Source organism: Oryctolagus cuniculus, chromosome 16 (assembly GCF_051225735.1).
Source record: "Oryctolagus cuniculus isolate XC-2025 breed Fujian yellow rabbit chromosome 16, ASM5122573v1, whole genome shotgun sequence".
Lineage (NCBI taxonomy): Eukaryota > Metazoa > Chordata > Mammalia > Lagomorpha > Leporidae > Oryctolagus > Oryctolagus cuniculus.
This window is the reverse complement of record NC_142882.1, coordinates 29955271-31108703: the sequence shown is the minus strand read 5'-3', so window position 1 is coordinate 31108703 and position 1153433 is coordinate 29955271. Positions and strand designations below refer to the sequence as shown.

The window sequence follows — 1153433 nt, the reverse complement described above, 5'->3', positions numbered from 1 at the left end:
TGCCAGCCTCAAAACCAAAGCTCACACCAGAAAATTCATTACAAACCATGATAAATAAGAAAGATGAGAAAAAAGCCAAAGAAATGCAAGAATCCATAATGATATTGGGCTTGATTTAGTCGCAAGGAAATCGGCTGTTCCCAGATTCATCCACAGCTCCAGCTGACTGCCTGTGGAATTCCGACTGAATTTATCAGAAAATCGCAGTGAAACTCAGTTTGGAGGCAATTAATATCTGTCACCTCAGCCAAAGTGTTCCATATTATTTTCCAAAACAAAAAAAATCATATTGGCGTTTTAGCAGAAGATTTATAATCTGTAAATGTCTATTTGTTGCATTGTGTCAGAATACAAAATTTGGGAAGGAATAAGGCAAAACTAACTCAGACCCAGAAAACATTTAGTAAATTACCACTCAAGTAACCACAAATCGGCTGAAGCACCCAAAACAATGACAGCAAGCCAGAATTGGAGCAAGCCAACAGCTGTGCCCTGATTGAAAAAGAACCATCCTCTTGTGCCCTGAACTCAATATGCCAACCTCAAAAACAAAGCGCACATCAGAAAATTCATTACAAACCATCATACATAACAAAAATGAGAAAAAAGCCAAAGAAATGCAAGAATCCATAATGATACTGGGATTGATTTGGTCGTAAGGAATCCGGCTATTCCTGGATTCGTCCACCCCTCGAGGTGACTGCCTGTGCAATTCTCACTGAATTAACCTGAAAATCACGGGGAAACTCAGTTTGGAGGCAATTAATATATGTCACCTGAGCCAAAGTGTTCCATTTTATTTTCCAAAACACAAAAACTCACCTTGGTCGTGTTACCTGTAGATTTCTAAGCTTCAAACGCCTATTTGTTGTGTTTTTTATTTCATAATGGCTACTCTGTCCAAACTCTTGTTTGTATTGAGTCAGAATAAAAAAATTTGGGAATAAGAAGAAAAAACCGTGTCAGACCCAGAAAACATTTAGGAAATTGCCACTCAAGAAACCTCAAATTTGCTGAGGCACCCAAAACAATGACAGCAAGCCACAATTAGAGCAAGCCAACAGCTGTGCCCTGATTGAAAAAGAACATTTCTCTTGTGCCTGGAAGTTCTTATTGCAGCCTCAAATCCAAAGCTCACATCAAAAATTCATTACCAACCATGATAAATAAGAAAAAAGAGAAAAAAGCCAAAGAAATGCAAGAATCCATAATGATATTGGGCTTGATTTAGTCGTAAGAAATCCGGCTAGTCCTGGATTCATCCATCCCTCCAGGTGACTGCCTGTGCAATTCTCACTGAATTAACCTGAAAATCACAGTGAAACTCAGTTTGGAGACCATTAATATCTGTCACCTCAGCCAAAGTGTTCCATTTTATTTTCCAAAACACAAAAACTCACCTTGGTCGTGTTACCTGTAGATTTCTAAGCTTCAAACGCCTATGTGTTGTGTTTTTTATTTCATAATGGCTACTCTGTCCAAACTCTAGTTTATATTGCGTCAGAATACAAAATTTGGGAAGGAAGAAGGCAAAACCAACTCCGACCAAGAAAACATTTAGGAAATTGCCGCTCAAGAAACCAAAAGTCAGCTGAGGCACCCAAAACAATGACAGCAAGCCAGAAGTGGAGCAAGCCAACAGCTGTGCCCTGATTGAAAAAGAACCTTCCTCTTGTGCCCTGAACTCCATATGCCAGCCTCAAAACCAAAGCTCACATCAGAAAATTCATTACAAACCATGATAAATAAGAAAAATGAGAAAAAAGCCAAAGAAATGCAGGAGTTCTTAGTGATATTGGGCTTCATTTATTCCCATGTAAACTGTTGTTTCCAGATTCTTCCACACCTCCCAGCTGAGTGAATGTGTATTCTGACTGAATTAATCTGGAAATCGCAGTGAAACTTACTTTGGAGGGAATTAGAAATTGTCCCCTCAGCAGAAGTGTTCCATGACACTTTCTAAAACACAAAAACTCACCTTGGTCGTGTTACCTATCGATTTCTAAGCTTCAAATGCGTAACGTTGTGTTTTTAATTTCATAATGGCTACTCTGTCCAAACTCTTGTTTGTATTGCGTCAGAAAATTTGGGAAGGAAGAAGGCAAAACCAACTCAGACCCAGAAAACATTCAGAATATGTGGATCAAAAAAGAACAACGCTGAGGCACCCAAAACCTTTAAAGCAAGACAGAATTGTAGCAAACCAATAGCTGTGCCCTGATTGAAAAAGAACCTTCCTCTTGTGCCCTGAACCCAATATGCCAGCATCAAAACCAAAGCTCACATCAGAAAATTCATTACAAACCATGATAAAAAGAAAAATGAGAAAATAGCCAAGGAAATGCAAGAATCCATAATGATATTGGGCTTGATTCAGTCACAACGAAACCGGCTGTTCCCAGATCCATCCACCCTTCCAGCTGACTGCCTGTGGACTTCTGAATGAATTAACCTGAAAATCGCAGTGAAACTCAGTTTGGAGACTATTAATATCTGTCACCTCAGCCAAAGTGTTCCATTTTATTTTCCAAAACACAAAAACTCACCTTAGTCGTGTTACCTGTAGATTTCTAAGCTTCCAACGCCTATTTGTTGTGCTTTTAATTTCATAATGGCTACTCTGTCTAAACTCTTGTTTATATTTCTTCAGAATACAAAATTTGGGAAGGAAGAAGGCAAAACCAACTCAGACCCAGAAAACATTTAGGAAATTGCCGCTCAAGTAACCAAAAGTCACCTGAGGCACCCAAAACAAGGACAGCAAGCCAGAATTGGAGCAAGCCAACAGCTGTGCCCTGATTGAAAAAGAACCTTCCTTTTGTGCCCTGAACTCAATATGCCAGCCTCAAAACTAAAGCTCACATCAGAAATTTCATTACAAACCATGATAAATAAGGGAAATGTGAAAAAGCCAAAGAAATGCAAGAGTCCTTTGTGATATTTGGCTGGATTTAGATAGAAGGAAACTGGCTGTTTAAAGATTCATCCCCCCCTTCCACAGACTGAGTTTGGAATTCTGACTCAATTCACCTCAAAATCGCACTCACACTCAATTTGGAGGGAATTAGAATCTGTCCCCTCAGCAGAAGGGTTCCATGTCATTTTCCAAAACACAGAAACTCATCTTGCTCATGTTGCCTGTAGATTTCTAATCCTGAAAGGGTAGTTTGGTGTGTTTTTTTTTTCTTTCATAATGGCTACTCTGTCCAAAATCTTGCTTGTATTGCATCACAATACAAAATTTGGGAATAAGAAGGCAAAACCAACTCAGAACCAGAAAACATTTAGGAAATTGCTGCTCAAGAAACCTCAAATCGGCTGGGGCACCTAAACCAATGACAGCAAGCCAGAATTGGAGCAAGCCAACAGCTGTGCCCTGATTGAAAAAGAACCATTCTCTTGTGCACTGAACTCCATATTGCAGCCTCAAAACCAAAGCTCACATCAGAAAATTCATTATTCTGTCCAAACTCTTGTTTGTATTGCGTCAGAATACAAAATTTGGGAAGGAAGAAGGCAAAACCAACTCAGACCCAGAAAACATTTAGAAAATTGCCTCTCAGGAAACCAAACACCGCTGAGGCACCCAAAAACTTAAAACAAGACAGAATTGGAACAAGCCAACAGCTGTGCCCTGATTGAAAAAGAACCTTCCTCTTGTGCCCTGAACTCAATATGCCAGACTCAAAACCAAAGCTCACATCAGAAAATTCATTACAAACCATGATAAATAAGAAAAAAGAGAAAAAAGGCAAAGAAATGCAGGAGTTCTTAGTAATATTGGGCTTGATTTATTGCCATGTAAACGGCTGTTTCCAGATTCATCCGCACCTCCCAGCTGAGTATCTGTGGTTTCTGACTGAATTAACCTGAATATCGCAGTGAAACTCGGTTTGGAGGCAATTAATATCTGTCACCTCAGCCAAAGTGTTCCATTTTATCTTCCAAAACTCAAAAACTCACCTTAGTCTTCTTACCTGTAGATTTCAAAACTTCAAATGCCTATTTGTTTTGTTTTTTATTTCATAATGGCTACTCTGCCCAAGCTCTTGTTTGTATTGCGTCAGAATACAAAATTTGGCAAGGAAGAAGGCAAAACCGACTCAGACCCAGAAAACATTTAGGAAATTGCCACTCAAGAATCCAAAAGTCAGCGGAGGAACCTACAACAATGACAGCAAGCCAGAATTGGAGCAAGCCAACAGCTGTGCCCTGATTGAAAAAGAACCTTCCTCTTGTGCCCTGAGCTCAATATAGCAGATTCAAAACCAAAGCTCATATCAGAAAATTCATTACAAACCATGATAAATAAGAAAAATGAGAAAAAAGCCAAAGAAATGCAGGAGTTCTTAGTAATATTGGGCTTGATTTATTGCCATGTAAACGGCTGTTTCCAGATTCATCCACACCTCCCAGCTGAGTGTCTGTGGTTTCTGACTGAATTAACCTGAAAATCGCAGTGAAACTCGGTTTGGAGGCAATTAATATCTGTCACCTCAGCCAAAGTGTTCCATTTTATTTTCCAAAACTCAAAAACTCACCTTAGTCTTCTTACCTGTAGATTTCTAAGCTTCAAATGCCTATTTGTTGTGTTTTTTATTTCATCATTGCTACTCTGTCCAAACTCTTGTTTGTATTGCGTCAGAATACAAAATTTGGGAATAAGAAGGAAAAACCGTGTCAGACCCAGAAAACATTTAGGAAATTGCCGCTCAAGAAACCAAAAGTCAGCTGAGGAACCCACAACAATGACAGCAAGCCAGAATTGGAGAAAGCCAACAGCTGTGCCCTGATTGAAAAAGAACCTTCCTCTTGTGCCCTGAACTCAATATGCCAGCCTCAAAAGCAAAGCTCACATCAGAAAATTCATTACAAACCATGATAAAGAAGAAAAATGAGAAAAAAGCCAAAGAAATGCAGGAGTTCTTAGGGATATTGGGCTTGAATTATGGCCATGTAAACGGCTGTTTCCAGATTCATCCACATCTCCCAACTGAGTGTCTTTGGTTTCTGAATGAATTAACAAAAAAATCGCAGTGAAACTCGGTTTTGGAGGCAATTAATATCTGTCACCTCAGCCAGGGTGTTCAATTTTATTTTCATAAACACAAAAACTTACCTTGCTCGTGTTACCTGTACATATATAAGCTTCAAACGCATATTTGTTGTGTTTTTTATTTCATAATGGCTACTCTGTCCAAACTCTTGTTTGTATTACGTCAGAATAGAAAATTTGGAAAGGAAGAAGGCAAAACCAACTCAGACCCAGAAAACATGTAGGAAATTGCCGCTAAAGAAACCAAAAACAGCTGAGGCACGCAAAACAATGACAGCAAGCCAGAATTGCAACAAGCCAACAGCTGTGTCCTGTTTGAAAAAGACCATTGATCCGGTGCCCTGAACTCAATATGCCAGCCTCAAAACCAAAGCTCACATCAGAAAATTCATTACAAACCATGATAAATCAGAAAAATGAGACAAAAGCCAAAGAAATGCACGAGTTCTTAGTGATATTTGGCTGGATTTAGACACAAGGAAACTGGCTGTTTAAAGATTCATCCCCCCCTTCCACTGACTGACTTTGGAATTCTGATTGATTTCACCTCAAAATTGCACTCACACTCAATTTGGAGGGAATTAGAATCTGTCCCCTCAGCAGAAGGGTTCCATGTCATTTTCCAAAACACAGAAACTAATCTTGATCACGTTGCCAGTAGATTTCTAATCCTGAAAGGGCAATTTCTGTGTTTTTTTTTTTTTCTTTCATAATGGCTACTCGGTCCAAATCTTGCTTGTATTGCATCAGAATACAAAATATGGGAATAAGAAGGCAAAACCGACTCAGACCCAGAAAACATTAAGGAAATTGCCGCTCAAGAAACCACAAATCGGCTGAGGCACCCAAAACAATGACAGCAAGCCAGAATTGGAGCAAGCCAACAGCTGTGCCCTGATTGAAAAAGAACCTCCCTCTTGTGCCCTGAACTCAATATGCCAGACTCAAAACCAAAGCTCACATCAGAAAATTCATTACAAACCATGATAAATAAGAAAAAAGAGAAAAAAGGCAAAGAAATGCAGGAGTTCTTAGTAATATTGGGCTTGATTTATTGCCATGTAAACGGCTGTTTCCAGATTCATCCGCACCTCCCAGCTGAGTATCTGTGGTTTCTGACTGAATTAACCTGAATATCGCAGTGAAACTCGGTTTGGAGGCAATTAATATCTGTCACCTCAGCCAAAGTGTTCCATTTTATCTTCCAAAACTCAAAAACTCACCTTAGTCTTCTTACCTGTAGATTTCAAAACTTCAAATGCCTATTTGTTTTGTTTTTTATTTCATAATGGCTACTCTGCCCAAGCTCTTGTTTGTATTGCGTCAGAATACAAAATTTGGCAAGGAAGAAGGCAAAACCGACTCAGACCCAGAAAACATTTAGGAAATTGCCACTCAAGAATCCAAAAGTCAGCGGAGGAACCTACAACAATGACAGCAAGCCAGAATTGGAGCAAGCCAACAGCTGTGCCCTGATTGAAAAAGAACCTTCCTCTTGTGCCCTGAGCTCAATATAGCAGATTCAAAACCAAAGCTCATATCAGAAAATTCATTACAAACCATGATAAATAAGAAAAATGAGAAAAAAGCCAAAGAAATGCAGGAGTTCTTAGTAATATTGGGCTTGATTTATTGCCATGTAAACGGCTGTTTCCAGATTCATCCACACCTCCCAGCTGAGTGTCTGTGGTTTCTGACTGAATTAACCTGAAAATCGCAGTGAAACTCGGTTTGGAGGCAATTAATATCTGTCACCTCAGCCAAAGTGTTCCATTTTATTTTCCAAAACTCAAAAACTCACCTTAGTCTTCTTACCTGTAGATTTCTAAGCTTCAAATGCCTATTTGTTGTGTTTTTTATTTCATCATTGCTACTCTGTCCAAACTCTTGTTTGTATTGCGTCAGAATACAAAATTTGGGAATAAGAAGGAAAAACCGTGTCAGACCCAGAAAACATTTAGGAAATTGCCGCTCAAGAAACCAAAAGTCAGCTGAGGAACCCACAACAATGACAGCAAGCCAGAATTGGAGAAAGCCAACAGCTGTGTCCTGTTTGAAAAAGACCATTGATCCGGTGCCCTGAACTCAATATGCCAGCCTCAAAACCAAAGCTCACATCAGAAAATTCATTACAAACCATGATAAATCAGAAAAATGAGACAAAAGCCAAAGAAATGCACGAGTTCTTAGTGATATTTGGCTGGATTTAGACACAAGGAAACTGGCTGTTTAAAGATTCATCCCCCCCTTCCACTGACTGACTTTGGAATTCTGATTGATTTCACCTCAAAATTGCACTCACACTCAATTTGGAGGGAATTAGAATCTGTCCCCTCAGCAGAAGGGTTCCATGTCATTTTCCAAAACACAGAAACTAATCTTGATCACGTTGCCAGTAGATTTCTAATCCTGAAAGGGCAATTTCTGTGTTTTTTTTTTTTCTTTCATTATGGCTACTCTGTCCAAATCTTGCTTGTATTGCATCAGAATACAAAATATGGGAATAAGAAGGCAAAACCGACTCAGACCCAGAAAACATTAAGGAAATTGCCGCTCAAGAAACCACAAATCGGCTGAGGTTCCCAAAACAATGACAGCAAGCCAGAATTGGAGCAAGCCAACAGCTGTGCCCTGATTGAAAAAGAACCTTCCTCTTGTGCCCTGAACTCAATATGCCAGCCTCAAAACCAAAGCTCACATCAGAAAATTCATTACAAACCATGATAAATAAGAAAAAAGAGAAAAAAGCCAAAGAAATGCAAGAGTCCTTTGTGATATTTGGCCGGATTTAGACACAAAGAAACTGGCTGTTTCCAGATTCATCCCCCCCTTCCACAGACTGACTTTGGAATTCTGATTGAATTCACCTCAAGATCGCTCTCACACTCCATTTGGAGGGAATTAGAATCTGTCACCTCAGCAGAAGCATTCCATGTCATTTTCCAAAACACAGAATCTCATCTTGGTCGTGTTGCCTATAGATTTCTAATCCTGAAAGGGCAATTTGCTGTGTTTTTTTTTCTTTCATAATGGCTACTCTGTCTAAATCTTGCTTATGTTGCATCAGAATACAAAATTTGGGAATAAGAAGGCAAATCCGACTCAGACCTAGAAAACATTTCGGAAACTGCAACACAAGAATCCACAAATCAGCTGAGGCACCCAAAACAATGACAGCAAGCAGAATTGCAGCAAAACAACAGCTGTGCCCTGATTGAAAAAGAACCTCCCTCTTGTGCACAAAAATTCAATATGCCAGCCTCAAAACCAAAGCTCACATCAGAAAATTCATTACAAACCATGATAAATAAGGGAAATCTGAGAAAGCCAAAGAAATTCAAGAGTCCTTTGTGGTATTTGGCTGGATTTAGACACAAAGAAACTGGTTGTTTAAAGATTCATCCCCCCCTTCCACAGACAGACTTTGGAATTCTGATTGAATTCACCTCAAAATCGCACTCACACTCAATTTGGAGGGAATTAGAACCTGTCCCCTCAGCAGAAGTGTTCCATGTCATTTTCCAAAACACAGAAACTCATCTTGGTCGAGTTGCCTGTAGATTTCTAATCCTGAAAGGGCAATTTCTGTGTTTTTTTTTTTCTTTTATAATGGCTACTCTGCCAAAATCTTGCTTGTATTGCATCAGAATACAAAATATGGGAATAAGAAGGCAAAACCGACTCAGACCCAGAAAACATTTAGGAAATTGCCGCTCAAGAAACCACAAATCGGCTGAGGCACCCAAAACAATGACAGCAAGACAGAATTGCAGCAAGCCAACAGCTGTGCCCTGATTGAAAAAGAACCTTCCTCTTGTGCCCTGAGCTCAATATACCAGCCTCAAAACCAAAGCTCACATCAGAAAATTCATTACAAACCATGATAAAGAAGAAAAATGAGAAAAAAGCCAAAGAAATGCAGGAGTTCTTAGTAATATTGGGCTTGATTTATTGCCATGTAAACGGCTGTTTCCAGATTCATCCACACCTCCCAGCTGAGTATCTGTGGTTTCTGACTGAATTAACCTGAATATCGCAGTGAAACTCGGTTTGGAGGCAATTAATATCTGTCACCTCAGCCAAAGTGTTCCATTTTATCTTCCAAAACTCAAAAACTCACCTTAGTCTTCTTACCTGTAGATTTCAAAACTTCAAATGCCTATTTGTTTTGTTTTTTTTTTTTTCATAATTGCTACTCTGTCCAAACTCTTGTTTGTATTGCGTCAGAATACAAAATTTGGCAAGGAAGAAGGCAAAACCAACTCAGACCCAGAAAACATTTAGGAAATTGCCACTGAAGAATCCAAAAGTCAGCGGAGGAACCTACAACAATGACAGTAAGCCAGAATTGGAGCAAGCCAACAGCTGTGCCCTGATTGAAAAAGAACCTTCCTCTTGTGCCCTGAGCTCAATATACCAGTCTCAAAACCAAAGCTCACATCAGAAAATTCATTACAAACCATGATAAATAAGAAAAATGAGAAAAAAGCCAAAGAAATGCAGGAGTTCTTAGTAATATTGGGCTTGATTTATTGCCATGTAAACGGCTGTTTCCAGATTCATCCACACCTCCCAGCTGAGTGTCTGTGGTTTCTGACTGAATTAACCTGAAAATCGCAGTGAAACTCGGTTTGGAGGCAATTAATATCTGTCACCTCAGCCAAAGTGTTCCATTTTATTTTCCAAAACTCAAAAACTCACCTTAGTCTTCTTACCTGTAGATTTCTAAGCTTCAAATGCCTATTTGTTTTGTTTTTTATTTCATCATTGCTAGTCTGTCCAAACTCTTGTTTGTATTGCGTCAGAATAGAAAATTTGGGATTAAGAAGGAAAAACCGTGTCAGACCCAGAAAACATTTAGGAAATTGCCACTCAAGAAACCAAAAGTCAGCTGAGGAACCCACAACAATGACAGCAAGCCAGAATTGGAGAAAGCCAACAGCTGTGCCCTGATTGAAAAAGAACCTTCCTCTTGTGCCCTGAACTCAATATGCCAGCCTCAAAAGCAAAGCTCACATCGGAAAATTCATTACAAACCATGATAAAGAAGAAAAATGAGAAAAAAGCCAAAGAAATGCAGGAGTTCTTAGGGATATTGGGCTTGAATTATGGCCATGTAAACGGCTGTTTCCAGATTCATCCACACCTCCCAACTGAGTGTCTTTGGTTTCTGAATGAATTAACAAAAAAATCGCAGTGAAACTCGGTTTTGGAGGCAATTAATATCTGTCACCTCAGCCAGAGTGTTCAATTTTACTTTCGAAAACACAAAAACTTACCTTGCTCGTGTTACCTGTACATATATAAGCTTCAAACGCATATTTGTTGTGTTTTTTATTTCATAATGGCTACTCTGTCCAAACTCTTGTTTGTATTACGTCAGTATACAAAATTTGGGAAGGAAGAAGGCAAAACCAACTCAGACCCAGAAAACATGTAGGAAATTGCCACTAAAGAAACCAAAAACAGCTGAGGCACGCAAAACAATGACAGCAAGCCAGAATTGCAACAAGCCAACAGCTGTGTCCTGTTTGAAAAAGACCATTGATCCGGTGCCCTGAACTCAATATGCCAGCCTCAAAACCAAAGCTCACATCAGAAAATTCATTACAAACCATGATAAATCAGAAAAATGAGACAAAAGCCAAAGAAATGCACGAGTTCTTAGTGATATTTGGCTGGATTTAGACACAAGGAAACTGGCTGTTTAAAGATTCATCCCCCCCTTCCACTGACTGACTTTGGAATTCTGATTGATTTCACCTCAAAATTGCACTCACACTCAATTTGGAGGGAATTAGAATCTGTCCCCTCAGCAGAAGGGTTCCATGTCATTTTCCAAAACACAGAAACTAATGTTGATCATGTTGCCAGCAGATTTCTAATCCTGAAAGGGCAATTTCTGTGTTTTTTTTTTTCTTTCATAATGGCTACTCTGTCCAAATCTTGCTTGTATTGCATCAGAATACAAAATATGGGAATAAGAAGGCAAAACCGACTCAGACCCAGAAAACATTAAGGAAATTGCCGCTCAAGAAACGACAAATCGGCTGAGGCACCCAAAACAATGACAGGAAGCCAGAATTGGAGCAAGCCAACAGCTGTGCCCTGATTGAAAAAGAACCTCCCTCTTGTGCCCTGAACTTAATATTGCAGCCTCAAAACCAAAGCTCACATCAGAAAATTCATTAGAAACCATGATAAATAAGAAAATGGAGAAAAAGCCAAAGAAATACAAGAATCCATAATGATAGTGGGCTTGATTTAGTTGCAAGGAAACCGGCTGTTCCCAGATTCATCCACAGCTCCAGCTGACTGCCTGTGGAATTCCGACTGAATTAACCTGAAAATCGCAGTAAGACTCAGTTTGGAGGCAATAATATCAGTCACCTCAGCCAAAGTGTTCCATTTTATTTTCCAAATCACAAAAACTCACCTTGGTCATGTTACCCTTAGATTTATAAGCTTCAAACGCTAATTTGTTGTTTTTTTTTTTTTTATTTCATAATGGCTACTCTGTCAAAACTCTTGTTTGTATTGCGTCAGAATACAAAATGTGGGAAGGAAGAAGGGAAAACCAACTCAGACCCAGAAAACATTTAGGAAATTGCTGCTCAAGAAACCACAAATCGGCTGAGGCACCCAAAACCTTGAAAGCAAGACAGAATTGGAGCAAGCCAACAGCTGTGCCCTGATTGAACAAGACCATTAATCCAGTGCCCTGAACTCCATATTCCATCCTCAAAACCAAAGCTCACATCAGAAAATTCATTAGAAACCATGATAAATAAGGGAAATCTGAGAAAGCCAAAGAAATTCAAGAGTCCTTTGTGGTATTTGGCTGGATTTAGACAGAAGGAAACTGGCTGTTTCCGGATTCATCCCCCCCTTCCACAGACAGACTTTGGAATTCTGATTGAATTCACCTCAAAATCGCACTCACACTCAATTTGGAGGGAATTAGAATCTGTCCCCTCAGCAGAAGGGTTCCATGTCATTTTCCAAAACACAGAAACTCATCTTGGTCGTGTTGCCTATAGATTTCTAATCCTGAAAGGGCAATTTGCTGTGTTTTTTTTTTCTTTCATAATGGCTACTCTGTACAAAATCTTGCTTATGTTGCATCAGAATACAAAATTTGGGAATAAGAAGGCAAATCCGACTCAGACCCAGAAAACATTTAGGAAACTGCAATACAAGAATCCACAAATCAGCTGAGGCACCCAAAACAACGACAGCAAGCAGAATTGCAGCAAGACAACAGCTGTGCCCTGATTGAAAAAGAACCTCCCTCTTGTGCCCTGAACTCCATATTGCAGCCTCAAAACCAAAGCTCACATCAGAAAATTCATTACAAACAATGATAAATAAGAAAAATCAGAAAAAAAGCCAAAGAAATGCAAGAATCCATAATGATATTGGGCTTGATTTAGTCGCAAGGAAGCCAGCAGTTCCCAGATTCATCCACGCCTAAAGCTGACTGCCTGTGGAATTCTCACAGAATGACCCCGAAAATCACAGTGAAACTCCGTTTGGAGGCAATTAATATCTGTCACCTCAGCCAAAGTTTTCCATTTTATTTTCCAAAACAAAAAAACTCACTTTGGTCGTGTTACCTGTAGATTTAAAATCTTGAAACGCCTATTTGTTGTATTGTTTATTTCATAATGGCTACTCTGTACAAACTCTTCTTTGCATTGCATCAGAATACTAAATTTGGGAAGGAAGAAGGCAAAACCAACTCAGACCCAGAAAACATTTAGGAAATTGCCGCTCAAGAAACCACAAATCAGCTGAGGCACCCAAAACCTTGAAAGCAAGACAGAATTGGAGCAAGCCAACAGCTGTGCCCTGATTGAACAAGACCATTAATCCAGTGCCCAGAACTCCATATTGCAGCCTCAAAACCAAAGCTCCCATCAGAAAATTCATTACAAACCATGATAAATAAGGGAAATCTGAGAAAGCCAAAGAAATTCAAGAGTCCTTTGTGGTATTTGGCTGGATTTAGACAGAAGGAAACTGGCTGTTTCCAGATTCATCCCCCCCTTCCACAGACAGACTTTGGAATTCTGATTGAATTCACCTCAATATCGCACTCACACTCAATTTGGAGGGAATTAGAATCTGTCCCCTCAGCAGAAGTGTTCCATGTCATTTTCCAAAACACAGAAACTCATCATGGTCGCGTTGCCTGTAGATTTCTAATCCTGAAAGGGCAATTTGCTGTGTTTTTTTTTTTTTTCTTTTATAATGGCTACTCTGCCAAAATCTTGCTTGAATTGCATCAGAATACAAAATTTGGGAATAAGAAGGCCAAACCGACTCAGACCCAGAAAACATTTAGGAAATTGCCGCTCAAGAAACCACATATCGGCTGAGGCACCCAAAACAATGACAGCAAGCCAGAATTGGAGCAAGCCAACAGCTGTGCCCTGATTGAAAAAGAACCTTCCTCTTGTGCCCTGAACTCAATATACCAGCCTCAAAACCAAAGCTCACATCAGAAAATTCATTACAAACCATGATAAATAAGAAAAATGAGAAAAAAGCCAAAGAAATGCAGGAGTTCTTAGTAATATTGGGCTTGATTTTTTGCCATGTAAACGGCTGTTTCCAGATTCATCCACATCTCCCAGCTGAATGTCTGTGGTTTCTGACTGAATTAACCTGAAAATCGCAGTGAAACTCGGTTTGGAGGCAATTAATATCTGTCACCTCAGCCAAAGTGTTCCATTTTTTCTTCCAAAACTCAAAAACTCACCTTAGTATTCTTACCTGTAGATTTCAAAACTTCAAATGCCTATTTGTTTTGTTTTGTTTTTTTTTCATAATTGCTACTCTGTCCAAACTCTTGTTTGTATTGCGTCAGAATACAAAATTTGGGAAGGAAGAAGGCAAAACCAACTCAGACCCAGAAAACATTTAGGAAATTGCCACTCAAGAAACCAAAAGTCAGCTGAAGAACCCACAACAATGACAGCAAGCCAGAATTGGAGAAAGCCAACAGCTGTGCCCTGATTGAAAAAGAACCTTCCTCTTGTGCCCTGAACTCAATATGCCAGCCTCAAAACCAAAGCTCACATCAGAAAATTCATTACAAACCATGATAAATAAGAAAAATGAGAAAAAACCAAAGAAATGCAGGAGTTCTTAGGGATATTGGGCTTGAATTATGGCCATGTAAACGGCTGTTACCAGATTCATCCACACCTCGCAACTGAGTGTCTTTGGTTTCTGAATGAATTAACAAAAAATTCGCAGTGAAACTCGGTTTTGGAGGCAATTAATATCTGTCACCTCAGCCAGAGTGTTCAATTTTACTTTCGAAAACACAAAAACTTACCTTGCTCGTGTTACCTGTACATATATGAGCTTCAAACGCATATTTGTTGTGTTTTTTTATTTCATAATGGCTACTCTGTCCAAACTCTTGTTTGTATTACGTCAGAATACAAAATTTGGAAAGGAACAAGGCAAAACCAACTCAAACCCAGAAAACATTTAGGAAATTGCCGCTCAAGAAACCACAAATCAGCTGAGGCACCCAAAACCTTGAAAGCAAGACAGAATTGGAGCAAGCCAACAGCTGTGCCCTGTTTGAAAAAGACCATTCCTGCGGTGCCCTGAACTCCATATTGCAGCCTCAAAACCAAAGCTCCCATCAGAAAATTCATTACAAACCACGATAAATAAGGGAAATCTGAGAAAGCCAAAGAAATTCAAGAGTCCTTTGTGGTATTTGGCTGGATTTAGACACAAAGAAACTGGCTGTTTCCAGATTCATCCCCCTCTTCCACAGACAGACCTTGGAATTCTGATTGAATTCACCTCAAAATCGCACTCACACTCAATTTGGAGGGAATTAGAATCTGTCCCCTCAGCAGAAGGGTTCCATGTCATTTTCCAAAACACAGAAACTCATCTTGGTCGAGTTGCCTGTAGATTTCTAATCCTGAAAGGGCAATTTGCTGTGTATTTTTTTTTTCTTTCGTAATGGCTACTCTGCCAAAATTTTGCTTGTATTGCATCAGAATACAAAATTTGGGAATAAGAAGGCCAAACCGACTCAGACCCAGAAAACATTTAGGAAATTGCCGCTCAAGAAACCACAAATCGGCTGAGGCACCCAAAACAATGACAGCAAGCCAGAATTGGAGCAAGCCAACAGCTGTGCCCTGATTGAAAAAGAACCTTCCTCTTGTGCCCTGAGCTCAATATACCAGCCTCAAAACCAAAGCTCACATCAGAAAATTCATTACAAACCATGATAAAGAAGAAAAATGAGAAAAAAGCCAAAGAAATGCAGGAGTTCTTAGTAATATTGGGCTTGATTTTTTGCCATGTAAACGGCTGTTTCCAGATTCATCCACACCTCCCAACTGAGTGTCTTTGGTTTCTGAATGAATTAACAAAAAAATCGCAGTGAAACTCGGTTTGGAGGCAATTAATATCTGTCACCTCAGCCAAAGTGTTCCATTTTATCTTCCAAAGCCCAAAAACTCACCTTAGTCTTCTTACCTGTAGATTTCAAAACTTCAAATGCCTATTTGTTTTGTTTTTTATTTCATAATTGCTACTCTGTCCAAACTCTTGTTTGTATTGCGTCAGAATACAAAATTTGGGAAGGAAGAAGGCAAAACCAACTCAGACCCAGAAAACATTTAGGAAATTGCCACTCAAGAAACCAAAAGTCAGCTGAGGAACCCACAACAATGACAGCAAGCCAGAATTGGAGAAAGACAACAGCTGTGCCCTGATTGAAAAAGAACCTTCCTCTTGTGCCCTGAACTCAATATGCCAGCCTCAAAACCAAAGCTCACATCAGAAAATTCATTACAAACCATGATAAATAAGGAAAATGAGAAAAAAGCCAAAGAAATGCAGGAGTTCTTAGGGATATTGGGCTTGAATTATGGCCATGTAAACGGCTGTTTCCAGATTCATCCACACCTCCCAACTGAGTGTCTTTGGTTTCTGAATGAATTAACAAAAAAATTACAGTGAAACTCGGTTTTGGAGGCAATTAATATCTGTTACCTCAGCCAGAGTGTTCAATTTTACTTTCGAAAACACAAAAACTTACCTTGCTCGTGTTACCTGTACATATATAAGCTTCAAACGCATATTTGTTGTGTTTTTTATTTCATAATGGCTACTCTGTCCAAACTCTTGTTTGTATTACGTCAGAATAGAAAATTTGGAAAGGAAGAAGGCAAAAACCAACTCAGACCCAGAAAACATGTAGGAAATTGCCGCTAAAGAAACCAAAAACAGCTGAGGCACGCAAAGCAATGACAGCAAGCCAGAATTGCAACAAGCCAACAGCTGTGTCCTGTTTGAAAAAGACCATTGATCCGGTGCCCTGAACTCAATATGCCAGCCTCAAAACCAAAGCTCACATCAGAAAATTCATTACAAACCATGATAAATCAGAAAAATGAGACAAAAGCCAAAGAAATGCACGAGTTCTTAGTGATATTTGGCTGGATTTAGACACAAGGAAACTGGCTGTTTAAAGATTCATCCCCCCTTCAACTGACTGACTTTGGAATTCTGATTGATTTCACCTCAAAATCGCACTCACACTCAATTTGGAGGGAATTAGAATCTGTCCCCTCAGCAGAAGGGTTCCATGTCATTTTCCAAAACACAGAAACTAATCTTGATCACGTTGCCAGTAGATTTCTAATCCTGAAAGGGCAATTTCTGTGTTTTTTTTTTCTTTCATAATGGCTACTCTGTCCAAATCTTGCTTGTATTGCATCAGAATACAAAATATGGGAATAAGAAGGCAAAACCGACTCAGACCCAGAAAACATTAAGGAAATTGCCGCTCAAGAATCCACAAATCAGCTGAGGCACCCAAAACAATGACAGCAAGCCAGAATTGGAGCAAGCCAACAGCTGTGCCCTGATTGAAAAAGAACCTTCCTCTAGTGCCCTGAATTCAATATGCCAGCCTCCAAACCAAAGCTCACATCAGAAAATTCATTACAAACCATGATAAATAAGAAAAAAGAGAAAAAAGCCAAAGAAATGCAAGAATCCATAATGATATTGGGCTTGATTTAGTCGCAAGGAAACCGGCTGTCCCCAGATTCATCCATACCTCCAGCTGTCTGCCTGTGGAATTCTGACTGAATTACCCTGAAAATCGCAGTGAAACTCAGTTTGGAGTCAATTAATATCTGTGACCTCAGCCAAAGTGTAACATTTTTTTTTCCAAAACACAAAAACTCACCTTGGTCATGTAACCTGTAGATTTTTAAGCTTCAAATGCCCATTTGTTGTGTTTTGTATTTCATAATCGGTACTCTGCCCAAACTCATGTTTGTATGGCGTCAGAATACAAAATTTGGGAAGGAAGAAGGCAAAACCAACTCAGACCAAGAAAACATTTAGGAAATTGCCGCTCAACAAACCAAAATTGAGCTGAGGCACCCAAAACAATGACAGCAAGCCAGAATTGGAGCAAGCCAACAGCTGTGCCCTGTTTGAAAAAGACCATTCCTCCAGTACCCTGAAGTCCATATTCCAGCCTCAAAACCAAAGCTCACATCAGAAAATTCATTACAAACCATGATAAATAAGGGAAATGAGAAAAAGCCAAAGAAATGCAAGCCTGTGGAATCCTAACTGAATTAACTGAATTAATCTGAAAATCGCAGTGAAACTCGGTTTTGGAGGCAATTAATATCTGTCACCTCAGCCAGAGTGTTCAATTTTAATTTCGAAAACAAAAAATCATACCTTGGTCTTGTGACCAGTACATATATAAGCTTCAAACGCATATTTGTTGTGTTTTTTATTTCATAATGGCTACTCTGTCCAAACTCTTGTTTGTATTACGCCAGAATACAAAATTTGGGAAGGAAGAAGGCAAAACCTACTCAGAGCCAGAAAACATGTAGGAAATTGCCGCTCAAGAAACCACAAATGGGCTGAGGCACCCAAAACCTTGAAAGCAAGACAGAATTGGAGCAAGCCAACAGCTGTGCCCTGATTGAACTAGACCATTAATCCAGTGCCCTGAACTCCATATTCCAGCCTCAAAACCAAAGCTCACAAAAAAAATCATTACAAACAATGATAAATAAGGGAAATCTGAGAAAGCCAAAGTAATTCAAGAGTCCTTTGTGGTATTTGGCTGGATTTAGACAGAAGGAAACAGGCTGTTTCCGGATTCATCCCCCCCTTCCACAGACTGACTTTGGAATTCTGACTCAATTCACCTCAAAATCGCACTCACACTCAATTTGGAGGGAATTAGTATTTGTCCCCTCAGCAGAAGTGTTCCATGTCATTTTCCAAAACACAAAAACTCATCTTAGTCGTGTTGCCTGTAGACTTCTAATCCTGAAAGGGCAATTTACTGTGTTTTTTTTTTTTTTCTTTCATAATGGCTACTCTGTCCAAAATCTTGCTTGTATTGCGTCAGAATACAAAATTTGGGAATAAGAAGGCAAATCCGACTCAGACCCAGAAAACATTTAGGAAACTGCAGAAAAAGAATCCACAAATCAGCTAAGGAATCCAAAACAATGACAGCAAGCAGAACTGGAGCACACCAACAGCTGTGCCCTGATTGAAAAAGAACCTTCCTCTTGTGCCCTAAACTCAATATGCCAGCCACAAAACCAAAGCTCACATCATAAAATTCATTTCAAACCATGATAAATAGGAAAAATCAGAAAAAAGCCAAAGAAATGCAAGTTTTCTTAGTGATATTGGGCTTGATTTATTCCTAAGTAAACAGCTGTTTCCAGATTCATCCACAACTCCCAGCTGAGTGAATAGGGATTCTGACTGAATTCACCTCAAAATGGCAGTGAAATTCGGTTTGGAGACAATTAATATCTGTCACCTCAGCCAAAGTGTTCCATTTTATTTTCCCAAACAAAAAAACTCACTTTGGTCATGTTTCCTATAGATTTCAAAGCGTCAAACGCCTATTTGTTGTGTTTTTTATTTCATAATGGCTACTCTGTCCAAAATCTTGCTTGTATTGCATCAACATACAAAATTTCGGAAGGTAGAAGGCAAAGCCAACTCAGACAAAGAAAACATTTAGGAAATTGCCGCTCAAGAAGCCAAAAGTCAGCTGAGGCTCCCAAAACCATGACAGCAAGCCAGAATTGGAGCAGGCAATCAGCTGAGTCCTGATTGAAAAAGGCCATTCTTCCGGTACCCTGAACTCCATATTCCAGCCTCAAAACCAAAGCTCACATCAGGAAATTCATTACAAACCACGATACATAAGAAAAATGAGAAAAAAGCCAAGAAATGCAAGAAACCATAATGATATTGAGCTGGATTTAGTTGCAAGGAAACCGGCTGTTCCCGGATTCATCCAACACTCCAGCTGACTGCGTGTGGAATTCTGACTGAATTAACCTGAAAATTGCAGTGAACCTCAGTTTGGAGGCAATTAATATCTGTCACCTCAGCCAAAGAGTTCCATTTTATTTTCCAAAACACAAAAACTCACCTTGGTCTTGTTACCTGTAGATTTCCAAGCTTCAAATGCCTATTTGTTGTGTTGTTTATTTCATAATGGCTACTCTGTCCAAACTCTTCTTTGCATTGCATCAGAATACAAAATTTGGGAATAAGAAGGCAAATCCAACTCAGACACAGAAAACATTTATGAAATTGCCACTCAAGAAACCACGAATCTTCTGAGGCATCCAAAACAATGACAGCAAGCCGGAATTGGAGCAAATCAACAACTGTGCCCTGATTGAAACAGAACCATCCTCTTGTGCCCTGAACTCAATATGCCAGCCTCAAAACCAAAGCTCACATCAGAAAATTCATTACAAACCATTACAAATAAGAAAAATGAGAAAAAAGCCAAAGAAATGCAAGAATCCATAATGATATTGGACTTGATTTAGTCCCAAGGAAACCGGATGTTCCCGCATTCATCCACCCCTACAGCTGACTGCCTGTGGAATTCTGACTGAATTAACCTGAAAAATGCAGTGAAACTCAGTTTGAAGGCAATTAATATCTGTCACCTCAGCCAAAGTGTTCCATTTGATTTTTCAAAACTCAAAAACTCACCTTGGTCATGATACCTGTAGAATCATAACCTTCAAACGCCTATTTGTTGTGTTTTTTATTTCATAATCGGTACTCTGTCTGAACACATGTTTGTATTGCGTCACAATACAAAATTTGGGAAGGAAGAAGGGAAAAACCTCTCAGACACAGAAAACATTTAGGAAATTGCCGCTCAAGAAACCAAAAGTCAGCTAAGGCACCCAAAACAATGACAGCAAGGCAGAATTGGAGCAAGTCAACAGCTGTGCCCTTTTTGAAAAATAACCTTCCTCTTGTGCCCTGAACTCCATATTGCAGCCTCAAAACCAAAGCTCACATCAGAAAATTCATTACAAACCATGATAAATAAGAAAAATGAGAAAAAAGCCAAAGAAATGCTAGAATCCATAATGATATTGGGCTTGATTTAGTCGCAAGGAAATTGGCTGTTCCCAGATTCATCCACCCCTCCAGCTGACTGCCTGTGGAATTCTGACTGAATTAACCTGAAAATCGCAGTGAAACTCAGTTTGGAGGCTATTAATATCTGTCACCTCAACAAAGTGTTCCATTTTATTTGCCAAAACACAAAACCTCATCTTGTCCTGTTACCTGTAGATTTCTGAGCTTCAAACGCCTATTTATAGTGTTTTTTATTTCATAATGGCTACTTTAAACAAACTCTTGTTTGTATTGCGTCAGAATACAAAATTTGGGAAGGAAGAAGGCAAAACCAACTCAGACCCAGAAAACATTTAGGAAATTGCTGCTCAAGAAACCACAAATCGGCTGAGGCACTCAAAACAATGACAGCAAGCCAGAATTGGAGAAGGCCAACAGCTGTGCCCTGTTTGAAAAAGACCATTCCTCCGGTGCCCTGAACTCCATATTGCAGCCTCAAAACCAAAGCTGACATCAGAAAATTCATTACAAACCATGATAAATAAGAAAAATGAAAAAAAGGCAAAGAAATGCAAGAATCCATAATGATATTGGTATGGTTCAGTCACAAGGAAACCGGCTGTTCCCGGATTCATCCACCCCTCCAGCTGACTGCCTGTGGAATTCTGACTGAATTAACCTGAATATCGCAGTGAAACTCCGTTTGGAGGCAGTAAATAACTGTCACCTCAGCCAAAGTGTTCCATTTGATTTTCCAAAACACAAAAACTCCCCTTGGTCATGTTACCTGTAGATTTCTAAGCTTCAAAAGCCTATTTGTTGTGTTTTTTATTTCATAATAGCTACTCTGCCCAAACTCTTGTTTGTATTGTGTCAGAATACAACATTTGGGAAGGAAGAAGGCAAAACCAACTCAGACCCAGAAAACATTTTGGAAATTGCCGCTCAAGAAACCAAAAACAGCTGAGGCACGCAAAACAATGACAGCAAGCCAGAATTGCAACAAGCCAACAGCTGTGTCCTGTTTGAAAAAGACCATTGATCCGGTGCCCTGAACTCAATATGCCAGCCTCAAAACCAAAGCTCACATCAGAAAATTCATTACAAACCATGATAAATAAGAAAACGGAGAAAAAAGCCAAAAAATGCAAGAATCCATAATGATATTGGGCTTGAGATAGTCGCAAGGAAACCGGCTGTTCCCGGATTCATCCACCCCTTCAGTGGACTGCCTGTGGAATTCTGACTGAATTAACCTGAATATCGCAGTGAAACTCAGTTTGGAGGCAATTAATATCTGTCACCTAGCCAAAGTGTTCCATTGTATTTTCCAAAACACAAAAACTCCCCTTGGTCGTGTTACCTGTAGATTTCTAAGCTTAAAATGCCTATTTGTAGTGTTTTTTATTTCATAATGGCTACTTTAAACAAACTCTTGTTTGTATTGCGTCAGAATACAAAATTTGGGAAGGAAGAAGGCAAAACCAACTCAGACCCAGAAAACATTTAAGAAATTGCAACTCAAAAAACCACAAATCGGCTGAGGCACTCAAAACAATGACAGCAAGGCAGAATTGGAGCAGGCCAACAGCTGTACCCTGTTTCAAAAAGACCATTCCTCCGGTGCCCTGAACTCCATATTGCAGCCTCAAAACCAAAGCTCACATCAGAAAATTCATTTAAACCATGATAAATAAGAAAGATGAGAAAAAAGCCAAAGAAATGCAAGAATGCATAATGATATTGGGCTTGATTTAGTCTCAAGGAAACCGGCTGTTCCCGGATTCATCAACCCCTCCAGCTGACTGCCTGTGGAATTCTGACTGAATTTACCTGAAAATCGCAGTGAAACTCAGTTTGGAGGCAATTAATATCTGTCACCTCAGCCAAAGTGTTCCATTTGATTTTCCAAAACACAAAAACTCACCTTGGTCGTGTTACCTGTAGATTTCTAAGGTTCAAAAGACTATTTGTTGTGTTTTGTATTTCACACTGGCTACTCGCCCCAAACTCTTGTTTGTATGGCGTCAGAATAAAACATTTGGGAAGGAAAAAGGCAAAACCAACTCAGACTCAGAAAACATGTAGGAAATTGCAGCTCAAGAAACCAAAAGTCAGCTGAGGCACTCAAAACAATAACAGCAAGCCAGAATTGGAGCAGGCCAAAAGCTGTGCCCTGTTTGAAAAAGACCATTCCTCCGGTGCCCTGGACTCCATATTGCAGCCTCAAAACCAAAGCTCACATCAGGAAATTCATTACAAACCATGAAAAATAAGGAAAATGAGAAAAAAGCCAAAGAATTCCAAGAATGCATAATGATATTGGGCTTGATTTAGTCTCAAGGAAACCGGCTGTTCCAGGATTCATCGACCACTGCAGCTGACTGCCTGTGGAATTCTGAATGAATTCAGCTGAAAATCGCAGTGAAACTCAGATTGGAGGCAATTAATATCTCTCACCTCAGCCAAAGTGTTCCATTTGATTTTACAAAACACAAAAACTCACCTTGGTCGTGTTACCTGTAGAGTTCTAAGCTTTAAATGACTATTTGTTGTGTTTTTTATTTCATAATGGCTACTTTAACCAAACTCTTGTTTGTATTGCATCAGAATACAACATTTGGGAAGGAAGAAGGCAAAACCAACTCACACCCAGAAATCATTTAGGAAATTGCCGCTCAAGAAACCAAAAGTCAGCAGAGGTACCCAAAGCAATGACATTAAACCAGATTGGAGCAAGCAAAGAGGTGTGCCCTGATTGAAAAAGAACCATTCTCTTCTGCACTGAAGTCTATATTGCAGCCTCAAAACCAAAGCTGATATCAGAAAATTCATTACAAACCATGATAAATAAGAAAAATGAGAAAAAAGCCAAAGAAATGCAAGAATCCATAATGATATTGGGCTTGGTTCAGTCGCAAAGGAAACCGGCTGTTCCCGGATTCATCCACCCCTCCAGCTGACTGCCTGTGGAATTCTGACTGAATTAACCTGAATATCGCAGTGAAACTCCGTTTGGAGGCAGTAAATAACTGTCACCTCAGCCAAAGTGTTCCATTTGATTTTCCAAAACACAAAAACTCCCCTTGGTCGTGTTACCTGTAGATTTCTAAGCTTCAAAAGCCTATTTGTTGTGTTTTTTATTTCATAATAGCTACTCTGCCCAAACTCTTGTTTGTATTGTGTCAGAATACAACATTTGGGAAGGAAGAAGGCAAAACCATCTCAGACCCAGAAAACATTTTGGAAATTGCCGCTCAAGAAACCACTAATCGGCTGAGGCACTCAAAACAATGACAGCAAGCCAGAATTGGAGCAGGCCAACAGCTGTGCCATGTTTGAAAAAGACCATTGCCCCGGTGCTCTGAACTCCATATTGCAGCCTCAAAACCAAAGCTGACATCAGAAAATGCATTACAAACCATGATAAATAAGAAAGATGAGAAAAAAGCCAAACAAATGCAAGAATCTATAATGATATTGGGCTTGATTTAGTCTCAAGGAAACCGGCTGTTCCCGGATTCATCAACCCCTCCAGCTGACTGCCTGTAGAATTCTGACTGAATTTACCTGAAAATCGCAGTGAAACTCAGTTTGGAGGCAATTAATATCTGTCACCTCAGCCAAAGTGTTCCATTTGATTTTCCAAAACACAAAAACTCACCTTGGTCGTGTTACCTGTAGATTTCTAAGGTTCAAAAGACTATTTGTTGTGTTTTGTATTTCACACTGGCTACTCGCCCCAAACTCTTGTTTGTATGGCGTCAGAATAAAACATTTGGGAAGGAAAAAGGCAAAACCAACTCAGACTCAGAAAACATGTAGGAAATTGCAGCTCAAGAAACCAAAAGTCAGCTGAGGCACTCAAAACAATAACAGCAAGCCAGAATTGGAGCAGGCCAAAAGCTGTGCCCTGTTTGAAAAAGACCATTCCTCCGGTGCCCTGGACTCCATATTGCAGCCTCAAAACCAAAGCTCACATCAGGAAATTCATTACAAACCATGAAAAATAAGGAAAATGAGAAAAAAGCCAAAGAATTCCAAGAATGCATAATGATATTGGGCTTGATTTAGTCTCAAGGAAACCGGCTGTTCCAGGATTCATCGACCACTGCAGCTGACTGCCTGTGGAATTCTGAATGAATTCAGCTGAAAATCGCAGTGAAACTCAGATTGGAGGCAATTAATATCTCTCACCTCAGCCAAAGTGTTCCATTTGATTTTACAAAACACAAAAACTCACCTTGGTCGTGTTACCTGTAGAGTTCTAAGCTTTAAATGACTATTTGTTGTGTTTTTTATTTCATAATGGCTACTTTAACCAAACTCTTGTTTGTATTGCATCAGAATACAACATTTGGGAAGGAAGAAGGCAAAACCAACTCACACCCAGAAATCATTTAGGAAATTGCCGCTCAAGAAACCAAAAGTCAGCAGAGGTACCCAAAGCAATGACATTAAACCAGATTGGAGCAAGCAAAGAGGTGTGCCCTGATTGAAAAAGAACCATTCTCTTCTGCACTGAAGTCTATATTGCAGCCTCAAAACCAAAGCTGATACCAGAAAATTCATTACAAACCATGATAAATAAGAAAAATGAGAAAAAAGCCAAAGAAATGCAAGAATCCATAATGATATTGGGCTTGGTTCAGTCGCAAAGGAAACCGGCTGTTCCTGGATTCATCCACCCCTCCAGCTGACTGCCTGTGGAATTCTGACTGAATTAACCTGAATATCGCAGTGAAACTCCGTTTGGAGGCAGTAAATAACTGTCACCTCAGCCAAAGTGTTCCATTTGATTTTCCAAAACACAAAAACTCCCCTTGGTCGTGTTACCTGTAGATTTCTAAGCTTCAAAAGCCTATTTGTTGTGTTTTTTATTTCATAATAGCTACTCTGCCCAAACTCTTGTTTGTATTGTGTCAGAATACAACATTTGGGAAGGAAGAAGGCAAAACCATCTCAGACCCAGAAAACATTTTGGAAATTGCCGCTCAAGAAACCACTAATCGGCTGAGGCACTCAAAACAATGACAGCAAGCCAGAATTGGAGCAGGCCAACAGCTGTGCCATGTTTGAAAAAGACCATTGCCCCGGTGCTCTGAACTCCATATTGCAGCCTCAAAACCAAAGCTCACATCAGAAAATTCATTTAAACCATGATAAATAAGAAAGATGAGAAAAAAGCCAAAGAAATGCAAGAATGCATAATGATATTGGGCTTGATTTAGTCTCAAGGAAACCGGCTGTTCCCGGATTCATCAACCCCTCCAGCTGACTGCCTGTAGAATTCTGACTGAATTTACCTGAAAATCGCAGTGAAACTCAGTTTGGAGGCAATTAATATCTGTCACCTCAGCCAAAGTGTTCCATTTGATTTTCCAAAACACAAAAACTCACCTTGGTCGTGTTACCTGTAGATTTCTAAGGTTCAAAAGACTATTTGTTGTGTTTTGTATTTCACACTGGCTACTCGCCCCAAACTCTTGTTTGTATGGCGTCAGAATAAAACATTTGGGAAGGAAAAAGGCAAAACCAACTCAGACTCAGAAAACATGTAGGAAATTGCAGCTCAAGAAACCAAAAGTCAGCTGAGGCACTCAAAACAATAACAGCAAGCCAGAATTGGAGCAGGCCAAAAGCTGTGCCCTGTTTGAAAAAGACCATTCCTCCGGTGCCCTGGACTCCATATTGCAGCCTCAAAACCAAAGCTCACATCAGGAAATTCATTACAAACCATGAAAAATAAGGAAAATGAGAAAAAAGCCAAAGAATTCCAAGAATGCATAATGATATTGGGCTTGATTTAGTCTCAAGGAAACCGGCTGTTCCAGGATTCATCGACCACTGCAGCTGACTGCCTGTGGAATTCTGACTGAATTCAGCTGAAAATCGCAGTGAAACTCAGATTGGAGGCAATTAATATCTCTCACCTCAGCCAAAGTGTTCCATTTGATTTTACAAAACACAAAAACTCACCTTGGTCGTGTTACCTGTAGAGTTCTAAGCTTTAAATGACTATTTGTTGTGTTTTTTATTTCATAATGGCTACTTTAACCAAACTCTTGTTTGTATTGCATCAGAATACAACATTTGGGAAGGAAGAAGGCAAAACCAACTCACACCCAGAAATCATTTAGGAAATTGCCGCTCAAGAAACCAAAAGTCAGCAGAGGTACCCAAAGCAATGACATTAAACCAGATTGGAGCAAGCAAAGAGGTGTGCCCTGATTGAAAAAGAACCATTCTCTTCTGCACTGAAGTCTATATTGCAGCCTCAAAACCAAAGCTGATATCAGAAAATTCATTACAAACCATGATAAATAAGAAAAATGAGAAAAAAGCCAAAGAAATGCAAGAATCCATAATGATATTGGGCTTGGTTCAGTCGCAAAGGAAACCGGCTGTTCCCGGATTCATCCACCCCTCCAGCTGACTGCCTGTGGAATTCTGACTGAATTAACCTGAATATCGCAGTGAAACTCCGTTTGGAGGCAGTAAATAACTGTCACCTCAGCCAAAGTGTTCCATTTGATTTTCCAAAACACAAAAACTCCCCTTGGTCGTGTTACCTGTAGATTTCTAAGCTTCAAAAGCCTATTTGTTGTGTTTTTTATTTCATAATAGCTACTCTGCCCAAACTCTTGTTTGTATTGTGTCAGAATACAACATTTGGGAAGGAAGAAGGCAAAACCATCTCAGACCCAGAAAACATTTTGGAAATTGCCGCTCAAGAAACCACTAATCGGCTGAGGCACTCAAAACAATGACAGCAAGCCAGAATTGGAGCAGGCCAACAGCTGTGCCATGTTTGAAAAAGACCATTGCCCCGGTGCTCTGAACTCCATATTGCAGCCTCAAAACCAAAGCTGACATCAGAAAATGCATTACAAACCATGATAAATAAGAAAGATGAGAAAAAAGCCAAACAAATGCAAGAATCTATAATGATATTGGGCTTGATTTAGTCTCAAGGAAACCGGCTGTTCCCGGATTCATCAACCCCTCCAGCTGACTGCCTGTAGAATTCTGACTGAATTTACCTGAAAATCGCAGTGAAACTCAGTTTGGAGGCAATTAATATCTGTCACCTCAGCCAAAGTGTTCCATTTGATTTTCCAAAACACAAAAACTCACCTTGGTCGTGTTACCTGTAGATTTCTAAGGTTCAAAAGACTATTTGTTGTGTTTTGTATTTCACACTGGCTACTCGCCCCAAACTCTTGTTTGTATGGCGTCAGAATAAAACATTTGGGAAGGAAAAAGGCAAAACCAACTCAGACTCAGAAAACATGTAGGAAATTGCAGCTCAAGAAACCAAAAGTCAGCTGAGGCACTCAAAACAATAACAGCAAGCCAGAATTGGAGCAGGCCAAAAGCTGTGCCCTGTTTGAAAAAGACCATTCCTCCGGTGCCCTGGACTCCATATTGCAGCCTCAAAACCAAAGCTCACATCAGGAAATTCATTACAAACCATGAAAAATAAGGAAAATGAGAAAAAAGCCAAAGAATTCCAAGAATGCATAATGATATTGGGCTTGATTTAGTCTCAAGGAAACCGGCTGTTCCAGGATTCATCGACCACTGCAGCTGACTGCCTGTGGAATTCTGACTGAATTCAGCTGAAAATCGCAGTGAAACTCAGATTGGAGGCAATTAATATCTCTCACCTCAGCCAAAGTGTTCCATTTGATTTTACAAAACACAAAAACTCACCTTGGTCGTGTTACCTGTAGAGTTCTAAGCTTTAAATGACTATTTGTTGTGTTTTTTATTTCATAATGGCTACTTTAACCAAACTCTTGTTTGTATTGCATCAGAATACAACATTTGGGAAGGAAGAAGGCAAAACCAACTCACACCCAGAAATCATTTAGGAAATTGCCGCTCAAGAAACCAAAAGTCAGCAGAGGTACCCAAAGCAATGACATTAAACCAGATTGGAGCAAGCAAAGAGGTGTGCCCTGATTGAAAAAGAACCATTCTCTTCTGCACTGAAGTCTATATTGCAGCCTCAAAACCAAAGCTGATACCAGAAAATTCATTACAAACCATGATAAATAAGAAAAATGAGAAAAAAGCCAAAGAAATGCAAGAATCCATAATGATATTGGGCTTGGTTCAGTCGCAAAGGAAACCGGCTGTTCCTGGATTCATCCACCCCTCCAGCTGACTGCCTGTGGAATTCTGACTGAATTAACCTGAATATCGCAGTGAAACTCCGTTTGGAGGCAGTAAATAACTGTCACCTCAGCCAAAGTGTTCCATTTGATTTTCCAAAACACAAAAACTCCCCTTGGTCGTGTTACCTGTAGATTTCTAAGCTTCAAAAGCCTATTTGTTGTGTTTTTTATTTCATAATAGCTACTCTGCCCAAACTCTTGTTTGTATTGTGTCAGAATACAACATTTGGGAAGGAAGAAGGCAAAACCATCTCAGACCCAGAAAACATTTTGGAAATTGCCGCTCAAGAAACCACTAATCGGCTGAGGCACTCAAAACAATGACAGCAAGCCAGAATTGGAGCAGGCCAACAGCTGTGCCATGTTTGAAAAAGACCATTGCCCCGGTGCTCTGAACTCCATATTGCAGCCTCAAAACCAAAGCTGACATCAGAAAATGCATTACAAACCATGATAAATAAGAAAGATGAGAAAAAAGCCAAACAAATGAAAGAATCTATAATGATATTGGGCTTGATTTAGTCTCAAGGAAACCGGCTGTTCCCGGATTCATCAACCCCTCCAGCTGACTGCCTGTGGAATTCTGACTGAATTTACCTGAAAATCGCAGTGAAACTCAGTTTGGAGGCAATTAATATCTGTCACCTCAGCCAAAGTGTTCCATTTGATTTTCCAAAACACAAAAACTCACCTTGGTCGTGTTACCTGTAGATTTCTAAGGTTCAAAAGACTATTTGTTGTGTTTTGTATTTCACACTGGCTACTCGCCCCAAACTCTTGTTTGTATGGCGTCAGAATAAAACATTTGGGAAGGAAAAAGGCAAAACCAACTCAGACTCAGAAAACATGTAGGAAATTGCAGCTCAAGAAACCAAAAGTCAGCTGAGGCACTCAAAACAATAACAGCAAGCCAGAATTGGAGCAGGCCAAAAGCTGTGCCCTGTTTGAAAAAGACCATTCCTCCGGTGCCCTGGACTCCATATTGCAGCCTCAAAACCAAAGCTCACATCAGGAAATTCATTACAAACCATGAAAAATAAGGAAAATGAGAAAAAAGCCAAAGAATTCCAAGAATGCATAATGATATTGGGCTTGATTTAGTCTCAAGGAAACCGGCTGTTCCAGGATTCATCGACCACTGCAGCTGACTGCCTGTGGAATTCTGACTGAATTCAGCTGAAAATCGCAGTGAAACTCAGATTGGAGGCAATTAATATCTCTCACCTCAGCCAAAGTGTTCCATTTGATTTTACAAAACACAAAAACTCACCTTGGTCGTGTTACCTGTAGAGTTCTAAGCTTTAAATGACTATTTGTTGTGTTTTTTATTTCATAATGGCTACTTTAACCAAACTCTTGTTTGTATTGCATCAGAATACAACATTTGGGAAGGAAGAAGGCAAAACCAACTCACACCCAGAAATCATTTAGGAAATTGCCGCTCAAGAAACCAAAAGTCAGCAGAGGTACCCAAAGCAATGACATTAAACCAGATTGGAGCAAGCAAAGAGGTGTGCCCTGATTGAAAAAGAACCATTCTCTTCTGCACTGAAGTCTATATTGCAGCCTCAAAACCAAAGCTGATATCAGAAAATTCATTACAAACCATGATAAATAAGAAAGATGAGAAAAAAGCCAAAGAAATGCAAGAATCCATAATGATATTGGGCTTGGTTCAGTCGCAAAGGAAACCGGCTGTTCCTGGATTCATCCACCCCTCCAGCTGACTGCCTGTGGAATTCTGACTGAATTAACCTGAATATCGCAGTGAAACTCCGTTTGGAGGCAGTAAATAACTGTCACCTCAGCCAAAGTGTTCCATTTGATTTTCCAAAACACAAAAACTCCCCTTGGTCGTGTTACCTGTAGATTTCTAAGCTTCAAAAGCCTATTTGTTGTGTTTTTTATTTCATAATAGCTACTCTGCCCAAACTCTTGTTTGTATTGTGTCAGAATACAACATTTGGGAAGGAAGAAGGCAAAACCATCTCAGACCCAGAAAACATTTTGGAAATTGCCGCTCAAGAAACCACTAATCGGCTGAGGCACTCAAAACAATGACAGCAAGCCAGAATTGGAGCAGGCCAACAGCTGTGCCATGTTTGAAAAAGACCATTGCCCCGGTGCTCTGAACTCCATATTGCAGCCTCAAAACCAAAGCTGACATCAGAAAATGCATTACAAACCATGATAAATAAGAAAAATGAGAAAAAAGCCAAACAAATGCAAGAATCTATAATGATATTGGGCTTGATTTAGTCGCAAGGAAACCGGCTGTTCCTGGATTCATCCACCGCTCCAGCTGACTGCCTGTGGAATTCTGACTGAATTAACCTGAAAATCGCAGTGAAACTCAGTTTGGGGGCAATTAATATCTGTCACCTCAGACCATTTTATTATCCAAAACACAAAAACTCCCCTTGGTCGTGTTACCTGTAGATTTCTAAGATTCAAATGCCTATTAGTTGTATTTTTTATTTCATAATGGCTACTCTGTCCAGAAAACATTTAAAATTTCCACTCAAGGAGCCACAAATCGGCTGAGGTACTTAAAACAATGACAGCAAGCCAGAATTGGAGCAGGCCAACAGCTGTGCCCTTTTTGAAAAAGACCATTCCTCCGGTGCCCTGAACTCAATATGCCAGCCTCAAAACCAAAGCTCACATCAGAAAATTCATTACAAACCATGATAAATAAGAAAACAGAGAAAAAAGCCAAAAAATGCAAGAATCCATAATGATATTGGGCTTGAGTTAGTCGCAAGGAAACCGGCTGTTCCCGGATTCATCCACCCCTTCAGCGGACTGCCTGTGGAATTCTGACTGAATTAACCTGAATATCGCAGTGAAACTCAGTTTGGAGGCAATTAATATCTGTCACCTAGCCAAAGTGTTCCATTGTATTTTCCAAAACACAAAAACTCCCCTTGGTCGTGTTACCTGTAGATTTCTAAACTTCAAAAGCCTATTTGTTGTGTTTTTTATTTCATAATAGCTACTCTGCCCAAACTCTTGTTTGTATTGCGTCAGAATACAACATTTGGGAAGGAAGAAGGCAAAACCAACTCAGACCCAGAAAACATTTTGGAAATTGCCGCTCAAGAAAGCACTAATCGGCTGAGGCACTCAAAACAATGACAGCAAGCCAGAATTGGAGCAGGCCAACAGCTGTGCCGTGTTTGAAAAAGACCATTGCCCCGGTGCCCTGAACTCCATATTGCAGCCTCAAAACCAAAGCTGACATCAGAAAATGCATTACAAACCATGATAAATAAGAAAAATGAGAAAAAAGCCAAACAAATGCAAGAATCCATAATGATATTGGGCTTGATTTAGTCGCAAGGAAACCGGCTTTTCCTGGATTCATCCACACCTCCAGCTGACTGCCTGTGGAATTCTGACTGAATTAACCTGAAAATCGCAGTGAAACTCAGTTTGGGGGCAATTAATATCTGTCACCTCAGACCATTTTATTATCCAAAACACAAAAACTCCCCTTGGTCATGTTACCTGTAGATTTCTAAGATTCAAACGCCTATTAGTTGTATTTTTTATTTCATAATGGCTACTCTGTCCAGAAAACATTTAAAATTTCCGCTCAAGAAGCCACAAATCGGCTGAGGTACTTAAAACAATGACAGCAAGCCAGAATTGGAGCAGGCCAACAGCTGTGCCCTTTTTGAAAAAGACCATTCCTCCGGTGCCCTGAACTCAATATGCCAGCCTCAAAACCAAAGCTCACATCAGAAAATTCATTACAAACCATGATAAATAAGAAAACGGAGAACAATTCCAAAAAATGCAAGAATCCATAATGATATTGGGCTTGAGTTAGTCGCAAGGAAACCGGCTGTTCCCGGGTTCATCCACCCCTTCAGTGGACTGCCTGTGGAATTCTGACTGAATTAACCTGAATATCGCAGTGAAACTCAGTTTGGAGGCAATTAATATCTGTCACCTAGCCAAAGTGTTCCATTGTATTTTCCAAAACACAAAAACTCCCCTTGGTCGTGTTACCTGTAGATTTCTAAGCTTAAAACGCATATTTGTAGTGTTTTTTTATTTCATAATGGCTACTTTAAACAAACTCTTGTTTGTATTGCATCAGAATACAAAATTTGGGAAGGAAGAAGGCAAAACCAACTCAGACCCAGAAAACCTTTAGGAAATTGCCGCTCAAGAAACCACAAATCGGCTGAGGCACTCAAAACAATGACAGCAAGCCAGAATTGGAGCAGCACAACAGCTGTGCCCTGTTTGAAAAAGACCATACCTCTGGTGCCCTGAACGCCATATTACAGCCTCAAAACCAAAGCTGACATCACAAAATTCATTACAAACCATGATAAATAAGAAAAATGAGAAAAAAGCCAAAGAAACGCAAGATCCATAATGACATTCGGCTTGATTTAGTCGCAAGGAAACCAGGTGTTCCTGGATTCATCCACCCCTCCAGCTGACTGCCTGTGGAATTCTGACTGAATTAACCTGAAAATCGCAGTGAAACTCAGTTTGGAGGCCATTAATATCTGTCACCTCAGCCAAAGTGTTCCATTTCATTTTCCAAAACACAAAAACTCACCTTGGTCGTGTTACCTGTAGATTTCTAAGCTTCTAACACCTATTTGTTGTGTTTTTTATTTCATAATGGCTGCTCTGTCCAAACTCTTGTTTGTAATGCGACAGAATACAAAATTTGGGAAGGAAGAAGGCAAAACCAACTCAGACCCAGAAAACATTTAGGAAATTGCCACTCAACAAACCAAAATTGAGCTGAGGCATGCAAAACAAGGACAGGAAGCCAGAATTGGAGCAAGCCAAGAGCTGTGCCCTGTTTAAAAAAAAAAACCTTCCTCTTGTGCCCTAAACTCCATATTGCAGCCTCAAAACCAAATCTCACATCAGAAAATTCATTACAAAGCAGGATAAATCAAAAAATGAGAAAAATGCCAAAGAAATACAGGAGACCTTTCTGATATTGGGCTGGATTTAGTCACAAGGAAACCGGCTGCTCCCAGATTCATCCACCCCTCCTGCTGACTGCCTGTGGAATTCTCACTGAATTAACCTGAAAATCGCAGTCAAACTCAGTTTGGAGGCCATTAATATCTGTGACCTCAACAAAGTGTTCCATTTTATTTTCCAAAACACAAATACTCACCTTGGTCGTGTTTCGAGTAGACTTATAAGCTTCAAACGCCTATTTGTTGTGTTTTTTATTTCATAATGACTGCTCTGTCCAAACTCTTGTTTGTATTCCATCAGAATACAAAATTTGGGAAGGAAGAAGGCAAAACCAACTCAGACCCTGAAAACATTTAGGACATTGTGGCTCAAGAAACCACAAATCGGCTGAGGCACCCAAAACAATGACAGCAAGCCAGAATTGGAGCAAGCCAACATCTGTACCCTGTTTGAAAAAGGCCATTCCTCCGGTGCCCTGAACGCCATATTGCCGCCTCAAAACCAAAGCTCACATCAGAAAATTTATTACAAACCATGATAAATAAGAAAAAGGAGAAAAAAGCCAAAGAAATGCAAGAATCCTTAATGATATTGGGCTTGATTTAGTCGCAAGGAAACCAGCTGTTCCCGGATTCATCCACCCCTCCAGCTGACTGCCTGTGGAATTATGTCTGAATTAACCTGAAAATCGCAGTGAAACTCAGTTTGGAGGCAATTAATATCTGTCACCTCAGCCAAAGTGTTCCATTTGATTTTCCAAAACACAAAACTTCACTTTGGTCGTGTTACCTGTAGATTTCTAAGCTTCAAACGCCTTTTTGTTGTGTTTTTTATTTCCTAATGGCTACTCTGCTGAAACTCTTGTTTGTATTGCGTCAGAATACAAATTTGGGAAGGAAGAAGGCAAAACCAACTCAGACCCAGAAAACCTTTAGGAAATTGCCGCTCAAGAAACCACAAATCGGCTGAGGCACTCATAACAATGACAGCAAGCCAGAATTGGAGCAGCACAACAGCTGTGCCCTGTTTGAAAAAGACCATACCTCTGGTGCCCTGAACTCCATATTGCAGACTCAAAACCAAAGCTGACATCAGAAAATTCATTACAAACCATGATAAATAAGAAAAATGAGAAAAAAGCCAAAGAAATGCAAGAATCCATAATGACATTGGGCTTGATTCAGTCGCAAGGAAACGGGCTGTTCCCGGATTCATCCACCCCTCCAGCTGACTGCCTGTGGAATTCTGACTGAATTCACCTGAAAATCGCAGTGAAACTCAGTTTGGAGGCAATTAATATCTGTCACCTCAGCCAAAGTGTTCCATTTGATTTTCCAAAACACAAAAACTCACCTTGGTCGTGTTACCTGTAGATTTCTAAGCTTCAAACGCCTATTTGTTGTGTTTTTTATTTCATACTGGCTACTCTGCCCAAACTTTTGTTTCTATTGCGTCAGATTACAAAATTTGGGAAGGAAGAAGGCAAAACCAACTCAGACCCAGAAAACATTTAGGAAATTGCCGCTCAAGCAACAAAGGGCCGCTGAGGAACCCAAAACTTTGAAAGCAAGACAGAATTGGAGCAAGCCAACAGCTGTGCCCTGATTGAAAAAGACCATTCCTCCGGTGTCCTGAACTCGATATTGCAACCTCAAAACCAAACCTCAGATCAGAAAATTCATTACAAACCATGATAAATAAGAAAAATCAGAAAAAATCCAAAGAAATGCAGGAGTTCTTAGTGATATTGGGCTTGATTTATTCCCTTGTTAATGGCTGTTTCCAGATTCTTCTATACCTCCCAACTGAGTGTCTGTGGTTTCTGCTGAATTAAAATGAAATTCGCTGTGAAACTCGGTTTGGAGGCAATTAATATCTGTCACCTCAGCAAAAGTGTTCCATGTCTTTTTACAAAACACAAAATCTCACCTTGGTCGTGTTACCTGTAGCTTTCAAAAGCCTATTTGATGTGTTTTTTATTTCATAATGTCTATTCTGTCCAAACTCTTGTTTGTATTGCGTCACAATACAAAATTTGGGAAGTAAGAGGACAAAACCATCTGAGACTCAGAAAACGTTTAGGAAATTGCCACTCAAGAAACCTCAAATCGGCGGAGGCACCCAAAACAATGACAGCAAGCCAGAATTGGAGCAAGCCAGCAGCTGTGCCCTGATTGAAAAAGACCATTCCTCCGGTGCCCTGATCTCCATATTGCAGCCTCAAAACCAAAGCTCACATCAGAAAATTCATTACAAACCTTCATACATAAGAAAAATGAGAAAATACCCAAAAATGCAAGAATCCAGAATGATATTGGGCTGGATTTGTTCGCAAGGAAACCGGCTGTTCCCAGATTCATCCAACCCTGCAGCTGACTGCCTGTGGAATTCTGACTGAATTAACCTGAAAATCGCAGTGAAACTCAGTTTGGAAGAAATTAATAACTGTCACCTCAGCTAAAGTGTTCCACTTTATTTTCTAAAACACAAAAACTCACCTCGGTCGTGTTACCTGTAGATTTCTAAGCTTCAAACGCCTATTTGTTGTGTTTTTTGTTTCATAATGGCTACTCTGCCCAAACTCCTGTTTGTATTTGGGCAGAATACAAATATTGGGAAGGAAGAAAGCAAAACCAACTCAGACCCAGAAAACATTTAGGAAATTGCCGCTCAAGCAACAAAGGGCCGCTGAGGAACCCAAATCTTTGAAAGCAAGACAGAATTGGAGCAAGCCAACAGCTGTTCCCTGATTGAAAAAGACCATTCCTCCGGTGTCCTGAACTCGATATTGCAACCTCAAAACCAAACCTCAGATCAGAAAATTCATTACAAACCATGATAAAAAAGAAAAATCAGAAAAAATCCAAAGAAATGCAGGAGTTCTTAGTGATATTGGGCTTGATTTATTCCCTTGTTAATGGCTGTTTCCAGATTCTTCTACACCTCCCAGCTGAGTGTCTGTGGTTTCTGACTGAATTAAAATGAAATTCGCTGTGAAACTCGGTTTGGAGGCAATTAATATCTGTCACCTCAGCAAAAGTGTTCCATGTCTTTTTACAAAACACAAAATCTCACCTTGGTCGTGTTACCTGTAGCTTTCAAAAGCCTATTTGATGTGTTTTTTATTTCATAATGTCTACTCTGTCCAAAGTCTTGTTTGTATGCCATCAGAAAAGAAAATTTGGGAAGGAAGAAGTTAAAACCAACTCAGACCCAGAAAACATTTAGGAAATTGCCACTCAAGAAACCGAAAGTCAGCTGAGGCACCCAAATAAATGGCAGCAAGCCAGAATTGGAGCAGGCCAACAGCTGTGACCTGTTTGAAAAAGACCATTCCTCCGGTGCCCTGAACTCCATATTGCAGCCTCAAAACCAAAGATCACATCAGAAAATTCATTACAAACCATGATAAATAAGAAAAATGAGAAAAAAGCCAAAGAAATGCAAGAATCCATAATGATATTGGGCTTGATTTAGTCGCAAGGAAACCGGCTGTTCCCGGATTCATCCACCCCTCCAGCTGACAGCTTGTGGAATTCTGACTGAATTAACCTGAAAATCGCAGTGAAACTCAATTTGGAGGCAATTAATATCTGTCACCTCAGCCAAAGTGTTCCATTTGATTTTCCAAAACACAAAAACTCACCTTGGTTGTGTTACCTGTAGATTTCTAAGCTTCAAACGCCTATTTGTTGTGTTTTTTATTTCATAATGGCTACTCTGTCCAAACTCTTCTTTGTATTGCGTCAGAATACAAAATTTGGGAAGGAAGAAGGCAAAACCAACTCAGACCCAGAAAACATTTAGGAAATTGCCGCTCAAGAAACAAAGGGCCGCTGAGGAAGCCAAAACCTTGATAGCAAGACAGAATTGGAGCAAGCCAACAGCTGTGCCCTGATTGAAAAAGACCATTCCTCCGGTGTCCTGAACTCGATATTGCAACCTCAAAACCAAACCTCAGATCAGAAAATTCATTACAAACCATGATAAATAAGAAAAATCAGAAAAAATCCAAAGAAATGCAGGAGTTCTTAGTGATATTGGGCTTGATTTATTCCCTTGTTAATGGCTGTTTCCAGATTCTTCTATACCTCCCAGCTGAGTGTCTGTGGTTTCTGACTGCATTAAAATGAAATTCGCTGTGAAACTCGGTTTGGAGGCAATTAATATCTGTCACCTCAGCAAAAGTGTTCCATATCTTTTTCCAAAACACAAAATCTCACCTTGGTCGTGTTACCTGTAGCTTTCAAAAGCCTATTTGATGTGTTTTTTATTTCATAATGTCAATTCTGTCCAAAATCTTGCTTGTATTACGTCAGAATACAAAATTTGGGAAGGAAGAGGACAAAAACAACTGAGACTCAGAAAACGTTTAGGAAATTGCCACTCAAGAAACCTCAAATCGGCGGAGGCACCCAAAACAATGACAGCAAGCCAGAATTGGAGCAAGCCAGCTACTGTGCCCTGATTGAAAAAGACCATTCCTCCGGTGCCCTGAACTCCATATTGCAGCCTCAAAACCAAAGCTCACATCAGAAAATTCATTACAAACCATGATAAATAAGAAATATCAGAATAAAGCCAAAGAAATGCAAGAATCCATAATGATATTGGGCTTCATTTAGTTGCAATGAAACCGGCTATTCCCGGATTCATCCACCCATCCAGCTGACTGCCTGTGGAATTCTGACTGAATTAACCTGAACGGAGGCAGTTAATATCTGTCACCACAGCCAACTTGTTCCATTTGATTTTCCAAAACACACAATCTCACCTTGGTCGTGTTACCTGTATCTTCAAAAGCCTATTTGTTGTGTTTTTTATTTCCTAATGGCTACTCTGTCCAAACTCTTGTTTGTATTGTGTCAGAATACAAAATTTGGGAAGGAAGAAGGAAAACCAACTCAGACCAAGAAAACATTTAGGATATTGATGCTCAAGAAACTTCAAATCGGCGGAGGCACCCAAAACAATGACAGCAAGCCAGAATTGGAGCAAGCCAACAGCTGTGACCTGATTGAATAAGAACCTTCCTCTTGTGCCCTGAACTCCATATGCCAGCCTCAAAACCAAAGCTCACATCAGAAAATTCATTACAAACCACTAAAATTAAGAAAAATGAGAAAAAGGCCAAAGAAATTCATGAATTCATAATGATATTGGGCTTGATTTAGTCGCAAGGAAACCGTATATTCCCAGATTCATCCACCTCTCCAGCTGATGCCTGAGGAATATTGACTGAATTAACCTGAACGGAGGCAGTTAATATCTGTCACCACAGCCAAAGTGTTCCATTTCATTTTCCAAAACAAAATCTCACCTTGTTCGTGTTACCTGTAGCTTTCAAAAGCCTATTTGATGTGTTTTTTTATTTCATAATGGCTATTCTGTCCAAACTCTTGTTTCTGTTGCGTCAGAATACAAAATTTGGGAAGGAAGAGGACAAAACCAACTGAGTCTCAGAAAACGTTTAGGAAATTGCCACTCAAGAAACCTCAAATCGGCGGAGGCACCCAAAACAATGACAGGAAGCCAGAATTGGAGCAGGCCAACAGCTGTGCCCTGATTGAAAAAGACCATTCCTCCATTACTCTGAACTCCATATTGCAGCCTCAAAACCAAAACTCACAGCAGAAAATTCATTAGAAACGATGATAAATAAGAAAAATGAGAAAATAGACAAAGAAATGCAAGAATCAAGAATGATATTAGGCTGGATTTAGTTGCAAGGAAACCGGCTGTTCCCAGATTCATCCACCCATCCAGCTGACTGCCTGTGGAATTCTGACTGAATTAACCTGAACGGAGGCAGTTAATATCTGTCACCACAGCCAAAGTGTTCCATTTTATTTTCCAAAACACAAAATCTCACCTTGGTCGTGTTACCTGTATCTTCAAAAGCCTATTTGTTGTGTTTTTTATTTCCTAATGGCTACTCTGTCCAAACTCTTGTTTGTATTGTGTCAGAATACAAAATTTGGGAAGGAAGAAGGAAAACCAACTCAGACCCCGAAAACATTTAGGAAATTGCCACTCAAGAAACCACAAATCGGCTGAGGCACCCAAAACAATGACAGCAAGCCAGAATTGGAGCAAGCCAACAGCTGTGCCCTGATTGAAAAAGAACCTTCCTCTTGTGCCCTGAACTCAATATGCCAGCCTCAAAACCAAAGCTCACATCAGAAAATTCATTACAAATCATGATAAATAAGAAAAATGAGAAAATAAGTCAAAGAAATGCAAGAATCCAGAATGATATTGGCCTTGATACTGTCGCAAGGAAACCGGCTGTTCCCAGATTCATCCACCCCTCCAGCTGACAGCCTGTGGAATTCTGACTGAATTAACCTGAACGAAGGCAGTTAATATCTGTCACCACAGCCTAAGTGTTCCATTTTATTTTTTCAAAACACAAAATCTCACCTTGGTCGTGTTACCTGTGGCTTAAAACACCTATTTGATGTGTTTTTTATTTCATAATGGCTACTCTGTCCAAACTCTTGTTTGTATTGCGTCAGAATACAAAATTTGGGAAGGAAGAAGGCAAAACCATCTCAGACCCAGAAAACTTTTAGGAAATTGCCATTCAAAAATCCAAATTCAGCTGAGGCACCCAAAACAATGACAGCAAACCAGAATTGGAGCAGGCCAACAGCTGTGCCCTGTTTGGAAAAGACCATTCCCCCGGTGGCCTGAACTCCATATTACAGCCTCAAAACCAAAGCTCACATCAGAAAATTCATTACAAATCATGATAAATAACAAAAATGAGAAAAAAGGCAAAGAAATGCAAGAATCCATAATGATATTGGGCTTGATTCAGTTGCAAGGAAACTGGCTGTTCCCGGATTCATCCACCCCTCCATCTGACTGCCTGTGGAATTCTGACTGAATTAACCTGAATATCGCAGTGAAACTCAGTTTGGAGGCAATTAATATTTGTCAACTCAGCCAAAGTGTTCCATTTTATTTTCTAAAACACAAAAGCTCACCTTGGTCGTGTTACCTGTAGATGTCTAAGCTTCAAACGCCTATGTGTTGTGTTTTTTATTTCATAATGGCTACTCTACCCAAACTCTTCTTTCTATGGCGTCAGAATACAAAATTTGGGAAGGAAGGGGGCAAAACCAACTCAGACCCAGAAAACATGTAGGAAATTGCCGCTCAAGAATCCACAAATCGGCTGAGGCACTCAAAAGAATGACAGCAAGCCAGAATTGGAGCAGGCCAACAGCTGTGCCCTGTTTGAAAAAGACCATTCCTCCATTACTCTGAACTCCATATTGCAGCCTCAAAACCAAAACTCACAGCAGAAAATTCATTAGAAACGATGATAAATATGAAAACGAAGAAAAAAGCCAAAGAAATGCAAGAATCCATAATGCTATTGGGCTTGATTGAGTCGCAAAGAAACCGGTTGTTCCGGGATTCATCCACCCCTCCAGCTGACTGCCTGTGGAATTCTGACTGAATTAACCTGAAAATCGCATTGAAACTCTTTTTGGAGGCAATTAATATCTGTCACCTCAGCCAAAGTGTTCCATTTGATTTTCCAAAACACAAAAACTCACCTTGGTCGTGTTACCTGTAGATTTCTAAGCTTCAAATGCCTATTTGTTGTGTTTTTTATTTCATAATGGCTACTCTGTCCAACCTCTTGTTTGTATGGCGTCAGAATACAAAATTTGGGAAGGAAGAAGGCAAAACCAACTCTGACCCAGAAAACATTTAGGAAATTGACACTCAACACACCAAAAATCAGCTGAGGCACCCAAAACAATGACAGCAAGCCAGAATTGGAGCAAGCAAATGGCTGTGCCCTGTTTGAAAAAGAACCTTCCTCTTGTGCCCTGAACTCCGTATTGCAGACTCAAAACCAAAGCTCACATCAGAAAATTCACTACAAACCATGATACATAAGAAAAATGAGAAAAAAGCCAAAGAAATGCAAGAATCCATAATGATATTGGGCTTGATTTAGTCGCAAGGAAATCAGCTCTTCCCAGATTCATCCCCCCCTCCAGCTGACTACCTGTGGAATTTTGACTGCATTAACCTGAAAATCACAGTGAAACTCAGTTTGGAAGCAATGAATATCTGTCACCTCAGCCAAAGTGTTCCATTTGATTTTCCAAAACACAAAAACTTACCATGGTCAAGTTACCTGTAGATTTCTAAGCTTCAAAAGCATATTTGTTGTGGTTTTTATTTCATAATGGCTACTTTAACCAAACTCTTTTTTGTATTGCGTCAGAATACAAAATTTGACAAGGAAGAAGGCAAAACCAACTCAGACCCAGAAAACATTTAGGAAATTGCCGCTCAAGAAACCAAAATCAGCAGAGGTACCCAAACCAATTACATTAAACCAGAATTGGAGCAAGCAAAGAGCTGTGCCCTGATTGAAAAAGAACCATCCTCTTCTGCCCTGAACTCCATCTTCCAGACTCAAAACCAAAGCTCACATCAGAAAATTCATTACACACCATGATAAATAAGAAAAATGAGAATAAATCCAAAGAAATGCAAGATTCCATAATGATATTAGGTTTGATTTAGTTGCAAGGAAACCGGTTGTTCCCAGATTCATCCACCCCTCCAGCTGACTGCCTGTGGAATTCTGACTGAATTAACCTGAAAATCACAGTGAAACTCAGTTTGGAGGCAATTAATATCTGTCACCACAGCCATAGTGTTCCATTTTATATTCCAAAACACAAAAACTCACCTTGGTCATGTTACCAGTAGATGTCTAAGCTTCAAACGCCTATTTGTTGTGTTTTTTATTTCATAATGGCTACTCTGTCTAAACTCTTGTTTGTATTGCGTCAGAAGCAACATTTGAAGGAAGAAGGCAAAACCAACTCAGACCCAGAAAACATTTAGGAACTTGCCGCTCAAGAAAGCAAACTCAGCTGAGGCACCCAAACCAATGACAGTAAGCCAGAATTGGAGCAAGCAAAGGTCTGTGCCCTGATTGAATATGGCCATTCCTCCGGTGCCCTGAACTCCATCTTGCAGACTCAAAACCAAAGCTCACATGAGAAAATTCATTACAAACCATCATGAATAAGAAAAATGAGAAAAAAGCCAAAGAAATGCAAGAAACATAATGATATTGGGCTTGATTCAGTCGCAAGGAAACCGGCTGTTCCCAGATTCATCCACCCCTCCATCTGGCTACCTGTGGAATTCGACTGAATTAACCTGAACATCGCAGTGAAACTCAGTTTGGAGGCAATTAATATCTGTCACCTCAGTCAAAGTGTTCCATTTGATTTTCCAAAACACAAAAACTCACCTTTGTCGTGTTTTCTGTACATGTATAACCTTGAAATGCTTGTTTGTTGTGTTTTTTATTTCATAATGGCTACTCTGCCGAAACTCTTGTTTGTATTGCATCAGAATACAAAATTTGGGAAGGAAGAAGGAAAAACCAACTCAGACCCAGAAAACATTTAGGAAAATGCCGCTCAAGAAACCACAAATCGGCTGAGGCACCCAAAACAATGACAGCAAGCCAGAATTGGAGCAAGCCAACAGCTATGCCCTGACTGAAAATGACCATTCCTCTTGTGCCCTGAACTCCATATGCCAGCCTAAAAACCAAAGCGCACATCAGAAAATTCATTACAAACCATGATAAATAAGAAAAATAAGAGCCAAAGAAATGCAAGAATCCATAATGATATTGGGCTTGATTTAGTCGCAAGGAAACCGGCTGTTCCCGGATTCATCTACCCCTCCAGGTGACTGCCTGTGGAATTCTGACTGAATTAACCTGAATATCGCAGTGAAACTCAGTTTGGAGGCAATTAATATCTGTCACCTAGCCAAAGTGTTCCATTTGACTTTCCAAAACACAAAAACTCACCTTGGTCGTGTTACCTGTAGATTTCTAAGCTTCAAACGCCTATTTGTTGTGTTTTTCATTCCATAATGGCTACTCTGTCCAAACTCTTGTTTGTATGCCGTCAGAATACAAAATTTGGGAAGGAAGAAGGCAAAACCAACTCAGACCCAGAAAACATTTAGGAAATTGCCACTCAAGAAACCAAAAGTCAGCTGAGGCTCCCAAAATAATGACAGCAAGCCAGAATTGGAGCAAGCCAACAGCTGTGCCCTGATGGAAAAAGGCCATTCCTCCGGTGCCCTGAACTCCATATTGCAGCTTCAAAACCAAAGCTGACATCAGAAAATTCATTACAAACCATGATAAATAAGACAAATGAGAAAAAAGACAAAGAAATGCAAGAATCCATAATGATATTGGGCTGAATTTATTCGCAAGGATACCGGTTGTTCCCAGTTCATCCACCCCTCCAGCTGATAAATTGACACACTAGAATCCACAAATTTGCTGAAGCACTCAAAACATTGACAGCAAGCCAGAATTGGAGGAGGCCAACAGCTGTGCCCTGATTGAAAAGAACCATCCTCTTGTTCCCTGAACCCAATATGCCAGCCTTAAAACCAGAGCTCACATCAGAAAATTTATTACAAACCATGATACATAAGAGAAATGAGAAAAAGCCAAGAAACTGCTCAAGAAACCAAAAGTAAGCTGAGGCATGCAGAACAATGACAGCAAGACAGAATTGGAGCAAGCCAACAGCTGTGCCCTGATTGAAAAAGAACCTTCCTCTTGTGCACTGAACTCAATATGCCAGCCTCAAAACCAAAGCTCACATCAGAAAATTCATTACAAACCACGATAAATAAGGGAAATCTGAGAAAGCCAAAGAAATTCAAGAGTCCTTTGTGGTATTTGGCTGGATTTAGACACAAGGAAACTGGCTGTTTCAGGATTCATCCCACCATTAAACAGACTGACTTTGGAATTCTGATTGAATTCACCTCAAAATTGCACTCACACTCAATTTGGAGGAAATTAGTATCTGTCCCCTCAGCAGAAGGGGTCCATGTCACTTTCCAAAACACAGAAACTCATCTTGATTGTGTTGCCTGTACAGTTCTAATCCTGAAAGGCCAATTTGCTTTGTTTTTTTTTTTTCTTTCATAATGGCTACTCTGTAAAAATCTTGCTTGTATTGCATCAGAATACAAAATTTGGGAATAAGAAGGCAAAAGTAACTCAGACCCAGAAAATATTTAGGATATTGCCACTCAAGAATCCACAAATCAGCTGAGGCACCCAAAACAATGACAGCAAGCCAGAATTGGAGCAAGCCAACAGCTGTGCCCTGATTGAAAAACAACCCTCCTCTTGTGCCCTGAACTCAATATGCCAGCTTAAAACCACAGCTCACATCAGAAAATTCATTACAAACCATGATAAATAAGAAAAATGAGAAAAAGCCAAAGAAATGCAAGAATCCATAATGATATTGGGCTTGATTTAGTCGCATGGAAATCGGCTCGTCAAAGATTCATCCCCCCCTCCAGCTGACTGCCTGTGGAATTCTGACTGAATTAACCTGAAAATCGCAGTGACAATCAGTTTGGAGGCAATTACTATCTGTCACCTCAGCCAAAGTGTTCCACTTTATTTTCCAAAACACAAAAACTCACTTGGTCTTGTTACCTGTAGATGTATAAGCTTCAAACGCCTATTTGTTGTGTTTTTTATTTCATAATGGCTACTCTGTCAAAACTCTTGTTTGTATTGCCTCAGAATACAAAATTTGGGAAGGAAGAAGGCAAAACCAACTCAGACCCATAAAACATTTAGGAAATTGCCGCTCAAGAATCCAAAATCAGCTGAGGCACCCAAAACAATGACAGCAAGCCAGAATTGGAGCAAGCCAACAGCTGTGCCCTGTTTGAAATAGAACCATCCTCTTGTGCCCTGAACTCAATATGCCAGCCTCAAAACCAAAGCTCACATCAGAAAATTCATTACAAACCGTGATACAAAAGAAAAATGAGAAAAATCCAAAGCAACGCAAGAATCCATAATGATATTGGGCTTGATTTAGTCACAAGGAAACCAGATGTTCCCGGATGCATCCACCCCTCCAGCTGACTGCCTGTGGAATTCCGACTGAATTAACCTGAAAATTGCAGTGAAACTCAGTTTGGAGGCAATTACTATCTGTCACCTCAGCCAAAGTGTTCCATTTGATTTTCCAAAACACAAAATCTCACCTTGGTCGTGTTACCTGTAGCTTCAAATGCCTATTTGATGTGTTTTTTATTTCATAATATCTACTCTGTCCAAACTCTTGTTTGTATTGCGTCAGAATACAAAATTTGGGAAGGAAGAAGGCAAAACCAACTGAGACCCAGAAAACATTTAGGAAATTGCCACACAAGAAACCACAAATCGGCTGAGGCATCCAAAACAATGACAGCAAGCCAGAATTGGAGCAAGCCAACAGCTGTGCCCTGATTGAAAAAGAACCTTCCTCTTGTGCCCTGAACTCAATATGCCAGCCTCAAAACCAAAGCTCACATCAGAAAATTCATTACAAACCATGATAAATAAGAAAAAAGAGAAAAAAGCCAAAGAAATGCAAGAGTCCTTTGTGATATTTGGCAGGATTTAGACACAAAGAAAGTGGCTGTTTCCAGATTCATCCCCCCCTTCCACAGACTGACTTTGGAATTCTGACTGAATTCACCTCAAGATCGCTCTCACACTCCATTTGGAGGGAATTAGAATCTGTCACCTCAGCAGAAGCGTTCCATGTCATTTTCCAAAACACAGAATCTCATCTTGGTTGTGTTGCCTATGGATTTCTAATCCTGAAAGGTCAATTTGCTGTGTTTTTTTTTTTTTTCTTTCATAATGGCTACTCTGTCCAAAATTTTGCTTGTATTGCATCAGAATACAAAATTTGGGAAGGAAGAAGACAAAACCAACTCAGACCCCGAAAACATTTAGTAAATTACCACACAAGAAACCACAAATCAGCTGAGGCACCCAAAACAATGACAGCAAGCCAGAAGTGGAGCAAGCCAACAGCTGTGCCCTGATTGAAAAAGAACCTTCCTCTTGTGCCCTGAACTCAATATGCCAGCCTCAAAACCAAAGCTCACATCAGAAAATTCATTACAAACCATGATAAATAAGAAAAAAGAGAAAAAAGCCAAAAAAATGCAAGAATCCATAATGATATAAGGCTTGATTTAGTTGCTAGGAAACCGGCTATTCCCAGATTCATCCACCCCTCCAGCTGACTGCCTGTGGAATTCTGACTGAATTAACCTGAAAATCCCAGTGAAACTCAGTTTGGAGGCCATTAATATCTGTCACCTCAGCCAAAGTGTTCCATTTTATTTTCATAAACACAAAAACTCACCTTGGTCATGTTACCTGTAGATTTCTAAGCTTCAAACGCCTATTTGTTGTGTTTTTTCTTTCATAATGGCTATTCTGTACAAACTCTTCTTTACATTGCATCAGAATACAAAATTTGGGAAGGAAGAAGGCAAAGCCAACTCAGACCCTGAAAACATTTGGGAAATTTCCACACAAGAAACCACAAATCGGCTGAGGCACTCAAAACAATGACAGCAAGCCAGAAGTGGAGCAAGCCAACAGCTGTGCCCTGATTGAAAAAGAACCATCCTCTTGTGCCCTGAACTCAATATTGCAGCCTCAAAACCAAAGCTCACATCAGAAAATTCATTACAAACCATGATAAATAAGAAAAAAGAGAAAAAAGCCAAAAAAATGCAAGAATCCATAATGATATAGGGCTTGATTTAGTTGCAAGGAAACCGGCTGTTCCCAGATTCATCCACCACTAAAGCTGACTGCCTGTGGAATTCTGACTGAATTAACCTGACAATCGCAGTGAAACTCAAGAAACCAAATTTCAGCTGAGGCACCCAAAACAAAGACAATAGCCAGAATTGGAGCACGCCAACAGCTGTGCCCTGTTTGAAAAAGACCATTCCTCAGGTGCCCTGAACTCTATATTGCAGCCTCAAAACCAAAGGTCACATCAGAAAATTCATTACAAACCATGATAAATAAGGGAAATGTGAAAAAGCCAAAGAAATGCAAGAGTCCTTTGTGATATTTGGCTGGATTTAGACACAAAGAAACTGGCTGTTTCCAGATTCATCCCCCCCTTCCACAGACTGACTTTGGAATTCTGATTGAATTCACCTCAAAATCGCTCTCACACTCATTTGGGAGGGAATTAGAATCTGTCCCCTCAGCAGAAGCGTTCTATGTCATTTTCCAAAACACAGAAACTCATCTTGGTTGTGTTGCCTGTAGATTTCTAATCCTGAAAGGGCAATGCGCTTTTTTTTTTTTTCTTTCATAATGGCTACTCTCCAAAATCTTGCTTGTATTGCATCAGAATACAAAATTTGGGAATAAGAAGGCAAAACCGACTCAGACCCAGAAAACATTTAGGAAATTGGCACTCAAGAAACCACAAATCGGCTGAGGAACCCAAAACAATGACAGCAAGCCAGAATTGGAGCAAGCCAACAGCTGTGCCCTGATTGAAAAAGAACCTTCCTCTTGTGCCCTGAACTCAATTTGCAAGCCTCAAAACCAAAGCTCACATCAGAAAATTCATTACAAACCATGATAAATAAGGGAAATGTGAAAAAGCCAAAGAAATGCAAGAGTCCTTTGTGATATTTGGCAGGATTTAGACACAAAGAAACTGGCGGTTTCCAGATTCATCCCCCCCTTCCACAGACTGACTTTGGAATTCTGATTGAATTCACCTCAAGATCGCTCTCACACTCCATTTGGAGGGCATTAGAATCTGTCCCCTCAGCATTAGCGTTCCATGTCATTTTCCAAAACACAGAATCTCATCTTGGTTGTGTTGCCTATGGATTTCTAATCCTGAAAGGTCAATTTGCTGTGTTTTTTTTTTTCTTTCATAATGGCTACTCTGTCCAAAAGCTTGCTTGTATTGCATCAGAATACAAAATTTGTGAAGGAAGAAGACAAAACCAACTCAGACCCCGAAAACATTTAGTAAATTACCACACAAGAAACCACAAATCAGCTGAGGCACCCAAAACAATGACAGCAAGCCAGAAGTGGAGCAAGCCAACAGCTGTGCCCTGATTGAAAAAGAACCTTCCTCTTGTGCCCTGAACTCAATATGCCAGCCTCAAAACCAAAGCTCACATCAGAAAATTCATTACAAACCATGATAAATAAGAAAAAAGAGAAAAAAGCCAAAAAAATGCAAGAATCCATAATGATATAGGGCTTGATTTAGTCGCTAGGAAACCGGCTGTTCCCGGATTCATCCACCCCTCCAGCTGACTGCCTGTGGAATTCTGACTGAATTAACCTGAAAATCACAGTGAAACTCAGTTTGGAGGCAATTAATATTTGTCTCCTCAGAAAAAGTATTCCATTTTATTTTCATAAACACAAAAACTCACCTTGGTCATGTTACCTGTAGATTTCTAAGCTTCAAACACCTATTTTTTGTGTTTTTTATTTCATAATGGCTATTCTGTGCAAACTCTTCTTTGCATTGCATCAGAATACAAAATTTGGGAATAAGAAGGCAAAACCGACTCAGACCCAGAAAACATTTAGGAAATTGCCGCTCAAGAAACCAGAAATCGGCTGAGGCATCCAAAACAATGACAGCAAGCCAGAATTGGAGCAAGCCAACAGCTGTGCCCTGATTGAAAAAGAACCTTCCTCTTGTGCCCTGAACTCAATATGCCAGCCTCAAAACCAAAGCTCACATCAGAAAATTCATTACAAACCATGATAAATAAGGGAAATGTGAAAAAGCCAAAGAAATGCAAGAGTTCTTTGTGATATTTGGCAGGATTTAGACACAAAGAAACTGGCTGTTTCCAGATTCATCCCCCCCTTCCACAGACTGACTCTGGAATTCTGATTGAATTCACCTCAAAATCGCTCTCACACTCCATTTGGAGGGAATTAGAATCTGTCCGCTCAGCAGAAGCGTTCCATGGCATTTTCCAAAACACAGAATCTCACCTTGGTTGTGTTGCCTATGGATTTCTAATCCTGAAAGGTCAATTTGCTGTGTTTTTTTTTTTTTTCTTTCATAATGGCTACTCTGTCCAAAATCTTGCTTGTATTGCATCAGAATACAAAATTTGGGAAGGAAGAAGGCAAAACCAACTCAGACCCCGAAAACATTTAGGAAATTGCCACACAAGAAACCACAAATCAGCTGAGGCACCCAAAACAATGACAGCAAGCCAGAAGTGGAGCAAGCCAACAGCTGTGCCCTGATTGAAAAAGAACCTTCCTCTTGTGCCCTGAACTCAATACGCCAGCCTCAAAACCAAAGCTCACATCAGAAAATTCATTACAAACCATGATAAATAAGAAAAAAGGGAAAAAAGCCAAAAAATGCAAGAATCCATAATGATATTGGGCTTGATTTAGTCGCTAGGAAACCGGCTGTTCCCAGATTCATCCACCCCTCCAGCTGACTGCCTGTGGAATTCTGACTGAATTAACCTGAAAATCACAGTGAAACTCAGTTTGGAGGCAATTAATATCTGTCACCTCAGCCAAAGTGTTCCATTTTATTTTCATAAACACAAAAACTCACCTTGGTCATGTTACCTGTAGATTTCTAAGTTTCAAACGCCTATTTGTTGTGTTTTTTTTATTTCATAATGGCTATTCTGTACAAACTCTTCTTTGCATTGCATCAGAATACAAAATTTGGGATGGAAGAAGGCAAAGCCAACACAGACCCTGAAAACATTTGGGAAATTGCCACACAAGAAACCAGAAATCGGCTGAGGCATCCAAAACAATGACAGCAAGCCAGAATTGGAGCAAGCCAACAGCTGTGCCCTGATTGAAAAAGAACCATCCTCTTGTGCCCTGAACTCAATATGCCAGCCTCAAAACCAAAGCTCACATCAGAAAATTCATTACAAACCATTATAAATAAGAAAAAAGAGAAAAAAGCCAAAAAAATGCAAGAATCCATAATGATATTGGGTTTGATTTAGTTGTAAGGAAACCGGCTGTTCCCAGATTCATCCACCACTAAAGCTGACTGCCTGTGGAATTCTGACTGAATTAACCTGACAATCCCAGTGAAACTCAAGAAACCAAATTTCAGCTGAGGCACCCAAAACAAAGACAATAGCCAGAATTGGAGCAAACCAACAGCTGTGCCCTGTTTGAAAAAGACCATTCCTCAGGTGCCCTGAAATCTATATTGCAGTCTCAAAACCAAAGCTCACATCAGAAAATTCATTACAAACCGTGATAAATTAGGGAAATGTGAAAAAGCCAAAAAAATGCAAGAATTCATAATGATATAGGGCTTGATTTAGTCGCTAGGAAACCGGCTGTTCCCAGATACATCCACCCCTCCAGCTGACAGCCTGTGGAATTCTGACTGAATTAACCTGAAAATCACAGTGAAACTCAGTTTGGAGGCAATTAATATCTGTCACCTCAGCCAAAGTGATCCATTTTATTTTCCAAAACACAAAAACTCACCTTGGTCATGTTACCTGTAGATTTCTAAGCTTCTAACGCCTATTTGTTGTGTTTTTTCTTTCATAATGGCTATTCTGTACAAACTCTTCTTTACATTGCATCAGAATACAAAATTTGGGAAGGAAGAAGGCAAAGCCAACTCAGACCCTGAAAACATTTGGGAAATTGCCACACAAGAAACCAGAAATCGGCTGAGGCACTCAAAACAATGACAGCAAGCCAGAAGTGGAGCAAGCCAACAGCTGTGCCCTGATTGAAAAAGAACCATCCTCTTGTGCCCTGAACTCCAGATTGCAGCCTCAACCAAAGCTCACATCAGAAAATTCATTACAAACCATGATAAATAAGAAAAAAGAGAAAAAAGCCAAAAAAATCTAAGAATCCATAATGATATTGGGTTTGATTTAGTTGCAAGGAAACCGGCTGTTCCCAGATTCATCCACCACTAAAGCTGACTGCCTGTGGAATTCTGACTGAATTAACCTGACAATCCCAGTGAAACTCAAGAAACCAAATTTCAGCTGAGGCACCCAAAACAAAGACAATAGCCAGAATTGGAGCACACCAACAGCTGTGCCCTGTTTGAAAAACACCATTCCTCTGGTGCCCTGAACTCTACATTGCAGCCTCAAAACCAAAGGTCACATCAGAAAATTCATTACAAACCATGATAAATAAGGGAAATGTGAAAAAGACAAAGAAATGCAAGAGTCCTTTTTGATATTTGGCTGGATTTAGACACAAAGAAACTGGCTGTTTCCAGATTCATCCCCCCCTTCCACAGACTGACTCTGGAATTCTGATTGAATTCACCTCAAAATCACACTCACACTCATTTGGGAGGGAATTAGAATCTGTCCCCTCAGCAGAAGCGTTCTATGTCATTTTCCAAAACACAGAAACTCACCTTGGTCGTGTTGCCTGTAGATTTCTAATCCTGAAAGGGCAATGCGCTGTGTTTTTTTTTTTTTTTCTTTCATAATGGCTACTCTCCAAAATCTTGCTTGTATTGCATCAGAATACAAAATTTGGGAATAAGAAGGGAAAATCACTCAGACCCAGAAAACATTTAGGAAATTGGCACTCAAGAAACCACAAATCAGCTGAGGCACCCAAAACAATGACAGCAAGCCAGAATTGGAGCAAGCCAACAGCTGTGCCCTGATTGAAAAAGAACCTTCCTCTTGTGCCCTGAACTCAATTTGCAAGCCTCAAAACCAAAGCTCACATCAGAAAATTCATTACAAACCATGATAAATAAGGGAAATGTGAAAAAGCCAAAGAAATGCAAGAGTCCTTTGTGATATTTGGCAGGATTTAGACACAAAGAAACTGGCGGTTTCCAGATTCATCCCCCCCTTCCACAGACTGACTTTGGAATTCTGATTGAATTCACTTCAAAATCGCTCTCACACTCCATTTGGAGGGAATTAGAATCTGTCACCTCAGCAGAAGCGTTCCATGTCATTTTCCAAAACACAGAATCTCATCTTGGTTGTGTTGCCTATGGATTTCTAATCCTGAAAGGTCAATTTGCTGTGTTTTTTTTTTTTCTTTCATAATGGCTACTCTGTCCAAAATCTTGCTTGTATTGCATCAGAATACAAAATTTGGGAAGGAAGAAGGCAAAACCAACTCAGACCCCGAAAACATTTAGGAAATTGCCACACAAGAAACCACAAATCAGCTGAGGCACCCAAAACAATGACAGCAAGCCAGAAGTGGAGCAAGCCAACAGCTGTGCCCTGATTGAAAAAGAACCTTCCTCTTGTGCCCTGAACTCAATACGCCAGCCTCAAAACCAAAGCTCACATCAGAAAATTCATTACAAACCATGATAAATAAGAAAAAAGAGAAAAAAGCCAAAGAAATGCAAGAATCCATAATTATATAGGGCTTGATTTAGTCGCTTGGCAACCAGCTGTTCCCGGATTCATCCACCCCTCCAGCTGACTGCCTGTGGAATTCTGACTGAATTAACCTGAATATCGCAGTGAAACTCAGTTTGGAGGCAGTTAATATCTGTCACCTCAGCCAAAGTGTTCCATTTTTTTTTCCAAAACACAAAAACTCACCTTGGTCATGTTACCTGAAGATTTCTAAGCTTCAAATGCCTATTTGTTGTGTTTTTTATTTCATAATGGCTACTCTATACAAACTCTTCTTTGCATTGCATCAGAATACAAAATTTGGGAAGGAAGAAGGCAAAGCCAACTCAGACCCTGAAAACATTTGGGAAATTGCCACACAAGAAACCACAAATCGGCTGAGGCACTCAAAACAATGACAGCAAGCCAGAAGTGGAGCAAGCCAACAGCTGTGCCCTTATTGAAAAAGAATCATCCTCTTGTGCCCTGAACTCCATATTGCAGCCTCAAAACCAAAGCTCACATCAGAAAATTCATTACAAACCATGATAAATAAGAAAAAAGTGAAAAAGCCAAAGAAATGCAAGAATCCATAATGATATTGGGTTTGATTTAGTTGCAAGGAAACTGGCTGTTCCCAGATTCATCCACCACTAAAGCTGACTGCCTGTGGAATTCTGACTGAATTAACCTGACAATCCCAGTGAAACTCAAGAAACCAAATTTCAGCTGAGGCACCCAAAACAAAGACAATAGCCAGAATTGGAGCAAACCAACAGCTGTGTCCTGTTTGAAAAAGACCATTCCTCCGATGCCCTGAACTCTATATTGCAGCCTCAAAACCAAAGGTCACATCAGAAAATTCATTACAAACCATGATAAATAAGGGAAATGTGAAAAAGACAAAGAAATGCAAGAGTCCTTTGTGATATTAGGCTGGATTTAGACACAAAGAAACTGGCTGTTTCCAGATTCATCCCCCCCTTCCACAGACTGACTCTGGAATTCTGATTGAATTCACCTCAATATCGCACTCACACTCATTTTGGAGGGAATTAGAATCTGTCCCCTCAGCAGAAGCGTTCTATGTCATTTTCCAAAACACAGAAACTCATCTTGGTTGTGTTGCCTGTAGATTTCTAATCCTGAAATGGCAATGCGCTGTGTTTTTTTTTTTTTTCTTTCATAATGGCTACTCTCCAAAACATGCTTGTATTGCATCAGAATACAAAATTTGGGAATAGGAAGGCAAAACCGACTCAGACCCAGAAAACAGTTAGGAAATTGGCACTCAAGAAACCACAAATCGGCTGAGGCACCCAAAACAATGACAGCAAGCCAGAATTGGAGCAAGCCAACAGCTGTGCCCTGGTTGAAAAAGAACCTTCCTCTTGTGCCCTGAACTCAATATGCCAGCCTCAAAACCAAAGCTCACATCAGAAAATTCATTACAAACCATGATAAATAAGAAAAAAGAGAAAAAAGCCAAAAAAATGCAAGAATCCATGATGATATTGGACTTGATTTAGTCTCAAGAAAACCGAATTTTCCCGGATTCATCCACACCTCCAGCTGATGCCTGTGGAATTCTGTCTGAATTAACCTGAAAATCACAGTGAAACTCATTTTGGAGGCAATTAATATCTGTCACCTCAGCCAAAGTGTTCCATTTGATTTTCCAAAACACAAAAACTCACCTTGGTCGTGTTACCTGTAGATTTATATTCTTCAAATGCCCATTTGTAATGTTTTTTATTTCATAATGGCTACTCTGTCCAAACTCTTGTTTGTGTTGCGTCAGAATACAGAATTTGGGAATGAAGAAGGCAAAGCCAACTCAGACCCAGAAAACATTTAGGAAATTGCCACACAAGAAACCACAAATCGGCTGAGGCACCCAAAACAATGACAGCAAGCCAGAATTGAAGCAGGCCAACAGCTATGCCCTGTTTGAAAAAGACCATTCCTCCTGTGCACTGAACTCTATATTGCTGCCTCAAAACCAAAGCTCACATCAGAAAATTCATTACAAACCATGATAAAAAGAAAAAAGAGAAAGAAGCCAAAGAAATGCAAGAGTCCTTTGTGATATTGGGCTTGATTTAGTTGCAAGGAAACCAGCTGTTCCCGGATTCATCCACCCCTCCTAGCTGACTGGCTGTGGAATTCTGATTGAATTCACCTGAAAATCGCACTCACTCTCGATTTGGAGGAAATTAATATCTGCCCCTCAGTGGAAGGGTTCTATGTCATTTTCCAAAACCCAAAAACTCATCTTGGTCATGTTGCCTATGATTTCTAATCATGAAAACCCAATATGTTCTGTTTTTCAATTTCCTGATGGATCCTCGTTCTAAACCCTTGTTTGTATTGCATCAGAATACACAATTTGAAAAGGAAAAAGGCAAAACCAACTCAGACCAACAAAGCATTTAGGAAAAAGTCGCTCAAAATGAAAAATTGCCTGAGGCACCCAAAGCAATTACAGAAAGCCAGAATTGGAGAGAAACAACAGCTGTGCCCTAATTGAAAAAGACCATTCCTCTGGTTCCCTGAACTCCTTAAGCCAGCCTCAAAACCACAACCCACATCAGAAAATTTATTACAAACCATGATAAATAAGAAAATGTGAAAAATGCAAAAAAGAAAAAGAAATGCAAGAGTCCTTCGTGATATGGCGCTTGTTTTAGTACAAGGAAACCAGCTGTTTCCGGATTCATCCACCCCTCCCAGCTGACTGACTGTGGAATTCTGATTGTATTCACCTGAAAAGAGAGAACATTTATAAGTATATTGGGACTGTGGAACCTGTCATTTACCAATCACATGTTAGACTGAATCATAGACCAAATATAGGGAAGAAATCCTATGCATGTAAACCTTGTGGGAATTCATTCAGTATTAAATACCCTCCATCACAGCACTCATATTGTGGAAAACCCTCATGTGTGTAATGATTGTGTGGAAACCACTCACCAGAAGTCAGATCTCATTAGACATCAGAGAATTCACACAGGGTTGAAATCTTACAAATCTAATGACTGTGGGAAGTTCTTTGGCCAGAAGAAACACCTCATAAATCATCAGAGAATTCACACAGGTGAGAAACCTTTTGAATGTAATGACTGTGGAAAATCCTTTGGCCAGAAGGCAAACCTCCTAAATCATCAGAGAATTCACACAGGTGAGAAACCTTATGAATGCAATTACTATGGAAAATCCTTTGGCCAGAAGGCAAACCTCATAAATCATCAGAGAATTCACAGAGGGGAGAAACCTTATGAATGCAATCATTGTGGAAAAGCCTTTGCTGAGAAATCAAAGCTCACAAAGCATCAGACAATTTGTACTGGGGGAAACCTTATGATTGCAATGACTGTGGAAAAACCTTTGCTGAGAAGTCAAACCTCAGAAAGTATCAGAGCCTTCACACCATGGAGAAAGCTTATAAATGAAATGACTGTGGAAAAGCCTTTGGTCCCATCCTTGCATACCAAGGATAAATCCCACTTGGTCTGGGTGGATGATCTTTCTGATGCATTGTTGGATTCAATTGGCCAGAATTCTGTTGCAGATCTTTGCATGTATGTTCATCAGGGAAATTGGTCTATAATTACTTTCTTTGTTGCACTTTTTTCAAGTTTAGGAATGAAGGTGATGTTGGCTTCATAGAAAGAATTTGGGAGAATCGCCTCTCTCTCAATTGTTTTGAATAACTTGAGAAGAATTGCAGTTAGTGCTTTAAATGTCTGTTAGAATTCAGCAGTGAAGCCTTCCAGTTTTGGGGTTTTCTTGGTAGTGATGGTCTTTATTACTGGTATCATTTCCATCTGGTTATGTGTGTGTTTAGGTTTTCTATATCTTTGTTGCTCAATTTAGGTAGGTTTTATGGATGGAAGGATGGTGGAAAGCCTCTTTGCTGTACTTCATAACTCATAAGATATCAGAGTATCCACACAGGGAATTTTCTACTTGACCTTTTTGTGCAAGTTATATCTCATGAAATATTAGAGAATTCACCAAGGGGAGAAATGCATGAATATAATACATGTGAATAGCCTTTGTGGTGCAAATCAGACCTCATCAAACATAAAAGAATTCTCATGGGGAGCAATTTTATGAATGTAATGACTCAGAGCCTTTTACCATAATTCAGCCCTCATTGTACATCATCAAATTCATATAGGGAAAAACTCCTTTGAAAGTAAAATCCCTTTAATTAGAAGCCATACCTCATAAGACAACAGGGAATTCACGTGGGAGAGAAACCTTATGGGTGTAATGAGTGTTGGAAAGCTCTGCCCAAATCTCTCCTTATATCAGAATGCACAACATATATATCTAATGAATGAAATAAATGTGAGAAAGTCATTTCACATAGGTAATGCCTCATAATCCATCATGGAATTTGAACAAGGGAGAGACCTTAACAATATAATGAATGTGGAAGAGCTTTTCTCCAAAATTCATGTAAGTATTGTGACAAAACCTTTTGCTGGAAATCACATCCTATCCAACAGAGACTCATCTAAAGGAGAAAGCTTATAAATATTATTAGAGTCAGAAGTCAATGGTACATCAGAGAATTGACACAGGTGGTTTCTTAGGCGTATACTGATTGTGCAAAAACATTTTCTTTATTTCAGGCTTGTATAGACACAGAATTCACAAAAGGTGATAGTGTTTGCATGCTGTAAATACAATAAAACCTTTAGCCAGAAATTAGACATCAACAGACTTCAGAGAATTCATAAGGAACAAAAGTCTATGCAATGAATTTGGAAAATGTATTTCTGTTATAAATCAGTCTTCAATTCCCATGAATAGACTCACAAATGAGAAAACATGCATGCATAGAAAAGTTTTGTACCATAAATTATCTCTAGATGGTAAACTAATATATCACACAAAAGAAAAATCATGAGTGTAATGGAATTGGGAAACCCTTTGCTATAAGGCAGATTTCCAGAAAGCTTAGCAAGATTACAGAAAAGTCTCTGAAAATGTAACATGTCTGAAAGATTTGTTGGCATCACAAACTGGAGGATAGCTCAAGTGCATGTGTTTTTGTGCCTGGCATCCAAATTGATATCTCTTTTTCTTTGATGAATTCCTTGTTTATTTATTTAGCAGATTTAGAGACAAAGGATTCCTGTCCATTGATTTACTACTATATGCCCACAATTGCCATGGTAAAGTATATGGCAAAAACTGAGTGCTGGGGGCTGTGAATCTGATTCATCACTGATAACATTGAAGACATTGGTTCCTGGTTCTTATGCTGCTATGCATGGAAATGTTTCTCTAATTTCATTTTCAAATAGTTCATTGTTAATATAAAGAAATGCTTCTAATTTTTAAAATTTCATTGAAATAATTTGTGATTAATGTGTCCTAGTCATGCATTATTACAGGGTGTAGTGCAATATTTGCACACATTTATGCAGTAAAAAGTGATCAAGCTAAGCAACTACAGTTTTATTAAGTTTTTAAAGAGTTATTTATTTGAAAGACAGAGTTACAGAGAGAAGTAGCAGCAGAGAGAGAGAGAGGTCTTCCTCTGCCGGTTCACTCCCCAGATGGCCACAATGGCCGGAGCTCTGCCAATCTGATTCCAGGAACCAGGAGCTTCTTCCAGATCTCCCACTTGGGTGCAGGGACCCAAGGACTTGGGCCATCTTCTACTGCTTTCCCAGGCCATAGCAGAGAGTTGGATCAGAAGAGGAGCAGCCAGGACTAGAACTGGTACCCACAGGGGATGCTGGTGCTTCAGGCCAGGGTGTTAGCCCACTGTGCCACAATGCTGGCCCCCAAGCAACTACAGTTTCTAATTCTTCTCCATGATTTGAGACTACCAGCTCCTCTCCTTCAGTTCTTTACACAGAACCTAATATGGTTGAATGTAGTCATCTCATTATATTATGGAACACCAGAAGTTCTTTCTGCCTCTTTGATTTTTGATACCTATTATCCAATCCCCCTCTATCCCTAGCTGCTTCCCTTCTCAGCCTCTAGTAATCACAGTTCTGTGTTCAGATCCATTATTTTCTTTCACTTCCACATGCGACAAGGACCAGGTGACATTTGTGTTCCTGCTTCTGGCTTATTTCAATTAATTTAATAATATTTTGTTCTTTTTTTGTATCTAAAAGAGGTTGCCCTGTCCATTGTTTTTCACTGATGGACAGCTAGATTGGTTTCACATCCTGGCTGCAGTGAACTGTGTTATAGTGGCTGTGTTATGGGAAAATTGCTGTATCTTTGATATGCTCTCCTCCTTTCCTTCTAATAAAATTTCCTTATTCTATATAGCCAAGAGCAAGATAACTCTCACATGGTAGGTCAATTTTTATCTTAGTTTAATTTTTGTTATTTATTTGAAAGAGTTACAATAGAGGTAGAGACACAGAGAGGTCCTCCATTAGCTGGTTCGCTCTACAGATGACTACAAAGGCCAGAGTTATGCCATTCTGAAACCTGGAGACAGGAGCTTCCTCTGGGTCTCCCTCATGGGTGCATGGGCCCAAGGACTTGGGCCATCTTCTACTGCTATCCCAGGAGATAGCAGAGAGCTGTATTGGAAGAAGAGCAGCTGGAACTAGAACTGGCACCCAAATGGGATGCTGGCCCTTCAGGCCAGGGCTTTAACTCACTGCACAACAGCGCCAGCCCCAATTTTTATCCTTTTTAAGGAATGACCATACTGTTCTGCATAACATCTGTACTAACTTGTGTTTTCACCTACCATATATGGTGGTTTTCTTTTCCCATGTGCTCTCTAGCATTTGTTATTTTTTATCAGTTTGGCATAAAAATGATATAGTATTGTTCATGTTTTTGTGTATTTTGAAATCAGTTAATTTGTTTATTAAATCTTTATTATTTGAAAGGTGGATTTAGAGAGAGAGGGAAAGACATAGATAGCTTTCATCTGCTGGCTCACACCCCAGAGAGTTTCAACAGTTGAGCCTGGGGCATGCTGGAGTCAGGAGCTTCATCCAAGTCTCCCACATGAGTGGCAAGGACCTGAGTCCTTCGTCCATCTTCTGCTGGTTTCCCAGGTGTTTAGCAGTGAGCTAAATTGGAAGTGGAGATTCCTAAACTCAAAGTGGAACTCAGATGTTATGCTGGCCTCACAGATTGCAGCTTTCCCCACTTGGCCACAATGCCAGCCCCTCTATCAATTTAATTCCTCAAAAATAGCTCAGTAATGTTGGCATCTATCTCATTTTGTTTTTTCTCTGTTATTATTCAACTTATTGATGTCTTATTTTTGTTCACATTATTCCTCTCAATTGCTCTACCTGAGGTGAGTAGGGCTGCTGTGTTGCTTAAATGAAGTGTATGCTTTAGATTACTCATTTAATGAGTGCATGTCATTCACATAGCACTTCACTGAAGTTCTACTATGTCCCAAATCCTCTTCTAGGCACAGAATTTAGACCACTTTTCTCTTAGGCCCAGATCTTGCCTTTAACATACTACTTGGAATTTAGTAGCTCATGAAATCTGCAGACTGCATAAATGAATGAATATTTTGAGGGCTGTGCTTTTGTGGAGGAACTTCATAGGAGACCGAAGGAATAAAATAAATCAAAAGTATCCACAGTATATAGAATGTATACTATTTTACAAGTCACAGAGAAGAAGAAGAAGAAGGAAAGTAGTAAGACTAGAAAGTTTGTGGCAAGACTAACAGGCGCTGGTCAAGAACTTAATAAGCACATTAGGAAAGCAGTAAGGTTTCTTTTTTTTTTTTTTTTTGAGGAAAAGTTTTTATTTCTAGTGATGAAATTGGCTACAGAACATTATGAAAGTTTAAAAATACAAAGAGAAATTGTCTATAATTAATAGATTCAAAATTTGACAATCAGTGAATATCATTATTAGTCATTACCAACAACAGTTATTGATTTGAAAGGCAGAGTGACAGGAAGAGGGAACCACTGCTTCACTCCCCAGACACTTGCAATAGCCAAAGCTTGACCAAGCCAAAACCAGGAACTGGGAATTCATTCTGGATGTCCCATTTGGGTGCAGGGACCCAAGCACTTCTGCCATCCTCCGTCTCCTCCCAGGGTGCACACTAGCAGAAACTTGCCTCAAAGCAGAGAAGCTACCACTCAAGCCAGACATTTGTATATGGGATGTGGGTGTGTGGTGGTGATAGCAAGCCCTCATAGATAAAAAAAAAAAAAAAGACAAAGTTATTTCTATGCCAAGGAAATTACTCTGTAGTCTTTCTCTTATAAACTACGTATTGCTGAACCTAGATAATTTTTCCTTTATTTAACAATGACATGAAAATGTCAGTTGAGTTGGCTTTCCTGAAGACCTTGTTTCTTGAATATTAGTGGCTAGTTGAGATAAATTCTTTTCATCTCTTTCTCGCTTCGGCAGCACATGTGCTCGCTTCGGCAGCACATATACTAAAATTGGAACGATACAGAGAAGATTAGCATGCCCCTGCGCAGTAAGGTTTCTTTACCTCCCTGTAGACTCTGCTCTCCAGAGGTGAACAGGGTCCTCTAAACCCACTTGCTGCACACACAAACACCTGAGTGTTGTATTCTCCCACAGGTGTTGGAGACTGATATGGTGTTCTGATTTATATTTACATAATGGCTAGTGACATCGGGCATATTCACATGTTTTGACCATTTACATTTCTTCTGAGAAATGTCTATTCAGATCCTTGCCTGTTTCTTCACTGTATTTTTTGGAGTTTTTCCAATTCATGTAAATGTTCTGGAAATCTGTAAACATTCAGAGTTTTAATTTTTCCTGCCATCTGTTCATTGTATCTACACTCTGATGTTTACTTTGTTGTGAAGAAGTATCTTAGTTGGATATACTCAAATGTCTCTGTTTTTATTTTTGTGACTATTGCTATTGGAATCTTACCCAAAAGCTATTGTGTGTTGACAATATTTAGAGTTTCCCTATGTTTACTTGGGTTTGGGTCTTATGATTACATTTTAATTCACTGTGAGTTCACTTTCACATAGTGTAAGAGATGTTGGAGTCTCTTTTCAGGCTTCTACATATGGATAATCAAGTTCCTCTGCACCACTTGTGAAAGAGATTCTTCTTTCTCCAGTTCATTTTAGTTCCTTTGTTAAATATGAGTTGCTGGTAGAAATTTGGGTTTATTTCTATGCTACCAAGTCTTTTCCATTGAACTATGTGTCTGTTATTATATCAGTGCTAACACTTCTTCTTTTTTTTTTTTGCAGTATATTTATTTGAAAGGCAGAGTTACAGAGAGGTAGAGGCAGAGAGAGAGAGAGGTCTTCCATCCACTGGTTTACTCCCCAAATGGCCACAATGGCCGGAGCTCTGTTGATCTGAATCCAAGTGTCAGGAGCTTCTTCCAGGTCTCTATGCAGGTGCAGGGGCCCAAAGACTTTGGCCATTTTCTACTTTTTTCTCAGGCTATACCAGAGAGGGGTATAAGAAGTGGAGCAGCTGGGAAACATACTGGCACCCATATGAGATGCCAGCACTGCAGACGGTGACTTTACCTGCTTTGTCATAGTGCTGACCCCTGTAATATGTCTTAAAATATGGTGTGATGTCTCCAGCTTTTTTTTGCTTTATAATATTGCTTTAGATGTTAAGCATCTCTCATGTTTCTATGTGAATTTTAGCATCATTTTTTCTAGCTCTGAGAACATCGTTGGTATGTTGATTGGGATTGCATTGAATTTGCAAATTGCTTTTGGTAGTATGGATATTTTGGTATTATTCTTCCCATTCACAAACATAAGTTTTCTGTGAGACTGTCAAAAAGCCTTGACAAAAATTGGACTTTATTACACAAAAATTCATCACTTTTTGGGATCATTTAAATCCATAATTTTGCACTAATATTTGATAAATAATTAAAGACTTTGAGCATTTTAGTAGGAGAAATTAAAATATTTATCAATTTATTCAAATATTGTTTAGATGTGATATTCAAATATTGTTTAGAGCCATTGTCTGTATTCCCTCTAAATTACGATCTTTTTGCTTTTTGCCTGTTAAACTTGTCCCTTGATTCAACAACCGTTTTTAATGTAATGTAAACTGAAAATGTCATTTCATAAGCTAAAAAAAATGACAAAGAAGGAAAAAGAAGGGAGGGAGGTTGAGTATATAATTATGTTCTCCGAATTTTTTCTATAAAACATATTGAATCATTTAAAAGCTAATTAAAATTAAACTCAAAATTGGACCATTATGACCAATATTTAAAACAAGTGATTAAAAACTGTAGATGTCTTCAATTTTGATTATCATTCTTCTTTAGAATACCTGAAAGAAATCCAGTTTCTCACTTTAAAATATACCAGTGTGTTAGAATTTAGTATTAAATGACTTTGTTTAAAAGTGTTATTTAATCTATTGCTTTAAGTAGTAATACTATGGCCATTGTAAAACAAAATCCTTATCATTTTTCATAAAACAGGAAGGGCCTTTAAAACATCATCACTAAAAATATTAAGAGACCTAAAATATAACATTCTTAAAACCCAAGTGATACCATTCAAAATTTTCAAATATGCAGGGATAGTTCATGTCAAGTAACTAAATAATTGTTAAGTGTATATATGGAATAGCTTCTATAAATTCTTTTGGCAAGGGCTGGCACTGTGGCATAGTGGGTGAGGCTGCCACCTGCAGTGCTGGTATTCCATAGGGGCATCAGTTCAAGACCTGGCTGCTCCACTTCCTATCCAGCTCTCTGCTATGGCCTGGGAAACACTATAAAATGGTACAAGTCCTTGGGCCCCTGCAACTGCATAGGAGACCAGGAAGAGGCTCCTGGTTCCTGCCTTCCAGTCAGCACAGCTCCAGCCATGGAGGCCAACTGTGGAGTGAACCAGTGAATGGAAGACCACTCTCTCTGCCTCTCCTTCTCTCTCTGTGTAATTCTGACTTTCAAATAATATAAATAAATCTTTAAAAAATTCTTTTGGCAAATAGATGAAGCTATTTGTTATACATTTCAAATAAATAGCAAACATACTAGAAAAATATATTGAATAAAATTTAAGCAACTCATAGCTATACACAGAAATTTCTCACCATAACAACATAGCAACCACTAAATTTCCAAATTCAATTTTCCACAACTTAGAATCTTTAACTCCAGAAGGAGTACAAAATTGACAGAACAGTGGCCTATGTATCAGGATACCTAATGCTAATACAGAATTATCCCTGCCACAACTTACCTATGTGACCTTGAACAATTCACTTTACTTCTCTGGGCTTGGCATTTAGCATCCTCATGTGATAAAGGAGGCTTGGATAAGATCAGTTGTACTCTATCTTGAGACTTCAATGATCTCTCAGTTTCCAAACAGGCACCTTAAGGGAAAGTAAACCTTTAGATCAAAGCTTACATTTTTAAATCTAAATATATTTTAAACTCTTTCTACAACTAGTACAAAACAACACATTCAAATGTGTACCATGCCACTTTTCAATATTTGGGAATAATTAATGCATCATTTTAGAGCATTGTCTTGAGGCCAGTGCTGTGGTGTAGCTAGTAAAGCCACTGCATGCAGTGGGGGCATCCCATATGGAGGCCGGTTCAAGTCCAGGCTGCTCCATTTTCCATTCAGCTGTCTGCTATAGCCTGGGAGAGCAGTAGGAAGTTGGCCCAAGTCCTTGGGCCCCTGAATCTGCATGGGAGACCCTGAAGAGGTCCTGGCTCCTGGTTTCAGATTGGCATATCTCTGACCTTTTAGGTCATCTGGGGAGTGAAAAAGCAGATGGAGGAACTCTCTCTCTTCCTCTTGTTCACTATCTGTGTAACTCGGACTTCCAAATAAATAAATAAATAAATCTTTTAAAAAATCAAAAGAATATTGTCTGGCACACAGTGAACCACTAAGTACAAGATATTATTAGTAATATTAGATTGAAATATTGAAATAAACTAGGCAATAAGCCTTAAGATGCAAATTAATACCAAGAAATATAATCTCAAATTTCTGTGTTCAACAAGGTAGTCTCTTTTCACTACTAACTTTATACTAAATAAGATATTTTGATATTTTGTTAAGAGTAAATTTATCGGGGGCCAGCGCCGTGGCTCACTCGGTTAATTCTCCACCTGTGGTGCTGGTATCCCTTATGGGCAAAGTGTTCTAGTCCTGGTTGCTCCTCTTTCAGTCCAGCTTTCTGCTATGGCCCGGGAAGGCAGTAGAGGATGGCCCAAGTGCTTGGGCCCTGCACCCGAATGGGAGACCAGGAGAAAGCACCTGACTCCTGGCTTTGGATGGGCACAGCTCCAACTGTGGCAGCCATCTGGGGACTGAACCAATGGAAGGAAGGCCTTTCTGATTTCTCACTGTATATAACTCTACCTGTCAAATAAAAAAAATTATTAGTTTTTCATAAAAACTGCAGTATTGAAAAAGTTCTAAAATCCCTCTAATTCTAAATGTCTGTGACTGCTAACTCATTAGCACATATTGCATTCTTTACATCTGGGTAATCATGACAATTCACTTTTAAATGATTAACAGATCTGCTGTTATATATAAATACATGCTTTTCCGAAAATCATACAATAAGCAGGCTACATACTTTACTTCAAGTAGAACTGCCATATCCAGTCCTACAATTGTAAATAAGACAGTTTCAATTGTTCAGCATTATCAATTATAAATTCCAATCGTGTAGCAATACTCATAAGAATTTAGGGGGCCGATGCTGTGGAGTAGCAAGTAGAGCTGTGGCTTGCAGTGCTGACATTCCAATTGGGTGCCAGTTCAAGTCCTGGCTACTCAAATTACTATCCATCTTTTTAGGCAAGTAAGACTTACTATCCAGCAGTAGAGGATGGCCCAGGCCCTTGGGCTCCTGCACCTGCATAGGAGACCCAAAAGAAGCTGCTGGCTCCTGGCTTTGGATTGGCAGAGCTCCAGCCATTGTGGCCAAATGGGGAGTGAACCAGCGGTTGGAAGACTGCTCTCTCTCTCTCCTTCTCTGTGTAACTCTGATTTTCAAGTAAAATAAATGAATTTTTTTTAAAAAAGGATGAAATAAAAAGGAAGATGAAGATTACAAAATTGTTTAATTTTTTTAATAAATATAAATTTCCAAAGTACAGCTTTTGGATTACAGTGGCTTCCCCTCCCCCAAAACATCCCTCCCACCCATAATCCTCCTATTTCCTGCTTCCTCTCCCATCCCAGAAGATTACAAAATTGTATGAAGGACATTTGTACAGTAAACAAATATACTGATTTCCAATGCAATATTTGAATACTTGAAGCAGGAAGGCTAAGTACTTCTTTGCCAAAATAACATGTTTTCTCCAGTGTAAAACCCATTTGCCATCCCAATACACAAAGGGATTTGGGGCAAGAAGGAAAACAGAAGTCCACACATGCAGAAATGTTAAGCAAAACAAAATAGAGAATGTATTTAGTTTCATGTAAATCACATGAGAATTAATAGTATTCTACCAATTTGCAACAAATATTTTTAACTTTAATGAATGAATGAACTTTCAGTTACATAGCAGGAAACTTCTACCCTCTCCCATAAAACTGAAAGAGAAACTTTTTAAAAGTAAAAACTGATGAAAGAATTCTGCAATACATGTTAATGTTAAGTAGCCCAGCAGAGTTTATTTAGAAATACAAACACACACACAGAAAATAAATACATTAAAATCTTACTGAATAGGTCAGTAATAGTTCAGGATCCAATATGTGTGCAAAAGATTCTGGATTTCCCAGTCACTTTGTATAGGAAATGATGTGCTTTGCTATGTAGCATGTAACTTTAGATTCCTGAACACCTCCACTTTGCTTCTTACCCTGAATCCCAGCAAATACAGGAACACAGCTGTTGAGTCATTCATTTTCTGGATTTGAGAATATCAAAGAATTAATGAGTATAGAAAGTTGTACAGCAGAGACCAAGAATGTCCAAGGGAGGTCACGTAAATCAATTGAACAAGTCAAACTACTATGAATGTATACTGAATGCTCTGTTTTTAATATGTCTTACTTACCTAAAAAGACATGAGGGCTATTGCTCTCTCTCTTAATACAACTAAGGAGAAGATATCACCAATGCTCAAGAAAAATGAATACACAGCAGAGCTAATACAAAATCCCCAAATTCCAAAATAGAAAAACTGGATATGCACTCCTTACACACACCCTGAAGTGGCAATGAAGTAGAACAAATCTAAAATTAGAAAAAAATCTTTTTTTAAAAGATTTATTTATTTATTTGAAAGTCAGAGTTGCACAGAGAGAGGCAGAGAAGAGAGAGGGGTCTTCCATCCACTGGTTCTCTCCCCAGTTGGCTGCAATGGCCAGAGTTGTGCCAATCCAAAGCCAGGAGCAAGGAGCTTCTTCCAGGTCTCCCACATGGGTGCAGGGGCCCAGGACTTGGGCCATCTTCTACTGCTTTCCCAGGCTATAGCAGAGATCTGGATCCATATGAGATGCCAGCACTGCAAGTGGTGGCTCTACCCACTATGCCACACCACTGGCCCTGAAAATTCTTGTCAAATTAAGAACATTTAACCTTTGTTTAGAGTGCATTATTAAAATATCTAAACTGGGGGAATACATAATTTCTTTCTTTAGAAATCAGAAGAGAAAAAGAACACTTCAAGCCTACTGTGACACCACACAGAAGGAATGGAGAATCATGATCTCAATTAGCCTAGGGACAGAATAAAAGGGAGGGAAATAGGAACAACAGAATTAAGATGAATAAGCTTTGACAGCTGAGGGAATCTGAATGTAAAGAAAAGGCATGCAGTTAACTGAAACAATAGAGATAATTCTGAGAGGAAAAAACATTGTTAAGTCATATTAATGGGGCCAGAGCTGTGACTTAGTAAAGTAAAAAAAAAAATCTAAAATTTGTTTTTAAATTATATAATTAAAAAAGATAAAAAAGATGTTCAATCTTAAGTCTCTACAGCATAAGATATACATCAATTTTCCCAGGTTCTATTTGCATTTATTAACAAAGTTTCATGGGTGTAATCACTAAAGTGGCTCCAATAAGTCTTTTTATAAAAATTATTTTTTATTTTGACAGGCAGAGTGGACAGTGAGAGAGACAGAGAGAAAGGTCTTCCTTTTTCTGTTGGTTTACCCCCTAGTGACCGCTGCGGCCAGTGTGCTGCAGCTGGCACATGGCACTGATCCAAAGCCAGGAGCCAAGTGCTTCCTCCTGGTCTCCCATGCAGGTACGGGGCCCAAGCACTTTGGCCATCCTCCATTGCACTCCTGGGCCATAGCAGAGAGCTGGACTGGAAGTGGAGCAACTGGGACAGAATCTGGCTCTCCCAGCAGGACTAGAACTTGGTGTGCCTGCACCACAGGTGGAGGATTAGCTTATTGAGCCATGGAGCCTGCCTCCAATAAGTCTTAACCTGGGATGCAACTAAATTTAACAAGGATACTCAATAGGAATTTTAGAAGAATTCCAAAATATGTATCAGAATAAAAATAAATACTTTACTTGGTACATCTCATTTTAACTATACTATTGTCTAAATTTCCAAATATCAGATGTACTAAAAAAATCCCCAAAGCAGCAGAGTTGGTCCGACATGATGAGGAATAAAATAAAGAAAATGAGAATTCGCAGATCCCAGATTAAAATAACCAAGAAGGCCCAATAAAAGAAAACTCAATGTCTTCATACACTAACATTTATTACCTCAGATTTATTTAACAAAAAGGTGATTATTCCAGCTACATCCCATTAGGTAGCCCAATTTTACCTGCTAAATCCATTTAAAAAAAGCACCTCATGATATATTACTAAAATCATATTGCTATATGCCATCCACCATGTCCACTGTACCTTATACCTAATGTTAACAGATCTGATGAAAATCAGTAGATAAATGATGTGTCTTAACCACGTGTGGGAAATGTCTTTTGTTCAACGTTTTTCCAAAAACCCCTCAGTCTCAGTTTGCCTTCACCTTGAAAAGACACTTCTGAGGTTTACTAATCAGTCCAGCTTCTTTGGGCCTCCCTCCAATGAAAGGGGCTAAAATCCATCAAAATAAACTCTAGGCACTGTCCTTGTGCTCCCAGTGACTTTTTCACTCTAGGGGCTCACAAACCTTCTAAATTCTTTAGATCACCTGTGATGTCCATTAGTTCTCAAAGACTATGATGCAAGTAATTTCCCCTCTTGGAACCTTGTTATTAACTGTGCTGTATGAGAAATGAAGTCTCCTACACACCTTGTGCTTACGATTCTCCAAACCATGTTGCCTGCTAGGACTTTGGCCATGAATATAGGACAGCAATACCTGAACATGATTACTGAGATCTCCTTAATAAAGGATAGACTGGGGCCAGCACTGTGGTGCAGTGGTGTAATCCTTTACCTGCAGTGCTGGCACCCCATATGAGCACCAGTTCTAGTCCCCATTTCTCCTTTTCCCATCCAGCTCTCTGCAATAGCCTGGGAAAGCAGTAGAAGCTGTTCCAAGTGCTTTGGTCCCTGCCAAAATGTGGGAGACCTGGAAGCTCCTAGCTCAGATTGGCCCAGCTGCAGACATTGCAGTCATTAGGGGAGTAAATGAGCATATGGAAGACCTTTCTCTCTGTCTCTTCCTCTCACTGTCTGTAAGTACACCTGTCAAATACGTAAATAAATTCTATATATATATATATTTACATTTATTTATATATATTTATGTATATAAATATATTCATATATAAAATATATTATGCTTTATCATATATTATATAATATATAATAATTATAAACAGATAATATTATATAATTTATTATAACTATTATATATATCATATATATATATTATTGAGATGACTTCAACAGCCAGAGTGTGGCCAGGTTGAAGCCAGGAGCTCCTCCTCCAATGTGTGTGGCAGCAACCCAGGCACTTGGACCATCTTTCACTGGTTTTTCAATCCATTGGTATGGAGCTGGATCAGAAATAATTATATATTTATATATAAATAAATTCATATATAATATTTATATATAATTATATATTATATATTTATGATAATTACATGTAATTCTATATTATGTATAGAAATATATAATATATATTATAATATATAAATATATATATGATGGATCAAAATGCGGCATTCTCCATTTGGCAGAAGAGACAGGCTCCAATATCTACTGTCTATGTCAGTATGTCAGTATAATGCAGGAGGTAACCCCTCTACCAAATAAGAAAAGCTATTTCAGTTCAGCTGGACATCATTCTGCTGACTGTTGACCTTATTAGTGTTAGTCTGGATGCTTTCATTGGTTGCAATCCAGAGACCCAATTTTCCCATAGATATAAACATCAGCAAACATGAAAATTTGGTAAGAAAAGCTTAAACTGAGAGTTATGATTAATAACTATTTTAACAAAATTTCTCAGAACCCATCTAATCCAAACCTTGGACAATTGGGAGCTGTTGTACTTGGCCCACCCATAATTGAAATGGATTCTAAATCCTTCAACTGCAAGGAGAGTATCATAGACATTAATGCTCCAAACGGATCCAGTTCCCTGCTAATGTGTCTGGAAAAGCAGCACAGGGTGACTCAAATATTGGGGCTCCTGCACCCATGTGAGAGACCTGGAAGAAGCCCCTGGCTCCTGATATCAGTCTGGCCTAGCCACAGTCACTGCAGCCATTTGAGGAGCGAACAAACCAGGAGGAAGATCCATCTCTCCCACTCTCTCTTTCTAGTGCTGCCTTTCAAATTCATAAATAGACCTTTAAGAAAGTCGATCACTTCAATAAATTTGTCATTGCTCAGTCATGATTACTTTTACTACCTTAAATTCTTTTTCAAAAGATTTATTTATTGGAAAGGCAGAAAGAGGAGCTGGTGGTTGTGGTGCAGTGGACAAAGTTGCTATCTGTTACATTGGCATCCTCTACGTGCACCAGTTCAAGTACCAGCTATTCCATTTCTGATCCAGCTCCTTACCAATGGACTGAAAAAGCAGGGAAAGTTGGCCCAAGTGGCTGGGATGCTGCCACGCACATCGGAGGAAAAGCTCCTGGCTTCAACCTGGCCACACTCTGGCTATTAAAGTCATCTCAAAAATGAATTAGGTGGTGGAAGATTTCTGTCTCTCCCTCTCTCTGTAACTCTTTCAAATAAGTAATTAAATATTTTAATATCATAAAAAATGGCAGAGAGACACAGAGACAAAGAGAGAAGGAAAGAGAAGCAGAGAGATCTCCCATCTGCTGGTTCACTTTCTATATGGCTACCACTGTGCAAGACCAGGTTTCAAGTCCCCATTGAGGTTACAGTTCTCCAAATTAGATGACAAGAAGGAAAGAATTTGAGCTATTATCCATTGCTTCCCAGGGATATTAACATGAAACTGATTTGGAAGTGGAGTACCCAAAACTCAGATTAGCACTGCAATATATGATGCGGGCATCTGTTGTGATGGTTAACAAATTGGAAAACCTAGAGGAAAAATCAACAGATTCCTGGACATACACAATATACCTAAATTGAGTCATGAAGACACATAGAAAAGCTAAACAAATCAAAAACCAAGACAGAGATTGGATGAGTAATAAAGACCCTCCCAACAAGGAAAAGTCCAGGATCAGACAGCCTCACTATTGAATTCTACAAGTCTTTTAAAGAACTAATGCTTCTCAAACTATTCAACACATTTGAAAGAGAGACAATCCTCTCAAACTCCTTCTATTAATCTGACAATGACTCATTCTATCATTTATTTATACATAATGTTGAGAAAATCAGAAGTATTTGTTAGGACTTCTGCTAAAATGCACTAGATTTATAATTTTTAAATACATCTTTCCTAGATGTAATGCAGTCCTTTGCTACTTTAGAGTATCAGAAATTTAAAATGTTGGACTGGTGCTGTGGTGGAGCAGGTTAACACCCTCGCCTGAAGCTCCAGCATCCCATATGGGGGCCGGTTCAATACTCAGCTGCTCCACTTCTGATCCTGCTCTCTGCTATGGCCTGGCAAAGTAGTAGAAGATGACCCAAGTCCTTGGGCCCCTGTACCGATCTGGGAGACCTGGAACTAGCTCCTGGCTCCTGGCATCGGATCAGCACAGCTATGGCAGTTGCAATCAATTAGGGAGTGAACATCAGATGGAAGACCTCTCTCTTTCTCTCTGGTTCTCCTCTCTGTCTGTAACTCGACTTGTAAATAAATAAATAAATAAATCTTTAAAACAATTAAGAAATTTAAAAAGGGAAAAGTTTTTAAAAAATGTATTTCTTTATTGTGAGGCAGAGTGACAGATATAGAGAGGAAGAGAAAGAGAGGTCTGCTATCCACTGGTTCACCCCTAAATGGCCAGAATGGCTGGAGCTGGGCCGATCTGAAGCCAGGTGCCAGAAGCCAGGAGTCAGCAGCTTCCTCCAGGTCTCTCACATGGGTGCAGGGGCCCAAGCACTCAGGGCATATTCCACTGCATTCCTAGGCCATTAGCAAAGAGCTGGATTGGAAGTGCAGGAGCAGGGACTCAAACTGGTGCCCATGTGGGATGTTGGTGCTGCAGGTGGATGCTTAATCTACTATGCCACAGAGTGGGCCCAGGGAAAGGTTTTAGGAAGACATCTTTCATGTAGACTAGGCTGCAATATTGCAAGGTAAGGTTTAGCTTTTATTTCCACACATCAGTATTCATCTTTTAGCAACTATAAATACTGAATATCATACATATAGACATAAATATAGGTAACTGCAGATTTTGTTGTCATTCTTTCTAATTCTCTTTTAATGTCTGCTAATAGGCCATCTTATGGATTATTATATTGATGTTATCTGTACACAACCATCAGGCATTTCCACTGTTGAATGTGTTTATGTGTACAGGTAGTTTTGTTTGTGTGTACATGAATGCACATTAGATGGAGATAGCACTGACAGTAATAATGTGAGAAATCCTAATGCTGATTTCAAACTTTCTATCCTCCGCAGAGATGGCTGTCATTGAAGTAGACCACAGGGCCCCTTTGCTGTTGTGGACTAAAATGTGCCTCCCTAAAACTCAAACACTGAAGTGCTAACTACCAACATAACTCTACCTGAAGAAAGTGCTTTTAAGCAGATCAAATGATAGATGTGTCTGTCACATCAGAGAAGGGCTTCTGGAAAAATCAAGCCTATTAGCACCTTGATCTGATATTTTCAAGCTCTACAACTCTGAGAAGTAAAATTCCATGATTTAAATCATATTCTCTGTGGTATTTTCTTAGCAAATTAATATATCCTCATTTCTGCTAGCATTTTCTGCTGTCATCTAGAAGGTCCTCGTGATTAACAGAGAAATATAGAAAGTAAAAACTATGATTTTAGATTACCAAGCACCTACTAACATAAAAAAGATATCCCAGAAGCAACCTACTACCATCCTCCAGGACCCAGAAAAAAAAAAAAATACAGGAATGAGTCAAGTTGTGGGGCAGTAGAAAAGTGAATAATGAAAGATCACAGCAGAAGTAAATAAGGAAGGGTTTGATGCTGTGGTGTAGTAGGTTAATGCCTTGTCCTGCTGTGCATGTATCCCATATGTTGTTGCTCGAAGACCAGGTTCTCCACTTCCAATCCAGCTCCCTACTAATGCACCTGGGAAATTGGTGGAAGATGGACCATGTTCTTGGGTGCTGGCACCCACATGAGAGACTTGGAAGAAGCATCTGGCCTTTCAAATAAAGAAATCTTAAAAAAAATAGAAGCAGTGTTAGCACTGTTGGAAAAACAGACACATAGTTCAATGGAAAAAATAGGCAGCTGAAATAAACTGACTTTTCTACAGCCAACCCCTATTTAATTAAGGAAAGAAAACAAACAGGAGAAAGAAGAATCCCCTTAGCAAATGGTTTAAAGGAAAGTGATTATCCATATGTAGAAGCCTGAAAAGATACCCCAACACCTCATACACTATATAAAAGCAACTCAAGGTTAATTAAAAGTCTAAATATAAAACCAAAACCTTGAGAGCTTGTTTTGAGGTTCTAGCAGGGGAGCGCAGCTACTCGTATACCCTTGACCGAAGACCGGTCCTCCTCTAGCGGGGAAGGTCGTCCTCTTCGACCCAGCACGCAGCTTCAGGAGGGACGCACATGGAGTGGTGAGGGAGGAAGGGGACACCCGCCTAGCCAGCCAGATCAGCCGAATCAACCCTGGCGATCAATGGGGTGACAGATGTCGCAGCCAGATCGCCCTCACATCCTGAGTTCATGCCGGAGCTGAGGGAAGGAAGCAATACCGTCAGATCTGGCCGCTCTGCGGGAGTCTGAGGAACAACTCACACCAGGTGGCCGCCGTTCCGTCGTCATGGGTAAAGGAGACCCCAACAAGCCAAGGGGCAAAATGTCCTCCTATGCCTTCTTCGTGCAGACGTGCCGGGAAGAGCACAAGAAGAAACACCCTGACTCTTCGGTCAATTTCGCAGAATTCTCTAAGAAATGCTCGGAGAGATGGAAGACCATGTCTGCAAAGGAAAAGTCCAAGTTTGAAGATATGGCAAAAAGTGAAAAAGCTCGTTATGACAGGGAGATGAAAAATTACGTTCCTCCCAAGGGTGATAAGAAGGGAAAGAAAAAGGATCCCAATGCTCCTAAAAGACCACCATCTGCCTTCTTTCTCTTTTGCTCTGAACATCGCCCAAAGATCAAAAGTGAACACCCTGGCCTGTCCATTGGGGACACTGCAAAAAAATTGGGTGAGATGCGGTCTGAACACTCAGCCAAAGATAAACAACCATATGAACAGAAAGCAGCTAAGCTAAAGGAGAAATATGAAAAGGATATTGCTGCATACCGTGCCAAGGGCAAAAGTGAAGCGGGAAAGAAGGGCCCTGGTAGGCCCACAGGCTCAAACAAGAAGAATGAACCTGAAGATGTGGAGGAAGAAGAGGAAGAAGAAGAAGATGAAGATGATGAGGAAGAGGATGAAGATGAAGAATAAATGGCTATCCTGTAATGATGAGTGTGGAGTGTGCGTGTGTGCTCAGGCAGTTGTTTTGCTAAGAATGTGAATTCAAGTGCAGCTCAATATTAGCTTCAGTATAAAAAAACTGTACAGATTTTTGTATAGCTGATAAGATTCTTTGTAGAGAAAATACTTTTTTTAAAAAATGCAGGTTGTAGCTTTTTGAGGGGCTACTACATACAGTTAGATTTTAAAGCTTCTGATGTTGAATGTTCCTAAATATTTAATGGTTTCTTTAATTTCTTGACTTGTGTATGGTAGCGCAGCAAAGTTGTAGGAATTAGTATCATTTGTAAATTTGGATTTTTTGTTAGGATGTTGCATTCTGTGTTGTTTTTTTAAAAAAAATTTTGTAATAAAATTATGTATGTTAAAAAAAAAACCCAAAACCTAAGTAAACATATGAGAAACTGTAAAACATTAGCAGAGACAACAGTTTGCATAAGATTCCAAAAGCACAAGTAACAAAAATAAAATATACAAATTTGAGCATATCAAATTAAGATACATCTTCACAACAAAGTAATCAACAGAGTGAAGATACAATGGACGGAATGGCAGGAAACATTGAAAACTCTGACTATGACAAAAGATTGATAGGCAGAACATACATATATAGAACTGGAAAAACTCCAAACAAGAAGCAAAATGTACACGTAAGAAATGGGCAATGATCAGAATAGATGTTTCTCAGAAGAAGAAATCTCAATTGTCAAGACATAGATGAACATGCCCAATATCACTAGCCATTAGGGAAATGTAAATCAAAACCAATAGCAGACTCCATCTGTGGGAGAAGACAATGCTTGGGTTTTCATTTGTGCAACAAGTGGGTTTAGAGGACCCTGTTCACCATTAGAGGGCAGAGTCTACATGGAAGTAAAGAATCCTTAATACTTTCCTAATGGGAGAAGAGGAAGCCTGAGACCTCGCAAGCGGGAAGTGGTCCAGAAACTGCTCAGGTGTGGGTGTAGGTGGCTGAGCAACAGGCAGTCCTGCCTTGATTCCCCACAAAGATACAGGGGAAACCCTTCTGGATGGAGCAGGCGTGAATCGGAGGACCTACTGGGAGAACAAGGTCGCCCACCGCGCGGAAGCCAAGTCGCGGGACCCAGACGCAGAAGCCCCAGGGTCTGCGCGACAGTGCTCCAAGGGGAGTGCATGCCACACAGACAACAGCGGGGAGACTTGGGACGCTCAGGGCTCCGAGTCCACACATCGGCGCTGGAAGGGGAGGTGAGCTCAATAACCCGAGACATTGGTGGGGAAACGGGGGTCAGAATCTAGAGGGGGGCCGGAAAGTGCAGCAAACTCACTACTGGAAAGAAGGAAAAAAAAAAAGCTTTGGGGTTTCTCTTCCCCCTAACCTTGCAAAGGTTACAAGGCTGCAAGGCTTGAAGAATTCCCAAGAGACAAAGAGCAGGCCTCCTCTTTGGATTTACATATCAATGGGGGAGAGTTAAGGAACTGAGTCACTACAATTCAGTAGCCTAGGCAACCCAGTGGGAGTCCAGAGGAGCCAAAGACTGGAAGCTAAATACCATCAATTCTGCACAGCCCTGCCCTGCGGTGTTACTTACCCCCTGAATAAATAAAATAAATAAATAAATAAAAAGAGAGAGATTTACCACGCATAACCTGAGGGTGTCACCTTTGCACACCCTTAACCAGGAAGAACCAGGCAGAGCTCTCAGGCCGCACCCATCTCAAGCCTCCAAGGCTCCTCCAACAGCAGGCAGTCCACTTAACACGGACACAGTATAAAAAAAAAAAAAAAAGAAAAAAAAAACGCACAGTGACGCAAGAAGAATTAACTATGCCGAGTAACAAACACAGAAATAGAGGGAGCAAGATCAACGATGACACTATGATGCCTCCAAATAAGCAAAACACCCCAAGCCAAGAGTATGAAGATGATGAGATAGAAGAAATGCAAGATACGGATTTCAAAAAATTTATGATAAGAACATTTAGAAGTTTTCAAAAGCAAATCCTTGAACTACAGAAATCCTTAATGGACAAGATTGAAAATCTCTCTCGTGAAAATGAAATTTTAAGGAAGAGTCAAAATGAAACTCAGAAACTAGTAGAACAGGAAAGTGTAATAGTCAAGAGAAATCAAAATGAAATGAAGAGCTCAATAGATCAAATGACAAACACATTAGAAAGCCTTAAAAACAGAATGGGTGAAGCAGAAGAGAGAATATCGGACTTAGAAGATAGAGCACAGGAAAACATACAGTCAAACCAAAGAAAAGAAGAGGAAATTAGAAACCTAAAAAATATTGTTGGGAATCTACAGGATACTATTAAAAAAACCAACATTCGAGTTCTAGGAGTTCCTGAAGGCATGGAGAGAGAGAAAGGATTGGAAGGCCTTTTTAGTGAGATACTAGCAGAGAACTTTCCAGGTTTGGAGAAGGACAGAGATATCCTAGTACAGGAAGCTCATAGAACCCCCAATAAACATGACCAAAAGAGATCCTCACCACGACACGTGGTAATTAAACTTACCACAGTGAAACATAAAGAAAAGATCCTAAAATGTGCAAGAGAGAAACGTCAGATTACTCTCAGAGGATCTCCAATCAGACTCACAGCTGACTTCTCATCAGAAACCCTACAAGCTAGGAGGGAATGGCGAGACATAGCATAGGTGCTAAGAGAGAAAAATTGCCAGCCCAGAATATTATATCCTACCAAGCTCTCATTTGTGAATGAAGGTGAAATAAAGACCTTTCATAGCAAACAGAAATTGAAAGACTTTGTGGCCACTCGTCCGGCCCTGCAAAAGATACTTAAAGATGTGCTACACTCAGAAACACAGAAACACGGCCATCAATATGAAAGAAGGGAAAGGAAGAACACCTACCAGTAAAAGAGCATGGGAAGCTCAAAGCATAGACTAGAAAATATTTCCGGGAAAATGGCAGGGCAAAGTCACTACGTATCAATTGTCACATTGAACATTAACGGTCTGAATTCTTCAGTTAAAAGACACCGTTTGGCTGACTGGCTCACAGAACACAACCCAACTATTTGTTGCCTACAAGAAACACATCTCTCTAACAAAGAGGCATGCAGACTGAAAGTGAAAGGTTGGAAAAAGATATTCCATGCCAACAGAAACCAAAAAAAAAGCAGGTGTAGCCCTATTAATATCAGACAAAATAAACTTTAATACAAAAACTGTTAAGAGAGACAAAGAGGGACACTATATAATGATTAAGGGTTCAATTCAACAGGAAGATGTAACTATTATAAATGTATATGCACCTAATTACAGGGCACCGGTCTATTTAAAAGATATGTTAAGGGACTTAAAGGGAGATTTAGATTCCAATACAATAGTACTGGGGGACTTCAATACTCCACTCTCAGAAATAGACAGATCATCTGGACAGAAGATCAACAAGGAAACAGCAGATTTAATTGACACTATTGTCCAAATGGATCTAACAGATATCTACAGAACTTTCAACCCTACATCTACAGACTTCACATTCTTCTCAGCAGCGCATGGAACCTTCTCTAAGATTGATCACATACTAGGCCATAAAGCAAGTCTCAGCAAATTTAAAAGAATTAGTATCATACCATGCAGCTTCTCAGACCACAGTGGGATGAAGCTGGAAATTAGCAACTCAGGAAACCCCAGAAAGTATGCAAACACATGGAGACTGAACAACATGCTCCTGAATGAACACTGGGTCATTCAAGAAATCAAAAGAGAAATCAAAAACTTTCTGGAAGTAAATGAAGACAACAACACAACATATCAAAACTTATGGGATACAGCAAAAGCAGTATTGAGAGGCAAATTTATAGCAATAGGTGCCTACATCAAGAAATTGGAAAGGTACCAAATAAATGAGCTTTCAGCGCACCTCAAGGACCTAGAAAAACTGCAGCAAACCAAACCCAAATCTAGAAGGAGAAGAGAAATAATTAAAACCAGAGAAGAAATTAACAGGATTGAATCCAAAAAAACATTACAAAAAATCAGCCAAGCGAGAAGCTGGTTTTTTGAAAAAATAAACAAAATTGACACCCCATTGGCCCAACTAACTAAAAAAAAGAAGAGAAAAGACCCAAATCAATAAAATCAGAGATGAAAAAGGAAACGTAACAACAGACACCACAGAAATAAAAAAGAATCATCAGAAATTACTACAAGGACCTGTATGCCAGCAAACAGGAAAACCTATCAGAAATGGATAGATTCCTGGACACATGCAATCTACCAAAATTGAACCATGAAGACATCGAAAACCTAAATAGACCCATAACTGAAACAGAAATTGAAACAGTAATAAAGGCCCTCCCAACAAAGAAAAGCCCAGGACCAGATGGATTCACTGCTGAATTCTACCAGACATTTAAAGAAGAACTAATCCCATTTCTTCTCAAACTATTCAGAACAATCGAAGAAGAGGGAATCCTCCCAAATTCTTTCTATGAAGCCAGCATCACCTTAATCCCTAAGGCAGAGAAAGATGCAGCACTGAAAGAGAATTACAGACCAATATCCCTGATGAACATAGATGCAAAAATCCTCAATAAAATTCTGGCCAATAGAATACAACACATCAGGAAAATCATCCACCCAGACCAAGTGGGATTCATCCCTGGCATGCAGGGATGGTTCAACATTCGCAAATCAATCAATGTGATTCACCACATTAACAGACTGCAGAAGAAAAACCATATGGTTATCTCAATTGATGCAGAGAAAGCATTTGATAAAATTCAACACCCTTTCATGATGAAAACTCTAATCAAATTGGGTATAGAAGGAACATTCCTCAATATAATCAAAGCAATTTATAAAAAACCCACAGCCAGCATCCTATTGAATGGGGAAAAGTTGGAAGCATTTCCACTGAAATCTGGCACCAGGCAGGGATGCCCACTCTCACCACTGCTATTTAACATAGTTCTGGAAGTTTTAGCCAGAGCCATCAGACAAGAAAAAGAAATCAAAGGAATACAAATCAAGAAGGAAGAAGTCAAACTATCCCTCTTTGCAGACAACATGATTCTGTACTTAAAGGATCCAAAGAACTCTACTAAGAGACTATTGGAACTCATAGAGGAGTTTGGCAAAGTGGCAGGATATAAAATCAATGCACAAAAATCAACAGCCTTTGTATACACAAGTAATGCCATGACTGAGAAAGGACTGCTAAGATCAATCCCATTCACAATAGCTACAAAAACAATCAAATACCTTGGAATAAACTTAACCAAGGACGTTAAAGATCTCTACGATGAAAATTACAAAACCTTAAAGAAAGAAATAGAAGAGGATACCAAAAAATGGAAAAATCTTCCATGCTCATGGATTGGAAGAATCAACATCATCAAAATGTCCATTCTCCCAAAAGCAATTTATACATTCAATGCAATCCCAATCAAGATACCAAAGACATTCTTCGCAGATCTAGAAAAAATGATGCTGAAATTCATATGGAGGCACAAGAGACCTCAAATAGCTAAAGCAATCTTGTACAACAAAAACAAAGCCGGAGGCATCACAATACCAGACTTCAGGACATACTACAGGGCAGTTGTAATCAAAACAGCATGGTACTGGTACAGAAACAGATGGATAGACCAATGGAACAGAATTGAAACACCAGAAATCAATCCAAACACCTACAGCCAACTTATATTTGATCAAGGATCTAAAACTAATTCCTGGAGCAAGGACAGTCTATTCAATAAATGGTGCTGGGAAAACTGGATTTCCACGTGCAGAAGCATGAAGCAAGACCCCTACCTTACACCTTACACAAAAATCCACTCAACATGGATTAAAGACCTAAATCTACGACCTGACACCATCAAGTTACTAGAGAACATTGGAGAAACCCTTCAAGATATTGGCACAGGCAAAGAGTTTCTGGAAAAGACCCGGGAGGCACAGGCAGTCAAAGCCAAAATTAACTATTGGGATTGCATCAAATTGAGAAGTTTCTGTACTGCAAAAGAAACAGTCAGGAGAGTGAAGAGACAACCGACAGAATGGGAAAAAATATTTGCAAACTATGCAACAGATAAAGGGTTAATAACCAGAATCTACAAAGAGATCAAGAAACTCCACAAAAACAAAACCAACAACCCACTTAAGAGATGGGCCAAGAACCTCAATAGACATTTTTCAAAAGAGGAAATCCAAATGGCCAACAGGCACATGAAAAAATGTTCAAGGTCACTAGCAATCAGGGAAATGCAAATCAAAACCACAATGAGGTTTCACCTCACCCCGGTTAGAATGGCTCACATACAGAAATCTACCAACAACAGATGCTGGCGAGGATGTGGGGAAAAAGGGACACTAACCCACTGTTGGTGGGAATGCAAACTGGTCAAGCCACAATGGAAATCAGTCTGGAGATTCCTCAGAAACCGTTCGACCCAGCCATCCCACTCCTTGGAATTTACCCAAAGGAGTTTAAATTGATAAACAAAAAAGCGGTCTGCACCCTAATGTTTATTGCAGCACAATTCACAATAGCCAAGACCTGGAACCAACCTAAATGCCCATCAATGGTAGACTGGATAAAGAAATTATGGGATATGTATTCTTTAGAATACTATACCGCAGTAAGAAACAACGAAATCCAGTCATTTGCAACAAAATGGAGGAATCTGGAACACATCATGCTGAGTGAAGTAAGCCAGTCTCAAAGGGACAAATACCATATGTTCTCCCTGATCAGTGACAACTGACTGAACACCAAAAAGGAAACCTCCTGAAGTGAAATGGACACTATGAGAAATGGTGACTTGATCAGCATAGCCCTGACTGCTAATGGACAACTTAATACATTATCCCTCATAGTATTTTTTTTTGTCTGTTCTACTTAATATGACTGGTTTAATTCTGTAATTATCACACAGTTATTCTTAAGTGTTGAAAATTAACTGAAATGTGATCCCTGTTAAACATAAGAGTGGGAATAAGAGAGGGAAGAGATGTATAATTTGGGGCATGCTCGGGCTGACTTGCCCCAATTGGTAGAGTTGGAAACATACCAGGGGATTCCAATTCAATCCCATTGAGGTGGCATGTGCCAATGCCATCTCACTATTCCAAGTGATCAATTTCAGTTCACAATTGATCATAATGAAAGGACTAAGAGTCAAAGGGAGCACATAAACAAGTCTAGTATCTGCTAACACTAACCGATAGAATAAATAAAGGGGAGAGTGATCTAACATGGGAAGTGAGATACTCAGCAGACTCATAGAATGGCGATGTCCTAAATAGCACTCTGGCCTCAGAATCAGCCCTAAAGGCACTCGCATCTGGCTGAAAAGCCCATGAGAGTATTTCAGGCATGGAAAGCCAAGACACTCTGGCAAAAAGATCTCTGTGAGTGAGATCCCAGTGGAAAGAACAGGTCTTCAAAGAGGGAGGTGCCTTTCTCTGAAGGGAGGAGAGAACCTCCACTTTGACTATGACCTTGTCTTGTCTAAACAAGATAAGAGTCGGAGAACTCAAGGGGCTTCCATAACCTTGGAAACTCATGACTGGTGCAAAGGGAGATTACTGATGCCATAAACAGGAGTGTCAATTTGTAAAGTCAACAACAGGAGTCACTGTGCACTTACTCCTCATGTAGGATCTCTGTCCTTAATGTGCTGTACACTGAGGCTTAATGCTATAACGACTACTCAAACAGTATATTTCACTTTGTGTTTCTATGGGGGTGCAAACGATTGAAATCTTTACTTAATGTACACTAAACTGATCTTCTGTAAAAAAAAAAAAAAAAGAAATTATCAATTCCCAACTTGACTCTCACTGGGATTAAACATGACAATAGGTCTGATCTGATTTCATCATCATTTAAAAAAAAATCATCTATTATTTTTCACTTTATGTTTCTGTGTGGGAACAAACTGTTGAAATCCTTACTTAAGGTATACTAAGCTGATCTTCTGTATATTAAGATAATCAAAAATGAATCTTGATGTGAATGGAAGGGGAGAGGGAGTGGGAAAGGGGAGGGTTGTGGGTGGGAGGGACGGTATGGGGGGGAAAGCCATTGTAACCCATGAGTCGTACTTTGGAAATTTATATTCATTAAATAAAAGATAAAAAAAAGAAAATAAAAAAAATAAAAAAAATACTTTCCTAATGGGCTTGTTGAATTCTTGACCAATGCCTATTACTTTTGCCACAAACTTTCCAGTCTCACTACTTTCCTGCTTCTTCCTCTTCGCTGTGGCTTGCAAAAACAGTATACCTTCTATATACGGAGGATACTTTTGTTTTGTTTTATTCCTTCTGTCTCATGATGTTCCTCTAAGAAATCACAACCCTCCAAGTATTCATTCATTTATGCAGTCTGCAGTTTTCATGGGCTACTACATGGCAAAGTACTAGGTTAAAGGAAAGGTATAGGTCAGGAACTGAGCAAAGTTCACAATGATGTAGTATTATCTGGGGAAATGAACCTGATGGAAGACATATCTCTCTCTCTCTCTCTCTCTCTCTCTCTCTCTCTCTGTCTCTCCTTCTCTCTCTGTGTAGCTCTGATTTTCAAATAAATAAATAAATCTTTAAAAACTAACTAAATAAATATACTAATAACCTGGTGGCAACACCTTTCTATAAGAACATGTGAAGCACTCAAACACAGTTTGTCCCAGAAAGTCAGCCATAGTTTTCAAGGGCACATCTTCTACTCCATCTGTGGACATCTCTGAGTGGAGTAAGGGGCACTTATTTCTTCCCCTCTTCTTTCTTACCACTCTCACAGTTATAACTTCTATTGATGCTTCCACAGAGCAGTCTTTATGAAATTGTAGAACTAATATCCTCCCATTTTAAAAATGTCATGGGTTTAACCACAGAACCCAAAATAAGACAATTAACTGACCTTCTTAATTACACAGTGTGGAATGTAAGATTCTCAGTGGATCACTGGGTAACTGTAAAGTACTGGGCAGAGAAAAAGATGTTACTTATCTGTATTTATGATGTTGTAATTCTCCACTTTATGCAAACTCAGATTAAAAGGGCTCCAGTTAGTGGGCAACACTGTTGCATAGTGGGTAAAGCTACTGCCTGCAGTGTCAGCATCCTATATGGGTGCTGGTTGGGATCCTGGCTGCTGCACTTCCCATCCAGCTCTCTGCTGTGGCCTGGGAAAACAGTAGAAGATGGCCCAAATCCCTCATCTCCTGCACCCACCTATGAGACCTGGACAAAGCTCCTGGCTTCTGGTTTTGGATCCAAACAGCTCCAACCATTGATTTCTGTTTCTACCACTCTGTAACTCTGCCTTTCAAATAAATAAATAATTATTTTAAAAAACAGCTTCATCCCAGAAGAAGCTCCTGGCTTCAGACTGGCACAGCTCCAGCTGTTGCTGCCAATTGGGGAGTGAACCATCGGACAGAAGACGTCTCTCTCTCTTTCTCTCTCTCTCCTCTCTCTGTGTAACTCTTTCAAATGAATAAATAAATCTTTAAAAAAGTAGCTCCAGTTATTGACAACACAGTAGACTTGCATTAATTTTAGTTCCCTTCTCACTTTGCAAAGGGATCAGCGTCAGGTCAAAACAGTTGACAGCCTTGCTAACAGGAGAAGAAATAGCTGAAGACAGAAAATGAAAAGCAGCCAAATAAATCATCAAAGAAAGAGAAGTGGACCACATCCAACACAAACCTTTAAAAGTGGATGCTCACAATTAACGAGTGAAACAGCTGCCCACTGAAATCTTATCTAGGGAGGGAAGATGTCCTAAGTTCTGCTTCTGTAAACTCCAGTCATAAATCTATCCTAATAAATCTGTCCCCGGCATCTCTTTTACAAACATACTGGACCCACTGACCATTGGAAATGTGGACCTAAGTCATGAAGGCTGCCATTTAAACCCACCAATGCTGTAACAGCTAAGAAACTTGAATTTGATGCACAATTCTCAGGAAATCATTCCAGCTGAGCCTAGGGCCATTAATAGAAACTCCTTGGATCCTCCACTGTCTCTGTGCCTGTTTGAAAGAAGGGAGTTTTCCCACCCCATGTTTCTGGAACAGCTTCAAATTCCACATTGGAAAAGTCTGATAATTAATACTTGAGAGGGATCAATGCACACTTCACACTGCTCCCCACCAGGAAGATGAGGTGCAGGATGAGAGCAGTGGGGCAGAACCTAGTCAGATCCTCCTGCCCACCCCTCTGCTGCCCCAGGCTCCCTGCTGAAGGCCACCCAGACCCACCCTGCAGGAACCAGTCCAGTAAACATCAAGAGGCCTGGCCAGACTGCATTCTGAGACCACCCACAGTGGGAACCCAGCTTATTTAACTTTGGAGAGCTGGAGTCTTTCTGCCTTCCTTCCTTGCGTGTGCATGTTCCCAGAATGCTGCCCCCTCTCTCCTGTAACCACTAAATAAAGCGCATTAGGGACAGTTTGGGTGAGGTCCTGCAGGAGAGATTCCAGGCACTGGGAGTCTGGGAAGTGGAGGTGGGAGACAGAACAGCCCGGGTCCCAGTCCTGACCTCGGGGGAAGCTGCCATGATCTATGGCTCCCTGGCACCCACCCTTCTCCCACACATGTCCTGCCCCTTCCTGCATGCCAAACCTGCAGCAGAAAGTCCCTGGAGGAGGTACCCTTTCTTCTGGACACACGGGGAGCGATTTGGGGAGTGGCGGGAAGAGACTCCCTGGTAAGTGGGACCCACAGGTGAATGATGAAGAGGGAAGATGCAGCAGGAGGCAGGCTCGGGGTGAGCACTTGGAAACTCCCTGGGATCGCACGTGCAGAGCAGGAGATGCAGTAAATGCCAGAGAAGGAGAAGCACAGCCCCCAGGGCTGACCCTGATCAGGGAATGAACTCCCTCTGTTCCAACTCAGGTCCCAGGGAATGGCAGCAGCATGCACATGTGCACAGGCATTCAGAAGGCATAATACATCTGAGCTCCTGGGAACTCTGGGAAATGGAGTCCAGGCTGCAGCATCCCTAGAGACACCAGCTGGCCCTCCCAAAGGCTGTAGTCAGGGGTGGGTGCCCACAACCAGAGGGCCTTTGCTTTTATTCAGTCCCTCCTTCCTTTCCTTCCCCCCACCAAAATCTCAGGGATCAGTTGCTTTCTTCCTTTCCTGAATCAAATCTGAAAGAGTGACACTCACTGCTGCTAACTGACCCCAAATCCTGGCTCCCTCATAACCTCTGTCTCTTCCAGAAAAATCTTATTTACTACTTTGGCCCTAGAAATCATAAATGACTATGATAGAATGTAGCTTTTAACAGAGGTGTAGAAGGCATGGTTTAATATTCAGTTTTGAGAATACAATTTTCATTTGTGTTTTATTGATGTTTATAGTTCTTTTAAGATTTATTGATTTATTTGGAAGTCAGAGTTACAGAGAAGGAGAGGCAGAGACAGAGAGAGAGAGAGAGGTTTACCATCTGCTGGTTCACTCCCCAATTGGCAGCAGCAGCACAGCACCGACCCCTTATAGTTCTTTTCAAATCATTTTAAACTGTCTTTTTATTCATCTAGTACAGAGACAGAAGAATGGACACAGAGCTAACATAGCTGCGTATTCAAAGAGACAGGTTAAGGGTTTAAATGCCTTATATCATAGCATTTATACCTTAGATTAATTCTGGGGACAGTATTATCTGGAGTTTACAAAATAGAAACTGAATGGAAAGAGCTTAGAGAAGCATGGTGTTTTTTAATATCATAAAAAAGTCTAAGTTAAAGGCCAATCAAGGGGCCAGCACTGTGGCATAGCATGTAAAGCATTGACATTCCATATGGGTGGAGGTTGAACCCGGCTACTCTGCTTTCGATCCAACTCTCTGCTATGGCCAGGGAAAGCGGTGGAAGATGGCCCAAGTCCTTGGGCAGCTGCATCTGTGTGGGAGACCCAGAAGAAGCTCCTGACTGCTGGCATTGGAGCTGTACAGCTCCAGCCATTGTGACCAATTGGTGAGTGAACCAAAAGATGGAAGATGCTTCTCTCTCTCTCTCTCTCTCCCCTTCCTCTCTGTGTAACTGTGACTTTCAAATAAATAAATAACTGTTTTTTAGAATGTCAATCAATATATAATACTAGCTTAAAGATATTTCTTTTGTCTTGTGTCTCAGTTTTTAAAATCTGATTTATCAAATGGAAAAATGTGAGAGAGATGAAGAGTACCTACAAAAATAATTTACTGTAATTATTTACTGTAATAATTTACTGTAATGATGTACTGTAATTTATGGTAATAATGTACTGTAAAGAACCACATAGGATTATAACTTGTCTAGAAAACAAAGGAGATTCAAAGTTGCTATTTTTCATGGTTATTTGTTCTTATTTTTAATATCAAGATAGTATATAAATATTATGCACTCCTAGGTATTTGTGTGTTGTTTGATATGTTTTATTTTTTAATCAGAAATTCAAAGAGATAACTGGGTAACATGGAGTTCTGTGTTTCTGATTACTTCTCTCAATTAGAGATCATGGGATTAGAGTTAGTGCTAGATTAAGAATGCTTCAATCTTTATCCACTGACTTCACCCCAGCATTTACTATGTTAAACAATATTCTTTGGGTAGATGGCTCTTTCTTGCCAGACTGTAAACTTCATGGGGTCTAGAAACATATTTGCTTTGACACTAAAACTCAGCATCTTGACAGTCAGTCTTTTAGTTGAATAAATACATGATATACAAAATAAATATTTCTGCCCCTCAAGAACTGCCTAAGAGAGAAGAAAATAGAAATCAATTTGATGACTCTCAGTATTAGGTGAATATATAATTTGTCATTCTGACATAAGCCTTGTCATAAAAAGGGCATATGAATAATCACACAGAGTTGAAGTGTATGAACACCTAGGGCCAAGTGGATTAAAAGTTCAGCCTAGCTATGTAAGGCATTCCATGTCAATAGGAGAGGAAGGAGGAAGAGGGGAGGGAGTGTAGGTGGGAAGGTGGTTACGGTGGGAAGAATCACCATGCTCATTACTTAGCAGCAAAGAGAGAATCTGTGATCATTTGTTGCTTAAGAAAGGGTGATAGGCATTATTTAATTATAATGCAGGCATCAGTGTTCTTCTGTCTCTGAAATAGGAAGTCTATAACCCAGAATTCCTTGCTGTTTCATCAAAAACAATTCAAAACAAAAACCTAATTAAGCATAAGTGGAAGTTACGCATTAGAAGTCTATTCCAATCTCTAGGAGGTTCAGGGGTTGGAAAATTCATCTAAAATCTTGCTGAAAAATGTCCCACACATTTTCCATGAACACTACCCTTAAGCATAAGCTTTTTTTAAAAAAAAAAGATTTATTTATTTGAAAGTCAGAATTACAGAGAGAGGAGAGGCAGAGAGAGAGAGAGAGAGAGAGAGAGAGAGAGAGAATCGTCCATCTGCTGGTTTACTCCCCAATTGGATGCAATGGCCAGAGCAGAGCTGATCCAAAGCCAGGAGCTAGGAGCTTCTTCCAGGTCTCCCATGTGGGTTCAGGGGTCCAAGGACATGGGCCATTTTCTACTGCTTTCTCAGGCCACAGCACACCTGGATTGGAAGTGGAGCAGGCTGGACTCCAACCGGTGACCATATGGGATGCTGGCACTGCAGGAGGCAGCCTCACCTGCTATACCACAGCACCAGCCCCCATAAGCCCTATCTTCTGCAGAACCAGCACCCCAGACACCAGCCACCACATGGCATCCCATGGCACATTCAACCCTGGCAATGTTCTGCAGCTCTTGCTCCTCTCCACTTTCACTGGAAGAATCTGCAACTCCTTGTTTTCATGCAAGTAATTCTGATTCAGATGATGCCCCTGACACAATTGGCTGGCAAGTGCCATGGCATGTGTCCACGGCCTAGCTAAATGCAAACCTGGAACATTTCACTGCCATGGTGAGACACGGACTCCATCTAATGAAGTAGGGGATTTTTCAGGGAGTCTAGAGAATCAAATATGACAAAATGACAAATCTTAACCAAAGAGTGCCGTGGTACAGATGAAGAGAACCCAAAACGTATTTTTCTATCTTTTCTTTTCTGAGTTAAGTGCCTAAAAACAAAGCCAATGAGGGTTAAACAGACCCATTCTGAAAATTCCTTAACATCTTCATTTTCATCCAAATTAATATATTACTTGAAGGAAATAAATTTTACATAAATGAAAATGCAGCACCACAGACAATTGTACAGAACATAGCCCTTCAGTTAGCTTCAAACCATCTGGGTGCATTAATGTGTTCTTCCAGAACCCAAGCTGCAGTACAATAGAACCACAGCCTCTGACATTCCTCCTCCACCCTGATGGATCTTGGGTTTTCCTCCCACCACCCCTCTCCTGTGAATACATCAGTAGCAGGACAAATGGAATCCAAAGATACGATGATGTTATTTAACATGGAATAAACATAGTGTTTTAGTCAGTACAATCCTCAATACTACAATAATAATTCCGAGTTCACTGATTATGAAAGTAAGTATATGAAATCTATTCCTAAGTAATCACACCATCGAGAGCTGAATGTAGACTTTCAGAGGGAAAGAAACAGAGAATTGTGTAGAGATGTGTATCTCTATAATACAGATCTACCGCTGTACTTTATAGACAGTACACCATGTTTGTATTTTCTTGTTTTTTGTGGGTTTTTTTTTTTGCAGTCTGGAATAGTTTATTACATCCAGCTTGTCACTTTGGAAATTTTATGATTAGACACTAATATACAACAAATTTTGAATCCTTACAGACAATATAGAGCACCCTAGGCCCTCCCAAGGGCAGAAAACAGACCAAGAGCTCATAGACTAGCTGCAACTGCAAGAAGCAGATGAAGATAACGTCAGAAAGATACATATTCCTGCAGTGTGGCTGCTGAGCAGTTCTGCCCTTATGGATCTCATCTCTGTTTCAGATCATTAAAGAAAGTTACATGCTTTCTGACATTTCTAAAGATTTCAATAATGAGAATCTAATATATGTTCACTATGCTAAGAGCTTCAGAACAGCTCAAAGATGTGGGCCATCTATTGCTTTCCCAGGCCATAGCAGAGAGCTGGATCAGAAGAGGAGCAGCTGGGACTAGAACCGGAGCCCATATGGGATGCTGGCACTTGAGACCAGTGCTTTAACCTGCTGTGCCACAGCACTGGCCACAACGTAGTATTTCTAATAGAAGAGATGGTTAAGTCATTAACTCCTCTAAAATACAAGTTAAGTATTAGTTTTGAAACTCTGATTCATTCATGAGAAAAACAAAAGGTTAATTTTCACTCTTTGCTTCTGGGTATGTAAATTTTCTTCTAAGAAATTAATCATGACTTTTACATTTCAGACCCTATTATGAGTAAGTAGAGAATATTGTGGGGTCATACGCTCATTCTATCAAAGGAACATTTCTCCAATTAAAGAAAACATTATGGGCATCCCATATGGGCACTGGTTTGAGTCCTTGCTGCTCCACTTCTGATCTAGCTCCTGGCTATGTCCTGAGAAAGCAGTAGAAAATGTCCCAAGTGCTTGGGCCCATGCACATGCATGGGAGAACTTGAAGCTTTTAGCTCCTGGCTTCAGATCAGCGCAGCTCCAGCCATTGCAACCAGCTGGGGAGTAAACCATCAGATGGAAGACCTCTCTCTCTCTCTCTCTCTGTGTGTGTGTGTGTGTGTGGGTGGGTGTTTGTAACTCTTTCAAATAAATAAACAAATCTTTAAAAAAAAAAGCCAGGGGTCAGGGAAATTTCATCGAGGTCTCTCGCTTGGGTGCAAGACTCAAGGATTTCTACCATATTCTACTGTTTTCCCAGTATGTTTTCAGAGACCTGCATCAGAAGTAGAACATGCAATGGTGCCCATAGAGGATGCTAGTGCTGCAGGTGTTGCTATAACCCATTTTGCCACAGTGCTGGCCCTGTAACAATTTTTAATTCCTAGGAATTAACAGGGAAGAAAGAAGTATGGCAGGATACCTTTTTTAAAAAAAATATTTTATTCATTTGAAAAAGTTATATGGAGAGGTAGAGAGTGAGCTGATCAGAAGCCAGGAGCCAGGAGCTTTTTCTGGGTCTCCACATGAGCAAAAGGGCCCAAGGACTTGGGCCATCCTATAATGTTTTCCCAGGTGCATTAGCAGGAGGCTGGACTGGAAGTGGAGCAGCTGGGACTCTACCAGCACTCATATGGGATGCCTGTATTTCAGGCCAGGGCTTTAACCTGATGTGCCATAGTGCTAGCTCCAACAGGTGACCTTTTACGCTCAATAATCTCTTCTTGGTATTGGCAGCAGTTTGTAATTTTTTGTTTATTTGCCTTCTTCTTAATCTATATTTTTAAAAAAATTACAAAAAGTTCCAGCACCCTGAGAACCTCCATCACAAGGGCATACAATCAGATGTTTGTCCAGAAAAGGGTGGTGTAGATGCAACGTGGAAAATGCAAGGTGAGTTGATTCATCTTTCTCAGGCTGTGGTTTCCATGGGCAACTTTTACAACCAACTGCCTTATTTGTTCCTCTTCCACAGAGTGGAAAACACGTTAAGTCATCCTATTTAGCCAAAAGCCAGTGGCAGCACTTCAATATGTCATCAATCCAGGGCCAGCGTTGTGGCACAAAGGAGTAAGTTGCCAACTGCAACAGCAGCATGCCTTATGGCACTGCTTTGAGACTCACCTCCTTCACTTCTCGTCCAGCTCTTTGCTTGGGAAAACAGCAAAGATTGCCCAAGTGTTTGGGTTCCTGCACCACCATGGGGGACTGGAGCAGACTTCCAGGGTCCTGGCTTTGGCCTGGCTCAGCCCCAGCTTTTGTGGCCATCTGGAAGTGAGCCAGCAGATGAAAGATAGATCTCTCTCTCTCTCTCTCTCTCTCTCTTCCTTTTACCTAAACATACATTACATACATAAATGAAGATGCATCAATGTAGCAACTTTTTGAGGAAAAGTCTTCTGATTATTGCAGGTACTGTCTCAATGCATAAAAATATTCAGACACAAAAATTATAAACTGATTTATATTTATATTTCTCAACCACATACTTTTCAGAAAAAATTGTCTGCCACTCAGCATCAGGTATCAGTCTGAAAGCATTCATTAAAAAATCAAGTAATTTAACTAAACACAAAAACCTCTAGTATAGGCTGCATATAAACCAGTGGCTTCCATGGGTATACACAGATTGATTTTTGTTAATTTACAGGGATCACTGCACTTCCCTGGCACGGAGCTGTCTGAAGAGTTTAAACACTGATGGGTGTGGCATTATTTCTGATATTTGCTTATTATCCAGAGTGCATTTATTCAATATCTATCATGAACTCCACACTCTATATATAAATCTATTTCAAATATGTTGATATTTAATGGTACTTACACACTTAAAAACTGAGCTAATCCTCCTAACTTCTCTCTGGAATAGCTATGCCTTTGACATTGCCTTTTTTCACACATATGGAAATGCATATATGCTTCTGTATGGTACTTCAGAATTTATAAAAGGCTTTTCAGGTAAAATTTACATAACATCATGTGAAAGTGGCCAAAGGACACAGTCTTCTCATTACAGAGGGGAGAGGTATGAAGTCACTCTCTGAACAGTTACTCAGATTCTGTCAGTCAGGTTCAGAATCTTATTAGGTATCAGATACACATCTAGATTTTTTCCCTACTGTCTCTTTGTCAGAATTCCCAGCTTATGAGTGAACTTCAGTCTGAATGAATGCTAATATTCAAGGTTCTAAGTGAAAAAATTACTGAGGTTTGTATTGGTGAGGAAAGCATGTATCTAAATGTTACTTGTATTTAATAATAAGTATTGAATCATGAAACTGAATATAAGATTATGCAAATTTTTAAGATGAAGAGCATATATTTAAAACCACATTCTTACATTTTGCAAACGTGTTGAAACAGCTTACTGGAGCATGTGTTTGGCATAGTGGTAAAGCCTTCCACATCCCAGTCAGAATTCTCAGGGCTCAAGCCCTAGCCCTGCTTCTGCTTCTGGCTTCCTGCTAACAGAACCCTGGGAGGCAGCAGCTGATGGCTCAAGTACTTGAGTCCCTGCCACCTGTGTGGGAGACCCACACTGAGTTCCTGGCTTCAGCCTGACCCAGCTCTGGTTGGTGCAGACATTTGAGGAATGAGCAATAAATGGAAGGGCTCTCTCTGCCTTGCAAATAAACAAAAATAACTATACAGACATTTCCTTAAGGTGTCTTGCTCACTTTTAAATGATTTCCCTTTTCACAGTAAAATGCCTTACTGTCCTCTTTAGTTACAATGCATGTTTTGCTCTCCATGTCCACTCCTGAGCTCCAAGTACTGGCAGCTCACCCTAGCATGCTGACTGGTTCCAATGTTCAAGTACTCATCTCCCATTCTCTTTTGGTGGGTCTACTGGAAAGAAAGGAGAGTATCTACAGTAGTTAATATCTTACTGTTGCTCTTGCTGTCCACCTGCAGGCCTGAAGGATGATCAGCTGAATACACACTGTGATGTTCTGGACGTAGTTTCCAAACTTCAGTCACTTTGCAGTGGAGGGACTCTGTCCTCGTCAATCACCTGAAAGCCTGCAGGAGTAGGGAGAAGCTGTGTTTGAAGAATTCACAAATACAGTGCATTGAAGCCAACCACTACCACCCCCACCACACCCCTACTTCAGGTTCTGGAAAATCCCAAACCAGGAGTTTGGGACCAGCAGTGGTTCAGGAGGTGACCTCAACTCCTTACTCTGAACAGCTCCAAAGAGCCTGGTGCACCCAGCGGGAGCTCAGCGCCTCGACCTCCCACCCTCCTGCCCTTGCCACCAGGACGCCCAGCTCCCAGAGCCTCCAGGAGGCCTGCAGCAGACCAGCAGGTCCAGGCGCGCTGGGTTGTGCATCCAGAGCAAACCCAAAATACAGGCCCAGCTCAAGTGTCACCTCCCCACAAAGTCTCTGTATCCTACTCCCTCCCGGAAGGCTGCGGGCCAGCACTCAGAACTGGGAGTCGCGGCATTTGGGGTTCACCCATGCTCCCATGAAGGAAGATGCCCCCATGGGAACCCCGCTCCACCTGTGGGCAGGGCTGGGGAAGGAGGGCTGAGTAAGCCTCCACCCTAGGACTGCAGCCTGGGAAAGTCCAGGGCCCCAGCGCCCTTGCCGGGCATGGGGTCTCACTAAGTGTGCTCTGAGCCAGGGCCTCAGCCATCAGCAGCTCTCTTGCTTCCAGAATCTGCTGCAGGACAGCTCAGGCTCCACCCAGCGGGGAACCTCGGGCCAATCCTTCCTGCCCTGGGGCAGGACCAGTGCTGCCAGACCCGCCCCATGTAGGCTGGCTATAAAGGCGGTGGTCATTGTTGGGCAGCTGGTAGTTGCCACCTCTCCCGCTGGCCCTGCTGGCTGAGGCTTGCAGCACGTGCTGCGCTTGGGGAAGTAATGAAGGCCAAGTCTCATCAGGAAAACCAAGTGCGCGGTGCTGATTTACTCACTGACACAGCATCTGTGTGGTCTGTATGGGCAGACAGGGGGAAGGGTTTCGTAGGAGGGCGCTGTTGGCACACTGGGCCTCATGCAGCTGCCTGCTATAGGCATCCAGGGCAGCAGAGTCCTGCAGGGTCCCTAGAGTCCTGGCCATGCTGTGCCTTCCATCATCCACCCTCCTGCACTGATGCTGGGGGAAGTGCTTCTGCGGTTGATATCTCATTTGAATCCATGGTCATTTTCTCATGATGGGCTGATCTCACACAGTGACAATCATGGGACAAATCACTGTTCTGCAGCATCTTCCTACCAGGAGCATTGCAGGTAGACAGGGGGCCACGGGTGACCAATGGCACCTCCTGTGCATGGTCTCTGGCCCATCCAGGACTAAAGGTGGAAAGGGAAGGAGAGGAGTAGGCTCAAGGCAGTACTGCTGCAGGTTCCATCAGGTGCAAAATGTCTCCCAATTGTGATTAACCTTGCAGGGAAACTGTCTCCTTTTGTGGGCCAGAGACAGCATCTGCCTTATTAGCTGTGCAGTGTATTGATAATTAAAATTTGGGCAGTCCTATCTTTAGTGCTCACAGCATAGTTACATTCTGAGGAACTGATGAAACTGCTTAGTACTTCGGGGCTGAGTGTAATATTAGGTGGGTAAGCCTGTTGTTGGCTTTTGGTTTATAGCTATTGGGCGACTTTATTTGGTAAAAATGCTTTCAGGCTCAGTAGTGTATTCAAGGATGACGACTTAGTGAATTGTCTTTTTTTTTTTTTTTTTGTAAGAATAAGAGTACTGAAGACCGGGTTGAGCTACCTATGGCAAAACTCCACCATTCCTGGGAAGGCCACAATTGGCAAGAAAAGCAGGTAGCAAGCTTTCACCAAGTAAGTTGAGATTCCTGTGTTTGCAATCTGAAGAGCTCACTGCTGAGCTGGGAGGGGAACTGCTCTGAGCACAACTCATTAGAGAACTGCTCTTGCAGACCTTCCCCGAAGGAAGCACTGTTGTGGTCAGAAGCATTCCAGGAGCTGCTGGCCAGCAATTGTGAATTAGGCTTGAATTGAATCCATTGCAAGTATCACAAGAGTGCAGAAAGGCTGTGTCCTCAAATCAGCAGCTCAACAGGGAGAATTTGACTTAACCTAGAAGGTCTGTTTATCTCCGCTTATTTTGCAGCATATTCACACCAGGTGGGGAAGATAAATCACCCTTCAGCTCTGCAATGGCAGTGCTCTTGGTTGAGGCTGAGGATGCTTTTCATTGCATGCAGTATTTGCAAGAGACTTAGTTCCCTGAGGATTTATGCCTCTCCTGTAAATACATTTTTGGCACTAAAACAAACTGAAGTATTTCTGTTTTAGTAGTATGGAACCAATGAAGTATTTTGCCTACTGGCATCTTTGTCTTTAAAGAGCTAAATCCGCAGGATTACAGGATTGAGTAAAAACGAGAATAGCTAATCCTAGTACTAGAAAAGTACAAGGGATTATTTGATCATTAGCTTCCTCATATTCCTCATGTTTCTTTTTATTTTTCTGCCTGCTCTTCCCTACATACAGATGGTCTGGCTGTATTGGAGGCTTTTCTAAAAACTGAATTCTGTGAAGAAAATATAGGCTACTGGCTGGCTTGTGAAAACTTCCAAGAAAGATCCACCCACCCCAGAAGCCATCCTTATATGCAAGAAAAATATATACACTCTTCTTAGAAAAAGGCCCAAAAGAGGTAAGACACAATTCCTCATTTCAGCATAAAGAGTACACTCTTGACATCAAGATGCAACAAAAGAAGTAAAGACATAAGACTAAAGCAAGGGCCAGGGAATCTGAAAAGCTTCCTCTCCTGGTATCCTGTCTTTCAAATAAGTCTCCCCAGACCTGGCAGGTGGAGCTCATCACACATTACCGCTTCTAATTTTCACTTTCAAAGAGCAGAGCCCCCTTCTCTAACAAAGGATAATGAGTGATCTTTGTCTCAGATGAACATGCTTTCAAACCAGAACTCTTATTATCCAAAATATAAAAGAAGCTATGACTCCCAGCTTTACAACTGCCTGGAAAAGGGTGTATTACTTGATGGAGAATAACTTTTTGAAGTTGTATTTATTGGCAAGGCAGAGTTACAGAGAGAAAAAGAGAGGGAAAGACAGCGGTCCATCTGCTGGCTCACTCCCTAAATGGCCACAATGGCCAGGGCTGGGCCAGGCTGAAGCCAGCAGCTTCCTCCAGGTCTCCCATGTGGGGGCAGAGGACCAAGTGCTTGGGACATTCTCTGCTGCTTTACCCAGCAAGGAGCTAGGGAAGAAGTAGAGCAGCTGGGAGTCAAACTGGCATCCATGTGGGATGTTAGTGCTGCAGGCAGCAGTGTAACTTGCTATGCCACAACACCAGCCCCCAGAAAGAACTCTTATCCCTGGTCTTTCTTTTGAGTCAGAATGCTACCAGGATTTGTGTTGAAAACCACAGATCACCACAGAACCCCATGAGAAGAAAAAGGAGCCCCAGAGTAGAGGACATGTTCTGTTTCCTAAGGCAGAAGTTTTTGACTGCCAGAGACGAACATTCAGTTCAGCCTGGGTGTTTGGGAAACATCCCTCACAACTGTTGATTCCAGTTCAGGTAGTAAATCAGGAAGCTGGTGACTATCCAGGAGATGCCTGTATCAGAACAGCTTCCACCACCGTGAAGACACAGGCAGGAAATACATGGTCTGAGTGGGGTGGGTCTCACTGGAAAAGCAGGACTCTGAGATGGAAGATAATGCAATGGAATGCTGTTGTTCCAGACTCACTTAAAATCAATAGGTCTGGGATTCTGTGGTCTTAGCTACCTAGCTCTACATCTTTCCTTAAATCCATCCATATTACCACATGGTTTTAGTTCTAGGTTTTAAGTCCAAACTAATGTAACATGTTTATTATGTAGAATCATCCATTCTATTGTTGTGTATTGCTGAAGCTGAAGTGATGTTTGAATTGTTAAATGGTATATAAAATAGTGAGTGCTCATGTGTAGAAAACCACAGTGGCTGTTCCAAGTGCCAAACACTCTTGAAGGCAGTTAAGCTTTGAAGTGGTCTTTGAATATTTGAATACATTTATTTTGATAACTAATGTCATTGAATACTCAGAGTCCAGGTGTGAGTTGATTTGATTTTTGTAACTGGAAATATGACCAACATAAGATCTTTGTAGTAGAGAAGAAGCATGCATTACTGAATCTGTTCAGGGATCACAAAGTGACCTGAATTGACCAGTTTGGGGAGGAAATACCTGAGGCACCACTGGAGCCTGGGCCGGGCTGCTGTGGGTGGGGCAGAAGGAGAGGGGAGATGCCTGGGACCTGCGGGCCAAGGCTGCAGGTGTTCCTATTGGCCCCTGGTCACCCGTGGGGCCTCAGACCCTCTCACAATGGAACCGCACATGCACCTCAGATCGTTTTTACCCCTAATTCCACTTTAAAGAAGTTTATCAAGGCTGGCACCATGGTTTGGGGGTGCAACCAGAACTGCAAGGCCTGCATCACAGTTGCTGATTCAAATCCCTGCCGCCCAAATTCCTGTCCCACTCCAGCCAACAGGTGCAGTGGTGATGGACAGGTGCTTGGACCCCACACCACATGGGAGAACTGGAAGGGGGCTCATCGGCCTTCAGCCTCACCCAAACATTGGGGGATCAAACCAGCAGATGGAAGACCCCTGTCTCTATGCCTTTCAAATAAATCTCTTAAAATAAATAAAAAAGAAATGCAAAAATAAAAAAGAACCAGCTAAATAGAAGTGAACTGTATGGAGACAAACACCAATATTACATTACTCAACTCTCCACTGCTCCAATGAACAAAGAAGACAAATAAGAGGGATATAGGCCTCCCCTTTTTTGTTATGCTTCCCTTGGTTCTAACTAGCATGGGCTTCCAGAAAATGCACAAGGAATCCATTCTCTTCTGTGGTCAATACATGATCTCAGAATTTCCCTTATTCATTTGCCTAACAGATTTTGATTATGTTACTCTAAGGAAAGGGAAGGCAACAAAACTGCCCTTTTCCCCCATTTTAAAAATCTATTATTTATTTGAAAGGCAGAGTTACAAAGAAGTGGTAGAGACAGATCTTCCATCTGCTGGTTCACTTCCCAAATTGGCCTCAGCTGAGCCAATCTAAAGCCAGGTGCTTCTTGCAGGCCTCCCACATGAATGCAGTAGTTCAAGCACTTGGGCCACCTTCTGATGCTTTCCCAGGCACATTAGCAGGGAGCTAGATTGTAGGTGGAGCAGCTGGGACTTGAATCAGCACCCATATGGGATGCTGGCACAGCAGGCCATGGCTTTACCCACTGTGTTGGTACTGTGTGTGTTTGTGTGTGTGTATGTATTTTTATTTCAAAGACTCATTTATTTATTTGAAAGGCAAGGTTAGAGAGGGAGATACATAAGAAAAGAGATCTTTCAACCTCTGGTTCACTCCCCAAATGTCCACAACAGCAGAGGCTGGGCCAAGCCAAAGCCTGGAGGCTGAACAGCAGATAATCTTTAGTTATTAATTTAAAATGAATAGGCTGTAGCTGGTACTGTGGCATATAAGCTGAAGCCACCACCTGCAGTGCTGGCATCCCCTATGGGCACTGGTTCATATCCCAGCTGCTCTGCTTCTAATCTAGCTCCCTGCTAATGTGCCTGGGAAAGCAGCAGGAGATGGCCCAAATACTTGGGCCCCTGAATCCATGTGGGAGAACTGGAAGAAGCACCTGGCTTTGGATTAGCCCAGCTCCAGCTGCTTGCAGCCACGTGGGGAGTAAAACAGCAGACAGAACATCTCTGTCTATTTCTGTGTCTCTCTCTATAATTCTGTCTTTCAAATTAATAAATAAATCTTTAAAAAGGGTTTATTAACATATACTATAATCCAATCCAGGAACAGTAAGAGAAGCATTAAATATTGCTACCTATATTTTTATTTATTTTTTTATTTTTAAATTTTTTAAACTTTTATTTAGTAAATATAATTTTCCAAAGTACAGTTTATGGATTACAAAGGCTTCCCCCCCATAACTTCCCTCCCAACAGCACCCCTCCCATCTCCCACTCCCTCTCCCATTCCATTCATATCAAGATTAATTTTCAATTATCTTTATACACAGAAGATCGATTTAGTTTATATTCAGTTAAGATTTCATCAGTTTGCAGAACACAGAACATAAAGTGTAAAATACTGTTTGAGTACTAGTTATAGCATTACTTCACATTGGACAACACATTAAGGACAGAGATCCCACATAAGGAGTAAGCACGCAGTTATTCCTGTTGTTGACTTAACAATCTGACACTCTTGTTTATGGCATCCGAAATCTCCCTGGGCTCTAGTCATGAGTTGCCAAGGCTATGGAAGCCTCTTGAGTTCACTGAGTTCGATCTTACTTAGACAAGGTCATAGTCAAAGTGGAAGTTCTCTCCTCCCTTCAGAGAAAGGTACCTCCTTCTTTGATGGCCTGTTCTTTCTACTGGGATCTCACTCACAGAGATCTTTTATTTAGGTCCTTTTTTTTTTCTTTTTTGCCAGAGTGGCTTTCTGCTGCTCCTCCGCACGCGGAGGAGCCACACCGGACCGGACGCTTGTTGTTCCCTTTTTTTACAAGTCCTTTCTATAGTAAAGTAAGAATAAGTAAACAGCAAACTCCCAAAGCAAGAATGAGTAGAGAGAAGTGAGAAAGAATGAAGTAACGAACTTCCCCGCGAACTCTCCAATGCACTCTCCAACCAACCCACACCACCATGCCATCTCTCTCCTCCTATATAGTCCTCTCCACCAATCCGTGCCCTGCTACCCACACGCCGAGCGCGCCGCTCTCCTCCAATCAGGAGCGGCTCTTGCAGCTTATCAAGTTGGTAAGGGGCAGCTGGGTAGAAGCTGTACGCTCCTCTCCCAGCACCACATTGTGGGAGAGCAGATGCATAGAATAAGTCTTAATTCCAGTAACAGTATAGTCCGAGTTGCTCCCCACAGATCCCCCTTTCTTTTTAATTTTTCGGCGTTGATACGCGCCTGTGTAAAGTTCAGCGTGATCTTCATGCTATTGACTGTCTTGTTTGTCATGCTACTTCAGAGTTCCTTGAAAAATGTCCCATATTCAAGATCCCAGGGATTGGTTATTCATTGTTTTTCTTCCTCAAATAGAGTTTTTTTCTTCTAGCTCTTCTGCTGGTAGGTTTACCAACCGAATTCTTCTCTCAGGGGTCCATATTGGTTGTGCCGCACCCTGTGGAAAAAAACAAACGGCGCCTCGTATTCTTCTGAGTAAGGGGAACGGGCCTTTCCATTGGTTGTCCTGTAAATCCTTCCACATTATCCACTGTATTGATTCCTTATCAGCTGATTGAGCATGCATTTCTGCAGGTGTTTTACCGTTCTTTTTCTTGTTCAAAAAATTAATTGTATAAAGAGCTAGGGCCAAGGCATCCTTGTTGGATGTGGCCATTTCCCCTATTCCCCCTTTTTGTTTAATTATTAAATTTTTTAAATATAAGTGAGTGCGTTCTACCACAGCTTGCCCTTGTGGATTGTATGGAATACTGGTAATATGGGAGATTCCGAATTCTTTCAAAAATGCAGCAAAACGAGTTGATGTATACGCTGGGCCGTTATCCATTTTGATCACATGAGGAACTCCCCAGGCTGCAAAAGCCTGCAAGCAGTGTTGGATTACTTGTTGTACTCCTTCTTTATTCATGGCTGTGGCCATAACTACACCTGAATATGTATCTACAGTGACGTGAACACAGCTTTGTCGCCCAAAAGAGGGGATATGTGTAACGTCCATCTGCCAGATATGTCCTGGTTTAAGGCCACGGGGATTGGCTCCCGCAGGAATCTTTGGAACTATGGTAACAACGCACTTTTCACAGGATCTAATAATATCTTCTGCTTGCTTGCAGGGAATATTAAATTTAAAACTTAAAGTGTGGGTGTTAACATGCCATTTAGAGTGATATTCTTTAGCTTGTTCCAAAGCGGTGCATGCAAGCAAGAATCTTGAATAATGATCTGCCATCATGTTTCCTCGAGTAAGTGGGCCAGGTAAATTAGAATGAGCTCTTATGTGGCCTATGTAAATAGCATGCTCTCTTTGATTTAATAACCCCTGAATTTCACTTAAATAAGAATAGACTGAGGAGGATTTAAGAATAAGGCACTGTGTAGCAAGCATCTGAACTGCATTCACCACATATGCACTATCAGACAAAATATTCATGGGTGCGCTCTCTCTGCGTAATACTGTTGCGATAATAGCTAATTCTGCATGTTGTGGAGAAGGGGATGCTGTTAAGACAAAATATCGTTGATTGTTAAATATAGCTGTTCCTGTTCCGCCTTTAGCTCCATCCGTAAATATGGTAACTGCCCCTTGAATTGGATCCCTTCGCACCTTCTGCACCCGTTTTATTGAAACCTGTGTGCAGAAGTTAACAAATGGATGGCGAGGGTAGTGATTGTCAATCTCTATTTGTAGAATGAGAACTATGTATGCCCATTGCCAGCATTCCCTTGTAAAGGCTTCTACTGCCTCTTGAGCAAAGGGAACTACACATCGCTTTGGAGTCTTCCCCGCCATTTCTGTCACCTTTTTTATTGCTGTTAATATCAAATCAGCCACTGCTATGCCTTGGGTGTATAGTACACGCGGTGCATGTGAATGTGGGTATACAAACAACAAGGGTTCTCCTTGCCAAATGACTGCGAAGGGATACAGCTGTTCCATAAAAATTAATATTTCTAGGGCTTGTTGTGGATCACATCTTTCCATCTGCATTGCTTTAATTTGTTTTTCGATTTTCTGTAACGCCAAGCGGGCTTCTTTTGTCAATCTACGAGGGGAATCAAGCTGGGCATCTCCTTCTAAAATATTGAATAATGGCATCATATCTTCGGTGGTTAATTTACAATAGGGCCTCAACCAATTTAAATTGCCACATAATTTTTGGAAGTCATTAAGGGTCTGCAACCCATCTATTGCAATTTCAAATTCTAATGGGGTCACCTTTTCAGAAGTTACTTTAAGCCCTAAGTACTGTACTACTTCCCCTTTTTGTATCTTCTCTGGCGCTACTTGTAACCCAACTTTTTCCAAATATAATAGCAGCAGCTTATATGCTTCCATAAGGTGACTTTCACTTTCAGCCGTTATTAACAAGTCATCCATGTAGTGTAAAATTTGTACTTTTGGGCACTGTTGTCGAACCGGCTCTACTGCCTGGTCAACATATAGCTGGCATATGGCAGGACTGTTAGTCATTCCTTGGGGAAGCACCTTCCATTCATATCTTTTGTCGGGACCTTGATGATTAATGGAAGGTACGGTGAAAGCAAACCTCTGAATGTCTTGTTCATGTAGAGGTATGCTAAAAAAGCAGTCCTTCAGATCGAGTACTATTAATGGCCAATGCTTTGGGATCATAGTAGGAACCGGGAGTCCAGGTTGTAATGCCCCCATGGGTTGCATCTGCTGATTAACAGCCCGTAAATCATGCAACAACTGGTATTTCCCCGATTTTTTCTTTATCACGAATACTGGCGTATTCCATGGGGAGGTTGATGGTTGCAAATGGCCTGCCTCTAATTGTTGTAACACTATATCATTTACCGCAGCCAACTTTTCCTGGGTAAGGGGCCACTGTGGTATCCACTTTGGCTTGTTGTCCAGCCATGACAATGGTAGCGGCTGCATCTCAGTGGCCCCCACGAAAAACCCGTGTCCTGTCTTTTAAAATCGCCTTTGGGCTGGGCTAGGTCCCTTCTGCCTTCTCTGGAGCCTAATCCTCTCTCCTGATATCCCTTTTTATACATAATACGCCGTCCTGTAGAACTCTCCAATTGGTCCTCATTTGTTAATGTCAGTCCCAATTGTTATAAAATGTCTCTTCCCCATAATGTGATGGGGAGTGCACTAACATAAGGTTGCACATTTCCCTTGTTCCCTTCTTGATCCTGCCAATGAAGCACCTGAGCACTTCTTGATGGTGTCATGGCCGCACCTAGGCCTACTAAAGTATTATCTCCTGGCTGAAGGGGCCATGACTTCGGCCAATCATTTTCTGAAATTATACTTACATCTGCACCTGTATCTAGCAGGCCCTGAATCGACTTTCCTCTAATGGTTAAGGTCCACAGAGGTCGATCTGCTAAAGATAGGGACAAGGCTGTAAATTTCTCCCCTTGGGGTCCATGAACATCCTGCGCTCCAATCATGATCAGCATTTGAGCCACAGGTTCTTCTGGCTTGATTTGAATAATACCCTTTGTAGATTGTATTAGCACTTTTAACTTATCAAAAGGTAATTGAATGACTCCGGTAATGACCATTAGGCCTCTTAAAGCATTTGTTTCTTTTCCTATGATTATTCCAAGTCCCTTATGCTCCACTGAAATTGTTTCTGCCCTCACCTCTATGGCTTGTGGCCCCATTTGAGGTGTTAGTACCGAATATTCGGTGGCTCGTAACTCTGCGCAGTAAATATTTGGTTTTTGTATTGTTGGGACCGTGGCACCCACCAATTGTTTTGGCCCCAGGGTGCAGGGGCCCACATTCCATTTTTTTGCTGCTGTCCATATACACCTGATCTTCTTATGGGGCCCGGCTCATTTGGCATCCTCAGGGGATTGCCTGCGCTATTCATTTTAAAGTAACATTCACTGACCCAATGATTCCCTCTTCTACAGCGTGGGCAAAGGCCTGGTCTTCTCGAGTTCTCTATGCCCTGCCGATCTCGGGCTGGAAATTTCACCCTACATTCCCTCATTAGATGCCCTTCTCAACCACATCTAAAGCATATTCGTCCCCTCATGTTCTGTCTAAATTGTCGGGTTACAGCTACTGCAGCATGTGATCCAGAAGCTACATCATCCATGACATCCCTACAGATTTTCAAAAAGGTAGGGATGTCTTTATGCTGCCATGGTCTAAGAGCTTCACGACATGTTTTATTGGCCTGTTCATACGCCAATCTTCTGACTAAGGGCATTGCTTCTTCCACAGTTTCAAAAATGTTTCCTGCTGCTTCCATTAATCTGTTCACGAAGTCAGCGTAAGGTTCAGTAGGGCCCTGTACTATCTTAGTTAGGCTGTGTCTTATTTCTCCTTTTCTGGGTATCACCTTCCAGGCTCTTCTTGCTATCTCTCTCACTTGTAAGAGGACAGCTGTTGGTAATCGGGCCTGCTCATCAGGATTGGCAAATCGCCCTTCTCCATTTAACATTTCCTCATCCCATGCTTGATTCCCTGCTTGATAGTTCTGCTTTGAATATTCTCGCGCGAATTCTTTATAAGCAGCTAACCATAAGAGGAAGTCACCCCCACCCAACACCGCCTTTACTAAGTTTCTCCAATCCTCGGGTATTAGGCCTTGCTGCCCAATGTTATCAAGGATTGCCTGAGTGTAACTTGCATGGGGCCCATACAATTGTACTGATTGTTGCAACTCTTTAAGTAATTTATGGTCAAGAGGTGTCCAACCCCTGTTTTCCTGTTGATCCTGAATTACAGGAAACACCTGGCCTGGTTCCTGGTACTGCTCCCAAGCAGGTTTTCTATAAACAGCTCCCCTTTGCTTGCTTTCGGTTCTCGGCCTTTCTATCTCCTCCTGCATACCTACTCCCTCCATCACTCCTTTTTCCTCCTCCCACTCTTCTTCAATCTCATGTGGAAAAAAGGGGCTTTTCTTTACAGGAGGAAACTTTGGTAGTACTAATGGGCGATACCGGGGTGGTGATTCATCCTTTATGGTTGAATTTGCCAGCCTTGTAGGGCCAGGATATATTCTTGGCATCTCTCTCGGGGGCGAGGTTCCCTCTTCAGCTTCCTTCTCCCCCACGTAAGCTTCCTGGCTCTCTAAATCCTTCTTTGATTTTCTTCTCACCTGTTCATTACAATAGCTGCTCTCCTGGCTGCCCTGCCATAATTCTTCCTGCAATTCACTCCCCTCATTAAGCAACAACTCGATCCCTTCCGTGGGGTCCTGAAGCACCTGATCAACGAGTTGCCACAGCTTCAGCACTTCTATCGATTCCCCAGCCTCGCGTAATTTCCATCCCACCTGCCTCCACTGCTGTAGAAACCAGGGGGACATCTCCACGACTGCTCTTACGAAAGCATGAATTTTCCTCCCCCCTCGTTTCCCTCGCTTAGAAGAAAAGCTGCGAGGAGGTGGGGAGTAGGAAGAGAGAGAAACCACATTCAGCCCACAATGGATGATCTTTAGGGAGAAATAGAGAATGGTGCCTAGCAGGAGGAAGAGGTAGCCAGTGGGCAAAGAGTAGCCAAAGAACTCCATTGTCTGTACCGTCTGTGACATGTTGGAGCGGTGGGCGTAATGGAAGACTGAGTCTCCCAGACGTTCCCAGTTAATACCTCTTTCCTAGCTTCTAATTTTCTTCCCCCACGGCTTTTTTCCTGGGTTCTAACTAGCTTTTCACCGGCACTCTTTCCGTCTGGCCTTCCCCTAGGCTCTTTGCTAGTCTCTCTCTCCGGTAATTTCCCACTTCTTCCCGTTTTTTCCCTCCTAGGTTTCCTATCTGAGTCACGGCACCATTTGCTGCTCCTCCGCATGCGGAGGAGCCACACCGGACCGGACGCTTGTTGTTCCCTTTTTTAACAAGTCCTTTCTATAGTAAAGTAAGAATAAGTAAACAGCAAACTCCCAAAGCAAGAATGAGTAGAGAGAAGTGAGAAAGAATGAAGTAACGAACTTCCCCGCGAACTCTCCAACGCACTCTCCAACCAACCCACACCACCATGCCATCTCTCTCCTCCTATATAGTCCTCTCCACCAATCTGTGCTCTGCTACTCACATGCTGAGCCCGCCGCTCTCCTCCAATCAGGAGCGGCTCTTGCAGCTTATCAAGTTGGTAAGGGGCAGCTGGGTAGAAGCTGTACGCTCCTCTCCCAGCGCCACATTGTGGGAGAGCAGATGCATAGAATAAGTCTTAATTCCAGTAACAGTATAGTCCGAGTTGCTCCCCACAGCTTTCCATACCTAAAATACTCTCATGGGCTCTTCAGCCAGATCTGAGTGCCTTAAGGGCTGATTCTGAGGCCAGAGTGCTGTTTAGGACATCTGCTATTCTACGAGACTGCTGTGTATCGCACTTCCCATGCTACCTATATTTTATATAGTCTAAGTATTGTATAAACTAAAATATACAACACTAGGAGTATGCTATCAGTAATTACACTGCCAATCTCAGTGATTATAAATAAGAATGTTAGCAACTATACTGATTCTGAACAGTGATTCAATGTTTCTGTTTTTAAATTTAAAAATGCCCATGAACTTGAATGTTTCTGTGTAGCTCCTCATAGAACTACAAGCCTTAGAAGTTCTATGCTGTTTAACATTTCATCTTCAGTGCCAACTTGATTATTACACTGCCAGTTTATAAAACACTTCACAGTCATGTGAACCTTACCATAAGATAGGACTGTGTAGAATAAATCCTTTAACTACAAAGACAATCTTATCTCACAAGGGAGGAAGATCCAGAGGGGTCAAATGACTTGCTAATGTCACTTAGCTCTGTTGGCACAGAAACAAGGAAAGCTCTCAGCTTCCTGCCACCTCCCCTTACACCACCTGCCTCAACTAGACGAGCCTGTAATTTTAAGGATGCTCAGGTCCCATGAGTTTAAATGAATTTTTCAAGGTTACATGACAAGTACCAAAGCCAGAAGCAAAAATTATTGCTTCCATCTTTCTCTTCCTTGTCCACAATGGAAGTTTGATGTACACTTATGCATTATTCAAATATCATTTACAACCAAGAAGCATTATTTTTCCCCAAAAATAACAATGACACTACTTTTTCCATTGAGGAAGTTATTTTAATGGATGATGCAAACATACTTGTTTTGTTTTTTTACTTTGAGATGCAAAGAAATGAACAAGTAGACAGAGAAGTGGTATTCACCCTCTAGTTAACTGCTGAAATGTCCACAGCGGTCAGGGCTGGCCCAGGAGCAGGGAACCTAATCATCTGAACCATCACTTGCTAGCTACCAGGGTCTACATTATCTGAAAGTTGGAGTCAGGGGCTGGAACCGGGAATCAAACCCAAAAACTCCAATGTGGGACACAGACATCTGAACCATAAGGCTGCACCCTGGCTTCCAGACTTGTTTTTTCACCAGTCCTCTGAAAAGGAAAGTTAATTACAACCTGAAATCCAAGACTCTGGAGTCCTCAGGTGTGTGTGTCTATGCATGAGAGTTAGTTGGGTAGATCAAGAGTCTGCAGTTTAGAGAGAACAGAAGAGTGAAACATGTGTCAGAGGATGTCAGCATTGGAGAGGTGGCTGTGCTCTAGTCAGAGGCTGAGGAGGACAAGTCCACAGAGAGCAGCAGCACCAAGGGAGAATGCTATACTAGCAAGTAAGGAGAAAAAATGTTGAAAAATAAATATGTGAAAAGGATTTATTTATCTGGAAGATGGAGTTATAAAGAAGGAGAGACAGGGAGGGGGAGAGAGAGATCTTCCATCTGCAGGTCAACCCACCAAATGGACACAATGTCTGGGACTGGGTCAGATCAAAGCCAGGATCTGGAACTCCACCCAAGTCTCCCTCATGGGTGGCAGGGACTCAAGAACTTGGGTTGTCTGCTGCTTTCTCAGATGCATTGCCAGAGAGCTGGATGGGAAGTACAGCAGCTGAGACACAAACAGTGGCCATATGGGATGCCAGCATCAGTGGCAACAGATTATCCTAATGCATCACAACACTGGCTCCAACAAATGAACTTAGGTAAACAAGTCCAAATGCCAGGGAAACATCAGATAAAATGCCAAGGATGAGCATTGTGGTGCAGCAGGGTAAACCACTACTTAGGAGGCATACCTCATTCTTAAGTATGAGGATGTCTTTTAACCACTTTTGTACAAGAGAGTACAAGCCAGAACACCATAGCATCTTCCAGATTCGGCACTGCCTGTTCTCAGGGGGCCCCCCACAAACTCCTGTGCTTCCCCTGGGCAGTTTGTTTTGGCTGAAGCCAGCCAGAACCCTGGGGTCATTGGAGTAGGAAATGGGATTAAAGGATTTCATGCTGCAAAACTGCTCCAAGCCAGTTTTTTCACTGAGAGACAGAGACCCAGAATGACCTCCCCGGAGCTCACAAGACCATGCCTGGACACCTGCCAGGGAAAAAGTTGGAAAAAAAAATCCAGATTCTGGAATCTTCTGGAACATTCTAGAATATTCTAGAATTTTCCCAGAATGTCCTAGAGATTTTGTAGGATGTTCCAGAATGTTCCAAAATGCCACCTAGTTATCCTAGGGGGATTCTGGGATGCAGGTCTGAGTGGAAATTCCCCAGCCAGGTGCAGCGGGTGTCCTGGTGCTGTGCCCAGCCCGGCTGACATTTACACAGCGCACATAGCCTAAGCACCTGCACACATGGGAGGGGAGTCAAGGGGGTGTGGCCACTCCAGGACATCCTGTGCTGATCTCTGGGGGCCGTAGTAATTTCCAGCCCATCAGAAGAGGTTCTCGGCCCCCCAAGATGGTCACCGGGCAATCTGGAATGTTCTAGGACATTCTACAAAAATCTAGAAATACTGAGAACATTCTAAAAAATTCCAGGACCCCCAAAGACTTTCACTGCATGTTCTGGGAACATTCTAGAAAATTCTGAGAATATTCACCATTGTTTCTAGAACATTTCTAAAACCCCAATGATGCCTACCTGGTGTTCAGGAAAAATTCCAAGAACATTCTGGAAACATTCTGGAAAAATTTCTGAGAGCATTCTTGAAAATTCTGAGTGTATTCTAGAACGTTTTAGTAAATTCTATGACCCCCGAAGACACTCAGCAGGTATTCTAGAAAAAGTTCTAAGAACATTCTAGAAAGTTCTAAAAAAAAACTCCATAAAATTCTAGAATATTCTAAGACCTGAGAAACACTCGCCTAGTGTCCTTGAAACATTCTAGAAAATTCTGGAAAATCCCTAGCCCCAGAGAATCCATAATGGAAGCTCATGGAAGCTCCTGGAACATTCTGGAATGCCCCGGGACCTCATCCCATCCCAGTGCCACCTGGATGTTTGCACAACCTCAGCCCTGCCCACTTCTCCCAAGCCCTGGCTATAAAGAGATGCCTGGTAGCAGCCGGTTCCAGACGACGAAAAGACGATGATGATGAAGGCTCTCATTCTTGCCCTTGTGGTGGGCGTGGCCTGTGCCCAGGTATCAATTACTCGCATCATTTGTGCAATGTTCCATAATGTCCTAGAATGTTCCAGAATGTTCCAGATCATTGCAATAGACTCTCTAGCAGGCCCTACGGGAGCAACTGGAATGTTCCAGAATATTCCAGGATGTTCTAGAACACATCCAGACAATTCCACAATGTTCTAGAATGTTCCAGAATCTTTCCAATTTTGTTTCTAACAATTCTAGGATGTTCTGGAATGTTCTAGAATCTCTCCCCCAGAATATTACAGAACATTCTGGAATGTTACAGACAGTCCCAGTAGACTCTAGCAGGCCCTAGGGAAGCATCCAGAGTGTTCCAGAAAAATTCCATAATGTTCTAGAATGTTCCAGAATGTTCTAGAAAATGCCTCTGGAACGTCCCAGCATGCCCCAGGATGTCCCAGCATGCTCCACAATGCCCTGAAACATTCCACCATGTTCCAGCATGCCCTGGCACACCCTGAATGCCCACCTCTCCCCCTGAAGTTGAAGGCCAGAACTACTTCAAGTTCCTGGTGCAGGAGAATGGCCACATCTTCTTTCTCAATCAGAATGTGGGCACCGATGGCACTGCCACCTGCGTCACCCTTACTGCTGGTGAGCCCCCTGCACACACATGTGGATACAGCCAGCACCTGCTAGAAAGAGAGTCTGACCCTGACTGTATACACAGACCCTGAGTGTATGCAACCAGTCCAGAGCTTGACCCTGACTGTATACATGGATCCTGAGTGTATACAGTCGGCTCCTACTAGGGACACACATTGCAACCTGAAAGCCTGACCCTGCTGTATACAGTTAGCACCCACTAGAGAGAGATACATTCTGACCGTGACCGTATACAATCAGTGCCTACTATGCAGAATAACTTTGACCCTGGTGCATCCTAGAGGGGCTTGGCCAGCTGTATACTGGTGGCACACACTAGAGAGAGAGCCTGACCCTGGCTGTGTTCAGGCAGCACCTACTAAATACAAGATCCTCAACCCCAGCACACCCTAGAGGGGGGCTCGGCCAGCTGTATACAGTCAGTGCATACTAAGTAGATCCCATCCTGTCCGGGGTGGGCTTGGCTGACTGTATACAGTCAGCACCCACTAGATGGGGCAAGCACATACAGTCAGCACCTACTAGATATCTGGGGCAGGTTTTGCTGAATGTATACAGTCAGTGCTTACTGAACAGAACCATCCCAGCCCCATCCTATCCTGGGTGATTTTGGTTGACTGTATACAGTCAGCACACACTAGAAGGAGCCATCCTGACTGTGACTGTATACAGTTGGTGCAGACCCAGTGGTAGTTAGTGGGCACCCTCTAGACAGAGGCACCCTCGGTGTACACAGCATGGAGCCCATGCTGCCTGAGGTGCGTCTGGCTGGCTGTATACAGTCAGCGCCCACTAGACAGGGCAAGTGTATACAGCTGGCGCCACCCACAGCCCAGGACCAGGAGCTGAGCGATAAGCACCTGGCACAGTTCTTGGTGTTAATGAAGGAGAACGGGATCCCCGGGAGAACATGGAGTGTGTGGCCAGCATGGGTGAGCTGGGGGTGTGGCCAGTGTGGAGGGTTCATGGCCAGGATGGGCATGGCTGTCACGAGTGAGCCAGGGGTGTGGCCAGGGTGGAGGCATGGCTGTGAGCTGGGGGCATGGCTGACATGGATGAGAATCAGGTGTGGTCTGGGTGGAGGGGAATGAACTGGTGGGTGTGGCCTGGGTGGAACATTCCAGGGGGTTCCAGAAAAATCTAGAAAACTCTAGAACGTTCCATGGAGCCACCAGGCCATCCCATGCTGACTCAGCCAATTTCTCCTCCCTGACAGACACCTGTCCCCAGTGATGATGCTGACGCCCAGGTGAGCAGTGTGGTGCCAGCCAGTCCTCACACCTTCCCAGGGGAACATTCTAGAGTGTTTCCGAAATATCCCAGAATGTTCTAGATGTTCAGGCAACAGGAATATTCTGGAACATTCCAGAGCATTCTGCGACATTTCCAGAATGCTCCACATTTTTTTTCTCCTCCCCAACAGGTAAAAAGCCAACGTCTCCCTGCCCCTCACTTGCAATCTCTGCTGGAAGCTTCTGGAATGTTCTGGGATGTTTTCAGAATGTTCCAGAATGTTCTGGAATGTCCCATAAGCCTCTGTCCCCAGCTCGCTCTCAGTTTCTTTCTCATTGATGTCATAAACTGATTGCACACGACTGTGGATTCTGTGGTCTCTCTGGAATGCTCCCACATCTGGCTCCCAGAGGCCCTTGGGGCCCCCATGTCTGGCTCAGAATCCCCTGGGAGAAACCACGCCCTCACTTCTGGCTCCCAGAAACCCCTAGGTCCCCTACTCCAGCGCCATCTTCCCCACCACCCACACCTTGTGGGAACATGGGGTTGGGGATCAGGACTATCAATCACCATAGCCCTGCCCATTTCCAGGCCCCAAGCCTGCACCAGGGGCTGCATTGGTATCTCTAAAGCTCCATACAGGTCTCCATCTGGGTCTCAAAGGCTCCATATGGGTCCCCAGGGGCCCCATACGGGTCTCTAGGGCTTCATCCGGGTCTCCAGAGCTCTATCCAAGTCCCCATGGCTCCATCCATATCTCCAGGGGCTCCATCCAGATCTCTAAGGCTCCATCCAGGTCTCTAGCAGGTGCATGGGCCCACCAGGAGCTCCATCCAGGTCTCTAGGGCTCCATCTGGGTCTCGGGGGCTACAACCAGTTCTCTAACAGGTGCACAGGGCTCCATCCGGGTCCCCATGGCTCCATCCATATCTCTAGAGGCTCCATCTGAGTCTCTAGCAGGTGCCTGGGGCTCCCAGGAGCCCCATCTGGGTCTTTAGGGCTCCATCTGGGTCTCCAGGGGCTGCATCTGGGTCTCTAACAAGTGCACAGGGGCTCCATCTGAGTCTTTAGGGGCTCCATCTGGGTCTCCAGGGATCCATCCAGGTCTCTAAGGCTCCATCTGGGTCCCCAAGGCTCTACCCATATCTCTAGGGGCTCGATCTGGGTCTCTAGGGGCTCCATCCAAATCTCTAACAGGTGCATTGGGCCCCAAGGAACTCCATCCAGGTCTCTAGGGCTCCATCTGGGTCTCTAGCAAGTGCCTGGGGCTCCCAGGAGCTCCATCCAGGTCTTTAAGGCTCCATCCGAGTCTGCAGGAGCTCCATCTGGGTCTCCAGGGATTCATCCAGGTCTCTAAGGCTCCATCTGGGTCCCCAAGGCTCTACCCATATCTCTAGGGGCTCCATCTGGGTCTCTAGAGGCTCCATCTGGGTCTCTAGCAGGTGCCGGGGGCTCCCAGGAGCTCCTTCCAGGTCTTTAGGGCTCCATCCAGGTCTCCAGGGGCTCCATCTGGGTATCTAGGGGCTCCATACAGGTCTCCAGGGCTCCATTGGGTCTCCAGGGGTTGCATCCAGGTCTCTAGCAAGTGCACCGGGCCTCCATCTGGGTCCCCAGGGCTTCATCCAGGTCCCCAGCAGGTGCCCAGGGCCCCCAGGAGCTCCATTTCCAGTCCAGCTGGAACCCTCCCCCCAAAGCTGGGGACCCCCAAGGCCCCTGGGCCAGAACCGTGGAAAATGCAGAGACTGTGGGAACATGGCTAGGCAACTCCATGAAGGCATCCTCCACGCCTCTGGCTTTCTCTCGTTGCTACGCAACCCCGTGCAGGCTTGCCCGGGGCTGCGGGGCTTAACCCAGTTGCTAGGCAATCCCTCAAAGGTGCGTTCAGGGCCTCTGGCTTAAGCAAGTTGCTAGGCAATCCCACTCATGCACACTAATTATTTAATTATTTTTAAATTAATTTTAAAAGAATTTTAATGAATTTTTTTTTTATTTTTTGACAGGCAGAGTGGGCAGCGAGAGAGTGAGACAGAGAGAAAGGTCTTCCTTTGCCATTGGTTCACCCTCCAATGGCTGCTGCCGCCAGCGCGCTGCGGCCAGTGCACCACGCTGATCCGATGGCAGGCGCCAGGTACTTCTCCTGGTCTCCCATGGGGTGCAGGGCCCAAGCACTTGGGCCATCCTCCACTGCACTCCTGGGCCACAGCAGAGAGATGGACTGGAAGAGGGGCAACTGGGACAGAATCCGGTGCCCCGACTGGGACTAGAACCCGGTGTGCTGGTGCTGAAAGGCGGAGGATCAGCCTAGTGTGCCGCGGCGCCGGCCAATTTTAATGAATTTTTAAATGGAATTTGAATGTCTTTTTACATTTTTAATTTTTACTTAATTTTTAATTTTTAATGAATTTTTAAATGAAATTTTTAAGAAATGTATTTTTAGATTTTCTGATGACAGCCATATTGGAGTCTGGCAAATTCTCGTTCTGACATCAGCAGCAGAATGTTGGATCCTGGCAAATTCTCATTATGACAGGAATGACAGGCATCTTGGAGGCTGGCAAATTTTTCTGACAGGAGTGGCAGCCATGTTGGAGTCTGGCAGTGTGTTTTCTGATGTCAGTGGTGGCCATCTTGGATTCTGGCAATTGTTTTGACAGGAGCTATAGCCATATTGGATCCTGACAAAATTTCTCTGACAAAAACTCAAGGGAGTCCCTGTAAGAAAAGGTGTCTTTCGGACCCAGGACCAATTTGCTGAGAGAAACTTGTATGAGAATTAAAATGTTTTTCCTGAGTGACAGGTCTATTCTGAGTGATGGACAGGTTTCTGAGTGATGGACAAGGGTGACTGGGTGATGGACAGGTGTCCCCGCCAAGAGCCCTGGGACCCCCAGAGACCCTCAGAGACCCCCAGAGATGCTGAAAGACCCTGAGAGAACCCCAGAGACAACTGGGACCCACAGAGACCCCCAGGGACCAACAGAGACCCTCTGGGAAGTGACTATAAGAACCTGGAAGTACACCAGAAGTACCCAAAAATGGGTATAAACAGAACCAAAGTGACTGAAAATGGGTATACAATGGCCGGAAGTGGACCGGAAGTGACTTAGGAACCCAGAAGTAGACTAAAGTGAGTCTGAGAACCCTGAAGTGACATAAATTAGCTGGAAGTTAGTGACTGTAGGAATCGGGAAGTTGACTGGAATTGACTCTGGGAATGCAGAAGTGGACTGGAAGTGGGTCTAGAATGACCAGAAGTGGGTTTAGGAAATTGAAAGTGGACCAGAAATGAATGCAAAGAGGGGAGGGAAGGAAGGAAGGGATGAGTCATGCTGAGACTCCTGCTGAGTCATCAGGAAATTCTGCTGAATCATCACTAGCACACACCTTGTGAGCCATCATTATACACACCCACTTAATCCTCATTATCCCAGACCTGGTGAGTCATTGAGAAACTTCTGCTGAGTCACCATTTTATACCTGCTGAGTCATTATTACCTACCAGGCATCCTTACCCACAAAGGTAGACAACTACACCTGCCAAGTCATACTCTTAGGCCAGTGAGTCGCACTTCTAAAATTGCTGAATCATGCTTCCAGACCTCCTGAGTTGTGCTTCTAAACTTGGTGAGTCATGCTTCAAACATGAACCCTAACCCAAATCCCATCCCCACCCTAACCTTGACATCAAACCTAACCTGCTGAGTCATGGCACCAGGCCAGCTGAGTCATGCTTCTACCCCTAAATCTAACCCAAGGTTGCAACGAAGGAAGGAGGGGCCCCTTGCACCTGCTGGGACTGGATGGAGGTCCTGAGCACCCCATGCACCTGCTGGAAACCAGGATGGAGCCCCTGGGGACCCAAATTGAGCTCTGGAGACCCAGATGGAGCACTGAAGAACCAGATGGAGCCATGGAAACCCAGATGAGGCTCCTAGAGACTGTATGGATCCCTGTGCACCTGCTAGAGACCCAGATGGAGCCCTAGAGACCTGGACGGAGGCCCCGGCACTTGGATGGAGGACCTGGGGACTTGGCTGGTGGCCTGGAGACCCGGATGGAGACCAGGAGATCTGTATGAAGGCCCTAGAGACTGAATGGAGCCCTGGGGACCCAGATGGGGCAATGTATACCTGCTAGAGACTAGGATGGAGCTGCTGGGGACCACCCTATCTCTCAGGACCCCTTGACAGGGCTCAGGTCTCTAAAGAGAACATGTGGGGACCAGGGAGGTGGTAATGATGAGTCAGCAGAAATTTCATGATGACTCAGAAGGTATGGTAATGATGACCCAGCAGAAATTTCATGATGACTCAGCATAAATGGATGGTGCTGACTCAGGAGCGAGGAAATGGATGGACAGGAGGAAGTGGTGGCCCTTTGTGAACTTCTGGCTGTGGGAGACCCTGAGGAAGTGTGCTCCCAGCACTGAAGGATGCAGGATCTCTGTACTTGCGAACTCCAGATAGCTGGGTCTGGGGAGAGTGCAGGGGTGACCTGCGCAGGCCCTGCTGCAGCCACCCTGGGACCTTGAGGCCAACCCATGGGTGCCACAGGGCCCCTCAGGGTCTCTCCCAGCCAGTGCTGTGCCAATCCTCCCTTCTTATCTCTGGCTCTCAACTGATTCTGGGATTTTTCCAACCCGGAGGTGGGGGCACCAGACCAGAGGTCAGGGAATGGTGGGGGGTGAGGGCCACCAGGTGCCCCGTGCACCCTGTGGGAGCCAACCCATGACCCCACCACATGGCTGTGGAGGAAGGCTGGCTGCAGGGTTTCTGGAGGCCCCAGGGCTGGGAGTGAACCCTGGTACACATGACTGCTAGAGGGCACAGAGAATGCAGCTACTCCCCCTCAGTGTGGGGTGACCCTGGCACTTCCCTGCCAAGGGTGGAAGCAGATGCTGAGCTAGTCTTAGAGCACTGCTCTCTCCAGTCCTGTTATCCATGGGTTCTCAGTCTGGGAAGACAGGTTTCAAAGTGTTTTCAGAAGACTTGGCATCCTAAGAACTGCTGGAAACTCACAGTCACAGTCAGTGTCATTCTAGAGCAAAGGTGCATTCGATGTGAATAACCAGGTTTGTGTTTTGAGTCTGCAATCCTTTCAGTCTATATGTTAGGTCCCTATGTTGTTACCTGTTTCCAAGTGATTGCAAGACATTGCTGTGAAAATTAAAAAAAAAAAAAGAAGTGATAGGAAATAAATTGAGATATTAAATTTTGTGTTTTTTATTTTTATTTTTTGGCAAAGTTAGACAGTGAGAGACAGAAAGATCTTCCTTCCATTGGTTCACCCCCCAAATGGCTGCTACGGCCAGTGTGCAGCACTGATCCAAATCCAGCTGCCAGATACCTCCTCATGGTCTCTCATATGGGTGCAGGGCCCAGGCAGTTCGGCCATCTTCCACTGCCTTCCCAGGCCACAGCAGAGAGCTGGACTGCAAGAGGAGCAGCCAGGACTAGAACCCAGTGCCCATATAAGATGCTGGCACTACATGTGGAGGATTAACCAAGTGAGCCACGGCACTGGCCCCAATTTTGTGTTTTTCCACACCCCCTGGTCCCTCAGTCTTCCAGAGGCAGTCACAGATTTTGTTATGATTATCTGTACTTCTTACTTCTAAAGTAGGCTTTACGGACACATATTAGCCTCAGAGACAAGGAGTCTGTCACGTGGCATCTTTAAATGGTGGTTGCTCAAAGGGAGGCTTTATCATGACAAACAGACAGTGGAGAAGTAGAATTCTGATGCATGAATGGCCTCCCTAGACACAGTCTTATTCCATGTGCCTTCATAAGTCTCCATCCCCTGTGTCTCCAGCACCTCTTTTTAAAAAAGATTTATTTGAAAATTACATAGAGGGCCAGTGCCATGGCTCACTAGGCTAATCCTCTGGCTGTGGCACTGGCACTCTAGGTTCTAGTCTTGGTTGCTCCACTTCCAGTCCAGTTCTCTGCTGTGGCCCGGGAAGGCAGTGGAGGATGGCTCAACTTACTTGGACCCTGCACCCGCATGGAGACCAGGAGGGAACACCTGGCTCCTGGCTTTGGATTGCCACTATGCACTGGCCGTGGCAACCATTTGGGGTGTGAATCAATGGAAGGAAGATCTTTATCTCTCTCTCGCTGCCTAACTCTGTCCAAAAAAACCCCATGAAATTTAATATCTCAAGTTATTTCCTTATCACATAGAGGGAGAGACAGAGGCATAGAGAGACAGAAAGAGCTTCCATCCTCTGGCTCACTCCCCAATTGGTTGCAATGGCCAGGGTTGGGCCCGTCTGAAGCCAGGAGTCAGGCCTTTGGAGCTTCTTCTGGGTCTCCTACGTGGGTGGCAGAGGACAAAACAGTAAGGCCATCTTCCACTGCTTTCCCAGGTCTTTGGCAGGGAGCTGGATCTGAACGGGAACAGCCAGCATACAAACCAGCACCCATATGGAATGCCAACATTATAGGTAGTGGTGTAACCCACTGCACCACAATGCCAGACCCTCCATCACATCTTTCCTTGAGTGTCCATCTGTGCCTGCATCCCAAGCCAGCTGTCAGGTCCTCCAGCCCCTCTGCATGAAGCTGTGATCTCCCATCAGTTATCTGCATCTCTACTCCAGAGTATTATCCTACTACCCTGGAGTGACTTCATAGCCTGAGCCTTCAGCTCATGGCAGCCTTCAGATACCTCTCTGCCCTTTGCTTGAAGTCATTGTCTTCCTTGGGCTTCTAGATCCCCTATGACTTCAGCCTCGGCTTTTTTCTTGTGTCCCCATGCTAAATGCCTGCACCCTAAACATCTCATGTGTCTTCATCTCCTGTTCTCTTCCCAGGGTCTCCACGCACTTTGAAGGTTTGGTTATGTGGTTAACTGTTGAGGAACAATGTGGTTTTCTATGAGCTTTAGCCATTGTGAATAAAGCTGCTATATATATTTTCATGTCAGCTTTTATCAAGGCATACGTTTTCACACCAGCTCTGTAAATATATTAGAACATGTATGGTGTATGACACGGTATTGGATTCCTAATAACATGCCAAGATGTCTGATAAAGCATCTACCCCATGATGCATTCTCACCAGGAATGAATGAGATGTCATGCTACTCTATCCTTGAAAGCATTTGTAATGTGTGTTTTTAAGTGTAACCATCCTGATACACAGTGTATCCATCTTGTTGCTGTCTAAATGTGCTCTTCCTTTATGTACAGTACATTTCTTTTTCTCAGAATTCTCTAATATTCAGATTGGTTTATATGCTTTTTTATTTATTTGACAGATAGAGTTAGACAGTGAGAAAGAAAGAGACAGAGAGAAAGGTCTTCCTTCCATTGGTGCATCCCCCAATGGCCACTATGGCTGGAACTATGCTGATCCGAAGCCAGGAGCCAGGTGCTTCCTCCTGGTCTCTGATGTGGGTGCAGAGCCCAAGCACTTGGGCCATCCTCCACTGCACTCCCAGGCCACAACAGAGAGCTGGACTGGAAGAGGAGCAACTGGGACTAGAACCCTGTGCCCATATGGGATGCCAGCACTACAAGTGGAGGATTAACCAAGTGAGCCATGGTGCCAGCCCCATATATGTTTATTTTATTATGCATTTTACGTGTGTCTCTATGTATTCTGGCAGTATTTAAATTTGAAGGCATTTATTTTCCTGTTACTGAGTTCTCCAAGTTTTTGTTAAATTTGCATACAATTCCTTCAAGTGTGTATTTTTCTTTTTTATACGATTAATTTATTTATTTGAAAGGAACAGTTACAAAGAGGGAGACACATAGTGAGACAGAGAGACAGATCTTTCATCACTGGTTCACTCTAAAAATGACCACAATGGCTAGTTCTGTGCCAGACTGAAGCCAGAAGCCTGGAACTCCATCTGGGTCTCCCATGTGGATGACAGGGGCCCAAGCACTTGGGTCACCTTCTGCTGCTTCCCCAGACACATTAGCAGGGAGCTGGATGGGATGTGGAGTTGAACTAGTGCTCATATGGGATGCCAGTGTCACAGAGCATGGCTTAACCTGCTGTGTGACAATACCAGCCACTGTTTTGCCTTTGATAATAGGCATTCTAACTGGAGTAACTTGGTGTCTAATTGTGGTTTTGATTTGTATTTGTATTTCCCTGTTAATTAGTGATGCTGAACATTTTTCATGTACTTCTTGGCCATTTGTATGCCTTTCTTTGACAAATGAGCATTTAGATCTAATGCCAATTTTAAAATCTGTTCATTTTTCATTGAGTTTTTAAAATGTCTTAAAGGGTGTATACACCTTAATAGGTGTATATTTTCTAAATATTTTCTCCAATTTCATATTGTCTCTTTGTTATGTTTATTATTTTGTTTGCTTTGCAGAAGTTTTTTAATTTGGTAAAATTCCAGGGCCAGTGCCGTGGCTCACTTGCTGCAGTGCCGGCATTCCATATGGGCACTGGGTTCTAGTCCCAGTTGCTCCTCTTCCAGTCCAGCTCTCTGCTGCATCCCAGAATGGCAGTGGAGGATGGCCCAAGTGCTTGGGCCCTGCACCCATATGGGAGACCACAAGGAAGCACCTTGCTCCTGGCTTTGCTCCTGGCACAGCGCCAGCCATAGTGGCCATTTGGGGAGTGAACCAAAGGAAGGAAGATCTTTCTCTTTGTCTCTGTCTCTCACTGTCTATAACTCTACCTGTTAAATAAATAAAAAAGTGCATTTGACTATTTTTGCTTTTTTCTTCTAGTGCTTTGTTGTCGTATCCTTCAAATACTTACTCAATCCAATGTCCTGAAGCATTTTTTTCCTACTACTTTCAGATCTTACATTTAGGTCTTTAAATAATTTTGAATTGAGTGTAAAATTATTTATTTGAGAGCAGATAAACAAAAAGAGAGAGCTCTCATGTTGATTGACTCCACAAATGCCCACAAAGGACAGGACTGGGCCAAACAGAAGCCAATAGTGTGGAATTCAACCCAGCTTTCCTGCATGGTGGAAGGAACCCAGTACTTGAGTTATCCCTACTCCCTCCCAGTATCTGCATTAGCAGGAAACTAGAGTCAGGAGTCAGAGCTGGGTATCTACTAGGTACTTTGATATGAGACACTAGCATCTTAACTGACATCTTAATGCCTAGGGTAAATGAACACCTTTGAGTTCAGTTTTGTATATGATGAGAGATAAAGTTTAAATCTTCTATGTGTGAATATTCAATATTCAAAGCACCATTCATTGAAAAGACTGTCCTTTCTGCAGTGAATATTCTTAGCATTTCTGCTGAAGATCAGCTCGTAGGAGATGTTTACCTTTAGGCTCTCCAAAATTTTTTATTAATATAAAGAGAACAGATATCATGTATTTTATAAATACAATGCTAAGAAGATATCCATAGTCCCCTCACTCCCTCCATCAATCCCCACTCACCTTTCCTTTTTCTCTATAAGTTTTGCAAAAACATAAATTCAAAAAAACATGATTTCACAATTTTCTTTTGAACCTTGGGTTTAGTGCACCACTAACCATACTATTCAACAAATAAAAAAAAAATCCAAAACCACAGTTTGACTAGAGTATTCACAAGGGCTAAAAACAATAATCAAATCATAAATCTATTTCATTCTTATTTATTCTTGTATCCTATATTAATCAGAACTTATCAGGGAAGAAATGACATTCATCTTTCTTGAATTGCTCATTTCAATAAGCATAATGGTTTGCAGTTGCATTCATGTATTGCAAAGACAGGGTTTCATTCTTTTTTATGACTGAGCAGTATTCCATACTACTCATTTTCTTTTTCCAGACATCAGTTAATGGGAATCTGATTTGATTGCTTATCTTAATTATTGCCAATTGAGGTGCAGTAAACATGGGGGTTATAAATAACTCTTCCAAAGCCTGATTTCATCTAGTTTGGGTAAATTCCCATGGGTGGGATTGCTGGGTCATATAGTAGATCTATTTTCAGATTTCTGAGGAATATCCTTACTGTCTTCCATAATGGTTGTACTACTTTACATTCCTATGAACAGTGTATAAGTGTGCCTTTTCTCCAACATCCTTACCAGCATTTATTATTTTTTTTCATTTTTGGGTGATAGACATTCTAACTGGGATGAGATGAAACTTTATGGTGTTTTTGCATTTCCCTGATGGTTAGTGATGCTGAGTATCTTTTCATGTGTCTGTAGGCCATTTGTATTGATTGCATCCTTTGAAAATTTTCTGTGCATGTCCTTTGCCCATTTCTTAACTGCATTATTTTATTGAAGTTGAGTCTCTTAAGATCTTTATGAACATCAGATTGTTGTACCTGAGTGAGTGCAAACAAAAGAGCTCCACAGATTGATAAAATTTGGTGGTCCTTTATTGCGGGTGGTGGAGAGTGGGCTCATGCCCTAAAGAACTCTCGACCCTGAAGCCCAAAGCAACAGGGTTTACAAAGGCAAAAACCACAAAATCGGGAGGGGAATTCATGCTTGCTAGGAATAGGGGGGAATACATGGTTACTGGTTACTGACCTAAAACCTATGTGAAACTAGTATCAATTATAATCTAGTATCAATAAGCTAGTATCAATAAGCTAGTATCAATTATATTGACAACACCAGTTACAATCTTAACAATTCCAATTATAATCTTGACATTAATCCAGGTATTGGTTTTAATCATACGTAGGACTTAGACAAATTACAGTTTTTATCATTAACCCAGGTGTAGTCTATCCACTTCCAAGCTTGAGCGATCATGCTAGGGGGTTTCTGTGCTCTGCCAAGTGAGATGTAGTGGACTGCTATTATTCAACTGTTTTAGATCATAGTCTCAGACCAGAGTCTCATGGTGTGGGGGGGGCACCTTCCCAGAATGGAGTCTCAAGTGCTCCAAAATGGAGTCCCTACTGTCAAGGTGTTACGTCAAGATATTAACCCTTTATCAGTTATATAGTTTGCAAATATTTTCTACCACTCTTCACTTTGCTTAGTGTTTCCTTTGCAGCACAAATCTTCTAAGCTTGATGTAATCCCTTTTGTCTCTTTCTGCTTTCATTGCCTGTGCTTCTGGGGTCTTTACCAAGAAGTCTTTCCTATGCTAATATCTTGCAGTTTTCCCAATATTTTCCTCTAGTAATTTGTTGATATCAGGCCATAGATTTAGAGTCATGATCAGTTGTGAGTTGATTTTTGTATGGGTGTAAGTACAGGTTTTGTTTCATATGTCTGCATGTTGAGATCCAATTTTCCCAACACTATTTGTTGAAGAGACTGTCCTTTCTCCAGGGATTGATTTTAGCTCATTTGTCAAAGACTAGTTGGTTGTAGCTGCATGGATTAATTTTTTTGGTTTATATTTTGTTTCATTGGTATACATGTCTTTTTCTGTTCCAGTCCCAGGCTGTTTTGTTTGTAACTGCCCTGTAGTATGTCTTGAAATCTGGTCTTCTGATACTTCCAACTTTTTCTTGTTTAATGTTGCTTTAGTTATTTGGGGGTCTCTTGTGTTTCTACACAAATTTAAGCATTCTTTTTTTCTAGATCTGAGAAGAATGTTCTTGGAGTTTTGATTGGGGTCTCATTGAATCTATAAATCGCTTTGGGTAGTATGAACATTTTGATGATATTATTTTTTCCAGTGCACAAACATGAAATATTTTTCCATTTTTGTGTGTGTTCTTCTATTTCTTCCTTTAATGTTTTTCAATTTTCATTGTGAAGATCTTTCAAATTCTTAGTTAAATTTATTCCAAGGTATTTAATTTTTTAGTAGGTATTATGGTTGGTATTGTACTTACAAGTTCTCAGCCTGAATTCATCAAATACAAATATATTTAGCTTATCCAATTCCCAAAGGATTCAAAGTTCACTTTTTTGGTACATTATAAAAATTGTATAAGGAGTTGTTAATTATCCATCCCAGATAATAATTCCTGTCAGATCCTTCATAGAAAGATACAATTATAAATGTGGATGTTAGTTATAAGTGTAGGTGTTGATGAATCTGCCATAGTTTACTGTGGTATTTTTGGTTAAATTTTAAGTCATTCCTGATTACAAACTGATGAGTATCATAACATTTGTGGCAGTGAAGTGTGCTCATAACTTAACATTCCTACTTTCTCTGAATTCTGAATGGTTCAAGCTGGACATGGAAAGAAGTCAAAATGTAAGCTTTCTAGCCCACAGAGTTGTTGGTCTTGGTGCTTAGCAACAAAGATTCCTTTCCATTGCCCTAGTACATTACATTGCATCCTTACCTAGTCACTTACAGAGCACAGGTTTTTTGCTAAATTTACAGTATAAAAAAGGGCAGACAAGAACCCATGTTCTCATAGGCATCCTAGAAAAGTGCTAAATAAAGAAAAAGGGGGGTGGTAGCTCATTGCCTCTTTCATCTCTCCATTCATGCAAGTCATTCATAAATCCCACATAGAGGAACAAGTGAGCAGGGGTCAGGAGCAGTGCTCTAATGTTTAGGCATTTTACTTTGTGGAGGGGGTTGTATCCTTGTCAGCCTACATTCAAAAAAGATACTCTGTCCCAGGAAAACAAGAAGACTAGGAAAGTCAGCATACCCAAATTGTTTCTTTTAATTTTAAAGACTCTCTTGTGTCCAACTGTGGTCACTATGTTAAAAGGAATATTTAGAAGACTGTGAACATTTTGAATGTTGAGCAAGGAGTTGCTCTCCTATGACATGGGTGAATCTATTGTAAGAACAACATGCATGAGTACATTCTTATAGAATATTTCTGCAGTGGTTTTTGAGTTCTTACAGATTTGAGTTTTATAAAATGATGCCAAATCATTATATTTACTTGTTTACTCAAGAGACACAAATATTTTTCTTTAAAGTGAAGAAACAAATTGTAAATGTTGAGAAGCAATTAATTTTGGGATGTGTTAATTTGGAATAACCAGTAAGGATGGCTAATATATATATATATATACATATATATATGTACAAATTTAAAATGCAAACCAAGAAGTGAAAAATGTTTTTGTTACTTTAAAAATGAACGTTATAAATTCTCTCCTTAAACTATATTTCACCAGGTACGTGGCTCACAAGGCTAATCCTCCGCCTGCAGTGCTGGCACCCCAGGTTCTAGTCCCGGTTGCTCCTCTTCCAGTCCATCTCTCTGCTGTGGCCCAGGAGAGCAATGGAGGATGGCCCAAGTGCTTGGGCCCTGCACCCACATGGGAGATCAGGAGGCCATAGTGGCCATTTGGTGGGTGAACCAATGGAAGGAAGACCTTTCTCTCTGTCTCTCTCACTGTCTAACTCTGCCTGGCAAAAAATAAATAAATAAATAAATAAATAAATTTTGCCTTGTACACTCTCAGTTCTTATTCTGAAGATGTTAAAGTGTATCACATTTTTATTGAGAAGCAAAGAAAAATGTTCCACTTTAGAATATTAAAAACATACAATTTAAATTTTGCTGAACAGCTTGTAATAGTTGAATTTGTATTTTTAGGCATAAATGTGTTTTCTTCTTGATGTATTATGACAGATATATTATTTTCATGGTAGTGGAATGTATGAGGTAAATGATCCAACAGATTTGTTTTCATTAGATCAAACTTTCCATGGGGTACCTAAACTTAGAATGAGTTTGATATCACAACACTATTTACATTCTCTGTAAGAAAAATAAAGGACATTTGTCCCTAGATTTCAAATCACAGAATGAGATAGTCCAATTTATTTTTGGTTTTCCGTGATGTATTGCTGTGTTTTATAATACCATACATTCATGAAAAATAGATTTTTATTCAAAAGTTCACATTTGTGCCACTTTTTTTTCTGTAGGTCTAAAATTTTTCTAAAGGTCAATCTTTCTATAAAAAAGTTCATATGTGCTGCCTGATGTAATCAATTTCTTTTTTTCTAGATTTATTTTTATTTATTTGAAAGACAGAGTTATATAGAGAGGTAGAGACAGAGAGAAAAGTCTTCAATCTGCTGGTTCACTTCCCAATTGGCTGCAAAAGCCGGAGCTGAGCTGATCTGAAGCCCGGAGCCAGGAGCTTTTCTCAGGTCTCCCACACGGGTGCAGGGGCCCAAGGACTTGAGCCATCCTCTGATGCTTTCCCAGGTGCATTAGCAAGGAGCCAGATCAGAAGTGGAGCAACTGGAACTCAAACCAGCACCCATATGGGATGCTGGCACCCTAGGTTGGGGTTTTAACATGCTGTGCCCTGTAATCAATTTCTAAAGTGTATACACTGACAAGAAGAATTACACAAAGTACACTCATCTAACAAGGCATATCTTTGCTAAATTTAAAGACAATGGCTTTACCTGCTACACGTAATGCTAGCCTCAAGTATTTGCTTTGGAGCAATACTCATCTGCAGTTTTCATAGGTTTTATCAGAAAGTATCATTTGATAGTAAATCCTTTTAGTGAATATATGAAATAGATCAAACATTGAATTTGTGAAAAAAAATGGCTGCCATTCAGATCATGCCAAGTCTAAGGCTTTGCCACTTCATGATTATATATCCTTGGGCAAACCAGTTACTTACCTCTTCATGCCTCAGTTGCATTTTCTTTAAAGTTAAAATAACAGGAGCTACCTCCATTTTTCTGGAAACATAAAATTCAGGAAACATCACCTGGTATAAAATAAATGTTAGCAATTATTATTATTATCTATTCACATTTTCCTAAATAAAGGTATTTAAATATCTGTGCCTTTATGCTTAATGTTGTAGTGTACACATTTAGATACAACTCAAAATTTATTTGAAATTATATACATTCAAGTTTTGTAAAACTTCATATTTTGCTTGACATGGTAACTCAAACTAGATTCAATTCCTTTTAATTTGATGAGTGAGCCATTTCTTATCTAATTCCCTGGATAATGTAACTTATTCACTCATTTGTGCTTTGTGATGATACCTGCCTCTTTGTCAAAACAGTAACTAAACTGCATCCTTTTTGGTCAAAAATAAATCAATAGAGTAAATTGGTATTTAAAGAAAGGGACTATTCTTTGGCAGTAATCTTAAACTAGCACATTGATGCACTTTGGTAAGTGCATTGGAGACTTGCTGATTGTGTATGTACATTTGTGAATGTATGTATGGTACATGGGTGTGTGTGTGTGTGTGTGTGTGTGTGCTCAATTTAAAGCTACAATAAAATTGTAGCATTATCCAAAGAAATAATTCTAGAAAATCATAGTTTGCAATGATTTTTGCTCTTTGGAGATTATGATGTTTAGATGATGCCTAAAGTTTCTGTGAATTTTTTTCAGAATTCTAGTAATATACAACACTGAAATTCATAAAGAAGGGGAAAATAGTTGGGTTCAAAGATATCATTAGACTACAGAACCAATCAGCCATAATTCAGGCCTCCAAATTAAACTACTTGTATGAGAAAATTTAAGTAGTTGTACTGATGTCACATATTGTTTGCAAACAAATGTATCTTTTTAAAAATTATTTATCTATTTACTTATTTATTTGAAAGCCAGAGTTACACAGAGAGAGAAGAAGAGGCAGAAAGAAGAGAGATAGGTCTTCCATCTGCTGGTTCACTCCCCAATTGGCTGCAATGACTAGAGCTGCACTGACCCAAAGCCAGGAGCCAGGAGCATCTTCTGGGTCCCCCATGCGAGTTCTGGGGCTCATGGACTTAGACCATCTTGCATTGCTTTCCCAGGCCTTAGCAGAGAGCTGGCTCAGAAATGGAGCAGCCGGGACTCAAACCGGCATCCATTTGGGATGCTAGCACTGCCAGGCTGCAGCTTTACCCGCTATGCCACAGTGCCAACCCCAAATGTATATTAATATTACTGTATTTGGTAAACACATAACATTAGTGTTAAAAGAATAAATAATTATAAACCTCAGTGAAGGCAATTTGTCATTAGGTAACAAAACCATGCAATGCATTCAATTGATTTCTAGTCTAGATATTTTTTCATAAAGAAATTTTAAACAAAATTATATTGATGCCAAAATATTCACAATAGAATGATTCTCTGAAGTGCAAACATATGGTAATCATTTACATTGGATGATTGCTTGATAAAATACATCGATAAATTTCATGTAGTCTATCATTTAATAAATCCTTTAAATTAATTGAATTAGTTTGAGGATATGCTTTGAAGAGCGTCTATAAAATGTGTAGGGCAATAATTTATACTGACAATCATAACTTCCCCCACCCACCCATAACCCTCCTATTTCCTGCTCCCTCTCCCATCCCAGAAGATTACAAAATTGTATGAAGGACATTTGTACAGTAAACAAATATACTGATTTCCAATGCAATATTTGAATACTTGAAGCAGGAAAGCTAAGTACTTCTTTGCCAAAATAACATGTTTTGTCCAGTGTAAAACCCATTTGCCATCCCAATACACAAAGGGATTTGGGGCAAGAAGGAAAAAAGAAGTCCACACATGCGGAAATTTTAAGCAAAACAAAATAGAGAATGTATTTAGTTTCATGAAAATCACACAAGAATTAATAGTATTCCACCCATTTCCAACAAATATTTTTAACTTTAATGAATGAATGAATTTTCAGTTACATAGCAGAAAGCTTCTACCCTCTCCCATAAAACTGAAAGAGAAATTTTTTAAAAGTAAAAACTGATTAAAGAATTCTGCAATACATGTTAATGTTAAGTAGCCCAGCAGAGTTTATTTAGAAATACAAACACACACACAGAAAATAAATACATTAAAATCTTACTGAATAGTCCAGTAATAATTCAGGATCCAATATGTGTGCAAAAGATTCTGGATTTCCCACTCACTTTGTATAGGAAATGATGTGCTTTGCTATGTAGCATGTACCTGTAGATTCCTGAACACCTCCACTTTGCTTCTTACCCTGAGTCCCAGCAAATACAGGAACACAGCTGTTGAGTCATTCATTTTCTGGATTTGAGAATATCAAAGAATTAATGAGTATAGAAAGTTGTACAGCAGAGACCAAGAATGTCCAAGGGAGGTCACGTAAATCAATTGAACAAGTCAAACTACTATGAATGTATACTGAATGCTCTGTTTTTAATATGTCTTACTTACCTAAAAAAGACATGAGGGCTATTGCTCTCTCTCTTAATACAACTAAGGAGAAGATATCACCAATGCTCGAGAAAAATGAATACACAGCAGAGCTAATACAAAATCCCAAAAATCCAAAATAGAAAAAACTGGATATGCACTCTTTACACACACCCTGAAGTGACAATGAAGTAGAACAAATCTAAAATTAGAAAAAAATCTTTTTTTAAAGATTTATTTATTTATTTTAAAGTCATAATTACACAGAGAGAGGCAGAGAAGAGAGAGGGGTCTTCCATCCACTGGTTCACTCCCCAGTTGGCTGCAATGGCCAGAGTTGTGCCAATCCAAAGCCAGGAGCAAGGAGCTTCTTCCAGGACTCCCACATGGGTGCAGGGGCCAAGGACTTGGGCCATCTTCTACTGCTTTCCCAGGCTATAGCAGAGATCTGGATCCATATGAGCTGCCAGCACTACAAGTGGTGGCTCTACCCACTATGCTACACCACTGGCCCCTAAAATTCTTGTCAAATTAAGAATATTTAACCTTTGTTTTAGAATGAATAATTAAAATATCTAAACTGGGGGAATACATCATTTCTTTCTTTAGAAATCAGAAGAGAAAAAGAACACCTCAAGGCTACTCTGACACCACACAGAAGGGATGGAGAATCATGACCTCAATTAGCCTAGGGACAGAATAAAAGGGAGGGAAATAGGAACAACAGAATTAAGATGAATAAGCTTTGACAGCTGAGAGAATCTGAATGTAAAGAAAAGGCATCCAGTTAACTGAAACAATAGAGATAAGTCTGAGAGGAAAAAACATTGTTAAGGCATATTAATGGGGCCAGAGCTGTGGCTTAGTAAAGTAAAAAAAAATCTAAAATTTGTTTTTAAATTATATAATTAAAAAAGATAAAAAAGATGTTCAATCTTAAGTCTCTACAGCATAAGATATACATCAATTTTCCCAGGTTCTATTTGCATTAATTAACAAAGTTTCATGGGTATAATCACTAGAGTGGCTCCAATAAGTCTTTTTTATAAAAATTATTTTTTAGTTTGGCAGGCAGAGTGGACAGTGAGAGAGAGACAGAGAGAAAGGTCTTCCTTATTCTGTTGGTTTACCCCCCCAGTGGCCACTGCGGCCAGTGTGCTGTGGCTGGCACACTGCGCTGATCCAAAATCAGGAGCCAGGTGCTTCCTCCTGATCTCCCATACAGGTGCAGGGCCCAAGCACTTGTGCATCCTCCACTGCACTCCTGGGCCATAGCAGAGAGCTGGACTGGAAGAGGAGCAACTGGGACAGAATCTGGCTCTCCCAGCAGGACCAGAACTCAGTGTGCCTGCGCTGCAGGTGGAGGATTAGCCTATTGAGCCATGGCACCTGTCTCCAATAAGTCTTAACCTGGGATGCAAGTAAATTTAACAAGGATACTCAATAGGAATTTTAGAAGAATTCCAAAATATGTATCTGAATAAAAATAAGTACTTTATTTGGTACATCTCATATTAACTATACTATTGTCTAAATTTCCAATTGTCAGATGTACTAAAAAAATCCCAGAAGCAGCAGAGTTGGTCCAACATGATGAAGAATAAAATAAAATTTTTCAGTTAAAACTTGCCTAGAGAAAATGAGAATTCACAAATCCCAGATTAAAATAACCAAGAAGGCCCAATAAAAGAAAACTCAATGTCATCATACACTAACATTTATTACCTCAGATTTATTTAGTAAAAAGGTGATTATTCCAGCTATATCCCATTAGGTAGCCCAATTTTACCTGCTAAATCCATTAAAAGAAAAAGCACCTCATGATATATTACTAAAATCATATTGCTATATGCCATCCACCATGTCCCCTGTACCTTATACTTAATGTTAACAGATCTGATGAAATCAATAAATAAATGATGTGTCTTAACCAAGTGTGGGAAATGCATTTTGCTCCAAGTTTTTCCAAAAACCCCTCAGTCTCAGTTTGCCTTCACCTTGAAAAGACACTTCTGAGGTTTACAAATCAGTCCAGCTTCATTGGGCCTCCCTCCAATGAAAGGGGCTAAAATCCATCAAAATAAACTCTAGGCACTGTCCTTGTGCTCCCAGCAGTCATTAGGGGAGTAAATGAGCATATGGAAGACCTTTCTCTGTCTCTTCCTCTCACAGTCTGTAAGTACACCTGTAAAATACATAAATAAATAATTTATATATATGCATTTATTTATATATTTATGTATATAAATATATTCAATATAAAATATATTATAGTTTAACATACAATATATTATATAATATATAATAATTATAAACGGATATTATATAATTTATTATTAATATTATATATAATATACATATATATTATTGAGATGACTTCAAAAACCAGCGTGTGTCCAGTTTGAAACCAGGAGCTTCTCCTCCGCTCTGTGTCGCAGCAACCCAGGCACTTGAACCATCTTTCACGGCTTTTTCAATCCATTGGTAAGGAGCTGGATCAGAAATAATTATATATTTATATATAAATAATAAATTCATATATAATTATATATTTATAATAATTATATGTAATTCTATATTATGTATAGAAATATATAATATAATATATATTATAATATATAAATATATATATGATGGACCAAAATGTAGTATTCTCCATTTGGCAGAAGGGACAGGCTCCAACATCTACTGTCTATGTCAGTATGTCAGCATAATGCAGGAGGTAACCCCTCTACCAAATAAGAAAAGCTATTTCAGTTCAGCTGGACATCATTCTGCTGACTGTTGACCTTATTACTGTTAGTCTGGATGCTTTCATTGGTTGCAATCCAGAGACCCAATTTTCCCATAGATATAAACATCAGCAAACAAGAAAATTGGGTAAGAAAAGCTTAAGCTCAGAGTTATGATTAATAACTATTTTAACAAAATTTCTCAGATCCCATCTAATCCAAACCTTGGACAATTGGAAGCTGTTGTACTTGGCCCACCCATAATTGAAACGGATTCTAAATCCTTCAACTGCAAGGAGAGTATCATAGACATTAATGCTCCAAATGGATCCAGTTCCCTGCTAATGTGTCTGGAAAAGCAGCACAGGGTGACTCAAATATTGGGGCTCCTGCACCCATGTGAGAGACCTGGAAGAAGCCCCCAGCTCCTGATATCAGTCTGGCCTAGCCACAGTCACTGCAGCCATTTGAGGAGTGAACAAACCAGGAGGAAGATCCATCTCTCCCACTCTCTCTTTCTAGTGCTGCCTTTCAAATTCATAAATAGATCTTTAAGAAAATAGATCACTTCAATAAATTTGCCATTGCTCAGTCATGATGACTTTTACTACCTTCAGTTCTTTTTCAAAAGATTTATTTATTGGAAAGACAGAAAGAGGAGCTGGTGGTTGTGGTGCAGTGGACAAAGTTGCTATCTGTTACATTGGCATCCTGTATGTGCACCAGTTCAAGTACCAGCTATTCCATTTCTGATCCAGCTCCTTACCAATGGACTGAAAAAGCAGGGAAAGATGGCCCAAGTGCCTGGGATGCTGCCACACATCAGAGGAAAAGCTCCTGGCTTCAACCTGGCCACACTCTGGCTATTAAAGTCATCTCAAAAATGAATTAGGTGGTGGAAGATTTCTGTCTCTCCCTCTCTCTGTAACTCTTTCAAATAAGTAATTAAATATTTTAACATGATAAAAAAGGCAGAGAGACACAGAGAAAAAGAGAGAAGGAAAGAGAAGCAGAGAGGTCTCCCACCTGCTGGTTCACTTTCTATATGGCTACAACTGTGCAAGACCAGGTTCTCAAGTCCCCATTGAGGTTACAGTTCTCCAAATTAGATGACAGGAAGGAAAGTATTTGATCTATTATCCGTTGCTTCCTAGGGGTATTAACATGAAGCTGATTTGGAAGTGTAGTACCCAAAACTCAGATTAGCACTGCAATATAGGATGTGGGCATCTGTTGTGACTGCTAACAAATTGGAAAACCTAGAGGAAAAATCAACAGATTCCTGGACATATACAATATACCAAAATTGAGTCATGAAGACACATAGAAAAGCTAAACAAACCAAAAACCAAGACAGAGATTGGATGAGTAATAAAGACCCTCCCAACAAGGAAAAGTCCAGGATCAGACAGCCTCACTATTGAATTCTACAGGACTTTTAAAGAGCTAATGCTTCTCAAACTATTCAACTCAATTGAAAGAGAGACAATCCTCTCAAACTCCTTCTATTAATCCTGCATCACCTTAATTCTTCAACTAGAAAAAGATACAGTGGAGAGAGAGTACTATAGAAAAATATCCCTGATGGGGGCCAGTGCCATGGCACACTGGGTTGATCCTCCACCCGTGGAGCCAGCATCCCCTATGGGTGCCAGTTCTGGTCCCGGTTGCTCCTCTTCCAGTCCAGCTTTCTGCTCTGGACTGGGAGGGCAGTGGAGGATGGCCCAAGTGCCTGGGTCCCTGCACCCACTTGGGTGACCAGGCAGATGCTCCTAACTCTGGCTTCCGATTGGGCCAGCACCACCTGTTGTGCCATATGGAGAATAAACAAGCAGATAAAATACTTATGTCTCTCTGCCTCTGCCTCTGCCTCTCCCTATAAGTAACTCTACCTTTCAAATAAATAATTCTTTGGAAAAAGTCAACAAACAATAAAGGATGGTGGAGAGGGAGAGAAAAAGGTACCCTAACCCACTGTTGGTGGGAATGAAGCTAGTACAGCCATTATGGAAGGCAGTATCAAAGTTCCTCAGAAATCTGAAAACAAACATACCATATGATCCTGCCATCTGACTCCTAGGAATTTATCCACATGAAATGAAATAGAATATGCATAGGCATGAGTTATCTGTACCTCATGTTTATTACAATTCAATTCACAATAGCTAACATGGAATCAACCCAGAAGTCCATCAACTGGTGACTGGAAAAAGAATATGAGCTATAAATACAGTGTAAAATACTATTCAGCCATAATTGTGAATGAAATCCTATCTTTTGTAACTAAATGGATGAACTGGAAAAAAGTATGCTTCATGAAAGAAGCCAGTCCCCAAAAGACAAATACCATATGTTTTCTCTGACTGGTGGTAATTAATATATAGACAACGAAAAGTAGCATATGAGTTAATATGACATTTTGAGATTTGAGTATTGTCCATAGCACTTTTCTGTACTCTTTGATAGAGTACACAACATATACTCATTGATATTTCTGCTACTACTTGCTGAATTCTTTACTTTGTAGAGGGTTAAAGCTTGTGATTCTAAAATAAAATCAAAGCATGCAGCTGTCAAAATTAAAAGAAAATAAAACGAGAAGGAGGGAGTTGGAAATATGAGACCAAGGGAAGATAGGATAGGATGTTATCAGTTTGCTCTTCAAACTGTATATATAAATTACATGAAATTTGTTCACTTAATATGCATTTAAAAATATAAACTTAACACTGGAAGAAAAAACCTGGGATCTGTGTTTTCTGGATCACCACTAATAAATTTTAGTCTTCATTTATGTCTGACCATATTTAATTTCTTATTTATTTATTTTATAAGAAAATTAACATCACCATTCCTAACAAGTCCATCCTGCTTCATCCATATCTATCAGTTCCCACTATGCTAATAATTTCTCATGAACTTAAATCCATATCATCTTAAAGTGATGTAATGTGGGGCTGGTGCTGTGGCATAGCAGATAAAGTTGCTGCCTGCAGTGCTGGCAAGCCATATGGGTGCCAGTTCAAGTCGTGGCTGCTCCACTTCTGAACCAGCTCTCTGCTATGGCCTGGGAAAGCATTAGAAGGTGGCCCAAGTCCTTGGGGCCTTGCACACATGAGAGATCCGGAAGTAGCTCCTGGCTTCGGATTGACACAGACCAGCCATTGCGGCCAACTGGGAGTAAACCAGCAGATGGAAGACCTCTCTGTCTCTGTCTGTCTGTCTGTCTGTCTCTTTCTCTACCTCTCCTCTATTTGTGCAGCACTTTCAAATAAATAAATAAATCTTTAAGAAAAAAACCTGATTCATGTTATTATTTATGTGTTTTAGAGGCTTTCCAGATGTTGATTACATGTGCCATGGAAACCCATTAAAATGCAAATCCTATAAGAGGCAACCCTTATAGGTAAAATCCAGTGGATGTGTTGAGAAAAACACACTAGCAATACATTTCAAAAAGCTGTAAAATGTTATAAGTTGCTGTCAAAAGCTAAAAATCTGACAATGACTCATTATGTCATTTAGTACATAATGCTGAGAAAATCAGAAGTATTTGTTAAAACTTCTGCTAAAATGCACTAGATTTATAATTTTTAAATGCATCTTTCCTAGATATAATGCAGTCCTGTACTACTTTAGAGTATCAGAAATTTAAAATGTTGGACTGGTGCTGTGGTGGAGCAGGTTAACACCCTGGACTGAAGTGCCAGCATCCCATATGGGGGCCGGTTCAATACTCAGCTGCTCCACTTCTGATCCTGCTCTCTGCTATGGCCTGGCAAAGTAGTAGAAGATGACCCAAGTCCTTGGGCCCCTGTACCCATCTGGGAGACCTGGAACTAGCTCCTGGCTCCTGGCTTCAGATCAGCACAGCTCTGGCAGTTGCAATCAATTAGGGAGTGAACATCAGATGGAAGACCTCTCTCTTTCTCTCTGGCTCTCCTCTCTGTCTGTAACTCAACTTGTAAATAAATAAATAAATGAATCTTTAAAACAATTAAGAAATTTAAAAAGGGAAAAGTTTTTAAAAAATGTATTTCTTTATTGTGAGGCAGAGTTACAGATATAGAGAGGAAGAGAAAGAGAGGTCTTCTATCGACTGGTTCACCCCTAAATGGCCAGAATGGCTGGAGCTGGGCCGTTTGGAAGCCAGGTGCCAGAAGCCAGGAGCCAGCAGCTTCCTCCAGGTCTCTCACATGGGTGCAGGGGCCCAAGCACTCAGGGCATATTCCAGAGCTTTCCTAGGCCATTAGTAAAGAGCTGGATTGGAAGTGCAGGAGCAGGGACTCAAACTGGTGCCCATGTGGGATGCTGGTGCTGCAGGTGGATGCTTAATCTACTATGCCACAGAGTGGGCCCAGGGAAAGGTTTTAGGAAGACATCTTTCATGTAGACTAGGCTGCAATATTGCAAGGTAAGGTTTAGCTTTTATTTCCACACATCAGTATTCATCTTTTAGCAACTATAAATACTGAATATCATACATATAGCCATAAATATAGGTAATTGCAGATTTTGTTGTCATTCTTTCTAATTCTTTTTTTAATGTCTCCTAATAGGCCATCTTATGGATTATTATATTGATGTTACCTGTACACAACCATCAGGCATTTCCACTGTTGAATGTGTTTATGTGTACAGGTAATTTTGTTTGTGTGTACATGAATGCACATTTGATGGAGATAGCAGACAGTAATACTGTGAGAATTCCTAACGCTGATTTTAAACTTTCTGTCCTCCGCAGAGATGGCTGTCATTGAAGTAGACCACAGGGCCCCTTTTGCTGTTGTGAACTGAAATGTAGATTAAATGATAGATGTGTCTGTCACATCGGAGAAATACTTCTGAAAAAATCGAGCCTATTTAAGCACCTTGATCTACATTTTCAACCTCCACAACTCTGAGAAGTAAAATTCCATGATTTACATCATATTTTCTGTGGTATTTTCTTAACAAATTTATATATCCTCATTTCTGCCAGCATTTTCTGCTGTCATCTAGAAGGTCCTTGTGAGTAGCAGAGAAATATAGAAACTAAAAACTGTGATTTTAGATTACCAAGTATCTACTAACACAAAAAAGATATCCCAGAAGCAACCTACTACCATCCTCCAGGACCCAGAAAAAAAAAAAAAGGAATGAGTTAAGATGCAGGGCAGTAGAAAAAAGTGAATAATGAAAGATCACATCAGAAGTAAATAAGGAAGGGTTTGATGCTGTGGTGTAGTGGGTTAAAGCCTTGACCTGCTGTGCATGCATCCCATATGTTGCTGTTAGGAGACCAGGTGCTCCACTTCCAATCCAGCTCCCTACTAATGCACCTGGGAAATTGGTGGAAGATGGACCGTGTTCTTGGGTGCTGGCACCCACATGAGAGACTTGGAAGAAGCATCTGGCTTTTCCAATAAATAAATAAATCTTAAAAAAATAGAAGCAGTGTTAGCACTGTTGGAAAAACAGACACATAGTTCAATGGAAAAGAATAGGCAGCTGAAATTTACCGACTTTTCTACAGGCAACTCCTATTTAACAAAGGAAAGAAAACAAACAGGAGAAAGAAGAATCCCTTTCGCAAATGGTTTAAAGGAAAGTGATTATCCATATGTAGAAACCTGAAAAGATACCCCAACACCTTATACACTATGTAAAAGCAACTCAAGGTGAATTAAAAGTCTAAATATAAAACCAAAAACTAAGTAAACATATGAGAAGCTGTAAAACATTAGCATAGACAACAGTTTTGGGTCAGATTCCAAAAGCACAAGTAACAAAATAAAATATACAAATTTGAGCATATCAAATTAAGATACATCTTCACAACAAAGTAATCAACAGAGTGAAGATACAATGGACAGAATGGCAGGAAACATTGAAAACTCTGACTATGACAAAAGATTGATAGCCAAAACATACTTATATAGAACTGGAAAAACTCCAAACAAGAAGCAAAATGTACAGTTCAGAAATGGAGAATGATCTGAATAGATGTTTCTCAGAAGAAGAAATCTCAATGGTCAAGACATAGATGAACATGCCCAATATCACTAGCCATTAGGGAAATGTAAATCAAAACCAATAGCAGACTCCATCTGTGGGAGAAGACAATGCTTGGGCTTTCATTTGTGCAACAAGTGGGTTTAGAGGACCCTGTTCACCATTAGAGGGCAGAGTCTACATGGAAGTAAGGAAACCTTAATGTTTTCCTAATGGGCTTGTTAACTTCTTGACCAATGCCTATTACTTTTGCCACAAACTTTCCAGTCTCACTACTTTCCTGCTTCTTCCTCTTCGCTGTGGCTTGCAAAAACAGTATACCTTCTATATACGGAGGATACTTTTGTTTTGTTTTATTCCTTCTGTCTCATGATGTTCCTCTAAGAAATCACAACCCTCCAAGTATTCATTCATTTATGCAGTCTGCAGTTTTCATGGGCTACTACATGGCAAAGTACTAGGTTAAAGGAAAGGTATAGGTCAGGAACTGAGCAAAGTTCACAATGATGAAGCCATTGGGGAAATGAACCTGATGGAAGACCTCTCTCTCTCTCTCTCTCTCTCTCTGCCTCTCCTTCTCTCTCTGTGTAACTTTGATTTTCAAATAAATAAATAAATAAATCTTTAAAAACTAACTAAATATACTAATAACTTGGTGGCAACACCTTTCTATCAGAACATGTGAAGCACTCAAACACAGTTTGTCCCAGAAAGTCAGCCATAGTTTTCAAGGGCATGTCTTCTACTCCATTTGTGGACACCTCTGTGTGGCGTAAGGGCACTTATTTCTTCCCTTCTTCTTTCTTACCACTCTCACAGTTATAACTTCTATCGATGCTTCCACAGACCAGTCTCTATGAAATTGTAGAACTAATATCCTCCCATGTCAAAAATGTCATGGGTTTAAACACAGAACCCAAAATAAGACAAGTAACTGACCTTCTTATTTACACAGTGTGGAAAGTAAGATTCTCAGTGGATCACTGGGTAACTGTAAAGTACTGCGCAGAGAAAAACTGTAACTTATCTGTATTTATGATGCTGTAATTCTCCACTTTATGCATACTCAGATTAAATGAGCTCCCGTTAGTGGGCAGCACTGTTGCATAGTGGGTAAAGCTACTGCCTGCAGTGTCAGCATCCTATATGGGTGCCGGTTATGATCCTGGCTGCTGCACTTCCAATCCAGCTCTCTGCTGTGGCCTGGGAAAACAGTAGAAGATGGCCCAAATCCCTCATCTCCTGCACCCACCTATGAGACCTGGACAAAGCTCCTGGCTTCTGGTTGTGGATCCAAACAGCTCCAGCCATTGATCTCTGTTTCTGCCACTCTGTAACTCTGCCTTTCAAATAAATAAATAATTATTTAAAAAAACAGCTTCATCCCAGAAGAAGTTCCTGGCTACTGGCTTCAGACTGGCACAGCTCCAGCTGTTGCTACCAATTGGGGAGGGAACCATCGGATGGAAGATGTCTCTCTCTTTCTCTCTCTCTCTCCTCTCTCTGTGTAACTCTTTCAAATGAATAAATAAATCTTTAAAAAAGTAGCTCCAGTTATTGACAACACAGTAGACTTGCATTAATTTTAATTCCCTTCTCACTTTGCAAAGGGATCAGTGGCAGGTCAAAACAGTTGAGAGCCTTGCTAACAGGAGAAGAAATAGCTGAAGACAGAAAATGAAAAGCAGCCAAATACATCATCAAAGAAAGAGAAGTGGACCTCATCCAACACAAACCTTTAAAAGTGGATGCTCACAATTAACGAGTGAAACAGCTGCCCACTGAAATCTTATCTAGGGAGGGAAGATGTCCTAAGTTCTGCTTCTGTAAACTTCAGTCATAAATCTGTCCTAATAAATCTGTCCCCGGCATCTCTTTTACAATCATACTGGACCCACTGACCATTGGAAATGTGGTCCTAAGTCATGTAGGCTGCCATTTAAACCCACCAATGCTGTAACAGCTAAGAAACTTGAATTTGATGCTCAGTTCTCAGGAAATCATTCCAACTGAGCCTAGGGCCATTAATAGAAACTCCTTGGATCCTCCACTGTCTCTGTGCCTGTTTGAAAGAAGAGAGTTTTCCCACCCCAGGTTTCTGGAATTCAAATTCCACATTGGAAAAATCTGATAACTAATATGAGAGGGATCAACACACAAAGCAGCTATTCATGCTTCACACTGCTCCCCACCAGGAAGATGAGATGCAGGATGAGAGCAGTGGGGCAGATCCTAGTCAGATCCTTCTTCCCACCCCTCTGCTGCCCCAGGCTCCCTGCTGAAGGCCATCCTGCCCCACCCTGCAGAAACCAGCCCAGGAAACATCAAGAGGCCCAGCCCAACTGTATTCTAAGACCACCCACAGTGGGAACCCAGCTTATTTAACTGTGGAGAGCCAGAGTCTTTCCGCCTTCCTTCTCTGCGTGTGCAGGTTTCCAGAACGCTGCCCTCTCTCTCCTGTAACCACTAAATTAAGCACATTAGGGACAGTTTGGGTGAGGTTCTGCAGGAGAGAGTCCAGGCACTGGGAGCCTGAGAAGCAGAGGTGGGAGACAGAACAGCCCAGGTCCCAGCCCTGACCTCGGGGGAAACTGCCAGGATCTCTGGTGCCCTGGCACCCACCCTTCTCCCACACATGTCCCCACCCCATCCTGCACACCAAACCTGCAGCAGAAAGTCCCCGAGCAGGTAAGCTTTCTTCCAGAAACACGGGGAGCAAAGCAGGGAGTGTGGGGAACAGAGTCCCTGGTAACTGGGACCCACAGGTGGACAATGAAGAGGGAAGAAGCAGCAGGAGGCAGGCTCAGGTGAGCACTTGGAAACTGCCTGGGATTGCACGTGCAGAGCAGGTGATGCAGTAAATGAGAGAGAAGGAGCACCACAGCCCCCAGGGCTGACCCTGATCAGGGAATGAACTCCCTCTGGTCCAACTCAGACCCCCAGGGACTGGCAGTTTTACACACATGTGCACAGGCATTCGGGAAGCAGAATATGTTGGAGCTCCTGGGAACTCTGGGAAATGGAGTCCAGTCCGCAGCATCCATAGAGACACCAGCTGGCCCTCCCCAAAGGCTGCAGTCGGGGGTGGGTGCCCACAACCAGAGGGCATTTCCTTTTGTTCAGTCCCTCCTTCCTTTCCTTCCCAACCCAAAATCTCAGGGATCAGTTGCTGTTCTTCCTTTCCTGAATCAAATCTGAAAGAGTGACACTCACTGCTGCTAACTGACCCCAAATCCTGGCTCCCTCATAACCTCTGTCTCTTCCAGAAAAATCTTATTTACTACTTTGGCCCTAGAAATCATAAATGACTATGATAGAATGTAACTTTTAACAGAAGTGAGGAAGGCATGGTTTAATATCCAGTTTTGAGAATACAATTTTCATTTGTGTTTTATTGATGTTTATAGTTCTTTTAAGATTTGTTGATTTATTTGGAAGTCAGAGTTACAGAGAAGGAGAGGCAGAGAGAGAGAGAGAGAGAGAGAGAGGTGTTTTCCATCTGCTGGTTCACTCCCCAATTGGCAGCAGCACCACAGCGCTGACCCCTTATAGTTCTTTTCAAATCATTTTACACTTTCTTTTTATTCATCTAGTACAGAGACAGAAGAATGGACACAGAGCTAACATAGCTGAGTATTCAAGGAGACAGGTTAAGGGGTTAAATGCCTCATATCATATTATTTATACCTTAGATTAATTCTGGGGACAGTATTATCTGGAATTTACAAAGTAGAAACTGAATGGAAAGAGCTTAGAAAAATACGGTGTTTTTTAATATCATTAAAAAGTCTAAGATAAAGGCTAATCAAGGGGCCAGCACTGTGAAATAGCAGGTAAAGCTACTGCCAGCATGGACATTCCATATGAGTGGAGGTTGAGCCCGGCTAGTCTGCTTTCAATCCAACTCTCTGCTATGGCCAGGGAAAGTGGTGGAAGATGGCCGAAGTCCTTGGGCAGCTGCACCTGTGTGGGAGACCCAGAAGAAGCTCCTGGCTGCTGGCATTGCAGCAGTACAGCTCCAGCCATTGTGACCAACTGCTGAGTGATCCAAAAGATGGAAGATGTCTCTCTCTCTCTCTCTCGCCTTCTACTCTGTGTAACTCTGACTTTCAAATAAATAAATAAATCTTTTTTAGAGAGCCAATCAACATATAACACTAGCATAAAAATCTTTCTTTTGTCTTGGGTCTCAGTTTTTATAATCTGATTTCTCAAATGGAAAAATGTGAGAGAGATGAAGTGTACCTACAAAAATAATTTACTATAGTTATTTACTGTAATAATTTACTGTAATGATGTACTGTAATTTACTGTAATAATTTACTGTAAAGAACCACATAGGATTATAACTTGTCTAGAAAACAAAGGAGATTCAAAGTTGCTATTATTTAATGGTTATTTTTTCTTATTTTTAATATCAAGATAGTATATAAATATTATGCACTCCTGGGTATTTCTGTGTTGTTTGATATGTTTTATTTTTAAGCAGAAATTCAAAGAGATAACTGGGTAACATGGAGTTCTGTGTTTCTGATTACTTCTCTCAATTAGAGATCATGGGATTAGAGTTGGTGCTAGATTAAGAATGCTTCAATCTTTATCCACTGGCTTCACACCAGCATTTACTATGTTAAAAAATAGTCTTTGGGTAGATTGCTCTTTCTTGCCAGACTGTAAACTTCATGGGGTCTAGAAACATATTTGCTTTGACACTAAAACTCAGCATCTTGACAGTCAGTCTTTTAGTTGAATAAATACATGATATACAAAATAAATATTTCTGCCCCTCAAGAACTGCCTAAGAGAGAAGAAAATAGAAATCAATTTGATGACTCTCAGTATTAGGTGAATATATAATTTGTCGTTCTGACATAAGCTTGGTCATAAAAAGGGAATATGAATAATTACACACAGTTGAAGTGTATGAACACCTAGGGCCAGCGGGTTAAATGTTCACCCTAGCAATGTAAGGCATTCCATGTCAATAGGAGAGGAAGGAGGAAGAGGGGAGGGGGTGTAGGTGGGAAGGTGGTTACGGAGGGAAGAATCACCATGCTCATTACTTAGCAGCAAAGAGAGAATCTGTGATCATTTGTTGCTTAAGAAAGGGTGATAGGCATTATTTAATTATAATGCAGGCATCAGTGTTTTCCTGTCTCTGAAATAGGAAGTCTATAACTCAGAATTCCTTGCTGTTTCATCAAAAACAATTCAAAACAAAAACCTAATTAAGCATAAGAGGAAGTTACGCATTAGAAGTCTATTCTAATCTCTAGGAGGTTCAGGGGTTGGAAAATTCATCCAAAATCTTGCTGCCAAATGTCCCATACATTTTCCATGACCACTACCCATCAGCATAAGCTCTTTTAAAAAAAAGAAAGATTTATTTATTTGAAAGTCAGAGTTACACAGAGAGAAGAGAGGCAGAGAGAGAGAGAGAGAGAGAGAGAGAGAGAGAGAATCTTCCATCTGCTGGTTTACTCCCCAATTGGATGCAATGGCCAGAGCTGAGCTGATCCAAAGCCAGGAGTTAGGAGCTTCTTCCAGGTCTCCCATGTGGGTTCAGGAGTCCAAGGATGTGGGCAATATTCTAATGCTGTCTCAGGCCATAGTAGAGCTGGATCAGAAATGGAGCAGCGGGACTTGAACCAGTGACCATATGGGATGCTGGCACTGCAGGCGGCAGACTTACCTGCTACACCACAGCACCAGCCCCCATAAGCCCTATCTTCTGCAGAACCAGCACCCCAGACACCAGCCACCACATGGCATCCCATGGCACACTCACCCCTGGCAATGTGCTGCAGCTCCTGCTCCTCTCCACTTTCACTGGAAGAATCTGCAACTCCTTTTTTTCATGCAAGTAATTCTGATTCAGATGATGACCCTGACACAATTGGCTGGCAAGTGCCATGGCATGTGTCCATGGCCTAGCTAAATGCAAAGCTGGAACATTTTAAACTTTTCACTGCCATGGTGAGACACGGACTCCATCTAATGAAGTAGGGGATTTTTCAGGGAGTCTAGAGAATCAAATATGACAAAATGACAAATCTTAACCAAAGAGTGCCGTGGTACAGATGAAGAGAACCCAAAATGTATTTTTCTATCTTTTCTTTTCTGAGTTAAGTGCCTAAAAACAAAGCCAATGAGGGTTAAACAGACCCATTCTGAAAATTCCTTAACATCTTCATTTTCATCCAAATTAATATATTGCTTGAAGAAAATAAATTTTACATAAATGAAAATGCAGTACCACAGACAAGTGTACAGAACATAGGCCCTCAGTTAGCTTCAAACCATCTGGGTCCATTAATGTGTTCTTCCAGAATCAAAGCTGCAGTACAATAGAACCACAGCCTCTGACATTCCTCCTCCACCCCAATGGATCTTGGGTTTTCCTCCCACTTCCCCTCTCCTGTGAATACATCAGTAGCAGAACAAATGGAATCCAAAGATACGATGATGTTATTTAACATGGAATAAACACAGTGTTTTAGTCAGTATAATCCTCAATACTACACTAATAATTCCGAGTTCACTGATTATGAAAGTAAGTATAAGAAATCTCTTCCTAAGTAATCATAACATCGAGAGCTGAATGTAGACTTTCAAAGTGAAAGAGAGAATAGTGTAGAGATGTGTATCTCTATAATAGAGATTTACCGCTGTAATTTATAGACAGTACACCATGTTTGTATTTTTTTTGTAGTCCTGCATATTTTATTACATGCAGCTTGTCACTTTGGAAATTTTATGATTAGACACTAATATGCAACAAATTTTGAATCCTTACAGATAATATAGAGCACCCTAGGCCCTCCCAAGGGCAGAAAACAGACCAAGAGCTCATAGACTGGCTGCAACTGCAAGAAGCAGATGAAGATATCGTCAGAAAGATACATATTCCTGCAGTGTGGCTGCTGAGCAGTTCTGCCCTTATGGATCTCATCTCTGTTTCAGATCGTTAAAGAAAGTTACATGCTTTCTGACATTTCTAAAGATTTCACTAATGAGAATCTAAGATATCTTCACTACGCTAAGAGCCTCAGAACAGCCCAAAGACTTGGGCCATCTTCTACTGCTTTCCCAGGCCATAGCAGAGAGCTGGATCAGAAGAGTAGCAGCCGGGACTAGAACCGGAGCCCATATGGGATGCTGGCATTCAGGCCAGTGCTTTAACCTACTGTGCCACAGCACTGGCCACAACATAGTATTTCTAATAGAAGAGATGGTTAAGTCATTAACTCCTCTAAAATACAAGTTAAGTATTAGTTTTGAAACTCTGATTCATTCATGAGAAAAACAAAAGGTTAATTTTCTCTCTTTGCTTCTGGGTATGTAAATTTTCTTCTAAGAAATTAATCATGACTTTTACATCTCAGACCCTATTATGAGTAAGTAGAGAATATTGTGGGGTCATACGCTCATTCTATCAAAAGAACATTTCTCCAATTAAAGAAAACATTATGGGAATCCCATATGGGAACTGGTTTGAGTCCTTGCTCCTTGCTGCTCCACTTCTGATCCAGCTACTTGCTATGGCCTGGGAAAGCAGTAGAAAATGGCCCAAGTGCTTGGGCCCATGCACATGCATGGGAGGCCAGAGCTATGGCCCAGCAGATTAACACCCTGGCCTGAAGCACTGTCATCCCATAAGGGCACTGGTTCAAGACCGGGCTGCTCAACTTCTGATCAAGCTTTTAGCTTATGGCCTGGGAAAGCAGTAGGAGAAGGCCCAAGTCCTTGGGCCCAAGCCTAAGTGGGAGACATGGAAGAAGTTCCTCGTTCCTGGCTTCAGATCAGTACAGCTCCAGCCATTACAACCAGTTGGGGAGTAAACCATCAGATGGAAGACTTCCCTCCCTCTCTCTCTCTTTCTCTCTCTCTCTCTCTCTCTGTGTGTGTAACTCTTTCAAATAAATAAACAAATCTTTAAAAAAAAAAGCCAGGAGTCAGGGAAATTTCATCCAGGTCCCTTGCTTGGGTGCAGGATCCAAGGATTTACCATATTCTGCTGCTTTCCCAGGTATGTTAGCAGGGAGCTGGATCAGAAGTAGAACATGCAATTGGTGCCCATAGAGGATGCTAGTGCTGCAGTTGTTGGTATAACCCATTTTGCCACAGTGCTGGCCCCATAACAATTTATAATTCCTAGTAATTAACAGGGAAGAAAGAAGTATGGCAGGATACCTTTTTTTTAGAAAAATTATTTTATTTATTTGAAAAAGTTATATAGATAGGGAGAGAGAGAGAGAGAGAGAGAGAGAGAGAATCTTCTGTCTGCTGGTTCACTGCCCAAATGGCTACAATGGACAGAGCTGAGCTGAACTGAAGCCAGGAGCAAGGAGTTTCTTCTGGGTCTCCCACATGTGCAAAAGGTCTCAAGGACTTGGGCCATCCTCTACTGCTTTCCCAGGTGCATTAGCAGAAGGCTGGACTGGAGGTGGAGCAGCCGGAACTCTACCAGCACTCATATGGGATGCCTGTATTTCAGGCCAGGGCTTTAACCTGATGTGCCACAGTGCTGGCTCCAACAGGTGACCTTTTACTCTCAATAATCTCCTCTTGGTATTGGCAGCAGTTTGTAATTTTTTGTTTATTTGCCTTCTTCTTAATCTATATTTTTAAAAAATTACAAAATGTTCCAGCACCCTGAGAACCTCCATCACAAGGGCATACCATCAGATGTTTGTCCAGAAAAGGGTGGTGTAGATGCAAGGTGGAAAATGCAAGGTGAGTTGATTCATCTTTCTCAGGCTGTGGTTTCCATGGGCAACTTTTACAACCAACTGCCTTATTTGTTCCTCTTCCACAGAGTGGAACACATGTTAAGTCATCCTATTTAGCCAAAAGCCAGTGGCAGCACTTCAATATGTCATCAATCCAGGGACAGCATTGTGGTACAAAGAGGTAAGTTGCCAACTGCAACAGCAGCATGCCTTATGGCACTGCTTTGAGACTCACCACCTTCACTTCTCATTCAGCTCTTTGCTTGGGAAAGCAACAAAGATTGCCCAAGAGTTTGGGTTCCTGCACCCCCATGGGGGACTGGGACAGAGTTCCAGGGTCCTGGCTTCAGCCTGGCTCAGCCCCAGCTATTGTGGCCATCTGGAAGTGAGCCAGCAGATGGAAGATAGAGATCTCTCTCTCTATTACTTTTACCTAAGCATACATTACATACATAAATGAAGATGCATCAATATAGCAACTTGTTGAGGAAAAGTCTTCTGATTATTGCAGGTTTTGTTTCAATGCAGAAAAATCTTCAGACACAAAAATTATAAACTGATTTATATTTATATTTCTCAACCACATACTTTTCAGAAAAAATTGTCTGCCACTCAGCATCAGGTATCAGTCTGAAAGCATTCATTAAAAAATCAAGTAATTTTACTAAGCACAAAAACCTCTAGTATAGACTGCATATAAACCAGTGGCTTCCATGGGTATACACAGATTGATTTTTGTTAATTTACGGGGATCACTGCACTTCCCTGGCATGGAGCTGTCTGAAGAGTTTAAACACTGATGGATGTGGCATTATTTCTGATATTTGCTTATTATCCAGAGTGCATTTATTAAATATCTATCTTGAACTCCACACTCTATAAATCTATTTCAAATATGTAGATATTTAATGGTACTTACACATTTACAAACTGAGCTAATCCTCCTAACTTCTCTCTGGAATAGCTATGCCTTTGACATTGCCTTTTTTCACACATATGGAAATGCATAATATGCTTCTGTATGGTACTTCAGAATTTATAAAAGGCTTTTCAGGTAAGATTTACATAACATCATGTGAAAGTGGCCAAAGGACACAGTCTTCTCATTACAGAGGGGAGAGGTATGAAGTCACTCTCTGAACAGTTACTCAGATTCTATCAGTCAGGTTCAGAATCTTATTAGGTATCAGATACACATCTAGATTTTTTTCCCTACTGTCTCTTTGTCAGAATTCCCAGCCTATGAGTGAACTTCATCTGAATGAATGCTAATATTCAAGGTTCTAAGTGAAAAAATTACTGAGGTTTGTATTGGTGAGGAAAGCATGTGTCTAAATGTTACTTGTATTTAATAATAAGTATTGAATCATATGAAACTGAATATAAGATTATGCAAATTTTTAAGATGAAGAGCATATATTTAAAACCACATTCTTACATTTTGCAAACGTGTTGAAACAGCTTACTGGAGCATGTGTTTGGCATAGTGGTAAAGCCTTCCACATCCCAGTCAGAATGCTCAGGGCTCAAGCCCTAGCCCTGCTTCTGCTTCTGGCTTCCTGCTAACAGAACCCTGGGAGGCAGCAGCTGATGGCTCAAGTACTTGAGTCCCTGCCACCTGTGTGGGAGACCCACACTGAGTTCCTCGCTTCAGCCTGACCCAGCTCTGGTTGGTGCAGACATTTGAGGAATGAGCAGGAAATGGAAGGGCTCTCTCTGCCTTTCAAATAAACAAAAATAACTATACAGACCTTTTCTTAAGGTGTCTTGTTCACATCTAAATGATTTCCCTTTTCACAGTAAAATGCCTAACTGTCCTCTTTAGTAACAATGCATGTTTTGCTCTCCATGTCCACTCCTGAGCTCCAAGTACTGGCAGCTCACCCTAGCAAACTGACTGGTTCCAATGTTCAAGTACTCATCTCCCATTCTCTTTTGGTGGGTCTACCGGAAAGAAAGGAGAGTATCTACAGTAATTAATATCTTACTGTGGCTCTTGCTGTCCACCTGCAGGCCTGAAGGATGACCACCTGAATACACACTGTGATGTTCTGGACGTAGTTTTCAAACTTCAGTCACTTTGCAGCTGAGGGACTCTGTCCTCGTCAATCACTTGAAAGCCTGCAGGAGTAGGGAGAAGCTGTGTTTGAAGAATTCACAAATACAGTGCATTGAAGCCAACCACTACCACCCCCACCACACCCCTACTTCAGGGTTCTGGCAAATCCCAAACCAGGAGTTTGGGACCAGCAGTGGTTCAGGAGGTGACCTCAACTCCTTACTCTGAACAGCTCCAAAGAGCCTGGTGCGCCCAGTGGGAGCTCAGCACCTCGAACTCCCACCCTCCTGCCCTTGCCACCAGGATGCCCGGCTCCCAGAGCCTCCAGGAGGCCTGCAGCAGACCCGCAGGTCCAGGTGCACTGGGATGTGCGTCCAGAACTAACCCAAAATACAGGCCCAGCTTAAGTGTCACCTCCCCACAAAGTCACTGTCACCTACTCCCTCCCGGAAGGCTGCAGGCCAGCACCCGGCACCGGGTGTCATGGCATTTGGGGTTCACCCGCTCTCCCTCAAAGGAAGATGCCCCCGTGGGAACCCCGCTCCACCTGCGGCAGGGCTGGGGGTGGAAGGGCCGAGCCAGCCTCCACCCTAGGACTGCAGCCTGGGAAAGTCCAGGGCCCCAGTGCCCTTGCCAGGCATAGGGTCTCTCTAAGTGTACTCTGAGCCAGGGCCTCAGCCATCAGCAGCTCTCTTGCTTCCAGAATCTGCTGCAGGGCAGTTCAGGCTCAGTCCAGCAGGGGGCCTCAGGACAATCGTTGCTGCCCTGAGGCAGGACCAGTGCTGCAAGACCCGCCCCATGCTAGGCTGGCTATAGAGGCGGTGGACATTGGTGGGCAGCTGGTAGTTGCAGTGTGTGCGCATGACATGGGTGGTGTTAGGTTCTTGGCTGTCCCGTTTCGTGCCTTGGGGCTAAAATGCCGGTGGTGGCCCCTGAGTCAGGAGGGGCAGGAGAAGAAGAGACAGACCTGGTGAGTGTGACTGCCCACCTCTCCTGCCAGCCCTGCTGGCTGAGGCTTGCAGCACGTGCTGCACTTGGGGAAGCAATGAAGGCCAAGTCTCAGCAGGAAAACCAAGTGCGCGGTGCTGATTTACTCACTGACACAGCATCTGTGTGGTCTGCATGGGCAGACAGGGGGAAGGGTTTGGTAGAAGGGTGCTGGAGGCGCACTGGGCCTTTGTGCTGCTGCCTGCTGTAGGCATCCAGGGCAGCAGAGTCCTGCGGGGTCCCTAGAGATCCTGGCCATGCTGTGCCTTCCATCATCCACCCTCCTGCACTGATGCTGGGGGAAGTGCTTCTGTGGTTGATATCTCATTGGAATCCATGGTCATTTTCTCATGATGGGCTGATCTCACACAGTGACAATCATGGAACAAATCACTGTTCTGTGGCATCTGCCTCCCAGGAGCATTGCAGGTGGACAGGGGGAAACGGGTGACTGGTGGCACCTCCTGTGCATGGTCTCTGTCCCATCCTGGACCGAAGGTGGAAAGGGAAGGAGAGGAGCTGGCTCAAAGCAGTCCCGCTGCGGGTTCCATTAGGTGCAAAATGTCTCCCGATTGCGGTTAACCTTGCAGAGAAACTGTCTCCTTTTGTGGGCAAGTGACAGCATCTGCTTTATTAGCTGTGCAGTGTATTGATAATTAAAATTTGGGCATCCCTATCTATAGTCCTCACAGCATAGTTACATTCTGAGGAAGTGATGAAACTGCTCAGTACTTCGGGGCTGAGTGTAATATTAGGTGGGCAAGCCTGTTGTTGGCTTTTGGTTTATAGCTATTGGGCGACTTTATTTGGTAAAAATGCATTCAGGCTCAGTAGTGTATTCAAGGATGACCACTTAGTGAATTGTCTTTTTTTTTTTTTTTTTTTGTAAGAATAAGAGTATTGAAGACTGGGTTGAGCTACCTATGGCAAAACTCCACCATTCCTGGGAAGGCCACAATTGGCAAGAAAAGCAGGTAGCAAGCTTTCACCAAGTAAGTTGAGATTCCTGTGTTTGCAATCTGAAGAGCTCACTGCTGAGCTGGGAGGGGAACTGCTCTGAGCACAACTCATTAGAGAACTGTTCTTGCAGACCTTCCCCGAAGGAAGCACTATTGTGGTCAGAAGCATTCCAGGAGCTGCTGGCCAGCAATTGTGAATTAGGCTTGAATTGAATCCACTGCAAGTATCACAAGAGTGCAGAAAGGCTGTGTCCTCAAATCAGCAGCTCACCAAGGAGAATTTGACTTAACCTAGAAGGTCTGTTTATCTCCGCTTATTTCTCAACATATTCACACCAGGTGGGGAAGATAAATCACCCTTCAGCTCTGCAATGGCAGTGCTCTTGGTTGAGGCTGAGGATGCTTTTCATTGCATGCAGTGTTTGCAAGAGACTTAGTTCCCTGAGGATTTATGCCTCTCCTGTAAATACATTTTTGGCATTAAAACAAACTGAAGTATTTCTGTTTTAGTAGTATGGAACCAACTTAAGTATATTGCCTACTGGCATCTTTGTCTTTAAAGAGCTAAATCCACAGGATTACAGGATTGAGTAAAAACAAGAGAATAGCTAATCCTAGTACTAGAAAAGCACAAGGGAATGTTTGATCATTAGCTTCCTTATATTCCTCATGTTTCTTTTTATTTTTCTGCCTGCTCTTCCCTACCTACAGATGGTCTGGCTGTATTGGAAGCTTTTTTAAAAACTGAATTCTGTGAAGAAAATATAGGCTACTGGCTAGCTTGTGAAAACTTCCAAAAAAATCCACCCACCCCAGAAGCTATCCTTATATGCAAGAAAAATATATACACTCTGCTTAGAAAAAGGCCCAAAAGAGGTTAGACACAATTCCTCATTTCAGCATAAAGTGTACACTCTTGACATCAAGATGCAACAAAAGAAGTAAAGACATAAGACTAAAGCAAGGGCCAGGGAATCTGAAAAGCTTCCTCTCCTGGTATCCTGTCTTTCAAATAAGTCTCCCCAGACCTGGCAGGTGGAGCTCATCACACATTACAGCTTCTGATTTCCACTTTCAAAGAGCAGAGCCCCCTTTTCTAACAAAGGATAATGAGTGATCTTTGTTTCAGATGAACATGCTTTCAAACCAAAACTCTTATTATCCAAAATATAAGAGAAGCTATGACTCCCAGCTTTACAACTGCCTCGAAAAGGGTGTATTGCTTGATGGAGAATAACTTTCTGAAGTTGTATTTATTGGCAAGGCAGAGTTACAGAGAGAAAAAGAGAGGGAAAGACAGCGGTCCATCTGCTGGCTCACTCCCTAAATGGCCACAATGGCCAGGGCTGGGCCAGGCTGAAGCCAGCAGCTTCCTCCAGGTCTCCCATGTGGGGGCAGAGGACCAAGCGCTTGGGCCATTCTCTGCTGCTTTACCCAGCAAGGAGTTGTGGAAGAAGTAGAGCAGCTGGGAGTCAAACTGGCATCCATGTGGGTTGTTAGTGCTGCAGGCAGCTGTGTAACTTGCTATGCCACAACACCAGCCCCCAGAAAGAACTCTTATCCCTGGTCTTTCTTTTGAGTCAGAATGCTCCCAGGACTTGTGTTGAAAACCACAGATCACCACAGAACCCCATGAGAAGAAAAAGGAGCCCCAGAGTAGAGGACATGTTCTGTTTCCTACGGCAGAAGTTTTTGACTGCCAGAGACGAACATTCAATTCAGCCTGGGTGTTTGGGAAATATACCTCGCAACTGGGGATTCCAGTTCAGGTAGTAAATCAGGAAGCTGGTGACTGTCCAGGAGATGCCTGTATCAGAACAGCTTCCACCACCGTGAAGACACAGGCAGGAAATACGTGGTCTGAGTGGGGTGGGTCTCACTGGAAAAGCAGGACTCTGAGATGGAAGATAATGCAATGGAATGCTGTTGTTCCAGACTCACTTAAAATCAATAGGTCTGGGATTCTGTAGCCTTAGCTACCTAGCTCTACATCTTTCCTTAAATCCATCCATATTACCACATGGTTTTAATTCTAGGTTTTAAGTCCAAACTAATGTAACATGTTTATTATGTAGAATCATCCATTCTATTGTTGTGTATTGCTGAAGCTGAAGTGATGTTTGAATTGTTAAATGTTATATAAAATAGTGAGTGCTCATGTGTAGAAAACCACAGTGGCTGTTCCAAGTGCCAAACACTCTTGAAGGCAGTTAAGCTTTGAAGTGGTCTTTGAATATTTGAATACATTTATTTTGATAACTAATGTCATTGAATACTCAGAGTCCAGGTGTGAGTTGATTTGATTTTTGTAACTGGAAATATGACCAACATAAGATCTTTGTAGTAGAGAAGAAGCATGCATTACTGAATCTGTGCAGGGAGAACTGACAGCCCCCAGAGCTGAGATGAGGGTGGCAAGGAAGATGCTCTTTTCTAAACCTAAGTCACAGCACATCTTTAGAACGACCCAGGGTTAAAATTACTAACAGAATCTTTAATTAAACATTAAGGTATTTGATGAGAATAGAACATTGACCTAAATCCCTTCTTGAGGATTAAGAACCAGCTAAATAGGAGGCTGCGGCGGTGACCTCAAAGGGGTTGGAGCCTGGGGTCAGGGGTCGTGGGTCCCAATGGCTGGTCCAGAATCATCACGGGCTACCTGGGTCGTGGGCCAGCACCATGGCTCGGGGCTCCAGAGGTCGGGGGAAGCCTGCTGGGCCCCTTCTTGCTTCCTTCTTTGGGCAGAAGTCAGGCATCACAAAGTGACCTAAAGTGACCAGTTTGGTGCCGAAATCCCTGAGGCACCACTGGAGCCCGGGGCCAGGCCTGCAGGCAGGGCAGAAGCAGAGGGGAGACACCGGGACCTGGGGGCCAAGGCTTCAGGTGTTTCTGTTGGCCCCCAGGCACCCACGGGGCCTCAGCCTCTCTCACAACAGAAATGTGCATGCACCTCAGACCATTTTTACCCTTAATTCCACTTTGAAGAAAGGTTCATCGAGGATGGACTCATGGCATGGGGGTGCAACCACAGCCTGCATGGCCCACATCATGGGCACCAGTTCCATTCCCTGACGCCCTACTTCCTCTCCAACTCCAGCCAACGAGTGCAGTAGTGATGGACAGGTGCTTGGACCCCACACCACATGGAGATGGGAGGGGGCTCATGGGCCTTCAGCCTCACCCAAACATTGGGGAATCAAACCAGCAGATCGAAGACCCCTGTCTCTATGCCTTTCAAATAAATCTCTTAAAATAAATAAAAAAGAAATGCAAATAAAAAGAACCAGCTAAATAGACATGAACTGTATGGAGACAAACACCAATATTACATTACTCAACTCTCCACTGCTCCAATGAACAAAGAAGACAAATAAGAGGGATATAGGCCTCCCCTTTTTTGTTATCCTTCCCTTGGTTCCAACTAGCATGGGCTTCCAGAAAATGCGCAAGGAATCCATTCTCTTCTATGGTCAATACATGATCTCAGAATTTCCCTTATTCATTTGCCTAACAGATTTTGATTATGTCACTCTAGGTAAAGGGAAGGCAAGAAAACTGCCCTTTTCCCCCATTTTTAAAATCTATTATTTATTTGAAAGGCAGAGTTATAGAGAAGGGGTAGAGACAGATCTTCCATCTGCTGGTTCACTTCCCAAATTGGCCTCAGCTGAGCCAATCTAAAGTCAGGCGCTTCTGCCAGGCCTCCCACATGAATGCAGTGGTTCAAGCACTTGGGCCACCTTCTGATGCTTTCCCAGGCACATTAGCAGGGAGCTAGATTGGAAGTGGAGCAGCTGGGACTTGAATCAGCACCCATATGGGATGCTGGCACAGCAGGCCATGGCTTTACCCACTGTGTTGGTACCGTGTGTTTGTGTGTGTGTATGTGTGTGTGTGTATGTATGCATGTATTTTTATTTCAAAGACTCATTTATTTATTTGAAAGGCAAGGTTAGAGAGGGAGAGACATAAGAAGAGAGATCTTTCAACCTCTGGTTCACTCCCCAAATGTCCACAACAGCAGAGGCTGGGCCAAGCCAAAGCCTGGAGGCTGAAAAGCAGATAATCTTTAGTTATTAATTTAAAATGAATAGGCTGTAGCTGGTACTGTGGCATATAAGGTAAAGCCACCACCTGCAGTGCTGGCATTCCCTATGGGCACTGGTTCATGTCCCAGCTGCTCTGCTTCTAATCTAGCTCCCTGCTAATGTGCCTGGGAAAGCAGCAGGAGATGGCCCAAATACTTGGGTGCCTGAATCCATGTGAGAGAGCTGGAAGAATCACCAGGCTTTGGATTAGCCCAGCTCCAGCTGCTTGCAGCCACATGGGGATTAAAACAGCAGACAGATCATCTCTATTTATGTGTCACTCTTTATAATGCTGTCTTTCAAATAAATAAATAAATAAACCTTTAAAAAAGGTTTATTAATGTATGCTATAATCCAATCCAGGAACAGTAAGAGAAGCATTAAATATTGCTACCTATATTTTTATTTTTTATTTTTTTTAAACTTTTATTTAGTGAATATAATTTTCCAAAGTACAGTGTATGGATTACAAAGGCTTCCCCCCATAACTCCCCTCCCACCAGCACCCCGCCCATCTCCCACTCCCTCTCCCATTCCATTTACATCAAGATTCTTTTCCAATCATCTTTATACAAAGAAGATCGATTTAGTTTATATTAAGTTTCATCAGTTTGCAGCACACAGAACACAAAGTGTAAAATACTGTTTGAGTACTAGTTATAGCATTACTTCACATTGGACAACACATTAAGGACAGAGATCCCACATAAGGAGTAAGCACACAGTGATTCCTGTTGTTGACTTAACAATCTGACACTCTTGTTTATGGCATCAGAAATCTCCCTGGGCTCTAGTCATGAGTTGCCAAGGCTATGGAAGCCTCTTGAGTTCACTGACTTCGATCTTATTTAGACAAGGTCATAGTCAAAGTGGAAGTTCTCTCCTCCCTTCAGAGAAAGGTACCTCCTTCTTTGATGGCCCGTTCTTTCTACTGGGATCTCACTCACAGAGATCTTTTATTTAGGTCCTTTTCTTTTCTTTTTTTCTTTTTTTGCCAGAGTTTCTTTCCATACCTAAAATACTCTCATAGGCTCTTCAGCTAGATCTGAGTGCCTTAAGGGCTGATTCTGAGGCCAGAGTGCTGTTTAGGACATCTGCCATTCTACAAGACTGCTGTGTATCGCACTTCCCATGCTACCTATATTTTATATAGTCTGAGTATTGTATAAACTAAAATATACAACACTAGGAGTATGCTATCAGTAATTACACTGCCAATCTCAGTGATTATAAATAAGAATGTTAGCAACTATACTGATTCTGAACAGTGATTCAATGATTCTGTTTTTAAATTTAAAAATGCCCATGAACTTGAATGTTTCTGTGTAGCTCCTCATAGAACTACAAGCTTTAGAATTTCTATGCTGTTTAGCATTTCATCTTCAGTGCCAACTTGATTATTACACTGCCAGTTTATAAAACACTTCACAGTCATGTGAGCCTAACCATAAGATAGGACTGTGTAGAATAAATCCTTTAACTATAAAGACAATCTTATCTCACAAGGGAGGAAGATCCAGAGGGGTCAAATGACTTGCTAATGTCACTTAGCTCTGTCAGCACAGAAACAAGGAAAGCTCTCAGCTTCCTGCCACCTCCCCTTACACCACCTGCCTCAACTAGATGAACCTGTAATTTTAAGGACACTCAGGCACCATGAGTTTAAATGAATTTTTCAAGGTTACATGACAAGTACCAAAGCCAGAAGCAAAAATTATTGCTTCCATCTTTCTCTTCCTTGTCCACAATGGAAGTCCGATGTACAGTTATGCATTATTCTAATATCACAACCAAGAAGCATTATTTTTCCCCAATTTAACAATGAAACTTTTTTTCCATTGAGGAAGTTATTTTAATGGATGATACAAACATACTTTTTTGTTTTTTAATTGGAGATGCAAAGAAATGAACAAGTAGACAGAGAAGTAGTATTCACCCTCTAGTTCACTGCTGAAATGTCCCCAGTGGCCAGGGCTGTCCCAGGAGTAGGGAACCCAATCATCTGAGCCATTTCTTGCTAGCTCCCAGGGTCTACATTATCAGGAATTTGGAGGCAGGTACTGGAACCAGGAATCAAACCAAGAAACTCCAATATGAGACATAGGCATTTGAACCACAAGGCTACACCCTGGCTTCCAGACTTGTTTTTTCACCAGTCCTCTGAAAAGGAAAGTTAATTACAACCTGAAATCCAAGACTCTGGAGTCCTCAGGTGTGTGCTTCTATGCAAGTTGATGCATTAGAGTTACATATGTTGCCCAAGAGTCTGCAGTTTAGAGAGAACAGAAGAGTGAAACATGTGTCAGAGGATGTCAGCATTGGAGAGGTGGCTGTGCTCTAGTCAGAGGCTGAGGAGGACAAGTCCACAGGGAGCAGCAGCTTGATTTAGTCACAAGGAAACCGGCTGTTTCTGGATTCATCCACCCCTCCCAGCTGACTGGCTGTGGAATTCTGATTGAATTCACCTGAAAATCCCACTCCCACTCGATTTGGAGGGAATTAATATCTGTCCCCTAAGTAAAAGGGTTCCATTTCTTTTTCCAAACCACAAAAATCATGTTGGTTGCGTTGCCTGTAAATTTCTAAGCATGAAACACCATTTTTTTTTTTTAATTTCATAATAGCTACTCTGTCTGAACTCTTGTTTGTATTGCATCAGAATACAAAATCTTGGGAGGAAGAAGGCAAAACCAACTCAGACCCAGAAAACATTTAGAAAATTGCTGCTTAAGTACCAAAATTAGCAGAGGCACACAAAACAGTGACAGAAAGCCAGAATTGGAGCAAGCCAACAGCTATGCCCTGATTCAAAAAGACGGTTCCTGCTGTACCCTGAACTCCTTATTCCAGCCTCCAAACCAAAGCTAACATCAGAAAATTCATTACAAACCATGATAAATAAGAAAACTGTGAAAAAAGCCAAAGAAATGCAAGAGTCCTTAGTGATATTGGGCTTGATTTAGTCACAAGGAAACCGGCTGTTTCTGGATACATCCACCCCTCCCAGCTGACTTGCTGTGGAATTCTGATTGAATTAACCTGAAAATCACAGTCAAACTCGATTTGGAGGAAATTAATATCTGTCCCCACAGCAAATTGGTTCCATTTCATTTTCCAAAACACAAAAATTCATCTTAGTTATCCTGCCTGTAGATTTCTAAGCCTGAAAAGCCAATTTATTATGTTTTTTATTTCATAATGGATCCTCTGTCTAACTTCTTGTTTGTACTGCATCAGAATACAAAATTTGGGATGGAAGAAGGCAAAAGAAACTCAGACCAAGAAAACATTTAGAAAATTGCTGCTCAAAACCAAAAATTGGCTGAGGCACCCAAAACAATGACAGCAAGCCAGAATTGGAGCAAGCCAACATCTGTGCCCTGATTGAAAAAGACCATTCCTCCCGTGCCCTGGACTCCATATTCCAGTCTGAAAACTAAAGCTCACATCAGAAAATTCATTACAAATCATGATAAATAAGACAAATGTGAAAAAAGCCAAAGAAATGCAAGAGTCCTTTGTGATATTAGGCTTGATTTAGTCCCATGTAAACTGGCTGTTTCTGGATTCATCCACCCCTCCCAGCTGAATGGCTGTGGAATTCTGATTGAATTCACCTGAAAATCGCACTCACACCTGATTTGGTGGGAATTAATATCTGGTGCTGGTTCTGCGGGCTGGGGCTTTAACCCACTGTGCGATAGCACTGGCCCCTGTAAGTGGTTTTCTTAATTATTCCCAGCTTTCTGTCTGTTTTGTTTTTAGATTTATAATAATTTCTTAATGAAAATGGATGTAGGAAGGTAAATTTTATTCTCAGGGAATATATAGAAACAAGATGTATGATGAATTTGTCATGACTATCAATCATTGCATTTATCCAAGAAAAGGCAATGTCATCTCTCATTTTCTGTTGCCATAGCAAAATATATATTTGTTATATGATTTCAATTGAAGTCAAGGATAATATTCTAAATTTTGGGGTCATAATGTCCAACACATTCTTTAGTGTTATACAGATGATGTAGTGGGCAGTGTTTTAGTTCCACCCTGGAAATAAACACTTAGCATTCTGCAAGAGAATTACTTACCTAGGGCTAAACCACAAATCAGTGACATTTATTATTTTTTTTGACAGGCAGAGTGGACAGTGAGAGAGAGAGAGACAGAGAGAAAGGTCTTCCTTTGCCGTTGGTTCACCCTCCAATGGCCACCATGGCCAGTGCACAGCAGCCGGCCCACTGTGCTGATCTGATGGCAGGAACCAGGTACTTATCCTGGTCTCCCATGGGATGCAGGGCCCAAGGACTTGGGCCATCCTCCACTGCACTCCCTGGTCACAGCAGAGAGCTGGCCTGGAAGAGGGGCAACTGGGACAGAATCTGGCACCCCGACTGGGACTAGAATGAAGTGTGCCAGCGCCACAAGGTGGAGGATTAGCCTAGTGAGCCGCGGCGCTGGCTGCATTTATTTTTTTTAATTGTTAGAGTAATGCAGTCCTTAATAGTTTGAGGAGATGAACTTGATTCCCAGCTAGAGTAAGAACACTGTGGGGAAAATAATCTACTGCATGTTCTTTCACGTTTTAAGATTGTATTTAACAATTTATTTATTTATTTAAAAGAGTTACACAGAGAGAGGAGAGGCAGAGAGAAAGAGACAGAGGAGAGATCTTTCATTCAACATTTCACTCTCCAATTGGCTGCACTGGCCGGGCTGCACCCATCTAAAGCCAGGAGCCAGGAGAATTTTCTGGGTATCCCACACGGCTTCAAAGGCCCAAATCCTTGGGCCTTCTTCTACTGCTTTCCCAGGTCATAGCAGAGAGCTGGATCAAAACTAGAGCAGCTGGGTCTTGAAACGGTGCCCATATGGGATGCTGGTGCTTTAGGCCAGGGCATTAACCCACTGTGCCACAGTGCCAGCCCCAAGGTTTATTTATTAACTTATTTGAAAGGCAGAGTAATAGAGATAGGGAGAGATGGGTAGTGAGAAAGAGATATCTTCCATCTGCTGGTTCATTCAACAAATGGCCACAATGGTTGGCCAGGCCAAAGCCAGGAGTCTGGAACTCTATCTGGGTCTCCCATATTTGTGGAATTGGCCCAAATACTCAGGCCATCTTTCACTGCTCTTTCAGCCACTTTAGCAGGGAACTCAATTGGAAGTGGAGCACCAAGGACTCAAATTGTCTGTCCACATGGGATGCCTGAATTGCAGGTGGAGATCTACCTGCTGTACCACAATGCTGGTGCCTACTGCAGGTTCTCAAAGCTCTCTGTATTTCCCTCAGTCACAAATGCAGATTATAGTACAGAATTTCTCAGGTTCTGTTCTTGGGTAAATAACTCCATAGCTTTTACTTTAATTTGTTATCATGTTATTTCAGTTCTTTAAATGTTTATGAGTAGAATAATTATAGAAAAAGCAAAAGCTACTTTCTATTCTTTCTTGAATCTCCTCCCTTACTTAAAATATTTATGAGCCTGATAGAGAAAGAAATTGATGGAGTGAGAGAAAGCTAGAAAGCTCCCATGCACTTCTTCACTGCCTAAATAAAAATATCAAACAGAGGTGGGGCACAACTGAAGCCAAGAGTCAGGAATGGAATCTAGGCCTCCCTCTTGGTTGGCATCACCATTGCTTCCCCTGGTCTGCATTAGCTGGGAGCTGGAAACTGGAGCTGGCACTGAAATCCAACTTTGGAAATTTGATGCAGAGAGAGAGTATCTGAGCTGGCATCATAAACACTAAGTTAAATGCCTACTGTCTCTTTTAAAAATTTTTTTCTCTGCCATAATTGCATTGACTGTGTATAGTGTTTTTCTGGAAATTCTTCATTGTTCAATCCCTTCATAACTTCCCTGATGGTTTCTTGTCTTTTTTCCTGAATACTTCTACATTCTTCTGAACACTGCTCATTCCAGAGTGACTCTTGTCCCCCTTTCAGCCTACTGTGCAATTGCCCTTGACATAGTCTGGCCTTTGTGAACAGAAATTCCTGTTTCCCTCCAGCTTGGGCAATTTTCACAGCCTTTATACCATAGGTTTGATCCCCTGTGGAATGCTTCTGTGTGGCTGCCCAAATGCTCATAAATCTGAAATGAAATGGCATTCTTGCTTCTTCATCCATACCCATGTAGAAGATATACAACTGCCATTGTTTGTTAGGTGACAGAGTTGACATGTTGACCAGGAGTGTTCTGTCACAGGGGATGATAGCATTTGAAGACCTGGCTGTGTACTTTACCTGGGAGGAATGGCAGAACATGAACCAAGCTCAGAAAATCCTGTACAGGGATGTGATGCTGGAGACCTACAGCAGCCTGTTCTCCCTGGGTGAGTGACACTCATCACATGCCCAATGGTAACATTTTCTTGCTATTTGACAACTAAGTGAGCACTATTCATAAAGTTGAATGAGGGACAGGTATAGAATTTGAGTCCATGAAGAATCTGAATATCTATCACCTGGGAAGGATTTCACATTGGAACATTTGTTGCATAGCTCCTGGACCAAGCTGTACTCCTTTCATTAACCCAAGATAGTGATTTCACAAAGTCTATATTGTTTCCATTAGTAGGGCACTGCAGGACCAAACCTGACTTGATCTTCAAGTTGGAGCAAGGAGCAGAGCCATGGATGGGGGAAGAATGCCTACATCAGAGCCTTCCATATCAGTGTGTACATAACGGGCAGGGAGGCCAAAGCAGAAGCAGTGCAACAGATATTGACTGGTGTTCTTTCCACGAGTTTTTCCCAAGTCTTACTCCTGAAGACAGCTGGTCCTGTGATTCAGACACAGACATTCTACAGTATCTATGTAGATCAGTATCTCTGGTAAAGGCAAAGGAAATGAAGTTTTCTGTGAAAATCAACAAACCTCCAGAAACTCAAATTATCACAGAGGAGTGTTTATAGAAAGAAACAAGAGGAGGCAACCAGGGCTGATTTCTTCACAATGAGTTAGAAATCAATTTTCAATAATTGAGCAGACTCTGGGTTGCAGGAATAAATTATTTCAACTGGTGGGAATGTATAGCCAAGGTGGTATATTGGAACTTTCTGTAACTGTTGTAGTTATTAGAAGATTAGGATGTCAGGTTTCCTTAGAAATATGGGGAAACTATAATAGTGCAGATAAAACAGAGATTTTCATTAGAAAAATCCCACAAATGCTGTTTGCCTGGGAAGACAGAACACAAGACAACCACATATTCAAATCTTGTCCCATGAATGTGATCCTGCTTAGAGTATAGACACATTTCACTCTTTACCTTCAAGGAAATGATCTAGTAAAACTTCCCCATATTTATGGTTGAAATATCACAGAAGTACAAAACCCACAATTTTTCTAAAAATGAATTGAAAAAGGGGCTGGCACCGTGGCTCACATGGTTAATCCTCCCCCTGCAGCACCAGCATCCCATATGGGCCCCGGGTTCTAGTCCTGGTTGCTCCTCTTCCAGTCCAGCTCTCTGCTGTGGCCCGGGAGGGCAGTGGAGGATGGCCCAAATGCTTGGGCCCCTGCACCTACAATGGAGATAAGGAGGAAGCACCTGGCTCCTGGATTTGGATTGGCATAGATCCAAATGTATTTGCCATTTGAGGGGTGAGCCAATGGAAGGAAGATCTTTGTCTCTGTCTCTCACAGTCTAACTCTCACAAATAAAGAAATAAAAATACATTAAAAAATGAACTGAAGAAATGGACAGGGAAAAATTGGTTTCTAGATTACAGGTGAATATATTTATTAAATATTAGTCCATTCTGTGAAGTCTTATTCATTTTTGTGAAAGTAGAAAGTGAGAGAGAAACAGTGAGGAATAGATTTTCTATTAACTCTCTCCCCAAATACTATCAACAGTTATGACTAATCTGAAGCCAGAAGCCTGGAATTTCACCTACTCATCTCTATCACAGGGTCCCAAGCACATGAACCATTATCTGCTGCTTTCCAGTATCTATTATCTCAGAGCTGTATTGGAAGCAGAGTAGCCTCGGCTTAAACTGGCACTGTTTTGAGATACAGGCATCCCAAGCAGTGATTTAAGACATCTTACCACAAAAACCATTCAATCATACTTGGAAAAAATTCTGGTAGTAAACAGGATCATGGATGAACATTGGAAAATCTATGGATACAATTTAATATATTAATGTATAATGGAGAAAACCTGTATATTCATAAATATGTATCTTCTAATCATTTTTTGAAAATCTTATGATGGAATGAGGATATAAGCCTGAGCCATTCTCCCTCATTGCCCAAAGTAGATAAACTTTGGAATGTATTCCTTGCCCTTGAAACTCAATTGGGTCTCACAGCCTATTGCCTTCATACCCCACCCTGCATTATTTTCCAGGTTCCTAAGGCCCCCACCCAGTTCCTGGAATTCCCCTCCACTGCTGCCCCCTACCCTCATGCCCAGCCTTAGCCCTCCTCAAAAAGGTCTGGCCCCTGGGAATTGGGGCCTTCATGCTCCATCTTGTACAGGCAGTTGGTCACCCACCTCTGTGGATTAATTTTCTCTGAATAAATTCTGTCTGGCTGTAAATTCATACACTTTCTCCTCTATTCTACAACTCTTTTCCTAACATTTTGGTGCCCTGTGTGAGGAGGCACAAATGCAGAACTTTTCCTAACATCTTATCCCTCTTAAATACAAGTAACTTCATTCCTTTTACACGAGTATGCTAGAAGAAACAATTATATTTGATGTAGTGACATCATTTTTTTCTCACTTCAGTTGCCATGAAACTGGATGAACTGATTAAGACCAACCAGAAAAGTCTGGAGAAAAATCTGCATCAGGATGTTATGACAAATAATAAGACATTAACTCCCAAGGGAGTTGAATTCAGAAAAACACTTAATTTAAGTATAAGCCATATTCCAAAACTGAGTATCAAAAAGAGAAACTATTCAGGAATAAAACCTGAAGAATGCAGTATATGTCACAATATGTGTCCCCATTGTGGGCCTGATCAACTACAAGCTGGAGAGAAATTTTGTGCTACTAAGGTACCTGGGAACACTCTCCAGTTCTGTGAACCTCTTAATCAACAGCACAATATTCAGATCAAGGAGCAGGCACTTGAACAAATTGGACAAGGGAAAGTCTTCAAAAGCAAGAATATATTCTGTGAATCTGAGAAGCTTTTTATGGTAGAAACCTGTAATAAGTCAATTGCCACTATTGGCAAGACAACTCAAATAGTACAAGATTTCCATAAGAATTCTAACCTCAGTATACATCAACAAAGTCCCAAAAGAGAGAACGTTTATAAGTATATTGGGCCTGTGGAACCTGTTATTTACCAATCACATGTTAGACTGAATCATAGACCAAATATAGGGAAGAAATCCTATGCATGTAAACCTTGTGGGAAGTCATTCAGTATTAAATTCTGCCATACCCTCCATCACAGCACTCATATAAGTGGAAAACCCTCATGTGTGTAATGATTGTGGAGAAACCACTCACCAGAAGTCAGATCTCATTAGACATCAGAGAATTCACACAGGGTTGAAATCTTATAAATGTAATGACTGTGGGAAGTTCTTTGGCCAGAAGAAACACCTCATAAATCATCAGAGAATTCACACAGGTGAGAAACCTTATGAATGTAATGACTGTGGAAAATCCTTTGGCCAGAAGGCAAACCTCCTAAATCATCAGAGAATTCACACAGGGGAGAAACCTTATGAATGTAATCATTGTGGAAAAGCTTTTGGCCAGAAATCAACACTCACAAATCATCAGAGAAGTCACACAGGGGAGAAACCTTATGAATGCAATGACTGTGGAAAAACCTTGGGCCAGAAGTCAAACCTCATAAATCATCAGAGAAGTCACACAGGGGATAAGCGTTTATGAGTGCAATGACTATGGAAAACTCTTTGGCCAGAAGCCACACCTCATAAATCATCAGAGAATTCACACAGGGGATACGCCTTATGAATGCAGTGACTGCAGAAAAGCCTTTGGCCAGAAGGCAAACCTCAGAAAGCATCAGAGAATTCACACAGGGGAGAAACCTTATGAATGCAATTACTGTGGAAAAACCTTAGGCCAGAATTCAAACCTCAGAAAGCATCAGAGAATTCACACAGAAGACAAGCATTATGAATGCAATGCCTGCGGAAAAAGCTTTGGCCAGAAATCACAACTCAAAATGCATCAGAGAAGTCACACAGGGGAGAAACCTTATGAATGCAATAATTGTGGAAAAGCCTTTGCTGAGAAGTCAAAGCTCACAAAGCATCAGACAATTTGTACTGGGGGAAACCTTATGAGTGCAATGACTGTGGAAAAACCTTTGCTGAGAAGTCAAACCTCAGAAAGTATCAGAGCCTTCACACCATGGAGAAAGCTTATAAATGAAATGACTGTGGAAAAGCCTTTGGTCCCATCCTTGCATACCAAGGATAAATCCCACTTGGTCTGGGTGGATGATCTTTCTGATGCATTGTTGGATTCAATTGGCCAGAATTCTGTTGCAGATCTTTGCATGTATGTTCATCAGGGAAGTTGGTCTATAATTACTTTCTTTGTTGCACTTTTTTCAGGTTTAGGAATGAAGGTGATGCTGGCTTCATAGAAAGAATTTGGGAGAATCACCTCTCTCTCAATTGTTTTGAATAACTTGAGAAGAATTGCAGTTAGTGCTTTAAATGTCTGTTAGAATTCAGCAGTGAAGCCATCCAGTCCTGGGGTTTTCTTGGCGGCGAGGATCTTTATTACTGATATCATTTCCATCCAGTTATGTGTGTGTTTACGTTTTCTATATCTTTGTTGCTCAATTTAGGTAGGTTTTATGGATGGAAGGATGGTGGAAAGCCTCTTTGCTGTACTTCATAACTCATAAGATATCAGAGAATCCACACAAGGAATTTTCTACATGACCTTTTTGTGCAAGTTATATCTCATGAAATATTAGAGAATTCACCAAGGGGAGAAATGCATGAATGTAATACATGTGAATAAGCCTTTGTGGTGCAAATCAGACCTCATCAAACATAAAAGAATTCTCATGGGGAGCAATTTTATGAATGTAATGACTCAGAGCCTTTTACCATAATTCAGCCCTCATTGTACATCATCAAATTCATATAGGGAAAAACTCCTTTGAAAGTAAAATCCCTTTAATTAGAAGCCATACCTCATAAGACAACAGGGAATGCACATGGGAGAGAAACCTTATGGGTGTAATGAGTGTTGGAAAGCTCTGCCCAAATCTCTCCTTATATCAGAATGCACAACATATATATCTAATGAATGAAATAAATGTGAGAAAGTCATTTCACATAGGTAATGCCTCATAATCCATCATGGAATTTGAACAAGGGAGAGACCTTAACAATATAATGAATGTGGAAGAGCTTTTCTCCAAAATTCATGTAAGTATTGTGACAAAACCTTTTGCTGGAAATCACATCCTATCCAACAGAGACTCATGTAAAGGAGAAAGCTTATAAATATTATTAGTGTGAAAAGGTTGTTTGTCAGAAGTCAATGGTACATCAGAGAATTGACACAGGTGGTTTCTTAGGAGTATACCGATTGTGTAAAAACATTTTCTTTATTTCAGGCTTGTATAGATACAGAATTCACAAAAGGTGATAGTCTTTGCATGCTGTAAATACGATAAAACCTTTAGCCAGAAATTAGACATCAACAGACTTCAGAGAATTCATAAGGAACAAAAGTCTATGCAATGAATTTGGAAAAAGTATTTCTGCTATAAATCAGTCTTCAATTCCCATGAATAGACTCACAAATGAGAAAACATGCATGCATACAAAAGTTTTGTACCATAAATTATCTCTAGATGGTAAACTAATATATCACACAAAAGAAATATCATGAGTATAATGGAATAGGGAATCGCTTTGCTATAAGGCAGAGTTCCAGAAAGCTTAGCAAGATTACAGAAAAGTCTCTGAAAATGTAACATGTCTGAAAGATTTGTTGGCATCACAAACTGGAGGATAGCTCAAGTGCATGTGTTTTTGTGACCTGGCATCCAAATTGATATCTCTTTTTCTTTGATGAATTCCTTGTTTATTTATTTAGCAGATTTAGAGACAAAGGATTCCTGTCCATTGATTTACTACTATATGCCCACAATTGCCATGGTAAGGTCTATGGCAAAAACTGAGTGCTGGGGGCTGTGAATCTGATTCATCACTGATAACATTGAAGACATTGGTTCCTGGTTCTTATGCTGCTATGCATGGAAATGTTTCTCTAATTTCATTTTCAAATAGTTCATTGTTAATATAAAGAAATGCTTCTAATTTTTAAAATTTCATTGAAATAATTTGTGATTAATGTGTCCTAGTCATGCATTATTACAGGGTGTAGTGCAATATTTGCACACATTTATGCAGTAAAAAGTGATCAAGCTAAGCAACTACAGTTTTATTAATTTTTAAAGAGTTATTTATTTGAAAGACAGAGTTACAGAGAGAAGTAGCAGCAGAGAGAGAGAGAGGTCTTCCTCTGCCGGTTCACTCCCCAGGTGGCCCAATGGCCGGAGCTCTGCCAATCTGATGCCAGGAACCAGGAGCTTCTTCCAGATCTCCCACTTGGGTGCAGGGACCCAAGGACTTGGGCCATCTTCTACTGCTTTCCCAGGCCATAGCAGAGAGTTGGATCAGAAGAGGAGCAGCCAGGACTAGAACTGGTACCCACAGGGGATGCTGGTGCTTCAGGCCAGGGTGTTAGCCCACTGTGCCATAATGCTGGCCCCCAAGCAACTACAGTTTCTAATTCTTCTCCATGATTTGAGACTACCAGTTCCTCTCTTTCAGTTCTTTACACAGAACCTAATATGGTTGAATGTAGTCATCTCATTATATTATGGGGCACCAGAAGTTCTTTCTGCCTCTTTGTATTTTGTTACCTATTATCCAATCCCCCTCTATCCCTAGCTGCTTCCCTTCTCAGCCTCTAGTAATCACAGTTCTGTGTTCAGATCCATTATTTTCTTTCACTTCCACATGTGACAAGGACCAGGTGACATTTGTGTTCCTGCTTCTGGCTTATTTCAATTAATTTAATAATATTTGGTCTTTTTTGAATCTAAATGAAGTTCCCCTGTCCATTTTTTTTCATTGATGGATAGCTAGATTGGTTTCAAATTCTGGCTGCAGTGAACTGTGTTATAGTGGCTGTGTTATGGGAAAATTGCTGTATCTTTGATATGCTCTTCTCCTTTCCTTCTAATAAAAGTTCCTTATTCTATATAGCCAAGAGCAAGATAACTCTCACATGGTAGGTCAATTTTTATCTTAGTTTAAATTTTTGTTATTTATTTGAAAGAGTTACAATAGAGATAGGGACACAGAGAGGTCCTCCATTAGCTGGTTCGCTCTACAGATGACTACAAAGGCCAGAGTTATGCCATTCTGAAACCTGGAGACAGGAGCTTCCTCTGGGTCTCCCACATGGGTGCATGGGCCCAAGGACTTGGGCCATCTTCTACTGCTATCCCAGGAGATAGCAGAGAGCTGGATTGGAAGAAGAGCAGCTGGAACTAGAACTGGCACCCAAATGGGATGCTGGCCCCTCAGGCGCTGCACAACAGCACCGGCCCAATTTTTATCCTTTTTAAGGAATGGCCATACTGTTCTGCATAACATCTGTACTAACTTGTGTTTTCATCCACCATATATGATGGTTTTCTTTTCCCATGTGCTCTCTAGCATTTGTTATTTTTTATCAGTTTGGCATCAAGATGATATAGTATTGTTCATGTTTTTGTGTATTTTGAAATCAGTTAATTTGTTTATTAAATCTTTGTTTATTTGAAAAGTGGATTTAGAGAGAGGAGGAAAGACAGAGATAGCTTTCATCTGCTGGCTCACACCCCAGAGAGTTTCAAAGTTGAGCCTGGGGCATGCTGAAGTCAGGAGCTTCATCCAAGTCTCCCACATCAGTGGCAAGGACCCAAGTCCTTCGTCCATCTTCTGCTGGTTTCCCAGGTGTTTAGCAGTGAGCTAAATTGGAAGTGGAGATTCCTAAGCTCAAAGTGGAACTCACATGATATGCTGGCCTCACAGATTGCAGCTTACCCCACTTAGCCACAATGCCAGCCCCTCTATCAATTTAATTCCTCAAAAATAGGTCAGTAATGTTGGCATCTATCTCATTTTGTTTTTTCTCTGTTATTATTCAACTTATTGATGTCTTATTTTTGTTCACATTATTCCTCTCAATTGCTCTACCTGAGGTGAGTAGGGCTGCTGTGTTGCTTGAATGCAGTGTATGCTTTAGATTACTCATTTACTGAGTGCATGTCATCCACATAGCACTTCACCGAAATTCTACTATGTCCCAAATCCTCTTCTAGGCACAGAATTCAGACCACTTTTCTCTTAGGCCTAGATCTTGCCTTTAACATACTATTTGGAATTTAGTAGCTCATGAAATCTGCAGACTGCATAAATGAATGAATATTTTGAGGGCTGTGTTTTTGTGGAGGAACTTCATAGGAGACCGAAGGAATAAAATAAATCTAAAGTATCCACAGTATACAGAATGTATACTATTTTACAAGCCACAGAGAAGAGGAAGAAGAAGGAAAGTAGTGAGACTAGAAAGTTTGTGGCAAGACTAACAGGCACTGGTCAAGAACTTAATAAGCCCATTAGGAAAGCAGTAAGGTTTCTTTGTCTCCCCGTAGACTCTGCTCTCCATTGGTGAACAGGGTCCTCTAAACCCACTTGCTGCACACACAAACACCTGAGTGTTGTATTCTCCCACAGGTGTTGGAGACTGATATGGTGTTCTGATTTATATTTACATAATGGCTAGTGACATCGGGCATATTCACATGTTTTGACCATTTACATTTCTTCTGAGAAATGTCTATTCAGATCCTTGCCTGTATTTTTTGGAGTTTTTCCAATTCATGTAAATGTTCTGGAAATCTGTAAACATTCAGAGTTTTAATTTTTCCTGCCATCTGTTCATTGTATCTACACTCTGATGTTTACTTTGTTGTGAAGAAGTATCTTAGTTGGATATACTCAAATGTCTCTGTTTTTATTTTTGTGACTATTGCTATTGGAATCTTACCCAAAAGCTATTGTGTGTTGACAATATTTAGAGTTTCCCTATGTTTACTTGGGTTTGGGTCTTATGATTAGATTTTTCATTCACTGTGAGTTCACTTTCACATAGTGTAAGAGATGTTGGAGTCTATTTTCAGGCTTCTACATTTGGATCATCAAGTTCCTCTGCACCACTTGTGAAAGAGATTCTTCTTTCTCCAGTTCATTTTAGTTCCTTTGTTAAATATGAGTTGCTGGTAGAAATTTGGGTTTATTTCTATGCTACCTAGTTTTTTCCATTGAACTATGTGTCTGTTATTATATCAGTGCTAACACTTCTTCTTTTTGTGTTTTTTTTTTTTTGCAGTTTATTTATTTATTTGAAAGGCAGAGTCACAGAGAGGTAGAGGCAGAGAGAGAGAGAGGTCTTCCATCCACTGGTTTACTCCCCAAATGGCCACAATGGCCGGAGCTCTGTTGATCTGAATCCAAGTGTCAGGAGCTTCTTCCAGGTCTCTATGCAGGTGCAGGGGCCCAAAGACTTTGGCCATTTTCTACTTTTTTCTCAGGCTATACCAGAGAGGGGTATACGAAGTGGAGCAGCTGGGAAACATACTGGCACCCATATGAGATACCGGCACTGCAGACGGTGACTTTACCTGCTTTGTCATAGTGCTGACCCCTGTAATATGTCTTAAAATATGGTGTGATGTCTCCAGCTTTTTGTTGCTTTATAATATTTCTTTAGATGTTAAGCATCTCTCATGTTTCTATATGAATTTTAGCATCATTTTTTCTAGCTCTGAGAACATCGTTGGTATGTTGATTGGGATTGCATTGAATTTGCAAATTGCTTTTGGTAGTATGGACATTTTGATATTATTCTTCCCATTCACAAACATAAGTTTTCTGTGAGACTGTTAAAAAGCCTTGACAAAAATTGGACTTTATTACACAAAAATTCATCACTTTTTGGGATCATTTAAATCCATAATTTTGCACTAATATTTGATAAATAATGAAAGACTTTCTCTGAGCATTTTAGTAGGAGAAATTAAAATATTTATTTTATCAATTTCTTCAAATATTGTTTAGATGTGATATTCAAATATTGTTTAGAGCCATTGTCTGTATTCCCTCTAAATTACGATCTTTCTGCTTTTTCCCTGTTAAACTTGTCCCTTGATTCAACAACCCTTTTTAATGTAATGTAAATGGAAAATGTCATTTCATAAGCTAAAAAAAATGACAAAGAAGGAAAAAGAAGGGAGGGAGGTTGAATATATAATTATGTTCTCTTAATTTTTTCTATGAACCGTACTGAATCTTTTAAAAGCTAATGAAAATTAAAACTCTAAATTGGACCATTATGACCAATATTTAAAACAAGTGATTAAAAACTGTAGATGTCTTCAATTTTGATTATCATTCTTATTTAGAATATCTGAAAGAAATCCGGCTTCTCACTTAAAATATACCAGTGTTTTAGAATTCAGTATTAAATGACTTTGTTTAAAAGTGTTATTTAATCTATTGCTTTAAGTGGTAATACTATGGCCATTGTAAAACAAAATCCTTATCATTTTCCATAAAACAGAAAGGGCCTTTAAAACATCATCACTAAAAATATTAAGAGACCTAAAATATAACATTCTTAAAACCCAAGTGATACCATTCAAAATTTTCAAATATGCAGGGATAGTTCATGTCAAGTAACTAAATAATTGTGAAGTGTATATATGGAATAGCTTCTATAAATTCTTTTGGCAAGGGCTGGCACTGTGGCATAGTGGGTGAGGCTGCCACCTGCAGTGCTGGTATTCCATAGGGGCATCAGTTCAAGACCTGGCTGCTCCACTTCCTATCCAGCTCTCTGCTATGGCCTGGGAAAGCATTATAAAATGGTGCAAGTCCTTGGGCCCCTGCACCTGCATAGGAGACCAGGAAGAGGCTCCTGGCTCCTGCCTTCCAGTTGGCACAGCTCCAGCCATGGAGGCCAACTGTGGAGTGAACCAGTGAATGGAAGACCACTCTCTCTGCCTCTCCTTCTCTGTCTGTGTAATTCTGACTTTCAAATAATATAAATAAATCTTTAAAAAATTCTTTTGGCAAATAGATGAAGCTACTTGTTGTACATTTAAAATAAATAGCAAACATACTAGAAAAATATATTGAATAAAATTTAAGCAACTCATAGCTATACACAGAAATTTCTCACCATAACAACATAGCAACCACTAAATTTCCAAACTTAATTTTCCACAACTTAGAATCTTTAACTCCAGAAGGAGTATGAAATTGACAGAACAGTGGCCTATGTATCAGGATACCTAATGCTAATACAGAATTATCCCTGCTACAACTTACCTGTGTGACCTTGAACAATTCACTTTACTTCTCTGGGCCTTGGCATTTAGCATCCTCATGTGATAAAGGAGGCTTGGATAAGATCAGTTGTACTCTATCTTGAGACTTCAACGATCTCTCAGTTTCGAACAGGCACCTTAAGGGAAAGTAAACCTTTAGATCAAAGCTTACATTTTTAAATATAAATATATTTTAAACTCTTTCTACAACTAGTACAAAACAACACATTCAAATGTGTACCATGCCACTTTTCAATATTTGGGAATAATTAATGCATCATTTTAGAGCATTGTCTTGAGGCCAGTGCTGTGGTGTAGCCAGTAAAGCCACTGCATGCAGTGGGGGCATCCCATATGGAGGCTGGTTCAAGTCCCAGCTGCTCCACTTTCCATCCAGCTGTCTGCTATAGCCTGGGAGAGCAGTAGGAAGTTGGCCCAAGTCCTTGGGCCCCTGAATCTGCATGGGAGACCCTGAAGAGGTCCTGGCTCCTGGCTTCAGATTGGCATATCTCTGACCTTTTAGGCCATCTGGGGAGTGAACCAGCAGATGGAGGACCTCTCTCTCTCTTTTCCTCTTGTTCACTATCTGTGTAACTCTGACTTCCAAATAAATAAATAAATCCTTTAAAAAATCAAAAGAATATTGTCTGGCACACAGTGAACCACTAAGTACAAGATATTATTAGTAATATTAGATTGAAATGTTGAAATAAACTAGGCAATAAGCCTTAAGATGCAAATTAATACCAAGAAATATAATCTCAAATTTCTGTGTTCAACAAGGTAGTCTCTTTTTCACTACTAACTTTATACTGAATAAGATATTTTGATATTATGTTAAAAGTAAATTTATCGGAGGCCAGCGCCATGGCTTACTTGGTTAATTCTCTGCCTGTAGTGCGGGTATCCCATATGGGCAAAGGGTTCTAGTCGTGGTTGCTCCTCTTTCAGTCCAGCTCTCTGCTATGGCCCAGGAAGGCAGTGGAGGATGGCCCAAGTGCTTGGGCCCTGCACCCAGATGGGAGACCAGGAGTAAGCACCTGACTCCTGGCTTTGGATGGGCACAGCTCCAACTGTGGCAGCCATTTGGGGAGTGAACCAACGGAAGGAAGACCTTTCTGTCTTTCTGTCTATAACTCTACCTGTCAAATAAAAAAAATTATTAGTTTTTCATAAAAACTGCAGTATTGAAAAGGTTCTAAAATCCCTCTAATTCTAAATGTCTGTGACTGCTAACTCATTAGCACATATTGCATTCTTTACATCTGGGTAATCATGATAATTCACTTTTAAATGATTAACAGATCTGCTGTTATATATAAATACATGCTTTTCCAAAAATCATACAATAAGCAGGCTACATAATTTACTTCAAGTAAAATTGCCATATCCAGTCCTACAATTGTAAATAAGACAGTTTCAATTGTTCAGCATTATCAATTATAAATTCCAATAGCGTAGCAATAGTCATAAAAATAAAGGATCCGATGCTGTGGTGTAGCAAGTAAAGCTGTGGCTTGCAGTGCTGACATCCCACATGGGTGCCAGTTCAAGTCCTGGCTACTCAAATTACTATCCATCTTTTTAGGCAAGTAAGACTTACTATCCAGCAGTAGAGGATGGCCCAGGCCCTTGGGCTCCTGCACCTGCATAGGAGACCCAAAAGATGCTGCTAGCTCCTGGCTATGGATCGGCACAGCTCCAGCCATTGTGGCCAAATGGGGAGTGAACTAGCGGTTGGAAGACTGCTCTCTCTCTCTCTCTCTCTCCTTCTCTGTGTGTGTGTAACACTGAATTTCAAGTAAAATAAATGAATCTTTTTTTAAAAAGGACGAAATAAAAAGGAAGATGAATATTATAAAATTGTTTAACTTTTATTTAATAAATATAAATTTCCAAAGTACAGCTTTTGGATTACAGTGGGTTCCCCTACCCCATAACTTCCCTCCCACCCATAACCCTCCTATTTCCTGCTCCCTCTCATATCCCAGAATATTACAAAATTGTATAAAAGACATTTGTACAGTAAACAAATATACTGATTTCTAATGTAATATTTGAATACTTGAAGCAGCAAGGCTAAGTACTTCTTAGCCAAAATAACATGTTTTGTCCAGTGTAAAACCCATTTACCATCCCAATACACAAAGGGATTTGGGGCAATAAGGAAAAAAAGAAGTCCACACATGCAGAAATTTTAAGCAAAACAAAATAGAGAATGTATTTAGTTTCATGAAAATCACACGAGAATTAATAGTATTCCACTCATTTCCAATAAATATTTTTAAGTTTAATGAATGAATGAATTTTCAGTTACATAGCAGAAAGCTTCTACCCTCTCCCATAAAACTGAAAAAGAAACTTTTTAAAAGTAAAAACTGATGAAAGAATTCTGCAATACATGTTAATGTTAAGTAGCGCAGCAGAGTTTATTTAGAAATACAAACACACACACAGAAAATAAATACATTAAAATCTTACTGAATAGGTCAGTAATAGTTCAGGATCCAATATAGTGTGCAAAAGATTCTGGATTTCCCAGTCACTTTGTATAGGAAATGATGTGCTTTGCTATGTAGCATGTACCTGTAGATTCCTGAACACCTCCACTTTGCTTCTTACCCTGAGTCCTAGCAAATACAGGAACACAGCTGTTGAATCATTCATTTTCTGGATTTGGGAATATCAAAGAATTAATCAGTATAGAAAATTGTACAGCAGAGACCAAATATCCAAGGAAGTTCAGGAAAATGAATTGAACAAGTCAAACTACTATGAATGTATACTGAATGCTCTGTTTTAATATGTCTTACTTACCTAAAAAGACATGAGGGCTATTGCTCTCTCTCTCTTAATACAACTAAGGAGAAGATATCACCAATGCTCAAGAAAAATGAATAGACAGCAGAGCTAATACAAAATCCCAAAAATCTAAAATAGAAAAACTGGATATGCACTCTTTACACATACAATGAAGTGACAATGAAGTAGAACAAATCTAAAATTAGAAAAACTTCTTTTTTTAAAGATTTATTTATTTATTTGAAAGTCAGAGTTACACAGAGAGGCAGAGAAGAGAGAGGGGTCTTCCATTCACTGGTTTACTGCCCAGTTGGCTGCAATGGCCAGAGTTGCTCCGATCCAAAGCCAGGAGCAAGGAGCTTCTTCCAGGTCTCCCACATGGGTGCAGGGGCCAAGGACTTGGGCCATCTTCTACTGCTTTCCCAGGCTATAGCAGAGATCTGGATCCATATGAGATGCCAGCACTGCAAGTGGTGGCTCTACCCACTACGCCACACCGCTGGCCCCAAAAATTCTTGTCAAATTAAGAACATTTAACCTTTGTTTTAGAGTGCATTATTAAAATATCTAAACTGGGGGAATACATAATTTCTTTCTTTAGAAATCAGAAGAGAAAAAGAACACTTCAAGGCTACTGTGACACCACACAGAAGGAATGGAGAATCATGACCTCAATTAGCCTAGGGACAGAATAAAAGGGAGGGAAACAGGAACAACAGAATTAAGATGAATAAGCTTTGACAGCTGAGGGAATCTGAATGTAAAGAAAAGGCATCCAGTTAACTGAACCAATAGAGATAAGTCTGAGAGGAAAAAACATTGTTAAGACATATTAATGGGGCCAGAGCTGTGGCTTAGTAAAGTCAAAAAAAATCAAAAATTTGTCGTTAAATTATATAATTAAAAAAGATAAAAAAAGATATTCAATCTTAAGTCTCTATAGCATAAGATATACATCAATTTTCCCAGGTTCTATTTGCATTTATTAACAAAGTTACATGGGTATAATCACTACAGTGACTCCAATAAGTCTTTTTATAAAAATTATTTTTTATTTTGACAGGCAGAATGGATAGTGAGAGAGACAGAGAGAAAGGTCTTCCTTTTTTTCTGTTGGATTACCCCCCAGTGGCTGCTGCAGCCAGTTTGCTGGACTTGAAGAGGAGCAACTGGGACAGAATCTGGCACTCCCAGCAGGACTAGAACTCGGTGTGCCTGTGCTGCAGGTGGAGGATTAGCCTATTGAGCCATGGCACCAGCCTCCAATAACTCTTAACCTGAGATGCAACTAAACTTAACAAGGATACTCAATAGGAATTTTAGAAGAATTCCAAAATATGTATCAGAATAAAAATAAATACTTTTCTTGGTACATCTCTTTTTAACTATACTATTGTCCAAATTTCCAATTGTCAGAATTACAAAAAAAATCCCAGAAGCAGCAGAGTTGGTCCAACATGATGAGGAATACAATTAAGTTTTTCAGTTACAACTTACCTAGAGAAAATGAGAATTCTCAGATCCCAGATTAAAATAACCAAGAAGGCCCAATAAAAGAAAACTCAATGTCTTCATACACTAACATTTATTACCTCAGATGTGTTTAACAAAAAGGTGATTATTCCAGCTATATCCCATTAGGTAACCCAATTTTAGCTGCTAAATCCAATTAAAAAAAAAGCACCTCATGATATATTACTAAAATCATATTGCTATATACCATCCACAATGTCCACTGAACCTTATACCTAATGTTAACAGATCTGATGAAAATCAATAGATAAATGATGTGTCTTAACCAAGTGTGGCAAATGCGTTTTGTTCAAAGTTTTTCCAAAAATCCTGAGTCTCAGTTTGCCTTCACCTTGAAAAGACACTTCTGAGGTTTACTAATCAGTCTAGCTTCTTTGGGCCTCACTCCAATGCAAGGGGCTAAAATCCATCAAAATAAACTCTAGGCACTGTCCTTGTGCTCCCAGTGACTTTTTCACTCTAGGGGCTCACAAACCTTCTAAATTCTTTAGATCACCTGTGATGTCCATTAGTTCTCAAAGACTACGATGCAAGTAATTTCCCCTCTTGGAACCTTGTTATTAACTGTGCTGTATGAGAAATGAAGTCTCCTACACACCTTGTGCTTACGATTCTCCAAACCATGTTGTCTGCTAGGACTTTGGCCATGAATATAGGACAGCAATACCTGAACATGATTACTGAGATCTCCTTAATAAAGGATAGACTGGGGCCAGCACTGTGGTGCAGTGGTGTAATCCTTTACTTGCAATGCTGGCACCCCATATGAGCACCAGTTCTAGTCCCCATTTCTCCTTTTCCCATCCAGCTCTCTGCAATAGCCTGGGAAAGCAGTAGAAGCTGTTCCAAGTGCTTTGGTCCCTGCCAAAATATGGGAGACCTGGAAACTGCTAGCTCAGATTGGCCCAGCTGCAGACATTGCAGTCATTGGCGGAGTAAATGAGCATATGGAAGACCTTTCTCTCTGTCTCTTCCTCTCACTGTCTGTAAGTAAACCTGTCAAATACATAAATAAATTCTTTATATATATATTTACATTTATTTATATATATTTATGTATATAAATATATTCATATATAAAATATATTATAATTTAGCATATAATATCTTATATGTGTTAATTAAAAATAGATAATATTATATAATTTATTATAAGTATTATATATAATATATATTTTTTAATAACTACTTTAACAAAATTTCTCAGAACCCATCTAATCCAAACCTAGGACAATTGGGAGCTGTTGTACTTGGCCCACCCATAATTGAAATGGATTCTAAATCCTTCAACTGCAAGGAGAGTATCATAGACATTAATGCTCCAAACGGATCCAGTTCCCTGCTAATGTGTCTGGAAAAGCAGCACAGGGTGACTCAAATATTGGGGCTCCTGCACCCTTGTGAGAGACCTGGAAGAAGCCCCTGGCTCCTGATATCAGTCTGGCCTAGCCGCAGTCATTGCAGCCATTTGAGGAGTGAACAAACCAGGAGGAAGATCAATCTCTCCCATTCTCTCCATCTAGTGCTGCCTTTCAAATTCATAAAAGGATCTTTAAGAAAATAGATCACTTCAATAAATTTGCCATTGCTCAGTCATGATGACTTTTACTACCTTCAGTTCTTTTTCAAAAGATTTATTTATTGGAAAGGCAGATAGAGGAGCTGGTGGTTGTGGTGCAGTGGACAAAGCTGCTATCTGTTACATTGCCATCCTCTCTGTGCACCAGTTCAAGTACCAGCTATTCCATTTCTGATCCAGCTCCTTACCAATGGACTGAAAAAGCAGGGAAAGATGGCCCAAGTGCCTGGGATGCTGCCACACACATCAGAGGAAAAGCTCCTGGCTTCAACCTGGCCACACTCTGGCTATTAAAGTCATCTCAAAAATGAATTAGGTGGTGGAAGATTTCTGTCACTCCCTCTCTCTGTAACTCTTTCAAATAAGTAATTAAATATTTTAATATGATTAACAAAAAGGCAGAGAGACACATAGATAAAAAAGAAGGAAAGAGAAGCAGAGAGATCTCCCATCTTCTGGTTCACTTTCTATATGGCTACAACTGTGCAAGACCAGGTTTCAAATCCCCATTGAGGTTACAGTTCTCCAAATTAGATGACAGGAAGGAAACAATTTGAGCTATTATCCGTTGCTTCCTAGGGGTATTAACATGAAATTGGTTTGGAAGTGGAGTACCCAAAACTCAGATTAGCACTGCAATATAGGATGTGGGCATCTGTTGTGACTGCTAACAAATTGGAAATCCTAGAGGAAAAATCAACAGATTCCTGGACATATACAATATACCAAAATTGAGTCATGAAGACACATAGAAAAGCTCAACAAACCAAAACCAAGACAGAGATTGGATGAGTAATAAAGACCCTCCCAACAAGGAAAAGTCCAGGATCAGACAGCCTCACTATTGAATTCTACAGGACTTTTAAAGAACTAATCATTCTCAAATTATTCAACAAAATTGAAAGAGAGACAATCCTCTCAAACTCCTTCTATTAATCCTGCATCACCCTAATTCTTCAACTAGAAAAAGATACAGTTGAGAGAGAGTACTATAGAAAAATATCCCTGATGGGGGCCAGTGCCATAGCACACTGGGTTGATCCTCCACCCGTGGAGACAGCATCCCCTATGGGTGCCAGTTCTGGTCCCGGTTGCTGCTATTCCAGTCCAGCTTTCTGCTCTGGACTGGGAGGGCAGTGGAGGATGGCCCAAGTGCCTGGGTCCCTGCACCCGCATGGGTGACCAGGGAGATGCTCCTAACTCTGGCTTCCGATTGAACCAGCACCACCTGTTGTGCCATATGGAGCATAAACAAGCAGATAAAATACTTCTGTCTCTCTGCCTCTGCCTCTCCCTATAATTAACTACACCTTTCAAATAAATAATTCTTTTGAAAAAGTCAACAAACAATAAAGGCTGGTGGAGAGGGAGAGAAAAAGGTACCCTAACCCACTGTTGGTGGGAATGAAGCCATTATGGAAGGCAGTATCAAAGTTCCTCAGAAATCTGAAAACAAACATACCATATGATCCTGCCATCTGACTCCTAGGAATTTATCCACATGAAATGAAATAGAATATGCATAGGCATGAGTTATCTGTACCCTCATGTTTATTACAGCTCAATTCATAATAGCTAACATGGAATCAACCCAGAAGTCCATCAACTGGTGACTGGAAAAAGAATATGAGCTATATATACAGTGTAAAATACTATTCAGCCATAATTGTGAATGAAATCCTATCTTTTGTAACTAAATGGATGAACTGGAAAAAAGTATGCTTCATGAAAGAAGCCAGCCCCCAAAAGACAAATACCATATGTTTTCTCTGACTGGTGGTAATTAATATATAGACAACGAAAAGTAGCATATGAGTTAAATTGATATTTTGAGATTTGAGTATTGTTCATAGCACTTTTCTGAACTCTTTGATAGAGTAAACAACATATACTCATTGATATTTCTGCTACTACTTGCTGAATTCTTTATTTTGTAGAGGGTTAAAGCTTGTGATTCTAAAATAAAATCAAAGCATGCAGCTGTCAAAATTAAAAGAAAATAAAACGAGAAGGAGGGAGTTGGAAATATGAGAACAAGGGAAGATAGGGTAGGATGTTATCAGTTTGCTCTTCAATCTGTATATATAAATTACATGAAGTTTGTTCACTTAATATGCATTTAAAAATATAAACTTAACACTGGAAAAAAAAGACCTGAGATCAGTGTTTTCTGGATCACCATTAAAAAAATTTAGTCTTCATTTATGTCTGACCATATTTAATTTCTTATTTATTTATTTTATAAGAAAATTAACATCACCATTCCTAACAAGTCCATCCTGCTTCATCCATATCTATCAGTTCCCACTATGCTAATAATTTCTCATGAACTTAAATCCATATCATCTTAAAGTGATGTAATGTGGGGCAGGCGCTGTGGCATACCAGATAAAGTTGCTTCCTGCAATGCTGGCAAGCCATGTGGGTGCCAGTTCAAGACGTGGCTGCTCCACTTCTGAACCAGCTCTCTGCTATGGCCTTGGAAAGCAGTAGAAGGTGGCCCAAGTCCTTGGGGCCTTGCACACATGAGAGATCCGGAAGTAGCTCCTGGCTTCGGATTGACACAGACCAGCCATTGCGGCCAACTGGGAGTAAACCAGCAGATGGAAGACCTCTATGTTTCTGTCTGTCTGTCTCTCTCTCTACCTCTCCCCTATTTGTGCAACTCTTTCAAATAAATAAATCTTTAAGAAAAAAGCCAGAATCATGTCATTATTTATGTGTTTTAGAGGCTTTGCAGATGTTGATTACATGTGCCATGAAAACCCATCAAAATGCAAATCCTATAAGAGGCAACTCCATGTGCACTAAACTGGTAAAATCCAGTGCATGTGTTGAGAAAAACACACTAGCAATACATTTCAAAAAGCTGTGAAATATTATAAGTGGCTGTCAAAAGCTAAAAATCTGACAATGACTCATTATGTCATTTATTTATACATAATGCTGAGAAAATCAGAAGTATTTGTTAGGACTTCTGCTAAAATGCACTAGATTTATAATTTTTAAATGCATCATTCCTAGATGTAATGCAGTCCTGTGCTACTTTAGAGTATCAGAAATTTAAAATGCTGGACTTGTGCTGTGTTGGAGCAGGTTAACTCCCTGGCCTGAAGCACCAGCATCCCATATGGGGGCCGGTTCAATACTCAGCTGCTCCACTTCTGATCCTGCTCTCTGCTATGGACTGGGAAAGTAGTAGAAGGTGGCCCAAGTCCTTGGGCCCCTGTACCCATCTGGGAGACCTGGAACTAGCTCCTGGCTCCTGGCATCGGATCAGCACAGCTCTGGCAGTTGCAATCAATTAGGGAGTGAACATCAGATGGAAGACCTCTCTCTTTCTCTCTGGCTCTTCTCTCTGTCTGTAACTCAACTTGTAAACTGAACACCAAGAGGGAAACCTGTTGGAGTGAGGTGGACACTATGGGAAATGGTGGCTTGATCAGCATAGCCCTGACTGTTAATGAACAACTTAATACATTATCCCTCTTAGTAGTTTTTTTTATCTGTTCTACTTAATATGACTGGTTTAGATCTGTAATTGATGCACAGTTATTCTTAAGTGTTGAAAATTAACTGAAATGTGATCCCTGTTGAACATGGTGGTGGGAATGGGAGAGGGAAGAGATGTATAATTTGGGACATGCTCAGGCTGACTTGCCCCAAGTGGTGGAGTTGGAAGCATACCAGGGGATTCCAATTCAATCCCATCGAGGTGGCATGTACCAATGCCATCTCACTGTTCCAGGTGATCAGTTTCAGTTCACAGTTGGTCATGGTGAAGGGACTGGGAGTCAAAGGGAACACATAGACAAGTCTAGTACCTGCTAACGCTAACCGATGGAGTAAATAAAGGGGAGAGTGATCCAACATGGGAAGTGAGATACTCAGCAGACTCATAGAATGGCAGATGTCCTAAATAGCACTCTGGCCTCAGAATCAGCCCTAAAGGCATTCGGAGCTGGCTGAAAAGCTCATGAGAGTATTTCAGGCATGGAAAGCCAAGACACTCTGGCAAAAGATCTCTGCGAGCGAGATCCCAGTGGAAAGAACAGGTCATCAAAGAAGGAGGTACCTTTCTCTGAAGGGAGGAGAGAACCTCCACTTTGACTATGACCTTGTCTAAACAAGATAAGAGTCGGAGAACTCAGAGGGCTTCCATAGCCTTGGGAACTCATGACTGGAGCATAGGGAGATTACTGATGCCATAGACAGTAGTGTCAATTGGTAAAGTCAACAACAGGAGTCACTGTGCACTTACTCCTCATGTAGGATCTCTATCCTTAATGTGCTGTACATTGAGATTTAATGCTATAACGAGTACTCAAACAGTATATTTCACTTTGTGTTTCTATGGGGGTGCAAACTGTTGAAATCCTTACTTAATGCATACTAAACTGATCCTCTGTAAAAAAAAAAAAAAAAAAAAAAAAAGAAAAAAAAAAAGAAATTATCAATTCCCAACTTGACTCTCACTGGGATTAAACATGACAATAGGTCTGCTCTGATTTCATCATCATTTAAAAAAATCATCTATTATTTTTCACTTTATGTTTCTGTGTGGGAGCAAACTGTTGAAATCCATACTTAATGTATACTAAGCTGATCTTCTGTATATCGAGATAATCGAAAATGAATCATGATGTGAATGGAAGGGGAGAGGGAGTGGGAAAGGGGAGGGTTGTGGGTGGGAGGGACGGTATGGGGGGGAAGCCATTGTAATCCATAAGTCGTACTTTGGAAAATTATATGCATTAAATAAAAGTTTAAAAAAAAATAAATAAATAAATAAATAAATCTTTAAAACAATTAAGAAATTTAAAAAGGGAAAGGTTTTTAAAAATGTATTTATTTATTGTGAGGCAGAATTACAGATATAGAGAGGAAGAGAAGGAGAGGTCTTCTATCGACTGGTTCCCCCCTAAATGGCCAGAATGGCTGGAGCTGGGCCGATCTGAAGCCACGTGCCAGAAGCCAGGAGCCAGCAGCTTCCTCCAGGTCTCTCACATGGGTGCAGGGGCCCAAGCACTCAGGGCATATTGCACTGCTTTCCTAGGCCATTAGTAAAGAGCTGGATTGGAAGTGCAGGAGCAGGGACTCAAACTGGTGCCCATGTGGGATGCTGGTGCTGCAGGTGGATGCTTAATCTACTATTCCACAAAGTGGGCCCAGGGAAAGGTTTTAGGAAGACATCTTTCATGTAGACTAGGCTGCAATATTGCAAGGTAAGGTTTAGCTTTTATTCCCACACATCAGTATTCATCTTTTAGCAACTATAAATACTGAATATCATACATATAGACATAAATATAGGTAATTGCAGATTTTTTTGTCATTCTTTCTAATTCTCTTTTTAATGTCTGCTAATAGGCCATCTTATGGATTATTATATTGATGTTACCCATACACAACCATCAGGCATTTCCACTGTTGAATGTGTTTATGTGTACAGGTAGTTTTGTTTGTGTGTACATGAATGCACATTTGATGGAGATAGCACTGACAGTAATACTGTGAGAATTCCTAACGCTGATTTCAAACTTTCTGTCCTCCGCAGAGATGGCTGTCATTGAAGTAGACCACAGGGCCCCTTTTGCTGTTGTGAACTGAAATGTGCCTCCCTAAAACTCAAACACTGAAGTGCTAATCACCAACATGACTTTACCTGAGGAAAGTAGTTTTAAGCAGATCAAATGATAGATGTGTCTGTCACATCGGAGAAAGGCTTCTGGAAAACTCGAGCCTATTAGCACCTTGATCTGATATTTTCTACCTCTACAACTCTGAGAAGTAAAATTCTATGATGTAAATCATATTCTCTGTGGTATTTTCTTAGCAAATTAATATATCCTCATTTCTGCCAGCATTTTCTGCTGTCATCTAGAAGGTCCTCGTGATTAGCAGAGAAATATAGAAACTAATAACTATGATTTTTGATTACCAATTATCTACTAACACAAAAAAGATATCCCAGAAGCAACCTACTACCATCCTCCAGGACCCAGAAAAAAAAAAAAAAAGGAATGAGTCAAGATGCAGGGCAGTAGAAAAAAGTGAATAATGAAAGATCACAGCAGAAGTAAATAAGGAAGGGTTTGATGCTGTGGTGTAGTGGGTTAAAGCCTTGACCTGCTGTGCATGCATCCCATATGTTGCTGCTAGGAGACCAGGTGCTCCACTTCCAATCCAGCTCCCTACTAATGCACCTGGGAAATTGGTGGAAGATGGACCGTGTTCTACAGTTCTGGCACCCACATGAGAGACTTGGAAGAAGCATCTGGCCTTTCAAATAAATAAATAAATCTTAAAAAAAATAGAAGCAGTGTTAGCACTATTGGAAAACAGACAAATAGTTCAATGGAAAAGAATAGGCAGCTGAAATTTACCGACTTTTCTACAGGCAACTCCTATTTAACAAAGGAAAGAAAACAAACAGGAAAAAGAAGAATCCCTTTAGCATATGGTTTAAAGGAAAGTGATTATCCATATGTAGAAGCCTGAAAATATACCCAACACCTCATACACTATGTAAAAGCAACTCATGGTGAATTAAAAGTCTAAATATAAAACCAAAAACTAAGTAAACATATGAGAAACTATAAAACATAAGCATAGACAACAGTTTTGGGTAAGATTCCAAAAGCACAAGTAACAAAATAAAATATACAAATTTGAGCATATCAAATTAAGATACATCTTCACAACAAAGTATTCAACAGAATGAACATACAATGGACAGAATGGCAGGAAACATTGAAAACTCTGACTATGACAAAAGATTGATAGCCAGAACATACATATATAGAACTGGAAAAACTCCAAACAAGAAGTAAAATGTACACTTAAGAAATGGGCAATGATCAGAATAGATGTTTCTCAGAAGAGGAAATCTCAATGGTCAAGACATAGATGAACATGCCCAATATCACTAGCCATTAGGGAAATGTAAATCAAAACCAATAGCAGACTCCATCTGTGGGAGAAGACAATGCTTGGGTTTTCATTTGTGCAACAAGTGGGTTTAGAGGACCCTGTTCACCATAAGAGGGCAGAGTCTACATGGAAGTAAGGAAACCTTAATGTTTTCCTAATGGGCTTGTTAAATTCTTGACCAGTGCCTATTACCTTTGCCGCAAACTTTCCAGTCTCACTACTTTCCTGCTTCTTCCTCTTCTCTGTGGCTTGCAAAAACAGTGTACCTTCTATATACGGAGGATACTTTTGTTTTGTTTTATTCCTCCTATCTCATGATGTTCCTCTAAGAAATCACAACCCTCCAAGTATTCATTAATTTATGCAGTCTGCAGTTTTCATGGGCTACTACATGGCAAAGTACTAGGTTAAAGGAAAGGTATAGGTCAGGAACTGAGCAAAGTTCACAATGATGAAGCCATTGGGGAAATGAACCTGATGGAAGACCTCTCTCTCTCTCTCTCTCTCTCTCTCTGCCTCTCCTTCTCTCTCTGTGTAACTCTGATTTTCAAATAAATAAATAAATCTTTAAAAACTAACTAAATAAATATACTAATAACCTGGTGGCAACACCTTTCTATAAGAACATGTGAAGCACTCAAACACAGTTTGTGCCAGAAAGTCAGCCATAGTTTTCAAGGGCACGTCTTCTACTCCATTTGTGGACACCTCTGTGTGGCGTAAGGGACACTTATTTCTTCCCCTCTTCTTTCTTACCACTCTCACAGTTATAACTTCTATCGATGCTTCCACAGACCAGTCTCTATGAAATTGTAGAACTAATATCCTCCCATGTCAAAAATGTCATGGGTTTAAACACAGAACCAAAATAAAACAAGTAACTGGCTTTCTTAATTACACAGTGTGGAAAGTAAGATTCTCAGTGGATCACTGGGTAACTGTAAAGTACTGCGCAGAGAAAAACTGTAACTTATCTGTATTTATGATGCTGTAATTCTCCACTTTATGCATACTCAGATTAAAAGAGCTCCCGTTAGTGTGCAGCACTGTTGCATAGTGAGTAAAGCTACTGCCTTCAGTGTCAGCATCTTATATGGGTGCTGGTTGGGATCCTGGCTGCTGCACTTCCCATCCAGCTCTCTGCTGTGGCCTGGGAAAACAGTAGAAGATGGCCCAAATCCCTCATCTCCTGCACCCACCTATGAGACCTGGACAAAGCTCCTGGCTTCTGGTTGTGGATCCAAACAGCTCCAGCCATCTATCTCTGTTTCTGCCACTCGGTAACTCTGCCTTTCAATTAAATAAATAATTATTTAAAAAAACAGCTTCATCCCAGAAGAAGTTCCTGGCTACAGGCTTCAGACTGGCACAGCTCCAGCTGTTGCTGCCAATTGGGGAGTGAACCATCGGACGGAAGACGTCTCTCTCTCTCTCTCTCTCTGTCTCTCTCCTCTCTCTGTGTAACTCTTTCAAATGAATAAATAAATCTTTAAAAATGTAGCTCCAGTTATTGACAACACAGTAGACTTGCATTAATTTTAGTTCCCTTCTCACTTTGCAAAGGGATCAGTGGCAGGTCAAAACAGTTGAGAGCCTTGCTAACAGGAGAAGAGATAGCTGAAGACAGAAAATGAAAAGCAGCCAAATACATCATCAAAGAAAGAGAAGTGGACCCCATCCAACACAAGCCTTTAAAAGTGGATGCTCACAATTAATGTGTGAAACAGCTGCCCACTGAAATCTTGTCTAGGGAGGGAAGATGTCCTAAGTTCTGCTTCTGTAAACTCCAGTCATAAATCTGTCCTAATAAAGCTGTCCCTGGCATCTCTTTTACAAACACACTGGACCCACTGACCATTGGAAATTGTGGTCCTAAGTCATGTAGGCTGCCATTTAAACCCACCAATGCTGTAACAGCTAAGAAACTTGAATTTGATGCTGAGTTCTCAGGAAATCATTCCAGCTGTGCCTAGGGCCATTAATAGAAACTCCTTGGATCCTCCCCTGTCTCTGTGCCTGTTTGAAAGAAGGGAGTTTTCCCACCCCAGGTTTCTGGAACAGCTTCAAATTCCACATTGGAAAAATCTGATAACTAATACTTGAGAGGGATCAATGCATAAAGCAGCTATTCACGCTTCACACTGCTCCCCACCAGGAAGATGAGGTGCAGGATGAGAGCAGTGGGGCAGATCCTAGTCAGATCCTTCTTCCCACCCCTCTGCTGCCCCAGGCTCCCTGCTGAAGACCATCCAGCCCCACCCTGCAGGAACCAGCCCAGGAAACATCAAGAGACCAGGCCAGACTGCATTCTGAAAACACCCACAGTTGGAACCCAGCTTATTTAACTGTAGAGAGTGGGAGTCTTTCTGCCTTTCTTCCCTGCATATGCAAGTTCCCAGAACGCTGCCCTCTCTCTCCTGTAACCACTAAATAAAGCACATTAGGGACAGTTTGGATGAGGTTCTGCAGGAGAGAGTCCAGCCTGAGAAGCAGAGGTGGGAGACAGAACAGCCCAGGTCCCAGCCCTGACCTCAGGGGAAGTTGCCAGGATCACTGGTGCCCTGGCACCCACCCTTCTCCCACACATGTCCCCACCCCTTACTGCATGTCAAACCTGCAGCAGAAAGTCCCTGGAGCAGGTACGCTTTCTTCCAGAAACATGGGGAGCGAAGCGGGCAGTGTGGGGAAGAGAGTCCCTGGTACATGGGACCCACAGGCAGAAGATGAAGAGGGAAGAAGCAGTAGGAGGCAGGCTCAGGGTGAGCACTTGGAAACTGCCTGGGATTGCACGTGCAGGGCAGGAGTTGCAGTAAATGCCAGAGAAGGAGCAGCACAGCCCCTAGGGCTGACCCTGATCAGGGAATGAACTCCCTCTGGTCCAACTCAGACCCCCAGGGACTGGCTGTTAGCAGGCACATGGGCACAGGCATTTGGAAGGCAGAATAGGTCGGAGCTCCTGGGAACTCTGGGAAATGGAGTCCAGGCTGCAGCATTCATAGAGACACCAGCTGGCCCTCCCCAAAGGCTGCAGTCGGGGGTGGGTGCCCACAACCAGAGGGCATTTCCTTTTGTTCAGTCCCTCCTTCCTTTCCTTCCCCTCCAAAAATCTCAGGGATCAGTTGCTGTTCTTCCTTTCCTGAATCAAATCTGAAAGAGTGACACTCACTGCTGCTAACTGACCCCAAATCCTGGCTCCCTCATAACCTCTGTCTCTTCCAGAAAAATCTTATTTACTACTTTGGCCCTAGAAATCATAAATGACTATGATAGAATGTAACTTTTAACAGAGGTGAGGAAGGCATGGTTTAATATCCAGTTTTGAGAATACAATTTTCATTTGTATTTTATTGATGTTTATAGTTCTTTTAAGATTTATTGATTTATTTGGAAGTCAGAGTTACAGAGAAGGAGAGGCACACAGAGAGAGAGAGAGAGGTGTTTTCCATCTGCTGGTTCACTCCCCAATTGGCAGCAGCACCACAGCACCGACCCCTTATAGTTCTTTTCAAATCATTTTACACTGTCTTTTTATTCATCTAGTACAGAGACAGAAGAATGGACACAGAGCTAACATAGCTGAGTATTCAAGGAGACAGGTTAAGGGGTTAAATGCCTCATATCATATTATTTATACCTTAGATTAATTCTGGGGACAGTATTATCTGGAGTTTACAAAGTAGAAACTGAATGGAAAGAGCTTAGAAAAATACGGTGTTTTTTAATATCATTAAAAAGGCCAATCAAGGGGCCAGCACTGTGAAATAGCAGGTAAAGCTACTGCCAGCATGGACATTCCATATGGGTGGAGGTTGAGCCCGGCTAGTCTGCTTTCAATCCAACTCTCTGCTATGGCCAGGGAAAGCAGTGGAAGATGGCCCAAGTCCTTGGGCAGCTGCACCTGTGTGAGAGATCCAGAAGAACCCCCTGGCTGCTGGCATTGGAGCTGTACAGCTCCAGCCATTGTAACCAATTGGTGGGTGAACCAAAAGATGGAAGATGTCTCTCTCTCTCTCTCTCCCTTTCTACTCTGTGTAACTCTGACTTTCAAATAAATAAATAAATCTTTTTTTAGAGAGCCAATCAACATATAACACTAGCATAAAAATCTTTCTTTTGTCTTGGGTCTCAGTTTTTAAAATCTGATTTCTCAAAGGGAAAAAATGTGAGAGAGATGAAGTATACCGACAAAAATAATTTACTGTAATTATTTACTGTAATTATATATTGTAATGATGTACTGTAATTTACTGTATAGAACCATATAGGATTATAACTTGTCTAGAAAACAAAGGAGATTCAAAGTTGCTATTATTTCATGGTTATTTTTTCTTATTTTTAATATCAAGATAGTATATAAATATTATGCACTCCTAGGTATTTGTGTGTTGTTTGATATGTTTTATTTTTAAGCAGAAATTCAAAGAGATAACTGGCTAACATGGAGTTCTGTGTTTCTGATTACTTCTCTCAATTAGAGATCATGGGATTAGAGTTGGTGCTAGATTAAGAATGCTTCAATTTTTATCCACTGACTTCACACCAGCATTTACTATGTTAAACAATATTCTTGGGGTAGATGGCTCTTTCTTGCCAGACTGTAAACTTCATGGGGTCTAGAAACATATTTGCTTTGACACTAAAACTCAGCATCTTGACAGTCAGTCTTTTAGTTGAATAAATACATGATATACAAAATAAATATTTCTGCCCCTCAAGAACTGCCTAAGAGAGAAGAAAATAGAAATCAATTTGATGATTCTCAGTATTAGGTGAATATATAATTTGTCGTTCTGACATAAGCTTGGTCATAAAAAGGGCATATGAATAATTACACACAGTTGAAGTGTATGAACACCTAGGGCCAAGCGGGATAAATGTTCACCCTAGCTATGTATGGCACTCCATGTCAATAGGAGAGGAAGGAGGAAGAGGGGAGGGAGTGTAGGTGGGGAGGTGGTTACGGAGGGAAGAATCACCATGCTCATTACTTAGCAGCAAAGAGGGAATCTGTGATCATTTGTTGCTTAAGAAACGGTGATAGGCATTATTTAATTATAATGCAGGCATCAGTGTTCTCCTGTCTCTGAAATAGGAAGTCTATAACTCAGAATTCCTTGCTGTTTCATCAAAAACAATTCAAAACAAAAACCTAATTAAGCATAAGAGGAAGTTATGCATTAGAAGTCTATTCTAATCTCTAGGAGGTTCAGGGGTTGGAAAATTCATCCAAAATCTTGCTGCCAAATGTCCCATACATTTTCCATGACCACTATCCATAAGCATAAGCTCTTTAAAAAAAGATTTATTTATTTGAAAGTCAGAGTTACACAGAGAGAGGAGAGGCACAGAGAGAGAGAGAGAGAGAGAGAGAGAGAGAGAGAGAATCTTCCATCTGCTGGTTTACTCCCCAATTGGATGCAATGGCCAGAGCTGAGCTGATCCAAAGCCAGGAGCTAGGAGTTTCTTCCAGGTCTCCCATGTGGGTTCAGGGGTGCAAAGACGTGGGCCATCTTATATTGCTTTCTCAGGCCATAGCACAGCTGGATCATAAGAGGAGCAGCTGGGACTTGAACCAGTGACCATATGGGATGCTGGCACTGCAGGAGGCAGCCTTACCTGCTACACCACAGCACCAGCCCCCATAAGCCCTATTTTCTGCAGAACCAGCACCCCAGACACCAGCCACCACATGGCATCCCATGGCACACTCACCCCTGGCAATGTGCTGCAGCTCCTGCTCCTCTCCACTTTCACTGGAAGAATCTGCAACTCCTTGTTTTCATGCAAGTAATTCTGATTCAGATGATGCCCCTGACACAATTGGCTGGCAAGTGCCATGGCATGTGTCCACGGCCTAGCTAAATGCAAAGCTGGAACATTTTAAACTTTTCACTACCATGGTGAGACACGGACTCCATCTAATGAAGTAGGGGATTTTTCAGGGAGTCTAGAGAATCAAATATGACAAAATGACAAATCTTAACCAAAGAGTGCTGTGGTACAGATGAAGAGAACCCAAAATGTATTTTTCTATCTTTTCTTTTCTGAGTTAAGTGCCTAAAAACAAAGCCAATGAGGGTTAAACAGACCCATTCTGAAAATTCCTTAACATCTTCATTTTCATCCAAATTAATATATTGCTTGAAGAAAATAAATTTTACATAAATGAAAATGCAGTACCACAGACAAGTGTACAGAACATAGGCCCTCGGTTAGCTTCAAACCATCTGGGTCCATTAATGTGTTCTTCCAGAACCCAAGCTGCAGTACAATAGAACCACAGCCTCTGACATTCCTCCTCCACCCCAATGGATCTTGGGTTTTCCTCCCACCTCCCCCTCCTGTGACTACATCAGTAGCAGGACAAATGGAATCCAAAGATACGATGATGTTATTTAACATGGAATAAACATAGTGTTTTAGTCAGTACAATCCTCAATACTACACTAATAATTCCGAGTTCACTGATTATGAAAGTAAGTATAAGAAATCTCTTCCTAAGTAATCATAACATCGAGAGCTGAATGTAGACTTTCAAAGTGAAAGAGAGAATTGTGTAGAGATGTGTATCTCTATAATACAGATTTACCGCTGTACTTTATAGACAGTACACCATGTTTGTATTTTTTTTGGCAGTCTAGCATAGTTTATTATATCCAGCTTGTCAGTTTGGAAATTTTATGATTAGACACTAATATACAACAAATTTTGAACCCTTACAGATAATATAGAGCACCCTAGGTCCTCCCAAGGGCAGAAAACAGACCAAGAGCTCATAGACTGGCTGCAACTGCAAGGAGCAGATGAAGATATCGTCAGAAAGATACATATTCCTGCAGTGTGGCTGCTGAGCAGTTCTGCCCTTATGGATCTCATCTCTGTTTCAGATCATTAAAGAAAGTTGATGCTTTATGAAATTTCTAAAGATTTCACTAATGAGAATCTAAGATATCTTCACTATGCTAAGAGCCTCAGAACAGCCCAAAGACTTGGGCCATCTATTGCTTTCCCAGGCCATAGCAGAGAGCTGGATCAGAAGAGGAGCAGCCGGGACTAGAGCCGGAGCCCATATGGGATGCTGACACTTCAGGCCAGTGCTTTAACCCGCTGTGCCACAGCACTGGCCACAATGTAGTATTTCTAATAGAAGAGATGGTTAAGTCATTAACTCCTCTAAAATACAAGTTAAGTATTAGTTTTTAAACTCTGCTTCATTCATGAGAACAACAAAATTTTCTCTCTTTGCTTCTGGGTATGTAAATTTTCTTCTAAGAAATTAATCATGACTTTTACATCTCAGACCCTATTATGAGTAAGTAGAGAATATTGTGGGGTCATACGCTCATTCTATCAAAGGAACATTTCTCCAATTAAAGAAAACATTATGGGCATCCCATATGGGCACTGGTTGGAGTCCTTGCTGCTCCACTTCTGATCCAGCTCCTTGCTATGGCCTGGGAAAGCAGTAGAAAATGGCCCAAGTGCTTGGGCCCATGCACATGCATGGGAGACCTTGAAGCTCCTGGCTCTTGGCTTCAGATGAGCCCAGCTCCAGCCGTTGCAGCCAACTGGAAAGTGAACCAGCAGATGGAAGACTTCTCTCTCTCTATGCAACTCTGCCTTTCAAATAAATAAATCAATCTTTGGGAAAAAAAAGATGTCCAAGTCTTACATCAGAGTACTGGGCTTCAGTGCCTAGCTCTGGTTCCTAACTCCAGCTTCATGCAAATACTGATCCTATAAGGCAGCACTGATGGCTCAAGTATTCAGGTTTCTGCCCACACATGGGAGATTAAGAATGAGTTCATGGGCTGGCGCCATGGCTCACTTGGTAAATCCTCTGCCTGCAGCACCAGCATTCCATTTGTGTGCCGTGTTCTAGTCCTGGTTATTCTTCTTCCAGTCCAGCTCTCTGCTGTGGCATGGGAGGGCAGTGGAGGATGGCCCAAGTGCTTAGGCTCCTGCACCTTCATGGAAAACCAGGAAGAAGCACCTGGCTACGGGCTTTGAATTGGCATAGTGCCAGCTGTAGTGGCCATTTGGGGAATGAACCAGCAGATGGAAGACCTTTCTTTCTGTTTCTCTCACTGTCTTTATCTCTACCTGTCAAATAATCAAAAAAATTGAGTTCACACTCCTGGCTTCAGCCTGACCCAGTTCTGGCTGTTGCAGGCATTTGGGGGAGTAAAGCAGAGAATCAGAGTGCATTTTCATTCTCTCTCCCTCTGCCTCCTAATTAAGTAAAAAAAAATTAAAGACACTCAAACTGGACTAAAGGAATTAATATAGGTAAGTGTCCCACTTCTTTCATATGACCAACAACTAGGTACTAAAAGTTTTCAGTTTTTCCACTCACCACATCCTTTGCCCATGGCATTTAATTTCCTAGGTTTTAATTTTTCTTTTCCCTAGGTAAAATGTGACCACTTGGTGCCAGTGCTGTAGCATGAGGTAAGACACTGCCTGCAATGCCGGTAACCCATATGGGTGCTATCTGAGTCTCAGCAGCTCCCCTTCCAATCCGGCTTCCTGCTAATGGTCCCAGAAAAGCAACAGAAGATAACTGGGGCCCTGCCACCCACATGGGACACCCAGATGAAGTTCCTGTCTTCAGTCTGGCCCAGCCCAGGCCACTGCAGCCACCTGAGGAGTAAACCAGCAGATAGATAATCTGTCTCTTCCACTCTGCTACATTTTCAAATATATGCATCAATCTTCCTTTAAAAAATAAAAACAAAAACCATTTAAGCTTTCAAAGGTATACAAGAAAGAAGTTTACAGCACTGATAAATTCAGGACCTAAACCATCTTCATGAGTGAAAAAAGCAAAGCAAAGAGCAATATACAGAATGATACTGAGTGGGTTTTTAAAAGCATATATTTTGATCCCTAAATTTCTAAACCATGAACATGATTATTACATAAATATATTTATATATTTTTAAGAATTGTTTTATTTACTTGAGAAAGGTCTTCCATCTGTGGCTTCACTCCCCAAATTACTGAAAACCTGGGGCTGGGCCAGGGCAAAGCCAGGAGTAGGGGCCAATGCTATGGCACAGCAGATTTACAACCTTAGCTTGAAGCACTGGCTCCCATAAGGGTGCTGGTGAAAGACGGGGCTGCTCCACTTCTGATCAAGCTTACAGCTTATGGTCTGGGAAAGCAGTAGGAGATGGCCCAAGTCCTTGGGCCCCTGCACCTAAGTGGGAGACCTGGAAGAAGCTCCTGGTTCCTGGCTTCAGATCAGCACAGCTCCAGCCATTGCAACCAGTTGGGGAGTAAACCATCAGATGGAAGACCTCCCTCTCTCTCTCTCTCTGTGTGTGTGTGTGTGTGTGTGTGTGTGTGTAACTCTTTCAAATAAATAAACAAATCTTTAAAAAAAAAAAGCCAGGAGTCAGGGAAATTTCATCCAGGTCCCTCGCTTGGGTGCAGGACCCAAGGATTTGTACCATATACTTCTGCTTTCCGAGGTATGTTAGCAGGGAGCTGGATCAGAAGTAGAACATGCAATTGGTGCCCATAGAGGATGCTAGTGCTGCAGCTGTTGGTATAACCCATTTTTGCCACAGTGCTGGCCCCGACAATTTTTAATTCCTAGGAATTAACAGGGATGAAAGAAGTATGGCAGGATACCTTTTTATCAGAAAAAATATTTTATTTATTTGAAAATGTTATATAGAGATGTAGAGAGAGAGAGAGAGAGAGAGAGAAAGAGAGAGAGAATCTTCTGTCTGCTGGTTCACTGCCCAAATGGCTACAATGGACAGAGCTGAGCTGATCTGAAGCCAGGAGCAAGGAGCTTTTTCTGGGTCTCCCACATGAGCAAAAGGGCCCAAGGACTTGGGCCATCCTCTACTGCTTTCCCAGGTGCATTAGCAGGAGGCTGGACTGGAAGTGGAGCAGCTGGAACTCTACCAGCTCTCATATGGGATGCCTGTATTTCAGGCCAGGGCTTTAACCTGATGTGCCACAGTGCTGGCTCCAACAGGTGACCTTTTACTCTCAATAATCTCCTCTTGGTATTGGCAGCAGTTTGTAATTTTTTGTTTATTTGCCTTCTTCTTAATCTATATTTTTAAAAAATTACAAAAAGTTCCAGCACCCTGAGAACCTCCATCACAATGGCGTACAATCAGATGTTCATCCACAAAGTGTGGTGTAGATGCAAGGTGGAAAATGCAAGGTGAGTTGATTCATCTTTCTCAGGCTGTGGTTTCCATGGGCAACTTTTACAACCAACTGCCTTATTTGTTCCTCTTCCACAGAGTGGAACACATGTTAAGTCATCCTATTTAGCCAAAAGCCAGTGGCAGCACTTCAATATGTCATCAATCCAGGGCCAGCATTGTGGCACAAAGGAGTAAGTTGCCAACTGCAACAGCAGCATGCCTTATGGCACTGCTTTGAGACTCACCTCCTTCACTTCTCATCCAGCTCTTTGCTTGGAAAAGGAGCAAAGATTGCCCAAGAGTTTGGGTTCCTGCACCCACATGGGGGACTGGGACAGAGTTCCAGGGTCCTGGCTTCAGCCTGGCTAGCCCCAGCTTTTGTGGCCATCTGGAAGTGAGCCAGCAGATGAAAGATAGAGATCTCTCTCTCTCCCTCTCTCTCTCTCTCTTCCTTTTACCTAAGCATACATTACATAAATAAATGAAAATGCATCAATATAGCAACTTTTTGAGGAAAAGTCTTCTGATTATTGCAGGTATTGTCTCAATGCATAAAAATATTCAGACACAAAAATTATAAACTGATTTATATTTATATTTCTCAACCACATACTTTTCAGAAAAAATTGTCTGCCATTCAGCATCAGGTATCAGTCTGAAAGCATTCATTAAAAAATCAAGTTATTTTACTAAACACAAAAACATCTAGTATAGGCTGCATATAAACCAGTGGCTTCCATGGGTATACACAGATTGATTTTTGTTAATTTACAGGGATCACTGCACTTCCCTGGCATGGAGCTGTCTGAAGAGTTTAAACACTGATTGGTGTGGCATTATTTCTGATATTTGCTTATTATCCAGAGTGCATTTATTAAATATCTATCTTGAACTCCACACTCTATAAATCTATTTCAAATATGTAGATATTTAATGGTACTTACACACTTACGAACTGAGCTAATCCTCCTAACTTCTCTCTGGAAAAGCTATGCCTTTGACATTGCTTTTTTTCACTCATATGGAAATGCATAATATGCTTCTGTATGGTACTTCAGAATTTATAAAAGGCTTTTCAGGTAAGATTTACATAACATCATGTGAAAGTGGCCAAAGGACACAGTCTTCTCATTACAGAGGGGAGAGGTATGAAGTCACTCTCTGAACAGTTACTCAGATTCTGTCAGTCAGGTTCAGAATCGTATTAGGTATCAGATACACATCTAGATTTTTTTCCCTACTGTCTCTGTCAGAATTCCCAGCCTATGAGTGAACTTTAGTCTGAATGAATGCTAATATTCAAGGTTCTAAGTGAAAAAATTACTGAGGTTTGTATTGGTGAGTAAAGCATGTGTCTAAACATTACATGTATTTAATAATAAGTATTGAATCACATGAAACTGAATATAAGATTATGCAAATTTTTAAGATAAAGAGCATATATTTAAAACCACATTCTTACATTTTGCAAACGTGTTGAAACAGCTTACTGGAGCATGTGTTTGGCATAGTGGTAAAGCCTTCCACATCCCAGTCAGAATGCCCAGGGCTCAAGCCCTAGCCCTGCTTCTGCTTCTGGCTTCCTGCTAACAGAACCCTGGGAGGCAGCAGCTGATGGCTCAAGTACTTGAGTCCCTGCCACCTGTGTGGGAGACCCACACTGAGTTCCTCGCTTCAGCCTGAACCAGCTCTGGTTGGTGCAGACATTTGAGGAATGAGCAGGAAATGGAAGGGCTCTCTCTGCCTTTCAAATAAACAAAAATAACTATACAGACCTTTTCTTAAGGTGTCTTGCTCACTTCTAAATGATTTCCCTTTTCACAGTAAAATACCTAACTGTCCTCTTTAGTAACAGTGCATGTTTTGCTCTCCATGTCCACTCCTGAGCTCCCAGTACTGGCAGCTCACCCTAGCAAACTGACTGGTTCCAATGTTCAAGTACTCATCTCCCATTCTCTTTTGGTGGGTCTACCGGAAAGAAAGGAGAGTATCTACAGTAATTAATATCTTACTGTTGCTCTTGCTGTCCACCTGCAGACCTGAAGGATGACCAGCTGAATACACACTGTGAAGTTCTGGACGTAGTTTCCAAACTTCAGTCACTTTGCAGCAGAGGGACTCTGTTCTCATCAATCACCTGAAAGCCTGCAGGAGTAGGGAGAAGCTGTGTTTGAAGAATTCACAAATACAGTGCATTGAAGCCAACCACTACCACCCCCACCACACCCCTACTTCAGGGTTCTGGCAAATCCCAAACCAGGAGTTTGGGACCAGCAGTGGTTCAGGAGGTGACCTCAACTCCTTACTCTGAACAGCTCCAAAGTGCCTGGTGCACCCAGCGGGAGCTCAGCGCCTCGACTTCCCGCCCTCCTGCCCTCCCCACCAGGAATTCGGCTCCCAGAGCCTCCAGGAAGCCTGCAACAGACCCGCAGACAGGAATGTGTGTCCAGAGCTAACCCAAAATACAGGCCCAGCTCAAGTGTCACTTCCCCACAAAGTCACTGTCTTCTACTCCCTCCCGGACGGGTGTAGGCCAGCACCCAGCACTCGCAGTTGCAGCATTTGGGGTTCACCCATTCTCCCTTGAGGGATGATGCCCCCGTGGGAACCCTGCTCCACCTGCGGGCAGGGCTGGGGGAAGAAGGGCTGAGCCAGCCTCCACCCTAGGAAAGTCCAGAGCCCCAGCGCCCTTGCCGGTCATGGGTTCTCCCTGAGTGTGCTCTGAGCCAGGGCCACAGCCATCAGCAGCTCTCTTGCTTCCAGAATCTGATGCTGGGCAGCTCAGGCTCAGCCCAGCAGGGGGCATCAGGCCAATCATTGCTGCCCTGGGGCAGGACTAGAGCTGCAAGACCCACCCCATGATAGGCTGGCTATGAAGGCAGTGGTCATTGGTGGGCAGCTAGTAGTTGCGGTGTGTGTGGGTGATGTGGGTGGTGTTAGGTTCTTGGCCGTCCCATTTTGTACCTTGTGGCTAGAATGCAGGTGGTGGCCCGAGAGTCAGGAGGGGCAGGAGAAGAAGAGAGAGACCTTGTGAGTGCAACTGTCCACCTCTCCCACCAGCCCTGCTGGCTGAGGCTTGCAGCATGTGCTGCAGTTGGGGAAGCAATGAAGGCTGAGTCTCAGCAGGAAAACCAAGTGCGTGGTGCTAATTTGCTCGCTGACGCAGCATCTATGTGGTCTGCATGGGCAGACAGGGGGAAGGGTTTGGTAGGAGGGTGCTGGAGGCACACTGGGCCCTTGTGCAGCAGGGGGGTGGTAGCTCATTGCCTCTTTCATCTCTCCATTCATGCAAGTCATTCATAAATCCCACATAGAGGAACAAGTGAGCAGGGGTCAGGAGCAGTGCTCTAATGTTTAGGCATTTTACTTTGTGGAGGGGGTTGTATCCTTGTCAGCCTACATTCAAAAAAGATACTCTGTCCCAGGAAAACAAGAAGACTAGGAAAGTCAGCATACCCAAATTGTTTCTTTTAATTTTAAAGACTCTCTTGTGTCCAACTGTGGTCACTATGTTAAAAGGAATATTTAGAAGACTGTGAACATTTTGAATGTTGAGCAAGGAGTTGCTCTCCTATGACATGGGTGAATCTATTGTAAGAACAACATGCATGAGTACATTCTTATAGAATATTTCTGCAGTGGTTTTTGAGTTCTTACAGATTTGAGTTTTATAAAATGATGCCAAATCATTATATTTACTTGTTTACTCAAGAGACACAAATATTTTTCTTTAAAGTGAAGAAACAAATTGTAAATGTTGAGAAGCAATTAATTTTGGGATGTGGTAATTTGCAATAACCAGTAAGGATGGCTAATATATATATATACATATATATATGTACAAATTTAAAATGCAAACCAAGAAGTGAAAAATGTTTTTGTTACTTTAAAAATGAACGTTATAAATTCTCTCCTTAAACTATATTTCACCGGGTACGTGGCTCACAAGGCTAATCCTCCGCCTGCAGTGCTGGCACCCCAGGTTCTAGTCCCGGTTGCTCCTCTTCCAGTCCATCTCTCTGCTGTGGCCCAGGAGAGCAATGGAGGATGGCCCAAGTGCTTGGGCCCTGCACCCACATGGGAGATCGGGAGGCCATGGTGGCCATTTGGTGGGTGAACCAATGGAAGGAAGACCTTTCTCTCTGTCTCTCTCACTGTCTAACTCTGCATGGCAAAAAATAAATAAATAAATAAATAAATTTTGCCTTGTACACTCTCAGTTCTTATTCTGAAGATGTTAAAGTGTATCACATTTTTATTGAGAAGCAAAGAAAAATGTTCCACTTTAGAATATTAAAAACATACAATTTAAATTTTGCTGAACAGCTTGTAATAGTTGAATTTGTATTTTTAGGCATAAATGTGTTTTCTTCTTGATGTATTATGACAGATATATTATTTTCATGGTAGTGGAATGTATGAGGTAAATGATCCAACAGATTTGTTTTCATTAGATCAAACTTTCCATGGGGTACCTAAACTTAGAATGAGTTTGATATCACAACACTATTTACATTCTCTGTAAGAAAAATAAAGGACATTTGTCCCTAGATTTCAAATCACAGAATGAGATAGTCCAATTTATTTTTGGTTTTCCGTGATGTATTGCTGTGTTTTATAATACCATACATTCATGAAAAATAGATTTTTATTCAAAAGTTCACATTTGTGCCACTTTTTTTTCTGTAGGTCTAAAATTTTTCTAAAGGTCAATCTTTCTATAAAAAAGTTCATATGTGTTGCCTGATGTAATCAATTTCTTTTTTTCTAGATTTATTTTTATTTATTTGAAAGACAGAGTTATATAGAGAGGTAGAGACAGAGAGAAAAGTCTTCAATCTGCTGGTTCACTTCCCAATTGGCTGCAAAAGCCGGAGCTGAGCTGATCTGAAGCCCGGAGCCAGGAGCTTTTCTCAGGTCTCCCACACAGGTGCAGGGGCCCAAGGACTTGAGCCATCCTCTGATGCTTTCCCAGGTGCATTAGCAAGGAGCCAGATCAGAAGTGGAGCAACTGGAACTCAAACCAGCACCCATATGGGATGCTGGCACCCTAGGTTGGGGTTTTAACATGCTGTGCCACAGCACTGGCCCCTGTAATCAATTTCTAAAGTGTATACACTGACAAGAAGAATTACACAAAGTACACTCATCTAACAAGGCATATCTTTGCTAAATTTAAAGACAATGGCTTTACCTGCTACACGTAATGCTAGCCTCAAGTATTTGCTTTGGAGCAATACTCATCTGCAGTTTTCATAGGTTTTATCAGAAAGTATCATTTGATAGTAAATCCTTTTAGTGAATATATGAAATAGATCAAACATTGAATTTGTGAAAAAAAATGGCTGCCATTCAGATCATGCCAAGTCTAAGGCTTTGCCACTTCATGATTATATATCCTTGGGCAAACCAGTTACTTACCTCTTCATGCCTCAGTTGCATTTTCTTTAAAGTTAAAATAACAGGAGCTACCTCCATTTTTCTGGAAACATAAAATTCAGGAAACATCACCTGGTATAAAATAAATGTTAGCAATTATTATTATTATCTATTCACATTTTCCTAAATAAAGGTATTTAAATATCTGTGCCTTTATGCTTAATGTTGTAGTGTACACATTTAGATACAACTCAAAATTTATTTGAAATTATATACATTCAAGTTTTGTAAAACTTCATATTTTGCTTGACATGGTAACTCAAACTAGATTCAATTCCTTTTAATTTGATGAGTGAGCCATTTCTTATCTAATTCCCTGGATAATGTAACTTATTCACTCATTTGTGCTTTGTGATGATACCTGCCTCTTTGTCAAAACAGTAACTAAACTGCATCCTTTTTGGTCAAAAATAAATCAATAGAGTAAATTGGTATTTAAAGAAAGGGACTATTCTTTGGCAGTAATCTTAAACTAGCACATTGATGCACTTTGGTAAGTGCATTGGAGACTTGCTGATTGTGTATGTACATTTGTGAATGTATGTATGGTACATGGGTATGTGTGTGTGTGTGTGTGTGTGTGCTCAATTTAAAGCTACAATAAAATTGTAGCATTATCCAAAGAAATAATTCTAGAAAATCATAGTTTGCAATGATTTTTGCTCTTTGGAGATTATGATGTTTAGATGATGCCTAAAGTTTCTGTGAATTTTTTTCAGAATTCTAGTAATATACAACACTGAAATTCATAAAGAAGGGGAAAATAGTTGGGTTCAAAGATATCATTAGACTACAGAACCAATCAGCCATAATTCAGGCCTCCAAATTAAACTACTTGTATGAGAAAATTTAAGTAGTTGTATTGATGTCACATATTGTTTGCAAACAAATGTATCTTTTTAAAAATTATTTATCTATTTACTTATTTATTTGAAAGCCAGAGTTACACAGAGAGAGAAGAAGAGGCAGAAAGGAGAGAGGGAGGTCTTCCATCTGCTGGTTCACTCCCCAATTGGCTGCAATGACTAGAGCTGCACCGACCCAAAGCCAGGAGCCAGGAGCATCTTCTGGGTCCCCCATGCGAGTTCTGGGGCTCATGGACTTGGACCATCTTCCAGTGCTTTCCCAGGCCTTAGCAGAGAGGTGGCTCAGAAATGGAGCAGCTGGGACTCAAACTGGCATCCATTTGGGATGCTAGCACTGCCAGGCTGCAGCTTTACCCGCTATGCCACAGTGCCAACCCCAAATGTATATTAACATTACTGTATTTGGTAAACACATAACATTAGTGTTGAAAGAATAAATAATTATAAACCTCAGTGAAGGCAATTTGTCATTAGGTAACAAAACCATGCAATGCATTCAACTGAATTCTAGTCCAGATATTTTTTCATAAAGAAATTTTAAACAAAATTATATTGATGCCAAAATATTCACAATAGAATGATTCCCTGAAGTGCAAACATATGGTAATCATTTACATTGGATGATTGCTTGATAAAATACATCGATAAATTTCATGTAGTCTATCATTTAATAAATCCTTTAAATTAATTGAATTAGTTTGAGGATATGCTTTGAAGAGTGTCTATAAAAAGTGTAGGGCAATAATTTATACTGACAATCATAACTTCCCCCACCCACCCATAACCCTCCTATTTCCTGCTCCCTCTCCCATCCCAGAAGATTACAAAATTGTATGAAGGACATTTGTACAGTAAACAAATATACTGATTTCCAATGCAATATTTGAATACTTGAAGCAGGAAGGCTAAGTACTTCTTAGCCAAAATAACATGTTTTGTCCAGTGTAAAACCCATTTGCCATCCCAATACACAAAGGGATTTGGGGCAAGAAGGAAAAAAGAAGTCCACACATGCAGAAATTTTAAGCAAAACAAAATAGAGAATGTATTTAGTTTCATGTAAATCACACGAGAATTAATAGTATTCTACCAATTTCCAACAAATATTTTAACTTTAATGATGAATGAATTTTCAGTTACATAGCAGAAAACTGAAAGAGAAACTTTTTAAAAGTAAAAACTGATGAAAGAATTCTGCAATACATGTTAATGTTAAGTAGCCCAGCAGAGTTTATTTAGAAATACAAACACACACACAGAAAATAAATACATTAAAATCTTACTGAATAGTCCAGTAATAGTTCAGGATCCAATATGTGTGCAAAAGATTCTGGATTTCCCAGTCACTTTGTATAGGAAATGATGTGCTTTGCTATGTAGCATGTAACTTTAGATTCCTGAACACCTCCACTTTGCTTCTTACCCTGAGTCCCAGCAAATACAGGAACACAGCTGTTGAGTCATTTATTTTCTGGATTTGGGAATATCAAAGAATTAATGAGTATAGAAAGTTGTACAGCAAAAACCAAGAATATCCAAGGGAGTTCAGGAAAATCAATTGAACAAGTCAAAATACTATGAATGTATACTGAATGCTCTGTTTTTAATATGCCTTACTTACCTAAAAAGACATGAGGGCTATTGCTCTCTCTCTTAATACAACTAAGGAGAAGATATCACCAATGCTCAAGAAAAATGAATACACAACAGAGCTAATACAAAATCCCAAAAATCCAAAACAGAAAAACTGGATATGCACTCTTTACACATACAATGAAGTGGCAATGAAGTAGAACAAATCTAAAATTAGAAAAAAATCTTTTTTTAAAGATTTATTTATTTATTTTAAAGTCATAATTACACAGAGAGAGGCAGAGAAGAGAGAGGGGTCTTCCATCCACTGGTTCACTCCCCAGTTGGCTGCAATGGCTAGAGTTGCACCGATCCAAAGCCAGTAGCAAGGAGCTTCTTCCAGGTCTCCCACATGGGTGCAGGGGCCAAGGACTTGGGCCATCTTCTACTGCTTTCCCAGGCTATAGCAGAGATCTGGATCCATATGAGCTGCCAGCACTACAAGTGGTGGCTCTACCCACTATGCTACACCACTGGCCCCAAAAATTCTTGTCAAATTAAGAACATTTAACCTTTGTTTTAGAATGAATTATTAAAATATCTAAACTGGGGGAATACATAATTTCTTTCTTTAGAAATCAGAAGAGAAAAAGAACACTTCAAGGCTACTGTGACACCACACAGAAGGAATGGAGAATCATGACCTCAATTAGCCTAGGGACAGAATAAAAGGGAGGGAAATAGGAACAACAGAATTAAGATGAATAAGCTTTGACAGCTGAGAGAATCTGAATGTAAAGAAAAGGCATCCAGTTAACTGAACCAATAGAGATAAGTCTGAGAGGAAAAAACATTGTTAAGACATATTAATGGGGCCAGAGCTGTGGCTTAGTAAAGTCAAAAAAAAATCAAAAATTTGTCGTTAAATTATATAATTAAAAAAGATAAAAAAGATGTTCAATCTTAAGTCTCTACAGCATAAGATATACATCAATTTTCCCAGGTTCTATTTGCATTAATTAACAAAGTTTCATGGGTATAATCACTAGAGTGGCTCCAATAAGTCTTTTTATAAAAATTATTTTTTAGTTTGACAGGCAGAGTGGACAGTGAGAGAGAGAGACAGAGAGGAAGGTCTTCCTTTTTCTGTTGGTTTACCCCCCAGTGGCCGCTGCGGCCAGTGTGCTGCGGCCGGCACACTGCGCTGATCCAAAAGCAGGAGCGGGGTGCTTCCTCCTGATCTCCCATGCAGGTGCAGGGCCCAAGCACTTGGGCCATCCTCCACTGCACTCCTGGGCCATAGCAGAGAGCTGGACTGGAAGAGGAGCAACTGGGACAGAATCTGGTGCTCCCACCAGGACTAGAACTCAGTGTGCCTACACCGCAGGTGGAGGATTAGCCTATTGAGCCATGGCGCCTGTCTCCAATAAGTCTTAACCTGGGATGCAACTAAATTTAACAAGGATACTCAATAGGAATTTTAGAAGAATTCCCAAAATATGTTATCTGAATAAAAATAAGTACTTTACTTGGTACATCTCATATTAACTATACTATTGTCTAAATTTCCAATTGTCAGGTGTACTAAAAAAATCCCAGAAGCAGCACAGTTGGTCCAACATGATGAAGAATAAAATAAAGATTTTCAGTTACAACTTGCCTAGAGAAAATGAGAATTCACAGATCCCAGATTAAAATAGCCAAGAAGGCCCAATAAAAGAAAACTCAATGTATTCATATACTAACATTTATTACCTCAGATTTATTTAACAAAAAGGTGATTATTCCAGCTATATCCCATTAGGTAGCCCAATTTTACCTGCTAAATCCATTAAAAGAAAAAAGCACCTCATGATATGCTACTAAAATCATATTTCTATATGAAATCCACCATGTCCCCTGTACCTTATATTTAATGTTAACAGATCTGATGAAAATCAATAGATAAATGATGTGTCTTAACCAAGTGTGCAAATGCATTTTGCTCCAAGTTTTTCCAAAAACCCCTCAGTTTAAGTTTGCCTTCACCTTGAAAAGACACTTCTGAGGTTTACAAATCAGTCCAGCTTCTTTGGGCCTCCCTCCAATGAAAGGGCTAAAATCCATCAAAATAAACTCTAGGGACTGTCCTTGTGCTCCCAGTGACTTTTTCACTCTAAGGGCTCACAAACCTTCTAAATTCTTTAGATCACCTGTGATGTCCATTAGTTCTCAAAGACTATGATGCAAGTAATTTCCCCTCTTGGAACCTTGTTATTAACTGTGTTGTATGAGAAATGAAGTCTCCTACACACCTTGTGCTTATGATTCTCCAAACCATGTTGCCTGCTAGGACTTTGGCCATGAATATAGGACAGCAATACCTGAACATGATTACTGAGATCTCCTTAATAAAGGATAGACTGGGGCCAGCACTGTGGTGCAGTGGTGTAATCCTTTACCTGCAATGCTGGCACCCCATATGAGCACCAGTTCTAGTCCCCATTTCTCCTTTTCCCAGCCAGCTCTCTGCAATAGCCTGGGAAAGCAGTAGAAGCTGTTCCAAGTGCTTTGGTCCCTGCCAAAATATGGGAGACCTGGAAGCTCCTAGCTCAGATTGGCCCAGCTGCAGACATTGCAGTCATTAGGGGAGTAAATGAGCATATGGAAGACCTTTCTCTCTGTCTCTTCTTCTCACTCTCTGTAAGTAAACCTGTCAACTACATAAATAAATTCCTTATATATATATTTACATTTATTTATATATTTATGTATATAAATATATTCATATATAAAATATATTATAATTTATCATACAATATATTATATAATATATAATTATAAACAGATAATATTATATAATTTATTATATGTATTATATATATATATATATATATATATATTATTGAGATGACTTCAATAGCCAGAGTGTGGCCAGGTTGAAACCAGGAGCTTTTCCTCTGATGTGTGTCCCAGGAACCCAGGTACTCGGAGCATCTTTCACTGCTTTTTCAATCCATTGGTAAGGAGCTGGATCAGAAATAATTATTTATATATAAATAACAAATTCATATATAATAATTATATACAATTATATATTTATAATAATTATATGCAATTCTATATTATGTATAGAAATATATAATATAATATATAATATAATATATATTATAATATATAAATATATATATGATGGACCAAAATATGGTATTCTCCATTTGGCAGAAGGGACAGGCTCCAATATCTACTGTCTATGACAGTATGTCAGCATAATGCAGGAGGTAACCCCTCTACCAAATAAGAAAAGCTATTTCAGTTCAGCTGGACATCATTCTGCTGACTGTTGACCTTATTACTGTTAGTCTGGATGCTTTCATTGGTTGCAATCCAGAGACCCAATTTTCCCATAGATATAAACATCAGCAAACATGAAAATTTGGTAAGAAAAGCTTAAACTGAGAGTTATGATTAATAACTATTTTAACAAAATTTCTCAGAACCCATCTAATCCAAACCTTGGACAATTGGAAGACATTGTACTTGGCCCACCCATAATCAAAATGGATTCTAAATCCTTCAACTGCAAGGAGAGTATCATAGACATTAATGCTCCAAACGGATCCAGTTCTCTGCTAATGTGTCTGGAAAAGCAGCACAGGGTGACTCAAATATTGGGGCTCCTGCACCCTTGTGAGAGACCTGGAAGAAGCCCCTGGCTCCTGATATCAGTCTGGCCTAGCCACAGTCATTGCAGCCATTTGAGGAGTGAACAAACCAGGAGGAAGATCAATCTCTCCCATTCTCTCTATCTAGTGCTGCCTTTCAAATTCATAAAAGGATCTTTAAGAAAATAGATCACTTCAATAAATTTGCCATTGCTCAGTCATGATGACTTTTACTACCTTCAGTTCTTTTTCAAAAGATTTATTTATTGGAAAGGCAGATAGAGGAGCTGGTGGTTGTGGTGCAGTGGACAAAGCTGCTATCTGTTACATTGGCATCCTGTATGTGCACCAGTTCAAGTACCAGCTATTCCATTTCTGATCCAGCTCCTTACCAATGGACTGAAAAAGCAGGGAAAGATGGCCCAAGTGCCTGGGATGCTGCCACGCACATTGCAGGAAAAGCTCCTTGCTGCCATGCACATCGGAGGGAAAGCTCCTGGCTTCAACCTGGCCACACTCTGGCTATTAAAGTCATCTCAAAAATGAATTAGGTGGTGGAAGATTTCTGTCTCTCCCTCTCTCTGTAACTCTTTCAAGTAAGTAATTAAATATTTTAATATGATAAAAAAGGCAGAGACACACAGAGACAAAGAGAGAAGGAAAGAGAAGCAGAGAGATCTCCCATCTGCTGGTTCACTTTCTATATGGCTACCACTGTGCAAGACCAGGTTCTCATGTCCCCATTGAGGTTACAGTTCTCCAATTTGACGACAGGAATGAAAGAATTTGAGCTATTATACATTGCTTCCCAGGGATATTAACATGAAGCTGATTTGGAAGTGTAGTACCCAAAACTCAGATTAGCACTGCAATATAGGCTGTGGGCATCTGTTGTGACTGCTAACAAATTGGAAATCCTAGAGTAAAAATCAACATATTCCTGGACATACACAATATACCAAAATTGAGTCATGAAGACACATAGAAAAGCTAAACAAACCAAAAACCAAGACAGAGATTGGATGAGTAATAAAGACCCTCCCAACAAGGAAAAGTCCAGGATCAGACAGCCTCACTATTGAATTCTACAGGACTTTTAAAGAACTAATGCTTCTCAAACTATTCAACACAATTGAAAGAGAGACAATCCTCTCAAACTCCTTCTATTAATCCTGCATCACCTTAATTCTTTAACTTGAAAAAATACAGTTGAGAGAGAGTACTATAGAAAAATATCCCTGATGGGGGCCAGTGCCATAGCACACTGGGTTGATCCTCCACCCGTGGAGACGGCATCCCATATGGGTGCCAGTTCTGGTCCCGGTTGCTGCTATTCCAGTCCAGCTTTCTGCACTGGACTGGGAGGGCAGTGGAGAATGGCCCAAGTGCCTGGGTCCCTGCACCCGCATGGGTGACCAGGGAGATGCTCCTGACTCTGGCTTCCGATTGGACCAGCACTACCTGTTGGGCCATATGGAGCATAAACAAGCAGATAAAATACTTCTGTCTCTCTGCCTCTGCCTCTCCATCTCTGTAACTCAATCTTTCAAATAAATAATTTTTTTGAAAAGGTCAACAAACAATAAAAGCTGGTGGAGAGGGAGAGAAAAAGGTACCCTAACCCACTGTTGGTGGGAATGAAGCTAGTGCAACCATTATGGAAGGCAGTATCAAAGTTCCTCAGAAATCTGAAAACAAACATACCATGTGATCCTGCCATCTGACTACTGGGAATTTATCTGCATGAAATGAAATAGAATATGCACAGGCATGAGTTATCTGTACCCTCATGTTTATTACAGCTCAATTCACAATAGCTAACATGGAATCAACCCAGATGTCCATCAACTGGTGACTGGAACAAAAATATGAGCTATATATACAGTGTAAAATACTATTCAACCATAATTGAGAATGAAATCCCATCTTCTGTAACTAAATGGATGAACTGGAAACAAGTATGCTTCATGAAAGAAGCCAGTCCCCAAAAGACAAATACCATATGTTTTCTCTGACTGGTGGTAATTAATATATAGACAACAAAAAGCAGCATATGAGTTAAATTGACATTTTGAGATTTGAGTATTGTTCATAGCACTTTTCTGTACTCTTTGATAGAGTACACAACATATACTCATTGATATTTCTGCTACTACTTGCTGAATTCTTTATTTTGTAGAGGGTTAAAGCTTGTGATTCTAAAATAAAATCAAAGCATGCAGCTGTCAAAATTAAAAGAAAATAAAACAAGAAGGAGGGAGTTGGAAATATGAGAACAAGGGAAGATAGGATAGGATGTTATCAGTTTGCTCTTCAATCTGTATATATAAATTACATGAAATTTGTTCACTTAATATGCATTTAAAAATATAAACTTAACACTGGAAGAAAAAGACCTGAGATCAGTGTTTTCTGGATTACCACTAATAAAATTTAGTCTTCATTTATGTCTGACCATATTTAATTTCTTATTTATTTATTTTATAAGAAAATTAACATCACCATTCCTAACAAGTCCATCCTGCTTCATCCATATCTATCAGTTCCCACTACGCTAATAATTTCTCATGAATTTAAATCCATATCATCTTAAAAAGATGCAATGTGGGGCTGGCGCTGTGGCATAGCAGATAAAGTTGTTGCCTGCAGTGCTGGCAAGCCATGTGGGTGCCAGTTCAAGTCGTGGCTGCTCCACTTCTGAACCAGCTCTCTGCTATGGCCTGGGAAAGCATTAGAAGGTGGCCCAAGTCCTTGGGGCCTTGCACACATGTGAAAGACCCTGAAGAAGCTCCTGGCTTCAGATTGACACAGACCAGTCATTGCGGCCAACTGGGAGTAAACCAGCTGATGGAAGACCTCTCTGTCTCTGTCTGTCTCTCTCTCTCTCTCTACCTCTCCTCTATTTGTGCAACTCTTTCAAATAAATAAATTAATATTTAAGAAAAAAGCCTGATTCATGTTATTATTTATGTGTTTTAGAGGCTTTGCAGATGTTGATTACATGTGCCATGAAAACCCATTAAAATGCAAATCCTATAAGAGGCAACTCCATGTGCACTAAACTGGTAAAATCCAGTGCATGTGTTGAGAAAAACACACTAGCAATACATTTCAAAAAGCTGTGAAATATTATAAGTGGCTGTCAAAAGCTAAAAATCTGACAATGACTCATTATGTCATTTATTTATATATAATGCTGAGAAAATCAGAAGTATTTGTTAAAACTTCTGCTAAAATGCACTTGATTTATAATTTTTAAATGCATCTTTCCTAGATGTAATGCAATCCTGTACTACTTTAGAGTATCAGAAATTTAAAATGTTGGACTGGTGCTGTGGTGGAGCAGGTTAACACCCTGGACTGAAGTGCCAGCATCCCATATGGGGGCCGGTTCAATACTCAGCTGCTCCACTTCTGATCCTGCTCTCTGCTATGGCCTGGCAAAGTAGTAGAAGATGGCCCAAGTCTTTGGGCCCCTGTACCCATCTGGGAGACTGGGAACTAGCTCCTGGCTCCTGGCTTCAGATCAGCACAGCTCTGGCAGTTGCAATCAATTAGGGAGTGAACACCAGATGGAAGACCTCTCTCTTTCTCTCTGTCTATCCTCTCTGTCTGTAACTCGACTTGTACATAAATAAATAAATCTTTAAAACAATTAAAAAATTTAACATGTGAAAGGTTTTTAAAAATGTATTTCTTTATTGTGAGGCAGAGTTACAGATATAGAGAGGAAGAGATAGAGAGGTCTTCTATCAACTGGTTCACCCCTAAATGGCCAGAATGGCTGGAGCTGGGCCGATCTGAAGCCAGGTGCCAGAAGCCAGGAGTCAGCAGCTTCCTCCAGGTCTCTCACATGGGTGCAGGGGCCCAAGAACTCAGGGCATATTGCACTGCTTTCCTAGGCCATTAGTAAAGAGCTGGATTGGAAGTGCAGGAGCAGGGACTCAAACTGGTGCCCATGTGGGATGCTGGTGCTGCAGGTGGATGCTTAATCTACTATGCCACAGAGTGGGCCCAGTGAATGGTTTTAGGAAGACATCTTTCATGTAGACTAGGCTGCAATATTGCAAGGTAAGGTTTAGCTTTTATTCCCACACATCAGTATTCATCTTTTAGCAACTATAAATACTGAATATCATACATATAGACATAAATATAGGTAACTGCAGATTTTGTTGTCATTCTTTCTAATTCTCTTTTTAATGTCTGCTAATAGGTCATCTTATGGATTATTATATTGATGTTAGCCATACACAAGCATCAGGCATTTCCACTGTTGAATGTGTTTATGAGTACAGGTAGATTTGTGTGTACATGAATGCACATTTGATGGAGATAGCACTGACAGTAATACTGTGAGAAATCCTAACGCTGATTCCAAACTTTCTGTCCTCCGCAGAGATGGCTGTCATTGAAGTAGACCACAGGGCCCCTTTTGCTGTTATGGACTGAAATGTGCCTCCCTAAAACTCTAACACGGAAGTGCTAACCAGCAACATGACTCTACCTGAAGAAAGTGCTTTTAAGCAGATCAAATGGTAGATGTGTCTGTCACATCGGAGAAAGGCTTCTGGAAAAATCGAGCCTATTTAAGCACCTTGATCTGATATTTTCAAGCTCTACAACTCTGAGAAGTAAAATTCCATGATTTACATCATATTCTCTGTGGTATTTTCTTAGCAAATTAATATATCCTCATTTCTGCCAGCATTTTCTATTGTCATCCAGAAGGTCCTAGTGATTAGCAGAGAAATATAGAAACTAAAAACTGTGATTTTAGATTACCAAGTATCTACTAACACAAAAAGATCCCAGAAGCCACCTACTACCATAGTCCAGGACCCAGAAAAAAAACAGGAAGGAGTCAAGTTGCAGGGCAGTAGAAAAAAGTGAATAATGAAAGATCACAGCAGAAGTAAATAAGGAAGGGTTTGGTGCTGTGGTGTACTGGGTTAAAGCCTTGACCTGCTGTGCATGCATCCCATATGTTGCTGCTAGGAGACCAGGTGCTCCACTTCCAATCCAGCTCCCTACTAATGCACCTGGGAAATTGGTGGAAGATGGACCATGTTCTACGGTGCTGGCACCCACATGAGAGACTTGGAAGAAGCATCTGGCCTTTCCAATAAATAAATAAATCTTAAAAATATAGAAACAGTGTTAGCACTGTTGGAAAACAGACTCATAGTTCAATGTAAAAGTATAGGCAGCTGAAATAAACCGACTTTTCTACAGGCAACTCCTATTTAACAAAGGAAAGAAAACAAACAGGAGAAAGAAGAACCCCTTTAGCATATGGTTTAAAGGAAAGTGATTATCCATATGTAGAAGCCTGAAAATATACCCAAAACCTCATACACTATGTAAAAGCAACTCAAGGTGAATTAAAAGTCTAAATATAAAGCCAGAAACTAAGTAAACATATGAGAAACTATAAAACATAAGCATAGATAACAGTTTTGGGTAAGATTCCAAAAGCACAAGTAACAAAAATAAAATATAGAAATTTGAGCATATCATATTAAGATACATCTTCACAACAAAGTATTCAACAGAGTAAAGATACAATGGACAGAATGGCAGGAAACATTGAAAACTCTGACTATGACAAAAGATTGATAGCCATAACATACATATATTGAACTGGGAAAATCTCCAAATAAGAAGCAAAATGTACAGCTAAGAAATGGGCAAGGATCAGAACAGATGTTTCTCAGAAGAAGAAATCTCAATGGTCAAGACATAGATGAACATGCCCAATATCACTAGCCATTAGGGAAATGTAAATCAAAACCAATAGCAGACTCCATCTGTGGGAGAAGACAATGCTTGGGTTTTCATTTGTGCAACAAGTGGGTTTAGAGGACCCTGCACCATAAGAGGGCAGAGTCTACATGGAAGTAAGGAAACCTTAATGTTTTCCTAATGGGCTTGTTAAATTCTTGACCAGTGCCTATTACCTTTGCCGCAAACTTTCCAGTCTCACTACTTTCCTGCTTCTTCCTCTTCTCTGTGGCTTGCAAAAACAGTGTACCTTCTATACATGGAGGATACTTTTGTTTTGTTTTATTCCTTCTGTCTCATGATGTTCCTCTAAGAAATCACAACCCTCCAAGTATTCATTAATTTATGCAGTCTGCAGTTTTCATGGGCTACTACATGGCAAAGTACTAGGTTAAAGGAAAGGTATAGGTCAGGAACTGAGCAAAGTTCACAATGATGAAGCCATTGGGGAAATGAACCTGATGGAAGACCTCTCTCTCTCTCTCTCTCTGCCTCTCCTTCTCTCTCTGTGTAACTCTGATTTTCAAATAAATAAATAAATCTTTAAAAACTAACAAAATATACTAATAACCTGGTGGCAACACCTTTCTATCAGAACATGTGAAGCACTCAAACACAGTTTGTCCCAGAAAGTCAACCATAGGGCATATCTTCTACTGCACTTGTGGACATCTCTGAGGGGGGTAAGGAGCACTTATTTCTTCCCCTCTTCTTTCTTAGCACTCTCACAGTTATAACTTCTATCGATGCTTCCAAAGACCAGTCTCTATGAAATTGTAGAACTAATATCCTCCTATGTCAAAAGTGTCATGGGTTTAAACACAGAACCCAAAATAAGATAAGTAACTGGCCTTCTTAATTACACAGTGTGGAATGTAAGATTCTCAGTGGAGCACTGGGTAATATAAAGTGCTGGGCAGAGAAAAACTGTTACTTATCTGTATTTATGATGCTGTAATTCTCCTCTTTATGCAAACTCAGATTAAAAGAGCTCCCGTTAGTGGGCAGCACTGTTGCATAGTGGGTAAAGCTACTGCCTGCCTTGTCAGCATCCTATATGGGTGCCGGTTGGGATCCTGGCTGCTGCACTTCCCATCCAGCTCTCTGCTGTGGACTGGGAAAACAGTAGAAGTTGGCCCAAATCCCTCATCTCCTGCACCCACCTATGAGACCTGGACAAAGTTCTGCCTTTCAAATAAATAAATAATTATTTAAAAAATCAGCTTCATCTCAGAAGGAGCTCCTGGCTACTGGCTCCAAATTGGCATACCTCCAGCTATTGCTGCCAATTGGGGAATGAACCATCGGATGGAAGACCTCTCTCTCTTTCTCTCTCTCTCTCCTCTCTCTGTGTAACTCTTTCAAATGAATAAATAAATCTTTAAAAAAGTAGCTCCAGTTATTGACAACACAGTAGACTTGCATTAATTTTGGTTCCCTTCTCACTTTGCAAAGGGATCAGTGGCAGGTCAAAACAGTTGACAGCCTTGCTAACAGGAGAAGAGATAGCTGAAGACAGAAAATGAAAAGCAGCCAAATACATCATCAAAGAAAGAGAAGTGGACCCCATCCAACACAAGCCTTTAAAAGTGTATGCTCACAATTAATGTGTGAAACAGCTGCCCACTGAAATCTTGTCTAGGGAGGGAAGATGTCCTAAGTTCTGCTTTTGTAAACTCCAGTCATAAATCTGTCCTAATAAATCTGTCCCTGGCATCTCTTTTACAAACATACTGGACCCACTGACCATTGGAAATGTGGTTCTAATCATGTAGGCTGCCATTTAAACCCACCAATGCTGTAACAGCTAAGAAACTTGAATTTGATGCTCAATTCTCAGGAAATCATTCCAGCTGAGCCTAGGGCCATTAATAGAAACTCCTTGGATCCTCCACTGTCTCTGTGCCTGTTTGAAAGAAGGGAGATTTCCCACCCCATGTTTCTGGAACAGCTTCAAATTCCACATTGGAAAAATTTGATAATTAATACTTGAGAGGGATCAACACACAAAGCAGCTATTCACGCTTCACACTGCTCCCCACCAGGAAGATGAGGTGCAGGATGAGAGCAGTGGGGCAGATCCTAGACAGATCCTCCTGCCCACCCCTCTGCTGCCCCAGGCTCCCTCCTGAGGGCCATCCAGCCCCACCCTGCAGGAACCAGCCCAGGAAACATCAAGAGACAAGGCAGACTGCATTCTGAGACCACCCACAGTGGGAACCCGGCTTATTTAACTGTGGAGATCAGGAGTCTTTCTGCCTTCCTTCCCTGTGAGTGCAGGTTCCCAGAACGCTGCCCCCTCTCTCCTGTAACCACTAAATAAAGCACATTAGGGACAGTTTAGGTGAGGTACTGCAGGAGAGAGTCCGGGCACTTTGAGCCTGGGAAATAGAGGTGGGAGACAGAGCAGCCCGGGTCCCAGCCCTGACCTCGGGAGAAGCTGCCAGGATCGCTGGCACACTTCTCCCACATGTGTCTCCGCCCCTTCCTGCATGCCAAACCTGCAGCAGAAAGTCCCTGGAGCAGGTACCCTTTCTTCCAGATACACGGGGAGTGAAATTGGGAGTGTGGGGAAGAGAGTCCCTGGCATGTGGGACCCACAGTTGGTGGATGAAGAGGGAAGAAGCAGCAGGAGGCAGGCTCAGGGTGAGCACTCGGAAACTGCCTGGGATCGCACGTGCAGAGCAGGAGTTGCAGTAAATGCCAGAGAAGAAGCAGCATAGCCCCCAGGGTTGACACTGATCAAGGAATGAACTCCCCTGGTCCAACTCTGAGCCCCAGGGACAGGCAGTGGCAGGTGCATGCCCACAGGTATTTGGAAAGCAGAATACCTCGGAGCTACTGGGAACTCTGGGAAATGGAGTCCAGGCTGCAGCATCCCTAGAGACACCAGCTGTTCCTCCAAAAAGCTGCAGTCAGGGGTGGGTGCCCACAACCAGAGGGCATTTGCTTTTGTTAAGTCCCTCCTTCCTTTCCTTCACACACCAAAATCTCAGGGATCAGTTGCTGTTCCTTTCCTGCATCAAATCTGAAAGAGTGACACTCACTTCTGCTAACTGACCCCAAATCCTGGCTCCCTCATAACCTCTGTCTCTTCCAGAAAAATCTTATTTACTACTTTGGCCCTAGAAATCATAAATGACTATGATAGAATGTAACTTTTAACAGAGGTGAGGAAGGCATGGTTTAATATCCAGTTTTGAGAATACAATTTTCATTTGTGTTTTATTGATGTTTATACTTCTTTTAAGATTCATTTTTTTATTTAGAAGTCAGAGTTACAGAGAAGGAGAGGCACAGAGAGAGAGAGAGAGAGAGAGAGGTGTTTTCCATCTGCTGGTTCACTCCCCAATTGGCAGCAGCACCACAGCGTCGACCCCTTATAGTTCTTTTCAAATCATTTTACACTGTCTTTTTATTCATCTAGTACAGAGAGAGAAGAATGGACACAGAGCTAACTCTGTCCAAAATCTTGCTTGTATTGCATCAGAATACAAAATTTGGGAAGGAAGAAGGCAAAACTGACTCACACCCAGAAAACATGTAGGAAACTGCCACTCAAGAAACCAAAAGTCAGCTGAGGCACCCAAAACAAGGACAGCAAGCCAGAATTGGAGCAAGCCAACAGCTGTGTCCTGATTGAAAAAGACCATTCCTCTTGTGCCCTGAACGCAATATTGCCGCCTCAAAACAAAAGCTCACATCAGAAAATTCATTACAAACCATGATACATAAGAAAAAAGAGAAAAAAACCAAAGAAATGCAAGAATCCATAATGATATTGGGCTTGATTTAGTCGCAGGGAAACCGGCCGTTCCCGGATTCATTCACCCCTCCAGCTGACTGCCTGTGGAATTCTGACTGAATTAACCTGAAAATCACAGTGAAACTCAATTTGGAGGCAATTAATATCTGTCACCTCAGCCAAAGTGTTCCATTTGATTTTCCAAAACACAAAAACTCACCTTGGTCATGTTACCTCTAAATTTCTAAGCTTCAAATGCCTATTAGTTGTCTTTTTTAATTCATAATGGCTACTCTGTCCAAACTCTTGTTTGTATGGTGTCAGAATACAAAATTTGGGAAGGAAGAAGGCAAAACCAACTCAGACCCAGAAAACATTTAGGAAATTGCCGCTCAAGAAACCAAAAGTCAGCTGAGGCACCCAAAACAATGACAGCAAGCCAGAAGTGGAGCAAGCCAACAGCTGTGCCCTGTTTGAAAAAGACCATTCCTCCGGTGCCCTGAACTCTATATTGCCGCCTCAAAACCAAAGCTCACATCAGAAAATTCATTACAAACCATGATAAATAAGGGAAATGTGGAAAAACCAAAAAAATGCAAGAGTCCTTTGTAATATTTGACTGGATTTAGACACAAGGAAACTGGCTGTTTCCAGATTCGTCCCCCTTCCACAGACTGACTTTGGAATCTGATTGAATTCATCTCAAAATCGCACTCACACTCAATTTGGAGGGTATTAGTATCTGTCCCCTCAGCAGAAGGGTTCCATTTCATTTTCCAAAACACAGAAACTCATCTTGGTCGTGTTGCCTGTACAGTTCTAATCCTGAAAGGCCAATTTGCTGTGTTTTTTTCTTCTTTCCTAACGGCTACTCTGTCCAAAATCTTGCTTCTATTGCATCAGAATACAAAATTTGGGAATAAGAAGGCAAAACTGACTCAGACCCAGAAAATATGTAGGAAATTGCCACTCAAGAAACCACAAATCAGCTGAGGCACCCAAAACAATGACAGGAAGCCAGAATTGGTGCAAGCCAACAGCTGTGCCCTGTTTGAAAAAGACCATTCCTCTTGTGCCCTGAACTCAATATTGCCACCTCAAAACCAAAGCTCACATCACAAAATTCATTACAAAGTATGATAAATAAGGGAAATGTGAAAAAGCCAAAGAAATGCAAGAGTCCTTTGTGATATTTGGCTGGATTTAGACACAAGGAAACTGGCTGGTTCCAGATTCATTGCCCCCTTCCACAGACTGACTTTGGAATTCTGAGTGAATTGACCTCAAAATGGCACTCACACTCAATTTTTAGGGAGTTAGAATCTGTCCCCTCAGGAAAAGGGTTCCATGTCATTTCCCAAACACAGAAACTCATCTTGGTCGTGTTGCCTGTAGATTTCTACTCCCGAAAGGGCAATTTGCTCTGTTTTTCTTTTTTTTCTTTCCTAATGACTACTCTGTCCAAAATCTTGCTTGTATTACATCAGAATACAAAATTTGAGAATAAGAAGGCAAAACCGATTCAGACCCAGAAAATATTTAGGAAATTGGCACTCAAGAAATCACAAATCAGCTGAGGCACCCAAAACAATGACAGCAAGCCAGAATTGGAGCAAGCCAACAGCTGTGCCCTGTTTGAAAAAGACCAATTCTCTTGTGCCCTGAACTCAAAATAGCAGGCTCAAAACCAAAGGTCACATCAGAAAATTCATTACAAACCATGATACATAAGAAAAATGAGAAAAAAGCCAAAGAAATGCAAGAATCCATAATGATATTGGGCTTGATTTAGTCGCAAGGAAACTGGCCGTTCCCGGATTCATCCACCCCTCCAGCTGACTGCCTGTGGAATTCTGACTGAATTCACCTGAAAATCACAGTGAAACTCAATTTGGAGGCAATTAATATCTGTCACCTCAGCCAAAGTGTTCCATTTGATTTTCCAAAACACAAAAACTCACCTTGGTCGTATTACCTATAGATGTCTAAGTTTCAAAAGCCTATTTGTTGTGTTTTTTTATTTCATAATGGTTACTCTGACAAACTCTTGTTTGTATGGCATCAGAATACAAAATTTGGGAAGATAGACGGCAAACCCAACTCAGACCCAGAAAACATTTAGGAAATTGCCGCTCAAGACACCACAAATCGGCTGAGGCACCCAAAATAATGACAGTAAGCCAGAATTGAAGCAGGCCAACAGCTGTGCCCTGTTTGAAAAAGACCATTCCTCTTGTGCCCTGAACTCAATATGCCAGCCTCAAAACCAAAGCTGACATCAAAAAATTCATGAGAAACCATGATAAATAAGAAAAATGAGAAAAAAGCCAAAGAAATGCAAGGATTCATAATGATATTGGGCTTGATTTAGTCACAAGGAAACCGGCTGTTCCCGGATTCATCCACCCCTCCAGCTGACTGCCTGTGGAATTCTGACTGAATTAACCTGAAAATCACAGTGAAACTCAGTTTGGAGGCAATTAATATCTGTCACCTCAACCAAAGTGTTCCATTTGATTTTGCAAAACACAAAAACTCACCTTGGTCATGTTACCTCTAAATTTCAAAGCTTCAAATGATATTTGTTGTGTTTTTTATTTCATAATGGCTACTATGCCGAAACTCTTGTTTGTATGGCGTCAGAATACAAAATTTGGGAAGGAAGGGGGCAAAACCAACTCAGACCCAGAAAACATTTAGGAAATTGCTGCTCACAAAACCACAAATTGGCTGAGGCACTCAAAACTATGACAGCAAGCCAGAATTGGAGCAAGCCAACAGCTGTGCCCTGATTGAAAAAGAACCTTCCTCTTGTGCCCTGAACTCCATATTGCAACCTCAAAACCAAAGTTCACATCAGAAAACTGATTACAAACCATGATAAATAAGAAAAATGAGAAAAAAGCCAAAGAAATGCAAGAATCCATAATGATATTGGGCTTGATTTAGTCGCAAGGAAACCGGCTGTTCCCAGATACATCCACCCCTCCAGCTGACTGCCTGTGGAATTCTGACTGAATTAACCTGATAATCGCAGTGAAACTCAGTTTGGAGGCTAGTAATATCTGGCACCTCAGCCAAAGTGTTCCATTGTATTTCCCAACACACAAAAACTCACCTTGGTCGTGTTACCTGTAGATTTCTAAGCTTCAAACGCCGATTGGTTGTGTTTTTTATTTAATAATGTCTACTCTGTCCAAACTCTTGTTTGTATGGCGTCAGAATACAACATTGGAGAATGAAGAAGGCAAAACCAACTCAGACCCAGAAAACATGTAGGAAATTGCCACTCAAGAAACCACAAATCGGCTGAGGCACCCAAAAAATGACAGCAAGCCAGAATAGGAGCAAGCCAACAGCTGTGCCCTGTTTGAAAAAGACCATTCCTCCGGTGCCCTGAACTCAATATTGCAACCTCAAAACCAAAGCTCACATCAGAAAATTCATTACAAACCATGATAAATAAGAAAAATGAGAAAAAAGCCAAAGCAATGCAAGAATCCATAATGATATTGGGCTTGATTTAGTTTCAAGGAAAACGGCTGTTCCCGGATTCATCCACCCCTCCAGCTGACTGCCTGTGGAATTCTGACTGAATTAACCTGAAAATCGCAGTGAAACTCAGTTTGGAGGCAATTACTATCTGTCACCTCAGCCAAAGTGTTCCATTTGATTTTCCAAAACACAAAACCTAACCTTGGTTGTGTTACCTGTAGATTTCTATGCTTCAAACGACTATTTGTTGTGTTTTTTATTTCATAATGGCTACTCTGCCGAAACTCTTGTTTGTATGGCATCAGAATACAAAATTTGGGAAGGATGACCGAAAACCCAACTCAGACCCAGAAAACATTTAGCAAATTGCTGCTCAACAAACCAAAAGTCAGCTGAGGCACCCAAAACAATGACAGCAAGCCAGAATTGGAGCAGGCCAACCGCTGTGCCATGTTTGAAAAAGACCATTCCTCTGGTGCCCTGAACTCCATATTGCAGCCTCAAAACAAAAGATCACCTCAGAAAATTCATTAAAATCCATGATAAATAAGAAAACGGAGAAAAAAGCCAAAGCAATGCAAGAATCCATAATGATATTGGGCTTGATTGAATCACAAAGAAACCGGCTGTTCCCGGATTCATTCACCCCTCCAGCTAACTGCCTGTGGAATTCTGACTGAATTAACCTGAATATCGCAGTGAAACTCAGTTTGGAGGCAATTACTATCTTTCACCTCAGCCAAAGTGTTCCATTTGATTTTCCAAAACACAAAAACTCACCTTGGTCATGTTACCTGTACATTTCTAAGCTTCAAACGCCTATTTGTTGTGTTTTTTTTATTTCATAATGGCTACTCTGACAAACTCTTGTTTGTATGGCGTCAGAATACAAAATTTGGGAAGGAAGAAGGCAAAACCAACTCAGACCCCGAAAACATTTAGCAAATTGCTGCTCAAGAAACACACATCAGCTGAGGCACCCAAAACAATGACAGCAAGCCAGACTTGGAGCAGGCCAACAGCTGTGCCCTGTTTGACAAAGAACCTTCCTCTTGCACCCAGAACTCCATATGCCAGCCTCAAAAACAAAGCTCACATCAGAAAATTCATTACAAACCATGATAAATCAGAAAAAGGAGAAAAAAGCCAAAGAAATACAAGAATCCATAATGATATTGGGCTTGATTCAGTCGCAAGGAAACCGGCTGTTCCCAGATTCATCCACCCCTCCAGCTGACTGCCTGTGGAATTCTGACTGAATTCACCTGAAAATCGCAGTGAAACTCACTTTGGAGGCAATTAATATCTGTCACCTCAGCCAAAGTGTTCCATTTGATTTTCCAAAACACAAAAACTCACCTTGGTCATGTTACCTGTACATTTCTAAGCTTCAAACGCCTATTTGTTGTGTTTTTTTTATTTCATAATGGCTACTCTGACAAACTCTTGTTTGTATGGCGTCAGAATACAAAATTTGGGAAGGAAGAAGGCAAAACCAACTCAGACCCCGAAAACATTTAGCAAATTGCTGCTCAAGAAACACACATCAGCTGAGGCACCCAAAACAATGACAGCAAGCCAGACTTGGAGCAGGCCAACAGCTGTGCCCTGTTTGACAAAGAACCTTCCTCTTGCACCCAGAACTCCATATGCCAGCCTCAAAAACAAAGCTCACATCAGAAAATTCATTACAAACCATGATAAATCAGAAAAAGGAGAAAAAAGCCAAAGAAATACAAGAATCCATAATGATATTGGGCTTGATTCAGTCGCAAGGAAACCGGCTGTTCCCAGATTCATCCACCCCTCCAGCTGACTGCCTGTGGAATTCTGACTGAATTCACCTGAAAATCGCAGTGAAACTCACTTTGGAGGCAATTAATATCTGTCACCTCAGCCAAAGTGTTCCATTTGATTTTCCAAAACACAAAAACTCACCTTGGTCGTGTTACCTGTAGATTTCTAAGCATCAAATGCCTATTTGTTGTGTTTTTTTTATTTCATAATGGCTACTCTGCCCAAACTCTTGTTTGTATGGCATCAGAAAAGAAAATTTGGGAAGGAAGAAGGCAAAACCAACTCAGACCCAGAAAACAATTAGGAAATTGCCACTCAACAAACCAAAATTAAGCTGAGGCAACCAAAATAATGACAGCAAGCAAGAATTGGAGCAAACCAACAGCTTTGCCCTTTTTTAAAAAGAACCTTCCTCTAGTGCCCTGAACTCCATATTGCATCCTCAAAACCAAAGCTCACATCAGAAAATTCATTACAAACCCTGAAAAATAAGAAAAATGAGAAAAAAGCCAAAGAAATGCAAGAATCCATAATGATATTGTGCTTGATTTAGTCACAAAGAAACCGGCTGTTCCCGTATGCATCCACCCCTCCACCTGACTGCCTGTGGAATTTTGAGTCAATTAACCAGAAGATCGCAGTGACACTCAGTTTGGAGGCAATTAGTATCTGTCACCTCAGCTAAAGTGTTCCATTTTATTTTCCAAAACACAAAAACTCACCTTGGTCATGTAACCTCTAAATTTCTAAGCTTCAAACGCCTATTTGTAGTGTTTTTTATTTCATAATGGCTACTCTCCCCAAACTCTTGTTTGTATGGCGTCAAAATACAACATTTGGGAAGGAAGAAGGCAAAACCAACCCAGACCCTGAAAATATTTAGGAAATTGCCGCTCAAGAAACCAAAAGTCAACTGAGGCACCCAAAGCAATGACAGCAAGCCAGAATTGGAGCAGGCCAACAGCTGTGCCCTGAATGAAAAAGGACCTTCCTCTTGTGCCGTGAACTCCATATTGCAGCCTCAAAACCAAAGCTCACATCAGAAAATTCATTACAACCATGATATATAAGAAAAATGAGAAAAAAACCAAAGAAATGCAAGAATCCATAATGATATTGGGCTTGATTTAATCACAAGGAAACTGGCTGTTCCTGGTTTCATTCACCCCTCCAGCTGACTGCCTGATGAATTCTGACTGAATTAACCTGAAAATCGCAGTGAAACTCAGTTTGGAGGCAATTACTATCTGTCACCTTAGCCAAACTGTTCCATTTCATTTTCCAAAACAAAAAAACTCACCTTGGTCGTGTTACCTGTACATTTCTAAGCTTCAAACGCCTATTTGTTGTGTTTTTTATTTCATAATGGCTACTCTGCCCAAACTCTTGTTTTCATGGCGTCAGAATACAAAATTTGGGAAGAAAGAAGGCAAAACCAACTCAGACCCAGAAAACATTTGTCAAATTCCCGCTCAAGAAACACACATCAGCACAGGCACCCAAAACAATGACTGCAAGCCAGACTTGGAGCAGGCCAACAGCTGTGCCCTGTTTGAAAAGAACCTTCCTCTTGCACCCTGAACTCCATATTGCAGCCTCAAAACCAAAGCTCACATCAGAAAATTCATTACAAACCATGATAAATAAGAAAAATGAGAAAAAAGCCAAAGAAATGCAAGAATCCATAATGATATTGGGCTTGATTCAGTCAAAAAGAAACCGGCTGTTCCCGGATTCATCCACCCCTCCAGCTGACTACCTGTGGAATTCTGACTGAATTAACCTGAAAATCACAGGGATACTCAGTTTGGAGGCAATTAATATCTGGCACCTCAGCCAAAGTGTTCCATTGTATTTCCCAACACACAAAAACTCACCTTGGTCGTGTTACCTGTAGATTTCTAAGCTTCAAACGCCGATTGGTTGTGTTTTTTATTTAATAATGTCTACTCTGTCCAAACTCTTGTTTGTATGGCAGCAGAAAAGAAAATTTGAGAAGGAAGACGGCAAAACCAACTCAGACCCAGAGAACATTTAGGAAATTGCCGCTCAAGAAACCACAAATCAGCTGATGCACCAAAACAATGAAGGCAAGCCAGAATTGGAGCAAATCAACAGCTGTACCCTGTTTGAAAAAGCCCATTCTTCCAGTGCCGTGAACTCCATATTGCAGCCTCAAAACCAAAGCTCACATCAGAAAATTCATTACAAACCATGATAAATAAGAAAAATGAGAAAAAAGCCAAAGAAATGCAAGAATCCATAATGATATTGGGCTGGATTTAGTCGCAAGGAAACCGGCTGTTCCCGGATTCATCCACCCCTCCAGCTGACTGCCTGTGGAATTCTGACTGAATTAACCTGAAAATCACAGTGAAGCTCAGTTTGGAGGCAATTAATATCTGTCACCTCAGCCAAAGTGTTCCATTTGATTTTCCAAAACACAAAAACTCACTTTGGTCATGTTACCGGTAGATTTATAAGCTTCAAATGCCTATTTGTTGAGTTTTTTGTTTCATAATGGCTACTCTGCCGAAACTCTTGTTTGTATGGCGTCAGAATACAAAATTTGGGAAGGAAGAAGGCAAAACCAACTCAGACCCAGAAAGCATTTAGGAAATTACCACTCGGAATCCACAAATCGGCTGAGGCACCCAAAACAATGACAGGAAGCCAGAATTGAAGCAGGCCAACAGCTGTGCCCTGTTTGAAAAAGATCATTCCTCTGATGCCCTTAACTCCATATTGCAGCCACAAAACCAAAGCTCACATCAGAATATTCATTACAAACCATGATAAATAAGAAAACGGAGAAAAAACCCCAAAAAATGCAAGAATTCATAATGACATTTGGCCTTATTAGTCACAAGGAAACCAGCTGTTCCCAGATTAATCCACCCCTCCAGCTGACAGCCTGTGGAATTCTGACTGAATTCACCTGAAAATCGCAGTGAAACTCAGCTTGGAGGCAATTATTATCTGTCACCTCAGACCATTTTATTTTCCAAAACACAAAAACTCACCTTCGTCGTGTTACCTGCAGGTTTATAAGCTTCAAAACATATTTGTTATGTTTTTTATTTCATAATGGCTACTCTGTCCAAACTCTAGCTTGTAAGGCATCAGAATACAAAATTTGTTAAGAAGAAGGCAAAACGAACTCAGACCCAGAAAACATTTAGGAAGTTGCTGATCAAGAAACCAAAATTCAGCTAGGGACCCAAAACAATGACAGTAAGCCAGAATTGGAGCAGGCCAACAGCTGTGCCCTGTTTGAAAAAACAATTCCCCCAGTGTCCTGAACTCCATATTGCAGCCTCAAAACCAAAGCTCACCTCAGAAAATTCATTACAAACCATGATAAATAAGAAAAATGAGAAAAAAGCCAAAGAAATGCAAGCATCCATAATGATATTGGGCTTGATTTAGTCGCAAGGAAACTGGCTGTTCCTGGATTCATCCACCCCTGCAGCTGACTGCCTGTGGAATTCTGACTGAATTCACCTGAAAATCGCACAGAAACCCATCTTGGTCGAGTTGCCTGTAGATTTCTAATCCTGAAAGGGCAATTTGCTGTGTTTTTTTTTTTTTCTTTCATAATGGCTACTCTGCCAAAATCTTGCTTGTATTGCATCAGAATACAAAATTTGGGAAGGAAGAAGGCAAAACCGACTCAGACCCAGAAAACATTTAGGAAATTGCCGCTCAAGAAACCACAAATCGGCTGAGGCACCCAAAACAATGACAGCAAGCCAGAATTGCAGCAAGCCAACATCTGTGCCCTGATTGAAAAAGAACCTTCCTCTTGTGCCCTGAGCTCAATATACCAGCCTCAAAACCAAAGCTCACATCAGAAAATTCATTACAAACCATGATAAATAAGAAAAATGAGAAAAAAGCCAAAGAAATGCAGGAGTTCTTAGTAATATTGGGCTTGATTTATTGTCATGTAAACGGCTGTTTCCAGATTCATCCACACCTCCCAGCTGAGTGTCTGTGGTTTCTGACTGAATTAACCTGAATATCGCAGTGAAACTCGGTTTGGAGGCAATTAATATCTGTCACCTCAGCCAAAGTGTTCCATTTTATCTTCCAAAACTCAAAAACTCACCTTAGTCTTCTTACCTGTAGATTTCAAAACTTCAAATGCCTATTTGTTTTGTTTTTTATTTCATAATGGCTACTCTGCCCAAGCTCTTGTTTGTATTGCGTCAGAATACAAAATTTGGCAAGGAAGAAGGCAAAACCAACTCAGACCCAGAAAACATTTAGGAAATTACCGCTCAAGAATCCAAAAGTCAGCTGAGGAACCTACAACAATGACAGCAAGCCAGAATTGGAGCAAGCCAACAGCTGTGCCCTGATTGAAAAAGAACCTTCCTCTTGTGCCCTGAGCTCAATATACCAGCCTGAAAACCAAAGCTCACATCAGAAAATTCATTACAAACCATGATAAATAAGAAAAATGAGAAAAAAGCCAAAGAAATGCAGGAGTTCTTAGTAATATTGGGCTTGATTTATTGCCATGTAAACGGCTGTTTCCAGATTCATCCACACCTCCCAGCTGAGTGTCTGTGGTTTCTGACTGAATTAACCTGAAAATCGCAGTGAAACTCGGTTTGGAGGCAATTAATATCTGTCACCTCAGCCAAAGTGTTCCATTTTATTTTCCAAAACTCAAAAACTCACCTTAGTATTCTTACCTGTAGATTTCTAAGCTTCAAATGCCTATTTGTTTTGTTTTTTATTTCATCATTGCTACTCTGTCCAAACTCTTGTTTGTATTGCGTCAGAATACAAAATTTGGGATTAAGAAGGAAAAACCGTGTCAGACCCAGAAAACATTTAGGAAATTGCCACTCAAGAAACCAAAAGTCAGCTGAGGAACCCACAACAATGACAGCAAGCCAGAATTGGAGAAAGCCAACAGCTGTGCCCTGATTGAAAAAGAACCTTCCTCTTGTGCCCTGAACTCCATATGCCAGCCTCAAAAGCAAAGCTCACATCGGAAAATTCATTACAAACCATGATAAATAAGAAAAATGAGAAAAAAGCCAAAGAAATGCAGCAGTTCTTAGGGATATTGGGCTTGAATTATGGCCATGTAAACGGCTGTTTCCAGATACATCCACACCTCCCAACTGAGTGTCTTTGGTTTCTGAATGAATTAACAAAAAAATCGCAGTGAAACTCGGTTTTGGAGGCAATTAATATCTGTCACCTCAGCCAGAGTGTTCAATTTTACTTTCGAAAACACAAAAACTTACCTTGCTCGTGTTACCTCTACATATATAAGCTTCAAACGCATATTTGTTGTGTTTTTTATTTCATAATGGCTACTCTGTCCAAACTCTTGTTTGTATTACGTCAGAATACAAAATTTGGAAAGGAAGAAGGCAAAACCGACTCAGACCCAGAAAACATTTAGGAAATTGCCGCTCAAGAAACCACAAATCAGCTGAGGCACCCAAAACCTTGAAAGCAAGACAGAATTGGAGCAAGCCAACAGCTGTGCCCTGTTTTAAAAAGACCATTCCTCCGGTGCCCTGAACTCAATATGCCAGCCTCAAAACCAAAGCTCACATCAGAAAATTCATTACAAACCATGATAAATCAGAAAAATGAGACAAAAGCCAAAGAAATGCACGAGTTCTTAGTGATATTTGGCTGGATTTAGACACAAGGAAACTGGCTGTTTAAAGATTCATCCCCCCTTCCACTGACTGACTTTGGAATTCTGATTGATTTCACCTCAAAATTGCACTCACACTCAATTTGGAGGGAATTAGAATCTGTCCCCTCAGCAGAAGGGTTCCATGTCATTTTCCAAAACACAGAAACTAATGTTGATCATGTTGCCAGTAGATTTCTAATCCTGAAAGGGCAATTTCTGTGTTTTTTTTTTCTTTCATAATGGCTACTCTGTCCAAATCTTGCTTGTATTGCATCAGAATACAAAATATGGGAATAAGAAGGCAAAACCGACCCAGACCCAGAAAACATTAAGGAAATTGCCGCTCAAGAAACCACAAATCAGCTGAGGCACCCAAAACAATGACAGCAAGCCAGAATTGGAGCAAGCCAACAGCTGTGCCCTGATTCAAAAAGAACCTTCCTCTTGTGCCCTGAATTCAATATGCCAGCCTCAAAACCAAAGCTCACATCAGAAAATTCATTACAAACCATGATAAATAAGAAAAAAGAGAAAAAAGCCAAAGAAATGCAAGAATCCTTAATGATATTGGGCTTGATTTAGTCGCAAGGAAACCGGCTGTCCCCAGATTCATCCATACCTCCAGCTGTCTGCCTCTGGAATTCTGACTGAATTACCCTGAAAATCGCAGTGAAACTCAGTTTGGAGTCAATTAATATCTGTGACCTCAGCCAAAGTGTAACATTTTTTTTTGCAAAACACAAAAACTCACCTTGGTCATGTAACCTGTAGATTTTTAAGCTTCAAATGCCCATTTGTTGTGTTTTGTATTTCATAATCGGTACTCTGCCCAAACTCATGTTTGTATGGCGTCAGAATACAAAATTTGGGAAGGAGGAAGGCAAAACCAAATCAGACCAAGAAAACATTTAGGAAATTGCCGCTCAACAAACCAAAATTGAGCTGAGGCACCCAAAACAATGACAGCAAGCCAGAATTGGAGCAAGCCAACAGCTGTGCCCTGTTTGAAAAAGACCATTCCTCCAGTACCCTGAACTCCATATTCCAGCCTCAAAACCAAAGCTCACATCAGAAAATTCATTACAAACCATGATAAATAAGGGAAATGAGAAAAAGCCAAAGAAATGCAAGCCTGTGGAATCCTAACTGAATTAACTGAATTAATCTGAAAATCGCAGTGAAACTCGGTTTTGGAGGCAATTAATATCTGTCACCTCAGCCAGAGTGTTCAATTTTAACTTCGAAAACAAAAAATCATACCTTGGTCTTGTGACCAGTACATATATAAGCTTCAAACGCATATTTGTTGTGTTTTTTATTTCATAATGGCTACTCTGTCCAAACTCTTGTTTGTATTACGCCAGAATACAAAATTTGGGAAGGAAGAAGGCAAAACCTACTCAGAGCCAGAAAACATGTAGGAAATTGCCGCTCAAGAAACCACAAATGGACTGAGGCACCCAAAACCTTGAAAGCAAGCCAGAATTGGAGCAAGCCAACAGCTGTGCCCTGATTGAACTAGACCATTAATCCAGTGCCCTGAACTCCATATTCCAGCCTCAAAACCAAAGCTCACAAAAAAAAATCATTACAAACAATGATAAATAAGGGAAATCTGAGAAAGCCAAAGTAATTCAAGAGTCCTTTGTGGTATTTGGCTGGATTTAGACAGAAGGAAACAGGCTGTTTCCGGATTCATCCCCCCCTTCCACAGACTGACTTTGGAATTCTGACTCAATTCACCTCAAAATCGCACTCACACTCAATTTGGAGGGAATTAGTATCTGTCCCCTCAGCAGAAGTGTTCCATGTCATTTTCCAAAACACAAAAACTCATCTTAGTAGTGTTGCCTGTAGACTTCTAATCCTGAAAGGGCAATTTATTGTGTTTTTTTTTTTTCTTTCATAATGGCTACTCTGTCCAAAATCTTGCTTGTATTGCGTCAGAATACAAAATTTGGGAATAAGAAGGCAAATCCGACTCAGACCCAGAAAACATTTAGGAAACTGCAGAAAAAGAATCCACAAATCAGCTAAGGAATCCAAAACAATGACAGCAAGCAGAACTGGAGCACGCCAACAGCTGTGCCCTGATTGAAAAAGAACCTTCCTCTTGTGCCAGCCACAAAACCAAAGCTCACATCAGAAAATTCATTTCAAACCATGATAAATAGGAAAAATCTGAAAAAAGCCAAAGAAATGCAAGTTTTCTTAGTGATATTGGGCTTGATTTATTCCTAAGTAAACAGCTGTTTCCAGATTCATCCACAACTCCCAGCTGAGTGAATAGGGATTCTGACTGAATTAACCTCAAAATGGCAGTGAAATTCGGTTTGGAGACAATTAATATCTGTCACCTCAGCCAAAGTGTTCCATTTTATTTTCCAAAACAAAAAAACTCACTTTGGTCATGTTTCCTATAGATTTCAAAGCGTCAAACGCCTATTTGTTGTGTTTTTTATTTCATAATGGCTACTCTGTCCAAAATCTTGCTTGTATTGCATCAACATACAAAATTTCGGAAGGTAGAAGGCAAAGCCAACTCAGACCCAGAAAACATTTAGGAAATTGCCACTCAAGAAACCAAAAGTCAGCTGAGGCTCCCAAAACCATGACAGCAAGCCAGAATTGGAGCAGGCAATCAGCTGAGTCCTGATTGAAAAAGGCCATTCTTCCGGTACCCTGAACTCCATATTCCAGCCTCAAAACCAAAGCTCACATCAGGAAATTCATTACAAACCACGATACATAAGAAAAATGAGAAAAAAGCCAAGAAATGCAAGAAACCATAATGATATTGAGCTGGATTTAGTTGCAAGGAAACCAGCTGTTCCCGGATTCATCCAACACTCCAGCTGACTGCGTGTGGAATTCTGACTGAATTAACCTGAAAATTGCAGTGAAACTCAGTTTGGAGGCAATTAATATCTGTCACCTCAGCCAAAGTGTTCCATTTTATTTTCCAAAACACAAAAACTCACCTTGGTCTTGTTACCTGTAGATTTCCAAGCTTCAAATGCCTATTTGTTGTGTTGTTTATTTCATAATGGCTACTCTGTCCAAACTCTTCTTTGCATTGCATCAGAATACAAAATTTGGGAATAAGAAGGCAAATCCAACTCAGACACAGAAAACATTTATGAAATTGCCACTCAAGAAACCACGAATCTTCTGAAGCATCCAAAACAATGACAGCAAGCCGGAATTGGAGCAAATCAACAACTGTGCCCTGATTGAAACAGAACCATCCTCTTGTGCCCTGAAGTCAATATGCCAGCCTCAAAACCAAAGCTCACATCAGAAAATGCATTACAAACCATTACAAATAAGAAAAATGAGAAAAAAGCCAAAGAAATGCAAGAATCCATAATGATATTGGACTTGATTTAGTCGCAAGGAAACCGGATGTTCCTGCATTCATCCACCCCTCCAGCTGACTGCCTGTGGAAATATGACTGAATTAACCGGAAAATCGCAGTGAACCTCAGTTTGGAGGCAATTAATATCTGTCACCTCAGCCAAAGTGTTCCATTTGATTTTCCAAAACACAAAAACTCACCTTGGTCATGTTTCCTGTAGATTTCTAAGCTTCAAACGCCTATTTGTTGTGTTTTTTATTTCATAATCGGTACTCTGTATGCACTCATGTTTGTATTGCGTCACAATACAAAATTTGGGAAGGAAGAAGGCAAAAACCTCTCAGACACAGAAAACATTTAGGAAATTGCCGCTCAAGAAACCAAATGTCAGCTAAGGCACCCAAAACAATGACAGCAAGGCAGAATTCGAGCAAGCCAACAGCTGTGCCCTTTTTGAAAAATAACCTTCCTCTTGTGCCCTGAACTCCATATTGCAGCCTCAAAACCAAAGCTCACATCAGAAAATTCATTACAAACCATGATAAATAAGAAAAATGAGAAAAAAGCCAAAGAAATGCTAGAATCCATAGTGATATTGGGCTTGATTTAGTCGCAAGGAAATTGGCTGTTCCCAGATTCATCCACCCCTCCAGCTGACTGCCTGTGGAATTCTGACTGAATTAACCTGAAAATCGCAGTGAACCTCAGTTTGGAGGCAATTAATATCTGTCACCTCAGCCAAAGTGTTCCATTTTATTTGCCAAAACACAAAACCTCATCTTGTCCTGTTACCTGTAGATTTCTGAGCTTCGAACGCCTATTTGTAGTGTTTTTTATTTCATAATGGCTACTCTGCCCAAACTCTTGTTTGTATTGTGTCAGAATACAACATTTGGGAAGGAAGAAGGCAAAACCAACTCAGACCCAGAAAACATTTTGGAAATTGCAGCTCAAGAAACCACTAATTGGCTGAGGCACTCAAAACAATGACAGCAAGCCAGAATTGGAGCAGGCCAACAGCTGTGCCGTGTTTGAAAAAGACCATTGCCCCGGTGCCCTGAACTCCATATTGCAGCCTCAAAACCAAAGCTGACATCAGAAAATTCATTACAAACCATGATAAATAAGAAAAATGAGAAAAAAGCCAAAGAAATGCAAGAATCCATAATGATATTGGGCTTGATTTAGTTGCAAGGAAACCGGCTGTTCCCGGATTCATCCACCCCTCCAGCTGCCTGTGGAATTCTGACTGAATTCACCTGAAAATTGCAGTGAAACTCAGTTTGGAGGCAATTAATATCTGTCACCTCAGCCAAAGTTTCCATTTTATTTTCCAAAACACAAAAACTCACCTTGGTCGTGTTACCTGTAGATTTCTAAGCTTCAAACACCTATTTGTTGTGTTTTTTATTTCATAATGGCTACCGTGCCCAAACTCTTGTTTGTATTGTGGCAGAATACAAAATTTGGGAAGGAAGAAGCCAAAACCAACTCAGACCCATAAAACATTTAGGAAATTGCCGCTCAAGAAACCAAAAGTCAGCTGAGGCACCCAAAACAATGACAGCAAGGCAAAATGGGAGCAAGGCGACAACTGTGCCCTGTTTGAAAAAGACCATTCCTCCTGTGCCCTGAACTCCATATTCCAGCCTCAAAACCAAAGCTCACAGCAGAAAATTCATTACAAACCATGATAAATAAGGGAAATGTGAAAAAGCCAAAGAAATGCAGGAGTCCTTTGTGATATTAGGCTGGATTCAGACACAAGGAAACTGGCTGTTCCCAGATTCATACCCCCTTCCACAGACAGACTTTGGAATTCTGATTGAATTCACCTCAAAATCGCACTCACACTCAATTTGGAGGGAATCAGGATCTGTCCCCTCAGCAGAAGGGTATCATGTCATTTTCCAAAACACAGAAACTCATCTTGGTCGAGTTGCCTGTAGATTTCTAATCCTGAAAGGGCAATTTGCTGTGTTATTTTTTCTTTCATAATGGCTACTCTGTCAAAATCTTGCTTGTATTGCATCAGAATACAAAATTTGGGAAGGAAGAAGGTAAAACCGACTCAGACCCAGAAAATATTTAACAAATTACCGCTCAAGAAACCACAAATCGGCTGAGGCACCCAAACCAATGACAGCAAGCCAGAATTGGAGCAAGCCAACAGCTGTGCCCTGATTGAACTAGACCATTAATCCAGTGCCCTGAACTCCATATTCCAGCCTCAAAACCAATGCTCTAATAAAATTATCATTACAAACAATGATAAATAAGGGAAATCTGAGAAAGCCAAAGAAATTCAAGAGTCCTTTGTGGTATTTGGCTGGATTTAGACAGAAGGAAACAGGCTGTTTCTGGATTCATCCCCCCCTTCCACAGACTGACTTTGGAATTCTGACTCAATTCACCTCAAAATCGCACTCACACTCAATTTGGAGGGAATTACTATCTGTCCCCTCAGCAGAAGTGTTCCATGTGAATTTCCAAAACACAGAAACTCATCTTGGTCGTGTTGCCTGTAGATTTCTAATCCTGAAAGGGCAATTTCTGTGTTTTTTTTTTTCTTTCATAATGGCTACTCTGTCCAAAATCTTGCTTGTATTGCGTCAGAATACAAAATTTGGGAATAAGAAGGCAAATCCGATCAGAACCAGAAATCATTTAGGAAACTGCAGAAAAAGAATCCACAAATCAGGTGAGGCACCCAAAACCATGACAGCAAGCCAGAATTGGAGCAAGCCAACAGCTGTGCCCTGATTGAAAAAGAACCTTCCTCTTGTGCCCTAAACTCAATATGCCAGCCACAAAACCAAAGATCACATCAAAAAATTCTTTTCAAACCATGATAAATAGGAAAAATCAGAAAAAAGCCAAAGAAATGCAAGTTTTCTTAGTGATATTGGGCTTGATTTATTCCTAAGTAAACAGCTGTTTCCAGATTCATCCACAACTCCCAGCTGAGTGAATAGGGATTCTGACTGAATTCACCTCAAAATGGTAGTGAAATTCGGTTTGGAGACAATTAATATCTGTCTCCTCAGCCAAAGTGTTCCATTTTATTTTCCAAAACAAAAAAACTCACTTTGGTCATGTTACCTATAGATTTCCAAGCTTCAAACGCCTATTTGTTGTGTTTTTTATTTCATAATGGCTACTCTGTCCAAAATCTTCCTTGTATTGCATCACATACAAAATTTGGGAAGGTAGAAGGCAAAGCCAACTCAGAAACAGAAAACATTTAGGAAATTGCCACTCAAGAAACCAAAAGTCAGCTGAGGCACCCAAAACCATGACAGCAAGCCAGAATTGGAGCAAGCCAATAGCTGTGCCCTGATTGAAAAAGGCCATTCTTCCGGGACCCTGAACTCCATATTCCAGCCTCAAAACCAAAGCTGACATCAGGAAATTCATTACAAATCACGATACATAAGAAAAATGAGGAAAAAGCCAAGAAATGCAAGAATCCATAATGATACTGAGCTGGATTTAGTCGCAAGGAAACGGGCTGTTCCCGGATTCATCCACCCCTCCAGCTGACTGCCTGTGGAATTCTGACTGAATTAACCTGAAAATCGCAGTGAAACTCAGTTTGGAGGCAATTAATATCTGTCACCTCAGCCAAAGTGTTCCATTTGATTTTCCATAACACAAAAACTCACCTTGGTCGTGTTATCTGTAGATTTCTAAGCTTCAAACACCTATGTGTAGTGTTTTTTATTTCATAATGGCTGCTCTGGCCAAACTCTTGTTTGTATTGTGTCAGAATACAAAATTTGGGAAGGAAGAAGGCAAAACCAACTCAGACCCAGAAAACATTTAGGAAATTGCCGCTCAAGAAATCACAAATCAGCTGATGCACCCAAAAAAATGTCAGGATGCCAGAATTGGAACACGCCAACAGCTGTGCCCTGATTGAAAAAGAACCTTCCTCTTGTGTCCTGAACTCAATATGCCAGCCTGAAAACCAAAGCTCACATCAGAAAATTCATTACAAACCATGATAAATAAGAAAAATCAGAAAAAAGCCAAAGAAATGCAGGAGTTCTTAGTAATATTGGGCTTGATTTATTCTCTTATTGCTGGCTGGTTGCAGATTCATCCACACCTCCCAGCTGAGTGTCTGTGGTTTCTGACTGAATTAACATGAAAATCGCAGTGAAACTCGGTTTGGAGGCAATTAATATATGTCACCTCAGCCAAAGTGTTCCACTTTATTTTCCAATACACAAAAACTCACCTTGGTCATGCTACCTGCAGATTTCTAAGCTTCAAACGCAATTTGTTGTGTTGTTTATTTCATAATGGCTACTGTGCCCAAACTCTGGTTTGTATTGTGTCAGAATGGAAAATTTCAAAAGGGAGAAGGCAAAAGCAACTCAGACCCAGAAAACATTTAGGAAATTTTCACTCAAGAAACCAAAAGTCAGCTGAGGCACCCAAAACAATGACAGCAAGCCAGAATTGGAGCACGCCAACAGCTGTGCCCTGATTGAAAAAGAACCTTCCTCTTGTGCCCTGAACTCAATATGCCAGCCTCAAAACCAAAGCTCACATCAGAAAATTCATTACAAACCATGATACATAAGAAAAATGAGAAAAAAGCCAAAGAAATGCAAGAATCCCTAATTATATTGGGCTTGATTTAGTCGCAAGGAAACCGGCTGTTCCCGGATTCATTCGCCCCTCAAGCTGACGGCCTGTGGAATTCTGACTGAATTAACCTGAAAATCGCAGTGAAACTCAGTTTGGAGGCAATTAATATCTGTCACCTCAGCCAAAGTGTTCCATTTGATTTTCCAAAACAGAAAAACTCACCTTGGTTGTTTTACCTGTAGATGTCTAAGTTTCAACATCCTATTTGTTGTGTGTTTTATTTCATAATGGCTACTCTGTCCAAACTCTTGTTTGTATTGCATCAGAATACAAAATTTGGGAAGGAAGAAGGCAACACCAAATTAGACCCAGAAAACATTTAGGAAATTGCCGCTCAAGAAGCCAAAAGTCACTGAGCACCCAAAACAATGACAGCAAGCCAGAAGAGGAGCAAGCCAACAGCTGTGCCCTGATTGAAAAAGAACCTTCCTCTTGTGCCCTGAACTCAATATGCCAGCCTCAAAACCAAAGCTCACATCAGAAAATTCATTACAAACCATGATAAATAAGAAAAAAGAGAAAAAAGCCAAAGAAATGCAAGAATCCATAATGATATAGGGCTTGATTTAGTCGCTAGGAAACCGGCTGTTCCTGGATTCATCTACCCCTCCAGCTGACTGCCTGTGGAATTCTGACTGAATTAACCTGAAAATCACAGTGAAACTCAGTTTGGAGGCAATTAATATCTGTCACCTCAGCCAAAGTGTTCCATTTGATTTTCCAAAACACAAAAACTCACCTTGGTAGTGTTACTTGTAGATTTCTAAGCTTCAAACGCCTATTAGTTGTGTTTTTTATTTCATAATGGCTACTCTGTCGAAAATCTCGCTTGTATTGCATCAGAATACAAAATTTGGGAAGGAAGAAGGCAAAGCCAACTCAGACCCAGAGAACATTTAGGAAATTGCCACACAGGAAACCACAAATTGGCTGAGGAACCCAAAACAATGACAGCAAGCCAGAATTGCAGCAAGCCAACAACTGTACCCTCTTTGAAAAAGACAGGTCCTCCAGTACCCTGAACTCCATATTGCAGCCTCAAAACCAAGCTCACATCAGAAAATTCATTACAAACCATGATAAATCAGGGAAATGTGAAAAAGCCAAAGAAATGCAAGAGTCCTTTGTGATATTTGGCTGGATTCAGATACAAGGAAACTGGCTGTTTCCAGATTCATCCCCCCCTTCCACAGACTGACTTTGGAATTCTGATTGAATTCACCTCAAAATCGCACTCACACTCAATTTGGAGGGAATTAGAATCTGTCCCCTCAGCAGAAGGGTTCCTTGTCATTTTCCAAAACACAGAAACTCATCTTGGTCGTGTAGCCTGTAGATTTCTAATCCTGAAAGGGCAATGCGCTGTGTTTTTTTTTTTTTTTCTTTCATAATGGCTACTCTCCAAAATCTTGCTTGTATTGCATCAGAATACAAAATTTGGGAATAAGTAGGCAAAACCGACTCAGACCCAGAAAACATTTAGGAAATTGGCACTCAAGAAACCACAAATCAGCTGAGACACCCAAAACAATGACAGCAAGGCAGAATTGGAGCAAGCCAACAGCTGTGCCCTGATTGAAAAAGAACCTTCCTCTTGTGCCTGAACTCAATATGCCAGCCTCAAAACCAAAGCTCACATCACAAAATTCATTACAAACCATGATAAATAAGAAAAAAGAGAAAAAAGCCAAAAAAAATGCAAGAATCCATAATGATATAAGGCTTGATTTAGTCACAAGGAAACCGGCTGTTCCCGGATTCATCCATCCCTCCAGCTGACTGCCTGTGGAATTCTGACTGAATTAACCTGAAAATCACAGTGAAACTCAGTTTGGAGGCAGTTAATATCTGTCACCTCAGCCAAAGTGTTCCATTTTATTTTCATAAACACAAAAACTCACCTTGGTTATGTTACCTGTAGATTTCTAAGCTTCAAACGCCTATTTGTTGTGTTTTTTATTTCATAATGGCTATTCTGTAGAAACTCTTCTTGGCATTGCATCAGAATACAAAATTTGGGAAGGAAGAAGGCAAAGCCAACCCAGACCCAGAAAACTTTTAGGAAATTGCAGCTCAAAAAACCAAAAGTCAGCTGAGGCACCCAAAACCATGACAGCAAGCCAGAATTGGAGCAAGCCAACAGCTGTGCCCTGATTGAAAAAGAACCTTCCTCTTGTACCCTGAACTCAATATGCCAGCCTCAAAACCAAAGCTCATATCAGAAAGTTCATTACAAACCATGATAAATAAGAAAAAAGAGAAAAATGCCAAAAAAATGCAAGAATCCATAATGATATAGGGCTTGATTTAGTCGCTAGGAAACCAGCTGTTCACGGATTCATCCACCCCTCCAGCTGCTGCCTGTGGAATTCTGACTGAATTAACCTGAAAATCGCAGTGAAACTCAGTTTGGAGGCAATTAATATCTGTCACCTCAGCCAAAGTGTTCCATTTTATTTTCCAAAACACAAAAACTCACCTTGGTCATGTTACCTGTTGATTTCTAAGCTTCAAACGCCTATTAGTTGTGTTTTTTATTTCATAATGGCTACTCTGTCGAAAATCTCGCTTGTATTGCATCAGAATACAAAATTTGGGAAGGAAGAAGGCAAAGCCAACTCAGACCCAGAAAACATTTGGGAAATTGCCACACAAGAAACCACAAATCGGCTGAGGTACTCAAAATAAGGACAGCAAGCCAGAACTGCAGCCAGCCAACAGCTGTGCCCTGATTGAAAAAAACCATCCTCTTCTGCCCTGAACTCAATATGCCAGCCTCAAAACCAAAGCTCACATCAGAAAATTCATTACAAACCATGATAAATAAGAAAAAAGAGAAAAAAGCCAAAGAAATGCAAGAGTACTTTGTGATATTTGGCTGGATTTAGACACAAGGAAACTGGATGTTTCCAGATTCATCCCCCCCTTCCACAGACTGACTTTGGAATTCTGATTGAATTCACCTCAAAATCGCACTCACACTCATTTGGGAGGGAATTAGAATCTGTCCCCTCAGCAGAAGCGTTCTATGTCATTTTCCAAAACACAGAAACTCATCTTGGTCGTGTTGCCTGTAGATTTCTAATCCTGAAAGGGCAATGCGCTGTGTTTTTTTTTTTTCTTTCTTTCATAATGGCTACTCTCCAAAATCTTGCTTGTATTGCATCAGAATACAAAATTTGGGAATAAGAAGGCAAAACCGACTCAGACCCAGAAAACATTTAGGAAATTGGCACTCAAGAAACCACAAATCGGCTGAGGCACCCAAAACAATGACAGCAAGCCAGAAGTGGAGCAAGCCAACAGCTGTGCCCTGATTGAAAAAGAACCTTCCTCTTGTGCCCTGAACTCAATATGCCAGCCTCAAAACCAAAGCTCACATCAGAAAATTCATTACAAACCATGATAAATAAGGGAAATGTGAAAAAGCCAAAGAAATGCAAGAGTCCTTTGTGATATTTGGCAGGATTTAGACACAAAGAAACTGGCTGTTTCCAGCTTCATCCCCCCCTTTCACAGACCGACTTTGGAATTCTGATTGAATTCACCTCAAAATCGCTCTCACACTCCATTTGGAGGGAATTAGAATCAGTCCCCTCAGCAGAAGCGTTCCATGTCATTTTCCAAAACACAGAATCTCACCTTGGTTGTGTTGCCTATGGATTTCTAATCCTGAAAGGTCAATTTGCTGTGTTTTTTTTTTTCTTTCATAATGGCTACTCTGTCCAAAATCTTGCTTGTATTGCATAAGAATACAAAAATTGGGAAGGAAGAAGGCAAAACCAACTCAGACCCCGAAAACATTTAGGAAATTGCCACACAAGAAACCACAAATCTGCTGAGGCACCCAAAACAATGACAGCAAGCCAGAAGTGGAGCAAGCCAACAGCTGTGCCCTGATTGAAAAAGAACCTTCCTCTTGTGCCCTGAACTCAATATGCCAGCCTCAAAACCAAAGCTCACATCAGAAAATTCATTACAAACCATGATAAATAAGAAAAAAGAGAAAAAAGCCAAAAACATGCAAGAATCCATAATGATATAGGGCTTGATTTAGTCGCTAGGAAACCGGCTGTTCCTGGATTCATCCACCCATCCAGCTGACATCCTGTGGAATTCTGACTGAATTAACCTGAAAATCACAGTGAAACTCAGTTTGGAGGCAATTAATATCTGTCACCTCAGCCAAAGTGTTCCATTTTATTTTCATAAACACAAAAACTCACCTTGGTCATGTTACCTGTAGATTTCTAAGCTTCAAATGCCTATTTGTTGTGTTTTTTCTTTCATAATGGCTATTCTGTACAAACTCTTCTTTGCATTGCATCAGAATACAAAATTTGGGAAGGAAGAAGGCAAAGCCAACTCAGACCCTGAAAACATTTGAGAAATTGCCACACAAGAAACCACAAATCGGCTGAGGCACTCAAAACAATGACAGCAAGCCAGAAGTGGAGCAAGCCAACAGCTGTGCCCTGATTGAAAAAGAACCTTCCTCTTGTGCCCTGAACTCAATATGCCAGCCTCAAAACCAAAGCTCACATCAGAAAATTCATTACAAACCATGATAAATAAGAAAAAAGAGAAAAAAGCCAAAAAAATGCAAGAATCCATAATGATATTGGGTTTGATTTAGTTGCAAGGAAACCGGCTGTTCCCAGATTCATCCACCACTAAAGCTGACTGCCTGTGGAATTCTGACTGAATTAACCTGACAATCGCAGTGAAACTAAAGAAACCAAATTTCAGCTGAGGCACCCAAAACAAAGACAATAGCCAGAATTGGAGCAGGCCAACAGCTGTGCCCTGTTTGAAAAAGACCATTCCTCCGGTGCCCTGAACTCAAAATGCCAGCCTCAAAACCAAAGCTCACATCAGAAAATTCATTACAAACCATGATAAATTAGGGAAATGTGAAAAAGCCAAAGAAATGCAAGAGTCCTTTGTGATATTTGGCTGGAATTAGACACAAAGAAACTGGCTGTTTCCAGATTCATCCCCCCCTTCCACAGACTGACTTTGGAATTCTGATTGAATTCACCTCAAAATCGCACTCACACTCATTTGGGAGGGAATTAGAATCTGTCCCCTCAGCAGAAGCGTTCTATGTCATTTTCCAAAACACAGAAACTCATCTTGGTCGTGTTGCCTGTAGATTTCTAATCCTGAAAGGGCAATGCGCTGTGTTTTTTTTTTTTCTTTCTTTCATAATGGCTACTCTCCAAAATCTTGCTTGTATTGCATCAGAATTCAAAATTTGGGAATAAGAAGGCAAAACCGACTCAGACCCAGAAAACATTTAGGAAATTGGCACTCAAGAAACCACAAATCGGCTGAGGCACCCAAAACAATGACAGCAAGCCAGAAGTGGAGCAAGCCAACAGCTGTGCCCTGATTGAAAAAGAACCTTCCTCTTGTGCCCTGAACTCAATATGCCAGCCTCAAAACCAAAGCTCACATCAGAAAATTCATTACAAACCATGATAAATAAGGGAAATGTGAAAAAGCCAAAGAAATGCAAGAGTCCTTTGTGATATTTGGCAGGATTTAGACACAAAGAAACTGGCTGTTTCCAGATTCATCCCCCCCTTCCACAGACTGACTTTGGAATTCTGATTGAATTCACCTCAAAATCGCTCTCACACTCCATTTGGAGGGAATTAGAATCTGTCCCCTCAGCAGAAGCGTTCCATGTCATTTTCCAAAACACAGAATCTCATCTTGGTTGTGTTGCCTATGGATTTCTAATCCTGAAAGGTCAATTTGCTGTGTTTTTTTTTTTCTTTCATAATGGCTACTCTGTCCAAAATCTTGCTTGTATTGCATCATACAAACCCTTGTTTGTATGGCGTCAGAATACAAAATTTGGGAAGGAAGAAGGCAAAACCAACTCAGGCCCAGAAAACATTTAGGAAATTGCCACTCAAGAAACCAAGTCAGCTGAGGCACCCACAACAATGACAGCAAGCCATAATTGGAGAAAGCCAACAGCTGTACCCTGTTTGAAAAAGAACCTTCCTCTTTTACCCTGAACTCAATATGCCAGCCTCAGAACCAAAGCTCACATCAGAAAATTCATTACAAACCATGATAAATAAGAAAAAGGAGAAAAAAGACAAAGAAATGCAAGAATCCGTAATGATATCGGGCTTGATATAGTCGCAAGGAAACCGGCTGCTCCCGGATTCATCCACCCCTCCAGCTGACTGCCTATGGAATTTTGACTGAATTAACCTCAAAATAGCAGTGAAACTCATTTTGGAGACAATTAATATTTGTCACCTCAGCTAAAGTGTTCCATTTTATTTTGCAAAACACAAAAACTCACCTTGGTCGTGTTACCTGTAGATTTCTAAACTTCAAATGCCTATTTGTTGTGTTTTTTATTTCATAATGGTTATTCTACCCAAACTCTTGTTTGTATGGCGTCAGAATACAAAATTTGGGAAGGAAGAAGGGAAAAACAACTCAGACCCAGAAAACATTTAGCAAATTGCCACTCAAGAAACCACAAATCAGCTGAGGATCCCAAACAATGAAAGCAAGCCAGAATTGAGGCAGGCCAATAGCTGTGCCCTGTTTGAAACAGAACCTTCCTCTTGCTCCCTGAACTCCATTTTGCAGCCTCAAAACCAAAGCTCATATCAGAAAATTCATTACAAACCATGATAAATAAGAAAAAGGAGAAAAAAGCCAAAGAAATGCAAGAATCCGTAATGTTATTGGGCTTGATTTAGTCACATGGAAGCCGGCTGTTCGCGGATTCATTCACCCCTCCAGTTGACTGCCTGTGGAATTCTGACTGAATTAACCTGAAAATCGCAGTGAAACTCAGTTTGGAGGCAATTAATATCTGTCACCTCAGCCAAAGTGTTCCATTTGATTTTGCAAAACACAAATCTCACCTTGGTCGTGTTACCTGTAGATTTCTAAGCTTCAAACGCCTATTTGATGTGTTTTTCTATTTCATAATGGCTACTCTGCCGAAACTCTTGTTTGAATGGCATCAGAATACAAAATTTGGGTAGGAAGAAGGCAAAACCAACTCAGACCCAGAAAACATTTAGGAAATTGCCGCTCACAAACCACATATCGGCTGAGGCACCCACAACAATGACAGCAAGCCAGAATTGGAGCAGGCCAACTGCTGTGCCCTGTTTGAAAAAGACCATTCCCCCGGTGCCCTGAACTCCATATTGCAGCCTCAAAACCAAAGCTCACATCAGAAAATTCATTACAAACCATGATAAATAGGAAATCAGAGAAAAAAGCCACAGAAATGCAAGAATCCATAATGACATTTGGCCTTATTAGTCACAAGGAAACCGGCGGTAGCTGGATTCATCCTCTGCTCCAGCTCACTGCCTGTGGAATTCTGACTGAATTAACCTGAAAATCGCAGTGAAACTCAGTTTGGAGGCAATTAATATCTGTCACCTCAGCCAAAGTGTTCCATTTTATTTTCCAAAACACAAAAAATCACCTTGGTCGTGTTACCTGTAGATTTCTAAGCTTCAAATGCCTATTTGTTGTGTTTTTCATTTCATAATGGCTACTCTGCCCAAACTCTTGTTTGTTTGGCGTCAGAATACAAAATTTGGGAAGGAAGAAGGCAAAACCAACTCAGACCCAGAAAACATTTAGGAAATTGCCACTCAAGAAACCAAGTCAGCTGAGGCATGCAAAACAATGACAGCAAGCCAGAATTGGAGAAAGCCAACAGCTGTGCCCAGTTTGAAAAAGAACCTTCCTCTTCTGCCCAGAACTCAATATGCCAGCCTCAGAACCAAAGCTCACATCAGAACATTCATTACAAACCATGATAAACAAGAAAAAGGAGAAAAAAGCAAAAGAAAAGCAAGAATCCATAATGATATAGGGCTTGATTTAGTCGCTAGGAAACCGGCTGTTCCAGGAATCATCCACCCCTCCAGCTGACTGCCTGTGGAATTCTGACAGAATTATCCTGAAAATTGCAGGGAAACTCAGTTTGGAGGCAATTAATATCTGTCACCTCAGCCAAAGTGTTCCATTTGATTTTGCAAAACACAAATCTCACCTTGGTCGTGTTACCTGTAGATTTCTAAGCTTCAAACCCCTTTTGTTGTGTTTTTCTATTTCATAATGCCTACTCTGCCGAAACTCTTATTTGTATGGCGTCAGCATACAAAATTTGGGAAGGAAGAAGGCAAAACCAACTCAGACCCAGAAAACATTTAGGAAATTGCCACTCACAAACCACATATCGGCTGAGGCACCCAAAACAATGACAGCAAGCCAGAATTGGAGCAGGTCAACAGCTGTGCCCTGTTTGAAAAAGACCATTCCCCCGGTGCCCTAAACTCCATATTGCAGCCACAAAACCAAAGCTCACATCAGAAAATTCATTACAAACCATGATAAATAGGAAATCAGAGAAAAAAGCCAAAGAAATGCAAGAATCCATAATGACATTTGGCCTTATTAGTCACAAGGAAACCGGCGGTAGCTGGATTCATCCTCTGCTCCAGCTCACTGCCTGTGGAATTCTGACTGAATTCACCTGAATATCGCAGTGAAACTCAGTTTGGAGGCAATTACTATCTGTCACCTCAGCCAAAGTGTTCCATTTGATTTTCCAAAACACAAAAACTCACCTTGGTCATGTTACCTGTAGATTTCTAACTTTCAAACGCCTATTTGTTGTGTTTTTTATTTCATAATGGCTACTCTGCCCAAACTGTTGTTTGTATGGCGTCAGAATACAAAATTTGAGAAGGAAGAGGGCAAAACCAACTCAGACCCCGAAAACATTTAGGAAATTGCTGCTCAGAATCCACAAATCGGCTGAGGCACCCAAAACAATGACAGCAAGCCAGAATTGAAGCAGGCCAACAGCTGTGCCCTCTTTGAAAAAGACCATTCCTCTGGTGCCCTGAACTCCATATTGCAGCCTCAAAACCAAAGCTCACATCAGAAAATTCATTACAATCCATGATAAATAAGAAAACATAGAAAAAATCCAAAGAAATGCAAGAATCCATAATGACATTTGGCCTGAATAGTCACAAGGAAACCGGCTGTTCCCGGATTCATCCACACCTCCAGCTGACAGCCTGTGGAATTCTGACTGAATTAACCTGAAAATCGCAGTGAAACTCAGTTTGGAGGCAATTACTATCTGTCACCTCAGCCAAAGTGTTCCATTTGATTTTCCAAAACACAAAAACTCACTTTGGTCATGTTACCTGTAGATTTTGAAGGTTTAAACGCCTATTTGTTGTGTTTTTTATTTCATAGTGGCTACTCTGCTGAAACTCTTGTTTGTATGGCATCAGAATACAAAATTTGGGAAGGAAGAAGGCAAAACCAACTCAGACCCAGAAACATTTAGGAAATTGCCGCTCAGAATACACAAATCGGCTGAGGCACCCAAAACAATGACAGCAACAGAATTGGAGCAGGCCAACTTCTGTGCCCTGTTTGAAAAAGAGCCTTCCTCTTGCACCCTGAACTCCAGATTGCAGCCTCAAAACCAAAGCTCACATCAGAAAATTCATTACAAACCATGATAAAGAAGAAAAATGAGAAAAAGCCAAAGAAATGCAAGAATCCATAATGATATTGGGCTTGATTCAGTCACAAGGAAACCGGCTGTTCCCCGATTCATCCACTCCTCCAGCTGACTGCCTGTGGAATTCTGACTGAATTAACCTGAAAATCGCAGTGAAACTCAGTTTGGAGGCAATTAATATCTGTCACCACAGCCCAAGTGTTCCATTTTATATTCCAAAACACAAAAACTCACCTTGGTCATGTTACCTGTAGATTTCTAAGCTTCAAATGCCTGTTTGTTTTGTGTTTCATTTCATAATGGCTACTCTCCCCAAACTCTTGTTTGTATGCCGTCAGAATACAAAATTTGGGAAGGAGGAAGGCAAAACCAACTCAGACCCAGAAAACATTTAGGAAATTGCCGCACAGAATCCACAAATCGGCTGAGGTACTCAAAACAATGACAGGAAGCCAGAATGGGAGCAGGCCAACAGCTGTGCCCTGATTGAAAAAGACCATTCCTCTGGTGCCCTGAACTCCATATTCAGCCACAAACCAAAGCTCACATCAGAAAATTCATTACAAACCATGATAAATAAGAAAACAGAGAAAAAAGCCAAAGAAATGCAAGAATCCATAGTGACATTTGGCCTTATTAGTCACAAGGAAACCGGCTGTTCCCGGATTCATCCTCTGCTCCAGCTCACTGCCTGTGGAATTCTGACTGAATTCACCTGAAAATCCCAGTGAAACTCAGTTTGGAGCCAATTACTATCTGTCACCTCAGCCGAAGTGTTCCATTTGTTTTTCCAAAACACAAAAACTCACTTTGGTCAAGTTACCAGTAGATTTTGTAGGTTTAAATGCCTATTTCTTGTGTTTTTTATTTCATAATGGCTAATCTGCCCAAACTCTTGTTTGTGTGCCATCAGAATACATAATTTGGGAAGGAAGAAGGCAAAACCAACTCAGACCCCGAAAACATTTAGGAAATTGCCGCTCAAGAAACCAAAAATCAGCTGAGGCACCCAAAACAATGACAGCAAGCCAGAATTGAATCAGGCCAACAGCTGTGCCCTGTTTGAAAAAGACCATTCCTCTGGTGCCCTGAACTCCATATTGCAGCCTCAAAACCAAAGCTCACATCAGAAAATTCATTACAATCCATGATAAATAAGAAAACATAGAAAAAATCCAAAGAAATGCAAGAATCCATAATGACATTTGGCCTGAATAGTCACAAGGAAACCGGCTGTTCCCGGATTCATCCACACCTCCAGCTGACAGCCTGTGGAATTCTGACTGAATTAACCTGAAAATCGCAGTGAAACTCAGTTTGGAGGCAATTACTATCTGTCACCTCAGCCAAAGTGTTCCATTTGATTTTCCAAAACACAAAAACTCACTTTGGTCATGTTACTGGTAGATTTTGAAGGTTTAAACGCCTATTTGTTGTGTTTTTTTATTTCATAGTGGCTACTCTGCTGAAACTATTGTTTCTATGGCATCAGAATACATAATGTGGGAAGGAAGAAGGCAAAACCAACTCAGACCCAGAAAACATTTAGGAAATTGCCACTCAAGAAACCAAAAGTCAGCTGAGGCACCCAAAACAATGATAGCAAGCCAGAATTGGAGAAGCCAACAGCTGTACCCTGATTGAAAAAGAACCTACCTCTTCTGCCTTGAACTCCATATTGCAGCCTCAAAACCAAAGCTCACATCAGAAAATTCATTACAAACCATAAAAAATAAGAAAAATGAGAAAAAAGACAAGGAAATGCAAGAATCCATAATATTGGGCTTGATTCAGTCGCAAGGAAACCGGCTGTTCCCGGATTCATCCAGCCCTCCAGCTGACTGCCTGTGGATTTCTAACTGAATTAACCTGAAAATCACAGTGAAACTCCATTTGGAGGCAATTACTATCTGTCACCTCAGCCAAAGTGTTCCATTTTATTTTCCAAAACACAAAAACTCACCTTGGTCATGTTACCTGTAGATTTCTAAGCTTCAAACGCCCATTTGTTGTGTTTTTTATTTCATAATGGCTATTCTGCCCAAACTCTTGTTTGTATGGCAGCAGAAAAGAAAATTTGGATACGAAGACGGTAAAACCAACTCAGACCCAGAAAACATTTAAAAAATTGCCGCTCAAGAAACCAAAATCAGCTGAGGCAGCCAAAACAATGAAGGCAAGCCAGAATTGGAGCAAGCCACAGCTGTACCCTGTTTAAAATGATCATACTTCCTGTGCCGTGAACTCCATACTGCAGCCTCAAAACCAAAGCTCACATCAGAAAATTCATTACAAACCATGATAAATAAGAAAACATAGAAAAAAGCCAAAGAAATGCAAGAATTCATAATGATATTGGGCTTGATTCAGTCGCAAGGAAACCGGCTGTTCCCGGATTCATCCACCCCTCCAGCTGACTGCCTGTGCAATTCTGACTGAATTAACCTGAAAATCGCAGTGAAACTCAGTTTGGAGGCAATTAATATCTGTCACCTCAGCCAAAGTGTTCCATTTTTTTTTCCAAAACACAAAAACTCCCCTTGGTCATGTTACTTGTAGATTTATAAGCTTCAAAATCCTATTTGCTGTGTTTTTTATGTCATAATGGCTACTCTCCCCAAACTCTTGTTTGTAGAAATCAGAATACAAAATTTGGGAAGGAAGAAGGCAAAACCAACTCAGACGCAGAAAACATGTAGGAAATTGCAGCTCAGGAAACCACAAATCGGCTGAGGCTCAAAACAATGACAGCAAGCCAGAATTGGAGCAGGCCAACAGCTTTGCCCTGTTTAAAAGGTCCATTCCCCCGGTGCCCTGAACTCCATATTTCAGCCTCAAAACCAAAGCTGACATCAGAAAATTCATTACAACCCATGATAAATAAGAAAAAGGAGAAAAAAGCCAAAGAAATGCAAGAATCAATAATGATATTGGGCTTGATTTAGTTGCAAGGAAACTGGCTGTTCCCGGATTCATCCACCCCTCCAGCTGACTGCCTGTGGAATTCTGACTGAATTCACCTGAATATCGCAGTAAAACTCAGTTTGGAGGCAATTAATATCTGTCACCTCAGCCAAAGTGTTCCATTTTTTTTTCCAAAACACAAAAACTCACCTTGGTAATGTTACCTGTAGATTTCTAAGCTTCAAATGCCTATTTGTTGTGGTTTTTATTTCATAATTGCTACTCTGTCCAAACTCTTGTTTGTGTTGCCTCAGAATACAAAATTAGGGAAGGAAGAAGGAAAAACCAACTCAGATGCACAAAACATTTAGGAAATTGCCGCTCAAGAAACCACAAATTAGCTGAGGTATCGAAAACAATGACAGCAAGCCAGAATTGGAGCAAGACAACAGCTGTGCCCTGATTGAAATAGAACCTTCCTCTTGTGCCATGAACTCCATATTGCAGCCTCAAAACCAAAGCTCACATCAGAAAATTCATTACAAACCATAAAAAATAAGAAAAATGATAAAAAAGCCAAAGAAATGGAAGAATCCATAATGATATTGGGCTTGATTTAGTCGCAAGGAAACTGGCTGTTCCCAGATACATCCACCCCTCCAGCTGACAGCCTGTGGTATTCTGACTGAATTAACCTGAAAATCGCAGTGAAACTCAGTTTGGAGGCAATTAATATCTGTCACCTCAGCCAAAGTGTTCCATTTGATTTTCCAAAACACAAAAACTCACCTTGGTCATGTTACCTGTAGATTTCTAAGCTTCAAATGCCTGTTTGTTTTGTGTTTCATTTCATAATGGCTACTCTCCCCAAACTCTTGTTTGTATGCCGTCAGAATACAAAATTTGGGAAGGAGGAAGGCAAAACCAACTCAGACCCAGAAAACATTTAGGAAATTGCCGCACAGAATCCACAAATCGGCTGAGGTACTCAAAACAATGACAGGAAGCCAGAATGGGAGCAGGCCAACAGCTGTGCCCTGATTGAAAAAGACCATTCCTCTGGTGCCCTGAACTCCATATTCAGCCACAAACCAAAGCTCACATCAGAAAATTCATTACAAACCATGATAAATAAGAAAACAGAGAAAAAAGCCAAAGAAATGCAAGAATCCATAGTGACATTTGGCCTTATTAGTCACAAGGAAACCGGCTGTTCCCGGATTCATCCTCTGCTCCAGCTCACTGCCTGTGGAATTCTGACTGAATTCACCTGAAAATCCCAGTGAAACTCAGTTTGGAGCCAATTACTATCTGTCACCTCAGCCGAAGTGTTCCATTTGTTTTTCCAAAACACAAAAACTCACTTTGGTCAAGTTACCAGTAGATTTTGTAGGTTTAAACGCCTATTTCTTGTGTTTTTTATTTCATAATGGCTAATCTGCCCAAACTCTTGTTTGTGTGCCATCAGAATACATAATTTGGGAAGGAAGAAGGCAAAACCAACTCAGACCCCGAAAACATTTAGGAAATTGCCGCTCAAGAAACCAAAAATCAGCTGAGGCACCCAAAACAATGACAGCAAGCCAGAATTGAAGCAGGCCAACAGCTGTGCCCTGTTTGAAAAAGACCATTCCTCTGGTGCCCTGAACTCCATATTGCAGCCTCAAAACCAAAGCTCACATCAGAAAATTCATTACAATCCATGATAAATAAGAAAACATAGAAAAAATCCAAAGAAATGCAAGAATCCATAATGACATTTGGCCTGAATAGTCACAAGGAAACCGGCTGTTCCCGGATTCATCCACACCTCCAGCTGACAGCCTGTGGAATTCTGACTGAATTAACCTGAAAATCGCAGTGAAACTCAGTTTGGAGGCAATTACTATCTGTCACCTCAGCCAAAGTGTTCCATTTGATTTTCCAAAACACAAAAACTCACTTTGGTCATGTTACCTGTAGATTTTGAAGGTTTAAACGCCTATTTGTTGTGTTTTTTATTTCATAGTGGCTACTCTGCTGAAACTATTGTTTCTATGGCATCAGAATACATAATGTGGGAAGGAAGAAGGCAAAACCAACTCAGACCCAGAAAACATTTAGGAAATTGCCACTCAAGAAACCAAAAGTCAGCTGAGGCACCCAAAACAATGATAGCAAGCCAGAATTGGAGAAGCCAACAGCTGTACCCTGATTGAAAAAGAACCTACCTCTTCTGCCTTGAACTCCATATTGCAGCCTCAAAACCAAAGCTCACATCAGAAAATTCATTACAAACCATAAAAAATAAGAAAAATGAGAAAAAAGACAAGGAAATGCAAGAATCCATAATATTGGGCTTGATTCAGTCGCAAGGAAACCGGCTGTTCCCGGATTCATCCAGCCCTCCAGCTGACTGCCTGTGGATTTCTAACTGAATTAACCTGAAAATCACAGTGAAACTCCATTTGGAGGCAATTACTATCTGTCACCTCAGCCAAAGTGTTCCATTTTATTTTCCAAAACACAAAAACTCACCTTGGTCATGTTACCTGTAGATTTCTAAGCTTCAAACGCCTATTTGTTGTGTTTTTTATTTCATAATGGCTATTCTGCCCAAACTCTTGTTTGTATGGCAGCAGAAAAGAAAATTTGGATACGAAGACGGTAAAACCAACTCAGACCCAGAAAACATTTAAAAAATTGCCGCTCAAGAAACCAAAATCAGCTGAGGCAGCCAAAACAATGAAGGCAAGCCAGAATTGGAGCAAGCCACAGCTGTACCCTGTTTAAAATGATCATACTTCCTGTGCCGTGAACTCCATACTGCAGCCTCAAAACCAAAGCTCACATCAGAAAATTCATTACAAACCATGATAAATAAGAAAACATAGAAAAAAGCCAAAGAAATGCAAGAATTCATAATGATATTGGGCTTGATTCAGTCGCAAGGAAACCGGCTGTTCCCGGATTCATCCACCCCTCCAGCTGACTGCCTGTGGAATTCTGACTGAATTAACCTGAAAATCGCAGTGAACCTCAGTTTGGAGGCAATTAATATCTGTCACCTCAGCCAAAGTGTTCCATTTTTTTTTTCCAAAACACAAAAACTCCCCTTGGTCATGTTACTTGTAGATTTATAAGCTTCAAAATCCTATTTGCTGTGTTTTTTATGTCATAATGGCTACTCTCCCCAAACTCTTGTTTGTAGAAATCAGAATACAAAATTTGGGAAGGTAGAAGGCAAAACCAACTCAGACGCAGAAAACATGTAGGAAATTGCAGCTCAGGAAACCACAAATCGGCTGAGGCTCAAAACAATGACAGCAAGCCAGAATTGGAGCAGGCCAACAGCTTTGCCCTGTTTAAAAGGTCCATTCCCCCGGTGCCCTGAACTCCATATTTCAGCCTCAAAACCAAAGCTGACATCAGAAAATTCATTACAACCCATGATAAATAAGAAAAAGGAGAAAAAAGCCAAAGAAATGCAAGAATCCATAATGATATTGGGCTTGATTTAGTTGCAAGGAAACTGGCTGTTCCCGGATTCATCCAGCCCTCCAGCTGACTGCCTGTGGAATTCTGACTGAATTCACCTGAATATCGCAGTGAAACTCAGTTTGGAGGCAATTAATATCTGTCACCTCAGCCAAAGTGTTCCATTTTTTTTTCCAAAACACAAAAACTCACCTTGGTAATGTTACCTGTAGATTTCTAAGCTTCAAATGCCTATTTGTTGTGGTTTTTATTTCATAATTGCTACTCTGTCCAAACTCTTGTTTGTGTTGCCTCAGAATACAAACTTAGGGAAGGAAGAAGGAAAAACCAACTCAGATGCACAAAACATTTAGGAAATTGCCGCTCAAGAAACCACAAATTAGCTGAGGTATCGAAAACAATGACAGCAAGCCAGAATTGGAGCAAGACAACAGCTGTGCCCTGATTGAAATAGAACCTTCCTCTTGTGCCATGAACTCCATATTGCAGCCTCAAAACCAAAGCTCACATCAGAAAATTCATTACAAACCATAAAAAATAAGAAAAATGATAAAAAAGCCAAAGAAATGGAAGAATCCATAATGATATTGGGCTTGATTTAGTCGCAAGGAAACTGGCTGTTCCCAGATACATCCACCCCTCCAGCTGACAGCCTGTGGTATTCTGACTGAATTAACCTGAAAATCGCAGTGAAACTCAGTTTGGAGGCAATTACTATCTGTCACCTCAGCCAAAGTGTTCCATTTGATTTTCCAAAACACAAAACCTCACCTTGGTCGTGTTACCTGTAGATTTCAAAGCTTCAAATGCCTATTTGTTGTGTTTTACTTCATAATGGCTACTCTCCCCAAACTCTTGTTTGTATGGCATCAGAATACAAAATTTGGGAAGGAAGAAGGCAAACCCAATTCAGACCCAGAAAACATTTAGGAAATTGCCGCTCAAGAAACTAAAAGTCAGCTGAGGCACCCAAAACAATGACAGCAAGCCAGAATTGGAGCAGGCCAACAGGTGTGCCCTGTTTGAAAAAGACCATTCCTCCGTTACCCTGAACTCCATATTGCAGCCTCAAAACCAAAGCTCACATCAGAAAATTCATTACAAACCATGATGAATAATGGAAATGTGAAAAAGCCAAAGAAATGCAAGAATCCTTTGTGATACTTGGCGGGATTAGACAAAAGGAACCTGGCTGTTTCTGGATTCATCCCCCCCTTCCACAGACTGACTTTGGACTTCTGATTGAATTCACCTCAAAATCCCACTCACATTCAATTTGGATGAATTAGTATCTCTCCCCTCAGCAGAAGGGTTCCATATCATTTTCCAAACCACAGAAACTCATCTTGGTCATGTTGCCTGTAGATTTCTAATCCTGAAAGGCCAATTTGCTGTGTTTTTTGTTTTCTTTCATAATGGCTACTCTGTCGACAATCTTGCTTGTATTGCATGAGAATACACAATTTGGGTATGAAGAAGGGAAAACCAACTCAGACCCAGAAAATATTCAGCAAACTGACCCTCAAGAAACCAAAAGTCAGCTGAGGCACCCAACAATGACAGCAAGCCAGAATTGGAGCAAGCCAACAACTGTGCCCCAATTGAAAAAGAACCATTCTCTTGTGCCATGAACTCCATATTGCAGCCTCAAAACCAAAGCTCACATCAGAAAATTCATTACAAACCATGATAAATAAGGGAAATGTGAAAAAGCCAAAGAAATGCAAGAGTCCTTTGTGATATTTGGCTGGATTTAGACACAAGGAAACTGGCTGTTTCAGGATTCATCCCACCCTTAAACAGACTGACTTTGGAATTCTGATTGAATTCACCTCAAAATTGCACTCACACTCAATTTGGAGGAAATTAGTATCTGTCCCCTCGGCAGAAGGAGTCCAAGTCATTTTCCAAAACACAGAAACTCATCTTGATTGTGTTACCTGTACAGTTCTAATCCTGAAAGGCCAATTTGCTTTGTTTTTTTTTTTTTCTTTCATAATGGCTACTCTGTCAAAATCTTGCTTGTATTGCATCAGAATACAAAATTTGGGAATAAGAATGCAAAACTAACTCAGACCCAGAAAACATTTAGGATATTGCCACTCAAGAATCCACAAATCAGCTGAGGCACCCAAAACAATGACAGCAAGCCAGAATTGGAGCAGGCCAACAGCTGTGCCTGATTGAAAAACAACCTTCCTCTTGTGCCCTGAACTCAATATGCCAGCTTAAAACCAAAGCTCACATCAGAAAACTCATTACAAACCATGATACATAAGAAAAATGAGAAAAAAAGCGAAAGAAACGCAAGAATCCATAATGATATTGGGCTTGATTTAGTCAAAAGGAAACCGGCTATTCCCAGATTCATCCACCCCTCCAGCTGACTGCCTGTGGAATTCTGGCGGAATTATCCGGAAAATCGCAGGGAAACTCAGTTTGGAGGCAATTAATATCTGTCACCTCAGCCAAAGTGTCCCATTTAATTTTCCAAAACACAAAAACTCACCTTGGTCGTATTACCTGTGGATTTCTAAGCTTCAAACGCCTATTTATTGTGTTTTTTTTTTATGGCAAAATGGCAAGTCTGTCCAAACTCTTTTTTGTATTGGGTCAGAATACAAAATTTTGGAAGGAAGAAGGAAAACCAACTCAGACGAACAAAACATTTAGGAAATTGATGCTCAAGAAACCTCAAATCGGCGGAGGCAACCAAAACAATGACAGCAAGCCAGAATTGGAGCAAGCCAGCAGCTGTGCCCTGATTGAATAAGAACCTTCCTCTTGTGCCCTGAACTCCATATGCCAGCCTCAAAACCGAAGCTCACATCAGAAAATTCATTACAAACCATGATAAATCAGAAAAATGAGACAAAAGCCAAAGAAATGCAAGAATCCATAATGAGATTGGGCTTGATTCAGTCGCAAGGAAATGGGCTGTTCCTGGATTCATCCACCCCTCCAGCTGACTGCCTGTGGAATTCTGACTGAATTAACCGGAAAATCGCAGTGAAACTCAGTTTGGAGGCAATTAATATATGTCACCTCAGCCAAACTGTTCCATTTGATTTTCCAAAACACAAAAACTCACCTTGGTCATGTTACCTCTGGATTTCTAAGCTTCAAAACCTATTTGTTGTGTTTTTTATTTCATAATGGCCACTCTGCCCAAACTCTTGTTTGTATTGCGTCAGAATACTAAATTTGGGAAGGAAGAAGGCAAAACCAACTCAGACCCAGAACACTTTTAAGAAATTGCTGCTCAAAAAACCTCAAATTGGCGGAGGCACCCAAAACAATGACAGCAAGCCAGAATTGGAGCAGGCCAACAGCTGTGCTCTGTTTGAAAAAGACCGTTCCCCCGGTGCCCTGAACTCCATATTACAGCCTCAAAAACAAAGCTCACATCAGAAAATTCATTACAAACCATGATAAATAAGAAAAATGAGAAAAAAGCCAAAGAAATCAAGAATCCATAATGATATTGGGCTTCATTTAGTCGCAAGAAAACGGGCTGTTCCCGGATTCATCCACCCCTCCTGCTGACTGCCTGTGGAATTCTGACTGAATTAACCTGAAAATCGCAGTGAAACTCAGTTTGGAGGCAATTAATATCTGTCACCTCAGCCAAAGTGTTCCATTTTATTTTCCAAAACACAAAAACTCACCTTTGTTGTGTTACCTGTAGATTTCTAAGCTTCAAAAGCCTATTTGTGGTGTTTTTTATTTCATAATGGCTACCCTGCCGAAACTCTTGTTTGCATGGCGTCAGAATACAAAATTTGGGAAGGAAGAAGGCAAAACCAACTCAGACCCAGAAAACATTTAGGAAATTGCCGCTCAAGAAACCACAAATCGGCTGAGGCACTCAAAACAATGACAGCAAGCCAGAATTGGTGCAGGCCAACAGCTGTGCCCTGTTTGAAAAAGACCATTCCTCCGGTGCCCTGAACTCCATATTGCAGCCTCAAAACCAAAGCTCACATCAGAAAATTCATTACAAAGCATGCTATATCAGAAAAAGGAGAAAAAAGCCAAAGAAATGCAAGAATCAAGAATGATATTGGGCTTGATTTAGTCGCAAGGAAACCGGCTGTTCCCGGATTCATCCACACCTCCAGCTGACTGCCTGTGGATCTGACTGAATTAACCGGAAAATCGCAGTGAAACTCAGTTTGGAGGCAATTAATATCTGTCACCTCAGCCAAAGTGTTCCATTTTATTTTCCAAAACACAAAAACTCACCTTGCTCGTGTTACCTATGGATTTATAAGCTTCAAAACCTATTCGTTGTGATTTTATTACATAATGGCTACTCTGCCGAAACTCTTGTTTGTATGGCGTCAGAATACAACATTTGGGAAGGAAGAAGGCAAAACCAACTCAGACCCTGAAAACATGTAGTAAATTGTCGCTCAAAAGACCAATAATCGGCTGAGGCACCCAAAACAATGACAGCAAGGCAGAATAGGAGCAAGTCAACAGCTGTGCACTTTTTGAAAAATAACCTTCCTCCGGTGCCCTGAACTCCATATTACAGCCTCAAAACCAAAGCTCACATCAGAAAATTCATTACAAACCATGATAAATAAGAAAAATGAGACAAAAGCCAAAGAAACGCAAGAATCCATAATGATATTGGGCTTGATTGAGTCGCAAGGAAATTGGCTGTTCCCAGATTCATCCACCCCTCCAGCTGATGCCTGTGGAATTATGACTGAATTAACCGGAAAATCGCAGTGAACCTCAGTTTGGAGGCAATTAATATCTGTCACCTCAGCCAAAGTGTTCCATTTGATTTTTCAAAACACAAAAACTCACCTTGGTCGTGAACCTGTAGATTTCTAAGCTTCAAACGCCTATTTGTTGTGTTTTTTATTTCATAATCGCTACTCTGTCTGAACTCATGTTTGTATTGCGTCACAATACAAAATTTGGGAAGGAAGTAGGTAAAAACCTCTCAGACCCATAAAACATTTAGGAAATTGCCGCTCAAGAAACCAAAAGTCAGCTGAGGCACCCAAAACAATGACAGCAAGGCAGACTTGGAGCAAGTCAACAGCTGTGCCCTTTTTGAAAAATAACCTTCCTCTTGTGCCCTGAACTCCATATTGCAGCCTCAAAACCAAAGCTCACATCAGAAAATTCATTACAAACCATGATAAATAAGAAAAATGAGACAAAAGCCAAAGACATGCTAGAATCCATAATGATATTGGGCTTGATTTAGTCGCAAGGAAATTGGCTGTTCCCAGATTCATCCAACCCTACAGCTGACTGCCTGTGGAATTATGACTGAATTAACCTGAAAATCGCAGTGAACCTCAGTTTGGAGGCAATTAATATCTGTCACCTCAGCCAAAGTGTTCCATTTTATTTTCCAAAATCAAAAACTCACCTTGGTCTCATTACGAGTAGACTTATAAGCTTCAAACGCCTATTTGTTGTGTTTTTTATTTCATAATGACTACTCTGTCCAAACTCTTGTTTGTATTCCATCAGAATACAAAATTTGGGAAGGAAGAAGGCAAAACCAACTCAGACCCAGAAAACATTTAGGACATTGCCGCTCAAGATACCAAAAGTCAGCTGAGGCTCCCAAAACAATGACAGCAAGCCAGAATTGGAGCAAGCCAACAGCTGTACCCTGTTTGAAAAAGACCATTCCTCAGGTGCCCTGAACTCAATATTGCAACCTCAAAACCAAAGCTGACATCAGAAAATTCATTACAAACCATGATAAATAAGAAAAATGAGAAAAAAGCCAAAGAAACGCAAGAATCCATAATGACATTGGGCTTGATTCAGTCGCAAGGAAATGGGCTGTTCCCGGATTCATCCACCCCTCCAGCTGACTGCCTGTGGAATTCTGACTGAATTAACCTGAAAATCACAGTGAAACTCAGTTTGGAGGCAATTAATATCTGTCACCTCAGCCAAAGTGTTCCATTTGATTTTTCAAAACACAAAAACTCACCTTGGTCGTGAACCTGTAGATTTCTAAGCTTCAAACGCCTATTTGTTGTGTTTTTTATTTCATAATCGCTACTCTGTCTGAACTCATGTTTGTATTGCGTCACAATACAAAATTTGGGAAGGAAGTAGGTAAAAACCTCTCAGACCCATAAAACATTTAGGAAATTGCCGCTCAAGAAACCAAAAGTCAGCTGAGGCACCCAAAACAATGACAGCAAGCCAGAATTGGAGCAAGTCAACAGCTGTGCCCTTTTTGAAAAATAACCTTCCTCTTGTGCCCTGAACTCCATATTGCAGCCTCAAAACCAAAGCTCACATCAGAAAATTCATTACAAACCATGATAAATAAGAAAAATGAGACAAAAGCCAAAGAAATGCTAGAATCCATAATGATATTGGGCTTGATTTAGTCGCAAGGAAATTGGCTGTTCCCAGATTCATCCAACCCTCCAGCTGACTGCCTGTGGAATTATGACTGAATTAACCTGAAAATCGCAGTGAACCTCAGTTTGGAGGCAATTAATATCTGTCACCTCAGCCAAAGTGTTCCATTTTATTTTCCAAAATCAAAAACTCACCTTGGTCTCATTACGAGTAGACTTATAAGCTTCAAACGCCTATTTGTTGTGTTTTTTATTTCATAATGACTACTCTGTCCAAACTCTTGTTTGTATTCCATCAGAATACAAAATTTGGGAAGGAAGAAGGCAAAACCAACTCAGACCCAGAAAACATTTAGGACATTGCCGCTCAAGATACCAAAAGTCAGCTGAGGCTCCCAAAACAATGACAGCAAGCCAGAATTGGAGCAAGCCAACAGCTGTACCCTGTTTGAAAAAGACCATTCCTCAGGTGCCCTGAACTCAATATTGCAACCTCAAAACCAAAGCTGACATCAGAAAATTCATTACAAACCATGATAAATAAGAAAAATGAGAAAAAAGCCAAAGAAACGCAAGAATCCATAATGACATTGGGCTTGATTCAGTCGCAAGGAAATGGGCTGTTCCCGGATTCATCCACCCCTCCAGCTGACTGCCTGTGGAATTCTGACTGAATTAACCTGAAAATCACAGTGAAACTCAGTTTGGAGGCAATTAATATCTGTAACCTCAGCCAAAGTGTTCCATTTCATTTTCCAAAACACAAAAACTCAACTTGGTCGTGTTACCTGTAGATTTCTAAGCTTCTAACACCTATTTGTTGTGTTTTTTATTTCATAATGGCTGCTCTGTCCAAACTCTTGTTTGTAATGCGACAGAATACAAAATTTTGGAAGGAAGAAGGCAAAACCAACTCAGACCCAGAAAACATTTAGGAAATTGCCACTCAACAAACCAAAATTGAGCTGAGGCATGCAAAACAATGACAGCAAGCCAGAATTGGAGCAAGCCAAGAGCTGTGCCCTGTTTAAAAAAAAAAAAAACCTTCCTCTTGTGCCCTAAACTCCATATTGCAGCCTCAAAACCAAATCTCACATCAGAAAATTCATTACAAAGCAGGATAAATCAAAAAATGAGAAAAATGCCAAAGAAATACAGGAGACCTTTCTGATATTGGGCTGGATTTAGTCGCAACGAAACCGGCTGCTCCCAGATTCATCCACCCCTCCTGCTGACTGCCTGTGGAATTCTGACTGAATTAACCTGAAAATCGCAGTCAAACTCAGTTTGGAGGCCATTAATATCTGTGACCTCAACAAAGTGTTCCATTTTATTTTCCAAAACACAAATACTCACCTTGGTCGTGTTTCGAGTAGACTTATAAGCTTCAAACGCCTATTTGTTGTGTTTTTTATTTCATAATGACTGCTCTGTCCAAACTCTTGTTTGTATTCCATCAGAATACAAAATTTGGGAAGGAAGAAGGCAAAACCAATTCAGACCCTGAGAACATTTAAGACATTGTGGCTCAAGAAACCACAAATCGGCTGAGGCACCCAAAACAATGACAGCAAGCCAGAATTGGAGCAAGCCAACATCTGTACCCTGTTTGAAAAAGACCATTCCTCCGGTGCCCTGAACGCCATATTGCCGCCTCAAAACCAAAGCTCACATCAGAAAATTTATTACAAACCATGATAAATAAGAAAAAGGAGAAAAAAGCCAAAGAAATGCAAGAATCAAGAATGATATTGGGCTTGATTTAGTCGCAAGGAAACCGGCTGTTCCCGGATTCATCCACACCTCCAGCTGACTGCCTGTGGACTTCTGACTGAATTCACCTGAAAATCGCAGTGAAACTCAGTTTGGAGGCTATTAATATCTGTGACCTCAACAAAGTGTTCCATTTTATTTTCCAAAACACAAAAACTCACCTTGGTCATGTTACCTGTATTTTTCTAAGCTTCAAATGCCTTTTTGTTGTGTTTTTTATTTCATAAATGCTACTCCGCCCAAACTCTTGTTTGTATTGCGTCAGAATACAACATTTGGGAAGGAAGAAGGCAAAACCAACTCAGACCCAGAAAACCTTTAGGAAATTGCCGCTCAAGAAACCACAAATCGGCTGAGGCACTCAAAACAATGACAGCAAGCCAGAATTGGAGCAGCACAACAGCTGTGCCCTGTTTGAAAAAGACCATACCTCTGGTGCCCTGAACTCCATATTGCAGACTCAAAACCAAAGCTGACATCAGAAAATTCATTACAAACCATGATAAATAAGAAAAATGAGAAAAAAGCCAAAGAAATGCAAGAATCCATAATGACATTGGGCTTGATTCAGTCGCAAGGAAACGGGCTGTTCCCGGATTCATCCACCCCTCCAGCTGACTGCCTGTGGAATTCTGACTGAATTAACCTGAAAATCCCAGTGAAACTCAATTTGGAGGCAATTAATATCTGTCACCTCAGCCAAAGTGTTCCATTTGATTTTCCAAAACACAAAAACTCACCTTGGTTGTGTTACCTGTAGATTTCTAAGCTTCAAACGCCTATTTGTTGTGTTTTTTATTTCATAATGGCTACTCTGCCCAAACTTTTGTTTCTATTGCGTCAGATTACAAAATTTGGGAAGGAAGAAGGCAAAACCAACTCAGACCCAGAAAACATTTAGGAAATTGCCGCTCAAGAAACAAAGGGCCGCTGAGGAAGCCAAAACCTTGAAAGCAAGACAGAATTGGAGCAAGCCAACAGCTGTGCCCTGATTGAAAAAGACCATTCCTCCGGTGTCCTGAACTCGATATTGCAACCTCAAAACCAAACCTCAGATCAGAAAATTCATTACAAATCATGATAAATAAGAAAAATCAGAAAAAATCCAAAGAAATGCAGGAGTTCTTAGTGATATTGGGCTTGATTTATTCCCTTGTTAATGGCTGTTTCCAGATTCTTCTATACCTCCCAGCTGAGTGTCTGTGGTTTCTGCTGAATTAAAATGAAATTCGCTGTGAAACTCGGTTTGGAGGCAATTAATATCTGTCACCTCAGCAAAAGTGTTCCATGTCTTTTTCCAAAACACAAAATCTCACCTTGGTTGTGTTACCTGTAGCTTTCAAAAGCCTATTTGATGTGTTTTTTATTTCATAATGTCTATTCTGTCCAAACTCTTGTTTGTATTGTGTCACAATACAAAATTTGGGAAGTAAGAGGACAAAACCATCTGAGACTCAGAAAACGTTTAGGAAATTGCCACTCAAGAAACCTCAAATCGGCGGAGGCACCCAAAACAATGACAGCAAGCCAGAATTGGAGCAAGCCAGCAGCTGTGCCCTGATTGAAAAAGACCATTCCTCCGGTGCCCTGATCTCCATATTGCAGCCTCAAAACCAAAGCTCACATCAGAAAATTCATTACAAACCTTCATACATAAGAAAAATGAGAAAATACCCAAAAATGCAAGAATCCAGAATGATATTGGGCTGGATTTGTTCGCAAGGAAACCGGCTGTTCCCGGATTCATCCAACCCTGCAGCTGACTGCCTGTGGAATTCTGACTGAATTAACCTGAAAATCGCAGTGAAACTCAGTTTGGAAGCAATTAATAACTGTCACCTCAGCTAAAGTGTTCCACTTTATTTTCTAAAACACAAAAACTCACCTCGGTCGTGTTACCTGTAGATTTCTAAGCTTCAAATGCCTATTTGTTGTTTTTTTTTGTTTCATAATGGCTACCCTGCCCAAACTCTTGTTTGTATTTGGGCAGAATACAAATATTGGGAAGGAAGAAAGCAAAACCAACTCAGACCCAGAAAACATTTAGGAAATTGCCGCTCAAGCAACAAAGGGCCGCTGAGGAACCCAAATCTTTGAAAGCAAGACAGCATTGGAGCAAGCCAACAGCTGTGCCCTGATTGAAAAAGACCATTCCTCCGGTGTCCTGAACTCGATATTGCAACCTCAAAACCAAACCTCAGATCAGAAAATTCATTACAAACCATGATAAAAAAGAAAAATCAGAAAAAATCCAAAGAAATGCAGGAGTTCTTAGTGATATTGTGCTTGATTTATTCCCTTGTTAATGGCTGTTTCCAGATTCTTCTACACCTCCCAGCTGAGTGTCTGTGGTTTCTGACTGAATTAAAATGAAATTCGCTGTGAAACTCAGTTTGGAGGCAATTAATATCTGTCACCTCAGCAAAAGTGTTCCATGTCTTTTTACAAAACACAAAATCTCACCTTGGTCGTGTTACCTGTAGCTTTCAAAAGCCTATTTGATGTGTTTTTTATTTCATAATGTCTACTCTGTCCAAAGTCTTGTTTGTATGCCTCAGAAAAGAAAATTTGGGAAGGAAGACGGCAAAACCAACTCAGACCCAGAAAACATTTAGGAAATTGCCACTCAAGAAACAAAGGGCCGCTGAGGAAGCCAAAACCTTGAAAGCAAGACAGAATTGGAGCAAGCCAACAGCTGTGCCCTGATTGAAAAAGACCATTCCTCCGGTGTCCTGAACTCGATATTGCAACCTCAAAACCAAACCTCAGATCAGAAAATTCATTACAAACCATGATAAATAAGAAAAATCAGAAAAAATCCAAAGAAATGCAGGAGTTCTTAGTGATATTGGGCTTGATTTATTCCCTTGTTAATGGCTGTTTCCAGATTCTTCTATACCTCCCAGCTGAGTGTCTGTGGTTTCTGACTGAATTAAAATGAAATTCGCTGTGAAACTCGGTTTGGAGGCAATTAATATCTGTCATCTCAGCAAAAGTGTTCCATATCTTTTTCCAAAACACAAAATCTCACCTTGGTCGTGTTACCTGTAGCTTTCAAAAGCCTATTTGATGTGTTTTTTATTTCATAATGTTTATTCTGTCCAAAATCTTGCTTGTATTACGTCAGAATACAAAATTTGGGAAGGAAGAGGACAAAAACAACTGAGACTCAGAAAACGTTTAGGAAATTGCCACTCAAGAAACCTCAAATCGGCGGAGGCACCCAAAACAATGACAGCAAGCCAGAATTGGAGCAAGCCAACAGCTGTGCCCTGATTGAAAAAGACCATTCCTCCGGTGCCCTGAACTCCATATGCCAGCCTCAAAAGCAAAGCTGACATCAGAAAATTCATTACAAACCATGATAAATAAGAAATATCAGAATAAAGCCAAAGAAATGCAAGAATCAAGAATGATATTGGGCTGGATTTAGTTGCAAGGAAACCGGCTGTTCCCGGATTCATCCACCCCTCCAGCTGACTGCCTGTGGAATTCTGACTGAATTAACCTGAACGGAGGCAGTTAATATCTGTCACCACAGCCAACTTGTTCCATTTGATTTTCCAAAACACAAAATCTCACCTTGGTCGTGTTACCTGTAGCTTCAAAAGCCTATTTGTTGTGTTTTTTATTTCCTAATGGCTACTCTGTCCAAACTCTTGTTTGTATTGTGTCAGAATACAAAATTTGGGAAGGAAGAAGTAAAACCAACTCAGACCAAGAAAACATTTAGGATATTGATGCTCAAGAAACTTCAAATCGGCGGAGGCACCCAAAACAATGACAGCAAGCCAGAATTGGAGCAAGCCAACAGCTGTGCCCTGATTGAAAAAGAACCTTCCTCTTGTGCCCTGAACTCAATATGCCAGCCTCAAAACCAAAGCTCACATCAGAAAATTCATTACAAACCATGATAAATAAGAAAAATGAGAAAAAAAGTCAAAGAAATGCAAGAATCCAGAATGATATTGGCCTTGATACTGTCGCAAGGAAACCGGCTGTTCCCAGATTCATCCACCCCTCCAGCTGACAGCCTGTGGAATTCTGACTGAATTAACCTGAACGAAGGCAGTTAATATCATTCACCACAGCCTAAGTGTTCCATTTTATTTTTTGAAAACACAAAATCTCACCTTGGTCGTTTTATCTGTAGCTTAAAACACCTATTTGATGTGTTTTTTATTTCATAATGGCTACTCTGTCCAAACTCTTGTTTGTATTGCGTCAGAATACAAAATTTGGGAAGGAAGAAGGCAAAACCAACTCAGACCCAGAAAACGTTTAGGAAATTGCCATTCAAAAATCCAAATTCAGCTGAGGCACCCAAAACAATGACAGCAAGCCAGAATTGGAGCTGGCCAACAGCTGTGCCCTGTTTGGAAAAGACCATTCCCCCGGTGGCCTGAACTCCATATTGCAGCCTCAAAACCAAAGCTCACATCAGAAAATTCATTACAAATCATGATAAATAACAAAAATGGGAAAAAAGGCAAAGAAATGCAAGAATCCAGAATGATATTGGGCTTGATTCAGTTGCAAGGAAACTGGCTGTTCCCGGATTCATCCACCCCTCCATCTGACTGCCTGTGGAATTCTGACTGAATTAACCTGAAAATCGCAGTGAAACTCTGTTTGGAGGCAATTAATATCTGTCACCTCGGCCAAAGTGTTCCATTTTATTTTCCAAAACACAAAAGCTCACCTTGGTCGTGTTACCTGTAGATTTCTAAGCTACAAATGCCTATTTGTTGTGTTTTTCATTACAAAATGGCTACTCTGTCCAAACTCTTGTTTCTACTGCGGCAGAATACAAAATTTGGGAAGGAAAAAGGCAAAACCAACACAGACCCAGAAAACTTTCAGGAAAATGCCACACAGGAAACCAAATTTGGAGGGAATTAGAATCTGTCCCCTCAGCAAAAGGGTTCCATGTCATTTTCCAAAACACAGAAACACATCTTGTTCATATTGCCTACATTTCTCATTCTGAAAGGGCAATTTGATGTGTTTTTTTTTTTCTTTCATAATGGCTACTCTGTCCAAAATCTTGCTTGTATTGCATCAGAATACAAAATTTGGGAATAAGAAGGCAAAACCGACTCAGACCCAGAAAACATTTAGGAAATTGGCACTCAAGAAACCACAAATCTCCTGAGGCACCAAAACAATGACAGCAAGCCAGAAGTGGAGCAGGCCAACAGCTGTGACCTGATTGAAAAAGAACCTTCCACTTGTGCCCTGAACTCCATATGCCAGCCTCAAAACCAAAGCTCACACCAGAAAATTCATTACAAACCATGATAAATAAGAAAGATGAGAAAAAAGCCAAAGAAATGCAAGAATCCATAATGATATTGGGCTTGATTTAGTCGCAAGGAAATCGGCTGTTCCCAGATTCATCCACAGCTCCAGCTGACTGCCTGTGGAATTCCGACTGAATTTATCAGAAAATCGCAGTGAAACTCAGTTTGGAGGCAATTAATATCTGTCACCTCAGCCAAAGTGTTCCATTTTATTTTCCAAAAAAAAAAAATCATATTGGCGTGTTACCAGCAGATTTATAATCTGTAAATGTCTATTTGTTACATTGTGTCAGAATACAAAATTTGGGAAGGAATAAGGCAAAACTAACTCAGACCCAGAAAAAATTTAGAAAATTGCCGCTCAAGAAACCAAAAGTCAGCTGAAACCCCAAAACCAATGACAGCAACCCAGAATTGGAGCAAGCTAACAGCTGTGCCCTGTTTTAAAAAGACCATTCTTCCGGTGCCCTGAACTCCATATTGCCGTCTCAAAACCAAAGCTCACATCAGAATATTCATTACAAACCTTGATAATAAGGGATGTGTGAAAAAGTCAAATAAATGCAAGAGTCCTTTGTGATATTTAGCTGGATTTAGACACAAGGAAACTGGCTGTTTCCAGATTCATCAACCCCTTCCACAGACTGACTTTGGAATTCTGATGGAATTCACCTCAAAATCGCACTCACACTCAATTGGAAGGTAATTAGAATCTGTCCCCTCAGCAGAAGTGTTCCAAGTCATTATCCAAAACACAGAAACTCATCTTGGTCTTGTTCCCTGTAGCTTTTGAATCCTGAAAGGGCTTTTTGCCGTATTTTCTTTTTTTTCATAATGGCTACTCTGTCCAAAATCTTGCTTGTATTGCATCAGAATACAAAATTTGGGAAGGAAGAAGGCAAAACCAACTCAGACCCAGAAAGCATTTAGTAAATTACCACTCAAGTAACCACAAATCGGCTGAAGCACCCAAAACAATGACAGCAAGCCAGAATTGGAGCAAGGCAACAGCTGTGCCCTGATTGAAAAAGAACCATCCTCTTGTGCCCTGAACTCAATATGCCAACCTCAAAAACAAAGCGCACACCAGAAAATTCATTACAAATCATCATACATAACAAAAATGAGAAAAAAGCCAAAGAAATGCAAGAATCCATAATGATATTGGGATTGATTTAGTCGTAAGGAATCCGGCTATTCCTGGATTCGTCCACCCCTCGAGGTGACTGCCTGTGCAATTTTCACTGAATTAACCTGAAAATCACAGTGAAACTCAGTTTGGAGGCAATTAATATATGTCACCTGAGCCAAAGTGTTCCATTTTATTTTCCAAAACACAAAAACTCACCTTGGTCGTGTTACCTGTAGATTTCTAAGCTTCAAATGCCTATTTGTTGTGTTTTTTATTTCATAATGGCTACTCTGTCCAAACTCTTGTTTGTATTGAGTCAGAATAAAAAATTTGGGAATAAGAAGAAAAAACCGTGGGAGACCCAGAAAACATTTAGGAAATTGCCACTCAAGAAACCTCAAATTTGCTGAGACACCCAAAACAATGACAGCAAGCCACAATTAGAGCAAGCCAACAGCTGTGCCCTGATTGAAAAAGAACATTTCTCTTGTGCCCGGAAGTTCTTATTGCAGCCTCAAATCCAAAGCTCACATCAAAAATTCATTACCAACCATGATAAATAAGAAAAAAGAGAAAAAAGCCAAAGAAATGCAAGAATCCATAATGATATTGGGCTTGATTTAGTCGTAAGAAATCCGGCTAGTCCTGGATTCATCCACCCCTCCAGGTGACTGCCTGTGCAATTCTCACTGAATTAACCTGAAAATCCCAGTGAAACTCAGTTTGGAGGCAATTAATATCTGTCACCTCAGCCAAAGTGTTCCATTTGATTTTCCAAAACACAAAAACTCACCTTGGTCGTGTTACCTGTAGATTTCTAAGCTTCAAACGCCTATGTGTTGTGTTTTTTATTTCATAATGGCTACTCTGCCCAAACTCTTGTTTGTATTGCGTCAGAATACTAAATTTGGGAAGGAAGAAGGCAAAACCAACTCCGACCAAGAAAACATTTAGGAAATTGCCGCTCAAGAAACCAAATGTCAGCTGAGGCACCCAAAACAAGAACAGCAAGCCAGAATTGGAGCAAGCCAACAGCTGTGCCCTGATTGAAAAAGAACCTTCCACTTGTGCACTGAACTCAATATGCCAGCCTCAAAACCAAAGCTCACATCAGAAAATTCATTACAAACCATGATAAATAAGAAAAATGAGAAAAAAGCCAAAGAAATGCAGGAGTTCTTAGTGATATTCGGCTTCATTTATTCCCATGTAAACTGCTGTTTCCAGATTCTTCCACACCTCCCAGCTGAGTGAATGTGTATTCTGACTGAATTAACCTGGAAATCGCAGTGAAACTCACTTTGGAGGGAATTAGAAATTGTCCCCTCAGCAGAAGTGTTCCATGACACTTTCTAAAACACAAAAACTCACCTTGGTCGTGTTACCTATCGATTTCTAATCTTCAAATGCGTAATGTTGTGTTTTTAATTTCATAATGGCTACTCTGTCCAAACTCTTGTTTGTATTGCGTCAGAAAATTTGGGAAGGAAGAAGGCAAAACCAACTCAGACCCAGAAAACATTCAGAAAATGTGGATCAAAAAAGAACAACGCTGAGGCACCCAAAACCTTTAAAGCAAGACAGAATTGTAGCAAACCAATGGCTGTGCCCTGATTGAAAAAGAACCTACCTCTTGTGCCCTGAACCCAATATGCCAGCATCAAAACCAAAGCTCACATCAGAAAATTCATTACAAACCATGATAAAAAGAAAAATGAGAAAATAGCCAAGGAAATGCAAGAATCCATAATGATATTGGGCTTGATTCAGTCACAACGAAACCGGCTGTTCCCAGATCCATCCACCCTTCCAGCTGACTGCCTGTGGACTTCTGAATGAATTAACCTGAAAATCACAGTGAAACTCAGTTTGGAGACTATGAATATCTGTCACCTCAGCCAAAGTGTTCCATTTTATTTTCCAAAACACAAAAACTCACCTTAGTCGTGTTACCTGTAGATTTCTAAGCTTCAAACGCCTATTTGTTGTGCTTTTAATTTCATAATGGCTACTCTGTCTAAACTCTTGTTTATATTTCTTCAGAATACAAAATTTGGGAAGGAAGAAGGCAAAAGCAACTCAGAACCAGTAAACATTTAGGAAATTGCCACTGAGGAAACGACAAATTGGCTGAGGCACCCAAACCAATGACAGCAAGCCAGAATTGGAGCAAGGCAACAGCTGTGCCCTGATTAAAAAAGACCATTCCTCAGGTTCCCTGAACTCCATATTGCAGCCTCAAAACCAAAGAACACATCAGAAAATTCATTACAAACCATGATAAATAAGAAAAATGAGAAAATAGACAAAGACATGCAAGAATCCATAATGATATTGGGCTAGATTTAGTCGCAAGGAAACCGGCTGTTCCCGGATTCATCCACCCCTCCAGCTGACTGCCTGTGGAATTCTCACTGAATTCACCTGAAAATCACAGTGAAACTCAGTTTGGAGGCAATTAATATCTGTCACCTCAGCCAAAGTCTTCCATTTCATTTTCCAAAACACAAAACCTCACCTTGGTTGAGTTACCTGTAGATTTCCAAGCTTCAAACGCCTATTTGTTGTGTTTTTTATTTCATAATGGCTACTCTGCCCAAACTCTTGTTTGTATGGCGTCAGAATACAAAATTTGGGAAGAAGGCAAAACCAACTCAGACCCAGAAAACATTTAGGAAATTGCCGCTCAAGTAACCAAAATCAGCTGAGGCACCCAAAACAAGGACAGCAAGCCAGAATTGGAGCAAGCCAACAGCTGTGCCCTGATTGAAAAAGAACCTTCCTCTTGTGCCCTGAACTCAATATGCCAGCCTCAAAACTAAAGCTCACATCAGAAATTTCATTACAAACAATGATAAATAAGGGAAATGTGAAAAAGCCAAAGAAATGCAAGAGTCCTTTGTGATATTTGGCTGGATTTAGAAAGAAGGAAACTGGCTGTTTAAAGATTCATCCCCCCCTTCCACAGACTGAGTTTGGAATTCTGACTCAATTCACCTCAAAATCGCACTCACACTCAATTTGGAGGGAATTACTATCTGTCCCCTCAGCAGAAGTGTTCCATGTCATTTTCCAAAACACAGAAACTCATCTTGCTCATGTTGCCGGTAGATTTCTAATCCTGAAAGGGTAATTTGGTGTGTTTTTTTTTTCTTTCATAATGGCTACTCTGTCCAAAATCTTGCTTTTATTGCATCAGAATACAAAATTTGGGAATAAGAAGGCAAAACCAACTCAGACCCAGAAAACATTTAGGAAATTACCACTCAAGAATCCACAAATTGGCTGAGGGACACAAAAAAATGACAGCAAGCCAGAAGTGGAGCAAGCCAACAGCTGAGCCCTGTTTGAAAAAGACCATTCCTCTGGTGCCCTGAACTCAATATGCCAGCCTCAAAACCAAAGATCACACAAGAAAATTCATTACAAACCATGATGAATAAGAAAAATGAGAAAAAAGCCGAAGAAATGCAAGAATCCATAATGATATTGGGCTTGATTTAGTCTCAAGGAAACCGGCTGTTCCCGGATTCATCCAACCCTAAAGCTGACTGCCTGTAGACTTCTGACTAAATTAACCTGAAATTCGCAGTGAAACTCAGTTTGGAGGCAATATATAACTGTCACCTCAGCCAAAGTGTTCCATTTTATTTTCCAAAACACAAAAACTCACCTTGTTCGTGTTACCTGTAGATTTATAAGCTTGAAATGCCTATGTGTTGTGTTTTTTATTTCATAATGGCTACTCCGCCCAAACTCTTGTTTGTATTGCGTCAGAATACAAAATTTGGGGAGGAAGAAGGCAAAACCAACTCAGACCCAGAAAACAGTTAGGAAATTGCTGCTCAAGAAACCTCAAATCGGCTGGGGCACCTAAACCAATGACAGCAAGCCAGAATTGGAGCAAGCCAACAGCTGTGCCCTGATTGAAAAAGAACCATTCTCTTGTGCACTGAACTCCATATTGCAGCCTCAAAACCAAAGCTCACATCAGAAAATTCATTATTCTGTCCAAACTCTTGTTTCTATTGAGTCAGAATACAAAATTTGGGAAGGAAGAAGGCAAAACCAACTCAGACCCAGAAAACATTTAGAAAATTGCCTCTCAAGAAACCAAACACCGCTGAGGCACCCAAAAACTTAAAACAAGACAGAATTGGAACAAGCCAACAGCTGTGCCCTGATTGAAAAAGAACCTTCCTCTAGTGCCCTGAACTCAATATGCCAGAGTCAAAACCAAAGCTCACATCAGAAAATTCATTACAAACCATGATAAATAAGAAAAAAGAGAAAAAAGGCAAAGAAATGCAGGAGTTCTTAGTAATATTGGGCTTGATTTATTGCCATGTAAACGGCTGTTTCCAGATTCATCCACACCTCCCAGCTGAATGTCTGTGGTTTCTGACTGAATTAACCTGAAAATCGCAGTGAAACTCGGTTTGGAGGCAATTAATATCTGTCACCTCAGCCAAAGTGTTCCATTTTATCTTCCAAAACTCAAAAACTCACCTTAGTCTTCTTACCTGTAGATTTCTAAGCTTCAAATGCCTATTTGTTGTGTTTTTTATTTCATCATTGCTACTCTGTCCAAACTCTTGTTTGTATTGCGTCAGAATACAAAATTTGGGAATAAGAAGGAAAAACCGTGTCAGACCCAGAAAACATTTAGGAAATTGCCACTCAAGAAACCAAAAGTCAGCTGAGGAACCCACAACAATGACAGCAAGCCAGAATTGGAGAAAGCCAACAGCTGTGCCCTGATTGAAAGAGAACCTTCCTCTTGTGCCCTGAACTCAATATGCCAGCCTCAAAAGCAAAGCTCACATCAGAAAATTCATTACAAACCATGATAAATAAGAAAAATGAGAAAAAAGCCAAAGAAATGCAGGAGTTCTTAGGGATATTGGGCTTGAATTATGGCCATGTAAACGGCTGTTTCCAGATACATCCACACCTCCCAACTGAGTGTCTTTGGTTTCTGAATGAATTAACAAAAAAATCGCAGTGAAACTCGGTTTTGGAGGCAATTAATATCTGTCACCTCAGCCAGAGTGTTCAATTTTATTTTCATAAACACAAAAACTTACCTTGCTCATGTTACCTATACATATATAAGCTTCAAACGCCTATTTGTTGTGTTTTTTATTTCATAATGGCTACTCTGTCCAAACTCTTGTTTGTATTACGTCAGAATAGAAAATTTGGAAAGGAAGAAGGCAAAACCAACTCAGACCCAGAAAACATGTAGGAAATTGCCGCTAAAGAAACCAAAAACAGCTGAGGCACGCAAAACAATGACAGCAAGCCAGAATTGCAACAAGCCAACAGCTGTGTCCTGTTTGAAAAAGACCATTGATCCGGTGCCCTGAACTCAATATGCCAGCCTCAAAACCAAAGCTCACATCAGAAAATTCATTACAAACCATGATAAATCAGAAAAATGAGACAAAAGCCAAAGAAATGCACGAGTTCTTAGTGATATTTGGCTGGATTTAGACACAAGGAAACTGGCTGTTTAAAGATTCATCCCCCCCTTCCACTGACTGACTTTGGAATTCTGATTGATTTCACCTCAAAATTGCACTCACACTCAATTTGGAGGGAATTAGAATCTGTCCCCTCAGCAGAAGGGTTCCATGTCATTTTCCAAAACACAGAAACTAATCTTGATCACGTTGCCAGTAGATTTCTAATCCTGAAAGGGCAATTTCTGTGTTTTTTTTTTTCTTTCATTATGGCTACTCTGTCCAAATCTTGCTTGTATTGCATCAGAAAACAAAATATGGGAATAAGAAGGCAAAACCGACTCAGACCCAGAAAACATTAAGGAAATTGCCGCTCAAGAAACCACAAATCGGCTGAGGTTCCCAAAACAATGACAGCAAGCCAGAATTGGAGCAAGCCAACAGCTGTGCCCTGATTGAAAAAGAACCTTCCTCTTGTGCCCTGAACTCCATATTGCAGCCTCAAAACCAAAGCTCACATCAGAAAATTCATTACAAATCATCATAAATAAGAAAAAAGAGAAAAAAGCCAAAGAAATGCAAGAATCCATAATCATAGTGGCTTGAATTAGTTGCAAGGAAACCTGCTGTTCCCGGATTCATCCACCCCTCCAGCTGACTGCCTGTGGAATTCTGACTGAATTAACCTGAAAATCGCAGTAAGACTCAGTTTGGAGGCAATAATATCAGTCACCTCAGCCAAAGTGTTCCATTTGATTTTCCAAATCACAAAAACTCACCTTGGTCGTGTTACCCTTAGATTCATAAGCTTCAAACGCTAATTTGTTTTTTTTTTTTTTTTTTTATTTCATGATGGCTACTCTTTCCAAACTCTTGTTTGTATTGCGTCAGAATACAAAATGTGGGAAGGAAGAAGGGAAAACCAACTCAGACCCAGAAAACATTTAGGAAATTGCCGCTCAAGAAACCACAAATCGGCTGAGGCACCCAAAACCTGGAAAGCAAGACAGAATTGGAGCAAGCCAACAGCTGTGCCCTGATTGAACAAGACCATTAATCCAGTGCCCTGAACTCCATATTCCATCCTCAAAACCAAAGCTCACATCAGAAAATTCATTAGAAACCATGATAAATAAGGGAAATCTGAGAAAGCCAAAGAAATTCAAGAGTCCTTTTTGGTATTTGGCTGGATTTAGACACAAAGAAACTGGCTGTTTCCGGATTCATCCCCCCCTTCCACAGACAGACTTTGGAATTCTGATTGAATTCACCTCAAAATCGCACTCACACTCAATTTGGAGGGAATTAGAATCTGTCCCCTCAGCAGAAGGGTTCCATGTCATTTTCCAAAACACAGAAACTCATCTTGGTCGTGTTGCCTATAGATTTCTAATCCTGAAAGGGCAATTTGCTGTGGTTTTTTTTCTTTCATAATGGCTACTCTGTCCAAATCTTGCTTATGTTGCATCAGAATACAAAATTTGGGAATAAGAAGGCAAATCCGGCTCAGACCCAGAAAACATTTAGGAAACTGCAACACAAGAATCCACAAATCAGCTGAGGCACCCAAAACAATGACAGCAAGCAGAATTGCAGCAAGACAACAGCTGTGCCCTGATTGAAAAAGAACCTTCCTCTTGTGCCCTGAACTCAATATACCAGCCTCAAAACCAAAGCTGACATCAGAAAATTCATTACAAACCATGATAAATAAGAAAAATGAGAAAAAAGCCAAAGAAATGCAGGAGTTCTTAGTAATATTGGGCTTGATTTATTGCCATATAAACGGCTGTTTCCAGATTCATCCACACCTCCCAGCTGAGTATCTGTGGTTTCTGACTGAATTAACCTGAATATCACAGTGAAACTCGGTTTGGAGGCAATTAATATCTGTCACCTCAGCCAAAGTGTTCCATTTTATCTTCCAAAACTCAAAAACTCACCTTAGTCTTCTTACCTGTAGATTTCAAAACTTCAAATGCCTATTTGTTTTGTTTTTTATTTCATAATGGCTACTCTGCCCAAGCTCTTGTTTGTATTGCGTCAGAATACAAAATTTGGCAAGGAAGAAGGCAAAACCGACTCAGACCCAGAAAACATTTAGGAAATTGCCACTCAAGAATCCAAAAGTCAGCTGAGGAACCTACAACAATGGCAGCAAGCCAGAATTGGAGCAAGCCAACAGCTGTGCCCTGATTGAAAAAGAACCTTCCTCTTGTGCCCTGAGCTCAATATACCAGCCTCAAAACCAAAGCTCACATCAGAAAATTCATTACAAACCATGATAAATAAGAAAAATGAGAAAATAGACAAAGACATGCAAGAATTCATAATGATATTGGGCTAGATTCAGTCGCAAGGAAACCGGCTGTTCCCGGATTCATCCACCCCTCCAGCTGACTGCCTGTGGAATTCTCACTGAATTCACCTGAAAATCACAGTGAAACTCAGTTTGGAGGCAATTAATATCTGTCACCTCAGCCAAAGTCTTCCATTTCATTTTCCAAAACACAAAACCTCACCTTGGTTGAGTTACCTGTAGATTTCTAAGCTTCCAACGCCTATTTGTTGTGTTTTTTATTTCATAATGGCTACTCTGCCGAAACTCTTGTTTGTATGGCGTCAGAATACAAAATTTGGGAAGAAGGCAAAACCAACTCAGACCCAGAAAACATTTGGGAAATTGCCGCTCAAGTAACCAAAAGTCAGCTGAGGCACCCAAAACAAGGACAGCAAGCTAGAATTGGAGCAAGCCAACAGCTGTGCCCTGATTGAAAAAGAACCTTCCTCTTGTGCCCTGAACTCAATACGCCAGCCTCAAAACTAAAGCTCACATCAGAAAATTCATTACAAACCATGATAAATAAGGGAAATGTGAAAAAGCCAAAGAAATGCAAGAGTCCTTTGTGATATGTGGCTGGATTTAGACAGAAGGAAACTGGCTGTTTCCAGATTCATCCCCCCCTTCCACAGACAGACCTTGGAATTCTGATTGAATTCATCTCAAAATCGCACTCACACTCAATTTGGAGGGAATTACTATCTGTCCCCTCAGCAGAAGTGTTCCATGTCATTTTCCAAAACACAGAAACTCATCTTGCTCATGTTGCCTGTAGATTTCTAATCCTGAAAGGGTAATTTGGTGTGGTTTTTTTTTTCTTTCATAATGGCTACTCTGTCCAAAATCTTGCTTGTATTGCATCAGAATACAAAATTTGGGAATAAGAAGGCAAAACCAACTCAGACCCAGAAAACATTTAGGAAATTACCACTCAAGAATCCACAAATTGGCTGAGGGACACAAAAAAATGACAGCAAGCCAGAAGTGGAGCAAGCCAACAGCTGAGCCCTGTTTGAAAAAGACCATTCCTCTGGTGCCCTGAACTCAATATGCCAGCCTCAAAACCAAAGATCACACAAGAAAATTCATTACAAACCATGATGAATAAGAAAAATGAGAAAAAAGCCGAAGAAATGCAAGAATCCATAATGATATTGGGCTTGATTTAGTCTCAAGGAAACCGGCTGTTCCCGGATTCATCCCACCCTAAAGCTGACTGCCTGTAGACTTCTGACTAAATTAACCTGAAATTCGCAGTGAAACTCAGTTTGGAGGCAATATATAACTGTCACCTCAGCCAAAGTGTTCCATTTTATTTTCCAAAACACAAAAACTCACCTTGTTCGTGTTACCTGTAGATTTATAAGCTTCAAATGCCTATTTGTTGTGTTTTTTATTTCATAATGGTTACTCTGTCCAAACTCTTGTTTGTATTGCGTCAGAATACAAAATTTGGGGAGGAAGAAGGCAAAACCAACTCAGACCCAGAAAACATTTAGGAAATTGCTGCTCAAGAAACCTCAAATCGGCTGGGGCACCTAAACCAATGACAGCAAGCCAGAATTGGAGCAAGCCAACAGCTGTGCCCTGATTGAAAAAGAACCATTCTCTTGTGCACTGAACTCCATATTGCAGCCTCAAAACCAAAGCTCACATCAGAAAATTCATTATTCTGTCCAAACTCTTGTTTGTATTGCGTCAGAATACAAAATTTGGGAAGGAAGAAGGCAAAACCAACTCAGACCCAGAAAACATTTAGAAAATTGCCTCTCAAGAAACCAACACCGCTGAGGCACCCAAAAACTTAAAACAAGACAGAATTGGAACAAGCCAACAGCTGTGCCCTGATTGAAAAAGAACCTTCCTCTAGTGCCCTGAACTCAATATGCCAGAGTCAAAACCAAAGCTCACATCAGAAAATTCATTACAAACCATGATAAATAAGAAAAAACAGAAAAAAGGCAAAGAAATGCAGGAGTTCTTAGTAATATTGGGCTTGATTTATTGCCATGTAAACGGCTGTTTCCAGATTCATCCACACCTCCCAGCTGAATGTCTGTGGTTTCTAACTGAATTAACCTGAAAATCGCAGTGAAACTCGGTTTGGAGGCAATTAATATCTGTCACCTCAGCCAAAGTGTTCCATTTTATCTTCCAAAACTCAAAAACTCACCTTAGTCTTCTTACCTGTAGATTTCAAAACTTCAAATGCCTATTTGTTTTGTTTTTTATTTCATAATGGCTACTCTGCCCAAGCTCTTGTTTGTATTGCGTCAGAATACAAAATTTGGCAAGGAAGAAGGCAAAACCGACTCAGACCCAGAAAACATTTAGGAAATTGCCACTCAAGAATCCAAAAGTCAGCGGAGGAACCTACAACAATGACAGCAAGCCAGAATTGGAGCAAGCCAACAGCTGTGCCCTGATTGAAAAAGAACCTTCCTCTTGTGCCCTGAACTCAATATACCAGCCTCAAAACCAAAGCTCACATCAGAAAATTCATTAAAAACCATTATAAATAAGAAAAAAGAGAAAAAAGGCAAAGAAATGCAGGAGTTCTTAGTAATATTGGGCTTGATTTATTGCCATGTAAACGGCTGTTTCCAGATTCATCCACACCTCCCAGCTGAGTGTCTGTGGTTTCTGACTGAATTAACCTGAAAATTGCAGTGAAACTCGGTTTGGAGGCAATTAATATCTGTCACCTCAGCCAAAGTGTTCCATTTTATTTTCCAAAACTCAAAAACTCACCTTAGTCTTCTTACCTGTAGATTTCTAAGCTTCAAATGCCTATTTGTTGTGTTTTTTATTTCATCATTGCTACTCTGTCCAAACTCTTGTTTGTATTGCGTCAGAATACAAAATTTGGGAATAAGAAGGAAAAACCGTGTCAGACCCAGAAAACATTTAGGAAATTGCCACTCAAGAAACCAAAAGTCAGCTGAGGAACCCACAACAATGACAGCAAGCCAGAATTGGAGAAAGCCAACAGCTGTGCCCTGATTGAAAGAGAACCTTCCTCTTGTGCCCTGAACTCAATATGCCAGCCTCAAAAGCAAAGCTCACATCAGAAAATTCATTACAAACCATGATAAATAAGAAAAATGAGAAAAAAGCCAAAGAAATGCAGGAGTTCTTAGGGATATTGGGCTTGAATTATGGCCATGTAAACGGCTGTTTCCAGATACATCCACACCTCCCAACTGAGTGTCTTTGGTTTCTGAATGAATTAACAAAAAAATCGCAGTGAAACTCGGTTTTGGAGGCAATTAATATCTGTCACCTCAGCCAGAGTGTTCAATTTTATTTTCATAAACACAAAATCTCACCTTGGTCATGTTGCCTGTAGATTTCTAAGCTTCAAACGCCTATTTGTTGTGTTTTTTATTTCATAATGGCTACTCTGTCCAAACTCTTGTTTATATTGTGTCAGAATACAAAATTTGGGAAGAAAGCAGGCAAAACCAACTGAGACTCAGAAAACATTTAGGAAATTGCCGCTCAAGAAACCAAAAGTCAGCTGAGGCACCGAAAACAATGAAAGCAAGCCAGAACTTGAGCAAGCCAACAGCTGTGCCCTGATTGAAAAAGACCATTAATCCAGTGCCCTGAACTCCATATTGCAGTCTCAAAACCAAAGCTCACATCAGAAAATTCATTACAAACCATGATAAATAAGAAAAATGAGAAAAAAGCCAAAGAAATGCAAGAATCAAGAATGATATTGGGCTTGATTTAGTCGTAAGGAAACCGGCTGTTCCCGGATTCATCCACCCCTCCAGCTGACTGCCTGTGGATTTCTGACTGAATTAACCTGAAAATCACAGTGAAACTCAGTTTGGAGGCAATTAATATCTGTCACCTCAGCCAAAGTGTTCCATTGTATTTTCCAAAACACAAAAACTCACCTTGGTCGTGTTACCTGTAGATGTATAAGCTTCAAACGCCTATTTGTTTTGTTGCTTATTTCATAATGCTACTGTAAACAAACCCTTGTTTGTATTGCGTCAGAATACAAAATTTGGGAAGAAAGAAGGCAAAATCAACTCAGACCCAGTAATCATTTAGGAAAATGCCGTTCAAGAAACCAAAAGTCAGCTGAGACACCCAAAACAATGACAGCAAGCCAGAAGTAGAGCAAGCCAACAGCTCTGCCCTGTATGAAAAAGACCATTCCTCCGGTGCCCTGAACTCCATATTGCCGCCTCAAAAGCAAAGCTCACATCAGAAAATTCATTACAAACCAGGATAAATAAGGGAAATTTGAAAAAAACAAAGAAATGCAAGAGTCCTTTGTGATATTTGGCTGGATTTAGACACAAGGAAACCGGCTGTTCCCGGATTCATCCACCACTCCAGCTGACTGCCTGTGGAATTCTGACTGAATTAACCTGAAAATCGCAGTGAAACTCAGTTTGGAGGCAATTAATATCTGTCACCTCAGCCAAAGTGTTTCATTTGATTTTCCAAAACACAAAAACTAACCTTGGTCGTGTTACCTGTAGATTTCTAAGCTTCAAACACATATTTGTTGTGTTTTTTACTTCATAATGGCTACTGTGCCCAAACTCTTGTTTCTATTGCGTAAGAATACAAAATTTGGGAAGGAAGAAGGCAAAACCAACTGAGAATCAGAAAACATTTAGGAAATTGCTACACAATAAACCAAAAGTCAGCTGAGGCACCCAAAACAAGGACAGCAAGCTAGAATTGGAGCAAGCCAACAGCTGTGCCCTGATTGAAAAAGAACCTTCCTCTTGTGCCCTGAACTCAATATGCCAGCCTCAAAACTAAAGCTCACATCAGAAATTTCATTACAAACAATGATAAATAAGGGAAATGTGAAAAAGCCAAAGAAATGCAAGAGTCCTTTGTAATATGTGGCTGGATTTAGACAGAAGGAAACTGGCTGTTTCCAGATTCATCCCCCCCTTCCACAGACAGACCTTGGAATTCTGATTGAATTCATCTCAAAATCGCACTCACACTCAATTTGGAGGGAATTACTATCTGTCCCCTCAGCAGAAGTGTTCCATGTCATTTTCCAAAACACAGAAACTCATCTTGCTCATGTTGCCTGTAGATTTCTAATCCTGAAAGGGTAATTTGGTGTGGTTTTTTTTTTCTTTCATAATGGCTACTCTGTCCAAAATCTTGCTTGTATTGCATCAGAATACAAAATTTGGGAATAAGAAGGCAAAACCAACTCAGACCCAGAAAACATTTAGGAAATTACCACTCAAGAATCCACAAATTGGCTGAGGGACACAAAAAAATGACAGCAAGCCAGAAGTGGAGCAAGCCAACAGCTGAGCCCTGTTTGAAAAAGACCATTCCTCTGGTGCCCTGAACTCAATATGCCAGCCTCAAAACCAAAGATCACACAAGAAAATTCATTACAAACCATGATGAATAAGAAAAATGAGAAAAAAGCCGAAGAAATGCAAGAATCCATAATGATATTGGGCTTGATTTAGTCTCAAGGAAACCGGCTGTTCCCGGATTCATCCCACCCTAAAGCTGACTGCCTGTAGACTTCTGACTAAATTAACCTGAAATTCGCAGTGAAACTCAGTTTGGAGGCAATATATAACTGTCACCTCAGCCAAAGTGTTCCATTTTATTTTCATAAACACAAAAACTCACCTTGTTCGTGTTACCTGTAGATTTATAAGCTTCAAATGCCTATGTGTTGTGTTTTTTATTTCATAATGGTTACTCTGTCCAAACTCTTGTTTGTATTGCGTCAGAATACAAAATTTGGGGAGGAAGAAGGCAAAACCAACTCAGACCCAGAAAACATTTAGGAAATTGCTGCTCAAGAAACCTCAAATCGGCTGGGGCACCTAAACCAATGACAGCAAGCCAGAATTGGAGCAAGCCAACAGCTGTGCCCTGATTGAAAAAGAACCATTCTCTTGTGCACTGAACTCCATATTGCAGCCTCAAAACCAAAGCTCACATCAGAAAATTCATTATTCTGTCCAAACTCTTGTTTGTATTGCGTCAGAATACAAAATTTGGGAAGGAAGAAGGCAAAACCAACTCAGACCCAGAAAACATTTAGAAAATTGCCTCTCAAGAAACCAACACCGCTGAGGCACCCAAAAACTTAAAACAAGACAGAATTGGAACAAGCCAACAGCTGTGCCCTGATTGAAAAAGAACCTTCCTCTAGTGCCCTGAACTCAATATGCCAGAGTCAAAACCAAAGCTCACATCAGAAAATTCATTACAAACCATGATAAATAAGAAAAAACAGAAAAAAGGCAAAGAAATGCAGGAGTTCTTAGTAATATTGGGCTTGATTTATTGCCATGTAAACGGCTGTTTCCAGATTCATCCACACCTCCCAGCTGAATGTCTGTGGTTTCTAACTGAATTAACCTGAAAATCGCAGTGAAACTCGGTTTGGAGGCAATTAATATCTGTCACCTCAGCCAAAGTGTTCCATTTTATCTTCCAAAACTCAAAAACTCACCTTAGTCTTCTTACCTGTAGATTTCAAAACTTCAAATGCCTATTTGTTTTGTTTTTTATTTCATAATGGCTACTCTGCCCAAGCTCTTGTTTGTATTGCGTCAGAATACAAAATTTGGCAAAGGAAGAAGGCAAAACCGACTCAGACCCAGAAAACATTTAGGAAATTGCCACTCAAGAATCCAAAAGTCAGCGGAGGAACCTACAACAATGACAGCAAGCCAGAATTGGAGCAAGCCAACAGCTGTGCCCTGATTGAAAAAGAACCTTCCTCTTGTGCCCTGAACTCAATATACCAGCCTCAAAACCAAAGCTCACATCAGAAAATTCATTAAAAACCATTATAAATCAGAAAAATGAGAAAAAAGCCAAAGAAATGCAGGAGTTCTTAGTAATATTGGGCTTGATTTATTGCCATGTAAACGGCTGTTTCCAGATTCATCCACACCTCCCAGCTGAGTGTCTGTGGTTTCTGACTGAATTAACCTGAAAATCGCAGTGAAACTCGGTTTGGAGGCAATTAATATCTGTCACCTCAGCCAAAGTGTTCCATTTTATTTTCCAAAACTCAAAAACTCACCTTAGTCTTCTTACCTGTAGATTTCTAAGCTTCAAATGCCTATTTGTTGTGTTTTTTATTTCATCATTGCTACTCTGTCCAAACTCTTGTTTGTATTGCGTCAGAATACAAAATTTGGGAATAAGAAGGAAAAACCGTGTCAGACCCAGAAAACATTTAGGAAATTGCCACTCAAGAAACCAAAAGTCAGCTGAGGAACCCACAACAATGACAGCAAGCCAGAATTGGAGAAAGCCAACAGCTGTGCCCTGATTGAAAGAGAACCTTCCTCTTGTGCCCTGAACTCAATATGCCAGCCTCAAAAGCAAAGCTCACATCAGAAAATTCATTACAAACCATGATAAATAAGAAAAATGAGAAAAAAGCCAAAGAAATGCAGGAGTTCTTAGGGATATTGGGCTTGAATTATGGCCATGTAAACGGCTGTTTCCAGATACATCCACACCTCCCAACTGAGTGTCTTTGGTTTCTGAATGAATTAACAAAAAAATCGCAGTGAAACTCGGTTTTGGAGGCAATTAATATCTGTCACCTCAGCCAGAGTGTTCAATTTTATTTTCATAAACACAAAATCTCACCTTGGTCATGTTGCCTGTAGATTTCTAAGCTTCAAACGCCTATTTGTTGTGTTTTTTATTTCATAATGGCTACTCTGTCCAAACTCTTGTTTATATTGTGTCAGAATACAAAATTTGGGAAGAAAGCAGGCAAAACCAACTGAGACTCAGAAAACATTTAGGAAATTGCCGCTCAAGAAACCAAAAGTCAGCTGAGGCACCGAAAACAATGAAAGCAAGCCAGAACTTGAGCAAGCCAACAGCTGTGCCCTGATTGAAAAAGACCATTAATCCAGTGCCCTGAACTCCATATTGCAGTCTCAAAACCAAAGCTCACATCAGAAAATTCATTACAAACCATGATAAATAAGAAAAATGAGAAAAAAGCCAAAGAAATGCAAGAATCAAGAATGATATTGGGCTTGATTTAGTCGTAAGGAAACCGGCTGTTCCCGGATTCATCCACCCCTCCAGCTGACTGCCTGTGGATTTCTGACTGAATTAACCTGAAAATCACAGTGAAACTCAGTTTGGAGGCAATTAATATCTGTCACCTCAGCCAAAGTGTTCCATTGTATTTTCCAAAACACAAAAACTCACCTTGGTCGTGTTACCTGTAGATGTATAAGCTTCAAACGCCTATTTGTTTTGTTGCTTATTTCATAATGCTACTGTAAACAAACCCTTGTTTGTATTGCGTCAGAATACAAAATTTGGGAAGAAAGAAGGCAAAATCAACTCAGACCCAGTAATCATTTAGGAAAATGCCGTTCAAGAAACCAAAAGTCAGCTGAGACACCCAAAACAATGACAGCAAGCCAGAAGTGGAGCAAGCCAACAGCTCTGCCCTGTATGAAAAAGACCATTCCTCCGGTGCCCTGAACTCCATATTGCCGCCTCAAAAGCAAAGCTCACATCAGAAAATTCATTACAAACCAGGATAAATAAGGGAAATTTGAAAAAAACAAAGAAATGCAAGAGTCCTTTGTGATATTTGGCTGGATTTAGACACAAGGAAACCGGCTGTTCCCGGATTCATCCACCACTCCAGCTGACTGCCTGTGGAATTCTGACTGAATTAACCTGAAAATCGCAGTGAAACTCAGTTTGGAGGCAATTAATATCTGTCACCTCAGCCAAAGTGTTTCATTTGATTTTCCAAAACACAAAAACTAACCTTGGTCGTGTTACCTGTTGATTTCTAAGCTTCAAACACATATTTGTTGTGTTTTTTACTTCATAATGGCTACTGTGCCCAAACTCTTGTTTCTATTGCGTAAGAATACAAAATTTGGGAAGGAAGAAGGCAAAACCAACTGAGAATCAGAAAACATTTAGGAAATTGCTACACAATAAACCAAAAGTCAGCTGAGGCACCCAAAACAATGACAGCAAGCCAGAAGTGGAGCAAGCCAACAGCTGTGCCCTGATTGAAAAAGAACCTTCCTCTTGTGCCCTGAACTCAATATGCCAGCCTCAAAACCAAAGCTCACATCAGAAAATTCATTACAAACCATGATAAATCAGGGAAATGTGAAAAAGCCAAAGAAATGCAAGAGTACTTTGTGATAATTATCTGGAATTACACAATAGAAAACTGGCTATTTCCAGATTCATCCCCCCCTTCCAGAGACTGACTTTGGAATTCTGATTGAATTCACCTCAAAATCGCACTCACACTCAATTTGGAGGGAATTAGAATCTGTCCCCTCAGCAGAAGGGTTCCATGTCATTTTCCAAAACACAGAAACTCATCTTGCTCATGTTGCCTGTAGATTTCTAATCCTGAAAGGGTAATTTGCTGTGTTTTTTTTTCTTTCATAATGGCTACTCTGTCCAAAATCTGCTTGAATTGCATCAGAATACAAAATTTGGGAATAAGAAGGCAAAACCAACTGAGACCCAGAAAACATTTAGGAAATTACCACCCAAGAATCCACAAATCGCCTGAGGGACACAAAAAAATGACCGCAAAGCAGAATTGAAGTAAGCCAACAGCTGTGCCCTCATTGAAAAATACCATTCCTCTGGTGCCTTGACCTCAACATGCCAGCCTCAAAACCAAAGGTCACATCAGAAAATTCATTACAAACTATGATAAATAATAAAAATCAGAAAAAAGCCAAAGAAATGCAAGAATCCATAATGATATTGGACTTCATTTAGTCGCAAGGAAACCGGCTGTTCCCGGATTCATCCACCCCTCCATGGGAATGCCTGTGGACTTCTGACTGAATTATCCTGAAAATCGCAGTGAAACTCAGTTTGGAGACTATTAATATCTATCACCTCAGCCAAAGTGTTCCATTTGATTTTCCAAAACACTAAAACTCAACTTGGTCATGTTACCTGTAGCTTCAAATGCCTATTTGTTTTCTTTTTTATTTCATGATGGCTACTCTGTGCAAACTATTGTTTGCATTGTGTCAGAATAAAAAATTTGGGAATAAGAAGGCAAAACCAACGCTGAACCAGTAAACATTTAGGAAATTGCCACTGAAGAAACCAGAAATCGGCTGAGGCACCCAAACCAATGACAGCAAGCCAGAATTGGAGCAAGGCAACAGCTGTTCCCTGATTAAAAAAGAACTGTCCTCTTGCACCCTGAACTCAATATGCCAGCCTGAAAACCAAAGCTCACATCTGAAAATTCATTACAAACCATGATAAATAAGAAAAATGAGAAAAAAAGCCAAAGAAATGCACGAGTTCTTAGTGATATTGTGCTGGATTTAGTCGCAAGGCAACCGGCTGTTCTCGGATTCATCCACCCCTCCAGCTGACTGCCTGTGGAGTTCTGACTGAATTATCCTGAAAATCGCAGTGAAACTCAGTTTGGAGGCAATTAATATCTGTCACCTCAGGCAAAGTTTCCATTGTATTTTCCAAAACAGAAAAACTCACCTTGGTCGTGTTACCTGTAGATTTCTAAGCTACAAACACCTATCTGTTGTGTTTTTTATTTCATAATGGCTACTGTGCCTAAACTCTTGTTTGTATTGTGGCAGAACACAAAATTTGGGAAGGAAGAAGGCAAAACCAACTCAGACCCAGAAAACATTTAGGAAATTGCCGCTCAAGAAACCACAAATTGGCTGAGGCACCAAAACCAATGATAGCAAGTCAGAATTGGAGCAAGCCAACAGCTGTGCCCTGATTGAACAAGACCATTAATCCAGTGCCCTGAACTCCATATTGCAGCCTCAAAACTAAAGCTCACATCAGAAAATTCATTACAAACCATGATAAATCAGAAAAATGAGACAAAAGCCAAAGAAATGCAAGAGTTCTTTGTGATATTTGGCTGGATTAGACACAAGGAAACTGACTGTTTCCAGATTTGTCCCCCCTTCCACAGACTGACTTTGGAATTCTGATTGAATTCACCTCAAAATCGCACTCACACTCAATTTGGAGGGAATTAGAATCTGTCGCCTCAGCAGAAGGGTTCCATGTCACTTTCCAAAACAAAGAAACTCATCTTGATCATGTTGCCTGTAGATTTCTAATCCTGAAAGGGCAATTTGCTGTGTTTTTTTTTTCTTTCATAATGGCTACTCTGTCCAAAATCTTACAAACCTTGATAAATAAGAAAAATGAGAAAAAAGCCGAAGAAATACAAGAAGCTTTGTTGTATTTGGCTGGATTTAGTCGCAAGGAAACCGGCTGTTCCCAGATTCATCCACCCCTCCAGGTGACGGCCTGTGGAATTCTGACCTAACTAACATGAAAATCGCAGTGAAACTCAGTTTGGAGGCAATTAATATCTGTCACCTCAGCCAAAGTGTTCCATTTGATTTTCCAAAACACAAAAGCTCACCTTGGTTGTGTTACCTGTAGATTTCTAAGCTTCAAACGCCTATTTGTTGTGTTTTTTCTTTCATAATGGCTATTCTGTACAAACTCTTCTTTACATTGCATCAGAATACAAAATTTGGGAAGGAAGAAGGCAAAGCCAACTCAGACCCTGAAAACATTTGGGAAATTGCCACACAAGAAACCACAAATCAGCTGAGGCACCCAAAACAATGACAGCAAGCCAGAAGTGGAGCAAGCCAACAGCTGTGCCCTGATTGAAAAAGAACCTTCCTCTTGTGCCCTGAACTCAATATGCCAGCCTCAAATCTAAGCTCACATCAGAAAATTCATACAAACCATGATAAATCAGGGAAATGTGAAAAAGCTGAAGAAATGCAAGCCTGTGGAATCCTAACTGAATTAACTGAATTAACCTGAAAATCGCAGTGAAACTGAGTTTGGAGGCAATTAATATCTGTCACCTCAGCCAAAATGTTCCATTTCATTTTCCAAAACACAAAAACAACTTGGTCATGTTACCTGTAGATTTCCAAGCTTCAAATGCCTATTTGTTGTGTTTTTTATTTCATAATGTCTACTCTGTCCAAACTCTTGTTTGTATTGCATTAGAATACAAAATTTGGGAATAAGAAGGCAAATCCTACTCAGACCCAGAAAACATTTAGGGAATTGCCACTCAAGAAACCACAAATATTCTGAGTCATCCAAAACAATGACAGCAAGCTGGAATTGGAGCAAGCCAACAGCTGTGTCCTGATTGAAAAAGAACCTTCCTCTTGTGCCCTGAACTCAATATGCCAGACTCAAAACCAAAGCTCACATCAGAAAATTCATTACAAACCACGATAAATAAGGGAAATGTGAAAAAGCCAAAGAAATGCAAGAGTCCTTTGTGATATTTGGCAGGATTTAGACACAAAGAAACTGGCTGTTTCCAGATTCATCCCCCCCTTCCACAGACTGACTCTGGAATTCTGATTGAATTCACCTCAAAATCGCTCTCACACTCCATTTGGAGGGCATTAGAATCTGTCCGCTCAGCAGAAGCGTTCCATGGCATTTTCCAAAACACAGAATCTCACCTTGGTTGTGTTGCCTATGGATTTCTAATCCTGAAAGGTCAATTTGCTGTGTTTTTTTTTTTCTTTCATAATGGCTACTCTGTCCAAAATCTTGCTTGTATTGCATCAGAATACAAAATTTGGGAAGGAAGAAGGCAAAACCAACTCAGACCCCGAAAACATTTAGGAAATTGCCACACAAGAAACCACAAATCAGCTGAGGCACCCAAAACAATGACAGCAAGCCAGAAGTGGAGCAAGCCAACAGCTGTGCCCTGATTGAAAAAGAACCTTCCTCTTGTGCCCTGAACTCAATATGCCAGCCTCAAAACCAAAGCTCACATCAGAAAATTCATTACAAACCATGAAAAATAAGAAAAATCCTAAAAAATCCAAAGAAATTCAGGAGTTCTTAGTGATATTGGGCTTGAATCATTCCCTTGTTAATGGCTGTTTCCAGATTCATCCATACCTCCCAGCTGAGTGTCTGTGGTTTCTGACTGAATTAACATGAAAATCGCAGTGAAACTCGGTTTGGAGGCAATTACTATCTGTGACCTCAGCCAAAGTGTTCCATTTGATTTTCCAAAACACAAAAACTCACCTTGGTCATGTTACCTGTAGATTTCTAAGCTTCAAATGCATATTTGTTGTGTTGTTTATTTCATAATGGCTACTCTGTCCAAACTCTTGTTTATATTGCGTCAGAATACAAAATTTGGGAAGGAAGAAGGCAAATCCAACTGAGACTCAGAAAACATTTAGGAAATTGCCGCTCAAGAAACCGAAAGTCAGCTGAGGCACCAAAATCATGACAGCAATCCAGAACTTGAGCAAGCCTACAGCTGTGCCCTGATTGAAAAAGACCATTAATCCAGTGCCTGAACTCCATATTCAAGCCTCAAAACCAAAGCTCACATCAGAAAATTCATTACAAACCATGATAAATAAGAAAAATGAGAAAAAAGCCAAAGAAATGCAAGAGTCCTTTGTGATATTGGGCTTGATTTAGTTGCAAGGAAACCGGCTGTTCCCGGATTCATCCACCCCTCCAGCTGACTGCCTGTGGAATTCTGACTGAATTAACCTGAAAATCACAGTGAAACTCAGTTTGGAGGCCATTAATATCTGTCACCTCAGGCAAAGTTTCCATTTTATTTTCCAAAACACAAAAACTCACCTTGGTCGTGTTACCTGTAGATTTCTAAGCTTCAAACACCTATTTGTTGTGTTTTTTATTTCATAATGGCTACCGTGCCCAAACTCTTGTTTGTATTGTGGCAGAATACAAAATTTGCGAAGGAAGAAGCCAAAACCAACTCAGACCCATAAAACATTTAGGAAATTGCCGCTCAAGAAACCACAAATCAGCTGAGGCACCCAAAACAATGACAGCAAGCCAGAAATGGAGCATGCCAACAGCTGTGCCCTGATTGAAAAAGAAGCTTCCTCTTGTGCCCTGAACTCAATATGCCAGCCTCAAATCTAAGCTCACATCAGAAAATTCATACAAACCATGATAAATCAGGGAAATGTGAAAAAGCTGAAGAAATGCAAGCCTGTGGAATCCTAACTGAATTAATTGAATTAACCTGAAAATCGCAGTGAAACTGAGTTTGGAGGCAATTAATATCTGTCACCTCAGCCAAAATGTTCCATTTCATTTTCCAAAACACAAAAACAACTTGGTCATGTTACCTGTAGATTTGTATGCTTCAAACACCTATTTGTTGTGTTTTTTATTTCATAATGGCTACTCTGTCCAAAATCTTGCTTGTATTGCATCAGAATACAAAATTTGGGAAGGAAGAAGGCAAAGCCAACTCAGACCCAGAGAACATTTAGGAAATTGCCACACAAGAAACCACAAATCAGCTGAGGCACCCAAAACAATGACAGCAAGCCAGAATTGGAGCAAGCCAATAGCTGTGCCCTGATTGAAAAAGAACCTTCCTCTTGTACCCTGAACTCAATATGCCACCCTCAAAACCAAAGCTCACATCAGAAAATTCATTACAAACCATGATAAATAAGAAAAAAGAGAAAAAAGCCAAAAAAATGCAAGAATCCATGAGGATATAGGGCTTGATTTAGTCGCTAGGAAACCAGCTGTTCACGGATTCATCCACCCCTCCAGCTGCTGCCTGTGGAATTCTGAATGAATTAACCTGAAAATCACAGTGAAACTCAGTTTGGAGGCAATTAATATCTGTCACCTCAGCCAAAGTGTTCCATTTTATTTTCCAAAACACAAAAACTCACCTTGGTCATGTTACCTGTTGATTTCTAAGCTTCAAACGCCTATTAGTTGTGTTTTTTATTTCATAATGGCTACTCTGTTGGAAATCTCGCTTGTATTGCATCAGAATACAAAATTTGGGAAGGAAGAAGGCAAAGCCAACTCAGACCCAGAGAACATTTAGGAAATTGCCACACAGGAAACCACAAATTGGCTGAGGAACCCAAAACAATGACAGCAAGCCAGAATTGCAGCAAGCCAACAACTGTACCCTCTTTGAAAAAGACAGGTCCTCCAGTACCCTGAACTCCATATTGCAGCCTCAAAACCAAGCTCACATCAGAAAATTCATTACAAACCATGATAAATCAGGGAAATGTGAAAAAGCCAAAGAAATGCAAGAGTCCTTTTTGATATTTGGCTGGATTCAGATACAAGGAAACTGGCTGTTTCCAGATTCATACCCCCCTTCCACAGACTGACTTTGGAATTCTGATTGAATTCACCTCAAAATCGCACTCACACTCAATTTGGAGGGAATTAGAATCTGTCCCCTCAGCAGAAGGGTTCTATGTCATTTTCCAAAACACAGAAACTCATCTTGGTCATGTAGCCTGTAGATTTATAATCCTGAAAGGGCAATTCGCTGTGTTTTTTTTTTTTTTTCTTTCATAATGGCTACTCTCCAAAATCTTGCTTGTATTGCATCAAAATACAAAATTTGGAAATAATTTGGGAAGGCAAAACCGACTCAGACCCAGAAAACATTTAGGAAATTGGCACTCAAGAAACCACAAATCGGCTGAGGCACCCAAAACAATGACAGCAAGCCAGAAGTGGAGCAAGCCAACAGCTGTGCCCTGATTGAAAAAGACCCTCCTCCGGTTCCCTGAACTGCATATTGCAGCCTCTAAACCAAAGCTCACATCAGAAAATTCATTACAAATCATGATAAATAAGAAAAAAGAGAAAAATCCAAAGAAATGCAAGAATCCATAATGATATTGGGTTTGATTTAGTTGCAAGGAAACTGGCTGTTCCCAGATTCATCCACCACTAAAGCTGACTGCCTGTGGAATTCTGACTGAATTAACCTGACAATCGCAGTGAAACTCAAGAAACCAAATTTCAGCTGAGGCACCCAAAACACTGACAGGAAGCCAGAATTAGAGCACGCAAACAGCTGTGCCCTGTTTGAAAAAGACCATTCCTCCGGTGCCCTGAACTCTATATTGCAGCCTCAAAACCAAAGCTCACATCAGAAAATTCATTACAAACCATGATAAATAAGAAAAAAGAGAAAAAAGCCAAAGAAATGCAAGAGTTCTTTTTGATATTTGGCTGGATTCAGATAAAAGGAAACTTGCTGTTTCCAGATTCATCCCCCCCTTCCACAGACTGACTTTGGAATTCTGATTGAATTCACCTCAAATCGCACTGACACTCAATTTGGAGTGAATTAAAATCTGTCCCCTCAGCAGAAGGGTTCCATGACTTTTTCCAAAACACAGAAACTCATCTTGGGCGTGTTGCCTGTAGATTTCTAATCCTGAAAGGGCAATGCGCTGTGTTTTTTTTTTTTTCTTTCATAATGGCTACTCTCCAAAATCTTGCTTGTATTGCATCAGAATACAAAATTTGGGAATAAGTAGGCAAAACCGACTCAGACCCAGAAAACATTTAGGAAATTGGCACTCAAGAAACCACAAATCAGCTGAGACACCCAAAACAATGACAGCAAGGCAGAATTGGAGCAAGCCAACAGCTGTGCCCTGATTGAAAAAGAACCTTCCTCTTGTGCCTGAACTCAATATGCCAGCCTCAAAACCAAAGCTCACATCAGAAAATTCATTACAAACCATGATAAATACGACAAAAGAGAAAAAAGCCAAAAAAATGCAAGAATCCATAATGATATAAGGCTTGATTTAGTCACAAGGAAACCGGCTGTTCCCGGATTCATCCGCCCCTGCAGCTGACTGCCTGTGGAATTCTGACTGAATTAACCTGAAAATCACAGTGAAACTCAGTTTGGAGGCAATTAATATCTGTCACCTCAGCCAAAGTGTTCCATTTTATTTTCATAAACACAAAAACTCACCTTGGTTATGTTACCTGTAGATTTCTAAGCTTCAAACGCCTATTTGTTGTGTTTTTTCTTTCATAATGGCTATTCTGTACAAACTCTTCTTTGCATTGCATCAGATTACAAAATTTGGGAAGGAAGAAGGCAAAGCCAACTCAGACCCAGAAAACATTTGGGAAATTGCCACACAAGAAACCACAAATCTGCTGAGGTACTCAAAATAAGGACAGCAAGCCAGAACTGCAGCCAGCCAACAGCTGTGCCCTGATTGAAAAAGAACCATCCTCTTCTGCCCTGAACTCAATATGCCAGCCTCAAAACCAAAGCTCACATGAGAAAATTAATTACAAACCATGATAAATAAGAAAAAAGAGAAAAAAGCCAAAGAAATGCAAGAGTACTTTGTGATATTTGGCTGGATTTAGACACAAGGAAACTGGCTGTTTCCAGATTCATCCCCCCCTTCCACAGACTGACTTTGGAATTCTGATTGAATTCACCTCAAAATCGCACTCACACTCATTTGGGAGGGAATTAGAATCTGTCCCCTCAGCAGAAGCGTTCTATGTCATTTTCCAAAACACAGAAACTCATCTTGGTCGTGTTGCCTGTAGATTTCTAATCCGGAAAGGGCAATGCGCTTTTTTTTTTTTTTTTTCATAATGGCTACTCTCCAAAATCTTGCTTGTATTGCATCAGAATACAAAATTTGGGAATAAGAAGGCAAAACCGACTCAGACCCAGAAAACATTTAGGAAATTGGCAATCAAGAAACCACAAATCGGCTGAGGCACCCAAAACAATGACAGCAAGCCAGAATTGGAGCAATCCAACAGCTGTGCCCTGATTGAAAAAGAACCTTCCTCATGTACCCTGAACTCAATATGCCAGCCTCAAAACCAAAGCTCACATAAGAAAATTCATTACAAACCATGATAAATAAGAAAAAAGAGAAAAAAGCCAAAAAAATGCAAGAATCCATGATGATATAGGGCTTGATTTAGTCGCTAGGAAACCAGCTGTTCACGGATTCATCCACCCCTCCAGCTGCTGCCTGTGGAATTCTGAATGAATTAACCTGAAAATCGCAGTGAAACTCAGTTTGGAGGTAATTAATATCTGTCACCTCAGCCAAAGTGTTCCATTTTATTTTCCAAAACACAAAAACTCACCTTGGTCATGTTACCTGTTGATTTCTAAGCTTCAAATGCCTATTGGTTGTGTTTTTTATTTCATAATGGCTACTCTGTCGGAAATCTCGCTTGTATTGCATCAGAATACAAAATTTGGGAAGGAAGAAGGCAAAGCCAACTCAGACCCAGAGAACATTTAGGAAATTGCCACACAGTAAACCACAAATTGGCTGAGGAACCCAAAACAATGACAGCAAGCCAGAATTGCAGCAAGCCAACAACTGTACCCTCTTTGAAAAAGACAGGTCCTCCAGTACCCTGAACTCCATATTGCAGCCTCAAAACCAAGCTCACATCAGAAAATTCATTACAAACCATGATAAATCAGGGAAATGTGAAAAAGCCAAAGAAATGCAAGAGTCCTTTTTGATATTTGGCTGGATTCAGATACAAGGAAACTGGCTGTTTCCAGATTCATACCCCCCTTCCACAGACTGACTTTGGAATTCTGATTGAATTCACCTCAAAATCGCACTCACACTCAATTTGGAGGGAATTAGAATCTGTCCTCTCAGCAGAACGGTTCTATGTCATTTTCCAAAACACAGAAACTCATCTTGGTCGTGTAGCCTGTAGATTTATAATCCTGAAAGGGCAATTCGCTGTGTTTTTTTTTTTTTTCTTTCATAATGGCTACTCTCCAAAATCTTGCTTGTATTGCATCAAAATACAAAATTTGGAAATAATTTGGGAAGGCAAAACCGACTCAGACCCAGAAAACATTTAGGAAATTGGCACTCAAGAAACCACAAATCAGCTGAGGCACCCAAAACAATGACAGCAAGCCAGAATTGGAGCAAGCCAACAGCTGTGCCCTGATTGAAAAAGACCCTCCTCCGGTTCCCTGAACTGCATATTGCAGCCTCTAAACCAAAGCTCACATCAGAAAATTCATTACAAATCATGATAAATAAGAAAAAAGAGAAAAATCCAAAGAAATGCAAGAATCCATAATGATATTGGGTTTGATTTAGTTGCAAGGAAACTGGCTGTTCCCAGATTCATCCACCACTAAAGCTGACTGCCTGTGGAATTCTGACTGAATTAACCTGACAATCGCAGTGAAACTCAAGAAACCAAATTTCAGCTGAGGCACCCAAAACACTGACAGGAAGCCAGAATTAGAGCACGCAAACAGCTGTGCCCTGTTTGAAAAAGACCATTCCTCCGGTGCCCTGAACTCTATATTGCAGCCTCAAAACCAAAGCTCACATCAGAAAATTCATTACAAACCATGATAAATCAGGGAAATGTGAAAAAGCCAAAGAAATGCAAGAGTTCTTTTTGATATTTGGCTGGATTCAGATAAAAGGAAACTGGCTGTTTCCAGATTCATCCCAACCTTCCACAGACTGACTTTGGAATTCTGATTGAATTCACCTCAAAATCGCACTCACACTCAATTTGGAGTGAATTAAAATCTGTCCCCTCAGCAGAAGGGTTCCATGACTTTTTCCAAAACACAGAAACTCATCTTGGGCGTGTTGCCTGTAGATTTCTAATCCTGAAAGGGCAATGCGCTGTGTTTTTTTTTTTTTCTTTCATAATGGCTACTCTCCAAAATCTTGCTTGTATTGCATCAGAATACAAAATTTGGGAATAAGTAGGCAAAACCGACTCAGACCCAGAAAACATTTAGGAAATTGGCACTCAAGAAACCACAAATCAGCTGAGACACCCAAAACAATGACAGCAAGCCAGAAGTGGAGCAAGCCAACAGCTGTGCCCTGATTGAAAAAGAACCTTCCTCTTGTGCCTGAACTCAATATGCCAGCCTCAAAACCAAAGCTCACATCAGAAAATTCATTACAAACCATGATAAATACGACAAAAGAGAAAAAAGCCAAAAAATGCAAGAATCCATAATGATATAAGGCTTGATTTAGTCACAAGGAAACCGGCTGTTCCCGGATTCATCCACCCCTCCAGCTGACTGCCTGTGGAATTCTGACTGAATTAACCTGAAAATCACAGTGAAACTCAGTTTGGAGGCAATTAATATCTGTCACCTCAGCCAAAGTGTTCCATTTTATTTTCATAAACACAAAAACTCACCTTGGTTATGTTACCTGTAGATTTCTAAGCTTCAAACGCCTATTTGTTGTGTTTTTTCTTTCATAATGACTATTCTGTACAAACTCTTCTTTGCATTGCATCAGAATACAAAATTTGGGAAGGAAGAAGGCAAAGCCAACTCAGACCCAGAAAACATTTGGGAAATTGCCACACAAGAAACCACAAATCTGCTGAGGTACTCAAAATAAGGACAGCAAGCCAGAACTGCAGCCAGCCAACAGCTGTGCCCTGATTGAAAAAGAACCATCCTCTTCTGCCCTGAACTCAATATGCCAGCCTCAAAACCAAAGCTCACATGAGAAAATTAATTACAAACCATGATAAATAAGAAAAAAGAGAAAAAAGCCAAAGAAATGCAAGAGTACTTTGTGATATTTGGCTGGATTTAGACACAAGGAAACTGGCGGTTTCCAGATTCATCCCCCCCTTCCACAGACTGACTTTGGAATTCTGATTGAATTCACCTCAAAATCGCACTCACACTCATTTGGGAGGGAATTAGAATCTGTCCCCTCAGCAGAAGCGTTCTATGTCATTTTCCAAAACACAGAAACTCATCTTGGTCGTGTTGCCTGTAGATTTCTAATCCTGAAAGGGCAATGCGCTTTTTTTTTTTTCTTTCATAATGGCTACTCTCCAAAATCTTGCTTGTATTGCATCAGAATACAAAATTTGGGAATAAGAAGGCAAAACCGACTCAGACCCAGAAAACATTTAGGAAATTGGCACTCAAGAAACCACAAATCGGCTGAGGCACCCAAAACAATGACAGCAAGCCAGAATTGGAGCAAGCCAACAGCTGTGCCCTGATTGAAAAAGAACCTTCCTCTTGTGCCCTGAACTCAATATGCCAGCCTCAAAATCAAAGCTCACATCAGAAAATTCATTACAAACCATGATAAATAAGGGAAATGTGAAAAAGCCAAAGAAATGCAAGAGTCCTTTGTGATATTTGGCAGGATATAGACACAAAGAAACTGGCTGTTTCCAGATTCACCCCCCCCTTCCACAGACTGACTTTGGAATTATGATTGAATTCACCTCAAGATCGCTCTCACACTCCATTTGGAGGGAATTAGAATCTGTCACCTCAGCAGAAGCGTTCCATGTCATTTTCCAAAACACAGAATCTCACCTTGGTTGTGTTGCCTATGGATTTCTAATCCTGAATGGTAAATTTGCTGTGTTTTTTTTTCTTTCATAATGGCTACTCTGTCCAAAATCTTGCTTGTATTGCATCAGAATAAAAACATTGGGAAGGAAGAAGGCAAAACCAACTCAGACCCCGAAAACATTTAGGAAATTGCCACACAAGAAACCACAAATCAGCTGAGGCACCCAAAACAATGACAGCAAGCCAGAAGTGGAGCAAGCCAACAGCTGTGCCCTGATTGAAAAAGAACCTTCCTCTTGTGCCCTGAACTCAATATGCCAGCCTCAAAACCAAAGCTCACATCAGAAAATTCATTACAAACCATGATAAATAAGAAAAAAGAGAAAAAAGCCAAAAAAATGCAAGAATCCATAATGATATAGGGCTTGATTTAGTCGCTAGGAAACCGGCTGTTCCCGGATTCATCCACCCCTCCAGCTGACAGCCTGTGGAATTCTGACTGAATTAACCTGAAAATCACAGTGAAACTCAGTTTGGAGGCAATTAATATCTGTCACCTCAGCCAAAGTGTTCCATTTTATTTTCCAAAACACAAAAACTCACATTGGTCATGTTATCTGTAGATTTCTAAGCTTCAAACGCCTATTTGTTGTGTTTTTTCTTTCATAATGGCTATTCTGTACAAACTCTTCTTTGCATTGCATCAGAATACAAAATTTGGGAAGGAAGAAGGCAAAGCCAACTCAGACCCAGAAAACATTTGGGAAATTGCCACACAAGAAACCACAAATCGGCTGAGGCACTCAAAACAATGACAGCAAGCCAGAAGTGGAGCAAGCCAACAGCTGTGCCCTGATTGAAAAAGAACCTTCCTCTTGTGCCCTGAACTCAATATGCCAGCCTCAAAACCAAAGCTCACATGAGAAAATTAATTACAAACCATGATAAATAAGAAAAAAGAGAAAAAAGCCAAAGAAATGCAAGAATCCATAATGATATTCGGTTTGATTTAGTTGCAAGGAAACCGGCTGTTCCCAGATTCATCCACCACTAAAGCTGACTGCCTGTGGAATTCTGACTGAATTAACCTGACAATCGCAGTGAAACTCAAGAAACCAAATTTCAGCTGAGGCACCCAAAACAAAGACAATAGCCAGAATTGGAGCACACCAACAGCTGTGCCCTGTTTGAAAAAGACCATTCCTCAGGTGCCCTGAACTCTATATTGCAGTCTGAAAACCAAAGCTCACATCAGAAAATTCATTACAAACCATGATAAATAAGGGAAATGTGAAAAAGCCAAAGAAATGCAAGAGTCCTTTGTGATATTTGGCAGGATTTAGACACAAAGAAACTGGCTGTTTCCAGATTCATCCCCCCCTTCCACAGACTGACTTTGGAATTCTGATTGAATTCACCTCAAAATCGCTCTCACACTCCATTTGGAGGGAATTACAATCTGTCCCCTCAGCAGAAGCGTTCTATGTCATTTTCTAAAACACAGAAACTCATCTTGGTCGTATTGCCTGTAGATTTCTAATCCTGAAAGGGCAATGCGCTTTTTTTTTTTCTTTCATAATGGCTGCTCTCCAAAATCTTGCTTGTATTGCATCAGAATACAAAATTTGGGAATAAGAAGGCAAAACCGACTCAGACCCAGAAAACATTTAGGAAATTGGCACTCAAGAAACCACAAATCGGCTGAGGCACCCAAAACAATGACAGCAAGCCAGAATTGGAGCAAGCCAACAGCTGTGCCCTGATTGAAAAAGAACCTTCCTCTTGTGCCCTGAACTCAATATGCCAGCCTCAAAACCAAAGCTCACATCAGAAAATTCATTACAAACCATGATAAATAAGGGAAATGTGAAAAAGCCAAAGAAATGCAAGAGTCCTTTGTGATATTTGGCAGGATTTAGACACAAAGAAACTGGCTGTTTCCAGATTCATCCCCCCCTTCCACAGACCGACTTTGGAATTCTGATTGAATTCACCTCAAAATCGCTCTCACACTCCATTTGGAGGGAATTAGAATCTGTCCCCTCAGCAGAAGCGTTAAATGTCATTTTCCAAAACACAGAATCTCACCTTGGTTGTGTTGCCTATGGATTTCTAATCCTGAAAGGTCAATTTGTTGTGTTTTTTTTTTCTTTCATAATGGCTACTCTGTCCAAAATCTTGCTTGTATTGCATCATAATACAAAAATTGGGAAGGCAGAAGGCAAAACCAACTCAGACCCCGAAAACATTGAGGAAATTGCCACACAAGAAACCACAAATCAGCTGAGGCACCCAAAACAATGACAGCAAGCCAGAAGTGGAGCAAGCCAACAGCTGTGCCCTGATTGAAAAAGAACCTTCCTCTTGTGCCCTGAACTCAATATGCCAGCCTCAAAACCAAAGCTCACATCAGAAAATTCATTACAAACCATGATAAATAAGAAAAAAGAGAAAAAAGCCAAAAAAATGCAAGAATCCATAATGATATAGGGCTTGATTTAGTCGCTAGGAAACCGGCTGTTCCCAGATACATCCACCCCTCCAGCTGACAGCCTGTGGAATTCTGACTGAATTAACCTGAAAATCACAGTGAAACTCAGTTTGGAGGCAATTAATATCCGTCACCTCAGCCAAAGTGTTCCATTTTATTTTCATAAACACAAAAACTCACCTTGGTCATGTTACCTGTAGATTTCTAAGCTTCAAACGCCTATTTGTTGTGTTTTTTCTTTCATAATGGCTATTCTGTACAAACTCTTCTTTGCATTGCATCAGAATACAAAATTTGGGAAGGAAGACGGCAAAGCCAACTCAGACCCTGAAAACATTTGGGAAATTGCCACACTAGAAACCACAAATCGGCTGAGGCACTCAAAACAATGACAGCAAGCCAGAAGTGGAGCAAGCCAACAGCTGTGCCCTGATTGAAAAAGAACCTTCCTCTTGTGCCCTGAACTCAATATGCCAGCCTCAAAACCAAAGCTCACATCAGAAAATTCATTACAAACCATGATAAATAAGAAAAAAGAGAAAAAAGCCAAAGAAATGCAAGAATTCATAATGATATTGGGTTTGATTTAGTTGCAAGGAAACCGGCTGTTCCCAGATTCATCCACCACTAAAGCTGACTGCCTGTGGAATTCTGACTGAATTAACCTGACAATCGCAGTGAAACTCAAGAAACCAAATTTCAGCTGAGGCACCCAAAACAAAGACAATAGCCAGAATTGGAGCACACCAACAGCTGTGCCCTGTTTGAAAAAGACCATTCCTCAGGTGCCCTGAACTCTATATTGCAGCCTCAAAACCAAAGCTCACATCAGAAAATTCATTACAAACCATGATAAATAAGGGAAATGTGAAAAAGCCAAAGAAATGCAAGAGTCCTTTGTGATATTTGGCTGGATTTAGACACAAAGAAACTGGCTGTTTCCAGATTCATCCCCCCCTTCCACAGACTGACTTTGGAATTCTGATTGAATTCACCTCAAAATCGCACTCACACTCATTTGGGAGGGAATTAGAATCTGTCCCCTCAGCAGAAGCGTTCCATGTCATTTTCCAAAACACAGAATCTCATCTTGGTTGTGTTGCCTATGGATTTCTAATCCTGAATGGAAAATTTGCTGTGTTTTTTTTTTTTCTTTCATAATGGCTACTCTGTCCAAAATTTTGCTTGTATTGCATCAGAATACAAAATTTGGGAAGGAAGAAGGCAAAACCGACTCAGACCCAGAAAACATTTAGGAAATTGCCACACAAGAAACCACAAATCAGCTGAGGCACCCAAAACAATGACAGCAAGCCAGAAGTGGAGCAAGCCAACAGCTGTGCCCTGATTGAAAAAGAACCTTCCTCTAGTGCCCTGAACTCAATATGCCAGCCTCAAAACCAAAGCTCACATCAGAAAATTCATTACAAACCATGATAAATAAGAAAAAAGAGAAAAAAGCCAAAGAAATGCAAGAGTCCTTTGTGATATTTGGCAGGATTTAGACACAAAGAAACTGGCTGTTTCCAGATTCATCCCCCCCTTCCACAGACTGACTTTGGAATTCTGATTGAATTCACCTCAAGATCGCTCTCACACTCCATTTGGAGGGAATTAGAATCTGTCACCTCAGCAGAAGCGTTCCATGTCATTTTCCAAAACACAGAATCTCATCTTGGTTGTGTTGCCTATGGATTTCTAATCCTGAAAGGTCAATTTGCTGTGTTTTTTTTTTTTCTTTCATAATGGCTACTCTGTCCAAAATCTTCCTTGTATTGCATCAGAATACAAAATTTGGGAAGGAAGTTGGCAAAACCAACTCAGACCCCGAAAACATTTAGGAAATTGCCACACAAGAAACCACAAATCAGCTGAGGCACCCAAAACAATGACAGCAAGCCAGAAGTGGAGCAAGCCAACAGCTGTGCCCTGATTGAAAAAGAACCTTCCTCTTGTGCCCTGAACTCAATATGCCAGCCTCAAAACCAAAGCTCACATCAGAAAATTCATTACAAACCATGATAAATAAGGGAAATGTGAAAAAGCCAAAGAAATGCAAGAGTCCTTTGTGATATTTGGCAGGATTTAGACACAAAGAAAGTGGCTGTTTCCAGATTCATCCCCCCTTCCACAGACTGACTTTGGAATTCTGATTGAATTCACCTCAAGATCGCTCTCACACTCCATTTGGAGGGAATTAGAATCTGTCACCTCAGCAGAAGCGTTCCATGTCATTTTCCAAAACACAGAATCTCATCTTGGTTGTGTTGCCTATGGATTTCTAATCCTGAATGGAAAATTTGCTGTGTTTTTTTTTTTCTTTCATAATGGCTACTCTGTCCAAAATTTTGCTTGTATTGCCTCAGAATACAAAATTTGGGAAGGAAGAAGGCAAAACCGACTCAGACCCAGAAAACATTTAGGAAATTGCCACACAAGAAACCACAAATCAGCTGAGGCACCCAAAACAATGACAGCAAGCCAGAAGTGGAGCAAGCCAACAGCTGTGCCCTGATTGAAAAAGAACCTTCCTCTTGTGCCATGAACTCAATACGCCAGCCTCAAAACCAAAGCTCACATCAGAAAATTCATTACAAACCATGATAAATAAGAAAAAAGAGAAAAAAGCCAAAGAAATGCAAGAGTCCTTTGTGATATTTGGCAGGATTTAGACACAAAGTAAGTGACTGTTTCCAGATTCATCCCCCCTTCCACAGACTGACTTTGGAATTCTGATTGAATTCACCTCAAGATCGCTCTCACACTCCATTTGGAGGGAATTAGAATCTGTCACCTCAGCAGAAGCGTTCCATGTCATTTTCCAAAACACAGAATCTCATCTTGGTTGTGTTGCCTATGGATTTCTAATCCTGAATGGTAAATTTGCTGTGTTTCTTTTTTTCTTTCATAATGGCTACTCTGTCCAAAATTTTGCTTGTATTGCATCAGAATACAAAATTTGGGAAGGAAGAAGGCAAAACCAACTCAGACCCCGAAAACATTTAGTAATTTGCCACACAAGAAACCACAAATCAGCTGAGGCACCCAAAACAATGACAGCAAGCCAGAAGTGGAGCAAGCCAACAGCTGTGCCCTGATTGAAAAAGAACCTTCCTCTTGTGCCCTGAACTCAATACGCCAGCCTCAAAACCAAAGCTCACATCAGAAAATTCATTATAAACCATGATAAATAAGAAAAAAGAGAAAAAAGCCAAAGAAATGCAAGAGTCCTTTGTGATATTTGGCAGGATTTAGACACAAAGAAAGTGGCTGTTTCCAGATTCATCCCCCCTTCCACAGACTGACTTTGGAATTCTGATTGAATTCACCTCAAGATCGCTCTCACACTCCATTTGGAGGGAATTAGAATCTGCCACCTCAGCAGAAGCGTTCCATGTCATTTTCCAAAACACAGAATCTCATCTTGGTTGTGTTGCCTATGGATTTCTAATCCTGAATGGTAAATTTGCTGTGTTTCTTTTTTTCTTTCATAATGGCTACTCTGTCCAAAATTTTGCTTGTATTGCATCAGAATACAAAATTTGGGAAGGAAGAAGGCAAAACCAACTAGACCCCGAAAACATTTAGTAATTTGCCACACAAGAAACCACAAATCAGCTGAGGCACCCAAAACAATGACAGCAAGCCAGAAGTGGAGCAAGCCAACAGCTGTGCCCTGATTGAAAAAGAACCTTCCTCTTGTGCCCTGAACTCAATATGCCAGCCTCAAAACCAAAGCTCACATCAGAAAATTCATTACAAACCATGATAAATAAGGGAAATGTGAAAAAGCCAAAGAAATGCAAGAGTCCTTTGTGATATTTGGCAGGATTTAGACACAAAGAAACTGGCTGTTTCCAGATTCATCCCCCCCTTCCACAGACTGACTTTGGAATTATGATTGAATTCACCTCAAGATCGCTCTCACACTCCATTTGGAGGGAATTAGAATCTGTCTCCTCAGCAGAAGCGTTCCATGTCATTTTCCAAAACACAGAATCTCATCTTGGTTGTGTTGCCTATGGATTTCTAATCCTGAATGGTAAATTTGCTATGTTTTTTTTTTTCTTTCATAATGGCTACTCTGTCCAAAATCTTGCTTGTATTGCATCAGAATACAAAATTTGGGAAGGTAGAAGGCAAAACCAACTCAGACCCCGAAAACATTTAGGAAATTGCCACACAAGAAACCACAAATCAGCTGAGGCACGCAAAACAATGACAGCAAGCCAGAAGTGGAGCAAGACAACAGCTGTGCCCTGATTGAAAAAGAACCTTCCTCTTGTGCCCTGAACTCAATATGCCAGCCTCAAAACCAAAGCTCACATCAGAAAATTCATTACAAACCATGATAAATAAGAAAAAAGAGAAAAAAGCCAAAGAAATGCAAGAGTCCTTTGTGATATTTGGCAGGATTTAGACACAAAGAAACTGGCTGTTTCCAGATTCATCCCCCCTTCCACAGACTGACTTTGGAATTCTGATTGAATTCACCTCAAGATCGCTCTCACACTCCATTTGGAGGGAATTAGAATCTGTCACCTCAGCAGAAGCGTTCCATGTCATTTTCCAAAACACAGAATCTCATCTTGGTTGTGTTGCCTATGGATTTCTAATCCTGAAAGGTCAATTTGCTGTGTTTTTTTTTTTTTCTTTCATAATGGCTACTCTGTCCAAAATCTTGCTTGTATTGCATCAGAATACAAAATTTGGGAAGGAAGAAGACAAAACCAACTCAGACCCCGAAAACATTTAGTAAATTGCCACACAAGAAACCACAAATCAGCTGAGGCACCCAAAACAATGACAGCAAGCCAGAAGTGGAGCAAGCCAACAGCTGTGCCCTGATTGAAAAAGAACCTTCCTCTTGTGCCCTGAACTCAATATGCCAGCCTCAAAACCAAAGCTCACATCAGAAAATTCATTACAAACCATGATAAATAAGGGAAATGTGAAAAAGCCAAAGAAATGCAAGAGTCCTTTGTGATATTTGGCAGGATTTAGACACAAAGAAAGTGGCTGTTTCCGGATTCATCCCCCACTTCCACAGACTGAGTTTGGAATTTTGATTGAATTCACCTCAAAATCGCTCTCACACTCCATTTGGAGGGAATTAGAATCTGTCACCTCAGCAGAAGCGTTCCATGTCATTTTCCAAAACACAGAATCTCACCTTGGTTGTGTTGCCTATGGATTTCTAATCCTGAAAGGTCAATTTGCTGTGTTTTTTTTTTTCTTTCATAATGGCTACTCTGTCCAAAATTTTGATTGTATTGCATCAGAATACAAAATTTGGGAAGGAAGAAGACAAAACCAACTCAGACCCCGAAAACATTTAGGAAATTGCCACACAAGAAACCACAAAATAAGCTGAGGCACCCAAAACAATGACAGCAAGCCAGAAGTGGAGCAAGCCAACAGCTGTGCCCTGATTGAAAAAGAACCATCCTCTTGTGCCCTGAACTCAATATGCCAGCCTCAAAACCAAAGCTCACATCAGAAAATTCATTACAAACCATGATAAATAAGAAAAAAGAGAAAAAAGCCAAAAAAATGCAAGAATTCATAATGATATAGGGCTTGATTTAGTCGCTAGGAAACCGGCTGTTCCCAGATACATCCACCCCTCCAGCTGACAGCCTGTGGAATTCTGACTGAATTAACCTGAAAATCACAGTGAAACTCAGTTTGGAGGCAGTTAATATCTGTCACCTCAGCCAAAGTGTTCCATTTTTTTTTTTCCAAAACACAAAAACTCACCTTGGTCATGTTACCTGTAGATTTCTAAGCTTCAAATGCCTATTTGTTGTGTTTTTTATTTCATACTGGCTACTCTATACAAACTCTTCTTTGCATTGCATCAGAATACAAAATTTGGGAAGGAAGACGGCAAAGCCAACTCAGACCCTGAAAACATTTGGGAAATTGCCACTCAAGAAACCACAAATCGGCTGAGGTACTCAAAACAATGACAGCAAGCCAGAAGTGGAGCAAGCCAACAGCTGTGCCCTGATTGAAAAAGAACCATCCTCTTGTGCCCTGAACTCCATATTGCAGCCTCAAAACCAAAGCTCACATCAGAAAATTCATTACAAACCATGATAAATAAGAAAAAAGTGAAAAAGCCAAAGAAATGCAAGAATCCATAATGATATTGGGTTTGATTTAGTTGCAAGGAAACCGGCTGTTCCCAGATTCATCCACCACTAAAGCTGACTGCCTGTGAAATTCTGACTGAATGAACCTGACAATCGCAGTGAAACTCAAGAAACCAAATTTCAGCTGAGGCACCCAAAACAAAGACAATAGCCAGAATTGGAGCACACCAACAGCTGTGCCCTGTTTGAAAAAGACCATTCCTCAGGTGCCCTGAACTCTAAATTGCAGCCTCAAAACCAAAGCTCACATCAGAAAATTCATTACAAACCATGATAAATAAGGGAAATGTGAAAAAGTCAAAGAAATGCAAGAGTCCTTTTTGATATTTGGCTGGATTTAGACACAAAGAAACTGGCTGTTTCCAGATTCATCCCCCCCTTCCACAGACTGACTCTGGAATTCTGATTGAATTCACCTCAAAATCGCACTCACACTCATTTTGGAGGGAATTAGAATCTGTCCCCTCAGCAGAAGGGTTACATGTCATTTTCCAAAACACAGAAACTCATCTTGGTCATGTTGCCTGTAGATTTCTAATCCTGAAAGGGCAATGCGCAGTGTTTTTTTTTTTTTTTTTCTTTCCTAATGGCTACTCTCCAAAATCTTGCTTGTATTGCATCAGAATACAAAATTTGGGAATAAGAAGGCAAAACCGACTCAGACCCAGAAAACATTTAGGAAATTGGCACTCAAGAAACCACAAATCGGCTGAGGCACCCAAAACAATGACAGCAAGCCAGAAGTGGAGCAAGCCAACAGCTGTGCCCTGATTGAAAAAGAACCTTCCTCTTGTGCCCTGAACTCAATATGCCAGCCTCAAAACCAAAGCTCACATCAGAAAATTCATTACAAACCATGATATATAAGGGAAATGTGAAAAAGCCAAAGAAATGCAAGAGTCCTTTCTGATATTTGGCAGGATTTAGACACAAAGAAACTGGCTGTTTCCAGATTCATCCCCCCCTTCCACAGACTGACTTTGGAATTCTGATTGAATTCACCTCAAAATCGCACTCACACTCCATTTGGAGGGAATTAGAATCTGTCACCTCAGCAGAAGCATTCCATGTCATTTTCCAAAACACAGAATCTCATCTTGGTTGTGTTGCCTATGGATTTCTAATCCTTAAAGGTCAATTTGCTAGGGCTTCCGGCAAGATGGCGGAATAGGAAGGGAGCACACTGATAGTCTCGGGAGAGATAGTTTAATAAAAGTGGAGATACTGCAGGTTCAAGGAAGAGTAGGGGAGGAAACAGCAGAAGAAACTCTTCCGGAACGCGTGACTCACAGTGGACCTGCGTGGAGAGCGTGGGAGCCCACAGTTCGGGACATCAGCGGCAGACTCAACACACCAGCGCTGGAACGCGAGGTGAGCCGAACCTCAATAGCCCGAGACACCGGCAGGCAAGCGGAGAGAGGAGACTAGAGGGAACGACCCCCGGGGGGGGAAGTTCACAAGGCTAACTGGAAGAGAGAGAGAGAGAGAGAAAAAAAAAAAAGGGTGACTAGTACGGACACGGGTTTCTCTCTCTCCGCTCACCTCTCAAGGGCGAGCAAGACAAAGAGCAGGCGCCATCTTGGACATACGTCATAAGCAGAGCGACCTCAGGTCTGCACCGGCCCTGAGCCTAGCAGAAAAACCTGACTCTGGGCGGGGCGAATTAACAGGAGATTAGGAGCTAGTAAATTTGTGGTGCTACTGAACTGAGACTGTGAAAAAAGAGACGGTGGGGGAGAGAACTCACGGAATTCACGTGAGCACTCTCCAGAGACGCTACAATTCCGTAACTTTGGCAACCCAGTGGGAGGCTGAAGGAGAATTTGAGCCCACTCTGAGGGCTGAACAGATTCCCTGTGGGGATCTTGGGAAAGAGCTTCCGATCTCTGGCTCCTGTGGGTATATCATTTGCCTGCTAACTACCTCCAACTTCGTTCAGCTGTGCGGAATTACTTCCCTTTTGAATCAAAAAAAAAAAAAAAGAGAGAGAGAGAGAGAGATTTACCACGCCTAACCTGGGAGTGTCACCTTTGGCACACCAAACAGAGCTCTCAGGCCACACCCATCTCAAGCCCTAAGGCTCCATCAAAAACAGATAGTCCACTTAATCTAGAGTCATAGTATAACAAGAAAAAGCACCACAGTGAAGAAACCAAATATCTCCAATATGCCAAATAACAAACGCAAAAACCGAGGTAATAAAAACAAGGAAGTCACCATGACGCCCTCAAATGAAAAAGACACCCCAATTCAAGATTATGAAGATGATGACATAGAAGTAATGCAAGAAGCAGATCTCAAAAAATTGATAAGAACATTAAGAAGTTCTCAAAAACAAATTCTGGAACTACACAAATCCTTAATGGACAAGATAGAAAATCTCTCTCGTGAAAATGAAATATTAAGGAGGAATCAAAATGAAACAAAACAACTAGTACAACAGGAAACTGTGATAGTGACTGAAGTGAAGAATTCAATAGATCAAATGAAAAACACAATAGAGAGCCTTACAAACAGAATGGGTGAAGCAGAAGAGAGAATATCGGACTTAGAAGACAGAGAACAGGAAAGGATACAGTCAGACCAAAGAAAAGAAGAGGAAATTAGAAATCTGAAACATATTGTCGGGAATCTTCAGGATACTATTAAAAAACCCAACATTCGGGTTCTAGGAGTTCCTGAAGGCATGGAGAGGGAGAAAGGATTAGAAGGCCTTTTTAGTGAGATATTAGCAGAAAATTTCCCAGGTTTGGAGAAGGACAGAGAAATCCTAGTACAGGAAGCCCACAGAACCCCTAATAAACACGACCAAAAGAGATCCTCACCACGACACGTTGTAATTAAACTCTCCACAGTGAAACATAAAGAAAAGATCCTAAAATGTGCAAGAGAGAAACGTCAGATTACTCTCAGAGGATCTCCAATCAGACTCACAGCTGACTTCTCATCAGAAACTCTAAAAGCTAGGAGGGAATGGCGAGATATAGCCCAGGTACTAAGAGAGAACAACTGCCAGCCCAGAATATTATATCCTGCAAAGCTATCATTTGTGAATGAAGGTGAAATAAAGACTTTTCATTGCAAACAGAAATTGAAAGAATTTGTTGCCACTCGTCCAGCCCTGCAAAAGATGCTTAAAGATGTGTTACACACAGAAACACAGAAACACGGTCATCAATATGAAAGAAGGTAAAGGAAGGAAACCAAGGAAGGAAACCTCACAGCAAAAGATCACAGGGAATTCAAAGCATATATTAGAACTTATCTTTGGCAAATGGCAGGGCAAAGTTACCACTTATCATTAGTCACATTGAACGTGAATGGCCTGAACTGTCCAGTTAAAAGACACCGATTGGCTGATTGGGTTAAGGAACAAAACCCATCTATTTGCTGCTTACAAGAAACACATCTTTCCAACAAAGATCCATACAGACTGAAAGTGAAAGGCTGGAAAAAGATATACCATGCCAACAGAAATGAAAAAAGAGCGGGCGTAGCCATCTTAATATCGGACAACATAAACTTTACCACAAAAACTGTTAAGAGAGACAAAGAGGGACACTATATCATGATTAAGGGATCAATTCAACAGGAAGATATAACAATTATCAATGTATATGCACCTAACTACAGGGCACCAGTTTATCTAAAAGATTTATTAACGGACTTAAAGGGAGACTTAGACCCCAATACAGTAGTACTGGGGGACTTCAATACTCCACTCTCAGAAATAGACAGATCATCCGGACAGAAGATCAACAAGGATACAGTAGATTTAAACGACACTATAGCCCAAATGGATCTAACAGATATATACAGAACTTTCAATCCTACAGCTAAAGATTTTACATTCTTCTCAGCAGTACATGGAAGCTTCTCTAGGATTGACCACATACTAGGCCATAAAGCAAGTCTCAGAAAATTCAAAAGAATTAGAATCATACCATGCAGCTTCTCAGACCATAAAGGAATGAAGTTGGAAATTAGTAACTCAGGAATCCCTAGAGCACACGCAAACACATGGAGATTGAACAACATGCTCCTGAATGAACAATGGGTCATAGAAGAAATTAAACGAGAAATCAAAAACTTTCTGGAAGTAAATGAGGATAACAGCACAACATACCAAAACTTATGGGACACAGCAAAAGCAGTGTTAAGAGGAAAATTTATATCAATAGGTGCCTACATCAAGAAATTGGAAAGACACCAAATAGATGAGCTTTCAATTCACCTCAAGGATCTAGAAAACCTACAGCAAATCAGACCCAAATCTAGTAGGAGAAGAGAAATAATTAAAATCAGAGAAGAAATCAACAGGATTGAATCAAGAAAAACATTACAAAAAATCAGCCAAACGAAGAGCTGGTTTTTTGAAAAAATAAACAAAATTGACACCCCATTGGCCCAACTAACTAAAAAAAGAAGAGAAAAGACCCAAATCAATAAAATCAGAGGTGAAAAAGGAAATGTAACAACAGACACCACAGAAATAAAAAGAATCATCAGAAATTACTACAAGGACTTGTATGCCAGCAAACAGGGAAACCTATCAGAAATGGATAGATTCCTGGACACATGCAACCTGCCTAAATTGAACCAGGAAGACATCGAAAACCTAAACAGACCCATAACTGAGACAGAAATTGAAACAGTAATAAAGGCCCTCCCAACAAAGAAAAGCCCAGGACCAGATGGATTCACTGCTGAATTCTACCAGACGTTTAAAGAAGAACTAACTCCAATTCTTCTCAAACTATTCAGAACAATCGAAGAAGAGGGAGTCCTCCCAAATTCTTTCTATGAAGCCAGCATCACCTTAATTCCTAAGCCGGAAAAAGATGCAGCACTGAAAGAGAATTACAGACCAATATCCCTGATGAACATAGATGCAAAAATCCTCAATAAAATTCTCGCCAATAGAATGCAACAACACATCAGAAAGATCATCCACCCAGACCAAGTGGGATTTATCCCTGGTATGCAGGGATGGTTTAATGTGCGCAAGACAATCAATGTGATACACCACATTAACAGACTGCAGAAGAAAAACCATATGATTATCTCAATAGATGCCGAGAAAGCATTTGATAAAATACAACACCCGTTCATGATGAAAACTCTAAGCAAACTGGGTTTGGAAGGAACATTCCTCAATACAATCAAAGCAATCTATGAAAAACCCACAGCCAACATCCTATTGAATGGGGAAAAGTTGGAAGCATTTCCACTGAGATCTGGAACTAGACAGGGATGCCCACTCTCACCACTGCTATTCAATATAGTTCTGGAGGTTCTAGCCAGAGCTATTAGGCAAGAAAAAGAAATTAAAGGGATACAAATTGGGAAGGAAGAACTCAAACTATCCCTCTTTGCAGATGACATGATTCTGTATTTAGGGGACCCAAAGAACTCCACTAAGAGACTATTGGAACTCATAGAAGAGTTTGGCAAAGTAGCAGGGTATAAAATCAATGCACAAAAATCAACAGCCTTTGTATACACAGACAATGCCATGGCTGAGGAAGAACTTCTAAGATCAATCCCATTCACAATAGCTACAAAAACAATCAAATACCTTGGAATAAACTTAACCAAAGACGTTAAAGATCTCTACGATGAAAATTACAAAACCTTAAAGAAAGAAATAGAAGAGGATACCAAGAAATGGAAAAATCTTCCATGCTCATGGATTGGAAGAATCAATATCATCAAAATGTCCATTCTCCCAAAAGCAATTTACAGATTCAATGCAATACCAATCAAGATACCGAAGACCTTCTTCTCAGATCTGGAAAAAATGGTGCTGAAATTTATATGGAGGCACAAGAGACCTCGAATAGCTAAAGCAATCTTGTACAACAAAAACAAAGCCGGAGGCATCACAATACCAGATTTCAGGACATACTACAGGGCAGTTGTAATTAAAACAGCATGGTACTGGTACAGAAACAGATGGATAGACCAATGGAACAGAATTGAAACACCAGAAATCAACCCAAACATCTACAGCCAACTTATATTTGATCAAGGATCTAAAACTAATTCCTGGAGCAAGGACGGTCTATTCAATAAATGGTGCTGGGAAAATTGGATTTCCACGTGCAGAATCATGAAGCAAGACCCCTACCTTACACCTTACACAAAAATCCACTCAACATGGATTAAAGACCTAAATCTACGACCTGACACCATCAAGTTACTAGAGAACATTGGAGAAACCCTTCAAGATATTGGCACAGGCAAAGAATTTCTGGAAAAGACCCGGGAGGAACAGGCAGTCAAAGCCAAAATCAACTATTGGGATTGCATCAAATTGAGAAGTTTCTGTACTGCAAAAGAAACAGTCAGGAGAGTGAAGAGACAACCGACAGAATGGGAAAAAAATATTTGCAAACTATGCAACAGATAAAGGGTTAATAACCAGAATCTACAAAGAGATCAAGAAACTCCACAAAAACAAAACCAACAACCCACTTAAGAGATGGGCCAAGGACCTCAATAGACATTTTTCAAAAGAGGAAATCCAAATGGCCAACAGGCACATGAAAAAATGTTCAAGGTCATTGGCAATCAGGGAAATGCAAATCAAAACCACAATGAGGTTTCACCTCACCCCGGTTAGAATGGCTCACATGCAGAAATCTACCAACAACAGATGCTGGCGAGGATGTGGGGAAAAAGGGACACTAACCCACTGTTGGTGGGAATGCAAACTGGTCAAGCCACTATGGAAGTCAGTCTGGAGATTCCTCAGAAACCTGAAGATAACCCTACCGTTCGACCCAGCCATCCCACTCCTTGGAATTTACCCAAAGGAATTTAAATTGGCAAACAAAAAAGAGGTCTGCACCCTAATGTTTATTGCAGCTCAATTCACAATAGCTAAGACCTGGAACCAACCTAAATGCCCATCAACGATAGACTGGATAAAGAAATTATGGGATATGTACTCTTTAGAATACTATACCGCAGTAAGAAACAACGAAATCCAGTCATTTGCAACAAAATGGAGGAATCTGGAACACATCATGCTGAGTGAAGTAAGCCAGTCCCAAAGGGACAAATACCATATGTTCTCCCTGATCGGTGACGACTGACTGAACACCAAGAGGGAAACCTGTTGGAGTGAGGTGGACACTATGGGAAATGGTGGCTTGATCAGCATGGCCCTGAATGTTAATGAACAACTTAATACATTATCCCTCTTAGTAGTTTTTTTATCTGTTCTACTTAATATGACTGGTTTAGATCTGTAATTGATGCACAGTTATTCTTAAGTGTTGAAAATTAACTGAAATGTGATCCATGTTGAACATGGTGGTGGGAATGGGAGAGGGAAGAGATGTATAATTTGGGACATGCTCAGGCTGACTTGCCCCAAGTGGTGGAGTTGGAAGCATACCAGGGGATTCCAATTCAATCCCATCGAGGTGGCATGTACCAATGCCATCTCACTGTTCCAGGTGATCAGTTTCAGTTCACAGTTGGTCATGGTGAAGGGACTGGGAGTCTAAGGGAGCACACAGACAAGTCTAGTACCTCCTAATGCTAACTGATGGAGTAAATAAAGGGGAGAGTGATCCAACATGGGAAGTGAGATACTCAGCAGACTCATAGAATGGCAGATGTCCTAAATAGCACTCTGGCCTCAGAATCAGCCCTAAAGGCATTCAGAGCTGGCTGAAGAGCTCATGAGAGTATTTCAGGCATGGAAAGCCAAGACACTCTGGCAAAAGATCTCTGCGAGTGAGATCCCAGTGGAAAGAACAGGTCATCAAAGAAGGAGGTAGCTTTCTCTGAAGGGAGGAGAGAACCTCCACTTTGACTATGACCTTGTCTTGTCTAAACAAGATAAGAGTCGGAGAACTCAGAGGGCTTCCATAGCCTTGGAAACTCATGACTGGAGCATAGGGAGATTACTGATGCCATAGACAGGAGTGTCAATTGGTAAAGTCAACAACAGGAGTCACTGTGCACTTACTCCTCATGTAGGATCTCTATCCTTAATGTGCTGTGCATTGAGATTTAATGCTATAACGAGTACTCAAACAATATATTTCACTTTGTGTTTCTATGGGGGTGCAAACTGTTGAAATCTTTACTTAATGCATGCTAAACTGATCTTCTGTAAAAAAAAAAAAAAAAAGAAAAGAAAAAAAGAAATTATCAATTCCCAACTTGACTCTCACTGGGATTAAACATGACAATAGGTCTGCTCTGATTTCATCATCATTTAAAAAAAAATCATCTATTATTTTTCACTTTATGTTTCTGTGTGGGAGCAAACTGTTGAAATCCATACTTAATGTATACTAAGCTGATCTTCTGTATATTAAGATAATCGAAAATGAATCTTGATGTGAATGGAAGGGGAGAGGGAGTGGGAAAAGGGAGGGTTGTGGGTGGGAGGGACGGTATGGGGGGGAAGCCATTGTAATCCATAAGTCGTACTTTGGAAAATTATATACATTAAATAAAAGTTTAAAAAAAAAAAAAAAGGTCAATTTGCTGTTTTTTTTTTTTTCTTTCATAATGGCTACTCTGTACGAAATCTTGCTTGTATTGCATCAGAATACAAAATTGGGGAAGGAAGAAGACAAAACCAACTCAGACCCCGAAAACATTTAGGAAATTGCCACACAAGAAACCGCAAATCAGCTGAGGCACCCAAAACAATGACAGCAAGCCAGAAGTGGAGCAAGCCAACAGCTGTGCCCTGATTGAAAAAGAACCTTCCTCTTGTGCCCTGAACTCAATATGCCAGCCTCAAAACCAAAGCTCACATCAGAAAATTCATTACAAACCATGATAAATAAGAAAAATAGAAAAAAAGCCAAAGAAATGCAAGAATCCATAATGATATAGGGCTTGATTTAGTCGCTAGGCAACCGGCTGTTCCCGGATTCATCCACCCCTCCAGCTGACTGCCTGTGGAATTCTGACTGAATTAACCTGAAAATCACAGTGAAACTCAGTTTGGAGGCAGTTAATATCTGTCACCTCAGCCAAAGTGTTCCATTTTTTTTTCCAAAACACAAAAACTCACCTTGGTCATGTTACCTGTAGATTTCTAAGCTTCAAATGCCTATTTGTTGTGTTTTTTATTTCATACTGGCTACTCTATACAAACTCTTCTTTGCATTGCATCAGAATACAAAATTTGGGAAGGAAGAAGGCAAAGCCAACTCAGACCCTGAAAACATTTGGGAAAATGCCACTCAAGAAACCACAAATCGGCTGAGGCACTCAAAACAATGACAGCAAGCCAGAAGTGGAGCAAGCCAACAGCTGTGCCCTGATTGAAAAAGAACCATCCTCTTGTGCCCTGAACTCCATATTGCAGCCTCAAAACCAAAGCTCACATCAGAAAATTCATTACAAACCATGATAAATAAGAAAAAAGTGAAAAAGCCAAAGAAATGCAAGAATCCATAATGATATTGGGTTTGATTTAGTTGCAAGGAAACCGGCTGTTCCCAGATTCATCCACCACTAAAGCTGACTGCCTGTGGAATTCTGACTGAATGAACCTGACAATCCCAGTGAAACTCAAGAAACCAAATTTCAGCTGAGGCACCCAAAACAAAGACAATAGCCAGAATTGGAGCACACCAACAGCTGTGTCCTGTTTGAAAAAGACCATTCCTCAGGTGCCCTGAACTCTATATTGCAGCCTCAAAACCAAAGCTCACATCAGAAAATTCATTACAAACCATGATAAATAAGGGAAATGTGAAAAAGCCAAAGAAATGCAAGAGTCCTTTGTGATATTTGGCTGGATTTAGACACAAAGAAACTGGCTGTTTCCAGATTCATCCCCCTCTTCCACAGACTGACTCTGGAATTCTGATTGAATTCACCTCAAAATCGCACTCACACTCATTTTGGAGGGAATTAGAATCAGTCCCCTCAGCAGAAGCGTTCTATGTCATTTTCCAAAACACAAGAACTCATCTTGGTTGTGTTGCCTGTAGATTTCTAATCCTGAAAGGTCAATGCGCTGTGTTTTTTTTTTTTTTCTTTCATAATGGCTACTCTCCAAAACATGCTTGTATTGCATCAGAATACAAAATTTGGGAATAAGAAGGCAAAACCGACTCAGACCCAGAAAACATTTAGGAAATTGGCACTCAAGAAACCACAAATCGGCTGAGGCACCCAAAACAATGACAGCAAGCCAGAATTGGAGCAAGCCAACAGCTGTGCCCTGATTGAAAAAGAACCTTCCTCTTGTGCCCTGAACTCAATATGCCAGCCTCAAAACCAAAGCTCACATCAGAAAATTCATTACAAACAATGATAAATAAGAAAAATGAGAAAAAAGCCAAAAAAATGCAAGAATCCATAATGATATTGGACTAGATTTAGTCTCAAGAAAACCGAATGTTCCCGCATTCATCCACCCCTCCAGCTGATGCCTGTGGAATTCTGACTGAATTAACCTGAAAATCGTAGTGAAACTCAGTTTGGAGGGAATTAATATCTGTCACCTCAGCCAAAGTGTTCCATTTTATTTTCCAAAACACAAAAACTCACCTTGGTCGTGTTACCTGTAGATTTATATTCTTCAAATGCCTATTTGTAATGTTTTTTATTTCATAATGGCTACTCTGTCCAAACTCTTGTTTGTGTTGCGTCAGAATTACAAAATTTGGGAAGGAAGAAGGCAAAACCAACTCAGACCCCGAAAACATTTGGGAAATTGCCACACAAGAAACCGCAAATCAGCTGAGGCACCCAAAACAATGACAGCAAGCCAGAAGTGGAGCAAGCCAACAGCTGTGCCCTGATTGAAAAAGAACCTTCCTCTTGTGCCCTGAACTCAATATGCCAGCCTCAAAACCAAAGCTCACATCAGAAAATTCATTACAAACCATGATAAATAAGAAAAATAGAAAAAAAGCCAAAGAAATGCAAGAATCCATAATGATATAGGGCTTGATTTAGTCGCTAGGCAACCGGCTGTTCCCGGATTCATCCACCCCTCCAGCTGACTGCCTGTGGAATTCTGACTGAATTAACCTGAAAATCGCAGTGAAACTCAGTTTGGAGGCAGTTAATATCTGTCACCTCAGCCAAAGTGTTCCATTTTTTTTTTCCAAAACACAAAAACTCACCTTGGTCATGTTACCTGTAGATTTCTAAGCTTCAAATGCCTATTTGTTGTGTTTTTTATTTCATAATGGCTACTCTATACAAACTCTTCTTTGCATTGCATCAGAATACAAAATTTGGGAAGGAAGAAGGCAAAGCCAACTCAGACCCTGAAAACATTTGGGAAATTGCCACTCAAGAAACCACAAATCGGCTGAGGCACTCAAAACAATGACAGCAAGCCAGAAGTGGAGCAAGCCAACAGCTGTGCCCTGATTGAAAAAGAACCATCCTCTTGTGCCCTGAACTCCATATTGCAGCCTCAAAACCAAAGCTCACATCAGAAAATTCATTACAAACCATGATAAATAAGAAAAAAGTGAAAAAGCCAAAGAAATGCAAGAATCCATAATGATATTGGGTTTGATTTAGTTGCAAGGAAACCGGCTGTTCCCAGATTCATCCACCACTAAAGCTGACTGCCTGTGGAATTCTGACTGAATGAACCTGACAATCGCAGTGAAACTCAAGAAACCAAATTTCAGCTGAGGCACCCAAAACAAAGACAATAGCCAGAATTGGAGCACACCAACAGCTGTGCCCTGTTTGAAAAAGACCATTCCTCAGGTGCCCTGAACTCTAAATTGCAGCCTCAAAACCAAAGCTCACATCAGAAAATTCATTACAAACCATGATAAATAAGGGAAATGTGAAAAAGTCAAAGAAATGCAAGAGTCCTTTTTGATATTTGGCTGGATTTAGACACAAAGAAACTGGCTGTTTCCAGATTCATCCCCCCCTTCCACAGACTGACTCTGGAATTCTGATTGAATTCACCTCAAAATCGCACTCACACTCATTTTGGAGGGAATTAGAATCTGTCCCCTCAGCAGAAGGGTTACATGTCATTTTCCAAAACACAGAAACTCATCTTGGTCATGTTGCCTGTAGATTTCTAATCCTGAAAGGGCAATGCGCAGTGTTTTTTTTTTTTTTTTTCTTTCCTAATGGCTACTCTCCAAAATCTTGCTTGTATTGCATCAGAATACAAAATTTGGGAATAAGAAGGCAAAACCGACTCAGACCCAGAAAACATTTAGGAAATTGGCACTCAAGAAACCACAAATCGGCTGAGGCACCCAAAACAATGACAGCAAGCCAGAAGTGGAGCAAGCCAACAGCTGTGCCCTGATTGAAAAAGAACCTTCCTCTTGTGCCCTGAACTCAATATGCCAGCCTCAAAACCAAAGCTCACATCAGAAAATTCATTACAAACCATGATATATAAGGGAAATGTGAAAAAGCCAAAGAAATGCAAGAGTCCTTTCTGATATTTGGCAGGATTTAGACACAAAGAAACTGGCTGTTTCCAGATTCATCCCCCCCTTCCACAGACTGACTTTGGAATTCTGATTGAATTCACCTCAAAATCGCACTCACACTCCATTTGGAGGGAATTAGAATCTGTCACCTCAGCAGAAGCATTCCATGTCATTTTCCAAAACACAGAATCTCATCTTGGTTGTGTTGCCTATGGATTTCTAATCCTTAAAGGTCAATTTGCTAGGGCTTCCGGCAAGATGGCGGAATAGGAAGGGAGCACACTGTTAGTCTGGGGAGAGATAGTTTAATAAAAGTGGAGATACTGCAGGTTCAAGGAAGAGTAGGGGAGGAAACAGCAGAAGAAACTCTTCCGGAACGCGTGACTCACAGCGGACCTGCGTGGAGAGCGTGGGAGCCCACAGTTCGGGACATCAGCGGCAGACTCAACACACCAGCGCTGGAACGCGAGGTGAGCCGAACCTCAATAGCCCGAGACACCGGCAGGCAAGCGGAGAGAGGAGACTAGAGGGAACGACCCCCGGGGGGGGAAGTTCACAAGGCTAACTGGAAGAGAGAGAGAGAGAGAGAAAAAAAAAAAGGGTGACTAGTACGGACACGGGTTTCTCTCTCTCCGCTCACCTCTCAAGGGCGAGCAAGACAAAGAGCAGGCGCCATCTTGGACATACGTCATAAGCAGAGCGACCTCAGGTCTGCACCGGCCCTGAGCCTAGCAGAAAAACCTGACTCTGGGTGGGGCGAATTAACAGGAGATTAGGAGCTAGTAAATTTGTGGTGCTACTGAACTGAGACTGTGAAAAAAGAGACGGTGGGGGAGAGAACTCACGGAATTCACGTGAGCACTCTCCAGAGACGCTACAATTCCGTAACTTTGGCAACCCAGTGGGAGGCTGAAGGAGAATTTGAGCCCACTCTGAGGGCTGAACAGATTCCCTGTGGGGATCTTGGGAAAGAGCTTCCGATCTCTGGCTCCTGTGGGTATATCATTTGCCTGCTAACTACCTCCAACTTCGTTCAGCTGTGCGGAATTACTTCCCTTTTGAATCAAAAAAAAAAAAAAAGAGAGAGAGAGAGAGATTTACCACGCCTAACCTGGGAGTGTCACCTTTGGCACAACAAACAGAGCTCTCAGGCCACACCCATCTCAAGCCCTAAGGCTCCATCAAAAACAGATAGTCCACTTAATCTAGAGTCATAGTATAACAAGAAAAAGCACCACAGTGAAGAAACCAAATATCTCCAATATGCCAAATAACAAACGCAAAAACCGAGGTAATAAAAACAAGGAAGTCACCATGACGCCCTCAAATGAAAAAGACACCCCAATTCAAGATTATGAAGATGATGACATAGAAGTAATGCAAGAAGCAGATCTCAAAAAATTGATAAGAACATTAAGAAGTTCTCAAAAACAAATTCTGGAACTACACAAATCCTTAATGGACAAGATAGAAAATCTCTCTCGTGAAAATGAAATATTAAGGAGGAATCAAAATGAAACAAAACAACTAGTACAACAGGAAACTGTGATAGTGACTGAAGTGAAGAATTCAATAGATCAAATGAAAAACACAATAGAGAGCCTTACAAACAGAATGGGTGAAGCAGAAGAGAGAATATCGGACTTAGAAGACAGAGAACAGGAAAGGATACAGTCAGACCAAAGAAAAGAAGAGGAAATTAGAAATCTGAAACATATTGTCGGGAATCTTCAGGATACTATTAAAAAACCCAACATTCGGGTTCTAGGAGTTCCTGAAGGCATGGAGAGGGAGAAAGGATTAGAAGGCCTTTTTAGTGAGATATTAGCAGAAAATTTCCCAGGTTTGGAGAAGGACAGAGAAATCCTAGTACAGGAAGCCCACAGAACCCCTAATAAACACGACCAAAAGAGATCCTCACCACGACACGTTGTAATTAAACTCTCCACAGTGAAACATAAAGAAAAGATCCTAAAATGTGCAAGAGAGAAACGTCAGATTACTCTCAGAGGATCTCCAATCAGACTCACAGCTGACTTCTCATCAGAAACTCTAAAAGCTAGGAGGGAATGGCGAGATATAGCCCAGGTACTAAGAGAGAACAACTGCCAGCCCAGAATATTATATCCTGCAAAGCTATCATTTGTGAATGAAGGTGAAATAAAGACTTTTCATTGCAAACAGAAATTGAAAGAATTTGTTGCCACTCGTCCAGCCCTGCAAAAGATGCTTAAAGATGTGTTACACACAGAAACACAGAAACACGGTCATCAATATGAAAGAAGGTAAAGGAAGGAAACCAAGGAAGGAAACCTCACAGCAAAAGATCACAGGGAATTCAAAGCATATATTAGAACTTATCTTTGGCAAATGGCAGGGCAAAGTTACCACTTATCATTAGTCACATTGAACGTGAATGGCCTGAACTGTCCAGTTAAAAGACACCGATTGGCTGATTGGGTTAAGGAACAAAACCCATCTATTTGCTGCTTACAAGAAACACATCTTTCCAACAAAGATCCATACAGACTGAAAGTGAAAGGCTGGAAAAAGATATACCATGCCAACAGAAATGAAAAAAGAGCGGGCGTAGCCATCTTAATATCGGACAACATAAACTTTACCACAAAAACTGTTAAGAGAGACAAAGAGGGACACTATATCATGATTAAGGGATCAATTCAACAGGAAGATATAACAATTATCAATGTATATGCACCTAACTACAGGGCACCAGTTTATCTAAAAGATTTATTAACGGACTTAAAGGGAGACTTAGACCCCAATACAGTAGTACTGGGGGACTTCAATACTCCACTCTCAGAAATAGACAGATCATCCGGACAGAAGATCAACAAGGATACAGTAGATTTAAACGACACTATAGCCCAAATGGATCTAACAGATATATACAGAACTTTCAATCCTACAGCTAAAGATTTTACATTCTTCTCAGCAGTACATGGAAGCTTCTCTAGGATTGACCACATACTAGGCCATAAAGCAAGTCTCAGAAAATTCAAAAGAATTAGAATCATACCATGCAGCTTCTCAGACCATAAAGGAATGAAGTTGGAAATTAGTAACTCAGGAATCCCTAGAGCACACGCAAACACATGGAGATTGAACAACATGCTCCTGAATGAACAATGGGTCATAGAAGAAATTAAACGAGAAATCAAAAACTTTCTGGAAGTAAATGAGGATAACAGCACAACATACCAAAACTTATGGGACACAGCAAAAGCAGTGTTAAGAGGAAAATTTATATCAATAGGTGCCTACATCAAGAAATTGGAAAGACACCAAATAGATGAGCTTTCAATTCACCTCAAGGATCTAGAAAACCTACAGCAAATCAGACCCAAATCTAGTAGGAGAAGAGAAATAATTAAAATCAGAGAAGAAATCAACAGGATTGAATCAAGAAAAACATTACAAAAAATCAGCCAAACGAAGAGCTGGTTTTTTGAAAAAATAAACAAAATTGACACCCCATTGGCCCAACTAACTAAAAAAAGAAGAGAAAAGACCCAAATCAATAAAATCAGAGGTGAAAAAGGAAATGTAACAACAGACACCACAGAAATAAAAAGAATCATCAGAAATTACTACAAGGACTTGTATGCCAGCAAACAGGGAAACCTATCAGAAATGGATAGATTCCTGGACACATGCAACCTGCCTAAATTGAACCAGGAAGACATCGAAAACCTAAACAGACCCATAACTGAGACAGAAATTGAAACAGTAATAAAGGCCCTCCCAACAAAGAAAAGCCCAGGACCAGATGGATTCACTGCTGAATTCTACCAGACGTTTAAAGAAGAACTAACTCCAATTCTTCTCAAACTATTCAGAACAATCGAAGAAGAGGGAGTCCTCCCAAATTCTTTCTATGAAGCCAGCATCACCTTAATTCCTAAGCCGGAAAAAGATGCAGCACTGAAAGAGAATTACAGACCAATATCCCTGATGAACATAGATGCAAAAATCCTCAATAAAATTCTCGCCAATAGAATGCAACAACACATCAGAAAGATCATCCACCCAGACCAAGTGGGATTTATCCCTGGTATGCAGGGATGGTTTAATGTGCGCAAGACAATCAATGTGATACACCACATTAACAGACTGCAGAAGAAAAACCATATGATTATCTCAATAGATGCCGAGAAAGCATTTGATAAAATACAACACCCGTTCATGATGAAAACTCTAAGCAAACTGGGTTTGGAAGGAACATTCCTCAATACAATCAAAGCAATCTATGAAAAACCCACAGCCAACATCCTATTGAATGGGGAAAAGTTGGAAGCATTTCCACTGAGATCTGGAACTAGACAGGGATGCCCACTCTCACCACTGCTATTCAATATAGTTCTGGAGGTTCTAGCCAGAGCTATTAGGCAAGAAAAAGAAATTAAAGGGATACAAATTGGGAAGGAAGAACTCAAACTATCCCTCTTTGCAGATGACATGATTCTGTATTTAGGGGACCCAAAGAACTCCACTAAGAGACTATTGGAACTCATAGAAGAGTTTGGCAAAGTAGCAGGGTATAAAATCAATGCACAAAAATCAACAGCCTTTGTATACACAGACAATGCCATGGCTGAGGAAGAACTTCTAAGATCAATCCCATTCACAATAGCTACAAAAACAATCAAATACCTTGGAATAAACTTAACCAAAGACGTTAAAGATCTCTACGATGAAAATTACAAAACCTTAAAGAAAGAAATAGAAGAGGATACCAAGAAATGGAAAAATCTTCCATGCTCATGGATTGGAAGAATCAATATCATCAAAATGTCCATTCTCCCAAAAGCAATTTACAGATTCAATGCAATACCAATCAAGATACCGAAGACCTTCTTCTCAGATCTGGAAAAAATGGTGCTGAAATTTATATGGAGGCACAAGAGACCTCGAATAGCTAAAGCAATCTTGTACAACAAAAACAAAGCCGGAGGCATCACAATACCAGATTTCAGGACATACTACAGGGCAGTTGTAATTAAAACAGCATGGTACTGGTACAGAAACAGATGGATAGACCAATGGAACAGAATTGAAACACCAGAAATCAACCCAAACATCTACAGCCAACTTATATTTGATCAAGGATCTAAAACTAATTCCTGGAGCAAGGACGGTCTATTCAATAAATGGTGCTGGGAAAATTGGATTTCCACGTGCAGAATCATGAAGCAAGACCCCTACCTTACACCTTACACAAAAATCCACTCAACATGGATTAAAGACCTAAATCTACGACCTGACACCATCAAGTTACTAGAGAACATTGGAGAAACCCTTCAAGATATTGGCACAGGCAAAGAATTTCTGGAAAAGACCCGGGAGGCACAGGCAGTCAAAGCCAAAATCAACTATTGGGATTGCATCAAATTGAGAAGTTTCTGTACTGCAAAAGAAACAGTCAGGAGAGTGAAGAGACAACCGACAGAATGGGAAAAAATATTTGCAAACTATGCAACAGATAAAGGGTTAATAACCAGAATCTACAAAGAGATCAAGAAACTCCACAAAAACAAAACCAACAACCCACTTAAGAGATGGGCCAAGGACCTCAATAGACATTTTTCAAAAGAGGAAATCCAAATGGCCAACAGGCACATGAAAAAATGTTCAAGGTCATTGGCAATCAGGGAAATGCAAATCAAAACCACAATGAGGTTTCACCTCACCCCGGTTAGAATGGCTCACATGCAGAAATCTACCAACAACAGATGCTGGCGAGGATGTGGGGAAAAAGGGACACTAACCCACTGTTGGTGGGAATGCAAACTGGTCAAGCCACTATGGAAGTCAGTCTGGAGATTCCTCAGAAACCTGAAGATAACCCTACCGTTCGACCCAGCCATCCCACTCCTTGGAATTTACCCAAAGGAATTTAAATTGGCAAACAAAAAAGAGGTCTGCACCCTAATGTTTATTGCAGCTCAATTCACAATAGCTAAGACCTGGAACCAACCTAAATGCCCATCAACGATAGACTGGATAAAGAAATTATGGGATATGTACTCTTTAGAATACTATACCGCAGTAAGAAACAACGAAATCCAGTCATTTGCAACAAAATGGAGGAATCTGGAACACATCATGCTGAGTGAAGTAAGCCAGTCCCAAAGGGACAAATACCATATGTTCTCCCTGATCGGTGACGACTGACTGAACACCAAGAGGGAAACCTGTTGGAGTGAGGTGGACACTATGGGAAATGGTGGCTTGATCAGCATGGCCCTGAATGTTAATGAACAACTTAATACATTATCCCTCTTAGTAGTTTTTTTATCTGTTCTACTTAATATGACTGGTTTAGATCTGTAATTGATGCACAGTTATTCTTAAGTGTTGAAAATTAACTGAAATGTGATCCATGTTGAACATGGTGGTGGGAATGGGAGAGGGAAGAGATGTATAATTTGGGACATGCTCAGGCTGACTTGCCCCAAGTGGTGGAGTTGGAAGCATACCAGGGGATTCCAATTCAATCCCATCGAGGTGGCATGTACCAATGCCATCTCACTGTTCCAGGTGATCAGTTTCAGTTCACAGTTGGTCATGGTGAAGGGACTGGGAGTCTAAGGGAGCACATAGACAAGTCTAGTACCTCCTAATGCTAACTGATGGAGTAAATAAAGGGGAGAGTGATCCAACATGGGAAGTGAGATACTTAGCAGACTCATAGAATGGCAGATGTCCTAAATAGCACTCTGGCCTCAGAATCAGCCCTAAAGGCATTCAGAGCTGGCTGAAGAGCTCATGAGAGTATTTCAGGCATGGAAAGCCAAGACACTCTGGCAAAAGATCTCTGCGAGTGAGATCCCAGTGGAAAGAACAGGTCATCAAAGAAGGAGGTAGCTTTCTCTGAAGGGAGGAGAGAACCTCCACTTTGACTATGACCTTGTCTTGTCTAAACAAGATAAGAGTCGGAGAACTCAGAGGGCTTCCATAGCCTTGGAAACTCATGACTGGAGCATAGGGAGATTACTGATGCCATAGACAGGAGTGTCAATTGGTAAAGTCAACAACAGGAGTCACTGTGCACTTACTCCTCATGTAGGATCTCTATCCTTAATGTGCTGTGCATTGAGATTTAATGCTATAACGAGTACTCAAACAATATATTTCACTTTGTGTTTCTATGGGGGTGCAAACTGTTGAAATCTTTACTTAATGCATGCTAAACTGATCTTCTGTAAAAAAAAAAAAGAAAAGAAAAAAAGAAATTATCAATTCCCAACTTGACTCTCACTGGGATTAAACATGACAATAGGTCTGCTCTGATTTCATCATCATTTAAAAAAAAATCATCTATTATTTTTCACTTTATGTTTCTGTGTGGGAGCAAACTGTTGAAATCCATACTTAATGTATACTAAGCTGATCTTCTGTATATTAAGATAATCGAAAATGAATCTTGATGTGAATGGAAGGGGAGAGGGAGTGGGAAAGGGGAGGGTTGTGGGTGGGAGGGACGGTATGGGGGGGAAGCCATTGTAATCCATAAGTCGTACTTTGGAAAATTATATACATTAAATAAAAGTTTAAAAAAAAAAAAAAAAGGTCAATTTGCTGTTTTTTTTTTTTTCTTTCATAATGGCTACTCTGTCCAAAATCTTGCTTGTATTGCATCAGAATACAAAATTTGGGAAGGAAGAAGACAAAACCAACTCAGACCCCGAAAACATTTAGGAAATTGCCACACAAGAAACTGCAAATCAGCTGAGGCACCCAAAACAATGACAGCAAGCCAGAAGTGGAGCAAGCCAACAGCTGTGCCCTGATTGAAAAAGAACCTTCCTCTTGTGCCCTGAACTCAATATGCCAGCCTCAAAACCAAAGCTCACATCAGAAAATTCATTACAAACCATGATAAATAAGAAAAATAGAAAAAAAGCCAAAGAAATGCAAGAATCCATAATGATATAGGGCTTGATTTAGTCGCTAGGCAACCGGCTGTTCCCGGATTCATCCACCCCTCCAGCTGACTGCCTGTGGAATTCTGACTGAATTAACCTGAAAATCACAGTGAAACTCAGTTTGGAGGCAGTTAATATCTGTCACCTCAGCCAAAGTGTTCCATTTTTTTTTCCAAAACACAAAAACTCACCTTGGTCATGTTACCTGTAGATTTCTAAGCTTCAAATGCCTATTTGTTGTGTTTTTTATTTCATACTGGCTACTCTATACAAACTCTTCTTTGCATTGCATCAGAATACAAAATTTGGGAAGGAAGAAGGCAAAGCCAACTCAGACCCTGAAAACATTTGGGAAATTGCCACTCAAGAAACCACAAATCGGCTGAGGCACTCAAAACAATGACAGCAAGCCAGAAGTGGAGCAAGCCAACAGCTGTGCCCTGATTGAAAAAGAACCATCCTCTTGTGCCCTGAACTCCATATTGCAGCCTCAAAACCAAAGCTCACATCAGAAAATTCATTACAAACCATGATAAATAAGAAAAAAGTGAAAAAGCCAAAGAAATGCAAGAATCCATAATGATATTGGGTTTGATTTAGTTGCAAGGAAACCGGCTGTTCCCAGATTCATCCACCACTAAAGCTGACTGCCTGTGGAATTCTGACTGAATGAACCTGACAATCCCAGTGAAACTAAAGAAACCAAATTTCAGCTGAGGCACCCAAAACAAAGACAATAGCCAGAATTGGAGCACACCAACAGCTGTGCCCTGTTTGAAAAAGACCATTCCTCAGGTGCCCTGAACTCTATATTGCAGCCTCAAAACCAAAGCTCACATCAGAAAATTCATTACAAACCATGATAAATAAGGGAAATGTGAAAAAGCCAAAGAAATGCAAGAGTCCTTTGTGATATTTGGCTGGATTTAGACACAAAGAAACTGGCTGTTTCCAGATTCATCCCCCTCTTCCACAGACTGACTCTGGAATTCTGATTGAATTCACCTCAAAATCGCACTCACACTCATTTTGGAGGGAATTAGAATCAGTCCCCTCAGCAGAAGCGTTCTATGTCATTTTCCAAAACACAAGAACTCATCTTGGTTGTGTTGCCTGTAGATTTCTAATCCTGAAAGGTCAATGCGCTGTGTTTTTTTTTTTTTTCTTTCATAATGGCTACTCTCCAAAACATGCTTGTATTGCATCAGAATACAAAATTTGGGAATAAGAAGGCAAAACCGACTCAGACCCAGAAAACATTTAGGAAATTGGCACTCAAGAAACCACAAATCGGCTGAGGCACCCAAAACAATGACAGCAAGCCAGAAGTGGAGCAAGCCAACAGCTGTGCCCTGATTGAAAAAGAACCTTCCTCTTGTGCCCTGAACTCAATATGCCAGCCTCAAAACCAAAGCTCACATCAGAAAATTCATTACAAACAATGATAAATAAGAAAAATGAGAAAAAAGCCAAAAAAAATGCAAGAATCCATAATGATATTGGGCTTGATTTAGTCAAAAGGAAACCGGGTATTCCCAGATTCATCCACCCCTCCAGCTGACTTCCTGTGGAATTCTGACGGAATTCACCTGAAAATCGCAGGGAAACTCAGTTTGGAGGCAATTAATATCTGTCACCTCAGCCAAAGTGTCCCATTTTATTTTCCAAAACACAAAAACTCACCTTGGTCGTATTACCTGTGGATTTCTAAGCTTCAAACGCCTATTTATTGTGTTTTTTTTTATGGCAAAATGGCAAGTCTGTCCAAACTCTTGTTTGTATTGGGTCAGAATACAAAATTTTGGAAGGAAGAAGGAAAACCAACTCAGACGAACAAAACATTTAGGAAATTGATGCTCAAGAAACCTCAAATCGGCAGAGGCAACCAAAACAATGACAGTAAACCAGAATTGGAGTAACACAGCAGCTGTGCCCTGATTGAATAAGAACCTTCCTCTTGTGCCCTGAACTCCATATGCCAGCCTCAAAACCGAAGCTCACATCAGAAAATTCATTACAAACCATGATAAATCAGAAAAATGAGACAAAAGCCAAAGAAATGCAAGAATCCATAATGATGTTGGGCTGGATTTAGTTTCAAGGAAACCGGCTGTTCCCAGATTCATCCACCCCTCCAGCTGACTGCCTGTGGAATTCTGACTGAATTAACTGGAAAATCGCAGTGAAACTCAGTTTGGAGGCAATTAATATATGTCACCTCAGCCAAACTGTTCCATTTGATTTTCCAAAACACAAAAACTCACCTTGGTCATGTTGCCTCTGGATTTCTAAGCTTCAAAACCTATTTGTTGTGTTTTTTATTTCATAATGGCCACTCTGCCCAAACTCTTGTTTGTATTGCGTCAGAATACAAAATTTGGGAAGGAAGAAGGCAAAACCAACTCAGACCCAGAAAACTTTTAGGAAATTGCTGCTCAAAAAACCTCAAATTGGCGGAGGCACCCAAAACAATGACAGCAAGCCAGAATTGGAGCAGGCCAACAGCTGTGCTCTGTTTGAAAAAGACCGTTCCCCCGGTGCCCTGAACTCCATATTACAGCCTCAAAACCAAAGCTCACATCAGAAAATTCATTACACAGCATGCTATATCAGAAAAAGGAGAAAAAAGCCAAAGAAATGCAAGAATCAAGAATGATATTGGGCTTGATTTAGTCGCAAGGAAACCGGCTGTTCCCGGATTCATCCACCCCTCCAGCTGACTGCCTGTGGATCTGACTGAATTCACCTGAAAATCGCAGTGAAACTCAGTTTGGAGGCAATTAATATCTGTCACCTCAGCCAAAGTGTTCCATTTGATTTTCCAAAACACAAAAACTCACCTTGCTCGTGTTACCTATGGATTTATAAGCTTCAAAACCTATTTGTTGTGATTTTATTGCATAATGGCTACTCTGCCGAAACTCTTGTTTGTATGGCATCAGAATACAACATTTGGGAAGGAAGAAGGCAAAACCAACTCAGACCCTGAAAACATGTAGTAAATTGTCGCTCAAAAGACCAATAATCGGCTGAGGCACCCAAAACAATGACAGCAAGGCAGAATAGGAGCAAGTCAACAGCTGTGCACTTTTTGAAAAATAACCTTCCTCCGGTGCCCAGAACTCGATATTGCAGCCTCAAAACCAAAGCTCACATCAGAAAATTCATTACAAACCATGGTAAATAAGAAAAATGAGACAAAAGCCAAAGAAATGCAAGAATCCATAATGATATTGGGCTTGATTGAGTCGCAAGGAAATTGGCTGTTCCCAGATTCATCCACCCCTCCAGCTGACTGCCTGTGGAATTCTGACTGAATTAACCTGAAAATCGCAGTGAACCTCAGTTTGGAGGCAATTAATATCTGTCACCTCAGCCAAAGTGTTCCATTTGATTTTTCAAAACACAAAAACTCACCTTGGTCGTGAACCTGTAGATTTCTAAGCTTCAAATGCCTATTTGTTGTGTTTTTTATTTCATAATCGCTACTCTGTCTGAACTCATGTTTGTATTTGGTCACAATACAAAATTTGGGAAGGAAGAAGGTAAAAACCTCTCAGACACAGAAAACATTTAGGAAATTGCCGCTCAAGAAACCAAAAGTCAGCTGAGGCACCCAAAACAATGACAGCAAGGCAGACTTGGAGCAAGTCAATAGCTGTGCCCTTTTTGAAAAATAACCTTCCTCTTGTGCCCTGAACTCCTTATTGCAGCCTCAAAACCAAAGCTCACATCAGAAAATTCATTACAAACCATGATAAATAAGAAAAATGAGACAAAAGCCAAAGAAATGCTAGAATCCATAATGATATTGGGCTTGATTTAGTCGCAAGGAAATTGGCTGTTCCCAGATTCATCCACCCCTCCAGCTGACTGCCTGTGGAATTATGACTGAATTAACCTGAAAATCGCAGTGAACCTCAGTTTGGAGGCAATTAATATCTGTCACCTCAGCCAAAGTGTTCCATTTTATTTTCCAAAATCAAAAACTCACCTTGGTCTCGTTACGAGTAGACTTATAAGCTTCAAACGCCTATTTGTGGTGTTTTTTATTTCATAATGGCTACTCTGCCCAAACTCTTGTTTGTATTCCATCAGAATACAAAATTTGGGAAGGAAGAAGGCAAAACCAACTCAGAACCAGAAAACATTTAGGACATTGCCGCTCAAGATACCAAAAGTCAGCTGAGGCTCTCAAAACAATGACAGCAAGCCAGAATTGGAGCAAGCCAACATCTGTACCCTGTTTGAAAAAGACCATTTCTCAGGTCCCCTGAACTCAATATTGCAACCTAAAAACCAAAGCTCACATCAGAAAATTCATTACAAACCATGATAAATAAGAAAAATGAGAAAAAAGCCAAAGAAGTGCAAGAATCCATAATGATATTGGGCTTGATGTAGTCGCAAGGAAACCGGCTGTTCCCGGATTCATCCACACCTCCATCTGACTGCCTGTGGACTTCTGACTGAATTCACCTGAAATTCGCAGTGAAACTCAGTTTGGAGGCTATTAATATCTGTGACCTCAACAAAGTGTTCCATTTTATTTTCCAAAACACAAAAACTCACCTTGGTCGTGTTACCTGTAGATTTCTAAGCTTCTAACACCTATTTGTTGTGTTTTTTTATTTCATAATGGCTGCTCTGTCCAAACTCTTGTTTGTAATGCGACAGAATACAAAATTTGGGAAGGAAGAAGGCAAAACCAACTCAGACCCAGAAAACATTTAGGAAATTGCCACTCAACAAACCAAAATTGAGCTGAGGCACTCAAAACAATGACAGCAAGCCAGAATTGGAGCAAGCCAAGAGCTGTGCCCTGTTTAAAAAAAAAAACCTTCCTCTTGTGCCGTAAACTCCATATTGCAGCCTCAAAACCAAATCTCACATCAGAAAATTCATTACAAAGCAGGATAAATCAAAAAAATGAGAAAAATGCCAAAGAAATACAGGAGACCTTTCTGATATTGGGCTGGATTTAGTCGCAAGGAAACCGGCTGCTCCCAGATTCATCCACCCCTCCAGCTGACTGCCTGTGGAATTCTCACTGAATTCACCTGAAAATCGCAGTCAAACTCAGTTTGGAGGCCATTAATATCTGTGACCTCAACAAAGTGTTCCATTTTATTTTCCAAAACGCAAATACTCACCTTGGTCGTGTTTCGAGTAGACTTATAAGCTTCAAACGCCTATTTGTTGTGTTTTTTATTTCATAATGACTGCTCTGTCCAAACTCTTGTTTGTATTCCATCAGAATACAAAATTTGGGAAGCAAGAAGGCAAAACCAACTCAGACCCTGAAAACATTTAGGATATTGTGGCTCAAGAAACCACAAATCGGCTGAGGCACCCAAAACAATGACAGCAAGCCAGAATTGGAGCAAGCCAACATCTGTACCCTGTTTGAAAAAGACCATTCCTCCGGTGCCCTGAACACCATATTGCCACCTCAAAACCAAAGCTCACATCAGAAAATTCATTACAAACCATGATAAATAAGAAAAAGGAGAAAAAAGCCAAAGAAATGCAAGAATCCATAATGATATTGGGCTTGATTTAGTCGCAAGGAAACCAGCTGTTCCCGGATTCATCCACCCCACCAGCTGACTGCCTGTGGAATTATGACTGAATTAACCTGAAAATCGCAGGGAAACTCAGTTTGGAGGCAATTAATATCTGTCACCTCAGCCAAAGTGTTCCATTTGATTTTCCAAAACACAAAACTTCACCTTGGTCGTGTTACCTGTAGATTTCTAAGCTTCAAACGCCTTTTTGTTGTGTTTTTTATTTCCTAATGGCTACTCTGCTGAAACTCTTGTTTGTATTGCGTCAGAATACAAATTTGGGAAGGAAGAAGGCAAAACCAACTCAGACCCAGAAAACCTTTAGGAAATTGCCGCTCAAGAAACCACAAATCGGCTGAGGCACTCAAAACAATGACAGCAATCCAGAATTGGAGCAGCACAACAGCTGTGCCCTGTTTGAAAAAGACCATACCTCTGGTGCCCTGAACTCCATATTGCAGACTCAAAACCAAAGCTGACATCAGAAAATTCATTACAAACCATGATAAATAAGAAAAATGAGAAAAAAATCCAAAGAAATGCAAGAATTCATAATGAAATTGGGCTTGATTCAGTCGCAAGGAAACGGGCTGTTCCCGGATTCATCCACCCCTCCAGCTGACTGCCTGTGGAATTCTGACTGAATTAACCTGAAAATCCCAGGATACTCAGTTTGGAGGCAATTAATATCTGTCACCTCAGCCAAAGTGTTCCATTTGATTTTCCAAAACACAAAAACTCACCTTGGTTATGTTACCTGTAGATTTCTAAGCTTCAAACGCCTATTTGTTGTGTTTTTTATTTCATAATGGCTACTCTGCCCAAACTCTTGTTTGTATTGCGTCAGATTACAAAATTTGGGATGGAAGAAGGCAAAACCAACTCAGACCCAGAAAACATTTAGGAAATTGCCGCTCAAGCAACAAAGGGCCGCTGAGGAACCCAAAACTTTGAAAGCAAGACAGAATTGGAGCAAGCCAACAGCTGTGCCCTGATTGAAAAAGACCATTCCTCCGGTGTCCTGAACTCGATATTGCAACCTCAAAACCAAACCTCAGATCAGAAAATTCATTACAAATCATGATAAATAAGAGAAATCAGAAAAAATCCAAAGAAATGCAGGAGTTCTTAGTGATATTGGGCTTGATTTATTCCCTTGTTAATGGCTGTTTCCAGATTCTTCTATACCTCCCAACTGAGTGTCTGTGGTTTCTGCTGAATTAAAATGAAATTCGCTGTGAAACTCGGTTTGGAGGCAATTAGTATCTGTCACCTCAGCAAAAGTGTTCCATGTCTTTTTCCAAAACACGAAATCTCACCTTGGTCGTGTTACCTGTAGCTTTCAAAAGCCTATTTGATGTGTTTTTTATTTCATAATGTCTATTCTGTCCAAAATCTTGCTTGTATTGCGTCAGAATACAAAATTTGGGAAGTAAGAGGACAAAACCATCTGAGACTCAGAAAACGTTTAGGAAATTGCCACTCAAGAAACCTCAAATCGGCGGAGGCACCCAAAACAATGACAGCAAGCCAGAATTGGAGCAAGCCAGCAGCTGTGCCCTGATTGAAAAAGACCATTCCTCCGGTGCCCTGATCTCCATATTGCAGCCTCAAAACCAAAGCTCACATCAGAAAATTCATTACAAACCTTCATACATAAGAAAAATGAGAAAATACCCAAAAATGCAAGAATCCAGAATGATATTGGGCTGGATTTGTTCGCAAGGAAACCGGCTGTTCCCGGATTCATCCACCCCTCCAGCTGACTGCCTGTGGAATTCTGACTGAATTAACCGGAAAATCGCAGTGAAACTCAGTTTGGAAGCAATTAATAACTGTCACCTCAGCTAAAGTGTTCCACTTTATTTTCTAAAACACAAAAACTCACCTCGGTCGTGTTACCTGTAGATTTCTAAGCTTCAAACGCCTATTTGTTGTGTTTTTTGTTTCATAATGGCTACTCTGCCCAAACTCTTGTTTGTATGTGGGCAGAATACAAATATTGGGAAGGAATAAAGCAAAACCAACTCAGACCCAGAAAACATTTAGGAAATTGCCGCTCAAGCAACAAAGGGCCGCTGAGGAACCCAAATCTTTGAAAGCAAGACAGCATTGGAGCAAGCCAACAGCTGTGCCCTGATTGAAAAAGACCATTCCTCCGGTGTCCTGAACTCGATATTGCAACCTCAAAACCAAACCTCAGATCAGAAAATTCATTACAAACCATGATAAAAAAGAAAAATCAGAAAAAATCCAAAGAAATGCAGGAGTTCTTAGTGACATTGGGCTTGATTTATTCCCTTGTTAATGGCTGTTTCCAGATTCTTCTATACCTCCCAGCTGAGTGTCTGTGGTTTCTGACTGAATTAAAATGAAATTCGCTGTGAAACTCGGTTTGGAGGCAATTAATATCTGTCACCTCAGCAAAAGTGTTCCATGTCTTTTTACAAAACACAAAATCTCACCTTGGTCGTGTTACCTGTAGCTTTCAAAAGCCTATTTGATGTGTTTTTTATTTCATAATGTCTACTCTGTCCAAAGTCTTGTTTGTATGCCATCAGAAAAGAAAATTTGGGAAGGAAGACGGCAAAACCAACTCAGACCCAGAAAACATTTAGGAAATTGCCACTCAAGAAACCGAAAGTCAGCTGAGGCACCCAAATAAATGGCAGCAAGCCAGAATTGGAGCAGGCCAACAGCTGTGCCCTGATTGAAAAAGACCATTCCTCCGGTGCCCTGAACTCCATATTGCAGCCTCAAAACCAAAGCTCACATCAGAAAATTCATTACAAACCATGATAAATAAGAAAAATGAGAAAAAAGCCAAAGAAATGCAAGAATCCATAATGATATTGGGCTTGATTTAGTCGCAAGGAAACCGGCTGTTCCCGGATTCACCCACGCCTCCAGCTGACAGCTTGTGGAATTCTGACTGAATTAACCTGAAAATCGCAGTGAAACTCTTTTTGGAGGCAATTAATATCTGTCACCTCAGCCAAAGTGTTCCATTTGATTTTCCAAAACACAAAAGCTCACCTTGGTTGTGTTATCTGTAGATTTCTAAGCTTCAAACGCCTATTTGTTGTGTTTTTTATTTCATAATGGCTACTCTGCCCAAACTTTTGTTTCTATTGCGTCAGATTACAAAATTTGGGAAGGAAGAAGGCAAAACCAACTCAGACCCAGAAAACATTTAGGAAATTGCCGCTCAAGAAACAAACGGCCGCTGAGGAACCCAAAACAATGACAGCAAGCCAGAATTGGAGGAAGCCAACAGCTGTGCCCTGTTTGAAAAAGACCATTCCCCCGGTGGCCTGAACTCCATATTGCAGCCTCAAAACCAAAGCTCACATCAGAAAATTCATTACAAACCATGATAAATAAGAAAAATGAGAAAAAAGCCAAAGAAATGCAGGAGTTCTTAGTAATATTGGGCTTGATTTATTGCCATGAAAACGGCTGTTTCCAGATTCATCCACACCTCCCAGCTGAGTGTCTGTGGTTTCTGACTGAATTAACCTGAAAATCGCAGTGAAACTCGGTTTGGAGGCAATTAATATCTGTCACCTCAGCCAAAGTGTTCCATTTTATCTTCTAAAACCCAAAAACTCAATTTGTCTTCTTACCTGTAGATTTCAAAACTTCAAATGCCTATTTGTTTTGTTTTTTATTTCATGATGGCTACTCTGCCCAAACTCTTGTTTGTATTGCGTCGGAATACAAAATTTGTGAAGGAAGAAGGCAAAACCAACTCAGACCCAGAAAACATTTAGGAAATTGCCACTCAAGAAACCAAAAGTCAGCTGAGGAACCCCCAACAATGACAGCAAGCCAGAATTGGAGAAAGACAACAGCTGTGCCCTGATTGAAAAAGAACCTTCCTCTTGTGCCCTGAACTCCATATGCCAGCCTCAAAACCAAAGCTCATATCAGAAAATTTATTACAAACCATGATAAATAAGAAAAATGAGAAAAAAGCCAAAGAAATGCAGGAGTTCCTAGGGATATTGGGCTTGAATTATGGCCATGTAAACGGCTGTTTCCAGATACATCCACACCTCCCAACTGAGTGTCTTTGGTTTCTGAATGAATTAACAAAAAAATCGCAGTGAAACTCGGTTTTGGAGGCAATTAATATCTGTTACCTCAGCCAGAGTGTTCAATTTTACTTTCGAAAACACAAAAACTTACCTTGCTCGTGTTACCTCTACATATATAAGCTTCAAACGCATATTTGTTGTGTTTTTTATTTCATAATGTCTACTCTGTCCAAACTCTTGTTTGTATTACGTCAGAATAGAAAATTTGGAAAGGAAGAAGGCAAAACCAACTCAGACCCAGAAAACATGTAGGAAATTGCCGCTCAAGAAACCACAAATCAGCTGAGGCACCCAAAACCTTGAAAGCAAGACAGAATTGGAGCAAGCCAAACAGCTGTGCCCTGTTTTAAGAAGACCATTCCTGCGGTGCCCTGAACTCCATATTGCAGCCTCAAAACCAAAGCTCCCATCAGAAAATTCATTACAAACCATGATAAATAAGGGAAATCTGAGAAAGCCAAAGAAATTCAAGAGTCCTTTGTGGTATTTGGCTGGATTTAGACACAAAGAAACTGGCTGTTTCCAGATTCATCCCCCCCTTCCACAGACAGACCTTGGAATTCTGATTGAATTCACCTCAAAAACGCACTCACACTCAATTTGGAGGGAATTAGAATCTGTCCCCTCAGCAGAAGTGTTCCATGTCATTTTCCAAAACACAGAAACTCATCTTGGTCGAGTTGCCTGTAGATTTCTAATCCTGAAAGGGCAATTTGCTGTGTATTTTTTTTTTTTCTTTCGTAATGGCTACTCTGCCAAAATCTTGCTTGTATTGATTCAGAATACAAAATTTGGGAATAAGAAGGCCAAACCGACTCAGACCCAGAAAACATTCAGGAAATTGCAGCTCAAGAAACCACAAATCGGCTGAGGCACCCAAAACAATGACAGCAAGCCAGAATTGGAGCAAGCCAACAGCTGTGCTCTGATTGAAAAAGAACCTTCCTCTTGTGCCCTGAGCTCAATATACCAGCCTCAAAACCAAAGCTCACATCAGAAAATTCATTACAAACCATGATAAATAAGAAAAATGAGAAAAAAGCCAAAGAAATGCAGGAGTTCTTAGTAATATTGGGCTTGATTTATTGCCATGTAAACGGCTGTTTCCAGATTCATCCACACCTCCCAGCTGAGTGTCTGTGGTTTCTGACTGAATTAACCTGAAAATCGCAGTGAAACTCGGTTTGGAGGCAATTAATATCTGTCACCTCAGCCAAAGTGTTCCATTTTATCTTCTAAAACCCAAAAACTCAATTTGTCTTCTTACCTGTAGATTTCAAAACTTCAAATGCCTATTTGTTTTGTTTTTTATTTCATGATGGCTACTCTTTCCAAACTCTTGTTTGTATTGCGACAGAATACAAAATTTGGCAAGGAAGAAGGCAAAACCGACTCAGACCCAGAAAACATTTAGGAAATTGCCACTCAAGAAACCAAAAGTCAGCTGAGGAACCCACAACAATGACAGCAAGCCAGAATTGGAGAAAGACAACAGCTGTGCCCTGATTGAAAAAGAACCTTCCTCTTGTGCCCTGAACTCCATATGCCAGCCTCAAAACCAAAGCTCACATCAGAAAATTCATTACAAACCATGATAAATAAGAAAAATGAGAAAAAAGCCAAAGAAATGCAGGAGTTCCTAGGGATATTGGGCTTGAATTATGGCCATGTAAACGGCTGTTTCCAGATACATCCACACCTCCCAACTGAGTGTCTTTGGTTTCTGAATGAATTAACAAAAAAATTGCAGTGAAACTCGGTTTTGGAGGCAATTAATATCTGTTACCTCAGCCAGAGTGTTCAATTTTACTTTCAAAATCAAAAACTTACCTTGCTCGTGTTACCTCTACATATATAAGCTTCAAACGCATATTTGTTGTGTTTTTTATTTCATAATGGCTACTCTGTCCAAACTCTTGTTTGTATTACGTCAGAATAGAAAATTTGGAAAGGAAGAAGGCAAAACCAACTCAGACCCAGAAAACATGTAGGAAATTGCCGCTAAAGAAACCAAAAACAGCTGAGGCACGCAAAACAATGACAGTAAGCCAGAATTGCAACAAGCCAACAGCTGTGTCCTGTTGGAAAAAGACCGTTGTTCCGGTGCCCTGAACTCAATATGCCAGCCTCAAAACCAAAGCTCACATCAGAAAATTCATTACAAACCATGATAAATCAGAAAAATGAGACAAAAGCCAAAGAAATGCACGAGTTCTTAGTGATATTTGGCTGGATTTAGACACAAGGAAACTGGCTGTTTAAAGATTCATCCCCCTTTCCACTGACTGACTTTGGAATTCTGATTGATTTCACCTCAAAATCGCACTCACACTCAATTTGGAGGGAATTAGAATCTGTCCCCTCAGCAAAAGGGTTCCATGTCATTTTCCAAAACACAGAAACTAATGTTGATCATGTTGCCAGTAGATTTCTAATCCTGAAAGGGCAATTTCTGTGTTTTTTTTTTTCTTTCATAATGGCTACTCTGTCAAAATCTTGCTTGTATTGCATCAGAATACAAAATATGGGAATAAGAAGGCAAAACCAACTCAGACCCAGAAAACATTAAGGAAATTGCCGCTCAAGAAACCACAAATCAGCTGAGGCACCCAAAACAATGACAGCAAGCCAGAATTGGAGCAAGCCAACAGCTGTGCCCTGATTGAAAAAGAACCTTCCTCTTGTGCCCTGAACTCAATATGCCAGCCTCAAAACCAAAGCTCACATCAGAAAATTCATTACAAACCATGATAAATAAGAAAAATAGAAAAAAAGCCAAAGAAATGCAAGAATCCATAATGATATAGGGCTTGATTTAGTCGCTAGGCAACCGGCTGTTCCCGGATTCATCCACCCCTCCAGCTGACTGCCTGTGGAATTCTGACTGAATTAACCTGAAAATCACAGTGAAACTCAGTTTGGAGGCAGTTAATATCTGTCACCTCAGCCAAAGTGTTCCATTTTTTTTTCCAAAACACAAAAACTCACCTTGGTCATGTTACCTGTAGATTTCTAAGCTTCAAATGCCTATTTGTTGTGTTTTTTATTTCATACTGGCTACTCTATACAAACTCTTCTTTGCATTGCATCAGAATACAAAATTTGGGAAGGAAGAAGGCAAAGCCAACTCAGACCCTGAAAACATTTGGGAAATTGCCACTCAAGAAACCACAAATCGGCTGAGGCACTCAAAACAATGACAGCAAGCCAGAAGTGGAGCAAGCCAACAGCTGTGCCCTGATTGAAAAAGAACCATCCTCTTGTGCCCTGAACTCCATATTGCAGCCTCAAAACCAAAGCTCACATCAGAAAATTCATTACAAACCATGATAAATAAGAAAAAAGTGAAAAAGCCAAAGAAATGCAAGAATCCATAATGATATTGGGTTTGATTTAGTTGCAAGGAAACCGGCTGTTCCCAGATTCATCCACCACTAAAGCTGACTGCCTGTGGAATTCTGACTGAATGAACCTGACAATCCCAGTGAAACTAAAGAAACCAAATTTCAGCTGAGGCACCCAAAACAAAGACAATAGCCAGAATTGGAGCACACCAACAGCTGTGTCCTGTTTGAAAAAGACCATTCCTCAGGTGCCCTGAACTCTATATTGCAGCCTCAAAACCAAAGCTCACATCAGAAAATTCATTACAAACCATGATAAATAAGGGAAATGTGAAAAAGCCAAAGAAATGCAAGAGTCCTTTGTGATATTTGGCTGGATTTAGACACAAAGAAACTGGCTGTTTCCAGATTCATCCCCCTCTTCCACAGACTGACTCTGGAATTCTGATTGAATTCACCTCAAAATCGCACTCACACTCATTTTGGAGGGAATTAGAATCAGTCCCCTCAGCAGAAGCGTTCTATGTCATTTTCCAAAACACAAGAACTCATCTTGGTTGTGTTGCCTGTAGATTTCTAATCCTGAAAGGTCAATGCGCTGTGTTTTTTTTTTTTTTCTTTCATAATGGCTACTCTCCAAAACATGCTTGTATTGCATCAGAATACAAAATTTGGGAATAAGAAGGCAAAACCGACTCAGACCCAGAAAACATTAAGGAAATTGGCACTCAAGAAACCACAAATCGGCTGAGGCACCCAAAACAATGACAGCAAGCCAGAATTGGAGCAAGCCAACAGCTGTGCCCTGATTGAAAAAGAACCTTCCTCTTGTGCCCTGAACTCAATATGCCAGCCTCAAAACCAAAGCTCACATCAGAAAATTCATTACAAACAATGATAAATAAGAAAAATGAGAAAAAAGCCAAAAAAAATGCAAGAATCCATAATGATATTGGGCTTGATTTAGTCAAAAGGAAACCGGGTATTCCCAGATTCATCCACCCCTCCAGCTGACTTCCTGTGGAATTCTGACGGAATTCACCTGAAAATCGCAGGGAAACTCAGTTTGGAGGCAATTAATATCTGTCACCTCAGCCAAAGTGTCCCATTTTATTTTCCAAAACACAAAAACTCACCTTGGTCGTATTACCTGTGGATTTCTAAGCTTCAAACGCCTATTTATTGTGTTTTTTTTTATGGCAAAATGGCAAGTCTGTCCAAACTCTTGTTTGTATTGGGTCAGAATACAAAATTTTGGAAGGAAGAAGGAAAACCAACTCAGACGAACAAAACATTTAGGAAATTGATGCTCAAGAAACCTCAAATCGGCAGAGGCAACCAAAACAATGACAGTAAACCAGAATTGGAGTAACACAGCAGCTGTGCCCTGATTGAATAAGAACCTTCCTCTTGTGCCCTGAACTCCATATGCCAGCCTCAAAACCGAAGCTCACATCAGAAAATTCATTACAAACCATGATAAATCAGAAAAATGAGACAAAAGCCAAAGAAATGCAAGAATCCATAATGATGTTGGGCTGGATTTAGTTTCAAGGAAACCGGCTGTTCCCAGATTCATCCACCCCTCCAGCTGACTGCCTGTGGAATTCTGACTGAATTAACTGGAAAATCGCAGTGAAACTCAGTTTGGAGGCAATTAATATATGTCACCTCAGCCAAACTGTTCCATTTGATTTTCCAAAACACAAAAACTCACCTTGGTCATGTTGCCTCTGGATTTCTAAGCTTCAAAACCTATTTGTTGTGTTTTTTATTTCATAATGGCCACTCTGCCCAAACTCTTGTTTGTATTGCGTCAGAATACAAAATTTGGGAAGGAAGAAGGCAAAACCAACTCAGACCCAGAAAACTTTTAGGAAATTGCTGCTCAAAAAACCTCAAATTGGCGGAGGCACCCAAAACAATGACAGCAAGCCAGAATTGGAGCAGGCCAACAGCTGTGCTCTGTTTGAAAAAGACCGTTCCCCCGGTGCCCTGAACTCCATATTACAGCCTCAAAACCAAAGCTCACATCAGAAAATTCATTACACAGCATGCTATATCAGAAAAAGGAGAAAAAAGCCAAAGAAATGCAAGAATCAAGAATGATATTGGGCTTGATTTAGTTGCAAGGAAACCGGCTGTTCCCGGATTCATCCACCCCTCCAGCTGACTGCCTGTGGATCTGACTGAATTCACCTGAAAATCGCAGTGAAACTCAGTTTGGAGGCAATTAATATCTGTCACCTCAGCCAAAGTGTTCCATTTGATTTTCCAAAACACAAAAACTCACCTTGCTCGTGTTACCTATGGATTTATAAGCTTCAAAACCTATTTGTTGTGATTTTATTGCATAATGGCTACTCTGCCGAAACTCTTGTTTGTATGGCATCAGAATACAACATTTGGGAAGGAAGAAGGCAAAACCAACTCAGACCCTGAAAACATGTAGTAAATTGTCGCTCAAAAGACCAATAATCGGCTGAGGCACCCAAAACAATGACAGCAAGGCAGAATAGGAGCAAGTCAACAGCTGTGCACTTTTTGAAAAATAACCTTCCTCCGGTGCCCAGAACTCGATATTGCAGCCTCAAAACCAAAGCTCACATCAGAAAATTCATTACAAACCATGGTAAATAAGAAAAATGAGACAAAAGCCAAAGAAATGCAAGAATCCATAATGATATTGGGCTTGATTGAGTCGCAAGGAAACTGGCTGTTCCCAGATTCATCCACCCCTCCAGCTGACTGCCTGTGGAATTCTGACTGAATTAACCTGAAAATCGCAGTGAACCTCAGTTTGGAGGCAATTAATATCTGTCACCTCAGCCAAAGTGTTCCATTTGATTTTTCAAAACACAAAAACTCACCTTGGTCGTGAACCTGTAGATTTCTAAGCTTCAAATGCCTATTTGTTGTGTTTTTTATTTCATAATCGCTACTCTGTCTGAACTCATGTTTGTATTGCGTCACAATACAAAATTTGGGAAGGAAGAAGGTAAAAACCTCTCAGACACAGAAAACATTTAGGAAATTGCCGCTCAAGAAACCAAAAGTCAGCTGAGGCACCCAAAACAATGACAGCAAGGCAGACTTGGAGCAAGTCAATAGCTGTGCCCTTTTTGAAAAATAACCTTCCTCTTGTGCCCTGAACTCCTTATTGCAGCCTCAAAACCAAAGCTCACATCAGAAAATTCATTACAAACCATGATAAATAAGAAAAATGAGACAAAAGCCAAAGAAATGCTAGAATCCATAATGATATTGGGCTTGATTTAGTCGCAAGGAAATTGGCTGTTCCCAGATTCATCCACCCCTCCAGCTGACTGCCTGTGGAATTATGACTGAATTAACCTGAAAATCGCAGTGAACCTCAGTTTGGAGGCAATTAATATCTGTCACCTCAGCCAAAGTGTTCCATTTTATTTTCCAAAATCAAAAACTCACCTTGGTCTCGTTACGAGTAGACTTATAAGCTTCAAACGCCTATTTGTGGTGTTTTTTATTTCATAATGGCTACTCTGCCCAAACTCTTGTTTGTATTCCATCAGAATACAAAATTTGGGAAGGAAGAAGGCAAAACCAACTCAGAACCAGAAAACATTTAGGACATTGCCGCTCAAGATACCAAAAGTCAGCTGAGGCTCTCAAAACAATGACAGCAAGCCAGAATTGGAGCAAGCCAACATCTGTACCCTGTTTGAAAAAGACCATTTCTCAGGTCCCCTGAACTCAATATTGCAACCTAAAAACCAAAGCTCACATCAGAAAATTCATTACAAACCATGATAAATAAGAAAAATGAGAAAAAAGCCAAAGAAGTGCAAGAATCCATAATGATATTGGGCTTGATGTAGTCGCAAGGAAACCGGCTGTTCCCGGATTCATCCACACCTCCATCTGACTGCCTGTGGACTTCTGACTGAATTCACCTGAAATTCGCAGTGAAACTCAGTTTGGAGGCTATTAATATCTGTGACCTCAACAAAGTGTTCCATTTTATTTTCCAAAACACAAAAACTCACCTTGGTCGTGTTACCTGTAGATTTCTAAGCTTCTAACACCTATTTGTTGTGTTTTTTTATTTCATAATGGCTGCTCTGTCCAAACTCTTGTTTGTAATGCGACAGAATACAAAATTTGGGAAGGAAGAAGGCAAAACCAACTCAGACCCAGAAAACATTTAGGAAATTGCCACTCAACAAACCAAAATTGAGCTGAGGCACTCAAAACAATGACAGCAAGCCAGAATTGGAGCAAGCCAAGAGCTGTGCCCTGTTTAAAAAAAAAAACCTTCCTCTTGTGCCGTAAACTCCATATTGCAGCCTCAAAACCAAATCTCACATCAGAAAATTCATTACAAAGCAGGATAAATCAAAAAATGAGAAAAATGCCAAAGAAATACAGGAGACCTTTCTGATATTGGGCTGGATTTAGTCGCAAGGAAACCGGCTGCTCCCAGATTCATCCACCCCTCCAGCTGACTGCCTGTGGAATTCTCACTGAATTCACCTGAAAATCGCAGTCAAACTCAGTTTGGAGGCCATTAATATCTGTGACTTCAACAAAGTGTTCCATTTTATTTTCCAAAACGCAAATACTCACCTTGGTCGTGTTTCGAGTAGACTTATAAGCTTCAAACGCCTATTTGTTGTGTTTTTTATTTCATAATGACTGCTCTGTCCAAACTCTTGTTTGTATTCCATCAGAATACAAAATTTGGGAAGGAAGAAGGCAAAACCAACTCAGACCCTGAAAACATTTAGGATATTGTGGCTCAAGAAACCACAAATCGGCTGAGGCACCCAAAACAATGACAGCAAGCCAGAATTGGAGCAAGCCAACATCTGTACCCTGTTTGAAAAAGACCATTCCTCCGGTGCCCTGAACACCATATTGCCACCTCAAAACCAAAGCTCACATCAGAAAATTCATTACAAACCATGATAAATAAGAAAAAGGAGAAAAAAGCCAAAGAAATGCAAGAATCCATAATGATATTGGGCTTGATTTAGTCGCAAGGAAACCAGCTGTTCCCGGATTCATCCACCCCACCAGCTGACTGCCTGTGGAATTATGACTGAATTAACCTGAAAATCGCAGGGAAACTCAGTTTGGAGGCAATTAATATCTGTCACCTCAGCCAAAGTGTTCCATTTGATTTTCCAAAACACAAAACTTCACCTTGGTCGTGTTACCTGTAGATTTCTAAGCTTCAAACGCCTTTTTGTTGTGTTTTTTATTTCCTAATGGCTACTCTGCTGAAACTCTTGTTTGTATTGCGTCAGAATACAAATTTGGGAAGGAAGAAGGCAAAACCAACTCAGACCCAGAAAACCTTTAGGAAATTGCCGCTCAAGAAACCACAAATCGGCTGAGGCACTCAAAACAATGACAGCAATCCAGAATTGGAGCAGCACAACAGCTGTGCCCTGTTTGAAAAAGACCATACCTCTGGTGCCCTGAACTCCATATTGCAGACTCAAAACCAAAGCTGACATCAGAAAATTCATTACAAACCATGATAAATAAGAAAAATGAGAAAAAAATCCAAAGAAATGCAAGAATTCATAATGAAATTGGGCTTGATTCAGTCGCAAGGAAATGGGCTGTTCCCGGATTCATCCACCCCTCCAGCTGACTGCCTGTGGAATTCTGACTGAATTAACCTGAAAATCCCAGGATACTCAGTTTGGAGGCAATTAATATCTGTCACCTCAGCCAAAGTGTTCCATTTGATTTTCCAAAACACAAAAACTCACCTTGGTTATGTTACCTGTAGATTTCTAAGCTTCAAACGCCTATTTGTTGTGTTTTTTATTTCATAATGGCTACTCTGCCCAAACTCTTGTTTGTATTGCGTCAGATTACAAAATTTGGGATGGAAGAAGGCAAAACCAACTCAGACCCAGAAAACATTTAGGAAATTGCCGCTCAAGCAACAAAGGGCCGCTGAGGAACCCAAAACTTTGAAAGCAAGACAGAATTGGAGCAAGCCAACAGCTTTGCCCTGATTGAAAAAGACCATTCCTCCGGTGTCCTGAACTCGATATTGCAACCTCAAAACCAAACCTCAGATCAGAAAATTCATTACAAATCATGATAAATAAGAGAAATCAGAAAAAATCCAAAGAAATGCAGGAGTTCTTAGTGATATTGGGCTTGATTTATTCCCTTGTTAATGGCTGTTTCCAGATTCTTCTATACCTCCCAACTGAGTGTCTGTGGTTTCTGCTGAATTAAAATGAAATTCGCTGTGAAACTCGGTTTGGAGGCAATTAGTATCTGTCACCTCAGCAAAAGTGTTCCATGTCTTTTTCCAAAACACAAAATCTCACCTTGGTCGTGTTACCTGTAGCTTTCAAAAGCCTATTTGATGTGTTTTTTATTTCATAATGTCTATTCTGTCCAAAATCTTGCTTGTATTGCGTCAGAATACAAAATTTGGGAAGTAAGAGGACAAAACCATCTGAGACTCAGAAAACGTTTAGGAAATTGCCACTCAAGAAACCTCAAATCGGCGGAGGCACCCAAAACAATGACAGCAAGCCAGAATTGGAGCAAGCCAGCAGCTGTGCCCTGATTAAAAAAGACCATTCCTCCGGTGCCCTGATCTCCATATTGCAGCCTCAAAACCAAAGCTCACATCAGAAAATTCATTACAAACCTTCATACATAAGAAAAATGAGAAAATACCCAAAAATGCAAGAATCCAGAATGATATTGGGCTGGATTTGTTCGCAAGGAAACCGGCTGTTCCCGGATTCATCCACCCCTCCAGCTGACTGCCTGTGGAATTCTGACTGAATTAACCGGAAAATCGCAGTGAAACTCAGTTTGGAAGCAATTAATAACTGTCACCTCAGCTAAAGTGTTCCACTTTATTTTCTAAAACACAAAAACTCACCTCGGTCGTGTTACCTGTAGATTTCTAAGCTTCAAACGCCTATTTGTTGTGTTTTTTGTTTCATAATGGCTACTCTGCCCAAACTCTTGTTTGTATGTGGGCAGAATACAAATATTGGGAAGGAATAAAGCAAAACCAACTCAGACCCAGAAAACATTTAGGAAATTGCCGCTCAAGCAACAAAGGGCCGCTGAGGAACCCAAATCTTTGAAAGCAAGACAGCATTGGAGCAAGCCAACAGCTGTGCCCTGATTGAAAAAGACCATTCCTCCGGTGTCCTGAACTCGATATTGCAACCTCAAAACCAAACCTCAGATCAGAAAATTCATTACAAACCATGATAAAAAAGAAAAATCAGAAAAAATCCAAAGAAATGCAGGAGTTCTTAGTGACATTGGGCTTGATTTATTCCCTTGTTAATGGCTGTTTCCAGATTCTTCTATACCTCCCAGCTGAGTGTCTGTGGTTTCTGACTGAATTAAAATGAAATTCGCTGTGAAACTCGGTTTGGAGGCAATTAATATCTGTCACCTCAGCAAAAGTGTTCCATGTCTTTTTACAAAACACAAAATCTCACCTTGGTCGTGTTACCTGTAGCTTTCAAAAGCCTATTTGATGTGTTTTTTATTTCATAATGTCTACTCTGTCCAAAGTCTTGTTTGTATGCCATCAGAAAAGAAAATTTGGGAAGGAAGACGGCAAAACCAACTCAGACCCAGAAAACATTTAGGAAATTGCCACTCAAGAAACCGAAAGTCAGCTGAGGCACCCAAATAAATGGCAGCAAGCCAGAATTGGAGCAGGCCAACAGCTGTGCCCTGATTGAAAAAGACCATTCCTCCGGTGCCCTGAACTCCATATTGCAGCCTCAAAACCAAAGCTCACATCAGAAAATTCATTACAAACCATGATAAATAAGAAAAATGAGAAAAAAGCCAAAGAAATGCAAGAATCCATAATGATATTGGGCTTGATTTAGTCGCAAGGAAACCGGCTGTTCCCGGATTCATCCACGCCTCCAGCTGACAGCTTGTGGAATTCTGACTGAATTAACCTGAAAATCGCAGTGAAACTCTTTTTGGAGGCAATTAATATCTGTCACCTCAGCCAAAGTGTTCCATTTGATTTTCCAAAACACAAAAGCTCACCTTGGTTGTGTTATCTGTAGATTTCTAAGCTTCAAACGCCTATTTGTTGTGTTTTTTATTTCATAATGGCTACTCTGCCCAAACTTTTGTTTCTATTGCGTCAGATTACAAAATTTGGGAAGGAAGAAGGCAAAACCAACTCAAACCCAGAAAACATTTAGGAAATTGCCGCTCAAGAAACAAACGGCCGCTGAGGAACCCAAAACAATGACAGCAAGCCACAATTGGAGGAAGCCAACAGCTGTGCCCTGTTTGAAAAAGACCATTCCCCCGGTGGCCTGAACTCCATATTGCAGCCTCAAAACCAAAGCTCACATCAGAAAATTCATTACAAACCATGATAAATAAGAAAAATGAGAAAAAAGCCAAAGAAATGCAGGAGTTCTTAGTAATATTGGGCTTGATTTATTGCCATGTAAACGGCTGTTTCCAGATTCATCCACACCTCCCAGCTGAGTGTCTGTGGTTTCTGACTGAATTAACCTGAAAATCGCAGTGAAACTCGGTTTGGAGGCAATTAATATCTGTCACCTCAGCCAAAGTGTTCCATTTTATCTTCTAAAACCCAAAAACTCAATTTGTCTTCTTACCTGTAGATTTCAAAACTTCAAATGCCTATTTGTTTTGTTTTTTATTTCATGATGGCTACTCTGCCCAAACTCTTGTTTGTATTGCGTCGGAATACAAAATTTGTGAAGGAAGAAGGCAAAACCAACTCAGACCCAGAAAACATTTAGGAAATTGCCACTCAAGAAACCAAAAGTCAGCTGAGGAACCCACAACAATGACAGCAAGCCAGAATTGGAGAAAGACAACAGCTGTGCCCTGATTGAAAAAGAACCTTCCTCTTGTGCCCTGAACTCCATATGCCAGCCTCAAAACCAAAGCTCATATCAGAAAATTCATTACAAACCATGATAAATAAGAAAAATGAGAAAAAAGCCAAAGAAATGCAGGAGTTCCTAGGGATATTGGGCTTGAATTATGGCCATGTAAACGGCTGTTTCCAGATACATCCACACCTCCCAACTGAGTGTCTTTGGTTTCTGAATGAATTAACAAAAAAATCGCAGTGAAACTCGGTTTTGGAGGCAATTAATATCTGTTACCTCAGCCAGAGTGTTCAATTTTACTTTCGAAAACACAAAAACTTACCTTGCTCGTGTTACCTCTACATATATAAGCTTCAAACGCATATTTGTTGTGTTTTTTATTTCATAATGTCTACTCTGTCCAAACTCTTGTTTGTATTACGTCAGAATAGAAAATTTGGAAAGGAAGAAGGCAAAACCAACTCAGACCCAGAAAACATGTAGGAAATTGCCGCTCAAGAAACCACAAATCAGCTGAGGCACCCAAAACCTTGAAAGCAAGACAGAATTGGAGCAAGCCAAACAGCTGTGCCCTGTTTTAAGAAGACCATTCCTGCGGTGCCCTGAACTCCATATTGCAGCCTCAAAACCAAAGCTCCCATCAGAAAATTCATTACAAACCATGATAAATAAGGGAAATCTGAGAAAGCCAAAGAAATTCAAGAGTCCTTTGTGGTATTTGGCTGGATTTAGACACAAAGAAACTGGCTGTTTCCAGATTCATCCCCCCCTTCCACAGACAGACCTTGGAATTCTGATTGAATTCACCTCAAAAACGCACTCACACTCAATTTGGAGGGAATTAGAATCTGTCCCCTCAGCAGAAGTGTTCCATGTCATTTTCCAAAACACAGAAACTCATCTTGGTCGAGTTGCCTGTAGATTTCTAATCCTGAAAGGGCAATTTGCTGTGTATTTTTTTTTTCTTTCGTAATGGCTGCTCTGCCAAAATCTTGCTTGTATTGATTCAGAATACAAAATTTGGGAATAAGAAGGCCAAACCGACTCAGACCCAGAAAACATTCAGGAAATTGCCGCTCAAGAAACCACAAATCGGCTGAGGCACCCAAAACAATGACAGCAAGCCAGAATTGGAGCAAGCCAACAGCTGTGCCCTGATTGAAAAAGAACCTTCCTCTTGTGCCCTGAGCTCAATATACCAGCCTCAAAACCAAAGCTCACATCAGAAAATTCATTACAAACCATGATAAATAAGAAAAATGAGAAAAAAGCCAAAGAAATGCAGGAGTTCTTAGTAATATTGGGCTTGATTTATTGCCATGTAAACGGCTGTTTCCAGATTCATCCACACCTCCCAGCTGAGTGTCTGTGGTTTCTGACTGAATTAACCTGAAAATCGCAGTGAAACTCGGTTTGGAGGCAATTAATATCTGTCACCTCAGCCAAAGTGTTCCATTTTATCTTCTAAAACCCAAAAACTCAATTTGTCTTCTTACCTGTAGATTTCAAAACTTCAAATGCCTATTTGTTTTGTTTTTTATTTCATGATGGCTACTCTTTCCAAACTCTTGTTTGTATTGCGACAGAATACAAAATTTGGCAAGGAAGAAGGCAAAACCGACTCAGACCCAGAAAACATTTAGGAAATTGCCACTCAAGAAACCAAAAGTCAGCTGAGGAACCCACAACAATGACAGCAAGCCAGAATTGGAGAAAGACAACAGCTGTGCCCTGATTGAAAAAGAACCTTCCTCTTGTGCCCTGAACTCCATATGCCAGCCTCAAAACCAAAGCTCACATCAGAAAATTCATTACAAACCATGATAAATAAGAAAAATGAGAAAAAAGCCAAAGAAATGCAGGAGTTCTTAGGGATATTGGGCTTGAATTATGGCCATGTAAACGGCTGTTTCCAGATACATCCACACCTCCCAACTGAGTGTCTTTGGTTTCTGAATGAATTAACAAAAAAATTGCAGTGAAACTCGGTTTTGGAGGCAATTAATATCTGTTACCTCAGCCAGAGTGTTCAATTTTACTTTCAAAATCAAAAACTTACCTTGCTCGTGTTACCTCTACATATATAAGCTTCAAACGCATATTTGTTGTGTTTTTTATTTCATAATGGCTACTCTGTCCAAACTCTTGTTTGTATTACGTCAGAATACAAAATTTGGAAAGGAAGAAGGCAAAACCAACTCAGACCCAGAAAACATGTAGGAAATTGCCGCTAAAGAAACCAAAAACAGCTGAGGCACGCAAAACAATGACAGTAAGCCAGAATTGCAACAAGCCAACAGCTGTGTCCTGTTGGAAAAAGACCGTTGTTCCGGTGCCCTGAACTCAATATGCCAGCCTCAAAACCAAAGCTCACATCAGAAAATTCATTACAAACCATGATAAATCAGAAAAATGAGACAAAAGCCAAAGAAATGCACGAGTTCTTAGTGATATTTGGCTGGATTTAGACACAAGGAAACTGGCTGTTTAAAGATTCATCCCCCTTTCCACTGACTGACTTTGGAATTCTGATTGATTTCACCTCAAAATCGCACTCACACTCAATTTGGAGGGAATTAGAATCTGTCCCCTCAGCAAAAGGGTTCCATGTCATTTTCCAAAACACAGAAACTAATGTTGATCATGTTGCCAGTAGATTTCTAATCCTGAAAGGGCAATTTCTGTGTTTTTTTTTTCTTTCATAATGGCTACTCTGTCAAAATCTTGCTTGTATTGCATCAGAATACAAAATATGGGAATAAGAAGGCAAAACCAACTCAGACCCAGAAAACATTAAGGAAATTGCCGCTCAAGAAACCACAAATCAGCTGAGGCACCCAAAACAATGACAGCAAGCCAGAATTGGAGCAAGCCAACAGCTGTGCCCTGATTGAAAAAGAACCTTCCTCTTGGGCCCTGAATTCAATATGCCAGCCTCAAAACCAAAGCTCACATCAGAAAATTCATTACAAACCATGATAAATAAGAAAAAAGAGAAAAAAGCCAAAGAAATGCAAGAATCCTTAATGATATTGGGCTTGATTTAGTCGCAAGGAAACCGGCTGTCCCCAGTTTCATCCATACCTCCAGCTGTCTGCCTGTGGAATTCTGACTGAATTACCCTGAAAATCGCAGTGAAACTCAGTTTGGAGTCAATTAATATCTGTGACCTCAGCCAAAGTGTAACATTTTTTTTTCCAAAACACAAAAACTCACCTTGGTCATGTAACCTGTAGATTTTTAAGCTTCAAATGCCCATTTGTTGTGTTTTGTATTTCATAATCGGTACTCTGCCCAAACTCATGTTTGTATGGCGTCAGAATACAAAATTTGGGAAGGAGGAAGGCAAAACCAAATCAGACCAAGAAAACATTTAGGAAATTGCCGCTCAACAAACCAAAATTGAGCTGAGGCACCCAAAACAATGACAGCAAGCCAGAATTGGAGCAAGCCAACAGCTGTGCCCTGTTTGAAAAAGACCATTCCTCCAGTACCCTGAACTCCATATTCCAGCCTCAAAACCAAAGCTCACATCAGAAAATTCATTACAAACCATGATAAATAAGGGAAATGAGAAAAAGCCAAAGAAATGCAAGCCTGTGGAATCCTAACTGAATTAACTGAATTAATCTGAAAATCGCAGTGAAACTCGGTTTTGGAGGCAATTAATATCTGTCACCTCAGCCAGAGTGTTCAATTTTAATTTCGAAAACAAAAAATTATACCTTGGTCTTGTGACCAGTACATATATAAGCTTCAAACGCATATTTGTTGTGTTTTTTATTTCATAATGACTACTCTGTCCAAACTCTTGTTTGTATTACGCCAGAATACAAAATTTGGGAAGGAAGAAGGCAAAACCTACTCAGAGCCAGAAAACCTTTAGGAAATTGCCACTCAAGAAACCACAAATGCACTGAGGCACCCAAAACCTTGAAAGCAAGCAAGAATTGGAGCAAGCCAACAGCTGTGCCCTGATTGAACTAGACCATTAATCCAGTGCCCTGAACTCCATATTCCAGCCTCAAAACCAAAGCTCACAAAAAAAATCATTACAAACAATGATAAATAAGGGAAATCTGAGAAAGCCAAAGTAATTCAAGAGTCCTTTGTGGTATTTGGCTGGATTTAGACACAAGGAAACTGGCTGTTTCCGGATTCATCCCCCCCTTCCACAGACTGACTTTGGAATTCTGACTCAATTCACCTCAAAATCGCACTCACACTCAATTTGGAGGGAATTAGTATCTGTCCCCTCAGCAGAAGTGTTCCATGTCATTTTCCATAACACAAAAACTCATCTTAGTCATGTTGCCTGTAGACTTCTAATCCTGAAAGGGCAATTTACTGTGTTTTTTTTTTTTTCTTTCATAATGGCTACTCTGTCCAAAATCTTGCTTGTATTGCGTCAGAATACAAAATTTGGGAATAAGAAGGCAAATCCGACTCAGACCCAGAAAACATTTAGGAAACTGCAGAAAAAGAATCCACAAATCAGCTAAGGAATCCATAAAAATGACAGCAAGCAGAACTGGAGCACGCCAACAGCTGTGCCCTGATTGAAAAAGAACCTTCCTCTTGTGCCCTAAACTCAATATGCCAGCCACAAAACCAAAGCTCACATCAGAAAATTCATTTCAAACCATGATAAATAGGAAAAATCTGAAAAAAGCCAGAGAAATGCAAGTTTTCTTAGTGATATTGGGCTTGATTTATTCCTAAGTAAACAGCTGTTTCCAGATTCATCCACAACTCCCAGCTGAGTGAATAGGTATTCTGACTGAATTCACCTCAAAATGGCAGTGAAATTCGGTTTGGAGACAATTAATATCTGTCACCTCAGCCAAAGTGTTCCATTTTATTTTCCAAAACAAAAAAACTCACTTTGGTCATGTTTCCTATAGATTTCAAAGCGTCAAACGCCTATTTGTTGTGTTTTTTATTTCATAATGGCTACTCTGTCCAAAATCTTGCTTGTATTGCATCAACATAAAAAATTTCGGAAGGTAGAAGGCAAAGCCAACTCAGACCCAGAAAACATTTAGGAAATTGCCACTCAAGAAACCAAAAGTCAGCTGAGGCTCCCAAAACCATGACAGCAAGCCAGAATTGGAGCAGGCAATCAGCTGAGTCCTGATTGAAAAAGGCCATTCTTCCGGTACCCTGAACTCCATATTCCAGCCTCAAAACCAAAGCTCACATCAGGAAATTCATTACAAACCACGATACATAAGAAAAATGAGAAAAAAGCCAAGAAATGCAAGAAACCATAATGATATTGAGCTGGATTTAGTTGCAAGGAAACCGGCTGTTCCCGGATTCATCCAACACTCCAGCTGACCGCGTGTGGAATTCTGACTGAATTAACCTGAAAATTGCAGTGAAACTCAGTTTGGAGGCAATTAATATCTGTCACCTCAGCCAAAGTGTTCCATTTTATTTTCCAAAACACAAAAACTCACCTTGGTCTTGTTACCTGTAGATTTCCAAGCTTCAAATGCCTATTTGTTGTGTTGTTTATTTCATAATGGCTACTCTGTCCAAACTCTTCTTTGCATTGCATCAGAATACAAAATTTGGGAATAAGAAGGCAAATCCAACTGAGACACAGAAAACATTTATGAAATTGCCACTCAAGAAACCACGAATCTTCTGAAGCATCCAAAACAATGACAGCAAGCCGGAATTGGAGCAAATCAACAACTGTGCCCTGATTGAAACAGAACCATCCTCTTGTGCCCTGAAGTCAATATGCCAGCCTCAAAACCAAAGCTCACATCAGAAAATGCATTACAAACCATTACAAATAAGAAAAATGAGAAAAAAGCCAAAGAAATGCAAGAATCCATAATGATATTGGACTTGATTTAGTCGCAAGGAAACCGGATGTTCCTGCATTCATCCACCCCTACAGCTGACTGCCTGTGGAATTCTGACTGAATTAACCTGAAAAATGCAGTGAAACTCAGTTTGAAGGCAATTAATATCTGTCACCTCAGCCAAAGTGTTCCATTTGATTTTTCAAAACTCAAAAACTCACCTTGGTCATGATACCTCTAGAATCATAACCTTCAAACGCCTATTTGTTGTGTTTTTTATTTCATAATCGGTACTCTGTCTGAACACATGTTTCTATTGCGTCACAATACAAAATTTGGGAAGGAAGAAGGCAAAAACCTCTCAGACACAGAAAACATTTAGGAAATTGCCGATCAAGAAACCAAAATTCAGCTAAGGCACCCAAAACAATGACAGCAAGGCAGAATTGGAGCAAGTCAACAGCTGTGCCCTGATTGAAAAAGAACCTTCCTCTTGTGCCCTGAACTCCATATTGCAGCCTCAAAACCAAAGCTCACATCAGAAAATTCATTACAAACCATGATAAATAAGAAAAATGAGAAAAAAGCCAAAGAAATGCTAGAATCCATAATGATATTGGGCTTGATTTAGTCGCAAGGAAATTGGCTGTTCCCAGATTCATCCACCCCTCCAGCTGACTGCCTGTGGAATTCTGACTGAATTAACCTGAAAATCGCAGTGAAACTCAGTTTGGAGGCCATTAATATCTGTCACCTCAGCCAAAGTGTTCCATTTTATTTGCCAAAACACAAAACCTCATCTTGTCCTGTTACCTGTAGATTTCTGAGCTTCAAACGCCTATTTGTAGTGTTTTTTATTTCATAATGGCTACTCTGCCCAAACTCTTGTTTGTATTGCGTCAGAATACAAAATTTGGGAAGGAAGAAGGCAAAACCAACTCAGACCCAGAAAACATTTAGGAAATTGCCGCTCAAGAAACCACAAATCGGCTGAGGCACTCAAAACAATGACAGCAAGCCAGAATTGGAGCAGGCCAACAGCTGTGCCCTGTTTGAAAAAGACCATTCCTCCGGTGCCCTGAACTCCATATTGCAGCCTCAAAACCAAAGCTCACATCAGAAAATTCATTACAAACCATGATAAATAAGAAAAAAGAGAAAAAAGCCAAAGAAATGCAAGAATCCATAATGATATTGGGCTTGGTTCAGTCGCAACGAAACCGGCTGTTCCTGGATTCATCCACCCCTCCAGCTGACTGCCTGTGGAATTGTGACTGAATTAACCTGAATATCGCAGTGAAACTCCATTTGGAGGCATTAAATAACTGTCACCTCAGCCAAAGTGTTCCATTTGATTTTCCAAAACACAAAAACTCCCCTTGGTCGTGTTACCTGTAGATTTCTAAGCTTCAAAAGCCTATTTGTTGTGTTTTTTATTTCATAATAGCTACTCTGCCCAAACTCTTGTTTGTATTGTGTCAGAATACAACATTTGGGAAGGAAGAAGGCAAAACCAACTCAGACCCAGAAAACATGTAGTAAATTGCCGCTCAAGAACCACTAATCGGCTGAGGCACTCAAAACAATGACAGCAAGCCAGAATTGGAGCAGGCCAACAGCTATGCCCTGTTTGAAAAAGACCATTCCTCTGTTACCCTGAACTCCATATTGCAGCCTCAAAACCAAAGCTCACATCAGAAAATTCATTACAAACCATGATAGATAAGAAAACGAAGAAAAAAGCCAAAGAAATGCAAGAATCCATAATGATATTGGGCTTGATTTAGTCGCAAGGAAACCGGCTGTTCCCGGATTCATCCACCCGTCCAGCTGACTGCCTGTGGAATTCTGACTGAATTAACTTGAAAATCACAGTGAACCTCAGTTTGGAGGCAATTAATATCTGTCACCTCAGCCAAAGTGTTCCATTTGATTTTCCAAAACACAAAAACTCACCTTGGTCATGTTTCCTGTAGATTTCTAAGCTTCAAACGCCTATTTGTTGTGTTTTTTATTTCATAATCGGTACTCTGTCTGAACTCATGTTTGTAATTGCGTCACAATACAAAATTTGGGAAGGAAGAAGGCAAAAACCTCTCAGACACAGAAAACATTTAGGAAATTGCCGCTCAAGAAACCAAAAGTCAGCCAAGGCACCCAAAACAATGACAGCAAGGCAGAATTGGAGCAAGTCAACAGCTGTGCCCTTTTTGAAAAATAACCTTCCTCTTGTGCCCTGAACTCCATATTGCAGCCTCAAAACCAAAGCTCACATCAGAAAATTCATTACAAACCATGATAAATATGAAAAATGAGAAAAAAGCCAAAGAAATGCTAGAATCCATAATGATATTGGGCTTGATTTAGTCGCAAGGAAATTGGCTGTTCCCAGATTCATCCACCCCTCCAGCTGACTGCCTGTGGAATTCTGACTGAATTAACCTGAAAATCGCAGTGAAACTCAGTTTGGAGGCCATTAATATCTGTCACCTCAGTCAAAGTGTTCCATTTGATTTTCCAAAACACAAAACCTCATCTTGTCCTGTTACCTGTAGATTTCTGAGCTTCGAACGCCTATTTGTAGTGTTTTTTATTTCATAATAGCTACTCTGCCCAAACTCTTGTTTGTATTGTGTCAGAATACAACATTTGGGAAGGAAGAAGGCAAAACCAACTCAGACCCAGAAAACATTTTGGAAATTGCCGCTCAAGAAACCACTAATCGGCTGAGGCACTCAAAACAATGACAGCAAGCCACAATTGGAGCAGGCCAACAGCTGTGCCGTGTTTGAAAAAGACCATTGCCCCGGTGCCCTGATCTCCATATTGCAGCCTCAAAACCAAAGCTGACATCAGAAAATGCATTACAAACCATGATAAATAAGAAAAATGAGAAAAAGCCAAACAAATGCAAGAATGCATAATGATATTGGGCTTGATTTAGTCTCAAGGAAACAGGCTGTTCCTGGATTCATCCACCCCTCCAGCTGACTGCCTGTGGAATTCTGACTGAATTAACCTGAAAATCGCAGTGAAACTCAGTTTGGGGGCAATTAATATCTGTCACCTCAGACCATTTTATTATCCAAAACACAAAAACTCACCTTGCTCGTGTTACCTGTAGATTTCTAAGATTCAAACGCCTATTAGTTGTATTTTTTATTTCATAATGGCTACTCTGTCCAGAAAGCATTTAAAATTTCCGCTCAAGAAGCCACAAATCGGCTGAGGTACTTAAAACAATGACAGCAAGGCAGAATTGGAGCAGGCCAACAGCTGTGCCCTGTTTGAAAAAGACCATTCCTCCGGTGCCCTGAACTCAATTTGCCAGCCTCAAAACCAAAGCTCACATCAGAAAATTCATTACAAACCATGATAAATAAGAAAACGGAGAAAAAAGCCAAAAAATGCAAGAATCCATAATGATATTGGGCTTGAGTTAGTCGCAAGGAAACCGGCTGTTCCCGGATTCATCCACCCCTTCAGTGGACTGCCTGTGGAATTCTGACTGAATTAACCTGAATATCGCAGTGAAACTAAGTTTGGAGGCAATTAATATCTGTCACCTAGCCAAAGTGTTCCATTGTATTTTCCAAAACACAAAAACTCCCCTTGGTCGTGTTACCTGTAGATTTCTAAGCTTAAAACGCCTATTTGTAGTGTTTTTTATTTCATAATGGCTACTTTAAACAAACTCTTGTTTGTATTGCTTCAGAATACAAAATTTTGGAAGGAAGAAGGCAAAATCAATTCAGACCCAGAAAACATGTAGGAAATTGCCGCTCAAGAAACCACAAATCGGCTGAGGCACTCAAAGCAATGACAGCAAGCCAGAATTAGAGCAGACTAACAGCTGTGCCCTGATTGAAAAAGACCATTCCCCCGGTGCCCTGAACTCCATATTGCAGCCTCATAACCAAAGCTGACATCACAAAATTCATTACAAACCATGATAAATAAGAAAAATGCGAAAAATCCAAAGAAATGCAAGAATCCATAATGATATTGGGCTTGATTTAGTCACAAGGAAACGGGCTGTTCCCGGATTCATCCACCCCTCCAGCTGACTGCCTGTGGAATTCTGACTGAATTAACCTGAAAATCGCAGTGAAACTCACTATGGAGGCAATTAATATCTCTCAAATCAGCCAAAGTGTTCCATTTTATTTTCCATAACACAAAAACTCACCTTGGTCGTGTTACCTGTAGATTTCTAAGCTTCAAATGCCTATGTGTTGTGTTTTTTATTTCATAATGGCTACTCTACCCAAACTCTTCTTTCTATGGCGTCAGAATACAAAATTTGGGAAGGAAGGGGGCAAAACCAACTCAGACCTAGAAAACATGTAGGAAATTGCCGCTCAAGAATCCACAAATCGTCTGAGGCACTCAAAAGAATGACAGCAAACCAGAATTGGAGCAGGCCAACAGCTGTGCCCTGTTTGAAAAAGACCATTCCTCCGTTACTCTGAACTCCATATTGCAGCCTCAAAACCAAAACTCACATCAGAAAATTCATTAGAAACGATGATAAATATGAAAACGAAGAAAAAAGCCAAAGAAATGCAAGAATCCATAATGCTATTGGGCTTGATTGAGTCGCAAAGAAACCGGTTGTTCCCGGATTCATCCACCCCTCCAGCTGACAGCCTGTGGAATTCTGACTGAATTAACCTGAAAATCGCAGTGAAACTCTTTTTGGAGGCAATTAATATCTGTCACCTCAGCCAAAGTGTTCCATTTGATTTTCCAAAACACAAAAACTCACCTTGGTCGTGTTACCTGTAGATTTCTAAGCTTCAAACGCCTATTTGTTGTGTTTTTTATTTCATAATGGCTACTCTGCTGAAACTCTTGTTTGTATTGCGTCAGAATACAAAATTTGACAAGGAAGAAGGCAAAAGCAACTCAGACCCAGAAAACATTCAGAAAATTGCCGCTCAAGAAACCACAAATAAGCTGAGGCACCCAAAATAAAATGACAGCAAGACAGAATTGGAGCAGGCCAACAGCTGTGCCCTGTTTGAAAAGGACCATTCCTCCGGTGCCATGAACTCAAAATGCCAGCCTCAAAACCAAAGCTCACATCCGAAAATTCATTACAAACCATGATAAATAAGAAAGATGAGAAAAAAGCCAAAGAAATGCAAGAATCCACAATGATATTGGGCTTGATTTAGTCGCAAGGAAACCATCTTTCCCGGATTCATCCACCCCTCCAGCTGACTGCCTGTGGAATTCTGAGAGAATTAACCTGAAAATCGCAGTGAAACTCAGTTTGGAGGCAATTAATATGTGTCACCTCAGCCAAAGTGTTCCATTTGATTTTCCAAAACACAAAATCTCACCTTGGTCGTGTTACCTGTAGATTTCTAAGCTTCAAACTCCTATTTCTTGTGTTTTTTTTATTTCATAATGGCTACTCTGTCCAACCTCTTGTTTGTATGGCGTCAGAATACAAAATTTGGGAAGGAAGAAGGCAAAACCAACTCTGACCCAGAAAACATTTAGGAAATTGCCACTCAACACACCAAAAATCAGCTGAGGCACCCAAAACAATGACAGCAAGCCAGAACTGGAGCAAGCAAATGGCTGTGCCCTGTTTGAAAAAGAACCTTCCTCTTGTGCCCTGAACTCCATATTGCAGACTCAAAACCAAAGCTCACATCAGAAAATTCACTACAAACCATGATACATAAGAAAAATGAGAAAAAAGCCAAAGAAATGCAAGAATCCATAATGATATTGGGCTTGATTTAGTCTCAAGGAAATCAGCTCTTCCCAGATTCGTCCCCCCCTCCAGCTGACTACCTGTGGAATTCTGACTGAATTAACCTGAAAATCACAGTGAAACTCAGTTTGGAAGCAATTAATATCTGTCACCTCAGCCAAAGTGTTCCATTTGATTTTCCAAAACACAAAAACTCACCATGGTCGTGTTACCTGTAGATTTCTAAGCTTCAAAAGCCTATTTGTTGTGGTTTTTATTTCATAATGGCTACTTTAACCAAACTCTTTTTTGTATTGCGTCAGAATACAAAATTTGACAAGGAAGAAGGCAAAACCAACTCAGACCCAGAAAACATTTAGGAAATTGCCGCTCAAGAAACCAAAAGTCAGCTGAGGTACCCAAACCAATTACATTAAACCAGAATTGGAGCAAGCAAAGAGCTGTGCCCTGATTGAAAAAGAACCATCCTCTTCTGCCCTGAACTCCATCTTCCAGACTCAAAACCAAAGCTCACATCAGAATTCATTACAAACCATCATAAATAAGAAAAATGAGAAAAAAGCCAAAGAAATGTAAGAATCCATAATGATATTGGGCTTGATTCAGTCGCAAGGAAACCGGCTGTTCCCAGATTCATCCACCCCTCCATCTGGCTACCTGTGGAATTCGACTGAATTAACCTGAACATCGCAGTGAAACTCAGTTTGGAGGCAATTAATATCTGTCACCTCAGTCAAAGTGTTCCATTTGATTTTCCAAAACACAAAAACTCACCTTGGTCGTGTTTTCTGTACATGTATAACCTTGAAATGCTTGTTTGTTGTGTTTTTTATTTCATAATGGCTACTTTGTCCAAACTCTTGTTTATATTGCATCAGAATACAAAATTTGGGAAGGAAGAAGGAAAAACCAACTCAGACCCAGAAAACATTTAGGAAAATGCCGCTCAAAAAACCACAAATCGGCTGAGGCACCCAAAACAATGACAGCAAGCCAGAATTGGAGCAAGCCAACACTTATGCCCTGATTGAAAATGCCATTCCTCTTGTGCCCTGAACTCCATATGCCAGCCTAAAAACCAAAGCTCACATCAGAAAATTCATTACAAACCATGATAAATAAGAAAAATAAGAGCCAAAGAAATGTAAGAATCCATAATGATATTGGGCTGGATTTATTCGCAAGGATACCGGCTGTTCCCAATTCATCCACCCCTCCAGCTGACTGCCTGTGGAATTGTGACTGAATTCACCTGAAAATCGCAGTGAAACTCAGTTTGGAGGCAATTTATATCTGTGACCTCAGCCAAAGTGCTACATTATTTTTTCCAAAACACAAAAACTCACCTTGGTCATGTAACCTGTAGATTTTTAAGCTTCAAATGCCCATTTGCTGTGTTTTTCATTACAAAATGGCTGCTCTGCCCAAACTCTTGTTTGTGTGGCGTCAGAATACAAAATTTGGGAAGGAAGAAGGCAAAACCAACTCAGACCCTGAAAACATGCAGGATATTGCTGCTCAAGAAATCAAAAGTCAGCTGAGGCACTTAAAACAATGACAGCAAGCCAGAATTCGAGCAGGCCAACAGCTGTGCCCTGTTTGAAAAAGGCCATTCCTCCGGTGCCCTGAACTGCATATTGCAGCCTCAAAACCAAATCTCACATCAGAAAATTCATTACAAACCTTGATAAATAAAAAATGAGAAAAAAGCCAAAGAAATGCAAGAATCCATAATGATATTAGGCTTGTTTTATTCGCATGGAAACCGGCTGTTCCCAGATTCATCCACCCCTCCAGCTGACTGCCTGTGGAATTCTGACTGAATTAACCTGAAAATCGCAGTGAAACTCAGTTTGGTAGCAATTAATATCTGTCACCTCAGCCAAAGCGTTCCATTTTATGTTCCAAAACACAAAAACTCACCATGGTCGTGCTACCTGTAGATTTCTAAGCTTCCAAATCCTATTTCTTGTGGTTTTTATTTCATAATGGCTAATCTGCCCAAACTCTTGTTTGTATGGCATCAGAAAAGATAATTTGGGAAGGCAGACAGCAAAACCAACTCAGACCCAGAAAACCCATAATGATATTGGGCTGGATTTATTCGCAAGGATACCGGCTGTGCCCAGATTCATCCACCCCTACAGCTGACTGCCTGTGGAATTGTGACTGAATTCACCTGAAGTCAGCCGCGGCACCCAAAACAATGACGGGAAGCAAGAATTGGAGCAGGCCAACAGCTGTGCCCTGTTTGAAAAAGACCATTCCTCTTGTGCCCTGAACTCCATATGCCAGCCTCAAAACCAAAGCTCACATCAGAAAATTCATCACAAACCATGATAAATAAGAAAAAGGAGAAAAAAGCCAAAGAAATGCAAGAATCCATAATGATATTCAGCTTGATTTCGTCACAAGGAAACCGGCTGTTCCCGGATTCATCCACCCCTCCAGCGGACTGCCTGTGGAATTCTGATGTAATTCACCTGAAAATCGCAGTGAAACTCAGTTTGGAGGCAATTACTATCTGTAACCTCAGCCAAAGTGTTCCATTTGATTTTCTAAAACACAAAAACTCACCTTGGTCGTATTACCTATAGATTTCTAAGCTTTAAACGCATATTTGTAGTGTTTTTTATTTCATAATGGCTACTCTGCCGAAACTCTTGTTTGCATGCCATCAGAAAAGAAAATTTGGGAAGGAAGAAGGCAAAACCAACTCAGACCCAGCAAACATTTAGGAAATTGCCGCTCAAGAAACCAAAATTCAGCTGAGGCACCCAAAGAAATGACAGCAAGCCAGATTTGGAGCAGGCCAACAGCTGTGCCCTGTTTGAAAAAGAGTATTCCTCCGGTACCCTGAACTCCATATGCCAGCCTCAAAACCAAAGCTCACATCAGAAAATTCATTACAAACCATGATAAATAAGTAAAATGAGAAAAAAGCCAAATAAATGCAAGAATCCATAATGATATTGGTCTTGATTTAGTCACAAGGAAACCGGCTGTTCCCAGATTCATCCACCACTCCTGCTGACTGCCTGTGGAATTCTGACTGAATTAACCAGAAAATCGCAGTGAAACTCACTTTGGAGGCAATATATATCTGTGACCTCAGCCAAAGTATTCCATTTGATTTTGCAAAACATAAAAACTCACCTTGGTTATGTTACCTGTAGATTTCTAAGCTTCAAAGGCCTATTTGTAATGTTTTTTAATTCATAATGGCAACTCTGTCCAAACTATTGGTTGTATCGTGTCAGAATACAATATTTGGGAAGGAAGAAGGCAAAACCAACTAAGATCCAGAAAACATTTAGTAAATTGCCACTCAAGAAACCAAAAGACAGCTGAGGCACCCAAAACAATGATAGCAAGCCAGAATTGGAGCATGCCAACAGCTGTGCCCTGATTGAAAAAGAACCTTCCTCTGGTGACCTGAACTCAATATGCCAGCCTCAAAACCAAAGCTCACATCAAAAAATTCATTACAAACCATGATAAATAAGAAAAATGAGAAAAAAGCGAAAGAAATGCAAGAATCCATAATGATATTGGGCTGGATTTAGTCGCCAGGAAACCGGCTATTCCCGGATTCATCCACCGCTCCTGCTGATTGCCTGTGGAATTCTGACTGAATTCATCTGAAAATCGCAGTGAAACTCAGTTTGGAGGCAATTAATATCTGTCACCTCAGGCAAAGTGTTCCATTTGATTTTCCAAAACACAAAAACTCACCTTGGTCGTGTTACCTGTAGATTTCTAAGCTTCAAACGCCTATTTGCTGTGTTTTTCATTACAAAATGGCTACTCTGCCCAAACTCTTGTTTGTATTGTGGCAGAATACAAAATTTGGGAAGGAAGAAGGCAAAACCAACTCAGACGCAGAAAACATTTAGGATATTGCCGCTCAAGAAACCACAAATCGTCTGAGGCTCCCAAAACAATGACAGCAAGCCAGAATTGGAGCAGGCCAAGAGCTGTGCCCTGTTTGAAAAAGAGCATTCCCAGCCGGCTCCGCGGCTCATTAAGCTAATCATCCACCTAGCGGCCCCAGCACACCAGGTTCTAGTCCCGGTCTGGGTGCGGATTCTGTCCCGGTTGCCCCTCTTCCAGGCCAGCCCTCTGCTGTGGCCAGGGGGTGCAGTGGAGGATGGCCCAAGTGCTGGGGCACTGCACCCCATGGGAGACCAGGAAAAGCACCTGGCTCCTGGTTCCTGCAATCGGATCAGCGCGGTGCGCCCGCCGCAGCACACTGGCCGCGGCGGCCATTGGAGGGTGAACCAACGGCAAAGGAAGAAATTTCTCCCTGTCTCTCTCTCTCACTGTCCACTCTGCCTGTCAAGAAAAAAAAAAAAAAAGGAAAAAGACCATTCCCCCAGATCCTGAACTCCATATTGCAGCTTCAAAACCAAAGCTCACCTCAGAAAATTCATTACAAACCATGATAAATAAGAAAAATAAGAAAAAGGCCAAAGAAATGCAAGAATCCATTATGATATTGGGCTTGATTCACTCGAAGGAAACAGGCTGTTCCAGGATTCATCCAACCATGCAGCTGACTGCCTGTGGTATTCTGACTGAATTAACCTGAAAATCACAGTGAAACTCAGTTTGGAGGCAATTAATATCTGTCACCTCAGCCAAAGTGTTCCATTTGATTTTCCAAAACACAAAAACTCACCTTGGTCGTGTTACCTGTAGATTTCTAAGCTTCAAACGGCTATTTGTTGTGTTTTTTATTTCATAATACCTACTCTGTCCAAACTCTTGTTTGTATTGCATCAGAATACAAAATTTGGGAAGGAAGAAGGCAAAACCAACACAGACCCAAAAAACATCTAGTAAATTGACACACTAGAATCCACAAATTTGCTGAAGCACTCAAAACATTGACAGCAAGCCAGAATTGGAGGAGGCCAACAGCTGTGCCCTGATTGAAAAGAACCAACCTCTTGTTCCCTGAACCCAATATGCCAGCCTTAAAACCAGAGCTCACATCAGAAAATTTATTACAAACCATGATACATAAGAGAAATGAGAAAAAGCCAAAGAAATGCAAGAATCCATAATGATATTGGGCTTAATTTAGTCGCAAGGAAACCGGCTGTTCCTGGATTCATCCACCCCTGCAGCTGAATGCCTGTGGAATTCTGATGGAATTAACCTGAAAATCGCAGGGAAACTCAGTTTGGAGGCAATTAATATCTGTCACCTCAGCCAAAGTGTTCCATTTTATTTTCCAAAACACAAAAACTCACCTTGGTCGTGTTACCTGTAGATTTCTGAGCTTCAAACGCCTATTTGTTGCACTTTTTATTTCATAATAGCTACTCTGTCCAAACTCTTGTTTGTATTGCATCAGAATACAAAATTTGGGAAGGAAGAAGGCAAAACCAACTCAGACCCAGAAAATATTTAGGAAATTACTGCTAAAGGAACCAAAAGTAACCTGAGGCATGCAGAACAATGACAGCAAGACAGAATTGGAGCAAGCCAACAGCTGTGCCCTGATTGAAAAAGAACCATTCTCTTGTACCCTGAAATCCATTTTGCAGCCTCAAAACCAAAGCTCACATCAGAAAATTCATAACAAACCATGATAAATAAGGGAAATGTGAAAAAGCCAAAGAAATGCAATAGTCCTTTGTGATATTTGGCTGGATTTAGACACAAGGAAACTGGCTGTTTCAGGATTCATCCCACCCTTAAACAGACTGACTTTGGAATTCTGATTGAATTCACCTCAAAATGGCACTCACACTCAATTTGGAGGAAATTAGTATCTGTCCCCTCAGCAGAAGGGGTCCATGTCACTATCCAAAACAAAGAAACTCATCTTGATTGTGTTGCCTGTACAGTTCTAATCCTGAAAGGCCAATTTGCTTTGTTTTTTTTTTTTTCTTTCATAATGGCTACTCTGTAAAAATCTTGCTTGTATTGCATCAGAATACAAAATTTGGGAATAAGAAGCAAAAGTAACTCAGACCCAGAAAACATTTAGGATATTGCCACTCAAGAATCCACAAATCAGCTGAGGCACCCAAAACAATGACAGCAAGCCAGAATTGTAGCAACCCAACAGCTGTGCCCTGATTGAAAAACAACCCTCCTCTTTTGCCCTGAACTCAATATGCCAGCTTAAAACCAAAGCTCACATCAGAAAGTTCATTACAAACCATGATAAAAAAAAAAATGAGAAAAAGCCACAGAAATGCAAGAATCCATAATGATATTGGGCTTGATTTAGTCGCAAGGAAATCGGCTCGTCCAAGATTCATCCCCCCCTCCAACTGACTGCCTGTGGAATTCTGACTGAATTAACCTGAAAATCGCAGTGACAATCAGTTTGGAGGCAATTACTATCTGTCACCTCAGCCAAAGTGTTCCACTTTATTTTCCAAAACACAAAAACTCACTTGGTCTTGTTACCTGTAGATGTATAAGCTTCAAACGCCTATTTGTTGTGTTTTTTATTTCATAATGGCTACTCTGTCAAAACTCTTGTTTGTATTGCCTCAGAATACAAAATTTGGGAAGGAAGAAGCAAAACCAACTCAGACCCAGAAAACATTTAGGAAATTGCCGCTCAAGAAACCAAAATCAGCTGAGGCACCCAAAACAATGACAGCAAGCCAGAATTGGAGCAAGCCAACAGCTGTGCCCTGTTTGAAATAGAACCGTCCTCTTGTGCCCTGAACTCAATATGCCAGCCTCAAAACCAAAGCTCACATCAGAAAATTCATTACAAACCATGATACAAAAGAAAAATGAGAAAAATCCAAAGCAATGCAAGAATCCATAATGATATTGGGCTTGATTTAGTCACAAGGAAACCAGATGTTCCCGGATGCATCCAACCCTCCAGCTGACTGCCTGTGGAATTCCGACTGAATTAACCTGAAAATTGCAGTGAAACTCAGTTTGGAGGCAATTACTATCTGTCACCTCAGCCAAAGTGTTCCATTTGATTTTCCAAAACACAAAATCTCACCTTGGTCGTGTTACCTGCAGCTTCAAATGCCTATTTGTTTTGTTTTTTATTTCATAATGGCTACTCTGTCCAAACTCTTGTTTGTATTGCGTCAGAATACAAAATTTGGGAAGGAAGAAGGCAAAACCAACTGAGACCCAGAAAACATTTAGGAAATTGCCGCTCAAGAAACCACAAATCGGCTGAGGCACCCAAACCAATGACAGCAAGCCAGAATTGGAGCAAGCCAACAGCTGTGCCCTGATTGAAAAAGTTCCTTCCTTTTGTGACCTCAACTCCATATTGCAGCCTCAAAACCAAAGCTCACATCAGAAAATTCATTACAAACCATGATAAATAAGAAAAATGAGAAAAAAGCCAAAGAAATGCAAGAATCCATAATGATATTGGACTTCATTTAGTCACAAGGAAACCGGCTATTACCGGATTCATCCACCCATCCAGCTGACTGACTGTGGAATTCTGACTGAATTAAGCTGAATGGAGGCAGTTAATATCTGTAACCTCAGCCAAAGTGTTCCATTTTATTTTCCAAAACACAAAATCTCACCTTGGTCATGTTGCCTGTAGATTTCTAAGCTTCAAACGCCTATTTGTTGTGTTTTTTATTTCATAATGGCTACTCTGCTGAAACTCTTGTTTGTATTGCGTCAGAATACAAAATTTGGGAAGAAAGCAGGCAAAACCAACTGAGACTCAGAAAACATTTACCGAATTTCCGCTCAAGAAACCAAAAGTCAGCTGAGGCACCGAAAACAATGAAAGCAAGCCAGAACTTGAACAAGCCAACAGCTGTGCCCTGATTGAAAAAGACCATTAATCCAGTGCCCTGAACTCCATATTGCAGTCTCAAAACCAAAGCTCACATCAGAAAATTCATTACAAACCATGATAAAGAAGAAAAATGAGAAAAAAGCCAAAGAATTGCAAGAATCCATAATGATATTGGGATTGATTTAGTCGTAAGGAAACCGGCTGCTCCCGGATTCATCCACCCCTCCAGCTGACTGCCTGTGGATTTCTGACTGAATTAACCTGAAAATCACAGTGAAACTCTGTTTGGAGGCAATTAATATCTGTCACCTCAGCCAAAGTGTTCCATTGTATTTTCCAAAACACAAAAACTCACCTTGGTCGTGTTACCTGTAGATGTATAAGCTTCAAACGCCTATTTGTTTTGTTGCTTATTTCATAATGGCTACTGTAAACAAACTCTTGTTTGTATTGCATCAGAATACAAAATTTGGGAAGAAAGAAGGCAAAATCAACTAAGACCCAGTAATCATTTAGGAAAATGCCGTTCAAGAAACCAAAAGTCAGCTGAGACACCCAAAACAATGACAGCAAGCCAGAAGTGGAGCAAGCCAACAGCTCTGCCCTGTTTGGAAAAGACCATTCCCCCGGTGGCCTGAACTCCATATTGCAGCCTCAAAACCAAAGCTCACATCAGAAAATTCATTACAAATCATGATAAATAACAAAAATGGGAAAAAAGGCAAAGAAATGCAAGAATCCAGAATGATATTGGGCTTGATTCAGTTGCAAGGAAACTGGCTGTTCCCGGATTCATCCACCCCTCCATCTGACTGCCTGTGGAATTCTGACTGAATTAACCTGAAAATCGCAGTGAAACTCAGTTTGGAGGCAATTAATATCTGTCACCTCAGCCAAAGTGTTTCATTTGATTTTCCAAAACACAAAACCTCACCTTGGTCATGTTACCTGTAGATTTCTAAGCTTCAAATGCCTATTTGCTGTGTTGTTTATTTCAAAATGGCTACTCTGTCCAAACTCTTGTTTGTATTGTGTCAGAATACAAAATTTGGGAAGGAAGAAGGCAAAACCAACTGAGATTCAGAAAACATTTAGGAAATTGCCGCTCAAGAAACTGAAGGACACTGAGGCACCCAAAACCTTGAAAGGAAGACAGAATTGGAGTAAGTCAACAGCTGTTACCTGATTGAAAAAGACCATTCCTCTGGTGCCCTGAACTCCATCTTGCAGGTTCAAAACCAAAGCTCACATCAGAAAATTTATTACAAACCATGAAAAATAAGAAAATTCCTAAAAAATCCAAAGAAATTCAGGAGTTCTTAGTGATATTGGTCTTGAATCATTCCCTTGTTAATGGCTGTTTCCAGATTCATCCATACCTCCCAGCTGAGTGTCTGTGGTTTCTGACTGAATTAACATGAAAATCGCAGTGAAACTCGGTTTGGAGGCAATTAGTATCTGTCACCTCAGCCAAAGTTCCATTTGATTTTCCAAAACACAAAAACTCACCTTGGTCGTGTTACTTGTAGATTTCTAAGCTTCAAATGCATATTTGTTGTATTGTTTATTTCATAATGGCTACTCTGTCCAAACTCTTGTTTATATTGCGTCAGAATACAAAATTTGGGAAGGAAGAAGGTAAATCCAACTGAGACTCAGAAAACATTTAGGAAATTGCCGCTCAAGAAACCAAAAGTCAGCTGAGGCACCAAAAAAATGACAGCAATCCAGAACTTGAGCAAGCCAACAGCTGTGCCCTGATTGAAAAAGACCATTATCCAGTGCCTGAAATCCATATTCAAGCCTCAAAACCAAAGCTCACATCAGAACATTCATTACAAACCATGATAAATAAGAAAAATGAGAAAAAAGCCAAAGAAATGCAAGAATCCATAATGATATTGGGCTTGATTTAGTTGCAAGGAAACCGGCTATTCCCGGATTCATCCACCCCTCCAGCTGACTGCCTGTGGAATTCTGACTGAATTCACCTGAAAATTGCAGTGAAACTCAGTTTGGAGGCAATTAATATCTGTCACCTCAGCCAAAGTTACCATTTTATTTTCCAAAACACAAAAACTCACCTTGGTCGTGTTACCTGTAGATTTCTAAGCTTCAAACACCTATTTGTTGTGTTTTTTATTTCATAATGGCTACCGTGCCCAAACTCTTGTTTGTATTGTGGCAGAATACAAAATTTGGGAAGGAAGAAGCCAAAACCAACTCAGACCCATAAAACATTTAGGAAATTGCCGCTCAAGAAACCAAAATTCAGCTGAGGCACCCAAAACAATGATAGCAAGGCAAAATGGGAGCAAGGCCACAACTGTGCCCTGTTTGAAAAAGACCATTCCTCCTGTGCCCTGAACTCCATATTCCAGCCTCAAAACCAAAGCTCACAGCAGAAAATTCATTACAAACCATGATAAATAAGGGAAATGTGAAAAAGCCAAAGAAATGCAGGATTACTTTGTGATATTTGGCTGGATTCAGACACAAGGAAACTGGCTGTTCCTAGATTCATACCCCCTTCCACAGACAGACTTTGGAATTCTGATTGAATTCACCTCAAAATCGCACTCACACTCAATTTGGAGGGAATTAGGATCTGTCCCCTCAGCAGAAGGGTATCATGTCATTTTCCAAAACACAGAAACTCATCTTGGTCGAGTTGCCTGTAGATTTCTAATCCTGAAAGGGCAATTTGCTGTGTTATTTTTTCTTTCATAATGGCTACTCTGTCAAAATCTTGCTTGTATTGCATCAGAATACAAAATTTGGGAAGGAAGAAGGTAAAACCGACTCAGACCCAGAAAATATTTAGCAAATTACCGCTCAAGAAACCACAAATCGGCTGAGGCACCCAAAACAATGACAGCAAGCCAGAATTGGAGCAAGCCAACAGCTGTGCCCTGATTGAACAAAACCATTAATCCAGTGCCCTGAACTCCATATTCCAGCCTCAAAACCAAAGCTCACAAAAAATAATCATTACAAACAATGATAAATAAGGGAAATCTGAGAAAGCCAAAGAAATTCAAGAGTCCTTTGTGGTATTTGGCTGGATTTAGACAGAAGGAAACAGGCTGTTTCTGGATTCATCCCCCCCTTCCACAGACTGACTTTGGAATTCTGACTCAATTCACCTCAAAATCGCACTCACACTCAATTTGGAGGGAATTAGTATCTGTCCCCTCAGCAGAAGTGTTCCATGTGAATTTCCAAAACACAGAAACTCATCTTGGTCGTGTTGCCTGTAGATTTCTAATCCTGAAAGGGCAATTTACTGTGTTTTTTTTTTCTTTCATAATGGCTACTCTGTTCAAAACCTTGCTTGTATTGCGTCAGAATACAAAATTTGGGAATAAGAAGGCAAATCCGATCAGTACCAGAAAACATTTAGGAAACTGTAGAAAAAGAATCCACAAATCAGCTGAGGCACCCAAAACCTGACAGCAAGCCAGAATTGGAGCAAGCCAACAGCTGTGCCCTGATTGAAAAAGAACCTTCCTCTTGTGCCCTAAACTCAATATGCCAGCCACAAAACCAAAGATCACATCAAAAAATTCTTTTCAAACCATGATAAATAGGAAAAATCAGAAAAAAGCCAAAGAAATGCAAGTTTTCTTAGTGATATTGGGCTTGATTTATTCCTAAGTAAACAGCTGTTTCCAGATTCATCCACAACTCCCAGCTGAGTGAATAGGGATTCTGACTAAATTCACCTCAAAATGGTAGTGAAATTCGGTTTGGAGACAATTAATATCTGTCACCTCAGCCAAAGTGTTCCATTTTATTTTCCAAAACAAAAAAACTCACTTTGGTCATGTTACCTATAGATTTCCAAGCTTCAAACGCCTATTTGTTGTGTTTTTTATTTCATAATGGCTACTCTGTCCAAAATCTTCCTTGTATTGCATCACATACAAAATTTGCGAAGGTAGAAGGCAAAGCCAACTCAGACAAAGAAAACATTTAGGAAATTGCCACTCAAGAAACCAAGTCAGCTGAGGCACCCAAAACCATGACAGCAAGCCAGAATTGGAGGAGGCAATCAGCTGAGTCCTGATTGAAAAAGGCCATTCTTCCGGGACCCTGAACTCCATATTCCAGCCTCAAAACCAAAGCTGACATCAGGAAATTCATTACAAACCAGGATACATAAGAAAAATGAGAAAAAAGCCAAGAAATGCAAGAATCCATAATGATATTGAGCTGGATTTAGTCGCAAGGAAACGGGCTGTTCCCGGATTCATCCACCCCTCCAGCTGACTGCCTGTGGAATTCTGAATGAATTAACCTGAAAATCGCAGGGAAATTCAGTTTGGAGGCAATTAATATCTGTCACCTCAGCCAAAGTGTTCCATTTTATTTTCCATAACACAAAAACTCACCTTGGTCGTGTTATCTGTAGATTTCTAAGCTTCAAACACCTATGTGTAGTGTTTTTTATTTCATAATGGCTGCTCTGGCCAAACTCTTGTTTGTATTGTGTCAGAATACAAAATTTGGGAAGGAAGAAGGCAAAACCAACTCAGACCCAGAAAACATTTAGGAAATTGCCGCTCAAGAAATCACAAATCAGCTGAGGCACCCAAAAAAATGTCAGGATGCCAGAATTGGAACACGCCAACAGCTGTGCCCTGATTGAAAAAGAACCTTCCTCTTGTGCCCTGAACTCAATATGCCAGCCTCAAAACCAAAGCTCACATCAGAAAATTCATTACAAACCATGATAAATAAGAAAAATCAGAAAAAAGCCAAAGAAATGCAGGAGTTCTTAGTGATATTGGGCTTGATTTATTCTCTTATTGCTGGCTGGTTGCAGATTCATCCACACCTCCCAGCTGAGTGTCTGTGGTTTCTGACTGAATTAACATGAAAATCGCAGTGAAACTCGGTTTGGAGGCAATTAATATCTGTCACTTCAGCCAAAGTGTTCCATTTTATTTTCCAATACACAAAAACTCACCTTGGTCATGCTACTTGCAGATTTCTAAGCTTCAAACGCAATTTGTTGTGTTGTTTATTTCATAATGGCTACTGTGCCCAAACTCTTGTTTGTATTGTGTCAGAAGCAAAATTTCAAAAGGGAGAAGGCAAAACCAACTCAGACCCAGAAAACATTTAGGAAATTTTCACTCAAGAAACCAAAAGTCAGCTGAGGCACCCAAAACAATGACAGCAAGCCAGAATTGGAGCAAGCCAACAGCTGTGCCCTGATTGAAAAAGAACCTTCCTCTTGTGCCCTGAACTCAATATGCCAGCCTCAAAACCAAAGCTCACATCAGAAAATTCATTACAAACCATGATACATAAGAAAAATGAGAAAAAAGCCAAAGAAATGCAAGAATCCCTAATTATATTGGGCTTGATTTAGTCGCAAGGAAACCGGCTGTTCCCGGATTCATTCGCCCCTCAAGCTGACGGCCTATGGAATTCTGACTGAATTAACCTGAAAATCGCAGTGAAACTCAGTTTGGAGGCAATTAATATCTGTCACCTCAGCCAAAGTGTTCCATTTGATTTTCCAAAACAGAAAAACTCACCTTGGTTGTTTTACCTGTAGATGTCTAAGTTTCAACATCCTATTTCTTGTGTGTTTTATTTCATAATGGCTACTCTGTCCAAACTCTTGTTTGTATTGCATCAGAATACAAAATTTGGGAAGGAAGAAGGCAACACCAAATCAGACCCAGAAAACATTTAGGAAATTGCCGCTCAAGAAGCCAAAAGTCACTGAGGCACCCAAAACAATGACAGCAAGCCAGAAGAGGAGCAAGCCAACAGCTGTGCCCTGATTGAAAAAGAACCATCCTCTTGTGCCCTGAACTCAATATGCCAGCCTCAAAACCAAAGCTCACATCAGAAAATTCATTACAAACCATGATAAATAAGAAAAAAGAGAAAAAAGCCAAAGAAATGCAAGAATCCATAATGATATAGGGCTTGATTTAGTCGCTAGGAAACCGGCTGTTCCTGGATTCATCTACCCCTCCAGCTGACTGCCTGTGGAATTCTGACTGAATTTACCTGAAAATCACAGTGAAACTCAGTTTGGAGGCAATTAATATCTGTCACCTCAGCCAAAGTGTTCCATTTGATTTTCCAAAACACAAAAACTCACCTTGGTAGTGTTACTTGTAGATTTCTAAGCTTCAAACGCCTATTAGTTGTGTTTTTTCTTTCGTAATGGCTATTCTGTACAAACTCTTCTTTGCATTGCATCAGAATACAAAATTTGGGAAGGAAGAAGGCAAAGCCAACTCAGACCCTGAAAACATTTGGGAAATTGCCACACAAGAAACCACAAATCGGCTGAGGCACTCAAAACAATGACACCAAGCCAGAAGTGGAGCAAGCCAACAGCTGTGCCCTGATTGAAAAAGAACCATCCTCTTGTGCCCTGAACTCCATATTGCAGCCTCAAAACCAAAGCTCACATCAGAAAATTCATTACAAACCATGATAAATAAGAAAAAAGAGAAAAAAGCCAAAGAAATGCAAGAATCCATATTGATATTGGGTTTGATTTAGTTGCAAGGAAACCGGCTGTTCCCAGATTCATCCACCACTAAAGCTGACTGCCTGTGGAATTCTGACTGAATTAACGTGACAATCGCAGTGAAACTCAAGAAACCAAATTTCAGCTGAGGCACCCAAAACAAAGAGAATAGCCAGAATTGGAGCAGGCCAACAGCTGTGCCCTGTTTGAAAAAGACCATTCCTCCAGTGCCCTGAACTCAAAATGCCAGCCTCAAAACCAAAGCTCACATCAGAAAATTCATTACAAACCATGATAAATAAGGGAAATGTGAAAAAGCCAAAGAAATGCAAGAGTCCTTTGTGATATTTGGCAGGATTTAGACACAAAGAAAATGGCTGTTTCCAGATTCATCCCCCCTTTCCACAGACTGACTTTGGAATTCTGATTGAATTCACCTCAAAATCGATCTCACACTCCATTTGGAGGGAATTAGAATCTGTCCCCTCAGCAGAAGCGTTCCATGTCATTTTCCAAAACACAGAATCTCATCTTGGTTGTGTTGCCTATGGATTTCTAATCCTGAAAGGTCAATTTGCTGTGTTTTTTTTTTTTCTTTCATAATGGCTACTCTGTCCAAAATCTTGCTTGTATTGCATCAGAATACAAAATTTGGGAAGGAAGAAGGCAAAACCAACTCAGACCCTGAAAACATTTAGGAAATTGCCACACAAGAAACCACAAATCAGCTGAGGCACCCAAAACAATGACAGCAAGCCAGAAGTGGAGCAAGCCAACAGCTGTGCCCTGATTGAAAAAGAACCTTCCTCTTGTGCCCTGAACTCAATATGCCAGCCTCAAAACCAAAGCTCACATCAGAAAATTCATACAAACCATGATAAATAAGGGAAATGTGAAAAAGCTGAAGAAATGCAAGCCTGTGGAATCCTAACTGAATTAACTGAATTAACCTGAAAATCTCAGTGAAACTGAGTTTGGAGGCAATTAATATCTGTCACCTCAGCCAAAATGTTCCATTTCATTTTCCAAAACACAAAAACAGCTTGGTCATGTTACCTGTAGATTTGTATGCTTCAAACACCTATTTGTTGTGTTTTTTATTTCATAATGGCTACTCTGACCAAAATCTTGCTTGTATTGCATCAGAATACAAAATTTGGGAAGGAAGAAGGCAAAGCCAACTCAGACCCAGAAAATTTTTAGGAAATTGCAGCTCAAAAAACCAAAAGTCAGCTGAGGCACCCAAAACCATGACAGCAAGCCAGAATTGGAGCAAGCCAACAGCTGTGCCCTGATTGAAAAAGAACCTTCCTCTTGTACCCTGAACTCAATATGCCAGCCTCAATACCAAAGCTCATATCAGAAAATTCATTACAAACCATGATAAATAAGAAAAAAGAGAAAAAAGCCAAAAAAATGCAAGAATCCATAATGATATAGGGCTTGATTTAGTCGCTAGGAAACCAGCTGCTCACGGATTCATCCACCCCTCCAGCTGACTGTGGAATTCTGACTGAATTAACCTGAAAATCGCAGTGAAACTCAGTTTGGAGGCAATTAATATCTGTCACCTCAGCCAAAGTGTTCCATTTTATTTTCCAAAACACAAAAACTCACCTTGGTCATGTTACCTGTTGATTTCTAAGCTTCAAACGCCTACTAGTTGTGTTTTTTATTTCATAATGGCTACTCTGTCGAAAATCTCGCTTGTATTGCATCAGAATACAAAATTTGGGAAGGAAGAAAGCAAAGCCAACTCAGACCCAGAGAACATTTAGGAAATTGCCACACAGGAAACCACAAATTGGCTGAGGAACCCAAAACAATGACAGCAAGCCAGAATTGCAGCAAGCCAACAACTGTACCCTCTTTGAAAAAGACAGGTCCTCCAGTACGCTGAACTCCATATTGCAGCCTCAAAACCAAGCTCACATCAGAAAATTCATTACAAACCATGATAATTCAGGGAAATGTGAAAAAGCCAAAGAAATGCAAGAGTCCTTTGTGATATTTGGCTGGATTCAGATACAAGGAAACTGGCTGTTTCCAGATTCATCCCCCCCTTCCACAGACTGACTTTGGAATTCTGATTGAATTCACCTCAAAATCGCACTCACACTCAATTTGGAGGGAATTAGAATCTGTCCCCTCAGCAGAAGGGTTCCTTGTCATTTTCCAAAACACAGAAACTCATCTTGGTCGTGTAGCCTGTAGATTTCTAATCCTGAAAGGGCAATGCGCTATGTTTTTTTTTTTTTCTTTCATAATGGCTACTCTCCAAAATCTTGCTTGTATTGCATCAGAATACAAAATTTGGGAATAAGTAGGCAAAACCGACTCATACCCAGAAAACATTTAGGAAATTGGCACTCAAGAAACCACAAATCAGCTGAGACACCCAAAACAATGACAGCAAGGCAGAATTGGAGCAAGCCAACAGCTGTGCCCTGATTGAAAAAGAACCTTCCTCTTGTGCCTGAACTCAATATGCCAGCCTCAAAACCAAAGCTCACATCAGAAAATTCATTACAAACCATGATAAATAAGAAAAAAGAGAAAAAAGCCAAAAAAATGCAACAATCCATAATGATATAAGGCTTGATTTAGTTACAAGGAAACCGGCTGTTCCCGGATTCATCCGCCCCTGCAGCTGACTGCCTGTGGAATTCTGACTGAATTAACCTGAAAATCACAGTGAAACTCAGTTTGGAGGCAGTTAATATCTGTCACCTCAGCCAAAGTGTTCCATTTTATTTTCATAAACACAAAAACTCACCTTGGTTATGTTACCTGTAGATTTCTAAGCTTCAAACGCCTATTTGTTGTGTTTTTTCTTTCATAATGGCTATTCTGTACAAACTCTTCTTTGCATTGCATCAGAATACAAAATTTGGGAAGGAAGAAGGCAAAGCCAACTCAGACCCAGAAAACATTTGGGAAATTGCCACACAAGAAACCACAAATCGGCTGAAGTACTCAAAATAAGGACAGCAAGCCAGAACTGCAGCCAGCCAACAGCTGTGCCCTGATTGAAAAAGAACCATCCTCTTCTGCCCTGAACTCAATATGCCAGCCTCAAAACCAAAGCTCACATCAGAAAATTCATTACAAACCATGATAAATAAGAAAAAAGAGAAAAAAGCCAAAGAAATGCAAGAGTACTTTGTGATATTTGGCTGGATTTAGACACAAGGAAACTGGATGTTTCCAGATTCATCCCCCCCTTCCACAGACTGACTTTGGAATTCTGATTGAATTCACCTCAAAATCGCACTCACAATCATTTGGGAGGGAATTAGAATCTGTCCCCTCAGCAGAAGCGTTCTATGTCATTTTCCAAAACACAGAAACTCATCTTGGTCGTGTTGCCTGTAGATTTCTAATCCTGAAAGGGCAATGCGCTGTGTTTTTTTTTTTTTCTTTCATAATGGCTACTCTCCAAAATCTTGCTTGTATTGCATCAGAATACAAAATTTGGGAATAAGAAGGCAAAACCGATCAGACCCAGAAAACATTTAGGAAATTGGCACTCAAGAAACCAAAAGTCAGCTGAGGCACCCAAAACAATGACAGCAAGCCAGAATTGGAGCAAGCCAACAGCTGTGCCCTGATTGAAAAAGAACCTTCCTCTTGTGCCCTGAACTCAATATGCCAGCCTCAAAACCAAAGCTCACATCAGAAAATTCATTACAAACCATGATAAATAAGGGAAATGTGAAAAAGCCAAAGAAATGCAAGAGTCCTTTGTGATATTTGGCAGGATTTAGACACAAAGAAAATGGCTGTTTCCAGATTCATCCCCCCCTTCCACAGACCGACTTTGGAATTCTGATTGAATTCACCTCAAAATCGCTCTCACACTCCATTTGGAGGGCATTAGAATCTGTCCCCTCAGCAGAAGCGTTCCATGTCATTTTCCAAAACACAGAATCTCACCTTGGATGTGTTGCCTATGGATTTCTAATCCTGAAAGGTCAATTTGCTGTGTTTTTTTTTTTTTCTTTATAATGGCTACTCTGTCCAAAATCTTGCTTGTATTGCATCAGAATACAAAAATTGGGAAGGAAGAAGGCAAAACCAACTCAGACCCTGAAAACATTTAGGAAATTGCCACACAAGAAACCACAAATCTGCTGAGGCACCCAAAACAATGACAGCAAGCCAGAAGTGGAGCAAGCCAACAGCTGTGCCCTGATTGAAAAAGAACCTTCCTCTTGTGCCCTGAACTCAATATGCCAGCCTCAAAACCAAAGCTCACATCAGAAAATTCATTACAAACCATGATAAATAAGAAAAAAGAGAAAAAAGCCAAAAACATGCAAGAATCCATAATGATATAGGGCTTGATTTAGTCGCTAGGAAACCGGCTATTCCCGGATTCATCCACCCCTCCAGCTGACAGCCTGTGGAATTCTGACTGAATTAACCTGAAAATCACAGTGAAACTCAGTTTGGAGGCAATTAATATCTGTCACCTCAGCCAAAGTGTTCCATTTTATTTTCGTAAACACAAAAACTCACCTTGGTCATGTTACCTGTAGATTTCTAAGCTTCAAACGCCTATTTGTTGTGTTTTTTCTTTCATAATGGCTACTCTGTACAAACTCTTCTTTGCATTGCATCAGAATACAAAATTTGGGAAGGAAGAAGGCAAAGCCAACTCAGACCCAGAAAACATTTGGGAAATTGCCACACAAGAAACCACAAATCGGCTGAGGTACTCAAAATAAGGACAGCAAGCCAGAACTGCAGCCAGCCAACAGCTGTGCCCTGATTGAAAAAGAACCATCCTCTTCTGCCCTGAACTCAATATGCCAGCCTCAAAACCAAAGCTCACATCAGAAAATTCATTACAAACCATGATAAATAAGAAAAAAGAGAAAAAAGCCAAAGAAATGCAAGAGTACTTTGTGATATTTGGCTGGATTTAGACACAAGGAAACTGGATGTTTCCAGATTCATCCCCCCCTTCCACAGACTGACTTTGGAATTCTGATTGAATTCACCTCAAAATCGCACTCACAATCATTTGGGAGGGAATTAGAATCTGTCCCCTCAGCAGAAGCGTTCTATGTCATTTTCCAAAACACAGAAACTCATCTTGGTCGTGTTGCCTGTAGGTTTCTAATCCTGAAAGGGCAATGCGCTTTTTTTTTTCTTCTTTCATAATGACTACTCTCCAAAATCTTGCTTGTATTGCATCAGAATACAAAATTTGGGAATAAGAAGGCAAAACCGACTCAGACCCAGAAAACATTTAGGAAATTGCCGCTCAAGAAACCACAAATCGGCTGAGGCACCCAAAACAATGACAGCAAGCCAGAATTGGAGCAAGCCAACAGCTGTGCCCTGATTGAAAAAGAACCTTCCTCTTGTGCCCTGAACTCAATATGCCAGCCTCAAAACCAAAGCTCACATCAGAAAATTCATTACAAACCATGATAAATAAGGGAAATGTGAAAAAGCCAAAGAAATGCAAGAGTCCTTTGTGATATTTGGCAGGATTTAGACACAAAGAAACTGGCTGTTTCCAGATTCATCCCCCCCTTCCACAGACCGACTTTGGAATTCTGATTGAATTCACCTCAAAATCGCTCTCACACTCCATTTGGAGGGCATTAGAATCTGTCCCCTCAGCAGAAGCATTCCATGTCATTTTCCAAAACACAGAATCTCACCTTGGTTGTGTTGCCTATGGATTTCTAATCCTGAAAGGTCAATTTGCTGTGTTTTTTTTTTTTTCTTTCATAATGGCTACTCTGTCCAAAATCTTGCTTGTATTGCATCAGAATACAAAAATTGGGAAGGAAGAAGGCAAAACCAACTCAGACCCAGAAAACATTTAGGAAATTGCCACTCAAGAAACCACAAATCAGCTGAGGCACCCAAAACAATGACAGCAAGCCAGAAGTGGAGCAAGCCAACAGCTGTGCCCTGATTGAAAAAGAACCTTCCTCTTGTGCCCTGAACTCAATATGCCAGCCTCAAAACCAAAGCTCACATCAGAAAATTCATTACAAACCATGATACATTAGGGAAATGTGAAAAAGCCAAAGAAATGCAAGAGTCCTTTGTGATATTTGGCAGGATTTAGACACAAAGAAAATGGCTGTTTCCAGATTCATCCCCCCCTTCCATAGACTGACTTTGGAATTCTGATTGAATTCACCTCAAAATCGCTCTCACACTCCATTTGGAGGGAATTAGAATCTGTCCCCTCAGCAGAAGCGTTCCATGTCATTTTCCAAAACACAGAACCTCATCTTGGTTGTGTTGCCTATGGATTTCTAATCCTGAATGGTAAATTTGCTATGTTTTTTTTTTTCTTTCATAATGGCTACTCTGTCCAAAATCTTGCTTGTATTGCATCAGAATACAAAATTTGGGAAGGTAGAAGGCAAAACCAACTCAGACCCCGAAAACATTTAGGAAATTGCCACACAAGAAACCACAAATCAGCTGAGGCACGCAAAACAATGACAGCAAGCCAGAAGTGGAGCAAGCCAACAGCTGTGCCCTGATTGAAAAAGAACCTTCCTCTTGTGCCCTGAACTCAATATGCCAGCCTCAAAACCAAAGCTCACATCAGAAAATTCATTACAAACCATGATACATTAGGGAAATGTGAAAAAGCCAAAGAAATGCAAGAGTCCTTTGTGATATTTGGCAGGATTTAGACACAAAGAAACTGGCTGTTTCCAGATTCATCCCCCCCTTCCATAGACTGACTTTGGAATTCTGATTGAATTCACCTCAAAATCGCTCTCACACTCCATTTGGAGGGAATTAGAATCTGTCCCCTCAGCAGAAGCGTTCCATGTCATTTTCCAAAACACAGAACCTCATCTTGGTTGTGTTGCCTATGGATTTCTAATCCTGAAAGGTCAATTTGCTGTGTTTTTTTTTTTTTTCTTTATAATGGCTACTCTGTCCAAAATCTTGCTTGTATTGCATCAGAATACAAAATTTGGGAAGGAAGAAGACAAAACCAACTCAGACCCCGAAAACATTTAGGAAATTGCCACACAAGAAACCACAAATCAGCTGAGGCACCCAAAACAATGACAGCAAGCCAGAAGTGGAGCAAGCCAACAGCTGTGCCCTGATTGAAAAAGAACCTTCCTCTTGTGCCCTGAACTCAATATGCCAGTCTCAAAACCAAAGCTCACATCAGAAAATTCATTACAAACCATGATAAATAAGGGAAATGTGAAAAAGCCAAAGAAATGCAAGAGTCCTTTGTGATATTTGGCAGGATTTAGACACAAAGAAACTGGCTGTTTCCAGATTCATCCCCCCTTTCCACAGACCGACTTTGGAATTTTGATTGAATTCACCTCAAAATCGCTCTCACACTCCATTTGGAGGGAATTAGAATCTGTCACCTCAGCAGAAGCGTTCCATATCATTTTCCAAAACACAGAATCTCATCTTGGTTGTGTTGCCTATGGATTTCTAATCCTGAAAGGTCAATTTGCTGTGTTTTTTTTTTTTTTTCTTTCATAATGGCTACTCTGTCCAAAATCTTGCTTGTATTGCATCAGAATACAAAATTTGGGAAGGAAGAAGGCAAAACCAACTCAGGCCCAGAAAACATTTAGGAAATTGCCACTCAAGAAACCAAGTCAGCTGAGGCACCCACAACAATGACAGCAAGCCAGAAGTGGAGCAAGCCAACAGCTGTACCCTGTTTTAAAAAGAACCTTCCTCTTTTACCCTGAACTCAATATGCCAGCCTCAAAACCAAAGCTCACATCAGAAAATTCATTACAAACCATGATAAATAAGGGAAATGTGAAAAAGCCAAAGAAATGCAAGAGTCCTTTGTGATATTTGGCAGGATTTAGACACAAAGAAAATGGCTGTTTCCAGATTCATCCCCCCCTTCCACAGACCGACTTTGGAATTCTGATTGAATTCACCTCAAAATCGCTCTCACACTCCATTTGGAGGGCATTAGAATCTGTCCCCTCAGCAGAAGCGTTCCATGTCATTTTCCAAAACACAGAATCTCACCTTGGATGTGTTGCCTATGGATTTCTAATCCTGAAAGGTCAATTTGCTGTGTTTTTTTTTTTTTTTCTTTATAATGGCTACTCTGTCCAAAATCTTGCTTGTATTGCATCAGAATACAAAAATTGGGAAGGAAGAAGGCAAAACCAACTCAGACCCTGAAAACATTTAGGAAATTGCCACACAAGAAACCACAAATCTGCTGAGGCACCCAAAACAATGACAGCAAGCCAGAAGTGGAGCAAGCCAACAGCTGTGCCCTGATTGAAAAAGAACCTTCCTCTTGTGCCCTGAACTCAATATGCCAGCCTCAAAACCAAAGCTCACATCAGAAAATTCATTACAAACCATGATAAATAAGAAAAAAGAGAAAAAAGCCAAAAACATGCAAGAATCCATAATGATATAGGGCTTGATTTAGTCGCTAGGAAACCGGCTATTCCCGGATTCATCCACCCCTCCAGCTGACAGCCTGTGGAATTCTGACTGAATTAACCTGAAAATCACAGTGAAACTCAGTTTGGAGGCAATTAATATCTGTCACCTCAGCCAAAGTGTTCCATTTTATTTTCGTAAACACAAAAACTCACCTTGGTCATGTTACCTGTAGATTTCTAAGCTTCAAACGCCTATTTGTTGTGTTTTTTCTTTCATAATGGCTATTCTGTACAAACTCTTCTTTGCATTGCATGAGAATACAAAATTTGGGAAGGAAGAAGGCAAAGCCAACTCAGACCCAGAAAACATTTGGGAAATTGCCACACAAGAAACCACAAATCGGCTGAGGTACTCAAAATAAGGACAGCAAGCCAGAACTGCAGCCAGCCAACAGCTGTGCCCTGATTGAAAAAGAACCATCCTCTTCTGCCCTGAACTCAATATGCCAGCCTCAAAACCAAAGCTCACATCAGAAAATTCATTACAAACCATGATAAATAAGAAAAAAGAGAAAAAAGCCAAAGAAATGCAAGAGTACTTTGTGATATTTGGCTGGATTTAGACACAAGGAAACTGGATGTTTCCAGATTCATCCCCCCCTTCCACAGACTGACTTTGGAATTCTGATTGAATTCACCTCAAAATCGCACTCACAATCATTTGGGAGGGAATTAGAATCTGTCCCCTCAGCAGAAGCGTTCTATGTCATTTTCCAAAACACAGAAACTCATCTTGGTCGTGTTGCCTGTAGGTTTCTAATCCTGAAAGGGCAATGCGCTTTTTTTTTTCTTCTTTCATAATGACTACTCTCCAAAATCTTGCTTGTATTGCATCAGAATACAAAATTTGGGAATAAGAAGGCAAAACCGACTCAGACCCAGAAAACATTTAGGAAATTGCCGCTCAAGAAACCACAAATCGGCTGAGGCACCCAAAACAATGACAGCAAGCCAGAATTGGAGCAAGCCAACAGCTGTGCCCTGATTGAAAAAGAACCTTCCTCTTGTGCCCTGAACTCAATATGCCAGCCTCAAAACCAAAGCTCACATCAGAAAATTCATTACAAACCATGATAAATAAGGGAAATGTGAAAAAGCCAAAGAAATGCAAGAGTCCTTTGTGATATTTGGCAGGATTTAGACACAAAGAAACTGGCTGTTTCCAGATTCATCCCCCCCTTCCACAGACCGACTTTGGAATTCTGATTGAATTCACCTCAAAATCGCTCTCACACTCCATTTGGAGGGCATTAGAATCTGTCCCCTCAGCAGAAGCATTCCATGTCATTTTCCAAAACACAGAATCTCACCTTGGTTGTGTTGCCTATGGATTTCTAATCCTGAAAGGTCAATTTGCTGTGTTTTTTTTTTTTTTTCTTTCATAATGGCTACTCTGTCCAAAATCTTGCTTGTATTGCATCAGAATACAAAAATTGGGAAGGAAGAAGGCAAAACCAACTCAGACCCAGAAAACATTTAGGAAATTGCCACTCAAGAAACCACAAATCGGCTGAGGCACCCAAAACAATGACAGCAAGCCAGAAGTGGAGCAAGCCAACAGCTGTGCCCTGATTGAAAAAGAACCTTCCTCTTGTGCCCTGAACTCAATATGCCAGCCTCAAAACCAAAGCTCACATCAGAAAATTCATTACAAACCATGATAAATTAGGGAAATGTGAAAAAGCCAAAGAAATGCAAGAGTCCTTTGTGATATTTGGCAGGATTTAGACACAAAGAAAATGGCTGTTTCCAGATTCATCCCCCCCTTCCATAGACTGACTTTGGAATTCTGATTGAATTCACCTCAAAATCGCTCTCACACTCCATTTGGAGGGAATTAGAATCTGTCCCCTCAGCAGAAGCGTTCCATGTCATTTTCCAAAACACAGAACCTCATCTTGGTTGTGTTGCCTATGGATTTCTAATCCTGAAAGGTCAATTTTCTGTGTTTTTTTTTTTCTTTCATAATGGCTACTCTGTCCAAAATCTTGCTTGTATTGCATCAGAATACAAAATTTGGGAAGGAAGAAGACAAAACCAACTCAGACCCCGAAAACATTTAGGAAATTGCCACACAAGAAACCACAAATCAGCTGAGGCACCCAAAACAATGACAGCAAGCCAGAAGTGGAGCAAGCCAACAGCTGTGCCCTGATTGAAAAAGAACATTCCTCTTGTGCCCTGAACTCAATATGCCAGTCTCAAAACCAAAGCTCACATCAGAAAATTCATTACAAACCATGATAAATAAGGGAAATGTGAAAAAGCCAAAGAAATGCAAGAGTCCTTTGTGATATTTGGCAGGATTTAGACACAAAGAAACTGGCTGTTTCCAGATTCATCCCCCCTTTCCACAGACCGACTTTGGAATTTTGATTGAATTCACCTCAAAATCGCTCTCACACTCCATTTGGAGGGAATTAGAATCTGTCACCTCAGCAGAAGCGTTCCATATCATTTTCCAAAACACAGAATCTCATCTTGGTTGTGTTGCCTATGGATTTCTAATCCTGAAAGGTCAATTTGCTGTGTTTTTTTTTTTTTTTCTTTCATAATGGCTACTCTGTCCAAAATCTTGCTTGTATTGCATCAGAATACAAAATTTGGGAAGGAAGAAGGCAAAACCAACTCAGGCCCAGAAAACATTTAGGAAATTGCCACTCAAGAAACCAAGTCAGCTGAGGCACCCACAACAATGACAGCAAGCCAGAAGTGGAGCAAGCCAACAGCTGTACCCTGTTTTAAAAAGAACCTTCCTCTTTTACCCTGAACTCAATATGCCAGCCTCAGAACCAAAGCTCACATCAGAAAATTCATTACAAACCATGATATATAAGAAAAAGGAGAAAAAAGCCAAAGAAACGCAAGAATCCGTAATGATATCGGGCTTGATATAGTCGCAAGGAAACCGGCTGCTCCCGGATTCATCCACCCCTCCAGCTGACTGCCTATGGAATTTTGACTGAATTAACCTCAAAATAGCAGTGAAACTCATTTTGGAGACAATTAATATTTGTCACCTCAGCTAAAGTGTTCCATTTTATTTTGCAAAACACAAAAACTCACCTTGGTCGTGTTACCTGTAGATTTCTAAACTTCAAATGCCTATTTGTTGTGTTTTTTATTTCATAATGGCTATTCTACCCAAACTCTTGTTTGTATGGCGTCAGAATACAAAATTTGGGAAGGAAGAAGGGAAAAACAACTCAGACCCAGAAAACATTTAGCAAATTGCCACTCAAGAAACCACAAATCAGCTGAGGCACCCAAAACAATGACAGCAAGCCAGAATTGAGGCAGGCCAATAGCTGTGCCCTGTTTGAAACAGAACATTCCTCTTGCTCCCTGAACTCCATTTTGCAGCCTCAAAACCAAAGCTCATATCAGAAAATTCATTACAAACCATGATAAATAAGAAAAAGGAGAAAAAAGCCAAAGAAATGCAAGAATCCGTAATGTTATTGGGCTTAATTTAGTCACATGGAAGCCGGCTGTTCGCGGATTCATTCACCCCTCCAGTTGACTGCCTGTGGAATTCTTACTGAATTAACCTGAAAATCGCAGTGAAACTCAGTTTGGAGGCAATTAATATCTGTCACCTCAGCCAAAGTGTTCCATTTGATTTTGCAAAACACAAATCTCACCTTGGTCGTGTTACCTGTAGATTTCTAAGCTTCAAACGCCTATTTGTTGTGTTTTTCTATTTCATAATGACTACTCTGCCAAAACTCTTGTTTGTATGGCGTCAGAATACAAAATTTGGGTAGGAAGAAGGCAAAAGCAACTCACACCCAGAAAACATTTAGGAAATTGCCGCTCACAAACCACATATCGGCTGAGGCACCCAAAACAATGACAGCAAGCCAGAATTGGAGCAGGCCAACTGCTGTGCCCTGTTTGAAAAAGACCATTCCCCCGGTGCTCTGAACTCCATATTGCAGCCATAAAACCAAAGCTCACATCAGAAAATTCATTACAAACCATGATAAATAGGAAATCAGAGAAAAAAGCCAAAGAAATGCAAGAATCCATAATGACATTTGGCCTTATTAGTCACAAGGAAACCGGCGGTAGCTGAATTCATCCTCTGCTCCAGCTCACTGCCTGTGGAATTCTGACTGAATTAACCTGAAAATCGCAGTGAAACTCAGTTTGGAGGCAATTAATATCTGTCACCTCAGCCAAAGTGTTCCATTTTATTTTCCAAAACACAAAAACTCACCTTGGTCATGTTACCTGTAGATTTCTAAGCTTCAAATGCCTATTTGTTGTGTTTTTTATTTCATATTAGCTACTCTGCCCAAACTCTTGTTTGTATGGCGTCAGAATACAAAATTTGGGAAGGAAGAAGGCAAAACCAACTCAGACCCAGAAAACATTTAGGAAATTGCCACTCAAGAAACCAGAAATCGGCTGAGGCATCCAAAACAATGACAGCAAGCCATAATTGGAGCAAGCCAACAGCGGTACCCTGTTTGAAAAAGAACCTTCCTCTTTTACCCTGAACTCAATATGCCAGCCTCAGAACCAAAGCTCACATCAGAAAATTCATTACAAACCATTATAAATAAGAAAAATGAGAAAAAAGCCAAAGAAATGCAAGAATCTGTAATGATATCGGACTTGATATAGTTGCAAGGAAACCGGCTGTTCCCGGATTCATCCACCCATCCAGCTGAATGCCTATGGAATTCTGACTGAATTAACCTCAAAATAGCAGTGAAACTCATATAGGAGACAATTAATATCTGTCACCTAAGCTAAAGTGTTACATTTTACTTTGCAAAACACAAAAACTCACCTTGGTCGTGTTACCTGTAGATTTCTAAGCTTCAAACGCCTATTTCTTGTGTTTTTTATATCATAATGGCTATTCTACCCAAACTCTTGTTTGTATGGCGTCAGAATACAAAATTTGGGAAGGAAGAAGGCAAAACCAACTCAGACCCAGAAAACATTTCGCAAATTGCCACTCAAGAAACCACAAATCAGCTGAGGATCCCAAAACAATGAAAGCAAGCCAGAATTGGAGCAGCACAACAGCTGTGCCCTGTTTGAAAAAGAACCTTCCTCTTCTGCCCAGAACTCAATATGCCAGCCTCAGAACCAAAGCTCACATCAGAACATTCATTACAAACCATGATAAATAAGAAAAAGGAGAAAAAAGCAAAAGAAAAGCAAGAATCCATAATGATATAGGGCTTGATTTAGTCGCTAGGAAACCGGCTGTTCCAGGAATCATCCACCCCTCCAGCTGACTGCCTGTGGAATTCTGACAGAATTATCCTGAAAATCGCAGGGAAACTCAGTTTGGAGGCAATTAATATCTGTCACCTCAGCCAAAGTGTTCCATTTGATTTTGCAAAACACAAATCTCACCTTGGTCGTGTTACCTGTAGATTTCTAAGCTTCAAACCCCTTTTGTTGAGTTTTTCTATTTCATACTGCCTACTCTGCCGAAACTCTTATTTGTATGGCGTCAGCATACAAAATTTGGGAAGGAAGAAGGCAAAACCAACTCAGACCCAGAAAACATTTAGGAAATTGCCACTCACAAACCACATATCGGCTGAGGCACCCAAAACAATGACAGCAAGCCAGAATTGGAGCAGGTCAACAGCTGTGCCCTGTTTGAAAAAGACCATTCCCCCGGTGCCCTAAACTCCATATTGCAGCCACAAAACCAAAGCTCACATCAGAAAATTCATTACAAACCATGATAAATAGGAAATCAGAGAAAAAAGCCAAAGAAATGCAAGAATCCATAATGACATTTGGCCTTATTAGTCACAAGGAAACCGGCTGTTCCCGGATTCATCCTCTGCTCCAGCTGACTGCCTGTGGAATTCTGACTGAATTAACCTGAAAATCGCAGTGAAACTCAGTTTGGAGGCAATTACTATCTGTCACCTCAGCCAAAGTGTTCCATTTTATTTTCCAAAACACAAAAACTCACCTTGGTCGTGTTACCTGTAGATTTCTAAGCTTCAAACGCCTTTTGTTGTGTTTTTTATTTCATAATGGCTACTCTGCCCAAACTGTTGTTTGTATGGCGTCAGAATACAAAATTTGAGAAGGAAGAGGGCAAAACCAACTCAGACCCCGAAAACATTTAGGAAATTGCTGCTCAGAATCCTCAAATCGGCTGAGGCACCCAAAGCAATGACAGCAAGCCAGAATTGAAGCAGGCCAACAGCTGTGCCCTGTTTGAAAAAGACCATTCCTCTGGTGCCCTGAACTCCATATTGCAGCCTCAAAACCAAAGCTCACATCAGAAAATTCATTACAATCCATGATAAATAAGAAAACATAGAAAAAATCCAAAGAAATGCAAGAATCCATAATGACATTTGGCCTGAATAGTCACAAGGAAACCGGCTGTTCCCGGATTCATCCACACCTCCAGCTGACAGCCTGTGGAATTCTGACTGAATTAACCTGAAAATCGCAGTGAAACTCAGTTTGGAGGCAATTACTATCTGTCACCTCAGCCAAAGTGTTCCATTTTATTTTCCAAAACACAAAAAATCACCTTGGTCATGTTACCTGTAGATTTCTAAGCTTCATACGCCTATTTATTGTGTTTTTTATTTCATAATGGCTACTCTGCCCAAACTCTTGTTTGTTTGGCGTCAGAATACAAAATTTCAGAAGGAAGAAGGCAAAACCAACTCAGACCCAGAAAATATTCAGGAAATTGCCCCTCAAGAAACCAAAAGTTAGCTGAGGCACCCAAAGCAATGACAGCAAGCCAGAATTAGAGCAAGCCAACAGCTGTGCCCTGTTTGAAAAAGAACCTTCCTCTTCTGCCCTGAACTCAATATGCCAGCCTCAGAACCAAAGCTCACATCAGAAAATTCATTACAAACCATGATAAATAAGAAAAAGGAGAAAAAAGAAAAGAAAAGCAAGAATCCATAATGATATTGGGCTTGATTCAGTCGCAAGGAAACCGGCTGTTTCCGGAATCATCCGCCCCTCCAGCTGACTGCCTGTGTAATTCTGACTGAATTAACCTGAAAATCGCAGTGAAACTCAATTTGGAGGCAATTAATATCTGTCACCTCAGCCAAAGTGTTCCATTTGATTTTGCAAAACACAAATCTCACCTTGGTAGTGTTACTTGTAGATTTCTAAGCTTCAAACGCCTATTTGTTGTGTTTTTCTATTTCATAATGGCTACTCTGCCGAAACTCTTGTTTGTATGCCGTCAGAATACAAAATTTGGGAAGGAAGAAGGCAAAACCAACTCAGACCCAGAAAACATTTAGGAAATTGCCGCACAGAATCCACAAATCGGCTGAGGTACTCAAAACAATGACAGGAAGCCAGAATGGGAGCAGGCCAACAGCTGTGCCCTGTTGGAAAAGACCATTCCTCTGGTGCCCTGAACTCCATATTGCAGCCTCAAAACCAAAGCTCACATCAGAAAATTCATTACAATCCATGATAAATAAGAAAACATAGAAAAAATCCAAAGAAATGCAAGAATCCATAATGACATTTGGCCTGAATAGTCACAAGGAAACCGGCTGTTCCCGGATTCATCCACACCTCCAGCTGACAGCCTGTGGAATTCTGACTGAATTAACCTGAAAATCGCAGTGAAACTCAGTTTGGAGGCAATTACTATCTGTCACCTCAGCCAAAGTGTTCCATTTGATTTTCCAAAACACAAAAACTCACTTTGGTCATGTTACTGGTAGATTTTGAAGGTTTAAATGCCTATTTGTTGTGTTTTTTATTTCATAGTGGCTACTCTGCTGAAACTCTTGTTTCTATGGCATCAGAATACATAATTTGGGAAGGAAGAAGGCAAAACCAACTCAGACCCAGAAAACATTTAGGAAATTGCCACTCAAGAAACCAAAAGTCAGCTGAGGCACCCAAAACAATGATAGCAAGCCAGAATTGGAGCAAGCCAACAGCTGTACCCTGATTGAAAAAGAACCTACCTCTTCTGCCCTGAACTCCATATTGCAGCCTCAAAACCAAAGCTCACATCAGAAAATTCATTACAAACCATAAAAAATAAGAAAAATGAGAAAAAAGACAAGGAAATGCAAGAATCCATAATATTGGGCTTGATTCAGTCGCAAGGAAACCGGCTGTTCCCGGATTCATCCAGCCCTCCAGCTGACTGCCTGTGGAATTCTGACTGAATTAACTGGAAAATCGCAGTGAAACTCAGTTTGGAGGCAATTAATATATGTCACCTCAGCCAAACTGTTCCATTTGATTTTCCAAAACACAAATCTCACCTTGGTCGTGTTACCTGTAGATTTCTAAGCTTCAAACGCCTATTTGTTGTGTATTTCTATTTCATAATGACTACTCTGCCAAAACTCTTGTTTGTATGGCGTCAGAATACAAAATTTGGGTAGGAAGAAGGCAAAAGCAACTCACACCCAGAAAACATTTAGGAAATTGCCGCTCACAAACCACATATCGGCTGAGGCACCCAAAACAATGACAGCAAGCCAGAATTGGAGCAGGCCAACTGCTGTGCCCTGTTTGAAAAAGACCATTCCCCCGGTGCTCTGAACTCCATATTGCAGCCATAAAACCAAAGCTCACATCAGAAAATTCATTACAAACCATGATAAATAGGAAATCAGAGAAAAAAGCCAAAGAAATGCAAGAATCCATAATGACATTTGGCCTGAATAGTCACAAGGAAACCGGCTGTTCCCGGATTCATCCACACCTCCAGCTGACAGCCTGTGGAATTCTGACTGAATTAACCTGAAAATCGCAGTGAAACTCAGTTTGGAGGCAATTAATATCTGTCACCTCAGCCAAAGTGTTCCATTTGCTTTTCCAAAACACAAAAACTCACTTTGGTCATGTTACTGGTAGATTTTGAAGGTTTAAATGCCTATTTGTTGTGTTTTTTATTTCATAGTGGCTACTCTGCTGAAACTCTTGTTTCTATGGCATCAGAATACATAATTTGGGAAGGAAGAAGGCAAAACCAACTCAGACCCAGAAAACATTTAGGAAATTGCCACTCAAGAAACCAAAAGTCAGCTGAGGCACCCAAAACAATGATAGCAAGCCAGAATTGGAGCAAGCCAACAGCTGTACCCTGATTGAAAAAGAACCTACCTCTTCTGCCCTGAACTCCATATTGCAGCCTCAAAACCAAAGCTCACATCAGAAAATTCATTACAAACCATAAAAAATAAGAAAAATGAGAAAAAAGACAAGGAAATGCAAGAATCCATAATATTGGGCTTGATTCAGTCGCAAGGAAACCGGCTGTTCCCGGATTCATCCAGCCCTCCAGCTGACTGCCTGTGGAATTCTGACTGAATTAACTGGAAAATCGCAGTGAAACTCAGTTTGGAGGCAATTAATATATGTCACCTCAGCCAAACTGTTCCATTTGATTTTCCAAAACACAAATCTCACCTTGGTCGTGTTACCTGTAGATTTCTAAGCTTCAAACGCCTATTTGTTGTGTTTTTCTATTTCATAATGACTACTCTGCCAAAACTCTTGTTTGTATGGCGTCAGAATACAAAATTTGGGTAGGAAGAAGGCAAAAGCAACTCACACCCAGAAAACATTTAGGAAATTGCCGCTCACAAACCACATATCGGCTGAGGCACCCAAAACAATGACAGCAAGCCAGAATTGGAGCAGGCCAACTGCTGTGCCCTGTTTGAAAAAGACCATTCCCCCGGTGCTCTGAACTCCATATTGCAGCCATAAAACCAAAGCTCACATCAGAAAATTCATTACAAACCATGATAAATAGGAAATCAGAGAAAAAAGCCAAAGAAATGCAAGAATCCATAATGACATTTGGCCTTATTAGTCACAAGGAAACCGGCGGTAGCTGGATTCATCCTCTGCTCCAGCTCACTGCCTGTGGAATTCTGACTGAATTAACCTGAAAATCGCAGTGAAACTCAGTTTGGAGGCAATTAATATCTGTCACCTCAGCCAAAGTGTTCCATTTTATTTTCCAAAACACAAAAACTCACCTTGGTCATGTTACCTGTAGATTTCTAAGCTTCAAATGCCTATTTGTTGTGTTTTTTATTTCATATTAGCTACTCTGCCCAAACTCTTGTTTGTATGGCGTCAGAATACAAAATTTGGGAAGGAAGAAGGCAAAACCAACTCAGACCCAGAAAACATTTAGGAAATTGCCACTCAAGAAACCAGAAATCGGCTGAGGCATCCAAAACAATGACAGCAAGCCATAATTGGAGCAAGCCAACAGCGGTACCCTGTTTGAAAAAGAACCTTCCTCTTTTACCCTGAACTCAATATGCCAGCCTCAGAACCAAAGCTCACATCAGAAAATTCATTACAAACCATTATAAATAAGAAAAATGAGAAAAAAGCCAAAGAAATGCAAGAATCTGTAATGATATCGGACTTGATATAGTTGCAAGGAAACCGGCTGTTCCCGGATTCATCCACCCATCCAGCTGAATGCCTATGGAATTCTGACTGAATTAACCTCAAAATAGCAGTGAAACTCATATAGGAGACAATTAATATCTGTCACCTAAGCTAAAGTGTTACATTTTACTTTGCAAAACACAAAAACTCACCTTGGTCGTGTTACCTGTAGATTTCTAAGCTTCAAACGCCTATTTCTTGTGTTTTTTATATCATAATGGCTATTCTACCCAAACTCTTGCTTGTATGGCGTCAGAATACAAAATTTGGGAAGGAAGAAGGCAAAACCAACTCAGACCCAGAAAACATTTCGCAAATTGCCACTCAAGAAACCACAAATCAGCTGAGGATCCCAAAACAATGAAAGCAAGCCAGAATTGGAGCAGCACAACAGCTGTGCCCTGTTTGAAAAAGAACCTTCCTCTTCTGCCCAGAACTCAATATGCCAGCCTCAGAACCAAAGCTCACATCAGAACATTCATTACAAACCATGATAAATAAGAAAAAGGAGAAAAAAGCAAAAGAAAAGCAAGAATCCATAATGATATAGGGCTTGATTTAGTCGCTAGGAAACCGGCTGTTCCAGGAATCATCCACCCCTCCAGCTGACTGCCTGTGGAATTCTGACAGAATTATCCTGAAAATCGCAGGGAAACTCAGTTTGGAGGCAATTAATATCTGTCACCTCAGCCAAAGTGTTCCATTTGATTTTGCAAAACACAAATCTCACCTTGGTCGTGTTACCTGTAGATTTCTAAGCTTCAAACCCCTTTTGTTGAGTTTTTCTATTTCATACTGCCTACTCTGCCGAAACTCTTATTTGTATGGCGTCAGCATACAAAATTTGGGAAGGAAGAAGGCAAAACCAACTCAGACCCAGAAAACATTTAGGAAATTGCCACTCACAAACCACATATCGGCTGAGGCACCCAAAACAATGACAGCAAGCCAGAATTAGAGCAGGTCAACAGCTGTGCCCTGTTTGAAAAAGACCATTCCCCCGGTGCCCTAAACTCCATATTGCAGCCACAAAACCAAAGCTCACATCAGAAAATTCATTACAAACCATGATAAATAGGAAATCAGAGAAAAAAGCCAAAGAAATGCAAGAATCCATAATGACATTTGGCCTTATTAGTCACAAGGAAACCGGCTGTTCCCGGATTCATCCTCTGCTCCAGCTGACTGCCTGTGGAATTCTGACTGAATTAACCTGAAAATCGCAGTGAAACTCAGTTTGGAGGCAATTACTATCTGTCACCTCAGCCAAAGTGTTCCATTTTATTTTCCAAAACACAAAAACTCACCTTGGTCATGTTACCTGTAGATGTCTAAGCTTCAAACGCCTATTTGTTGTGTTTTTTATTTCATAATGGCTACTCTGCCCAAACTGTTGTTTGTATGGCGTCAGAATACAAAATTTGAGAAGGAAGAGGGCAAAACCAACTCAGACCCCGAAAACATTTAGGAAATTGCTGCTCAGAATCCACAAATCGGCTGAGGCACCCAAAACAATGACAGCAAGCCAGAATTGAAGCAGGCCAACAGCTGTGCCCTGTTTGAAAAAGACCATTCCTCTGGTGCCCTGAACTCCATATTGCAGCCTCAAAACCAAAGCTCACATCAGAAAATTCATTACAATCCATGATAAATAAGAAAACATAGAAAAAATCCAAAGAAATGCAAGAATCCATAATGACATTTGGCCTGAATAGTCACAAGGAAACCGGCTGTTCCCGGATTCATCCACACCTCCAGCTGACAGCCTGTGGAATTCTGACTGAATTAACCTGAAAATCGCAGTGAAACTCAGTTTGGAGGCAATTACTATCTGTCACCTCAGCCAAAGTGTTCCATTTTATTTTCCAAAACACAAAAAATCACCTTGGTCATGTTACCTGTAGATTTCTAAGCTTCAAACGCCTATTTATTGTGTTTTTTATTTCATAATGGCTACTCTGCCCAAACTCTTGTTTGTTTGGCGTCAGAATACAAAATTTCAGAAGGAAGAAGGCAAAACCAACTCAGACCCAGAAAATATTCAGGAAATTGCCCCTCAAGAAACCAAAAGTTAGCTGAGGCACCCAAAGCAATGGCAGCAAGCCAGAATTAGAGCAAGCCAACAGCTGTGCCCTGTTTGAAAAAGAACCTTCCTCTTCTGCCCTGAACTCAATATGCCAGCCTCAGAACCAAAGCTCACATCAGAAAATTCATTACAAACCATGATAAATAAGAAAAAGGAGAAAAAAGAAAAGAAAAGCAAGAATCCATAATGATATTGGGCTTGATTCAGTCGCAAGGAAACCGGCTGTTTCCGGAATCATCCGCCCCTCCAGCTGACTGCCTGTGTAATTCTGACTGAATTAACCTGAAAATCGCAGTGAAACTCAATTTGGAGGCAATTAATATCTGTCACCTCAGCCAAAGTGTTCCATTTGATTTTGCAAAACACAAATCTCACCTTGGTAGTGTTACTTGTAGATTTCTAAGCTTCAAACGCCTATTTGTTGTGTTTTTCTATTTCATAATGGCTACTCTGCCGAAACTCTTGTTTGTATGCCGTCAGAATACAAAATTTGGGAAGGAAGAAGGCAAAACCAACTCAGACCCAGAAAACATTTAGGAAATTGCCGCACAGAATCCACAAATCGGCTGAGGTACTCAAAACAATGACAGGAAGCCAGAATGGGAGCAGGCCAACAGCTGTGCCCTGTTGGAAAAGACCATTCCTCTGGTGCCCTGAACTCCATATTGCAGCCTCAAAACCAAAGCTCACATCAGAAAATTCATTACAATCCATGATAAATAAGAAAACATAGAAAAAATCCAAAGAAATGCAAGAATCCATAATGACATTTGGCCTGAATAGTCACAAGGAAACCGGCTGTTCCCGGATTCATCCACACCTCCAGCTGACAGCCTGTGGAATTCTGACTGAATTAACCTGAAAATCGCAGTGAAACTCAGTTTGGAGGCAATTACTATCTGTCACCTCAGCCAAAGTGTTCCATTTGATTTTCCAAAACACAAAAACTCACTTTGGTCATGTTACTGGTAGATTTTGAAGGTTTAAATGCCTATTTGTTGTGTTTTTTATTTCATAGTGGCTACTCTGCTGAAACTCTTGTTTCTATGGCATCAGAATACATAATTTGGGAAGGAAGAAGGCAAAACCAACTCAGACCCAGAAAACATTTAGGAAATTGCCACTCAAGAAACCAAAAGTCAGCTGAGGCACCCAAAACAATGATAGCAAGCCAGAATTGGAGCAAGCCAACAGCTGTACCCTGATTGAAAAAGAACCTACCTCTTCTGCCCTGAACTCCATATTGCAGCCTCAAAACCAAAGCTCACATCAGAAAATTCATTACAAACCATAAAAAATAAGAAAAATGAGAAAAAAGACAAGGAAATGCAAGAATCCATAATATTGGGCTTGATTCAGTCGCAAGGAAACCGGCTGTTCCCGGATTCATCCAGCCCTCCAGCTGACTGCCTGTGGATTTCTAACTGAATTAACCTGAAAATCGCAGTGAAACTCAATTTGGAGGCAATTACTATCTGTCACCTCAGCCAAAGTGTTCCATTTTATTTTCGTAAACACAAAAACTCACCTTGGTCATGTTACCTGTAGATTTCTAAGCTTCAAACGCCTATTTGTTGTGTTTTTTCTTTCATAATGGCTATTCTGCCCAAACTCTTGTTTGTATGGCAGCAGAAAAGAAAATTTGGATACGAAGACGGTAAAACCAACTCAGACCCAGAAAACATTTAAAAAATTGCCGCTCAAGAAACCAAAATCAGCTGAGGCAGCCAAAACAATGAAGGCAAGCCAGAATTGGAGCAAGCCACAGCTGTACCCTGTTTAAAATGACCATACTTCCAGTGCCGTGAACTCCATACTGCAGCCTCAAAACCAAAGCTCACATCAGAAAATTCATTACAAACCATGATAAATAAGAAAACATAGAAAAAAGCCAAAGAAATGCAAGAATTCATAATGATATTGGGCTTGATTCAGTCGCAAGGAAACCGGCTGTTCCCGGATTCATCCACCCCTCCAGCTGACTGCCTGTGCAATTCTGACTGAATTAACCTGAAAATCGCAGTGAAACTCAGTTTGGAGGCAATTAATATCTGTCACCTCAGCCAAAGTGTTCCATTTTATTTTCCAAAACACAAAAACTCACTTTGGTCATGTTACCTGTAGATTTATAAGCTTCAAAATCCTATTTGCTGTTTTTTTTTTTGTCATAATGGCTACTCTCCCCAAACTCTTGTTTGTAGAAATCAGAATACAAAATTTGGGAAGGTAGAAGGCAAAACCAACTCAGACGCAGAAAACAAGTAGGAAATTGCAGCTCAGGAAACCACAAATCGGCTGAGGCTCAAAACAATGACAGCAAGCCAGAATTGGAGCAGGCCAACAGCTTTGCCCTGTTTAAAAGGTCCATTCCCCCGGTGCCCTGAACTCCATATTTCAGCCTCAAAACCAAAGCTGACATCAGAAAATTCATTACAACCCATGATAAATAAGAAAAAGGAGAAAAAAGCCAAAGAAATGCAAGAATCCATAATGATATTGGGCTTGATTTAGTTGCAAGGAAACTGGCTGTTCCCGGATTCATCCACCCCTCCAGCTGACTGCCTGTGGAATTCTGACTGAATTCACCTGAATATCGCAGTGAAACTCAGTTTGGAGGCAATTAATATCTGTCACCTCAGCCAAAGTGTTCCATTTTTTTTTCCAAAACACAAAAACTCACCTTGGTAATGTTACCTGTAGATTTCTAAGCTTTAAATGCCTATTTGTTGTGGTTTTTATTTCATAATTGCTACTCTGTCCAAACTCTTGTTTGTGTTGCATCAGAATACAACATTTGGGAAGGAAGAAGGCAAACCCAATTCAGACCCAGAAAACATTTAGGAAATTGCCGCTCAAGAAACTAAAAGTCAGCTGAGTCACCCAAAACAATGACAGCAAGCCAGAATTGGAGCAGGCCAACAGGTATGCCCTGTTTGAAAAAGACCATTCCTCCGTTACCCTGAACTCCATATTGCAGCCTCAAAACCAAAGCTCACATCAGAAAATTCATTACAAACCATGATGAATAATGGAAATGTGAAAAAGCCAAAGAAATGCAAGAGTCCTTTGTGATACTTGGCGGGATTAGACAAAAGGAACCTGGCTGTTTCCAGATTCATCCCCCCATCCACAGACTGACTTTGGACTTCTGATTGAATTCACCTCAAAATCCCACTCACATTCAATTTGGATGAATTAGTATCTCTCCCCTCAGCAGAAGGGTTCCATATCATTTTCCAAACCACAGAAACTCATCTTGGTCATGTTGCCTGTAGATTTCTAATCCTGAAAGGCCAATTTGCTGTGTTTTTTGTTTTCTTTCATAATGGCTACTCTGTCGACAATCTTGCTTGTATTGCATGAGAATACACAATTTGGGTATGAAGAAGGGAAAACCAACTCAGACCCAGAAAATATTCAGCAAACTGACCCTCAAGAAACCAAAAGTCAGCTGAGGCACCCAACAATGACAGCAAGCCAGAATTGGAGCAAGCCAACAACTGTGCCCCAATTGAAAAAGAACCATTCTCTTGTGCCATGAACTCCATATTGCAGCCTCAAAACCAAAGCTCACATCATAAAATTCATTACAAACCATGATAAATAAGGGAAATGTGAAAAAGCCAAAGAAATGCAAGAGTCCTTTGTGATATTTGGCTGGATTTAGACACAAGGAAACTGGCTGTTTCAGGATTCATCCCACCCTTAAACAGACTGACTTTGGAATTCTGATTGAATTCACCTCAAAATTGCACTCACACTCAATTTGGAGGAAATTAGTATCTGTCCCCTCGGCAGAAGGAGTCCAAGTCATTTTCCAAAACAAAGAAACTCATCTTGATTGTGTTGCCTGTACAGTTCTAAACATGAAAGGCCAATTTGCTTTGTTTTTTTTTTTTTCTTTCATAATGGCTACTCTGTCAAAATCTTGCCTGTATTGCATCAGAATACAAAATTTGGGAATAAGAAGGCAAAACTAACTCAGACCCAGAAAACATTTAGGATATTGCCACTCAAGAATCCACAAATCAGCTGAGGCACCCAAAACAATGACAGCAAGCCAGAATTGGAGCAGGCCAACAGCTGTGTCCTGATTGAAAAACAACCTTCCTCTGGTGCCCTGAACTGAATATGCCAGCTTAAAACCAAAGCTCACATCAGAAAACTCATTACAAACCATGATACATAAGAAAAATGAGAAAAAAGCCAAAGAAACGCAAGAATCCATAATGATATTGGGCTTGATTTAGTCAAAAGGAAACCGGGTATTCCCAGATTCATCCACCCCTCCAGCTGACTGCCTGTGGAATTCTGACGGAATTATCCGGAAAATCGCAGGGAAACTCAGTTTGGAGGCAATTAATATCTGTCACCTCAGCCAAAGTGTCCCATTTTATTTTCCAAAACACAAAAACTCACCTTGGTCGTATTACCTGTGGATTTCTAAGCTTCAAACGCCTATTTATTGTGTTTTTTTTTATGGCAAAATGGCAAGTCTGTCCAAACTCTTTTTTGTATTGGGTCAGAATACAAAATTTTGGAAGGAAGAAGGAATACCAACTCAGACGAACAAAACATTTAGGAAATTGATGCTCAAGAAACCTCAAATCGGCGGAGGCAACCAAAACAATGACAGTAAGCCAGAATTGGAGTAACCCAGCAGCTGTGCCCTGATTGAATAAGAACCTTCCACTTGTGCCCTGAACTCCATATTCCAGCCTCAAAACCAAAGCTCACATCAGAAAATTCATTACAAACCATGATAAATAAGAAAAATGAGACAAAAGCCAAAGAAATGCAAGAATCCATAATGAGATTGGGCTTGATTCAGTCGCAAGGAAATGGGCTGTTCCTGGATTCATCCACCCCTCCAGCTGACTGCCTGTGGAATTCTGACTGAATTAACCGGAAAATCGCAGTGAAACTCAGTTTGGAGGCAATTAATATATGTCACCTCAGCCAAACTGTTCCATTTGATTTTCCAAAACACAAAAACTCACCTTGGTCATGTTACCTCTGGATTTCTAAGCTTCAAAACCTATTTGTTGTGTTTTTTATTTCATAATGGCCACTCTGCCCAAACTCTTGTTTGTATTGCGTCAGAATACAAAATTTGGGAAGGAAGAAGGCAAAACCAACTCAGACCCAGAAAACTTTTAAGAAATTGCTGCTCAAAAAACGTCAAATTGGCGGAGGCACCCAAAACAAGACAGCAAGCCAGAATTGGAGCAGGCCAACAGCTGTGCTCTGTTTGAAAAAGACCGTTCCCCCGGTGCCCTGAACTCCATATTTCAGCCTCAAAACCAAAGCTCACATCAGAAAATTCATTACAAACCATGATAAATAAGAAAAATGAGAAAAAAGCCAAAGAAATGCAAGAATCCATAATGATATTGGGCTTCATTTAGTCGCAAGAAAACGGGCTGTTCCCGGATTCATCCACCCCTCCTGCTGACTGCCTGTGGAATTCTGACTGAATTAACCTGAAAATCACAGTGAAACTCAGTTTGGAGGCAATTAATATCTGTCACTTCAGCCAAAGTGTTCCATTTTATTTTCCAAAACACAAAAACTCACCTTTGTTGTGTTACCTGTAGATTTCTAAGCTTCAAAGCCTATTTGTGGTGTTTTTTATTTCATAATGGCTACCCTGCCGAAACTCTTGTTTGCATGGCGTCAGAATACAAAATTTGGGAAGGAAGAAGGCAAAACCAACTCAGACCCAGAAAACATTTAGGAAATTGCCGCTCAAGAAACCACAAATCGGCTGAGGCACTCAAAACAATGACAGCAAGCCAGAATTGGTGCAGGCCAACAGCTGTGCCCTGTTTGAAAAAGACCATTCCTCAGGTGCCCTGAACTCCATATTGCAGCCTCAAAACCAAAGCTCACATCAGAAAATTCATTACAACCCATGATAAATAAGAAAAAGGAGAAAAAGCCAAAGAAATGCAAGAATCAATAATGATATTGGGCTTGATTTAGTTGCAAGGAAACTGGCTGTTCCCGGATTCATCCAACCCTCCAGCTGACTGCCTGTGGATCTGACTGAATTCACCTGAAAATCGCAGTGAAACTCAGTTTGGAGGCAATTAATATCTGTCACCTCAGCCAAAGTGTTCCATTTTATTTTCCATAACACAAAAACTCACCTTGCTCTTGTTACCTATGGATTTATAAGCCTCAAACCTATTTGTTGTGATTTTATTGCATAATGGCTACTCTGCCGAAACTCTTGTTTGTATGGCGTCAGAATACAAATTTGGGAAGGAAGAAAGCAAAACCAACTCAGACCCTGAAAACATGTAGTAAATTGTCGCTCAAAAGACCAATAATCGGCTGAGGCACCCAAAACAATGACAGCAAGGCAGAATAGGAGCAAGTCAACAGCTGTGCACTTTTTGAAAAATAACCTTCCTCCGGTGCCCTGAACTCCATATTGCAGCCTCAAAACCAAAGCTCACATCAGAAAATTCATTACAAACCATGATAAATAAGAAAAATGAGACAAAAGCCAAAGAAATGCAAGAATCCATAATGATATTGGGCTTGATTGAGTTGCAAGGAAACCGGCTGTTCCCGGATTCATCAACCCCTCCAGCTGATGCCTGTGGAATTATGACTGAATTCACCTGAAAATCGCAGTGAAACTCAGTTGGGAGGCAATTAATATCTGTCACCTCAGCCAAAGTGTTCCATTTGATTTTTCAAAACACAAAAACTCACCTTGGTCGTGAACCTGTAGATTTCTAAGCTTCAAACGCCTATTTGTTGTGTTTTTTATTTCATAATCGCTACTCTGTCTGAACTCATGTTTGTATTGCGTCACAATACAAAATTTGGGAAGGAAGAAGGTAAAAACCTCTCAGACCCAGAAAACATTTAGGAAATTGCCGCTCAAGAAACCAAAAGTCAGCTGAGGCACCCAAAACAATGACAGCAAGGCAGACTTGGAGCAAGTCAACAGCTGTGCCCTTTTTGAAAAATAACCTTCCTCTTGTGCCCTGAACTCCATATTGCAGCCTCAAAACCAAAGCTCACATCAGAAAATTCATTACAAACCATGATAAATAAGAAAAATGAGAAAAAAGCCAAAGAAATGCTAGAATCCATAATGATATTGGGCTTGATTTAGTCGCAAGGAAATTGGCTGTTCCCAAATTCATCCACCCCTCCAGCTGACTGCCTGTGGAATTATGACTGAATTAACCTGAAAATCGCAGTGAACCTCAGTTTGGAGGCAATTAATATCTGTCACCTCAGCCAAAGTGTTCCATTTTATTTTCCAAAATCAAAAACTCACCTTGGTCTCGTTACGAGTAGACTTATAAGCTTCAAACGCCTATTTGTTGTGTTTTTTATTTCATAATGACTACTCTGTCCAAACTCTTGTTTGTATTCCATCAGAATACAATATTTGGGAAGGAAGAAGGCAAAACCAACTCAGACCCAGAAAACATTTAGGACATTGCCGCTCAAGATACCAAAAGTCAGCTGAGGCTCCCAAAACAATGACAGCAAGCCAGAATTGGAGCAAGCCAACAGCTGTACCCTGTTTGAAAAAGACCATTGCTCAGGTGCCCTGAACTCAATATTGCAACCTCAAAACCAAAGCTCACATCAGAAAATTCATTACAAACCATGATAAATAAGAAAAAGGAGAAAAAAGCCAAAGAAATGCAAGAATCAAGAATGATATTGGGCTTGATTTAGTCGCAAGGAAACTGGCTGTTCCCGGATTCATCCACACCTCCAGCTGACAGCCTGTGGAATTCTGACTGAATTCACCTGAAAATCGCAGTGAAACTCAGTTTGGATGCTATTAATATCTGTGACCTCAACAAAGTGTTCCATTTTATTTTCCAAAACACAAAAACTCACCTTGGTCGTGTTACCTGTATTTTTCTAAGCTTCAAACGCCTTTTTGTTGTGTTTTTTATTTCATAATGGCTACTTTAAACAAACTCTTGTTTGTATTGCGTCAGAATACATATTTGGGAAGGAAGAAGGCAAAACCAACTCAACCCAGAAAACCTTTAGGAAATTGCCGCTCAAGAAACCACAAATCTGCTGAGTCACTCAAAACAATGACAGCAAGCCAGAATTGGAGCAAGCCAACAGCTGTACCCTGTTTGAAAAAGACCATTCCTCAGGTGCCCTGAACTCAATATTGCAACCTCAAATCCAAAGCTCACATCAGAAAATTCATTACAAACCATGATAAATAAGAAAAAGGAGAAAAAAGCCAAAGAAATGCAAGAATCAAGAATGATATTGGGCTTGATTTAGTCGCAAGGAAACTGGCTGTTCCCGGATTCATCCACACCTCCAGCTGACTGCCTGTGGACTTCTGACTGAATTCACCTGAAAATCGCAGTGAAACTCATTTTGGATGCTATTAATATCTGTGACCTCAACAAAGTGTTCCATTTTATTTTCCAAAACACAAAAACTCACCTTGGTCGTGTTACCTGTATTTTTCTAAGCTTCAAACGCCTTTTTGTTGTGTTTTTTATTTCATAATGGCTACTTTAAACAAACTCTTGTTTGTATTGCGTCAGAATACAACATTTGGGAAGGAAGAAGGCAAAACCAACTCAGACCCAGAAAACCTTTAGGAAATTGCCGCTCAAGAAACCACAAATCTGCTGAGGCACTCAAAACAATGACAGCAAGCCAGAATTGGAGCAGCACAACAGCTGTGCCCTGTTTGAAAAAGACCATACCTGTGGTGCCCTGAACGCCATATTACAGCCTCAAAACCAAAGCTGACATCAGAAAATGCATTACAAACCATGATAAATAAGAAAAATGAGAAAAAAGCCAAAGAAACGCAAGAATCCATAATGAGATTGGGCTTGATTCAGTCGCAAGGAAATGGGCTGTTCCCGGATTCATCCACCCCTCCAGCTGACTGCCTGTGGAATTCTGACTGAATTAACCTGAAAATCGCAGTGAACCTCAGTTTGGAGGCAATTGATATCTGTAACCTCAGCCAAAGTGTTCCATTTCATTTTCCAAAACACAAAAACTCACCTTGGTCGTGTTACCTGTAGATTTCTAAGCTTCTAACACCTATTTGTTGTGTTTTTTATTTCATAATGGCTGCTCTGTCCAAACTCTTGTTTGTAATGCGACAGAATACAAAATTTGGGAAGGAAGAAGGCAAAACCAACTCAGACCCAGAAAACATTTAGGAAATTGCCACTCAACAAACCAAAATTGAGCTGAGGCATGCAAAACAATGACAGCAAGCCAGAATTGGAGCAAGCCAAGAGCTGTGCCCTGTTTAAAAAAAAAAGCCTTCCTCTTGTGCCCTAAACTCCATATTGCAGCCTCAAAACCAAATCTCACATCAGAAAATTCATTACAAAGCAGGATAAATCAAAAAATGAGAAAAATGCCAAAGAAATACAGGAGACCTTTCTGATATTGGGCTGGATTTAGTCGCAAGGAAACCGGCTGCTCCCAGATTCATCCACCCCTCCAGCTGACTTCCTGTGGAATTCTCACTGAATTCACCTGAAAATCGCAGTCAAACTCAGTTTGGAGGCCATTAATATCTGTGACCTCAACAAAGTGTTCCATTTTATTTTCCAAAACACAAATACTCACCTTGGTCGTGTTTCGAGTAGACTTATAAGCTTCAAACGCCTATTTGTTGTGTTTTTTATTTCATAATGACTGCTCTGTCCAAACTCTTGTTTGTATTCCATCAGAATACAAAATTTGGGAAGGAAGAAGGCAAAACCAACTCAGACCCAGAAAACATTTAGGACATTGTGGCTCAAGAAACCACAAATCGGCTGAGGCACCCAAAACAATGACAGCAAGCCAGAATTGGAGCAAGCCAACATCTGTACCCTGTTTGAAAAAGACCATTCCTCCGGTGCCCTGAACGCCATATTGCCGCCTCAAAACCAAAGCTCACATCAGAAAATTTATTACAAACCATGATAAATAAGAAAAATGAGAAAAAAGCCAAAGAAATGCAAGAATCAAGAATGATATTGGGCTTGATTTAGTCGCAAGGAAACCGGCTGTTACCGGATTCATCCACACCTCCAGCTGACTGCCTGTGGACTTCTTACTGAATTCACCTGAAAATCGCAGTGAAACTCAGTTTGGAGGCTATTAATATCTGTGACCTCAACAAAGTGTTCCATTTTATTTTCATAAACACAAAAACTCACCTTGGTCGTGTTACCTGTATTTTTCTAAGCTTCAAACGCCTTTTTGTTGTGTTTTTTATTTCATAATGGCTACTCTGCCCAAACTCTTGTTTGTATTGCATCAGAATACAAATTTGGGAAGGAAGAAGGCAAAACCAACTCAGACCCAGAAAACCTTTAGGAAATTGCCGCTCAAGAAACTACAAATCGGCTGAGGCACTCAAAACAATGACAGCAAGCCAGAATTGGAGCAGCACAACAGCTGTGCCCTGTTTGAAAAAGACCATACCTGTGGTGCCCTGAACGCCATATTACAGCCTCAAAACCAAAGCTCACATCAGAAAATTCATTACAAACCATGATAAATAAGAAAAATGAGAAAAAAGCCAAAGAAACGCAAGAATCCATAATGAGATTGGGCTTGATTCAGTCGCAAGGAAATGGGCTGTTCCCGGATTCATCCACCCCTCCAGCTGACTGCCTGTGGAATTCTGACTGAATTAACCTGAAAATCGCAGTGAACCTCAGTTTGGAGGCAATTGATATCTGTAACCTCAGCCAAAGTGTTCCATTTTATTTTCCAAAACACAAAAGCTCACCTTGGTCGTGTTACCTGTAGATTTCTAAGCTACAAATGCCTATTTGTTGTGTTTTTCATTACAAAATGGCTACTCTGTCCAAACTCTTGTTTCTACTGCGGCAGAATACAAAATTTGGGAAGGAAAAAGGCAAAACCAACACAGACCCAGAAAACTTTCAGGAAAATGCCACACAAGAAACCAAATTTGGAGGGAATTAGAATCTGTCCCCTCAGCAAAAGGGTTCCATGTCATTTTCCAAAACACAGAAACACATCTTGTTCATATTGCCTACATTTCTCATTCTGAAAGGGCAATTTGATGTTTTTTTTTTTTCTTTCATAATGGCTACTCTGTCCAAAATCTTGCTTGTATTGCATCAGAATACAAAATTTGGGAATAAGAAGGCAAAACCGACTCAGACCCAGAAAACATTTAGGAAATTGGCACTCAAGAAACCACAAATCTCCTGAGGCACCCAAACAATGACAGCAAGCCAGAATTGGAGCAGGCCAACAGCTGTGACCTGATTGAAAAAGAACCTTCCACTTGTGCCCTGAACTCAATATGCCAGCCTCAAAACCAAAGCTCACACCAGAAAATTCATTACAAACCATGATAAATAAGAAAGATGAGAAAAAAGCCAAAGAAATACAAGAATCCATAATGATATTGTGCTTGATTTAGTCGCAAGGAAATCGGCTGTTCCCAGATTCATCCACAGCTCCAGCTGACTGCCTGTGGAATTCCGACTGAATTTATCAGAAAATCGCAGTGAAACTCAGTTTGGAGGCAATTAATATCTGTCACCTCAGCCAAAGTGTTCCATTTTATTTTCCAAAACAAAAAAAATCATATTGGCGTGTTACCAGCAGATTTATAATCTGTAAATGTCTATTTGTTGCATTGTGTCAGAATACAAAATTTGGGAAGGAATAAGGCAAAACTAACTCAGACCCAGAAAAAATTTAGAAAATTGCCGCTCAAGAAACCAAAAGTCAGCTGAAACCCCAAAACCAATGACAGCAACCCAGAATTGGAGCAAGCTAACAGCTGTGCCCTGTTTTAAAAAGACCATTCTTCCGGTGCCCTGAACTCCATATTGCCGTCTCAAAACCAAAGCTCACATCAGAATATTCATTACAAACCTTGATAATAAGGGAAATGTGAAAAAGTCAAATAAATGCAAGAGTCCTTTGTGATATTTGGCTGGATTTAGACACAAGGAAACTGGCTGTTTCCAGATTCATCAACCCCTTCCACAGACTGACTTTGGAATTCTGATGGAATTCACCTCAAAATCGCACTCACACTCAATTGGAAGGTAATTAGAATCTGTCCCCTCAGCAGAAGTGTTCCAAGTCATTATCCAAAACACAGAAACTCATCTTGGTCTTGTTCCCTGTAGCTTTTGAATCCTGAAAGGGCAATTTGCCGTATTTTCTTTTTTTTCATAATGGCTACTCTGTCCAAAATCTTGCTTGTATTGCATCAGAATACAAAATTTGGGAATAACAAGGCAAAACCAACTCAGACCCAGAAAGCATTTAGTAAATTACCACTCAAGTAACCACAAATCGGCTGAAGCACCCAAAACAATGACAGCAAGCCAGAATTGGAGCAAGCCAACAGCTGTGCCCTGATTGAAAAAGAACCATCCTCTTGTGCCCTGAACTCAATATGCCAACCTCAAAAACAAAGCGCACATCAGAAAATTCATTACAAACCATCATACATAACAAAAATGAGAAAAAAGCCAAAGAAATGCAAGAATCCATAATGATATTGGGATTGATTTAGTTGTAAGGAATCCGGCTATTCCTGGATTCGTCCACCCCTCGAGGTGACTGCCTGTGCAATTCTCACTGAATTAACCTGAAAATCACAGGGAAACTCAGTTTGGAGGCAATTAATATATGTCACCTGAGCCAAAGTGTTCCATTTTATTTTCCAAAACACAAAAACTCACCTTGGTCGTGTTACCTGTAGATTTCTAAGCTTCAAACGCCTATTTGTTGTGTTTTTTATTTCATAATGGCTACTCTGTCCAAACTCTTGTTTGTATTGAGTCAGAATAAAAAATTTGGGAATAAGAAGGAAAAACCGTGTCAGACCCAGAAAACATTTAGGAAATTGCCACTCAAGAAACCAAAAGTCAGCTGAGGAACCCACAACAATGACAGCAAGCCAGAATTGGAGAAAGCCAACAGCTGTACCTGATTGAAAGAGAACCTTCCTCTTGTGCCCTGAACTCAATATGCCAGCCTCAAAAGCAAAGCTCACATCAGAAAATTCATTACAAACCATGATAAATAAGAAAAATGAGAAAAAAGCCAAAGAAATGCAGGAGTTCTTAGGGATATTGGGCTTGAATTATGGCCATGTAAACGGCTGTTTCCAGATACATCCACACCTCCCAACTGAGTGTCTTTGGTTTCTGAATGAATTAACAAAAAAATCGCAGTGAAACTCGGTTTTGGAGGCAATTAATATCTGTCACCTCAGCCAGAGTGTTCAATTTTATTTTCATAAACACAAAAACTTACCTTGCTCGTGTTACCTGTACATATATAAGCTTCAAACGCCTATTTGTTGTGTTTTTTATTTCATAATGGCTACTCTGTCCAAACTCTTGTTTGTATTGCGTCAGAATACAAAATTTGGGAAGGAAGAAGGCAAAACCAACTCAGACCCAGAAAAGGTTTAGGAAATTGCCATTCAAAAATCCAAATTCCGCTGAGGCACCCAAAACAATGACAGCAAGCCAGAATTGGAGCAGGCCAACAGCTGTGCCCTGTTTGGAAAAGACCATTCCCCCGGTGGCCTGAACTCCATATTGCAGCTTCAAAACCAAAGCTCACATCAGAAAATTCATTACAAATCATGATAAATAACAATAATGGGAAAAAAGGCAAAGAAATGCAAGAATCCAGAATGATATTGGGCTTGATTCAGTTGCAAGGAAACTGGCTGTTCCCGGATTCATCCACCCCTCCAGCTGACTGCCTGTGGAATTCTGACTGAATTAACCTGAAAATCGCAGTGAAACTCTGTTTGAAGGCAATTAATATCTGTCACCTCAGCCAAAGTGTTCCATTTTATTTTCCAAAACACAAAAGCTCACCTTGGTCGTGTTACCTGTAGATTTCTAAGCTACAAATGCCTATTTGTTGTGTTTTTCATTACAAAATGGCTACTCTGTCCAAACTCTTGTTTCTACTGCGGCAGAATACAAAATTTGGGAAGGAAAAAGGCAAAACCAACACAGACCCAGAAAACTTTCAGGAAAATGCCACACAAGAAACCAAATTTGGAGGGAATTAGAATCTGTCCCCTCAGCAAAAGGGTTCCATGTCATTTTCCAAAACACAGAAACACATCTTGTTCATATTGCCTACATTTCTCATTCTGAAAGGGCAATTTGATGTTTTTTTTTTTCTTTCATAATGGCTACTCTGTCCAAAATCTTGCTTGTATTGCATCAGAATACAAAATTTGGGAATAAGAAGGCAAAACCGACTCAGACCCAGAAAACATTTAGGAAATTGGCACTCAAGAAACCACAAATCTCCTGAGGCACCCAAACAATGACAGCAAGCCAGAATTGGAGCAGGCCAACAGCTGTGACCTGATTGAAAAAGAACCTTCCACTTGTGCCCTGAACTCAATATGCCAGCCTCAAAACCAAAGCTCACACCAGAAAATTCATTACAAACCATGATAAATAAAAAAGATGAGAAAAAAGCCAAAGAAATACAAGAATCCATAATGATATTGTGCTTGATTTAGTCGCAAGGAAATCGGCTGTTCCCAGATTCATCCACAGCTCCAGCTGACTGCCTGTGGAATTCCGACTGAATTTATCAGAAAATCGCAGTGAAACTCAGTTTGGAGGCAATTAATATCTGTCACCTCAGCCAAAGTGTTCCATTTTATTTTCCAAAACAAAAAAAATCATATTGGCGTGTTACCAGCAGATTTATAATCTGTAAATGTCTATTTGTTGCATTGTGTCAGAATACAAAATTTGGGAAGGAATAAGGCAAAACTAACTCAGACCCAGAAAAAATTTAGAAAATTGCCGCTCAAGAAACCAAAAGTCAGCTGAAACCCCAAAACCAATGACAGCAACCCAGAATTGGAGCAAGCTAACAGCTGTGCCCTGTTTTAAAAAGACCATTCTTCCGGTGCCCTGAACTCCATATTGCCGTCTCAAAACCAAAGCTCACATCAGAATATTCATTACAAACCTTGATAATAAGGGAAATGTGAAAAAGTCAAATAAATGCAAGAGTCCTTTGTGATATTTGGCTGGATTTAGACACAAGGAAACTGGCTGTTTCCAGATTCATCAACCCCTTCCACAGACTGACTTTGGAATTCTGATGGAATTCACCTCAAAATCGCACTCACACTCAATTGGAAGGTAATTAGAATCTGTCCCCTCAGCAGAAGTGTTCCAAGTCATTATCCAAAACACAGAAACTCATCTTGGTCTTGTTCCCTGTAGCTTTTGAATCCTGAAAGGGCAATTTGCCGTATTTTCTTTTTTTTCATAATGGCTACTCTGTCCAAAATCTTGCTTGTATTGCATCAGAATACAAAATTTGGGAATAACAAGGCAAAACCAACTCAGACCCAGAAAGCATTTAGTAAATTACCACTCAAGTAACCACAAATCGGCTGAAGCACCCAAAACAATGACAGCAAGCCAGAATTGGAGCAAGCCAACAGCTGTGCCCTGATTGAAAAAGAACCATCCTCTTGTGCCCTGAACTCAATATGCCAACCTCAAAAACAAAGCGCACATCAGAAAATTCATTACAAACCATCATACATAACAAAAATGAGAAAAAAGCCAAAGAAATGCAAGAATCCATAATGATATTGGGATTGATTTAGTTGTAAGGAATCCGGCTATTCCTGGATTCGTCCACCCCTCGAGGTGACTGCCTGTGCAATTCTCACTGAATTAACCTGAAAATCACAGGGAAACTCAGTTTGGAGGCAATTAATATATGTCACCTGAGCCAAAGTGTTCCATTTTATTTTCCAAAACACAAAAACTCACCTTGGTCGTGTTACCTGTAGATTTCTAAGCTTCAAACGCCTATTTGTTGTGTTTTTTATTTCATAATGGCTACTCTGTCCAAACTCTTGTTTGTATTGAGTCAGAATAAAAAATTTGGGAATAAGAAGGAAAAACCGTGTCAGACCCAGAAAACATTTAGGAAATTGCCACTCAAGAAACCAAAAGTCAGCTGAGGAACCCACAACAATGACAGCAAGCCAGAATTGGAGAAAGCCAACAGCTGTACCTGATTGAAAGAGAACCTTCCTCTTGTGCCCTGAACTCAATATGCCAGCCTCAAAAGCAAAGCTCACATCAGAAAATTCATTACAAACCATGATAAATAAGAAAAATGAGAAAAAAGCCAAAGAAATGCAGGAGTTCTTAGGGATATTGGGCTTGAATTATGGCCATGTAAACGGCTGTTTCCAGATACATCCACACCTCCCAACTGAGTGTCTTTGGTTTCTGAATGAATTAACAAAAAAATCGCAGTGAAACTCGGTTTTGGAGGCAATTAATATCTGTCACCTCAGCCAGAGTGTTCAATTTTATTTTCATAAACACAAAAACTTACCTTGCTCGTGTTACCTGTACATATATAAGCTTCAAACGCCTATTTGTTGTGTTTTTTATTTCATAATGGCTACTCTGTCCAAACTCTTGTTTGTATTGCGTCAGAATACAAAATTTGGGAAGGAAGAAGGCAAAACCAACTCAGACCCAGAAAAGGTTTAGGAAATTGCCATTCAAAAATCCAAATTCCGCTGAGGCACCCAAAACAATGACAGCAAGCCAGAATTGGAGCAGGCCAACAGCTGTGCCCTGTTTGGAAAAGACCATTCCCCCGGTGGCCTGAACTCCATATTGCAGCTTCAAAACCAAAGCTCACATCAGAAAATTCATTACAAATCATGATAAATAACAATAATGGGAAAAAAGGCAAAGAAATGCAAGAATCCAGAATGATATTGGGCTTGATTCAGTTGCAAGGAAACTGGCTGTTCCCGGATTCATCCACCCCTCCAGCTGACTGCCTGTGGAATTCTGACTGAATTAACCTGAAAATCGCAGTGAAACTCTGTTTGAAGGCAATTAATATCTGTCACCTCAGCCAAAGTGTTCCATTTTATTTTCCAAAACACAAAAGCTCACCTTGGTCGTGTTACCTGTAGATTTCTAAGCTACAAATGCCTATTTGTTGTGTTTTTCATTACAAAATGGCTACTCTGTCCAAACTCTTGTTTCTACTGCGGCAGAATACAAAATTTGGGAAGGAAAAAGGCAAAACCAACACAGACCCAGAAAACTTTCAGGAAAATGCCACACAAGAAACCAAATTTGGAGGGAATTAGAATCTGTCCCCTCAGCAAAAGGGTTCCATGTCATTTTCCAAAACACAGAAACACATCTTGTTCATATTGCCTACATTTCTCATTCTGAAAGGGCAATTTGATGTTTTTTTTTTTCTTTCATAATGGCTACTCTGTCCAAAATCTTGCTTGTATTGCATCAGAATACAAAATTTGGGAATAAGAAGGCAAAACCGACTCAGACCCAGAAAACATTTAGGAAATTGGCACTCAAGAAACCACAAATCTCCTGAGGCACCCAAACAATGACAGCAAGCCAGAATTGGAGCAGGCCAACAGCTGTGACCTGATTGAAAAAGAACCTTCCACTTGTGCCCTGAACTCAATATGCCAGCCTCAAAACCAAAGCTCACACCAGAAAATTCATTACAAACCATGATAAATAAGAAAGATGAGAAAAAAGCCAAAGAAATACAAGAATCCATAATGATATTGGGCTTGATTTTGTCGCAAGGAAATCGGCTGTTCCCAGATTCATCCACAGCTCCAGCTGACTGCCTGTGGAATTCCGACTGAATTTATCAGAAAATCGCAGTGAAACTCAGTTTGGAGGCAATTAATATCTGTCACCTCAGCCAAAGTGTTCCATTTTATTTTCCAAAACAAAAAAAATCATATTGGCGTGTTACCAGCAGATTTATAATCTGTAAATGTCTATTTGTTGCATTGTGTCAGAATACAAAATTTGGGAAGGAATAAGGCAAAACTAACTCAGACCCAGAAAAAATTTAGAAAATTGCCGCTCAAGAAACCAAAAGTCAGCTGAAACCCCAAAACCAATGACAGCAACCCAGAATTGGAGCAAGCTAACAGCTGTGCCCTGTTTTAAAAAGACCATTCTTCCGGTGCCCTGAACTCCATATTGCCGTCTCAAAACCAAAGCTCACATCAGAATATTCATTACAAACCTTGATAATAAGGGAAATGTGAAAAAGTCAAATAAATGCAAGAGTCCTTTGTGATATTTGGCTGGATTTAGACACAAGGAAACTGGCTGTTTCCAGATTCATCAACCCCTTCCACAGACTGACTTTGGAATTCTGATGGAATTCACCTCAAAATCGCACTCACACTCAATTGGAAGGTAATTAGAATCTGTCCCCTCAGCAGAAGTGTTCCAAGTCATTATCCAAAACACAGAAACTCATCTTGGTCTTGTTCCCTGTAGCTTTTGAATCCTGAAAGGGCAATTTGCCGTATTTTCTTTTTTTTCATAATGGCTACTCTGTCCAAAATCTTGCTTGTATTGCATCAGAATACAAAATTTGGGAATAACAAGGCAAAACCAACTCAGACCCAGAAAGCATTTAGTAAATTACCACTCAAGTAACCACAAATCGGCTGAAGCACCCAAAACAATGACAGCAAGCCAGAATTGGAGCAAGCCAACAGCTGTGCCCTGATTGAAAAAGAACCATCCTCTTGTGCCCTGAACTCAATATGCCAACCTCAAAAACAAAGCGCACATCAGAAAATTCATTACAAACCATCATACATAACAAAAATGAGAAAAAAGCCAAAGAAATGCAAGAATCCATAATGATATTGGGATTGATTTAGTTGTAAGGAATCCGGCTATTCCTGGATTCGTCCACCCCTCGAGGTGACTGCCTGTGCAATTCTCACTGAATTAACCTGAAAATCACAGGGAAACTCAGTTTGGAGGCAATTAATATATGTCACCTGAGCCAAAGTGTTCCATTTTATTTTCCAAAACACAAAAACTCACCTTGGTCGTGTTACCTGTAGATTTCTAAGCTTCAAACGCCTATTTGTTGTGTTTTTTATTTCATAATGGCTACTCTGTCCAAACTCTTGTTTGTATTGAGTCAGAATAAAAAATTTGGGAATAAGAAGGAAAAACCGTGTCAGACCCAGAAAACATTTAGGAAATTGCCACTCAAGAAACCAAAAGTCAGCTGAGGAACCCACAACAATGACAGCAAGCCAGAATTGGAGAAAGCCAACAGCTGTACCTGATTGAAAGAGAACCTTCCTCTTGTGCCCTGAACTCAATATGCCAGCCTCAAAAGCAAAGCTCACATCAGAAAATTCATTACAAACCATGATAAATAAGAAAAATGAGAAAAAAGCCAAAGAAATGCAGGAGTTCTTAGGGATATTGGGCTTGAATTATGGCCATGTAAACGGCTGTTTCCAGATACATCCACACCTCCCAACTGAGTGTCTTTGGTTTCTGAATGAATTAACAAAAAAATCGCAGTGAAACTCGGTTTTGGAGGCAATTAATATCTGTCACCTCAGCCAGAGTGTTCAATTTTATTTTCATAAACACAAAAACTTACCTTGCTCGTGTTACCTGTACATATATAAGCTTCAAACGCCTATTTGTTGTGTTTTTTATTTCATAATGGCTACTCTGTCCAAACTCTTGTTTGTATTACGTCAGAATAGAAAATTTGGAAAGGAAGAAGGCAAAACCAACTCAGACGCAGAAAACATGTAGGAAATTGCCGCTAAAGAAACCAAAAACAGCTGAGGCACGCAAAACAATGACAGCAAGCCAGAATTGCAACAAGCCAACAGCTGTGTCCTGTTTGAAAAAGACCATTGATCCGGTGCCCTGAACTCAATATGCCAGCCTCAAAACCAAAGCTCACATCAGAAAATTCATTACAAACCATGATAAATCAGAAAAATGAGACAAAAGCCAAAGAAATGCACGAGTTCTTAGTGATATTTGGCTGGATTTAGACACAAGGAAACTGGCTGTTTAAAGATTCATCCTCCCCTTCCACTGACTGACTTTGGAATTCTGATTGATTTCACCTCAAAATTGCACTCACACTCAATTTGGAGGGAATTAGAATCTGTCCCCTCAGCAGAAGGGTTCCATGTCATTTTCCAAAACACAGAAACTAATCTTGATCACATTGCCAGTAGATTTCTAATCCTGAAAGGGCAATTTCTGTGTTTTTTTTTTTCTTTCATTATGGCTACTCTGTCCAAATCTTGCTTGTATTGCATCAGAATACAAAATATGGGAATAAGAAGGCAAAACCGACTCAGACCCAGAAAACATTAAGGAAATTGCCGCTCAAGAAACCACAAATCGGCTGAGGCACCCAAAACAATGACAGCAAGCCAGAATTGGAGCAAGCCAACAGCTGTGCCCTGATTGAAAAAGAACCTTCCTCTTGTGTCCTGAACTCAATATGCCAGCCTCAAAACCAAAGCTCACATCAGAAAATTCATTACAAATCATCATAAATAAGAAAAAAGAGAAAAAAGCCAAAGAAATGCAAGAATCCATAATCATAGTGGCTTGAATTAGTTGCAAGGAAACCGGCTGTTCCCGGATTCATCCACCCCTCCAGCTGACTGCCTGTGGAATTCTGACTGAATTAACCTGACAATCGCAGTGAAACTCAAGAAACCAAATTTCAGCTGAGGCACCCAAAACAAAGACAATAGCCAGAATTGGAGCACACCAACAGCTGTGCCCTGTTTGAAAAAGACCATTCCTCCGGTGCCCTGAACTCTATATTGCAGCCTCAAAACCAAAGCTCACATCAGAAAATTCATTACAAACCATGATAAATTAGGGAAATGTGAAAAAGCCAAAGAAATGCAAGAGTCCTTTGTGATATTTGGCAGGATTTAGACACAAAGAAACTGGCTGTTTCCAGATTCATCCCCCCCTTCCACAGACTGACTTTGGAATTCTGATTGAATTCACCTCAAAATCGCTCTCACACTCCATTTGGAGGGAATTAGAATCTGTCCCCTCAGCAGAAGCGTTCCATGTCATTTTCCAAAACACAGAACCTCATCTTGGTTGTGTTGTCTATGGATTTCTAATCCTGAAAGGTCAATTTGCTGTGTTTTTTTTTTTTTCTTTCATAATGGCTACTCTGTCCAAAATCTTGCTTGTATTGCATCAGAATACAAAATTTGGGAAGGAAGAAGACAAAACCAACTCAGACCCCGAAAACATTTAGGAAATTGCCACACAAGAAACCACAAATCAGCTGAGGCACCCAAAACAATGACAGCAAGGCAGAATTGGAGCAAGCCAACAGCTGTGCCCTGATTGAAAAAGAACCTTCCTCTTGTGCCCTGAACTCAATATGCCAGTCTCAAAACCAAAGCTCACATCAGAAAATTCATTACAAACCATGATAAATAAGGGAAATGTGAAAAAGCCAAAGAAATGCAAGAGTCCTTTGTGATATTTGGCAGGATTTAGACACAAAGAAACTGGCTGTTTCCAGATTCATCCCCCCTTTCAACAGACCGACTTTGGAATTCTGATTGAATTCACCTCAAAATCGCTCTCACACTCCATTTGGAGGGAATTAGAATCTGTCACCTCAGCAGAAGCGTTCCATATCATTTTCCAAAACACAGAATCTCATCTTGGTTGTGTTGCCTATGGATTTCTAATCCTGAAAGGTCAATTTGCTGTGTTTTTTTTTTTTCTTTCATAATGGCTACTCTGTCCAAAATCTTGCTTGTATTGCATCAGAATACAAAATTTGGGAAGGAAGAAGGCAAAACCAACTCAGGCCCAGAAAACATTTAGGAAATTGCCACTCAAGAAACCAAGTCAGCTGAGGCACCCACAACAATGACAGCAAGCCAGAAGTGGAGCAAGCCAACAGATGTACCATGTTTTAAAAAGAACCTTCCTCTTTTACCCTGAACTCAATATGCCAGCCTCAGAACCAAAGCTCACATCAGAAAATTCAGTACAAACCATGATAAATAAGAAAAAGGAGAAAAAAGCCAAAGAAATGCAAGAATCCGTAATGTTATTGGGCTTAATTTAGTCACATGGAAGCCGGCTGTTCGCGGATTCATTCACCCCTCCAGTTGACTGCCTGTGGAATTCTGACTGAATTAACCTGAAAATCGCAGTGAAACTCAGTTTGGAGGCAATTAATATCTGTAACCTCAGCCAAAGTGTTCCATTTGATTTTGCAAAACACAAATCTCACCTTGGTCGTGTTACCTGTAGATTTCTAAGCTTCAAACGCCTATTTGTTGTGTTTTTCTATTTCATAATGACTACTCTGCCGAAACTCTTGTTTGTATGGCGTCAGAATACAAAATTTGGGTAGGAAGAAGGCAAAAGCAACTCACACCCAGAAAACATTTAGGAAATTGCCGCTCACAAACCACATATCGGCTGAGGCACCCAAAACAATGACAGCAAGCCAGAATTGGAGCAGGCCAACTGCTGTGCCCTGTTTGAAAAAGACCATTCCCCCGGTGCTCTGAACTCCATATTGCAGCCATAAAACCAAAGCTCACATCAGAAAATTCATTACAAACCATGATAAATAGGAAATCAGAGAAAAAAGCCAAAGAAATGCAAGAATCCATAATGACATTTGGCCTTATTAGTCACAAGGAAACCGGCTGTAGCTGGATTCATCCTCTGCTCCAGCTCACTGCCTGTGGAATTCTGACTGAATTAACCTGAAAATCGCAGTGAAACTCAGTTTGGAGGCAATTACTATCTGTCACCTCAGCCAAAGTGTTCCATTTTATTTTCCAAAACACAAAAACTCACCTTGGTCATGTTACCTGTAGATTTCTAAGCTTCAAATGCCTATTTGTTGTGTTTTTTATTTCATATTAGCTACTCTGCCCAAACTCTTGTTTGTATGGCGTCAGAATACAAAATTTGGGAAGGAAGAAGGCAAAACCAACTCAGACCCAGAAAACATTTAGGAAATTGCCACTCAAGAAACCAGAAATCGGCTGAGGCATCCAAAACAATGACAGCAAGCCATAATTGGAGCAAGCCAACAGCGGTACCCTGTTTGAAAAAGAACCTTCCTCTTTTACCCTGAACTCAATATGCCAGCCTCAGAACCAAAGCTCACATCAGAAAATTCATTACAAACCATGATAAATAAGAAAAATGAGAAAAAAGCCAAAGAAATGCAAGAATCTGTAATGATATCGGACTTGATATAGTTGCAAGGAAACCGGCTGTTCCCGGATTCATCCACCCATCCAGCTGCATGCCTATGGAATTCTGACTGAATTAACCTCAAAATAGCAGTGAAACTCATATAGGAGACAATTAATATCTGTCACCTAAGCTAAAGTGTTCCATTTTACTTTGCAAAACACAAAAACTCACCTTGGTCGTGTTACCTGTAGATTTCTAAGCTTCAAACGCCTATTTCTTGTGTTTTTTATATCATAATGGCTATTCTACCCAAACTCTTGTTTGTATGGCGTCAGAATACAAAATTTGGGAAGGAAGAAGGCAAAACCAACTCAGACCCAGAAAACATTTCGCAAATTGCCACTCAAGAAACCACAAATCAGCTGAGGATCCCAAAACAATGAAAGCAAGCCAGAATTGGAGCAGCACAACAGCTGTGCCCTGTTTGAAAAAGAACCTTCCTCTTCTGCCCAGAACTCAATATGCCAGCCTCAGAACCAAAGCTCACATCAGAACATTCATTACAAACCATGATAAATAAGAAAAAGGAGAAAAAAGCAAAAGAAAAGCAAGAATCCATAATGATATAGGGCTTGATATAGTCGCTAGGAAACCTGCTGTTCCCGGATTCATCCACCCCTCCAGCTGACTGCCTGTGGAATTCTGACAGAATTATCCTGAAAATCGCAGGGAAACTCAGTTTGGAGGCAATTAATATCTGTCACCTCAGCCAAAGTGTTCCATTTGATTTTGCAAAACACAAATCTCACCTTGGTCGTGTTACCTGTAGATTTCTAAGCTTCAAACCCCTTTTGTTGAGTTTTTCTATTTCATATTGCCTACTCTGCCGAAACTCTTATTTGTATGGCGTCAGCATACAAAATTTGGGAAGGAAGAAGGCAAAACCAACTCAGACCCAGAAAACATTTAGGAAATTGCCACTCACAAACCACATATCGGCTGAGGCACCCAAAACAATGACAGCAAGCCAGAATTGGAGCAGGTCAACAGCTGTGCCCTGTTTGAAAAAGACCATTCCCCCGGTGCCCTAAACTCCATATTGCAGCCACAAAACCAAAGCTCACATCAGAAAATTCATTACAAACCATGATAAATAGGAAATCAGAGAAAAAAGCCAAAGAAATGCAAGAATCCATAATGACATTTGGCCTTATTAGTCACAAGGAAACCGGCTGTTCCCGGATTCATCCTCTGCTCCAGCTGACTGCCTATGGAATTCTGACTGAATTAACCTGAAAATCGCAGTGAAACTCAGTTTGGAGGCAATTACTATCTGTCACCTCAGCCAAAGTGTTCCATTTTATTTTCCAAAACACAAAAACTAACCTTGGTTATGTTACCTGTAGATTTCTAAGCTTCAAACGGCTATTTGTTGTGTTTTTTATTTCATAATGGCTACTCTGCCCAAACTGTTGTTTGTATGGCGTCAGAATACAAAATTTGAGAAGGAAGAGGGCAAAACCAACTCAGACCCCGAAAACATTTAGGAAATTGCTGCTCAGAATCCACAAATCGGCTGAGGTACTCAAAACAATGACAGGAAGCCAGAATTGGAGCAGGCCAACAGCTGTGCCCTGTTGGAAAAGACCATTCCTCTGGTGCCCTGAACTCCATATTCAGCCACAAACCAAAGCTCACATCTGAAAATTCATTACAAACCATGATAAATAAGAAAACAGAGAAAAAAGCCAAAGAAATGCAAGAATCCATAGTGACATTTGGCCTTATTAGTCACAAGGAAACCGGCTGTTCCCGGATTCATCCACACCTCCAGCTGACAGCCTGTGGAATTCTGACTGAATTAACCTGAAAATCGCAGTGAAACTCAGTTTGGAGGCAATTACTATCTGTCACCTCAGCCAAAGTGTTCCATTTGATTTTCCAAAACACAAAAACTCACTTTGGTCATGTTACTGGTAGATTTTGAAGGTTTAAATGCCTATTTGTTGTGTTTTTTATTTCATAGTGGCTACTCTGCTGAAACTCTTGTTTCTATGGCATCAGAATACATAATTTGGGAAGGAAGAAGGCAAAACCAACTCAGACCCAGAAAACATTTAGGAAATTGCCACTCAAGAAACCAAAAGTCAGCTGAGGCACCCAAAACAATGACAGCAAGGCAGACTTGGAGCAAGCCAACAGCTGTACCCTGATTGAAAAAGAACCTACCTCTTCTGCCCTGAACTCCATATTGCAGCCTCAAAACCAAAGCTCACATCAGAAAATTCATTACAAACCATAAAAAATAAGAAAAATGAGAAAAAAGACAAGGAAATGCAAGAATCCATAATATTGGGCTTGATTCAGTCGCAAGGAAACCGGCTGTTCCCGGATTCATCCAGCCCTCCAGCTGACTGCCTGTGGATTTCTAACTGAATTAACCTGAAAATCACAGTGAAACTCCGTTTGGAGGCAATTACTATCTGTCACCTCAGCCAAAGTGTTCCATTTTATTTTCGTAAACACAAAAACTCACCTTGGTCATGTTACCTGTAGATTTCTAAGCTTCAAACGCCTATTTGTTGTGTTTTTTCTTTCATAATGGCTATTCTGCCCAAACTCTTGTTTGTATGGCAGCAGAAAAGAAAATTTGGATACGAAGACGGTAAAACCAACTCAGACCCAGAAAACATTTAAAAAATTGCCGCTCAAGAAACCAAAATCAGCTGAGGCAGCCAAAACAATGAAGGCAAGCCAGAATTGGAGCAAGCCACAGCTGTACCCTGTTTAAAATGACCATACTTCCAGTGCCGTGAACTCCATACTGCAGCCTCAAAACCAAAGCTCACATCAGAAAATTCATTACAAACCATGATAAATAAGAAAACATAGAAAAAAGCCAAAGAAATGCAAGAATTCATAATGATATTGGGCTTGATTCAGTCGCAAGGAAACCGGCTGTTCCCGGATTCATCCACCCCTCCAGCTGACTGCCTGTGCAATTCTGACTGAATTAACCTGAAAATCGCAGTGAAACTCAGTTTGGAGGCAATTAATATCTGTCACCTCAGCCAAAGTGTTCCATTTGATTTTCCAAAACACAAAAACTCCCCTTGGTCATGTTACCTGTAGATTTATAAGCTTCAAAATCCTATTTGCTGTGTTTTTTTTGTCATAATGGCTACTCTCCCCAAACTCTTGTTTGTAGAAATCAGAATACAAAATTTGGGAAGGTAGAAGGCAAAACCAACTCAGACGCAGAAAACATGTAGGAAATTGCAGCTCAGGAAACCACAAATCGGCTGAGGCTCAAAACAATGACAGCAAGCCAGAATTGGAGCAGGCCAACAGCTTTACCCTGTTTAAAAGGTCCATTCCCCCGGTGCCCTGAACTCCATATTTCAGCCTCAAAACCAAAGCTGACATCAGAAAATTCATTACAACCCATGATAAATAAGAAAAAGGAGAAAAAAGCCAAAGAAATGCAAGAATCCATAATGATATTGGGCTTGATTTAGTTGCAAGGAAACTGGCTGTTCCCGGATTCATCCACCCCTCCAGCTGACTGCCTGTGGAATTCTGACTGAATTCACCTGAATATCGCAGTGAAACTCAGTTTGGAGGCAATTAATATCTGTCACCTCAGCCAAAGTGTTCCATTTTTTTTTCCAAAACACAAAAACTCACCTTGGTAATGTTACCTGTAGATTTCTAAGCTTCAAATGCCTATTTGTTGTGGTTTTTATTTCATAATTGCTACTCTGTCCAAACTCTTGTTTGTGTTGCATCAGAATACAAAATTAGGGAAGGAAGAAGGAAAAACCAACTCAGATGCACAAAACATTTAGGAAATTGCCGCTCAAGAAACCACAAATTAGCTGAGGTATCGAAAACAATGACAGCAAGCCAGAATTGGAGCAGGACAACAGCTGTGCCCTGATTGAGATAGAACCTTCCTCTTGTGCCATGAACTCCATATTGCAGCCTCAAAACCAAAGCTCACATCAGAAAATTCATTACAAACCATAAAAAATAAGAAAAATGATAAAAAAGCCAAAGAAATGGAAGAATCCATAATGATATTGGGCTTGATTTAGTCGCAAGGAAAGTGGCTGTTCCCAGATACATCCACCCCTCCAGCTGACAGCCTGTGGAATTCTGAGTGAATTAACCGGAGAAACACAGTGAAACTCAGTTTGGAGGCAATTAATATCTGTCACCTCAGCCAAAGTGTTCCATTTGATTTTCCAAAACACAAAACCTCACCTTGGTCGTGTTACCTGTGGATTTCAAAGCTTCAAATGCCTATTTGTTGTGTTTTTATTTCATAATGGCTACTCTCCCCAAACTCTTGTTTGTATGGCATCAGAATACAACATTTGGGAAGGAAGAAGGCAAACCCAATTCAGACCCAGAAAACATTTAGGAAATTGCCGCTCAAGAAACTAAAAGTCAGCTGAGTCACCCAAAACAATGACAGCAAGCCAGAATTGGAGCAGGCCAACAGGTGTGCCCTGTTTGAAAAAGACCATTCCTCCGTTACCCTGAACTCCATATTGCAGCCTCAAAACCGAAGCTCACATCAGAAAATTCATTACAAACCATGATGAATAATGGAAATGTGAAAAAGCCAAAGAAATGCAAGAGTCCTTTGTGATACTTGGCGGGATTAGACAAAAGGAACCTGGCTGTTTCCAGATTCATCCCCCCATCCACAGACTGACTTTGGACTTCTGATTGAATTCACCTCAAAATCCCACTCACATTCAATTTGGATGAATTAGTATCTCTCCCCTCAGCAGAAGGGTTCCATATCATTTTCCAAACCACAGAAACTCATCTTGGTCATGTTGCCTGTAGATTTCTAATCCTGAAAGGCCAATTTGCTGTGTTTTTTGTTTTCTTTCATAATGGCTACTCTGTCGACAATCTTGCTTGTATTGCATGAGAATACACAATTTGGGTATGAAGAAGGGAAAACCAACTCAGACCCAGAAAATATTCAGCAAACTGACCCTCAAGAAACCAAAAGTCAGCTGAGGCACCCAACAATGACAGCAAGCCAGAATTGGAGCAAGCCAACAACTGTGCCCCAATTGAAAAAGAACCATTCTCTTGTGCCATGAACTCCATATTGCAGCCTCAAAACCAAAGCTCACATCAGAAAATTCATTACGAGCCATGATAAATAAGGGAAATGTGAAAAAGCCAAAGAAATGCAAGAGTCCTTTGTGATATTTGGCTGGATTTAGACACAAGGAAACTGGCTGTTTCAGGATTCATCCCACCCTTAAACAGACTGACTTTGGAATTCTGATTGAATTCACCTCAAAATTGCACTCACACTCAATTTGGAGGAAATTAGTATCTGTCCCCTCGGCAGAAGGAGTCCAAGTCATTTTCCAAAACAAAGAAACTCATCTTTATTGTGTTGCCTGTACAGTTCTAAACTTGAAAGGCCAATTTGCTTTGTTTTTTTTTTTTCTTTCATAATGGCTACTCTGTCAAAATCTTGCCTGTATTGCATCAGAATACAAAATTTGGGAATAAGAAGGCAAAACTAACTCAGACCCAGAAAACATTTAGGATATTGCCACTCAAGAATCCACAAATCAGCTGAGGCACCCAAAACAATGACAGCAAGCCAGAATTGGAGCAGGCCAACAGCTGTGCCCTGATTGAAAAACAACCTTCCTCTGGTGCCCTGAACTGAATATGCCAGCTTAAAACCAAAGCTCACATCAGAAAACTCATTACAAACCATGATACATAAGAAAAATGAGAAAAAAGCCAAAGAAACGCAAGAATCCATAATGATATTGGGCTTGATTTAGTCAAAAGGAAACCGGGTATTCCCAGATTCATCCACCCCTCCAGCTGACTGCCTGTGGAATTCTGACGGAATTATCCGGAAAATCGCAGGGAAACTCAGTTTGGAGGCAATTAATATCTGTCACCTCAGCCAAAGTGTCCCATTTTATTTTCCAAAACACAAAAACTCACCTTGGTCGTATTACCTGTGGATTTCTAAGCTTCAAACGCCTATTTATTGTGTTTTTTTTTTTTTTTTATGGCAAAATGGCAAGTCTGTCCAAACTCTTTTTTGTATTGGGTCAGAATACAAAATTTTGGAAGGAAGAAGGAATACCAACTCAGACGAACAAAACATTTAGGAAATTGATGCTCAAGAAACCTCAAATCGGCGGAGGCAACCAAAACAATGACAGTAAGCCAGAATTGGAGTAACCCAGCAGCTGTGCCCTGATTGAATAAGAACCTTCCTCTTGTGCCCTGAACTCCATATGCCAGCCTCAAAACCGAAGCTCACATCAGAAAATTCATTACAAACCATAATAAATCAGAAAAATGAGACAAAAGCCAAAGAAATGCAAGAATCCATAATGATGTTGGAATGGATTTAGTTTCAAGGAAACCGGCTGTTCCCAGATTCATCCACCCCTCCAGCTGACTGCCTGTGGAATTCTGACTGAATTAACTGGAAAATCGCAGTGAAACTCAGTTTGGAGGCAATTAATATATGTCACCTCAGCCAAACTGTTCCATTTGATTTTCCAAAACACAAAAACTCACCTTGGTCATGTTACCTCTGGATTTCTAAGCTTCAAAACATATTTGTTGTGTTTTTTATTTCATAATGGCCACTCTGCCCAAACTCTTCTTTGTATTGCGTCAGAATACAAAATTTGGGAAGGAAGAAGGCAAAACCAACTCAGACCCAGAAAACTTTTAAGAAATTGCTGCTCAAAAAACGTCAAATTGGCGGAGGCACCCAAAACAATGACAGCAAGCCAGAATTGGAGCTGGCCAACAGCTATGCTCTGTTTGAAAAAGACCGTTCCCCCGGTGCCCTGAACTCCATATTACAGCCTCAAAACCAAAGCTCACATCAGAAAATTCATTACAAACCATGATAAATAAGAAAAATGAGAAAAAAGCCAAAGAAATGCAAGAATCCATAATGATATTGGGCTTCATTTAGTCGCAAGAAAACGGGCTGTTCCCGGATTCATCCACCCCTCCTGCTGACTGCCTGTGGAATTCTGACTGAATTAACCTGAAAATCGCAGTGAAACTCAGTTTGGAGGCAATTAATATCTGTCACCTCAGCCAAAGTGTTCCATTTTATTTTCCAAAACACAAAAACTCACCTTTGTTGTGTTACCTGTAGATTTCTAAGCTTCAAAGCCTATTTGTGGTGTTTTTTATTTCATAATGGCTACCCTGCCGAAACTCTTGTTTGCATGGCATCAGAATACAAAATTTGGGAAGGAAGAAGGCAAAACCAACTCAGAGCCAGAAAACATTTAGGAAATTGCCGCTCAAGAAACCACAAATCGGCTGAGGCACTCAAAACAATGACAGCAAGCCAGAATTGGTGCAGGCCAACAGCTGTGCCCTGTTTGAAAAAGACCATTCCTCAGTTGCCCTGAACTCCATATTGCAGCCTCAAAACCAAAGCTCACATCAGAAAATTCATTACAAAGCATGCTATATCAGAAAAAGGAGAAAAAAGCCAAAGAAATGCAAGAATCAAGAATGATATTGGGCTTGATTTAGTCGCAAGGAAACCGGCTGTTCCCGGATTCATCCACACCTCCAGCTGACTGCCTGTGGATCTGACTGAATTCACCTGAAAATCGCAGTGAAACTCTTTTTGGAGGCAATTAATATCTGTCACCTCAGCCAAAGTGTTCCATTTTATTTTCCAAAACACAAAAACTCACCTTGCTCGTGTTACCTATGGATTTATAAGCTTCAAAACCTATTTGTTGTGATTTTATTGCATAATGGCTACTCTCCCCAAACTCTTGTTTGTATGGCGTCAGAATACAACATTTGGGAAGGAAGAAAGCAAAACCAACTCAGACCCTGAAAACATGTAGTAAATTGTCACTCAAAAGACCAATAATCGGCTGAGGCACCCAAAACAATGACAGCAAGGCAGAATAGGAGCAAGTCAACAGCTGTGCACTTTTTGAAAAATAACCTTCCTCCGGTGCCCTGAACTCCATATTGCAGCCTCAAAACCAAAGCTCACATCAGAAAATTCATTACAAACCATGATAAATAAGAAAAATGAGAAAAAAGCCAAAGAAATGCAAGAATCCATAATGATATTGGGCTTGATTGAGTTGCAAGGAAACCGGCTGTTCCCGGATTCATCAACCCCTCCAGCTGATGCCTGTGGAATTATGACTGAATTAACTGGAAAATCGCAGTGAACCTCAGTTTGGAGGCAATTAATATCTGTCACCTCAGCCAAAGTGTTCCATTTGATTTTTCAAAACACAAAAACTCACCTTGGTCGTGAACCTGTAGATTTCTAAGCTTCAAACGCCTATTTGTTGTGTTTTTTATTTCATAATCGCTACTCTGTCTGAACTCATGTTTGTATTGCGTCACAATACAAAATTTGGGAAGGAAGAAGGTAAAAACCTCTCAGACCCAGAAAACATTTAGGAAATTGCCGCTCAAGAAACCAAAAGTCAGCTGAGGCACCCAAAACAATGACAGCAAGGCAGACTTGGAGCAAGTCAACAGCTGTGCCCTGTTTGAAAAAGAACCTTCCTCTTCTGCCCTGAACTCAATATGCCAGCCTCAGAACCAAAGCTCACATCAGAAAATTCATTACAAACCATGATAAATAAGAAAAATGAGAAAAAAGCCAAAGAAATGCTAGAATCCATAATGATATTGGGCTTGATTTAGTCGCAAGGAAATTGGCTGTTCCCAAATTCATCCACCCCTCCAGCTGACTGCCTGTGGAATTATGACTGAATTAACCTGAAAATCGCAGTGAACCTCAGTTTGGAGGCAATTAATATCTGTCACCTCAGCCAAAGTGTTCCATTTTATTTTCCAAAATCAAAAACTCACCTTGGTCTCGTTACGAGTAGACTTATAAGCTTCAAACGCCTATTTGTTGTGTTTTTTATTTCATAATGACTACTCTGTCCAAACTCTTGTTTGTATTCCATCAGAATACAATATTTGGGAAGGAAGAAGGCAAAACCAACTCAGACCCAGAAAACATTTAGGACATTGCCGCTCAAGATACCAAAAGTCAGCTGAGGCTCCCAAAACAATGACAGCAAGCCAGAATTGGAGCAAGCCAACAGCTGTACCCTGTTTGAAAAAGACCATTCCTCAGGTGCCCTGAACTCAATATTGCAACCTCAAAACCAAAGCTCACATCAGAAAATTCATTACAAACCATGATAAATAAGAAAAAGGAGAAAAAAGCCAAAGAAATGCAAGAATCAAGAATGATATTGGGCTTGATTTAGTCGCAAGGAAACTGGCTGTTCCCGGATTCATCCACACCGCCAGCTGACTGCCTGTGGACTTCTGACTGAATTCACCTGAAAATCGCAGTGAAACTCAGTTTGGATGCTATTAATATCTGTGACCTCAACAAAGTGTTCCATTTTATTTTCCAAAACACAAAAACTCACCTTGGTCGTGTTACCTGTATTTTTCTAAGCTTCAAACGCCTTTTTGTTGTGTTTTTTATTTCATAATGGCTACTTTAAACAAACTCTTGTTTGTATTGCGTCAGAATACAACATTTGGGAAGGAAGAAGGCAAAACCAACTCAGACCCAGAAAACCTTTAGGAAATTGCCGCTCAAGAAACTACAAATCGGCTGAGGCACTCAAAACAATGACAGCAAGCCAGAATTGGAGCAGCACAACAGCTGTGCCCTGTTTGAAAAAGACCATACCTCTGGTGCCCTGAACGCCATATTACAGCCTCAAAACCAAAGCTGACATCAGAAAATTCATTACAAACCATGATAAATAAGAAAAATGAGAAAAAAGCCAAAGAAATGCAAGAATCCATAATGAGATTGGGCTTGATTCAGTCGCAAGGAAATGGGCTGTTCCCGGATTCATCCACCCCTCCAGCTGACTGCCTGTGGAATTCTGACTGAATTAACCTGAAAATCGCAGTGAAACTCAGTTTGGAGGCAATTAATATCTGTCACCTCAGCCAAAGTGTTCCATTTGATTTTCCAAAACACAAAAACTCCCCTTGGTCGTGTTACCTGTAGATTTCTAAGCTTCTAACACCTATTTGTTGTGTTTTTTATTTCATAATGGCTGCTCTGTCCAAACTCTTGTTTGTAATGCGACAGAATACAAAATTTGGGAAGGAAGAAGGCAAAACCAACTCAGACCCAGAAAACATTTAGGAAATTGCCACTCAACAAACCAAAATTGAGCTGAGGCATGCAAAACAATGACAGCAAGCCAGAATTGGAGCAAGCCAAGAGCTGTGCCCTGTTTAAAAAAAAAAAACCTTCCTCTTGTGCCCTAAACTCCATATTGCAGCCTCAAAACCAAATCTCACATCAGAAAATTCATTACAAAGCAGGATAAATCAAAAAATGAGAAAAATGCCAAAGAAATACAGGAGACCTTTCTGATATTGGGCTGGATTTAGTCGCAAGGAAACCGGCTGCTCCCAGATTCATCCACCCCTCCAGCTGACTTCCTGTGGAATTCTCACTGAATTAACCTGAAAATCGCAGGGAAACTCAGTTTGGAGGCCATTAATATCTGTGACCTCAACAAAGTGTTCCATTTTATTTTCCAAAACACAAATACTCACCTTGGTCGTGTTTCGAGTAGACTTATAAGCTTCAAACGCCTATTTGTTGTGTTTTTTATTTCATAATGACTGCTCTGTCCAAACTCTTGTTTGTATTCCATCAGAATACAATATTTGGGAAGGAAGAAGGCAAAACCAACTCAGACCCAGAAAACATTTAGGACATTGTGGCTCAAGAAACCACAAATCGGCTGAGGCACCCAAAACAATGACAGCAAGCCAGAATTGGAGCAAGCCAACAGCTGTACCCTGTTTGAAAAAGACCATTCCTCCGGTGCCCTGAACGCCATATTGCCGCCTCAAAACCAAAGCTCACATCAGAAAATTTATTACAAACCATGATAAATAAGAAAAAGGAGAAAAAAGCCAAAGAAATGCAAGAATCAAGAATGATATTGGGCTTGATTTAGTCGCAAGGAAACCGGCTGTTCCCGGATTCATCCACACCTCCAGCTGACTGCCTGTGGACTTCTGACTGAATTCACCTGAAAATCGCAGTGAAACTCAGTTTGGAGGCTAGTAATATCTGTGACCTCAACAAAGTGTTCCATTTTATTTTCCAAAACACAAAAACTCACCTTGGTCGTGTTACCTGTATTTTTCTAAGCTTCAAACGCCTTTTTGTTGTGTTTTTTATTTCATAATGGCTACTCTGCCCAAACTCTTGTTTGTATTGCGTCAGAATACAACATTTGGGAAGGAAGAAGGCAAAACCAACTCAGACCCAGAAAACCTTTAGGAAATTGCCGCTCAAGAAACCACAAATCGGCTGAGGCACTCAAAACAATGACAGCAAGCCAGAATTGGAGCAGCACAACAGCTGTGCCCTGTTTGAAAAAGACCATACCTCTGGTGCCCTGAACACCATATTACAGCCTCAAAACCAAAGCTGACATCAGAAAATTCATTACAAACCATGATAAATAAGAAAAATGAGAAAAAAGCCAAAGAAACGCAAGAATCCATAATGAGATTGGGCTTGATTCAGTCGCAAGGAAATGGGCTGTTCCCGGATTCATCCACCCCTCCAGCTGACTGCCTGTGGAATTCTGACTGAATTAACCTGAAAATCGCAGGGAAACTCAGTTTGGAGGCAATTAATATCTGTCACCTCAGCCAAAGTGTTCCATTTCATTTTCCAAAACACAAAAACTCACCTTGGTCGTGTTACCTGTAGATTTCTAAGCTTCTAACACCTATTTGTTGTGTTTTTTATTTCATAATGGCTGCGCTGTCCAAACTCTTGTTTGTAATGCGACAGAATACAAAATTTTGGAAGGAAGAAGGCAAAACCAACTCAGACCCAGAAAACATTTAGGAAATTGCCACTCAACAAACCAAAATTGAGCTGAGGCTTGCAAAACAATGACAGCAAGCCAGAATTGGAGCAAGCCAAGAGCTGTGCCATGTTTAAAAAAAAAAAACCTTCCTCTTGTGCCCTAAATTCCATATTGCAGCCTCAAAACCAAATCTCACATCAGAAAATTCATTACAAAGCAGGATAAATCAAAACATGAGAAAAATGCCAAAGAAATACAGGAGACCTTTCTGATATTGGGCTGGATTTAGTCGCAAGGAAACCAGCTGCTCCCAGATTCATCCACCCCTCCTGCTGACTGCCTGTGGAATTCTGACTGAATTAACCTGAAAATCGCAGTCAAACTCAGTTTGGAGGCCATTAATATCTGTGACCTCAACAAAGTGTTCCATTTTATTTTCCAAAACACAAATACTCACCTTGGTCGTGTTTCGAGTAGACTTATAAGCTTCAAACGCCTATTTGTTGTGTTTTTTATTTCATAATGACTGCTCTGTCCAAACTCTTGTTTGTATTCCATCAGAATACAAAATTTGGGAAGGAAGAAGGCAAAACCAACTCAGACCCTGAAAACATTTAGGACATTGTGGCTCAAGAAACCACAAATCGGCTGAGGCACCCAAAACAATGACAGCAAGCCAGAATTGGAGCAAGCCAACATCTGTACCCTGTTTGAAAAAGACCATTCCTCCGGTGCCCTGAACGCCATATTGCCGCCTCAAAACCAAAGCTCACATCAGAAAATTTATTACAAACCATGATAAATAAGAAAAAGGAGAAAAAAGCCAAAGAAATGCAAGAATCAGGAATGATATTGGGCTTGATTTAGTCGCAAGGAAACCAGCTGTTCCCAGATTCATCCACCCCTCCAGCTGACTGCCTGTGGAATTATGACTGAATTAACCTGAAAATCGCAGGGAAACTCAGTTTGGAGGCAATTAATATCTGTCACCTCAGCCAAAGTGTTCCATTTGATTTTCCAAAACACAAAACTTCACCTTGGTCGTGTTACCTGTAGATTTCTAAGCTTCAAACGCCTTTTTGTTTTGTTTTTTATTTCCTAATGGCTACTCTGCTGAAACTCTTGTTTGTATTGCATCAGAATACAAATTTGGGAAGGAAGAAGGCAAAACCAACTCAGACCCAGAAAACCTTTAGGAAATTGCCGCTCAAGAAACCACAAATCGGCTGAGGCACTCAAAACAATGACAGCAAGCCAGAATTGGAGCAGGCCAACAGCTGTGCCCTGTTTGAAAAAGACCATACCTCTGGTGCCCTGAACTCCATATTGCAGACTCAAAACCAAAGCTGACATCAGAAAATTCATTACACAGCATGCTATATCAGAAAAAGGAGAAAAAAGCCAAAGAAATGCAAGAATCCATAATGACATTGGGCTTGATTCAGTCGCAAGGAAACGGGCTGTTCCCGGATTCATCCACCCCTCCAGCTGACTGCCTGTGGAATTCTGACTGAATTAACCTGAAAATCGCAGTGAAACTCAGTTTGGAGGCAATTAATATCTGTCACCTCAGCCAAAGTGTTCCATTTGATTTTCCAAAACACAAAAACTCCCCTTGGTCGTGTTACCTGTAGATTTCTAAGCTTCAAACGCCTATTTGTTGTGTTTTTTATTTCATAATGGCTACTCTGCCCAAACTTTTGTTTCTATTGCGTCAGATTACAAAATTTGGGAAGGAAGAAGGCAAAACCAACTCAGACCCAGAAAACATTTAGGAAATTGCCGCTCAAGAAACAAAGGGCCGCTGAGGAAGCCAAAACCTTGAAAGCAAGACAGAATTGGAGCAAGCCAACAGCTGTGCCCTGATTGAAAAAGACCATTCCTCCGGTATCCTGAACTCGATATTGCAACCTCAAAACCAAACCTCAGATCAGAAAATTCATTACAAATCATGATAAATAAGAAAAATCAAAAAATCCAAAGAAATGCAGGAGTTCTTAGTGATATTGGGCTTGATTTATTCCCTTGTTAATGGCTGTTTCCAGATTCTTCTATACCTCCCAACTGAGTGTCTGTGGTTTCTGCTGAATTAAAATGAAATTCGCTGTGAAACTCGGTTTGGAGGCAATTAATATCTGTCACCTCAGCAAAAGTGTTCCATGTCTTTTTCCAAAACACAAAATCTCACCTTGGTCGTGTTACCTGTAGCTTTCAAAAGCCTATTTGATGTGTTTTTTATTTCATAATGTCTATTCTGTCCAAACTCTTGTTTGTATTGCGTCACAATACAAAATTTGGGAAGTAAGAGGACAAAACCATCTGAGACTCAGAAAACGTTTAGGAAATTGCCACTCAAGAAACCTCAAATCGGCGGAGGCACCCAAAATAATGACAGCAAGCCAGAATTGGAGCAAGCCAGCAGCTGTGCCCTGATTGAAAAAGACCATTCCTCCGGTGCCCTGATCTGCATATTGCAGCCTCAAAACCAAAGCTCACATCAGAAAATTCATTACAAACCTTCATACATAAGAAAAATGAGAAAATACCCAAAAATGCAAGAATCCAGAATGATATTGGGCTGGATTTGTTCGCAAGGAAACCGGCTGTTCCCGGATTCATCCAACCCTGCAGCTGACTGCCTGTGGAATTCTGACTGAATTAACCTGAAAATCGCAGTGAAACTCAGTTTGGAATCAATTAATAACTGTCACCTCAGCTAAAGTGTTCCACTTTATTTTCTAAAACACAAAAACTCACCTCGGTCGTGTTACCTGTAGATTTCTAAGCTTCAAACGCCTATTTGTTGTTTTTTTTGTTTCATAATGGCTACTCTGCCCAAACTCTTGTTTGTATTTGGGCAGAATACAAATATTGGGAAGGAAGAAAGCAAAACCAACTCAGACCCAGAAAACATTTAGGAAATTGCCGCTCAAGCAACAAAGGGCCGCTGAGGAACCCAAATCTTTGAAAGCAAGACAGAATTGGAGCAAGCCAACAGCTGTGCCCTGATTGAAAAAGACCATTCCTCCGGTGTCCTGAACTCGATATTGCAACCTCAAAACCAAACCTCTGATCAGAAAATTCATTACAAACCATGATAAAAAAGAAAAATCAGAAAAAATCCAAAGAAATGCAGGAGTTCTTAGTGATATTGGGCTTGATTTATTCCCTTGTTAATGGCTGTTTCCAGATTCTTCTACACCTCCCAGCTGAGTGTCTGTGGTTTCTGACTGAATTAAAATGAAATTCGCTGTGAAACTCGGTTTGGAGGCAATTAATATCTGTCACCTCAGCAAAAGTGTTCCATGTCTTTTTACAAAACACAAAATCTCACCTTGGTCGTGTTACCTGTAGCTTTCAAAAGCCTATTTGATGTGTTTTTTATTTCATAATGTCTACTCTGTCCAAAGTCTTGTTTGTATGCCTCAGAAAAGAAAATTTGGGAAGGAAGACGGCAAAACCAACTCAGACCCAGAAAACATTTAGGAAATTGCCGCTCAAGAAACCGAAAGTCAGCTGAGGCACCCAAATAAATGGCAGCAAGCCAGAATTGGAGCAGGCCAAAGCTGTGCCCTGTTTGAAAAAGACCATTCCTCCGGTGCCCTGAACTCCATATTGCAGCCTCAAAACCAAAGATCACATCAGAAAATTCATTACAAACCATGATAAATAAGAAAAATGAGAAAAAAGCCAAAGAAATGCAAGAATCCATAATGATATTGGGCTGGATTTAGTCGCAAGGAAACCGGCTGTTCCCGGATTCATCCACCCCTCCAGCTGACAGCTTGTGGAATTCTGACTGAATTAACCTGAAAATCGCAGTGAAACTCAATTTGGAGGCAATTAATATCTGTCACCTCAGCCAAAGTGTTCCATTTGATTTTCCAAAACACAAAAACTCACCTTGGTTGTGTTACCTGTAGATTTCTAAGCTTCAAACGCCTATTTGTTGTGTTTTTTATTTCATAATGGCTACTCTGCCCAAACTTTTGTTTCTATTGCGTCAGATTACAAAATTTGGGAAGGAAGAAGGCAAAACCAACTCAGACCCAGAAAACATTTAGGAAATTGCCGCTCAAGAAACAAAGGGCCGCTGAGGAAGCCAAAACCTTGAAAGCAAGACAGAATTGGAGCAAGCCAACAGCTGTGCCCTGATTGAAAAAGACCATTCCTCCGGTGTCCTGAACTCGATATTGCAACCTCAAAACCAAACCTCAGATCAGAAAATTCATTACAAACCATGATAAATAAGAAAAATCAGAAAAAATCCAAAGAAATGCAGGAGTTCTTAGTGATATTGGGCTTGATTTATTCCCTTGTTAATGGCTGTTTCCAGATTCTTCTATACCTCCCAGCTGAGTGTCTGTGGTTTCTGACTGAATTAAAATGAAATTCGCTGTGAAACTCGGTTTGGAGGCAATTAATATCTGTCACCTCAGCAAAAGTGTTCCATATCTTTTTCCAAAACACAAAATCTCACCTTGGTCGTGTTACCTGTAGCTTTCAAAAGCCTATTTGATGTGTTTTTTATTTCATAATGTCTATTCTGTCCAAAATCTTGCTTGTATTACGTCAGAATACAAAATTTGGGAAGGAAGAGGACAAAAACAACTGAGACTCAGAAAACGTTTAGGAAATTGCCACTCAAGAAACCTCAAATCGGCGGAGGCACCCAAAACAATGACAGCAAGCCAGAATTGGAGCAAGCCAGCAGCTGTGCCCTGATTGAAAAAGACCATTCCTCCGGTGCCCTGAACTCCATATTGCAGCCTCAAAACCAAAGCTCACATCAGAAAATTCATTACAAACCATGATAAATAAGAAATATCAGAATAAAGCCAAAGAAATGCAAGAATCCATAATGATATTGGGCTTCATTTAGTTACAAGGAAACCGGCTATTCCCGGATTCATCCACCCCTCCAGCTGACTGCCTGTGGAATTCTGACTGAATTAACCTGAACGGAGGCAGTTAATATCTGTCACCACAGCCAACTTGTTCCATTTGATTTTCCAAAACACAAAATCTCACCTTGGTCGTGTTACCTGTAGCTTCAAAAGCCTATTTGTTGTGTTTTTTTTTATTTCCTAAAGGCTACTCTGTCCAAACTCTTGTTTGTATTGTGTCAGAATACAAAATTTGGGAAGGAAGAAGGAAAACCAACTCAGACCAAGAAAACATTTAGGATATTGATGCTCAAGAAACCAAAAGTCAGCTGAGGCACCCAAAACAATGACAGCAAGCCAGAATTGGAGCAAGCCAACAGCTGTGACCTGATTGAATAAGAACCTTCCTCTTGTGCCCAGAACTCCATATGCCAGCCTCAAAACCAAAGCTCACATCAGAAAATTCATTACAAACCACTAGAATTAAGAAAAATGAGAAAAAGGCCAAAGAAATTCAAGAATTCATAATGATATTGGGCTTGATTTAGTCGCAAGGAAACCGTATATTCCAAGATTCATCCACCTCTCCAGCTGATGCCTGAGGAATATTGACTGAATTAACCTGAACGGAGGCAGTTAATATCTGTCACCTCAGCCAAAGTGTTCCATTTCATTTTCCAAAAAAAAATCTCACCTTGGTTGTGTTACCTGTAGCTTTCAAAAGCCTATTTGATGTGTTTTTTTATTTCATAATGGCTATTCTGTCCAAACTCTTGTTTCTGTTGCGTCAGAATACAAAATTTGGGAAGGAAGAGGACAAAACCAACTGAGACTCAGAAAACGTTTAGGAAATTGCCACTCAAGAAACCTCAAATCGGCGGAGGCACCCAAAACAATGACAGCAAGCCAGAATTGGAGCAGGCCAACAGCTGTGCCCTGATTGAAAAAGACCATTCCTCCGGTGCCCTGAACTCCATACTGCAGCCTCAAAACCAAAGCTCACATCAGAAAATTCATTACAAACCATGATAAATAAGAAAAATGAGAAAATAGACAAAGAAATGCAAGAATCAAGAATGATATTGGGCTGGATTTAGTTGCAAGGAAACCGGCTGTTCCCGGATTCATCCACCCATCCAGCTGACTGCCTGTGGAATTCTGACTGAATTAACCTGAACGGAGGCAGTTAATATCTGTCACCACAGCCAAAGTGTTCCATTTTATTTTCCAAAACACAAAATCTCACCTTGGTCGTGTTACCTGTATCTTCAAAAGCCTATTTGTTGTGTTTTTTATTTCCTAATGGCTACTCTGTCCAAACTCTTGTTTGTATTGTGTCAGAATGCAAAATTTGGGAAGGAAGAAGGAAAACCAACTCAGACCCAGAAAACATTTAGGAAATTGCCACTCAAGAAACCACAAATCGGCTGAGGCACCCAAAACAATGACAGCAAGCCAGAATTGGAGCAAGCCAACAGCTGTGCCCTGATTGAAAAAGAACCTTCCTCTTGTGCCCTGAACTCAATATGCCAGCCTCAAAACCAAAGCTCACATCAGAAAATTCATTACAAACCATGATAAATAAGAAAAATGAGAAAAAAAGTCAAAGAAATGCAAGAATCCAGAATGATATTGGCCTTGATACTGTCGCAAGGAAACCGGCTGTTCCCAGATTCATCCACCCCTCCAGTTGACAGCCTGTGGAATTCTGACTGAATTAACCTGAACGAAGGCAGTTAATATCTGTCACCACAGCCTAAGTGTTCCATTTTATTTTTTCAAAACACAAAATCTCACCTTGGTCGTGTTATCTGTAGCTTAAAACACCTATTTGATGTGTTTTTTATTTCATAATGGCTACTCTGTCCAAACTCTTGTTTGTATTGCGTCAGAATAAAAATTTGGGAAGGAAGAAGGCAAAACCAACTCAGACCCAGAAAACGTTTAGGAAATTGCCATTCAAAAATCCAAATTCAGCTGAGGCACCCAAAACAATGACAGCAAGCCAGAATTGGAGCAGGCCAACAGCTGTGCCCTGTTTGGAAAAGACCATTCCTCCGGTGGCCTGAACTCCATATTGCAGCCTCAAAACCAAAGCTCACATCAGAAAATTCATTACAAATCATGATAAATAACAATAATGGGAAAAAAGGCAAAGAAATGCAAGAATCCAGAATGATATTGGGCTTGATTCAGTTGCAAGGAAACTGGCTGTTCCCGGATTCATCCACCCCTCCATCTGACTGCCTGTGGAATTCTGACTGAATTAACCTGAAAATCGCAGTGAAACTCTGTTTGGAGGCAATTAATATCTGTCACCTCAGCCAAAGTGTTCCATTTTATTTTCCAAAACACAAAAGCTCACCTTGGTCGTGTTACCTGTAGATTTCTAAGCTACAAATGCCTATTTGTTGTGTTTTTCATTACAAAATGGCTACTCTGTCCAAACTCTTGTTTCTACTGCGGCAGAATACAAAATTTGGGAAGGAAAAAGGCAAAACCTACACAGACCCAGAAAACTTTCAGGAAAATGCCACACAAGAAACCAAATTTGGAGGGAATTAGAATCTGTCCCCTCAGCAAAAGGGTTCCATGTCATTTTCCAAAACACAGAAACACATCTTGTTCATATTGCCTACATTTCTCATTCTGAAAGGGCAATTTGATGTTTTTTTTTTTTCTTTCATAATGGCTACTCTGTCCAAAATCTTGCTTGTATTGCATCAGAATACAAAATTTGGGAATAAGAAGGCAAAACCGACTCAGACCCAGAAAACATTTAGGAAATTTGCACTCAAGAAACCACAAATCTCCTGAGGCACCCAAACAATGACAGCAAGCCAGAATTGGAGCAGGCCAACAGCTGTGACCTGATTGAAAAAGAACCTTCAACTTGTGCCCTGAACTCAATATGCCAGCCTCAAAACCAAAGCTCACACCAGAAAATTCATTACAAACCATGATAAATAAGAAAGATGAGAAAAAAGCCAAAGAAATACAAGAATCCATAATGATATTGTGCTTGATTTAGTCGCAAGGAAATCGGCTGTTCCCAGATTCATCCACAGCTCCAGCTGACTGCCTGTGGAATTCCGACTGAATTTATCAGAAAATCGCAGTGAAACTCAGTTTGGAGGCAATTAATATCTGTCACCTCAGCCAAAGTGTTCCATTTTATTTTCCAAAACAAAAAAAATCATATTGGCGTGTTACCAGCAGATTTATAATCTGTAAATGTCTATTTGTTGCATTGTGTCAGAATACAAAATTTGGGAAGGAATAAGGCAAAACTAACTCAGACCCAGAAAAAATTTAGAAAATTGCCGCTCAAGAAACCAAAAGTCAGCTGAAACCCCAAAACCAATGACAGCAACCCAGAATTGGAGCAAGCTAACAGCTGTGCCCTGTTTTAAAAAGACCATTCTTCCGGTGCCCTGAACTCCATATTGCCGTCTCAAAACCAAAGCTCACATCAGAATATTCATTACAAACCTTGATAATAAGGGAAATGTGAAAAAGTCAAATAAATGCAAGAGTCCTTTGTGATATTTGGCTGGATTTAGACACAAGGAAACTGGCTGTTTCCAGATTCATCAACCCCTTCCACAGACTGACTTTGGAATTCTGATGGAATTCACCTCAAAATCGCACTCACACTCAATTGGAAGGTAATTAGAATCTGTCCCCTCAGCAGAAGTGTTCCAAGTCATTATCCAAAACACAGAAACTCATCTTGGTCTTGTTCCCTGTAGCTTTTGAATCCTGAAAGGGCAATTTGCCGTATTTTCTTTTTTTTCATAATGGCTACTCTGTCCAAAATCTTGCTTGTATTGCATCAGAATACAAAATTTGGGAATAACAAGGCAAAACCAACTCAGACCCAGAAAGCATTTAGTAAATTACCACTCAAGTAACCACAAATCGGCTGAAGCACCCAAAACAATGACAGCAAGCCAGAATTGGAGCAAGCCAACAGCTGTGCCCTGATTGAAAAAGAACCATCCTCTTGTGCCCTGAACTCAATATGCCAACCTCAAAAACAAAGCGCACATCAGAAAATTCATTACAAACCATCATACATAACAAAAATGAGAAAAAAGCCAAAGAAATGCAAGAATCCATAATGATATTGGGATTGATTTAGTTGTAAGGAATCCGGCTATTCCTGGATTCGTCCACCCCTCGAGGTGACTGCCTGTGCAATTCTCACTGAATTAACCTGAAAATCACAGGGAAACTCAGTTTGGAGGCAATTAATATATGTCACCTGAGCCAAAGTGTTCCATTTTATTTTCCAAAACACAAAAACTCACCTTGGTCGTGTTACCTGTAGATTTCTAAGCTTCAAACGCCTATTTGTTGTGTTTTTTATTTCATAAAGGCTACTCTGTCCAAACTCTTGTTTGTATTGAGTCAGAATAAAAAATTTGGGAATAAGAAGGAAAAACCGTGTCAGACCCAGAAAACATTTAGGAAATTGCCACTCAAGAAACCAAAAGTCAGCTGAGGAACCCACAACAATGACAGCAAGCCAGAATTGGAGAAAGCCAACAGCTGTGCCCTGATTGAAAGAGAACCTTCCTCTTGTGCCCTGAACTCAATATGTCAGCCTCAAAAGCAAAGCTCACATCAGAAAATTCATTACAAACCATGATAAATAAGAAAAATGAGAAAAAAGCCAAAGAAATGCAGGAGTTCTTAGGGATATTGGGCTTGAATTATGGCCATGTAAACGGCTGTTTCCAGATACATCCACACCTCCCAACTGAGTGTCTTTGGTTTCTGAATGAATTAACAAAAAAATCGCAGTGAAACTCGGTTTTGGAGGCAATTAATATCTGTCACCTCAGCCAGAGTGTTCAATTTTATTTTCATAAACACAAAAACTTACCTTGCTCGTGTTACCTGTACATATATAAGCTTCAAACGCCTATTTGTTGTGTTTTTTATTTCATAATGGCTACTCTGTCCAAACTCTTGTTTGTATTACGTCAGAATAGAAAATTTGGAAAGGAAGAAGGCAAAACCAACTCAGACGCAGAAAACATGTAGGAAATTGCCGCTAAAGAAACCAAAAACAGCTGAGGCACGCAAAACAATGACAGCAAGCCAGAATTGCAACAAGCCAACAGCTGTGTCCTGTTTGAAAAAGACCATTGATCCGGTGCCCTGAACTCAATATGCCAGCCTCAAAACCAAAGCTCACATCAGAAAATTCATTACAAACCATGATAAATCAGAAAAATGAGACAAAAGCCAAAGAAATGCACGAGTTCTTAGTGATATTTGGCTGGATTTAGACACAAGGAAACTGGCTGTTTAAAGATTCATCCCCCCCTTCCACTGACTGACTTTGGAATTCTGATTGATTTCACCTCAAAATTGCACTCACACTCAATTTGGAGGGAATTAGAATCTGTCCCCTCAGCAGAAGGGTTCCATGTCATTTTCCAAAACACAGAAACTAATCTTGATCACATTGCCAGTAGATTTCTAATCCTGAAAGGGCAATTTCTGTGTTTTTTTTTTTTTCTTTCATTATGGCTACTCTGTCCAAATCTTGCTTGTATTGCATCAGAATACAAAATATGGGAATAAGAAGGCAAAACCGACTCAGACCCAGAAAACATTAAGGAAATTGCCGCTCAAGAAACCACAAATCGGCTGAGGCACCCAAAACAATGACAGCAAGCCAGAATTGGAGCAAGCCAACAGCTGTGCCCTGATTGAAAAAGAACCTTCCTCTTGTGCCCTGAACTCAATATGCCAGCCTCAAAACCAAAGCTCACATCAGAAAATTCATTACAAATCATCATAAATAAGAAAAAAGAGAAAAAAGCCAAAGAAATGCAAGAATCCATAATCATAGTGGCTTGAATTAGTTGCAAGGAAACCGGCTGTTCCCGGATTCATCCACCCCTCCAGCTGACTGCCTGTGGAATTCTGACTGAATTAACCTGAAAATCGCAGTAAGACTCAGTTTGGAGGCAATAATATCAGTCACCTCAGCCAAAGTGTTCCATTTGATTTTCCAAATCACAAAAACTCACCTTGGTCGTGTTACCCTTAGATTCATAAGCTTCAAACGCTAATTTGTTGTTTTTTTTTTTTTATTTCATGATGGCTACTCTGTCCAAACTCTTGTTTGTATTGCGTCAGAATACAAAATGTGGGAAGGAAGAAGGGAAAACCAACTCAGACCCAGAAAACATTCAGCAAACTGACCCTCAAGAAACCACAAATCGGCTGAGGCACCCAAAACCTTGAAAGCAAGACAGAATTGGAGCAAGCCAACAGCTGTGCCCTGATTGAACAAGACCATTAATCCAGTGCCCTGAACTCCATATTCCATCCTCAAAACCAAAGCTCACATCAGAAAATTCATTAGAAACCATGATAAATAAGGGAAATCTGAGAAAGCCAAAGAAATTCAAGAGTCCTTTTTGGTATTTGGCTGGATTTAGACACAAAGAAACTGGCTGTTTCCGGATTCATCCCCCCCTTCCACAGACAGACCTTGGAATTCTGATTGAATTCACCTCAAAATCGCACTCACACTCAATTTGGAGGGAATTAGAATCTGTCCGCTCAGCAGAAGCGTTCCATGTCATTTTCCAAAACACAGAAACTCATCTTGGTCGTGTTGCCTATAGATTTCTAATCCTGAAAGGGCAATTTGCTGTGGTTTTTTTTCTTTCATAATGGCTGCTCTGTCCAAATCTTGCTTATGTTGCATCAGAATACAAAATTTGGGATTAAGAAGGCAAATCCAACTCAGACCTAGAAAACATTTAGGAAACTGCAACACAAGAATCCACAAATCAGCTGAGGCACCCAAAACAATGACAGCAAGCAGAATTGCAGCAAGACAACAGCTGTGCCCTGATTGAAAAAGAACCTTCCTCTTGTGCCCTGAACTCAATATGCCAGCCTCAAAACCAAAGCTCACATCAGAAAATTCATTACAAACAATGATAAATAAGAAAAATCAGAAAAAAAGCCAAAGAAATGCAAGAATGCATAATGATATTGGGCTTGATTTAGTCTCAAGGAAGCCAGCAGTTCCCAGATTCATCCACGCCTAAAGCTGACTGCCTGTGGAATTCTCACAGAATGAACCCGAAAATCACCGTGAAACTCCGTTTGGAGGCAATTAATATCTGTCACCTCAGCCAAAGTTTTCCATTTTATTTTCCAAAACAAAAAAACTCACTTTGGTCGTGTTACCTGCAGATTTAAAATCTTTTTTTTTTTTTTTTTTTTTTTTTTTTTTTTTTTGACAGGCAGAGTGGACAGTGAGAGAGAGAGACAGAGAGAGAAAGGTCTTCCTTTGCCGCTGGTTCACCCTCCAATGGCCGCCGCTGCAGCCGGCGCACCGCGCTGATCCTGGCAGGAGCCAGGAGCCAGGTGCTTTTCCTGGTCTCCCATGGGGTGCAGGGCCCAAGCACCTGGGCCATCCTCCACTGCACTCCCTGGCCATAGCAGAGAGCTGGCCTGGAAGAGGGGCAACCGGGACAGAATCCGGCGCCCCAACCGGGACTAGAACCCGGTGTGCCGGCGCCGCAAGGTGGAGGATTAGCCTATTGAGCCACGGCGCCGGCTCAGATTTAAAATCTTGAAACGCCTATTTGTTGTGTTGTTTATTTCATAATGGCTACTCTGTACAAACTCTTCTTTGCATTGCATCAGAATACTAAATTTGGGAAGGAAGAAGGCAAAACCAACTCAGACCCAGAAAACATTTAGGAAATTGCCGCTCAAGAAACCACAAATCAGCTGAGGCACCCAAAACCTTGAAAGCAAGACAGAATTGGAGCAAGCCAACAGCTGTGCCCTGTTTGAAAAAGACCATTCCTGCGGTGCCCTGAACTCCATATTGCAGCCTCAAAACCAAAGCTCCCATCAGAAAATTCATTACAAACCACGATAAATAAGGGAAATCTGAGAAAGCCAAAGAAATTCAAGAGTCCTTTGTGGTATTTGGCTGGATTTAGACAGAAGGAAACTGGCTGTTTCCAGATTCATCCCCCCCTTCCACAGACAGACCTTGGAATTCTGATTGAATTCACCTCAAAATCGCACTCAAACTCAATTTGGAGGGAATTAGAATCTGTCCCCTCAGCAGAAGTGTTCCATGTCATTTTCCAAAACACAGAAACTCATCTTGGTCGAGTTGCCTGTAGATTTCTAATCCTGAAAGGGCAATTTCCTGTGTATTTTTTTTTCTTTCGTAATGGCTACTCTGCCAAAATCTTGCTTGTATTGATTCAGAATACAAAATTTGGGAATAAGAAGGCAAAACCGACTCAGACCCAGAAAACATTTAGGAAATTGCCGCTCAAGAAACCACAAATCGGCTGAGGCACCCAAAACAATGACAGCAAGCCAGAATTGGAGCAAGCCAACAGCTGTGCCCTGATTGAAAAAGAACCTTCCTCTTGTGCCCTGAGCTCAATATACCAGCCTCAAAACCAAAGCTCACATCAGAAAATTCATTACAAACCATGATAAAGAAGAAAAAGGAGAAAAAAGCCAAAGAAATGTAGGAGTTCTTAGTAATATTGGGCTTGATTTTTTGCCATGTAAACGGCTGTTTCCAGATTCATCCACACCTCCCAACTGAGTGTCTTTGGTTTCTGAATGAATTAACAAAAAAATCGCAGTGAAACTCGGTTTGGAGGCAATTAATATCTGTCACCTCAGCCAAAGTGTTCCATTTTATCTTCCAAAACCCAAAAACTCACCTTAGTCTTCTTACCTGTAGATTTCAAAACTTCAAATGCCTATTTGTTTTGTTTTTTATTTCATAATTGCTATTCTGTCCAAACTCTTGATTGTATTGCGTCAGAATACAAAATTTGGGAAGGAAGAAGGCAAAACCAACTCAGACCCAGAAAACCTTTAGGAAATTGCCACTCAAGAAACCAAAAGTCAGCTGAGGAACCCACAACAATGACAGCAAGCCAGAATTGGAGAAAGACAACAGCTGTGCCCTGATTGAAAAAGAACCTTCCTCTTGTGCCCTGAACTCCATATTCCAGCCTCAAAAGGAAAGCTCACATCAGAAAATTCATTACAAACCATGATAAATAAGAAAAATGAGAAAAAAGCCAAAGAAATGCAGGAGTTCTTAGGGATATTGGGCTTGAATTATGGCCATGTAAAGGGCTGTTTCCAGATTCATCCACACCTCCCAACTGAGTGTCTTTGGTTTCTGAATGAATTAACAAAAAAATTGCAGTGAAACTCGGTTTTGGAGGCAATTAATATCTGTTACCTCAGCCAGAGTGTTCAATTTTATTTTCATAAACAAAAAAACTTACCTTGCTCGTGTTACCTGTACATATATAAGCTTCAAACGCATATTTGTTGTGTTTTTTATTTCATAATGGCTACTCTGTCCAAACTCTTGTTTGTATTACGTCAGAATACAAAATTTGGAAAGGAAGAAGGCAAAACCAACTCAGACCCAGAAAACATGTAGGAAATTGCTGCTAAAGAAACCAAAAACAGCTGAGGCACGCAAAACAATGACAGCAAGCCAGAATTGCTACAAGCCAACAGCTGTGTCCTTTTGAAAAAGACCATTGATCCGGTGCCCTGAACTCAAAATGCCAGCCTCAAAACCAAAGCTCACATCAGAAAATTCATTACAAACCATGATAAATCAGAAAAATGAGACAAAAGCCAAAGAAATGCACGAGTTCTTAGTGATATTTGGCTGGATTTAGACACAAGGAAACTGGCTGTTTAAAGATTCATCCCCCCTTCCACTGACTGACTTTGGAATTCTGATTGATTTCACCTCAAAATCGCACTCACACTCAATTTGGAGGGAATTAGAATCTGTCCCCTCAGCAGAAGGGTTCCATGTCATTTTCCAAAACACAGAAACTAATGTTGATCATGTTGCCAGTAGATTTCTAATCCTGAAAGGGCAATTTCTGTGTTTTTTTTTTCTTTCATAATGGCTACTCTGTCCAAATCTTGCTTGTATTGCATCAGAATACAAAATATGGGAATAAGAAGGCAAAACCGACTCAGACCCAGAAAACATTAAGGAAATTGCCGCTCAAGAATCCACAAATCAGCTGAGGCACCCAAAACAATGACAGCAAGCCAGAATTGGAGCAAGCCAACAGCTGTGCCCTGATTGAAAAAGAACCTTCCTCTTGTGCCCTGAATTCAATATGCCAGCCTCCAAACCAAAGCTCACATCAGAAAATTCATTACAAACCATGATAAATAAGAAAAAAGAGAAAAAAGCCAAAGAAATGCAAGAATCCTTAATGATATTGGGCTTGATTTAGTCAAAAGGAAACCGGCTGTCCCCAGATTCATCCATACCTCCAGCTGTCTGCCTGTGGAATTCTGACTGAATTACCCTGAAAATCGCAGGGAAACTCAGTTTGGAGTCAATTAATATCTGTGACCTCAGCCAAAGTGTAACATTTTTTTTTCCAAAACACAAAAACTCACCTTGGTCATGTAACCTGTAGATTTTTAAGCTTCAAATGCCCATTTGTTGTGTTTTGTATTTCATAATCGGTACTCTGCCCAAACTCATGTTTGTATGGCGTCAGAATACAAAATTTGGGAAGGAGGAAGGCAAAACCAAATCAGACCAAGAAAACATTTAGGAAATTGCTGCTCAACAAACCAAAATTGAGCTGAGGCACCCAAAACAATGACAGCAAGCCAGAATTGGAGCAAGCCAACAGCTGTGCCCTGTTTGAAAAAGACCATTCCTCCAGTACCCTGAACTCCATATTCCAGCCTCAAAACCAAAGCTCACATAGGAAAATTCATTACAAACCATGATAAATAAGGGAAATGAGAAAAAGCCAAAGAAATGCAAGCCTGTGAAATCCTAACTGAATTAACTGAATTAATCTGAAAATCGCAGTGAAACTCGGTTTTGGAGGCAATTAATATCTGTCACCTCAGCCAGAGTGTTCAATTTTAATTTCGAAAACAAAAAATCATACCTTGGTCTTGTGACCAGTACATATATAAGCTTCAAACGCATATTTGTTGTGTTTTTTATTTCATAATGGCTACTCTGTCCAAACTCTTGTTTGTATTACGCCAGAATACAAAATTTGGGAAGGAAGAAGGCAAAACCTACTCAGAGCCAGAAAACATGTAGGAAATTGCCGCTTAAGAAACCACAAATCGGCTGAGGCACCCAAAACCTTGAAAGCAAGCCAGAATTGGAGCAAGCCAACAGCTGTGCACTGATTGAACTAGACCATTAATCCAGTGCCCTGAACTCCATATTCCAGCCTCAAAACCAAAGCTCACAAAAAAAAAATCATTACAAACAATGATAAATAAGGGAAATCTGAGAAAGCCAAAGTAATTCAAGAGTCCTTTGTGGTATTTGGCTGGATTTAGACAGAAGGAAACAGGCTGTTTCCGGATTCATCCCCCCCCTTCCACAGACTGACTTTGGAATTCTGACTCAATTCACCTCAAAATCGCACTCACACTCAATTTGGAGGGAATTAGTATCTGTCCCCTCAGCAGAAGTGTTCCATGTCATTTTCCAAAACACAAAAACTCATCTTAGTCGTGTTGCCTGTAGACTTCTAATCCTGAAAGGTCAATTTGCTGTGTTTTTTTTTTTTTTCTTTCATAATGGCTACTCTGTCCAAAATCTTGCTTGTATTGCGTCAGAATACAAAATTTGGGAATAAGAAGGCAAATCTGACTCAGACCCAGAAAACATTTAGGAAACTGCAACACAAGAATCCACAAATCAGCTAAGGAATCCAAAACAATGACAGCAAGCAGAATTGCAGCAAGACAACAGCTGTGCCCTGATTGAAAAAGAACCTTCCTCTTGTGCCCTAAACTCAATATGCCAGCCACAAAACCAAAGCTCACATCAGAAAATTCATTTCAAACCATGATAAATAGGAAAAATCAGAAAAAAGCCAAAGAAATGCAAGTTTTCTTAGTGATATTGGGCTTGATTTATTCCTAAGTAAACAGCTGTTTCCAGATTCATCCACAACTCCCAGCTGAGTGAATAGGGATTCTGACTGAATTCACCTCAAAATGGCAGTGAAATTCGGTTTGGAGACAATTAATATCTGTCACCTCAGCCAAAGTGTTCCATTTTATTTTCCAAAACAAAAAAACTCACTTTGCTCATGTTTACTATGGATTTCAAAGCGTCAAACGCCTATTTGTTGTGTTTTTTATTTCATAATGGCTACTCTGTCCAAAATCTTGCTTGTATTGCATCAACATACAAAATTTCGGAAGGTAGAAGGCAAAGCCAACTCAGACCCAGAAAACATTTAGGAAATTGCCACTCAAGAAACCAAAAGTCAGCTGAGGCTCCCAAAACCATGACAGCAAGCCAGAATTGGAGCAAGCAATCAGCTGAGTCCTGATTGAAAAAGGCCATTCTTCCGGTACCCTGAACTCCATATTCCAGCCTCAAAACCAAAGCTGACATCAGGAAATTCATTACAAACCACGATACATAAGAAAAATGAGAAAAAAGCCAAGAAATGCAAGAAACCATAATGATATTGAGCTGGATTTAGTTGCAAGGAAACCGGCTGTTCCCGGATTCATCCAACACTCCAGCTGACTGCGTGTGGAATTCTGACGGAATTAACCTGAAAATTGCAGTGAAACTCAGTTTGGAGGCAATTAATATCTGTCACCTCAGCCAAAGTGTTCCATTTTATTTTCCAAAACACAAAAACTCACCTTGGTCTTGTTACCTGTAGATTTCCAAGCTTCAAATGCCTATTTGTTGTTTTGTTTATTTCATAATGGCTACTCTGTCCAAACTCTTCTTTGCATTGCATCAGAATACAAAATTTGGGAATAAGAAGGCAAATCCAACTCAGACACAGAAAACATTTATGAAATTGCCACTCAAGAAACCACGAATCTTCTGAGGCATCCAAAACAATGACAGCAAGCCGGAATTGGAGCAAATCAACAACTGTACCCTGATTGAAACAGAACCATCCTCTTGTGCCCTGAACTCAATATGCCAGCCTCAAAACCAAAGCTCACATCAGAAAATGCATTACAAACCATTACAAATAAGAAAAATGAGAAAAAAGATAAAGAAATGCAAGAATCCATAATGATATTGGACTTGATTTAGTCGCAAGGAAACCGGATGTTCCCGCATTCATCCACCCCTACAGCTGACTGCCTGTGGAATTCTGACTGAATTAACCTGAAAAATGCAGTGAAACTCAGTTTGGAGGCCATTAATATCTGTCACCTCAGCCAAAGTGTTCCATTTGATTTTTCAAAACTCAAAAACTCACCTTGGTCATGATACCTGTAGAATCATAACCTTCAAACGCCTATTTGTTGTGTTTTTTATTTCATAATCGGTACTGTGTCTGAACACATGTTTGTATTGCGTCACAATACAAAATTTGGGAAGGAAGAAGGCAAAAACCTCTCAGACACAGAAAACATTTAGGAAATTGCCGCTCAAGAAACCAAAAGTCAGCTAAGGCACCCAAAACAATGACAGCAAGGCAGAATTGGAGCAAGTCAACAGCTGTGCCCTTTTTGAAAAATAACCTTCCTCTTGTGCCCTGAACTCCATATTGCAGCCTCAAAACCAAAGCTCACATCAGAAAATTCATTACAAACCATGATAAATAAGAAAAATGAGAAAAAAGCCAAAGAAATGCTAGAATCCATAATGATATTGGGCTTGATTTAGTCGCAAGGAGACCGGCTGTTCCCAGATTCATCCACACCTCCAGCTGACTGCCTGTGGAATTCTGACTTAATTAACCTGAAAATCGCAGTGAAACTCAGTTTGGAGGCGATTAATATCTGTCACCTCAGCCAAAGTGTTCCATTTGATTTGCCAAAACACAAAACCTCATCTTGTCCTGTTACCTGTAGATTTCTGAGCTTCAAACGCCTATTTGTAGTGTTTTTTATTTCATAATGGCTACTCTGCCCAAACTCTTGTTTGTATTGCGTCAGAATACAACATTTGGGAAGGAAGAAGGCAAAACCAACTCAGACCCAGAAAACATTTAGGAAATTGCCGCTCAAGAAACCACAAATCGGCTGAGGCACTCAAAACAATGACAGCAAGCCAGAATTGGAGCAGGCCAACAGCTGTGCCCTGTTTGAAAAAGACCATACCTCTGGTGCCCTGAACTCCATATTGCAGCCTCAAAACCAAAGCTGACATCAGAAAATTCATTACAAACCAGGATAAATAAGAAAAATGAGAAAAAAGCCAAAGAAATGCAAGAATCCATAATGATATTGGGCTTGGTTCAGTCACAAGGAAACCGGCTGTTCCCGGATTCATCCACCCCTCCAGCTGACTGCCTGTGGAATTCTGACTGAATTAACCTGAATATCGCAGTGAAACTCCGTTTGGAGGCAGTAAATAACTGTCACCTCAGCCAAAGTGTTCCATTTGATTTTCCAAAACACAAAAACTCCCCTTGGTCGTGTTACCTGTAGATTTCTAAGCTTCAAAAGACTATTTGTTGTGTTTTTTATTTCATAATAGCTACTCTGCCCAAACTCTTGTTTGTATTGTGTCAGAATACAACATTTGGGAAGGAAGAAGGCAAAACCAACTCAGACCCAGAAAACATTTAGGAAATTGCCGCTCAAGAAACCAAAAACAGCTGAGGCATGCAAAACAATGACAGCAAGCCACAATTGCAACAAGCCAACAGCTGTGTCCTGTTTGAAAAAGACCATTGCCCCGGTGCCCTGAACTCTATATTGCAGCCTCAAAACCAAAGCTGACATCAGAAAATGCATTACAAACCATGATAAATAAGAAAAATGAGAAAAAAAACAAAGAAATGCAAGAATCCATAATGATATTGGGCTTGATTTAGTCTAAAGGAAACCGTCTGTTCCTGGATTCATCCACCCCTCCAGCGGACTGCCTGTGGAATTCTGACAGAATTAACCTGAAAATCGCAGTGAAACTCAGTTTGGAGGCAATTAATATCTGTCACCTCAGACCATTTTATTATCTAAAACACAAACACTCACCTTGCTCATGTTACCTGTAGATTTCTAAGGTTCAAACGCCTATTGGTTGTATTTTTTATTTCATAATGGCTACTCTGTCCAGAAAACATTTAAAATTTCCGCTCAAGAAACCACAAATCGGCTGAGGTACTTAAAACAATGACAGCAAGCCAGAATTGGAGCAGGCCAACAGCTGTGCCCTTTTTGAAAAAGACCATTCCTCCGGTGCCCTGAACTCAATATGCCAGCCTCAAAACCAAAGCTCACATCAGAAAATTCATTACAAACCATGATAAATAAGAAAACGGAGAAAAAAGCCAAAAAATGCAAGAATCCATAATGATATTGGGCTTGAGTTAGTCGCAAGGAAACCGGCTGTTCCCGGATTCATCCACCCCTTCAGCGGACTGCCTGTGGAATTCTGACTGAATTAACCTGAATATCGCAGTGAAACTCAGTTTGGAGGCAATTAATATCTGTCACCTAGCCAAAGTGTTCCATTGTATTTTCCAAAACACAAAAACTCCCCTTGGTCGTGTTACCTGTAGATTTCTAAGCTTAAAACGCCTATTTGTAGTGTTTTTTATTTCATAATGGCTACTTTAAACAAACTCTTGTTTGTATTGCGTCAGAATACAAAATTTGGGAAGGAAGAAGGCAAAACCAACTCAGACCCAGAAAACATTTAAGAAATTGCCGCTCAAAAAACCACAAATCGGCTGAGGCACTCAAAACAATGACAGCAAACCAGAATTGGAGCAGGCCAACAGCTGTGCCCTGTTTGAAAAAGACCATTCCTCCGGTGCCCTGAACTCCATATTGCAGCCTAAAAAACAAAGCTCACATCAGAAAATTCATTTAAACCATGATAAATAAGAAAGATGAGAAAAAAGCCAAAGAAATGCAAGAATCCATAATGATATTGGGTTTGATTGAGTTGCAAGGAAACCGGCTGTTCCCGGATTCATCAACCCCTCCAGCTGACTGCCTGTGGAATTCTGACTGAATTTACCTGAAAATCGCAGTGAAACTCTTTTTGGAGGCAGTAAATAACTGTCACCTCAGCCAAAGTGTTCCATTTGATTTTCCAAAACACAAAAACTCCCCTTGGTCGTGTTCCCTGTAGATTTCTAAGGTTCAAAAGACTATTTGTTGTGTTTTGTATTTCACACTGGCTACTCGCCCCAAACTCTTGTTTGTATGGCGTCAGAATACAAAATTTGGGAAGGAAAAAGGCAAAACCAACTCAGACTCAGAAAACATGTAGGAAATTGCAGCTCAAGAAACCAAAATTCAGCTGAGGCACTCAAAACAATAACAGCAAGCCAGAATTGGAGCAGGCCAAAAGCTGTGCCCTGTTTGAAAAAGACCATTCCTCCAGTGCCCTGAACTCCATATTGCAGCCTCAAAACCAAAGCTCACATCAGGAAATTCATTACAAACCATGAAAAATAAGGAAAATGAGAAAAAAGCCAAAGAATTCCAAGAATGCATAATGATATTGGGCTTGATTTAGTCTCAAGGAAACCGGCTGTTCCAGGATTCATCGACCACTGCAGCTGACTGCCTGTGGAATTCTGACTGAATTCAGCTGAAAATCGCAGTGAAACTCAGATTGGAGGCAATTAATATCTGTCACCTCAGCCAAAGTGTTCCATTTGATTTTCCAAAACACAAAAACTCACCTTGGTCGTGTTACCTGTAGAGTTCTAAGCTTTAAACGACTGTTTGTTGTGTTTTTCATTTCATAATGGCTACTCTGCCAAAATTTTGTTTGTATTGCATCAGAATACAACATTTGGGAAGGAAGAAGGCAAAACCAACTCACACCCAGAAATCATTTAGGAAATTGCCGCTCAAGAAACCAAAAGTCAGCAGAGGTACGCAAAGCAATGACATTAAACCAGATTGGAGCAAGCAAAGAGGTGTGCCCTGATTGAAAAAGAACCATTCTCTTCTGCACTGAAGTCTATATTGCAGCCTCAAAATAAAGCTCACATCAGAAAATTCATTACAAACCATGATAAATAAGAAAAATAAGAAAAAAGCCAAAGAAATGCAAGAATCTATAATGATATTGGGCTTGATTCAATCGCAAGGAAACCGGCTATTCCCAGATTCATCCACTCCTCCAGCTGACTGCCTGTGGAATTCTGACTGAATTCACCTGAAAATTGCAGTGAAACTCAGTTTGGAGGCAATTAATATCTGTCACCTCAGCCAAAGTGTTCCATTTTATTTTCCAAAACACAAAAACTCACCTTGCTCGTGTTACCTGTCGATTTCTAAGCTTCAAATGACTATTTGTTGTGTTTTTTATTTCATAATGGCTACTCTGCCGAAACTCTTGTTTGTATTGCGTCAGTACACAAAATTTCGGAAGGAAGAAGGAAAAACCAATTCAGGCCCAGAAAACATGTAGTAAATTGCCGCTCAAAAGACCAATAATCGGCTGAGGCACCCAAAACAATGACAGCAAGCCAGAATTGGAGCAAGCCAACAGCTGTGCCCTGTTTGAAAAAGACCATTCCTCTGTTACCCTGAACTCCATATTGCAGCCTCAAAACCAAAGCTCACATCAGAAAATTCATTACAAACCATGATAAATAAGAAAACGAAGAAAAAAGCCAAAGAAATGCAAGAATCCATAATGATATTGGGCTTGATTGAGTCGCAAGGATACCGGCTGTTCCCAGATTCATCCACCCCTCCAGCTGACTGCCTGTGGAAATATGACTGAATTAACCGGAAAATCGCAGTGAACCTCAGTTTGGAGGCAATTAATATCTGTCACCTCAGCCAAAGTGTTCGATTTGATTTTTCAAAACACAAAAACTCACCTTGGTCATGTTACCTGTAGATTTCTAAGCTTCAAATGCCTATTTGTTGTGTTTTTTATTTTATAATCGGTACTCTGTCTGAACTCATGTTTATATTGCGTCACAATACAAAATTTGGGAAGGAAGAAGGCAAAAACCTCTCAGACACAGAAAACATTTAGGAAATTGCCGCTCAAGAAAACAAAAGTCAGCTAAGGCACCCAAAACAATGACAGCAAGGCAGAATTGGAGCAAGTCAACAGCTGTGCCCTTTTTGAAAAATAACCTTCCTCTTGTGCCCTGAACTCCATATTGCAGCCTCAAAACCAAAGCTCACATCAGAAAATTCATTACAAACCATGATAAATAAGAAAAATGAGAAAAAAGCCAAAGAAATGCAAGAATCCATAATGATATTGGGCTTGATTTAGTCGCAAGGAAATTGGCTGTACCCAGATTCATCCACCCCTCCAGCTGACTGCCTGTGGAATTCTGACTGAATTAACCTGAATATCGCAGTGAAACTCTGTTTGGAGGCAGTAAATAACTGTCACCTCAGCCAAAGTGTTCCATTTGATTTGCCAAAACACAAAAACTCCCCTTGGTCGTGTTACCTGTAGATTTCTAAGCTTCAAAAGCCTATTTGTTGTGTTTTTTATTTCATAATAGCTACTCTGCCCAAACTCTTGTTTGTATTGTGTCAGAATACAACATTTGGGAAGGAAGAAGGCAAAACCATCTCAGACCCAGAAAACATTTTGGAAATTGCCGCTCAAGAAACCACTAATCGGCTGAGGCACTCAAAACAATGACAGCAAGCCAGAATTGGAGCAGGCCAACAGCTGTGCCATGTTTGAAAAAGCCCATTGCCCTGGTGCCCTGAACTCCATATTGCAGCCTCAAAACCAAAGCTGACATCAGAAAATGCATTACAAACCATGATAAATAAGAAAAATGAGAAAAAAGCCAAACAAATGAAAGAATCCATAATGATATTGGGCTTGATTTAGTCGCAAGGAAACCGGCTGTTCCTGGATTCATCCACCCCTCCAGCTGACTGCCTGTGGAATTCTGACTGAATTAACCTGAAAATCGCAGTGAAACTCAGTTTGGGGGCAATTAATATCTGTCACCTCAGACCATTTTATTATCCAAAACACAAAAACTCACCTTGCTCGTGTTACCTGTAGATTTCTAAGATTCAAACACCTATTAGTTGTATTTTTTATTTCATAATGGCTACTCTGTCCAGAAAACATTTAAAATTTCCGCTCAAGAAGCTACAAATCGGCTGAGGTACTTAAAACAATGACAGCAAGCCAGAATTGGAGCAGGCCAACAGCTGTGCCCTGTTTGAAAAAGACCATTCCTCTGGTGCCCTGAACTCCATATTGCAGCCTAAAAACCAAAGCTCACATCAGAAAATTCATTACAAACCATGATAAATAAGAAAACAGAGAAAAAAGCCAAAGAAATGCAAGAATCCATAATGATATTGGGCTTGAGTTAGTCGCAAGGAAACCGGCTGTTCCTGGATTCATCCACCCCTTCAGCGGACTGCCTGTGGAATTCTGACTGAATTAACCTGAATATCGCAGTGAAACTCAGTTTGGAGGCAATTAATATCTGTCACCTAGCCAAAGTGTTCCATTGTATTTTCCAAAACACAAAAACTCCCCTTGGTCGTGTTACCTGTAGATTTCTAAGCTTCAAAAGCCTATTTGTTGTGTTTTTTATTTCATAATAGCTACTCTCCCCAAACTCTTGTTTGTATTGCGTCAGAATGCAAAATTTGGGAAGGAAGAAGGCAAAACCAACTCAGACCCTTAAAACATGTTGGAAATTGCCGCTCAAGAAACCACTAATCGGCTGAGGCACTCAAAACGATGACAGCAAGCCAGAATTGGAGCAGGCCAACAGCTGTGCCGTGTTTGAAAAAGACCATTGCCCCGGTGCCCTGAACTCCATATTGCAGCCTCAAAACCAAAGCTGACATCAGAAAATGCATTACAAACCATGATAAATAAGAAAAATGAGAAAAAAGCCAAAGAAATGCAAGAATGCATAATGATATTGGGCTTGATTTAGTCGCAAGGAAACAGGCTGTTCCTGGATTCATCCACCCCTCCAGCTGACTGCCTGTGGAATTCTGACTGAATTAACCTGAAAATCGCAGTGAAACTCAGTTTGGGGGCAATTAGTATCTGTCACCTCAGACCATTTTATTATCCAAAACACAAAAACTCACCTTGTTCGTGTTACCTGTAGATTTCTAAGATTCAAACGCCTATTAGTTGTATTTTTTATTTCATAATGGCTACTCTGTCCAGAAAACATGTAAAATTTCTGCTCAAGAAGCCACAAATCGGCTGAGGTACTTAAAACAATGACAGCAAGCCAGAATTGGAGCAGGCCAACAGCTGTGCCCTTTTTGAAAAAGACCATTCCTCCGGTGCCCTGAACTCAATATGCCAGCCTCAAAACCAAAGCTCACATCAGAAAATTCATTACAAACCATGATAAATAAGAAAACGGAGAAAAAAGCCAAAAAATGCAAGAATCCATAATGATATTGGGCTTGAGTTAGTCGCAAGGAAACCGGCTGTTCCCGGATTCATCCACCCCTTCAGCGGACTGCCTGTGGAATTCTGACTGAATTAACCTGAATATCGCAGTGAAACTCAGTTTGGAGGCAATTAATATCTGTCACCTAGCCAAAGTGTTCCATTGTATTTTCCAAAACACAAAAACTCCCCTTGGTCGTGTTACCTGTAGATTTCTAAGCTTAAAACGCCTATTTGTAGTGTTTTTTATTTCATAATGGCTACTTTAAACAAACTCTTGTTTGTATTGTGTCAGAATACAAACTTTGGGAAGGAAGAAGGCAAAATCAACTCAGACCCAGAAAACATTTTGGAAATTGCCGCTCAAGAAACCACAAATCGGCTGAGGCACTCAAAGCAATGACAGCAAGCCTGAATTAGAGCAGACTAACAGCTGTGCCCTGATTGAAAAAGACCATTCCCCCGGTGCCCTGAACTCCATATTGCAGCCTCATAACCAAAGCTGACATCACAAAATTCATTACAAACCATGATAAATAAGAAAAATGCGAAAAATCCAAAGAAATGCAAGAATCCATAATGATATTGGGCTTGATTGAGTCGCAAGGAAACCGGTTGTTCCCGGATTCATCCACCCCTCCAGCTGACAGCCTGTGGAATTCTGACTGAATTAACCTGAAAATCGCATTGAAACTCTTTTTGGAGGCAATTAATATCTGTCACCTCAGCCAAAGTGTTCCATTTGATTTTCCAAAACACAAAAACTCACCTTGGTCGTGTTACCTGTAGATTTCTAAGCTTCAAACGCCTATGTGTTGTGTTTTTTATTTCATAATGGCTACTCTACCCAAACTCTTCTTTCTATGGCATCAGAATACAAAATTTGGGAAGGAAGGGGGCAAAACCAACTCAGACCCAGAAAACATGTAGGAAATTGCCACTCAAGAATCCACAAATCGGCTGAGGCACTCAAAAGAATGACAGCAAACCAGAATTGGAGCAGGCCAACAGCTGTGCCCTGTTTGAAAAAGACCATTCCTCTGTTACTCTGAACTCCATATTGCAGCCTCAAAACCAAAACTCACATCAGAAAATTCATTAGAAACGATGATAAATATGAAAACGAAGAAAAAAGCCAAAGAAATGCAAGAATCCATAATGCTATTGGGCTTGATTGAGTCGCAAAGAAACCGGTTGTTCCCGGATTCATCCACCCCTCCAGCAGACAGCCTGTGGAATTCTGACTGAATTAACCTGAATATCGCAGTGAAACTCAATTTGGAGGCAATTAATATCTGTCACCTCAGCCAAAGTGTTCCATTTGATTTTCCAAAACACAAAAACTCACCTTGGTTGTGTTACCTGTAGATTTCTAAGCTTCAAACGCCTATTTGTTGTGTTTTTTATTTCATAATGGCTACTCTGCTGAAACTCTTGTTTGTATTGCATCAGAATACAAAATTTGACAAGGAAGAAGGCAAAAGCAACTCAGACCCAGAAAACATTCAGAAAATTGCCGCTCAAGAAACCACAAATAAGCTGAGGCACCCAAAATAAAATGACAGCAAGCCAGAATTGGAGCAGGCCAACAGCTGTGCCCTGTTTGAAAAGGACCATTCCTCCGGTGCCCTGAACTCAAAATGCCAGCCTCAAAACCAAACCTCAGATCAGAAAATTCATTACAAACCATGATAAATAAGAAAGATGAGAAAAAAGCCAAAGAAATGCAAGAATCCACAATGATATTGGGCTTGATTTAGTCGCAAGGAAACCATCTTTCCCGGATTCATCCACCCCTCCAGCTGACTGCCTGTGGAATTCTGACAGAATTAACCTGAAAATCGCAGTGAAACTCAGTTTGGAGGCAATTAATATGTGTCACCTCAGCCAAAGTGTTCCATTTGATTTTCCAAAACACAAAATCTCACCTTGGTCGTGTTACCTGTAGATTTCTAAGCTTCAAACTCCTATTTCTTGTGTTTTTTTTTATTTCATAATGGCTACTCTGTCCAACCTCTTGTTTGTATGGCGTCAGAATACAAAATTTGGGAAGGAAGAAGGCAAAACCAACTCTGACCCAGAAAACATTTAGGAAATTGCCACTCAACACACCAAAAATCAGCTGAGGCACCCAAAACAATGACAGCAAGCCAGAACTGGAGCAAGCAAATGGCTGTGCCCTGTTTGAAAAAGAACCTTCCTCTTGTGCCCTGAACTCCATATTGCAGACTCAAAACCAAAGCTCACATCAGAAAATTCACTACAAACCATGATACATAAGAAAAATGAGAAAAAAGCCAAAGAAATGCAAGAATCCATAATGATATTGGGCTTGATTTAGTCTCAAGGAAATCAGCTCTTCCCAGATTCATCCCCCCCTCCAGCTGACTACCTGTGGAATTCTGACTGAATTAACCTGAAAATCACAGTGAAACTCAGTTTGGAAGCAATTAATATCTGTCACCTCAGCCAAAGTGTTCCATTTGATTTTCCAAAACACAAAAACTCACCATGGTCGAGTTACCTGTAGATTTCTAAGCTTCAAAAGCATATTTGTTGTGGTTTTTATTTCATAATGGCTACTTTAACCAAACTCTTTTTTGTATTGCGTCAGAATAAAAAATTTGACAAGGAAGAAGGCAAAACCAACTCAGACCCAGAAAACATTTAGGAAATTGCCGCTCAAGAAACCAAAAGTCAGCAGAGGTACCCAAACCAATTACATTAAACCAGAATTGGAGCAAGCAAAGAGCTGTGCCCTGATTGAAAAAGAACCATCCTCTTCTGCCCTGAACTCCATCTTCCAGACTCAAAACCAAAGCTCACATCAGAAAATTCATTACACACCATGATAAATAAGAAAAATGAGAATAAATCCAAAGAAATGCAAGATTCCATAATGATATTAGGTTTGATTTAGTCGCAAGGAAACCGGTTGTTCCCAGATTCATCCACCCCTCCAGCTGACTGCCTGTGGAATTCTGACTGAATTAACCTGAAAATCACAGTGAAACTCAGTTTGGAGGCAATTAATATCTGTCACCACAGCCAAAGTGTTCCATTTTATATTCCAAAACACAAAAACTCACCTTGGTCATGTTACCAGTAGATGTCTAAGCTTCAAACGCCTATTTGTTGTGTTTTTTATTTCATAATGGCTACTCTGTCTAAACTCTTGTTTGTATTGCGTCAGAAGCAACATTTGAAGGAAGAAGGCAAAACCAACTCAGACCCAGAAAACATTTAGGAACTTGCCGCTCAAGAAAGCAAACTCAGCTGAGGCCCCCAAACCAATGACAGTAAGCCAGAATTGGAGCAAGCAAAGGTCTGTGCCCTGATTGAATATGGCCATTCCTCCGGTGCCCTGAACTCCATCTTGCAGACTCAAAACCAAAGCTCACATCAGAAAATTCATTACAAACCATCATAAATAAGAAAAATGAGAAAAAAGCCAAAGAAATGCAAGAATCCATAATGATATTGGGCTTGATTCAGTCGCAAGGAAACCGGCTGTTCCCAGATTCATCCACCCCTCCATCTGGCTACCTGTGGAAATCGACTGAATTAACCTGAACATCGCAGTGAAACTCAGTTTGGAGGCAATTAATATCTGTCACCTCAGTCAAAGTGTTCCATTTGATTTTCCAAAACACAAAAACTCACCTTGGTCGTGTTTTCTGTACATGTATAACCTTGAAATGCTTGTTTGTTGTGTTTTTTATTTCATAATGGCTACTCTGCCGAAACTCTTGTTTGTATTGCATCAGAATACAAAATTTGGGAAGGAAGAAGGAAAAACCAACTCAGACCCAGAAAACATTTAGGAAAATGCCGCTCAAGAAACCACAAATCGGCTGAGGCACCCAAAACAATGACAGCAAGCCAGAATTGGAGCAAGCCAACAGCTATGCCCTGATTGAAAATGACCATTCCTCTTGTGCCCTGAACTCCATATGCCAGCCTAAAAACCAAAGCGCACATCAGAAAATTCATTACAAACCATGATAAATAAGATAAATGAGAAAAAAGCCAAAGAAATGCTAGAATCCATAATGATATTGGGCTTGATTTAGTCGCAAGGAAACCGGCTGTTCCCGGATTCATCTACCCCTCCAGGTGACTGCCTGTGGAATTCTGACTGAATTAACCTGAATATCGCAGTGAAACTCAGTATGGAGGCAATTAATATCTGTCACCTAGCCAAAGTGTTCCATTTGACTTTCCAAAACACAAAAACTCACCTTGGTCGTGTTACCTGTAGATTTCTAAGCTTCAAACGCCTATTGGTTGTGTTTTTCATTCCATAATGGCTACTCTGTCCCAACTCTTGTTTGTATGCCGTCAGAATACAAAATTTGGGAAGGAAGAAGGCAAAACCAACTCAGACCCAGAAAACATTTAGGAAATTTCCACTCAAGAAACCAAAAGTCAGCTGAGGCTCCCAAAATAATGACAGCAAGCCAGAATTGGAGCAAGCCAAGAGCTGTGCACTGATGGAAAAAGGCCATTGCTCCGGTGCCCTGAACTCCATATTGCAGCTTCAAAACAAAAGCTGACATCAGAAAATTCATTACAAACCATGATAAATAAGACAAATGAGAAAAAAGACAAAGAAATGCAAGAATCCATAATGATATTGGGCTGGATTTATTCGCAAGGATACCGGCTGTTCCCAGTTCATCCACCCCTCCAGCTGACTGCCTGTGGAATTGTGAATGAATTCACCTGAAAATCGCAGTGAAACTCAGTTTGGAGGCAATTTATATCTGTCACCTCAGCCAACGTGTTCCATTTGATTTTCCAAAACACAAAACCTCACCTTGGTCATGTTACCTGTAGATTTCTAAGCTTCAAATGCCTATTTGCTGTGTTTTTCATTACAAAATGGCTGCTCTGCCCAAACTCTTGTTTGTATGGCGTCAGAATACAAAATTTGGGAAGGAAGAAGGCAAAAACCTCTCAGACACAGAAAACATTTAGGAAATTGCCGCTGAAGAAAACAAAAGTCAGCTAAGGCACCCAAAACAATGACAGCAAGGCAGAATTGGAGCAAGTCAACAGCTGTGCCCTTTTTGAAAAATAACCTTCCTCTTGTGCCCTGAACTCCATATTGCAGCCGCAAAACCAAAGCTCACATCAGAAAATTCATTACAAACCATGATAAATAAGAAAAATGAGAAAAAAGCTAAAGAAATGCTAGAATCCATAATGATATTGGGCTTGATTTAGTCGCAAGGAAATTTTCTGTACCCAGATTCATCCACACCTCCAGCTGACTGCCTGTGGAATTCTGACTGAATTAACCTGAAAATCGCAGTGAAACTCGGTTTGGAGGCCATTAATATCTGTCACCTCAGCCAAAGTGTTCCATTTTATTTGCCAAAACACAAAACCTCATCTTGTCCTGTTACCTGTAGATTTCTGAGCTTCGAACGCCTATTTGTAGTGTTTTTTATTTCATAATGGCTACTTTAAACAAACTCTTGTTTGTATTGCATCAGAATACAAAATTTGGGAAGGAAGAAGGCAAAACCAACTCAGACCCAGAAAACATTTAGGAAATCGCCGCTCAAGAAACCACAAATCGGCTGAGGCACTCAAAACAATGACAGCAAGCCAGAATTGGAGCAGGCCAACAGCTGTGCCCTGTTTGAAAAAGACTATTCCTCCGGTGCCCTGAACTCCATATTGCAGCCTCAAAACCAAAGCTCACATCAGAAAATTCATTACAAACCATGATAAATAAGAAAAATGAGAAAAAAGCCAAAGAAATGCAAGAATCCATAATGATATTGGGCTTGGTTCAGTCGCAAAGGAAACCGGCTGTTCCCGGATTCATCCACCCCTCCAGCTGACTGCCTGTGGAATTCTGACTGAATTAACCTGAATATCGCAGTGAAACTCCGTTTGGAGGCAGTAAATAACTGTCACCTCAGCCAAAGTGTTCCATTTGATTTTCCAAAACACAAAAACTCCCCTTGGTCGTGTTACCTGTAGATTTCTAAGCTTCAAAAGCCTATTTGTTGTGTTTTTTATTTCATAATAGCTACTCTGCCCAAACTCTTGTTTGTATTGTGTCAGAATACAACATTTGGGAAGGAAGAAGGCAAAACCATCTCACACCCAGAAAACATTTTGGAAATTGCAGCTCAAGAAACCACTAATCGGCTGAGGCACTCAAAACAATGACAGCAAGCCAGAATTGGAGCAGGCCAACAGCTGTGCCATGTTTGAAAAAGACCATTGCCCCGGTGCCCTGAACTCCATATTGCAGCCTCAAAACCAAAGCTGACATCAGAAAATGCATTACAAACCATGATAAATAAGAAAAATGAGAAAAAAGCCAAACAAATGCAAGAATCCATAATGATATTGGGCTTGATTTAGTCGCAAGGAAACCGGCTGTTCCTGGATTCATCCACCCCTCCAGCTGACTGCCTGTGGAATTCTGACAGAATTAACCTGAAAATCGCAGTGAAACTCAGTTTGGAGGCAATTAATATCTGTCACATCAGACCATTTTATTATCCAAAACACAAAAACTCACCTTGCTCGTGTTACCTGTAGATTTCTAAGATTCAAACGCCTATTAGTTGTATTTTTTATTTCATAATGGCTACTCTGTACAGAAAACATTTAAAATTTCCGCTCAAGAAGCCACAAATCGGCTGAGGTACTTAAAACAATGACAGCAAGCCAGAATTGGAGCAGGCCAACAGCTGTGCCCTTTTTGAAAAAGACCATTCCTCCGGTGCCCTGAACTCAATATGCCAGCCTCAAAACCAAAGCTCACATCAGAAAATTCATTACAAACCATGATAAATAAGAAAACGGAGAAAAAAGCCAAAAAATGCAAGAATCCATAATGATATTGGGCTTGAGTTAGTCGCAAGGAAACCGGCTGTTCCCGGATTCATCCACCCCTTCAGCGGACTGCCTGTGGAATTCTGACTGAATTAACCTGAATATCGCAGTGAAACTCAGTTTGGAGGCAATTAATACCTGTCACCTCAGGCAAAGTGTTCCATTGTATTTTCCAAAACACAAAAACTCCCCTTGGTCGTGTTACCTGTAGATTTCTAAGCTTAAAACGCCTATTTGTAGTGTTTTTTATTTCATAATGGCTACTTTAAACAAACTCTTGTTTGTATTGTGTCAGAATACAAACTTTGGGAAGGAAGAAGGCAAAATCAACTCAGACCCAGAAAACATTTTGGAAATTGCCGCTCAAGAAACCACAAATCGGCTGAGGCACTCAAAGCAATGACAGCAAGCCAGAATTAGAGCAGACTAACAGCTGTGCCCTGATTGAAAAAGACCATTCCCCCGGTGCCCTGAACTCCATATTGCAGCCTCATAACCAAAGCTGACATCACAAAATTCATTACAAACCATGATAAATAAGAAAAATGCGAAAAATCCAAAGAAATGCAAGAATCCATAATGATATTGGGCTTGATTGAGTCGCAAGGAAACCGGTTGTTCCCGGATTCATCCTCCCCTCCAGCTGACAGCGTGTGGAATTCTGACTGAATTAACCTGAAAATCGCATTGAAACTCTTTTTGGAGGCAATTAATATCTGTCACCTCAGCCAAAGTGTTCCATTTGATTTTCCAAAACACAAAAACTCACCTTGGTCGTGTTACCTGTAGATTTCTAAGCTTCAAACGCCTATGTGTTGTGTTTTTTATTTCATAATGGCTACTCTACCCAAACTCTTCTTTCTATGGCGTCAGAATACAAAATTTGGGAAGGAAGGGGGCAAAACCAACTCAGACCCAGAAAACATGTAGGAAATTGCCGCTCAAGAATCCACAAATCGGCTGAGGCACTCAAAAGAATGACAGCAAACCAGAATTGGAGCAGGCCAACAGCTGTGCCCTGTTTGAAAAAGACCATTCCTCTGTTACTCTGAACTCCATATTGCAGCCTCAAAACCAAAACTCACATCAGAAAATTCATTAGAAACGATGATAAATATGAAAACGAAGAAAAAAGCCAAAGAAATGCAAGAATCCATAATGCTATTGGGCTTGATTGAGTCGCAAAGAAACCGGTTGTTCCCGGATTCATCCACCCCTCCAGCAGACAGCCTGTGGAATTCTGACTGAATTAACCTGAATATCGCAGTGAAACTCAATTTGGAGGCAATTAATATCTGTCACCTCAGCCAAAGTGTTCCATTTGATTTTCCAAAACACAAAAACTCACCTTGGTTGTGTTACCTGTAGATTTCTAAGCTTCAAACGCCTATTTGTTGTGTTTTTTATTTCATAATGGCTACTCTGCTGAAACTCTTGTTTGTATTGCATCAGAATACAAAATTTGACAAGGAAGAAGGCAAAAGCAACTCAGACCCAGAAAACATTCAGAAAATTGCCGCTCAAGAAACCACAAATAAGCTGAGGCACCCAAAATAAAATGACAGCAAGCCAGAATTGGAGCAGGCCAACAGCTGTGCCCTGTTTGAAAAGGACCATTCCTCCGGTGCCCTGAACTCAAAATGCCAGCCTCAAAACCAAAGCTCACATCCGAAAATTCATTACAAACCATGATAAATAAGAAAGATGAGAAAAAAGCCAAAGAAATGCAAGAATCCACAATGATATTGGGCTTGATTTAGTCGCAAGGAAACCATCTTTCCCGGATTCATCCACCCCTCCAGCTGACTGCCTGTGGAATTCTGACAGAATTAACCTGAAAATCGCAGTGAAACTCAGTTTGGAGGCAATTAATATGTGTCACCTCAGCCAAAGTGTTCCATTTGATTTTCCAAAACACAAAATCTCACCTTGGTCGTGTTACCTGTAGATTTCTAAGCTTCAAACTCCTATTTCTTGTGTTTTTTTTTATTTCATAATGGCTACTCTGTCCAACCTCTTGTTTGTATGGCGTCAGAATACAAAATTTGGGAAGGAAGAAGGCAAAACCAACTCTGACCCAGAAAACATTTAGGAAATTGCCACTCAACACACCAAAAATCAGCTGAGGCACCCAAAACAATGACAGCAAGCCAGAACTGGAGCAAGCAAATGGCTGTGCCCTGTTTGAAAAAGAACCTTCCTCTTGTGCCCTGAACTCCATATTGCAGACTCAAAACCAAAGCTCACATCAGAAAATTCACTACAAACCATGATACATAAGAAAAATGAGAAAAAAGCCAAAGAAATGCAAGAATCCATAATGATATTGGGCTTGATTTAGTCTCAAGGAAATCAGCTCTTCCCAGATTCATCCCCCCCTCCAGCTGACTACCTGTGGAATTCTGACTGAATTAACCTGAAAATCACAGTGAAACTCAGTTTGGAAGCAATTAATATCTGTCACCTCAGCCAAAGTGTTCCATTTGATTTTCCAAAACACAAAAACTCACCATGGTCGAGTTACCTGTAGATTTCTAAGCTTCAAAAGCATATTTGTTGTGGTTTTTATTTCATAATGGCTACTTTAACCAAACTCTTTTTTGTATTGCGTCAGAATAAAAAATTTGACAAGGAAGAAGGCAAAACCAACTCAGACCCAGAAAACATTTAGGAAATTGCCGCTCAAGAAACCAAAAGTCAGCAGAGGTACCCAAACCAATTACATTAAACCAGAATTGGAGCAAGCAAAGAGCTGTGCCCTGATTGAAAAAGAACCATCCTCTTCTGCCCTGAACTCCATCTTCCAGACTCAAAACCAAAGCTCACATCAGAAAATTCATTACACACCATGATAAATAAGAAAAATGAGAATAAATCCAAAGAAATGCAAGATTCCATAATGATATTAGGTTTGATTTAGTCGCAAGGAAACCGGTTGTTCCCAGATTCATCCACCCCTCCAGCTGACTGCCTGTGGAATTCTGACTGAATTAACCTGAAAATCACAGTGAAACTCAGTTTGGAGGCAATTAATATCTGTCACCACAGCCAAAGTGTTCCATTTTATATTCCAAAACACAAAAACTCACCTTGGTCATGTTACCAGTAGATGTCTAAGCTTCAAACGCCTATTTGTTGTGTTTTTTATTTCATAATGGCTACTCTGTCTAAACTCTTGTTTGTATTGCGTCAGAAGCAACATTTGAAGGAAGAAGGCAAAACCAACTCAGACCCAGAAAACATTTAGGAACTTGCCGCTCAAGAAAGCAAACTCAGCTGAGGCCCCCAAACCAATGACAGTAAGCCAGAATTGGAGCAAGCAAAGGTCTGTGCCCTGATTGAATATGGCCATTCCTCCGGTGCCCTGAACTCCATCTTGCAGACTCAAAACCAAAGCTCACATCAGAAAATTCATTACAAACCATCATAAATAAGAAAAATGAGAAAAAAGCCAAAGAAATGCAAGAATCCATAATGATATTGGGCTTGATTCAGTTGCAAGGAAACCGGCTGTTCCCAGATTCATCCACCCCTCCATCTGGCTACCTGTGGAAATCGACTGAATTAACCTGAACATCGCAGTGAAACTCAGTTTGGAGGCAATTAATATCTGTCACCTCAGTCAAAGTGTTCCATTTGATTTTCCAAAACACAAAAACTCACCTTGGTCGTGTTTTCTGTACATGTATAACCTTGAAATGCTTGTTTGTTGTGTTTTTTATTTCATAATGGCTACTCTGCCGAAACTCTTGTTTGTATTGCATCAGAATACAAAATTTGGGAAGGAAGAAGGAAAAACCAACTCAGACCCAGAAAACATTTAGGAAAATGCCGCTCAAGAAACCACAAATCGGCTGAGGCACCCAAAACAATGACAGCAAGCCAGAATTGGAGCAAGCCAACAGCTATGCCCTGATTGAAAATGACCATTCCTCTTGTGCCCTGAACTCCATATGCCAGCCTAAAAACCAAAGCGCACATCAGAAAATTCATTACAAACCATGATAAATAAGAAAAATGAGAAAAAAGCCAAAGAAATGCTAGAATCCATAATGATATTGGGCTTGATTTAGTCGCAAGGAAACCGGCTGTTCCCGGATTCATCTACCCCTCCAGGTGACTGCCTGTGGAATTCTGACTGAATTAACCTGAATATCGCAGTGAAACTCAGTATGGAGGCAATTAATATCTGTCACCTAGCCAAAGTGTTCCATTTGACTTTCCAAAACACAAAAACTCACCTTGGTCGTGTTACCTGTAGATTTCTAAGCTTCAAACGCCTATTGGTTGTGTTTTTCATTCCATAATGGCTACTCTGTCCCAACTCTTGTTTGTATGCCGTCAGAATACAAAATTTGGGAAGGAAGAAGGCAAAACCAACTCAGACCCAGAAAACATTTAGGAAATTTCCACTCAAGAAACCAAAAGTCAGCTGAGGCTCCCAAAATAATGACAGCAAGCCAGAATTGGAGCAAGCCAAGAGCTGTGCCCTGATGGAAAAAGGCCATTGCTCCGGTGCCCTGAACTCCATATTGCAGCTTCAAAACCAAAGCTGACATCAGAAAATTCATTACAAACCATGATAAATAAGACAAATGAGAAAAAAGACAAAGAAATGCAAGAATCCATAATGATATTGGGCTGGATTTATTCGCAAGGATACCGGCTGTTCCCAGTTCATCCACCCCTCCAGCTGACTGCCTGTGGAATTGTGAATGAATTCACCTGAAAATCGCAGTGAAACTCAGTTTGGAGGCAATTTATATCTGTCACCTCAGCCAACGTGTTCCATTTGATTTTCCAAAACACAAAACCTCACCTTGGTCATGTTACCTGTAGATTTCTAAGCTTCAAATGCCTATTTGCTGTGTTTTTCATTACAAAATGGCTGCTCTGCCCAAACTCTTGTTTGTATGGCGTCAGAATACAAAATTTGGGAAGGAAGAAGGCAAAAACCTCTCAGACACAGAAAACATTTAGGAAATTGCCGCTCAAGAAAACAAAAGTCAGCTAAGGCACCCAAAACAATGACAGCAAGGCAGAATTGGAGCAAGTCAACAGCTGTGCCCTTTTTGAAAAATAACCTTCCTCTTGTGCCCTGAACTCCATATTGCAGCCGCAAAACCAAAGCTCACATCAGAAAATTCATTACAAACCATGATAAATAAGAAAAATGAGAAAAAAGACAAAGAAATGCAAGAATCCATAATGATATTGGGCTTGATTCAGTCGCAAGGAAATTGGCTGTACCCAGATTCATCCACACCTCCAGCTGACTGCCTGTGGAATTCTGACTGAATTAACCTGAAAATCGCAGTGAAACTCGGTTTGGAGGCCATTAATATCTGTCACCTCAGCCAAAGTGTTCCATTTGATTTGCCAAAACACAAAACCTCATCTTGTCTTGTTACCTGTAGATTTCTGAGCTTCGAACGCCTATTTGTAGTGTTTTTTATTTCATAATGGCTACTCTGCCCAAACTCTTGTTTGTATTGCGTCAGAATACAAAATTTGGGAAGGAAGAAGGCAAAACCAACTCAGACCCAGAAAACATTTAGGAAATCGCCGCTCAAGAAACCACAAATCGGCTGAGGCACTCAAAACAATGACAGCAAGCCAGAATTGGAGCAGGCCAACAGCTGTGCCCTGTTTGAAAAAGACTATTCCTCCGGTGCCCTGAACTCCATATTGCAGCCTCAAAACCAAAGCTCACATCAGAAAATTCATTACAAACCATGATAAATAAGAAAAATGAGAAAAAAGCCAAAGAAATGCAAGAATCCATAATGATATTGGGCTTGGTTCAGTCGCAAAGGAAACCGGCTGTTCCCGGATTCATCCACCCCTCCAGCTGACTGCCTGTGGAATTCTGACAGAATTAACCTGAAAATCGCAGTGAAACTCAGTTTGGGGGCAATTAATATCTGTCACATCAGACCATTTTATTATCCAAAACACAAAAACTCACCTTGCTCGTGTTACCTGTAGATTTCTAAGATTCAAACGCCTATTAGTTGTATTTTTTATTTCATAATGGCTACTCTGTACAGAAAACATTTAAAATTTCCGCTCAAGAAGCCACAAATCGGCTGAGGTACTTAAAACAATGACAGCAAGCCAGAATTGGAGCAGGCCAACAGCTGTGCCCTTTTTGAAAAAGACCATTCCTCCGGTGCCCTGAACTCAATATGCCAGCCTCAAAACCAAAGCTCACATCAGAAAATTCATTACAAACCATGATAAATAAGAAAACGGAGAAAAAAGCCAAAAAATGCAAGAATCCATAATGATATTGGGCTTGAGTTAGTCGCAAGGAAACCGGCTGTTCCCGGATTCATCCACCCCTTCAGCGGACTGCCTGTGGAATTCTGACTGAATTAACCTGAATATCGCAGTGAAACTCAGTTTGGAGGCAATTAATATCTGTCACCTAGCCAAAGTGTTCCATTGTATTTTCCAAAACACAAAAACTCCCCTTGGTCGTGTTACCTGTAGATTTCTAAGCTTAAAACGCCTATTTGTAGTGTTTTTTATTTCATAATGGCTACTTTAAACAAACTCTTGTTTGTATTGCGTCAGAATACAAAATTTGGGAAGGAAGAAGGCAAAACCAACTCAGACCCAGAAAACATTTTGGAAATTGCCGCTCAAGAAACCACAAATCGGCTGAGGCACTCAAAACAATGACAGCAAGGCAGAATTGGAGCAGGCCAAAAGCTGTGCCGTGTTTGAAAAAGACCATTCCTCCGGTGCCCTGAACTCCATATTGCAGCCTCAAAACCAAAGCTCACATCAGAAAATTCATTACAAACCATGAAAAATAAGGAAAATGAGAAAAAAGCCAAAGAATTCCAAGAATGCATAATGATATTGGGCTTGATTTAGTCTCAAGGAAACCGGCTGTTCCTGGATTCATCGACCACTGCAGCTGACTGCCTGTGGAATTCTGACTGAATTCACCTGAAAATCGCAGTGAAACTCAGTTTGGAGGCAATTAATATCTGTCACCTCAGACCATTTTATTATCCAAAACACATAACCTCACCTTGGTCGTGTTACCTGTAGATTTCTAAGCTTCAAACGCCTATATGCTATGTTTTACATTACAAAATGGCTACTCTGCAAAAACTCTTGTTTGTATTGCGTCAGAATACAAACTTTGGGAAGGAAGAAGGCAAAATCAACTCAGACCCAGAAAACATTTTGGAAATTGCCGCTCAAGAAACCACAAATCGGCTGAGGCACTCAAAGCAATGACAGCAAGCCAGAATTAGAGCAGATTAACAGCTGTGCCCTGATTGAAAAAGACCATTCCCCCGGTGCCCTGAACTCCATATTGCAGCCTCATAACCAAAGCTGACATCACAAAATTCATTACAAACCATGATAAATAAGAAAAATGCGAAAAATCCAAAGAAATGCCAGAATCCAAAGCAATGACAGCAAGCCAGAATTAGAGCAGACTAACAGCTGTACCCTGTTTAAAATGACCATACTTCCAGTGCCGTGAACTCCATACTGCAGCCTCAAAACCAAAGCTCACATCAGAAAATGCATTTAAACCATGATAAATAAGAAAGATGAGAAAAAAGCCAAAGAAATGGAAGAATTCATAATGATATTGGGCTTGATTCAGTCGCAAGGAAACCGGCTGTTCCCGGATGCATCCACCCCTCCAGCTGACTGCCTGTGCAATTCTGACTGAATTAACCTGAAAATCGCAGTGAAACTCAGTTTGGAGGCAATTAATATCTGTCACCTCAGCCAAAGTGTTCCATTTGATTTTCCAAAACACAAAAACTCACCTTGGTCGTGTTACCTGTAGATTTCTAAGCTTCAAATGCCTATGTGTTGTGTTTTTTATTTCATAATGGCTACTCTACCCAAACTCTTCTTTCTATGGCGTCAGAATACAAAATTTGGGAAGGAAGGGGGCAAAACCAACTCAGACCCAGAAAACATGTAGGAAATTGCCGCTCAAGAATCCACAAATCGGCTGAGGCACTCAAAAGAATGACAGCAAACCAGAATTGGAGCAGGCCAACAGCTGTGCCCTGTTTGAAAAAGACCATTCCTCCGTTACTCTGAACTCCATATTGCAGCCTCAAAACCAAAACTCACATCAGAAAATTCATTAGAAACGATGATAAACATGAAAACGAAGAAAAAAGCCAAAGAAATGCAAGAATCCATAATGCTATTGGGCTTGATTGAGTCGCAAAGAAACTGGTTGTTCCCGGATTCATCCACCCCTCCAGCAGACAGCCTGTGGAATTCTGACTGAATTAACCTGAAAATCGCATTGAAACTCTTTTTGGAGGCAATTAATATCTGTCACCTCAGCCAAAGTGTTCCATTTGATTTTCCAAAACACAAAAACTCACCTTGGTCGTGTTACCTGTAGATTTCTAAGCTTCAAACGCCTATGTGTTGTGTTTCTTATTTCATAATGGCTACTCTACCCAAACTCTTCTTTCTATGGCGTCAGAAAACAAAATTTGGGAAGGAAGGGGGCAAAACCAACTCAGACCCAGAAAACATGTAGGAAATTGCCGCTCAAGAATCCACAAATCGGCTGAGGCACTCTAAAGAATGACAGCAAACCAGAATTGGAGCAGGCCAACAGCTGTGCCCTGTTTGAAAAAGACCATTCCTCTGTTACTCTGAACTCCATATTGCAGCCTCAAAACCAAAACTCACATCAGAAAATTCATTAGAAACGATGATAAATATGAAAACGAAGAAAAAAGCCAAAGAAATGCAAGAATCCATAATGCTATTGGGCTTGATTGAGTCGCAAAGAAACCGGTTGTTCCCGGATTCATCCACCCCTCCAGCAGACAGCCTGTGGAATTCTGACTGAATTAACCTGAAAATCGCATTGAAACTCTTTTTGGAGGCAATTAATATCTGTCACCTCAGCCAAAGTGTTCCATTTGATTTTCCAAAACACAAAAACTCACCTTGGTCGTGTTACCTGTAGATTTCTAAGCTTCAAACGCCTATGTGTTGTGTTTCTTATTTCATAATGGCTACTCTACCCAAACTCTTCTTTCTATGGCGTCAGAATACAAAATTTGGGAAGGAAGAAGGCAAAACCAACTCAGACCCAGAAAACATGTAGGAAATTGCCGCTCAAGAATCCACAAATCGGCTGAGGCACTCAAAATAATGACAGCAAACCAGAATTGGAGCAGGCCAACAGCTGTGCCCTGTTTGAAAAAGACCATTCCTCCGTTACTCTGAACTCCATATTGCAGCCTCAAAACCAAAACTCACATCAGAAAATTCATTAGAAACGATGATAAATATGAAAACGAAGAAAAAAGCCAAAGAAATGCAAGAATCCATAATGCTATTGGGCTTGATTGAGTCGCAAAGAAACCGGTTGTTCCCGGATTCATCCACCCCTCCAGCTGACAGCCTGTGGAATTCTGACTGAATTAACCTGAAAATCGCATTGAAACTCTTTTTGGAGGCAATTAATATCTGTCACCTCAGCCAAAGTGTTCCATTTGATTTTCCAAAACACAAAAACTCACCTTGGTCGTGTTACCTGTAGATTTCTAAGCTTCAAATGCCTATTTGTTGTGTTTTTTATTTCATAATGGCTACTCTGCTGAAACTCTTGTTTGTATTGCGTCAGAATACAAAATTTGACAAGGAAGAAGGCAAAAGCAACTCAGACCCAGAAAACATTCAGAAAATTGCTGCTCAAGAAACCACAAATAAGCTGAGGCACCCAAAATAAAATGACAGCAAGCCAGAATTGGAGCAGGCCAACAGCTGTGCCCTGTTTGAAAAGGACCATTCCTCCGGTGCCCTGAACTCAAAATGCCAGCCTCAAAACCAAAGCTCACATCCGAAAATTCATTACAAACCATGATAAATAAGAAAGATGAGAAAAAAGCCAAAGAAATGCAAGAATCCACAAGGATATTGGGCTTGATTTAGTCGCAAGGAAACCATCTTTCCCGGATTCATCCACCCCTCCAGCTGACTGCCTGTGGAATTCTGACAGAATTAACCTGAAAATCGCAGTGAAACTCAGTTTGGAGGCAATTAATATGTGTCACCTCAGCCAAAGTGTTCCATTTGATTTTCCAAAACACAAAATCTCACCTTGGTCGTGTTACCTGTAGATTTCTAAGCTTCAAACTCCTATTTCTTGTGTTTTTTTTTTATTTCATAATGGCTACTCTGTCCAACCTCTTGTTTGTATGGCGTCAGAATACAAAATTTGGGAAGGAAGAAGGCAAAACCAACTCTGACCCAGAAAACATTTAGGAAATTGCCACTCAACACACCAAAAATCAGCTGAGGCACCCAAAACAATGACAGCAAGCCAGAACTGGAGCAAGCAAATGGCTGTGCCCTGTTTGAAAAAGAACCTTCCTCTTGTGCCCTGAACTCCATATTGCAGACTCAAAACCAAAGCTCACATCAGAAAATTCACTACAAACCATGATACATAAGAAAAATGAGAAAAAAGCCAAAGAAATGCAAGAATCCATAATGATATTGGGCTTGATTTAGTCTCAAGGAAATCAGCTCTTCCCAGATTCATCCCCCCCTCCAGCTGACTACCTGTGGAATTCTGACTGAATTAACCTGAAAATCACAGTGAAACTCAGTTTGGAAGCAATTAATATCTGTCACCTCAGCCAAAGTGTTCCATTTGATTTTCCAAAACACAAAAACTCACCATGGTCGAGTTACCTGTAGATTTCTAAGCTTCAAAAGCATATTTGTTGTGGTTTTTATTTCATAATGGCTACTTTAACCAAACTCTTTTTTGTATTACGTCAGAGTAGAAAATTTGACAAGGAAGAAGGCAAAACCAACTCAGACCAAGAAAACATTTAGGAAATTGCCGCTCAAGAAACCAAAAGTCAGCAGAGGTACCCAAACCAATTACATTAAACCAGAATTGGAGCAAGCAAAGAGCTGTGCCTTGATTGAAAAAGATTCATCCTCTTCTGCCCTGAACTCCATCTTCCAGACTGAAAACCAAAGCTCACATCAGAAAATTCATTACACACCATGATAAATAAGAAAAATGAGAATAAATCCAAAGAAATGCAAGATTCCATAATGATATTAGGTTTGATTTAGTCGCAAGGAAACCGGTTGTTCCCAGATTCATCCACCCCTCCAGCTGACTGCCTGTGGAATTCTGACTGAATTAACCTGAAAATCACAGTGAAACTCAGTTTGGAGGCAATTAATATCTGTCACCACAGCCAAAGTGTTCCATTTTATATTCCAAAACACAAAAACTCACCTTGGTCATGTTACCAGTAGATGTCTAAGCTTCAAACGCCTATTTGTTGTGTTTTTTATTTCATAATGGCTACTCTGTCTAAACTCTTGTTTGTATTGCGTCAGAAGCAACATTTGAAGGAAGAAGGCAAAACCAACTCAGACCCAGAAAACATTTAGGAACTTGCCGCTCAAGAAAGCAAACTCAGCTGAGGCCCCCAAACCAATGACTGTAAGCCAGAATTGGAGCAAGCAAAGGTCTGTGCCCTGATTGAATATGGCCATTCCTCCGGTGCCCTGAACTCCATCTTGCAGACTCAAAACCAAAGCTCACATCAGAAAATTCATTACAAACCATCATAAATAAGAAAAATGAGAAAAAAGCCAAAGAAATGCAAGAATCCATAATGATATTGGGCTTGATTCAGTCGCAAGGAAACCGGCTGTTCCCAGATTCATCCACCCCTCCATCTGGCTACCTGTGGAATTCGACTGAATTAACCTGAACATCGCAGTGAAACTCAGTTTGGAGGCAATTAGTATCTGTCACCTCAGTCAAAGTGTTCCATTTGATTTTCCAAAACACAAAAACTCACCTTGGTCGTGTTTTCTGTACATGTATAACCTTGAAATGCTTGTTTGTTGTGTTTTTTATTTCATAATGGCTACTCTGCCGAAACTCTTGTTTGTATTGCATCAGAATACAAAATTTGGGAAGGAAGAAGGAAAAACCAACTCAGACCCAGAAAACATTTAGGAAAATGCCGCTCAAGAAACCACAAATCGGCTGAGGCACCCAAAACAATGACAGCAAGCCAGAATTGGAGCAAGCCAACAGCTATGCCCTGATTGAAAATGACCATTCCTCTTGTGCCCTGAACTCCATATGCCAGCCTAAAAACCAAAGTGCACATCAGAAAATTCATTACAAACCATGATAAATAAGAAAAACAAGAGCCAAAGAAATGCAAGAATCCATAATGATATTGGGCTTGATTTAGTCGCAAGGAAACCGGCTGTTCCCGGATTCATCTACCCCTCCAGGTGACTGCCTGTGGAATTCTGACTGAATTAACCTGAATATCGCAGTGAAACTCAGTTTGGAGGCAATTAATATCTGTCACCTAGCCAAAGTGTTCCATTTGACTTTCCAAAACACAAAAACTCACCTTGGTCGTGTTACCTGTAGATTTCTAAGCTTCAAACGCCTATTGGTTGTGTTTTTCATTCCATAATGGCTACTCTGTCCCAACTCTTGTTTGTATGCCGTCAGAATACAAAATTTGGGAAGGAAGAAGGCAAAACCAACTCAGACCCAGAAAACATTTAGGAAATTTCCACTCAAGAAACCAAAAGTCAGCTGAGGCTCCCAAATAATGACAGCAAGCCAGAATTGGAGCAAGCCAACAGCTGTGCCCTGATGGAAAAAGGCCATTGCTCCGGTGCCCTGAACTCCATATTGCAGCTTCAAAACCAAAGCTGACATCAGAAAATTCATTACAAACCATGATAAATAAGACAAATGAGAAAAAAGACAAAGAAATGCAAGAATCCATAATGATATTGGGCTGGATTTATTCGCAAGGATACCGGCTGTTCCCAGTTCATCCACCCCTCCAGCTGACTGCCCGTGGAATTGTGAATGAATTCACCTGAAAATCGCAGTGAAACTCAGTTTGGAGGCAATTTATATCTGTCACCTCAGCCAACGTGTTCCATTTGATTTTCCAAAACACAAAACCTCACCTTGGTCATGTTACCTGTAGATTTCTAAGCTTCAAATGCCTATTTGCTGTGTTTTTCATTACAAAATGGCTGCTCTGCCCAAACTCTTGTTTGTATGGCGTCAGAATACAAAATTTGGGAAGGAAGAAGGCAAAACCAACTCAGACCCTGAAAACATGCAGGAAATTGCTGCTCAAGAAACCAAAAGTAAGCTGAGGCACTCAAAACAATGACAGCAAGCCAGAATTGGAGCAACCCAACAGCTGTGCCCTGTTTGAAAAAGGCCATTCCTCCGGTTCCCTGAACTGCATATTGCAGCCTCAAAACCAAATCTCACATCAGAAAATTCATTACAAACCTTGATAAATAAAAAATGAGAAAAAAGCCAAAGAAATGCAAGAATCCATAATGATATTAGGCTTGTTTTATTCGCATGGAAACCGGCTGTTCCCAGATTCATCCACCCCTCCAGCTGACTGCCTGTGGAATTGTGACTGAATTCACCTGAAAATCACAGTGAAACTCAGTTTGGAGGCAATTTATATCTGTCACCTCAGCCAACGTGTTCCATTTGATTTTCCAAAACACAAAAACTCACCATGGTCGTGCTACCTGTAGATTTCTAAGCTTCAAAATCCTATTTCTTGTGGTTTTTATTTCATAATGGCTACTCTGCCCAAACTCTTGTTTGTATGGCATCAGAGAAGATAATTTGGGAAGGCAGACAGCAAAACCAACTCAGACCCAGAAAACCCATAATGATATTGGGCTGGATTTATTCGCAAGGATACCGGCTGTGCCCAGATTCATCCACCCCTACAGCTGACTGCCTGTGGAATTGTGACTGAATTCACCTGAAGTCAGCCGCGGCACCCAAAACAATGACGGGAAGCAAGAATTGGAGCAGGCCAACAGCTGTGCCCTGTTTGAAAAAGACCATTCCTCTTGTGCCCTGAACTCCATATGCCAGCCTCAAAACCAAAGCTCACATCAGAAAATTCATCACGAACCATGATAAATAAGAAAAAGGAGAAAAAAGCCAAAGAAATGCAAGAATGCATAATGATATTCAGCTTGATTTCGTCACAAGGAAACTGGCTGTTCCCGGATTCATCCACCAATCCAGCGGACTGCCTGTGGAATTCTGACGGAATTCACCTGAAAATCGCAGTGAAACTCAGTTTGGAGGCAATTACTATCTGTAACCTCAGCCAAAGTGTTCCATTTGATTTTCTAAAACACAAAAACTCACCTTGGTCGTGTTACCTGTAGATTTCTAAGCTTCAAACGCCTATTTGCTGTGTTTTTCATTACAAAATGGCTACTCTGCCGAAACTCTTGTTTGCATGCCATCAGAAAAGAAAATTTGGGAAGGAAGAAGGCAAAACCAACTCAGACCCAGCAAACATTTAGGAAATTGCCGCTCAAGAAACCAAAAGTCAGCTGAGGCACCCAAGGAAATGACAGCAAGCCAGATTTGGAGCAGGCCAACAGCTATGCCCTGTTTGAAAAAGAGTATTCCTCCGGTACCCTGAACTCCATATGCCAGCCTCAAAACCAAAGCTCACATCAGAAAATTCATTACAAACCATGATAAATAAGTAAAATGAGAAAAAAGCCAAAGAAATGCAAGAATCCATAATGATATTGGGCTTGATTTAGTCGCAAGGAAACCGGCTGTTCCCAGATTCATCCACCACTCCTGCTGACTGCCTGTGGAATTCTGACTGAATTAACCAGAAAATCGCAGTGAAACTCACTTTGGAGGCAATATATATCTGTGACCTCAGCCAAAGTATTCCATTTGATTTTCCAAAACATAAAAACTCACCTTGGTCGTGTTACCTGTAGATTTCTAAGCTTCAAACGCCTATTTGCTGTGTTTTTCATTACAAAATGGCTACTCTGCCCAAACTCTTGTTTGTATTGTGGCAGAATACAAAATTTGGGAAGGAAGAAGGCAAAACCAACTCAGACGCAGAAAACATTTAGGATATTGCCGCTCAAGAAACCACAAATCGTCTGAGGCTCCCAAAACAATGACAGCAAGCCAGAATTGGAGCAGGCCAAGAGCTGTGCCCTGTTTGAAAAAGACCATTCCCAGCCGGCTCCGCGGCTCATTAAGCTAATCCTCCACCTAGCGGCCCCAGCACACCAGGTTCTAGTCCTGGTCTGGGTGCGGATTCTGTCCCGGTTGCCCCTCTTCCAGGCCAGCCCTCTGCTGTGGCCAGGGAGTGCAGTGGAGGATGGCCCAAGTGCTGGGGCACTGCACCCCATGGGAGACCAGGAAAAGCACCTGGCTCCTGGTTCCTGCAATCGGATCAGCGCGGTGCGCCCGCCGCAGCACACTGGCCGCGGCGGCCATTGGAGGGTGAACCAACGGCAAAGGAAGAAATTTCTCCCTGTCTCTCTCTCTCACTGTCCACTCTGCCTGTCAAGAAAAAAAAAAAAAGGAAAAAGACCATTCCCCCGGATCCTGAACTCCATATTGCAGCTTCAAAACCAAAGCTCACCTCAGAAAATTCATTACAAACCATGATAAATAAGAAAAATAAGAAAAAGGCCAAAGAAATGCAAGAATCCATTATGATATTGGGCTTGATTCACTCGAAGGAAACAGGCTGTTCCAGGATTCATCCACCCCTGCAGCTGACTGCCTGTGGTATTCTGACTGAATTAACCTGAAAATCACAGTGAAACTCAGTTTGGAGGCAATTAATATCTGTCACCTCAGCCAAAGTGTTCCATTTGATTTTCCAAAACACAAAAACTCACCTTGGTTGTGTTACCTGTAGATTTCTAAGCTTCAAACGGCTATTTGTTGTGTTTTTTATTTCATAATACCTACTCTGTCCAAACTCTTGTTTGTATTGCATCAGAATACAAAATTTGGGAAGGAAGAAGGCAAAACCAACACAGACCCAAAAAACATCTAGTAAATTGACACACTAGAATCCACAAATTTGCTGAAGCACTCAAAACATTGACAGCAAGCCAGAATTGGAGGAGGCCAACAGCTGTGCCCTGATTGAAAAGAACCATCCTCTTGTTCCCTGAACCCAATATGCCAGCCTTAAAACCAGAGATCACATCAGAAAATTTATTACAAACCATGATACATAAGAGAAATGAGAAAAAGCCAAAGAAATGCAAGAATCCATAATGATATTGGGCTTGATTTAGTCGCAAGGAAACCGGCTGCTCCTGGATTCATCCACCCCTGCAGCTGAATGCCTGTGGAATTCTGATGGAATTAACCTGAAAATCGCAGTGAAACTCAGTTTGGAGGCAATTAATATCTGTCACCTCAGCCAAAGTGTTCCATTTTATTTTCCAAAACACAAAAACTCACCTTGGTCGTGTTACCTGTAGATTTCTGAGCTTCAAACGCCTATTTGTTGTACGTTTTATTTCATAATAGCTACTCTGTCCAAACTCTTGTTTGTATTGCATCAGAATACAAAATTTGGGAAGGAAGAAGGCAAAACCAACTCAGACCCAGAAAATATTTAGGAAATTACTGCTCAAGAAACCAAAAGTAAGCTGAGGCATGCAGAACAATGACAGCAAGACAGAATTGGAGCAAGCCAACAGCTGTGCCCTGATTGAAAAAGAACCTTCCTCTTGTGCACTGAACTCAATATGCCAGCCTCAAAACCAAAGCTCACATCAGAAAATTCATTACAAACCACGATAAATAAGGGAAATCTGAGAAAGCCAAAGAAATTCAAGAGTCCTTTGTGGTATTTGGCTGGATTTAGACACAAGGAAACTGGCTGTTTCAGGATTCATCCCACCCTTAAACAGACTGACTTTGGAATTCTGATTGAATTCACCTCAAAATTGCACTCACACTCAATTTGGAGGAAATTAGTATCTGTCCCCTCAGCAGAAGTGTTCCATGTCACTTTCCAAAACACAGAAACTCATCTTGATTGTGTTGCCTGTACAGTTCTAATCCTGAAAGGCCAATTTGCTTTGTTTTTTTTTTTCTTTCATAATGGCTACTCTGTAAAAATCTTGCTTGTATTGCATCAGAATACAAAATTTGGGAATAAGAAGGCAAAAGTAACTCAGACCCAGAAAACATTTAGGATATTGCCACTCAAGAATCCACAAATCAGCTGAGGCACCCAAAACAATGACAGCAAGCCAGAATTGGAGCAACCCAACAGCTGTGCCCTGATTGAAAAACAACCCTCCTCTTGTGCCCTGAACTCAATATGCCAGCTTAAAACCAAAGCTCACATCAGAAAATTCATTACAAACCATGATACATAAGAAAAATGAGAAAAAGCCAAAGAAATGCAAGAATCCATAATGATATAGGATTGATTTAGTCACAAGGAAATCGGCTCGTCCAAGATTCATCCCCCCCTCCAGCTGACTGCCTGTGGAATTCTGACTGAATTACCCTAAAATCGCAGTGACAGTCAGTTTGGAGGCAATTACTATCTGTCACCTCAGCCAAAGTGTTCCACTTTATTTTCCAAAACACAAAAACTCACTTGGTCTTGTTACCTGTAGATGTATAAGCTTCAAACGCCTATTTGTTGTGTTTTTTATTTCATAATGGCTACTCTGTCAAAACTCTTGTTTGTATTGCCTCAGAATACAAAATTTGGGAAGGAAGAAGGCAAAACCAACTCAGACCCATAAAACATTTAGGAAATTGCCGCTCAAGAAACCAAAATCAGCTGTGGAACCCAAAACAATGACAGCAAGCCAGAATTGGAGCAAGCCAACAGCTGTGCCCTGATTGAAATAGAACCATCCTCTTGTGCCCTGAACTCAATATGCCAGCCTCAAAACCAAAGCTCACATCAGAAAATTCATTACAAACCATGATACAAAAGAAAAATGAGAAAAATCCAAAGCAATACAAGAATCCATAATGATATTGGGCTTGATTTAGTCACAAGGAAACCAGATGTTCCCGGATGCATCCACCCCTCCAGCTGACTGCCTGTGGAATTCCGACTGAATTAACCTGAAAATTGCAGTGAAACTCAGTTTGGAGGCAATTACTATCTGTCACCTCAGCCAAAGTGTTCCATTTGATTTTCCAAAACACAAAATCTCACCTTGGTCGTGTTACCTGTAGCTTCAAATGCCTATTTGTTGTGTTTTTTATTTCATAATGGCTACTCTGTCCAAACTCTTGTTTGTATTGCGTCAGAATACAAAATTTGGGAAGGAAGAAGGCAAAACCAACTGAGACCCAGAAAACATTTAGGAAATTGCCGCTCAAGAAACCACAAATCGGCTGAGGCACCCAAAACAATGACAGCAAGCCAGAATTGGAGCAACCCAACAGCTGTGCCCTGATTGAAAAAGTTCCTTCCTTTTGTGACCTCAACTCCATATTGCAGCCTCAAAACCAAAGCTCACATCAGAAAATTCATTACAAACCATGATAAATAAGAAAAATGAGAAAAAAGCCAAAGAAATGCAAGAATCCATAATGATATTGGACTTCATTTAGTCACAAGGAAACCGGCTATTACCGGATTCATCCACCCATCTAGCTGACTGACTGTGGAATTCTGACTGAATTAAGCTGAATGGAGGCAGTTAATATCTGTCACCAGAGCCAAAGTGTTCCATTTTATTTTCCAAAACACAAAATCTCACCTTGGTCATGTTGCCTGTAGATTTCTAAGCTTCAAACGCCTATTTGTTGTGTTTTTTATTTCATAATGGCTACTCTGTCCAAACTCTTGTTTATATTGTGTCAGAATACAAAATTTGGGAAGAAAGCAGGCAAAACCAACTGAGACTCAGAAAACATTTAGGAAATTGCCGCTCAAGAAACCAAAAGTCAGCTGAGGCACCGAAAACAATGAAAGTAAGCCAGAACTTGAGCAAGCCAACAGCTGTGCCCTGATTGAAAAAGACCATTAATCCAGTGCCCTGAACTCCATATTGCAGTCTCAAAACCAAAGCTCACATCAGAAAATTCATTACAAACCATGATAAATAAGAAAAATGAGAAAAAAGCCAAAGAATTGCAAGAATCCATAATGATATTGGGCTTGATTTAGTCGTAAGGAAACCGGCTGTTCCCGGATTCATCCACACCTCCAGCTGACTGCCTGTGGATTTCTGACTGAATTAACCTGAAAATCACAGTGAAACTCAGTTTGGAGGCAATTAATACCTGTCACCTCAGCCAAAGTGTTCCATTGTATTTTCCAAAACACAAAAACTCACCTTGGTCGTGTTACCTGTAGATGTATAAGCTTCAAACGCCTATTTGTTTTGTTGCTTATTTCATAATGCTACTGTAAACAAACCCTTGTTTGTATTGCGTGAGAATACAAAATTTGGGAAGAAAGAAGGCAAAATCAACTCAGACCCAGTAATCATTAAGAAAATGCCGTTCAAGAAACCAAAAGTCAGCTGAGACACCCAAAACAATGACAGCAAGCCAGAAGTGGAGCAAGCCAACAGCTCTGCCCTGATTGAAAAAGACCATTCCTCCGGTGCCCTGAACTCCATATTGCCGCCTCAAAAGCAAAGCTCACATCAGAAAATTCATTACAAACCAGGATAAATAAGGGAAATTTGAAAAAAACAAAGAAATGCAAGAGTCCTTTGTGATATTTGGCTGGATTTAGACACAAGGAAACCGGCTGTTCCCGGATTCATCCACCACTCCAGCTGACTGCCTGTGGAATTCTGACTGAATTAACCTGAAAATCGCAGTGAAACTCAGTTTGGAGGCAATTAATATCTGTCACCTCAGCCAAAGTGTTTCATTTGATTTTCCAAAACACAAAAACTAACCCTGGTCGTGTTATCTGTAGATTTCTAAGCTTCAAACACATATTTGTTGTGTTTTTTACTTCATAATGGCTACTGTGCCCAGACACTTGTTTCTGTTGCGTAAGAATACAAAATTTGGGAAGGAAGAAGGCAAAACCAACTGAGAATCAGAAAACATTTAGGAAATTGCTACACAAGAAACCACAAATCGGCTGAGGCACCCAAAACAATGACAGCAAGCCAGAAGTGGAGCAAGCCAACAGCTGTGCCCTGATTGAAAAAGAACCTTCCTCTTGTGCCCTGAACTCAATATGCCAGCCTCAAAACCAAAGCTCAAACCAGAAAATTCATTACAAACCATGATAAATCAGGGAAATGTGAAAAAGCCAAAGAAATGCAAGAGTCCTTTGTGATAATTATCTGGAATTACAGAATAGAAAACTGGCTATTTCCAGATTCATCCCCCCCTTCCACAGACTGACTTTGGAATTCTGATTGAATTCACCTCAAAATCGCACTCACACTCAATTTGGAGGGCATTAGAATCTGTCCCCTCAGCAGAAGGGTTCCATGTCATTTTCCAAAACACAGAAACTCATCTTGCTCATGTTGCCTGTAGATTTCTAATCCTGAAAGGGTAATTTGCTGTGTTTTTTTTTCTTTCATAATGGCTACTCTGTCCAAAATCAGCTTGAATTGCATCAGAATACAAAATTAGGGAATAAGAAGGCAAAACCAAATGAGACCCAGAAAACATTTAGGAAATTACCACACAAGAAACCACAAATCGCCTGAGGGACACAAAAAAATGACAGCAAAGCAGAATTGAAGTAAACCAACAGCTGTGCCCTCATTGAAAAATACCATTCCTCTGGTGCCTTGACCTCAACATGCCAGCCTCAAAACCAAAGGTCACATCAGAAAATTCATTACAAACTATGATAAATAAGAAAAATCAGAAAAAAGCCAAAGAAATGCAAGAATCCATAATGATATTGGACTTCATTTAGTCGCAAGGAAACCGGCTGTTCCCGGATTCATCCACCCCTCCATGGGAATGCCTGTGGACTTCTGACTGAATTATCCTGAAAATCGCAGTGAAACTCAGTTTGGAGACTATTAATATCTATCACCTCAGCCAAAGTGTTCCATTTGATTTTCCAAAACACTAAAACTCAACTTGGTCATGTTACCTGTAGCTTCAAATGCCTATTTGTTTTCTTTTTTATTTCATTATGGCTACTCTTCCAAACTATTGTTTGCATTGTGTCAGAATAAAAAATTTGGGAATAAGAAGGCAAAACCAACTCTGAACCAGTAAACATTTAGGAAATTGCCACTGAAGAAACCAGAAATCGGCTGAGGCACCCAAACCAATGACAGCAAGCCAGAATTGGAGCAAGGCAACAGCTGTTCCCTGATTAAAAAAGAACTGTCCTCTTGCACCCTGAACTCAATATGCCAGCCTGAAAACCAAAGCTCACATCTGAAAATTCATTACAAACCATAATTAATAAGAAAAATGAGAAAAAAAGCCAAAGAAATGCACGAGTTCTTAGTGATATTGTGCTGGATTTAGTCGCAAGGCAACCGGCTGTTCTCGGATTCATCCACCCCTCCAGCTGACTGCCTGTGGAGTTCTGACTGAATTATCCTGAAAATCGCAGTGAAACTCAGTTTGGAGGCAATTAATATCTGTCACCTCAGCCAAAGTTTCCATTGTATTTTCCAAAACAGAAAAACTCACCTTGGTCGTGTTACCTGTAGATTTCTAAGCTACAAACACCTATCTGTTGTGTTTTTTATTTCATAATGGCTACTGTGCCTAAACTCTTGTTTGTATTGTGGCAGAATACAAAATTTGGGAAGGAAGAAGGCAAAACCAACTCAGACCCAGAAAACATTTAGGAAATTGCCACACAAGAAACCACAAATTGGCTGAGGCACCAAAACAAATGATAGCAAGTCAGAATTGGAGCAAGCCAACAGCTGTGCCCTGATTGAAAAAGAACATCCTCTTGTGCCCTGAACTCAATATGCCAGCCTCAAAACCACAGCTCACATCAGAAAATTCATTACAAACCATGATAAATAAGGAAAATCAGAAAAAAGCCAAAGAAATGCAAGAATCCATAATGATATTGGGCTTGATTCAGTCACAAGGAAACCGGCTGTTCCCAGATGCATCCACCCCTCCAGCTGACTGCCTGTGGAATTCTGAGTGAATTAACCCGAAAATCGCAGTGAAACTCAGTTTGGAGGCAATTAATATCTGTCACCTCAGCCAAAGTGATCCATTTGATTTTCCAAAACACAAGAACTCACCTTGGTCGTGTTATCTGTAGATTTATATGCTTCGAACACCTTTTGTTGTGTTTTTTCTTTCATAATGGCTACTCTGTCGAAACTCTTGTTTGCATTGTGTCAGAATGCAAAATTTGGGAAGGAAGAAGGCAAAACCAATTCAGACCCAGAAAACATTTAGGAAATTGCCACTTAGGAAACCTGAAGTCAGCTGAGGCACCCAAAACAATGACAGCAAGCCAGAATTGGAGCAAGCCAACAGCTGTATACTGTTTGAAAAAGACCATTCCTCCGGTGCCCTGAACTCCATATTGCAGCCTTAAAACCAAAGCTCACATCAGAAATTTCATTTCAAACCTTGATCAATAAGGGAAATGTGAAAGAGCCAAGGAAATGCAAGAGTCCTTTGTGATATTTGGCTGGATTTAGAGAAAAGGAAACTGCCTGTTTCAACATTCATCCCCCCTTCCATAGACTGACTTTGGAATTCTGATTGAATTCACCTCAAAATCTCACTCACACTGTATTTGGAGGGAATTAGAATCTGTCCCCTCAGCAGAACGGTTCCATGTCATTTTCCAAAACACAGAAACTCATATTGGTCGTGTTGCCTGTAGAATTCTAATCCTGAAAGGGCAATATATTGTTTTTTTTTTTTTTCCATAATGGCTACTCTGTCCAAACTCTGCTTGTATTGCATCAGAATACAAAATTTCTGAAGGTAGAAGGCAAAACCAACTCAGACCCAGAAAACATTTAGGAAATTGCTGCTGAAGAAACCAAAAGTCAGCTGAGGCACCCAAACCAATGACAGCAAGCCAATTAGAGCTAGCCAACAGCTGTGCCCTGATTGAAAAAGTTCCTTCCTTTTGTGACCTCAACTCCATATTGCAGCCTCAAAACCAAAGCTCACATCAGAAAATACATTACAAACCATGATAAATAAGAAAAATGAGACAAAAGCCAAAGAAATGCAAGAATCCATAATGATATTGGGCTTTTTTAGTCTCAAGGAAACCGGCTGTTCCCGGATTCTTCCATCCCTCCAGCTGACTGCCTGTGGAATTCTGACTGAATTAACCTGTAAATCGCAGTGAAACTCAGTTTGGAGGCAGTTAATATCTGTCACCTCAGCCAAAGTGTTCCATTTGATTTTCCAAAACACAAAAACTCACCTCGGTCTTGTTACCTGTAGATTTATAAGCTTCAAAGCCCTATTTGCTGTGGTTTTTATTTCATAATGGCTACTCTGTCCAAACTCTTGTTCGTATTGCGTCAGAATACAAAATTTGGGAAGGAAGACGGCAAAAGCAACTCAGACCCAGAAAACATTTAGGAAATTGGCACTCAAGAAACCACAAATTGGCTGAGGCACCCAAAACAATGATAGCAAGAAAGAATTGGAGCAAGCCAACAGCTGTGCCCTGTTTGAAAAAGAACCTTCCTCTTGTGTCCTGAACTCAAATTGCCAGCCTCAAAATCGATGCTGACATCAGAAAATTCATTACAAACCAGGATAAATAAGAAAAATGAGAAATGAGCAAAGAAATGCGCCAGTTCTTAGTGATATTGGGTAGGATTTAGTAACAAGGAAACCGGCTGTTCCCGGATTCATCGAACCCTCCAGGTGACTGCCTGTGGAATTCTGACTGAATTAACCTGATATTCGCAGTGAAACTCAGTTTAGAGTCTATTGAAATCTGTCACCTCAGCCAAAGTGTTCCATTTGATTTTCCCAAACACAAAAACTCACCTTGCTCGTGTTACCTGTAGATTTCTTAGCTTCAAATGCCTATTTGTTTTCTTTTTTATTTCATGATGGCTACTCTGTCCAAACTCTTGTTTGTATTGCCTCAGAATACAAAATTTGGGAAGGAAGAAGGCAAAACCAACTCAGACCCAGAAAACATTTAGGAAATTTCCACTCAATAAACCACACATCTGCTGAGGCACACAAAACCATGAAAGAAAGATAGAATTGGAGCTAGCCAACAGCTGTGCCATGTTTGAAAAAGACCATTAATCCAGTGCCCTGAACTCAATATGCCAGCCTCAAAACCAAAGCTCACATCAGAAAACTCATTACAAACCATGATAAATAAGAAAAATGCAAAAAAAGCCAAGAAATGCAAGAATCCATAATGATATTGGGCTTGATTTAGTTGCAAGGAAACCGTTTGTTTTTGTTGTGTTTTTTATTTCATACTGGCTACTGTGCCCAAACTCTTGTTTGCATTGTGTCAGAATACAAAATGTGGAAAGGAAGAAGACAAAACCAACTCAGACCCAGAAAACATTTATGAAATTGCCGCTTAAGAAACCAAAAGTCAGCTGAGGCACCCAAAGCAATGACAGCAAGCCAGAATTGGAGCAAGCCAACAGCTGTGCCCTGATTGAAAAAGAACCTTCCTCTTGTGCCCTGAACTCCATATTGCAGCCTCAAAACTAAAGCTCACATCAGAAAATTCATTACAAACCATGATAAATAAGGGAAATGTGAAAAAGCCAAAGAAATGCAAGAGTTCTTTGTGATATTTGGCTGGATTAGACACAAGGAAACTGACTGTTTCCAGATTTGTCCCCCCCTTCCACAGACTGACTTTGGAATTCTGATTGAATTTACCTCAAAATCGCACTCACACTCAATTTGGAGGGAATTAGAATCTGTCGCCTCAGCAGAAGGGTTCCATGTCACTTTCCAAAACAAAGAAACTCATCTTGATCATGTTGCCTGTAGATTTCTAATCCTGAAAGCGCAATTTGCTGTGTTTTTTTTTTTTTTCTTTCATAATGGCTACTCTATCCAAAATCTTACAAACCTTGATAAATAAGAAAAATGAGAAAAAAGCCGAAGAAATACAAGAAGCTTTGTGGTATTTGGCTGGATTTAGTCGCAAGGAAACCGGCTGTTCCCAGATTCATCCACCCCTCCAGGTGATGGCCTGTGGAATTCTGACCTAACTAACCTGAAAATCGCAGAGAAACTCAGTTTGGAGGCAATTAATATCTGTCACCTCAGCCAAAGTGTTCCATTTGATTTTCCAAAACACAAAACCTCACCTTGCTCTTGTTACCTGTAGATTTCTAAGCTTCACAAGCCTATTTGTTGTGTTTTTTATTTCATAATGGCTGCTCTCCCCAAAATCTTGTTTGTATTGCGTCAGAATACAAAATTTGGGAAGGAAGAAGGCAAAACCAACTGAGATTCAGAAAACTTTTAGGAAATTGAGGCTCAAAAAGCAAAAGTCAGCTGAGGCATCCAAAACAATGACAGCAAGCCAGAATTGGAGCAAGCCAACAGCTGTGCCCTGATTGAAAAAGAACCTTCTTCTTGTGCCCTGAACTCCATATTGCAGCCTCAAAACCAAAGCTCACATCAGAAAATTCATTACAAACCATGAAAAATAAGGAAAATGAGAAAAAAGCCAAAGAAATGCAAGAATCCATAATGATATTGGGCTTCATTGAGTCGCAAGGAAACCGGCCGTTCCCGGATTCATCAACCCTCAGCTGACTGCCTGTGGAATTCTGACTGTATTATCCTGAAAATCGCAGTGAAACTCAGTTTGGAGGCAATTAATATTTGTCACCTCAGCCAAAGTGTTCCATTCTATTTTGCAAAACACAAAACCTCACCTTGGTCATGTTACCTGTAGATTTCTAAGCTTCACAAGCCTATTTGTTGTGTTTTTTATTTCATAATGGCTGCTCTCCCCAAAATCTTGTTTGTATTGCATCAGAATACAAAATTTGGGAAGGAAGAAGGCAAAACCAACTGAGATTCAGAAAACATTTAGGAAATTGCCGCTCAAGAAACTGAAGGACACTGAGGCACCCAAAACCTTGAAAGGAAGACAGAATTGGAGTAAGCCAACAGCTGTTACCTGATTGAAAAAGACCATTCCTCCGGTGCCCTGAACTCCATCTTGCAGCCTCAAAACCAAAGCTCACATCAGAAAATTCATTACAAACCATGAAAAATAAGAAAAATCCTAAAAAATCCAAAGAAATTCAGGAGTTCTTAGTGATATTGGGCTTGAATCATTCCCTTGTTAATGGCTGTTTCCAGATTCATCCATACCTCCCAGCTGAGTGTCTGTGGTTTCTGACTGAATTAACATGAAAATCGCAGTGAAACTCGGTTTGGAGGCAATTACTATCTGTCACCTCAGCCAAAGTGTTCCATTTGATTTTCAAAAACACAAAAACTCACCTTGGTCGTGTTACCTGTAGATTTCTAAGCTTCAAATGCATATTTGTTGTGTTGTTTATTTCATAATGGCTACTCTGTCCAAACTCTTGTTTATATTGCGTCAGAATACAAAATTTGGGAAGGAAGAAGGCAAATCCAACTGAGACTCAGAAAACATTTAGGAAATTGCCGCTCAAGAAACGTAAAGTCAGCTGAGGCACCAAAAAAATGACAGCAATCCAGAACTTGAGCAAGCCAACAGCTGTGCCCTGATTGAAAAAGACCATTAATCCAGTGCCTGAACTCCATATTCAAGCCTCAAAACCAAAGTTCACATCAGAAAATTCATTACAAACCATGATAAATAAGAAAAATGAGAAAAAAGCCAATGAAATGCAAGAGTCCTTTGTGATATTGGGCTTGATTTAGTTGCAAGGAAACCGGCTGTTCCCGGATTCATCCACCCCTCCAGCTGACAGCCTGTGGAATTCTGACTGAATTAACCTGAAAATCGCAGTGAACCTCAGTTTGGAGGCAATTAATATCTGTCACCTCAGCCAAAGTTTCCATTTTATTTTCCAAAACACAAAAACTCACCTTGGTCGTGTTACCTGTAGATTTCTAAGCTTCCAACACCTATTTGTTGTGTTTTTTATTTCATAATGGCTACCGTGCCCAAACTCTTGTTTATATTGTGGCAGAATACAAAATTTGGGAAGGAAGAAGCCAAAACCAACTCAGACCCATAAAACATTTAGGAAATTGCCGCTCAAGAAACCAAAAGTCAGCTGAGGCACCCAAAACAATGACAGCAAGGCAAAATGGGAGCAAGGCGACAACTGTGCCCTGTTTGAAAAAGACCATTCCTCCTGTGCCCTGAACTCCATATTCCAGCCTCAAAACCAAAGCTCACAGCAGAAAATTCATTACAAACCATGATAAATAAGGGAAATGTGAAAAAGCCAAAGAAATGCAAGAGTCCTTTGTGATATTTGGCTGGATTCAGACACAAGGAAACTGGCTGTTTCTAGATTCATACCCCCTTCCACAGACAGACTTTGGAATTCTGATTGAATTCACCTCAAAATCGCACTCACACTCAATTTGGAGGGAATTAGGATCTGTCCCCTCAGCAGAAGGGTATCATGTCATTTTCCAAAACACAGAAACTCATCTTGGTCGAGTTGCCTGTAGATTTCTAATCCTGAAAGGGCAATTTGCTGTGTTATTTTTTCTTTCATAATGGCTACTCTGTCAAAATCTTGCTTGTATTGCATCAGAATACAAAATTTGGGAAGGAAGAAGGTAAAACCGACTCAGACCCAGAAAATATTTAGCAAATTACCACTCAAGAAACCACAAATCAGCTGAGGCACCCAAAACAATGACAGCAAGCCAGAATTGGAGCAAGCCAACAGCTGTGCCCTGATTGAACGAAACCATTAATCCAGTGCCCTGAACTCCATCTTCCAGCCTCAAAACCAAAGCTCACAAAAAATAATCATTACAAACAATGATAAATAAGGGAAATCTGAGAAAGCCAAAGTAATTCAAGAGTCCTTTGTGGTATTTGGCTGGATTTAGACAGAAGGAAACAGGCTGTTTCTGGATTCATCCCCCCCTTCCACAGACTGACTTTGGAATTCTGACTCAATTCACCTCAAAATCGCACTCACACTCAATTTGGAGGGAATTAGTATCTGTCCCCTCAGCAGAAGTGTTCCATGTGAATTTCCAAGACACAGAAACTCATCTTGGTCGTGTTGCCTGTAGATTTCTAATCCTGAAAGGGCAATTTACTGTGTTTTTTTTTTCTTTCATAATGGCTACTCTGTCCAAAATCTTGCTTGTATTGCGTCAGAATACAAAATTTGGGAATAAGAAGGCAAATCCGATCAGAACCAGAAAACATTTAGGAAACTGCAGAAAAAGAATCCACATATCAGCTGAGGCACCCAAAACAATGACAGCAAGCAGAATTGGAGCACGCCAACAGCTGTGCCCTGATTGAAAAAGAACCTTCCTCTTGTGCCCTGAACTCAATATGCCAGCCTCAAAACCAAAGCTCACATCAGAAAATTCATTACAAACCATGATAAATAAGAAAAATGAGAAAAAAGCCAAAGAAATGCAAGAATCCCTAATTATATTGGGCTTGATTTAGTCGCAAGGAAACCGGCTGTTCCCGGATTCATTCGCCCCTCAAGCTGACTACCTGTGGAATTCTGACTGAATTCACCTGAAAATCGCAGTGAAACTCAGTTTGGAGGCAATTAATATCTGTCACCTCAGCCAAAGTGTTCCATTTTATTTTCCATAACACAAAAACTCACCTTGGTCGTGTTATCTGTAGATTTCTAAGCTTCAAACACCTATGTGTAGTGTTTTTTATTTCATAATGGCTGCACTGGCCAAACTCTTGTTTGTATTGTGTCAGAATACAAAATTTGGGAAGGAAGAAGGCAAAACCAACTCAGACCCAGAAAACATTTAGGAAATTGCCGCTCAAGAAATCACAAATCAGCTGAGGCACCCAAAAAAATGTCAGGATGCCAGAATTAGAACACGCCAACAGCTGTGCCCTGATTGAAAAAGAACCTTCCTCTTGTGCCCTGAACTCAATATGCCAGCCTCAAAACCAAAGCTCACATCAGAAAATTCATTACAAACCATGATAAATAAGAAAAATCAGAAAAAAGCCAAAGAAATGCAGGAGTTCTTAGTGATATTGGGCTTGATTTATTCTCTTATTGCTGGCTGGTTGCAGATTCATCAACAACTCCCAGCTGAGTGTCTGTGGTTTCTGACTGAATTAACATGAAAATCGCAGTGAAACTCGGTTTGGAGGCAATTAATATCTGTCACCTCAGCCAAAGTGTTCCACTTTACTTTCCAATACACAAAAACTCACCTTGGTCATGCTACCTGCAGATTTCTAAGCTTCAAACGCAATTTGTTGTGTTGTTTATTTCATAATGGCTACTGTGCCCAAACTCTTGTTTGTATTGTGTCAGAATGCAAAATTTCAAAAGGGAGAAGGCAAAAGCAACTCTGACCCAGAAAACATTTAGGAAATTTTCACTCAAGAAACCAAAAGTCAGCTGAGGCACCCAAAACAATGACAGCAAGCCAGAATTGGAGCATGCCAACAGCTGTGCCCTGATTGAAAAAGAACCTTCCTCTTGTGCCCTGAACTCAATATGCCAGCCTCAAAACCAAAGCTCACATCAGAAAATTCATTACAAACCATGATACATAAGAAAAAGGAGAAAAATGCCAAAGAAATGCAAGAATCCCTAATTATATTGGGCTTGATTTAGTCGCAAGGAAACCGGCTGTTCCCGGATTCATTCGCCCCTCAAGCTGACGGCCTGTGGAATTCTGACTGAATTAACCTGAAAATCACAGTGAAACTCAGTTTGGAGGCAATTAATATCTGTCACCTCAGCCAAAGTGTTCCATTTGATTTTCCAAAACAGAAAAACTCACCTTGGTTGTTTTACCTGTAGATGTCTAAGATTCAACATCCTATTTCTTGTGTGTTTTATTTCATAATGGCTACTCTGTCCAAACTCTTGTTTGTATTGCATCAGAATACAAAATTTGGGAAGGAAGAAGGCAAAGCCAACTCAGACCCAGAAAACATTTAGGAAATTGCCGCTCAAGAAGCCAAAAGTCACTGAGGCACCCAAAACAATGACAGCAAGCCAGAAGTGGAGCAAGCCAACAGCTGTGCCCTGATTGAAAAAGAACCTTCCTCTTGTGCCCTGAACTCAATATGCCAGCCTTAAAACCAAAGCTCACATCAGAAAATTCATTACAAGCCATGATAAATAAGAAAAAAGAGAAAAAAGCCAAAGAAATGCAAGAATCCATAATGATATAGGGCTTGATTTAGTCGCTAGGAAACCGGCTGTTCCTGGATTCATCTACCCCTCCAGCAGACTGCCTGTGGAATTCTGACTGAATTAACCTGAAAATCACAGTGAAACTCAGTTTGGAGGCAATTAATATCTGTCACCTCAGCCAAAGTGTTCCATTTGATTTTCCAAAACACAAAAACTCACCTTGGTCATGTTACCTGTAGATTTCTAAGCTTCAAACGCCTATTTGTTGTGTTTTTTCTTTCATAATGGCTATTCTGTACAAACTCTTCTTTGCATTGCATCAGAATACAAAATTTGGGAAGGAAGAAGGCAAAGCCAACTCAGACCCTGAAAACATTTGGGAAATTGCCACACAAGAAACCACAAATCGGCTGAGGCACTCAAAACAATGACAGCAAGCCAGAAGTGGAGCAAGCCAACAGCTGTGTCCTGATTGAAAAAGAACCATCCTCTTGTGCCCTGAACTCCATATTGCAGCCTCAAAACCAAAGCTCACATCAGAAAATTCATTACAAACCATGATAAATAAGAAAAAAGAGAAAAAAGCCAAAGAAATGCAAGAATCCATAATGATATTGGGTTTGATTTAGTTGCAAGGAAACCGGCTGTTCCCAGATTCATCCACCACTAAAGCTGACTGCCTGTGGAATTCTGACTGAATTAACCTGACAATCTCAGTGAAACTCAAGAAACCAAATATCAGCTGAGGCACTCAAAACAAAGACAATAGCCAGAATTGGAGCAGGCCAACAGCTGTGCCCTGTTTGAAAAAGACCATTCCTCTGGTGCCCTGAACTCAAAATGCCAGCCTCAAAACCAAAGCTCACATCAGAAAATTCATTACAAACCATGATAAATAAGGGAAATGTGAAAAAGCCAAAGAAATGCAAGAGTCCTTTGTGATATTTGGCAGGATTTAGACACAAAGAAACTGGCTGTTTCCAGATTCATCCCCCCCTTCCACAGACTGACTTTGGAATTCTGATTGAATTCACCTCAAAATCGCTCTCACACTCCATTTGGAGGGAATTAGAATCTGTCACCTCAGCAGAAGCGTTCCATGTCATTTTCCAAAACACAGAATCTCATCTTGGTTGTGTTGCCTATGGATTTCTAATCCTGAAAGGGCAATTTGCTGTGTTTTTTTGTTTTTCTTTCATAATGGCTACTCTCCAAAATCTTGCTTGTATTGCATCAGAATACAAAATTTGGGAAGGAAGAAGGCAAAACCAACTCAGACCCAGAAAACATTTAGGAAATTGCCACACAAGAAACCACAAATCAGCTGAGGCACCCAAAACAATGACAGCAAGCCAGAAGTGGAGCAAGCCAACAGCTGTGCCCTGATTGAAAAAGAACCTTCCTCTTGTGCCCTGAACTCAATATGCCAGCCTCAAATCTAAGCTCACACCAGAAAATTCATTACAAACCATGATAAATAAGGGAAATGTGAAAAAGCTGAAGAAATGCAAGCCTGTGGAATCCTAACTGAATTAACTGAATTAACCTGAAAATCGCAGTGAAACTGAGTTTGGAGGCAATTAATATCTGTCACCTCAGCCAAAATGTTCCATTTCATTTTCCAAAACACAAAAACAACTTGGTCATGTTACCTTTAGATTTGTATGCTTCAAACACCTATTTGTTGTGTTTTTTATTTCATAATGGCTACTCTGTCCAAAATCTTGCTTGTATTGCATCAGAATACAAAATTTGGGAAGGAAGAAGGCAACACCAAATCAGACCCAGAGAACATTTAGGAAATTGCCACACAAGAAACCACAAATCAGCTGAGGCACCCAAAACAATGACAGCAAGCCAGAATTGGAGCAAGCCAACAGCTGTGCCCTGATTGAAAAAGAACCTTCCTCTTGTACCCTGAACTCAATATGCCAGCCTCAAAACCAAAGCTCACATCAGAAAATTCATTACAAACCATGATAAATAAGAAAAAAGAGAAAAAAGCCAAAAAAATGCAAGAATCCATGATGATATAGGGCTTGATTTAGTCGCTAGGAAACCAGCTGTTCACGGATTCATCCACCCCTCCAGCTGCTGCCTGTGGAATTCTGAATGAATTAACCTGAAAATCGCAGTGAAACTCAGTTTGGAGGCAATTAATATCTGTCACCTCAGCCAAAGTGTTCCATTTTATTTTCCAAAACACAAAAACTCACCTTGGTCATGTTACCTGTTTATTTCTAAGCTTCAAACGCCTATTAGTTGTGTTTTTTATTTCATAATGGCTACTCTGTCGGAAATCTCGCTTGCATTGCATTGGAATACAAAATTTGGGAAGGAAGAAGGCAAAGCCAACTCAGACCCAGAGAACATTTAGGAAATTGCCATACAGGAAACCACAAATTGGCTGAGGAACCCAAAACAATGACAGCAAGCCAGAATTGCAGCAAGCCAACAACTGTACCCTCTTTGAAAAAGACAGGTCCTCCAGTACCCTGAACTCCATATTGCAGCCTCAAAACCAAGCTCACATCAGAAAATTCATTACAAACCATGATAAATCAGGGAAATGTGAAAAAGCCAAAGAAATGCAAGAGTCCTTTTTGATATTTGGCTGGATTCAGATACAAGGAAACTGGCTGTTTCCAGATTCATACCCCCCTTCCACAGACTGACTTTGGAATTCTGATTGAATTCACCTCAAAATCGCACTCACACTCAATTTGGAGGGAATTAGAATCTGTCCCCTCAGCAGAAGGGTTCTATGTCATTTTCCAAAACACAGAAACTCATCTTGGTCGTGTAGCCTGTAGATTTATAATCCTGAAAGGGCAATTCGCTGTGTTTTTTTTTTTTTTCTTTCATAATGGCTACTCTCCAAAATCTTGCTTGTATTCCATCAAAATACAAAATTTGGAAATAATTTGGGAAGGCAAAACCGACTCAGACCCAGAAAACATTTAGGAAATTGGCACTCAAGAAACCACAAATCGGCTGAGGCACCCAAAACAATGACAGCAAGCCAGAATTGGAGCAAGCCAACAGCTGTGCCCTGATTGAAAAAGACCCTCCTCCGGTTCCCTGAACTGCATATTGCAGCCTCTAAACCAAAGCTCACATCAGAAAATTCATTACAAACCATGATAAATAAGAAAAAAGAGAAAAAAGCCAAAAAAATGCAAGAATCCATAATGATATTGGGTTTGATTTAGTTGCAAGGAAACCGGCTGTTCCCAGATTCATCCACCACTAAAGCTGACTGCCTGTGGAATTCTGACTGAATTAACCTGACAATCGCAGTGAAACTCAAGAAACCAAATTTCAGCTGAGGCACCCAAAACACTGACAGGAAGCCAGAATTAGAGCACGCAAACAGCTGTGCCCTGTTTGAAAAAGACCATTCCTCCGGTGCCCTGAACTCTATATTGCAGCCTCAAAACCAAAGCTCACATCAGAAAATTCATTACAAACCATGATAAATAAGGGAAATGTTAAAAGCCAAAGAAATGCAAGAGTTCTTTTTGATATTTGGCTGGATTCAGATAAAAGGAAACTGGCTGTTTCCAGATTCATCCCAACCTTCCACAGACTGACTTTGGAATTCTGATTGAATTCACCTCAAAATCGCACTCACACTCAATTTGGAGTGAATTAAAATCTGTCCCCTCAGCAGAAGGGTTCCATGACTTTTTCCAAAACACAGAAACTCATCTTGGGCGTGTTGCCTGTAGATTTCTAATCCTGAAAGGGCAATTTGCTGTGTTTTTTTTTTTTTCTTTCATAATGGCTACTCTCCAAAATCTTGCTTGTATTGCATCAGAATACAAAATTTGGGAATAAGTAGGCAAAACCGACTCAGACCCAGAAAACATTTAGGAAATTGGCACTCAAGAAACCACAAATCAGCTGAGACACCCAAAACAATGACAGCAAGCCAGAATTGGAGCAAGCCAACAGCTGTGCCCTGATTGAAAAAGAACCTTCCTCTTGTGCCCTGAACTCAATATGCCAGACTCAAAACCAAAGCTCACATCAGAAAATTCATTACAAACCATGATAAATACGACAAAAGAGAAAAAAGCCAAAAAAATGCAAGAATCCATAATGATATAAGGCTTGATTTAGTCACAAGGAAACCGGCTGTTCCCGGATTCATCCACCCCTCCAGCTGACTGCCTGTGGAATTCTGACTGAATTAACCTGAAAATCACAGTGAAACTCAGTTTGGAGGCAATTAATATCTGTCACCTCAGCCAAAGTGTTCCATTTTATTTTCATAAACACAAAAACTCACCTTGGTTATGTTACCTGTAGATTTCTAAGCTTCAAACGCCTATTTGTTGTGTTTTTTATTTCATAATGGCTATTCTGTACAAACTCTTCTTTGCATTGCATCAGAATACAAAATTTGGGAAGGAAGAAGGCAAAGCCAACTCAGACCCAGAAAACATTTGGGATATTGCCACACAAGAAACCACAAATCTGCTGAAGTACTCAAAATAAGGACAGCAAGCCAGAACTGCAGCCAGCCAACAGCTGTGCCCTGATTGAAAAAGAACCATCCTCTTCTGCCCTGAACTCAATATGCCAGCCTCAAAACCAAAGCTCACATCAGAAAATTCATTACAAACCATGATAAATCAGAAAAAAGAGAAAAAAGCCAAAGAAATGGAAGAGCACTTTGTGATATTTGGCTGGATTTAGACACAAGGAAACTGGCTGTTTCCAGATTCATCCCCCCCTTCCACAGACTGACTTTGGAATTCTGATTGAATTCACCTCAAAATCGCACTCACACTCATTTGGGAGGGAAGTAGAATCTGTCCCCTCAGCAGAAGCATTCTATGTCATTTTCCAAAACACAGAAACTCATCTTGGTCGTGTTGCCTGTAGATTTCTAATCCTGAAAGGGCAATGTGCTTTTTTTTTTTTCTTTCATAATGGCTACTCTCCAAAATCTTGCTTGTATTGCATCAGAATACAAAATTTGGGAATAAGAAGGCAAAACCGACTCAGACCCAGAAAACATTTAGGAAATTGGCACTCAAGAAACCACAAATCGGCTGAGGCACCCAAAACAATGACAGCAAGCCAGAAGTGGAGCAAGCCAACAGCTGTGCCCTGATTGAAAAAGAACCTTCCTCTTGTGCCCTGAACTCAATATGCCAGACTCAAAACCAAAGCTCACATCAGAAAATTCATTACAAACCATGATAAATAAGGGAAATGTGAAAAAGCCAAAGAAATGCAAGAGTCCTTTGTGATATTTGGCAGGATTTAGACACAAAGAAAATGGCTGTTTCCATATTCATCCCCCCCTTCCACAGACCGACTTTGGAATTCTGATTGAATTCACCTCAAAATCGCTCTCACACTCCATTTGGAGGGCATTAGAATCTGTCCCCTCAGCAGAAGCGTTCCATGTCATTTTCCAAAACACAGAATCTCACCTTGGTTGTGTTGCCTATGGATTTCTAATCCTGAAAGGTCAATTTGCTGTGTTTTTTTTTTTCTTTCATAATGGCTACTCTGTCCAAAATCTTGCTTGTATTGCATCAGAATACAAAAATTGGGAAGGAAGAAGGCAAAACCAACTCAGACCCCGAAAACATTTAGGAAATTGCCACACAAGAAACCACAAATCAGCTGAGGCACCCAAAACAATGACAGCAAGCCAGAAGTGGAGCAAGCCAACAGCTGTGCCCTGATTGAAAAACAACCTTCCTCTTGTGCCCTGAACTCAATATGCCAGCCTCAAAACCAAAGCTCACATCAGAAAATTCATTACAAACCATGATAAATAAGAAAAAAGAGAAAAAAGCCAAAAAAATGCAAGAATCCATAATGATATAGGGCTTGATTTAGTCGCTAGGAAACCGGCTGTTCCCGGATTCATCCACCCCTCCAGCTGACAGCCTGTGGAATTCTGACTGAATTAACCTGAAAATCACAGTGAAACTCAGTTTGGAGGCAATTAATATCTGTCACCTCAGCCAAAGTGTTCCATTTGATTTTCCAAAACACAAAAACTCACCTTGGTCATGTTACCTGTAGATTTCTAAGCTTCAAACGCCTATTTGTTGTGTTTTTTCTTTCATAATGGCTATTCTGTACAAACTCTTCTTTGCATTGCATCAGAATACAAAATTTGGGAAGGAAGAAGGCAAAGCCAACTCAGACCCTGAAAACATTTGGGAAATTGCCACACAAGAAACCACAAATCGGCTGAGGCACTCAAAACAATGACAGCAAGCCAGAAGTGGAGCAAGCCAACAGCTGTGCCCTGATTGAAAAACAACCTTCCTCTTGTGCCCTGAACTCAATATGCCAGCCTCAAAACCAAAGCTCACATCAGAAAATTCATTACAAACCATGATAAATAAGGGAAATGTGAAAAAGCCAAAGAAATGCAAGAGTCCTTTGTGATATTTGGCAGGATTTAGACACAAAGAAAATGGCTGTTTCCATATTCATCCCCCCCTTCCACAGACCGACTTTGGAATTCTGATTGAATTCACCTCAAAATCGCTCTCACACTCCATTTGGAGGGCATTAGAATCTGTCCCCTCAGCAGAAGCGTTCCATGTCATTTTCCAAAACACAGAATCTCACCTTGGTTGTGTTGCCTATGGATTTCTAATCCTGAAAGGTCAATTTGCTGTGTTTTTTTTTTCTTTCATAATGGCTACTCTGTCCAAAATCTTGCTTGTATTGCATCAGAATACAAAAATTGGGAAGGAAGAAGGCAAAACCAACTCAGACCCCGAAAACATTTAGGAAATTGCCACACAAGAAACCACAAATCAGCTGAGGCACCCAAAACAATGACAGCAAGCCAGAAGTGGAGCAAGCCAACAGCTGTGCCCTGATTGAAAAACAACCTTCCTCTTGTGCCCTGAACTCAATATGCCAGCCTCAAAACCAAAGCTCACATCAGAAAATTCATTACAAACCATGATAAATAAGAAAAAAGAGAAAAAAGCCAAAAAAATGCAAGAATCCATAATGATATAGGGCTTGATTTAGTCGCTAGGAAACCGGCTGTTCCCGGATTCATCCACCCCTCCAGCTGACAGCCTGTGGAATTCTGACTGAATTAACCTGAAAATCACAGTGAAACTCAGTTTGGAGGCAATTAATATCTGTCACCTCAGCCAAAGTGTTCCATTTGATTTTCCAAAACACAAAAACTCACCTTGGTCATGTTACCTGTAGATTTCTAAGCTTCAAACGCCTATTTGTTGTGTTTTTTCTTTCATAATGGCTATTCTGTACAAACTCTTCTTTGCATTGCATCAGAATACAAAATTTGGGAAGGAAGAAGGCAAAGCCAACTCAGACCCTGAAAACATTTGGGAAATTGCCACACAAGAAACCACAAATCGGCTGAGGCACTCAAAACAATGACAGCAAGCCAGAAGTGGAGCAAGCCAACAGCTGTGCCCTGATTGAAAAACAACCTTCCTCTTGTGCCCTGAACTCAATATGCCAGCCTCAAAACCAAAGCTCACATCAGAAAATTCATTACAAACCATGATAAATAAGAAAAAAGAGAAAAAAGCCAAAGAAATGCAAGAATCCATAATGATATTGGGTTTGATTTAGTTGCAAGGAAACCGGCTGTTCCCAGATTCATCCACCACTAAAGCTGACTGCCTGTGGAATTCTGACTGAATTAACCTGACAATCGCAGTGAAACTCAAGAAACCAAATTTCAGCTGAGGCATCCAAAACAAAGACAATAGCCAGAAGTGGAGCACACCAACAGCTGTGCCCTGTTTGAAAAAGACCATTCCTCAGGTGCCCTGAACTCTATATTGCAGCCTCAAAACCAAAGCTCACATCAGAAAATTCATTACAAACCATGATAAATTAGGGAAATGTGAAAAAGCCAAAGAAATGCAAGAGTCCTTTGTGATATTTGGCTGGATTTAGACACAAAGAAACTGGCTGTTTCCAGATTCATCCCCCCCTTCCACAAACTGACTTTGGAATTCTGATTGAATTCACCTCAAAATCGCACTCACACTCATTTGGGAGGGAATTAGAATCAGTCCCCTCAGCAGAAGCGTTCTATGTCATTTTCCAAAACACAGAAACTCATCTTGGTCGTGTTTCCTGTAGATTTCTAATCCTGAAAGGGCAATGCGCTGTGTTTTTTTTTTTTTTTCTTTCTTTCATAATGGCTACTCTCCAAAATCTTGCTTGTATTGCATCAGAATACAAAATTTGGGAATAAGAAGGCAAAACCGACTCAGACCCAGAAAACATTTAGGAAATTGGCACTCAAGAAACCACAAATCGGCTGAGGCACCCAAAACAATGACAGCAAGCCAGAAGTGGAGCAAGCCAACAGCTGTGCCCTGATTGAAAAAGAACCTTCCTCTTGTGCCCTGAACTCAATATGCCAGCCTCAAAACCAAAGCTCACATCAGAAAATTCATTACAAACCATGATAAATAAGGGAAATGTGAAAAAGCCAAAGAAATGCAAGAGTCCTTTGTGATATTTGGCAGGATTTAGACACAAAGAAACTGGCTGTTTCCAGATTCATCCCCCCCTTCCACAGACCGACTTTGAATTCTGATTGAATTCACCTCAAAATCGCTCTCACACTCCATTTGGAGGGAATTAGAATCTGTCACCTCAGCAGAAGCGTTCCATGTCATTTTCCAAAACACGGAATCTCATCTTGGTTGTGTTGCCTATGGATTTCTAATCCTGAAAGGTCAGTTTGCTGTGTTTTTTTTTTTTTTTCTTTCACAATGGCTACCCTGCCAAAATCTTGCTTGTATTGCATCAGAATACAAAATTTGGGAAGGAAGAAGACAAATCCAACTCAGACCCCGAAAACATTTAGTAAATTGCCACACAAGAAACCACAAATCAGCTGAGGCACCCAAAACAATGACAGCAAGCCAGAAGTGGAGCAAGCCAACAGCTGTGCCCTGATTGAAAAAGAACCTTCCTCTTGTGCCCTGAACTCAATATGCCAGCCTCAAAACCAAAGCTCACATCAGAAAATTCATTACAAACCATGATGAATAAGAAAAAAGAGAAAAAAGCCAAAGAAATGCAAGAGTCCTTTGTGATATTTGGCAGGATTTAGACACAAAGAAAGTGGCTGTTTCCAGATTCATCTCCCCCTTCCACAGACTGACTTTGGAATTCTGATTGAATTCACCTCAAGTTCGCTCTCACACTCCATTTGGAGGGAATTAGAATCTGTCACCTCAGCAGAAGCGTTCCATGTCATTTTCCAAAACACAGAATCTCACCTTGGTTGTGTTGCCTATGGATTTCTAATCCTGAATGGTAAATTTGCTGTTTTTTTTTTTCTTTCATAATGGCTACTCTGTATAAAATTTTGATTGTATGCATCAGAATACAAAATTTGGGAAGGAAGAAGGCAAAACCAACTCAGACCCAGAAAACATTTAGGAAATTGCCACACAAGAAACCACAAATCAGCTGAGGCACCCAAAACAATGACAGCAAGCCAGAAGTGGAGCAAGCCAACAGCTGTGCCCTGATTGAAAAAGAACCTTCCTCTTGTGCCCTGAACTCAATATGCCAGCCTCAAAACCAAAGCTCACATCAGAAAATTCATTACAAACCATGATAAATAAGAAAAAAAGAAAAAAGCCAAAGAAATGCAAGAGTCCTTTGTGATATTTGGCAGGATTTAGACACAAAGACTGGCTGTTTCCAGATTCATCCCCCCCTTCCACAGACTGACTTTGGAATTCTGATTGAATTCACCTCAAGATCGCTCTCACACTCCATTTGGAGGGCATTAGAATCTGTCACCTCAGCAGAAGCGTTCCATGTCATTTTCCAAAACACAGAATCTCACCTTGGTTGTGTTGCCTATGGATTTCTAATCCTGAAAGGTCAATTTGCTGTGTTTTTTTTTTTTCTTTCATAATGGCTACTCTGTCCAAAATCTTGCTTGTATTGCATCAGAATACAAAAATTGGGAAGGAAGAAGGCAAAACCAACTCAGACCCTGAAAACATTTGGGAAATTGCCACACAAGAAACCACAAATCAGCTGAGGCACGCAAAACAATGACAGCAAGCCAGAAGTGGAGCAAGCCAACAGCTGTGCCCTGATTGAAAAAGAACCTTCCTCTTGTGCCCTGAACTCAATATGCCAGCCTCAAAACCAAAGCTCACATCAGAAAATTCATTACAAACCATGATAAATAAGAAAAAAGAGAAAAAAGCCAAAAAAATGCAAGAATCCATAATGATATAGGGCTTGATTTAGTCGCTAGGAAACCGGCTGTTCCTGGATTCATCCACCCCTCCAGCTGACAGCCTGTGGAATTCTGACTGAATTAACCTGAAAATCACAGTGAAACTCAGTTTGGAGGCAATTAATATCTGTCACCTCAGCCAAAGTGTTCCATTTGATTTTCCAAAACACAAAAACTCACCTTGGTCATGTTACCTGTAGATTTCTAAGCTTCAAATGCCTATTTGTTGTGTTTTTTCTTGCATAATGGCTATTCTGTACAAACTCTTCTTTGCATTGCATCAGAATACAAAATTTGGGAAGGAAGAAGGCAAAGCCAACTCAGACCCTGAAAACATTTGGGAAATTGCCACTCAAGAAACCACAAATCGGCTGAGGCACTCAAAACAATGACAGCAAGCCAGAAGTGGAGCAAGCCAACAGCTGTGCCCTGATTGAAAAACAACCTTCCTCTTGTGCCCTGAACTCAATATGCCAGCCTCAAAACCAAAGCTCACATCAGAAAATTCATTACAAACCATGATAAATAAGAAAAAAGAGAAAAAAGCCAAAGAAATGCAAGAATCCATAATGATATTGGGTTTGATTTAGTTGCAAGGAAACCGGCTGTTCCCAGATTCATCCACCACTAAAGCTGACTGCCTGTGGAATTCTGACTGAATTAACCTGACAATCGCAGTGAAACTCAAGAAACCAAATATCAGCTGAGGCACCCAAAACAAAGACAATAGCCAGAAGTGGAGCAGGCCAACAGCTGTGCTCTGTTTGAAAAAGACCATTCCTCCTGTGCCCTGAACTCCATATTCCAGCCTCAAAACCAAAGCTCACATCAGAAAATTCATTACAAACCATGATAAATAAGGGAAATGTGAAAAAGCCAAAGAAATGCAAGAGTCCTTTGTGATATTTGGCAGGATTTAGACACAAAGAAACTGGCTGTTTCCAGATTCATCCCCCCCTTCCACAGACTGACTTTGGAATTCTGATTGAATTCACCTCAAAATCGCTCTCACACTCCATTTGGAGGGAATTAGAATCTGTCACCTCAGCAGAAGCGTTCCATGTCATTTTCCAAAACACAGAATCTCATCTTGGTTGTGTTGCCTATGCATTTCTAATCCTGAAAGGGCAATTTGCTGTGTTATTTTTTCTTTCATAATGGCTACTCTGTCAAAATCTTGCTTGTATTGCATCAGAATACAAAATTTGGGAAGGAAGAAGGTAAAACCGACTAAGACCCAGAAAATATTTAGCAAATTACCGCTCAAGAAACCACAAATCGGCTGAGGCACCCAAAACAATGACAGCAAGCCAAAATTGGAGCAAGCCAACAGCTGTGCCCTGATTGAACAAAACCATTAATCCAGTGCCCTGAACTCCATCTTCTAGCCTCACAACCAAAGCTCACAAAAAATAATCATTACAAACAATGATAAATAAGGGAAATCTGAGAAAGCCAAAGGAATTCAAGAGTCCTTTGTGGTATTTGGCTGGATTTAGACAGAAGGAAACAGGCTGTTTCTGGATTCATCCCCCCCTTCCACAGACTGACTTTGGAATTCTGACTCAATTCACCTCAAAATCGCACTCACACTCAATTTGGAGGGAATTAGTATCTGTCCCCTCAGCAGAAGTGTTCCATGTGAATTTCCAAGACACAGAAACTCATCTTGGTCGTGTTGCCTGTAGATTTCTAATCCTGAAAGGGCAATTTACTGTGTTTTTTTTTTCTTTCATAATGGCTACTCTGTCCAAAATCTTGCTTGTATTGCGTCAGAATACAAAATTTGGGAATAAGAAGGCAAATCCGATCAGAACCAGAAAACATTTAGGAAACTGCAGAAAAAGAATCCACATATCAGCTGAGGCACCCAAAACAATGACAGCAAGCAGAATTGGAGCACGCCAACAGCTGTGCCCTGATTGAAAAAGAACCTTCCTCTTGTGCCCTAAACTCAATATGCCAGCCACAAAACCAAAGCTCACATCAAAAAATTCTTTTCAAACCATGATAAATAGGAAAAATCAGAAAAAAGCCAAAGAAATGCAAGTTTTCTTAGTGATATTGGGCTTGATTTATTCCTAAGTAAACAGCTGTTTCCAGATTCATCCACAACTCCCAGCTGAGTGAATAGGGATTCTGACTGAATTCACCTCAAAATGGCAGTGAAATTCGGATTGGAGACAATTAATATCTGTCACCTCAGCCAAAGTGTTCCATTTTATTTTCCAAAACAAAAAAACTCACTTTGGTCATGTTACCTATAGATTTCCAAGCTTCAAACGCCTATTTGTTGTGTTTTTTATTTCATAATGGCTACTCTGTCCAAAATCTTCCTTGTATTGCATCACATACAAAATTTGGGAAGGAAGAAGGCAAAGCCAACTCAGACACAGAAAACATTTAGGAAATTGCCACTCAAGAAACCAAAAGTCAGCTGAGGCACCCAAAACCATGACAGCAAGCCAGAATTGGAGGAGGCAATCAGCTGAGTCCTGATTGAAAAAGGCCATTCTTCCGGGACCCTGAACTCCATATTCCAGCCTCAAAACCAAAGCTGACATCAGGAAATTCATTACAAACCACGATACATAAGAAAAATGAGAAAAAAGCCAAGAAATGCAAGAATCCATAATGATATTGAGCTGGATTTTGTCGCAAGGAAACGAGCTGTGCCCGGATTCATCCACCCCTCCAGCTGACTGCCTGTGGAATTCTGACTGAATTAACCGGAAAATCGCAGTGAAACTCAGTTTGGAGGCAATTAATATCTGTCACCTCAGCCAAAGTGTTCCATTTTATTTTCCATAACACAAAAACTCACCTTGGTCGTGTTATCTGTAGATTTCTAAGCTTCAAACACCTATGTGTAGTGTTTTTTATTTCATAATGGCTGCACTGGCCAAACTCTTGTTTGTATTGTGTCAGAATACAAAATTTGGGAAGGAAGAAGGCAAAACCAACTCAGACCCAGAAAACATTTAGGAAATTGCCGCTCAAGAAATCACAAATCAGCTGAGGCACCCAAAAAAATGTCAGGATGCCAGAATTAGAACACGCCAACAGCTGTGCCCTGATTGAAAAAGAACCTTCCTCTTGTGCCCTGAACTCAATATGCCAGCCTCAAAACCAAAGCTCACACCAGAAAATTCATTACAAACCATGATAAATAAGAAAGATGAGAAAAAAGCCAAAGAAATGCAAGAATCCATAATGATATTGGGCTTGATTTAGTCGCAAGGAAATCGGCTGTTCCCAGATTCATCCCCCCCTTCCACAGACTGACTTTGGAATTCTGATTGAATTCACCTCAAAATCGCTCTCACACTCCATTTGGAGGGAATTAGAATCTGTCACCTCAGCAGAAGCGTTCCATGTCATTTTCCAAAACACAGAATCTCATCTTGGTTGTGTTGCCTATGGATTTCTAATCCTGAAAGGTCAATTTGCTGTGTTTTTTTTTTTTTCTTTCATAATGGCTACTCTGTCCAAAATCTTGCTTGTATTGCATCAGAATACAAAATTTGGGAAGGAAGAAGGCAAAACCAACTCAGACCCCGAAAACATTTAGGAAATTGCCACACAAGAAACCACAAATCAGCTGAGGCACCCAAAACAATGACAGCAAGCCAGAAGTGGAGCAAGCCAACAGCTGTGCCCTGATTGAAAAAGAACCTTCCTCTTGTGCCCTGAACTCAATACGCCAGCCTCAAAACCAAAGCTCACATCAGAAAATTCATTACAAACCATGATAAATAAGAAAAAAGAGAAAAAAGCCAAAGAAATGCAAGAATCCATAATGATATAGGGCTTGATTTAGTCGCTAGGCAACCGGCTGTTCCCGGATTCATCCACCCCTCCAGCTAACTGCCTGTGGAATTCTGACTGAATTAACCTGAAAATCACAGTGAAACTCAGTTTGGAGGCAGTTAATATCTGTCACCTCAGCCAAAGTGTTCCATTTTTTTTTCCAAAACACAAAAACTCACCTTGGTCATGTTACCTGTAGATTTCTAAGCTTCAAATGCCTATTTGTTGGGTTTTTTATTTCATAATGGCTACTCTATACAAACTCTTCTTTGCATTGCATCAGAATACAAAATTTGGGAAGGAAGAAGGCAAAGCCAACTCAGACCCTGAAAACATTTGGGAAATTGCCACACAAGAAACCACAAATCGGCTGAGGCACTCAAAACAATGACAGCAAGCCAGAAGTGGAGCAAGCCAACAGCTGTGCCCTGATTGAAAAAGAACCATCCTCTTGTGCCCTGAACTCCATATTGCAGCCTCAAAACCAAAGCTCACATCAGAAAATTCATTACAAACCATGATAAATAAGAAAAAAGTGAAAAAGCCAAAGAAATGCAAGAATCCATAATGATATTGGGTTTGATTTAGTTGCAAGGAAACTGGCTGTTCCTAGATTCATCCACCACTAAAGCTGACTGCCTGTGGAATTCTGACTGAATTAACCTGACAATCCCAGTGAAACTCAAGAAACCAAATTTCAGCTGAGGCACCCAAAACAAAGACAATAGCCAGAATTGGAGCAAACCCACAGCTGTGTCCTGTTTGAAAAAGACCATTCCTCCGGTGCCCTGAACTCTATATTGCAGCCTCAAAACCAAAGCTCACATCAGAAAATTCATTACAAACCATGATAAATAAGGGAAATGTGAAAAAACCAAAGAAATGCAAGAGTCCTTTGTGATATTTGGCTGGATTTAGACACAAAGAAACTGGCTGTTTCCAGATTCATCCCCCCCTTCCACAGACTGACTCTGGAACTCTGATTGAATTCACCTCAATATCGCACTCACACTCATTTGGGAGGGAATTAGAATCTGTCCCCTCAGCAGAAGCGTTCTATGTCATTTTCCAAAACACAGAAACTCATCTTGGTTGTGTTGCCTGTAGATTTCTAATCCTGAAATGGCAATGCGCTGTGTTTTTTTTTTTTCTTTCATAATGGCTACTCTCCAAAACATGCTTGTATTGCATCAGAATACAAAATTTGGGAATAGGAAGGCAAAACCGACTCAGACCCAGAAAACATTTAGGAAATTGGCACTCAAGAAACCACAAATCGGCTGAGGCACCCAAAACAATGACAGCAAGCCAGAATTGGAGCAAGCCAAGAGCTGTGCCCTGGTTGAAAAAGAACCTTCCTCTTGTGCCCTGAACTCAATATGCCAGCCTCAAAACCAAAGCTCACATCAGAAAATTCATTACAAACCATGATAAATAAGAAAAAAGAGAAAAAAGCCAAAAAATGCAAGAATCCATGATGATATTGGACTTGATTTAGTCTCAAGAAAACCGAATGTTCCCGGATTCATCCACACCTCCAGCTGATGCCTGTGGAATTCTGACTGAATTAACCTGAAAATCACAGTGAAACTCAGTTTGGAGGCAATTAATATCTGTCACCTCAGCCAAAGTGTTCCATTTGATTTTCCAAAACACAAAAACTCACCTTGGTCATGTTACCTGTAGATTTATATTCTTCAAATGCTCATTTGTAATGTTTTTTATTTCATAATGGCTACTCTGTCCAAACTCTTGTTTGTGTTGCGTCAGAATACAGAATTTGGGAATGAAGTAGGCAAAGCCAACTCAGACCCAGAAAACATTTAGGAAATTGCCACACAAGAAACCACAATCGGCTGAGGCACTCAAAACAATGACAGCAAGCCAGAATTGAAGCAGGCCAACAGCTATGCCCTGTTTGAAAAAGACCATTCCTCCTGTGCACTGAACTCTATATTGCAGCCTCAAAACCAAAGCTCACATCAGAAAATTCATTACAAACCATGATAAAAAGAAAAAAGAGAAAGAAGCCAAAGAAATGCAAGAGTCCTTTGTGATATTGGGCTTGATTTAGTTGCAAGGAAACCAGCTGTTCCCGGATTCATCCACCCCTCCTAGCTGACTGGCTGTGGAATTCTGATTGAATTCACCTGAAAATCGCACTCACTCTCGATTTGGAGGAAATTAATATCTGCCCCTCAGTGGAAGGGTTCTATGTCATTTTCCAAAACCCAAAAACTCATCTTGGTCATGTTGCCTATGATTTCTAATCATGAAAACCCAATATGTTCTGTTTTTCAATTTCCTAATGGATCCTCGTTCTAAACCCTTGTTTGTATTGCATCAGAATACACAATTTGAAAAGGAAAAAGGCAAAACCAACTCAGACCAACAAAACATTTAGGAAAAAGTCGCTCAAAGTGAAAAATTGCCTGAGGCACCCAAAGCAATTACAGAAAGCCAGAATTGGAGAGAAACAACAGCTGTGCCCTAATTGAAAAAGACCATTCCTCTGGTTCCCTGAACTCCTTAAGCCAGCCTCAAAACCACAACCCACATCAGAAAATTTATTACAAACCATGATAAATAAGAAAATGTGAAAAATGCAAAAAAGAAAAAGAAATGCAAGAGTCCTTCGTGATATGGCGCTTGTTTTAGTACAAGGAAACCAGCTGTTTCCGGATTCATCCACCCCTCCCAGCTGACTGACTGTGGAATTCTGATTGTATTCACCTGAAAAGAGAGAACATTTATAAGTATATTGGGACTGTGGAACCTGTCATTTACCAATCACATGTTAGACTGAATCATAGACCAAATATAGGGAAGAAATCCTATGCATGTAAACCTTGTGGGAATTCATTCAGTATTAAATACCCTCCATCACAGCACTCATATTGTGGAAAACCCTCATGTGTGTAATGATTGTGTGGAAACCACTCACCAGAAGTCAGATCTCATTAGACATCAGAGAATTCACACAGGGTTGAAATCTTACAAATCTAATGACTGTGGGAAGTTCTTTGGCCAGAAGAAACACCTCATAAATCATCAGAGAATTCACACAGGTGAGAAACCTTTTGAATGTAATGACTGTGGAAAATCCTTTGGCCAGAAGGCAAACCTCATAAATCATCAGAGAATTCACACAGGTGAGAAACCTTATGAATGCAATTACTATGGAAAATCCTTTGGCCAGAAGGCAAACCTCATAAATCATCAGAGAATTCACAGAGGGGAGAAACCTTATGAATGCAATCATTGTGGAAAAGCCTTTGCTGAGAAATCAAAGCTCACAAAGCATCAGACAATTTGTACTGGGGGAAACCTTATGATTGCAATGACTGTGGAAAAACCTTTGCTGAGAAGTCAAACCTCAGAAAGTATCAGAGCCTTCACACCATGGAGAAAGCTTATAAATGAAATGACTGTGGAAAAGCCTTTGGTCCCATCCTTGCATACCAAGGATAAATCCCACTTGGTCTGGGTGGATGATCTTTCTGATGCATTGTTGGATTCAATTGGCCAGAATTCTGTTGCAGATCTTTGCATGTATGTTCATCAGGGAAATTGGTCTATAATTACTTTCTTTGTTGCACTTTTTTCAAGTTTAGGAATGAAGGTGATGTTGGCTTCATAGAAAGAATTTGGGAGAATCGCCTCTCTCTCAATTGTTTTGAATAACTTGAGAAGAATTGCAGTTAGTGCTTTAAATGTCTGTTAGAATTCAGCAGTGAAGCCTTCCAGTTTTGGGGTTTTCTTGGTAGTGATGGTCTTTATTACTGGTATCATTTCCATCTGGTTATGTGTGTGTTTAGGTTTTCTATATCTTTGTTGCTCAATTTAGGTAGGTTTTATGGATGGAAGGATGGTGGAAAGCCTCTTTGCTGTACTTCATAACTCATAAGATATCAGAGTATCCACACAGGGAATTTTCTACTTGACCTTTTTGTGCAAGTTATATCTCATGAAATATTAGAGAATTCACCAAGGGGAGAAATGCATGAATATAATACATGTGAATAGCCTTTGTGGTGCAAATCAGACCTCATCAAACATAAAAGAATTCTCATGGGGAGCAATTTTATGAATGTAATGACTCAGAGCCTTTTACCATAATTCAGCCCTCATTGTACATCATCAAATTCATATAGGGAAAAACTCCTTTGAAAGTAAAATCCCTTTAATTAGAAGCCATACCTCATAAGACAACAGGGAATTCACGTGGGAGAGAAACCTTATGGGTGTAATGAGTGTTGGAAAGCTCTGCCCAAATCTCTCCTTATATCAGAATGCACAACATATATATCTAATGAATGAAATAAATGTGAGAAAGTCATTTCACATAGGTAATGCCTCATAATCCATCATGGAATTTGAACAAGGGAGAGACCTTAACAATATAATGAATGTGGAAGAGCTTTTCTCCAAAATTCATGTAAGTATTGTGACAAAACCTTTTGCTGGAAATCACATCCTATCCAACAGAGACTCATGTAAAGGAGAAAGCTTATAAATATTATTAGAGTCAGAAGTCAATGGTACATCAGAGAATTGACACAGGTGGTTTCTTAGGCGTATACTGATTGTGCAAAAACATTTTCTTTATTTCAGGCTTGTATAGACACAGAATTCACAAAAGGTGATAGTCTTTGCATGCTGTAAATACAATAAAACCTTTAGCCAGAAATTAGACATCAACAGACTTCAGAGAATTCATAAGGAACAAAAGTCTATGCAATGAATTTGGAAAATGTATTTCTGTTATAAATCAGTCTTCAATTCCCATGAATAGACTCACAAATGAGAAAACATGCATGCATAGAAAAGTTTTGTACCATAAATTATCTCTAGATGGTAAACTAATATATCACACAAAAGAAATATCATGAGTGTAATGGAATTGGGAAACCCTTTGCTATAAGGCAGATTTCCAGAAAGCTTAGCAAGATTACAGAAAAGTCTCTGAAAATGTAACATGTCTGAAAGATTTGTTGGCATCACAAACTGGAGGATAGCTCAAGTGCATGTGTTTTTGTGCCTGGCATCCAAATTGATATCTCTTTTTCTTTGATGAATTCCTTGTTTATTTATTTAGCAGATTTAGAGACAAAGGATTCCTGTCCATTGATTTACTACTATATGCCCACAATTGCCATGGTAAAGTATATGGCAAAAACTGAGTGCTGGGGGCTGTGAATCTGATTCATCACTGATAACATTGAAGACATTGGTTCCTGGTTCTTATGCTGCTATGCATGGAAATGTTTCTCTAATTTCATTTTCAAATAGTTCATTGTTAATATAAAGAAATGCTTCTAATTTTTAAAATTTCATTGAAATAATTTGTGATTAATGTGTCCTAGTCATGCATTATTACAGGGTGTAGTGCAATATTTGCACACATTTATGCAGTAAAAAGTGATCAAGCTAAGCAACTACAGTTTTATTAAGTTTTTAAAGAGTTATTTATTTGAAAGACAGAGTTACAGAGAGAAGTAGCAGCAGAGAGAGAGAGAGGTCTTCCTCTGCCGGTTCACTCCCCAGATGGCCACAATGGCCGGAGCTCTGCCAATCTGATTCCAGGAACCAGGAGCTTCTTCCAGATCTCCCACTTGGGTGCAGGGACCCAAGGACTTGGGCCATCTTCTACTGCTTTCCCAGGCCATAGCAGAGAGTTGGATCAGAAGAGGAGCAGCCAGGACTAGAACTGGTACCCACAGGGGATGCTGGTGCTTCAGGCCAGGGTGTTAGCCCACTGTGCCACAATGCTGGCCCCCAAGCAACTACAGTTTCTAATTCTTCTCCATGATTTGAGACTACCAGCTCCTCTCCTTCAGTTCTTTACACAGAACCTAATATGGTTGAATGTAGTCATCTCATTATATTATGGAACACCAGAAGTTCTTTCTGCCTCTTTGATTTTTGATACCTATTATCCAATCCCCCTCTATCCCTAGCTGCTTCCCTTCTCAGCCTCTAGTAATCACAGTTCTGTGTTCAGATCCATTATTTTCTTTCACTTCCACATGCGACAAGGACCAGGTGACATTTGTGTTCCTGCTTCTGGCTTATTTCAATTAATTTAATAATATTTTGTTCTTTTTTTGTATCTAAAAGAGGTTGCCCTGTCCATTGTTTTTCATTGATGGACAGCTAGATTGGTTTCACATCCTGGCTGCAGTGAACTGTGTTATAGTGGCTGTGTTATGGGAAAATTGCTGTATCTTTGATATGCTCTCCTCCTTTCCTTCTAATAAAATTTCCTTATTCTATATAGCCAAGAGCAAGATAACTCTCACATGGTAGGTCAATTTTTATCTTAGTTTAATTTTTGTTATTTATTTGAAAGAGTTACAATAGAGGTAGAGACACAGAGAGGTCCTCCATTAGCTGGTTCGCTCTACAGATGACTACAAAGGCCAGAGTTATGCCATTCTGAAACCTGGAGACAGGAGCTTCCTCTGGGTCTCCCTCATGGGTGCATGGGCCCAAGGACTTGGGCCATCTTCTACTGCTATCCCAGGAGATAGCAGAGAGCTGTATTGGAAGAAGAGCAGCTGGAACTAGAACTGGCACCCAAATGGGATGCTGGCCCTTCAGGCCAGGGCTTTAACTCACTGCACAACAGCGCCAGCCCCAATTTTTATCCTTTTTAAGGAATGACCATACTGTTCTGCATAACATCTGTACTAACTTGTGTTTTCACCTACCATATATGGTGGTTTTCTTTTCCCATGTGCTCTCTAGCATTTGTTATTTTTTATCAGTTTGGCATAAAAATGATATAGTATTGTTCATGTTTTTGTGTATTTTGAAATCAGTTAATTTGTTTATTAAATCTTTATTATTTGAAAGGTGGATTTAGAGAGAGAGGGAAAGACATAGATAGCTTTCATCTGCTGGCTCACACCCCAGAGAGTTTCAACAGTTGAGCCTGGGGCATGCTGGAGTCAGGAGCTTCATCCAAGTCTCCCACATGAGTGGCAAGGACCTGAGTCCTTCGTCCATCTTCTGCTGGTTTCCCAGGTGTTTAGCAGTGAGCTAAATTGGAAGTGGAGATTCCTAAACTCAAAGTGGAACTCAGATGTTATGCTGGCCTCACAGATTGCAGCTTTCCCCACTTGGCCACAATGCCAGCCCCTCTATCAATTTAATTCCTCAAAAATAGCTCAGTAATGTTGGCATCTATCTCATTTTGTTTTTTCTCTGTTATTATTCAACTTATTGATGTCTTATTTTTGTTCACATTATTCCTCTCAATTGCTCTACCTGAGGTGAGTAGGGCTGCTGTGTTGCTTAAATGAAGTGTATGCTTTAGATTACTCATTTAATGAGTGCATGTCATTCACATAGCACTTCACTGAAGTTCTACTATGTCCCAAATCCTCTTCTAGGCACAGAATTTAGACCACTTTTCTCTTAGGCCCAGATCTTGCCTTTAACATACTACTTGGAATTTAGTAGCTCATGAAATCTGCAGACTGCATAAATGAATGAATATTTTGAGGGCTGTGCTTTTGTGGAGGAACTTCATAGGAGACCGAAGGAATAAAATAAATCAAAAGTATCCACAGTATATAGAATGTATACTATTTTACAAGTCACAGAGAAGAAGAAGAAGAAGGAAAGTAGTAAGACTAGAAAGTTTGTGGCAAGACTAACAGGCGCTGGTCAAGAACTTAATAAGCACATTAGGAAAGCAGTAAGGTTTCTTTTTTTTTTTTTTTTGAGGAAAAGTTTTTATTTCTAGTGATGAAATTGGCTACAGAACATTATGAAAGTTTAAAAATACAAAGAGAAATTGTCTATAATTAATAGATTCAAAATTTGACAATCAGTGAATATCATTATTAGTCATTACCAACAACAGTTATTGATTTGAAAGGCAGAGTGACAGGAAGAGGGAACCACTGCTTCACTCCCCAGACACTTGCAATAGCCAAAGCTTGACCAAGCCAAAACCAGGAACTGGGAATTCATTCTGGATGTCCCATTTGGGTGCAGGGACCCAAGCACTTCTGCCATCCTCCATCTCCTCCCAGGGTGCACACTAGCAGAAACTTGCCTCAAAGCAGAGAAGCTACCACTCAAGCCAGGCATTTGTATATGGGATGTGGGTGTGTGGTGGTGATAGCAAGCCCTCATGGATAAAAAAAAAAAAAAGAAAAAAAAAAAAAAAACACAAAGTTATTTCTATGCCAAGGAAATTACTCTGTAGTCTTTCTCTTATAAACTACGTATTGCTGAACCTAGATAATTTTTCCTTTATTTAACAATGACATGAAAATGTCAGTTGAGTTGGCTTTCCTGAAGACCTTGTTTCTTGAATATTAGTGGCTAGCTGAGATAAATTCTTTTCATCTCTTTCTCGCTTCGGCAGCACATGTGCTCGCTTCGGCAGCACATATACTAAAATTGGAATGATACAGAGAAGATTAGCATGCCCCTGCGCAGTAAGGTTTCTTTACCTCCCTGTAGGCTCTGCTCTCCAGAGGTGAACAGGGTCCTCTAAACCCACTTGCTGCACACACAAACACCTGAGTGTTGTATTCTCCCACAGGTGTTGGAGACTGATATGGTGTTCTGATTTATATTTACATAATGGCTAGTGACATCGGGCATATTCACATGTTTTGACCATGTACATTTCTTCTGAGAAATGTCTATTCAGATCCTTGCCTGTTTCTTCACTGTATTTTTTGGAGTTTTTCCAATTCATGTAAATGTTCTGGAAATCTGTAAACATTCAGAGTTTTAATTTTTCCTGCCATCTGTTCATTGTATCTACACTCTGATGTTTACTTTGTTGTGAAGAAGTATCTTAGTTGGATATACTCAAATGTCTCTGTTTTTATTTTTGTGACTATTGCTATTGGAATCTTACCCAAAAGCTATTGTGTGTTGACAATATTTAGAGTTTCCCTATGTTTACTTGGGTTTGGGTCTTATGATTACATTTTAATTCACTGTGAGTTCACTTTCACATAGTGTAAGAGATGTTGGAGTCTCTTTTCAGGCTTCTACATATGGATAATCAAGTTCCTCTGCACCACTTGTGAAAGAGATTCTTCTTTCTCCAGTTCATTTTAGTTCCTTTGTTAAATATGAGTTGCTGGTAGAAATTTGGGTTTATTTCTATGCTACCAAGTCTTTTCCATTGAACTATGTGTCTGTTATTATATCAGTGCTAACACTTCTTCTTTTTTTTTTGCAGTATATTTATTTGAAAGGCAGAGTTACAGAGAGGTAGAGGCAGAGAGAGAGAGAGGTCTTCCATCCACTGGTTTACTCCCCAAATGGTCACAATGGCCGGAGCTCTGTTGATCTGAATCCAAGTGTCAGGAGCTTCTTCCAGGTCTCTATGCAGGTGCAGGGGCCCAAAGACTTTGGCCATTTTCTACTTTTTTCTCAGGCTATACCAGAGAGGGGTATAAGAAGTGGAGCAGCTGGGAAACATACTGGCACCCATATGAGATGCCGGCACTGCAGACGGTGACTTTACCTGCTTTGTCATAGTGCTGACCCCTGTAATATGTCTTAAAATATGGTGTGATGTCTCCAGCTTTTTTTTGCTTTATAATATTGCTTTAGATGTTAAGCATCTCTCATGTTTCTATGTGAATTTTAGCATCATTTTTTCTAGCTCTGAGAACATCGTTGGTATGTTGATTGGGATTACATTGAATTTGCAAATTGCTTTTGGTAGTATGGATATTTTGGTATTATTCTTCCCATTCACAAACATAAGTTTTCTGTGAGACTTTCAAAAAGCCTTGACAAAAATTGGACTTTATTACACAAAAATTCATCACTTTTTGGGATCATTTAAATCCATAATTTTGCACTAATATTTGATAAATAATTAAAGACTTTGAGCATTTTAGTAGGAGAAATTAAAATATTTATCAATTTATTCAAATATTGTTTAGATGTGATATTCAAATATTGTTTAGAGCCATTGTCTATATTCCCTCTAAATTACGATCTTTTTGCTTTTTGCCTGTTAAACTTGTCCCTTGATTCAAGAACCCTTTTTAATGTAATGCAAACTGAAAATGTCATTTCATAAGCTAAAAAAAATGACAAAGAAGGAAAAAGAAGGGAGGGAGGTTGAGTATATAATTATGTTCTCCGAATTTTTTCTATAAAACATATTGAATCATTTAAAAGCTAATTAAAATTAAACTCAAAATTGGACCATTATGACCAATATTTAAAACAAGTGATTAAAAACTGTAGATGTCTTCAATTTTGATTATCATTCTTCTTTAGAATATCTGAAAGAAGTCCGGCTTCTCACTTTAAAATATACCAGTGTGTTAGAATTCAGTATTAAATGACTTTGTTTAAAAGTTTTATTTAATCTATTGCTTTAAGTAGTAATACTATGGCCATTGTAAAACAAAATCCTTATCATTTTTCATAAAACAGAAAGGGCCTTTAAAACATCATCACTAAAAATATTAAGAGACCTAAAATATAACATTCTTAAAACCCAAGTGATACCATTCAAAATTTTCAAATATGCAGGGATAGTTCATGTCAAGTAACTAAATAATTGTGAAGTGTATATATGGAATAGCTTCTATAAATTCTTTTGGCAAGGGCTGGCACTGTGGCATAGTGGGTGAGGCTGCCACCTGCAGTGCTGGTATTCCATAGGGGCATCAGTTCAAGACCTGGCTGCTCCACTTCCTATCCAGCTCTCTGCTATGGCCTGGGAAACACTATAAAATGGTGCAAGTCCTTGGGCCCCTGCACCTGCATAGGAGACCAGGAAGAGGCTCCTGGCTCCTGCCTTCCAGTCAGCACAGCTCCAGCCATGGAGGCCAACTGTGGAGTGAACCAGTGAATGGAAGACCACTCTCTCTGCCTGTCCTTCTCTCTCTGTGTAATTCTGACTTTCAAATAATATAAATAAATCTTTAAAAATTCTTTTGGCAAATAGATGAAGCTACTTGTTATACATTTCAAATAAATAGCAAACATACTAGAAAAATATATTGAATAAAATTTAAGCAACTCATAGCTATACACAGAAATTTCTCACCATAACAACATAGCAACCACTAAATTTCCAAATTCAATTTTCCACAACTTAGAATCTTTAACTCCAGAAGGAGTACAAAATTGACAGAACAGTGGCCTATGTATCAGGATACCTAATGCTAATACAGAATTATCCCTGCCACAACTTACCTATGTGACCTTGAACAATTCACTTTACTTCTCTGGGCTTGGCATTTAGCATCCTCATGTGATAAAGGAGGCTTGGATAAGATCAGTTGTACTCTATCTTGAGACTTCAATGATCTCTCAGTTTCCAAACAGGCACCTTAAGGGAAAGTAAACCTTTAGATCAAAGCTTACATTTTTAAATCTAAATATATTTTAAACTGTTTCTACAACTAGTACAAAACAACACATTCAAATGTGTACCATGCCACTTTTCAATATTTGGGAATAATTAATGCATCATTTTAGAGCATTGTCTTGAGGCCAGTGCTGTGGTGTAGCTAGTAAAGCCACTGCATGCAGTGGGGGCATCCCATATGGAGGCCGGTTCAAGTCCAGGCTGCTCCACTTTCCATTCAGCTGTCTGCTATAGCCTGGGAGAGCAGTAGGAAGTTGGCCCAAGTCCTTGGGCCCCTGAATCTGCATGGGAGACCCTGAAGAGGTCCTGGCTCCTGGTTTCAGATTGGCATATCTCTGACCTTTTAGGCCATCTGGGGAGTGAACCAGCAGATGGAGGACCTCTCTCTCTCTCTCTCTTCCTCTTGTTCACTATCTGTGTAACTCTGACTTCCAAATAAATAAATAAATAAATCTTTTAAAAAATCAAAAGAATATTGTCTGGCACACAGTGAACCACTAAGTACAAGATATTATTAGTAATATTAGATTGAAATATTGAAATAAACTAGGCAATAAGCCTTAAGATGCAAATTAATACCAAGAAATATAATCTCAAATTTCTGTGTTCAACAAGGTAGTCTCTTTTCACTACTAACTTTATACTAAATAAGATATTTTGATATTTTGTTAAGAGTAAATTTATCGGGGGCCAGCGCCGTGGCTCACTTGGTTAATTCTCCACCTGTGGTGCTGGTATCCCTTATGGGCAAAGTGTTCTAGTCCTGGTTGCTCCTCTTTCAGTCCAGCTTTCTGCTATGGCCCGGGAAGGCAGTAGAGGATGGCCCAAGTGCTTGGGCCCTGCACCCGGATGGGAGACCAGGAGAAAGCACCTGACTCCTGGCTTTGGATGGGCACAGCTCCAACTGTGGCAGCCATCTGGGGACTGAACCAATGGAAGGAAGGCCTTTCTGATTTCTCACTGTATATAACTCTACCTGTCAAATAAAAAAAATTATTAGTTTTTCATAAAAACTGCAGTATTGAAAAAGTTCTAAAATCCCTCTAATTCTAAATGTCTGTGACTGCTAACTCATTAGCACATATTGCATTCTTTACATCTGGGTAATCATGACAATTCACTTTTAAATGATTAACAGATCTGCTGTTATATATAAATACATGCTTTTCCGAAAATCATACAATAAGCAGGCTACATACTTTACTTCAAGTAGAACTGCCATATCCAGTCCTACAATTGTAAATAAGACAGTTTCAATTGTTCAGCATTATCAATTTTAAATTCCAATCGTGTAGCAATACTCATAAGAATTTAGGGGGCCGATGCTGTGGAGTAGCAAGTAGAGCTGTGGCTTGCAGTGCTGACATTCCAATTGGGTGCCAGTTCAAGTCCTGGCTACTCAAATTACTATCCATCTTTTTAGGCAAGTAAGACTTACTATCCAGCAGTAGAGGATGGCCCAGGCCCTTGGGCTCCTGCACCTGCATAGGAGACCCAAAAGAAGCTGCTGGCTCCTGGCTTTGGATTGGCAGAGCTCCAGCCATTGTGGCCAAATGGGGAGTGAACCAGCGGTTGGAAGACTGCTCTCTCTCTCTCTCTCTCCTTCTCTGTGTAACTCTGATTTTCAAGTAAAATAAATGAATCTTTTTTTAAAAAGGATGAAATAAAAAGGAAGATGAAGATTACAAAATTGTTTAATTTTTTTAATAAATATAAATTTCCAAAGTACAGCTTTTGGATTACAGTGGCTTCCCCTCCCCCAAAACATCCCTCCCACCCATAATCCTCCTATTTCCTGCTTCCTCTCCCATCCCAGAAGATTACAAAATTGTATGAAGGACATTTGTACAGTAAACAAATATACTGATTTCCAATGCAATATTTGAATACTTGAAGCAGGAAGGCTAAGTACTTCTTTGCCAAAATAACATGTTTTCTCCAGTGTAAAACCCATTTGCCATCCCAATACACAAAGGGATTTGGGGCAAGAAGGAAAAAAGAAGTCCACACATGCAGAAATTTTAAGCAAAACAAAATAGAGAATGTATTTAGTTTCATGTAAATCACATGAGAATTAATAGTATTCTACCAATTTGCAACAAATATTTTTAACTTTAATGAATGAATGAACTTTCAGTTACATAGCAGGAAACTTCTACCCTCTCCCATAAAACTGAAAGAGAAACTTTTTAAAAGTAAAAACTGATGAAAGAATTCTGCAATACATGTTAATGTTAAGTAGCCCAGCAGAGTTTATTTAGAAATACAAACACACACACAGAAAATAAATACATTAAAATCTTACTGAATAGTCCAGTAATAGTTCAGGATCCAATATGTGTGCAAAAGATTCTGGATTTCCCAGTCACTTTGTATAGGAAATGATGTGCTTTGCTATGTAGCATGTAACTTTAGATTCCTGAACACCTCCACTTTGCTTCTTACCCTGAGTCCCAGCAAATACAGGAACACAGCTGTTGAGTCATTCATTTTCTGGATTTGGGAATATCAAAGAATTAATGAGTATAGAAAGTTGTACAGCAAAGACCAAGAATATCCAAGGGAGGTCAGGAAAATCAATTGAACAAGTCAAAATACTATGAATGTATACTGAATGCTCTGTTTTTAATATGTCTTACTTACCTAAAAAGACATGAGGGCTATTGCTCTCTCTCTTAATACAACTAAGGAGAAGATATCACCAATGCTCAAGAAAAATGAATACACAGCAGAGCTAATACAAAATCCCCAAATTCCAAAATAGAAAAACTGGATATGCACTCCTTACACACACCCTGAAGTGGCAATGAAGTAGAACAAATCTAAAATTAGAAAAAATCTTTTTTTAAAGATTTATTTATTTATTTTAAAGTCAGAGTTGCACAGAGAGAGGCAGAGAAGAGAGAGGGGTCTTCCATCCACTGGTTCTCTCCCCAGTTGGCTGCAATGGCCAGAGTTGTGCCAATCCAAAGCCAGGAGCAAGGAGCTTCTTCCAGGTCTCCCACATGGGTGCAGGGGCCCAGGACTTGGGCCATCTTCTACTGCTTTCCCAGGCTATAGCAGAGATCTGGATCCATATGAGCTGCCAGCACTGCAAGTGGTGGCTCTACCCACTATGCCACACCACTGGCCCCGAAAATTCTTGTCAAATTAAGAACATTTAACCTTTGTTTTAGAGTGCATTATTAAAATATCTAAACTGGGGGAATACATAATTTCTTTCTTTAGAAATCAGAAGAGAAAAAGAACACTTCAAGCCTACTGTGACACCACACAGAAGGAATGGAGAATCATGATCTCAATTAGCCTAGGGACAGAATAAAAGGGAGGGAAATAGGAACAACAGAATTAAGATGGATAAGCTTTGACAGCTGAGGGAATCTGAATGTAAAGAAAAGGCATGCAGTTAACTGAAACAATAGAGATAATTCTGAGAGGAAAAAACATTGTTAAGTCATATTAATGGGGCCAGAGCTGTGACTTAGTAAAGTAAAAAAAAAAATCTAAAATTTGTTTTTAAATTATATAATTAAAAAAGATTAAAAAAAGATGTTCAATCTTAAGTCTCTACAGCATAAGATATACATCAATTTTCCCAGGTTCTATTTGCATTTATTAACAAAGTTTCATGGGTATAATCACTAAAGTGGCTCCAATAAGTCTTTTTATAAAAATTATTTTTTATTTTGACAGGCAGAGTGGACAGTGAGAGAGACAGAGAGAAAGGTCTTCCTTTTTCTGTTGGTTTACCCCCTAGTGACTGCTGCCGCCAGTGTGCTGTGGCTGGCACATGGCGCTGATCCAAAGCCAGGAGCCAAGTGCTTCCTCCTGGTCTCCCATGCAGGTACGGGGCCCAAGCACTTTGGCCATCCTCCATTGCACTCCTGGGCCATAGCAGAGAGCTGGACTGGAAGTGGAGCAACTGGGACAGAATCTGGCTCTCCCAGCAGGACTAGAACTTGGTGTGCCTGCACCGCAGGTGGAGGATTAGCTTATTGAGCCATGGAGCCTGCCTCCAATAAGTCTTAACCTGGGATGCAACTAAATTTAACAAGGATACTCAATAGGAATTTTAGAATTCCAAAATATGTATCAGAATAAAAATAAATACTTTACTTGGTACATCTCATTTTAACTATACTATTGTCTAAATTTCCAAATGTCAGATGTACTAAAAAAATCCCCAAAGCAGCAGAGTTGGTCCGACATGATGAGGAATAAAATAAAGAAAATGAGAATTCGCAGATCCCAGATTAAAATAACCAAGAAGGCCCAATAAAAGAAAACTCAATGTCTTCATACACTAACATTTATTACCTCAGATTTATTTAACAAAAAGGTGATTATTCCAGCTACATCCCATTAGGTAGCCCAATTTTACCTGCTAAATCCATTTAAAAAAAGCACCTCATGATATATTACTAAAATCATATTGCTATATGCCATCCACCATGTCCACTGTACCTTATACCTAATGTTAACAGATCTGATGAAAATCAGTAGATAAATGATGTGTCTTAACCACGTGTGGGAAATGTCTTTTGTTCAACATTTTTCCAAAAACCCCTCAGTCTCAGTTTGCCTTCACCTTGAAAAGACACTTCTGAGGTTTACTAATCAGTCCAGCTTCTTCGGGCCTCCCTCCAATGAAAGGGGCTAAAATCCATCAAAATAAACTCTAGGCACTGTCCTTGTGCTCCCAGTGACTTTTTCACTCTAGGGGCTCACAAACCTTCTAAATTCTTTAGATCACCTGTGATGTCCATTAGTTCTCAAAGACTATGATGCAAGTAATTTCCCCTCTTGGAACCTTGTTATTAACTGTGCTGTATGAGAAATGAAGTCTCCTACACACCTTGTGCTTACGATTCTCCAAACCATGTTGTCTGCTAGGACTTTGGCCATGAATATAGGACAGCAATACCTGAACATGATTACTGAGATCTCCTTAATAAAGGATAGACTGGGGCCAGCACTGTGGTGCAGTGGTGTAATCCTTTACCTGCAATGCTGGCACCCCATATGAGCACCAGTTCTAGTCCCCATTTCTCCTTTTCCCATCCAGCTCTCTGCAATAGCCTGGGAAAGCAGTAGAAGCTGTTCCAAGTGCTTTGGTCCCTGCCAAAATATGGGAGACCTGGAAGCTCCTAGCTCAGATTGGCCCAGCTGCAGACATTGCAGTCATTAGGGGAGTAAATGAGCATATGGAAGACCTTTCTCTCTGTCTCTTCTTCTCACTCTCTGTAAGTAAACCTGTCAACTACATAAATAAATTCCTTATATATATATTTACATTTATTTATATATTTATGTATATAAATATATTCATATATAAAATATATAATTTATCATACAATATATTATATAATATATAATTATAAACAGATAATATTATATAATTTATTATATGTATTTTATATATATATATATTATTGAGATGACTTCAATAGCCAGAGTGTGGCCAGGTTGAAACCAGGAGCTTTTCCTCTGATGTGTGTCCCAGGAACCCAGGTACTTGGAGCATCTTTCACTGCTTTTTCAATCCATTGGTAAGGAGCTGGATCAGAAATAATTATTTATATATAAATAACAAATTCATATATAATAATTATATACAATTATATATTTATAATAATTATATGCAATTCTATATTATGTATAGAAATATATAGTATAATATATAATATATATTATAATATATAAATATATATATGATGGACCAAAATATGGTATTCTCCATTTGGCAGAAGGGACAGGCTCCAATATCTACTGTCTATGTCAGTATGTCAGCATAATGTAGGAGGTAACCCCTCTACCAAATAAGAAAAGCTATTTCAGTTCAGCTGGACATCATTCTGCTGACTGTTGACCTTATTACTGTTAGTCTGGATGCTTTCATTGGTTGCAATCCAGAGACCCAATTTTCCCATAGATATAAACATCAGCAAACATGAAAATTTGGTAAGAAAAGCTTAAACTGAGAGTTATGATTAATAACTATTTTTTTAATTTTTATTTAATGCATATAAATTTCCAAAGTACGACTTATGGATTACAATGGCTTCCCCCCCATACCGTCCCTCCCACCCACAACCCTCCCCTTTCCCACTCCCTCTCCCCTTCCATTCACATCAAGATTCATTTTTGATTATCTTAATATACAGAAGATCAGCTTAGTATACATCAAGTATGGATTTCAACAGTTTGCTCCCACACAGAAACATAAAGTGAAAAATAATAGATGATTTTTTTTTTAAATGATGATGAAATCAGAGCAGACCTATTGTCATGTTTAATCCCAGTGAGAGTCAAGTTGGGAATTGATAATTTCTTTTTTTTTTTTAACAGAGGATCAGTTTAGTATGCATTAAGTAAGGATTTCAACAGTTTGCACCCCCATAGAAACACAAAGTGAAATATATTGTTTGAGTACTCGTTATAGCATTAAATCTCAATGTACAGCACATTAAGGATAGAGATCCTACATGAGGAGTAAGTGCACAGTGACTCCTGTTGTTGACTTTACCAATTGACACTCCTGTCTATGGCATCAGTAATCTCCCTATGCTCCAGTCATGAGTTTCCAAGGCTATGGAAGCCCTCTGAGTTCTCCGACTCTTATCTTGTTTAGACAAGGTCGTAGATAACCTACGGTTCGACCCAGCCATCCCACTCCTTGGAATTTACCCAAAGGAATTTAAATTGGCAAACAAAAAAGAGGTCTGCACCCTAATGTTTATTGCAGCACAATTCACAATAGCTAAGACCTGGAACCAACCTAAATGCCCATCAACGATAGACTGGATAAAGAAATTATGGGATATGTACTCTTTAGAATACTATACCGCAGTAAGAAACAACGAAATCCAGTCATTTGCAACAAAATGGAGGAATCTGGAACACATCATGCTGAGTGAAATAAGCCAGTCCCAAAGGGACAAATACCATATGTTCTCCCTGATCAGTGACGACTGACTGAACACCAAGAGGGAAACCTGTTGGAGTGAGGTGGACACTATGGGAAACGGTGGCTTGATCAGCATAGCCCTGACTGTTAATGAACAACTTAATACATTATCCCTCTTAGTAGTTTTTTTTATCTGTTCTACTTAATATGACTGGTTTAGATCTGTAATTGATGCACAGTTATTCTTAAGTGTTGAAAATTAACTGAAATGTGATCCCTGTTGAACATGGTGGTGGGAATGGGAGAGGGAAGAGATGTATAATTTGGGACATGCTCAGGCTGACTTGCCCCAAGTGGTGGAGTTGGAAGCATACCAGGGGATTCCAATTCAATCCCATTGAGGTGGCATGTACCAATGCCATCTCACTGTTCCAGGTGATCAGTTTCAGTTCACAGTTGGTCATGGTGGAGGGACTGGGAGTCAAAGGGAGCACATAGACAAGTCTAGTACCTGCTAATGCTAACCGATGGAGTAAATAAAGGGGAGAGTGATCCAACATGGGAAGTGAGATACTCAGCAGACTCATAGAATGGCAGATGTCCTAAATAGCACTCTGGCCTCAGAATCAGCCCTAAAGGCATTCGGAGCTGGCTGAAAAGCTCATGAGAGTATTTCAGGCATGGAAAGCCAAGACACTCTGGCAAAAGATCTCTGCGAGTGAGATCCCAGTGGACAGAACAGGTCATCAAAGAAGGAGGTACCTTTCTCTGAAGGGAGGAGAGAACCTCCACTTTGACTATGACCTTGTCTAAACAAGATTAATAACTATTTTAACAAAATTTCTCAGAACCCATCTAATCCAAACCTTGGACAATTGGAAGACATTGTACTTGGCCCACCCATAATCAAAATGGATTCTAAATCCTTCAACTGCAAGGAGAGTATCATAGACATTAATGCTCCAAACGGATCCAGTTCTCTGCTAATGTGTCTGGAAAAGCAGCACAGGGTGACTCAAATATTGGGGCTCCTGCACCCTTGTGAGAGACCTGGAAGAAGCCCCTGGCTCCTGATATCAGTCTGGCCTAGCCGCAGTCATTGCAGCCATTTGAGGAGTGAACAAACCAGGAGGAAGATCAATCTCTCCCATTCTCTCCATCTAGTGCTGCCTTTCAAATTCATAAAAGGATCTTTAAGAAAATAGATCACTTCAATAAATTTGCCATTGCTCAGTCATGATGACTTTTACTACCTTCAGTTCTTTTTCAAAAGATTTATTTATTGGAAAGGCAGATAGAGGAGCTGGTGGTTGTGGTGCAGTGGACAAAGCTGCTATCTGTTACATTGCCATCCTCTCTGTGCACCAGTTCAAGTACCAGCTATTCCATTTCTGATCCAGCTCCTTACCAATGGACTGAAAAAGCAGGGAAAGATGGCCCAAGTGGCTGGGATGCTGCCACGCACATTGCAGGAAAAGCTCCTTGCTGCCATGCACATCGGAGGGAAAGCTCCTGGCTTCAACCTGGCCACACTCTGGCTATTAAAGTCATCTCAAAAATGAATTAGGTGGTGGAAGATTTCTGTCTCTCCCTCTCTCTGTAACTCTTTCAAGTAAGTAATTAAATATTTTAATATGATAAAAAAGGCAGAGGCACACAGAGACAAAGAGAGAAGGAAAGAGAAGCAGAGAGATCTCCCATCTGCTGGTTCACTTTCTATATGGCTACCACTGTGCAAGACCAGGTTCTCAAGTCCCCATTGAGGTTACAGTTCTCCAATTTGACGACAGGAATGAAAGAATTTGAGCTATTATACATTGCTTCCCAGGGATATTAACATGAAGCTGATTTGGAAGTGTAGTACCCAAAACTCAGATTAGCACTGCAATATAGGATGTGGGCATCTGTTGTGACTGCTAACAAATTGGAAATCCTAGAGTAAAAATCAACAGATTCCTGGACATACACAATATACCAAAATTGAGTCATGAAGACACATAGAAAAGCTAAACAAATCAAAAACCAAGACAGAGATTGGATGAGTAATAAAGACCCTCCCAACAAGCAAAAGTCCAGGATCAGACAGCCTCACTATTGAATTCTACAGGACTTTTAAAGAACTAATGCTTCTCAAACTATTCAACACAATTGAAAGAGAGACAATCCTCTCAAACTCCTTCTATTAATCCTGCATCACCTTAATTCTTCAACTAGAAAAAGATACAGTGGAGAGAGAGTACTATAGAAAAATATCCCTGATGGGGGCCAGTGCCATAGCACACTGGGTTGATCCTCCACCCGTGGAGACGGCATCCCATATGGGTGCCAGTTCTGGTCCCGGTTGCTGCTATTCCAGTCCAGCTTTCTGCACTGGACTGGGAGGGCAGTGGAGGATGGCCCAAGTGCCTGGGTCCCTGCACCCGCATGGGTGACCAGGGAGATGCTCCTGACTCTGGCTTCCGATTGGACCAGCACTACCTGTTGGGCCATATGGAGCATAAACAAGCAGATAAAATACTTCTGTCTCTCTGCCTCTGCCTCTCCATCTCTGTAACTCAATCTTTCAAATAAATAATTCTTTTGAAAAGGTCAACAAACAATAAAGGCTGGTGGAGAGGGAGAGAAAAAGGTACCCTAATCCACTGTTGGTGGGAATGAAGCTAGTGCAACCATTATGGAAGGCAGTATCAAAGTTCCTCAGAAATCTGAAAACAAACATACCATGTGATCCTGCCATCTGACTACTGGGAATTTATCCGCATGAAATGAAATAGAATATGCACAGGCATGAGTTATCTGTACCCTCATGTTTATTACAGCTCAATTCACAATAGCTAACATGGAATCAACCCAGATGTCCATCAACTGGTGACTGGAACAAAAATATGAGCTATATATACAGTGTAAAATACTGTTCAACCATAATTGAGAATGAAATCCCATCTTCTGTAACTAAATGGATGAACTGGAAACAAGTATGCTTCATGAAAGAAGCCAGTCCCCAAAAGACAAATACCATATGTTTTCTCTGACTGGTGGTAATTAATATATAGACAACAAAAAGCAGCATATGAGTTAAATTGACATTTTGAGATTTGAGTATTGTTCATAGCACTTTTCTGTACTCTTTGATAGAGTACACAACATATACTCATTGATATTTCTGCTACTACTTGCTGAATTCTTTATTTTGTAGAGGGTTAAAGCTTGTGATTCTAAAATAAAATCAAAGCATGCAGCTGTCAAAATTAAAAGAAAATAAAACAAGAAGGAGGGAGTTGGAAATATGAGAACAAGGGAAGATAGGATAGGATGTTATCAGTTTGCTCTTCAATCTGTATATATAAATTACATGAAATTTGTTCACTTAATATGCATTTAAAAATATAAACTTAACACTGGAAGAAAAAGACCTGAGATCAGTGTTTTCTGGATTACCACTAATAAAATTTAGTCTTCATTTATGTCTGACCATATTTAATTTCTTATTTATTTATTTTATAAGAAAATTAACATCACCATTCCTAACAAGTCCATCCTGCTTCATGCATATCTATCAGTTCCCACTATGCTAATAATTTCTCATGAACTTAAATCCATATCATCTTAAAAAGATGCAATGTGGGGCTGGCGCTGTGGCATAGCAGATAAAGTTGTTGCCTGCAGTGTTGGCAAGCCATATGGGTGCCAGTTCAAGTCGCGGCTGCTCCACTTCTGAACCAGCTCTCTGCTATATCCTGGGAAAGCATTAGAAGGTGGCCCAAGTCCTTGGGGCCTTGCACACATGTGAAAGACCCTGAAGAAGCTCCTGGCTTCAGATTGACACAGACCAGTCATTGTGGCCAACTGGGAGTAAACCAGCCGATGGAAGACCTCTCTGTCTCTGTCTGTCTGTCTCTCTCTCTCTACCTCTTCTCTATTTGTGCAACTCTTTCAAATAAATAAATTAATATTTAAGAAAAAAGCCTGATTCATGTTATTATTTATGTGTTTTAGAGGCTTTGCAGATGTTGATTACATGTGCCATGAAAACCCATTAAAATGCAAATCCTATAAGAGGCAACTCCATGTGCACTAAACTGGTAAAATCCAGTGCATGTGTTGAGAAAAACACACTAGCAATACATTTCAAAAAGCTGTGAAATATTATAAGTGGCTGTCAAAAGCTAAAAATCTGACAATGACTCATTATGTCATTTATTTATATATAATGCTGAGAAAATCAGAAGTATTTGTTAAAACTTCTGCTAAAATGCACTTGATTTATAATTTTTAAATGCATCTTTCCTAGATGTAATGCAGTCCTGTACTACTTTAGAGTATCAGAAATTTAAAATGTTGGACCGGTGCTGTGGTGGAGCAGGTTAACACCCTGGTCTGAAGCGCCAGCATCCCATATGGGGGCCGGTTCAATACTCAGCTGCTCCACTTCTGATCCTGCTCTCTGCTATGGCCTGGCAAAGTAGTAGAAGATGGCCCAAGTCTTTGGGCCCCTGTACCCATCTGGGAGACCGGGAACTAGCTCCTGGCTCCTGGCTTCAGATCAGCACAGCTCTGGAAGTTGCAATCAATTAGGGAGTGAACACCAGATGGAAGACCTCTCTCTTTCTCTCTGTCTCTCCTCTCTGTCTGTAACTCGACTTGTACATAAATAAATAAATCTTTAAAACAATTAAGAAATTTAACATGTGAAAGGTTTTTAAAAAATGCATTTCTTTATTGTGAGGCAGAGTTACAGATATAGAGAGGAAGAGAAAGAGAGGTCTTCTATCAACTGGTTCACCCCTAAATGGCCAGAATGGCTGGAGCTGGGCCGATCTGAAGCCAGGTGCCAGAAGCCAGGAGTCAGCAGCTTCCTCCAGGTCTCTCACATGGGTGCAGGGGCCCAAGAACTCAGGGCATATTGCACTGCTTTCCTAGGCCATTAGTAAAGAGCTGGATTGGAAGTGCAGGAGCAGGGACTCAAACTGGTGCCCATGTGGGATGCTGGTGCTGCAGGTGGATGCTTAATCTACTATGCCACAGAGTGGGCCCAGTGAATGGTTTTAGGAAGACATCTTTCATGTAGACTAGGCTGCAATATTGCAAGGTAAGGTTTAGCTTTTATTCCCACACATCAGTATTCATCTTTTAGCAACTATAAATACTGAATATCATACATATAGACATAAATATAGGTAACTGAAGATTTTGTTGTCATTCTTTCTAATTCTCTTTTTAATGTCTGCTAATAGGCCATCTTATGGATTATTATATTGATGTTACCCATACACAACCATCAGGCATTTCCACTGTTGAATGTGTTTATGAGTACAGGTAGATTTGTGTGTACATGAATGCACATTTGATGGAGATAGCACTGACAGTAATACTGTGAGAAATCCTAACGCTGATTCCAAACTTTCTGTCCTCCGCAGAGATGGCTGTCATTGAAGTAGACCACAGGGCCCCTTTTGCTGTTATGGACTGAAATGTGCCTCCCTAAAACTCTAACACGGAAGTGCTAACCAGCAACATGACTCTACCTGAAGAAAGTGCTTTTAAGCAGATCAAATGGTAGATGTGTCTGTCACATCGGAGAAAGGCTTCTGGAAAAATCGAGCCTATTTAAGCACCTTGATCTGATATTTTCAAGCTCTACAACTCTGAGAAGTAAAATTCCATGATTTAAATCATATTCTCTGTGGTATTTTCTTAGCAAATTAATATATCCTCATTTCTGCCAGCATTTTCTATTGTCATCCAGAAGGTCCTAGTGATTAGCAGAGAAATATAGAAACTAAAAACTGTGATTTTAGATTACCAAGTATCTACTAACACAAAAAGATCCCAGAAGCCACCTACTACCATCGTCCAGGACCCAGAAAAAAAACAGGAAGGAGTCAAGTTGCAGGGCAGTAGAAAAAAGTGAATAATGAAAGATCACAGCAGAAGTAAATAAGGAAGTGTTTGGTGCTGTGGTGTAGTGGATTAAAGCCTTGACCTGCTGTGCATGCATCCCATATGTTGCTGCTAGGAGACCAGGTGCTCCACTTCCAATCCAGCTCCCTACTAATGCACCTGGGAAATTGGTGGAAGATGGACCGTGTTCTACGGTGCTGGCACCCACATGAGAGACTTGGAAGAAGCATCTGGCCTTTCCAATAAATAAATAAATCTTAAAAATATAGAAACAGTGTTAGCACTGTTGGAAAACAGACTCATAGTTCAGTGTAAAAGTATAGGCAGCTGAAATAAACCGACTTTTCTACAGGCAACTCCTATTTAACAAAGGAAAGAAAACAAACAGGAGAAAGAAGAACCCCTTTAGCATATGGTTTAAAGGAAAGTGATTATCCATATGTAGAAGCCTGAAAATATACCCAAAACCTCATACACTATGTAAAAGCAACTCAAGGTGAATTAAAAGTCTAAATATAAAACCAGAAACTAAGTAAACATATGAGAAACTATAAAACATAAGCATAGATAACAGTTTTGGGTAAGATTCCAAAAGCACAAGTAACAAAAATAAAATATAGAAATTTGAGCATATCATATTAAGATACATCTTCACAACAAAGTAATCAACAGAGTGAACATACAATGGACAGAATGGCAGGAAACATTGAAAACTCTGATTATGACAAAAGATTGATAGCCAGAACATACATATATAGAACTGGGAAAATCTCCAAATAAGAAGCAAAATGTACAGCTAAGAAATGGGCAAGGATCAAAACAGATGTTTCTCAGAAGAAGAAATCTCAATGGTCAAGACATAGATGAACATGCCCAATATCACTAGCCATTAGGGAAATGTAAATCAAAACCAATAGCAGACTCCATCTGTGGGAGAAGACAATGCTTGGGTTTTCATTTGTGCAACAAGTGGGTTTAGAGGACCCTGTTCACCATTAGAGGGCAGAGTCTACATGGAAGTAAGGAAACCTTAATGTTTTCCTAATGGGCTTGTTAAATTCTTGACCAGTGCCTATTACCTTTGCCGCAAACTTTCCAGTCTCACTACTTTCCTGCTTCTTCCTCTTCGCTGTGGCTTGCAAAAACAGTGTACCTTCTATATACGGAGGATACTTTTTTGTTTTATTCCTCCTATCTCATGATGTTCCTCTAAGAAATCACAACCCTCCAAGTATTCATTAATTTATGCAGTCTGCAGTTTTCATGGGCTACTACATGGCAAAGTACTAGGTTAAAGGAAAGGTATAGGTCAGGAACTGAGCAAAGTTCACAATGATGAAGCCATTGGGGAAATGAACCTGATGGAAGACCTCTCTCTCTCTCTCTCTCTCTCTCTGCCTCTCCTTCTCTCTCTGTGTAACTCTGATTTTCAAATAAATAAATAAATCTTTAAAAACTAACAAAATATACTAAAAACCTGGTGGCAACACCTTTCTATCAGAACATGTGAAGCACTCAAACACAGTTTGTCCCAGAAAGTCAACCATAAGGGCATATCGTCTACTGCACTTGTGGACATCTCTGAGGGAGGTAAGGGGCACTTATTTCTTCCCCTCTTCTTTCTTACCACTCTCACAGTTATAACTTCTATCGATGCTTCCAAAGACCAGTCTCTATGAAATTGTAGAACTAATATCCTCCCATGTCAAAAGTGTCATGGGTTTAAACACAGAACCCAAAATAAGATAAGTAACTGGCCTTCTTAATTACACAGTGTGGAATGTAAGATTCTTTTTTTTTTTTTTTTTTTTGACAGGCAGAGTGGACAGTGAGAGAGAGACAGAGAGAGAAAGGTCTTCCTTTGCCGCTGGTTCACCCTCCAATGGCCGCCGCTGCAGCCGGCGCACCGCGCTGATCCTGGCAGGAGCCAGGAGCCAGGTGCTTTTCCTGGTCTCCCATGGGGTGCAGGGCCCAAGCACCTGGGCCATCCTCCACTGCACTCCCTGGCCATAGCAGAGAGCTGGCCTGGAAGAGGGGCAACCGGGACAGAATCCGGCACCCCAACCGGGACTAGAACCCGGTGTGCCGGCGCCGCAAGGTGGAGGATTAGCCTATTGAGCCACGGCGCCGGCTCGGAATGTAAGATTCTCAGTGGAGCACTGGGTAATATAAAGTGCTGGGCAGAGAAAAACTGTTACTTATCTGTATTTATGATGCTGTAATTCTCCTCTTTATGCAAACTCAGATTAAAAGAGCTCCCGTTAGTGGGCAGCACTGTTGCATAGTGGGTAAAGCTACTGCTGCCTTGTCAGCATCCTATATGGGTGCCGGTTGGGATCCTGGCTGCTGCACTTCCCATCCAGCTCTCTGCTGTGGACTGGGAAAACAGTAGAAGTTGGCCCAAATCCCTCATCTCCTGCACCCACCTATGAGACCTGGACAAAGTTCTGCCTTTCAAATAAATAAATAATTATTTAAAAAAACAGCTTCATCTCAGAAGGAGCTCCTGGCTACTGGCTCCAAATTGGCATACCTCCAGCTATTGCTGCTAATTGGGGAATGAACCATCGGATGGAAGACCTCTCTCTCTTTCTCTCTCTCTCTCTCTCCTCTCTGTGTAACTCTTTCAAATGAATAAATAAATCTTTAAAAAAGTAGCTCCAGTTATTGACAACACAGTAGACTTGCATTAATTTTAGTTCCCTTCTCACTTTGCAAAGGGATCAGTGGCAGGTCAAAACAGTTGACAGCCTTGCTAACAGGAGAAGAGATAGCTGAAGACAGAAAATGAAAAGCAGCCAAATACATCATCAAAGAAAGAGAAGTGGACCCCATCCAACACAAACCTTTAAAAGTGGATGCTCACAATTAATGAGTGAAACAGCTGCCCACTGAAATCTTGTCTAGGGAGGGAAGATGTCCTAAGTTCTGCTTTTGTAAACTCCAGTCATAAATCTGTCCTAATAAATCTGTCCCTGGCATCTCTTTTACAAACATACTGGACCCACTGACCATTGGAAATGTGGTTCTAATCATGTAGGCTGCCATTTAAACCCACCAATGCTGTAACAGCTAAGAAACTTGAATTTGATGCTCAATTCTCAGGAAATCATTCCAGCTGAGCCTAGGGCCATTAATAGAAACTCCTTGGATCCTCCACTGTCTCTGTGCCTGTTTGAAAGAAGGGAGATTTCCCACCCCATGTTTCTGGAACAGCTTCAAATTCCACATTGGAAAAATTTGATAATTAATACTTGAGAGGGATCAACACACAAAGCAGCTATTCACGCTTCACACTGCTCCCCACCAGGAAGATGAGGTGCAGGATGAGAGCAGTGGGGCAGATCCTAGACAGATCCTCCTGCCCACCCCTCTGCTGCCCCAGGCTCCCTCCTGAGGGCCATCCAGCCCCACCCTGCAGGAACCAGCCCAGGAAACATCAAGAGACCAGGCCAGACTGCATTCTGAGACCACCCACAGTGGGAACCCGGCTTATTTAACTGTGGAGATCAGGAGTCTTTCTGCCTTCCTTCCCTGTGAGTGCAGGTTCCCAGAACACTGCCCCCTCTCTCCTGTAACCACTAAATAAAGCACATTAGGGACAGTTTAGGTGAGGTACTGCAGGAGAGAGTCCGGGCACTTTGAGCCTGGGAAATAGAGGTGGGAGACAGAGCAGCCCGGGTCCCAGCCCTGACCTCGGGAGAAGCTACCAGGATCGCTGGCACACTTCTCCCACATGTGTCTCCGCCCCTTCCTGCATGCCAAACCTGCAGCAGAAAGTCCCTGGAGCAGGTACCCTTTCTTCCAGATACACGGGGAGTGAAATTGGGAGTGTGGAGAAGAGAGTCCCTGGCATGTGGGACCCACAGTTGGTGGATGAAGAGGGAAGAAGCAGCAGGAGGCAGGCTCAGGGTGAGCACTCGGAAACTGCCTGGGATCGCACGTGCAGAGCAGGAGTTGCAGTAAATGCCAGAGAAGGAGCAGCATAGCCCCCAGGGTTGACACTGATCAAGGAATGAACTCCCCTGGTCCAACTCTGAGCCCCAGGGACTGGCAGTGGCAGGTGCATGCCCACAGGTATTTGGAAAGCAGAATACCTTGGAGCTACTGGGAACTCTGGGAAATGGAGTCCAGGCTGCAGCATCCCTAGAGACACCAGCTGTTCCTCCGAAAAGCTGCAGTCAGGGGTGGGTGCCCACAACCAGAGGGCATTTGCTTTTGTTCAGTCCCTCCTTCCTTTCCTTCACACACCAAAATCTCAGGGATCAGTTGCTGTTCCTTTCCTGCATCAAATCTGAAAGAGTGACACTCACTTCTGCTAACTGACCCCAAATCCTGGCTCTCTCATAACCTCTGTCTCTTCCAGAAAAATCTTATTTACTACTTTGGCCCTAGAAATCATAAATGACTATGATAGAATGTAACTTTTAACAGAGGTGTAGAAGGCATGGTTTAATATCCAGTTTTGAGAATACAATTTTCATTTGTGTTTTATTGATGTTTATACTTCTTTTAAGATTCATTTTTTTATTTAGAAGTCAGAGTAACAGAGAAGGAGAGGCACAGAGAGAGAGAGAGAGAGAGAGGTGTTTTCCATCTCCTGCTTCACTCCTCAATTGGCAGCAGCAGCACAGCGCTGACCCCTTATAGTTCTTTACAAATCATTTTACACTGTCTTTTTATTCATCTAGTAAAGAGACAGAAGAATGGACACAGAGCTAACTCTGTCCAAAATCTTGCTTGTATTGCATCAGAATACAAAATTTGGGAAGGAAGAAGGCAAAACTGACTCAGACCCAGAAAACATGTAGGAAACTGCCACTCAAGAAACCAAAAGTCAGCTGAGGCACCCAAAACAAGGACAGCAAGCCAGAATTGGAGCAAGCCAAGAGCTGTGCCCTGATTGAAAAAGACCATTCCTCTTGTGCCCTGAACTCAATATTGCCGGCTCAAAACAAAAGCTCACATCAGAAAATTCATTACAAACCATGATACATAAGAAAAAAGAGAAAAAAGCCAAAGAAATGCAAAAGTCCATAATGATATTGGGCTTGATTTAGTCGCAGGGAAACCGGCCGTTCCCGGATTCATTCACCCCTCCAGCTGACTGCTTGTGGAATTCTGACTGAATTAACCTGAAAATCACAGTGAAACTCAGTTTGGAGGCAATTAATATCTGTCACCTCAGCCAAAGTGTTCCATTTGATTTTCCAAAACACAAAAACTCACCTTGGTCATGTTGCCTGTAAATTTCTAAGCTTCAAACACCTATTAGTTGTCTTTTTTAATTCATAATGGCTACTCTGTTCAAACTCTTGTTTGTATGGTGTCAGAATACAAAATTTGGGAAGGAAGAAGGCAAAACCAACTCAGACCCAGAAAACATTTAGGAAATTGCCGCTCAAGAAACCAAAAGTCAGCTGAGGAACTCAAAACTACGACAGCAAGCCAGAATTGGAGCAAGCCAACAGCTGTGCCCTGTTTGAAAAAGACCATTCCTCTGTTACCCTGAACTCCATATTGCCGCCTCAAAACCAAAGCTCATATCAGAAAATTCATTACAAACCATGATAAATAAGGGAAATGTGGAAAAACCAAAGAAATGCAAGAGTCCTTTGTAATATTGGACTGGATTTAGACACAAGGAAACTGGCTGTTTCCAGATTCGTCCCCCTTCCACAGACTGACTTTGGAATCTGATTGAATTCATCTCAAAATCGCACTCACACTCAATTTTTAGGGAGTTAGAATCTGTCCCCTCAGGAAAAGGGTTCCATGTCATTTCCCAAACACAGAAACTCATATTGGTCGTGCTGCCTGTAGATTTCTACTCCCGAAAGGGCAATTTTCTGTGTTTTTTTTTTTTCTTTCCTAATGGCCGAGGCACCCAAAACAAGGACAGGAAGCCAGAATTGGAGCAAGCCAACAGCTGTGCCCTGATTGAAAAAGACCATTCCTCTCGTGCCCTGAACTCAATTTGCCAGCCTCAAAACCAAAGCTCACATCAGAAAATTCATTACAAACCATGATAAATAAGAAAAAGGAGAAAAAAGCCAAAGAAATACAAGAATCCATAATGATATCGGAGTTGATATAGTCGCAAGGAAACCGGCTGTTCCCAGATTCATCCACTGCTCCAGCTGACTGCCTGTGGAATTCTGACTAAATTAACCTGAAAATCGCAGGGAAACTCAGTTTGGAGGCAATTAATATCTTTCACCTCAGCCAAACTGTTTCATTTTATTTTGCAAAACACAAAACCTCACCTCGGTCGTGTTACCTGTAGAATATAATCTTCAAACGCCTATTTGTAGTGTTATTTTTATTTCATAATGGCTACTCTGTCCAAACTCTTGTTTGTATTGCGTCAGAATACAACATTTGGGAAGGAAGAAGGCAAAACAAACTCAGACCCAGAAAACATTTAGGAAATTGCCGCTCAAGAAACCACAAATCGGCTGAGGAACTCAAAACTACGACAGCAAGCCAGAATTTGAGCAAGCCAACAGCTGTGCCCTGATTGAAAAAGAACCTTCCTCTTGTGCCCTGAACTCAATATACCAGCCTCAAAACCAAAGCTTACAACAGAAAATTCATTACAAACCATGATAAATAAGAAAAAGGAGAAAAAACCAAAAAAAAAATGCAAGAATCCATAATGATATTGTTCTAGATTAAGTTGCAAGGAAACCAGCTGTTCCCGGGTTCATCCACCCCTCCAGCTGACTGCCTGTGGAATTCTGACTGAATTAACCTGAAAATCGCAGTGAAACTCAGTTTGGAGGCAATTAATATCTGTCACCTCAGCCAAAGTGTTCCATTTTATTTTCCAAAACACAAAAACTCACCTTGGTCATGTTACCTGTAGATTTCTAAGCTTCAAATGCCTATTTGTTGTGTTTTTTATTTCATAATAGCTACTCTGCCCAAACTCTTGTTTGTATGGCGTCAGAATACAAAATTTGGGAAGGAAGAAGGCAAAACCAACTCAGACCCAGAAAACATTTAGGAAATTGCCACTCAAGAAACCAAGTCAGCTGAGGCACCCACAACAATGACAGCAAGCCATAATTGGAGCAAGCCAACAGCGGTACCCTGTTTGAAAAAGAACCTTCCTCTTTTACCCTGAACTCAATATGCCAGCCTCAGAACCGAAGCTCACATCAGAAAATTCATTACAAACCATGATAAATAAGAAAAATGAGAAAAAAGCCAAAGAAATGCAAGAATCTGTAATGATATCGGGCTTGATATAGTCGCAAGGAAACCGGCTGTTCCCGGATTCATCCACCCATCCAGCTGACTGCCTATGGAATTCTGACTGAATTAACCTCAAAATAGCAGTGAAACTCATATAGGAGACAATTAATATCTGTCACCTCAGCTAAAGTGTTCCATTTTATTTTGCAAAACACAAAAACTCACCTTGGTCGTGTTACCTGTAGATTTCTAAGCTTCAAACGCCTATTTGTTTTGTGTTTTTTATTTCATAATGGCTATTCTACCCAAACTCTTGTTTGTATGGCGTCAGAATACAAAATTTGGGAAGGAAGAAGGCAAAACCAACTCAGACCCAGAAAACATTTCGCAAATTGCCACTCAAGAAACCACCAATCAGCTGAGGATCCCAAAACAATGAAAGCAAGCCAGAATTGGGGCAGGCCAATAGCTGTGCCCTATTTGAAACAGATCCTTCCTCTTGCTCCCTGAACTCCATATTGCAGCCTCAACCAAAGCTCACATCAGAAAATTCATTACAAACCATGATAAATAAGAAAAAGGAGAAAAAAGCCAAAGAAATGGAAGAATCCGTAATGTTATTGGGCTTGATTTAGTCACATGGAAGCCGGCTGTTCGCGGATTCATTCACCCCTCCAGTTGACTGCCTGTGGAATTCTGACTGAATTAACCTGAAAATCGCAGTGAAACTCAGTTTGGAGGCAATTAATATCTGTCACCTCAGCCAAAGTGTTCCATTTTATTTTCCAAAACACAAAAACTCACCTTGGTCGTGTTACCTGTAGATTTCTAAGCTTCAAACGCCTATTTGTTGTGTTTTTTATTTCATAATAGCTACTCTGCCCAAACTCTTGTTTGTATGGTGTCAGAATACAAAATGTGGGAAGAAGGCAAAACCAACTCAGACCCAGAAAACATTTAGGAAATTGCCACTCAAGAAACCAAAAGTCAGCTGACGCACCCACAACAATGACAGCAAGCCATAATTGGAGCAAGCCAACAGCGGTACCCTGTTTGAAAAAGAACCTTCCTCTTTTACCCTGAACTCAATATGCCAGCCTCAGAACCAAAGCTCACATCAGAAAATTCATTACAAACCATGATAAATAAGAAAAATGAGAAAAATCCAAAGAAATGCAAGAATCTGTAATGATATCGGGCTTGATATAGTCGCAAGGAAACCGGCTGTTCCCGGATTCATCCACCCATCCAGCTGACTGCCTATGGAATTCTGACTGAATTAACCTCAAAATAGCAGTGAAACTCATATAGGAGACAATTAATATCTGTCACCTCAGCTAAAGTGTTCCATTTTATTTTGCAAAACACAAAAACTCACCTTGGTCGTGTTACCTGTAGATTTCTAAGCTTCAAACGCCTATTTGTTGTGTTTTTTATTTCATAATGGCTACTCTGCCCAAACTCTTGTTTGTTTGGCGTCAGAATACAAAATTTGGGAAGGAAGAAGGAAAAACCAACTCAGACCCAGAAAATATTCAGGAAATTGCCGCTCAAGAAACCAAAAGTTAGCTCAGGCACCCAAAGCAATGACAGCAAGCCAGAATTAGAGCAAGCCAACAGCTGTGCCCTGTTTGAAAAAGAACCTTCCTCTTCTGCCCTGAACTCAATATGCCAGCCTCAGAACCAAAGCTCACATCAGAAAATTCATTACAAACCATGATAAATAAGAAAAAGCAGAAAAAAGAAAAGAAAAGCAAGAATCCATAATGATATTGGGCTTGATTCAGTCGCAAGGAAACCGGCTGTTCCCGGAATCATCCGCACCTCCAGCTGACTGCCTGTGTAATTCTGACTGAATTAACCTGACAATCGCAGTGAAACTCACTTTGGAGGCAATTAATATCTGTCACCTCAGCCAAAGTGTTCCATTTGATTTTGCAAAACACAAATCTCACCTTGGTCGTGTTACCTGTAGATTTCTAAGCTTCAAACGCCTATTTGTTGTGTTTTTCTATTTCATAATGGCTACTCTGCCGAAACTCTTGTTTGTATTGCGTCAGAATACAAAATTTGGGAAGGAAGAAGGCAAAACCAACTCAGACCCAGAAAACATTTAGGAAATTGCCGCTCACAAACCACATATCGGCTGAGGCACCCAAAACAATGACAGCAAGCCAGAATTGGAGCAGGCCAACTGCTGTGCCCTGTTTGAAAAAGACCATTCCCCCGGTGCTCTGAACTCCATATTGCAGCCATAAAACCAAAGCTCACATCAGAAAATTCATTACAAACCATGATAAATAGGAAATCAGAGAAAAAAGCCAAAGAAATGCAAGAATCCATAATGACATTTGGCCTTATTAGTCACAAGGAAACCGGCTGTAGCTGGACTCATCCTCTGCTCCAGCTCACTGCCTGTGGAATTCTGACTGAATTAACCTGAAAATCGCAGTGAAACTCAGTTTGGAGGCAATTAATATCTGTCACCTCAGCCAAAGTGTTCCATTTTATTTTCCAAAACACAAAAACTCACCTTGGTCATGTTACCTGTAGATTTCTAAGCTTCAAATGCCTATTTGTTGTGTTTTTTATTTCATAATAGCTACTCTGCCCAAACTCTTGTTTGTATGGCGTCAGAATACAAAATTTGGGAAGGAAGAAGGCAAAACCAACTCAGACCCAGAAAACATTTAGGAAATTGCCACTCAAGAAACCAAGTCAGCTGAGGCACCCACAACAATGACAGCAAGCCATAATTGGAGCAAGCCAACAGCGGTACCCTGTTTGAAAAAGAACCTTCCTCTTTTACCCTGAACTCAATATGCCAGCCTCAGAACCGAAGCTCACATCAGAAAATTCATTACAAACCATGATAAATAAGAAAAATGAGAAAAAAGCCAAAGAAATGCAAGAATCTGTAATGATATCGGGCTTGATATAGTCGCAAGGAAACCGGCTGTTCCCGGATTCATCCACCCATCCAGCTGACTGCCTATGGAATTCTGACTGAATTAACCTCAAAATAGCAGTGAAACTCATATAGGAGACAATTAATATCTGTCACCTCAGCTAAAGTGTTCCATTTTATTTTGCAAAACACAAAAACTCACCTTGGTCGTGTTACCTGTAGATTTCTAAGCTTCAAACGCCTATTTGTTTTGTGTTTTTTATTTCATAATGGCTATTCTACCCAAACTCTTGTTTGTATGGCGTCAGAATACAAAATTTGGGAAGGAAGAAGGCAAAACCAACTCAGACCCAGAAAACATTTCGCAAATTGCCACTCAAGAAACCACCAATCAGCTGAGGATCCCAAAACAATGAAAGCAAGCCAGAATTGGGGCAGGCCAATAGCTGTGCCCTGTTTGAAACAGATCCTTCCTCTTGCTCCCTGAACTCCATATTGCAGCCTCAACCAAAGCTCACATCAGAAAATTCATTACAAACCATGATAAATAAGAAAAAGGAGAAAAAAGCCAAAGAAATGGAAGAATCCGTAATGTTATTGGGCTTGATTTAGTCACATGGAAGCCGGCTGTTCGCGGATTCATTCACCCCTCCAGTTGACTGCCTGTGGAATTCTGACTGAATTAACCTGAAAATCGCAGTGAAACTCAGTTTGGAGGCAATTAATATCTGTCACCTCAGCCAAAGTGTTCCATTTTATTTTCCAAAACACAAAAACTCACCTTGGTCGTGTTACCTGTAGATTTCTAAGCTTCAAACGCCTATTTGTTGTGTTTTTTATTTCATAATAGCTACTCTGCCCAAACTCTTGTTTGTATGGTGTCAGAATACAAAATGTGGGAAGAAGGCAAAACCAACTCAGACCCAGAAAACATTTAGGAAATTGCCACTCAAGAAACCAAAAGTCAGCTGACGCACCCACAACAATGACAGCAAGCCATAATTGGAGCAAGCCAACAGCGGTACCCTGTTTGAAAAAGAACCTTCCTCTTTTACCCTGAACTCAATATGCCAGCCTCAGAACCAAAGCTCACATCAGAAAATTCATTACAAACCATGATAAATAAGAAAAATGAGAAAAATCCAAAGAAATGCAAGAATCTGTAATGATATCGGGCTTGATATAGTCGCAAGGAAACCGGCTGTTCCCGGATTCATCCACCCATCCAGCTGACTGCCTATGGAATTCTGACTGAATTAACCTCAAAATAGCAGTGAAACTCATATAGGAGACAATTAATATCTGTCACCTCAGCTAAAGTGTTCCATTTTATTTTGCAAAACACAAAAACTCACCTTGGTCGTGTTACCTGTAGATTTCTAAGCTTCAAACGCCTATTTGTTGTGTTTTTTATTTCATAATGGCTACTCTGCCCAAACTCTTGTTTGTTTGGCGTCAGAATACAAAATTTGGGAAGGAAGAAGGGAAAACCAACTCAGACCCAGAAAATATTCAGGAAATTGCCGCTCAAGAAACCAAAAGTTAGCTCAGGCACCCAAAGCAATGACAGCAAGCCAGAATTAGAGCAAGCCAACAGCTGTGCCCTGTTTGAAAAAGAACCTTCCTCTTCTGCCCTGAACTCAATATGCCAGCCTCAGAACCAAAGCTCACATCAGAAAATTCATTACAAACCATGATAAATAAGAAAAAGCAGAAAAAAGAAAAGAAAAGCAAGAATCCATAATGATATTGGGCTTGATTCAGTCGCAAGGAAACCGGCTGTTCCCGGAATCATCCGCACCTCCAGCTGACTGCCTGTGTAATTCTGACTGAATTAACCTGACAATCGCAGTGAAACTCACTTTGGAGGCAATTAATATCTGTCACCTCAGCCAAAGTGTTCCATTTGATTTTGCAAAACACAAATCTCACCTTGGTCGTGTTACCTGTAGATTTCTAAGCTTCAAACGCCTATTTGTTGTGTTTTTCTATTTCATAATGGCTACTCTGCCGAAACTCTTGTTTGTATTGCGTCAGAATACAAAATTTGGGAAGGAAGAAGGCAAAACCAACTCAGACCCAGAAAACATTTAGGAAATTGCCGCTCACAAACCACATATCGGCTGAGGCACCCAAAACAATGACAGCAAGCCAGAATTGGAGCAGGCCAACTGCTGTGCCCTGTTTGAAAAAGACCATTCCCCCGGTGCTCTGAACTCCATATTGCAGCCATAAAACCAAAGCTCACATCAGAAAATTCATTACAAACCATGATAAATAGGAAATCAGAGAAAAAAGCCAAAGAAATGCAAGAATCCATAATGACATTTGGCCTTATTAGTCACAAGGAAACCGGCTGTAGATGGACTCATCCTCTGCTCCAGCTCACTGCCTGTGGAATTCTGACTGAATTAACCTGAAAATCGCAGTGAAACTCAGTTTGGAGGCAATTAATATCTGTCACCTCAGCCAAAGTGTTCCATTTTATTTTCCAAAACACAAAAACTCACCTTGGTCATGTTACCTGTAGATTTCTAAGCTTCAAATGCCTATTTGTTGTGTTTTTTATTTCATAATAGCTACTCTGCCCAAACTCTTGTTTGTATGGCGTCAGAATACAAAATTTGGGAAGGAAGAAGGCAAAACCAACTCAGACCCAGCAAACATTTAGGAAATTGCCACTCAAGAAACCAAGTCAGCTGAGGCACCCACAACAATGACAGCAAGCCATAATTGGAGCAAGCCAACAGCGGTACCCTGTTTGAAAAAGAACCTTCCTCTTTTACCCTGAACTCAATATGCCAGCCTCAGAACCGAAGCTCACATCAGAAAATTCATTACAAACCATGATAAATAAGAAAAATGAGAAAAAAGCCAAAGAAATGCAAGAATCTGTAATGATATCGGGCTTGATATAGTCGCAAGGAAACCGGCTGTTCCCGGATTCATCCACCCATCCAGCTGACTGCCTATGGAATTCTGACTGAATTAACCTCAAAATAGCAGTGAAACTCATATAGGAGACAATTAATATCTGTCACCTCAGCTAAAGTGTTCCATTTTATTTTGCAAAACACAAAAACTCACCTTGGTCGTGTTACCTGTAGATTTCTAAGCTTCAAACGCCTATTTCTTGTGTTTTTTATTTCATAATGGCTATTCTACCCAAACTCTTGTTTGTATGGCGTCAGAATACAAAATTTGGGAAGGAAGAAGGCAAAACCAACTCAGACCCAGAAAACATTTCGCAAATTGCCACTCAAGAAACCACCAATCAGCTGAGGATCCCAAAACAATGAAAGCAAGCCAGAATTGGGGCAGGCCAATAGCTGTGCCCTATTTGAAACAGATCCTTCCTCTTGCTCCCTGAACTCCATATTGCAGCCTCAACCAAAGCTCACATCAGAAAATTCATTACAAACCATGATAAATAAGAAAAAGGAGAAAAAAGCCAAAGAAATGGAAGAATCCGTAATGTTATTGGGCTTGATTTAGTCACATGGAAGCCGGCTGTTCGCGGATTCATTCACCCCTCCAGTTGACTGCCTGTGGAATTCTGACTGAATTAACCTGAAAATCGCAGTGAAACTCAGTTTGGAGGCAATTAATATCTGTCACCTCAGCCAAAGTGTTCCATTTTATTTTCCAAAACACAAAAACTCACCTTGGTCGTGTTACCTGTAGATTTCTAAGCTTCAAACGCCTATTTGTTGTGTTTTTCTATTTCATAATGGCTACTCTGCCGAAACTCTTGTTTGTATTGCGTCAGAATACAAAATGTGGGAAGGAAGAAGGCAAAACCAACTCAGACCCAGAAAACATTTAGGAAATTGCCGCTCACAAACCACATATCGGCTGAGGCACCCAAAACAATGACAGCAAGCCAGAATTGGAGCAGGCCAACTGCTGTGCCCTGTTTGAAAAAGACCATTCCCCCGGTGCTCTGAACTCCATATTGCAGCCATAAAACCAAAGCTCACATCAGAAAATTCATTACAAACCATGATAAATAGGAAATCAGAGAAAAAAGCCAAAGAAATGCAAGAATCCATAATGACATTTGGCCTTATTAGTCACAAGGAAACCGGCTGTAGCTGGACTCATCCTCTGCTCCAGCTCACTGCCTGTGGAATTCTGACTGAATTAACCTGAAAATCGCAGTGAAACTCAGTTTGGAGACAATTAATATCTGTCACCTCAGCCAAAGTGTTCCATTTTATTTTCCAAAACACAAAAACTCACCTTGGTCATGTTACCTGTAGATTTCTAAGCTTCAAATGCCTATTTGTTGTGTTTTTTATTTCATAATAGCTACTCTGCCCAAACTCTTGTTTGTATGGCGTCAGAATACAAAATTTGGGAAGGAAGAAGGCAAAACCAACTCAGACCCAGAAAACATTTAGGAAATTGCCACTCAAGAAACCAAGTCAGCTGAGGCACCCACAACAATGACAGCAAGCCATAATTGGAGCAAGCCAACAGCGGTACCCTGTTTGAAAAAGAACCTTCCTCTTTTACCCTGAACTCAATATGCCAGCCTCAGAACCGAAGCTCACATCAGAAAATTCATTACAAACCATGATAAATAAGAAAAATGAGAAAAAAGCCAAAGAAATGCAAGAATCTGTAATGATATCGGGCTTGATATAGTCGCAAGGAAACCGGCTGTTCCCGGATTCATCCACCCATCCAGCTGACTGCCTATGGAATTCTGACTGAATTAACCTCAAAATAGCAGTGAAACTCATATAGGAGACAATTAATATCTGTCACCTCAGCTAAAGTGTTCCATTTTATTTTGCAAAACACAAAAACTCACCTTGGTCGTGTTACCTGTAGATTTCTAAGCTTCAAACGCCTATTTCTTGTGTTTTTTATTTCATAATGGCTATTCTACCCAAACTCTTGTTTGTATGGCGTCAGAATACAAAATTTGGGAAGGAAGAAGGCAAAACCAACTCAGACCCAGAAAACATTTCGCAAATTGCCACTCAAGAAACCACCAATCAGCTGAGGATCCCAAAACAATGAAAGCAAGCCAGAATTGGGGCAGGCCAATAGCTGTGCCCTATTTGAAACAGATCCTTCCTCTTGCTCCCTGAACTCCATATTGCAGCCTCAACCAAAGCTCACATCAGAAAATTCATTACAAACCATGATAAATAAGAAAAAGGAGAAAAAAGCCAAAGAAATGGAAGAATCCGTAATGTTATTGGGCTTGATTTAGTCACATGGAAGCCGGCTGTTCGCGGATTCATTCACCCCTCCAGTTGACTGCCTGTGGAATTCTGACTGAATTAACCTGAAAATCGCAGTGAAACTCAGTTTGGAGGCAATTAATATCTGTCACCTCAGCCAAAGTGTTCCATTTTATTTTCCAAAACACAAAAACTCACCTTGGTCGTGTTACCTGTAGATTTCTAAGCTTCAAACGCCTATTTGTTGTGTTTTTTATTTCATAATAGCTACTCTGCCCAAACTCATGTTTGTATGGTGTCAGAATACAAAATGTGGGAAGGAAGAAGGCAAAACCAACTCAGACCCAGAAAACATTTAGGAAATTGCCACTCAAGAAACCAAAAGTCAGCTGACGCACCCACAACAATGACAGCAAGCCATAATTGGAGCAAGCCAACAGCGGTACCCTGTTTGAAAAAGAACCTTCCTCTTTTACCCTGAACTCAATATGCCAGCCTCAGAACCAAAGCTCACATCAGAAAATTCATTACAAACCATGATAAATAAGAAAAATGAGAAAAATCCAAAGAAATGCAAGAATCTGTAATGATATCGGGCTTGATATAGTCGCAAGGAAACCGGCTGTTCCCGGATTCATCCACCCATCCAGCTGACTGCCTATGGAATTCTGACTGAATTAACCTCAAAATAGCAGTGAAACTCATATAGGAGACAATTAATATCTGTCACCTCAGCTAAAGTGTTCCATTTTATTTTGCAAAACACAAAAACTCACCTTGGTCGTGTTACCTGTAGATTTCTAAGCTTCAAACGCCTATTTGTTTTGTGTTTTTTATTTCATAATGGCTATTCTACCCAAACTCTTGTTTGTATGGCGTCAGAATACAAAATTTGGGAAGGAAGAAGGCAAAACCAACTCAGACCCAGAAAACATTTCGCAAATTGCCACTCAAGAAACCACCAATCAGCTGAGGCACCCAAAACAATGACAGCAAGCCAGAATTGGAGCAGGCCAATAGCTGTGCCCTGTTTGAAACAGAACCTTCCTCTTGCTCCCTGAACTCCATATTGCAGCCTCAACCAAAGCTCACATCAGAAAATTCATTACAAACCATGATAAATAAGAAAAAGGAGAAAAAAGCCAAAGAAATGCAAGAATCCGTAATGTTATTGGGCTTGATTTAGTCACATGGAAGCCGGCTGTTCGCGGATTCATTCACCCCTCCAGTTGACTGCCTGTGGAATTCTGACTGAATTAACCTGAAAATCGCAGTGAAACTCAGTTTGGAGGCAATTAATATCTGTCACCTCAGCCAAAGTGTTCCATTTTATTTTCCAAAACACAAAAAATCACCTTGGTCGTGTTACCTGTAGATTTCTAAGCTTCAAACGCCTATTTGTTGTGTTTTTTATTTCATAATGGCTACTCTGCCCAAACTCTTGTTTGTTTGGCGTCAGAATACAAAATTTGGGAAGGAAGAAGGAAAAACCAACTCAGACCCAGAAAATATTCAGGAAATTGCCGCTCAAGAAACCAAAAGTTAGCTCAGGCACCCAAAGCAATGACAGCAAGCCAGAATTAGAGCAAGCCAACAGCTGTGCCCTGTTTGAAAAAGAACCTTCCTCTTCTGCCCTGAACTCAATATGCCAGCCTCAGAACCAAAGCTCACATCAGAAAATTCATTACAAACCATGATAAATAAGAAAAAGCAGAAAAAAGAAAAGAAAAGCAAGAATCCATAATGATATTGGGCTTGATTCAGTCGCAAGGAAACCGGCTGTTCCCGGAATCATCCGCACCTCCAGCTGACTGCCTGTGTAATTCTGACTGAATTAACCTGACAATCGCAGTGAAACTCAGTTTGGAGGCAATTAATATCTGTCACCTCAGCCAAAGTGTTCCATTTGATTTTGCAAAACACAAATCTCACCTTGGTCGTGTTACCTGTAGATTTCTAAGCTTCAAACGCCTATTTGTTGTGTTTTTCTATTTCATAATGGCTACTCTGCCGAAACTCTTGTTTGTATTGCGTCAGAATACAAAATTTGGGAAGGAAGAAGGCAAAACCAACTCAGACCCAGAAAACATTTAGGAAATTGCCGCTCACAAACCACATATCGGCTGAGGCACCCAAAACAATGACAGCAAGCCAGAATTGGAGCAGGCCAACTGCTGTGCCCTGTTTGAAAAAGACCATTCCCCCGGTGCTCTGAACTCCATATTGCAGCCATAAAACCAAAGCTCACATCAGAAAATTCATTACAAACCATGATAAATAGGAAATCAGAGAAAAAAGCCAAAGAAATGCAAGAATCCATAATGACATTTGGCCTTATTAGTCACAAGGAAACCGGCTGTAGCTGGATTCATCCTCTGCTCCAGCTCACTGCCTGTGGAATTCTGACTGAATTAACCTGAAAATCGCAGTGAAACTCAGTTTGGAGGCAATTAATATCTGTCACCTCAGCCAAAGTGTTCCATTTTATTTTCCAAAACACAAAAACTCACCTTGGCCATGTTACCTGTAGATTTCTAAGCTTCAAATGCCTATTTGTTGTGTTTTTTATTTCATAATAGCTACTCTGCCCAAACTCTTGTTTGTATGGCGTCAGAATACAAAATTTGGGAAGGAAGAAGGCAAAACCAACTCAGACCCAGCAAACATTTAGGAAATTGCCACTCAAGAAACCAAGTCAGCTGAGGCACCCACAACAATGACAGCAAGCCATAATTGGAGCAAGCCAACAGCGGTACCCTGTTTGAAAAAGAACCTTCCTCTTTTACCCTGAACTCAATATGCCAGCCTCAGAACCAAAGCTCACATCAGAAAATTCATTACAAACCATGATAAATAAGAAAAATGAGAAAAAAGCCAAAGAAATGCAAGAATCTGTAATGATATCGGGCTTGATATAGTCGCAAGGAAACCGGCTGTTCCCGGATTCATCCACCCATCCAGCTGACTGCCTATGGAATTCTGACTGAATTAACCTCAAAATAGCAGTGAAACTCATATAGGAGACAATTAATATCTGTCACCTCAGCTAAAGTGTTCCATTTTATTTTGCAAAACACAAAAACTCACCTTGGTCGTGTTACCTGTAGATTTCTAAGCTTCAAACGCCTATTTCTTGTGTTTTTTATTTCATAATGGCTATTCTACCCAAACTCTTGTTTGTATGGCGTCAGAATACAAAATTTGGGAAGGAAGAAGGCAAAACCAATTCAGACCCAGAAAACATTTAGGAAATTGCCACTCAAGAAACCAAGTCAGCTGAGGCACCCAAAGCAATGACAGCAAGCCAGAATTGGAGCAAGCCAACAGCTGTGCCCTGTTTGAAAAAGAACCTTCCTCTTCTGCCCAGAACTCAATATTCCAGCCTCACAACCAAAGCTCACATCAGAACATTCATTACAAACTATGATAAATAAGAAAAAGGAGAAAAAAGCAAAAGAAAAGCAAGAATCCATAATGATATAGGGCTTGATTTAGTCGCTAGGAAACCGGCTGTTCCAGGAATCATCCACCCCTCCAGCTGACTGCCTGTGGAATTCTGACAGAATTATCCTGAAAATCGCAGGGAAACTCAGTTTGGAGGCAATTAATATCTGTCACCTCAGCCAAAGTGTTCCATTTGATTTTGCAAAACACAAATCTCACCTTGGTCGTGTAACCTGTAGATTACTAAGCTTCAAACCCCTTTTGTTGAGTTTTTCTATTTCATAATGCCTACTCTGCCGAAACTCTTATTTGTATGGCGTCAGCATACAAAATTTGGGAAGGAAGAAGGCAAAACCAACTCAGACCCAGAAAACATTTAGGAAATTGCCACTCACAAACCACATATCGGCTGAGGCACCCAAAACAATGACAGCAAGCCAGAATTGGAGCAGGCCAACTTCTGTGCCCTGTTTGAAAAAGAGCCTTCCTCTTGCACCCTGAACTCCAGATTGCAGCCTCAAAACCAAAGCTCACATCAGAAAATTCATTACAAACCATGATAAATAAGAAAAAGGAGAAAAAAGCCAAAGAAATGCTAGAATCCATAATGATATTGGGCTTGATTCAGTCACAAGGAAACCGGCTGTTCCCGGATTCATGCACCCCTCCAGCTCACTGCCTGTGGAATTCTTACTGAATTCACCTGAAAATCCCAGTGAAACTCAGTTTGGAGCCAATTACTATCTGTCACCTCAGCCAAAGTGTTCCATTTGTTTTTCCAAAACACAAAAACTCACTTTGGTCAAGTTACCAGCAGATTTTGTAGGTTTAAACGCCATTTTCTTGTGTTTTTTATTTCATAATGGTTAATCTGCCCAAACTCTTGTTTGTGTGCCATCAGAATACATAATTTGGGAAGGAAGAAGGCAAAACCAACTCAGACCCCGAAAACATTTAGGAAATTGCCGCTCAAGAAACCAAAAATCAGCTGAGGCACCCAAAACAATGACAGCAAGCCAGAATTGAAGCAGGCCAACAGCTGTGCCCTGTTTGAAAAAGACCATTCCTCTGGTGCCCTGAACTCCATATTGCAGCCTCAAAACCAAAGCTCACATCAGAAAATTCACTACAATCCATGATAAATAAGAAAACATAGAAAAAATCCAAAGAAATGCAAGAATCCATAATGACATTTGGCCTGAATAGTCACAAGGAAACCGGCTGTTCCCGGATTCATCCACACCTCCAGCTGACAGCATGTGGAATTCTGACTGAATTAACCTGAAAATTGCAGTGAAACTCAGTTTGGAGGCAATTACTATCTGTCACCTCAGCCAAAGTGTTCCATTTGATTTTCCAAAACACAAAAACTCACTTTGGTCATGTTACTGGTAGATTTTGAAGGTTTAAATGCCTATTTGTTGTGTTTTTTATTTCATAGTGGCTACTCTGCTGAAACTCTTGTTTCTATGGCATCAGAATACATAATTTGGGTAGGAAGAAGGTAAAACCAACTCAGACCCAGAAAACATTTAGGAAATTGCCACTCAAGAAACCAAAAGTCAGCTGAGGCACCCAAAACAATGATAGCAAGCCAGAATTGGAGCAAGCCAACAGCTGTACCCTGATTGAAAAAGAAACTACCTCTTCTGCCCTGAACTCCATATTGCAGCCTCAAAACCAAAGCTCACATCAGAAAATTCATTACAAACGATAAAAAATAAGAAAAATGAGAAAAAAGACAAGGAAATGCAAGAATCCATAATATTGGGCTTGATTCAGTCGCAAGGAAACCGGCTGTTCCCAGTTCATCCACCCCTCCAGCTGACTGCCTGTGGAATTGTGACTGAATTCACCTGAAAATCACAGTGAAACTCCGTTTGGAGGCAATTACTATCTGTCACCTCAGCCAAAGTGTTCCATTTTATTTTCCAAAACACAAAAACTCACCTTGGCCATGTTACCTGTAGATTTCTAAGCTTCAAACGCCTATTTGTTGTGTTTTTTATTTCATAATGGCTATTCTGCCCAAAATCTTGTTTGTATGGCAGCAGAAAAGAAAATTTGGATACGAAGACGGTAAAACCAACTCAGACCCAGAAAACATTTAAAAAATTGCCGCTCAAGAAACCAAAATCAGCTGAGGCAGCCAAAACAATGAAGGCAAGCCAGAATTGGAGCAAGCCACAGCTCTACCCTGTTTAAAATGACCATACTTCCAGTGCCGTGAACTCCATACTGCAGCCTCAAAACCAAAGCTCACATCAGAAAATTCATTTAAACCATGATAAATAAGAAAGATGAGAAAAAAGCCAAAGAAATGCAAGAATTCATAATGATATTGGGCTTGATTCAGTCGCAAGGAAACCGGCTGTTCCCGGATTCATCCACCCCTCCAGCTGACTGCCTGTGCAATTCTGACTGAATTAACCTGAAAATCGCAGTGAAACTCAGTTTGGAGGCAATTAATATCTGTCACCTCAGCCAAAGTGTTCCATTTGATTTTCCAAAACACAAAAACTCCCCTTGGTCATGTTACCTGTAGATTTATAAGCTTCAATATCCTATTTGCTGTGTTTTTTATGTCATAATGGCTACTCTCCCCAAACTCTTGTTTGTAGAAATCAGAATACAAAATTTGGGAAGGTAGAAGGCATAACCAACTCAGACGCAGAAAACATGTAGGAAATTGCAGCTCAGGAAACCACAAATCGGCTGAGGCTCAAAACAATGACAGCAAGCCAGAATTGGAGCAGGCCAACAGCTTTGCCCTGTTTAAAAGGTCCATTCCCCCGGTGCCCTGAACTCCATATTGCAGCCTCAAAACCAAAGCTGACATCAGAAAATTCATTACAACCCATGATAAATAAGAAAAAGGAGAAAAAAGCCAAAGAAATGCAAGAATCAATAATGATATTGGGCTTGATTTAGTTGCAAGGAAACTGGCTGTTCCCGGATTCATCCACCCCTCCAGCTGACTGCCTGTGGAATTCTGACTGAATTCACCTGAATATCGCAGTGAAACTCAGTTTGGAGGCAATTAATATCTGTCACCTCAGCCAAAGTGTTCCATTTTTTTTTCCAAAACACAAAAACTCACCTTGGTAATGTTACCTGTAGATTTCTAAGCTTCAAATGCCTATTTGTTGTGGTTTTTATTTCATAATTGCTACTCTGTCCAAACTCTTGTTTGTGTTGCATCAGAATACAAAATTAGGGAAGGAAGAAGGAAAAACCAACTCAGATGCACAAAACATTTAGGAAATTGCCGCTCAAGAAACCACAAATTAGCTGAGGTATCGAAAACAATGACAGCAAGCCAGAATTGGAGCAAGACAACAGCTGTGCCCTGATTGAGATAGAACCTTCCTCTTGTGCCATGAACTCCATATTGCAGCCTCAAAACCAAAGCTCACATCAGAAAATTCATTACAAACCATAAAAAATAAGAAAAATGATAAAAAAGCCAAAGAAATGGAAGAATCCATAATGATATTGGGCTTGATTTAGTCGCAAGGAAAGTGGCTGTTCCCAGATACATCCACCCCTCCAGCTGACAGCCTGTGGAATTCTGAGTGAATTAACCGGAGAAACACAGTGAAACTCAGTTTGGAGGCAATTAATATCTGTCACCTCAGCCAAAGTGTTCCATTTGATTTTCCAAAACACAAAACCTCACCTTGGTCGTGTTACCTGTAGATTTCAAAAGCTTCAAATGCCTATTTGTTGTGTTTTTATTTCATAATGGTTACTCTCCCCAAACTCTTGTTTGTATGGCATCAGAGTACAACATTTGGGAAGGAAGAAGGCAAACCCAATTCAGACCCAGAAAACATTTAGGAAATTGCCGCTCAAGAAACTAAAAGTCAGCTGAGGCACCCAAAACAATGACAGCAAGCCAGAATTGGAGCAGGCCAACAGCTGTGCCCTGTTTGAAAAAGACCATTCCTCCGTTACCCTGAACTCCATATTGCAGCCTCAAAACCAAAGCTCACATCAGAAAATTCATTACAAACCATGATGAATAATGGAAATGTGAAAAAGCCAAAGAAATGCAAGAGTCCTTTGTGATACTTGGCTGGATTTAGACACAAGGAAACTGGCTGTTTCAGGATTCATCCCACCCTTAAACAGACTGACTTTGGACTTCTGATTGAATTCACCTCAAAATCCCACTCACATTCAATTTGGATGAATTAGTATCTCTCCCCTCAGCAGAAGGGTTCCATATCATTTTCCAAACCACAGAAACTCATCTTGGTCATGTTGCCTGTAGATTTCTAATCCTGAAAGGCCAATTTGCTGTGTTTTTTGTTTTCTTTCATAATGGCTACTCTGTCGACAATCTTGCTTGTATTGCATGAGAATACACAATTTGGGTATGAAGAAGGGAAAACCAACTCAGACCCAGAAAATATTCAGCAAACTGACCCTCAAGAAACCAAAAGTCAGCTGAGGCACCCAACAATGACAGCAAGCCAGAATTGGAGCAAGCCAACAACTGTGCCCCAATTGAAAAAGAACCATTCTCTTGTGCCATGAACTCCATATTGCAGCCTCAAAACCAAAGCTCACATCAGAAAATTCATTACAAACCATGATAAATAAGGGAAATGTGAAAAAGCCAAAGAAATGCAAGAGTCCTTTGTGATATTTGGCTGGATTTAGACACAAGGAAACTGGCTGTTTCAGGATTCATCCCACCCTTAAACAGACTGACTTTGGAATTCTGATTGAATTCACCTCAAAATTGCACTCACACTCAATTTGGAGGAAATTAGTATCTGTCCCCTCGGCAGAAGGAGTCCAAGTCATTTTCCAAAACACAGAAACTCATCTTGATTGTGTTGCCTGTACAGTTCTAAACATGAAAGGCCAATTTGCTTTGTTTTTTTTTTTTTTCTTTCATAATGGCTACTCTGTCAAAATCTTGCCTGTATTGCATCAGAATACAAAATTTGGGAATAAGAAGGCAAAACTAACTCAGACCCAGAAAACATTTAGGATATTGCCACTCAAGAATCCACAAATCAGCTGAGGCACCCAAAACAATGACAGCAAGCCAGAATTGGAGCAGGCCAACAGCTGTGCCCTGATTGAAAAACAACATACCTCTGGTGCCCTGAACTGAATATGCCAGCTTAAAACCAAAGCTCACATCAGAAAACTCATTACAAACCATGATACATAAGAAAAATGAGAAAAAAGCCAAAGAAACGCAAGAATCCATAATGATATTGGGCTTGATTTAGTCAAAAGGAAACCGGCTATTCCCAGATTCATCCACCCCTCCAGCTGATTGCCTGTGGAATTCTGACGGAATTATCCGGAAAATCGCAGGGAAACTCAGTTTGGAGGCAATTAATATCTGTCACCTCAGCCAAAGTGTTCCATTTTATTTTCCAAAACACAAAAACTCACCTTGGTCGTATTACCTGTGGATTTCTAAGCTTCAAACGCCTATTTATTGTGTTTTTTTTTTTATGGCAAAATGGCAAGTCTGTCCAAACTCTTTTTTGTATTGGGTCAGAATACAAAATTTTGGAAGGAAGAAGGAAAACCAACTCAGACGAACAAAACATTTAGGAAATTGATGCTCAAGAAACCTCAAATCAGCGGAGGCAACCAAAACAATGACAGTAAGCCAGAATTGGAGTAACCCAGCAGCTGTGCCCTGATTGAATAAGAACCTTCCTCTTGTGCCCTGAACTCCATATGCCAGCCTCAACACCGAAGCTCACATCAGAAAATTCATTACATACCATGATAAATCAGAAAAATGAGACAAAAGCCAAAGAAATGCAAGAATCCATAATGATGTTGGGCTGGATTTAGTTTCAAGGAAACCGGCTGTTCCCAGATTCATCCACCCCTCCAGCTGACTGCCTGTGGAATTCTGACTGAATTAACCGGAAAATCGCAGTGAAACTCAGTTTGGAGGCAATTAATATATGTCACCTCAGCCAAACTGTTCCATTTGATTTTCCAAAACACAAAAACTCACCTTGGTCATGTTACCTCTGGATTTATAAGCTTCAAAACCTATTTGTTGTGTTTTTTATTTCATAATGGCCACTCTGCCCAATCTCTTGTTTGTATTGCATCAGAATACAATATTTGGGAAGGAAGAAGGCAAAACCAACTCAGACCCAGAAAACTTTTAAGAAATTGCTGCTCAAAAAACCTCAAATTGGCGGAGGCACCCAAAACAATGACAGCAAGCCAGAATTGGAGCAGGCCAACAGCTGTGCTCTGTTTGAAAAAGACCGTTCCCCCGGTGCCCTGAACTCCATATTACAGCCTCAAAACCAAAGCTCACATCAGAAAATTCATTACAAACCATGATAAATAAGAAAAATGAGAAAAAAGCCAAAGAAATCAAGAATCCATAATGATATTGGGCTTGATTTAGTCGCAAGGAAACCGGCTGTTCCCGAATTCATCCACCCCTCCTGCTGACTGCCTGTGGAATTCTGACTGAATTAACCTGAAAATCCCAGGGAAACTCAGTTTGGAGGCAATTAATATCTGTCACCCCATCAAAGTGTTCCATTTTATTTTCCAAAACACAAAAACTCACCTTTGTTGTGTTACCTGTAGATTTCTAAGCTTCAAAAGCCTACTTGTGGTGTTTTTTATTTCATAATGGCTACCCTGCCGAAACTCTTGTTTGCATGGCGTCAGAATACAAAATTTGGGAAGGAAGAAGGCAAAACCAACTCAGACCCAGAAAACATTTAGGAAATTGCCGCTCAAGAAACCACAAATCGGCTGAGGCACGCAAAACAATGACAGCAAGCCAGAATTGGTACAGGCCAACAGCTGTGCCCTGTTTGAAAAAGACCATTCCTCAGGTGCCCTGAACTCCATATTGCAGCCTCAAAACCAAAGCTCACATCAGAAAATTCATTACAAAGCATGCTATATCAGAAAAAGGAGAAAAAAGCCAAAGAAATGCAAGAATCCATAATGATATTGGGCTTGATTTAGTCGCAAGGAAACCGGCTGTTCCCGGATTCATCCACACCTCCAGCTGACTGCCTGTGGATCTGCCTGAATTCACCTGAAAATCGCAGTGAAACTCAGTTTGGAGGCAATTAATATCTGTCACCTCAGCCAAAGTGTTCCATTTTATTTTCCAAAACACAAAAACTCACCTTGCTCGTGTTACCTATGGATTTATAAGCTTCAAAACCTATTTGTTGTGATTTTATTGCATAATGGCTACTCTGCCGAAACTCTTGTTTGTATGGCGTCAGAATACAAAATTTGGGAAGGAAGAAGGCAAAACCAACTCAGACCCAGAAAGCATTTAGGAAATTGCCAATCAGAATCCACAAATCGGCTGAGGCACTCAAAACAATGACAGCAAGCCAGAATAGGAGCAAGTCAACAGCTGTGCACTTTTTGAAAAATAACCTTCCTCCGGTGCCCTGAACTCCATATTGCAGCCACAAAACCAAAGCTCACATCAGAAAATTCATTACAAACCATGATAAATAAGAAAAATGAGAAAAAGCCAAAGAAATGCAAGAATCCATAATGATATAGGGCTTGATTTAGTCGCAAGGAAATTGGCTGTTCCCAGATTCATCCACCCCTCCAGCTGATGCCTGTGGAATTATGACTGAATTAACAGGAAAATCGCAGTGAACCTCAGTTTGGAGGCAATTAATATCTGTCACCTCAGCCAAAGTGTTCCATTTGATTTTTCAAAACACAAAAACTCACCTTGGTCGTGAACCTGTAGATTTCTAAGCTTCAAACGCCTATTTGTTGTGTTTTTTATTTCATAATCGCTACTCTGTCTGAACTCATGTTTGTATTGCGTCACAATACAAAATTTGGGAAGGAAGAAGGTAAAAACCTCTCAGACCCAGAAAACATTTAGGAAATTGCCGCTCAAGAAACCAAAAGTCAGCTGAGGCACCCAAAACAATGACAGCAAGGCAGACTTGGAGCAAGTCAACAGCTGTGCCCTTTTTGAAAAATAACCTTCCTCTTGTGCCCTGAACTCCATATTGCAGCCTCAAAACCAAAGCTCACATCAGAAAATTCATTACAAACCATGATAAATAAGAAAAATGAGAAAAAAGCCAAAGAAATGCTAGAATCCATAATGATATTGGGCTTGATTTAGTCGCAAGGAAATTGGCTGTTCCCAGATTCATCCACCCCTCCAGCTGACTGCCTGTGGAATTATGACTGAATTAACCTGAAAATCGCAGTGAACCTCAGTTTGGAGGCAATTAATATCTGTCACCTCAGCGAAAGTGTTCCATTTTATTTTCCAAAATCAAAAACTCACCTTGGTCTCGTTACGAGTAGACTTATAAGCTTCAAACGCCTATTTGTTGTGTTTTTTATTTCATAATGACTACTCTGTCCAAACTCTTGTTTGTATTCCATCAGAATACAATATTTGGGAAGGAAGAAGGCAAAACCAACTCAGACACTGAAAACATTTAGGACATTGCCGCTCAAGATACCAAAAGTCAGCTGAGGCTCCCAAAACAATGACAGCAAGCCAATTGGAGCAAGCCAACATCTGTACCCTGTTTGAAAAAGACCATTCCTCAGGTGCCCTGAACTCAATATTGCAACCTCAAAACCAAAGCTGACATCACAAAATTCATTACAAACCATGATAAATAAGAAAAATGAGAAAAAAGCCAAAGAAACGCAAGAATCCATAATGACATTGGGCTTGATTCAGTCGCAAGGAAATGGGCTGTTCCCGGATTCATCCACCCCTCCAGCTGACTGCCTGTGGAATTCTGACTGAATTACCCTGAAAATCGCAGTGAAACTCAGTTTGGAGGCAATTAATATCTGTCACCTCAGCCAAAGTGTTCCATTTCATTTTCCAAAACACAAAAACTCACCTTGGTCGTGTTACCTGTAGATTTCTAAGCTTCTAACACCTATTTGTTGTGTTATTTATTTCAAAATGGCTGCTCTGTCCAAACTCTTCTTTGTAATGCGACAGAATACAAAATTTGGGAAGGAAGAAGGCAAAACCAACTCAGACCCAGAAAACATTTAGGAAATTGCCACTCAACAAACCAAAATTGAGCTGAGGCATGCAAAACAAGGACAGCAAGCCAGAATTGGAGCAAGCCAAGAGCTGTGCCCTGTTTAAAAAAAAAAACCTTCCTCTTGTGCCCTAAACTCCATATTGCAGCCTCAAAACCAAATCTCACATCAGAAAATTCATTACAAAGCAGGATAAATCAAAAAATGAGAAAAATGCCAAAGAAATACAGGAGACCTTTCTGATATTGGGCTGGATTTAGTCGCAAGGAAACCGGCTGCTCCCAGATTCATCCAGCCCTCCTGCTGACTGCCTGTGGAATTTTCACTGAATTCACCTGAAAATCGCAGTCAAACTCAGTTTGGAGGCCATTAATATCTGTGACCTCAACAAAGTGTTCCATTTTATTTTCCAAAACACAAATACTCACCTTGGTCGTGTTTCGAGTAGACTTATAAGCTTCAAATGCCTATTTGTTGTGTTTTTTATTTCATAATGACTGCTCTGTCCAAACTCTTGTTTGTATTCCATCAGAATACAAAATTTGGGAAGGAAGAAGGCAAAACCAACTCAGACCCTGAAAACATTTAGGACATTGTGGCTCAAGAAACCAAAAGTCAGCTGAGGCTCTCAAAACAATGACAGCAAGCCAGAATTGGAGCAAGCCAACATCTGTACCCTGTTTGAAAAAGACCATTCCTCAGGTGCCCTGAACTCAATATTGCAACCTCAAAACCAAAGCTCACATCAGAAAATTCATTACAAACCATGATAAATAAGAAAAAGGAGAAAAAAGCCAAAGAAATGCAAGAATCAAGAATGATATTGGGCTTGATTTAGTCGCAAGGAAACCGGGTATTCCCGGATTCATCCACACCTCCAGCTGACTGCCTGTGGAATTATGACTGAATTCACCTGAAAATCGCAGTGAAACTCAGTTTGGAGGCTATTAATATCTGTGACCACAACAAAGTGTTCCATTTTATTTTCCAAAACACAAAAACTCACCTTGGTCGTGTTACCTGTATTTTTCTAAGCTTCAAACGCCTTTTTGTTGTGTTTTTTATTTCATAATGGCTACTCCGCCCAAACTCTTGTTTGTATTGCGTCAGAATACAACATTTGGGAAGGAAGAAGGCAAAACCAACTGAGACCCAGAAAACCTTTAGGAAATTGCCGCTCAAGAAACCACAAATCGGCTGAGGCACTCAAAACAATGACAGCAAGCCAGAATTGGAGCAGCACAACAGCTGTGCCCTGTTTGAAAAAGACCATACCTCTGGTGCCCTGAACGCCATATTACAGCCTCAAAACCAAAGCTGACATCACAAAATTCATTACAAACCATGATAAATAAGAAAAATGAGAAAAAAGCCAAAGAAACGCAAGAATCCATAATGACATTGGGCTTGATTTAGTTGCAAGGAAACCAGCTGTTCCCGGATTCATCCACCCCTCCAGCTGACTGCCTGTGGAATTCTGACTGAATTAACCTGAAAATCGCAGTGAAACTCAGTTTGGAGGCAATTAATATCTGTCACCTCAGCCAAAGTGTTCCATTTCATTTTCCAAAACACAAAAACTCACCTTGGTCGTGTTACCTGTAGATTTCTAAGCTTCTAACACCTATTTGTTGTGTTTTTTATTTCATAATGGCTGCTCTGTCCAAACTCTTGTTTGTAATGCGACAGAATACAAAATTTGGGAAGGAAGAAGGCAAAACCAACTCAGACCCAGAAAACATTTAGGAAATTGCCACTCAACAAACCAAAATTGAGCTGAGGCATGCAAAACAAGGACAGCAAGCCAGAATTGGAGCAAGCCAAGAGGTGTGCCCTGTTTAAAAAAAAAAAAAAAACCTTCCTCTTGTGCCCTAAACTCCATATTGCAGCCTCAAAACCAAATCTCACATCAGAAAATTCATTACAAAGCAGAATAAATCAAAAAATGAGAAAAATGCCAAAGAAATACAGGAGACCTTTCTGATATTGGGCTGGATTTAGTCGCAAGGAAACCGGCTGCTCCCAGATTCATCCACCCCTCCAGCTGACTTCCTGTGGAATTCTCACTGAATTAACCTGAAAATCGCAGTCAAACTCAGTTTGGAGGCCATTAATATCTGTGACCTCAACAAAGTGTTCCATTTTATTTTCCAAAACACAAATACTCACCTTGGTCGTGTTTCGAGTAGACTTATAAGCTTCAAATGCCTATTTGTTGTGTTTTTTATTTCATAATGACTGCTCTGTCCAAACTCTTGTTTGTATTCCATCAGAATACAAAATTTGGGAAGGAAGAATGCAAAACCAACTCAGACACTGAAAACATTTAGGACATTGTGGCTCAAGAAAACACAAATCGGCTGAGACACCCAAAACAATGACAGCAAGCCAGAATTGGAGCAAGCCAACATCTGTACCCTGTTTGAAAAAGACCATTCCTCCGGTGCCCTGAACGCCATATTGCCGCCTCAAAACCAAAGCTCACATCAGAAAATTTATTACAAACCATGATAAATAAGAAAAAGGAGAAAAAAGCCAAAGAAATGCAAGAATCCATAATGATATTGGGCTTGATTTATTCGCAAGGAAACCAGCTGTTCCCGGATTCATCCACCCCTCCAGCTGACTGCCTGTGGAATTATGACTGAATTAACCTGAAAATCGCAGTGAAACTCAGTTTGGAGGCAATTAATATCTGTCACCTCAGCCAAAGTGTTCCATTTGATTTTCCAAAACACAAAACTTCACTTTGGTCGTGTTACCTGTAGATTTCTAAGCTTCAAACGCCTTTTCGTTGTGTTTTTTATTTCCTAATGGCTACTCTGCTGAAACTCTTGTTTGTATTGCGTCAGAATACAAATTTGGGAAGGAAGAAGGCAAAACCAACTCAGACCCAGAAAACCTTTAGGAAATTGCCGCTCAAGAAACCACAAATCGGCTGAGGCACTCAAAACAATGACAGCAAGCCAGAATTGGAGCAGCACAACAGCTGTGCCCTGTTTGAAAAAGTCCATACCTCTGGTGCCCTGAACTCCATATTCCAGCCTCAAAACCAAAGCTCACATCAGGAAATTCATTACAAACCATGATAAATATGAAAAATGAGAAAAAAGCCAAAGAAATGCAAGAATCCATAATGACATTGGGCTTGATTCAGTCGCAAGGAAACGGGCTGTTCCCGGATTCATCCACCCCTCCAGCTGACTGCCTGTGGAATTCTGACTGAATTCACCTGAAAATCGCAGTGAAACTCAGTTTGGAGGCAATTAATATCTGTCACCTCAGCCAAAGTGTTCCATTTGATTTTCCAAAACACAAAAACTCACCTTGGTCGTGTTACCTGTAGATTTCTAAGCTTCAAACGCCTATTTGTTGTGTTTTTTATTTCATAATGGCTACTCTGCCCAAACTTTTGTTTCTATTGCGTCAGATTACAAAATTTGGGAAGGAAGAAGGCAAAACCAACTCAGACCCAGAAAACATTTAGGAAATTGCCGCTCAAGCAACAAAGGGCCGCTGAGGAACCCAAAACTTTGAAAGCAAGACAGAATTGGAGCAAGCCAACAGCTGTGCCCTGATTGAAAAAGACCATTCCTCCGGTGTCCTGAACTCGATATTGCAACCTCAAAACCAAACCTCAGATCAGAAAATTCATTACAAACCATGATAAATAAGAAAAATCAGAAAAAATCCAAAGAAATGCAGGAGTTCTTAGTGATATTGGGCTTGATTTATTCCCTTGTTAATGGCTGTTTCCAGATTATTCTATACCTCCCAACTGAGTGTCTGTGGTTTCTGCTGAATTAAAATGAAATTCGCTGTGAAACTCGGTTTGGAGGCAATTAATATCTGTCACCTCAGCAAAAGTGTTCCATGTCTTTTTACAAAACACAAAATCTCACCTTGGTCGTGTTACCTGTAGCTTTCAAAAGCCTATTTGATGTGTTTTTTATTTCATAATGTCTATTCTGCCCAAACTCTTGTTTGTATTGCGTCACAATACAAAATTTGGGAAGTAAGAGGACAAAACCATCTGAGACTCAGAAAACGTTTAGGAAATTGCCACTCAAGAAACCTCAAATCGGCGGAGGCACCCAAAACAATGACAGCAAGCCAGAATTGGAGCAAGCCAGCAGCTGTGCCCTGATTGAAAAAGACCATTCCTCCGGTGCCCTGATCTGCATATTGCAGCCTCAAAACCAAAGCTCACATCAGAAAATTCATTACAAACCATGATAAATCAGAAAAATGAGAAAAAAGCCAAAGAAATGCAAGAATCCATAATGACATTGGGCTTGATTCAGTCGCAAGGAAACGGGCTGATCCCAGATTCATCCACCCCTCCAGCTGACTGCCTGTGGAATTCTGACTGAATTAACCTGAAAATCGCAGTGAAACTCAGTTTGGAAGAAATTAATAACTGTCACCTCAGCTAAAGTGTTCCACTTTATTTTCTAAAACACAAAAACTCACCTCGGTCGTGTTACCTGTAGATTTCTAAGCTTCAAACGCCTATTTGTTGTGTTTTTTGTTTCATAATGGCTACTCTGCCCAAACTCCTGTTTGTATTTGGGCAGAATACAAATATTGGGAAGGAAGAAAGCAAAACCAACTCAGACCCAGAAAACATTTAGGAAATTGCCGCTCAAGCAACAAAGGGCCGCTGAGGAACCCAAATCTTTGAAAGCAAGACAGAATTGGAGCAAGCCAACAGCTGTGCCCTGATTGAAAAAGACCATTCCTCCGGTGTCCTGAACTCGATATTGCAACCTCAAAACCAAACCTCAGATCAGAAAATTCATTACAAACCATGATAAATAAGAAAAATCAGAAAAAATCCAAAGAAATGCAGGAGTTCTTAGTGATATTGGGCTTGATTTATTCCCTTGTTAATGGCTGTTTCCAGATTCTTCTATACCTCCCAGCTGAGTGTCTGTGGTTTCTGACTGAATTAAAATGAAATTCGCTGTGAAACTCGGTTTGGAGGCAATTAATATCTGTCACCTCAGCAAAAGTGTTCCATATCTTTTTCCAAAACACAAAATCTCACCTTGGTCGTGTTACCTGTAGCTTTCAAAAGCCTATTTGATGTGTTTTTTATTTCATAATGTCTATTCTGTCCAAAATCTTGCTTGTATTACGTCAGAATACAAAATTTGGGAAGGAAGAGGACAAAAACAACTGAGACTCAGAAAACGTTTAGGAAATTGCCACTCAAGAAACCTCAAATCGGCGGAGGCACCCAAAACAATGACAGCAAGCCAGAATTGGAGCAAGCCAGCAGCTGTGCCCTGATTGAAAAAGACCATTCCTCCGGTGCCCTGAACTCCATATTGCAGCCTCAAAACCAAAGCTCACATCAGAAAATTCATTACAAACCATGATAAATAAGAAATATCAGAATAAAGCCAAAGAAATGCAAGAATCCATAATGATATTGGGCTTCATTTAGTTGCAAGGAAACCGGCTATTCCCGGATTCATCCACCCCTCCAGCTGACTGCCTGTGGAATTCTGACTGAATTAACCTGAACGGAGGCAGTTAATATCTGTCACCACAGCCAACTTTTTCCATTTGATTTTCCAAAACACACAATCTCACCTTGGTCGTGTTACCTGTAGCTTCAAAATCCTATTTGTTGTGTTTTTTATTTCCTAATGGCTACTCTGTCCAAACTCTTGTTTGTATTGTGTCAGAATACAAAATTTGGGAAGGAAGAAGGAAAACCAACTCAGACCAAGAAAACATTTAGGATATTGATGCTCAAGAAACTTCAAATCGGCGGAGGCACCCAAAACAATGACAGCAAGCCAGAATTGGAGCAAGCCAACAGCTGTGACCTGATTGAATAAGAACCTTCCTCTTGTGCCCTGAACTCCATATTGCAGCCTCAAAACCAAAGCTCACATCAGAAAATTCATTATAAACCACTAAAATTAAGAAAAATGAGAAAAAGGCCAAAGAAATTCAAGAATTCATAATGATATTGGGCTTGATTTAGTCGCAAGGAAACCGTATATTCCCAGATTCATCCACCTCTCCAGCTGATGCCTGAGGAATATTGACTGAATTAACATGAACGGAGGCAGTTAATATCTGTCACCACAGCCAAAGTGTTCCATTTCATTTTCCAAAACAAAATCTCACCTTGGTCGTGTTACCTGTAGCTTTCAAAAGCCTATTTGATGTGTTTTTTTTATTTCATAATGGCTATTCTGTCCAAACTCTTGTTTCTGTTGCGTCAGAATACAAAATTTGGGAAGGAAGAGGACAAAACCAACTGAGACTCAGAAAACGTTTAGGAAATTGCCACTCAAGAAACCTCAAATCGGCGGAGGCACCCAAATCAATGACAGCAAGCCAGAATTGGAGCAGGCCAACAGCTGTGCCCTGATTGAAAAAGACCATTCCTCCGGTGCCCTGAACTGCATACTGCAGCCTCAAAACCAAAGCTCACATCAGAAAATTCATTACAAACCATGATAAATAAGAAAAATGAGAAAATAGACAAAGAAATGCAAGAATCAAGAATGATATTGGGCTGGATTTAGTTGCAAGGAAACCGGCTGTTCCCGGATTCATCCACCCATCCAGCTGACTGCCTGTGGAATTCTGACTGAATTAACCTGAACGGAGGCAGTTAATATCTGTCACCACAGCCAACTTTTTCCATTTTATTTTCCAAAACACAAAATCTCACCTTGGTCGTGTTACCTGTATCTTCAAAAGCCTATTTGTTGTGTTTTTTATTTCCTAATGGCTACTCTGTCCAAACTCTTGTTTGTATTGTGTCAGAATACAAAATTTGGGAAGGAAGAAGGAAAACCAACTCAGACCCAGAAAACATTTAGGAAATTGCCACTCAAGAAACCACAAATCGGCTGAGGCACCCAAAACAATGACAGCAAGCCAGAATTGGAGCAAGCCAACAGCTGTGCCCTGATTGAAAAAGAACCTTCCTCTTGTGCCCTGAACTCAATATGCCAGCCTCAAAACCAAAGCTCACATCAGAAAATTCATTACAAATCATGATAAATAAGAAAAATGAGAAAATAAGTCAAAGAAATGCAAGAATCCAGAATGATATTGGCCTTGATACTGTCGCAAGGAAACCGGCTGTTCCCAGATTCATCCACCCCTCCAGCTGACAGCCCGTGGAATTCTGACTGAATTAACCTGAACGAAGGCAGTTAATATCTGTCACCACAGCCTAAGTGTTCCATTTTATTTTTTCAAAACACAAAATCTCACCTTGGTCGTGTTACCTGTAGCTTAAAACACCTATTTGATGTGTTTTTTATTTCATAATGGCTACTCTGTCCAAACTCTTGTTTGTATTGCGTCAGAATACAAAATTTGAAAAGGAAGAAGGCAAAACCAACTCAGACCCAGAAAACTTTTAGGAAATTGCCATTCAAAAATCCAAATTCAGCTGAGGCACCCAAAACAATGACAGCAAACCAGAATTTGAACAGGCCAACAGCTGTGCCCTGTTTGGAAAAGACCATTCCCCCGGTGGCCTGAACTCCATATTGCAGCCTCAAAACCAAAGCTCACATCAGAAAATTCATTACAAATCATGATAAATAACAAAAATGAGAAAAAAGGCAAAGAAATGCAAGAATCTAGAATGATATTGGGCTTGATTCAGTTGCAAGGAAACTGGCTGTTCCCGGATTCATCCACCCCTCCATCTGACTGCCTGTGGAATTCTGACTGAATTAACCTGAAAATCGCAGTGAAACTCTGTTTGGAGGCAATTAATATCTGTCACCTCAGCCAAAGTGTTCCATTTTATTTTCCAAAACACAAAAGCTCACCTTGGTCGTGTTACCTGTAGATTTCTAAGCTACAAATGCCTATTTGTTGTGTTTTTCATTACAAAATGGCTACTCTGTCCAAACTCTTGTTTCTACTGCGGCAGAATACAAAATTTGGGAAGGAAAAAGGCAAAACCAACACAGACCCAGAAAACTTTCAGGAAAATGCCACACAAGAAACCAAATTTGGAGGGAATTAGAATCTGTCCCCTCAGCAAAAGGGTTCCATGTCATTTTCCAAAACACAGAAACACATCTTGTTCATATTGCCTACATTTCTCATTCTGAAAGGGCAATTTGATGTGTTTTTTTTTTTTTCTTTCATAATGGCTACTCTGTCCAAAATCTTGCTTGTATTGCATCAGAATACAAAATTTGGGAATAAGAAGGCAAAACCGACGCAGACCCAGAAAACATTTAGGAAATTGGCACTCAAGAAACCACAAATCAGCTGAGGCACCCAAAACAATGACAGCAAGCCAGAATTGGAGCAGGCCAACAGCTGGGACCTGATTGAAAAAGAACCTTCCACTTGTGCCCTGAACTCAATATGCCAGCCTCAAAACCAAAGCTCACACCAGAAAATTCATTACAAACCATGATAAATAAGAAAGATGAGAAAAAAGCCAAAGAAATGCAAGAATCCATAATGATATTGGGCTTGATTTAGTCGCAAGGAAATCGGCTGTTCCCAGATTCATCCACAGCTCCAGCTGACTGCCTGTGGAATTCCGACTGAATTTATCAGAAAATCGCAGTGAAACTCAGTTTGGAGGCAATTAATATCTGTCACCTCAGCCAAAGTGTTCCATTTTATTTTCCAAAACAAAAAAAATCATATTGGCGTGTTACCAGCAGATTTTTAATCTGTAAATGTCTATTTGTTGCATTGTGTCAGAATACAAAATTTGGGAAGGAATAAGGCAAAACTAACTCAGACCCAGAAAAATTTAGAAAATTGCCGCTCAAGAAACCAAAAGTCAGCTGAAACCCCAAAACCAATGACAGCAACCCAGAATTGGAGCAAGCTAACAGCTGTGCCCTGTTTTAAAAAGACCATTCTTCCGGTGCCCTGAACTCCATATTGCCGTCTCAAAACCAAAGCTCACATCAGAATATTCATTACAAACCTTGATAATAAGGGAAATGTGAAAAAGTCAAATAAATGCAAGAGTCCTTTGTGATATTTGGCTGGATTTAGACACAAGGAAACTGGCTGTTTCCAGATTCATCAACCCCTTCCACAGACTGACTTTGGAATTCTGATGGAATTCACCTCAAAATCGCACTCACACTCAATTGGAAGGTAATTAGAATCTGTCCCCTCAGCAGAAGTGTTCCAAGTCATTATCCAAAACACAGAAACTCATCTTGGTCTTGTTCCCTGTAGCTTTTGAATCCTGAAAGGGCAATTTGCCGTATTTTCTTTTTTTTCATAATGGCTACTCTGTCCAAAATCTTGCTTGTATTGCATCAGAATACAAAATTTGGGAATAACAAGGCAAAACCAACTCAGACCCAGAAAGCATTTAGTAAATTACCACTCAAGTAACCACAAATCGGCTGAAGCACCCAAAACAATGACAGCAAGCCAGAATTGGAGCAAGCCAACAGCTGTGCCCTGATTGAAAAAGAACCATCCTCTTGTGCCCTGAACTCAATATGCCAACCTCAAAAACAAAGCGCACATCAGAAAATTCATTACAAACCATCATACATAACAAAAATGAGAAAAAAGCCAAAGAAATGCAAGAATCCATAATGATATTGGGATTGATTTAGTCCTAAGGAATCCGGCTATTCCTGGATTCGTCCACCCCTCGAGGTGACTGCCTGTGCAATTCTCACTGAATTAACCTGAAAATCACGGGGAAACTCAGTTTGGAGGCAATTAATATATGTCACCTGAGCCAAAGTGTTCCATTTTATTTTCCAAAACACAAAAACTCACCTTGGTCGTGTTACCTGTAGATTTCTAAGCTTCAAACACCTATGTGTTGTGTTTTTTATTTCATAATGGCTACTCTGTCCAAACTCTTGTTTGTATTGAGTCAGAATAAAAAATTTGGGAATAAGAAGAAAAAACCGTGTCAGACCCAGAAAACATTTAGGAAATTGCCACTCAAGAAACCTCAAATTTGCTGAGGCACCCAAAACAATGACAGCAAGCCACAATTAGAGCAAGCCAACAGCTGTGCCCTGATTGAAAAAGAACATTTCTCTTGTGCCCGGAAGTTCTTATTGCAGCCTCAAATCCAAAGCTCACATCAAAAATTCATTACCAACCATGATAAATAAGAAAAAAGAGAAAAAAGCCAAAGAAATGCAAGAATCCATAATGATATTGGGCTTGATTTAGTCGTAAGAAATCCGGCTAGTCCTGGATTCATCCACCCCTCCAGGTGACTGCCTGTGCAATTCTCACTGAATTAACCTGAAAATCCCAGTGAAACTCAGTTTGGAGGCAATTAATATCTGTCACCTCAGCCAAAGTGTTCCATTTGATTTTCCAAAACACAAAAACTCACCTTGGTCGTGTTACCTGTAGATTTCTAAGCTTCAAACACCTATGTGTTGTGTTTTTTATTTCATAATGGCTACTCTGTCCAAACTCTAGTTTATATTGCGTCAGAATACAAAATTTGGGAAGGAAGAAGGCAAAACCAACTCCGACCAAGAAAACATTTAGGAAATTGCCGCTCAAGAAACCAAAAGTCAGCTGAGGCACCCAAAACAAGGACAGCAAGCCAGAATTGGAGCAAGCCAACAGCTGTGCCCTGTTTGAAAAAGAACCTTCCTCTTGTGCCCTGAACTCAATATGCCAGCCTCAAAACCAAAGCTCACATCAGAAAATTCATTACAAACCATGATAAATAAGAAAAATTAGAAAAAAGCCAAAGAAATGCAGGAGTTCTTAGTGATATTGGACTTCATTTATTCCCATGTAAACTGTTGTTTCCAGATTCTTCCACACCTCCCAGCTGAGTGAATGTGTATTCTGACTGAATTAACCTGGAAATCGCAGTGAAACTCACTTTGGAGGGAATTAGAAATTGTCCCCTCAGCAGAAGTGTTCCATGACACTTTCTAAAACACAAAAACTCACCTTGGTCGTGTTACCTATCGATTTCTAAGCTTCAAATGCATAATGTTGTGTTTTTAATTTCATAATGGCTACTCTGTCCAAACTCTTGTTTGTATTGCGTCAGAAAATTTGGGAAGGAAGAAGGCAAAACCAACTCAGACCCAGAAAACATTCAGAAAATGTGGATCAAAAAACAACAACGCTGAGGCACCCAAAACCTTTAAAGCAAGACAGAATTGTAGCAAACCAATAGCTGTGCCCTGATTGAAAAAGAACCTTCCTCTTGTGCCCTGAACCCAATATGCCAGCATCAAAACCAAAGCTCACATCAGAAAATTCATTACAAACCATGATAAAAAGAAAAATGAGAAAATAGCCAAGGAAATGCAAGAATCCATAATGATATTGGGCTTGATTCAGTCACAACGAAACCGGCTGTTCCCAGATCCATCCACCCTTCCAGCTGACTGCCTGTGGACTTCTGAATGAATTAACCTGAAAATCGCAGTGAAACTCAGTTTGGAGACTATTAATATCTGTCACCTCAGCCAAAGTGTTCCATTTTATTTTCCAAAACACAAAAACTCACCTTAGTCGTGTTACCTGTAGATTTCTAAGCTTCCAACGCCTATTTGTTGTGCTTTTAATTTCATAATGGCTACTCTGTCTAAACTCTTGTTTATATTTCTTCAGAATACAAAATTTGGGAAGGAAGAAGGCAAAACCAACTCAAACCCAGAAAACATTTAGGAAATTGCCGCTCAAGTAACCAAAAGTCAGCTGAGGCACCCAAAACAAGGACAGCAAGCCAGAATTGGAGCAAGCCAACAGCTGTGCCCTGATTGAAAAAGAACCTTCCTCTTGTGCCCTGAACTCAATATGCCAGCCTCAAAACTAAAGCTCACATCAGAAATTTCATTACAAACCATGATAAATAAGGGAAATGTGAAAAAGCCAAAGAAATGCAAGAGTCCTTTGTGATATTTGGCTGGATTTAGACAGAAGGAAACTGGCTGTTTAAAGATTCATCCCCCCCTTCCACAGACTGAGTTTGGAATTCTGACTCAATTCACCTCAAAATCGCACTCACACTCAATTTGGAGGGAATTACTATCTGTCCCCTCAGCAGAAGTGTTCCATGTCATTTTCCAAAACACAGAAACTCATCTTGCTCATGTTGCCGGTAGATTTCTAATCCTGAAAGGGTAATTTGGTGTGTTTTTTTTTTTTCTTTCATAATGGCTACTCTGTCCAAAATCTTGCTTGTATTGCATCACAATACAAAATTTGGGAATAAGAAGGCAAAACCGACGCAGACCCAGAAAACATTTAGGAAATTGGCACTCAAGAAACCACAAATCAGCTGAGGCACCCAAAACAATGACAGCAAGCCAGAATTGGAGCAGGCCAACAGCTGTGACCTGATTGAAAAAGAACCTTCCACTTGTGCCCTGAACTCAATATGCCAGCCTCAAAACCAAAGCTCACACCAGAAAATTCATTACAAACCATGATAAATAAGAAAGATGAGAAAAAAGCCAAAGAAATGCAAGAATCCATAATGATATTGGGCTTGATTTAGTCGCAAGGAAATCGGCTGTTCCCAGATTCATCCACAGCTCCAGCTGACTGCCTGTGGAATTCCGACTGAATTTATCAGAAAATCGCAGTGAAACTCAGTTTGGAGGCAATTAATATCTGTCACCTCAGCCAAAGTGTTCCATTTTATTTTCCAAAACAAAAAAAATCATATTGGCGTGTTACCAGCAGATTTATAATCTGTAAATGTCTATTTGTTGCATTGTGTCAGAATACAAAATTTGGGAAGGAATAAGGCAAAACTAACTCAGACCCAGAAAAAATTTAGAAAATTGCCGCTCAAGAAACCAAAAGTCAGCTGAAACCCCAAAACCAATGACAGCAACCCAGAATTGGAGCAAGCTAACAGCTGTGCCCTGTTTTAAAAAGACCATTCTTCCGGTGCCCTGAACTCCATATTGCCGTCTCAAAACCAAAGCTCACATCAGAATATTCATTACAAACCTTGATAATAAGGGAAATGTGAAAAAGTCAAATAAATGCAAGAGTCCTTTGTGATATTTGGCTGGATTTAGACACAAGGAAACTGGCTGTTTCCAGATTCATCAACCCCTTCCACAGACTGACTTTGGAATTCTGATGGAATTCACCTCAAAATCGCACTCACACTCAATTGGAAGGTAATTAGAATCTGTCCCCTCAGCAGAAGTGTTCCAAGTCATTATCCAAAACACAGAAACTCATCTTGGTCTTGTTCCCTGTAGCTTTTGAATCCTGAAAGGGCAATTTGCCGTATTTTCTTTTTTTTCATAATGGCTACTCTGTCCAAAATCTTGCTTGTATTGCATCAGAATACAAAATTTGGGAATAACAAGGCAAAACCAACTCAGACCCAGAAAGCATTTAGTAAATTACCACTCAAGTAACCACAAATCGGCTGAAGCACCCAAAACAATGACAGCAAGCCAGAATTGGAGCAAGCCAACAGCTGTGCCCTGATTGAAAAAGAACCATCCTCTTGTGCCCTGAACTCAATATGCCAACCTCAAAAACAAAGCGCACATCAGAAAATTCATTACAAACCATCATACATAACAAAAATGAGAAAAAAGCCAAAGAAATGCAAGAATCCATAATGATATTGGGATTGATTTAGTCCTAAGGAATCCGGCTATTCCTGGATTCGTCCACCCCTCGAGGTGACTGCCTGTGCAATTCTCACTGAATTAACCTGAAAATCACGGGGAAACTCAGTTTGGAGGCAATTAATATATGTCACCTGAGCCAAAGTGTTCCATTTTATTTTCCAAAACACAAAAACTCACCTTGGTCGTGTTACCTGTAGATTTCTAAGCTTCAAACGCCTATTTGTTGTGTTTTTTATTTCATAATGGCTACTCTGTCCAAACTCTTGTTTGTATTGAGTCAGAATAAAAAATTTGGGAATAAGAAGAAAAAACCGTGTCAGACCCAGAAAACATTTAGGAAATTGCCACTCAAGAAACCTCAAATTTGCTGAGGCACCCAAAACAATGACAGCAAGCCACAATTAGAGCAAGCCAACAGCTGTGCCCTGATTGAAAAAGAACATTTCTCTTGTGCCCGGAAGTTCTTATTGCAGCCTCAAATCCAAAGCTCACATCAAAAATTCATTACCAACCATGATAAATAAGAAAAAAGAGAAAAAAGCCAAAGAAATGCAAGAATCCATAATGATATTGGGCTTGATTTAGTCGTAAGAAATCCGGCTAGTCCTGGATTCATCCACCCCTCCAGGTGACTGCCTGTGCAATTCTCACTGAATTAACCTGAAAATCCCAGTGAAACTCAGTTTGGAGGCAATTAATATCTGTCACCTCAGCCAAAGTGTTCCATTTGATTTTCCAAAACACAAAAACTCACCTTGGTCGTGTTACCTGTAGATTTCTAAGCTTCAAACGCCTATGTGTTGTGTTTTTTATTTCATAATGGCTACTCTGTCCAAACTCTAGTTTATATTGCGTCAGAATACAAAATTTGGGAAGGAAGAAGGCAAAACCAACTCCGACCAAGAAAACATTTAGGAAATTGCCGCTCAAGAAACCAAAAGTCAGCTGAGGCACCCAAAACAAGGACAGCAAGCCAGAACTGGAGCACGCCAACAGCTGTGCCCTGTTTGAAAAAGAACCTTCCTCTTGTGCCCTGAACTCAATATGCCAGCCTCAAAACCAAAGCTCACATCAGAAAATTCATTACAAACCATGATAAATAAGAAAAATTAGAAAAAAGCCAAAGAAATGCAGGAGTTCTTAGTGATATTGGGCTTCATTTATTCCCATGTAAACTGTTGTTTCCAGATTCTTCCACACCTCCCAGCTGAGTGAATGTGTATTCTGACTGAATTAACCTGGAAATCGCAGTGAAACTCACTTTGGAGGGAATTAGAAATTGTCCCCTCAGCAGAAGTGTTCCATGACACTTTCTAAAACACAAAAACTCACCTTGGTCGTGTTACCTATCGATTTCTAAGCTTCAAATGCATAATGTTGTGTTTTTAATTTCATAATGGCTACTCTGTCCAAACTCTTGTTTGTATTGCGTCAGAAAATTTGGGAAGGAAGAAGGCAAAACCAACTCAGACCCAGAAAACATTCAGAAAATGTGGATCAAAAAACAACAACGCTGAGGCACCCAAAACCTTTAAAGCAAGACAGAATTGTAGCAAACCAATAGCTGTGCCCTGATTGAAAAAGAACCTTCCTCTTGTGCCCTGAACCCAATATGCCAGCATCAAAACCAAAGCTCACATCAGAAAATTCATTACAAACCATGATAAAAAGAAAAATGAGAAAATAGCCAAGGAAATGCAAGAATCCATAATGATATTGGGCTTGATTCAGTCACAACGAAACCGGCTGTTCCCAGATCCATCCACCCTTCCAGCTGACTGCCTGTGGACTTCTGAATGAATTAACCTGAAAATCGCAGTGAAACTCAGTTTGGAGACTATTAATATCTGTCACCTCAGCCAAAGTGTTCCATTTTATTTTCCAAAACACAAAAACTCACCTTAGTCGTGTTACCTGTAGATTTCTAAGCTTCCAACGCCTATTTGTTGTGCTTTTAATTTCATAATGGCTACTCTGTCCAAAATCTTGCTTGTATTGCATCACAATACAAAATTTGGGAATAAGAAGGCAAAACCGACGCAGACCCAGAAAACATTTAGGAAATTGGCACTCAAGAAACCACAAATCAGCTGAGGCACCCAAAACAATGACAGCAAGCCAGAATTGGAGCAGGCCAACAGCTGTGACCTGATTGAAAAAGAACCTTCCACTTGTGCCCTGAACTCAATATGCCAGCCTCAAAACCAAAGCTCACACCAGAAAATTCATTACAAACCATGATAAATAAGAAAGATGAGAAAAAAGCCAAAGAAATGCAAGAATCCATAATGATATCGGGCTTGATTTAGTCGCAAGGAAATCGGCTGTTCCCAGATTCATCCACAGCTCCAGCTGACTGCCTGTGGAATTCCGACTGAATTTATCAGAAAATCGCAGTGAAACTCAGTTTGGAGGCAATTAATATCTGTCACCTCAGCCAAAGTGTTCCATTTTATTTTCCAAAACAAAAAAAATCATATTGGCGTGTTACCAGCAGATTTATAATCTGTAAATGTCTATTTGTTGCATTGTGTCAGAATACAAAATTTGGGAAGGAATAAGGCAAAACTAACTCAGACCCAGAAAAAATTTAGAAAATTGCCGCTCAAGAAACCAAAAGTCAGCTGAAACCCCAAAACCAATGACAGCAACCCAGAATTGGAGCAAGCTAACAGCTGTGCCCTGTTTTAAAAAGACCATTCTTCCGGTGCCCTGAACTCCATATTGCCGTCTCAAAACCAAAGCTCACATCAGAATATTCATTACAAACCTTGATAATAAGGGAAATGTGAAAAAGTCAAATAAATGCAAGAGTCCTTTGTGATATTTGGCTGGATTTAGACACAAGGAAACTGGCTGTTTCCAGATTCATCAACCCCTTCCACAGACTGACTTTGGAATTCTGATGGAATTCACCTCAAAATCGCACTCACACTCAATTGGAAGGTAATTAGAATCTGTCCCCTCAGCAGAAGTGTTCCAAGTCATTATCCAAAACACAGAAACTCATCTTGGTCTTGTTCCCTGTAGCTTTTGAATCCTGAAAGGGCAATTTGCCGTATTTTCTTTTTTTTCATAATGGCTACTCTGTCCAAAATCTTGCTTGTATTGCATCAGAATACAAAATTTGGGAATAACAAGGCAAAACCAACTCAGACCCAGAAAGCATTTAGTAAATTACCACTCAAGTAACCACAAATCGGCTGAAGCACCCAAAACAATGACAGCAAGCCAGAATTGGAGCAAGCCAACAGCTGTGCCCTGATTGAAAAAGAACCATCCTCTTGTGCCCTGAACTCAATATGCCAACCTCAAAAACAAAGCGCACATCAGAAAATTCATTACAAACCATCATACATAACAAAAATGAGAAAAAAGCCAAAGAAATGCAAGAATCCATAATGATATTGGGATTGATTTAGTCCTAAGGAATCCGGCTATTCCTGGATTCATCCACCCCTCCAGGTGACTGCCTGTGCAATTCTCACTGAATTAACCTGAAAATCACGGGGAAACTCAGTTTGGAGGCAATTAATATATGTCACCTGAGCCAAAGTGTTCCATTTTATTTTCCAAAACACAAAAACTCACCTTGGTCGTGTTACCTGTAGATTTCTAAGCTTCAAATGCCTATTTGTTGTGTTTTTTATTTCATAATGGCTACTCTGTCCAAACTCTTGTTTGTATTGAGTCAGAATAAAAAATTTGGGAATAAGAAGAAAAAACCGTGTCAGACCCAGAAAACATTTAGGAAATTGCCACTCAAGAAACCTCAAATTTGCTGAGGCACCCAAAACAATGACAGCAAGCCACAATTAGAGCAAGCCAACAGCTGTGCCCTGATTGAAAAAGAACATTTCTCTTGTGCCCGGAAGTTCTTATTGCAGCCTCAAATCCAAAGCTCACATCAAAAATTCATTACCAACCATGATAAATAAGAAAAAAGAGAAAAAAGCCAAAGAAATGCAAGAATCCATAATGATATTGGGCTTGATTTAGTCGTAAGAAATCCGGCTAGTCCTGGATTCATCCACCCCTCCAGGTGACTGCCTGTGCAATTCTCACTGAATTAACCTGAAAATCCCAGTGAAACTCAGTTTGGAGGCAATTAATATCTGTCACCTCAGCCAAAGTGTTCCATTTGATTTTCCAAAACACAAAAACTCACCTTGGTCGTGTTACCTGTAGATTTCTAAGCTTCAAACGCCTATGTGTTGTGTTTTTTATTTCATAATGGCTACTCTGTCCAAACTCTAGTTTATATTGCGTCAGAATACAAAATTTGGGAAGGAAGAAGGCAAAACCAACTCCGACCAAGAAAACATTTAGGAAATTGCCGCTCAAGAAACCAAAAGTCAGCTGAGGCACCCAAAACAAGGACAGCAAGCCAGAATTGGAGCAAGCCAACAGCTGTGCCCTGTTTGAAAAAGAACCTTCCTCTTGTGCCCTGAACTCAATATGCCAGCCTCAAAACCAAAGCTCACATCAGAAAATTCATTACAAACCATGATAAATAAGAAAAATTAGAAAAAAGCCAAAGAAATGCAGGAGTTCTTAGTGATATTGGGCTTCATTTATTCCCATGTAAACTGTTGTTTCCAGATTCTTCCACACCTCCCAGCTGAGTGAATGTGTATTCTGACTGAATTAACCTGGAAATCGCAGTGAAACTCACTTTGGAGGGAATTAGAAATTGTCCCCTCAGCAGAAGTGTTCCATGACACTTTCTAAAACACAAAAACTCACCTTGGTCGTGTTACCTATCGATTTCTAAGCTTCAAATGCGTAATGTTGTGTTTTTAATTTCATAATGGCTACTCTGTCCAAACTCTTGTTTGTATTGCGTCAGAAAATTTGGGAAGGAAGAAGGCAAAACCAACTCAGACCCAGAAAACATTCAGAAAATGTGGATCAAAAAACAACAACGCTGAGGCACCCAAAACCTTTAAAGCAAGACAGAATTGTAGCAAACCAATAGCTGTGCCCTGATTGAAAAAGAACCTTCCTCTTGTGCCCTGAACCCAATATGCCAGCATCAAAACCAAAGCTCACATCAGAAAATTCATTACAAACCATGATAAAAAGAAAAATGAGAAAATAGCCAAGGAAATGCAAGAATCCATAATGATATTGGGCTTGATTCAGTCACAACGAAACCGGCTGTTCCCAGATCCATCCACCCTTCCAGCTGACTGCCTGTGGACTTCTGAATGAATTAACCTGAAAATCGCAGTGAAACTCAGTTTGGAGACTATTAATATCTGTCACCTCAGCCAAAGTGTTCCATTTTATTTTCCAAAACACAAAAACTCACCTTAGTCGTGTTACCTGTAGATTTCTAAGCTTCCAACGCCTATTTGTTGTGCTTTTAATTTCATAATGGCTACTCTGTCTAAACTCTTGTTTATATTTCTTCAGAATACAAAATTTGGGAAGGAAGAAGGCAAAACCAACTCAAACGCAGAAAACATTTAGGAAATTGCCGCTCAAGTAACCAAAAGTCAGCTGAGGCACCCAAAACAAGGACAGCAAGCCAGAATTGGAGCAAGCCAACAGCTGTGCCCTGATTGAAAAAGAACCTTCCTCTTGTGCCCTGAACTCAATATGCCAGCCTCAAAACTAAAGCTCACATCAGAAATTTCATTACAAACCATGATAAATAAGGGAAATGTGAAAAAGCCAAAGAAATGCAAGAGTCCTTTGTGATATTTGGCTGGATTTAGACAGAAGGAAACTGGCTGTTTAAAGATTCATCCCCCCCTTCCACAGACTGAGTTTGGAATTCTGACTCAATTCACCTCAAAATCGCACTCACACTCAATTTGGAGGGAATTACTATCTGTCCCCTCAGCAGAAGTGTTCCATGTCATTTTCCAAAACACAGAAACTCATCTTGCTCATGTTGCCGGTAGATTTCTAATCCTGAAAGGGTAATTTGGTGTGTTTTTTTTTTTTCTTTCATAATGGCTACTCTGTCCAAAATCTTGCTTGTATTGCATCACAATACAAAATTTGGGAATAAGAAGGCAAAACCGACGCAGACCCAGAAAACATTTAGGAAATTGGCACTCAAGAAACCACAAATCAGCTGAGGCACCCAAAACAATGACAGCAAGCCAGAATTGGAGCAGGCCAACAGCTGTGACCTGATTGAAAAAGAACCTTCCACTTGTGCCCTGAACTCAATATGCCAGCCTCAAAACCAAAGCTCACACCAGAAAATTCATTACAAACCATGATAAATAAGAAAGATGAGAAAAAAGCCAAAGAAATGCAAGAATCCATAATGATATTGGGCTTGATTTAGTCGCAAGGAAATCGGCTGTTCCCAGATTCATCCACAGCTCCAGCTGACTGCCTGTGGAATTCCGACTGAATTTATCAGAAAATCGCAGTGAAACTCAGTTTGGAGGCAATTAATATCTGTCACCTCAGCCAAAGTGTTCCATTTTATTTTCCAAAACAAAAAAAATCATATTGGCGTGTTACCAGCAGATTTATAATCTGTAAATGTCTATTTGTTGCATTGTGTCAGAATACAAAATTTGGGAAGGAATAAGGCAAAACTAACTCAGACCCAGAAAAAATTTAGAAAATTGCCGCTCAAGAAACCAAAAGTCAGCTGAAACCCCAAAACCAATGACAGCAACCCAGAATTGGAGCAAGCTAACAGCTGTGCCCTGTTTTAAAAAGACCATTCTTCCGGTGCCCTGAACTCCATATTGCCGTCTCAAAACCAAAGCTCACATCAGAATATTCATTACAAACCTTGATAATAAGGGAAATGTGAAAAAGTCAAATAAATGCAAGAGTCCTTTGTGATATTTGGCTGGATTTAGACACAAGGAAACTGGCTGTTTCCAGATTCATCAACCCCTTCCACAGACTGACTTTGGAATTCTGATGGAATTCACCTCAAAATCGCACTCACACTCAATTGGAAGGTAATTAGAATCTGTCCCCTCAGCAGAAGTGTTCCAAGTCATTATCCAAAACACAGAAACTCATCTTGGTATTGTTCCCTGTAGCTTTTGAATCCTGAAAGGGCAATTTGCCGTATTTTCTTTTTTTTCATAATGGCTACTCTGTCCAAAATCTTGCTTGTATTGCATCAGAATACAAAATTTGGGAATAACAAGGCAAAACCAACTCAGACCCAGAAAGCATTTAGTAAATTACCACTCAAGTAACCACAAATCGGCTGAAGCACCCAAAACAATGACAGCAAGCCAGAATTGGAGCAAGCCAACAGCTGTGCCCTGATTGAAAAAGAACCATCCTCTTGTGCCCTGAACTCAATATGCCAACCTCAAAAACAAAGCGCACATCAGAAAATTCATTACAAACCATCATACATAACAAAAATGAGAAAAAAGCCAAAGAAATGCAAGAATCCATAATGATATTGGGATTGATTTAGTCCTAAGGAATCCGGCTATTCCTGGATTCATCCACCCCTCCAGGTGACTGCCTGTGCAATTCTCACTGAATTAACCTGAAAATCACGGGGAAACTCAGTTTGGAGGCAATTAATATATGTCACCTGAGCCAAAGTGTTCCATTTTATTTTCCAAAACACAAAAACTCACCTTGGTCGTGTTACCTGTAGATTTCTAAGCTTCAAACGCCTATTTGTTGTGTTTTTTATTTCATAATGGCTACTCTGTCCAAACTCTTGTTTGTATTGAGTCAGAATAAAAAATTTGGGAATAAGAAGAAAAAACCGTGTCAGACCCAGAAAACATTTAGGAAATTGCCACTCAAGAAACCTCAAATTTGCTGAGGCACCCAAAACAATGACAGCAAGCCACAATTAGAGCAAGCCAACAGCTGTGCCCTGATTGAAAAAGAACATTTCTCTTGTGCCCGGAAGTTCTTATTGCAGCCTCAAATCCAAAGCTCACATCAAAAATTCATTACCAACCATGATAAATAAGAAAAAAGAGAAAAAAGCCAAAGAAATGCAAGAATCCATAATGATATTGGGCTTGATTTAGTCGTAAGAAATCCGGCTAGTCCTGGATTCATCCACCCCTCCAGGTGACTGCCTGTGCAATTCTCACTGAATTAACCTGAAAATCCCAGTGAAACTCAGTTTGGAGGCAATTAATATCTGTCACCTCAGCCAAAGTGTTCCATTTGATTTTCCAAAACACAAAAACTCACCTTGGTCGTGTTACCTGTAGATTTCTAAGCTTCAAACGCCTATGTGTTGTGTTTTTTATTTCATAATGGCTACTCTGTCCAAACTCTAGTTTATATTGCGTCAGAATACAAAATTTGGGAAGGAAGAAGGCAAAACCAACTCCGACCAAGAAAACATTTAGGAAATTGCCGCTCAAGAAACCAAAAGTCAGCTGAGGCACCCAAAACAAGGACAGCAAGCCAGAATTGGAGCAAGCCAACAGCTGTGCCCTGTTTGAAAAAGAACCTTCCTCTTGTGCCCTGAACTCAATATGCCAGCCTCAAAACCAAAGCTCACATCAGAAAATTCATTACAAACCATGATAAATAAGAAAAATTAGAAAAAAGCCAAAGAAATGCAGGAGTTCTTAGTGATATTGGGCTTCATTTATTCCCATGTAAACTGTTGTTTCCAGATTCTTCCACACCTCCCAGCTGAGTGAATGTGTATTCTGACTGAATTAACCTGGAAATCGCAGTGAAACTCACTTTGGAGGGAATTAGAAATTGTCCCCTCAGCAGAAGTGTTCCATGACACTTTCTAAAACACAAAAACTCACCTTGGTCGTGTTACCTATCGATTTCTAAGCTTCAAATGCGTAATGTTGTGTTTTTAATTTCATAATGGCTACTCTGTCCAAACTCTTGTTTGTATTGCGTCAGAAAATTTGGGAAGGAAGAAGGCAAAACCAACTCAGACCCAGAAAACATTCAGAAAATGTGGATCAAAAAACAACAACGCTGAGGCACCCAAAACCTTTAAAGCAAGACAGAATTGTAGCAAACCAATAGCTGTGCCCTGATTGAAAAAGAACCTTCCTCTTGTGCCCTGAACCCAATATGCCAGCATCAAAACCAAAGCTCACATCAGAAAATTCATTACAAACCATGATAAAAAGAAAAATGAGAAAATAGCCAAGGAAATGCAAGAATCCATAATGATATTGGGCTTGATTCAGTCACAACGAAACCGGCTGTTCCCAGATCCATCCACCCTTCCAGCTGACTGCCTGTGGACTTCTGAATGAATTAACCTGAAAATCGCAGTGAAACTCAGTTTGGAGACTATTAATATCTGTCACCTCAGCCAAAGTGTTCCATTTTATTTTCCAAAACACAAAAACTCACCTTAGTCGTGTTACCTGTAGATTTCTAAGCTTCAAACGCCTATTTGTTGTGCTTTTAATTTCATAATGGCTACTCTGTCTAAACTCTTGTTTATATTTCTTCAGAATACAAAATTTGGGAAGGAAGAAGGCAAAACCAACTCAAACCCAGAAAACATTTAGGAAATTGCCGCTCAAGTAACCAAAAGTCAGCTGAGGCACCCAAAACAAGGACAGCAAGCCAGAATTGGAGCAAGCCAACAGCTGTGCCCTGATTGAAAAAGAACCTTCCTCTTGTGCCCTGAACTCAATATGCCAGCCTCAAAACTAAAGCTCACATCAGAAATTTCATTACAAACCATGATAAATAAGGGAAATGTGAAAAAGCCAAAGAAATGCAAGAGTCCTTTGTGATATTTGGCTGGATTTAGACAGAAGGAAACTGGCTGTTTAAAGATTCATCCCCCCCTTCCACAGACTGAGTTTGGAATTCTGACTCAATTCACCTCAAAATCGCACTCACACTCAATTTGGAGGGAATTACTATCTGTCCCCTCAGCAGAAGTGTTCCATGTCATTTTCCAAAACACAGAAACTCATCTTGCTCATGTTGCCGGTAGATTTCTAATCCTGAAAGGGTAATTTGGTGTGTTTTTTTTTTTCTTTCATAATGGCTACTCTGTCCAAAATCTTGCTTGTATTGCATCACAATACAAAATTTGGGAATAAGAAGGCAAAACCGACGCAGACCCAGAAAACATTTAGGAAATTGGCACTCAAGAAACCACAAATCAGCTGAGGCACCCAAAACAATGACAGCAAGCCAGAATTGGAGCAGGCCAACAGCTGTGACCTGATTGAAAAAGAACCTTCCACTTGTGCCCTGAACTCAATATGCCAGCCTCAAAACCAAAGCTCACACCAGAAAATTCATTACAAACCATGATAAATAAGAAAGATGAGAAAAAAGCCAAAGAAATGCAAGAATCCATAATGATATTGGGCTTGATTTAGTCGCAAGGAAATCGGCTGTTCCCAGATTCATCCACAGCTCCAGCTGACTGCCTGTGGAATTCCGACTGAATTTATCAGAAAATCGCAGTGAAACTCAGTTTGGAGGCAATTAATATCTGTCACCTCAGCCAAAGTGTTCCATTTTATTTTCCAAAACAAAAAAAATCATATTGGCGTGTTACCAGCAGATTTATAATCTGTAAATGTCTATTTGTTGCATTGTGTCAGAATACAAAATTTGGGAAGGAATAAGGCAAAACTAACTCAGACCCAGAAAAAATTTAGAAAATTGCCGCTCAAGAAACCAAAAGTCAGCTGAAACCCCAAAACCAATGACAGCAACCCAGAATTGGAGCAAGCTAACAGCTGTGCCCTGTTTTAAAAAGACCATTCTTCCGGTGCCCTGAACTCCATATTGCCGTCTCAAAACCAAAGCTCACATCAGAATATTCATTACAAACCTTGATAATAAGGGAAATGTGAAAAAGTCAAATAAATGCAAGAGTCCTTTGTGATATTTGGCTGGATTTAGACACAAGGAAACTGGCTGTTTCCAGATTCATCAACCCCTTCCACAGACTGACTTTGGAATTCTGATGGAATTCACCTCAAAATCGCACTCACACTCAATTGGAAGGTAATTAGAATCTGTCCCCTCAGCAGAAGTGTTCCAAGTCATTATCCAAAACACAGAAACTCATCTTGGTCTTGTTCCCTGTAGCTTTTGAATCCTGAAAGGGCAATTTGCCGTATTTTCTTTTTTTTCATAATGGCTACTCTGTCCAAAATCTTGCTTGTATTGCATCAGAATACAAAATTTGGGAATAACAAGGCAAAACCAACTCAGACCCAGAAAGCATTTAGTAAATTACCACTCAAGTAACCACAAATCGGCTGAAGCACCCAAAACAATGACAGCAAGCCAGAATTGGAGCAAGCCAACAGCTGTGCCCTGATTGAAAAAGAACCATCCTCTTGTGCCCTGAACTCAATATGCCAACCTCAAAAACAAAGCGCACATCAGAAAATTCATTACAAACCATCATACATAACAAAAATGAGAAAAAAGCCAAAGAAATGCAAGAATCCATAATGATATTGGGATTGATTTAGTCCTAAGGAATCCGGCTATTCCTGGATTCGTCCACCCCTCGAGGTGACTGCCTGTGCAATTCTCACTGAATTAACCTGAAAATCACGGGGAAACTCAGTTTGGAGGCAATTAATATATGTCACCTGAGCCAAAGTGTTCCATTTTATTTTCCAAAACACAAAAACTCACCTTGGTCGTGTTACCTGTAGATTTCTAAGCTTCAAACGCCTATTTGTTGTGTTTTTTATTTCATAATGGCTACTCTGTCCAAACTCTTGTTTGTATTGAGTCAGAATAAAAAATTTGGGAATAAGAAGAAAAAACCGTGTCAGACCCAGAAAACATTTAGGAAATTGCCACTCAAGAAACCTCAAATTTGCTGAGGCACCCAAAACAATGACAGCAAGCCACAATTAGAGCAAGCCAACAGCTGTGCCCTGATTGAAAAAGAACATTTCTCTTGTGCCCGGAAGTTCTTATTGCAGCCTCAAATCCAAAGCTCACATCAAAAATTCATTACCAACCATGATAAATAAGAAAAAAGAGAAAAAAGCCAAAGAAATGCAAGAATCCATAATGATATTGGGCTTGATTTAGTCGTAAGAAATCCGGCTAGTCCTGGATTCATCCACCCCTCCAGGTGACTGCCTGTGCAATTCTCACTGAATTAACCTGAAAATCCCAGTGAAACTCAGTTTGGAGGCAATTAATATCTGTCACCTCAGCCAAAGTGTTCCATTTGATTTTCCAAAACACAAAAACTCACCTTGGTCGTGTTACCTGTAGATTTCTAAGCTTCAAACGCCTATGTGTTGTGTTTTTTATTTCATAATGGCTACTCTGTCCAAACTCTAGTTTATATTGCGTCAGAATACAAAATTTGGGAAGGAAGAAGGCAAAACCAACTCCGACCAAGAAAACATTTAGGAAATTGCCGCTCAAGAAACCAAAAGTCAGCTGAGGCACCCAAAACAAGGACAGCAAGCAGAACTGGAGCACGCCAACAGCTGTGCCCTGATTGAAAAAGAACCTTCCTCTTGTGCCCTAAACTCAATATGCCAGCCACAAAACCAAAGCTCACATCAAAAAATTCTTTTCAAACCATGATAAATAGGAAAAATCAGAAAAAAGCCAAAGAAATGCAAGTTTTCTTAGTGATATTGGGCTTGATTTATTCCTAAGTAAACAGCTGTTTCCAGATTCATCCACAACTCCCAGCTGAGTGAATAGGGATTCTGACTGAATTCACCTCAAAATGGCAGTGAAATTCGGTTTGGAGACAATTAATATCTGTCACCTCAGCCAAAGTGTTCCATTTTATTTTCCAAAACAAAAAAACTCACTTTGGTCATGTTACCTATAGATTTCCAAGCTTCAAACGCCTATTTGTTGTGTTTTTTATTTCATAATGGCTACTCTGTCCAAACTCTTGTTTGTATTGAGTCAGAATAAAAAATTTGGGAATAAGAAGAAAAAACCGTGTCAGACCCAGAAAACATTTAGGAAATTGCCACTCAAGAAACCTCAAATTTGCTGAGGCACCCAAAACAATGACAGCAAGCCACAATTAGAGCAAGCCAACAGCTGTGCCCTGATTGAAAAAGAACATTTCTCTTGTGCCCGGAAGTTCTTATTGCAGCCTCAAATCCAAAGCTCACATCAAAAATTCATTACCAACCATGATAAATAAGAAAAAAGAGAAAAAAGCCAAAGAAATGCAAGAATCCATAATGATATTGGGCTTGATTTAGTCGTAAGAAATCCGGCTAGTCCTGGATTCATCCACCCCTCCAGGTGACTGCCTGTGCAATTCTCACTGAATTAACCTGAAAATCCCAGTGAAACTCAGTTTGGAGGCAATTAATATCTGTCACCTCAGCCAAAGTGTTCCATTTGATTTTCCAAAACACAAAAACTCACCTTGGTCGTGTTACCTGTAGATTTCTAAGCTTCAAACGCCTATGTGTTGTGTTTTTTATTTCATAATGGCTACTCTGTCCAAACTCTAGTTTATATTGCGTCAGAATACAAAATTTGGGAAGGAAGAAGGCAAAACCAACTCCGACCAAGAAAACATTTAGGAAATTGCCGCTCAAGAAACCAAAAGTCAGCTGAGGCACCCAAAACAAGGACAGCAAGCCAGAATTGGAGCAAGCCAACAGCTGTGCCCTGTTTGAAAAAGAACCTTCCTCTTGTGCCCTGAACTCAATATGCCAGCCTCAAAACCAAAGCTCACATCAGAAAATTCATTACAAACCATGATAAATAAGAAAAATTAGAAAAAAGCCAAAGAAATGCAGGAGTTCTTAGTGATATTGGGCTTCATTTATTCCCATGTAAACTGTTGTTTCCAGATTCTTCCACACCTCCCAGCTGAGTGAATGTGTATTCTGACTGAATTAACCTGGAAATCGCAGTGAAACTCACTTTGGAGGGAATTAGAAATTGTCCCCTCAGCAGAAGTGTTCCATGACACTTTCTAAAACACAAAAACTCACCTTGGTCGTGTTACCTATCGATTTCTAAGCTTCAAATGCGTAATGTTGTGTTTTTAATTTCATAATGGCTACTCTGTCCAAACTCTTGTTTGTATTGCGTCAGAAAATTTGGGAAGGAAGAAGGCAAAACCAACTCAGACCCAGAAAACATTCAGAAAATGTGGATCAAAAAACAACAACGCTGAGGCACCCAAAACCTTTAAAGCAAGACAGAATTGTAGCAAACCAATAGCTGTGCCCTGATTGAAAAAGAACCTTCCTCTTGTGCCCTGAACCCAATATGCCAGCATCAAAACCAAAGCTCACATCAGAAAATTCATTACAAACCATGATAAAAAGAAAAATGAGAAAATAGCCAAGGAAATGCAAGAATCCATAATGATATTGGGCTTGATTCAGTCACAACGAAACCGGCTGTTCCCAGATCCATCCACCCTTCCAGCTGACTGCCTGTGGACTTCTGAATGAATTAACCTGAAAATCGCAGTGAAACTCAGTTTGGAGACTATTAATATCTGTCACCTCAGCCAAAGTCTTCCATTTTATTTTCCAAAACACAAAAACTCACCTTAGTCGTGTTACCTGTAGATTTCTAAGCTTCCAACGCCTATCTGTTGTGCTTTTAATTTCATAATGGCTACTCTGTCTAAACTCTTGTTTATATTTCTTCAGAATACAAAATTTGGGAAGGAAGAAGGCAAAACCAACTCAAACGCAGAAAACATTTAGGAAATTGCCGCTCAAGTAACCAAAAGTCAGCTGAGGCACCCAAAACAAGGACAGCAAGCCAGAATTGGAGCAAGCCAACAGCTGTGCCCTGATTGAAAAAGAACCTTCCTCTTGTGCCCTGAACTCAATATGCCAGCCTCAAAACTAAAGCTCACATCAGAAATTTCATTACAAACCATGATAAATAAGGGAAATGTGAAAAAGCCAAAGAAATGCAAGAGTCCTTTGTGATATTTGGCTGGATTTAGACAGAAGGAAACTGGCTGTTTAAAGATTCATCCCCCCCTTCCACAGACTGAGTTTGGAATTCTGACTCAATTCACCTCAAAATCGCACTCACACTCAATTTGGAGGGAATTACTATCTGTCCCCTCAGCAGAAGTGTTCCATGTCATTTTCCAAAACACAGAAACTCATCTTGCTCATGTTGCCGGTAGATTTCTAATCCTGAAAGGGTAATTTGGTGTGTTTTTTTTTTCTTTCATAATGGCTACTCTGTCCAAAATCTTGCTTGTATTGCATCACAATACAAAATTTGGGAATAAGAAGGCAAAACCGACGCAGACCCAGAAAACATTTAGGAAATTGGCACTCAAGAAACCACAAATCAGCTGAGGCACCCAAAACAATGACAGCAAGCCAGAATTGGAGCAGGCCAACAGCTGTGACCTGATTGAAAAAGAACCTTCCACTTGTGCCCTGAACTCAATATGCCAGCCTCAAAACCAAAGCTCACACCAGAAAATTCATTACAAACCATGATAAATAAGAAAGATGAGAAAAAAGCCAAAGAAATGCAAGAATCCATAATGATATTGGGCTTGATTTAGTCGCAAGGAAATCGGCTGTTCCCAGATTCATCCACAGCTCCAGCTGACTGCCTGTGGAATTCCGACTGAATTTATCAGAAAATCGCAGTGAAACTCAGTTTGGAGGCAATTAATATCTGTCACCTCAGCCAAAGTGTTCCATTTTATTTTCCAAAACAAAAAAAATCATATTGGCGTGTTACCAGCAGATTTATAATCTGTAAATGTCTATTTGTTGCATTGTGTCAGAATACAAAATTTGGGAAGGAATAAGGCAAAACTAACTCAGACCCAGAAAAAATTTAGAAAATTGCCGCTCAAGAAACCAAAAGTCAGCTGAAACCCCAAAACCAATGACAGCAACCCAGAATTGGAGCAAGCTAACAGCTGTGCCCTGTTTTAAAAAGACCATTCTTCCGGTGCCCTGAACTCCATATTGCCGTCTCAAAACCAAAGCTCACATCAGAATATTCATTACAAACCTTGATAATAAGGGAAATGTGAAAAAGTCAAATAAATGCAAGAGTCCTTTGTGATATTTGGCTGGATTTAGACACAAGGAAACTGGCTGTTTCCAGATTCATCAACCCCTTCCACAGACTGACTTTGGAATTCTGATGGAATTCACCTCAAAATCGCACTCACACTCAATTGGAAGGTAATTAGAATCTGTCCCCTCAGCAGAAGTGTTCCAAGTCATTATCCAAAACACAGAAACTCATCTTGGTCTTGTTCCCTGTAGCTTTTGAATCCTGAAAGGGCAATTTGCCGTATTTTCTTTTTTTTCATAATGGCTACTCTGTCCAAAATCTTGCTTGTATTGCATCAGAATACAAAATTTGGGAATAACAAGGCAAAACCAACTCAGACCCAGAAAGCATTTAGTAAATTACCACTCAAGTAACCACAAATCGGCTGAAGCACCCAAAACAATGACAGCAAGCCAGAATTGGAGCAAGCCAACAGCTGTGCCCTGATTGAAAAAGAACCATCCTCTTGTGCCCTGAACTCAATATGCCAACCTCAAAAACAAAGCGCACATCAGAAAATTCATTACAAACCATCATACATAACAAAAATGAGAAAAAAGCCAAAGAAATGCAAGAATCCATAATGATATTGGGATTGATTTAGTCCTAAGGAATCCGGCTATTCCTGGATTCGTCCACCCCTCGAGGTGACTGCCTGTGCAATTCTCACTGAATTAACCTGAAAATCACGGGGAAACTCAGTTTGGAGGCAATTAATATATGTCACCTGAGCCAAAGTGTTCCATTTTATTTTCCAAAACACAAAAACTCACCTTGGTCGTGTTACCTGTAGATTTCTAAGCTTCAAACGCCTATTTGTTGTGTTTTTTATTTCATAATGGCTACTCTGTCCAAACTCTTGTTTGTATTGAGTCAGAATAAAAAATTTGGGAATAAGAAGAAAAAACCGTGTCAGACCCAGAAAACATTTAGGAAATTGCCACTCAAGAAACCTCAAATTTGCTGAGGCACCCAAAACAATGACAGCAAGCCACAATTAGAGCAAGCCAACAGCTGTGCCCTGATTGAAAAAGAACATTTCTCTTGTGCCCGGAAGTTCTTATTGCAGCCTCAAATCCAAAGCTCACATCAAAAATTCATTACCAACCATGATAAATAAGAAAAAAGAGAAAAAAGCCAAAGAAATGCAAGAATCCATAATGATATTGGGCTTGATTTAGTCGTAAGAAATCCGGCTAGTCCTGGATTCATCCACCCCTCCAGGTGACTGCCTGTGCAATTCTCACTGAATTAACCTGAAAATCCCAGTGAAACTCAGTTTGGAGGCAATTAATATCTGTCACCTCAGCCAAAGTGTTCCATTTGATTTTCCAAAACACAAAAACTCACCTTGGTCGTGTTACCTGTAGATTTCTAAGCTTCAAACGCCTATGTGTTGTGTTTTTTATTTCATAATGGCTACTCTGTCCAAACTCTAGTTTATATTGCGTCAGAATACAAAATTTGGGAAGGAAGAAGGCAAAACCAACTCCGACCAAGAAAACATTTAGGAAATTGCCGCTCAAGAAACCAAAAGTCAGCTGAGGCACCCAAAACAAGGACAGCAAGCCAGAATTGGAGCAAGCCAACAGCTGTGCCCTGTTTGAAAAAGAACCTTCCTCTTGTGCCCTGAACTCAATATGCCAGCCTCAAAACCAAAGCTCACATCAGAAAATTCATTACAAACCATGATAAATAAGAAAAATTAGAAAAAAGCCAAAGAAATGCAGGAGTTCTTAGTGATATTGGGCTTCATTTATTCCCATGTAAACTGTTGTTTCCAGATTCTTCCACACCTCCCAGCTGAGTGAATGTGTATTCTGACTGAATTAACCTGGAAATCGCAGTGAAACTCACTTTGGAGGGAATTAGAAATTGTCCCCTCAGCAGAAGTGTTCCATGACACTTTCTAAAACACAAAAACTCACCTTGGTCGTGTTACCTATCGATTTCTAAGCTTCAAATGCGTAATGTTGTGTTTTTAATTTCATAATGGCTACTCTGTCCAAACTCTTGTTTGTATTGTGTCAGAAAATTTGGGAAGGAAGAAGGCAAAACCAACTCAGACCCAGAAAACATTCAGAAAATGTGGATCAAAAAACAACAACGCTGAGGCACCCAAAACCTTTAAAGCAAGACAGAATTGTAGCAAACCAATAGCTGTGCCCTGATTGAAAAAGAACCTTCCTCTTGTGCCCTGAACCCAATATGCCAGCATCAAAACCAAAGCTCACATCAGAAAATTCATTACAAACCATGATAAAAAGAAAAATGAGAAAATAGCCAAGGAAATGCAAGAATCCATAATGATATTGGGCTTGATTCAGTCACAACGAAACCGGCTGTTCCCAGATCCATCCACCCTTCCAGCTGACTGCCTGTGGACTTCTGAATGAATTAACCTGAAAATCGCAGTGAAACTCAGTTTGGAGACTATTAATATCTGTCACCTCAGCCAAAGTCTTCCATTTTATTTTCCAAAACACAAAAACTCACCTTAGTCGTGTTACCTGTAGATTTCTAAGCTTCCAACGCCTATCTGTTGTGCTTTTAATTTCATAATGGCTACTCTGTCTAAACTCTTGTTTATATTTCTTCAGAATACAAAATTTGGGAAGGAAGAAGGCAAAACCAACTCAAACGCAGAAAACATTTAGGAAATTGCCGCTCAAGTAACCAAAAGTCAGCTGAGGCACCCAAAACAAGGACAGCAAGCCAGAATTGGAGCAAGCCAACAGCTGTGCCCTGATTGAAAAAGAACCTTCCTCTTGTGCCCTGAACTCAATATGCCAGCCTCAAAACTAAAGCTCACATCAGAAATTTCATTACAAACCATGATAAATAAGGGAAATGTGAAAAAGCCAAAGAAATGCAAGAGTCCTTTGTGATATTTGGCTGGATTTAGACAGAAGGAAACTGGCTGTTTAAAGATTCATCCCCCCCTTCCACAGACTGAGTTTGGAATTCTGACTCAATTCACCTCAAAATCGCACTCACACTCAATTTGGAGGGAATTACTATCTGTCCCCTCAGCAGAAGTGTTCCATGTCATTTTCCAAAACACAGAAACTCATCTTGCTCATGTTGCCGGTAGATTTCTAATCCTGAAAGGGTAATTTGGTGTGTTTTTTTTTTCTTTCATAATGGCTACTCTGTCCAAAATCTTGCTTGTATTGCATCACAATACAAAATTTGGGAATAAGAAGGCAAAACCGACGCAGACCCAGAAAACATTTAGGAAATTGGCACTCAAGAAACCACAAATCAGCTGAGGCACCCAAAACAATGACAGCAAGCCAGAATTGGAGCAGGCCAACAGCTGTGACCTGATTGAAAAAGAACCTTCCACTTGTGCCCTGAACTCAATATGCCAGCCTCAAAACCAAAGCTCACACCAGAAAATTCATTACAAACCATGATAAATAAGAAAGATGAGAAAAAAGCCAAAGAAATGCAAGAATCCATAATGATATTGGGCTTGATTTAGTCGCAAGGAAATCGGCTGTTCCCAGATTCATCCACAGCTCCAGCTGACTGCCTGTGGAATTCCGACTGAATTTATCAGAAAATCGCAGTGAAACTCAGTTTGGAGGCAATTAATATCTGTCACCTCAGCCAAAGTGTTCCATTTTATTTTCCAAAACAAAAAAAATCATATTGGCGTGTTACCAGCAGATTTATAATCTGTAAATGTCTATTTGTTGCATTGTGTCAGAATACAAAATTTGGGAAGGAATAAGGCAAAACTAACTCAGACCCAGAAAAAATTTAGAAAATTGCCGCTCAAGAAACCAAAAGTCAGCTGAAACCCCAAAACCAATGACAGCAACCCAGAATTGGAGCAAGCTAACAGCTGTGCCCTGTTTTAAAAAGACCATTCTTCCGGTGCCCTGAACTCCATATTGCCGTCTCAAAACCAAAGCTCACATCAGAATATTCATTACAAACCTTGATAATAAGGGAAATGTGAAAAAGTCAAATAAATGCAAGAGTCCTTTGTGATATTTGGCTGGATTTAGACACAAGGAAACTGGCTGTTTCCAGATTCATCAACCCCTTCCACAGACTGACTTTGGAATTCTGATGGAATTCACCTCAAAATCGCACTCACACTCAATTGGAAGGTAATTAGAATCTGTCCCCTCAGCAGAAGTGTTCCAAGTCATTATCCAAAACACAGAAACTCATCTTGGTCTTGTTCCCTGTAGCTTTTGAATCCTGAAAGGGCAATTTGCCGTATTTTCTTTTTTTTCATAATGGCTACTCTGTCCAAAATCTTGCTTGTATTGCATCAGAATACAAAATTTGGGAATAACAAGGCAAAACCAACTCAGACCCAGAAAGCATTTAGTAAATTACCACTCAAGTAACCACAAATCGGCTGAAGCACCCAAAACAATGACAGCAAGCCAGAATTGGAGCAAGCCAACAGCTGTGCCCTGATTGAAAAAGAACCATCCTCTTGTGCCCTGAACTCAATATGCCAACCTCAAAAACAAAGCGCACATCAGAAAATTCATTACAAACCATCATACATAACAAAAATGAGAAAAAAGCCAAAGAAATGCAAGAATCCATAATGATATTGGGATTGATTTAGTCCTAAGGAATCCGGCTATTCCTGGATTCGTCCACCCCTCGAGGTGACTGCCTGTGCAATTCTCACTGAATTAACCTGAAAATCACGGGGAAACTCAGTTTGGAGGCAATTAATATATGTCACCTGAGCCAAAGTGTTCCATTTTATTTTCCAAAACACAAAAACTCACCTTGGTCGTGTTACCTGTAGATTTCTAAGCTTCAAACGCCTATTTGTTGTGTTTTTTATTTCATAATGGCTACTCTGTCCAAACTCTTGTTTGTATTGAGTCAGAATAAAAAATTTGGGAATAAGAAGAAAAAACCGTGTCAGACCCAGAAAACATTTAGGAAATTGCCACTCAAGAAACCTCAAATTTGCTGAGGCACCCAAAACAATGACAGCAAGCCACAATTAGAGCAAGCCAACAGCTGTGCCCTGATTGAAAAAGAACATTTCTCTTGTGCCCGGAAGTTCTTATTGCAGCCTCAAATCCAAAGCTCACATCAAAAATTCATTACCAACCATGATAAATAAGAAAAAAGAGAAAAAAGCCAAAGAAATGCAAGAATCCATAATGATATTGGGCTTGATTTAGTCGTAAGAAATCCGGCTAGTCCTGGATTCATCCACCCCTCCAGGTGACTGCCTGTGCAATTCTCACTGAATTAACCTGAAAATCCCAGTGAAACTCAGTTTGGAGGCAATTAATATCTGTCACCTCAGCCAAAGTGTTCCATTTGATTTTCCAAAACACAAAAACTCACCTTGGTCGTGTTACCTGTAGATTTCTAAGCTTCAAACGCCTATGTGTTGTGTTTTTTATTTCATAATGGCTACTCTGTCCAAACTCTAGTTTATATTGCGTCAGAATACAAAATTTGGGAAGGAAGAAGGCAAAACCAACTCCGACCAAGAAAACATTTAGGAAATTGCCGCTCAAGAAACCAAAAGTCAGCTGAGGCACCCAAAACAAGGACAGCAAGCCAGAATTGGAGCAAGCCAACAGCTGTGCCCTGTTTGAAAAAGAACCTTCCTCTTGTGCCCTGAACTCAATATGCCAGCCTCAAAACCAAAGCTCACATCAGAAAATTCATTACAAACCATGATAAATAAGAAAAATTAGAAAAAAGCCAAAGAAATGCAGGAGTTCTTAGTGATATTGGGCTTCATTTATTCCCATGTAAACTGTTGTTTCCAGATTCTTCCACACCTCCCAGCTGAGTGAATGTGTATTCTGACTGAATTAACCTGGAAATCGCAGTGAAACTCACTTTGGAGGGAATTAGAAATTGTCCCCTCAGCAGAAGTGTTCCATGACACTTTCTAAAACACAAAAACTCACCTTGGTCGTGTTACCTATCGATTTCTAAGCTTCAAATGCGTAATGTTGTGTTTTTAATTTCATAATGGCTACTCTGTCCAAACTCTTGTTTGTATTGTGTCAGAAAATTTGGGAAGGAAGAAGGCAAAACCAACTCAGACCCAGAAAACATTCAGAAAATGTGGATCAAAAAACAACAACGCTGAGGCACCCAAAACCTTTAAAGCAAGACAGAATTGTAGCAAACCAATAGCTGTGCCCTGATTGAAAAAGAACCTTCCTCTTGTGCCCTGAACCCAATATGCCAGCATCAAAACCAAAGCTCACATCAGAAAATTCATTACAAACCATGATAAAAAGAAAAATGAGAAAATAGCCAAGGAAATGCAAGAATCCATAATGATATTGGGCTTGATTCAGTCACAACGAAACCGGCTGTTCCCAGATCCATCCACCCTTCCAGCTGACTGCCTGTGGACTTCTGAATGAATTAACCTGAAAATCGCAGTGAAACTCAGTTTGGAGACTATTAATATCTGTCACCTCAGCCAAAGTCTTCCATTTTATTTTCCAAAACACAAAAACTCACCTTAGTCGTGTTACCTGTAGATTTCTAAGCTTCCAACGCCTATCTGTTGTGCTTTTAATTTCATAATGGCTACTCTGTCTAAACTCTTGTTTATATTTCTTCAGAATACAAAATTTGGGAAGGAAGAAGGCAAAACCAACTCAAACGCAGAAAACATTTAGGAAATTGCCGCTCAAGTAACCAAAAGTCAGCTGAGGCACCCAAAACAAGGACAGCAAGCCAGAATTGGAGCAAGCCAACAGCTGTGCCCTGATTGAAAAAGAACCTTCCTCTTGTGCCCTGAACTCAATATGCCAGCCTCAAAACTAAAGCTCACATCAGAAATTTCATTACAAACCATGATAAATAAGGGAAATGTGAAAAAGCCAAAGAAATGCAAGAGTCCTTTGTGATATTTGGCTGGATTTAGACAGAAGGAAACTGGCTGTTTAAAGATTCATCCCCCCCTTCCACAGACTGAGTTTGGAATTCTGACTCAATTCACCTCAAAATCGCACTCACACTCAATTTGGAGGGAATTACTATCTGTCCCCTCAGCAGAAGTGTTCCATGTCATTTTCCAAAACACAGAAACTCATCTTGCTCATGTTGCCGGTAGATTTCTAATCCTGAAAGGGTAATTTGGTGTGTTTTTTTTTTCTTTCATAATGGCTACTCTGTCCAAAATCTTGCTTGTATTGCATCACAATACAAAATTTGGGAATAAGAAGGCAAAACCGACGCAGACCCAGAAAACATTTAGGAAATTGGCACTCAAGAAACCACAAATCAGCTGAGGCACCCAAAACAATGACAGCAAGCCAGAATTGGAGCAGGCCAACAGCTGTGACCTGATTGAAAAAGAACCTTCCACTTGTGCCCTGAACTCAATATGCCAGCCTCAAAACCAAAGCTCACACCAGAAAATTCATTACAAACCATGATAAATAAGAAAGATGAGAAAAAAGCCAAAGAAATGCAAGAATCCATAATGATATTGGGCTTGATTTAGTCGCAAGGAAATCGGCTGTTCCCAGATTCATCCACAGCTCCAGCTGACTGCCTGTGGAATTCCGACTGAATTTATCAGAAAATCGCAGTGAAACTCAGTTTGGAGGCAATTAATATCTGTCACCTCAGCCAAAGTGTTCCATTTTATTTTCCAAAACAAAAAAAATCATATTGGCGTGTTACCAGCAGATTTATAATCTGTAAATGTCTATTTGTTGCATTGTGTCAGAATACAAAATTTGGGAAGGAATAAGGCAAAACTAACTCAGACCCAGAAAAAATTTAGAAAATTGCCGCTCAAGAAACCAAAAGTCAGCTGAAACCCCAAAACCAATGACAGCAACCCAGAATTGGAGCAAGCTAACAGCTGTGCCCTGTTTTAAAAAGACCATTCTTCCGGTGCCCTGAACTCCATATTGCCGTCTCAAAACCAAAGCTCACATCAGAATATTCATTACAAACCTTGATAATAAGGGAAATGTGAAAAAGTCAAATAAATGCAAGAGTCCTTTGTGATATTTGGCTGGATTTAGACACAAGGAAACTGGCTGTTTCCAGATTCATCAACCCCTTCCACAGACTGACTTTGGAATTCTGATGGAATTCACCTCAAAATCGCACTCACACTCAATTGGAAGGTAATTAGAATCTGTCCCCTCAGCAGAAGTGTTCCAAGTCATTATCCAAAACACAGAAACTCATCTTGGTCTTGTTCCCTGTAGCTTTTGAATCCTGAAAGGGCAATTTGCCGTATTTTCTTTTTTTTCATAATGGCTACTCTGTCCAAAATCTTGCTTGTATTGCATCAGAATACAAAATTTGGGAATAACAAGGCAAAACCAACTCAGACCCAGAAAGCATTTAGTAAATTACCACTCAAGTAACCACAAATCGGCTGAAGCACCCAAAACAATGACAGCAAGCCAGAATTGGAGCAAGCCAACAGCTGTGCCCTGATTGAAAAAGAACCATCCTCTTGTGCCCTGAACTCAATATGCCAACCTCAAAAACAAAGCGCACATCAGAAAATTCATTACAAACCATCATACATAACAAAAATGAGAAAAAAGCCAAAGAAATGCAAGAATCCATAATGATATTGGGATTGATTTAGTCCTAAGGAATCCGGCTATTCCTGGATTCGTCCACCCCTCGAGGTGACTGCCTGTGCAATTCTCACTGAATTAACCTGAAAATCACGGGGAAACTCAGTTTGGAGGCAATTAATATATGTCACCTGAGCCAAAGTGTTCCATTTTATTTTCCAAAACACAAAAACTCACCTTGGTCGTGTTACCTGTAGATTTCTAAGCTTCAAACGCCTATTTGTTGTGTTTTTTATTTCATAATGGCTACTCTGTCCAAACTCTTGTTTGTATTGAGTCAGAATAAAAAATTTGGGAATAAGAAGAAAAAACCGTGTCAGACCCAGAAAACATTTAGGAAATTGCCACTCAAGAAACCTCAAATTTGCTGAGGCACCCAAAACAATGACAGCAAGCCACAATTAGAGCAAGCCAACAGCTGTGCCCTGATTGAAAAAGAACATTTCTCTTGTGCCCGGAAGTTCTTATTGCAGCCTCAAATCCAAAGCTCACATCAAAAATTCATTACCAACCATGATAAATAAGAAAAAAGAGAAAAAAGCCAAAGAAATGCAAGAATCCATAATGATATTGGGCTTGATTTAGTCGTAAGAAATCCGGCTAGTCCTGGATTCATCCACCCCTCCAGGTGACTGCCTGTGCAATTCTCACTGAATTAACCTGAAAATCCCAGTGAAACTCAGTTTGGAGGCAATTAATATCTGTCACCTCAGCCAAAGTGTTCCATTTGATTTTCCAAAACACAAAAACTCACCTTGGTCGTGTTACCTGTAGATTTCTAAGCTTCAAACGCCTATGTGTTGTGTTTTTTATTTCATAATGGCTACTCTGTCCAAACTCTAGTTTATATTGCGTCAGAATACAAAATTTGGGAAGGAAGAAGGCAAAACCAACTCCGACCAAGAAAACATTTAGGAAATTGCCGCTCAAGAAACCAAAAGTCAGCTGAGGCACCCAAAACAAGGACAGCAAGCCAGAATTGGAGCAAGCCAACAGCTGTGCCCTGTTTGAAAAAGAACCTTCCTCTTGTGCCCTGAACTCAATATGCCAGCCTCAAAACCAAAGCTCACATCAGAAAATTCATTACAAACCATGATAAATAAGAAAAATTAGAAAAAAGCCAAAGAAATGCAGGAGTTCTTAGTGATATTGGGCTTCATTTATTCCCATGTAAACTGTTGTTTCCAGATTCTTCCACACCTCCCAGCTGAGTGAATGTGTATTCTGACTGAATTAACCTGGAAATCGCAGTGAAACTCACTTTGGAGGGAATTAGAAATTGTCCCCTCAGCAGAAGTGTTCCATGACACTTTCTAAAACACAAAAACTCACCTTGGTCGTGTTACCTATCGATTTCTAAGCTTCAAATGCGTAATGTTGTGTTTTTAATTTCATAATGGCTACTCTGTCCAAACTCTTGTTTGTATTGCGTCAGAAAATTTGGGAAGGAAGAAGGCAAAACCAACTCAGACCCAGAAAACATTCAGAAAATGTGGATCAAAAAACAACAACGCTGAGGCACCCAAAACCTTTAAAGCAAGACAGAATTGTAGCAAACCAATAGCTGTGCCCTGATTGAAAAAGAACCTTCCTCTTGTGCCCTGAACCCAATATGCCAGCATCAAAACCAAAGCTCACATCAGAAAATTCATTACAAACCATGATAAAAAGAAAAATGAGAAAATAGCCAAGGAAATGCAAGAATCCATAATGATATTGGGCTTGATTCAGTCACAACGAAACCGGCTGTTCCCAGATCCATCCACCCTTCCAGCTGACTGCCTGTGGACTTCTGAATGAATTAACCTGAAAATCGCAGTGAAACTCAGTTTGGAGACTATTAATATCTGTCACCTCAGCCAAAGTGTTCCATTTTATTTTCCAAAACACAAAAACTCACCTTAGTCGTGTTACCTGTAGATTTCTAAGCTTCCAACGCCTATTTGTTGTGCTTTTAATTTCATAATGGCTACTCTGTCTAAACTCTTGTTTATATTTCTTCAGAATACAAAATTTGGGAAGGAAGAAGGCAAAACCAACTCAAACGCAGAAAACATTTAGGAAATTGCCGCTCAAGTAACCAAAAGTCAGCTGAGGCACCCAAAACAAGGACAGCAAGCCAGAATTGGAGCAAGCCAACAGCTGTGCCCTGATTGAAAAAGAACCTTCCTCTTGTGCCCTGAACTCAATATGCCAGCCTCAAAACTAAAGCTCACATCAGAAATTTCATTACAAACCATGATAAATAAGGGAAATGTGAAAAAGCCAAAGAAATGCAAGAGTCCTTTGTGATATTTGGCTGGATTTAGACAGAAGGAAACTGGCTGTTTAAAGATTCATCCCCCCCTTCCACAGACTGAGTTTGGAATTCTGACTCAATTCACCTCAAAATCGCACTCACACTCAATTTGGAGGGAATTACTATCTGTCCCCTCAGCAGAAGTGTTCCATGTCATTTTCCAAAACACAGAAACTCATCTTGCTCATGTTGCCGGTAGATTTCTAATCCTGAAAGGGTAATTTGGTGTGTTTTTTTTTTTTCTTTCATAATGGCTACTCTGTCCAAAATCTTGCTTGTATTGCATCACAATACAAAATTTGGGAATAAGAAGGCAAAACCGACGCAGACCCAGAAAACATTTAGGAAATTGGCACTCAAGAAACCACAAATCAGCTGAGGCACCCAAAACAATGACAGCAAGCCAGAATTGGAGCAGGCCAACAGCTGTGACCTGATTGAAAAAGAACCTTCCACTTGTGCCCTGAACTCAATATGCCAGCCTCAAAACCAAAGCTCACACCAGAAAATTCATTACAAACCATGATAAATAAGAAAGATGAGAAAAAAGCCAAAGAAATGCAAGAATCCATAATGATATTGGGCTTGATTTAGTCGCAAGGAAATCGGCTGTTCCCAGATTCATCCACAGCTCCAGCTGACTGCCTGTGGAATTCCGACTGAATTTATCAGAAAATCGCAGTGAAACTCAGTTTGGAGGCAATTAATATCTGTCACCTCAGCCAAAGTGTTCCATTTTATTTTCCAAAACAAAAAAAATCATATTGGCGTGTTACCAGCAGATTTATAATCTGTAAATGTCTATTTGTTGCATTGTGTCAGAATACAAAATTTGGGAAGGAATAAGGCAAAACTAACTCAGACCCAGAAAAAATTTAGAAAATTGCCGCTCAAGAAACCAAAAGTCAGCTGAAACCCCAAAACCAATGACAGCAACCCAGAATTGGAGCAAGCTAACAGCTGTGCCCTGTTTTAAAAAGACCATTCTTCCGGTGCCCTGAACTCCATATTGCCGTCTCAAAACCAAAGCTCACATCAGAATATTCATTACAAACCTTGATAATAAGGGAAATGTGAAAAAGTCAAATAAATGCAAGAGTCCTTTGTGATATTTGGCTGGATTTAGACACAAGGAAACTGGCTGTTTCCAGATTCATCAACCCCTTCCACAGACTGACTTTGGAATTCTGATGGAATTCACCTCAAAATCGCACTCACACTCAATTGGAAGGTAATTAGAATCTGTCCCCTCAGCAGAAGTGTTCCAAGTCATTATCCAAAACACAGAAACTCATCTTGGTCTTGTTCCCTGTAGCTTTTGAATCCTGAAAGGGCAATTTGCCGTATTTTCTTTTTTTTCATAATGGCTACTCTGTCCAAAATCTTGCTTGTATTGCATCAGAATACAAAATTTGGGAATAACAAGGCAAAACCAACTCAGACCCAGAAAGCATTTAGTAAATTACCACTCAAGTAACCACAAATCGGCTGAAGCACCCAAAACAATGACAGCAAGCCAGAATTGGAGCAAGCCAACAGCTGTGCCCTGATTGAAAAAGAACCATCCTCTTGTGCCCTGAACTCAATATGCCAACCTCAAAAACAAAGCGCACATCAGAAAATTCATTACAAACCATCATACATAACAAAAATGAGAAAAAAGCCAAAGAAATGCAAGAATCCATAATGATATTGGGATTGATTTAGTCCTAAGGAATCCGGCTATTCCTGGATTCGTCCACCCCTCGAGGTGACTGCCTGTGCAATTCTCACTGAATTAACCTGAAAATCACGGGGAAACTCAGTTTGGAGGCAATTAATATATGTCACCTGAGCCAAAGTGTTCCATTTTATTTTCCAAAACACAAAAACTCACCTTGGTCGTGTTACCTGTAGATTTCTAAGCTTCAAACGCCTATTTGTTGTGTTTTTTATTTCATAATGGCTACTCTGTCCAAACTCTTGTTTGTATTGAGTCAGAATAAAAAATTTGGGAATAAGAAGAAAAAACCGTGTCAGACCCAGAAAACATTTAGGAAATTGCCACTCAAGAAACCTCAAATTTGCTGAGGCACCCAAAACAATGACAGCAAGCCACAATTAGAGCAAGCCAACAGCTGTGCCCTGATTGAAAAAGAACATTTCTCTTGTGCCCGGAAGTTCTTATTGCAGCCTCAAATCCAAAGCTCACATCAAAAATTCATTACCAACCATGATAAATAAGAAAAAAGAGAAAAAAGCCAAAGAAATGCAAGAATCCATAATGATATTGGGATTGATTTAGTCGTAAGAAATCCGGCTAGTCCTGGATTCATCCACCCCTCCAGGTGACTGCCTGTGCAATTCTCACTGAATTAACCTGAAAATCCCAGTGAAACTCAGTTTGGAGGCAATTAATATCTGTCACCTCAGCCAAAGTGTTCCATTTGATTTTCCAAAACACAAAAACTCACCTTGGTCGTGTTACCTGTAGATTTCTAAGCTTCAAACGCCTATGTGTTGTGTTTTTTATTTCATAATGGCTACTCTGTCCAAACTCTAGTTTATATTGCGTCAGAATACAAAATTTGGGAAGGAAGAAGGCAAAACCAACTCCGACCAAGAAAACATTTAAGAAATTGCCGCTCAAGAAACCAAAAGTCAGCTGAGGCACCCAAAACAAGGACAGCAAGCCAGAATTGGAGCAAGCCAACAGCTGTGCCCTGTTTGAAAAAGAACCTTCCTCTTGTGCCCTGAACTCAATATGCCAGCCTCAAAACCAAAGCTCACATCAGAAAATTCATTACAAACCATGATAAATAAGAAAAATTAGAAAAAAGCCAAAGAAATGCAGGAGTTCTTAGTGATATTGGGCTTCATTTATTCCCATGTAAACTGTTGTTTCCAGATTCTTCCACACCTCCCAGCTGAGTGAATGTGTATTCTGACTGAATTAACCTGGAAATCGCAGTGAAACTCACTTTGGAGGGAATTAGAAATTGTCCCCTCAGCAGAAGTGTTCCATGACACTTTCTAAAACACAAAAACTCACCTTGGTCGTGTTACCTATCGATTTCTAAGCTTCAAATGCATAATGTTGTGTTTTTAATTTCATAATGGCTACTCTGTCCAAACTCTTGTTTGTATTGCGTCAGAAAATTTGGGAAGGAAGAAGGCAAAACCAACTCAGACCCAGAAAACATTCAGAAAATGTGGATCAAAAAACAACAACGCTGAGGCACCCAAAACCTTTAAAGCAAGACAGAATTGTAGCAAACCAATAGCTGTGCCCTGATTGAAAAAGAACCTTCCTCTTGTGCCCTGAACCCAATATGCCAGCATCAAAACCAAAGCTCACATCAGAAAATTCATTACAAACCATGATAAAAAGAAAAATGAGAAAATAGCCAAGGAAATGCAAGAATCCATAATGATATTGGGCTTGATTCAGTCACAACGAAACCGGCTGTTCCCAGATCCATCCACCCTTCCAGCTGACTGCCTGTGGACTTCTGAATGAATTAACCTGAAAATCGCAGTGAAACTCAGTTTGGAGACTATTAATATCTGTCACCTCAGCCAAAGTGTTCCATTTTATTTTCCAAAACACAAAAACTCACCTTAGTCGTGTTACCTGTAGATTTCTAAGCTTCCAACGCCTATTTGTTGTGCTTTTAATTTCATAATGGCTACTCTGTCTAAACTCTTGTTTATATTTCTTCAGAATACAAAATTTGGGAAGGAAGAAGGCAAAACCAACTCAAACGCAGAAAACATTTAGGAAATTGCCGCTCAAGTAACCAAAAGTCAGCTGAGGCACCCAAAACAAGGACAGCAAGCCAGAATTGGAGCAAGCCAACAGCTGTGCCCTGATTGAAAAAGAACCTTCCTCTTGTGCCCTGAACTCAATATGCCAGCCTCAAAACTAAAGCTCACATCAGAAATTTCATTACAAACCATGATAAATAAGGGAAATGTGAAAAAGCCAAAGAAATGCAAGAGTCCTTTGTGATATTTGGCTGGATTTAGACAGAAGGAAACTGGCTGTTTAAAGATTCATCCCCCCCTTCCACAGACTGAGTTTGGAATTCTGACTCAATTCACCTCAAAATCGCACTCACACTCAATTTGGAGGGAATTACTATCTGTCCCCTCAGCAGAAGTGTTCCATGTCATTTTCCAAAACACAGAAACTCATCTTGCTCATGTTGCCGGTAGATTTCTAATCCTGAAAGGGTAATTTGGTGTGTTTTTTTTTTTCTTTCATAATGGCTACTCTGTCCAAAATCTTGCTTGTATTGCATCACAATACAAAATTTGGGAATAAGAAGGCAAAACCGACGCAGACCCAGAAAACATTTAGGAAATTGGCACTCAAGAAACCACAAATCAGCTGAGGCACCCAAAACAATGACAGCAAGCCAGAATTGGAGCAGGCCAACAGCTGTGACCTGATTGAAAAAGAACCTTCCACTTGTGCCCTGAACTCAATATGCCAGCCTCAAAACCAAAGCTCACACCAGAAAATTCATTACAAACCATGATAAATAAGAAAGATGAGAAAAAAGCCAAAGAAATGCAAGAATCCATAATGATATTGGGCTTGATTTAGTCGCAAGGAAATCGGCTGTTCCCAGATTCATCCACAGCTCCAGCTGACTGCCTGTGGAATTCCGACTGAATTTATCAGAAAATCGCAGTGAAACTCAGTTTGGAGGCAATTAATATCTGTCACCTCAGCCAAAGTGTTCCATTTTATTTTCCAAAACAAAAAAAATCATATTGGCGTGTTACCAGCAGATTTATAATCTGTAAATGTCTATTTGTTGCATTGTGTCAGAATACAAAATTTGGGAAGGAATAAGGCAAAACTAACTCAGACCCAGAAAAAATTTAGAAAATTGCCGCTCAAGAAACCAAAAGTCAGCTGAAACCCCAAAACCAATGACAGCAACCCAGAATTGGAGCAAGCTAACAGCTGTGCCCTGTTTTAAAAAGACCATTCTTCCGGTGCCCTGAACTCCATATTGCCGTCTCAAAACCAAAGCTCACATCAGAATATTCATTACAAACCTTGATAATAAGGGAAATGTGAAAAAGTCAAATAAATGCAAGAGTCCTTTGTGATATTTGGCTGGATTTAGACACAAGGAAACTGGCTGTTTCCAGATTCATCAACCCCTTCCACAGACTGACTTTGGAATTCTGATGGAATTCACCTCAAAATCGCACTCACACTCAATTGGAAGGTAATTAGAATCTGTCCCCTCAGCAGAAGTGTTCCAAGTCATTATCCAAAACACAGAAACTCATCTTGGTCTTGTTCCCTGTAGCTTTTGAATCCTGAAAGGGCAATTTGCCGTATTTTCTTTTTTTTCATAATGGCTACTCTGTCCAAAATCTTGCTTGTATTGCATCAGAATACAAAATTTGGGAATAACAAGGCAAAACCAACTCAGACCCAGAAAGCATTTAGTAAATTACCACTCAAGTAACCACAAATCGGCTGAAGCACCCAAAACAATGACAGCAAGCCAGAATTGGAGCAAGCCAACAGCTGTGCCCTGATTGAAAAAGAACCATCCTCTTGTGCCCTGAACTCAATATGCCAACCTCAAAAACAAAGCGCACATCAGAAAATTCATTACAAACCATCATACATAACAAAAATGAGAAAAAAGCCAAAGAAATGCAAGAATCCATAATGATATTGGGATTGATTTAGTCCTAAGGAATCCGGCTATTCCTGGATTCGTCCACCCCTCGAGGTGACTGCCTGTGCAATTCTCACTGAATTAACCTGAAAATCACGGGGAAACTCAGTTTGGAGGCAATTAATATATGTCACCTGAGCCAAAGTGTTCCATTTTATTTTCCAAAACACAAAAACTCACCTTGGTCGTGTTACCTGTAGATTTCTAAGCTTCAAACGCCTATTTGTTGTGTTTTTTATTTCATAATGGCTACTCTGTCCAAACTCTTGTTTGTATTGAGTCAGAATAAAAAATTTGGGAATAAGAAGAAAAAACCGTGTCAGACCCAGAAAACATTTAGGAAATTGCCACTCAAGAAACCTCAAATTTGCTGAGGCACCCAAAACAATGACAGCAAGCCACAATTAGAGCAAGCCAACAGCTGTGCCCTGATTGAAAAAGAACATTTCTCTTGTGCCCGGAAGTTCTTATTGCAGCCTCAAATCCAAAGCTCACATCAAAAATTCATTACCAACCATGATAAATAAGAAAAAAGAGAAAAAAGCCAAAGAAATGCAAGAATCCATAATGATATTGGGATTGATTTAGTCGTAAGAAATCCGGCTAGTCCTGGATTCATCCACCCCTCCAGGTGACTGCCTGTGCAATTCTCACTGAATTAACCTGAAAATCCCAGTGAAACTCAGTTTGGAGGCAATTAATATCTGTCACCTCAGCCAAAGTGTTCCATTTGATTTTCCAAAACACAAAAACTCACCTTGGTCGTGTTACCTGTAGATTTCTAAGCTTCAAACGCCTATGTGTTGTGTTTTTTATTTCATAATGGCTACTCTGTCCAAACTCTAGTTTATATTGCGTCAGAATACAAAATTTGGGAAGGAAGAAGGCAAAACCAACTCCGACCAAGAAAACATTTAGGAAATTGCCGCTCAAGAAACCAAAAGTCAGCTGAGGCACCCAAAACAAGGACAGCAAGCCAGAATTGGAGCAAGCCAACAGCTGTGCCCTGTTTGAAAAAGAACCTTCCTCTTGTGCCCTGAACTCAATATGCCAGCCTCAAAACCAAAGCTCACATCAGAAAATTCATTACAAACCATGATAAATAAGAAAAATTAGAAAAAAGCCAAAGAAATGCAGGAGTTCTTAGTGATATTGGGCTTCATTTATTCCCATGTAAACTGTTGTTTCCAGATTCTTCCACACCTCCCAGCTGAGTGAATGTGTATTCTGACTGAATTAACATGGAAATCGCAGTGAAACTCACTTTGGAGGGAATTAGAAATTGTCCCCTCAGCAGAAGTGTTCCATGACACTTTCTAAAACACAAAAACTCACCTTGGTCGTGTTACCTATCGATTTCTAAGCTTCAAATGCGTAATGTTGTGTTTTTAATTTCATAATGGCTACTCTGTCCAAACTCTTGTTTGTATTGCGTCAGAAAATTTGGGAAGGAAGAAGGCAAAACCAACTCAGACCCAGAAAACATTCAGAAAATGTGGATCAAAAAACAACAACGCTGAGGCACCCAAAACCTTTAAAGCAAGACAGAATTGTAGCAAACCAATAGCTGTGCCCTGATTGAAAAAGAACCTTCCTCTTGTGCCCTGAACCCAATATGCCAGCATCAAAACCAAAGCTCACATCAGAAAATTCATTACAAACCATGATAAAAAGAAAAATGAGAAAATAGCCAAGGAAATGCAAGAATCCATAATGATATTGGGCTTGATTCAGTCACAACGAAACCGGCTGTTCCCAGATCCATCCACCCTTCCAGCTGACTGCCTGTGGACTTCTGAATGAATTAACCTGAAAATCGCAGTGAAACTCAGTTTGGAGACTATTAATATCTGTCACCTCAGCCAAAGTGTTCCATTTTATTTTCCAAAACACAAAAACTCACCTTAGTCGTGTTACCTGTAGATTTCTAAGCTTCCAACGCCTATTTGTTGTGCTTTTAATTTCATAATGGCTACTCTGTCTAAACTCTTGTTTATATTTCTTCAGAATACAAAATTTGGGAAGGAAGAAGGCAAAACCAACTCAAACGCAGAAAACATTTAGGAAATTGCCGCTCAAGTAACCAAAAGTCAGCTGAGGCACCCAAAACAAGGACAGCAAGCCAGAATTGGAGCAAGCCAACAGCTGTGCCCTGATTGAAAAAGAACCTTCCTCTTGTGCCCTGAACTCAATATGCCAGCCTCAAAACTAAAGCTCACATCAGAAATTTCATTACAAACCATGATAAATAAGGGAAATGTGAAAAAGCCAAAGAAATGCAAGAGTCCTTTGTGATATTTGGCTGGATTTAGACAGAAGGAAACTGGCTGTTTAAAGATTCATCCCCCCCTTCCACAGACTGAGTTTGGAATTCTGACTCAATTCACCTCAAAATCGCACTCACACTCAATTTGGAGGGAATTACTATCTGTCCCCTCAGCAGAAGTGTTCCATGTCATTTTCCAAAACACAGAAACTCATCTTGCTCATGTTGCCGGTAGATTTCTAATCCTGAAAGGGTAATTTGGTGTGTTTTTTTTTTTTCTTTCATAATGGCTACTCTGTCCAAAATCTTGCTTGTATTGCATCACAATACAAAATTTGGGAATAAGAAGGCAAAACCGACGCAGACCCAGAAAACATTTAGGAAATTGGCACTCAAGAAACCACAAATCAGCTGAGGCACCCAAAACAATGACAGCAAGCCAGAATTGGAGCAGGCCAACAGCTGTGACCTGATTGAAAAAGAACCTTCCACTTGTGCCCTGAACTCAATATGCCAGCCTCAAAACCAAAGCTCACACCAGAAAATTCATTACAAACCATGATAAATAAGAAAGATGAGAAAAAAGCCAAAGAAATGCAAGAATCCATAATGATATTGGGCTTGATTTAGTCGCAAGGAAATCGGCTGTTCCCAGATTCATCCACAGCTCCAGCTGACTGCCTGTGGAATTCCGACTGAATTTATCAGAAAATCGCAGTGAAACTCAGTTTGGAGGCAATTAATATCTGTCACCTCAGCCAAAGTGTTCCATTTTATTTTCCAAAACAAAAAAAAATCATATTGGCGTGTTACCAGCAGATTTATAATCTGTAAATGTCTATTTGTTGCATTGTGTCAGAATACAAAATTTGGGAAGGAATAAGGCAAAACTAACTCAGACCCAGAAAAAATTTAGAAAATTGCCGCTCAAGAAACCAAAAGTCAGCTGAAACCCCAAAACCAATGACAGCAACCCAGAATTGGAGCAAGCTAACAGCTGTGCCCTGTTTTAAAAAGACCATTCTTCCGGTGCCCTGAACTCCATATTGCCGTCTCAAAACCAAAGCTCACATCAGAATATTCATTACAAACCTTGATAATAAGGGAAATGTGAAAAAGTCAAATAAATGCAAGAGTCCTTTGTGATATTTGGCTGGATTTAGACACAAGGAAACTGGCTGTTTCCAGATTCATCAACCCCTTCCACAGACTGACTTTGGAATTCTGATGGAATTCACCTCAAAATCGCACTCACACTCAATTGGAAGGTAATTAGAATCTGTCCCCTCAGCAGAAGTGTTCCAAGTCATTATCCAAAACACAGAAACTCATCTTGGTCTTGTTCCCTGTAGCTTTTGAATCCTGAAAGGGCAATTTGCCGTATTTTCTTTTTTTTCATAATGGCTACTCTGTCCAAAATCTTGCTTGTATTGCATCAGAATACAAAATTTGGGAATAACAAGGCAAAACCAACTCAGACCCAGAAAGCATTTAGTAAATTACCACTCAAGTAACCACAAATCGGCTGAAGCACCCAAAACAATGACAGCAAGCCAGAATTGGAGCAAGCCAACAGCTGTGCCCTGATTGAAAAAGAACCATCCTCTTGTGCCCTGAACTCAATATGCCAACCTCAAAAACAAAGCGCACATCAGAAAATTCATTACAAACCATCATACATAACAAAAATGAGAAAAAAAGCCAAAGAAATGCAAGAATCCATAATGATATTGGGATTGATTTAGTCCTAAGGAATCCGGCTATTCCTGGATTCGTCCACCCCTCGAGGTGACTGCCTGTGCAATTCTCACTGAATTAACCTGAAAATCACGGGGAAACTCAGTTTGGAGGCAATTAATATATGTCACCTGAGCCAAAGTGTTCCATTTTATTTTCCAAAACACAAAAACTCACCTTGGTCGTGTTACCTGTAGATTTCTAAGCTTCAAACGCCTATTTGTTGTGTTTTTTATTTCATAATGGCTACTCTGTCCAAACTCTTGTTTGTATTGAGTCAGAATAAAAAATTTGGGAATAAGAAGAAAAAACCGTGTCAGACCCAGAAAACATTTAGGAAATTGCCACTCAAGAAACCTCAAATTTGCTGAGGCACCCAAAACAATGACAGCAAGCCACAATTAGAGCAAGCCAACAGCTGTGCCCTGATTGAAAAAGAACATTTCTCTTGTGCCCGGAAGTTCTTATTGCAGCCTCAAATCCAAAGCTCACATCAAAAATTCATTACCAACCATGATAAATAAGAAAAAAGAGAAAAAAGCCAAAGAAATGCAAGAATCCATAATGATATTGGGCTTGATTTAGTCGTAAGAAATCCGGCTAGTCCTGGATTCATCCACCCCTCCAGGTGACTGCCTGTGCAATTCTCACTGAATTAACCTGAAAATCCCAGTGAAACTCAGTTTGGAGGCAATTAATATCTGTCACCTCAGCCAAAGTGTTCCATTTGATTTTCCAAAACACAAAAACTCACCTTGGTCGTGTTACCTGTAGATTTCTAAGCTTCAAACGCCTATGTGTTGTGTTTTTTATTTCATAATGGCTACTCTGTCCAAACTCTAGTTTATATTGCGTCAGAATACAAAATTTGGGAAGGAAGAAGGCAAAACCAACTCCGACCAAGAAAACATTTAGGAAATTGCCGCTCAAGAAACCAAAAGTCAGCTGAGGCACCCAAAACAAGGACAGCAAGCCAGAATTGGAGCAAGCCAACAGCTGTGCCCTGTTTGAAAAAGAACCTTCCTCTTGTGCCCTGAACTCAATATGCCAGCCTCAAAACCAAAGCTCACATCAGAAAATTCATTACAAACCATGATAAATAAGAAAAATTAGAAAAAAGCCAAAGAAATGCAGGAGTTCTTAGTGATATTGGGCTTCATTTATTCCCATGTAAACTGTTGTTTCCAGATTCTTCCACACCTCCCAGCTGAGTGAATGTGTATTCTGACTGAATTAACCTGGAAATCGCAGTGAAACTCACTTTGGAGGGAATTAGAAATTGTCCCCTCAGCAGAAGTGTTCCATGACACTTTCTAAAACACAAAAACTCACCTTGGTCGTGTTACCTATCGATTTCTAAGCTTCAAATGCGTAATGTTGTGTTTTTAATTTCATAATGGCTACTCTGTCCAAACTCTTGTTTGTATTGCGTCAGAAAATTTGGGAAGGAAGAAGGCAAAACCAACTCAGACCCAGAAAACATTCAGAAAATGTGGATCAAAAAACAACAACGCTGAGGCACCCAAAACCTTTAAAGCAAGACAGAATTGTAGCAAACCAATAGCTGTGCCCTGATTGAAAAAGAACCTTCCTCTTGTGCCCTGAACCCAATATGCCAGCATCAAAACCAAAGCTCACATCAGAAAATTCATTACAAACCATGATAAAAAGAAAAATGAGAAAATAGCCAAGGAAATGCAAGAATCCATAATGATATTGGGCTTGATTCAGTCACAACGAAACCGGCTGTTCCCAGATCCATCCACCCTTCCAGCTGACTGCCTGTGGACTTCTGAATGAATTAACCTGAAAATCGCAGTGAAACTCAGTTTGGAGACTATTAATATCTGTCACCTCAGCCAAAGTGTTCCATTTTATTTTCCAAAACACAAAAACTCACCTTAGTCGTGTTACCTGTAGATTTCTAAGCTTCCAACGCCTATTTGTTGTGCTTTTAATTTCATAATGGCTACTCTGTCTAAACTCTTGTTTATATTTCTTCAGAATACAAAATTTGGGAAGGAAGAAGGCAAAACCAACTCAAACGCAGAAAACATTTAGGAAATTGCCGCTCAAGTAACCAAAAGTCAGCTGAGGCACCCAAAACAAGGACAGCAAGCCAGAATTGGAGCAAGCCAACAGCTGTGCCCTGATTGAAAAAGAACCTTCCTCTTGTGCCCTGAACTCAATATGCCAGCCTCAAAACTAAAGCTCACATCAGAAATTTCATTACAAACCATGATAAATAAGGGAAATGTGAAAAAGCCAAAGAAATGCAAGAGTCCTTTGTGATATTTGGCTGGATTTAGACAGAAGGAAACTGGCTGTTTAAAGATTCATCCCCCCCTTCCACAGACTGAGTTTGGAATTCTGACTCAATTCACCTCAAAATCGCACTCACACTCAATTTGGAGGGAATTACTATCTGTCCCCTCAGCAGAAGTGTTCCATGTCATTTTCCAAAACACAGAAACTCATCTTGCTCATGTTGCCGGTAGATTTCTAATCCTGAAAGGGTAATTTGGTGTGTTTTTTTTTTCTTTCATAATGGCTACTCTGTCCAAAATCTTGCTTGTATTGCATCACAATACAAAATTTGGGAATAAGAAGGCAAAACCGACGCAGACCCAGAAAACATTTAGGAAATTGGCACTCAAGAAACCACAAATCAGCTGAGGCACCCAAAACAATGACAGCAAGCCAGAATTGGAGCAGGCCAACAGCTGTGACCTGATTGAAAAAGAACCTTCCACTTGTGCCCTGAACTCAATATGCCAGCCTCAAAACCAAAGCTCACACCAGAAAATTCATTACAAACCATGATAAATAAGAAAGATGAGAAAAAAGCCAAAGAAATGCAAGAATCCATAATGATATTGGGCTTGATTTAGTCGCAAGGAAATCGGCTGTTCCCAGATTCATCCACAGCTCCAGCTGACTGCCTGTGGAATTCCGACTGAATTTATCAGAAAATCGCAGTGAAACTCAGTTTGGAGGCAATTAATATCTGTCACCTCAGCCAAAGTGTTCCATTTTATTTTCCAAAACAAAAAAAAATCATATTGGCGTGTTACCAGCAGATTTATAATCTGTAAATGTCTATTTGTTGCATTGTGTCAGAATACAAAATTTGGGAAGGAATAAGGCAAAACTAACTCAGACCCAGAAAAAATTTAGAAAATTGCCGCTCAAGAAACCAAAAGTCAGCTGAAACCCCAAAACCAATGACAGCAACCCAGAATTGGAGCAAGCTAACAGCTGTGCCCTGTTTTAAAAAGACCATTCTTCCGGTGCCCTGAACTCCATATTGCCGTCTCAAAACCAAAGCTCACATCAGAATATTCATTACAAACCTTGATAATAAGGGAAATGTGAAAAAGTCAAATAAATGCAAGAGTCCTTTGTGATATTTGGCTGGATTTAGACACAAGGAAACTGGCTGTTTCCAGATTCATCAACCCCTTCCACAGACTGACTTTGGAATTCTGATGGAATTCACCTCAAAATCGCACTCACACTCAATTGGAAGGTAATTAGAATCTGTCCCCTCAGCAGAAGTGTTCCAAGTCATTATCCAAAACACAGAAACTCATCTTGGTCTTGTTCCCTGTAGCTTTTGAATCCTGAAAGGGCAATTTGCCGTATTTTCTTTTTTTTCATAATGGCTACTCTGTCCAAAATCTTGCTTGTATTGCATCAGAATACAAAATTTGGGAATAACAAGGCAAAACCAACTCAGACCCAGAAAGCATTTAGTAAATTACCACTCAAGTAACCACAAATCGGCTGAAGCACCCAAAACAATGACAGCAAGCCAGAATTGGAGCAAGCCAACAGCTGTGCCCTGATTGAAAAAGAACCATCCTCTTGTGCCCTGAACTCAATATGCCAACCTCAAAAACAAAGCGCACATCAGAAAATTCATTACAAACCATCATACATAACAAAAATGAGAAAAAAAGCCAAAGAAATGCAAGAATCCATAATGATATTGGGATTGATTTAGTCCTAAGGAATCCGGCTATTCCTGGATTCGTCCACCCCTCGAGGTGACTGCCTGTGCAATTCTCACTGAATTAACCTGAAAATCACGGGGAAACTCAGTTTGGAGGCAATTAATATATGTCACCTGAGCCAAAGTGTTCCATTTTATTTTCCAAAACACAAAAACTCACCTTGGTCGTGTTACCTGTAGATTTCTAAGCTTCAAACGCCTATTTGTTGTGTTTTTTATTTCATAATGGCTACTCTGTCCAAACTCTTGTTTGTATTGAGTCAGAATAAAAAATTTGGGAATAAGAAGAAAAAACCGTGTCAGACCCAGAAAACATTTAGGAAATTGCCACTCAAGAAACCTCAAATTTGCTGAGGCACCCAAAACAATGACAGCAAGCCACAATTAGAGCAAGCCAACAGCTGTGCCCTGATTGAAAAAGAACATTTCTCTTGTGCCCGGAAGTTCTTATTGCAGCCTCAAATCCAAAGCTCACATCAAAAATTCATTACCAACCATGATAAATAAGAAAAAAGAGAAAAAAGCCAAAGAAATGCAAGAATCCATAATGATATTGGGCTTGATTTAGTCGTAAGAAATCCGGCTAGTCCTGGATTCATCCACCCCTCCAGGTGACTGCCTGTGCAATTCTCACTGAATTAACCTGAAAATCCCAGTGAAACTCAGTTTGGAGGCAATTAATATCTGTCACCTCAGCCAAAGTGTTCCATTTGATTTTCCAAAACACAAAAACTCACCTTGGTCGTGTTACCTGTAGATTTCTAAGCTTCAAACGCCTATGTGTTGTGTTTTTTATTTCATAATGGCTACTCTGTCCAAACTCTAGTTTATATTGCGTCAGAATACAAAATTTGGGAAGGAAGAAGGCAAAACCAACTCCGACCAAGAAAACATTTAGGAAATTGCCGCTCAAGAAACCAAAAGTCAGCTGAGGCACCCAAAACAAGGACAGCAAGCCAGAATTGGAGCAAGCCAACAGCTGTGCCCTGTTTGAAAAAGAACCTTCCTCTTGTGCCCTGAACTCAATATGCCAGCCTCAAAACCAAAGCTCACATCAGAAAATTCATTACAAACCATGATAAATAAGAAAAATTAGAAAAAAGCCAAAGAAATGCAGGAGTTCTTAGTGATATTGGACTTCATTTATTCCCATGTAAACTGTTGTTTCCAGATTCTTCCACACCTCCCAGCTGAGTGAATGTGTATTCTGACTGAATTAACCTGGAAATCGCAGTGAAACTCACTTTGGAGGGAATTAGAAATTGTCCCCTCAGCAGAAGTGTTCCATGACACTTTCTAAAACACAAAAACTCACCTTGGTCGTGTTACCTATCGATTTCTAAGCTTCAAATGCGTAATGTTGTGTTTTTAATTTCATAATGGCTACTCTGTCCAAACTCTTGTTTGTATTGCGTCAGAAAATTTGGGAAGGAAGAAGGCAAAACCAACTCAGACCCAGAAAACATTCAGAAAATGTGGATCAAAAAACAACAACGCTGAGGCACCCAAAACCTTTAAAGCAAGACAGAATTGTAGCAAACCAATAGCTGTGCCCTGATTGAAAAAGAACCTTCCTCTTGTGCCCTGAACCCAATATGCCAGCATCAAAACCAAAGCTCACATCAGAAAATTCATTACAAACCATGATAAAAAGAAAAATGAGAAAATAGCCAAGGAAATGCAAGAATCCATAATGATATTGGGCTTGATTCAGTCACAACGAAACCGGCTGTTCCCAGATCCATCCACCCTTCCAGCTGACTGCCTGTGGACTTCTGAATGAATTAACCTGAAAATCGCAGTGAAACTCAGTTTGGAGACTATTAATATCTGTCACCTCAGCCAAAGTGTTCCATTTTATTTTCCAAAACACAAAAACTCACCTTAGTCGTGTTACCTGTAGATTTCTAAGCTTCCAACGCCTATCTGTTGTGCTTTTAATTTCATAATGGCTACTCTGTCTAAACTCTTGTTTATATTTCTTCAGAATACAAAATTTGGGAAGGAAGAAGGCAAAACCAACTCAAACGCAGAAAACATTTAGGAAATTGCCGCTCAAGTAACCAAAAGTCAGCTGAGGCACCCAAAACAAGGACAGCAAGCCAGAATTGGAGCAAGCCAACAGCTGTGCCCTGATTGAAAAAGAACCTTCCTCTTATGCCCTGAACTCAATATGCCAGCCTCAAAACTAAAGCTCACATCAGAAATTTCATTACAAACCATGATAAATAAGGGAAATGTGAAAAAGCCAAAGAAATGCAAGAGTCCTTTGTGATATTTGGCTGGATTTAGACAGAAGGAAACTGGCTGTTTAAAGATTCATCCCCCCCTTCCACAGACTGAGTTTGGAATTCTGACTCAATTCACCTCAAAATCGCACTCACACTCAATTTGGAGGGAATTACTATCTGTCCCCTCAGCAGAAGTGTTCCATGTCATTTTCCAAAACACAGAAACTCATCTTGCTCATGTTGCCGGTAGATTTCTAATCCTGAAAGGGTAATTTGGTGTGTTTTTTTTTTTCTTTCATAATGGCTACTCTGTCCAAAATCTTGCTTGTATTGCATCACAATACAAAATTTGGGAATAAGAAGGCAAAACCGACGCAGACCCAGAAAACATTTAGGAAATTGGCACTCAAGAAACCACAAATCAGCTGAGGCACCCAAAACAATGACAGCAAGCCAGAATTGGAGCAGGCCAACAGCTGTGACCTGATTGAAAAAGAACCTTCCACTTGTGCCCTGAACTCAATATGCCAGCCTCAAAACCAAAGCTCACACCAGAAAATTCATTACAAACCATGATAAATAAGAAAGATGAGAAAAAAGCCAAAGAAATGCAAGAATCCATAATGATATTGGGCTTGATTTAGTCGCAAGGAAATCGGCTGTTCCCAGATTCATCCACAGCTCCAGCTGACTGCCTGTGGAATTCCGACTGAATTTATCAGAAAATCGCAGTGAAACTCAGTTTGGAGGCAATTAATATCTGTCACCTCAGCCAAAGTGTTCCATTTTATTTTCCAAAACAAAAAAAATCATATTGGCGTGTTACCAGCAGATTTATAATCTGTAAATGTCTATTTGTTGCATTGTGTCAGAATACAAAATTTGGGAAGGAATAAGGCAAAACTAACTCAGACCCAGAAAAAATTTAGAAAATTGCCGCTCAAGAAACCAAAAGTCAGCTGAAACCCCAAAACCAATGACAGCAACCCAGAATTGGAGCAAGCTAACAGCTGTGCCCTGTTTTAAAAAGACCATTCTTCCGGTGCCCTGAACTCCATATTGCCGTCTCAAAACCAAAGCTCACATCAGAATATTCATTACAAACCTTGATAATAAGGGAAATGTGAAAAAGTCAAATAAATGCAAGAGTCCTTTGTGATATTTGGCTGGATTTAGACACAAGGAAACTGGCTGTTTCCAGATTCATCAACCCCTTCCACAGACTGACTTTGGAATTCTGATGGAATTCACCTCAAAATCGCACTCACACTCAATTGGAAGGTAATTAGAATCTGTCCCCTCAGCAGAAGTGTTCCAAGTCATTATCCAAAACACAGAAACTCATCTTGGTCTTGTTCCCTGTAGCTTTTGAATCCTGAAAGGGCAATTTGCCGTATTTTCTTTTTTTTCATAATGGCTACTCTGTCCAAAATCTTGCTTGTATTGCATCAGAATACAAAATTTGGGAATAACAAGGCAAAACCAACTCAGACCCAGAAAGCATTTAGTAAATTACCACTCAAGTAACCACAAATCGGCTGAAGCACCCAAAACAATGACAGCAAGCCAGAATTGGAGCAAGCCAACAGCTGTGCCCTGATTGAAAAAGAACCATCCTCTTGTGCCCTGAACTCAATATGCCAACCTCAAAAACAAAGCGCACATCAGAAAATTCATTACAAACCATCATACATAACAAAAATGAGAAAAAAGCCAAAGAAATGCAAGAATCCATAATGATATTGGGATTGATTTAGTCCTAAGGAATCCGGCTATTCCTGGATTCGTCCACCCCTCGAGGTGACTGCCTGTGCAATTCTCACTGAATTAACCTGAAAATCACGGGGAAACTCAGTTTGGAGGCAATTAATATATGTCACCTGAGCCAAAGTGTTCCATTTTATTTTCCAAAACACAAAAACTCACCTTGGTCGTGTTACCTGTAGATTTCTAAGCTTCAAACGCCTATTTGTTGTGTTTTTTATTTCATAATGGCTACTCTGTCCAAACTCTTGTTTGTATTGAGTCAGAATAAAAAATTTGGGAATAAGAAGAAAAAACCGTGTCAGACCCAGAAAACATTTAGGAAATTGCCACTCAAGAAACCTCAAATTTGCTGAGGCACCCAAAACAATGACAGCAAGCCACAATTAGAGCAAGCCAACAGCTGTGCCCTGATTGAAAAAGAACATTTCTCTTGTGCCCGGAAGTTCTTATTGCAGCCTCAAATCCAAAGCTCACATCAAAAATTCATTACCAACCATGATAAATAAGAAAAAAGAGAAAAAAGCCAAAGAAATGCAAGAATCCATAATGATATTGGGCTTGATTTAGTCGTAAGAAATCCGGCTAGTCCTGGATTCATCCACCCCTCCAGGTGACTGCCTGTGCAATTCTCACTGAATTAACCTGAAAATCCCAGTGAAACTCAGTTTGGAGGCAATTAATATCTGTCACCTCAGCCAAAGTGTTCCATTTGATTTTCCAAAACACAAAAACTCACCTTGGTCGTGTTACCTGTAGATTTCTAAGCTTCAAACGCCTATGTGTTGTGTTTTTTATTTCGTAATGGCTATTCTGTACAAACTCTTCTTTGCATTGCGTCAGAATACAAAATTTGGGAAGGAAGAAGGCAAAACCAACTCCGACCAAGAAAACATTTAGGAAATTGCCGCTCAAGAAACCAAAAGTCAGCTGAGGCACCCAAAACAAGGACAGCAAGCCAGAATTGGAGCAAGCCAACAGCTGTGCCCTGTTTGAAAAAGAACCTTCCTCTTGTGCCCTGAACTCAATATGCCAGCCTCAAAACCAAAGCTCACATCAGAAAATTCATTACAAACCATGATAAATAAGAAAAATTAGAAAAAAGCCAAAGAAATGCAGGAGTTCTTAGTGATATTGGGCTTCATTTATTCCCATGTAAACTGTTGTTTCCAGATTCTTCCACACCTCCCAGCTGAGTGAATGTGTATTCTGACTGAATTAACATGGAAATCGCAGTGAAACTCACTTTGGAGGGAATTAGAAATTGTCCCCTCAGCAGAAGTGTTCCATGACACTTTCTAAAACACAAAAACTCACCTTGGTCGTGTTACCTATCGATTTCTAAGCTTCAAATGCGTAATGTTGTGTTTTTAATTTCATAATGGCTACTCTGTCCAAACTCTTGTTTGTATTGCGTCAGAAAATTTGGGAAGGAAGAAGGCAAAACCAACTCAGACCCAGAAAACATTCAGAAAATGTGGATCAAAAAACAACAACGCTGAGGCACCCAAAACCTTTAAAGCAAGACAGAATTGTAGCAAACCAATAGCTGTGCCCTGATTGAAAAAGAACCTTCCTCTTGTGCCCTGAACCCAATATGCCAGCATCAAAACCAAAGCTCACATCAGAAAATTCATTACAAACCATGATAAAAAGAAAAATGAGAAAATAGCCAAGGAAATGCAAGAATCCATAATGATATTGGGCTTGATTCAGTCACAACGAAACCGGCTGTTCCCAGATCCATCCACCCTTCCAGCTGACTGCCTGTGGACTTCTGAATGAATTAACCTGAAAATCGCAGTGAAACTCAGTTTGGAGACTATTAATATCTGTCACCTCAGCCAAAGTCTTCCATTTTATTTTCCAAAACACAAAAACTCACCTTAGTCGTGTTACCTGTAGATTTCTAAGCTTCCAACGCCTATCTGTTGTGCTTTTAATTTCATAATGGCTACTCTGTCTAAACTCTTGTTTATATTTCTTCAGAATACAAAATTTGGGAAGGAAGAAGGCAAAACCAACTCAAACGCAGAAAACATTTAGGAAATTGCCGCTCAAGTAACCAAAAGTCAGCTGAGGCACCCAAAACAAGGACAGCAAGCCAGAATTGGAGCAAGCCAACAGCTGTGCCCTGATTGAAAAAGAACCTTCCTCTTGTGCCCTGAACTCAATATGCCAGCCTCAAAACTAAAGCTCACATCAGAAATTTCATTACAAACCATGATAAATAAGGGAAATGTGAAAAAGCCAAAGAAATGCAAGAGTCCTTTGTGATATTTGGCTGGATTTAGACAGAAGGAAACTGGCTGTTTAAAGATTCATCCCCCCCTTCCACAGACTGAGTTTGGAATTCTGACTCAATTCACCTCAAAATCGCACTCACACTCAATTTGGAGGGAATTACTATCTGTCCCCTCAGCAGAAGTGTTCCATGTCATTTTCCAAAACACAGAAACTCATCTTGCTCATGTTGCCGGTAGATTTCTAATCCTGAAAGGGTAATTTGGTGTGTTTTTTTTTTCTTTCATAATGGCTACTCTGTCCAAAATCTTGCTTGTATTGCATCACAATACAAAATTTGGGAATAAGAAAGCAAAACCAACTCAGACCCAGAAAACATTTAGGAAATTGCTGCTCAAGAAACCTCAAATCGGCTGGGGCACCTAAACCAATGACAGCAAGCCAGAATTGGAGCAAGCCAACAGCTGTGCCCTGATTGAAAAAGAACCATTCTCTTGTGCACTGAACTCCATATTGCAGCCTCAAAACCAAAGCTCACATCAGAAAATTCATTATTCTGTCCAAACTCTTGTTTGTATTGCGTCAGAATACAAAATTTGGGAAGGAAGAAGGCAAAACAAACTCAGACCCAGAAAACATTTAGAAAATTGCCTCTCAAGAAACCAAACACCGCTGAGGCACCCAAAAACTTAAAACAAGACAGAATTGGAACAAGCCAACAGCTGTGCCCTGATTGAAAAAGAACCTTCCTCTTGTGCCCTGAACTCAATATGCCAGACTCAAAACCAAAGCTCACATCAGAAAATTCATTACAAACCATGATAAATAAGAAAAAAGAGAAAAAAGGCAAAGAAATGCAGGAGTTCTTAGTAATATTGGGCTTGATTTATTGCCATGTAAACGGCTGTTTCCAGATTCATCCGCACCTCCCAGCTGAGTATCTGTGGTTTCTGACTGAATTAACCTGAATATCACAGTGAAACTCGGTTTGGAAGCAATTAATATCTGTCACCTCAGCCAAAGTGTTCCATTTTATCTTCCAAAACTCAAAAACTCACCTTAGTCTTCTTACCTGTAGATTTCAAAACTTCAAATGCCTATTTGTTTTGTTTTTTATTTCATAATGGCTACTCTGCCCAAGCTCTTGTTTGTATTGCGTCAGAATACAAAATTTGGCAAGGAAGAAGGCAAAACCGACTCAGACCCAGAAAACATTTAGGAAATTGCCACTCAAGAATCCAAAAGTCAGCAGAGGAACCTACAACAATGACAGCAAGCCAGAATTGGAGCAAGCCAACAGCTGTGCCCTGATTGAAAAAGAACCTTCCTCTTGTGCCCTGAGCTCAATATAGCAGATTCCAAACCAAAGCTCATATCAGAAAATTCATTACAAACCATGATAAATAAGAAAAATGAGAAAAACGCCAAAGAAATGCAGGAGTTCTTAGTAATATTGGGCTTGATTTATTGCCATGTAAACGGTTGTTTCTAGATTCATCCACACCTCCCAGCTGAGTGTCTGTGGTTTCTGACTGAATTAACCTGAATATCGCAGTGAAACTTGGTTTGGAGGCAATTAATATCTGTCACCTCAGCCAAAGTGTTCCATTTTATTTTCCAAAACTCAAAAACTCACCTTAGTCTTCTTACCTGTAGATTTCTAAGCTTCAAATGCCTATTTGTTGTGTTTTTTATTTCATTATTGCTACTCTGTCCAAACTCTTGTTTGTATTGCGTCAGAATACAAAATTTGGGAATAAGAAGGAAAAACCGTGTCAGACCCAGAAAACATTTAGGAAATTGCCACTCAAGAAACCAAAAGTCAGCTGAGGAACCCACAACAATGACAGCAAGCCAGAATTGGAGAAAGACAACAGCTGTGCCCTGATTGAAAGAGAACTTACCTCTTGTGCCCTGAACTCAATATGCCAGCCTCAAAAGCAAAGCTCACATCAGAAAATTCATTACAAACCATGATAAATAAGAAAAATGAGAAAAAAGCCAAAGAAATGCAGGAGTTCTTAGGGATATTGGGCTTGAATTATGGCCATGTAAACGGCTGTTTCCAGATTCATCCACACCTCCCAACTGAGTGTCTTTGGTTTCTGAATGATTTAACAAAAAAATCGCAGTGAAACTCGGTTTTGGAGGCAATTAATATCTGTCACCTCAGCCAGAGTGTTCAATTTTATTTTCATAAACACAAAAACTTACCTTGCTCGTGTTACCTGTACATATATAAGCTTCAAACGCATATTTGTTGTGTTTTTTATTTCATAATGGCTACTCTGTCCAAACTCTTGTTTGTATTACGTCAGAATAGAAAATTTGGAAAGGAAGAAGGCAAAACCAACTCAGACCCAGAAAACATGTAGGAAATTGCCGCTAAAGAAACCAAAAACAGCTGAGGCACGCAAAACAATGACAGCAAGCCAGAATTGCAACAAGCCAACAGCTGTGCCCTGTTTGAAAAAGACCATTGATCCGGTGCCCTGAACTCAATATGCCAGCCTCAAAACCAAAGCTCACATCAGAAAATTCATTACAAACCATGATAAATCAGAAAAATGAGACAAAAGCCAAAGAAATGCACGAGTTCTTAGTGATATTTGGCTGGATTTAGACACAAGGAAACTGGCTGTTTAAAGATTCATCCCCCCCTTCCACTGACTGACTTTGGAATTCTGATTGATTTCACCTCAAAATTGCACTCACACTCAATTTGGAGGGAATTAGAATCTGTCCCCTCAGCAGAAGGGTTCCATGTCATTTTCCAAAACACAGAAACTAATCTTGATCACGTTGCCAGTAGATTTCTAATCCTGAAAGGGCAATTTCTGTGTTTTTATTTTTTTTTCTTTCATTATGGCTACTCTGTCCAAATCTTGCTTGTATTGCATCAGAATACAAAATATGGGAATAAGAAGGCAAAACCGACTCAGACCCAGAAAACATTAAGGAAATTGCCGCTCAAGAATCAACAAATCGGCTGAGGCACCCAAAACAATGACAGCAAGCAGAATTTGAGCAAGCCAACAGCTGTGCCCTGATTGAAAAAGAACCTCCCTCTTGTGCCCTGAACTTAATATTGCAGCCTCAAAACCACAGCTCACATCAGAAAATTCATTACAAACCATGATAAATAAGAAAATGGAGAAAAAGCCAAAGAAATGCAAGAATCCATAATGATAGTGGGCTTGATTTAGTTGCAAGGAAACCGGCTGTTCCCAGATTCATCCACAGCTCCAGCTGACTGCCTGTGGAATTCCGACTGAATTAACCTGAAAATCGCAGTAAGACTCAGTTTGGAGGCAATAATATCAGTCACCTCAGCCAAAGTGTTCCATTTTATTTTCCAAATCACAAAAACTCACCTTTGTCATGTTACCCTTAGATTTATAAGCTTCAAACGCTAATTTGTTGTTGTTTTTTTTTTTTTTATTTCATAATGGCTACTCTGTCCAAACTCTTGTTTGTATTGCGTCAGAATACAAAATGTGGGAAGGAAGAAGGGAAAACCAACTCAGACCCAGAAAACATTTAGGAAATTGCCGCTCAAGAAACCACAAATCGGCTGAGGCACCCAAAACCTTGAAAGCAAGACAGAATTGGAGCAAGCCAACAGCTGTGCCCTGATTGAACAAGACCATTAATCCAGTGCCCTGAACTCCATATTCCATCCTCTAAACCAAAGCTCACATCAGAAAATTCATTAGAAACCATGATAAATAAGGGAAATCTGAGAAAGCCAAAGAAATTCAAGAGTCCTTTGTGGTATTTGGCTGGATTTAGACAGAAGGAAACTGGCTGTTTCCGGATTCATCCCCCCCTTCCACAGACAGACTTTGGAATTCTGATTGAATTCACCTCAAAATCGCACTCACACTCAATTTGGAGGGAATTAGAATCTGTCCCCTCAGCAGAAGGGTTCCATGTCATTTTCCAAAACACAGAAACTCATCTTGGTCGTGTTGCCTATAGATTTCTAATCCTGAAAGGGCAATTTGCTGTGTTTTTTTTTTTCTTTCATAATGGCTACTCTGTCCAAAATCTTGCTTGTATTGCGTCAGAATACAAAATTTGGGAATAAGAAGGCAAATCCGACTCAGACCCAGAAAACATTTAGGAAACTGCAACACAAGAATCCACAAATCAGCTGAGGCACCCAAAACAATGACAGCAAGCAGAATTGCAGCAAGACAACAGCTGTGCCCTGATTGAAAAAGAACCTTCCTCTTGTGCCCTGAACTCCATATTGCAGCCTCAAAACCAAAGCTCACATCAGAAAATTCATTACAAACAATGATAAATAAGAAAAATCAGAAAAAAAGCCAAAGAAATGCAAGAATGCATAATGATATTGGGCTTGATTTAGTCGCAAGGAAGCCAGCAGTTCCCAGATTCATCCACGCCTAAAGCTGACTGCCTGTGGAATTCTCACAGAATGAACCCGAAAATCACAGTGAAACTCCGTTTGGAGGCAATTAATATCTGTCACCTCAGCCAAAGTTTTCCATTTTATTTTCCAAAACAAAAAAACTCACTTTGGTCGTGTTACCTGCAGATTTAAAATCTTGAAACGCCTATTTGTTGTGTTGTTTATTTCATAATGGCTACTCTGTACAAACTCTTCTTTGCATTGCATCAGAATACTAAATTTGGGAAGGAAGAAGGCAAAACCAACTCAGAGCCAGAAAACATTTAGGAAATTGCCGCTCAAGAAACCACAAATCAGCTGAGGCACCCAAAACCTTGAAAGCAAGACAGAATTGGAGCAAGCCAACAGCTGTGCCCTGATTGAACAAGACCATTAATCCAGTGCCCAGAACTCCATATTGCAGCCTCAAAACCAAAGCTCCCATCAGAAAATTCTTTACAAACCATGATAAATAAGAAAAATGAGAAAAAAGCCAAAGAAATGCAGGAGTTCTTGGGGATATTGGGCTTGAATTATGGCCATGTAAACGGCTGTTTCCAGATTCATCCACACCTCGCAACTGAGTGTCTTTGGTTTCTGAATGAATTAACAAAAAAATCGCAGTGAAACTCGGTTTTGGAGGCAATTAATATCTGTCACCTCAGCCAGAGTGTTCAATTTTACTTTCGAAAACACAAAAACTTACCTTGCTCGTGTTACCTGTACATATATAAGCTTCAAACGCATATATGTTGTGTTTTTTTATTTCATAATGGCTACTCTGTCCAATCTCTTGTTTGTATTACGTCAGAATACAAAATTTGGAAAGGAACAAGGCAAAACCAACTCAGACCCAGAAAACATTTAGGAAATTGCCGCTCAAGAAACCACAAATCAGCTGAGGCACCCAAAACCTTGAAAGCAAGACAGAAATGGAGCAAGCCAACAGCTGTGCCCTGTTTTAAAAAGACCATTCCTGCGGTGCCCTGAACTCCATATTGCAGCCTCAAAACCAAAGCTCCCATCAGAAAATTCATTACAAACCACGATAAATAAGGGAAATCTGAGAAAGCCAAAGAAATTCAAGAGTCCTTTGTGGTATTTGGCTGGATTTAGACACAAAGAAACTGGCTGTTTCCAGATTCATCCCCCCCTTCCACAGACAGACCTTGGAATTCTGATTGAATTCACCTCAAAATCGCACTCACACTCAATTTGGAGGGAATTAGAATCTGTCCCCTCAGCAGAAGTGTTCCATGTCATTTTCCAAAACACAGAAACTCATCTTGGTCGAGTTGCCTGTAGATTTCTAATCCTGAAAGGGCAATTTGCTGTGTATTTTTTTTTTCTTTCGTAATGGCTACTCTGCCAAAATTTTGCTTGTATTGCATCAGAATACAAAATTTGGGAATAAGAAGGCCAAACCGACTCAGACCCAGAAAACATTTAGGAAATTGCCGCTCAAGAAACCACAAATCGGCTGAGGCACCCAAAACAATGACAGCAAGCCAGAATTGGAGCAAGCCAACAGCTGTGCCCTGATTGAAAAAGAACCTTCCTCTTGTGCCCTGAGCTCAATATACCAGCCTCAAAACCAAAGCTCACATCAGAAAATTCATTACAAACCATGATAAAGAAGAAAAATGAGAAAAAAGCCAAAGAAATGCAGGAGTTCTTAGTAATATTGGGCTTGATTTTTTGCCATGTAAACGGCTGTTTCCAGATTCATCCACACCTCCCAACTGAGTGTCTTTGGTTTCTGAATGAATTAACAAAAAAATCGCAGTGAAACTCGGTTTGGAGGCAATTAATATCTGTCACCTCAGCCAAAGTGTTCCATTTTATCTTCCAAAACCCAAAAACTCACCTTAGTCTTCTTACCTGTAGATTTCAAAACTTCAAATGCCTATTTGTTTTGTTTTTTATTTCATAATTGCTACTCTGTCCAAACTCTTGTTTGTATTGCGTCAGAATACAAAATTTGGGAAGGAAGAAGGCAAAAACCTCTCAGACACAGAAAACCTTTAGGAAATTGCCACTCAAGAAACCAAAAGTCAGCTGAGGAACCCACAACAATGACAGCAAGCCAGAATTGGAGAAAGACAACAGCTGTGCCCTGATTGAAAAAGAACCTTCCTCTTGTGCCCTGAACTCAATATGCCAGCCTCAAAACCAAAGCTCACATCAGAAAATTCATTACAAACCATGATAAATAAGAAAAATGAGAAAAAAGCCAAAGAAATGCAGGAGTTCTTAGGGATATTGGGCTTGAATTATGGCCATGTAAACGGCTGTTTCCAGATTCATCCACACCTCCCAACTGAGTGTCTTTGGTTTCTGACTGAATTAACAAAAAAATCGCAGTGAAACTCGGTTTTGGAGGCAATTAATATCTGTCACCTCAGCCAGAGTGTTCAATTTTACTTTCGAAAACACAAAAACTTACCTTGCTCGTGTTACCTGTACATATATAAGCTTCAAACGCATATTTGTTGTGTTTTTTATTTCATAATGGCTACTCTGTCCAAACTCTTGTTTGTATTACGTCAGAATAGAAAATTTGGAAAGGAAGAAGGCAAAACCAACTCAGACCCAGAAAACATGTAGGAAATTGCCGCTAAAGAAACCAAAAACAGCTGAGGCACGCAAAACAATGACAGCAAGCCAGAATTGGAGCAAGCCAACAGCTGTGTCCTGTTTGAAAAAGACCATTGATCCGGTGCCCTGAACTCAATATGCCAGCCTCAAAACCAAAGCTCACATCAGAAAATTCATTACAAACCATGATAAATCAGAAAAATGAGACAAAAGCCAAAGAAATGCACGAGTTCTTAGTGATATTTGGCTGGATTTAGACACAAGGAAACTGGCTGTTTAAAGATTCATCCCCCCTTCCAATGACTGACTTTGGAATTCTGATTGATTTCACCTCAAAATCGCACTCACACTCAATTTGGAGGGAATTAGAATCTGTCCCCTCAGCAGAAGGGTTCCATGTCATTTTCCAAAACACAGAAACTAATGTTGATCAGGTTGCCAGTAGATTTCTAATCCTGAAAGGGCAATTTCTGTGTTTTTTTTTTCTTTCATAATGGCTACTCTGTCCAAATCTTGCTTGTATTGCATCAGAATACAAAATATGGGAATAAGAAGGCAAAACCGACTCAGACCCAGAAAACATTAAGGAAATTGCCGCTCAAGAATCCACAAATCAGCTGAGGCACCCAAAACAATGACAGCAAGCCAGAATTGGAGCAAGCCAACAGCTGTGCCCTGATTGAAAAAGAACCTTCCTCTTGTGCCCTGAATTCAATATGCCAGCCTCCAAACCAAAGCTCACATCAGAAAATTCATTACAAACCATGATAAATAAGAAAAAAGAGAAAAAAGCCAAAGAAATGCAAGAATCCTTAATGATATTGGGCTTGATTTAGTCGCAAGGAAACCGGCTGTCCCCAGATTCATCCATACCTCCAGCTGTCTGCCTGTGGAATTCTGACTGAATTACCCTGAAAATCGCAGTGAAACTCAGTTTGGAGTCAATTAATATCTGTGACCTCAGCCAAAGTGTAACATTTTTTTTTCCAAAACACAAAAACTCACCTTGGTCATGTAACCTGTAGATTTTTAAGCTTCAAATGCCCATTTGTTGTGTTTTGTATTTCATAATCGGTACTCTGCCCAAACTCATGTTTGTATGGCGTCAGAATACAAAATTTGGGAAGGAGGAAGGCAAAACCAAATCAGACCAAGAAAATATTTAGGAAATTGACGCTCAACAAACCAAAATTGAGCTGAGGCACCCAAAACAATGACAGCAAGCCAGAATTGGAGCAAGCCAACAGCTGTGCCCTGTTTGAAAAAGACCATTCCTCCAGTACCCTGAAGTCCATATTCCAGCCTCAAAACCAAAGCTCACATCAGAAAATTCATTACAAACCATGATAAATAAGGGAAATGAGAAAAAGCCAAAGAAATGCAAGCCTGTGGAATCCTAACTGAATTAACTGAATTAATCTGAAAATCGCAGTGAAACTCGGTTTTGGAGGCAATTAATATCTGTCACCTCAGCCAGAGTGTTCAATTTTAATTTCGAAAACAAAAAATCATACCTTGGTCTTGTGACCAGTACATATATAAGCTTCAAACGCATATTTGTTGTGTTTTTTATTTCATAATGGCTACTCTGTCCAAACTCTTGTTTGTATTACGCCAGAATACAAAATTTGGGAAGGAAGAAGGCAAAACCAACTCAGACCCAGAAAACATTTAAGAAATTGCTGCTCAAAAAACCACAAATCGGCTGAGGCACTCAAAACAATGACAGCAAGGCAGAATTGGAGCAGGCCAACAGCTGTGCCGTGTTTGAAAAAGACCATTACTCCGGTGCCCTGAACTCCATATTGCAGCCTCAAAACCAAAGCTCACATCAGAAAATTCATTACAAACCATGAAAAATAAGGAAAATGAGAAAAAAGCCAAAGAATTCCAAGAATGCATAATGATATTGGGCTTGATTTAGTCTCAAGGAAACCGGCTGTTCCTGGATTCATCGACCACTGCAGCTGACTGCCTGTGGAATTCTGACTGAATTCACCTGAAAATCGCAGTGAAACTCAGTTTGGAGGCAATTAATATCTGTCACCTCAGACCATTTTATTATCCAAAACACATAACCTCACCTTGGTCGTGTTACCTGTAGATTTCTAAGCTTCAAACGCCTATATGCTATGTTTTTCATTACAAAATGGCTACTCTGCAAAAACTCTTGTTTGTATTGTGTCAGAATACAAAATTTGGGAAGGAAGAAGGCAAAATCAACTCAGACCCAGAAAACATGTAGGAAATTGCCGCTCAAGAAACCACAAATCGGCTGAGGCACTCAAAGCAATGACAGCAAGGCAGAATTAGAGCAGACTAACAGCTGTGCCCTGATTGAAAAAGACCATTCCACCGGTGCCCTGAACTCCATATTGCAGCCTCATAACCAAAGCTGACATCACAAAATTCATTACAAACCATGATAAATAAGAAAAATGCGAAAAATCCAAAGAAATGCAAGAATCCATAATGATATTGGGCTTGATTTAGTCGCAAGGAAACGGGCTGTTCCCGGATTCATCCACCCCTCCAGCTGACTGCCTGTGGAATTCTGACTGAATTAACCTGAAAATCGCAGTGAAACTCAGTTTGGAGGCAATTAATATCTCTCAAATCAGCCAAAGTGTTCCATTTTATTTTCCAAAACACAAAAACTCACCTTGGTCGTGTTACCTGTAGATTTCTAAGCTTCAAACGCCTATGTGTTGTGTTTTTTATTTCATAATGGCTACTCTACCCAAACTCTTCTTTCTATGGCGTCAGAATACAAAATTTGGGAAGGAAGGGGGCAAAACCAACTCAGACCCAGAAAACATGTAGGAAATTGCCGCTCAAGAATCCACAAATCGGCTGAGGCACTCAAAAGAATGACAGCAAGCCAGAATTGGAGCAGGCCAACAGCTGTGCCCTGTTTGAAAAAGACCATTCCTCCGTTACTCTGAACTCCATATTGCAGCCTCAAAACCAAAACTCACATCAGAAAATTCATTAGAAACGATGATAAATATGAAAACGAAGAAAAAAGCCAAAGAAATGCAAGAATCCATAATGCTATTGGGCTTGATTGAGTCGCAAAGAAACCGGTTGTTCCCGGATTCATCCACCCCTCCAGCTGACAGCCTGTGGAATTCTGACTGAATTAACCTGAAAATCGCATTGAAACTCAGTTTGGAGGCAATTAATATCTGTCACCTCAGCCAAAGTGTTCCATTTGATTTTCCAAAACACAAAAACTCACCTTGGTCGTGTTACCTGTAGATTTCTAAGCTTCAAATGCCTATTTGTTGTGTTTTTTATTTCATAATGGCTACTCTGCTGAAACTCTTGTTTGTATTGCGTCAGAATACAAAATTTGACAAGGAAGAAGGCAAAAGCAACTCAGACCCAGAAAACATTCAGAAATTTGCCGCTCAAGAAACCACAAATAAGCTGAGGCACCCAAAATAAAATGACAGCAAGCCAGAATTGGAGCAGGCCAACAGCTGTGCCCTGTTTGAAAAGGACCATTCCTCCGGTGCCCTGAACTCAAAATGCCAGCCTCAAAACCAAAGCTCACATCCGAAAATTCATTACAAACCATGATAAATAAGAAAGATGAGAAAAAAGCCAAAGAAATGCAAGAATCCATAATGATATTGGGCTTGATTTAGTCGCAAGGAAACCATCTTTCCCGGATTCATCCACCCCTCCAGCTGACTGCCTGTGGAATTCTGACAGAATTAACCTGAAAATCGCAGTGAAACTCAGTTTGGAGGCAATTAATATGTGTCACCTCAGCCAAAGTGTTCCATTTGATTTTCCAAAACACAAAATCTCACCTTGGTCGTGTTACCTGTAGATTTCTAAGCTTCAAACTCCTATTTCTTGTGTTTTTTTTTTATTTCATAATGGCTACTCTGTCCAACCTCTTGTTTGTATGGCGTCAGAATACAAAATTTGGGAAGGAAGAAGGCAAAACCAACTCTGACCCAGAAAACATTTAGGAAATTGCCACTCAACACACCAAAAATCAGCTGAGGCACCCAAAACAATGACAGCAAGCCAGAACTGGAGCAAGCAAATGGCTGTGCCCTGTTTGAAAAAGAACCTTCCTCTTGTGCCCTGAACTCCATATTGCAGACTCAAAACCAAAGCTCACATCAGAAAATTCACTACAAACCATGATACATAAGAAAAATGAGAAAAAAGCCAAAGAAATGCAAGAATCCATAATGATATTGGGCTTGATTTAGTCTCAAGGAAATCAGCTCTTCCCAGATTCATCCCCCCCTCCAGCTGACTACCTGTGGAATTTTGACTGCATTAACCTGAAAATCACAGTGAAACTCAGTTTGGAAGCAATTAATATCTGTCACCTCAGCCAAAGTGTTCCATTTGATTTTCCAAAACACAAAAACTCACCATGGTCGAGTTACCTGTAGATTTCTAAGCTTCAAAAGCATATTTGTTGTGGTTTTTATTTCATAATGGCTACTTTAACCAAACTCTTTTTTGTATTGCGTCAGAATAAAAAATTTGACAAGGAAGAAGGCAAAACCAACTCAGACCCAGAAAACATTTAGGAAATTGCCGCTCAAGAAACCAAAAGTCAGCAGAGGTACCCAAACCAATTACATTAAACCAGAATTGGAGCAAGCAAAGAGCTGTGCCCTGATTGAAAAAGAACCATCCTCTTCTGCCCTGAACTCCATCTTCCAGACTCAAAACCAAAGCTCACATCAGAAAATTCATTACACACCATGATAAATAAGAAAAATGAGAATAAATCCAAAGAAATGCAAGATTCCATAATGATATTAGGTTTGATTTAGTCGCAAGGAAACCGGTTGTTCCCAGATTCATCCACCCCTCCAGCTGACTGCCTGTGGAATTCTGACTGAATTAACCTGAAAATCACAGTGAAACTCAGTTTGGAGGCAATTAATATCTGTCACCACAGCCAAAGTGTTCCATTTTATATTCCAAAACACAAAAACTCACCTTGGTCATGTTACCAGTAGATGTCTAAGCTTCAAACGCCTATTTGTTGTGTTTTTTATTTCATAATGGCTACTCTGTCTAAACTCTTGTTTGTATTGCGTCAGAAGCAACATTTGAAGGAAGAAGGCAAAACCAACTCAGACCCAGAAAACATTTAGGAACTTGCCGCTCAAGAAAGCAAACTCAGCTGAGGCACCCAAACCAATGACAGTAAGCCAGAATTGGAGCAAGCAAAGGTCTGTGCCCTGATTGAATATGGCCATTCCTCCGGTGCCCTGAACTCCATCTTGCAGACTCAAAACCAAAGCTCACATGAGAAAATTCATTACAAACCATCATGAATAAGAAAAATGAGAAAAAAGCCAAAGAAATGCAAGAATCCATAATGATATTGGGCTTGATTCAGTCGCAAGGAAACCGGCTGTTCCCAGATTCATCCACCCCTCCATCTGGCTACCTGTGGAATTCGACTGAATTAACCTGAACATCGTAGTGAAACTCAGTTTGGAGGCAATTAATATCTGTCACCTCAGTCAAAGTGTTCCATTTGATTTTCCAAAACACAAAAACTCACCTTGGTCGTGTTACCTGTACATGTATAACCTTGAAATGCTTGTTGTGTTTTTTATTTCATAATGGCTACTCTGCCAAAACTCTTGTTTGTATTGCATCAGAATACAAAATTTGGGAAGGAAGAAGGAAAAACCAACTCAGACCCAGAAAACATTTAGGAAAATGCCGCTCAAGAAACCACAAATCGGCTGAGGCACCCAAAACAATGACAGCAAGCCAGAATTGGAGCAAGCCAAAAGCTGTGCCCTGACTGAAAATGACCATTCCTCTTGTGCCCTGAACTCCATATGCCAGGCTAAAAACCAAAGCGCACATCAGAAAATTCATTACAAACCATGATAAATAAGAAAAATAAGAGCCAAAGAAATGCAAGAATCCATAATGATATTGGGCTTGATTTAGTCGCAAGGAAACCGGCAGTTCCCGGATTCATCTACCCCTCCAGGTGACTGCCTGTGGAATTCTGACAGAATTAACCTGAATATCGCAGTGAAACTCAGTTTGGAGGCAATTAATATGTGTCACCTCAGCCAAAGTGTTCCATTTGATTTTCCAAAACACAAAAACTCACCTTGGTCGTGTTACCTGTAGATTTCTAAGCTTCAAACGCCTATTGGTTGTGTTTTTCATTCCATAAGGCTACTCTGTCCAAACTCTTGTTTGTATGCCGTCAGAATACAAAATTTGGGAAGGAAGAAGGCAAAACCAACTAAGACCCAGAAAACATTTAGGAAATTTCCACTCAAGAAACCAAAAGTCAGCTGAGGATCCCAAAATAATGACAGCAAGCCAGAATTGGAGCAAGCCAGCAGCTGTGCCCTGATGGAAAAAGGCCATTCCTCCGGTGCCCTGAACTCCATATTGCAGCTTCAAAACCAAAGCTGACATCAGAAAATTCATTACAAACCATGATAAATAAGACAAATGAGAAAAAAGACAAAGAAATGCAAGAATCCATAATGATATTGGGCTGGATTTATTCGCAAGGATACCGGTTGTTCCCAGTTCATCCACCCCTCCAGCTGACTGCCTGTGGAATTGTGACTGAATTCACCTGAAAATCGCAGTGAAACTCAGTTTGGAGGCAATTAATATCTGTCACCTCAGCCAACGTGTTCCATTTGATTTTCCAAAACACAAAACCTCACCTTGGTCATGTTACCTGTAGATTTCTAAGCTTCAAATGCCTATTTGCTGTGTTTTTCATTACAAAATGGCTGCTCTGCCCAAACTCTTGTTTGTATGGCGTCAGAATACAAAATTTGGGAAGGAAGAAGGCAAAACCAACTCAGACCCTGAAAACATGCAGGAAATTGCTGCTCAAGAAACCAAAAGTCAGCTGAGGCACTCAAAACAATGACAGCAAGCCAGAATTGGAGCAGGCCAACAGCTGTACCCTGTTTGAAAAAGGCCATTCCTCCGGTGCCCTGAACTGCATATTGCAGCCTCAAAACCAAATCTCACATCAGAAAATTCATTACAAACCTTGATAAATAAAAAATGAGAAAAAAGCCAAAGAAATGCAAGAATCCATAATGATATTAGGCTTGTTTTATTCGCATGGAAACCGGCTGTTCCCAGATTCATCCACCCCTCCAGCTGACTGCCTGTGGAATTCTGACTGAATTAACCTGAAAATCGCAGTGAAACTCAGTTTGGTAGCAATTAATATCTGTCACCTCAGCCAAAGCGTTCCATTTTATGTTCCAAAACACAAAAACTCACCATGGTCGTGCTACCTGTAGATTTCTAAGCTTCAAAATCCTATTTCTTGTGGTTTTTATTTCATAATGGCTACTCTGCCCAAACTCTTGTTTGTATGGCATCAGAAAAGATAATTTGGGAAGGCAGACAGCAAAACCAACTCAGACCCAGAAAACCCATAATGATATTGGGCTGGATTTATTCGCAAGGATACCGGCTGTGCCCAGATTCATCCACCCCTACAGCTGACTGCCTGTTAGCCGCGGCACCCAAAACAATGACGGGAAGGAAGAATTGGAGCAGGCCAACAGCTGTGCCCTGTTTGAAAAAGACCATTCCTCTTGTGCCCTGAACTCCATATGCCAGCCTCAAAACCAAAGCTCACATCAGAAAATTCATCACGAACCATGATAAATAAGAAAAAGGTGAAAAAAGCCAAAGAAATGCAAGAATCCATAATGATATTCAGCTTGATTTCGTCACAAGGAAACCGGCTGTTCCCGGATTCATCCACCCCTCCAGCGGACTGCCTGTGGAACTCTGACGGAATTCACCTGAAAATCGCAGTGAAACTCAGTTTGGAGGCAATTACTATCTGTAACCTCAGCCAAAGTGTTCCATTTGATTTTCTAAAACACAAAAACTCACCTTGGTCGTATTACCTGTAGATTTCTAAGCTTTAAACGCATATTTGTAGTGTTTTTTATTTCATAATGGCTACTCTGCCGAAACTCTTGTTTGCATGCCATCAGAAAAGAAAATTTGGGAAGGAAGAAGGCAAAACCAACTCAGACCCAGCAAACATTTAGGAAATTGCCGCTCAAGAAACCAAAATTCAGCTGAGGCACCCAAAGAAATGACAGCAAGCCAGATTTGGAGCAGGCCAACAGCTATGCCCTGTTTTAAAAAGAGTATTCCTCCGGTACCCTGAACTCCATATGCCAGCCTCAAAACCAAAGCTCACATCAGAAAATTCATTACAAACCATGATAAATAAGAAAGATGAGAAAAAAGCCAAAGAAATCCAAGAATCCATAATGATATTGGGCTTGATTGAGTCGCAAGGAAACCGGCTGTTCCCAGATTCATCTACCACTCCTGCTGACTGCCTGTGGAATTCTGACTGAATTAACCAGAAAATCGCAGTGAAACTCACTTTGGAGGCAATATATATCTGTGACCTCAGCCAAAGTATTCCATTTGATTTTCCAAAACATAAAAACTCACCTTGGTTATGTTACCTGTAGATTTCTAAGCTTCAAAGGCCTATTTGTAGTGTTTTTTAATTCATAATGGCAACTCTTTCCAAACTATTGGTTGTATCGTGTCAGAATACAATATTTGGGAAGGAAGAAGGCAAAACCAACTAAGATCCAGAAAACATTTAGTAAATTGCCACTCAAGAAACCAAAAGTCAGCTGAGGCACCCAAAACAATGACAGCAAGCCAGAATTGGAGCATGCCAACAGCTGTGCCCTGATTGAAAAAGAACCTTCCTCTGGTGACCTGAACTCAATATGCCAGCCTCAAAACCAAAGCTCACATCAAAAAATTCATTACAAACCATGATAAATAAGAAAAATGAGAAAAAAGCGAAAGAAATGCAAGAATCCATAATGATATTGGGCTGGATTTAGTCGCCAGGAAACCGGCTATTCCCGGATTCATCCACCGCTCCTGCTGATTGCCTGTGGAATTCTGACTGAATTAACCTGAAAATCGCAGTGAAACTCAGTTTGGAGGCAATTAATATCTGTCTCCTCAGGCAAAGTGTTCCATTTGATTTTCCAAAACACAAAAACTCACCTTGGTCGTGTTACCTGTAGATTTCTAAGCTTCAAACGCCTATTTGCTGTGTTTTTCATTACAAAATGGCTACTCTGCCCAAACTCTTGTTTGTATTGTGGCAGAATACAAAATTTGGGAAGGAAGAAGGCAAAACCAACTCAGACGCAGAAAACATTTAGGATATTGCCGCTCAAGAAACCACAAATCGTCTGAGGCTCCCAAAACAATGACAGCAAGCCAGAATTGGAGCAGGCCAAGAGCTGTGCCCTGTTTGAAAAAGACCATTCCCAGCCGGCTCCGCGGCTCATTAAGCTAATCCTCCACCTAGCGGCCCCAGCACACCAGGTTCTAGTCCCGGTCTGGGTGCGGATTCTGTCCCGGTTGCCCCTCTTCCAGGCCAGCCCTCTGCTGTGGCCAGGGAGTGCAGTGGAGGATGGCCCAAGTGCTGGGGCACTGCACCCCATGGGAGACCAGGAAAAGCACCTGGCTCCAGGTTCCTGCAATCGGATCAGCGCGGTGCGCCCGCCGCAGCACACTGGCCGCGGCGGCCATTGGAGGGTGAACCAACGGCAAAGGAAGAAATTTCTCCCTGTCTCTCTCTCTCACTGTCCACTCTGCCTGTCAAGAAAAAAAAAAAGGAAAAAGACCATTCCCCAGGATCCTGAACTCCATATTGCAGCTTCAAAACCAAAGCTCACCTCAGAAAATTCATTACAAACCATGATAAATAAGAAAAATGAGAAAAAAGCCAAAGAACTGCAAGAATCCATAATGATATTGGGCTTGATTTAGTCGTAAGGAAACCGGCTGTTCCCGGATTCATCCACCCCTCCAGCTGACTGCCTGTGGATTTCTGACTGAATTCACCTGAAAATCACAGTGAAACTCAGTTTGGAGGCAATTAATATCTGTCACCTAGCCAAAGTGTTCCATTGTATTTTCCAAAACACAAAAACTCACCTTGGTCATGTTACCTGTAGATGTATAAGCTTCAAACGCCTATTTGTTTTGTTGCTTATTTCATAATGGCTACTGTAAACAAACCCTTGCTTGTATTGCGTCAGAATACAAAATTTGGGAAGAAAGAAGGCAAAATCAACTCAGACCCCGTAATCATTTAGGAAAATGCCGTTCAAGAAACCAAAAGTCAGCTGAGACACCCAAAACAATGACAGCAAGCCAGAAGTGGAGCAAGCCAACAGCTCTGCCCTGTTTGAAAAAAACCATTGCTCCGGTGCCCTGAACTCCATATTGCCGCCTCAAAAGCAAAGCTCACATCAGAAAATTCAATACAAACCAGGATAAATAAGGGAAATGTGAAAAAAACAAAGAAATGCAAGAGTCCTTTGTGATATTCGGCTGGATTTAGACACAAGGAAACCGGCTGTTCCCGGATTCATCCACCACTCCAGCTGACTGCCTGTGGAATTCTGACTGAGTTAACCTGAAAATCGCAGTGAAACTCAGTTTGGAGGCAATTAATATCTGTCACCTAGCCAAAGTGTTTCATTTGATTTTCCAAAACACAAAAACTCACCTTGGTCGTGTTACCTCTAGATTTCTAAGCTTCAAACACATATTTGTTGTGTTTTTTACTTCATAATGGCTACTGTGCCCAAACTCTTGTTTCTATTGCGTAAGAATACAAAATTTGGGAAGGAAGAAGGCAAAACCAACTGAGAATCAGAAAACATTTAGGAAATTGCTACACAAGAAACCACAAATCGGCTGAGGCACCCAAAACAATGACAGCAAGCCAGAAGTGGAGCAACCCAACAGCTGTGCCCTGATTGAAAAAGAACCTTCCTCTTGTGCCCTGAACTCAATATGCCAGCCTCAAAACCAAAGCTCACATCAGAATATTCTTTACAAACCATGATAAATAAGAAAAATGAGAAAAAAGCCAAGGAAATGCAAGAGTCCTTTGTGATATTTGGCTAGATTTAGTTGCAAGGAAACTGGCTGTTTCCAGATTCATCCCCCCCTTCCACAGACTGACTTTGGAATTCTGATTGAATTCACCGCAAAATCGCACTCACACTCAATTTGGAGGGAATTAGGATCTGTCCCCTCAGCAGAAATGTTCTATGTCATTTTCCAAAACAAGGAAACTCATCTTGGTCGTGTTGCCTATAGATTTCTAATCCTGAAAGGGCAATTCTTTATGCTTTTTTTTTTCTTTCATAATGGCTACTCTGTCCAAAATCTTGCTTATATTGAATCAGAATACAAAATTTGGGAATAAGAAGGCAAAACCGACTCAGACCCAGAAAACATTTAGGAAATTGGCACTCAAGAAACCACAAATCGGCTGAGGCACCCAAAACAATGACAGCAAGCCAGAATTGGAGCAACCCAACAGCTGTGCCCTGATTGAAATACAACCCTCCTCTTGTGCCCTGAACTCAATATGCCAGCTTAAAACCAAAACTCACATCAGAAAATTCATTACAAACCATGATAAATAAGAAAAATGAGAAAAAAGGCAAAGAAATGCAAGAATACATAATGATATTGGGCTGGATTTAGTCACAAGGAAACCGGCTGTTTCTAGATTCATCCACACCTCCCAGCTGAGTGTCTGTGGTTTCTGACTGAATTAACATAAAAATCGCAGTGAAACTCAGTTTGGAGGCAATTACTATCTGTCACCTCAGCCAAAGTATTCCATTTGATTTTCCAAAACACAAAAACTCACCTTGGTCGTGTTACCTGTAGATGTATAAGCTTCAAACGCCTATTTGTTTTGTTGTTTATTTCATAATGGCTACTCTGTCCAAACTATTTTTGTACTGCGACAGAATACAAAATTTGGGAAGGAAGAAGGCAAAACCAACTCAGACCCAGAAAACATTCAGGAAATTGCCTCTCAAGAAACCAAAAGTCAGCTGAGGCACCCAAAACAATGACAGCAAGCCAGAATTGGAGCAAGCCAAAAGCTGTGCCCTGATTGAAAAAGAACCTTCCTCTTGTGCCCTGAACTCAATATGCCAGCCTCAAAACCAAAGCTCAAACCAGAAAATTCATTACAAACCATGATAAATCAGGGAAATGTGAAAAAGCCAAAGAAATGCAAGAGTCCTTTGTGATAATTATCTGGAATTACACAATAGAAAACTGGCTATTTCCAGATTCATCCCCCCCTTCCACGACTGACTTTGGAATTCTGATTGAATTCACCTCAAAATCGCACTCACACTCAATTTGGAGGGAATTAGAATCTGTCCCCTCAGCAGAAGGGTTCCATGTCATTTTCCAAAACACAGAAACTCATCTTGCTCATGTTGCCTGTAGATTTCTAATCCTGAAAGGGTAATTTGCTGTGTTTTTTTTTTTCTTTCATAATGGCTACTCTGTCCAAAATCTGCTTGAATTGCATCAGAATACAAAATTAGGGAATAAGAAGGCAAAACCAACTGAGACCCAGAAAACATTTAGGAAATTACCACCCAAGAATCCACAAATCGCCTGAGGGACACAAAAAAATGACAGCAAAGCAGAATTGAAGTAACCCAACAGCTGTGCCCTCATTGAAAAATACCATTCCTCTGGTGCCTTGAACTCAACATGCCAGCCTCAAAACCAAAGGTCACATCAGAAAATTCATTTCAAACTATGATAAATAAGAAAAATCAGAAAAAGCCAAAGAAATGCAAGAATCCATAATGATATTGGACTTCATTTAGTCGCAAGGAAACCGGCTGTTCCCGGATTCATCCACCCCTCCATGGGAATGCCTGTGGACTTCTGACTGAATTATCCTGAAAATCGCAGTGAAACTCAGTTTGGAGACTATTAATATCTATCACCTCAGCCAAAGTGTTCCATTTGATTTTCCAAAACACAAAAACTCAACTTGGTCATGTTACCTGTAGCTTCAAATGCCTATTTGTTTTCTTTTTTATTTCATGATGGCTACTCTGTCCAAACTATTGTTTGCATTGTGTCAGAATAAAAAATTTGGGAATAAGAAGGCAAAACCAACTCTGAACCAGTAAACATTTAGGAAATTGCCACTGAAGAAACCAGAAATCGGCTGAGGCACCCAAACCAATGACAGCAAGCCAGAATTGGAGCAAGGCAACAGCTGTTCCCTGAGTAAAAAAGAACTGTCCTCTTGCACCCTGAACTCAATATGCCAGCCTGAAAACCAAAGCTCACATCTGAAAATTCATTACAAACCATAATTAATAAGAAAAATGAGAAAAAAAGCCAAAGAAATGCACGAGTTCTTAGTGATATTGTGCTGGATTTAGTCGCAAGGCAACCGGCTGTTCTCGGATTCATCCACCCCTCCAGCTGACTGCCTGTGGAGTTCTGACTGAATTATCCTGAAAATCGCAGTGAAACTCAGTTTGGAGGCAATTAATATCTGTCACCTCAGCCAAAGTTTCCATTGTATTTTCCAAAACAGAAAAACTCACCTTGGTTGTGTTGCCTGTAGATTTCTAAGCTACAAACACCTATCTGTTGTGTTTTTTATTTCATAATGGCTACTGTGCCTAAACTCTTGTTTGTATTGTGGCAGAATACAAAATTTGGGAAGGAAGAAGGCAAAACCAACTCAGACCCAGAAAACATTTACGAAATTGCCGCTCAGAAACCACAAATTGGCTGAGGCACCAAAACCAATGATAGCAAGTCAGAATTGGAGCAAGCCAACAGCTGTGCCCTGATTGAGAAAGAACATCCTCTTGTGCCCTGAACTCAATATGCCAGCCTCAAAACCACAGCTCACATCAGAAAATTCATTACAAACCATGATAAATAAGGAAAATCAGAAAAAAGCCAAAGAAATGCAAGAATCCATAATGATATTGGGCTTGATTCAGTCACAAGGAAACCGGCTGTTCCCAGATGCATCCACCCCTCCAGCTGACTGCCTGTGGAATTCTGAGTGAATTAACCCGAAAATCGCAGTGAAACTCAGTTTGGAGGCAATTAATATCTGTCACCTCAGCCAAAGTGATCCATTTGATTTTCCAAAACACAAAAACTCACCTTGGTCGTGTTATCCGTAGATTTATATGCTTCGAACAACTTTTGTTGTGTTTTTTATTTCATAATGGCTACTCTGTCGAAACTCTTGTTTGCATTGTGTCAGAATGCAAAATTTGGGAAGGAAGAAGGCAAAACCAATTCAGACCCAGAAAACATTTAGGAAATTGCCACTCAGGAAACCTGAAGTCAGCTGAGGCACCCAAAACAATGACAGCAAGCCAGAATTGGAGCAAGCCAACAGCTGTATACTGTTTGAAAAAGACCATTCCTCCGGTGCCCTGAACTCCATATTGCAGCCTTAAAACCAAAGCTCACATCAGAAATTTCATTTCAAACCTTGATAAATAAGGGAAATGTGAAAGAGCCAAGGAAATGCAAGAGTCCTTTGTGATATTTGGCTGGATTTAGAGAAAAGGAAACTGCCTGTTTCAACATTCATCCCCCCTTCCATAGACTGACTTTGGAATTCTGATTGAATTCACCTCAAAATCTCACTCACACTGTATTTGGAGGGAATTAGAATCTGTCCCCTCAGCAGAACGGTTCCATGTCATTTTCCAAAACACAGAAACTCATATTGGTCGTGCTGCCTGTAGAATTCTAATCCTGAAAGGGCAATATGCTGTTTTTTTTTTTTTTTCATAATGGCTACTCTGTCCAAACTCTGCTTGTATTGCATCAGAATACAAAATTTTTGAAGGTAGAAGGCAAAACCAACTCAGACCCAGAAAACATTTAGGAAATTGCTGCTGAAGAAACCAAAAGTCAGCTGAGGCACCCAAACCAATGACAGCAAGCCAATTGCAGCTAGCCAACAGCTGTGCCCTGATTGAAAAAGAACCTTCCTCTTGTGCCCTGAACTCAATATGCCAGCCTCAAAACCAAAGCTCACATCAGAAAATACATTACAAACCATGATAAATAAGAAAAATGAGAAAAAAGCCAAAGAAATGCAAGAATCCATAATGATATTGGACTTTTTTAGTCTCAAGGAAACCGGCTGTTCCCGGATTCTTCCATCCCTCCAGCTGACTGCCTGTGGAATTCTGACTGAATTAACATAAAAATCGCAGTGAAACTCAGTTTGGAGGCAATTAATATTTGTCACCTCAGCCAAAGTGTTCCATTTGATTTTCCAAAACAAAAAAACTCACCTCGGTCTTGTTACCTGTAGATTTATAAGCTTCAAAGCCCTATTTGCTGTGGTTTTTATTTCATAATGGCTACTCTGTCCAAACTCTTGTTCGTATTGCGTCAGAATACAAAATTTGGGAAGGAAGACGGCAAAAGCAACTCAGACCCAGAAAACATTTAGGAAATTGCCACTCAAGAAACCACAAATTGGCTGAGGCACCCAAAACAATGATAGCAAGAAAGAATTGGAGCAAGCCAACAGCTGTGCCCTGTTTGAAAAAGAACCTTCCTCTTGTGCCCTGAACTCAATATGCCAGCCTCAAAATTGATGCTCACATCAGAAAATTCATTACAAACCAGGATAAATAAGAAAAATGAGAAATGAGCAAAGAAATGCGCCAGTTCTTAGTGATATTGGGTAGGATTTAGTAACAAGGAAACCGGCTGTTCCCGGATTCATCGAACCCTCCAGGTGACTGCCTGTGGAATTCTGAATGAATTAACCTGATATTCGCAGTGAAACTAAGTTTAGAGTCTATTGAAATCTGTCACCTCAGCCAAAGTGTTCCATTTGATTTTCCAAAACACAAAAACTCACCTTGGTCGTGTTACCTGTAGATTTCTTAGCTTCAAATGCCTATTTGTTTTCTTTTTTATTTCATGATGGCTACTCTGTCCAAACTCTTGTTTATATTGCCTCAGAATACAAAATTTGGGAAGGAAGAAGGCAAAACCAACTCATACCCAGAAAACATTTAGGAAATTTCCGCTCAATAAACCACACATCTGCTGAGGCACCCAAAACCATGACAGAAAGATAGAATTGGAGCTAGCCAACAGCTGTGCCCTGTTTGAAAAAGACCATTAATCCAGTGCCCTGAACTCAACATGCCAGCCTCAAAACCAAAGCTCACATCAGAAAACTCATTACAAACCATGATAAATAAGAAAAATGCAAAAAAAGCGAAGAAATGCAAGAATCCATAATGATATTGGGCTTGATTTAGTCGCAAGGAAACCGTCTGTTTTTGTTGTGTTTTTTATTTCATACTGGCTACTGTGCCCAAACTCTTGTTTGCATTGTGTCAGAATACAAAATGTGGAAAGGAACAAGACAAAACCAACTCAGACCCAGGAAACATTTATGAAATTGCCGCTTAAGAAACCAAAAGTCAGCTGAGGCACCCAAAGCAATGACAGCAAGCCAAAATTGGAGCAAGCCAAAAGCTGTGCCCTGATTGAAAAAGAACCTTCCTCTTGTGCCCTGAACTCCATATTGCATCCTCAAAACTAAAGCTCACATCAGAAAATTCATTACAAACCATGATAAATAAGGGAAATGTGAAAAAGCCAAAGAAATGCAAGAGTTCTTTGTGATATTTGGCTGGATTAGACACAAGGAAACTGACTGTTTCCAGATTTGTCCCCCCCTTCCACAGACTGACTTTGGAATTCTGATTGAATTCACCTCAAAATCGCACTCACACTCAATTTGGAGGGAATTAGAATCTGTCGCCTCAGCAGAAGGGTTCCATGTCACTTTCCAAAACAAAGAAACTCATCTTGATCATGTTGCCTGTAGATTTCTAATCCTGAAAGGGCAATTTGCTGTGTTTTTTTTTTCTTTCATAATGGCTACTCTGTCCAAAATCTTACAAACCTTGATAAATAAGAAAAATGAGAAAAAAGCCGAAGAAATACAAGAAGCTTTGTGGTATTTGGCTGGATTTAGTCGCAAGGAAACCGGCTGTTCCCAGATTCATCCACCCCTCCAGGTGATGGCCTGTGGAATTCTGACCTAACTAACCTGAAAATCGCAGTGAAACTCAGTTTGGAGGCAATTAATATCTGTCACCTCAGCCAAAGTGTTCCATTTGATTTTCCAAAACACAAAACCTCACCTTGCTCTTGTTACCTGTAGATTTCTAAGCTTCACAAGCCTATTTGTTGTGTTTTTTATTTCATAATGGCTGCTCTCCCCAAAATCTTGTTTGTATTGCGTCAGAATACAAAATTTGGGAAGGAAGAAGGCAAAACCAACTCAGACCCAGAAAACTTTTAGGAAATTGAGGCTCAAAAAGCAAAAGTCAGCTGAGGCATCCAAAACAATGACAGCAAGCCAGAATTGGAGCAAGCCAACAGCTGTGCCCTGATTGAAAAAGAACCTTCTTCTTGTGCCCTGAACTCCATATTGCAGCCTCAAAACCAAAGCTCACATCAGAAAATTCATTACAAACCATGATACATAAGAAAAATGAGAAAAAAGCCAAAGAAATGCAAGAATCCATAATGATATTGGGCTTCATTGAGTCGCAAGGAAACCGGCTGTTCCCGGATTCATCAACCCTCAGCTGACTGCCTGTGGAATTCTGAATGAATTATCCTGAAAATCGCAGTGAAACTCAGTTTGGAGGCAATTAATATTTGTCACCTCAGCCAAAGTGTTCCATTGTATTTTGCAAAACACAAAACCTCACCTTGCTCTTGTAACCTGTAGATTTCTAAGCTTCACAAGCCTATTTGTTGTGTTTTTTATTTCATAATGGCTGCTCTCCCCAAAATCTTGTTTGTATTGCGTCAGAATACAAAATTTGGGAAGGAAGAAGGCAAAACCAACTGAGATTCAGAAAACATTTAGGAAATTGCCGCTCAAGAAACTGAAGGACACTGAGGCACCCAAAACCTTGAAAGGAAGGCAGAATTGGAGTAAGCCAACAGCTGTTACCTGATTGAAAAAGACCATTCCTCCGGTGCCCTGAACTCCATCTTGCAGGTTCAAAACCAAAGCTCACATCAGAAAATTCATTACAAACCATGAAAAATAAGAAAAATCCTAAAAAATCCAAAGAAATTCAGGAGTTCTTAGTGATATTGGGCTTGAATCATTCCCTTCTTAATGGCTGTTTCCAGATTCATCCATACCTCCCAGCTGAGTGTCTGTGGTTTCTGACTGAATTAACATGAAAATCGCATTGAAACTCGGTTTTAGGCAATTACTATCTGTCACCTCAGCCAAAGTGTTCCATTTGATTTTCCAAAACACAAAAACTCACCTTGGTCGTGTTACCTGTAGATTTCTAAGCTTCAAATGCATATTTGTTGTGTTGTTTATTTCATAATGGCTACTCTGTCCAAACTCTTGTTTATATTGCGTCAGAATACAAAATTTGGGAAGGAAGAAGGCAAATCCAACTGAGACTCAGAAAACATTTAGGAAATTGCCGCTCAAGAAACCTAAAGTCAGCTGAGGCACCAAAAAAATGACAGCAATCCAGAACTTGAGCAAGCCAACAGCTGTGCCCTGATTGAAAAAGACCATTAATCCAGTGCCTGAACTCCATATTCAAGCTTCAAAACCAAAGCTCACATCAGAAAATTCATTACAAACCATGATAAATAAGAAAAATGAGAAAAAAGCCAAAGAAATGCAAGAATCCATAATGATATTGGGCTTGATTTAGTTGCAAGGAAACCGGCTATTCCCGGATTCATCCACCCCTCCAGCTGACTGCCTGTGGAATTCTGACTGAATTAACCAGAAAATCACAGTGAAACTCAGTTTGGAGGCAATTAATATCTGTCACCTCAGCCAAAGTTTCCATTTTATTTTCCAAAACACAAAAACTCACCTTGGTCGTGTTACCTGTAGATTTCTAAGCTTCAAACACCTATTTGTTGTGTTTTTTATTTCATAATGGCTACCGTGCCCAAACTCTTGTTTGTATAGTGGCAGAATACAAAATTTGGGAAGGAAGAAGCCAAAACCAACTCAGACCCATAAAACATTTAGGAAATTGCCGCTCAAGAAACCAAAATCAGCTGAGGCACCCAAAACAATGACAGCAATGCAAAATGGGAGCAAGGCAACAACTGTGCCCTGTTTGAAAAAGACCATTCCTCCTGTGCCCTGAACTCCATATTCCAGCCTCAAAACCAAAGCTCACAGCAGAAAATTCATTACAAAGCATGATAAATAAGGGAAATGTGAAAAATCCAAAGAAATGCAAGAGTCCTTTGTGATATTTGGCAGGATTCAGACACAAGGAAACTGGCTGTTTCCAGATTCATCCCCCCCTTCCACAGACAGACCTTGGAATTCTGATTGAATTCACCTCAAAATCGCACTCACACTCAATTTGGAGGGAATTAGGATCTGTCCCCTCAGCAGAAGGGTATCATGTCATTTTCCAAAACACAGAAACTCATCTTGGTCAAGTTGCCTGTAGATTTCTAATCCTGAAAGGGCAATTTGCTGTGTTATTTTTTCTTTCATAATGGCTACTCTGTCAAAATCTTGCTTGTATTGCATCAGAATACAAAATTTGGGAAGGAAGAAGGCAAAACCAACTGAGACCCAGAAAACATTTAGGAAATTGCCGCTCAAGAAACCACAAATCGGCTGAGGCACCCAAAACAATGACAGCAAGCCAGAATTGGAGCAAGCCAACAGCTGTGCCCTGATTGAACAAAACCATTAATCCAGTGCCCTGAACTCCATATTCCAGCCTCAAAACCAAAGCTCACAAAAAATAATCATTACAAACAATGATAAATAAGGGAAATCTGAGAAAGCCAAAGTAGTTCAAGAGTCCTTTGTGGTATTTGGCTGGATTTAGACAGAAGGAAACAGGCTGTTTCTGGATTCATCCCCCCCTTCCACAGACTGACTTTGGAATTCTGACTCAATTCACCTCAAAATCGCACTCACACTCAATTTGGAGGGAATTAGTATCTGTCCCCTCAGCAGAAGTGTTCCATGTGAATTTCCAAAACACAGAAACTCATCTTGGTCGTGTTGCCTGTAGATTTCCAATCCTGAAAGGGCAATTTACTGTGTTTTTTTTTTCTTTCATAATGGCTACTCTGTCCAAAATCTTGCTTGTATTGCGTCAGAATACAAAATTTGGGAATAAGAAGGCAAATCCCATCAGAACCAGAAAATATTTAGGAAACTGCAGAAAAAGAATCCACATATCAGCTGAGGCACCCAAAACAATGACAGCAAGCAGAATTGGAGCACGCCAACAGCTGTGCCCTGATTGAAAAAGAACCTTCCTCTTGTGCCCTAAACTCAATATGCCAGCCACAAAACCAAAGCTCACATCAAAAAATTCTTTTCCAACCATGATAAATAGGAAAAATCAGAAAAAAGCCAAAGAAATGCAAGTTTTCTTAGTGATATTGGGCTTGATTTATTCCTAAGTAAACAGCTGTTTCCAGATTCATCCACAACTCCCAGCTGAGTGAATAGGGATTCTGACTGAATTCACCTCAAAATGGCAGTGAAATTCGGTTTGGAGACAATTAATATCTGTCACCTCAGCCAAAGTGTTCCATTTTATTTTCCAAAACAAAAAAAAAACACTTTGGTCATGTTACCTATAGATTTCCAAGCTTCAAACGCCTATTTGTTGTGTTTTTTATTTCATAATGGCTACTCTGTCCAAAATCTTCCTTGTATTGCATCACATACAAAATTTGGGAAGGTAGAAGGCAAAGCCAACTCAGACACAGAAAACATTTAGGAAATTGCCACTCAAGAAACCAAAAGTCAGCTGAGGCACCCAAAACCATGACAGCAAGCCAGAATTGGAGCAAGCCAACAGCTGTGCCCTGATTGAACAAAACCATTAATCCAGTGCCCTGAACTCCATCTTCCAGCCTCAAAACCAAAGCTCACAAAAAATAATCATTACAAACAATGATAAATAAGGGAAATCTGAGAAAGCCAAAGTAATTCAAGAGTCCTTTGTGGTATTTGGCTGGATTTAGACAGAAGGAAACAGGCTGTTTCCGGATTCATCCCCCCCTTCCACAGACTGACTTTGGAATTCTGACTCAATTCACCTCAAAATTGCACTCACACTCAGTTTGGAGGCAATTAATATCTGTCCCCTCAGCAGAAGTGTTCCATGTCATTTTCCAAAACACAAAAACTCATCTTAGTCGTGTTGCCTGTAGACTTCTAATCCTGAAAGGGCAATTTACTGTGTTTTTTTTTTTTTCTTTCATAATGGCTACTCTGTCCAAAATCTTGCTTGTATTGCGTCAGAATAGAAAATTTGGGAATAAGAAGGCAAATCCGACTCAGACCCAGAAAACATTTAGGAAACTGCAGAAAAAGAATCCACAAATCAGCTAAGGAATCCAAAACAATGACAGCAAGCAGAACTGGAGCACGCCAACAGCTGTGCCCTGATTGAAAAAGAACCTTCCTCTTGTGCCCTAAACTCAATATGCCAGCCACAAAACCAAAGCTCACATCAGAAAATTCATTTCAAACCATGATAAATAGGAAAAATCAGAAAAAAGCCAAAGAAATGCAAGTTTTCTTAGTGATATTGGGCTTGATTTATTCCTAAGTAAACAGCTGTTTCCAGATTCATCCACAACTCCCAGCTGAGTGAATAGGGATTCTGACTGAATTCACCTCAAAACCGCAGTGAAATTCGGTTTGGAGACAATTAATATCTGTCACCTCAGCCAAAGTGTTCCATTTTATTTTCCAAAACAAAAAAACTCACTTTGGTCATGTTTCCTATAGATTTCAAAGCGTCAAACGCCTATGTGTTGTGTTTTTTATTTCATAATGGCTACTCTGTCCAAAATCTTCCTTGTATTGCATCACATACAAAATTTGGGAAGGAAGAAGGCAAAGCCAACTCAGACCCAGAAAACATTTAGGAAATTGCCACTCAAGAAACCAAAAGTCAGCTGAGGCACCCAAAACCATGACAGCAAGCCAGAATTGGAGGAGGCAATCAGCTGAGTCCTGATTGAAAAAGGCCATTCTTCCGGGACCCTGAACTCCATATTCCAGCCTCAAAACCAAAGCTGACATCAGGAAATTCATTACAAACCACGATACATAAGAAAAATGAGAAAAAAGCCAAGAAATGCAAGAATCCATAATGATATTGAGCTGGATTTAGTCGCAAGGAAACGGGCTGTGCCCGGATTCATCCACCCCTCCAGCTGACTGCCTATGGAATTCTGACTGAATTCACCTGAAAATCGCAGTGAAACTCAGTTTGGAGGCAATTAATATCTGTCACCTCAGCCAAAGTGTTCCATTTTATTTTCCATAACACAAAAACTCACCTTGGTCGTGTTATCTGTAGATTTCTAAGCTTCAAACACCTATGTGTAGTGTTTTTTATTTCATAATGGCTGCACTGGCCAAACTCTTGTTTGTATTGTGTCAGAATACAAAATTTGGGAAGGAAGAAGGCAAAACCAACTCAGACCCAGAAAACATTTAGGAAATTGCCGCTCAAGAAATCACAAATCAGCTGAGGCACCCAAAAAAATGTCGGGATGCCAGAATTGGAACACGCCAACAGCTGTGCCCTGATTGAAAAAGAACCTTCCTCTTGTGCCCTGAACTCAATATGCCAGCCTCAAAACCAAAGCTCACATCAGAAAATTCATTACAAAGCATGATAAATAAGAAAAATCAGAAAAATGCCAAAGAAATGCAGGAGTTCTTAGTGATATTGGGCTTGATTTATTCTCTTATTGCTGGCTGGTTGCAGATTCATCAACAACTCCCAGCTGAGTGTCTGTGGTTTCTGACTGAATTAACATGAAAATCGCAGTGAAACTCGGTTTGGAGGCAATTAATATCTGTCACCTCAGCCAAAGTGTTCCACTTTATTTTCCAATACACAAAAACTCACCTTGGTCATGCTACCTGCAGATTTCTAAGCTTCAAACGCAATTTGTTGTGTTGTTTATTTCATAATGGCTACTGTGCCCAAACTCTTGTTTGTATTGTGTCAGATTGCAAAATTTCAAAAGGGAGAAGGCAAAAGCAACTCAGACCCAGAAAACATTTAGGAAATTTTCACTCAAGAAACCACAAATCAGCTGAGGCACCCAAAACAATGACAGCAAGCCAGAAGTGGAGCAAGCCAACAGCTGTGCCCTGATTGAAAAAGAACCTTCCTCTTGTGCCCTGAACTCAATATGCCAGCCTCAAAACCAAAGCTCACATCAGAAAATTCATTACAAACCATGATAAATAAGAAAACAGAGAAAAAAGCCAAAGAAATGGAAGAGTCCTTTGTGATATTTGGCAGGATTTAGACACAAAGAAACTGGCTGTTTCCAGATTCATCCCCCCCTTCCACAGACAGACTTTGGAATTCTGATTGAATTCACCTCAAGATCGCTCTCACACTCTATTTGGAGGGAATTAGAATCTGTCACCTCAGCAGAAGCGTTCCATGTCATTTTCCAAAACACGGAATCTCATCTTGGTTGTGTTGCCTATGGATTTCTAATCCTGAAAGGTCAATTTGCTGTGTTTTTTTTTTTTCTTTCATAATGGCTACTCTGTCCAAAATCTTGCTTGTATTGCATCAGAATACAAAATTTGGGAATAAGAAGGCAAAACCGACTCAGACCCCGAAAACATTTAGGAAATTGCCACACAAGAAACCACAAATCAGCTGAGGCACCCAAAACAATGACAGCAAGCCAGAAGTGGAGCAAGCCAACAGCTGTGCCCTGATTGAAAAAGAACCTTCCTCTTGTGCCCTGAACTCAATATGCCAGCCTCAAAACCAAAGCTCACATCAGAAAATTCATTACAAACCATGATAAATAAGAAAAAAGAGAAAAAAGCCAAAGAAATGCAAGAGTCCTTTGTGATATTTGGCAGGATTTAGACACAAAGAAAATGGCTGTTTCCAGATTCATCCCCCCCTTCCACAGACTGACTTTGGAATTCTGATTGAATTCACCTCAAGATCGCTCTCACACTCCATTTGGAGGGAATTAGAATCTGTCACCTCAGCAGAAGCGTTCCATGTCATTTTCCAAAACACAGAATCTCATCTTGGTTGTGTTGCCTATGGATTTCTAATCCTGAAAGGTCAATGCGCTGTGTTTTTTTTTTCTTTCATAATGGCTACTCTGTCCAAAATCTTGCTTGTATTACATCAGAATACAAAATTTGGGAAGGAAGAAGGCAAAACCAACTCAGACCCAGAAAACATTTAGGAAATTGCCACACAAGAAACCACAAATCAGCTGAGGCACCCAAAACAATGACAGGAAGCCAGAAGTGGAGCAAGCCAACAGCTGTGCCCTGATTGAAAAAGAACCTTCCTCTTGTGCCCTGAACTCAATATGCCAGCCTCAAAACCAAAGCTCACATCAGAAAATTCATTACAAACCATGATAAATAAGAAAAAAGAGAAAAAAGCCAAAGAAATGCAAGAGTCCTTTGTGAAATTTGGCAGGATTTAGACACAAAGAAACAGGCTGTTTCCAGATTCATCCCCCCCTTCCACAGACTGACTTTGGAATTCTGATTGAATTCACCTCAAGATCGCTCTCACACTCTATTTGGAGGGAATTAGAATCTGTCACCTCAGCAGAAGCGTTCCATGTCATTTTCCAAAACACGGAATCTCATCTTGGTTGTGTTGCCTATGGATTTCTAATCCTGAAAGGTCAATTTGCTGTGTTTTTTTTTTTCTTTCATAATGGCTACTCTGTCCAAAATCTTGCTTGTATTGCATCAGAATACAAAATTTGGGAAGGAAGAAGACAAAACCATCTCAGACCCCGAAAACATTTAGTAAATTGCCACACAAGAAACCACAAATCAGCTGAGGCACCCAAAACAATGACAGCAAGCCAGAAGTGGAGCAAGCTAACAGCTGTGCCCTGATTGAAAAAGAACCTTCCTCTTGTGCCCTGAACTCAATATGCCAGCCTCAAAACCAAAGCTCACATCAGAAAATTCATTACAAACCATGATAAATAAGAAAAAAGAGAAAAAAGCCAAAGAAATGCAAGAGTCCTTTGTGATATTTGGCAGGATTTAGACACAAAGAAAATGGCTGTTTCCAGATTCATCCCCCCCTTCCACAGACTGACTTTGGAATTCTGATTGAATTCACCTCAAGATCGCTCTCACACTCCATTTGGAGGGAATTAGAATCTGTCACCTCAGCAGAAGCGTTCCATGTCATTTTCCAAAACACAGAATCTCATCTTGGTTGTGTTGCCTATGGATTTCTAATCCTGAAAGGTCAATGCGCTGTGTTTTTTTTTTCTTTCATAATGGCTACTCTGTCCAAAATTTTGCTTGTATTGCATCAGAATACAAAATTTGGGAAGGAAGAAGGCAAAACCAACTCAGACCCAGAAAACATTTAGGAAATTGCCACACAAGAAACCACAAATCAGCTGAGGCACCCAAAACAATGACAGCAAGCCAGAAGTGGAGCAAGCCAACAGCTGTGCCCTGATTGAAAAAGAACCTTCCTCTTGTGCCCTGAACTCAATATGCCAGCCTCAAAACCAAAGCTCACATCAGAAAATTCATTACAAACCATGATAAATAAGAAAAAAGAGAAAAAAGCCAAAGAAATGCAAGAGTCCTTTGTGAAATTTGGCAGGATTTAGACACAAAGAAACAGGCTGTTTCCAGATTCATCCCCCCCTTCCACAGACTGACTTTGGAATTCTGATTGAATTCACCTCAAGATCGCTCTCACACTCCATTTGGAGGGAATTAGAATCTGTCACCTCAGCAGAAGCGTTCCATGTCATTTTCCAAAACACAGAATCTCATCTTGGTTGTGTTGCCTATGGATTTCTAATCCTGAAAGGTCAATTTGCTGTGTTTTTTTTTTTTTCTTTCATAATGGCTACTCTGTCCAAAATCTTGCTTGTATTGCATCAGAATACAAAATTTGGGAAGGAAGAAGACAAAACCATCTCAGACCCCGAAAACATTTAGTAAATTGCCACACAAGAAACCACAAATCAGCTGAGGCACCCAAAACAATGACAGCAAGCCAGAAGTGGAGCAAGCTAACAGCTGTGCCCTGATTGAAAAAGAACCTTCCTCTTGTGCCCTGAACTCAATATGCCAGCCTCAAAACCAAAGCTCACATCAGAAAATTCATTACAAACCATGATAAATAAGAAAAAAGAGAAAAAAGCCAAAGAAATGCAAGAGTCCTTTGTGATATTTGGCAGGATTTAGACACAAAGAAAATGGCTGTTTCCAGATTCATCCCCCCCTTCCACAGACTGACTTTGGAATTCTGATTGAATTCACCTCAAGATCGCTCTCACACTCCATTTGGAGGGAATTAGAATCTGTCACCTCAGCAGAAGCGTTCCATGTCATTTTCCAAAACACAGAATCTCATCTTGGTTGTGTTGCCTATGGATTTCTAATCCTGAAAGGTCAATGCGCTGTGTTTTTTTTTTTTCTTTCATAATGGCTACTCTGTCCAAAATTTTGCTTGTATTGCATCAGAATACAAAATTTGGGAAGGAAGAAGGCAAAACCAACTCAGACCCAGAAAACATTTAGGAAATTGCCACACAAGAAACCACAAATCAGCTGAGGCACCCAAAACAATGACAGCAAGCCAGAAGTGGAGCAAGCCAACAGCTGTGCCCTGATTGAAAAAGAACCTTCCTCTTGTGCCCTGAACTCAATATGCCAGCCTCAAAACCAAAGCTCACATCAGAAAATTCATTACAAACCATGATAAATAAGAAAAAAGAGAAAAAAGCCAAAGAAATGCAAGAGTCCTTTGTGATATTTGGCAGGATTTAGACACAAAGAAAATGGCTGTTTCCAGATACATCCCCCCCTTCCACAGACTGACTTTGGAATTCTGATTGAATTCACCTCAAAATCGCTCTCACACTCAATTGGGAGGGAATTAGAATCTGTCCCCTCAGCAGAAGCGTTCTATGTCATTTTCCAAAACACAGAAACTCATCTTGGTTGTGTTGCCTGTAGATTTCTAATCATGAAAGGGCAATGCGCTGTGTTTTTTTTTTTTTTTCTTTCATAATGGCTATTCTGTGCAAACTCTTCTTTGCATTGCATCACAATACAAAATTTGGGAATAAGAAGGCAAAACCGACTCAGACCCAGAAAACATTTAGGAAATTGCCACTCAAGAAACCACAAATCGGCTGAGGCACCCAAAACAATGACAGCAAGCCAGAATTGGAGCAAGCCAACAGCTGTGCCCTGATTGAAAAAGAACCTTCCTCTTGTGCCCTGAACTCAATATGCCAGCCTCAAAACCAAAGCTGACATCAGAAAATTCATTACAAACCATGATAAATAAGGGAAATGTGAAAAAGCCAAAGAAATGCAAGAGTCCTTTGTGATATTTGGCAGGATTTAGACACAAAGAAACTGGCTGTTTCCAGATTCATCCCCCCCTTCCACAGACTGACTCTGGAATTCTGATTGAATTCACCTCAAAATCGCTCTCACACTCCATTTGGAGGGAATTAGAATCTGTCCGCTCAGCAGAAGCGTTCCATGGCATTTTCCAAAACACAGAATCTCACCTTGGTTGTGTTGCCTATGGATTTCTAATCCTGGAAGGTCAATTTGCTGTGTTTTTTTTTTTTCTTTCATAATGGCTACTCTGTCCAAAATCTTGCTTGTATTGCATCAGAATACAAAATTTGGGAAGGAAGAAGGCAAAACCAACTCAGACCCCGAAAACATTTAGTAAATTGCCACACAAGAAACCACAAATCAGCTGAGGCACCCAAAACAATGACAGCAAGCCAGAAGTGGAGCAAGCCAACAGCTGTGCCCTGATTGAAAAAGAACCTTCCTCTTGTGCCCTGAACTCAATATGCCAGCCTCAAAACCAAAGCTCACATCAGAAAATTCATTACAAACCATGATAAATAAGAAAAAAGGGAAAAAAGCCAAAAAATGCAAGAATCCATAATGATATAGGGCTTGATTTAGTCGCTAGGAAACCGGCTGTTCCCAGATTCATCCACCCCTCCAGCTGACTGCCTGTGGAATTCTGACTGAATTAACCTGAAAATCACAGTGAAACTCAGTTTGGAGGCAATTAATATCTGTCACCTCAGCCAAAGTGTTCCATTTTATTTTCATAAACACAAAAACTCACCTTGGTCATGTTACCTGTAGATTTCTAAGCTTCAAACGCCTATTTGTTGTGTTTTTTTTATTTCATAATGGCTATTCTGTACAAACTCTTCTTTGCATTGCATCAGAATACAAAATTTGGAAAGGAAGAAGGCAAAGCCAACACAGACCCTGAAAACATTTGGGAAATTGCCACACAAGAAACCACAAATCGGCTGAGGCACTCAAAACAATGACAGCAAGCCAGAAGTGGAGCAAGCCAACAGCTGTGCCCTGATTGAAAAAGAACCATCCTCTTGTGCCCTGAACTCCATATTGCAGCCTCAACCAAAGCTCACATAGAAAATTCATTACAAACCATGATAAATAAGAAAAAAGAGAAAAAAGCCAAAGAAATGCAAGAATCCATAATGATATTGGGTTTGATTTAGTTGCAAGGAAACCGGCTGTTCCCAGATTCATCCACCACTAAAGCTGACTGCCTGTGGAATTCTGACTGAATTAACCTGACAATCCCAGTGAAACTCAAGAAACCAAATTTCAGCTGAGGCACCCAAAACAAAGACAATAGCCAGAATTGGAGCACACCAACAGCTGTGCCCTGTTTGAAAAAGACCATTCCTCCGGTGCCCTGAACTCTATATTGCAGCCTCAAAACCAAAGCTCACATCAGAAAATTCATTACAAACCATGATAAATAAGGGAAATGTGAAAAAGCCAAAGAAATGCAAGAGTCCTTTGTGATATTTGGCTGGATTTTGACACAAAGAAAGTGGCTGTTTCCAGATTCATCCCCCCCATCCACAGACTGACTTTGGAATTCTGATTGAATTCACCTCAAGATCGCTCTCACACTCCATTTGGAGGGAATTAGAATCTGTCCCCTCAGCAGAAGCGTTCCATGTCATTTTCCAAAACACAGAAACTCATCTTGGTTGTGTTGCCTGTAGATTTCTAATCCTGAAAGGGCAATGCGCTGTGTTTTTTTTTTTTTTTCTTTCATAATGGCTACTCTCCAAAATCTTGCTTGTATTGCATCAGAATACAAAATTTGGGAATAAGAAGGCAAAACCGACTCAGACCCAGAAAACATTTAGGAAATTGGCACTCAAGAAACCAGAAATCGGCTGAGGCACCCAAAACAATGACAGCAAGCCAGAATTGGAGCAAGCCAACAGCTGTGCCCTGATTGAAAAAGAACCTTCCTCTTGTGCCCTGAACTCAATATGCCAGCCTCAAAACCAAAGCTCACATCAGAAAATTCATTACAAACCATGATAAATAAGGGAAATGTGAAAAAGCCAAAGAAATGCAAGAGTCCTTTGTGATATTTGGCAGGATTTAGACACAAAGAAACTGGCTGTTTCCAGATTCATCCCCCCCTTCCACAGACTGACTTTGGAATTCTGATTGAATTCACCTCAAAATCGCTCTCACACTCCATTTGGAGGGAATTAGAATCTGTCCCCTCAGCAGAAGCGTTCCATGTCATTTTCCAAAAGACAGAATCTCACCTTGGTTGTGTTGCCTATGGATTTCTAATCCTGAAAGGTCAATTTGCTGTGTTTTTTTTTTTTTCTTTCATAATGGCTACTCTGTCCAAAATCTTGCTTGTATTGCATCAGAATACAAAATTTGGGAATAACAAGGCAAAACCAACTCAGACCCAGAAAACATTTAGTAAATTGCCACACAAGAAACCACAAATCAGCTGAGGCACCCAAAACAATGACAGCAAGCCAGAAGTGGAGCAAGCCAACAGCTGTGCCCTGATTGAAAAAGAACCTTCCTCTTGTGCCCTGAACTCAATATGCCAGCCTCAAAACCAAAGCTCACATCAGAAAATTCATTACAAACCATGATAAATAAGAAAAAAGAGAAAAAACCAAAAAAATGCAAGAATCCATAATGATATAGGGCTTGATTTAGTCGCTAGGAAACCGGCTGTTCCCGGATTCATCCACCCCTCCAGCTGACTGCCTGTGGAATTCTGACTGAATTAACCTGAAAATCACAGTGAAACTCAGTTTGGAGGCAATTAATATCTGTCACCTCAGCCAAAGTATTCCATTTTATTTTCATAAACACAAAAACTCACCTTGGTCATGTTACCTGTAGATTTCTAAGCTTCAAACACCTATTTTTTGTGTTTTTTATTTCATAATGGCTATTCTGTACAAACTCTTCTTTGCATTGCATCAGAATACAAAATTTGGGAATAAGAAGGCAAAGCCGACTCAGACCCAGAAAACATTTAGGAAATTGCCACTCAAGAAACCAGAAATCGGCTGAGGCATCCAAAACAATGACAGCAAGCCAGAATTGGAGCAAGCCAACAGCTGTGCCCTGATTGAAAAAGAACCTTCCTCTTGTGCCCTGAACTCAATATGCCAGCCTCAAAACCAAAGCTCACATCAGAAAATTCATTACAAACCATGATAAATAAGAAAAAAGAGAAAAAAGCCAAAAAAATGCAAGAATCCATAATGATATATGGCTTGATTTAGTCACTAGGAAACCGGCTGTTCCCGGATTCATCCACCCCTCCAGCTGACTGCCTGTGGAATTCTGACTGAATTTACCTGAAAATCACAGTGAAACTCAGTTTGGAGGCAATTAATATCTGTCACCTCAGCCAAAGTGTTCCATTTTATTTTCATAAACACAAAAACTCACCTTGGTCATGTTACCTGTAGATTTCTAAGCTTCAAACGCCTATTTGTTGTGTTTTTTCTTTCATAATGGCTATTCTGTACAAAGTCTTCTTTAAATTGCATCAGAATACAAAATTTGGGAAGGAAGAAGGCAAAGCCAACTCAGACCCTGAAAACATTTGGGAAATTGCCACACAAGAAACCACAAATCGGCTGAGGCACTCAAAACAATGACAGCAAGCCAGAAGTGGAGCAAGCCAACAGCTGTGCCCTGATTGAAAAAGAACCATCCTCTTGTGCCCTGAACTCCATATTGCAGCCTCAACCAAAGCTCACATAGAAAATTCATTACAAACCATGATAAATAAGAAAAAAGTGAAAAAGCCAAAGAAATGCAAGAATCCATAATGATATTGGTTTTGATTTAGTTGCAAGGAAACCGGCTGTTCCCAGATTCATCCACCACTAAAGCTGACTGCCTGTGGAATTCTGACTGAATTAACCTGACAATCCCAGTGAAACTCAAGAAACCAAATTTCAGCTGAGGCACCCAAAACAAAGACAATAGCCAGAATTGGAGCACACCAACAGCTGTGTCCTGTTTGAAAAAGACCATTCCTCAGGTGCCCTGAACTCTATATTGCAGCCTCAAAACCAAAGCTCACATCAGAAAATTCATTACAAACCATGATAAATAAGGGAAATGTGAAAAAGCCAAAGAAATGCAAGAGTCCTTTGTGATATTTGGCTGGATTTAGACACAAAGAAACTGGCTGTTTCCAGATTCATCCCCCCCTTCCACAGACTGACTCTGGAATTCTGATTGAATTCACCTCAATATCGCACTCACACTCATTTTGGAGGGAATTAGAATCTGTCCCCTCAGCAGAAGCGTTCTATGTCATTTTCCAAAACACAGAAACTCATCTTGGTTGTGTTGCCTGTAGATTTCTAATCCTGAAAGGTCAATTTGCTGTGTTTTTTTTTTTTTCTTTCATAATGGCTACTCTCCAAAACATGCTTGTATTGCATCAGAATACAAAATTTAGGAATAGGAAGGCAAAACCGACTCAGACCCAGAAAACATTTAGGAAATTGGCACTCAAGAAACCACAAATCGGCTGAGGCACCCAAAACAATGACAGCAAGCCAGAATTGGAGCAAGCCAACAGCTGTGCCCTGGTTGAAAAAGAACCTTCCTCTTGTGCCCTGAACTCAATATGCCAGCCTCAAAACCAAAGCTCACATTAGAAAATTCATTACAAACCATGATAAATAAGAAAAATGAGAAAAAAAGCCAAAAAAATGCAAGAATCCATGATGATATTGGACTTGATTTAGTCTCAAGAAAACCGAATGTTCCCGGATTCATCCACACCTCCAGCTGATGCCTGTGGAATTTTGTCTGAATTAACCTGAAAATCACAGTGAAACTCATTTTGGAGGCAATTGATATCTGTCACCTCAGCCAAAGTGTTCCATTTGATTTTCCAAAACACAAAAACTCACCTTGGTCGTGTTACCTGTAGATTTATATTCTTCAAATGCCCATTTGTAATGTTTTTTGTTTCATAATGGCTACTCTGTCCAAACTCTTGTTTGTGTTGCGTCAGAATATAGAATTTGGGAATGAAGAAGGCAAAGCCAACTCAGACCCCGAAAACATTTAGGAAATTGCCACACAAGAAACCACAAATCGGCTGAGGCACCCAAAACAATGACAGCAAGCCAGAATTGAAGCAGGCCAACAGCTATGCCCTGTTTGAAAAAGACCATTCCTCCTGTGCACTGAACTCTATATTGCAGCCTCAAAACCAAAGCTCACATCAGAAAATTCATTACAAACCATGATAAAAAGAAAAAAGAGAAAGAAGCCAAAGAAATGCAAGAGTCCTTTGTGATATTGGGCTTGATTTAGTTGCAAGGAAACCAGCTGTTCCCGGATTCATCCACCCCTCCTAGCTGACTGGCTGTGGAATTCTGATTGAATTCACCTGAAAATCGCACTCACTCTCGATTTGGAGGAAATTAATATCTGCCCCTCAGTGGAAGGGTTCTATGTCATTTTCCAAAACCCAAAAACTCATCTTGGTCATGTTGCCTATGATTTCTAATCATGAAAACCCAATATGTTCTGTTTTTCAATTTCCTGATGGATCCTCGTTCTAAACCCTTGTTTGTATTGCATCAGAATACACAATTTGAAAAGGAAAAAGGCAAAACCAACTCAGACCAACAAAGCATTTAGGAAAAAGTCGCTCAAAATGAAAAATTGCCTGAGGCACCCAAAGCAATTACAGAAAGCCAGAATTGGAGAGAAACAACAGCTGTGCCCTAATTGAAAAAGACCATTCCTCTGGTTCCCTGAACTCCTTAAGCCAGCCTCAAAACCACAACCCACATCAGAAAATTTATTACAAACCATGATAAATAAGAAAATGTGAAAAATGCAAAAAAGAAAAAGAAATGCAAGAGTCCTTCGTGATATGGCGCTTGTTTTAGTACAAGGAAACCAGCTGTTTCCGGATTCATCCACCCCTCCCAGCTGACTGACTGTGGAATTCTGATTGTATTCACCTGAAAAGAGAGAACATTTATAAGTATATTGGGACTGTGGAACCTGTCATTTACCAATCACATGTTAGACTGAATCATAGACCAAATATAGGGAAGAAATCCTATGCATGTAAACCTTGTGGGAATTCATTCAGTATTAAATACCCTCCATCACAGCACTCATATTGTGGAAAACCCTCATGTGTGTAATGATTGTGTGGAAACCACTCACCAGAAGTCAGATCTCATTAGACATCAGAGAATTCACACAGGGTTGAAATCTTACAAATCTAATGACTGTGGGAAGTTCTTTGGCCAGAAGAAACACCTCATAAATCATCAGAGAATTCACACAGGTGAGAAACCTTTTGAATGTAATGACTGTGGAAAATCCTTTGGCCAGAAGGCAAACCTCAGAAAGCATCAGAGAATTCACACAGGTGAGAAACCTTATGAATGCAATTACTATGGAAAATCCTTTGGCCAGAAGGCAAACCTCATAAATCATCAGAGAATTCACAGAGGGGAGAAACCTTATGAATGCAATCATTGTGGAAAAGCCTTTGCTGAGAAATCAAAGCTCACAAAGCATCAGACAATTTGTACTGGGGGAAATCTTATGATTGCAATGACTGTGGAAAAACCTTTGCTGAGAAGTCAAACCTCAGAAAGTATCAGAGCCTTCACACCATGGAGAAAGCTTATAAATGAAATGACTGTGGAAAAGCCTTTGGTCCCATCCTTGCATACCAAGGATAAATCCCACTTGGTCTGGGTGGATGATCTTTCTGATGCATTGTTGGATTCAATTGGCCAGAATTCTGTTGCAGATCTTTGCATGTATGTTCATCAGGGAAATTGGTCTATAATTACTTTCTTTGTTGCACTTTTTTCAAGTTTAGGAATGAAGGTGATGTTGGCTTCATAGAAAGAATTTGGGAGAATCGCCTCTCTCTCAATTGTTTTGAATAACTTGAGAAGAATTGCAGTTAGTGCTTTAAATGTCTGTTAGAATTCAGCAGTGAAGCCTTCCAGTTTTGGGGTTTTCTTGGTAGTGATGGTCTTTATTACTGGTATCATTTCCATCTGGTTATGTGTGTGTTTAGGTTTTCTATATCTTTGTTGCTCAATTTAGGTAGGTTTTATGGATGGAAGGATGGTGGAAAGCCTCTTTGCTGTACTTCATAACTCATAAGATATCAGAGTATCCACACAGGGAATTTTCTACTTGACCTTTTTGTGCAAGTTATATCTCATGAAATATTAGAGAATTCACCAAGGGGAGAAATGCATGAATATAATACATGTGAATAGCCTTTGTGGTGCAAATCAGACCTCATCAAACATAAAAGAATTCTCATGGGGAGCAATTTTATGAATGTAATGACTCAGAGCCTTTTACCATAATTCAGCCCTCATTGTACATCATCAAATTCATATAGGGAAAAACTCCTTTGAAAGTAAAATCCCTTTAATTAGAAGCCATACCTCATAAGACAACAGGGAATTCACGTGGGAGAGAAACCTTATGGGTGTAATGAGTGTTGGAAAGCTCTGCCCAAATCTCTCCTTATATCAGAATGCACAACATATATATCTAATGAATGAAATAAATGTGAGAAAGTCATTTCACATAGGTAATGCCTCATAATCCATCATGGAATTTGAACAAGGGAGAGACCTTAACAATATAATGAATGTGGAAGAGCTTTTCTCCAAAATTCATGCAAGTATTGTGACAAAACCTTTTGCTGGAAATCACATCCTATCCAACAGAGACTCATGTAAAGGAGAAAGCTTATAAATATTATTAGAGTCAGAAGTCAATGGTACATCAGAGAATTGACACAGGTGGTTTCTTAGGCGTATACTGATTGTGCAAAAACATTTTCTTTATTTCAGGCTTGTATAGACACAGAATTCACAAAAGGTGATAGTCTTTGCATGCTGTAAATACAATAAAACCTTTAGCCAGAAATTAGACATCAACAGACTTCAGAGAATTCATAAGGAACAAAAGTCTATGCAATGAATTTGGAAAATGTATTTCTGTTATAAATCAGTCTTCAATTCCCATGAATAGACTCACAAATGAGAAAACATGCATGCATAGAAAAGTTTTGTACCATAAATTATCTCTAGATGGTAAACTAATATATCACACAAAAGAAATATCATGAGTGTAATGGAATTGGGAAACCCTTTGCTATAAGGCAGAGTTCCAGAAACCTTAGCAAGATTACAGAAAAGTCTCTGAAAATGTAACATGTCTGAAAGATTTGTTGGCATCACAAACTGGAGGATAGCTCAAGTGCATGTGTTTTTGTGCCTGGCATCCAAATTGATATCTCTTTTTCTTTGATGAATTCCTTGTTTATTTATTTAGCAGATTTAGAGACAAAGGATTCCTGTCCATTGATTTACTACTATATGCCCACAATTGCCATGGTAAAGTATATGGCAAAAACTGAGTGCTGGGGGCTGTGAATCTGATTCATCACTGATAACATTGAAGACATTGGTTCCTGGTTCTTATGCTGCTATGCATGGAAATGTTTCTCTAATTTCATTTTCAAATAGTTCATTGTTAATATAAAGAAATGCTTCTAATTTTTAAAATTTCATTGAAATAATTTGTGATTAATGTGTCCTAGTCATGCATTATTACAGGGTGTAGTGCAATATTTGCACACATTTATGCAGTAAAAAGTGATCAAGCTAAGCAACTACAGTTTTATTAATTTTTAAAGAGTTATTTATTTGAAAGACAGAGTTACAGAGAGAAGTAGCAGCAGAGAGAGAGAGAGGTCTTCCTCTGCCGGTTCACTCCCCAGATGGCCACAATGGCCGGAGCTCTGCCAATCTGATTCCAGGAACCAGGAGCTTCTTCCAGATCTCCCACTTGGGTGCAGGGACCCAAGGACTTGGGCCATCTTCTACTGCTTTCCCAGGCCATAGCAGAGAGTTGGATCAGAAGAGGAGCAGCCAGGACTAGAACTGGTACCCACATGGGATGCTGGTGCTTCAGGCCAGGGTGTTAGCCCACTGTGCCACAATGCTGGCCCCCAAGCAACTACAGTTTCTAATTCTTCTCCATGATTTGAGACTACCAGCTCCTCTCCTTCAGTTCTTTACACAGAACCTAATATGGTTGAATGTAGTCATCTCATTATATTATGGAACACCAGAAGTTCTTTCTGCCTCTTTGATTTTTGATACCTATTATCCAATTCCCCTCTATCCCTAGCTGCTTCCCTTCTCAGCCTCTAGTAATCACAGTTCTGTGTTCAGATCCATTATTTTCTTTCACTTCCACATGCGACAAGGACCAGGTGACATTTGTGTTCCTGCTTCTGGCTTATTTCAATTAATTTAATAATATTTTGTTCTTTTTTTGTATCTAAAAGAGGTTGCCCTGTCCATTGTTTTTCACTGATGGACAGCTAGATTGGTTTCACATCCTGGCTGCAGTGAACTGTGTTATAGTGGCTGTGTTATGGGAAAATTGCTGTATCTTTGATATGCTCTCCTCCTTTCCTTCTAATAAAATTTCCTTATTCTATATAGCCAAGAGCAAGATAACTCTCACATGGTAGGTCAATTTTTATCTTAGTTTAATTTTTGTTATTTATTTGAAAGAGTTACAATAGAGGTAGAGACACAGAGAGGTCCTCCATTAGCTGGTTCGCTCTACAGATGACTACAAAGGCCAGAGTTATGCCATTCTGAAACCTGGAGACAGGAGCTTCCTCTGGGTCTCCCTCATGGGTGCATGGGCCCAAGGACTTGGGCCATCTTCTACTGCTATCCCAGGAGATAGCAGAGAGCTGTATTGGAAGAAGAGCAGCTGGAACTAGAACTGGCACCCAAATGGGATGCTGGCCCTTCAGGCCAGGGCTTTAACTCACTGCACAACAGCGCCAGCCCCAATTTTTATCCTTTTTAAGGAATGACCATACTGTTCTGCATAACATCTGTACTAACTTGTGTTTTCACCTACCATATATGGTGGTTTTCTTTTCCCATGTGCTCTCTAGCATTTGTTATTTTTTATCAGTTTGGCATAAAAATGATATAGTATTGTTCATGTTTTTGTGTATTTTGAAATCAGTTAATTTGTTTATTAAATCTTTATTATTTGAAAGGTGGATTTAGAGAGAGAGGGAAAGACATAGATAGCTTTCATCTGCTGGCTCACACCCCAGAGAGTTTCAACAGTTGAGCCTGGGGCATGCTGGAGTCAGGAGCTTCATCCAAGTCTCCCACATGAGTGGCAAGGACCTGAGTCCTTCGTCCATCTTCTGCTGGTTTCCCAGGTGTTTAGCAGTGAGCTAAATTGGAAGTGGAGATTCCTAAACTCAAAGTGGAACTCAGATGTTATGCTGGCCTCACAGATTGCAGCTTTCCCCACTTGGCCACAATGCCAGCCCCTCTATCAATTTAATTCCTCAAAAATAGGTCAGTAATGTTGGCATCTATCTCATTTTGTTTTTTCTCTGTTATTATTCAACTTATTGATGTCTTATTTTTGTTCACATTATTCCTCTCAATTGCTCTACCTGAGGTGAGTAGGGCTGCTGTGTTGCTTAAATGAAGTGTATGCTTTAGATTACTCATTTAATGAGTGCATGTCATTCACATAGCACTTCACTGAAGTTCTACTATGTCCCAAATCCTCTTCTAGGCACAGAATTTAGACCACTTTTCTCTTAGGCCCAGATCTTGCCTTTAACATACTACTTGGAATTTAGTAGCTCATGAAATCTGCAGACTGCATAAATGAATGAATATTTTGAGGGCTGTGCTTTTGTGGAGGAACTTCATAGGAGACCGAAGGAATAAAATAAATCAAAAGTATCCACAGTATATAGAATGTATACTATTTTACAAGTCACAGAGAAGAAGAAGAAGAAGGAAAGTAGTAAGACTAGAAAGTTTGTAGCAAGACTAACAGGCGCTGGTCAAGAACTTAATAAGCACATTAGGAAAGCAGTAAGGTTTCTTTTTTTTTTTTTGAGGAAAAGTTTTTATTTCTAGTGATGAAATTGGCTACAGAACATTATGAAAGTTTAAAAATACAAAGAGAAATTGTCTATAATTAATAGATTCAAAATTTGACAATCAGTGAATATCATTATTAGTCATTACCAACAACAGTTATTGATTTGAAAGGCAGAGTGACAGGAAGAGGGAACCACTGCTTCACTCCCCAGACACTTGCAATAGCCAAAGCTTGACCAAGCCACAACCAGGAACTGGGAATTCATTCTGGATGTCCCATTTGGGTGCAGGGACCCAAGCACTTCTGCCATCCTCCGTCTCCTCCCAGGGTGCACACTAGCAGAAACTTGCCTCAAAGCAGAGAAGCTACCACTCAAGCCAGACATTTGTATATGGGATGTGGGTGTGTGGTGGTGATAGCAAGTCCTCATGGATAAAAAAAAAAAAAAGACAAAGTTATTTCTATGCCAAGGAAATTACTCTGTAGTCTTTCTCTTATAAACTACGTATTGCTGAACCTAGATAATTTTTCCTTTATTTAACAATGACATGAAAATGTCAGTTGAGTTGGCTTTCCTGAAGACCTTGTTTCTTGAATATTAGTGGCTAGTTGAGATAAATTCTTTTCATCTCTTTCTCGCTTCGGCAGCACATGTGCTCGCTTCGGCAGCACATATACTAAAATTGGAACGATACAGAGAAGATTAGCATGCCCCTGCGCAGTAAGGTTTCTTTACCTCCCTGTAGACTCTGCTCTCCAGAGGTGAACAGGGTCCTCTAAACCCACTTGCTGCACACACAAACACCTGAGTGTTGTATTCTCCCACAGGTGTTGGAGACTGATATGGTGTTCTGATTTATATTTACATAATGGCTAGTGACATCGGGCATATTCACATGTTTTGACCATGTACATTTCTTCTGAGAAATGTCTATTCAGATCCTTGCCTGTTTCTTCACTGTATTTTTTGGAGTTTTTCCAATTCATGTAAATGTTCTGGAAATCTGTAAACATTCAGAGTTTTAATTTTTCCTGCCATCTGTTCATTGTATCTACACTCTGATGTTTACTTTGTTGTGAAGAAGTATCTTAGTTGGATATACTCAAATGTCTCTGTTTTTATTTTTGTGACTATTGCTATTGGAATCTTACCCAAAAGCTATTGTGTGTTGACAATATTTAGAGTTTCCCTATGTTTACTTGGGTTTGGGTCTTATGATTACATTTTAATTCACTGTGAGTTCACTTTCACATAGTGTAAGAGATGTTGGAGTCTCTTTTCAGGCTTCTACATTTGGATCATCAAGTTCCTCTGCACCACTTGTGAAAGAGATTCTTCTTTCTCCAGTTCATTTTAGTTCCTTTGTTAAATATGAGTTGCTGGTAGAAATTTGGGTTTATTTCTATGCTACCAAGTCTTTTCCATTGAACTATGTGTCTGTTATTATATCAGTGCTAACACTTCTTCTTCTTTTTTTTTTTTTTTGCAGTATATTTATTTGAAAGGCAGAGTTACAGAGAGGTAGAGGCAGAGAGAGAGAGAGGTCTTCCATCCACTGGTTTACTCCCCAAATGGCCACAATGGCCGGAGCTCTGTTGATCTGAATCCAAGTGTCAGGAGCTTCTTCCAGGTCTCTATGCAGGTGCAGGGGCCCAAAGACTTTGGCCATTTTCTACTTTTTTCTCAGGCTATACCAGAGAGGGGTATAAGAAGTGGAGCAGCTGGGAAACATACTGGCACCCATATGAGATGCCAGCACTGCAGACGGTGACTTTACCTGCTTTGTCATAGTGCTGACCCCTGTAATATGTCTTAAAATATGGTGTGATGTCTCCAGCTTTTTTTTGCTTTATAATATTGCTTTAGATGTTAAGCATCTCTCATGTTTCTATGTGAATTTTAGCATCATTTTTTCTAGCTCTGAGAACATCGTTGGTATGTTGATTGGGATTGCATTGAATTTGCAAATTGCTTTTGGTAGTATGGATATTTTGGTATTATTCTTCCCATTCACAAACATCAGTTTTCTGTGAGACTGTCAAAAAGCCTTGACAAAAATTGGACTTTATTACACAAAAATTCATCACTTTTTGGGATCATTTAAATCCATAATTTTGCACTAATATTTGATAAATAATTAAAGACTTTGAGCATTTTAGTAGGAGAAATTAAAATATTTATCAATTTATTCAAATATTGTTTAGATGTGATATTCAAATATTGTTTAGAGCCATTGTCTGTATTCCCTCTAAATTACGATCTTTTTGCTTTTTGCCTGTTAAACTTGTCCCTTGATTCAACAACCGTTTTTAATGTAATGTAAACTGAAAATGTCATTTCATAAGCTAAAAAAAATGACAAAGAAGGAAAAAGAAGGGAGGGAGGTTGAGTATATAATTATGTTCTCCGAATTTTTTCTATAAAACATATTGAATCATTTAAAAGCTAATTAAAATTAAACTCAAAATTGGACCATTATGACCAATATTTAAAACAAGTGATTAAAAACTGTAGATGTCTTCAATTTTGATTATCATTCTTCTTTAGAATATCTGAAAGAAATCCAGTTTCTCACTTTAAAATATACCAGTGTGTTAGAATTTAGTATTAAATGACTTTGTTTAAAAGTGTTATTTAATCTATTGCTTTAAGTAGTAATACTATGGCCATTGTAAAACAAAATCCTTATCATTTTTCATAAAACAGGAAGGGCCTTTAAAACATCATCACTAAAAATATTAAGAGACCTAAAATATAACATTCTTAAAACCCAAGTGATACCATTCAAAATTTTCAAATATGCAGGGATAGTTCATGTCAAGTAACTAAATAATTGTGAAGTGTATATATGGAATAGCTTCTATAAATTCTTTTGGCAAGGGCTGGCACTGTGGCATAGTGGGTGAGGCTGCCACCTGCAGTGCTGGTATTCCATAGGGGCATCAGTTCAAGACCTGGCTGCTCCACTTCCTATCCAGCTCTCTGCTATGGCCTGGGAAACACTATAAAATGGTACAAGTCCTTGGGCCCCTGCACCTGCATAGGAGACCAGGAAGAGGCTCCTGGTTCCTGCCTTCCAGTCAGCACAGCTCCAGCCATGGAGGCCAACTGTGGAGTGAACCAGTGAATGGAAGACCACTCTCTCTGCCTCTCCTTCTCTGTCTGTGTAATTCTGACTTTCAAATAATATAAATAAATCTTTAAAAAATTCTTTTGGCAAATAGATGAAGCTATTTGTTATACATTTCAAATAAATAGCAAACATACTAGAAAAATATATTGAATAAAATTTAAGCAACTCATAGCTATACACAGAAATTTCTCACCATAACAACATAGCAACCACTAAATTTCCAAATTCAATTTTCCACAACTTAGAATCTTTAACTCCAGAAGGAGTACAAAATTGACAGAACAGTGGCCTATGTATCAGGATACCTAATGCTAATACAGAATTATCCCTGCCACTACTTACCTATGTGACCTTGAACAATTCACTTTACTTCTCTGGGCTTGGCATTTAGCATCCTCATGTGATAAAGGAGGCTTGGATAAGATCAGTTGTACTCTATCTTGAGACTTCAATGATCTCTCAGTTTCCAAACAGGCACCTTAAGGGAAAGTAAACCTTTAGATCAAAGCTTACATTTTTAAATATAAATATATTTTAAACTGTTTCTACAACTAGTACAAAACAACACATTCAAATGTGTACCATGCCACTTTTCAATATTTGGGAATAATTAATGCATCATTTTAGAGCATTGTCTTGAGGCCAGTGCTGTGGTGTAGCTAGTAAAGCCACTGCATGCAGTGGGGGCATCCCATATGGAGGCCGGTTCAAGTCCAGGCTGCTCCATTTTCCATTCAGCTGTCTGCTATAGCCTGGGAGAGCAGTAGGAAGTTAGTTGGCCCAAGTCCTTGGGCCCCTGAATCTGCATGGGAGACCCTGAAGAGGTCCTGGCTCCTGGTTTCAGATTGGCATATCTCTGACCTTTTAGGTCATCTGGGGAGTGAAAAAGCAGATGGAGGAACTCTCTCTCTTCCTCTTGTTCACTATCTGTGTAACTCGGACTTCCAAATAAATAAATAAATAAATCTTTTAAAAAATCAAAAGAATATTGTCTGGCACACACTGAACCACTAAGTACAAGATATTATTAGTAATATTAGATTGAAATATTGAAATAAACTAGGCAATAAGCCTTAAGATGCAAATTAATACCAAGAAATATAATCTCAAATTTCTGTGTTCAACAAGGTAGTCTCTTTTCACTACTAACTTTATACTAAATAAGATATTTTGATATTTTGTTAAGAGTAAATTTATCGGGGGCCAGCGCCGTGGCTCACTTGGTTAATTCTCCACCTGTGGTGCTGGTATCCCTTATGGGCAAAGTGTTCTAGTCCTGGTTGCTCCTCTTTCAGTCCAGCTTTCTGCTATGGCCCGGGAAGGCAGTAGAGGATGGCCCAAGTGCTTGGGCCCTGCACCCGGATGGGAGACCAGGAGAAAGCACCTGACTCCTGGCTTTGGATGGGCACAGCTCCAACTGTGGCAGCCATCTGGGGACTGAACCAATGGAAGGAAGGCCTTTCTGATTTCTCACTGTATATAACTCTACCTGTCAAATAAAAAAAATTATTAGTTTTTCATAAAAACTGCAGTATTGAAAAAGTTCTAAAATCCCTCTAATTCTAAATGTCTGTGACTGCTAACTCATTAGCACATATTGCATTCTTTACATCTGGGTAATCATGACAATTCACTTTTAAATGATTAACAGATCTGCTGTTATATATAAATACATGCTTTTCCGAAAATCATACAATAAGCAGGCTACATACTTTACTTCAAGTAGAACTGCCATATCCAGTCCTACAATTGTAAATAAGACAGTTTCAATTGTTCAGCATTATCAATTATAAATTCCAATCGTGTAACAATACTCATAAGAATTTAGGGGGCCGATGCTGTGGAGTAGCAAGTAGAGCTGTGGCTTGCAGTGCTGACATTCCAATTGGGTGCCAGTTCAAGTCCTGGCTACTCAAATTACTATCCATCTTTTTAGGCAAGTAAGACTTACTATCCAGCAGTAGAGGATGGCCCAGGCCCTTGGGCTCCTGCACCTGCATAGGAGACCCAAAAGAAGCTGCTGGCTCCTGGCTTTGGATTGGCAGAGCTCCAGCCATTGTGGCCAAATGGGGAGTGAACCAGCGGTTGGAAGACTGCTCTCTCTCTCTCTCTCTCCTTCTCTGTGTAACTCTGATTTTCAAGTAAAATAAATGAATCTTTTTTTAAAAAGGATGAAATAAAAAGGAAGATGAAGATTACAAAAATGTTTAATTTTTTTAATAAATATAAATTTCCAAAGTACAGCTTTTGGATTACAGTGGCTTCCCCTCCCCCAAAACATCCCTCCCACCCATAATCCTCCTATTTCCTGCTTCCTCTCCCATCCCAGAAGATTACAAAATTGTATGAAGGACATTTGTACAGTAAACAAATATACTGATTTCCAATGCAATATTTGAATACTTGAAGCAGGAAGGCTAAGTACTTCTTTGCCAAAATAACATGTTTTCTCCAGTGTAAAACCCATTTGCCATCCCAATACACAAAGGGATTTGGGGCAAGAAGGAAAAAAGAAGTCCACACATGCAGAAATTTTAAGCAAAACAAAATAGAGAATGTATTTAGTTTCATGTAAATCACATGAGAATTAATAGTATTCTACCAATTTGCAACAAATATTTTTAACTTTAATGAATGAATGAACTTTCAGTTACATAGCAGGAAACTTCTACCCTCTCCCATAAAACTGAAAGAGAAATTTTTTAAAAGTAAAAACTGATTAAAGAATTCTGCAATACATGTTAATGTTAAGTAGCCCAGCAGAGTTTATTTAGAAATACAAACACACACACAGAAAATAAATACATTAAAATCTTACTGAATAGTCCAGTAATAATTCAGGATCCAATATGTGTGCAAAAGATTCTGGATTTCCCAGTCACTTTGTATAGGAAATGATGTGCTTTGCTATGTAGCATGTAACTTTAGATTCCTGAACACCTCTACTTTGCTTCTTACCCTGAATCCCAGCAAATACAGGAACACAGCTGTTGAGTCATTCATTTTCTGGATTTGAGAATATCAAAGAATTAATGAGTATAGAAAGTTGTACAGCAGAGACCAAGAATGTCCAAGGGAGGTCACATAAATCAATTGAACAAGTCAAACTACTATGAATGTATACTGAATGCTCTGTTTTTAATATGTCTTACTTACCTAAAAAGACATGAGGGCTATTGCTCTCTCTCTTAATACAACTAAGGAGAAGATATCACCAATGCTCAAGAAAAATGAATACACAGCAGAGCTAATACAAAATCCCCAAATTCCAAAATAGAAAAACTGGATATGCACTCCTTACACACAACCTGAAGTGGCAATGAAGTAGAACAAATCTAAAATTAGAAAAAAATCTTTTTTTAAAAGATTTATTTATTTATTTGAAAGTCAGAGTTGCACAGAGAGAGGCAGAGAAGAGAGAGGGGTCTTCCATCCACTGGTTCTCTCCCCAGTTGGCTGCAATGGCCAGAGTTGTGCCAATCCAAAGCCAGGAGCAAGGAGCTTCTTCCAGGTCTCCCACATGGGTGCAGGGGCCCAGGACTTGGGCCATCTTCTACTGCTTTCCCAGGCTATAGCAGAGATCTGGATCCATATGAGCTGCCAGCACTGCAAGTGGTGGCTCTACCCACTATGCCACACCACTGGCCCTGAAAATTCTTGTCAAATTAAGAACATTTAACCTTTGTTTTAGAGTGCATTATTAAAATATCTAAACTGGGGGAATACATAATTTCTTTCTTTAGAAATCAGAAGAGAAAAAGAACACTTCAAGCCTACTGTGACACCACACAGAAGGAATGGAGAATCATGATCTCAATTAGCCTAGGGACAGAATAAAAGGGAGGGAAATAGGAACAACAGAATTAAGATGAATAAGCTTTGACAGCTGAGGGAATCTGAATGTAAAGAAAAGGCATGCAGTTAACTGAAACAATAGAGATAAGTCTGAGAGGAAAAAACATTGTTAAGTCATATTAATGGGGCCAGAGCTGTGACTTAGTAAAGTAAAAAAAAAAATCTAAAATTTGTTTTTAAATTATATAATTAAAAAAGATAAAAAAGATGTTCAATCTTAAGTCTCTACAGCATAAGATATACATCAATTTTCCCAGGTTCTATTTGCATTTATTAACAAAGTTTCATGGGTGTAATCACTAAAGTGGCTCCAATAAGTCTTTTTATAAAAATTATTTTTTATTTTGACAGGCAGAGTGGACAGTGAGAGAGACAGAGAGAAAGGTCTTCCTTTTTCTGTTGGTTTACCCCCTAGTGACCGCTGCGGCCAGTGTGCTGCAGCTGGCACATGGCGCTGATCCAAAGCCAGGAGCCAAGTGCTTCCTCCTGGTCTCCCATGCAGGTACGGGGCCCAAGCACTTTGGCCATCCTCCATTGCACTCCTGGGCCATAGCAGAGAGCTGGACTGGAAGTGGAGCAACTGGGACAGAATCTGGCTCTCCCAGCAGGACTAGAACTTGGTGTGCCTGCACCGCAGGTGGAGGATTAGCTTATTGAGCCATGGAGCCTGCCTCCAATAAGTCTTAACCTGGGATGCAACTAAATTTAACAAGGATACTCAATAGGAATTTTAGAAGAATTCCAAAATATGTATCAGAATAAAAATAAATACTTTACTTGGTACATCTCATTTTAACTATACTATTGTCTAAATTTCCAAATATCAGATGTACTAAAAAAATCCCCAAAGCAGCAGAGTTGGTCCGACATGATGAGGAATAAAATAAAGAAAATGAGAATTCGCAGATCCCAGATTAAAATAACCAAGAAGGCCCAATAAAAGAAAACTCAATGTCTTCATACACTAACATTTATTACCTCAGATTTATTTAACAAAAAGGTGATTATTCCAGCTACATCCCATTAGGTAGCCCAATTTTACCTGCTAAATCCATTTAAAAAAAGCACCTCATGATATATTACTAAAATCATATTGCTATATGCCATCCACCATGTCCACTGTACCTTATACCTAATGTTAACAGATCTGATGAAAATCAGTAGATAAATGATGTGTCTTAACCACGTGTGGGAAATGTCTTTTGTTCAACGTTTTTCCAAAAACCCCTCAGTCTCAGTTTGCCTTCACCTTGAAAAGACACTTCTGAGGTTTACTAATCAGTCCAGCTTCTTCGGGCCTCCCTCCAATGAAAGGGGCTAAAATCCATCAAAATAAACTCTAGGCACTGTCCTTGTGCTCCCAGTGACTTTTTCACTCTAGGGGCTCACAAACCTTCTAAATTCTTTAGATCACCTGTGATGTCCATTAGTTCTCAAAGACTATGATGCAAGTAATTTCCCCTCTTGGAACCTTGTTATTAACTGTGCTGTATGAGAAATGAAGTCTCCTACACACCTTGTGCTTACGATTCTCCAAACCATGTTGCCTGCTAGGACTTTGGCCATGAATATAGGACAGCAATACCTGAACATGATTACTGAGATCTCCTTAATAAAGGATAGACTGGGGCCAGCACTGTGGTGCAGTGGTGTAATCCTTTACCTGCAGTGCTGGCACCCCATATGAGCACCAGTTCTAGTCCCCATTTCTCCTTTTCCCATCCAGCTCTCTGCAATAGCCTGGGAAAGCAGTAGAAGCTGTTCCAAGTGCTTTGGTCCCTGCCAAAATGTGGGAGACCTGGAAGCTCCTAGCTCAGATTGGCCCAGCTGCAGACATTGCAGTCATTAGGGGAGTAAATGAGCATATGGAAGACCTTTCTCTCTGTCTCTTCCTCTCACTGTCTGTAAGTACACCTGTCAAATACGTAAATAAATTCTATATATATATATATTTACATTTATTTATATATATTTATGTATATAAATATATTCATATATAAAATATATTATGCTTTATCATATATTATATAATATATAATAATTATAAACAGATAATATTATATAATTTATTATAACTATTATATATATCATATATATATATTATTGAGATGACTTCAATAGCCAGAGTGTGGCCAGGTTGAAGCCAGGAGCTCCTCCTCCAATGTGTGTGGCAGCAACCCAGGCACTTGGACCATCTTTCACTGGTTTTTCAATCCATTGGTATGGAGCTGGATCAGAAATAATTATATATTTATATATAAATAAATCCATATATAATATTTATATATAATTATATATTATATATTTATGATAATTATATGTAATTCTATATTATGTATAGAAATATATAATATATATTATAATATATAAATATATATATGATGGATCAAAATGCGGCATTCTCCATTTGGCAGAAGAGACAGGCTCCAATATCTACTGTCTATGTCAGTATGTCAGTATAATGCAGGAGGTAACCCCTCTACCAAATAAGAAAAGCTATTTCAGTTCAGCTGGACATCATTCTGCTGACTGTTGACCTTATTACTGTTAGTCTGGATGCTTTCATTGGTTGCAATCCAGAGACCCAATTTTCCCATAGATATAAACATCAGCAAACATGAAAATTTGGTAAGAAAAGCTTAAACTGAGAGTTATGATTAATAACTATTTTAACAAAATTTCTCAGAACCCATCTAATCCAAACCTTGGACAATTGGGAGCTGTTGTACTTGGCCCACCCATAATTGAAACGGATTCTAAATCCTTCAACTGCAAGGAGAGTATCATAGACATTAATGCTCCAAACGGATCCAGTTCCCTGCTAATGTGTCTGGAAAAGCAGCACAGGGTGACTCAAATATTGGGGCTCCTGCACCCATGTGAGAGACCTGGAAGAAGCCCCTGGCTCCTGATATCAGTCTGGCCTAGCCACAGTCACTGCAGCCATTTGAGGAGCGAACAAACCAGGAGGAAGATCCATCTCTCCCACTCTCTCTTTCTAGTGCTGCCTTTCAAATTCATAAATAGACCTTTAAGAAAGTCGATCACTTCAATAAATTTGTCATTGCTCAGTCATGATTACTTTTACTACCTTAAATTCTTTTTCAAAAGATTTATTTATTGGAAAGGCAGAAAGAGGAGCTGGTGGTTGTGGTGCAGTGGACAAAGTTGCTATCTGTTACATTGGCATCCTCTACGTGCACCAGTTCAAGTACCAGCTATTCCATTTCTGATCCAGCTCCTTACCAATGGACTGAAAAAGCAGGGAAAGTTGGCCCAAGTGGCTGGGATGCTGCCACGCACATCGGAGGAAAAGCTCCTGGCTTCAACCTGGCCACACTCTGGCTATTAAAGTCATCTCAAAAATGAATTAGGTGGTGGAAGATTTCTGTCTCTCCCTCTCTCTGTAACTCTTTCAAATAAGTAATTAAATATTTTAATATGATAAAAAATGGCAGAGAGACACAGAGACAAAGAGAGAAGGAAAGAGAAGCAGAGAGATCTCCCATCTGCTGGTTCACTTTCTATATGGCTACCACTGTGCAAGACCAGGTTTCAAGTCCCCATTGAGGTTACAGTTCTCCAAATTAGATGACAAGAAGGAAAGAATTTGAGCTATTATCCATTGCTTCCCAGGGATATTAACATGAAACTGATTTGGAAGTGGAGTACCCAAAACTCAGATTAGCACTGCAATATATGATGCGGGCATCTGTTGTGATGGTTAACAAATTGGAAAACCTAGAGGAAAAATCAACAGATTCCTGGACATACACAATATACCAAAATTGAGTCATGAAGACACATAGAAAAGCTAAACAAATCAAAAACCAAGACAGAGATTGGATGAGTAATAAAGACCCTCCCAACAAGGAAAAGTCCAGGATCAGACAGCCTCACTATTGAATTCTACAAGTCTTTTAAAGAACTAATGCTTCTCAAACTATTCAACACAATTGAAAGAGAGACAATCCTCTCAAACTCCTTCTATTAATCTGACAATGACTCATTCTATCATTTATTTATACATAATGTTGAGAAAATCAGAAGTATTTGTTAGGACTTCTGCTAAAATGCACTAGATTTATAATTTTTAAATACATCTTTCCTAGATGTAATGCAGTCCTTTGCTACTTTAGAGTATCAGAAATTTAAAATGTTGGACTGGTGCTGTGGTGGAGCAGGTTAACACCCTCGCCTGAAGCTCCAGCATCCCATATGGGGGCCGGTTCAATACTCAGCTGCTCCACTTCTGATCCTGCTCTCTGCTATGGCCTGGCAAAGTAGTAGAAGATGGCCCAAGTCTTTGGGCCCCTGTACCCATCTGGGAGACCTGGAACTAGCTCCTGGCTCCTGGCATCGGATCAGCACAGCTATGGCAGTTGCAATCAATTAGGGAGTGAACATCAGATGGAAGACCTCCCTCTTTCTCTCTGGTTCTCCTCTCTGTCTGTAACTCGACTTGTAAATAAATAAATAAATAAATCTTTAAAACAATTAAGAAATTTAAAAAGGGAAAAGTTTTTAAAAAATGTATTTCTTTATTGTGAGGCAGAGTGACAGATATAGAGAGGAAGAGAAAGAGAGGTCTGCTATCCACTGGTTCACCCCTAAATGGCCAGAATGGCTGGAGCTGGGCCGATCTGAAGCCAGGTGCCAGAAGCCAGGAGTCAGCAGCTTCCTCCAGGTCTCTCACATGGGTGCAGGGGCCCAAGCACTCAGGGCATATTCCACTGCATTCCTAGGCCATTAGCAAAGAGCTGGATTGGAAGTGCAGGAGCAGGGACTCAAACTGGTGCCCATGTGGGAGTTGGTGCTGCAGGTGGATGCTTAATCTACTATGCCACAGAGTGGGCCCAGGGAAAGGTTTTAGGAAGACATCTTTCATGTAGACTAGGCTGCAATATTGCAAGGTAAGGTTTAGCTTTTATTTCCACACATCAGTATTCATCTTTTAGCAACTATAAATACTGAATATCATACATATAGACATAAATATAGGTAACTGCAGATTTTGTTGTCATTCTTTCTAATTCTCTTTTAATGTCTGCTAATAGGCCATCTTATGGATTATTATATTGATGTTATCTGTACACAACCATCAGGCATTTCCACTGTTGAATGTGTTTATGTGTACAGGTAGTTTTGTTTGTGTGTACATGAATGCACATTTGATGGAGATAGCACTGACAGTAATAATGTGAGAAATCCTAATGCTGATTTCAAACTTTCTATCCTCCGCAGAGATGGCTGTCATTGAAGTAGACCACAGGGCCCCTTTGCTGTTGTGGACTGAAATGTGCCTCCCTAAAACTCAAACACTGAAGTGCTAACCACCAACATAACTCTACCTGAAGAAAGTGCTTTTAAGCAGATCAAATGATAGATGTGTCTGTCACATCAGAGAAGGGCTTCTGGAAAAATCGAGCCTATTAGCACCTTGATCTGATATTTTCAAGCTCTACAACTCTGAGAAGTAAAATTCCATGATTTAAATCATATTCTCTGTGGTATTTTCTTAGCAAATTAATATATCCTCATTTCTGCTAGCATTTTCTGCTGTCATCTAGAAGGTCCTCGTGATTAGCAGAGAAATATAGAAAGTAAAAACTATGATTTTAGATTACCAAGTACCTACTAACATAAAAAAAAAAGATATCCCAGAAGCAGCCTACTACCATCCTCCAGGACCCAGAAAAAAAAAAAAAAAAAGGAATGAGTCAAGTTGTGGGGCAGTAGAAAAGTGAATAATGAAAGATCACAGCAGAAGTAAATAAGGAAGGGTTTGATGCTGTGGTGTAGTAGGTTAATGCCTTGTCCTGCTGTGCATGTATCCCATATGTTGTTGCTCGAAGACCAGGTTCTCCACTTCCAATCCAGCTCCCTACTAATGCACCTGGGAAATTGGTGGAAGATGGACCATGTTCTTGGGTGCTGGCACCCACATGAGAGACTTGGAAGAAGCATCTGGCCTTTGAAATAAAGAAATCTTAAAAAAAATAGAAGCAGTGTTAGCACTGTTGGAAAAACAGACACATAGTTCAATGGAAAAAATAGGCAGCTGAAATAAACTGACTTTTCTACAGCCAACCCCTATTTAATTAAGGAAAGAAAACAAACAGGAGAAAGAAGAATCCCCTTAGCAAATGGTTTAAAGGAAAGTGATTATCCATATGTAGAAGCCTGAAAAGATACCCCAACACCTCATACACTATGTAAAAGCAACTCAAGGTTAATTAAAAGTCTAAATATAAAACCAAAACCTTGAGAGCTTGTTTTGAGGTTCTAGCAGGGGAGCGCAGCTACTCGTATACCCTTGACCGAAGACCGGTCCTCCTCTAGCGGGGAAGGTCGTCCTCTTCGACCCAGCACGCAGCTTCAGGAGGGACGCACATGGAGTGGTGAGGGAGGAAGGGGACACCCGCCTAGCCAGCCAGATCAGCCGAATCAACCCTGGCGATCAATGGGGTGACAGATGTCGCAGCCAGATCGCCCTCACATCCTGAGTTCATGCCGGAGCTGAGGGAAGGAAGCAATGCCGTCGGATCTGGCCGCTCTGCGGGAGTCTGAGGAACAACTCACACCAGGTGGCCGCCGTTCCGTCGTCATGGGTAAAGGAGACCCCAACAAGCCAAGGGGCAAAATGTCCTCCTATGCCTTCTTCGTGCAGACGTGCCGGGAAGAGCACAAGAAGAAACACCCTGACTCTTCGGTCAATTTCGCAGAATTCTCTAAGAAATGCTCGGAGAGATGGAAGACCATGTCTGCAAAGGAAAAGTCCAAGTTTGAAGATATGGCAAAAAGTGAAAAAGCTCGTTATGACAGGGAGATGAAAAATTACGTTCCTCCCAAGGGTGATAAGAAGGGAAAGAAAAAGGATCCCAATGCTCCTAAAAGACCACCATCTGCCTTCTTTCTCTTTTGCTCTGAACATCGCCCAAAGATCAAAAGTGAACACCCTGGCCTGTCCATTGGGGACACTGCAAAAAAATTGGGTGAGATGCGGTCTGAACACTCAGCCAAAGATAAACAACCATATGAACAGAAAGCAGCTAAGCTAAAGGAGAAATATGAAAAGGATATTGCTGCATACCGTGCCAAGGGCAAAAGTGAAGCGGGAAAGAAGGGCCCTGGTAGGCCCACAGGCTCAAACAAGAAGAATGAACCTGAAGATGTGGAGGAAGAAGAGGAAGAAGAAGAAGATGAAGATGATGAGGAAGAGGATGAAGATGAAGAATAAATGGCTATCCTGTAATGATGAGTGTGGAGTGTGCGTGTGTGCTCAGGCAGTTGTTTTGCTAAGAATGTGAATTCAAGTGCAGCTCAATATTAGCTTCAGTATAAAAAAACTGTACAGATTTTTGTATAGCTGATAAGATTCTTTGTAGAGAAAATACTTTTTTTAAAAAATGCAGGTTGTAGCTTTTTGAGGGGCTACTACATACAGTTAGATTTTAAAGCTTCTGATGTTGAATGTTCCTAAATATTTAATGGTTTCTTTAATTTCTTGACTTGTGTATGGTAGCGCAGCAAAGTTGTAGGAATTAGTATCATTTGTAAATTTGGATTTTTTGTTAGGATGTTGCATTCTGTGTTGTTTTTTTAAAAAAAATTTTGTAATAAAATTATGTATGTTAAAAAAAAAACCCAAAACCTAAGTAAACATATGAGAAACTGTAAAACATTAGCAGAGACAACAGTTTGCATAAGATTCCAAAAGCACAAGTAACAAAAATAAAATATACAAATTTGAGCATATCAAATTAAGATACATCTTCACAACAAAGTAATCAACAGAGTGAAGATACAATGGACGGAATGGCAGGAAACATTGAAAACTCTGACTATGACAAAAGATTGATAGGCAGAACATACATATATAGAACTGGAAAAACTCCAAACAAGAAGCAAAATGTACACGTAAGAAATGGGCAATGATCAGAATAGATGTTTCTCAGAAGAAGAAATCTCAATTGTCAAGACATAGATGAACATGCCCAATATCACTAGCCATTAGGGAAATGTAAATCAAAACCAATAGCAGACTCCATCTGTGGGAGAAGACAATGCTTGGGTTTTCATTTGTGCAACAAGTGGGTTTAGAGGACCCTGTTCACCATTAGAGGGCAGAGTCTACATGGAAGTAAAGAATCCTTAATACTTTCCTAATGGGAGAAGAGGAAGCCTGAGACCTCGCAAGCGGGAAGTGGTCCAGAAACTGCTCAGGTGTGGGTGTAGGTGGCTGAGCAACAGGCAGTCCTGCCTTGATTCCCCACAAAGATACAGGGGAAACCCTTCTGGATGGAGCAGGCGTGAATCGGAGGACCTACTGGGAGAACAAGGTCGCCCACCGCGCGGAAGCCAAGTCGCGGGACCCAGACGCAGAAGCCCCAGGGTCTGCGCGACAGTGCTCCAAGGGGAGTGCATGCCACACAGACAACAGCGGGGAGACTTGGGATGCTCAGGGCTCCGAGTCCACACATCGGCGCTGGAAGGGGAGGTGAGCTCAATAACCCGAGACATTGGTGGGGAAACGGGGGTCAGAATCTAGAGGGGGGCCGGAAAGTGCAGCAAACTCACTACCGGAAAGAAGGAAAAAAAAAGCTTTGGGGTTTCTCTTCCCCCTAACCTTGCAAAGGTTACAAGGCTGCAAGGCTTGAAGAATTCCCAAGAGACAAAGAGCAGGCCTCCTCTTTGGATTTACATATCAATGGGGGAGAGTTAAGGAACTGAGTCACTACAATTCAGTAGCCTAGCCAACCCAGTGGGAGTCCAGAGGAGCCAAAGACTGGAAGCTAAATACCATCAATTCTGCACAGCCCTGCCCTGCGGTGTTACTTACCCCCTGAATAAATAAAATAAATAAATAAATAAAAAGAGAGAGATTTACCACGCATAACCTGAGGGTGTCACCTTTGCACACCCTTAACCAGGAAGAACCAGGCAGAGCTCTCAGGCCGCACCCATCTCAAGCCTCCAAGGCTCCTCCAACAGCAGGCAGTCCACTTAACACGGACACAGTATAAAAAAAAAAAAAAGAAAAAAACGCACAGTGACACAAGAAGAATTAACTATGCCGAGTAACAAACACAGAAAAATAGAGGGAGCAAGATCAACGATGACACTATGATGCCTCCAAATAAGCAAAACACCCCAAGCCAAGAGTATGAAGATGATGAGATAGAAGAAATGCAAGATACGGATTTCAAAAAATTTATGATAAGAACATTTAGAAGTTTTCAAAAGCAAATCCTTGAACTACAGAAATCCTTAATGGACAAGATTGAAAATCTCTCTCGTGAAAATGAAATTTTAAGGAAGAGTCAAAATGAAACTCAGAAACTAGTAGAACAGGAAAGTGTAATAGTCAAGAGAAATCAAAATGAAATGAAGAGCTCAATAGATCAAATGACAAACACATTAGAAAGCCTTAAAAACAGAATGGGTGAAGCAGAAGAGAGAATATCGGACTTAGAAGATAGAGCACAGGAAAACATACAGTCAAACCAAAGAAAAGAAGAGGAAATTAGAAACCTAAAAAATATTGTTGGGAATCTACAGGATACTATTAAAAAAAACAACATTCGAGTTCTAGGAGTTCCTGAAGGCATGGAGAGAGAGAAAGGATTGGAAGGCCTTTTTAGTGAGATACTAGCAGAGAACTTTCCAGGTTTGGAGAAGGACAGAGATATCCTAGTACAGGAAGCTCATAGAACCCCCAATAAACATGACCAAAAAAGATCCTCACCATGACACGTGGTAATTAAACTTACCACAGTGAAACATAAAGAAAAGATCCTAAAATGTGCAAGAGAGAAACGTCAGATTACTCTCAGAGGATCTCCAATCAGACTCACAGCTGACTTCTTATCAGAAACCCTACAAGCTAGGAGGGAATGGCGAGACATAGCATAGGTGCTAAGAGAGAAAAATTGCCAGCCCAGAATATTATATCCTACCAAGCTCTCATTTGTGAATGAAGGTGAAATAAAGACCTTTCATAGCAAACAGAAATTGAAAGACTTTGTGGCCACTCGTCCGGCCCTGCAAAAGATACTTAAAGATGTGCTACACTCAGAAACACAGAAACACGGCCATCAATATGAAAGAAGGGAAAGGAAGAACACCTACCAGTAAAAGAGCATGGGAAGCTCAAAGCATATACTAGAAAATATTTCCGGGAAAATGGCAGGGCAAAGTCACTACGTATCAATTGTCACATTGAACATTAACGGTCTGAATTCTTCAGTTAAAAGACACCGTTTGGCTGACTGGCTCACAGAACACAACCCAACTATTTGTTGCCTACAAGAAACACATCTCTCTAACAAAGAGGCATGCAGACTGAAAGTGAAAGGTTGGAAAAAGATATTCCATGCCAACAGAAACCAAAAAAAAAGCAGGTGTAGCCATATTAATATCAGACAAAATAAACTTTAATACAAAAACTGTTAAGAGAGACAAAGAGGGACACTATATAATGATTAAGGGTTCAATTCAACAGGAAGATGTAACTATTATAAATGTATATGCACCTAATTACAGGGCACCGGTCTATTTAAAAGATATGTTAAGGGACTTAAAGGGAGATTTAGATTCCAATACAATAGTACTGGGGGACTTCAATACTCCACTCTCAGAAATAGACAGATCATCTGGACAGAAGATCAACAAGGAAACAGCAGATTTAATTGACACTATTGTCCAAATGGATCTAACAGATATCTACAGAACTTTCAACCCTACATCTACAGACTTCACATTCTTCTCAGCAGCGCATGGAACCTTCTCTAAGATTGATCACATACTAGGCCATAAAGCAAGTCTCAGCAAATTTAAAAGAATTAGTATCATACCATGCAGCTTCTCAGACCACAGTGGGATGAAGCTGGAAATTAGCAACTCAGGAAACCCCAGAAAGTATGCAAACACATGGAGACTGAACAACATGCTCCTGAATGAACACTGGGTCATTCAAGAAATCAAAAGAGAAATCAAAAACTTTCTGGAAGTAAATGAAGACAACAACACAACATATCAAAACTTATGGGATACAGCAAAAGCAGTATTGAGAGGCAAATTTATAGCAATAGGTGCCTACATCAAGAAATTGGAAAGGTACCAAATAAATGAGCTTTCAGCGCACCTCAAGGACCTAGAAAAACTGCAGCAAACCAAACCCAAATCTAGAAGGAGAAGAGAAATAATTAAAACCAGAGAAGAAATTAACAGGATTGAATCCAAAAAAACATTACAAAAAATCAGCCAAGCGAGAAGCTGGTTTTTTGAAAAAATAAACAAAATTGACACCCCATTGGCCCAACTAACTAAAAAAAAGAAGAGAAAAGACCCAAATCAATAAAATCAGAGATGAAAAAGGAAACGTAACAACAGACACCACAGAAATAAAAAAGAATCATCAGAAATTACTACAAGGACCTGTATGCCAGCAAACAGGAAAACCTATCAGAAATGGATAGATTCCTGGACACATGCAATCTACCAAAATTGAACCATGAAGACATCGAAAACCTAAATAGACCCATAACTGAAACAGAAATTGAAACAGTAATAAAGGCCCTCCCAACAAAGAAAAGCCCAGGACCAGATGGATTCACTGCTGAATTCTACCAGACATTTAAAGAAGAACTAATCCCATTTCTTCTCAAACTATTCAGAACAATCGAAGAAGAGGGAATCCTCCCAAATTCTTTCTATGAAGCCAGCATCACCTTAATCCCTAAGGCAGAGAAAGATGCAGCACTGAAAGAGAATTACAGACCAATATCCCTGATGAACATAGATGCAAAAATCCTCAATAAAATTCTGGCCAATAGAATACAACAACACATCAGGAAAATCATCCACCCAGACCAAGTGGGATTCATCCCTGGCATGCAGGGATGGTTCAACATTCGCAAATCAATCAATGTGATTCACCACATTAACAGACTGCAGAAGAAAAACCATATGGTTATCTCAATTGATGCAGAGAAAGCATTTGATAAAATTCAACACCCTTTCATGATGAAAACTCTAAGCAAATTGGGTATAGAAGGAACATTCCTCAATATAATCAAAGCAATTTATAAAAAACCCACAGCCAGCATCCTATTGAATGGGGAAAAGTTGGAAGCATTTCCACTGAAATCTGGCACCAGGCAGGGATGCCCACTCTCACCACTGCTATTTAACATAGTTCTGGAAGTTTTAGCCAGAGCCATCAGACAAGAAAAAGAAATCAAAGGAATACAAATCAAGAAGGAAGAAGTCAAACTATCCCTCTTTGCAGACGACATGATTCTGTACTTAAAGGATCCAAAGAACTCTACTAAGAGACTATTGGAACTCATAGAGGAGTTTGGCAAAGTGGCAGGATATAAAATCAATGCACAAAAATCAACAGCCTTTATATACACAAGTAATGCCATGACTGAGAAAGGACTGCTAAGATCAATCCCATTCACAATAGCTACAAAAACAATCAAATACCTTGGAATAAACTTAACCAAGGACGTTAAAGATCTCTACGATGAAAATTACAAAACCTTAAAGAAAGAAATAGAAGAGGATACCAAAAAATGGAAAAATCTTCCATGCTCATGGATTGGAAGAATCAACATCATCAAAATGTCCATTCTCCCAAAAGCAATTTATAGATTCAATGCAATCCCAATCAAGATACCAAAGACATTCTTCGCAGATCTAGAAAAAATGATGCTGAAATTCATATGGAGGCACAAGAGACCTCGAATAGCTAAAGCAATCTTGTACAACAAAAACAAAGCCGGAGGCATCACAATACCAGACTTCTGGACATACTACAGGGCAGTTGTAATCAAAACAGCATGGTACTGGTACAGAAACAGATGGATAGACCAATGGAACAGAATTGAAACACCAGAAATCAATCCAAACACCTACAGCCAACTTATATTTGATCAAGGATCTAAAACTAATTCCTGGAGCAAGGACAGTCTATTCAATAAATGGTGCTGGGAAAACTGGATTTCCACGTGCAGAAGCATGAAGCAAGACCCCTACCTTACACCTTACACAAAAATCCACTCAACGTGGATTAAAGACCTAAATCTACGTCCTGACACCATTAAGTTATTAGAGAATATTGGAGAAACCCTTCAAGATATTGGCACAGGCAAAGAATTTCTGGAAAAGACCCGGGAGGCACAGACAGTCAAAGCCAAAATAAACTATTGGGATTGCATCAAATTGAGAAGTTTCTGTACTGCAAAAGAAACAGTCAGGAGAGTGAAGAGACAACCGACAGAATGGGAAAAAATATTTGCAAACTATGCAACAGATAAAGGGTTAATAACCAGAATCTACAAAGAGATCAAGAAACTCCACAAAAACAAAACCAACAACCCACTTAAGAGATGGGCCAAGAACCTCAATAGACATTTTTCAAAAGAGGAAATCCAAATGGCCAACAGGCACATGAAAAAATGTTCAAGGTCACTAGCAATCAGGGAAATGCAAATCAAAAGCACAATGAGGTTTCACCTCACCCCGGTTAGAATGGCTCACATACAGAAATCTACCAACAACAGATGCTGGCGAGGATGTGGGGAAAAAGGGACACTAACCCACTGTTGGTGGGAATGCAAACTGGTCAAGCCACTATGGAAATCAGTCTGGAGATTCCTCAGAAACCGTTCGACCCAGCCATCCCACTCCTTGGAATTTACCCAAAGGAGTTTAAATTGATAAACAAAAAAGCGGTCTGCACCCTAATGTTTATTGCAGCACAATTCACAATAGCCAAGACCTGGAACCAACCTAAATGCCCATCAATGGTAGACTGGATAAAGAAATTATGGGATATGTATTCTTTAGAATACTATACTGCAGTAAGAAACAACGAAATCCAGTCATTTGCAACAAAATGGAGGAATCTGGAACACATCATGCTGAGTGAAGTAAGCCAGTCCCAAAGGGACAAATACCATATGTTCTCCCTGATCGGTGACAACTGACTGAACACCAAAAAGGAAACCTCCTGAAGTGAAATGGACACTATGAGAAATGGTGACTTGATCAGCATAGCCCTGACTGCTAATGGACAACTTAATACATTATCCCTCATAGTATTTTTTTTTTGTCTGTTCTACTTAATATGACTGGTTTAATTCTGTAATTATCACACAGTTATTCTTAAGTGTTGAAAATTAACTGAAATGTGATCCCTGTTAAACATAAAAGTGGGAATAAGAGAGGGAAGAGATGTATAATTTGGGGCATGCTCGGGCTGACTTGCCCCAATTGGTAGAGTTGGAAACATACCAGGGGATTCCAATTCAATCCCATCAAGGTGGCATGTGCCAATGCCATCTCACTATTCCAAGTGATCAATTTCAGTTCACAATTGATCATAATGAAAGGACTAAGAGTCAAAGGGAGCACATAAACAAGTCTAGTATCTGCTAACACTAACCGATAGAATAAATAAAGGGGAGAGTGATCCAACATGGGAAGTGAGATACTCAGCAGACTCATAGAATGGCAATGTCCTAAATAGCACTCTGGCCTCAGAATCAGCCCTAAAGGCACTCGCATCTGGCTGAAAAGCCCATGAGAGTATTTCAGGCATGGAAAGCCAAGACACTCTGGCAAAAAGATCTCTGTGAGTGAGATCCCAGTGGAAAGAACAGGTCTTCAAAGAGGGAGGTGCCTTTCTCTGAAGGGAGGAGAGAACCTCCACTTTGACTATGACCTTGTCTAAACAAGATAAGAGTCGGAGAACTCAAGGGGCTTCCATAACCTTGGAAACTCATGACTGGTGCAAAGGGAGATTACTGATGCCATAAACAGGAGTGTCAGTTTGTAAAGTCAACAACAGGAGTCACTGTGCACTTACTCCTCATGTAGGATCTCTGTCCTTAATGTGCTGTACACTGAGGCTTAATGCTATAACGACTACTCAAACAGTATATTTCACTTTGTGTTTCTATGGGGGTGCAAACGATTGAAATCTTTACTTAATGTACACTAAACTGATCTTCTGTAAAAAAAAAAAAAAGAAATTATCAATTCCCAACTTGACTCTCACTGGGATTAAACATGACAATAGGTCTGATCTGATTTCATCATCATTTAAAAAAAAATCATCTATTATTTTTCACTTTATGTTTCTGTGTGGGAACAAACTGTTGAAATCCTTACTTAAGGTATACTAAGCTGATCTTCTGTATATTAAGATAATCAAAAATGAATCTTGATGTGAATGGAAGGGGAGAGGGAGTGGGAAAGGGGAGGGTTGTGGGTGGGAGGGACGGTATGGGGGGGAAAGCCATTGTAACCCATGAGTCGTACTTTGGAAATTTATATTCATTAAATAAAAGATAAAAAAAAGAAAATAAAAAAAATAAAAAAAATACTTTCCTAATGGGCTTGTTGAATTCTTGACTAGTGCCTATTACCTTTGCCACAACCTTTCCAGTCTCACTACTTTCCTTCTTCTTCCTCTTCTCTATAGCTTGCAAAAACAGTATATCTTCTATATACGGAGGATACTTTTGTTTTGTTTTATTCCTTCTGTCTCATGATGTTCCTCTAAGAAATCACAACCCTCCAAATATTCATTCATTTATGCAGTCTGCAGTTTTCATGGGCTACTACATGGCAAAGTACTAGGTTAAAGGAAAGGTATAGGTCAGGAACTGAGCAAAGTTCACAATGATGTAGTATTATCTGGGGAAATGAACCTGATGGAAGACATATCTCTCTCTCTCTCTCTCTCTCTCTCTCTCTCTCTCTGTCTCTCCTTCTCTCTCTGTGTAGCTCTGATTTTCAAATAAATAAATAAATCTTTAAAAACTAACTAAATGAATATACTAATAACCTGGTGGCAACACCTTTCTATAAGAACATGTGAAGCACTCAAACACAGTTTGTCCCAGAAAGTCAGCCATAGTTTTCAAGGGCACATCTTCTACTCCATTTGTGGACATCTCTGAGTGGAGTAAGGGGCACTTATTTCTTCCCCTCTTCTTTCTTACCACTCTCACAGTTATAACTTCTATTGATGCTTCCACAGAGCAGTCTTTATGAAATTGTAGAACTAATATCCTCCCATTTTAAAAATGTCATGGGTTTAACCACAGAACCCAAAATAAGACAATTAACTGACCTTCTTAATTACACAGTGTGGAATGTAAGATTCTCAGTGGATCACTGGGTAACTGTAAAGTACTGGGCAGAGAAAAAGATGTTACTTATCTGTATTTATGATGTTGTAATTCTCCACTTTATGCAAACTCAGATTAAAAGGGCTCCAGTTAGTGGGCAACACTGTTGCATAGTGGGTAAAGCTACTGCCTGCAGTGTCAGCATCCTATATGGGTGCCGGTTGGGATCCTGGCTGCTGCACTTCCCATCCAGCTCTCTGCTGTGGCCTGGGAAAACAGTAGAAGATGGCCCAAATCCCTCATCTCCTGCACCCACCTATGAGACCTGGACAAAGCTCCTGGCTTCTGGTTGTGGATCCAAACAGCTCCAACCATTGATTTCTGTTTCTACCACTCTGTAACTCTGCCTTTCAAATAAATAAATAATTATTTTAAGAAACAGCTTCATCCCAGAAGAAGCTCCTGGCTTCAGACTGGCACAGCTCCAGCTGTTGCTGCCAATTGGGGAGTGAACCATCGGACAGAAGACGTCTCTCTCTCTTTCTCTCTCTCTCCTCTCTCTGTGTAACTCTTTCAAATGAATAAATAAATCTTTAAAAAAGTAGCTCCAGTTATTGACAACACAGTAGACTTGCATTAATTTTAGTTCCCTTCTCACTTTGCAAAGGGATCAGCGTCAGGTCAAAACAGTTGACAGCCTTGCTAACAGGAGAAGAAATAGCTGAAGACAGAAAATGAAAAGCAGCCAAATACATCATCAAAGAAAGAGAAGTGGACCACATCCAACACAAACCTTTAAAAGTGGATGCTCACAATTAACGAGTGAAACAGCTGCCCACTGAAATCTTATCTAGGGAGGGAAGATGTCCTAAGTTCTGCTTCTGTAAACTCCAGTCATAAATCTATCCTAATAAATCTGTCCCCGGCATCTCTTTTACAAACATACTGGACCCACTGACCATTGGAAATGTGGACCTAAGTCATGAAGGCTGCCATTTAAACCCACCAATGCTGTAACAGCTAAGAAACTTGAATTTGATGCACAATTCTCAGGAAATCATTCCAGCTGAGCCTAGGGCCATTAATAGAAACTCCTTGGATCCTCCACTGTCTCTGTGCCTGTTTGAAAGAAGGGAGTCTTCCCACCCCAGGTTTCTGGAACAGCTTCAAATTCCACATTGGAAAAGTCTGATAATTAATACTTGAGAGGGATCAATGCACACTTCACACTGCTCCCCACCAGGAAGATGAGGTGCAGGATGAGAGCAGTGGGGCAGAACCTAGTCAGATCCTCCTGCCCACCCCTCTGCTGCCCCAGGCTCCCTGCTGAAGGCCACCCAGACCCACCCTGCAGGAACCAGTCCAGTAAACATCAAGAGGCCTGGCCAGACTGCATTCTGAGACCACCCACAGTGGGAACCCAGCTTATTTAACTGTGGAGAGCTGGAGTCTTTCTGCCTTCCTTCCCTGCGTGTGCATGTTCCCAGAATGCTGCCCCCTCTCTCCTGTAACCACTAAATAAAGCGCATTAGGGACAGTTTGGGTGAGGTCCTGCAGGAGAGATTCCAGTCACTGGGAGCCTGGGAAGTGGAGGTGGGAGACAGAACAGCCCGGGTCCCAGTCCTGACCTCGGGGGAAGCTGCCATGATCTATGGCTCCCTGGCACCCACCCTTCTCCCACACATGTCCCCACCCCATCCTGCACACCAAACCTGCAGCAGAAAGTCCCCGAGCAGGTAAGCTTTCTTCCAGAAACACGGGGAGCAAAGCAGGGAGTGTGGGGAACAGAGTCCCTGGTAAGTGGGACCCACAGGTGAATGATGAAGAGGGAAGATGCAGCAGGAGGCAGGCTCGGGGTGAGCACTTGGAAACTCCCTGGGATCGCACGTGCAGAGCAGGAGATGCAGTAAATGCCAGAGAAGGAGAAGCACAGCCCCCAGGGCTGACCCTGATCAGGGAATGAACTCCCTCTGTTCCAACTCAGGCCCCAGGGAATGGCAGCAGCATGCACATGTGCACAGGCATTCAGAAGGCATAATACATCTGAGCTCCTGGGAACTCTGGGAAATGGAGTACAGGCCACATCATCCATAGAGACACCAGCTGGCCCTCCCAAAGGCTGTAGTCAGGGGTGGGTGCCCACAACCAGAGGGCCTTTGCTTTTATTCAGTCCCTCCTTCCTTTCCTTCCCCCCACCAAAATCTCAGGGATCAGTTGCTTTCTTCCTTTCCTGAATCAAATCTGAAAGAGTGACACTCACTGCTGCTAACTGACCCCAAATCCTGGCTCCCTCATAACCTCTGTCTCTTCCAGAAAAATCTTATTTACTACTTTGGCCCTAGAAATCATAAATGACTATGATAGAATGTAGCTTTTAACAGAGGTGTAGAAGGCATGGTTTAATATCCAGTTTTGAGAATACAATTTTCATTTGTGTTTTATTGATGTTTATAGTTCTTTTAAGATTTATTGATTTATTTGGAAGTCAGAGTTACAGAGAAGGAGAGGCAGAGACAGAGAGAGAGAGAGAGGTTTACCATCTGCTGGTTCACTCCCCAATTGGCAGCAGCAGCACAGCACCGACCCCTTATAGTTCTTTTCAAATCATTTTAAACTGTCTTTTTATTCATCTAGTACAGAGACAGAAGAATGGACACAGAGCTAACATAGCTGCGTATTCAAAGAGACAGGTTAAGGGTTTAAATGCCTTATATCATAGCATTTATACCTTAGATTAATTCTGGGGACAGTATTATCTGGAGTTTACAAAATAGAAACTGAATGGAAAGAGCTTAGAAAAGCATGGTGTTTTTTAATATCATAAAAAAGTCTAAGTTAAAGGCCAATCAAGGGGCCAGCACTGTGGCATAGCATGTAAAGCATTGACATTCCATATGGGTGGAGGTTGAACCCGGCTACTCTGCTTTCGATCCAACTCTCTGCTATGGCCAGGGAAAGCGGTGGAAGATGGCCCAAGTCCTTGGGCAGCTGCATCTGTGTGGGAGACCCAGAAGAAGCTCCTGACTGCTGGCATTGGAGCTGTACAGCTCCAGCCATTGTGACCAATTGGTGAGTGAACCAAAAGATGGAAGATGCTTCTCTCTCTCTCTCTCTCTCCCCTTCCTCTCTGTGTAACTGTGACTTTCAAATAAATAAATAACTGTTTTTTAGAATGTCAATCAATATATAATACTAGCTTAAAGATATTTCTTTTGTCTTGTGTCTCAGTTTTTAAAATCTGATTTATCAAATGGAAAAATGTGAGAGACATGAAGAGTACCTACAAAAATAATTTACTGTAATTATTTACTGTAATAATTTACTGTAATGATGTACTGTAATTTATGGTAATAATGTACTGTAAAGAACCACATAGGATTATAACTTGTCTAGAAAACAAAGGAGATTCAAAGTTGATATTATTTCATGGTTATTTGTTCTTATTTTTAATATCAAGATAGTATATAAATATTATGCACTCCTAGGTATTTGTGTGTTGTTTGATATGTTTTATTTTTTAATCAGAAATTCAAAGAGATAACTGGGTAACATGGAGTTCTGTGTTTCTGATTACTTCTCTCAATTAGAGATCATGGGATTAGAGTTAGTGCTAGATTAAGAATGCTTCAATCTTTATCCACTGACTTCACCCCAGCATTTACTATGTTAAACAATATTCTTTGGGTAGATGGCTCTTTCTTGCCAGACTGTAAACTTCATGGGGTCTAGAAACATATTTGCTTTGACACTAAAACTCAGCATCTTGACAGTCAGTCTTTTAGTTGAATAAATACATGATATACAAAATAAATATTTCTGCCCCTCAAGAACTGCCTAAGAGAGAAGAAAATAGAAATCAATTTGATGACTCTCAGTATTAGGTGAATATATAATTTGTCATTCTGACATAAGCCTTGTCATAAAAAGGGCATATGAATAATCACACAGAGTTGAAGTGTATGAACACCTAGGGCCAAGTGGATTAAAAGTTCAGCCTAGCTATGTAAGGCATTCCATGTCAATAGGAGAAGAAGGAGGAAGAGGGGAGGGAGTGTAGGTGGGAAGGTGGTTACGGTGGGAAGAATCACCATGCTCATTACTTAGCAGCAAAGAGAGAATCTGTGATCATTTGTTGCTTAAGAAAGGGTGATAGGCATTATTTAATTATAATGCAGGCATCAGTGTTCTTCTGTCTCTGAAATAGGAAGTCTATAACTCAGAATTCCTTGCTGTTTCATCAAAAACAATTCAAAACAAAAACCTAATTAAGCATAAGTGGAAGTTACGCATTAGAAGTCTATTCCAATCTCTAGGAGGTTCAGGGGTTGGAAAATTCATCTAAAATCTTGCTGAAAAATGTCCCACACATTTTCCATGAACACTACTCTTAAGCATAAGCTTTTTTTAAAAAAAAGATTTATTTATTTGAAAGTCAGAATTACAGAGAGAGGAGAGGCAGAGAGAGAGAGAGAGAGAGAGAGAGAGAATCGTCCATCTGCTGGTTTACTCCCCAATTGGATGCAATGGCCAGAGCAGAGCTGATCCAAAGCCAGGAGCTAGGAGCTTCTTCCAGGTCTCCCATGTGGGTTCAGGGGTCCAAGGACATGGGCCATTTTCTACTGCTTTCTCAGGCCACAGCACACCTGGATTGGAAGTGGAGCAGGCTGGACTCCAACCGGTGACCATATGGGATGCTGGCACTGCAGGAGGCAGCCTCACCTGCTATACCACAGCACCAGCCCCCATAAGCCCTATCTTCTGCAGAACCAGCACCCCAGACACCAGCCACCACATGGCATCCCATGGCACATTCAACCCTGGCAATGTTCTGCAGCTCTTGCTCCTCTCCACTTTCACTGGAAGAATCTGCAACTCCTTGTTTTCATGCAAGTAATTCTGATTCAGATGATGCCCCTGACACAATTGGCTGGCAAGTGCCATGGCATGTGTCCACGGCCTAGCTAAATGCAAAGCTGGAACATTTCACTGCCATGGTGAGACACGGACTCCATCTAATGAAGTAGGGGATTTTTCAGGGAGTCTAGAGAATCAAATATGACAAAATGACAAATCTTAACCAAAGAGTGCCTTGGTACAGATGAAGAGAACCCAAAACGTATTTTTCTATCTTTTCTTTTCTGAGTTAAGTGCCTAAAAACAAAGCCAATGAGGGTTAAACAGACCCATTCTGAAAATTCCTTAACATCTTCATTTTCATCCAAATTAATATATTACTTGAAGGAAATAAATTTTACATAAATGAAAATGCAGCACCACAGACAATTGTACAGAACATAGCCCTTCAGTTAGCTTCAAACCATCTGGGTGCATTAATGTGTTCTTCCAGAACCCAAGCTGCAGTACAATAGAACCACAGCCTCTGACATTCCTCCTCCACCCTGATGGATCTTGGGTTTTCCTCCCACCTCCCCTCTCCTGTGAATACATCAGTAGCAGGACAAATGGAATCCAAAGATACGATGATGTTATTTAACATGGAATAAACATAGTGTTTTAGTCAGTACAATCCTCAATACTACAATAATAATTCCGAGTTCACTGATTATGAAAGTAAGTATATGAAATCTATTCCTTAGTAATCACACCATCGAGAGCTGAATGTAGACTTTCAGAGGGAAAGAAACAGAGAATTGTGTAGAGATGTGTATCTCTATAATACAGATCTACCGCTGTACTTTATAGACAGTACACCATGTTTGTATTTTCTTGTTTTTTGTGTTTTTTTTTTTTTTCAGTCTGGAATAGTTTATTACATCCAGCTTGTCACTTTGGAAATTTTATGATTAGACACTAATATACAACAAATTTTGAATCCTTACAGACAATATAGAGCACCCTAGGCCCTCCCAAGGGCAGAAAACAGACCAAGAGCTCATAGACTAGCTGCAACTGCAAGAAGCAGATGAAGATATCGTCAGAAAGATACATATTCCTGCAGTGTGGCTGCTGAGCAGTTCTGCCCTTATGGATCTCATCTCTGTTTCAGATCATTAAAGAAAGTTACATGCTTTCTGACATTTCTAAAGATTTCAATAATGAGAATCTAATATATGTTCACTATGCTAAGAGCTTCAGAACAGCCCAAAGATGTGGGCCATCTATTGCTTTCCCAGGCCATAGCAGAGAGCTGGATCAGAAGAGGAGCAGCTGGGACTAGAACCGGAGCCCATATGGGATGCTGGCACTTCAGACCAGTGCTTTAACCTGCTGTGCCACAGCACTGGCCACAACGTAGTATTTCTAATAGAAGAGATGGTTAAGTCATTAACTCCTCTAAAATACAAGTTAAGTATTAGTTTTGAAACTCTGATTCATTCATGAGAAAAACAAAAGGTTAATTTTCACTCTTTGCTTCTGGGTATGTAAATTTTCTTCTAAGAAATTAATCATGACTTTTACATTTCAGACCCTATTATGAGTAAGTAGAGAATATTGTGGGGTCATACGCTCATTCTATCAAAGGAACATTTCTCCAATTAAAGAAAACATTATGGGCATCCCATATGGGCACTGGTTTGAGTCCTTGCTGCTCCACTTCTGATCTAGCTCCTGGCTATGTCCTGAGAAAGCAGTAGAAAATGTCCCAAGTGCTTGGGCCCATGCACATGCATGGGAGAACTTGAAGCTTTTAGCTCCTGGCTTCAGATCAGCGCAGCTCCAGCCATTGCAACCAGCTGGGGAGTAAACCATCAGATGGAAGACCTCTCTCTCTCTCTCTCTCTCTGTGTGTGTGTGTGTGTGTGGGTGGGTGTTTGTAACTCTTTCAAATAAATAAACAAATCTTTAAAAAAAAAAGCCAGGGGTCAGGGAAATTTCATCGAGGTCTCTCGCTTGGGTGCAAGACTCAAGGATTTCTACCATATTCTACTGTTTTCCCAGTATGTTTTCAGAGACCTGCATCAGAAGTAGAACATGCAATGGTGCCCATAGAGGATGCTAGTGCTGCAGGTGTTGCTATAACCCATTTTGCCACAGTGCTGGCCCTGTAACAATTTTTAATTCCTAGGAATTAACAGGGAAGAAAGAAGTATGGCAGGATACCTTTTTTAAAAAAAATATTTTATTCATTTGAAAAAGTTATATGGAGAGGTAGAGAGTGAGCTGATCAGAAGCCAGGAGCCAGGAGCTTTTTCTGGGTCTCCACATGAGCAAAAGGGCCCAAGGACTTGGGCCATCCTATAATGTTTTCCCAGGTGCATTAGCAGGAGGCTGGACTGGAAGTGGAGCAGCTGGGACTCTACCAGCACTCATATGGGATGCCTGTATTTCAGGCCAGGGCTTTAACCTGATGTGCCATAGTGCTAGCTCCAACAGGTGACCTTTTACGCTCAATAATCTCTTCTTGGTATTGGCAGCAGTTTGTAATTTTTTGTTTATTTGCCTTCTTCTTAATCTATATTTTTAAAAAATTTACAAAAAGTTCCAGCACCCTGAGAACCTCCATCACAAGGGCATACCATCAGATGTTTGTCCAGAAAAGGGTGGTGTAGATGCAACGTGGAAAATGCAAGGTGAGTTGATTCATCTTTCTCAGGCTGTGGTTTCCATGGGCAACTTTTACAACCAACTGCCTTATTTGTTCCTCTTCCACAGAGTGGAAAACACGTTAAGTCATCCTATTTAGCCAAAAGCCAGTGGCAGCACTTCAATATGTCATCAATCCAGGGCCAGCGTTGTGGCACAAAGGAGTAAGTTGCCAACTGCAACAGCAGCATGCCTTATGGCACTGCTTTGAGACTCACCTCCTTCACTTCTCGTCCAGCTCTTTGCTTGGGAAAGCAGAAAAGATTGCCCAAGTGTTTGGGTTCCTGCACCCCCATGGGGGACTGGAGCAGACTTCCAGAGTCCTGGCTTCGGCCTGGCTCAGCCCCAGCTTTTGTGGCCATCTGGAAGTGAGCCAGCAGATGAAAGATAGATCTCTCTCTCTCTCTCTCTCTCTTCCTTTTACCTAAACATACATTACATACATAAATGAAGATGCATCAATGTAGCAACTTTTTGAGGAAAAGTCTTCTGATTATTGCAGGTACTGTCTCAATGCATAAAAATATTCAGACACAAAAATTATAAACTGATTTATATTTATATTTCTCAACCACATACTTTTCAGAAAAAATTGTCTGCCACTCAGCATCAGGTATCAGTCTGAAAGCATTCATTAAAAAATCAAGTAATTTAACTAAACACAAAAACCTCTAGTATAGGCTGCATATAAACCAGTGGCTTCCATGGGTATACACAGATTGATTTTTGTTAATTTACAGGGATCACTGCACTTCCCTGGCACGGAGCTGTCTGAAGAGTTTAAACACTGATGGGTGTGGCATTATTTCTGATATTTGCTTATTATCCAGAGTGCATTTATTCAATATCTATCATGAACTCCACACTCTATATATAAATCTATTTCAAATATGTTGATATTTAATGGTACTTACACACTTAAAAACTGAGCTAATCCTCCTAACTTCTCTCTGGAATAGCTATGCCTTTGACATTGCCTTTTTTCACACATATGGAAATGCATATATGCTTCTGTATGGTACTTCAGAATTTATAAAAGGCTTTTCAGGTAAAATTTACATAACATCATGTGAAAGTGGCCAAAGGACACAGTCTTCTCATTACAGAGGGGAGAGGTATGAAGTCACTCTCTGAACAGTTACTCAGATTCTGTCAATCAGGTTCAGAACCTTATTAGGTATCAGATACACATCTAGATTTTTTCCCTACTGTCTCTTTGTCAGAATTCCCAGCTTATGAGTGAACTTCAGTCTGAATGAATGCTAATATTCAAGGTTCTAAGTGAAAAAATTACTGAGGTTTGTATTGGTGAGGAAAGCATGTATCTAAATGTTACTTGTATTTAATAATAAGTATTGAATCATGAAACTGAATATAAGATTATGCAAATTTTTAAGATGAAGAGCATATATTTAAAACCACATTCTTACATTTTGCAAACGTGTTGAAACAGCTTACTGGAGCATGTGTTTGGCATAGTGGTAAAGCCTTCCACATCCCAGTCAGAATTCTCAGGGCTCAAGCCCTAGCCCTGCTTCTGCTTCTGGCTTCCTGCTAACAGAACCCTGGGAGGCAGCAGCTGATGGCTCAAGTACTTGAGTCCCTGCCACCTGTGTGGGAGACCCACACTGAGTTCCTGGCTTCAGCCTGACCCAGCTCTGGTTGGTGCAGACATTTGAGGAATGAGCAATAAATGGAAGGGCTCTCTCTGCCTTGCAAATAAACAAAAATAACTATACAGACATTTCCTTAAGGTGTCTTGCTCACTTTTAAATGATTTCCCTTTTCACAGTAAAATGCCTTACTGTCCTCTTTAGTTACAATGCATGTTTTGCTCTCCATGTCCACTCCTGAGCTCCAAGTACTGGCAGCTCACCCTAGCATGCTGACTGGTTCCAATGTTCAAGTACTCATCTCCCATTCTCTTTTGGTGGGTCTACTGGAAAGAAAGGAGAGTATCTACAGTAGTTAATATCTTACTGTTGCTCTTGCTGTCCACCTGCAGGCCTGAAGGATGATCAGCTGAATACACACTGTGATGTTCTGGACGTAGTTTCCAAACTTCAGTCACTTTGCAGCTGAGGGACTCTGTCCTCGTCAATCACCTGAAAGCCTGCAGGAGTAGGGAGAAGCTGTGTTTGAAGAATTCACAAATACAGTGCATTGAAGCCAACCACTACCACCCCCACCACACCCCTACTTCAGGTTCTGGAAAATCCCAAACCAGGAGTTTGGGACCAGCAGTGGTTCAGGAGGTGACCTCAACTCCTTACTCTGAACAGCTCCAAAGTGCCTGGTGCACCCAGCGGGAGCTCAGCGCCTCGACCTCCCACCCTCCTGCCCTTGCCACCAGGACGCCCAGCTCCCAGAGCCTCCAGGAGGCCTGCAGCAGACCAGCAGGTCCAGGCGCGCTGGGTTGTGCATCCAGAGCAAACCCAAAATACAGGCCCAGCTCAAGTGTCACCTCCCCACAAAGTCTCTGTATCCTACTCCCTCCCGGAAGGCTGCGGGCCAGCACTCAGAACTGGGAGTCGCGGCATTTGGGGTTCACCCATGCTCCCATGAAGGAAGATGCCCCCATGGGAACCCCGCTCCACCTGTGGGCAGGGCTGGGGAAGGAGGGCTGAGTAAGCCTCCACCCTAGGACTGCAGCCTGGGAAAGTCCAGGGCCCCAGCGCCCTTGCCGGGCATGGGGTCTCACTAAGTGTGCTCTGAGCCAGGGCCTCAGCCATCAGCAGCTCTCTTGCTTCCAGAATCTGCTGCAGGACAGCTCAGGCTCCACCCAGCGGGGAACCTGGGGCCAATCCTTCCTGCCCTGGGGCAGGACCAGTGCTGCCAGACCCGCCCCATGTAGGCTGGCTATAAAGGCGGTGGTCATTGTTGGGCAGCTGGTAGTTGCCACCTCTCCCGCTGGCCCTGCTGGCTGAGGCTTGCAGCACGTGCTGCGCTTGGGGAAGTAATGAAGGCCAAGTCTCATCAGGAAGACCAAGTGCGCGGTGCTGATTTACTCACTGACACAGCATCTGTGTGGTCTGTATGGGCAGACAGGGGGAAGGGTTTCGTAGGAGGGCGCTGTTGGCACACTGGGCCTCATGCAGCTGCCTGCTATAGGCATCCAGGGCAGCAGAGTCCTGCAGGGTCCCTAGAGTCCTGGCCATGCTGTGCCTTCCATCATCCACCCTCCTGCACTGATGCTGGGGGAAGTGCTTCTGTGGTTGATATCTCATTGGAATCCATGGTCATTTTCTCATGATGGGCTGATCTCACACAGTGACAATCATGGGACAAATCACTGTTCTGCAGCATCTTCCTACCAGGAGCATTGCAGGTAGACAGGGGGCCACGGGTGACCAATGGCACCTCCTGTGCATGGTCTCTGGCCCATCCAGGACTAAAGGTGGAAAGGGAAGGAGAGGAGTAGGCTCAAGGCAGTACTGCTGCAGGTTCCATCAGGTGCAAAATGTCTCCCAATTGTGATTAACCTTGCAGGGAAACTGTCTCCTTTTGTGGGCCAGAGACAGCATCTGCCTTATTAGCTGTGCAGTGTATTGATAATTAAAATTTGGGCAGTCCTATCTTTAGTGCTCACAGCATAGTTACATTCTGAGGAACTGATGAAACTGCTTAGTACTTCGGGGCTGAGTGTAATATTAGGTGGGTAAGCCTGTTGTTGGCTTTTGGTTTATAGCTATTGGGCGACTTTATTTGGTAAAAATGCTTTCAGGCTCAGTAGTGTATTCAAGGATGACCACTTACTGAATTGTCTTTTTTTTTTTTTTTTTTTTTTTTTGTAAGAAGAAGAGTACTGAAGACCGGGTTGAGCTACCTATGGCAAAACTCCACCATTCCTGGGAAGGCCACAATTGGCAAGAAAAGCAGGTAGCAAGCTTTCATCAAGTAAGTTGAGATTCCTGTGTTTGCAATCTGAAGAGCTCACTGCTGAGCTGGGAGGGGAACTGCTCTGAGCACAACTCATTAGAGAACTGCTCTTGCAGACCTTCCCCGAAGGAAGCACTGTTGTGGTCAGAAGCATTCCAGGAGCTGCTGGCCAGCAATTGTGAATTAGGCTTGAATTGAATCCATTGCAAGTATCACAAGAGTGCAGAAAAGCTGTGTCCTCAAATCAGCAGCTCAACAGGGAGAATTTGACTTAACCTAGAAGGTCTGTTTATCTCCGCTTATTTTGCAGCATATTCACACCAGGTGGGGAAGATAAATCACCCTTCAGCTCTGCAATGGCAGTGCTCTTGGTTGAGGCTGAGGATGCTTTTCATTGCATGCAGTATTTGCAAGAGACTTAGTTCCCTGAGGATTTATGCCTCTCCTGTAAATACATTTTTGGCACTAAAACAAACTGAAGTATTTCTGTTTTAGTAGTATGGAACCAATGAAGTATTTTGCCTACAGGCATCTTTGTCTTTAAAGAGCTAAATCCGCAGGATTACAGGATTGAGTAAAAACGAGAATAGCTAATCCTAGTACTAGAAAAGTACAAGGGATTATTTGATCATTAGCTTCCTCATATTCCTCATGTTTCTTTTTATTTTTCTGCCTGCTCTTCCCTACATACAGATGGTCTGGCTGTATTGGAGGCTTTTCTAAAAACTGAATTCTGTGAAGAAAATATAGGCTACTGGCTGGCTTGTGAAAACTTCCAAGAAAGATCCACCCACCCCAGAAGCCATCCTTATATGCAAGAAAAATATATACACTCTTCTTAGAAAAAGGCCCAAAAGAGGTAAGACACAATTCCTCATTTCAGCATAAAGAGTACACTCTTGACATCAAGATGCAACAAAAGAAGTAAAGACATAAGACTAAAGCAAGGGCCAGGGAATCTGAAAAGCTTCCTCTCCTGGTATCCTGTCTTTCAAATAAGTCTCCCCAGACCTGGCAGGTGGAGCTCATCACACATTACCGCTTCTAATTTTCACTTTCAAAGAGCAGAGCCCCCTTCTCTAACAAAGGATAATGAGTGATCTTTGTCTCAGATGAACATGCTTTCAAACCAGAACTCTTATTATCCAAAATATAAAAGAAGCTATGACTCCCAGCTTTACAACTGCCTGGAAAAGGGTGTATTACTTGATGGAGAATAACTTTTTGAAGTTGTATTTATTTGCAAGGCATAGTTACAGAGAGAAAAAGAGAGGAAACACAGAGGTCCATCTGCTGACTCACTCCCTAAATGGCCACAATGGCCAGGGCTGGGCCAGGCTGAAGCCAGCAGCTTCCTCCAGGTCTCCCATGTGGGGGCAGAGGACCAAGTGCTTGGGACATTCTCTGCTGCTTTACCCAGCAAGGAGCTAGGGAAGAAGTAGAGCAGCTGGGAGTCAAACTGGCATCCATGTGGGATGTTAGTGCTGCAGGCAGCAGTGTAACTTGCTATGCCACAACACCAGCCCCCAGAAAGAACTCTTATCCCTGGTCTTTCTTTTGAGTCAGAATGCTCCCAGGATTTGTGTTGAAAACCACAGATCACCACAGAACCCCATGAGAAGAAAAAGGAGCCCCAGAGTAGAGGACATGTTCTGTTTCCTAAGGCAGAAGTTTTTGACTGCCAGAGACGAACATTCAGTTCAGCCTGGGTGTTTGGGAAACATCCCTCACAACTGTTGATTCCAGTTCAGGTAGTAAATCAGGAAGCTGGTGACTATCCAGGAGATGCCTGTATCAGAACAGCTTCCACCACCGTGAAGACACAGGCAGGAAATACATGGTCTGAGTGGGGTGGGTCTCACTGGAAAAGCAGGACTCTGAGATGGAAGATAATGCAATGGAATGCTGTTGTTCCAGACTCACTTAAAATCAATAGGTCTGGGATTCTGTGGCCTTAGCTACCTAGCTCTACATCTTTCCTTAAATCCATCCATATTACCACATGGTTTTAGTTCTAGGTTTTAAGTCCAAACTAATGTAACATGTTTATTATGTAGAATCATCCATTCTATTGTTGTGTATTGCTGAAGCTGAAGTGATGTTTGAATTGTTAAATGGTATATAAAATAGTGAGTGCTCATGTGTAGAAAACCACAGTGGCTGTTCCAGTGCCAAAAACTCTTGAAGGCAGTTAAGCTTTGAAGTGGTCTTTGAATATTTGAATACATTTATTTTGATAACTAATGTCATTGAATACTCAGAGTCCAGGTGTGAGTTGATTTGATTTTGGTAACTGGAAATATGACCAACATAAGATCTTTGTAGTAGAGAAGAAGCATGCATTACTGAATCTGTTCAGGGATCACAAAGTGACCTGAATTGACCAGTTTGGGGTGGAAATACCTGAGGCACCACTGGAGCCTGGGCCGGGCTGCTGTGGGTGAGGCAGAAGGAGAGGGGAGATGCCTGGGACCTGCGGGCCAAGGCTGCAGGTGTTCCTATTGGCCCCTGGTCACCCATGGGGCCTCAGACCCTCTCACAATGGAACTGCACATGCACCTCAGATCGTTTTTACCCCTAATTCCACTTTAAAGAAAAGTTTATCAAGGCTGGCACCATGGTTTGGGGGTGCAACCAGAACTGCAAGGCCTGCATCACAGTTGCTGATTCAAATCCCTGCCGCCCAAATTCCTGTCCCACTCCAGCCAACAGGTGCAGTGGTGATGGACAGGTGCTTGGACCCCACACCACATGGGAGAACTGGAAGGGGGCTCATCGGCCTTCAGCCTCACCCAAACATTGGGGGATCAAACCAGCAGATGGAAGACCCCTGTCTCTATGCCTTTCAAATAAATCTCTTAAAATAAATAAAAAAGAAATGCAAAAATAAAAAAGAACCAGCTAAATAGAAGTGAACTGTATGGAGACAAACACCAATATTACATTACTCAACTCTCCACTGCTCCAATGAACAAAGAAGACAAATAAGAGGGATATAGGCCTCCCCTTTTTTGTTATGCTTCCCTTGGTTCTAACTAGCATGGGCTTCCAGAAAATGCACAAGGAATCCATTCTCTTCTGTGGTCAATACATGATCTCAGAATTTCCCTTATTCATTTGCCTAACAGATTTTGATTATGTTACTCTAAGGAAAGGGAAGGCAACAAAACTGCCCTTTTCCCCCATTTTAAAAATCTATTATTTATTTGAAAGGCAGAGTTACAAAGAAGTGGTAGAGACAGATCTTCCATCTGCTGGTTCACTTCCCAAATTGACCTCAGCTGAGCCAATCTAAAGCCAGGTGCTTCTTGCAGGCCTCCCACATGAATGCAGTAGTTCAAGCACTTGGGCCACCTTCTGATGCTTTCCCAGGCACATTAGCAGGGAGCTAGATTGTAGGTGGAGCAGCTGGGACTTGAATCAGCACCCATATGGGATGCTGGCACAGCAGGCCATGGCTTTACCCACTGTGTTGGTACTGTGTGTGTTTGTGTGTGTGTATGTATTTTTATTTCAAAGACTCATTTATTTATTTGAAAGGCAAGGTTAGAGAGGGAGAGACATAAGAAAAGAGATCTTTCAACCTCTGGTTCACTCCCCAAATGTCCACAACAGCAGAGGCTGGGCCAAGCCAAAGCCTGGAGGCTGAACAGCAGATAATCTTTAGTTATTAATTTAAAATGAATAGGCTGTAGCTGGTGCTGTGGCATATAAGGTGAAGCCACCACCTGCAGTGCTGGCATCCCCTATGGGCACTGGTTCATATCCCAGCTGCTCTGCTTCTAATCTAGCTCCCTGCTAATGTGCCTGGGAAAGCAGCAGGAGATGGCCCAAATACTTGGGCCCCTGAATCCATGTGGGAGAACTGGAAGAAGCACCTGGCTTTGGATTAGCCCAGCTCCAGCTGCTTGCAGCCACGTGGGGAGTAAAACAGCAGACAGAACATCTCTGTCTATTTCTGTGTCTCTCTCTATAATTCTGTCTTTCAAATTAATAAATAAATCTTTAAAAAGGGTTTATTAACATATACTATAATCCAATCCAGGAACAGTAAGAGAAGCATTAAATATTGCTACCTATATTTTTATTTATTTTTTTATTTTTAAATTTTTTAAACTTTTATTTAGTAAATATAATTTTCCAAAGTACAGTTTATGGATTACAAAGGCTTCCCCCCCATAACTTCCCTCCCAACAGCACCCCTCCCATCTCCCACTCCCTCTCCCATTCCATTCATATCAAGATTAATTTTCAATTATCTTTATACACAGAAGATCGATTTAGTTTATATTCAGTTAAGATTTCATCAGTTTGCAGAACACAGAACATAAAGTGTAAAATACTGTTTGAGTACTAGTTATAGCATTACTTCACATTGGACAACACATTAAGGACAGAGATCCCACATAAGGAGTAAGCACACAGTTATTCCTGTTGTTGACTTAACAATCTGACACTCTTGTTTATGGCATCAGAAATCTCCCTGGGCTCTAGTCATGAGTTGCCAAGGCTATGGAAGCCTCTTGAGTTCACTGAGTTCGATCTTACTTAGACAAGGTCATAGTCAAAGTGGAAGTTCTCTCCTCCCTTCAGAGAAAGGTACCTCCTTCTTTGATGGCCTGTTCTTTCTACTGGGATCTCACTCACAGAGATCTTTTATTTAGGTCCTTTTTTTTTTCTTTTTTGCCAGAGTGGCTTTCTGCTGCTCCTCCGCACGCGGAGGAGCCACACCGGACCGGACGCTTGTTGTTCCCTTTTTTTACAAGTCCTTTCTATAGTAAAGTAAGAATAAGTAAACAGCAAACTCCCAAAGCAAGAATGAGTATAGAGAAGTGAGAAAGAATGAAGTAACGAACTTCCCCGCGAACTCTCCAATGCACTCTCCAACCAACCCACACCACCATGCCATCTCTCTCCTCCTATATAGTCCTCTCCACCAATCCGTGCTCTGCTACCCACACGCCGAGCGTGCCGCTCTCCTCCAATCAGGAGCCGCTCTTGCAGCTTATCAAGTTGGTAAGGGGCAGCTGGGTAGAAGCTGTACGCTCCTCTCCCAGCACCACATTGTGGGAGAGCAGATGCATAGAATAAGTCTTAATTCCAGTAACAGTATAGTCCGAGTTGCTCCCCACAGATCCCCCTTTCTTTTTAATTTTTTGGCGTTGATACGCGCCTGTGTAAAGTTCAGCGTGATCTTCATGCTATTGACTGTCTTGTTTGTCATGCTACTTCAGAGTTCCTTGAAAAATGTCCCATATTCAAGATCCCAGGGATTGGTTATTCATTGTTTTTCTTCCTCAAATAGAGTTTTTTTCTTCTAGCTCTTCTGCTGGTAGGTTTACCAACCGAATTCTTCTCTCAGGGGTCCATATTGGTTGTGCCGCACCCTGTGGAAAAAAACAAACGGCGCCTCGTATTCTTCTGAGTAAGGGGAACGGGCCTTTCCATTGGTTGTCCTGTAAATCCTTCCACATTATCCACTGTATTGATTCCTTATCAGCTGATTGAGCATGCATTTCTGCAGGTGTTTTACCGTTCTTTTTCTTGTTCAAAAAATTAATTGTATAAAGAGCTAGGGCCAAGGCATCCTTGTTGGATGTGGCCATTTCCCCTATTCCCCCTTTTTGTTTAATTATTAAATTTTTTAAATATAAGTGAGTGCGTTCTACCACAGCTTGCCCTTGTGGATTGTATGGAATACTGGTAATATGGGAGATTCCGAATTCTTTCAAAAATGCAGCAAAACGAGTTGATGTATACGCTGGGCCGTTATCCATTTTGATCACATGAGGAACTCCCCAGGCTGCAAAAGCCTGCAAGCAGTGTTGGATTACTTGTTGTACTCCTTCTTTATTCATGGCTGTGGCCATAACTACACCTGAATATGTATCTACAGTGACGTGAACACAGCTTTGTCGCCCAAAAGAGGGGATATGTGTAACGTCCATCTGCCAGATATGTCCTGGTTTAAGGCCACGGGGATTGGCTCCCGCAGGAATCTTTGGAACTATGGTAACAACGCACTTTTCACAGGATCTAATAATATCTTCTGCTTGCTTGCAGGGAATATTAAATTTAAAACTTAAAGTGTGGGTGTTAACATGCCATTTAGAGTGATATTCTTTAGCTTGTTCCAAAGCGGTGCATGCAAGCAAGAATCTTGAATAATGATCTGCCATCATGTTTCCTCGAGTAAGTGGGCCAGGTAAATTAGAATGAGCTCTTATGTGGCCTATGTAAATAGCATGCTCTCTTTGATTTAATAACCCCTGAATTTCACTTAAATAAGAATAGACTGAGGAGGATTTAAGAATAAGGCACTGTGTAGCAAGCATCTGAACTGCATTCACCACATATGCACTATCAGACAAAATATTCATGGGTGCGCTCTCTCTGCGTAATACTGTTGCGATAATAGCTAATTCTGCATGTTGTGGAGAAGGGGATGCTGTTAAGACAAAATATCGTTGATTGTTAAATATAGCTGTTCCTGTTCCGCCTTTAGCTCCATCCGTAAATATGGTAACTGCCCCTTGAATTGGATCCCTTCGCACCTTCTGCACCCGTTTTATTGAAACCTGTGTGCAGAAGTTAACAAATGGATGGCGAGGGTAGTGATTGTCAATCTCTATTTGTAGAATGAGAACTATGTATGCCCATTGCCAGCATTCCCTTGTAAAGGCTTCTACTGCCTCTTGAGCAAAGGGAACTACACATCGCTTTGGAGTCTTCCCCGCCATTTCTGTCACCTTTTTTATTGCTGTTAATATCAAATCAGCCACTACTATGCCTTGGGTGTATAGTACACGCGGTGCATGTGAATGTGGGTATACAAACAACAAGGGTTCTCCTTGCCAAATGACTGCGAAGGGATACAGCTGTTCCATAAAAATTAATATTTCTAGGGCTTGTTGTGGATCACATCTTTCCATCTGCATTGCTTTAATTTGTTTTTTGATTTTCTGTAACGCCAAGCGGGCTTCTTTTGTCAATCTACGAGGGGAATCAAGCTGGGCATCTCCTTCTAAAATATTGAATAATGGCATCATATCTTCGGTGGTTAATTTACAATAGGGCCTCAACCAATTTAAATTGCCACATAATTTTTGGAAGTCATTAAGGGTCTGCAACCCATCTATTGCAATTTCAAATTCTAATGGGGTCACCTTTTCAGAAGTTACTTTAAGCCCTAAGTACTGTACTACTTCCCCTTTTTGTATCTTCTCTGGCGCTACTTGTAACCCAACTTTTTCCAAATATAATAGCAGCAGCTTATATGCTTCCATAAGGTGACTTTCACTTTCAGCCGTTATTAACAAGTCATCCATGTAGTGTAAAATTTGTACTTTTGGGCACTGTTGTCGAACCGGCTCTACTGCCTGGTCAACATATAGCTGGCATATGGCAGGACTGTTAGTCATTCCTTGGGGAAGCACCTTCCATTCATATCTTTTGTCGGGACCTTGATGATTAATGGAAGGTACGGTGAAAGCAAACCTCTGAATGTCTTGTTCATGTAGAGGTATGCTAAAAAAGCAGTCCTTCAGATCGAGTACTATTAATGGCCAATGCTTTGGGATCATAGTAGGAACCGGGAGTCCAGGTTGTAATGCCCCCATGGGTTGCATCTGCTGATTAACAGCCCGTAAATCATGCAACAACTGGTATTTCCCCGATTTTTTCTTTATCACGAATACTGGCGTATTCCATGGGGAGGTTGATGGTTGCAAATGGCCTGCCTCTAATTGTTGTAACACTATATCATTTACCGCAGCCAACTTTTCCTGGGTAAGGGGCCACTGTGGTATCCACTTTGGCTTGTTGTCCAGCCATGACAATGGTAGCGGCTGCATCTCAGTGGCCCCCACGAAAAACCCGTGTCCTGTCTTTTAAAATCGCCTTTGGGCTGGGCTAGGTCCCTTCTGCCTTCTCTGGAGCCTAATCCTCTCTCCTGATATCCCTTTTTTTTTTTTTTTTTGACAGGCAGAGTGGACAGTGAGAGAGAGAGAGACAGAGAGAAAGGTCTTCCTTTGCCATTGGTTCACCCTCCAATGGCCGCCGCGGCCAGCGCGATGCGGCCGGTGCACCGCGCTGATCCGATGGCAGGAGCCAGGAGCCAGGTGCTTTTCCTGGTCTCCCATGGGGTGCAGGGCCCAAGCACCTGGGCCATCCTCCACTGCACTCCCGGGCCACAGCAGAGGGCTGGCCTGGAAGAGGGGCAACCGGGACAGAATCCGGCGCCCCGACCGGGACTAGAACCCGGTGTGCCGGCGCCGCTAGGCGGAGGATTAGCCTAGTGAGCCGCGGCGCCGGCCCTGATATCCCTTTTTATACATAATACGCCGTCCTGTAGAACTCTCCAATTGGTCCTCATTTGTTAATGTCAGTCCCAATTGTTCTAAAATGTCTCTTCCCCATAATGTGATGGGGAGTGCACTAACATAAGGTTGCACATTTTCCTTGTTCCCTTCTTGATCCTGCCAATGAAGCACCTGAGCACTTCTTGATGGTGTCATGGCCGCACCTAGGCCTACTAAAGTATTATCTCCTGGCTGAAGGGGCCATGACTTCGGCCAATCATTTTCTGAAATTATACTTACATCTGCACCTGTATCTAGCAGGCCCTGAATCGACTTTCCTCTAATGGTTAAGGTCCACAGAGGTCGATCTGCTAAAGATAGGGACAAGGCTGTAAATTTCTCCCCTTGGGGTCCATGAACATCCTGCGCTCCAATCATGATCAGCATTTGAGCCACAGGTTCTTCTGGCTTGATTTGAATAATACCCTTTGTAGATTGTATTAGCACTTTTAACTTATCAAAAGGTAATTGAATGACTCCGGTAATGACCATTAGGCCTCTTAAAGCATTTGTTTCTTTTCCTATGATTATTCCAAGTCCCTTATGCTCCGCTGAAATTGTTTCTGCCCTCACCTCTATGGCTTGTGGCCCCATTTGAGGTGTTAGTACCGAATATTCGGTGGCTCGTAACTCTGCGCAGTAAATATTTGGTTTTTGTATTGTTGGGACCGTGGCACCCACCAATTGTTTTGGCCCCAGGGTGCAGGGGCCCACATTCCGTTTTTTTGCTGCTGTCCATATACACCTGATCTTCTTATGGGGCCCGGCTCATTTGGCATCCTCAGGGGATTGCCTGCGCTATTCATTTTAAAGTAACATTCACTGACCCAATGATTCCCTCTTCTACAGCGTGGGCAAAGGCCTGGTCTTCTCGAGTTCTCTATGCCCTGCCGATCTCGGGCTGGAAATTTCACCCTACATTCCCTCATTAGATGCCCTTCTCAACCACATCTAAAGCATATTCGTCCCCTCATGTTCTGTCTAAATTGTCGGGTTACAGCTACTGCAGCATGTGATCCAGAAGCTACATCATCCATGACATCCCTACAGATTTTCAAAAAGGTAGGGATGTCTTTATGCTGCCATGGTCTAAGAGCTTCACGACATGTTTTATTGGCCTGTTCATACGCCAATCTTCTGACTAAGGGCATTGCTTCTTCCACAGTTTCAAAAATGTTTCCTGCTGCTTCCATTAATCTGTTCACGAAGTCAGCGTAAGGTTCAGTAGGGCCCTGTACTATCTTAGTTAGGCTGTGTCTTATTTCTCCTTTTCTGGGTATCACCTTCCAGGCTCTTCTTGCTATCTCTCTCACTTGTAAGAGGACAGCTGTTGGTAATCGGGCCTGCTCATCAGGATTGGCAAATCGCCCTTCTCCATTTAACATTTCCTCATCCCATGCTTGATTCCCTGCTTGATAGTTCTGCTTTGAATATTCTCGCGCGAATTCTTTATAAGCAGCTAACCATAAGAGGAAGTCACCCCCACCCAACACCGCCTTTACTAAGTTTCTCCAATCCTCGGGTATTAGGCCTTGCTGCCCAATGTTATCAAGGATTGCCTGAGTGTAACTTGCATGGGGCCCATACAATTGTACTGATTGTTGCAACTCTTTAAGTAATTTATGGTCAAGAGGTGTCCAACCCCTGTTTTCCTGTTGATCCTGAATTACAGGAAACACCTGGCCTGGTTCCTGGTACTGCTCCCAAGCAGGTTTTCTATAAACAGCTCCCCTTTGCTTGCTTTCGGTTCTCGGCCTTTCTATCTCCTCCTGCATACCTACTCCCTCCATCACTCCTTTTTCCTCCTCCCACTCTTCTTCAATCTCATGTGGAAAAAAGGGGCTTTTCTTTACAGGAGGAAACTTTGGTAGTACTAATGGGCGATACCGGGGTGGTGATTCATCCTTTATGGTTGAATTTGCCAGCCTTGTAGGGCCAGGATATATTCTTGGCATCTCTCTCGGGGGCGAGGTTCCCTCTTCAGCTTCCTTCTCCCCCACGTAAGCTTCCTGGCTCTCTAAATCCTTCTTTGATTTTCTTCTCACCTGTTCATTACAATAGCTGCTCTCCTGGCTGCCCTGCCATAATTCTTCCTGCAATTCACTCCCCTCATTAAGCAACAACTCGATCCCTTCCGTGGGGTCCTGAAGCACCTGATCAACGAGTTGCCACAGCTTCAGCACTTCTATCGATTCCCCAGCCTCGCGTAATTTCCATCCCACCTGCCTCCACTGCTGTAGAAACCAGGGGGACATCTCCACGACTGCTCTTACGAAAGCATGAATTTTCCTCCCCCCTCGTTTCCCTCGCTTAGAAGAAAAGCTGCGAGGAGGTGGGGAGTAGGAAGAGAGAGAAACCACATTCAGCCCACAATGGATGATCTTTAGGGAGAAATAGAGAATGGTGCCTAGCAGGAGGAAGAGGTAGCCAGTGGGCAAAGAGTAGCCAAAGAACTCCATTGTCTGTACCGTCTGTGACATGTTGGAGCGGTGGGCGTAATGGAAGACTGAGTCTCCCAGACGTTCCCAGTTAATACCTCTTTCCTAGCTTCTAATTTTCTTCCCCCACGGCTTTTTTCCTGGGTTCTAACTAGCTTTTCACCGGCACTCTTTCCGTCTGGCCTTCCCCTAGGCTCTTTGCTAGTCTCTCTCTCCGGTAATTTCCCACTTCTTCCCGTTTTTTCCCTCCTAGGTTTCCTATCTGAGTCACGGCACCATTTGCTGCTCCTCCGCATGCGGAGGAGCCACACCGGACCGGACGCTTGTTGTTCCCTTTTTTAACAAGTCCTTTCTATAGTAAAGTAAGAATAAGTAAACAGCAAACTCCCAAAGCAAGAATGAGTAGAGAGAAGTGAGAAAGAATGAAGTAACGAACTTCCCCGCGAACTCTCCAACGCACTCTCCAACCAACCCACACCACCATGCCATCTCTCTCCTCCTATATAGTCCTCTCCACCAATCCGTGCTCTGCTACTCACATGCTGAGCCCGCCGCTCTCCTCCAATCAGGAGCGGCTCTTGCAGCTTATCAAGTTGGTAAGGGGCAGCTGGGTAGAAGCTGTACGCTCCTCTCCCAGCGCCACATTGTGGGAGAGCAGATGCATAGAATAAGTCTTAATTCCAGTAACAGTATAGTCCGAGTTGCTCCCCACAGCTTTCCATACCTAAAATACTCTCATGGGCTCTTCAGCCAGATCTGAGTGCCTTAAGGGCTGATTCTGAGGCCAGAGTGCTGTTTAGGACATCTGCTATTCTACGAGACTGCTGTGTATCGCACTTCCCATGCTACCTATATTTTATATAGTCTAAGTATTGTATAAACTAAAATATACAACACTAGGAGTATGCTATCAGTAATTACACTACCAATCTCAGTGATTATAAATAAGAATGTTAGCAACTATACTGATTCTGAACAGTGATTCAATGTTTCTGTTTTTAAATTTAAAAATGCCCATGAACTTGAATGTTTCTGTGTAGCTCCTCATAGAACTACAAGCCTTAGAAGTTCTATGCTGTTTAACATTTCATCTTCAGTGCCAACTTGATTATTACACTGCCAGTTTATAAAACACTTCACAGTCATGTGAACCTTACCATAAGATAGGACTGTGTAGAATAAATCCTTTAACTACAAAGACAATCTTATCTCACAAGGGAGGAAGATCCAGAGGGGTCAAATGACTTGCTAATGTCACTTAGCTCTGTCGGCACAGAAACAAGGAAAGCTCTCAGCTTCCTGCCACCTCCCCTTACACCACCTGCCTCAACTAGACGAGCCTGTAATTTTAAGGATGCTCAGGTCCCATGAGTTTAAATGAATTTTTCAAGGTTACATGACAAGTACCAAAGCCAGAAGCAAAAATTATTGCTTCCATCTTTCTCTTCCTTGTCCACAATGGAAGTTTGATGTACACTTATGCATTATTCAAATATCATTTACAACCAAGAAGCATTATTTTTCCCCAAAAATAACAATGACACTACTTTTTCCATTGAGGAAGTTATTTTAATGGATGATGCAAACATACTTGTTTTGTTTTTTACTTTGAGATGCAAAGAAATGAACAAGTAGACAGAGAAGTGGTATTCACCCTCTAGTTAACTGCTGAAATGTCCACAGCGGTCAGGGCTGGCCCAGGAGCAGGGAACCTAATCATCTGAACCATCACTTGCTAGCTACCAGGGTCTACATTATCTGAAAGTTGGAGTCAGGGGCTGGAACCGGGAATCAAACCCAAAAACTCCAATGTGGGACACAGACATCTGAACCATAAGGCTGCACCCTGGCTTCCAGACTTGTTTTTTCACCAGTCCTCTGAAAAGGAAAGTTAATTACAACCTGAAATCCAAGACTCTGGAGTCCTCAGGTGTGTGTGTCTATGCATGAGAGTTAGTTGGGTAGATCAAGAGTCTGCAGTTTAGAGAGAACAGAAGAGTGAAACATGTGTCAGAGGATGTCAGCATTGGAGAGGTGGCTGTGCTCTAGTCAGAGGCTGAGGAGGACAAGTCCACAGAGAGCAGCAGCACCTAGGGAGAATGCTATACTAGCAAGTAAGGAGAAAAAATGTTGAAAAATAAATATGTGAAAAGGATTTATTTATCTGGAAGATGGAGTTATAAAGAAGGAGAGACAGGGAGGGGGAGAGAGAGATCTTCCATCTGCAGGTCAACCCACCAAATGGACACAATGTCTGGGACTGGGTCAGATCAAAGCCAGGATCTGGAACTCCACCCAAGTCTCCCTCATGGGTGGCAGGGACTCAAGAACTTGGGTTGTCTGCTGCTTTCTCAGATGCATTGCCAGAGAGCTGGATGGGAAGTACAGCAGCTGAGACACAAACAGTGGCCATATGGGATGCCAGCATCAGTGGCAACAGATTATCCTAATGCATCACAACACTGGCTCCAACAAATGAACTTAGGTAAACAAGTCCAAATGCCAGGGAAACATCAGATAAAATGCCAAGGATGAGCATTGTGGTGCAGCAGGGTAAACCACTACTTAGGAGGCATACCTCATTCTTAAGTATGAGGATGTCTTTTAACCACTTTTGTACAAGAGAGTACAAGCCAGAACACCATAGCATCTTCCAGATTCGGCACTGCCTGTTCTCAGGGGGCCCCCCACAAACTCCTGTGCTTCCCCTGGGCAGTTTGTTTTGGCTGAAGCCAGCCAGAACCCTGGGGTCAGAGTAGGAAATGGGATTAAAGGATTTCATGCTGCAAAACTGCTCCAAGCCAGTTTTTTCACTGAGAGACAGAGACCCAGAATGACCTCCCCGGAGCTCACAAGACCATGCCTGGACACCTGCCAGGGAAAAAGTTGGAAAAAAAAATCCAGATTCTGGAATCTTCTGGAACATTCTAGAATATTCTAGAATTTTCCCAGAATGTCCTAGAGATTTTGTAGGATGTTCCAGAATGTTCCAAAATGCCACCTAGTTATCCTAGGGGGATTCTGGGATGCAGGTCTGAGTGGAAATTCCCCAGCCAGGTGCAGCGGGTGTCCTGGTGCTGTGCCCAGCCCGGCTGACATTTACACAGCGCACATAGCCTAAGCACCTGCACACATGGGAGGGGAGTCAAGGGGGTGTGGCCACTCCAGGACATCCTGTGCTGATCTCTGGGGGCCGTAGTAATTTCCAGCCCATCAGAAGAGGTTCTCGGCCCCCCAAGATGGTCACCGGGCAATCTGGAATGTTCTAGGACATTCTACAAAAATCTAGAAATACTGAGAACATTCTAAAAAATTCCAGGACCCCCAAAGACTTTCACTGCATGTTCTGGGAACATTCTAGAAAATTCTGAGAATATTCACCATTGTTTCTAGAACATTTCTAAAACCCCAATGATGCCTACCTGGTGTTCAGGAAAAATTCCAAGAACATTCTGGAAACATTCTGGAAAAATTTCTGAGAGCATTCTTGAAAATTCTGAGTGTATTCTAGAACGTTTTAGTAAATTCTATGACCCCCGAAGACACTCAGCAGGTATTCTAGAAAAAGTTCTAAGAACATTCTAGAAAGTTCTAAAAAAAACTCCATAAAATTCTAGAATATTCTAAGACCTGAGAAACACTCGCCTAGTGTCCTTGAAACATTCTAGAAAATTCTGGAAAATCCCTAGCCCCAGAGATTCCATAATGGAAGCTCATGGAAGCTCCTGGAACATTCTGGAATGCCCCGGGACCTCATCCCATCCCAGTGCCACCTGGATGTTTGCACAACCTCAGCCCTGCCCACTTCTCCCAAGCCCTGGCTATAAAGAGATGCCTGGTAGCAGCCGGTTCCAGACGACGAAAAGACGATGATGATGAAGGCTCTCATTCTTGCCCTTGTGGTGGGCGTGGCCTGTGCCCAGGTATCAATTACTCGCATCATTTGTGCAATGTTCCATAATGTCCTAGAATGTTCCAGAATGTTCCAGATGATTGCAATAGACTCTCTAGCAGGCCCTACGGGAGCAACTGGAATGTTCCAGAATATTCCAGGATGTTCTAGAACACATCCAGACAATTCCACAATGTTCTAGAATGTTCCAGAATCTTTCCAATTTTGTTTCTAACAATTCTAGGATGTTCTGGAATGTTCTAGAATCTCTCCCCCAGAATATTACAGAACATTCTGGAATGTTACAGACAGTCCCAGTAGACTCTAGCAGGCCCTAGGGAAGCATCCAGAGTGTTCCAGAAAAATTCCATAATGTTCTAGAATGTTCCAGAATGTTCTAGAAAATGCCTCTGGAACGTCCCAGCATGCCCCAGGATGTCCCAGCATGCTCCACAATGCCCTGAAACATTCCACCATGTTCCAGCATGCCCTGGCACACCCTGAATGCCCACCTCTCCCCCTGAAGTTGAAGGCCAGAACTACTTCAAGTTCCTGGTGCAGGAGAATGGCCACATCTTCTTTCTCAATCAGAATGTGGGCACCGATGGCACTGCCACCTGCGTCACCCTTACTGCTGGTGAGCCCCCTGCACACACATGTGGATACAGCCAGCACCTGCTAGAAAGAGAGTCTGACCCTGACTGTATACACAGACCCTGAGTGTATGCAACCAGTCCAGAGCTTGACCCTGACTGTATACATGGATCCTGAGTGTATACAGTCGGCTCCTACTAGGGACACACATTGCAACCTGAAAGCCTGACCCTGCTGTATACAGTTAGCACCCACTAGAGAGAGATACATTCTGACCGTGACCGTATACAATCAGTGCCTACTATGCAGAATAACTTTGACCCTGGTGCATCCTAGAGGGGCTTGGCCAGCTGTATACTGGTGGCACACACTAGAGAGAGAGCCTGACCCTGGCTGTGTTCAGGCAGCACCTACTAAATACAAGATCCTCAACCCCAGCACACCCTAGAGGGGGGCTCGGCCAGCTGTATACAGTCAGTGCATACTAAGTAGATCCCATCCTGTCCGGGGTGGGCTTGGCTGACTGTATACAGTCAGCACCCACTAGATGGGGCAAGCACATACAGTCAGCACCTACTAGATATCTGGGGCAGGTTTTGCTGAATGTATACAGTCAGTGCTTACTGAACAGAACCATCCCAGCCCCATCCTATCCTGGGTGATTTTGGTTGACTGTATACAGTCAGCACACACTAGAAGGAGCCATCCTGACTGTGACTGTATACAGTTGGTGCAGACCCAGTGGTAGTTAGTGGGCACCCTCTAGACAGAGGCACCCTCGGTGTACACAGCACGGAGCCCATGCTGCCTGAGGTGCGTCTGGCTGGCTGTATACAGTCAGCGCCCACTAGACAGGGCAAGTGTATACAGCTGGCGCCACCCACAGCCCAGGACCAGGAGCTGAGCGATAAGCACCTGGCACAGTTCTTGGTGTTAATGAAGGAGAACGGGATCCCCGGGAGAACATGGAGTGTGTGGCCAGCATGGGTGAGCTGGGGGTGTGGCCAGTGTGGAGGGTTCATGGCCAGGATGGGCATGGCTGTCACGAGTGAGCCAGGGGTGTGGCCAGGGTGGAGGCATGGCTGTGAGCTGGGGGCATGGCTGACATGGATGAGAATCAGGTGTGGTCTGGGTGGAGGGGAATGAACTGGTGGGTGTGGCCTGGGTGGAACATTCCAGGGGGTTCCAGAAAAATCTAGAAAACTCTAGAACGTTCCATGGAGCCACCAGGCCATCCCATGCTGACTCAGCCAATTTCTCCTCCCTGACAGACACCTGTCCCCAGTGATGATGCTGACGCCCAGGTGAGCAGTGTGGTGCCAGCCAGTCCTCACACCTTCCCAGGGGAACATTCTAGAGTGTTTCCGAAATATCCCAGAATGTTCTAGATGTTCAGGCAACAGGAATATTCTGGAACATTCCAGAGCATTCTGCGACATTTCCAGAATGCTCCACATTTTTTTTCTCCTCCCCAACAGGTAAAAAGCCAACGTCTCCCTGCCCCTCACTTGCAATCTCTGCTGGAAGCTTCTGGAATGTTCTGGGATGTTTTCAGAATGTTCCAGAATGTTCTGGAATGTCCCATAAGCCTCTGTCCCCAGCTCGCTCTCAGTTTCTCTTTCTCATTGATGTCATAAACTGATTGCACACGACTGTGGATTCTGTGGTCTCTCTGGAATGCTCCCACATCTGGCTCCCAGAGGCCCTTGGGGCCCCCATGTCTGGCTCAGAATCCCCTGGGAGAAACCACGCCCTCACTTCTGGCTCCCAGAAACCCCTAGGTCCCCTACTCCAGCGCCATCTTCCCCACCACCCACACCTTGTGGGAACATGGGGTTGGGGATCAGGACTATCAATCACCATAGCCCTGCCCATTTCCAGGCCCCAAGCCTGCACCAGGGGCTGCATTGGTGTCTCTAAAGCTCCATACAGGTCTCCATCTGGGTCTCAAAGGCTCCATATGGGTCCCCAGGGGCTCCATACGGGTCTCTAGGGCTTCATCCGGGTCTCCAGAGCTCTATCCAAGTCCCCATGGCTCCATCCATATCTCCAGGGGCTCCATCCAGATCTCTAAGGCTCCATCCAGGTCTCTAGCAGGTGCATGGGCCCACCAGGAGCTCCATCCAGGTCTCTAGGGCTCCATCTGGGTCTCGGGGGCTACAACCAGTTCTCTAACAGGTGCACAGGGCTCCATCCGGGTCCCCATGGCTCCATCCATATCTCTAGAGGCTCCATCTGAGTCTCTAGCAGGTGCCTGGGGCTCCCAGGAGCCCCATCTGGGTCTTTAGGGCTCCATCTGGGTCTCCAGGGGCTGCATCTGGGTCTCTAACAAGTGCACAGGGGCTCCATCTGAGTCTCTAGGGGCTCCATCTGGGTCTCCAGGGATCCATCCAGGTCTCTAAGGCTCCATCTGGGTCCCCAAGGCTCTACCCATATCTCTAGGGGCTCGATCTGGGTCTCTAGGGGCTCCATCCAGATCTCTAACAGGTGCATTGGGCCCCAAGGAGCTCCATCCAGGTCTCTAGGGCTCCATCTGGGTCTCTAGCAAGTGCCTGGGGCTCCCAGGAGCTCCATCCAGGTCTTTAAGGCTCCATCCGAGTCTGCAGGAGCTCCATCTGGGTCTCCAGGGATTCATCCAGGTCTCTAAGGCTCCATCTGGGTCCCCAAGGCTCTACCCATATCTCTAGGGGCTCCATCTGGGTCTCTAGAGGCTCCATCTGGGTCTCTAGCAGGTGCCGGGGGCTCCCAGGAGCTCCTTCCAGGTCTTTAGGGCTCCATCCAGGTCTCCAGGGGCTCCATCTGGGTATCTAGGGGCTCCATACAGGTCTCCAGGGCTCCATTGGGTCTCCAGGGGTTGCATCCAGGTCTCTAGCAAGTGCACCGGGCCTCCATCTGGGTCCCCAGGGCTTCATCCAGGTCCCCAGCAGGTGCCCAGGGCCCCCAGGAGCTCCATTTCCAGTCCAGCTGGAACCCTCCCCCCAAAGCTGGGGACCCCCAAGGCCCCTGGGCCAGAACCGTGGAAAATGCAGAGACTGTGGGAACATGGCTAGGCAACTCCATGAAGGCATCCTCCACGCCTCTGGCTTTCTCTTGTTGCTACGCAACCCCGTGCAGGCTTGCCCGGGGCTGCGGGGCTTAACCCAGTTGCTAGGCAATCCCTCAAAGGTGCGTTCAGGGCCTCTGGCTTAAGCAAGTTGCTAGGCAATCCCACTCATGCACACTAATTATTTAATTATTTTTTAAATTAATTTTAAAAGAATTTTAATGAATTTTTTTTTTTATTTTTTGACAGGCAGAGTGGGCAGCGAGAGAGTGAGACAGAGAGAAAGGTCTTCCTTTGCCATTGGTTCACCCTCCAATGGCTGCTGCCGCCAGCGCGCTGCGGCCAGTGCACCACGCTGATCCGATGGCAGGCGCCAGGTACTTCTCCTGGTCTCCCATGGGGTGCAGGGCCCAAGCACTTGGGCCATCCTCCACTGCACTCCTGGGCCACAGCAGAGAGATGGACTGGAAGAGGGGCAACTGGGACAGAATCCGGTGCCCCGACTGGGACTAGAACCCGGTGTGCTGGTGCTGAAAGGCGGAGGATCAGCCTAGTGTGCCGCGGCGCCGGCCAATTTTAATGAATTTTTAAATGGAATTTGAATGTCTTTTTACATTTTTAATTTTTACTTAATTTTTAATTTTTAATGAATTTTTAAATGAAATTTTTAAGAAATGTATTTTTAGATTTTCTGATGACAGCCATATTGGAGTCTGGCAAATTCTCGTTCTGACATCAGCAGCAGAATGTTGGATCCTGGCAAATTCTCATTATGACAGGAATGACAGGCATCTTGGAGGCTGGCAAATTTTTCTGACAGGAGTGGCAGCCATGTTGGAGTCTGGCAGTGTGTTTTCTGATGTCAGTGGTGGCCATCTTGGATTCTGGCAATTGTTTTGACAGGAGCTATAGCCATATTGGATCCTGACAAAATTTCTCTGACAAAAACTCAAGGGAGTCCCTGTAAGAAAAGGTGTCTTTCGGACCCAGGACCAATTTGCTGAGAGAAACTTGTATGAGAATTAAAATGTTTTTCCTGAGTGACAGGTCTATTCTGAGTGATGGACAGGTTTCTGAGTGATGGACAAGGGTGACTGGGTGATGGACAGGTGTCCCCGCCAAGAGCCCTGGGACCCCCAGAGACCCTCAGAGACCCCCAGAGATGCTGAAAGACCCTGAGAGAACCCCAGAGACAACTGGGACCCACAGAGACCCCCAGGGACCAACAGAGACCCTCTGGGAAGTGACTATAAGAACCTGGAAGTACACCAGAAGTACCCAAAAATGGGTATAAACAGAACCAAAGTGACTGAAAATGGGTATACAATGGCCGGAAGTGGACCGGAAGTGACTTAGGAACCCAGAAGTAGACTAAAGTGAGTCTGAGAACCCTGAAGTGACATAAATTAGCTGGAAGTTAGTGACTGTAGGAATCGGGAAGTTGACTGGAATTGACTCTGGGAATGCAGAAGTGGACTGGAAGTGGGTCTAGAATGACCAGAAGTGGGTTTAGGAAATTGAAAGTGGACCAGAAATGAATGCAAAGAGGGGAGGGAAGGAAGGAAGGGATGAGTCATGCTGAGACTCCTGCTGAGTCATCAGGAAATTCTGCTGAATCATCACTAGCACACACCTTGTGAGCCATCATTATACATACCCACTTAATCCTCATTATCCCAGACCTGGTGAGTCATTGAGAAACTTCTGCTGAGTCACCATTTTATACCTGCTGAGTCATTATTACCTACCAGGCATCCTTACCCACAAAGGTAGACAACTACACCTGCCAAGTCATACTCTTAGGCCAGTGAGTCGCACTTCTAAAATTGCTGAATCATGCTTCCAGACCTCCTGAGTTGTGCTTCTAAACTTGGTGAGTCATGCTTCAAACATGAACCCTAACCCAAATCCCATCCCCACCCTAACCTTGACATCAAACCTAACCTGCTGAGTCATGGCACCAGGCCAGCTGAGTCATGCTTCTACCCCTAAATCTAACCCAAGGTTGCAACGAAGGAAGGAGGGGCCCCTTGCACCTGCTGGGACTGGATGGAGGTCCTGAGCACCCCATGCACCTGCTGGAAACCAGGATGGAGCCCCTGGGGACCCAAATTGAGCTCTGGAGACCCAGATGGAGCACTGAAGAACCAGATGGAGCCATGGAAACCCAGATGAGGCTCCTAGAGACTGTATGGATCCCTGTGCACCTGCTAGAGACCCAGATGGAGCCCTAGAGACCTGGACGGAGGCCCCGGCACTTGGATGGAGGACCTGGGGACTTGGCTGGTGGCCTGGAGACCCGGATGGAGACCAGGAGATCTGTATGAAGGCCCTAGAGACTGAATGGAGCCCTGGGGACCCAGATGGGGCAATGTATACCTGCTAGAGACTAGGATGGAGCTGCTGGGGACCACCCTATCTCTCAGGACCCCTTGACAGGGCTCAGGTCTCTAAAGAGAACATGTGGGGACCAGGGAGGTGGTAATGATGAGTCAGCAGAAATTTCATGATGACTCAGAAGGTATGGTAATGATGACCCAGCAGAAATTTCATGATGACTCAGCATAAATGGATGGTGCTGACTCAGGAGCGAGGAAATGGATGGACAGGAGGAAGTGGTGGCCCTTTGTGAACTTCTGGCTGTGGGAGACCCTGAGGAAGTGTGCTCCCAGCACTGAAGGATGCAGGATCTCTGTACTTGCGAACTCCAGATAGCTGGGTCTGGGGAGAGTGCAGGGGTGACCTGCGCAGGCCCTGCTGCAGCCACCCTGGGACCTTGAGGCCAACCCATGGGTGCCACAGGGCCCCTCAGGGTCTCTCCCAGCCAGTGCTGTGCCAATCCTCCCTTCTTATCTCTGGCTCTCAACTGATTCTGGGATTTTTCCAACCCGGAGGTGGGGGCACCAGACCAGAGGTCAGGGAATGGTGGGGGGTGAGGGCCACCAGGTGCCCCGTGCACCCTGTGGGAGCCAACCCATGACCCCACCACATGGCTGTGGAGGAAGGCTGGCTGCAGGGTTTCTGGAGGCCCCAGGGCTGGGAGTGAACCCTGGTACACATGACTGCTAGAGGGCACAGAGAATGCAGCTACTCCCCCTCAGTGTGGGGTGACCCTGGCACTTCCCTGCCAAGGGTGGAAGCAGATGCTGAGCTAGTCTTAGAGCACTGCTCTCTCCAGTCCTGTTATCCATGGGTTCTCAGTCTGGGAAGACAGGTTTCAAAGTGTTTTCAGAAGACTTGGCATCCTAAGAACTGCTGGAAACTCACAGTCACAGTCAGTGTCATTCTAGAGCAAAGGTGCATTCGATGTGAATAACCAGGTTTGTGTTTTGAGTCTGCAATCCTTTCAGTCTATATGTTAGGTCCCTATGTTGTTACCTGTTTCCAAGTGATTGCAAGACATTGCTGTGAAAATTAAAAAAAAAAAAAAAAGAAGTGATAGGAAATAAATTGAGATATTAAATTTTGTGTTTTTTATTTTTATTTTTTGGCAAAGTTAGACAGTGAGAGACAGAAAGATCTTCCTTCCATTGGTTCACCCCCCAAATGGCTGCTACGGCCAGTGTGCAGCACTGATCCAAATCCAGCTGCCAGATACCTCCTCATGGTCTCTCATATGGGTGCAGGGCCCAGGCAGTTCGGCCATCTTCCACTGCCTTCCCAGGCCACAGCAGAGAGCTGGACTGCAAGAGGAGCAGCCAGGACTAGAACCCGGTGCCCATATAAGATGCTGGCACTACATGTGGAGGATTAACCAAGTGAGCCATGGCACTGGCCCCAATTTTGTGTTTTTCCACACCCCCTGGTCCCTCAGTCTTCCAGAGGCAGTCACAGATTTTGTTATGATTATCTGTACTTCTTACTTCTAAAGTAGGCTTTACGGACACATATTAGCCTCAGAGACAAGGAGTCTGTCACGTGGCATCTTTAAATGGTGGTTGCTCAAAGGGAGGCTTTATCATGACAAACAGACAGTGGAGAAGTAGAATTCTGATGCATGAATGGCCTCCCTAGACACAGTCTTATTCCATGTGCCTTCATAAGTCTCCATCCCCTGTGTCTCCAGCACCTCTTTTTAAAAAAGATTTATTTGAAAATTACATAGAGGGCCAGTGCCATGGCTCACTAGGCTAATCCTCTGGCTGTGGCACTGGCACTCTAGGTTCTAGTCTTGGTTGCTCCACTTCCAGTCCAGTTCTCTGCTGTGGCCCGGGAAGGCAGTGGAGGATGACTCAACTTACTTGGACCCTGCACCCGCATGGAGACCAGGAGGGAACACCTGGCTCCTGGCTTTGGATTGCCACTATGCACTGGCCGTGGCAACCATTTGGGGTGTGAATCAATGGAAGGAAGATCTTTATCTCTCTCTCGCTGCCTAACTCTGTCCAAAAAAACCCCATGAAATGTAATATCTCAAGTTATTTCCTTATCACATAGAGGGAGAGACAGAGGCATAGAGAGACAGAAAGAGCTTCCATCCTCTGGCTCACTCCCCAATTGGTTGCAATGGCCAGGGTTGGGCCCATCTGAAGCCAGGAGTCAGGCCTTTGGAGCTTCTTCTGGGTCTCCTACGTGGGTGGCAGAGGACAAAACAGTAAGGCCATCTTCCACTGCTTTCCCAGGTCTTTGGCAGGGAGCTGGATCTGAACGGGAACAGCCAGCATACAAACCAGCACCCATATGGAATGCCAACATTATAGGTAGTGGTGTAACCCACTGCACCACAATGCCAGACCCTCCATCACATCTTTCCTTGAGTGTCCATCTGTGCCTGCATCCCAAGCCAGCTGTCAGGTCCTCCAGCCCCTCTGCATGAAGCTGTGATCTCCCATCAGTTATCTGCATCTCTACTCCAGGGTATTATCCTGCTACCCTGGAGTGACTTCATAGCCTGAGCCTTCAGCTCATGGCAGCCTTCAGATACCTCTCTGCCCTTTGCTTGAAGTCATTGTCTTCCTTGGGCTTCTAGATCCCCTATGACTTCAGCCTCGGCTTTTTTCTTGTGTCCCCATGCTAAATGCCTGCACCCTAAACATCTCATGTGTCTTCATCTCCTGTTCTCTTCCCAGGGTCTCCACGCACTTTGAAGGTTTGGTTATGTGGTTAACTGTTGAGGAACAGTGTGGTTTTCTATGAGCTTTAGCCATTGTGAATAAAGCTGCTATATATATTTTCATGTCAGCTTTTATCAAGGCATACGTTTTCACACCAGCTCTGTAAATATATTAGAACATGTATGGTGTATGACACGGTATTGGATTCCTAATAACATGCCAAGATGTCTGATAAAGCATCTACCCCATGATGCATTCTCACCAGGAATGAATGAGATGTCATGCTACTCTATCCTTGAAAGCATTTGTAATGTGTGTTTTTAAGTGTAACCATCCTGATACACAGTGTATCCATCTTGTTGCTGTCTAAATGTGCTCTTCCTTTATGTACAGTACATTTCTTTTTCTCAGAATTCTCTAATATTCAGATTGGTTTATATGCTTTTTTATTTATTTGACAGATAGAGTTAGACAGTGAGAAAGAAAGAGACAGAGAGAAAGGTCTTCCTTCCATTGGTGCATCCCCCAATGGCCACTATGGCTGGAACTATGCTGATCCGAAGCCAGGAGCCAGGTGCTTCCTCCTGGTCTCTGATGTGGGTGCAGAGCCCAAGCACTTGGGCCATCCTCCACTGCACTCCCAGGCCACAACAGAGAGCTGGACTGGAAGAGGAGCAACTGGGACTAGAACCCTGTGCCCATATGGGATGCCAGCACTACAAGTGGAGGATTAACCAAGTGAGCCATGGTGCCAGCCCCATATATGTTTATTTTATTATGCATTTTACGTGTGTCTCTATGTATTCTGGCAGTATTTAAATTTGAAGGCATTTATTTTCCTGTTACTGAGTTCTCCAAGTTTTTGTTAAATTTGCATACAATTCCTTCAAGTGTGTATTTTTCTTTTTTATACGATTAATTTATTTATTTGAAAGGAACAGTTACAAAGAGGGAGACACATAGTGAGACAGAGAGACAGATCTTTCATCACTGGTTCACTCTAAAAATGACCACAATGGCTAGTTCTGTGCCAGACTGAAGCCAGAAGCCTGGAACTCCATCTGGGTCTCCCATGTGGATGACAGGGGCCCAAGCACTTGGGTCACCTTCTGCTGCTTCCCCAGACACATTAGCAGGGAGCTGGATGGGATGTGGAGTTGAACTAGTGCTCATATGGGATGCCAGTGTCACAGAGCATGGCTTAACCTGCTGTGTGACAATACCAGCCACTGTTTTGCCTTTGATAATAGGCATTCTAACTGGAGTAACTTGGTGTCTAATTGTGGTTTTGATTTGTATTTGTATTTCCCTGTTAATTAGTGATGCTGAACATTTTTCATGTACTTCTTGGCCATTTGTATGCCTTTCTTTGACAAATGAGCATTTAGATCTAATGCCAATTTTAAAATCTGTTCATTTTTCATTGAGTTTTTAAAATGTCTTAAAGGGTGTATACACCTTAATAGGTGTATATTTTCTAAATATTTTCTCCAATTTCATATTGTCTCTTTGTTATGTTGATTATTTTGTTTGCTTTGCAGAAGTTTTTTAATTTGGTAAAATTCCAGGGCCAGTGCCGTGGCTCACTTGCTGCAGTGCCGGCATTCCATATGGGCACTGGGTTCTAGTCCCAGTTGCTCCTCTTCCAGTCCAGCTCTCTGCTGCATCCCAGAATGGCAGTGGAGGATGGCCCAAGTGCTTGGGCCCTGCACCCATATGGGAGACCACAAGGAAGCACCTTGCTCCTGGCTTTGCTCCTGGCACAGCGCCAGCCATAGTGGCCATTTGGGGAGTGAACCAAAGGAAGGAAGATCTTTCTCTTTGTCTCTGTCTCTCACTGTCTATAACTCTACCTGTTAAATAAATAAAAAAGTGCATTTGACTATTTTTGCTTTTTTCTTCTAGTGCTTTGTTGTCGTATCCTTCAAATACTTACTCAATCCAATGTCCTGAAGCATTTTTTTCCTAGTACTTTCAGATCTTACATTTAAGTCTTTAAATAATTTTGAATTGAGTGTAAAATTATTTATTTGAGAGCAGATAAACAAAAAGAGAGAGCTCTCATGTTGATTGACTCCACAAATGCCCACAAAGGACAGGACTGGGCCAAACAGAAGCCAATAGTGTGGAATTCAACCCAGCTTTCCTGCATGGTGGAAGGAACCCAGTACTTGAGTTATCCCTACTCCCTCCCAGTATCTGCATTAGCAGGAAACTAGAGTCAGGAGTCAGAGCTGGGTATCTACTAGGTACTTTGATATGAGACACTAGCATCTTAACTGACATCTTAATGCCTAGGGTAAATGAACACCTTTGAGTTCAGTTTTGTATATGATGAGAGATAAAGTTTAAATCTTCTATGTGTGAATATTCAATATTCAAAGCACCATTCATTGAAAAGACTGTCCTTTCTGCAGTGAATATTCTTAGCATTTCTGCTGAAGATCAGCTCGTAGGAGATGTTTACCTTTAGGCTCTCCAAAATTTTTTATTAATATAAAGAGAACAGATATCATGTATTTTATAAATACAATGCTAAGAAGATATCCATAGTCCCCTCACTCCCTCCATCAATCCCCACTCACCTTTCCTTTTTCTCTATAAGTTTTGCAAAAACATAAATTCAAAAAAAACATGATTTCACAATTTTCTTTTGAACCTTGGGTTTAGTGCACCACTAACCATACTATTCAACAAATAAAAAAAAATCCAAAACCACAGTTTGACTAGAGTATTCACAAGGGCTAAAAACAATAATCAAATCATAAATCTATTTCATTCTTATTTATTCTTGTATCCTATATTAATCAGAACTTATCAGGGAAGAAATGACATTCATCTTTCTTGAATTGCTCATTTCAATAAGCATAATGGTTTGCAGTTGCATTCATGTATTGCAAAGACAGGGTTTCATTCTTTTTTATGACTGAGCAGTATTCCATACTACTCATTTTCTTTTTCCAGACATCAGTTAATGGGAATCTGATTTGATTGCTTATCTTAATTATTGCCAATTGAGGTGCAGTAAACATGGGGGTTATAAATAACTCTTCCAAAGCCTGATTTCATCTAGTTTGGGTAAATTCCCATGGGTGGGATTGCTGGGTCATATAGTAGATCTATTTTCAGATTTCTGAGGAATATCCTTACTGTCTTCCATAATGGTTGTACTACTTTACATTCCTATGAACAGCGTATAAGTGTGCCTTTTCTCCAACATCCTTACCAGCATTTATTATTTTTTTTCATTTTTGGATGATAGACATTCTAACTGGGATGAGATGAAACTTTATGGTGTTTTTGCATTTCCCTGATGGTTAGTGATGCTGAGTATCTTTTCATGTGTCTGTAGGCCATTTGTATTGATTGCATCCTTTGAAAATTTTCTGTGCATGTCCTTTGCCCATTTCTTAACTGCATTATTTTATTGAAGTTGAGTCTCTTAAGATCTTTATGAACATCAGATTGTTGTACCTGAGTGAGTGCAAACAAAAGAGCTCCACAGATTGATAAAATTTGGTGGTCCTTTATTGCGGGTGGTGGAGAGTGGGCTCATGCCCTAAAGAACTCTCGACCCTGAAGCCCAAAGCAACAGGGTTTACAAAGGCAAAAACCACAAAATCGGGAGGGGAATTCATGCTTGCTAGGAATAGGGGGGAATACATGGTTACTGGTTACTGGTTACTGACCTAAAACCTATGTGAAACTAGTATCAATTATAATCTAGTATCAATAAGCTAGTATCAATAAGCTAGTATCAATTATATTGACAACACCAGTTACAATCTTAACAATTCCAATTATAATCTTGACATTAATCCAGGTATTGGTTTTAATCATACGTAGGACTTAGACAAATTACAGTTTTTATCATTAACCCAGGTGTAGTCTATCCACTTCCAAGCTTGAGCGATCATGCTAGGGGGTTTCTGTGCTCTGCCAAGTGAGATGTAGTGGACTGCTATTATTCAACTGTTTTAGATCATAGTCTCAGACCAGAGTCTCATGGTGTGGGGGGGGCACCTTCCCAGAATGGAGTCTCAAGTGCTCCAAAATGGAGTCCCTACTTTCAAGGTGTTACGTCAAGATATTAACCCTTTATCAGTTATATAGTTTGCAAATATTTTCTACCACTCTTCACTTTGCTTAGTGTTTCCTTTGCAGCACAAATCTTCTAAGCTTGATGTAATCCCTTTTGTCTCTGTCTGCTTTCATTGCCTGTGCTTCTGGGGTCTTTACCAAGAAGTCTTTCCTATGCTAATATCTTGCAGTTTTCCCAATATTTTCCTCTAGTAATTTGTTGATATCAGGCCATAGATTTAGAGTCATGATCAGTTGTGAGTTGATTTTTGTATGGGTGTAAGTACAGGTTTTGTTTCATATGTCTGCATGTTGAGATCCAATTTTCCCAACACTATTTGTTGAAGAGACTGTCCTTTCTCCAGGGATTGATTTTAGCTCATTTGTCAAAGACTAGTTGGTTGTAGCTGCATGGATTAATTTTTTTGGTTTATATTTTGTTTCATTGGTATACATGTCTTTTTCTGTTCCAGTCCCAGGCTGTTTTGTTTGTAACTGCCCTGTAGTATGTCTTGAAATCTGGTCTTCTGATACTTCCAACTTTTTCTTGTTTAATGTTGCTTTAGTTATTTGGGGGTCTCTTGTGTTTCTACACAAATTTAAGCATTCTTTTTTTCTAGATCTGAGAAGAATGTTCTTGGAGTTTTGATTGGGGTCTCATTGAATCTATAAATCGCTTTGGGTAGTATGAACATTTTGATGATATTATTTTTTCCAGTGCACAAACATGAAATATTTTTCCATTTTTGTGTGTGTTCTTCTATTTCTTCCTTTAATGTTTTTCAATTTTCATTGTGAAGATCTTTCAAATTCTTAGTTAAATTTATTCCAAGGTATTTAATTTTTTAGTAGGTATTATGGTTGGTATTGTACTTACAAGTTCTCAGGCTGAATTCATCAAATACAAATATATTTAGCTTATCCAATTCCCAAAGGATTCAAAGTTCACTTTTTTGGTACATTATAAAAATTGTATAAGGAGTTGTTAATTATCCATCCCAGATAATAATTCCTGTCAGATCCTTCATAGAAAGATACAATTATAAATGTGGATGTTAGTTATAAGTGTAGGTGTTGATGAATCTGCCATAGTTTACTGTGGTATTTTTGGTTAAATTTTAAGTCATTCCTGATTACAAACTGATGAGTATCATAACATTTGTGGCAGTGAAGTGTGCTCATAACTTAACATTCCTACTTTCTCTGAATTCTGAATGGTTCAAGCTGGACATGGAAAGAAGTCAAAATGTAAGCTTTCTAGCCCACAGAGTTGTTGGTCTTGGTGCTTAGCAACAAAGATTCCTTTCCATTGCCCTAGTACATTACATTGCATCCTTACCTAGTCACTTACAGAGCACAGGTTTTTTGCTAAATTTACAGTATAAAAAAGGGCAGACAAGAACCCATGTTCTCATAGGCATCCTAGAAAAGTGCTAAATAAAGAAAAAGGGGGGTGGTAGCTCATTGCCTCTTTCATCTCTCCATTCATGCAAGTCATTCATAAATCCCACATAGAGGAACAAGTGAGCAGGGGTCAGGAGCAGTGCTCTAATGTTTAGGCATTTTACTTTGTGGAGGGGGTTGTATCCTTGTCAGCCTACATTCAAAAAAGATACTCTGTCCCAGGAAAACAAGAAGACTAGGAAAGTCAGCATACCCAAATTGTTTCTTTTAATTTTAAAGACTCTCTTGTGTCCAACTGTGGTCACTATGTTAAAAGGAATATTTAGAAGACTGTGAACATTTTGAATGTTGAGCAAGGAGTTGCTCTCCTATGACATGGGTGAATCTATTGTAAGAACAACATGCATGAGTACATTCTTATAGAATATTTCTGCAGTGGTTTTTGAGTTCTTACAGATTTGAGTTTTATAAAATGATGCCAAATCATTATATTTACTTGTTTACTCAAGAGACACAAATATTTTTCTTTAAAGTGAAGAAACAAATTGTAAATGTTGAGAAGCAATTAATTTTGGGATGTGTTAATTTGGAATAACCAGTAAGGATGGCTAATATATATATATATATATATATATATATACATATATATATGTACAAATTTAAAATGCAAACCAAGAAGTGAAAAATGTTTTTGTTACTTTAAAAATGAACGTTATAAATTCTCTCCTTAAACTATATTTCACCAGGTACGTGGCTCACAAGGCTAATCCTCCGCCTGCAGTGCTGGCACCCCAGGTTCTAGTCCCGGTTGCTCCTCTTCCAGTCCATCTCTCTGCTGTGGCCCAGGAGAGCAATGGAGGATGGCCCAAGTGCTTGGGCCCTGCACCCACATGGGAGATCAGGAGGCCATAGTGGCCATTTGGTGGGTGAACCAATGGAAGGAAGACCTTTCTCTCTGTCTCTCTCACTGTCTAACTCTGCCTGGCAAAAAATAAATAAATAAATAAATAAATAAATTTTGCCTTGTACACTCTCAGTTCTTATTCTGAAGATGTTAAAGTGTATCACATTTTTATTGAGAAGCAAAGAAAAATGTTCCATTTTAGAATATTAAAAACATACAATTTAAATTTTGCTGAACAGTTTGTAATAGTTGAATTTGTATTTTTAGGCATAAATATGTTTTCTTATTGATGTATTATGACAGATATATTATTTTCATGGTAGTGGAATGTATGAGGTAAATGATCCAACAGATTTGTTTTCATTAGATCAAACTTTCCATGGGGTACCTAAACTTAGAATGAGTTTGATATCACAACACTATTTACATTCTCTGTAAGAAAAATAAAGGACATTTGTCCCTAGATTTCAAATCACAGAATGAGATAGTCCAATTTATTTTTGGTTCTCAGTGAGGTATTGCTGTGTTTTATAACACCATGCTTTCATGAAAGATAGATTTTTATTCAAAAGTTCACATTTGTACCACATTTTTTTTCTGTAGGTCTAAAATTTTTCTAAAGGTCAATCTTTCTATAAAAAAGTTCATATGTGTTGCCTGATGTAATCAATTTCTTTTTTTCTAGATTTATTTTTATTTATTTGAAAGACAGAGTTATATAGAGAGGTAGAGACAGAGAGAAAAGTCTTCAATCTGCTGGTTCACTTCCCAATTGGCTGCAAAAGCCGGAGCTGAGCTGATCTGAAGCCCGGAGCCAGGAGCTTTTCTCAGGTCTCCCACATGGGTGCAGGGGCCCAAGGACTCGAGCCATCCTCTGATGCTTTCCCAGGTGCATTAGCAAGGAGCCAGATCAGAAGTGGAGCAACTGGAACTCAAACCAGCACCCATATGGGATGCTGGCACCCTAGGTTGGGGTTTTAACATGCTGTGCCCTGTAATCAATTTCTAAAGTGTATACACTGACAAGAAGAATTACACAAAGTACACTCATCTAACAAGGCATATCTTTGCTAAATTTAAAGACAATGGCTTTACCTGCTACACGTAATGCTAGCCTCAAGTATTTGCTTTGGAGCAATACTCATCTGCAGTTTTCATAGGTTTTATCAGAAAGTATCATTTGATAGTAAATCCTTTTAGTGAATATATGAAATAGATCAAACATTGAATTTGTGAAAAAAAATGGCTGCCATTCAGATCATGCCAAGTCTAAGGCTTTGCCACTTCATGATTATATATCCTTGGGCAAACCAGTTACTTACCTCTTCATGCCTCAGTTGCATTTTCTTTAAAGTTAAAATAACAGGAGCTACCTCCATTTTTCTGGAAACATAAAATTCAGGAAACATCACCTGGTATAAAATAAATGTTAGCAATTATTATTATTATCTATTCACATTTTCCTAAATAAAGGTATTTAAATATCTGTGCCTTTATGCTTAATGTTGTAGTGTACACATTTAGATACAACTCAAAATTTATTTGAAATTATATACATTCAAGTTTTGTAAAACTTCATATTTTGCTTGACATGGTAACTCAAACTAGATTCAATTCCTTTTAATTTGATGAGTGAGCCATTTCTTATCTAATTCCCTGGATAATGTAACTTATTCACTCATTTGTGCTTTGTGATGATACCTGCCTCTTTGTCAAAACAGTAACTAAACTGCATCCTTTTTGGTCAAAAATAAATCAATAGAGTAAATTGGTATTTAAAGAAAGGGACTATTCTTTGGCAGTAATCTTAAACTAGCACATTGATGCACTTTGGTAAGTGCATTGGAGACTTGCTGATTGTGTATGTACATTTGTGAATGTATGTATGGTACATGGGTATGTGTGTGTGTGTGTGTGTGTGTGCTCAATTTAAAGCTACAATAAAATTGTAGCATTATCCAAAGAAATAATTCTAGAAAATCATAGTTTGCAATGATTTTTGCTCTTTGGAGATTATGATGTTTAGATGATGCCTAAAGTTTCTGTGAATTTTTTTCAGAATTCTAGTAATATACAACACTGAAATTCATAAAGAAGGGGAAAATAGTTGGGTTCAAAGATATCATTAGACTACAGAACCAATCAGCCATAAATCAGGCCTCCAAATTAAACTACTTGTATGAGAAAATTTAAGTAGTTGTACTGATGTCACATATTGTTTGCAAACAAATGTATCTTTTTAAAAATTATTTATCTATTTACTTATTTATTTGAAAGCCAGAGTTACACAGAGAGAGAAGAAGAGGCAGAAAGAAGAGAGATAGGTCTTCCATCTGCTGGTTCACTTCCCAATTGGCTGCAATGACTAGAGCTGCACTGACCCAAAGCCAGGAGCCAGGAGCATCTTCTGGGTCCCCCATGCGAGTTCTGGGGCTCATGGACTTAGACCATCTTGCATTGCTTTCCCAGGCCTTAGCAGAGAGCTGGCTCAGAAATGGAGCAGCCGGGACTCAAACCGGCATCCATTTGGGATGCTAGCACTGCCAGGCTGCAGCTTTACCCGCTATGCCACAGTGCCAACCCCAAATGTATATTAATATTACTGTATTTGGTAAACACATAACATTAGTGTTAAAAGAATAAATAATTATAAACCTCAGTGAAGGCAATTTGTCATTAGGTAACAAAACCATGCAATGCATTCAATTGATTTCTAGTCTAGATATTTTTTCATAAAGAAATTTTAAACAAAATTATATTGATGCCAAAATATTCACAATAGAATGATTCCCTGAAGTGCAAACATATGGTAATCATTTACATTGGATGATTGCTTGATAAAATACATCGATAAATTTCATGTAGTCTATCATTTAATAAATCCTTTAAATTAATTGAATTAGTTTGGGGATATGCTTTGAAGAGCGTCTATAAAATGTGTAGGGCAATAATTTATACTGACAATCATAACTTCCCCCACCCACCCATAACCCTCCTATTTCCTGCTCCCTCTCCCATCCCAGAAGATTACAAAATTGTATGAAGGACATTTGTACAGTAAACAAATATACTGATTTCCAATGCAATATTTGAATACTTGAAGCAGGAAAGCTAAGTACTTCTTTGCCAAAATAACATGTTTTGTCCAGTGTAAAACCCATTTGCCATCCCAATACACAAAGGGATTTGGGGCAAGAAGGAAAAAAGAAGTCCACACATGTGGAAATTTTAAGCAAAACAAAATAGAGAATGTATTTAGTTTCATGAAAATCACATGAGAATTAATAGTATTCCACCCATTTCCAACAAATATTTTTAACTTTAATGAATGAATGAATTTTCAGTTACATAGCAGAAAGCTTCTACCCTCTCCCATAAAACTGAAAGAGAAATTTTTTAAAAGTAAAAACTGATTAAAGAATTCTGCAATACATGTTAATGTTAAGTAGCCCAGCAGAGTTTATTTAGAAATACAAACACACACACAGAAAATAAATACATTAAAATCTTACTGAATAGTCCAGTAATAATTCAGGATCCAATATGTGTGCAAAAGATTCTGGATTTCCCACTCACTTTGTATAGGAAATGATGTGCTTTGCTATGTAGCATGTACCTGTAGATTCCTGAACACCTCCACTTTGCTTCTTACCCTGAGTCCCAGCAAATACAGGAACACAGCTGTTGAGTCATTCATTTTCTGGATTTGAGAATATCAAAGAATTCATGAGTATAGAAAGTTGTACAGCAGAGACCAAGAATGTCCAAGGGAGGTCATGTAAATCAATTGAACAAGTCAAACTACTATGAATGTATACTGAATGCTCTGTTTTTAATATGTCTTACTTACCTAAAAAAGACATGAGGGCTATTGCTCTCTCTCTTAATACAACTAAGGAGAAGATATCACCAATGCTCGAGAAAAATGAATACACAGCAGAGCTAATACAAAATCCCAAAAATCCAAAATAGAAAAACTGGATATGCACTCTTTACACACACCCTGAAGTGACAATGAAGTAGAACAAATCTAAAATTAGAAAAAAATCTTTTTTTAAAGATTTATTTATTTATTTTAAAGTCAGAATTACACAGAGAGAGGCAGAGAAGAGAGAGGGGTCTTCCATCCACTGGTTCACTCCCCAGTTGGCTGCAATGGCCAGAGTTGTGCCAATCCAAAGCCAGGAGCAAGGAGCTTCTTCCAGGTCTCCCACATGGGTGCAGGGGCCAAGGACTTGGGCCATCTTCTACTGCTTTCCCAGGCTATAGCAGAGATCTGGATCCATATGAGCTGCCAGCACTACAAGTGGTGGCTCTACCCACTATGCTACACCACTGGCCCCGAAAATTCTTGTCAAATTAAGAATATTTAACCTTTATTTTAGAATGAATTATTAAAATATCTAAACTGGGGGAATACATAATTTCTTTCTTTAGAAATCAGAAGAGAAAAAGAACACTTCAAGGCTACTCTGACACCACACAGAAGGAATGGAGAATCATGACCTCAATTAGCCTAGGGACAGAATAAAAGGGAGGGAAATAGGAACAACAGAATTAAGATGAATAAGCTTTGACAGCTGAGAGAATCTGAATGTAAAGAAAAGGCATCCAGTTAACTGAAACAATAGAGATAAGTCTGAGAGGAAAAAACATTGTTAAGGCATATTAATGGGGCCAGAGCTGTGGCTTAGTAAAGTAAAAAAAAATCTAAAATTTGTTTTTAAATTATATAATTAAAAAAGATAAAAAAGATGTTCAATCTTAAGTCTCTACAGCATAAGATATACATCAATTTTCCCAGGTTCTATTTGCATTAATTAACAAAGTTTCATGGGTATAATCACTAGAGTGGCTCCAATAAGTCTTTTTTATAAAAATTATTTTTTAGTTTGGCAGGCAGAGTGGACAGTGAGAGAGAGACAGAGAGAAAGGTCTTCCTTATTCTGTTGGTTTACCCCCCCAGTGGCCACTGCGGCCAGTGTGCTGTGGCTGGCACACTGCGCTGATCCAAAATCAGGAGCCAGGTGCTTCCTCCTGATCTCCCATACAGGTGCAGGGCCCAAGCACTTGTGCATCCTCCACTGCACTCCTGGGCCATAGCAGAGAGCTGGACTGGAAGAGGAGCAACTGGGACAGAATCTGGCTCTCCCAGCAGGACCAGAACTCAGTGTGCCTGCGCTGCAGGTGGAGGATTAGCCTATTGAGCCATGGCACCTGTCTCCAATAAGTCTTAACCTGGGATGCAAGTAAATTTAACAAGGATACTCAATAGGAATTTTAGAAGAATTCCAAAATATGTATCTGAATAAAAATAAGTACTTTATTTGGTACATCTCATATTAACTATACTATTGTCTAAATTTCCAATTGTCAGATGTACTAAAAAAATCCCAGAAGCAGCAGAGTTGGTCCAACATGATGAAGAATAAAATAAAATTTTTCAGTTAAAACTTGCCTAGAGAAAATGAGAATTCACAAATCCCAGGTTAAAATAACCAAGAAGGCCCAATAAAAGAAAACTCAATGTCATCATACACTAACATTTATTACCTCAGATTTATTTAGTAAAAAGGTGATTATTCCAGCTATATCCCATTAGGTAGCCCAATTTTACCTGCTAAATCCATTAAAAGAAAAAGCACCTCATGATATATTACTAAAATCATATTGCTATATGCCATCCACCATGTCCCCTGTACCTTAAACTTAATGTTAACAGATCTGATGAAATCAATAAATAAATGATGTGTCTTAACCAAGTGTGGGAAATGCATTTTGCTCCAAGTTTTTCCAAAAACCCCTCAGTCTCAGTTTGCCTTCACCTTGAAAAGACACTTCTGAGGTTTACAAATCAGTCCAGCTTCATTGGGCCTCCCTCCAATGAAAGGGGCTAAAATCCATCAAAATAAACTCTAGGCACTGTCCTTGTGCTCCCAGCAGTCATTAGGGGAGTAAATGAGCATATGGAAGACCTTTCTCTGTCTCTTCCTCTCACAGTCTGTAAGTACACCTGTCAAATACATAAATAAATAATTTATATATATGCATTTATTTATATATTTATGTATATAAATATATTCAATATAAAATATATTATAGTTTAACATACAATATATTATATAATATATAATAATTATAAACAGATATTATATAATTTATTATTAATATTATATATAATATACATATATATTATTGAGATGACTTCAAAAACCAGCGTGTGTCCAGTTTGAAACCAGGAGCTTCTCCTCCGCTCTGTGTCGCAGCAACCCAGGCACTTGAACCATCTTTCACGGCTTTTTCAATCCATTGGTAAGGAGCTGGATCAGAAATAATTATATATTTATATATAAATAATAAATTCATATATAATTATATATTTATAATAATTATATGTAATTCTATATTATGTATAGAAATATATAATATAATATATATTATAATATATAAATATATATATGATGGACCAAAATGTAGTATTCTCCATTTGGCAGAAGGGACAGGCTCCAACATCTACTGTCTATGTCAGTATGTCAGCATAATGCAGGAGGTAACCCCTCTACCAAATAAGAAAAGCTATTTCAGTTCAGCTGGACATCATTCTGCTGACTGTTGACCTTATTACTGTTAGTCTGGATGCTTTCATTGGTTGCAATCCAGAGACCCAATTTTCCCATAGATATAAACATCAGCAAACAAGAAAATTGGGTAAGAAAAGCTTAAGCTCAGAGTTATGATTAATAACTATTTTAACAAAATTTCTCAGATCCCATCTAATCCAAACCTTGGACAATTGGAAGCTGTTGTACTTGGCCCACCCATAATTGAAACGGATTCTAAATCCTTCAACTGCAAGGAGAGTATCATAGACATTAATGCTCCAAATGGATCCAGTTCCCTGCTAATGTGTCTGGAAAAGCAGCACAGGGTGACTCAAATATTGGGGCTCCTGCACCCATGTGAGAGACCTGGAAGAAGCCCCCAGCTCCTGATATCAGTCTGGCCTAGCCACAGTCATTGCAGCCATTTGAGGAGTGAACAAACCAGGAGGAAGATCCATCTCTCCCACTCTCTCTTTCTAGTGCTGCCTTTCAAATTCATAAATAGATCTTTAAGAAAATAGATCACTTCAATAAATTTGCCATTGCTCAGTCATGATGACTTTTACTACCTTCAGTTCTTTTTCAAAAGATTTATTTATTGGAAAGACAGAAAGAGGAGCTGGTGGTTGTGGTGCAGTGGACAAAGTTGCTATCTGTTACATTGGCATCCTGTATGTGCACCAGTTCAAGTACCAGCTATTCCATTTCTGATCCAGCTCCTTACCAATGGACTGAAAAAGCAGGGAAAGATGGCCCAAGTGCCTGGGATGCTGCCACACACATCAGAGGAAAACCTCCTGGCTTCAACCTGGCCACACTCTGGCTATTAAAGTCATCTCAAAAATGAATTAGGTGGTGGAAGATTTCTGTCTCTCCCTCTCTCTGTAACTCTTTCAAATAAGTAATTAAATATTTTAACATGATAAAAAAGGCAGAGAGACACAGAGACAAAGAGAGAAGGAAAGAGAAGCAGAGAGGTCTCCCACCTGCTGGTTCACTTTCTATATGGCTACAACTGTGCAAGACCAGGTTCTCAAGTCCCCATTTAGGTTACAGTTCTCCAAATTAGATGACAGGAAGGAAAGTATTTGAGCTATTATCCGTTGCTTCCTAGGGGTATTAACATGAAGCTGATTTGGAAGTGTAGTACCCAAAACTCAGATTAGCACTGCAATATAGGATGTGGGCATCTGTTGTGACTGCTAACAAATAGGAAATCCTAGAGGAAAAATCAACAGATTCCTGGACATATACAATATACCAAAATTGAGTCATGAAGACACATAGAAAAGCTAAACAAACCAAAAACCAAGACAGAGATTGGATGAGTAACAAAGACCCTCCCAACAAGGAAAAGTCCAGGATCAGACAGCCTCACTATTGAATTCTACAGGACTTTTAAAGAGCTAATGCTTCTCAAACTATTCAACTCAATTGAAAGAGAGACAATCCTCTCAAACTCCTTCTATTAATCCTGCATCACCTTAATTCTTCAACTAGAAAAAGATACAGTGGAGAGAGAGTACTATAGAAAAATATCCCTGATGGGGGCCAGTGCCATGGCACACTGGGTTGATCCTCCACCCGTGGAGCCAGCATCCCCTATGGGTGCCAGTTCTGGTCCCGGTTGCTCCTATTCCAGTGTAGCTTTCTGCTCTGGACTGGGAGGGCAGTGGAGGATGGCCCAAGTGCCTGGGTCCCTGCACCCACTTGGGTGACCAGGGAGATGCTCCTAACTCTGGCTTCCGATTGGGCCAGCACCACCTGTTGTGCCATATGGAGAATAAACAAGCAGATAAAATACTTATGTCTCTCTGCCTCTGCCTCTGCCTCTCCCTATAAGTAACTCTACCTTTCAAATAAATAATTCTTTGGAAAAAGTCAACAAACAATAAAGGATGGTGGAGAGGGAGAGAAAAAGGTACCCTAACCCACTGTTGGTGGGAATGAAGCTAGTACAGCCATTATGGAAGGCAGTATCAAAGTTCCTCAGAAATCTGAAAACAAACATACCATATGATTCTGCCATCTGACTCCTAGGAATTTATCCACATGAAATGAAATAGAATATGCATAGGCATGAGTTATCTGTACCTCATGTTTATTACAATTCAATTCACAATAGCTAACATGGAATCAACCCTGAAGTCCATCAACTGGTGACTGGAAAAAGAATATGAGCTATAAATACAGTGTAAAATACTATTCAGCCATAATTGTGAATGAAATCCTATCTTTTGTAACTAAATGGATGAACTGGAAAAAAGTATGCTTCATGAAAGAAGCCAGTCCCCAAAAGACAAATACCATATGTTTTCTCTGACTGGTGGTAATTAATATATAGACAACGAAAAGTAGCATATGAGTTAATATGACATTTTGAGATTTGAGTATTGTCCATAGCACTTTTCTGTACTCTTTGATAGAGTACACAACATATACTCATTGATATTTCTGCTACTACTTGCTGAATTCTTTACTTTGTAGAGGGTTAAAGCTTGTGATTCTAAAATAAAATCAAAGCATGCAGCTGTCAAAATTAAAAGAAAATAAAACGAGAAGGAGGGAGTTGGGAATATGAGACCAAGGGAAGATAGGATAGGATGTTATCAGTTTGCTCTTCAAACTGTATATATAAATTACATGAAATTTGTTCACTTAATATGCATTTAAAAATATAAACTTAACACTGGAAGAAAAAACCTTGGATCTGTGTTTTCTGGATCACCACTAATAAATTTTAGTCTTCATTTATGTCTGACCATATTTAATTTCTTATTTATTTATTTTATAAGAAAATTAACATCACCATTCCTAACAAGTCCATCCTGCTTCATCCATATCTATCAGTTCCCACTATGCTAATAATTTCTCATGAACTTAAATCCATATCATCTTAAAGTGATGTAATGTGGGGCTGGTGCTGTGGCATAGCAGATAAAGTTGCTGCCTGCAGTGCTGGCAAGCCATATGGGTGCCAGTTCAAGTCGTGGCTGCTCCACTTCTGAACCAGCTCTCTGCTATGGCCTGGGAAAGCATTAGAAGGTGGCCCAAGTCCTTGGGGCCTTGCACACATGAGAGATCCGGAAGTAGCTCCTGGCTTCGGATTGACACAGACCAGCCATTGCGGCCAACTGGGAGTAAACCAGCAGATGGAAGACCTCTCTGTCTCTGTCTGTCTGTCTGTCTGTCTCTTTCTCTACCTCTCCTCTATTTGTGCAGCACTTTCAAATAAATAAATAAATCTTTAAGAAAAAAACCTGATTCATGTTATTATTTATGTGTTTTAGAGGCTTTCCAGATGTTGATTACATGTGCCATGGAAACCCATTAAAATGCAAATCCTATAAGAGGCAACCCTTATAGGTAAAATCCAGTGGATGTGTTGAGAAAAACACACTAGCAATACATTTCAAAAAGCTGTAAAATGTTATAAGTTGCTGTCAAAAGCTAAAAATCTGACAATGACTCATTATGTCATTTAGTACATAATGCTGAGAAAATCAGAAGTATTTGTTAAAACTTCTGCTAAAATGCACTAGATTTATAATTTTTAAATGCATCTTTCCTAGATATAATGCAGTCCTGTACTACTTTAGAGTATCAGAAATTTAAAATGTTGGACTGGTGCTGTGGTGGACAGGTTAACACCCTGGACTGAAGTGCCAGCATCCCATATGGGGGCCGGTTCAATACTCAGCTGCTCCACTTCTGATCCTGCTCTCTGCTATGGCCTGGCAAAGTAGTAGAAGATGGCCCAAGTCCTTGGGCCCCTGTACCCATCTGGGAGACCTGGAACTAGCTCCTGGCTCCTGGCTTCAGATCAGCACAGCTCTGGCAGTTGCAATCAATTAGGGAGTGAACATCAGATGGAAGACCTCTCTCTTTCTCTCTGGCTCTCCTCTCTGTCTGTAACTCAACTTGTAAATAAATAAATAAATGAATCTTTAAAACAATTAAGAAATTTAACATGTGAAAGGTTTTTAAAAAATGTATTTCTTTATTGTGAGGCAGAGTTACAGATATAGAGAGGAAGAGAAAGAGAGGTCTTCTATCGACTGGTTCACCCCTAAATGGCCAGAATGGCTGGAGCTGGGCCGTTTGGAAGCCAGGTGCCAGAAGCCAGGAGCCAGCAGCTTCCTCCAGGTCTCTCACATGGGTGCAGGGGCCCAAGCACTCAGTGCATATTCCAGAGCTTTCCTAGGCCATTAGCAAAGAGCTGGATTGGAAGTGCAGGAGCAGGGACTCAAACTGGTGCCCATGTGGGATGCTGGTGCTGCAGGTGGATGCTTAATCTACTATGCCACAGAGTGGGCCCAGGGAAAGGTTTTAGGAAGACATCTTTCATGTAGACTAGGCTGCAATATTGCAAGGTAAGGTTTAGCTTTTATTTCCACACATCAGTATTCATCTTTTAGCAACTATAAATACTGAATATCATACATATAGCCATAAATATAGGTAATTGCAGATTTTGTTGTCATTCTTTCTAATTCTTTTTTTAATGTCTCCTAATAGGCCATCTTATGGATTATTATATTGATGTTACCTGTACACAACCATCAGGCATTTCCACTGTTGAATGTGTTTATGTGTACAGGTAGTTTTGTTTGTGTGTACATGAATGCACATTTGATGGAGATAGCAGACAGTAATACTGTGAGAATTCCTAACGCTGATTTTAAACTTTCTGTCCTCCGCAGAGATGGCTGTCATTGAAGTAGACCACAGGGCCCCTTTTGCTGTTGTGAACTGAAATGTAGATAAAATGATAGATGTGTCTGTCACATCGGAGAAATACTTCTGAAAAAATCGAGCCTATTTAAGCACCTTGATCTACATTTTCAACCTCCACAACTCTGAGAAGTAAAATTCCATGATTTACATCATATTTTCTGTGGTATTTTCTTAACAAATTTATATATCCTCATTTCTGCCAGCATTTTCTGCTGTCATCTAGAAGGTCCTTGTGAGTAGCAGAGAAATATAGAAACTAAAAACTGTGATTTTAGATTACCAAGTATCTACTAACACAAAAAAGATATCCCAGAAGCAACCTACTACCATCCTCCAGGACCCAGAAAAAAAAAAAAAGGAATGAGTCAAGATGCAGGGCAGTAGAAAAAAGTGAATAATGAAAGATCACAGCAGAAGTAAATAAGGAAGGGTTTGATGCTGTGGTGTAGTGGGTTAAAGCCTTGACCTGCTGTGCATGCATCCCATATGTTGCTGTTAGGAGACCAGGTGCTCCACTTCCAATCCAGCTCCCTACTAATGCACCTGGGAAATTGGTGGAAGATGGACCGTGTTCTTGGGTGCTGGCACCCACATGAGAGACTTGGAAGAAGCATCTGGCTTTTCCAATAAATAAATAAATCTTAAAAAAATAGAAGCAGTGTTAGCACTGTTGGAAAAACAGACACATAGTTCAATGGAAAAGAATAGGCAGCTGAAATTTACCGACTTTTCTACAGGTAACTCCTATTTAACAAAGGAAAGAAAACAAACAGGAGAAAGAAGAATCCCTTTCGCAAATGGTTTAAAGGAAAGTGATTATCCATATGTAGAAACCTGAAAAGATACCCCAACACCTTATACACTATGTAAAAGCAACTCAAGGTGAATTAAAAGTCTAAATATAAAACCAAAAACTAAGTAAACATATGAGAAGCTGTAAAACATTAGCATAGACAACAGTTTTGGGTCAGATTCCAAAAGCACAAGTAACAAAATAAAATATACAAATTTGAGCATATCAAATTAAGATACATCTTCACAACAAAGTAATCAACAGAGTGAAGATACAATGGACAGAATGGCAGGAAACATTGAAAACTCTGACTATGACAAAAGATTGATAGCCAAAACATACTTATATAGAACTGGAAAAACTCCAAACAAGAAGCAAAATGTACAGTTCAGAAATGGAGAATGATCTGAATAGATGTTTCTCAGAAGAAGAAATCTCAATGGTCAAGACATAGATGAACATGCCCAATATCACTAGCCATTAGGGAAATGTAAATCAAAACCAATAGCAGACTCCATCTGTGGGAGAAGACAATGCTTGGGTTTTCATTTGTGCAACAAGTGGGTTTAGAGGACCCTGTTCACCATTAGAGGGCAGAGTCTACATGGAAGTAAGGAAACCTTAATGTTTTCCTAATGGGCTTGTTAACTTCTTGACCAATGCCTATTACTTTTGCCACAAACTTTCCAGTCTCACTACTTTCCTGCTTCTTCCTCTTCGCTGTGGCTTGCAAAAACAGTATACCTTCTATATACGGAGGATACTTTTGTTTTGTTTTATTCCTTCTGTCTCATGATGTTCCTCTAAGAAATCACAACCCTCCAAGTATTCATTCATTTATGCAGTCTGCAGTTTTCATGGGCTACTACATGGCAAAGTACTAGGTTAAAGGAAAGGTACAGGTCAGGAACTGAGCAAAGTTCACAATGATGAAGCCATTGGGGAAATGAACCTGATGGAAGACCTCTCTCTCTCTCTCTCTCTCTCTCTCTCTCTCTCTGCCTCTCCTTCTCTCTCTGTGTAACTTTGATTTTCAAATAAATAAATAAATCTTTAAAAACTAACTAAATATACTAATAACTTGGTGGCAACACCTTTCTATCAGAACATGTGAAGCACTCAAACACAGTTTGTCCCAGAAAGTCAGCCATAGTTTTCAAGGGCATGTCTTCTACTCCATTTGTGGACACCTCTGTGTGGCGTAAGGGCACTTATTTCTTCCCTTCTTCTTTCTTACCACTCTCACAGTTATAACTTCTATCGATGCTTCCACAGACCAGTCTCTATGAAATTGTAGAACTAATATCCTCCCATGTCAAAAATGTCATGGGTTTAAACACAGAACCCAAAATAAGACAAGTAACTGACCTTCTTATTTACACAGTGTGGAAAGTAAGATTCTCAGTGGATCACTGGGTAACTGTAAAGTACTGCGCAGAGAAAAACTGTAACTTATCTGTATTTATGATGCTGTAATTCTCCACTTTATGCATACTCAGATTAAATGAGCTCCCGTTAGTGGGCAGCACTGTTGCATAGTGGGTAAAGCTACTGCCTGCAGTGTCAGCATCCTATATGGGTGCCGGTTATGATCCTGGCTGCTGCACTTCCCATCCAGCTCTCTGCTGTGGCCTGGGGAAACAGTAGAAGATGGCCCAAATCCCTCATCTCCTGCACCCACCTATGAGACCTGGACAAAGCTCCTGGCTTCTGGTTGTGGATCCAAACAGCTCCAGCCATTGATCTCTGTTTCTGCCACTCTGTAACTCTGCCTTTCAAATAAATAAATAATTATTTTAAGAAACAGCTTCATCCCAGAAGAAGTTCCTGGCTACTGGCTTCAGACTGGCACAGCTCCAGCTGTTGCTACCAATTGGGGAGGGAACCATCGGATGGAAGATGTCTCTCTCTTTCTCTCTCTCTCTCTCTCCTCTCTCTGTGTAACTCTTTCAAATGAATAAATAAATCTTTAAAAAAGTAGCTCCAGTTATTGACAACACAGTAGACTTGCATTAATTTTAATTCCCTTCTCACTTTGCAAAGGGATCAGTGGCAGGTCAAAACAGTTGAGAGCCTTGCTAACAGGAGAAGAAATAGCTGAAGACAGAAAATGAAAAGCAGCCAAATAAATCATCAAAGAAAGAGAAGTGGACCACATCCAACACAAACCTTTAAAAGTGGATGCTCACAATTAACGAGTGAAACAGCTGCCCACTGAAATCTTATCTAGGGAGGGAAGATGTCCTAAGTTCTGCTTCTGTAAACTTCAGTCATAAATCTGTCCTAATAAATCTGTCCCCAGCATCTCTTTTACAATCATACTGGACCCACTGACCATTGGAAATGTGGTCCTAAGTCATGTAGGCTGCCATTTAAACCCACCAATGCTGTAACAGCTAAGAAACTTGAATTTGATGCTCAGTTCTCAGGAAATCATTCCAACTGAGCCTAGGGCCATTAATAGAAACTCCTTGGATCCTCCACTGTCTCTGTGCCTGTTTGAAAGAAGAGAGTTTTCCCACCCCAGGTTTCTGGAACAGCTTCAAATTCCACATTGGAAAAATCTGATAACTAATATGAGAGGGATCAACACACAAAGCAGCTATTCATGCTTCACACTGCTCCCCACCAGGAAGATGAGATGCAGGATGAGAGCAGTGGGGCAGATCCTAGTCAGATCCTTCTTCCCACCCCTCTGCTGCCCCAGGCTCCCTGCTGAAGGCCATCCTGCCCCACCCTGCAGAAACCAGCCCAGGAAACATCAAGAGGCCCAGCCCAACTGTATTCTAAGACCACCCACAGTGGGAACCCAGCTTATTTAACTGTGGAGAGCCAGAGTCTTTCCGCCTTCCTTCTCTGCGTGTGCAGGTTTCCAGAACGCTGCCCTCTCTCTCCTGTAACCACTAAATTAAGCACATTAGGGACAGTTTGGGTGAGGTTCTGCAGGAGAGAGTCCAGGCACTGGGAGCCTGAGAAGCAGAGGTGGGAGACAGAACAGCCCAGGTCCCAGCCCTGACCTCGGGGGAAACTGCCAGGATCTCTGGTGCCCTGGCACCCACCCTTCTCCCACACATGTCCCCACCCCATCCTGCACACCAAACCTGCAGCAGAAAGTCCCCGAGCAGATAAGCTTTCTTCCAGAAACACGGGGAGCAAAGCAGGGAGTGTGGGGAACAGAGTCCCTGGTAACTGGGACCCACAGGTGGACAATGAAGAGGGAAGAAGCAGCAGGAGGCAGGCTCAGGTGAGCACTTGGAAACTGCCTGGGATTGCACGTGCAGAGCAGGTGATGCAGTAAATGAGAGAGAAGGAGCACCACAGCCCCCAGGGCTGACCCTGATCAGGGAATGAACTCCCTCTGGTCCAACTCAGACCCCCAGGGACTGGCAGTTTTACACACATGTGCACAGGCATTCGGGAAGCAGAATATGTTGGAGCTCCTGGGAACTCTGGGAAATGGAGTCCAGTCCGCAGCATCCATAGAGACACCAGCTGGCCCTCCCCAAAGGCTGCAGTCGGGGGTGGGTGCCCACAACCAGAGGGCATTTCCTTTTGTTCAGTCCCTCCTTCCTTTCCTTCCCCCCCAAAAAAAATGTCAGGGATCAGTTGCTGTTCTTCCTTTCCTGAATCAAATCTGAAAGAGTGACACTCACTGCTGCTAACTGACCCCAAATCCTGGCTCCCTCATAACCTCTGTCTCTTCCAGAAAAATCTTATTTACTACTTTGGCCCTAGAAATCATAAATGACTATGATAGAATGTAACTTTTAACAGAAGTGAGGAAGGCATGGTTTAATATCCAGTTTTGAGAATACAATTTTCATTTGTGTTTTATTGATGTTTATAGTTCTTTTAAGATTTGTTGATTTATTTGGAAGTCAGAGTTACAGAGAAGGAGAGGCAGAGAGAGAGAGAGAGAGAGAGAGAGGTGTATTCCATCTGCTGGTTCACTCCCCAATTGGCAGCAGCACCACAGCGCTGACCCCTTATAGTTCTTTTCAAATCATTTTACACTTTCTTTTTATTCATCTAGTACAGAGACAGAAGAATGGACACAGAGCTAACATAGCTGAGTATTCAAGGAGACAGGTTAAGGGGTTAAATGCCTCATATCATATCATTTATACCTTAGATTAATTCTGGGGACAGTATTATCTGGAATTTACAAAGTAGAAACTGAATGGAAAGAGCTTAGAAAAATACGGTGTTTTTTAATATCATTAAAAAGTCTAAGATAAAGGCTAACCAAGGGGCCAGCACTGTGAAATAGCAGGTAAAGCTACTGCCAGCATGGACATTCCATATGAGTGGAGGTTGAGCCCGGCTAGTCTGCTTTCAATCCAACTCTCTGCTATGGCCAGGGAAAGTGGTGGAAGATGGCCGAAGTCCTTGGGCAGCTGCACCTGTGTGGGAGACCCAGAAGAAGCTCCTGGCTGCTGGCATTGCAGCAGTACAGCTCCAGCCATTGTGACCAACTGCTGAGTGATCCAAAAGATGGAAGATGTCTCTCTCTCTCTCTCTCGCCTTCTACTCTGTGTAACTCTGACTTTCAAATAAATAAATAAATCTTTTTTAGAGAGCCAATCAACATATAACACTAGCATAAAAATCTTTCTTTTGTCTTGGGTCTCAGTTTTTATAATCTGATTTCTCAAATGGAAAAATGTGAGAGAGATGAAGTGTACCTACAAAAATAATTTACTATAGTTATTTACTGTAATAATTTACTGTAATGATGTACTGTAATTTACTGTAATAATTTACTGTAAAGAACCACATAGGATTATAACTTGTCTAGAAAACAAAGGAGATTCAAAGTTGCTATTATTTAATGGTTATTTTTTCTTATTTTTAATATCAAGATAGTATATAAATATTATGCACTCCTGGGTATTTCTGTGTTGTTTGATATGTTTTATTTTTAAGCAGAAATTCAAAGAGATAACTGGGTAACATGGAGTTCTGTGTTTCTGATTACTTCTCTCAATTAGAGATCATGGGATTAGAGTTGGTGCTAGATTAAGAATGCTTCAATCTTTATCCACTGGCTTCACACCAGCATTTACTATGTTAAAAAATAGTCTTTGGGTAGATTGCTCTTTCTTGCCAGACTGTAAACTTCATGGGGTCTAGAAACATATTTGCTTTGACACTAAAACTCAGCATCTTGACAGTCAGTCTTTTAGTTGAATAAATACATGATATACAAAATAAATATTTCTGCCCCTCAAGAACTGCCTAAGAGAGAAGAAAATAGAAATCAATTTGATGACTCTCAGTATTAGGTGAATATATAATTTGTCGTTCTGACATAAGCTTGGTCATAAAAAGGGAATATGAATAATTACACACAGTTGAAGTGTATGAACACCTAGGGCCAGCGGGTTAAATGTTCACCCTAGCAATGTAAGGCATTCCATGTCAATAGGAGAGGAAGGAGGAAGAGGGGAGGGGGTGTAGGTGGGAAGGTGGTTACGGAGGGAAGAATCACCATGCTCATTACTTAGCAGCAAAGAGAGAATCTGTGATCATTTGTTGCTTAAGAAAGGGTGATAGGCATTATTTAATTATAATGCAGGCATCAGTGTTCTTCTGTCTCTGAAATAGGAAGTCTATAACTCAGAATTCCTTGCTGTTTCATCAAAAACAATTCAAAACAAAAACCTAATTAAGCATAAGAGGAAGTTACGCATTAGAAGTCTATTCTAATCTCTAGGAGGTTCAGGGGTTGGAAAATTCATCCAAAATCTTGCTGCCAAATGTCCCATACATTTTCCATGACCACTACCCATCAGCATAAGCTCTTTAAAAAAAAAGAAAGATTTATTTATTTGAAAGTCAGAGTTACACAGAGAGAAGAGAGGCAGAGAGAGAGAGAGAGAGAGAGAGAATCTTCCATCTGCTGGTTTACTCCCCAATTGGATGCAATGGCCAGAGCTGAGCTGATCCAAACCCAGGAGTTAGGAGCTTCTTCCAGGTCTCCCATGTGGGTTCAGGAGTCCAAGGATGTGGGCAATATTCTAATGCTGTCTCAGGCCATAGTAGAGCTGGATCAGAAATGGAGCAGCGGGACTTGAACCAGTGACCATATGGGATGCTGGCACTGCAGGCGGCAGACTTACCTGCTACACCACAGCACCAGCCCCCATAAGCCCTATCTTCTGCAGAACCAGCACCCCAGACACCAGCCACCACATGGCATCCCATGGCACACTCACCCCTGGCAATGTGCTGCAGCTCCTGCTCCTCTCCACTTTCACTGGAAGAATCTGCAACTCCTTGTTTTCATGCAAGTAATTCTGATTCAGATGATGACCCTGACACAATTGGCTGGCAAGTGCCATGGCATGTGTCCATGGCCTAGCTAAATGCAAAGCTGGAACATTTTAAACTTTTCACTGCCATGGTGAGACACGGACTCCATCTAATGAAGTAGGGGATTTTTCAGGGAGTCTAGAGAATCAAATATGACAAAATGACAAATCTTAACCAAAGAGTGCCGTGGTACAGATGAAGAGAACCCAAAATGTATTTTTCTATCTTTTCTTTTCTGAGTTAAGTGCCTAAAAACAAAGCCAATGAGGGTTAAACAGACCCATTCTGAAAATTCCTTAACATCTTCATTTTCATCCAAATTAATATATTGCTTGAAGAAAATAAATTTTACATAAATGAAAATGCAGTACCACAGACAAGTGTACAGAACATAGGCCCTCAGTTAGCTTCAAACCATCTGGGTCCATTAATGTGTTCTTCCAGAATCAAAGCTTTAGTACAATAGAACCACAGCCTCTGACATTCCTCCTCCACCCCAATGGATCTTGGGTTTTCCTCCCACCTCCCCTCTCCTGTGAATACATCAGTAGCAGAACAAATGGAATCCAAAGATACGATGATGTTATTTAACATGGAATAAACACAGTGTTTTAGTCAGTATAATCCTCAATACTACACTAATAATTCCGAGTTCACTGATTATGAAAGTAAGTATAAGAAATCTCTTCCTAAGTAATCATAACATCGAGAGCTGAATGTAGACTTTCAAAGTGAAAGAGAGAATAGTGTAGAGATGTGTATCTCTATAATAGAGATTTACCACTGTAATTTATAGACAGTACACCATGTTTATATTTTTTTTGTAGTCATGCATATTTTATTACATGCAGCTTGTCACTTTGGAAATTTTATGATTAGACACTAATATGCAACAAATTTTGAATCCTTACAGATAATATAGAGCACCCTAGGCCCTCCCAAGGGCAGAAAACAGACCAAGAGCTCATAGACTGGCTGCAACTGCAAGAAGCAGATGAAGATATCGTCAGAAAGATACATATTCCTGCAGTGTGGCTGCTGAGCAGTTCTGCCCTTATGGATCTCATCTCTGTTTCAGATCATTAAAGAAAGTTACATGCTTTCTGACATTTCTAAAGATTTCACTAATGAGAATCTAAGATATCTTCACTACGCTAAGAGCCTCAGAACAGCCCAAAGACTTGGGCCATCTTCTACTGCTTTCCCAGGCCATAGCAGAGAGCTGGATCAGAAGAGTAGCAGCCGGGACTAGAACCGGAGCCCATATGGGATGCTGGCATTCAGGCCAGTGCTTTAACCTACTGTGCCACAGCACTGGCCACAACATAGTATTTCTAATAGAAGAGATGGTTAAGTCATTAACTCCTCTAAAATACAAGTTAAGTATTAGTTTTGAAACTCTGATTCAATCATGAGAAAAACAAAAGGTTAATTTTCTCTCTTTGCTTCTGGGTATGTAAATTTTCTTCTAAGAAATTAATCATGACTTTTACATCTCAGACCCTATTATGAGTAAGTAGAGAATATTGTGGGGTCATACGCTCATTCTATCAAAAGAACATTTCTCCAATTAAAGAAAACATTATGGGAATCCCATATGGGAACTGGTTTGAGTCCTTGCTCCTTGCTGCTCCACTTCTGATCCAGCTACTTGCTATGGCCTGGGAAAGCAGTAGAAAATGGCCCAAGTGCTTGGGCCCATGCACATGCATGGGAGGCCAGAGCTATGGCCCAGCAGATTAACACCCTGGCCTGAAGCACTGTCATCCCATAAGGGCACTGGTTCAAGACCGGGCTGCTCAACTTCTGATCAAGCTTTTAGCTTATGGCCTGGGAAAGCAGTAGGAGAAGGCCCAAGTCCTTGGGCCCAAGCCTAAGTGGGAGACATGGAAGAAGTTCCTCGTTCCTGGCTTCAGATCAGTACAGCTCCAGCCATTACAACCAGTTGGGGAGTAAACCATCAGATGGAAGACTTCCCTCCCTCTCTCTCTCTTTCTCTCTCTCTCTCTCTCTCTGTGTAACTCTTTCAAATAAATAAACAAATCTTTAAAAAAAAAAGCCAGGAGTCAGGGAAATTTCATCCAGGTCCCTTGCTTGGGTGCAGGACCCAAGGATTTACCATATTCTGCTGCTTTCCCAGGTATGTTAGCAGGGAGCTGGATCAGAAGTAGAACATGCAATTGGTGCCCATAGAGGATGCTAGTGCTGCAGTTGTTGGTATAACCCATTTTGCCACAGTGCTGGCCCCATAACAATTTATAATTCCTAGTAATTAACAGGGATGAAAGAAGTATGGCAGGATACCTTTTTTTTAGAAAAATTATTTTATTTATTTGAAAAAGTTATATAGATAGGGAGAGAGAGAGAGAGAGAGAGAGAATCTTCTGTCTGCTGGTTCACTGCCCAAATGGCTACAATGGACAGAGCTGAGCTGAACTGAAGCCAGGAGCAAGGAGTTTCTTCTGGGTCTCCCACATGTGCAAAAGGTCTCAAGGACTTGGGCCATCCTCTACTGCTTTCCCAGGTGCATTAGCAGAAGGCTGGACTGGAGGTGGAGCAGCTGGAACTCTACCAGCACTCATATGGGATGCCTGTATTTCAGGCCAGGGCTTTAACCTGATGTGCCACAGTGCTGGCTCCAACAGGTGACCTTTTACTCTCAATAATCTCCTCTTGGTATTGGCAGCAGTTTGTAATTTTTTGTTTATTTGCCTTCTTCTTAATCTATATTTTTAAAAAATTACAAAATGTTCCAGCACCCTGAGAACCTCCATCACAAGGGCATACCATCAGATGTTTGTCCAGAAAAGGGTGGTGTAGATGCAAGGTGGAAAATGCAAGGTGAGTTGATTCATCTTTCTCAGGCTGTGGTTTCCATGGGCAACTTTTACAACCAACTGCCTTATTTGTTCCTCTTCCACAGAGTGGAACACATGTTAAGTCATCCTATTTAGCCAAAAGCCAGTGGCAGCACTTCAATATGTCATCAATCCAGGGACAGCATTGTGGTACAAAGAGGTAAGTTGCCAACTGCAACAGCAGCATGCCTTATGGCACTGCTTTGAGACTCACCACCTTCACTTCTCATTCAGCTCTTTGCTTGGGAAAGCAACAAAGATTGCCCAAGAGTTTGGGTTCCTGCACCCCCATGGGGGACTGGGACAGAGTTCCAGGGTCCTGGCTTCAGCCTGGCTCAGCCCCAGCTATTGTGGCCATCTGGAAGTGAGCCAGCAGATGGAAGATAGAGATCTCTCTCTCTATTACTTTTACCTAAGCATACATTACATACATAAATGAAGATGCATCAATATAGCAACTTGTTGAGGAAAAGTCTTCTGATTATTGCAGGTTTTGTTTCAATGCAGAAAAATCTTCAGACACAAAAATTATAAACTGATTTATATTTATATTTCTCAACCACATACTTTTCAGAAAAAATTGTCTGCCACTCAGCATCAGGTATCAGTCTGAAAGCATTCATTAAAAAATCAAGTAATTTTACTAAGCACAAAAACCTCTAGTATAGACTGCATATAAACCAGTGGCTTCCATGGGTATACACAGATTGATTTTTGTTAATTTACGGGGATCACTGCACTTCCCTGGCATGGAGCTGTCTGAAGAGTTTAAACACTGATGGGTGTGGCATTATTTCTGATATTTGCTTATTATCCAGAGTGCATTTATTCAATATCTATCTTGAACTCCACACTCTATAAATCTATTTCAAATATGTAGATATTTAATGGTACTTACACATTTACAAACTGAGCTAATCCTCCTAACTTCTCTCTGGAATAGCTATGCCTTTGACATTGCCTTTTTTCACACATATGGAAATGCATAATATGCTTCTGTATGGTACTTCAGAATTTATAAAAGGCTTTTCAGGTAAGATTTACATAACATCATGTGAAAGTGGCCAAAGGACACAGTCTTCTCATTACAGAGGGGAGAGGTATGAAGTCACTCTCTGAACAGTTACTCAGATTCTATCAGTCAGGTTCAGAATCTTATTAGGTATCAGATACACATCTAGATTTTTTTCCCTACTGTCTCTTTGTCAGAATTCCCAGCCTATGAGTGAACTTCATCTGAATGAATGCTAATATTCAAGGTTCTAAGTGAAAAAATTACTGAGGTTTGTATTGGTGAGGAAAGCATGTGTCTAAATGTTACTTGTATTTAATAATAAGTATTGAATCATATGAAACTGAATATAAGATTATGCAAATTTTTAAGATGAAGAGCATATATTTAAAACCACATTCTTACATTTTGCAAACGTGTTGAAACAGCTTACTGGAGCATGTGTTTGGCATAGTGGTAAAGCCTTCCACATCCCAGTCAGAATGCTCAGGGCTCAAGCCCTAGCCCTGCTTCTGCTTCTGGCTTCCTGCTAACAGAACCCTGGGAGGCAGCAGCTGATGGCTCAAGTACTTGAGTCCCTGCCACCTGTGTGGGAGACCCACACTGAGTTCCTCGCTTCAGCCTGACCCAGCTCTGGTTGGTGCAGACATTTGAGGAATGAGCAGGAAATGGAAGGGCTCTCTCTGCCTTTCAAATAAACAAAAATAACTATACAGACCTTTTCTTAAGGTGTCTTGTTCACATCTAAATGATTTCCCTTTTCACAGTAAAATGCCTAACTGTCCTCTTTAGTAACAATGCATGTTTTGCTCTCCATGTCCACTCCTGAGCTCCAAGTACTGGCAGCTCACCCTAGCATGCTGACTGGTTCCAATGTTCAAGTACTCATCTCCCATTCTCTTTTGGTGGGTCTACCGGAAAGAAAGGAGAGTATCTACAGTAATTAATATCTTACTGTGGCTCTTGCTGTCCACCTGCAGGCCTGAAGGATGACCACCTGAATACACACTGTGATGTTCTGGACGTAGTTTTCAAACTTCAGTCACTTTGCAGCTGAGGGACTCTGTCCTCGTCAATCACTTGAAAGCCTGCAGGAGTAGGGAGAAGCTGTGTTTGAAGAATTCACAAATACAGTGCATTGAAGCCAACCACTACCACCCCCACCACACCCCTACTTCAGGGTTCTGGCAAATCCCAAACCAGGAGTTTGGGACCAGCAGTGGTTCAGGAGGTGACCTCAACTCCTTACTCTGAACAGCTCCAAAGAGCCTGGTGCACCCAGCGGGAGCTCAGCACCTCGAACTCCCACCCTCCTGCCCTTGCCACCAGGATGCCCGGCTCCCAGAGCCTCCAGGAGGCCTGCAGCAGACCCGCAGGTCCAGGTGCACTGGGATGTGCGTCCAGAACTAACCCAAAATACAGGCCCAGCTTAAGTGTCACCTCCCCACAAAGTCACTGTCACCTACTCCCTCCCGGAAGGCTGCAGGCCAGCACCCGGCACCGGGTGTCATGGCATTTGGGGTTCACCCGCTCTCCCTCAAAGGAAGATGCCCCCGTGGGAACCCCGCTCCACCTGCGGCAGGGCTGGGGGTGGAAGGGCCGAGCCAGCCTCCACCCTAGGACTGCAGCCTGGGAAAGTCCAGGGCCCCAGTGCCCTTGCCAGGCATAGGGTCTCTCTAAGTGTACTCTGAGCCAGGGCCTCAGCCATCAGCAGCTCTCTTGCTTCCAGAATCTGCTGCAGGGCAGTTCAGGCTCAGTCCAGCAGGGGGCCTCAGGACAATCGTTGCTGCCCTGAGGCAGGACCAGTGCTGCAAGACCCGCCCCATGCTAGGCTGGCTATAGAGGCGGTGGACATTGGTGGGCAGCTGGTAGTTGCAGTGTGTGCGCATGACATGGGTGGTGTTAGGTTCTTGGCTGTCCCGTTTCGTGCCTTGGGGCTAAAATGCCGGTGGTGGCCCCTGAGTCAGGAGGGGCAGGAGAAGAAGAGACAGACCTGGTGAGTGTGACTGCCCACCTCTCCTGCCAGCCCTGCTGGCTGAGGCTTGCAGCACGTGCTGCACTTGGGGAAGCAATGAAGGCCAAGTCTCAGCAGGAAAACCAAGTGCGCGGTGCTGATTTACTCACTGACACAGCATCTGTGTGGTCTGCATGGGCAGACAGGGGGAAGGGTTTGGCAGCAGGGTGCTGGAGGCGCACTGGGCCTTTGTGCTGCTGCCTGCTGTAGGCATCCAGGGCAGCAGAGTCCTGCGGGGTCCCTAGAGATCCTGGCCATGCTGTGCCTTCCATCATCCACCCTCCTGCACTGATGCTGGGGGAAGTGCTTCTGTGGTTGATATCTCATTGGAATCCATGGTCATTTTCTCATGATGGGCTGATCTCACACAGTGACAATCATGGAACAAATCACTGTTCTGTGGCATCTGCCTCCCAGGAGCATTGCAGATGGACAGGGGGAAACGGGTGACTGGTGGCACCTCCTGTGCATGGTCTCTGTCCCATCCTGGACCGAAGGTGGAAAGGGAAGGAGAGGAGCTGGCTCAAAGCAGTCCCGCTGCGGGTTCCATTAGGTGCAAAATGTCTCCCGATTGCGGTTAACCTTGCAGAGAAACTGTCTCCTTTTGTGGGCAAGTGACAGCATCTGCTTTATTAGCTGTGCAGTGTATTGATAATTAAAATTTGGGCATCCCTATCTATAGTCCTCACAGCATAGTTACATTCTGAGGAAGTGATGAAACTGCTCAGTACTTCGGGGCTGAGTGTAATATTAGGTGGGCAAGCCTGTTGTTGGCTTTTGGTTTATAGCTATTGGGCGACTTTATTTGGTAAAAATGCATTCAGGCTCAGTAGTGTATTCAAGGATGACCACTTAGTGAATTGTCTTTTTTTTTTTTTTTGTAAGAATAAGAGTATTGAAGACTGGGTTGAGCTACCTATGGCAAAACTCCACCATTCCTGGGAAGGCCACAATTGGCAAGAAAAGCAGGTAGCAAGCTTTCACCAAGTAAGTTGAGATTCCTGTGTTTGCAATCTGAAGAGCTCACTGCTGAGCTGGGAGGGGAACTGCTCTGAGCACAACTCATTAGAGAACTGTTCTTGCAGACCTTCCCCGAAGGAAGCACTGTTGTGGTCAGAAGCATTCCAGGAGCTGCTGGCCAGCAATTGTGAATTAGGCTTGAATTGAATCCACTGCAAGTATCACAAGAGTGCAGAAAGGCTGTGTCCTCAAATCAGCAGCTCACCAAGGAGAATTTGACTTAACCTAGAAGGTCTGTTTATCTCCGCTTATTTCTCAACATATTCACACCAGGTGGGGAAGATAAATCACCCTTCAGCTCTGCAATGGCAGTGCTCTTGGTTGAGGCTGAGGATGCTTTTCATTGCATGCAGTGTTTGCAAGAGACTTAGTTCCCTGAGGATTTATGCCTCTCCTGTAAATACATTTTTGGCATTAAAACAAACTGAAGTATTTCTGTTTTAGTAGTATGGAACCAACTTAAGTATATTGCCTACTGGCATCTTTGTCTTTAAAGAGCTAAATCCACAGGATTACAGGATTGAGTAAAAACAAGAGAATAGCTAATCCTAGTACTAGAAAAGCACAAGGGAATGTTTGATCATTAGCTTCCTTATATTCCTCATGTTTCTTTTTATTTTTCTGCCTGCTCTTCCCTACCTACAGATGGTCTGGCTGTATTGGAAGCTTTTTTAAAAACTGAATTCTGTGAAGAAAATATAGGCTACTGGCTAGCTTGTGAAAACTTCCAAAAAAATCCACCCACCCCAGAAGCTATCCTTATATGCAAGAAAAATATATACACTCTGCTTAGAAAAAGGCCCAAAAGAGGTTAGACACAATTCCTCATTTCAGCATAAAGTGTACACTCTTGACATCAAGAAGCAACAAAAGAAGTAAAGACATAAGACTAAAGCAAGGGCCAGGGAATCTGAAAAGCTTCCTCTCCTGATGCCCTGACTTTCAAATAAGTCTCCCCAGACCTGGCAGGTGGAGCTCATCACACATTACAGCTTCTGATTTCCACTTTCAAAGAGCAGAGCCCCCTTTTCTAACAAAGGATAATGAGTGATCTTTGTTTCAGATGAACATGCTTTCAAACCAAAACTCTTATTATCCAAAATATAAGAGAAGCTATGACTCCCAGCTTTACAACTGCCTCGAAAAGGGTGTATTGCTTGATGGAGAATAACTTTCTGAAGTTGTATTTATTGGCAAGGCAGAGTTACAGAGAGAAAAAGAGAGGGAAAGACAGCGGTCCATCTGCTGGCTCACTCCCTAAATGGCCACAATGGCCAGGGCTGGGCCAGGCTGAAGCCAGCAGCTTCCTCCAGGTCTCCCATGTGGGGGCAGAGGACCAAGCGCTTGGGCCATTCTCTGCTGCTTTACCCAGCAAGGAGTTGTGGAAGAAGTAGAGCAGCTGGGAGTCAAACTGGCATCCATGTGGGTTGTTAGTGCTGCAGGCAGCAGTGTAACTTGCTATGCCACAACACCAGCCCCCAGAAAGAACTCTTATCCCTGGTCTTTCTTTTGAGTCAGAATGCTCCCAGGACTTGTGTTGAAAACCACAGATCACCACAGAACCCCATGAGAAGAAAAAGGAGCCCCAGAGTAGAGGACATGTTCTGTTTCCTACGGCAGAAGTTTTTGACTGCCAGAGACGAACATTCAATTCAGCCTGGGTGTTTGGGAAATATACCTCGCAACTGGGGATTCCAGTTCAGGTAGTAAATCAGGAAGCTGGTGACTGTCCAGGAGATGCCTGTATCAGAACAGCTTCCACCACCGTGAAGACACAGGCAGGAAATACGTGGTCTGAGTGGGGTGGGTCTCACTGGAAAAGCAGGACTCTGAGATGGAAGATAATGCAATGGAATGCTGTTGTTCCAGACTCACTTAAAATCAATAGGTCTGGGATTCTGTAGCCTTAGCTACCTAGCTCTACATCTTTCCTTAAATCCATCCATATTACCACATGGTTTTAATTCTAGGTTTTAAGTCCAAACTAATGTAACATGTTTATTATGTAGAATCATCCATTCTATTGTTGTGTATTGCTGAAGCTGAAGTGATGTTTGAGTTGTTAAATGGTATATAAAATAGTGAGTGCTCATGTGTAGAAAACCACAGTGGCTGTTCCAAGTGCCAAACACTCTTGAAGGCAGTTAAGCTTTGAAGTGGTCTTTGAATATTTGAATACATTTATTTTGATAACTAATGTCATTGAATACTCAGAGTCCAGGTGTGAGTTGATTTGATTTTTGTAACTGGAAATATGACCAACATAAGATCTTTGTAGTAGAGAAGAAGCATGCATTACTGAATCTGTGCAGGGAGAACTGACAGCCCCCAGAGCTGAGATGAGGGTGGCAAGGAAGATGCTCTTTTCTAAACCTAAGTCACAGCACATCTTTAGAACGACCCAGGGTTAAAATTACTAACAGAATCTTTAATTAAACATTAAGGTATTTGATGAGAATAGAACATTGACCTAAATCCCTTCTTGAGGATTAAGAACCAGCTAAATAGGAGGCTGCGGTGGTGACCTCAAAGGGGTTGGAGCCTGGGGTCAGGGGTCGTGGGTCCCAATGGCTGGTCCAGAATCATCACGGGCTACCTGGGTCATGGGCCAGCACCATGGCTCGGGGCTCCAGAGGTCGGGGGAAGCCTGCTGGGCCCCTTCTTGCTTCCTTCTTTGGGCAGAAGTCAGGCATCACAAAGTGACCTAAAGTGACCAGTTTGGTGCCGAAATCCCTGAGGCACCACTGGAGCCCGGGGCCAGGCCTGCAGGCAGGGCAGAAGCAGAGGGGAGACACCGGGACCTGGGGGCCAAGGCTTCAGGTGTTTCTGTTGGCCCCCAGGCACCCACGGGGCCTCAGCCTCTCTCACAACAGAAATGTGCATGCACCTCAGACCATTTTTACCCTTAATTCCACTTTAAAGAAAGGTTCATCGAGCACGGACTCATGGCATGGGGGTGCAACCACAGCCTGCATGGCCCACATCATGGGCACCAGTTCCATTCCCTGACGCCCTACTTCCTCTCCAACTCCAGCCAACGAGTGCAGTGGTGATGGACAGGTGCTTGGACCCCACACCACATGGAGATGGGAGGGGGCTCATGGGCCTTCAGCCTCACCCAAACATTGGGGAATCAAACCAGCAGATCGAAGACCCCTGTCTCTATGCCTTTCAAATAAATCTCTTAAAATAAATAAAAAAGAAATGCAAATAAAAAGAACCAGCTAAATAGACATGAACTGTATGGAGACAAACACCAATATTACATTACTCAACTCTCCACTGCTCCAATGAACAAAGAAGACAAATAAGAGGGATATAGGCCTCCCCTTTTTTGTTATCCTTCCCTTGGTTCCAACTAGCATGGGCTTCCAGAAAATGCGCAAGGAATCCATTCTCTTCTATGGTCAATACATGATCTCAGAATTTCCCTTATTCATTTGCCTAACAGATTTTGATTATGTCACTCTAGGTAAAGGGAAGGCAAGAAAACTGCCCTTTTCCCCCATTTTTAAAATCTATTATTTATTTGAAAGGCAGAGTTATAGAGAAGGGGTAGAGACAGATCTTCCATCTGCTGGTTCACTTCCCAAATTGGCCTCAGCTGAGCCAATCTAAAGCCAGGCGCTTCTGCCAGGCCTCCCACATGAATGCAGTGGTTCAAGCACTTGGGCCACCTTCTGATGCTTTCCCAGGCACATTAGCAGGGAGCTAGATTGGAAGTGGAGCAGCTGGGACTTGAATCAGCACCCATATGGGATGCTGGCACAGCAGGCCATGGCTTTACCCACTGTGTTGGTACCGTGTGTTTGTGTGTGTGTATGTGTGTGTGTGTATGTATGCATGTATTTTTATTTCAAAGACTCATTTATTTATTTGAAAGGCAAGGTTAGAGAGGGAGAGACATAAGAAGAGAGATCTTTCAACCTCTGGTTCACTCCCCAAATGTCCACAACAGCAGAGGCTGGGCCAAGCCAAAGCCTGGAGGCTGAAAAGCAGATAATCTTTAGTTATTAATTTAAAATGAATAGGCTGTAGCTGGTACTGTGGCATATAAGGTAAAGCCACCACCTGCAGTGCTGGCATTCCCTATGGGCACTGGTTCATGTCCCAGCTGCTCTGCTTCTAATCTAGCTCCCTGCTAATGTGCCTGGGAAAGCAGCAGGAGATGGCCCAAATACTTGGGTGCCTGAATCCATGTGAGAGAGCTGGAAGAATCACCAGGCTTTGGATTAGCCCAGCTCCAGCTGCTTGCAGCCACATGGGGATTAAAACAGCAGACAGATCATCTCTATTTATGTGTCACTCTTTATAATGCTGTCTTTCAAATAAATAAATAAATAAATAAACCTTTAAAAAAGGTTTATTAATGTATGCTATAATCCAATCCAGGAACAGTAAGAGAAGCATTAAATATTGCTACCTATATTTTTATTTTTTAATTTTTTTAAACTTTTATTTAGTGAATATAATTTTCCAAAGTACAGTGTATGGATTACAAAGGCTTCCCCCCATAACTCCCCTCCCACCAGCACCCCGCCCATCTCCCACTCCCTCTCCCATTCCATTTACATCAAGATTCTTTTCCAATCATCTTTATACAAAGAAGATCGATTTAGTTTATATTAAGTTTTCATCAGTTTGCAGCACACAGAACATAAAGTGTAAAATACTGTTTGAGTACTAGTTATAGCATTACTTCACATTGGACAACACATTAAGGACAGAGATCCCACATAAGGAGTAAGCACACAGTGATTCCTGTTGTTGACTTAACAATCTGACACTCTTGTTTATGGCATCAGAAATCTCCCTGGGCTCTAGTCATGAGTTGCCAAGGCTATGGAAGCCTCTTGAGTTCACTGACTTCGATCTTATTTAGACAAGGTCATAGTCAAAGTGGAAGTTCTCTCCTCCCTTCAGAGAAAGGTACCTCCTTCTTTGATGGCCCGTTCTTTCTACTGGGATCTCACTCACAGATATCTTTTATTTAGGTCCTTTTCTTTTCTTTTTTTCTTTTTTTGCCAGAGTTTCTTTCCATACCTAAAATACTCTCATAGGCTCTTCAGCTAGATCTGAGTGCCTTAAGGGCTGATTCTGAGGCCAGAGTGCTGTTTAGGACATCTGCCATTCTACAAGACTGCTGTGTATCGCACTTCCCATGCTACCTATATTTTATATAGTCTGAGTATTGTATAAACTAAAATATACAACACTAGGAGTATGCTATCAGTAATTACACTGCCAATCTCAGTGATTATAAATAAGAATTTTAGCAACTATACTGATTCTGAACAGTGATTCAATGATTCTGTTTTTAAATTTAAAAATGCCCATTAACTTGAATGTTTCTGTGTAGCTCCTCATAGAACTACAAGCTTTAGAATTTCTATGCTGTTTAGCATTTCATCTTCAGTGCGAACTTGATTATTACACTGCCAGTTTATAAAACACTTCACAGTCATGTGAGCCTAACCATAAGATAGGACTGTGTAGAATAAATCCTTTAACTATAAAGACAATCTTATCTCACAAGGGAGGAAGATCCAGAGGGGTCAAATGACTTGCTAATGTCACTTAGCTCTGTCAGCACAGAAACAAGGAAAGCTCTCAGCTTCCTGCCACCTCCCCTTACACCACCTGCCTCAACTAGATGAACCTGTAATTTTAAGGACACTCAGGCACCATGAGTTTAAATGAATTTTTCAAGGTTACATGACAAGTACCAAAGCCAGAAGCAAAAATTATTGCTTCCATCTTTCTCTTCCTTGTCCACAATGGAAGTCCGATGTACAGTTATGCATTATTCTAATATCACAACCAAGAAGCATTATTTTTCCCCAATTTAACAATGAAACTTTTTTTCCATTGAGGAAGTTATTTTAATGGATGATAGAAACATACTTTTTTTGTTTTTTAATTGGAGATGCAAAGAAATGAACAAGTAGACAGAGAAGTAGTATTCACCCTCTAGTTCACTGCTGAAATGTCCCCAGTGGCCAGGGCTCTCCCAGGAGTAGGGAACCCAATCATCTGAGCCATTTCTTGCTAGCTCCCAGGGTCTACATTATCAGGAATTTGGAGGCAGGTACTGGAACCAGGAATCAAACCAAGAAACTCCAATATGAGACATAGGCATTTGAACCACAAGGCTACACCCTGGCTTCCAGACTTGTTTTTTCACCAGTCCTCTGAAAAGGAAAGTTAATTACAACCTGAAATCCAAGACTCTGGAGTCCTCAGGTGTGTGCTTCTATGCAAGTTGATGCATTAGAGTTACATATGTTGCCCAAGAGTCTGCAGTTTAGAGAGAACAGAAGAGTGAAACATGTGTCAGAGGATGTCAGCATTGGAGAGGTGGCTGTGCTCTAGTCAGAGGCTGAGGAGGACAAGTCCACAGGGAGCAGCAGCTTGATTTAGTCACAAGGAAACCGGCTGTTTCTGGATTCATCCACCCCTCCCAGCTGACTGGCTGTGGAATTCTGATTGAATTCACCTGAAAATCCCACTCCCACTCGATTTGGAGGGAATTAATATCTGTCCCCTAAGTAAAAGGGTTCCATTTCTTTTTCCAAACCACAAAAAATCATGTTGGTTGCGTTGCCTGTAAATTTCTAAGCATGAAACACCAATTTTTTTTTTTTTCATTTCATAATAGCTACTCTGTCTGAACTCTTGTTTGTATTGCATCAGAATACAAAATCTTGGGAGGAAGAAGGCAAAACCAACTCAGACCCAGAAAACATTTAGAAAATTGCTGCTTAAGTACCAAAATTAGCAGAGGCACACAAAACAGTGACAGAAAGCCAGAATTGGAGCAAGCCAACAGCTATGCCCTGATTCAAAAAGACGGTTCCTGCTGTACCCTGAACTCCTTATTCCAGCCTCCAAACCAAAGCTAACATCAGAAAATTCATTACAAACTATGATAAATAAGAAAACTGTGAAAAAAGCCAAAGAAATGCAAGAGTCCTTAGTGATATTGGGCTTGATTTAGTCACAAGGAAACCGGCTGTTTCTGGATACATCCACCCCTCCCAGCTGACTTGCTGTGGAATTCTGATTGAATTAACCTGAAAATCACAGTCAAACTCGATTTGGAGGAAATTAATATCTGTCCCCACAGCAAATTGGTTCCATTTCATTTTCCAAAACACAAAAATTCATCTTAGTTATCCTGCCTGTAGATTTCTAAGCCTGAAAAGCCAATTTATTATGTTTTTTATTTCATAATGGATCCTCTGTCTAACTTCTTGTTTGTACTGCATCAGAATACAAAATTTGGGATGGAAGAAGGCAAAAGAAACTCAGACCAAGAAAACATTTAGAAAATTGCTGCTCAAAACCAAAAATTGGCTGAGGCACCCAAAACAATGACAGCAAGCCAGAATTGGAGCAAGCCAACATCTGTGCCCTGAATGAAAAAGACCATTCCTCCCGTGCCCTGGACTCCATATTCCAGTCTGAAAACTAAAGCTCACATCAGAAAATTCATTACAAATCATGATAAATAAGACAAATGTGAAAAAAGCCAAAGAAATGCAAGAGTCCTTTGTGATATTAGGCTTGATTTAGTCCCATGTAAACTGGCTGTTTCTGGATTCATCCACCCCTCCCAGCTGAATGGCTGTGGAATTCTGATTGAATTCACCTGAAAATCGCACCTCACACCTGATTTGGTGGGAATTAATATCTGGTGCTGGTTCTGCGGGCTGGGGCTTTAACCCACTGTGCGATAGCACTGGCCCCTGTAAGTGGTTTTCTTAATTATTCCCAGCTTTCTGTCTGTTTTGTTTTTAGATTTATAATAATTTCTTAATGAAAATAGATGTAGGAAGGTAAATTTTATTCTCAGGGAATATATAGAAACAAGATGTATGATGAATTTGTCATGACTATCAATCATTGCATTTATCCAAGAAAAGGCAATGTCATCTCTCATTTTCTGTTGCCATAGCAAAATATATATTTGTTATATGATTTCAATTGAAGTCAAGGATAATATTCTAAATTTTGGGGTCATAATGTCCAACACATTCTTTAGTGTTATACAGATGATGTAGTGGGCAGTGTTTTAGTTCCACCCTGGAAATAAACACTTAGCATTCTGCAAGAGAATTACTTACCTAGGGCTAAACCACAAATCAGTGACATTTATTATTTTTTTTGACAGGCAGAGTGGACAGTGAGAGAGAGAGAGACAGAGAGAAAGGTCTTCCTTTGCTGTTGGTTCACCCTCCAATGGCCACCATGGCCGGTGCACAGCAGCCGGCCCACTGTGCTGATCTGATGGCAGGGACCAGGTACTTATCCTGGTCTCCCATGGGATGCAGGGCCCAAGGACTTGGGCCATCCTCCACTGCACTCCCTGGTCACAGCAGAGAGCTGGCCTGGAAGAGGGGCAACTGGGACAGAATCTGGCACCCCGACTGGGACTAGAATGAAGTGTGCCAGCGCCACAAGGTGGAGGATTAGCCTAGTGAGCCGCGGCGCTGGCTGCATTTATTTTTTTTAATTGTTAGAGTAATGCAGTCCTTAATAGTTTGAGGAGATGAACTTGATTCCCAGCTAGAGTAAGAACACTGTGGGGAAAATAATCTACTGCATGTTCTTTCACGTTTTAAGATTGTATTTAACAATTTATTTATTTATTTAAAAGAGTTACACAGAGAGAGGAGAGGCAGAGAGAAAGAGACAGAGGAGAGATCTTTCATTCAACATTTCACTCTCCAATTGGCTGCACTGGCCGGGCTGCACCCATCTAAAGCCAGGAGCCAGGAGAATTTTCTGGGTATCCCACACGGCTTCAAAGGCCCAAATCCTTGGGCCTTCTTCTACTGCTTTCCCAGGTCATAGCAGAGAGCTGGATCAAAATTAGAGCAGCTGGGTCTTGAAACGGTGCCCATATGGGATGCTGGTGCTTTAGGCCAGGGCATTAACCCACTGTGCCACAGTGCCAGCCCCAAGGTTTATTTATTAACTTATTTGAAAGGCAGAGTAATAGAGATAGGGAGAGATGGGTAGTGAGAAAGAGATATCTTCCATCTGCTGGTTCATTCAACAAATGGCCACAGTGGTTGGCCAGGCCAAAGCCAGGAGTCTGGAACTCTATCTGGGTCTCCCATATTTGTGGAATTGGCCCAAATACTCAGGCCATCTTTCACTGCTCTTTCAGCCACTTTAGCAGGGAACTCAATTGGAAGTGGAGCACCAAGGACTCAAATTGTCTGTCCACATGGGATGCCTGAATTGCAGGTGGAGATCTACCTGCTGTACCACAATGCCGGTGCCTACTGCAGGTTCTCAAAGCTCTCTGTATTTCCCTCAGTCACAAATGCAGATTATAGTACAGAATTTCTCAGGTTCTGTTCTTGGGTAAATAACTCCATAGCTTTTACTTTAATTTGTTATCATGTTATTTCAGTTCTTTAAATGTTTATGAGTAGAATAATTATAGAAAAAGCAAAAGCTACTTTCTATTCTTTCTTGAATCTCCTCCCTTACTTAAAATATTTATGAGCCTGATAGAGAAAGAAATTGATGGAGTGAGAGAAAGCTAGAAAGCTCCCATGCACTTCTTCACTGCCTAAATAAAAATATCAAGCAGAGGTGGGGCACAACTGAAGCCAAGAGTCAGGAATGGAATCTAGGCCTCCCTCTTGGTTGGCATCACCATTGCTTCCCCTGGTCTGCATTAGCTGGGAGCTGGAAACTGGAGCTGGCACTGAAATCCAACTTTGGAAATTTGATGCAGAGAGAGAGTATCTGAGCTGGTATCATAAATACTAAGTTAAATGCCTACTGTCTCTTTTAAAAATTTTTTTCTCTGCCATAATTGCATTGACTGTGTATAGTGTTTTTCTGGAAATTCTTCATTGTTCAATCCCTTCATAACTTCCCTGATGGTTTCTTGTCTTTTTTCCTGAATACTTCTACATTCTTCTGAACACTGCTCATTCCAGAGTGACTCTTGTCCCCCTTTCAGCCTACTGTGCAATTGCCCTTGACATAGTCTGGCCTTTGTGAACAGAAATTCCTGTTTCCCTCCAGCTTGGGCAATTTTCACAGCCTTTATACCATAGGTTTGATCCCCTGTGGAATGCTTCTGTGTGGCTGCCCAAATGCTCATAAATCTGAAATGAAATGGCATTCTTGCTTCTTCATCCATACCCATGTAGAAGATATACAACTGCCATTGTTTGTTAGGTGACAGAGTTGACATGTTGACCAGGAGTGTTCTGTCACAGGGGATGATAGCATTTGAAGACCTGGCTGTGTACTTTACCTGGGAGGAATGGCAGAACATGAACCAAGCTCAGAAAATCCTGTACAGGGATGTGATGCTGGAGACCTACAGCAGCCTGTTCTCCCTGGGTGAGTGACACTCATCACATGCCCAATGGTAACATTTTCTTGCTATTTGACAACTAAGTGAGCACTATTCATAAAGTTGAATGAGGGACAGGTATAGAATTTGAGTCCATGAAGAATCTGAATATCTATCACCTGGGAAGGATTTCACATTGGAACATTTGTTGCATAGCTCCTGGACCAAGCTGTACTCCTTTCATTAACCCAAGATAGTGATTTCACAAAGTCTATATTGTTTCCATTAGTAGGGCACTGCAGGACCAAACCTGACTTGATCTTCAAGTTGGAGCAAGGAGCAGAGCCATGGATGGGGGAAGAATGCCTACATCAGAGCCTTCCATATCAGTGTGTACATAACGGGCAGGGAGGCCAAAGCAGAAGCAGTGCAACAGATATTGACTGGTGTTCTTTCCACGAGTTTTTCCCAAGTCTTACTCCTGAAGACAGCTGGTCCTGTGATTCAGACACAGACATTCTACAGTATCTATGGAGATCAGTATCTCTGGTAAAGGCAAAGGAAATGAAGTTTTCTGTGAAAATCAACAAACCTCCAGAAACTCAAATTATCACAGAGGAGTGTTTATAGAAAGAAACAAGAGGAGGCAACCAGGGCTGATGTCTTCACAATGAGTTAGAAATCAATTTTCAATAATTGAGCAGACTCTGGGTTGCAGGAATAAATTATTTCAACTGGTGGGAATGTATAGCCAAGGTGGTATATTGGAACTTTCTGTAACTGTTGTAGTTATTAGAAGATTAGGATGTCAGGTTTCCTTAGAAATATGGGGAAACTATAATAGTGCAGATAAAACAGAGATTTTCATTAGAAAAATCCCACAAATGCTGTTTGCCTGGGAAGACAGAACACAAGACAACCACATATTCAAATCTTGTCCCATGAATGTGATCCTGCTTAGAGTATAGACACATTTCACTCTTTACCTTCAAGGAAATGATCTAGTAAAACTTCCCCATATTTATGGTTGAAATATCACAGAAGTACAAAACCCACAATTTTTCTAAAAATGAATTGAAAAAGGGGCTGGCACCGTGGCTCACATGGTTAATCCTCCCCCTGCAGCACCAGCATCCCATATGGGCCCCGGGTTCTAGTCCTGGTTGCTCCTCTTCCAGTCCAGCTCTCTGCTGTGGCCCGGGAGGGCAGTGGAGGATGGCCCAAATGCTTGGGCCCCTGCACCTACAATGGAGATAAGGAGGAAGCACCTGGCTCCTGGATTTGGATTGGCATAGATCCAAATGTATTTGCCATTTGAGGGGTGAGCCAATGGAAGGAAGATCTTTGTCTCTGTCTCTCACAGTCTAACTCTCACAAATAAAGAAATAAAAATACATTAAAAAATGAACTGAAGAAATGGACAGGGAAAAATTGGTTTCTAGATTACAGGTGAATATATTTATTAAATATTAGTCCATTCTGTGAAGTCTTATTCATTTTTGTGAAAGTAGAAAGTGAGAGAGAAACAGTGAGGAATAGATTTTCTATTAACTCTCTCCCCAAATACTATCAACAGTTATGACTAATCTGAAGCCAGAAGCCTGGAATTTCACCTACTCATCTCTATCACAGGGTCCCAAGCACATGAACCATTATCTGCTGCTTTCCAGTATCTATTATCTCAGAGCTGTATTGGAAGCAGAGTAGCCTCGGCTTAAACTGGCACTGTTTTGAGATACAGGCATCCCAAGCAGTGATTTAAGACATCTTACCACAAAAACCATTCAATCATACTTGGAAAAAATTCTGGTAGTAAACAGGATCATGGATGAACATTGGAAAATCTATGGATACAATTTAATATATTAATGTATAATGGAGAAAACCTGTATATTCATAAATATGTATCTTCTAATCATTTTTTGAAAATCTTATGATGGAATGAGGATATAAGCCTGAGCCATTCTCCCTCATTGCCCAAAGTAGATAAACTTTGGAATGTATTCCTTGCCCTTGAAACTCAATTGGGTCTCACAGCCTATTGCCTTCATACCCCACCCTGCATTATTTTCCAGGTTCCTAAGGCCCCCACCCAGTTCCTGGAATTCCCCTCCACTGCTGCCCCCTACCCTCATGCCCAGCCTTAGCCCTCCTCAAAAAGGTCTGGCCCCTGGGAATTGGGGCCTTCATGCTCCATCTTGTACAGGCAGTTGGTCACCCACCTCTGTGGATTAATTTTCTCTGAATAAATTCTGTCTGGCTGTAAATTCATACACTTTCTCCTCTATTCTACAACTCTTTTCCTAACATTTTGGTGCCCTGTGTGAGGAGGCACAAATGCAGAACTTTTCCTAACATCTTATCCCTCTTAAATACAAGTAACTTCATTCCTTTTACACGAGTATGCTAGAAGAAACAATTATATTTGATGTAGTGACATCATTTTTTTCTCACTTCAGTTGCCATGAAACTGGATGAACTGATTAAGACCAACCAGAAAAGTCTGGAGAAAAATCTGCATCAGGATGTTATGACAAATAATAAGACATTAACTCCCAAGGGAGTTGAATTCAGAAAAACACTTAATTTAAGTATAAGCCATATTCCAAAACTGAGTATCAAAAAGAGAAACTATTCAGGAATAAAACCTGAAGAATGCAGTATATGTCACAATATGTGTCCCCATTGTGGGCCTGATCAACTACAAGCTGGAGAGAAATTTTGTGCTACTAAGGTACCTGGGAACACTCTCCAGTTCTGTGAACCTCTTAATCAACAGCACAATATTCAGATCAAGGAGCAGGCACTTGAACAAATTGGACAAGGGAAAGTCTTCAAAAGCAAGAATATATTCTGTGAATCTGAGAAGCTTTTTATGGTAGAAACCTGTAATAAGTCAATTGCCACTATTGGCAAGACAACTCAAATAGTACAAGATTTCCATAAGAATTCTAACCTCAGTATACATCAACAAAGTCCCAAAAGAGAGAACGTTTATAAGTATATTGGGCCTGTGGAACCTGTTATTTACCAATCACATGTTAGACTGAATCATAGACCAAATATAGGGAAGAAATCCTATGCATGTAAACCTTGTGGGAAGTCATTCAGTATTAAATTCTGCCATACCCTCCATCACAGCACTCATATAAGTGGAAAACCCTCATGTGTGTAATGATTGTGGAGAAACCACTCACCAGAAGTCAGATCTCATTAGACATCAGAGAATTCACACAGGGTTGAAATCTTATAAATGTAATGACTGTGGGAAGTTCTTTGGCCAGAAGAAACACCTCATAAATCATCAGAGAATTCACACAGGTGAGAAACCTTATGAATGTAATGACTGTGGAAAATCCTTTGGCCAGAAGGCAAACCTCCTAAATCATCAGAGAATTCACACAGGGGAGAAACCTTATGAATGTAATCATTGTGGAAAAGCTTTTGGCCAGAAATCAACACTCACAAATCATCAGAGAAGTCACACAGGGGAGAAACCTTATGAATGCAATGACTGTGGAAAAACCTTGGGCCAGAAGTCAAACCTCATAAATCATCAGAGAAGTCACACAGGGGATAAGCGTTTATGAGTGCAATGACTATGGAAAACTCTTTGGCCAGAAGCCACACCTCATAAATCATCAGAGAATTCACACAGGGGATACGCCTTATGAATGCAGTGACTGCAGAAAAGCCTTTGGCCAGAAGGCAAACCTCAGAAAGCATCAGAGAATTCACACAGGGGAGAAACCTTATGAATGCAATTACTGTGGAAAAACCTTAGGCCAGAATTCAAACCTCAGAAAGCATCAGAGAATTCACACAGAAGACAAGCATTATGAATGCAATGCCTGCGGAAAAAGCTTTGGCCAGAAATCACAACTCAAAATGCATCAGAGAAGTCACACAGGGGAGAAACCTTATGAATGCAATAATTGTGGAAAAGCCTTTGCTGAGAAGTCAAAGCTCACAAAGCATCAGACAATTTGTACTGGGGGAAACCTTATGAGTGCAATGACTGTGGAAAAACCTTTGCTGAGAAGTCAAACCTCAGAAAGTATCAGAGCCTTCACACCATGGAGAAAGCTTATAAATGAAATGACTGTGGAAAAGCCTTTGGTCCCATCCTTGCATACCAAGGATAAATCCCACTTGGTCTGGGTGGATGATCTTTCTGATGCATTGTTGGATTCAATTGGCCAGAATTCTGTTGCAGATCTTTGCATGTATGTTCATCAGGGAAGTTGGTCTATAATTACTTTCTTTGTTGCACTTTTTTCAGGTTTAGGAATGAAGGTGATGCTGGCTTCATAGAAAGAATTTGGGAGAATCACCTCTCTCTCAATTGTTTTGAATAACTTGAGAAGAATTGCAGTTAGTGCTTTAAATGTCTGTTAGAATTCAGCAGTGAAGCCATCCAGTCCTGGGGTTTTCTTGGCGGCGAGGATCTTTATTACTGATATCATTTCCATCCGGTTATGTGTGTGTTTACGTTTTCTATATCTTTGTTGCTCAATTTAGGTAGGTTTTATGGATGGAAGGATGGTGGAAAGCCTCTTTGCTGTACTTCATAACTCATAAGATATCAGAGAATCCACACAAGGAATTTTCTCCATGACCTTTTTGTGCAAGTTATATCTCATGAAATATTAGAGAATTCACCAAGGGGAGAAATGCATGAATGTAATACATGTGAATAAGCCTTTGTGGTGCAAATCAGACCTCATCAAACATAAAAGAATTCTCATGGGGAGCAATTTTATGAATGTAATGACTCAGAGCCTTTTACCATAATTCAGCCCTCATTGTACATCATCAAATTCATATAGGGAAAAACTCCTTTGAAAGTAAAATCCCTTTAATTAGAAGCCATACCTCATAAGACAACAGGGAATTCACGTGGGAGAGAAACCTTATGGGTGTAATGAGTGTTGGAAAGCTCTGCCCAAATCTCTCCTTATATCAGAATGCACAACATATATATCTAATGAATGAAATAAATGTGAGAAAGTCATTTCACATAGGTAATGCCTCATAATCCATCATGGAATTTGAACAAGGGAGAGACCTTAACAATATAATGAATGTGGAAGAGCTTTTCTCCAAAATTCATGTAAGTATTGTGACAAAACCTTTTGCTGGAAATCACATCCTATCCAACAGAGACTCATGTAAAGGAGAAAGCTTATAAATATTATTAGTGTGAAAAGGTTGTTTGTCAGAAGTCAATGGTACATCAGAGAATTGACACAGGTGGTTTCTTAGGAGTATACCGATTGTGTAAAAACATTTTCTTTATTTCAGGCTTGTATAGATACAGAATTCACAAAAGGTGATAGTCTTTGCCTGCTGTAAATACGATAAAACCTTTAGCCAGAAATTAGACATCAACAGACTTCAGAGAATTCATAAGGAACAAAAGTCTATGCAATGAATTTGGAAAAAGTATTTCTGCTATAAATCAGTCTTCAATTCCCATGAATAGACTCACAAATGAGAAAACATGCATGCATACAAAAGTTTTGTACCATAAATTATCTCTAGATGGTAAACTAATAACTCACACAAAAGAAAAATCATGAATGTAATGGAATTGGGAATCGCTTTGCTATAAGGCAGATTTCCAGAAAGCTTAGCAAGATTACAGAAAAGTCTCTGAAAATGTAACTTGTCTGAAAGATTTGTTGGCATCACAAACTGGAGGATAGCTCAAGTGCATGTGTTTTTGTGACCTGGCATCCAAATTGATATATCTTTTTCTTTGATGAATTCCTTGTTTATTTATTTAGCAGATATAGAGACAAAGGATTCCTGTCCATTGATTTACTACTATATGCCCACAATTGCCATGGTAAGGTCTATGGCAAAAACAGTGCTGAGGGCTGTGAATCTGATTCATCACTGATAACATTGAAGACATTGGTTCCTGGTTGTTATGCTGCTATGCATGGAAATGTTTTTCTAATTTCATTTTCAAATAGTTCATTGTTAATATAAAGAAATGCTTCTAAGTTTTAAAATTTCATTGAAATAATTTGTGATTAATGTGTCCTAGTCATGCATTATTACAGTGTGTAGTGCAATATTTGCACACATTTATGCAGTAAAAAGTGATCAAGCTAAGCAACTACAGTTTTATTAAGTTTTTAAAGAGTTATTTATTTGAAAGTCAGAGTTACAGAAAGAAGTAGCAGCAGAGAGAGAGAGAGGTCTTCCTCTGCTGGTTCACTCCCCAGGTGGCCCCAATGGCCGGAGCTCTGCCAATCTGATTCCAGGAACCAGGAGCTTCTTCCAGATCTCCCACTTGGGTGCAGGGACCCAAGGACTTGGGCCATCTTCTACTGCTTTCCCAGGCCATAGCAGAGAGTTGGATCAGAAGAGGAGCAGCCAGGACTAGAACTGGTACCCACATGGGATGCTTGTGCTTCAGGCCAGGGCATCAGCCCACTGTGCCATAATGCTGGCCCCCAAGCAACTACAGTTTCTAATTCTTCTCCATGATTTGAGACTACCAGCTCCTCTCTTTCAGTTCTTTACACAGAACCTAATATGGTTGAATGTAGTCATCTCATTATATTATGGAACACCAGAAGTTCTTTCTGCCTCTTTGTATTTTGATACCTATTATCCAATCCCCCTCTATCCCTAGCTGCTTCCCTTCTCAGCCTCTAGTAATCACAGTTCTGTGTTCAGATCCATTATTTTCTTTCACTTCCACATGTGACAAGGACCAGGTGACATTTGTGTTCCTGCTCCTGGCTTATTTCAATTAATTTAATAATATTTTGTTCTTTTTTGAATCTAAATGAAGTTGCCCTGTCCATATTTTTCATTGATGGACAGCTAGATTGGTTTCAAATCCTGGCTGCAGTGAACTGTGTTATAGTGGCTGTGTTATGGGAAAATTGCTGTATCTTTGATATGCTCTCCTCCTTTCCTTCTAATAAAATTTCCTTATTCTATATAGCCAAGAGCAAGATAACTCTCAAATGGTAGGTCAATTTTTATCTTATTTTAAATTTTTGTTATTTATTTGAAAGAGTTACAATAGAGGTAGGGACACAGAGAGGTCCTCCATTAGCTGGTTCACTCTACAGATGACTACAAAGGCCAGAGCTATGCCATTCTGAAACCTGGAGACAGGAGCTTCCTCTGGGTCTCCCACATGGGTGCATGGGCCCAAGGACTTGGGCCATCTTCTACTGCTATCCCAGGAGATAGCAGAGAGCTGGATTGGAAGAAGAGCAGCTGGAACTAGAACTGGCACCCAAATGGGATGCTGGCCCCTCAGGCACTGCACAACAGTGCCGGCCCAATTTTTATCCTTTTTAAGGAATGTCCATACTGTTCTGCATAACATCTGTACTAATTTGTGTTTTCACCCACCATATATGACGGTTTTCTTTTCCCATATGCTCTCTAGCATTTGTTATTTTTGATCATTTTGGCATAAAGATGATAGAGTATTGTTCATGTTTTTGTGTATTTTGAAATGAATTAATTTGTTTATTAAATCTTTGTTTATTTGAAAAGTGGATTTAGAGAGAGGGGGAAAGACAGAGATAGCTTTCATCTGCTGGCTCACACCCCAGAGAGTTTCAACAGTTGAGCCTGGGGCATGCTGAAGTCAGGAGCTTCATCCAAGTCTCCCACATCAGTGGCAAGGACCAAAGTCCTTCGTCCATCTTCTGCTGGTTTCCCAGGTGTTTAGCAGTGAGCTAAATTGGAAGTGGATATTCCTAAGCTCAAAGTGGAACTCACATGATATGCTGGCCTCACAGATTGCAGCTTACCCCACTTGGCCACATTGCCAGCCCCTCTATCAATTTAATTCCTCAAAAATAGCTCAGTAATGTTGGCATCTATCTCATTTTGTGTTTTCTCTGTTATTATTCAACTTATTGATGTCTTATTTGTCTTCACATTATTCCTCTCAATTGCTCTACCTGAGGTGAGTAGGGCTGCTGTGTTGCTTGAATGCAGTGTATGCTTTAGATTACTCATTTACTGAGTGCATGTCATTCACATAGCACTTCACCAAAATTCTATGTTCCAAATCCTCTTCTAGGCACAGAATTCAGACCACTTTTCTCTTAGGCCCAGATCTTGCCTTTAACATACGACTTGGAATTTAGTAGCTCATGAAATCTGCAGACTGCATAAATGAATGAATATTTTGAGGGCTGTGTTTTTGTGGAGGAACTTCATAGGAGACCGAAGGAATAAAATAAATCTAAAGTATCCACAGTATACAGAATGTATACTATTTTACAAGCCACAGAGAAGAGGAAGAAGAAGGAAAGTAGTGAGACTAGAAAGTTTGTGGCAAGACTAACAGGCACTGGTCAAGAACTTAATAAGCCCATTAGGAAAGCAGTAAGGTTTCTTTGTCTCCCCGTAGGCTCTGTTCTCCAGAGGTGAACAGGGTCCTCTAAACCCACTTGCTGCACACACAAACACCTGAGTGTTGTATTCTCCCACAGGTGTTGGAGACTGATATGGTGTTCTGATTTATATTTACATAATGGCTAGTGACATCGGGCATATTCACATGTTTTGACCATTTACATTTCTTCTGAGAAATGTCTATTCAGATCCTTGCCTGTTTCTTCACTGTATTTTTTGGAGATTTTACAATTCATGTAAATGTTCTGGAAATCTGTAAACATTCAGAGTTTTAATTTTTCCTGCCATCTGTTCACTGTATCTACACTCTGATGTTTACTTTGTTGTGAAGAAGTATCTTAGTTGGATATACTCAAATGTCTCTGTTTTTATTTTTGTGACTATTGCTATTGGAATCTTACCCAAAAGCTATTGTCTGTTGACAATATTTAGAGTTTCCCTATGTTTACTTGGGTTTGGGTCTTATGATTAGATTTTTCATTCACTGTGAGTTCACTTTCACATAGTGTAAGAGATGTTGGAGTCTATTTTCAGGCTTCTACATTTGGATCATCAAGTTCCTCTGCACCACTTGTGAAAGAGATTCTTCTTTCTCCAGTTCATTTTAGTTCCTTTGTTAAATATGAGTTGCTGGTAGAAATTTGGGTTTATTTCTATGCTACCTAGTTTTTTCCATTGAACTATGTGTCTGTTATTATATCAGTGCTAACACTTCTTCTTTTTGTGCTTTTTTTTTTGCAGTTTATTTATTTATTTGAAAGGCAGAGTCACAGAGAGGTAGAGGCAGAGAGAGAGTCTTCCATCCACTGGTTTACTCCCCAAATGGCCACAATGGCTGGAGCTGTGTTGATCTGAATCCAAGTGTCAGGAGCTTCTTCCAGGTCTCTATGCAGGTGCAGGGGCCCAAAGACTTTGGCCATTTTCTACCTTTTTCTCAGGCTATACCAGAGAGGGGTATAAGAAGCGGAGCAGCTGGGAAACATACTGGCACCCATATGAGATACCGGCACTGCAGACGGTGACTTTACCTGCTTTGTCATAGTGCTGACCCCTGTAATATGTCTTAAAATATGGTGTGATGTCTCCAGCTTTTTTTTGTTTTATAATATTGCTTTAGATGTTAAGCATCTCTCATGTTTCTATATGAATTTTAGCATCATTTTTTCTAGCTCTGAGAAGAACATTGTTGGTATGTTGATTGGAATTGCATTGAATTTGCAAATTGCTTTTGGTAGTATGGACATTTTGATATTATTCTTCCCATTCACAAACATAAGTTTTCTGTGAGACTGTCAAAAAGCCTTGACAAAAATTGGACTTTATTACACAAAAATTCATCACTTTTTGGGATCATTTAAATCCATATTTTTGCACTAATATTTGATAAATAATGAAAGACTTTCTCTGAGCATTTTAGTAGGAGAAATTAAAATATTTATTTTATCAATTTATTCAAATATTGTTTAGATGTGATATTCAAATATTGTTTAGAGCCATTGTCTGTATTCCCTCTAAATTACGATCTTTTTGCTTTTTGCCTGTTAAACTTGTCCCTTGATTCAACAACCCTTTTTAATGTAATGTAAAATGAAAATGTCATTCCATAAGCTAAAAAAAATGACAAAGAAGGAAAAAGAAGGGAGGGAGGTTGAGTATATAATTATGTTCTCCGAATTTTTTCTATAAACAATATTGGATCTTTTAAAAGCTAATTAAAATTAAAACTCTAAATTGGACCATTATGACCAATATTTAAAAAAAGGGATTAAAAACTGTAGATGTCTTCAATTTTAATTATCATTCTTCTTTAGAATATCTGAAAGAAATCCAGTTTCTCACTTTGAAATATACCAGTGTGTTAGAATTTAGTATTAAATGACTTTGTTTAAAAGTGTTATTTAATCTATTGCTTTAAGTAGTAATACTATGGCCATTGTAAAACAAAATCCTTATCATTTTTCATAAAACAGGAAGGGCCTTTAAAACATCATCACTAAAAATATTAAGAGACCTAAAATATAACATTCTTAAAACCCAAGTGATACCATTCAAAATTTTCAAATATGCAGGGATAGTTCGTGTCAAGTAACTAAATAATTGTTAAGTGTATATATGGAATAGCTTCTATAAATTCTTTTGGCAAGGGCTGGCACTGTGGCATAGTGGGTGAGGCTGCCACCTGCAGTGCTGGTATTCCATAGGGGCATCAGTTCAAGACCTGGCTGCTCCACTTCCTATCCAGCTCTCTGCTATGGCCTGGGAAACACTATAAAATGGTACAAGTCCTTGGGCCCCTGCAACTGCATAGGAGACCAGGAAGAGGCTCCTGGTTCCTGCCTTCCAGTCAGCACAGCTGCAGCCATGGAGGCCAACTGTGGAGTGAACCAGTGAATGGAAGACCACTCTCTCTGCCTCTCCTTCTCTCTCTGTGTAATTCTGACTTTCAAATAATATAAATAAATCTTTAAAAAATTCTTTTGGCAAATAGATGAAGCTATTTGTTATACATTTCAAATAAATAGCAAACATACTAGAAAAATATATTGAATAAAATTTAAGCAACTCATAGCTATACACAGAAATTTCTCACCATAACAACATAGCAACCACTAAATTTCCAAACTTAATTTTCCACAACTTAGAATCTTTAACTCCAGAAGGAGTACGAAATTGACAGAACAGTGGCCTATGTATCAGGATACCTAATGCTAATATAGAATTATCCCTGCTACAACTTACCCATGTGACCTTGAACAATTCACTTTACTTCTCTGGGCCTTGGCATTTAGCATCCTCATGTGATAAAGGAGGCTTGGATAAGATCAGTTGTACTCTATCTTGAGACTTCAATGTTCTCTCAGTTTCCAAACAGGCACCTTAGGGGAAAGTAAAATTTTAGATCAAAGCTTGCATTTTTAAATATAAATATATTTTAAACTGTTTCTACAACTAGTACAAAACAACACATTCAAATGTGTACCATGCCACTTTTCAATATTTGGGAATAATTAATGCATCATTTTAGAGCATTGTCTTGAGGCCAGTGCTGTGGTGTAGCCAGTATAACCACTGCATGCAGTGTGGGCATCCCATATGGAGGCCGGTTCAAGTCCAGGCTACTCCACTTTCCATCCAGCTGTCTGCTATAGCCTGGGAGAGCAGTAGGAAGTTGGCCCAAGTCCTTGGGCCCCTGAATCTGCATGGAAGACCCTGAAGAGGTCCTGGCTCCTGGCTTCGGATTGGCATATCTCTCATGTGTTAGGCCATCTGGGGAGTGAACCAGCAGATGGAGAACCTCTCGCTCTCTCTCTTCCTCTTGTTCACTATCTGTGTAACTCTGACTTCCAAATAAATAAATAAATAAATCAGAAAAGAAACCTGTTAAAGTGAAATGAACACTATAAGAAACAGTGACTTGATCAGCCCTCACCCTGACTGTTGATGAGCAGCTTAATATGTTATCCCTCTTAGTATTTTTTTGTTTGTTTGTTCTACTTAATACTTTTGGTTGAATACTGTAATCAATACACAATTCTTCTTAAGTGCTGTAACTTAACTGAAAAGTGATTGCTGTTAAATATAAGAGTGGGAATAAGAGAGGGAAGAGATGTGCATTTCCGGACATGCTCAAGCTGACTTACCTCAAACAGTAGAGTTAGAAACATACCAGGGGATTCGAATTCAATCCCATCGAGGTGGCATGTACCAATGCCATCTCACTAGTCTCAGTGATCAATTTCTGTTCACAATTGATCGTAATGATAGGACTAAGAACCAAAGGGATCACATAAACAAGAATAGTGTCTGCAAATACTAGCTGATGGAATCAAAAAGGGAGAGAATGATTCAACATGGGAAGTGAGATACACAGCAGAACCATAGAATGGCAGATGTCCTAAACAGCACACTGCACTGATCCAAAGCCAGGAGCCAGGTGCTTCCTCCTGGTCTCCCATGCAGGTGCAAGGCCCAAGCACTTGAGCCATCCTCCACTGCACTCCTGGGCCATAGCAGAGAGCTGGACTGGAAGAGGAGCAACTGGGACAGAATCTGGCGCTCCCACCAGGACTAGAACTCGATGTGCCTGCGTTGCAGGTGGAGGATTAGCCTATTGAGCCATGGGTCCTGCCTCCAATACGTCTTAACCTAGGATGCAACTAAATTTAACAAGGATACTCAATAGGAATTTTAGAAGAATTCCAAAATATATATCAGAATAAAAATAAATACTTTACTTGGTACATCTCTTTTTAACTATACTATTGTCTAAATTTCCAATTGTCAGATGTACTAAAAAAATCCCAGAAGCAGCAGAGTTGGTCCAACATGATGAAGAATAAAATAAAGATTTTCAGTTACAACTTGCCTAGAGAAAATGAGAATTCGCAGATCCCAGATTAAAATAACCAAGAAGGCCCAATAAAGAAAACTCAATGTCTTCATACACTAACATTTATTACTTCAGATTTATTTAACAAAAAGGTGATTATTCCTGCTATATCCCATTAGGTAGCCCAATTTTACCTGCTAAATCCAGTAAAAAAAAAAGCACCTCATGATATATTACTAAAATCATATTGCTGTATACCATCCACCATGTCCACTGTACCTTATACCTAATGTTAACAGATCTGATGAAAATCAATAGATAAATGATGTGTCTTAACCAAGTGTGGGAAATGTGTTTTGTTCCAAGTTTTTCCAAAAACCCCTGAGTCTCAGTTTGCCTTCACCTTGAAAAGACACTTCTGAGGTTTACAAATCAGTCCAGCTTCTTTGGGCCTCCCTCCAATGAAAGGGGCCAAAATCCATCAAAATAAACTCTAGGCACTGTCCTTGTGCTCCCAGTGACTTTATCACTCTAGGGGCTCAGAAACCTTCTAAATTCTTTAGATCACCTGTGATGTCCATTAGTTCTCAAAGACTATGATGCAAGTAATTTCCCCACTTGGAACCTTGTTATTAACTGTGCTGTATGAGAAATGAAGTCTCCTACACACCTTGTGCTTACGATTCTCCAAACCATGTTGCCTGCTAGGACTTTGGCCATGAATATAGGACAGCAATACCTGAACATGATTACTGAGATCTCCTTAATAAAGGATAGACTGGGGCCAGCACTGTGGTGCAGTGGTGTAATCCTTTACCTGCAGTGCTGGCACCCCATATGAGCACCAGTTCTAGTCCCCATTTCTCCTTTTCCTATCCAGCTCTCTGCAATAGCCTGGGAAAGCAGTAGAAGCTGTTCCAAGTGCTTTGGTCCCTGCCAAAATGTGGGAGACCTGGAAGCTCCTAGCTCAGATTGGCCCAGCTGCAGACATTGCAGTCATTAGGGGAGTAAATGAGCATATGGAAGACCTTTCTCTCTGTCTCTTCCTCTCACTGTCTGTAAGTACACCTGTCAAATACGTAAATAAATTCTATATATATATATTTACATTTATTTATATATATTTATGTATATAAATATATTCATATATAAAATATATTATAATTTATCATATAATATATTATATAATTTATTATAATTATTTTATATATAATTATATATATATACTATTGAGATGACTTCAGTAGCCAGAGTGTGGCCGTGTTGAAGCCAGGAGCTTCATCTCCGATGTGTGTGGCAGCATCCCAGGCACTTAGACCATCTTTCACTGCTTGTTCAATCCATTGGTAAGGAGCTGGATCAGAAATAAATATGTACTTATTTATAAAAAATCAATTTATATATAATAATTATATATTATATATTTATAATAATTATATGTAATTATATACTATGTATAGAAATATATAATATATTATATATCATAATATATAAATATATATATGATGGACCAAAATGTGGCATTCTGCATTTGGCAGAAGGGACAGGCTCCAATATCTATTGTCTGTGTCAGTATGTCAGTATAATGCAGGAGGTAACCCCTCTACCAAATAAGAAAAGCTATTTCAGTTCAGCTGGACATCATTCTGCTGACTGTTGGCCTTATTACTGTTAGTCTGGGTGCTTTCATTGGTTGCAATCCAGAGACCCAATTTTCCCATAGATATAAACATCAGCAAATATGAAAATTTGGTAAGAAAAGCTTAAACTGAGAGTTATGATTAATAACTATTTTAACAAAATTTCTCAGAACCCATCTAATCCAAACGTTGGACAATTGGAAGACATTGTACTTGGCCCACCCATAATTGAAATGGATTCTAAATCCTTCAACTGCAAGGAGAGTATCATAGACATTAATGCTCCAAACGGATCCAGTTCTCTGCTAATGTGTCTGGAAAAGCAGCACAGGGTGACTCAAATATTGGGGCTCCTGCACCCATGTGAGAGACCTGGAAGAAGCCCCTGGCTCCTGATATCAGTCTGGCCTAGCCACAGTCATTGCAGCCATTTGAGGAGTGAACAAACCAGGAGGAAGATCCATCTCTCCCACTCTCTCTTTCTAGTGCTGCCTTTCAAATTCATAAATAGATCTTTAAGAAAGTCGATCACTTCAATAAATTTGCCATTGCTGTCATGATGACTTTTACTACCTTCAGTTCTTTTTCAAAAGATTTATTTATTGGAAAGGCAGAAAGAGGAGCTGGTGGTTGTGGTGCAGTGGACAAAGCTGCTATCTGTTACATTGGCATCCTCTACGTGCACCAGTTCAAGTACCAGCTATTCCATTTCTGATCCAGCTCCTTACCAATGGACTGAAAAAGCAGGGAAAGATGGTCCAAGTGCCTGGGATGCTGCCACGCACATCAGAGGAAAAGCTCCTGGCTTCAACCTGGCCACACTCTGGCTATTAAAGTCATCTCAAAAATGAATTAGGTGGTGGAAGATTTCTGTCTCTCCCTCTCTCTGTAACTCTTTCAAATAAGTAATTAAATATTTTAATATGATAAAAAGGCAGAGAGACACAGAGACAAAGAGAGAAGGAAAGAGAAGCAGAGAGATCTCCAATCTGTTCGTTCACTTTCTATATGGCTACAACTGTGCAAGACCAGGTTCTCAAGTCCCCATTTAGGTTACAGTTTTCCAAATTAGATGACAGGAAGGAAAGAATTTGAGCTATTATCCATTGCTTCCCAGGGATATTAACAAGAAATTGATTTGGAAGTGTAGTACCCAAAACTCAGATTAGCACTGCAATATAGGATGTGGGCATCTGTTGTGACTGCTAACAAATTGGAAATCCTAGAGGAAAAATCAACATATTCCTGGACATACACAATATACCAAAATTGAGTCATGAAGACACATAGAAAAGCTAAACAAATCAAAAATCAAGACAGAGATTGGATAAGTAATAAAGACCCTCCCAACAAAGAAAATCCAGGATCAGACAGCCTCACTATTGAATTCTACAGGATGTTTAAAGAACTAATTCCAATTATTCTCAAACTATTCAACACAATTGAACGAGAGACAATCCTCTCAAACTCCTTCTATTAATCCTGCATCACCTTAATTCTTCAACTAGAAAAAGATACAGTGGAGAGAGAGTACTATAGAAAAATATCCCTGATGGGGGCCAGTGCCATAGCACACTGGGTTGATCCTCCACCCGTGGAGCCGGCATCACATATGGGTGCCATTTCTGGTCCCGGTTGCTCCTATTCCAGTGTAGCTTTCTGCTCTGGACTGGGAGGGCAGTGGAGGATGGCCCAAGTGCCTGGGTCCCTGCACCCACTTGGGTGACCAGGGAGATGCTCCTAACTCTGGCTTCTGATTGGGCAAGCACCACCTGTTGGGCCATATGGAGAATAAACAAGCAGATAAAATACTTATGTCTCTCTGCCTCTGCCTCTCCCTATAAGTAACTCTACCTTTCAAATAAATAATTCTTTTGAAAAAGTCAACAAACAATAAAGGCTGGTGGAGAGGGAGAGAAAAAGGTCCCCTAACCCACTGTTGGTGGGAATGAAGCTAGTACAGCCATTATGGAAGGCAGTATCAAAGTTCCTCAGAAATCTGAAAACAAACATACCATATGATCCTGCCACCTGACTCCCGCGAATTTATCCACATGAAATGAAAAAGAACATACATAGTCATGAGTTATCTGTACCCTCATGGTTAATATAGTTCAATTCACAATAGCTAACATGGAATCAACCCAGATGTACATCAACTGGTGACTGTAAAAAGAATATGAGCTATATATGCAGTGTAAAATACTATTCAGCCATAATTGAGAATGAAATCCTATCTTTTGTAACTAAATGGATGAATTGGAAACAAGTATGCTTCATGAAAGAAGCCAGTCCCCAAAAGACAAATACCATATGTTTTCTCTGACTGGTGGTAATTAATATATATAGACAACAAAAAGTAGCATATGAGTTAAATTGACATTTTGAGATTTGAGTATTGTTCATAGCACTTTTCTGTACTCTTTGATAGAGTACACAACATATACTCATTGATATTTCTGCTGCTACTTGCTGAATTCTTTATTTTGTAGAGGGTTAAAGCTTGTGATTCTAAAATAAAATCAAAGCATGCAGCTGTCAAAATTAAAAGAAAATAAGGCCGGCGCCGCGGCTCACTAGGCTAATCCTCCGCCTAGCGGCGCCGGCACACCAGGTTCTAGTCCTGGTCAGGGCTCCGAATTCTGTCCTGGTTGCCCCTCTTCCAGGCCAGCTCTCTGCTGTGGCCAGGGAGTGCAGTGGAGGATGGCCCAAGTGCTTGGACCCTGCACCCCATGGGAGACCAGGATAAGTACCTGGCTCCTGCCATCCAATCAGTGCAGTGCACTGGCCGCAGCGCGCTGGCTGTGGTGGCCATTTGAGGGTGAACCAACGGCAGAGGAAGACCTTTCTCTCTGTATCTTTCTCTCACTGTCCACTCTGCCTGTCAAAAAAATAAATAAAAATAAAAAAATAAAAGAAAATAAAACAAGAAGGAGGGAGTTGGAGATATGAGACCAAGGGAATATAGGATAGGAAATTATCAGTTTGCTCTTCAATCTGTATATATAAATTACATGAAATTTGTTCACTTAATATGCATTTAAAAAGATAATCTTAACATTGGAAGAAAAAGACCTGAGATCAGTGTTTTCTGGATTACCACTAATAAAATTTAGTCTTCATTTATGTCTGACCATATTTAATTTCTTATTTATTTATTTTATAAGAAAATAAACATCACCATTCCTAACAAGTCCATCCTGCTTCATCCGTATCTATCAGTTTCACTATACTACTAATTTCTCATGAACTTAAATCCATATCATCTTAAAGAGATGCAATGTGGGGCTGGTGCTGTGGCATAGCAGATAAAGTTGCTGCCTGCAGTGCTGGCAAGCCATATGGGTGCCAGTTCAAGTTGCGGCTGCTCCACTTCTGAACCAGCTCTCTGCTATGGCCTGGGAAAGCAGTAGAAGGTGGCCCAAGTCCTTGGGGCCTTGCACACATGTGAAAGACCCTGAAGAAGCTCCTGGCTTTGGATCAACACAGACCAGCCATTGCGGCCAACTGGGAGTAAACCAGCAGTTGGAAGACCTCTCTGTCTCTGTCTGTCTGTCTCTCTCTACCTTTCCTCTATTTGTGCAACTCTTTCAAATAAATAAATAAATCTTTAAGAAAAAAACCTGATTCATGTTATTATTTATGTGTTTTAGAGGCTTTCCAGATGTTGATTACATGTGCCATGGAAACCCATCAAAATGCAAATCCTATAAGAGGCAACTCCATGTGCACTAAAGTGGTAAAATCCAGTGCATGTGTTGAGAAAAACACACTAGCAATACATTTCAAAAAGCTGTGAAATATTATAAGTGGCTGTCAAAGAGCTAAAAATCTGACAATGACTCATTCTGTCATTTATTTATACATAATGCTGAGAAAATCAGAAGTATTTGTTAAAACTTCTGCTAAAATGCACTAGATTTATAATTTTTAAATGCATCTTTCCTAGATGTAATGCAGTCCTGTGCTACTTTAGAGTATCAGAAATTTAAAATGTTGGACTGGTGCTGTGGTGGACAGGTTAACACCCTGGCCTGAGGCACCAGCATCCCATATGGGGGCCGGTTCAATACTCAGCTGCTCCACTTCTGATCCTGCTCTCTGCTATGGCCTGGGAAAGTAGAAGATGGCCCAAGTCCTTGAGCCCCTGTACCCATCTGGGAGACCTGGAACTAGCTCCTGGCTCCTGGCTTTGGATCAGCACAGCTCTGGCAGTTGCAATCAATTAGGGAGTGAACATCAGATGGAAGACCTCTCTCTTTCTCTCTGGCTCTCCTCTCTGTCTGTAACTTGACTTGTACATAAATGAATAAATAAATCTTTAAAAAATTAAGAAATTTAAAATATGAAGGGTTTTTAAAAAATGTATTTCTTTATTGTGAGGCAGAGTTACAGATATAGAGAGGAAGAGAAAGAGAGGTCTTCTATCGACTGGTTCACCCCTAAATGGCCAGAATGGCTGGAGCTGGGCCAATCTGAAGCCAGGTGCCAGCAGCCAGGAGTCAGCAGCTTCCTCCAGGTCTCTCACATGGGTGCAGGGGCCCAAGCACTCAGGGCATATTCCACTGCTTTCCTGGGCCATTAGAAAAGAGCTGGATTGGAAGTGCAGGAGCAGGGACTCAAACTTTTGCCCATGTGGGATGCTGGTGCTGCAGGTGGATGCTTAATCTACTATGCCACAGAGTGGGCCCAGGGAAAGGTTTTAGGAAGACATCTTTCATGTAGACTAGGCTGCAATATTGCAAGGTAAGGTTTAGATTTTTTTTTATTTTTTTTAATCTTTTATTTAATGAATATAAATTTCCAAAGTACGACTCATGTGTTACAATGGCTTCCCCCCCCATACCGTCCCTCCCACCCACAACCCTCCCCTTTCCCACTCCCTCTCCCCTTCCATTCACATCAAGATTCATTTTCGATTATCTTAATATACAGATCAGCTTAGTATACCTTAAGTAAGGATTTCAACAGTTTGCTCCCACACAGAAACATAAAGTGAAAAATAATAGATGATTTTTTTTTAAATGATGATAAAATCAGATCAGACCTATTGTCATGTTTAATCCCAGTGAGAGTCAAGTTGGGAATTGATAATTTCTTTCTTTCTTTTTTTTTTTTTTTTTTTTTTTTTTTTTTTTTTTTTTTTTTTTTTTTACAGAAGGTCAGTTTAGTGTACATTAAGCAAAGATTTCAGTCGTTTGCACCCCCATAGAAACACAAAGTGAAATATACTGTTTGAGTACTCGTTATAGCATTAAGCCTCAGTGTACAGCACGTTAAGGACAGAGATCCTACATGAGGAGTAAGTGCACAGTGACTCCTGTTGTTGACTTTACCAATTGACACTCCTGTTTATGGCATCAGTAATCTCCCTATGCACCAGTTATGAGTTTCCAAGGCTATGGAAGCCCCTTGAGTTCTCCGACTCTTATCTTGTTTAGACACGGTCATAGTCAAAGTGGAGGTTCTCTCCTCCCTTCAGAGAAAGGCTAAGGTTTAGATTTAATTCCCACACATCAGTATTCATCTTTTAGCAACTATAAATACTGAATATCATACATATAGACATAAATATAGGTAACTGCAGATTTTGTTGTCATTCTTTCTAATTCTCTTTTTAATGTCTCCTAATAGGCCCTCTTATGGATTATTATATTGATGTTACCTGTACACAACCATCAGACATTTCCACTGTTGAATGTGTTTATGTGTACAGGTAGTTTTGTTTGTGTGTACATGAATGCACATTTGATGGAGATAGCACTGACACTAATACTGTGAGAAATCATAACGCTGATTTCAAACTTTCTGTCCTCCACAGAGATGGCTGTCACTGAAGCAGACCACAAGGCCCCTTTTGCTGTTGTGGAATGAAATGTGCCTCCTTAAAACTCAAACACTGAAGTGCTAACCACCAAGATGACTCTACCTGAAGAAAGTGCTTTTAAGCAGATCAAATGATAGATGTGTCTGTCACATCGGAGAAAGGCTTCTGGAAAAATCGAGCCTATTAGGACCTTGATCTGATATTTTCAAGCTCTGCAACTCTGAGAAGTAAAATTCCATGATTTACATCATATTCTCTTTGGTATTTTCTTAGCAAATTAATATATCCTCATTTCTGCCAGCATTTTCTACTGTCATTTAGAAGGTCCTAGTGATTAGCAGAGAAATATAGAAACTAAAAACTATGATTTTATATTACCAAGTATCTACTAACACAAAAAGATATCCCAGAAGCCACCTACTACCATCCTCCAGGACCCAGAAAAAAACAGGAATGAGTCAAGTTGCAGGGCAGTAGAAAAAAGTGAATAATGAAAGATCACAGCAGAAGTAAATAAGGAAGTGTTTGGTGCTGTGGAGTAGTGGGTTAAAGCCTTGACCTGCTGTGCATGCATCCCATATGTTGCTGCTAGGGGACCAGGTGCTCCACTTCCAATCCAGCTCCCTACTAATGCACCTGGGAAATCATTGGAAGATGGCCTATGTTCTTGGGTGCTGGCACCCACATGAGAGACTTGGAAGAAGCATCTGGCCTTTCAAATAAATAAATAAATCTTATAAAAATTAGAAGCAGTGTTAGCACTGTTGGAAAAACAGACACATAGTTCAATGGAAAAGAATAGGCAGCTGAAATAAACCGACTTTTCTACAGGCAACTCCTATTTAACAAAGGAAATAAAACAAACAGGAGAAAGAAGAACCCCTTTAGCAAATGGTTTAAAGGAAAGTGATTATCCATATGTAGAAGCCTGAAAAGATACCCCAACACCTCATACACTATGTAAAAGCAACTCAAGGTGAATTAAAAGTCTAAATATAAAACCAAAAACTAAGTAAACATATGAGAAACTGTAAAACATTAGCATAGACAACAGTTTTGGGTCAGATTCCAAAAGCACAAGTCACAAAACTAAAATATACAAAGTTGAGCATATCAAATTAAGATACACCTTCACAACAAGGTAATCAACAGAGTTAGGATACAATGGACAGAATAGCAGGAAACATTGAAAACTCTGACTATGACAAAAGATTGCTAGCCAGAACATATATATATAGAACTGGAAAAACTCCAAACAAGAAGCAAAATGTACAGTTCAGAAATGGGCAATGATCAAAATAGATGTTTCTCAGAAGAGGAAATCTCAATGGTCAAGACATAGATGAACATGCCCAATATCACTAACCATTAGGGAAATGTAAATCAAAACCAATAGCAGACTCCATCTGTGGGAGAAGACAATGCTTGGGTTTTCATTTGTGCAACAAGTGGGTTTAGAGGAACCTGTTCACCATTAGAGGGCAGAGTCTACATGGAAGTAAGGAAACCTTAATGTTTTCCTAATGGGCTTGTTAAATTCTTGTCCAGTGCCTATTTCCTTTGCCACAAACTTTCCAGTCTCACTATTTCCTTCTTCTTCCTCTTCTCTTTGGCTTGAAAAACAGTATACCTTCTATATACAGAGGATACTTTTGTTTGTTTTATTCCTTCTGTCTCATGATGTTCCTCTAAGAAATCACAATCCTCCAAGTATTCATTCATTTATGCAGTCTGTAGTTTTCATGGGCTACTACATGGCAAAGTACTAGGTTAAAGGAAAGGTTTAGGTCAGGGACTGAGCAAAGGTCACAATGATGTAGCCATTGGGGAAATGAACCTGATGGAAGACCTCTCTCTCTCTCTCTCTCTCTCTGCCTCTCCTTCTCTCTCTGTTTAACTCTGATTTTCAAATAAATAAATAAATCTTTAAAAACTAACTAAATATATATACTAATAACTTGGTGGCAACATGTTTCTATCAGAACATGTGAAGCACTCAAACACAGTTTGTCCCAGAAAGTCAGCCATAGTTTTCAAGGGCACATCTTCTACTCCACTTGTTGACATCTCTGTGGGGGGTAAGGGGCACTTATTTCTTCCCCTCTTCTTTCTTACCACTCTCACAGTTATAACTTCTATCGATGCTTCCACAGACCAGTCTCTATGAAATTGTAGAACTAATATCCTCCCATGTCAAAAATGTATGGGTTTAAACACAGAACCCAAAATAAGACAAGGTACTGGCCTTCTTAATTACACAGTGTGGAAAGTAAGATTCTCAGTGGATCACTGGGTAACTGTAAAGTACTGCGCAGAGAAAAACTGTAACTTATCTGTATTTATGATGCTGTAATTCTCCACTTTATGAAAACTCATATTAAAAGAGCTCCCGTTAGTGGGCAGCACTGTTGCATAGTGGGTAAAGCTACTGCCTGCAGTGTCAGCATCCTATTGGGATCCTGGCTGCTGCACTTCCCATCCAGCTCTCTGCTGTGGCCTGGGGAAACAGTAGAAGATGGCCCAAATCCCTCATCTCCTGCACCCACCTATGAGACCTGGACAAAGCTCCTGGCTTCTGGTTTTGGATCCACACAGCTCCAGCCATCTATCTCTGCTTCTACCACTCTGTAACTCTGTCTTTCAAATAAATAAATAATTATTTTAAGAAACAGCTTCATCCCAGAAGAAGTTCCTGGCTACAGGCTTCAGACTGGCACAGCTCCAGCTGTTGCTGCCATTTGGGGAGGGAACCATCAGATGGAAGACATCTCTCTCTTTCTCTCTCTCTCTTCTTTCCCTCTCTCTCTCTCTCTCCTCTCTCTGTGTAACTCTTTCAAATGAATAAATAAATCTTTAAAAAAGTAGCTCCAGTTATTGACAACACAGTAGACTTGCATTAATTTTAGTTCCCTTCTTATTTTGCAAAGGGATCAGTGGCAGGTCAAAACAGTTGACAGCCTTTGCTAACAGGAGAAGAGATAGCTGAAGACAGAAAATGAAAAGCAGCCAAATACATCATCAACGAAAGAGAAGTGGACCACATCCAACACAAACCTTTAAAAGTGGATGCTCACAATTAACGAGTGAAACAGCTGCCCACTGAAATCTTGTCTAGGGAGGGAAGATGTCCTAAGTTCTGCTTCTGTAAACTCCAGTCAAAAATCTGTCCTAATAAATCTGTCCCTGGCATCACTTTTACAAACATACTGGACCCACTGACCATTGGAAATGTGGTCCTAAGTCATGTAGGCTGCCATTTAAACCCACCAATGCTGTAACAGCTAAGAAACTTGAATTTGATGCTCAATTCTCAGGAAATCATTCCAGCTGAGCCTAGGGCCATTAATAGAAACTCCTTGGATCCTCCACTGTCTCTGTGCCTGTTTGAAAGAAGGGAGTTTTCCCACCCCAGGTTTCTGGAACAGCTTCAAATTCCACATTGGAAAAGTCTGATAATTAATACTTGAGAGGGACCAATGCACAAAGCAGCTATTCATGGTTCACACTTCTCCCCACCAGGATGATGAGGTGCAGGATGAGAGCAGTGGGGCAGATCCTAGTCAGATCCTCCTTCCCACCCCTCTGCTGCCCCAGGCTCCCTGCTGAAGGCCATCTTGCCCCACCCTGCAGGAACCAGCCCAGGAAACATCAAGAGACCTGGCCAGACTGCATTCTGAGACCACCCACAGTGGGAACCCAGATTATTGACTGTGGAGATCAGGAGTCTTTCCGCCTTCCTTCCCTGCGTGTGCAGGTTTCCAGAATGCTAACCTCTCTCTCCGGTAACCACTAAATAAAGCGCATTAGGGACAGTTTGGGTGAGGTTCTGTAGGAGAGAGTCCAGGCGCTGGGTGCCTGTGAAGCAGAGTTGGGAGACAGAACAGCCCGGGTCCCAGCCCTGACCTCAGGGGAAGCTGCCATGATCGCTGGTGCCCTGGCATGCACTGTCTCCCACACGGGTCCCTGCCCCTTCCTGCACGTCAAACCTACAGCAGAAAGTCCCTGGAGCATGTACCCTTTCTTCAGGACACACAGGGAGCGATGCTGGGAGTGCGGGTAGAGATTCCCTGGTACATGGGACCCACAGGTGAATGATGAAGAGGGAAGAAGCAGCAGGAGGCAGGCTCGGGGTGAGCACTCGGAAACTGCCTGGGATCGCACGTGCAGAGCAGGAGATGCAATAAATGACAGAGAAGGAGCAGCACAGCCCCCAGGGCTGACCCTGATCAGGGAATGAACTCCCTCTGGTCCAACTCAGAGCCCCAGGGACTGGCTGTAGCAGGCGCATGTGCACAGGCATTTCGAAGGCAGAATAGGTCGGAGCTCCTGGGAACTCTGGGAAATGGAGTCCAGGCCACATCATCCATAGAGACACCAGCTGGCCCTCCCAAAGGCTGTAGTCAGGGGTGGGTGCCCACAACCAGAAGGCCTTTGCTTTTGTTAAGTCCCTCCTTCCTTTCCTTCCCCCCCAAAAAAAATGTCAGGGATCAGTTGCTGTTCTTCCTTTCCTGAATCAAATCTGAAAGAGTGACACTCACTGCTGCTAACTGACCCCAAATCCTGGCTCCCTCATAACCTCTGTCTCTTCCAGAAAAATCTTATTTACTACTTTGGCCCTAGAAATCATAAATGACTATGATAGAATGTAACTTTTAACAGAGGTGTAGAAGGCATGGTTTAATATCCAGTTTTGAGAATACAATTTTCATTTGTGTTTTATTGATGTTTATAGTTCTTTTAAGATTTATTGATTTATTTGGAAGTCAGAGTTACAGAGAAGGAGAGGCAGAGAGGCAGAGAGAGAGGTTTTCCATCTGCTGGTTCACTCCCCAATTGGCAGCAATACCACAGCGCAGACCCCTTAAAGTTCTTTTCAAATCATTTTACACTGTCTTTTTATTCATCTAGTACAGAGACAGAAGAATGGACACAGAGCTAACATAGCTGAGTATTCAAGGAGACAGGTTAAGGGGTTAAATGCCTTATATCATGTCATTTATACCTTAGATTAATTCTGGAGATAGTATTATCTGGAGTTTACAAAGTAGAAACTGAATGGAAAGAGCTTAGAAAAACATGGTGTTTTTAATATCATTTAAAAGTCTATGTTATAGGCCAATCAAGGGGCCAGCACTGTGAAATAGCAGGTAAAGCTACTGCCAGCATGGACATTCCATATGGGTGGAGGTTGAGTCCTGGCTACTCTGCCTTCGATCCAACTCTCTGCTATGGCCAGGGACAGCGGTGGAAGATGGCCCAAATCCTTGGGCAGCTGCACCTGTGTGGGAGACCCAGAAGAAGCTCCTGGCTCTAGCATCGGATCAGTACAGCTCCTGCCATTGTGACCAATTGGTGAGTGAACCAAAAGATGGAAGATGTCCCTCACTCTCTCTCTCTCTCCCCTTCTACTCTGTGTAACTGTGACTTTCAAATAAATAAATAAATATTTTTTAGAGAGCCAATCATCATATAATACTAGCTTAAAGATGTTTCTTTTGTCTTGGGTCTCAGTTTTTAAAATCTGATTTCTCAAAGAGAAAAAATGTGAGAGAGATGAAGAGTACCTACAAAAATAATTTACTGTAATTTTTTACTGTAATAATTTACTGTAATGATGTACTGTAATTTACTGTAATAATGTACTGTAAAGAACCACATAGGATTATAACTTGTCTAGAAAACAAAGGAGATTCAAAGTTGCTATTATTTCATGGTTATTTCTTGTTATTTTTAATATCAAGATGGTATATAAATATTATGCACTCCTAGGTATTTGTGTGTTGTTTGGTATGTTTTATTTTTTAAGCACAAATTCAAAGAGATAACTAGATAACATGGAGTTCTGTGTTTCTGATTACTTCTCTCAATTAGAGATCATGGGATTAGAGTTGGTGCTAGATTAAGAATGCTTCAATCTTTATCCACTGACATCACACCAGCATTTACTATGTTAAACAATATTCTTTGGGTAGATGGCTCTTTCTTGCCAGACTATAAACTTCATGGGGTCTAGAAACATATTTGTTTTGATACTAAAACTCAGCATCTTGACAGTCAGTCTTTTAGTTGAATAAATACATGATACACAAAATAAATATTTCTGCCCCTCAAGAACTGCCTAATAGAGAAGAAAATAGAAATCAATTTGATGACTCTCAGTATTAGGTGAATATATAATTTGTCATTCTGACATAAGCTTGGTCATAAAAAGCACATATGAATAATTACACACAGTTGAAGTGTATGAACACCTAGGGCCAGCGGGTTAAATGTTCACCCTAGCAATGTAAGGCATTCCATGTCAATAGGAGAGGAAGGAGGAAGAGGGGAGGGAGTGTAGGTGGGAAGGTGGTTACGGTGGGAAGAATCACCATGCTCATTAATTAGCAGCAAAGAGAGAATCTGTGATCATTTGATGCTTATGAAAGGGTGATAGGCATTATTTAATTAAAATGCAGGCATCAGTGTTTTCCTGTCTCTGAAATAGGAAGTCTATAACTCAGAATTCCTTGCTGTTTCATCAAAAACAATTCAAAACAAGAAGCTAATTAAGCATAAGTGGAAGTTATGCATTAGAAGTCTATTCTAATCTCTAGGAGGTTCAGGGGTTGGAAAATTCATCGAAAATCTTCCTGAAAAATGTCCCATATATTTTCCATGACCACTACCCAAAAGCATAAGCTCTTTAAAAAAAAAGATTTATTTATTTGAAAGTCAGAGTTACACAGAGAGAGGAGAGGCAGAGAGAGAGAGAGAGAGAGAGAGAGAGAGAATCTTCCATCTGCTGGTTTACTCCCCAATTGGATGCAATGGCCAGAGCTGAGCTGAGCCAAAGCCAGGAGCTAGGAGCTTCTTCCAGGTCTTCCATGTGCGTTCAGGGGTCAAAGGACGTGGGCCATCTTCTACTGCTTTTGCAGGGCATATCACAGGTGGATCGGAAATGGAGCAGCCGGGACTTGAACTGGTGACCATATGGGATGCTGGCACTGCAGGTCGTAGCCTTATCTGCTACACCATAGCACCAGCCCCCATAAGCCCTATATTCTGCAGAACCAGCACCCCAGACACCAGCCACCACATGACATCCCATGGCACACTCACCCCTGGCAATGTTCTGCAGCTCCTGCTCCTCTCCACTTTCACTGGAAGAATCTGCAACTCCTTTTTTCATACAAGTAATTCTGATTCAGATGATGCCCCTGACACAATTGGCTGGCAAGTGCCATGGCATGTGTCCATGACCTAGCTAAATGCACAGCCGGAACATTTTAAACTTCTCACTGCCATGATGAGACACGGACTCCTTCTAATGAAGTAGGGGATTTTTCAGGGAGTCTAGAGAATCAAATATGACAAAATGACGAATCTTAACCAAAGGGTGCCATGGTACAGATGAAGAGAACCCAAAATGTATTTTTCTATCTTTTCCTTTCTGAGTTAAGTGCCTAAAAACAAAGCCAATGAGGGTTAAACAGACCCATTCTGAAAATTCCTTAACATCTTCATTTTCATCCAAATTAATATATTACTTGAAGAAAATAAATTTTACATAAATGAAAATGCAGTACCACAGACAAGAGTACAGAACATAGGCCCTCAGTTAGCTTCAAACCATCTGGGTGCATTAATGTGTTCTTCCAGAACCAAAGCTTTAGTACAATAGAACCACAGCCTCTGACATTCCTCCTCCACCCTGATGGATCTTGGGTTGCTGGCACTTCAGGCCAGTGCTTTAATCCGCTGTGCCACAGCACTGGCCACAATGTAGTATTTCTAATAGAAGAGTTGGTTAAGTCATTAACTCCTCTAAAATACAAGTTAAGTATTAGTTTTGAAACTCTGATTCATTCATGAGAGAAACAAAAGGTTAATTTTCTCTTTTTGCTTCTGGGTATGAAAATTTTCTTCTAAGAAATTAATAATGACTTTTACATCTCAGACCCTATTATGAGTAAGTAGAGAATATTGTGGGGTCATATGCTCACTCTATCAAAGGAACATTTCTCCAATTAAAGAAAACATCATGGGCATCCCATATGGGCATTGGTTTGAGTCCTTGCTGCTCCACTTCTGATCCAGCTCCTTGCTATGGCCTGGGAAAGCAGTAGAAAATGGCCGAAGTTCTTGGCCCATGCACAAGCATGGGAGACCTTGAAGCTCCTGGCTCCTGGCTTTGGATGAGCCCAGCTCCAGCCGTTGCAGCCAACTGGAAAGTGAACCAGCAGATGGAAGACTTCTCTCTCTGTATGCAACTCTGCCTTTCAAATAAATAAATGAATAAATCTTTGAAAAAAAAAAAAGATGTCCAAGTCTTACATCAGAGTACTGGGGTTTAGTGCCTAGCTCTGGTTCCTAACTCCAGCTTCCTGCAAATACTGATCCTATAAGGCAGCACTGATGGCTCAAGTATTCAGGTTTCTGCACACACATGGGAGATTAAGATTGAGTTCATGGGCTGGCGCCATGGCTCACTTGCTTAATCCTCTGCCTGCAGCACCAGCATCCCATTGGGGTGCTGGTTCTAGTCCTGGTTATTCTTCTTCCAGTCCAGCTGTCTGCTGTGGCCTGGGAGGGGAGTGGAGGATGGCCCAAGTGCTTGGGCCCATGCCCCTTCATGGGAGACCAGGAAGAAGCACCTGGCTCTGGGCTTTGAATTGGCATAGTGCCAGCTGTAGTAGCCATTTGGGGAATGAACCAGCAGATGGAAGACCTTTCTTTCTGTTTCTCTCACTATCTTTATCTCTACCTGTCAAATAAATAAAAAAAAATTGAGTTCACACTCCTGGCTTCAGCCTGACCCAGTTCTGGCTGTTGCAGGCATTTTCTGCCTCCCAATTAAGTAAAAAAAAAAAAAAAACTTAAAGAAAGTCAAATTGGACTAAAGGTAATAATATAGGTAAGTGTCCCACTTCTTTCATATGACCAACAACTAGGTACTAAAAGTTTTCATTTTTTCCACTCACCACATCCTTTCCCATGGCATTTAATTTCCTAGGTTTTAATTTTTCTTTTCCCTAGGTAAAACATGACCACTTGGTGCCAGTGCTGTAGCATGAGGTAAGATGCTGCTGCATTGCCGGTATCCCATATGGGTGCTAGCTGAGTCCCAGCAGCTCCCCTTCCAATCTGGCTTCCTGCTAATGGTCCCAGAAAAGCAACAGAAGATAACTGGGGCCCTGCCACCCACATGGGACACCCAGATGAAGTTCCTGTCTTCAGTCTGGCCCAGCCCAGGCCACTGCAGCCAGCTGAGTAGTAAACCAGCAGATAGATAATCTGTCTCTTCCACTCTGCTACATTTTCAAATACATGCATCAATCTTCCTTTAAAAAATAAAAATAGAAACCACTTAAGCTTTCAAAGTATACAAGAAAGAAGCTTACAGCACTGATAAATTCAGGACCTAAAACATCTTCATGATTTGCTCTTTGCTTTGCAGAATGATACTGAGTGTTTTTTTTTTATCTTTTTTTTTTTTTTGACAGGCAGAGTGGACAGTGAGAGAGAGAGACAGAGAGAAAGGTCTTCCTTTGCCGTTGGTTCACCCTCCAATGGCCGCCGCGGCTGGCGCACTGCAGCCGGTGCACCGCGCTGATCCGATGGCAGGAGCCAGGAGCCAGGTGCTTTTCCTGGTCTCCCATGGGGTGTAGGGCCCAAGCACTTGGGCCATCCTCCACTGCACTCCCTGGCCACAGCAGAGGGCTGGCCTGGAAGAGGGGCAACCGGGACAGAATCTGGCGCCCCGACCGGGACTAGAACCCAGTGTGCCGGCGCCGCAAGGCGGAGGATTAGCCTAGTGAGCCGCGGTGCCGGCCACTGAGTGTTTTTTTTTTTTTATATCAGACAAAATAGACTTCAATACAAAAACTGCTAAAAGAGACCAGGAAGGGCAACATGTAGTGATTAAGGGATCATTTCAACAGGAAGACATGACCATAACAAACATATATGTACCCAATTACAGGGCATTTGGCCATTTATTTTTTTATTTTTTTTGTATCTTTTATTTAATGAATATAAATTTCCAAAGTACGACTCATGGGTTACAATGGCTTCTCCCCCCATACCGTCCCTCCCACCCACAACCCTCCCCTTTCACACTCCCTCTCCCCTCCATTCACATCAAGATTCATTTTCGATTTTCTTAATATACAGAAGATCAGCTTAGTATACCTTAAGTAAGGATTTCAACAGTTTGCTCCCACACAGAAACATAAAGTGAAAAATAATAGATGATTTTTTTAAAATGATGATGAAATCAGATCAGACCTATTGTCATGTTTAATCCCAGTGAGAGTCAAGTTGGGAATTGATAATTTTTTTTTTTTTTTTACAGAAGATCAGTTTAGTGTACATTAAGTAAAGATTTCAATCGTTTGCACCCCCATAGAAACACAAAGTGAAATATACTGTTTGAGTACTCATTATAGCATTAAGCCTCAGTGTACAGCACATTAAGGACAAAGATCCTACATGAGGAGTAAGTGCACAGTGACTCCTGTTGTTGACTTTACAAATTGACACTCCTGTTTATGGCATCAGTAATCTCCCTATGCACCAGTCATGAGTTTCCAAGGCTATGGAAGCTCCTTGATTTCTCTGACTCTTATCTTGTTTAGACACGGTCATAGTCAAAGTGGAGGTTCTCTCCTCCCTTCAGAGAAAGGCACCTCCCTCTTTGAAGACCTGTTCTTTCCACTGGGATCTCACTCACAGAGATCTTTTTGCCAGAGTGTCTTGGCTTTCCATGCCTGAAATACTCTCATGGGCTTTTCAGCCAGATCCGAGTGCCTTTAGGGCTGATTCTGAGGCCAGAGTGCTATTTAGGGCATCTGCCATTCTATGAGTCTGCTGAGTATCTCACTTCCCATGTTGGATCACTCTCCCCTTTATTTATTCTATCGGTTAGTGTTAGCAGATACTAGACTTGTTTATGTGCTCCCTTTGACTCTTAGTCCTTTCATTATGATCAATTGTGAACTGAAATTGATCACTTGGACTAGTGAGATGGCATTGGGACATGCCACCTTGATGGGATTGAATCGGAATCCCCTGGTATGTTTCCAACTCTACCAATTGGGGCAAGTCAGCCCGAGCATGCCCCAAATTATACATCTCTTTCCTCTCTTATTCCCACTCTTATGTTTAACAGGGATCACATTTCAGTTAATTTTCAACACTTAAGAATAACTGTGTGATAATTAGAGAATTAAACCAGTCATATTAAGTAGAACAGACAAAAAAATACTATGAGGGATAATGTATTAAGTTGTCCATTAGCAGTCAGGGCTATGCTGATCAAGTCACCATTTCTCATAGTGTCCATTTCACTTCAGGAGGTTTCCTTTTTGGTGTTCAGTCAGTTGTCACCGATCAGGGAGAACATATGGTATTTGTCCCTTTGGGACTGGCTTACTTCACTCAGCATGATGTGTTCCAGATTTCTCCATTTTGTTGCAAATAACTGGATTTCGTTGTTTCTTACTGCGGTATAGTATTCTAAAGAATACATATCCCATAATTTCTTTATCCAGTCTACCATTGATGGGCATTTAGGTTGGTTCCAGGTCTTGGCTATTGTGAATTGTGCTGCAATAAACATTAGGGTGCAGACCGCTTTTTTGTTTATCAATTTAAACACCTTTGGATAAATTCCAAGTAGTGGGATGGCTGGGTCGAACGGTAGGGTTATATTCAGGTTTCTGAGGAATCTCCAGACTGATTTCCATAGTGGCTTGACCAGTTTGCATTCCCACCAACAGTGGGTTAGTGTCCCTTTTTCCCCACATCCTCGCCAGCATCTGTTGTTGGTAGATTTCTGTATGTGAGCCATTCTAACCGGGGTGAGGTGAAACCTCATTGTGCTTTTGATTTGCATACTGAGTGGGTTTTTAAAACATATATTTTGGTCCCTAAATTTCTAAACCATGAACATGATTTTTACATAAATATATTTATATATTTTTAAGAATTGTTTTATTTACTTCAGAAAGGTCTTCCATCTGCCGCTTCACTCCCCAAATTACTGAAAACCTGGGGCTTGGCCAGGGCAAAGCCAGGAGTAGGGGCCAGTGCTATGACACAGCAGATTAACGCCCTGGCCTGAAGCACTGGCATCCCTTAAGGGTACTGGTTCAAGACCTGGCTGCTCCACTGCTGATCAAGCTTTCAGCTTATGGCCTGGGAAAGCAGTAGGAGATGGCCCAAGTCCTTGTGCCCCTGCACCTGAGTGGGAGACCTCGAAGAAGCTCCTGGTTCTTGGCTTCAGATAAGCACAGCTCCAGCCATTTCAACATTTGGGGAGTAAACCATCGGATGGAAGATCTCCCTCCCTCTCTCTCTCTGTGTGTGTGTGTGTGTGTGTGTGTGTGTGTAACCCTTTCAAATAAATAAACAAATCTTTAAAAAAAAAGCCAGGAGTCAGGGAAATTTCATCCAGGTCTCTCGCTTGGGCGCAGGACCACAGGATTCGTACCATATTCTGCTGCTTTCACAGGTATGTTAGCAGGGAGCTGGAACAGAAGTAGAACATGCAATTGGTGCCGATAGAGGATGCTAGTGCTGCAGGTGTTGGTATAACCCATTTTGCCACAGTGTTGGCCCTGTAACAATTTTTAATTCCTAGGAATTAACAGGGAAGAAAGAAGTATGGCAGGATACCTTTTTTTAGAAAAACTATTTTATTTATTTGAAAAAGTTATATAGATAGGGAGAGAGAGAGAGAGAGAGAGAGAGAGAGAGAGAGAATCTTCTGTCTGCTGGTTCACTCCCCAAATGGCTACAATGGACAGAGCTGAGCTGATCTGAAGCCAGGAGTTAGGAGCTTCTTCTGGGTCTCCCACATGAGCAAAAGGGCCCAAGGACTTGGGCCATCCTCTACTGCTTTCCGAGGTGCATTAGCAGGAGGCTGGACTGGAAGTGGAGCAGCCGGAACTCTACCAGCACTCATATGGGATGCCTGTATTTCAGGCCAGGGCTTTAACCTGATGTGCCACAGTGCTGGCTCCAACAGGTGACCTTTTACTCTCAATAATCTCTTCTTGGTATTGGCAGCAGTTTGTAATTTTTTGTTTATTTGCCTTCTTCTTAATCTATATTTTTAAAAAATTACAAAAGGTTCCAGCACCCTGAGAACCTCCATCACAAGGGCATACAATCAGATGTTTGTCCAGAAAAGGGTGGTGTAGATGCAAGGTGGAAAATGCAAGGTGAGTTGATTCATCTTTCTCAGGCTGTGGTTTCCATGGGCAACTTTTACAACCAACTGCCTTATTTGTTCCTATTCCACAGAGTGGAAAACATGTTAAGTCACCCTATTTAGCCAAAAGCCAGTGGCAGCACTTAAATATGTCATCAATCCAGGGCAGCATTTTTGCACAAATGGGGAAGTTTCCAACTGCAACAGCAGCATGCCTTATGGAACTGCTTTGAGACTCACATCCTTCACTTCACATCTAGCTCTTTGCTTGAGAAAGCAGCAAAGATTGCCCAAGAGTTTGGGTTCCTGCACCCACATGGGGGACTGGGACAGAGTTCCAGGGTCCTGGCTTCAGCCTGGCTCAGCCCCAGCTATTGTGGCCATCTGGAAGTGAGCCAGCAGATGGAAGATAGAGATCTCTCTCTCTCTCTCTCTCTCTCTCTCTCTTTCTTTCTTTTACCTAAAGATACATTACATAAATAAATGAAAATGCATCAATATAGCAACTTTTTAAGGAAAAGTCTTCTGATTATTGCAGGCATTGTCTCAATGCAGAAAAATATTCACACACAAAAATTATAAACTGGTTTATATTTATATTTCTCAACCACATACCTTTCAGAAAAAATTGTCTGCCACTCAGCATCAGGTATCAGTCTGAAAGCATTCATTAAAAAATCAAGTAATTTTACTAAGCACAAAAACCTCTAGTATAGGCTGCATAAACCAGTTGCTTCCATGGCTATACACAGATTGATTTTTGTTAATTTACAGGGATCACTGCACTTCCCTGGCATGGAGCTGTCTGAAGAGTTTAAACACTGATGGGTGTGGCATTATTTCTGATATTTGCTTATTATCCAGAGTGCATTTTTAAAATATCTATCATGAACTCCACACTCTATAAATCTATTTCAAATATGTTGATATTTAATGGTATTTACACACTTACAACTGAGCTAATCCTCCTAACTTCTCTCTGGAATAGCTATGCCTTTGACATTGCCTTTTTTCACACATATGGAAATGCATAATATGCTTCTGTATGGTACTTCAGAATTTATAGAAGGCTTTTCAGGTAAGATTTACATAACATCATGTGAAAGTGGCCGAAAGACACAGTCTTCTCATTACAGAGGGGAGAGGTATGAAGTGACTCTCTGAAGAGTTACTCAGATTCTATCAGTCAGGTTCAGAATCTTACTAGGTATCAGATACACATCTAGATTTTTTCCCTACTGTCTGTTTGTCAGAATTCCCAGCCTATGAGTGAACTTCAGTCTGAATGAATGCTAAGTGAAATGAATGTTCTAAGTGAAAAAATTACTGAGGTTTGTATTGGTGAGGAAAGCATGTGTCTAAATGTTACTTGTATTTAATAATAAGTATTGAATCACATGAAACTGAATATAAGATTATGCAAATTTTTAAGATGAAGAGCATATATTTAAAACCACATTCTTACATTTTGCAAATGTGTTGAAACAGCTTACTGGAGCATGTGTTTGGCATAGTGGTAAAGCCTTCCACATCCCAGTCAGCATGCCCAGGGCTCAAGCCCTTGCCCTGCTTCTGCTTCTGGCTTCCTGCTAACAGAACCCTGGGAGGCAGCAGCTGATGGCTCAAGTACTTGAGTCCCTGCCACCTGTGTGGGGGACCCACACTGAGTTCCTGGCTTCAGCCTCACCCAGCTCTGGTTGGTGCAGACATTTGAGGAATGAGCAGTAAATAGAAGGGCTCTCTCTGCCTTGCAAATAAACAAAAATAAATATACAGACTTTTCTTAAGGTGTCTTGCACACTTCTAAATGATTTCCCTTTTCACAGTAAAATGCCTAACTGTCCTCTTTAGTAACAATGCATGTTTTGCTCTCCATGTCCACTCCTGAGCTCCAAGTACCGACACTCACCCTAGCAAACTGACTGGTTCCAATGTTCAAGTACTCATCTCCCATTCTCTTTTGGTGGGTCTACTGGAAAGAAAGGAGAGTATCTACAGTAATTAATATCTTACTGTTGCTCTTGCTGTCCACCTGCAGGCCTGAAGGATGACCAGCTGAATACACACTGTGAAGTTCTGGACGTAGTTTCCAAACTTCAGTCACTTTACAGCTGAGGGACTCTGTCTTCGTCAATGACCTGAAAACCTGCAGGAGTAGGGAGAAGCTGTGTTTGAAGAATTCACAAATACAGTGCATTGAAGCCAACCACTACCTCCCCCACCACACCCCTACTTCAGGGTTCTGGCAAATCCCAAACCAGGAGTTTGGGACCAGGAGTGGTTCAGGAGGTGACCTCGACTCCTTACTCTGAACAGCTCCAAAGTGCCTGGTGCACCCAGCGGGAGCTCAGCACCTCGACCTCCCCACCAGGACGCCTGGCACTCAGAGCCTCCAGGAGGCCTGCAGCAGACCCGCAGGTCCAGGGGCACTGGGATGTGCATCCAGAGCTAACCCAAAATACAGGGCCAGCTCAAGTGTCACCTCCCCACAAAGTCACTGTCTCCTACTCCCTCCCGGAAGGCTGCAGGCCAGCACCCGGCACTGGGAGTCACGACATTTGGGGTTCACCCACTCTCCCACGAAGGAAGATGCCCCCGTGGGAACCCCACTCCATCTGCAGTCAGGGCTCTGGGAAGAAGAGCCAAGCCAGACTCCACACTAGGATTGCAGCCTGGGAAAGTCCAGGGCCCCAGCGCCCTTGCTGGGCATGGGGTCTCCCTAAGTGTGCTCTGAGCCAGGGCCTCAGCCATCAGCATCTTTCTTGCTTCCAGAATCTGCTGCAGGGCAGTTCAGGCTCAGCCCAGCAGGGGGCCTCAGGCCAATCCTTGCTGCCCTGGGGCAGGACCAGTGCTGCCAGACCCACCCCATGCCAGGCTGGCTATAAAGGAGATGGTCATTGGTGGGCAGCTGGTAGTTGCAGTGTGTGCAGGTGATGTGGGTGGTGTTAGATTCTTGGTCTTCCCATTTCATACCTTGGGGCTAGAATGCAGGTGGTGGCCTGAGAGTCAGGAGGGGCAGGAGAAGAAGAGACAGACCTGGTGAGTGCGACTGCCCACCTCTCCTGCCAGCCCTGCTGGCTGAGGCTTGCAGCACGTGCTGCACTTGGGGAAGCAATGAAGGCCGAGTCTCAGCAGGAAAACCAAGTGTGAGGTGCTGATTTGCTCACTGACACAGCATCTATGTGGTCTGCATGGGCAGACAGGGGGAAGGGTTTGGCAGCAGGGTGCTGGAGGCGCACTGGGCCTTCGTGCAGCTGCCTGCTGTAGGCATCCAGGGCAGCAGAATCCTGCGGGATCCCTAGAGATCCTGGCCATGCTGTGCCTTCTGTCATCCACCCTCCTGCACTGCTGCTGGGGGCAGTGCTTCTGCGGTTGATATCTCATTGGAGTCCATGGTCATTTTCTCATACTGGGCTGATCTCACACAGTGACAATCATGGAACAAATCACTGTCCTGCAGCATCTGCCTCCCTGGAGCATTGCAGGTGGAAAGGGGGACACGGGTGACTGGTGGCACCTCCTGTGCGTGGTCTCTGGCCCATCCAGGACTAAAGGTGGAAAGGGAAGGAGAGGAGTAGGCTCAAGGCAGTACCGCTGCAGGTTCCATCAGGTGCAAAATGTCTCCCAATTGTGATTAACCTTGCAGGGAAACTGTCTCCTTTTGTGGGCCAGAGACAGCATCTGCCTTATTAGCTGTGCAGTGTATTGATAATTAAAATTTGGGCAGTCCTATCTTTAGTGCTCACAGCATAGTTACATTCTGAGGAACTGATGAAACTGCTTAGTACTTCGGGGCTGAGTGTAATATTAGGTGGGTAAGCCTGTTGTTGGCTTTTGGTTTATAGCTATTGGGCGACTTTATTTGGTAAAAATGCATTCAGGCTCAGTAGTGTATTCAAGGATGACCACTTACTGAATTGTCTTTTTTTTTTTTTTTTGTAAGAATAAGAGTACTGAAGACCGGGTTGAGCTACCTATGGCAAAACTCCACCATTCCTGGGAAGGCCACAATTGGCAAGAAAAGCAGGTAGCAAGCTTTCATCAAGTAAGTTGAGATTCCTGTGTTTGCAATCTGAAGAGCTCACTGCTGAGCTGGGAGGGGAACTGCTCTGAGCACAACTCATTAGAGAACTGCTCTTGCAGACCTTCCCCGAAGGAAGCACTGTTGTGGTCAGAAGCATTCCAGGAGCTGCTGGTCAGCAATTGTGAATTAGGCTTGAATTGAATCCATTGCAAGTATCACAAGAGTGCAGAAAGGCTGTGTCCTCAAATGAGCAGCTCACCAAGGAGAATCCGACTTAACCTAGTAGAAGGTCTGTTTATCTCCGCTTATTTCTCAGCATATTCACACCAGGTGGGGAAGATAAATCAGCCTTCAGCTCTGCAATGGCAGTGCTCTTGGTTGAGGCTGAGGATGCTTTTCATTGCATGCAGTGTTTGCAAGAGACTTAGTTCCCTGAGGATTTATGCCTCTCCTGTAAATACATTTTTGGCATTAAAACAAACTGAAGTATTTCTGTTTTAGTAGTATGGAACCAACTTAAGTATTTTGCCTACAGGCATCTTTGTTTTAAAAGCTAAATCCGCAGGATTACAGGATTCAATAAAAACAAGAGAATAGCTAATCCTAGTACTAGAAAAGCACAAGGGATTATTTGATCATTAGCTTCCTCATATTCCTCATGTTTCTTTTTATTTTTCTACCTTCTCTTCCCTACCTACAGATGGTCTGGCTGTATTGGAGGCTTTTCTAAAAACTGAATTCTGTGAAGAAAATATAGGCTACTGGTTGGCTTGAGAAAACTTCCAAAAAAAACCCACCCACCCCAGAAGCTATCCTTATATCCAAGATAAATATATACACTCTTCTTAGTGTGGGGAGCAACTCGGACTAGACTAAGTTACTGGAATTAAGACTTATTCTATGCATCTGCTCTCCCACAATATGGCGCTGAGAAGGGAGAAACAGCTTCTACACAGCTGCCTCCAGTTCAACCAATAAACTGTAGGACTTACTCCTGATTGGAGGAGAGCAGCGTACTCGGTGTGTGGGCAGCCGAGTTAGGATTGGCGGAGGAGGACTATAAAGGAGGAGAGAGACGGCATGCACCAGGAACATCTAAGGGGAACATCTAAGGGAACACCTGTGCAGCCCCCGAGTGAGCCGGCTGGGGGTGTGCCGCTCCCCAGCGGAAGTGGGGAATGTGGCAGGGGGAACCGCCCTTCCACAGAGGTGGAAGGGACGGTAGCCAACCCGGGAAGAACCAGCAGCAAACCCGGGGAGGGCCGAGAAGACAAAAAACAACGCAGGGTCCTGTGTCGTTCCTCCATGAAGGGGGGAGCGACATAATGGTGCCGTGACTCGGATAGGAAACTTAGGAGGGAAGAAATGGGAAGAAGTGGAAAATACCGGAGAGAGAGACTAGCAAAGAGCCTAGGGAAAGCCGGACGGAAAATGTGCCAGAAGAAGGTATCGAAGCCTAGGCATAGACTCGCATATGGACTGTGGGAAAGAAGTTAGGATTGAAAGCAAAAGTGAAAGCTTTCATAGACTCGGATGTGGATTATGGCGGGGAAGCTAGGAGATTGAAAGCGAAAGTGAAACCTGGAGGAGGCTTGGACTCGGATGCGGACTGTGGGGAGAGGCCAGGAGAAATGAGGGAGGAATATTGTTGGAAGAAAACTTAGGGAAACATACCAGGTAGAGAAAAATGTTAGGGAGGATGTAGCCGCAGGGGCAGGCTGAGGTGGAGACGAAAGCTACCTTGGGATTCGTCGAGTCAGCTTGGGAATAAGGGGCAAAAAGTTAAAACCAGAAGCGGAAACGTAAGCCAGGTTGGAATCCGTCAGATTAGCCCAGGGAGCAAAGGACGAGAAGCCAAATCGTGGGGCAGAAACGTGAGCTGGGTTGAATTCGCTAGGTTAGCCCGAGGAACTTGGATTGAATGCTAGTGGCGGAAACGTGAGCTGGGGCTGTGTGACTCGCGGAGGCTGCCACGCTCAGAGAGAGCATGCGGGGCACAAGTAGATAGGGAACGCTGGGCTAGTGCGAGGCCGTGGTGCGGGCACGAAGCCAGGAAGCCGCGCAGAGCCGTGAAGCTGCCGCGGGGTGAGGTGCGGAGAAGCAGCCTCGGGGCGGGCGCCGGGAAACCGCGGGGATAAGAGAAGCCGCGGGAAGTTTAGAAGTAAAATGAGAGAAATAGGAATGCTGGCAGATAGAAGTAAAATAGGAGAGATAGGAATGCCTGGAGATAGAGAAATAGAAAAAAAAAATAAGGCCTCCCCTCAACATGGCAATGAGAGAGCTTGGATTCAGTCTGCCTGATTAGGGAGGTGGTGAGCACCTGCGGGCAGCTAGCAGCTTATGCGCCGCAGGTCACCGAAGACAGGCACGAATTAACATCAATAAGTTTCCCCACAATACCGCAATGAGAAGGCTTGGATTCAGTTTGCCTGATTGGTAGGGCTTGTAACACCTGCAGGCAGTTCTAGCAGAGCAGAGCATACGCTGCAGGGCACCGAACACAGGCACGCATCAGCACCTAAAAACCTCCTCACAACATGGCGAAGAGAGGACCCGGATTCGGTTTGCCTGATTGATAGGACTTGTAAGCACCTGTGGGCAACTCTAGCAAGCAGAGCAGAGTGTGTGCCACGGGGCACCGAAGACAGGTGCGTATCAACGCCAAAAAATAAAAAGAAAGGGGGATCTGTGGGGAGCAACTCGGACTGGACTGCGTTACTGGAATTAAGACTTATTCTATGCATCTGCTCTCCCACAATATGGCGCTGGGAGAGGAGAAAACAGCTTCTATGCAGCTGCCTCTTGCCAACTTGAGTGATGACCTCCAGGAGCTGATCCTGCTCCTGATTGGAGGAGAGCAGCGTACTTGGCGTGTGGGCAGCCAAGTTGGGATTGGCGGAAGAGGACTATAAAGGAGGAGAGAGACAACATGCACCAGGAACATCTAACAGGAACATCTATCTGAAGGAACACCTGTGCAGCCCCTGAGAGAGCCGGCCAGCGGTGTGCCACTCCCCTGTGGAAGTGGGGAATGTGGCAGGGGGAACCGCCCTTTCACGGAGGTGGAGGGACGGCAGCCAACCCGGGAAGAACCAGCAGCAAACCCGGGGAGGGCCGAGCAGACAAAAGAACAGCGCAGGGTCTTGTGTTGTTCCCCCACGAAGACGGGGAGCGACACTTAGAAAAAGGCCTAAAAGTGGTAAGACACAATTCCTCATTTCAGCATAAAGAGTACACTCTTGACATCAAGAAGCAACAAAAGAAGTAAAGACATAAGACTAAAGCAAGGGCCAGGGAATCAGAAAAGCTTCCTCTCCTGGTGCCCTGTCTTTCAAATAAGTATCCCCAGACCTGACAGGTGGAGCTCATCACACATTACAGCTTCTGATTTCCACTTTCAAAGAGCAGAGCCCCCTTCTCTAACAAAGGATAATGAGTGATCATTGTTTCAGATGAACATGCTTTCAAACCAAAACTCTTATCCAAAATATACAAGAAGCTATGACTCCCAGCTTTACAACTGCCTGGAAAAGGGTGTATTACTTGATGGAGAATAACTTTCTGAAGTTCTATTTCTTTGCAAGCCATAGTTACAGAGAGAAAAAGAGAGGAAACACAGAGGTCCATCTGCTGACTCACTCCCTAAATGGCCACAATGGCCAGGGCTGGGCCAGGCTGAAGCCAGCAGCTTCCTCCAGGTCTCCCATGTGGGGGCAGAGGACCAAGTGCTTGGGACATTCTCTGCTGCTTTACCCAGCAAGGAGCTAGGGAAGAAGTAGAGCAGCTGGGAGTCAAACTGGCATCCATGTGGGATGTTAGTGCTGCAGGCAGCAGTGTAACTTGCTATGCCACAACAGCAGCCCCCAGTAGGAACTCTTATCCCTGGTCTTTCTTTTGAGTCAGAATGCTACCAGGACTTGTGTTGAAAACCACAGATCACCACGGAACCCCATGAGAAGAAAAAGGAGCCACAGAGTAGATGACATGTTCTGTTTCCTAAGGCAGAAGTTTTTGACTGCCAGAGACGAACATTCAATTCAGCCTGGGTGTTTGGGAAATATACCTCGCAACTGGGGATTCCAGTTCAGGTAGTAAATCAGGAAGCTGGTGACTATCCAGGAGATGCCTGTATCAGAACAGCTTCCACCACCGTGAAGACACAGGCAGGAAATACGTGGTCTGAGTTGGGTGGGTCTCACTGGAAAAGCAGGACTCTGAGATGGAAGATAATGCAATGGAATGCTGTTGTTCCAGACTCACTTAAAATCAATAGGTCTGGGATTCTGTGGCCTTAGCTACCTAGCTCTACATCTTTCCTTAAATCCATCCAGGTTACCACATGGTTTTAGTTCTAGGTTTTAAGTCCAAACTAATGTAACGTGTTTATTATGTAGAATCATCCATGCTATTGCTGTGTATTGCTGAAGCTGAAGTGATGTTTGAATTGTTAAATGGTATATAAAATAGTGAGTGCTCATGTGTAGAAAACCACAGTGGCTGTTCCAAGTTCCAAACACTCTTGAAGGCAGTTAAGCTTTGAAGTGGTCTTTGAATATTTGAATACATTTATTTTGATAACTAATGTCATTGAATACTCAGAGTCCAGGTGTGAGTTGATTTGATTTTGGTAACTGGAAATATGACCAACATAAGATCTTTGTAGTAGAGAAGAAGCATGCATTACTGAATCTGTGCAGGGAGAACAGACAGCCCCCAGAGCTGAGATGAGGGTGGCAAGCAAGATGCTCTTTTCTAAACCTAAGTCACAGCACATCTTTAGAATGACCCAGCGTTAAAATTACTGACAGAATCTTTTATTAAACATCAAAGTCTTTGATGAGAATAGAACATTGAGCTAACTCCCTTCTTGAGTATTAAGAACCAGCTAAATAGGAGGCTGCAGTGGTGACCTCGAAGGGGTTGGGGACGAGGCTCAGGGGTCGTGGGTCCCAATGGCTGGCCCAGAATGGCTGCGGGCTCCCCGGGGCATGGGCTGGCACCACGACTCAGGGCTCCAGAGGTCGGGGGAAGCCTGCTGGACTGCTTCCTGCTTCCTTACTTGGGTAGAGGTCAGGGATCACAAAGTGACTTAAAGTGACCAGTTTGAGGCAGATATTCCTGAGGTGCCACTGGGGCCTGGGCCGGGCCCGCGGGCGGGGCGCAAGCAGAGGGGAGACACCCGGGACCTGCAGGCCAAGGCTGCAGGTATTCCTGTTGGCCCCCGGGCACCCGCAGGGCCTCAGCCTGTCTCACAACGGAACCGCTCATGCACCTCAGACCATTTTTACCCCTAATTCCACTTTAAAGAAAGGTTTATTGAGGCCTGCGCCGTGGCGTGGGGGTGCAACCACAGCCTGCAGGGCCCACATCACAGGCACCGGTTCCATTCCCTACCGTCCTACTTCCTGTCTCACTCCAGCCAACGAGTGCAGTGGTGATGGACAGGTGCTTGGACTCCACACCACGTGGGAGATGGGTTGGGACTCGTGGGCCTTCAGCCTCACCCAAACATTCAGGAATCAAACCAGCAGATCGAAGACCCCTGTCTCTATGCCTTTCAAATAAATCTCTTAAAATAAATAAAAAGGAAACGCAAAAAAAAAATAAAAGAACCAGCTAAATAGAAGTGAACTGTATGGAGACAAACACCAATGTTACATTACTCAACTCTCCGCTGCTCCAATGAACTAAGACAAATAAGAGGGATATAGGCCTCCCCTTTTTTGTTATCCTTCCCTTGGTTCCAACTAGCATGGGCTTCCAGAAAATGTACAGCGAATCCATTCTCTTCTGTGGTCAATACATGATCTCAGAATTTCCCTTATTCATTTGCCTAACAGATTTTGATTATGTTACTCTAGGGAAAGGGAAGGCAACACAACTGCCCTTTTCCCCCATTTTTAAAATCTATTATTTATTTGAAAGGCAGAGTTACAGAGAAGGGGTAGAGACAGATCTTCCATCTGCTGGTTCACTTCCCAAATTGGCCTCAGCTGAGCCAATCTAAAGCCAGGCGCTTGTGCCAGGCCTCCCACATGAATGCAGTGGTTCAAGCACTTGGGCCACCTTCTGACGCTTTCTCAGGCACATTAGCAGGGAGCTAGATTGTAAGTGGAGCAGCTGGGACTTGAATCAGCACCCATATGGGATGCTGGCACAGCAGGCCATGGGTTTACCCACTGAGTTGGTACCATGTGTGTGTGTGTGTGTGTGTATGTATGTATGTATTTTTATTTCAAAGACTCATTTATTTATTTGAAAGGCAAGGTTAGAGAGGGAGAGACATAAAAAGAGAGATCTTTCAACCTCTGGTTCACTCCCCAAATGTCCACAACAGCAGAGGCTGGGCCAAGCCAAAGCCTGGAGGCTGAACAGCAGATAATCTTTAGTTATTAATTTAAAATGAATAGGCTGTAGCTGGTGCTGTGGCATATAAGGTAAAGCCACCACCTGCAGTGCTGGCATCCCTTATGGGCACTGGTTCATGTCCCAGCTGCTCAGCTTCTAATCTAGCTCCCTACTAATGTGTCTGGAAAAGCAGCAGGAGATGGCCCAAATACTTGGGCGCCTGAATCCATGTGGGAGACCTGGAAGAAGCACCTGGCTTTGGATTAGCCCAGCTCCAGCTGCTTGCAGCCACTTGGGGAGTAAAACAGCAGAGAGAACATCTCTGTCTATGTGTCTCTCCCTATCATTCTGCCTTTCAAATAAATAAATAAATCTTTAAAAAAGGTTTATTAATGTATGCTATAATCCAATCCAGTGAAAGAGAAGCATTAAATATTGCTACCTATATTTTTATTTATTTTTATTTTTTAATTTTTTAAACTTTTATTTAGTAAATATAATTTTCCAAAGTACAGTGTATGGATTACAAAGGCTTCCCCCTCTAATTTCCCTCCCACCAGCACCCCTCCCATCTCCCACTCCCTCTCCCATTCCATTCACATCAAGATTCCTTTTCAATTATCTTTATATACAGAAGATTGTTTTAGTATATATTAAGAAAAGATTTCATCAGTTTGCAGCACACAGAACATAAAGTGTAAAATACTGCTTGAGTACTAGTTATAGCATTACTTCACATTGGACAACACCTTAAGGACAGAGATCCCACATAAGGAGTAAGCACACAGTGATTCCTGTTGTTGACTGAACAATCTGACACTCTTGTTTATGGCATCAGAAATCTCCCTGGGCTCTAGTCATGAATTGCCAAGGCTATGGAAGCCTCTTGAGTTAACTGACTTCAATCTCATTTAGACAAGGTCATAGTCAAATGGGAAGTTCTCTCCTCTCTTCAGAGAAAGGTACCTCATTCTTTAATGGCCCATTGTTCTACTGGGATCTCACTCACAGAGATCTTTTATTTAGGTCATTTTTTTTTCTTTTTTGCCAGAGTGGCTTTCCATACCTAAAATACTCTCATGGGCTCTTCAGCCAGATCTGAGTGCCTTAAGGGCTGATTCTGAGGCCAGAGTGCTGTTTAGGACATCTGCCATTCTACGAGACTGCTGTGTATCGCACTTCCCATGCTACCTATACTTTATATAGTCTAAGTATTGTATAAACTAAAATATACAACACTAGGAGTATGCTATCAGTAATTACACTACCAATCTCAATGATTATAAATAAGAATTTTAGCAACTATACTGATTCTGAACCGTGATTCAATGATTCTGCTTTTAAATTTAAAATGCCCATGAACTTCAATGTTTCTGTGTAGCTCCTAATAGAACTACAAGCCTTAGAAGTTCTATGCTGTTTAACATTTCATCTTCAGTGCGAACTTGATTATTACACTGCCAGTTTATAAAGCACTTCACAGTCATGTGAACCTTACCATAAGATAGGACTGTGTAGAATAAATCCTTTAACTATAAAGATAATCTTATCTCACAAGGGAGGAAGATCCAGAGGGGTCAAATGACTTGCTAATGTCACTTAGCTCTGTCAGCACAGAAACAAGGAAAGCTCTCAGCTTCCTGCCACCTCCCCTTACACCACCTGCCTCAACTAGATGAGCCTGTAATTTTAAGGACACTCAGGCCCCATGAGTTTAAATGAATTTTTCAAGGTTACATGACAAGTACCAAAGCCAGAAGCAAAAATTATTGCTTCCATCTTTCTCTTCCTTGTCCACAATGGAAGTCTGATTTATAGTTATGCATTATTCTAATATCATTTACAACCAAGAAGCATTATTTTTCCCCAAAGTTAACAGTGAAACTACCTTTTTCCATTGAGGAAGTTATTTTAATGGATGATACAAATATACTTGTTTTGTTTTTTACTTTGAGATGCAAAGAAATGAACAAGTAGACAGAGAAGTGGTATTCACCCTCTAGTTCACTGCTGAAATATCCACAGTGGCCAGGGCTGTCCCAGGAGTAGGGAACCCAATCATCTGAGCCATCACTTGCTAGCTCCCAGGGTCTGCATTATCAGGAAGTTGGAGGCAGGGGCTGGAACCGGGAATCAAACACAGAAACTCCAATGTGGGACACAGGCATCTGAACCACAAGGCTGCACCCTGGCTTCCAGACTTGTTTTTTCACCAGTCCTCTGAAAAGGAAAGTTAATTACAACCTGAAATCCAAGACTCTGGAGTCCTCAGGTGTGTGTGTCTATGCATGAGAGTTAGTTGGGTAGATCAAGAGTCTGCAGTTTAGAGAGAACAGAAGAGTGAAACATGTGTCAGAGGATGTCAGCATTGGAGAGGTGGCTGTGCTCTAGTCAGAGGCTGAGGAGGACAAGTCCACAGAGAGCAGCAGCACCTAGGGAGTGTGCGAGAAAGTAGGGAAAAAATGTTGAAAAATAAATATGTGAAAAAGATTTATTTATCTGGAAGATGGAGTTATAAAGAAGGAGAGACAGGGAGGGGGAGGGAGAGATCTTCCATCTGCAGGTCAACCCACCAAATGGTCACAATGTCTGGGACTGGGTCAGATCAAAGCCAGGATCTGGAACCCCATCCAAGTCTCCCTCGTGGGTGCCAGGGACTTAAGAACTTGGGTTGTCTGCTGCTTTCTCAGATGCATTGCCAGAGAGCTGGATGGGAAGTACAGCAGCTGAGACACAAACAGTGGCCATATGGGATGCCAGCATCAGTGGCAACAGATTATCCTAATGCATCACAACACTGGCTCCAACAAAAGAACTTAGGTAAACAATTCAAATTGTCAGGTAAACATCAAATAAAATGCCAGGGATAAGCATTGTGGTGCAGCAGGGTAAACCACTACTTAGGAGGCATACCTCATTCTTAAGTATGAGGATGTCTTTCAACCATTTTTGTACCAGAGAGTACAAACCAGAACACCATAGCATCTTCCAGATTCGGCACTGCCTGTTCTCAGGGCCCCTCACAAACACTCCTATGCTTCCCCTGGTCAGTTTGTTCTGGCTGGAACCAGCCAGAGCCCTGGGGTCATTAGAGTGGGAAATGGGATTAAAGGATTTCATGCTGCAGAATTGCTCCAAGCCAGTTTTTTTCACTGAGAGACAGAGACCCAGAATGACATGCCTGGAGCTCACAAGGCCATGCCTGGACACACACTCACAATTGATTTGGAGGGAATTAATTACTGTCCCCTCAGCAAAAGTATAGCATTATATTTTCCAAAACCAAAGACTCATCTTGGTCATGTTGCCTCTAGATTTCTAAGCATGAAACGCCCATATGATTTTTTTTTATTTCATAATGGCGACTCTATCTGAATGCTTGCTTGTATTGTGTAGGATTACAGAATTTGGGAAGGAAGAAGGCAAAACCAACTCAGACCCAGAAAACATTTAGGAAATTGCCACTCAAGAAACCAAAATTCAGCTGAGGCACCCAAAACAATGAGAGAAAGCCAGAATTGGAGCAAGCCAACAGCTGTGCCCTGATTCAAAAAGACCATTCATCCGTGCCGTGAATTCCATATTCCAGCCTCAAAACAAGAGCTCACATCAGAAACTTCATTACAAACCATGATAATTAAGAAAAGTCAAAAAAACAAAGAGATACAAGAGTCCCTAGTGAATTTGGCTTTGTCAGTCACAAAGAAACCACCTGATTCTGGATTCATCCACCCCTCCCAGCTGACTGCTGTGCAATTCTGATTGAATTCACCAGAAAATCATAGGCAAACTCGATTGGTGGGTGTTAATATCTGTCCCCTCAGCAAAAGTGTTCCATTTCATTTCACAAAACACAAAAACTCACCTTGGTCGTGTTACCTGTAGATTTCTAAGCTTCAAACGCCCATTTGTTGTGTTTTTTATTTCATAATGGCTACTCTGTCCAAACTCTTGTTTGTATTGCGTCAGAATACAAAATTTGGGAAGGAAGAAGGCAAAACCAACTCAGACCCAGAAAACATTTAGAAAATTGCCGCTCAAGAAACCAAAAGTCAGCTGAGGCACACAAAACAATGACAGCAAGCCAGAATTGGAGCAAGACAACAGCTGTGCCCTGTTTGAAAAAGACCATTCCTCCGCTGCCCTGAACTCCATATTCCAGCCTCAAAACCAAAGCTCACATCAGAATATTCATTACAAACCATGATAAATAAGATAAATGTGAAAAAGCCAAAGAAATGCAAAAGTCCTTTGTGATATTTGGCTGGATTTAGACACAAGGAAACTGGCAGTTTCCAGATTCATCCCCCCCCTTCCACAGACTGACTTTGGAATTCTGATTGAATTCACCTCAAAATCGGACTACACTCAATTTGGAGGGAATTAGAATCTGTCCCCTCAGCAGAAGGGTTCCATGTCCTTTTCCAAAACACAGAAACTCATTTTGGTCGTGCTGCCTATAGATTTCTAAACCTGAAAGGGCAATTTGCTGTGTTTTTTTTTTTTTCTTTCATTATGGCTACTCTGTCCAAAATCTTGCTTGTATTGCATCAGAATACAAAATTTGGGAATAAGAAGGCAAACCGACTTAGACCCAGAAAACATTTAGGAAATTGCCGCTCAAGAAACCACAAATTGGCTGACCACACAAAACAATGACAGCAAGCCAGAATTGGAGCAAGCCAACAGCTGTGCCCTGATTGAAAAAGACCATTCCTCCGGTGCCCTGAACTCCATATTCCAGCCTCAAAACCAAAGCTCACATCAGAAAATTCATTATAAACCATGAGAAATAAGAAATATGAGAAAAAAGCCAAAGAAATGCAAGAATCCATAATGATATTGGGCTTGATTTAGTCGCAAGAAACCGGCTGTTCCCGGATTCATCCACCCCTCCAGCTGACTGCCTGTGGAATTCTGACTGAATTAACCTGAAAATTGCAGTGAAACTCAGTTTGGAGGCAATTAATATCTGTTATCTCAGCCAAAGTGTTCCATTTGATTTTCCAAAACACAAAAACTCACCTTGGTCGTGTTACCTGTAGATTTTTAAGCTTCAAACGCCCATTTGTTGTGTTTTTTATTTCGTAATGGCTACTCAGTCCAAACTCATGTTTGTATTGTGTCAGAATACAAAATTTGGGAAGGAAGAAGGCAAAACCAACTCAGACACAGAAACATTTAGGAAATTGCCGCTCAAGAAACCACAAATCGGCTGAGGCACCCAAAACAATGACAGCAAGCCAGAATTGGAGCAACCCCACAGCTGAGCCCTGATTGGAAAAGAACCTTCCTCTTGTGCCCTGAACTCAATATGCCAGCCTGAAAACCAAAGCTCACATCAGAAAATTCATTACAAAGCATAATAAAGAAGGGAAATGTGAAAAAGCCAAAGAAATGCAAGAGTCCTTTTTGATATTTGGCAGGATTTAGACACAAGGAAACTGGCTGTTTCCAGATTCATCCCCCCCTTCCACAGACTCACTTTGGAATTCTGATTGAAATCACCTCAAAATCACACTCACACTCAATTTGGAAGGAATTAGAATCTGTCCCCTCAGCAGAAGGGTTCCATGTCATTTTCCAAATCACAGAAACTCATCTTGGTTGTGTTGCGTAGATTTCTAATCCTGAAAGGTCAATTTGCTGTGTTTTTTTTTTTTCTTTCCTAATGGCTATTTTGTCCAAAATCTTGCTTGTATTGCATCAGAATACAAAATTTGGGAATAAGAAGGCAAAACCAACTCAGACCCAGAAAACATTTAGGAAATTGCCGCTCAAGAAACCACAAATCAGCTGAGGCACCCAAAACAATGACAGCAAGCCAGAATTGGAGCAAGCCAACAGCTGTGCCCTGATTGAAAAAGAACCTTCCTCATGTGCCCTGAACTCAATATGCCAGCCTCAAAACCAAAGCTCACATCAGAAAATTCATTACAAACCATGGAATTCCACTCCTGTGGAATACTGACTGAATTAACTGGAAAACCGCAGTGAAACTCAGTTTGGAGGCAATTAATATCTGTCACCTAGGCCAAAGTGTTCCATTTGATTTTCCAAAACACAAAAACTCACCTTGGTTGTGTTACCTGTAGACTTATAAGCTTCAAGCGCCTATTTGTTGTGTTTTTTATTTCATAATGGCTACTCTGTCAAAACTCTTGTTTGTATTGCGTCAGAATACAAAATGTGGGAAGGAAGAAGGCAAAACCAACTCCGACCCAGAAAACAGTTAGGAAATTGCCACACAAGAAAACACAAATTGGTTGAGTCACCCAAAACCATGACAGCAAGCCAGAATTGGAGCAAGCCAACAGCTGTGCCCTGTTTGATAAAGACCATTCCTCCAGTGCCCTGAACTCCATATTGCAACCTCAAAACCAAAGCTCACATCAGAAAATTCATTATAAACCATGATAAATAAGATAAATGTGAAAAAGCCAAAGAAATGCAAGAGTCCTTTGTGATATTTGGCTGGATTTAGACACAAGGAAACTGGCTGTTTCAAGATTCATCCCACACTTCCACAGACTGACTTTGGAATTCTGATTGAATTCACCTCAAAATCGCACTCACACTCAATGTGGAGGGAATTAGAATCTGTCCCCTCAGCAGAACGTTTCCATCTAATTTTCCAAAACACAGAAACTCATCTTGGTCGTGTTGCCTGTAGGTTTATAATCCTGAAAGGGCAATTTGCTGTGTTTTTTTTTTTTCTTTCCTAATGGCTACTCTGTCCAAAATCTTGTTTGTATTGCATCGGAATACAAAATTTGGGAATAAGAAGGCAAAACCAACTCAGACCCAGAAAACATTTAGGAAATTGCCGCTCAAGAAACCACAATTCGGCTGAGGCACCCAAAACAATGACAGCAAGCCAGAATTGGAGCAAGCCAACAGCTGTGCCCTGATTGAAAAAAAACCTTCCTCTTGTGCCCTGAACTCAATATGCCTGCATCAAAACCAAAGCTCACATCAGAAAATTCATTACAAACCATGGAATTCCACCCCTGTGGAATACTGACTGAATTAACGTGAAAATCGCAGTGAAACTCAGTTTGTAGGCAATTAATATCTGTCACCTAGGCCAAAGTGTTCCATTTGATTTTCTAAAACACAAAAACTCACCTTGGTCGTGTTACCTGTAGATTTCTAAGCTTCAAACGCCTATTTGTTGTGTTTTTTATTTCATAATGGCTACTCTGCCCAAACTCTTGTTTGTATTGCATCAGAATACAGAATTTGGGAAGGAAGAAGGCAAAACCAACTCAGACCCAGAAAACATTTAGGAAATTGCCGTTCAAGAAACCAAAATTCAACTGAGGCACCCAAACAATGACAGCAAGCCAGAATTGGAGCAAGCCAACAGCTGTGCCATGATTGAAAAAGGACCTTCCTCTTGTGCCCTGAACTCAATATGCCAGCCTCAAAACCAAAGCTCACATCAGAAAATTCATTACAAACGATGCTAAATAAGAAAATTGAGAAAAAAGACAAGGAAATGCAAGAATCCATAATGATATTGGGCTTGATTTAGTCAGAAGGAAACCAGCTGTTCCAGGATTCATCCACCCCTCCAGATATTGCATGTGGAATTCTGACTGAATTAACCTGAAAATCGCAGTGAAACTCAGTTTGGAGGCAATTAATTGCTGTCACCTCAGCCAAAGTGTTCCATTTTATTTTCCAAAACACAAAAACTCACCTTGGTCATGTTACCTGTAGATTTCTAAGCTTCAAAGGCCTATTTGTTGTGTTTTTTTATTTCATAATGGGTACTCTGCCCAAACTCTTGTTTGTATTGCGTCAGAATACAAAATTTGGGAATGAAGAAGGCAAAACCAACTCAGACCCAGAAAACATTCAGGAAATTGCCGCTTAAGAAACCACAAAGCAGCTGAGAAACCCAAAACAATGACATAAAGGAAGAATTGGAGCAAGCCAACAGCTATGCCCTTATTGAAAAAGAACCTTCCTCTTGTGCCCTCAACTCCATATTGCAGCTTCAAAAGCAAAGCTCACATCAGAAGATTCATTACAAACCATGATAAATAAGAAAAATGAGAAAAAAGCCAAAGAAATGCAAGAATCCATAATGATATTGGGCTTGATTTAGTCGCAAGGAGACCGGCTGTTCCCGGACTCATCCACCCCTCCAGCTGACTGCCTGTGGAATTCGGACTGAATTAACCTGAAAATTGCAGTGAAACTCAGTTTGGAGGCAATTAATATCTGTCACCTGAGCCAAAGTGTTCCATTTTATTTTCCAAAACACAAAAACTCACCTTGGTCGTGTTACCTGTAGATTTCTAAGCTTCAAACGCCTATTTGTTGTGTTTTTTATTTCATAATGGCTACTCTGTCCAAACTCTTGTTTGTATTGTGTCAGAATACAAAATTTGGGAAGGAAGAAGGCAAAACCAACTCAGACCCAGAAAACATTTAGGAAATTGCCACTCAAGAAACCAAAAGTCAGCTGAGGCACCCAAAACAATGACAGCAAGCCAGAAGTGGAGCAAGCCAACAGTTGTGCCCTGTTTGAAAACGACCATTCCTACGGTGCCCTGAACTCCATATTGCAGCCTCAAAACCAAAGCTCACATCAGAAAATTCATTACAAACCATGAAAAATAAGGGAAATGTGAAAAAGCCAAAGAAATGCAAGACTGCTTTGTGATATTTCGCTGGATTTAGACAAAAGGAAACTGAATGTTTCCAGATTCATCCACCCCTTCCACAGACTGACTTTGGAATTCACATTGAATTCACCTCAAAATCGGACTACACTCAATTTGGAGGGAATTAGAATCTGTCCCCTCACCAGCAGGCTTCCATGTCATTTTCCAAAATACAGAAACTCATCTTGGTCGTGTTACCTGTAGATTTCTAATCTTGAACGGCCAATTTGCTGTGTTTTTTTTTTCTTTCATACTGGCTACTCTGTCTAAAATCTTCCTTGCATTACATCAGAATACAAAATTTGGGAATAAGAAGGCAAAACCAACTGAGACGTAGAAAACATTTGGGAAATTGCTGCTCAAGAAACCACAAATCAGCTGAGGCACCCAAAACAATGACGGCAAGCCAGAATTGGAGCAAGCTAACAGCTGTGCCCTGTTTGAAAAAGAACCATCCTCTTGTGTCCTGAAATCAATATGCCAGCCTGAAAACCAAAGCTCACATCAGAAAATTCATTACAAACCATGATAAATAAGAAATATGAGAAAAAAGCCAAAGAAATGCAAGAATCCATAATGATATTGGGCTTGATTTAGTCGCAAGGAGATCGGCTGTTCCCGGATTCATCCACCCCTCCAGCTGACTGCCTGTGGAATTCTGACTGAATTAACCTGAAAATCGCAGTGAAACTCAGTTTGGAGGCAATTAATATCTGTCACCTCAGCCAAAGTGTTCCATTTGATTTTCCAAAACACAAAAACTCACCTTGGTGATGTTACCTGTAGATTTCTAAGCTTCAAACGCCTATTTGTTGTGTTTTTTATTTCATAATGGCTACTCTGTCCAAACTCTTGTTTGTATTGTGTCAGAATACAAAATTTGGGAAGGAAGAAGGCAAAACCAACTCAGACCCAGAAAACATTTAGGAAATTGCCGTTCAAGAAACCAAAAGTCAGCTGAGGCACTCAAAGCAATGACAGCAAGCCAGAAGTGGAGCAAGCCAACAGCTGTGCCCTGATTGAAAAAGAACCTTCCTATTGTGCCCTGAACTCAATATGCCAGCCTCAAAACCAAAGCTCACATCAGAAAATTCATTACAAACCATGATAAATAAGAAAAATGAGAAAAAAGCCAAAGAAACGCAAAAATCCAAAGTGATATTGGGCTTGATTTTGTCGCAAGGAGACTGGCTGTTCCTGGATTCATCCAACTCTCCAGCTGACTGCCTGTGCAATTCTGACTGAATGAACCTGAAAATTGCAGTGAAACTCAGTTTGGAGGCAATTAATATCTGTCACCTAGGCCAAAGTGTTCCATTTGATTTTCCAAAACACAAAAACTCACCTTGGTCATGTTACCTGTAGATTTCTAAGCTTCAAACGCCTATTTGTTGTGTTTTCCATTTCATAATGGCTACTATGCCCAAACTCGTGTTTGTATTGCGTCAGAATACAAAATTTGGGAAGGAAGAAGGCAAAACCAACTCAGACCCAGAAAACATTTAGGAAATTGCCACTCAAGAAACCAAAAGTCAGCTGAGGCACCCAAAACAATGACAGCAAGCCAGAATTGGAGCACGCCAACAGTTGTGCTCTGTTTGAAAAAGACCATTCCTACGGTGCCCTGAACTCCATATTGCAGCCTCAAAACCAAAGCTCATATCAGAAAATTCATTACAAACCATGAAAAATAAGGGAAATGTGAAAAAGCCAAAGAAATGCAAGACTCCTTTGTGATATTAGGCTGGATTTAGACATAAGCAATCAGACTGTTTCTAGATTCATCCCCCGCTTCCACAGACTGACTTTGGAATTCTGATTGAATTCACCTCAAAATCACACTCACACTCAACTTGGAGGGAATTAGAATCTGTCCCCTCAGCAGAAGGGTTCCATGTCATTTTCCAAAAAACAGAAACTCATCTTGGTCATGTTGCCCCTAGATTTCTAATGCTGAAAGGCCATTTTGCTGTGTTTTTTTTTTTTTCTTTCATAATAGCTACTCTGTGCAAAATCTTGCTTGTATTGGGGCAGAATACAAAATTTGGGAATAAGAAGCAAAACCGACTCAGACCCAGAAAACATTTAGGAGATTGGCACACAAGAAACCACAAATCAGCTGAGGCACCCAAAACAATGACAGCAAGCCAGAATTGGAGCAAGCCAAGAGCTGAGCCCTGATTGAAAAAGAACCATCCTCTTGTGCCTTGAACTCAATATGCCAGCCTCAAAACCAAAGCTCCCATCAGAAAATTCCTTACAAACCATGATAAATAAGGAAAATGAGAAAAAATCCAAAGAAATGCAAAAATCCAAAATGATATTGGGCTTGAATACTCGCAAGGAGACTGGCTGTTCCCGGATTCATCCACCCCTCCAGCTGACTGCCTGTGGAATTCTGACTGAATGAACCTAAAAATCGCAGTGAAACTCAGTTTGGAGGCAATTAATATCTGTCACCTCAGCCAAAGTGTTCCATTTTATTTTCCAAAACACAAAAACTCACCTTGGTCGTGTTACCTGTAGATTTCTAAGCTTCAAACGCCTATTTGTTGTGTTTTTTATTTCATAATGGCTACTCTGTCCAAACTCTTGTTTGTATTGTGTCAGAATACAAAATGTGGGAAGGAAGAAGGCAAAACCAACTCAGACCCAGAAAACATTTAGGAAATTGCTGCTCAACAAACCAAAAATCGGCTGAGGCACCCAAAATAATGACAGCACACCCTAATTGGAGCAAGCCAACTGCTGTGCCCTGATTGAAAAAGACCCTTCCTCTTGTTCCCTGAACTCCATATGCCAGCCACAAAACCAAAGCTCACATCAGAAAACTCATTACAAACCATGATAAATAAGAAAAATGAGAAAAAACCAAAGGAAATGCAAGAATCCATAATGATATTGGGCTTGATTTACTTGCAAGGAAACCGGCTGCTCAAGAAACCACAAATTGGTATTCAAATCATCCACACATTAGTGTTTTCTAGGCAGAAGTCTTCAGAAACCCGATTAAACATGCTATTTGTGTTTGTAAACATGACATGGGATGCATTTGCCGAACAGAAAGATTGTGCTTTTCTCCAAAACCACTTTGACCATGATATTTTAGTTAAATATAGCCCGAAAACCACAACAAATTTTCAGGATTTTCCGGGGTGAAAGCAGAAATATCTGGTGTGTTTTGGCTATCTCATTCCAAGATCTTGCTACAGCTTCTCTGTTTGTTTGTGTTTTCTGGAGATTCTCTATGGACTTTACACTGTTGAATGCATTTTAGCATGACACTTTTTGTTTTCTTCTGGCAAACGCTAATTGGTTCCCCTTTGTGTCAAATCCTCCACACATTCGAGTTTTCTAGGAAGAAAGCTCCAGAAACCTGAGAAAACATGATATTTGTATTTGTAAACATGACATGGGATGCATTTGCTCAACAGAATGATTGTGCTTTTCTCCAAAACCAGTTTCACGGTTATTTTTTGGTTAAATTTCACCCGGAAACCACAACAATTTGTCCAGATACTCCTGGATGAAAACAAAAATATCTGGTGTGTTGCGGCTATCTCTATCCCAGATTGTGCTACAGCCTCTCTGTTTGTTTGTGTTTTCTGGACATTCCTTACAGACTTTGTTTTTGAATGCATTTTAGCATGTAATTTTTTGTTTTCTGCCGGCAAACGCTAATTGCTACCACATGGAGTCAAATCTTAAACACATTCGAGTTTTCTAGGCAGAAAGCTTCAGAAACCCGATTAAACATGATATTTGTGTATGTAAACACAACGTTGGATGCATTTGCCAAACAGAAAGATTGTGCTTTTCTCCAAAACCAGTTTCACGGTTATTTTTTGGTTAAATTTCACCCGAAAAGCACGACAATTTTCCAGGTACTCCTGCATGAAAACAAAATTTCTGGTGTGTTGTGGCTATATAAAGATATGTTCTTTAAGTTCCTTTTTAATTCATGTCTTGATCTGACAGTGGCATCAATGTAATACTGCATTCAGAAAAGAAATTAAATCATATCTTTATAAAAAGAGGTACAAATATTTTAAGCAACATGTTAATATAGAGGAAACTATGAAATCACAAGAGATCAATAAAAAGGCAAGATAGAGTCAAAGATGCCAAGGTGTTTAACATTTCAAAATAAATCATGTAAATAATTCATGTGGAAGAGAAACACAAAAAAATCACACGGTAACTGCAATTAAAAGATGAAACGTTTTGAATAAAATTAAGCATCTAATCACAAACATAAACTGTAAGTAAAGCAGTAAAAATAGTTACTACTTACTATAACTAAGATGGGCTGCAATGCACCTATAATATAAAGCATAATTGTCATAGAACACTGAAAGCTATCTCCCTCAGAACACAGCTGTATAAGCTGCTCTCCTTTTATTTTCTGTCTTCAACAATGTCCTAGATGTGCAGTTAGGAAATTTAAAAAACAGAAAATTTTATGTATAAGGATATGCTTCTAAGCAGCAAAACCATCAATAAATGTTAATTAAGCTATTATATACGGAGATACTCCCATAAAATTCAAAACAAATAAAAACTGACCAGAGAATTATGCAGGATTACTGTGTATAAGATCAATATATAAACCCAATGCATGCCAATAAGAATGAAACAGACAAGAATATTAAATTACACAATACAGAACTACAAGTGAATATCTGTAATAGATACAAGAGAAAGAGAGGTCAATCTATGCAATGTATTTTTTAGTATCTTAAAATAATCCTGGAGTCAATTTTTTTAAAAAAAGTCAAATGACCTTAAAAAGGAGCCAAGAATATAAATAATATAAAGACCCAGAATACTGGAAAGATTCAGCATTCTGTTACACACGAGACCATTATTGAAAGTCCAAGGGTCACAAGATTTTAATAGGGTCCTGGAAAAAGGAGGGAGGGACAGTGCTCTGATGTCATGATCATCAGGGAGGTGAGAGCGGCCCCTGCTGTTGGGAGGATCAAGCTGCAAAGATGAGGCAGTTTCAGACCTGAGACCAAGCAGAGTTCCTCTCTGCCCCCACCTGCCACAACCCCAAGCTATGGCCCTCATGCTAGGAGCATTTGGATGGGCTGTGTGTTCTCTGATTTTATGCATGCTCATTGTTAGGGCAGACTTTAAAATCAGGTGTTCAAAGGCAACACTGCTGAACCACACAGCGTCTTCTTTTCTGGCATCCCAATGTTAGGCATTCTGGGTTAGTTCCTGAGAGAGGTCTCAGGTGTTTCACCCATTGCTGCTCTGTGAACTTCCCTCACCACACTCAGGAGCCCTCAGGAGGATGCTGGGACTCATTGGAAGCTGGAAAGTGGTGAGTGTCAGAGACCAGTATTCTATGGGCACAGGAGGGGAGCTGGGCCAGTAGCCAGGACCCTGGTGTCCTGTCCTATGTCTAAAGGAAAAGGGTTTGTGTGAACCCTGGGGCCTCACAGCTTTCCAAATTGATGGTGATTACAGAATCCACATGGGGAAATGAACTTCCACATGGGATCTGATATCCTTTGGTTGAGAAACGAGGTCACTAGTTTACAATTCAGTGCTGTCAGCACAGCTCTTCCTAGGTTCTGAGTCAGGTTTTGTTTGATGCTAATAACAGAATGGTACAGACTCAGTCATTTAGAAAGAAATGGTATTTGTCTCTTGGTTTGGGCAAAAGGTCGGAGGGCAGTATCTGTTGATGGTCATCTTGTTGGCAAAGGTTTGGGTGGCACAGAGACCATATGACCAAATAATGAAATTGCAGGAGTTCAAATATGAAGTAGTTTCTATAGCACACACCTAGGAATAAGCAGTCACTCAATAATCACATGAATTGATTTAGCCTAATCACTTCATTAGGGTCCCACCTGTTCCCAATGATTAATCTCTTCTAATTGGGATTAAATGCCTTCACACCCTTGTGTGGAGAGTAAAATCTTTGTAAAGGCTAATCATTCTTCACTCCCCAACCCCAAGCTAACTGGTGTGAGAACTGAGAATCAAATAAACTGTTGAACACACAGTAGTTGCATTATGCATCGAAATTTGGTTTAGTCAAATGATAACTTGTAGCATTTGAGAATATCTCAGAAGATCAGATTCTGCTGGCTATAAAATGGTTTATAAATTTGAGAGTTCATTTGTGAGTGTCAAATTGTTAAGTCAACAACAGGAGTCACTGTGTACTTACTTCTTATGTGGGATCTGTCCTTAGTGTGTTGTCCAATGTGAAGTAATGCTATGCTATAACTAGTATTGAAACTGTATTTTTACACTTTGTGTTTCTGTGTGGGTGTAAACTGATGAAACCTTTACTTAATATATACTGAATTGATCTTCTTATGTAAAGATAATTAAAAATGAATCTTGATGTGAATGGAATGGGAGAGGGAGTGGGGGATGGGAGGTGTGCATATGGGAGGGAAGTTAAGGGGTGAGCACATGTAATCCAAAATCTGTACTTTGGTAATTTATATTTACTAAATAAAAAAATAAAAAAAGGATTTTAATTTCATGAGAGATTTTCTTTCATGTTCTCCATGGATTTTAGTAGTCCATGCTTTTGCTTTTGATTACTTCTGTATAATCTTATCATTAATTTTTGGAATTCTATTTCTTGCATTTCTTCTATCTCATCATCTTCATAATCTTGTAATGAAGTGTTCTGTTCTTTTGGGAGCATGATGTTGTCTTCCTTATTCTTGTCCTTTGGGTTGTTGCATTTGTTGTTCAGCATTTGTGGAGGTACTCGTTGGTTTCTTCTTCTTTTTCCCCCACTTTGGCGTCTTTTATCCTTGTACTATGACTCTATAGATACGTGGAATGTCTGCTTTCAGTGAATGTCTAGAGGCTTGAAGTGGATGTAGCCAGAGAGCTCTGTTCAGTTCTCTAGAGTTAAGGGCATGCCTAAGTTGATACTCTCAGGTTTGACATGGTAAATCGTCACTCTCTTTTTTTAATCAGAATGGAATTATTTCTGCTCAGCTGAGCTCTTCTCCTTGATGGAGTCCAGTGCCTGAGCACTAGCCAAAGTGGATATAATATTCCTCTGCTCTGTCCCAAGTATCGCACAAAGGATCTGTGCAATCCTCAGTATAAGTTAAGATTTTCCAGCAATGTCTCTAACCAGGTGCCCAGGACTTCTGGAGCTTGTGGTGTCCCACTGAGACTGCTCAAAGTCTCATGCACACCATGAGTTCTTCCACACACACTCATTTTTTTCCACAGTCACAGTTCTGAAGCTTCACACATTCACAAGCTCCTAACCTTCTGTTATTTCTCCCCACTGGAGTCAGTAATCTCCAGTCGGCTGATTGCTGGGCACAGAAATGAGTTGGTGCAGCTTTTATGTATGTCCAAATTGGTGCCTGCTCTATTGGCTTGTATGGCTTTGTAAGGTGATCAGAGAGAAATGTGTTCATACCCTCTTTTTTTTTTCTCTCTCCTCTAGTTAGGCTGGTGCACTTTCCCTCATATAGCTTCAAACCTCACTTCCTCTAGGGTCTTCCTTCTGCTTTTTCACCAGAGTCTTAGGCTACTGCCGTCTTGTCTCACCTCACTTTGCAGCAATGGTGCATAGGCTCTTGGATATTGGAGTCCTGAGCCATGCGAGCCCATGCCCTCCATGTAATAGAGTTTCCTCTGCCTTTTTTTCATAACTCTTCCCCAAGACTACCACTTTTTTAAAACTATTTTCCCCTGGGCTAGAGAAATACGCTCCCTCCCTATTCTGCTATCTTGTAACCACCACTGGCTGCCAATAGGCTTCTTCTAAAGGGCATTTATAGATTGGCAGCGACAGCAAGCAGAAAGTAAGGTCACTGTGTACTTCCTACCTCTTGCTAGCAGGTGGCTTCCTCTATGACCAACATCCTGCATCGAGAGCATGTTGGCTGTAGCTAAAGAACAACATTCACAATGATCATCACCCAAAGCCGCAGCCCCATGGGAGACCTGGATTCTCAGATATGTTATACCTACTTGGCTCAGTTTTGGTAGGTTATATGTATCCACAAATAAACAATTTTTTAAAATTTTTCATTTATCCTTTTTAATATAAATTAGTGATGCCTATTATATCTGTGATATGCATTATAGTTTCCCCTTCTTTGATTTTATTTACTTGAACCTAGTTTTTATAACCTAGCGAAAGGATTGTTTCTTCTATTAAAAATAAAATTTTATTTTGCTTATCTTTAATGTTAACATTCCATTTATGACCTATGCTATTCATTTCATCTTGTATTTGGCTTATTCTTGTTTTCTAGGACTCTTGAGATGGATACTTAGGTTGTTTATTGGAAATCTTTCTGTTTAGATGTTTGGCCATGGCAATGTCTGGGTATAGAAAGGCTATTGACTTTTACGTGTTACTATTATATTATGCTACTTTAACAAAGTTTTTTATGAATTCTAATCATTTACAAGTGGACTCTTTTGGCTTCCCTATATTGAGAACCATGTCATTTTCAAATAGAAATAATCTGAATTCCCACTTTTTAATTTGTATCCCTTTGATTTCCTCTTCTTATCAAATGGTTATGTCTAAAACTTCAAGGTGTATATTGTTTGTCTTTTTAAACAATAAAATTATGAACTAAATTAATAGAAAAATACATGATGAGGCAACAGAGGTATATGACTAAATATTTTAATGATGGATCTGAAATGACTAGTGTTTGTGGCACACATTAGTTTGCAATGGGATTGGCCACTGCTTGCAATGCTGGCCTCCTATATTGTAGTGTTACTTTGTGTATATTCTATTAATGAACCTGGGAAGGCAATGGAACATGACCCAAATGCTTTGGAATGTGCCCATATAGCAGATGTAAATAAAATTACTTGCTCCTGGCTCTGTCCTCGCCAAAACCTGTTTATTTTAGCATCTTGGGAAGTGAGCCAGGAAAAAAGATGCTTCATGTGTCAGTGTCTCTGTTTTTGTCTTTCATTTCTCTGCCTTGCAAATAATTAAATATTTAAAAAGAAAAGGCTAAATTCAGTTAATAATCCTTGAGGTTATTTTCATTCGCTAGACTCACTCTTTGCTCATCACTCCCTTTATTTGTACCACTTGGACTATATAATCTTCTGTATTCAGGACAAATTAATCACTATAGCTTCCTTATTGACTCAGAAGAGTCAGACAAAGGAGTGGCTTATGATTAGCCAATTTTTGGTGAGTATGATGTTCACAATTTTTCTCCTTGGAAACTATATCTCCATTCCCAGAAGGAACAACTCCTGTTGGCAGAGGTGTGTGATGAACAAAGAGAGCAAATTCCTGGAAAGGACATATAAACTCACAAAGCCCATGGTGCTGAGCTAGCTCATTAATCCCTGAAATTTCATTTTTATCTCAAGTAATATGAAATTGAGACCTATTTTTTCTTTTTTTAATTTTTTTGACAGGCAGAGTGGACAGTGAGGGAGAGAGAGAGACAGAGAGAAAGGTCTTCCTTTTCCCATTTGTTCACCCTCCAATGGCCGCCATGGCCGGCACACTGCGGCTGGAGCACCTCGCTGATCTGAAGGCAGGAGACAGGTACTTATCCTGGTCTCCCATGGGGTGCAGGGCCCAAGCACTTGGGCCATCCTCCACTGCACTCCCTGGCCACCGCAGAGAGCTGGCCTGGAAGAGGGGCAACCGGGACAGAATCTGGTGCCCAGACCGGGAATAGAACCCAGTGTGCCAGCACTGCAAGGCAGAGGATTAGCCTAGTGAGCGGCGGTGCCAGCCAAGACCTATTTTTTTCATCATGTACTAGTTTCTGAGCTCTGAGATGAGAGAACTTAGGCTTGGAAGCTCAAGTTTAAGGTTCCCACATTTGTACAATATCACTTAGGACAATGGTAGTATAGAGAAAACACAGGAATTTGAACAGGGAAAATCATATCTGTGCAATAAAGGAAACCAGGGAGAGGTTGTGGGCCTAAAACCAGTACACTGTCTTACTCCCACTGAAGTTCATATTAGCCATAGCCATTCCCTGTTATAGAAGAACAACGTGGCAGTAGAGGCTCTATGTAATTCTTGTGTTGACATCTTGCATGATTTATAGAAGAAACTAGCGAACAGAGAAAGTTAAGATCTGACTCTCAGAGCTATAAATAAAGATTTGATAGATCATCAGATGAATGTATAGAGAAATGGATTTCAAGAGTTTTGAATTAATTCCCAGAGACTGGAACTTTTGTTTTGTGCAATGAATTTAAATGCACCTGCAGTAAAGCTCATTATTTTATTCTAGTAAATGTACTATAGTAGTTTTCTGAATTCTGGAATATTACCCATGAATAACACACTAATTATTTGATTAGGTCACAGCAAATATCTTTTGATGGATTAGATATAAGTTGCCATAGGAATATTGGCTTCTTGTTTAAGTATCTTGAAGTAGAATAGCATCATGTTTTCCATATTTTATACATGTATCTGTAATAAGCAGATGTGTGTTTAGAAATACAGTATAATTATCAGAATTGAAAACAAAGGGAAAACAAATAATAAGCATCATAAAACCTGTTCCCACATTTGAATTTATCCATTTTTAACTTTTATTTAGTAAATATAAATTTCTAAAGTACAGTTTATGCATTACAATGGCTTCCCCCATAAATTCCCGCCCACCCACAACCCTCCCATCTCCTGCTGCCTCTCCCATTCCATTCACATCAAGATTCATTTTCAATTATCTTTATGTACAGATCACTTTAGTGTATATTAAGTAAAGATTTCAACAGTTTGCACCCATACAGAACGATTAAGTGTAAAATACTGTTTGAGTACTAATTATAGCATTAGTTCACATTGAACAACACATAAAGGTCAGAGATCCTACATGAGGAGTAAGTGCACAGTGACTCCTGTTGTTAACTTAAAAAATTGGCACTCTTGTTTAAGGCATCAGTAATCTCCCTAGGCTCTAGTCATGAGTTGCCAAGGCTATGGAAGCATTTTGAGTTCACTGACATCGATCTTATGTCAACAAGGTCATAGTCAAAGTGGAAGTTTTCTCCTCCCTTCAGAGAAAGGCACCTCCTTCTTTGATGGCCCCATTCTTTCCACTGGGATCTCACTCGCAGAGATCTTTCCTTTAGGGTTTTTTTTTTTTTTTTTTTTTTTTTTTGCCAGAGTGTTTTGGCTTTCCATGCCTAAAATACTCTCATGGGCTCTTCAGCCAGGTCCGAATGCCTTAAGGGCTGATTCTGAGGCCAGGGTGCTGCTTAGGACATCTGCCTTTCTATGAGTCTGCTGTGTATCCTGCTTCTCATGTTGGATCGTTCTCTCCCTTTTTGATTCTGTCAGCTAGTATTAGCAGACACTCGTCTTGTTTATGTGATCCCTTTGACTCGTAGGTCTATCAGTATGATCAATTGTAAACTGAAGTTGATCACTTGGACTAGTGAGATGGCATGGGTACATGTCACCTTGATGGGATTGAATTGGAATCCCGTGGCACGTTTCTAACTCCACCATTTGGGGCAAGTCCAATTGAGCATGTCCCAAATTGTACATCTCCTCCCTCTCTTATTCCCACTCTTACATTTAACAGAGATCACTTTTCAGTTGAATTTAAATACCTAAGAATAATTGTGTGTTAATTAAAGAGTTCAACCAATAGTTTTAAGTAGAACAAAAAATACTAAAAGTGATAAAGTTTTAACTTGTAGATCAACAGTAAGGACAAGGGCTGATCAAATCACTGTTTCTTATAGTATCCATTTCACTTCACCATGTTTCCTTTTTGGTGCTCGGTTAGTTGTCACCAATCAGGTAGAACATATGATATTTGTCCCTTTGGGACTGGCTTAATTCACTCAGCATGATGTTTTCCAGATTGCTCCATTTTGTTGCAAATGACAGGATTTCGTTGTTTGTTTGTTTGTTTTTTTTCTGCTGCATCGTATTCTATGGAGTACATGACCCATAATTTCTTTATCCAGTCTACTGTTGATGGGCATTTGGGTTGATTCCAGGTTCTAGCTATTGTGAATTGAGCTGAAATAAGAATTCATCTATTTTTGACACATGCCTTTCAAATATGAGTTTGAAACCCTAAAATTTAACCACTGGAGTTCCACTTCATTAGTGTGTGGTTGAAGATGAATTCTTTTGCATCATGCATTTTGTGTTGAGAGTGAAGCGATTACTCAGGAAACATACAAATCATTCTTCTTGTTTCTTTTTATATTTCAAAGAAACATTTTATTTATTGAGTACAGATCTCATCAGTACAACTTTAGGAATATAGTGATTCTTCTCACTATGCTGCCCTCCCTCCTCCACTCTCACCCCACTCCTCCTTCCTTGCTCATTCCAAGTCCCATTATCCTTTAAGATACATTTTTATTTAACTTTATACATAGAAGACCAACTTTTACAAAGTAGATTTCAACAATTTACACATACGAACAAACACACACAGACAAACACACACACAAACCGAGAACTAGTTTTACAGTTAATTCTCATAATACAATTCATTGCAGACAGAAGTCCTTTATGGAGAGTATGCGCACAGTGACTCCTGTTGTTAATGTAACAAATAACAGTCTTATGTATGATATCAGTGATCACCCAAAACTCTTATCATGAGCTGCCTAGGTTATGGAAGCTACAAAGGCTATAGTAGCCTTTGTATCCAAAATCTGCATCAGTATCTAGACAAGTCCACAAGCAAAGTTGAAGTACTCTCCACCTGTCAGACAAAAGTACATCCTTCTTTTATGGCCACTTCTTTCCACTGGGGTCTCTCTCACAGAGATCCTTTATGTAGAACATTTTGTACCACATTGTCTTGGTTTTTGATGCTTGACTTGCTCTCATGTGACTTTAACCTGACCAGAATGCCTTATGGGCTGATTCTGAGGACAGAGTGTTTTTTAATGTGATTCTCATTCTATGTGTCTGCTCTGTGTACTGCTTCCCATGTTGGAATATTCTCTCCTTTTTAATTCTGTTTATTTTTACCAGACATTTCATATTATTTATATGATCCATTTAACATGTAATCCTATCTATATTATCAATTTAACACTTAATATGTTCACTCTAACAATTAAGATGGCATTTTTTACTATCCAGTTTGATGGGATTTGAGGTCCCATACCAAGATTTTAAATTGTACCTTTAGAAGTAATCTGTAGGAAAGTATGCAGGACAATAGAGCTTCACAGTTACAAAATCCCTCCTTCCTGTGTTATTCCAAACATTATGCTTAATGAGATTTATTTTCAATTGACTTTATAAACCTCCACTGTGATACAGCCTTGACTAAAGTTCAGAGTTGGTGAACTCAAGGGGCTCCCTCGGGTGATTGCTGACATCATAAATAAGAGTGCCAATTGTTAAATCAACAACAGGAGTCACTGGGTACATGCTCCCCATGTAGGATCTCTGTCCTTAATGTGCTTTACTATGAAACTTAAAGACAACATTACTAGTTGAACAATACCCTATACCTTGTGCGGTTGTGTGAAGGCAGCCTGTTGAAATCATTGCTTAGTATATACTAAGTTGCTTTCTGTATATGAAGGTAATTGAAAATGAAACTCCATGAAGAGCAGGATGGGAGAGGGAGTGGGAGAGGGAAGGGTCACAGGAGGGAGGGAGTTTGGGGGGGAGCCACAATACAAAAGTTGCACTTTGTAAATTCACATTTATTAAATAAAAAGATAAACACATGATTAACTCAATGTTAAGAAAGAGTTCTACAAATAGTGTGACGTACAGAAAAAAAAAAAAAAAAAACCTGTTTCTCAACAGTCAAGACCAAAGCTGTTCAAGTCATTGCTTCTCAAAATGACAATCTTAGTTTTATGGATTTTCTTTTAGGTGCTCTGTTAGTTGTCACTAATTATTATGGTATTAGTATATTGGGACTGGATTTCCGGCAAGATGGCGGAATAGGAAGGGAGCACACTGATAGTCTGGGGAGAGATAGTTTAATAAAAGTGGAGATACTGCAGGTTCAAGGAAGAGTAGGGGAGGAAACAGCAGAAGAAACTCTTCCGGAACGCGTGACTCACAGCGGACCTGCGTGGAGAGCGTGGGAGCCCACAGTTCGGGACATCAGCGGCAGACTCAACACACCAGCGCTGGAACGCAAGGTGAGCTGAACCTCAATAGCCCGAGACACCGGCAGGCAAGCGGAGAGAGGAGACTAGAGGGAACGACCCCCGGGGGGGGAAGTTCACAAGGCTAACTGGAAGAGAGAGAGAGAGAGAAAAAAGGGTGACTAGTACAGACACGGGTTTCTCTCTCTCCGCTCACCTCTCAAGGGCGAGCAAGACAAAGAGCAGGCGCCATCTTGGACATACGTCATAAGCAGAGCGACCTCAGGTCTGCACCGGCCCTGAGCCTAGCAGAAAAACCTGACTCTGGGCGGGGCGAATTAACAGGAGATTAGGAGCTAGTAAATTTGTGGTGCTACTGAACTGAGACTGTGAAAAAAGAGACAGTGGGGGAGAGAACTCACGGAATTCACCTGAGCACTCTCCAGAGACGCTACAATTCCATAACTTTGGCAACCCAGTGGGAGGCTGAAGGAGAATTTGAGCCCACTCTGAGGGCCGAACAGATTCCCTGTGGGGATCTTGGGAAAGAGCTTCCGATCTCTGGCTCCTGTGGGTATATCATTTGCCTGCTAACTACCTCCAACTTCGTTCAGCTGTGCGGAATTACTTCCCTTTTGAATCAAAAAAAAAAAGAGAGAGAGAGAGAGAGAGAGAGAGATTTACCACGCCTAACCTGGGAGTGTCACCTTTGGCACACCAAACAGAGCTCTCAGGCCACACCCATCTCAAGCCCTAAGGCTCCATCAAAAACAGATAGTCCACTTAATCTAGAGTCATAGTATAACAAGAAAAAGCACCACAGTGAAGAAACCAAATATCTCCAATATGCCAAATAACAAACGCAAAAACCGAGGTAATAAAAACAAGGAAGTCACTATGACGCCCTCAAATGAAAAAGACACCCCAATTCAAGATTATGAAGATGATGACATAGAAGAAATGCAAGAAGCAGATCTCAAAAAATTGATAAGAACATTAAGAAGTTCTCAAAAACAAATTCTGGAACTACACAAATCCTTAATGGACAAGATAGAAAATCTCTCTCGTGAAAATGAAATATTAAGGAGGAATCAAAATGAAACGAAACAACTAGTACAACAGGAAACTGTGATAGTGACTGAAGTGAAGAATTCAATAGATCAAATGAAAAACACAATAGAGAGCCTTACAAACAGAATGGGTGAAGCAGAAGAGAGAATATCGGACTTAGAAGACAGAGAACAGGAAAGGATACAGTCAGACCAAAGAAAAGAAGAGGAAATTAGAAATCTGAAACATATTGTCGGGAATCTTCAGGATACTATTAAAAAACCCAACATTCGGGTTCTAGGAGTTCCTGAAGGCATGGAGAGGGAGAAAGGATTAGAAGGCCTTTTTAGTGAGATATTAGCAGAAAATTTCCCAGGTTTGGAGAAGGACAGAGAAATCCTAGTACAGGAAGCCCACAGAACCCCTAATAAACATGACCAAAAGAGATCCTCACCACGACACGTTGTAATTAAACTCTCCACAGTGAAACATAAAGAAAAGATCCTAAAATGTGCAAGAGAGAAACGTCAGATTACTCTCAGAGGATCTCCAATCAGACTCACAGCTGACTTCTCATCAGAAACTCTAAAAGCTAGGAGGGAATGGCGAGATATAGCCCAGGTACTAAGAGAGAAAAACTGCCAGCCCAGAATATTATATCCTGCAAAGCTATCATTTGTGAATGAAGGTGAAATAAAGACTTTTCATTGCAAACAGAAATTGAAAGAATTTGTTGCCACTCGTCCAGCCCTGCAAAAGATGCTTAAAGATGTGTTACACACAGAAACACAGAAACACGGTCATCAATATGAAAGAAGGTAAAGGAAGGAAACCAAGGAAGGAAACCTCACAGCAAAAGATCACAGGGAATTTGTGGGGAGCCATTGCACGGCGCCCTAAAGATGGTGCCGGCTCCTTTCTCCCGGAAGGACTGGCGAGAAACAAACAACTCCTAATAAGGAGATGGCTGAGCTCCCTTCCGGCTTCCGCATTGCTGTACCTATCAATCCTTGCCACTTGGCTGCTTTTGATTGGTGTTCTGATGGCTATAAGAGGGATGGGAGAGGGAAGGAGGCGGAAGAAGAAGCTTGTTTAAGGTTCCTGAATAAACTGCTTGAAGAAGAGTTCGGGTTGCGTCTTCCTTGCTGGTCGAGGGACGCGACAACTGGTGGCCCGTACGGGGAACCATCTCAAACGCGAACTCAGAACTTCCTGCAGTCAGGGCAGCGCTGGTAAGTCCCCCAGGAAAATAAGGTGGGGATCCGCGATAAGAGCGGGCAGTCCTGCGACAATAGCGGGAGGATAGCTCTGCGATTAAAGCAGAGGAAGTTCTGTGACAAAAGCAGAAGGAGCTCTGACCCGTGGCCAGGGAAAGAGTACAATATTTGACGGTGGGTAATTCACAGTCCCATCCAATTTTTCTGGCGCTGAATGCGCTGCTTTGGGAAAACGGTTTAAAACTTAAGCCTAGTACATTGCATAGGTTTTTACATAACTGCGATACCATTGCACCCTGGTATGTGGTTTTGGGAAGCCTTACTATCCCTTCATGGGACAAACTAGGCAGGGATTTGGATTTTGCATTCGAAAAGGGTAATCTTGAAGGGGGAGTGAGACCAATATGGAAGTTAGTGCGAGCATGCCTCGAGGATGAGCGGTATAGTGAAGCTATTCTGAGCGGTCAAGCTGCCTTGGAGGAGCTTCAGGAAGAGCGCTCCGAGAGAGCTGCCAGTGAAAAAGGGAAAACTTTGAAGGAGAGTCAGAAAAGAACTAGGAAAAAACTGTACCCCAATCTTTCCGAGTTGCGCAGCCCCTCCTCAGTAAGTAGTACTAGTGCAGAAAGTAGCTCAGAAAGCAGCAGTGAGTCTGAAGAGTGTGGTGATAACAAAGAGTCTGGTATAAAGCAAGTACGGGAATTGAATCGGCAAATGAGGATTTCCAAAAATTACAGCTGCTGAGCCATTACCAGTTGTTGTCAGATTCCTTATATGTGGTGAACGCATTAAAGATATTGCAAACCACAGGACCGATTAAACCTTCTAGCCCAATTGTATCCCTAATGTCAGGTGATTGCTCATTGTCTGGATGCATGGGCCGCCTGGGGGAGACCCCAGGTGCTAAAAACTGATATACATCTCAAACCTTTACCACCTTTTGCCAAAAAATGGAGGTTCAACTTGTCCATGGATTGCCATACAATCCTCAGGGCCAGGGCATAATTGAGCGAGCACACCGCACACTGAAAGAATATCTTTTAAAACAAAAAGGGGGACGTGACAGGCCAGGAGAAAGAGAGAGGAAAAATTCCACAGGTATCTTGACCTAGAGAAAAGTCTTAATTCGATAACCCTTTCCAACTTGATGGGTTTTTCTCTTTACAGTTAATAAAAACTTAAGCAATGGGCTCATACGCTGATAATCAATTCTTTTCTGTGCTGCTGTAGCTAACTTATCTAATGAGAGTTTTCATGTGTCTTGAAGGTTTCACATTTTTCTATTGCCAGCATGAGTCTTGATTGGAAAAACTGCACCATGAAGCTGTTTATGTTATATCTTTAAGGTTTGAGTGAGTACCTAACTCTGATTAGATCTAGTCCACAGCCTTGGTTAAACGTACTAATTTTTGACTAAAATGGTTTGACTCTCTGATAGTTTAAATTCTAAACCGAGTCTTTCAACTTTGGGGCTTCCAGTCGGATCCCTGGAACTCTCAAAGGATGGGACTCTAAATTTGTTAAAGTAACAGCTGTTTGAGTCAATTCAAATTATACAAAGTGTATTAAAATGTAGTAAATGATGTCAAATCTATGTTGAATTCATGTTTTTGCTTTTCAGCTAAAGTAGTCTTATAAAAATGAGAGTAAATTCTGTGTATACAAGCCTTTATGTTGTTAACTCAAGTAAGCCAATACAGATTGGTTCAGAAAATTGGGTTAATGCAAACGCCCTTTGGTTCACTTGCTCAGTTGTACATTTACATGTCTTTGATATGCTTTAAACTTGTTTCTCTTAAGGATGAAGATCTTTTCAAAGTTGTAAATATGCACTAGTGACTGTTGCTGCCCAAGTGGTGTTATCCTTATGTTACTTAAAAGCATGGAAATGTAATTTTGACTTTTAATTCAGATAATGGTGTGGTATTCATTAATAGCTCAGTGTTTTAAGTTATCCAGGCGTCGGTGCTAAGTAAAATATGGAAAATGTATTATGTGTACTTTTAACATCTTAAATTTGATAAGAGAGACTTTTAAGTTTGCCAGCATGTATTCTCATAGGTTGTCCATACATGATAATTCAAGACTGTAAAAGTAACTACAGGTATAAAGTTTCAGAAGGTGTGAGCAAGTCATGAAAAGTTGTAAAAAGTTTACAATTTTAAAGCATTGTTTACAGAATTTTCTATAAGTTAAATGTTAATGCCAAAATTACACTAACCTAAAGTTGAAGTCTGATCTTCTGTTATAACAATGGGATTTTTTAAAATGTGTACTAATGTTAGTAATTATCTGGAAAGGTCTCAATTGTAAATCTTAAAATCTGTTGTTGCAAAAACTGTAACGTCTCTTTTTAACACTACTGTCTGTTAAGTTATGATTGATAAAAAGTATTAAGTCTTAAAAAGTTATGTTAAATATTATTATGATCAGATCTGGTCTAAAAGTGTTAAAATCGCCCTGACTAAATGTTAAGGAATTCTATTTTGACCAGATACTCTAAGTTCTCTTGGCACCTTTAACAGACTTTCTGAAAATCAAAGTTCTAAATTCTCTGGACTTTTGGTATCTCCAGAGGGCCCCTGGAGATGTCAAAAGATATATCTTTCATCTTGCAGAGATAATAACCAATTGGGCTGTTTAGATTAAAAGTGGTACCAAGATGTGAAATGACGCTAAACTTCAGCTATAAACATGTTTCTTTCTAGCTGCTCCAGTCTCTGGCTCAGTAGCCAGATCCTTTAAAGAGGGACTGACAAAGTCTAAGAAGCATCCCATGGTCATGATTTGCATCACCTCAATGCCCAGACCTTACCAGTAAGATAGGGAATCACCCGGGAACAGGCAAGGCAAATTGTAAAATCCTGCCCTTCCTGTGTCACATTTCTCCCGGTCCCTCATTATGGTGTAAATCCTAGAGGTTTTAAGCCTAATCAGTTTTGGCAGATGGATGTCACCCATTTCCCTGAATTTGGTAAACTAAAATACATACATGTCTCTTTAGATACATGTTCAGGTTTTGTTTTTGCCACCCCGCAATGCGGCGAGGCTGCCAAACATCTCTCATTGCCTTCAGGCCTTTGCTGTTCTAGGAACCCCTATACAGATAAAAACTAATAATGGCCCAGCGTATACTTCCAACTCTTTTAAGCACTTCTGTACTAACTTCCACATCTCTCATCACCGGGATTCCTTATAATCCCCAGGGACAAGGTATTGTGGAACGAGCACATGCCACATTAAAAAATTATTTACAAAAAATAAAAAAGGGGGAATACGGGACCATGGCATATTCCCCACAAAAATGGCTATCACATGCTCTTTTCATTTTAAATTTTCTAATACTGGATAATCAAGGGAAAACTGCAGCTCATCGTCACTGGCATCCTGAAACCAAAAGACAACAAGTCTATGTGAAGTGGAAAGACCCTCTAACTGCTCAATGATATGGACCTGACCCTGTTTTAATATGGGGACGTGGACATGTTTCTATATTCTCGATGGTTACCTGAGTGACTGGTGCGGCAAACAGACAATGTCACAAAGCAGCCCCTCAATCTTCATTATAACATTGCTGATTGGGATCGTTACTGCAGCCGTTATAACCGCCATTTCCATTGCAGCTGTGGGCGCTACAACAGCTGCTATAGCGCTCACAGGGACAGTTCAAACTGCTAATACCCTGAATAATCTGACGGCCTCCGTGGCTGCTGCTTTGGATACTCAGACATCCTTAAATGTACATATAAAGGGAGGCTTGATGATTGTTAATCAGCGTGTGGATTTGGTACAGGAGCAGGTGGATACTCTCTGGCAGCTTGCTCAGCTAGGATGTGAGTGGAAATTTTCAGGTTTGTGTGTGACCTCTGTTCAGTATGATAACATGACTCAGGCAGCAAACTACTCTAAACAGTTGTCTCAGATGCTCTTGCAGAATTGGTCCGCAGAATTTGACTACACCTTGAAGCAACTGTGCCTTGCCATGGTCACCATCAACTCCACATGTGTGGGTGTCTCCTTCACATCTGGATTGTCATCCTGGATCCACACAGCTGTCTCCAGCCTGAAGGAGTGGGTGGGACTTGGAGCTTTGATGGGGTTGTTGTTACTTGTTGTGTTATTTTGCCTGTGGTGTTTGTGCAGGATGAGGACAGCTCATTGGCGGGAATTGGCCATGATAGCTCAAGCCTTTTATGCCCTTGAGGCTGGACAATCGCCGCAAGCATGGCTGGCCTTCCTTGAATGCTAGGCATGGGTGCAGGGTGCGAGGCAAAGCACTGCAGAGAGAACGAGCCATTATGTTCTCTGGAAGGCAAGTCTGTCTGCATGTGGGTTGGCATCCCAGATCCCACCCCCGCGAAAAGGATGCTGTTTCAGGTGGATGCCTGGCAGTGGGGGACAGACCCCTACCTTCTCCTGTAATCCTTAGATGCCTGGTTCTAAAACAAAAAGGGGGAACTGTGGGGAGCCATTGCACGGCGCCCTAAAGATGGCGCCGGCTCCTTTCTCCCGGAAGGACTGGCGAGAAACAAACAACTCCTAATAAGGAGATGGCTGAGCTCCCTTCCGGCTTCCGCATTGCTGTACCTATCAATCCTTGCCACTTGGCTGCTTTTGATTGGTGTGCTGATGGCTATAAGAGGGATGGGAGAGGGCAGGAGGCGGAAGAAGAAGCTTGTTCAAGGTTCCTGAATAAACTGCTTGAAGAAGAGTTCGGGTTGCGTCTTCCTTGCTGGTCGAGGGACGCGACAGGAATTCACAGCATATATTAGAACTTATCTTTGGCAAATGGCAGGGCAAAGTTACCACTTATCATTAGTCACTTTGAACGTGAATGGCCTGAACTGTCCAGTTAAAAGACACCGATTGGCTGATTGGGTTAAGGAACAAAACCCATCTATTTGCTGCTTACAAGAAACACATCTTTCCAACAAAGATCCATACAGACTGAAAGTGAAAGGCTGGAAAAAGATATACCATGCCAACAGAAATGAAAAAAGAGCGGGCGTAGCCATCTTAATATCGGACAACATAAACTTTACCACAAAAACTGTTAAGAGAGACAAAGAGGGACACTATATCATGATTAAGGGATCAATTCAACAGGAAGATATAACAATTATCAATGTATATGCACCTAACTACAGGGCACCAGTTTATCTAAAAGATTTATTAATGGACTTAAAGGGAGACTTAGACCCCAATACAGTAGTACTGGGGGACTTCAATACTCCACTCTCAGAAATAGACAGATCATCCGGTCAGAAGATCAACAAGGATACAGTAGATTTAAACGACACTATAGCCCAAATGGATCTAACAGATATATACAGAACTTTCAATCCTACAGCTAAAGATTTTACATTCTTCTCAGCAGTACATGGAAGCTTCTCTAGGATTGACCACATACTAGGCCATAAAGCAAGTCTCAGCAAATTCAAAAGAATTAGAATCATACCATGCAGCTTCTCAGACCATAAAGGAATGAAGTTGGAAATTAGCAACTCAGGAATCCCTAGAGCATACGCAAACACATGGAGATTGAACAACATGCTCCTGAATGAACAATGGGTCATAGAAGAAATCAAAAGAGAAATCAAAAACTTTCTGGAAGTAAATGAGGATAACAGCACAACATACCAAAACTTATGGGACACAGCAAAAGCAGTGTTAAGAGGAAAGTTTATATCAATAGGTGCCTACATCAAGAAATTGGAAAGACACCAAATAGATGAGCTTTCAATTCATCTCAAGGATCTAGAAAACCTACAGCAAATCAGACCCAAATCTAGTAGGAGAAGAGAAATAATTAAAATCAGAGAAGAAATCAACAGGATTGAATCAAGAAAAACATTACAAAAAATCAGCCAAACGAAGAGCTGGTTTTTGAAAAAATAAACAAAATTGACACCCCATTGGCCCAACTAACTAAAAAAAGAAGAGAAAAGACCCAAATCAATAAAATCAGAGATGAAAAAGGAAATGTAACAACAGACACCACAGAAATAAAAAGAATCATCAGAAATTACTACAAGGACTTGTATGCCAGCAAACAGGGAAACCTATCAGAAATGGATAGATTCCTGGACACATGCAACCTGCCTAAATTGAACCAGGAAGACATCGAAAACCTAAACAGACCCATAACTGAGACAGAAATTGAAACAGTAATAAAGGCGCTCCCAACAAAGAAAAGCCCAGGACCAGATGGATTCACTGCTGAATTCTACCAGACGTTTAAAGAAGAACTAACTCCAATTCTTCTCAAACTATTCAGAACAATCGAAGAAGAGGGAGTCCTCCCAAATTCTTTCTATGAAGCCAGCATCACCTTAATTCCTAAGCCGGAAAAAGATGCAGCACTAAAAGAGAATTACAGACCAATATCCCTGATGAACATAGATACAAAAATCCTCAATAAAATTCTGGCCAATAGAATGCAACAACACATCAGAAAGATCATCCACCCAGACCAAGTGGGATTTATCCCTGGTATGCAGGGATGGTTTAATGTGCGCAAGACAATCAATGTGATACACCACATTAACAGACTGCAGAAGAAAAACCATATGATTATCTCAATAGATGCCGAGAAAGCATTTGATAAAATACAACACCCGTTCATGATGAAAACTCTAAGCAAACTGGGTTTGGAAGGAACATTCCTCAATACAATCAAAGCAATCTATGAAAAACCCACAGCCAACATCCTATTGAATGGGGAAAAGTTGGAAGCATTTCCACTGAGATCTGGAACCAGACAGGGATGCCCACTCTCACCACTGCTATTCAATATAGTTCTGGAGGTTCTAGCCAGAGCTATTAGGCAAGAAAAAGAAATTAAAGGGATACAAATTGGGAAGGAAGAACTCAAACTATCCCTCTTTGCAGATGACATGATTCTGTATTTAGGGGACCCAAAGAACTCTACTAAGAGACTACTGGAACTCATAGAAGAGTTTGGCAAAGTAGCAGGGTATAAAATCAATGCACAAAAATCAACAGCCTTTGTATACACAGACAATGCCATGGCTGAGGAAGAACTTCTAAGATCAATCCCATTCACAATAGCTACAAAAACAATCAAATACCTTGGAATAAACTTAACCAAAGACGTTAAAGATCTCTACGATGAAAATTACAAAACCTTAAAGAAAGAAATAGAAGAGGATACCAAGAAATGGAAAAATCTTCCATGCTCATGGATTGGAAGAATCAATATCATCAAAATGTCCATTCTCCCAAAAGCAATTTACAGATTCAATGCAATACCAATCAAGATACCGAAGACCTTCTTCTCAGATCTGGAAAAAATGGTGCTGAAATTTATATGGAGGCACAAGAGACCTCGAATAGCTAAAGCAATCTTGTACAACAAAAACAAAGCCGGAGGCATCACAATACCAGATTTCAGGACATACTACAGGGCAGTTGTAATTAAAACAGCATGGAACTGGTACAGAAACAGATGGATAGACCGATGGAACAGAATTGAAACACCAGAAATCAACCCAAACATCTACAGCCAACTTATATTTGATCAAGGATCTAAAACTAATTCCTGGAGCAAGGACAGTCTATTCAATAAATGGTGCTGGGAAAATTGGATTTCCACGTGCAGAATCATGAAGCAAGACCCCTACCTTACACCTTACACAAAAATCCACTCAGCATGGATTAAAGACCTAAATCTATGACCTGACACCATCAAGTTACTAGAGAACATCGGAGAAACCCTTCAAGATATTGGCACAGGCAAAGAATTTCTGGAAAAGACCCGGGAGGCACAGGCAGTCAAAGCCAAAATCAACTATTGGGATTGCATCAAATTGAGAAGTTTCTGTACTGCAAAAGAAACAGTCAGGAGAGTGAAGAGACAACCGACAGAATGGGAAAAAATATTTGCAAACTATGCAACAGACAAAGGGTTAATAACCAGAATCTACAAAGAGATCAAGAAACTCCACAAAAACAAAACCAACAACCCACTTAAGAGATGGGCCAAGGACCTCAATAGACAATTTTCAAAAGAGGAAATCCAAATGGCCAACAGGCACATGAAAAAATGTTCAAGGTCATTAGCAATCAGGGAAATGCAAATCAAAACCACAATGAGGTTTCACCTCACCCCGTTTAGAATGGCTCACATGCAGAAATCTACCAACTACAGATGCTGGCGAGGATGTGGGGAAAAAGGGACACTAACACACTGTTGGTGGGAATGCAAACTGGTCAAGCCACTATGGAAGTCAGTCTGGAGATTCCTCAGAAACCTGAAGATAACCCTACCATTCGACCCAGCCATCCCACTCCTTGGAATTTACCCAAAGGAATTTAAATTGGCAAACAAAAAAGAGGTCTGCACCCTAATGTTTATTGCAGCTCAATTCACAATAGCCAAGACCTGGAACCAACCTAAATGCCCATCAACGATAGACTGGATAAAGAAATTATGGGATATGTACTCTTTAGAATACTATACCGCAGTAAGAAACAACGAAATCCAGTCATTTGCAACAAAATGGAGGAATCTGGAACACATCATGCTGAGTGAAATAAGCCAGTCCCAAAGGGACAAATACCATATGTTCTCCCTGATCGGTGATGACTGACTGAACACCAAGAGGGAAACCTGTTGGAGTGAGGTGGACACTATGGGAAATGGTGGCTTGATCAGCATAGCCCTGACTGTTAATGAACAACTAAATACATTATCCCTCTTAGTAGTTTTTTTATCTGTTCTACTTAATATGACTGGTTTAGATCTGTAATTGATGCACAGTTATTCTTAAGTGTTGAAAATTAACTGAAATGTGATCCCTGTTGAACATGGTGGTGGGAATGGGAGAGGGAAGAGATGTATAATTTGGGACATGCTCAGGCTGACCTGCCCCTAGTGGTGGAGTTGGAAGCATACCAGGGGATTCCAATTCAATCCCATTGAGGTGGCATGTACCAATGCCATCTCACTGTTCCAGGTGATCAGTTTCAGTTCACAGTTGGTCATGGTGAAGGGACTGGGAGTCAAAGGGAGCACATAGACAAGTCTAGTACCTGCTAACGCTAACTGATGGAGTAAATAAAGGGGAGAGTGATCCAACATGGGAAGTGAGATACTCAGCAGACTCATAGAATGGCAGATGTCCTAAATAGCACTCTGGCCTCAGAATCAGCCCTAAAGGCATTCGGAGCTGGCTGAAAAGCTCATGAGAGTATTTCAGGCATGGAAAGCCAAGACACTCTGGCAAAAGATCTCTGCGAGTGAGATCCCAGTGGACAGAACAGGTCATCAAAGAAGGAGGTACCTTTCTCTGAAGGGAGGAGAGAACCTCCACTTTGACTATGACCTTGTCTAAACAAGATAAGAGTCGGAGAACTCAGAGGGCTTCCATAGCCTTGGAAACTCATGACTGGAGCATAGGGAGATTACTGATGCCATAGACAGCAGTGTCAATTGGTAAAGTCAACAACAGGAGTCACTGTGCACTTACTCCTCATGTAGGATCTCTGTCCTTAGTGTGCTGTACATTGAGATTTAATGCTATAATGAGTACTCAAACAATATATTTCACTTTGTGTTTCTATGGGGGTGCAAACTGTTGAAATCCTTACTTAATGCATACTAAACTGATCCTCTGTAAAAAAAAAAAAAAAAGAAATTATCAATTCCCAACTTGACTCTCACTGGGATTAAACATGACAATAGGTCTGCTCTGATTTCATCATCATTTTAAAAAATCATCTATTATTTTTCACTTTATGTTTCTGTGTGGGAGCAAACTGTTGAAATCCTTACTTAATGTATACTAAGCTGATCTTCTGTATATTAAGATAATCGAAAATGAATCTTGATGTGAATGGAAGGGGAGAGGGTGTGGGAAAGGGGAGGGTTGTGGGTGGGAGGGACGGTGTGGGGGGGAGGCCATTGTAGTCCATAAGTCGTACTTTGGAAATTTATATGCATTAAATAAAAGTTTAAAAAAAAAGTATATTGGGACTGTCTAATTTCACTCAGTATGTTTTCCAGATTCATTCATTTTGTTGCAAATGAATGGATTTCATTGTTTTTATCCATTGTGTAGTATACAATAGAGTATATATCCCATAATTTCCTTATCCAGTCTTTAGTTGAAGGGCATTTAGGTCAATTCCATGTCTTAGCTATTGTGAATGCAGCTTTCATAAACATCGAGGTACAGATAACATTTTTCATTTGCTGATTTCATTTCCATTGGGTAAATTCCCAGGAGTGAAATGGCTGGATCATATGGTAGGTCTATATTCAGATTTCTGAGGTATTTCCAAACGGTCTTTCATAGTGGCTTTACAAGTTTACATTCCCACCAGCAATGGGTTGGGGTACCTTTTGCCTCACATTCTCATCAGCATTTGCTGCTTGTTGATTTCTGTATGAAAGCAATTCTAACTGGAATGAGGTGAAACCTCACTGTGTTCTTTTTAAAGATTTATTGAATTTATTTGAAAGACAGAGTTACAGAGAGAGGTAGAGACAGAGATAGAGGTCTTCCACCTGATGGTTCACTCCCCAGATGGCTGCAATGCCTACAGCAGTGCTGATCCAAAGCCAGGAACTTCTCCAGGGTCTCCCACATGGGTGCAGGTTCCCAAGGACTTAGGCCATATTCTATTTTTTCCCAGGCCATAGCAGAGAGCTGTATAGGAAGAGGAGCAGCTGGGACTAGAACTGGCACCCATATGGGATGCCTGCACTTCAGGCCAGGGATTTAACCCACTGCACCACAGTGCCAACCACATCACTGTGGTTTTAAATTGCATTTCCTTGATGGCTAGTGATTCTAGACATTTTTTATTTGTCTCTTTTCCATCTGGATTTCCTATTTTGAAAAACATCTATTTAAATGCTTGGCCCATTTCTTCACTGGGTTGTTTGTTTCATGGTTGTGGAGTTTCTTGATCTCTTTATATATCCTGGTTATAAATCTTTCATCAGCTGCATAGTTTACAAATAATTTCTCCCATTCTATCAGTAGCCTCTTCACTTTCTGAGTGTAATCCCATTTCTTAATTATGGCTTTGATTGCCAGTGCCTCTGGTTTCTTTTCAAAGAACTCTTTGCCTGAGCCAATTATCTTCCTGGCTTTCCCCAATGTTCTTTAATAATATGGTGTTATCAGCTCATAGATTTATGTCTTTGATCATTTTGAATGGATTTTTGTGTATGGTGTAAAGCAGGGGTTTTGCTTCATATTTTTGCATGTGGGAATCCAGTTTTCCCAGCACCACTTGCTGAAGAGACTGTCCTTACTCCAGGGGTGTGTTTATGCTCTTTGGTTGAATATAAGTTGGTTGAAGATGCTTGGATTGACTTCTGGTGGTTTGTTTGTTTGTTCATTTTGTCCATCCATCTTTTTTTTTTTTCACAATTACTAGGCTGCTTTTATTATAACTGCCTTGAAGCATGTCTTGAGACCTTGTATTGTGATGCCTCTGGCTTTGTTTTTGTTCTATAATATTGCTTTAGCTATGCAAGGTCTCCTGTGTTTCTTCATCATTTTTCTAGATCTTAGAAGAATGTCTTTGCTATTTTGATTGGTATCACATTGAATTCATAAATTGCTTTTAGAATAATGGGCATTTTGATGATATTGCTTCTTATAATTCATGAACATGGATTTTTTTTCATTTTTATCTTCTGTTTCTTTTTTAATATTTTATAATTCACATCATAAAGATCTTTGGCATTGTTGGTTAAATTTACTCCATGCTATTGTGAATGGGAATGATCTGAGAAATTCTTTATGAAACATGCCATTGTGTATACAATCTGTGTATACAAAGGCTGTTTTAATGTCTGTGTATTGGTTGTATATCCTCCTACATTACCAAACTCTTCCATGAGTTCACATAATCTCTTGGAGGAGTCTTTTGGATCCATCTGCAAATAGAGATGTCATCTGCACATAGAGATAGTTTGACTTTCTCTTTACCAATTTGTGTCCCTTGATTTCTTTTTCTGGCTAATGGCTCTGGTTAAATCTTCCAGGATTATACTGAATAGCAATGTTGAGCATGGGCATCCTTGTCTAGTTCCAGATCTCAGTGAGAATGCTTCTAACTTTTCCTCATTCAATGGGATGCTGACTATATTTGTCATAAATTTCCTTGATTGTGTCAAGAGATTTTCCTCTATACTCAATTTGCTCAGTTTTCATCATGAAAGGGTGTTGTATTTTATCAAATGCTTTCTCTGCATATAGAGATAATCATTTGGTTTCGTTCTTAAATTTGTTAATGTGATGTATCACATTGATTGATTTGCAAGTATTGAACCATCCATGCATTCCAAGGATAAATTCCACTTGGTCTGCGTGAATGATCTTTAGATGTGTTGTTGGATTCCATTGACTAGAATTTTATTAAGGAATTTTGCCGCTATTTGATTTAGGGAAATTGGTGTGTAGTTCTCTTTCTCTATTGTGTCTTTTTCCGTGTTTAGAAATTAAGGTGATGCTGGCTTCAGGGAAAGATTTGTGAAAATTCCCTCTCTTTCAATTGTTTTGAATAACTTGAGAAGAATTGATATTAGTTCTCTTTTAAATTTCTGTTAAAATTCAGCAGTGAAGACATCGGGACCTCAGCTTTTGTTTGTCGAGAGGGTCTTTATTACTGATTCAATTTTCATCTTGGAAATTTGTCTGTTTAGGTTGTCTATGTATTCATTGCTCCATGTAGCTAGGTTGTTTGTTTCCAGGAACCTGTCCATTTCATTTATGTTTCCAGCTTGTTGACATGCAGCTCTTTGTATTAATTTCTTGTAATTCACTTCATGGTGTCTGTTGTTACATTTTCTTTTTCATCTCTAGTTTTATTCATTTGCATCTTTTTTTGGGTTAGTTGCCCAATTATGTGTCAATTTTATTTAAAAAAAATCTCTTTTTTTACAGGCAGAGTGGACAGTGAGAGAGAGAGAGACAGAGAGAAAGGTCTTCCTTTGCCATTGGTTCGCCCTCCAATGGCTGCCATGGCCGGCACACTGCAGCTGGTGCACCATGCTGATCTGAAGGCAGAAGCCAGGTGCTTATCCTGGTCTCCCATGGGGTGCAGGACCCAAGCACTTGGTCCATCCTCCACTGCACTCCCTGGCCACAGCAGAGAGCTGGCCTGGAAGAGGGGTAACCGGGACAGAATCCGGCACCCCGCCCGGGACTAGAACCCGGTGTGCTGGCGCCACCAGGCAGAGGATTAGCCTATTGAGCCGCGGCACCGGCCACAGCTCTTTATTTTGCTGATCTTTTATATTGTTTTTTGGATTCATTTTTTAAATTTCCTCTCTAATTTTGATATTTCTTTTCTCCTATTAGTTTTGGTTTGGTTTGCTCATTTTCTAGATCCTTGAGATGCATTGATAGCTCATTTATTTGGTGTATTTCCAGTTTCTTGATATAGGCACCAATTGTTACAAACTTTCCTCTTAACATTGCTTTTGCTGTACACCATAAGTTTGATATTTTGTTGTTGCTTCATTTGTTTCCCAAAATTTTTTATTTCAACTTTTATTTCTTCTATGACCCACTCTTTATTCTAAAGCATATTGTTCAGTCTCCATATGTTTGCATATGTTTCAGAGATTGTTAAGTTGCTGATTTCCAGCATCATTCCATTGTGGTGTGAGAAGAAGCGTAGTATGATTCTGATTTTTTTTTTTTTTTGGTTTTGGAATTTGCTGATGTTTGCTTTATGGTCTAGTATGTGGTCAATCCTAGAAAAAGTTCCATACACTCCTGAGAATAATATGTATTCTGGAACTGTAAGGTGAAAATTTCTGTGGATATTTATTAGATCCATTTGGTCTATAGTGTTGATTACCTCTGCTGTTTCCTTGCTGAATTTCTGTCTTGTGGATCTGTCCATTCCTGAATGTGGGGTATTGAAGCCCGCCATTACTATTATGTTTGAATTTATGTCTCCCTTTGCTTCCTTTAATGTTTGTTTTAAATAGTCAGGTGCCCTGTAATTAGGTGCATATGCATTTATAATAGTGATATACCCTCCTAGCGTGTAGGATTTCTGATGAGAAGTCCACTCTGAGTCTAACTGGAGATCCCTGAAATAAATCTAGTGTTTCTCTTGTGAAGATTTTAGAATCTTTTCTTTATGTTTTACTGTGGAAAGTTTGCTTATAATCTATCATGGTGAATATATTTTCTGGTCATTTCTTTTAGGAGTTCTATATGCTCCTCGGACTTAAATGTCCCTTTATTTCTCCAAATTAGGGAAGTTTTCTGGAATTATTTCACTAAAAAGGCCTTCTCATCCATCCCATCTTTCCAAAACTTCATAAATTCCTAGAACTTTTATGTTGGGTCATTTGATAGTATCTATAATTTACCAACAGTGTATTTTAACTTTCTAATTTCTTCTTATGTTTGATCTCTCTGAATGATTTCCTTTTTTTTGTCTTCTAAGTCAGATATTCTTTCTTTTGATTCACAGATTCTTTTGTTAAGGCTTTCCACTGCATTTTCTAATTTGCTCTATTGACTTCTTCATTTCCAAGATTTCATTTTGATTTCTCCTTAAGTTCTCAATTTCATGGGAGAAAATTTTTTTCATGTCATGTATAGATTTTATTAGTTCATGCATTTTCTTCTGATTACTTTTAAGCAATCCTGTGATCAATATTTTGAATTCTACTTCTGGATATTTTTAATCTCATCATCTTCACAATCTATTATTGTAGTGTTGTGTTCTTCGGGGGGCATCATTTTGTCTTCCATATTCTTGTTTGGTGCATTTGTTATTTAGTATTTGTGGACATAGTCATTTTATTTTTGCTGTTGCAGCTTTTATCTGTGGACTATGTCTGTGTTCATTATCAGATTGTCTGCTTTCAGGAAATACCTAAAGGCATGTGGTGATTCTAGCCAGGGAGCTCTGTTCATTGCTTCAGAGTGAAGGGTGTGTCTGAAGTGACACACCAATTTTGGCATCTTAAATCTCTTTTTTTATTAGAGGGGAGGTTTCTTCTTGTCTGTTGGTGTAGATTCATCTGAGCTCCTCTCCTCAAATGAGACCAGTGCCTGGGTGCTAGCCCCAGAGGGTATATTATTTATTGGCACTGCCACAAGGACCACACAAAGGATCTGTGCAGTTTTCAGTATAAGTTTGGATTCTCCAGCAATGACCCTTGCCTGGTAACCAGGGAATGCTGATTGTGTGGAGCCTCCCACACTGATTGCTCAAAGTCCCGGTGACTCCCTTTTTGCTCCCACACAACCTCAGTATTTACACAGTCCTAGCACAGAAGCCTCACACAGTCTCAAGCAGCATACCCCCCTGCCAGATCTCCCCACCAGATCAGGATTCTCTGCTTGGCTGCTTTCAAGATGCTGACACAAGCTAGCACAGCTGTCATATGTGTCAAAATGGCACTTGTTCTATATCACTTGCTTACATGTTGCAGTTGCAGGGTGCTATGGACAGAGAAAATGTGCCCCCTCTTTTTTTTCTCCTCTAGTTTGGCAGGTACATTATCCCCCAATTGGCTCCAAGTCAGATTCTCTCTAGGCTCTTCCTGCAGCTTTTTCACCCATGGATTTGGCTTATGCAGTCTGGTCTCACCACACTCTCCTCTCTGATGTGGAGGCTCTTGGCTGCTGGAGTTCTGATTTGTTAATCCCTCCATGTAGGTCCACTTTGTCCCTCCAATATGTAGAGCTTCCTCTGCTTTTTAACCCAAAACTCTTGCCTGAATCTGCACTCTTTCCATTTTTTAAAAACTATCTTCCCCAAGAATAGAGCAGCAAGCTCCCTCCCTACTCTGCAATCTTGCCCCTGATCCCTATTATTGTTTTCTAATGGAGGAGAGCTTACACGTATCTGGATTTGTTCAACATCAAATATTAATAACCTTGATGAGAAGGGAAGAATTTAATTCCATGCAAAGTTAAATCAGAAGAAATTAACATATATGTTCAGGTACAGGACTCCATCCTTTATGAATGTGTGGGTGGTAGGAATCCAAGTGCTTATGCACCAACTACTGCCTCATAGACATCTTAGCAGGGTGCTGCCTTGAATATGCAGAATATCAATCACGCATCTGGGCATGTTGGTATTAGATATAGTATTTCCCAAGCAGCAGACTAACTTGCATCACAACATTTAACATTCCCAAGTCTGATGGTTTGCTATGAAATTTTGCCTGGGTCCTGTATCTCCAACAGGAAGTTCTGAGGCTTCTTCATAATATAACTTTTCAAATCATGTTGGTGTTATATTCACTGAATGCCAAGAAGCATTTTAGGGAAGAACTACATGAATATTTGGAAACTGGGAGGTGTCTTTTGCAATAATTACTATAAAGATATAGCATAATAAATGTATATTATATTCATTTTTCTACACAGCTGTGGACAAAAATATCGTGGTTACAAGCAGAATATATTCTATAGAATTTTCAGTGTGTAACATCAAAATATGTTCTAGTGAAACTAACAATATGAAGTACCATGAAGTATATTTGTAGCAACAGAATAATAGTTAACATCACCCAAGTATTTTTCTATAGGGTAGATTTTAGTGGCAGCATTTGTTTCTTTCTGTGGTATTTTGCAACTTGACTCACAAGCATTCTTAAAATAAAAAATTGCTTCTTGGCAGTAACATTTTAAACAAATTAAGTAGCAAGTACATGTTTCTTTTGACATAAAGATTATGTGTGCCTTATCACTGCCAATCAGTATAATTGTTGGTGATCTTTCTTTATTTTAACTTTTATTTAATGAATATAAATTTCCAAAGTAGAGCTGATGGAGTACAATGGCTTTCCCCCATAACTTCCCTCCCACCTGCAACCCTCCCCTTTCCTACTCCCTCTCCCCTTCCATTCACATCAAGATTCATTTTCAATTCTCTTTTTATACAGAAGATCAGTTTAGCATATATTAAGTAAAGATTTCAACAATTTGCACCCACACAGAAACACAAAGTGAAAAGCACTGTTTGAGTACTAGTTATAGCATTAAATTACAATGTACAGCACATTAAGGACAGAGATCCTACATGAAGGTAAGTGCACAGTGACTCCTGTTGTTCACTTAACAAATTAACACTCTTGTGTATGGCATCAGTAATCACCCTAGGCTCTTGTCATGAGCTGCCAAGGCTATGGAATTCCTTTGAGTTCACCGGCTCTGATCATATTTAGACAAGGTCATATTCAAAGTGGAACTTCTCTCCTCCCTTCAGAGAAAGGTACTTCCTTCTTTAATGACCTGTTCTTTCCACTGGGATCTCAATCACGGAGATCTTTCATTTATGTCTTTTTTTTTTTTTTTTTGCCAGAGTGTCTTGGCTTTCCATGCCTGAAATACTCTCATGGGCTTTAAAGCCAGATTCATGTGTTTTAAGGGATGATTCTGAGGCCAGAGTGCTGTTTAGGACATCTGCCATTCTATGAGTCTGCTGTGTATCTCGCTTCCCATGTTGGACCATTCTCTCCCTTTTAATTCTTGTTGGACCATTCTCTCCCTTTTAATTCTATCAGCTACTATTCGCAGACACTAGTCTTGTTTATGTGATCCCTTTGGCTCTTAGTCCCATCATTATGATCAATTGTGAACAGAAATTGATCACTGGGACTAGTGAGATGGCATTGGCACATGCCGCCTTGATGGATTGAATTGGAATCCCCTGGTATGTTTCTAACTTGACCGTTTGAGGTATGTCAGCTTGAGCATGTCCCGAATTGCACATCACTTCCCTCTCTTATTCACACTCTTATATTTAACAACGATCACTTTTCAGTTAAGTTTCAACACTTAAGAATATCTGTGTATTGATTACAGTATTCAACCAACAGTATTAAGTAACACAAACAAAACAATTACTAAGAGGGATAACGTATTAAGTTGTTCACCAACAGTCAGGGCAAGGGCTGATCAAGTCACGGTTTCTCGTAGTGTTCATTTCTCTTTAACAGGTTTCCTTTTTGGTGCTCAGTTAGTTGTCACCGATCAGGGAGAACATATGATATTTGTCCCTTTGGGACTGGCTTATTTCAGTCAGCATAATGTTTTCCAAATTCCTAACAGGGATCACTTTTCAGTTGAAATTTAAACACCAGGAATAATTGTGTTAATTACAGAGTTCAACCAATAGTACTAGAACAAAAAAATACTAACATGGATAAAGTATTACATTGTACATCAACAGTCAGGACAAGAGCTAATCAAGTCACTGTTGGTGCTCTTTCAAGGACATCTTCTTTGGTCCTTGTCATGTGTAAAGCACTGTTACTACTGAGGGAAGCTGATTGGTGTTCTTTTCTACAGCTAATGTATTTGGTATTTTGTATTCACTTCTATCATGATATTGCTCTGAGTCTAGGAGCAAATAACACCAGTTCTCTCACATTTCCATTTATCTTCTCATCCAGGTACAGTCCTAATTCCCACTACATGTTTCCAAGGCCAAAGAAAATGAACACACCACCAGTAAGTTGTTTATTTTTGTTTGCATTATATTGTGATATAGCAGCTTTATGAGTATATTTCATTAAAATCGTGAAATAAATATTTGACAACATAAAATTGTCATGATTATAAAGCATTAGAAATATCAAACCTGATATCAAATTTGTTTCTAGTCTCTGTGATGCTATAATGTTAACATACTTATCATGTTATTCAAATTGGAACACAGGATCTCCTAAATTATTGTAAAATATAAAGCCTGAATTTGTATTTATTGGTCTTTTCAATGATATAGTAGAGGTGGTTTAGTGCCAACATAGTAATATACACTGAACTAGTAAAAAGTTGTGGCCAGCACTGTGGCACAGTGGGTTAATTCCCTGGCCTGAAGTGCTGGCATTAAATGGGTGCCGGTTAGAGACCGGTTGTTACACATCTTTTTTTGTTGTTATTTAGTAAAAAAGTACAGCTTATGGATTAAAAGGGCTTTTTCCCCCATAAATTCCCAACCACCCACCACCCTCCCATCTCCAGCTCCCTCTCCCCTTCCATTCACATCAAGATTCATTTTCAATTCTCTTTATATACAGGAGATCAATTTAGTATATATTAAGTAAAGATTTCAACAGTTTACACCCACACAGAAACACAAAGTTAAAAATACTTTTGGAGTGCTAGTTATAGCATTAAATCACAATGTACAGCAAATTAAGGACAGAGATCCTACATGGGGAGTAAGTGCACAGTGATTCCTGTTGTTGACTTAACAAATTGACACTCTTGTGTATGGCATCAGTAATCACCCTAGGCTCTTGTCATGAGCTGCCAAGGCTATGGAATTCCTTTGAGTTCACCGGCTCTGATCATATTTAGACAAGGTCATATTCAAAGTGGAAGTTCACTCCTCCCTTAAGAGAAAGGCACCTCTTCTTTGATGGCCTGTTTTTCTACTGGGATCTCAATCATAGAGATCTTTCATTTAGGTCCTTTTTTTTTTTGCCAGAGTGTCTTGGCTTTCCATGCCTGAAATACTCTCATCGGCTCTTCAGCCAGATCCAAATGATTTATGGGCTGCTTATGAGGCCAGAGTGCTGTTTAGGATATTTGCCATTCTATGGGTCAGCTGTGTGTCTCGCTTCCCATGCTGGACCATTCTCTCCCTTTTTTATTCTATCAGCTAGTATTTGCAGACACTAGTCTTGTTTATGTGATCCCTTTGGCTCTTAGCCCCATCATTATGATCAATTGTGAACAGAAATTGATCACTGGGACTAGTGAGATGGCATTGGCACATGCCACCTTGATGGGATTGAATTGGAATCCCCTGGTGTGTTTCAACTCGACCGTTTGAGGTATGTCAGCTTGAGCATGTCCCGAATTGCACATCACTTCCCTCTCTTATTCACACTCTTATGTTTAACAACGATCACTTTTCAGTTAAGTTTCAACACTTAAGAATATCTGTGTATTGATTACAGTATTCAACCAAAATACAAACAAAACAGTTACTAAGAGGGATAACATATTAAGTTGTTCACCAACAGTCAGGGCAAGGGCTGATCAAGTCACCATTTCTCATAGTGTTCATTTCTCTTTAACAGATTTCATTTTTGGTGCTCGGTTATTTGTCACTAATCAGGGAGAACATATGATATGATATGTGTTAATTACAGAGTTCAACCAATAGTACTAGAAAAAAAAATACTAACATGGATAAAGTATTACATTGTACATCAACAGTCATGAAAAGAGCTGATCAAGTCACAGTTTCTCCTAGTGTCCATTTTACTTCAACAGGTTTCCCCTTGGTGTTCAGTTATTTGTCGCCGATCAGGGATACCATATAATATTAGTTCCTTTGGGCCTGGCCTAGTTCATTCAGCGAAATGGTGTTCAGACTCCTCCATCTTGTTGCAAATGACTGGATTACATTGTTTTTTACTGCTGTATAGTATTCTATAGAGTACATGTCCCATTATTTCTTTATCCAGTCTGCCATTGATGGGCATTTAGGTTGGTTCCAGGTCTTGGCTATTGTGAATTGTGGTGCAATAAACATTAGGGTGCAGACTGCTTGTTTGTTTCCCAATTTCAGTTACTGTGGGTAAATTCCAAGTAGTGGGATGGCTGGGTTGAATGGTAGGGTTATATTCAGGTTTCTGAGGAATCTCCAGACTGACTTCCATAGTGGCTTCACCAGTTTGCATTCCCACCAACAGTGCGTTAGTGTCCCTTTTTCCCCACCTCCTCTCCAGCATCTATTGTTGGTAGATTTCTGAATGTGAGCCATTCTAACCGGGGTGAGGTGAAACCTCATTGTGGTTTTGATTTGCATTTCCCTGATTGCTAGTGATCTTGAACATTTTTTCATGTGCCTGTTGGCCATTTGGATTTCCTCTTTTGAAAAATGTCTGTTGAGGTCCTTGGCCCATCTCTTAAGTTGGTTGTTTGTTTTGATCTTGTGGAGTTTCTTGATTTCTTTGTAGATTCTGGTTATCAACCCTTTATCAGTTTCATAGTTTGCAAATATATTTTCCCATTCTGTCGGTTGTCTCTTCACTTTCCTGACTGTTTCGTTTGCAGTACAGAAACTTCTCAATTTGATGCAATCCCAAATGTTAATTTTGGCTTTGACTTCCTGTGCTTCTGGGGTGTTTTCCAAGAACTCATTGCCGGTACCCATATCTTACAGAGTTTTTCCAATTCTCTCTTATAATTTGATGGTGTCAGATCATAGATTGAAGTCTTTAATTCATGTTGAGTGGATCTTTGTGTAAGGTGAAAGGTAGGGCTCTTGCTTCATGATTCTGCATGTGGAAATCCAATTTTCATAGCACCATTATTTAAATAGACTGCCCTAACTCCAGGGATTGCTTTTGGATGCTTGATCAAATATGAGTTGGCTGTAGATGTTTGAATTGATTTCTGGTGTTTCAATTCTGTTACATTGGTCTATCCATCTGTTTCTGTACCAGTACCATGCTGTTTTGATAACAACTGAACTGTACTATGTCCTGAACTCTGGTACTTGGATGCCTCCAGCTTTGTTTTTGTTGTAGAAGATTGCTTTAGCTATTCGAGGTCTCCTGTGTCTCCATATAAATTTCAGCACCATTTTTTTCCAGATTCTTGATCTGTTTGTAGATTCTGGTTATTACCGCAAAGTCCATAGATAATGTCCAGAAAACACAAACAAACACAAAGGCTGTAGCAAGATCTAGGATTGAGATAGACACAACACACCAGATATTTTTATTTTCATCCAGGAGTATCTGGAAAAATACTTGTGGAATTCGGATGAAATTAAAAAAAAAAAAGCACTGTCAAAGTGGTTTTGGAGAAAAGCACGATGTTTTTGTTCGGCAATTGCATCCAATGTCATATTTACAAACACAAATATCATATTTTCTCGGTTTCTAAAGCTTTCTGCCTGGAAAACTCAAATGTGTGGAGGACTTGATTCCAGGTGGTACCAATTAGCATCTTAGAGCAGAAAACAAAAAGTGTCATGCTAAAAATGCATTCAAAACAGTAAATTCAGTAGAGAATGTCTGAAATCAAAAACAAACACAGAGGCTGTAGCAAGGTCTGGGATTGAGATATCCACAACACACCAGATGTTTCTGCTTTCATCCTGGATAATCCTGAAAATCTGTTGTGGTTTTCACATCAAATTTAACCAAAAAATCACCGTCAAAGTGGTTTTGGAGAAAAGCACAATTTTCTGTTCAGTAAATACATCCCATGTCATGTTTACAAACACAAATATCATGTTTTCTCAGGTTTCTGAAGCTTTCTGCCTAGAAAACTCGAATGTGTGAAGGAATTGACTCCATGTGGAACCAATTAACGTTTGCCGGCAGAAAACAGAAACTTACATGTTAAATGCATTCAAAACTGTAAAGTCTGTAGAGAATGTCCAGAAAACAGAAAAAAACCACAGAGGCTGTAGCAAGATCTGGGATTCAGATAGCCAAAACACACCAGATATTTTTCTTTTCATCCAAAAGTATCTGGACAAACTGTTCTGGTTTTTGGGTGAAATTTAACCAAAAACTCACCGTCAAAGTGGTTTGAGAAAAGCACTATATTTCTGTTCGGCAAATGCATCCAATATCAGGTTTACAAACACAAATATCATGTTTTCTAGGGTTTCTGAAGCTTTCTGCCTAGAAAACTCAAATGTGTGGAGGATTTGACTCCATGTGGTACTAATTAGTGTCTGCCAGCAGAAAACAAAAAATTACATGCTAAAATGCATTCAAAACCGTAAAGTCCATAGAGAATGTCCAGAAAACACAAACAAACACAGAGGCCGTAGCAAGATCTGGGATTGAGATAGCCACAACACACCCGATATTTCTGCTTTCATCCCAGCATATCCAGACAAATTGTTGTGGAATTCGGGTGAAATTTAACCAAAAAAATCACCGTTAAAGTGGTTTTGGAGAAAAGCACAATCTTTCTTTTCGGTAAATGCATCACATGTGATGTTTACAAACACAACTATCATGTTTTCTAGGATTTCTGAAGTTGTCTGCCTAGAAATCTCGAATGTTTCGAGGATTTTACTCCATGTGGTACTAATTAGCGTTTGCCGGCAGAAACAGAAACTTACATGTTAAAATGCATTAAAAACCGTAAACTGCATTGATAATGTCCAGAAAACACAAACAAACACAGAGGCTGTAGCAAGATCTGGGATTGAGATAGCCACAACACACCAGATATTTTTGTTTTCATGTAGGAGTATCTGGACAAATTGTTGTACAATTCGGGTGAAATTTAAAAAAAAAAAAAACACACCAAAAAGTGGTTTTGGAGAAAAGCACAATCTTTCTGCGTGACAAAGGCATCCAGTGTCAGGTTTACAAACACAATTTCATCTTTTCTTGGGTTTCTGAAGCTTTCTGCCTAGAACATTGGAATGTGTTAAGGATTTGACTCCAGGTGGAACCAATTAGCATCTGTATTCAGAAAACAAAATGTGCCATGCTAAAATGCATTCAAAATCATAAAGTCTGTAGAGAATGTCCAGAAAACACAAACAAACACAGAGGCTGTAGCAAGGTCTAGGATTGAGATAGCCACAACACACCAGATATTTTTGTTTTCATCCAGGAGTATCTGGACAAATTGTTTGGTTTTGGGAGAAATTTAACCAAAAAATCACCGTCAAAGTGGTTTTGGAGAAAAGCACAATTTTCTGTTCAGTAAATACGGCCCATGTCATGTTTACAAACACAAATATCATGTTTTCTCAGGTTTCTGAAGCTTTCTGCCTGGTAAACTCAAATGTGTGGAGGATTTGACTCCAGGTGGAACCAATTAGCATTTGCTGGCAGAAAAAAAAAAGTATTATTCTAAAATGCATTCAAAACCTTAAAGTACATAGAGAATGTCCAGAAAACACAAACAAACACAGAGGCTGTAGCAACATCTAGGAATGAAATAGCCACAATACACCAGATATTTCTGCTTTCATCCCGGGAAATTCTGAAAATTTGTTGTGGTTTTCTGGTGAAATTTGACCAAAAAATCACTGTCAAAGTGGTTTTGGAGAAAAGCACAATCTTTCTGTTCGGCAACTGCATCCAATGTCATGTTTACAAACACAAATATCATGTTTTCTCAGGTTTCTGAAGCTTTCTGCCTGGAAAACTCGAATGTGTGGAGGATGTGACTCCATGTGGTACTAATTAGTGTTTGCCTGCAGAAAACGAAAACTTACATGCTAAAATGCATTCAAAACCGTAAAGTGCATAGAGAATGTCCAGAAAACAAAAACAAACACAGAGCCTGTAGCAAGATCTCGGATTGAGATAGCCACACCATGCCAGATATATCTGCTTTCATCCCGGAAAATCCTGACAAACTGTTGCGGAACTCAGGTGAATTAAAAAAAAATAAAATAAAACACCATCAAAGTGGTTTTGTAGATAAGGAAAATCTTTCTTTTCAGCCAGTGGATCCAATGTCATGTTTAGAAATACAAATATGTTTTCTCAGGTTTCTGAAGCTTTCTTCCTAGAAAACTCGAATGTGTGGAGGATATGATTCCATGTGGTAACAATTAGCATTTGCTAGCAGAAAACAAAAACTTACATGCTAAAATGCATTCAAAACCGTAAAGTCTGTAGAGAATGTCCAGAAAACACAAGCAAACACAAGGCTGTAGAAGATCTGGGATTGGGATAGCCATAACCCACCAGATATTTTTGTTTTCACCAGGAGTATCTGGACAAATTGTTGTGGTTTTCGGGTAAAATTTTTTTTTTAAATTTTATTTAATCCATATAAATTTCCAAAAAATCACCGTCAAAGTGGTTTTGGAGAAAAGCACAATCTTTCTGTTCGGCAAATGCATCCCATGTCATGTTTACAAACACAAATTTCATGTTTAATCTGGTTTCTGAAGCCTTCTGCCTAGAAAACTCGAATGTGTGGAAGATTTGACTCAATGTGGTAGCAATTAGCCTTTGCCAGTAGAAAACAAAAACTTACATGCTAAAATGCATTCAATACCGTAAAGTCCATAGAGAATGTCCAGAAAACACAAACAAACACAGAGGTTGTAGCATGATCTGGGATTGCGATAGCCACAACACACCAGATATTTTTTTTTTTATCCAGGAGTATCTGGCCAAGTTGTTGTGGTTTTCGGGTGGAATCTAAGCAAAAAATCACCGTGAAAGTGGTTTTGGAGAAAAGCACAATTTTTCTGTTCAGTAAATACATCCCATGTCATGTTTACAAACACAAATATCATGTTTCGTTGCTTTCTTAAGCTTTCTGCATAAAAACTCGAATGTGTGGAGGATTTGACTCCATGTGGAACCCATTAGTGTTTGCCGGCAGAAAACAAAAAGTGTCATGCTAAAATGCATTCAAAACCTTAAAGTTCGTAGAGAACGTCCAGAAAACACAAACAAACACAGAGGCTGTAGCAAGATCTGGGATTGAGATTGCCATAACTCACCAGATATTTCTGCGTTCATCCCAGTGTATCCGGATAAATTGTTGTGGAATTTGTGTTAAATTTAACCAGAAAATCGACCTGAAAGTGGTTTTGCAGAAAAACACAATCTTTCTGTTCGGCAAATGCATCATATGTCTGGTTCACAAACACAAATATCATGTTTTCTAGGGCTTCTGAAGCTTTCTTCCTAGAACACTGGAATGTGTGAAGGATTTGATTCCAGGTGGAACCAATTACCCTCTGTGAGCCAAAAATAAAAAGTGTCATCCTAAAATGCCTTCAAAACCAATGTCCATAGATAATGTCCAGAAAACACAAACAAGCACAGAGGCTGTAGCAAGATCTGGGATTGAGATAGCCACAACACACCAGATATTTCTGTTTTCATCCAGGAGTATCTGGACAAATTGTTTGGTTTTGGGAGAAATTTAACCAAAAAATCACCGTCAAAGTGGTTTTGGAGAAAAGCACAATTTTCTGTTCAGTAAATACATCCCATGTCATGTTTACAAACACAAATATCATGTTTTCTCAGGTTTCTGAAGCTTTCTGCGTAGAAAACTCAAATGTGTAGAGGATTTGACTCCAGGTGGAACCAATTAGCGTTTGCTGGCAGAAAAAAAAAGTGTTATTCTAAAATGCATTCAAAACCTTAAAGTCCATAGAGAATGTCCAGAAAACACAAACAAACACAGAGGCTGTAGCAACATCTAGGAATGAAATAGCCACAACACACCAGGTATTTCTGCTTTCATCCCGGGAATTTCTGAAAATTTGTTGTGGTTTTCTGGTGAAATTTAACCAAAAAATCACTGTCAAAGTGGTTTTGGAGAAAAGCACAATCTTTCTGTTCGGCAACTGCATCCAATGTCATGTTTACAAACACAAATATCATGTTTTCTCAGGTTTCTGAAGCTTTCTGCCTGGAAAACTCGAATGTGTGGAGGATGTGACTCCATGTGGTACTAATTAGTGTTTGCCTGCAGAAAACGAAAACTTACATGCTAAAATGCATTCAAAACCGTAAAGTCCATAGAGAATGTCCAGAAAACAAAAACAAACACAGAGCCTGTAGCAAGATCTCGGATTGAGATAGCCACACCATGCCAGATATATCTGCTTTCATCCCGGAAAATCCTGACAAACTGTTGCGGAACTCAGGTGAATTAAAAAAAAAATAAAATAAAACACCATCAAAGTGGTTTTGTAGATAAGGAAAATCTTTCTTTTCAGCCAGTGGATCCAATGTCATGTTCAGAAATACAAATATGTTTTCTCAGGTTTCTGAAGCTTTCTTCCTAGAAAACTCGAATGTGTGGAGGATATGATTCCATGTGGTAACAATTAGCATTTACTAGCAGAAAACAAAAACTTACATGCTAAAATGCATTCAAAACCGTAAAGTCTGTAGAGAATGTCCAGAAAACACAAGCAAACACACAGGCTGTAGCAAGATCTGGGATTGAGATAGCCACAACCCACCAGATAGTTTTGTTTTCATCCAGGAGTATCTGGACAAATTGTTGAGGTTTTCAGGTGAAATTTTTTTTTTAAATTTTATTTAATGAATATAAATTTCCAAAAAATCACCGTCAAAGTGGTTTTGGAGAAAAGCACAATCTTCCTGTTGGGCAAATGCATCCAATGTCATGTTTACAGAAAGAAATATCATGTTTTCTCAGGTTTCTGAAGCTTTCTGCGTAGAAAACTCAAATGTGTGGAGGATTTGACTCCAGGTGGAACCAATTAGCGTTTGCTGGCAGAAAAAAAAAGTGTTATTCTAAAATGCATTCAAAACCTTAAAGTACATAGAGAATGTCCAGAAAACACAAACAAACACACAGGCTGTAGCAACATCTTGGAATGAGATAGCCACAACACACCAGATATTTCTGCTTTCATCCCGGGAAATCCTGAAAATTTGTTGTGGTTTTCTGGTGAAATTTAACCAAAAAATCACTGTCAAAGTGGTTTTGGAGAAAATCACAATCTTTCAGTTTCGCAACTGCATCCAATGTCATGTTTACAAACACAAATATCATGTTTTCTCAGGTTTCTGAAGCTTTCTGCCTGGTAAACTCGAATGTGTGGAAGATTTGACTCAATGTGGTAGCAATTAGCCTTTTCCAGCAGAAAACAAAAACTTACATGCTAAAATGCATTCAATACCGTAAAGTCCATAGAGAATGTCCAGAAAACACAAACACAGAGGTTGTAGCATGATCTGGGATTGCGATAGCCACAACACACCAGCTATTTTTTTTTCATCCAGGAGTATCTGGCAATGTTGTTGTGGATTTCGGGTGGAATTTAACCAAAAAATCACCGTGAAAGTGGTTTTGGAGAAAAGCACAATTTTTCTATTCAGTAAATACATCCCATGTCATGTTTACAAACACAAATATCATGTTTCGTTGCTTTCTTAAGCTTTCTGCATAAAAACTCGAATGTGTGGAGGATTTGACTCCATGTGGAACCCATTAGTGTTTGCCGGCAGAAAACAAAAAGTGTCATGCTAAAATGCATTCAAAACCTTAAAGTTCGTAGAGAACGTCCAGAAAACACAAACAAACACAGAGGCTGTAGCAAGATCTGGGATTGAGATTGCCATAACTCACCAGATATTTCTGCGTTCATCCCAGTGTATGCGGATAAATGGTTGTGGAATTCGGGTGAAATTTAACCAAAAAAATCGACCTGAAAGTGGTTTTGGAGAAAAACACAATCTTTCTGTTCGGCAAATGCATCACATGTCTGGTTCACAAACACAAATATCATGTTTTCTAGGGTTTCTGAAGCTTTCTGCCTGGAACACTCGAATGTGTGAAGGATTTGATTCCAGGTGGAACCAATTACCCTCTGTGAGCCAAAAATAAAAAGTGTCATCCTAAAATGCCTTCAAAACCAATGTCCATAGATAATGTCCAGAAAACACAAACAAGCACAGAGGCTGTAGCAAGATCTGGGATTGAGATAGCCACAACACACCAGATATTTTTGTTTTCATCCAGGAGTATCTGGACAAATTGTTTGGTTTTGGGAGAAATTTAACCAAAAAATCACCGTCAAAGTGGTTTTGGAGAAAAGCACAATTTTCTGTTCAGTAAATACATCCCATGTCATGTTTACAAACACAAATATCATGTTTTCTCAGGTTTCTGAAGCTTTCTGCGTAGAAAACTCAAATGTGTAGAGGATTTGACTCCAGGTGGAACCAATTAGCGTTTGCTGGCAGAAAAAAAAAGTGTTATTCTAAAATGCATTCAAAACCTTAAAGTCCATAGAGAATGTCCAGAAAACACAAACAAACACAGAGGCTGTAGCAACATCTAGGAATGAAATAGCCACAACACACCAGATATTTCTGCTTTCATCCCGGGAAATTCTGAAAATTTGTTGTGGTTTTCTGGTGAAATTTAACCAAAAAATCACTGTCAAAGTGGTTTTGGAGAAAAACACAATCTTTCTGTTCGGCAACTGCATCCAATGTCATGTTTACAAACACAAATATCATGTTTTCTCAGGTTTCTGAAGCTTTCTGCCTGGAAAACTCGAATGTGTGGAGGATGTGACTCCATGTGGTACTAATTAGTGTTTGCCTGCAGAAAACGAAAACTTACATGCTAAAATGCATTCAAAACCGTAAAGTCCATAGAGAATGTCCAGAAAACAAAAACAAACACAGAGCCTGTAGCAAGATCTCGGATTGAGATAGCCACATCATGCCAGATATATCTGCTTTCATCCCGGAAAATCCTGACAAACTGTTGCGGAACTCAGGTGAATTAAAAAAAAAATAAAATAAAACACCATCAAAGTGGTTTTGTAGATAAGGAAAATCTTTCTTTTCAGCCAGTGGATCCAATGTCATGTTCAGAAATACAAATATATTTTCTCAGGTTTCTGAAGCTTTCTTCCTAGAAAACTCGAATGTGTGGAGGATATGATTCCATGTGGTAACAATTAGCATTTACTAGCAGAAAACAAAAACTTACATGCTAAAATGCATTCAAAACCGTAAAGTCCATAGAGAATGTCCAGAAAACACAAGCAAACACACAGGCTGTAGCAAGATCTGGGATTGAGATAGCCACAACCCACCAGATAGTTTTGTTTTCATCCAGGAGTATCTGGACAAATTGTTGAGGTTTTCAGGTGAAATTTTTTTTTTAAATTTTATTTAATGAATATAAATTTCCAAAAAATCACCGTCAAAGTGGTTTTGGAGAAAAGCACAATCTTCCTGTTGGGCAAATGCATCCAATGTCATGTTTACAGAAAGAAATATCATGTTTTCTCAGGTTTCTGAAGCTTTCTGCGTAGAAAACTCAAATGTGTGGAGGATTTGACTCCAGGTGGAACCAATTAGCGTTTGCTGGCAGAAAAAAAAGTGTTATTCTAAAATGCATTCAAAACCTTAAAGTACATAGAGAATGTCCAGAAAACACAAACAAACACACAGGCTGTAGCAACATCTTGGAATGAGATAGCCACAACACACCAGATATTTCTGCTTTCATCCCGGGAAATCCTGAAAATTTGTTGTGGTTTTCTGGTGAAATTTAACGAAAAAATCACTGTCAAAGTGGTTTTGGAGAAAATCACAATCTTTCAGTTTCGCAACTGCATCCAATGTCATGTTTACAAACACAAATATCATGTTTTCTCAGGTTTCTGAAGCTTTCTGCCTGGTAAACTCGAATGTGTGGAAGATTTGACTCAATGTGGTAGCAATTAGCCTTTTCCAGCAGAAAACAAAAACTTACATGCTAAAATGCATTCAATACCGTAAAGTCCATAGAGAATGTCCAGAAAACACAAGCAAACACACAGACTGTAGCAACATCTTGGAATGAGATAGCCACAACACACCAGATATTTCTGCTTTCATCCCGGGAAATCCTGAAAATTTGTTGTGGTTTTCTGGTGAAATTTAACCAAAAAATCACTGTCAAAGTGGTTTTGGAGAAAATCACAATCTTTCAGTTTCGCAACTGCATCCAATGTCATGTTTACAAACACAAATATCATGTTTTCTCAGGTTTCTGAAGCTTTCTGCCTGGTAAACTCGAATGTGTGGAAGATTTGACTCAATGTGGTAGCAATTAGCCTTTTCCAGCAGAAAACAAAAACTTACATGCTAAAATGCATTCAATACCGTAAAGTCCATAGAGAATGTCCAGAAAACACAAACACAGAGGTTGTAGCATGATCTGGGATTGCGATAGCCACAACACACCAGCTATTTTTTTTTTCATCCAGGAGTATCTGGCAATGTTGTTGTGGATTTCGGGTGGAATTTAACCAAAAAATCACCGTGAAAGTGGTTTTGGAGAAAAGCACAATTTTTCTATTCAGTAAATACATCCCATGTCATGTTTACAAACACAAATATCATGTTTCGTTGCTTTCTTAAGCTTTCTGCATAAAAACTCGAATGTGTGGAGGATTTGACTCCATGTGGAACCCATTAGTGTTTGCCGGCAGAAAACAAAAAGTGTCATGCTAAAATGCATTCAAAACCTTAAAGTTCGTAGAGAACGTCCAGAAAACACAAACAAACACAGAGGCTGTAGCAAGATCTGGGATTGAGATTGCCATAACTCACCAGATATTTCTGCGTTCATCCCAGTGTATGCGGATAAATGGTTGTGGAATTCGGGTGAAATTTAACCAAAAAAATCGACCTGAAAGTGGTTTTGGAGAAAAACACAATCTTTCTGTTCGGCAAATGCATCACATGTCTGGTTCACAAACACAAATATGTTTTCTAGGGTTTCTGAAGCTTTCTGCCTGGAACACTCGAATGTGTGAAGGATTTGATTCCAGGTGGAACCAATTACCCTCTGTGAGCCAAAAATAAAAAGTGTCATCCTAAAATGCCTTCAAAACCAATGTCCATAGATAATGTCCAGAAAACACAAACAAGCACAGAGGCTGTAGCAAGATCTGGGATTGAGATAGCCACAACACACCAGATATTTTTGTTTTCATCCAGGAGTATCTGGACAAATTGTTTGGTTTTGGGAGAAATTTAACCAAAAAATCACCGTCAAAGTGGTTTTGGAGAAAAGCACAATTTTCTGTTCAGTAAATACATCCCATGTCATGTTTACAAACACAAATATCATGTTTTCTCAGGTTTCTGAAGCTTTCTGCCTGGCAAACTCGAATGTGTGGAAGATTTGACTCAATGTGGTAGCAATTAGCCTTTGCTGGTAGAAATCAAAAAGTGTCATGCTAAAATGCATTCAAAATCGTAAAGTCTGTAGAGAATGTCCAGTAAACACAAACAAGCACAGAGGCTGTAGCAAGATCTGGGATTGAGATAGCCATAACACACCAGATATTACTGCGTTCATCCCAGCATATCCAGGCAAATGGTTGTGGTTTTCTGGTGAAATTTAACCAAAAAATCACCACGAAAGTTGTTTTGGAGAAAAGCAAAATCTTTCTTTTCGGCAAGTGGATCCAATGTTATGTTTACAAACACAAATATTATGTTATCTGGTTTCTGTAGCTTTCTGCATAGAACACATTTTATGTGTGAAGGATTTGCCTCCATGTGGAACCAATTACTGTCTGTGAGCAGAAAATAAAAAGTGTCATGCTAAAATGCATTCAAAACCAAAGTCCATTGATAATATCCAGAAAACACAAACAAACATAGAGGCTGTACCAATATCTGGGATTGTGATATCCACAACACACCAGATATTTCTGCTTTCATCCAGGAGTATCTGGATAAATTCTTGTGGAATTCGTGTGAAATTTAACTAAAAAATCACCATCAAAGTGGTTTTGGAGATAAGCACAATCTTTCTGTTCTGCACATGCATCCACTGCCATGTTTACAAACACAAATATCATGTTTTCTCAGGTTTCTGAAGCTTTCTGAAAAAAAAGCTCGAATGTGTTGGGGATATGATTCCATGTGGTAACAATTAGCATTTTCCAGCAGAAAACAAAAACTTACATGCTAAAATGCATTCAAAACCGTAAAGTCCATAGAGAATGTCCAGAAAACACAAACAAACAGAGAGGCTGTAGCACGATCTGGGATTGCGATAGCCACAACACACCAGCTATTTTTGTTTTTATTCAGGAGTATCTGGCCAAGTTGTTGTGGTTTTCAGGTGAAATTTAACCAAAGAATCACCGTCAAAGTGGTTTTGGAGAAAAGCACAATCTTTCTGTTCAGTACATGCATCCCACGTCATGTTTACAAAAACAAAAATCATGTTTTCTAGGTTTCTGAAGCTTTCTGCCTAAAAAACTCGAATGTGTGGAGGATTTGACTCCATGTGGAACCCATTAGTGTTTGCCGGCAGAAAACAAAAAGTGTCATGCTAAAATGCATTCAAAACCTTAAAGTTCGTAGAGAACGTCCAGAAAACACAAACAAACACAGAGGCTTTAGCAAGATCTGCTATTGTGATCGCCATAACTCACCAGATATTTCTGTGTTCATCCCAGTGTATCCGGATAAATTGTTGTGGAATTCGGGTGAAATTTAACCAAAAAAATCGACCTGAAAGTGGTTTTGGAGAAAAACACAATCTTTCTGTTCGGCAAATGCATCACATGTCTGGTTCACAAACACAAATATCATGTTTTCTAGGGTTTCTGAAGCTTTCTGCCTGGAACACTCGAATGTGTGAAGGATTTGATTCCAGGTGGAACCAATTACCCTCTGTGAGCCAAAAATAAAAAGTGTCATCCTAAAATGCCTTCAAAACCAAAGTCCATAGATAATGTCCAGAAAACACAAACAGAAAAGCAAGTTATGCAATTTCAGAGGTTGGTGTGTGAGTCTCAGCAGCTTTGTCCATCTGGCCTGTGGCTCACACCTACCGCCCTCTCGGGACTGGTTACGTGGTGGGCGCCGATCTGGCAGCAGGGGCCACGGAGCCCGCGGTGGCAGAGACGGCCACAGCCATGCCGGCGGGCACACTGGCCAGCTTGCCAATACCCTGCGCAATCACGTCCTCAATCTTCTTCCCGTTCAGCTCACTGATGACCTTGTTCAGCCGGTCGTCATCCGCCTCGATGCCCATGCTGTCCAGGATCTTCTTGATGTCTTTGGCGCTGGGCAAGGAGTTGCCCCCGAGGGCGGGCAGCAGAAACTCAAGTCAAAGAGTCTTTTGAAAAAAAAAAAAAAAACAACAGTTGTGCTCCATCTGGACCATCTTATTTAAAACCAAACCTAAATACTCAACAAGTACTACTTGAACACAGTTATGCCTTTAGGAATCCAATGGAGGCAAAGAGGAGGATAATTAAGCTGGAAAAAGAAATTGCAAGCTTGAAAAGAAAAATGAAGACCTGCCTACAGAAAGAACGTAGAGCAACTCATAGATGGATCCAAGCCACGTGCTTGGTGAAGAATTTAGAAGCAAATAACATATTACCTAAGGGCACATCAGAACACATTTTACCAACTGCCTTAAGTAGTCTTCCTTTGGAGGATTTTAAGATTCTTGAAGGAAAGCAACAAGATAAAACACTGGCAGTTATCTAAATCTAACACAGATGAAGGGCACCTTCACTGAAGTTTAGCTTGCACAGAAGTTGATGTCCAATCTTCATTCTTTTTGGAGGCAAAGATATTTATGGTAATTATGCTGAAGTTGATTATTAATAAAGCTTTACTTGAAGTACCATTACTGTATAACTTATAAAGACTTGATTACAAAAAAAATTTTATGAGGCTTTTATTTGAAAATTATTGGAAGTGCCTTACGTTAGAATTACATTCTGAAATTTTTTTGCTAGGAAATTATTATGTTTGTGAGATGTTTTGTATTTATTTAAGCTACTGTTAAAGAACAGCATGTAACACATAATATGTGTAATTTATATTAGAAAAAGAATCCTTGTCCAGTTCCAAAGTTGGAAAATTAAATTCTAAATAAGATGCTAAGTAGTAGCTAACCAACATTAAATAGTGATCTTAAAACTGTTGGGGTTTGGGCCGGAGCCGTGGCTCACTTGATTAATCCTCTACCTGCAGCACCGGCATCCCATATGGGCACTGGGTTCTTGTCCATTTGCTCCTGTTCCAGTCCAGCTCTCTGCTGTGGCCCAGGAAGGCAGTGGGGGATGGCCCAAGTGCTTGGGCGCCTGCACCCATGTGGGAGATCTGGAAGAAGTACCTGGCTCCTGGCTTTGGATCAGCATAGCTCCGGCTGTGGTGGCCATTTGGGGGGTGAACCAATAGAAGGAAGACCTTTCTCTCTTATCTCCCTCACTGTCTAACTCTACCTGTCAAATAAAAAAAAACTGTAAAATATTTTGGAATGTGTAGTATCCTTGAATCATCCAAATTTGATAAGGCCTCAAGTACCTCAGACTGATAAAAATCCGTAGCTGACTGTATTGACTTTACAAACATGTAATATACATGTTTCAGGATCTAGCTTTACCTTAATTAAACAATAGAGAAACACATATGACTCTTCTTATAATAAAAATACTATATTTACATCTTCAAAATTGATGTATTAGTAAGCACATGTGTTAGCAAATTCTGTATTAGGTACTTCTGCTCCTATAAGTGTTGATACTAAAACTCAAGCTTTTTTTTTTCTTCTTTTTAACTTTCTAAATACATTCTGTATCTCAGAAATAACATATCTGCGTAGTAGACTTTTTCCCCTCCCTTTTCATAAACGAGCAGCACTTACAGTATTACATCTAAATAATTCATAACCAAAAATAGGATCTATCTTAAAGATAAGCTTGCTTTTTATTTCCTTTTTCAGTAAGTCAAATAGAGCAACCATAGTGCAATTGGGAAATGAAATGTAGTTCTTATATGTTTTTGATAAAGCTGTGCAAATGCTGATTATTTGCCACATGACTATTAAAGTATTTGCCTTATTTCACCAAATATTTAATAAAAATTATTTCCTTCAAACAGCTTTGTTCCAATCATGTAAAAACGTATTAGTATATCATCAAGTTATTTAATCCTAATTCAAACTTGTGATGCTACCATATGAAAGCATATAGCTGATCATAAATTGGTATAAATCTTTCCTGTAAAGTAATGGCTACTTTGATAAAAAGAAACTTTGGTCAGCAATTTGGGTTCCCCTACCCCTTTTTTAAAATGATATTAGCTTGGATCCTGGTAACAATCTTTTGACAATGTTAGCACTGTTTTAATAAGGAATGTCTCAAGCAAATGCAAAGGTAGGAAGAAATTTTCTTAGTTCTCATGAGGTATTTACAGCAAATATTTTCTGAAAATCCTTCCGTGGGTGGTATTTCTTAAGTTGTTTTATCTTTGTCATAAGTACTGGATGTAGTTCCTTGAAATTGTCATTATATGTATTTTAGTATGGTTTCAAATACCTTCTCAGTGGTATAAATTCATCAGCAAATACTAACTGAATCTGCTTTATAATATAGACAAAATTAAAGTTGGGGCAATAATCATTTTAGCATAAACTGTGTTTTCCAGGAAACTCATGTGGCTACCTCCTACTCCAAATACAAAACAAACACTATTTTATTAATGTAGCCCAATTCCCATTTATAATAATTATGTTGTGTAATATTTTTAAACTATTAAGGCATAAAATATGGAAGCTTTTGGAAAAATTACTCAGTTTTCATTATTATTGACACCATTGAATAAACTGCCACTCAGTTTTAGAACAAAAAAAAAAGAAAAAAAAAAGACAACACAAACAAACACAGAGGATGTAGGAAGACCTGGGATTGAGATAGCCACAAAACACCAGATATTTTTGTTTTCATCCAGGAGTATCTGGACAAATTGTTTGGTTTTGGACGAAATTTAACCAAAAAATCACCGTCAAAGTGGTTTTGGAGAAAAGCACAATTTTCTGTTCAGTAAATACATTCAATGTCATGTTTACAAACACAAATATCATGTTTTCTCAGGTTTCTGAAGCTTTCTGCCTAGAAACTCGAATGTGTGGAGGATTTGACTCCAGGTGGAACCAATTAGCGTTTGCCAGCAGAAAAAAAAAAGTGTTACGCTAAAATGCATTCAAAAACTTAAAGTCAATAGAGAATGTCCAGAAAACACAAACAAACACACAGGCTGTAGCAACATCTTGGAATGAGATAGCCACAACACAACAGATACTTCTGCTTTCATCCCGGGAAATCCTGAAAATTTGTGGTGGTTTTCTGGTGAAATTTAACCAAAAATTCACCGTGAAAGTGGATTTGGAGAAAAACACAATCTTTCTGTTCGGCAACTGCATCCAATGTCATGTTTACAAACACAAATATCATGTTTTCTCAGGTCTCTGAAGCTTTCTGCCTAGAAAATTCGAATGTGTGGAGGATTTGAATAGATGTGGTAACAATTAGAGTTTCCCAGCAGAAAACAAAAATTTACATGCTAAAATGCATTCAAAACCGTAAAGTCCATAAAGAATGTACAGAAAATACAAACAAACACAGAGACTGTAGCGAGATCTCGGATTGAGATAGCCACAACATACCAGATATATCTGTTTTCATGCCGGAAAATCCTGACAAATTGTTGTGGAATTCAGGTGAAATTAAAAAAATAATAAATAAAACACAATCAAAGTGGTTTTGTAAAAAAGAAAAATCTTTCTTTTCGGCAAGTGGATCCAATGTCATGTTTACAAACACAAATATCATGTTTTCTCAGGTTTCTGAAGCTTTCTGCCTAAAAAACTCGAATGTGTGGAGGATTTGACTCCATGTGGAACCAATTACCATCTGTGAGCAGAAAATAAAAATTGTCATGCTAAAATGCATTCAAAACCAAATATAGTAGACAATGTCCAGAAAACACAAACAAACACAGAGGCTGTAGCAAGAACTGGGACGAGATACCCACAACACACCTGATATTTCTGCGTACATACCAGCATATCCGGACAAATTGTTGTGAAATTCAGGTGAAATTTAACCAAAAAATCACCGTCAAAGTGGTTTTGGAGAAAAGCACAATCTTTCTGTTCGGCAAATGCATCCCATGTCATGTTTACATACAAAAATATCATATTTTCTCGGGTTTCTGAAGCTCGCTGCCTAGCGAACTCGAATGTGTGGAGGATTTGACACCATGTGGAACCAATTAGCGTTTGCCAGCAGAAAACAAAAAGGGTCCTGCTAAAATGCATTCAAAACCGTAAAGTCCATAGAGAATGTCCAGAAAACAGAAACACACACAGAGGCTGTAGTAAGATCTGGGATTGAGATAGCCACAACACACCAGATATTTCTGCTTTCATCCAGTAGTATCTGGACAAATTATTGTGGTTTTTGGGTTAAATTTAACCAAAAAATCACAGTCAAAGTGGTTTTGGAGAAAAGCACAATCTTTCTGTTTGGCAAATGCATGGCATGTCATGTTCACAAACACAAATACCATGTTTTCTAGGGTTTCTGAAGACTTCTGCCTAGAAAACTCGAAGAGTGGAGGATTTGACTCCATGTGGAACCAATTAGTGTTTGCCAACAGAAAACAAAAAGGGTCCTGCTAAAATGCATTCAAAACTGTAAAGTCCGTAGAAAATCTCCACAAAACACAAACAAACACAGAGGCTGTAGCAAGATCTGGGATTGAGATAGCCACAACACACCAGATATTTTTGTTTTCAACCAGGAGTATCGGGCCAAATTGTTGTGGTTTTCCTGTGAAATTAAACCAAAAAATCTAGGTGAAAGTGGTATTGGAGAAAAGCACAATTTTCTGTTCAGCAAAAGCATCCCACGTCATGTTTAAAACACAAATATCATGTTTTCTCAGGTTTCTGAAGCTTTCTGCCAAGAAAACTCGAATGTGAGGAGGATTTGACTCCAGGTCTAACCAATTAGCGTTTGCCAGCAGAAAACAAAAAGGGTCCTGCTAAAATGCATTTAAAAACGTAAAGTCCATAGAGAATGTCCAGAAAACACAAACAAACACAGAGGCTGTAGTACGATCTGGGATTGAGATAGCCACAACACATCAGATATTTTGCTTTTCATCCCAGCAAATCCTGAAAAATTGTGGTTTTTCAGGTGAAATTTAACCAAAAAATCACCGTCAAAGTGGTTTTGGAGAAAAGCACAATCTTCCTGTTCGGCAACTGCATCCAATGTCATGTTTACAAATACAAATATCATGTTTTCTCTGGTTTTTGAAGCTTTCTACCTAGAAAACTCGAATGTGTGGAGGATATGAATCCATGTGGTAAAAATTATCGTTTGCCAGAAAAAACTTACATGCTAAAATGCATTCAGAACTGTAAAGTCCGTAGAAAATGTGCAGAAAACACAAGCAAACACAGAGGCTGTAGCAAGGTCTGGGATTGACATAGCCATAACATATGAGATATCTCTGAGTTCATCCCAGCATATCCGGACAAATTGTTGTGGATTTTGGGTGAAATTAACCAAAGAACCACCGTGAAAGTGGTTTTGGAGATAAGCACAATCTTTCTGTTCGGCAACTGCATCCAATGTCATGTTTACAAACACAAATATCATGTTTTATTGGGTTTCTGAAGACTTCTTCCTAGAAAACTCGAATGTGTGGAGAATTTGACTCCATGTGAAACCAATTACCATTTGCTAGCAGAAAACAAAAAGTGTCATGCTAAAATGCATTCGAAACCATAAAGTCCATAGAGAATGTCCAGAAAACACAAACAAACACAGAGGCTGTAGCACGATCTCGGATTGAGATAGCCACAACACACCAGATATTTGTGTTTACATCCCGGTAAATCCTGAAAAATTGTGGTTTTCAGGTGGAATATAACCAAAAAATCACCGTCAAAGTAGCTTTGGAGAAAAGCACCATCTTTCTGTTCGGCAAATGAATCCAATGTCATGTTTACAAACACAATTATGTTTTCTCAGGTTTCTGAAGCTTTCTTTCTAGAAAACTCGAATGTGTGTAGGATTTGACTCCATGTGGAACCAATTAGCGTTTGCTTGCAGAAAACAAAAACTTGCATGCTAAAATGCATTCAAAACTTAAACTCTGTAGAGAATGTCCAGAAAACACAAACAAACACAGAGGCTATAGCACGATCTGGGATTCAGATAGCCACAACACACCAGATATTTGTGTTTGCATCCCGGTAAACCCTGAAAAATTGTTGTGGTTTTCCGGGGAAAATATCATGTTTTCTCGGGTTTTTGAAGCTTTCTGCCTAGAAAACTCGAATGCGTGGAGTATTTGAATCCATGTGGTAAAAATTAGCATTTGCCAGCAGAAAACTTACATGCTAAAATGCATTCAGAACTGTAAAATCCATAGAAAATGTCCAGAAAACACAAACACACACAGAGGCTGTAGTAAGACCTGGCATTGGATAGCCACAACACACCAGATAGATTTGTTTTCATCCAGAGTATCTGGACAAAATGTTGTAGTATCAGGGTGAAATTTAACCAAAAATCACCATGAAAGTGGTTTTGGAGAAAAGCACAATCTTCCTGTTCAGCAAATGCATCCAATGTCATGTTAACAAATACAAATATCATGTTTTCTCAGGTTTCTGGAGCTTTCTTCCTAGAAAACTCGAATGTGTGGAGGATTTGACTCCAGGTGGAACCAATTAGCGTTTGCCAGCAGAAAACAAAAAGGATCCTAGTAAATTGCATTCAAAACCGTAAAGTCCATAGAGAATGTCCAGAAAACACAAACACACACAGAGACTGTAGCAAGATCTGGGATTGAGATAGCCACAACACACCAGATAGTTTTCTTTTCATCCAGGAGTATCTGGAGAAAATGTTGTGGATTTCGGGGGAAATTTAACCAAAAATCACCGTGACAGTGGTTTTGGAGAAAAGCACAATCTTCCTGTTCGGCAAATGCATCCAATGTTATGTTTACAGAAAGAAATATCATGTTTTCTCAGCTTTCTGACTCTTTCTTCCTAGAAAACTCGAATGTGTGGAGGATTTGACTCCAGGTGGAACCAATTAGCGTTTGGCAGCTAAAAACAAAAACTTACATGCTACAATGCATTCAAAACCGTAAAGTCCATAGAGAATGTCCAGAAAACGCAAACACACACGGAGGCTGTAGCAAGATCTGGGATTGAGATAGCTTCAAATCACCAGATAGTTTTGTTTTCATCCAGGAGTATCTGGACAAATTGTTGTGGATTTCGGGTGAAATTTAACCAAACATCACTGTGCAAGTGGTTTTGGAGAAAAGCACAATCTTCCAGTTCGGCAAATGCATCCAATGTCATGTTTACAGAAAGAAATATCATGTTTTCTCAGGTTTCTGAAGCTTTCTTCCTAGAAAACTCGAATGTGTGGAGGATTTGACTCCAGGTGGAACCAATTAGCGTTTGCCAGCAGAAAACAAAAAGGGTCCTGCTAAAATGCATTCAAAACCGTAAAGTCCATAGAGAATGTCCAGAAAACACAAACACACACAGAGACTGTAGCAAGATCTGGGATTGAGATAGCCACAACACACCAGATAGTTTTCTTTTCATCCAGGAATATCTGGACAAATTCTTGTGCATTTCGGGTGAAATTTAACCAAAAATCACCGTGAAAGTGGTTTTGGAGAAAAGCACAATCTTCCTGTTCGGCAAATGCATCCAATGTCATGTTTACAGAAAGAAATATCATGTTTTCTCAGGTTTCTGAAGCTTTCTACCTAGGAAACTCGAATGTGTGGAGGATTTGGCTCCAGGTGGAACCAATTAGCGTTTGCCAGCAGAAAACAAAAACTTACATGCTAAAATGCATTCAAAACCACAAAGTCCACAGAGAATGTCCAGAAAACACAAACACGCACAGAGGCTGTAGCAAAATCTGGGATTGAGATAGCCACAACACACCAGATAGTTTTGTTTTCATCCAGGAGTATCTGGACAAATTGTTGTACCTTTGAAGTGAAATTTAACCAAAAATCACCGTGAAAGTGGTTTTGGAGAACAGCACAATCTTCCTGTTCGGCAAATGCATCCAATGTTATGTTTACAGAAAGAAATATCATGTTTTCTCAGGTTTGTGAAGCTTTCTTCCAGGAAAACTCGAATGTGTGGAGGATTTGACTCCAGGTGGAACCAATTAGCGTTTGCCAGCATAAAACAAAAACTTACATGCTAAAATGCATTCAAAACCGTAAAGTCCATAGAGAATGTCCAGAAAACACAAACAAACACAGAGGCTGTAGCAAGATCTGGGATTGAGATAGCCACAACACACCAGATAGCTTTGTTTTCATCCAGAGTGTCTGGACAAAATGTTGTAGTTTCCAGGTGAATTTTAACCAAAAAATCACCGTGAAAATGGTTTTGGAGAAAAGCATAATCTTCCTGTTTGGCAAATGCATCCAATGTCATGTTTACAGAAAGAAATATCATGTTTTGTCAGGTTTCTGAAGCTTTCTACCTAGGAAACTCGAATGTGTGGAGGATTTGACTCCAGGTGGAACCAATTAGCGTTTGCCAGCAGAAAACAAAAAGGGTCCTGCTAAAATGCATTCAAAACCACAAAGTCCACAGAGAATGTCCAGAAAACACAAACACGCACAGAGGCTGTAGCAAGATCTGGGATTGAGATAGCTACAAATCACCAGATAGTTTTGTTTTCATCCTGGAGTATCTGGAGAAATTCCTGTCCATTTTTGTTGAAATTTAACCAAAAATCACCGTGAAAGTCGTTTTGGAGAAAAGCACAATCTTCCTCTTCGGCAAATGCATCCAGTGTCATGTTTACCGAAGGAAATATCATGTTTTCTCAGGTTTCTGAAGCTTTCTTCCTAGAAAACTCGAAAGTGTGGAGGATTTGCCTCTAGGTGGAAGAAATTAGCGTTTGGTAGCTAAAAACAAAAACTTACATGCTAAAATGCATTCAAAACCATAAAGTCCATAGAGAATGTCCAGAAAACACAAATACACACAGAGGCTGTAGCAAGATCTGGGATTGAGATAGCCACAACACACCAGATAGTTTTGTTTTCATCCAGGAGTATCTGGACAAATTGTTGTAGTTTTAAAGTGAAATTTAACCAAAAATCACCGTGAAAGTGGTTTTAGAGAAAAGCACAATCTTCCTGTTCGGAAAATGCATCCACTATCATGTTTACAGAAAGAAATATCATGTTTTCTCAGGTTTCTGAAGATTTCTTCCTAGAAAACTCGAATGTGTGGAGGATTTGACTCCAGGTGGAACCAATTAGAGTTTGCCAGCTAAAAAGAAAAACTTACATGCTAAAATGCATTCAGAACCGTAAAGTCCATAGGGAAAGTCCAGAAAACACAAACACACACAGAGGCTGTAGCAAGATCTGGGATTGAGATAGCCACAAAACACCAGATAGTTTTGTTTTCATCCTGGAGTATCTCGACAAATTCCTGTGCATTTTTGTTGAAATTTAACCAAAAATCACCGTGAAAGTTGTTTTGGAGAAAAGCACAATCTTCCTCGTCGGCAAATGAATCCAATGTCATGTTTACAGAAAGAAATATCATGTTTTCTCAGGTTTCTGAAGCTTTCTTCCTAGAAAACTCGAATGTGTGGAGGATTTGACTCCAGGAGGAACCAATTAGCGTTTGCCAGCAGAAAACAAAAACTTACATGGTAAAATGCATTCAAAACCTTAAAGTCCATAGAGAATGTCCAGAAAACACAAACACACACAGAGGCTGTAGCAAGATCTGGGATTGAGATAGCCACAACACACCAGATAGTTTTGTTTTCATCCGGGAGTATCTGGACAAATTGTTGTGGATTTCGGGTGAAATTTAACCAAAAATCACCGTGAAAGTGGTTTTGGAGAAAAGCACAATCTTCCTGTTCAGCAAATGCATCCAATGTCATGTTTACAGAAAAAAATATCATGTTTTCTCAGGTTTCTGAAGCTTTCTTCCTAGAAAACTCGAATGTGTGGAGGATTTGACTCCAGGTGGAACCAATTAGCGTTTGGCAGGTAAAAACAAAAACTTACATGCTAAAATGCATTCGAAACCGTAAAGTCCATAGAGAATATCCAGAAAACACAAACACACACAGAGGCTGTAGCAAGATCTGGGATTGAGATAGCCACAACACACCAGATAGTTTTGGTTTCATCCAGGAGTATCTCGACAAATTGTTGTGGATTTCGGGTGAAATTTAACCAGAAAATCACCGTGAAAGTGGTTTTGGAGAAAAGCACAATCTTCCTGTTCGGCAAATGCATCCAATGTCATGTTTACAGAAAGAATTATCATGTTTTCTCAGGTTTATGAAGCTTTCTTCCTAGAAAACTCGAATGTGTCGAGGATTTGATTCCAGGTGGAACCAATTAACGTTTGCCAGCTGAAAACAAGAAGTTACATGTTAAAATGCTTTCAAAACCATAAAGTCCATAGAAAATGTCCAGAAAACACAAACACACACAGAGGCTGTAGCAAGATCTGGGATTGAGATAGCCACAACATACCAGATAATTTTGTTTTCATCTAGGAGTATCTAGACAGATTCTTGTGCATTTCGGGTGAAATTTAACCAAAAAATCACCGTGAAAGTGGTTTTGGAGAAAAGCACAATCTTCCTGTTCGGCAAATGCATCCAATGTCATGTTTACAGAAGGAAATATCATGTTTTCTCAGGTTTCTGAAGCTTTCTTCCTAGAAAACTCGAATGTGTGGAGGATTTGACTCCAGGTGGAACCAATTAGCGTTTGCCAGCAGAAAACAAAAAGGGTCCTGCTAAAATGCATTCAAAACCTCAAAGTCCATAGAGAATATCCAGAAAACACAAACACACACAGAGGCTGTAGCAAGATCTGGGATAGAGATAACGACAACACACCAGATAGTTTTGTTTGCATCCAGGAGTATCTCGACAAATTCTTGTGCATTTCGGGAGAAATTTAACCAAAAAATCACCGTGAAAGTGGTTTTGGAGAAAAGCACAATCTTTCTGTTCGGCAAATGTATGCAATGTCATGTTTACAGAAAGAAATATCATGTTTTCTCAGGTTTCTGAAGCTTTCTTCCTAGAAAACTCGAATGTGTGGAGGATTTGACTCCAGGTGGAACCAATTAGCGTTTGCCAGCAGAAAACAAAAAGGGTCCTGCTAAAATGCATTCAAAACCTTAAAGTCCATAGAGAATATCCAGAAAACACAAACACACACAGAGGCTGTAGCAAGATCTGGGATTGAGATAGCCACAACACACCAGATAATTTTGTTTTCATTCAGGAGTATCTAGAGAAATTGTTGTGGATTTCGGGTGAAATTTAAACAAAAATCACCGTGAAAGTGGTTTTGGAGAAAAGCACAATTTTTCTGTTCAGCAAATGAATCCAATGTCATGTTTACAGAAAGAAATATCATGTTTTCTCAGGTTTCTGAAGCTTTCTTCCTAGAAAACTCGAATGTGTGGAGGATTTGACTCCAGGAGGAACCAATTAGCCTTTGCCAGCAGAAAACAAAAACTTACATGCTAAAATGCATTCAAAACCTTAAAGTCCATAGAGAATGTCCAGAAAACGCAAACACACACGGAGGCTGTAGCAAGATCTGGGATTGAGATAGCCACAACACATCAGATAGTTTTGTTTTCATCCAGGAGTATCTCGACAAATTCTTGTGCATTTCGGTTGAAATTTAACCAAAAATCACCGTGAAAGTGGTTTTAGAGAAAAGCACAATCTTCCTGTTCGGCAAATGTATCCAATGTCATGTTTACAGAAAGAAGTATCATGTTTTCTCAGGTTTCTGAAGCTTTCTTCCTAGAAAACTCGAATGTGTGGTGGATTTGGCTCCAGGTGGAACCAATTAGCGTTTGGCAGCTAAAAACAAAAACTTACATGCTAAAATGCATTCAAAACCGTAAAGTCCATAGAGAATGTCCAGAAAACACAAACACTCACAGAGGCTGTAGCAAGATGTGGGATTGAGATAGCCACAACACGCCAGATAGTTTTGTTTACATCCAGGAATATCTCGACAGATTCTTGTGCATTTTGGGTGAAATTTAACCAAAAAATCACCGTGAAAGTGGTTTTGGAGAAAAGCACAATCTTCCTGTTCGGCAAATGCATCCAATGTCATGTTTACGGAAAGAAATATCATGTTTTCTCAGGTTTCTGAAGCTTTCTTCCTAGAAAACTCGAATGTGTGGGGATTTGACTCCAGGTGGAACCAATTAGCGTTTGCCAGCAGAAAACAAAAAGGGTCCTACCAAAATGCATTCAAAACCGTAAAGTCCATAGAGAATGTCCAGAAAACACAAACACACACAGAGGCTGTAGCAAGATCTGGGATTGAGATAGCCACAACACACCAGATAGTTTAGTTTTCATCCTGGAGTATCTGGACAAATTCTTGTGCATTTCAGGTGAAATTTAACCAAAAATCACCGTAAAAGTGGTTTTGGAGAAAAGTACAATTTTCCTGTTCAGCAAATGCATCCAATGTCATGTTTACAGAAAGAAATATGTTTTCTCAGGTTTCTGAAGCTTTCTTCCTAGAAAACTCGAATGTGTGGGGATTTGACTCCAGGTGGAACCAATTAGCGTTTGCCAGCAGAAAACAAAAAGGGTCCTGCTCAAATGCATTCAAAACCTTAAAGTCCATAGAGAATGTCCAGAAAACACAAACACACACAGAGGCTGTAGCAAGATCTGGGATTGAGATAGCCAAAACACACCAGATAGTTTTGTTTTCATCCAGGAGTATCTGGACAAATTGTTGTGGATTTCGGGTGAAATTTAACCAAAAATCACCGTGAAGTGTTTTTGGAGAAAAGCACAATCTTTCTATTCAGCAAATGAATCCAATGTCATGTTTACAAATACAAATATCATGTTTTCTCAGGTTTCTGAAGCTTTCTTCCTAGAAAACTCGAATGTGGAGGATTTGACTCCACGTGGAACCAATTAGCGTTTGCCAGCAGAAAACAAAACGGGTCCTGCTAAAATGCATTCAAAACCTTAAAGTCCATAGAGAATATCCAGAAAACACAAACACACACAGAGGCTGTAGCAAGATCTGGGATTGAGATAGCTACAAATCACCAGATAGTTTTGCTTTCATCCAGGAGTATCTGGACAAAATGTTGTAGTTTTGAAGTGAAATTTAACCAAAAAATCACCGTGAAAGTGGTTTTGGAGGAAAGCGTAATCTTCCTGTTCGGCAAATGTATCCAATGTCATGTTTACAGAAAGAAATATCATGTTATTTCAGGTTTCTGAAGCTTTCTTCCTAGAAAACTCGAATGTGTGGAGTGTTTGACTCCAGGTGGAACAAATTAGCGTTTGCCAGCAGAAAACAAAAAGGGTCCTGCTCAAATGCATTCAAAACCTTAAAGTCCATAGAGAATATCCAGAAAACACAAACACACACAGAGGCTGTAGCAAGATCTGGGATTGAGATAGCTACAAATCACCAGATAGTTTTGTTTTCATCCAGGAGTATCTGGACAAATTGTTGTAGTTTTGAAGTGAAATTTAAGCAAAAAATCACCGTGAAAGTGGTTTTGGAAAAAAGCACAATCTTCCTGTTCAGCAAATGTATCCAATATCATGTTTACAGAAAGAAATATCATGTTTTCTCAGGTTTCTGAAGCTTTCTTCCTAGAAAACTCGAATGTGTGGAGTATGTGACTCCAGGTGGAACCAATTAGCGTTTGCCAGCAGAAAACAAAAAGGGTCCTGCTAAAATGCATTCAAAACCTTAAAGTCCATAGAGAATATCCAGAAAACACAAACACACACAGAGGCTGTAGCAAGATCTGGGATTGAGATAGCTTCAAATCACCAGATATTTTTGTTTTCATCCAGGAGTATCTGGACAAATTGTTGTGGATTTCGGGTGCAATTTAACAAAAAATCTCCGTGAAAGTGGTTTTGGAGAAAAGCACAATCTTCCTGTTCGGCAAATGTATCCAATGTCATGTTTACAGAAAGAAATATCATGTTTTCTCAGGTTTCTGAAGCTTTCTTCCTAGAAAACTCGAATGTGTGGAGTATGTGACTCCAGGTGGAACCAATTAGCGTTTGCCAGCAGAAAACAAAAAGGGTCCTGCTAAAATGCATTCAAAACCTTAAAGTCCATAGAGAATATCCAGAAAACACAAACACACACAGAGGCTGTAGCAAGATCTGGGATTGAGATAGCTACAAATCACCAGATAGTTTTGTTTTCATCCAGGAGTATCTGGACAAGTTGTTGTGGATTTCGGGTGAAATTTAACCAAAAATCACCGTGAAAGTGGTTTTGGAGAAAAGCACAATCTTCCTGTTCGGCAAATGTATCCAATGTCATGTTTACAGAAAGAAATATCATGTTTTCTCAGGTTTCTGAAGCTTTCTTCCTAGAAAACTCGAATGTGTGGAGTATGTGACTCCAGGTGGAACCAATTAGCGTTTGCCAGCAGAAAACAAAAAGGGTCCTGCTAAAATGCATTCAAAACCTTAAAGTCCATAGAGAATATCCAGAAAACACAAACACACACAGAGGCTGTAGCAAGATCTGGGATTGAGATAGCTACAAATCACCAGATAGTTTTGTTTTCATCTTGGACTATCTGGAAAAATTGTTGTGCATTTCGGGTGAAATTTAAACAAAAATCACCGTGAAAGTGGTTTTGGAGAAAAGCACAATCTTCCTGTTCGGCAAATGTATCCAATGTCATGTTTACAGAAAGAAATATCATGTTTTCTCAGGTTTCTGAAGCTTTCTTCCTAGAAAACTCGAATGTGTGGACTGTTTCACTCCAGGTGGAACCAATTAGCGTTTGCCAGCAGAAAACAAAAAGGGTCCTGCTAAAATGCATTCCAAACCTTAAAGTCCATAGAGAATATCCAGAAAACACAAACACACACAGAGGCTGTAGCAAGATCTGGGATTGAGATAGCTACAAATCACCAGATAGTTTTGTTTTCATCTTGGACTATCTGGAAAAATTGTTGTGCATTTCGGGTGAAATTTAAACAAAAATCACCGTGAAAGTGGTTTTGGAGAAAAGCACAATTTTTCTGTTCAGCAAATGAATCCAATGTCATGTTTACAGAAAGAAATATCATGTTTTCTCAGGTTTCTGAAGCTTTCTTCCTAGAAAACTCGAATGTGTGGAGGATTTGACTCCAGGAGGAACCAATTAGCCTTTGCCAGCAGAAAACAAAAACTTACATGCTAAAATGCATTCAAAACCTTAAAGTCCATAGAGAATGTCCAGAAAACGCAAACACACACGGAGGCTGTAGCAAGATCTGGGATTGAGATAGCCACAACACATCAGATAGTTTTGTTTTCATCCAGGAGTATCTCGACAAATTCTTGTGCATTTCGGTTGAAATTTAACCAAAAATCACCGTGAAAGTGGTTTTAGAGAAAAGCACAATCTTCCTGTTCGGCAAATGTATCCAATGTCATGTTTACAGAAAGAAGTATCATGTTTTCTCAGGTTTCTGAAGCTTTCTTCCTAGAAAACTCGAATGTGTGGTGGATTTGGCTCCAGGTGGAACCAATTAGCGTTTGGCAGCTAAAAACAAAAACTTACATGCTAAAATGCATTCAAAACCGTAAAGTCCATAGAGAATGTCCAGAAAACACAAACACTCACAGAGGCTGTAGCAAGATGTGGGATTGAGATAGCCACAACACGCCAGATAGTTTTGTTTACATCCAGGAATATCTCGACAGATTCTTGTGCATTTTGGGTGAAATTTAACCAAAAAATCACCGTGAAAGTGGTTTTGGAGAAAAGCACAATCTTCCTGTTCGGCAAATGCATCCAATGTCATGTTTACGGAAAGAAATATCATGTTTTCTCAGGTTTCTGAAGCTTTCTTCCTAGAAAACTCGAATGTGTGGGGATTTGACTCCAGGTGGAACCAATTAGCGTTTGCCAGCAGAAAACAAAAAGGGTCCTACCAAAATGCATTCAAAACCGTAAAGTCCATAGAGAATGTCCAGAAAACACAAACACACACAGAGGCTGTAGCAAGATCTGGGATTGAGATAGCCACAACACACCAGATAGTTTAGTTTTCATCCTGGAGTATCTGGACAAATTCTTGTGCATTTCAGGTGAAATTTAACCAAAAATCACCGTAAAAGTGGTTTTGGAGAAAAGTACAATTTTCCTGTTCAGCAAATGCATCCAATGTCATGTTTACAGAAAGAAATATGTTTTCTCAGGTTTCTGAAGCTTTCTTCCTAGAAAACTCGAATGTGTGGGGATTTGACTCCAGGTGGAACCAATTAGCGTTTGCCAGCAGAAAACAAAAAGGGTCCTGCTCAAATGCATTCAAAACCTTAAAGTCCATAGAGAATGTCCAGAAAACACAAACACACACAGAGGCTGTAGCAAGATCTGGGATTGAGATAGCCAAAACACACCAGATAGTTTTGTTTTCATCCAGGAGTATCTGGACAAATTGTTGTGGATTTCGGGTGAAATTTAACCAAAAATCACCGTGAAGTGTTTTTGGAGAAAAGCACAATCTTTCTATTCAGCAAATGAATCCAATGTCATGTTTACAAATACAAATATCATGTTTTCTCAGGTTTCTGAAGCTTTCTTCCTAGAAAACTCGAATGTGGAGGATTTGACTCCACGTGGAACCAATTAGCGTTTGCCAGCAGAAAACAAAACGGGTCCTGCTAAAATGCATTCAAAACCTTAAAGTCCATAGAGAATATCCAGAAAACACAAACACACACAGAGGCTGTAGCAAGATCTGGGATTGAGATAGCTACAAATCACCAGATAGTTTTGCTTTCATCCAGGAGTATCTGGACAAAATGTTGTAGTTTTGAAGTGAAATTTAACCAAAAAATCACCGTGAAAGTGGTTTTGGAGGAAAGCGTAATCTTCCTGTTCGGCAAATGTATCCAATGTCATGTTTACAGAAAGAAATATCATGTTATTTCAGGTTTCTGAAGCTTTCTTCCTAGAAAACTCGAATGTGTGGAGTGTTTGACTCCAGGTGGAACAAATTAGCGTTTGCCAGCAGAAAACAAAAAGGGTCCTGCTCAAATGCATTCAAAACCTTAAAGTCCATAGAGAATATCCAGAAAACACAAACACACACAGAGGCTGTAGCAAGATCTGGGATTGAGATAGCTACAAATCACCAGATAGTTTTGTTTTCATCCAGGAGTATCTGGACAAATTGTTGTAGTTTTGAAGTGAAATTTAAGCAAAAAATCACCGTGAAAGTGGTTTTGGAAAAAAGCACAATCTTCCTGTTCAGCAAATGTATCCAATATCATGTTTACAGAAAGAAATATCATGTTTTCTCAGGTTTCTGAAGCTTTCTTCCTAGAAAACTCGAATGTGTGGAGTATGTGACTCCAGGTGGAACCAATTAGCGTTTGCCAGCAGAAAACAAAAAGGGTCCTGCTAAAATGCATTCAAAACCTTAAAGTCCATAGAGAATATCCAGAAAACACAAACACACACAGAGGCTGTAGCAAGATCTGGGATTGAGATAGCTTCAAATCACCAGATATTTTTGTTTTCATCCAGGAGTATCTGGACAAATTGTTGTGGATTTCGGGTGCAATTTAACAAAAAATCTCCGTGAAAGTGGTTTTGGAGAAAAGCACAATCTTCCTGTTCGGCAAATGTATCCAATGTCATGTTTACAGAAAGAAATATCATGTTTTCTCAGGTTTCTGAAGCTTTCTTCCTAGAAAACTCGAATGTGTGGAGTATGTGACTCCAGGTGGAACCAATTAGCGTTTGCCAGCAGAAAACAAAAAGGGTCCTGCTAAAATGCATTCAAAACCTTAAAGTCCATAGAGAATATCCAGAAAACACAAACACACACAGAGGCTGTAGCAAGATCTGGGATTGAGATAGCTACAAATCACCAGATAGTTTTGTTTTCATCCAGGAGTATCTGGACAAGTTGTTGTGGATTTCGGGTGAAATTTAACCAAAAATCACCGTGAAAGTGGTTTTGGAGAAAAGCACAATCTTCCTGTTCGGCAAATGTATCCAATGTCATGTTTACAGAAAGAAATATCATGTTTTCTCAGGTTTCTGAAGCTTTCTTCCTAGAAAACTCGAATGTGTGGAGTATGTGACTCCAGGTGGAACCAATTAGCGTTTGCCAGCAGAAAACAAAAAGGGTCCTGCTAAAATGCATTCAAAACCTTAAAGTCCATAGAGAATATCCAGAAAACACAAACACACACAGAGGCTGTAGCAAGATCTGGGATTGAGATAGCTACAAATCACCAGATAGTTTTGTTTTCATCTTGGACTATCTGGAAAAATTGTTGTGCATTTCGGGTGAAATTTAAACAAAAATCACCGTGAAAGTGGTTTTGGAGAAAAGCACAATCTTCCTGTTCGGCAAATGTATCCAATGTCATGTTTACAGAAAGAAATATCATGTTTTCTCAGGTTTCTGAAGCTTTCTTCCTAGAAAACTCGAATGTGTGGACTGTTTCACTCCAGGTGGAACCAATTAGCGTTTGCCAGCAGAAAACAAAAAGGGTCCTGCTAAAATGCATTCCAAACCTTAAAGTCCATAGAGAATATCCAGAAAACACAAACACACACAGAGGCTGTAGCAAGATCTGGGATTGAGATAGCTACAAATCACCAGAGAGTGTTGTTTTCATCCAGGAGTATCTGGACAAATTGTTGTGGATTTCGGGTGAAATTTAACCAAAAATCACCGTGAAAGTGGTTTTGGAGAAAAGCACAATCTTCCTGTTCAGCAAATGTATCCAATGTCATGTTTACAGAAAGAAATATCATGTTTTCTCAGCTTTCTGAAGCTTTCTTCCTAGAAAACTCGAATGTGTGGAGGATTTGGCTCCAGGTGGAACCAATTAGCGTTTGCCAGCAGAAAACAAAAAGGGTCCTGCTAAAATGCATTCAAAACCTTAAAGTCCATAGAGAATATCCAGAAAACACAAACACACACAGAGGCTGTAGCAAGATCTGGGATTGAGATAGCTACAAATCACCAGATAGTTTTGTTTTCATCCAGGAGTATCTGGAAAAATTGTTGTGCATTTCGGGTGAAATTTAAATAAAAATCACCGTGAAAGTGGTTTTGGAGAAAAGCACAATCTTCCTGTTCGGCAAATGTATCCAATGTCATGTTTACAGAAAGAAATATCATGTTTTCTCAGGTTTCTGAAGCTTTCTTCCTAGAAAACTCGAATGTGTGGAGTATGTTACTCCAGGTGGAACCAATTAGCGTTTGCCAGCAGAAAACAAAAAGGGTCCTGCTAAAATGCATTCAAAACCTTAAAGTCCATAGAGAATATCCAGAAAACACAAACACACACAGAGGCTGTAGCAAGATCTGGGATTGAGATAGCTACAAATCACCAGATAGTTTTGTATTCATCCAGCAGTATCTGGACAAATTGTTGTGGATTTCGGGTGAAATTTAACCAAAAATCACCGTGAAAGTGGTTTTGGAGAAAAGCACAATCTTTCTGTTCGGCAAATGTATCCAATGTCATGTTTACAGAAAGAAATATCATGTTTTCTCAGGTTTCTGAAGCTTTCTTCCTAGAAAACTCGAATGTGTGGAGTATTTGACTCCAGGTGGAACCAATTAGCGTTTGCCAGCAGAAAACAAAAAGGGTCCTGCTAAAATGCATTCAAAACCTTAAAGTCCATAGAGAATATCCAGAAAACACAAACACACACAGAGGCTGTAGCAAGATCTGGGATTGAGATAGCCAAAACACACCAGATAGTTTTGTTTTCATTTAGGAGTATCTGGAAAATTTGTTGTGCATTTCGGGTGAAATTTAAACAAAAATCACCGTGAAAGTGGTTTTGGAGAAAAGCACAATCTTCCTGTTCGGCAAATGTATCCAATGTCATGTTTACAGAAAGAAATATCATGTTTTCTCAGGTTTCTGAAGCTTTCTACCTACAAAACTCGAATGTGTGGACTGTTTCACTCCAGGTGGAACCAATTAGCGTTTGCCAGCAGAAAACAAAAAGGGTCCTGCTAAAATGCATTCAAAACCGTAAAGTCCATAGAGAATATCCAGAAAACACAAACACACACAGAGGCTGTAGCAAGATCTGGGATTGAGATAGATACAAATCACCAGATAGTTTTGTTTCATCCAGGAGTATCTGGACAAATTGTTGTGGATTTCGGGTGAAATTTAACCAAAAATCACCGTGAAAGTGGTTTTGGAGAAAAGCACAATCTTCCTGTTCGGCAAATGTATCCAATGTCATGTTTACAGAAAGAAATATCATGTTTTCTCAGGTTTCTGAAGCTTTCTTCCTAGAAAACTCGAATGTGTGGAGGATTTGGCTCCAGGTGGAACCAATTAGCGTTTGCCAGCAGAAAACAAAAAGGGTCCTGCTAAAATGCATTCAAAACCTTAAAGTCCATAGAGAATATCCAGAAAACACAAACACACACAGAGGCTGTAGCAAGATCTGGGATTGAGATAGCCACAACACATCAGATAATTTTGTTTTCATCCAGGAGTATCTGGAAAAATTGTTGTGCATTTCGGGTGAAATTTAAACAAAAATCACCGTGAAAGTGGCTTTGGAGAAAAGCACAATCTTCCTGTTCGGCAAATGTATCCAATGTCATGTTTACAGAAAGAAATATCATGTTTTCTCAGGTTTCTGAAGCTTTCTACCTACAAAACTCGAATGTGTGGACTGTTTCACTCCAGGTGGAACCAATTAGCGTTTGCCAGCAGAAAACAAAAAGGGTCCTGCTAAAATGCATTCAAAAAATTAAAGTCCATAGAGAATATCCAGAAAACACAAACACACACATAGGCTGTAGCAAGATCTGGGATTGAGATAGATACAAATCACCAGATAGTTTTGTTTTCATCCAGGAGTATCTGGACAAATTGTTGTGGATTTCGGGTGAAATTTAACCAAAAATCACCGTGAAAGTGGTTTTGGAGAAAAGCACAATCTTCCTGTTCGGCAAATGTATCCAATGTCATGTTTACAGAAAGAAATATCATGTTTTCTCAGGTTTCTGAAGCTTTCTTCCTAGAAAACTCGAATGTGTGGAGGATTTGGCTCCAGGTGGAACCAATTAGCGTTTGCCAGCAGAAAACAAAAAGGGTCCTGCTAAAATGCATTCAAAACCTTAAAGTCCATAGAGAATATCCAGAAAACACAAACACACACAGAGGCTGTAGCAAGATCTGGGATTGAGATAGCCACAACACATCAGATAGTTTTGTTTTCATCCAGGAGTATCTGGACAAATTCTTGCTGTTTTGAAGTGAAATTTAACCAAAAATCACTGTGAAAGTGGTTTTGGAGAAAAGCACAATCTTCCTGTTCGGCAAATGTATCCAATGTCATGTTTACAGAAAGAAATATCATGTTTTCTCAGGTTTCTGAAGCTTTCTTCCTAGAAAACTCGAATGTGTGGAGGATTTGACTCCAGGTGGAACCAATTAGCGTTTGCCAGCAGAAAACAAAAAGGGTCCTGCTAAAATGCATTCAAAACCTTAAAGTCCATAGAGAATATCCAGAAAACACAAACACACACAGAGGCTGTAGCAAGATCTGGGATTGAGATAGATACAAATCACCAGATAGTTTTGTTTTCATCCAGGAGTATCTGGACAAATTGTTGTGGATTTCGGGTGAAATTTAACCAAAAATCACCGTGAAAGTGGTTTTGGAGAAAAGCACAATCTTCCTGTTCGGCAAATGTATCCAATGTCATGTTTACAGAAAGAAATATCATGTTTTCTCAGGTTTCTGAAGCTTTCTTCCTAGAAAACTCGAATGTGTGGAGGATTTGGCTCCAGGTGGAACCAATTAGCGTTTGCCAGCAGAAAACAAAAAGGGTCCTGCTAAAATGCATTCAAAACCTTAAAGTCCATAGAGAATATCCAGAAAACACAAACACACACAGAGGCTGTAGCAAGATCTGGGATTGAGATAGCTACAAATCACCACATAGTTTTGTTTTCATCCAGGAGTATCTGGACAAATTGTTGTGGATTTCGGGTGAAATTTAACCAAAAATCACCGTGAAAGTGGTTTTGGAGAAAAGCACAATCTTCCTGTTCAGCAAATGTATCCAATGTCATGTTTACAGAAAGAAATATCATGTTTTCTCAGCTTTCTGAAGCTTTCTTCCTAGAAAACTCGAATGTGTGGAGGATTTGGCTCCAGGTGGAACCAATTAGCGTTTGCCAGCAGAAAACAAAAAGGGTCCTGCTAAAATGCATTCAAAACCTTAAAGTCCATAGAGAATATCCAGAAAACACAAACACACACAGAGGCTGTAGCAAGATCTGGGATTGAGATAGCTACAAATCACCAGATAGTTTTGTTTTCATCCAGGAGTATCTGGAAAAATTGTTGTGCATTTCGGGTGAAATTTAAACAAAAATCACCGTGAAAGTGGTTTTGGAGAAAAGCACAATCTTCCTGTTCGGCAAATGTATCCAATGTCATGTTTACAGAAAGAAATATCATGTTTTCTCAGGTTTCTGAAGCTTTCTTCCTAGAAAACTCGAATGAGTGGAGTATGTGACGCCAGGTGGAACCAATTAGCGTTTGCCAGCAGAAAACAAAAAGGGTCCTGCTAAAATGCATTCAAAACCGTAAAGTCCATAGAGAATATCCAGAAAACACAAACACACACAGAGGCTGTAGCAAGATCTGGGATTGAGATAGATACAAATCACCAGATAGTTTGTTTTCATCCAGGAGTATCTGGACAAATTGTTGTGGATTTCGGGTGAAATTTAACTAAAAATCACCGTGAAAGTGGTTTTGGAGAAAAGCACAATCTTCCTGTTCGGCAAATGTATCCAATGTCATGTTTACAGAAAGAAATATCATGTTTTCTCAGGTTTCTGAAGCTTTCTTCCTAGAAAACTCGAATGTGTGGAGGATTTGGCTCCAGGTGGAACCAATTAGCGTTTGCCAGCAGAAAACAAAAAGGGTCCTGCTAAAATGCATTCAAAACCTTAAAGTCCATAGAGAATATCCAGAAAACACAAACACACACAGAGGCTGTAGCAAGATCTGGGATTGAGATAGCCACAACACATCAGATAGTTTTGTTTTCATCCAGGAGTATCTGGAAAAATTGTTGTGCATTTCGGGTGAAATTTAAACAAAAATCACCGTGAAAGTGGTTTTGGAGAAAAGCACAATCTTCCTGTTCGGCAAATGTATCCAATGTCATGTTTACAGAAAGAAATATCATGTTTTCTCAGGTTTCTGAAGCTTTCTTCCTAGAAAACTCGAATGTGTGGAGGATTTGACTCCAGGTGGAACCAATTAGCGTTTGCCAGCAGAAAACAAAAAGGGTCCTGCTAAAATGCATTCAAAACCGTAAAGTCCATAGAGAATATCCAGAAAACACAAACACACACAGAGGCTGTAGCAAGATCTGGGATTGAGATAGCTACCAATCACCACATAGTTTTGTTTTCATCCAGGAGTATCTGGACAAATTGCTGTAGTTTTGAAGTGAAATTTAACCAAAAAATCACCGTGAAAGTGGTTTTGGAGAAAAGCACAATCTTCCTGTTCGGCAAATGTATCCAATGTCATGTTTACAGAAAGAAATATCATGTTTTCTCAGGTTTCTGAAGCTTTCTTCCTAGAAAATTCGAATGTGTGGACTGTTTGACTCCAGGTGGAACCAATTAGCGTTTGCCAGCAGAAAACAAAAAGGGCACTTCTAAAATGCATTCAAAACCTTAAAGTCCATAGAGAATATCCAGAAAACACAAACACACACAGAGGCTGTAGCAAGATCTGGGATTGAGATAGCTACAAATCACCAGATAGTTTTGCTTTCATCCAGGAGTATCTGGACAAAATGTTGTAGTTTGGAAGTGAAATTTAACCAAAAAATGACCGTGAAAGTGGTTTTGGAGAAAAGCGCAATCTTCCTGTTCGGCAAATGTATCCAATGTCATGTTTACAGAAAGAAATATCATGTTATTTCAGGTTTCTGAAGCTTTCTTCCTAGAAAACTCGAATGTGTGGAGTGTTTGACTCCAGGTGGAACCAATTAGCGTTTGCCAGCAGAAAACAAAAAGGGTCCTGCTAAAATGCATTCAAAACCTTAAAGTCCATAGAGAATATCCAGAAAACACAAACACACACAGAGGCTGTAGCAAGATCTGGGATTGAGATAGCTACAAATCACCAGATAGTTTTGTTTTCATCCAGGAGTATCTGGACAAATTGTTGTAGTTTTGAAGTGAAATTTAACCAAAAATCACCGTGAAAGTGGTTTTGGAGAAAAGCACAATTTTCCTGTTTGGCAAATGTATCCAATGTCATGTTTACAGAAAGAAATATCATGTTTTCTCAGGTTTCTGAAGCTTTCTTCCTAGAAAACTCGAATGTGTGGAGTATGTTACTCCAGGTGGAACCAATTAGCGTTTGCCAGCAGAAAACAAAAAGGGTCCTGCTCAAATGAATTCAAAACCTTAAAGTCCATAGAGAATATCCAGAAAACACAAACACACACAGAGGCTGTAGCAAGATCTGGGATTGAGATAGCTACAAATCACCAGATAGTTTTGTATTCATCCAGCAGTATCTGGACAAATTGTTGTGGATTTCGGGTGAAATTTAACCAAAAATCACCGTGAAAGTGGTTTTGGAGAAAAGCACAATCTTTCTGTTCGGCAAATGTATCCAATGTCATGTTTACAGAAAGAAATATCATGTTTTCTCAGGTTTCTGAAGCGTTCTTCCTAGAAAACTCGAATGTGTGGAGTATTTGACTCCAGGTGGAACCAATTAGCGTTTGCCAGCAGAAAACAAAAAGGGTCCTGCTAAAATGCATTCAAAACCTTAAAGTCCATAGAGAATATCCAGAAAACACAAACACACACAGAGGCTGTAGCAAGATCTGGGATTGAGATAGCCAAAACACTCCAGATAGTTTTGTTTTCATCTAGGAGTATCTGGAAAATTTGTTGTGCATTTCGGGTGAAATTTAAACAAAAATCACCGTGAAAGTGGTTTTGGAGAAAAGCACAATCTTCCTGTTCGGCAAATGTATCCAATGTCATGTTTACAGAAAGAAATATCATGTTTTCTCAGGTTTCTGAAGCTTTCTACCTACAAAACTCGAATGTGTGGACTGTTTCACTCCAGGTGGAACCAATTAGCGTTTGCCAGCAGAAAACAAAAAGGGTCCTGCTAAAATGCATTCAAAACCTTAAAGTCCATAGAGAATATCCAGAAAACACAAACACACACAGAGGCTGTAGCAAGATCTGGGATTGAGATAGCCACAACACATCAGATAGTTTTGTTTTCATCCAGGAGTATCTGGACAAATTGTTGTGGATTTCGGGTGAAATTTAACCAAAAATCACCGTGAAAGTGGTTTTGGAGAAAAGCACAATCTTCCTGTTCGGCAAATGTATCCAATGTCATGTTTACAGAAAGAAATATCATGTTTTCTCAGGTTTCTGAAGCTTTCTTCCTAGAAAACTCGAATGTGTGGAGTGTTTGACTCCAGGTGGAAGCAATTAGCGTTTGCCAGCAGAAAACAAAAAGGGTCCTGCTCAAATGCATTCAAAACCTTAAAGTGCATAGAGAATATCCAGAAAACACAAACACACACAGAGGCTGCAGCAAGATCTGGGATTGAGATAGCTACAAATCACCAGATAGTTTTGCTTTCATCCAGGAGTATCTGGACAAATTGTTGTAGTTTTGAAGTGAAATTTAAGCAAAAAATCACCGTGAAAGTGGTTTTGGAGAAAAGCACAATCTTCCTGTTCGGCAAATGTATCCAATGTCATGTTTACAGAAAGAAATATCATGTTTTCTCAGGTTTCTGAAGCTTTCTTCCTAGAAAACTCGAATGTGTGGACTGTTTGACTCCAGGTGGAACCAATTAGCGTTTGCCAGCAGAAAACAAAAAGGATCCTGCTAAAATGCATTAAAAACCTTAAAGTCCATAGAGAATATCCAGAAAACACAAACACACACAGAGGCTGTAGCAAGATCTGGGATTGAGATAGCTACAAATCACCAGATAGTTTTGCTTTCATCCAGGAGTATCTGGACAAAATGTTGTAGTTTGGAAGTGAAATTTAACCAAAAAATGACCGTGAAAGTGGTTTTGGAGAAAAGCGCAATCTTCCTGTTCGGCAAATGTATCCAATGTCATGTTTACAGAAAGAAATATCATGTTATTTCAGGTTTCTGAAGCTTTCTTCCTAGAAAACTCGAATGTGTGGAGTGTTTGACTCCAGGTGGAACCAATTAGCGTTTGCCAGCAGAAAACAAAAAGGGTCCTGCTAAAATGCATTCAAAACCTTAAAGTCCATAGAGAATATCCAGAAAACACAAACACACACAGAGGCTGTAGCAAGATCTGGGATTGAGATAGCTACAAATCACCAGATAGTTTTGTTTTCATCCAGGAGTATCTGGACAAATTGTTGTAGTTTTGAAGTGAAATTTAACCAAAAAATCACCGTTAAAGTGGTTTTGGAGAAAAGCACAATCTTCCTGTTCGGCAAATGTATCCAATGTCATGTTTACAGAAAGAAATATCATGTTTTCTCAGGTTTCTGAAGCTTTCTTCCTAGAAAACTCGAATGTGTGGAGGATTTGGCTCCAGGTGGAACCAATTAGCGTTTGCCAGCAGAAAACAAAAAGGGTCCTGCTAAAATGCATTCAAAACCTTAAAGTCCATAGAGAATATCCAGAAAACACAAACACACACAGAGGCTGTAGCAAGATCTGGGATTGAGATAGCCAAAACACATCAGATAGTTTTGTTTTCATCCAGGAGTATCTGGACAAATTGTTGTGGATTTCGGGTGAAATTTAACCAAAAATCACCGTGAAAGTGGTTTTGGAGAAAAGCACAATCTTCCTGTTCGGCAAATGTATCCAATGTCATGTTTACAGAAAGAAATATCATGTTTTCTCAGGTTTCTGAAGCTTTCTTCCTAGAAAACTCGAATGTGTGGAGTGTTTGACTCCAGGTGGAAGCAATTAGCGTTTGCCAGCAGAAAACAAAAAGGGTCCTGCTCAAATGCATTCAAAACCTTAAAGTGCATAGAGAATATCCAGAAAACACAAACACACACAGAGGCTGCAGCAAGATCTGGGATTGAGATAGCTACAAATCACCAGATAGTTTTGTTTTCATCCAGGAGTATCTGGACAAATTGTTGTAGTTTTGAAGTGAAATTTAAGCAAAAAATCACCGTGAAAGTGGTTTTGGAGAAAAGCACAATCTTCCTGTTCGGCAAATGTATCCAATGTCATGTTTACAGAAGGAAATATCATGTTTTCTCAGGTTTCTGAAGCTTTCTTCCTAGAAAACTCGAATGTGTGGAGTATGTGACTCCAGGTGGAACCAATTAGCGTTTGCCAGCAGAAAACAAAAAGGGTCCTGCTAAAATGCATTCAAAACCTTAAAGTCCATAGAGAATATCCAGAAAACACAAACACACACAGAGGCTGTAGCAAGATCTGGGATTGAGGTAGCCACAACACATCAGATAATTTTGTTTTCATCCAGGAGTATCTGGAAAAATTGTTGTGGATTTCGGGTGAAATTTAAACAAAAATCACCGTGAAAGTGGTTTTGGAGAAAAGCACAATCTTCCTGTTCGGCAAATGTATCCAATGTCATGTTTACAGAAAGAAATATCATGTTTTCTCAGGTTTCTGAAGCTTTCTTCCTAGAAAACTCGAATGTGTGGACTGTTTGACTCCAGGTGGAACCAATTAGCGTTTGCCAGCAGAAAACAAAAAGGATCCTGCTAAAATGCATTAAAAACCTTAAAGTCCATAGAGAATATCCAGAAAACACAAACACACACAGAGGCTGTAGCAAGATCTGGGATTGAGATAGCTACAAATCACCAGATAGTTTTGCTTTCATCCAGGAGTATCTGGACAAAATGTTGTAGTTTGGAAGTGAAATTTAACCAAAAAATGACCGTGAAAGTGGTTTTGGAGAAAAGCGCAATCTTCCTATTCGGCAAATGTATCCAATGTCATGTTTACAGAAAGAAATATCATGTTATTTCAGGTTTCTGAAGCTTTCTTCCTAGAAAACTCGAATGTGTGGAGTGTTTGACTCCAGGTGGAACCAATTAGCGTTTGCCAGCAGAAAACAAAAAGGGTCCTGCTAAAATGCATTCAAAACCTTAAAGTCCATAGAGAATATCCAGAAAACACAAACACACACAGAGGCTGTAGCAAGATCTGGGATTGAGATAGCTACAAATCACCAGATAGTTTTGTATTCATCCAGCAGTATCTGGACAAATTGTTGTGGATTTCGGGTGAAATTTAACCAAAAATCACCGTGAAAGTGGTTTTGGAGAAAAGCACAATCTTTCTGTTCGGCAAATGTATCCAATGTCATGTTTACAGAAAGAAATATCATGTTTTCTCAGGTTTCTGAAGCGTTCTTCCTAGAAAACTCGAATGTGTGGAGGATTTGACTCCAGGTGGAACCAATTAGCGTTTGCCAGCAGAAAACAAAAAGGGTCCTGCTCAAATGCATTCAAAACCTTAAAGTCCATAGAGAATATCCAGAAAACACAAACACACACAGAGGCTGTAGCAAGATCTGGGATTGAGATAGCCAAAACACACCAGATAGTTTTGTTTTCATCTAGGAGTATCTGGAAAATTTGTTGTGCATTTCGGGTGAAATTTAAACAAAAATCACCGTGAAAGTGGTTTTGGAGAAAAGCACAATCTTCCTGTTCGGCAAATGTATCCAATGTCATGTTTACAGAAAGAAATATCATGTTTTCTCAGGTTTCTGAAGCTTTCTTCCTAGAAAACTCGAATGTGTGGAGGATTTGGCTCCAGGTGGAACCAATTAGCGTTTGCCAGCAGAAAACAAAAAGGGTCCTGCTAAAATGCATTCAAAACCTTAAAGTCCATAGAGAATATTCAGAAAACACAAACACACACAGAGGCTGTAGCAAGATCTGGGATTGAGATAGCCAAAACACACCAGATTGTTTTGTTTTCATCCAGGAGTATCTGGACAAATTGTTGTGGATTTCGGGTGAAATTTAACCAAAAATCACCGTGAAGTGTTTTTGGAGAAAAGCACAATCTTTCTATTTAGCAAATGAATCCAATGTCATGTTTACAAATACAAATATCATGTTTTCTCAGGTTTCTGAAGCTTTCTTCCTAGAAAACTCGAATGTGGAGGATTTGACTCCACGTGGAACCAATTAGCGTTTGCCAGCAGAAAACAAAAAGGATCCTGCTAAAATGCATTAAAAACCGTAAAGTCCATAGTGAATGTCCAGAAAACACAAACACACACAGAGGCTGTAGCAAGATCTGGGATTGAGATAGCTACAAATCACCAGATAGTTTTGTTGTCATCCAGGAGTATCTGGACAAATTGTTGTAGTTTTGAAGTGAAATTTAACCAACATATCACCGTGAAAGTGGTTTTGGAGAAAAGCACAATCTTCCTGTTCGGCAAATGTATCCAATGTCATGTTTACAGAAAGAAATATCATGTTTTCTCAGGTTTCTGAAGCTTTCTTCCTAGAAAACTCGAATGCGTGGAGGATTTGGAACCAGGTTGAACCAATTAGCGTTTGCCAGCAGAAAACAAAAAGGGTCCTGCTAAAATGCATTCAAAACCTTAAAGTCCATAGAGAATATACAGAAAACACAAACACACACAGAGGCTGTAGCAAGATCTGGGATTGAGATAGCTACAAATCACCAGATAGTTTTGTTTTCATCCAGGAGTATCTGGACAAATTGTTGTGGATTTTGGGTGCAATTTAACCAAAAATCACCGTGAAAGTGGTTTTGGAGAAAAGCACAATCTTACTGTTCGGCAAATGTATCCAATGTCATGTTTACAGAAAGAAATATCATGTTTTCTCAGGTTTCTGAAGCTTTCTTCCTAGAAAACTCGAATGTGTGGAGGATTTGGCTCCAGGTGGAACCAATTAGCGTTTGCCAGCAGAAAACAAAAAGGGTCCTGCTCAAATGCATTCAAAACCTTAAAGTCCATAGAGAATATCCAGAAAACACAAACACACACAGAGGCTGTAGCAAGATCTGGGATTGAGATAGCTACCAATCACCAGATAGTTTTGTATTCATCCAGCAGTATCTGGACAAATTGTTGTGGATTTCGGGTGAAATTTAACCAAAAATCACCGTGAAAGTGGTTTTGGAGAAAAGCACAATCTTCCTGTTCGGCAAATGTATCCAATGTCATGCTTACAGAAAGAAATATCATGTTTTCTCAGGTTTCTGAAGCTTTCTTCCTAGAAAACTCGAATGTGTGGAGTATTTGACTCCAGGTGGAACCAATTAGCGTTTGCCAGGAGAAAACAAAAAGGGTCCTGCTAAAATGCATTCAAAACCTTAAAGTCCATAGAGAATATCCAGAAAACACAAACACACACAGAGGCTGTAGCAAGATCTGGGATTGAGATAGCTACAAATCACCAGATAGTTTTGTTTTCATCCAGGAGTATCTGGACAAATTGTTGTAGTTTTGAAGTGAAATTTAACCAAAAAATCACCGTGAAAGTGGTTTTGGAGAAAAGCACAATCTTCCTGTTCGGCAAATGTATCCAATGTATGTTTACAGAAAGAAATATCATGTTTTCTCAGGTTTCTGAAGCTTTCTTCCTAGAAAACTCGAATGTGTGGCGTATTTGACTCCAGTTGGAACCAATTAGCGTTTGGCAGCAGAAAACAAAAAGGGTCCTGCTCAAATGCATTCAAAACCTTAAAGTCCATAGAGAATGTCCAGAAAACACAAATACACACAGAGGCTGTAGCAAGATCTGGGATTGAGATAGCTACAAATCACCAGATAGTTTTGTTTTCATCCAGAATTATCTGGACAAATTGTTGTGGATTTCGGGTGAAATTTAACCAAAAATCACCGTGAAAGTGGTTTTGGAGAAAAGCACAATCGTACTGTTCGGCAAATGTATCCAATGTCATGTTTACAGAAAGAAATATCATGTTTTCTCAGGTTTCTGAAGCTTTCTTCCTAGAAAACTCGAATGTGTGGAGGATTTGGCTCCAGGTGGAACCAATTAGCGTTTGCCAGCAGAAAACAAAAAGGGTCCTGCTAAAATGCATTCAAAACCTTAAAGTCCATAGAGAATATTCAGAAAACACAAACACACACAGAGGCTGTAGCAAGATCTGGGATTGAGATAGCTACAAATCACCAGATAGTTTTGTTTTCATCCAGGAGTATCTGGACAAATTGTTGTACTTTTGAAGTGAAATTTAACCAAAAAATCACCGTGAAAGTGGTTTTGTAGAAAAGCACAATCTTCCTGTTCGGCAAATGTATCCAATGTATGTTTACAGAAAGAAATATCATGTTATTTCAGGTTTCTGAAGCTTTCTTCCTAGAAAACTCGAATGTGTGGAGGATTTGACTCCAGGTGGAACCAATTAGCGTTTGCCAGCAGAAAACAAAAAGGGTCCTGCTCAAATGCATTCAAAACCTTAAAGTCCATAGAGAATGCCCAGAAAACACAAATACACACAGAGGCTGTAGCAAGATCTGGGATTGAGATAGCCAAAACACACCAGATAGTTTTGTTTTCATCCAGGAGTATCTTGACAAATTGTTGTGGATTTCGGGTGAAATTTAACCAAAAATCACCGTGAAGTGTTTTTGGAGAAAAGCACAATCTTTCTATTTAGCAAATGAATCCAATGTCATGTTTACAAATACAAATATCATGTTTTCTCAGGTTTCTGAAGCTTTCTTCCTAGAAAACTCGAATGTGGAGGATTTGACTCCAGGTGGAACCAATTAGCGTTTGCCAGCAGAAAACAAAAAGGATCCTGCTAAAATGCATTAAAAACCGTAAAGTCCATAGTGAATGTCCAGAAAACACAAACACACACAGAGGCTGTAGCAAGATCTGGGATTGAGATAGCTACAAATCACCAGATAGTTTTGTTGTCATCCAGGAGTATCTGGACATATTGTTGTAGTTTTGAAGTGAAATTTAACCAACATATCACCGTGAAAGTGGTTTTGGAGAAAAGCACAATCTTCCTGTTCGGCAAATGTATCCAATGTCATGTTTACAGAAAGAAATATCATGTTTTCTCAGGTTTCTGAAGCTTTCTTCCTAGAAAACTCGAATGTGTGGAGTATTTGACTCCAGGTGGAACCAATTAGCGTTTGCCAGCAGAAAACAAAAAGGGTCCTGCTAAAATGCATTCAAAACCTTAAAGTCCATAGAGAATATCCAGAAAACACAAACACACACAGAGGCTGTAGCAAGATCTGGGATTGAGATAGCTACAAATCACCAGATAGTTTTGTATTCATCCAGCAGTATCTGGACAAATTGCTGTAGTTTTGAAGTGAAATTTCACAAAAAAATCACCGTGAAAGTGGTTTTGGAGAAAAGCACAATCTTCCTGTTCGGCAAATGTATCCAATGTCATGTTTACAGAAAGAACTATCATGTTTTCTCAGGTTTCTGAAGCTTTCTTCCTAGAAAACTCGAATGTGTGGAGTGTTTGACTCCAGGTGGAACCAATTAGCGTTTGCCAGCAGAAAACAAAAAGGATCCTGCTAAAATGCATTCAAAACCTTAAAGTCCATAGAGAATATCCAGAAAACACAAACACACACAGAGGCTGTAGCAAGATCTGGGATTGAGATAGCTACAAATCACCAGATAGTTTTGTTTTCATCCAGGAGTATCTGGACAAATTGTTGTAGTTTTGAAGTGAAATTTAACCAAAAAATCACCGTGAAAGTGGTTTTGGAGAAAAGCACAATCTTCCTGTTCGGCAAATGTATCCAATGTATGTTTACAGAAAGAAATATCATGTTTTCTCAGGTTTCTGAAGCTTTCTTCCTAGAAAACTCGAATGTGTGGCGTATTTGACTCCAGTTGGAACCAATTAGCGTTTGCCAGCAGAAAACAAAAAGGGTCCTGCTCAAATGCATTCAAAACCTTAAAGTCCATAGAGAATGTCCAGAAAACACAAATACACACAGAGGCTGTAGCAAGATCTGGCATTGAGATAGCTACAAATCACCAGATAGTTTTGTTTTCATCCAGAAGTATCTGGACAAATTGTTGTGGATTTCGGGTGAAATTTAACCAAAAATCACCGTGAAAGTGGTTTTGGAGAAAAGCACAATCGTACTGTTCGGCAAATGTATCCAATGTCATGTTTACAGAAAGAAATATCATGTTTTCTCAGGTTTCTGAAGCTTTCTTCCTAGAAAACTCGAATGTGTGGAGGATTTGGCTCCAGGTGGAACCAATTAGTGTTTGCCAGCAGAAAACAAAAAGGGTCCTGCTAAAATGCATTCCAAACCTTAAAGTCCATAGAGAATATTCAGAAAACACAAACACACACAGAGGCTGTAGCAAGATCTGGGATTGAGATAGCCAAAACACACCAGATAGTTTTGTTTTCATCCAGGAGTATCTGGACAAATTGTTGTGGATTTCGGGTGAAATTTAACCAAAAATCACCGTGAAGTGTTTTTGGAGAAAAGCACAATCTTTCTATTCAGCAAATGAATCCAATGTCATGTTTACAAATACAAATATCATGTTTTCTCAGGTTTCTGAAGCTTTCTTCCTAGAAAACTCGAATGTGGAGGATTTGACTCCACGTGGAACCAATTAGCGTTTGCCAGCAGAAAACAAAAAGGATCCTGCTAAAATGCATTAAAAACCGTAAAGTCCATAGTGAATGTCCAGAAAACACAAACACACACAGAGGCTGTAGCAAGATCTGGGATTGAGATAGCTACAAATCACCAGATAGTTTTGTTGTCATCCAGGAGTATCTGGACACATTGTTGTAGTTTTGAAGTGAAATTTAACCAACATATCACCGTGAAAGTGGTTTTGGAGAAAAGCACAATCTTCCTGTTCGGCAAATGTATCCAATGTCATGTTTACAGAAAGAAATATCATGTTTTCTCAGGTTTCTGAAGCTTTCTTCCTAGAAAACTCGAATGTGTGGAGGATTTGGAACCAGGTTGAACCAATTAGCGTTTGCCAGCAGAAAACAAAAAGGGTCCTGCTAAAATGCATTCAAAACCTTAAAGTCCATAGAGAATATACAGAAAACACAAACACACACAGAGGCTGTAGCAAGATCTGGGATTGAGATAGCTACAAATCACCAGATAGTTTTGTTTTCATCCAGGAGTATCTGGACAAATTGTTGTGGATTTTGGGTGCAATTTAACCAAAAATCACCGTGAAAGTGGTTTTGGAGAAAAGCACAATCTTACTGTTCGGCAAATGTATCCAATGTCATGTTTACAGAAAGAAATATCATGTTTTCTCAGGTTTCTGAAGCTTTCTTCCTAGAAAACTCGAATGTGTGGAGGATTTGGCTCCAGGTGGAACCAATTAGCGTTTGCCAGCAGAAAACAAAAAGGGTCCTGCTAAAATGCATTCAAAACCTTAAAGTCCATAGAGAATATCCAGAAAACACAAACACACACAGAGGCTGTAGCAAGATCTGGGATTGAGATAGCTACAAATCACCAGATAGTTTTGTATTCATCCAGCAGTATCTGGACAAATTGTTGTGGATTTCGGGTGAAATTTAAACAAAAATCACCGTGAAAGTGGTTTTGGAGAAAAGCACAATCTTCCTGTTCGGCAAATGTATCCAATGTCATGCTTACAGAAAGAAATATCATGTTTTCTCAGGTTTCTGAAGCTTTCTTCCTAGAAAACTCGAATGTGTGGAGTATTTGACTCCAGGTGGAACCAATTAGCGTTTGCCAGGAGAAAACAAAAAGGGTCCTGCTAAAATGCATTCAAAACCTTAAAGTCCATAGAGAATATCCAGAAAACACAAACACACACAGAGGCTGTAGCAAGATCTGGGATTGAGATAGCTACAAATCACCAGATAGTTTTGTTTTCATCCAGGAGTATCTGGACAAATTGTTGTAGTTTTGAAGTGAAATTTAACCAAAAAATCACCGTGAAAGTGGTTTTGGAGAAAAGCACAATCTTCCTGTTCGGCAAATGTATCCAATGTATGTTTACAGAAAGAAATATCATGTTTTCTCAGGTTTCTGAAGCTTTCTTCCTAGAAAACTCGAATGTGTGGCGTATTTGACTCCAGGTGGAACCAATTAGCGTTTGCCAGCAGAAAACAAAAAGGGTCCTGCTCAAATGCATTCAAAACCTTAAAGTCCATAGAGAATGTCCAGAAAACACAAATACACACAGAGGCTGTAGCAAGATCTGGCATTGAGATAGCTACAAATCACCAGATAGTTTTGTTTTCATCCAGAAGTATCTGGACAAATTGTTGTGGATTTCGGGTGAAATTTAACCAAAAATCACCGTGAAAGTGGTTTTGGAGAAAAGCACAATCGTACTGTTCGGCAAATGTATCCAATGTCATGTTTACAGAAAGAAATATCATGTTTTCTCAGGTTTCTGAAGCTTTCTTCCTAGAAAACTCGAATGTGTGGAGGATTTGGCTCCAGGTGGAACCAATTAGCGTTTGCCAGCAGAAAACAAAAAGGGTCCTGCTAAAATGCATTCAAAACCTTAAAGTCCATAGAGAATATTCAGAAAACACAAACACACACAGAGGCTGTAGCAAGATCTGGGATTGAGATAGCTACAAATCACCAGATAGTTTTGTTTTCATCCAGGAGTATCTGGACAAATTGTTGTACTTTTGAAGTGAAATTTAACCAAAAAATCACCGTGAAAGTGGTTTTGTAGAAAAGCACAATCTTCCTGTTCGGCAAATGTATCCAATGTATGTTTACAGAAAGAAATATCATGTTATTTCAGGTTTCTGAAGCTTTCTTCCTAGAAAACTCGAATGTGTGGAGGATTTGACTCCAGGTGGAACCAATTAGCGTTTGCCAGCAGAAAACAAAAAGGGTCCTGCTCAAATGCATTGAAAACCTTAAAGTCCATAGAGAATGTCCAGAAAACACAAATACACACAGAGGCTGTAGCAAGATCTGGGATTGAGATAGCCAAAACACACCAGATAGTTTTGTTTTCATCCAGGAGTATCTGGACAAATTGTTGTGGATTTCGGGTGAAATTTAACCAAAAATCACCGTGAAGTGTTTTTGGAGAAAAGCACAATCTTTCTATTTAGCAAATGAATCCAATGTCATGTTTACAAATACAAATATCATGTTTTCTCAGGTTTCTGAAGCTTTCTTCCTAGAAAACTCGAATGTGGAGGATTTGACTCCAGGTGGAACCAATTAGCGTTTGCCAGCAGAAAACAAAAAGGATCCTGCTAAAATGCATTAAAAACCGTAAAGTCCATAGTGAATGTCCAGAAAACACAAACACACACAGAGGCTGTAGCAAGATCTGGGATTGAGATAGCTACAAATCACCAGATAGTTTTGTTTTCATCCAGGAGTATCTGGACAAATTGTTGTGGATTTTGGGTGAAATTTAACCAAAAATGACCGTGAAACTGGTTTTGGAGAAAAGCACAATCTTCCTGTTCGGCAAATGTATCCAATGTCATGTTTACAGAAAGAAATATCATGTTTTCTCAGGTTTCTGAAGCTTTCTTCCTAGAAAACTCGAATGTGTGGAGTGTTTGACTCCAGGTGGAACCAATTAGCGTTTGCCAGCAGAAAACAAAAAGGCTCCTGCTAAAATGCATTCAAAACCTTAAAGTCCATAGAGAATATCCAGAAAACACAAACACACACAGAGGCTGTAGCAAGATCTGGGATTGAGATAGCTACAAATCACCAGATAGTTTTGTTTTCATCCAGGAGTATCTGGACAAATTGTTGTAGTTTTGAAGTGAAATTTAACCAAAAAATCACCGTGAAAGTGGTTTTGGAGAAAAGCACAATCTTCGTGTTCGGCAAATGTATCCAATGTATGTTTACAGAAAGAAATATCATGTTTTCTCAGGTTTCTGAAGCTTTCTTCCTAGAAAACTCGAATGTGTGGCGTATTTGACTCCAGGTGGAACCAATTAGCGTTTGCCAGCAGAAAACAAAAAGGGTCCTGCTCAAATGCATTCAAAACCTTAAAGTCCATAGAGAATGTCCAGAAAACACAAATACACACAGAGGCTGTAGCAAGATCTGGCATTAAGATAGCTACAAATCACCAGATAGTTTTGTTTTCATCCAGCAGTATCTGGACAAATTGTTGTGGATTTCGGGTGAAATTTAACCAAAAATCACCGTGAAAGTGGTTTTGGAGAAAAGCACAATCTTACTGTTCGGCAAATGTATCCAATGTCATGTTTACAGAAAGAAATATCATGTTTTCTCAGGTTTCTGAAGCTTTCTTCCTAGAAAACTCGAATGTGTGGAGGATTTGGCTCCAGGTGGAACCAATTAGCGTTTGCCAGCAGAAAACAAAAAGGCTCCTGCTAAAATGCATTCAAAACCTTAAAGTCCATAGAGAATATCCAGAAAACACAAACACACACAGAGGCTGTAGCAAGATCTGGGATTGAGATAGCTACAAATCACCAGATAGTTTTGTTTTCATCCAGGAGTATCTGGACAAATTCTTGCAGTTTTGAAGTGAAATTTAACCAAAAATCACTGTGAAAGTGGTTTTGGAGAAAAGCACAATCTTCCTGTTCGGCAAATGTATCCAATGTCATGTTTACAGAAAGAAATATCATGTTTTCTCAGGTTTCTGAAGCTTTCTTCCTAGAAAACTCGAATGTGTGGAGGATTTGACTCCAGGTGGAACCAATTAGCGTTTGCCAGCAGAAAACAAAAAGGGTCCTGCTCAAATGCATTCAAAATCTTAAAGTCCATAGAGAATGTCCAGAAAACACAAATACACACAGAGGCTGTAGCAAGATCTGGGATTGAGATAGCTACAAATCACCAGATAGTTTTGTTTTCATCCAGGAGTATCTGGACAAATTGTTGTGGATTTCGGGTGAAATTTAACCAAAAATCACCGTGAAGTGTTTTTGGAGAAAAGCACAATCTTTCTATTCAGCAAATGAATCCAATGTCATGTTTACAAATACAAATATCATGTTTTCTCAGGTTTCTGAAGCTTTCTTCCTAGAAAACTCGAATGTGGAGGATTTGACTCCAGGTGGAACCAATTAGCGTTTGCCAGCAGAAAACAAAAAGGATCCTGCTAAAATGCATTAAAAACCGTAAAGTCCATAGTGAATGTCCAGAAAACACAAACACACACAGAGGCTGTAGCAAGATCTGGGATTGAGATAGATACAAATCACCAGATAGTTTTGTTGTCATCCACGAGTATCTGGACAAATTGTTGTGGATTTCGGGTGAAATTAAACCAAAAATCACCGTGAAAGTGGTTTTGGAGAAAAGCACAATCTTCCTGTTCGGCAAATGTATCCAATGTCATGTTTACAGAAAGAAATATCATGTTTTCTCAGGTTTCTGAAGATTTCTTCCTAGAAAACTCGAATGTGTGGAGGATTTGGCTCCAGGTGGAACCAATTAGCGTTTGCCAGCAGAAAACAAAAAGGGTCCTGCTCAAATGCATTCCAAACCTTAAAGTCCATAGAGAATATCCAGAAAACACAAACACACACAGAGGCTGTAGCAAGATCTGGGATTGAGATAGCTTCAAATCACCAGATAGTTTTGTTTTCATCCAGGAGTATCTGGACAAATTGTTGTGGATTTTGGGTGAAATTTAACCAAAAATCACCGTGAAAGTGGTTTTGGAGAAAAGCACAATCTTCCTGTTCGGCAAATGTATCCAATGTCATGTTTACAGAAAGAAATATCATGTTTTCTCAGGTTTCTGAAGCTTTCTTCCTAGAAAACTCGAATGTGTGGAGTATTTGACTCCAGGTGGAACCAATTAGCGTTTGCCAGCAGAAAACAAAAAGGGTCCTGCTAAAATGCATTCCAAACCTTAAAGTCCATAGAGAATATCCAGAAAACACAAACACACACAGAGGCTGTAGCAAGATCTGGGATTGAGATAGCTACAAATCACCACATAGTTTTGTTTTCATCCAGGAGTATCTGGACAAATTGCTGTAGTTTTGAAGTGAAATTTCACAAAAAAATCACCGTGAAAGTGGTTTTGGAGAAAAGCACAATCTTCCTGTTCGGCAAATGTATCCAATGTCATGTTTACAGAAAGAAATATCATGTTTTCTCAGGTTTCTGAAGCTTTCTTCCTAGAAAACTCGAATGTGTGGAGTGTTTGACTCCAGGTGGAACCAATTAGCGTTTGCCAGCAGAAAACAAAAAGGGTCCTGCTCAAATGCATTCAAAACCTTAAAGTCCATAGAGAATGTCCAGAAAACACAAACACACACAGAGGCTGTAGCAAGATCTGGGATTGAGATAGCTACAAATCACCAGATAGTTTTGTTTTCATCCAGGAGTATCTGGACAAATTGTTGTAGTTTTGAAGTGAAATTTAACCAAAAAATCACCGTTAAAGTGGTTTTGGAGAAAAGCACAATCTTCCTGTTCGGCAAATGTATCCAATGTATGTTTACAGAAAGAAATATCATGTTATTTCAGGTTTCTGAAGCTTTCTTCCTAGAAAACTCGAATGTGTGGAGGATTTGACTCCAGGTGGAACCAATTAGCGTTTGCCAGCAGAAAACAAAAAGGGTCCTGCTCAAATGCATTCAAAACCTTAAAGTCCATAGAGAATGTCCAGAAAACACAAATACACACAGAGGCTGTAGCAAGATCTGGGATTGAGATAGCCAAAACACACCAGATAGTTTTGTTTTCATCCAGGAGTATCTGGACAAATTGTTGTGGATTTCGGGTGAAATTTAACCAAAAATCACCGTTAAAGTGGTTTTGGAGAAAAGCACAATATTCCTGTTCGGCAAATGTATCCAATGTCATGTTTACAGAAAGAAATATCATGTTTTCTCAGATTTCTGAAGCTTTCTTCCTAGAAAACTCGAATGTGGAGGATATGACTCCAGGTGGAACCAATTAGCGTTTGCCAGCAGAAAACAAAAAGGATCCTGCTAAAATGCATTAAAAACCGTAAAGTCCATAGTGAATGTCCAGAAAACACAAACACACACAGAGGCTGTAGCAAGATCTGGGATTGAGATAGATACAAATCAACAGATAGTTTTGTTTTCATCCAGGAGTATCTGGACAAATTGTTGTGGATTTGGGGTGAAATTAAACCAAAAATCACCGTGAAAGTGGTTTTGGAGAAAAGCACAATCTTCCTGTTCGGCAAATGTATCCAATGTCATGTTTACAGAAAGAAATATCATGTTTTCTCAGGTTTCTGAAGCTTTCTTCCTAGAAAACTCGAATGTGTGGAGGATTTGGCTCCAGGTGGAACCAATTAGCGTTTGCCAGCAGAAAACAAAAAGGGTCCTGCTAAAATGCATTCCAAACCTTAAAGTCCATAGAGAATATCCAGAAAACACAAACACACACAGAGGCTGTAGCAAGATCTGGGATTGAGATAGCTTCAAATCACCAGATAGTTTTGTTTTCATCCAGGAGTATCTGGACAAATTGTTGTGGATTTTGGGTGAAATTTAACCAAAAATCACCGTGAAAGTGGTTTTGGAGAAAAGCACAATCTTCCTGTTCGGCAAATGTATCCAATGTCATGTTTACAGAAAGAAATATCATGTTTTCTCAGGTTTCTGAAGCTTTCTTCCTAGAAAACTCGAATGTGTGGAGTATTTGACTCCAGGTGGAACCAATTTGCGTTTGCCAGCAGAAAACAAAAAGGGTCCTGCTAAAATGCATTCAAAACCTTAAAGTCCATAGAGAATATCCAGAAAACACAAACACACACAGAGGCTGTAGCAAGATCTGGGATTGAGATAGCTACAAATCACCACATAGTTTTGTTTTCATCCAGGAGTATCTGGACAAATTGTTGTAGTTTTGAAGTGAAATTTAACCAAAAAATCACCGTGAAAGTGGTTTTGGAGAAAAGCACAATCTTCCTGTTCGGCAAATGTATCCAATGTATGTTTACAGAAAGAAATATCATGTTATTTCAGGTTTCTGAAGCTTTCTTCCTAGAAAACTCGAATGTGTGGAGGATTTGACTCCAGGTGGAACCAATTAGCGTTTGCCAGCAGAAAACAAAAAGGGTCCTGCTCAAATGCATTCAAAACCTTAAAGTCCATAGAGAATGTCCAGAAAACACAAATACACACAGAGGCTGTAGCAAGATCTGGGATTGAGATAGCCAAAACACACCAGATAGTTTTGTTTTCATCCAGGAGTATCTGGACAAATTGTTGTGGATTTCGGGTGAAATTTAACCAAAAATCACCGTGAAGTGTTTTTGGAGAAAAGCACAATCTTTCTATTCAGCAAATGAATCCAATGTCATGTTTACAAATACAAATATCATGTTTTCTCAGGTTTCTGAAGCTTTCTTCCTAGAAAACTCGAATGTGGAGGATATGACTCCAGGTGGAACCAATTAGCGTTTGCCAGCAGAAAACAAAAAAGATCCTGCTAAAATGCATTAAAAACCGTAAAGTCCATAGTGAATGTCCAGAAAACACAAACACACGCAGAGGCTGTAGCAAGATCTGGGATTGAGATAGCTTCAAATCACCAGATAGTTTTGTTTTCATCCAGGAGTATCTGGACAAATTGTTGTGGATTTTGGGTGAAATTTAACCAAAAATCACCGTGAAAGTGGTTTTGGAGAAAAGCACAATCTTCCTGTTCGGCAAATGTATCCAATGTCATGTTTACAGAAAGAAATATCATGTTTTCTCAGGTTTCTGAAGCTTTCTTCCTAGAAAACTCGAATGTGTGGAGGATTTGGCTCCAGGTGGAACCAATTAGCGTTTGCCAGCAGAAAACAAAAAGGCTCCTGCTAAAATGCATTCAAAACCTTAAAGTCCATAGAGAATATCCAGAAAACACAAACACACACAGAGGCTGTAGCAAGATCTGGGATTGAGATAGCTACAAATCACCAGATAGTTTTGTTTTCATCCAGGAGTATCTGGACAAATTCTTGCAGTTTTGAAGTGAAATTTAACCAAAAATCACTGTGAAAGTGGTTTTGGAGAAAAGCACAATCTTCCTGTTCGGCAAATGTATCCAATGTCATGTTTACAGAAAGAAATATCATGTTTTCTCAGGTTTCTGAAGCTTTCTTCCTAGAAAACTCGAATGTGTGGAGGATTTGACTCCAGGTGGAACCAATTAGCGTTTGCCAGCAGAAAACAAAAAGGGTCCTGCTCAAATGCATTCAAAACCTTAAAGTCCATAGAGAATGTCCAGAAAACACAAATACACACAGAGGCTGTAGCAAGATCTGGGATTGAGATAGCCAAAACACACCAGATAGTTTTGTTTTCATCCAGGAGTATCTGGACAAATTGTTGTGGATTTCGGGTGAAATTTAACCAAAAATCACCGTGAAGTGTTTTTGGAGAAAAGCACAATCTTTCTATTCAGCAAATGAATCCAATGTCATGTTTACAAATACAAATATCATGTTTTCTCAGGTTTCTGAAGCTTTCTTCCTAGAAAACTCGAATGTGGAGGATTTGACTCCAGGTGGAACCAATTAGCGTTTGCCAGCAGAAAACAAAAAGGATCCTGCTAAAATGCATTAAAAACCGTAAAGTCCATAGTGAATGTCCAGAAAACACAAACACACACAGAGGCTGTAGCAAGATCTGGGATTGAGATAGATACAAATCAACAGATAGTTTTGTTTTCATCCAGGAGTATCTGGACAAATTGTTGTGGATTTGGGGTGAAATTAAACCAAAAATCACCGTGAAAGTGGTTTTGGAGAAAAGCACAATCTTCCTGTTCGGCAAATGTATCCAATGTCATGTTTACAGAAAGAAATATCATGTTTTCTCAGGTTTCTGAAGATTTCTTCCTAGAAAACTCGAATGTGTGGAGGATTTGGCTCCAGGTGGAACCAATTAGCGTTTGCCAGCAGAAAACAAAAAGGGTCCTGCTCAAATGCATTCCAAACCTTAAAGTCCATAGAGAATATCCAGAAAACACAAACACACACAGAGGCTGTAGCAAGATCTGGGATTGAGATAGCTTCAAATCACCAGATAGTTTTGTTTTCATCCAGGAGTATCTGGACAAATTGTTGTGGATTTTGGGTGAAATTTAACCAAAAATCACCGTGAAAGTGGTTTTGGAGAAAAGCACAATCTTCCTGTTCGGCAAATGTATCCAATGTCATGTTTACAGAAAGAAATATCATGTTTTCTCAGGTTTCTGAAGCTTTCTTCCTAGAAAACTCGAATGTGTGGAGTATTTGACTCCAGGTGGAACCAATTAGCGTTTGCCAGCAGAAAACAAAAAGGGTCCTGCTAAAATGCATTCCAAACCTTAAAGTCCATAGAGAATATCCAGAAAACACAAACACACACAGAGGCTGTAGCAAGATCTGGGATTGAGATAGCTACAAATCACCACATAGTTTTGTTTTCATCCAGGAGTATCTGGACAAATTGCTGTAGTTTTGAAGTGAAATTTCACAAAAAAATCACCGTGAAAGTGGTTTTGGAGAAAAGCACAATCTTACTGTTCGGCAAATGTATCCAATGTCATGTTTACAGAAAGAAATATCATGTTTTCTCAGGTTTCTGAAGCTTTCTTCCTAGAAAACTCGAATGTGTGGAGTGTTTGACTCCAGGTGGAACCAATTAGCGTTTGCCAGCAGAAAACAAAAAGGGTCCTGCTCAAATGCATTCAAAACCTTAAAGTCCATAGAGAATATCCAGAAAACACAAACACACACAGAGGCTGTAGCAAGATCTGGGATTGAGATAGCTACAAATCACCAGATAGTTTTGTTTTCATCCAGGAGTATCTGGACAAATTGTTGTAGTTTTGAAGTGAAATTTAACCAAAAAATCACCGTGAAAGTGGTTTTGGAGAAAAGCACAATCTTCCTGTTCGGCAAATGTATCCAATGTATGTTTACAGAAAGAAATATCATGTTATTTCAGGTTTCTGAAGCTTTCTTCCTAGAAAACTCGAATGTGTGGAGGATTTGACTCCAGGTGGAACCAATTAGCGTTTGCCAGCAGAAAACAAAAAGGGTCCTGCTCAAATGCATTCAAAACCTTAAAGTCCATAGAGAATGTCCAGAAAACACAAATACACACAGAGGCTGTAGCAAGATCTGGGATTGAGATAGCCAAAACACACCAGATAGTTTTGTTTTCATCCAGGAGTATCTGGACAAATTGTTGTGGATTTCGGGTGAAATTTAACCAAAAATCACCGTTAAAGTGGTTTTGGAGAAAAGCACAATATTCCTGTTCGGCAAATGTATCCAATGTCATGTTTACAGAAAGAAATATCATGTTTTCTCAGATTTCTGAAGCTTTCTTCCTAGAAAACTCGAATGTGGAGGATATGACTCCAGGTGGAACCAATTAGCGTTTGCCAGCAGAAAACAAAAAGGATCCTGCTAAAATGCATTAAAAACCGTAAAGTCCATAGTGAATGTCCAGAAAACACAAACACACACAGAGGCTGTAGCAAGATCTGGGATTGAGATAGATACAAATCAACAGATAGTTTTGTTTTCATCCAGGAGTATCTGGACAAATTGTTGTGGATTTTGGGTGAAATTAAACCAAAAATCACCGTGAAAGTGGTTTTGGAGAAAAGCACAATCTTCCTGTTCGGCAAATGTATCCAATGTCATGTTTACAGAAAGAAATATCATGTTTTCTCAGGTTTCTGAAGCTTTCTTTTAGAAAACTCGAATGTGTGGAGGATTTGGCTCCAGGTGGAACCAATTAGCGTTTGCCAGCAGAAAACAAAAAGGGTCCTGCTAAAATGCATTCCAAACCTTAAAGTCCATAGAGAATATCCAGAAAACACAAACACACACAGAGGCTGTAGCAAGATCTGGGATTGAGATAGCTTCAAATCACCAGATAGTTTTGTTTTCATCCAGGAGTATCTGGACAAATTGTTGTGGATTTTGGGTGAAATTTAACCAAAAATCACCGTGAAAGTGGTTTTGGAGAAAAGCACAATCTTCCTGTTCGGCAAATGTATCCAATGTCATGTTTACAGAAAGAAATATCATGTTTTCTCAGGTTTCTGAAGCTTTCTTCCTAGAAAACTCGAATGTGTGGAGTATTTGACTCCAGGTGGAACCAATTAGCGTTTGCCAGCAGAAAACAAAAAGGGTCCTGCTAAAATGCATTCAAAACCTTAAAGTCCATAGAGAATATCCAGAAAACACAAACACACACAGAGGCTGTAGCAAGATCTGGGATTGAGATAGCTACAAATCACCACATAGTTTTGTTTTCATCCAGGAGTATCTGGACAAATTGCTGTAGTTTTGAAGTGAAATTTCACAAAAAAATCACCGTGAAAGTGGTTTTGGAGAAAAGCACAATCTTCCTGTTCGGCAAATGTATCCAATGTCATGTTTACAGAAAGAAATATCATGTTTTCTCAGGTTTCTGAAGCTTTCTTCCTAGAAAACTCGAATGTGTGGAGTATTTGACTCCAGGTGGAACCAATTAGCGTTTGCCAGCAGAAAACAAAAAGGGTCCTGCTAAAATGCATTCCAAACCTTAAAGTCCATAGAGAATATCCAGAAAACACAAACACACACAGAGGCTGTAGCAAGATCTGGGATTGAGATAGCTACAAATCACCACATAGTTTTGTTTTCATCCAGGAGTATCTGGACAAATTGCTGTAGTTTTGAAGTGAAATTTCACAAAAAAATCACCGTGAAAGTGGTTTTGGAGAAAAGCACAATCTTCCTGTTCGGCAAATGTATCCAATGTCATGTTTACAGAAAGAAATATCATGTTTTCTCAGGTTTCTGAAGCTTTCTTCCTAGAAAACTCGAATGTGTGGAGTGTTTGACTCCAGGTGGAACCAATTAGCGTTTGCCAGCAGAAAACAAAAAGGGTCCTGCTCAAATGCATTCAAAACCTTAAAGTCCATAGAGAATATCCAGAAAACACAAACACACACAGAGGCTGTAGCAAGATCTGGGATTGAGATAGCTACAAATCACCAGATAGTTTTGTTTTCATCCAGGAGTATCTGGACAAATTGTTGTAGTTTTGAAGTGAAATTTAACCAAAAAATCACCGTGAAAGTGGTTTTGGAGAAAAGCACAATCTTCCTGTTCGGCAAATGTATCCAATGTATGTTTACAGAAAGAAATATCATGTTATTTCAGGTTTCTGAAGCTTTCTTCCTAGAAAACTCGAATGTGTGGAGGATTAGACTCCAGGTGGAACCAATTAGCGTTTGCCAGCAGAAAACAAAAAGGGTCCTGCTCAAATGCATTCAAAACCTTAAAGTCCATAGAGAATGTCCAGAAAACACAAATACACACAGAGGCTGTAGCAAGATCTGGGATTGAGATAGCCAAAACACACCAGATAGTTTTGTTTTCATCCAGGAGTATCTGGACAAATTGTTGTGGATTTCGGGTGAAATTTAACCAAAAATCACCGTTAAAGTGGTTTTGGAGAAAAGCACAATATTCCTGTTCGGCAAATGTATCCAATGTCATGTTTACAGAAAGAAATATCATGTTTTCTCAGATTTCTGAAGCTTTCTTCCTAGAAAACTCGAATGTGGAGGATATGACTCCAGGTGGAACCAATTAGCGTTTGCCAGCAGAAAACAAAAAGGATCCTGCTAAAATGCATTAAAAACCGTAAAGTCCATAGTGAATGTCCAGAAAACACAAACACACACAGAGGCTGTAGCAAGATCTGGGATTGAGATAGATACAAATCAACAGATAGTTTTGTTTTCATCCAGGAGTATCTGGACAAATTGTTGTGGATTTTGGGTGAAATTAAACCAAAAATCACCGTGAAAGTGGTTTTGGAGAAAAGCACAATCTTCCTGTTCGGCAAATGTATCCAATGTCATGTTTACAGAAAGAAATATCATGTTTTCTCAGGTTTCTGAAGCTTTCTTCCTAGAAAACTCGAATGTGTGGAGGATTTGGCTCCAGGTGGAACCAATTAGCGTTTGCCAGCAGAAAACAAAAAGGGTCCTGCTAAAATGCATTCCAAACCTTAAAGTCCATAGAGAATATCCAGAAAACACAAACACACACAGAGGCTGTAGCAAGATCTGGGATTGAGATAGCTTCAAATCACCAGATAGTTTTGTTTTCATCCAGGAGTATCTGGACAAATTGTTGTGGATTTTGGGTGAAATTTAACCAAAAATCACCGTGAAAGTGGTTTTGGAGAAAAGCACAATCTTCCTGTTCGGCAAATGTATCCAATGTCATGTTTACAGAAAGAAATATCATGTTTTCTCAGGTTTCTGAAGCTTTCTTCCTAGAAAACTCGAATGTGTGGAGTATTTGACTCCAGGTGGAACCAATTAGCGTTTGCCAGCAGAAAACAAAAAGGGTCCTGCTAAAATGCATTCAAAACCTTAAAGTCCATAGAGAATATCCAGAAAACACAAACACACACAGAGGCTGTAGCAAGATCTGGGATTGAGATAGCTACAAATCACCACATAGTTTTGTTTTCATCCAGGAGTATCTGGACAAATTGCTGTAGTTTTGAAGTGAAATTTCACAAAAAAATCACCGTGAAAGTGGTTTTGCAGAAAAGCACAATCTTCCTGTTCGGCAAATGTATCCAATGTCATGTTTACAGAAAGAAATATCATGTTTTCTCAGGTTTCTGAAGCTTTCTTCCTAGAAAACTCGAATGTGTGGAGTGTTTGACTCCAGGTGGAACCAATTAGCGTTTGCCAGCAGAAAACAAAAAGGCTCCTGCTAAAATGCATTCAAAACCTTAAAGTCCATAGAGAATATCCAGAAAACACAAACACACACAGAGGCTGTAGCAAGATCTGGGATTGAGATAGCTACAAATCACCAGATAGTTTTGTTTTCATCCAGGAGTATCTGGACAAATTGTTGTAGTTTTGAAGTGAAATTTAACCAAAAAATCACCGTGAAAGTGGTTTTGGAGAAAAGCACAATCTTCCTGTTCGGCAAATGTATCCAATGTATGTTTACAGAAAGAAATATCATGTTATTTCAGGTTTCTGAAGCTTTCTTCCTAGAAAACTCGAATGTGTGGAGGATTTGACTCCAGGTGGAACCAATTAGCGTTTGCCAGCAGAAAACAAAAAGGGTCCTGCTCAAATGCATTCAAAACCTTAAAGTCCATAGAGAATGTCCAGAAAACACAAATACACACAGAGGCTGTAGCAAGATCTGGGATTGAGATAACCAAAACACACCAGATAGTTTTGTTTTCATCCAGGAGTATCTGGACAAATTGTTGTGGATTTCGGGTGAAATTTAACCAAAAATCACCGTGAAGTGTTTTTGGAGAAAAGCACAATCTTTCTATTCAGCAAATGAATCCAATGTCATGTTTACAAATACAAATATCATGTTTTCTCAGGTTTCTGAAGCTTTCTTCCTAGAAAACTCGAATGTGGAGGATATGACTCCAGGTGGAACCAATTAGCGTTTGCCAGCAGAAAACAAAAAAGATCCTGCTAAAATGCATTAAAAACCGTAAAGTCCATAGTGAATGTCCAGAAAACACAAACACACGCAGAGGCTGTAGCAAGATCTGGGATTGAGATAGCTTCAAATCACCAGATAGTTTTGTTTTCATCCAGGAGTATCTGGACAAATTGTTGTGGATTTTGGGTGAAATTTAACCAAAAATGACCGTGAAAGTGGTTTTGGAGAAAAGCACAATCTTCCTGTTCGGCAAATGTATCCAATGTCATGTTTACAGAAAGAAATATCATGTTTTCTCAGGTTTCTGAAGCTTTCTTCCTAGAAAACTCGAATGTGTGGAGTATTTGACTCCAGGTGGAACCAATTAGCGTTTGCCAGCAGAAAACCAAAAGGGTCCTGCTAAAATGCATTCAAAACCTTAAAGTCCATAGAGAATATCCAGAAAACACAAACACACACAGAGGCTGTAGCAAGATCTGGGATTGAGATAGCTACAAATCACCAGATAGTTTTGTTTTCATCCAGGAGTATCTGGACAAATTGTTGTAATTTTGAAGTGAAATTTAACCAAAAAATCACCGTGAAAGTGGTTTTGGAGAAAAGCACAATCTTCCTGTTCGGGAAATGTATCCAATGTCATGTTTACAGAAAGAAATATCATGTTTTCTCAGGTTTCTGAAGCTTTCTTCCTAGAAAACTCGAATGTGTGGAGTGTTTGACTCCAGGTGGAACCAATTAGCGTTTGCCAGCAGAAAACAAAAAGGCTCCTGCTAAAATGCATTCAAAACCTTAAAGTCCATAGAGAATATCCAGAAAACACAAACACACACAGAGGCTGTAGCAAGATCTGGGATTGAGATAGCTACAAATCACCAGATAGTTTTGTTTTCATCCAGGAGTATCTGGACAAATTCTTGCAGTTTTGAAGTGAAATTTAACCAAAAATCACTGTGAAAGTGGTTTTGGAGAAAAGCACAATCTTCCTGTTCGGCAAATGTATCCAATGTCATGTTTACAGAAAGAAATATCATGTTTTCTCAGGTTTCTGAAGCTTTCTTCCTAGAAAACTCGAATGTGTGGAGGATTTGACTCCAGGTGGAACCAATTAGCGATTGCCAGCAGAAAACAAAAAGGGTCCTGCTCAAATGCATTCAAAACCTTAAAGTCCATAGAGAATGTCCAGAAAACACAAATACACACAGAGGCTGTAGCAAGATCTGGGATTGAGATAGCCAAAACACACCAGATAGTTTTGTTTTCATCCAGGAGTATCTGGACAAATTGTTGTGGATTTCGGGTGAAATTTAACCAAAAATCACCGTGAAGTGTTTTTGGAGAAAAGCACAATCTTTCTATTCAGCAAATGAATCCAATGTCATGTTTACAAATACAAATATCATGTTTTCTCAGGTTTCTGAAGCTTTCTTCCTAGAAAACTCGAATGTGGAGGATTTGACTCCAGGTGGAACCAATTAGCGTTTGCCAGCAGAAAACAAAAAGGGTCCTGCTCAAATGCATTCAAAACCTTAAAGTCCATAGAGAATATCCAGAAAACACAAACACACACAGAGGCTGTAGCAAGATCTGGGATTGAGATAGCTACAAATCACGATAGTTTTGTTTTCATCCAGGAGTATCTGGACAAATTGTTGTGGATTTTGGGTGAAATTTAACCAAAAATCACCGTGAAAGTGGTTTTGGAGAAAAGCACAATCTTCCTGTTCGGCAAATGTATCCAATGTCATGTTTACAGAAAGAAATATCATGTTTTCTCAGGTTTCTGAAGCTTTCTTCCTAGAAAACTCGAATGTGTGGAGGATTTGACTCCAGGTGGAACCAATTAGCGTTTGCCAGCAGAAAACAAAAAGGGTCCTGCTAAAATGCATTCAAAACCTTAAAGTCCATAGAGAATGTCCAGAAAACACAAATACACACAGAGGCTGTAGCAAGATCTGGCATTGAGATAGCTACAAATCACCAGATAGTTTTGTTTTCATCCAGGAGTATCTGGACAAATTGTTGTGGATTTCGGGTGAAATTTTGCCAAAAATCACCGTGAAAGTGGTTTTGGAGAAAAGCACAATCTTACTGTTCGGCAAATGTATCCAATGTCATGTTTACAGAAAGAAATATCATGTTTTCTCAGGTTTCTGAAGCTTTCTTCCTAGAAAACTCGAATGTGTGGAGTGTTTGACTCCAGGTGGAACCAATTAGCGTTTGCCAGCAGAAAACAAAAAGGCTCCTGCTAAAATGCATTCAAAACCTTAAAGTCCATAGAGAATATCCAGAAAACACAAACACACACAGAGGCTGTAGCAAGATCTGGGATTGAGATAGCTACAAATCACCAGATAGTTTTGTTTTCATCCAGGAGTATCTGGACAAATTCTTGCAGTTTTGAAGTGAAATTTAACCAAAAATCACTGTGAAAGTGGTTTTGGAGAAAAGCACAATCTTCCTGTTCGGCAAATGTATCCAATGTCATGTTTACAGAAAGAAATATCATGTTTTCTCAGGTTTCTGAAGCTTTCTTCCTAGAAAACTCGAATGTGTGGAGGATTTGACTCCAGGTGGAACCAATTAGCGTTTGCCAGCAGAAAACAAAAAGGGTCCTGCTCAAATGCATTCAAAACCTTAAAGTCCATAGAGAATGTCCAGAAAACACAAATACACACAGAGGCTGTAGCAAGATCTGGGATTGAGATAGCCAAAACACACCAGATAGTTTTGTTTTCATCCAGGAGTATCTGGACAAATTGTTGTGGATTTCGGGTGAAATTTAACCAAAAATCACCGTGAAGTGTTTTTGGAGAAAAGCACAATCTTTCTATTCAGCAAATGAATCCAATGTCATGTTTACAAATACAAATATCATGTTTTCTCAGGTTTCTGAAGCTTTCTTCCTAGAAAACTCGAATGTGGAGGATTTGACTCCAGGTGGAACCAATTAGCGTTTGCCAGCAGAAAACAAAAAGGGTCCTGCTCAAATGCATTCAAAACCGTAAAGTCCATAGAGAATATCCAGAAAACACAAACACACACAGAGGCTGTAGCAAGATCTGGGATTGAGATAGCTACAAATCACGATAGTTTTGTTTTCATCCAGGAGTATCTGGACAAATTGTTGTGGATTTTGGGTGAAATTTAACCAAAAATCACCGTGAAAGTGGTTTTGGAGAAAAGCACAATCTTCCTGTTCGGCAAATGTATCCAATGTCATGTTTACAGAAAGAAATATCATGTTTTCTCAGGTTTCTGAAGCTTTCTTCCTAGAAAACTCGAATGTGTGGAGTGTTTGACTCCAGGTGGAACCAATTAGCGTTTGCCAGCAGAAAACAAAAAGGATCCTGCTAAAATGCATTAAAAACCTTAAAGTCCATAGAGAATATCCAGAAAACACAAACACACACAGAGGCTGTAGCAAGATCTGGGATTGAGATAGCTACAGATCACCAGATAGTTTTGTTTTCATCCAGGAGTATCTGGACAAATTGTTGTAGTTTTGAAGTGAAGTTTAACAAAAAAATCACCGTGAAAGTGGTTTTGGAGAAAAGCACAATCTTCCTGTTCGGCAAATGTATCCAATGTCATGTTTACAGAAAGAAATATCATGTTTTCTCAGGTTTCTGAAGCTTTCTTCCTAGAAAACTCGAATGTGTGGAGGATTTGACTCCAGGTGGAACCAATTAGCGTTTGCCAGCAGAAAACAAAAAGGGTCCTGCTAAAATGCATTCAAAACCTTAAAGTCCATAGAGAATGTCCAGAAAACACAAATACACACAGAGGCTGTAGCAAGATCTGGCATTGAGATAGCTACAAATCACCAGATAGTTTTGTTTTCATCCAGCAGTATCTGGACAAATTGTTGTGGATTTCGGGTGAAATTTTGCCAAAAATCACCGTGAAAGTGGTTTTGGAGAAAAGCACAATCTTACTGTTCGGCAAATGTATCCAATGTCATGTTTACAGAAAGAAATATCATGTTTTCTCAGGTTTCTGAAGCTTTCTTCCTAGAAAACTCGAATGTGTGGAGTGTTTGACTCCAGGTGGAACCAATTAGCGTTTGCCAGCAGAAAACAAAAAGGCTCCTGCTAAAATGCATTCAAAACCTTAAAGTCCATAGAGAATATCCAGAAAACACAAACACACACAGAGGCTGTAGCAAGATCTGGGATTGAGATAGCTACAAATCACCAGATAGTTTTGTTTTCATCCAGGAGTATCTGGAAAAATTGTTGTAGTTTTGAAGTGAAATTTAACCAAAAATCACTGTGAAAGTGGTTTTGGAGAAAAGCACAATCTTCCTGTTCGGCAAATGTATCCAATGTCATGTTTACAGAAAGAAATATCATGTTTTCTCAGGTTTCTGAAGCTTTCTTCCTAGAAAACTCGAATGTGTGGAGGATTTGACTCCAGGTGGAACCAATTAGCGTTTGCCAGCAGAAAACAAAAAGGGTCCTGCTCAAATGCATTCAAAACCTTAAAGTCCATAGAGAATGTCCAGAAAACACAAATACACACAGAGGCTGTAGCAAGATCTGGGATTGAGATAGCCAAAACACACCAGATAGTTTTGTTTTCATCCAGGAGTATCTGGACAAATTGTTGTGGATTTCGGGTGAAATTTAACCAAAAATCACCGTGAAGTGTTTTTGGAGAAAAGCACAATCTTTCTATTCAGCAAATGAATCCAATGTCATGTTTACAAATACAAATATCATGTTTTCTCAGGTTTCTGAAGCTTTCTTCCTAGAAAACTCGAATGTGGAGGATTTGACTCCAGGTGGAACCAATTAGCGTTTGCCAGCAGAAAACAAAAAGGATCCTGCTAAAATGCATTAAAAACCGTAAAGTCCATAGTGAATGTCCAGAAAACACAAACACACACAGAGGCTGTAGCAAGATCTGGGATTGAGATAGATACAAATCAACAGATAGTTTTGTTTTCATCCAGGAGTATCTGGACAAATTGTTGTGGATTTCGGGTGAAATTAAACCAAAAATCACCGTGAAAGTGGTTTTGGAGAAAAGCACAATCTTCCTGTTCGGCAAATGTATCCAATGTCATGTTTACAGAAAGAAATATCATGTTTTCTCAGGTTTCTGAAGCTTTCTTCCTAGAAAACTCGAATGTGTGGAGGATTTGGCTCCAGGTGGAATCAATTAGCGTTTGCCAGCAGAAAACAAAAAGGGTCCTGCTAAAATGCATTCAAAACCGTAAAGTCCATAGAGAATATCCAGAAAACACAAACACACACAGAGGCTGTAGCAAGATCTGGGATTGAGATAGCTACCAATCACCAGATAGTTTTGTTTTCATCCAGGAGTATCTGGACAAATTGTTGTGGATTTTGGGTGAAATTTAACCAAAAATCACCGTGAAAGTGGCTTTGGAGAAAAGCACAATCTTCCTGTTCGGCAAATGTATCCAATGTCATGTTTACAGAAAGAAATATCATGTTTTCTCAGGTTTCTGAAGCTTTCTTCCTAGAAAACTCGAATGTGTGGAGTATTTGACTCCAGGTGGAACCAATTAGCGTTTGCCAGCAGAAAACAAAAAGGGTCCTGCTAAAATGCATTCAAAACCTTAAAGTCCATAGAGAATATCCAGAAAACACAAACACACACAGAGGCTGTAGCAAGATCTGGGATTGAGATAGCTACAAATCACCACATAGTTTTGTTTTCATCCAGGAGTACCTGGACAAATTGCTGTAGTTTTGAAGTGAAATTTCACAGAAAAATCACCGTGAAAGTGGTTTTGGAGAAAAGCACAATCTTCCTGTTCGGCAAATGTATCCAATGTCATGTTTACAGAAAGAAATATCATGTTTTCTCAGGTTTCTGAAGCTTTCTTCCTAGAAAACTCGAATGTGTGGAGTGTTTGACTCCAGGTGGAACCAATTAGCGTTTGCCAGCAGAAAACAAAAAGGCTCCTGCTAAAATGCATTCAAAACCTTAAAGTCCATAGTGAATATCCAGAAAACACAAACACACACAAAGGCTGTAGCAAGATCTGGGATTGAGATAGCTACAAATCACCAGATAGTTTTGTTTTCATCCAGGAGTATCTGGACAAATTGTTGTAGTTTTGAAGTGAAATTTAACCAAAAATCTCCGTGAAAGTGGTTTTGGAGAAAAGCACAATCTTCCTGTTCGGCAAATGTATCCAATGTCATGTTTACAGAAAGAAATATCATGTTTTCTCAGGTTTCTGAAGCTTTCTTCCTAGAAAACTCGAATGTGTGGAGTATTTGACTCCAGGTGGAACCAATTAGCGTTTGCCAGCAGAAAACAAAAAGGGTCCTGCTAAAATGCATTCAAAACCTTAAAGTCCATAGAGAATATCCAGAAAACACAAACACACACAGAGGCTGTAGCAAGATCTGGGATTGAGATAGCTACAAATCACCACATAGTTTTGTTTTCATCCAGGAGTATCTGGACAAATTGCTGTAGTTTTGAAGTGAAATTTCACAGAAAAATCACCGTGAAAGTGGTTTTGGAGAAAAGCACAATCTTCCTGTTCGGCAAATGTATCCAATGTCATGTTTACAGAAAGAAATATCATGTTTTCTCAGGTTTCTGAAGCTTTCTTCCTAGAAAATTCGAATGTGTGGAGTGTTTGACTCCAGGTGGAACCAATTAGCGTTTGCCAGCAGAAAACAAAAAGGGTCCTGCTAAAATGCATTCAAAACCTTAAAGTCCATAGAGAATATCCAGAAAACACAAACACACACAAAGGCTGTAGCAAGATCTGGGATTGAGATAGCTACAAATCAACAGATAGTTTTGTTTTCATCCAGGAGTATCTGGACAAATTGTTGTAGTTTTGAAGTGAAATTTAACCAAAAAATCACCGTTAAAGTGGTTTTGGAGAAAAGCACAATATTCCTGTTCGGCAAATGTATCCAATGTCATGTTTACAGAAAGAAATATCATGTTTTCTCAGGTTTCTGAAGCTTTCTTCCTAGAAAACTCGAATGTGTGGACTATTTGACTCCAGGTGGAACCAATTAGCGTTTGCCAGCAGAAAACAAAAAGGGTCCTGCTAAAATGCATTCAAAACCTTAAAGTCCATAGAGAATATCCAGAAAACACAAACACACACAGAGGCTGTAGCAAGATCTGGGATTGAGATAGCTACAAATCACCACATAGTTTTGTTTTCATCCAGGAGTATCTGGACAAATTCTTGCAGTTTTGAAGTGAAATTTAACCAAAAATCACTGTGAAAGTGGTTTTGGAGAAAAGCACAATCTTCCTGTTCGGCAAATGTATCCAATGTCATGTTTACAGAAAGAAATATCATGTTTTCTCAGGTTTCTGAAGCTTTCTTCCTAGAAAACTCGAATGTGTGGAGGATTTGACTCCAGGTGGAACCAATTAGCGTTTGCCAGCAGAAAACAAAAAGGGTCCTGCTCAAATGCATTCAAAACCTTAAAGTCCATAGAGAATGTCCAGAAAACACAAATACACACAGAGGCTGTAGCAAGATCTGGGATTGAGATAGCCAAAACACACCAGATAGTTTTGTTTTCATCCAGGAGTATCTGGACAAATTGTTGTGGATTTCGGGTGAAATTTAACCAAAAATCACCGTGAAGTGTTTTTGGAGAAAAGCACAATCTTTCTATTCAGCAAATGAATCCAATGTCATGTTTACAAATACAAATATCATGTTTTCTCAGGTTTCTGAAGCTTTCTTCCTAGAAAACTCGAATGTGGAGGATTTGACTCCAGGTGGAACCAATTAGCGTTTGCCAGCAGAAAACAAAAAGGATCCTGCTAAAATGCATTAAAAACCGTAAAGTCCATAGTGAATGTCCAGAAAACACAAACACACACAGAGGCTGTAGCAAGATCTGGGATTGAGATAGATACAAATCACCAGATAGTTTTGTTTTCATCCAGGAGTATCTGGACAAATTGTTGTGGATTTCGGGTGAAATTAAACCAAAAATCACCGTGAAAGTGGTTTTGGAGAAAAGCACAATCTTCCTGTTCGGCAAATGTATCCAATGTCATGTTTACAGAAAGAAATATCATGTTTTCTCAGGTTTCTGAAGCTTTCTTCCTAGAAAACTCGAATGTGTGGAGGATTTGGCTCCAGGTGGAACCAATTAGCGTTTGCCAGCAGAAAACAAAAAGGGTCCTGCTAAAATGCATTCAAAACCTTAAAGTCCATAGAGAATATCCAGAAAATACAAACACACACAGAGGCTGTAGCAAGATCTGGGATTGAGATAGCTTCAAATCACCAGATAGTTTTGTTTTCATCCAGGAGTATCTGGACAAATTGTTGTGGATTTTGGGTGAAATTTAACCAAAAATCACCGTGAAAGTGGCTTTGGAGAAAAGCACAATCTTCCTGTTCGGCAAATGTATCCAATGTCATGTTTACAGAAAGAAATATCATGTTTTCTCAGGTTTCTGAAGCTTTCTTCCTAGAAAACTCGAATGTGTGGAGTATTTGACTCCAGGTGGAACCAATTAGCGTTTGCCAGCAGAAAACAAAAAGGGTCCTGCTAAAATGCATTCAAAACCTTAAAGTCCATAGAGAATATCCAGAAAACACAAACACACACAGAGGCTGTAGCAAGATCTGGGATTGAGATAGCTACAAATCACCACATAGTTTTGTTTTCATCCAGGAGTATCTGGACAAATTGCTGTAGTTTTGAAGTGAAATTTCACAGAAAAATCACCGTGAAAGTGGTTTTGGAGAAAAGCACAATCTTCCTGTTCGGCAAATGTATCCAATGTCATGTTTACAGAAAGAAATATCATGTTTTCTCAGGTTTCTGAAGCTTTCTTCCTAGAAAACTCGAATGTGTGGAGTGTTTGACTCCAGGTGGAACCAATTAGCGTTTGCCAGCAGAAAACAAAAAGGCTCCTGCTAAAATGCATTCAAAACCTTAAAGTCCATAGAGAATATCCAGAAAACACAAACACACACAGAGGCTGTAGCAAGATCTGGGATTGAGATAGCTACAAATCACCACATAGTTTTGTTTTCATCCAGGAGTATCTGGACAAATTGTTGTGGATTTCGGGTGAAATTTAACCAAAAATCTCCGTGAAAGTGGTTTTGGAGAAAAGCACAATCTTCCTGTTCGGCAAATGTATCCAATGTCATGTTTACAGAAAGAAATATCATGTTTTCTCAGGTTTCTGAAGCTTTCTTCCTAGAAAACTCGAATGTGTGGAGTATGTTACTCCAGGTGGAACCAATTAGCGTTTGCCAGCAGAAAACAAAAAGGGTCCTGCTCAAATGCATTCAAAACCTTAAAGTCCATAGAGAATATCCAGAAAATACAAACACACACAGAGGCTGTAGCAAGATCTGGGATTGAGATAGCTACAAATCACCAGATAGTTTTGTTTTCATCCAGGAGTATCTGGACAAATTGTTGTGGATTTCGGGTGAAATTTAATCAAAAATCACCGTGAAAGTGGTTTTGGAGAAAAGCACAATCTTCCTGTTCGGCAAATGTATCCAATGTCATGTTTACAGTAAGAAATATCATGTTTTCTCAGGTTTCTGAAGCTTTCTTCCTAGAAAACTCGAATGTGTGGAGGATTTGGCTCCAGGTGGAACCAATTAGCGTTTGCCAGCAGAAAACAAAAAGGGTCCTACTCAAATGCATTCAAAACCTTAAAGTCCATAGAGAATATCCAGAAAACACAAACACACACAGAGGCTGTAGCAAGATCTGGGATTGAGATAGCTTCAAATCACCAGATAGTTTTGTTTTCATCCAGGAGTATCTGGACAAATTGTCGTGGATTTCAGGTCAAATTTAACCAAAAATCACCGTGAAAGTGGTTTTGGAGAAAAGCACAATCTTCCTGTTCGGCAAATGTATCCAATGTCATGTTTACAGAAAGAAATATCATGTTTTCTCAGGTTTCTGAAGCTTTCTTCCTAGAAAACTCGAATGTGTGGAGTATGTGACTCCAGGTGGAACCAATTAGCGTTTGCCAGCAGAAAACAAAAAGGGTCCTGCTAAAATGCATTCAAAACCTTAAAGTCCATAGAGAATATCCAGAAAACACAAACACACACAGAGGCTGTAGCAAGATCTGGGATTGAGATAGCTACAAATCACCAGATAGTTTTGTTTTCATCCAGGAGTATCTGGACAAATTGCTGTAGTTTTGAAGTGAAATTTCACAAAAAAATCACTGTGAAAGTGGTTTTGGAGAAAAGCACAATCTTCCTGTTCGGAAAATGTATCCAATGTCATGTTTACAGAAAGAAATATCATGTTTTCTCAGGTTTCTGAAGCTTTCTTCCTAGAAAATTCGAATGTGTGGACTGTTTGACTCCAGGTGGAACCAATTAGCGTTTGCCAGCAGAAAACAAAAAGGGCCCTGCTAAAATGCATTCAAAACCTTAAAGTCCATAGAGAATATCCAGAAAACACAAACACACACAGAGGCTGTAGCAAGATCTGGGATTGAGATAGCTACAAATCACCAGATAGTTTTGTTTTCATCCAGGAGTATCTGGACAAAATGTTGTAGTTTTGAAGTGAAATTTAACCAAAAAATGACCGTGAAAGTGGTTTTCGAGAAAAGCACAATCTTCCTGTTCGGCAAATATATCCAATGTCATGTTTACAGAAAGAAATATCATGTTTTCTCAGGTTTCTGAAGCTTTCTTCCTAGAAAACTCGAATGTGTGGAGTATGTGACTCCAGGTGGAACCAATTAGCGTTTGCCAGCAGAAAACAAAAAGGGTCCTGCTCAAATGCATTCAAAACCTTAAAGTCCATAGAGAATATCCAGAAAACACAAACACACACAGAGGCTGTAGCAAGATCTGGGATTGAGATAGCTACAAATCACCACATAGTTTTGTTTTCATCCAGGAGTACCTGGACAAATTGCTGTAGTTTTGAAGTGAAATTTCACAGAAAAATCACCGTGAAAGTGGTTTTGGAGAAAAGCACAATCTTACTGTTCGGCAAATGTATCCAATGTCATGTTTACAGAAAGAAATATCATGTTTTCTCAGGTTTCTGAAGCTTTCTTCCTAGAAAACTCGAATGTGTGGAGTGTTTGACTCCAGGTGGAACCAATTAGCGTTTGCCAGCAGAAAACAAAAAGGCTCCTGCTAAAATGCATTCAAAACCTTAAAGTCCATAGAGAATATCCAGAAAACACAAACACACACAGAGGCTGTAGCAAGATCTGGGATTGAGATAGCTTCAAATCACCAGATAGTTTTGTTTTCATCCAGGAGTATCTGGACAAATTGTTGTGGATTTTGGGTGAAATTTAACCAAAAATCACCGTGAAAGTGGCTTTGGAGAAAAGCACAATCTTCCTGTTCGGCAAATGTATCCAATGTCATGTTTACAGAAAGAAATATCATGTTTTCTCAGGTTTCTGAAGCTTTCTTCCTAGAAAACTCGAATGTGTGGAGTATGTGACTCCAGGTGGAACCAATTAGCGTTTGCCAGCAGAAAACAAAAAGGGTCCTGCTAAAATGCATTCAAAACCTTAAAGTCCATAGAGAATATCCAGAAAACACAAACACACACAGAGGCTGTAGCAAGATCTGGGATTGAGATAGCTACAAATCACCAGATAGTTTTGTTTTCATCCAGGAGTATCTGGACAAATTGCTGTAGTTTTGAAGTGAAATTTCACAGAAAAATCACCGTGAAAGTGGTTTTGGAGAAAAGCACAATCTTCCTGTTCGGCAAATGTATCCAATGTCATGTTTACAGAAAGAAATATCATGTTTTCTCAGGTTTCTGAAGCTTTCTTCCTAGAAAACTCGAATGTGTGGAGTGTTTGACTCCAGGTGGAACCAATTAGCGTTTGCCAGCAGAAAACAAAAAGGCTCCTGCTCAAATGCATTCAAAACCTTAAAGTCCATAGAGAATATCCAGAAAACACAAACACACACAAAGGCTGTAGCAAGATCTGGGATTGAGATAGCTACAAATCACCAGATAGTTTTGTTTTCATCCAGGAGTATCTGGACAAATTGTTGTAGTTTTGAAGTGAAATTTAACCAAAAAATGACCGTGAAAGTGGTTTTGGAGAAAAGCACAATCTTCCTGTTCGGCAAATGTATCCAATGTCATGTTTACAGAAAGAAATATCATGTTTTCTCAGGTTTCTGAAGCTTTCTTCCTAGAAAACTCGAATGTGTGGACTATTTGACTCCAGGTGGAACCAATTAGCGTTTGCCAGCAGAAAACAAAAAGGGTCCTGCTAAAATGCATTCAAAACCTTAAAGTCCATAGAGAATATCCAGAAAACACAAACACACACAGAGGCTGTAGCAAGATCTGGGATTGAGATAGCTACAAATCACCACATAGTTTTGTTTTCATCCAGGAGTATCTGGACAAATTGTTGTGGATTTCGGGTGAAATTTAACCAAAAATCTCCGTGAAAGTGGTTTTGGAGAAAAGCACAATCTTCCTGTTCGGCAAATGTATCCAATGTCATGTTTACAGAAAGAAATATCATGTTTTCTCAGGTTTCTGAAGCTTTCTTCCTAGAAAACTCGAATGTGTGGAGTATGTTACTCCAGGTGGAACCAATTAGCGTTTGCCAGCAGAAAACAAAAAGGGTCCTGCTCAAATGCATTCAAAACCTTAAAGTCCATAGAGAATATCCAGAAAACACAAACACACACAGAGGCTGTAGCAAGATCTGGGATTGAGATAGCTACAAATCACCACATAGTTTTGTTTTCATCCAGGAGTATCTGGACAAATTGTTGTGGATTTCGGGTGAAATTTAATCAAAAATCACCGTGAAAGTGGTTTTGGAGAAAAGCACAATCTTCCTGTTCGGCAAATGTATCCAATGTCATGTTTACAGTAAGAAATATCATGTTTTCTCAGGTTTCTGAAGCTTTCTTCCTAGAAAACTCGAATGTGTGGAGGATTTGGCTCCAGGTGGAACCAATTAGCGTTTGCCAGCAGAAAACAAAAAGGGTCCTACTCAAATGCATTCAAAACCTTAAAGTCCATAGAGAATATCCAGAAAACACAAACACACACAGAGGCTGTAGCAAGATCTGGGATTGAGATAGCTTCAAATCACCAGATAGTTTTGTTTTCATCCAGGAGTATCTGGACAAATTGTCGTGGATTTCAGGTCAAATTTAACCAAAAATCACCGTGAAAGTGGTTTTGGAGAAAAGCACAATCTTCCTGTTCGGCAAATGTATCCAATGTCATGTTTACAGAAAGAAATATCATGTTTTCTCAGGTTTCTGAAGCTTTCTTCCTAGAAAACTCGAATGTGTGGAGTATGTGACTCCAGGTGGAACCAATTAGCGTTTGCCAGCAGAAAACAAAAAGGGTCCTGCTAAAATGCATTCAAAACCTTAAAGTCCATAGAGAATATCCAGAAAACACAAACACACACAGAGGCTGTAGCAAGATCTGGGATTGAGATAGCTACAAATCACCAGATAGTTTTGTTTTCATCCAGGAGTATCTGGACAAATTGCTGTAGTTTTGAAGTGAAATTTCACAAAAAAATCACCGTGAAAGTGGTTTTGGAGAAAAGCACAATCTTCCTGTTCGGAAAATGTATCCAATGTCATGTTTACAGAAAGAAATATCATGTTTTCTCAGGTTTCTGAAGCTTTCTTCCTAGAAAATTCGAATGTGTGGACTGTTTGACTCCAGGTGGAACCAATTAGCGTTTGCCAGCAGAAAACAAAAAGGGCCCTGCTAAAATGCATTCAAAACCTTAAAGTCCATAGAGAATATCCAGAAAACACAAACACACACAGAGGCTGTAGCAAGATCTGGGATTGAGATAGCTACAAATCACCAGATAGTTTTGCTTTCATCCAGGAGTATCTGGACAAAATGTTGTAGTTTTGAAGTGAAATTTAACCAAAAAATGACCGTGAAAGTGGTTTTGGAGAAAAGCACAATCTTCCTGTTCGGCAAATATATCCAATGTCATGTTTACAGAAAGAAATATCATGTTTTCTCAGGTTTCTGAAGCTTTCTTCCTAGAAAACTCGAATGTGTGGAGTATGTGACTCCAGGTGGAACCAATTAGCGTTTGCCAGCAGAAAACAAAAAGGGTCCTGCTCAAATGCATTCAAAACCTTAAAGTCCATAGAGAATATCCAGAAAACACAAACACACACAGAGGCTGTAGCAAGATCTGGGATTGAGATAGCTACAAATCACCAGATAGTTTTGTTTTCATCCAGGAGTATCTGGACAAATTGTTGTAGTTTTGAAGTGAAATTTAACCAAAAAATCACCGTGAAAGTGGCTTTGGAGAAAAGCACAATCTTCCTGTTCGGCAAATGTATTCAATGTCATGTTTACAGAAAGAAATATCATGTTTTCTCAGGTTTCTGAAGCTTTCTTAATAGAAAACTCGAATGTGTGGACTATTTGACTCCAGGTGGAACCAATTACCGTTTGCCAGCAGAAACAAAAAGGGTCCTGCTAAAATGCATTCAAAACCTTAAAGTCCATAGAGAATATCCAGAAAACACAAACACACACAGAGGCTGTAGCAAGATCTGGGATTGAGATAGCTACAAATCACCACATAGTTTTGTTTTCATCCAGGAGTATCTGGACAAATTGTTGTGGATTTCGGGTGAAATTTAACCAAAAATCTCCGTGAAAGTGGTTTTGGAGAAAAGCACAATCTTCCTGTTTGGCAAATCTATCCAATGTCATGTTTACAGAAAGAAATATCATGTTTTCTCAGGTTTCTGAAGCTTTCGTCCTAGAAAACTCGAATGTGTGGTGGATTTGACTCCAGGTGGAACCAATTAGCGTTTGCCAGCAGAAAACAAAAAGGGTCCTGCTCAAATGCATTCAAAACCTTAAAGTCCATAGAGAATATCCAGAAAACACAAACACACACAGAGGCTGTAGCAAGATCTGGGATTGAGATAGCTACAAATCACCAGATAGTTTTGTATTCATCCAGCAGAATCTGGACAAATCGTTGTGGATTTCAGGTGAAATTTAACCAAAAATCACCGTGAAAGTGGTTTTGGAGAAAAGCACAATCTTCCTGTTCGGCAAATGTATCCAACGTCATGTTTACAGAAAGAAATATCATGTTTTCTCAGGTTTCTGAAGCTTTCTTCCTAGAAATCTCGAATGTGTGGAGGATTTGGCTCCAGGTGGAACCAATTAGCGTTTGCCAGCAGAAAACAAAAAAGGTCCTGCTAAAATGCATTCCAAACCTTAAAGTCCATAGAGAATATCCAGAAAACACAAACACACACAGAGGCTGTAGCAAGATCTGGGATTGAGATAGCTACAAATCACCAGATAGTTTTGTATTCATCCAGCAGTATCTGGACAAATTGTTGTGGATTTCGGTTGAAATTTAACCAAAAATCACCGTGAAAGTGGTTTTGGAGAAAAGCACAATCTTCCTGTTCGGCAAATGTATCCAATGTCATGTTTACAGAAAGAAATATCATGTTTTCTCAGGTTTCTGAAGCTTTCTTCCTAGCAAACTCGAATGTGTGGAGTATGTGACTCCAGGTGGAACCAATTAGCGTTTGCCAGCAGAAAACAAAAAGGGTCCTGCTAAAATGCATTCCAAACCTTAAAGTCCATAGAGAATATCTAGAAAACACAAACACACACAGAGGCTGTAGCAAGATCTGGGATTGAGATAGCTACAAATCACCAGATAGTTTTGTATTCATCCAGCAGTATCTGGACAAGTTGTTGTGGATTTCGGGTGAAATTTAACCAAAAATCTCCGTGAAAGTGGTGTTGGAGAAAAGCACAATCTTCCTGTTCGGCAAATGTATCCAATGTCATGTTTACAGAAAGAAATATCATGTTTTCTCAGGTTTCTGAAGCTTTCTTCCTAGAAAACTCGAATGTGTGGAGTATGTGACTCCAGGTGGAACCAATTAGCGTTTGCCAGCAGAAAACAAAAAGGGTCCTGCTAAAATGCATTCAAAACCTTAAAGTCCATAGAGAATATCCAGAAAACACAAACACACACAGAGGCTGTAGCAAGATCTGGGATTGAGATAGCTACAAATCACCACATAGTTTTGTTTTCATCCAGGAGTATCTGGAAAAATTGTTGTAGTTTTGAAGTGAAATTTCACAAAAAAATCACCGTGAAAGTGGTTTTGGAGAAAAGCACAATCTTCCTGTTCGGCAAATGTATCCAATGTCATGTTTACAGAAAGAAATATCATGTTTTCTCAGGTTTCTGAAGCTTTCTTCCTAGAAAACTCGAATGTGTGGAGTATGTGGCTCCAGGTGGAACCAATTAGCGTTTGCCAGCAGAAAACAAAAAGGGTCCTGCTAAAATGCATTCAAAACCTTAAAGTCCATAGAGAATATCCAGAAAACACAAACACACACAGAGGCTGTAGCAAGATCTGTGACTGAGATAGCTATAAATCACCAGATAGTTTTGTATTCATCCAGCAGTATCTGGACAAATTGTTGTGGATTTCGGGTGAAATTTAACCAAAAATCACCGTGAAAGTGGTTTTGGAGAAAAGCACAATCTTCCTGTTCGGCAAATGTATCCAATGTCATGTTTACAGAAAGAAATATCATGTTTTCTCAGGTTTCTGAAGCTTTCTTCCTAGAAAACTCGAATGTGTGGAGTATGTGACTCCAGGTGGAACCAATTAGCGTTTGCCAGCAGAAAACAAAAAGGGTCCTGCTAAAATGCATTCAAAACCTTAAAGTCCATAGAGAATATCCAGAAAACACAAACACACACAGAGGCTGTAGCAAGATCTGGGATTGAGATAGCTACAAATCACCAGATAGTTTTGTATTCATCCAGCAGTATCTGGACAAATTGTTGTGGATTTCGGGTGAAATTTAACCAAAAATCTCCGTGAAAGTGGTTTTGGAGAAAAGCACAATCTTCCTGTTCGGCAAATGTATCCAATGTCATGTTTACAGAAAGAAATATCATGTTTTCTCAGGTTTCTGAAGCTTTCTTCCTAGAAAACTCGAATGTGTGGAGTATGTGACTCCAGGTGGAACCAATTAGCGTTTGCCAGCAGAAAACAAAAAGGGTCCTGCTCAAATGCATTCAAAACCTTAAAGTCCATAGAGAATATCCAGAAAACACAAACACACACAGAGGCTGTAGCAAGATCTGGGATTGAGATAGCTACAAATCACCAGATAGTTTTGTTTTCATCCAGGAGTATCTGGAAAAATTGTTGTAGTTTTGAAGTGAAATTTAACCAAAAAATCACCGTGAAAGTGGTTTTGGAGAAAAGCACAATCTTCCTGTTCGGCAAATGTATCCAATGTCATGTTTACAGAAAGAAATATCATGTTTTCTCAGGTTTCTGAAGCTTTCTTCCTAGAAAACTCGAATGTGTGGAGTATGTGGCTCCAGGTGGAACCAATTAGCGTTTGCCAGCAGAAAACAAAAAGGGTCCTGCTAAAATGCATTCAAAACCTTAAAGTCCATAGAGAATATCCAGAAAACACAAACACACACAGAGGCTGTAGCAAGATCTGGGATTGAGATAGCTACAAATCACCAGATAGTTTTGTATTCATCCAGCAGTATCTGGAAAAATTGTTGTGGATTTCGGGTGAAATTTAACCAAAAATCACCGTGAAAGTGGTTTTGGAGAAAAGCACAATCTTCCTGTTCGGCAAATGTATCCAATGTCATGTTTACAGAAAGAAATATCATGTTTTCTCAGGTTTCTGAAGCTTTCTTCCTAGAAAACTCGAATGTGTGGAGTATGTGACTCCAGGTGGAACCAATTAGCGTTTGCCAGCAGAAAACAAAAAGGGTCCTGCTAAAATGCATTCAAAACCTTAAAGACCATAGAGAATATCCAGAAAACACAAACACACACAGAGGCTGTAGCAAGATCTGGGATTGAGATAGCTACAAATCACCAGATAGTTTTGTTTTCATCCAGGAGTATCTGGACAAATTGTTGTGGATTTCGGGTGAAATTTAACCAAAAATCTCCGTGAAAGTGGTTTTGGAGAAAAGCACAATCTTCCTGTTTGGCAAATGTATCCAATGTCATATTTACAGAAAGAAATATCATGTTTTCTCAGGTTTCTGAAGCTTTCTTCCGAGAAAACTCGAATGTGTGGAGTATGTGACTCCAGGTGGAAGCAATTAGCGTTTGCCAGCAGAAAACAAAAAGGGTCCTGCTCAAATGCATTCAAAACCTTAAAGTCCATAGAGAATATCCAGAAAACACAAACACACACAGAGGCTGTAGCAAGATCTGGGATTGAGATAGCTACAAATCACCAGATAGTTTTGTATTCATCTAGCAGTATCTGGACAAAATGTTGTGGATTTCGGGTGAAATTTAACCAAAAATCACCGTGAAAGTGGTTTTGGAGAAAAGCACAATCTTCCTGTTCGGCAAATGTATCCAATGTCATGTTTACAGAAAGAAATATCATGTTTTCTCAGGTTTCTGAAGCTTTCTTCCTATAAAACTCGAATGTGTGGAGTATGTGACTCCAGGTGGAACCAATTAGCGTTTGCCAGCAGAAAACAAAAAGGGTCCTGCTAAAATGCATTCAAAACCTTAAAGTCCATAGAGAATATCCAGAAAACACAAACACACACGGAGGCTGTAGCAAGATCTGGGATTGAGATAGCTACAAATCACCAGATAGTTTTGTTTTCATCCAGGAGTATCTGGAAAAATTGTTGTAGTTTTGAAGTGAAATTTCACAAAAAAATCACCGTGAAAGTGGTTTTGGAGAAAAGCACAATCTTCCTGTTCGGCAAATGTATCCAATGTCATGTTTACAGAAAGAAATATCATGTTTTCTCAGGTTTCTGAAGCTTTCTTCCTAGAAAACTCGAATGTGTGGAGTATGTGGCTCCAGGTGGAACCAATTAGCGTTTGCCAGCAGAAAACAAAAAGGGTCCTGCTAAAATGCATTCAAAACCTTAAAGTCCATAGAGAATATCCAGAAAACACAAACACACACAGAGGCTGTAGCAAGATCTGGGACTGAGATAGCTACAAATCACCAGATAGTTTTGTATTCATCCAGCAGTATCTGGACAAATTGTTGTGGATTTCGGTTGAAATTTAACCAAAAATCACCGTGCAAGTGGTTTTGGAGAAAAGCACAATCTTCCTGTTCGGCAAATGTATCCAATGTCATGTTTACAGAAAGAAATATCATGTTTTCTCAGGTTTCTGAAGCTTTCTTCCTAGAAAACTCGAATGTGTGGAGTATGTGACTCCAGGTGGAACCAATTAGCGTTTGCCAGCAGAAAAAAAGGGTCCTGCTAAAATGCATTCAAAACCTTAAAGTCCATAGAGAATATCCAGAAAACACAAACACACACAGAGGCTGTAGCAAGATCTGGGATTGAGATAGCTACAAATCACCACATAGTTTTGTTTTCATCCAGGAGTATCTGGAAAAATTGTTGTAGTTTTGAAGTGAAATTTAACCAAAAAATCACCGTGAAAGTGGTTTTGGAGAAAAGCGCAATCTTCCTGTCCGGCAAATGTATCCAATGTCATGTTTACAGAAAGAAATATCATGTTTTCTCAGGTTTCTGAAGCTTTCTTCCTAGAAAACTCGAATGTGTGGAGTATGTGACTCCAGGTGGAACCAATTAGCGTTTGCCAGCAGAAAACAAAAAGGGTCCTGCTCAAATGCATTCAAAACCTTAAAGTCCATAGAGAATATCCAGAAAACACAAACACACACAGAGGCTGTAGCAAGATCTGGGATTGAGATAGCTACAAATCACCAGATAGTTTTGTATTCATCCAGCAGTATCTGGACAAATTGTTGTGGATTTCGGGTGAAATTTAACCAAAAATCACCGTGAAAGTGGTTTTGGAGAAAAGCACAATCTTCCTGTTCGGCAAATGTATCCAATGTCATGTTTACAGAAAGAAATATCATGTTTTCTCAGGTTTCTGAAGCTTTCTTCCTAGAAAACTCGAATGTGTGGAGTATGTGACTCCAGGTGGAACCAATTAGCGTTTGCCAGCAGAAAACAAAAAGGGTCCTGCTAAAATGCATTCAAAACCTTAAAGTCCATAGAGAATATCCAGAAAACACAAACACACACAGAGGCTGTAGCAAGATCTGGGATTGAGATAGCTACAAATCACCAGATAGTTTTGTTTTCATCCAGGAGTATCTGGACAAATTGTTGTGGATTTCGGGTGAAATTTAACCAAAAATCTCCGTGAAAGTGGTTTTGGAGAAAAGCACAATCTTCCTGTTTGGCAAATGTATCCAATGTCATATTTACAGAAAGAAATATCATGTTTTCTCAGGTTTCTGAAGCTTTCTTCCTAGAAAACTCGAATGTGTGGAGTATGTGACTCCAGGTGGAACCAATTAGCGTTTGCCAGCAGAAAACAAAAAGGGTCCTGCTAAAATGCATTCAAAACCTTAAAGTCCATAGAGAATATCCAGAAAACACAAACACACACAGAGGCTGTAGCAAGATCTGGGATTGAGATAGCTACAAATCACCAGATAGTCTTGTTTTCTCCCAGGAGTATCTGGACAAATTGTTGTGGATTTTGGGTGAAATTTAACCAAAAATCACCGTGAAAGTGGTTTTGGAGAAAAGCACAATCTTCCTGTTTGGCAAATGTATCCAATGTCATGTTTACAGAAAGAAATATCATGTTTTCTCATGTTTCTGAAGCTTTCTTCCTAGCAAACTCGAATGTGTGGAGTATGTGACTCCAGGTGGAACCAATTAGCGTTTGCCAGCAGAAAACAAAAAGGGTCCTGCTAAAATGCATTCCAAACCTTAAAGTCCATAGAGAATATCTAGAAAACACAAACACACACAGAGGCTGTAGCAAGATCTGGGATTGAGATAGCTACAAATCACCAGATAGTTTTGTATTCATCCAGCAGTATCTGGACAAGTTGTTGTGGATTTCGGGTGAAATTTAACCAAAAATCTCCGTGAAAGTGGTTTTGGAGAAAAGCACAATCTTCCTGTTTGGCAAATGTATCCAATGTCATATTTACAGAAAGAAATATCATGTTTTCTCAGGTTTCTGAAGCTTTCTTCCTAGAAAACTCGAATGTGTGGAGTATGTGACTCCAGGTGGAACCAATTAGCGTTTGCCAGCAGAAAACAAAAAGGGTCCTGCTAAAATGCATTCAAAACCTTAAAGTCCATAGAGAATATCCAGAAAACACAAACACACAGAGGCTGTAGCAAGATCTGGGATTGAGATAGCTACAAATCACCAGATAGTCTTGTTTTCATCCAGGAGTATCTGGACAAATTGTTGTGGATTTTGGGTGAAATTTAACCAAAAATCACCGTGAAAGTGGTTTTGGAGAAAAGCACAATCTTCCTGTTTGGCAAATGTATCCAATGTCATGTTTACAGAAAGAAATATCATGTTTTCTCATGTTTCTGAAGCTTTCTTCCTAGCAAACTCGAATGTGTGGAGTATGTGACTCCAGGTGGAACCAATTAGCGTTTGCCAGCAGAAAACAAAAAGGGTCCTGCTAAAATGCATTCCAAACCTTAAAGTCCATAGAGAATATCTAGAAAACACAAACACACACAGAGGCTGTAGCAAGATCTGGGATTGAGATAGCTACAAATCACCAGATAGTTTTGTATTCATCCAGCAGTATCTGGACAAGTTGTTGTGGATTTCGGGTGAAATTTAACCAAAAATCTCCGTGAAAGTGGTGTTGGAGAAAAGCACAATCTTCCTGTTCGGCAAATGTATCCAATGTCATGTTTACAGAAAGAAATATCATGTTTTCTCAGGTTTCTGAAGCTTTCTTCCTAGAAAACTCGAATGTGTGGAGTATGTGACTCCAGGTGGAACCAATTAGCGTTTGCCAGCAGAAAACAAAAAGGGTCCTGCTCAAATGAATTCCAAACCTTAAAGTCCATAGAGAATATCCAGAAAACACAAACACACACAGAGGCTGTAGCAAGATCTGGGATTGAGATAGCTACAAATCACCAGATAGTTTTGTTTTCATCCAGGAGTATCTGGAAAAATTGTTGTAGTTTTGAAGTGAAATTTAACCAAAAAATCACCGTGAAAGTGGTTTTGGAGAAAAGCACAATCTTCCTGTTCGGCAAATGTATCCAATGTCATGTTTACAGAAAGAAATATCATGTTTTCTCAGGTTTCTGAAGCTTTCTTCCTAGAAAACTCGAATGTGTGGAGTATGTGGCTCCAGGTGGAACCAATTAGCGTTTGCCAGCAGAAAACAAAAAGGGTCCTGCTAAAATGCATTCAAAACCTTAAAGTCCATAGAGAATATCCAGAAAACACAAACACACACAGAGGCTGTAGCAAGATCTGTGACTGAGATAGCTACAAATCACCAGATAGTTTTGTTTTCATCCAGCAGTATCTGGACAAATTGTTGTGGATTTCGGGTGAAATTTAACCAAAAATCACCGTGAAAGTGGTTTTGGAGAAAAGCACAATCTTCCTGTTCGGCAAATGTATCCAATGTCATGTTTACAGAAAGAAATATCATGTTTTCTCAGGTTTCTGAAGCTTTCTTCCTAGAAAACTCGAATGTGTGGAGTATGTGACTCCAGGTGGAACCAATTAGCGTTTGCCAGCAGAAAACAAAAAGGGTCCTGCTAAAATGCATTCAAAACCTTAAAGTCCATAGAGAATATCCAGAAAACACAAACACACACAGAGGCTGTAGCAAGATCTGGGATTGAGATAGCTACAAATCACCAGATAGTTTTGTATTCATCCAGCAGTATCTGGACAAATTGTTGTGGATTTCGGGTGAAATTTAACCAAAAATCTCCGTGAAAGTGGTTTTGGAGAAAAGCACAATCTTCCTGTTCGGCAAATGTATCCAATGTCATGTTTACAGAAAGAAATATCATGTTTTCTCAGGTTTCTGAAGCTTTCTTCCTAGAAAACTCGAATGTGTGGAGTATGTGACTCCAGGTGGAACCAATTAGCGTTTGCCAGCAGAAAACAAAAAGGGTCCTGCTCAAATGCATTCAAAACCTTAAAGTCCATAGAGAATATCAAGAAAACACAAACACACACAGAGGCTGTAGCAAGATCTGGGATTGAGATAGCTACAAATCACCAGATAGTTTTGTTTTCATCCAGGAGTATCTGGAAAAATTGTTGTAGTTTTGAAGTGAAATTTAACCAAAAAATCACCGTGAAAGTGGTTTTGGAGAAAAGCACAATCTTCCTGTTCGGCAAATGTATCCAATGTCATGTTTACAGAAAGAAATATCATGTTTTCTCAGGTTTCTGAAGCTTTCTTCCTAGAAAACTCGAATGTGTGGAGTATGTGGCTCCAGGTGGAACCAATTAGCGTTTGCCAGCAGAAAACAAAAAGGGTCCTGCTAAAATGCATTCAAAACCTTAAAGTCCATAGAGAATATCCAGAAAACACAAACACACACAGAGGCTGTAGCAAGATCTGTGACTGAGATAGCTACAAATCACCAGATAGTTTTGTATTCATCCAGCAGTATCTGGACAAATTGTTGTGGATTTCGGGTGAAATTTAACCAAAAATCACCGTGAAAGTGGTTTTGGAGAAAAGCACAATCTTCCTGTTCGGCAAATGTATCCAATGTCATGTTTACAGAAAGAAATATCATGTTTTCTCAGGTTTCTGAAGCTTTCTTCCTAGAAAACTCGAATGTGTGGAGTATGTGACTCCAGGTGGAACCAATTAGCGTTTGCCAGCAGAAAACAAAAAGGGTCCTGCTAAAATGCATTCAAAACCTTAAAGTCCATAGAGAATATCCAGAAAACACAAACACACACAGAGGCTGTAGCAAGATCTGGGATTGAGATAGCTACAAATCACCAGATAGTTTTGTATTCATCCAGCAGTATCTGGACAAATTGTTGTGGATTTCGGGTGAAATTTAACCAAAAATCTCCGTGAAAGTGGTTTTGGAGAAAAGCACAATCTTCCTGTTCGGCAAATGTATCCAATGTCATGTTTACAGAAAGAAATATCATGTTTTCTCAGGTTTCTGAAGCTTTCTTCCTAGAAAACTCGAATGTGTGGAGTATGTGACTCCAGGTGGAACCAATTAGCGTTTGCCAGCAGAAAACAAAAAGGGTCCTGCTCAAATGCATTCAAAACCTTAAAGTCCATAGAGAATATCAAGAAAACACAAACACACACAGAGGCTGTAGCAAGATCTGGGATTGAGATAGCTACAAATCACCAGATAGTTTTGTTTTCATCCAGGAGTATCTGGAAAAATTGTTGTAGTTTTGAAGTGAAATTTAACCAAAAAATCACCGTGAAAGTGGTTTTGGAGAAAAGCACAATCTTCCTGTTCGGCAAATGTATCCAATGTCATGTTTACAGAAAGAAATATCATGTTTTCTCAGGTTTCTGAAGCTTTCTTCCTAGAAAACTCGAATGTGTGGAGTATGTGGCTCCAGGTGGAACCAATTAGCGTTTGCCAGCAGAAAACAAAAAGGGTCCTGCTAAAATGCATTCAAAACCTTAAAGTCCATAGAGAATATCCAGAAAACACAAACACACACAGAGGCTGTAGCAAGATCTGGGATTGAGATAGCTACAAATCACCAGATAGTTTTGTATTCATCCAGCAGTATCTGGAAAAATTGTTGTGGATTTCGGGTGAAATTTAACCAAAAATCACCGTGAAAGTGGTTTTGGAGAAAAGCACAATCTTCCTGTTCGGCAAATGTATCCAATGTCATGTTTACAGAAAGAAATATCATGTTTCCTCAGGTTTCTGAAGCTTTCTTCCTAGAAAACTCGAATGTGTGGAGTATGTGACTCCAGGTGGAACCAATTAGCGTTTGCCAGCAGAAAACAAAAAGGGTCCTGCTAAAATGCATTCAAAACCTTAAAGTCCATAGAGAATATCCAGAAAACACAAACACACACAGAGGCTGTAGCAAGATCTGGGATTGAGATAGCTACAAATCACCAGATAGCTTTGTTTTCATCCAGCAGTATCTGGACAAATTGTTGTGGATTTCGGGTGAAATTTAACCAAAAATCACCGTGAAAGTGGTTTTGGAGAAAAGCACAATCTTCCTGTTTGGCAAATGTATCCAATGTCATATTTACAGAAAGAAATATCATGTTTTCTCAGGTTTCTGAAGCTTTCTTCCGAGAAAACTCGAATGTGTGGAGTATGTGACTCCAGGTGGAACCAATTAGCGTTTGCCAGCAGAAAACAAAAAGGGTCCTGCTCAAATGCATTCCAAACCTTAAAGTCCATAGAGAATATCCAGAAAACACAAACACACCCAGAGGCTGTAGCAAGATCTGGGATTGAGATAGCTACAAATCACCAGATAGTTTTGTTTTCATCCAGGAGTATCTGGAAAAATTGTTGTAGTTTTGAAGTGAAATTTAACCAAAAAATCACCGTGAAAGTGGTTTTGGAGAAAAGCACAATCTTCCTGTTCGGCAAATGTATCCAATGTCATGTTTACAGAAAGAAATATCATGTTTTCTCAGGTTTCTGAAGCTTTCTTCCTAGAAAACTCGAATGTGTGGAGTATGTGGCTCCAGGTGGAACCAATTAGCGTTTGCCAGCAGAAAACAAAAAGGGTCCTGCTAAAATGCATTCAAAACCTTAAAGTCCATAGAGAATATCCAGAAAACACAAACACACACAGAGGCTGTAGCAAGATCTGGGATTGAGATAGCTACAAATCACCAGATAGTTTTGTATTCATCCAGTAGTATCTGGAAAAATTGTTGTGGATTTCGGGTGAAATTTAACCAAAAATCACCGTGAAAGTGGTTTTGGAGAAAAGCACAATCTTCCTGTTCGGCAAATGTATCCAATGTCATGTTTACAGAAAGAAATATCATGTTTTCTCAGGTTTCTGAAGCTTTCTTCCTAGAAAACTCGAATGTGTGGAGTATGTGACTCCAGGTGGAACCAATTAGCGTTTGCCAGCAGAAAACAAAAAGGGTCCTGCTAAAATGCATTCAAAACCTTAAAGTCCATAGAGAATATCCAGAAAACACAAACACACACAGAGGCTGTAGCAAGATCTGGGATTGAGATAGCTACAAATCACCACATAGTTTTGTTTTCATCCAGGAGTATCTGGAAAAATTGTTGTAGTTTTGAAGTGAAATTTAACCAAAAAATCACCGTGAAAGTGGTTTTGGAGAAAAGCACAATCTTCCTGTTCGGCAAATGTATCCAATGTCATGTTTACAGAAAGAAATATCATGTTTTCTCAGGTTTCTGAAGCTTTCTTCCTAGAAAACTCGAATGTGTGGAGTATGTGGCTCCAGGTGGAACCAATTAGCGTTTGCCAGCAGAAAACAAAAAGGGTCCTGCTAAAATGCATTCAAAACCTTAAAGTCCATAGAGAATATCCAGAAAACACAAACACACACAGAGGCTGTAGCAAGATCTGTGACTGAGATAGCTACAAATCACCAGATAGTTTTGTATTCATCCAGCAGTATCTGGACAAATTGTTGTGGATTTCGGGTGAAATTTAACCAAAAATCACCGTGAAAGTGGTTTTGGAGAAAAGCACAATCTTCCTGTTCGGCAAATGTATCCAATGTCATGTTTACAGAAAGAAATATCATGTTTTCTCAGGTTTCTGAAGCTTTCTTCCTAGAAAACTCGAATGTGTGGAGTATGTGACTCCAGGTGGAACCAATTAGCGTTTGCCAGCAGAAAACAAAAAGGGTCCTGCTAAAATGCATTCAAAACCTTAAAGTCCATAGAGAATATCCAGAAAACACAAACACACACAGAGGCTGTAGCAAGATCTGGGATTGAGATAGCTACAAATCACCAGATAGTTTTGTATTCATCCAGCAGTATCTGGACAAATTGTTGTGGATTTCGGGTGAAATTTAACCAAAAATCTCCGTGAAAGTGGTTTTGGAGAAAAGCACAATCTTCCTGTTCGGCAAATGTATCCAATGTCATGTTTACAGAAAGAAATATCATGTTTTCTCAGGTTTCTGAAGCTTTCTTCCTAGAAAACTCGAATGTGTGGAGTATGTGACTCCAGGTGGAACCAATTAGCGTTTGCCAGCAGAAAACAAAAAGGGTCCTGCTCAAATGCATTCAAAACCTTAAAGTCCATAGAGAATATCAAGAAAACACAAACACACACAGAGGCTGTAGCAAGATCTGGGATTGAGATAGCTACAAATCACCAGATAGTTTTGTTTTCATCCAGGAGTATCTGGAAAAATTGTTGTAGTTTTGAAGTGAAATTTAACCAAAAAATCACCGTGAAAGTGGTTTTGGAGAAAAGCACAATCTTCCTGTTCGGCAAATGTATCCAATGTCATGTTTACAGAAAGAAATATCATGTTTTCTCAGGTTTCTGAAGCTTTCTTCCTAGAAAACTCGAATGTGTGGAGTATGTGGCTCCAGGTGGAACCAATTAGCGTTTGCCAGCAGAAAACAAAAAGGGTCCTGCTAAAATGCATTCAAAACCTTAAAGTCCATAGAGAATATCCAGAAAACACAAACACACACAGAGGCTGTAGCAAGATCTGTGACTGAGATAGCTACAAATCACCAGATAGTTTTGTATTCATCCAGCAGTATCTGGACAAATTGTTGTGGATTTCGGGTGAAATTTAACCAAAAATCACCGTGAAAGTGGTTTTGGAGAAAAGCACAATCTTCCTGTTCGGCAAATGTATCCAATGTCATGTTTACAGAAAGAAATATCATGTTTTCTCAGGTTTCTGAAGCTTTCTTCCTAGAAAACTCGAATGTGTGGAGTATGTGACTCCAGGTGGAACCAATTAGCGTTTGCCAGCAGAAAACAAAAAGGGTCCTGCTAAAATGCATTCAAAACCTTAAAGTCCATAGAGAATATCCAGAAAACACAAACACACACAGAGGCTGTAGCAAGATCTGGGATTGAGATAGCTACAAATCACCAGATAGTTTTGTATTCATCCAGCAGTATCTGGACAAATTGTTGTGGATTTCGGGTGAAATTTAACCAAAAATCTCCGTGAAAGTGGTTTTGGAGAAAAGCACAATCTTCCTGTTCGGCAAATGTATCCAATGTCATGTTTACAGAAAGAAATATCATGTTTTCTCAGGTTTCTGAAGCTTTCTTCCTAGAAAACTCGAATGTGTGGAGTATGTGACTCCAGGTGGAACCAATTAGCGTTTGCCAGCAGAAAACAAAAAGGGTCCTGCTCAAATGCATTCAAAACCTTAAAGTCCATAGAGAATATCAAGAAAACACAAACACACACAGAGGCTGTAGCAAGATCTGGGATTGAGATAGCTACAAATCACCAGATAGTTTTGTTTTCATCCAGGAGTATCTGGAAAAATTGTTGTAGTTTTGAAGTGAAATTTAACCAAAAAATCACCGTGAAAGTGGTTTTGGAGAAAAGCACAATCTTCCTGTTCGGCAAATGTATCCAATGTCATGTTTACAGAAAGAAATATCATGTTTTCTCAGGTTTCTGAAGCTTTCTTCCTAGAAAACTCGAATGTGTGGAGTATGTGGCTCCAGGTGGAACCAATTAGCGTTTGCCAGCAGAAAACAAAAAGGGTCCTGCTAAAATGCATTCAAAACCTTAAAGTCCATAGAGAATATCCAGAAAACACAAACACACACAGAGGCTGTAGCAAGATCTGGGATTGAGATAGCTACAAATCACCAGATAGTTTTGTATTCATCCAGCAGTATCTGGAAAAATTGTTGTGGATTTCGGGTGAAATTTAACCAAAAATCACCGTGAAAGTGGTTTTGGAGAAAAGCACAATCTTCCTGTTCGGCAAATGTATCCAATGTCATGTTTACAGAAAGAAATATCATGTTTCCTCAGGTTTCTGAAGCTTTCTTCCTAGAAAACTCGAATGTGTGGAGTATGTGACTCCAGGTGGAACCAATTAGCGTTTGCCAGCAGAAAACAAAAAGGGTCCTGCTAAAATGCATTCAAAACCTTAAAGTCCATAGAGAATATCCAGAAAACACAAACACACACAGAGGCTGTAGCAAGATCTGGGATTGAGATAGCTACAAATCACCAGATAGCTTTGTTTTCATCCAGCAGTATCTGGACAAATTGTTGTGGATTTCGGGTGAAATTTAACCAAAAATCACCGTGAAAGTGGTTTTGGAGAAAAGCACAATCTTCCTGTTTGGCAAATGTATCCAATGTCATATTTACAGAAAGAAATATCATGTTTTCTCAGGTTTCTGAAGCTTTCTTCCGAGAAAACTCGAATGTGTGGAGTATGTGACTCCAGGTGGAACCAATTAGCGTTTGCCAGCAGAAAACAAAAAGGGTCCTGCTCAAATGCATTCCAAACCTTAAAGTCCATAGAGAATATCCAGAAAACACAAACACACACAGAGGCTGTAGCAAGATCTGGGATTGAGATAGCTACAAATCACCAGATAGTTTTGTTTTCATCCAGGAGTATCTGGAAAAATTGTTGTAGTTTTGAAGTGAAATTTAACCAAAAAATCACCGTGAAAGTGGTTTTGGAGAAAAGCACAATCTTCCTGTTCGGCAAATGTATCCAATGTCATGTTTACAGAAAGAAATATCATGTTTTCTCAGGTTTCTGAAGCTTTCTTCCTAGAAAACTCGAATGTGTGGAGTATGTGGCTCCAGGTGGAACCAATTAGCGTTTGCCAGCAGAAAACAAAAAGGGTCCTGCTAAAATGCATTCAAAACCTTAAAGTCCATAGAGAATATCCAGAAAACACAAACACACACAGAGGCTGTAGCAAGATCTGGGATTGAGATAGCTACAAATCACCAGATAGTTTTGTATTCATCCAGCAGTATCTGGAAAAATTGTTGTGGATTTCGGGTGAAATTTAACCAAAAATCACCGTGAAAGTGGTTTTGGAGAAAAGCACAATCTTCCTGTTCGGCAAATGTATCCAATGTCATGTTTACAGAAAGAAATATCATGTTTTCTCAGGTTTCTGAAGCTTTCTTCCTAGAAAACTCGAATGTGTGGAGTATGTGACTCCAGGTGGAACCAATTAGCGTTTGCCAGCAGAAAACAAAAAGGGTCCTGCTAAAATGCATTCAAAACCTTAAAGTCCATAGAGAATATCCAGAAAACACAAACACACACAGAGGCTGTAGCAAGATCTGGGATTGAGATAGCTACAAATCACCAGATAGTTTTGTTTTCATCCAGGAGTATCTGGACAAATTGTTGTGGATTTCGGGTGAAATTTAACCAAAAATCTCCGTGAAAGTGGTTTTGGAGAAAAGCACAATCTTCCTGTTCGGCAAATGTATCCAATGTCATATTTACAGAAAGAAATATCATGTTTTCTCAGGTTTCTGAAGCTTTCTTCCTAGAAAACTCGAATGTGTGGAGTATGTGACTCCAGGTGGAACCAATTAGCGTTTGCCAGCAGAAAACAAAAAGGGTCCTGCTCAAATGCATTCAAAACCTTAAAGTCCATAGAGAATATCCAGAAAACACAAACACACACAGAGGCTGTAGCAAGATCTGGGATTGAGATAGCTACAAATCACCAGATAGTTTTGTATTCATCTAGCAGTATCTGGACAAAATGTTGTGGATTTCGGGTGAAATTTAACCAAAAATCACCGTGAAAGTGGTTTTGGAGAAAAGCACAATCTTCCTGTTCGGCAAATGTATCCAATGTCATGTTTACAGAAAGAAATATCATGTTTTCTCAGGTTTCTGAAGCTTTCTTCCTATAAAACTCGAATGTGTGGAGTATGTGACTCCAGGTGGAACCAATTAGCGTTTGCCAGCAGAAAACAAAAAGGGTCCTGCTAAAATGCATTCAAAACCTTAAAGTCCATAGAGAATATCCAGAAAACACAAACACACACGGAGGCTGTAGCAAGATCTGGGATTGAGATAGCTACAAATCACCAGATAGTTTTGTTTTCATCCAGGAGTATCTGGAAAAATTGTTGTAGTTTTGAAGTGAAATTTCACAAAAAAATCACCGTGAAAGTGGTTTTGGAGAAAAGCACAATCTTCCTGTTCGGCAAATGTATCCAATGTCATGTTTACAGAAAGAAATATCATGTTTTCTCAGGTTTCTGAAGCTTTCTTCCTAGAAAACTCGAATGTGTGGAGGATTTGGCTCCAGGTGGAACCAATTAGCGTTTGCCAGCAGAAAACAAAAAGGGTCCTGCTAAAATGCATTCAAAACCTTAAAGTCCATAGAGAATATCCAGAAAACACAAACACACACAGAGGCTGTAGCAAGATCTGGGATTGAGATAGCTACAAATCACCACATAGTTTTGTTTTCATCCAGGAGTATCTGGACAAATTGCTGTAGTTTTGAAGTGAAATTTCACAAAAAAATCACCGTGAAAGTGGTTTTGGAGAAAAGCACAATCTTCCTGTTCGGCAAATGTATCCAATGTCATGTTTACAGAAAGAAATATCATGTTTTCTCAGGTTTCTGAAGCTTTCTTCCTAGAAAATTCGAATGTGTGGACTGTTTGACTCCAGGTGGAACCAATTAGCGTTTGCCAGCAGAAAACAAAAAGGGCCCTGCTAAAATGCATTCAAAACCTTAAAGTCCATAGAGAATATCCAGAAAACACAAACACACACAGAGGCTGTAGCAAGATCTGGGATTGAGATAGCTACAAATCACCACATAGTTTTGCTTTCATCCAGGAGTATCTGTACAAATTGTTGTGGATTTCGGGTGAAATTTAACCAAAAATCTCCGTGAAAGTGGTTTTGGAGAAAAGCACAATCTTCCTGTTTGGCAAATGTATCCAATGTCATGTTTACAGAAAGAAATATCATGTTTTCTCAGGTTTCTGAAGCTTTCTTCCTAGAAAACTCGAATGTGTGGAGTATGTGACTCCAGGTGGAACCAATTAGCGTTTGCCAGCAGAAAACAAAAAGGGTCCTGCTAAAATGCATTCCAAACCTTAAAGTCCATAGAGAATATCCAGAAAACACAAACACACACAGAGGCTGTAGCAAGATCTGGGATTGAGATAGCTACAAATCACCAGATAGTTTTGTATTCATCCAGCAGTATCTGGACAAATTGTTGTGGATTTCAGGTGAAATTTAACCAAAAATCACCGTGAAAGTGGTTTTGGAGAAAAGCACAATCTTCCTGTTCGGCAAATGTATCCAATGTCATGTTTACAGAAAGAAATATCATGTTTTCTCAGGTGTCTGGAGCTTTCTTCCTAGAAAACTCGAATGTGTGGAGTATGTGACTCCAGGTGGAACCAATTAGCGTTTGCCAGCAGAAAACAAAAAGGGTCCTGCTAAAATGCATTCAAAACCTTAAAGTCCATAGAGAATATCCAGAAAACACAAACACACACAGAGGCTGTAGCAAGATCTGGGATTGAGATAGCTACAAATCACCAGATAGTTTTGTTTTCATCCAGGAGTATCTGGAAAAATTGTTGTAGATTTGAAGTGAAATTTCACAAAAAAATCACCGTGAAAGTGGTTTTGGAGAAAAGCACAATCTTCCTGTTCGGCAAATGTATCCAATGTCATGTTTACAGAAAGAAATATCATGTTTTCTCAGGTTTCTGAAGCTTTCTTCCTAGAAAACTCGAATGTGTGGAGTATGTGGCTCCAGGTGGAACCAATTAGCGTTTGCCAGCAGAAAACAAAAAGGGTCCTGCTAAAATGCATTCAAAACCTTAAAGTCCATAGAGAATATCCAGAAAACACAAACACACACAGAGGCTGTAGCAAGATCTGGGATTGAGATAGCTACAAATCACCAGATAGTTTTGTATTCATCCAGCAGTATCTGGACAAATTGTTGTGGATTTCGGGTGAAATTTAACCAAAAATCACCGTGAAAGTGGTTTTGGAGAAAAGCACAATCTTCCTGTTCGGCAAATGTATCCAATGTCATGTTTACAGAAAGAAATATCATGTTTTCTCAGGTTTCTGAAGCTTTCTTCCTAGAAAACTCGAATGTGTGGAGTATGTGACTCCAGGTGGAACCAATTAGCGTTTGCCAGCAGAAAACAAAAAGGGTCCTGCTAAAATGCATTCAAAACCTTAAAGTCCATAGAGAATATCCAGAAAACACAAACACACACAGAGGCTGTAGCAAGATCTGGGATTGAGATAGCTACAAATCACCAGATAGTTTTGTATTCATCCAGCAGTATCTGGACAAATTGTTGTGGATTTCGGGTGAAATTTAACCAAAAATCTCCGTGAAAGTGGTTTTGGAGAAAAGCACAATCTTCCTGTTCGGCAAATGTATCCAATGTCATGTTTACAGAAAGAAATATCATGTTTTCTCAGGTTTCTGAAGCTTTCTTCCTAGAAAACTCGAATGTGTGGAGTATGTGACTCCAGGTGGAACCAATTAGCGTTTGCCAGCAGAAAACAAAAAGGGTCCTGCTCAAATGCATTCAAAACCTTAAAGTCCATAGAGAATATCAAGAAAACACAAACACACACAGAGGCTGTAGCAAGATCTGGGATTGAGATAGCTACAAATCACCAGATAGTTTTGTTTTCATCCAGGAGTATCTGGAAAAATTGTTGTAGTTTTGAAGTGAAATTTAACCAAAAAATCACCGTGAAAGTGGTTTTGGAGAAAAGCACAATCTTCCTGTTCGGCAAATGTATCCAATGTCATGTTTACAGAAAGAAATATCATGTTTTCTCAGGTTTCTGAAGCTTTCTTCCTAGAAAACTCGAATGTGTGGAGTATGTGGCTCCAGGTGGAACCAATTAGCGTTTGCCAGCAGAAAACAAAAAGGGTCCTGCTAAAATGCATTCAAAACCTTAAAGTCCATAGAGAATATCCAGAAAACACAAACACACACAGAGGCTGTAGCAAGATCTGTGACTGAGATAGCTACAAATCACCAGATAGTTTTGTATTCATCCAGCAGTATCTGGACAAATTGTTGTGGATTTCGGGTGAAATTTAACCAAAAATCACCGTGAAAGTGGTTTTGGAGAAAAGCACAATCTTCCTGTTCGGCAAATGTATCCAATGTCATGTTTACAGAAAGAAATATCATGTTTTCTCAGGTTTCTGAAGCTTTCTTCCTAGAAAACTCGAATGTGTGGAGTATGTGACTCCAGGTGGAACCAATTAGCGTTTGCCAGCAGAAAACAAAAAGGGTCCTGCTAAAATGCATTCAAAACCTTAAAGTCCATAGAGAATATCCAGAAAACACAAACACACACAGAGGCTGTAGCAAGATCTGGGATTGAGATAGCTACAAATCACCAGATAGTTTTGTATTCATCCAGCAGTATCTGGACAAATTGTTGTGGATTTCGGGTGAAATTTAACCAAAAATCTCCGTGAAAGTGGTTTTGGAGAAAAGCACAATCTTCCTGTTCGGCAAATGTATCCAATGTCATGTTTACAGAAAGAAATATCATGTTTTCTCAGGTTTCTGAAGCTTTCTTCCTAGAAAACTCGAATGTGTGGAGTATGTGACTCCAGGTGGAACCAATTAGCGTTTGCCAGCAGAAAACAAAAAGGGTCCTGCTCAAATGCATTCAAAACCTTAAAGTCCATAGAGAATATCAAGAAAACACAAACACACACAGAGGCTGTAGCAAGATCTGGGATTGAGATAGCTACAAATCACCAGATAGTTTTGTTTTCATCCAGGAGTATCTGGAAAAATTGTTGTAGTTTTGAAGTGAAATTTAACCAAAAAATCACCGTGAAAGTGGTTTTGGAGAAAAGCACAATCTTCCTGTTCGGCAAATGTATCCAATGTCATGTTTACAGAAAGAAATATCATGTTTTCTCAGGTTTCTGAAGCTTTCTTCCTAGAAAACTCGAATGTGTGGAGTATGTGGCTCCAGGTGGAACCAATTAGCGTTTGCCAGCAGAAAACAAAAAGGGTCCTGCTAAAATGCATTCAAAACCTTAAAGTCCATAGAGAATATCCAGAAAACACAAACACACACAGAGGCTGTAGCAAGATCTGGGATTGAGATAGCTACAAATCACCAGATAGTTTTGTATTCATCCAGCAGTATCTGGACAAATTGTTGTGGATTTCGGGTGAAATTTAACCAAAAATCACCGTGAAAGTGGTTTTGGAGAAAAGCACAATCTTCCTGTTCGGCAAATGTATCCAATGTCATGTTTACAGAAAGAAATATCATGTTTCCTCAGGTTTCTGAAGCTTTCTTCCTAGAAAACTCGAATGTGTGGAGTATGTGACTCCAGGTGGAACCAATTAGCGTTTGCCAGCAGAAAACAAAAAGGGTCCTGCTAAAATGCATTCAAAACCTTAAAGTCCATAGAGAATATCCAGAAAACACAAACACACACAGAGGCTGTAGCAAGATCTGGGATTGAGATAGCTACAAATCACCAGATAGCTTTGTTTTCATCCAGCAGTATCTGGACAAATTGTTGTGGATTTCGGGTGAAATTTAACCAAAAATCACCGTGAAAGTGGTTTTGGAGAAAAGCACAATCTTCCTGTTTGGCAAATGTATCCAATGTCATATTTACAGAAAGAAATATCATGTTTTCTCAGGTTTCTGAAGCTTTCTTCCGAGAAAACTCGAATGTGTGGAGTATGTGACTCCAGGTGGAACCAATTAGCGTTTGCCAGCAGAAAACAAAAAGGGTCCTGCTCAAATGCATTCCAAACCTTAAAGTCCATAGAGAATATCCAGAAAACACAAACACACACAGAGGCTGTAGCAAGATCTGGGATTGAGATAGCTACAAATCACCAGATAGTTTTGTTTTCATCCAGGAGTATCTGGACAAATTGTTGTAGTTTTGAAGTGAAATTTAACCAAAAAATCACCGTGAAAGTGGTTTTGGAGAAAAGCACAATCTTCCTGTTCGGCAAATGTATCCAATGTCATGTTTACAGAAAGAAATATCATGTTTTCTCAGGTTTCTGAAGCTTTCTTCCTAGAAAACTCGAATGTGTGGAGTATGTGGCTCCAGGTGGAACCAATTAGCGTTTGCCAGCAGAAAACAAAAAGGGTCCTGCTAAAATGCATTCAAAACCTTAAAGTCCATAGAGAATATCCAGAAAACACAAACACACACAGAGGCTGTAGCAAGATCTGGGATTGAGATAGCTACAAATCACCAGATAGTTTTGTATTCATCCAGCAGTATCTGGAAAAATTGTTGTGGATTTCGGGTGAAATTTAACCAAAAATCACCGTGAAAGTGGTTTTGGAGAAAAGCACAATCTTCCTGTTCGGCAAATGTATCCAATGTCATGTTTACAGAAAGAAATATCATGTTTTCTCAGGTTTCTGAAGCTTTCTTCCTAGAAAACTCGAATGTGTGGAGTATGTGACTCCAGGTGGAACCAATTAGCGTTTGCCAGCAGAAAACAAAAAGGGTCCTGCTAAAATGCATTCAAAACCTTAAAGTCCATAGAGAATATCCAGAAAACACAAACACACACAGAGGCTGTAGCAAGATCTGGGATTGAGATAGCTACAAATCACCAGATAGTTTTGTTTTCATCCAGGAGTATCTGGACAAATTGTTGTGGATTTCGGGTGAAATTTAACCAAAAATCTCCGTGAAAGTGGTTTTGGAGAAAAGCACAATCTTCCTGTTTGGCAAATGTATCCAATGTCATATTTACAGAAAGAAATATCATGTTTTCTCAGGTTTCTGAAGCTTTCTTCCGAGAAAACTCGAATGTGTGGAGTATGTGACTCCAGGTGGAAGCAATTAGCGTTTGCCAGCAGAAAACAAAAAGGGTCCTGCTCAAATGCATTCAAAACCTTAAAGTCCATAGAGAATATCCAGAAAACACAAACACACACAGAGGCTGTAGCAAGATCTGGGATTGAGATAGCTACAAATCACCAGATAGTTTTGTATTCATCTAGCAGTATCTGGACAAAATGTTGTGGATTTCGGGTGAAATTTAACCAAAAATCACCGTGAAAGTGGTTTTGGAGAAAAGCACAATCTTCCTGTTCGGCAAATGTATCCAATGTCATGTTTACAGAAAGAAATATCATGTTTTCTCAGGTTTCTGAAGCTTTCTTCCTATAAAACTCGAATGTGTGGAGTATGTGACTCCAGGTGGAACCAATTAGCGTTTGCCAGCAGAAAACAAAAAGGGTCCTGCTAAAATGCATTCAAAACCTTAAAGTCCATAGAGAATATCCAGAAAACACAAACACACACGGAGGCTGTAGCAAGATCTGGGATTGAGATAGCTACAAATCACCAGATAGTTTTGTTTTCATCCAGGAGTATCTGGAAAAATTGTTGTAGTTTTGAAGTGAAATTTCACAAAAAAATCACCGTGAAAGTGGTTTTGGAGAAAAGCACAATCTTCCTGTTCGGCAAATGTATCCAATGTCATGTTTACAGAAAGAAATATCATGTTTTCTCAGGTTTCTGAAGCTTTCTTCCTAGAAAACTCGAATGTGTGGAGGATTTGGCTCCAGGTGGAACCAATTAGCGTTTGCCAGCAGAAAACAAAAAGGGTCCTGCTAAAATGCATTCAAAACCTTAAAGTCCATAGAGAATATCCAGAAAACACAAACACACACAGAGGCTGTAGCAAGATCTGGGATTGAGATAGCTACAAATCACCACATAGTTTTGTTTTCATCCAGGAGTATCTGGACAAATTGCTGTAGTTTTGAAGTGAAATTTCACAAAAAAATCACCGTGAAAGTGGTTTTGGAGAAAAGCACAATCTTCCTGTTCGGCAAATGTATCCAATGTCATGTTTACAGAAAGAAATATCATGTTTTCTCAGGTTTCTGAAGCTTTCTTCCTAGAAAATTCGAATGTGTGGACTGTTTGACTCCAGGTGGAACCAATTAGCGTTTGCCAGCAGAAAACAAAAAGGGCCCTGCTAAAATGCATTCAAAACCTTAAAGTCCATAGAGAATATCCAGAAAACACAAACACACACAGAGGCTGTAGCAAGATCTGGGATTGAGATAGCTACAAATCACCACATAGTTTTGCTTTCATCCAGGAGTATCTGTACAAATTGTTGTGGATTTCGGGTGAAATTTAACCAAAAATCTCCGTGAAAGTGGTTTTGGAGAAAAGCACAATCTTCCTGTTTGGCAAATGTATCCAATGTCATGTTTACAGAAAGAAATATCATGTTTTCTCAGGTTTCTGAAGCTTTCTTCCTAGAAAACTCGAATGTGTGGAGTATGTGACTCCAGGTGGAACCAATTAGCGTTTGCCAGCAGAAAACAAAAAGGGTCCTGCTAAAATGCATTCCAAACCTTAAAGTCCATAGAGAATATCCAGAAAACACAAACACACACAGAGGCTGTAGCAAGATCTGGGATTGAGATAGCTACAAATCACCAGATAGTTTTGTATTCATCCAGCAGTATCTGGACAAATTGTTGTGGATTTCAGGTGAAATTTAACCAAAAATCACCGTGAAAGTGGTTTTGGAGAAAAGCACAATCTTCCTGTTCGGCAAATGTATCCAATGTCATGTTTACAGAAAGAAATATCATGTTTTCTCAGGTGTCTGGAGCTTTCTTCCTAGAAAACTCGAATGTGTGGAGTATGTGACTCCAGGTGGAACCAATTAGCGTTTGCCAGCAGAAAACAAAAAGGGTCCTGCTAAAATGCATTCAAAACCTTAAAGTCCATAGAGAATATCCAGAAAACACAAACACACACAGAGGCTGTAGCAAGATCTGGGATTGAGATAGCTACAAATCACCAGATAGTTTTGTTTTCATCCAGGAGTATCTGGAAAAATTGTTGTAGATTTGAAGTGAAATTTCACAAAAAAATCACCGTGAAAGTGGTTTTGGAGAAAAGCACAATCTTCCTGTTCGGCAAATGTATCCAATGTCATGTTTACAGAAAGAAATATCATGTTTTCTCAGGTTTCTGAAGCTTTCTTCCTAGAAAACTCGAATGTGTGGAGTATGTGGCTCCAGGTGGAACCAATTAGCGTTTGCCAGCAGAAAACAAAAAGGGTCCTGCTAAAATGCATTCAAAACCTTAAAGTCCATAGAGAATATCCAGAAAACACAAACACACACAGAGGCTGTAGCAAGATCTGGGATTGAGATAGCTACAAATCACCAGATAGTTTTGTATTCATCCAGCAGTATCTGGACAAATTGTTGTGGATTTCGGGTGAAATTTAACCAAAAATCACCGTGAAAGTGGTTTTGGAGAAAAGCACAATCTTCCTGTTCGGCAAATGTATCCAATGTCATGTTTACAGAAAGAAATATCATGTTTTCTCAGGTTTCTGAAGCTTTCTTCCTAGAAAACTCGAATGTGTGGAGTATGTGACTCCAGGTGGAACCAATTAGCGTTTGCCAGCAGAAAACAAAAAGGGTCCTGCTAAAATGCATTCAAAACCTTAAAGTCCATAGAGAATATCCAGAAAACACAAACACACACAGAGGCTGTAGCAAGATCTGGGATTGAGATAGCTACAAATCACCAGATAGTTTTGTTTTCATCCAGGAGTATCTGGACAAATTGTTGTGGATTTCGGGTGAAATTTAACCAAAAATCTCCGTGAAAGTGGTTTTGGAGAAAAGCACAATCTTCCTGTTTGGCAAATGTATCCAATGTCATATTTACAGAAAGAAATATCATGTTTTCTCAGGTTTCTGAAGCTTTCTTCCGAGAAAACTCGAATGTGTGGAGTATGTGACTCCAGGTGGAAGCAATTAGCGTTTGCCAGCAGAAAACAAAAAGGGTCCTGCTCAAATGCATTCAAAACCTTAAAGTCCATAGAGAATATCCAGAAAACACAAACACACACAGAGGCTGTAGCAAGATCTGGGATTGAGATAGCTACAAATCACCAGATAGTTTTGTATTCATCTAGCAGTATCTGGACAAAATGTTGTGGATTTCGGGTGAAATTTAACCAAAAATCACCGTGAAAGTGGTTTTGGAGAAAAGCACAATCTTCCTGTTCGGCAAATGTATCCAATGTCATGTTTACAGAAAGAAATATCATGTTTTCTCAGGTTTCTGAAGCTTTCTTCCTATAAAACTCGAATGTGTGGAGTATGTGACTCCAGGTGGAACCAATTAGCGTTTGCCAGCAGAAAACAAAAAGGGTCCTGCTAAAATGCATTCAAAACCTTAAAGTCCATAGAGAATATCCAGAAAACACAAACACACACGGAGGCTGTAGCAAGATCTGGGATTGAGATAGCTACAAATCACCAGATAGTTTTGTTTTCATCCAGGAGTATCTGGAAAAATTGTTGTAGTTTTGAAGTGAAATTTCACAAAAAAATCACCGTGAAAGTGGTTTTGGAGAAAAGCACAATCTTCCTGTTCGGCAAATGTATCCAATGTCATGTTTACAGAAAGAAATATCATGTTTTCTCAGGTTTCTGAAGCTTTCTTCCTAGAAAACTCGAATGTGTGGAGGATTTGGCTCCAGGTGGAACCAATTAGCGTTTGCCAGCAGAAAACAAAAAGGGTCCTGCTAAAATGCATTCAAAACCTTAAAGTCCATAGAGAATATCCAGAAAACACAAACACACACAGAGGCTGTAGCAAGATCTGGGATTGAGATAGCTACAAATCACCACATAGTTTTGTTTTCATCCAGGAGTATCTGGACAAATTGCTGTAGTTTTGAAGTGAAATTTCACAAAAAAATCACCGTGAAAGTGGTTTTGGAGAAAAGCACAATCTTCCTGTTCGGCAAATGTATCCAATGTCATGTTTACAGAAAGAAATATCATGTTTTCTCAGGTTTCTGAAGCTTTCTTCCTAGAAAATTCGAATGTGTGGACTGTTTGACTCCAGGTGGAACCAATTAGCGTTTGCCAGCAGAAAACAAAAAGGGCCCTGCTAAAATGCATTCAAAACCTTAAAGTCCATAGAGAATATCCAGAAAACACAAACACACACAGAGGCTGTAGCAAGATCTGGGATTGAGATAGCTACAAATCACCACATAGTTTTGCTTTCATCCAGGAGTATCTGTACAAATTGTTGTGGATTTCGGGTGAAATTTAACCAAAAATCTCCGTGAAAGTGGTTTTGGAGAAAAGCACAATCTTCCTGTTTGGCAAATGTATCCAATGTCATGTTTACAGAAAGAAATATCATGTTTTCTCAGGTTTCTGAAGCTTTCTTCCTAGAAAACTCGAATGTGTGGAGTATGTGACTCCAGGTGGAACCAATTAGCGTTTGCCAGCAGAAAACAAAAAGGGTCCTGCTAAAATGCATTCCAAACCTTAAAGTCCATAGAGAATATCCAGAAAACACAAACACACACAGAGGCTGTAGCAAGATCTGGGATTGAGATAGCTACAAATCACCAGATAGTTTTGTATTCATCCAGCAGTATCTGGACAAATTGTTGTGGATTTCAGGTGAAATTTAACCAAAAATCACCGTGAAAGTGGTTTTGGAGAAAAGCACAATCTTACTGTTCGGCAAATGTATCCAATGTCATGTTTACAGAAAGAAATATCATGTTTTCTCAGGTGTCTGGAGCTTTCTTCCTAGAAAACTCGAATGTGTGGAGTATGTGACTCCAGGTGGAACCAATTAGCGTTTGCCAGCAGAAAACAAAAAGGGTCCTGCTAAAATGCATTCAAAACCTTAAAGTCCATAGAGAATATCCAGAAAACACAAACACACACAGAGGCTGTAGCAAGATCTGGGATTGAGATAGCTACAAATCACCAGATAGTTTTGTTTTCATCCAGGAGTATCTGGAAAAATTGTTGTAGATTTGAAGTGAAATTTCACAAAAAAATCACCGTGAAAGTGGTTTTGGAGAAAAGCACAATCTTCCTGTTCGGAAAATGTATCCAATGTCATGTTTACAGAAAGAAATATCATGTTTTCTCAGGTTTCTGAAGCTTTCTTCCTAGAAAACTCGAATGTGTGGAGGATTTGACTCCAGGTGGAACCAATTAGCGTTTGCCAGCAGAAAACAAAAAGGGTCCTGCTCAAATGCATTCCAAACCTTAAAGTCCATAGAGAATATCCAGAAAACACAAACACACACAGAGGCTGTAGCAAGATCTGGGATTGAGATAGCTACAAATCACCAGATAGTTTTGTATTCATCCAGCAGTATCTGGACAAATTGTTGTGGATTTCGTGTGAAATTTAACCAAAAATCACCGTGAAAGTGGTTTTGGAGAAAAGCACAATCTTACTGTTCGGCAAATGTATCCAATGTCATGTTTACAGAAAGAAATATCATGTTTTCTCATGTTTCTGAAGCTTTCTTCCTAGAAAACTCGAATGTGTGGAGTATGTGACTCCAGGTGGAACCAATTAGCGTTTGCCAGCAGAAAACAAAAAGGGTCCTGCTAAAATGCATTCAAAACCTTAAAGTCCATAGAGAATATCCAGAAAACACAAACACACACAGAGGCTGTAGCAAGATCTGGGATTGAGATAGCTACAAATCACCAGATAGTTTTGTTTTCATCCAGGAGTATCTGGACAAATTGTTGTGGATTTCGGGTGAAATTTAACCAAAAATCTCCGTGAAAGTGGTTTTGGAGAAAAGCACAATCTTCCTGTTCGGCAAATGTATCCAATGTCATATTTACAGAAAGAAATATCATGTTTTCTCAGGTTTCTGAAGCTTTCTTCCTATAAAACTCGAATGTGTGGAGTATGTGACTCCAGGTGGAACCAATTAGCGTTTGCCAGCAGAAAACAAAAATGGTCCTGCTAAAATGCATTCAAAACCTTAAAGTCCATAGAGAATATCCAGAAAACACAAACACACACAGAGGCTGTAGCAAGATCTGGGATTGAGATAGCTACAAATCACCAGATAGTTTTGTATTCATCCAGCAGTATCTGGACAAATTGTTGTGGATTTCGGGTGAAATTTAACCAAAAATCACCGTGAAAGTGGTTTTGGAGAAAAGCACAATCTTCCTGTTCGGCAAATGTATCCAATGTCATGTTTACAGAAAGAAATATCATGTTTTCTCAGGTTTCTGAAGCTTTCTTCCTAGAAAACTCGAATGTGTGGAGTATGTGACTCCAGGTGGAACCAATTAGCGTTTGCCAGCAGAAAACAAAAAGGGTCCTGCTAAAATGCATTCAAAACCTTAAAGTCCATAGAGAATATCCAGAAAACACAAACACACACAGAGGCTGTAGCAAGATCTGGGATTGAGATAGCTACAAATCACCAGATAGTTTTGTTTTCATCCAGGAGTATCTGGAAAAATTGTTGTAGTTTTGAAGTGAAATTTCACAAAAAAATCACTGTGAAAGTGGTTTTGGAGAAAAGCACAATCTTCCTGTTCGGCAAAGGTATCCAATGTCATGTTTACAGAAAGAAATATCATGTTTTCTCAGGTTTCTGAAGCTTTCTTCCTAGAAAACTCGAATGTGTGGAGGATTTGGCTCCAGGTGGAACCAATTAGCGTTTGCCAGCAGAAAACAAAAAGGGTCCTGCTAAAATGCATTCAAAACCTTAAAGTCCATAGAGAATATCCAGAAAACACAAACACACACAGAGGCTGTAGCAAGATCTGGGATTGAGATAGCTACAAATCACCACATAGTTTTGTTTTCATCCAGGAGTATCTGGACAAATTGCTGTAGTTTTGAAGTGAAATTTCACAAAAAAATCACCGTGAAAGGGTTTTGGAGAAAAGCACAATCTTCCTGTTCGGCAAATGTATCCAATGTCATGTTTACAGAAAGAAATATCATGTTTTCTCAGGTTTCTGAAGCTTTCTTCCTAAAAAATTCGAATGTGTGGACTGTTTGACTCCAGGTGGAACCAATTAGCGTTTGCCAGCAAAAAACAAAAAGGGCCCTGCTAAAATGCATTCAAAACCTTAAAGTCCATAGAGAATATCCAGAAAACACAAACACACACAGAGGCTGTAGCAAGATCTGGGATTGAGATAGCTACAAATCACCAGATAGTTTTGTTTTCATCCAGGAGTATCTGGACAAATTGTTGTGGATTTCGGGTGAAATTTAACCAAAAATCTCCGTGAAAGTGGTTTTGCAGAAAAGCACAATCTTACTGTTTGGCAAATGTATCCAATGTCATGTTTACAGAAAGAAATATCATGTTTTCTCAGGTGTCTGGAGCTTTCTTCCTAGTAAACTCGAATGTGTGGAGTATGTGACTCCAGGTGGAACCAATTAGCGTTTGCCAGCAGAAAACAAAAAGGGTCCTGCTAAAATGCATTCCAAACCTTAAAGTCCATAGAGAATATCCAGAAAACACAAACACACACAGAGGCTGTAGCAAGATCTGGGATTGAGATAGCTACAAATCACCAGATAGTTTTGTTTTCATCCAGGAGTATCTGGAAAAATTGTTGTAGTTTTGAAGTGAAATTTAACCAAAAAATCACCGTGAAAGTGGTTTTGGAGAAAAGCACAATCTTCCTGTTTGGCAAATGTATCCAATGTCATGTTTACAGAAAGAAATATCATGTTTTCTCAGTTTTCTGAAGCTTTCTTCCTAGAAAATTCGAATGTGTGGACTGTTTGACTCCAGGTGGAACCAATTAGCGTTTGCCAGCAGAAAACAAAAAGGGCCCTGCTAAAATGCATTCAAAACCTTAAAGTCCATAGAGAATATCCAGAAAACACAAACACACACAGAGGCTGTAGCAAGATCTGGGATTGAGATAGCTACAAATCACCAGATAGTTTTGTTTTCATCCAGGAGTATCTGGACAAATTGTTGTGGATTTCGGGTGAAATTTAACCAAAAATCTCCGTGAAAGTGGTTTTGCAGAAAAGCACAATCTTACTGTTTGGCAAATGTATCCAATGTCATGTTTACAGAAAGAAATATCATGTTTTCTCAGGTGTCTGGAGCTTTCTTCCTAGAAAACTCGAATGTGTGGAGTATGTGACTCCAGGTGGAACCAATTAGCGTTTGCCAGCAGAAAACAAAAAGGGTCCTGCTAAAATGCATTCAAAACCTTAAAGTCCATAGAGAATATCCAGAAAACACAAACACACACAGAGGCTGTAGCAAGATCTGGGATTGAGATAGCTACAAATCACCAGATAGTTTTGTTTTCATCCAGGAGTATCTGGAAAAATTGTTGTAGATTTGAAGTGAAATTTCACAAAAAAATCACCGTGAAAGTGGTTTTGGAGAAAAGCACAATCTTCCTGTTCGGCAAATGTATCCAATGTCATGTTTACAGAAAGAAATATCATGTTTTCTCAGTTTTCTGAAGCTTTCTTCCTAGAAAACTCGAATGTGTGGAGTATGTGGCTCCAGGTGGAACCAATTAGCGTTTGCCAGCAGAAAACAAAAAGGGTCCTGCTAAAATGCATTCAAAACCTTAAAGTCCATAGAGAATATCCAGAAAACACAAACACACACAGAGGCTGTAGCAAGATCTGGGATTGAGATAGCTACAAATCACCAGATAGTTTTGTATTCATCCAGCAGTATCTGGACAAATTGTTGTGGATTTCGGGTGAAATTTAACCAAAAATCACCGTGAAAGTGGTTTTGGAGAAAAGCACAATCTTACTGTTCGGCAAATGTATCCAATTTCATGTTTACAGAAAGAAATATCATGTTTTCTCAGGTTTCTGAAGCTTTCTTCCTAGAAAACTCGAATGTGTGGAGTATGTGTCTCCAGGTGGAACCAATTAGCGTTTGCCAGCAGAAAACAAAAAGGGTCCTGCTAAAATGCATTCAAAACCTTAAAGTCCATAGAGAATATCCAGAAAACACAAACACACACAGAGGCTGTAGCAAGATCTGGGATTGAGATAGCTACAAATCACCAGATAGTTTTGTTTTCATCCAGGAGTATCTGGACAAATTGTTGTGGATTTCGGGTGAAATTTAACCAAAAATCTCCGTGAAAGTGGTTTTGGAGAAAAGCACAATCTTCCTGTTCGGCAAATGTATCCAATGTCATATTTACAGAAAGAAATATCATGTTTTCTCAGGTTTCTGAAGCTTTCTTCCTATAAAACTCGAATGTGTGGAGTATGTGACTCCAGGTGGAACCAATTAGCGTTTGCCAGCAGAAAACAAAAAGGGTCCTGCTCAAATGCATTCAAAACCTTAAAGTCCATAGAGAATATCCAGAAAACACAAACACACACAGAGGCTGTAGCAAGATCTGGGATTGAGATAGCTACAAATCACCAGATAGTTTTGTATTCATCCAGCAGTATCTGGACAAATTGTTGTGGATTTCGGGTGAAATTTAACCAAAAATCACCGTGAAAGTGGTTTTGGAGAAAAGCACAATCTTCCTGTTCGGCAAATGTATCCAATGTCATGTTTACAGAAAGAAATATCATGTTTTCTCAGGTTTCTGAAGCTTTCTTCCTAGAAAACTCGAATGTGTGGAGTATGTGACTCCAGGTGGAACCAATTAGCGTTTGCCAGCAGAAAACAAAAAGGGTCCTGCTAAAATGCATTCAAAACCTTAAAGTCCATAGAGAATATCCAGAAAACACAAACACACACAGAGGCTGTAGCAAGATCTGGGATTGAGATAGCTACAAATCACCAGATAGTTTTGTTTTCATCCAGGAGAATCTGGAAAAATTGTTGTAGTTTTGAAGTGAAATTTCACAAAAAAATCACCGTGAAAGTGGTTTTGGAGAAAAGCACAATCTTCCTGTTCGGCAAAGGTATCCAATGTCATGTTTACAGAAAGAAATATCATGTTTTCTCAGGTTTCTGAAGCTTTCTTCCTAGAAAACTCGAATGTGTGGAGGATTTGGCTCCAGGTGGAACCAATTAGCGTTTGCCAGCAGAAAACAAAAAGGGTCCTGCTCAAATGCATTCAAAACCTTAAAGTCCATAGAGAATATCCAGAAAACACAAACACACACAGAGGCTGTAGCAAGATCTGGGATTGAGATAGCTACAAATCACCACATAGTTTTGTTTTCATCCAGGAGTATCTGGACAAATTGCTGTAGTTTTGAAGTGAAATTTCACAAAAAAATCACCGTGAAAGGGTTTTGGAGAAAAGCACAATCTTCCTGTTCGGCAAATGTATCCAATGTCATGTTTACAGAAAGAAATATCATGTTTTCTCAGGTTTCTGAAGCTTTCTTCCTAGAAAATTCGAATGTGTGGACTGTTTGACTCCAGGTGGAACCAATTAGCGTTTGCCAGCAGAAAACAAAAAGGGCCCTGCTAAAATGCATTCAAAACCTTAAAGTCCATAGAGAATATCCAGAAAACACAAACACACACAGAGGCTGTAGCAAGATCTGGGATTGAGATAGCTACAAATCACCAGATAGTTTTGTTTTCATCCAGGAGTATCTGGACAAATTGTTGTGGATTTCGGGTGAAATTTAACCAAAAATCTCCGTGAAAGTGGTTTTGCAGAAAAGCACAATCTTACTGTTTGGCAAATGTATCCAATGTCATGTTTACAGAAAGAAATATCATGTTTTCTCAGGTGTCTGGAGCTTTCTTCCTAGAAAACTCGAATGTGTGGAGTATGTGACTCCAGGTGGAACCAATTAGCGTTTGCCAGCAGAAAACAAAAAGGGTCCTGCTAAAATGCATTCAAAACCTTAAAGTCCATAGAGAATATCCAGAAAACACAAACACACACAGAGGCTGTAGCAAGATCTGGGATTGAGATAGCTACAAATCACCAGATAGTTTTGTTTTCATCCAGGAGTATCTGGACAAATTGTTGTAGTTTTGAAGTGAAATTTAACCAAAAAATCACCGTGAAAGTGGTTTTGGAGAAAAGCACAATCTTCCTGTTTGGCAAATGTATCCAATGTCATGTTTACAGAAAGAAATATCATGTTTTCTCAGTTTTCTGAAGCTTTCTTCCTAGAAAATTCGAATGTGTGGACTGTTTGACTCCAGGTGGAACCAATTAGCGTTTGCCAGCAGAAAACAAAAAGGGCCCTGCTAAAATGCATTCAAAACCTTAAAGTCCATAGAGAATATCCAGAAAACACAAACACACACAGAGGCTGTAGCAAGATCTGGGATTGAGATAGCTACAAATCACCAGATAGTTTTGTTTTCATCCAGGAGTATCTGGACAAATTGTTGTGGATTTCGGGTGAAATTTAACCAAAAATCTCCGTGAAAGTGGTTTTGCAGAAAAGCACAATCTTACTGTTTGGCAAATGTATCCAATGTCATGTTTACAGAAAGAAATATCATGTTTTCTCAGGTGTCTGGAGCTTTCTTCCTAGAAAACTCGAATGTGTGGAGTATGTGACTCCAGGTGGAACCAATTAGCGTTTGCCAGCAGAAAACAAAAAGGGTCCTGCTAAAATGCATTCAAAACCTTAAAGTCCATAGAGAATATCCAGAAAACACAAACACACACAGAGGCTGTAGCAAGATCTGGGATTGAGATAGCTACAAATCACCAGATAGTTTTGTTTTCATCCAGGAGTATCTGGAAAAATTGTTGTAGATTTGAAGTGAAATTTCACAAAAAAATCACCGTGAAAGTGGTTTTGGAGAAAAGCACAATCTTCCTGTTCGGCAAATGTATCCAATGTCATGTTTACAGAAAGAAATATCATGTTTTCTCAGTTTTCTGAAGCTTTCTTCCTAGAAAACTCGAATGTGTGGAGTATGTGGCTCCAGGTGGAACCAATTAGCGTTTGCCAGCAGAAAACAAAAAGGGTCCTGCTAAAATGCATTCAAAACCTTAAAGTCCATAGAGAATATCCAGAAAACACAAACACACACAGAGGCTGTAGCAAGATCTGGGATTGAGATAGCTACAAATCACCAGATAGTTTTGTATTCATCCAGCAGTATCTGGACAAATTGTTGTGGATTTCGGGTGAAATTTAACCAAAAATCACCGTGAAAGTGGTTTTGGAGAAAAGCACAATCTTACTGTTCGGCAAATGTATCCAATTTCATGTTTACAGAAAGAAATATCATGTTTTCTCAGGTTTCTGAAGCTTTCTTCCTAGAAAACTCGAATGTGTCGAGTATGTGTCTCCAGGTGGAACCAATTAGCGTTTGCCAGCAGAAAACAAAAAGGGTCCTGCTAAAATGCATTCAAAACCTTAAAGTCCATAGAGAATATCCAGAAAACACAAACACACACAGAGGCTGTAGCAAGATCTGGGATTGAGATAGCTACAAATCACCAGATAGTTTTGTTTTCATCCAGGAGTATCTGGACAAATTGTTGTGGATTTCGGGTGAAATTTAACCAAAAATCTCCGTGAAAGTGGTTTTGGAGAAAAGCACAATCTTCCTGTTCGGCAAATGTATCCAATGTCATATTTACAGAAAGAAATATCATGTTTTCTCAGGTTTCTGAAGCTTTCTTCCTATAAAACTCGAATGTGTGGAGTATGTGACTCCAGGTGGAACCAATTAGCGTTTGCCAGCAGAAAACAAAAAGGGTCCTGCTAAAATGCATTCAAAACCTTAAAGTCCATAGAGAATATCCAGAAAACACAAACACACACAGAGGCTGTAGCAAGATCTGGGATTGAGATAGCTACAAATCACCAGATAGTTTTGTATTCATCCAGCAGTATCTGGACAAATTGTTGTGGATTTCGGGTGAAATTTAACCAAAAATCACCGTGAAAGTGGTTTTGGAGAAAAGCACAATCTTCCTGTTCGGCAAATGTATCCAATGTCATGTTTACAGAAAGAAATATCATGTTTTCTCAGGTTTCTGAAGCTTTCTTCCTAGAAAACTCGAATGTGTGGAGTATGTGACTCCAGGTGGAACCAATTAGCGTTTGCCAGCAGAAAACAAAAAGGGTCCTGCTAAAATGCATTCAAAACCTTAAAGTCCATAGAGAATATCCAGAAAACACAAACACACACAGAGGCTGTAGCAAGATCTGGGATTGAGATAGCTACAAATCACCAGATAGTTTTGTTTTCATCCAGGAGAATCTGGAAAAATTGTTGTAGTTTTGAAGTGAAATTTCACAAAAAAATCACCGTGAAAGTGGTTTTGGAGAAAAGCACAATCTTCCTGTTCGGCAAAGGTATCCAATGTCATGTTTACAGAAAGAAATATCATGTTTTCTCAGGTTTCTGAAGCTTTCTTCCTAGAAAACTCGAATGTGTGGAGGATTTGGCTCCAGGTGGAACCAATTAGCGTTTGCCAGCAGAAAACAAAAAGGGTCCTGCTCAAATGCATTCAAAACCTTAAAGTCCATAGAGAATATCCAGAAAACACAAACACACACAGAGGCTGTAGCAAGATCTGGGATTGAGATAGCTACAAATCACCACATAGTTTTGTTTTCATCCAGGAGTATCTGGACAAATTGCTGTAGTTTTGAAGTGAAATTTCACAAAAAAATCACCGTGAAAGGGTTTTGGAGAAAAGCACAATCTTCCTGTTCGGCAAATGTATCCAATGTCATGTTTACAGAAAGAAATATCATGTTTTCTCAGGTTTCTGAAGCTTTCTTCCTAGAAAATTCGAATGTGTGGACTGTTTGACTCCAGGTGGAACCAATTAGCGTTTGCCAGCAGAAAACAAAAAGGGCCCTGCTAAAATGCATTCAAAACCTTAAAGTCCATAGAGAATATCCAGAAAACACAAACACACACAGAGGCTGTAGCAAGATCTGGGATTGAGATAGCTACAAATCACCAGATAGTTTTGTTTTCATCCAGGAGTATCTGGACAAATTGTTGTGGATTTCGGGTGAAATTTAACCAAAAATCTCCGTGAAAGTGGTTTTGCAGAAAAGCACAATCTTACTGTTTGGCAAATGTATCCAATGTCATGTTTACAGAAAGAAATATCATGTTTTCTCAGGTGTCTGGAGCTTTCTTCCTAGAAAACTCGAATGTGTGGAGTATGTGACTCCAGGAGGAACCAATTAGCGTTTGCCAGCAGAAAACAAAAAGGGTCCTGCTAAAATGCATTCAAAACCTTAAAGTCCATAGAGAATATCCAGAAAACACAAACACACACAGAGGCTGTAGCAAGATCTGGGATTGAGATAGCTACAAATCACCAGATAGTTTTGTTTTCATACAGGAGTATCTGGACAAATTGTTGTAGTTTTGAAGTGAAATTTAACCAAAAAATCACCGTGAAAGTGGTTTTGGAGAAAAGCACAATCTTCCTGTTTGGCAAATGTATCCAATGTCATGTTTACAGAAAGAAATATCATGTTTTCTCAGGTTTCTGAAGCTTTCTTCCTAGAAAATTCGAATGTGTGGACTGTTTGACTCCAGGTGGAACCAATTAGCGTTTGCCAGCAGAAAACAAAAAGGGCCCTGCTAAAATGCATTCAAAACCTTAAAGTCCATAGAGAATATCCAGAAAACACAAACACACACAGAGGCTGTAGCAAGATCTGGGATTGAGATAGCTACAAATCACCAGATAGTTTTGTTTTCATCCAGGAGTATCTGGACAAATTGTTGTGGATTTCGGGTGAAATTTAACCAAAAATCTCCGTGAAAGTGGTTTTGCAGAAAAGCACAATCTTACTGTTTGGCAAATGTATCCAATGTCATGTTTACAGAAAGAAATATCATGTTTTCTCAGGTGTCTGGAGCTTTCTTCCTAGAAAACTCGAATGTGTGGAGTATGTGACTCCAGGTGGAACCAATTAGCGTTTGCCAGCAGAAAACAAAAAGGGTCCTGCTAAAATGCATTCCAAACCTTAAAGTCCATAGAGAATATCCAGAAAACACAAACACACACAGAGGCTGTAGCAAGATCTGGGATTGAGATAGCTACAAATCACCAGATAGTTTTGTTTTCATCCAGGAGTATCTGGACAAATTGTTGTAGTTTTGAAGTGAAATTTAACCAAAAAATCACCGTGAAAGTGGTTTTGGAGAAAAGCACAATCTTCCTGTTTGGCAAATGTATCCAATGTCATGTTTACAGAAAGAAATATCATGTTTTCTCAGGTTTCTGAAGCTTTCTTCCTAGAAAACTCGAATGTGTGGAGTATTTGACTCCAGGTGGAAACAATTAGCGTTTGCCAGCAGAAAACAAAAAGGGTCCTGCTAAAATGCATTCAAAACCTTAAAGTCCATAGAGAATATCCAGAAAACACAAACACACACAGAGGCTGTAGCAAGATCTGGGATTGAGATAGCTACAAATCACCAGATAGTTTTGTTTTCATCCAGGAGTATCTGGACAAATTGTTGTGTATTTTGGGTGCAATTTAACCAAAAATCTCCGTGAAAGTGGTTTTGGAGAAAAGCACAATCTTCCTGTTTGGCAAATGTATCCAATGTCATGTTTACAGAAAGAAATATCATGTTTTCTCAGGTTTCTGAAGCTTTCTTCCTAGAAAACTCGAATGTGTGGAGGATTTGCCTCCAGGTGGAACCAATTAGCGTTTGCTGCATAAAACAAAAAGGGTCCTGCTAAAATGCATTCAAAAACTTAAAGTCCATAGAGAATATCCAGAAAACACAAACACACACAGAGGCTGTAGCAAGATCTGGGATTGAGATAGCTACAAATCACCAGATAGTTTTGTTTTCATCCAGGAGTATCTGGACAAATTGTTGTAGTTTTGAAGTGAAATTTCACAAAAAAATCACCGTAAAAGTTGTTTTAGAGAAAAGCACAATCTTCCTGTTCGGCAAATGTATCCAATGTCATGTTTACAGAAAGAAATATCATGTTTTCTCAGGTTTCTGAAGCTTTCTTCCTAGAAAACTCGAATGTGTGGAGGATTTGACTCCAGGTGGAACCAATTAGCGTTTGCCAGCAGAAAACAAAAAGGGTCCTGCTCAAATGCATTCAAAACCTTAAAGTCCATAGAGAATATCCAGAAAACACAAACACACACAGAGGCTGTAGCAAGATCTGGGATTGAGATAGCTGCAAATCACCAGATTGTTTTGTTTTCATCCAGGAGTATCTGGACAAATTGTTGTGGATTTCGTGTGAAATTTAGCCAAAAATAACTGTGAAAGTGGTTTTGGAGAAAAGCACAATCTTCCTGTTCGGCAAATGTATCCAATGTCATGTTTACAGAAAGAAATATCATGTTTTCTCAGGTTTCTGAAGCTTTCTTCCTAGCAAACTCGAATGTGTGGAGTATGTGACTCCAGGTGGAAGCAATTAGCGTTTGCCAGCAGAAAACAAAAAGGGTCCTGCTCAAATGCATTCAAAACCTTAAAGTCCATAGAGAATATCCAGAAAACACAAACACACACAGAGGCTGTAGCAAGATCTGGGATTGAGATAGCTACAAATCACCAGATAGTTTTGTATTCATCCAGCAGTATCTGGACAAATTGTTGTGGATTTCGGGTGAAATTTAACCAAAAATCACCTTGAAAGTGGTTTTGGAGAAAAGCACAATCTTCCTGTTCGGCAAATGTATCCAATGTCATGTTTACAGAAAGAAATATCATGTTTTCTCAGGTTTCTGAAGCTTTCTTCCTAGCAAACTCGAATGTGTGGAGTATGTGACTCCAGGTGGAAGCAATTAGCGTTTGCCAGCAGAAAACAAAAAGGGTCCTGCTCAAATGCATTCAAAACCTTAAAGTCCATAGAGAATATCCAGAAAACACAAACACACACAGAGGCTGTAGCAAGATCTGGGATTGAGATAGCTACAAATCACCAGATAGTTTTGTATTCATCCAGCAGTATCTGGACAAATTGTTGTAGTTTTGCAGTGAAATTTAACCAAAAATCACCTTGAAAGTGGTTTTGGAGAAAAGCACAATCTTACTGTTCGGCAAATGTATCCAATGTCATGTTTACAGAAAGAAATATCATGTTTTCTCAGGTTTCTGAAGCTTTCTTCCTAGAAAACTCGAATGTGTGGAGTATTTGACTCCAGGTGGAAGCAATTAGCGTTTGCCAGCAGAAAACAAAAAGGGTCCTGCTAAAATGCATTCAAAACCTTAAAGTCCATAGAGAATATCCAGAAAACACAAACACACACAGAGGCTGTAGCAAGATCTGGGATTGAGATAGCTACAAATCACCTGATAGTTTTGTTTTCATCCAGGAGTATCTGGACAAATTGTTGTGGATTTTGGGTGCAATTTAACCAAAAATCACCGTGAAAGTGGTTTTGGAGAAAAGCACAATCTTCCTGTTCGGCAAATGTATCCAATGTCATGTTTATAGAAAGAAATATCATGTTTTCTCAGGTTTCTGAAGCTTTCTTCCTAGAAAACTCGAATGTGTGGAGTATTTGACTCCAGGTGGAACCAATTAGCGTTTGCCAGCAGAAAACAAAAAGGGTCCTGCTCAAATGCATTCAAAACCTTAAAGTGCATAGAGAATATCCAGAAAACACAAACACACACAGAGGCTGTAGCAAGATCTGGGATTGAGATAGCTACAAATCACCAGATAGTATTGTTTTCATCCAGGAGTATCTGGACAAATTGTTGTAGTTTTGAAGTGAAATTTCACAACAAAATCACCGTGAAAGTGGTTTTGGAGAAAAGCACAATCTTCCTGTTCGGCAAATGTATCCAATGTCATGTTTACAGAAAGAAATATCATGTTTTCTCAGGTTTCTGAAGCTTTCTTCCTAGAAAACTCGAATGTGTGGAGTATTTGACTCCAGGTGGAACCAATTAGCGTTTGCCAGCAGAAAACAAAAAGGGTCCTGCTAAAATGCATTCAAAACCTTAAAGTCCATAGAGAATATCCAGAAAACACAAACACACACAGAGGCTGTAGCAAGATCTGGGATTGAGATAGCTACAAATCACCAGATAGTTTTGTTTTCATCCAGGAGTATCTGGACAAATTGTTGTAGTTTTGAAGTGAAATTTAACCAAAAAATCACCGTGAAAGTTGTTTTGGAGAAAAGCACAATCTTCCTGTTTGGCAAATGTATCCAATGTCATGTTTACAGAAAGAAATATCATGTTTTCTCAGGTTTCTGAAGCTTTCTTCCTAGAAAACTCGAATGTGTGGAGTATTTGACTCCAGGTGGAAACAATTAGCGTTTGCCAGCAGAAAACAAAAAGGGTCCTGCTAAAATGCATTCAAAACCTTAAAGTCCATAGAGAATATCCAGAAAACACAAACACACACAGAGGCTGTAGCAAGATCTGGGATTGAGATAGCTACAAATCACCAGATAGTTTTGTTTTCATCCAGGAGTATCTGGACAAATTGTTGTGTATTTTGGGTGCAATTTAACCAAAAATCTCCGTGAAAGTGGTTTTGGAGAAAAGCACAATCTTCCTGTTTGGCAAATGTATCCAATGTCATGTTTACAGAAAGAAATATCATGTTTTCTCAGGTTTCTGAAGCTTTCTTCCTAGAAAACTCGAATGTGTGGAGGATTTGCCTCCAGGTGGAACCAATTAGCGTTTGCTGCATAAAACAAAAAGGGTCCTGCTAAAATGCATTCAAAAACTTAAAGTCCATAGAGAATATCCAGAAAACACAAACACACACAGAGGCTGTAGCAAGATCTGGGATTGAGATAGCTACAAATCACCAGATAGTTTTGTTTTCATCCAGGAGTATCTGGACAAATTGTTGTAGTTTTGAAGTGAAATTTCACAAAAAAATCACCGTAAAAGTTGTTTTGGAGAAAAGCACAATCTTCCTGTTCGGCAAATGTATCCAATGTCATGTTTACAGAAAGAAATATCATGTTTTCTCAGGTTTCTGAAGCTTTCTTCCTAGAAAACTCGAATGTGTGGAGGATTTGACTCCAGGTGGAACCAATTAGCGTTTGCCAGCAGAAAACAAAAAGGGTCCTGCTCAAATGCATTCAAAACCTTAAAGTCCATAGAGAATATCCAGAAAACACAAACACACACAGAGGCTGTAGCAAGATCTGGGATTGAGATAGCTGCAAATCACCAGATTGTTTTGTTTTCATCCAGGAGTATCTGGACAAATTGTTGTGGATTTCGTGTGAAATTTAGCCAAAAATAACTGTGAAAGTGGTTTTGGAGAAAAGCACAATCTTCCTGTTCGGCAAATGTATCCAATGTCATGTTTACAGAAAGAAATATCATGTTTTCTCAGGTTTCTGAAGCTTTCTTCCTAGCAAACTCGAATGTGTGGAGTATGTGACTCCAGGTGGAAGCAATTAGCGTTTGCCAGCAGAAAACAAAAAGGGTCCTGCTCAAATGCATTCAAAACCTTAAAGTCCATAGAGAATATCCAGAAAACACAAACACACACAGAGGCTGTAGCAAGATCTGGGATTGAGATAGCTACAAATCACCAGATAGTTTTGTATTCATCCAGCAGTATCTGGACAAATTGTTGTGGATTTCGGGTGAAATTTAACCAAAAATCACCTTGAAAGTGGTTTTGGAGAAAAGCACAATCTTCCTGTTCGGCAAATGTATCCAATGTCATGTTTACAGAAAGAAATATCATGTTTTCTCAGGTTTCTGAAGCTTTCTTCCTAGCAAACTCGAATGTGTGGAGTATGTGACTCCAGGTGGAAGCAATTAGCGTTTGCCAGCAGAAAACAAAAAGGGTCCTGCTCAAATGCATTCAAAACCTTAAAGTCCATAGAGAATATCCAGAAAACACAAACACACACAGAGGCTGTAGCAAGATCTGGGATTGAGATAGCTACAAATCACCAGATAGTTTTGTATTCATCCAGCAGTATCTCGACAAATTGTTGTGGATTTCGGGTGAAATTTAACCAAAAATCACCGTGAAAGTGGTTTTGGAGAAAAGCACAATCTTCCTGTTCGGCAAATGTATCCAATGTCATGTTTACAGAAAGAAATATCATGTTTTCTCAGGTTTCTGAAGCTTTCCTCCTAGAAAACTCGAATGTGTGGAGTATGTGACTCCAGGTGGAACCAATTAGCGTTTGCCAGCAGAAAACAAAAAGGGTCCTGCTAAAATGCATTCAAAAACTTAAAGTCCATAGAGAATATCCAGAAAACACAAACACACACAGGCTGTAGCAAGATCTGGGATTGAGATAGCTACAAATCACCAGATAGTTTTGTTTTCATCCAGGAGTATCTGGACAAATTGTTGTAGCTTTGAATTGAAATTTCACAAAAAAATCACCGTGAAAGTGGTTTTGGAGAAAAGCACAATCTTCCTGTTCGGCAAATGTATCCAATGTCATGTTTACAGAAAGAAATATCATGTTTTCTCAGGTTTCTGAAGCTTTCTTCCTAGAAAACTCGAATGTGTGGAGGATTTGACTCCAGGTGGAACCAATTAGCGTTTGCCAGCAGAAAACAAAAAGGGTCCTGCTAAAATGCATTCAAAACCTTAAAGTCCATAGAGAATATCCAGAAAACACAAACACACACAGAGGCTGTAGCAAGATCTGGGATTGAGATAGCTACAAATCACCAGATAGTTTTGTTTTCATCCAGGAGTATCTGGACAAATTGTTGTGGATTTCGGGTGAAATTTAACCAAAAATCACCGTGAAAGTGGTTTTGGAGAAAAGCACAATCTTCCTGTTCGGCAAATGTATCCAATGTCATGTTTACAGAAAGAAATATCATGTTTTCTCAGGTTTCTGAAGCTTTCTTCCTAGAAAACTCGAATGTGTGGAGTATGTGACTCCAGGTGGAACCAATTAGCGTTTGCCAGCAGAAAACAAAAAGGGTCCTGCTAAAATGCATTCAAAACCTTAAAGTCCATAGAGAATATCCAGAAAACACAAACACACACAGAGGCTGTAGCAAGATCTGGGATTGAGATAGCTACAAATCACCAGATAGTTTTGCTTTCATCCAGGTATATCTGGACAAATTGTTGTGGATTTCGGGTGAAATTTAACCAAAAATCACCGTGAAAGTGGTTTTGGAGAAAAGCACAATCTTCCTGTTCGGCAAATGTATCCAATGCCATGTTTAAAGAAAGAAATATCATGTTTTCTCAGGTTTCCAAAGCTTTTTCCTAGAAAACTCGAATGTGTGGAGGATTTGACTCCAGGTGGAACCAATTAGCGTTTGCCAGCAGAAAACAAAAAGGGTCCTGCTAAAATGCATTCCAAACCTTAAAGTCCATAGAGAATATCCAGAAAACACAAACACACACAGAGGCTGTAGCAAGATCTGGGATTGAGATAGCTACAAATCACCAGACAGTTTTATTTTCATCCAGGAGTATCTGGACAAATTGTTGTGGATTTCGGGTGAAATTTAGCCAAAAATAACTGTGAAAGTGGTTTTGGAGAAAAGCACAATCTTCCTGTTCGGCAAATGTATCCAATGTCATGTTTACAGAAAGAAATATCATGTTTTCTCAGGTTTCTGAAGCTTTCTTCCTAGAAAACTCGAACGTGTGGAGTATGTGACTCCAGGTGGAACCAATTAGCGTTTGCCAGCAGAAAACAAAAAGGGTCCTGCTAACATGCATTCCAAACCTTAAAGTCCATAGAGAATATCCAGAAAACACAAACACACACAGAGGCTGTAGCAAGATCTGGGATTGAGATAGCTACAAATCACCAGATAGTTTTGTATTCATCCAGCAGTATCTGGACAAATTGTTGTGGATTTCGGGTGAAATTTAACCAAAAATCACCTTGAAAGTGGTTTTGGAGAAAAGCACAATCTTACTGTTCGGCAAATGTATCCAATGTCATGTTTACAGAAAGAAATATCATGTTTTCTCAGGTTTCTGAAGCTTTCATCCTAGAAAACTCGAATGTGTGGAGGATTTGACTCCAGGTGGAACCAATTAGCGTTTGCCAGCAGAAAACAAAAAGGGTCCTGCTAAAATGCATTCAAAACCTTAAAGTCCATAGAGAATATCCAGAAAACAAACACACACAGAGGCTGTAGCAAGATCTGGGATTGAGATAGCTACAAATCACCAGATAGTTTTGTTTTCATCCAGGAGTATCTGGACAAATTGTTGTGGATTTTGGGTGCAATTTAACCAAAAATCACCGTGAAAGTGGTTTTGGAGAAAAGCACAATCTTCCTGTTCGGCAAATGTATCCAATGTCATGTTTATAGAAAGAAATATCATGTTTTCTCAGGTTTCTCAAGCTTTCTTCCTAGAAAACTCGAATGTGTGGACTATTTGACTCCAGGTGGAACCAATTAGCGTTTGCCAGCAGAAAACAAAAAGGGTCCTGCTAAAATGCATTCAAAAACTTAAAGTCCATAGAGAATATCCAGAAAACACAAACACACACAGAGGCTGTAGCAAGATCTGGGATTGAGATAGCTACAAATCACCAGATAGTATTGTTTTCATCCAGCAGTATCTGGACAAATTGTTGTAGTTTTGAAGTGAAATTTCACAAAAAAATCATCGTGAAAGTGCTTTTGGAGAAAAGCACAATCTTCCTGTTCGGCAAATGTATCCAATGTCATGTTTACAGAAAGAAATATCATGTTTTCTCAGGTTTCTGAAGCTTTCTTCCTAGAAAACTCGAATGTGTGGAGGATGTGACTCCAGGTGGAACCTATTAGCGTTTGCCAGCAGAAAACAAAAAGGGTCCTGCTAAAATGCATTCCAAACCTTAAAGTCCATAGAGAATATCCAGAAAACACAAACACACACAGAGGCTGTAGCAAGATCTGGGATTGAGATAGCTACAAATCACCAGATAGTTTTGCTTTCATCCAGGTATATCTGGACAAATTGTTGTGGATTTCGGGTGAAATTTAACCAAAAATCACCGTGAAAGTGGTTTTGGAGAAACGCACAATCTTCCTGTTCGGCAAATGTATCGAATGTCATGTTTACAGAAAGAAATATCATGTTTTCTCAGGTTTCTGAAGCTTTCTTCCTAGCAAACTCGAAGGTGTGGAGTATGTGACTCCAGGTGGAACCAATTAGCGTTTGCCAGCAGAAAACAAAATGGGTCCTGCTAAAATGCATTCAAAACCTTAAAGTCCATAGAGAATATCCAGAAAACACAAACACACAGAGAGGCTGTAGCAAGATCCGGGATTGAGATAGCTACAAATCACCAGATAGTTTTGTATTCATCCAGCAGTATCTCGACAAATTGTTGTGGATTTCGGGTGAAATTTAACCAAAAATCACCGTGAAAGAGGTTTTGGAGAAAAGCACAATCTTCCTGTTCGGCAAATGTATCCAATGTCATGTTTACAGAAAGAAATATCATGTTTGCTCAGGTTTCTGCAGCTTTCTTCCTAGAAAACTCGAATGTGTGGAGGATGTGACTCCAGGTGGAACCAATTACCGTTTGCCAGCAGAAAACAAAAAGGGTCCTGCTCAAATGCATTCAAAACCTTAAAGTCCATAGAGAATATCCAGAAAACACAAACACACACAGAGGCTGTAGCAAGATCTGGGATTGAGATAGCTACAAATCACCAGATAGTTTTGTTTTCATCCAGGAGTATCTGGACAAATTGTTGTGGATTTCGGGTGAAATTTAACCAAAAATGACCGTGAAAGTGGTTTTGGAGAAAAGCACAATCTTCCTGTTCGGCAAATGTATCCAATGTCATGTTTACAGAAAGAAATATCATGTTTTCTCAGGTTTCTGAAGCTTTCTTCCTAGAAAACTCGAATGTGTGGAGTATGTGACTCCAGGTGGAACCAATTAGCGTTTGCCAGCAGAAAACAAAATGGGTCCTGCTAAAATGCATTCCAAACCTTAAAGTCCATAGAGAATATCCAGAAAACACAAACACACACAGAGGCTGTAGCAAGATCTGGGATTGAGATAGCTACAAATCACCAGATAGTATTGTTTTCATCCAGGAGTATCTGGACAAATTGTTGTAGTTTTGAAGTGAAATTTCACAAAAAAATCACCGTGAAAGTGGTTTTGGAGAAAAGCACAATCTTCCTGTTCGGCAAATGTATCCAATGTCATGTTTACAGAAAGAAATATCATGTTTTCTCAGGTTTCTGAAGCTTTCTTCCTAGCAAACTCGAATGTGTGGAGGATTTGACTCCAGGTGGAACCAATTAGCGTTTGCCAGCAGAAAACAAAAAAGGGTCCTGCTCAAATGCATTCAAAACCTTAAAGTCCATAGAGAATATCCAGAAAACACAAACACACACAGAGGCTGTAGCAAGATCTGGGATTGAGATAGCTACAAATCACCAGATAGTTTTGTTTTCATCCAGGAGTATCTGGACAAATTGTTGTGGATTTCGGGTGAAATTTAACCAAAAATGACCGTGAAAGTGGTTTTGGAGAAAAGCACAATCTTCCTGTTCGGCAAATGTATCCAATGTCATGTTTACAGAAAGAAATATCATGTTTTCTCAGGTTTCTGAAGCTTTCTTCCTAGAAAACTCGAATGTGTGGAGTATGTGACTCCAGGTGGAACCAATTAGCGTTTGCCAGCAGAAAACAAAAAGGGTCCTGCTAAAATGCATTCCAAACCTTAAAGTCCATAGAGAATATCCAGAAAACACAAACACACACAGAGGCTGTAGCAAGATCTGGGATTGAGATAGCTACAAATCACCAGATAGTATTGTTTTCATCCAGGAGTATCTGGACAAATTGTTGTAGTTTTGAAGTGAAATTTCACAAAAAAATCACCGTGAAAATGGTTTTGGAGAAAAGCACAATCTTCCTGTTCGGCAAATGTATCCAATGTCATGTTTACAGAAAGAAATATCATGTTTTCTCAGGTTTCTGAAGCTTTCTTCCTAGCAAACTCGAATGTGTGGAGGATTTGACTCCAGGTGGAACCAATTAGCGTTTGCCAGCAGAAAACAAAAAAGGGTCCTGCTAACATGCATTCCAAACCTTAAAGTCCATAGAGAATATCCAGAAAACACAAACACACACAGAGGCTGTAGCAAGATCTGGGATTGAGATAGCTGCAAATCACCAGATAGTTTTGTTTTCATCCAGGAGTATCTGGACAAATTGATGTAGTTTTGAAGTGAAATTTCACAAAAAAATGACCGTGAAAGTGGTTTTGGAGAAAAGCACAATCTTACTGTTCGGCAAATGTATCCAATGTCATGTTTACAGAAAGAAATATCATGTTTTCTCAGGTTTCTGAAGCTTTCTTCCTAGCAAACTCGAATGTGTGGAGTATTTGACTCCAGGTGGAACCAATTAGCGTTTGCCAGCAGAAAACAAAAAAGGGTCCTGCTAACATGCATTCCAAACCTTAAAGTCCATAGAGAATATCCAGAAAACACAAACACACACAGAGGCTGTAGCAAGATCTGGGATTGACATAGCTACAAATCACCAGATAGTTTTGTTTTCATCCAGGAGTATCTGGAGAAATTGTTGTAGTTTTGCAGTGAAATTTAACCAAAAAATGACCGTGAAAGTGGTTTTGGAGAAAAGCACAATCTTCCTGTTCGGCAAATGTATCCAATGTCATGTTTACAGAAAGAAATATCATGTTTGCTCAGGTTTCTGCAGCTTTCTTCCTAGAAAACTCGAATGTGTGGAGTATTTGACTCCAGGTGTACCCAATAAGCATTTGCCAGCAGAAAACAAAAAGGGTCCTGCTAAAATGCATTCAAAACCTTAAAGTCCATAGAGAATATCCAGAAAACACAAACACACACAGACGCTGTAGCAAGATCTGGGATTGAGATAGCTACAAATCACCAGATAGTTTTGTTTTCACCCAGGAGTATCTGGACAAATTGTTGTGGATTTTGGGTGAAATTTAACCAAAAATCACCGTGAAAGTGGTTTTGGAGAAAAGCACAATCTTCCTGTTCGGCAAATGTATCCAATGTCATGTTTACAGAAAGAAATATCATGTTTTCTCAGGTTTCTGAAGCTTTCTTCCTAGAAAACTCGAATGTGTGGAGGATTTGACTCCAGGTGGAACCAATTAGCGTTTGCCAGCAGAAAACAAAAAGGGTCCTGCTAAAATGCATTCAAAAACTTAAAGTCCATGGAGAATATCCAGAAAACACAAACACACACAGAGGCTGTAGCAAGATCTGGGATTGAGATAGCTACAAATCACCAGATAGTTTTGTTTTCATCCAGGAGTATCTGGACAAATTGTTGTGGATTTCGGGTGAAATTTAACCAAAAAATCACCGTGAAAGTGGTTTTGGAGAAAAGCACAATCTTCCTGTTCGGCAAATGTATCCAATGTCATGTTTACAGAAAGAAATATCATGTTTTCTCAGGTTTCTGAAGCTTTCTTCCTAGCAAACTCGAATGTGTGGAGGATTTGACTCCAGGTGGAACCAATTAGCATTTGCCAGCAGAAAACAAAAAGGGTCCTGCTATAATGCATTCCAAACCTTAAAGTCCATAGAGAATATCCAGAAAACACAAACACACACAGAGGCTGTAGCAAGATCTGGGATTGAGATAGCTACAAATCACCAGATAGTTTTGTATTCATCCAGGAGTATCTGGACAAATTGTTGTGGATTTCGGGTGAAATTTAGCCAAAAATAACTGTGAAAGTGGTTTTGGAGAAAAGCACAATCTTCCTGTTCGGCAAATGTATCCAATGTCATGTTTACAGAAAGAAATATCATGTTTTCTCAGGTTTCTGGAGCTTTCTTCCTAGAAAACTCGAATGTGTGGAGTGTTTGACTCCAGGTGGAACCAATTAGCGTTTGCCAGCAGAAAACAAAAAGGGTCCTGCTCAAATGCATTCAAAATCTTAAAGTCCATAGAGAATATCCAGAAAACACAAACACACACAGAGGCTGTAGCAAGATCTGGGATTGAGATAGGTACAAATCACCAGATAATTTTGTTTTCATCCAGGAGTATCTGGACAAATTGTTGTAGTTTTGAAGTGAAATTTAACCAAAAAATTACCGTGAAAGTGGTTTTGGAGAAAAGCACAATCTTACTGTTCGGCAAATGTATCCAATGTCATGTTTACAGAAAGAAATATCATGTTTTCTCAGGTTTCTGAAGCTTTCTTCCTAGAAAACTCGAATGTGTGGAGGATGTGACTCCAGGTGGAACCAATTAGCGTTTGCCAGCAGAAAACAAAAAGGGTCCTGCTCAAATGCATTCAAAACCTTAAAGTCCATAGAGAATATCCAGAAAACACAAACACACACAGAGGCTGTAGCAAGATCTGGGATTGAGATAGCTACAAATCACCAGATAGTTTTGTATTCATCCAGCAGTATCTCGACAAATTGTTGTGGATTTCGGGAGAAATTTAACCAAAAATCACCGTGAAAGTGGTTTTGGAGAAAAGCACAATCTTCCTGTTCGGCAAATGTATCCAATGTCATGTTTACAGAAAGAAATATCATGTTTTCTCAGGTTTCTGAAGCTTTCTTCCTAGAAAACTCGAATGTGTGGAGTATGTGACTCCAGGTGGAACCAATTAGGGTTTGCCAGCAGAAAACAAAAAGGGTCTGCTAAAATGCATTCAAAACCTTAAAGTCGAGCTGGCGCCGTGGCTCAATAGGCTAATCCTCCACCTTGCGGCGCCGGCACACCGGGTTCTAGTCCCGGTTGGGGCGCCGTATTCTGTCCCGGTTGCCCCTCTTCCAGGCCAGCTCTCTGCTATGGCCAGGGAGTGCAGTGGAGGATGGCCCAGGTGCTTGGGCCCTGCACCCCATGGGAGACCAGGAAAAAGCACCTGGCTCCTGGCTCCTGCCAGGATCAGCGCGGTGCGCCGGCTGCAGCGGTGGTCATTGGAGGGTGAACCAACGGCAAAGGAAGACCTTTCTCTCTCTGTCTCTCTCTCACTGTCCACTCTGCCTGTCAAAAAAAAAAAAAAAAAAAAAAAAAAAAAAAAAAAAACCTTAAAGTCCATAGAGAATATCCAGAAAACACAAACACACACAGAGGCTGTAGCAAGATCTGGGATTGAGATAGCTACAAATCACCAGATAGTTTTGTTTTCATCCAGGAGTATCTGGACAAATTGTTGTAGCTTTGAATTGAAATTTCACAACAAAATCACCGTGAAAGTGGTTTTGGAGAAAAGCACAATCTTCCTGTTCGGCAAATGTATCCAATGTCATGTTTACAGAAAGACATATCATGTTTTCTCAGGTTACTGAAGCTTTCTTCCTAGCAAACTCGAATGTGTGGAGGATGTGACTCCAGGTGGAACCAATTAGCGTTTGCCAGCAGAAAACAAAAAGGGTCCTACTAAAATGCATTCAAAACCTTAAAGTCCATAGAGAATATCCAGAAAACACAAACACACACAGAGGCTGTAGCAAGATCTGGGATTGAGATAGCTACAAATCACCAGATAGTTTTGTTTTCATCCAGGAGTATCTGGACAAATTGTTGTAGTTTTGCAGTGAAATTTAACCAAAAAATGACCGTGAAAGTGGTTTTGAAGAAAAGCACAATCTTCCTGTTCGGCAAATGTATCCAATGTCATGTTTACAGAAAGAAATATCATGTTTTCTCAGGTTTCTGAAGCTTTCTTCCTAGAAAACTCGAATGTGTGGAGGATTTGACTCCAGGTGTACCCAATAAGCATTTGCCAGCAGAAAACAAAAAGGGTCCTGCTAAAATGCATTCCAAACCTTAAAGTCCATAGAGAATATCCAGAAAACACAAACACACACAGAGGCTGTAGCAAGATCTGGGATTGAGATAGCTACAAATCACCAGATAGTCTTGTTTTCTCCCAGGAGTATCTGGACAAATTGTTGTGGATTTTGGGTGAAATTTAACCAAAAATCACCGTGAAAGTGGTTTTGGAGAAAACCACAATCTTCCTGTTCAGCAAATATATCCAATGTCATGTTTACAGAAAGAAATATGTTTTCTCAGGTGTCTGAAGCTTTCTTCCTAGAAAACTCGAATGTGTGGAGTGTTTGCCTCCAGGTGGAACCAATTAGCGTTTGCCAGCAGAAAACAAAAAGGGTCCTGCTAAAATGCATTCAAAACCTTAAAGTCCATAGAGAATATCCAGAAAACACAAACACACACAGAGGCTGTAGCAAGATCTGGGATTGAGATAGCTACAAATCACCAGATAGTTTTGTTTTCATCCAGGAGTATCTGGACAAATTGTTGTAGTTTTGAAGTGAAATTTAACCAAAAAATGACCGTGAAAGTGGTTTTGGAGAAAAGCACAATCTTCCTGTTCGGCAAATGTATCCAATGTCATGTTTACAGAAAGAAATATCATGTTTTCTCAGGTTTCTGAAGCTTTCTTCCTAGCAAACTCGAATGTGTGGAGGATTTGACTCCAGGTGGAACCAATTAGCGTTTGCCAGCAGAAAACAAAAAGGGTCCTGCTAACATGCATTCCAAACCTTAAAGTACATAGAGAATATCCAGAAAACACAAACACACACAGAGGCTGTAGCAAGATCTGGGATTGAGATAGCTACAAATCACCAGATAGTTTTGTTTTCATCCAGGAGTATCTGGACAAATTGATGTAGTTTTGAAGTGAAATTTCACAAAAAAATGACCGTGAAAGTGGTTTTGGAGAAAAGCACAATCTTCCTGTTCGGCAAATGTATCCAATGTCATGTTTACAGAAAGAAATATCATGTTTGCTCAGGTTTCTGCAGCTTTCTTCCTAGAAAACTCGAATGTGTGGAGTATTTGACTCCAGGTGTACCCAATAAGCATTTGCCAGCAGAAAACAAAAAGGGTCCTGCTAAAATGCATTCAAAACCTTAAAGTCCATAGAGAATATCCAGAAAACACAAACACACACAGACGCTGTAGCAAGATCTGGGATTGAGATAGCTACAAATCACCAGATAGTTTTGTTTTCACCCAGGAGTATCTGGACAAATTGTTGTGGATTTTGGGTGAAATTTAACCAAAAATCACCGTGAAAGTGGTTTTGGAGAAAAGCACAATCTTCCTGTTCGGCAAATGTATCCAATGTCATGTTTACAGAAAGAAATATCATGTTTTCTCAGGTTTCTGAAGCTTTCTTCCTAGAAAACTCGAATGTGTGGAGGATTTGACTCCAGGTGGAACCAATTAGCGTTTGCCAGCAGAAAACAAAAAGGGTCCTGCTAAAATGCATTCAAAACCTTAAAGTCCATAGAGAATATCCAGAAAACACAAACACACACAGAGGCTGTAGCAAGATCTGGGATTGAGATAGCTACAAATCACCAGATAGTTTTGTTTTCATCCAGGAGTATCTGGACAAATTGTTGTGGATTTCGGGTGAAATTTAACCAAAAAATCACCGTGAAAGTGGTTTTGGAGAAAAGCACAATCTTCCTGTTCGGCAAATGTATCCAATGTCATGTTTACAGAAAGAAATATCATGTTTTCTCAGGTTTCTGAAGCTTTCTTCCTAGAAAACTCGAATGTGTGGAGTATGTGACTCCAGGTGGAACCAATTAGCGTTTGCCAGCAGAAAACAAAAAGGGTCCTGCTATAATGCATTCCAAACCTTAAAGTCCATAGAGAATATCCAGAAAACACAAACACACACAGAGGCTGTAGCAAGATCTGGGATTGAGATAGCTACAAATCACCAGATAGTTTTGTATTCATCCAGGAGTATCTGGACAAATTGTTGTGGATTTCGGGTGAAATTTAGCCAAAAATAACTGTGAAAGTGGTTTTGGAGAAAAGCACAATCTTCCTGTTCGGCAAATGTATCCAATGTCATGTTTACAGAAAGAAATATCATGTTTTCTCAGGTTTCTGGAGCTTTCTTCCTAGAAAACTCGAATGTGTGGAGTGTTTGACTCCAGGTGGAACCAATTAGCGTTTGCCAGCAGAAAACAAAAAGGGTCCTGCTCAAATGCATTCAAAACCTTAAAGTCCATAGAGAATATCCAGAAAACACAAACACACACAGACGCTGTAGCAAGATCTGGGATTGAGATAGGTACAAATCACCAGATAATTTTGTTTTCATCCAGGAGTATCTGGACAAATTGTTGTAGTTTTGAAGTGAAATTTAACCAAAAAATTACCGTGAAAGTGGTTTTGGAGAAAAGCACAATCTTACTGTTCGGCAAATGTATCCAATGTCATGTTTACAGAAAGAAATATCATGTTTTCTCAGGTTTCTGAAGCTTTCTTCCTAGAAAACTCGAATGTGTGGAGTATTTGAGTCCAGCTGGAACCAATTAGCGTTTGCCAGCAGAAAACAAAAAGGGTCCTGCTAAAATGCATTCAAAACCTTAAAGTCCATAGAGAATATCCAGAAAACACAAACACACACAGAGGCTGTAGCAAGATCTGGGATTGAGATAGCTACAAATCACCAGATAGTTTTGTATTCATCCAGCAGTATCTCGACAAATTGTTGTGGATTTCGGGAGAAATTTAACCAAAAATCACCGTGAAAGTGGTTTTGGAGAAAAGCACAATCTTCCTGTTCGGCAAATGTATCCAATGTCATGTTTACAGAAAGAAATATCATGTTTTCTCAGGTTTCTGAAGCTTTCTTCCTAGAAAACTCGAATGTGTGGAGTATGTGACTCCAGGTGGAACCAGTTAGGGTTTGCCAGCAGAAAACAAAAAGGGTCTGCTAAAATGCATTCAAAACCTTAAAGTCGAGCCGGCGCCGTGGCTCAATAGGCTAATCCTCCACCTTGCGGCGCCGGCACACCGGGTTCTAGTCCCGGTTGGGGCGCCATATTCTGTCCCGGTTGCCCCTCTTCCAGGCCAGCTCTCTGCTATGGCCAGGGAGTGCAGTGGAGGATGGCCCAGGTGCTTGGGCCCTGCACCCCATGGGAGACCAGGAAAAAGCACCTGGCTCCTGGCTCCTGCCAGGATCAGCGCGGTGCGCCGGCTGCAGCGGTGGTCATTGGAGGGTGAACCAACGGCAAAGGAAGACCTTTCTCTCTCTGTCTCTCTCTCACTGTCCACTCTGCCTGTCAAAAAAAAAAAAAAAAAAAAAAAAAAAAAAAAAACCTTAAAGTCCATAGAGAATATCCAGAAAACACAAACACACACAGAGGCTGTAGCAAGATCTGGGATTGAGATAGCTACAAATCACCAGATAGTTTTGTTTTCATCCAGGAGTATCTGGACAAATTGTTGTAGCTTTGAATTGAAATTTCACAAAAAAATCACCGTGAAAGTGGTTTTGGAGAAAAGCACAATCTTCCTGTTCGGCAAATGTATCCAATGTCATGTTTACAGAAAGACATATCATGTTTTCTCAGGTTACTGAAGCTTTCTTCCTAGCAAACTCGAATGTGTGGAGGATGTGACTCCAGGTGGAACCAATTAGCGTTTGCCAGCAGAAAACAAAAAGGGTCCTACTAAAATGCATTCAAAACCTTAAAGTCCATAGAGAATATCCAGAAAACACAAACACACACAGAGGCTGTAGCAAGATCTGGGATTGAGATAGCTACAAATCACCAGATAGTTTTGTTTTCATCCAGGAGTATCTGGACAAATTGTTGTAGTTTTGCAGTGAAATTTAACCAAAAAATGACCGTGAAAGTGGTTTTGAAGAAAAGCACAATCTTCCTGTTCGGCAAATGTATCCAATGTCATGTTTACAGAAAGAAATATCATGTTTTCTCAGGTTTCTGAAGCTTTCTTCCTAGAAAACTCGAATGTGTGGAGTATTTGACTCCAGGTGTACCCAATAAGCATTTGCCAGCAGAAAACAAAAAGGGTCCTGCTAAAATGCATTCCAAACCTTAAAGTCCATAGAGAATATCCAGAAAACACAAACACACACAGAGGCTGTAGCAAGATCTGGGATTGAGATAGCTACAAATCACCAGATAGTCTTGTTTTCTCCCAGGAGTATCTGGACAAATTGTTGTGGATTTTGGGTGAAATTTAACCAAAAATCACCGTGAAAGTGGTTTTGGAGAAAACCACAATCTTCCTGTTCAGCAAATATATCCAATGTCATGTTTACAGAAAGAAATATGTTTTCTCAGGTGTCTGAAGCTTTCTTCCTAGAAAACTCGAATGTGTGGAGTGTTTGCCTCCAGGTGGAACCAATTAGCGTTTGCCAGCAGAAAACAAAAAGGGTCCTGCTCAAATGCATTCAAAACCTTAAAGTCCATAGAGAATATCCAGAAAACACAAACACACACAGAGGCTGTAGCAAGATCTGGGATTGAGATAGCTACAAATCACCAGATAGTTTTGTTTTCATCCAGGAGTATCTGGACAAATTGTTGTAGTTTTGAAGTGAAATTTAACCAAAAAATGACCGTGAAAGTGGTTTTGGAGAAAAGCACAATCTTCCTGTTCGGCAAATGTATCCAATGTAATGTTTACAGAAAGAAATATCATGTTTTCTCAGGTTTCTGAAGCTTTCTTCCTAGCAAACTCGAATGTGTGGAGGATTTGACTCCAGGTGGAACCAATTAGCGTTTGCCAGCAGAAAACAAAAAGGGTCCTGCTAACATGCATTCCAAACCTTAAAGTACATAGAGAATATCCAGAAAACACAAACACACACAGAGGCTGTAGCAAGATCTGGGATTGAGATAGCTACAAATCACCAGATAGTTTTGTTTTCATCCAGGAGTATCTGGACAAATTGATGTAGTTTTGAAGTGAAATTTCACAAAAAAATGAACGTGAAAGTGGTTTTGGAGAAAAGCACAATCTTACTGTTCGGCAAATGTATCCAATGTCATGTTTACAGAAAGAAATATCATGTTTTCTCAGTTTTTTGAAGCTTTCTTCCTAGCAAACTCGAATGTGTGGATTATTTGACTCCAGGTGGAACCAATTAGCGTTTGCCAGCAGAAAACAAAAAAGGGTCCTGCTAACATGCATTCCAAACCTTAAAGTCCATAGAGAATATCCAGAAAACACAAACACACACAGAGGCTGTAGCAAGATCTGGGATTGACATAGCTACAAATCACCAGATAGTTTTGTTTTCATCCAGGAGTATCTGGAGAAATTGTTGTAGTTTTGCAGTGAAATTTAACCAAAAAATGACCGTGAAAGTGGTTTTGGAGAAAAGCACAATCTTACTGTTCGGCAAATGTATCCAATGTCATGTTTACAGAAAGAAATATCATGTTTTCTCAGGTTTCTGAAGCTTTCTTCCTAGAAAACTCGAATGTGTGGAGTATTTGACTCCAGGTGTACCCAATAAGCATTTGCCAGCAGAAAACAAAAAGGGTCCTGCTCAAATGCATTCAAAACCTTAAAGTCCATAGAGAATATCCAGAAAACACAAACACACACAGAGGCTGTAGCAAGATCTGGGATTGAGATAGCTACAAATCACCAGATAGTTTTGTTTTCACCCAGGAGTATCTGGACAAATTGTTGTGGATTTTGGGTGAAATTTAACCAAAAATCAATGTGAAAGTGGATTTGCAGAAAAGAACAATCTTCCTGTTTGGCAAATGTATCCAATGTCATGTTTAAAGAAAGAAATATCATGTTTTCTCAGGTTTCTGAAGCTTTCTTCCTAGAAAACTCGAATGTGTGGAGGATTTGACTCCAGGTGGAACCAATTAGGGTTTGCCAGCAGAAAACAAAAAGGGTCCTGCTAAAATGCATTCAAAACCTTAAAGTCCATAGAGAATATCCAGAAAACACAAACACACACAGAGGCTGTAGCAAGATCTGGGATTGAGATAGCTACAAATCACCAGATAGTTTTGTTTTCATCCAGGAGTATCTGAACAAATTGTTGTGGATTTTGGGTGCAATTTAACCAAAAATCACCGTGAAAGTGGTTTTGGAGAAAAGCACAATCTTACTGTTCGGCAAATGTATCCAATGTCATGTTTATAGAAAGAAATATCATGTTTTCTCAGGTTTCTGAAGCTTTCTTCCTAGAAAACTCGAATGTGTGGAGGATTTGACTCCAGGTGGAACCAATTAGCGTTTGCCAGCAGAAAACAAAAAGGGTCCTGCTAAAATGCATTCAAAACCTTAAAGTCCATAGAGAATATCCAGAAAACACAAACACACACAGAGGCTGTAGCAAGATCTGGGATTGAGATAGCTACAAATCACCAGATAGTTTTGTTTTCATCCAGTAGTATCTGGACAAATTGTTGTAGTTTTGAAGTGAAATTTCACAAAAAAATCACCGTGAAAGTGGTTTTGGAGAAAAGCACAATCTTCCTGTTCGGCAAATGTATCCAATGTCATGTTTACAGAAAGAAATATCATGTTTTCTCAGGTTTCTGAAGCTTTCTTCCTAGAAAACTCGAATGTGTTGAGTATGTGACTCCAGGTGGAACCAATTAGCGTTTGCCAGCAGAAAACAAAAAGGGTCCTGCTATAATGCATTCCAAACCTTAAAGTCCATAGAGAATATCCAGAAAACACAAACACACACAGAGGCTGTAGCAAGATCTGGGATTGAGATAGCTACAAATCACCAGATAGTTTTGTATTCATCCAGGAGTATCTGGACAAATTGTTGTGGATTTCGGGTGAAATTTAGCCAAAAATAACTGTGAAAGTGGTTTTGGAGAAAAGCACAATCTTCCTGTTCGGCAAATGTATCCAATGTCATGTTTACAGAAAGAAATATCATGCTTTCTCAGGTTTCTCAAGGTTTCTTCCTAGAAAACTCGAATGTGTGGAGTGTTTGACTCCAGGTGGAACCAATTAGCGTTTGCCAGCAGAAAACAAAAAGGGTCCTGCTCAAATGCATTCAAAACCTTAAAGTCCATAGAGAATATCCAGAAAACACAAACACACACAGAGGCTGTAGCAAGATCTGGGATTGAGATAGCTACAAATCACCAGATAGTTTTGTTTTCATCCAGGAGTATCTGGACAAATTGTTGTGGATTTCGGGTGAAATTTAACCAAAAATGACCGTGAAAGTGGTTTTGGAGAAAAGCACAATCTTCCTGTTCGGCAAATGTATCCAATGTCATGTTTACAGAAAGACATATCATGTTTTCTCAGGTTACTGAAGCTTTCTTCCTAGCAAACTCGAATGTGTGGAGGATGTGACTCCAGGTGGAACCAATTAGCGTTTGCCAGCAGAAAACAAAAAGGGTCCTACTAAAATGCATTCAAAACCTTAAAGTCCATAGAGAATATCCAGAAAACACAAACACACACAGAGGCTGTAGCAAGATCTGGGATTGAGATAGCTACAAATCACCAGATAGTTTTGTTTTCATCCAGGAGTATCTGGACAAATTGTTGTGGATTTCGGGTGAAATTTAACCAAAAATGACCGTGAAAGTGGTTTTGGAGAAAAGCACAATCTTCCTGTTCGGCAAATGTATCCAATGTCATGTTTACAGAAAGAAATATCATGTTTTCTCAGGTTTCTGAAGCTTTCTTCCTAGAAAACTCGAATGTGTGGAGGATTTGACTCCAGGTGGAACCAATAAGACTTTGCCAGCAGAAAACAAAAAGGGTCCTGCTCAAATGCATTCAAAACCTTAAAGTCCATAGAGAATATCCAGAAAACACAAACACACACAGAGGCTGTAGCAAGATCTGGGATTGAGATAGCTACAAATCACCAGATAGTTTTGTTTTCACCCAGGAGTATCTGGACAAATTGTTGTGGATTTTGGGTGAAATTTAACCAAAAATCAAAGTGAAAGTGGATTTGCAGAAAAGCACAATCTTCCTGTTCGGCAAATGTATCCAATGTCATGTTTACAGAAAGAAATATCATGTTTTCTCAGGTTTCTGAAGCTTTCTTCCTAGAAAACTCGAATGTGTGGAGGATTTGACTCCAGGTGGAACCAATTAGGGTTTGCCAGCAGAAAACAAAAAGGGTCCTGCTAAAATGCATTCAAAACCTTAAAGTCCATAGAGAATATCCAGAAAACACAAACACACACAGAGGCTGTAGCAAGATCTGGGATTGAGATAGCTACAAATCACCAGATAGTTTTGTTTTCATCCAGGAGTATCTGAACAAATTGTTGTGGATTTTGGGTGCAATTTAACCAAAAATCACCGTGAAAGTGGTTTTGGAGAAAAGCACAATCTTACTGTTCGGCAAATGTATCCAATGTCATGTTTATAGAAAGAAATATCATGTTTTCTCAGGTTTCTGAAGCTTTCTTCCTAGAAAACTCGAATGTGTGGAGGATTTGACTCCAGGTGGAACCAATTAGCGTTTGCCAGCAGAAAACAAAAAGGGTCCTGCTAAAATGCATTCAAAACCTTAAAGTCCATAGAGAATATCCAGAAAACACAAACACACACAGAGGCTGTAGCAAGATCTGGGATTGAGATAGCTACAAATCACCAGATAGTTTTGTTTTCATCCAGTAGTATCTGGACAAATTGTTGTAGTTTTGAAGTGAAATTTCACAAAAAAATCACCGTGAAAGTGGTTTTGGAGAAAAGCACAATCTTCCTGTTCGGCAAATGTATCCAATGTCATGTTTACAGAAAGAAATATCATGTTTTCTCAGGTTTCTGAAGCTTTCTTCCTAGAAAACTCGAATGTGTGGAGGATGTGACTCCAGGTGGAACCAATTAGCGTTTGCCAGCAGAAAACAAAAAGGGTCCTGCTAAAATGCATTCAAAACCTTAAAGTCCATAGAGAATATCCAGAAAACACAAACACACACAGAGGCTGTAGCAAGATCTGGGATTGAGATAGCTACAAATCACCAGATAGTTTTGTATTCATCCAGGAGTATCTGGACAAATTGTTGTGGATTTCGGGTGAAATTTAGCCAAAAATAACTGTGAAAGTGGTTTTGGAGAAAAGCACAATCTTCCTGTTCGGCAAATGTATCCAATGTCATGTTTACAGAAAGAAATATCATGCTTTCTCAGGTTTCTCAAGGTTTCTTCCTAGAAAACTCGAATGTGTGGAGTGTTTGACTCCAGGTGGAACCAATTAGCGTTTGCCAGCAGAAAACAAAAAGGGTCCTGCTATAATGCATTCAAAACCTTAAAGTCCATAGAGAATATCCAGAAAACACAAACACACACAGAGGCTGTAGCAAGATCTGGGATTGAGATAGCTACAAATCACCAGATAGTTTTGTTTTCATCCAGGAGTATCTGGACAAATTGTTGTGGATTTCGGGTGAAATTTAACCAAAAATGACCGTGAAAGTGGTTTTGGAGAAAAGCACAATCTTCCTGTTCGGCAAATGTATCCAATGTCATGTTTACAGAAAGAAATATCATGTTTTCTCAGGTTTCTGAAGCTTTCTTCCTAGAAAACTCGAATGTGTGGAGGATGTGACTCCAGGTGGAACCAATTAGCATTTGCCAGCAGAAAACAAAAAGGGTCCTGCTAAAATGCATTCAAAACCTTAAAGTCCATAGAGAATATCCAGAAAACACAAACACACACAGAGGCTGTAGCAAGATCTGGGATTGAGATAGCTACAAATCACCAGATAGTTTTGTTTTCATCCAGGAGTATCTGGACAAATTGTTGTAGCTTTGAATTGAAATTTCACAAAAAAATCACCGTGAAAGTGGTTTTGGAGAAAAGCACAATCTTCCTGTTCGGCAAATGTATCCAATGTCATGTTTACAGAAAGACATATCATGTTTTCTCAGGTTATTGAAGCTTTCTTCCTAGCAAATTCGAATGTGTGGAGGATGTGACTCCAGGTGGAACCAATTAGCGTTTGCCAGCAGAAAACAAAAAGGGTCCTACTAAAATGCATTCAAAACCTTAAAGTCCATAGAGAATATCCAGAAAACACAAACACACACAGAGGCTGTAGCAAGATCTGGGATTGAGATAGCTACAAATCACCAGATAGTTTTGTTTTCATCCAGGAGTATCTGGACAAATTGTTGTAGTTTTGCACTGAAATTTAACCAAAAAATGACCGTGAAAGTGGTTTTGAAGAAAAGCACAATCTTCCTGTTCGGCAAATGTATCCAATGTCATGTTTACAGAAAGAAATATCATGTTTTCTCAGGTTTCTGAAGCTTTCTTCCTAGAAAACTCGAATGTGTGGAGGATTTGACTCCAGGTGTACCCAATAAGCATTTGCCAGCAGAAAACAAAAAGGGTCCTGCTCAAATGCATTCAAAACCTTAAAGTCCATAGAGAATATCCAGAAAACACAAACACACACAGAGGCTGTAGCAAGATCTGGGATTGAGATAGCTACAAATCACCAGATAGTTTTGTTTTCACCCAGGAGTATCTGGACAAATTGTTGTGGATTTTGGGTGAAATTTAACCAAAAATCAATGTGAAAGTGGATTTGCAGAAAAGCACAATCTTCCTGTTCGGCAAATGTATCCAATGTCATGTTTACAGAAAGAAATATCATGTTTTCTCAGGTTTCTGAAGCTTTCTTCCTAGAAAACTCGAATGTGTGGAGGATTTGACTCCAGGTGGAACCAATTAGGGTTTGCCAGCAGAAAACAAAAAGGGTCCTGCTAAAATGCATTCAAAACCTTAAAGTCCATAGAGAATATCCAGAAAACACAAACACACACAGAGGCTGTAGCAAGATCTGGGATTGAGATAGCTACAAATCACCAGATAGTTTTGTTTTCATCCAGGAGTATCTGAACAAATTGTTGTGGATTTTGGGTGCAATTTAACCAAAAATCACCGTGAAAGTGGTTTTGGAGAAAAGCACAATCTTACTGTTCGGCAAATGTATCCAATGTCATGTTTATAGAAAGAAATATCATGTTTTCTCAGGTTTCTGAAGCTTTCTTCCTAGAAAACTCGAATGTGTGGAGGATTTGACTCCAGGTGGAACCAATTAGCGTTTGCCAGCAGAAAACAAAAAGGGTCCTGCTAAAATGCATTCAAAACCTTAAAGTCCATAGAGAATATCCAGAAAACACAAACACACACAGAGGCTGTAGCAAGATCTGGGATTGAGATAGCTACAAATCACCACATAGTTTTGTTTTCATCCAGTAGTATCTGGACAAATTGTTGTAGTTTTGAAGTGAAATTTCACAAAAAAATCACCGTGAAAGTGGTTTTGGAGAAAAGCACAATCTTCCTGTTCGGCAAATGTATCCAATGTCATGTTTACAGAAAGAAATATCATGTTTTCTCAGGTTTCTGAAGCTTTCTTCCTAGAAAACTCGAATGTGTGGAGTATGTGACTCCAGGTGGAACCAATTAGCGTTTGCCAGCAGAAAACAAAAAGGGTCCTGCTATAATGCATTCCAAACCTTAAAGTCCATAGAGAATATCCAGAAAACACAAACACACACAGAGGCTGTAGCAAGATCTGGGATTGAGATAGCTACAAATCACCAGATAGTTTTGTATTCATCCAGGAGTATCTGGACAAATTGTTGTGGATTTCGGGTGAAATTTAGCCAAAAATAACTGTGAAAGTGGTTTTGGAGAAAAGCACAATCTTCCTGTTCGGCAAATGTATCCAATGTCATGTTTACAGAAAGAAATATCATGCTTTCTCAGGTTTCTCAAGGTTTCTTCCTAGAAAACTCGAATGTGTGGAGTGTTTGACTCCAGGTGGAACCAATTAGCGTTTGCCAGCAGAAAACAAAAAGGGTCCTGCTCAAATGCATTCAAAACCTTAAAGTCCATAGAGAATATCCAGAAAACACAAACACACACAGAGGCTGTAGCAAGATCTGGGATTGAGATAGCTACAAATCACCAGATAGTTTTGTTTTCATCCAGGAGTATCTGGACAAATTGTTGTGGATTTCGGGTGAAATTTAACCAAAAATGACCGTGAAAGTGGTTTTGGAGAAAAGCACAATCTTCCTGTTCGGCAAATGTATCCAATGTCATGTTTACAGAAAGAAATATCATGTTTTCTCAGGTTTCTGAAGCTTTCTTCCTAGAAAACTCGAATGTGTGGAGTATGTGACTCCAGGTGGAACCAATTAGCGTTTGCCAGCAGAAAACAAAAAGGGTCCTGCTATAATGCATTCCAAACCTTAAAGTCCATAGAGAATATCCAGAAAACACAAACACACACAGAGGCTGTAGCAAGATCTGGGATTGAGATAGCTACAAATCACCAGATAGTTTTGTATTCATCCAGGAGTATCTGGACAAATTGTTGTGGATTTCGGGTGAAATTTAGCCAAAAATAACTGTGAAAGTGGTTTTGGAGAAAAGCACAATCTTCCTGTTCGGCAAATGTATCCAATGTCATGTTTACAGAAAGAAATATCATGCTTTCTCAGGTTTCTCAAGGTTTCTTCCTAGAAAACTCGAATGTGTGGAGTGTTTGACTCCAGGTGGAACCAATTAGCGTTTGCCAGCAGAAAACAAAAAGGGTCCTGCTCAAATGCATTCAAAACCTTAAAGTCCATAGAGAATATCCAGAAAACACAAACACACACAGAGGCTGTAGCAAGATCTGGGATTGAGATAGCTACAAATCACCAGATAGTTTTGTTTTCATCCAGGAGTATCTGGACAAATTGTTGTGGATTTCGGGTGAAATTTAACCAAAAATGACCGTGAAAGTGGTTTTGGAGAAAAGCACAATCTTCCTGTTCGGCAAATGTATCCAATGTCATGTTTACAGAAAGAAATATCATGTTTTCTCAGGTTTCTGAAGCTTTCTTCCTAGAAAACTCGAATGTGTGGAGGATGTGACTCCAGGTGGAACCAATTAGCGTTTGCCAGCAGAAAACAAAAAGGGTCCTGCTAAAATGCATTCAAAACCTTAAAGTCCATAGAGAATATCCAGAAAACACAAACACACACAGAGGCTGTAGCAAGATCTGGGATTGAGATAGCTACAAATCACCAGATAGTTTTGTATTCATCCAGGAGTATCTCGACAAATTGTTGTGGATTTCGGGTGAAATTTAACCAAAAATCACCGTGAAAGTGGTTTTGGAGAAAAGCACAATCTTACTGTTCGGCAAATGTATCCAATGTCATGTTTACAGAAAGAAATATCATGTTTTCTCAGGTTTCCGAAGCCTTCTTCCTAGAAAACTCGAATGTGTGGAGTATGTGACTCCAGGTGGAACCAATTAGGGTTTGCCAGCAGAAAACAAAAAGGGTCTGCTAAAATGCATTCAAAACCTTAAAGTCCATAGAGAATATCCAGAAAACACAAACACACACAGAGGCTGTAGCAAGATCTGGGATTGAGATAGCTACAAATCACCAGATAGTTTTGTTTTCATCCAGGAGTATCTGGACAAATTGTTGTAGCTTTGAATTGAAATTTCACAAAAAAATCACCGTGAAAGTGGTTTTGGAGAAAAGCACAATCTTCCTGTTCGGCAAATGTATCCAATGTCATGTTTACAGAAAGACATATCATGTTTTCTCAGGTTACTGAAGCTTTCTTCCTAGCAAACTCGAATGTGTGGAGGATGTGACTCCAGGTGGAACCAATTAGCGTTTGCCAGCAGAAAACAAAAAGGGTCCTACTAAAATGCATTCAAAACCTTAAAGTCCATAGAGAATATCCAGAAAACACAAACACACACAGAGGCTGTAGCAAGATCTGGGATTGAGATAGCTACAAATCACCAGATAGTCTTGTTTTCTCCCAGGAGTATCTGGACAAATTGTTGTGGATTTTGGGTGAAATTTAACCAAAAATCACCGTGAAAGTGGTTTTGGAGAAAACCACAATCTTCCTGTTCAGCAAATGTATCCAATGTCATGTTTACAGAAAGAAATATCATGTTTTCTCAGGTGTCTGAAGCTTTCTTCCTAGAAAACTCGAATGTGTGGAGGATTTGCCTCCAGGTGGAACCAATTAGCGTTTGCCAGCAGAAAACAAAAAGGGTCCTGCTAAAATGCATTCAAAACCTTAAAGTCCATAGAGAATATCCAGAAAACACAAACACACACAGAGGCTGTAGCAAGATCTGGGATTGAGATAGCTACAAATCACCAGATATTTTTGTTTTCATCCAGGAGTATCTGGACAAACTGTTGTGGATTTTGGGTGAAATTTAACCAAAAATCACCGTGAAAGTGGTTTTTGAGAAAAGCACAATCTTCCTGTTCTGCAAATGTATCCAATGTCATGTTTACAGAAAGAAATATCATGTTTTCTCAGGTTTCTGAAGCTTTCTTCCTAGAAAACTCGAATGTGTTGAGTATTTGACTCCAGGTGGAACCAATTAGCGTTTCCCAGCAGAAAACAAAAAGGGTCCTGCTAAAATGCATTCAAAACCTTAAAGTCCATAGAGAATATCCAGAAAACACAAACACACACAGAGACTGCAGCAAGATCTGGGATTGAGATAGCTACAAATCACAAGATAGTTTTGTTTTCATCCAGGAGTATCTGGACAAATTGTTGTGGATTTCGGGTGAAATTTAACCAAAAATGAAAGTGAAAGTAGATTTGCAGAGAAGCACAATCTTCCAGTTTGGCAAATGTATCCATGGTCTTGTTTACAGAGAGAAATATCATGTTTTCTCAGGTTTCTGAAGCTTTCTTCCTAGAAAACTCGAATGTGTGGAGTATTTGAGTCCAGCTGGAACCAATTAGCGTTTGCCAGCAGAAAACAAAAAGGGTGCTGCTAAAATGCATTCAAAACCTTAAAGTCCATAGAGAATATCCAGAAAACACAAACACACACAGAGGCTGTAGCAAGATCTGGGATTGAGATAGCTACAAATCACCAGAGAGTTTTGTTTTCATCCAGGAGTATCTGGACAAATTGTTGTGGATTTTGGGTGAAATTTAACCAAAAATCAAAGTGAAAGTGGATTTGCATAAAAGCACAATCTTCCTGTTCTGCAAATGTATCCAATGTCTTGTTTAAAGAAAGAAATATCATGTTTTCTCAGGTTTCTGAAGCTTTCTTCCTAGAAAACTCGAATGTGTGCAGGATTTGACTCCAGGTGGAAATAATTAGCGTTTGCCAGCAGAAAACAAAAAGGGTGCTGCTAAAATGCATTCAAAACCTTAAAGTCCATAGAGAATATCCAGAAAACACAAACACACACAGAGGCTGTAGCAAGATCTGGGATTGAGATAGCTACAAATCACCAGATAGTTTTGTTTTCATCCAGGAGTATCTGGACAAATTGTTGTGGATTTCGGGTGAAATTTAACCAAAAATCACCGTGAAAGTGGTTTTGGAGAAAAGCACAATCTTCCTGTTCGGCAAATGTATCCAATGTCATGTTTACAGAAAGAAATATCATGTTTTCTCAGGTTTCTGGAGCTTTCTTCCAAGAAGACTCGAATGAGTGGAGTATTGACTCCAGGTGGAACCAATTAGCGTTTGCCAGCAGAAAACAAAAAGGGTCCTGCTAAAATGCATTCAAAACCTTAAAGTCCATAGAGAATATCCAGAAAACACAAACACACACAGAGGCTGTAGCAAGATCTGGGATTGAGATAGCTACAAATCACCAGATAGTTTTGTTTTCATCCAGGAGTATCTGGACAAATTGTTGTGGATTTCGGGTGAAATTTAACAAAAAAATCACCGTGAAAGTGGTTTTGGAGAAAAGCACAATGTTCCTGTTCGGCAAATGTATCCAATGTCATGTTTACAGAAAGAAATAGCATGTTTTCTCAGGTTTCTGAAGCTTCCTTTCTAGAAAACTTGAATGTGTGGAGTATTTGACTCCAGCTGGAACCAATTAGCGTTTGCCAGCAGAAAACAAAAAGGGTCCTGCTAAAATGCATTCAAAACCGTAAAGTCCATAGAGAATGTCCAGAAAACACAAACACACACAGAGGCTGTAGCAAGATCTGGGATTGAGATAGCTACAAATCACCAGATTATTTTGTTTCCATCCAGGAGTATCTGGACAAATTGTTGTGGATTTCGGGTGAAATTTAACCAAAAATCACCGTGAAAGTGGTTTTGCAGAAAAGCACAATCTTCCTGTTCTGCAAATGTATCCAATGTCATGTTTACAGAAAGAAATATCATGTTTTCTCAGGTTTCTGAAGCTTTCTTGCTAGAAAACTCGAATGTGTGGAGTATTTGAGTCCAGCTGGAACCAATTAGCATTTTCCAGCAGAAAACAAAAAGGGTCCTGCTAAAATGCATTCAAAACCTTAAAGTCCATAGAGAATATCCAGAAAACACAAACACACACAGAGGCTGTAGCAAGATCTGGGATTGAGATAGGTACAAATCACCAGAGAGTTTTGTTTTCATCCAGGAGTATCTGGACAAATTGTTGTGGATTTTGGGTGAAATTTAACCAAAAATCAAAGTGAAAGTGGATTTGAAGAAAAGCACAATCTTCCTGTTCGGCAAATGTATCCAATGTCTTGTTTACAGAAAGAAATATCATGTTTTCTCAGGTTTCTGAAGCTTTCTTCCTAGAAAACTCGAATGTGTGGAGTATTTGAGTCCAGCTGGAACCAATTAGCGTTTTCCAGCAGAAAACAAAAAGGGTCCTGCTAAAATGCATTCAAAAACTTAAAGTCCATAGAGAATATCCAGAAAACACAAACACACACAGAGGCTGTAGCAAGATCTGGGATTGAGATAGCTACAAATCACCAGAGAGTTTTGTTTTCATCCAGGAGTATCTGGACAAATTGTTGTGGATTTTGGGTGAAATTTAACCAAAAATCAAAGTGAGAGTGGATTTGCATAAAAGCACAATCTTCCTGTTCGGCAAATGTATCCAATGTCTTGTTTACAGAAAGAAATATCATGTTTTCTCAGGTTTCTGAAGCTTTCTTCCTAGAATACTCGAATGTGTGCAGGATTTGACTCCAGGTGGAAATAATTAGCGTTTGCCAGCAGAAAACAAAAAGGGTGCTGCTAAAATGCATTCAAAACCTTAAAGTCCATAGAGAATATCCAGAAAACACAAACACACACAGAGGCTGTAGCAAGATCTGGGATTGAGATAGCTACAAATCACCAGAGAGTTTTGTTTTCATCCAGGAGTATGGACTAATTGTTGTGGATTTCGGGTGAAATTTAACCAGAAATCACCGTGAAAGTGGTTTTGGAGAAAAGCACAATCTTCCTGTTCGGCAAATGTATCCAATGTCATGTTTACAGAAAGAAATATCATGTTTTCTCAGGTTTCTGAAGCTTTCTTCCTAGAAAACTCGAATGTGTGGAGGATTTCACTCCAGCTGAAACCAATTAGCGTTTGCCAGCAGAAAACAAAAAGGGTCCTGCTAAAATGCATTCAAAACCTTAAAGTCCATAGAGAATATCCAGAAAACACAAACACACACAGAGACTGCAGCAAGATCTGGGATTGAGATAGCTACAAATCACCAGATAGTTTTGTTTTCATCCAGGAGTATCTGGACAAATTGTTGTGGATTTTGGGTGAAATTTAACCAGAAATCACCATGAAAGTGGTTTTTGAGAAAAGCACAATCTTCCTGTTCTGCAAATGTATCCAATGTCATGTTTACAGAATGAAATATCATGTTATCTCAGGTTTCTGGAGCTTTCTTCCTAGAAAACTCGAATGTGTGCAGGATTTGACTCCAGGTGGAACCAATTAGCGTTTACCAGCAGAAAACAAAAAGGGTCCTGCTCAAATGCATTCAAAACCTTAAAGTCCATAGAGAATATCCAGAAAACAGAAACACACACAGAGGCTGTAGCAAGATCTGGGATTGAGATAGCTACAAATCACCAGATAGTTTTGTTTTCATCCAGGAGTATCTGGACAAATTGTTGTGGATTTCGGGTGAAATTTAACCAAAAATCACCGTGAAAGTGGTTTTGGAGAAAAGCACAATCTTCCTGTTCGGCAAATGTATCCAATGTCATCGTTACAGAAAGAAATATCATGTTTTCTCAGTTTTCTGAAGCTTTCTTCCTAGAAAACTCGAATGTGTGGAGTATTTGAGTCCAGCTGGAACCAATTAGCGTTTGCCAGCAGAAAACAAAAAGGGTGCTGCTAAAATGCATTCAAAACCGTAAAGTCCATAGAGAATATCCAGAAAACACAAACACACACAGAGGCTGTAGCAAGATCTCGGATTGAGATAGCTACAAATCACCAGATAGTTTTGTTTTCATCCAGGAGTATCTGGACAAATTGTTTTGGATTTCGGGTGAAATTTAACCAGAAATCACCGTGAAAGTGGATTTGCAGAAAAGCACAATCTTCCTTTTCGGCAAATGTATCCAATGTCATGTTTACAGAAAGAAATATCATGTTTTCTCAGGTTTCTGAAGCTTTCTTCCTAGAAAACTCGAATGTGTGGAGGATTTGACTCCAGGTGGAACCAATTAGCGTTTACCAGCAGAAAACAAAAAGGGTCCTGCTAAAATGCAATCAAAACCTTAAAGTCCATAGAGAATATCCAGAAAACACAAACACACACAGAGGCTGTAGCAAGATCTGGGATTGAGATAGCTACAAATCACCAGATAGTTTTGTTTTCATCCAGGAGTATCTGGACAAATTGTTGTGGATTTCGGGTGAAATTTAACCAAAAATCACCGTGAAAGTGGATTTGCAGAAAAGCACAATCTTCCTGTTCGGCAAATGTATCCAATGTCATGTTTACAGAATGAAATATCATGTTATCTCAGGTTTCTGGAGCTTTCTTCCTAGAAAACTCGAATGTGTGGAGGATTTGACTCCAGGTGGAACCAATTAGCGTTTGCCAGCAGAAAACAAAAAGGGTCCTGCTAAAATGCATTCAAAACCTTAAAGTCCATAGAGAATATCCAGAAAACAGAAACACACACAGAGGCTGTAGCAAGATCTGGGATTGAGATAGCTACAAATCACCAGATCGTTTTGTTTTCATCCAGGAGTATCTGGACAAATTGTTGTGCATTTCGGGTGAAATTTAACCAAAAATCACCGTGAAAGTGGATTTGCTGAAAAGCACAATTTCCTGTTCGGCAAATGTATCCAATGTCATGTTTACAGAAAGAAATATCATGTTTTCTCAGGTTTCTGAAGCTTTCTTCCTAGAAAACTCGCATGTGTGGGGTATTTGACTCCAGGTGGAACCAATTAGCATTTGCCAGCAGAAAACGAAAAGGGTGCTGCTAAAATGCATTCAAAACCTTAAAGTCCATAGAGAATATCCAGAAAAGACAAACACTCACAGAGGCTGTAGCATGATCTGGGATTGAGATAGCTACAAATCACCAGATAGTTTTGTTTTCATCCAGGAGTATCTGGACAAATTGTTGTGGATTTTGGGGGAAATTTAACCAAAAATCAAAGTGAAAGTGGATTTGCAGAAAAGCACAATCTTCCTGTTCGGCAAATGTATCCAATGTCATGTTTACAGAAAGAAATATCATGTTTTCTCAGGTTCTGAAGCTTTCTTCCTAGAAAACTCGAATGTGTGGAGTATTTGACTCCAGGTGGAACCAATTAGCGTTTGCCAGCAGAAAACATAAAGGGTCCTGCTAAAATGCAATCAAAACCTTAAAGTCCATAGAGAATATCCAGAAAACACAAACACACACAGACGCTGTAGCAAGATCTGGGATTGAGATAGCTACAAATCACCAGATAGTTTTGTTTTCATCCAGGAGTATCTGGACAAACTGTTGTGAATTTCGGGTGAAATTTAACCAAAAATCACCGTGAAAGTGGTTTTGGAGAAAAGCACAATCTTCCTGTTCGGCAAATGTATCCAATGTCATGTTTACAGAAAGAAATATCATGTTTTCTCAGGTTTCTGAAGCTTTCTTCCTAGAAATCTCGCATGAGTGGAGTATTTGACTCCAGCTGGAACCAATTAGCGTTTGCCAGCAGAAAACAAAAAGGGTCCTGCTAAAATGCATTCAAAACCTTAAAGTCCATAGAGAATATCCAGAAAACACAAACACACACAGAGACTGCAGCAAGATCTGGGATTGAGATAGCTACAAATCACCAGATAGTTTTGTTTTCATCCAGGAGTATCTGGACAAATTGTTGTGGATTTTGGGTGAAATTTAACCAAAAATCACCATGAAAGTGGTTTTTGAGAAAAGCACAATCTTCCTGTTCTGCAAATGTATCCAATGTCATGTTTACTGAAAGAAATATCATGTCTTCTCAGGTTTCTGAAGCTTTCTTCCTAGAAAACTCGAATGTGTGGAGTATTTGAGTCCAGCTGGAACCAATTAGCGTTTGCCAGCAGAAAACAAAATGGGTCCTGCTAAAATGCATTCAAAACCTTAAAGTCCATAGAGAATATCCAGAAAACACAAACATACACAGAGGCTGTAGCAAGATCTGGGATTGAGATAGCTACAAATCACCAGATAGTTTTGTTTTCATCCAGGAGTATCTGGACAAATTGTTGTGGATTTCGGGTGAAATTTAACCAAAAATCACCGTGAAAGTGGTTTTGGAGAAAAGCACAATCTTCCTGTTCGGCAAATGTATCCAATGTCATCGTTACAGAAAGAAATATCATGTTTTCTCAGTTTTCTGAAGCTTTCTTCCTAGAAAACTCGAATGTGTGGAGTATTTGGGTCCAGCTGGAACCAATTAGCGTTTGCCAGCAGAAAACAAAAAGGGTGCTGCTAAAATGCATTCAAAACCTTAAAGTCCATAGAGAATGTCCAGAAAACACAAACACACACAGAGGCTGTAGCAAGATCTGGGATTGAGATAGCTACAAATCACCAGATTGTTTTGTTTCCATCCAGGAGTATCTGGACAAATTGTTGTGGATTTCGGGTGAAATTTAACCAAAAATCACCGTGAAAGTGGTTTTGGAGAAAAGCACAATCTTCCTGTTCGGCAAATGTATCCAATGTCATGTTTACAGAAAGAAATATCATGTTTTCTCAGGTTTCTGAAGCTTTCTTCCTAGAAAACTCGAATGTGTGGAGTATTTGACTCCAGCTGTAACCAATTAGCGTTTGCAACCTGAAAACAAAAAGGGTGCTGCTAAAATGCATTCAAAACCTTAAAGTCCATAGAGAATATCCAGAAAACACAAACACACACAGAGACTGCAGCAAGATCTGGGATTGAGATAGCTACAAATCACCAGAGAGTTTTGTTTTCATCCAGGAGTATCTGGACAAATTGTTGTGGATTTTGGGTGAAATTTAACCAAAAATCAAAGTGAAAGTGGATTTGCATAAAAGCACAATCTTCCTGTTCGGCAAATGTATCCAATGTCTTGTTTACAGAAAGAAATATCATGTTTTCTCAGGTTTCTGAAGCTTTCTTCCTAGAAAACTCGAATGTGTGGAGTATTTGAGTCCAGCTGGAACCAATTAGCGTTTGCCAGCAGAAAACAAAATGGGTCCTGCTAAAATGCATTCAAAACCTTAAAGTCCATAGAGAATATCCAGAAAACACAAACACACACAGAGGCTGTAGCAAGATCTGGGATTGAGATAGCTACAAATCACCAGATAGTTTTGTTTTCATCCAGGAGTATCTGGACAAATTGTTGTGGATTTCGGGTGAAATTTAACCAAAAATCACCGTGAAAGTGGTTTTGGAGAAAAGCACAATCTTCCTGTTCGGCAAATGTATCCAATGTCATCGTTACAGAAAGAAATATCATGTTTTCTCAGTTTTCTGAAGCTTTCTTCCTAGAAAACTCGAATGTGTGGAGTATTTGAGTCCAGCTGGAACCAATTAGCGTTTGCCAGCAGAAAACAAAAAGGGTGCTGCTAAAATGCATTCAAAACCTTAAAGTCCATAGAGAATATCCAGAAAACACAAACACACACAGAGGCTGTAGCAAGATCTGGGATTGAGATAGCTACAAATCACCAGATAGTTTTGTTTTCATCCAGGAGTATCTGGACTAATTGTTGTGGATTTCGGGTGAAATTTAACCAAAAATCACCGTGAAAGTGGTTTTGGAGAAAAGCACAATCTTCCTGTTCGGCAAATGTATCCAATGTCATGTTTACAGAAAGAAATATCATGTTTTCTCAGGTTTCTGAAGCTTTCTTCCTAGAAAACTCGCATGTGTGGGGTATTTGACTCCAGGTGGAACCAATTAGCGTTTGCCAGCAGAAAACGAAAAGGGTGCTGCTAAAATGCATTCAAAACCTTAAAGTCCATAGAGAATATCCAGAAAACACAAACACACACAGAGGCTGTAGCAAGATCTGGGATTGAGATAGCTACAAATCACCAGAGAGTTTTGTTTTCATCCAGGAGTATCTGGACAAATTGTTGTGGATTTTGGGTGAAATTTAACCAAAAATCAAAGTGAAAGTGGATTTGCATAAAAGCACAATCTTCCTGTTCGGCAAATGTATCCAATGTCTTGTTTACAGAAAGAAATATCATGTTTTCTCAGGTTTCTGAAGCTTTCTTCCTAGAAAACTTGAATGTGTGGAGTATTTGACTCCAGCTGGAACCAATTAGCGTTTGCCAGCAGAAAACAAAAAGGGTCCTGCTAAAATGCATTCAAAACCTTAAAGTCCATAGAGAATGTCCAGAAAACACAAACACACACAGAGGCTGTAGCAAGATCTGGGATTGAGATAGCTACAAATCACCAGAGAGTTTTGTTTTCATCCAGGAGTATCTGGACAAATTGTTGTGGATTTCGGGTGAAATTTAACCAAAAATCAAAGTGAAAGTGGATTTGCAGAAAAGCACAATCTTCCTGTGCGGCAAATGTATCCAATGTCTTGTTTACAGAAAGAAATATCATGTTTTCTCAGGTTTCTGAAGCTTTCTTCCTAGAAAACTCGCATGTGTGGGGTATTTGACTCCAGCTGTAACCAATTAGCGTTTGCAACCTGAAAACAAAAAGGGTGCTGCTAAAATGCATTCAAAACCTTAAAGTCCATAGAGAATATCCAGAAAACACAAACACACACAGAGGCTGTAGCAAGATCTGGGATTGAGATAGCTACAAATCACCAGAGAGTTTTGTTTTCATCCAGGAGTATCTGGACAAATTGTTGTGGATTTTGGGTGAAATTTAACCAAAAATCAAAGTGAAAGTGGATTTGCATAAAAGCACAATCTTCCTGTTCGGCAAATGTATCCAATGTCTTGTTTACAGAAAGAAATATCATGTTTTCTCAGGTTTCTGAAGCTTTCTTCCTAGAATACTCGAATGTGTGCAGGATTTGACTCCAGGTGGAAATAATTAGCGTTTGCCAGCAGAAAACAAAAAGGGTGCTGCTAAATTGCATTCAAAACCTTAAAGTCCATAGAGAATATCCAGAAAACACAAACACACACAGAGGCTGTAGCAAGATCTGGGATTGAGATAGCTACAAATCACCAGATAGTTTTGTTTTCATCCAGGAGTATCTGGACAAATTGTTGTGGATTTCGGGTGAAATTTAACCAAAAATCACCGTGAAAGTGGTTTTGGAGAAAAGCACAATCTTCCTGTTCGGCAAATGTATCCAATGTCATGTTTACAGAAAGAAATATCATGTTTTCTCAGGTTTCTGGAGCTTTCTTCCAAGAAGACTCGAATGAGTGGAGTATTGACTCCAGGTGGAACCAATTAGCGTTTGCCAGCAGAAAACAAAAAGGGTCCTGCTAAAATGCATTCAAAACCTTAAAGTCCATAGAGAATATCCAGAAAACACAAACACACACAGAGGCTGTAGCAAGATCTGGGATTGAGATAGCTACAAATCACCAGATAGTTTTGTTTTCATCCAGGAGTATCTGGACAAATTGTTGTGGATTTCGGGTGAAATTTAACCAAAAATCACCGTGAAAGTGGTTTTGGAGAAAAGCACAATGTTCCTGTTCGGCAAATGTATCCAATGTCATGTTTACAGAAAGAAATAGCATGTTTTCTCAGGTTTCTTAAGCTTCCTTTCTAGAAAACTTGAATGTGTGGAGTATTTGACTCCAGCTGGAACCAATTAGCGTTTGCCAGCAGAAAACAAAAAGGGTCCTGCTAAAATGCATTCAAAACCTTAAAGTCCATAGAGAATGTCCAGAAAAAACAAACACACACAGAGGCTGTAGCAAGATCTGGGATTGAGATAGCTACAAATCACCAGATTGTTTTGTTTCCATCCAGGAGTATCTGGACAAATTGTTGTGGATTTCGGGTGAAATTTAACCAAAAATCACCGTGAAAGTGGTTTTGCAGAAAAGCACAATCTTCCTGTTCGGCAAATGTATCCAATGTCATGTTTACAGAAAGAAATATCATGTTTTCTCAGGTTTCTGAAGCTTTCTTGCTAGAAAACTCGAATGTGTGGAGTATTTGAGTCCAGCTGGAACCAATTAGCATTTTCCAGCAGAAAACAAAAAGGGTCCTGCTAAAATGCATTCAAAACCTTAAAGTCCATAGAGAATATCCAGAAAACACAAACACACACAGAGGCTGTAGCAAGATCTGGGATTGAGATAGCTACAAATCACCAGAGAGTTTTGTTTTCATCCAGGAGTATCTGGACAAATTGTTGTGGATTTCGGGTGAAATTTAACCAAAAATCACCGTGAAAGTGGATTTGCAGAAAAGCACAATCTTCCTGTTCGGCAAATGTATCCAATGTCTTGTTTACAGAAAGAAATATCATGTTTTCTCAGGTTTCTGAAGCTTTCTTCCTAGAAAACTCGAATCTGTGGAGTATTTGACTCCAGCTGTAACCAATTTGCGTTTGCAACCTGAAAACAAAAAGGGTCCTGCTGAAATGCATTCAAAACCTTAAAGTCCATAGAGAATATCCAGAAAACACAAACACACACAGAGGCTGTAGCAAGATCTGGGATTGAGATAGCTACAAATCACCAGAGAGTTTTGTTTTCATCCAGGAGTATGGACTAATTGTTGTGGATTTCGGATGAAATTTAACCAGAAATCACCGTGAAAGTGGATTTGCATAAAAGCACAATCTTCCTGTTCGGCAAATGTATCCAATGTCATGTTTACAAAATGAAATATCATGTTTTCTCAGGTTTCTGGAGCTTTCTTCCTAGAAAACTCGAATGTGTGGAGGATTTGACTCCAGGTGGAACCAATTAGCGTTTGCCAGCAGAAAACAAAAAGGGTCCTGCTCAAATGCATTCAAAACCTTAAAGTCCATAGAGAATATCCAGAAAACACAAACACACACAGAGGCTGTAGCAAGATCTGGGATTGAGATAGGTACAAATCACCAGATAGTTTTTTTTTCATCCAGGAGTATCTGGACAAATTGTTGTGGATTTCGGGTGAAATTTAACCAAAAATCACCGTGAAAGTGGATTTGCAGAAAAGCACAATCTTCCTGTTCGGCAAATGTATCCAATGTCATGTTTACAGAAAGAAATATCATGTTTTCTCAGGTTTCTGAAGCTTTCTTCCTAGAAAACTCGAATGTGTGGAGTATTTGACTCCAGGTGGAACCAATTAGCGTTTTCCAACAGAAAACAAAAAGGGTGCTGCTAAAATGCATTCAAAACCTTAAAGTCCATAGAGAATATCCAGAAAACACAAACACACACAGAGGCTGTAGCAAGATCTGGGATTGAGATAGCTACAAATCACCAGAATGTTTCTTGTTTTCATCAAGGAGTATCTGGACAAATTGTTGTGGATTTTGGGTGAAATTTCACCAAAAATCACCGTGAAAGTGGTTTTGGAGAAAAGCACAATCTTCCTGTTCGGCAAATGTATCCAATGTCATGTTTACAGAAAGAAATATCATGTTTTCTCAGGTTTCTGAAGCTTTCTTCCTAGAAAACTCGAATGTGTGGAGTATTGGACTCCAGGTGGAACCAATTAGCGTTTCCCAGCAGAAAACGAAAAGGGTGCTGCTAAAATGCATTCAAAACCTTAAAGTCCATAGAGAATATCCAGAAAACACAAACACACACAGAGGCTGTAGCAAGATCTGGGATTGAGATAGCTACAAATCACCAGATAGTTTTGTTTTCATCCAGGAGTATCTGGACAAATTGTTGTGGATTTCGGGTGAAATTTAACCAAAAATCAAAGTGAAAGTGGATTTGCAGAAAAGCACAATGTTCCTGTTCGGCAAATGTATCCAATGTCATGTTTACAGAAAGAAATATCATGTTTTCTCAGGTTTCTGAAGCTTTCTTCCTAGAAAACTCGAATCTGTGGAGTATTTGACTCCAGCTGGAACCAATTAGCGTTTGCCACCTGAAAAAGAAAGGGTCCTGCTAAAATGCATTCAAAACCTTAAAGTCCATAGAGAATATCCAGAAAACACCAACACACACAGAGGCTGTAGCAAGATCTGGGATTGAGATAGCTACAAATCACCAGATAGTTTTGTTTTCATCCAGGAGTATCTGGACAAATTGTTGTGGATTTCGGGTTTAATTTAACCAAAAATCACCGTGAAAGTGGTTTTGGAGAAAAGCACAATCTTCCTGTTCGGCAAATGTATCCAGTGTCATGTTTACAGAAAGAAATATCATGTTTTCTCAGGTTTCTGAAGCTTTCTTCCTAGAAAACTCGAGTGTTTGGAGTATTTGACTCCAGGTGGAACCAATTAGCGTTTGCCAGCGGAAAACAAAAAGGGTCCTGCTAAATTGCATTCAAAACCTTAAAGTCCATAGAGAATATCCAGAAAACACAAAAACACACAGAGGCTGTAGCAAGATCTGGGATTGAGATAGCTACAAATCACCAGATAGTTTCTTGTTTTCATCCAGGAGTATCTGGACAAATTGTTGTGGATTTCGGGTGAAATTTAACCAAAAATCACCGTGAAAGTGGTTTTGGAGAAAAGCACAATTTCCTGTTCTGCAAATTTATCCAATATCATGTTTACAGAAAGAAATATCATGTTTTCTCAGGTTTCTGAAGCTTTCTTCCTAGAAAACTCGAATGTGTGGAGTATTTGAGTCCAGCTGGAACCAATTAGCGTTTTCCAGCAGAAAACAAAAAGGGTCCTGCTAAAATGCATTCACAAACTTAAAGTCCATAGAGAATATCCAGAAAACACAAACACACACAGAGGCTGTAGCAAGATCTGGGATTGAGATAGCTACAAATCACCAGATAGTTTCTTGTTTTCATCAAGGAGTATCTGGACAAATTGTTGTGGATTTTGGTTGAAATTTCACCAAAAAATCACCGTGAAAGTGGATTTGCAGAAAAGCACAATCTTCCTGTTCAGCAAATGTATCCAATATCATGTTTACAGAAAGAAATATCATGTTTTCTCAGATTTCTGAAGCTTTCTTCCTAGAAAACTCGAGTGTGTGGAGTATTTGACTCCAGGTGGAACCAATTAGCGTTTGCCAGCAGAAAACAAAAAGGGTCCTGCTCAAATGCATTCAAAGCCTTAAAGTCCATAGAGAATATCCAGAAAACACAAACACACACAGAGGCTGTAGCAAGATCTGGGATTGAGATAGCTACAAATCACCAGATTGTTTTGTTTCCATCCAGGAGTATCTGGACAAATTGTTGTGGATTTCGGGTGAAATTTAACCAAAAATCACCGTGAAAGTGGTTTTGGAGAAAAGCACAATTTCCTGTTCTGCAAATGAATCCAATGTCATGTTTACAGAAAGAAATATCATGTTTTCTCAGGTTTCTGAAGCTTTCTTCCTAGAAAACTCGAATCTGTGGAGTATTTGACTCCAGGTGGAACCAATTAGCGTTTTCCAGCAGAAAACAAAAAGGGTCCTGCTAAAATGCATTCAAAACCTTAAAGTCCATAGAGAATATCCAGAAAACACAAACACACACAGAGGCTGTAGCAAGATCTGGGATTGAGATAGCTACAAATCACCAGAGAGTTCTGTTTTCATCCAGGAGTATGGACAAATTGTTGTGGATTTCGGGTGAAATTTAACCAAAAATCAAAGTGAAAGTGGATTTGCAGAAAAGCACAATCTTCCTGTTCGGCAAATGTATCCAATGTCTTGTTTACAGAAAGAAATATCATGTTTTCTCAGGTTTCTGAAGCTTTCTTCCTAGAAAACTCGAATCTGTGGAGTATTTGACTCCAGCTGGAACCAATTAGCGTTTTCCAACAGAAAACAAAAAGGGTCCTGCTAAAATGCATTCAAAACCTTAAAGTCCATAGAGAATATCCAGAAAACACAAACACACACAGAGACTGTAGCATGATCTGGGATTGAGATAGCTACAAATCACCAGATAGTTTCTTGTTTTCATCAAGGAGTATCTGGACAAATTGTTGCGGATTTTGGTTGAAATTTCACCAAAAAATCACCGTGAAAGTGGTTTTGGAGAAAAGCACAATCTTCCTGTTTGGCCAATGTATCCAATGTCATGTTTACAGAAAGAAATATGTTTTCTCAGGTTTCTGAAGCTTTCTTCCTAGAAAACTCGAATGTGTGGAGTATTTGAGTCCAGCTGGAACCAATTAGCGTTTGCCAGCTGAAAACAAAAAGGGTCCTGCTCAAATGCATTCAAAACCTTAAAGTCCATAGAGAATATCCAGAAAACACAAACACACACAGAGGCTGTAGCAAGATCTGGGATTGAGATAGCTACAAATCACCAGATTGTTTTGTTTCCATCCAGGAGTATCTGGACAAATTGTTGTGGATTTCGGGTGAAATTTAACCAAAAATCACCGTGAAAGTGGTTTTGGAGAAAAGCACAATTTCCTGTTCTGCAAATGTATCCAATGTCATGTTTACAGAAAGAAATATCATGTTTTCTCAGGTTTCTGAAGCTTTCTTCCTAGAAAACTCGAATGTGTGGAGTATTTGAGTCCAGCTGGAACCAATTAGCGTTTTCCAGCAGAAAACAAAAAGGGTCCTGCTAAAATGCATTCAAAAACTTAAAGTCCATAGAGAATATCCAGAAAACACAAACACACACAGAGGCTGTAGCAAGATCTGGGATTGAGATAGCTACAAATCACCAGAGAGTTCTGTTTTCATCCAGGAGTATGGACAAATTGTTGTGGATTTCGGGTGAAATTTAACCAAAAATCAAAGTGAAAGTGGATTTGCAGAAAAGCACAATCTTCCTGTTCGGCAAATGTATCCAATGTCTTGTTTACAGAAAGAAATATCATGTTTTTTCAGGTTTCTGAAGCTTTCTTCCTAGAAAACTCGAATCTGTGGAGTATTTGACTCCAGCTGGAACCAATTAGCGTTTTCCAACAGAAAACAAAAAGGGTGCTGCTAAAATGCATTCAAAACCTTAAAGTCCATAGAGAATATCCAGAAAACACAAACACACACAGAGACTGTAGCATGATCTGGGATTGAGATAGCTACAAATCACCAGATAGTTTCTTGTTTTCATCAAGGAGTATCTGGACAAATTGTTGTGGATTTTGGTTGAAATTTCACCAAGAAATCACCGTGAAAGTGGTTTTGGAGAAAAGCACAATCTTCCTGTTCAGCAAATGTATCCAATGTCATGTTTACAGAAAGAAATATCATGTTTTCTCAGGTTTCTGAAGCTTTCTTCCTAGAAAACTCGAATGTGTGGAGTATGTGACTCCAGGTGGAACCAATTAGCGTTTGCCAGCAGAAAACAAAAAGGGTCCTGCTAAAATGCATTCAAAACCTTAAAGTCCATAGAGAATATCCAGAAAACACAAACACACACAGAGGCTGTAGCAAGATCTGGGATTGAGATAGCTACAAATCACCAGATAGTTTTGTTTTCATCCAGGAGTATCTGGACAAATTGTTGTGGATTTCGGGTGAAATTTAACCAAAAATCTCCGTGAAAGTGGTTTTGGAGAAAAGCACAATCTTCCTGTTCGGCAAATGTATCCAATGTCATATTTACAGAAAGAAATATCATGTTTTCTCAGGTTTCTGAAGCTTTCTTCCTAGAAAACTCGAATCTGTGGAGTATTTCACTCCAGGTGGAACCAATTAGCGTTTGCCACCTGAAAACAAAAAGGGTCCTGCTAAAATGCATTCAAAACCTTAAAGTCCATAGAGAATATCCAGAAAACACAAACACACACAGAGACTGTAGCATGATCTGGGATTGAGATAGCTACAAATCACCAGATAGTTTCTTGTTTTCATCAAGGAGTATCTGGACAAATTGTTGTGGATTTCGGGTGAAATTTAACCAAAAATCACCGTGAAAGTGGTTTTGGAGAAAAGCACAATCTTCCTGTTCGGCAAATGTATCCAATGTCATGTTTACAGAAAGAAATATGTTTTCTCAGGTTTCTGAAGCTTTCTTCCTAGAAAACTCGAATGTGTGGAGTATTTGAGTCCAGCTGGAACCAATTAGCGTTTGCCAGCAGAAAACAAAAAGGGTCCTGCTCAAATGCATTCAAAACCTTAAAGTCCATAGAGAATATCCAGAAAACACAAACACACACAGAGGCTGTAGCAAGATCTGGGATTGAGATAGCTACAAATCACCAGATTGTTTTGTTTCCATCCAGGAGTATCTGGACAAATTGTTGTGGATTTCGGCTGAAATTTAACCAAAAATCACCGTGAAAGTGATTTTGGAGAAAAGCACAATTTCCTGTTCTGCAAATGTATCCAATGTCATGTTTACAGAAAGAAATATCATGTTTTCTCAGGTTTCTGAAGCTTTCTTCCTAGAAAACTCGAATGTGTGGAGTATTTGAGTCCAGCTGGAACCAATTAGCGTTTTCCAGCAGAAAACAAAAAGGGTCCTGCTAAAATGCATTCAAAAACTTAAAGTCCATAGAGAATATCCAGAAAACACAAACACACACAGAGGCTGTAGCAAGATCTGGGATTGAGATAGCTACAAATCACCAGAGAGTTCTGTTTTCATCCAGGAGTATGGACAAATTGTTGTGGATTTCGGCTGAAATTTAACCAAAAATCAAAGTGAAAGTGGATTTGCAGAAAAGCACAATCTTCCTGTTCGGCAAATGTATCCAATGTCTTGTTTACAGAAAGAAATATCATGTTTTCTCAGGTTTCTGAAGCTTTCTTCCTAGAAAACTCGAATCTGTGGAGTATTTGACTCCAGCTGGAACCAATTAGCGTTTTCCAACAGAAAACAAAAAGGGTGCTGCTAAAATGCATTCAAAACCTTAAAGTCCATAGAGAATATCCAGAAAACACAAACACACACAGAGACTGTAGCATGATCTGGGATTGAGATAGCTACAAATCACCAGATAGTTTCTTGTTTTCATCAAGGAGTATCTGGACAAATTGTTGTGGATTTTGGTTGAAATTTCACCAAGAAATCACCGTGAAAGTGGTTTTGGAGAAAAGCACAATCTTCCTGTTCAGCAAATGTATCCAATGTCATGTTTACAGAAAGAAATATCATGTTTTCTCAGGTTTCTGAAGCTTTCTTCCTAGAAAACTCGAATGTGTGGAGTATGTGACTCCAGGTGGAACCAATTAGCGTTTGCCAGCAGAAAACAAAAAGGGTCCTGCTCAAATGCATTCAAAACCTTAAAGTCCATAGAGAATATCCAGAAAACACAAACACACACAGAGGCTGTAGCAAGATCTGGGATTGAGATAGCTACAAATCACCAGATTGTTTTGTTTCCATCCAGGAGTATCTGGAAAAATTGTTGTGGATTTCGGGTGAAATTTAACCAAAAATCAAAGTGAAAGTGGATTTGCAGAAAAGCACAATGTTCCTGTTCGGCAAATGTATCCAATGTCATGTTTACAGAAAGAAATATCATGTTTTCTCAGGTTTCTGAAGCTTTCTTCCTAGAAAACTCGAATCTGTGGAGTATTTCACTCCAGGTGGAACCAATTAGCGTTTGCCACCTGAAAACAAAAAGGGTCCTGCTAAAATGCATTCAAAACCTTAAAGTCCATAGAGAATATCCAGAAAACACAAACACACACAGAGGCTGTAGCAAGATCTGGGATTGAGATAGCTACAAATCACCAGATAGTTTTGTTTTCATCCAGGAGTATCTGGACAAATTGTTGTGGATTTCGGGTGAAATTTAACCAAAAATCACCGTGAAAGTGGTTTTGGAGAAAAGCACAATCTTCCTGTTCGGCAAATGTATCCAATGTCATGTTTACAGAAAGAAATATCATGTTTTCTCAGGTTTCTGAAGCTTTCTTCCTAGAAAACTCGAGTGTGTGGAGTATTTGACTCCAGGTGGAACCAATTAGCGTTTGCCAGCAGAAAACAAAAAGGGTCCTGCTAATATGCATTCAAAACCTTAAAGTCCATAGAGAATATCCAGAAAACACAAACACACACAGAGGCTGTAGCAAGATCTGGGATTGAGATAGCTACAAATCACCAGAGAGTTTTGTTTTCATCGAGGAGTATCTGGACAAATTGTTGTGGATTTCGGGTGAAATTTAACCAAAAATCAAAGTGAAAGTGGATTTGCAGAAAAGCACAATCTTCCTGTGCGGCAAATGTATCCAATGTCTTGTTTACAGAAAGAAATATCATGTTTTCTCAGGTTTCTGAAGCTTTCTTCCTAGAAAACTCGCATGTGTGGGGTATTTGACTCCAGCTGTAACCAATTAGCGTTTGCAACCTGAAAACAAAAAGGGTGCTGCTAAAATGCATTCAAAACCTTAAAGTCCATAGAGAATATCCAGAAAACACAAACACACACAGAGGCTGTAGCAAGATCTGGGATTGAGATAGCTACAAATCACCAGAGAGTTTTGTTTTCATCCAGGAGTATCTGGACAAATTGTTGTGGATTTTGGGTGAAATTTAACCAAAAATCAAAGTGAAAGTGGATTTGCATAAAAGCACAATCTTCCTGTTCGGCAAATGTATCCAATGTCTTGTTTACAGAAAGAAATATCATGTTTTCTCAGGTTTCTGAAGCTTTCTTCCTAGAATACTCGAATGTGTGCAGGATTTGACTCCAGGTGGAAATAATTAGCGTTTGCCAGCAGAAAACAAAAAGGGTGCTGCTAAATTGCATTCAAAACCTTAAAGTCCATAGAGAATATCCAGAAAACACAAACACACACAGAGGCTGTAGCAAGATCTGGGATTGAGATAGCTACAAATCACCAGATAGTTTTGTTTTCATCCAGGAGTATCTGGACAAATTGTTGTGGATTTCGGGTGAAATTTAACCAAAAATCACCGTGAAAGTGGTTTTGGAGAAAAGCACAATCTTCCTGTTCGGCAAATGTATCCAATGTCATGTTTACAGAAAGAAATATCATGTTTTCTCAGGTTTCTGGAGCTTTCTTCCAAGAAGACTCGAATGAGTGGAGTATTGACTCCAGGTGGAACCAATTAGCGTTTGCCAGCAGAAAACAAAAAGGGTCCTGCTAAAATGCATTCAAAACCTTAAAGTCCATAGAGAATATCCAGAAAACACAAACACACACAGAGGCTGTAGCAAGATCTGGGATTGAGATAGCTACAAATCACCAGATAGTTTTGTTTTCATCCAGGAGTATCTGGACAAATTGTTGTGGATTTCGGGTGAAATTTAACCAAAAATCACCGTGAAAGTGGTTTTGGAGAAAAGCACAATGTTCCTGTTCGGCAAATGTATCCAATGTCATGTTTACAGAAAGAAATAGCATGTTTTCTCAGGTTTCTTAAGCTTCCTTTCTAGAAAACTTGAATGTGTGGAGTATTTGACTCCAGCTGGAACCAATTAGCGTTTGCCAGCAGAAAACAAAAAGGGTCCTGCTAAAATGCATTCAAAACCTTAAAGTCCATAGAGAATGTCCAGAAAAAACAAACACACACAGAGGCTGTAGCAAGATCTGGGATTGAGATAGCTACAAATCACCAGATTGTTTTGTTTCCATCCAGGAGTATCTGGACAAATTGTTGTGGATTTCGGGTGAAATTTAACCAAAAATCACCGTGAAAGTGGTTTTGCAGAAAAGCACAATCTTCCTGTTCGGCAAATGTATCCAATGTCATGTTTACAGAAAGAAATATCATGTTTTCTCAGGTTTCTGAAGCTTTCTTGCTAGAAAACTCGAATGTGTGGAGTATTTGAGTCCAGCTGGAACCAATTAGCATTTTCCAGCAGAAAACAAAAAGGGTCCTGCTAAAATGCATTCAAAACCTTAAAGTCCATAGAGAATATCCAGAAAACACAAACACACACAGAGGCTGTAGCAAGATCTGGGATTGAGATAGCTACAAATCACCAGAGAGTTTTGTTTTCATCCAGGAGTATCTGGACAAATTGTTGTGGATTTCGGGTGAAATTTAACCAAAAATCACCGTGAAAGTGGATTTGCAGAAAAGCACAATCTTCCTGTTCGGCAAATGTATCCAATGTCTTGTTTACAGAAAGAAATATCATGTTTTCTCAGGTTTCTGAAGCTTTCTTCCTAGAAAACTCGAATCTGTGGAGTATTTGACTCCAGCTGTAACCAATTTGCGTTTGCAACCTGAAAACAAAAAGGGTCCTGCTGAAATGCATTCAAAACCTTAAAGTCCATAGAGAATATCCAGAAAACACAAACACACACAGAGGCTGTAGCAAGATCTGGGATTGAGATAGCTACAAATCACCAGAGAGTTTTGTTTTCATCCAGGAGTATGGACTAATTGTTGTGGATTTCGGATGAAATTTAACCAGAAATCACCGTGAAAGTGGATTTGCATAAAAGCACAATCTTCCTGTTCGGCAAATGTATCCAATGTCATGTTTACAAAATGAAATATCATGTTTTCTCAGGTTTCTGGAGCTTTCTTCCTAGAAAACTCGAATGTGTGGAGGATTTGACTCCAGGTGGAACCAATTAGCGTTTGCCAGCAGAAAACAAAAAGGGTCCTGCTCAAATGCATTCAAAACCTTAAAGTCCATAGAGAATATCCAGAAAACACAAACACACACAGAGGCTGTAGCAAGATCTGGGATTGAGATAGGTACAAATCACCAGATAGTTTTTTTTTCATCCAGGAGTATCTGGACAAATTGTTGTGGATTTCGGGTGAAATTTAACCAAAAATCACCGTGAAAGTGGATTTGCAGAAAAGCACAATCTTCCTGTTCGGCAAATGTATCCAATGTCATGTTTACAGAAAGAAATATCATGTTTTCTCAGGTTTCTGAAGCTTTCTTCCTAGAAAACTCGAATGTGTGGAGTATTTGACTCCAGGTGGAACCAATTAGCGTTTTCCAACAGAAAACAAAAAGGGTGCTGCTAAAATGCATTCAAAACCTTAAAGTCCATAGAGAATATCCAGAAAACACAAACACACACAGAGGCTGTAGCAAGATCTGGGATTGAGATAGCTACAAATCACCAGAATGTTTCTTGTTTTCATCAAGGAGTATCTGGACAAATTGTTGTGGATTTTGGGTGAAATTTCACCAAAAATCACCGTGAAAGTGGTTTTGGAGAAAAGCACAATCTTCCTGTTCGGCAAATGTATCCAATGTCATGTTTACAGAAAGAAATATCATGTTTTCTCAGGTTTCTGAAGCTTTCTTCCTAGAAAACTCGAATGTGTGGAGTATTGGACTCCAGGTGGAACCAATTAGCGTTTCCCAGCAGAAAACGAAAAGGGTGCTGCTAAAATGCATTCAAAACCTTAAAGTCCATAGAGAATATCCAGAAAACACAAACACACACAGAGGCTGTAGCAAGATCTGGGATTGAGATAGCTACAAATCACCAGATAGTTTTGTTTTCATCCAGGAGTATCTGGACAAATTGTTGTGGATTTCGGGTGAAATTTAACCAAAAATCAAAGTGAAAGTGGATTTGCAGAAAAGCACAATGTTCCTGTTCGGCAAATGTATCCAATGTCATGTTTACAGAAAGAAATATCATGTTTTCTCAGGTTTCTGAAGCTTTCTTCCTAGAAAACTCGAATCTGTGGAGTATTTGACTCCAGCTGGAACCAATTAGCGTTTGCCACCTGAAAAAGAAAGGGTCCTGCTAAAATGCATTCAAAACCTTAAAGTCCATAGAGAATATCCAGAAAACACCAACACACACAGAGGCTGTAGCAAGATCTGGGATTGAGATAGCTACAAATCACCAGATAGTTTTGTTTTCATCCAGGAGTATCTGGACAAATTGTTGTGGATTTCGGGTTTAATTTAACCAAAAATCACCGTGAAAGTGGTTTTGGAGAAAAGCACAATCTTCCTGTTCGGCAAATGTATCCAGTGTCATGTTTACAGAAAGAAATATCATGTTTTCTCAGGTTTCTGAAGCTTTCTTCCTAGAAAACTCGAGTGTTTGGAGTATTTGACTCCAGGTGGAACCAATTAGCGTTTGCCAGCGGAAAACAAAAAGGGTCCTGCTAAATTGCATTCAAAACCTTAAAGTCCATAGAGAATATCCAGAAAACACAAAAACACACAGAGGCTGTAGCAAGATCTGGGATTGAGATAGCTACAAATCACCAGATAGTTTCTTGTTTTCATCCAGGAGTATCTGGACAAATTGTTGTGGATTTCGGGTGAAATTTAACCAAAAATCACCGTGAAAGTGGTTTTGGAGAAAAGCACAATTTCCTGTTCTGCAAATTTATCCAATATCATGTTTACAGAAAGAAATATCATGTTTTCTCAGGTTTCTGAAGCTTTCTTCCTAGAAAACTCGAATGTGTGGAGTATTTGAGTCCAGCTGGAACCAATTAGCGTTTTCCAGCAGAAAACAAAAAGGGTCCTGCTAAAATGCATTCACAAACTTAAAGTCCATAGAGAATATCCAGAAAACACAAACACACACAGAGGCTGTAGCAAGATCTGGGATTGAGATAGCTACAAATCACCAGATAGTTTCTTGTTTTCATCAAGGAGTATCTGGACAAATTGTTGTGGATTTTGGTTGAAATTTCACCAAAAAATCACCGTGAAAGTGGATTTGCAGAAAAGCACAATCTTCCTGTTCAGCAAATGTATCCAATATCATGTTTACAGAAAGAAATATCATGTTTTCTCAGATTTCTGAAGCTTTCTTCCTAGAAAACTCGAGTGTGTGGAGTATTTGACTCCAGGTGGAACCAATTAGCGTTTGCCAGCAGAAAACAAAAAGGGTCCTGCTCAAATGCATTCAAAGCCTTAAAGTCCATAGAGAATATCCAGAAAACACAAACACACACAGAGGCTGTAGCAAGATCTGGGATTGAGATAGCTACAAATCACCAGATTGTTTTGTTTCCATCCAGGAGTATCTGGACAAATTGTTGTGGATTTCGGGTGAAATTTAACCAAAAATCACCGTGAAAGTGGTTTTGGAGAAAAGCACAATTTCCTGTTCTGCAAATGAATCCAATGTCATGTTTACAGAAAGAAATATCATGTTTTCTCAGGTTTCTGAAGCTTTCTTCCTAGAAAACTCGAATCTGTGGAGTATTTGACTCCAGGTGGAACCAATTAGCGTTTTCCAGCAGAAAACAAAAAGGGTCCTGCTAAAATGCATTCAAAACCTTAAAGTCCATAGAGAATATCCAGAAAACACAAACACACACAGAGGCTGTAGCAAGATCTGGGATTGAGATAGCTACAAATCACCAGAGAGTTCTGTTTTCATCCAGGAGTATGGACAAATTGTTGTGGATTTCGGGTGAAATTTAACCAAAAATCAAAGTGAAAGTGGATTTGCAGAAAAGCACAATCTTCCTGTTCGGCAAATGTATCCAATGTCTTGTTTACAGAAAGAAATATCATGTTTTCTCAGGTTTCTGAAGCTTTCTTCCTAGAAAACTCGAATCTGTGGAGTATTTGACTCCAGCTGGAACCAATTAGCGTTTTCCAACAGAAAACAAAAAGGGTCCTGCTAAAATGCATTCAAAACCTTAAAGTCCATAGAGAATATCCAGAAAACACAAACACACACAGAGACTGTAGCATGATCTGGGATTGAGATAGCTACAAATCACCAGATAGTTTCTTGTTTTCATCAAGGAGTATCTGGACAAATTGTTGCGGATTTTGGTTGAAATTTCACCAAAAAATCACCGTGAAAGTGGTTTTGGAGAAAAGCACAATCTTCCTGTTTGGCCAATGTATCCAATGTCATGTTTACAGAAAGAAATATGTTTTCTCAGGTTTCTGAAGCTTTCTTCCTAGAAAACTCGAATGTGTGGAGTATTTGAGTCCAGCTGGAACCAATTAGCGTTTGCCAGCTGAAAACAAAAAGGGTCCTGCTCAAATGCATTCAAAACCTTAAAGTCCATAGAGAATATCCAGAAAACACAAACACACACAGAGGCTGTAGCAAGATCTGGGATTGAGATAGCTACAAATCACCAGATTGTTTTGTTTCCATCCAGGAGTATCTGGACAAATTGTTGTGGATTTCGGGTGAAATTTAACCAAAAATCACCGTGAAAGTGGTTTTGGAGAAAAGCACAATTTCCTGTTCTGCAAATGTATCCAATGTCATGTTTACAGAAAGAAATATCATGTTTTCTCAGGTTTCTGAAGCTTTCTTCCTAGAAAACTCGAATGTGTGGAGTATTTGAGTCCAGCTGGAACCAATTAGCGTTTTCCAGCAGAAAACAAAAAGGGTCCTGCTAAAATGCATTCAAAAACTTAAAGTCCATAGAGAATATCCAGAAAACACAAACACACACAGAGGCTGTAGCAAGATCTGGGATTGAGATAGCTACAAATCACCAGAGAGTTCTGTTTTCATCCAGGAGTATGGACAAATTGTTGTGGATTTCGGGTGAAATTTAACCAAAAATCAAAGTGAAAGTGGATTTGCAGAAAAGCACAATCTTCCTGTTCGGCAAATGTATCCAATGTCTTGTTTACAGAAAGAAATATCATGTTTTTTCAGGTTTCTGAAGCTTTCTTCCTAGAAAACTCGAATCTGTGGAGTATTTGACTCCAGCTGGAACCAATTAGCGTTTTCCAACAGAAAACAAAAAGGGTGCTGCTAAAATGCATTCAAAACCTTAAAGTCCATAGAGAATATCCAGAAAACACAAACACACACAGAGACTGTAGCATGATCTGGGATTGAGATAGCTACAAATCACCAGATAGTTTCTTGTTTTCATCAAGGAGTATCTGGACAAATTGTTGTGGATTTTGGTTGAAATTTCACCAAGAAATCACCGTGAAAGTGGTTTTGGAGAAAAGCACAATCTTCCTGTTCAGCAAATGTATCCAATGTCATGTTTACAGAAAGAAATATCATGTTTTCTCAGGTTTCTGAAGCTTTCTTCCTAGAAAACTCGAATGTGTGGAGTATGTGACTCCAGGTGGAACCAATTAGCGTTTGCCAGCAGAAAACAAAAAGGGTCCTGCTAAAATGCATTCAAAACCTTAAAGTCCATAGAGAATATCCAGAAAACACAAACACACACAGAGGCTGTAGCAAGATCTGGGATTGAGATAGCTACAAATCACCAGATTGTTTTGTTTCCATCCAGGAGTATCTGGAAAAATTGTTGTGGATTTCGGGTGAAATTTAACCAAAAATCAAAGTGAAAGTGGATTTGCAGAAAAGCACAATGTTCCTGTTCGGCAAATGTATCCAATGTCATGTTTACAGAAAGAAATATCATGTTTTCTCAGGTTTCTGAAGCTTTCTTCCTAGAAAACTCGAATCTGTGGAGTATTTCACTCCAGGTGGAACCAATTAGCGTTTGCCACCTGAAAACAAAAAGGGTCCTGCTAAAATGCATTCAAAACCTTAAAGTCCATAGAGAATATCCAGAAAACACAAACACACACAGAGACTGTAGCATGATCTGGGATTGAGATAGCTACAAATCACCAGATAGTTTCTTGTTTTCATCAAGGAGTATCTGGACAAATTGTTGTGGATTTCGGGTGAAATTTAACCAAAAATCACCGTGAAAGTGGTTTTGGAGAAAAGCACAATCTTCCTGTTCGGCAAATGTATCCAATGTCATGTTTACAGAAAGAAATATGTTTTCTCAGGTTTCTGAAGCTTTCTTCCTAGAAAACTCGAATGTGTGGAGTATTTGAGTCCAGCTGGAACCAATTAGCGTTTGCCAGCAGAAAACAAAAAGGGTCCTGCTCAAATGCATTCAAAACCTTAAAGTCCATAGAGAATATCCAGAAAACACAAACACACACAGAGGCTGTAGCAAGATCTGGGATTGAGATAGCTACAAATCACCAGATTGTTTTGTTTCCATCCAGGAGTATCTGGACAAATTGTTGTGGATTTCGGCTGAAATTTAACCAAAAATCACCGTGAAAGTGATTTTGGAGAAAAGCACAATTTCCTGTTCTGCAAATGTATCCAATGTCATGTTTACAGAAAGAAATATCATGTTTTCTCAGGTTTCTGAAGCTTTCTTCCTAGAAAACTCGAATGTGTGGAGTATTTGAGTCCAGCTGGAACCAATTAGCGTTTTCCAGCAGAAAACAAAAAGGGTCCTGCTAAAATGCATTCAAAAACTTAAAGTCCATAGAGAATATCCAGAAAACACAAACACACACAGAGGCTGTAGCAAGATCTGGGATTGAGATAGCTACAAATCACCAGAGAGTTCTGTTTTCATCCAGGAGTATGGACAAATTGTTGTGGATTTCGGCTGAAATTTAACCAAAAATCAAAGTGAAAGTGGATTTGCAGAAAAGCACAATCTTCCTGTTCGGCAAATGTATCCAATGTCTTGTTTACAGAAAGAAATATCATGTTTTCTCAGGTTTCTGAAGCTTTCTTCCTAGAAAACTCGAATCTGTGGAGTATTTGACTCCAGCTGGAACCAATTAGCGTTTTCCAACAGAAAACAAAAAGGGTGCTGCTAAAATGCATTCAAAACCTTAAAGTCCATAGAGAATATCCAGAAAACACAAACACACACAGAGACTGTAGCATGATCTGGGATTGAGATAGCTACAAATCACCAGATAGTTTCTTGTTTTCATCAAGGAGTATCTGGACAAATTGTTGTGGATTTTGGTTGAAATTTCACCAAGAAATCACCGTGAAAGTGGTTTTGGAGAAAAGCACAATCTTCCTGTTCAGCAAATGTATCCAATGTCATGTTTACAGAAAGAAATATCATGTTTTCTCAGGTTTCTGAAGCTTTCTTCCTAGAAAACTCGAATGTGTGGAGTATGTGACTCCAGGTGGAACCAATTAGCGTTTGCCAGCAGAAAACAAAAAGGGTCCTGCTCAAATGCATTCAAAACCTTAAAGTCCATAGAGAATATCCAGAAAACACAAACACACACAGAGGCTGTAGCAAGATCTGGGATTGAGATAGCTACAAATCACCAGATTGTTTTGTTTCCATCCAGGAGTATCTGGAAAAATTGTTGTGGATTTCGGGTGAAATTTAACCAAAAATCAAAGTGAAAGTGGATTTGCAGAAAAGCACAATGTTCCTGTTCGGCAAATGTATCCAATGTCATGTTTACAGAAAGAAATATCATGTTTTCTCAGGTTTCTGAAGCTTTCTTCCTAGAAAACTCGAATCTGTGGAGTATTTCACTCCAGGTGGAACCAATTAGCGTTTGCCACCTGAAAACAAAAAGGGTCCTGCTAAAATGCATTCAAAACCTTAAAGTCCATAGAGAATATCCAGAAAACACAAACACACACAGAGGCTGTAGCAAGATCTGGGATTGAGATAGCTACAAATCACCAGATAGTTTTGTTTTCATCCAGGAGTATCTGGACAAATTGTTGTGGATTTCGGGTGAAATTTAACCAAAAATCACCGTGAAAGTGGTTTTGGAGAAAAGCACAATCTTCCTGTTCGGCAAATGTATCCAATGTCATGTTTACAGAAAGAAATATCATGTTTTCTCAGGTTTCTGAAGCTTTCTTCCTAGAAAACTCGAGTGTGTGGAGTATTTGACTCCAGGTGGAACCAATTAGCGTTTGCCAGCAGAAAACAAAAAGGGTCCTGCTAAAATGCATTCAAAACCTTAAAGTCCATAGAGAATATCCAGAAAACACAAACACACACAGAGGCTGTAGCAAGATCTGGGATTGAGATAGCTACAAATCACCAGATAGTTTTGTTTTCATCCAGGAGTATCTGGACAAATTGTTGTGGATTTCGGGTGAAATTTAACCAAAAATCACCGTGAAAGTGGTTTTGGAGAAAAGCACAATCTTCCTGTTCGGCAAATGTATCCAATGTCATGTTTACAGAAAGAAATATCATGTTTTCTCAGGTTTCTGAAGCTTTCTTCCTAGAAAACTCGAGTGTGTGGAGTATTTGACTCCAGGTGGAACCAATTAGCGTTTGCCAGCAGAAAACAAAAAGGGTCCTGCTAATATGCATTCAAAACCTTAAAGTCCATAGAGAATATCCAGAAAACACAAACACACACAGAGGCTGTAGCAAGATCTGGGATTGAGATAGCTACAAATCACCAGATAGTTTTGTTTTCATCCAGGAGTATCTGGACAAATTGTTGTGGATTTCGGGTGAAATTTAACCAAAAATCACCGTGAAAGTGGTTTTGGAGAAAAGCACAATTTCCTGTTCTGCAAATGTACCCAATGTCATGTTTACAGAAAGAAATATCATGTTTTCTCAGGTTTCTGAAGCTTTCTTCCTAGAAAACTCGAATGTGTGGAGTATTTGAGTCCAGCTGGAACCAATTAGCGTTTTCCAGCAGAAAACAAAAAGGGTCCTGCTCAAATGCATTCAAAACCTTAAAGTCCATAGAGAATATCCAGAAAACACAAACACACACAGAGGCTGTAGCAAGATCTGGGATTGAGATAGCTACAAATCACCAGAGAGTTCTGTTTTCATCCAGGAGTATGGACAAATTGTTGTGGATTTCGGGTGAAATTTAACCAAAAATCAAAGTGAAAGTGGATTTGCAGAAAAGCACAATCTTCCTGTTCGGCAAATGTATCCAATGTCTTGTTTACAGAAAGAAATATCATGTTTTCTCAGGTTTCTGAAGCTTTCTTCCTAGAAAACTCGAATCTGTGGAGTATTTGACTCCAGCTGGAACCAATTAGCGTTTTCCAACAGAAAACAAAAAGGGTGCTGCTAAAATGCATTCAAAACCTTAAAGTCCATAGAGAATATCCAGAAAACACAAACACACACAGAGACTGTAGCATGATCTGGGATTGAGATAGCTACAAATCACCAGATAGTTTCTTGTTTTCATCAAGGAGTATCTGGACAAATTGTTGTGGATTTTGGTTGAAATTTCACCAAGAAATCACCGTGAAAGTGGTTTTGGAGAAAAGCACAATCTTCCTGTTCAGCAAATGTATCCAATGTCATGTTTACAGAAAGAAATATCATGTTTTCTCAGGTTTCTGAAGCTTTCTTCCTAGAAAACTCGAATCTGTGGAGTATTTCACTCCAGGTGGAACCAATTAGCGTTTGCCACCTGAAAACAAAAAGGGTCCTGCTAAAATGCATTCAAAACCTTAAAGTCCATAGAGAATATCCAGAAAACACAAACACACACAGAGGCTGTAGCAAGATCTGGGATTGAGATAGCTACAAATCACCAGATAGTTTTGTTTTCATCCAGGAGTATCTGGACAAATTGTTGTGGATTTCGGGTGAAATTTAACCAAAAATCACCGTGAAAGTGGTTTTGGAGAAAAGCACAATCTTCCTGTTCGGCAAATGTATCCAATGTCATGTTTACAGAAAGAAATATCATGTTTTCTCAGGTTTCTGAAGCTTTCTTCCTAGAAAACTCGAGTGTGTGGAGTATTTGACTCCAGGTGGAACCAATTAGCGTTTGCCAGCAGAAAACAAAAAGGGTCCTGCTAAAATGCATTCAAAACCTTAAAGTCCATAGAGAATATCCAGAAAACACAAACACACACAGAGGCTGTAGCAAGATCTGGGATTGAGATAGCTACAAATCACCAGATTGTTTTGTTTCCATCCAGGAGTATCTGGACAAATTGTTGTGGATTTCGGGTGAAATTTAACCAAAAATCACCGTGAAAGTGGTTTTGGAGAAAAGCACAATTTCCTGTTCGGCAAATGTATCCAATGTCATGTTTACAGAAAGAAATATCATGTTTTCTCAGGTTTCTGAAGCTTTCTTCCTAGAACACTCGAATGTGTGGAGTATTTGAGTCCAGCTGGAACCAATTAGCGTTTTCCAGCAGAAAACAAAAAGGGTCCTGCTCAAATGCATTCAAAACCTTAAAGTCCATAGAGAATATCCAGAAAACACAAACACACACAGAGGCTGTAGCAAGATCTGGGATTGAGATAGCTACAAATCACCAGAGAGTTCTGTTTTCATCCAGGAGTATGGACAAATTGTTGTGGATTTCGGGTGAAATTTAACCAAAAATCAAAGTGAAAGTGGATTTGCAGAAAAGCACAATCTTCCTGTTCGGCAAATGTATCCAATGTCTTGTTTACAGAAAGAAATATCATGTTTTCTCAGGTTTCTGAAGCTTTCTTCCTAGAAAACTCGAATCTGTGGAGTATTTGACTCCAGCTGGAACCAATTAGCGTTTTCCAACAGAAAACAAAAAGGGTGCTGCTAAAATGCATTCAAAACCTTAAAGTCCATAGAGAATATCCAGAAAACACAAACACACACAGAGACTGTAGCATGATCTGGGATTGAGATAGCTACAAATCACCAGATAGTTTCTTGTTTTCATCAAGGAGTATCTGGACAAATTGTTGTGGATTTTGGTTGAAATTTCACCAAGAAATCACCGTGAAAGTGGTTTTGGAGAAAAGCACAATCTTCCTGTTCAGCAAATGTATCCAATGTCATGTTTACAGAAAGAAATATCATGTTTTCTCAGGTTTCTGAAGCTTTCTTCCTAGAAAACTCGAATCTGTGGAGTATTTCACTCCAGGTGGAACCAATTAGCGTTTGCCACCTGAAAACAAAAAGGGTCCTGCTAAAATGCATTCAAAACCTTAAAGTCCATAGAGAATATCCAGAAAACACAAACACACACAGAGGCTGTAGCAAGATCTGGGATTGAGATAGCTACAAATCACCAGATAGTTTTGTTTTCATCCAGGAGTATCTGGACAAATTGTTGTGGATTTCGGGTGAAATTTAACCAAAAATCACCGTGAAAGTGGTTTTGGAGAAAAGCACAATCTTCCTGTTCGGCAAATGTATCCAATGTCATGTTTACAGAAAGAAATATCATGTTTTCTCAGGTTTCTGAAGCTTTCTTCCTAGAAAACTCGAGTGTGTGGAGTATTTGACTCCAGGTGGAACCAATTAGCGTTTGCCAGCAGAAAACAAAAAGGGTCCTGCTAAAATGCATTCAAAACCTTAAAGTCCATAGAGAATATCCAGAAAACACAAACACACACAGAGGCTGTAGCAAGATCTGGGATTGAGATAGCTACAAATCACCAGATTGTTTTGTTTCCATCCAGGAGTATCTGGACAAATTGTTGTGGATTTAGGGTGAAATTTAACCAAAAATCACCGTGAAAGTGGTTTTGGAGAAAAGCACAATTTCCTGTTCTGCAAATGTATCCAATGTCATGTTTACAGAAAGAAATATCATGTTTTCTCAGGTTTCTGAAGCTTTCTTCCTAGAAAACTCGAATGTGTGGAGTATTTGAGTCCAGCTGGAACCAATTAGCGTTTTCCAGCAGAAAACAAAAAGGGTCCTGCTCAAATGCATTCAAAACCTTAAAGTCCATAGAGAATATCCAGAAAACACAAACACACACAGAGGCTGTAGCAAGATCTGGGATTGAGATAGCTACAAATCACCAGAGAGTTCTGTTTTCATCCAGGAGTATGGACAAATTGTTGTGGATTTCGGGTGAAATTTAACCAAAAATCAAAGTGAAAGTGGATTTGCAGAAAAGCACAATCTTCCTGTTCGGCAAATGTATCCAATGTCTTGTTTACAGAAAGAAATATCATGTTTTCTCAGGTTTCTGAAGCTTTCTTCCTAGAAAACTCGAATCTGTGGAGTATTTGACTCCAGCTGGAACCAATTAGCGTTTTCCAACAGAAAACAAAAAGGGTGCTGCTAAAATGCATTCAAAACCTTAAAGTCCATAGAGAATATCCAGAAAACACAAACACACACAGAGGCTGTAGCATGATCTGGGATTGAGATAGCTACAAATCACCAGATAGTTTCTTGTTTTCATCAAGGAGTATCTGGACAAATTGTTGTGGATTTTGGTTGAAATTTCACCAAGAAATCACCGTGAAAGTGGTTTTGGAGAAAAGCACAATCTTCCTGTTCAGCAAATGTATCCAATGTCATGTTTACAGAAAGAAATATCATGTTTTCTCAGGTTTCTGAAGCTTTCTTCCTAGAAAACTCGAATCTGTGGAGTATTTCACTCCAGGTGGAACCAATTAGCGTTTGCCACCTGAAAACAAAAAGGGTCCTGCTAAAATGCATTCAAAACCTTAAAGTCCATAGAGAATATCCAGAAAACACAAACACACACAGAGGCTGTAGCAAGATCTGGGATTGAGATAGCTACAAATCACCAGATAGTTTTGTTTTCATCCAGGAGTATCTGGACAAATTGTTGTGGATTTCGGGTGAAATTTAACCAAAAATCACCGTGAAAGTGGTTTTGGAGAAAAGCACAATCTTCCTGTTCGGCAAATGTATCCAATGTCATGTTTACAGAAAGAAATATCATGTTTTCTCAGGTTTCTGAAGCTTTCTTCCTAGAAAACTCGAGTGTGTGGAGTATTTGACTCCAGGTGGAACCAATTAGCGTTTGCCAGCAGAAAACAAAAAGGGTCCTGCTAATATGCATTCAAAACCTTAAAGTCCATAGAGAATATCCAGAAAACACAAACACACACAGAGGCTGTAGCAAGATCTGGGATTGAGATAGCTACAAATCACCAGATAGTTTTGTTTTCATCCAGGAGTATCTGGACAAATTGTTGTGGATTTCGGGTGAAATTTAACCAAAAATCACCGTGAAAGTGGTTTTGGAGAAAAGCACAATTTCCTGTTCTGCAAATGTACCCAATGTCATGTTTACAGAAAGAAATATCATGTTTTCTCAGGTTTCTGAAGCTTTCTTCCTAGAAAACTCGAATGTGTGGAGTATTTGAGTCCAGCTGGAACCAATTAGCGTTTTCCAGCAGAAAACAAAAAGGGTCCTGCTCAAATGCATTCAAAACCTTAAAGTCCATAGAGAATATCCAGAAAACACAAACACACACAGAGGCTGTAGCAAGATCTGGGATTGAGATAGCTACAAATCACCAGAGAGTTCTGTTTTCATCCAGGAGTATGGACAAATTGTTGTGGATTTCGGGTGAAATTTAACCAAAAATCAAAGTGAAAGTGGATTTGCAGAAAAGCACAATCTTCCTGTTCGGCAAATGTATCCAATGTCTTGTTTACAGAAAGAAATATCATGTTTTCTCAGGTTTCTGAAGCTTTCTTCCTAGAAAACTCGAATCTGTGGAGTATTTGACTCCAGCTGGAACCAATTAGCGTTTTCCAACAGAAAACAAAAAGGGTGCTGCTAAAATGCATTCAAAACCTTAAAGTCCATAGAGAATATCCAGAAAACACAAACACACACAGAGACTGTAGCATGATCTGGGATTGAGATAGCTACAAATCACCAGATAGTTTCTTGTTTTCATCAAGGAGTATCTGGACAAATTGTTGTGGATTTTGGTTGAAATTTCACCAAGAAATCACCGTGAAAGTGGTTTTGGAGAAAAGCACAATCTTCCTGTTCAGCAAATGTATCCAATGTCATGTTTACAGAAAGAAATATCATGTTTTCTCAGGTTTCTGAAGCTTTCTTCCTAGAAAACTCGAATCTGTGGAGTATTTCACTCCAGGTGGAACCAATTAGCGTTTGCCACCTGAAAACAAAAAGGGTCCTGCTAAAATGCATTCAAAACCTTAAAGTCCATAGAGAATATCCAGAAAACACAAACACACACAGAGGCTGTAGCAAGATCTGGGATTGAGATAGCTACAAATCACCAGATAGTTTTGTTTTCATCCAGGAGTATCTGGACAAATTGTTGTGGATTTCGGGTGAAATTTAACCAAAAATCACCGTGAAAGTGGTTTTGGAGAAAAGCACAATCTTCCTGTTCGGCAAATGTATCCAATGTCATGTTTACAGAAAGAAATATCATGTTTTCTCAGGTTTCTGAAGCTTTCTTCCTAGAAAACTCGAGTGTGTGGAGTATTTGACTCCAGGTGGAACCAATTAGCGTTTGCCAGCAGAAAACAAAAAGGGTCCTGCTAAAATGCATTCAAAACCTTAAAGTCCATAGAGAATATCCAGAAAACACAAACACACACAGAGGCTGTAGCAAGATCTGGGATTGAGATAGCTACAAATCACCAGATTGTTTTGTTTCCATCCAGGAGTATCTGGACAAATTGTTGTGGATTTCGGGTGAAATTTAACCAAAAATCACCGTGAAAGTGGTTTTGGAGAAAAGCACAATTTCCTGTTCGGCAAATGTATCCAATGTCATGTTTACAGAAAGAAATATCATGTTTTCTCAGGTTTCTGAAGCTTTCTTCCTAGAACACTCGAATGTGTGGAGTATTTGAGTCCAGCTGGAACCAATTAGCGTTTTCCAGCAGAAAACAAAAAGGGTCCTGCTCAAATGCATTCAAAACCTTAAAGTCCATAGAGAATATCCAGAAAACACAAACACACACAGAGGCTGTAGCAAGATCTGGGATTGAGATAGCTACAAATCACCAGAGAGTTCTGTTTTCATCCAGGAGTATGGACAAATTGTTGTGGATTTCGGGTGAAATTTAACCAAAAATCAAAGTGAAAGTGGATTTGCAGAAAAGCACAATCTTCCTGTTCGGCAAATGTATCCAATGTCTTGTTTACAGAAAGAAATATCATGTTTTCTCAGGTTTCTGAAGCTTTCTTCCTAGAAAACTCGAATCTGTGGAGTATTTGACTCCAGCTGGAACCAATTAGCGTTTTCCAACAGAAAACAAAAAGGGTGCTGCTAAAATGCATTCAAAACCTTAAAGTCCATAGAGAATATCCAGAAAACACAAACACACACAGAGACTGTAGCATGATCTGGGATTGAGATAGCTACAAATCACCAGATAGTTTCTTGTTTTCATCAAGGAGTATCTGGACAAATTGTTGTGGATTTTGGTTGAAATTTCACCAAGAAATCACCGTGAAAGTGGTTTTGGAGAAAAGCACAATCTTCCTGTTCAGCAAATGTATCCAATGTCATGTTTACAGAAAGAAATATCATGTTTTCTCAGGTTTCTGAAGCTTTCTTCCTAGAAAACTCGAATCTGTGGAGTATTTCACTCCAGGTGGAACCAATTAGCGTTTGCCACCTGAAAACAAAAAGGGTCCTGCTAAAATGCATTCAAAACCTTAAAGTCCATAGAGAATATCCAGAAAACACAAACACACACAGAGGCTGTAGCAAGATCTGGGATTGAGATAGCTACAAATCACCAGATAGTTTTGTTTTCATCCAGGAGTATCTGGACAAATTGTTGTGGATTTCGGGTGAAATTTAACCAAAAATCACCGTGAAAGTGGTTTTGGAGAAAAGCACAATCTTCCTGTTCGGCAAATGTATCCAATGTCATGTTTACAGAAAGAAATATCATGTTTTCTCAGGTTTCTGAAGCTTTCTTCCTAGAAAACTCGAGTGTGTGGAGTATTTGACTCCAGGTGGAACCAATTAGCGTTTGCCAGCAGAAAACAAAAAGGGTCCTGCTAAAATGCATTCAAAACCTTAAAGTCCATAGAGAATATCCAGAAAACACAAACACACACAGAGGCTGTAGCAAGATCTGGGATTGAGATAGCTACAAATCACCAGATTGTTTTGTTTCCATCCAGGAGTATCTGGACAAATTGTTGTGGATTTCGGGTGAAATTTAACCAAAAATCACCGTGAAAGTGGTTTTGGAGAAAAGCACAATTTCCTGTTCTGCAAATGTATCCAATGTCATGTTTACAGAAAGAAATATCATGTTTTCTCAGGTTTCTGAAGCTTTCTTCCTAGAAAACTCGAATGTGTGGAGTATTTGAGTCCAGCTGGAACCAATTAGCGTTTTCCAGCAGAAAACAAAAAGGGTCCTGCTAAAATGCATTCAAAACCTTAAAGTCCATAGAGAATATCCAGAAAACACAAACACACACAGAGGCTGTAGCAAGATCTGGGATTGAGATAGCTACAAATCACCAGAGAGTTCTGTTTTCATCCAGGAGTATGGACAAATTGTTGTGGATTTCGGGTGAAATTTAACCAAAAATCAAAGTGAAAGTGGATTTGCAGAAAAGCACAATCTTCCTGTTCGGCAAATGTATCCAATGTCTTGTTTACAGAAAGAAATATCATGTTTTCTCAGGTTTCTGAAGCTTTCTTCCTAGAAAACTCGAATCTGTGGAGTATTTGACTCCAGCTGGAACCAGTTAGCGTTTTCCAACAGAAAACAAAAAGGGTGCTGCTAAAATGCATTCAAAACCTTAAAGTCCATAGAGAATATCCAGAAAACACAAACACACACAGAGACTGTAGCATGATCTGGGATTGAGATAGCTACAAATCACCAGATAGTTTCTTGTTTTCATCAAGGAGTATCTGGACAAATTGTTGTGGATTTTGGTTGAAATTTCACCAAGAAATCACCGTGAAAGTGGTTTTGGAGAAAAGCACAATCTTCCTGTTCAGCAAATGTATCCAATGTCATGTTTACAGAAAGAAATATCATGTTTTCTCAGGTTTCTGAAGCTTTCTTCCTAGAAAACTCGAATCTGTGGAGTATTTCACTCCAGGTGGAACCAATTAGCGTTTGCCACCTGAAAACAAAAAGGGTCCTGCTAAAATGCATTCAAAACCTTAAAGTCCATAGAGAATATCCAGAAAACACAAACACACACAGAGGCTGTAGCAAGATCTGGGATTGAGATAGCTACAAATCACCAGATAGTTTTGTTTTCATCCAGGAGTATCTGGACAAATTGTTGTGGATTTCGGGTGAAATTTAACCAAAAATCACCGTGAAAGTGGTTTTGGAGAAAAGCACAATCTTCCTGTTCGGCAAATGTATCCAATGTCATGTTTACAGAAAGAAATATCATGTTTTCTCAGGTTTCTGAAGCTTTCTTCCTAGAAAACTCGAGTGTGTGGAGTATTTGACTCCAGGTGGAACCAATTAGCGTTTGCCAGCAGAAAACAAAAAGGGTCCTGCTAAAATGCATTCAAAACCTTAAAGTCCATAGAGAATATCCAGAAAACACAAACACACACAGAGGCTGTAGCAAGATCTGGGATTGAGATAGCTACAAATCACCAGATAGTTTCTGGTTTTCATCAAGGAGTATCTGGACAAATTGTTGTGGATTTTGGTTGAAATTTCACCAAAAAATCACCGTGAAAGTGGTTTTGGAGAAAAGCACAATCTTCCTGTTTGGCAAATGTATCCAATGTCATGTTTACAAAAAGAAATATGTTTTCTCAGGTTTCTGAAGCTTTCTTCCTAGAAAACTCGAATGTGTGGAGTATTTGAGTCCAGCTGGAACCAATTAGCGTTTGCCAGCAGAAAAGAAAAAGGGTCCTGCTCAAATGCATTCAAAACGTTAAAGTCCATAGAGAATATCCAGAAAACACAAACACACACAGAGGCTGTAGCAAGATCTGGGATTGAGATAGCTACAAATCACCAGATTGTTTTGTTTCCATCCAGGAGTATCTGGACAAATTGTTGTGGATTTCGGGTGAAATTTAACCAAAAATCACCGTGAAAGTGGTTTTGGAGAAAAGCACAATTTCCTGTTCTGCAAATGTATCCAATGTCATGTTTACAGAAAGAAATATCATGTTTTCTCAGGTTTCTGAAGCTTTCTTCCTAGAACACTCGAATGTGTGGAGTATTTGAGTCCAGCTGGAACCAATTAGCGTTTTCCAGCAGAAAACAAAAAGGGTCCTGCTAAAATGCATTCAAAAACTTAAAGTCCATAGAGAATATCCAGAAAACACAAACACACACAGAGGCTGTAGCAAGATCTGGGATTGAGATAGCTACAAATCACCAGAGAGTTCTGTTTTCATCCAGGAGTATGGACAAATTGTTGTGGATTTCGGGTGAAATTTAAACAAAAATCACCGTGAAAGTGGTTTTGGAGAAAAGCACAATCTTCCTGTTCGGCAAATGTATCCAATGTCATGTTTACAGAAAGAAATATCATGTTTTCTCAGGTTTCTGAAGCTTTCTTCCTAGAAAACTCGAGTGTGTGGAGTATTTGACTCCAGGTGGAACCAATTAGCGTTTGCCAGCAGAAAACAAAAAGGGTCCTGCTCAAATGCATTCAAAACGTTAAAGTCCATAGAGAATATCCAGAAAACACAAACACACACAGAGGCTGTAGCAAGATCTGGGATTGAGATAGCTACAAATCACCAGACAGTTTTGTTTTCATCCAGGAGTATCTGGACAAATTGTTGTGGATTTCGGGTGAAATTTAACCAAAAATCACCGTGAAAGTGGTTTTGGAGAAAAGCACAATTTCTTGTTCGGCAAATGTATCCAATGTCATGTTTACAGAAAGAAATATCATGTTTTCTCAGGTTTCTGAAGCTTTCTTCCTAGAAAACTCGAATGTGTGGAGTATTTGAGTCCAGCTGGAACCAATTAGCGTTTTCCAGCAGAAAACAAAAAGGGTCCTGCTCAAATGCATTCAAAACCTTAAAGTCCATAGAGAATATCCAGAAAACACAAACACACACAGAGGCTGTAGCAAGATCTGGGATTGAGATAGCTACAAATCACCAGAGAGTTCTGTTTTCATCCAGGAGTATGGACAAATTGTTGTGGATTTCGGGTGAAATTTAACCAAAAATCAAAGTGAAAGTGGATTTGCAGAAAAGCACAATCTTCCTGTTCGGCAAATGTATCCAATGTCTTGTTTACAGAAAGAAATATCATGTTTTCTCAGGTTTCTGAAGCTTACTTCCTAGAAAACTCGAATCTGTGGAGTATTTGACTCCAGCTGGAACCAATTAGCGTTTTCCAACAGAAAACAAAAAGGGTGCTGCTAAAATGCATTCAAAACCTTAAAGTCCATAGAGAATATCCAGAAAACACAAACACACACAGAGACTGTAGCATGATCTGGGATTGAGATAGCTACAAATCACCAGATAGTTTCTTGTTTTCATCAAGGAGTATCTGGACAAATTGTTGTGGATTTTGGTTGAAATTTCACCAAGAAATCACCGTGAAAGTGGTTTTGGAGAAAAGCACAATCTTCCTGTTCAGCAAATGTATCCAATGTCATGTTTACAGAAAGAAATATCATGTTTTCTCAGGTTTCTGAAGCTTTCTTCCTAGAAAACTCGAATGTGTGGAGTATTTGACTCCAGGTGGAACCAATTAGCGTTTGCCAGCAGAAAACAAAAAGGGTCCTGCTCAAATGCATTCAAAACCTTAAAGTCCATAGAGAATATCCAGAAAACACAAACACACACAGAGGCTGTAGCAAGATCTGGGATTGAGATAGCTACAAATCACCAGATTGTTTTGTTTTCATCCAGCAGTATCTGGAAAAATAGTTGTGGATTTCGGGTGAAATTTAACCAAAAATCAAAGTGAAAGTGGATTTGCAGAAAAGCACAATGTTCCTGTTCGGCAAATGTATCCAATGTCATGTTTACAGAAAGAAATATCATGTTTTCTCAGGTTTCTGAAGCTTTCTTCCTAGAAAACTCGAATCTGTGGAGTATTTCACTCCAGGTGGAACCAATTAGCGTTTGCCACCTGAAAACAAAAAGGGTCCTGCTAAAATGCATTCAAAACCTTAAAGTCCATAGAGAATATCCAGAAAACACAAACACACACAGAGGCTGTAGCAAGATCTGGGATTGAGATAGCTACAAATCACCAGATAGTTTTGTTTTCATCCAGGATTATCTGGACAAATTGTTGTGGATATCGGGTGAAATTTAACCAAAAATCACCGTGAAAGTAGTTTTGGAGAAAAGCACAATCTTCCTGTTCGGCAAATGTATCCAATGTCATGTTTACAGAAAGAAATATCATGTTTTCTCAGGTTTCTGAAGCTTTCTTCCTAGAAAACTCGAGTGTGTGGAGTATTTGACTCCAGGTGGAACCAATTAGCGTTTGCCAGCAGAAAACAAAAAGGGTCCTGCTAAAATGCATTCAAAACGTTAAAGTCCATAGAGAATATCCAGAAAACACAAACACACACAGAGGCTGTAGCAAGATCTGGGATTGAGATAGCTACAAATCACCAGATTGTTTTGTTTCCATCCAGGAGTATCTGGACAAATTGTTGTGGATTTCGGGTGAAATTTAACCAAAAATCACCGTGAAAGTGGTTTTGGAGAAAAGCACAATTTCCTGTTCGGCAAATGTATCCAATGTCATGTTTACAGAAAGAAATATCATGTTTTCTCAGGTTTCTGGAGCTTTCTTCCTAGAAAACTCGAATGTGTGGAGTATTTGAGTCCAGCTGGAACCAATTAGCGTTTGCCAGCAGAAAACAAAAAGGGTCCTGCTAAAATGCATTCAAAACCTTAAAGTCCATAGAGAATATCCAGAAAACACAAACACACACAGAGGCTGTAGCAAGATCTGGGATTGAGATAGCTACAAATCACCAGAGAGTTCTGTTTTCATCCAGGAGTATGGACAAATTGTTGTGGATTTCGGGTGAAATTTAACCAAAAATCAAAGTGAAAGTGGATTTGCAGAAAAGCACAATCTTCCTGTTCGGCAAATGTATCCAATGTCTTGTTTACAGAAAGAAATATCATGTTTTCTCAGGTTTCTGAAGCTTTCTTCCTAGAAAACTCGAATCTGTGGAGTATTTGACTCCAGCTGGAACCAATTAGCGTTTTCCAACAGAAAACAAAAAGGGTGCTGCTAAAATGCATTCAAAACCTTAAAGTCCATAGAGAATACCCAGAAAACACAAACACACACAGAGACTGTAGCATGATCTGGGATTGAGATAGCTACAAATCACCAGATAGTTTCTGGTTTTCATCAAGGAGTATCTGGACAAATTGTTGTGGATTTTGGTTGAAATTTCACCAAAAAATCACCGTGAAAGTGGTTTTGGAGAAAAGCACAATCTTCCTGTTTGGCAAATGTATCCAATGTCATGTTTACAGAAAGAAATATGTTTTCTCAGGTTTCTGAAGCTTTCTTCCTAGAAAACTCGAATGTGTGGAGTATTTGAGTCCAGCTGGAACCAATTAGCGTTTGCCAGCAGAAAAGAAAAAGGGTCCTGCTCAAATGCATTCAAAACGTTAAAGTCCATAGAGAATATCCAGAAAACACAAACACACACAGAGGCTGTAGCAAGATCTGGGATTGAGATAGCTACAAATCACCAGATTGTTTTGTTTCCATCCAGGAGTATCTGGACAAATTGTTGTGGATTTCGGGTGAAATTTAACCAAAAATCACCGTGAAAGTGGTTTTGGAGAAAAGCACAATTTCCTGTTCTGCAAATGTATCCAATGTCATGTTTACAGAAAGAAATATCATGTTTTCTCAGGTTTCTGAAGCTTTCTTCCTAGAAAACTCGAATGTGTGGAGTATTTGAGTCCAGCTGGAACCAATTAGCGTTTGCCAGCAGAAAACAAAAAGGGTCCTGCTAAAATGCATTCAAAAACTTAAAGTCCATAGAGAATATCCAGAAAACACAAACACACACAGAGGCTGTAGCAAGATCTGGGATTGAGATAGCTACAAATCAACAGAGAGTTCTGTTTTCATCCAGGAGTATGGACAAATTGTTGTGGATTTCGGGTGAAATTTAACCAAAAATCACCGTGAAAGTGGTTTTGGAGAAAAGCACAATTTCCTGTTCTGCAAATGTATCCAATGTCATGTTTACAGAAAGAAATATCATGTTTTCTCAGGTTTCTGAAGCTTTCTTCCTAGAAAACTCGAATGTGTGGAGTATTTGAGTCCAGCTGGAACCAATTAGCGTTTGCCAGCAGAAAACAAAAAGGGTCCTGCTAAAATGCATTCAAAACCTTAAAGTCCATAGAGAATATCCAGAAAACACAAACACACACAGAGGCTGTAGCAAGATCTGGGATTGAGATAGCTACAAATCACCAGAGAGTTCTGTTTTCATCCAGGAGTATGGACAAATTGTTGTGGATTTCGGGTGAAATTTAACCAAAAATCAAAGTGAAAGTGGATTTGCAGAAAAGCACAATCTTCCTGTTCGGCAAATGTATCCAATGTCTTGTTTACAGAAAGAAATATCATGTTTTTTCAGGTTTCTGAAGCTTTCTTCCTAGAAAACTCGAATCTGTGGAGTATTTGACTCCAGCTGGAACCAATTAGCGTTTTCCAACAGAAAACAAAAAGGGTGCTGCTAAAATGCATTCAAAACCTTAAAGTCCATAGAGAATATCCAGAAAACACAAACACACACAGAGGCTGTAGCATGATCTGGGATTGAGATAGCTACAAATCACCAGATAGATTCTTGTTTTCATCAAGGAGTATCTGGACAAATTGTTGTGGATTTTGGTTGAAATTTCACCAAGAAATCACCGTGAAAGTGGTTTTGGAGAAAAGCACAATCTTCCTGTTCAGCAAATGTATCCAATGTCATGTTTACAGAAAGAAATATCATGTTTTCTCAGGTTTCTGGAGCTTTCTTCCTAGAAAACTCGAATGTGTGGAGTATGTGACTCCAGGTGGAACCAATTAGCGTTTGCCAGCAGAAAAAAAAAGGGTCCTGCTAAAATGCATTCAAAACCTTAAAGTCCATAGAGAATATCCAGAAAACACAAACACACACAGAGGCTGTAGCAAGATCTGGGATTGAGATAGCTACAAATCACCAGATTGTTTTGTTTCCATCCAGGAGTATCTGGAAAAATTGTTGTGGATTTCGGGTGAAATTTAACCAAAAATCAAAGTGAAAGTGGATTTGCAGAAAAGCACAATGTTCCTGTTCGGCAAATGTATCCAATGTCATGTTTACAGAAAGAAATATCATGTTTTCTCGGGTTTCTGAAGCTTTCTTCCTAGAAAACTCGAATCTGTGGAGTATTTCACTCCAGGTGGAACCAATTAGCGTTTGCCACCTGAAAACAATAAGGGTCCTGCTAAAATGCATTCAAAACCTTAAAGTCCATAGAGAATATCCAGAAAACACAAACACACACAGAGACTGTAGCATGATCTGGGATTGAGATAGCTACAAATCACCAGATAGTTTCTTGTTTTCATCAAGGAGTATCTGGACAAATTGTTGTGGATTTTGGTTGAAATTTCACCAAAAAATCACCGTGAAAGTGGTTTTGGAGAAAAGCACAATCTTCCTGTTTGGCCAATGTATCCAATGTCATGTTTACAAAAAGAAATATGTTTTCTCAGGTTTCTGAAGCTTTCTTCCTAGAAAACTCGAATGTGTGGAGTATTTGAGTCCAGCTGGAACCAATTAGCGTTTGCCAGCAGAAAACAAAAAGGGTCCTGCTCAAATGCATTCAAAACCTTAAAGTCCATAGAGAATATCCAGAAAACACAAACACACACAGAGGCTGTAGCAAGATCTGGGATTGAGATAGCTACAAATCACCAGATTGTTTTGTTTCCATCCAGGAGTATCTGGACAAATTGTTGTGGATTTCGGGTGAAATTTAACCAAAAATCACCGTGAAAGTGATTTTGGAGAAAAGCACAATTTCCTGTTCTGCAAATGTATCCAATGTCATGTTTACAGAAAGAAATATCATGTTTTCTCAGGTTTCTGAAGCTTTCTTCCTAGAAAACTCGAATGTGTGGAGTATTTGAGTCCAGCTGGAACCAATTAGCGTTTTCCAGCAGAAAACAAAAAGGGTCCTGCTAAAATGCATTCAAAAACTTAAAGTCCATAGAGAATATCCAGAAAACACAAACACACACAGAGGCTGTAGCAAGATCTGGGATTGAGATAGCTACAAATCACCAGAGAGTTCTGTTTTCATCCAGGAGTATGGACAAATTGTTGTGGATTTCGGCTGAAATTTAACCAAAAATCAAAGTGAAAGTGGATTTGCAGAAAAGCACAATCTTCCTGTTCGGCAAATGTATGCAATGTCTTGTTTACAGAAAGAAATATCATGTTTTCTCAGGTTTCTGAAGCTTTCTTCCTAGAAAACTCGAATCTGTGGAGTATTTGACTCCAGCTGGAACCAATTAGCGTTTTCCAACAGAAAACAAAAAGGGTGCTGCTAAAATGCATTCAAAACCTTAAAGTCCATAGAGAATATCCAGAAAACACAAACACACACAGAGACTGTAGCATGATCTGGGATTGAGATAGCTACAAATCACCAGATAGTTTCTTGTTTTCATCAAGGAGTATCTGGACAAATTGTTGTGGATTTTGGTTGAAATTTCACCAAGAAATCACCGTGAAAGTGGTTTTGGAGAAAAGCACAATCTTCCTGTTCAGCAAATGTATCCAATGTCATGTTTACAGAAAGAAATATCATGTTTTCTCAGGTTTCTGAAGCTTTCTTCCTAGAAAACTCGAATGTGTGGAGTATGTGACTCCAGGTGGAACCAATTAGCGTTTGCCAGCAGAAAACAAAAAGGGTCCTGCTAAAATGCATTCAAAACCTTAAAGTCCATAGAGAATATCCAGAAAACACAAACACACACAGAGGCTGTAGCAAGATCTGGGATTGAGATAGCTACAAATCACCAGATAGTTTCTTGTTTTCATCAAGGAGTATCTGGACAAATTGTTGTGGATTTTGGTTGAAATTTCACCAAAAATCAAAGTGAAAGTGGATTTGCAGAAAAGCACAATGTTCCTGTTCGGCAAATGTATCCAATGTCATGTTTACAGAAAGAAATATCATGTTTTCTCAGGTTTCTGAAGCTTTCTTCCTAGAAAACTCGAGTGTGTGGAGTATTTGACTCCAGGTGGAACCAATTAGCGTTTGCCAGCAGAAAACAAAAAGGGTCCTGCTAAAATGCATTCAAAACCTTAAAGTCCATAGAGAATATCCAGAAAACACAAACACACACAGAGGCTGTAGCAAGATCTGGGATTGAGATAGCTACAAATCACCAGATTGTTTTGTTTCCATCCAGGAGTATCTGGACAAATTGTTGTGGATTTCGGGTGAAATTTAACCAAAAATCACCGTGAAAGTGGTTTTGGAGAAAAGCACAATCTTCCTGTTCTGCAAATGTATCCAATGTCATGTTTACAGAAAGAAATATCATGTTTTCTCAGGTTTCTGAAGCTTTCTTCCTAGAAAACTCGAATGTGTGGAGTATTTGAGTCCAGCTGGAACCAATTAGCGTTTTCCAGCAGAAAACAAAAAGGGTCCTGCTCAAATGCATTCAAAACCTTAAAGTCCATAGAGAATATCCAGAAAACACAAACACACACAGAGGCTGTAGCAAGATCTGGGATTGAGATAGCTACAAATCACCAGAGAGTTCTGTTTTCATCCAGGAGTATGGACAAATTGTTGTGGATTTCGGGTGAAATTTAACCAAAAATCAAAGTGAAAGTGGATTTGCAGAAAAGCACAATCTTCCTGTTCGGCAAATGTATCCAATGTCTTGTTTACAGAAAGAAATATCATGTTTTCTCAGGTTTCTGAAGCTTTCTTCCTAGAAAACTCGAGTGTGTGGAGTATTTGACTCCAGGTGGAACCAATTAGCGTTTGCCAGCAGAAAACAAAAAGGGTCCTGCTAAAATGCATTCAAAACCTTAAAGTCCATAGAGAATATCCAGAAAACACAAACACACACAGAGGCTGTAGCAAGATCTGGGATTGAGATAGCTACAAATCACCAGATTGTTTTGTTTCCATCCAGGAGTATCTGGACAAATTGTTGTGGATTTCGGGTGAAATTTAACCAAAAATCACCGTGAAAGTGGTTTTGGAGAAAAGCACAATCTTCCTGTTCTGCAAATGTATCCAATGTCATGTTTACAGAAAGAAATATCATGTTTTCTCAGGTTTCTGAAGCTTTCTTCCTAGAAAACTCGAATGTGTGGAGTATTTGAGTCCAGCTGGAACCAATTAGCGTTTTCCAGCAGAAAACAAAAAGGGTCCTGCTCAAATGCATTCAAAACCTTAAAGTCCATAGAGAATATCCAGAAAACACAAACACACACAGAGGCTGTAGCAAGATCTGGGATTGAGATAGCTACAAATCACCAGAGAGTTCTGTTTTCATCCAGGAGTATGGACAAATTGTTGTGGATTTCGGGTGAAATTTAACCAAAAATCAAAGTGAAAGTGGATTTGCAGAAAAGCACAATCTTCCTGTTCGGCAAATGTATCCAATGTCTTGTTTACAGAAAGAAATATCATGTTTTCTCAGGTTTCTGAAGCTTTCTTCCTAGAAAACTCGAATCTGTGGAGTATTTGACTCCAGCTGGAACCAATTAGCGTTTTCCAACAGAAAACAAAAAGGGTGCTGCTAAAATGCATTCAAAACCTTAAAGTCCATAGAGAATATCCAGAAAACACAAACACACACAGAGACTGTAGCATGATCTGGGATTGAGATAGCTACAAATCACCAGATAGTTTCTTGTTTTCATCAAGGAGTATCTGGACAAATTGTTGTGGATTTTGGTTGAAATTTCACCAAGAAATCACCGTGAAAGTGGTTTTGGAGAAAAGCACAATCTTCCTGTTCAGCAAATGTATCCAATGTCATGTTTACAGAAAGAAATATCATGTTTTCTCAGGTTTCTGAAGCTTTCTTCCTAGAAAACTCGAATCTGTGGAGTATTTCACTCCAGGTGGAACCAATTAGCGTTTGCCACCTGAAAACAAAAAGGGTCCTGCTCAAATGCATTCAAAACCTTAAAGTCCATAGAGAATATCCAGAAAACACAAACACACACAGAGGCTGTAGCAAGATCTGGGATTGAGATAGCTACAAATCACCAGATAGTTTTGTTTTCATCCAGGAGTATCTGGACAAATTGTTGTGGATTTCGGGTGAAATTTAACCAAAAATCACCGTGAAAGTGGTTTTGGAGAAAAGCACAATCTTCCTGTTCGGCAAATGTATCCAATGTCATGTTTACAGAAAGAAATATCATGTTTTCTCAGGTTTCTGAAGCTTTCTTCCTAGAAAACTCGAGTGTGTGGAGTATTTGACTCCAGGTGGAACCAATTAGCGTTTGCCAGCAGAAAACAAAAAGGGTCCTGCTAAAATGCATTCAAAACGTTAAAGTCCATAGAGAATATCCAGAAAACACAAACACACACAGAGGCTGTAGCAAGATCTGGGATTGAGATAGCTACAAATCACCAGATTGTTTTGTTTCCATCCAGGAGTATCTGGACAAATTGTTGTGGATTTCGGGTGAAATTTAACCAAAAATCACCGTGAAAGTGGTTTTGGAGAAAAGCACAATTTCCTGTTCTGCAAATGTATCCAATGTCATGTTTACAGAAGGAAATATCATGTTTTCTCAGGTTTCTGAAGCTTTCTTCCTAGAAAACTCGAATGTGTGGAGTATTTGAGTCCAGCTGGAACCAATTAGCGTTTTCCAGCAGAAAACAAAAAGGGTCCTGCTAAAATGCATTCAAAACCTTAAAGTCCATAGAGAATATCCAGAAAACACAAACACACACAGAGGCTGTAGCAAGATCTGGGATTGAGATAGCTACAAATCACCAGAGAGTTCTGTTTTCATCCAGGAGTATGGACAAATTGTTGTGGATTTCGGGTGAAATTTAACCAAAAATCAAAGTGAAAGTGGATTTGCAGAAAAGCACAATCTTCCTGTTCGGCAAATGTATCCAATGTCTTGTTTACAGAAAGAAATATCATGTTTTCTCAGGTTTCTGAAGCTTTCTTCCTAGAAAACTCGAATCTGTGGAGTATTTGACTCCAGCTGGAACCAATTAGCGTTTTCCAACAGAAAACAAAAAGGGTGCTGCTAAAATGCATTCAAAACCTTAAAGTCCATAGAGAATATCCAGAAAACACAAACACACACAGAGACTGTAGCATGATCTGGGATTGAGATAGCTACAAATCACCAGATAGTTTCTTGTTTTCATCAAGGAGTATCTGGACAAATTGTTGTGGATTTTGGTTGAAATTTCACCAAGAAATCACCGTGAAAGTGGTTTTGGAGAAAAGCACAATCTTCCTGTTCAGCAAATGTATCCAATGTCATGTTTACAGAAAGAAATATCATGTTTTCTCAGGTTTCTGAAGCTTTCTTCCTAGAAAACTCGAATCTGTGGAGTATTTCACTCCAGGTGGAACCAATTAGCGTTTGCCACCTGAAAACAAAAAGGGTCCTGCTCAAATGCATTCAAAACCTTAAAGTCCATAGAGAATATCCAGAAAACACAAACACACACAGAGGCTGTAGCAAGATCTGGGATTGAGATAGCTACAAATCACCAGATAGTTTTGTTTTCATCCAGGAGTATCTGGACAAATTGTTGTGGATTTCGGGTGAAATTTAACCAAAAATCACCGTGAAAGTGGTTTTGGAGAAAAGCACAATCTTCCTGTTCGGCAAATGTATCCAATGTCATGTTTACAGAAAGAAATATCATGTTTTCTCAGGTTTCTGAAGCTTTCTTCCTAGAAAACTCGAGTGTGTGGAGTATTTGACTCCAGGTGGAACCAATTAGCGTTTGCCAGCAGAAAACAAAAAGGGTCCTGCTAAAATGCATTCAAAACGTTAAAGTCCATAGAGAATATCCAGAAAACACAAACACACACAGAGGCTGTAGCAAGATCTGGGATTGAGATAGCTACAAATCACCAGATTGTTTTGTTTCCATCCAGGAGTATCTGGACAAATTGTTGTGGATTTCGGGTGAAATTTAACCAAAAATCACCGTGAAAGTGGTTTTGGAGAAAAGCACAATTTCCTGTTCTGCAAATGTATCCAATGTCATGTTTACAGAAAGAAATATCATGTTTTCTCAGGTTTCTGAAGCTTTCTTCCTAGAAAACTCGAATGTGTGGAGTATTTGAGTCCAGCTGGAACCAATTAGCGTTTTCCAGCAGAAAACAAAAAGGGTCCTGCTAAAATGCATTCAAAACCTTAAAGTCCATAGAGAATATCCAGAAAACACAAACACACACAGAGGCTGTAGCAAGATCTGGGATTGAGATAGCTACAAATCACCAGAGAGTTCTGTTTTCATCCAGGAGTATGGACAAATTGTTGTGGATTTCGGGTGAAATTTAACCAAAAATCAAAGTGAAAGTGGATTTGCAGAAAAGCACAATCTTCCTGTTCGGCAAATGTATCCAATGTCTTGTTTACAGAAAGAAATATCATGTTTTCTCAGGTTTCTGAAGCTTTCTTCCTAGAAAACTCGAATCTGTGGAGTATTTGACTCCAGCTGGAACCAATTAGCGTTTTCCAACAGAAAACAAAAAGGGTGCTGCTAAAATGCATTCAAAACCTTAAAGTCCATAGAGAATATCCAGAAAACACAAACACACACAGAGACTGTAGCATGATCTGGGATTGAGATAGCTACAAATCACCAGATAGTTTCTTGTTTTCATCAAGGAGTATCTGGACAAATTGTTGTGGATTTTGGTTGAAATTTCACCAAGAAATCACCGTGAAAGTGGTTTTGGAGAAAAGCACAATCTTCCTGTTCAGCAAATGTATCCAATGTCATGTTTACAGAAAGAAATATCATGTTTTCTCAGGTTTCTGAAGCTTTCTTCCTAGAAAACTCGAATGTGTGGAGTATTTGAGTCCAGCTGGAACCAATTAGCGTTTGCCACCTGAAAACAAAAAGGGTCCTGCTAAAATGCATTCAAAACCTTAAAGTCCATAGAGAATATCCAGAAAACACAAACACACACAGAGGCTGTAGCAAGATCTGGGATTGAGATAGCTACAAATCACCAGATAGTTTTGTTTTCATCCAGGAGTATCTGGACAAATTGTTGTGGATTTCGGGTGAAATTTAACCAAAAATCACCGTGAAAGTGGTTTTGGAGAAAAGCACAATCTTCCTGTTCGGCAAATGTATCCAATGTCATGTTTACAGAAAGAAATATCATGTTTTCTCAGGTTTCTGAAGCTTTCTTCCTAGAAAACTCGAGTGTGTGGAGTATTTGACTCCAGGTGGAACCAATTAGCGTTTGCCAGCAGAAAACAAAAAGGGTCCTGCTAAAATGCATTCAAAACGTTAAAGTCCATAGAGAATATCCAGAAAACACAAACACACACAGAGGCTGTAGCAAGATCTGGGATTGAGATAGCTACAAATCACCAGATTGTTTTGTTTCCATCCAGGAGTATCTGGACAAATTTTTGTGGATTTCGGGTGAAATTTAACCAAAAATCACCGTGAAAGTGGTTTTGGAGAAAAGCACAATCTTCCTGTTCGGCAAATGCATCCAATGTCATGTTTACAGAAAGAAATATCATGTTTTCTCAGGTTTCTGAAGCTTTCTTCCTAGAAAACTCGAATGTGTGGAGTATTTGAGTCCAGCTGGAACCAATTAGCGTTTGCCAGCAGAAAACAAAAAGGGTCCTGCTAAAATGCATTCAAAACCGTAAAGTCCATAGAGAATATCCAGAAAACACAAACACACACAGAGGCTGTAGCAAGATCTGGGATTGAGATAGCTACAAATCACCAGAGAGTTCTGTTTTCATCCAGGAGTATGGACAAATTGTTGTGGATTTCGGGTGAAATTTAACCAAAAATCAAAGTGAAAGTGGATTTGCAGAAAAGCACAATCTTCCTGTTCGGCAAATGTATCCAATGTCTTGTTTACAGAAAGAAATATCATGTTTTCTCAGGTTTCTGAAGCTTTCTTCCTAGAAAACTCGAATCTGTGGAGTATTTGACTCCAGCTGGAACCAATTAGCGTTTTCCAACAGAAAACAAAAAGGGTGCTGCTAAAATGCATTCAAAACCTTAAAGTCCATAGAGAATATCCAGAAAACACAAACACACACAGAGACTGTAGCATGATCTGGGATTGAGATAGCTACAAATCACCAGATAGTTTCTGGTTTTCATCAAGGAGTATCTGGACAAATTGTTGTGGATTTTGGTTGAAATTTCACCAAAAAATCACCGTGAAAGTGGTTTTGGAGAAAAGCACAATCTTCCTGTTTGGCAAATGTATCCAATGTCATGTTTACAAAAAGAAATATGTTTTCTCAGGTTTCTGAAGCTTTCTTCCTAGAAAACTCGAATGTGTGGAGTATTTGAGTCCAGCTGGAACCAATTAGCGTTTGCCAGCAGAAAAGAAAAAGGGTCCTGCTCAAATGCATTCAAAACGTTAAAGTCCATAGAGAATATCCAGAAAACACAAACACACACAGAGGCTGTAGCAAGATCTGGGATTGAGATAGCTACAAATCACCAGATTGTTTTGTTTCCATCCAGGAGTATCTGGACAAATTGTTGTGGATTTCGGGTGAAATTTAACCAAAAATCACCGTGAAAGTGGTTTTGGAGAAAAGCACAATTTCCTGTTCTGCAAATGTATCCAATGTCATGTTTACAGAAAGAAATATCATGTTTTCTCAGGTTTCTGAAGCTTTCTTCCTAGAAAACTCGAATGTGTGGAGTATTTGAGTCCACCTGGAACCAATTAGCGTTTTCCAGCAGAAAACAAAAAGGGTCCTGCTAAAATGCATTCAAAAACTTAAAGTCCATAGAGAATATCCAGAAAACACAAACACACACAGAGGCTGTAGCAAGATCTGGGATTGAGATAGCTACAAATCACCAGAGAGTTCTGTTTTCATCCAGGAGTATGGACAAATTGTTGTGGATTTCGGGTGAAATTTAAACAAAAATCACCGTGAAAGTGGTTTTGGAGAAAAGCACAATTTCCTGTTCGGCAAATGTATCCAATGTCATGTTTACAGAAAGAAATATCATGTTTTCTCAGGTTTCTGAAGCTTTCTTCCTAGAAAACTCGAGTGTGTGGAGTATTTGACTCCAGGTGGAACCAATTAGCGTTTGCCAGCAGAAAACAAAAAGGGTCCTGCTCAAATGCATTCAAAACGTTAAAGTCCATAGAGAATATCCAGAAAACACAAACACACACAGAGGCTGTAGCAAGATCTGGGATTGAGATAGCTACAAATCACCAGACAGTTTTGTTTTCATCCAGGAGTATCTGGACAAATTGTTGTGGATTTCGGGTGAAATTTAACCAAAAATCACCGTGAAAGTGGTTTTGGAGAAAAGCACAATTTCCTGTTCGGCAAATGTATCCAATGTCATGTTTACAGAAAGAAATATCATGTTTTCTCAGGTTTCTGAAGCTTTCTTCCTAGAAAACTCGAATGTGTGGAGTATTTGACTCCAGGTGGAACCAATTAGCGTTTGCCAGCAGAAAACAAAAAGGGTCCTGCTCAAATGCATTCAAAACCTTAAAGTCCATAGAGAATATCCAGAAAACACAAACATACACAGAGGCTGTAGCAAGATCTGGGATTGAGATAGCTACAAATCACCAGATTGTTTTGTTTTCATCCAGCAGTATCTGGAAAAATTGTTGTGGATTTCGGGTGAAATTTAACCAAAAATCAAAGTGAAAGTGGATTTGCAGAAAAGCACAATGTTCCTGTTCGGCAAATGTATCCAATGTCATGTTTACAGAAAGAAATATCATGTTTTCTCAGGTTTCTGAAGCTTTCTTCCTAGAAAACTCGAATCTGTGGAGTATTTCACTCCAGGTGGAACCAATTAGCGTTTGCCACCTGAAAACAAAAAGGGTCCTGCTAAAATGCATTCAAAACCTTAAAGTCCATAGAGAATATCCAGAAAACACAAACACACACAGAGGCTGTAGCAAGATCTGGGATTGAGATAGCTACAAATCACCAGATAGTTTTGTTTTCATCCAGGAGTATCTGGACAAATTGTTGTGGATTTCGGGTGAAATTTAACCAAAAATCACCGTGAAAGTGGTTCAGGAGAAAAGCACAATCTTTCTGTTCAGCAAATGAATCCAATGTCATCTTTACAAGTACAACTATCATGTTTTCTCAGGTTTCTGGAGCTTTCTTCCTAGAAGACTCGAATGTGTGCAGGATGTGACTCCAGGTGGAACCAATTAGCGTTTGCCAGCAGAAAACAAAAAGGGTCCTGCTAAAATGCATTCAAAACCTTAAAGTCCATAGAGAATATCCAGAAAACACAAACACACACAGAGGCTGTAGCAAGATCTGGGATTGAGATAGCTACAAGTCACCAGATTGTTTTGTTTTCATCCAGGAGTATCTGGACAAATTGTTGTGGATTTCGGGTGAAATTTAACCAAAAATCACCGTGAAAGTGGTTTTGGAGAAAAGCACAATCTTCCTGTTCGGCAAATGTATCCAATGTCATGTTTACAGAAAGAAATATCATGTTTTCTCAGGTTTCTGAAGCTTTCTTGCTAGAAAACTCGAATGTGTGGAGTATTTGAGTCCAGCTGGAACCAATTAGCGTTTTCCAGCAGAAAACGAAAAGGGTGCTGCTAAAATGCATTCAAAACCTTAAAGTCCATAGAGAATATCCAGAAAACACAAACACACACAGAGGCTGTAGCAAGATCTGGGATTGAGATAGCTACAAATCACCAGATAGTTTTGTTTTCATCCAGGAGTATCTGGACAAATTGTTGTGGATTTCGGGTGAAATTTAACCAAAAATCACCGTGAAAGTGGTTTTGGAGAAAAGCACAATCTTCCTGTTCGGCAAATGTATCCAATGTCTTGTTTACAGAAAGAAATATCATGTTTTCTCAGGTTTCTGAAGCTTTCTTCCTAGAAAACTCGAATGTGTGGAGGATTTGACTCCAGGTGGAACCAATTAGCGTTTGCCAGCAGAAAACAAAAAGGGTCCTGCTCAAATGCATTCAAAACCTTAAAGTCCATAGAGAATATCCAGAAAACACAAACACACCCAGAGGCTGTAGCAAGATCTGGGATTGAGATAGCTACAAATCACCAGAGAGTTTTGTTTTCATCCAGGAGTATCTACTAATTGTTGTGGATTTCGGGTGAAATTTCACCAAGAAATCACCGTGAAAGTGGATTTGCAGAAAAGCACAATGTTCCTGTTCGGCAAATGTATCCAATGTCATGTTTACAGAAAGAAATATCATGTTTTCTCAGGTTTCTGGAGCTTTCTTCCTAGAAAACTCGAATCTGTGGAGTATTTGACTCCAGCTGGAACCAATTAGCGTTTGCCAGCAGAAAACAAAAAGGGTCCTGCTCAAATGCATTCAAAACCTTAAAGTCCATAGAGAATATCCAGAAAACAAAAACACACACAGAGGCTGTAGCCAGATCTGGGATTGAGATCTACAAATCACCAGATAGTTTTGTTTTCATCCAGGAGTATCTGGACAAATTGTTGTGGATTTCGGGTGAAATTTAACCAAAAATCTTCGTGAAAGTGGTTTTGGAGAAAAGCACAATCTTCCTGTTCGGCAAATGTATCCAATGTCATGTTTACAGAAAGAAATATCATGTTTTCTCAGGTTTCTGGAGCTTTCTTCCTAGAAAACTCGAATGTGTGGAGTATTGGACTCCAGGTGGAACCAATTAGCGTTTGCCAGCAGAAAACAAAAAGGTACCTGCTAAAATGCATTCAAAACCTTAAAGTCCATAGAGAATATCCAGAAAACAAAAACACACACAGAGGCTGTAGCCAGATCTGGGATTGAGATCTACAAATCACCAGATAGTTTTGTTTTCATCCAGGAGTATCTGGACAAATTGTTGTGGATTTCGGGTGAAATTTAACCAAAAATCACCGTGAAAGTGGTTTTGGAGAAAAGCACAATCTTCCTGTTCGGCAAATGTATCCAATGTCATGTTTACAGAAAGAAATATCATGTTTTCTCAGGTTTCTGGAGCTTTCTTCCTAGAAGACTCGAATGTGTGGAGCATTTGACTCCAGGTGGAAGCAATTAGCGTTTGCCAGCAGAAAACAAAACGGGTCCTGCTAAAATGCATTCAAAACCTTAAAGTCCATAGAGAATATCCAGAAAACACAAACACACACAGAGGCTGTAGCAAGATCTGGGATTGAGATAGCTACAAATCACCAGATAGTTTTGTTTTCATCCAGCAGTATCTGGACAAATTGTTGTGGATTTCGGGTGAAATTTAACCAAAAATCACTGTGCAAGGGTTTTGTAGAAAAGCACAATGTTCCTGTTCGCCAAATGCATCCAATGTCATGTTTTCAGAAAAAATATCATGTTTTCTCAGGTTTCTGGAGCTTTCTTCCTAGAAGACTCGAATGTGTGGAGTATTTGACTCCAGGTGGAAGCAATTAGCATTTGCCAGCAGAAAACAAAAAGGGTCCTGCTAAAATGCATTCAAAACCTTAAAGTCCATAGAGAATATCCAGAAAACACAAACACACACAGAGGCTGTAGTAAGATCTGAGATTGAGATAAGTACTAATCACCAGATACTTTTGTTTTCATCCAGGAGTATCTGGAAAAATTGTTGTGGATTTCGGGTGAAATTTAAACAAAAATCACCGTGAAAGTGGTTTAGGAGAAAAGCACAATCTTTCTGTTCAGCAAATGAATCCAATGTCATCTTTACAAGTACAACTATCATGTTTTCTCAGGTTTCTGGAGCTTTCTTCCTAGAAGACTCGAATGTGTGCAGGATTTGACTCCAGGTGGAATCAATTAGCGTTTGCCAGCAGAAATCGAAAAGGGTGCTGCTAAAATGCATTCAAAACCTTAAAGTCCATAGAGAATATCCAGAAAACACAAACACACACAGAGGCTGTAGCAAGATCTGGGATTGAGATAGCTACAAGTCACCAGATTGTTTTGTTTTCATCCAGGAGTATCTGGACAAATTGTTGTGGATTTCGGGTGAAATTTAACCAAAAATCAAAGTGAAAGTGGTTTTGGAGAAAAGCACAATCTTCCTGTTCGGCAAATGTATCCAATGTCTTGTTTACAGAAAGAAATATCATGTTTTCTCAGGTTTCTGAAGCTTTCTTCCTAGAAAACTAGAATCTGTGGAGTATTTGACTCCAGCTGTAACCAATTAGCGTTTGCCACCTGAAAACAAAAAGGGTGCTGCTAAAATGCATTCATAACCTTAAAGTCCATAGAGAATATCCAGAAAACCCAAACACACACAGAGGCTGTAGCAAGATCTGGGATTGAGATAGCTACAAATCACTAGAGAGTTTTGTTTTCATCCAGGAGTATGGACTAATTGTTGTGGATTTCGGGTGAAATTTAACCAGAAATCACCGTGAAAGTGGATTTGCAGAAAAGCACAATGTTCCTGTTCGGCAAATGTATCCAATGTCATGTTTACAGAAAGAAATATCATGTTTTCTCAGGTTTCTGAAGCTTTCTTCCTAGAAGACTCGAATGTGTGGAGGATTTGACTCCAGGTGGAACCAATTAGCGTTTGCCAGCAGAAAACAAAAAGGGTCCTGCTAAAATGCATTCAAAACCTTAAAGTCCATAGAGAATATCCAGAAAACACAAACACACACAGAGGCTGTAGAAAGATCTGGGATTGAGATAGGGACAAATCACCAGATAGTTTTGTTTTCATCCAGGAGTATCTGGACAAATTGTTGTCGATTTCGGGTGAAATTTAACCAAAAATCACTGTGCAAGGGTTTTGTAGAAAAGCACAATGTTCCTGTTCGGCAAATGCATCCAATGTCAAGTTTACAGAAAAAATATCATGTTTTCTCAGGTTTCTGGAGCTTTCTTCCTAGAAGACTCGAATGTGTGGAGTATTTGACTCCAGGTGGAAGCAATTAGCATTTGCCAGCAGAAAACAAAAAGGGTCCTGCTAAAATGCATTCAAAACCTTAAAGTCCATAGAGAATATCCAGAAAACACAAACACACACAGAGGCTGTAGTAAGATCTGAGATTGAGATAGGTACTAATCACCAGATACTTTTGTTTTCATCCAGGAGTATCTGGAAAAATTGTTGTGGTTTTTGGGTGAAATTTAAACAAAAATCACCGTGAAAGTGGTTTAGGAGAAAAGCACAATCTTTCTGTTCAGCAAATGAATCCAATGTCATCTTTACAAGTACAACTATCATGTTTTCTCAGGTTTCTGGAGCTTTCTTCCTAGAAGACTCGAATGTGTGCAGGATTTGACTCCAGGTGGAACCAATTAGCGTTTGCCAGCAGAAAACAAAAAGGGTCCTGCTAAAATGCATTCAAAACCTTAAAGTCCATAGAGAATATCCAGAAAACACAAACACACACAGAGGCTGTAGTAAGATCTGAGATTGAGATAGGTACTAATCACCAGATACTTTTGTTTTCATCCAGGAGTATCTGGACAAATTGTTGTGGATTTTGGGTGAAATTTAAACAAAAATCACCGTGAAAGTGGTTTAGGAGAAAAGCACAATCTTTCTGTTCAGCAAATGAATCCAATGTCATCTTTACAAGTACAACTATCATGTTTTCTCAGGTTTCTGGAGCTTTCTTCCTAGAAGACTCGAATGTGTGGAGTATTTCACTCCAGGTGGAACCAATTAGCGTTTGGCAGCAGAAAACAAAAAGGGTCCTGCTCAAATGCATTCAAAGCCTTAAAGTCCATAGAGAATATCCAGAAAACACAAACACACACAGAGGCTGTAGCAAGATCTGGGATTGAGATAGCTACAAATCACCAGATAGTTTTGTTTTCATCCAGGAGTATCTGGACAAATTGTTGTTTTGAAGTGAAATTTCACGAAAATAATCACCGTGAATTGGTTTTAGAGAAAAGCACAATCGTTCTGTTCAGCAAATGAATCCAAAGTCATGTTTACAAATACAAATATCATGTTTTCTTAGGTTTCTGTAGCTTTCTTCCTAGAAGACTCGAATGTGTGGAGTATTTGACTCCAGGTGGAACCAAGTAGCGTTTGCCAGCAGAAAACAAAAAGGGTCCTGCTCAAATGCATTCAAAACCTTAAAGTCCATAGAGAATATCCAGAAAACACAAACACACACAGAGGCTGTAGCAAGATCTGGGATTGAGATAGCTACAAATCACCAGATAGTTTTGTTTTCATCCAGCAGTATCTGGACAAATTGTTGTATTTTTGAAGTGAAATTTCACCAAAAAATCAGCGTGAAAGTGGTTTTGGAGAAAAGCACGATCTTTCTGTTCAGCAAATGGATCCAATCTCATGTTTACAAATACAAATATCATGTTTTCTCAGGTTTCTGTAGCTTTCTTCCTAGAAGACTCGAATGTGTGCAGGATTTGACTCCAGGTGGAACCAATTAGCGTTTGCCAGCAGAAAACAAAAAGGGTCCTGCTAAAATGCATTCAAAACCTTAAAGTCCATAGAGAATATCCAGAAAACACAAACACACACAGAGGCTGTAGCAAGATCTGGGATTGAGATAGCTACAAATCACCAGATAGTTTTGTTTTCATCCAGCAGTATCTGGACAAATTGTTGTATTTTTGAAGTGAAATTTAACCAAAAAATCAGCGTGAAAGTTGTTTTGGAGAAAAGCACAATCTTTCTGTTCAGCAAATGAATCCAATCTCATGTTTAAAAATACAAATATCATGTTTTCTCAGGTTTCTGGAGCTTTCTTCCTTGAAAACTCGAATGTGTACAGGATTTCACTCCTGGTGAACCAATTAGAGTTTGCCAGCAGAAAACAAAAAGGGTCCTGCTAAAATGCATTCAAAACCTTAAAGTCCATAGAGAATATCCAGAAAACACAAACACACACAGAGGCTGTAGCAAGATCTGGGATTGAGATAGCTACAAATCACCAGATAGTTTTGTTTTCATCCAGGAGTATCTGGACAAATTGTTGTAGTTTTGAAGTGAAATTTCACCAAAAAATCAGCGTGAAAGTGGTTTTGGAGAAAAGCACAATCTTTCTGTTCGGCAAATGTATCCAATGTCATGTTTACAAATACAAATATCATGTTTTCTCAGGATTCTGGAGCTTTCTTCCTAGAAGACTCGAATGTGTGGAGGATTTGACTCCAGGTGGAACCAATTAGCGTTTGCCAGCAGAAAACAAAAAGGGTCCTGCTAAAATGCATTCAAAACCTTAAAGTCCATAGAGAATATCCAGAAAACAGAAACACACACAGAGGCTGTAGCAAGATCTGGGATTGAGATATGTACAAATCACCAGATAGTTTTGTTTTCATCCAGGATTATCTGGACAAATTGTTGTGGATTTCGGGTGAAATTTAATCAAAAATCACCGTGAAAGTGGTTTTGGAGAAAAGCACAATCTTCCTGTTCGGCAAATGTATCCAATGTCATGTTTACAGAAAGAAATATAATGTTTTCTCAGGTTTCTGGAGCTTTCTTCCTAGAAGACTGGATTGTGTGGAGTATTGACTCCAGGTGGAACCAAGTAGCGTTTGCCAGCAGAAAACAAAACGGGTCCTGCTAAAATGCATTCAAAACCTTAAAGTCCATAGAGAATATCCAGAAAACACAAACACACACAGAGGCTGTAGCAAGATCTGAGATTGAGATAGGTACTAATCACCAGATACTTTTGTTTTCATCCAGGAGTATCTGGACAAATTGTTGTGGATTTTGGGTGAAATTTAAACAAAAATCACCGTGAAAGAGGTTTAGGAGAAAAGCACAATCTTTCTGTTCAGCAAATGAATCCAATGTCATCTTTACAAGTATAACTATCATGTTTTCTCAGGTTTCTGGAGCTTTCTTCCTAGAAGACTCGAATGTGTGGAGGATTTGACTCCAGGTGGAACCAATTAGCGTTTGCCAGCAGAAAACAAAAAGGGTCCTGCTAAAATGCATTCAAAACCTTAAAGTCCATAGAGAATATCCAGAAAACACAAACACACACAGAGGCTGTAGCAAGATCTGGGATTGAGATAGCTACAAATCACCAGAGAGTTTTGTTTTCATGCAGGAGTATCTGGAAAATTGTTGTGGATTTAGGGTGAAATTTAACCAAAAAATCACCGTGAAAGTGGTTTTGGAGAAAATCACAATCTTCCTGTTCGGCAAATGTATCCAATGTCATGTTTACAGAAAGAAATATCATGTTTTCTCAGGTTTCTGAAGTTTTCTTCCTAGGAGATTCGAATGTGTGGAGTATTTGACTCCAGGTGGAACCAATTAGCGTTTGCCAGCAGAAAACAAAAAGGGTCCTGCTAAAATGCATTCAAAACCTTAAAGTCCATAGAGAATATCCAGAAAACAGAAACACACACAGAGGCTGTAGCAAGATCTGGGATTGAGATATGTACAAATCACCAGATAGTTTTGTTTTCATCCAGGATTATCTGGACAAATTGTTGTGGATTTCGGGTGAAATTTAATCAAAAATCACCGTGAAAGTGGTTTTGGAGAAAAGCACAATCTTCCTGTTCGGCAAATGTATCCAATGTCATGTTTACAGAAAGAAATATAATGTTTTCTCAGGTTTCTGGAGCTTTCTTCCTAGAAGACTGGATTGTGTGGAGTATTGACTCCAGGTGGAACCAAGTAGCGTTTGCCAGCAGAAAACAAAACGGGTCCTGCTAAAATGCATTCAAAACCTTAAAGTCCATAGAGAATATCCAGAAAACACAAACACACACAGAGGCTGTAGCAAGATCTGAGATTGAGATAGGTACTAATCACCAGATACTTTTGTTTTCATCCAGGAGTATCTGGACAAATTGTTGTGGATTTTGGGTGAAATTTAAACAAAAATCACCGTGAAAGAGGTTTAGGAGAAAAGCACAATCTTTCTGTTCAGCAAATGAATCCAATGTCATCTTTACAAGTATAACTATCATGTTTTCTCAGGTTTCTGGAGCTTTCTTCCTAGAAGACTCGAATGTGTGGAGGATTTGACTCCAGGTGGAACCAATTAGCGTTTGCCAGCAGAAAACAAAAAGGGTCCTGCTAAAATGCATTCAAAACCTTAAAGTCCATAGAGAATATCCAGAAAACACAAACACACACAGAGGCTGTAGCAAGATCTGGGATTGAGATAGCTACAAATCACCAGAGAGTTTTGTTTTCATGCAGGAGTATCTGGAAAATTGTTGTGGATTTAGGGTGAAATTTAACCAAAAAATCACCGTGAAAGTGGTTTTGGAGAAAATCACAATCTTCCTGTTCGGCAAATGTATCCAATGTCATGTTTACAGAAAGAAATATCATGTTTTCTCAGGTTTCTGAAGTTTTCTTCCTAGGAGATTCGAATGTGTGGAGTATTTGACTCCAGGTGGAACCAATTAGCGTTTGCAAGCAGAAAACAAAAAGGGTCCTGCTCAAATGCATTCAAAGCCTTAAAGTCCATAGAGAATATCCAGAAAACACAAACACACACAGAGGCTGTAGCAAGATCTGGGATTGAGATAGCTACAAATCACCAGATAGTTTTGTTTTCATCCAGGAGTATCAGGACAAATTGTTGTGGATTTCGGGTGAAATTTAACCAAAAATCACCGTGCAAGTGGTTTTGGAGAAAAGCACAGTGTTCCTGTTCGGCAAATGTATCCAATGTCATGTTTACAGAAAGAAATATCATGTTTTCTCAGGTTTCTGGAGCTTTCTTCCTAGAAGACTCGAATGTGTGGAGTATTTGACTCCAGGTGGAACCAATTAGCGTTTGCCAGCAGAAAACAAAAAGGGTCCTGCTAAAATGCATTCAAAACCTTAAAGTCCATAGAGAATATCCAGAAAACACAAACACACACAGAGGCTGTAGCAAGATCTGGGATAGAGATAGCTACAAATCACCAGATAGTATCGTTTTCATCCAGCAGTATCTGGACAAATTGTTGTGGATTTCGGATGAAATTTAACCAAAAATCACCGTGCAAGTGGTTTTGGACAAAAGCACAATATTCCTGTTCGGCAAATGCATCCAATGTCATGTTTTCAGAAAAAACGTCATGTTTTCTCAGGTTTCTGAAGCTTTCTTCCTAGAAAACTTGAATGTGTGGAGGATTTGACTCCAGGTACAACCATTTAGCGTTTGGCAGTTAAAAACAAAATCTTACATGCTAAAATGCATTCAAAACCGTAAGGTCCATAGAGAATGTCCAGAAAACACAAACACACACAGAGGCTGTAGCAAGATCTGGGATTGAGATAGCCACAACACACCAGATAGTTTTGTTTTCATCCAGGAGTATCTGGACAAATTGTTGTGGATTTCGGGTGAAATTTAACCAAAAATCACCGTGCAAGTGATTTTGGACAAAAGCACAATCTTCCTGTTCTGCAAATGCATCCAATGTCATGTTTACAGAAAGAAATATCATGTTTTCTCAGGTTTCTGAAGCTTTCTTCCTGGAAAACTCGAATGTGTGGAGTATTTGACTCCAGCTGGAACAAATTAGCGTTTGACAGCAGAAAACAAAAAGGGTCCTGCTAAAATGCATTCAAAACCTGAAAGTGCATAGAGAATATCCAGAAAACACAAACACACACACAGGCTTTAGCAAGATCAGGGATTGAGATAGCTACAAATCACCAGAGAGTTTTGTTTTCATCCAGGAGTATCTGGACAAATTGTTGTGGATTTCGGGTGAAATTTAACCAAAAATCACCGTGCAAGTGGTTTTGGAGAAAAGCACAATGTTCCTGTTCGGCAAGTGCATCCAATGTCATGTTTACAGAAAAAATATCATGTTTTCTCAGGTTTCTGGACCTTTCTTCCTAGAAAACTCGAATGTGTGGAGTATTTGTCTCCAGGTGGAACCAATTAGCGTTTGCCAGCACAAAAAAAATGGTCCTCCTAAAATGCATTCAAAACCTTAAAGTCCATAGAGAATGTCCAGAAAACACAAACACACACAGAGGCTGTAGCAAGATCTGGGATTGAGATAGCTACAAATCACCAGATAGTTTTGTTTTCATCCAGCAGTATCTGGACAAATTGTATTTTTGAAGTGAAATTTAACCATAAATCAGCGTGAAAGTGGTTTTGGAGAAAAGCACAATCTTCCTGTTCGGCAAATGTATCCAATGTCATGTTTACAGAAAGAAATATCATGTTTTCTCAGGTTTCTGAAGCTTTCTTCCTAGAAGACTCGAATGTGTGGAGTATTTGACTCCAGGTGGAACCAAGTAGCGTTTGCCAGCAGAAAACAAAAAGGGTCCTGCTAAAATGCATTCAAAACCTTAAAGTCCATAGAGAATATCCAGAAAACACAAACACACACAGAGGCTGTAGCAAGATCTGGGATTGAGATAGCTACAAATCACCTCATAGTTTTGTTTTCATCCAGCAGAATCTGGACAAATTGTTGTGGATTTCGGGTGAAATTTAACCAAAAATCACCGTGCAAGTGGTTTTGGACAAAAGCACAATGTTCCTGTTCGGTAAATGCATCCAATGTCATGTTTTCAGAAAAAACATCATGTTTTCTCAGGTTTCTGGAGCTTTCTTCCTAGAAGACTCGAATGTGTGGAGGATTTGACTCCAGGTGGAACCAATTAGCGTTTGCCAGCAGAAAACAAAAAGGGTCCTGCTCAAATGCATTCAAAACCGTAAAGTCCATAGAGAATATCCAGAAAACACAAACGCACACAGAGGCTGTAGCAAGATCTGGGATTGAGATAGCTACAAATCACCAGAGAGTTTTGTTTTCATCCAGGAGTATCTGGACAAATTGTTGTGGATTTCGGGTGAAATTTAAACAAAAATCACCGTGCAAGTGGTTTAGGAGAAAAGCACAATCTTTGTGTTCAGCAAATGAATCCAATCTCGTGTTTACAAATACAAATATCATGTTTTCTCAGGTTTCTGTAGCTTTCTTCCTAGAAGACTCGAATGTGTGGAGTATTTGACTCCAGGTGGAACCAATTAGCGTTTGCCAGCAGAAAACAAAAAGGGTCCTGCTCAAATGCATTCAAAACCTTAAAGTCCATAGAGAATATCCAGAAAACACAAACACACACAGAGGCTGTAGCAAGATCTGGGATTGAGATAGCTACAAATCACCAGATAGTTTTGTTTTCATCCAGCAGTATCTGGACAAATTGTTGTGGATTTCGGATGAAATTTAACAAAAATCACCGTGCAAGTGGTTTTGGACAAAAGCACAATGTTCCTGTTTGGCAAATGCATCCAATGTCATGTTTACAGAAAGAAATATCATGTTTTCTCAGGTTTCTGAAGCTTTCTTCCTAGAAAACTCGAATGTATGGAGTATTTGACTCCAGCTGGAACCAATTAGCGTTTGCCAGCACAAAACAAAAAGGGTCCTGCTAAAATGCATTCAAAACCTTAAAGTGCATAGAGAATATCCAGAAAACACAAACACACACACAGGCTTTAGCAAGATCTGGGATTGAGATAGCTACAAATCACCAGATAGTTTTGTTTTCATCGAGGAGTATCTGGACAAATTGTTGTGGATTTCGGGTGAAATTTAACCAAAAATCACCGTGCAAGTGGTTTTGGAGAAAAGCACAATGTTCCTGTTCGGCAAGTGCATCCAATGTCATGTTTACAGAAAAAATATCATGTTTTCTCAGGTTTCTGAAGCTTTCTTCCTAGAAAACTCGAATGTGTGGAGTATTTGTCTCCAGGTGGAACCAATTAGCGTTTGCCAGCAGAAAACAAAATGGTCCTGCTAAAATGCATTCAAAACGTTAAAGTCCATAGAGAATATCCAGAAAACACAAACACACACAGAGGCTGTAGCAAGATCTGGGATTGAGATAGCTACAAATCACCAGATAGTTTTGTTTTCATCCAGCAGTATCTGGACAAATTATTGTGGATTTCGGGTGAAATTTAACCAAAAATCACCGTGCAAGTGGTTTTGGACAAAAGCACAATGTTCCTGTTCGGCAAATGCATCCAATGTCATGTTTTCAGAAAAAACATCATGTTTTCTCAGGTTTCTGGAGCTTTCTTCCTAGAAGACTCGAATGTGTGGAGGATTTGACTCCAGGTGGAACCAATTAGCGTTTGCCAGCAGAAAACAAAAAGGGTCCTGCTCAAATGCATTCAAAACCTTAAAGTCCATAGAGAATATCCAGAAAACACAAACACACACAGAGGCTGTAGCAAGATCTGGGATAGAGATAGCTACAAATCACCAGATAGTATCGTTTTCATCCAGCAGTATCTGGACAAATTGTTGTGGATTTCGGATGAAATTTAACCAAAAATCACCGTGCAAGTGGTTTTGGACAAAAGCACAATGTTCCTGTTTGGCAAATGCATCCAATGTCATGTTTTCAGAAAAAACGTCATGTTTTCTCAGGTTTCTGAAGCTTTCTTCCTAGAAAACTTGAATGTGTGGAGGATTTGACTCCAGGTACAACCATTTAGCGTTTGGCAGTTAAAAACAAAATCTTACATGCTAAAATGCATTCAAAACCGTAAGGTCCATAGAGAATGTCCAGAAAACACAAACACACACAGAGGCTGTAGCAAGATCTGGGATTGAGATAGCCACAACACACCAGATAGTTTTGTTTTCATCCAGGAGTATCTGGACAAATTGTTGTGGATTTCGGGTGAAATTTAACCAAAAATCACCGTGCAAGTGATTTTGGACAAAAGCACAATCTTCCTGTTCTGCAAATGCATCCAATGTCATGTTTACAGAAAGAAATATCATGTTTTCTCAGGTTTCTGAAGCTTTCTTCCTGGAAAACTCGAATGTGTGGAGTATTTGACTCCAGCTGGAACAAATTAGCGTTTGACAGCAGAAAACAAAAAGGGTCCTGCTAAAATGCATTCAAAACCTGAAAGTGCATAGAGAATATCCAGAAAACACAAACACACACACAGGCTTTAGCAAGATCAGGGATTGAGATAGCTACAAATCACCAGAGAGTTTTGTTTTCATCCAGGAGTATCTGGACAAATTGTTGTGGATTTCGGGTGAAATTTAACCAAAAATCACCGTGCAAGTGGTTTTGGAGAAAAGCACAATGTTCCTGTTCGGCAAGTGCATCCAATGTCATGTTTACAGAAAAAATATCATGTTTTCTCAGGTTTCTGGACCTTTCTTCCTAGAAAACTCGAATGTGTGGAGTATTTGTCTCCAGGTGGAACCAATTAGCGTTTGCCAGCACAAAAAAAATGGTCCTCCTAAAATGCATTCAAAACCTTAAAGTCCATAGAGAATGTCCAGAAAACACAAACACACACAGAGGCTGTAGCAAGATCTGGGATTGAGATAGCTACAAATCACCAGATAGTTTTGTTTTCATCCAGCAGTATCTGGACAAATTGTTGTGGATTTCGGGTGAAATTTAACCAAAAATCACCGTGCAAGTGGTTTTGGACAAAAGCACAATGTTCCTGTTCGGTAAATGTATCCAATGTCATGTTTACAGAAAGAAATATCATGTTTTCTCAGGTTTCTGGAGCTTTCTTCCTAGAAGACTCGAATGTGTGGAGGATTTGACTCCAGGTGGAACCAATTAGCGTTTGCCAGCAGAAAACAAAAAGGGTCCTGCTCAAATGCATTCAAAACCGTAAAGTCCATAGAGAATATCCAGAAAACACAAACGCACACAGAGGCTGTAGCAAGATCTGGGATTGAGATAGCTACAAATCACCAGATAGTTTTGTTTTCATCCAGGAGTATCAGGACAAATTGTTGTGGATTTCGGGTGAAATTTAACCAAAAATCACCGTGCAAGTGGTTTTGGAGAAAAGCACAGTGTTCCTGTTCGGCAAATGTATCCAATGTCATGTTTACAGAAAAAATATCATGTTTTCTCAGGTTTCTGGAGCTTTCTTCCTAGAAGACTCGAATGTGTGGAGGATTTGACTCCAGGTGGAACCAATTAGCGTTTGCCAGCAGAAAACAAAAAGGGTCCTGCTCAAATGCATTCAAAACCTTAAAGTCCATAGAGAATATCCAGAAAACACAAACACACACAGAGGCTGTAGCAAGATCTGGGATTGAGATAGCTACAAATCACCAGAGAGTTTTGTTTTCATCCAGGAGTATCTGGACAAATTGTTGTGGATTTCGGGTGAAATTTAAACAAAAATCACCGTGCAAGTGGTTTAGGAGAAAAGCACAATCTTTGTGTTCAGCAAATGAATCCAATCTCGTGTTTACAAATACAAATATTATGTTTTCTCAGGTTTCTGGAGCTTTCTTCCTAGAAGACTCGAATGTGTGGAGGATTTGACTCCAGGTGGAACCAATTAGCGTTTGCCAGCAGAAAACAAAAAGGGTCCTGCTCAAATGCATTCAAAACCTTAAAGTCCATAGAGAATATCCAGAAAACACAAACACACACAGAGGCTGTAGCAAGATCTGGGATTGAGATAGCTACAAATCACCAGATAGTTTTGTTTTCATCCAGCAGTATCTGGACAAATTGTTGTGGATTTCGGATGAAATTTAACAAAAATCACCGTGCAAGTGGTTTTGGACAAAAGCACAATGTTCCTGTTTGGCAAATGCATCCAATGTCATGTTTACAGAAAGAAATATCATGTTTTCTCAGGTTTCTGAAGCTTTCTTCCTAGAAAACTCGAATGTATGGAGTATTTGACTCCAGCTGGAACCAATTAGCGTTTGCCAGCACAAAACAAAAAGGGTCCTGCTAAAATGCATTCAAAACCTTAAAGTGCATAGAGAATATCCAGAAAACACAAACACACACACAGGCTTTAGCAAGATCTGGGATTGAGATAGCTACAAATCACCAGATAGTTTTGTTTTCATCGAGGAGTATCTGGACAAATTGTTGTGGATTTCGGGTGAAATTTAACCAAAAATCACCGTGCAAGTGGTTTTGGAGAAAAGCACAATGTTCCTGTTCGGCAAGTGCATCCAATGTCATGTTTACAGAAAAAATATCATGTTTTCTCAGGTTTCTGAAGCTTTCTTCCTAGAAAACTCGAATGTGTGGAGTATTTGTCTCCAGGTGGAACCAATTAGCGTTTGCCAGCAGAAAACAAAATGGTCCTGCTAAAATGCATTCAAAACCTTAAAGTCCATAGAGAATGTCCAGAAAACACAAACACACACAGAGGCTGTAGCAAGATCTGGGATTGAGATAGCTACAAATCACCAGATAGTTTTGTTTTCATCCAGCAGTATCTGGACAAATTATTGTGGATTTCGGGTGAAATTTAACCAAAAATCACCGTGCAAGTGGTTTTGGACAAAAGCACAATGTTCCTGTTCGGCAAATGCATCCAATGTCATGTTTTCAGAAAAAACATCATGTTTTCTCAGGTTTCTGGAGCTTTCTTCCTAGAAGACTCGAATGTGTGGAGGATTTGACTCCAGGTGGAACCAATTAGCGTTTGCCAGCAGAAAACAAAAAGGGTCCTGCTCAAATGCATTCAAAACCTTAAAGTCCATAGAGAATATCCAGAAAACACAAACACACACAGAGGCTGTAGCAAGATCTGGGATTGAGATAGCTACAAATCACCAGATAGTTTTGTTTTCATCCAGGAGTATCTGGACAAATTGTTGTGGATTTCGGGTGAAATTTAACCAAAAATCACCGTGCAAGTGGTTTTGGAGTAAAGCACAATGTTCCTGTTCGGCAAGTGCATCCAATGTCATGTTTACAGAAAAAATATCATGTTTTCTCAGGTTTCTGGACATTTCTTCATAGAAAACTCGAATGTGTGGAGTATTTGTCTCCAGGTGGAACCAATTAGCGTTTGCCAGCAGAAAACAAAATGGTCCTGCTAAAATGCATTCAAAACCTTAAAGTCCATAGAGAATGTCCAGAAAACACAAACACACACAGAGGCTGTAGCAAGATCTGGGATTGAGATAGCTACAAATCACCAGATAGTTTTGTTTTCATCCAGCAGTATCTGGACAAATTGTTGTATTTTTGAAGTGAAATTTAACCAAAAATCACCGTGAAAGTGGTTTTGGAGAAAAGCACAATCTTCCTGTTCGGCAAATGTATCCAATGTCATGTTTACAGAAAGAAATATCATGTTTTCCAGGTTTCTGGAGCTTTCTTCCTAGAAGACTCGAATGTGTGGAGTATTTGACTCCAGGTGGAACCAATTAGCGTTTGCCAGCAGAAAACAAAAAGGGTCCTGCTAAAATGCATTCAAAACCTTAAAGTCCATAGAGAATATCCAGAAAACACAAACACACACAGAGGCTGTAGCAAGATCTGGGATTGAGATAGCTACAAATCACCAGATAGTTTTGTTTTCATCCAGCAGTATCTGGACAAATTGTTGTGGATTTCGGGTGAAATTTAACCAAAAATCACCGTGCAAGTGGTTTTGGACAAAAGCACAATGTTCCTGTTCGGCAAATGCATCCAATGTCATGTTTACAGAAAAAACATCATGTTTTCTCAGGTTTCTGGAGCTTTCTTCCTAGAAGACTCGAATGTGTGGAGGATTTGACTCCAGGTGGAACCAATTAGCGTTTGCCAGCAGAAAACAAAAAGGGTCCTGCTAAAATGCATTCAAAACCGTAAAGTCCATAGAGAATGTCCAGAAAACACAAACACACACAGAGGCTGTAGCAAGATCTGGGATTGAGATAGCTACAAATCACCAGACAGTTTTGTTTTCATCCAGGAGTATCTGGACAAATTGTTGTGGATTTCTGGTGAAATTTAACCAAAAATCACCGTGCAAGTGGTTTTGGACAAAAGCACAATGTTCCTGTTCGGCAAATGCATCCAATGTCATGTTTTCAGAAAAAACATCATGTTTTCTCAGGTTTCTGAAGCTTTCTTCCTAGATAACTTGAATGTGTGGAGGATTTGACTCCAGGTACAACCATTTAGCGTTTGGCAGTTAAAAACAAAAACTTCCATGCTAAAATGCATTCAAAACCGTAAGGTCCATAGAGAATGTCCAGAAAACACAAACACACACAGAGGCTGTAGCAAGATCTGGGATTGAGATAGCCACAACACACCAGATAGTTTTGTTTTCATCCAGGAGTATCTGGACAAATTGTTGTGGATTTCGGGTGAAATTTAACCAAAAATCACCGTGCAAGTGGTTTTGGAGAAAAGCACAATGTTCCTGTTCGGCAAGTGCATCCTATGTCATGTTTAAAGAAAAAATATCATGTTTTCTCAGGTTTCTGGACCTTTCTTCCTAGAAAACTTTAATGTGCGGAGTATTTGTCTCCAGGTGGAACCAATTAGCGTTTGCCAGCAGAAAACAAAATGGTCCTGCTAAAATGCATTCAAAACCTTAAAGTCCATAGAGAATGTCCAGAAAACACAAACACACACAGAGGCTGTAGCAAGATCTGGGATTGAGATAGCTACAAATCACCAGACAGTTTTGTTTTCATCCAGCAGTATCTGGACAAATTGTTGTGGATTTCGGGTGAAATTTAACCAAAAATCACCGTGCAAGTGGTTTTGGACAAAAGCACAATGTTCCTATTCGGAAGGGCATCCAATGTCATGATTTCAGAAAAAACATCATCTTTTCTCAGGTTTCTGGAGCTTTCTTCCTAGAAGACTCGAATGTGTGGAGGATTTGACTCCAGGTGGAACCAATTAGCGTTTGCCAGCAGAAAACACAAAGGGTCCTGCTAAAGTGCATTCAAAAGCTTAAAGTCCATAGAGAATGTCCAGAAAACACAAACACACACAGAGGCTGTAGCAAGATCTGGGATTGAGATAGCTACAAATCACCAGATAGTTTTGTTTTCATCCAGAGTATCTGGAAATATGTTATAGTATCAGGGTGAAATTTAACCAAAAAATCACCGTGAAAGTGATTTTGGAGAAAAGCACAATCTTCCTGTTCAGCAAATGCATCCAATGTCATGTTTACTGAAAGAAATATCATGTTTTCTCAGGTTTCTGGAGCTTTCTTCCTAGAAAATACGAATATGTGGAGGATTTGACTTCAGGTAGAACCAATTAGCTTTTGGCAGCTAAACACAAAAACTAACATGCTAAAATGCATTCAAAACAGTAAAGTCCATAGAGAATGTCCAGAAAACACAAACACACACAGAGGCTGTAGCAAGATCTGGGATTGAGACAGGTGAAAATCACCAGATAGTTTTGTTTTCATTCAGGAGTATCTGGACAAAATGTAGTAGTTTTTAAGTGAAATTTAACCAAAAAATCACCGTGAAAGTGGTGTTGGAGAAAAGCACCATCTTCCTGTTCGGCAAATGCATCCAATGTCATGTTTACAGAAAGAAATATCATGTTTTCTCAGGTTTCTGAAGCTTTCTTCCTAGAAAACTCGAATGTGTGGAGGATTTGATTCCAGGTGAAACCAGTTAGCTTTTGCCAGCAGAAAACAAAATGGGTCCTGCTAAAATGCATTCAAAACCTTAAAGTCCATAGAGAATATCCAGAAAACACAAACACACACAGAGGCTGTAGCAAGATCTGGGATTGAGACAGGTAAAAATCACCAGATAGCTTTGTTTTCATCCAGAAGTATCTGGACAAAATGTTGTAGTTTTTAAGTGAAATTAAACGAAAAATTAACCGTGACAGTGATTTTGGAGAAAAGCACAATCTTCCTGTTCGGCAAATGCATCCAATGTCATGTTTACAAATAAAATATCATGTTTTCTCAGGTTTCTGAAGCTTTCTTCCTAGAAAACTCGAATGTGTGGAGGATTTGACACCAGGTGGAACCAATTAGCGTTTGCCAGCAGAAAACACAAAGGGTCCTGCTAAAATGCATTCAAAACCATAAAGTCCATAGAGAATGTCCAGAAAACACAAACAGACACAGAGGCTGTAGCAAGATCTGGGATTGAGATAGCCACAACACAGAAGATAGTTTCGTTTTCATCCAGGAGTATCTGGACAAATTGTTGTAGTATTGAAGTGAAATTTAACCAAAAAATCACCGTGACAGTGGTTTTGGAGAAAAGCAGAATCTTCCTGTTCGGCAAATGCATCCAATGTCATGGTTACAGAAAGAAATATCATGTTTTCTCAGGTTTCTGAAGCTTTCTTCCTAGAAAACTCGAATGTGTGGAGGAGTTGACTCCAGGTGGAACCTATTAGCGTTTTCCAGAAGAAAACAAAAAGGAAGCTAAAATGCATTCAAAACAGTAAAGTCCATAGAGAATGTCCAGAAAACACAAACACACACAGAGGCTGTAGCAAGATCTGGGATTGAGATAGCCACAACACACCAAGTAGTTTTCTTTTCATCCAGAGTATCTGGAAATATGTTATAGTATCAGGGTGAAATTTAACCAAAAATCACCGTGAAAGTGGTTTTGGAGAAAAGCATAATCTTCCTGTTTGGCAAATGCATCCAATATCATTTTTACAGAAAGAAATATCATGTTTTCTCAGGTTTCTGGAGCTTTCTTCCTTGAAAACTCGAATGTGCAGAGCATTTGACTCCACGTGGAACCAATTAGCGTTTGCCAGCAGAAAACAAAAAGGGTCCTGCTAAAATGCATTCAAAACCATAAAGTTCATAGAGAATGTCCAGAAAACGTAAACACACACAGTCTGTAGCAAGATCTGGGATTGAGATAGCCACAACACACCAGATAGTTTTGTTTTCATCCAGGAGTATCTGGACAAAATGTTGTGGATTTTGGGTGTAATTTAACAAAAAATCACCGTGAAAGTGCTTTTAGAGAAAAGCACAATCTTCCTGTTCTGCAAATGCATCCAATGTCATGTTTACAGTAATAAATATCATGTTTTCTCAGGTTTCTGGAGCTTTCTTCCTAGAAAACTCGAACGTGTGGAGCATTTGACTCCAGGTGGAACCAATTAGCGTTTGGTAGCTAAAAACAAAAACTTAAATGCCAAAATGCATTCAAAACCGTAAAGTCCATAGAGAATGTCCAGAAAACACAAACACACACAGAGGCTGTAGCAAGATCTGGGATTGAGATAGCCACACCACACCAGATAGTTTTGTTTTCATCCAGAGTATCTGGACAAAATATTGTAGTATCAGGGTGAAATTTTACCAAAAAAACACCGTGAAAGTGGTTTTGGAGAAAAGCACAATCTTCCTGTTCAGCAAATGCATCCAATGTCATGTTTACAGAAAGAAATATCATGTTTTCTCAGGTTTCTGGAGCTTTCTTCCTAGAAAACTCGAATGTGTGGAGGATTTGACTCCCGGTGGAACCAATTAGCGTTTGCCAGCAGAAAACAAAAAGGGTCCTGCTAAAATGCATTCAACACCGTAAAGTCCATAGAGAATGTCCAGAAAACACGAACAGACACAGAGGCTGCAGCAAGATCTGGGATTGAGATAGCCACAACACACCAGATACTTTTGTTTTCATCCAGGAGTATCTGGACAAATTGTTGTAGTTTTGAAGTGAAATTTAACGAAAAATCACCGTGAAAGTGGTTTTGGAGAAAAGCACAATCTTCCTGTTCGGCAAATGCATCCAATGTCATGTTTACAGAAAGAAATATCATGTTTTCTCAGGTTTCTGAAGCTTTCTTCCTAGAAAACTTGAATGTGTGCAGGATTTGACTCCAGGTGGAACCAATTAGCGTTTGCCAGCAGAAAACACAAAGGGTCCTGCTAAAGTGCATTCAAAACCTTAAAGTCCATAGAGAATGTCCAGAAAACACAAACACACACAGAGGCTGTAGCAAGATCTGGGATTGAGATAGCCACAACACACCAGATAGTTTTGTTTTCATCCAGGAGTATCTGGACAAATTGTTGTAGTTTTGAAGTGAAATTTAACCAAAAAATCACCGTGACAGTGATTTTGGAGAAAAGCACAATCTTCCTGTTCAGGAAATGCATCCAATGTCATGTTTACAGAAAGAAATATCATGTTTTCTCATTTTCTGAAGCTTTCTTCCTAGAAAACTCGAATGTGTGGAGGATTTGACTCCAGGTGGAACCAATTAGCGTTTGCCAGCAGAAAACAAAAAGGGTCCGGCTAAAATGCATTCAAAACCTTAAAGTCCATAGAGAATGTCCAGAAAACACAAACACACACAGTGTTTAGCAAAATCTGGGATTGAGATAGCCACAACACACCAGATACTTTTGTTTTCATCCAGAGAATCTGGACAAAATATTGTAGTATCAGGGTGAAATTTTACCAAAAAAAGACCATGAAAGTAGTTTTGCAGAAAAGCACAATCTTCCTGTTCGGCAAATGCATCCAATGTCATGTTTACAGAAAGAAATATCATGTTTTCTCAGGTTTCTGGAGCTTTCTTCCTAGAAAACTCGAATGTGTGGAGGATTTGACTCCAGGTGGAACCAATTAGCGTTTGCCAGCAGAAAACACAAAGGGTCCTGCTAAAGTGCATTCAAAACCTTAAAGTCCATAGAGAATATCCAGAAAACACAAGCACACACAGAGGTTGTAGCAAGATCTCGGATTGAGATAGCCACAACACACCAGATAGTTTTGTTTTCATCCAGGAGTATCTGGACAAATTGTTGTAGTTTTGAAGTGAAATTTAACCAAAAAATCACCGTGACAGTGGTTTTGGAGAAAAGCACAATCTTCCTGTTCGGCAAATGCGTCCAATGTCATGTTTACAGAAAGAAATATCATGTTTTCTCAGGTTTCTGAAGCTTTCTTCCTGGAAAACTCGAATGTGTGGAGGATTTGAATCCAGGTGGAACCAATTAGCGTTTGGCAGCTAAAAACAAAAACTTACATGCTAAAATGCATTCAAAACCTTAAAGTCCATAGAGAATGTCCAGAAAACACAAACACACACAGAGGCTGTAGCAAGATCTGGGATTGAGATAGCTACAAATCACCAGATAGTTTTGTTTTCATCCAGGAGTATCTGGACAAATTGTTGTAGTTTTGAATTGAAATTTAACCAAAAAATCACCGTGAAAGTGGTTTTGGAGAAAAGCACAATCTTCCTGTTCAGCAAATGTATCCAATGTCATGTTTACAGAAAGAAATATCATGTTTTCTCAGGTTTCTGAAGCTTTCTTCCTAGAAAACTCGAATGTGTGGAGTATTTGACTCCAGCTGGAACCAATTAGCGTTTGCCAGCACAAAACAAAAAGGGTCCTGCTAAAATGCATTCAAAACCTTAAAGTCCACAGAGAATGTCCAGAAAACACAAACAAACACAGAGGCTATAGCAAGATTTGGGATTGAGATAGCCACAACACACCAGATAGTTTTGTTTTCATCCAGAGTATCTGGACAAAATGTTGTAGTATCAGGGTGAAATTTTACCAAAAAATCACCGTGAAAGTGGTTTTGGAGAAAAGCACAATCTTCCTGTTCGGCAAATGCATCCAATGTCATGTTTACAGAAAGAATTATCATGTTTTCTCAGGTTTCTGAAGCTTTCTTCCTAGAAAACTTGAATGTGTGGAGGATTTGAATACAGGTGGAACCAATTAGCGTTTGCCAGCAGAAAACAAAAAGGGTCCTGCTAAAATGCATTCCAAACCTTAAAGTCCATAGAGAATGTCCAGAAAACGTAAACACACACAGTCTGTAGCAAGATCTGGGATTGAGATAGCCACAACACACCAGATAGTTTTGTTTTCATCCAGGAGTATCTGGACAAAATGTTGCGGATTTCGGGTGTAATTTAACAAAAAATCACCGTGAAAGTGCTTTTAGAGAAAAGCACAATCTTCCTGTTCTGCAAATGCATCCAATGTCATGTTTACAGAAATAAATATCATGTTTTCTCAGGTTTCTGAAGCTTTCTTCCTAGAAAACTCGAATGTGTGGAGGATTTGACTCCAGGTGGAACCAATTAGCGTTTGCCAGCAGAGAACAAAAAGGGTCCTGCTAAAATGCATTCAAAACCTTAAAGTCCATAGAGAATGTCCAGAAAACACAAACAAACACAGAGGCTGTAGCAAGATCTGGGACTGGGATAGCCACAACACACCAGATAGTTTTGTTTTCATCCAGGAGTATCTTGACAAAATGTTGTGGATTTCGGGTGAAATTTAAGCAAAAATCACCGTGAAAGTGCTTTCGGAGAAAAGCACAATCTTCCTGTTCGGCAAATGCATCCAATGTCATGTTTACAGAAAGAATTATCATGTTTTCTCAGGTTTCTGAAGCTTTCTTCCTAGAAAACTTGAATGTGTGGAGGATTTGACTCCAGGTGGAACCAATTAGCGTTTGCCAGCAGAAAACACAAAGGGTCCTGCTAAAATGCATTCCAAACCTTAAAGTCCATAGAGAATGTCCAGAAAACACAAACAAACACAGAGGCTGTAGTAAGATCTCGGACTGAGATAGCCAGAACTCACCTGATAGTTTTGTTTTCATCCAGGAGTATCTGGACAAATTGTTGTGGATTTCGGGTGAAATTTAACCAAAAAACTTCGTGAAAGTGGTTTTGGAGAAAAGCACAATCTTCCTGTTCGGGAAATGCATCCAATGTCATGTTTTCAGAAAGAAATATCATGTTTTCTCAGGTGTCTGGAGCTTTCTTCCTAGAAAACTCGAATGTGTGGAGCATTTGACTCCAGGTGGAACCAATTAGCGTTTGGTAGCTAAAAACAAAAACTTAAATGCCAAAATGCATTCAAAACCGTAAAGTCCATAGAGAATGTCCAGAAAACACAAACACACACAGAGGCTGTAGCAAGATCTGGGATTGAGATAGCCACACCACACCAGATAGTTTTGTTTTCATCCAGAGTATCTGGACAAAATATTGTAGTATCAGGGTGAAATTTTACCAAAAAAACACCGTGAAAGTGGTTTTGGAGAAAAGCACAATCTTCCTGTTCAGCAAATGCATCCAATGTCATGTTTACAGAAAGAAATATCATGTTTTCTCAGGTTTCTGGAGCTTTCTTCCTAGAAAACTCGAATGTGTGGAGGATTTGACTCCCGGTGGAACCAATTAGCGTTTGCCAGCAGAAAACAAAAAGGGTCCTGCTAAAATGCATTCAACACCGTAAAGTCCAAAGAGAATGTCCAGAAAACACGAACAGACACAGAGGCTGCAGCAAGATCTGGGATTGAGATAGCCACAACACACCAGATACTTTTGTTTTCATCCAGGTGTAAATTGACAAATTGTTGTGGATTTCGGGTGAAATTTAACCAAAAAATCACAGTGAAAGCGGTATTGGAGAAAAGCACAATCTTCCTGTTCTGCAAATGCATCCAATGTCATGTTTACAGAAAGAAATATCATGTTTTCTCAGGTTTCTGAAGCTTTCTTCCTAGAAAACTCGAATGTGTGGAGGATTTGACTCCAGGTGGAACCAATTAGCGTTTGCCAGCTGAAAACAAAAACTTACATGCTAAAATGCATTCAAAACCTTAAAGTCCATAGAGAATGTCCAGAAAACACAAACAAACACAGAGGCTGTAGCAAGATGTGGGATTGAGATAGCCACAACACACCAGATACTTTTGTTTTCATCCAGGAGTATCTGGACAAATTGTTGTAGTTTTGAAGTGAAATTTAACGAAAAATCACCGTGAAAGTGGTTTTGGAGAAAAGCACAATCTTCCTGTTTGGCAAATGCATCCAATGTCATGTGTACAGAAAGAAATATCATGTTTTCTCAGGTTTCTGAAGCTTTCTTCCTAGAAAACTTGAATGTGTGGAGGATTTGACTCCAGGTGGAACCAATTAGCGTTTGCCAGCAGAAAACACAAAGGGTCCTGCTAAAGTGCATTCAAAACCTTAAAGTCCATAGAGAATGTCCAGAAAACACAAACACACACAGAGGCTGTAGCAAGATCTGGGATTGAGATAGCCACAACACACCAGATAGTTTTGTTTTCATCCAGGAGTATCTGGACAAATTGTTGTAGTTTTGAAGTGAAATTTAACCAAAAAATCACCGTGACAGTGGTTTTGGAGAAAAGCACAATCTTCCTGTTCAGGAAATGCATCCAATGTCATGTTTACAGAAAGAAATATCATGTTTTCTCATTTTCTGAAGATTTCTTCCTAGAAAACTCGAATGTGTGGAGGATTTGATCCAGGTGGAACCAATTAGCGTTTGCCAGCAGAAAACAAAAAGGGTCCTGCTAAAATGCATTCAAAACCTTAAAGTCCACAGAGAATGTCCAGAAAACACAAACAAACACAGAGGCTATAGCAAGATTTGGGATTGAGATAGCCACAACACACCAGATAGTTTTGTTTTCATCCAGAGTATCTGGACAAAATGTTGTAGTATCAGGGTGAAATTTTACCAAAAAATCACCGTGAAAGTGGTTTTGGAGAAAAGCACAATCTTCCTGTTCGGCAAGTGCATCCAATGTCATGTTCACAGAAAGAATTATCATGTTTTCTCAGGTTTCTGAAGCTTTCTTCCTAGAAAACTTGAATGTGTGGAGGATTTGACTCCAGGTGGAACCAATTAGCGTTTGCCACCTGAAAACACAAAGGGTCCTGCTAAAGTGCATTCAAAACCGTAAAGTCCATAGAGAATGTCCAGAAAACACAAACACACACAGAGGCTGTAGCAAGATCTGGGATTGAGATAGCCACACCACACCAGATAGTTTTGTTTTCATCCAGAGTATCTGGACAAAATATTGTAGTATCAGGGTGAAATTTTACCAAAAAAACACCGTGAAAGTGGTTTTGGAGAAAAGCACAATCTTCCTGTTCAGCAAATGCATCCAATGTCATGTTTACAGAAAGAAATATCATGTTTTCTCAGGTTTCTGGAGCTTTCTTCCTAGAAAACTCGAATGTGTGGAGGATTTGACTCCCGGTGGAACCAATTAGCGTTTGCCAGCAGAAAACAAAAAGGGTCCTGCTAAAATGCATTCAACACCGTAAAGTCCAAAGAGAATGTCCAGAAAACACGAACAGACACAGAGGCTGCAGCAAGATCTGGGATTGAGATAGCCACAACACACCAGATACTTTTGTTTTCATCCAGGTGTAAATTGACAAATTGTTGTGGATTTCGGGTGAAATTTAACCAAAAAATCACAGTGAAAGCGGTATTGGAGAAAAGCACAATCTTCCTGTTCTGCAAATGCATCCAATGTCATGTTTACAGAAAGAAATATCATGTTTTCTCAGGTTTCTGAAGCTTTCTTCCTAGAAAACTCGAATGTGTGGAGGATTTGACTCCAGGTGGAACCAATTAGCGTTTGCCAGCTGAAAACAAAAACTTACATGCTAAAATGCATTCAAAACCTTAAAGTCCATAGAGAATGTCCAGAAAACACAAACAAACACAGAGGCTGTAGCAAGATGTGGGATTGAGATAGCCACAACACACCAGATACTTTTGTTTTCATCCAGGAGTATCTGGACAAATTGTTGTAGTTTTGAAGTGAAATTTAACGAAAAATCACCGTGAAAGTGGTTTTGGAGAAAAGCACAATCTTCCTGTTTGGCAAATGCATCCAATGTCATGTGTACAGAAAGAAATATCATGTTTTCTCAGGTTTCTGAAGCTTTCTTCCTAGAAAACTTGAATGTGTGGAGGATTTGACTCCAGGTGGAACCAATTAGCGTTTGCCAGCAGAAAACACAAAGGGTCCTGCTAAAGTGCATTCAAAACCTTAAAGTCCATAGAGAATGTCCAGAAAACACAAACACACACAGAGGCTGTAGCAAGATCTGGGATTGAGATAGCCACAACACACCAGATAGTTTTGTTTTCATCCAGGAGTATCTGGACAAATTGTTGTAGTTTTGAAGTGAAATTTAACCAAAAAATCACCGTGACAGTGGTTTTGGAGAAAAGCACAATCTTCCTGTTCAGGAAATGCATCCAATGTCATGTTTACAGAAAGAAATATCATGTTTTCTCATTTTCTGAAGATTTCTTCCTAGAAAACTCGAATGTGTGGAGGATTTGATCCAGGTGGAACCAATTAGCGTTTGCCAGCAGAAAACAAAAAGGGTCCTGCTAAAATGCATTCAAAACCTTAAAGTCCACAGAGAATGTCCAGAAAACACAAACAAACACAGAGGCTATAGCAAGATTTGGGATTGAGATAGCCACAACACACCAGATAGTTTTGTTTTCATCCAGAGTATCTGGACAAAATGTTGTAGTATCAGGGTGAAATTTTACCAAAAAATCACCGTGAAAGTGGTTTTGGAGAAAAGCACAATCTTCCTGTTCGGCAAGTGCATCCAATGTCATGTTCACAGAAAGAATTATCATGTTTTCTCAGGTTTCTGAAGCTTTCTTCCTAGAAAACTTGAATGTGTGGAGGATTTGACTCCAGGTGGAACCAATTAGCGTTTGCCACCTGAAAACACAAAGGGTCCTGCTAAAGTGCATTCAAAACCTTAAAGTCCATAGAGAATGTCCAGAAAACACAAACACACACAGAGGCTGTAGCAAGATCTGGGATTGAGATAGCCACAACACACCAGATAGTTTTGTTTCATCCAGGAGTATCTAGACAAATTGTTGTAGTTTTGAAGTGAAATTTAACCAAAAAATCACCGTGACAGTGGTTTTGGAGAAAAGCACAATCTTCCTTTTCGGCAAATGCATCCAATGTCATGTTTACAGAAAGAAATATCATGTTTTCTCAGGTTTCAGGAGCATTCTTTCTAGAAAACTCGAATGTGTGGAGGATTTGACTCCAGGTGGAACCAATCAGCGTTTGCCAGCAGAAAACAAAAAGGGTCCTGCTCAAATGCATTCAAAACCTTAAAGTCCATAGAGAATGTCCATAAAACACAAACACACACAGAGGCTGTAGCAAGATCTGGGATTGGGATAGCCACAACACACCAGATAGTTTTGTTTTCATCCAGGGCTATCTGGACAAAATGTTGTGGATTTCGGGTGAAATTTAAGCAAAAATCACCGTGAAAGTGCTTTCGGAGAAAAGCACAATCTTCCTGTTCGGCAAATGCATCCAATGTCATGTTTTCAGAAAGAAATATCATGTTTTCTCAGGTTTCTGGAGCTTTCTTCCTAGAAAACTCGAATGTATGGAGCATTTGACTCCAGGTGGAACCAATTAGCGTTTGCCAGCAGAAAACACAAAGGGTCCTGCTAAAGTGCATTCAAAACCTTAAAGTCCATAGAGAATGTCCAGAAAACACAAACACACACAGAGGCTGTAGCAAGATCTGGGATTGAGATAGCCACAACACACCAGATAGTTTTGTTTCATCCAGGAGTATCTAGACAAATTGTTGTAGTTTTGACGTGAAATTCAACCAAAAAATCACCGTTACAGTGGTTTTGGAGAAAAGAACAATCTTCCTTTTCGGGAAATGCATCCAATGTCATGTTTACAGAAAGAAATATCATGTTTTCTCATTTTCTGAAGCTTTCTTCCTAGAAAACTTGAATGTGTGGAGGATTTGACTCCAGGTGGAACCAATTAGCGTTTGCCAGCAGAAAACAAAAAGGGTCCTGCTAAAATGCATTCAAAACCTTAAAGTCCACAGAAAATGTCCAGAAAACACAAACAAACACAGGGGCTATAGCAAGATTTGGGATTGAGATAGCCACAACACACCAGATAGTTTTGTTTTCATCCAGAGTATCTTGACAAAATGTTGTAGTATCAGGGTGAAATTTTACCAAAAAATGACCGTGAAAGTGGTTTTGGAGAAAAGCACAATCTTCCTGTTCGGCAAATGCATCCAATGTCATGTTTTCAGAAAGAAATATCATGTTTTCTCAGGTTTCTGGAGCTTTCTTCCTAGAAAACACGAATGTGTGGAGGATTTGACTCCAGGTGGAACCAATTAGCGTTTGCCAGCAGAAAACACAAAGGGTCCTGCTAAAGTGCATTCAAAACATTAAAGTCCATAGAGAATGTCCAGAAAACACAAACACACCAGAGGCTGTAGCAAGATCTGGGATTGAGATAGCTACAAATCACCAGATAGTTTTGTTTTCATCCAGGAGTATCTGGACAAATTGTTGTGGATTTCGGGTGAAATTTAACCAAAAATCACCGTGAAAGTGGTTTTGGAGAAAAGCACAATCTTCCTGTTCGGCAAATGTATCCAATGTCTTGTTTACAGAAAGAAATATCATGTTTTCTCAGGTTTCTGAAGCTTTCTTCCTAGAAAACTAGAATCTGTGGAGTATTTGACTCCAGCTGTAACCAATTAGCGTTTGCCACCTGAAAACAAAAAGGGTGCTGCTAAAATGCATTCAAAACCTTAAAGTCCATAGAGAATATCCAGAAAACACAAACACACACAGGGGCAAGATCTGGGAATGAGATAGCTACAAATCACCAGAGAGTTTTGTTTTCATCCAGGAGTATGGACTAATTGTTGTGGATTTCGGGTGAAATTTAACCAGAAATCACCGTGAAAGTGGATTTGCAGAAAAGCACAATGTTCCTTTTTGGCAAATGTATCCAATGTCATGTTTACAGAAAGAAATATCATGTTTTCTCAGGTTTCTGGAGCTTTCTTCCTAGAAAACTCGAAAGTGTGGAGTATTGGACTCCAGGTGGAACCAATTAGCGTTTGCCAGCAGAAAACGAAAAGGGTGCTGCTAAAATGCATTCAAAACCTTAAAGTCCATAGAGAATATCCAGAAAAGACAAACACTCACAGAGGCTGTAGCATGATCTGGGATTGAGATAGCTACAAATCACCAGATAGTTTTGTTTTCATCCAGGAGTATCTGGACAAATTGTTGTGGATTTTGGGTGAAATTTAACCAAAAATCAAAGTGAAAGTGGATTTGCAGAAAAGCACAATCTTCCTGTTCGGCAAATGTATCCAATGTCATGTTTACAGAAAGAAATATCATGTTTTCTCAGGTTTCTGGAGCTTTCTTCCTAGAAAACTCGAATGTTTGGAGTATTGACTCCAGGTGGAACCAATTAGCGTTTTCCAGCAGAAAACAAAACGGGTCCTGCTCAAATGCATTCAAAACCTTAAAGTCCATAGAGAATATCCAGAAAACACAAACACACACAGAGGCTGTAGCAAGATCTGGGATTGAGATAGCTACAAATCACCAGATAGTTTTGTTTTCATCCAGGAGTATCTGGACAAATTGTTGTGGATTTCGGGTGAAATTTAACCAAAAATCACTGTGCAAGGGTTTTGTAGAAAAGCACAATGTTCCTGTTCGGCAAATGCATCCAATGTCAAGTTTACAGAAAAAATATCATGTTTTCTCAGGTTTCTGGAGCTTTCTTCCTAGAAGACTCGAATGTGTGGAGTATTTGACTCCAGGTGGAAGCAATTAGCATTTGCCAGCAGAAAACAAAAAGGGTCCTGCTAAAATGCATTCAAAACCTTAAAGTCCATAGAGAATATCCAGAAAACACAAACACACACAGAGGCTGTAGTAAGTTCTGAGATTGAGATAGGTACTAATCACCAGATACTTTTGTTTTCATCCAGGAGTATCTGGACAAATTGTTGTGGATTTTGGGTGAAATTTAACCAAAAATCACCGTGAAAGTGGTTTAGGAGAAAAGCACAATCTTTCTGTTCAGCAAATGAATCCAATGTCATCTTTACAAGTACAACTATCATGTTTTCTCAGGTTTCTGGAGCTTTCTTCCTAGAAGACTCGAATGTGTGCAGGATGTGACTCCAGGTGGAACCAATTAGCGTTTGCCAGCAGAAAACAAAAAGGGTCCTGCTAAAATGGATTCAAAACCTTAAAGTCCATAGAGAATATCCAGAAAACACAAACACACACAGAGGCTGTAGCAAGATCTGGGATTGAGATAGCTACAAGTCACCAGATTGTTTTGTTTTCATCCAGGAGTATCTGGACAAATTGTTGTGGATTTCGGGTGAAATTTAACCAAAAATCACCGTGAAAGTGGTTTTGGAGAAAAGCACAATCTTCCTGTTCGGCAAATGTATCCAATGTCATGTTTACAGAAAGAAATATCATGTTTTCTCAGGTTTCTGAAGCTTTCTTGCTAGAAAACTTGAATGTGTGGAGTATTTGAGTCCAGCTGGAACCAATTAGCGTTTTCCAGCAGAAAACGAAAAGGGTGCTGTAAAATGCCTTCAAAACCTTAAAGTCCATAGAGAATATCCAGAAAACACAAACACACACAGAGGCTGTAGCAAGATCTGGGATTGAGATAGCTACAAATCACCAGATAGTTTTGTTTTCATCCAGGAGTATCTGGACAAATTGTTGTGGATTTCGGGTGAAATTTAACCAAAAATCACCGTGAAATTGGTTTTGGAGAAAAGCACAATCTTCCTGTTCGGCAAATGTATCCAATGTCATGTTTACAGAAAGAAATATCATGTTTTCTCAGGTTTCTGAAGCTTTCTTCCTAGAAAACTAGAATCTGTGGAGTATTTGACTCCAGCTGTAACCAATTAGCGTTTGCCACCTGAAAACAAAAAGGGTGCTGCTAAAATGCATTCATAACCTTAAAGTCCATAGAGAATATCCAGAAAACACAAACACACACAGAGGCTGTAGCAAGATCTGGGATTGAGATAGCTACAAATCACCAGAGAGTTTTGTTTTCATCCAGGAGTATGGACTAATTGTTGTGGATTTCGGGTGAAATTTCACCAAGAAATCACCGTGAAAGTGGATTTGCAGAAAAGCACAATGTTCCTGTTCGGCAAATGTATCCAATGTCATGTTTACAGAAAGAAATATCATGTTTTCTCAGGTTTCTGTAGCTTTCTTCCTAGAAAACTTTAATGTGTGGAGTATTTGACTCCAGGTGGAACCAATTAGCGTTTGCCAGCAGAAAACAAAAAGGGTCCTGCTCAAATGCATTCAAAACCTTAAAGTCCATAGAGAATATCCAGAAAACACAAACACACACAGAAGCTGTAGCAAGATCTGGGATTGAGATAGCTACAAATCACCACATAGTTTTGTTTTCATCCAGGAGTATCTGGACAAATTGTTGTGGATTTTGGGTGAAATTTAAACAAAAATCACCGTGAAAGTGGTTTTGGAGAAAAGCACAATCTTCCTGTTCGGCAAATGCATCCAATGTCATGTTTACAGAAAGAAATATCATGTTTTCTCAGGTTTCTGAAGCTTTCTTCCTAGAAAACTCGAATGTGTGGAGTATTGGACTCCAGGTGGAACCAATTAGCTTTTGCCAGCAGAAAACAAAAAGGGTCCTGCTAAAATGCATTCAAAACCTTAAAGTCCATAGAGAATATCCAGAAAACAAAAACACACACAGAGGCTGTAGCCAGATCTGGGATTGAGATCTACAAATCACCAGATAGTTTTGTTTTCATCCAGGAGTATCTGGACAAATTGTTGTGGATTTCGGGTGAAATTTAAACAAAAATCACCGTGCAAGTGGTTTAGGAGAAAAGCACAATCTTTGTGTTCAGCAAATGAATCCAATCTCGTGTTTACAAATACAAATATCATGTTTTCTCAGGTTTCTGTAGCTTTCTTCCTAGAAGACTCGAATGTGTGGAGTATTTGACTCCAGGTGGAACCAATTAGCGTTTGCCAGCAGAAAACAAAAAGGGTCCTGCTCAAATGCATTCAAAACCTTAAAGTCCATAGAGAATATCCAGAAAACACAAACACACACAGAGGCTGTAGCAAGATCTGGGATTGAGATAGCTACAAATCACCAGATAGTTTTGTTTTCATCCAGCAGTATCTGGACAAATTGTTGTGGATTTCGAATGAAATTTAACCAAAAATCACCGTGCAAGTGGTTTTGGACAAAAGCACAATGTTCCTGTTTGGCAAATGCATCCAATGTCATGTTTACATAAAGAAATATCATGTTTTCTCAGGTTTCTGAAGCTTTCTTCCTAGAAAACTCGAATGTGTGGAGTATTTGACTCCAGCTGGAACCAATTAGCGTTTGCCAGCACAAAACAAAAAGGGTCCTGCTAAAATGCATTCAAAACCTTAAAGTGCATAGAGAATATCCAGAAAACACAAACACACACACAGGCTTTAGCAAGATCTGGGATTGAGATAGCTACAAATCACCAGATAGTTTTGTTTTCATCGAGGAGTATCTGGACAAATTGTTGTGGATTTCGGGTGAAATTTAACCAAAAATCACCGTGAAAGTGGTTTTGGAGAAAAGCACAATGTTCCTGTTCGGCAAATGCATCCAATGTCATGTTTTCAGAAAAAACATCATGTTTTCTCAGGTTTCTGGAGCTTTCTTCCTAGAAGACTCGAATGTGTGGAGGATTTGACTCCAGGTGGAACCAATTAGCGTTTGCCAGCAGAAAACAAAAAGGGTCCTGCTAAAATGCATTCAAAACCGTAAAGTCCATAGAGAATGTCCAGAAAACACAAACACACACAGAGGCTGTAGCAAGATCTGGGATTGAGATAGCTACAAATCACCAGATAGTTTTGTTTTCATCCAGCAGTATCTGGACAAATTGTTGTGGATTTCGGGTGAAATTTAACCAAAAATCACCGTGCAAGTGGTTTTGGACAAAAGCACAATGTTCCTATTCGGAAGGGCATCCAATGTCATGTTTTCAGAAAAAACATCATCTTTTCTCAGGTTTCTGGAGCTTTCTTCCTAGAAGACTCGAATGTGTGGAGGATTTGACTCCAGGTGGAACCAATTAGCGTTTGCCAGCAGAAAACACAAAGGGTCCTGCTCAAATGCATTCAAAAGCTTAAAGTCCATAGAGAATGTCCAGAAAACACAAACACACACAGAGGCTGTAGCAAGATCTGGGATTGAGATAGCTACAAATCACCAGATAGTTTTGTTTTCATCCAGAGTATCTGGAAATATGTTATAGTATCAGGGTGAAATTTAACCAAAAAATCACCGTGAAAGTGATTTTGGAGAAAAGCACAATCTTCCTGTTCAGCAAATGCATCCAATGTCATGTTTACTGAAAGAAATATCATGTTTTCTCAGGTTTCTGGAGCTTTCTTCCTAGAAAATACGAATATGTGGAGGATTTGACTCCAGGTAGAACCAATTAGCTTTTGGCAGCTAAACACAAAAACTAACATGCTAAAATGCATTCAAAATCGTAAAGTCCATAGAGAATGTCCATAAAACACAAACACACACAGAGGCTGTAGCAAGATCTGGGATTGAGACAGGTGAAAATCACCAGATAGTTTTGTTTTCATTCAGGAGTATCTGGACAAAATGTAGTAGTTTTTAAGTGAAATTTAACCAAAAAATCACCGTGAAAGTGGTGTTGGAGAAAAGCACCATCTTCCTGTTCGGCAAATGCATCCAATGTCATGTTTACAGAAAGAAATATCATGTTTTCTCAGGTTTCTGAAGCTTTCTTCCTAGCAAACTCGAATGTGTGGAGGATTTGATTCCAGGTGAAACCAGTTAGCTTTTGCCAGCAGAAAACAAAATGGGTCCTGCTAAAATGCATTCAAAACCTTAAAGTCCATAGAGAATGCCCAGAAAACACAAACACACAGAGAGGCTGTAGCAAGATCTGGGATTGAGACAGGTAAAAATCACCAGATAGCTTTGTTTTCATCCAGAAGTATCTGGACAAAATGTTGTAGTTTTTAAGTGAAATTAAACGAAAAATTAACCGTGACAGTGATTTTGGAGAAAAGCACAATCTTCCTGTTTGGCAAATGCATCCAATGTCATGTTTACAGAAAGAAATATCATGTTTTCTCAGGTTTCTGAAGCTTTCTTCCTAGAAAACTCGAATGTGTGGAGGATTTGACACCAGGTGGAACCAATTAGCGTTTGCCAGCAGAAAACACAAAGGGTCCTGCTAAAATGCATTCAAAACCATAAAGTCCATAGAGAATGTCCAGAAAACACAAACACACACAGAGGCTGTAGCAAGATCTGGGATTGAGATAGCCACAACACACCAGATACTTTTGTTTTCATCCAGGAGTATCTGGACAAATTGTTGTAGTTTTGAAGTGAAATTTAACCAAAAAATCACCGTGAAAGCGGTTTTGGAGAAAAGCACAATCTTCCTGTTCGGCAAATGCATCCAATGGCATGTTTACAGAAAGAAATATCATGTTTTCTCAGGTTTCTGAAGCTTTCTTCCTAGAAAACTCGAATGTGTGGAGGAGTTGACTCCAGGTGGAACCTATTAGCGTTTTCCAGAAGAAAACAAAAAGGAAGCTAAAATGCATTCAAAACAGTAAAGTCCATAGAGAATGTCCAGAAAACACAAACAAACACAGAGGCCATAGCAAGATCTGGGATTGAGATAGCCACAACACAGCAGATTGTGTGGAGTATTTGACTCCAGGTGGAACCAATTAGCGTTTGCCAGCAGAAAACAAAAAGGGTCCTGCTGAAATGCATTCAAAACCGTAAAGTCCATAGAGAATGTCCAGAAAACACAAACACACACAGAGGCTGTAGCAAGATCTGGGATTGAGATAGCCACAACACACCAAATAGTTTTCTTTTCATCCAGAGTATCTGGAAATACGTTATAGTATCAGGGTGAAATTTAACCAAAAATCACCGTGAAAGTGGTTTTGGAGAAAAGCACAATCTTCCTGTTCAGCAAATGCATCCAATGTCATGTTTACAGAAAGAAATATCATGTTTTCTCAGGTTTCTGGAGCTTTCTTCCTTGAAAACTCGAATGTGCAGAGCATTTGACTCCACGTGGAACCAATTAGCGTTTGCCAGCAGAAAACAAAAAGGGTCCTGCTAAAATGCATTCAAAACCATAAAGTCCATAGAGAATGTCCAGAAAACGTAAACACACGCAGTCTGTAGCAAGATCTGGGATTGAGATAGCCACAACACACCAGATAGTTTTGTTTTCATCCAGGAGTATCTGGACAAAATGTTGTGGATTTCGGGTGTAATTTAACAAAAAATCACCGTGAAAGTGCTTTTAGAGAAAAGCACAATCTTCCTGTTCTGCAAATGCATCCAATGTCATGTTTACAGAAATAAATATCATGTTTTCTCAGGTTTCTGAAGCTTTCTTCCTAGAAAACTCGAATGTGTGGAGGATTTGACTCCACGTGGAACCAATTAGCGTTTGCCAGCAGAGAACAAAAAGGGTCCTGCTAAAATGCATTCAAAACCTTAAAGTCCATAGAGAATGTCCAGAAAACACAAACAAACACAGAGGCTGTAGCAAGATCTGGGACTGGGATAGCCACTACACACCAGATAGTTTTGTTTTCATCCAGGAGTATCTTGACAAAATGTTGTGGATTTCGGGTGAAATTTAAGCAAAAATCACCGTGAAAGTGCTTTCGGAGAAAAGCACAATCTTCCTGTTCGGCAAATGCATCCAATGTCATGTTTACAGAAAGAATTATCATGTTTTCTCAGGTTTCTGAAGCTTTCTTCCTAGAAAACTTGAATGTGTGGAGGATTTGACTCCAGGTGGAACCAATTAGCGTTTGCCAGCAGAAAACACAAAGGGTCCTGCTAAAATGCATTCCAAACCTTAAAGTCCATAGAGAATGTCCATAAAACACAAACACACACAGAGGCTGTAGCAAGATCTCGGACTGAGATAGCCAGAACTCACCTGATAGTTTTGTTTTCATCCAGGAGTATCTGGACAAATTGTTGTGGATTTCGGGTGAAATTTAACCAAAAATCTTCGTGAAAGTGGTTTTGGAGAAAAGCACAATCTTCCTGTTCGGGAAATGCATCCAATGTCATGTTTTCAGAAAGAAATATCATGTTTTCTCAGGTTTCTGGAGCTTTCTTCCTAGAAAACTCGAATGTGTGGAGCATTTGACTCCTGGTGGAACCAATTAGCGTTTGGTAGCTAAAAACAAAAACTTAAATGCCAAAATGCATTCAAAACCGTAAAGACCATAGAGAATGTCCAGAAAACACAAACACACACAGAGGCTATAGCAAGATCTGGGATTGAGATAGCCACACCACACCAGATAGTTTTGTTTTCATCCAGAGTATGTGGACAAAATATTGTAGTATCAGGGTGAAATTTTACCAAAAAAACTCCGTGAAAGTGGTTTTGGAGAAAAGCACAATCTTCCTGTTCAGCAAATGCATCCAATGCCATGTTTACAGAAAGAAATATCATGTTTTCTCAGGTTTCTGGAGCTTTCTTCCTAGAAAACTCGAATGTGTGGAGGATTTGACTCCCGGTGGAACCAATTAGCGTTTGCCAGCAGAAAACAAAAAGGGTCCTGCTAAAATGCATTCAACACCGTAAAGTCCATAGAGAATGTCCAGAAAACACAAACACACACAGAGGCTGCAGCAAGATCTGGGATTGAGATAGCCACAACACACCAGATACTTTTGTTTTCATCCAGGTGTAAATTGACAAATTGTTGTGGATTTCGGGTGAAATTTAACCAAAAAATCACAGTGAAAGCGGTATTGGAGAAAAGCACAATCTTCCTGTTCTGCAAATGCATCCAATGTCATGTTTACAGAAAGAAATATCATGTTTTCTCAGGTTTCTGGAGCTTTCTTCCTAGAAAACTCGAATGTGTGGAGTATTTGACTCCAGGTGGAACCAATTAGCGTTTGCCAGCAGAAAACAAAAAGGGTCCTGCTAAAATGCATTCAACACCGTAAAGTCCATAGAGAATGTCCAGAAAACACAAACACACACAGAGGCTGTAGCAAGATGTGGGATTGAGATAGCCACAACACACCAGATACTTTTGTTTTCATCCAGGAGTATCTGGACAAATTGTTGTAGTTTTGAAGTGAAATTTAATGAAAAATCACCGTGAAAGTGGTTTTGGAGAAAAGCACAATCTTCCTGTTCGGCAAATGCATCCAATGTCATGTTTACAGAAAGAAATATCATGTTTTCTCAGGTTTCTGAAGCTTTCTTCCTAGCAAACTCGAATGTGTGGAGGATTTGACTCCAGGTGGAACCAATTAGCGTTTGCCAGCAGAAAACAAAAAGGGTCCTGCTAAAATGCATTCAAAACCTTAAAGTCCATAGAGAATGTCCAGAAAACACAAACACACACAGTGTTTAGCAAAATCTGGGATTGAGATAGCCACAACACACCAGATACTTTTGTTTTCATCCAGAGAATCTGGACAAAATATTGTAGTATCAGGGCGAAATTTTACCAAAAAAAGACCATGAAAGTAGTTTTGCAGAAAAGCACAATCTTCCTGTTCGGCAAATGCATCCAATGTCATGTTTACAGAAAGAAATATCATGTTTTCTCAGGTTTCTGGAGCTTTCTTCCTAGAAAACTCGAATGTGTGGAGGATTTGACTCCAGGTGGAACCAATTAGCGTTTGCCAGCAGAAAACACAAAGGGTCCTTCTAAAGTGCATTCAAAACCTTAAAGTCCATAGAGAATGTCCAGAAAACACAAACACACACAGAGGTTGTAGCAAGATCTGGGATTGAGATAGCCACAACACACCAGATAGTTTTGTTTTCATCCAGGAGTATCTGGACAAATTGTTGTAGTTTTGAAGTGAAATTTAACCAAAAAATCACCGTGACAGTGGTTTTGGAGAAAAGCACAATCTTCCTGTTCGGCAAATGCGTCCAATGTCATGTTTACAGAAAGAAATATCATGTTTTCTCAGGTTTCTGAAGCTTTCTTCCTGGAAAACTCGAATGTGTGGAGGATTTGACTCCAGGTGGAACCAATTAGCGTTTGGCAGCTAAAAACAAAAACTTACATGCTAAAATGCATTCAAAACCTTAAAGTCCATAGAGAATGTCCAGAAAACACAAACACACACAGAGGCTGTAGCAAGATTTGGGATTGAGATAGCCACAACACACCAGATAGTTTTGTTTTCATCCAGAGTATCTGGACAAAATGTTGTAGTATCAGGGTGAAATTTTACCAAAAAATCACCGTGAAAGTGGTTTTGGAGAAAAGCACAATCTTCCTGTTCGGCAAATGCATCCAATGTCATGTTTACAGAAAGAATTATCATGTTTTCTCAGGTTTCTGAAGCTTTCTTCCTAGAAAACTTGAATGTGTGGAGGATTTGAATACAGGTGGAACCAATTAGCGTTTGCCAGCAGAAAACACAAAGGGTCCTGCTAAAGTGCATTCAAAACCTTAAAGTCCATAGAGAATGTCCAGAAAACACAAACACACACAGAGGCTGTAGCAAGATCTGGGATTGAGATAGCCACAACACACCAGATTGTTTTGTTTCATCCAGGAGTATCTAGACAAATTGTTGTAGTTTTGACGTGAAATTTAACCAAAAAATCGCCGTGACAGTGGTTTTGGAGAAAAGCACAATCTTCCTTTTCGGCAAATGCATCCAATGTCATGTTTACAGAAAGAAATGTCATGTTTTCTCAGGTTTCAGGAGCATTCTTTCTAGAAAACTCGAATGTGTGGAGGATTTGACTCCAGGTGGAACCAATCAGCGTTTGGCAGCAAAAACAAAAAGGGTCCTGCTAAAATGCATTCAAAACCTTAAAGTCCATAGAGAATGTCCAGAAAACACAAACAAACACAGAGGCTGTAGCAAGATCTGGGATTGGGATAGCCACAACACACCAGATAGTTTTGTTTTCATCCAGGAGTATCTGGACAAAATGTTGTGGATTTCGGGTGAAATTTAAGCAAAAATCACCGTGAAAGTGGTTTTGGAGAAAAGCACAATCTTCCTGTTCGGCAAATGCATCCAATGTCATGTTTACAGAAAGAAATATCATGTTTTCTCAGGTTTCTGAAGCTTTCTTCCTAGAAAACTTGAATGTGTGGAGGATTTGACTCCAGGTGGAACCAGTTAGCGTTTGCCAGCAGAAAACACAAAGGGTCCTGCTAAAGTGCATTCAAAACCTTAAAGTCCATAGAGAATATCCAGAAAACACAAGCACACACAGAGGTTGTAGCAAGATCTGGGATTGAGATAGCCACAACACACCAGATAGTTTTGTTTTCATCCAGGAGTATCTGGACAAATTGTTGTAGTTTTGAAGTGAAATTTAACCAAAAAATCACCGTGACAGTGGTTTTGGAGAAAAGCACAATCTTCCTGTTCAGGAAATGCATCCAATGTCATGTTTACAGAAAGAAATATCATGTTTTCTCATTTTCTGAAGCTTTCTTCCTAGAAAACTCGAATGTGTGGAGGATTTGACTCCAGGTGGAACCAATTAGCGTTTGCCAGCAGAAAACAAAAAGCGTCCTGCTAAAATGCATTCAAAACCTTAAAGTCCATAGAGAATGTCCAGAAAACACAAACACACACAGAGGCTATAGCAAGATCTGGGATTGAGATAGCCACAACACACCAGATACTTTTGTTTTCATCCAGAGAATCTGGACAAAATATTGTAGTATCAGGGTGAAATTTTACCAAAAAAACACCGTGAAAGTAGTTTTGCAGAAAAGCCCAATCTTCCTGTTTGGCAAATGCATCCAATGTCATGTTTACAGAAAGAAATATCATGTTTTCTCAGGTTTCTGGAGCTTTCTTCCTAGAAAACTCGAATGTGTGGAGGATTTGACTCCAGGTGGAACCAATTAGCGTTTTCCAGCAGAAAACACAAAGGGTCCTGCTAAAGTGCATTCAAAACCTTAAAGTCCATAGAGAATGTCCAGAAAACACAAACACACAGAGGCTGTAGCAAGATCTGGGATTGAGATAGCCACAACACACCAGATAGTTTTGTTTTCATCCAGGAGTATCTGGACAAATTGTTATAGTTTTGAAGTGAAATTTAACCAAAAAATCACCGTGAAAGTGGTTTTGGAGAAAAGCACAATCTTCCTGTTCAGCAAATGCATCCAATGTCATGTTTACAGAAAGAAAAATCATGTTTTCTCAGGTTTCTGAAGCTTTCTTCCTGGAAAACTCGAATGCGTGTAGGATTTGACTCCAGGTGGAACCAATTAGCGTTTGGCAGCTAAAAACAAAAACTTACATGCTAAAATGCATTCAAAACCGTAAAGTCCATAGAGAATGTCCAGAAAACACAAACACACTCAGAGGCTGTAGCAAGATCTGGGATTGAGATAGCCACAACACACCAGATAGTTTTGTTTTCATCCAGAGAATCTGGACAAAATATTGTAGTATCAGGGTGAAATTTTACCAAAAAAACACCGTGAAAGTGGTTTTGCAGAAAAGCACACTCTTCCTGTTCTGCAAATGCATCCAATGTCATGTTTACAGAAAGAAATATCATGTTTTCTCAGGTTTCTGAAGCTTTCTTCCTAGCAAACTCGAATGTGTGGAGGATTTGACTCCAGGTGGAACCAATTAGCGTTTGCCAGCAGAAAACAAAATGGGTCCTGCTAAAATGCATTCAAAACCTTAAAGTCCATAGAGAATGTCCAGAAAACACAAACACACAGAGGCTGTAGCAAGATCTGGGATTGAGATAGCCACAACACACCAGATAGTTTTGTTTTCATCTTGGAGTATCTGGACAAATTGTTGTAGTTTTGAAGTGAAATTTAATCAAAAAATCACGGTGACAGTGGTTTTGGAGAAAAGCACAATCTTCCTGTTTGGCAAATGCATCCAATGTCATGTTTACAGAAAGAAATATCATGTTTTCTCAGGTTTCTGAAGCTTTCTTCCTAGAAAACTCGAATGTGTGGAGGATTTCACTCCAGGTGGAACCAATTAGCGTTTGCCAGCTGAAAACAAAAAGGGTCCTGCTAAAATGCATTCAAAACCTTAAATTCCATAGAGAATGTCCAGAAAACACAAACACACACAGAGGCTGTAGCAAGATCTGGGATTGAGATAGCCACAACACACCGGATAGTTTTGTTTTCATCCAGGAGTATCTGGACAAATTGTTATAGTTTTGAAGTGAAATTTAACGAAAAATCACTGTGAAAGTGGTTTTGGAGAAAAGCACAATCTTCCTGTTCTGCAAATGCATCCAATGTCATGTTTACAGAAAGAAATACCATGTTTTCTCTGGTTTCAGGAGCATTCTTCCTAGAAAACTCGAATGTGTGGAGGATTTCACTCCAGGTGGAACCAATCAGCGTTTGCCAGCAGAAAACAAAAAGGGTCCTGCTAAAATGCATTCAAAACCTTAAAGTCCATAGAGAATGTCCAGAAAACACAAACAAACACAGAGGCTGTAGCAAGATCTGGGATTGGGATAGCCACAACACACCAGATAGTTTTGTTTTCATCCAGGCTATCTGGACAAAATGTTGTGGATTTCGCGTGAAATTTAACCAAAAATCACCGTGAAAGTGGTTTTGGAGAAAAGCACAATCTTCATGTTCGGCAAATGCATCCAATGTCATGTTTACAGAAAGAAATATCATGTTTTCTCAGGTTTCTGAAGCTTTCTTCCTAGAAAATCGAATGTGTGGAGGATTTCACTCCAGGTGGAACCAATTAGCGTTTGCCAGCAGAAAACAAAAAGGGTCCTGCTAAAATGCATTCAAAACCTTAAATTCCTTAGAGAATGTCCAGAAAACACAAACACACACAGTCTGTAGCAAGATCTGGGATTGAGATAGCCACATCACACCGGATAGTTTTGTTTTCATCCAGGAGTATCTGGACAAATTGTTATAGCTTTGAAGTGAAATTTAACGAAAAAATGACCGTGAAAGTGGTTTTGGAGAAAAGCACAATCTTCCTGTTCGGCAAATGCATCCAATGTCATGTTTACAGAAAGAAAAATCATGTTTTCTCATTTTCTGAAGCTTTCTTCCTAGAAAACTCGAATGTGTGGAGGATTTGACTCCAGGTGGAACCAATTAGCGTTTGCCAGCAGAAAACAAAAAGGGTCCTGCTAAAATGCATTCAAAACCACAAAGTGCATACAGAATGTCCAGAAAACACAAACACACAGAGAGGCTGTAGCAAGATCTGGGATTGAGATAGCCACAACACACCAGATAGTTTTGTTTTCATCCAGAGAATCTGGACAAAATATTGTAGTATCAGGGTGAAATTTTACCAAAAAAACACCGTGAAAGTGGTTTTGCAGAAAAGCACAATCTTCCTGTTCTGCAAATGCATCCAATGTCATGTTTACAGAAAGAAATATCATGTTTTCTCAGGTTTCTGGAGCTTTCTTCCTAGAAAACTCGAATGTGTGGAGTATTTGACTCCAGGTGGAACCAATTAGCGTTTGCCAGCAGAAAACAAAATGGGTCCTGCTCAAATGCATTCAAAACCTTAAAGTCCATAGAGAATGTCCAGAAAACACAAACACACACAGAGGCTGTAGCAAGATCTGGGATTGAGATAGCCACAACACACCAGATAGCTTTCTTTTCATCCTGGAGTATCTGGACAAATTGTTGTAGTTTTGAAGTGAAATTTAATCAAAAAATCACCGTGACAGTGGTTTTGGAGAAAAGCACAATCTTCCTGTTTGGCAAATGCATCCAATGTCATGTTTACAGAAAGAAATATCATGTTTTCTCAGGTTTCTGAAGCTTTCTTCCTAGAAAACTCGAATGTGTGGAGGATTTGACTCCAGGTGGAACCAATTAGCGTTTGCCAGCAGAGAACAAAAAGGGTCCTGCTAAAATGCATTCAAAACCTTAAAGTCCATAGAGAATGTCCAGAAAACACAAACAAACACAGAGGCTGTAGCAAGATCTGGGACTGGGATAGCCACTACACACCAGATAGTTTTGTTTTCATCCAGGAGTATCTTGACAAAATGTTGTGGATTTCAGGTGAAATTTAAGCAAAAATCACCGTGAAAGTGCTTTCGGAGAAAAGCACAATCTTCCTGTTCGGCAAATGCATCCAATGTCATGTTTACAGAAAGAATTATCATGTTTTCTCAGGTTTCTGAAGCTTTCTTCCTAGAAAACTTGAATGTGTGGAGGATTTGACTCCAGGTGGAACCAATTAGCGTTTGCCAGCAGAAAACACAAAGGGTCCTGCTAAAATGCATTCCAAACCTTAAAGTCCATAGAGAATGTCCATAAAACACAAACACACACAGAGGCTCTAGCAAGATCTCGGACTGAGATAGCCAGAACTCACCTGATAGTTTTGTTTTCATCCAGGAGTATCTGGACAAATTGTTGTGGATTTCGGGTGAAATTTAACCAAAAATCTTCGTGAAAGTGGTTTTGGAGAAAAGCACAATCTTCCTGTTCGGGAAATGCATCCAATGTCATGTTTTCAGAAAGAAATATCATGTTTTCTCAGGTTTCTGGAGCTTTCTTCCTAGAAAACTCGAATGTGTGGAGCATTTGACTCCTGGTGGAACCAATTAGCGTTTGGTAGCTAAAAACAAAAACTTAAATGCCAAAATGCATTCAAAACCGTAAAGTCCATAGAGAATGTCCAGAAAACACAAACACACACAGAGGCTATAGCAAGATCTGGGATTGAGATAGCCACACCACACCAGATAGTTTTGTTTTCATCCAGAGTATGTGGACAAAATATTGTAGTATCAGGGTGAAATTTTACCAAAAAAACTCCGTGAAAGTGGTTTTGGAGAAAAGCCCAATCTTCCTGTTCGGCAAATGCATCCAATGTCATGTTTACAGAAAGAAATATCATGTTTTCTCAGGTTTCTGGAGCTTTCTTCCTAGAAAACTCGAATGTGTGGAGGATTTGACTCCCAGTGGAACCAATTAGCGTTTGCCAGCAGAAAACAAAAAGGGTCCTGCTAAAATGCATTCAACACCGTAAAGTCCATAGAGAATGTCCAGAAAACACAAACACACACAGAGGCTGCAGCAAGATCTGGGATTGAGATAGCCACAACACACCAGATACTTTTGTTTTCATCCAGGTGTAAATTGACAAATTGTTGTGGATTTCGGGTGAAATTTAACCAAAAAATCACAGTGAAAGCGGTATTGGAGAAAAGCACAATCTTCCTGTTCTGCAAATGCATCCAATGTCATGTTTACAGAAAGAAATATCATGTTTTCTCAGGTTTCTGGAGCTTTCTTCCTAGAAAACTCGAATGTGTGGAGTATTTGACTCCAGGTGGAACCAATTAGCGTTTGCCAGCAGAAAACAAAAACTTACATGCTAAAATGCATTCAAAACCTTAAAGTCCATAGAGAATGTCCAGAAAACACAAACACACACAGAGGCTGTAGCAAGATGTGGGATTGAGATAGCCACAACACACCAGATACTTTTGTTTTCATCCAGGAGTATCTGGACAAATTGTTGTAGTTTTGAAGTGAAATTTAATGAAAAATCACCGTGAAAGTGGTTTTGGAGAAAAGCACAATCTTCCTGTTCGGCAAATGCATCCAATGTCATGTTTACAGAAAGAAATATCATGTTTTCTCAGGTTTCTGAAGCTTTCTTCCTAGCAAACTCGAATGTGTGGAGGATTTGACTCCAGGTGGAACCAATTAGCGTTTGCCAGCAGAAAACAAAAAGGGTCCTGCTAAAATGCATTCAAAACCTTAAAGTCCATAGAGAATGTCCAGAAAACACAAACACACACAGTGTTTAGCAAAATCTGGGATTGAGATAGCCACAACACACCAGATACTTTTGTTTTCATCCAGAGAATCTGGACAAAATATTGTAGTATCAGGGCGAAATTTTACCAAAAAAAGACCATGAAAGTAGTTTTGCAGAAAAGCACAATCTTCCTGTTCGGCAAATGCATCCAATGTCATGTTTACAGAAAGAAATATCATGTTTTCTCAGGTTTCTGGAGCTTTCTTCCTAGAAAACTCGAATGTGTGGAGGATTTGACTCCAGGTGGAACCAATTAGCGTTTGCCAGCAGAAAACACAAAGGGTCCTTCTAAAGTGCATTCAAAACCTTAAAGTCCATAGAGAATGTCCAGAAAACACAAACACACACAGAGGTTGTAGCAAGATCTGGGATTGAGATAGCCACAACACACCAGATAGTTTTGTTTTCATCCAGGAGTATCTGGACAAATTGTTGTAGTTTTGAAGTGAAATTTAACCAAAAAATCACCGTGACAGTGGTTTTGGAGAAAAGCACAATCTTCCTGTTCGGCAAATGCGTCCAATGTCATGTTTACAGAAAGAAATATCATGTTTTCTCAGGTTTCTGAAGCTTTCTTCCTGGAAAACTCGAATGTGTGGAGGATTTGACTCCAGGTGGAACCAATTAGCGTTTGCCAGCAGAAAACACAAAGGGTCCTTCTAAAGTGCATTCAAAACCTTAAAGTCCATAGAGAATGTCCAGAAAACACAAACACACACAGAGGTTGTAGCAAGATCTGGGATTGAGATAGCCACAACACACCAGATAGTTTTGTTTTCATCCAGGAGTATCTGGACAAATTGTTGTAGTTTTGAAGTGAAATTTAACCAAAAAATCACCGTGACAGTGGTTTTGGAGAAAAGCACAATCTTCCTGTTCGGCAAATGCGTCCAATGTCATGTTTACAGAAAGAAATATCATGTTTTCTCAGGTTTCTGAAGCTTTCTTCCTAGAAAACTCGAATGTGTGGAGGATTTTACTCCAGGTGGAACCAATTAGCGTTTGCCAGCAGAAAACAAAAAGGGTCCTGCTAAAATGCATTCAAAACCTTAAAGTCCACAGAGAATGTCCAGAAAACACAAACAAACACAGAGGCTATAGCAAGATTTGGGATTGAGATAGCCACAACACACCAGATAGTTTTGTTTTCATCCAGAGTATCTGGACAAAATGTTGTAGTATCAGGGTGAAATTTTACCAAAAAATCACCGTGAAAGTGGTTTTGGAGAAAAGCACAATCTTCCTGTTCGGCAAATGCATCCAATGTCATGTTTACAGAAAGAATTATCATGTTTTCTCAGGTTTCTGAAGCTTTCTTCCTAGAAAACTTGAATGTGTGGAGGATTTGAATACAGGTGGAACCAATTAGCGTTTGCCAGCAGAAAACACAAAGGGTCCTGCTAAAGTGCATTCAAAACCTTAAAGTCCATAGAGAATGTCCAGAAAACACAAACACACACAGAGTCTGTAGCAAGATCTGGGATTGAGATAGCCACAACACACCAGATAGTTTTGTTTCATCCAGGAGTATCTAGACAAATTGTTGTAGTTTTGACGTGAAATTTAACCAAAAAATCACCGTGACAGTGGTTTTGGAGAAAAGCACAATCTTCCTTTTCGGCAAATGCATCCAATGTCATGTTTACAGAAAGAAATGTCATGTTTTCTCAGGTTTCAGGAGCATTCTTTCTAGAAAACTCGAATGTGTGGAGGATTTGACTCCAGGTGGAACCAATCAGCGTTTGGCAGCAAAAACAAAAAGGGTCCTGCTAAAATGCATTCAAAACCTTAAAGAACATAGAGAATGTCCAGAAAACACAAACAAACACAGAGGCTGTAGCAAGATCTGGGATTGGGATAGCCACAACACACCAGATAGTTTTGTTTTCATCCAGGAGTATCTGGACAAAATGTTGTGGATTTCGGGTGAAATTTAAGCAAAAATCACCGTGAAAGTGGTTTTGGAGAAAAGCACAATCTTCCTGTTCGGCAAATGCATCCAAGGTCATGTTTACAGAAAGAAATATCATGTTTTCTCAGGTTTCTGAAGCTTTCTTCCTAGAAAACTTGAATGTGTGGAGGATTTGACTCCAGGTGGAACCAGTTAGCGTTTGCCAGCAGAAAACACAAAGGGTCCTGCTAAAGTGCATTCAAAACCTTAAATTCCATAGAGAATGTCCAGAAACACAAACACACACAGAGGCTGCAGCAAGATCTGGGATTGAGATAGCCACAACACACCAGATAGTTTTGTTTTCATCCAGGAGTATCTGGACAAATTGTTGTAGTTTTGAAGTGAAATTTAACCAAAAAATCACCGTGACAGTGGTTTTGGAGAAAAGCACAATCTTCCTGTTCAGGAAATGCATCCAATGTCATGTTTACAGAAAGAAATATCATGTTTTCTCATTTTCTGAAGCTTTCTTCCTAGAAAACTCGAATGTGTGGAGGATTTGACTCCAGGTGGAACCAATTAGCGTTTGCCAGCAGAAAACAAAAAGCGTCCTGCTAAAATGCATTCAAAACCTTAAAGTCCATAGAGAATGTCCAGAAAACACAAACACACACAGAGGCTATAGCAAGATCTGGGATTGAGATAGCCACAACACACCAGATACTTTTGTTTTCATCCAGAGAATCTGGACAAAATATTGTAGTATCAGGGTGAAATTTTACCAAAAAAACACCGTGAAAGTAGTTTTGCAGAAAAGCCCAATCTTCCTGTTCGGCAAATGCATCCAATGTCATGTTTACAGAAAGAAATATCATGTTTTCTCAGGTTTCTGGAGCTTTCTTCCTAGAAAACTCGAATGTGTGGAGGATTTGACTCCAGGTGGAACCAATTAGCGTTTTCCAGCAGAAAACACAAAGGGTCCTGCTAAAGTGCATTCAAAACCTTAAAGTCCATAGAGAATGTCCAGAAAACACAAACACACAGAGGCTGTAGCAAGATCTGGGATTGAGATAGCCACAACACACCAGATAGTTTTGTTTTCATCCAGGAGTATCTGGACAAATTGTTATAGTTTTGAAGTGAAATTTAACCAAAAAATCACCGTGAAAGTGGTTTTGGAGAAAAGCACAATCTTCCTGTTCAGCAAATGCATCCAATGTCATGTTTACAGAAAGAAAAATCATGTTTTCTCAGGTTTCTGAAGCTTTCTTCCTGGAAAACTCGAATGCGTGTAGGATTTGACTCCAGGTGGAACCAATTAGCGTTTGGCAGCTAAAAACAAAAACTTACATGCTAAAATGCATTCAAAACCGTAAAGTCCATAGAGAATGTCCAGAAAACACAAACACACTCAGAGGCTGTAGCAAGATCTGGGATTGAGATAGCCACAACACACCAGATAGTTTTGTTTTCATCCAGAGAATCTGGACAAAATATTGTAGTATCAGGGTGAAATTTTACCAAAAAAACACCGTGAAAGTGGTTTTGCAGAAAAGCACACTCTTCCTGTTCTGCAAATGCATCCAATGTCATGTTTACAGAAAGAAATATCATGTTTTCTCAGGTTTCTGGAGCTTTCTTCCTAGAAAACTCGAATGTGTGGAGGATTTGACTCCAGGTGGAACCAATTAGCGTTTGCCAGCAGAAAACAAAATGGGTCCTGCTAAAATGCATTCAAAACCTTAAAGTCCATAGAGAATGTCCAGAAAACACAAACACACAGAGGCTGTAGCAAGATCTGGGATTGAGATAGCCACAACACACCAGATAGTTTTGTTTTCATCTTGGAGTATCTGGACAAATTGTTGTAGTTTTGAAGTGAAATTTAATCAAAAAATCACGGTGACAGTGGTTTTGGAGAAAAGCACAATCTTCCTGTTTGGCAAATGCATCCAATGTCATGTTTACAGAAAGAAATATCATGTTTTCTCAGGTTTCTGAAGCTTTCTTCCTAGAAAACTTGAATGTGTGGAGGATTTTACTCCAGGTGGAACCAATTAGCGTTTGCCAGCTGAAAACAAAAAGGGTCCTGCTAAAATGCATTCAAAACCTTAAATTCCATAGAGAATGTCCAGAAAACACAAACACACACAGTCTGTAGCAAGATCTGGGATTGAGATAGCCACAACACACCGGATAGTTTTGTTTTCATCCAGGAGTATCTGGACAAATTGTTATAGTTTTGAAGTGAAATTTAACGAAAAATCACTGTGAAAGTGGTTTTGGAGAAAAGCACAATCTTCCTGTTCAGCAAATGCATCCAATGTCATGTTTACAGAAAGAAATACCATGTTTTCTCTGGTTTCAGGAGCATTCTTCCTAGAAAACTCGAATGTGTGGAGGATTTCACTCCAGGTGGAACCAATCAGCGTTTGCCAGCAGAAAACAAAAAGGGTCCTGCTAAAATGCATTCAAAACCTTAAAGTCCATAGAGAATGTCCAGAAAACACAAACAAACACAGAGGCTGTAGCAAGATCTGGGATTGGGATAGCCACAACACACCAGATAGTTTTGTTTTCATCCAGGCTATCTGGACAAAATGTTGTGGATTTCGCGTGAAATTTAACCAAAAATCACCGTGAAAGTGGTTTTGGAGAAAAGCACAATCTTCATGTTCGGCAAATGCATCCAATGTCATGTTTACACAAAGAAATATCATGTTTTCTCAGGTTTCTGAAGCTTTCTTCCTAGAAAACTCGAATGTGTGGAGGATTTCACTCCAGGTGGAACCAATTAGCGTTTGCCAGCAGAAAACAAAAAGGGTCCTGCTAAAATGCATTCAAAACCTTAAATTCCTTAGAGAATGTCCAGAAAACACAAACACACACAGTCTGTAGCAAGATCTGGGATTGAGATAGCCACATCACACCGGATAGTTTTGTTTTCATCCAGGAGTATCTGGACAAATTGTTATAGCTTTGAAGTGAAATTTAACGAAAAATCACTGTGAAAGTGGTTTTGGAGAAAAGCACAATCTTCCTGTTCGGCAAATGCATCCAATGTCATGTTTACAGAAAGAAAAATCATGTTTTCTCATTTTCTGAAGCTTTCTTCCTAGAAAACTCGAATGTGTGGAGGATTTGACTCCAGGTGGAACCAATTAGCGTTTGCCAGCAGAAAACAAAAAGGGTCCTGCTAAAATGCATTCAAAACCACAAAGTGCATACAGAATGTCCAGAAAACACAAACACACACAGAGGCTGTAGCAAGATCTGGGATTGAGATAGCCACAACACACCAGATAGTTTTGTTTTCATCCAGAGAATCTGGACAAAATATTGTAGTATCAGGGTGAAATTTTACCAAAAAAACACCGTGAAAGTGGTTTTGCAGAAAAGCACAATCTTCCTGTTCTGCAAATGCATCCAATGTCATGTTTACAGAAAGAAATATCATGTTTTCTCAGGTTTCTGGAGCTTTCTTCCTAGAAAACTCGAATGTGTGGAGTATTTGACTCCAGGTGGAACCAATTAGCGTTTGCCAGCAGAAAACAAAATGGGTCCTGCTCAAATGCATTCAAAACCTTAAAGTCCATAGAGAATGTCCAGAAAACACAAACACACACAGAGGCTGTAGCAAGATCTGGGATTGAGATAGCCACAACACACCAGATAGCTTTCTTTTCATCCTGGAGTATCTGGACAAATTGTTGTAGTTTTGAAGTGAAATTTAATCAAAAAATCACCGTGACAGTGGTTTTGGAGAAAAGCACAATCTTCCTGTTTGGCAAATGCATCCAATGTCATGTTTACAGAAAGAAATATCATGTTTTCTCAGGTTTCTGAAGCTTTCTTCCTAGAAAATTCGAATGTGTGGAGGATTTGACTCCAGGTGGAACCAATTAGCGTTTGGCAGCTAAAAAAAAAATCTTACATGCTAAAATGCATTCAAAACCGTAAGGTCCATAGAGAATGTCCAGAAAACACAAACACACACAGAGGCTGTAGCAAGATCTGGGATTGAGATAGCCACAACACACCAGATAGTTTTGTTTTCATCCAGAGAATCTGGACAAAATATTGTAGGATCAGGGTGAAAATTAACCAAAAAAACACCGTGAAAGTGGTTTTGCAGAAAAGCACAATTTTCCAGTTCTGCATATGCATCCAATGTCATGTTTACAGAAAGAAATATCATGTTTTCTCAGGTTTCTGGAGCTTTCTTCCTAGAAAATTCGAATGTGTGGAGGATTTGACTCCAGGTGGAACTAATTAGCGTTTGGCAGTTAAAAACAAAAACTTACATACTAAAATGCATTCAAAACCTTAAAGTCCATAGAGAATGTCCAGAAAACACAAACACACACAGAGGCTGTAGCAAGATCTGGGATTGAGATAGCCACAACACACCAGATAGTTTTGTTTTCATCCAGGAGTATCTGGACAAATTGTTGTAGTTTTGAAGTGAAATTTAACCAAAAAATCACCGTGAAAGTGGTTTTGGAGAAAAGCACACCCTTTCTGTTCAGCAAATGCATCCAATGTCATGTTTACAGAATGAAATATCATGTTTTCTCAGGTTTCTGAAGCTTTCTTCCTAAAAAACTCGAATGTGTGGAAGATTTGACTCCAGGTGGAACCAATTATCGTTTGGCAGCTAAAAACAAAAACTTTCATGATAAAATGCATTCAAAACCGTAAAGTCCATAGAGAATGTCCAGAAAACACAAACACACTCAGAGGCTATAGCAAGATCTGGGATTGAGATAGCCACAACACACCAGATACTTCTATTTTCATCCAGGAGTATCTGGACAAATTGTTGTAGTTTTGAAGTGAATTTTAATCAAAAAATCACCTTGAAAGTGGTTTTGGAGAACAGCACAATCTTCCTGTTCGGCAAATGCATCCAATGTCATGTTTACAGAAAGAAATATCATGTTTTCTCAGGTTTCTGGAGCATTCTTCCTAGAAAACTCGAATGTGTGGAGGATTTGACTCCAGGTGGAACCAATTATCATTTGCCATCAGAAAACAAAAAGGGTCCTGCTAAAATGTATTCAACACCGTAAAGTCCATAGAGAATGTCCAGAAAACACAAACACACACAGTCTGTAGCAAGATCTGGGATTGAGATAGCCACAACACACCAAATAGTTTTGTTTTCATCCAGAGTATCTGGACAAAATGTTGTAGTATCAGGGTGAAATTTTACCAAAAAATCACCATGAAAGTGGTTTTGGAGAAAAGCACGATCTTCCTGTTCGGCAAATGCATCCAATGTCATGTTTACAGAAAGAAATATCATGTTTTCTCATTTTCTGAAGCTTTCTTCCTAGAAAACTCGAATGTGTGGAGGATTTGACTCCAGGTGGAACCAATTAGCATTTGCCAGCAGAAAACAAAAAGGGTCCTGCTCAAATGCATTCAAAACCACAAAGTCCATACAGAATGTCCAGAAAACACAAACACACACAGAGGCTATAGCAAGATCTGGGATTGAGATAGCCACAACACACCAGATAGTTTTGTTTTCATCCAGAGTATCTGGACAAAATGTTGTAGTATCAGCGTGAAATTTTACCAAAAAATCACAGTGAAACTGGTTTTGGAGAAAAGCACAATCTTTCTGTTCGGCAAATGCATCCAATGTCATGTTTACAGAAAGAAATATCATGTTTTCTCAGGTTTCTGAAGCTTTCTTCCTGGAAAACTCAAATGTGTGGAGGATTTGACTCCAGTGGAACCAATTAGCGTTTGCCAGCAGAAAACAAAAAGGGTCCTGCTAAAATGCATTCAACACCGTAAAGTCCATAGAGAATGTCCAGAAAACACAAACACACACAGAGGCTGTAGCAAGATCTGGGATTGAGATAGCTACAAATCACCAGATAGTTTTGTTTTCATCCAGGCTATCTGGACAAAATGTTGTGGATTTCGCGTGAAATTTAACCAAAAATCACCGTGAAAGTGGTTTTGGAGAAAAGCACAATCTTCATGTTCGGCAAATGCATCCAATGTCATGTTTACAGAAAGAAATATCATGTTTTCTCAGGTTTCTGAAGCTTTCTTCCTAGAAAACTCGAATGTGTGGAGGATTTCACTCCAGGTGGAACCAATTAGCGTTTGCCAGCAGAAAACAAAAAGGGTCCTGCTAAAATGCATTCAAAACTTTAAATTCCTTAGAGAATGTCCAGAAAACACAAACACACACAGTCTGTAGCAAGATCTGGGATTGAGATAGCCACATCACACCGGATAGTTTTGTTTTCATCCAGGAGTATCTGGACAAATTGTTATAGCTTTGAAGTGAAATTTAACGAAAAATCACTGTGAAAGTGGTTTTGGAGAAAAGCACAATCTTCCTGTTCGGCAAATGCATCCAATGTCATGTTTACAGAAAGAAAAATCATGTTTTCTCATTTTCTGAAGCTTTCTTCCTAGAAAACTCGAATGTGTGGAGGATTTGACTCCAGGTGGAACCAATTAGCGTTTGCCAGCAGAATACCAAAAGGGTCCTGCTCAAATGCATTCAAAACCACAAAGTGCATACAGAATGTCCAGAAAACACAAACACACACAGAGGCTGTAGCAAGATCTGGGATTGAGATAGCCACAACACACCAGATAGTTTTGTTTTCATCCAGAGAATCTGGACAAAATATTGTAGTATCAGGGTGAAATTTTACCAAAAAAACACCGTGAAAGTGGTTTTGCAGAAAAGCACAATCTTCCTGTTCTGCAAATGCATCCAATGTCATGTTTACAGAAAGAAATATCATGTTTTCTCAGGTTTCTGGAGCTTTCTTCCTAGAAAACTCGAATGTGTGGAGTATTTGACTCCAGGTGGAACCAATTAGCGTTTGCCAGCAGAAAACAAAATGGGTCCTGCTCAAATGCATTCAAAACCTTAAAGTCCATAGAGAATGTCCAGAAAACACAAACACACACAGAGGCTGTAGCAAGATCTGGGATTGAGATAGCCACAACACACCAGATAGCTTTCTTTTCATCCTGGAGTATCTGGACAAATTGTTGTAGTTTTGAAGTGAAATTTAATCAAAAAATCACCGTGACAGTGGTTTTGGAGAAAAGCACAATCTTCCTGTTTGGCAAATGCATCCAATGTCATGTTTACAGAAAGAAATATCATGTTTTCTCAGGTTTCTGAAGCTTTCTTCCTAGAAAATTCGAATGTGTGGAGGATTTGACTCCAGGTGGAACCAATTAGCGTTTGGCAGCTAAAAAAAAAAATCTTACATGCTAAAATGCATTCAAAACCGTAAGGTCCATAGAGAATGTCCAGAAAACACAAACACACACAGAGGCTGTAGCAAGATCTGGGATTGAGATAGCCACAACACACCAGATAGTTTTGTTTTCATCCAGAGAATCTGGACAAAATATTGTAGGATCAGGGTGAAAATTAACCAAAAAAACACCGTGAAAGTGGTTTTGCAGAAAAGCACAATTTTCCAGTTCTGCATATGCATCCAATGTCATGTTTACAGAAAGAAATATCATGTTTTCTCAGGTTTCTGGAGCTTTCTTCCTAGAAAATTCGAATGTGTGGAGGATTTGACTCCAGGTGGAACTAATTAGCGTTTGGCAGTTAAAAACAAAAACTTACATACTAAAATGCATTCAAAACCTTAAAGTCCATAGAGAATGTCCAGAAAACACAAACACACACAGAGGCTGTAGCAAGATCTGGGATTGAGATAGCCACAACACACCAGATAGTTTTGTTTTCATCCAGGAGTATCTGGACAAATTGTTGTAGTTTTGAAGTGAAATTTAACCAAAAAATCACCGTGAAAGTGGTTTTGGAGAAAAGCACACCCTTTCTGTTCAGCAAATGCATCCAATGTCATGTTTACAGAATGAAATATCATGTTTTCTCAGGTTTCTGAAGCTTTCTTCCTAAAAAACTCGAATGTGTGGAAGATTTGACTCCAGGTGGAACCAATTATCGTTTGGCAGCTAAAAACAAAAACTTTCATGATAAAATGCATTCAAAACCGTAAAGTCCATAGAGAATGTCCAGAAAACACAAACACACTCAGAGGCTATAGCAAGATCTGGGATTGAGATAGCCACAACACACCAGATACTTCTATTTTCATCCAGGAGTATCTGGACAAATTGTTGTAGTTTTGAAGTGAATTTTAATCAAAAAATCACCTTGAAAGTGGTTTTGGAGAACAGCACAATCTTCCTGTTCGGCAAATGCATCCAATGTCATGTTTACAGAAAGAAATATCATGTTTTCTCAGGTTTCTGGAGCATTCTTCCTAGAAAACTCGAATGTGTGGAGGATTTGACTCCAGGTGGAACCAATTATCATTTGCCATCAGAAAACAAAAAGGGTCCTGCTAAAATGTATTCAACACCGTAAAGTCCATAGAGAATGTCCAGAAAACACAAACACACACAGTCTGTAGCAAGATCTGGGATTGAGATAGCCACAACACACCAAATAGTTTTGTTTTCATCCAGAGTATCTGGACAAAATGTTGTAGTATCAGGGTGAAATTTTACCAAAAAATCACCATGAAAGTGGTTTTGGAGAAAAGCACAGTGTTCCTGTTCGGCAAATGCATCCAATGTCATGTTTACAGAAAGAAATATCATGTTTTCTCATTTTCTGAAGCTTTCTTCCTAGAAAACTCGAATGTGTGGAGGATTTGACTCCAGGTGGAACCAATTAGCATTTGCCAGCAGAAAACAAAAAGGGTCCTGCTCAAATGCATTCAAAACCACAAAGTCCATACAGAATGTCCAGAAAACACAAACACACACAGAGGCTATAGCAAGATCTGGGATTGAGATAGCCACAACACACCAGATAGTTTTGTTTTCATCCAGAGTATCTGGACAAAATGTTGTAGTATCAGCGTGAAATTTTACCAAAAAATCACAGTGAAACTGGTTTTGGAGAAAAGCACAATCTTTCTGTTCGGCAAATGCATCCAATGTCATGTTTACAGAAAGAAATATCATGTTTTCTCAGGTTTCTGAAGCTTTCTTCCAGGAAAACTCAAATGTGTGGAGGATTTGACTCCAGTGGAACCAATTAGCGTTTGCCAGCAGAAAACAAAAAGGGTCCTGCTAAAATGCATTCAACACCGTAAAGTCCATAGAGAATGTTTAGAAAACACAAACACACACAGAGGCTGTAGCAAGATCTGGGATTGGGATAGCCACAACACACCAGATAGTTTTGTTTTCATCCAGGCTATCTGGACAAAATGTTGTGGATTTCGCGTGAAATTTAACCAAAAATCACCGTGAAAGTGGTTTTGGAGAAAAGCACAATCTTCATGTTCGGCAAATGCATCCAATGTCATGTTTACAGAAAGAAATATCATGTTTTCTCAGGTTTCTGAAGCTTTCTTCCTAGAAAACTCGAATGTGTGGAGGATTTCACTCCAGGTGGAACCAATTAGCGTTTGCCAGCAGAAAACAAAAAGGGTCCTGCTAAAATGCATTCAAAACTTTAAATTCCTTAGAGAATGTCCAGAAAACACAAACACACACAGTCTGTAGCAAGATCTGGGATTGAGATAGCCACATCACACCGGATAGTTTTGTTTTCATCCAGGAGTATCTGGACAAATTGTTATAGCTTTGAAGTGAAATTTAACGAAAAATCACTGTGAAAGTGGTTTTGGAGAAAAGCACAATCTTCCTGTTCGGCAAATGCATCCAATGTCATGTTTACAGAAAGAAAAATCATGTTTTCTCATTTTCTGAAGCTTTCTTCCTAGAAAACTCGAATGTGTGGAGGATTTGACTCCAGGTGGAACCAATTAGCGTTTGCCAGCAGAATACCAAAAGGGTCCTGCTCAAATGCATTCAAAACCACAAAGTGCATACAGAATGTCCAGAAAACACAAACACACACAGAGGCTGTAGCAAGATCTGGGATTGAGATAGCCACAACACACCAGATAGTTTTGTTTTCATCCAGAGAATCTGGACAAAATATTGTAGTATCAGGGTGAAATTTTACCAAAAAAACACCGTGAAAGTGGTTTTGCAGAAAAGCACAATCTTCCTGTTCTGCAAATGCATCCAATGTCATGTTTACAGAAAGAAATATCATGTTTTCTCAGGTTTCTGGAGCTTTCTTCCTAGAAAACTCGAATGTGTGGAGTATTTGACTCCAGGTGGAACCAATTAGCGTTTGCCAGCAGAAAACAAAATGGGTCCTGCTCAAATGCATTCAAAACCTTAAAGTCCATAGAGAATGTCCAGAAAACACAAACACACACAGAGGCTGTAGCAAGATCTGGGATTGAGATAGCCACAACACACCAGATAGCTTTCTTTTCATCCTGGAGTATCTGGACAAATTGTTGTAGTTTTGAAGTGAAATTTAATCAAAAAATCACCGTGACAGTGGTTTTGGAGAAAAGCACAATCTTCCTGTTTGGCAAATGCATCCAATGTCATGTTTACAGAAAGAAATATCATGTTTTCTCAGGTTTCTGAAGCTTTCTTCCTAGAAAATTCGAATGTGTGGAGGATTTGACTCCAGGTGGAACCAATTAGCGTTTGGCAGCTAAAAAAAAAATCTTACATGCTAAAATGCATTCAAAACCGTAAGGTCCATAGAGAATGTCCAGAAAACACAAACACACACAGAGGCTGTAGCAAGATCTGGGATTGAGATAGCCACAACACACCAGATAGTTTTGTTTTCATCCAGAGAATCTGGACAAAATATTGTAGGATCAGGGTGAAAATTAACCAAAAAAACACCGTGAAAGTGGTTTTGCAGAAAAGCACAATTTTCCAGTTCTGCATATGCATCCAATGTCATGTTTACAGAAAGAAATATCATGTTTTCTCAGGTTTCTGGAGCTTTCTTCCTAGAAAATTCGAATGTGTGGAGGATTTGACTCCAGGTGGAACCAATTAGCGTTTGGCAGTTAAAAACAAAAACTTACATACTAAAATGCATTCAAAACCTTAAAGTCCATAGAGAATGTCCAGAAAACACAAACACACACAGAGGCTGTAGCAAGATCTGGGATTGAGATAGCCACAACACACCAGATAGTTTTGTTTTCATCCAGGAGTATCTGGACAAATTGTTGTAGTTTTGAAGTGAAATTTAACCAAAAAATCACCGTGAAAGTGGTTTTGGAGAAAAGCACACCCTTTCTGTTCAGCAAATGCATCCAATGTCATGTTTACAGAATGAAATACCATGTTTTCTCAGGTTTCTGAAGCTTTCTTCCTAAAAAACTCGAATGTGTGGAAGATTTGACTCCAGGTGGAACCAATTATCGTTTGGCAGCTAAAAACAAAAACTTACATGATAAAATGCATTCAAAACCGTAAAGTCCATAGAGAATGTCCAGAAAACACAAACACACTCAGAGGCTATAGCAAGATCTGGGATTGAGATAGCCACAACACACCAGATACTTCTATTTTCATCCAGGAGTATCTGGACAAATTGTTGTAGTTTTGAAGTGAATTTTAATCAAAAAATCACCTTGAAAGTGGTTTTGGAGAACAGCACAATCTTCCTGTTCGGCAAATGCATCCAATGTCATGTTTACAGAAAGAAATATCATGTTTTCTCAGGTTTCTGGAGCATTCTTCCTAGAAAACTCGAATGTGTGGAGGATTTGACTCCAGGTGGAACCAATTATCATTTGCCATCAGAAAACAAAAAGGGTCCTGCTAAAATGTATTCAACACCGTAAAGTCCATAGAGAATGTCCAGAAAACACAAACACACACAGTCTGTAGCAAGATCTGGGATTGAGATAGCCACAACACACCAGATAGTTTTGTTTTCATCCAGAGTATCTGGACAAAATGTTGTAGTATCAGGGTGAAATTTTACCAAAAAAAGTGAAAAAAAAAAAAGTGAAAGTGGTTTTGCAGAAAAGCACACTCTTCCTGTTAGGGAAATGCATCCAATGTCATGTTTACAGAAAGATATATCATGTTTTCTGAGGTTTCTGGAGCTTTCTTCCTTGAAAACTCGAATGTGTGGAGGATTTGACTCCAGGTGGAACCAATTACCGTTTGCCAGCTGAAAACAAAACTTACATGCCAAAACGCATTCAAAACTGTAAAGTCCATAGAGAATGTCCAGAAAACACAAACACACACAGAGGCTGTAGCAAGATCTGGGATTGAGATAGCTACAAATCACCAGATAGTTTTGTTTTCATCCAGGTGTAAATTGACAAATTGTTGTGGATTTCGGGTGAAATTTAACCAAAAAATCACAGTGAAAGTGGTTTTGGAGAAAAGCACACTCTTCCTGTTCAGCAAATGCATCCAATGTCATGTTTACAGAAAGAAATATCATGTTTTCTCAGGTTTCTGAAGCTTTCTTCCTAGCAAACTCGAATGTGTGGAGGATTTGACTCCAGGTGGAACCAATTAGCGTTTGCCAGCAGAAAACAAAAAGGGTCCTGCTAAAATGCATTCCAAACCTTAAAGTCCATAGAGAATATCCAGAAAACACAAACACACACAGAGGCTGTAGCAAGATCTGGGATTGAGATAGCTACAAATCACCAGATAGTTTTGTTTTCATCCAGGAGTATCTGGACAAATTGTTGTGGATTTCGGGTGAAATTTAAGCAAAAAATGACCGTGAAAGTGGTTTTGGAGAAAAGCACAATCTTCCTGTTCGGCAAATGCATCCAGTGTCATGTTTACAGAAAGAAATATCATGTTTTCTCAGGTTTCTGGAGCTTTCTTCCTAGAAAACTCGAATGTGTGGAGGATTTGACTCCAGGTGGAACCAATTAGCGTTTGCCAGCAGAAAACAAAAAGGGTCCTGTTAAAATGCATTCAACACCGTAAAGTCCATAGAGAATGTCCAGAAAACACAAACACACACAGAGGCTGTAGCAAGATCTGGGATTGAGATAGCCACAACACACCAGATACTTTTGTTTTCATCCAGGAGTATCTGGACAAATTGTTGTAGTTTTGAAGTGAAATTTAACCAAAAAATCACCGTGAAAGTGGTTTTGGAGAAAAGCACAATCTTCCTGTTCGGCAAATGCATCCAGTGTCATGTTTACAGAAAGAAATATCATGTTTTCTCAGGTTTCTGGAGCTTTCTTCCTAGAAAACTCGAATGTGTGGAGGATTTGACTCCAGGTGGAACCAATTAGCGGTTGCCAGCTAAAAACAAAAACTTACATGCTAAAATGCATTCAAAACCTTAAAGTCCATAGAGCATGTCCAGAAAACACAAACACACACAGAGGCTGTAGCAAGATCTGGGATTGAGAGAGCCACAACACACCAGATACTTTTGTTTTCATCCAGGTGTATCTGGACAAATTGTTGTAGTTTTGAAGTGAAATTTTACGAAAAAATCACCGTGAAAGTGGTTTTGGAGAAAAGCACAATCTTCCTGTTCGGTAAATGAATCCAATCTCATGTTTACAGAAAGAAATATCATGTTTTCTCAGGTTTCTGGAGCTTACTTCCTAGAAGACTCGAATGTGTGGAGTATTTGACTCCAGGTGGAACCAATAAGCGTTTGCCAGCTAAAAACAAAAACTTAAATGCATAAATGCATTCAAAACCGTAAAGTCCATAGAGAATGTCCAGAAAACACAAACAAACAGAGAGGCTATAGCAAGATCTGGGATTGAGATAGCCACAACACACCAGATAGTTTTGTTTTCATCCAGGAGTATCTGGACAAAATGTTGTAGTATCAGGGTGAAATTTTACGAAAAAAACACCGTGAAAGTGGTTTTGGAGAAAAGCACAATCTTCCTGTTCGGCAAATGCATCCAATGTTATGTTTACAGAAAGAAATATCATGTTTTCTCAGGTTTCTGGAGCATTCTTCCTAGAAAACTCGAATGTGTGGAGGATTTGACTCCAGGTGGAACCAATTAGCGTTTGCCAGCAGAAAACAAAAAGGGTCCTCCTAAAATGCATTCAACACCATAAAGTCCATAGAGAATGTCCAGAAAACACAAACACACTCAGAGGCTATAGCAAGATCTGGGATTGAGATAGCCACAACACACCAGATACTTTTGTTTTCATCCAGGAGTATCTGGACAAATTGTTGTAGTTTTGAAGTATAATTTAACCAAAAAATCACAGAGAAAGTGGTTTTGGAGAAATGCACAATCTTCCTGTTTGGCAAATGCATCCAATGTCATGTTTACAGAAAGAAATATCATGTTTTCTCAGGTTTCAGGAGCATTCTTCCTAGAAAACTCGAATGTGTGGAGGATTTGACTCCAGGTGGAACCAATTAGCGTTTGCCAGCAGAAAACAAAAAGGGTCCTGCTAAAATGCATTCACCACCGTAAAGTCCATAGAGAATGTCCAGAAAATACAAACACACACAGAGGCTGTAGGAAGATCGGGGATTTAGATAGCCACAACACACCAGATACTTTTGTTTTCATCCAGGAGTATCTGGACAAATTGTTGTAGTTTTGAAGTGAAATTTAACCAAAAAATCACCGTGAAAGTGGTTTTGGAGAAAAGCACAATCTTCCTGTTCGGCAAATGCATCCAATGTCATGTTTACAGAAAGAAATATCATGTTTTCTCAGGTTTCTGGAGCTTTTTTCCTAGAAAACTCGAATGTGTGGAGGATTTGACTCCAGGTGGAACCAATTAGGGTTTGCCAGCTGAAAACAAAAAGGGTCCTGCTAAAATGCATTCAACAGAGTAAAGTCCATAGAGAATGTCCAGAAAACACAAACACACACAGAGGCTGTAGCAAGATCTGGGATTGAGATAACCACAACACACCAGATAGTTTTGTTTTCATCCAAGTGTAAATTGACAAATTGTTGTGGATTTCGGGTGAAATTTAACCAAAAGTTCACAGTGAAAGTGATATTGGAGAAAAGCACAATCTTCCTGTTCGGCAAATGCATCCAATGTCGTGTTCACAGAAAGAAATATCATGTTTTCACAGGTTTCTGAAGCTTTCTTCCTAGAAAACTCGAATGTGTGGAGGATTTGACTCCAGGTGGAACCAATTAGCGTTTGCCAGCTGAAAACAAAACTTACATGCCAAAACGCATTCAAAACCGTAAAGTCCATAGAGAATGTTCTGAAAACACAAACACACACAGAGGCTGTAGCAAGATCTGGGATTGAGATAGCCACAACACACCAGATACTTTTGTTTTCATCCAGGAGTATCTGGACAAATTGTTGTAGTTTTGAAGTGAAATTTAACGAAAAAATCACCGTGAAAGTGGTTTTGGAGAAAAGCACAATCTTCCTGTTCGGCAAATGCATCCAGTGTCATGTTTACAGAAAGAAATATCATGTTTTCTCAGGTTTCTGGAGCTTTCTTCCTAGAAAACTCGAATGTGTGGAGTATTTGACTCCAGGTGGAACGAATTAGCGTTTGCCAGAAGAAAACAAAAACTTAAATGATTAAATGCATTCAAAACCGTAAAGTCCATAGAGAATGTCCAGAAAACACAAACAAACACAGAGGCTATAGTAAGATCTGGGATTGAGATAGCCACAACACACCAGATAGTTTTGTTTTCATCCAGAGTATCTGGACAAAATGTAGTAGTATCAGGGTGAAATTTTACCAAAAAATCATCGTGAAAGTGGTTTTGGAGAAAAGCGCACTCTTCCTGTTCAGCAAATGCATCCAATGTCATGTTTGCAGAAAGAAATATCATGTTTTCTCAGGTTTCTGGAGCATTCTTCCTAGAAAACTCGAATGTGTGGAGGATTTTACTACAGGTGGAACCAATTAGGGTTTGCCAGCAGAAAACAAAAAGGGTCCTGCTAAAATGCATTCAACACCATAAAGTCCATAGAGAATGTCCAGAAAACACAAACACACACAGAGGCTGTAGCAAGATCTGGGATTGAGATAGCCACAACACACCAGAGAGTTTTGTTTTCATCCAGGAGTATCTGGACAAATTGTTGTAGTTTTGAAGTATAATTTAACCAAAAAATCACCGTGAAAGCGGTTTTGGAGAAAAGCACAATCTTCCTGTTCGGCATATGCATCCAATGTCATGTTTACAGAAAGAAATATCATGTTTTCTCAGGTTTCTGGAGCTTTCTTCCTAGAAAACTCGAATGTGTGGAGGATTTGACTCCAGGTGGAACCAATTAGCGTTTGCCAGCAGAAAACAAAAAGGGTCCTCCTAAAATGCATTCAAAACCGTAAAGTCCATAGAGAATGTCCAGAAAACACAAACACACACAGAGTCTGTAGCAAGATCTGGGATTGAGATAGCCACAACAGACCAGTACTTTAGTTTTCATCCAGGTGTATCTGGACAAATTGTTGTAGTTTTGAAGTGAAATTTTACGAAAAAATTACCGTGAAAGTGGTTTTGGAGAAAAGCACAATCTTCCTGTTTGGCAAATGCATCCAATGTCATGTTTACAGAAAGAAATATCATGTTTTCTCAGGTTTCTGGAGCTTTCTTCCTAGAAAACTCGAATGTGTGGAGGATTTGACTCCAGGTGCAAGCAATAAGCGTTTGCCAGCTAAAAACAAAAACTTAAATGCATAAATGTATTCAAAACCTTAAAGTCAATAGAGAATGTCCAGAAAACACAAACAAACACAGAGGCTATAGCAACATCTGGGTTTGAGATACCCACAACACACCAGATAGTTTTGTTTTCATCCAGAGTATCTGGACAAAATGTTGTAGTATCAGAGTGAAATTTTACCAAAAAACCACCGTGAAAGTGGTTTTGGAGAAAAGCAGAATCTTCCTGTTCGGCAAATGCATCCAATGCCATGTTTACAGAAAGAAATATCATGTTTTCTCAGGTTTCTGGAGCTTTCTTCCTAGAAAACTCGAATGTGTGGAGCATTTGACTCCAGGTGGAAACAATTAGCGTTTGCCAGCAGAAAACAAAAAGGGTCCTGCTAAAATGCATTCAACACCGTAAAGTCCATAGAGAAAGTCCTGAAAATACAAACACACACAGAGGCTGTAGCAAGATCTGGGATTGAGATAGCCACAACACACCAGATAGCTTTGTTTTCATCCAGGAGTATCTGGACAATTTGTTGTAGTTTTGAAGTGAAATTTAACCAAAAAATCACCGTGAAAGTGGTTTTGGAGAAAAGCACAATCTTCCTGTTCGGCAAATGCATCCAGTGTCATGTTTACAGAAAGAAATATCATGTTTTCTCAGGTTTCTGAAGCTTTCTTCCTAGAAAACTCGAATGTGTGGAGGATTTGACTCCAGGTGGAACCAATTAGTGTTTCGCAGCTAAAAACAAAAACTTAAATGCCTAAATGCATTTAAAACCGTAAAGTCCATAGAGAATGTCCAGAAAACACAAACAAACACAGAGGCTATAGCAAGATCTGGGATTGAGATAGCCACAACACACCAGATAGTTTTGTTTTCATCCAGAGTATCTGGACAAAATGTTGTAGTATCAGGGTGAAATTTTACCAAAAAATCACCGTGAAAGTGGTTTTGGAGAAAAGCACAATCTACCTGTTCGGCAAATGCATCCAATGTCATGTTTACAGAAAGAAATATCATGTTTTCTCAGGTTTCTGGAGCATTCTTCCTAGAAAACTCGAATGTGTGGATGATTTGACTCCAGGTGGAACCAATTAGTGTTTGCCTGCAGAAAACAAAAAGGGTCCTGTTAAAATGCATTCAACACCGTAAAGTCCATAGAGAATGTCCAGAAAACACAAACACACACAGAGGCTGTAGCAAGATCTGGGATTGAGATAGCCACAACACACCAGATACTTTTGTTTTCATCCAGGAGTATCTGGACAAATTGTTGTAGTTTTGAAGTATAATTTAACCAAAAAATCACCGAGGAAGTGGTTTTGGAGAAAAGCACAAGCTTCCAGTTCGGCAAATGCATCCAATGTCATGTTTACAGAAAGAAATATCATGTTTTCTCAGGTTTCTGGAGCTTTCTTCCTAGAAAACTCGAATGTGTGGAGGATTTGACTCCAGGTGGAACCAATTAGCGTTTGCCAGCAGAAAACAAAAAGGGTCCTGCTAAAATGCATTCAACACTGTAAAGTCCATAGAGAATGTCCAGAAAATACAAACACACACAGAGGCTGTAGGAAGATCGGGGATTTAGATAGCCACAACACACCAGATACTTTTGTTTTCATCCAGGAGTATCTGGACAAATTGTTGTAGTTTTGAAGTGAAATTTAACCAAAAAATCACCGTGAAAGCGGTTTTGGAGAAAAGCACAATCTTCCTGTTCGGCAAATGCATCCAATGTCATGTTTACAGAAAGAAATATCATGTTTTCTCAGGTTTCTGGAGCATTCTTACTAGAAAACTCGAATGTGTGGAGGATTTGACTCCAGGTGGAACCAATTAGCCTTTCGCAGCTAAAAACAAAAACTTAAATGCCTAAATGCATTCAACACCGTAAAGTCCATAGAGAATGTCCAGAAAACACAAACAAACACAGAGGCTATAGCAAGATCTGGGATTGAGATAGCCACAACACACCAGATAGTTTTGTTTTCATCCAGAGTATCTGGACAAAATGTTGTAGCATCAGGGTGAAATTTTACCAAAAAAACACCGTGAAAGTAGTTTTGGAGAAAAGCACAATCTTCCAGTTCGGCAAATGCATCCAATGTCATGTTTACAGAAAGAAATATCATGTTTTCTCAGGTTTCTGGAGCATTCTTCCTAGAAAACTCGAATGTGTGGACGAATTGACTCCAGGTGGAACCAATTAGCGTTTGCCAGCAGAAAACAAAAAGGGTCCTTCTAAAATGCATTCAAAACCGTAAAGTCCATAGAGAAAGTCCTGAAAATACAAACACACACAGAGGCTGTAGCAAGATCTGGGATTGAGATAGCCACAACACACCAGATAGCTTTTTTTCATCCAGGAGTATCTGGACAAATTGTTGTAGTTTTGAAGTGATATTTAACCAAAAAATCACCGTGAAAGTGGTTTTGGAGAAAAGCACAATCTTCCTGTTCGGCAAATGCATCCAGTGTCATGTTTACAGAAAGAAATATCATGTTTTCTCAGGTTTCTGGAGCTTTCTTCCTAGAAAACTCGAATGTGTGGAGGATTTGACTCCAGGTGGAACCAATTAGCGTTTCGCAGCTAAAAACAAAAACTTAAATGCCTAAATGCATTCAAAACCATAAAGTCCATAGAGAATGTCCAGAAAACACAAACACACACAGAGGCTGTAGCAAGATCTGGGATTGAGATAGCCACAACACACCAGATACTTTTGTTTTCATCCAGGAGTATCTGGACAATTTGTTGTAGTTTTGAAGTGAAATTTAACCAAAAAATCACCGTGAAAGTGGTTTTGGAGAAAAGCACAATCTTCCTGTTCTGCAAATGCATCTAGTGTCATCTTTACAGAAAGAAATATCATGTTTTCTCAGGTTTCTGGAGCTTTCTTCCTAGAAAACTCGAATGTGTGGAGGATTTGACTCCAGGTGGAACCAATTAGTGTTTCGCAGCTAAAAACAAAAACTTAAATGCTAAAATGCATTCAAAACCGTAAAGTCCATAGAGAATGTCCAGAAAACACAAACAAACACAGAGGCTATAGTAAGATCTGGGATTGAGATAGCCACAACACACCAGATAGTTTTGTTTTCATCCAGAGTATCTGGACAAAATGTTGTAGTATCAGGGTGAAATTTTACCAAAAAATCACCGTGAAAGTGGTTTTGGAGAAAAGCACAATCTTCCTGTTCGGCAAATGCATCCAATGTCATGTTTACAGAAAGAAATATCATGTTTTCTCAGGTTTCTGGAGCTTTCTTCCTAGAAAACTCGAATGTGTGGAGGATTTGACTCCAGGTGCAACCAATAAGCGTTTGCCAGCTAAAAACAAAAACTTAAATGCATAAATGTATTCAAAACCGTAAAGTCAATAGAGAATGTCCAGAAAACACAAACAAACACAGAGGCTATAGCAACATCTGGGATTGAGATACCCACAACACACCAGATAGTTTTGTTTTCATCCAGAGTATCTGGACAAAATGTTGTAGTATCAGAGTGAAATTTTACCAAAAAACCACCGTGAAAGTGGTTTTAGAGAAAAGCAGAATCTTCCTGTTCGGCAAATGCATCCAATGCCATGTTTACAGAAAGAAATATCATGTTTTCTCAGGTTTCTGGAGCATTCTTCCTAGAAAACTCGAATGTGTGGATGATTTGACTCCAGGTGGAACCAATTAGCGTTTGCCAGCAGAAAACAAAAAGGGTCCTGCTAAAATGCATTCAACACCGTAAAGTCCATAGAGAAAGTCCTGAAAATACAAACACACACAGAGGCTGTAGCAAGATCTGGGATTGAGATAGCCACAACACACCAGATAGCTTTGTTTTCAACCAGGAGTATCTGGACAATTTGTTGTAGTTTTGAAGTGAAATTTAACCAAAAAATCACCGTGAAAGTGGTTTTGGAGAAAAGCACAATCTTCCTGTTCGGCAAATGCATCCAGTGTCATGTTTACAGAAAGAAATATCATGTTTTCTCAGGTTTCTGAAGCTTTCTTCCTAGAAAACTCGAATGTGTGGAGGATTTGACTCCAGGTGGAACCAATTAGTGTTTCGCAGCTAAAAACAAAAACTTAAATGCCTAAATGCATTCAAAACCGTAAAGTCCATAGAGAATGTCCAGAAAACACAAACAAACACAGAGGCTATAGTAAGATCTGGGATTGAGATAGCCACAACACACCAGATAGTTTTGTTTTCATCCAGAGTATCTGGACAAAATGTTGTAGTATCAGGGTGAAATTTTACCAAAAAATCACCGTGAAAGTGGTTTTGGAGAAAAGCACACTCTACCTGTTCGGCAAATGCATCCAATGTCATGTTTACAGAAAGAAATATCATGTTTTCTCAGGTTTCTGGAGCATTCTTCCTAGAAAACTCGAATGTGTGGATGATTTGACTCCAGGTGGAACCAATTAGTGTTTGCCAGCAGAAAACAAAAAGGGTCCTGTTAAAATGCATTCAACACCGTAAAGTCCATAGAGAAAATCCTGAAAATACAAACACACACAGAGGCTCTAGCAAGATCTGGGACTGAGATAGCCACAACACACCAGATAGCTTTGTTTTCATCCAGGAGTATCTGGACAAATTGTTGTAGTTTTGAAGTGAAATTTAACCAAAAAATCACCGTGAAAGCGGTTTTGGAGAAAAGCACAATCTTCCTGTTTGGCAAATGCATCCAATGTCATGTTTACAGAAAGAAATATCATGTTTTCTCAGGTTTCTGGAGCATTCTTCCTAGAAAACTCGAATGTGTGGAGGATTTGACTCCAGGTGGAACCAATTAGCCTTTCGCAGCTAAAAACAAAAACTTAAATGCCTAAATGCATTCAACACCGTAAAGTCCATAGAGAATGTCCAGAAAACACAAACAAACACAGAGGCTATAGCAAGATCTGGGATTTAGATAGCCACAACACACCAGAATGTTTTGTTTTCATCCAGAGTATCTGGACAAAATGTTGTAGCATCAGGGTGAAATTTTACCAAAAAAACACCGTGAAAGTAGTTTTGGAGAAAAGCACAATCTTCCAGTTCGGCAAATGCATCCAATGTCATGTTTACAGAAAGAAATATCATGTTTTCTCAGGTTTCTGAAGCTTTCTTCCTAGAAAACTCGAATGTGTGGAGGAATTGACTCCAGGTGGAACCAATTAGCGTTTGCCAGCAGAAAACAAAAAGGGTCCTTCTAAAATGCATTCAAAACCATAAAGTCCATAGAGAAAGTCCTGAAAATACAAACAAACACAGAGGCTGCAGCAAGATCTGGGATTGAGATAGCCACAACACACCAGATAGCTTTTTTTCATCCAGGAGTATCTGGACAAATTGTTGTAGTTTTGAAGTGAAATTTAACCAAAAAATCACCGTGAAAGTGGTTTTGGAGAAAAGCACAATCTTCCTGTTCGGCAAATGCATCCAGTGTCGTTTACAGAAAGAAATATCATGTTTTCTCAGGTTTCTGGAGCTTTCTTCCTAGAAAACTCGAATGTGTGGAGGATTTGACTCCAGGTGGAACCAATTAGCGTTTCGCAGCTAAAAACAAAAACTTAAATGCCTAAATGCATTCAAAACCGTAAAGTCCATAGAGATTGTCCAGAAAACACAAACACACACAGAGGCTGTAGCAAGATCTGGGATTGAGATAGCCACAACACACCAGATAGCTTTGTTTTCATCGAGGTGTAAATTGACAAATTGTTGTGGATTTCGGGTGAAATTTAACCAAAATATCACAGTGAATGCGGTATTGGAGAAAAGCACCATCTTCCTGTTCTGCAAATGCATGCAATGTCATGTTTACAGAAAGAAATATCATGTTTTCTCAGGTTTCTGGAGCTTTCTTCCTAGAAAACTCGAATGTGTGGAGGATTTGACTCCAGGTGGAACCAATTAGCGTTTGCCAGCAGAAAACAAAAAGGGTCCTGCTAAAATGCATTCAAAACCGTAAAGTCCATAGAGAATGTCCAGAAAAAACAAACACACTCAGAGGCTATAGCAAGATCTGGGATTGAGATAGCCACAACACACCAGATACTTTTGTTTTCATCCAGGAGTATCTGGACAAATTCTTGTAGTTTTTCTGTATAATTTAACCAAAAAATCACAGAGAAAGTGGTTTTGGAGAAAAGCACAATCTTCCTGTTCGGCAAATGCATCCAATGTCATGTTTACAGAAAGAAATATCATGTTTTCTCAGGTTTCTGGAGCTTTCTTCCTAGAAAACTCGAATGTGTGGAGGATTTGACTCCAGGTGGAACCAATTAGCGTTTGCCAGCAGAAAACAAAAAGGGTCCTGCTAAAATGCATTCAAAACCTTAAAGTCCATAGAGAATGTCCAGAAAACACAAACACACACAGAGGCTGTAGCGAGATCTGGGATTGAGATAGCCACAACACACCAGATAGTTTTGTTTTCATCCAGGAGTATCTGGACAAATTGTTGTGGATTTCGGGTGAAATTTAACCAAAAAATCACAGTGAAAGCGGTATTGCAGAAAAGCACAATCTTCCTGTTCTGCAAATGCATCCAATGTCATGTTTACAGAAAGAAATATCATGTTTTCTCAGGTTTCTGGAGCTTTCTTCCTAGAAAACTCGAATGTGTGGAGGATTTGACTCCAGGTGGAACCAATTAGCGTTTGCCAGCAGAAAACAAAAAGGGTCCTGCTAAAATGCATTCAACACCGTAAAGTCCATAGAGAATGTCCAGAAAACACAAACACACACAGAGGCTGTAGCAAGATCTGGGATTGAGATAGCCACAACACACCAGATAGCTTTTTTTCATCCAGGAGTATCTGGACAAATTGTTGTAGTTTTGAAGTGATATTTAACCAAAAAATCACCGTGAAAGTGGTTTTGGAGAAAAGCACAATCTTCCTGTTCGGCAAATGCATCCAGTGTCATGTTTACAGAAAGAAATATCATGTTTTCTCAGGTTTCTGGAGCTTTCTTCCTAGAAAACTCGAATGTGTGGAGGATTTGACTCCAGGTGGAACCAATTAGCGTTTCGCAGCTAAAAACAAAAACTTAAATGCCTAAATGCATTCAAAACCATAAAGTCCATAGAGAATGTCCAGAAAACACAAACACACACAGAGGCTGTAGCAAGATCTGGGATTGAGATAGCCACAACACACCAGATAGCTTTGTTTTCATCCAGGAGTATCTGGACAATTTGTTGTAGTTTTGAAGTGAAATTTAACCAAAAAATCACCGTGAAAGTGGTTTTGGAGAAAAGCACAATCTTCCTGTTCTGCAAATGCATCCAGTGTCATCTTTACAGAAAGAAATATCATGTTTTCTCAGGTTTCTGGAGCTTTCTTCCTAGAAAACTCGAATGTGTGGAGGATTTGACTCCAGGTGGAACCAATTAGTGTTTCGCAGCTAAAAACAAAAACTTAAATGCCTAAATGCATTCAAAACCGTAAAGTCCATAGAGAATGTCCAGAAAACACAAACAAACACAGAGGCTATAGTAAGATCTGGGATTGAGATAGCCACAACACACCAGATAGTTTTGTTTTCATCCAGAGTATCTGGACAAAATGTTGTAGTATCAGGGTGAAATTTTACCAAAAAATCACCGTGAAAGTGGTTTTGGAGAAAAGCACAATCTTCCTGTTCGGCAAATGCATCCAGTGTCGTTTACAGAAAGAAATATCATGTTTTCTCAGGTTTCTGGAGCTTTCTTCCTAGAAAACTCGAATGTGTGGAGGATTTGACTCCAGGTGGAACCAATTAGCGTTTCGCAGCTAAAAACAAAAACTTAAATGCCTAAATGCATTCAAAACCGTAAAGTCCATAGAGATTGTCCAGAAAACACAAACACACACAGAGGCTGTAGCAAGATCTGGGATTGAGATAGCCACAACACACCAGATAGCTTTGTTTTCATCGAGGTGTAAATTGACAAATTGTTGTGGATTTCGGGTGAAATTTAACCAAAATATCACAGTGAATGCGGTATTGGAGAAAAGCACAATCTTCCTGTTCTGCAAATGCATCCAATGTCATGTTTACAGAAAGAAATATCATGTTTTCTCAGGTTTCTGGAGCTTTCTTCCTAGAAAACTCGAATGTGTGGAGGATTTGACTCCAGGTGGAACCAATTAGCGTTTGCCAGCAGAAAACAAAAAGGGTCCTGCTAAAATGCATTCAAAACCGTAAAGTCCATAGAGAATGTCCAGAAAAAACAAACACACTCAGAGGCTATAGCAAGATCTGGGATTGAGATAGCCACAACACACCAGATACTTTTGTTTTCATCCAGGAGTATCTGGACAAATTCTTGTAGTTTTTCTGTATAATTTAACCAAAAAATCACAGAGAAAGTGGTTTTGGAGAAAAGCACAATCTTCCTGTTCGGCAAATGCATCCAATGTCATGTTTACAGAAAGAAATATCATGTTTTCTCAGGTTTCTGGAGCTTTCTTCCTAGAAAACTCGAATGTGTGGAGGATTTGACTCCAGGTGGAACCAATTAGCGTTTGCCAGCAGAAAACAAAAAGGGTCCTGCTAAAATGCATTCAAAACCTTAAAGTCCATAGAGAATGTCCAGAAAACACAAACAAACACAGAGGCTGTAGCGAGATCTGGGATTGAGATAGCCACAACACACCAGATAGTTTTGTTTTCATCCAGGAGTATCTGGACAAATTGTTGTGGATTTCGGGTGAAATTTAACCAAAAAATCACAGTGAAAGCGGTATTGCAGAAAAGCACAATCTTCCTGTTCTGCAAATGCATCCAATGTCATGTTTACAGAAAGAAATATCATGTTTTCTCAGGTTTCTGAAGCTTTCTTCCTAGAAAACTCGAATGTGTGGAGGATTTGACTCCAGGTGGAACCAATTAGCGTTTGCCAGCAGAAAACAAAAAGGGTCCTGCTAAAATGCATTCAACACCGTAAAGTCCATAGAGAATGTCCAGAAAACACAAACACACACAGAGGCTGTAGCAAGATCTGGGATTGAGATAGCCACAACACACCAGATAGCTTTTTTTCATCCAGGAGTATCTGGACAAATTGTTGTAGTTTTGAAGTGATATTTAACCAAAAAATCACCGTGAAAGTGGTTTTGGAGAAAAGCACAATCTTCCTGTTCGGCAAATGCATCCAGTGTCATGTTTACAGAAAGAAATATCATGTTTTCTCAGGTTTCTGGAGCTTTCTTCCTAGAAAACTCGAATGTGTGGAGGATTTGACTCCAGGTGGAACCAATTAGCGTTTCGCAGCTAAAAACAAAAACTTAAATGCCTAAATGCATTCAAAACCATAAAGTCCATAGAGAATGTCCAGAAAACACAAACACACACAGAGGCTGTAGCAAGATCTGGGATTGAGATAGCCACAACACACCAGATAGCTTTGTTTTCATCCAGGAGTATCTGGACAATTTGTTGTAGTTTTGAAGTGAAATTTAACCAAAAAATCACCGTGAAAGTGGTTTTGGAGAAAAGCACAATCTTCCTGTTCTGCAAATGCATCCAGTGTCATCTTTACAGAAAGAAATATCATGTTTTCTCAGGTTTCTGGAGCTTTCTTCCTAGAAAACTCGAATGTGTGGAGGATTTGACTCCAGGTGGAACCAATTAGTGTCTCGCAGCTAAAAACAAAAACTTAAATGCCTAAATGCATTCAAAACCGTAAAGTCCATAGAGAATGTCCAGAAAACACAAACAAACACAGAGGCTATAGTAAGATCTGGGATTGAGATAGCCACAACACACCAGATAGTTTTGTTTTCATCCAGAGTATCTGGACAAAATGTTGTAGTATCAGGGTGAAATTTTACCAAAAAATCACCGTGAAAGTGGTTTTGGAGAAAAGCACAATCTTCCTGTTCGGCAAATGCATCCAATGTCATGTTTACAGAAAGAAATATCATGTTTTCTCAGGTTTCTGGAGCTTTCTTCCTAGAAAACTCGAATGTGTGGAGGATTTGACTCCAGGTGCAACGAATAAGCGTTTGCCAGCTAAAAACAAAAACTTAAATTCATAAATGTATTCAAAACCGTAACGTCAATAGAGAATGTCCAGAAAACACAAACAAACACAGAGGCTATAGCAACATCTGGGATTGAGATACCCACAACACACCAGATAGTTTTGTTTTCATCCAGAGTATCTGGACAAAATGTTGTAGTATCAGAGTGAAATTTTACCAAAAAACCACCGTGAAAGTGGTTTTGGAGAAAAGCAGAATCTTCCTGTTCGGCAAATGCATCCAATGCCATGTTTACAGAAAGAAATATCATGTTTTCTCAGGTTTCTGGAGCATTCTTCCTAGAAAACTCGAATGTGTGGATGATTTGACTCCAGGTGGAACCAATTAGCGTTTGCCAGCAGAAAACAAAAAGGGTCTTGCTAAAATGCATTCAACACCGTAAAGTCCATAAAGAAAGTCCTGAAAATACAAACACACACAGAGGCTGTAGCAAGATCTGGGATTGAGATAGCCACAACACACCAGATAGCTTTGTTTTCATCCAGGAGTATCTGGACAATTTGTTGTAGTTTTGAAGTGAAATTTAACCAAAAAATCACCGTGAAAGTGGTTTTGGAGAAAAGCACAATCTTCCTGTTCGGCAAATGCATCCAGTGTCATGTATACAGAAAGAAATATCATGTTTTCTCAGGTTTCTGAAGCTTTCTTCCTAGAAAACTCGAATGTGTGGAGGATTTGACTCCAGGTGGAACCAATTTGTGTTTCGCAGCTAAAAACAAAAACTTAAATGCCTAAATGCATTCAAAACCGTAAAGTCCATAGAGAATGTCCAGAAAACACAAACAAACACAGAGGCTATAGTAAGATCTGGGATTGAGATAGCCACAACACACCAGATAGTTTTGTTTTCATCCAGAGTATCTGGACAAAATGTTGTAGTATCAGGGTGAAATTTTACCAAAAAATCACCGTGAAAGTGGTTTTGGAGAAAAGCACAATCTACCTGTTCGGCAAATGCATCCAATGTCATGTTTACAGAAAGAAATATCATGTTTTCTCAGGTTTCTGGAGCATTCTTCCTAGAAAACTCGAATGTGTGGATGATTTGACTACAGGTGGAACCAATTAGTGTTTGCCAGCAGAAAACAAAAAGGGTCCTGTTAAAATGCATTCAACACCGTAAAGTCCATAGAGAAAATCCTGAAAATACAAACACACACAGAGGCTCTAGCAAGATCTGGGACTGAGATAGCCACAACACACCAGATAGCTTTGTTTTCATCCAGGAGTATCTGGACAAATTGTTGTAGTTTTGAAGTGAAATTTAACCAAAAAATCACCGTGAAAGCGGTTGTGGAGAAAAGCACAATCTTCCTGTTTGGCAAATGCATCCAATGTCATGTTTACAGAAAGAAATATCATGTTTTCTCAGGTTTCTGGAGCATTCTTCCTAGAAAACTCGAATGTGTGGAGGATTTGACTCCAGGTGGAACCAATTAGCCTTTCGCAGCTAAAAACAAAAACTTAAATGCCTAAATGCATTCAACACCGTAAAGTCCATAGAGAATGTCCAGAAAACACAAACAAACACAGAGGCTATAGCAAGATCTGGGATTTAGATAGCCACAACACACCAGAATGTTTTGTTTTCATCCAGGAGTATCTGGACAAAATGTTGTAGCATCAGGGTGAAATTTTACCAAAAAAACACCGTGAAAGTAGTTTTGGAGAAAAGCACAATCTTCCAGTTCGGCAAATGCATCCAATGTCATGTTTACAGAAAGAAATATCATGTTTTCTCAGGTTTCTGAAGCTTTCTTCCTAGAAAACTCGAATGTGTGGAGGAATTGACTCCAGGTGGAACCAATTAGCGTTTGCCAGCAGAAAACAAAAAGGGTCCTTCTAAAATGCATTCAAAACCGTAAAGTCCATAGAGAAAGTCCTGAAAATACAAACACACTCAGAGGCTGTAGCAAGATCTGGGATTGAGATAGCCACAACACACCAGATAGCTTTTTTTCATCCAGGAGTATCTGGACAAATTGTTGTAGTTTTGAAGTGAAATTTAACCAAAAAATCACCGTGAAAGTGGTTTTGGAGAAAAGCACAATCTTCCTGTTCGGCAAATGCATGCAATGTCATGTTTACAGAAAGAAATATCATGTTTTCTCACGTTTCTGGAGCTTTCTTCCTAGAAAACTCGAATGTGTGGAGGATTTGACTCCAGGTGGAACCAATTAGCGTTTCGCAGCTAAAAACAAAAACTTAAATGCCTAAATGCATTCAAAACCGTAAAGTCCATAGAGATTGTCCAGAAAACACAAACACACACAGAGGCTGTAGCAAGATCTGGGATTGAGATAGCCACAACACACCAGATAGCTTTGTTTTCATCGAGGTGTAAATTGACAAATTGTTGTGGATTTCGGGTGAAATTTAACCAAAATATCACAGTGAATGCGGTATTGGAGAAAAGCACAATCTTCCTGTTCTGCAAATGCATCCAATGTCATGTTTACAGAAAGAAATATCATGTTTTCTCAGGTTTCTGGAGCTTTCTTCCTAGAAAACTCGAATGTGTGGAGGATTTGACTCCAGGTGGAACCAATTAGCGTTTGCCAGCAGAAAACAAAAAGGGTCCTGCTAAAATGCATTCAAAACCGTAAAGTCCATAGAGAATGTCCAGAAAAAACAAACACACTCAGAGGCTAATGCAAGATCTGGGATTGAGATAGCCACAACACACCAGATACTTTTGTTTTCATCCAGGAGTATCTGGACAAATTCTTGTAGTTTTTCTGTATAATTTAACCAAAAAATCACAGAGAAAGTGGTTTTGGAGAAAAGCACAATCTTCCTGTTCGGCAAATGCATCCAATGTCATGTTTACAGAAAGAAATATCATGTTTTCTCAGGTTTCTGGAGCTTTCTTCCTAGAAAACTCGAATGTGTGGAGGATTTGACTCCAGGTGGAACCAATTTGCGTTTGCCAGCAGAAAACAAAAAGGGTCCTGCTAAAATGCATTCAAAACCTTAAAGTCCATAGAGAATGTCCAGAAAACACAAACACACACAGAGGCTGTAGCGAGATCTGGGATTGAGATAGCCACAACACACCAGATAGTTTTGTTTTCATCCAGGAGTATCTGGACAAATTGTTGTGGATTTCGGGTGAAATTTAACCAAAAAATCACAGTGAAAGCGGTATTGCAGAAAAGCACAATCTTCCTGTTCTGCAAATGCATCCAATGTCATGTTTACAGAAAGAAATATCATGTTTTCTCAGGTTTCTGGAGCTTTCTTCCTAGAAAACTCGAATGTGTGGAGGATTTGACTCCAGGTGGAACCAATTAGCGTTTGCCAGCAGAAAACAAAAAGGGTCCTGCTAAAATGCATTCAACACCGTAAAGTCCATAGAGAATGTCCAGAAAACAAAAACAAACACAGAGGCTATAGCAAGATCTGGGATTGAGATAGCCACAACACACCAGATAGTTTTGTTTTCATCCAGAGTATCTGGACAAAATGTTGTAGTATCAGGGTGAAATTTTACCAAAAAATCACCGTGAAAGTGGTTTTGGAGAAAAGCACAATCTTCCTGTTCGGCAAATGCATCCAATGTCATGTTTACAGAAAGAAATATCATGTTTTCTCAGGTTTCTGGAGCTTTCTTCCTAGAAAACTCGAATGTGTGGAGGATTTGACTCCAGGTGGAACCAATTTGCGTTTGCCAGCAGAAAACAAAAAGGGTCCTGCTAAAATGCATTCAAAACCGTAAAGTCCATAGAGAATGTCCAGAAAACACAAACACACTCAGAGGCTATAGCAAGATCTGGGATTGAGATAGCCACAACACACCAGATACTTTTGTTTTCATCCAGGAGTATCTGGACAAATTGTTGTACTTTTGAAAAATAATTTAACCAAAAAATCACAGAGAAAGTGGTTTTGGAAAAAGCACAATCTTCCTGTTTGGCAAATGCATCCAATGTCATGTTTACAGAAAGAAATATCATGTTTTCTCAGGTTTCTGGAGCTTTCTTCCTAGAAAACTCGAATGTGTGGAGGATTTGACTCCAGGTGGAACCAATTAGCGTTTGCCAGCAGAAAACAAAAAGGGTCCTGCTAAAATGCATTCAAAACCGTAAAGTCCATAGAGAATGTCCAGAAAACACAAACACACACAGAGGCCGTAGCAAGATCTGGGATTGAGATAGCCACAACACACCAGATAGTTTTGTTTTCATCCAGGTGTAAATTGACAAATTGTTGTGGATTTCGGGTGAAATTTAATCAAAAAATCACAGTGAAAGCGGTATTGGAGAAAAGCACAATCTTCCTGTTCGGCAAATGCATCCAATGTCATGTTTACAGAAAGAAATGTCATGTTTTCTCAGGTTTCTGGAGCTTTCTTCCTAGAAAACTCGAATGTGTGGAGGATTTGACTCCAGGTGGAACCAATTAGCGTTTGCCAGAAGAAAACAAAAACTTAAATGCCTAAATGCATTCAACACCATAAAGTCCATAGAGAATGTCCAGAAAAAAGAAACAAACACAGAGGCTATAGCAAGATCTGGGATTGAGATAGCCACAACACACCAGATAGTTTTTTTTTCATCCAGAGTATCTGGACAAAATGTTGTAGTATCAGGGTGAAATTTTACCAAAAAATCACCGTGAAAGTGGTTTTGGAGAAATGCACAATCTTCCAGTTCGGCAAATGCATCCAATGTCATGTTTACAGAAAGAAATATCATGTTTTCTCATGTTTCTGGAGCATTCTTCCTAGAAAACTCGAATGTGTGGAGGAATTGACTCCAGGTGGAACCAATTAGTGTTTGCCAGCAGAAAACAAAAAGGGTCCTGCTAAAATGCATTCAAAACCGTAAAGTCCATAGAGAATGTCCAGAAAACACAAACACACTAGAGGCTATAGCAAGATCTGGGATTAAGATAGCCACAACACACCAGATACTTTTGTTTTCATCCAGGAGTATCTGGACAAATTGTTGTAGTTTTGAAGTATAATTTAACCAAAAAATCACAGAGAAAGTGGTTTTGGAGAAAAGCACACTCTTCCTGTTCGGCAAATGCATCCAATGTCATGTTTACAGAAAGAAATATTATGTTTTCTCAGGTTTCTGGAGCTTTCTTCCTAGAAAACTCGAATGTGTGGAGGATTTGACTCCAGGTGGAACCAATAAGCGTTTGCCAGCTAAAAAGAAAAACTTAAATGCCTAAATGCATTCAAAAAAGTAAAGTCCATAAAGAATGTCCAGAAAACACAAACAAACACAGAGGCTATAGCAAGATCTGGGATTGAGATAGCCACAACACACCAGTTAGTTTTGTTTTCATCCAGAGTATCTGGACAAAATGTTGTAGTATCAGGGTGAAATTTTACCAAAAAATCACCGTGAAAGTGGTTTTGGAGAAAAGCACAATCTTCCTGTTTGGCAAATGCATCCAATGTCATGTTTACAGATAGAAATATCATGTTTTCTCAGGTTTCTGGAGCATTCTTCCTAGAAAACTCGAATGTGGGGAGATATTGACTCCAGGTGGAACCAATTAGCGTTTGCCAGCAGAAAACAAAAAGGGTCCTGCTAAAATGCATTCAACACCGGAAAGTCCATAGAGAATGTCCAGAAAACACAGACACACACAGAGGCTGTAGCAAGATCTGGGCTTGAGATAGCCACAACATACCAGATAGTGTTGTTTTCATCCAGAGTATCTGTACAAAATGTTGTAGTATCAGGGTGAAATTTAACCAAAAAATCACCGTGAAAGTGGTTTTGGAGAAAAGCACAATCTTCCTGTTCGGCAAATGCATCCAATGTCATGTTTACAGAAAGATATATAATGTTTTCTCAGGTTTCTGGAGCTTTCTTCCTAGAAAACTCGAATGTGTGGAGATATTGACTCCAGGTGGAACCAATTAGCGTTTGCCAGCAGAAAACAAAAAGGGTCCTGCTAAAATGCATTCAAAACCGTAAAGTCCATAGAGAATGTCCAGAAAACACAAACACACTCAGAGGCTATAGCAAGATCTGGGATTGAGATAGCCACAACACACCAGATACTTTTGTTTTCATCCAGGAGTATCTGGACAAATTGTTGTAGTTTTGAAGTATAATTTAACCAAAAAATCACAGAGAAAGTGGTTTTGGAGAAATGCACAATCTTCCTGTTCGGCAAATGCATCCAATGTCATGTTTACAGAAAGAAATATCATGTTTTCTCAGGTTTCTGGAGCTTTCTTCCTAGAAAACTCGAATGTGTGGAGGATTTGACTCCAGGTGGAACCAATTAGCCTTTGCCAGCAGAAAACAAAAAGGGTCCTCCTAAAATGCATTCAAAACCGTAAAGTCCAAAGAGAATGTCCAGAAAACACAAACACACACAGAGGCTGTAGCAAGATCTGGGATTGAGATAGCCACAACACACCAGATAGTTTTGTTTTCATCCAGGTGTAAATTGACAAATTGTTGTGGATTTCGGGTGAAATTTAACCAAAAAATCACAGTGAAAGCGGTATTGGAGAAAAGCACAATCTTCCTGTTCGGCAAATGCATCCAATGTCATGTTTACAGAAAGAAATATCATGTTTTCTCAGGTTTCTGGAGCTTTCTTCCTAGAAAACTCGAATGTGTGGAGGATTTGACTCCAGGTGGAACCAATTAGCCTTTAGCAGCTGAAAACAAAAACTTACATGCTAAAATGCATTCAAAACCGTAAAGTCCATAGAGAATGTCCAGAAAACACAAACACACTCAGAGGCTATAGCAAGATCTGGGATTGAGATAGCCACAACACACCAGATACTTTTGTTTTCATCCAGGAGTATCAGGACAAATTGTTGTGGATTTCGGGTGAAATTTAACCAAAAAATCACAGTGAAAGCGGTATTGGAGAAAAGCACAATCTTCCTGTTCTGCAAATGCATCCAATGTCATGTTTACAGAAATAAATATCATGTTTTCTCAGGTTTCTGGAGCTTTCTTCCTAGAAAACTCGAATGTGTGGAGGATTTGACTCCAGGTGGAACCAATTAGCGTTTCGCAGCTAAAAACAAAAACTTAAATGCCTAAATGCATTCAACACCGTAAAGTCCATAGAGAATGTCCAGAAAACACATACAAACACAGAGGCTATAGCAAGATCTGGGATTGAGATAGCCACAACACACCAGATAGTTTTGTTTTCATCCAGAGTATCTGCACAAAATGTTGTAGTATCAGGGTGAAATTTTACCAAAAAACCACCGTGAAAGTGGTTTTGGAGAAAAGCAGAATCTTCCTGTTCGGCAAATGCATCCAATGTCATGTTTACTGAAAGAAATATCATGTTTTCTCAGGTTTCTGGAGCATTCTTCCTAGAAAACTCGAATGTGTGGACGAATTACTCCAGGTGGAACCAATTAGCGTTTGCCAGCAGAAAACAAAAAGGGTCCTGCTAAAATGCATTCAAAACCATAAAGTCCATAGAGAATGTCCAGAAAACACAAACACACTCAGAGGCTATAGCAAGATCTGGGATTGAGATAGCCACAACACACCAGATAGCTTTGTTTTCATCCAGGAGTATCTGGACAAATTGTTGTAGTTTTGAAGTATAATTTAACCAAAAAATCACAGAGAAAGTGGTTTTGGAGAAATGCACAATCTTCCTGTTCGGCAAATGCATCCAATGTCATGTTTACAGAAAGAAATATCATGTTTTCTCAGGTTTCTGGAGCTTTCTTCCTAGAAAACTCGAATGAGTGGAGGATTTGACTCCAGGTGGAACCAATTAGCGTTTGGCAGCTAAAAACAAAAACTTAAATGCCTAAATGCATTCAAAACCGTAAAGTCCATAGAGAATGTCCAGAAAACACAAACAAACACAGAGGCTGTAGCAAGATCTGGGATTGAGATAGCCACAACACACCAGATAGTTTTGTTTTCATCCAGGTGTAAATTGACAAATTGTTGTGGATTTCGGTTGAAATTTAACCAAAAATCACAGTGAAAGCGGTATTGGAGAAAAGCACAATCTTCCTGTTCTGCGAATGCATCCAATGTCATGTTTACAGAAAGAAATATCATGTTTTCTCAGGTTTCTGGAGCTTTCTTCCTAGAAAACTCGAATGTGTGGAGGATTTGACTCCAGGTGGAACCAATTAGCGTTTGGCAGCTAAAAACAAAAACTTAAATGCCTAAATGCATTCAAAACCGTAAAGTCCATAGAGAATGTCCAGAAAACACAAACAAACACAGAGGCTATAGCAAGATCTGGGATTGAGATAGCCACAACACACCAGATAGTTTTGTTTTCATCCAGAGTATCTGGACAAAATGTTGTAGTATCAGGGTGAAATTTTACCAAAAAATCACCGTGAAAGTGGTTTTGGAGAAAAGCACAATCTTCCTGTTCGGCAAATGCATCCAATGTCATGTTTACAGAAAGAAATATCATGTTTTCTCAGGTTTCTGGAGCATTCTTCCTAGAAAACTCGAATGTGTGGAGATATTGACTCCAGGTGGAACCAATTAGCGTTTGCCAGCAGAAAACAAAAAGGGTCCTGCTAAAATGCATTCAAAACCGTAAAGTCCATAGAGAATGTCCAGAAAACACAAACACACTCAGAGGATATAGCAAGATCTGGGATTGAGATAGCCAGAACACACCAGATACTTTTGTTTTCATCCAGGAGTATCTGGACAAATTGTTGTAGTTTTGAAGTATAATTTAACCAAAAAATCACAGAGAAAGTGGTTTTGGAGAAATGCACAATCTTCCTGTTCGGGAAATGCATCCAATGTCATGTTTACAGAAAGAAATATCATGTTTTCTCAGGTTTCTGGAGCTTTCTTCCTAGAAAACTCGAATGTGTGGAGATATTGACTCCAGGAGGAACCAATTAGCGTTTGCCAGCAGAAAACAAAAAGGGTCCTGCTAAAATGCATTCAACACCGTAAAGTCCATAGAGAATGTCCAGAAAACACAAACACACTCAGAGGCTATAGCAAGATCTGGGATTGAGATAGCCACAACACACCAGATACTTTTGTTGTCATCCAGGAGTATCTGGACAAATTGTTGTAGTTTTGAAGTATAATTTAACCAAAAAATCACAGAGAAAGTGGTTTTGGAGAAATGCACAATCTTCCTTTTAAACAAATGCATCCAATGTCATGTTTACAGAAAGAAATATCATGTTTTCTCAGGTTTCTGGAGCTTTCTTCCTAGAAAACTCGAATGTGTGGAGGATTTGACTCCAGGTGGAACCAATTAGCGTTTGCCAGCAGAAAACAAAAAGGGTCCTGCTAAAATGCATTCAAAACCGTAAAGTGCATAGAGAATGTCCAGAAAACACAAACACACACAGAGGCTGTAGCAAGATCTGGGATTGAGATAGCCACAACACACCAGATAGTTTTGTTTTCATCCAGGTGTAAATTGACAAATTGTTGTGGATTTCGGGTGAAATTTAACCAAAAAAATCACCGTGAAAGCGGTATTGGAGAAAAGCACAATCTTCCTGTTCTGCAAATGCATCCAATGTCATGTTTACAGAAAGAAATATCCTGTTTTCTCAGGTTTCTGGAGCTTTCTTCCTAGAAAACTCGAATGTGTGGAGGATTTGACTCCAGGTGGAACCAATTAGCGTTTGGCAGCTAAAAACAAAAACTTAAATGCCTAAATGCATTCAAAACCGTAAAGTCCATAGAGAATGTCCAGAAAACACAAACAAACACAGAGGCTATAGCAAGATCTGGGATTGAGATAGCCACAACACACCAGATAGTTTTGTTTTCATCCAGAGTATCTGGACAAAATGTTGTAGTATCAGGGTGAAATTTTACCAAAAAATCACCGTGAAAGTGGTTTTGGAGAAAAGCACAATCTTCCTGTTCGGCAAATGCATCCAATGTCATGTTTACAGAAAGAAATATCATGTTTTCTCAGGTTTCTGGAGCATTCTTCCTAGAAAACTCGAATGTGTGGAGATATTGACTCCAGGTGGAACCAATTAGCGTTTGCCAGCAGAAAACAAAAAGGGTCCTGCTAAAATGCATTCAAAACCGTAAAGTCCATAGAGAATGTCCAGAAAACACAAACACACTCAGAGGATATAGTAAGATCTGGGATTGAGATAGCCAGAACACACCAGATACTTTTGTTTTCATCCAGGAGTATCTGGACAAATTGTTGTAGTTTTGAAGTATAATTTAACCAAAAAATCACAGAGAAAGTGGTTTTGGAGAAATGCACAATCTTCCTGTTCGGGAAATGCATCCAATGTCATGTTTACAGAAAGAAATATCATGTTTTCTCAGGTTTCTGGAGCTTTCTTCCTAGAAAACTCGAATGTGTGGAGATATTGACTCCAGGAGGAACCAATTAGCGTTTGCCAGCAGAAAACAAAAAGGGTCCTGCTAAAATGCATTCAACACCGTAAAGTCCATAGAGAATGTCCAGAAAACACAAACACACTCAGAGGCTATAGCAAGATCTGGGATTGAGATAGCCACAACACACCAGATACTTTTGTTGTCATCCAGGAGTATCTGGACAAATTGTTGTAGTTTTGAAGTATAATTTAACCAAAAAATCACAGAGAAAGTGGTTTTGGAGAAATGCACAATCTTCCTTTTAAACAAATGCATCCAATGTCATGTTTACAGAAAGAAATATCATGTTTTCTCAGGTTTCTGGAGCTTTCTTCCTAGAAAACTCGAATGTGTGGAGGATTTGACTCCAGGTGGAACCAATTAGCGTTTGCCAGCAGAAAACAAAAAGGGTCCTGCTAAAATGCATTCAAAACCGTAAAGTCCATAGAGAATGTCCAGAAAACACAAACACACACAGAGGCTGTAGCAAGATCTGGGATTGAGATAGGCACAACACACCAGATAGTTTTGTTTTCATCCAGGTGTAAATTGACAAATTGTTGTGGATTTCGGGTGAAATTTAACCAAAAAAATCACCGTGAAAGCGGTATTGGAGAAAAGCACAATCTTCCTGTTCTGCAAATGCATCCAATGTCATGTTTACAGAAAGAAATATCCTGTTTTCTCAGGTTTCTGGAGCTTTCTTCCTAGAAAACTCGAATGTGTGGAGGATTTGACTCCAGGTGGAACCAATTAGCGTTTGGCAGCTAAAAACAAAAACTTAAATGCCTAAATGCATTCAAAACCGTAAAGTCCATAGAGAATGTCCAGAAAACACAAACAAACACAGAGGCTATAGCAAGATCTGGGATTGAGATAGCCACAACACACCAGATAGTTTTGTTTTCATCCAGAGTATCTGGACAAAATGTTGTAGTATCAGAGTGAAATTTTACCAAAAAATCACCGTGAAAGTGGTTTTGGAGAAAAGCACAATCTTCCTGTTCGGCAAATGCATCCAATGACATGTTTACAGAAAGAAATATCATGTTTTCTCAGGTTTCTGGAGCATTCTTCCTAGAAAACTCAAATGTGTGGAGATATTGACTCCAGGTGGAACCAATTAGCGTTTGCCAGCAGAAAACAAAAAGGGTCCTGCTAAAATGCATTCAAAACCGTAAAGTCCATAGAGAATGTCCAGAAAACACAAACACACTCAGAGGCTATAGCAAGATCTGGGATTGAGATAGCCACAACACACCAGATACTTTTGTTTTCATCCAGGAGTATCTGGACAAATTGTTGTAGTTTTGAAGTATAATTTAACCAAAAAATCACAGAGAAAGTGGATTTGGAGAAATGCACAATCTTCCTGTTCAGCAAATGCATCCAATGTCATGTTTACAGAAAGAAATATCATGTTTTCTCAGGTTTCTGGAGCTTTCTTCCTAGAAAACTCGAATGTGTGGAGATATTGACTCCAGGTGGAACCAATTAGCGTTTGCCAGCAGAAAACAAAAAGGGTCCTGCTAAAATGCATTCAAAACCGTAAAGTCCATAGAGAATGTCCAGAAAACACAAACACACTCAGAGGCTATAGCAAGATCTGGGATTGAGATAGCCACAACACACCAGATACTTTTATTTTCATCCAGGAGTATTTGGACAAATTGTTGTAGTTTTGAAGTATAATTTAACCAAAAAATCACAGAGAAAGTGGTTTTGGAGAAAAGCACAATCTTCCTGTTCGGCAAATGCATCCAATGTCATGATTACAGAAAGAAATATCATGTTTTCTCAGGTTTCTGGAGCTTTCTTCCTAGAAACCTCGAATGTGTGGAGTGTTTGACTCCAGGTGGAACCAATTAGTGTTTGCCAGCAGAAAACAAAAAGGGTCCTGCTGAAATGCATTCAAAACCTTAAAGTCCATAGAGAATATCCAGAAAACACAAACACACACAGAGGCTGTAGCAAGATCTGGGATTGAGATAGCTACAAATCACCAGATAGTTTTGTTTTCATCCAGGAGTATCTGGACAAATTGTTGTGGATTTCGGGTGCAATTTAACCAAAAATCATCGTGAAAGTGGTTTTGGAAAAAGCACAATCTTCCTGTTCGGCAAATGTATCCAATGTCATGTTTACAGAAAAAAATATCATGTTTTTTCAGGTTTCTGAAGCTTTCTTCCTAGAGAACTCAAATGTGTGGAGTGTTTGACTCCAGGTGGAACCAATTAGCGTTTGCCAGCAGAAACCAAAAAGGGTCCTGCTAAAATGCATTCAAAACCTTAAAGTCCATAGAGAATGTCCAGAAAACACAAACACACACAGAGGCTGTAGCAAGATCTGGGATAGAGATAGCTACAAATCACCAGATAATTTTGTTTTCATCCAGGAGTATGTTGACTAATTGTTGTGGATTTTGGGTGAAATTTAACCAAAAAATCACGGTGAAAGTGGTTTTGGAGAAAAGCACAATATTCCTGTTCGGCAAATGTATCCAATGCCATGTTTACAGAAAGAAATATCATGTTTTCTCAGGTTTCTGAAGCTTTCTTCCTAGCAAACTCGAATGTGTGGAGGATTTGACTCCAGGTGGAACCAATTAGCGTTTGCCAGCAGAAAACAAAGAGGGTCCTGCTAAAATGCATTCAAAACCTTAAAGTCCATAGAGAATATCCAGAAAACACAAACACACACAGAGGCTGTAGCAAGATCTGGGATTGAGATAGCTACAAATCACCAGATAGTGTTGTTTTCATCCAGGATTATATGGACAAATTGTTGTAGTTTTGAATTGAAATTTAACCAAAAATCACCGTGAAAGTGGTTTTGGAGAAAAGCACAATCTTCCTGTTCGGCAAATGTATCCAATGTCATGTTTACAGAAAGAATTATCATGTTTTCTCAAGTTTCTGAAACTTTTGTCCTAGAAAACTCGAATGTGTGGAGTGTTTGACTCCAGGTGGAACCAATTAGCGTTTGCCAGCAGAAAACAAAAAGGGTCCTGCTAAAATGCATTCAAAACCTTAAAGTCCATAGAGAATATCCAGAAAACACAAACACACACAGAGGCTGTAGCAAGATCTGGGATTGAGATAGCTACAAATCACCAGATAGTTTTGTTTTCATCCAGGAGTATCTGGACAAATTGTTGTAGTTTTGAAGTGAAATTTAACCAAAAAATGACCGTGAAAGTGGTTTTGGAGTAAAGCACAATCTTCCTGTTCGGCAAATGTATCCAATGTCATGTTTACAGAAAGAAATATCATGTTTTCTCAGGTTTCTGAAGCTTTCTTCCCAGAAAACTCGAATGTGTGGAGGATTTGTCTCCAGGTGGAACCAATTAGCGTTTGCCAGCAGAAAACAAAAAGGGTCCTGCTAAAATGCATTCAAAACCTTAAAGTCCATAGAGAATATCCAGAAAACACAAACACACACAGAGGCTGTAGCAAGATCTGGGATTGAGATAGCTACAAATCACCAGATAGTTTTGTTTTCATCCAGGAGTATCTGGACAAATTGTTGTAGTTTTGTAGTGAAATTTAACCAAAAAATGACCGTGAAAGTGGTTTTGGAGAAAAGCACAATCTTCCTGTTCGGCCAATGTATCCAAGGTCATGTTTACAGAAAGAAATATCATGTTTTCTCAGGTTTCTGAAGCTTTCTTCCTCTAAAACTCGAATGTGTGGAGTGTTTGACTCCAGGTGGAACCAATTAGGGTTTGCCAGCAGAAAACAAAAAGGGTCCTGCTCAAATGAATTCAAAACCTTAAAGTCCATAGAGAATATCCAGAAAACACAAACACACACAGAGGCTGTAGCAAGATCTGGGATTGAGATAGCTACAAATCACCAGATAGTTTTGTTTTCATCCAGGATTATCTGGACAAATTGTTGTGGATTTCGGGTGAAATTTAACCAAAAATCACCGTGAAAGTGGTTTTGGAGAAAAGCACAATCTTCCTGTTCGGCAAATGTATCCAATGTCATGTTTACTGAAAGAAATATCATGTTTTCTCAGGTTTCTGAAGCTTTCTTCCTAGAAAACTCGAATGTGTGGAGTGTTTGACTCCAGGTGGAACCAATTAGCGTTTGCCAGCAGAAAACAAAAAGGGTCCTGCTCAAATGCATTCAAAACCTTAAAGTCCATAGAGAATATCCAGAAAACACAAACACACACAGAGGCTGTAGCAAGATCTGGGATTGAGATAGCTACAAATCACCAGATAGTGTTGTTTTCATCCAGGAGTATCTGGACAAATTGTTGTGGATTTCGGGTGAAATATAACGAAAAATGACCGTGAAAGTGGTTTTGGAGAAAAGCACAATCTTCCTGTTCGGCAAATGTATCCAATGTCATGTTTACAGAAAGAAATATCATGTTTTCTCAGGTTTCTGAAGCTTTCTTCCTAGAAAACTTGAATGTGTGGAGGATTTGTCTCCAGGTGGAAGCAAGTAGCGTTTGCCAGCAGAAAACAAAAAGGGTCCTGCTAAAATGCATTCCAAACCTTAAAGTCCATAGAGAATGTCCAGAAAACACAAACACACACAGAGGCTGTAGCAAGATCTGGGATTGAGATAGCTACAAATCACCAGATAGTTTTGTTTTCATCCAGGAGTATCTGGACAAATTGTTGTAGTTTTGAAGTGAAATTTAAGCAAAAAATGACCGTGAAAGTGTTTTTTGAGAAAAGCACAATCTTCCTGTTCGGCAAATGTATCCAATGTCATGTTTACAGAAAGAAATATCATGTTTTCTCAGGTTTCTGAAGCTTTCTTCCTAGAAAACTCGAATGTGTGGAGGATTTGACTCCAGGTGGAACCAATTAGCGTTTGCCAGCAGAAAACAAAAAGGGTCCTGCTCAAATGCATTCAAAACCTTAAAGTCCATAGAGAATATCCAGAAAACACAAACACACCCAGAGGCTGTAGCAAGATCTGGGATTGAGATAGCTACAAATCACCAGATAGTTTTGTTTTCATCCAGGAGTATCTGGACAAATTGTTGTGGATTTCGGGTGAAATTTAACCAAAAATCACCGTGAAAGTGGTTTTGGAGAAAAGCACAATCTTCCTGTTCGGCAAATGTATCCAATGTCATGTTTACAGAAAGAAATATCATGTTTTCTCAGGTTTCTGAAGCTTTCTTCCTAGAAAACTCGAATGTGTGGCGTATTTGACTCCAGGTGGAACCAATTAGCGTTTGCCAGCAGAAAACAAAAAGGGTCCTGCTCAAATGCATTCAAAACCTTAAAGTCCATAGAGAATATCCAGAAAACACAAACACACACAGAGGCTGTAGAAAGATCTGGGATTGAGATAGCTACAAATCACCAGATAGTTTTGTTTTCATCCAGGAGTATCTGGACAAATTGTTGTGGATTTCGGGTGAAATTTAACCAAAAATCACCGTGAAAGTGGTTTTGGAGAAAAGCACAATCTTCCTGTTCGGCAAATGTATCCAATGTCATGTTTACAGAAAGAAATATCATGTTTTCTCAGGTTTCTGAAGCTTTCTTCCTAGAAAACTCGAATGTGGGGAGGATTTGACTCCAGGTGGAACCAATTAGCGTTTGCCAGCAGAAAACAAAAAGGGTCCTGCTAAAATGCATTCAAAACCTTAAAGTCCATAGAGAATATCCAGAAAACACAAACACACACAGAGGCTTTAGCAAGATCTGGGATTGAGATAGCTACAAATCACCAGATAGTTTTGTTTTCATCCAGGAGTATCTGGACAAATTGTTGTAGTTTTGAAGTGAAATTTAACCAAAAATGACCGTGAAAGTGGTTTTGGAGAAAAGCACAATCTTCCTGTTCGGCAAATGTATCCAATGTCATGTTTACAGAAAGAAATATCATGTATTCTCAGGTTTCTGAAGCTTTCTTCCTAGAAAACTCGAATGTGTGGAGTGTTTGACTCCAGGTGGAACCAATAAGCGTTTGCCAGCAGAAAACAAAAAGGGTCCTGCTCAAATGCATTCAAAACCTTAAAGTCCATAGAGAATGTCCAGAAAACACAAACACACACAGAGGCTGTAGCAAGATCTGGGATTGAGATAGCTACAAATCACCAGATAGTTTTGTTTTCATCCAGGAGTATCTGGACAAATTGTTGTGGATTTCGGGTGAAATTTAACCAAAAATCACCGTGAAAGTGGTTTTGGAGAAAAGCACAATCTTCCTGTTCAGCAAATGTATCCAATGTCATGTTTACAGAAAGAAATATCATGTTTTCTCAGGTTTCTGAAGCTTTCTTCCTAGCAAACTCGAATGTGTGGAGTGTTTGACTCCAGGTGGAACCAATTAGCGTTTGCCAGCAGAAAACAAAGAGGGTCCTGCTAAAATGCATTCCAAACCTTAAAGTCCATAGAGAATATCCAGAAAACACAAACACACACAGAGGCTGTAGAAAGATCTGGGATTGAGATAGCTACAAATCACCAGATAGTTTTGTTTTCATCCAGGAGTATCTGGACAAATTGTTGTGGATTTCGGGTGAAATTTAACCAAAAATCACCGTGAAAGTGGTTTTGGAGAAAAGCACAATCTTCCTGTTCGGCAAATGTATCCAATGTCATGTTTACAGAAAGAAATATCATGTTTTCTCAGGTTTCTGAAGCTTTCTTCCTAGAAAACTCGAATGTGTTGCGTATTCGACTCCAGGTGGAACCAATTAGCGTTTGCCAGCAGAAAACAAAAAGGGTCCTGCTCAAATGCATTCAAAACCTTAAAGTCCATAGAGAATGTCCAGAAAACACAAACACACACAGAGGCTGTAGCAAGATCTGGGATTGAGATAGCTACAAATCACCAGATAGTGTTGTTTTCATCCAGGAGTATCTGGACAAATTGTTGTGGATTTCGGGTGAAATTTAACCAAAAATCACCGTGAAAGTGGTTTTGGAGAAAAGCACAATCTTCCTGTTCGGCAAATGTATCCAATGTCATGTTTACAGAAAGAAATATCATGTATTCTCAGGTTTCTGAAGCTTTCTTCCTAGCAAACTCGAATGTGTGGAGTGTTTCACTCCAGGTGGAACCAATTAGCGTTTGCCAGCAGAAAACAAAAAGGGTCCTGCTCAAATGCATTCAAAACCTTAAAGTCCATAGAGAATGTCCAGAAAACACAAACACACACAGAGGCTGTAGCAAGATCTGGGATTGAGATAGCTACAAATCACCAGATAGTTTTGTTTTCATCCAGGAGTATCTGGACAAATTGTTGTGGATTTCGGGTGAAATTTAACCAAAAATTACCGTGAAAGTGGTTTTGGAGAAAAGCACAATCTTCCTGTTCGGCAAATGTATCCAATGTCATATTTACAGAAAGAAATATCATGTATTCTCAGGTTTCTGAAGCTTTCTTCCTAGAAAACTCGAATGTGTGGAGTGTTTGACTCCAGGTGGAACCAATTAGCGTTTGCCAGCAGAAAACAAAAAGGGTCCTGCTCAAATGCATTCAAAACCTTAAAGTCCATAGAGAATGTCCAGAAAACACAAACACACACAGAGGCTGTAGCAAGATCTGGGATTGAGATAGCTACAAATCACCAGATAGTTTTGTTTTCATACAGGAGTATCTGGACAAATTGTTGTGGATTTCGGGTGAAATTTAACCAAAAATCACCGTGAAAGTGGTTTTGGAGAAAAGCACAATCTTCCTGTTCGGCAAATGTATCCAATGTCATGTTTACAGAAAGAAATATCATGTTTTCTCAGGTTTCTGAAGCTTTCTTCCTAGCAAACTCGAATGTGTGGAGTGTTTGACTCCAGGTGGAACCAATTAGCGTTTGCCAGCAGAAAACAAAGAGGGTCCTGCTAAAATGCATTCCAAACCTTAAAGTCCATAGAGAATATCCAGAAAACACAAACACACACAGAGGCTGTAGCAAGATCTGGGATTGAGATAGCTACAAATCACCAGATAATTTTGTTTTCATCCAGGAGTATCTGGACAAATTGTTGTAGTTTTGAAGTGAAATTTAACCAAAAATGACCGTGAAAGTGGTTTTGGAGAAAAGCACAATCTTCCGGTTCGGCAAATGTATCCAATGTCATGTTTACAGAAAGAAATATCATGTTTTCTCAGGTTTCTGAAGCTTTCTTCCTAGAAAACTCGAATGTGTGGAGTGTTTGACTCCAGGTGGAACCAATTAGCGTTTGCCAGCAGAAAACAAAAAGGGTCCTGCTCAAATGCATTCAAAACCTTAAAGTCCATAGAGAATGTCCAGAAAACACAAACACACACAGAGGCTGTAGCAAGATCTGGGATTGAGATAGCTACAAATCACCAGATAGTTTTGTTTTCATCCAGGAGTATCTGGACAAATTGTTGTGGATTTCGGGTGAAATTTAACCAAAAATCACTGTGAAAGTGGTTTTGGAGAAAAGCACAATCTTCCTGTTCGGCAAATGTATCCAATGTCATATTTACAGAAAGAAATATCATGTATTCTCAGGTTTCTGAAGCTTTCTTCCTAGAAAACTCGAATGTGTGGAGTGTTTGACTCCAGGTGGAACCAATTAGCGTTTGCCAGCAGAAAACAAAAAGGGTCCTGCTAAAATGCATTCCAAACGTTAAAGTCCATAGAGAATATCCAGAAAACACAAACACACACAGAGGCTGTAGCAAGATCTGGGATTGAGATAGCTACAAATCACCAGATAGTTTTGTTTTCATCCAGGAGTATCTGGACAAATTGTTGTAGTTTTGAAGTGAAATTTAACCAAAAATCACCGTGAAAGTGGTTTTGGAGAAAAGCACAATCTTCCTGTTCGGAAAATGTATCCAATGTCATGTTTACAGAAAGAAATATCATGTTTTCTCAGGTTTCTGAAGCTTTCTTCCTAGAAAACTCGAATGTGTGGAGGATTTGACTCCAGTTGGAACCAATTAGCGTTTGCCAGCAGAAAACAAAAAGGGTCCTGCTAAAATGCATTCAAAACCTTAAAGTCCATAGAGAATATCCAGAAAACACAAACACACACAGAGGCTGTAGAAAGATCTGGGATTGAGATAGCTACAAATCACCAGATAGTTTTGTTTTCATCCAGGAGTATCTGGACAAATTGTTGTGGATTTCGGGTGAAATTTAACCAAAAATCACCGTGAAAGTGGTTTTGGAGAAAAGCACAATCTTCCTGTTCGGCAAATGTATCCAATGTCATGTTTACAGAAAGAAATATCATGTTTTCTCAGGTTTCTGAAGCTTTCGTCCTAGAAAACTCGAATGTGTGGAGGATTTGACTCCAGGTGGAACCAATTTGCGTTTGCCAGCAGAAAACAAAAAGGGTCCTGCTAAAATGCATTCAAAACCTTAAAGTCCATAGAGAATATCCAGAAAACACAAACACACACAGAGGCTGTAGCAAGATCTGGGATTGAGATAGCTACAAATCACCAGATAGTTTTGTTTTCATCCAGGAGTATCTGGACAAATTGTTGTGGATTTCGGGTGAAATTTAACCAAAAATCACCGTGAAAGTGGTTTTGGAGAAAAGCACAATCTTCCTGTTCGGCAAATGTATCCAATGTCATGTTTACAGAAAGAAATATCATGTTTTCTCAGGTTTCTGAAGCTTTCTTCCTAGAAAACTCGAATGTGTGGCGTATTTGACTCCAGGTGGAACCAATTAGCGTTTGCCAGCAGAAAACAAAAAGGGTCCTGCTCAAATGCATTCAAAACCTTAAAGTCCATAGAGAATATCCAGAAAACACAAACACACACAGAGGCTGTAGCAAGATCTGGGATTGAGATAGCTACAAATCACCAGATAGTTTTGTTTTCATCCAGGAGTATCTGGACAAATTGTTGTGGATTTCGGGGGAAATTTAACCAAAAATCACCGTGAAAGTGGTTTTGGAGAAAAGCACAATCTTCCTGTTCGGCAAATGTATCCAATGTCATGTTTACAGAAAGAAATATCATGTTTTATCAGGTTTCTGAAGCTTTCTTCCTAGAAAACTCGAATGTGTGGAGGATTTCACTCCAGGTGCAACCAATTAGCGTTTGCCAGCAGAAAACAAAAAGGGTCCTGCTCAAATGCATTCCAAACCTTAAAGTCCATAGAGAATATCCAGAAAACACAAACACACACAGAGGCTGTAGCAAGATCTGGGATTGAGATAGCTACAAATCACGAGATAGTTTTGTTTTCATCCAGGAGTATCTGGAAAAATTGTTGTGGATTTCGGGTGAAATTTAACCAAAAATCACCGTGAAAGTGGTTTTGGAGAAAAGCACAATCTTCCTGTTCGGCAAATGTATCCAATGTCATGTTTACAGAAAGAAATATCATGTTTTCTCTGGTTTCTGGTACTTTCTTCCTAGAAGACTCGAATGTGTGGCGTATTCGACTCCAGGTGGAACCAATTAGCGTTTGCCAGCAGAAAACAAAAAGGGTCCTGCTAAAATGCATTCCAAACGTTAAAGTCCATAGAGAATATCCAGAAAACACAAACACACACAGAGGCTGTAGCAAGATCTGGGATTGAGATAGCTACAAATCACCAGATAGTTTTGTTTTCATCCAGGAGTATCTGGACAAATTGTTGTAGTTTTGCAGTGAAATTTAACCAAAAATCACCGTGAAAGTGGTTTTGGAGAAAAGCACAATCTTCCTGTTCGGCAAATGTATCCAATGTCATGTTTACAGAAAGAAATATCATGTTTTCTCAGGTGTCTGGAGCTTTCTTCCTAGAAAACTCGAATGTGTGGCGTATTTGACTCCAGGTGGAACCAGTTAGCGTTTGCCAGCAGAAAACAAAAAGGGTCCTGCTCAAATGCATTCCAAACCTTAAAGTCCATAGAGAATATCCAGAAAACACAAACACACACAGAGGCTGTAGCAAGATCTGGGATTGAGATAGCTACAAATCACCAGATAGTTTTGTTTTCATCCAGGAGTATCTGGACAAATTGTTGTAGTTTTGCAGTGAAATTTAACAAAAAAATGACCGTGAAAGTGGTTTTGGAGAAAAGCACAATCTTCCTGTTCGGCAAATGTATCCAATGTCATGTTTACAGAAAGAAATATCATGTTTTCTCCGGTTTCTGGAGATTTCTTCCTAGAAAACTCGAATGTGTGGGGGATTTGACCCCATGTGGAACCAATTAGTGTTTTCCAGTAGAAAACAAAAAGGGTCCTGCTAAAATGCATTCCAAACCTTAAAGTCCATAGAGAATATCCAGAAAACACAAACACACACAGAGGCTGTAGCAAGATCTGGGATTGAGATAGCTACAAATCACCAGATAGTTTTGTTTTCATCCAGGAGTATCTGGACAAATTGTTGTAGTTTTGCAGTGAATTTTAACCAAAAAATGACCGTGAAAGTGGTTTGGGAGAAAAGCACAATCTTCCTGTTCGGCAAATGTATCCAATGTCATTTTTACAGAAAGAAATATCATGTTTTCTCCGGTTTCTGGAGCTTTCTTCCTAGAAAACTCGAATGTGTGGGGGATTTGACCCCATGTGGAACCAATTAGCGTTTGCCAGCAGAAAACAAAAAGGGTCCTGCTAAAATGCATTCCAAACCTTAAAGTCCATAGAGAATATCCAGAAAACACAAACACACACAGAGGCTGTAGCAAGATCTGGGATTGAGATAGCTATAAATTACCAGATAGTTTTGTTTTCATCCAGGAGTATCTGGACAAATTGTTGTGGATTTTGGGTGAAATTTAACCAAAAATGACCGTGAAAGTGGTTTTGGAGAAAAGCACAATCTTCCTGTTCGGCAAATGTATCCAATGTCATGTTTACAGAAAGAAATATCATGTTTTCTCAGGTTTCTGAAGCTTTCTTCCTAGAAAACTCGAATGTGTGGAGTATTTGACTCCAGGTGGAACCAATTAGCGTTTGCCAGCAGAAAACAAAAAGGGTCCTGCTAAAATGCATTCCAAACCTTAAAGTCCATAGAGAATATCCAGAAAACACAAACACACAGAGAGGCTGTAGCAAGATCTGGGATTGAGATAGCTACAAATCACCAGATAGTTTTGTTTTCATCCTGGAGTATCTGGACAAATTGTTGTGGATTTCGGGTGAAATTTAACCAAAAATCACCGTGAAAGTGGTTTTGGAGAAAAGCACAATCTTCCTGTTCGGCAAATGTATCCAATGTCATGTTTACAGAAAGAAATATCATGTTTTCTCAGGTTTCTGGAGCTTTCTTCCTAGAAAACTCGAATGTGTGGGGGATTTGACCCCATGTGGAACCAATTAGCGTTTGCCAGCAGAAAACAAAAAGGGTCCTGCTAAAATGCATTCAAAACCTTAAAGTCCATAGAGAATATCCAGAAAACACAAACACACACAGAGGCTGTAGCAAGATCTGGGATTGAGATAGCTACAAATCACCAGATAATTTTGTTTTCATCCAGGAGTATCTGGACAAATTGTTGTGGATTTCGGGTGAAATTTAACCAAAAATCACCGTGAAAGTGGTTTTGGAGAAAAGCACAATCTTCCTGTTCGGCAAAAGTATCCAATGTCATGTTTACTGAAAGAAATATCATGTTTTCTCAGGTTTCTGAAGCTTTCTTCCTAGGAAACCCGAATGTGTGGAGGATTTGACTCCAGGTGGAACCAATTAGCGTTTGCCAGCAGAAAACAAAAAGGGTCCTGCTAAAATGCATTCCAAACCTTAAAGTCCATAGAGAATATCCAGAAAACACAAACACACACAGAGGCTGTAGCAAGATCTGGGATTGAGATAGCTACAAATCACCAGATAGTTTTGTTTTCATCCAGGAGTATCTGGACAAATTGTTGTGGATTTCAGGTGAAATTTAACCAAAAATGACCGTGAAAGTGGTTTTGGAGAAAAGCACAATCTTCCTGTTCGGCAAATGTATCCAATGTCATGTTTACAGAAAGAAATATCATGTTTTCTCAGGTTTCTGAAGCTTTCTTCCTAGAAAGCTCGAATGTGTCGAGTATTTGACTCCAGGTGGAAGCAAGTAGCGTTTGCCAGCAGAAAACCAAAAGGGTCCTGCTAAAATGCATTCAAAACCTTAAAGTCCATAGAGAATGTCCAGAAAACACAAACACACACAGAGGCTGTAGCAAGATCTGGGATTGAGATAGCTATAAATTACCAGATAGTTTTGTTTTCATCCAGGAGTATCTGGACAAATTGTTGTAATTTTAAAGTGAAATTTAACCAAAAAATGACCGTGAAAGTGGTTTTGGAGAAAAGCACAATCTTCCTGTTCGGCAAATGTATCCAATGTCATGTTTACAGAAAGAAATATCATGTTTTCTCAGGTTTCTGAAGCTTTCTTCCTAGCAAACTCGAATGTGTGGAGGATTTGACTCCAGGTGGAACCAATTAGCGTTTGCCAGCAGAAAACAAAAAGGGTCCTGCTAAAATGCATTCAAAACCGTAAAGTCCATAGAGAATATCCAGAAAACACAAACACACACAGAGGCTGTAGCAAGATCTGGGATTGAGATAGCTACAAATCACCAGATAATTTTCCTTTCATCCTGGATTATCTGGACAAATTGTTGTGGTTTTGAAGTGAAATTTAACCAAAAAATGACCGTGAAAGTGGTTTTGGAGAAAAGCACAATCTTCCTGTTCGGCAAATATATCCAATGTCATGTTTACAGAAAGAAATATCATGTTTTCTCAGGTTTCTGAATCGTTCTTCCTAGAAAACTCGAATGTGTGGGGTATTTGACTCCAGGTGGAACCAATTAGCGTTTGCCAGCAGAAAATAAAAAGGGTCCTGCTAAAATGCATTCAAAACCTTAAAGTCCATAGAGAATATCCAAAAAACACAAACACACACAGAGGCTGTAGCAAGATCTGGGATTGAGATAGCTACAAATCACCAGATAGTGTTGTTTTCATCCAGGAGTATCTGGACAAATTGTTGTGGATTTCGGGTGAAATTTAACCAAAAATCACCATGAAAGTGGTTTTGGAGAAAAGCACAATCTTCCTGTTCGGGAAATGCATCCAATGTCATGTTTACAGAAAGAAATATCATGTTTTCTCAGGTTTCTGAAGCTTTCTTCCCCGAAAACTCGAATGTGTGGAGTATGTGACTCCAGGTGGAACCAATTAGCGTTTGCCAGCAGAAAACAAAAAGGGTCCTGCTCAAATGCATTCAAAACCTTAAAGTCCATAGAGAATATCCAGAAAACACAAACACACACAGAGGCTGTAGCAGGATCTGGGATTGAGATAGCTACAAATCACCAGATAGTTTTGTTTTCATCCAGGAATATCTGGACAAATTGTTGTGGATTTCGGGTGAAATTTAACCAAAAATGACCGTGAAAGTGGTTTTGGAGAAAAGCACAATCTTCCTTTTCAGCAAATGTATCCAATGTCATGTTTACAGAAAGAAATATCATGTTTTCTCAGGTTTCTGAAGCTTTCTTCCTAGAAAACTCGAATGTGTGGAGGATTTGACTCCAGGTGGAACCAATTAGCGTTTGCCAGCAGAAAACAAAAAGGGTCCTGCTAAAATGCATTCAAAACCTTAAAGTCCATAGAGAATATCCAGAAAACACAAACACACACAGAGGCTGTAGCAAGATCTGGGATTGAGATAGCTACAAATCACCAGATAGTTTTGTTTTCATCCAGGAGTATCTGGACAAATTGTTGTAGTTTTGCAGTGAAATTTAACCAAAAAATGACCGTGAAAGTGGTTTTGGAGAAAAGCACAATCTTCCTGTTCGGCAAATGTATCCAATGTCATTTTTACAGAAAGAAATATCATGTTTTCTCCGGTTTCTGGAGCTTTCTTACTAGAAAACTCGAATGTGTGGGGGATTTGACCCCATGTGGAACCAATTAGCGTTTGCCAGAAGAAAACAAAAAGGGTCCTGCTAAAATGCATTCAAAACCTTAAAGTCCATAGAGAATATCCAGAAAACACAAACACACACAGAGGCTGTAGCAAGATCTGGGATTGAGATAGCTACAAATCACCAGATAGTTTTGTTTTCATCCAGGAGTATCTGGACAAATTGTTGTGGATTTTGGGTGAAATTTAACCAAAAATCACCGTGAAAGTGGTTTTGGAGAAAAGCACAATCTTCCTGTTCGTCAAATGTATCCAATGTCATGTTTACAGAAAGAAATATCATGTTTTCTCAGGTGTCTGAAGCTTTCTTCCTAGAAAGCTCGAATGTGTGGAGTATTTGACTCCAGGTGGAAGCAAATAGCGTTTGCCAGCAGAAAACCAAAAGGGTCCTGCTCAAATGCATTCAAAACCTTAAAGTCCATAGAGAATATCCAGAAAACACAAATACACACAGAGGCTGTAGCAAGATCTGGGATTGAGATAGCTACAAATCACCAGATAATTTTCCTTTCATCCAGGAGTATCTGGACAAATTGTTGTGGTTTTGAAGTGAAATTTAACCAAAAAATGACCGTGAAAGTGGTTTTGGAGAAAAGCACAATCTTCCTGTTCGGCAAATGTATCCAATGTCATTTTTACAGAAAGAAATATCATGTTTTCTCAGGTTTCTGGAGCTTTCTTCCTAGAAAACTCGAATGTGTGGGGGATTTGACCCCATGTGGAACCAATTAGCGTTTGCCAGCAGAAAACAAAAAGGGTCCTGCTAAAATGCATTCAAAACCTTAAAGTCCATAGAGAATATCCAGAAAACACAAACACACACAGAGGCTGTAGCAAGATCTGGGATTGAGATAGCTACAAATCACCAGATAGTTTTGTTTTCATCCAGGAGTATCTGGACAAATTGTTGTGGATTTCAGGTGAAATTTAACCAAAAATCACCGTGAAAGTGGTTTTGGAGAAAAGCACAATCTTCCTGTTCGGCAAATGTATCCAATGTCATGTTTACAGAAAGAAATATCATGTTTTCTCAGGTTTCTGAAGCTTTCTTCCTAGAAAGCTCGAATGTGTGGAGTATTTGACTCCAGGTGGAAGCAAGTAGCGTTTGCCAGCAGAAAACAAAAAGGGTCCTGCTAAAATGCATTCAAAACCTTAATGTCCATAGAGAATGTCCAGAAAACACAAACAAACACAGAGGCTGTAGCAAGATCTGGGATTGAGATAGCTATAAATTACCAGATAGTTTTGTTTTCATCCAGGAGTATCTGGACAAATTGTTGTAGTTTTGAAGTGAAATTTAACCAAAAAATGACCGTGAAAGTGGTTTTGGAGAAAAGCACAATCTTCCTGTTCGGCAAATGTATCCAATATCATGTTTACAGAAAGAAATATCATGTTTTCTCAGGTTTCTGAAGCTTTCTTCCTAGAAAACTCGAATGTGTGGAGTATTTGACTCCAGGTGGAAGCAAGTAGCGTTTGCCAGCAGAAAACAAAAAGGGTCCTGCTAAAATGCATTCAAAACCTTAAAGTCCATAGAGAATGTCCAGAAAGCACAAACACACACAGAGGCTGTAGCAAGATCTGGGATTGAGATAGCTATAAATTACCAGATAGTTTTGTTTTCATGCAGGAGTATCTGGACAAATTGTTGTGGATTTAGGGTGAAATTTAACCAAAAATCACCGTGAAAGTGGTTTTGGAGAAAAGCACAATCTTCCTGTTCGGCAAATGTATCCAATGTCATGTTTACAGAAAGAAATATCATGTTTTCTCAGGTTTCTGAAGCTTTCTTCCTAGAAAGCTCGAATGTGTGGAGTATTTGACTCCAGGTGGAAGCAAGTAGCGTTTGCCAGCAGAAAACCAAAAGGGTCCTGCTCAAATGCATTCAAAACCTTAAAGTCCATAGAGAATGTCCAGAAAACACAAACACACACAGAGGCTGTAGCAAGATCTGGGATTGAGATAGCTATAAATTACCAGATAGTTTTGTTTTCATCCAGGAGTATCTGGACAAATTGTTGTAGTTTTGAAGTGAAATTTAACCAAAAAATGACCGTGAAAGTGGTTTTGGAGAAAAGCACAATCTTCCTGTTCGGCAAATGTATCCAATGTCATGTTTACAGAAAGAAATATCATGTTTTCTCAGGTGTCTGCAGCTTTCTTCCTAGAAAACTCGAATGTGTGGAGTATTTGACTCCAGGTGGAACCAATTAGCGTTTGCCAGCAGAAAACAAAAAGGGTCCTGCTAAAATGCATTCCAAACCTTAAAGTCCATAGAGAATATCCAGAAAACACAAACACACACAGAGGCTGTAGAAAGATCTGGGATTGAGATAGCTACAAATCACCAGATAGTTTTGTTTTCATCCAGGAGTATCTGGACAAATTGTTGTGGATTTCGGGTGAAATTTAACCAAAAATCACCGTGAAAGTGGTTTTGGAGAAAAGCACAATCTTCCTGTTCGGCAAATGTATCCAATGTCATGTTTACAGAAAGAAATATCATGTTTTCTCAGTTTTCTGGGGCTTTCTTCCTAGAAAACTCGAATGTGTGGAGGATTTGACTCCAGGTGGAACCGATTAGCGTTTGCCAGCAGAAAACAAAAAGGGTCCTGCTAAAATGCATTCCAAACCTTAAAGTCCATAGAGAATATCCAGAAAACACAAACACACACAGAGGCTGTAGCAAGATCTGGGATTGAGATAGCTACAAATCACCAGATAGTTTTGTTTTCATCCAGGAGTATCTGGACAAATTGTTGTGGATTTCGGGTGAAATTTAACCAAAAATCACCGTGAAAGTGGTTTTGGAGAAAAGCACAATCTTCCTGTTCGGCAAATGTATCCAATGTCATGTTTACAGAAAGAAATATCATGTTTTCTCAGGTTTCTGAAGCTTTCTTCCTAGAAAGCTCGAATGTGTGGAGTATTTGACTCCAGGTGGAAGCAAGTAGCGTTTGCCAGCAGAAAACAAAAAGGGTCCTGCTAAAATGCATTCAAAACCTTAAAGTCCATAGAGAATGTCCAGAAAACACAAACAAACACAGAGGCTGTAGCAAGATCTGGGATTGAGATAGCTATAAATTACCAGATAGTTTTGTTTTCATCCAGGAGTATCTGGACAAATTGTTGTAGTTTTGAAGTGAAATTTAACCAAAAAATGACCGTGAAAGTGGTTTTGGAGAAAAGCACAATCTTCCTGTTCGGCAAATGTATCCAATGTCATGTTTACAGAAAGAAATATCATGTTTTCTCAGGTTTCTGAAGCTTTCTTCCTAGAAAACTCGAATGTGTGGAGTATTTGACTCCAGGTGGAAGCAAGTAGCGTTTGCCAGCAGAAAACAAAAAGGGTCCTGCTAAAATGCATTCAAAACCTTAAAGTCCATAGAGAATGTCCAGAAAGCACAAACACACACAGAGGCTGTAGCAAGATCTGGGATTGAGATAGCTATAAATTACCAGATAGTTTTGTTTTCATGCAGGAGTATCTGGACAAATTGTTGTGGATTTAGGGTGAAATTTAACCAAAAATCTTCGTGAAAGTGGTTTGGGAGAAAAGCACAATCTTCCTGTTCGGCAAATGTATCCAATGTCATGTTTACAGAAAGAAATATCATGTTTCCTCAGGTTTCTGAAGCTTTCTTCCTAGAAAACTCGAATGTGTGGAGGATTTGACTCCAGGTGGAAGCAAGTAGCGTTTGCCAGCAGAAAACAAAAAGGGTCCTGCTAAAATGCATTCAAAACCTTAAAGTCCATAGAGAATGTCCAGAAAACACAAACACACATAGAGGCTGTAGCAAGATCTGGGATTGAGATAGCTACAAATCACCAGATAGTTTTGTTTTCATCCAGGAGTATCTGGACAAATTGTTGTGGATTTCGGGTGAAATTTAACCAAAAATCACCGTGAAAGTGGTTTTGGAGAAAAGCACAATCTTCCTGTTCGGCAAATGTATCCAATGTCATGTTTACAGAAAGAAATATCATGTTTTCTCAGGTTTCTGAAGCTTTCTTCCTAGAAAGCTCGAATGTGTGGAGTATTTGACTCCAGGTGGAAGCAAGTAGCGTTTGCCAGCAGAAAACCAAAAGGGTCCTGCTCAAATGCATTCAAAACCTTAAAGTCCATAGAGAATGTCCAGAAAACACAAACACACACAGAGGCTGTAGCAAGATCTGGGATTTAGATAGCTATAAATTACCAGATAGTTTTGTTTTCATCCAGGAGTATCTGGACAAATTGTTGTAGTTTTGAAGTGAAATTTAACCAAAAAATGACCGTGAAAGTGGTTTTGCAGAAAAGCACAATCTTCCTGTTCGGCAAATGTATCCAATGTCATGTTTACAGAAAGAAATATCATGTTTTCTCAGGTGTCTGCAGCTTTCTTCCTAGAAAACTCGAATGTGTGGAGTATTTGACTCCAGGTGGAACCAATTAGCGTTTGCCAGCAGAAAACAAAAAGGGTCCTGCTAAAATGCATTCCAAACCTTAAAGTCCATAGAGAATATCCAGAAAACACAAACACACACAGAGGCTGTAGAAAGATCTGGGATTGAGATAGCTACAAATCACCAGATAGTTTTGTTTTCATCCAGGAGTATCTGGACAAATTGTTGTGGATTTCGGGTGAAATTTAACCAAAAATCACCGTGAAAGTGGTTTTGGAGAAAAGCACAATCTTCCTGTTCGGCAAATGTATCCAATGTCATGTTTACAGAAAGAAATATCATGTTTTCTCAGTTTTCTGGGGCTTTCTTCCTAGAAAACTCGAATGTGTGGAGGATTTGACTCCAGGTGGAACCGATTAGCGTTTGCCAGCAGAAAACAAAAAGGGTCCTGCTAAAATGCATTCCAAACCTTAAAGTCCATAGAGAATATCCAGAAAACACAAACACACACAGAGGCTGTAGCAAGATCTGGGATTGAGATAGCTACAAATCACCAGATAGTTTTGTTTTCATCCAGGAGTATCTGGACAAATTTTTGTAGTTTTGAAGTGAAATTTAACCAAAAATGACCGTGAAAGTGGTTTTGGAGAAAAGCACAATCTTCCTGTTCGGCAAATGTATCCAATGTCATGTTTACAGAAAGAAATATCATGTTTTCTCTGGTTTCTGAAGCTTTCTTCCTAGAAAGCTCGAATGTGTGGAGTATTTGACTCCAGGTGGAAGCAAGTAGCGTTTGCCAGCAGAAAACCAAAAGGGTCCTGCTAAAATGCATTCAAAACCTTAAAGTCCATAGAGAATGTCCAAAAACACAAACACACACAGAGGCTGTAGCAAGATCTGGGATTGAGATAGCTATAAATTACCAGATAGTTTTGTTTTCATCCAGGAGTATCTGGACAAATTGTTGTGGTTTTGAAATGAAATTTAACCAAAAAATGACCGTGAAAGTGGTTTTGCAGAAAAGCACAATCTTCCTGTTCGGCAAATGTATCCAATGTCATGTTTACAGAAAGAAATATCATGTTTTCTCAGGTTTCTGAAGCTTTCATCCTAGAAAACCCGAATGTGTGGAGTATTTGACTCCAGGTGGAAGCAAATAGCGTTTGCCAGCAGAAAACCAAAAGGGTCCTGCTCAAATGCATTCAAAACCTTAAAGTCCATAGAGAATATCCAGAAAACACAAATACACACAGAGGCTGTAGCAAGATCTGGGATTGAGATAGCTACAAATCACCAGATAATTTTCCTTTCATCCAGGAGTATCTGGACAAATTGTTGTGGTTTTGAAGTGAAATTTAACCAAAAAATGACCGTGAAAGTGGTTTTGGAGAAAAACACAATCTTCCTGTTCGGAAAATGTATCCAATGTCATTTTTACAGAAAGAAATATCATGTTTTCTCAGGTTTCTGGAGCTTTCTTACTAGAAAACTCGAATGTGTGGGGGATTTGACCCCATGTGGAACCAATTAGCGTTTGCCAGCAGAAAACAAAAAGGGTCCTGCTAAAATGCATTCAAAACCTTAAAGTCCATAGAGAATATCCAGAAAACACAAACACACACTGAGGCTGTAGCAAGATCTGGGATTGAGATAGCTACAAATCACCAGATAGTTTTGTTTTCATCCAGGAGTATCTGGACAAATTGTTGTGGATTTCAGGTGAAATTTAACCAAAAATCACCGTGAAAGTGGTTTTGGAGAAAAGCACAATCTTCCTGTTCGGCAAATGTATCCAATGTCATGTTTACAGAAAGAAATATCATGTTTTCTCAGGTTTCTGAAGCTTTCTTCCTAGAAAGCTCGAATGTGTGGAGTATTTGACTCCAGGTGGAAGCAAGTAGCGTTTGCCAGCAGAAAACAAAAAGGGTCCTGCTAAAATGCATTCAAAACCTTAAAGTCCATAGAGAATGTCCAGAAAACACAAACACACACAGAGGCTGTAGCAAGATCTGGGATTGAGATAGCTATAAATTACCAGATAGTTTTGTTTTCATCCAGGAGTATCTGGACAAATTGTTGTGGTTTTGAAATGAAATTTAACCAAAAAATGACCGTGAAAGTGGTTTTGCAGAAAAGCACAATCTTCCTGTTCGGCAAATGTATCCAATGTCATGTTTACAGAAAGAAATATCATGTTTTCTCAGGTTTCTGAAGCTTTCATCCTAGAAAACCCGAATGTGTGGAGTATTTGACTCCAGGTGGAAGCAAATAGCGTTTGCCAGCAGAAAACCAAAAGGGTCCTGCTCAAATGCATTCAAAACCTTAAAGTCCATAGAGAATATCCAGAAAACACAAATACACACAGAGGCTGTAGCAAGATCTGGGATTGAGATAGCTACAAATCACCAGATAATTTTCCTTTCATCCAGGAGTATCTGGACAAATTGTTGTGGTTTTGAAGTGAAATTTAACCAAAAAATGACCGTGAAAGTGGTTTTGGAGAAAAACACAATCTTCCTGTTCGGAAAATGTATCCAATGTCATTTTTACAGAAAGAAATATCATGTTTTCTCAGGTTTCTGGAGCTTTCTTACTAGAAAACTCGAATGTGTGGGGGATTTGACCCCATGTGGAACCAATTAGCGTTTGCCAGCAGAAAACAAAAAGGGTCCTGCTAAAATGCATTCAAAACCTTAAAGTCCATAGAGAATATCCAGAAAACACAAACACACACTGAGGCTGTAGCAAGATCTGGGATTGAGATAGCTACAAATCACCAGATAGTTTTGTTTTCATCCAGGAGTATCTGGACAAATTGTTGTGGATTTCAGGTGAAATTTAACCAAAAATCACCGTGAAAGTGGTTTTGGAGAAAAGCACAATCTTCCTGTTCGGCAAATGTATCCAATGTCATGTTTACAGAAAGAAATATCATGTTTTCTCAGGTTTCTGAAGCTTTCTTCCTAGAAAGCTCGAATGTGTGGAGTATTTGACTCCAGGTGGAAGCAAGTAGCGATTGCCAGCAGAAAACAAAAAGGGTCCTGCTAAAATGCATTCAAAACCTTAAAGTCCATAGAGAATGTCCAGAAAACACAAACAAACACAGAGGCTGTAGCAAGCTCTGGGATTGAGATAGCTATAAATTACCAGATAGTTTTGTTTTCATCCAGGAGTATCTGGACAAATTGTTGTAGTTTTGAAGTGAAATTTAACCAAAAAATGACCGTGAAAGTGGTTTTGGAGAAAAGCACAATCTTCCTGTTCGGCAAATGTATCCAATGTCATGTTTACAGAAAGAAATATCATGTTTTCTCAGGTTTCTGAAGCTTTCTTCCTAGAAAACTCGAATGTGTGGAGTATTTGACTCCAGGTGGAAGCAAGTAGCGTTTGCCAGCAGAAAACCAAAAGGGTCCTGCTAAAATGCATTCAAAACCTTAAAGTCCATAGAGAATGTCCAGAAAGCACAAACACACACAGAGGCTGTAGCAAGATCTGGGATTGAGATAGCTATAAATTACCAGATAGTTTTGTTTTCATGCAGGAGTATCTGGACAAATTGTTGTGGATTTCGGGTGAAATTTAACCAAAAATCACCGTGAAAGTGGTTTTGGAGAAAAGCACAATCTTCCTGTTCGGCAAATGTATCCAATGTCATGTTTACAGAAAGAAATATCATGTTTTCTCAGGTTTCTGAAGCTTTCTTCCTAGAAAACTCGAATGTGTGGAGGATTTGACTCCAGGTGGAACCAATTAGCATTTGCCAGCAGAAAACAAAAAGGGTCCTGCTAAAATGCATTGAAAACCTTAAAGTCCATAGAGAATATCCAGAAAACACAAACACACACAGAGGCTGTAGCAAGATCTGGGATTGAGATAGCTACAAATCACCAGATAGTTTTGTTTTCATCCAGGAGTATCTGGACAAATTTTTGTAGTTTTGAAGTGAAATTTAACCAAAAATGACCGTGAAAGTGGTTTTGGAGAAAAGCACAATCTTCCTGTTCGGCAAATGTATCCAATGTCATGTTTACAGAAAGAAATATCATGTTTTCTCAGGTTTCTGAAGCTTTCTTCCTAGAAAGCTCGAATGTGTGGAGTATTTGACTCCAGGTGGAAGCAAGTAGCGTTTGCCAGCAGAAAACCAAAAGGGTCCTGCTCAAATGCATTCAAAACCTTAAAGTCCATAGAGAATGTCCAGAAAACACAAACACACACAGAGGCTGTAGCAAGATCTGGGATTGAGATAGGTATAAATTACCAGATAGTTTTGTTTTCATCCAGGAGTATCTGGACAAATTGTTGTAGTTTTGAAGTGAAATTTAACCAAAAAATGACCGTGAAAGTGGTTTTGGAGAAAAGCACAATCTTCCTGTTCGGCAAATGTATCCAATGTCATGTTTACAGAAAGAAATATCATGTTTTCTCAGGTTTCTGAAGCTTTCTTCCTACAAACTCGAATGTGTGGAGGATTTGACTCCAGGTGGAACCAATTAGCGTTTGCCAGCAGAAAACAAAATGGGTCCTGCTAAAATGCATTCCAAACCTTAAAGTCCATAGAGAATATCCAGAAAACACAAACACACACAGAGGCTGTAGCAAGATCTGGGATTGAGATAGCTACAAATCACCACATAGTTTTGTTTTCATCCAGGAGTATCTGGACAAATTGTTGTGGATTTCGGGTGAAATTTAACCAAAAATGACCGTGAAAGTGGTTTTGGAGAAAAGCACAATCTTCCTGTTCGGCAAATGTATCCAATGTCATGTTTACAGAAAGAAATATCATGTTTTCTCAGGTTTCTGAAGCTTTCTTCCTAGAAAACTCGAATGTGTGGAGGATTTGACTCCAGGTGGAACCAATTAGCGTTTGCCAGCAGAAAACAAAAAGGGTCCTGCTAAAATGCATTCAAAACCTTAAAGTCCATAGAGAATATCCAGAAAACACAAACACACACAGAGGATGTAGCAAGATCTGGGGTTGAGATAGCTACAAATCACCAGATAGTTTTGTTTTCATCCAGGAGTATCTGGACAAATTGTTGTGGATTTCGGGTGAAATTTAACCAAAAATCTTCGTGAAAGTGGTTTTGGAGAAAAGCACAATCTTCCTGTTCGGCAAATGTATCCAATGTCATGTTTACAGAAAGAAATATCATGTTTTCTCAGGTTTCTGAAGCTTTCTTCCTACAAACTCGAATGTGTGGAGGATTTGACTCCAGGTGGAACCAATTAGCGTTTGCCAGCAGAAAACAAAAAGGGTCCTGCTAAAATGCATTCCAAACCTTAAAGTCCATAGAGAATATCCAGAAAACACAAACACACACAGAGGCTGTAGCAAGATCTGGGATTGAGATAGCTACAAATCACCAGATAGTTTTGTTTTCATCCAGGAGTATCTGGACAAATTGTTGTGGATTTCGGGTGAAATTTAACCAAAAATCTTCGTGAAAGTGGTTTTGGAGAAAAGCACAATCTTCCTGTTCGGCAAATGTATCCAATGTCATGTTTACAGAAAGAAATATCATGTTTTCTCAGGTTTCTGAAGCTTTCTTCCTAGAAAACTCGAATGTGTGGAGGATTTGACTCCAGGTGGAACCAATTAGCATTTGCCAGCAGAAAACAAAAAGGGTCCTGCTAAAATGCATTGAAAACCTTAAAGTCCATAGAGAATATCCAGAAAACACAAACACACACAGAGGCTGTAGCAAGATCTGGGATTGAGATAGCTACAAATCACCAGATAGTTTTGTTTTCATCCAGGAGTATCTGGACAAATTTTTGTAGTTTTGAAGTGAAATTTAACCAAAAATGACCGTGAAAGTGGTTTTGGAGAAAAGCACAATCTTCCTGTTCGGCAAATGTATCCAATGTCATGTTTACAGAAAGAAATATCATGTTTTCTCAGGTTTCTGAAGCTTTCTTCCTAGAAAACTCGAATGTGTGGAGGATTTGACTCCAGATGGTAGCAAGTAGCGTTTGAGAGCAGAAAACAAAAAGGGTCCTGCTAAAATGCATTGAAAACCTTAAAGTCCATAGAGAATATCCAGAAAACACAAACACACACAGAGGCTGTAGCAAGATCTGGGATTGAGATAGCTATAAATTACCAGATAGTTTTGTTTTCATCCAGGAGTATCTGGACAAATTGTTGTGGTTTTGAAATGAAATTTAACCAAAAAATGACCGTGAAAGTGGTTTTGCAGAAAAGCACAATCTTCCTGTTCGGCAAATGTATCCAATGTCATGTTTACAGAAAGAAATATCATGTTTTCTCAGGTTTCTGAAGCTTTCATCCTAGAAAACCCGAATGTGTGGAGTATTTGACTCCAGGTGGAAGCAAATAGCGTTTGCCAGCAGAAAACCAAAAGGGTCCTGCTCAAATGCATTCAAAACCTTAAAGTCCACAGAGAATATCCAGAAAACACAAATACACACAGAGGCTGTAGCAAGATCTGGGATTGAGATAGCTACAAATCACCAGATAATTTTCCTTTCATCCAGGAGTATCTGGACAAATTGTTGTGGTTTTGAAGTGAAATTTAACCAAAAAATGACCGTGAAAGTGGTTTTGGAGAAAAACACAATCTTCCTGTTCGGAAAATGTATCCAATGTCATTTTTACAGAAAGAAATATCATGTTTTCTCAGGTTTCTGGAGCTTTCTTACTAGAAAACTCGAATGTGTGGGGGATTTGACCCCATGTGGAACCAATTAGCGTTTGCCAGCAGAAAACAAAAAGGGTCCTGCTAAAATGCATTCAAAACCTTTAAGTCCATAGAGAATATCCAGAAAACACAAACACACACTGAGGCTGTAGCAAGATCTGGGATTGAGATAGCTACAAATCACCAGATAGTTTTGTTTTCATCCAGGAGTATCTGGACAAATTGTTGTGGATTTCAGGTGAAATTTAACCAAAAATCACCGTGAAAGTGGTTTTGGAGAAAAGCACAATCTTCCTGTTCGGCAAATGTATCCAATGTCATGTTTACAGAAAGAAATATCATGTTTTCTCAGGTTTCTGAAGCTTTCTTCCTAGAAAGCTCGAATGTGTGGAGTATTTGACTCCAGGTGGAAGCAAGTAGCGTTTGCCAGCAGAAAACCAAAAGGGTCCTG

General features: G+C 40.1%; 3 pseudogenes; all 3 read left to right on the top strand.

Annotated features, from left to right (window-relative positions):
- Positions 1–61337: 61337 nt before the first annotated feature.
- LOC138848016 (U6 spliceosomal RNA) lies at positions 61338–61405 on the top strand (annotated as a pseudogene).
- A 449984-nt stretch (positions 61406–511389) lies between these two features.
- On the top strand, positions 511390–511457 carry LOC149121649 (U6 spliceosomal RNA; annotated as a pseudogene).
- A 149880-nt stretch (positions 511458–661337) lies between these two features.
- LOC138846834 (U6 spliceosomal RNA) lies at positions 661338–661405 on the top strand (annotated as a pseudogene).
- Positions 661406–1153433: the final 492028 nt, after the last annotated feature.